Source organism: Aotus nancymaae, unplaced genomic scaffold (genome assembly GCF_030222135.1).
Source record: "Aotus nancymaae isolate 86718 unplaced genomic scaffold, 86718_ANA_hifiasm-v0.15.2.pri h1tg000019l, whole genome shotgun sequence".
Classification (NCBI taxonomy): Eukaryota; Metazoa; Chordata; class Mammalia; order Primates; family Aotidae; genus Aotus; species Aotus nancymaae.
In genome coordinates this window covers 31,307,518-32,272,500 of record NW_026988431.1, presented here as the reverse complement: position 1 = coordinate 32,272,500, position 964,983 = coordinate 31,307,518, and the positions used below count along the sequence as shown (strand labels likewise).

At 39.8% G+C, this 964,983-nt stretch overlaps 5 protein-coding genes, 2 long non-coding RNA genes, 2 other non-coding genes and 6 pseudogenes across 24 annotated transcripts; 9 read left to right on the top strand and 6 right to left on the bottom strand.

Annotated features, from left to right (window-relative positions):
• Positions 1-213,005: 213,005 nt before the first annotated feature.
• On the bottom strand, positions 213,006-246,100 carry IL20RB (interleukin 20 receptor subunit beta). 4 transcript variants are annotated; one of them, XM_012451150.2, is made up of 7 exons: positions 245,056-246,100; positions 236,887-237,033; positions 235,717-235,907; positions 231,875-231,999; positions 229,301-229,451; positions 226,085-226,227; positions 213,006-216,835 (listed from the first exon to the last, which is right to left on the bottom strand). In XM_012451150.2, exons 1-7 carry the CDS (start codon positions 245,169-245,171, stop codon positions 216,725-216,727), a joined length of 984 nt encoding a protein of 327 aa, XP_012306573.1. In that variant the 5' UTR covers positions 245,172-246,100; the 3' UTR covers positions 213,006-216,724. The 4 variants fall into 4 exon arrangements, with proteins under 4 accessions (XP_012306573.1, XP_012306574.1, XP_012306576.2 ...); XM_012451151.2 differs by having other exon boundaries at positions 236,887-237,013; XM_012451153.2 differs by lacking the exon at positions 231,875-231,999.
• Positions 235,876-257,047, top strand: LOC135275880 (uncharacterized). The gene is made up of 4 exons (XR_010343456.1): positions 235,876-236,004; positions 237,629-237,962; positions 248,412-248,472; positions 256,701-257,047. It is a non-coding gene; the product is annotated as an uncharacterized LOC135275880 (long non-coding RNA).
• On the bottom strand, positions 249,191-343,955 carry NCK1 (NCK adaptor protein 1). Of its 2 annotated transcripts, XM_012451154.3 has the most exons (4): positions 343,880-343,955; positions 274,660-274,903; positions 256,737-257,449; positions 249,191-254,495 (listed from the first exon to the last, which is right to left on the bottom strand). In XM_012451154.3, the coding sequence occupies exons 2-4, from the start codon at positions 274,883-274,885 to the stop codon at positions 254,301-254,303; spliced, it is 1,134 nt and encodes a 377-aa protein (XP_012306577.1). In that variant the 5' UTR covers positions 274,886-274,903; positions 343,880-343,955; the 3' UTR covers positions 249,191-254,300. The 2 variants fall into 2 exon arrangements, with proteins under 2 accessions (XP_012306577.1, XP_012306579.1); XM_012451156.3 differs by lacking the exons at positions 274,660-274,903; positions 343,880-343,955 and adding an exon at positions 271,667-272,049.
• LOC105716492 (RAD51-associated protein 1-like) lies at positions 308,507-309,603 on the top strand (annotated as a pseudogene).
• On the top strand, positions 331,662-331,768 carry LOC135275923 (U6 spliceosomal RNA). The gene has a single exon (XR_010343512.1). It is a non-coding gene; the product is annotated as a U6 spliceosomal RNA (small nuclear RNA).
• Positions 343,956-349,259: 5,304 nt separating the features above from the next.
• Positions 349,260-354,038, top strand: LOC135275879 (ferritin heavy chain-like; annotated as a pseudogene).
• On the bottom strand, positions 352,171-375,820 carry SLC35G2 (solute carrier family 35 member G2). Of its 8 annotated transcripts, XM_064378725.1 has the most exons (5): positions 375,724-375,810; positions 374,488-374,587; positions 361,117-361,194; positions 359,055-359,125; positions 352,171-353,612 (listed from the first exon to the last, which is right to left on the bottom strand). In XM_064378725.1, exon 5 carries the CDS (start codon positions 353,592-353,594, stop codon positions 352,356-352,358), a length of 1,239 nt encoding a protein of 412 aa, XP_064234795.1. In that variant the 5' UTR covers positions 353,595-353,612; positions 359,055-359,125; positions 361,117-361,194; positions 374,488-374,587; positions 375,724-375,810; the 3' UTR covers positions 352,171-352,355. The 8 variants fall into 8 exon arrangements, with proteins under 8 accessions (XP_064234795.1, XP_064234796.1, XP_064234794.1 ...); XM_064378726.1 differs by lacking the exon at positions 361,117-361,194; XM_064378724.1 differs by lacking the exons at positions 359,055-359,125; positions 361,117-361,194 and adding an exon at positions 357,311-357,427.
• LOC105716536 (polyribonucleotide 5'-hydroxyl-kinase Clp1-like) lies at positions 375,160-413,890 on the top strand (annotated as a pseudogene).
• Positions 413,891-420,663: 6,773 nt separating this feature from the next.
• LOC105716537 (heterogeneous nuclear ribonucleoprotein A1-like) lies at positions 420,664-425,970 on the top strand (annotated as a pseudogene).
• A 545-nt stretch (positions 425,971-426,515) lies between these two features.
• On the top strand, positions 426,516-427,887 carry LOC105716538 (elongation factor 1-alpha, somatic form-like; annotated as a pseudogene).
• An 11,108-nt stretch (positions 427,888-438,995) lies between these two features.
• STAG1 (STAG1 cohesin complex component) lies at positions 438,996-854,369 on the top strand. Of its 3 annotated transcripts, XM_064378722.1 has the most exons (35): positions 438,996-439,187; positions 472,120-472,232; positions 549,320-549,431; positions 555,098-555,200; positions 571,155-571,319; positions 609,224-609,320; positions 640,587-640,663; positions 660,431-660,635; positions 678,434-678,585; positions 681,137-681,210; positions 697,094-697,217; positions 700,482-700,580; positions 702,002-702,081; positions 706,666-706,773; positions 720,263-720,377; positions 733,115-733,232; positions 743,807-743,910; positions 754,942-755,034; positions 755,132-755,221; positions 755,376-755,579; positions 756,878-756,948; positions 761,182-761,269; positions 788,795-788,875; positions 811,904-811,996; positions 816,423-816,597; positions 818,935-819,074; positions 822,846-822,947; positions 828,867-829,015; positions 830,323-830,451; positions 840,887-841,092; positions 846,727-846,901; positions 849,034-849,144; positions 849,997-850,111; positions 852,152-852,232; positions 852,322-854,369. In XM_064378722.1, the coding sequence occupies exons 3-35, from the start codon at positions 549,403-549,405 to the stop codon at positions 852,343-852,345; spliced, it is 3,777 nt and encodes a 1,258-aa protein (XP_064234792.1). In that variant the 5' UTR covers positions 438,996-439,187; positions 472,120-472,232; positions 549,320-549,402; the 3' UTR covers positions 852,346-854,369. The 3 variants fall into 3 exon arrangements, with proteins under 3 accessions (XP_064234792.1, XP_012306586.1, XP_012306587.1); XM_012451163.2 differs by lacking the exon at positions 472,120-472,232; XM_012451164.2 differs by lacking the exons at positions 438,996-439,187; positions 472,120-472,232; positions 549,320-549,431; positions 555,098-555,200; positions 609,224-609,320 and having other exon boundaries at positions 571,244-571,319.
• LOC135276008 (U4 spliceosomal RNA) lies at positions 560,834-560,915 on the bottom strand (annotated as a pseudogene).
• LOC135275933 (U6 spliceosomal RNA) lies at positions 748,113-748,219 on the top strand. The gene has a single exon (XR_010343522.1). It is a non-coding gene; the product is annotated as a U6 spliceosomal RNA (small nuclear RNA).
• LOC135275878 (uncharacterized) lies at positions 833,675-845,936 on the bottom strand. The gene is made up of 3 exons (XR_010343455.1): positions 840,662-845,936; positions 834,606-837,779; positions 833,675-834,302 (listed from the first exon to the last, which is right to left on the bottom strand). It is a non-coding gene; the product is annotated as an uncharacterized LOC135275878 (long non-coding RNA).
• Positions 854,370-861,953: 7,584 nt separating the features above from the next.
• PCCB (propionyl-CoA carboxylase subunit beta) lies at positions 861,954-933,996 on the bottom strand. 3 transcript variants are annotated; one of them, XM_012451165.2, is made up of 15 exons: positions 933,779-933,996; positions 930,074-930,193; positions 929,430-929,498; positions 925,233-925,289; positions 923,688-923,801; positions 901,450-901,560; positions 889,635-889,743; positions 885,947-886,067; positions 883,933-884,014; positions 872,663-872,786; positions 865,318-865,425; positions 864,975-865,075; positions 864,499-864,597; positions 863,398-863,497; positions 861,954-862,342 (listed from the first exon to the last, which is right to left on the bottom strand). In XM_012451165.2, exons 1-15 carry the CDS (start codon positions 933,959-933,961, stop codon positions 862,221-862,223), a joined length of 1,620 nt encoding a protein of 539 aa, XP_012306588.2. In that variant the 5' UTR covers positions 933,962-933,996; the 3' UTR covers positions 861,954-862,220. The 3 variants fall into 3 exon arrangements, with proteins under 3 accessions (XP_012306588.2, XP_012306589.2, XP_064234793.1); XM_012451166.2 differs by lacking the exon at positions 863,398-863,497 and having other exon boundaries at positions 933,779-933,971; XM_064378723.1 differs by lacking the exons at positions 861,954-862,342; positions 863,398-863,497; positions 864,975-865,075 and having other exon boundaries at positions 864,504-864,597; positions 933,779-933,971.
• Between the last annotated feature and the right edge of the window lie 30,987 nt (positions 933,997-964,983).

The following is a 964,983-nucleotide window of genomic DNA, read 5'->3' as shown; positions in this document are numbered from 1 at the left end:
AGTTTTAAAGTCAAACAGGAGTTAACTAGGTAAATAAAATGAAATAGAAGAATGTGATGCAAAGGAAACATCACATGTAAAAGCCCCAAGGTATGAAATGACCTGGCACATTTGAAGGACTCTAAGGAATTCTTGTTTTTCTGGGATTGGCAGGTAAGGAAGCTAAAGAGGTTAGTGGGAACTAGGCCATGGAGGAGAACTCATGCGCTGAGATAAGGAGACTGAAATTTGTGCCCATGGTCACAGGAGCTTCTGGAGAATGTGACAGGGTGGGGGTAGGGATTGTGAAATATGCATTTACTACAAATTAATTTGATTATAATTCAGGACATTTATATCCAGATTTTCTTTAAAACACACACTCAAGAGAATCTTTGCTGGAATGTTCATTAGACAAACTTGAGCTAAATTCCTCAAAGATTTACTATTTCCTCTCTAGATTTAAGAATCTTTATTTGTCCTGGGAGGAGACATAACTTGCCAGGGTCTCATTGATTTGGGGAGTGACGTGTGTATTTGCTCCTGATCAGAACTGCAAAACCTTTTAAACCTTCTAATATGTTGATGTGACAGATACATGGCTCTAGGGGTTGTATAAGCCAGAGAGAGCAGACAGGACTTTTCATCCTAAATCTGACATTAAACATAGAACATGTAAGCCTATAGATTATTCCAAAAGACACAACAGTTGCCCAGCATCACCCAGACACAGATGAAGTTTCACTGTGTGGGAAAGCAAGAGGACTTGCTAATCACCCACCACCTCTACAAACCTGCCAGGAAGATCAGAAGGAAAGTCACTGCTTTGAATGAGACATCAGAGAACAAAACGACTCTTGTTTTTATTAGAGATTATTAAACTGAGCCCATGCCAGCAACAAAAATGGAGACAGCCCCATGTTATACTGACTTTGACTCTGCAGATTAATAAAATAATAACCCAGTTAGAAAAAGTGGTTCTTATTTATTGGAAAATGCTAAAAATATTTTAAAACATCAAGGTGAAAATTGAAATCACCTATAGCTTCACCTTTCCGAGATGCACAGCTAGCAGTCTAATGTATTTCCTTCTAGTCTTTTTTGCCATCACATTAATACACAGAGTTGTGCGAATTTGGACTTGGCAATAGTTGATTTTTATATTATTTCTTAATAAAATATTTTCTGCTTTTGCATTTATAGAATAAGTAAAACTGTAACATACTCTATATTACACAGTTTGCAAGGCTAACTCTATGAACTTTTGAGAGTTCTATCATATTTCTTAGAGATAAAATAGTTTTTCACTGGAAAGTTGGGAGGAAGTAACACATACACTGTCACCTAATGTTACAATTCTATTAAATATTATATCCTAACTTTTTAGTTCACATTATGCCATTAGCATCTATGTTATTAAATATTCTTTAAAATATGATTTTAATTAGTGAAACATATTTCAGTGTAAGGATAATCTGTTTAATTTTCCACTGAAATAGTTTTCCACTCTTCAACATTTAGTATATTTACAGATTTTTAAAATAATATATATTACAATGACGAATACTCTTGTACAGTAAGTCCTCACTAACATTGTTGGAAACTGCAACTTTAAGAGAAATGACATATAATGAAACCAATTTTATCATAGGCTAATTGATATAAACAAGAGTTATGTTCCTACAGCATATTTCTGGTCACAAACATATCATCAAACTTCTAAAGAAAGGCCTAAAGCACTTCTAATATTAAACATTGAAATAAATGTGAGCTATTAATAAAAACAAGTATGATAATTATTTGCCCAATTTTTGGTGAATCTGTGAATGGTTTTATGGTAGTGGATTAAATCAAGGAATAAATGTTTGCAAAGCAAAAATTGTAAGGAGTACCTCCTAGCACCAGACAGTTAAAAACCAAATACTAACCAATATGGTGGGCCCTCTGAAAGCTTTTGTCCCATACTGTTTATTGTCATGAAATTGTATGATGATCATATATTTTACAAATTTTTATTTTATGATAATTTGCATTCATTCATTCCTTTTCAATCCACTTATTCTAAGTCAGGGTCTCAAGTGACTGGAGCCTATTCTAGCAGCACAGAGCATAAGGCAGAAATCAGTCATGGCCAGAATGCGTTTTCCAGCGGAAGGCGCACACACACACACACACACACACACACACACACTCAGACTGGGACAATTTAAAAACAGCAATTAACCTAACATGCACATCTTTGAGATATGGGAAGAAACCAAAGTGCCTGGAGAGAACCCACACAGACATAGGGAGAATGTGCAAACTCCATACGGACAGTGGCCCCAGCTGGGAATCTATTTTTTTTAAATCATCAATGTTATAATGAAATAACACAGAACAATACAACAAAGGGCATGCTGTATCTTTGGCCATGTCTCTAGTTATTTCTTTAGGACAAACTCCTAGGAATAATACCTGTAGATTTGTATAAGATTTTTGCTTAGGTTCAGGGAGACCCGGCATTCTTTAGAGGGCCTCTCCCTTAAACCTGAGATTTTGTGAATCCCTGAAGGATCATTTTCAATCTAACAGTCTTGACAAGCACTTCACCTTCATCCTCTACAGACAACAGCTTTTTGAGTTTCTCCCTTCATCTATTCCCGACCTGTGCCCAGCTCAGACCATTCCTAAGCAAAATGGGGTGATATGCGCCTATCTCCCTTTCTTCATGTTTTCTCCTCCCAGCCCCTCTTTGAGACCTCTAGTGCCCAAGAATAGAATAAAGTGTTAATTTCTTAAGTCCTGCCTCCCAGAGTCTTAATAACTTAATCAGTATGACTTCCATGATTATTTGCATTTTAATGGAGGATCCTAAAGAAAAAAAATGCTTAATTTAAAAAAAAAAAAAAATGACTCCCCAGTGGTGGAAATCACAAAAACAACCAAAAAATCAAATCAGAGAAAGAGAGAGAAATTTGCACGAAGTCAATGGGAAGGGAAAGGTATTGAAGCCATGGGCTTAGCTGAACTTACCTACCAGGATTGGGAGGAGGGAGAAAAAGTGAGCCAAATACGGAGTCCTGGGAATACTCAGTGATGTGAGATATCAGGAGGGCGCTTGACAGGGAGTGGGCAGGAAGTCCCAGTGGTGGCGAATGACCAGAGTGAGATGGTGGAATAGGAGGCAAAAGGAGCCTTTGCCTGCCAGATGAGCAGTCTGGCAACAGGCCTAAAAGCAACAAGTGAGACACTTGTTGTATACTCTCAAGCAAGAGGGTATTATGTGGAAGCCAGTGTTTGAAGATTATTTCAGTAACTGTGGTTTGATAAATTGTGAAGGAGAGGATGAGGAGCAGGAAAATCAGCCACAAATGTGGCAACCCTCATAACTAATATTTACTAGGCATTTATTGTGTGTCAGGCACTGTGTTAAGTGTCTCCCATGTATTAACTGATTTAAAAACTAGCCCAGATTTATGTTGTATTATTATCCCATTGTACAGGTAAGGAACTGAGAAACAGAGAGGTTAGATTACTTGCCTAAAGCCACACAGCTAGTAAGTAGTAGGACAAGGATTCAAACCTGGGTGCTTAGCCCTACACTGCTAATCTGCCATAAAGGTGAGGGCCTTGACTGTGGAGGCGATTACAGGCATGTAAAACAAGAGCATGCGTTAGTCACTGTGAACACAGTTTATGTTCTGGGGTATGAGGAGAGCAGGGCATAAAGGGGAGAGGAGAAGAATGCTGATTGCTTCTCAGAAAATTTTCAGAGATGGCAAAGCCAGAAAACAGGAGGTAAGAAATGTGAGGCGTTGCAAACTGCAATCATCACACATTCCAGCATAACAGCTGCTCTTCTGTGACTCAACAGAGTCATTTATTATTCTAGGCAGAGGCCTAGGCAGGGTCTCTTAGTCTTTTCAGCTGCTAAGACAGAATACCGTAGACTGGGTAGCTTAAACAACAGAAATTTACTTCTCACAGTTCTGGAGTCTGGGAAGTCTAAGATCAAGGTGGCAGATTCAGTGTCCAGTGAGGACCTGCTTCCCAGTTTGTGGAGTGGACTTCTCACCAGGTCCTCTTATGGCAAAAGGGAATGAGGGTGCTGTGTGGGTCTCTTTTATAAGGGCACTAATCCCATTCATGAGCATTCTGTCCTCATGACCTAATCATCTCCCAAAGGCCTCAACTCTAAATACATATGAATTGGGGGATGGGGACAGGGGAGACCTAAGCATGCAGTCTATGACAGACAGTCTCTGCTGGACTCAGTTCAGGTAATATTTAAAGAGTAATAATTTCCCCTTATTGAGTATCTATTATGTGCCAGGCAAGAAGCTAGCAGCTTGGCATGTATTATCTAATTCATTTCTCACAGGGAAACTATTTTTACTTCTTTTTTATAGATGATAAAACTGAGGCTGCAAGAATTTAAGTGACTTGCCCAAGGACACATCAAGATTTGAATGCAGGAAAGTCTGGCCACAAAGGTTGGTGGCTCCCTGTCCACTCCTGGCTGAAGGGAACATCCCGTGTTCTAGTGTTTGGGCCCTTCCTCTCATTCCCCAGAGGAGCTCCCTTTCCCAGAAAGGAAGAAAACCTGAGATTTTCCTTCCTTGGACTCGTCATCAGCACGCACCGCCCTGCCTCCATCTTCCCTTCAAAAACAGAAGACACCAATCTGTCAGTTCTGGGACCTGTAGTTGACAGCTGATTTTATTCAATTCATGACCTTGTCTGGGTATTTCCTTCTCTTTTATGAACTCCCACAGAGCACTTGGGAATAAGCACAAGATGTAGGATCAAGAAGCCTGGGTTCGAGTCATGGCTCCTTGGCTCATAGACGCATGATTACAAGCAAACCGCAATTTCCTCCTTTGGCTATTGGGAGAACCAAGTGAAATGATGCATGTGAAATGCTTTGTGAGCTGAAGGGCCCTATGTATCTATTCCACAACATCAACCCATTCTCCCTAGTCAGTCAGGATTGAGTCCAGAATAACTGTCCCCCATGTTGCCTCCTCCACATTAGGGGAGATGAAGCTGTCGACAGGGAAGTGAGGCATCCATCAGAGGTCTGCTGTGAGCAGAACCACCTGCCTGCGGTGTCAGGGCTGGAGTCAGAGGCAGGCAAGATGGCTCACGTATATATATGGCTTTGCAGTTTATAAAGCACATCGACATCTATTACCTGGTTTGCTTCACACCACTCTACAAGGCAGGCAGGGTGGACAGCGTTATCCCCGCTGGTCAAAAAAGAGATCTGAGTCTTCAAAGAGATAAGTTGTCCAAAGTATCATAGTTACCATTGGAGAGCTGGGCTCAAACCCTGGTCTTGCCTTGGTGGGTGACTGCTGCTTCTAGTTCTAGAATAGCAGGTCTGCGGTCCACAGCACAGCTTCCTCACTCTGCTCAACACATGCACTAGACTGGAGACCATAATGAGAAACTGAATAAATTATGCCTAAATGTGTTGTTTTGTATAAATTGTGTATAAAGATATAATTATATAAATTAAACATAAATCAATTTCACTTAGGCATTTTTTGTCTTAATTTCAAACTGGGAACATCTCAAACATTTTGGAAGGCTCTTAAAAACTCCATCATCCCTAAACACAGTGTCAATAAAGCCTAAAGGTTAAAACCACCTGCTCCCCCATTCCCATGCCAGCTCAAGGTACTCTACTATGCTCAGTCTACCTCATTTAAGCCCAGATATGAGATCTTCTCTCCATAAGTGGGCGAGGAAACCAGGAGTACCCTTTAGGTTAACAGGTAGTCCGGTGCCTGTCATAGGGACTGCTCACAATCTCTCCTTGCTCTTCAAGTTTTAGCATAACCATCACATCTCTGGAAGCCTTCTCTGATTACCAAGCTGCCACAGCTGTCCCTTTTCTGTGTTCCCAAAATGCTCCATAATGAGTTCAATCTGTGTGAAATGTCTGTCGCTTGCATGATATCACCTATAGAAAGTGAACCTCTAAGACCAGAGAGTGTCTGTCTCCCTCAGCATAAGAATGCATGTCCTCACTCATACGTAAGTGAGTATTGAACAATGAGAACACAAGGACACAGGGAGGGGAATGTCACACACTGGGGCCTGTCGGGGGGTGGGGGGTGAGGGTAGGGATAGAAGGGGCTGGGGAGATAGGGGAGGGATAGCATTAGGAGAAATACAAATGTAGATGACAGGGTGATGGATGCAGCAAACCGCCATGGCACAACCTATGTAACAAACCTGCATGTTTTGTGCATGTACCCCAGAACTTAGAGTATAATAATAGAAAAAAAGAATAGTCAATAAATGCTTCTGAAGCATGTGAGTGGTGTGTAAGTGAGTAAATGAATGAATGAGTGAGTAAATTTAAAAAATGAATAAACACATGGAAGATTATTTACATTCTCTCTAGCTCTTAAATTCCCTAAGTCAGAGATGGGGGTGGAATACAGAAATTAAGTTCAGAAAAATAATACTGTTAAAATAGTATTGATGAAAACATTATATTCTTTAAGGGCCCAGCTCCTATTGGCTTCCAAATAGATGGCTCAGGGCACAGGCCACACCCAGGAAAATGAGGTGTGCTAATGGCTAATGTCCTCTCTCATATTCGTGATGCTCTGAACTTGTTTAAGGATTGTCATCTTCTCTCCTTTCCTTGCTAGGTCACTAATATTCAGGCTTCAATGACCAGTGTTTTCTATGCAGCAGTTTCAGTTTATCCATTTCCTTCAGTAAATGCAATTTTTTTTTAAATCCACCTTAGGGCTTTCTCCTTGACCTACAAACAACGCTGAGCACTCTGTTCCTTGGGGAGAAGTTCTCCCAAACCTTTATTTGGATAAGCATGTGTGCTGGAGCCTGTCATCCTCAGTGGGAAGTTTGATTCATCTCACCAGGGAATGGTTGGGGGCAATTTCAGCCTGAGATTCCACTTCTTCCTTTAATGAAGTAGCACCTATTTGGATGATAAGGAGCCACTGAAAATTGGGAACATCTTACAAATGCAAAATGCCCTTTTATATAGAAATGAATATCTTATTTTAGAATGTATCCTGTAATATTATTCTAATATAATAAGAATACCTACAAGGAGTTCATAATAACTTGGAGAAATGTTTATGAAATAACATTGACTTTAAAAGCAGAATGTGAAATTATATATACAGTGTGTCCTCAATTCTGTTTTTTAAAAGTGTTCTTAGAAAAAAGAAAGACAGTTTTCTCATTTAATCTTCACAACAACCCTATGGTGTTATTATGTGGAATTATAATTTTCCCAAAGCCATACAGCTGTATATGTGCTGCCCAAGGTCACAATACATGTAAAAATTTAATTTTGCATGTATATTTCATCTAGAAGGCAACTTGGGAAGGGTGGAGAGATATTTTGGGCCTCTGTGCTTCCAGGCACGTGGTAGAATTGCACTTCCCTAGCACCGTAGAGTCTGACATGGTCAAATGACTTGTTCTGTCCAATAAATTTCAACTAAGGTGATATGTCTCTTTCAAGTGGAAACTTTAAGAAACAATGCACACTCTCCATGTTCTCCCTTCCCTTCTGTCTGCAGATTGACAGTCCTCCAGAGGAAGGCTTCCCTGTCAGCCTAGATCCTGGAGTGAGAACAACATGAGACAGAATTGATATGTAACATGAGCAAAACTGTTGCTGAGTTGTTTTAAGCCACTAAGACTTGGAGGACGATTGGCATCAACACATGCCACCATGAAACCTGGCCTATTCCATATCATTCAGTGACTGAACATTGAGGCTAGCTGACATGAACACTCCAACATGATTTCTTACAGTTGGAATGGGAGGGGATGTGATATTACAGAAGAGGTTTAGAACTAGACCTGAATTTCAATGCAAGCCTTAATCCTAGTTAAACTTACTTTTATATTTGTAAAGTTTTATATTGTTTTTAATTGATACATAATAATTGTACATATTTACGGGGAACGACATATTTTAATACCTGTATACATTGTGTAATGATCAAATCAGGTTAATTAGCACATTTAGCACCTCAAATACTTGTAATCTGCGGTGAGAACATCCAAAAGCCTCTCTCCTAACAATTTTGTAATATACAATATATTATTGCTAACTATAGTCACCCTGCTGTACAATAGAATATCAGAAATTATTCCTCCTATCTAATTGTAACTTTGTACCCATTGACCAGATTCCCCCCACCCCACTACTGTCCTCAGCATCTGGCAACCACTACTCTACTCTCTACTTTGAGTGAAATCATGTGGTGTTTGTTCTTCTGTTTATTTCATTTAACATAATGTTCTCTTGGTCCATCAATATTGCAAATGACACATTTTTATTCTTTTTTATGACTGAATAGTATTCCATTGTGTATATATACCACATTTTTACACATTAATCCATTTTTGGACACTTAGAATGATTCCATATCTTGGCTGCTGTGAATAATGCTATAATAAACATGAGAGTACAGATATCTTTTCGACATATTGATTTCATTTCCTTTAGATATATATCCAGTACTGGGATTGCTGAATCATATGGTAGTTCTGTTTTTTATTCTTTAAGGAACTTCCATCCTATTGTCCATAATGGCTGGACTAATTTACATTCCCACAGTGTATAAGAGTTGCCCATTGTTGCCAGCATTTGTTATTATTTTGTCTTTTTGATAATAGCCTTTCCAAATGGAGTAAGATAATATCTCATTGTGGCTTTTATTTGCACTTCCATGATGATTAGTGATGGTGAGCATTTTTTCATATGCCTGTTCATCTTCTTTTGAGAAATATTTATTCCGATTTTTTGCCCATTTTAAAATCAGCTTATTTGTGGGGCTTGGTTTGTTTGTTTGTTGCTATTGAGTTGTTTGAGTTCCTTATATATTCTGGATATTAGCCCCTTCTCAGATGACTAGTTCAGAAATATTTTCTCCCATTCTGTAGGCTATCTTTGCACTCTGCCGATGGCTTCCTTTGTGTTGCAACAGCTTTTTAGTTTGACATAATTCTATTTGTCTATTTTTTGTTTTGTTGCCTTTGCTTTTTAGACCTTATTCAAAAAATCTTTGCCCAGACTGACATTAGAAGTGTTCCCTCTATGTTTTCTTCTAGGAATTTCATAGTTTGGGGTCTCACATTTAAGTCTTTGATCAACTCGAGTTGATTTTTATAACTGGTGAGAGAGATAGGGGGTCTAGTTTCATTCTTTTGCACGTGAATATCCAGTTTTCCCTGCACAATTTATTGGAGACTATCCTTTATCCAATGTGTGCTCTTGGCACCTGGGTCAAAAAGAAGTTGGTTGTAATATGCAGATTTATTTCTGGGTTATCTATTCCATTCCACTGGTCTATACGTCTGTTCTTATGCCATTACCATGATGTTTTTGTTTCATTGCCATATTATCTCCCTTACTGGGATCAGCTGGTGGTCTGGAATTCTTCCTCTTATGGGGGAAAAGGCAAACTGGAGAACACCAGCAGTTCCTATCGCCTCCACAGACACAAGCAGTCCTTGCTACAGGAGAGTTTCCTAGTTTTCTCAGGTCTCAAATTTAGTTTGGAGAGTTGCCAATGGTTCATTTAGATGCATGGTCTCAGAGTAGGACCCCTCCCCTTTCACCCCCATTCCCATGACTTAAGCTTCTATAGCACAGTGACATCTTGAAACTAGACCCACTCCTAGAATGTGTACTGCTCTTGGGGCCGGTAACCACTGACTCTTTCCGTCCCTGGGGCTCTGCCATCATTCCACCCCTTTAATGCGAATGTCTGCACTACCACTATCCCAGCTGCCTGGAGCTTAGGCCTAGGGTACAACCAAGATCTCAGAGTCCAAACCCATGTGACCCATGTCGCACTGCCCCCTACAACCGAGGAATAAGTGGACCAGCAAAGTGAGGAAGCTACTGAGCAGCCAGCTAGCCTGCCAAGCCTATACACATCCACACCCGGCTGAACAGCTAGTCCCAGCAGCAGCCCCACCTCCCTGGGGAGACCAGTTGTACACTGTTGATGGGAATGTAAATTAGTACAGCAACTATGGAAAACAATATGGAGGTTCCTCAAAAAAATAAAAGTAGGTCTACCATATTATCCAGCAATCCCACTACTGGATATATATGATATTGAATCCTTGTACACATCCAACAATGGATAAATGGATAGAAAAAAAGTTGTGTGTGTGTGTATGTCTATACACATACTCTCTCTCTCTCTCTCTCTCTATATATATATATATATATATGGTATGTATGTATGCACAATGAAATATTATTCAGCCATAAAAAGAATAAAATTTTGTCATTTGCAAGCATATGGATAAACCTGGAGGAAATCATGTTAAGTGAAATAAGCCAGACACATAAAGATGAATACCACATGATCTCACTCATATGTGGAATCTAGAGAAAGAAACTGTTGGTATCACAGAAGCAGAGAGTAGAACAGAAGTTACCAGAGACTAAGAGGAGAGAGGTAACAGGATGATAGAGACAGATTGGTCAATGGGTTAAAATTGCAATTACACAGGAGAAATAAATTATAGCATTCTATTGCACAATAGGGTAACTATGGTTAACAGTAAGGCATTGTATATTACAAAAAAGCTAGAAGAGAGATTTTTAAATGTTCTCACCACAAAGAAATGATAAATACATGAGGTAATGGTTAAGCTACACTGATTTGATTATTATACAACACATATATGTATCAAAACATCAAATTGTATCCCATAAGTACATACAATTATAATGTATCAATTTAAAAGAGAAGAAAAAATGTAAAGTTACCAGATAAACAAAGACAAAGGAAAATTAATACTAACACCAAAAGTTAACCAAAAGATGATACTATTATTGAAAATTTTAAAAATATAATTTAAAAAATATAATCATTGAAGTTCAATTTTACATAACACCAGTCTAAGGAAAACATAAGAAAATACTGGAACCTAACTTCCTTTGAATGCTTACTCGACCAAATACACAGTTCCTGTTCTCCACACACTTTCAATCTGAAAAAATTAAATACATATGAAAGATCTGATGGCAAGTGAAATCGCCTATGATTATACAGCAGAATCATTCCACTTACAGTTCTACCACTACATGAAATTACAGAATATTATGTAACTGTTGGGCTACTTCTTAATTTTTATAAAGAGTCCACTCTTTTTGCTCACTCTATTACTCCACACACAAAAAGAACACATTTGTGGATGTGTCAGAGTGTGGTTATTTCTTCATAATTTAATGCATCTGAATAAAAATCAGATTGAGTTGTAGACACTTCTGTAGGAGATGAAAATGTTCATCCTCCTCTTCAATGTTAGATCATTTCTTTTTACCTGCTTCTTAGGACTCTCTCAAAAGAGTGGAGCTGCTAATTGATATTCCTTGTAGATTCTAACATTTGTACAGGTTGCCATGCCTTGAATGCAGCACATGTTGTAATCTCTCTTCCATATGTGCCACCAACTTGAGAGTCAGCTTCATTTATGCTGAGACATAAAACTGCTATGGGAGAGTCTGCTAACAAGCCCAACTTTCATTTGTCCAAGATTGATAACAGAAGAAGGATCTCAGGGGTAACGTGGCTGCACCCCACAGTCCTTCCCATATGTCTGCTGAGATTGGCCTTCCCATTAGGGATGGCACTAACCACCTCTGCAGTCACCGCACTTGCCCTGTAAGTACTGCCTCTTCAATGCCATGACCCAAAACATGACTCAGGGTTCTTCACTTGGGTCACCTAAGTACCTCTTGAGGAAGCCTTCTCCTCACTCACTCTCAGTTGGGACAATGTTGGCCCATTTAGAAAGAAGCCTGTGAGGATGATTTTCTACTCATGTTACCGTAGCTGCTTCTCAGGTCCCCTCAAGGTGACAAGGTCCTCAAGGAAACAATTTCTATTGCCCCAGTCTAGAAAGCATGCCAATAACAAGGTCAGATCTAGGCTAGATACTCTACCCCACTGTCTGGATCCAGTCTAGCTGTGATTAGGCTGCCAAGAGGCCAAGCTGAGGCTCACCCAGGCCTGGTACATGAGAATGCTTGTGGCAAATGTGGTTGCAAGTAGAGAGGAGAGAGGTGGGCTGAAGGCATATCTTCCTAGCCCTGGCCTTTGAGACAGGAGGGATACCCAGTTGTGCTTATCAGCAGCCAGCAGCACTCCTCGTTTCACAAATTACTTAATCACAAGTGCTTCCAAAACTCTAACCAATTCTCCAACTTGGGAATTCTCTCCAGAAAGACTTATTCTCTGTCAATGTCAGCCCACTGTCACTTCATGTTACTGTATCTTGAATGTGCTCCTACTTTCTGTACTAATCTGAGCTAAGTTTTGTAAAAAATATAGCATTTACACTGGTCTTCAGCTATTGTCTTTCATTGTGTTGGACTGCAAAGTCCTTTCATTCAACACTCTTTCCTTCCATTCCCCTTCACCCCATATGAAAAATTTCCTTTTATAACTAATTTCTATAAAAAGTTTGGTTTCAAGTCCTAAGGAACTGGTATTTGTAATGCTAATGGTTATTGAAATTTTTTAAGTTATTTTTCCCTTTTTTCCTTCACTTTCCAGAAAGCTCAGAGCCAAACTTACAGCTCAATTATGGGAACTGAGTTGGGTCTTTTGGCCCACATACCTGTATCAAGTTTCTAATAGCACCAAATGTTTACATTTATATCTTATTATACAGGTTTATATATGCATCCTCAACTGTTGCAAAATTCAGTAAAGAACATAAATGATACATCGCTAGATATACAAATAAATCAATAAATAGATGATTGATTGATATTAATAGATCAAAAGAAATGATCCAACTCATTGGTAATTTATTCAGTCAAATTTTGTTATTGAGTGTCCACCTTTTCTGAGTAGTAACTCTTAATTTCTTCAGTTCTCCTCCTCGCTCTCTGCACTATGTTTTTACCTTTAGGAACTCAAAATCACAGAGAAGAAATATTGTCTTATAAAGAGAAGAGGTTAAGCATCCTGTTCCAGGTCACACATGTAGCAGTGGCCCAGGCACGGTTGACTCAGGTCTCCTAGTTTCCAGTCCAATAATGTTTTCACAACATTGCTCTGCTTTTTTATGGAGTTTACAGTATGGAAAGCCCCCAAATAAAGGCAGAGTCCAAACTAACCACATATGTTTTGAGTCCTGTCCTAATCCTATCTCTATCTTCTTCTGGGTAGAGGATTTTCTCTTCCCTTATCTTTTCCCTGAACATTTTTACCTTTTGCAGCACATTTCTTTCTCTTCCAGTTTCAATTCTTCACTTTTAGTATTTTCTCTGTTAAAAAAAAAAAGGCAACAATACTCATAACTGCCTAGCTGACCTGCTGCTGTGTGTACTCAATAAATGTTAGTTCCCTTCCCCTACACTTTGGAACGTATTAAATGCTCCTTCCTCTTCATATACGCTAACCCCCACCATTCCTGTATTATTCCTTTCTGTACACACTGACCTGGGAACTTGTTAATGACAAATGAATTAACGGAGATAGAATAGATATATGTAATCCCATTTTAGTAAGAGAAATAGAAATAAAAAAGGTACCAGGCTGTTAAATTGGAACAAAGAAACACTGCCTGTTTCTAATAAATCTTTCATATCTTCAACATATTTGATTTCTGTTTTTGCAAACAAGGAAAAATGATGTTTTATACCATTTGATTTTCATTGTAGAAACCTGACTTCAATGAAGTCACAGGAAGGAAGTTGATGATTTTTAGTGGGCATTTATATATCACTACATATGTACTGAAAACTTCCCCAGCACCTCTGTCTTCTCTACAAGCCCTATTTACATATGGGAATCCATATGGGGATCTTTGTGGTTCCAAGGAAGCTAACTTCACTCTCTGGCCCCAGGGTATATATGACTTAGGCTACACAAATGAGCACATTCCATCCACCTGGCCACAGGGCCACAGTTACCTGGTGCATTATACAACCGCACGAAGCCCAATCAAAATGAATCTCAGGACTTGCTGGAATTGCTGGGTCAAGGGCTCTCTCTCTCTCCTGCTCTGGAAATAGGAAGCCTAATACTCCCCCAGACATTTTACTACAATGAGGAAAATCGGCTTGAGAATGAAGCCAAAACCTAGAGAATTACAAAGAAATTAAGTCAGGACCCTGATGATTCGTGAACTGTTGGATTAGACTTTACCTAAGCCTAGACTTTTTAGTTACATGAATTAATATATTTTCTTTATTATTTAAGCTCATGTGTTACTTTCCAATAGAAGTTTTCTAACTGATATACTGTTGTCACCTTAAAATTCTTGTAAATTATGCTTATTTTTGAAGATAAAAGTTGTGATTCGTCTTTGCTACTTCCTCTCTGTCTAATATGCTAAAGATACCAAGCAGATGAAGACTACAGTGTGTATGTCTATGTATGTGTATTTTCCCACATGATCAGCTCCAACAATAGTCATTATCCCCATCATCACAGCGGATGGGGCCATCATATGTAAATCAAACTCAGATGACCAAAGTTTACAGCAACACTTGCAATTTAATGTCTCAGAAGCATTTCATTTCGGCCTCATAAAAGTTATGGTATGCTGATTAAATACTGACTGGAAGCTAAAAGAGTGCTTACTTGAGGTTTATAGGGATGGAAAGGATGCATTCTGTTGCCACCTAATTTTGCTTCTAAATATTCCTGCCCAAAGAGAGCCAAATTCATGTATTTCATGTGTTTTCAGGGAGGAGGTGTGGGTACCCTTTTTTTATAATAGTATTTTCTACAAACAATAAAATATGAGGAAGAGAAAAACGACAATAAAAGAAACCATATTCCTTTTCCAAAGAAAATATTTGCTGTCTTCAGTTTCTTCACTTCTGTATTTGAAGGGGAAGAAGTAATTCATTCCCTCTGGTAAACATTTTCAAGTGGGAGCATCCCAGCTTTCCCCTTTGTAATTTCAGTCCAGAGCTTTGAATGTTTTGTACTTAGCTTCTTCCCCTTCCTCGACGCTCTGAGAAGACAAAGGATAAGAACCGCCTGAATAGATTTTCAATTAAAAAAAGCAAAGAACTAAGAAGCTGTCTCAGCAGAGGAATAAGGTGTGTCCATAGCCCTTTCTGTGGGGCTGCTCCCTATAGAGAAAGCAGGAATAAGGGAGGGACAAGAAGGCAGGACCAGAAGCCAAGAATGACAGAGAGCAAGCTTTGAGGGTAGGAGACTGAGTGGCTGCTGGGAATTTCAGGTGCTAAGGAAGTGCTGTACATGGAGGATTTTAGAGGAATTGCCATGGACCAATCTGAAAGGGTTTGAATTGTCTTTAGGTGCAATATTGCTCCAGAACTGAACCGTGGGTTGCTCAGTTCTATAGGCAATAAATATATCCCTTAGTGACTTCTTTCTTATTTCCAACATTTTATTATGAAGCTTTTCAAACATATAGACAAGTTGAAGGAATTGTGGAGTGTACACCCATACACCCACCCTCATGCAGATTCCACAATTAACAGTCTGCTCTATTTGCTATCCATTTATCTATCCTTCTATCCATTCATCAATCCATCTTGTTTTTTTAGTACAGTTTAAGGTAAGTTGCAGACATCGGTATGCTTTACTCTTAAACTATCATCATGCTTGTCATTAATTAGAGTTCAGGGTTCATTTACAGTATTTTTTCCTAGGCAAAATTCACATAGAGTGGATTGCATGACTTTTAAGTGTACTATTCAGTGAGTTTTAACAAATGTATATGCATGTAAAAGGAAAACCCCTGTCAACACATAGAACATTATCATGGTGATTTCTTTCTAACATGAACTATCAAGAGTATTATTTCTCTGCTCCATTCATTCATTCAACAAATACCTCTATGGTTCAGGTATTACGCTAGGTGTTGGCGATAGAAAGATAAATGAGATATAGCCCTTCATGCGAGTTGACTGTTTAAAGAAAGAGATCCCTGTACTTTAATTAGTTGCTTAATTAATTAAACTAGATAGTCACAGTTGCTGTGAAAATCTGTTCACACAGAGGAAAGGTTAGCCAATGCACCTGAAGTGGGGTCAAAAAGGGTTTCACGCCAGGTATTCTGAAAGATGAGAAGAAGGAAGTCCCCAGATGGCTGGAGACTAGGGTGTGAAGCAGCCTGAAATGCATGACCATGCACAGGGTCTGGCATGGCTGAGATGCAGGACGAGGGTGATGAGATGAGGTTGGAGACGCAGTAAGGGCCAGGTCCAAGAAGGTCTCAAAAGTCCTGCTAAGGGGTTAAGTCATAACCCAGAAGGTGATAGGAAGCTGAAGAGAGACCTGCCAGACATGCAAGCCAAGGTGCTCTGATAAACTCTACTCCATTTGGACCTCGAGAGAGCTATAGAAAGGGACCATCATGAAGGCTCTGGAGAAAGAAAGACAAATATTTTGGGATCAGGTGTTAAATTATAAAAATTTTAGTCCATAATCTAGGCAGCTAGATCCTAAAGGTCATGGATGATTGGCTGCCAGCCAGAATATGTCTTCCACACATTGCCAATAACAGGAAAGGAGCCCTGGAGAAGCCTGGCCTCCAGCTGCTCCTGAACTCACATTACCAGAGAGCCTTGCGGACTAAAGAGAACTGGAGCAGTCTGAGCTGGGAAACCCTAGATTCTAACATGATACAGTCATGTATCACTTACTGACAGTGATGTATTCTGAGCAACGCATCATTAAGCAATTTTGTCACTGTGTGAACATCATGGAGTGCACTTACACAAACCTAGATGGTTTCGCCTACTACACACACTTAGGCTCTATAGTAAAGCCTATTGCTCCTAGGTTACAAACCTGTACAGCACGTTACTGGACTGAATACTGCAGGCAATTGTAACACAATGGTAAGTAGTTGTGTATCTAAACATAGCTAAACACAGAAAAAGTACAGTAAAATTACAGTATTATAGTCTTATGAGGCCAACATCATATATGCGGTTTGTCATTGACCAAAACATAGTTATGTGGTGCAGAACTGTATTTTTTTAATGTAGTCAGTTGCATTACAATCACCTAATGATGTCATGGAATACGTCCTTTAAAAAGTGTTGTGAAGGGTTTTGCCAGACTGTATCAAGAGATAAATCTTATGGCTGAAACAGTTCAGTCACTTTTGTTTATACTGAGAGAAAATTAAATGATCACACGAACACAGGTCTGTGTGTGCACATGTGAGTACAAGCATGCAAACTCACAGGCATGTGCACACACATTTGCTACAATCAAGGCTGAATCTTCTTGTGTTCCAGTGTCTTCCGGGTAAAAACTGTGAAATGATCCAGGGTAAAGCATCAAATTCTCTTTCAACAGGATGGAAAGTAAATGTGCTGTTGTAGTAAAATCCAGAGTGGACTATTAAATCAAAAGCTGTAAAATCCAGTAGAATACTGCTAGGTTAAAAAAAAAATAGCCAGGGCCTCTCCATTGGTGGGGATGCCTTCCAAACTCCCAGCGGATTTGGTTTGTGATAAAGGTTGAAGGTGTGAATTACACAGTAAACAATATCAACAAAACAACAAGGGCAGAAGGGTGAATAAAGAAAAGAAGAGAGAGGCTTAATGAAGAACAAAGAGAATAAATATTCTCAGGAGAAGAAATCAGGTCTTCATTTTTTTTCCTGGCCTTTTAACAGAGCTACAGTTTTGTAAATCAGTTGGAATTATCTTGCTTTAACTGCAAAGCAGAGAATAATCAAAAAGGGTGAAAGTGCTGATTTTTAGGACTTAACATCCTACACAGTGAAAAGCTGTCCTATCAGAAGTGTTCCCCTCTGTTCCTTCCCTCTTTCTTCCCTGCCCACCTTCCTCTCTTTCTCTGGGCTACCCTCACTTTTTATCTTTTTATCTGTCTCTCTTTTAACTTTGAGATTCTCACTGAACTCTGACTGGAGTAACAACTCCCTAGGTACTTGAAGAACTCTGAGAAGTTGCTTCACGTTTACACCTCATTAAAATAGAGACCAGTCTTCATCAAGAGCAAAATTCAAGCCCAGAGTGATGGTTCATGCCTGTAATCCCTTTGGGAGGCCAAGACAGGAGGATTGCTTGAACCCAGGAGTTCAAGACCAGACTAGGAAACATAATGAGACCCTCTCCACAAAATCTTTTAAAAACTGTCTGGATGTGGTGTCACACACCTGTAGTGCTAGCTATTTGGGAGGCTGAGGTGGGAAGATCCCTTGAGCCCAGGCATTTAAAGTTATAGGGAGCTGTAATTATGCCACTGCACTCCAGCTTAGGTGACAGAGCAAGATCCTGTCTCTAAACAAAACAAAACAAACAAACCAAAAAGAAGCAAAAATCTTAATATTCACCCAACTCCTTTATTAGCTGTGGAGTTTTCAGGTAAAAAAATAAAAGTTTAATTGGCTTAAGTATATTTGATTGGTCCGTGTACAGGACTCAACCTCTCCTCTGCTCCCCTTGCTTCTCAGCTCTGTGCTAACTTCCCTTTTTGGCTGTTGTCTCCAGGTGGAAGCCATACCATCTCTAGCCTCACCTTCACATTCTGGGGACTACAAGGAGCTTTTTGTCCCCAATCATTTAAAATTCAATTAAGGTCCCATAACTGAGCCCTTTTAGGATAACTTGGTTTATATTCTTGTCCCTAAATAAAATATGCTCATAGGCCAGGACTGGATCATATGACAACCCTGCAGTTGAAGAATGGACTAAATCACGTGGTTTGAGGGTTGGGTAACAGGTATCCCCAAGGGAAACGGAAAGGTTATTGTTAGGATACGAGGGAGTGGATTGGAAGCAGGCAAAAACAAGAGATGTGCACTAGGTTTCTGAAAACTCAAGGTTTGTGTCTCAGTCAGCCTCGGCTGCTCTAACAAAATACCACAGAATGGATGACTTACGCAACAGAAATGTATTTCTTAGAGTTTGGAAGCTGAGAAGTCCAAGGTCAGAGTGCCAACATAGTTGAGTTCTGGTGAAGGCCCTCTCCCTTGTTTGCAGATGGCCATCTTCTCTTGTACCCTCACATGGTGGAGAGCAGAGAGAGAAGGGAAGCTAGTCCTCTGGACTCTCTTGTTACAAGGGCACTAATCCCATTATGAGGTCTCCACTCTCTCTCCTAAAGCCCTCATCTCTAAACACCATCACATTGGAGATTGGGGTTTCCATGTATGAATTTTTGAGAGACACAAACATTCAAGCCATAGCAACTTGAAACACTAGTAAAAGCAGAACCCAAGAAAAAGGCAGCCATCACACCTGTATCTATACTGGTTAAAGTGGAGAAGGAGAGCATGGTTGCTCTGTTCTCCACCGAAAACCACTGCTCTTACAATGCTTCTTCCTAACATTTTATCTCCCTGCCCCATCATTTGTACAAAGCGACCAAAGCCTCCTTGCTGGTATCAGGAAAAGAACAGTGCTGAGAAAGACAGACGGACAAAGTACACCCGTGACGTCTGGCCTCAACTTTTGTTCTCAGTCTTGTTTCATAACTAGTCTCTGACAAATTCATATTCTAGCACACTAAACTTGCCTTAACATGGCATACACATTACCTCTTCTCAGAATTTTCTACTTTCTTTTCTTCATTTGTTGAAAAGTTTGGTAATTTCTCAAAAAATTAAGCATACATCCATCATCAGATCCAGCCACTGCACTCCCAGGTATTTATCTAAGAGAAATGCAAGTGTATATCCACATAAAGACCGGTACACAAATGTTCTTCCTATCCCAACTCACCTGCCACACACATATACCGCTTCCATGACTACTCTTGCCAACAACACAGAGCAAATGTCAACTGGTTCATCAGGCAGTGGGTGTGAAATGTTTAGCAATAACATATAATATTAGCCTTAATGAAGAGCAACAAAAATAATGTAGAAGGAATTCTTGTTGCAAAACTAAAATCTACTCAGTGAAACTTTGATAATTTGATTAATTAGTCATAAAGCCAGGCAGACTCTATGGCAAATCTGGATTCTAGAATGTGCTTAAAGACGTTTAGTTGTAGTGCTTCCCGAGTTTCAGTACCCACTAAAAACTCAGCTGTAAGGAGATACCAATTAAGTTATGCCCAGTCCCAATCACTTAGTACAGTTAAAGGTAGTTTGAAACACAATTTAATTTTTTGAATTTTTGATTTGAAATCATTACTAATTACAGAAAAAAACACTTTAACTCTTGAGTAAAAGCTTGTAATTTTCAGGGACAGAAATTCTGTGGTTTTTATCCACTAAGTGCCATATATCTGTGTTACTATCATCATAAGCCCAGTTTGAATGAGGGAGATTTTTTTGGTGGTCAGTCAGGCAGACCAGTTCTTGCAGAAGGTTTTCAATGTGCTGAGCATGGCCTTCTGGAAAAGGCTCCCTCAGGCACTTGTGTGTATAAGAGCCAAAACAGTCAATTGTCCTAAAATAAAAGGGCAGATTCTGTTCTTTCTGAAGGTCCTGAGAGTTCATTCCAAGGCTACCTTCTACTCAGGTGTTCTTTCCTTGGCTTTTTTCTCTTCTTACTTGGTCCTGCGGAAATCTAAGCCAGACCCACTCTCCTGATTGCTCAATCCCAGAGAGTCGGAGCCTGGCTGCTCCATGCTATGAGTATTCTGCCTACAATTAAGTGTTGGCTGGGGCTACAGTCATATCAAGGCTCAGCTCGGGGAGGACGGTGCTTCAAAATTCACTCCTGTGGCTATTCAACGGCCTTGACACATAGGCCTCTCCATGCAGCCACTTGAAACATGGCAACTTGGCTCCACCAAAGTGGGAGCTCTGAGAGAAAGCAAGAAAGCCAGAAATCTTTTTATAACCTAATCTCAGAAGTGATATCCCATCACTTCTGCTGGATTATATGCGTTGTAGCAAATCACTAAGTCCAGCTAACATACAAGGAAAGAGGATTATACAAAGGCAAAAATATCAGGATGCAGAAGTCATTGGAGGCCATTCTAGAGGCTACCTACCACTGTCTGCCCTCTGGCAGATGGGACTGGCCTAGCCTCACTTTTATGGACATTTCTGTTCAAGAAGGAGAAATATGGAAAGCACAAAAAAGTGACTAGGCTGTAGCAATCATAAAATCTAGCCAACCAAATGCTGGAATTTTCTTAAATAATTTGTCCACGGTTCTTGGCTCTGTCCTTTGGGCTCTTGATTTTGCTCTCTGAGTTACCCTTCCTTTTTCATGAAAGGTAGAATGCCTTTGCAGCTGAGTAGTTTTCTCAGCTTGGTTCCTTCCAGTAGAATTTTGAGGGTCCCACAACCTCTTTTCCTTTTGTACCGATCTATCCTTTTCATTATAGGCTGGCAGTATTATGCTGATTAGTTCACTCAAAAACTTTGTTAACCTCCGTGAATTTCACTGGGCTTCATCAAAATCAAGAACCCGGCTCTTTGATACAGTTAAGAAAAAGAATATAAGCCACAGGCAGAGAGGAATTATTTGAAATCTTACATTTGATAAAGGACTTGCATTCAGAATATATAAAGAAATCTCAACTCTCAATAATAAGAAAACAACCCAATTTAAAAATGGACAAAGAATGTGAACAGATACTTTGCCAAAAAAGATACACAGATGACGAACGGGTCAGGTGCAGGTGGTTCACGCCTATAATCCCAGCAATTTGGGAGGCCAAGATGGGTGGATCAACAGAGATCAGAAATTCGAGACCAGCCTGGCTAACATGGTGAAACCCTGTTTCTACTAAAAATACAAAAAAATTATCCAGGCGTGGTGGTGCACGGATGTAATCTCAGCTACTCGGGAGGCTGAGGCAGGAGAATTGCTTTAAGCTGGGAGGCAGAGGTTACAGTAAGCCAGGATCATGCCATTGCACTCCAGCTTGGGCAACAACAGTGAAACTCCATCTCAAAAAAAGAAAAGATACACAGACAACAAATAAACACATGGAAAAAGCTAACCATCATTAGTTATTAGGCAAGTGCAAATCAAAACACTGTAATGCTACTACCCACATATTAAAACGTCTAAAATTAAAATGGCTGACCATAGCAAGTGTTGGTGAGAATGTGGAGCAACTGGAATTCCCAAACAAATGATGGTGGGAAATGGTTCAACCACTTTAGAAAAAGTTTGGCGGTTTCTCAAAATGTTAAACATACACCTATCATCAGATTTAGCCATTGCAAAACTCCTAGATATTTACCCAAGAGAAATGAAAGCTTATATCCACACAAAGACGTTTATACAAATGTTCACAGAAACTTTATTTTAATAACCAAAGAGTGTGAATAACCCAACTACCCACCAACAGGTGAATGGATAAACAATTGGTGTTATATCCACACAGTGAATACTACTAAACAATAAGAAAAGAGCTATTGATACCCATACGATAGGCAAGAATCTTAAAATAATTAGGCTGAATGAAGAACGCAAAGCAAAAAAAAAAAAAAAGAATACACATTATATGATTCCACTAACATATAACACTAGAAAATGCAAACTAATTCATAGTGACATAAAGCTGATGAATAGTTGCTTGGAGATAGTGAGGAAAGGAAGGAGAATGATGACAGGAAAGGATTACTGTAGGGTTCCAGGACACTGTTGGAGGTAATGGATATAATTTTTTTTTTGATTGAGTGATTAATAGTTTCATGAGCCTCTGGCCTCCTTGCTGAAGTTTGCTGGCCTCAGGGGAGGCACAGATGACTTGGAATTTAAGACTTGATAGAGCTCTCAGAAACCATGTATCTAGTTCTCTGCTTGATGCTGGAGTCATCTCCAAACCAGCCACCTCTTGGTCCTCCAGCCCGTTCCCTGCTCTCTGCCAAGGCCAACCCATGTCCAGAATAGAAGCGTAGCAGCTGTTTCAATTTATTGTTCTCCCATAGAAGCTTTAGGCCTTTTCTCAATCACAGTGATTTTTCTAACAGTTCACTAATTCAATTGGGTGTTTGGCAAGAAAATCATCTACTTTAACCTTAAGCCAGTTCAATTGTGAGCAGTGTTAGTTTCTGGAAGCTTTTGGACCTGAATTCATAGATCCCTTTGGGAAACTAGTGGAAGGCATATTCCACTAGCTTATAATAAATGGGAGTGGGATTACAGAACTTAACTGTCTTGGCAGGACAGAGTCAGATGGACTGGTGGTGGAGGAGGAATTATCTAAATTCCTCCCTTGAGCAGGACCAAGCCCTCTGGGAGTAGTAGATAGGAAAGCTGGATGAAGGACTTGAGGACATGAGGGGTTTGCCCCTGTGCAATGTTCCTTGTTCATTTTCCAGGCTTAGGGAGAGATACAATGATGTAAGAGTAAACAGTTTGGATTTTGGAGTCAAATCATCTGGATTTGCATCCCAGTGCTGACCTGGTGGTATGGTCTTGGACAAGAAGCTTAACTTCACAGAGGTATTGTGAGGACTAAATGAGATAATGGCCGAAAATGCTCAGCACAAGGCCTGGCACAGGATAAGGGACAAACTCACATTAGTAATTATCATTGTCACGAATTCTCTTTTAGGCTTGGGTGAGGCAACAACTTCACACTGTTAATATGTTGCAATAATTAGGTAGGGGAGCTACCAGATGGCAGTGCTTGTTCCATGGCTGAGGGATTAAATTTCCAGCTTTTTGGAGGACCTGTGGTGCCTAGAAGATCACTAGAGAAACTCTTGTTTACCCCAGGTAGTCTGCACACCTGCTGCCAGGCAGCTGGACCCAAAACTCTAATTAGTATATAACAATCACATAGCTACTGTCATGGAAAATGAGAAGGAGAGGCAAGTCTTGTGACTAATCCAAATCACATTCCAAAAGATCTCCTGTAGGTTGCCAGCCCCCACATGCAGGGCCCCGGTCTCAACTTTCTTTATAATCCAACACCAAGCAGAGCACTCAGCATACAAAGGTACAATAAGCATTGGACAGGGGTAAAGCTCATCTTCTCCCATACTTTGGGTGCTGCCTCAGGCCACAGATAACAAGTGCCATTTACTGAGTGGCACTGTGCCACAAATGCTTTCAAAACCAGTTACAGAGATTTTTTAAGCCAGTTGCACCCTTTCAATTCCCCAGACAATCCTCCATTAAATGAATGTAGAAAGTAGGTGGCTGCAAACAAAGTCTATCTGACAGCAGAGGCCACACACACATCCCACCCTATGCTGCCTCAAGCACACTTGAAAATGCAAGATGCAAGCAAGTCCCCTCATCTGCCTCCTTCTTTCTCAAGGAAGTTGGAAGGTATACACCTCCTTTTCCTGGCCCCTAAAGTTCTCAGAATAAGGAAGCCACTGTCCCCTAATCCAGCCCCTCCCTGACATCCTGCAGAAACTACTGGAAAATCCACTCTAGTCTCTGAGGTCAGGCCTAACTCCATTTTGCACCATGGGTAAGAAAGCCATGGTGTGCAAGAGCCAGTTCAAAAGTGCTGATGAGAGTTGATTGTATGCATCTCTTCTCAACTCCTAATGACTGGCTTAAAACTAGCCATGTGGGAATATTTACACCAAGGGTATTGGTGAACACTACAAATCAGGGCTTTTCCTTTTCCCCTGAAGAGCTAATTCTTACACATTTACCAGCATGTCACTGTTTTGAAGATATAAACTCTCACCATCCTGAGACAATGCTCTCATCAGTGTGCAAACATTTTACACTGCTTTGAAAACTAGGAACATGTCAGATGGATTCATATGCTGCCTTTGGGAACCCAAACCTTTCAATTGCCTTGCTTTAAGTATTACAGCTGTCATCTTGGAATTTTTCATTTACCGGTAGAACCTTTAATCAACCTATAAAATATGATTCACATAATGAATCCAGGTATTTCACCCAGTGCTAAAATCCAAAAGCAATTAGCCTTTTTGTTTATTTCACATGGGAGTTAGACTAAAAGCTAAATGAACATGCAAAAAAAGAGCCAGGCATTGGTCCAAATGTCTGAATGATGTACTAATTAAATTGTATAACAACACTGCTATCTTTATACATACACTTTATTACAGGTTGGGGAATCAGCTCGGGCCTTCCAAGTCAGTCTCTGAGAGAGCACTTCTTTAAAACTAGAGGAATGGTACAGGGTATACCTTTGTAAGAAAGATGCAGCTACAATTCAGAGAGAACAGATAAGCCTTTGGATGAGATTGAAAAAGCTTGGTTAATTTTTCTCCTCTCTCTGCTATGATATGATCTTAATCAGGGATAAGAGTTTAAAAGTCTGCTTATTCATGTATTCATAAAATAAATATGACGAAACTTGAGGTAGATGCTGGGGATAATATAAAATTAACAAGATCCAGCCCAGGCCCTCCAAGGCCTTGATAGCTCCAGCCTGGCAGGGAAGTGAATGCTTATGATCAAGATGTCCCTAAATGTGAACTAGGATTTACAGGTTTCTCATGGGTGCAGGGAGGGATTGTTAACACTGCCAGGGAATGGGAATGGGGTTACTGAAGGCACCCAGAGGAAAGTGTACTTGAGTGGATCTCTCATTTTGTTCATCCTAATCCATAGGCTTCCGTGAAGAGTTAATTAAATACACATTGTTGAAGTAGTCTGTTTGCAAAACTCCTCCTGCTCTTTGCCACAAGGAAAACCGAGAAAGAATAGTACTAGCAATAATATGCACTGAGGTTTTCCAGACGGCAGGCATGGCTTCAAGAGCTTTACGTGTCCTGACTTGTGTAATCCTCATGGCAACACTAGGATGACTAGATGAGCAAAGTGACCTTCACAAGTGAAAGAGTTGGGATTTGAATCCAAGGGTCTGGTATGCCCCATCACACGTCGTCTTTCTGGGACCGCACGGCCAAGTGCAAGTATGCCATCCCAGGTCTCACCCTACTTATCATTGCCTCATTTCATCTCTTCTTTTTATAGGTAGCTCATGAGAATTATCCTAGAAGGATGTTATAGTGGCATTGTAACATCCTCTTACAAGTGCCATTTAATGAGTGGCACTATATTTTCTTTAAGGAGACCTTCCAGTGCAGCTAAAAGAGGAAGGGCACATAGATAAATAACATAAGTCTTGGAGTCAGTCTTGAGTCCTCCTCCTGGCCACATCACTGACTAAGCTGTCACCTCTAGACAAGTTGTCTCTACAGTCTCAGCTGCCACCACTGCCCATCACAGGTCACGAAATCCAAGCCCCTCTGAGCCACTCACAATTTCCCTAATGATCAGGCCCTGCTTGATATCCAAACCTATGCAGACTGTTTCTTCTCCCAAACAGAATCCCTTCCCCACAACCATCACCACCCTGCCCCACCCGACCATAACTGCCCACCCTTGAATATCTCTTCCCTCCAGGAAGCCCTCCCTGAGCCCTCAACACTGGGTAGGCTCCTTGCTTGGGTGCCTAAAGGACCCTGCCCTCATGCCCAGGTTAGCATTTATCATTTTTCACAAGCTAGGTGTAACTGCCTGTGAGTCTCACCCAATGGACCTGCAGTTACTAATCAGGAGAACCTCAGAACCACCTAGGCAGTTTTCAATATGGTTTCTCAAACCCACCCCAGAGAAGATGCTAATTCAGAAGATGCTAACAGTGACCCAGAACACTGGATCTTTACAAAGCTCCTAGAGGATTCTAATGTATACCTGATTCAGTGCTTACCTGACTATAAAGTACTCTGGATTATACACTTTTAAAGGCTGGGGTTGTGCGTTTGCCCACAGGTGTATACCCACAGCTGAACACACAATTTAGCCCAGAGTAAGAGTCTGTTAGTATGTGCTAGTTGACTTACTGAATTCATCTATCTCACATATCCTCAGTACTTTAATTTGTAAAATGGTATTATAACACCCTTCTAGGATAATCCTCATGACCTACCTATAATAAAGAAAAGACGAAGGAGGAAATTACAATAAAGGAATTCCTCATTCTAGTATTAAAGAACCTCTCTACTATCTGTTATCATGAAAACTCTCTTTAGTGAGGCTCACGTCATCAAGTGTGCTTCAGAAAGAAGAAACAATCCTTTGTTTAAGTAATCTATATGGTCCTTCCACACTCTATATGTTACAATGCAGAACTATAATGAAATTGTTTTAGGTATATTCCTCAAACAACCCAGCTCCTCCTTAACATGGCAGGCACCTGGAAGATTTTATTTCAAGTTCAGGAGAGCATATAATCCCGTCTTTGTCCTTCCCACCTGGCCACCCACTTTGCCGGGATCAGCAGCCACTTACTGAAGGAGAGGCCCTGTCTGCTCAAAGGTTTTACCCATTTTCCATAGAGCTTATTTAAATTCACCCGATGTGACACCTTTAGGAGCCAACACTTTTGAGATTTATAGCCCTTTAATTGTCCCCCTAGAAGAGAAAGAGCCAAAACATTCCCAAGTTCTTTCTCCTTGTCAGGAAACAGACTTAGCCTGAAAAGCAGAAATTTTCACTCTCTCAGGAGCGCCCTGGACAGTCTGCAGCCACTCTTGCAGCCCCCTCACTAACCTGTGAAAGGCTGGACATTCTGGTCAGACTGACCTGAAGAGGTCTGATGTGCATGAGGTTCCTACACATACTCTTACAAGACCCTAGGAAGTAAGTGTGAGAGACAAAATCAAGGCAGCTAAATTCCCATCCTTTTCAGGACACTGTCCTAGATGCTTGGCAGGACTGGCAAAGAGCAAGTTCTACAAAAGAAAATCATGAATGCTCTGGGCTGCCACATGTGAATCAGGAACCCATGGTAGAACTGGAAGCTTAGGGAAGATGTAGGGATCATTGCTAAGCCCTCAAACATCCCCAGCCTGGGACACAAAAATACAGTCTTCACATTACAATGACTCTGAGTGCCCATCCTGCAGAGTGTTGGACATTCAAATTTTAACTAGGCTACCCCAAGCCCCATGTACTTCCAGGGATCCCCAAGAAGGACTCACATGTTCCCCAGATCTGTATCTGTGCTTGTCTGTTGCCTCTGGCAGATGACATTACTCTAAACCACTGGTTTTCTTCAACTCTGCTAGTTCATCACAATGTCTACTTGGTGGCTTCTCCAGCCATCTCAACTCTCATTGCCCCAGTTCCATTCAAGAAGCGAAACAAGCTTCTCCACTACTATTGGAAGAGCTGACAAGGACAAATCTGCTTCAGGGGTCCTGACCACATCTCACACATCAGTCACTACAATAGTCGCCCAGAGGAATCTTTTGACCTCTCCTCACCACTGAGTTGAGCACCCGGCTCTCCCCATCCCCAAGACAGACCAAGATCTCCCTATCCCAATCCAAGCTCATGACAAACTCCCAGTGGAGGACCAGCTATTCCCTTCAGGAGAAAGTTCACACACAGCTCAGACAAGCCAGCTTTCCTCCAAAGCAATACATGGTTTAGGTTAATTCACTGAAAGCAAATTCTAAAATTCGTGCTGAAGGGATTACAAGGACCTAGGAGGCTATTGGGAGCCATGACCTAATGTCTTCAGACTCTACAACCTGCCCTCAGCCTTCCAGCTCTCTGCTTTATCTCTTGCCACCCTCACCCACCCCATCCTGTCCTGTAGCCTCTGCCCTCTCAGGATCAGCAGCCTGTGCTGGGCTGGGTACTAATTCACCCCTGCTTAATCTCTCCAATAGAAGAGCCCCTCCTTCTATCCCAACTCCCTCCAGCTGTAGCAGCACAGAACTGGGACAAGCACAAATGGAAGAAACATTGCTGAAAACACAGTCAAGAGGACAAAAATGAAGCTAGGTGCAGTGGCTCATGCCTCCAATGTCAGCACTTTGGGAAGCCAAGGTAGAAGGATTACTTGAGGCTGGGAGTTCAAGACCAGTCTGGGCAACATAGCAAAACTCTGTCTCTACCAAAAAAAAACTAAAAATTAGCTGAGCATGGTGCCACATAGCCAGAGTCCAAGCTACTCAGGAGGCTAAGACAAGAGGATCACTTGAGTCCAGGAGTTAGAGGCTACAATGAGCTATGATCACACCACTGCACTCCAGCCTGGGAAACAAAGCAAGACCCTGTCTCTCTAAAAAAAAAAAAAGAAAGAAAGAAAACCTGCAAGTTAAAACTACAGAATTTTTCCAAAGCTATTAAAATCATCTCAAATTGTTGTAAACTTTATAGCAAAAAGTCCTTGCAAATCAGTATATTTGTCACTTGGCAAATTTAGTGAATTGGTCATTGATGAAATTTGCAAAACAACCTGTAAATGTTAAAATATTGTCAGCAGGGAAAATGACTTCTATAATAGAATAATATATAAGTGTAACCCAAGAAAATTATATAGAAAACACAGAAAATATAGTTATATTAAAAAAAACTATGCATTTATTGAAGGATATTACTGGATATCTTTTATGAGCCATGCCCTATTCTAGGCACTTGGGAAACATCAGTGAACAAAACAAAGATTTTTGCCTCCGTAGGATAATAAGCATATCAGTGCTACTGCATGTCAAAAGACAAAGAGTGCAACAGAAAAACAGGAATGTACAACAGGATGAGGGAATCTGAAATGCAGGAGGAGAAATGGCAATTAGATGGATAATTCAGGAAGACTATATTGACTGAAGGTATTCAATAAAAACATAGAAATTGTTCACTGACAATATTCAGGGGAAAAAATCACATTCGTTTAAAAAAATTGAAGAAAAATAATTCCCAAAATAAGTTTAAAAGACAAATCAATATATTTGGTAGAGTCAACAAATTGGCCCTTTTTGCCTTTGTATAATCAAATGACCGATTCTGGAGATTTTTCCCAAATGAACTCAGTGAAGGAGCTGATGATTCTACCTCTAGAACAAAATTGCCTGCAACTTCTAATGGCATTTCTCTTACTAAGGGGGAAAGAAAAAGGTGAATTGTGCTACACCAGCACCCAACTGCACCCATGAAATGCACCCAGAAATGAAGTGCTCAGGAGAAGTTGGAGTGGTCCTTAGTGTGGACCCTGAAGAACAAGCAAATTCACGTGAGCAAAGAGGAAGGGAAGCCAGATGAGGACTCTTTGAGAGACTAAACTATAGCATATCCTTTCTTATACAAGACCCAGCACAAAGGAACTGCTCAATATAAGTTTATTGAATAAATGAATGATAACAGATGTGTTCCAAGCATGGGAAAGAAAGGAGGGAATGAGTGTGCTCTGCCTATGACACAGTGAGAACACTGGCCTGGCTGCAGTGGAAGCAGGTGTGTTTAACAGTGGGAAACCAGAGATGGAACGAGAGAGAGAGAGAGAGAGAAGTGGATCTTCTTCAGCTAGGGGCTGCAGATCACTAGAGCGGGGTTTGCTAGGAATCTTATCAGAATGTAGACTCTGATTCAACAGGTCTAGTTTAGGGCCTGGGATTTCACATTTCTGAAAAATCCCAGATGCTGCTGTTGCTGCTGGATCACAATTGGAGGAGCAAGTCTCTAGAGAGTCCACAACAGGTTTTAAAGCTGTGTGACCCCACTAAAATCACGCACAAAATGTTGTATTCTATACACAAATCCATAATTTTCATTAGATGCCCATAAGGGGTCAGTTATGGGTTAAATTGCATCCCCTCAAAAAGACGTGTTGAAGTCCTAACCCCCAGTGTCTACGAATGTGACCTTATTTGAAAATAGATCCTTATTTGGATCTTTGCAGATACAAAGAGCCAAATTAAGTAAAAATGAGGTCATTCAGGTGAGCACTAGTCCAATATGACTCTTGTCATAATAAAAGGGGAACATTTTGGACACAGACACATAGAGAGAATGACATGTGACAAGGGTGTCTGGGTCTGATACAGCTGCAAGCCAAGGAACACCAATTCTGTTGACTGCCAACAAATCGCCAGAAGATATGAAGAGGCAAGAATTCTCCCTTACAGGTTTCCAAGGGAGCATGGCCCTGCAACACAGTGACTTCAGACTTCTGGCCGCCATAACTGCCAGACAGTAAATTTCTGTCCTTTAAAGCCACAAAATCTGTGGTACATTGTTACAGGAGCCCTAGGAAACTAAAACAGAGTCTAAAACACACACACACGTTTAAGAATTATCATAAAAACATAGGAAGTCAGCCAGGTGTGGTGGCTCATAACTAATCCCAGCACTTTGGGAGGCAGAGGCAGGTGGATCACCTGAGGTCAGGAGTTGGAAACCAGCCTGGCCAACATGGTGAAACCCAGTTTCTACTAAAAATATAAAAAATTAGCCAGGTGTGGTGGCACACACTTGTAATCCCAGCTACTCAGGAGGCTGTGACAGGAGAATCACTTAAACCTAGGAGGCAGAGGTTGCAGTGAGCCAAGATCGCACCATTGCACTCCAGCTTGGGCAACAGGGTGAGACTTCATCTCAAATAATAATAATAATAATAATATAAGAAGTATTTGATGATTTAGAGACTGAGGTTCACAGCTGTCACTGTGTCACTGCCTCCACTTGAATTTCTTCCTCTCTTGAACCTGAAAAATGGGTTCTTTCCTAGTCAAAGCTCTTTCTCTGGGATCTTCAGGTTGTCTAGCCCATTCAGCCTCTAGCAAGAGACACATTCTTTCTAGACTTCTGGACGCGAAGAAAGAACCTTCTTTCAGAGCTGCTTTCTTCTTGGCATAGAAGGTGGAGAAACTGAAATACGGCTTTTCATCCTCCCCCAGGCTCCGCTGTGCCATGCTTTCTTTCTTCATCTTGGTCCACACAATCTGATTCCTCGTCTTTATTCTTCTTCTACTGCTGCTGCTGTGAGGAGAAAGGCAGCCTTCTCTCTTTTGATGAGCAGACTTACAACCTTGACCTATTTATTTTTCTTGCTATACTTCTTCCCGTGCCTTACCTGGATGCCAAATTCTCTGAATTGGGAGCCAAGACTCAGGTAACTTGCTGCATTTTTAGGGATTGCCCTGCTGCCAGGACACTCCCTATCCTCCGCTGGTGTCTGAGCTTTCAGGAACTCTGTTCCCTACATCTGTCACCAAGGAGGCCACAGTTCCCTTCACACTTACTATTTTCTGCAAAGGGAGAAGAGAAGCCAGAAGGAGAACTAGCATTTGCTGAGTATCCAGTGCAGAGTTTCATATACATTTTCCCTCTGAACTTTCATATACAGGATTACATATTCAAAGTGAGAATCAGTATCATTACATCACTGATCCCATCTTCCAAATTAGGACACAGTTACAAGGCTCTCAAGGAACAGAACCGAGAGCCTAATCCAGTACCGTCTGCCTCCAAAGCCCACGCTCTCCCTACCACTCTAGGCTGCCTGCCTGAGGCTGAGCAAAACAGTTTTAAATTAGGAAAATAAAAGCAGTCAAGCTCAATTCTGTCATTCCAGAATGTTGTCTTTAAGACAAATATTTTGGTGTCATCTAAACACAAGCACCATCTGTCTGTATACGTGTTATCTGTCTGATCCACTTACTCTATCTGATGCAAAAACAACTACCATCAGCTATTCAACAGACAAAACAACCGAAGAGGCACTTTCCACTGGTTGTTATGGACACAGTCATGGCTTTAGCTTCTCCACAATAATCCTCAGCTCTGAATTTGCAACACCCCAGGGTATTTTCAGTCACTGTAAGGGATTTTGAAAGATTCTTAAAAATACTCAAAACCAAATTAGTGTCAATGTACTTTAAGAAATAAAGAGGCTCTGCACCCGACTTTTCAGAAGGCAGGGAGAAGGCTATATTGTGAAGCCCAGCAATGGTGAGAGGCTGTTAAAATGAGTACTAGGAGGAAGGCAAGTCTGTTTCCTGTGTCTTCACTTGGGCAGCCCTTTCCCTCAAGAAACAGATGAATATGTCATTCTTGCTTATAAATGAGGATGAAGACCTTGATGTTCATATAGAATGTTTAGGGGGAAAAAAGCCTACAAAGATTCGTGAGTGAAAGGTAAAAGGACGTGGAGCTAATTTTGTTTGGGGAAAGAAAAACTGGAAAGCAAGACTTTTTTTTTTTTTTTTGAGATGGAGTCTTGCTCTGTTGCCCAAGCTGGAGTACAGTGGCACAATCTCAGCTCACTGCAACCTCCGCCTCCCAGGCTCAAGCAATTTTCCTGTCTTAGCCTCCCGAGTAGCTGGGATTATAGGCGCACACCACTATGCCTGGCTAATTTTTGTATTTTTAGTAGAGACGGGGTTTCACCATATTGGTCAGGCTGGTCTCGATATCCTGACCTCAGGTGATCCACCCGCCTCAGCCTCCCAAAGTGCTGGGATTACAGGCTTGAGCCACTGTGCCCGGCTGACTTATTATTATATGTTTGAATATTTGCATATTATATATTTGAACAATGTCATATTCAAATATATTCAAAAGGGACACATGGCAGCACTTAGGCCCCCACTTTTGTTTCTCTGGCCTGAGGCAGACACCACTCACTGATCACAGCACTCTTCAGCAATGAACCAGAGCTGAGTCTCAGAAGCCTTCTCAACACAACTCACTAGGGAAGCACATGAAATCTATTGGCCATATCCCTGATATAGAGCAGGCCACCAATCAGGATATTGATATACATTGTTGCATTATGAAGAACAAACAGGATGGCAGAACAAGTACCCAAACTATCTCTCTGCCCCTTCCTTCAGCTTGTTTTTAACCTTCTAATTTTCCCTTTTCAAAGTTTCTATACAAACCTATCCTTTTCAAGGTGCTCTAAATCTGTGTTCATTTTTATCACTGGGCATCCACCCACCCACCCACTCTCCCTCTCATGGGTGAATGACAGCTAAAGAGACATTTATAAGAATTGATTTTAGCCTGTGAGTCTGAAGACCTCACTTTAAACCTACCACATCTCAGCTATTTGACTTTAGGTGAATTAAATTACCTCCTAGAGTCCATTCCCTCATCTACAAAAAGAGGATACTTGCAGCAACTTCTTCAAATGGTGATTGTCAATATCAAATGAAATAGCATAAAAGACCCTGTACACTACATGGAATGCAATGGATATCCAACACGTTAGATTAATCTGAGGAAACAGTAAGTCTAAATATTTTAAGACAAATTCTCTACCAGAGAACCGAAGCAGCACCCTGATCCACCATGCAATAGCTATTAAACACTCCCTCGGAACCCAGAGTCCTCTGGGACCTCTCTGTACTTCCAGATTTATGTAATATTAACCTAAGCCCCACCCTGCAAAGCCACAGCCTTTTGAAGTCCTAAGCACTTCCTATGGCCTCAGTGGATTCTAGTGGCTCATAATCTCAGGATCTCCCCTCCCTCCAGGGCTCTTATGCCCTCACACGTAGAATCTACTCAGTATCTCTTCAGCTCAGACACAAAGCTTAGACCCTTCCTCATCTGTCAAAAAGAGAGAGAGAGGGAGAGAGAGAAAAAGAGACAGAGCGAGCGTGTGTGTGTATCACTGTGTATATGTATGTGTTCCACAAAAAGTTCTGGGGAACAGCAGAGCACTTCGGTGTTCCAGGTTATCACTTACCTGGCTGCAGCCCCCAAGAATGTGACTACCCATCTGCAGCCTCTGCTGACATTCTGCCTATCGTAGAGCACTTAAGCAACCTCCTGCCCACTGTCTCTCATGTCCCACCCTTATCTGGTTCACAGTGGACACTCACATCTTTTTATCTTTTTTAGGTTCCAGGATACATGTGTAGAATGTGCAGGTTTGTTACACAGGTAAATGTGTGCCATGTTGTTTTGCTTCGCCAGTCAACCCATCACCTAGGTGTTAAGCCCCACATGCATTAGCTGTTAGTCCTGATGCTCTCCCTCCCCTTGCCCCTTCCCACAGGCCCCGGTGTGATACTCACACCTTTTTAACCCAGACTATCCATGGGAATGAAGACTGACCCCAATGTGCAGTTCAGCCAGCCTGAACTTTTTCAATTTCTTTTATATTTCTCAGGTGTACAGTGGAGCTCTGAAGACCTCTCTTTAAATCTACCACATCTTAGCTGTTGACTTTAGGTGAATTAAATTACCTCTATCGTCCCAAGTGGCCCTCCAAGATAGTGGGGCCACCACCTTTCCCAAGCTCCACTCCCGCCCACCTCCAACCTGCAAAGAGCTTCCTTGAAAGCCAGTCTCTCTTGAAATGAAGGGGATCTATTTCCAAGAAAAAAGAATAAGAAATGGCTTCATCAATGTCATTGGTTCCACAAGCTCTTCCTGAACTTTACCACACCCTCATCAAGAAATACAGTCGTTTCCTCTCTTTGAAATTAGGTAAGCCTTTGTGATTGCCTTGACTAATAAAACATGATAGAAGTGACACTGCAGGATTTCTAAGACTAGGTCATAAAATGCTATATGGCTGCTTACTAGCTGTCCCTCTCCAGGATTCTCAACCTTGGCATCCAGCCACCATGTTGTAAGGAAGCCCAGGCTACATGGAGAGGCCATGTGTAGGTGTTCCAGCTGACAGGCCCCAGCTAAGATCCCTGTCAACTGCCAGCATCAACAGCCAGACTTGTGAGTAAGCAAGCCTTCAGATAATTCCAGCCCTTTCTTCAAGTTGCCCCAACAGATGCCAAGTAGGGAAGAAAAGAGCAATCCCCGCCAAGCCCAGCTTCAATTACAAATTCATGAACAAAGTAAATGTCCTTGTTTTAAGCCACTCAGTTTTCAAGTGGTTTATTTGTCAACATTAAATAACCAGACAAAGTATACTCATTAGCTGCTGGAGATTATGTAAATGTTGACACCCTACACTTCCATACTAATTGGTTAGTCACTAACCAGTCCTGAAGGTTAGGAGTCTGCTCGGTCATCAAAACATATTCCAGCCCCTGACATCCAAGGGCCAGAACCTCAGTTTATGAATTCATCTTCTGACCCATGCTATCTTGGATTAACTCAACCCTTAAAAGCCAGGTAAGAGTGGCTCCCATGCCCTCTGTTTTATACAAACTACCTTCTCAGAATTCTTTCTGGCTCCATGCTCCTGTTTTTTGCTGAATTTGTTCTATCAGTGGATAATTTCTATGACTAGCGTGTGCTGGTAGAGAATATAAGTCAATCTCTTTCTCTGATGTTTACAAAAGACCATTCACACAAGTCTTGGTCTGAGAATCAGACATTACTGGATGTTCGAGCAAACTAAGGTGATTTATGCTACAGAACTAGATATTAGATTTCTGACATCCCTATTCCTCTCAGCCACCCATCATGGCCACCCCATCCCATAATAAGACCTGAATATCTCCAGATTTTTGTCTTTCTCCTCTCACCTTCAACCTTTTCCCCTCCTCACTCCCTCCTTCCCAGTTGCTCCCAAGAATTCCAGGTCCAAACATAGCACTTTTCCTTCTATTGTATAGGTCAGTAGCTCTCAAGTTCAACCATGTATCAGAATCACTTGATGAGCTTGTTGAACACAGATCGCTGGGCCCCACCCCAGTATTTTTTATTTAGGGTCTAGGATGGGGCCCGAGAAGTTATATTTCTAACAAGTTCTTGGGTGATGCTGATGCTACTGGTCTGAAGATCAAACTTTAAGAACCACTGGTGTAGATTACACTTCTCTCTAGCTTTTAATTTCAAACTTGTCCCAGGTCTACCTTTGCTCATCAGCTGATCGGAAAAGTGCATCCACCCAGTCAGTGGCCTAAAGGATGCTTGGTAGTATCCGGAAATCATTTCTGCTCTCAAAGTCAGTTATAGTTTTAATTACAATCAGTTACCCCTCCAATTAGTTAGTCTGACTGGTCCAAAGCTGGTTCTGCCAATCACTAGTTATGTGACTGTGGACCACAGTATTTAACTTCTTTGAGACTTAGTTTCCTTGTCTGTAAAAAATTGCAGATGAAAATGCTTACTCCTCAAGATTGTATGAGCATTAATGGAGTTAATGCATATAAAGTACTAACCTGTTTCTGGGCATATAAAATGATACTCCATGTTAGTTATTACTTATTTGTTCTACAAATCATGACCAAACTCCTGCAGTATTACAGGGATCTTGCTAGGCATTAGGATGAGGGATGAAAAAGTTGAGGCCCCTTATTATTAGGAAACCACATAATAGGACAAAATAAATTTGTCAGGTTTATGCCAGAAATGAGTTCTTGAAGGCCTCTCACAATTCAAAACTAATTGCTCTTCTAAATAAACATAAAATGGAGGCTGCAATGTAGGGGCACATAAATCTACAAGCATTGTAGAAAATGTGCTCTAATACTGCTTTTTATTTTCTTAGCATTAGCTCTAATATTTTGCAGAAGGCTTGTTATTGCATTAGTAGCATATCATGCCAGTTGCTAGGTCTTCCTTGTAGTATTTTATCACCTCTAACTTCCATTCCAAAGTTATTGATTTTTCTGGCATGTTTTTCATCACTTGTGCAAATGTCATCACCTAATAAATGCTTAGATGACTTTGTTAAATTATAAGAAATAAATGTTAAAATAACAGGACAACAACTACCAAATTTCACTCCCAGACGTTCAAGTGCCTGAAAACAACAGAAGGATAAAAAATAAATAAAAATGCTGACCCCCAACTGAGATGCAGTTTGACAGCTAAGGTGGCGCCGCCCTGTGGCAGCAGTAAAAATATTTGCAATGTGCTGGGTCCTCCAGTCTGTGACGGCTATTTTGGTTTTGATTGTTCCACTTTTCATTTGGGGTAGCTGCACTACTTCACAGTTTGTGCTTAAAGTGAAAATTTGTGTTTTTATGTTGCACTGTTTCAAATCCATCACTCAGATTCCCATGAAATGTCTGTGCCCTGTTCACAGGGGTCTGATAGAAACACGGTTGGAGACACTAATAGAGTTGAGGAGAGACCAACCCTGGCAGGATGTGCTCCCAGCAATTCCATCCTCTCTTCCTGCGGCTGCTCCCTTCCGGGTGGGCTCATCTTTGCTGCCTCCCTTACTCTCATAAGGCAGGCACCCTTCCTGCCCAAATAAAAGCAATGATCCCAGGAGACATATCTTGTCATGGACTGCAGTCTGTGGCCAAGACCTAGCTCCTGATGGCTGAGACAGTCCGTCCCACAGGAATTCATGGAAATTAGAGAGAAACATGCATCCTTTCTAACGCTTAAAGGAACAGAAAAAAAAAAAATTAAAGTAGCTACCCCTTTTCTGGTTAAAATATAGCCAGCATGACTTTTTTAAAGAATGAAATATTTGTGTATGTTTTCAATGAAGGTTTAGGATTATGGTCCGCAATACTGTCAATTATTTAGTAACTAAAATTAGAACAAATCAGGCAGGACTCCAGAAGTTACATTTTAGAGGAGTTAGCAGCTATCTTTCCATTGATGCTTTATATTTTTCTTTAGCAGCATTTCAAATAGAATGGGAATACTTTCTAATATTATTTAATCCCAACATATTTAAGTTGTAGGAAAAAAGAAAATATAAAGAGTCCTGATTGTAGAGATGTATAGTATGGGTCTCACATTGGGTGATTCCTGAGATCCTGGACTTCTGGGAATATCTGACATCCAATTAAAGAAATTCAACCAGAGTGTGTAGCTGGAAAATTGTTGCTTGATTCATCTGTGGCTTGTTCTCATTGTATCTTCTCCTTCTCATTTCACAGAGAAGGCCAAGTTTTTGTGTTCCCTTCTCTCAAGGGTGTTTGTGTTACAGGGCAGAAAGCTGACATTGACTGAAAAGGTCCTCCTCCTAGCTTCTGTCTCAAAAGCTGAAGCTCTTTCAAGAGAGCTTCAAGGAAGGGACAAGGGGAAAAGAATCTGCTGCCCCTGGGGGTGGAAAAAAGAGAAGCCAGAGCACCCACTCAATATGGGGCTAGGGATGGGATGCTCCCCTCAGCACCTTTTCCAAATCTTTTCACGTTGTAAGGGTTTATTAAAATAATATGCTTCCATGATAGTTATTGATAAAATGATGAAAAGATGCTGTGCCAGGCAAGTGAAAAAAGTGATGAAAACATTAATGGTTAGACCCAAAGAGAAAGTAGACTCAGAGAGGAGCCTTTCGTGTTTGCGTGATTGCTCCCATGGACCTGAGATCAGAGGCTTCCACTGGTTGTGGGGGTTGCTGACAGCTTCAGCCCAGGTACCTGATCCTGGTGTTAGAACCTGGTCATGCCTCCAGGCAGAGCTGAAAAAGGTTGGTTAGGACTGAGGTGTCTCTGTGTAGAAGACTCTCCACTAAGTATGGCACAAGAGCAACTGTGACATCCACATTCAGGAAACCACAAGAGCCTGGGCTATGAGCATCTCAGTAGCAACTAGAGCACTGAAGATCATATCTCCCCCAATATTCTGGCCTTGACAAGACCTCATCCCCTTTGAACCCTAGCAGACTGGCAAAAATGCCTACATATTTAACAACTGTCTCTTTATTAGGCATTATACATGACTACCCTGGTTATCCTTCATAAAAGGGATTGGGGCCCTTATTAAAGAGTCTATCAAAAGTGGCAAGACTAATTAACCCTAGACCCAAGGCCAAACACAAGTGCAGTTTATAACTGTCAGATGTATTAAGTGCTGGTGATGAATTATGTATCCCTAGGAGGATATAAACTATATTATTAAATGATTAATTTGAAAATAAGTGATGGTTATTCACTCCTCAAGCATTTTCAAGGGCTCACTATGTGCCAAGTACCACAAAATATATTTATCCTGAAAGTATAAAAATATTGCCCTGCCCTCAGGGAGCTCCCAATCTAGTTGAGAAGTCAGGTTAAAATTCAACAGAACCTAGAAAATGCATCATAGAGATATGCACATATTTCTGTGGGAGCCTTTTTAGGAACAGAATGGCTAAACGAACAGATGAATCAATTCACTTACTTTGGGGGGCTATTATCAAGTTCCTGGGTTTTATTTAAACAGTGATGGAAGCAGTATACTATTCCCACTTGTTTCAGTTACAACCTTTTCAGAATTTTCTCAGCAAGATACAGGAGGCTGAGGCAGGAAAACTGCTTGAACCTAGGAAGTGGAGGTTGCAGTTTGAGCCGAGATCATGCCATTGCACTCTACTCTGGGCGACAAGGTGAAATTCTGTCTCAAAAAAATAAAAATAAAGAATTTTTGCAGCAAAACAGGTCTTTCTCTGGATTAAGAGTTCATGAGTCTTTGAATAGATTTTAAGGAGCCAGTAAAGTGGAGGAGAAATTTGTCAAATTTGAGCTCTTTCTTAATAGCTTGAAAATTATCTATGTGGAAAATATAAATTTTTATCGAATTTTATTTTTAAGGAATTGTTTCCTACCGCACAGGAAGTGCAGAGTGGCACAGGATGCTACTACACATTGTCAGGCAGCAAAGTCATCATCGTGACAGTGCTTTCCTCTGCCTTTTTTTTAGATGTTAGCTGTCATTATGACTATAGGCCTCAATCTTTTAGTACATAGGCTAGCTTAGGTAGGAAAACATTGAAGCAAATAAAATAGAATAAATTTTGTTTCCTTTGGTTTCATCCCAAATATGATGAACACCAAAAACATGATGCCCCTGGCAAAGCAAGTCCATTGCCGACTGCCTGGCTAAGAATAGATAATTTTCATGAGAAGATGGCTGATCTGAAAAAAGCAAGATTTCATCAAAACTAGAGAAAACTGCACCAACTCAACAGCCTGGTCCTAGAGCATCCTGCAACAATGCTCATCCTGTAGCCAAGCAAAAGAAGCCTTCGGACTGGGCAGACCCTGCAGCCACTTGCCCCAGTCAAGTGTGTTTGCAGTCCCGGAGGAGAAACAATGCTGAATCAGTGCCTCTGTCAAGAAGTGTTACCCTATCCAGAGTCACCAGCTTTTCCTCTTTTTAAAGGTCTGGGGGATACTTGAGCCAAATAAGTTCTCTCCAGCGTGTAAATGAATGAACGCATCGGCAGTTTTCAGTTTTCCTGTCACATACATACTGATGACTATTTGGTGAACCCTCTTTGGAAGTATCATATACTTAATGGGATGCCTTTGGAATCATAAAAATATCTTTTCCAGGGAAAACCTTGAACAAAACGTGTTGATGCCACTGGTACAGATGGAGCACATTGCTGATTCACAACGTGTCCCACTTTAGCATTTTTGTTGAAGAAAGAACCTCCATACTTCACACAGACACTGTTTTGTACATTCATATGATTAGGGCAATAATTCTAAAATAAGTTATGCCCACTTCAACTTAGAGTCAGGGCCTTGAATTATACTTTATCAACAGGAATGGTCAAGAAATGGTGCTGAAATTCACTGGTTTTCTAAACTACACATTTTGAAGCAATTGAGTGACTTCAGTCAGAATCCTGTACCTCTCTCAAGTGATTCACAAAGCCTGTACTCAGACTAATTTGACAAAAAAGAGTTCATTCATAGCAGGTGACTTGTTCACATTTTTGACTATCTGAATGAGCCATTCTCTTCATTCAAGATCCAGAGAATTTTAGTGTTCCTCAACATAAGCCCATCCTCATCTGTCACAGTAACCTGTAAAAACTCTCTTTTACTAGCAAATACCACTGAAAGTTAGAATTTGCCATCCTTATTACCACCAAAAATTAACTGAATGTGAAAGACAGATATTTGTACTATGTGTCAAAAAATACTCTATAATGTCAACCTCTTGTTCTAAATAAACAATAGCCAATCTTCTTAAGAAAGTTACTTTTTAACTAAATTATATTTTGCTTTTATTTGCACATTTTGATTTAGTGAGGTTTTTCAGAATGTGACTTAGTTTTTGCATGCAAAAATGAAATTAAGAGGATCATGAGTACTTTTACATATTGTTTTAACTTTCTAACTGTGGGAAAGATTGTTTGCATTGCAGCAAAATATATTATATGCAGAAAATGTGTGTAATGTGGTTATGTGTATTTTTCTTGATAAGCATCCATAGCTTTTATCGGATTCTTAAAGACTACCCACTCATTCACACATAACTCTAAAGAGGATTAAAAATCACTACCCTAGGTAAAACTGTATTTTCTGATGACCTCTCAACCAGCAAAAGGAACAGCCCAAATTCCATTTTGTGGCTTGTCGTAATAAAGCAGAGTTTTTTTTTAAATCAACAACCTACAGACCTAGGTTAAAATGAAGTTCTCATTCTTTTCTTTTCCCTCATAGTCCCCAAAGTCTATGTCTCTATTGTTGGGGTACAAGGCAATACTAGCAGTCCTAACTCTAAAATCCATGGAATACATATTTACACATATTTGGGGATCTTATCATAGCAAAATGTACTTACAATAATTGGCCCTGAAAACAAACATTAGAGATTCATAATACATTGCCTTTCAGTTCTCCAGAAGACTTATAGCTGAATAAGGAAAAATAAACACTTGAAGAAAATAAAAACAGATGAAAACAAGCATAGAGAAGACATCACTCAGGACAACTTTCCAGGGGACTGAGCACATGTGCACTTCTGCTAGGAGCATGCCAAGTGTCTGTTCGTGGGTGTATGTGTGTGTGTGTGTGTGTCCATGTGCACATTTGTATAAGCATGTGAAAGAAGCAAACAGCAGTGATTTCTTCCAGACAAATGCATATCTTCTAAAGTGGAGAGTCAGCCCTGGTGATGCTAATGGAGTGGAACGTAAATATTGGCAAGCAAGTTGTCAATTACAGGCTTTTAAAGTTTGGACTTTTTCAAGGAAAATGTTAACTGCAGTTTAAGGGCCAAAGCGGTCTTAACCTCATCTCAGAATCTAGAATTTTCACTGGAAGTTCTAAATACCCAGGACCCATATGCTAAATTTAGACTTCCCAGCACTGTGACTGGCATTTTGGAACATTTGGTCCATAACGATAAACCACCACACTTGCTGAATACAGGGTTAGAGGGAGACTCTCAGACATAACCAATTAATATATCAGACTCCCTAGCAGCCTGGGAAGCAGAGGCGAGGGTGCAGGCTGATAATGAATTGCTTTGCAATATTTCAAATAGCAAATGCACTCACCCCTACCCAGAACTCTCACCTTCAACCCCACCTCACACACCCAGCACATCCTTCTTGCTTCTCAAGATTATACCCATTCCAAGAACCAGCTCAATTTCTATCTTCCTGAGACTTTCTCCCCCAACCCCCATAAGCACATCAATATCTACCTTCTCTAAATTTCTCTATATCCTTTATTCTCAATCCTGCTCTCTTGCTGACCCATGTTGCTATCTTCCCTATAATAACAGCTAACGCTTACTTGAATTTTTACTATGTGCCAGGTACTACACTAAATGCTTTACAGGAATGACCTCATTTAGTCCTCACAGCAACCCTATGATGTAGTTTTTATTATCATTCACAGAAGAGAAATGTTCATATGAGGAAACTGAGGTTTAGAGAACTAAAGTAACTTTCCCAGGGTCCACATCTAATAAATAATGGGCCAGGCAATCTACCAGGTTGTCTGGCTCAAATCCTGCCCTCTTAATAGCAAAATGTACAGCCACTCATGTCTGATGTGCATATATTGTCTACCTAGCTGGACTGTAAGTTCTTCAGGGCACCCGTATAACATTTCCTTCATGTGACCCCAGAGGTGGCATTGTGCTGTACTCATAATCAATCAGTACTTATTGAAAGAGTAAATGAATTAATAAGTGAATAAAAGTCAAATGCACCATCTGCAAAACCCAAAATAAATTAATTGATTTGGACCTCCAAATAGCATGCAGAATCAGGATAAAATGTTCCTGTTAATACATTTGGCAATGGAAGGCAGATAAATTACTGACTTGCTGCTCTCATGTTCAGCACACATTTAAAGCTGGGAAATAGGTCTCTGCTAACAACCATGACATTGCTCAGCTTTGTCTCTGGCAGCCCCCCAACCCCAACCCCCAAGTCTACCCTGATCCTCAGAATCTATAAGATTCACTAGGGAAGAGGGGAACAGCAAAGGAGTTTCCCAGTTCCAAGGTAATTCTTCCCCAGACCCCAATACTGCTCATATGCACACACACACACACTCACAAAGATGATTCCAGTTAGTTCACTGCAATAAATGCTGATTGAGTATCTAAAGATTCACAAACTTGGCTGCACATTTCAAATCATCTGTAAGATCTGAAAAATTGCTAAGGTCTGGGCTCCACACCAAGTCAACTGACCCAGAATCCAGACTTCGAGATCCATTAACAGCCACCAATCTGAATCTTATGTGCAGTTGGAGTAAAGGATTACAAAAATGCACGCCAAACACTGTATATCAGTACCTGTGCCACAGAGATGTGAGTGTGAAAAGGGAAGTTTGCACTTCCTTTTCACAAGGAAGTGGTAGAAAAGTCACAACACAATTGTAATAAATATAACATTAAAAAGTAATCATAAGAAGTCCACTATGAAGTGCTCAGACAGCGATAAACATAATGCACTGTGGGAGCTCAGGGAAGAGGTAGCTATCCTCACTGGAAATCATTGGGAGGCAGGTGTGGAGGATGCAGATGAATGAGAGAATCGTTTTTTAAATAATAAGGTAGTATGTCAGGTTGTGTAGGAAGGTTGAAACCTTTTGCCTTCCTAGAGCAGGTTAGTCCTCTGTAACCTCTAATGACCTCCCTCTGCACATTCCCAAATGCCTCTAGCTCCTGGTGGCCCCTAAATCTCCTAAACTCATAAACAGAATGAAAATATTAATTCTCAGATATTGGTCCTCAGGCTTTAACATTAGTATAACAAATTTTTGAGACTTTCAATCAGCAGTCAACGGAGATAGAGAGATTTTGCCCTAAATCTGTTCAATCTGTAAAATTAGTAATCTCTACCTTGCCAGTGATTATGAAGACTCATGTACTTATTCAATAGACATTTATTATGCACCTACTGGTGTTGCAGGCACAGTGTTAGATACAGAGATAGAATGAGGAATGATCACAGACCCAGGTTGTGTTCTGTGGACCTCACAATCTAGTGTGGGAGATAGACATTGAGGAAATAATCACACAATTAGTACGTAATTACCTGCAAACATGAACCCTGTGAAACATGAAGCCCTAAATGCCATGAAAGCATGTAATAGGGAAACCTGGCCTAGTCTAGGGGTCAGGAAAGCCATCCCTACAAAAGCAACACTTAGAGACCTGAGAGATGTCTAATGTCTAAGAGAAAACTAGATAAAGAGAAAAACAAGAGAAACCAGTTGCAGGGGCAGTGGGGTGGGAGAAGCCTGGGCAAAGGCCCTGTTGCAGAAATGAACCCAGTGCAGAGAGTTAACCGAAATCAGGCCAGTGTGGCTGGAGGAGACAAAAGGCAGCATGTGCAACACAACGTGGAAAAGGTTTTGGGACCCTGCCAGCCACATCCTTGTCCCAAGAGCAAGAGGAGGCCCGTGGAAGGCATTCAGCCTGTGACATAATCACATTTGCATTTCAGAAGCTCCTCCAGCTTCTGTGTGGAGAATGAATTAGAGGGGCAAGAGTCGATATGGATGGATCAGTTAGGTTGTTACTAAAGTAGTCCAAACAGATGTGACCAAGTTTGGTTTGGAATATATGGAATTTGACGTGCCAGATAGAAAAAAGAATTGAATTTGAGATAGCATATGGCACATAAAAGGTTACCATTTAATTAATATTATATAGACATTCAGATATACAGAAACATGGCTACTATTTAGGAAGGGAAGATTAAATAGAACTCTTGATACTTTAACCTAGATCAACAATGTAAATTCCACCTGCCTCAGATCACCATTTTGAGCAAGGCCATCCATCAGTGCAAGAAGGCTGAGCCAAGAGTCCTGAACACCCATCCAGAGTGCCCTTGGTGAGCAGCAGGTTAAATCCTGGAAAGGAGAAAAGAAACCAAACCACATTTCTAACCAAAGAACAGCTAAAAAGATACTGTCCTTGAGCCCAAGAGGAAGTAATTTGCCTCCATGTGGCTAGACTTATGTTTTAAGGCTGCTTAAGGAATAATACATTCCAGGCCCAGAAAGCCTTGATTGTTCCTGGCTGAAGAAGATGGGGAAGTCAAAGGCTGCAATCCCTAGTGCAGAGGAATTTTGGTTGGAGAGCTAATTTATGAGGGTTCCTAAAATCATAATCTAGGAAAGCCACATGTGACCAGAGAGCCATGTCCCAGAAGAGATAACCAGGAACCCATTTCCATTAGAAACTGACCTGTCTTTTCATAATGAATTTTACCTTCTTAGGAAGGTGATTCCGTAAGGTTGTGGACTGAGGCACCCACACCCCACAGGGGGTTCATTGCACAGGAGCTGTTGGCAGTAGAAGATAGAGGGCCCAAAGGCTCCTGATACAGTCACCATGGCAACCAACCCAGATCTGGTCCATTTTAGTCACAGGAAAAAAAAAACCCCAGTTCAGTGAACACTGTAGGGAAGTAGGAGCAGCTTAGATTAACCAGGCTATCTTCTGGCCCCAAGCAATCTGCAGGATAAGACCTTGCATTAGGCAAAGGTCTTCGCTGTGACAAAGCAGAGGATTTGTTAAGCTCTTTGGATCTCACTGGGCCCATTTAACTTCTAGTATGGGATAAAAAATTACTCTCCTCCAGGTAGGAGGCCTGAAGTTTCACATGAACTCAGTTTGAAGTGGTAATGGTCACGCCATGATAAACAATCATCCTGAGCCATTTTCTTCCTCATCACCTGAGAGGTCAGAAGACTGTAAAATCAGCACCTTCTGATCTCTGACTTATCAAGTTAGAAAATGCACCACATTTTATAAGTGGAAACATGTCTTGGAATTGAGTGTTAACATGTATTTCACATGTATAGTTTCCCTTTTTCCCCCAGGTAATGGAACCAACAATGTCTCTGAGAATTGAACTAGAAGCAGCAACCATCTTTTCAAGTAAATGTGCAACTCGTTTATTCATTCATTCAGTTTATTGGAAACTTACCGTGTGCCATGGGGCTACAGAGATGGCTAAAGCAAGAATTCTGATCATAGTTCAATGAAGGTGGAAAACTTGATTAAGTAAATAAAGACTTAAATGTGTTATAACTGTATATTATGTTAAAGTAAACCACAGTTGGCTTAAGCAAAACAGAAGGAAAATTTTGCTTATGCAATAGTCCAGGACAGCTGGTCCTCCACAACACTGACAAGAGTCTGCCATCTTCAACATATAGCTACCATGTCATTGTGGTGCTATGTCATAAGAGATTTCGTGGGCCAGGCCTGAAAGTGGCCTGTATCACTTCCACTTATATCCACTGGAAAGAATTTAGCCACATGGCCACAACTTCCCACAAAGAATCTAGGAAATAAAGTGACCCTGGGCACCCACCTGCTCTGCCACATTCCTATTGCCAAAGAAGAGGGAGATAACATAATTTGGAGAAAAATTGCCATCTCTGACAATAATAAAGATATGTACAAAGCTTTATAGAAGTAGAGAAGAAAGAGTAACTGGGAAATATCTATCATACTCAAAAATATTTCAAATACCTATGAAAAAAATATCTAATTTCACTTGTCATTTGATAAATGCTAATTATAGCAACAATGAGGTGTCATTTTTCCTTATCAAATTGCCAAAAATAAAGAAAGAATTAAAAAGTGGTTAATTTCGGCAAGATTCAAAAGAAAGGGGTACTCACAACTGCAAAAGGCACCAATCAGTACATTCTTTCTGGAGGACAGTTTGACAGTATGTATGTAGATTTGTGTAAAGTCACAAGAATAAAGGAAATAAGGTGTATAATAACGTAACCTTCTTCATTTATCTATATTTTAACCTAGCTTCTGAGACCTCACTTACATTCAGCAAAGGAAAAATTACACCTGCCAATTCAAGGCACCAGTGACTTCCAATTTAAAACTCAACTCTTTTAGGGGAAAATTCATCAAATTCAGGGTTCCCTTCTGCAGGTAGACTCTATAAAATGGAAACAGATGCTTCCCTGAAGCTTCCAGAATTTGCACAGTCCTGCCAATACCTAGATTTTAGACTTCTGGCCTCCAGAACTTTAAGAGAATAAATCTGTGTTGTTTCAAGCCACTAAGTTTGTGGTAATTTGTTACAACAGCATTAGGAAACTCATACATACCAGGAAGTGGGGTGCTGCTGGAACAAATGCATTAAAATGTAGAAGAGGCTTTGGAATTGAGCAATGGGCATAAGATGAAAGAATTCTGAGGACCATGATAGAAAACAGCTAGATTTCCTTGAAGAAACTGTTGGTAGAAATCTGGGTACTAAAGACTCTGCCAGCAAGCATTCAGAAGGAAATGAGAGACATGGTAGAGAGAACCTGTATCATCTTAGAGAATACCTAAATCATCATAAATGGAATGTTGATAGAAATATGAATGTTAAAGGTGCCGCTGGAGGGCTCAGAAGGAAATGAAGAACATCTTATTGGAAATTGGGAAGAAGGAGATTCTCATTACACAGTGACAAAGTTTAGCTGAATTGTACCCTACCGTTATGTGAGAAGTAGAACTTGTTAAGTAATGAATTTGGATATTTAGTTGAGGGGATTTCCAAAAATGTATTGAAAGTATGACCTAGTTTCTTCTTGTTTCCTATAGCAAAGTACAAGAGAAAACCTGAAGGAAGAACTGTTTAGAAAAAGAAACTAGGATTTGATTATTGGGGAAATTCTTAGCCTGTCCAGGTTGCAAGACAATCAGAAGATTCACTATCAGGAAAGTGTGCTCTGGAGGAAAAGCCAATGGTGTGGTTAGACAATCCTTTTCTCACATCCCCCAACAAACAAAAAGTATACAGAGGTATCTTTGATGAAATTAGGAATTTGAATCATGGACCCCCCTCAGCCATTTCATTAGAAGCCAGGAATAGAGTTGGGATTAACCAGGAATGATCTGTGGAAGAGCTACTGGCCTACTGAAGAGAACTGCCGTAACGTGACAATTCAAACAAGAGATCCACAAGGCTTTTGAGAATGTTATATCAGCAAAAATACTGCAGCTTGGACTGAAAGGACTGAGAGAGGATGAAGTAAATGAAAGTTTTTACATGTCTAAAATTCTATAGGTAGGAAACAGACCAGTAAGACCTCTCAACTGCAAACAAATGCTACACTTCAGAAAAAGGAAGAAAAGCTCAAGAGGACAGAGCTGAGGGTCTGCAGGGGAGAACATCAAATCAAAGAGGAGTATTCCCAGGTTTAAAAATGAACTAGACTTTTTCTGGTTGGATTTCAAACTTTCTTGGGACCAGTGACTCATTTCATCTTTTCATTTTTTTCCCTTTTTGAATGAGAATGTAACTGGTATCCTAGGACTGTTCCACCATTGTATTTAGAGAGCAAGTAACTTGTTTTCTAATTATATAAGCCCACAGGTAGAAAAGAATTTTGACCCAGGGTGGATCATACTTAGTGTCTCACCCATACCCGATTTAAATGGTTTAGATGATGAGATTTGAGGCTTTTGAGCTAACAATATTTAGGGTAATATTTTGAACTTTGAGTGGACGCGGTAATGGGCTGAAACTTTGGGGGATGCTGGGTTGAGGTGAATGTCTTTTAAGTGTGGAATGGGCATTAATTTTGGGTAACCAGAGGGTGGACTGTGGTAGGTTAAATAATAGCCCCCCTCCAAGGTGTTCATGTCCTAACCCCCAGACCAAATGAATATGTTACCTTATATAACAAAAGGAATTTTGCATATGTGATTAAATGAAAGATCTTGTGGTGGGGGAGGGTTATTCTGCAGTATATAGTTGGGTCTAATGTAATCATATAAATCTTTATTAAAGGGAAGCAGGAAGTTCAAACTTAAAGAAAATGTAAGGATAGAACCAGGAGCTGGAGTGTTGTCCTATGAGCCAAAGAATGCAGGTGACCCCTAGAAACTGTAAAAGACAAAGGAACTGATTTTCTCTGGAAGTTTTCAATAAGAACAAAAACCTTGTCAATACTTTATTTTAGACTTCTGACCACTAAAACTATAAGAGAATAAATTTGTGTTGCCACTAAGTTTGTGGTTTTAATCTACAAAATTATGGCAAAATTTGTTACAACAACAATAAAAAACTCATACAGCCTCCTTCCTCTTTCTCTTCTCTTCTTCCACAATGCCCTGAGTTCCTACAGCCTTGGTGTGGGAGCAGGGTGTGAATGAGTAGTATTTTTTTCTGAACATGGTCTTCACTGCACCCCATGGGGGATGTAGATCCTTCCGCCACATGTGAATATGAGTCTCAGTCCTGCCCTGCACACATCTTGTCCTCAGCGTGCTTTTATCCACAGGACCACACATGCTGAACATTCCTGTCCCAGAACTATGCCCTATTCCCTATGGGAATGAAACACAATGCAGGTGGAAAATTTTGCTATCTAAAAAATAGTTTAAATACGCACAGATAACTAATTATAAGAATAATCATCACAATGTTGTAATTGTCAAGAATGAAATAGGTGGGAAATAATTAAATGTCACCTTAAATGGGTCAAGAAGGAAGAATAGGAGATGGTGGAGGAGGATGGGCCTGTGGCATTCGGGAATGAAAGCCTCCAAGAAAAGAGACTGTTAGTCCTCAGCAGCTTTGTCAGGGCATGGTTAGGGTTCAGTCCTGTGGTGCCTCCATTTCTCCTCCTTCCCTGCTCTCTATAACCTGCCCAAGGATGACCACAGCTTGTCCAATGTAATAGAGTTGGTCACCAAGATGGTGGGGTTTCTGCCCCAGGGCAGGGCAGAGCAGGTCTACAAGATCTGAAAACCCCACAGTGTGAGCCCAGGTCTCTTGAATCATGGTGACCAGAGCTGATGAGCACACAGAGAAGTTAATTGGAGTGGCAGCACAGCTAAGAGGATCCGACATGGCCTGGGGACCAGAACATCGGTGCTTCTTCCACATGTACCACAGCTTTGTATGATGAGTTGAAAGGCATAGTCTTAATTGATGCCTCAGTTTCTTCATCAGAAAAATTAGAAAAATGCATTCTTTTTCCCATCTTCCTCAGAGTCCTGCATGAAGAATCATTATTGTATAATTAAGAAAATGCTTTTCAACAGTAAATGAGTGTTCGTACCTAACGTTTCATTAAGTACCTATGTGGCAAGGCAGAGAAAGTGACAGTGAGGAGAGCATTTAGCCTCATTGTATTTAAAAAGCATTTTCTTGGCACTTTCAAGGCAGAGAAGAGACAAGTTTTGCATGCACAAAGCAACTTGGGATCAACAGAGTGTAACATGTGACTCAGGCTGAGCCCATTCACTTGCTGGTTGCTTTGCATAGATTATCTCATTTGATCCTCGCAACAATTACCTTTTTGTTAAATATGCTGTGATAATCTACTGGTCACAGTTGAGAAGACAGAGTTTAAGCAACATGTCTGTAGTCATACTACTAGTGAGTGTTAGAGGCAGAATCTGAATCCAGGTCATTCTGAATTCAACCCAGGCCCTTTCCTTTTCCCACAGAGCCCTACCCTAGCACATTGAGTTTATAAAACAGACTGATCAACATGGTGAAACCCCGTCTCTACTAAAAATACACACACAAACAAAAAAATTAGCTGGGCACAGTGGCACGTGCCTGTAATCCCAGCTACTCAGGAGGCTGAGGCCGGAGAATTGCCTGAACCCAGGAGGCGGAGGTTGTGGTGAGCCGAGATCGTGCCATTGCACTCCAGCCTGGGTAACAAGAGCTAAACTCCGTCTCAAAAAAAAAAAGAAAAAAAAGAAAAAAGAAAACAGACTGATCTGCTACATGAATTTGGAACCACGAGGAAGCAGTGTATCATAATCTGGTCAGGGAGATACCCATAGACAGAGCCTGAGCCAGACCTGTCAGATCTGAATTTGCAGAGGTAGGAACAGGCACTTGGACCACAAAGGATAATTGCATATGCAAGGCAGGAAGGCAGGAATGATGAATTTATAGGTTGTGCTATGTAAAGACAACTGGCCAGACCACAGCAGTGGCTCAAAAGGGTTCAATAGATCTGATGAAGAAAGCTGGCACCTTAGGCATTCCTAACTCTTTGGTTAGAAGTTGGCTACAAATTTTCCATTCTTCCCTTTTAATTACACATATTAAACAGCTAAATACAGCACATACTAACGTCTTTCAGGGCATTTCTGGGTCATCTTTGCCATTAACTACAGCAGAGCCTGACCCTTGGCACTTTGATAAGAAGGGTTAGAGAAGGATTGGAGGGTAGGGTGGGATTGAGTCAGAGATCCAGATACGCCCAATAGAGACTGAGGGGCAAGCAGAACCCAGATATCGGAACAGGTAGCAAGTCAGAACTAAGGTAGCCAGACAGAAGTAATATCAAGCACAGGCCAACAGGGTCAGATAATTTCTGGCCTAAACTGAGAGTACTTACACACTTTCTACTGGGGTGGACCAACCCCAGGGTATGAGTAGCATGGGGTCCTTGGGTAAAACCAGATAAATGGCTGCACCCGAGGAATAAGTAGTGTGGTCATGTCTGCAGAGGATGTATTGTCACAAACCCTTTCTAATTCACCTTATATTTTACCATGGAATCAACTTTCATCAAGGCCTGGATAACATTCCTGAGGATTCAGAACTGTGTGCATCAAAAGCCGCTCTGAGCCAGGCCCTACTGTTGCTGAAGACTTCTCTGCATCCCAGTCTTCTTCCTTAACTGCAAGAAGGAACCATCAGAAGGATGGAAAAGTATCTCCTCTTTAGTTTCTTCTCACTCTTTTCCTTTTTCTTTCATTTGGCAGAAGAGAAACAGGAAACATCATCATGCCACTAATGTGTGAAAACTCCACAACTCATACTATTCTCTTGCTATGAAAGTAGCTACCCTCTCAACTCCTAGAGACATCTTTCCTCTAGTTAGGTATTTCCAGCAGTGGCTGCTGGCTAAGTATCATTTGAAATTTACATCCTTTGCCACCCAGGCAACCTACACATTTTAAGCTGTTTCTAACATAAACTGCTCCAGAAAGTCTTTTATAAAGCATCTCTATCTCTCACCATGGAATATTTTATACAAATATTTAAACATGGATTTTGCAGTATAAATGTAAATGTGTCTTCTCAAGGACACATATGTTACAAACAACTTAGAGTGTGCAGATTTCTTGAGTGGCAAAGGCTGTGTGTAAGGAAGAGCAGGGGGATGTCCCAAGTACCAGGAGGCAGAGCTCTGGGAGCATGCACCAGCCGGACCCCACCTCTCACAGAAGGTGGATGGAGAGGTGTTTAAGATGCTTGAGCATGGCTTGAGAAGGGACCCCTGGGATGGAGGAATGGTGTGAATGAAGCAGCAGCTGTTCTCAAACCCAACATGATAAGGCCACCACTTACTAGGTATCCAAGATCTAGAAAAAGGCCAAGCATGGAACCACGAATGGTGGCTGCAGCGTATGAATGTCACCCAAGCCAGACGTCCTCTGCAGCAGAACTTACCATCCAGGAGGGTAGCAAAGGAAGCTGCAGGCTCAGATGGGGTCAGCTCTCAGAGATGGCTGCGAGGCGCTTTCAGAGGCTACAAAAGAGAGTGGGATTTTTTCCTTGAAGGAAAACACATGCAACTCTCCAGGGAAACCCAGATAGCCAGAGTGAGGGTAATAGTTTGGGTAAGGGTAAGAAGGAATAGAAACTTAGGCCAAGACCTCAGAAAAAAGACGTGGCTCCACTGCCTAGTTGCAGTTAACATTGAACAGGTCGCTTAGCCTCTCTGAGCCAGTTTCTGTATCTGTAAAACACTATAAAAAAATAATGGAGATGATTCATACAAAGCACTTAGTGCAGTACCCAGCACATAAGTGCTAAATAATGTTTGCTAGTTTTGTCCTAATTGCTGTTATCATCACATATTTATTGTTATTATTATTAGAGAGCACAACCATGTCTCATTCTTATTTGATCCTTAATGCTAAACACAGAGCTGGCTCTGTGAAGAATTCTCTCAGTAAATGTGTGAAATGATGGAGGGCAGAGCCAGCTTCATGGGCACATAACCCGTGGAGTTGCACAGTGCCTTGTTCTTAGAAGGGCCTATGCTTGGGTTAATGCTCTTCTGTAGCTGTCTTGAAATTCTTAATAATTTTTACGCAGGGCCCCACAAATTATGTAGCTGGTCCTGAGTGAGGATAAGGATATAAGAAAGATGTAAGGAGGAAACTAAAGCATGAATAATTTGAGGAGATGAGCACTCTACAGAGAGGCTATTAAGAATTACGGTGAACCAAGTACTTCCTCTCCAGAATAGAGAGGTCCTCAGTGGAACCAGCATTTGTTCACATCCTGAGTTTTTAATAGTCCACACGTTTGGCAATATGTTGGAGAGACATGATCGTTTACCCAAAAATACGTGGGCCCTGATTTGTTCTTAATCAATAATATTTCCAGAGTTTATCTGTCTTAACTCTAAGAGAACAAAATAATAGAGAGGAAAAGTCAATATAGTCCCAGCATTTTCTGGAAGGTGGCTCTTAAACTAAGAGCTGTTTTCTATTATTCAGACTGAGAAGTGGCAAGCATAACACATGTTCACAATCATGCATTAAAACTTTAAAATTATTTTGCCTGTCAAAACATGTGACCCCAAACCTTCACAGTTCACACATTACCAAGCAGAGTTCTGGCACTGCTGAGACCAGCTGTTCCAGCCCACACGGTCCATTTCTTTCTGGGGTCAATAGTTGCACCATCACACACCAGTCACTTCTGGCTTCACAGTTCTGCACGTCGCACCGTCTTATGAAGTACCATTAGAGTGAACCACACTTCACTTCTTACAACGACATAGATGGCTTTTTAAAATACGGGACATTTAAGTCCCCTTATAACAATTCCTTTGTTCAAACGTGTCTGTTGTTAGACTCCTAGATGAGTCATCATCGCTGCCTGGGTCTCCCTATGGCTCATTCACTCAACCTGTAGCCATTCCTATGCTAAAGACAGAGGACGCAGAGATGGTGACAACACTGCTTCTGTTCTCACACAGCCCATGACCCAGGTGGGACAATCCATGAGTACACAGATTCAGAACAATAGTACCCAGGTGTGGGTACGAGACTTCCTGGATGGAGGGCCATCTGAGTAGAGTTTTGTAGAACAAGCAGTGGGGAAGGGTGTTTTGGGGGAAAGTAAATCAGCAGAAAGTAAGGTACAGACTAGGAGAACTTAGCTCATTCCTGGAGGTGTAAATGTTCCCTCGGTGCTTCTGCTGCATAAGGAGCCAGAGGAAATGGCAGCGCGGGACAGAGGGGATATCCTAGACCAGGCCAAATGTGCTCTTCATCCCAAGAACAGGAAAAAAAACAATACAGTGATTGGTTGGTTGATTTTTAAACACAGAAGTGTCCTGATCAGATTCAGTGAACAGAGACACATTTTCTCTAGGGTTGAGTGGGAGAGTGAGGAAATGGGAGGTCTAGTTTCTGTTAAGTTAGCTTTTATTTTTGCTAAACATGTTAAAGGGAATTTGTGCCAGCCTGCCACAGGTGAAGAGAGGAATGTGAGGAGAAGTTTGGTGTTTACAGGAGACTTTTTGGAAGATTTGCTCAGCTTGGTGGGATGTAACCATCTCCTCCTCTCCCCACACAATGTTCTATAAGTGCTATATTGTTCATCAAGGCGTTCAGAGTAGGATCATGTTTGAGGAGGAGATGTGACAGTGTACAACGATGAGTCTATTGTCTGGGTAGGGCTTGACCAAGGATGATTTGAAGAAGTTCAGCTACTTTCGGATTATATAAAGGTCACTCAAGCGAGGAGGATCTTGGAGAATAGATTAGAGTAGAAGAGGGTCTGAGACTGAATGTAAGAAAACCAGAATGAAGACTCCTGCAATTGTCCTGTGAACAGGCTAAGGCAGTGACCTGGACAATAGAGAGAAGGAACAGAACTGAATGATATCCAGGAAGCAGAATCAATAGGATCTTGTTGCCAGCCAGATGTAAGAGTTAACAGAGAGGGAGGAATCAAGGATGTATACAGGTTCCTGGCTTAGGGAACCCAGAAGACAGTGTCCCCCTACCCTGGAAAAATGGGGCAGTTCTAGCTGGGATATGATGATTTTGAGATATCAGATGAGACACTGTGGAGTAAGCAGTTGGCTACATGGGACTGCACTAGAGATATCCACTATCATTTCTTACCTGTATTATTGTATTAGCCTCCTAATGGGTCTACTGCTTCTACCTCTGACTGCCTCCTGCTACCTGAATTCTCAGTGGAGCAGCCAGTATGAGCAGTAGACGTAAATCAGAATATGGCACTTGTCCGCACAAAACCTTCTGAGGGCTCCCATCCCACTGAGTTATAGTTGTGGGCCCCAACCTCTATGATCTCCTTCCTCTTCTCCAACCCAGCCACCTTGGCTTCCTCACTGTTCCTTCTTTGGGCTTTTGCAGACAAGAAGGGAGTTCATGGGATCTGTTCCAGAGGCCTCCGTTTCCCTAAAAGATAGGAAGTGAGGTCATCTCTGAGTGCATGTTGGGAGATGGCAGGAGAATGGTCATGAGAAGGGCCATCAAGGTGGAGGTCTAGAAAGCTGCTACTGGGAATGTTAGAGGCAGCTGGCAGGATCCACTTGAGCTTCTACTAAATGGCAAACATATAGAACACCGTAAATATATTGTCTCCTTTCAGAGAAAATCATCAGCACAAATAACACAGGCTGCCTTTATGCTCTATAAATCACATTACCCTAAAGGATGAAAAATTACCCATTGCCCACAAGTAGTGAAAGCAAAGAAAAAAAAAAAAGGACATAAACTTTAGCATGAGACAAGTTGACTTCAAAAGCTTGTGATATACATATTCTAGGCAGCCTTAAGACCCAAGAAACTAAATTTTGATCTGGGATTAAGCCCATGCCTGTCTTGAAATAATCACTTGCATTTATATTAATATAACAAGTATTGTGCATATTTTTTATATATATAAAATAATTGTACAATTTTGAAGTTTAATTTTTACAACAACCCTGAGAGACAGCAAACAGGTATTAACACCCCTCTTCTGGGAGATTGGGAAACTCAGGCGTAGGGCAGTTGAGTTGCTCACAACAAATGACAGGAGGCCAGAACACAGGCTCTAGTCTATTTGCCCACCACTTTCCCCTCACACACTGACTGCTTTCTCAGTCTGATCTTGAGGTTCTTTTTTTTTTTGTAAATGGAGGGTTCCTACCAAAGAGGATGAGACAGACTAACATAAGGAAGGACCTGACGTGGGTCAATACTGAGGCAGGAGGTAAGACAGGAATGGTGATGCGTGAGGCCTGCATTGCTGCCTATTGGCTGCACAGGGTGGGGCAAATGAGAGATACCCAGTGACCCCTTGTCCAGGGCTTTCTGAAGGTATCTGATCCCCACCTGAAGCCACTATGTCAACTTCCAGCTCAGGCCTGAGGCTTAGCCACACAGGGACTCTCCTAATGCATCTCCGACTTCTCATAAGCCCTCACAGATGTAGCAATGATGAAATCTTAACACATTTGTTCCCTAGCACTGAAATGTGTTTATGCTCCTGAATTTAAGGTTTGTAATGGGTTTTGCTTACGGGGATGATTATTTTAGTGCTGACTTTTCAAAAGGCAATTGATAACAAGTTTACACAGCCAAAAGAGCTCTGGCAATTATCTGCAAATTCAGACTCTGTGAAGAGGCAAACCAGATCATTTAAGACCTCCTGAATCCATTCCGGGGCCAAGATTATCCAAATTGACAAGCTAAAAATGAGATAATTTATGCTGAAATGGGGCTTATGAAATCAAGATGCTACTCTGGATGGCTGCTGCTGGGAGCTGCCACAATTCCTTCTTCCCTTATTTTTCTCCTTCATGAACTCCTTCTCTCCTCTAACCACTTTCCCAGTTAAGATGGCAGGAAAGCAGGGGAAGGTTTAAAATATTCTTTGCCCATAAACTTCTTGAGATAGTTTTAAAGTTTTTCACGTGAAGTCTTGAACAATATGTACAAAATACAAAGGTCTCTATTGTCGGGGAGTTGGGGGCAGAGGGTTGTTGTTGGTGGTGATAGTTTTTAATTTCAGCTCTGGGCTGGGCCTGGGTTGTGCAGCAATCCTACCAATGAGAAAAAAAGACAAGTCTTGAAATAGCCCATCTCTGCCAAGCTCCTCAGCTGGCCCCCCAAATATTATGCCAGATGGTCTTGGCCTTCAATCTTAACACTGAGACTTCAAAAACAGCAGAAGAGGCTGGGTCACCAGGGACCCTGGCTTGCTCCAAATACTCTCTCCTGGATGCTCTCTGGGCTCAGAGCATTGGGACAGTCTGTGAAACCTTGATGCCAGCCACCAGGGTCCTCTCCACCAGTCTGGTCAGAAACAAATTGCAGCAACCTAGGAGAAAATCAGCCCAGAATCTTACATACATTTAGCTCTGGACAAACATGGTGGATTAACCTCCTCCCTTCCCCAACCTCCTCTAAATAACAGTAAAGGAATAAAAAAAAATCCACCAACAAAGACCGTAAGACTAAGAAGGTAGACGAAGGTGGAAAACAGTGTCAACAGGTTTTAGAGGACAGAAAGCGGATGAATAAGTGGTAATTACCCTAGGAGAGCATATAAAGTAAAAGATTTCTGCCTGCAGGGCAGCTACACCAATGAGAACTAAACTATTTGTCCTGCAGAGTCAGATGGAACTACAGAGACCTTGGAAGCACCCAATACTTTGGAATCAGGGGTGAGATGTGGGGCTGAAAACTGTGGGAGTCAAAGATCTATAGAAGAAGCAGTTGAATCCTCCAGGTCCCCATGCCCACCCCAAGGAGCCAAGCAACTGTCCCCATCCGTTACCTCTGCAAGGAGACAGAAGATTTACTCTGTGGAGAAGATAAGCAGAGCGTCTTCAGCTCAGAGGGCAGGGATTAGGTATGAAGCTGAAAACAGGAGATTAGTGGAGGCCTATATACTCAACTATGGGGCAACCCCACCCTTCCCCTATCTTATTCTGAGGAAAAGGTAGCCAAAAATATACATATCCTGGCAAAGAATAGGAAGATCATTCTCTAGGAGAAATAAGCCCCAGAAAAAAAGAGCTCCACTAATTAATGTTTGGAGGGTCTCCCATAAGATGGTTGCCTGCTCTGTGAGGACAACCTGTCCTCAGTTGCCTGTCCTCAGTGAGGACAACCAGTGAGGAAGCCTTGCCCCTCCCCCACGGGGCTTTTAACTGGCCTTAGTTCTTTGTTCCAACCCAAAATAGAAACACCAAGAAAATGAAAAAGAAACGTGGGGAAAATGAAGAAAACCAAAACAAAAGCGCGGGCGCAGACGAGAACCTGAAAATAATCTCAGGGATGGAGAAGTTGGGTGAGAACGTAGGAGGGTGGAAGCGGGGATAAGGAAAGAGAAATTACCAAATGGGTTCAATGTACCCCATTTGGGTGGTGGTTACACTAAAAGCCCAGACTTGACCACTACCCAATATATCCATGTAACAAAACTGCACTTGTGCCCCCTAAATTTATACCAAAAAAAGAGAGGGATAGAATTTATTACCTACAATAAAGTTATCCAGTGAAAAAGGGAAAAAGAACTAGAAAGACTTTTGGGGGAAAAAAAAAACAAAATATGTGATAACAAAAACTTTTTTAATTAGCAAAGTTAATATATGTAAAGTCAAGAAATTCTCCCAGAAAACAGAGCAAAAAATAACAGTAAGAGAAAATGAATAAGAAAATTAGAGAATTAATCTAGGATATCCAAACAGAGCAAAATGAAAATAGAAGATATTCTCAGAAAAACTATATACAAATTTGAGTTTCCAGATTACAAAGGTCCACTGAGTAGCACATATTTTCATTCAAGAATGAAAAGCACATATCATCATATTTTAGAATTTGGGGTTAAAGAGAACATCCTAAAACATTCCAGAGAAATTAAAAAATTGCATCACATGAAAGAAAATTCCAAACGATATTCTACTTTCCAACAACAAATCTGAATGCTAGAGAACAGTGGGCAATGCTTTCAAACATCTGAGGGAAAAGGTTTTCAACCTAGAATTCTATAAATAACCAAACCATCAATCGTGCATGGGTGTGTATGAACTAATCATAAGGGTAAAATAAAAATATCAGACAGAGTCCAAAATTGTTTCTATTTACACCTCCCTCCCCGCAACTTAGGAAGCTAATAGAGGGCATGTCTTGGCTACATGCAGGAGTCAACCAAAACATAAAACCAAAAAAGAAAAATGTGGGGATCCAGGGAAGAGGAAACTCAGTCCAGAAGTAAAGGAAAAGGAAATTCCAGAACAGTCTCCTTCAGCAAACTGGGAGCGATTAATCCTGAGAGAGCACAATAGTGGACTGAGGAATTGCTAGATACCTACTGTGTTTGAAAAGGTTAGATACAGTTATAAAGAAAAACAAAATGTTACAGGAGAAAGCAAATGTAGCTATGGTACCCGTACCCTACTGCACTCAGCTGTGAACAATATCGGCAGATTCATCATAATGTCAACACTATTATAACTATTTTGGAAAGGTAAGGGGTAGTGTCATAGGAAGCAAGTGAAGAGAGCTAAGTCTGACTATCACAGCAGAAGTGAGTGGATACTGTGTGAAATGAATCAATGAAGAAAGAAGAGAATCACCACGGCGTTTACATGTGTGGAGGAAAATAACAGAAGAAACATCTTCAAGGGTAAAGGAGCTGGGGGATACGTTTTTCAATAGTAATATTTAATTATATTACATTGATAAAAATATATTTTTATTTATTTTTTAAGTAAATTCAATCAGTCCATTTTCCACTTGGATAAGAATGGATTCAGTCCCCATTTTATTCCATTATGACCGCTGAACATCACAAAGAAGATGGTACCTCTCCCTCTTTTCCTCAACTTTGATACATTTTTCCATAGGATTCTTTATCAGTTTCTAGGAAGAAGCTTTTTTAATTTTGATTTTGTGGCTTTTTCTTCAGTAGCAAGAGGAAAAGGAATATTGGTTGGAAAAAAGTGAGGCCTAAAGTCAAAGCAAGATTCCAGGCCCCTGCTCCACTTGGCTAATTGTACAGAACAAAATCAATAGGAAGCCAGTCTGCAACTCCATTTTAAAAGCAGACTAGACTGCTGGATAGACAATGCATGATTGTCTGTGTGCATGAGACTGAACTGGGTGTTGGGGGCATGGGAAGAAAGAAGTTACAGAATCAGATTTCATCTCCTCCCTCTTATCTTTCCCCTTTGTCAGTAACACCAACAGGAAAATGGCCCTAGAAGACCTAACTTTCCTGGCTCTGGTGGTGCCCAGTGCAGCTGAACCTTTACATTCACGATGAAATTCACTGGACTGAAACTCTCCAGTCTCCAGAAGACTGGAGAGACATGGTCTAAAAAGGAGAATATAAAAGGAATTCTGTAATTAATTTGGGTAAAAAACCCATATGGGGGCCAAACTTATGCTAAGGGAAAGATAGGCAGAAGAACATTCCACAAAACCAGTGACCAATATCCCCAACAGTCCTGAGTGGGTGTGAACCATGAAGTTAGAGCAAATGAACACTTTCAGAAAAAGCAATGAATGAAGTTGGGCAGCCTATGGGTAGTGAGGAGGCCAGCCAAAGGCTCTGCCCAACGCTGATGGTGACAGAGATGGGCTAGAACTCCAGCTCTCCTATCAATAGTCCCTATTAAGGAGATGTTACATTTGTTCCTTTTTTGTCTTTTGCTCAGTCATGGAAACTCTGATCTCATGTCTTTGTTCTCTGCTTTTTTGGGGGAGGGAGAGGTAAGTTGATTCATATAGCTAAAGAAATAAAAATAAAAGCATAAAAACTAAAGGAAATAAAAATAAATTATAAGGAGTACCCATTAAAGACCCTTCGAAAGGATAAAACTATTTCAATTTTACTGTCTCACTCACTTCTCCCCACTTCCTTCCCAGATATACCTGCATATCTATGTATTTATATAGTTTTTTCATTATTTAGTTAATATGAATTACAGGCCTCATGCTTCCTCCCTTCTAAATCCAAAATGAAGAAGCTTTCTCTTTTCTCTCGCTCCCTTTTTTTCATTGCTCCCCCTCACCAACACGATTTACATTCTCAATGTAATGTATTAAAAAGTTGACAGGGACGAAAGGATTCACACGATGTCTGCTAAGAAACCCAATTTCCATGATGAATTGCCCGAAGCCCCTGAATCACAAACCATTTTTTCCGCTGCTCAGAAGTTGGGTTTTTTTTTTTTAAATCTTCTTAAAGCCTCTCTCCTAATCTTCAGCTAGAAGAGATGGGTAAAAGGATTTTTTTTTTTTTTCACTAAACTAAGGAAAGTATTAGCATCTTGGTTGTTGTGCATCAAATTTGAAAATGCAAGGTTGGTAATATTTCAAATCAGCCATGGTCCAAACCTCTTGATAAGTGAGTGTGCTGTTTTATGTTCATTCTCTCTCTCTTTCTCTCTCTCTCTCCTACCTCCCTCTCGTTCTTCTTTTTCTCCCCTACATGCCCCCCCATAAGGTTTATAGTCAGTAATAAGTAGAAGCTTCCAGAGAAAAGGAAAAATTAGAGTGATTCTTCATAGATCTATCCCCTTTTGGAAGGTTATAGAATTCCAAATAAAATATCTACTTTTCTGTACTTGGCTGGATCAACCATGTCTGGGTGAAGAATTCAGCAGCAAAACCCTAACCCAACGCATGAGGTACACTGTCAGCTCAGCAAGCAGCAACTCTGATTAGAGCTACATTTGCATCATATTGAGCATATTCTCCTAAGACATTGGGTTTCATTTTCCCAGAAGCATTCACCCTGGGCTGCTCATTATGAAAGGGGTGAAGATCGACATAGCATTCATCTGAGCTTTTGTCAAGATTTTTGGACTTTGAAGAAAACCTACTCTTTCTCAAATATTCTGGAAATTTGAAGCTCTCCTATTTGAGATTTCAACTTCCCATTTTTTTCTGTGTGCTATAAAGAGTTCAATCAGAGGCCACTTTCACTCAGGACAGAACTCTTCTTTGCCTGCGGCTCAATCACTCTGGCTTTTCCTAGAACCCATTCCCCCAGAAAACTTACCAAAACAGAAAAAAAACTTTAAAAGAAAATAATTACAGCTTTTTTTTTCACACAGTATCTCACTCTGTCACCCAGGCTAGAGTGCAGTGACATGATCTCAGCTCACTGCAACCTCCACCTCCCAGGTTCAAGTGATTCTCCTGCCTCAGCCTCCTGAGTAACTGGGATTACAAGCATGTGCCACCACACTCAGCTAATTTTTGTATTTTCAGTAGAGACGGGGTTTCACTATGTTGACCAGGATGGTCTCAAACTCCTGACCTCATGTGATCCACCCACCTCAGCCACTCAAAGTGCTGGGATTATAGGTGTGAGCCACCAAGCCTAGCCAAGAAATTTTTTTAAAAGAACATATTCAACATTAGATGGGAGAGACTGGAACTCTGATATTGTCTATAAATTGCTAAAACATTTGTTGAGATACAGAGAGCTAGTGGCCAGCATATAGACCGACAATAAAGAGTCTATATGCTAAAGTTTAAGTCTGAAGTCACAAACCCCAAATATGACTCAGGAAAGTTATGAATTATCTCTCAAGAAAAGCTTCCAGTGCAGATATTCAGAAAAGTTTTGTAACTTAAGAGAGGCCGTGATCTTGACCCTACGATGTTAAGAATATCCCTTTTGCTTGTTTTTTTTCTTGTAAATTTGTTTAAGTTTTTTGTAGTTTCTGGATATTCGCCCTCTGTCAGATGGGTAGATTGCAAAAATTTTTTCCATTCTGTTGGTTGCCAGTTCACTCTAATGATAGTGTCTTTTGCTGTGAAGAAGCTCTTAAGTTTAATTGGACCCCATTTGTATTTTGGCTTTTGTTGCCATTGCTTTCGGTGTTTTAGTTATGAAGTCCTAAATTTACAAGAAAAAAACAAACAACCCCATCAAAGAGTGGGAGAAGGATATGAACAGACACTTTTCAATAGAAGACATTTATGCAGCCAACAAACATATGAAAAAAACTCATCATCACTGGTCATTAGAGAAATGCAAATCAAAACCACATTGAGATACCATCTCCCACCAGTTAGAATTATGATCATTAAAAAATCAGGAGACAACAGATGCTGGAGAGGATGTGGAGAAATAGAACACTTTTACACTGTTGGCAGGAGTGTAAATTAGTTCAACCATTGTGGAAGACAGTGTGGCGATTCCTCAAGGATCTAGAAATAGAAATACCATTTGACCCAGCAATCCCATTACTGGGTATATACCCAAAGGATGATAAATCTTTATATTATAAAGACACATGCACACATACGTTCACTGCAGCACTGCTTACAATAGCAAAGACTTGGAATCAACCCAAATGCCCCTCAGTGATAGACCGGATAAAAAAAATGTGGCACATATACACCATGGAATACTATGCAGCCATAAAAATGGATGAGTTCATGTCCTTTGCAGGGACATGGATGAAGCTGGAAACCATCATTCTTAGCAAACTGACACAAAAACAGAAAACCAAACACCACATAAGTAGTGTTGGGTGTTGAACAATGAGAACACATGGACACAGGGAGGGGAACATCACACACCGGAGCCTGTTGCGGGGGCGGTGGAGAGCTAGGGGAGGGAGAGCAAGGGGTGGGGGGATTGGGGAGGGATAACATTAGGAGAAATACCTAATGTAGATGACAGAGGGATGGATGCAGCAAACTACCATGGCATGTGTATATCTATGTAACAATCCTGCACGAGCTGCACATGTGCCCCAGAACTTAAAGTATAATAAAATAAAAATAAAAATAAAATAGTCTATTTAAATTGGAAATAAATAAATAAAATTAGCATACAGGACAGTCAAAGCCAATGGAATTGTGTCAAGACCACAGCAAATACCAAAACAAAAAAAATTTTTTAAGGAAAAAACAGGTAAAATTCAGAGATCACATGCTTACAAGAACAGAAAAGAAATAAGTGGAGGTACATTTGAAGCGGATTCATCCTCAGTGAAATAAAATGGAGGAAACAATCTGACTATTCCGAAATTAACCTTTCTGTATAAACTAAAAGTAGCTAAAGGTAAAGGATACTAGATAGAAGAAAAATAACTATGGTGGAAACAAAAGGAAAGATCCTATCTCATTGACTGATAAATCTGTTCACTGTTCATTAAATAAGAAAAGATCTATCACAGCACATAAATGGCCATACATAATGTAAGTTTCATGAGAGGAGGGATTGTTTTTTATTTACTATTATGTCACCAGTGCCTAGAATAGTGGCTAGCACCCAATAAATGTTAGATGAATAAATGATTTCACAACTCAGAATGCTAGAGTTGAGGGATAGACACAGGTGGTACAAAGAAAATCGCCAGTGACCAAAAAATAGTAGGTGATTATTCAGGGTTTGCTATCTACTATAATAAATATCCCAAATTTTTAGCAGGTTAAACAATGAAGATTTATTTCTTACTCCCATCATAATCTGATGGTGGGGATTGGTGGAGACAACTCTGCTTTTACATGGTCATTCAGGAAACCAAGCTTCTTTTATCTGTGAGTTCTATCACTCACTCCTAGAGCCCAGAGTCCTTCATGAAGTCATCTGTAGCCAGCTGGTACAACAGAAAAGCAAATACATGGAAGATTGCTGCCTTAGTTTGTGCTGCTATAAAGAAGTAATTTATAAAGAAAACTGTTTAATTGGCTCATGATTATGATGTTTGGAAAAGTTTAAGATTGGGCATCTGTATCCGGCTATGGCCACAGGCTACTTCCATGCATGGCAGAAGGTGAAAGGGAGTTGGCATGTGCAGAGGTCACATAGCGAGAGAGGGAGCAAGAAAGAGGGTGAAGGACATGCCAGGCTCTTTTTAACAATCCACTTTCATGGGAACTGACAGAGTAAGAATGCACTCATTACCATGAGGATGGCACCAAGCCATTAATGAGGGATCCACCTACATGACCTAAACATCTCCCATTAGGCCTCACCTCCAACACTGGAGATTGAATTTCAAGATGAAATCTGGGGGTGGAGAGTATAAGCATCCAAATTATAGCAATCACATGGAGGTTTTTTAGAGTTTACATTAGAAATCTATCACTTCTACCCACATTCCATTGGCCAGGACTCTAGTAGTCAGTCAAAGGTCCTACTTAACTGCTAGAGGCACTGGGAAATATTCTCTAGCTGTAACCAACAATATTAGCAACATGTCAGAGCATCAAAGAGGAATTGCAGATAACATAAATGCTTGTTCTCAGGGTCACTGTTTGGGCAGAGACAGAGGGAGTAAGAGAGAAAGGCCAAAGTCCAGAATTCATCCAGGTATAGAGTGTTGTTTGAGACTTTCCTTATATTAACTTGAGATCCCAGAAAGATACACCTTCAAGAAAAGAGAAAAATCAGATCTAGCTAGACCTGCCCACTGGGAATGGTGGAAACAGCTGCCTTGCTAAGCAGATCAAAAATGAAAAAAATCAAAGAAGCTATCTCTGGTAGTTTTTAGCTGTAGGCAGTTCTTATCTTCAATCAGGTTCTTCAAAAAGCAGACCCTGAGCAAGGATTCGATTCAAGTGATTTGTTAGGAAAGCACTCTCAGGAGAAACTGGTGACTAGGGAAAGCATAACGGGAAAAAGGAAGAAGCCAAGCTAGGGAGAAAACTCAGGTGAATCCCAGCTTCAGCCTGATTCTGCAGGAAGCTCTGATGTATAAATTGCATGTCAAGGTTTTTCCACTTCCAGACAAAAAGCTGGACTTTTGTACTCCTGCACCAAGCAGTCATTGACTACAGGCTTTCCTGAAAAGATATCAACTACCAGGTATTCTAGTACAAAGCAGTCATTGGTTATAGGCAGCTCTGAGGGGTTGTGCTCCCAGAAATTTTCAGCTATCTCAATGGGCAAATTAGACCCAATAGTCCAAGCACAAACCACCAAATATTATAGATCCCAGCTATTAGCTGCATAACAGCAAAGCTGGGGCATAAACCCAACAGAAAAGTTGGGGCATAAACACACAGAACCAGTAGGACAGACTGGAGGGAATTTAAGTGGGGCACTATGGACCCTCATGCACATTTATCTGTGAATTTATTTTGTGGTGGTTGTAAAGGGTAGTGTACTTAGGATACTGGCAGAAGCAAGCACAAAGTCTCTCTAAAGGTGAACACATCTATTCTAGCCCTCAGTGAACTTCCACAAATTATGTTTGAAAATCAATGACCAGTTAGCAATCAGAAATTACCAGGCCTTTAAGAATACAAGATAATATGAATATTTTCAATAACTAAGAAAAACCACAGACAGCAGACACAGATCCACACAATTCAAATATTGCAGCTATCAGACATAATTTTTTAAATTATGATGCTTTCCATAGCTATTTATCATGTTTAAAAATATAAATGACAAATTTGAAAATATCCATTGGGAACAAAACACTATAAAAAGCATTACAGCAGATTTAGAAACAAACTAAATAGAACGTCTAGAAATAAAAAAATATAACCAAAATTTAAAGCTCATAAAAATAGAAGAGAAAGGGACAGAGGCAATTTGCAAAGAGAGAATGCCTAATAATTTTTTTAAATGATTGAAAGAAAAGATCTACAGATTCAAAGGTACCAGAAAACTCAAAAAAAAAGAATAAATAAAAAGAAATTCACCTTTTATACAAATCATAGAAACTTTTTTTTATTATTTTGTAGAGATGAAGTCTTACTATATTGCCCAGGCTGATCTCAAGCTCTCAGCCCCAAGCAATCCTCCCACCTCAGTCTTCCAAAGGGCTGAGATTGCAGGCATGAGCCACTATGCCCAGCCCAAATCACAGAAACTTAAAAAAAAAGATAAAGAAGTAGCACTTAGATAGAGAACTGACTTCTGAACATCAACAATGGAAGCTAAAAGACAATGGAATATCTTTTTAAAGTCCTGAAGGGAAGTAAAAGGCAGAATTCTATATTCAGAGAAAAGATAAAAACATTTCAGAAAAATACTTTTAAAAAGCTCATCAGCAGCATACCCTCACCAAAAAAAAAAAATTCTGAAGGACATGCTGTAAGCAACTGATACCAGAATGAAGGTCTGAAATATAAGAGTGTATAAAGTGAAATTGAGTAAAAATATATGGGAATTGTAAATGAACATTGATTGTGTAAATCAGCTAAATAACAATGCCTAATAGCCTTAAAAATTCAAAGGACATTATTACCAGATAGCAAATATATATAAATAAAATGTATGATAAATGGAGTTATAACATTCTAAGGCTATTTGGAAGATGGATAACAGTTATTTCTTAAATTTGTTCTTTTATAGTTTAAAGATATATTTTTGTAATTTCCAGAGTAGCTGCTAAAGTAACATAAATAGAGCACATAATATGCAAAACAATTAAGAGGTGAACAAATATAGTAAAAATAAACAGAGAGGAACAAACAAAATTGATATAGAAAACGTATAGCATAAAAATTCCAAATATGTCTGGAATTACAATTAATATAAATCAACAATGCTTCAGTTAAGGAAAAAATGAAGTTAGAGAAACATAAAATGCAACTATATACAGTTTTCAAAAGACACATAAAATATAAAGATACAAAAATTTGAAAGTAAAGATAGCATGAAAATACAAATAAAAAGAAAGATGATATTGCTATATTAATATCAGATAAAATCGAATTTGAGGCAAAGATAATTTTTAGAGGTGAGGACTATCACTTCCTAACAATAAAAAAGTTAAATTTATGAGGAAAACAATATAATTTTTAAATTATGAGTCTTTAATAACATGGCTTAAAATACTGCAAAATTAACAGAATAGATGGAAAAATAAACATGCACAATTTATGAAGATTTGACACATCTCTTTCAGTGATTGATAGAATATGCTGATAAAAACTAGTAAGGGTATAGAAGATTCAAAAAATAGTATTGCTATTGTTTGAATGTACGTATCTCTCCAAAATTAATATGTGGGAACTTAAACCCTAAGGTGACGGCATTAAGAGGTGGGGTATCTGGAAGGTGATTAGGCCATGAGGGTTCTGCCTTCATGGATGGGATTATTCCTTTATAAAAACGGTTGAGGGAGCAGGTTCTCCCCTTTTTGCCCTTCTACTCTTCAGTCATGTGAGGACACAGCATTCCTCTCTTTTTCACCTCTTCTGCTATATGAGGAGGCAGCAAGATGCCATCTTGAAAACAGAAAGTAAGCCTTCACCAGACAACCCCAATCTACCAGCACCTTGATCTTGGAATTCCCAGCCTCCAGAACTGGGAGAAAATTAATTTTCATTCTTTATAAATTATCCAGTCTAAGGTATTTTATTATAGCAACACTAGGACAAGGATTAATAAACCTGACCAAATGGACATCTAGAGAATGCTATGCCCAACACCTGGGCATATACTACTTTTTGCAAACATACACTTATATTTACAAAAGTAGACCATGGAATGGACCATGAAGCAAGTCTCAACAAATTTCTGAGGACTGAGCACAATGTAACTAAATCAGATATACTTAAAAATAATAACTTTTAAGTTCTCAAACATTTGGAAATTAAGATGTATCATCATAGGTCACAGAAGAAATAATGAAAATTTAAAATGTTTAGAGCTAAATGACAGTGAAAATACTATACACTGAACATGTAGTAAATATAAGCTTTAAAATGTATCTATTAGTAAAGACAAAAATTGATTTAAGCATCTATCTCAAAATGTTAAGAAGGAAAGAAAAAATTGGAATAGAGAATAACAGAAATCAATGAAATGGATCAGACATATGAAAGAGGAAACAAAGCCAAAGTTGATTCTTTGGAATGATAAGCGATGGGACAAATAACTTATGGCAAAAATGAAAAGGAAATTCATGTAGATAAATGTTGAAGACATCTAACAGATAAGAGAAAATTTTTAGCAACTTAATACCTATCAATTTGAAAACATAAATGAAATGGACACCATGACATACCTGGCATCTTTGACACTCAGAGCAGCTTTAACAGTCTCATCTTCTATTCAACAAAATTATTTTCAGGAATAATCATATAATCAACCAAGTAATGATAACGGGAAAAAAAGCAAGTGAAAATTTTTTTATTAAATTTTGTATGCTAGTAAACACAGATATATGTTCAAAAAAATTTAATAAAATACATATTATAGAAAAAAATGAAAACTGGATCAAGTGTTTTAAAATAAATGTATGTTTCACAGTAGATGTTATCTTATGCTGTCTTAATTATTTTAAAATTCCTATTCCTGGACTATCCTGAAGGGATGAATTTAGTAATTTTGAAGTATATTTTTAGGGTAAGGAAGAAAAATCAAAAAAAAAAAAGATGAAAAATTAATGGATTAACACTTTTCAATTGCCTTAATGTTGTGTTGGTTTTGGACTTGTTTGTTTGTTTGAGACAGGGTCTCATTCTGTTGCCCAGGCTGGAATGCAGTAGTGCAATCATGGCTCACTGCAGCCTTGGCCTCCCAAGCTTACACCAGCCTCCCAACTCAGCCTCCTGAGTAGCTGGAACATAGGCATGTACTACCATGCCTGACTAAGTTTAAAGGTTTTTTGTAGAGATTAGATCTCTGTATGTTGCTCAGGCTGGCCTCAAACTCCTGGGCTCAAGTAATCCTCCAGCCTTGGCCTCCCAGAGTGCTAGTATTACAGGTGTGAGCCACTGTGCTCAGCTGCCTTAATATATTTTTAAAAGAAAAATACTTATGTTTACATATTTATCTGTCATAGTAATGAATACAAATATCATAATTTCCATTTTTGAGCCTAAATTTCTATAATTTTCTCGATGACTTTATCAAAATTTATCTTCTTCATTTATTCATGTCCATAGACAATCTGACCAGACTTGTCCATCTATTTCACTCAGTTAACTAAAACATTTTTTATTAATTTTAATTTTGAAAAGTATCTTCCATATGAAGGAAAAGATGCATAAGTCATTATAAAAAGTCTTAAATGCAATATTGAGCTTGGCCGCTATTCATAAAAATCTCACTTCACAATAAATTCCAGAAATGGCAATACTGCCCTTGCCTTTGTTTCTTTAGGATCCATTCTAACCACCTTCAAATATCATTATAGAGATTTGAAAACACCAAGTGGTCACAGAATGATAGAATTTGTGTAATTCAAGTTGTATTTCTTTGTATTTCCAATCACTGTGCTATCACTGTTAATTTCTAATATACGCTTTAAGCTCAGAAACATGTAGTAACACAAGAGTTAGAGACATTACCTACACCCAAAGCAGGCAAGCTCCAGTAATTCCCAACTGTACAAACTTACCCCAGAAACAAAGGTATACAGCTGAGTCCACGTGTTTCAAGGGCTAACTCTATAATTGCGAATTCTCCAAATTAACTTTTATTTAGAATGTAGTGTGTTTTAAAGAATAAGTTTCTTCAAGTGCCAATTTGAAGCTTACACACGTATCATGAAGATGCAACAGAAATCTTACCCATTATTTTAGAACTTAACCCAAAAGATGTTGGAATATTATTTGGAATCGCTGACATTTTCATTGATTTTACTGCTGCTTAAAAATTTTCTACAGTGAACTCCCTTATTGCACACATCTATGAGTGCACAGCTCCCACCACCCTGGCCTTGGTACTGAATGAACAAATTTCTAGAAAATTACAACTCATCAAAATTGACTCTGTATACCAGAACATAAATATGAGAATGTTCATAGCAGCATTTTTCATAATCACAAAAGAAATGGAAAAAAAAACACAATGTCCACCAACAACAGAAAGGTCAAATAGTCCATGTTACGGTCATACAATGGAATACTAAACAGCCAATCCCCCACCCACCTTCTAATAGTGTCCTCTCTCTTTTCTTTATAACATCTAATGCAATTTCTTCAGCTTCATTTATTGCATTTCCCCCACTGGCTGGGAAGATCCACGAAGTCAAGTATCAAGTCCCAATTTACAGCTAGCACTCAGCCTCATGCCTGAGACATGGTAGGCACTCAGAAGTCATTGAATTAATTAATTAATTAATTAATTAATTATGAGTGGTTACAGTTGAGCCCTGCTTGCCCAGGAGTCATTCCATCACTTTAAGGTGACTTTGTTGTGATCTACTATGTATTTATGTTTTTGTTTCATTCTCAAAGGAAAATCTTACTTTCCTCATTTCCAAAATATTGGAGGACCCTCCCTATATGCCCAAATACTGAAAATATAGGCAGTGGCTGATGCGGAATTGATTTACTCTTTAGACTTCTAACACTAATCGGAATGCAACAAACATAACTGATTAGCATTTACTGAGTGCTTACTCTTTGCAGACACAACTCTAAGACTCTCACATGTAACTCCTTCAGTATTCACGTTGATCATATATAGTAGGTACTAGTAATTATCATTGTGCAGATGAGGAAACTGAGGCACCAGGAATAATTTTTCAAACCTCAGACAGCTAGATAAAGTGGTAGAGCTGGATTCAAACCCAAAAGACTACACTGCACTATGCTGCATTAAACACTCAGGGTTGAAAATTAAATGATTAATTGCAGCTCACACCTCAAATTGGTTGCAGGTTGAACAGCATGGTCTGGGTTGTGTGGTGAAGAAAGACTGAGCTGATGAGCACCACATGGGGCCTGTGAAGCCAGGCTTCAGAAAGCCAGTCCTCATGCAGACTTCCAATAAAGAACCCTTCAGATCCCACTTTTTTCCTGTGCTGGGTAATCACAGGATTTACCTGAAGGAGCCAGGATTTTGTCTCTTGTGATCTTGGCTGGGGGCACAGAGCGCCTGTTGCTACTGAAGTCATCTATAATTAGAGGATTAAACATCTCACATTTGGGCTGACTGCGGGCATCCTTGACAAGCCGTCTTACTGATGGGTACAATGTCTCTGTGGTTTGTGGCTCCATGCAGAGATGGATAGAACTTCAGAAAAATAGAACAGAAAAATAAACTGCAGAAACCTTTCAAGTTTTCATTTCTGCCTGCTCAGGTTTTATTCCCCATTTTGAACATTTCATGCACCAGAGATACATGGTCATCCTTCTTCCTTCCTCTGCCACCCTGCAGACTGGCTGCAGCCCCACATCCACACAGCTCTTGCCACACTGCACTGGATTATATACACTCCAGGGACACTGTTGACTCATACCCATTTGGCATAGGTAAAAGCACTGGAGATTTCTTCCAAAGCTACTTTTCCTTTCACTGGCTCCTCTATATACACTGGCTTCTGAGCTGGGGCTGGTGTTTCTGCATTCCCTCAGGCTCTTAGGTCCCTAGAAGGACTGACCCTTAAATATTCAGCCCTCAGTATCTGACTTTTCTTCTAGTCAGCTACTGGGATACTGTCAAATTATAGCATACCTGTTATACAAATATCAAATAATATAAAAACATATTAAGGAAGAAGTAAAACTCCCCTATAATTCGACCCTCATTCTAGAAGTGAATGCTGTTATTAACTTGGTGCTGTTATTCACAAACCCCTTCAAAGCATACAAAAATTGAAGGGAAGGTAGATGTTAGCATATTATAAAATATTTCTACTAATTTACAATCTTATTTTCTTACTTAATGACATCTTATGGACATTTGTTCATGTCTGAATAATTTGAAAGATTGATCTACTTGTCCTTATTAATAGCTTCATAGTATTTCTTTAACTGTTATTTTAAGTTCAGGGGTAGAGGTGCAGGTTTGTTAGGAAACGTGTGGTGGGGGTTTGTTGTGAAGATTATTTCATCACCAAGTATTAAGCCTAGTACCCATCATTTTTTTTTTATTTTGATCCTCTCCCTCCTTTCACTCTCCACCCTCCAATGGTCTCAGTGTGTGTTGTTCCTCTCTCCATGTGTCCAAGTGTTCTCATCATTTAGCTCCTACTTATAAGAGCATACTATTTCATAGTCCAAAAATGAACCCATCTGAGTGAAGGGCATCACTACCCATCTAGATAAAAACTTAGCTGCCTTCCTTGACATCTCCCCAGATCCAATAATTACCAAATCCTGGTCAGTTTGCTTCCAGAATTCACTCAAATATACCCCTCCTTTCCATTTTTATCACTACCACTTCAGTCCAAGCTACCATCTTCTCTCACCTGCACTTCTACAGTTGTCTCTCAATTGGTACCTTTTTAAAATAGAGATCTAATCAGATCACCAAGCCCAAAAATCCAGGCCTTTTTGCTTCAAATGCATTATAATGCCTTTTCTGTACTCTTAACATATAGACAAGATGGCTTAACATGGTCCACAAACCCCTCATGGAAAGGCTCCTGCCGGTGCCAAAGGTAATAAATACACACTTAAAAATTTGATCATGAAAATCATCGTCAACTTGCTCTCCAAAAAGGCAGACAAAGTCATATCACCACCAGTGATACTGGAAAATGCAAGTAAGATGTGTTTTTGTAACTTCCTCACCTCACGCCACCACCACCATCACCATCCTATCCAGAAAAAAAATTCTGAGGGTCTAAATGCTGATTTAGCCAACATTATGTCTTTACATTCATAAAATAATATGATTTGAGGCAATTTCAAATTAATACAGAAAATGTTGTAGTAGCTTCAGTTCTGCCAGCTATGTTACCACACAAAGACTCAGTTGGGAGGTAATTACAAATCTTAGCATCCAGGGCCTCCCACAGACCTGCAAGTGGGTGGGTCTGCTTGGCTACAGAATACTTCCAATTTCAGTATCTCCAGGGCAGCCAGCTGGAGGCTACCATCTGGTTTGTAAGAGGAGGTCCCTGGATGGCTCTCTCTTCAGTCTGGAAAAGGGCTTGCTCTCCATTTCTTCTTTTTAACTCTTCTCTGGATCAGTTTGAGGCCACACCTTCCTCACACATTTTTTCCAGGGTTAATTCTTTACTAATCCTCAGCAAATCATGAGATTTCTGATCTAAGAAGAGAGTCACATTTTGAACCCATTTTTACACTGGATGCTGGTTCAGTCCCAACTTACTACTGCCCAATTATCCATAGTTTTTATGCAAGCAAAAGTAAAAAAAGCAACAGCTTAAAATTTTCCCCAAATATAGCGCCTGTATTTTATTCAGTCATTTATCCAATAAAGAACTGTGGGACACCTATTATATGCCAAGCACTGAATTAAGTGAGAGGAAAATAGCAAAGAAAATGACAGAAATAATCCTTGTTCTCCTTAGGATTGCAGCAAAGCAAAATAGTGTGTGAGGTAAATAGAGCCCTAAGACAATAAGTTATTTCTGACTTTCATAAAGGCCACATTCCTATCCTCATCATTCAATGTTAGGTCTCATCTAGAAAGGTTCATGAGTTAGCTATAGAGGCTGTACTTTGTTTTTCCAGAGATAACATCCTCAAACAAGATAGAACCTCTCAATTTAATGTCTTTATTTCTCAGGGGTTTTGTGCTGTTTTTCTTGCCTGCTTTTTGAAAACCTTCCTAGTTCTTGTGGTCAATTAAATTACTGACTCCAATTCTTTACCCCCCACCCCTCGTACTTACGCCCTTTGCCAAGTGACTTTGCAAATTTCTTCTACTGGAGGGCCTTGACCCTGGGTTTAGCCATGTGACTTGCTTTGTCCAGAGAGATGTTAGCAAATGTGACATGGGCAAAAACAAGGTGCTTCCTTGCATGGGCATGCTTTCTTATTTTTCTACTGTAACCATGATAAGATCATGCCCCAGGCAGTCCACTGATGTAAGGAGGGTAAAAGGTTAGTGGAGTAAACCTGAATCCAACCTGGAGTCAGGCCTGTTGAACCTAGATTAGCCCACCCCAGTCTACTGTCAGATGTGTGAGTGAGAATAAATTATTGTTGATTGAAGACACTGAGTTTGAGGTGTTTTATTACACAACAAGTGATTCATAGAGTCTCCTACCATTTGTATAAACATCCCTAAGTCTCTCCTCCCTAAAACTCCATTAGCCTCCCTCTGGAAGCCCAAACAAAAAAATGACCACGCTTTTAAGTTTTTTGACGGGAACCTACCCGTTAGGGAACCATAGCAAATCCAGTATTTTTACTAACAGATTGAGCTGTCCCTCTGTTCTCTCTTTATCTGGTAAAGCTGTTGTCTCAGCTACATTCTAGACTCCCTCCAACCAAATAGCCCAGGAATTCTTCTAGGCTCTTTCCTGGAAAAGCACCGGAAAGGTACTTTAAGTCTAGAGCAACACATAACTGCATTCAAAGTATGACTCTGGTGTTTATCAGCTGTGTGACCCTGAGCTTCAAGGTAATTTAAAGTCTCTGAATCTCATTTAACTTATCTGAAAAAATGAGGTTATTATGCATTTCAAATTAAACAATATTACCTATGTAAAAATCTTGGCTCTGGACTCAATTGTGGCATTCAATAAAAGTTGTAGAGTGTTTTTTTGCTTGTTTAATATTGTTTTATAACTGTCATTAATTTGTGGTTTTGTTTTCTATTCTTAGCTATCACCAACCTTTACTGTGTCTGGGGAATTATCAGAATTAAAGAAATAAAAAGAGGAATTCCTACACTTTCTAGAAGAAAAGAAAAACTGGGGGGAAAATGCCTTATACTGCCACTTCAAAACCTCAAAGGGAGCAATCAACATTGACTATGCAAAAATAAAGTATGTCAGCTCTTCAGGGTAAAGATGGCAAAAAGTAGCCAGACATGGTCTCCCTCTCTCATATCTGATGAAATAATCCAAAATTAGTAAACAATAATAATACCAACAAAAAAAAGAAAAATTCATCAACAACCCAAATACCTACAAACTTCAAAAAGCAGTGGCCAAGAAGTTAATCAAGTTTGTAGTGTGGAAATTACAGAGCCACACTACAAGTAACATTGCCCTCAGCTCCTAGAAACCAAACTGGGGAAAAGGTGAATCAAAAAAATCCTGAGACTTCCTCCAACAGCCTCCAGTGAGCCAAGTAAGTATCATGGTAAAATTCTCAAGACATCAAAAAGCCCCCATAACACCCAGAGAGGAATCTTGAGGTCTCCAAAGAAAAAGGAAAATGGCCTTCCAAGGTGCCATGCTGAATTTCGAGGATAATCGGAAGCTTAAATCTTCCCTAGGAGGCAGACACACTGACTAGAAAGTGTAAACACAGAACAAGGTACTTAATAAAATTCAGAAGATAGCCTAGAGCCCAGATCATGCATCCCCAAGAGAATTCTCCTCCATCCACCACCCTAGATCTTGCTCTGTGCTCTTGGGGAAATTGAAAAGTGAATAAAACTACAATTGCCCAGCCTTCAATCTGTAGCTGAGGAGAAAAACAGCTCTTAGTTATAGAAAGAATGGAGCCAAGGAGAATTCAGCCACACTGGATCAGAGAAAATAGAGGAATGAAGAGAACTGCCCTCATCAACAGGAATGAAAAAGGGGCTAGGAGCGGTGGCTCACACCTGTAATCCCAGCACTTTGGGAGGCCAAGGCATCAGGATCGCAAGGTCAGGAGTTCAAGACCAGCCTGGCCAATATTGTAAAATCCTGTCTCTACTAAAAATACAAAAATTAGCCAGGCATAGTGGTGGGCACCTGTAGTCCCATCTACTCAGGAGGCTGAGGCAAAAGAATCGCTTGAACCCAGGAGGCAGAGGTTGCAGTGAGCCGAGATCACACCACCACACTCCAGCCTGGGTGACAGAGCAAGACTCTGTCAAAAAAAAAAAAAAAAAGGAGAAAAAAAACAGAAAAAAAGAAAAGAAAAGAAAAAGGGTGGCAATTATACAATTACCAAAGCAAAAAGAATATAACATGCTGCTGACAAAGCACCCATCTTAGAAGAAATTCCTACAACTGATTTGGACTACAGAAAAACAACAGAAACATGAAATCAATCATCAAGAATGTGAAAATGAAATTTTAAAGCAACAGAATGAGACCAAAAGACCAAAAGAGAAATTATATAGCTATGAAATAACCTGAAGACAAAAGTCACATTATGAAAGAACTAATAATGCAATTTCAAACATCAACGAATAATGTAGGCCTGACTGAAGAATAAATAGCTGATTGAGGAAAAGATACTGAGATGATAAAAAAACAAATCTTGGGGAAAAAGATGACTTTTTAAAGCACTTAGATGATAGACAAAGGTCATCCAACACAGAAATTATTCCTGAAAAAGAACCCAAATCAGAATAAAAATATACTTGAACATATAACTCAAGAAAATTCTTTGCTTCAAAAAAAAACTAATACCATCTGCCTGTACTCCCAGTTACTCAGGAGGCTGAGGCAGGAGAATTGCTTGAGCTCAGGAGGCAGAGGTTACAGTGAGCGGACATCATGCCACTGCATTCCAGCCTGAATGACAGAGCAAGACTCCGTCTCAAATAAATAAATAAATAAAATAAAATAATAACTAATACCATCTGCCTGAAAGTTCTAGTATGGAATTATCAACAAGATATCACCTTCTTGCATCATTGAGAACCAACACTATTTTTTTAAAAAGCATCAAATACCTTCCAAAAAAGTATTGAACCACCTATAAGGAAGTGAATACCAGACATACAGATAACAGACAAACATCCTCAATATGAATGAGCATGGAGAATAAAACATCTAAAAGTTCGTTCTTTTAAAACCTTACCAATAATAAATTCAACCAATCAAAAATGAATAGAGGAGTTATGATAGAAGAAACAGTGCAAAATTCAACACCCAAAGACACTGGAGCAATGTTCACAGAGTCTTATGGGAAAGAAACTGGGACGTCAAACTTTTATACCCAGCCAGCTCAATGTGAAGACAATCAACAGAAATTTGGAAGTATACAAGAACCCAGAGAGCAAACTCCATGAGTGCACCTGGAAAAGAACTTCACAAGGAAATCCAGCAAACCACAAATGAACCATAATTTTAGAAAATAAGTAATTCAGGAAAGCAGAAGCTGTGGTACAAGGACAGGTAGGGAGCAGCAAATTCACTTAATTATAGACATTAAATAAACGTGATAATGATAGAATCATGGAACTATAACTGTAGAATATAAATCCTTTTACTGACTTTATAAAAATGTTACTAAAAAACTTAGAAGATGAGGGGAGTGGAAAATGAGGTGAGAGGAAGATTAAAAGTTTTAATTTTCTTATCTTTCATAGCAGAGAGTCAATCAATATATCTAAAATTAAACATGGATCTTTAAAAAAAAAAAACTCCAGCTTTCTTAATTTTTTTTATAATCATTTTGTAACCTTAGGGAGAACTTTCAGGATCTCATATCTCTGGTGGTAAAAAATTATCTGAATTTCCATAATTTCTTTGATTTCTCTTTGGTTTTTGTTTTCTTCTGTTAAATTCAAGAAAAATTCAATTAAATGCTTTTTATTTTTCTAAAAATGCAGAGTAAGACCCAATTTTTACTAACTTATTCTGCATTTTTCATTTCATTTATACACTTAAAGAGCTACCTGGAATGATTTTCACTTGAAGTTATTAGGCTACTCCTTGACAGTAGAATTTCAGACAATATTTTTGTTCTCTTTTTTTATTGCGCTTACATACTTTCAATCGAGCAAACACTATTGGTACAAAAACAAATTCCCAGAGTTTTAACTACTGAAATACCAAATTGCAAAAATTTGTCATCAAATTCTCTCATCTCTTTGTGCATGCCCCTTGCAATATGACTTTGCAGCTCTTGCATCAACAGGTAGAATCTATTTTCCTATCCCTTGAGCCAGAACTGGACTTATTATTTGCTTTATGCAATAGAATATGACAGAAATAATACATGATTTCTGAACCTAAGTTTTAAAAGGCTTTGTGGCTTCTTCTCTCGAATTCTTGGAATACTACCCTGAGGCTGCCATATGAAGAAGCCTAGGAGAGGCCCCGTGGAGCGGAGATGAGCTGTCCAAGCCCCACAGTCTAGACAACCAGCTGACAACCTGCGCTAACCAGCACATGTCTCCCAGTAAAGCTGCCAGATGACTGCAGCCACTCAGTGACCCCAGATGAAGTTGGAAGAAAAACTGCTAAGCACATATATCTATTTGCCTTTCCTCCCCAAGTCCATTGAACTGACATTAAAGAAATACAAAAGGAATAAAGTCATAAGAACAAATTCCAATGGCCAAGACTGAGTCACATGCTCATGTCTAAACTAATCCTAGTAAGGGGAATGAGGCCACAACAACTGGCTCATACATCATGATTCACCCTCTAGCTCTGGAAAGCAATCACCTTCCCTGAGTATGAGGGTTAGCAGATGCTAAGTATCCAAAATATTAGAGGTTTTTCAGAAAGGAAAAAATGAGGGTCACTCACTTCTACCAACCAATATTATGAGAAACATATGCCAGAAAAACCTTTCTAAGCAATATCTGAACACAGAATAAAATATCAAACTGATATTTATGGAGGAAGGAAGAAATACTTGATTATGAATGGATAAATAAATGAATGTGTGCAGGAGTGGATGAATTAAGCTGGGAGAGTTGAAGAAACAAGAGATTCTTAGCCTAGAGCAGGGTTCACAAATTTGAGTATTCATCAGAATCATTTGGTGAACCTGTTGAACCACAGATTGCTAGGACCCACCCCTAGGTGGGGAAAGAGGGGCATTTCTAGCAAGTTTCCAGTTGATACTGATACTGCCGATTGGAGACCACCCTTTTAGAATCCCTGCTGAGAGACGAGATCAAGTGAGGATGTGCTATCATGCAAGTATCTTTCTTTTTTTCATGCAAATATCTTAAGAAGTGCTGTGGCCCAGAGAAAGCTGGTTAGTTCAGCATGGCTCCTGAGTGAAGTGTTTGGCAAGTTACCTGCAGGTAGATTTTTGACTCAGCATAAGAACACATTTTTGAATAACAGGAGGTGTGTACCAATGGAATAGGCTGGCCCTCTCCACCCTCTCCTGCCTCTTTTCCTGCCTTCCTTTCATTTTCCTCCTCCCCATACTCTGCTGTTCCAACAAGTTTATAGCTCCAGCTGAGCGTGTAGATCTCACATTTCTCCAGTCAAAAACTTCTTTCTCCTAGGAACCAAATGTCAGCCATTTTCTGGATACAACTTTACGAAAGCAGAGAAAGAGTCAGTCTCTAAAATACCCATTTGTCTCATTTTGTGCTGTAATATTATGAGTTTTAACTCAGGTGAGCAGAGTGATCTACCTTTGATCATTTCTGTATGTTTATCCCATACTGTTAGTATCCAATAAAATACTTCTAAAATATCAAATCCCATTCTAACATGACACCATTTTGTTCCTCTGAGGAATTGCATGGACATCTCTAAAAATGTTGCTCTTGAAGGCGTTACCACACAGGAAATGCTGATAACACAATTTCTTAGCACACATCAAGTACACAGGTTACACAAAAGCAGATTCTATTTTAGCTTTTTTGAGAGGCTGTTTAAAAGTTAAGTTCCCCTTAATGAAACAGAAAGGAAAAGGGCTTTGCACTGCTTTTCTCAGCATCCCGGCTTTTCCCTCTTTGTGGCTTATGATGTTTTCCTTCTTCCTTGTGTTATCTGTGTTTCCTGCTCATCTCAACTCGACGACATGTTGCTGAGACAACTAAATCGCTAACCTTCTTAACTTGGCTTTTGTTATGTGCTTGCGTGTGTTTAGGAGGGATATTTTCATTTCTCTTAGAAGGCTCTGTGTCTGCTCTGGGAGGCTATTAGACCTGGAGGTGGAGAACAAGGGAGGCTTTTTAAGTGCTTCCTATTCAAATCGCCTTTTTACTCCCTTTAAACCCATCATTTGTATGTGGTAGGGCACTGGTGGAAGCTTCCCTGCCTCCTACGGTCAGGATTAATTTACTCAGTGATGTCATGCTTGTTCCAACCCAGACAACTCCAGGGAAAGGCAAGGTCTGAGAACAAGAAGCCCACAAAGTTTCTATCATTTCAGGTCCTTTATTTTATCTTCCCTCCCCTTGCCAAAAGGGGGAGGTGGGCACAGCTTAGCTGCAAAATAATTACTCTGTGCAGTCCCTTCATCTGTTTGATCACCTGATAAAATAAGATTTGGACGTAAGTAAGAACCACAGTGCCCTCAACACTGGCCTGCCTCAGCGCTGAGCCTGTCTTACTAACAGCCGCTTGTTTCTGTGTCTGTGCAGTCTCCCTGCGTATGCCACCCTCTACTGTGCTTCCCTTGAATCTAACTTTTGTCTTTTCTATCCTTTCCACTCTCATGCTTTCCATGCCCCTTCACATACTGAGTGGTCAAGAGAGCTCTTCCCACTGCAAAGTAAAATCAGACCCTAGAAAGCAACTCCTTAAGACACAATCTACATAATTTTTAAAGGTAGTTTTCAAAGCTAAAGTTTAGCTATCAACCCAAATTCACCTAAATCTAAATTGAAATGCAGAAAGGATATTGAATTTAGAAACATTTTTAGTCCCTCTTCAAAATATCTTACTTGGCTAAATTTTTCACTTTTCCAGCAGATTTTTTTCTTTGTTATTGTTTTTTTAATTTTACAATTGTAACTCAGGTGTCATCTCCATAATTGTCCCCAGATTTCCAACCTGCTGAAGCTTTCTTTCCCATAGCTGGTGGATGTCAGATTCTGGCGAATATCTGAGGACTTCCATTCTCAGGACCACCACGAGCTTTGGTTTCTACCCGCTACGAAATTCTCAATCTCTGTCACATATACACATCTTCTGTGCTGCATCTCTTATATAAGCTTCTAGTTCATTTCAGGGTGAAACACAGGCCCTTTATCTTTTAATTCTCCAAGTCATACTCCAGCCAAGACTGGTATGCATAGGAGACATACTAAGTTTTGGGTGATAGAGTCCATTAGGTCATCACATATAACATAGGACCTGTCCCACCACAAGACCCAAGGCAGATCCTGTCCTCAGTTTCACTCAAGGAAGGGCTAAGAAAGAGACAGATTATTTTTTGAACAACTAAATGTGATCTTAAAGCTTCTAGGAAAAGCTTAGCTTTCTAAAAGAGAAAGTAAATTGTGATTTTCAAGATCTAGAGGACTTAAATATAATTGGAGAAAGGAGCTCAGAAGGTAACCACTGCCTCACTTTCCAGAGAGAGACTAGAGAAGAAGCACTAGCCTCAGGGAGAGGCTCCACATCTAAAAGACCTTGGTGTGGCCGGGCACGGTGGCTCACGCTTGTAATCCCAGCACTTTGGGAGGCCGAAGCAGACGGATCACTTGAGGTCAGGAGTTTGAGACCCCCCTGGCCAATATGGTGAAACCCCATCTCTACTAAAAATTCAAAAATTAGCCAGGCATGGTGGCTCACACCTGTAGTCCCAGCTACCTGGGAGGCTAAGGCAGGAGAATCGCTTGAACCTGGGAGGTGGAGGTTGCAGTGAGTCGAGACCATACCACTGCACTCCAGCCTGGACAACAGAGCAAGACTCAGTCTCAACAAAAAAACAAAAACAAAACAAAAAAAGGCCTTGACATGACCAGAGAGCCACATGAGAAGGCAGGAGCATGGCCTCAGAGGTCCCCCTGAGAGGGAGAAGTATGATTCTCAGTGAACGGAGAATTTAGTTACAGACTCACTCCAAAATGTTCCCACTCCAGTTACAAAGATTATATGTCTATTCTTTTTTAATTGAGACAAAATTCACCATTTTAACCATTTTTATCAGACATTGATCTGCCTCTCTCTTGTGTCCATCTATGGTCCCAGAGAAACTAAGATTTTTGGAGAGTGGGCATGAAAACACCAAGAGTAGTTTACTTCTCAATGCCCCCTTGCCCTAGTGAGAGCTAATATATTTCTCAAGTGCCCCTCTCCAATATTTAGGATGATAGACTTTAGCTTCTCTTATGACAACATCACACCAGAGAATGTATCTCTGGCCTGTCAATCCCTCTTCTATTTACCCTATTAGTCAGCTTTACTACAGCATAATGCAGTAACAAACAGCCCCTAAATTCAGTGGCTTATAATAACAAAGATTTCTTTCAACATGTGAGAAATTTCAGTTATGGTGGTAATACTTAGAATTTAATCAGAAAATATGTGGAAAATGTTCTACTATCTGCCTCATTCCTTTATTTTTCCTTGTAGATGAGTCTTACTTCAATAATAGATTTTAAGTTCTTTGAAGGCAGAGATTATGCCTTATACCCATATTTTTCTCACTTTACCTGATGTGTGGTTAATTAAATATTTCTTGAAGGAACCAATGAAAAAATGAATCTATTGAGGAACTGTGAATAGGTATGTGAGTTAATAGGCATGAGACTTAACATTAGGCTTTCTTGTTAGAAGGCAATTAAATGCATTGACATTCATTATAGCCTGAATATATTGAGAATCTAATTGCTCACATGTTGCTCATGTAATCTCCAGTTTTTCAATGACAACTTGATGTCTTTCTGACATACTTATTGTACCTGGATCAATGGCTATTTAACTGCTAATTGATCTTTTATTAACATATAATAACTCTTATTAAATCTAAATTAAAGTCTTAATTGAGACACTTTATCTGCAGTGTTTCAACATACAATCCTCATAACGTGACGGATAATCAACAGAAAAGCTAGCAACATATTATCTGTCACCTTTCTCATTGACCTGAGAACAGATTTTCAGCTTGAAGATTTTTTTCACTTCATTAAGAAACCTGAGTGGCAGCTAAACCCAGGAATGCAACAACACCATGAAATTTTTCAGTTTTCACACACAGAACCAGTGCCCTAGCTTCTGCTTTCTTCCTTACCCCTCCACTGAGCCCACTTGGCTACCAACAGTAGACAGCAATAAATTACTGTTACTTTAAACACAAGCATGGCCAGCACAGCTACAAAAGAAGTTGCAGTAAACCATAAAGACAGCCTTCCTCACCCACCCCAACGACCCTCTCTTGGCTCCCTACTCTCTAGCACTTATGTATCCTTTTCTTCATCCAACTCACCCACTCCCCATCTGGCCTGGCTTTATTGAGCAGGTCTATGCTTCAGTAAAGGAGATGGTCCTGCCCCTTGTTCTGCCATTTGGGCAAAAGTTCCCCTTGCCTATTCAGCTCAATTTCCTTTTATTTACTCTTGTCTAATTCATGCACTGATGTTCTCAAACTCTGCTACCTCAGTGCTACTCCAGGCAACTAGCACTTATGAGATATATATTGTCCTAGTCCATTTTGTGTTGCTGTAACAGGATATCTGAGACTGGGTAATTTATAAATAAAAGAGATTTATTTAGTTCACAGTTCAGGATGCTGGCAAGTCCAGAATTGGGCACGTGCATCTGACTGACTTCTGGTGCGGGCCTTGTGCTGTATCATAACATGGCAGAGAAGTGAAAAGACAATCAAGCACACGCAAAAGAGAGCGACACGAGGAGAAACCTCACTTTACAACAACCTCACAGTAACTAATCCAGTCCTGCGAGAACTCACTCCTAGTATTCATCTATTCATGAGGGCTCTGTCCCCATAACCAAAACACCTCCCGCTGTGCCCCACCTCCAATACTGCCGCATTGAGGACCAAGCTTCAACATGAGTTTCAGTGGGGACAGACCATATCTAAACCATAGCCCATATCTAGGGCTAATCCTGAGCTCAGCCATCAGCTCACCCCTGTGCTGATCCGGATCCAGACTTGAATTCTGCTTTTCCTATGTGAGTCTCTGGATGATCATCCTGCCCATGGACCCTGTTTGTGGTTGTAGCATATTACCTGATTTCTGTTTTCTCAATATGGTCAGCCCTCTCCTGGTGCCTAGGACTTTGCTAGCTGTTCTCAAACGTTCCTGGGGCTCACAACATACCTAAATTTCTGAGGGCCACTTGTTTCTGAATCCCGCCATAGTTGTAGATAGCAGATAGCCGACCCAGCAACCACTCCCTCCCATGCCAACAAAACATCCTCTGCCAGATAGCCCATATGCCCCAGGGGAAGCAGATAGCTACTCCAACTCCAGTGATTGGCCTAACTAATCCAAAGGAAATCTCTTCCTCCTTGCTAGTGACTGGTTTAAGAATGGGTCATTGAGGATTGAGGATTGACTTGCTAGGGGCTCCTGGGAAAGTGTTTCCTTACTCTGCTGGGAGACCATCCACAAGAGACATTCTCACTTGTCCTCTGAAAATTATCATATCCATATATTATGCCTGGGGCTGGTTAATGACCTCATCACCAGTCTCAAGATAATGCTAGCATCCAGGAGAAGACAGAATGAAGAAAATCACACAGAAATGGAGCCAAAACCACTGGATAAAATTAACCCTGAAGTCAACCCTGCTTCTGAGTTTTCATTATATGACTGAATGAATTTCCTTTTTGTTTAAATCTGTTGTGTTAGGCTTTTCTACTATTACAGCTGAAAGCATCCTGGCTGATGGACTGTTTTCCACATGGTTCTCAGAACTCAGATTTATTTAAGTGGGACACATCCCTCACTTCCGCAATGCTCGATACTCTGGTCTTTTAATCTGGCCAATATCCCACTGCATCCATATTCTCTGCTGAATTGATCTTTCTTAACATGTGGGTCTATATTCAATACCTGCTGTCCCTCAGGAAGCACGTCTCATTCTCACTTCCAACCCTTCCCAGTCACTTGAGCCCTGCTATACAACAGTTTGAAGAGAACTCATGTAAAAGTACGTATTACAACTGCTGGGAATTCCAACTCAGTGTGAGGACCTACGCAAACACTTTAGAGTATATGGAGCTACAAAAGGTGACAAATTCTTCAAACCAAAGTCTTACAAATATAATATTTAAAGTGAGAATAGTAGGCATAAAGTCTAAAGATAAATGAGAAAATCTCTCTAACAAGTAGTGGCATTAAGTATATATTTGGCAAGATGGCAATCATATCACAAAAGAAAAAGTCTTCCTTGAAAGTAGCTATCAGAAAGTAACATTACCGAGATGATTATATATACATAGTAACATCACTGAGATTATATATATGTATATATGCATATATATACATATAGATGAATGATCTTTTTGTCAATATTTTTTCCATAATATTCGTTGACCATTTTGCTCAGAATGATCAAAGTGCACTTCCTGTTTTGAAACACGATGTAGAAAATGTGATTTTTGTTGACATTTCCATTTTCATAAATGGGGCTAAGGGTCTCAGAAAATGCTTAACTGAACCAGTAAAAAAAAAGTTTGTGGCTTTTTGGCTGGGCTCCTAGCAGAAGTCCTTTGCACTCCCCCTCTGCCTTTCTGTCCATAGAGGCATCCTGCTCTGATGAGCACTCATAAAACAGTGACTGCACAGATAGTCCTTGCCCTAATTCAGCCAGATGCCATCATGCATTAACTACTTCCAGAAGTGGGATGGGTTTTCACTGTAAAATGAAGCTTGCTTTGGAAACTAAGAACAAGCAGCATAATTTATGGGAGAAAATTTTCATTTGTATCCCAAACAGAGGTAAATATTATAGGGATAAGCTACATGAAATACTGATGGGAACCCAGTTTTCGGAATGACTTGGGTTCAAATCCTGATGCTTCACTTACCAGTTAAGTAAGCTTGAGCGGACTCAAGTTGGTGACTTAAGCTTCTGGCTCAGTGCCATCACCTATACGATGGTGATGATAACAGATAAATGGAGAGTATGATATTTAATATACATAAAGAATAGGACACAACACCTGGCGCAGAGTGACAAGCAATCAATTGTAGTTATGTTTTTTAGTTCATTTTTCTCATCCATAATAAGAACTAATGCCATCAGCAGGATAAATTAAACTGTAAAACAAACTATGTGTTTTAGTTGTCACCACATCCCCATTTGTGCTGTTATCCTGTCTTTTAGTGTCCACTCCTTCACTCAGATCCTAGGCCTGAGCCACTCGTTTCAGACAATCCCAGTGTCAGGAACTGTCCCTCACACTGTTCTCCACAGCAGTACATATTTACATGCCATTCTCTCCAACAGTCCTGCTCCCTGCTTCTCTAATAAGGAATAAAAGTTTTTATTTTCATTAAGGTGCCACTTCCTTAGTTAAGTGGGCATGTGTACCCTCCTATTTGAAACACTGAAAAATACCTGGCCTTAGGGCTTTGCATTTCCCAACTGCCCTCTCCTGCCCATTCCCCAGCACTATGGGGACCACTCCCACTTACTTTGAACACTCAGCCAGTTCTTAAGTTCTTTGACAAATATTTCCCTGACGTAAGCACTCTAGGAGGGGTTGGATGGCTGGGTGACTGACTTCCACAAGTCCCTACATTTACTTATCTCACAACCCTCATCACACTGGGTTGTCATTGTACTTTTACGTCCATCTCCTTTCACTCAGCTATGAGCTCCTCAAGAACAGGGACCACAGATTATGTGCTCTGTGGGCCCAGAGCTCACCGCGGTGCCCAGCAGGTTTCACTTCTTAATAAATCTGTATTAAATTGATGGGTAGTACATGGACTTTTTAATAAAAATGAAAAAAATATGATATATGTTTTCTAATCACTAACTACTATTATTGTCAAACAATTCAAATATAGAGTAATTTTTTATCATTACATCATTTGTTATTGAGGTATAATTTTCATATAATAAAATAAACAGATATTAAGTTTACAGTTTCATGAGTACTGACAAATACATTGATGTAACAGAATAAAAGTCCCCAAAGTAGGCCTCTATATATATATATGGTCAACTGGTTTTTTTACAAAGGTGCCAAGATAATTCAACAGGGAAAGAAAATATTTTCAACAAATGATGCTAGAACAATTGAACATAAGGGTGAAAATGAACCCCACTCTTAAAAATTAGACCGCATTATACATTAAAATTAGAGATGAATTACAGTTCTAAAAGTAAAAAATTAACTATAAAGATTTTAAAAGAAAATATAGAATAAAAATCTTCATGACCTTGGACAAGACACAAAAAGCATTAATCACAAAAGAAAAAAATCAATAAATTGCACCTCATTAAAAATGTTTAATTTATTCATCAAAGGACACTATTAAGAAAATCATAAAGGAAAATGACTTTTAAGACTTCAAAAGCATGCAGTTTTTCTACAGGTACTTTCAGTAAATTTCAACTGTCACTCTCAGACCTAATAACCCTTCATTCTAACTCCCTCTGTGAGTTGTAAATCCAGGCCCCCTGTCTTCCAGTCTTGCTCAAGACCCTTTCGGCTAAGGGCAACTCTTTTTTCCTTCCTTTGCCTTTGGAGATTAGAAGATAAAAGCACAATGGCAGATAAACTCTGTCATTCTCCCTGACTTCTTAAAACTCATGTTTGTCTCTCTTCCAGTCAAGTAAAAGGTAACACTTGGCAATCACATTTTTACACTACTATCTTCTCTAACTCATTTGACTGTTTCACCTCTTTTGAAGATTCCTATATGAGAACAAAATGATTCATACAGACAGATTAAATCATTTTTAACTAACTATGCTCCATAAAATCTGTCTTAAGGGAATATACATACTTCCTTTTGAATATTTTGCTAAAATAATTCTGAACATAAAAGAACTGTTTTTACACCAGAGTTATTCTACAAACAGTTTTAGCATGAGTGAAACTGAGTATTTTTATTTTAAAAAGTGTGAAGATCAAAGTAGATATTGTATGTGAAAGTACATTGTAAACTGCAACACACAAGAGACATATAAGATATTCCAACTTCCAGAAATATGGCAGAGCAGATATTCTGAAAGTCTGTCATTCTAAATACAAGTAGATCCTGGATAAACTGCCGCAAGCAAACATTTTAATTAGTTGCTGGAATCCCCAGAAAGTTGGAGAAATCCGAAAGATACTTTTTTTAAAAAGATAGCAAATTGAACCCAGTGTTGGGAAATTGGGCAGTAAGTGAATATGAAAGTTCTGCCCTGGTTAAAAATATTAACATTGCTAACATCAGATCTGCTACTGAGAAACTGAGCCTTCATCTTTGTTAAAGTGCTGAACCTGAGATGCCAGCATTATTCTGGCACCCTCAAACAGGGTAAAGTGTTTACAGGTCACTAATACTCCCTGGTTCCAGGCAGAGGCAAAGGAAAATCTTCTATGAAAAATCACATCGTTGTTACAGGCCCTCGGGAGTTTACACAAATTAGGAAAACAAAATATGAGCTTACAATAAAAAGTTACAAAACTCACACAAGGAAATAAGCAAGCATGAGTATAAATCAACAGAAAAATAAAACCATAGTTGGCACCCAAGGACTTAAAATAGTCTCAAAAGCAGGATTTAAAATAGCTATTATGAAATGTCTAACAAAATAAAAGATAAAATTTTTAAAGTGAACAAGTAACTAGAAGGTATAAAAATGACCTAACAGATTTTTTAAAGTTAAAACAACTTTTAGAGATTAAAATACATTAAAATTAATGTTTAATTAATAGGTTAAATAGCAGGTTAGTCACAACTGAAAAAACAATTATGAATCAAAACACGGAGCTGAAGAAACCTCAGATGAGATGAACACTTAAGAGGTTAAGAGACGTGGGAGAAGAGTCACAGTGAACCTGTGGTATTAAAATTGATTGGGTTGGGTGAGGGGGCAATTAGGAAAAAAATAACTAAAAGTTTCCTTGAAGGTGGGGCAAAAATAAAAAAGAAACACTGATCCAAAACAATCCATAAAAATTTAGAATTAATAAGATAGTTTACTCAAGTGGCTAAATTTAAGATCAACATATAAAAATCAATTGTATCTCAATATGCTACCTTATGTTTGTATTTAAGAAAGCTCAAAATGTTAACAATGTTAATTATTCCCAAAATGTTCTATGACTTCACTGCAAATTCCAATCAAGATTTATGAAGAAACCTGGCTAGCTGATTCTAAAATGTATATTAAAGGTCAAAGTGTGCCAAGACGTTCTTAAAAGAACATATTTGGGGAAACTGTCTTATCAAATCTCATGACTTCTCATAGACTATTGTACTGAAGATAGGGCAGCATTGGCACAGGAATCAAAAAAAACGGATTCATGGAATAGAAACCCCAGAAACAGCCACTGCATATGTGCGGGAACTGTTCTACTCCAGCATCGCAAGCAAGAGTGTCATCACTTCTCATTGGTTCTAATGGACCAATCACTGCATATGTGCGGGAACTGTTCTACTCCAGCATCGCAAGCAAGAGTGTCATCACTTCTCATTGGTTCTAATGGACCAATCACTGTGGCCTGCAGCTCTGGGCATCTGATGGCTTAGTTGTGCCAGCACCACCCCTAGGGCCAGAGAAGGGTCAGTTTCAATTAAACCACAAGGACTGAGAATAGGGAAGAGGAAACTCCCCAAAAGAAAAGAGGTGCACTAATAAGCAGGAAAGAGAAACGGATGTCAAAAAGTAAGTGTCCACACATGCTGCAGACCAGTCCTCACAAAAGTGACATCCTTAGTGATGACAGAACATGGATGTTGATACAAAGTATCCATGCATGTAGATAGAAAGTATTCAAGCATGGCCACACAGGGATGCAGACCTACACCTGAGGAGGGGGCTATCCATTTCACTCGTGGCCTCACTTCATCACCATGCTGTGCTTACAGGGGCATTCCTGAGTCCCATTCTTGGTCCCTAAATCAGCATCTGAAAAAGCATCTTTTTTTTTTTTAACCCAAGCCTCTGCCTCAATATCTCCAAACATTTTTCTCAAACAATGAATTTTCTTCTTACTGATTTATTGACGCATTTCGCAAAGTATGTTGCATAGAACCCAAGTGGTTGGGATGCTACTGGGTATTATACGTTCTCTTAAATCCATTACTAAATAAGTCTGGGAACAGTTCACTTAAGCGTGATGTTTTAAGACTGCTGTGTCACTAGACCCTGGAAGCTTTCACATGACAAATGGGCATTGGGATCTTCTAGAATGGGACCCAGTACCTGAACTTCTAACACACACCCTAACAGTGACCCAAATTGCCCTCCCTTCTCCAGGTGATGATGGCCATCAAAAGTGGATCTTCTTCCTCTAGGGAATAGTTTCCTCTTGGATGTTCCCCACACTAGAGGCACAGGAACATGTTCAGAATCGAGAGCTTAATCAGTGCCAGGCCACAGAGCCCATCCCATTTTCTGGCCATTCCACTGTTCCTCGGGCCTCATTTTATCTGCCTGGAGCAACTGACGACAAAGCACAACTAGAGAGTTAGTTTTTTATCTTTCTAACTTTTCTTTGATGGGATTATATTATTTTTATAATAAAATGTTAAAGTATTTTTAAACATAATCTTACTTTAGTATTAAGAACTGTCTTTCCAAATAAACCTCTACATAAAATTTCACTAGCAGCCCCCTCAGGAATTATTGATTTGAAATAGAACACAGGATTAAATCCAAGGACCTGGGTTCCAGTCCTGGCTTCCAGCAGTGTGAACTTGTAGAGCTTCATTAACTGTCGAACCCTAGTTTTCTCATCTGTAAAGGAACATAGTGTTATGTACCTGAGGCACTGTTATGATTATGTTATCTGTATAAATATATTCAATCCTCACATCAACTGTAGGAATTTAGTATCATCCCCAGTTAATCACTATTTCCTTTTACAGAAAAGTGACTGAGACATAGACAGGCTAAGTAACTTGGCCAAGACCACACCCAGCCTGGATTTGAACATAAAGAGCTGTTCTGAGCCTACACTCTTGACCAGTATGTTGTAATGCTTCCTAACCAGAATACTACGCAAATTAAATAAGACCATGTGCCTTAGTCAGTTTTCTGTGGCTTATAAAAGAATATCTGCAACTGGGTAATTTACGAAGAAAAAAAATTTACTTCTTAGTTTTGGAGGCTGAGAAGTTCAAGGTTGAGGGGCTGCGCCTGGTGAGTCCCAAAGCAGAAGACTCTGAGGAGTCCCAAAGCAGCACAGGACATCACATGATGAGGGGACTTAGCATGATAGCTCAGGTCTCTCTGATAAAGTCACCAGCTCCATGCCCATGATAACCCATTAATCCATGAATGCATTAATCCACTCATGAGGGCAGGGCCCTCATGACTCAATCATTTCTTAAGGATCCCACCTCTCAATACTGCCACTTTGGGGATTAAGTTTCAATGTGAATTTTGGAGGGGACAAACATTCAAACCACGTATATCGAGGGTTTTGCATTTCCCTACCAATTACAAGACTATAAGTGTCTGGTAGAAAGAGACTGTGTTTTTACCAATCTTGTATCCTCTTTGCTAGGTTTAGTTTCTGTCAATATACAGTTAAAGTACTACAATATTGAGAGATTTCTCAATATCAAGTGGTTAGTAACAAGCCACTGCCTTAAGCCCCTCCCACAAGATTTCCCTGCTCTCCCCAAATCCAGCAACTAAGAGTTAATTCCTGGCATAGCAGGAAACTCCAGTCCCTGCTCCAATAACTCCACTAAATCTTCCACCTGGTAGGTGGGCATCTGGGTCTCCTGGGGTATAAATGTTTGGAATATCATCCCACAGATGAAATAACAGTAAACATGTGTTGAGTGAATGCAGCTCAAGAAACAAACCCCAAATCATGTCCTTGCTAAATGGTAGATATAGAATTTGGACCCAGGTCTGAGTCCAAAGCCCATTATCTGTGCCTCAGGAGGCAGAACCCTCACATGCATCAGCGTCTGAGACAATTGAGGCCTGAGAGTCAAAGCAGAACTTACTGTTTACTATGGACTCAAGAACCTAATGAAAATCCCAACTCTTATCTGCCCTGCAAGTTCAGCCCATCATCCTGTCTCCCTGGCCCTGCTGCTACCTCTCTCTCCACACTCCAGCTGCAATAGCTTCTTTCTTCTCCTTGGCCACATTTGGTTTCTGCAGCTTGGAAAGCTCTTCCAGTAGATTCTCACATTCTGGCTTCTCATCATTAAGGTTACATCTGAAATGTCACCTCCTCAGATAGACCTTCCTAGACTACCAGACTTGAGGCTACTGTTCTCTCAACCACCATATCCCTGTCACAGTCAATCTGAAATACCACCTTTTTTTTTTTTACTTCTTTCCCACTTCCATGAAAACTTAATGAGGCCAGGGACAAAGCTCTCTGCTGTATCCATAGCTCCTAGCACATTTCAGGACAAATGAAAAAGGAGCAAATGTAGATGTTCAGGCAGTGTTATCCAACTAGTTAAAGTGGGCCAAGGCCAGACAGCTCTGAAATACAGGAGGAAACACCCAAGGAAGCCTGATTCTCACAGCGATTTATCCACTTGCCAACATCAAGTGAGCAACCAGGCACTATCCTAGGTACCAGGGATTCACAGGGGAACAAGCAGACAAAAACCTCCACCTTCATGGAGTTCTTCCAATAAAGGGATTTAAGCAATAAATAAATATATTACACAGCACATGGTGAAAGTGCTAAGAAAAAAAAAAAGCAGAGCAGAGTTAGGAAGTGTAGGGGTTGGTGGGGAGTATGCAATATTAAATAGGGTAAGGGCCGGGCGTGGTGACTTACACCTGTAGTCCCAGCATTTTGGGAGGCTGAGGCAGGTGGATCACCTGAGGTCAGGAATTGGAGACCAGCCTGAACAACATGGCAAAACACTATCTCTACTAAAAATACAAAAATTAGCCAGATGTGGTGGTGCACGCCCATAGTTGCAGCTACTTGGGAGGCTAAGGCAGGAGAATTGCTTGAACCTGGGAGGCAGAGGTTACAGTGAGCCAAGATCATGCCATCCAGCCTGGGCAACAAGAGTGAAACTCCTTCTCAAATAAGTAAATCAAGTAAGCATTTAGAGACCCGAGGAAGCAGTGCATAGCAGAACCGAGGAAAAGCACTCTATATAAAGGGAATAGGAAGCACAAAAACCTTGGTACAAATATGTCTGGTATTTTCTAGGAAAAGCTGGAAGGCCAGAGTGTCTAGGACAGTGAAGGGGAGAGTAGTAGAGGATTAAGACATAAAAGAAAATTAACAAGGGATGTAAAGGACCTCTTCAAGGAGAACTACAAACCACCGCTCAAGGAAATAAGAGAGGATACAAACAGATGGAAAAACAGTCCATGCTCATGGTTAGGAAGAATCAGAATTGTGAAAATGGCCATATTGCCCAAAGTAATTTATAGATTCAATGCTATCCCCATCAAGCTACCATTGACTTTCTTCACAGAATTGGGGGGAAAAACCACCTTAAATTTCATATGGAACCAAAAGAGAGCCCACATAGATAATCCTAAGCAAAAAAAAAGAAAAAAAAAAAAAACACACAAAGCTGAAGGCATCACACTACCACTTGACTTCAAACTATACTATAAAGCTACAGTAATAAAAACAGCATGGTACTGGTACCAAAACAGAGATATAGACCAATAGAACAGAATGGGGGGCCTTGGAAGTAACACCACACATCTACAACCATCTGATCTTTGACGAACCTGACAAAAACAAGCAATGGGGAAAGGATTCCCTGTTTAATAAACAGAGTTGGGAAAGCTGGCTAGCCATGTGCATAAAGCTGAAACTGGACCCCTTCCTTATGCCTTATACTAAAATTAACTCCAGATGGATTAAAGATTTAAACATAAGACTTAACACCATAAAAACCTAGAAGAAAACCTAGGTAATACCATTGAGGACTTAAGCATAGGCAAGGACTTCATGACTAAAACACCAGAAGCAATGGCAACAAAAGCCAAAATAGACAAATGGGATCTAATTAAACTTAAGAGCTTCTGTACTGCAAAAGAAACTATCATTAGAGTAAACTGGCAACCCAAGAGAATGGGGAAAAAATTTTGCAATCTACCCATCTGACAAAGGACTAATAACTAGAATCTACAAAGAATTTAAACAGATTTACAAGAAAAAAAAACAACCCCATCAAAAAGTGGGCAAAGGATATGAACAGACACTTCTCAGAAGAAGACACTTATACAGCCAACAAACACTAAAAAAAAAAAAAAAAGCTCATCATCACTGGTCATTAGAGAAATGCAAATCAAAACCACATTGAGATACCATCTTCCACCAGTTAGAATGGCGATCATAAAAAATCACGAGACAACGGATGCTGGAGAGGATGTGGAGAAATAGGAACACTTTTGCACTGTTGGTGGAAGTATAAATTAGTTCAACCATTGTGGAAGACAGTGTGGTGATTCCTAAAGGATCTAGAACTAGAAATACCATTTGACTCAGCAATCCCATTACTGGGTATACCCAAAGGATTATAAAACATTCAACTATGAAGACACATGCACATGTATGTTTATTGTGGCACTGTTCACAATAGCAATACTTGGAACGAACCCAATGCCCATCAAAGATAGACTGGATAAAGAAAATGTGGCATATACACATCATGGAATACTATGCAGACATAAAAAAGGATGACTTCATGTCCTTTGCAGGGACATGGATGAAGCTAGAAACCATCATTCTCAGCAAACTAACACAAGAACAGAAAATCAAACACCGCATGTTCTCATAGTGGGTGTTGAACAATGAGAACACATGGACACAGGGAGTGGAACATTACACACTGGGGCCTGTCAGGGGGTGGAGGTATTAAGGGAGGGATAGCAGGGAGTGGGGGGACTGGGGATGGCCAACATTAGGAGAAATACCTAACGTAGATGATGGGGGATAGATACAGCAAACAACCATGGCACTTGTATACCTGTGTAACAAACCTGCACGTTCTGCATGTACCCCAGAACTTAAAGTATAATAAGAAAAATAATAATAATTCCTTTAAAGCCGGGCGCAGTGGCTCAGGCCTGTAATCCCAGCACTCTGGAAGGCCGAGGCGGGTGGATCACGAGGTCAAGAGATCGAGACCATCCTGGTCAACATGGTGAAACCCCGTCTCTACTAAAAATACAAAAAATTAGCTGGGCATGGTGGCATGTGCCTGTAATCCCAGCTACTCAGGAGGCTGAGGCAGGAGAATTGCCTGAACCCAGGAGGCGGAGGTTGCTGTGAGCCGAGATCGTGCCATTGCACTTCAGCCTGGGTAACAAGAGCGAAACTCCGTCTCAAAAAAAAAAAAAAATTCCTTTAAAAAAAAAAGACATAAAAGAAAGATGAGGTAAGTGAAACAGAAGCCATTGGAAGGTTTTGGAGAGAAGAGAAACATGTTCTGCTCTTGAAGCATAGAATAGAATAAGGGTACAGGGGAAGAGAGCTGAGACACAGAGAGTAGTTTGGAGGCTATTGCATTCCAATAAGACATGTGAGAGTGCCCAGAGTGATCACGGTGACATAGAAAGAAGTGGTGGAATTCTGAGTATCTGAAGTCAGCTCCTGAAGTTACAGCCAACAAATGTGGAGAGAAAGAGAAGAGCCATAAGCAACTGGCAGAGATTCCTTGAACCTTTTTGCTAATGACGGCACAGCATGGGAGCAGAGAAGGCTAGACCTATAGATGGTGTAGAAGAGTAGGTAAAGTGAGAAAGATGAAACCAGGACTGTGCCAAGGGCCTGAGGGGCCATGGAGAGACACAAGACCAGAAAAGAGAGAAAAGGAATAGGAAGCATGGAGAAAGTCTCTCCCACTGCCCCGGCCTCAGAGAATCTGTGTCTCTAACACAACCTTTGGAGAAGGCAAACACCCTTACAGGCAAGGCCAGCTTTCATGGGCATGAAACCTGTGAAGTCACACAGCGTCCCTACTTAAAAGGGATCCTGTGCCTAGTTTAATGCTTTGCTGTCACTGTCTTGAAATTCTTAACAATTTTAAGTTAAGAATTTTCATTTTTGCATTTTCATTTTTGCACTGAGTCCTGCAAACTATGCAGCTAGTCCTGCATAACTTCTCCACTTACTGGCTGCCACATTTATAAGGGAATTCTCCACATGGGACATTTGTGTGAAATGCTGAGACGATGCTGTCGGAACAGCCTTTGGATATCCCCAGGAAGGAGATGCCGTGTTTGCCTGTATTCCGAGCAGCACAGTGATGACTCTGGGACATTAGCACACAGCCCTGGACCAAAAGAACTCATTGGCCTCTTTAAAGGAAAAAGGACAAGAACAACACAAACAATGTCTCTGGTGGAAAAATACAGCATTCCATCTTTCCATAGTTTATCTCGGCCCTCCAAAAACAGATGCATCAAAGAATGGTCCCAGCAACCAAGCTTGTCATTTTGATTGGTGCCAAAAATCAGGACCCAGTCATGGTCTTATGATCGATTCTGAGGTGCAGAAAGGAAAACATTAATATTGATTTATCTGTTCATTCTCTTTATTCACTGTTCATCCATTTAGCCAGACAAGCTGTAGCAACTAGACACTAGAAAATTAAATTTAAAACAACTCCTCTATTCTAGGTAGACTCATTCCCCTTCCCCCTGTTTCTGGAACTGTAGCTACAGCAAGATTTTGTTTTAAAAATATCATGCAGTCCACTGAGAGGGAAAGGGAGAACTCACAAAAATAATATTGAAATAATGTAAACCAAAAAACTGCAGGACTGACAGAATTTGTTCCTTTATGGATGGCTGTTTTGGCACCATTGTGGATTATCTCAGAAAATCAGAAAAAAGAGGCAATAGCAACTTATTAAGTAAGTAGACACATCTTGTAGCATCAGAATAATAAAGCCTACATCAGCCGCCCGACATCACAAAACATGAGGCAGATCATCTTCCCCGTGATCTGCACTAAAATACAGAAGCCCAGAGTGTTTACATTGACTGAGGCATTTTTAATATAGAGCTAATCAACTAATAACTGAAAATGCATCAATCACCTACTAGGCACAAGCAATCATATTACTGAAAAGGATTAGGCATAGCACCAAGCTGAATCTTTCATAACTGTTCTGGTTCATGTCTCCCATTCTAGACAAGATATTGAATGGTTTTCAACAATTACTGTCTCACTTACAAACATGTCCCTGCCACCCAACACCAAAGCTACAAATTTAAGGCTCACCATAGCCCTAAACCCTACAATGAAATGATGCTATGACTCTCTCTTCCCCTCTCTCCCTCTTTCTGACACAGAGAGAGAGAGAGAGAGAGAGAGAGAGAGAGAGAGAGTTGAAAAGCAGAAAGTGAAAACAAAAAGCCAGATATTAGAGAGAGGCTAAATAACTGGCAGACTACCAATACAATTGAGTACTAAGCAGTCATTCCAATGGAAAGAAGCAGAATCACACGCCTCCAGCAGAGCATGAACCAGCATGTACCCAGATTATACTAGCAAAAGCTGTTAGCCTAACTCTGTCCAAGGGAAGGTACTGGAACCTCTTGCAGTGAACTGTGCAAATATCGCCTCGTGGCCACTTCACTCTGCATGAGAAGTGTGGTTACCTCTGAATGAGTCCATCAAGATGGAAATGTTCATTTATATGAACAGAAGAGTGATAATCATTCGGAAAAAGAGGTGCTTTGGTCTGAGGCCACTTAGGCCTACCTAGTATCCACTAATGTAGTTCCCCCACTAGATTAGCTTCATTTCCTAGGAATCTATATTGGGGTTTGGGGATACAACTCAACTAATAGCAAACGGTCATTCTCCTTGCTTTGCTGCTGTGGTGCATATCTCACTGTAGGTCAGATTTTTCCATTTCTTCCAAAACAAGGTCCAAGAAACCCAACCATGTCACTTGCTACTGTAAGCAGCAAGAGAAAAAAACACTATAAGAATTAATTTATTTGCTTATAAGAATTAATTCTCCATGAGTTAAAATGACAAACCAAGACAAAACCTGGCTTTACTTGGCAATTAACTAATGAGACTTGAATATATACAAACCGATGTCCTTCCTCCAGCAGGTGTTTTTGGCAGAGTAAATTAGCAACAGGGGATAAACTTTGTGTTTTTATGATTCAATTTTCAGTGCATAACCTTGTTTTGAGATAATACAATTGATATACTAAAAAAAGACTTTCTTTCAGTCAGATCTTTACCTATGTTATTAAAATAAAAGGTTATATTAAAGGAAATGTATTTCCCCTTGCCACTCCTTTGTAATACATTAAGTACTTTGAAAGTCATTACTTTTTCTCTTCTAAAGAGAATTAAATTTAAGAGGGACTCTTATCTAAGTTATTTTAGATTCGGAAAGTAATTCCCAAGGTAGGCCTGTATTCATTTCAAGTGAAAATTTTACTTAAACCGAGGCAGCCACATGATTAAAAACAAAGGTACTTTGAAATGTTTTAAAATCTATTTTGCAAATTAAAAAAAAAAAGTGGTTCTAGAAAAAAATCTCACTTCTCCTGAGATTGTTTCCAAAAACAACCCTCTGACCCAATGCTGACTATGCCCTTGTATATTGCAGCTCTGGAATCAATTCTGTTTGCAAGACTACAGAGTAATCTTCTCCAAAACTGCAAATGACATTGGAGATTGTCCAAATCTTCTCCAAAACTGCAAATGACATTGTTTCACTTTTTTACCTTAAAGATGGTGGAACTATTGTTTTCCAGATGATATACAGTGTTATTTTTTAAAATAATGCACATTTAAGCAAGAGAACACATCCAGCATCACTTGGGGTCCATTGTTAAGTCACTGATATTTATTAGCATCTTTCTCCTTCCCCTGGTTTTATGGTAAGACTTGTTTTTTAATACAGTAGAGCCAACATACTTAAAAATGAAGAGTGTACATCATATCCACCAGAACTGCCAGGCAAAGAGCATCTTCCTATGATAGCTGGTTACAGACCTGTTTCTGGTTACTTTTCTTAACTCAGATGATAAACCAGCGTTGATAGATCATGAAGCAGTCCTTTCAGAGTTTTGCCAGAAACTAGAAACAAGAAATTGAATCAGTGGTCAAATTCTGACCAGAGCCATCAGAACCATTTTCTTTTGTAGATGATTTTTACCAAAACTTCAAGGAAGGGATGCTTCCTATCTCACAGAAAATGTTTCAAAGAGGAGAAAAGAGAAAGCCATCAACTAATTTTACTAAACTAATAACAAATTTGAAAACAAGAGAAATATAGAAAATAAAGGACAATTATAAACCAATCTTAATTATTAACATAGATGGAAGACTCCTATTAACATTAATAAGTCAAATCTGATAGTATAATTTTTAAATTATGTCATAATCATTTGAGGTTCAGCTTAAGATGCAAAGGAAGTTTAACCTCAGAAGATCTATTAAAATGTAACTCACATTAATGAAGTAAAGAAAGAACCTCAATTGGTGCTGACAAATCATTGTTAAAATTAAACACCCATTTATGATTTTTAAATGCTCTTAGTGAACTCTGAATAGAAAGAAATTTTTAATATAATAAAAACATTTTCACCAAAAACAGAGCAAACATCACTCATCATGATAGAAATTTAGAAACATTGCTATTAAAGTCAGAAATAAAATAAAAGTGCCTGCTCTCCCTATTACTGTTCAATATTGTTGTGGAGACAAGGGGTAGAAAAACAATATCAAGAGGAGATTTACTCATATAATTAAATATTATCCAGAAATTAAAATGAATCAACACACACATCTCAACAAGGAAAGATGTGAAAGAGAAAATGTTGAGTGAAAGAGCAATGAAAATACCATAAACACCACAATGATCCCATTTGCATTTAAGTAACAATAATAATGGCATTAGCAGTACTGCAGGCTTTTTTTGAGGGGAGGAAAATAAACCAAGGTCCTAAAGTTCCCTTTCCTGGGGAAAGAGGAATGTGAATGGTACCGGGGAGGAGAAAATAAAGAAGCTTTTAATTATAGTTGCATTCTTTTTTTTTTTTTTTTTTTTTTTTTTTTTGAGACAGGGTGTCACTCTGTCCTCCAGGCTAGAATGCAATAATGCAATCTCAGCTTACTGCTTCAGCCTCAACCTCCTGGGCTTAGACAATCCTCCCACCTCAGCCTCTGGAGTAGCTGGGACTACAGGCATGTGCCACCATGCCCAGCTAATTCTATAGAGATGGGGTTACATTATGTTGCCCAGGCTGGTCACAAAGTCCTGAGCTCAAGCAAAATCCACCTGCCTCAGTCTCACAAAGTGCTAGAATTACAGGCATGAGCCACCACACCCACCTCTATTTCTTTTAAATGATTTTTTAAAACCTAAAGCAAAAACGACTGTTAGTTAATTCTAGGATGTGAGTACCCAAGCATTGATCTTACATTGCCCTTTCTATTTTTCTGTATTTTTCTTTTCTGGAAAGGAAAGAAGGAAGGGAGAAGAAAAAACAAAAGACTAATGCTGCAACCACAGCCTTTCCAAGGGCCTGGGCCAAAGGGCCATCTTGTCCTGGCCCACTCCACTTGGCCCCTCCTCCTAACCTAAGTCTTATCTTCCTCTTGTTCAATCCACTGCTCACAACAGAACACAGCCGTTCTCAAAGTATATGTTTTCTTTTTCAAATAAAATCCCTTTGTAAATCTTAAATTTTTTGCTTTCTCAACATAGTCCATTGAATTTGGGCTCCATCAAAAGTCTAGAGTAAGAAGGGTGTGTTACCTTCTTTTAACAGCAGAAAACCGAGGTTGTAAAATGAAGGTTTGAGAAAAGGCTTAGTAATTAAAACAAGTTAACTACTCATAATAATACTTAGTATAGCTATTACTTTAATATAAAAAAATGTAAGCAACAATCGACTCTCTCTCACTCATTCTCATCTATATTTGGCAAAGTGCTGCCATGCCTGAGGACTCTACTCTCACCTGGTGGCAGCTACCTCAAAGACAGTTAAGTGTCCAGGAGGAAATCAACATGACTTGGAGTTGCTCTGTCAATATCACCTAAAAAGTGACAGTACACATAATAATCATCAAGGGGCTTGGGAGTGGGTGATGCTGAGAAGGCATTGGTTCTGTTTAATGTAGAGATTTGCCCTTGGCCACGAAAGAGCCTGCTAAATGCTCGTCAAGTGCACATTCACAGCTTCTGCAGAAACCCAAAAAGCTGAGCCTACAGATACCAATGCATATGGTCTTAGATAGACTCAAAATAGTTCATCATCAAACTCTTTCATTTGATTTGGAACTGGAAGAAGAATTGCAAAGAAGGCATAATGAAAGGTACTGGACAGTTATCCTTTCTCTATTTAAAAAAAAAAAAAGACTCTAAAGCTTGGTGAGAATGTGGTGTGCTTGGGTTCAGGTCAGTGCTTATATTCACTGACGCTTGATGGATTTCTGGCTTCAAATGTTTTATCAAGACAATCCACCTTGTAGCAATCTCCAAAGAAGACTGTGTGGCTCTATTAAGTCCGCAATTTGCTTTCTAAAAGTGACTAAATACGCTTTTTCACAACAACGACAAGTCATCTCCCTCGTGGAGCCAACAGAGTTTGTTACCCAGCTTCCCCTGCTTTTCAAAGCCAGCCATCAAAAAGCAAAGGAAATGTCATGACTTTGGAGCGGTCAGAAAGCTCTTAAGTCACAGTGCAGGCTATTTCTCCTTTTGTGGCACAGAAAAGAGTGGACAGACACAATGAATAAATAATCCCATTGTACTCACAAATGTGTAACAATCCTTCAAAATGAGGTGAGGAACAAAGATAGGAGATAGCAAAGCGGCCTGGGTCTTAACAGAACAGCTTGCAATTCCAGGGCCTAAACCGCTTTTGCAAACATAAACACGCACACAGCAACCATGAGAAAATAAAAATTAAAAATGGCATCCAATTCAGAATGCCAAGAGGCTCAGCCTAAATGGCCTTCTGCGTAATTCACTTTGGACACGTTCAGCCTCTGTAGGTGAGGGCAGCAGGTCTGGACCAAGGTTAATACCTTAAATGGTTCAAAATAACTGACTTTGAAATAATCAGCAGGGTCACCAGTTGTTGCTAAAAACACCTCTTCATCTTTTTTACTTCACCACAGCCTTTCCTTTTCTTTTTAAATAAGTCTGGTTGTTTTATGTTCCAGAAGTTGTCCATGGCCTTCTTTTTTCATTGCTGGTGACCTGCAGTCACCTCTTCCCCACCTTGAAACACAGAATCTAGGGGCAAACAGCAGAGTGTGTGACCACCTGAAACCCACCAAGGAAGCTCTGACACAGATTCTAGATGTGTGTCATTCTTGTGCATTCATAAAAAATAGAAATGTAAGTAAAATAAATTGGTACGGTATTTCTAAAACATCTTCACATTCTAAGTCCAGCTCTTCTGAATTGCTTTTCAACTGAGGCATTAATGATCATGGTTTTCTACCCAATATCATCATCAAGGCATTAATGATCATAGTTTTCTACCCAATATACCATCAAGAACATTGATGAAGAGACATTTCTTAAGAGTGCTCCACTATTGCCTCGAATTTTCTCCCAAGCTTCATATATCATTCTACAAGTTTAATGTTGAAACTTTCTTAAAGTTGTCATGCAATAAAACTACTTTGTGACTAAGACTCAACTGAAGGAATTGTAAGATGCCATTGACTAGAAGACACATCCTGAATCCATGCATAACTAAAGCTCTGATAGAAATAGTAATTATGTCTATAATGCTACCCTGGGTAAAAAGAGAGGATATGTGGGGCAGGGACAAGGGACACATGTCCATTTTGATGAAAGCAGGGTCAGAAACAACTCGGTAGTGAGAACAATTGTGACCCAGTCATTTTCCAACCTGGCACCCTTTGTTTGTTGCCGCTACAGACTTATCTATTCCCGAGGCAAAGCACCATGATCAGGAGAGAGGTGTGCCTCTGTTTTTTGGTGATTTCGCGTGTGTGTGTGCGCATGTGTGTGTGTGTGTGTATGTGTGTGTGTGTTTGTGTGGTTTTGTTTGTTTTTTGAGAGAGAGTGTTGCTCTGGTCACACCAAGGCTGGAGTGCAATAGTGTAATCTCGACTTACTGCAACCTCTGCCTCCTGGGTTCAAGTGATTCTCCTGCCTCAGCCTCCTGAGTAGCTGGGATTACAGGCACCCACCACCATGTCCAGCTAATTTTTGTATTTTTAGTAGAGACAGAGTTTCACCATGTTGGCCAGACTAGCCTCAAACTACTGACCTCAGGTATCTGCCCACCTCAACCTCCCAAAGTGCTGGGATTACGGGCATGAGCCACCGCACTTGGCCTATGTCTCTGCTTTCTAGTGGGAAAGTATGAAGGGAGATGGAAAAGGAGAATCTGTAGACCTCAGGCATGTTCCCAGGTGGATAAATATTAGGAAAGAAGACGTGGAATCTGGGGATCTAAACCATCTGTGTGCCCTTATGCTTCGTGGAAAGTCTTTGAGTTCACCAGTGGGGATGGATTCACCAGTCTGAAGACCATAACACCAGAATGACTTGACATCTAAAATGCACTAAAATGAAACTAGAGCTCTGGTTTAGAAGGCATGGACGGCCTTACTGCTCCTACATGCTGAGGGCTCCCTTATGGACGCTGCAGTGTCTTAAGAGAGACTTCAATTCCCAGAGTCACCATTATCCATGAAGCTGGAATGATACCAGACTTTTCCTCCATTCCATGAGCCAAGAAACCAAAAAATAGACAAGGAAGGAAACCTTCCTAGTACTTTAGGAAGATAAATACTGTCCCTACACAGAGTCAACATAAGAGCTTCCTTGCTTCCATCACAGTTTCTGTTCCAAAGACCTGTCACATAAACATCTAGCAGGGAGCGAGCATGCATAGGTGCTTATGAAAATGCATGTTGTTTTAAAAGTGTTCTTCTGTGCTTTAATCTCCCTTTAAAATTAATGTTCCTAAGTTCTGAGGCTGCTGCGATAGGATCTCAGCCATCTGCCCCTGCCTGTTCCTATGGCATCCTCTAATTAAACAAAGGGAGCCTGGCTGAAGGCACAAGGGTTTTTATTTCACAGGAGACCCATGCATTCTCTACAGGCCTCACTTAGGAATACAAACACTTTTTAAATTGATATTTTTTGAACTAAATGAACACATTGTCTTCTTCAGCTCTTCTGGATTAGAGAACTGGGAAAGAGGCCCCCCAAGACTTCTGGAACTTTTCTATACTCATAATTTCAGATACACCTTCTCCCCTAACTGCTCCTGGCCACTATCAAAATGGTATTTCTGTTTGCACAATCCTCTGTCCAGTTTCTTGTCATCTTTCTGATACATTCTATATATTCAGCTATGCTGAATACTGCATTCCATGAACACATCTGATCTAACTACTTTAGCAGACTCAAATTTTCACAAGCCACAAAATCACATTTACCAAAAGAAATGGAGCTTAATTTTCTATAACTCCACTCAATTTCTGCCTTGAGTTCCCATTTCCATTTGACAGCAGAAAACACTTTTAGGTAAATTCAATGACATTAGTAATCACTCAGGCATTTTAAGTTTAACTCAGTCAAATTTTGTGGGCTTTTGTCCTGCGCTCCACCCCAGCTCCATACTTCCCTTTTCAGCCAGGGTAGCAGCTAAGTTCCAAAAATAGCACCAAGTCCAGGACATGAGAGTGGGCACTAAGGGAGCCTCTGAGCCATAGCCACCCTCAGCTCTCTGGTGGTATCTGCCGACCTGAGCTCCTCACCCTTTATCAGCCATTTGTGTATGTCTCCTAGGGATGTGGGGGCTTTCTGACACTCTCCATCAATATTCTGCAGCCTGTGAGAATCTACTTCTCCTATGCCTTTGTGACCCTGGGGAATATTAGCAAGACTGCTACTTCTTATGTTCCAGAGGGTAAGTGGGTTACAAGTCATTACTACTCTTGGAAACCCAAATTTAAAGGAGTTTCTAGGTACCCATCCTGGCACCCAGCCCAAGGTAGTACATGAGGAAGAAATGCCACTCCATTTCTAATACTCTTGCACCTTTCCCAAATCAACCTCCTGCCTCTGGATCTATTACTTATGCCACCAGCTCTCAATGGAAGTGGTATGACCCCCCCACGGCAATTTTGAAAATTTGTGAGGGTGTTTCCCCCAAAACATTTTATTTCAAAAGTTTTCAAATTTATGGAAGAGTTGCAAGAATAGATCCAACTATAATTACCCAAATAATAAAGTAGTATGAATACTATTATCTAATTTGTTACTCAAATGTCCCCAGTTATCCCAACAATATTCTTTATAGCTGGTTTATAGTTCCATCCAGGATTCAATTAAGGATCATATATTAAATTTAGTTCTCAAGTCTCTTCAATCTCTGTTACTCTAAAATAGTTCTGGCACTTAGTGACCAGGAGCCAAGAATAAAAGACATCTCACAATGCTCAGGATGGTCCCACCAATAAAGAATTGTTCTGTATCCTGCATGACTTGGGTATTTTCCCCAGACAGTCATGTAAATTTAAAAATCACTTATAATTATTTACACCCAGAGCCTAATTCTATTTTACATATAAACACACAGAATTTTTGCACACTTTAAATATAAAATACAAACTGAATTTTCTAGGACAGCAACAGTATTATAAATCAGGGAAAGGTTGAACCTTCTTTTTTAAGAGACTTTCTCAGGAGTTATTCATCATTTCAGAAAAGTATGTACTAATGGCAATACCATTTATGGTATTTAAATCACCACATAACACCCCTATATCAGTCTGTGTTTAAGGCTGTGACATTCACTGTGGCTCACTGTTCAAATTCAAGCATAGAACTACATTATTATATCCTCTACTGTAGTGGTGTCTAAGCACTTAAATGTCGAAATATATGTTTTATTTTAAGTAGCTTTGATTTTGTTTTTCCTTTGTATCTCAGGGTGTTATACTGACACTTTTAATTACATAGTAGATCAGATTTATCTATTAGTTTTATTTGAGAATAATAAAGGGGACTTTGCAAAGTACCAGTTATAAAAGGGGGTTTCAAACACATTGTCAAAAATGTATAAGTTACTCAGGGAAATATAAACATGGTAATTAAGGAATTATTATTAATTATCTCTGGCGTAATAATTGTGCTGAGGTTATGTTTTCTAAACGAGTACTTTATTGTAAGAGATTACCTCCAGAAGTATTTTCAGATAAAATGCTACGATTTGCTTTGGAATCATCAGGGTTGTAGAGTGGGTCAGGTAGAGATAAAACAAAATGTAGCAAGTATCAATAATTTTTGAAGCTGGATGATGGCTGCATCGGGTTCATTTTACTATTCAGTCAACTGGTGTGAATTTTTGAAATTTTTGGTAATAGGTTGAATTCAAAGAAAAAGGGAGTCTGCTGGGTCTGATGGTGTTGAGAACCACTGATTTGTGAATTGTATTCCCAGCCTCCTTTAGGGTTGGCTCTTTTGAAGTAATATACATACACATACATAATCAAATATATATCAAAAATATGTGCATATATATGTATTTGAAAGCATTGGCTTTCAAGAATGTTGTCTTTGTTAGGAGTTTTTTAATGTATTTGAAACTCAACATCCAAGACTTGACACTTTGTGTTCCTTTGTATATTCCCTTCAATGAATGTGGTAGATCCAAGATGGTCGATTAGGAGGAAGTCGGGATTGCAGCTCCGAGAGAAGGCGCAGAGGGACTGCAGGGACGTTCACACGGAAGCTGGGCGGAGCCCACAGCAGCTCAGTGAAGCCTCTGCAGGCTGAGTGTGACTAGGTTGCCACCTTGTGGGCAGGGAAAACGATAGCAAGATAGCGGGAAATCATAAAGCCCTAACTCCCTGGGACAGAACACCTGGGGGGAAGAAAAGGGGGGTTATGAGTTCAGCTGCTGAAGAAAAGGGGGTTTATGAGTTCAGCTGCTGCAGACTTAAAATTACCAAAACCAGAAAGACAGCAACTACAAAGTCAATAGGTGGATAAATCCACAAAGATGGGAAGAAACCAGTGCAAAAAGGATGAAAACACCCAAAACCAGAACATCTCTCCTTCTACAAGGGAGCGCAACTCCTCACCAGCAAGGGAACAAGACTGGATGGAGAATGAGGGTGATGAAATGACAGAATCAGCTTTCAGAAAATGGATAATAAGAAACTTCCGTGAGCTAAAAGAACATGTTCTAACCCAATGCAAAGAAACCAAGAACCTTGAAAAAAGACTTGACGAAATGCTAACGAGAATGGACAACTTAGAGAGGAATATGAGTGAATTGATGGAGCTGAAAAGCACAACACGAGAACTTCGCGAAGCATGCACAAGTTTCAACAGCCGAATTGACCAAGCAGAAGAAAGGATATCAGAGGTCGAAGATCAACTCAATGAAATAAAATGAGAAGGCAAGATTAGAGAAAACAGGGTAAAAAGGAATGAACAAAGTCAACAAGAATTATGGGACTATGTGAAAAGACCTAATCTACGTGTGATAGGTGTACCTGAATGTGATGAAGAGAATGCATCCAAGCTGGAAAATACTCTTCAGGATATTATCCAGGAAAACTTCCCCAACCTAGCAAGGCAGGCCAATATTCAAGTCCAGGAAATACAGAGAACACCACAAAGATATTCCTCTAGAAGAGCAACCCCAAGGCACATAATCATCAGATTCACTAGGGTCGAAATGAAGGAGAAAATACTAAGGGCAGCCAGAGAGAAAGGTCGGGTTACCCATAAAGGGAAGCCCATCAGACTCACAGCAGATCTCTCAGCAGAAACCCTACAGGCCAGAAGAGAGTGGGGGCCGATATTCAACATCCTTAAAGAAAAGAACTATCAACCCAGAATTTCATATCCAGCCAAACTAAGCTTCATAAGTGAAGGAAAAATAAAATCCTTTGAGAACAAGCAAGTACTCAGAGATTTCATCACCACCAGACCAGCTTTACAAGAGCTCCTGAAGGAGGCACTACACATAGAAAAGAACAACCAGTACCAGCCACTCCAAAAACACACGAAATGGTAAAGAACATCAACATAATGAAGAATCTGCAGCAACCAATGGGCAAAACAATCAGCTAGCATCAAAATGACAGGATCGAATTCACACTTAACAATATTAACCCTAAATGTAAACGGACTAAATGCCCCAATCAAAAGACACAGACTGGCAAATTGGATAAAAAGCCAAAACCCATCAGTGTGCTGTATCCAGGAAACCCACCTCACATGCAAGGATACACAAAGGCTCAAAATAAAGGGATGGAGGAAGATTTACCAAGCAAATGGAGAGCAAAAAAAAGCAGGAGTTGCAATTCTCATCTCTGATAAAATAGACTTTAAAGCAACAAAGATCAAAAGAGACAAAGAAGGACATTACATAATGGTAAAAGGATCAATGCAACAAGAAGAGCTAACGATCCTAAATATATATGCACCTAATACAGGAGCACCCAGATACATAAGGCAAGTTCTTAAAGACTTACAAAGAGACCTGGACTCCCACACAATAATAGTGGGAGACTTCAACACACCATTGTCAATATTAGACAGATCAATGAGACAGAAAATTAACAAGGATATCCAGGATTTGAACTCAGATCTGGAACAAGCAAGCCTAATAGACATATACAGAACTCTCCACCCCGAATCCACAGAATATACATTCTTCTCAGCACCACATCACATCTCCTCTAAAATTGACCACATAATTGGAAGTAAATCACTCCTCAGCAAATGCAAAAGAACGGAAACCATAACAAACAGTCTCTCAGACCACAGTGCAATCAAGTTAGAACTCAGAATTCAGAAGCCAACCCAGAACCGCACAGCCTCATGGAAAATGAACAACTTTCTCCTGAATGTTGACTGGATAAACAATGAAATGAAGGCAGAAATAAAGATGTTCTTCGAAACCAATGAGAACGAAGACACCACATACCAGAATCTCTGGGACACATTTAAAGCAGTCTCTAGAGGAAAATATATAGCAATAAGTGCACACATGAGAAGAAAGGAGAGATCTAAAATTGACACCCTATCGTCAAAATTGAAAGAGCTAGAGGAGCAAGATCAAAAAAACTCAAAACCTAGCAGAAGACAAGAAATAACTAAGATCAAAGCAGAATTGAAGGAGATAGAGACACGAAAAACCCTACAAAGAATCAATAAATCCAGGAGCTAGTTTTTTGAAAAGATCAACAAAATAGACAGACCACTAGCCAGACTAATAAAAAAGAAAAGAGAGAATAACCAAATAGATGCAATAAAAAATGATAAAGGGGATATCACCACAGATTCCACAGAAATTCAATCCATCATCAGAGATTATTACAAACAACTCTATGCACATAAACTAGAAAACCTAAAAGAAATGGATAAATTCCTGGACAGTTGCCTCCTCCCAAGCCTAAACCAGGAAGAAGTCGAAACCCTCAATAGACCAATAACAAGGTCTGAAGTCGAGGCAGCAATTAAGAGCCTACCACCCAAAAAAAGCCCAGGTCCAGATGGGTTCAAAGCCGAATTCTACCAGACATACAAAGAGGAACGGATACCATCCCTACTGAAACTATTCCAAATAATCCAAAAAGAGGGAATCCTACCCAAATCATTTTATGAGACCAACATCATCCTAATACCAAAACCCGGCAGAGACTCAACAAGAAAAGAAAACTACAGGCCAATATCCATGATGAACATAGATGCAAAAATCTTCAATAAAATACTGGCAAGCCAATTGCAACAGCACATCAAAAAGCTTATCCACCATGATCAAGTAGGATTCATCCCGGGGATGCAAGGCTGGTTCAATATACGCAAGTCTAAAAATGTAATTCACCACATAAACAGAACCAAAGACAAAAACCACATGATTATCTCAATTGATGCAGAGAAGGCCTTCGACAAAATTCAGCAGCCCTTTATGCTAAAAACTCTCAATAAACTAGGTATAGACGGGACGTATCTCAAAATAATAAAGGCTATTTATGACAAACCGACAGCCACTATCATACTGAATGGGCAAAAACTGGAAGCATTCCCTTTGAAATCCGGCACTAGACAAGGATGCCCTCTCTCACCACTCCTATTCAATATAGTACTGGAAGTTCTAGCCAGAGCAATCAGGCAAGAAAAAGAAATAAAGGGTATTCAATTAGGAAAGGAGGAAGTCAAATTGTCTCTATTTGCAGACAACATGATTGTGTATCTAGAAGACCCCATCATCTCAGCCCAAAATCTCCTGAAACTGATAAGCAACTTCAGCAGTCTCAGGATACAAAATCAATGTGCAAAAATCACAAGCATTCCTATACACCAATAACAGACTTAAAGAGAACCAAATTAAGAACGAACTGCCATTCACAATTGCTACAAAGAGAATAAAATACCTAGGAATACAACTAACAAGGAACGTAAAGGACCTCTTCAAGGAGAACTACAAACCACTGCTCAGCGAAATAAGAGAGGACACAAACAGATGGAGAAACATTCCATGTTCATGGTTAGGAAGAATTAATATTGTGAAAATGGCCATACTGCCCAAAGTAATTTACAGATTCAACGCTATCCCCATCAAGCTACCAATGACCTTCTTCACAGAACTGGAAAAAAACACCTTAAACTTCATATGGAACCAAAAGAGAGCCCGCATAGCCAAGTCAATTCTAAGCAAAAAGAACAAAGTGGAAGGCATCACACTACCGGACATCAAACTCTACTACAAGGCTACAGTAATCAAAACAGCATGGTACTGGTACCAAAACAGAGATATAGACCAATGGAACAGAACAGAGGCGTCGGAGGCAACACAACATATCTACAACCACCCGATCTTTGACAAACCTGACAAAAACAAGCAATGGGGAAAGGATTCCCTGTTCAATAAGTGGTGTTGGGAAAACTGGCTAGCCATATGCAGAAAGCAGAAACTCGACCCCTTCCTGACACCTTACACTAAAATTGACTCCAAATGGATTAAAGACTTAAACATAACACCTAACACCATAAAAACACTAGAAGGAAACCTAGGGAAAACCATTCAGGACATAGGCGTAGGCAAGGGCTTTATGACCAAAACACCAAAAGCATTGGCAACAAAAGCCAAAATAGACAAATGGGACCTAATCACACTCCACAGCTTCTGCACGGCAAAAGAAACAGTCAATAGAGTGAATCGGCAACCAACAGAATGGGAAAAAATTTTTGCAGCCTACCCGTCTGACAAAGGGCTGATATCCAGAATTTACAACAAGCTAAAATAGATTTACAAGAAAAAAACAAACAAGCCCATTCAAAAATGGGCGAAGGATATGAACAGATACTTTACAAAAGAAGACATACATGAGGCCAACAAGCATATGAAAAAATGCTCATCATCACTGGTCATTAGAGAAATACAAATCAAAACTACACTGAGATACCATCTCACGCCAGTTAGAATGGCGATCATTAAAAAATCTGGAGACAACAGATGCTGGAGAGGATGTGGAGAAATAGGAACACTTTTACACTGTTGGTGGGAGTGTAAACTAGTTCAACCATTGTGGAAGACAGTGTGGCGATTCCTCAAGGACCTAGAAATAGAAATTCCATTTGACCCAGCAATCCCATTACTGGGCATATATCCAAAGGATTATAAATCGTTCTACTATAAGGACACATGCACACGAATGTTCATTGCAGCACAGTTTACAATAGCAAAGACCTGGAACCAACCCAAATGCCCATCAATGATAGACTGGACAGGAAAAATGTGGCACATATACACCATGGAATATTATGCAGCCATCAAAAACTATGAGTTTGCATCCTTTGTAGGGACATGGATGAACCTGGAAACCATCATTCTCAGCAAACTGACACAAGAACACAAAATCAAACACTGCATGTTCTCACTCATAGGAGGGTGTTGAACAACGAGAACACATGGACACAGGGAGGGGAGCACTATACACTGGGGTCTGTTGGGGGGAGTGGGGGGACAGCGGCGGGGGGGAGTCGGGGAGGGATAGCATGGGGAGAAATGCCAGATATAGGTGAAGGGGAGGAAGGCAGCAAATCACACTGCCACGTATGCACCTATGCAACAACCTTGCATGTTTTTCACATGTACCCCAAAACCTAAAATGCAATAAAAAAAAAATGAATGTGGTAGACTGTGTAAGATAGAGGAGAAAGGTCTCTTGGAGAAGGGTAAAACTAGTGGGGACAGAGAGGTTTGGGAACCACATGGGCAAGGGAGAAGAAACCTTGGTAAATAAACTATACTGCGTCTTTTTATTTCAAAACAACTCTCCTACTTACAGCAGCTCCTCTCCTGGAGCGTGAAAAACTTCCAACTAGAGCATGATGGACAAGTCACAAGGAGTCAGCCTCTGTCCTCCTCTCAGCCAGCTCTCCTCTGGCCACAAGCAGAGAGTCTCGTTCTCTTCCTCTCTCCACTTGTTTCTAGTCCAGTTTCTCAAAGATGGAACATACTCTGGGTGAGGCATTTGTTTATGAATGGGTGTCAGGCTGGGTGCTGAGGGAACAAAGAACAAAACAGATGGCATTTGGCCTCAGAAAGCCCAATCTAATAAGGATGAGATACGTGCAGAGGAGCAGCCCATGACTGTGGCAGCAAAGTCAGGGACCCTGTCTCAGGTTCTGAGGCTTCTGCTGAACAGCTCCTGCTATGAGATTTGCCCTCTCTGAGCAGCTCTCCAACCTCCTCCAGGAGCCTACAATTGAATTGAATTCAATTCAATAAATCTTTACTTAACACCTACCCTGTACCTGGCACTTTCTTTTCTGAAATATCCTTCTCAAGACCCACCTACTTTAACGTCCTTCCCTGGTCTCATCTCTTTGATGGAGTCTGTTTTGTTATTCCTGTCTGAGCATTTCCTGCCCCAAACAGATCATCATTGAGAGCTATTTCTATCCTAACATAGCTGCCTCCCTGGTTCATTTCAAGGTAACAGAGAATACTTCCATTAAATCCAGAAAAAAATAAACAAACAGCTCAATGGACTCAGCAGGGAGGAAAGGCCATTGCCATCACACACTCTCTCCCTTCCCCTTTCTTGCCAGAGGCTTCACAAAGCCTCCAGACTCTCCAATCCTGCAGAAAGAAGTCCTAGTGGACTCAGGTTTAACAATATTAGGGGCTTTTTCAGTTGCTCTTTTCAGAGATATTTGCATTTTGAAGGAGACCAAGGAGGCCTTGATTCCTCCAGCTTCTCCAGCTTATTAACCCTCTACAGGCCCCTTTCTGCCTTACCTTGGGAAGAATACAGGCTATCGGAACCATTTTCATTAAGCTCCTTACTCCTGTGCTTCCTGCCCTTCCATTTCTCCTGCCCAGCAAAACTGATGAGACTAATGAGACTTAGTCAGTCTCATCATTTGTCTGAAGCCTGACCTCCCTTCCAAATCAACGTCCTCCTCTTCCTGGTCTGCACTCCTTGGACTGGTCTTCACCCAATCCATTAACATCTTCTCCCACCCACTCCTCCTAGCCAAAAAGCCTCACCTCCCTAGTGGAGAAAATGGAGCCAATCAGTGAATCAGCTCCTGCACCTGCAGATCCTCTGGATAAGAGACACCCACTATCACATCAATCACAGAACTGCTCATAAGGCACACTGACAGCCTCTATACCAAATACCACAGGTACTTTCCAAGCCTGACAAAGCGGAACTTACACTCCCTTACCTGGAAAGCTCTGACTCTCCCTTCAGCACTCTAACTAACACTTCCTCCAAGAAGCTCTCCTGAGTCCCCAGGTTGTCCACATGCCCCTCCTCTGGCCCTCACGGGAGGGCTAGTACTCACTTTCATACTAACATTTATTATATGATGTAAGTATTTCCTGGAGGTCAGGGAGCAGTCCTCACTCACCTGTGTTCCTTCAGGACTGAGCATAGCACAGACTAGGCCAGCTGCATGCCAAGCTGAACTGAAGGTTCATACTTTAAAATGCCCTGGGCTTGCTCTGGACACTGTGTGGTGACACAGTCATGAGCTTCCATCAAGGCTGGAATTAGCACATGTGAGGATCACCACAGGCTTCAGAAGCCCCATTAGCCTGATCAGTTGGCCTCTGAGATTCTACAGGAAATGGGTCCTTATCTACACCAAGGTGACATTTCAAAAGCTGGAGTCCTCGCCTCCACATACACAGGCACCAAAACAGGAGGTTGAGGCAGGCTCGCTCAATCATCTATAAAAGAACATAAAAGACCTATAAATTCTCTCTACTCATGCCTGAACATTGCAGTTGGGAGTGAAAACCACATGTCATATTTTTCTCCCCACATATGCCTCTTCCACCATCAAGGGTCAAGGAGAGTGGATATGACTCATCAAGAGCAGGGGTTTTTCTTCTTTCTCTCTGAATGCACTTAGCACTTTGCTTAGTTCCTTCCTCAGAGTAGGTACTCAATAAATAAAATAAGATTTTAGGCCAGGAGCAGTGGCTCACACCTATGATCCCAACACTTTGGAAAGCTAAGGCAGGAGGATTGCTTGAGGCCAAGAGCTCCAGACTAGCCTGGGCAACACAGTGAGACGCTATCTCTACAAAAAAACAAAAAATATTTTTAATTAGCTAGGCATGATAGTGCAAGCCCACAGTCCTAGCTACTTGGAAGGCTAAGGAAGAAGGATCTCCTGAACCCAGGAGTTCAAGGCTGCAGTGAGCTATGATCACACCACTGCATTCTAGCCTGGGTGACAAAGTGAGATCATATCTCTAAAAGTAAATAAAGTTTTAAATGATATAATAAAGATTTACACCTCAGTGATTTTTTTTCTAGCAGCCTGAATTTTCAAGGAATAAATCATTGTTATCTTTCGATTGGTGATCAAATGAGAGACAATTCACAATTCTTTTTGCATTGCTAGTCTACTTGCAAAATTAGTCAACTCCCTCACTTGGGAGCAGAGGGGCTTTCAGGAATCCGAGAAAGTCTGCCTTTCTCAGTACATTTCCCTGCTAGCGAAGCTCTTAGGAATCAAATGTGGTTTATTTCATTTTAAGTCACCTTTTTTTCTATTCGAGAAAATGAATGTTGGAGCCAGATAAGAAACTATAGTCTGCTTTCAAGAAGGTTACAAGAAAACTGCATCTTGCATTACTAATCCTTTATCTTCATGTTAACAAAAAGATTACTGACACATTTTTGAATGAAAGAAAATAAAATAGCAAATGCATCTTAGGAAATGTGTAACTTTCATGCAACACACAAATCAGTGTTAAATATTTTTTAAATGAAGGAAAATGCATAATAAATTTTTCCTTTGGAAGTAAAGAAACCAACTTTGTGAGGATAGGAGAAAAAAAAAACTAGGATCAGGAAATCATCCTTTCACAAGAATGTAGTTTGAATGAATTAAATTATTATACCTATAACTTCTTGATAGATAACATGTTTTCTAAAAATGATTCATTGGCCCAGGTAAGTGTTGTCTTGTGAGGGGAAACATTTCAGAAGCTGTCTTTATGCTTACTTCCTGTAAGGTCAGACTCCATTGCCCGGAGTTCCCCGAGGATGGGCCTGGCAGACTGAAACCAGAAGGTGCTGAGTCCATCTGTGCATTTACCCAAGAACCTCCATAAAGATGCCAGGGACAGAGGAGGTGATCAAAGCAATCAACAGTGTTGACAGAACCCACCCCCAGCATGGGCTAGGGTTAGGACCACCATCCTGGGCAAAAGATAGACCTGGATTCCATCTCATTCATGTCACTCACAAGCTGGGTACCTTGGGCTAGTGCCCTAACCCCTCTGTACTTTAGTTTCCTCCTCATTTATAACATGGAAATAATGATACACTTACCTCATAGAATTAAATGAGTTAATATTTGTGATTAGAACAGTGCCCAGTACCTCGTAAGCAGTGTATGTAAGTATTTGATGGATTAAATAAATAAAAATTGAGGAAACTCAACTGTGCATAATAAAAGACAGTTACTATTTTTGCACAAGCAGAAAAAAGAGACTGAGAGCTACAGATTACAAAATGCTTGGAGGATGAAGAAAGTGGGATTAAACTCCCCCAAAAAAGGTGGTATGAGGTAAACATTAATATTAACCTCATTTTACAGATGAGGAAACTGGAGCACTAAATGTTTAAGTAACTTCCCCAAAGCTGGGAAGCAAGTAAGTGGAAAAAGAACATACAATTATAAGATTCATTACCAAATACCTGCATGACCATTTATCAGTTACTTAAGCTTCCACATGCATGATTTCAGTTAATAAATCTGAGGGAAATGAACTGACTTTGATTTTATAGATGAAACTCAAAATAACTATGAAATATTTGTTAGCATATGTCTCAGAAATACATAGTCTCTTCTTCTACAACTCATGTTTTGTAATGCAAATTAGTTCATACATGACTGAGAAAGAAACAATGTCAATTTAACATAGAAGTCATGTTAGTTCATGTACAATTTTTGCCAGCATTTTAATGTTTTACACCAAATGCAGCAAGCCGTGAAGGAATATGGTATTGTACATGATGCCCATCATCCAACACTCTTCCTCCAGTCTGGTTAGACTACGTGCTTTGTCTCAGATGTGCTTATTGTGTGGCTCCACCCAGTCCTTATTTTGCCCTGTCTCTGCAACTCATCAGCCTCAACACTTCCTTACCCATGCTTTCATTGAGCTTTTTATTAATTTTTTTTTTTTGAGGTAAAATTCAGATTTTTTCATCTATTAGGGATTTAACATGGGTTTTTTTTTTTTTTTTTTTACTGTTCTACTATTTTTACTAGGATTGCAGTTTATTTTTAACTGATGAGGAGGTTGCATACATTTTGAGTGAACAGGTTTCACACCCTACCTTTCTACAATCCCGATTATTTCCAATGTGTGATTTTGTAGAATGTGCGGGTTTTCAAAAATGTTCATATCATATCATTGCAGAAATGCCTATATGAGATAAAGTGTTTAAATTTGCTCACCATCTTCTTTTGTATATATGTCATACTCTCATCAACAATAGCAGTAGGTAGATTTCATGGGTAAATTTTTACTGGTTTGAGATGACTTAACAGGCCAACGTTTTCAGATTTTTTAATTAGGTCAGAAGATGAAACAAAATAAAATACTGGTGAATGACCATTTCAAATCCTTCTCCCATGCCAGACCTAATTCTGCCTTTGTGGGTTCTCATTACCCACTCCTCTCAAAGGAAAGGGTAGTAATCTGATTAATTTAGACTCCAGAACATTGATTAAGCTGTAATTCCCATGAGTGGGTCCACTGAGCCTTAAAGAACTGCACTCACTTAGCCAGGAAACCCCCTTCTCTTAATGCAGAGGAAGCAGAATCTTTGTCAGGGTCCAAAAGGAGTCCTATAGCTTCTCTTTTCTCTTCCTTCCTCACATAAGCAGCTAGAGGAGGAAGTTACATCCCAGCCTGCTCTGCAGCTCTGACCATGTCAATCTCTCAACTCCTCTTCAATTTTATTGTTCCATGTGGCCAGACAGATAGTAGGAAAATTTTCAAACTTTTGATTTTTGTAAGTTAAGAAAACCTACTTAGATCTCAGGTTCATGCAATATGCTTCAACCCAACCATTTCTGGAGAACCCTACCTGGGTACATCAGCCACTTGTGCTGTCCTGAGGAATAGGGGGTGGTTGGCAGGGCAGGATTTGGACATACCTGAGTTTCTGGTCACACTATGCAATATACAACACCAAATCTGATTTATGACCACAAATATAAGATTTGAGTCTCACCACGTTTACATTATAGAGTGGGATATATTCTTCTTTGCCCTCCTGCTAGGTTACCAAGGCACAAGACCATATTTCAAAAGTCACAGCCTCTGCCACATGCTCCCCAGAAGCATGAGTATTTGTCTCTTCACTACCTGTGTGGACCCTAAGGCTCTATTTAATATGCTTTTCAACCCTGGAGAGAATGTTTTAAAAATGAGTAACTAATCATCCACACAGCTCAGATGAAGTTACAATCTTCATTTTTTCCTTACAGAGACATTCCCAAGGAATCCACTGGGTGATCAACACTGGAACTTAAATATTGGGAAAAGGTTAGGAGGCCTTTAATTCTAATTAAAAGATCAGTAAATTCCAAGTAGAAGACAACAGTGGAAGAAAACGTATTACCTGTAAGGAAGACACTTAATGAAAGAGTCCTCTAGAGAAAAAAATAATAATAAAACAGGTCAAGGACTGTGCACACTGAAAAGTGCTGTGTAATAAGGCATCCTGTTTTATTTGCCTGGCCAGCTTCTTCCTCTGGAGATGCTTCTTCCCTAGTCTATGTGGACCTGAAGGGCTGTCTACCACAGGGTTCTTCCTCCTCCTTCTCCCCAACCACCTGAAACCCAGTCTGACCAATCAGAATTCCCACCCACCCTCCAAACCATAGCAGTGATTTCTTCAGAGATGATCATGTGACTTGGATCAGACCAGTTAGATTCTTTGCCAGAACTTTTCTGGTAAAGTTTATAAGAAATAATTTTGCCTTTGGGGTCATAATGTTGGGAGGAAGTAAGATTGTAAGCTCTAGCACTCATCTTCCTTACCTGAGAAGGGAAAAGCTAATCTATTCTGGGAAAGAAAAGAATGAAATCAAGAGAGAAAAGCAGCAAAGCTATTTTTCAGAGAAGTTCTGTTGACAGTTATTGGTCACCTAGATCCAACTGAGCTAAAATCCAGAGTTATCCCTGGACTCCTCAGTTAAATGGGCCAATAAATTCTCCTGTCTAAGCCAATTTTATTGTGGTTCCGCCCACCACCCCCCAGCATAACTGAAAAACTACTGACTAATACAAGGACCTTTCTGCTACTGGCAAAGATAAACTTATGAGGACAAGAAAGATCCCAAATCCAGGAATTTTCTGACTGAAATGTTCTGTTAAAATAGCAAAAAAACCACCTTTTGAAGATACTCCATGCAATTCACCTAAATATCTTACTGTCATGCATTAACCTTCACTAATGGGTTCAGGAGTGAGCTTTAGTCCTGCCTAAAAATAGAGAAAGAAATGAAAAGGGATGCCACAGGATCATCAGATGTCCTCTGGAAGGAAATTGCAAAGGCAAGGTGTTCCAGAACATTTCCTCTACAATCTTCCGGTACCACCTTCTCTTTGCTTCGAATCCTGCCTTCTCAAATGGACTGATTAAAGAAGAAAAGGAGTTAGCACTGACACCTGCACTATGCCAGACACTGCTGGTGTTTAGCACATGTCATCTGATTTTCCTGACAAACCCATAAGATAAGAATTATCACCATTTTACAGATGAAGACACCAAGACTCATATAGGATAAGTGACTTACCCAAGGCTACATAGCTAGTACATGCCAAAGTCAAACATTAAACCTTATATCTGTATAAATCCAAATCTCATGTTATTTTCAATTCAGGAAGCTGGAATACCCACCATCACTACTATTTCTCAAAGGAGACAATAAACATGGTAAAGGGTGTAGAGGGAAAGCTTCCATTCAGTTAAACCACTATTTATCAAGTATGCCAGTTGCTGTGAGGAAAGACACATATATAAGGCATGTAATAATCTATTTCAGATGTGTAACATTCTGTATAAGAATATAATTGGTCTGATCTGAATCACATGGTCATCCCTAAGCAAATCACTGCTGTGGGTTAGAATTCTCCCACCTCAGCCACCCAAGTAGCTGGGAATACCGACACATGCCACCATGCCTGGCTAATTTGTGCATTGTTGTTTTTGTTGTTGTTGCAGAGATGGGGGTTTGCCATGTTACCCAGGCTGATCTCAAACTCAATCCTTAAATCTATAAAATATAGACTGCACTTGTAGCCCTAAATCTATAAAATATAAAAATCAAAATCAAAAAATCCCTGTTAGAAAACAAAAGACAGACACACCAAAGCTTACCCCTCTAAAGATGAGCGTGAAAGAGAATGTGCCAAGACCGATACGTTACCTTCTGCCACATCATGTGCCTTGGTCATCACCTTCTTCACAATGAAGCCCCATAAAGCAATAATTTTCTGAGTGACTCAAGAATTCCACTTAATATTGGATAAAATCAATACACTGAAGAAGCACAATTCATGGAATGCAGTCACAGAGCATTCCTATTTTGTCTTTCTGTATTCTTTTAAAATTTACTCAGTAGAGTAAGAACTCTTGCCCAGTATAAAACTCCAGTGGCTTCCATGACTACTCTGATTACTTACAGAAAAAAATCTTACAGACAGAGTTTCAACAGGGCAGTTAGAATGTCCAGACCCATGTAATAGTCAATGCTTCTGACATCACTCAAAGTTACACTACTCCCTTTGTCCCCAGCAATGGCTTACTACCTTGGAAGAAGGGTAATTGACTTTCATCTTTCTGGCTCACCTTCTCTCTCATTCCCCATCTGCTGTTCCTGACATTCTAGGACTGGGGCTCAGAGAGAGGAAGGAGTGAAGGGAGCAGGAAAGCTCTTACTTGACTTGTACTACCCTAAGCTCAATTGTTAGTATTGGATGGCACTATCCCACTTTCGTTATCTTGTGAAGCACTTCCACAAGTTATTCAGAGATTCCTATTGCTATTGATATTTCATCTGCAGTTTTCCTGACGCAGACAAATCCATCTCTAGTCCAGTTGCTCACTCTCCTACCTCCACAGCCCCTAGACATTTCACCTCCAGTTTTTGCCAACCAGATCTCATTAACCAGAAGCCCCTACTGGTAGGGATTCAGCTCTTGCATACACATGCAAGTAGAAAGTCTTAGGAAACACTCATGCCCCATGCACAGGGTGATCCCAACACAGACACCACACCTCTGAATCATCCACCAGCAGTTAGATGACCCATCTTTTACTCTTTTAAGACTTGCTTAGTGTAAGTCAGAGGAGTCGGACACCAGGCCACTGTGAGCTTTATAATGCAGGGATCACGTAAGTGCTTTGAATAGACTCATTAAAATGCCCCTCCCTAGCCTTGAGATGAAGTCAGACGCAACTCACCCCTTCATGTTGAGGATTGGGACTGCTCACCATGAAACTCTCTCCAAAAGAAAATCCCTTCACAAATTCTTTCTAATCTCCAAAAACACAACTGCTGTTACTCCTAAGGTAAATGTATGTTTAAGAGACATAAAATCAGTTTTTAAATATTTTCTAATATTTAAAATTTGCATTATGGTCTAGACCCTCGCTGTGTTATCTTCACCCATTGTCTTCAAGTTTCAGCTAAAACTTCCACTTTAATATTCAGTTACTCAGACTGTGGTGGTCAGAATTGCCTGCATCCCTGAAGAGTACCATCCAGGAAGCCAGGGACTTCAAACAAGGCTCCATGGGAAACTTGGTCCCATGGGACCAAATCCATGTTCACTACCAAGTTAACATCACAGAAAACTCTTCCTCTGTGGGGTTTCATTCAAATAACTAATTATGTCTGGTCTCTTCATTCTCTTTGATCTCATTAGTGTTGATTTCAAAGTGTTTAAGACCAAGAGTCAAAGACTGATGCCTGTGTCATCCAAACCTACCAAGTCAGAGCAAGTGTTCTGACTGCAATGCAATCAGATAGGAACTCATTTTAAAACACGATGATCTCACCCCAAAAAGACCCATGAATATGGAAATTTATAAAAGATGGTTATAAATAACCCATGAAACAAAGAATGAGTCAAAACAAAATATGAAACATGTAAGAACTGAACGACAGAAAAGCTACATATTAAAATTTGTGAGCTATACCTAAAGAGATACTTATATTCGAAAATTTGTAGTCCTGAAAGCTGCCTTGGTCCACTTGTACTGCTACAAAAAATACCTGAGACTGGGTTATTTATAAAGAAGACAGATTTATTCTGTCACTGTTCTGGAGACTAAGAGTCTAGTACCAAAGACCCAGCAGGTTTGATGTCTGGAGACACCTCCATCTCCACTTCCAAGATGACACTTTGTAGCTACATCTTCTGCAGGAGATGAACATTGTGTCCTCACATGGTGGAAGAGATGGACAGCGTGAAAAAAAAGGGCAAACTCCCTCCACCAAGCCCTTTTACAAGGGCACCTAATCCCACTCATGAGGGCAGAGCCCTTATGACTCAGTCATCTCCTAAAGGCCACACCTCCTAATATTGTTGCATTGGGGATCAAGTTTCAACATGAATTTTGGAAAAGACGCAAATATTCAAACCATAGCAAAAGCATATTTTATAAAGGAAGAAACCTGTAAGGTAAATTCGGGATCTATCACAAGAAGTAAGGAGAAGAAACACGTAAAAAAATCAAAGAGTAGAAGGACAGAAATAAGAAATTAAAAATTAATAGTAATAAATAAGAGAAGAAATTAATAAAATTGACAACAAAAGGAACAAGATAAAGAGCAATAATAGACAAACCTCGAAGACTGATCAAATGAAAAAAAGAGAAAGCACAAAAAATAATATTAAATTTTTTTAAGTACCTAACTATAGATTCCCTAGATGTTTAAAAATCAAAAGGAAATGATCTGGCAAACCTTATGCCAATCAAGTTACAAATTGAGATTAAAAAGAAAATGATAAATTGTCAAATCGCCTAAAGAATAAATAGAACACTATATTAGAACCATAATCAATAAAAGCATGAGGCCCTGACAGTTCTATGATTAAGTCTTATCAAATCTCCAAGAAGCAGATAACCCCTATATTATCAAAAAGTCCCAAGGAATAGAAAAAGAAGAAAGGTTTCCCAATCATTTTATGAAGTTTGTATAACCCTGATATCAAAACTGAACAGGGAGTGCAAGGAAGAAAATTTATAGGTTAATCGCATTCATAAAGGTTAAAAATACCAAATAAAATGTTAGCAAAATGAACAAATAAATTTATTTTAAAAATTGGTCATGACTAAGTAGAATTTCTTCTAGTATGCAAGAATATTCTAATAGTTCAAAATTGATTAACTATTTCACAAAATAAGATATTCAAATGGTCAAAAAGTGAATTTTAAAAATGCTTAACATCATTAGTCATCAGATAAAACCATATATGACATACCACTTTAAACTCACAAGAAAGGCTAAAATTAGACTAACAATACCAAGTGTTGGCAAGGATGTGGAAAAACTGGAATTCTCATACATTTCTAATGAAAGTGAAAAATAGTAACCACTTTGGAAGGCTCTTTGGCATTTTCTTATAAAATTAAGCACCTGTATTTCATTGGCCAGAATTATGTCCCATGTCACAATTATATAACTAATATTATTAGCATAGTAGGAAAATGTAAATTGAAACAACAGATCACCAAATCATCAAACTGTCAGCAGGACACATGGAGATAAGGCTGTTTTATGAGGAAAGCATAGCATATGTGAAATGTCTAACACTATGAGAATATATTTATACCTCCATTTGTATTTCTTTCTGAGGGAAGCACCAACAATTTTAAATGCAAATGATGCATCCTGGGAAACACTACCCTAAAATAAGGCACCTTCGCATACTGAGTATCTTAAGTTGAAAGAATATGAGAAGAATGCAGAAGCAGAAATGACCCTCTGACTTCCTTCTGTCGCCTCTCTCCTACATATATATTTTATTGCATTTTAGGTTCTGGGGTACAAGTAAAGAACATGCAGGATTGTTGCATAGGTACATACATGGCAATGTGGTTTGCTGCCTCCATCCCCATCATCCATATCTGGCATTTCTCCCCATGTTATCCCTCCCCAACTCCCTATCCCACACTGTCCCTCCCCTAGTCCTCCCTCACAGACCTCAGTGTGTGATGCTTCCCTCCCTGTGTCCATGTGTTCTCATCATTCAACACCCACCTATGAGTGAGAACATGCGGTGTTTGATCTTCTGTTCCTGTGTCAGTTTGCTGAGAATGATGGTTTCCAGGTTCATCCATGTCCCTACAAAGGACACGAACTCATCGTTTTTTATAGCTGCATAGTATTCCATGGTGCATACGTGCCACATTTTCCCTGTCCAGTTTATCATCAGTGGGCACTTGGGTTGGTTCCAAGTCTTTGCTATTGTAAACAGTGCTGCAATGAACATACCTGTGCATGTGTCCTTATAATAGAGTGATTTACAATCCTTTGGATATATACCCAGTAACGGGATTGCTGGGTCAAATGGAATTTCTATTTCTAGGTCCTTGAGAAATTGCCACACTATCTTTCACAATGGTTGAACTAATTTACACTCCCACCAACAGTGTAAAAGTGTTCCTATTTCTCCACATCCTCTTCAGCATCTGTTGTCTCTGGATTTTTTAATGATCACCATTCTAACTGGCATGAGATGGTATCTCAATGTAGTTGTGATTTGCATTTCTCTAATAACCAGTGATGATGAGCATTTTTTCTTATGTTTGTTGGCCTCGTGTATGTCTTCTTTTGAAAAGTTTCTGTTCATATCCTTTGCCCATTTTTGAATGGGTTTGTTTTTTTCTTGTAAATCTGTTTTAGTTCTTTGTAGATTTTGGATATAAGTCCTTTGTCAGATGGGTAAATTGCAAAAATTTTTTCCCATTCTGTTGGTTACCACTTCACTCTAATGATTGTTTCTTTTGCTGTGCAGAAGCTCTGGAGTTTAATTAGATCCCATTTGTCTATTTTGGCTTTTGTTGCCAATGCTTTTGGTGTTTTAGTCATGAATTCCTTGCCTATGCCTATGTCCTAAATGGTTTTGCCTAGGTTTTCTTCTAAGGTTTTTATGGTGTTAGGTCTTATGTTTAAGTCTTTAATCCATCTGGAGTTAACTTTAGTGTAAGGTGTCAGGAATGGGTCCGGTCTCTGCTTTCTGCTAGCCAGTTTTCCCAACACCATTTATTAAACAAGGAATCCTTTCCCCATTGCTTGTTCTTGTCAGGTTTGTCAAAGATCAGATGGTTGTAGAGGTGTGGTGTTGCCTCCGAGGTCTCTGTTCTGTTCCATTGGTCTATATCTCTGCTTTGGTACCAGTACCATGCTGTTTTGATTACTGTAGTCTTGTAGCACAGTTTGAAGTCAGGTAGTGTGATGCCTCCAGCTTTGTCCTTTTTGCTTCCAACTGACTTGGCTCTGTGGGCTCTCTTTTGGTTCCATATGAAGTTTAAGGTGGTTTTTCCAGTTTTGTGAAGAAGGTCATTGGTAGCTTGATGGGGATAGCATTGAATCTATAAATTACTTTGGGCAGTATGGCCATTTTCACAATATTGATTCTTCCTAACCATGAGCATGGAATGTTTCTCCATCTGTTTGTGTCCTCTCGTATTTCATTGAGCAGGGGTTTGTAGTTTTCCTTGAAGAGGTCCTTTACATCCTTTGTTAGTTGTATTCCTAGGTATTTTATTCTCTTTGTAGCAATTGTGAATGGCAGTTTGTTCTTGATTTGGCATTCTTTAAGTCTGTTATTGGTGTAAAGGAATGCTTGTGATTTTTGCACATTGATTTTGTATCCTGAAACTTTGCTGAAGTTGCTTATCAGTTTAAGGAGATTTTGGGCTGAGACGATAGGGTCTTCTAAATAAACAATCATGTCGTCTGCAAATAGAGAAAATTTGACTTCCTCCTCTCCTAATTGAATGCCCTTTATTTCTTTTTCTTGCCTGATTGCTCTGGCTAAAACTTCCAATACTATATTGAATAGGAGTGGTGAGAGATGGCATCCTTGTCTAGTGCCAGATTTCAAAGGGAATGCTTCCAGTTTTTGCTCATTCAGTATGATACTGGCTGTGGGTTTGTCATAAATAGCTTTTATTATTTTGAGATATGTTCCATCGATACCTAGTTTATTGAGAGCATTTAGCATGAAGTGCTATTGAATTTTGTCGAAGGCCTTCTCTGCATCTATTGAGATAATCATGTAGTTTTTGTCTTTGGTTTTGTTTATGTGGTGAATTACATTTATAGACTTGCATATGTTGAAGCAGCCTTGCATCCCCAGGATGAAGCCTACTTAATCGTGATGGATAAGCTTTTTGATGTGCCATTGCAATCAGTTTGTCAGTATTTTATCGAAGATTTTTGTATCTATGTTCATCATGGATATTGGCCTGAAGTTTTCTTTTTTTGTTGAGTCTCTGCCAGGTTTTGGTATCAGGATGATGTTGGTCTCATAAAATGATATGGGGAGGATTCCCTCTTTTTGGATTGTTTGGAATAGTTTCAGAAGGAGTGGTACCAGCTCCTCTTTGTATGTCTGGTAGAATTTGGCTGTGAACCCATCTGGACCTGGGCTTTTTTTGGTTGGTAAGCTATTAATTGCTGCCTCAACTTCAGCCCTTGTAATTGGTCTATTCAGGGTTTTGACTTCTTCCTGGTTTAGGTTTGGGAGGGTGTAAGTGTCCAGGAATTTATCCATTTCTTCCAGGTTTACTAGTTTATGTGCATAGAGTTGTTGATAGTAATCTCTGTTGGTGGTTTGTATTTCTGTGGAATCTGTAGTGATATCCCCTTTATCATTTTTTATTACATCTATTTGATTATTGTCTCTCTTCTTTTTTATTAATCTGGCTAGTGGTCTATTTTGTTGATCTTTTCGATAAACCAGCTCCTGGATTTATTGATTTTTTGAAGGGTTTTTGTGTCTCTATCTCCTTCAGTTCTGCTCTGATCTTAGTTATTTCTTGTCTTCTGCTAGCTTTTGAGTTTTTTTGTTTGTTTGTTTTTTGATCTTGCTCCTCTAGCTCTTTCAATTTTGATGATAGGGTGTTGATTTTTAGATATCTCCTTTCTTCTCATGTGGGTATTTATTGCTATAAATTTTCCTCTAGACACTGCTTTAAATGTGTCCCAGAGATTCTGGTATGTTGTGTCTTCATTCTCGTTGGTTTCGAAGAACATCTTTATTTCTGCCTTCATTTCTTTGTTTATCCAGTCAACATTCAAGAGCTAGTTGTTCAGTTCCTATGAAGTTGTGCAGTTCTGAGTTAGTTTCTGAATTCTGAGTTCTAATTTGATTGCACTGTGGTCTGAGAGACTGTTTGTTATGATTTCCGTTCTTTTGCATTTGCTGAGGAGTGATTTACTTCCAATTATGTGGCCAATTTTAGAGTAGGTATGATGTGGTGCTGAGAAGAATGTATATTCTGTGGATTTGGGATGGAGAGTTCTGTAAATGTCTATTAGGTTTGCTTGTTCCAGGTCTGAGTTCAAGTCCTGGATATCCTTGTTAATTTTCTGTCTTGTTGATCTGTCTAATATTAACAGTGGAGTGTTAAAGTCTCCCACTATTATTGTGTGGGAGTCTAAGTCTCTTTGTAGGTCATTAAGAACTTGCCTTATGTATCTGGGTGCTCCTGTATTAGGTGCATATATATTTAGGATCATTAGCTCTTCTTGTTGCATTGATCCTTTTACCATTATATAATGCCCTTCTTTGTCTCTTTTGATCTTTGTTGTTTTAAAGTCCATTTGATCAGAGACTAGGATTGCAACTCCTGTTTTTGGTTTTTGTTTTTTTTTTTTTTTCTCCATTTGCTTGGTAGATCTTCCTCCATCCCTTTATTTTAAGTCTATGTGTGTCCTTGCATGTGAGATGGGTTTCCTGAATACAGCACACCAATGGATCTTGACTTTTTATCCAATTTGCCAGTCTGTGTCTTTTGATTGGGGCATTTAGCCCATTTACATTAAGGTTAATATTGTTATGTGTGAACTTGATCCTGCCATTTTGTTGCTAGCTGGATGTTTTGCCTGTTAGTTGATGCATTGTCTTCATTGTGTTGATGGCTGGGTGCGGTGGCTCATGCCTGTAATCCCAGCACTTTGGAAGGCCAAGGCAGGCGGATCACCTGAGGTCGGGAGTTCAAGACCAGCCTGGCCAACATGGTGAAACCCCGTCTCTGCTAAATATAAAAAATTAGCTGGGCATGGGAATGCATGCCTGTAATCCCAGCTATTTAGGAGGCTGAGGCCAGAGAATAGCTTGAACCTGGGAGGCGGAAGTTGCAGTGAGCCGAGATTGCGCCATTCACTCCAGCCTAGGCAACAGAGCAAGTCTCTGACTCAAAAAAAAAAAAAAAAAAAGAATACACTCTAAGATAATAATAGTATAATAAATATATAAACCAGTAACACAGTTGTTTATTATCATTTCCAAGTACTGTGTACTATACAGAATTATGTGTGCTAGACGTTTATGCAGCTGGCAGCATAGTAGACTTGTTTACAACAGCAACACCACAAACACATGAGTAGTGCACTGCACTATGACAATAGCTACAACGTCACAACAGCGACAATGTCACTAGGCAGCAGGAATTTTTTGGCTCTATTATAATCTTATGCGACCACATGGTATATGCAGTTCATTGTTGACCAAAATGTCGTTGTGTGGCACGTGACTGTAGAGTGCGAAGAACAAAAACATTAGAAGCCTAAATAAGCTCCTGTAGTGGAAAGAAGTAGAACAGGATTGTTTCTGCCTGGCTGTGGGGAGGGAAGGACGTCCGTCTCCATCCTGAAACAGCAGTGGGCTCCTTTCCCTGTGAAGCCCAGTCCTGCATGGAGTTGGTTATATGAATGGAAAGAGCAGCCTACGCTGTGGATTAACACAGTATCTCACTCACCTAGCTAATTACCTTTTATCTGAAAGTGAAGGGTTATAGAGTCAGGGGCAAAACTGAGATTTACCCATCAGTGGAAGTCTCTCCATCTCTTATTTTAGAAGTAAACAGCAACATCAGGGAAAATACAAAAGGGACGGGTTTTGAAGGCCAAGTTGAAGAGCAGAAAGAAAATGAGGTAAGGCAGCTATTGCAAGCAAGCTCATTGAGGTAATGTGTTTATAGGAGTATAAAAGCTGCTGGAGGATTTTCACTCCAAGCCCCTCCATGCAGAAGGCCTGGTCAGGGAGTTGAGCACATCTGGAGGCTCTGAACCCTGAGAAAAACCCAGTGACCATCTGGGTCTCAGCAATCCATTGTCCTCAGAAACCAGATGAACCACCACAGAAACCTAAGCTGGATTTCCCAGCCTTTTTCTATTTATCACCTGCCTAAAGAGCAGTCTTAGGCACTTTTCCCTATTTGATTTTAAAACCACAGATATGCCATATATCCACTTAGGTAATGTCTGAGTATCTTCACCCTATACATAAAAAGAATTAGATTTTGCCTCCATTTTACCCCCTCTGGGGTAAACTGATGAACTGTGAGGACGCATGGCCTAGCCCCACTAACTCTCTTTTCCTCCATCTTGCCTCAAATGGTATTTCTTATAACCACAATCAATTGATAAAATTAAATTCTATTTTACAGAACAAGTGGTGCAAGCCGATTGGCTGGGAATGGATGTGTTATGCTAATGTCTCTGAGTTCTAAGGGCTGCAGTGCTTAATGGAGCTCACACATATCTAGTGGCAGGCAACAGGATTGCAGGAGTCCAAGTGAAAAGGAGAAATCAGCTCTACAGTGGTTTTAGTGATTTTTGTATTCATCACAAAAATCTCACACATACACATCTCTTTCCACCTTGAAGATCACTTTTTTATCTTTTTATTTTTTGTTATGGGGTCTTGCTGTATTATCCAGGCTGGAATGCAGTGGCATAATCATGGCTCACTGCAGCCTCAAACTCCCAGACTCAAACTATCCTCCCATCTCAGCCACCTGAGTAGCTGGGACTACAGGTGTGCACCACCAAGCCGGCTGATTTTTTTTATTTTTTGAAGAGATGGAGTATCCCTATGTTTCCCAGGCTGGTCTCAAAACTCCTGGGTTCCTTCTGCCTTGGCCTCCCAAAGTGCTGTGATTACAAGCATGAACCACCATGCCCAGCCAAGATCACTTTTAAAATCTATATTCCACATACCCCTACCAGCCAAGAATAGTTTGTCACAATTTCTAGCCCACAGTTAGAATGGTAGAATAAAAATTGTTTATTTCTATAAAATTTTCTAAATTCAAACCATTATGCAAAATTAAGTGGGATTTTTTTCAGGCCATGTTATGTCAAAATCCTGAAACAGTATCTTGGAAGTGGAGACAGCGTACCCATTTGAAAATCACTCTTCCAGAAAAATTGAGCTAACAAGTTTATGAACCAAACGGCTCAAAGTTAGCTTGAAAACAACTGGTTAAAGTATACTAACCAGCCCAAAGCATCCAGTTGCTTGAGTCAGGTGAATCTTTTCAAATTGGCTCACTTTATAATAATAGTTGTAATCATAGTAATTCCAGTAACTTATAATGCAAGTACTGTCATTGTCTCCATTTTACAGGCGCAGAAGATGAGGCTTGTGGTGGTCATACCTTGCCCAAGCCCACAGGGCTGATACAAGTGGTAGAGTTGCAGTTCAAATCCAGCTCAGCCTAACCACAAAGCCCACATTTTAACAGCAGCACAGTCCCTCTGCTTATGTAAACAAAGCTTTGGGTAAAGATAGGAGTGTTACAGGACAAGTAGAAATATTTCTGCTAAAATATAAGTGGTGTCACTCAACTTGGTGGGATTTTGAAAAATTTGGGCAACAGCTCCATCCTTCTAAAGCCAAGCAGGTTGGAAAAGTCACTGCAAAGATTTGTTTTCGAATTTGAGACCCACTCCAAGAGGGTGTGCTTGGAGTTCAACAGACAATGAAAAATCATCCCTAGCTCTACCCACTAACAATTGGTGCATAGAATTCCTGCTCTCTATCAAGCTCCCAGCTCCAGCCAGCTAAAAAGGCTCTCTGCTTTGCATGCGACTGCACAGAGGCAATTTATTTTCTCATTGGAAATGGTGACGCCACGAGAGCAGAGCTGTGTCACACATGGGGGAGCCACCACTATAGGGAACAGAAGCTCCTTCCAGCTTGGCTTAGCTGCCATCTTTTAGGCTGCTGTGATAGCAGCAAGAATGGTGCATACCCAATCCCTGTCTCAAGCAGGATTGAGAGTGTCTCAAATCCCTGCCTTCTTAGAGAGAATAATGGCAAGGGTTCGTGGGGGAGAAAGGGAGGGGAACCTTTCCCTTGAAACCTTGACTATTGGGCTCCTTAAAGATGGATTAGCATTTCAGAGATTTATTCAGTTCCTTGGGTAGAGAAGCTGACTCACAGATACTATAAGTTTGGGCATGATAGCTTAGAGCTAAATCTGTGTCCTTAAGCAGAATCTCAAACCAATAATTTTGAGAAGCATAATGGAATGCTGTGATAACCCCAAAACTCCATAAATAATGAAGTCACACCTCTCTTATCCACTAGTCAAGCATCGAACACCCTCAGTCATCCAGAGCATCTGAAAACACACAAGTATCCCTAGCAGTCATCCTGTACAGGCAGAAATTAAAAAGCCAAGGAGAACCTAAGAGGGAAGCTTACAAAAGGAGCGGCATGATTGGTGGGTTTGCAATAGAAGGAACTCCCTCGTAGGTAAGTAATGGCTCTAAAAATCAAATGCCATTAAGACCAAAAAGAAGGAATAGAAAATGAGAATACTTAAAACCCAAATCCTAGAGAGACATCTTAATAGCAGCACAGTCCAGTATGTGAGTCACGAATGAAAGCCACATGTACAGTTTGAAATTCTCTAGTAACTACACTACAAATTTTTTAAACAAGTAACCATTAATCTTAATAATTTATTTTATTTAACCCAATATATCTAAGGTATTAGCATTTCAACATATAGTCAATATGCTAACAATATTGAGATTTTTTAACATTCTTTTTTATGCTAAGTCTTCGAAATCCAATATGTATTTTACACTTACAGCACAGCTCAGTATGGGCTGGCCACACTTCCAGTGGTTACTGTACAGGTAGAAAATTCTTAGCCATATGCTCAAGGGAATCACAAAGAGTGATACAAGGAAACCCATTACAGCATTGCTGTTAGCAGTGAAAAATTGTAAACAATCTAAATGTACCTCAAAAGGCAAATAGATAATTTAAGTTTACTAAATTAAATAACAAAATGCAAAGCAACAATTAAAATGAAAAAATTGGATCTAAATATATCACTGAGATATCCCTCAAAATTATAATGTCGAATGACAAAAGCAATCTGCAGAATCATATTAATACAGTGTACCGTTTAGGTAAAGTTTTTTAAATACCGCAAAAAAAGCTACACATTGCTTTTTGAAACAAACATATGTAATGCAGTAAAGATACATCAGACAGAAGAAATATGCACTAAATTTGAGAAAGTGATTAATTCTGGGAAAAGAGATAGGAAGGAGAGAGGAAGGGAGAGAAAAGGTTTTGAGAAATTCAGTCTTTAATTCAATATTTAATGTTTTATATATTTAAAAAATAATCTGACACAAGCATATAAAATGATAATATTGTTATTAAAATGTTATGTTAATATTGGTACTGACATAATCATTTAATTGTTCTCAATTCTTTTCTGTATGTTTGATATACTTCATGAAAGAGAGGGAGGGAGGAAAAAGGAGAAGACACAATAGGAAGAGAGAGAGAGAGATGACATAGTTTGAGCAACCTAGGACAGGATTCTAGACACGCTCCACCTACCTCCTAGACAGTGGTACCCTTTTGACATTCACTAATAACACAGGTATTTGTTGCACCCCTTCCCAATGGAAACACAGCCGGGCATTCAGAGATGAGTAACACACACATTCCTATAACTGTGAACCTAGTGAAAAAGAAAATGTTCTCTTGTGTTTCATACATCAAGGCAGAAAAAGATTTCCTTTCATTTAAAAGTGTCTATTTTAAAAGGTTTATGTAAAACTTTTAGCATATAGGGGGTTAACCTTCAGTCCTTTGGAACCCAAGCTAAGCAGATTCCCTATTTGGCAATAATGGATAACTGATGAGTTACATTTTCACACAGCCAAGCCCTGGCTTTATATCATCACACCACACTGCACCTCTTCTTCTGTAACTTTGAACTTGACACCAACTCCTGGTTCACAATATCCCACCCTCTCATTCTTTTTCTCTCTCTCTCTACTTGATTCTGCCTTCTCTCCTCCCTTCTGAGTACATTGGACTCTCAGCCCAGCTAGGATTCTGTGCATTTGGTATCCTCCACAATCCTGAAGAGTTTATTGTCCTTCATCTCTTTCTGGTCATTTATTACAGATGCACAAAACACTGATCCCACGAGGTCCCCACTTTTAGCACTTCCCTATTCACAAGATACCCATTTATTCCTAACCTCATTCATTGTCTCTGTGCCCAGCTCTTCTCTAGGATAAAAACGGCTTCCTCAATTCCATGGTAACAGCTTTCAATGTTAAACACTATCAGAGATTTGTTTTTCAGTATAGCTGTTTTTCTAAGCTTAAGCAATTACCTGTATCACAGCCACGCAACTTTTTAAAAAATATTCTCACCAAAAAGAAAAGAAAAATATATAGTATATACAGTACGCATGGTTAGGCACACAAGCTTCTATTCTGAGAAATGATTTTATACTTTCCGGTGAATCTATTTTGAGTTTTTAAGTATCCAGGGAAGACTGGCCAGTCCGAGTTTTGGGGGTCCTTTGCACTTTCCTATGGATAATTATTTATAAGCTGAATTCTTCTGCTTTCAGTGGGAGATTTTGCACAAACAGAAAGAGCTCTATTTCCTTAAAAGAGCAATTCTTACTTTATGTTCCTGGGTTTAAACAAAATTCAAGATAAGTTTTTGTGTTATTCAATAATAATTCCAAATAGTCTATTATGGATCACAGAATTCTTTGAAATTCATTTATTTTTAAAGAAGGTTAGCATTTTAGCTGTTTGTAAATAGAAAGCATAGGGAAGGAAGGGGCAAAAAGATTTAATTTTCCACCATCCAAATGAATACTTCTAAACAATTTCAAGAAGTCTCAAAATCATGTCACTCTATTAAAGCTCTTTCAAGTCATGGGTATTGAGCATACACATGGATATGTCAGCATTGCAGAAAGAAAAGCAGAGAAGCTCCAGACTGGTTTCATTCATTTGGAAAACAAAAAACAAGTATTTCTGTTTAAGTTGACTTGGACATTTTAAATACAATGAAATAGAATTTCATCTTCCCCCAGAAGCAACCAAGGATGAGACTGCCAGAAGAAACGTCCTGTCTCTCTATTTTAGCCCTTTCTGACCTGGACTCTGAGGAGTGAAAACTGAAGGGATTATCTTCACTTCACTTAGAGCCTGAAGAGAGAGAAGGGGGACTATTCACCCACAAATGCTTTCAGGGTCTGGAGGCAAAACACAAACTGTACTTGATAATTTATTTTCTTAAGTCCCTTTCTAAAGCAGACTCTAGTTGAAAAGTGGGTAGATTTTGTTTTGTTCTGTAATTTTAATACTTTGCTACCAAGACGATAAACAAATCTGTAACCCTCTGCTGGTGAGTTCATCCTTCCGTCTTTTTCTTCCTTGCCCCCTTCAGATCTCCGCCTTTCCTTTCATGCCCTATTTTCAGTGTTCTGTTGAAGTCATTCTGCAGAAAACAGCAACATACTTTTGTCTTTGGCGCCCTCTTATGGTCACTTTATTACTGTAGCACAGCATCTGACAGCATTTTAGTGAAGAGTAAATCCCCTAATGAGGAACTTAACCATTCCAAGTCTAAAAAGCCATGAACAAATTTACTTTAATCTGTTTCTACAGAATGCCAATAAACCATTCATTCAGCCAATCAAGGACGAAACCCCAAACCCAAACAGCCCCAACTTAGGTGATATTCCTTCTCTCGCTACTGTGGCAAGGACTGGAGAATTCCCTGCTGTCAGCTCTTATCCAGTTCCCATGGACTCATCCTAGCTGTATCCTTCCGTATTTCTCCTTCAGTCCTTACTCAGAAATTATCTTTCAGAGCCCCACCTGTAAGGGCCCAAAACCTTTTCATCCGTAGTGGTGGTTCTCATCATGATCAAACATAGAAATGCTATGTAATATACCAGTGTGCTAGTCCCACTGAGTTTACTATAATACTAGCTCTACCCGCCACCGCTCCGCCAAAGTCTTCTCTTCTTTCCAGACTGCCCCCAGCTGCTGCCTCGACAGGCCTTTCAAGTAGCAGCTGAAATATCATCACTTCCAGAAGCCCTCCCTGATCTCCCAGCGTATGCTTGGCTGCACCTTATCTCGTGGTCCTCCATAATTCATACACACCTCCATAATGGCGATTAACCAAGCGCACATTTGCCAAAGTGAGTTCCATGAGATGCTCCATAAAAAAGGCGTTCTGTGAACAAATACTCTGGGACAATGGAACATACTATACCCCCTTCTTGAAGATTCTAATCCACAGAACTATACTTTAGGAAGTATTGCATTTTTGTCCTGTTGGCACACCTGAAGCACCTCTGAGGAGCCATGTCTGACCTACTTCTGCATCCTGCAGGCAGAATTGGCAGAACTGATGGGAGTCTTCACTTACCTGCTGGCACCTGTCCTCTCTAGGAGGCCACCACTGCAGGATATGCCTACCCTCACAGAGAGCTCAGAAAAGCCTGCTAACCAGAATCATGCATCAGGGTCAAGGCCATCTCATGTCTAGGTGGCCGGTAGCTGACTTTTTGCCAACTGCCTGACTTCCCAAATGCTCTGCTCCCACAGTCTTGCTTGCCTACCCAGACATCAGAAACTTCTTCAACCCTGGACCTTTGCCAGAGTTTCCTGATTTTTTTTTCCTGGGTGGATATGCCTGTAGGCCTTGACCTGCAGGAACTGTGTGTCTCTGGGGACCCCCTGTGCCTGGTCACCGTCACACCATCCCTGTTCTACCTTCCCCTACCAGCCATAGCACTTAGCCCCTGACAGAACTTGCTCTCTCTTCCAGGAGAACAAAATGGAAGCTTAGTTCTGTCTCCCAGAATCTTCCTGCTTTTTCCTCAGCCCACAACACATACTCAGACCACCTTGTCTCTGTCCTGGGTAACTAGAACCTCCATCCTTTCTCCCATTCATGCAAAGCATTCTTTTTACAAAGCAAATCTGATCATGCCACTCCCCTTTTCAAAACTTCGCAATGGCTGCTGGTTGCTATTTGGATCAAGACCAAACCTCTCCGCTGTTGAGCCCCTGCCAAACTCTCCAGCTCTGTCTCCCCACCTCTCTCCCCATATGGTACAGACACTTAAAGAAATTCTTTAAGTTCTTAAAACAGCACTTTTCCGCTATGCCTAGGAGACACTATTCTCTCTATCTGGAGCTCTGTTCCCTTCTGGCCACTTCACATGGCTCATTCTACCCATGTGTGTGTGTGAGAGAGAGAGAGAGAGCAAGAGAGAGAGAGAGGGAGAGAGAGAGAGACAGACAGACACCAGGTCTCACTATGTTGCCCCGGCTGGTCTGGAATTCCTGGACTCAAGCAATCCTCCCACCTCCCAAAGTGCTGAGTGCCTCACCCATTCTTTACTGTCGGCCTAAACCTCACCTCCCCCAGAGGCCTGGCTTACATGAGTCTCCAGATTAGGATCCCACCCTCTAGGGGCTCCCATTGCCCTTTGCATTCCCTCTGTTACAAAATTCACCTGACTTTAGTGTAATTAACTGCTTAACACATTCTAATTTGTTCATCTCCGTCCCCTCCCCACAAAATGGACACCAGGAGAGTGGAGGCCAGGTCCAAATGGCTCACTCCTCTCTGCCCACCACCCAGCACAGGGCCTGGCACAGCGCACTGCCCAGTAAACACTTGCTGAATGAATTTTAGATTGTGCAATGCACTTTGCAACCACAGAAGTGCACTTTTTCCCAAACAATTTTATGGACTATCTCAGTTAAGGCCTCCTTTCATATCACACAAAGAAGATATTTTCTCTATATTTCTTTAAATGATTGTTTTCTTAAATGATTGTTTAGAACTGAACTTGGATCAAGCCTAAAATAAAAGTCAACTGAATTATACATCAGCTAGGGGAGGGGGAGAGCGGTGGTATCTTCCATATTATCAAACATACCTCCAATTGAGGTCAAAATTGTGGCTAAAATATTTGTTTTCATGTCTAACACTTTTTTTATGTCTAAACTTAGGAACAGAGTTTCCTAAGTTCTTTTACATGTATTATTTCATAATGTAAAATTACATGTATCCTTGTATAATCTTACATATACAATTGCAAATTACTATATTTAAATGGGTTTCCTTTTGGTTCCCAAGATACTCCTCATTTATATCAATACCATTAATCAGATCATCAGAAAGACTCCGGAGCTTTCAACACTGGATGCCAGAATATGGCAGACCAATAACTTCAAAGTTCTGAGGCAAACATTATTTTCAATCCCAATTATTTATATTTGACCAAACTGATGATCAAATGAGGATACAGTAAAAACATTTTAAGACATTTAAGGACTCAAAAAATTGACTTCCTGTGTATTGGTTTTAGAAAATTACTGGAAGTTTTGCTTCAGCAAAAGGAAGGGGAAAAAAACAAAAAGAATAATGTAAGATCCAGGAAGCAGGTGAACCAAACATGGTAAAGGGAAATTTGGGGAAGACAGAGAGGAATTACAGAAGAAGTAATGCAGATCACAGCAGGAGGACCGTGGGCAGGGCAGTAAGTCTGGGGTATGTCCTGCCTACAGACACTCCACCCACATCAGTGGGGACTGAAGCCCACGCATGGCTCACTAAGCCAGGTGTTCTCATGGAGTACTGAGTGCCCAAGCCCTCCATTTTACCCCATATGAGCCAAGGTTCCGCATTAGCTTGTGGCATCGCTGAAAGAAGGCTTGTGGGAGATGAGGGAAGGAAAGGTGGAACTGACAGAACGTTTGGAACTGCTTTGGAGAGTATGGAAGAATTATGATAAGCTCGTTGGACCATTTGGGAAAAAAAAATAGCTCTTCGTCTGCTTGAGCTGCCATAACACCACAGACTGCAGGCAGAAACAACAGAAATTTATTTTCTGACAGTTACAGAGGCTGGAAGTCCAAGATGAAGGAACTGGCGAGTTTGGTTTTCTCAGAGGCCTCTCTGCCTGGCTTGCAGACCGTTGCTTTCTCGCTGCGTCCTCATACGGTCTTTCCTCTGTGCACACACATCCCTGGTGCCTTGTCCTCTTCTTACAAGGACACTAGTCACATCAGATGAGGGGCCATCCCAACAGTCTCATTTTAACTGTATCACCTCTTTAAAGTTCTTAGCTTCAAATATAGTCACATCCTGGTGGTGCTAGGGATTAGAGCTTCAACAGCCGAAATTTATGGGGACACAATTTGGCCCATGACAGTCATATAGTAAACCAAACAAATAAGAAAAAATAAAGCAATCATCAACTCAAGGAAAACTCAAAGTTGTAACAGAAATGATCATGGTAGACTATCTGGCTGGCAGCAAGATATGATATCTACATCACCATTTTAATGTAAACACTGACTATGGTTTAACCAAAGCTTCACTAATGGGAGAATGGGGGCTGAGGATAATGTAGGAGAGAAAGGAGAGTGAGGAGTGAAAGGGCACAATCCTCAATGACCACGAAGAAAATTTAATAGCTAATGTTCACAACGGATACGTCAAGAAAGTACAGAGTAAGATTAGACATGGAGGTAAGTACCCAAAGAAACAGCTACAGGCTTCCCTGCCTTCCTTTACCTTCCTATTAAATTTGTTTTCAAGAAAGAAAAGAAAAGAAAAAGAAAGAGAAAGAGAAAGAAGGAAAGAAAGGAAGAGAAAAGAGAGAGAGAGAAAGAGAGAAAGAAAAGGAAGGAAGGAAAAGAAAGAAAAGGAAGGAAAGAAAGGAAGAAAAAGAAAGAAGAAAAAATAAATAAGCAGCTACATCCCAGCACTTTGGGAGGCCGAGGCGGGTGGATCACGAGGTCAAGAGATCGAGACCATCCTGGTCGACATGGTGAAACCCCGTCTCTACTAATACAAAAAATTAGCTGGGCACGGTGGCGTGTGCCTGTAATCCCAGCTACTCAGGAGGCTGAGGCAGGAGAATTGCCTGAACCCAGGAGGCGGAGGTTGCGGTGAGCCGAGATCGCGCCATTGCACTCCAGTCTGGGTAACAAGAGCGAAACTCCGTCTCAAAAAATAAATAAATAAATAAGCAGCTACAGTAGTTGTATTTAGTGGGATAGAATCACAGGTGGGGAATGCTGGGGAAAGGAAGTATTACATTTTTGTACTGTCTAATGCTTTAACTATATGTAGATATTGCTATAGTTAAAAATTAATTTTTAAAAGCTTAACTTTTTTTTTTTTTTTTTTTTGAGACAGAGTCTAGCTCTGTCACCCAGGCTGGAGTGCAGTGGCACCATCTCTGCTCACTTCAACCTCCACCTCCTGGATTCAAGTGATTCTCCTGCCTGAGCCTCTCAAGTAGCTGGGCTTACAGGTGCCCGCCACCACACCTGGCTAAGTTTTGTATTTTTAGTAGAGATGGAGTTTCACCATGTTGGCCAGGCTGGTCTGGAACTCCTGGCCTCATGTGATCCACCTGCCTCGGCCTCCCAAAGTGCTGGGATTACAGGTGTGAGCCACTGCACCCACCCAAAGTTTAACTTTTTTTCTTCCAACTTGTTTAGATTTGGTAGAGGTACATTTGCATGTTTTTTACATGGGTAAGTTGCAGGTCACTAGGGCTAGGTGTGCACCCAGCTAGTGAGCATAGTACTCAATAAGTGGTTTCTCATCATCCCCATAGTGAGTATAGTACATGATTGGTGGTTTCTTGATCCTCACCCTCTCCCACTCCCACCCTCAAGCAAGCCCCAGTGTCTACTGTTCCCCTCTTTGTGTCGATGTGTACTCAGTGTTTAGCTCTCACTTATAAGTGAGAACAGGCAGTATTTGGTTTTACGTTCCTGTGTTAAATCACTTAGGATAATAGCCTCCTCCTACAACCATGTTGCTGCAAAGGACATGATTTTGTTATTTTTCATGGCTGCATAGTATTCCATGGCATATACATACCACGTTTTCTTTATCCAGTCCACTGATGATGGGCATCTAGGTTGATTCTGTGTCTTTGCAATTGCAAAAAGTGCTGCAATTAACTTACATGTGTGTGTGTCTTTGTAGCAGAACAACTTATATTCCTTTGGGTATATACCCAGTAATGAAATTGTTCGGTCAAATGATAGTTCCGTTTTTAGTTCTTTGAGAAATCTCCAAACTGCTTTCCACAGTGGCCAGACTAATTTACATTCTTACCAACAGTGTATACATGTTCTTTTCTCCACAGCCTCACCAGCATCTGCTATTTTTTGACTTTTTAATCATAGTCGTTCTGACTGGTGTGTGATGGTATCTCATTGTGGTTTTGATTTGCATTTCCCTAATGATTAAAGATGGTAAGCATTTTTTCATATGCTAGTTGGCCAAAGTTAACTTTTAAATACTTCTAATTTTAACATATTTGGGTGGACACCAACACACAGATTCAGGTTACCATGTTTATTTATTTGTGTGCAAAATTCTGAATAATCTCCTCCCACTTCTATTTTATTAAAACATATCCTAGTTGCAAAAACAGCTGTTTAAAATCTTTTACCCATTTGCAACGAATTCTTACAGACTAGAACTTTCTCAATATTTGTAGACAAAACAAAATTCAGACATGAACTGGATTCTGCGGTTATAAAGCCACAACGGTCATCCAGAAATTGATTTCAAAAGTCTGTGTTCATAAAAACAGACTTACTGTTCTCACTGACTTTATAATAAATAAATGTTTTATATTTTATCTAATAAAATAGATTCTAATAAAATGCTCCTGCATCTCTTCCACTATTTCTTTTCCAGTTAATGAGAGGGAAGACATTCAGGAAGGCCAATTGCCTGGAAGCCCCTTTCCCTTAGTCCACTTGGAATTCTCAACAAGGACTGAAACTTCCAAGACTTTCATCACTGCAACAGGAATGCCACCAAGTGGGGAGAGGGGAGGAAACAGTCCCTGGAGACCACTGCCTAAGTCTAAGAGTTCCTTTAATTGTCCATCTCTCTTGCTAGTCTTAGTAAATCACACAGCTTTGAAATTTCAAGCTTTGGTGCCCATTTTACATAAATGATACAACAAATATATTTTTCAGTTCCTTAATAAGGCTCACATGCAAATGTAAAGACAAGATACTGACCTAGTGTCAACTGGATAAGAGTTCTTGTTCTTTGTAGAATTACACTTAAACAGTTCTTAAAATCTTAGTAGCAAAACCAGGTAATAATTTTATGCTGATGTGAAGGAAAATATCTTTGAAGATTTCCTAATCAAAGCTCCTGTCCAGCAGCAAGTTAATTTTTGAAGTTTCTTAGAGTTCAGGATGGTCACCAAGCTGTTGGCTAAGTGTGTTTCTATGGTTACTTGTTTACTGAGGAAACAGAAAAGAGGATTATATGTATCTGTGATTCCTCTCTTCCCTGTAAGGATGTAATGTGTAGGGACTTAGGCATTAAGTATCCAGAGGGAGTTTAACATTAGACCCCAATTTTTTTAGGAACAAACACCACACTAATGTGACATTTGGGTCACACTAAAAGGCTAAGTTTGCAAGTCTAGAGAAGATTTTTAATATCTTCCCAGATGATCAGTATTCACATCTGGATATTGTCACCTGATTAGCAGTTTCTTCTTCATCATCATTATCAATATCATCATCAATATTTCTTCTCAATATGGTACACAAAATGTAATAAATTACCTCAGGCACAGATAACCCTCTTTTCTCACTTCTTTTTATAAACTTATAAACTAAAACTTTATAAATTTACAAACTAAAAATGTAATGATAAGTTAAGACCAGTGGTGGCAAATTAAAGTGCCCACCAAGACCACGCAATGTGAGGAAGACACGTATGAAGGACATATGCTGCCTAAATAGGGCTGCCACTCTACTGCTTCCAGCTGGTTGTCGCCATGTTAGAATGAGATTTTAACATTTCCAAATATTTTAATATTTCAAAAGAAGCTGAATTTTTTTATTTTTATGTGAAATATTTTTACATTTGGCAAACAATTCAAACTTTTTAAAAATATGTAGGCTTTTCAAAATAAGGCTGTGCTCTTGACCCATCCCAAGGGCTGCTAGTTTCAACTCCTGACTTAACACAATAATAACAGACTCCCTTTCCATTTGCTAAATCATAAACTATATCATACAGGGTAAGTGTTAACTAATAATTCTAATTAAAATGGACATAACTGTTACAAACCTAAACTCTAACTAGTCCCTACTTTGAACAGTGATTTTTTTTTCCATCCACATACTGACTGCCTCATGTAATGACCCTGTTTTGACTGAGTGCTCTGGCTGGTTATTTGCCTGTCAGCTCTCAGGTCTGTGTGCGCCATCTGCATTCTACTCTGTATCCCAGTGCGCTGGACACCTGGAAACTACAATCCCACACTCCCTTCCCAGCTGATTTCCACTCAGGTTCAGCCAACAGGAAGCACTGGGGGAAACTGAAGAGCAGGAAGAAGGCAGAAGCCATTGTTCATTCTGTCTCTTTCTCTCTCTCTCCCCATCCCTCCTCTGGTTTTAGCACCCCTCCATCAATGACTCTGAGTAGCTAAGCCTGGAATCCATTCCAGAGCAGGAGCCTCAGCAGCCTCCTGCTTCTCAATCACTCAGTTTCTCCTTTTACTCCTTAGCCCTGGGATATTAGTTGTTTCCTGCAGCGTCAATGCTTTCCGTAACCTCGCCTTTCCCTGATTGTTTTTCCAGCCCTTACATCACCCTTACTACCAACTCCTGGATACATTCTCTCTTTTGAAATGCATAGAGGGGTTTTCTTTTCCTGTTTCAAACCTGTCTATTGGAATACTCCCACATTTCTGCCTATATTCGGTTGTACAAATAACATCTGGTCATAAAAGCTGGTTTTATCTGCAAAGCATATCTTGAACCTCTGTCATTCTTAAAACTTCAGGGACTTTCTTTTTCAAATTCAAGTTAGCTGCTACTTCCTCAAAATGTTTATAAGGTAGTGTTTCCCAATTTGCCTTATGCTACAAATTGTTTGGGGCACTTGTTTAAAAACAGTTTCCCAATCCCTCCCTAAACCTGATGAATCAAATCACTTGGGGAGTAGCTTGGAAAATGTATTTTCAAAAAAAATTAGCTCTGGGCGGGGGCGGGGGGGGTCTCACTATGTTGCCCAAGCTGGTCTTGAACTCCTGGCCTCAATCAATCCTCCCATCTAGACCCCTCAACTAGCTGGGATTATAGTGCAAGCCACTACATCAGGCTGAAAATATGTAGTTTTGACAAACACCCCAGGTGATTCCAACCCTCAAGCAAGCTTGAGAAACACTCCTCAGGAACACCTATTCTGAGGCCAGGTTTATTCCTATGCCCATTACTTGTTGAGCTATGCTGCCCCATACAATCATCTTGGATAGAGTGAGCAATCCAATCAATTATCTCCCCCTTTATGAATGAAAAGCAATGATCACTGGCAGCTTAGTTTTTAAAGACAAAATTAATCTGCCAAAATGGCATAAATAGCAATAAAATTATCTGATTTTAAAACTGGGACTATGTAATTGAAATGAATAGGTTTAGGAAATGGAAAGACTGGATTTAAATACCAATGGCATCACTTAGTAACTATATGACATGCAGCAAGCTGTTTAAGCTCTTAGAGCTTCAGTCTTCTGTAAAATGAGAATATCATCATCTACTTCAAAGCTGTTCTGAGGATTAAGTAAGAATATGTGTAAGTCACCTAGCTTGGTCCCTGGCGTGTAAATGACATCCAGTAAATACATGTTCCCTTCCTAACCGATAAGAAGAATGCTGGATTTATGGTATATTTTTATTGTACCAACCTGGTTGAACTGGAACTACAGTTCCCAAAATGCCTCTTCCTGCATAATTCAGAGTTAGAATGGAACACCAAAGACAGTTTGCCGGAGAGAAATTCCATCAAACTGTCTTTGGAAGGAAAGTAGCACTATGTTGTCTGTACACAATAAACAAGTAAATATAAACAAACAGATTGTGGTTCGAAAGGATGTAGATCTGATAGAAATCAAATGGGGAAAGGGAAGCACTGACTAGCCAGCTGGCTTCCTTAGACAGGATGACCTAGGAAGTCCTCTCTGAGAAAGCAGCCTTTAACCCATCATCCTGATGCCTCAAGGATAAGCTGACAGCCAAGCTAACAGCTGGAAGCAGAACCACCCAGGCAGAAAGAACAGCCAATGTAAAGGCTCCAAGTATGCCCTGGGCATCTGGAGCAAAATAGAGGAAGGAACAAAGGAATGGTGGACATTCCGACATACATGACCTTAATAGGCTATGTTTTGTTTTTTTTTTAATGTGGAGATTTTGTTTTAAATGTAACAACCCCACTGAAAATCAGGGGTATGAGTGATGGCATGTTATATAATCCTTTAATGATTTTTTAATTTCAAAAATCATTTGTTTCACATCTTTTAGGTTATAAAATATTTGTTAAGTCAGACAATATCAGGTGTTGGAGACTACAGGGAAATGAGAACACTCAGACTGCTGGTGCAAATGATCTGTCGTTTGGAGAGCAGTTTGACAATTTCAGGTAAAAGTGAAAATGCATATACCATATGATCCAGTGTTTCTATTCATTCCTGTCTTTCTGCCACAGAAATTCTGGAATATTGCACGAGAAGACATGTCTAAGTCTGCACATAGCAGCACTGTGGTTAATAAAAGATTAAAAGCAGTGAAGTATTGATGGATGAATAAACAAAATAAGCTATGTCTGTCTAATGCAATTCTATTTAGCAATTAAATGGATCTGATCTCTACTAATATATAAATGTTTAAATATGCAAAACAATATTAGACATAACAATGCTAGACGCTGGATACAAATATGGGAAAAAAAGTATAAAAACATGGCAAGAAAGGCATACACAAAGTTCATATAATGGCTGCATCAAGGAAAGAAGGAAAAGGAATGACATGAGGCAGAGGGGTACAAAAAGGAGTTTAGCTCAATTAACATTATTTATTCAATAAATCTGATAAAAATGCTTGAATCTTAACATTTGTTCATTTGAGGAGATGTATATCAGTTTGTTATTACTGTAGATTTCCATGGTTTTAATCTTTTTCCATATTCAGTCAAAGACTCTGGTTTCACAGAGGAGCAAGAGTAGAAACAGACTACAGAGGTTGTTGAGAGTGGTCCAGGAGAGAGAAGTGATGCCTCGGATTAGGGTGAAGTCACTGAAGACAGAGAGAAGCCAACACACTCAAGATGTATTTTAAAAGACTCACTAATGTTTTGAATGGGGGTGAGAAAAAGATAAAGGAAGGTTATGGAGGCAGAGGTGGTATAGAAGGATGTCAAGGATCCAGAATTTAGCTACATTGTGGCTGTTAAGTCTGGGAGGCCAATTAAATATCCAAGTGGAGATGTCAATCAACCAATGAGATATCTGACCCTAATGCACAGAGGAGAGGTCAGGAATGGAAATATAAACTAGGAAGTTGCCAGTATGTGAAGGTATCTAAGCCACAAGACTGAATGAAGTCATGAAGAGAGAAAGTATGTAAAGAAAAAAAGGCAGAACTGAGCCTGGGAAACTCGGGTAGTTTCCCAGGTAGACCTGGAGGCGCCAGTGAAGGAAAAGCAGGAAAGGTAGAAGTATAAGCAGGAAAGAATGGTGTCACCGAAACTAACAGAGAAACAAGTAAAATGAAGGTAAAGGTAAATTAGAGCTGGCAACACAGTCATCAGTGATCTTGACAAGAGTAGTATCAACAGCGAGATGGAGGCAAAAGTCAGTAGACTGAAAAATGAATAAGCCTCTCCATTTATTTTAAATGTTTCATAATTTAATTTGTATTTTCTTTTAATATTAACTCTTAGATGATAGATAAGAAAATGAAGAATAGCAAGAGCAGACAACTCAACAAGTTTTGCTCAGTAAAGGAGCACAGAATTGTGACTAGAGAGGGAACTGTTATCAAGGAAGCCACGGGTTTTATTTTGCTTTTTAAATTTTTGAGATTGAAAGTATCTGAACATGTGTACATGGGCTTTAAGGAATTATCTAATAGCAAGAGAGACACTAAGATGTAGGGAGAAGAAGAAGAGTAGTCACATAAACAAAGATGGGGGGGAAGTATTCTAGCACACATCGAGAGATGTTTCTTCCACTGTAATAGAAGACAGAAAATGTCATTACAGGGTTTGAGGTTTGGTTCTAGAGAAATAACAGTGTTCCTGAAGGAGGCAATGAGGTCACTAAACAAAAGAAGAGGAAGAGAGATGTTTCAGAAAGTTTGAGAAGGAAAGAAAAGTTGTCTGGGAGAATGGAAACTGAAGCCACTAGGGAGAACAAAATTTCAGACAATGTCCAGTGCCTATTTAAAATCAGTGGTCACTAGGTGACAGTTGCACTAAAATCTCAAAATTCACCACTATAGAATTCTGTAACTATAGAATCCATGTAACCAAAAACCACCTGTATCTCAAAAGCTATGAAAATTTAAAAAAACATGGACAGATCTTGAGGCCCTTATCTTTATCAAACTAACACAGGAATAGAAAACCAAATACCACATGTTCTCACTTCTAAGTGGGAGCTAAATGATGAAGACACATGGACACATAGAGGGGAGCACCTCACACTGGGGCCTCTCAGAGGGTAGAGGCTGGGAGGAGCGAGAGGTTCGAGAAAAATAACTAAGGGTACTAGGCTTAATACCTGGGTGATGAATTAATCTGTACAACAAACCCCCATGACACAAGTTTACCTGTATAAACCTGCACATGTAGCCCTGATTTTAAAATAAAAGTTAAATATAAAATAAATAGATATTTTTTAAAAAGAATCAGTGGTCGGCCAGGCGCGGTGGCTCAAGCCTGTAATCCCAGCACTTTGGGAGGCCAAGGCGGGTGGATCACGAGGTCAAGAGATCGAGACCATCCTGGTCAACATGGTGAAACCCCGTTTCTACTAAAAATACAAAAAATTAGCTGGGCATGGTGGTGCGTGCCTGTAATCCCAGCTACTCGGGAGGCTGAGGCAGGAGAATTGCCTGAACCCAGGAGGTGGAGATTGCGGTGAGCCGAGATCATGCCATTGCACTCCAGCCTGGGTAACAAGAGCGAAACTCCATCTCAAAAAAAAAAAAGAATCAGTGGTCATAAATTTTAAGTGTAACCAGTCAGCCTGAATGTGTGGAGTTTTTCCAGCAATGTTCTGATGTTCTTGCATAAACATGAAGAAGACAGATAATTGAGTTTAGCCAGTCTTGGAGTAACCATACTAAGGAAAGAGAGAGAAGGACAACTAGAGTGTTGAAGATGTTTGCAAGAAAGTAATTATAAAGTTGGAAGGCGAACAAACCTAGTGAAGGTGAAGTCAAGACAATGGAGAGTCTTCTACTTAAAATGGTAAATTAAATACATACATTTGCCTCTACTCTTTCAGAAACTCCACTAAAATGATAAAAATGAATTTAAAAAATACATAAGCACTCAAATACAAAAGAAAGAGAAACGAACTCACAACAGAGAGGTAAACAACATTTAGGAAGCTGAAAAAACAGGCAATTGTGTGCTAGCCAACAAAAAAAGACCCTAGTGCTGAATGCTACATGCCAGTGGGTTGGGGTCTTGGGGAGAAGGCCAAGAAACACGTCAATTTTCAATGCAATTCCTGCAAAGTCCTAGGTGGCCTCAGAAATTAGAGGCCAGGCAGCTCTAAAACGGAAAAAGCATACTAAGGCTTAAAATAATAACACTACTTGAAAGTGTGTATAAGAAGCCACGGGACTCTTAATTCCTCTCTTCCTTAACCCCAAGCAGCCAGAGACACCCTTCCATCACTCCAGCAGGACAGTGAAGTTCTATTCCCTGGGGGAAGATTTTTTTTAAAAGATCCAGCTTGGAGACACCAGGCCAACTTGAGTGTGAATCAGAAGCTAAAGACACGGGCATTCAGTGTAAGTCTACATGTTGAATGGTGAATGATTGATCCTTCACCACCCCATTCTGACCCAGATTCCAGAAAATGGCAGTGAGGCTCATTTATAATAACACCAAAACAGTATAAACTGCTCAGAGGAAAAAACATGATAAAAATTTTAAAAACTATACAGATAAACTAAATTTTTTTAAAAAAATCAAAGATACCAAAACTGAGATAACAGAGATATTAGAATTATCTCACAGTGATTTTTTTAAACAGCCATGACAAAAATTCTACAAAAAGAAATTACAAAAACACACCAAATTAAAAAAATAAACCCCCTTACCAAAGAAACAGAAAGCTTCAAAAAAGACATAAAATAAGTAAAGCAAAACAAAATGGACATTTATGGACATTTTATAACTAAAAAATACAATAACCAAATTAAGCTCAGTGGATAATTTCAACAGGAGAATGAAAGGAATAGAGAAAAGAGGCAGGAAGATAAAACAAGAGAAATTACCCAATCTGAAAAACACAAAGAAAACAGACTTCAGGGAAAGAAAAAAAAAAACAGCATGGCGCCTATAGGACTAAAACAAAATATCTAATATTCGTGTAATTAGAGCCCTGAAAGAAAAGAAGAAAAAGTAGGATACTTTTGAAAACGTACTCAAGGCTGGGCATGGTGGCTCACGCCTGTAAGCCCAGCACTTTGGGAGGCCAGGACAGGCGAATCATGAGGTCAGGAGTTCAAGATAAGCCTGGCCAACATGGTGAAACCCCATCTCTACTAAAAATACAAAAATTAGCTGGGCATGGTGGCACATGCCTGTAGTCCCAGCTACTCGGGAGGCTGAGGCAGGAGAACTGCATGAATCCAGGAGGCAGAGGCTGCAGTGAGCCAAGATTGTGCCACTGCACTCCAGCCTGGGCAACAGAGCGAGTCTCCATCTCAAAAAAAAAAAGAAAAGAAAGAAAGAAAGAAAAAGGAAAAAGTACTCAAAGAAATTGTGGCTTAAGATTTCCCAAATTTGGCAAAAGACATAAAACTACAAATTTAAGAAGATGAACAAACCCTAAACAATACAAATCCAAAGAAATTATAACAAGTTGCATCAAAATTAAATTTTTTTAAACTGAAGACAAAACATTTGAAAGCAGCAAGAAAAAAATGCAGCTTTGCAGGCGAAAGCATTCAAATGACAGCAGATTTCTCATTAGAAACAATGGCAAACAGAAGAAAGTGGCACAATATTTTTCAAGCGCTAAAAGAACTGTCAACCTATATACCTTAGTATAGAATTCTGTACTCAGCAAAAATACCCTTCTGTAATGAAGGAGAAATCAAGACACCCAGACGAAAGAAAACAAAAGAATCTGTCGTCATCAGACCTATCCTAAAAAAGGGCTAAAGAAAATTTTCTGAACAGAAAGAAAATGCGTTTTTTAAGGAATCTTGGAAGAGCAGGAAAGAAGAAAGGACATGGGAAGTAACAACAGACTCCTCTTCTCCCCTTGCATTAGCTAAGGTGTAATTGATAGTTGAAGCAAAAATTATAACACTGTGTGCTATGATTCTAAATGTATATAGAAGAAATATTTAAGAAAAATGCACTATAAATGGGAGAAAGTTAAAGGACATAAAGCTGAGGTTTTTCTTTTCCACTCAAACTGGCAAATTGACACCACCAATAAACTGTGATAAGTTACATATATATAATGTAATTTCTAAAGTAACCAACTAAAAATCTACACAAAAAGATACAGAATAGGAGGCAGAGCAAGATGCCTGAATAGAATCCTTCCACAATCATCCCTACTGCAGAAACACTGAACTAAACCACTATCCACATAAGAAAGCACCTTCATAAGAACCAAAAATTAGGTAAGCAATCACAGTACCTGGTTTTAACATAATATCAAGGAAAAAGGCACTGAAGCGGGAAGGAAAGACAATCTTAACTTGCCAACACTACTCCTTCCCATTCCTCAGCAGCAGTGGTGGTGTGGAAAGAGAATCTGTGTACTTAGGAGAGGGAGAGCACAGTGACTGTGGGACTTTGCATTGGAACTCAGTGCTCCCCTGTAACAGCAGAACACAACACAGAGAAGAATTTATCCAGTGCCCCTGCAGGGAGCATTTAAGCCAGCCAAAGCCAGAGGGGAATTGTCCATCCCCGTGATCGAGACCTGAGTTCTGGCAAGCCTCATTGCCATGGACTAAAGTGCTCTGAAGTCCTAAACAAACATGAAAGGCAGTCTAGGCCACAAGAACTGAAATTCATGGGCAAGTCCTGATACTATGTTGGGCTTAGAGCCAGTGGACTTGGGGTACACATGACCTAGTGAGACACTAGCTGGGGTAGCCAAGGGAGTACCTACATCACTCCTCCCCTAACCCAAGGAGTGCAGCTCACAGCTCTGGAAGATTGCTTCCTTCCACTTAAGAAGAGGAGAGGGGAAAGTAAAGAGGACTTTGTCTCACAACTTGGACACCAGCTCAGCTACAGTAGAATAGGGCACCAATTAGAGTCCTAAGGCCCCCATTTCAGGCCCTAGCTCCAGGATGACATTTCTAGGCACATCCCGGACCAGAAGGAAGCCTGCTGCCTTGAAGGGAAGGACTCAGTCCTAGCAGAATTCATTATCTGCTAACTAAAGAGCCCTTGGGCATTAAGCAAATGTCAGTGGTTGCCAGGCAGTACTCATCATGGGAGTAGGGTCAGACCCAGTGCCATGCTGGCGTCAGATGTGACCTAGTGCATTCCTGGCTGTGGTGGCCACAGGGAGAGACTCTTTCTACTTGAAGAAAGAAGCAGCAAGAGTAAAGGAGACTTTGTCTTGCAGTCTGGATACAAGCTCAGCCACAGCGAGGTAGAGCACCAAGTGGGTTGCTGGGATCCCAGTTCCAGACCTTGGCTTCTTGATGGAATTTTTGGACATGCCATGGGCCAGAGGGGAACCCACTGCCCTGAAGGAAGAGACCTAGGGCTGGCATCAATCACCACAAGCTGACTGAAGAACCCTTGAACTTTGAGGGAACATTGCCAGTAGTGAGATGGTACTAGCCGTGAGCCTGGAGTGGTAATGGCCACAGGGAGAGACTCCTCTGCTTGAATAAAGGAGATGGAAGAGTGTGAAGAACTTTGTCTTCAAGCTTGGGTGCCAGCTCAGCAGCAGTAGAGTAGAGCACCAAATACATCCTTAAGGTTCCCAACTCCAGGCCTTGGCTCCCAAACAGCATTTCTGGACATGCCTTGGGTAGGGGGAGAGCTCACCACCCTGAAGAGAAGGCAACAAACCTAGCTGGATTCACCGCCTGCTGATTGTAGGGCCCTTGGGCCTTGAGTCAACAACAGCATTAGCCAGACAGTGGTTGTTGAGGGCCTTAGGCAAGACCCAGTGCTGTGCTGGCTCAGGTGTTATCCAGTAGAGTCCCAGTGGCATTGGCCACAGGGGCACTTACATCACCCTTTCCCCAGCTCCAGGCAGCTCAGCACAAAGGGAGAGACTGTTTGCTTGGGGGAAAGTAAGGGAAGAGAACAAGAGTCTCTGCCTGGTAATCCAGGGAACTCTCCCAGATCTTACCCAAGACCACTAAGGTGATACCTCTATGAGTCTGTAAGAGTCACAGCATTACTGAGCTTGGGGTATCCCCTAATACAAATACGGCTGCAGTGACCAAAGACTTAGCTCACAACATTCAATTCCCTTTGAATACTTGGAAAGCCTTCCCAAGAAAGATGGGTATAAATAAGCCCAAACTGTGAAGGCTACAATAAATACCTAGCTCTTCAATACCCAGACATTGACAAACATCCACAAGCATTAAGACCATCCAGGAAAACAGCACTTCACCAAATGGACTAAATAAGGCACCAGTGACCAATCCTGGAGTGACAGATATGTGAACTTTCAGACACAGAATTCAAAATAGTTGTTTTGAGGAAGCACAACAAATTTCAAGAAAACACAGAGAAGGAATTTAGAATCTTATTAGATAAATTTAACAAAGAGTTGAAATAATTTTTAAAAATCAAGCAGAAATTTCCCACACTGAAAAAGTCCATTGTCATGCTGAAGAATACATCGAAAGTCTCTCAACAGCAGAATTGATTATGCAGAAGAAAGAATTAATGAACTTGAAGACGGGCCATTTGAAAACACATAGCCAGAGAAGACAAAAGAAAAAAGAATAAAAAAAAAAGAAGCATGCCTATAAGATCTACAAAATAGCTTCAAAAATGGCATATCTAAGAGTTATTGGCCTTAGAGAGGAGATAGAAAGAGAGACTGGGGTAGAAACTTTATTTAAAGGGCTAATAACTGAGAACTTTGCAAACCTAGAGAAAGATATCAATATTTAAGTGCAAAATGAGATTATCCCTATTTACAGACAATATGATCTTATATTAAAACCTAAAGACTCCACTGAAATACTATTAGAGCTGAAAACAAATTCAGTAAAGTTGCAGGATACAAAATCAATGTACAAAATCAGTAGCATTTCTATATGCCAACAGCAAACAGTCTGAAAAAGAAATAAAGTAATCCCATTTACAATAGCTACAAATAAAACATGCAGGAATAAACTTAATCAAAGTGAAAAAGCTCTACATTGAAAACTATAAAACATTGACGAAAGAAATTGAAGAGGACACCAAAAAAATGAAAAGGCATCCATGTTAATGGATTGGAAGAATCAATATTGTTAAAATATCCATATTACCTAATGCAATCTGCAGATTCAATGCAATCCCTATCAAAACACCAATGACATTCTTCACAGAAAGAGGCAAAAAAATTCTAAAATGTATATGGAACCACAAAAGACTCATAATAACCAAAGCTATCCAAAACAAAAAGAAAAGAAACTGAAAGAATCTCATTATCTAACTTCACACTATACTACACAGCCATATTAGCTAAAACAGCATTGTACTGGCATAAAAACAGATGCATAGACTAATGGAACAGAATAAAGAATCCAGCGACAAAGCCACACACCTACAGTGAACCCATTTTTAACAAAGGTGCTGCCAAGAAAACATACAGAGAAACAAACAGTATCTTCAACAAATTGTACTGGGGAACCTGAATATTCATATGCAGGAGAATGAAACCTCTATCTCTCACTATATACAAAAATCAAATAAAAATAGACTAAAGACTTAAATCTAAGTCTTCAAACTATGAAACCACTACAAGAAAACATTGAGGAAACTCTCCAGCACATTGGGCTGGGCAAAAATTTCTTGAGCAATACTCAGCAAACCCAGGCAACCAAAGCAGAAATGGACAAATAGAATCACATCAAGTTAAAAAGTTTCTGCAGAACAAAGGATACAAACAACAAAGTGAAGAGATAACCCACAGAATGGAAGAAAAAATTTGCAGAAAGTTTAGTAATCCAATAATCTAATAATCCAATCAAAAAATGGAAGAAAAAATTTGAATAGGCATGTCTCAAGAAAAGACATACAACTGACATACAGGCATATGAAAATGTACTCAACATTATTGAGCATCGGATAAAAGCAAATTAAACTACAATGAGTTTTCATCTCACACCAGTTAAAATGGCTTATATCCAAAAGATAGTCAATAGCAAATGCTGGTGAGGATGTGGAGAAAAGTGAACGCTTGACAATTTGGTGGGAATATAAATTAGTACAACCACTATGGAGAACAATTTGGAGGTTCCTCAGAAAACTAAAAATTGAGCTACCATATAACCCAGCAATCCCAATACTGGGTATATACCCAAAAGAAAGGAAATCAGTGTGTTGAAGAGATGTCTGTACCCCTATGTTTGTTGAAGCACTGTCTACAATAGCTAAGATTTGGGAAGCAATCTATGTGTCCATCAACAGAGGAATGGATAAAGAAAATGTGGTATATATACACAATGGAGTACTATTCTGCCATAAAAAAGAATGAGATCCAGTCACTTGCAACAACATGAAGATTATTACATTAAATGAAATAAGCCAGGCACAGAAAGACAAATATCACATGTTTGCACTTATTTGTGGGATCTAAAAATCAAAACAATTGAACTTATGGATGTTAAGAGTAGAAGGATGGTTACCAGAGACTGGAAAGGGTAATGGGGGGCTGGGAGGAGGGGGATGGTTAATGGGTACAAAAAAATAGTTCAAAAGACTGTATAAGACTTACTATTTGATAGCACAACAGGGTAACTATAGTCAATAATAACTTACTTGTGCATTTTTAAATAACTAAAAGAGTGTAATTGGATTATTTGTAACCCAAAGGATAAATGCTTGAAGGAATGAATATCCCATTCTCCATGATGTTTATTTCACATCATATGCCTACATCAAAACATCTCATGTACCCCATAAATATATATACCTATGTACCCCCAAAAATTAAAAATAATTTTTTTAAATAAGCTCATGATGGTTACAGAACACCAAGCAGATTTAATCCAAATGAGACTATCTCAAGATATTTAAGAATCAAACTCCCAAAGGTCAATGATATTGTTTGGATGTTTGTCCCTTCCAAGTCTCATGTTGAGATGTGATTCCTAGTGTTGGATGGGAGGAATTTAAATCGGGGGACAGATCCCTCATGAAGAGTTTGGTGCTGTCTTCATGCTAATGTGATAGAAGATACAAGATCTGGTTGTATAAAAGTTTGTGGCAACTTCCCTCCCTCCCTCCCTCCCCCCGACCTCGTTTCTGCTCTCATCATGTCACATGCATCATGTGACATGGTAGAAGGTTCCCCTTCACCTTCTACCATGACTGCTTCTTAGGCAAAGGGGTCCTAAAAACTTGACCTAACTATATTCTATCTACAAGAAACTCAGTTCAAATGTAGTAATGCAGCCAAGTTGAAAGTGAAAGGGTAGGAAACTACATATAATATAAACATTAATCAAGGAAATCAAAAGTGATATTAATATCAAATAAAGTACACTTCTGGGTAAAGTAAATTACCAGCAACAGGAAAGGACATTATATAATGATAAAAGGATCAGTCCACCAAGAAGACATAGCAATTCTAAATGTTTATGAAGCAAACAATAGAGCTGAAAATATGTGAAGCAAAACTGAAGGATAAATAGACAAATCCACAATTATAGTGGAGAGTTCAACACCCCTCTTCAGCAATTGATAGAACAACTAGATAGAAAATAAGATATACTCAAAAACACATTTATCCACTAGAATCTATTCAATACTTATAGAACTTTCCACCCAACAACAACAGAACGCACCTGTTTTTCAAGTGTTCATGGAACATATACCAAAATAGGCCATGTCCTGGACCATATAATAAACTTCAGCAAACTTAAAAGAATTGAAACCATAAAGAGTATGTTCTATAACTACAATGGAATCAGCTAAAGTTTAATAACAGAAAGATAAGAAAATCTTCAAGCAACACACATGCATGAATCAAAGATAAAGTCTCAAGGGAAACTGAAAAATAAGTTAAATTAAATGAAAATGAAAGCACAACATATAAAAATGTGTGAGGCATAGCTACAGCAGTACATAAATGAAATTTTAAAGCATTAATTGCATATATTAGAAAACAGGAAAAGTCTCAAATCCATAATCTAAGCTCCCAATTCAAGAACTTAGAAAAAGAAGAGCAGGCCGGGCGCGGTGGCTCACGCCTGTAATCCCAGCACATTGGGAGGCCGAGGCGGGTGGATCACGAGGTCAAGAGATCGAGACCATCCTGGTCAACATGGTGAAACCCCGTCTCTACTAAAAATACAAAAAATTAGCTGGGCATGGTGGCGCATGCCTGTAATCCCAGCTACTCAGGAGGCTGAAGCAGGAGAATTGCTTGAACCCAGGAGGCGGAGGTTGCTGTGAGCTGAGATCGCGCCATTGCACTCCAGCCTGGGTAACAAGAGCGAAACTCCGTCTCAAAAAAAAAAAAAAAAGAAAAGAAAGAAAGAAAAAGAAGAGCAAATTAAGCCCAAAGCAAGCAGAAAGAAAAACTTAAGATAAAAGCAGAAATCAATGAAATTGCAAACAGAAAAAATTAATAAAACACACAGCTGATTATTTGAAAAGATCAATTAAAACGACAATTCTATATTAAGAGTAAGTAGGGAAAAAAGAATACACAAATTACCACGATCAGGAATTAAAGAGGCAATATTACTGTAGACCCTGCAGACATCAAGAGAACAATAAGGGAATACTATGAACAGCTCTACAACATGCATATGGCAATAAACAAAATGTCCCACTTTCTCAAGAAACACAAACTATCACAACTCATTCAATATGAAATAAATCATCTAAATAGCCTTATAACTCTTAAAAAATCAAATTCATAATTTCCAAAACTACCAAAAAAAGAAATCCCCAGGCCCAGATGATTTCACTGGAGAATTCTACTAAATGTTTAAGGAAGAATTAATACCAGTTGTACACAGTACACAGTCTCTTCTAGAAAAGAGTACTAGCTTATGAAGCTAGTAGTACCCTGGTGCCAAATTCAGACAAAAACAATACCAAAAAACGACCAACCTATGTTCCCTATTAGTATACATGCAAGAATCCTTGACATGATATCGGTAAATAGAATTCATTATTATATAAAATGAGTTATATACCATGACCAAGAGAAGTTTTTTCAGGTATCCAAGGCTGTTTCAACATTCAAAACTAAGCAATGTAATTTCCACGTATGTATAAAACCGTACCACATTAACAACTTAAAGAAGAAAAATTACATGGTCGTATTAATCAACACAGAAAAAGCACTGGACAATATCCAATACCCATTTATGATTTTTTAAAAATCCCTCAACAAGAATAGAGGGTAGCTTCTTCAACTTGATTAAAAAAACTGTATTAGTCTGTTTTCATCCTGCTATAAAGAACTTTCCTCTTTGTAAAGGAAAGAGGTTTAATTGACTCACAGTTCTGCGTGGCTGGGGAAGCTTCAGGAAACTTAAAATCATGGCGGAAGGCAGAGGGGAAACAAAGCACCCTCCTCACAAGGTGGCACGGAGACGAAAGGCTAAGCAAATGCGGAAGAGTCTCTTATAAAACCTTCAGATCTCGTGAGAACTCACTCACTCTGATGAGAACAGCATGGGGGAAATTGGCCCCATGATTGAATTAGCTCCACCTGGTCTCTCTCTTGACACGTGGGGACTATGGGGATTACAATTCAAGATGAGTTTTAGGTGGGAACACAAAGCCTAAACGTATCAAGAGCATATACAAAAAAAATCCTCTACAGCTCACAGCATATTTAATGGTGAGAAATTGAACGCTTTCCCCATGAGATCGGTAATAAGGCAACAACATCTGCTCTTACCACTCTTTGTAAACGTAATTCTATAACTTCTATTCCATGCTGTAAGATAAGAAAAAGGAGTAAAATGCATACGAATCAAGAAGGAAGAAATATAACTGCTTTGATTTAGAGCCCCTTTATCCGGCGGATCCCTCACCTGGCTTGGAAGAATGAGGCAGGAGATGTATTGTTGTATAGATGACACAGCAGCAGAGCTCCAGACCTGTGCTCAGCTGACGAGCTATAAAGCCAGGTTCCCACTGACTGTCTCTCATTGTACTGGTGGGCACAAGCTTCTATTCAAAATCAACTTATGAATTCCCCCATTTAGACATTTTCTCTGGGCTTGCTTTCTACGGTGGACAGCCATAGCAAGAACAGCCTCAAGTGGTACCTAAGCCCCTCAGTCATTCCCAGGTATCAGTCATGGGTTTGATAAGGATCCTGTCACCTTCCAGAGGCCTCATAAGCCTCTGTTCCCAGATGCATGGTCTCTTCCACAATGCCACTGTTCCTCTTCCTCAAACAGAACATGGGTGCACACAGATGCATATGCATACATGCACAAGCGCTCTTTCTAGGGCTGCTTTGCAAAAAGCCTAAGTATAAGGTTTTAGAATGCTATTTATAGCAGGAGATCATAATCACATGCAGACTGGCTTGAAAAATAAAAAGATTAAATTCTCTATGACATATATTTTCTCTAATCACAATCAGACTGTTTTGGACCCAGTTAATTATCAACTTGCTATCTGCTCAATTCAACCAATTCAAAGCATTTAGTTTTCAAAGTGCTCATGGTCAACTGATTTCCACCAGGATTTTTCTTTACCTAAAATAGGTTGAGTGTACACTCAGGCAGAGAAATCTGACAGAGGGTCTGAAATGATGGTGTGTGCATTGCCTGAAAACATGAAGATCTTGGAGTGCTGATTCATGTAGCCATGATGCAGACTCCTGATAATAACAGCTACCACTGTCAGCACCTCCCATGTGCCAAATATCTTATCTTGCATTTAACTGTCACCAACAACACTTCAAGATGACTATGCCCAGTTGGATTCTGAGGCCAGAGGGATTGAATAACTCAAGCTGGTAGGTGCCATAACCAGATTTATCCCTTTCCACTCTTGGACCTATTCTTCTGCTATACCATACTGTAGGTGCATACAGGACCATTTTCTCAAGATCCTATAACCCTCTTCCCCCAAATCATTGCATACCAACAATTATATGAGGTTCCAAAGTTATTCTGAAAGATGAAAAAAGTAGTGAAAACAGATTAAATATATATTGGCTTCCAAACTAATTTTTATTTAAGTTTAAAGATGGATTCACGTCCAGATAATGACTGTATATTTTTGCTTCTTCTCTAGACTCCTCATTTCCTGGTGGAAATAATAAATGCTTTCAAATGCACATATGCACATTTATGATCAGTATGGTGGACATCTGCTAAATTTTCCCACCCATCATCTGCCCTTGATCTTATCCATGACATAGAACAGGGCTGGTCCCACCAATCTACCAGGTCCTGCCAGCCATGGAAATTTGTCCAGGGACAGGTCCGGAATTAAAGTTGATCCAATCCTCATTCCCCAGACTTCTGCCAGAGAAACTAGAAAAAAGACACTGTCCTTAGGATATAAACCTAGGGAAGAGTCAGAAGATAACAGAAAAAGAGAGCAGAGACACAGACAGAGACAGTCTTGCTGACATTGTCTGAGCCCCTGAATTTCATTGTGGCTAAAGCTAACTGGCCCTGGCTTTTTCAGCTGCATGAGACAATATATTGCTGTTTGGTCTTAAACCAAATTGAGTTGGGTTTTCTGTCACTTAAAATTGAACGAGCTCTGACAGGGCATTTATAAATCCCAGGTCTTAGCAGATGGCACTAACCTAGGTCTGGTCCCTGCTTCTCTCTACTCTTTCTTTAGTTGGGCTCTTTCAAATAACTCAAATAAGTTTGAGTTAGGACGTAAAGAGAATCATAAGGATATACGTGGAGATGAGGAAGAGGAAAGGACCTGAAGTTCAGCAACAGAGATCCTAGTCAAGTCAGCCCCGCCAGCAGAAAAAGGGGAGGCAAAGGAGTAAGTAATTTCCACTTTGCTACTCCAGGCTAGTAAGTCTCAGCTGTGTTAGGTGTCTTCTCTCCCTGTGACTCATCTATTACAGCCACCCCACTGCTTATTCTTTCAGCCTGCCATCTCTCTGCCTCCAGTCCTGCTTCCTCATAACTTTGACTCTTCACAGCTTCTCTTGTCTCCCACTCCTCCTCAAGGATCCTATGCACACAGCACTTCAGCTTCAACCCTCGCTCCTCACAGCCTCTTTCTGTTGGCATTTCCCAGCTCACAATCCTGAGAAAGAGGCAGTCTAATTATCCAAGTTCCTTTTCAGGTGCAGGGCAAACTCACAGGTTACTGACCGACCTGCCAAGTGTCTGTGGTTCAGCAGGCACTTCAGAACCAATCAGGTGTGAATAGGAATGAAATCTCTTGCTTTTACTTAGGAGAGACTGCGAGCAGGGCAAGCACTATGACTGGTTTGTCTCTTCCCAGCATGACCAACTCATGCTTTTCCTTCTGCATAGAATACTTTGTCTTCCCTCTCCCTTTCTCTGACAGAAAAAGCCATCTCAAAGGTCATCTCTTCCAGGATGAGGCTGTGCCAGAGTCCTCCTTCATGGTGCTACCTCCATCACACCAACTATCTGGTAGTGTCATTGTGCAGATAAGGATAATGTGTTAATATTTTAATTGCTGAAATTTTCTTTAGGATTCCCTGATACCTCAAAGTTCTTCTCTCTTTGAGGAGCTAGACTTTAGAAACATGGGAAAACATAAGTGACTCATACTTGTCTTTTGCATTCCAAAAAACCATTTGGGAAACATAAACCTGGATTTTTGAGCTTTCATATACTGAGAAAAAAGAAAGCAGCCCTGACATCTGGAAGCTATCAACTAGGTTGATAATATTGGCATATTATTAAACCTGGCCTTGATTTTGCTAGGAGCTGGCCTGGAACCCACAGGTAGGTCTGGGTGTCCTCCTATTAAACAGAAACAATTTCACAGCACATCAACATCATTTAAGGCTACTCTGATGAACATGATGCATCAAGGCAAAAACAAGACCATTCCATAAGCATGTCTGAGCACAGACAAAACACTAATGTGTCAAAGCCACAAAAATACCCATCACCCTCTCCTAGCTAATGTAAGTGTCTGCTGCTTCTTTACCAATTATAGCTTTAGCCTACGTCTAGTCTTCCCTCCTTCTAGATAAAATGTATTAAGATACCCAATCATAGAATTACCCTACTTCCTGGCAGCATCCAATCCAGAGCAAAAACTCTATTTCCTTAAACCTGTCCCAAAATCTCTTAACACAAACCCAAATCCTGTAAGTCCTTTCTAACACCTTCTTAATAACAACACCCCAATTTCCTACGGTATGCGCTCACTGCACAAGTAATAAACCCAATTTATTCAACTATACGTGTGTTCCTGATAGTCTTGGTTGGAGGGCATTGACATTCAAAACTCTGAAGGGGTCAAGGCATAGATTATGCCATTAAAAGATTTAAAAGAATGCATGTGGTCATGCAAAGACAATTTATTCTAATCCCCACCCACAGTAAGATGCATGCTATTCTGTATAATCTACAGTCTGGGAAACTGAGGCAAAGAGGAGAGAAGATCAAAATGAAACACATTGACATTGACATTATACTGCTGAAAAATAAGCTCCTCCTACAAGAATATTGGGATATCAAAGCCAGTATCACAGTCACTAAGAAGTGGGAAGGAAGAAATTCAAACTCTGGTGGGTCCCTGAGAGGAGTTCCCAAGCCATTTAGTTTCCCACCTCCACTCACCCACACATACATCAAGCCTTGTCTTTAGGAAGTAGTATGTTTAAGAGAATTCTCATTCCGACTTGGGAATGCAAGAGTACAGAAGATCTATGCTCTATTCTCAGACTAGGTGCAGTATTTAGCAAAACTCATGGAATTTCCGTAAGCCCAGTATCATGTAAAAAAAAAAGCAGAAAATGGCCGGCCAAGTGGGGTTCCCAGCAGACAGGTCTGAAACTGACTCCTGGAGTCCTTAAGCTTTCTAGCACAGTGCATGGAACCACCAACTGTCTGAGGACAATCAGAAGAGCAGTGGGAGTAGCTAAGGATCACCCAGATTTGAGGAAGCCTGCGATTAGGATAAAAAGACACAGCCGCAGTCTACATAAACCAGCCCTTAGAGACCAGATGGAAATGAGATGCTCAGCAGATGCAAGGTGGAAGATGATACTAGGATCTCTCCAACCCCCAATGCCTTGGCATTCTTCAGACCCTCAGAACTCAACTGCAACCCCATGAGGGGGGAGCAGAAAATCCTGAACTGAGCAAGATTACTTATATTGATTAAAATCATTCAATTACCATCAGAACAAGAGCTCAAAATAGAAATTAAGTTCTGTTCTGGAAAAATTAAGACAGGTTCATTTCTGGGCACCAGATTGTATAATGAGATCAATCTACTACTTCTATTGCCACCCACTCTAGGCTGCAGGTGTCTTGGATCTGACTGAAAGTCACAGTCACAACACTTGTCGGACCCCCTCACTATGACCTAAGTTCCTGGAACATTGGAACCCCATATTATTTGTCATCGACCCACCAGTGCCTATCACAGTGCAGGTTTTGCATTTGTCCTGGATCAGCCATTAACCAGCTACATATTCTTAAGCAAGTTTTTTCATTTCTTTGAGACTCCATTTTCTCATGTTAAAATCAGGTAATCTACTGGCAAAAATAAAGCATTTTTCACTAATTATAGAAAAGACTAGTCTTACATTGGTAATAAGAATGAATTGTAGAATATTTTAAGAAAATGTGTTTTTCTATTTTATAGCTATATAGTAATCAGAACTAGGTTAACTAGATTCAACTACTCCTTTAATCCCAGGGATTCAGAGTAGTCCTTAGGGAACCTACATTAATGACTAGATAAGGCAAATTTGTAATTAGTGTATCAACTGCTTATATGGAATTAAGTCTTTCCAAAGTGCTGGAAGGTGCTTTAAAGGGTTTATCTTAAGGAGACCAACTGTTCCCAAAAGTGGCTCATCCTCAGAATCATCTGTGGAACTTTTTAATCAGAGATCCCTGGACCTACCATGGAGATTCTGATTCCCTTGGTCCTGTTCAACTCTGGAATGTCCCTATTTAAAAAGCTTCCCAGGAAATTCCAGTGATCAGCCAAGTATGAGAATCAATGCTTTAGAAAAAAATTGAACAATGGAAACTCCAACCCTATTTGAACTATCATAGATTACAAATAAAACTGAGGCATGTAAATAATGTAAATTGAAAAACCTCCTGTTTCTCTCTCCCCTCATTTTCATTCCCCAGTAAAAACCATTATTAGAACTTCATTGTATATCCTTCCGGATATTTTTCTGTGTATGCCATTTGAATCTCCATTTATTTATTCCACTATGTACCAACCTTGTGCCAGATTCTGTAATGAAATTGGTTTAGGAGATATAACCAGAATTTTTCTTAGGGAAATCACTGTGACCCCCTCCCCCCAGCTTCTTCCTGTTTCTCTCACTCACACTGTCTTAGGCCATTTTCTAGCTGCTATAACAGAGTACTACGGACGGGATAATGTATAAAGAAAAGATACTTATTTCTCACCATTCTGGAGTCTGGGAAGTCCAAGAGCACGGCTTCAGCATCTGGAAAGGGACTTCGTGCTGCATCACAACATGATGAAGGACAAATGAGCACATGAGACAGAAGAAATGGGGACCAAACTCCCCCCTTTTGTTATGAGTAACCCACTCCCAAGATAGTAGCCTTAATCCATTCACAAAGGCAAAGGCCTCATGACCTAAGCACTCCTAAAGGAACCACCTTTTAATACTGTTACAATGGCAATTAAGTTTCAACATGAGTTGAAATAGACATTGAAACCATAGCACTCACCATCCCTGTTTCACCCCCATTGAAAGTAGAAGGAAGCACCTTAAATCCCAATCCACCTGCCTCAGAGTCATTACTGAATTTTCTTTAGGGCCCACAGTGTTGTTTGTCTTCTAATTCTTCCATCCTTGGGAGCTGCAAAGGCTTTGAAAGCAGCCAGACACTGAACACAAATTCCAGCTCTACCACTTTCTAATTGGGTACTTCGCTTATTGTTCCTGTGCCTCAATTTTCCCATCTGTACTATGATGTTAACAATAGCACCAGCTCTACAGGGCTGTGATGAGTAACACCTGTAAAGTTTAATTTCTGCTTTCCCTCCTGGAATCTTCTCATTGACATATATTCTCATCTCACTGAAAGTTTTTGCCAGACTCATGCCCAAATCCTGACTGTAATCTTACACATACACATACACACCACACCACCAATATATTAAAGTTTCAGAGTTTTGTTGAATTAGAACATAAGATAATCAAAAGAGTCCAAGCTTTTTTTCTAAAGTCTTCTCTCAACAAAAAGCTGTCTTCCCACTGTGGGTGGGAATGGATTGACACATGTTCATGCAGATTTACATGTGATCCAAACATTTTCTCTAAAATCTCAAGCACCTAGAGATCATCTCTAGGGTTTTTGTCTTGCTTTTGTTTTTAAATCTCTTTTTATCCATTTCTTTTCCAACTCTTTCTTTAGGTATAATGATGTAATACCTCCAACAGTAGGTTTCCGAGATCGTCTTAATGCATCAAAACTTTGCTTGTGAGACATTTCTCAAAACCTGTCTGGGTTGGTGTTCCTTGACAATAGATTTCATTTTATCTAGAGATAATACATCTGCATAGCACTTATACATGAAAAAATCAGTGTGTGTGTGCGCATGTGTGTGTGTGTGTGTATGCATACATATATACAGAGAGAGAATGGTTCTAAATACCTGGGTCATCACCTAAATTTCTCATTTGTAGTATTTGGCTCCCCGTATACTCACAAGCAGAGAAACATACACTTCTATGTGTATATCCTAGCATGAGCACGTACACACACAAACACATATATAAATCTCTTTTTGACCCTATCGTGTTCATAGTTTGAAAAGTTTGTTAGAAGAACCAGCCTGGTAATAATTCACTGCACCTCATGTATAATAAGCAGAAATCCACTGACCTTTATGATGAATTGCCAGGGTAACACAGGGACATCTTGTTTGCATTTCAATGCACCAAGTGTCAGATTCTTATTTCATTACTTGCCGGTACATTAGTGGACGGTTTTTAATTTCTTTTTTCCCCCCCTTTAGCAAAGCTCCACAGAGACCTCTCGCTCTTACCACATGCACTGGGAACAAGGTTGCATTATTTTAAAATGCTATAGTGTGTAGGTCTCACTAGAAATATTGCTGAATTAACGAAATAAACAATAGCATACTACTAGCAGTTCTACCTGGCTTTAAAAAAAAACACCAAATTTATCTTGCTTTTATTAAATTCTATAAAAGGGGGATTAGGAGATTTGTGGCATCTTCTTCATGTTTTAAATAGGAAAGTGTTCCGTGTTTTCAATATTTTATTGGTTTTTCTTTTACCAAGATTCATATTGTTCCTTATGCAAAACAATATATGAAGCTACAAGAAGCTATTCTCAGGGAAAATTTGGTTCTGAATTACCAAACTGAACCTGCAGAACTGTAATCTGCAGGGAGCTGCAGGGTATTTAGACCTACCACGAAGTCCCTTGGTCTGCCCCATATGACAAGGCACGTTAGGCACATTAAATGTTGATGCCATATAGACTGAGAGCAGTTTTTTTTTCAAACTCTCCAAAAACTTGAAGTGAATTTTCTTTCTAATATTTCCCACATACATAATCAAATATAATAAAAAGTTATTTAGAGCAGGGATTCTTAAACTTTGGTGGGCATCAGAATCACCTGAAGGGCTTGTTTAAAAACACAGATGACTGGTCCCCACCCCAAGTTTCTCATTCAGTAGATCTGGGATAAGGTCTGAGAATTCGCTTCTCTAACAAGATCCCAGGTGATGCTGATGATGACGCTGGTTGGGGAACACACTTTGAGAACCACTCCAGAGTGGATTCTAAGCCCAGCTCTATCATTTACCTTCTGAGATGCCTTGGGAATGTTGCTTCACCTTTCTGAGCTTTAGATTTTCATCAATCAAATGGAGATAGTAATAGCACTTTTCCCTGGGGTAATTGTGAGGAAAAAGTGAATCAATATTTATTAAGTACCAGGCACATAATAGGCACTCAATAAATATTAGTTTTTCCCCTTCCTCTTCTCCTTCTTATAAGAGGAAGGGACATGAGAGGTTCTATAGTTCAATACTCCACACAGAAGAGAGGTCCCTCCTCTAACCTGCCTGTCACGCCTGTCATAGTCATTCAGTGCCTGTTTGGTCACCTTCAGATGTCAGGAGCTCATTACTTCAGGGAAATCCATCCCTTTATGGCCAGCTCTCATTTGCAGAATGTTATGCTGAGTTGAAACCTATCTCCCTGAAATTCTATGCTACTGCCCTCCAGAGTCACAGAGAATAAATCTTACTTCTTATTTTAAAAATTTTTATTCAGGACATCCCATAGGCTTATCATAGGCTTATCATCCCATAGGCTTCCAGAGAAACAGCTATTGAGCTGCTCAGTACACTTGTTGTGTTTATTATGAGGCATTTAATCAAGCCATTATTAGTGGCTTGAATGATGGATTCATTCACTAAACAGAGCATGTGAGGAGAACTCTGCTAAAGATGAGGCTGGCAAAATGAACAGAAGCCAGATTATGTAGGCCCAGATAGGCCAGGCTAAGGGGTCTAGACTTTGTTCTAGAGGTCTAGGTGGTGGGAAGCCTTTAGCTAGTTTTAACCCAGAGAGTAAAATGCTCAGATTTGTATTTTCTAAAGATCGCACTGACAAGAGTTTGAAGAATACATTGGGTGTGGCGAGACTGGAGCCACAGAGACCAATTAGAAGATTATAGAGAAGAGGAAATAAATAGGAGAGATGTCAAGGAGGCGGAAAGAACAGAATTTGACAATGAATTGCATGTGAGGGATGAAGGAGAGGGATGTGTCTGAAATAATATCCAAGGCCCTGGCAGCTGAATAAATGGGGTTTACTTTTACTGAGAAGGGTAATACTTTAAGTGGATCAGACTTTCTAGGAAAAAAATGAGTCGAATTTGGGGCACATTAAGTTTGAAATACTTTGGGGACACCCTGCAGGCAGTTGAATACATAGGTCTGAAACCTCATGGAAAAGATCTGGATGGTTGTCATAGATGTAGGAATCAACAATTAATAGATACATTACAGTCAAAAGTATAGGATTACAGTCAAAATTGCAGGAATGGCCAGGCGCAATGGTTCATGCCTGTAATCCCAGCACTTTGGGAGGCCGAGGCGGGTGGATCACCTGAAGTCAGGAGTTCAAGACCAGCCTGGCCAACATGGTGAAACCCCGTCTCTACTAAAAATACAAAAATTAGCCAGGCATGGTAGTGGGCACCTGTAATCCCAGCTACTCTGGAGGCTAAGGCAGAAGAATCACTTGAACCCAGGAGGCGGAGGTTGCAGTGAGCCAAGATTGTGCCATTGCACTCCAGCCTGGGCGACAGAGCAAAGCTCCATCTCAAAAAAAAAAAAAAAATATATATATATATATATATATGATAGATTACAGTCAAAATTTCATCACTCAGGGTGAAAGAGGAAAGAAGAAGACCAGGGCAAAACTTTAAAAAATATAGCAACATCTGAGGGGCAGATAAAACAAAAGGAATCCACCAAGGACCATCAGAGAGATAGAAAGAGAACAAGAGACAGTAGTAATACAGAAGCCAAAGGAGGAAACCGAAAAGAAAGGCATGGTCAACAGTATCCAGTGCCAAAGAGTGAGAACTTCAGGTAAAAACTGAAAGAGACCCATTGGATGTAGCCATTCAGAGGGATCAGGGTGAAAAATTGTCTGTGGGATGATGAAGGTGAAGACAAGGTGGTTGCAGTCATGTGAGGGAAAAGGGATCAAAGAGAAAGAGGAGATTATAAAAGTAGACTATCTTCAAAGAGCTTGGAGGGAAGGGAGAGAAATGGGTCAAGGTGGTTAGAAGGCATCAATGAAGGGTATTTATTTTATCTGATATTAATCAGAGAAAAATGAGCATAATTTCCTGTGCAGTGGTAACCAGCAGACACGGCCAGCACTTCTGCTAAGCCAGCTCACATACTCGTGTGTGACTGAAACTCTGTGACTGACAGACATCAGCCACACTGAAGTCAAGAAGAATAAGGAGATGACTTGGGGCAACAGAGGACTGAAACTTGACTTGGTGCCCAAAGAAAGTTAATTTGTAGGAAAATGAAAACATTGTTGATTTTCAGATTATTAACTCCAAACTCAGTATCTCTGTGTCCCCAGAAAATATAGCCACTCCTCCTCAAGGACAGTCAAGCCTAGGAAAGGAAGCAGGAAGATGACTCATATTAGGTGACTGGCATCTGCCCCATTCTTTTGCCATAAACCATGCCATGAAGCTGGAAAGCAGCTTTTGTCTTCAAGATTCACTCATGACCCTCTTTATATTTATTCTGTTAACCCATACCCTACTCCCATCTACCAGCAATCTTTTCCCTGGATCCTTATTGTCCTCATTTTTTTATGCATTCAGACTTTTCTTTAATTCACCTCCTCACTGCTACCTCTGCTGCATCACCAGTTCTGAAAAACATCCTTAAGCTGAGCATTCAAACTAACTCCAGATAAGGCACAAACTCCCTGGCCTGCCACCTCTGCAGAATACACCAGCAAGTCCAGCCATGACCCCCGTCACGAGAACTTAAGGGTATATATTGCCTTAACTACGCCTCCATCCTATTCCTCTAAAGCTCAGCACAATGCCTTGTACATAGTGGATCCTTGATAATTATTTATTGAATTGAAAAGTGCTTAATAGTCCTCTCCTTTACAATGTTTTTCTCCAGTTCCCCAGGACAGAAGTTATTTTCACTATGCTGGGATTTCCAGAGCAACCATCTCATGAATAAGGGTCCTAATCAGACCTCCAGTGGGGCAGACATTACCCCACATAATGTGGCATGCTTTTCCCACCACTCTCCTATAGATTAATTCTCATGCAGGTACCCAAGGCCAATCAGCTAGTAAATGGCAGAGGTGGAATTTGAGCCCAGCCCATCTGGCCCCAAAGCCTGTGCTCTTTGAGACTTAGACACTGTGCTGTCTTTACTCACCCACATGAGTGGCACAAGGAGGAGAATGCTGTGCCCCCAAATGTCTCCCCTACTCAGCAAGCATTGTGCCCCATCACTGAACAAGCTTTTGGGACTGTAGTCACCTCACTGAACTTCTTAGGGATGGGAATAGGGTGAGACAAGAGAGCCTGACCCTACACATGTTTGACCCTGAGAATGAACGCCTTTTTAAATTTTGTGCCTTGCAAGTCTCAATCACCTCATCCTAGTCCCAGCCTTGGCTCTCTGAAGGATATCCTTTTGATAGCCTTAAAAAAATACTACTCACAGATATATACAATTATCTCTTTTGGGGGTTTTTTTGTTGGTTTTTTTTTTTTGTATTATTATTATTATTATTATAGAGACAGAGTTTTGCTCTTTTTGCCCAGGCTGGAGTGCCATGGCACGATCTCAGCTCACTGCAGCTTTCATCTCCCAGGTTCAAGCAATTCTCCTGCCTCAGTCTCCTGAGTAGCTGGGATTACAGGTGTCTGCAACTATGCCTGGCTAACTTTTTGTATTTTTTAGTATTTTTGTTTTTTGTATTTTCACTATGTTGACCAGGCTGGTCTCAAACTCCTGACCTCAGGTGATCTACCAGTCTCCGCCTTCCAAAATGCTGGGATTATAGGTGTGGCTGTACAGGGCTGCACCCTGCCAAAATTATCTTATTTCTATAAACTTATTTCAACCCGCTATCAGCCATGTATATATGCATAGAGAGATTCTGAAATGTTGCTTATATTGAGGATGGTTATTCGGGGGTTGGGTATTAGAGGTGTATCCTGGCTTAGCTTCCCTGAGACAAGGATAATGTGCAGATAATTCATTCAGGAAGTGATTTCTACAGACTAGGGGAAGTAAAACAGACAAGGAAGGAAAGCCAACATAAGGATTCTATCAAGTTGGGCATTACCGTGGGCAACTGGTGGTCCATCTGTCCAGGTTCTCCTGAGGAAATATACAGAAAGTATCTCAGAATGATTCCCCTGCCCCAAGGATAGACACTGAGAAGTACTTATCCACTGGCTTCCATCTCACTGGATGAGGGTTACCATACTTCAAGCTTGTGCATGTGTGAATGTCAAGCAGACTCTCACTGGCATCCCATGCCATGGTATCACAGGACTCTCAGGATAAGTAGCTTGAGCCAAAGCACTGCCAATGGAAGGAGGTCAAACACCTACATGAAGCAGTTTGCCAAAGTAGAGGCTAAAGTAAGGGCTGAGACAGAGAGAATATGAAATGTCCAATGTGAAGTGATTTTTTTTACTTTCCTTTATAATACTCTAATTTGCTGAATTTTGGGTACTAGTCATGCATTACACTTATAAAGGTATTATAGCAAAGATTCTTTTTTTAAAATAAATATCTATTCAGAGTGGAGGAGTCCTTTGCCAGGAACTACAGGATTCTTTTTTGCTTTTTAACAGATGGGATCTTGCTGTGTTGCCCCGGCTAGTCTCAAACTCCTGGCCTCAAGTGACCCTCCTGCTTTGGCCTCTCAAAATGCCTGGATTATAGGTGTGAGCCACCACACCCAGCCTCACTCCACAATTCTTGTTGAGCTAATTCCTACATTGTAACTGACCTGTAGGACTAACCGTGTGGCAGGCCTGAAGACATGGGCCCCAGCCTTATAGATGGGAGGACCTCCTATGGACATTCATAGGATAGAACTTGGACCCTTTGTTCCTTCTATATAAGTGCCCTCCCTGCCAAGCCCTGCCCCACCTCACATCACACACACACAGGGCCAATTTCCATAGCTTTAAATAAAATGTAAATCTGCCAATTCCTAAATTTCATCCCAGACCTCATGTCAAAGCTCCAGATTCTGTACATACAATTGTTTGCCTGACATTTTCACTTGTGTATATCAAAGACGTCTCAAAGTTAATGTTCAATAGTAAACTCCTGAGTTTCTTCACAAAACAGTTCCCCTCTTGACCATTGTCAATATTATAGCTGAATTATGTTCCTCCAAAAATGTGTATATTGAAGTCCTAACCTCCAGTACATCGGAGTATGACCTTATTAGGAGATAGAGTCTTTAAAGAAATCATTAAAGTGGGGTCACTACGGTGGGCCCTAATCCAATATGACTGATGCCCTTACAAGAAAGAAATCTGTGAAGACATGGGGACAAGCTGGCCATCTACAAAGCAAAAGAGAGGCATGGAATAGATTATTCCGTTATGACCTTCAGCAGGAATCAACCCTGACATCTTAATCTCAGATTTCTCAGAACTGTGAGAGAATTAATTCTTGTTGTTTAAGCCACAAAAATTGTTACAGCAGCCCTACCAAACTAATACACCCTATAAACAATTGATACCACTCCCCAGCCTCTGGTAGCTAAAAGCCAGAAATCTAAAGTCAGTCCTAAGTTACCTTCTTGCTTCAAACTACAAAATACGTCTCAGTCTGATGACTTCCTCTCCTTCCATTGCCACTGCCTGGCCCAAGCCACCATATCTATTGACTGGAACACTATTAGCCCCATCTGATAGCGAGGCATGGTTCTTATTAGTCCCCTCCAGCATATCAGGTAGTGGGGGGTGATTAGGGGCAGTGGTGAAGAGGCAGGGTCACAACTTCTGACAGGTACTTCCTGTGCCAGCTGCTGTGTTGGCCTCTAACTTCTGACCTACTCTGCCCTATTTAGGCTTATTCTGACACTCCATATCTTCCTCAGTCTCTCAGCTTGACCTCACTGAGCAAACTTCAGATCCAAAGCCCTCAAGGACTGTATACTCAGCTTGGCACTCCCTTGTCCATCTGCCCACCTGGCTGTCCCCTATTGCCCTGGTCCTGCTCAGACCCTCAGCATCTGAAGGTGTCCAGCTCCCCTGCTTCCAGCCCTTCAGTTCTGCCTCTACCACCAGATCCCTCCCAGGGTTCCTGGGCCGGAGCCCTCCCCATCAGATTACTCTTGAAATGCAGTCCCTAAGCCTGTGCGAGGCACACCCTTGCTGTGATGGTTCCCTAGCACCTACAGGAGAAAATTCAATCGCCCTCCCCACAACATGGTACACAACTGCCTGGCCCTGCTTACCTCTCTAGACTTGTCTTTTATATCCCCCTTCCTTTCCTGAACACTCTAGAAATCTACTTGTCCCCCAGATAGGTCAATCAATTTTATACCTCCATGTTTTGTTCATGCTGTTCTACCTTCCTCAAGTGCTTTTCCCCAACTTTTACTCCCAACTGACTTGTTCTTGGAGTCTCAGATGAGATGGCCACCTCCCTCCATAATCCATTCCTCACCCTTTCACAGCTTCCAGCTCAAGATGCCCCATCCTCTTGCTCATATATTTCTTCTCGCCCTGTACTTCACCCATTATATAATACTTGTTTATTTTTCCATCTTCGTCACTAAACCCTGAGCCCTTTGAAAGCACAGACCACCTTTTATGGACCTCTGTGCTCTGAGGCCTAGCATAATTGCTCACAAAAAGTAGGTATCAAATAAGTGTTTGTTGAGCCAAACTGGCCCGATTCGCAGACCCACTGCACCCTGGGTCCGAGGTGCCAGCCCACAGCAGGGTGACATATTTCACCCTCTCCACAGCAGGCGATCAGGCTGCTGCATTTTCTGAACTGCATCACATGGTAGAAGGTCTAAATGAAGTACACAGGTAGTGAAGCCTAGATGGCTTTTTTAAAGTTTCTCAAGGAAAAGAAAATTGTGAAATGCCCCACTGGGGCCACAAAGCAATCTCTCCTAGTCCAGACTTGCGCCCAAAGCCAGCTGCTTGGGCTGGGAGATAACGGGGCCCCACGCTGAGCTGCCACCAGCGGACTCAGAAAAGTAACAAATTGACAACATTCAGGAAGAAGATTCCTCATTTCCAATAGTATCATCTATACCCTGTGGCATAAAGCACCTCCTGCCTTATTAACGTCTTTTACATTTTTTAGTGCTGAATCCAAGGTGAAAAGGAGGAGGGGGAGAGGGTACGTCTGTACCAGAGTCCTTTAGGAACCAGGAAAATGCCGTGGCAGAGATGAATTGTAGACCCAGAAATAGCATTTTTGGGATGAAATGTATAATGTTCACTCTTTTTCAAAAAAATGTTTAATACAGCCCAAATGACATCATATCAGGTCAGACAGAGCAAAGGAAGGAAGAAAAATACTGAACATGAGAAGAAATTAATACAGACAGGAGCTATCTAAAATGGATTCCACACCACACCCACTGAAGATCAGAAAGGAAAATCTTCACCAAAAACAGACATCTCCCCTTACCACAGTTAAATACCAGCTGGCCTCATTTAGGCTTTTAAACTAGCTGCTACACTTCAAATACTAACATCAAAACTTGAAAGAAAATAATATTCAGCTAGTCTAGTCAGGCTCTCTCCTAGGTATACTTATGAAGTAGGGAAATTTCTTAACATATTCACTAAGTTCAGTATCATTCACCCACACAGAACTCCAAATACCCACCAAAGCTTCCTTATTGCCCAGAACTTCTGGTTCCCATGCTCCCCACCCCCTGAAAACATAAGCAGTCCTAAATGTCATTGAATTATAGAATTCTGGAGATTAACATGTGCCCATTAGTATTCTCATGGTTGTAAGTATTTGAAACCCACTAAACCTAGCTCAAGCAGAGAAAGGGGGAGAAGTTTATTTATTTTAAGTCCACTACACTGTCTAACAGAACCCAATGGGAAGAATGCAGCCTTTCTCAAGAAAGAACTGAAAAGTCATCATGATTTCAATACCATCTCTCATTTCTGATCCTCTCTGCACATCTGCTTTACTGTCTGTCTCTGCAGACTGGCATTTCCTGATCCTCAGCCCATGGAACAGACTGCACACCCCACAGTTCCTGAGGTGTGACTTTGCAGTTACACAAGGAAACTAAACAACTGGTCGTCCCTCAAGTTCAATGGAAAATCCTAGAGGAGAGAATCTGACTGTCCCAGCTTGGGTAAAGTGTTATCTCTGTCACAATCAGCCGTTGCTAAGAGGATACATCCTGCAGTGCAAACAGAGTTTGCAAACAGTTCCCAGGGTGTATGTGGCTGCTGTCCGAGGTCCTGCACCAACGCTGCGTGCACCCTAGTCAGTGTTGAGTACTGTGCAACCTCTCCCAGGAAATCTGAGCCAAGTGAGGAAGGAGAAGGTGTTGGGAGAAAGGGGTGCAAAGGATAGAGATAGATGGTTAGATATATAGGAAGCATGAGCACCGAGGGATTGCCAAAGAATTGTTTTCAAACAAGCATTTATCAAGAAAGAAACCACAGCTGTGCCTGAAATTGTAGACAGCTAAAGAAGGGAGATGCAACACTGGCATTTAAAAAAATTCACATGCAAACATATAGGACACTAGAAAGGCAGTGATGACACAGCTAAAATATTCTCTTCCACTGAGTTACACTAACATGCATATAATTTTCTTTGTTTTCCTTTTTCTATGCTGATTAAAAATTCTTAGTTTTTATAATGCCATAGAACTAATCAATACTAATATGCCTAGCATTACTCTTTTTTCTTTCTAAACTTTATTTTTTATGTAATTGACAAATAAAACGTATATACTTATGGTGTAAAGCATGACGCTTTAAATTATATATACATTGTGGAATGGCTAAATGCATTAATTAACATAGGCATTACCTCACATATTTATCATTTTGTTGTGAGAATACTTAAAATCCACTCTCTTAGCAATTTTCAAGAACACAGTACATTTTTATTAACCATAGTCACCATGTTGTAAAATAGTTCTCTCAAACTTACTTCTCCTGTCTAACTAAAATTTTCTATCCTTTAATCGGCATCTTCCCAACCAGCCCCCTCAACCCCAGGCCATAACCACCATTCTACCCTCTGCTTCTATGAGTTTAACTTGTTTAGATTCCACAACTACGTGAGACCATGCAGTGTATGTATTTCTGTATACAGCATTACTCTTAATGATTCTTTCACACATCTATTTAATTTTTAAATTGAACCATGTTAAATTGCAATTTTCATAGGCCAAAACTGCCAAACATCAGCAAATTTCAAAATAATATTTTTCAAAATAATACATATACATGCTTTTTTTAGACAGGATCTGGCCGTGTTGCCCAGGGTGGAGTACAGTGGCACAATCTCTGCCCACTACAGCCTCAACCTCCCAGGCTCAAGTGATTCTCCCACCTCAGTCTCCCAAGTAGCTGAGACTGCATGCACGTGTCACCATGCCCAGCTAATTTTTCTATTTTTTTGCAGACAAAGAGTTTCTTCATGTCTACAAAAAATAGACATGGTCTCAAACTGGTCTCAAACTCCTGAGCTCAAGCAATTCACCCACCTCAGCCTACAAAAGTGCTGGGATTACAGATGTTAGCCACTGCTCCCGGCCCATATATATACTTTTAAATAGAACCACAAACTTAAAATGAAAACATAAGTCCTTGGGACCACTCCTTCTTTACCCTCAATCTCCTTCCTCAAAGCCAACCATTTTCAGGGTTATTTTTAAAATGCTGCTTCTGACTGCGTATTTCTAAGTCATATAAATAGAGATCTTAAATTTTCTGTTTTGTACTTTATATTTCAACCTCCTCCTGTGGAAGGTATGGACCATCTAAATACCATCAACATATTGGCTAATCTATCAGTTCTAGTCATTTTCTTGGAGACATTCCTAGTGGAGCCTTCCATCCTTCTGTTCAAATCTCAACTGGTACTCTCTAGACCTAGTAAGTAGTTGCAATTCTGAAACTTTTCTTCCCATTATCCTAGTGATTCCCTTTGCCTCTCTTCTGTCTTTCCCTGCACTGACTTGATGTTCTCTTTCTTGGTTTGCAATATTATTTTGTGGAGCCCACACCCAGCAGCTTTTCTGAACGTTATGCAAAGAAGATACATGTTTAGGAACTTACACATCTACAAATTTGTTCTACTTTCACACATAATTGATGGTATGGAATTCTAGATTGAAAAGCATTTTCCTAGAATTTTGAAAGCATTAATCCTTGTTTTCCAGATTCCAGGGTTTCTATTGACAAATCCCATGCTATTCTGATTTCTGGTGAGTTGTATGTAATCTGCTTATTCTCCTTAGAAGCTTGTAGATTTTTCTCTATATTCCCGGTATTTTGAAATTACATGAAGGTGGGCTTCCTAGTCAAATTCTGTTAATTCACTGTGCTGGGCTTTTTTTTTTTTTTTTTTTTTTTTTTTTCTGAGATGGAGTCTCTCTCCAAGCTGGAGTGCAAGGGCGCAGCCTTGGCTCACTGCAGCCTCGGCTCACTGCAGCCTCCGCCTCCCAGGTTTAAGCAATTCTCCTGCCTCAGCCTCCTAAGTAGCTGGGATTACAGGTGCCCACCTGGCTAATTTTTGTATTTTTAGTAGAGATTGGGTTTCACCACGTGGGCCAGGCTGGTCTCAAACTTTTGACCTCGTGATCAGCCCACCTCAGCCCCACAAAGTGCTGGGATTACAGGCATGAGCTACCATGCCCAGCCTGTGCTGGGCTTTTAAATTCAGAAGTTCCTGTCCTACAGCTTTGGAAATTCCTCCTGTATTATTTCTGTGATGGTTTCCTCTCCTCGGTGTTCTCCTTGAGGCTCCTATTTCTCAATGTTGCCATCCTGAACTGATTGTCCAGTTTCATCTTTTCATTCCTGTTTTCCATTTCTTTGGCTTTTTTTCTATTTTTGAGAGATTGTCTTCCACATATTCTTCCTCAATGTTAATGCCCAACTCATTTATTGAATATATTATTTTAACATAGTTTAAGTTCCCAGGAGCACTTCCACGTGAAATCACCTCTTATCCCTCCGAAGATACCCCACATGATATCAGCTCTTATCTCTGTGAGGACATTTATAGAGGTTCCTTTGTTTTTGTTTTTTTTCTTCTCCTTTTCTTGTGTTTCCTCAGAGATATTTTGTACAGTTTGCTTGTTTTGGTCAATATCTTTCCTGTCAGAGATGTTTTTCAAACGCCTGATGATCTTCGGGGTTTCTCTGTTCGGGTTTGGGTAGGGTTGTTGGTTCTGGTGTTTTGTTCGTGTGGTTGGTTGCTTGCTTGCTTTGGTTTTCTATCTAAAAATGAAGTCCTAAAAGCTGTGTGTGCCTGGGTGGGCCTTATTGGCTGGTGGGCTTTACAGCAGGGCTCATGTGGTGACCCAGCCGCTTTGTGAGGGGGCTTTCAAATATGCGTGTCTGAAGGTATAGTCTGTCTTGTAGTCCTTGTCTGGAGAGTTTGTATCTTCTTCCATCACTTCCGTGAGATCTGGTAAGGAGTAGAAATAAGTGCATAGTTCAGCCTACCATCTTGAGTTGGAGGTTCTCTATTGCATTTCTGACAATTAATGCTTCTTTCTGGGAAGCTGGGGATTCATGTGTCTTCTATGTCTCCCCAATACGGTGTTTATGCCTGCTGGTGAATCAGCCCTCAGAGGTCAAGAATCTCTCCTTATTTTTTAACTCATTTATATCCAAAGCAATCTTTACTTGATAGAATTCATTTCTCTGATCCCTTAAATGCACAGCAAAGGTCGGCATACTTGAGAATGCACTCAATCACTTCCTTCCTCCTGCTTTGGTCAAAGTGGAAGGGGCCTGTTTGCCAGAACCTGCCTGTTACCTGTATACTTGACACAATTCTCGTAGCCCCATATAGCAGAGCCAGTCTTCCAGTGATGACTCGTGTTTTGCACTTCAAGACCAACAATTCCATTGTGACGTCGGGGCCTGTAGTGCCTTTTAAGGCATTTATTTTACCCACCCAGAGCCTAGCACTGACCTTCTCTAGGGAGTAGAATGATTTCAGGGGGAAATCATCTGCTTTAAGGCAATTCTGGATTTTCTTCATGTGTGAAGTGGGGCTAACACTAGTACAGCAAAATAATATTCCATAGGATTAGCTGATGTGGTGCTACACAGACGCCGTCCTACCCAGGCTTTGCAGCTAAAGGGAAAGACATCCTGATGTACTAACAGTTAACTTTGAGAACAATGTGCTGCATTCTTAATATTTTAAGGTCAAATGACACTTTCTAGGTGTAAGACAGGAAAAATTTGAAATGGGGATGCCCATATAAAGAGCATGTGTATCCTTGTACTCCACAGAAAATGGAAGAGTTCTAAGCTGGAGGAGAAGGAAGACGGTTTTGAGAGAATGAATAAGGATACACTCTGGAGGAACCCAACTCCCTGCCTCTTCACCTTGAGCCAAGCCCAAGCTGGGCAGAGAGGATCTGAGAGTGGAGGGGACTGGTACCTTGCCCATTCTAGAGCTCCAAGATCATCCAGCAGCCTTGCAGAGATGTCAGTGAAAGGTCATGGGCCTGGATAGAGGAGCCCCAGTAGTCTGTGTTGGCCTAAATGGAGAACAGACGGTCAGTGAGAATAAGCACCCATGAGCCAGCCTGGAGGCAGCGACAGCACAAGGCAAGTGAACCCAAGAGCCAAGGCTGGCAATGCTTGCCCAGCCAGATCAGAGGAAAGTCGCTGCAACTGAACTCAGGGTGTCAGCAGCAGCACAAGAGCAAAAGTGGGGCCAAGTCAACAGAGAACAATTTCCCCGCTCCCAGAATGAGCACCGTGCCCAGGCTGAGATGGGAACAAAGACAAAGAGGAGCATCTGCAGCAGACACTGCATTGGTGAGACAGCCACAGGCCAGACACCAGCTACCCCAAGGCCACTGGAATTTCAAGATTCCCTTGAATAAAATGCATGAGCATGAGGGGCAGGAGCCTTAAAATGGTTACATTTCGAACCAGAAATAACCAATAAATCAGTATGTTGGGCTAAAAATCTTGAAACATTGCTAGATTACATGTTCTTCTAGCAGCAAAAATAAGAATTTGCAAACTGAATTCAATGTTTGAGAACTGTTTCATTTCTTCTCATCTGAGTCTTACTGTACTATAAAACTCATAGTCTTTGTACGTGCTTCATAGTTCTTCTTGTGATTAAATGAGGCTCCTTCAGTAACGTCCTTAACCCTGGGCTTGGAGCATAGTAAGGACTCACAAATGTTAATAACCCCCATCTGCCCTTGTCTACCCCTTCCAGAGTTAACACCTGTGGGCTAGAGCAGGGAAAGGGAAAGAATGCAGGAAGCAAACACTCACTCCCAACCTTGGAGCGGTGCTTAACCCCTGGTAGCCCTAAGGCTGATAAAGCCTCCCAGACACTGACACCCCACTCTTGTATCTCTTCTCTGTACAGTCAGGCAAATGGCTTCTCACTCTGATGCCCCCAGGGCGTCCCTTTGTTAATCACACCCTTTGTCTGACTTGGCCCAAAACACCAGCATTTAAGATCACTAAATCACCCTCTTTCTTTCTTTATCTCATGTCAAAGTGAAACCACATTCACTCTACTATGAATATTAAATAATGTCGTTACTCAGATATTACGTGTTCAATTCAGCTTGCCTAAAGAGAGATAATGCAGAAAGACCCCAACGAGGAGACAAAGATCTTAAGATTGAGTTCAGAAAGACAAAATCAAAACGTCTATGGCCATAATGTGACAGCCTTCTCAAGAATTTTCTTCAACCATCAGTAGGGCTTTAATTTCATAGCCATGTAACAGGCTGATTCCCTCATTTTATAGGCCTTCAGCTGAGTCTGCAATGTGAGGTATCAATTTCTTCCTTCAAGAAAAAGATGAGCTACTAGGCAACAGAAGATGAGATCTGGGGGAGAAGGTTAAAAGAGTTTTATAGCCTGTTTGTGTCTTCCATACCACTCAGTGACAGCAGGGCCTCCATAAATGCTTATTAAAATTAATATTGTTTGAGCAAGTCAAAGGAGAAGAAAATACTTCTACAAATCTATGCATAATATAACTCTCTCCTGCACAGAGCCTGGGAACAGGAACGTGATGGATGTGACGGAAAGAACGTTGTGCAGAGAGTAAATAAACCGTATCCAAATGGCATTTTGGAATAACACTCACAGGAGTGGATAGGCCTGGGTTTAGGAAACTGACTGTTCATTCACTGCATCTCTATAAGTTACCTGAGACATTCACCGACATAATATTACCATCCGTTATGATGCTGATTTGGTAAAATCTCAAGTCAAACCAGAGCTTGCCCAAGACATAGTCACAAGTCTGTAGTCAGCATCTGCTATCACGCATTTCACCACATCAAAGGCATTAGCCTCTCTGCCAACTCCAGAACTACAAAGAAGCCTTTGCATAGTTGAGTTTGATCTACAGTCACTGTTAGAGTATCTCTTGCATACTTGCCCATCAGAAAATCAACAACTGTAATGGTAATACATACATATATGCCACTTTATAATTTACAAAGGAGTCTTAACCAACTTTACTATAATTAATTCTTTTAACATTATAAGAGTCATTGTCACTATTTCATAGAAGAGGAAACTGAGGCTCATAGAAAATTAATGACTTGCCCAAGATCACAAAGCTAGAAAGTGGTGGAGTCAAGATTTGCACCCAGGTCCCTGGTGTTGTGTCTGCGTTCATTCCAGCAGACCCTGTATATTATTCAGGGCATAGTGGTATTATTCCCAGTGATTCACTTTTGCCCATGACCTTTCCCCACTCCTCAGGCAATAGCTAGGACAGTCTGGGCTTACTGCATTGGAAAGGAAAGGCATAAAAAATAAAGAACAAAAATGAGTTTCTAGCTTTCAAGTTTTGAAATTTCTGGCAGAGAACATAGCTTAAAATCTCAAAATCCTCTCTTCTGAGTACAAAAAGCCAGGCTTCTACAAACAGTAGAATTTAGAAGACAGGTCTGAAAAAAAAGTAAGTCAATTTTGCCACCCAAGACTCCACAAGCCAAGAAGAGACAAAGATGTGCAGAGAGAGCCAGAGATGAATGCAGAAGTGGGGCTCTGCACCCTCAGGTGAGAGTTCTAGGTCCAGGAGCCAGACCTTGCAGGGAGCAGGCCTTAAGGTATTCCTCCATGATCTCCACCTCCTGGAATTCACATCCTTGCCTAGTCCCCTCTCCTGAGTGTAGGTGGACCCTGTGACTTGCTTCTAATCAATAGAATACAGCAAAGGCAACAGATGTACATGATTACATGCACGTGGATTACACTACATACAATTATAGTGCCCATCTTTCAAAGAGACACTCTTCCTTGCTGGCTGTAAGCCAGCTACTGTGTGTGTTACCTATGGAGAAGACCATGTGGCAAGGAACTGAGATCAGCCTCCAACGAACAGCCAGCAAGAAACTGAGACCCTCCCCCGCCCCAAGTCTGGCAGCTTGCAAGGAACTGAATGCTGCTAACAATCATGCGATCTTGGGAGCAGATTTTTCCCCAGCTGAGCCTCAGATGAGAGCTCAATCCTGGCCAACACCTTGATTGCAACCTTAGAAAGGACCCAGCTAAGCAGTTGTCAGACTTCTGACTCACAGAAATCATGAGATAATAAATATATGTTGTTCTAGTTTGTGATAACATAGTTGTAGAGCAATAGAAACTAATACAGATTAGTTCAGGGATCTGTGGAAGAAGGGATGTTTGTCATTCCCAGGAAAGACTCAGCAGGGTAAGTGAAGTTCCTAAGAGTTTCATAGCCCCAAACATGGTACAGATCTAGTGGAGCAAAATGGTAGCAGAACATGTTTGAGCAAACAGAGCCTGGCATAGCCACTCCTGAGTCTTCCTCAGCCCTGTAGAGGCTCAAGAGTACAGCCAGGGGGCTCGAGGATGTGGCTGAGGAGGGACAGATGATAAGAAGGGTCCCTGTGGTCAAGACAAAAAAGGCATAGACCAATGGCACAGACATCTCAGCAGGTGTCAGTAGAATGGATGCCAGGAACCAAACCAAAGGAAGAAAGTTACACATCTCAGATGCCAACAGGGTCTTTTGCTGTGACCAGACACCAGGAGCTCTCCACGAAGCTGAGGTAACTTGACGCTGCTCCGGGGAAGGAGTGGGAGTTCAGGGCAGGATCCTGAACAATGGTGTTCAGTCTGGAAATGACTGCATTTACCTGGAAGTGATTGCAAGTACATGTTCTGCCATCGGTAGAGGGAGAAGGCAAGTAAACGACCTGCTACTATAGGCTGATAGGTGCTAGATAGCGAGAAACCCAGGCATCTTGGGGATGTGTGGAGGGATCAGTAAAGTTTTCTTGGAGGAAATGACACCTGCATAGAAGGTTATTTTTGTTTTTTTAGAAAGCAAGATCTCATTATGTTGCCCAGACTGCAGTGCAGTAGCTATTCACTGGTGCAATCATGGCACACCATAGCCAGAGCAGTTTTAGAAAATGATTTATAATGAGATTCGGTCAATGTAAAACTGCAAAGTTTTATGACCCTACAACTTTAATTTTGCAAAGTTCTGAGATTCTTTGTTTCTCAAGTCTGAAGATCGAGGCCTCCTTGCTGGCATTGTTATCTACAGGGGCCCTTGTAGTGGGAGAACACAAACTAACATAGCTGAAATATATCTGAATCAGCCTCCTATTCTTCCTAATTTCCTACATCTCTGTCACCTCCACCTTCAGGGCTTGCTTTCTTTTTTAGTTTACTCTTTAATTTTTAATAAAAGTTCTGCATGCATACAGTTTCAACAGTCAGATTGTTTTGTAAGACTTGCACGAAAAACAGCAGTTGCACATACCACACTGCCCCATCCCACCCCCAGTTCTCACCACCCAGAGGAAACCACTTTCAGCTTTTAGAAGCTGTTTTGGACTTTTTTGCCCCTATCTGTAAGTAATGTGCTGATATTGCTACTTCTTGATTTTTTATTGCACCACCCACTGGCTTCCCAATATGAAAGATGCGACTTTTTCACTATTCTTTGCAACCACACCACACACACCTATTTCTTATCCCCATCCTCCCAATGGAGTTGATTCATAATTTTAGTTAAATTCAAAACATTCTCTATTTACATTATTATGATTATGTAAATGCTATTCACAACTTATTCGTGTGGCTTGTGAGCTATGATTACTTTACTTTATAATATATCTCGTTTTCCCTTGAGTTTGCACTTGTCTAGGTCTTTCATTTGCTAAGTTTTCTATACCCTTATCATTAATTCAACCTCAAACTCTTCCCGATATATGTAAATCTCTTCTTACTATGTTTAAGTCATTTGGCATCTAATCATCTTTACCTTCTTGAATAATTATCTCCTGGTCTTCTGATCCATTCTGGTAATCTGAACTGTTTGCACAGTTGTTGTTTTTAGATTTCCCTTCACCATCATCCTAGGGATATCTTTGCTTCCTGTTTTGGATCTTCTGTTTCCTGTATCCCAGTTTGTAGTGTCATACCCCATTTCACCATTTTGTGCGCACGCGCGTGCGCGCGCGCACACACACACACACACACACACACACACACACACACACACACACACACACACACTTCCTGGCTTCAGTGTGCTTTTGCTTCCTCCTTCAGAAGACTGCCCTTGGCTACTGAAGCTGCTTTGTCTAAAGCCAGAGAACCAAGTGCCTAAGAAATTTTATCCCCCAGCCCTCAGCCTCCAGAGCATTGACTAGTATCATTGATTCTTTACTAGTTTGGGAATATGCAAGCCAGCTCCCTTGCCTCAGGTTGGAACAACTCTGAAGTCATTTATAACACAGAATTCTGCAGGATCAGACAGAAGTCACCCTCCACGAAACGCTGACTGGAATCACACCTTCCTTGGCTTCCTTTCTCTTTTGTCCTGCTTCCTCCACTCCTTCATAGGTCTCTTTAATAAATCACTTCCACGAGAATCAATGTCTCAAAGTCTTTGAGGGAGACCAACCTGAGACACATATCTTCCTTTTGCTCAGTTTAATTTCTTGGTTTGTTGGAACATGTCCTCCAGTAGCTTCCTGAGAAAGGGTGTATGGCATATAAAATTGTTTAGACCTTCTTCCTTGAAAACATCTTACTCTAATGGCACACTTAATTTGATAGTTCAGTTTTTGTGATGGCTAGTTTTATGTCAGCTGGCCTAAGCTGCAGTACCAACTTACTCAGTCAAACACATATCTAGATGTTGCTTTGAAGGTATTTTGTAGATGTGTTTAACATCTACAATCAGTTGCCTTTAAGCAAAAGAGGTTAAGATTACCTTCAATAATGTGACTAGACTTTGTTGACTCCATTGAAAGGCTTTAAAAGTAAAACCTAAGGTTTCCTGAAAAATAATAAATTCTTCCTCAAGACTACAACAATAATTCCTGCCTGCATCTCCAGCTCACCCTGCAGATTTCAGACTTGCCAGCCCCAGCAATCATGAGCCAATTCCTTGGAATAAATCTATTTGTATATATTTTACATATGTAATTTTGCATAAGAGTCATCATCCCTCAGTATCCATGGGGCATTGGTTCCAAGACCCCCTGGGATACCAAAATCTGAGAATGTTTACCCCTTATATAAAACGGCATAATATTTGCATATAACCTATGCACATCACCACATAATGACATTTTGGTCAACAATGGACCACTTATACAACAGTGGTCCCAAAAGATTGTAATACCACGTCAACTGATTGTAGATGTTAAGCACATCTACAAAATACCTTCAAAGCAACATCTAGATATGTGTTTGACTAAGTAAATGGAACCATGATCCGACTAGCAAAGGACCAAGCTGACCCTCTGAGACAGGTGGAATGGAAAAACCAACAGAACCTGGAGCCATGGAGTTAACCAGCCTGGAGCTGCCCTATCATGAACTTTTTGTTATGAGAGATAATATTTTTTCTGGGTTTTTTTTTTTTTTTTTTTTGAGCCAATTGAGGCAGGATTTTCTAGAACTTGCAATCAGAAGTTACCTAAGAATAATACCTGCTAAGGTACACATGAGGCACAAAGGTTGCTAGACCAGGAGCATAACATCAGATCCTCACCTGCCCAACCCAAACTTGACCTCACTTTATACTGCTTTAGATCCCCGCTCTGAACCCTGAGGTATAGGAAGTCTTTCTCAAGGTTCAGAGGATGTATTAACTTCAGAGGAAAGAACAAAGACAGTATCCGAAACAAGGAATCGAGGAGAAGCCCCTCTTCCATGACCAACCACAGATATTTGCAGCATCCTTATAATGTCTTCCTGAGCAGGCAACAGGCCCTACCACCGGTGCTGACCCAGGTGCAGAAATAGTGAGGTCAGCTCACTAAGGGAAGCTAGAAACACCCATGTGCTAAAAAGAAAACAATTTACTACACGGATTACTCAAGCAATGAGCCTTTAACCACTATTTCATTTTAATCAAATAGATATTTGATAAATGTATAAATAAATAATTTTATAGGAAAAATAGCCCATGAATTTAAAACTCCCATCTATTTATACACATCTACACTTTTTCCAGACTCATCAAAGCATAGACACCATTTATATAAAGTTTTAAGAGTAGCATTTTATTCTGCATTCTGCTTTGCTTGCATTTAGCATTGTGATGTACACACATTTTTACATATAAGCACAGTTCATATATTTTTCCATTTTATTGGTCACAGAGAATTCTGATACACTGTGGTTCACTTAACCATTCACACTCACTGGGCACTTTCCATCTTACCCTATTATGAACATCCTGCCATACGTACATCTTTCTCTATAAGTGGCTTTTTTAAAATTTGGCTTATTACCTTAGGGTATATTCCCAAAAGTGGGATTATACAGTCAAAGGGTATGAATGTTTTCATAGTCCTTCTTACAAACTGCCAACTGGCACTTCAGGAAAATAGTAACAACTTCAACAGCGTAGCCAGCCCTGTATGTGGATTTTACATGCAGAATCTAATACAATGGGTTTTATTGATCTTTTTATTAATTTAAAGTTGACACCCCATAGCCGTTCAAATTTGTATTTCTTCGGTATTCAGACTAAACATTTTTCATGTTAATTATTATTTGTAAAAAATAAAGTCTGGGCATGGTGGCTTATGCCTGTAATCTCAGCACTTCGTGAGGCTGAGGCAGGAGGATCGCTTGAGCCAGGCATTCAAGACCAGTCTCATCAACATATTGAGACCCCATCTCCACAAAAAAAAATTAAAATTAGCCAGGAATGCTAATGTGGACATCTGAGGTCCCAGCTACTCTGGAGGCTGAAGCAGAAGGATTACTTGAGTCCAGTAGTTCGAGGTTACAGGGAGCTATCTATGATCACGCCACTGCACTCCAGCCTGGGCAACAGAGCAAGACCCCATTAGTCAATTAATTAATTAACTAGTTAATTAATTATGAATCTATATTCAAAATAATTAACTAGTTAATTAATTAAAATTTTAAAAGACATTTTAATAGAACAAATTATCCATTATGACAATATGATGACACTAATTCTAAAGGTGATAGTAATGAAGATATCTGCCCTTCTTTATATGTAAGCAATATCTTCATTTCTTTTGACAAATTATAAAGTAGAATTCAGGCTTTTTATAGTTGATTTCTTATCTATTTTGGACTGTAAAGTTTATTCATAATAATTAAAATAATTTTCTAAATTTTTATGTCATTTAGTCCCTTTTCTCATGACCAAAAGTCATAACTCTTTTATAATTGATTTGATTCACCTTGTTTCTGACAATATCTTCAATTACTTTTTTCTTTGAGACGGAGTCTTGCTCTGTTGCCCAGGCTTGAGTACAGTGGCACGATCTCCGCTTACTGCAACCTCCGCCTCCTGAGTCCAAGTGATTCTCTTGCCTCAGCCCCCCAAATAGCTGAGATTACAGGCACCCGCCACTATGCCCGGCTAATTTTGTATTTTTAGTAGAGACAGGGTTTTGCTGTGTTGGCCAGCCTGGTCTCAAACTCCTGGCCTCAAGTGATCTACCCATCTCACCTTCCAAAGTGCTGGGATTATAGGCGTGAGCCACCACACCCAGCTGATATCTTCTTTTACTTCAAATATCACAAATATATTTCTTCTCCATTATAGTTATAAATATGCTATTTTATCCTCTTTTTTTTTTTTTTTTGAGACGGAGTCTAGCTCTGTTGCCCAGGCTGGAGAGCAGTGGCACGCTCTCAGCTCACTGCAACCTCCACCTCCCGGTTTCAAGCGATTCCCCTGCCTCAGCCTCCTGAGTAGCTGGGATTATAGGCATGTGCTACCACACGCAGCTAATTTTTGTATTTTCAGTAGAGATGAGTTTCACCATGTTGACCAGGATGGTCTCAATCTGCTGACCTCATGATCCACCCACCTCAGCCTCCCAAAGTGCTGGGATTACAGGCGTGAGCCACCACACCCAGCTCCTCTTTTGATTTTATTATGGTTTGTTTTATGGCCATTTATGAGGTGCAAACCTGAGTTTGCAGGCAATATTCAAACCATACCGCCTGGATTTCTGAAATACATGGCTAAATTCTTCCCTTATAACATTAACTGAAAATAAAAACATGCAGCCATTTAGTTCTGTGATTAGGAGGTTGATGCAGAGCAGCTCAGAGGTCAGGGTGCTATAGTACCAACTGCATGATTTCCTACTAATCAGAAAGACTAAGTAGAAATGTTTCATAAGCATCATGAGATGAAAAAAATGAACACATATGCACACACTTTTTTTAACTTTTATAAGCTCAGGGGTACATGTGCAAGTTTGTTATAGAGGTAAACTTGTGTCATGGGGTTTGTTGTACAATTATTTCATCACCCAGGTATTAAGCCTGGACCCATTAGTTACTTTCCTGATCCTCTTCCCCGCCCACCCTCCACTCTGCAACAGGCCCCAGTGCACACACACATTTTTAATGCATGTCTTTCTGTATTATTTCTTACAACTGTGTATGAACCTAAATTAATTCAAAATAAATTTAATAGAAAAACTTTTAAGATGCATGGAAATTTATTAAGATATTTTCTTTTAAATATAAGACTCCCAATAAAAGTCTAGACTCCCAGTAAAAGTCTAGAAGCTTGGAGCATAGCTATGTTTTATCAATTCCCTGATACTTAAAGCAAGGGCCACCAAGTCGTGAAGTCTTTATCTATCCTCAACCTCCCATTATTTGAGGAATCAGTCTTCAAACACTGCAATGTTAAGGCCCAAAGCAGGTTCCAAAGTGCTGATTTTTAGCCATATTACTAAATATTTTTAAGGACTACAAGCAATCTTGCTTGAAGGTAGGGCACCAGCTGTCAAGGAAACAACTTATCACAGAGAAAATTCATATTTTTAAGCTAAAAGCTCCTTCCCATTGCTACAGGTGAAGTTTAATTTTTGAAGCTGGAAAACTGTCATTTTGGCAACAAAGCAGATTTTGCATCCTAGAGTTTAAGCAGGAATTTGTTCTAGGGCAGCTCTTCTCTTTCTTCTGGGAGGGCCCACTACAATGACCTTTTTAGTCATGCAGACAGAGATAAAGCAATTTCTTACTCCTTTTTCTGGGAACAACCGTGAATCAGTCCCTGCTTCTGACTGAGATGTTAAGTATTCTGTTCAGTAATGAACATTTGGTTTCTGTTTCATCAGGATTGTGCCCTTGCAATTAAATTATTTTTAAAATATGAATTTAAATTGCCCAGTCCCTGAAAATTATTGCTTGTTCATGAGAGATATTTACTTATTCCCAGTAGATTGCCAGACCAGCCCATGCCAGGTGAAACATGACGCCTGATTATCTTCTCACGGGGAGGAAAAAGAACCTGGGCTGGGCTTGTGCTTCCTGGCCTGGCCAGTTGGGACCCCACACTCGAGGGTCTGCTCCTGCTGCCATTGCTACCTCTATCTCGGCAGTCCCAGGACCCTGAAACAGTCCAACCATTAAGAGAACAAGTGTGAGTTTGAACCCCAGTCTCACCACTGTACCCCTGTATGATCTTGGGCAACTCACATTACTTCTCCTGTCTCAGTTTCCTCATCTGCAAAATGGGGAAAATAATTCCTACCAGAGGGATACTAGGAAAATGTGAGTTTCCTCCCCTAACCCCACTCTGGGTTGAAGGACTTTGCCATCCTATATATACAAACTAACCTCTAGTCAGTCAAAGCGGCTAATGATTGGTAGAGAAAACCCCACCCACTCCTCCAATGGATACACCTGCAGAACCAGTTCTCTGCAGCAGCTGTCTGGAAGTTGACAAGTGTGGGGAGGGCCTAGCCCCACGCCCTGGGTATAAAGGCGTGGGCTGGGGATATTGCTGTGTGCCTGGATTCCCCAGCTTATATGGGAGCCCTTATGTCTGATCCACCCCTCCCCTCAGTTGCACAGAGTGGCAGCTGGTGCCAAGGCTGACCTTTGTCTTCCTCATATCTTGACCAAGGAAGCATGAAGATGGCTGGAAGGCAAATACCCTTTGCCCCATGGGCCACCATCACTGCGCTTCCTGTTCAAGCCCTTGCTTAGTTGGCCTTCTTGGGCCAGGACCCACACCCATGGGCTCTGCTCTTCCCCATATCCCTGGATCATCCCTCTGCTCCTTGAAAGAAATCTCCCTGCTTTGAGAGGCCCCTGCACTCCCCTAACACACATGTGCTTAACCAGCAGACTCTTATTGTCTCACAGTCCTGGAGGCTGGAAGTCTGAGACCAAGGAGCTGGCAGCATTGGTTTCTTCTGGGAGCCATGAGGGAAGGATCTGTTTCAGGCCTCTGTTTTGGTTGCAAATGCCATCTTCTCTCCCCATCTCTTCACATTGTCTTCTTTGTATGGATATGTGTCCACATTTTCCTTTTTTATAAGGACACCAGTGATATTGGACCAGGACCCACCCTAATGGCCTCACTTTAACTTGATTACTCCAGTGAAAATCTTGTCCCCAAATAGGGTCACATTCTGAAGTACTGGGTGTTAGGACAGGGACACAGTTCAACCCTTAACACTTAAGTATAGGGTTTTATGGTTATTAAAATGAGTAAGTTTTGTAAAGTGCTTACATCATATACCTGGCATATAGTAAGCCCTATACATATTCTTCTGTGATGGTAACAATGATGATTAATTATATCAACTTCATAACTTTTGTGTCTTGTACTAAGAATTGAAAATGGTTGCAAAGAGGTTGTAAGACAAAATATAAAAAGCTGTATAATACACAAAAGGTGAAAGAAAAGACAAAATCCATCTCAAAGCATTTACTCTCTGATTCTTGCAAGACCAATCTCCACCAATTTATGAAGTATTTGAGCCTCATTTGTGCAAAGCAAAACTGAACATCGGAAGTGGAGAAAATGAACCTACTTTTAAACAATGCTTTTAACGAATGTTGTTGCTATCACACCTGCAAGGTACACTTTCCCACAGATACACCACACTGCAGTTCGTGATAAACAAGCAAAACCAACCCGTCTGAAAATCATCAGCAAAGACAGTAAACAGGCCCTGGCCTCAAGGAATCTCTTTTTTTCATTAACTCATGGCTCTCAGATCATAGAACCTGAGAGAAAGGAGAGGAGATATTTCAATGCATTGTTGAATTTAAGGCTCAGGGGAGCTTCCAGGATAAATACTAAATTGTGTGTTTATATTGCATGAGCCAATCAGGAAGTCCTGTGTCCACTGACGGCCAAAAGAAAATGGAAAAATGACTTCCTCTGGGACCCTTGGCAGGAATGCAAAGGCTAGGCTTGCTGAATGAACCTAACAATTGTGGCATCCAGCGGGAGACCCTGGAACTGAATTCCAGTGTGCTTCTTCCCAGCTCAGCTCCTGATCACTGACCAGCACCTCCAATTTGCCTGCAGACCCGGGGCAGCATTTGTACCCACAGGCCGAGCCTAAAAGTCACTGTGGCCTCAGCTTTCAAAGGGTTTGTTGAATATAAATGTGGTTATTTAATGTAATGCAGTTATTAACATAAATAGGCTAGGATTTGGAAAAATATTGCATCAGATGATGTATTCAGCTACCAGTAACATTATTTAACTAGCAGATTCAAGCAAATGCAGGCATTTATTATTTGGTAACAAGAAGACAAGAGAAAGGTGATCTCAGAGTTGGCTTCACAGCCTAATGATGCTATGGTTTCCTAACTTTCTATGCTCCTGTCCTTGGCTTGTTGGCTTTTGGTCCTTATGCCTGCAGTCTCACAGTTGCAAGACAGCTGTCCCTGATAGCACCACCTCCTCCCTTTGTCTCTGCATCCTAGGGGTGGGTGCAGCTTCCTTCGAGTGCTAACTTCCGGGTTGCCTCATGCACCATTTGTCTTCTCAGCTCTTCCATCACCTGCTTAATCAATTTCTTATATTAAATTCCTTCTGCTGCAATAACTGAAGTGGTTTTTTTCTTCAGTTAAAACCTAACAGGCTACATGGCTAAAGCAAGAACAAGGCCATATCCTTAGGGAGCAATGCTTTAAAAGCATAGACCTAAGGGGAACACGAAGGTAAGTTTCGGTAGAAATTTTTAAAACTCAAAGTATATGGCCAGGCCTAGTGGCTCATGCCTGTAATCCCAGTGCTTTGGGAGGCTGAGGTGGGCAGATCACTTGAGGTCGAGAGTTCGAGACCAGCCTGACCAACATGGAGAAACCCTGTCTCTACTAAAAGTACAAAATTAGCCAGGCATGGTGGCGCATGCCTGTAATCCCAGCTAGTCAGGAGACTGAGGCAGGATAATCGTTTGAACCCAGGAGGTGGAGATTGCAGTGAGCCAAGATTGTGCCATCACACTCCAGCCTGGTGACAAAGCAAGACTCTGTCTAAAAAAATAAATAAATAAAATAAAATAAAAACTCAATGTAATGAGAAAAATATATTGAAAATGAGGCATAGTGATCCTATGACAATGGTAGTACCCTTGACAAGTGAGAAGGTGGACAACACAGCACCCGTTTAAGTTTGTTCTGTTCAAGGGCATCGGCCAAGGGGGCCACAGGGAGCCAAGTGCAGACTATGCTCCCCTCTGTGCCTTCTGCATGAGTCTATTCCCCCAAGGAAGGGGTGACTTTATATAACTTGCACTGAAGTTACCCTTTCTCCAATTCCAGTAGGCTAGCGTTGGCTCTGTATACAGTCACCAAAATTCATAGCAGGCAATAGGAAAATAAAGGGGAACACGAAGGAAGAGCAATAGAGCATAATATGAAGCCAAGTTAAACCCTTAAGAACTTTGCTAAAGGTTTTTGTGGTTCATTTGTTTGTTTGTTTGGGAGGTTTTTTTTAGTGGAGAGGGTTGTTTGTTTGTTTTTGAGACAGGGTCTTGGTCTCTCACCGAGGCTGGAGTGCAGTGGCGTGATCTCAGCTCACTGCAACGACCGCCCTTCTGACTCGAGCAATCCTCCCTCCTCAGCCTCCTAAGTAGCTGGGACTACAGGCATGCACCACCACACCCAGCTAATTTTTGTAGAGATGAGGTTTTATCATTTTGCCCAGGATGGTCTCAAACTCCTGTACTCAAGTGACCCACCCTTCTCAGCCTCCCAAAATGCTGGGATTACAGGCATGAGCCACGGTGCCTGACTTGTTTAAGGCTTTTAATGTCCCAAGTACACAGAGGAAGGGACTTTTAAGAAGGAGGCTCTCTGACAAGGGGCTTAAAATATAGAGTCTCCATCCTCTGGAGAAGCAGAGAGAGGCAGTGCCTGCATCAGCCTTGCTGGAAGATGTCTAATTAGAAGGGGATCCCACAGTTTTGACAAGCGGCCTGCTCCTCATGTGCTGTGGTCGGTATGTTTATGTCCCCTGAAATTTATATGTTGAAATTCTAACCCCAAGGGGATGGTATTTAGGAGGTGGGCCCTTGGAAGGTGTTTAGGTCATGAAGGAGAAGAAGGCCTCATGAATGGAATTAGTGCCCTTATAAAAGAGGCCCAAGGGAGGTCCTTCACCCCTTCCCCATGTGAGGACACAGTGAGAAGCCTCCATCTATGAATCAGGCCTTCACAAGACACTGCATCTGCCAGCACCTTGATCTTGGACTTCCCAGCCCCTCAAGCCATGAGAAATACAATTCTGTCATTTCTAAGCCATTCAGTCTATGGTTTTGTGACAGCAGCCTGAACAGGCTAAGACATCATGGCTGCAGCCTTCTTTTCTTTTCTATCCTTTTCTTTCCTCTATCATTGGAGAGGGTGGTCATGGGACTTAGAACGTCAAATGTGACCTCTGATGAGCTCAATAACCCCCACTACAAAACAGCAAGACTCCAGAGTCCCAGATAGACATAAAGTACACACAGTTATTTCTGAGAGGCCTCAGCAGGGAGCCCACCATGTACTTACAAGCTGGCCTATGCAGCTGCAGTCAAGCACCAGCCCCTCCTTCCTCTTTATCCCACATCTCATTTGTCCATATCCCCTACCCACAAAGCCACCTGCAGGAGCTTCACCCATGCCACCCCCTCCGGGGAATGCCTCCATCCACTCCCCAGAAACTGATGAGTGCTCCCAAAGCCACCGCTGTCAGATGTTCCCTCAGTGTTGTGTCCTGTGCAGAAGGGGGAAATGATCTCCTTCCCAGCTCTGGACCTTCCCTCACCTGACCCCAAAGCAGCTCTGACTGAACCCAGAGTCTCACCAAGCAGCTCCACCAATTCCTAGAACACACCACCCTCACCGCCTGGGCCTGGGCAACTTAGAGAAACCTGAGCACAGTAGGGACTTCCTTGTCTCCCAGAGCGCCCCCTGGCGCCTGCCCACAGGACCTCACACCCAGTCCACTCGGCTGCACCTTGAGCAATGCCATGAAAATCATCAGCCAAGAGAGAAAATGGACACTTGCCTCAAGGAATCTATTTTTTTCACTAACTCATGGCCCGAAAATCACAGAACCTGAGAGAAAGGAGAGGAGATCTTTCAATGTGTTGTTGAATTCAAGGCCCAGGGGAGCTTCCAGGATAAATACTAAATAGTATTCCATTAACCTGTTCTCCTCTTCTCCTTTTCTACCCTCTCCTACCATCAAAAACAAAAACAAAAAAATCCTCTCTGCTCTTCCAGTTCCAAAGTGAACACTCCCAGATTCTGATGTGTCTGGCAGAGAGAAGCAGAGAGAACTTATCTACATCGGCAGCCAACAAAAGACCCTCTGACATACTTGGCAGAAGGAGGGTGCTCTTATCTTGGCAGGAGAGGGTATGGAAGGAAGGGCTGAGCATAGTTAAAAGAAATCCTAGCAGACACAATGATTGCCTCCTGCAGGATCTCCAGCCCCGTAGGTGGTGCAGCAGCCATGCCCTGGAACCCTGGGGACTTCTGACTGGAGGATGGGGTGCACAGGTGGCCATCCAGCTCCCTCCCCTCTCTGCTCTCCTCCTTCCTCTTCTTGCCCTTTCTCTATCCCTTTCTCTTCATCTTCACCTGCCTCTCCCTCCCATGCCGAGGATATAGGTCCTAGTTCTTCCTCTCCTTCCCTTCTAGATCCCCTTTCTCTTCAGCATGTTTCCCCATGCTGCTGGAGGTGAAAACAGAAAGGTCGGACAATGGCCCCACCCCTAGGGAGTCAGAAGAAACAGTGCCCAAGCCAAGCAAAGGAATCAGACTTAGTCAAACATGGCTTTGACCCTCCCAAAGGTTTCTTCTGCAGTCACCTATTAAGGCATTAAGGCACCCTTGGGAGAAGACACTGCTTGAGGAGATAACTCCATGGGGCCTTCTGGATCAGTACAGAAGACAAAGGAAGGGTTTTGCAACCTCAGTGACACAACTGAAGCTATCTCACAAAAAATAAGAAAGCAAAGAATTTTCTATAAGGGGATCATCTGTTTCTTTTTTGAAATATTACTATGTTCTATTTGAATATGTTTTTATAGAAAAGCCTTTTTAAAAGCTTCACAGACTTTATTGACAAAAGATACAAGGCCTGAAACTATAAAGAGGACCACAAATACTGTAAATAGGAGTTTAAAAATTCATCTCCACAAATGAGATAAACTGAAGTTTTATACACAAAGAGAAAAAGCTAAACAGGAGATTACTTCTTGCTAACTGGGAAAAGTCTATCCTAAGAATTCCTGGAGTCAGACTACAGAAATGCTTCCCTTCTGTGGCCAGGAAATAAAGAATCAGGTATTCTGAGTATATAAAGTCATTTTCTCCTTTATCCAAGGCAAGGATCTGGGCTCTTAGGGAAAGCTACGTGTGGCCCAATGGTCTGAAACTTCCCATGCTGTCTAAATGCTGTTGGGATCAACTTTCTGATTCATCCCAGAATGTTGGATGAAAGAGTTAAAATCAAGCCAAGAAAGTGTTAATATCTATTATACGGCAGTCTGAGAGTGGTACCAAGAATAGGTGAGCAGAAGCTACTTGGTTCTGTTTTTACATTTCTTTAAATCTAAACGTAGTCTTTCTAAAACAAATACATTTATAGAGTTAAACCTGCAATGGTGTTGGTTTTAGTAGAGCTTTGAGAAAGGAAGCTAAATTCTCTTTTAGCTTCCCATCGCTATGAGAGGCCTCGCTGTCAGCCCCTATGACCCAGGCGGGTACTTGAACTGAAAGCAGCTTCCTTAGGAGGATGCCTAGAATTGTACAGCTCACCTAAGAGGTAACAGCAAACAGTTCAACTTCTACCTAATCAATGCATGGAGTGGGGATCAAGAAAATGACTAATCAGACCAATGACTTAAACCAAGTACAGGGGAAATGGATAACAGCACACGTTTTCCTGTTGCTATCCCATAGCTGCTGGATTAAGAATGATGGACAGGAGGACTACCTTCTGCCAATTAATTCCAGAGCATAATTTGTAGCCTGGGCCCATCCTGGACGATCGTGGGCTGCTAACAAACCATGACACTGCTTTAATTTCTCCTTTGCCCCCACACTTTATTAAAACCTAGAGTGGGTTCCATCAAATATCCCTTCAAGGAAAAAACAGAGAGTGAGAGAGAAATGGAGCAACATTTGTCTCAATGCAATAGGAAAGATTAGAGTTTGCTGGATAAAGAGGGAGAAGGGAGGGGGTAGGAGTTCTTGTGAAACACACGCACGCACAGGGACACACACACACACACACAATTTCTCTTTTGCAATGACCTCCTTATGCCCCATCCATCAGCCTGGGGTTGGCTTATTCTAACTAGCAGATTCCTTTATTCTGTATAACAGGCCCATCAGACACAATCTGCATGCCAATTACCGGCACAGACCCCTTGATACCAAAAAATGGAAATTAGCTGTCAAGAAAAGGCTTCAATCGGCCAGGTCTCTTTCTCACTCTCTATTTCCAGCTCATATACACCCTCACTCTGCTCAGCGCGTGGCTCTCACCAGGGAGTCCCCAGTGGAAAAAGTCATCTAAAAATACAAACATATTTTATTGTTATTAGTATTAGTTGCTGACTTTCTCAGTACAATATGAAATTCACCAGTGGGCAAAAGCTGCTTAGGGCAGAAATGGGTGAGAGAGGTTGATTTCTGATAATTGCATTTCTTTGGGAGCAGATCAAGGCGTCCCATGAAAGGACATTCAAAGAAATGTGAGGATAAGGGCAAAAGAAAACAGACAAGGAATGAGATTCTATAACCAAGATAACAATCAGAACTTTCACACTTAGGAATGGGCCTAGGCAGAGTTGAGGGGACAAAGGTGAGACAAGCTCCAGGAACAAGCCTGCATTACTGCTTTGCATCCTAATCAGCTTTGATAAAGCCAGGCTGCGGCCAATTGAAGGGCTTCCTATGGACACAGAAACACTCAGCGTGTTTTCAACCCAACCAAAGCGTGCTACCTGCGAGACTTCTGTCCTGTTGCTCCCAGAATCTCCAAGAGTAAATTGTATTATATAGTTCCTCTTCTCTTTTTTCCAAAATGACTCACAAAAAAAGGGGGTTATTTTCCCCCGTCAAAGATCCAGGGTCCACGTTAAATCTCATGTGGAAGGACAAAGAAATCCACACGGATCCCTGTGACTTCAGAGCGGTTCCCCAGAAGGTCCAGGGCATCACCTTCATTGAGGGTCACACATAGCTCGATGCCCAGGTGGCCTTTATCCTTAACATTTCTAGTTAGGGATGTTCCTATATTTTATTTTTTAATTGCTCGCAGATATAAAAATTTGGGTTGTATAGATTCATCCAATAACAATTTTTTTCATTAAGTATTTGCATTATCACACAACTCAAGACTTGCTCAAACTCTAGATTCCTTCACTGGCAACTGAAAAATGTTTTTACTTCTAAAGTCTCTTCTTCCCATGCATTCTGAGAGCTAAAACTGTCAGGCGGGCAAATCTGGAGATTTTTAGGTGCACACTTTTCAGAGCATGGTGTGTATATGTAAATAGCTGATTTCATCCAACATATTTACTGAATACCTACTGTGTGCCTGGTACCTATGTGTGCAACAAAGATATGTGAATAGAATGAATGAATGCTAGACCCTAAGCTGCAAATAGGTTGGTGAATAAGACAATACCCTGACCTTGAGCAGCTCTGGGTCAGATCTAGTTGAAATCCCTCACCTCTAATTTCTTGTCCCAGTACATATTCTGTAGTTGATGTTACTAAACAAGTCTCCTTAGCTTCCCCTGGAGGGTGACTTACACGTCCCCTCACTCAAATGCTCTTCAAGCTCTCAGTTTTGAATTACTAAATTTCCAAACAGTTACTTATTTTCTCATTACCCCAAACTATTCTCGACATCAAAACAAAAGCAACATGGCCTCCCTTTGCTCCAAGGATGATGCTTCAGTATGCATTTCTAGTTTTCCTCCAACTTCTCAGGCTGATCCTTCTCATCCTCTTTTTTTTTTCAGAGTCTCGCTCTGTCACCCAGTTCGGAGTGCAGTGGTGCGATCTTGGCTCACTGCAAACTCCGCCTCCCGGGTTCAAGTGATTCTCCTGCCTCAGCCTCTAAGTAGCTGGGATTATAGGCACATGCCACCAAGCCCAGCTAATTTTTGTATTTTTAGTAGAGACGGGGTTTCACCATGTTGGCCAGGCTGGTCTCAAACTCCTGACCTCAGGTGATCTGCCTGCCTTGGCCTCTCAAAGTGCTAGGATTACAGGCGTAAGCTACTGTGTCTCACCTGATTCTTCTCATCTTCTTTTGAAGATTCTTCATCCTGTCTTTAACTGCTGGTACTCAGCAATGTCTGTCCCGGGTTCTCCTTCTCACAGACTCAGGTCCTAGAACAACAGAGCAGGCAAGGTGCATCAAAGCTGACTCACCCCCAACTTCCTGGATTGAGCAACTGGGCAAATAAGGATCATTCTAGTTGGCATCTTTGGATGCAAGGAACAAGAATACATGCAAGCTAGCTTAAGTGAAATAGAGGTTTTGTGAGCACACAAAGCCATCTCAGAGAAATGCAGAAATCGCTCGGCCTAGAAAAAGACAAAATGAAGACCGCTCTAAGAAACAGACTTAGCTCCTCACCCTTGAGTGGCTCCTAATCTTCTCTGATTACCTCTGCTCTCTCCTCATCCTCCCAATGAGCCGTCTCCAGGTGTTCCCTCTCTAACTTCATCTGGCCTTTATTGCCACCCCAGACACAGAGGCCTGAATAAGGAGCAGAGAAGGCAGGCGGTGGAGATGGTTGGAGCAGAGGCTTGACAGGAGGGTTGAATGGAGGTTCTCGGGGGGTGAGCAATGCTGAGCTGTTAGAGAGAGTGACAGTAGAAAAGCCGAGCTGGCGGAGAAGCCAGGGAAGGCTGGGCAGCAAGAACTGAAGACGGGATGGCAGATAGCAGCCTCGGTAAGGAACTAAGTAAGGGGCCCCATCAACACTAGCTGAACGATTGCCTGCATGGAAGAAGGGACAGCCCGTCTGTGGTCACAGCACTGCTGGTCCACTGGGTGAGAGGAAGGGTATGGGGCTGCAGAAGAGGAAGCCGTGACCCGATGAGGTGAACAGCATTGCATCCCTGACCACGTCCCATCCCTATGGCACAGGGTTGCACAGATGAAACTTACAGGCTTTTCTTGGATGTTCTGTTTGCTTACCGTGGCCTGGTAAGCCCCTGGCCATAAGGAGGAAGAGAACTCTAGGTCACCCCACCAGCTTCAGCCTAGTTTTCTGTCACTGTTTAGCCCTCAGGGTTTTTTGAGGAAATGGGAGAGGTTTTATAAAAACATCTTGAATGGCTAAATTCAAGTAAACCCTAAATATGTGTCTCCACCTGCCAGGAAAATGTTTATCTGGGCTTGTCAGATGGACACTGGCAGAGAGCACACTTCTCCCCCAGAGAAAAGAAAGACGTCACTGAAATTATCTTGGGTTGCATAGGTGACATTAGTACAGCCAGACTGCCAAGCATCAGGGGCCAATTTACATGTTAGCTTTTTGTGCTAAGTGGAAATCCTACCCTTGTTATGTCAATTATGGAGGTGAGAAAACTCCCCTTGCCACAGGGCCTGGCACGGGACGGCGTGTGGGCCCACGGGCCACTTTATCTATGGTGTAGGTAAATTCTTTGCTGCTTGGCTCTAGAGGAAAATGCATCTTACATAAGGTGCTGCTCCATAGATAAGTCTGTTGTTAATATGCCTCAGACTGCCTTTGCCATGGCTATGATCACAGATACATGCGACGTACATCTTTTTTATCAGTGTGCATTGTACTTGTGGTAAAAAAAACATAAAAAAGGAAAAGAGACCACAGGATGTCATCTGTTATTTAAAAAAAAAAAAAAAGGAAAAAAAAGTCCACAGATTCAACCCATACCTCATATTATCCTTGATGTATAAAACTGGAACATCAACTATGCGTTAGTCAAATGTGTGGGTTTTTCAGAATAGAGATTTTCATAGTGCAGGATGATTCAGCAGCACTTCCAAGCCATCATGCCTGAGCTGAACGAACTAGTTAAATACCGTCTGTTACAATTCTGCTTCATCATTGCTGTTTTTAAATGTGTGTAAGTGGGTGGGCTCTTTTGCCCCCAGAAAAGAAGGAAGGATTTGTTTATGCGCCCTCCTAGTGAAGGGTGTGGAGGGGAGAAGTGGGGGCCGAGAGAGATCAGAGGCTTGACAGGAGGGTTGAATGGAGGCTCTGGGGGGTGAGCAATGCTGAACTCTTAGAGAGAGTGACAGTAGGAAAGCCGAGCTGACGGAGAAGCCAGGGAAGGCTGGGCAGCAAGAACTGAAGACGGGATGGCAGATAGCAGCCTCGGTAAGGAACTAGGTATGGGGCCCCATCAACACCAGCTGAATGATTGCCTGCATGGAAGAAGGGACAGCCCGTCTGTGGTCACAGCACTGCTGGCCCACTGCATGGTCCCTGGGTGGTTTCTTGAACATGCGGGAGCTGGTCAGTCTAGGGAAGCCCAGGCAGCCTCACCTAGTGTTTGCTTCAACAAAGCCGACGGTGCCACAGAGAGCCCCAACTGCATAGGTGGGGAACAGTCCCTGTCCTCCTGTGAAGACCCTCCCACCCTGGGGAGTTCATAGTCGTGGGAAGCTGTTTTGGAGCTGTTCAGAAAGCGGTGGAACAATATATTGTTTCCCATTTTTCTGGACCCAGGAAGGCAGAAACTTGGACGATGAACAGCGTTGAAATTACTCAGGACAGCCAGGGTCAGGCCCAGATGCCCACAGGGCTGCAGAAGCCCAGGTGAGTTGAGAGCCCCCATGTCTCTGGGCCTCAGTGTCCCCATCTGCAAGAGACCTGGCGTGACTAACTGGCAGTGACCTCCCGCGCACCCTGATGATCTGTGCACAGTGCACTCAGTTGGCCCACTCAACACATTTCAGGGCTTCTTCCTCCTGACGGCAGCTGAGGCACAGGTCGGGGACCTCCCTTGAGTTCTACCCGAGCCCCCATGCCTGAGAACGGCCCAGACTAGAGTTGGTACTGAGAGGAGGGGACCTCACAGGGCATAGAAAGGTGCCTGCCAGGAGGCCCCAACAGGCGGGTCTCAGCACAGGGACAGCAAGCCTCCAAAGGAGTGAGTCCTTGGTCAGGGCTGGCTGGGTTTTGTCCCATCATGTGGCCCAGGAGGGTGCACGCTGGCAGCTCTGGTTTCAAACAGCAGGCACTCAGGCTGAGGGAGGACGCAGGTGGGTGCCATGCTCGGAACCCCCTGGATCTCTCACCCTGCTGTGTGCCCCACTCCTGCCTTCACGGTGCTTTCACCCTAATGGCCGGCATGTCCCCACTTCTGGACTTCAGGCCCTTCAAAGGGAGGTCAGTGAATGGGTCCTGGACAGGAGTGAACAATAGGAAAGAGTCTTGGCCATTTCCCAGAGCTTGAGCCAGACCTCCAGAACTCTCTCTGGCCCATCATTCATGTATTTCCAACCCTCCCTAATTCCCCTCCCTTCTGCTGATCCCATCCCCCAACTGCCTGTCTGCCAGTCAGTGAACCATATGTATGTTGCCTTCTATATGACAATGGGCACAAAACAGTTAAATCAGGACCCCGGTGCCCCCCTCACACACGCTCTTCCTTGCCCTCAGCTGCTAAAGCCTGGAGGCTCATCCAGTGGTGTCGTACAAACAGGCCATTAGGCCTGCGTTTTGCTCCACACCCAGAAAGAAGCCTCTCCTACCCAATGTAGTTTTAAGTTCCTCATTCATTATAGATTGTAGTGGCAAAGAACACGGAGCAGGGCAAGGGACCTAACATCAAGACCTCAGAAACAGGCTAAGGGCTCAGGCTCAGGGAGGAGAGACCAGGGAATGAGAGAGAGTGCGAAAATGAGTAGAGATAGACAGGGAGAATGACCACAGGCCACGCAGCCCCCGCACCCTCCTTATCCCGCCACTCTGGCAATCAGTCTTCCTTCTCCTAGAGCACTCACACCAGCAACCCTGCGCTCACTCATTCAGAACGGATATGATGGGTTGGGTGCGGTGGCTCATGCCTGTAATCCCAGCATTTTGGGAGGCCAAGGTGGGCGGATCACTCAGGAGTTCAAGACTAGCTTGACCAACATGGTGAAACCCTGTCTCTACTAAAAATACAAAAATTAGTCGGGCATGGTGACAGGCGTCTGTAATCCGAGCTACTCAGGAGGCTGAGGCAAGAGCATCATTTGAACTTGGGAGGCGGAGGTTGCAATGAGCCAAGATCATACCACTGCACTCCAGCCTAGGCAACAGAGTGAGGCTCTGTCTCAAAAAAAAAAAAAAAAAAAAAAAAGGCATGACTGCCTACTGTGTGCCTCTCCATAAAAATCAGTGAATAAGAGTCAATATTTAGAAATTTTACTTTGAATATCTGCAGATGCAAAGATAATGAGCTAATTGTCAAAAATCGAAAAAGCTAGATACAAAAGGAGTCCAAAATCAAACAAAATTTTAGTCCATTGGCTAAGGATAGCAAGTCACCTTGGAGCCCTTGGGGAACCTTTATTAGTTATGCAAATTAAGGCCATATATATATATATTTTTGAGATGAAGTCTCACTCCGTCATCCAGACTGGAGTGCAGTGGCACGATCTTGGCTCACTGCAACCTCTGCCTCCCCAGTTCAAGGGATTCTCCTGTCTCAGTCTCCCCAGTAGCTGGGACTACAGGCGTTTGCCATCACTCGGGGCTAATTTCCGTGTTTTTAGTAGAGATGGGGTTTTGCCATGTTGGCCAGGCTGGTCTCAAACTCCTGATCTCAGGCAATCCGCCTACCTTGGCCTCCCAAAGTGCTGGGATTACAGGCATGAGCCTCCGCACCCGGCCTATATTATTTTTACATACACACATAGTGGCAGAGGATGTTAAGGCTCCCAGGGATATAAGGTGTTTATTACCTTATTGCTGGTGCCCTGATGCCCTGGAGGAATGTAACCGGATTTTATGGTGCCACGAAAGCATGCCCCTACCTGAGGCCGCTACAGCTGCAGAGCTTGGAAGAGGGCTGGACAGTCTGCAGTAGGATCTGGGGCCTTCTGGGAGCAAAGGGTCTAATATCCAGACTTGGGGCCAAGAAAGTTGTCAGAGCAGACAGGTCTGTAGGCAGGGAAGCCTAATCAAGGGTATGGACTTGAGCTCTACCCAAATGTCTGAAGTCTGGGGTCTGAGGGTTTGTGAGGGAAGGACTGGACCTGGCAGGGCCCTTGGCTGGAGCCTGTGCCTGGTTCTGAGGGTAACAGCTGAGCAGGTGAGAATAAACTGAGTCAATAGCTTTAATGCGAGCGTGAGAATTCACACTGCAGAGGGCAAGCATCTATCTGTCCAGGACCAGACTTTGACAGGGACGCGCTGTGGCAGTGATCACAGCTTGGTGCCCAGAGGTAAACCCTCTGTCACGGCAGAACAGTGCGTCAAGGGGCGATTCTCATGACCCTGGTGGTAAGAGCTCTTCGGGACTCATGCAAGTGAGAAGAAACACTAAATCAAGAGGATAGAATTTTTATTCCAAGCTGACCATGAGGTTCAAAAAAAAAAAAAAAAAAAAAAAACCTGAAACGAAGAACAAAACATTCCAGTCTAAACTAGAATGAGCAGTGGGAGAGTTTGGCAGAACCTCCAGGAAGAGGAAAGGCTACTCTGTTAACCCTCTCTTGGGTGCCTACCAGCATGGCCCCCAAATGTCCACAGAGGACCCTCCACTGAGATCTCGTTCCAGTGCCCGCCCAGCCCTCCTTTCCTCTTTGGTCATCTTCGTAAAACCCTGGAGTGAAGAGCTCCTCCGCACAGGAGTCCAGAATAGCAGCCCCACGGCCATCTCAGCCAGGGGCGGCTCTGCCTGGGGGTGCCCTGCCTTCCAGCGCAGGACTGAGGACAAACGCTAATCCGCCCATGGGCTGGCCTCCCTTGCGCCTCCGGGAAAAGGCCCAATCCGTTGTTGCTGAGAACAAACAGAGAAGCCTGGCCCTCCCATGACAGTCCTCGGTTCCTGGCCGTCCCCATCTCTCCCCTCACCGCTCTTTGTCCCTGGGAAGCGACATCCCTGTGGCGGCCGGCCTCGCAATCCACAGAGGAATCCACATCCACAGCCTGCCCAGCGCATCACTCGGCCTGCGTTACTCTCCATAATAATCTCATACATCAAAGCTGGGAGAGACTCCGGCTCTGCCTATGAGCGACTCCGTTCGACGCTGAATATCATTATCAGAAGCCCCTCGCTCCCTGGCTTCGTATGCAAACTCCTGAGCTCCCAGGAGTCCTTCCCGAAGAAAGTGCCCTGCACGACGGACATTTGTTATTTTGCCGGAGAGGACGCTGAGGCTCCGCGGGGACCCCACCAGATCAACCTAGCCGGCAGCTGGCCCGCCAAGACCTACATTGCCACCTCGTGGCGTCTCCGGGAACTACAGCCGACTCCGGAGGGCTCTGCCGAAGCCACGTTCGGAGAAGCCAAACAATACACTGACGCTGCTGTCTGCAAGGATCCGGGAAGAGGACGGAGGGGGAAACTAATCTTTGTTTTCACCAGCTCTTTGGTGATAGGCAAACCAACACGGCGTGTTTAAATAACTTAGCAAAGAGAAGGAGAAATTGAAATCATAGTTCTTTCATCCATCTCAGGATAAAGCCAGCTCATCAAGAGAAGGAAATAGAGGAATCAAAAGTGTAGATATACAAAATATATAAATATACAAATTTTTCAAGCAGCGTAGAGTGTAAGGAATATTACTTTTTTTATTGTTCCATTATACAATTTTACCTTTATTTGGAATCTCCAATCCTCATAATGGCAGAAAATTAGTCATGGTCATTTCTGGGTAGATTCAGGCATTTTACATTTAAGCTTAATTAACAATTGTCCTTTTTTCTTAGCCTGGCTCCTAGGCTTAGAGATATACTTCATATCTCAGTCTCAGGGAGAGGTGTCTGCTCCCCAGACCTCCAAGTGGAAGTCTGTCACTGACACTTCTGCACCTGCATCCCCGAACTTTTTCTGGAGAATTCAATAATACTCTCCCATACTTCTTTACATCTAATCCCCAGAGGAGGACACAGGGATATCCCTTCTTGGAGACCATGACTGCTTTTCTCATTACTTCCTCCCCATTTCACCTCTTCTCTCAACTCATCTTTATCTAATCTGGGATTGGGAAGAGTGGGAAAAAACTGACTGAGCCAATATACTATTTGGTCAATTTTTTGTATCTTATATCTGAGTTGAGAACTCTTATCTTAAAACTCAAGAATTTGGCATATTTCTTCACTAATTGCACTGTGACAGCTTCCCTAAACAATGGATACCTTGCATCTACTTCCCCAAATGGTGATTGGAGGAGGAATCCAGAGAAAAGGGAGTGCGGGATGGGGAAACCATAATTGGTGAAACCTCACATATTATCCCAGCTGTAAGAGATAGAGGATGTGAGGAAGACAAACCAAGTATTAGCAGAGTTCACACCCAGGGCATAAGCCCAAGAGAAAGAAGGGAGAAGCTTTTGGTTTTACATCTTTCCACATTGCTTAATTTGTTTTTACAATAAACATGTATTTCTTCGAAAATGAATTTAATTAGTCTAAAGATTAGAGGTTAAGGCTGGGTGAAATGGCTCACATCTGTAATCCCAGCACTTTGGAAGGCTAAGGCGGGAGGATTGATTGAGCCAAGGAGTTTGAGACCAGCCTGCATAACATAATGAGATCCCATCTCTACAATAAAGTTAAAAATTAGCCAGGCATGGTGTTGCGCACCTGTAGTCCCAGCTACTGGGAGGCTGAGCCGGGAGATCAAGACTGAGGTGAGCCATGATTGAGCCACTATACTTCAGCCTGCAGCCCGACAGATCAAGACCCTTGACAGATCAAGTCCCTGTCTCAAGGAAAAAAAAAAAGTATTAGAGGTTAGGAGATTAACCACACCTTATTTCCCCTCCTCTTCTTGCAATCATAGCCTGTGAAAGCTGTGCCACAGAACAGCAAGTAGAGTGTGCCCCAGGAGATGAGGCACTGCTGTCCCCACACTTGTCACCCTGTCCCCATCATTGCCTTTTCTAGAAGACTGGAGGCAGCAGGGCCCCAGTCATGGAACCAGATTCCAGTGCTTGGGAAATCCTGAAATAAGTGCCTGCCGTGTGCTGTGCCACGTGTCCGAGCCCTAAATAACAAGTGTCTTGCGATCTTCTGAAGCTGCCTGAGGACCAGAAGCAGCAGAATTCTTTTCTTGCTTTCTTGCTTTCTTTTTATTATTATTTTTTAATTTAATGGAAGAAAAACTCTGCTTAATAAAACCTAAATGGAGAAAGAAGGAAGTAGTAGAAATGTGTGGAGACTCCAGTCACATGTTCTCTACTCTCCTACCCTAGGCAGGAGACGCTCAGAGCCAGGTGTTTCCTTTGATGGGAATGTGATCAGGTGTGACGTGGGTTCACAGCCTCACTGAGGCTGGATCTTTTCTTCCTGTTTCTTTTGAGCCATGGCAGTGTTCAGAAGGGATTATTTGGGTATTTTGTTTCTTTACTTACTTTACCCCAACAAAATCGGTGCACTTTTCTGACCTGGAATTTTGTTTTGATTATGGAAATTTTCAATCATTACCTCTGCAAACACTTCCATTCCCCTGTTCTCACTATTTTTCTTATTCAGAAACTCTTCTTGGATGCGTGTCAGAATTTCTCAGTCTATCTCCCATGGCTCTGAACTTCTTATTCATATTTCCCATTTCTTCCTTTTGGTGCTATGTTACATGTACATTTTTTATATCTCTCTCCTTTTTTTTTTTTTTTTTTTTTTAGAAACAGTCTTACTCTGTCACCCAGGCTGAAGTGCTGTGGTACAATCATAGCTCATTGCAACTTTGAACTCCTGAGCCAAGCAAATCCTCCCACTTCAGCCTCCCAAGTAGCTGGGACTACAGGAACATGTCATCATCCAGCTAATTTTTTTTAAGAGATGGGGTGTCACTATGTTACTCAGGCTGGTCTCAAACTTCCAACCTTCCAAAGCACTGGGAGCCGATTACAGACAGGAGCCGATGTACCCAGCATTTCTACATTTTAATTCACTTCATCTTTCACCTAATTTTTCACCAGCTATTCCCACCTGTTGCCTAGCCTGCCTGCTGCAGTTGTTTTTATTTCCAATAGCAATATATTTCATGACTGCCTATTTTTGTTTAATAATCTCCTGCTCTCATTGCAAGGACACTGTTCCCTGCTTACCTCTTCAATATGTAACATAATGTTAATCTTAAAACTGATTTTTTTTTTTTGAGACAGGGTCTCACTCTGTCTACCAGGCTGGAGTGCAGTGGTGTGATCACAGCTCATTGCAGCCGCAACCTCCCAGGCTCAGGTGATTCTCCCCACTCAGTCACCCAAGTAACTAGCACTATAGGCAATCATCACCACACCTGGCTAATTTTTGTATTTTTTGTAGAAATGAGGTTCCATGTTGCCCAGGCTGGTCTCAAATTTGTGAGCTCAAGCCATCCATTCTGCCTCACCTTCCCAGAGTGCTGGAATTACCACCACACATAGATTAACAGTAATATTTAAAAATCATGCCTGCCATCTTTTGAAAGGATATAGAAAAGATTGAGTTGTTGGACATTTCCAAGGACATTTGAAGAGGATGTCTTTGGAGAGAGCTGTTGGAGCACTCTGAGCCGCATCGCCCAGGGAAAGGGTGGAATTGAGCAGATGACCTCTTAACCCCAAGCTTAGGCTCCCATGCAGACAGCTCGGTATGTGTTCCCCACCACTGAGGAAAGAAGGTGGGAGCCTGGCTCACTTTGAGGATATCCTCTTGACTCTACTAATTCATTCACGCTTTCCTGATTTCTGGCCTTGTTGTTCAGTGCTTAGGTTTTCCTTGAACTTCCAGCTCAAAGTATGGAATATGCCATTCCTCCCAAGATGCTTTTGGTGAGAAGAGTATTAGAGACCAGACTCTGGGTGCCAAAGTGTGTTGTGAGGTGACAGGGCTCCTGGGCATTTCAATAGAGAGACAAAGGAGATGTATTTCTAATTTACTATTTTTGTTCTTTTAAAAGTTTGAATTGACCTTGATTTTTTTCAGTCCAGTTCTAATAATAAAGTATTCCTGATTAAATTCTTTTTTTCCTTTCTTTTCTTCTCTTTTTAGCTGACACACAATAATTATACATATTTATGGGATATGGTTTTTCTTTAGACATTTTAGTTTTATAAATTCCATTAAGGTATGTTTTGCCTGGTTTGAAACATCAGTGCCATTCTGTGTGTTTTTTTTTTAATTGATAAGTCATAGATGCACACATTTTCAGGGTACATGTGATAATTTAATACCTTCACCTAACTGGTAAAGATTGAATCAGTGTAATTAGGATATTCATCACCTACTCAAACTCTTGATTCTACAATTGTAATTCCTCTTCTGCTAAGAAGTCTAGATTTCTAACAAAATAAACAATCACTTATTTGTCTGGAAAAAAATCATTCTAAAATAATATTACAACATTAATGCAAATCTTCCAGTTATCAAATAAAGCTCAATTCTTCTAATACGTCCTTCTTGTGTATTTTTAGATGGCATTCCGCTAAGGATTTGCTAAAAATCTCTTTGCTATAAACTCATTCATAATCTCTGACTCTTTGGCTCTATACAGAGTTTTGGCTCATCTGTTCTCCTTTGCTTGCAATTTGAGAGCTCTGGCATCAGAACAGCTGACAGACCAAGGCTCTAGATGGGGTGCCTGGCAGTCACCAGGAAACAGGGGATCCGCCCTACCGAGATGATAGAGGGACCTCCAGCAGCGCAGTGGCCAACATTCTGCATGATGGTTGCATTTCCCCATCTACAATGGTTTAATACATGGGTATAATCCAGATTGGCACACATGATTTCTGGCTGAATTAGCCAATTCTGCCCCGACATTTAATCTAGCAAACCCATGTTACTTTCACAGGTTTAGGAGATTTTTTTCTTTTTCTTTTTAATTCTGTTCTTATCTTCCAAGCTTTGTAATTTATATTGCTCCTTTTTATGAGCTATAAGCTCTCCCTCCCTTTATAATATTCAACACTCCCTTACCAGAACTATAACTGGTTCCGGGTCAAGACACTACGAATTGGGAGAACCATTTTGATTTTTCACTGAAAATCTTGATTCATTTTCTCACTGGAGGATCAGATTCTCTATGATTAGCCAAGAACAGTAGCTATAAATACAGTATCTTGAGATTTTTGCCTGAACTCTTTTAAAGACTTATGAATAAAAATTGCGACTTTGCTTCATATATATATTATTGTTGTCCTTATTTTCATTACAGACCAACAGAGTATAGATTTCCAAATTCTCAGAAGTCTTTAGAAAACACAACTATCAACTACCTTAACTCTATAGAAAATTCAAACTTCCCAAAGCCAAATGAGAATGTCATAAAAATACAACCAGATATACTTCAATAGAGTTTAAATAAAAAATACATAAGCACCTGTAGTCCCAGCTACTCGGGAAGCTGAGGCAGGAGAATCGCTTGAACCCGGGAGGCAGAGGTTGCAGTGATCCAAGATGGTGCCACTGCACTCTAGCCTGTGCAACAGAGCAAGACTCTGCCTCAAAAAAAAAAAAAACAGGCCAGGTGCCTATAATTCCAGCACTTTGGGAGGCCAAGGTAGGCAGATCACAATGTCAGGAGTTTAAGACCAGCCTGGCCAATATGGGGAAACCCCATCTCTACTAAAAAATACAAAAATTAGCTGGGCATGGTGGCGCACACCTGTAGTCCCAGCTACTCAGGAGGCTGAGGCAGGAGAATCGCTGGAACCAGGGAGGTGGAGGTTGCAGTGAGCCGAGATCAGCCACTGCACTCCAGGCTGGTGACAGAGCAAGACTCTGTCTTAAAAAAAAAAAAAAAAAAAAAAAAAAGAGAGAGAGAGAAAAAAAAGAAAAACCAAAAACATAAGTAAATATGTCCAATTATATCATGATTAATTTTTTATTGACAGGGAAGTGTATCAGATTATTTTACCTTCAAACTATTCTCAGAAAGTTCAAGTGGAAACTTTTTTACAGAATCATACAGTTTCCAGACTACTTGGATTCCAATAGAACCAGTTTGTAAAATACCCCAGTGTTTACAATTATAGCACACATTTATGCAATCGCTATTTAGTGTTAGCAAAGAAATCCAAATCCTTCTCTAATTTTATGATTTACTCTGAATTATATTCTTTGAATTTAAAAGGTGAATTGACATATTGTCTCTTTCAATTATCAAGTTTTTAATGCCTTTCTGAAGTTTTAAATGGCATTTAATTAAAAAATTCCAATTTTGGAATAAGTGTTTTAGGGGGCAAATGAGTTTTTAAATGAGTCATTAGCCAAAGAAAAGCCTGGGCCCTACCTTCTCATACACCCTGCCACAATCAACACCACGCACATCTTTGGAAGTTGGGCTTTTTGTTTTTAAGCAACATGTTGAGACCCACACCTCATGCCCAAGCTTTAGTTCTTTAACCTGAGGCTTGCCTTTGTCAACCCAAAGTTAAACTTCTTCAGAGTTTAAACTCTTCTGGAAAAGTAAAGAAAGAAAGGAAGAAAGAAGGAAATAAGGGCAGAGAAGGAAGAAAGGGAAGAAAGGAATGAGGCACAGAGAATTACTGGTTTAAAAACAGTTCAATTCATATACTTTTTAATTCCACACACAGACATCCAGAATCACCCAATCTGTATGGCTAAAAATCAATAAAACATATTCCATAAAGATATTTTAAAATCCAGCATGTCAGACTTACCATTTATAGTCCCCTCGTTTGTTGGGAGGACAACTTTCGAAGCAGACGATATCCTGATGTCTCTGAATATCACTTCTAATTTAATCTAATTTTAATTAGAACTCTCCAAGCTCTTTGCAAATGGACAGACCTTTTTATTTGAAAAATTTTTTAAATAGAATTGAGTTGTTAATGTTACTTATATTTAAATTTCAGCATCTATTTGCTGCTATCAGCTAAACTGAAACACTTCATTTAAAACACTGGTGGCGACTCACGCCTGTAATCCCAGCACCTTGGGAGGCCGAGGCAGGCAGATCACTTGAAGCCAGGAGTTTGAGACCAGCCTGGGCAACATAGTGAAACCCTGTCTCTACTAAAAATGCAAAAAGTTGCTGGGTGTGGTGGTGGGCACCCATAATCCCAGCTACTCAGAGGCTGAGACAGGAGAATTGCTTGAACCCAGAGGTGGCAGTGAGCCGAGATCACACCACTGCACTCCAGCCTGGGTGACAGAGCAAGACTCCATCTCAAAAAAAAAAAAAGTTCCAGTGAGACGGTGAGCAGTTAATGTCAATGAAATGGCTTCACCTGGGAAAGCTCGTCCTCGTGATTAATGCAGGTGCGATGATATCAGAGGGGCCTACTTTCTGAGCTGCGATCTCCTAGGGCCAGAAACTCAAGATGATGTTTTGTAGACTTAATCAATTTCATAGAAGACTGGCTGGCATCTGCAGGAAATTTGGAGGCATGTGGCCACTTCCTAGAGGAGCTGTTTTAAGTATAGAAGCAAAATTTAGAAGTTACTGAGGTTTGTTCAGGCACTCATTTCTCCAAAAGCGTTTGTTTGTTTCTTTTTTAGAGGGAATCTGGCTGTCGCCCAGGCTGGAGTGCAATGGCGCAATCTCCACTCACCACAACCTCCGCCTCCTGGGTTCCAGTGATTCACCTGCACCAACCTCCCAAGTAGCTGGGATTACAGGTGCTCACCACCTCGCCCAGCTAATTTTTGTATTTTTTGTAGAGAGGGGGTTTCACCGTGTTAGTCAAGCTGGTCTCGAACTCCTGATTTCAGGTGATCCGCCCACCGCGGCCTCCCAAAGTGCTGGGATTACAGGCGTAAGCCACCGCACCCGGCCGCCAGGGTTTTTTTTTATTTAACGTAGTTTTTTTGTTGTTGTTGTTGTTTAATTTTTTCAATGAGGTCCAGTGAAGGAACCAGGAACACGTACCTCCTCCACAATATGAGGATTCATATTTGCTCTTGGAGATGTTTGCAGGTCCCTGAGAAGGCGCCTTGCTCAGTTCTTTCTCCAAAGTCCTTAATGGGGTTATACAACCTGGTCTTGCAACCTCTTGCTGGGGGAGACAAGAAAGATCAGTGTTTTCCTTTTGTGAGCCTCATTGTCCCACCTCTGGCAAGGATACGTTTTTCCAGGTTTTGTTACTGTTGCTGAAGAACCTGGGAGTCCCAGGAGCCAGAAGAAAAAGCTGTAATTTGGGGCTAACTCTAGTGTTCCAATTCCAAATTTCACAGGCTGGGCAGCACCCTGGTTCAACATGAGCAATCAGCAGGCTGACTCCTCCCTACTGACCTGTGCGGGGGCTGAGGAACACCCCTGTAAAGTCCGTCTAGTAAAGGGATCCTAGAAATAGGAGACACAGAAGGGAAAAAAATATCAAAAAAAAAAAAAAAAAAGTCTATTTCTGAGAGAAGGGAATGGCAGCGTGTAGGAGAGATCAACAGACAGAGAGAGGCCAAGGTCCCAGCAGGGAGGGCGAGCCATGGATACAGCGTGAAGCCCCAAATCATGAGCTTAGGACAAATACAGACACAGAGCGAGGAGAGGGTGGCTGCTAAATTCTAACTTCACCAGTGACAGTGGAAGTTTGTTAAGGACCAAGCCCGTGGAAACTGTGTAACTGAGTTATTAAATCTAGGAAACCGGCCTGAGCTTTCCTTTCTTCATCCAGGAAGCCCAAGGAGCTAGTCAGTGAGAACAGAAAAAAATTCCAGCACTGACCACAAGGTGGCGCCAGACACCCGTGGATGTAATGGGGTCTTCCCCTCCTGGTGGGCTCCAGAAGCTGGCGATGGGATCAAGCCCTCCAAATTCAAAGGAAACCGAGAGGTCTGCACCCGAGAAAAGTTACTCTACCCTAAGAATAATATACAGCACACAGAGAATAAGAAAAAAAAGTCTTTATTAAAGAGATGGGGAGGGTTGGCCCAGAGACTAGATCAGCAGTCTGCAATCCTTCTGTGAAGGGAACTTAAAAGACTTTTCCACGGAACCCCTTGACAGGACAAGGAGAGCAAAGAGTGGAAAGTCCGGACGTTAAGGGGCGGAGAGGAGCCTTTAGAGGAGAAGAAATGCCTTCTGACTTATGGATTTACATTTACTGGAATTCTTCATTGACAAGATAAACGAGTCAGTAAGCCCAGCAGGATTGAATAACAAGTAGAAATGCATTCTATCAGATTCATCTTCTCTGAGAATGCATTGTGGTAGCTTTGCTCTTGTTGGGTGCCATGGACTAATGACTTTTCAAATGTATGGTATCAATTGTGCCAGCCAATATTCTCCTTCTGGTGCTTATACTGTCCCAACTTTGGCCAGGAGGAGCCCTGTATAGATTGTTCCTTGTGTAATTTTGAATGACCCTTCTTTAACGCTTTGCTTTCTGTCCAAAAAAGGTATAAGTGTTCTACGATCACCTTGTACCTTTCAACCCCAAACTGACATGGCATTCACTATTGGTGCCAAGAAACTTTGGCTCCTTTGAGAGAAAACTAACACTAGAAACCAAAATCTTAGAATTAAGATGCATATGGAGGTGACATTTCTCCTGGGCCATTTCAGTGGGAAAAAAAAAAAGTCAAAATATTTTTAATATAATGTTTCATAAAGTCATGACTTCATATTAATATATTTGATTCCATTCCAACAGTGCCCTGTTCTTACTGAAATTGGGAGTCTACAATTAGCCTTCCTTGTCACTAATCCTGATATCTAGATTCCTATCAAAATATACAAAATATATATTATTTACTTGCTTTATCTGATAAGATAATAGTTGAAAAAATACACTGTCAATACAAACAGTATAAATACTGAATAAAGTTTTTGTTTTAGACTACATACACCCAAGGATTTGTCGCCAAGTTACTTTGTTTTTTTGTTTGTTTTTTCTTTTTCACTTTACTTCAATGCCGTTTTTCTGGCCACTGTCGCCAAGTTACTTTGTTCTATAATCACTCATGATCTCTCACCCATGTGGCTATGTGGGGACTTATCCAACAGATAGTTTTGGGTCCATTGTTTCCATCCACTTTCATTGTGAGGAGGCTGCAGCTTCCCCTCAGCCCCTGTTTTCTGCTCTATCTTTTCATTTTACCGTGACTTACAAATTACCAACATACTAACTAATTCACTTAATAATAATACTTGGTTACTGTGTTATTACTTTTCCCTTACCCCATTGGAGTGTAAGCCTCGTGGAGCAGGGATTTTACTCACTGGACCCTGGCAGTTGTACCCTGAAGGCAGGACTAAGAAAGCTGGACTTGATTCTGGGGGCCAAGGGGATTCTACTGGGTCAGGCTGCAAGAGACAGTCTTCACTGAAACAGCAGAAGCCGCTCTAGGCTGCTCCCAGATACTCATTTCCCCCGACCACCACCACCACCACCACAAGTACTTCCCCCAATTCCTGCAGGACTCAGTGAGAGGCTGTGAAAACAAAGCAAGCCAGTAGTGCTGAGCCTGGGCCCCTAGACTCAGTGATTGGGCAACTGGAAGGTTGGAGCTTCTAGAAAAAAAGTGTGGCAGGAAGCTGTGCCTTATGATGAGGTGACCTGGCTCCTGGTTTGCCCAGAGAAGTTCCAGTTTATACAGCTGTGGTCCTGCTGTAATTATGAATCGTATTCCTTTTCACTCATGTGAGTGTCCAGCCGTAGGGATAAATGCATTGGAGGGGAAGGGAGGAGGGCTGGGACTCAGGATAGAAGTGTTCCAGGGGAGAGGGAACGGTCAGCTGTAGAGAAGGCAGCCCCTCCACAAGTGGGGGTTGGCAGGTCTGCTGCGTGGCTGGGGCACCATAAAGGCATGTTCAGGACATGGAGAGACACAGAAGAGCCAAGAGAAATTTCTGTATACCTGTATATGCCAAAAAACGGATGGGCACTGGGACTAGTTGTGAGAGACTCAAGCAGAGGGAGGTGGAGTCCTTTCTTGGTTCTGGGCCTGGGCTGGGGCAGAAGGATAGTGCCCCTCACCACCCCACCATAAGGGGGAAGGAAGAGAGAGGAGGGAGGGTGATGACTGGTAGAGTAATATGGTCTTTGTTTTTACAAACTGAAAGTGTGTTTCCAGTTTAGGTCAAATATACGATTAGCACACACTCTAACAGACAACACAGAGAAGCATACAAAATAATCAAAGGAAAAGAAGGTACAGGTCTGCAGCAATCACATGCTCCTGGAGAGACCGCTCCAGGTGGTGAAGGGCTGTGGCCTCTGGAAAACACTCAGTTGATGCAGTTAGACTGTCCCACCACTGGGCTGGCTGGAAAGAGTCCAGGAAGCGGGGGTGGAGATAAACCAACTCAGGTTCCTGAGCTTTGAGAGGGTTAGAAGGCAAGGTGCAGGCCCTGCTCATCAATCCCTTCACCCCTCAACAAGTTTCCTACCCCCATTCCTTCTCTGCTGTTGGCTCTTTTCTTTACCTGGTAGGGGAGAGGGGTGGGTAGAGGCTTCCAGAGGTAGGTCCTAAATGAGCAGACTAAGATGGGCTGGGGATACCCTGAGTAAGCTGTCAAGGAAAAGCGGGTCCCCCAGGGATTTCCTGTGGGTTGGGGCCTCCAGGAAAGGCCTAGGGTCACCCTGACCAGGTGAGGCTTATGCCAGCTGCCTCAATTGGGGTTCCCAGGCAGCCCTGGGTTCTGGAGCAGCCCTGGGGCTGCTCCTCCCCTGCCCACACCCCCACCCCCAGTCCTCTTGACCAAAGGTGTCCTTTGGAGCCTCTCTGGACTTGAAGTTGACAATGTACCTAGAACTTTAAAGACACTTTTGGGCAGGGTGGCCCCTTTTTATTTGCTAAATTCTGTACTTTAGCAGCTCTACCGGAAAAATGGAGCACAACAAACATCGCACACATTACTGACTTCTGCATTCTCATCGCATTGCACACACACATTTCACCTGCTGTCTGCAGTGTGCACGCTGCCAACACTTTACAGTAGTTCATGGATCCGCTGTGTTCATGCACATCGCATTTTCAGTGCAGCTGTGACCTTCCTCCAGGTCACCTATTGTAGTGCTCGCTGAGCCAGTCACCTCTGCACCGGCATTTGGCTTGAAGTGAAATCAACACCATTGCTCCCATTCTTCCTTTTCTCTCAAGGATTCTTCTGGGAACGTGGGCTGTCCAAGCCACCCAGTGTGTAGAGTCTTTGATCATTCTTATCACACATTTGCATCCTGCTCTCCAGAAACACGGAATCAGTCAGACTGTAGATTGTCACCAGTTCCCTCTAGCCTCGAAAGTGTGGGATGTATATATGTGTACATGTGTGTGTATATAGAGACTCTGTGTGTGTGTGTGTTTAGCAGGTGTGTAGTTAATTCCCCCATTACAAAACGTAGGACCGAAGGGATGAGGTTACTTTTCCCAGGGTTGCTTAGCCAGCAAATGGCAGCCCTCAGCCTAGAGGTCACATCTCCTAACCCCCAGTCAGTGCTCTGTTAGACAAACCAGTCTGCCTCTGATGGATGCTTCTAGATGTGTAGACAACAGGCTCTTCCTACTTCTCTCATCCCTTGGTGGTGGAGGAAAACAGAAACACAACTTGTCCCCTCATGGTTTCCATGTCATGCAGACCAGGTTCTCAGCTTCACCTGGGTCCTTCCCCAAGCCTATGTGATCCAGGCCCTGAAGATTTCCTCAGAAGACATCACGGCCATGGCACAGGGATGGACCTCTTCCCTTCTGCAGCTGATTAACTTCTGGGGTGAATTGGTTATTTTCTGAAAAATAATTTTCATTAATATTCATTAGAGGATAGTAGTAGTAATAGTAAAAAACATTATTAAAATTTTAACTATTTGATTAATTAATTTCCAAGCAGCAAAACAAAAACAAAAAAACAATTTCAACCCCTCCTCAGATCAGTGGCTTCCAACATTTGCTAAGATCATCTCCCTGCTCACTACCTACAGTTCCCTTGAAGTCCTGCTTGGTCAGAACTCCTCACTCTAAGACTCTGGCCCACAAAAACCCAAAATGTAATTCTGGTTTAAAAAAAAAAAATTTAAAGGCAGGCTTGATGGCTCACACCTGCCTTGGGAGGCTGAAACAGGCAGACTGCTTGAGCTGAGAAGTTACAGATCAGCCTGGGCAACATAGTGAGACTCTCTCTCCACAAAAAATAAACTAGCCAGATGTGGTGGTGCATGCCTGTGGTCCCAGCTACTCGTGAGGCTGAGGCAGGAGGATCAGTTGAGCCTGGGAGGTCAAGGCTGCAGTAAGCTCTGATCACGCCACTGCACTCCAGCCTAGGTATGAGAGCGAGACCCTGTCTCAACCACAACAACAAAACCCTAACCATCTTTCACCAGAGAGCTCTGAGAATTATGACCTGGTCTGAGATGCTTTATGAATGCCACCCAGCATGGTGCCCAATATACAGAGGATGTTCCATAAACGGGAGTCCCTTCCTTATTCAAATTTCAGGTTCCCGCCATCTTTTCCTAGTGGCCCCATTACATAATCATTACTAGTTATAAACATGCAGACATCAACTTTTCAAGTGGACTCTCCCACCTGTTACTCGCCTGCTCACCTCTGCCAAAATCTCTAGGTTCTTCTATAGTTATCTCTCTCAGCCCTTCCCCTCATCACTCCCAAGGGCGACACAATGGTTTCCTCCACCTCAGTTCCCCAGGAGACATCAGCTTCATTGAGCCAGTCTTCCTTCGTCCTTATTTGCAAAGAGGCAGCTACAGAGGCGCGTTCTTGGTGTCCATGGGCAAATGCCAACAGGAAAAGACAACGCACACACAGCGCTCACTAAGCATGGGCGTTAGTGTGAGCCCATGACTTGCTGCTGCGGTCAGGTTCTCAGGACGCTCACTCCCTACATCTGCAGTGGTCATACTTGATTTTTTTTTTTTTTTTTTTTGAGACAGAGTTTCTCTCTTATCGCCCAGGCTGGAGTGCTGTGGCACGATCTGGCTCACTGCAACCTCTGCCTCCCAGGTTCAAGCGATTCTCCTGCCTCAGCCTCCTGAGTAGCTAGGATTACAGGCATACGCCACCACGCCAGCTAATTTTGTATTTTTAGTAGAGACGGGGTTTCTCCATGTTAGTCAGGCTGGTCTGGAACTCCCGACCTCAGGTGATCCGCCCACCTCGGCCTCCCAAAGGCATGAGCCACCACACCTGGCCATACTTGATTATTTTTTAAATTCCAGAACAGTGCTATCCAATAGAAATATAATGTGAGCCACATATGCAATTTTTTAAATCTAGTAGCACATTTTTAAAAGTAAAAAGAAACAGGTGGAACTAATTTTAACAATACATTTTATTTAACAAATATATCCAAAATATCATTTTAACATGTCACTTAAAAATGACAGAAGGCCAGGCGCGATGGCTCATGCCTGTAATCCCAGCACTTTGGGAGGCCGAGGCAGGCAGATCACAAGGTCAAGAGATCAAGACCATCCTGGCCAACATGGTGAAACCTCGTCTCTACTAAAAAATACAAAAATTAGCTGAGCGTGGTGGTGCGTACCTGTAGTCCCAGCTACTCAGGAGGCTGAGACAGGAGAATTGCTTGAACCCGGGAGGCGGAGGTTGCAGTGAGCCAAGATCACACCACTGCACTCCAGCCTGGTGCCTGGCAACAGAGCAAGACACTGTCTCAAAAAAAAAAAAAAAAAAAAAAAAATTTTTTTTTTAAATGACAGAAATATTTTATATCCTTCTTTTATTCTGTCTTCAAAATCCATTCTGTATTTTATATTTAAATACATCTCAATTTGGACGAGCCACATTGCTGTGTCTAACAGTCACATACGACCAGCGGCTGCTGTATTGGACAGTGCAGCTCTAGCACATTAAAGTAAAACAAACAGCAAAATCTCAGATTTTGGAAGGTGCAAAACTGTGGTCCCACAGTTTAGAGCTAATTTTGAAGCAAAGCTGGGCAGATTTGTAAAATTTGAATTCATTTTTAACATTTAAAAATCAAGAGATCTCATACAAATCTGGATTTCTGGGCTTCTCATTTAAAACCTGGAGATCTGGCAGCACGGGCTCACACTTCCTCTTGCTAGCAACCTGCTGTCACTGAGAAGATGAAACATATTTGCCATGATCCCCAGCCCCCTCCCTGTTGAGCTACATTCATTACACTGCACATTCTTTCCTTTTTCTTTTATTTTTCTTCTTTCCAGTACCCATGTGGACTCAGAGGCATCTGAGTTCACAAACTCCACTTTCTATGAAGCACGCAAGGTCATACTTGGATGGTTCACTGAAGAATTACTAATTTGGGCCATTTTTATGCTTGCTACCCACATTACAGTAGAATGTGACAGCAAGAAGAGAAAGAATAAAGTGAGTCACAGGAAGGAAACAGAGCCCCTTTAGCACCAAAGCACCCATGCCCATGAAGCAATTATGGATGAAAGACAAGGAAAATAAACTATATTTTTCAAAGGAGAATATATACTTGGCAGAATTAATATAATTTTCCTTGCATATATAGTTTTGCTTTAGACTGCTAACTTGGTGATATAAACTTTAATGGAAAAAATTCTTAATGTCGTATTTCAGAGAACAACCATCACCTACTATAAAATTTTAGATGCAAACACGAAATGTTTCCGATTTAAACACAAACTCGGTAGACCTTTTTGAAGAATTGTCAGGGATTTCTGATTGGTAATTGTCCATGGTTTAGTTGGAAAGATGAGTTGGCTTTGCAAGGATGGCTAGAAATCACTTTTTAATAGTTTGAAGAATTATCTTTAAGAAACACAAATGTAGAAATGCAGCTAGGCTATGCCAAAGTCATGGCGGAGAGAGGGGAGGTGGCCATGTTGATTCACAGCTCAAGAATGCGTTTGGGATTTAACGGACACTAGTGATCTGCCTCTCACACAGCACTGTGGGGAAATTTGTCCACTTTAAAAATCTTGGAATGAAATAAGAATAAAAGTTAAAAGCCTTATGGAAGGGAATGCACGTAGGAACAGACATCAGAATGATGTAGGAAAAATGATAACAGAGAACAAGGAAGCAAAAGGTAGTCGAGGGTGGTGATGTCTACCTGTCGTGGATGACATTGGTCATACTGTCATAGAGTCTTCCAGTCTCTGGTCTCATCTAAGCTATTTCATTTCCTCTAAAAGCTGATTTTAGGGTGTGGCTCAAGATGCATCAGGATTCTCAGGAGATCTTACCAGTTGAGGACTCTTCTTGTACACCTGAAATCCTATAAGTTATTGACCCTTTACATGGTTCTTTCCCTGTTCCTCACTAACAAGGCACTGGGTCTTGGGAAGATCTTCATACCTCTGATCTTGAGGTAGAAAGAAAAACTCTTCTATCCCCCTGATAGAATTAGAAGAGAAAAAATAAGAGAGACTAAGGGTAAGCATGGGCAGCAGAGTTAAGAGAGAAATCACAACAGAAGACCACTTGGTGGAGCCCAGATGAGGAAGGCTGAGCTTTTTATCATTTTGAAAAAGAGGTGCTATTGACATGCCTCAGCCAGAAATGCTCCCTACCATTACCATTGCTTTGGATTAGATCAAGGAATTCCTCTTTTATTGCAGTTTTCTACTTCTACTTATGTCAGAGAAGCACCAATCCGACCAACGCTCCTCACGTAACAACTTTTAAAACTGACCCAGACATTAAAAACAGATTCCTTAAAGCATGGTAGAGCAACTGAAAGTTCATGCTTGGAAGAAGAGAATGTCACCCTATGAGTTTTCCATTTTTCACAGCTCCTTGCCTGAAGGCAAGTCCCACCTGGTGCCATAAAGAGTCACAGTCTTACTGTTTTGAAAAAGCCAAAAAACAGACTGGTGCAAACTCAGAAGTTAGAAAGTAAGAGAAAAACATCCCAAAAAGGAGAGAGCCAGAAAAGGGGAGCTACAAATTTTGTACATAAATTCTGCCCAAATCTCTGATTGACCTTTGAACTGTGTGAGGTGCAGGTGTGGGGAAAGCGTCTACCAGTCTGTCTAAGGCTAAACAGTCTAATCGACATCAACTGCCTAATGCATAGGAGACCAAAGTTGCGTCTTTCATCCAAACTCACTGCTTATTAAAGCAAACAAATGAAAAAAAAAATCAATAGTTTTCAGAGGAACATAACAGAATCCAAAATCTCTATAACATATTGTTGACTGTATCCAGACTATAATCCAAAATCACTAGACATACAAAATGTAGGAAAATGTGACCTATACCAAATAAGAAACAATCAATAGAGGCCAACTTTGACATGCCTCACCTAGTGAAATTAGCAAAGATTTTAAAGTAAAGCAGACAAAGGCATTAAAATTATGCTCAAAGACATAGAAGAAAATATCCTCATAATAAATGAGCAAATAGAAAATCTCAGCAGATATCTACTATAAAAAAGAAACAAATGGAAATTCTAGAATTGAAAAATACAATATCTGAAATTTAAATACAAAATTCACTAGATGTGCCTAAAATCAGACTGGTGATAACAGAAGAGTCAGTGAACAAGAAGATAGGTTAATAAAATTATTCAATCTGAAGTATAAAGAAGAAGAAAAGTTGTTTTTTTATAAAAAGAAATGGAGCCTCAGGAATCAATGGAGACAATATCTGAAGGTCTAACATAAATAAAATTGGACGCACAGAAGGAGAGACGAGAATGAGATTAAAAAAAAAAAAAAAACTAAAGAAATATGGGCTGGGAGCAGTGGCTCACATCTATAAGCCCAACACTTTGGGAGGCCAAGGCAGAAGAATATCACTTGAGCCCAGGAGTTCCAGACCAGCCTGGGCAACATAGGGAGAACCCCATCTCTACAAAAAATAAAATAGTTAGCCATGGCCAGGTGCAGTGGCTCATGCCTACAATCCCAGCATGTTGGGAGGCCAAGACAAGAGGATTGCTTGAGCTCAGGAATTCAAGACCAACCTGGACAACATAGCAAGACTCTGTCTCTATCTAAAATTTAGAAACTAGCTGGATGCAGTGTTACATGCCTGTAGTCCCAGCTACTCAAGAGGCTGAAGTGGGAGGTTCACTTGAACCCAGCAGGTTGAGGCTACAGTGAGCCATGATCACACCACTGCACCCCAGCCTGGGTGGCAGAGTGAGGCCCGGTTTCTAAAAAAATAAAAAGAAAAAAAATGGCTGAAATTTTTCCAAATTGTAGCTTTAAAATAAATGCATTTACAGATTCAAGAAGCTCAATATACTATAAGCAAGATAAATATAACACAAACCCCATCTAGGTATGTTATAATTTAACAGGTGAAACCAATGGTAATTTTAAAGCAGCGAGAGAAAGAGAACACATTTCACATAGGGGAACGATGTTAAAAAAAAAAATCATGGCTGTTTTCTTATCAGAAACAATGCAAGCTAGAAGACAATTAAACAATACCTCAAAGTAGTAAGAGAGCTGGGTGCAGTGGCTCTCACCACTGTAAGTCCCAGCACTTTGGGTGTCCAAGCAAGAGGATTGCTTGAGCCCAGGAGTTTCAGACCAGCCTGGGCAACATAGCAAGATCCTGTCTCTGTTAAAATAAAATTTTATTATTTTTGAAATGTTGTAATTAATATTTAAAACAAAAATAAAGCAGTAAGAAAAAAAATCGTCAACCAAGAATCCAGCAAAAATATCCTTCAAGAATGAAAGCAAAAGAAAGACATTTTCAGATAAAAGAAATCTAAGAGAATTTGTCACTAGCAGATCTATATTACTAAACCTTTAACAAAAAAAAAAAAAAAGAAAGGAAGTTTTATAAAATAACAGGAAGCCATACCAGATGGAAATGCAGATCTCAGAAAAGAAGAAAGAGTTCCAGAAATGGTAAATATGTGGGTAAATATAAAAGATTATTTTAAATACCTTTAGAATATATATGACTTTGTAAAGCCAAAATTACTCCAAGATTCTTACATTTCATGTGAAATGATATAACGTTAATTCTAAGTAGACTGTGAAAAGTTAAGAATATGTATATTGTAACTCCTAGGACAATCATGAAAAAACAATGTGAAGAAGAATAACTAAAAAGTCACTAAAGTGAAATTCAAAAAAAAAAATTAACCCAAAAAGAGGCATAAAAAGAAGAACAGATGGGGAAAAAAGAAAAAGAAAAACCAAAAAACAGAAGAAACAGAAAATAAAATCATGGGCCTAAATTCAACCATATCATTATATTAAATGTTAATGGAGGCTGGGCACAGTGGCTCACACCTGTAATCTCAACACTGGGAGGCCAAGGCAGGTGGATCACCTGAGGTCAAGAGTTCAAGACAACCCTGACCAATATGGTGAAACCCTGTTTCTACTAAAATACAAAAATTAGCCAGGTGTGGTGGCATGCACCTGTAGTCCCAGCTACTCAGGAGGCTGAGACAGGAGAACTGCTTAAACCTGGGAGGCAGAGGTTACAGTGCGCCAAGATCATGCCACTGCACTCTGGCATGGGTGACACAGCGAGTCACTATCTCAAAAAAAAAAAAAAAAAAAAAAAAAAACTAATGGACTAAAAATACCAGTTTAAAAGTAGAGATTGTCAGAATGGATTTATACCAAAAAATCATAACAGAAAAGACTATATGCTGTCTATAAGAGACACACCTTAAATATGAATATACAGATAGCTTTAAAGTAAAAACATGTTTAAAAAAAAAAAAGAGATACCAAACAAACAGCAAAAGCAAAAAAAGGATATACTGATATCACACTAAGGAATATTATCAGAGATAAAGAAAAACGTATCATAATGATAAAAGACTCCATTACTTGAGAAATCATAACAAGATATGAATACATTGAAATGTCAAAATGTGAATATGCTTAAAACAGAGCCTCAAAATAGGTAGGGAAAATTTGACATAAAGAGAGAAATAGGCCAGGTGTGGTGGCTCACGTCTGTAATGCCAGCACTTTGGGAGGCCAAGGTGGGCGGATCACCTGAGGTCAGGAGTTTGAGACCAGCCTGGTGAAACCTCCGTCTCTATTAAAACTACAAAAGTTAGCCAGGTGTGGTGGGAGGCACCTGTAATTCCAATTACTCAGGAGGCTGAGGCAGGAGAATTGCTTGAACCAGGGAGGTGGAGGTTGCAGTGAGCTGAGATTGCGCCACTGTACTCCATCCTGGGTGACAACAGTGAAATTTTATCTCAGAAAAAAGAGAGAGAGAGAGAGAGAAACAGACACACCAGCACTCATAGAGGCATTTGATATCCTACTCTCAATATTAAACAACTATACAAAAAAATAATGACAAAGATGATCTGAACGATACCATGAAACATTTGACCTAATTGATATTTATAAAACACTTCCCCAGTAACTGCAGAATACATATCCTTTTATGCTTCAAGGTACTTTGAGGCCCTCAAGTTCTTGCTGAAGGATAATAAAGACCCACCCTGCTCCCCTGCGTTTGATACATCCCATTGCCTTTATGCAGAGCAGTAAGCCATTCAGTCATTCAGAGAAGGATGGAGGGGGAACTGATCAAAAGGACAATGCTAAGCTTTATGACAAGAAATGAGTCAATAAATTTAAAGCCTTAGAACAGTATCTGGCACTTAGCCCTGTACTAGTATCAGCTAAAGTCGTTATGACTACCTGCAAGTACAGGAGAGAAGGGAGATCTGGCATTAGGATAACAGAGTAGAGGGGTGTCCTAAAGACTGAATTATAGGGAGAGTTTTTCCTCCTGTGTAGGGAGAGAAAGCAGGGCCACAGAGATGTCACAAGAATGACTCCTTTCTTTTTTTTTGCGATGGAGTTTCGCTCTTACTGCCTTTGCCCAGGCTGGAGTGCAATGGCGCAATCTCGGCTCACTGCCACCTCTGCCTCCCAGGTTCAAGTGATTCTCCTGACTCAGTCTCCTGAGTAGCTGGGATTACAGGCATTCGCCACCACAACTGGCTAATTTTTTGTATTTTTAGTAGAGATGGGGTTTCACCATCTTGGCCAGGCTGGTCTTGAACTCCTGACCTCTTGATCCACCCACCTCAGCCTCCCAAAATGCTGGGATTACAGGCGTAAGCCACAGCACCCAGCCAAGAATGACTCCTTTCAGAGTGACTCCAGGCTGATAAGGAGCTATGAGCATGTACAAGCTGCAGGTAGTTCTGGCTTTAGTTGCTTTCCAGAAGCTGACACTGGCTCCCTCCTCCCAGGGGAGAACTGTGAGGATTCCCTAGGGTGACAGGGATGGAGCTTTTTGATTTTGTTTTTGTTATTTTTGTTTTGTTTTGTTGCACGGCTTTGTGTGGTTGACGTCTGGGGGCTGGGGGGAGACATCTGGGGAGGCAGCCAGAGAACATGGGGAGCTGTTGGAGGCCTGCTTTTGCGTTTCCCCCACCACAGCATGGGCGTATGGGTCCTATACCCACTGGAGAGACCCAGACCTGTGGCCCAGGACCCTCAGGAGTAAGATAAGAATTCTGGCCTTATGAGGATCTGAGAATACAGGTAAGCTTCCCTAACCTCAGGCAGTCACTATGAAGATCCAGATTGCTGTCCCTTCACCACCCCACCCCACCCCACCAAGATCAAAGCACAGACCATGCCTCCCACATACATCTTCTTCACTCTGAACAATGAGGATTTGGCATGTGAATTGAGTAAGTTGTGTTGGAACAGGTCATTGGGTGTAGTTGCTGTTACAGTTGTGGGAAGAGGCCAAGATGCTCAGCAGGCCAGTCTGGAAGGGTAAGACCGTGCAGGACTCCTGCGATACTGAGCATCCTGGGCTGGGCAACACATCTTCTCTCTTTGCCATCCCAGGTCCTGGGAGAAAGCAGAGGTGGCCTGCCTCAGGGAGGCCACCACGCTCTGGAGAAAGGAGATTTATTCCAGTACCTCTAGTTAGAAGTGAAGTCTTTTACAAGTATTCCTCTCCCCTCTCTGTGGAGATGCCTATAATCCACCATGGAAATATGTGCCCATGCCCAACTGAGGCCCAAACGACATCTGGTCAGTGTCATAGTGAAAGAAATAAAGAACTAGATCTATTACCAAGGTGTCTGGGAGGACCACCACGGGGCAACAGGAGTACTGGAGCAGCCGGCCCATTTTCCAGATGAACAGTGGCACGACCACAAGGATCAGCATGAAGCCAACAAAGGCAAACAGGGCCAGTGCCAGCGGAATGCCCTCTCCTGGAAACAAAAGATAAAAACAGGCTTAGAAAACAGCAGTGAAGATTAAATCTTCGATCCTGAGCCTCCCCCAGTTTCCTGGAGTTGACTCTGCACATTGACCAAGACGGCAGATACCAAGATCCTGAGATTTGATGTGTGCTTTAGTGACCAAAATTACCACCATTAAAAGCATTTTTCTAGAATCCAGATTAAGGCATGGCTTCCAGAAAGCCCCAGGGAAGATTAAAATCTTTTTCTTGTGACATGAAAGGGAGGAGCATCATGTGTGAAGCCAATAGCTGTGTTAGCACGTACCTTGGCGCCACTGCCAGGAGGAAGGCAGAGTGCCAGGCCCTGGACAGGATGAGTGGGAGGTACTGAAAGAGAACAGCACAGAATGGGGCTGGGCGGTAACTCAAAACAAAGTGTGTTTCACAATTCACTCTTGGCATTGATTCATGTTATAGAGGAAATGGTTCAGAAAACAGTCAGATAATAACTACAAGATATGAAGCCCCCATTTTGTGTGCTAGGATTACTATGGCCTTCCAGAACTATGCTAGGGCCTGGACATGTAGTTGCTTGTTCTTCACAATGAGTGTGAGTATCCCTGCTTTTATAGAAGAGGAATCTATGCTCAGAATGGTTAAGTGACCTACCCCAGGTCACCCAGGTAGGACTGGCTCTGAAGCTCACAGTCATTCTACCAATAAATGTAGCAGAAAAGGTTAGATCTGAGCATCTGGAGATGTGGAAGAGGGGACAGGTTATTTTCCCATCTCTCTGTTCTGTGTAACCTTGAGCAACTCAATTAGCCTCTCTGGCCCAGGCTACTCACATGCAATGTGAAGGGTATCCCAGTCAATGAGACTAGAATAGCTGGTTGACTTGTGGCTAGGGGTACTGTATATTATTTCAATGGTTTTGGAAAATATTTAGGGGATACACATCAAGAGATACACAAATGTTCATACCCTTTCATACACTCCTGCAATTTTTTTTTAATTTTTGAAGGTATATAGTAGGCGCAAATAGTTATGGGGTACACAAGATGTTTTGAGACAGTCATGCAATGTGAATAAGCACATCATGGAGAATAGGGCAGCCATCCCCTCAACCATTTATCTTTTAGGTTACAAACAATTCAATTACACTCTTTAAGTTATTTTAAAATACACGATTAGGTTATTGTTGACTATAGTCAACCCTGTTGTGCTATCAAATAGTAGGTCTTATTGATTCTTTCTGTTTTTTTGTGCCCATATCCCCACTTCTCCCTAACTCCTGAAATTTTAATTCCAAAAACTAATTCCACGGAAGGAAACAATTATATACATCAGTTCTTAGCAACATCTGAACTAGAGCAACAGCCTTTCATTTACATATATTGACATATACATATGCATTGGGTTTTGTTTCTGTTTTTTGGGTTTGTTTGTTTATTTGTTTTTGAGACAGAGTCTCACTCTGTCATCCAGACTGGAGTGCAGTGGCGCAATCTTGGCTCACTGCAACTTCTGCCTCCTTGGTTCAAGCGATCTTCATGCCTCAGCTTCCCAGTAGCTGGGATTACAGGCATACACCACCACGCTTGGCTAATTTTTGTATTTTTAGTAGAGACAGGGTTTCACCACATTAGTCAGGCTGGTCTCAAACTCCTGACCTTAGGTGATCCACCTGCCTAGGCCTCCCAAAGTGCTGGGATTAGAGGCGTGAGCCACTGTGCCCGGCCCTTTAAAAATGAGGTAGATCCATACGTATTGACATGAAAAGATGTTCCCAATATACTACTGAGTGAAGACAAGCCAAGTACAGAGTAGTAGGTACAATATCATCCCATCTGTGTATGTGAGCATTGTATCACACAGATAACCCCTGGAAGATTAAACGTCAAACTCACCAAAGGAAACCTCCTGAGTGGTGTGCGGGAGAATGGAGCACACTTGCTTACCTCTTTATTTATTTATTTATTTATTAATTAACATGAGACAAGGTCTCGCTATGTTGCCCAAGCTGGTGTCGAACTCCTGGACTCAAGCAATCCTTCCGCCTTGACCTCCCAAAGTGCTGGGATTATAAGTGTGAGCCACCATGCCTGTGGCCTTACTTTTTACTTTATATGCTTTGGTGTTGTTTGGATTGTCAAGCAAGCTTGACTTGTACGATTTTAAAAAGTAGTGTAAAATAGTAATCAAGAAATCCACATGAAAAATGTTATGGATATGATATTTGTGAAAAAGCAGACACAAAATGTGTATGTTATAGAACTACAGCATGTGCCTACACATGGCAATGACTGAAGGATGATGCCCTGAAAGAGCTGCGTGTGGTGGTTCAAACCTGTAATCTCAGCCCTTTAGGAGGCCACGGCCCAGGCAACACAGCAAGACCCTGTCTGTACACATAAAATAAATTGTTTTAGAAAGAAAAATAAATAAATCAGTGTACTACATATTTAAGATAATGATTAGTCTTTTAAAAAAGATAATATATTAGCTCTTTTTTAAAGACGAAAAAGCTATACACAAAAACGTAACTAGTGATGTTTGAGTGACAGATCATGGGATGTAGGGTCTTGTTTGGTTTTGCTTCCTTTCAAAGTGTTTTTAAACATTGTAGGTTTTCTGACTTTAAAATATTCAAGAGAAAAAAGTAATTCAAACAAGAGGATTCTCTAGACTTTCCCTAAGGTCCCTTCCAGATGAAAAAAGCTGTGGTGTTATACAATGTGGGCCACAGTCTTCAGATGGTCCAAGGTCTGACCCTCTGAAGCCTGTGGCTGCCTCTCCTGCAGCAGGCTCTGATTCACAGGCAGTAACCATCTGGTAAACCAGTCTTGCAACATCTGGCCCCAGGCCTAGGAAGCTTTAAGGGGGAAAGTGCTTCAGACAGCTGCTTGAGTAACCCCACCCAGCCCCACGGTGGACTCCTGCCTCTAGGGGAATCAGAGTGACATGCATACTTTCACCACAGAAACCTACCCAGCCTGTGAGGCAGGTCAGTGAACCAAAGGAACCCAGCAGGCCTCTGAGATATGCCAGGAGGGGCTATCACCTGTGCAGGGTTCCAGGGAGAGAGAAGCCATCCTTACCTTGCACCTCCACACATTCTGTCTGGCTGAAAGCGCTGTACCTCCCAATGGCCTTCACGAATGTCTGGGCCTTTACACAGTATGCAGCCCATGGCTCCATGGTTTCCAGGTGTACTGGAATACCCCCACTCCTCACCATTTTGACATGTTCCTTTGGGAGACCAGAAAACACAGTTAAACACAGAAAACACAGGGTGCTGTGGCTCACACCTGTAATCCCAACACTTTGGAAGGCCAAGGTGGGCAGATCATCTGAGGTCAGGAGTTCAAGACCAGTCTGGACAACATGGTGAAACCCTGTCTCTACTAAATATACAAAATTAGCTGGGCGTGGTGGTGGGCACCTGTAATCCCAGCTACTCAGAAGGCTGAGGCAGGAGAATCACTTGAAACCAGGAGGCAGAAGTTGCAGTGAGCCAAGATCATGCCACTGCACTCCAGCTTGGGCGATAGAGCAAGACTCTTTAAAAAAAAAAAAAAAAGAGAGAGAAAGAGAGAAAGGAAAAAGAAAACACAGTTATTCCCAGAAGGCAGTAGGACTGGAAAGGGCAAAAAGTGCCAGAGAAGGAAAATTGCAGATACTTCCTTTCTGGATGCACACAAATGTCCCCTCTCACTTATGCATGCATTCATTCAGGCACTCATTCATTCAGTCATATTTATTAAGCACCTACTATGTGCTAGGCACTGCTCTAGGCACAGGGACCTAGCATTGAACAAAATGGACAGTCTTCGCTCTCACAGAGCTTACATGGGGTGAGACAGACAATAAAAAAAATACACTTCAGGTGGTGATAATGGCTGTGAGGGAAAAAGCAAAGCAAAGAGATGGTGATGAGGAGGTACCATTTTAAACAGAGTGGTTAGAGAAGGCTTGTCTGATAGGGTAACATTTACACAGAGACCTGAAGGTTGAAAATCTGACTTGAACAGGGGCTTGACATGGCCATTGCTGCCAGGGAATCAGTGCAGTGGAGCCATGGGCAGCACCTCCTCACTCATCCACCCATCTGTCCATCCATCTGTTCACGCTTCCACCTCCATGCCCCTCCCTGAAGCTGTGTTCTACATCTGAGCCTGTGGAGGCTTGCCTGGACCAAGCCCAGATGACTCAGGGTACATGCTCCTTTCTTAACCCTGGCCCTGCCGGTTACCAAGGGTGGGGAGCAGGTTTCATCCCAGTGAATCTGAGGGAGCCGCATGCTTCCTCCTGCTCAGGTCCTGACCTATCCCCAACACTACTCCATCTTCCTGGCTGGCAATGTCATATCCTACAGTGGGGCCTTTCCTAGCAGGGGTAAATAGTGGAACCCAGTGTTACACCTGTCCACACCACCTTTCATGGAAGCTACCCAACCTACAGCCCTCGTTGAATGGGTGGTGGGGCACGTGCTCTGAGTCCAGACATTGCTATAAGATCAAGGATACCCTTGGCCTGAGAAGGGTCCAATCAGGGGTGAGCTGGCTACCAGAAACCCCTGAAGCTTGGCCTGATAAGACAAGCAAGACCAACTGGATTCTTCTGAGAATTTGGTCTTGGGAAACTGAATACCGAGAGCAAAAAGCAGGGATAAAGGAGAGAGGACCCAGTGAGGAGGAGTCAGGCCTGAGAGGCTTTGAGGGGGCTCAGGGGCACATCATAGGCATGAGTAGGGAGCATTGATGAGGGATCACAGCCTGGAATAAGCTGGGAAGGGGCCACAGAAAATGTGCAAGAGGTGGCACCAACCAGAGAGGAGCAAGGGCCATGGCTAAGCGAGGCTGCAGCCTGGCCCTGTGCCAGCTCTGCTCATAGATCTTTGAGAGCCCCTTATTGCACTGTATTAATCCTTGTGATAAAGCCTATCTTTGCTTGTGCTACCTGGAGTGGGCCTCTAAGCTTTGTCACCATATCAGCTTGGAAAGAGGCTCCACAGGTCAGAGTAACCCCTAGTTCCTGCTCATGCTCCACTCCTTTCACTGCTGCTGCTTCTCTGGCTATTCTCTCTGTGAAGGCTGGCCTCCCACCTATCCCAGGCTGTAGCATCCTTCCAAAGAAGAGGGCAGCACCCCACCTGGGCATTCTGCATGCCCACCTGCTCATAGTTAGATGGGTTTACTCATAAGCAGCTCCTGGCTCCTGCCTCTACCTCTGCACCTTGCCAAGATATATACCCTCAGGAGGTTTGTACCAGCCTTGTGTGCTTTTGAAATCATCCTGCTGATCTAGAAACCCTAACTGCTGCCCCTATATGGCTGAGGAGATGAGCTGAGGAGGGAGAAAAAAATTCATTGAAAAGATATTGTGGGTCCAACTAGGTTAGAGTTTAGGGTAAGGGGGAAGCCCCACATTTCAGCAGATCTGGCCTGGAAAGGCTCCCAACCAAGGCATGGAATGAACCAAGGCAGTTCTTTGGAGAAGAGGCTGATGGGGTGGTCAGCATACTCTAATCTTTTGCACACTTCGCCCAGGACGGCTCATCCCCAGGACACCCAGACAGTGAGCACTGCAAGGGCCAGCTTCCCTTGCTCACCCTCAGAGATCTGTGCTTTCTTCACGGAAGCCTGACCCAAAGGCCAAGGCTAGAGTCTCACCTCGGCACCAGGCTCCCTCCTCCAGTAGGCCACAAGGAACTCAAACTGGGGCCCCAGGTCCTCCAGCTTAATAACCAGGTGGAAGCCATCCTTGGTGATCTCCATCCCAGGTGGGGTAAGGATGGCTGTTGGCAAGATAACGGGAGAGTCAAAGCCAGTCCCAGACAAGACTGATTTCCCTGGAACACAATGACGGTGTCATCGGTGGAAATATGTCAGTCTCTGTAGGGAAGGGAGGGCGTCAGCTGTAGCTTCAAGCACATGGAAACATGTACAGAAATACTCTCCTCTACTCAGCAGGTGCTCAGTAAATGCTTTTTGAGTGATGAATGAATGAAAAAACAAATGATAAATACTATAATTCTCTTCCTTTTTAATCCTTTAACTATAATAAAGTCCACTGTTCCTTCTCCAGGAGGCACATATACACAAGAAAAGTGATTAAAAACTCCAGTAAACATTATATCTTGCTCTTTTAAAATTTTATGATCCATGCCCCTCCTCCCTCCACTTTTTCAGCAGAAATTCCTCCTCATTTTGGCTCATCTAAGTGAGCAGATGCTATTTTTTAATGCTTGCCAAATGCCTATGTGAGCTCAGGTCTATACTGAACAGTCAGGCCCAGTTTTTGCCCCTTAGGAATGAGCATTCCTGGAAGGGGCACATGCATTCCTACAACTCACATAGATCTGTGGCATGTATTAGCTACTGATTTGACATATCAGCAGATCAGCAGCCTGTGAATGGTTGGCCATTCTATTCTCAGCCCAATTCTATTTTTCATCTCATATCCTGATTAAGGGATGCTGGCAAGTCACCAGCTTTTTTTTTTTTTTTTTTTTAGACAGGGTCTCACTCTGTCACCCAGGCTGGAGTGTGCAGTGGCACTATCACGGCTTACTGTAGCTTCGAACTCAGGCTTGGGTAATCATCCCCATTAGCCTCCCAAGTAGCTGGGACTACAAGCACACATCACCCCACATGCAGCACTTTTTTTTTTTTTTTTTTTTTTTTTTTTGTAGAGATGGGGTTTCACCACATTGCCCAGGCTGGTCTTGAATTCCTGGGCTTAAGCAGTTCACCTGTCTCGAGCTCCCAAAGTGCTGAGATTATAGGAGTGAGCCAATGAGCCCAGCCCACAGGCTTTCTACAAATTCCAATACTCAACTCTAGAAATTACAGATTAACACAAACATCACTTTTCATACTGCGAGGTCAAGCAGAGAGGCTCACAGCCCCTGTGGATACCTTCTTATCAGCAGACCAAGAACAGAAGGGCCCACACAGATAGTCTCTACTCCCTGGTGACTGGCAGTGGAGTAAAACTTGCCTCTCAGATCCAGATACTGCAGGACCAGAAGGACCACCCTGATCATTCATCTTCGATGGGGAAGTAGGCTGGGATATGTTCTGGGCTAAATCTGCCTCCCCTGGAGTCAGTGGACACTCAGAAGAAAGGCAGTTCCTGGAGGGAGTTTTCAGAGAACAAAGCATTTCCTCCTCACCTCCCTCATCAGAGAAGTGTATATGCCTGGTTGTTGGAAAGCTACCTGGATAGGGGACAGGAGGACCTGGGAGTTCGGGGCCAACTGTGCAAAACACACTCAGTCTAGAGGCTTCATATGAGCACACAGCATCACTAGCACTACCTCTAAAACACTTCCAGAAGGAAAAGAGATATTTGACTCCTCGATTTTTCTGTCAAATATGATTTGAATTGGGTCTTCTGATCTCCATCTTCATTGAGAACAGAATTGGAGAAAATAATCTGAAGTTAAGGTTCAGAGGAGAATTGTTTGACAGTGTTGGGGCAGGAACCTCTGTTCTATGCATTCTGCATATTTATCTCATTTAATCTGCCCAGGAAGCGTTAGAAGGTAAACATTGTTCCTGTTTTACAGAGAGATTAAGTGACATGCTCAGAATCACATAATCTGCAGAATTTGAGCCCACTTCTTTCTACATTTCTGCTTCCCCTGTATGGGGTATTTTGCCTCTTTACTAGTGGATCTTAACCCTAGCTGTATGTGAAAATAATCTGGGGAGCATTCTAAACTTCCAGTGAACAAAATGCATGCAGATCATTTAAACCAGACTTTGGGGAAGGGCCCCAGGCATAAGTGATTCTAAAGCGCCCCTGTGACTCAAATGTGCAGTCAAAGTTAAAAACCTCTGTTCTCAATAAAGTTTACCTTTAAGAATAGGGGATCCTCAGCTGGGCGTAGTGGTTAACACCTGTAATCCCAGCACTTTGGGAGGCCGAGGTGGGCAGATCACCTGAGGTCAGGAGTTTGAGACCGGCCTAACCAACATGGTGAAACCCTGTCTCTACTAAAAATACAAAATTAGCTGAGCATAGGGGCACATTCCTGTAATCCCTGCTACTTGGGAGGCCGAGGCAGAAGAATCACTTGAACTCAGGAGGCGGAGGTTGCAGTGAGGTAAGATCATGCCATTACACTCCAGCCTGGGCAACAAGAGTGAAACTCCATAAGAGAGAAAGAAAGAAAGAGAGAGAGAAAGAGAGAGAGAAAGAGAGAGAGAGGGAGGGAGGGAGGGAGAAAGGAAGGAAGGAAGGAAGGAAGGAAGGAAGGAAGGAAGGAAGGAAGGAAGGAAGGAAGGAAGGAAAAAGAGAGTAGGGATCCTTTTCAGGATCAAGATCCTTAATTCAAGATTTTTCACATTCCTGGGGAGAAGTCTGAGTGGCCTTTTCAAATGGAAGAGGACAAACTTAATGCCCTTAAGAGATTATGATGCCCACCCACTGGCTTGGCTCACAGAGGGATCACATAGAACTCTATCTTCTGTCTTCCGATGCAAGTACAGACTGCTGTTCCTCAGCTCCCCCTGCAGCAAGCTCTTTTCCTGTTTATACTGGCCTTGTTAAGCACAAGGTGTTACAGAACATCCCAGCCCACATAGTTTTGTAGGCACTCCTTTATCTTTATATGAACCATGTCTGCTTTACAACAACAGCTGCCAGCCCTCCATCCACATTTTAAAGCCTGAGGTTTTCCAGGACCTTGTCCTCTCTTTGTCCTCAATATCTTGTCCCTAGATAGTCTTGTCTACTTCCAAGCCTTTAGCTGTTAACTTTGTGATGGCTGGGCACAATGGCTCATTCCTATAATCCCAGCACTTCATGAGGCTGAGGAAAGAGAATCACTTGAGCTCAGGAGTCTGAGATCAGCTGCTTCCCTTCTCATTGCCCATCAGCCCTTGCCTCTCTTCTCCAAACACACCCGTCCTTTTACACAATGGCCATTGCTTGCACGCAGCCATATTTGGCCACCTATCTGGATTCCTCTATTACTTCTTTCTCAATCCTTTTCCAGGTACCACTACAAAAGAAAAGTTATTTATTTCCCACAGAAGTCATTACAGAAGGGCAATGTTCTGGTGGCTCTGTTAAATGTATAAATCCTCTTGCACAACAAAGCTGCTTACATGGGCAGTAAATATGCAGTTAATGAGGCATCAAGTGGGAGGCAGTGTAAGATTTATGGAGACACAAACAGGGTAGGGAGCAGCAGTCCTGGTGCCGTCTCCTCACTTCCAGAGCAGCTTTCCTTCCAGGTTCCCAATGTCAGCATCCCCAACACCTGCACACCCTGACAGAGACAGTCAGGAATGACTTCCAAAGTCAAAGGGCATGAGAGAGAGCAACATGTGGGAAGCAGTTGGCAACTTTTCAAATGTACCAGTAAGGGTTGTTTGTGTTCACAATACTCTGGCTTTGCAAGACTATTTTAATACTAAAAAGAGTCTAGACAGTCTAGGTTAACATGGTTCCTAAAGGGGTGGCTGGTGGGGATGGGGGTGTAAGCAGAGAAATGCCTCACTTGAATTTCTATTAAAGGGATGCTTCAGGATGCTCCAGGTTGAGGTCTGTGAGCCCAGTGTGGCCCTGACACGAAGGTTGTATGGCACAGTGGCCGTGATGTCATCAGTGACGTCACACTCAGGACCTTCAGTGAGTGAGCACCAGCTGCTGGGGATCCAGATGTGGCTCATGTACAGGCTCTCGTACTCCCTGTCAAGGAGAGGAAGGCACAGAGTTACACCAGTCCCTCTGACACAGACTCAGTTACGGTTGCAAGCAACTGCTTTCATTCTCCTACTTTTTACAGGTAAGTTAAATAAGTGCTTGCTCATTATCCTAGCTCCTCCGCTCTCCTCCCTACCAACCATCCATTCTCCCTTACTCCTTTTTTGCCAGATAGGGAAAACTAGGCATAAACATCAACATCAGTGTGTCTGGATCTCTTTGGTCTCTTCATCTCCAGGGTCATTACCCTAATCTCAGCCGCTGTCATTACTTGCCTTGCTGTGGTCTCCCAGCTTGCACACCTGCCATTCTCAAAACCATTCATCACTCAGCAGATCACAACACTTTTCTCCTGAATGGCTTCCTACAGGACTTAGAATGGGATCCAAACTCTTGCCAGTGGCCTACAAGATGCTTTGGCCTTCTCGCTCACTCTGCTCCTAAGCATGATATTCTTGCCACACTGGTCATTTCTCCAAAATGTTGAGTACTTTTTGCCCAACAATAGCTGCAAACACGTGGACACCTGCAGAAGACTAGAACCTGCTTAGTCCCAGGGCCAGCTGATTTTTAGGGTCATGGTTTTGGCTCCTAGGGATAAGTTTATGAAGTCAGGAAAAGTAAGGACTCCTCCACCCTTAAAGGATCTGAGTCTCCAGTGATTTATCCATCTCAAGTCAGAGTCAAACCCACTGGACAGTTGACTCACTTTTTAAAAGAACTTCACCAAAATGTGTTATGCCCATTTGTCTTCCCAGAAAGTTCACTGTCAAATCCACAGAACAAATTCCCTTGCTTCTTCAACTCCTTCAATGCCTATGCAAGCAGAGCAGGTAGATCATTGGGGATAATCTATTCCTGGGCTCAAAAAGCGACCTTGGGCTCAGAAGGAAGGGCTACGCCTTCAGGAACCAACTTCTGCCTAAGGGAGAAGAACTATTTAAAAAAAAAAAAAAAAACTCACCCCTGGTATTCAACAGAATAGTACACTGTTTCTCCAGGCACAATCACTGGACTCCACATCAAGAGATGCTTCATGTTGGTTGAGAGTACAGAGAGGTTCTGAGGGGCAGGCAGAACAGCCACTTCATCTAGGATTAAGGCAGATAGGCTGGCTGACAGGTAGGCTTGTAGTGGAGGAATGCCATAGCTTCAAATTAGTGTCTAATGAAAGGCCCCACCTGCGGAGGTGGCAGTGAGCTGAGATTGCACCACTGCACTCCAGCCTGTGCGACAGAATGAGATTCTGTCTCCAGAAAAAGAAAGGCCTCGCATGTTTACAAACCAGAAACAACTCTAATTTTATCATACTTATGTTAAATGCTCAATTTTTGCTACCATCTTATAATTCTGACTTTGTTGATAAATGACATATCAATATTAATAATGACTAATATTTGTTGAGTACTTACCATGTTCTATCTAGGCCATGTGCTGGATATTTACATGATTGTCTCATTGAACCCTCATGACCATACTGGGAGGTAAAGACCATTAGTTTCTCCATTGTACAAATGAGAAAACTGAGTCACATTATTTATGACTCTTGTGTTAGACTGACCTGGATCCAGGCCTTGACTCTGCCACTTACAATGCGGCCTCAAGCAAGTTGCATAAATCATGAGCCTCTTAACCATTTAAGGAAAACTCATGCAGACTACTACAACATTCTCATCACCACCCTCTCCTGCTACTGCCATCCTCAGATGCCAAAGCATATCCTTTCATGTCCCTCAACAAGGCCAAATGGGGAATCAGCTGCCAGGTGGGAAGTACAGGCTCAGATCTGCTATGGAGAGAGCCCATTCAAGTGGGACACCAAGCCAGCTCTGCGACTCTACCCCAGAAAGAAGGCAGGCCCCTGAGCCAGTCTGAGACACAAGTATGCCCAGAGTGTGCCCAGACACAGTGTGCCCAGAGGATGCACACAGTGGGTCTATGATTTGTAGAGAATGAAAGTGGCCTATGAAGCTAAACGTGCTCATAAGGACTTTGGGCAGCCACAAAGCCAAAAAGCTCATCCTCGCATGTCATCCCAAGGTGCAGTCTGCACTCTGCTATGTTCCCTTCAAATACCCAACACCTGCCTCCCTTTGCTGTTACAGTACAGTGATAGCATCAACGGCATAGGGGGGTGGGACTGGGGTCCTCATTTGGGACTTTTCATCTCTGTGCCTATCTCTGGATTGACACCTGCTGTTCATTATCAAGCCCTGTGACCTCAAAGGGATGGAAGGCTTCTGGGGACACCCCACCTGGTTTCGCTCTCCTTTCTCTAATGTAGGACCCTAATGACACACTCCATCTCACCCTCAGCATCGATGGTCTGTTCTGTGGGGAAACACCTGGGGCACCCACAAGGCAGGCTTGCACCCCTAAGCTTGAAATCACCCAAGGAATGGAAAGGAAAAGGGGTAGAGTGGTACAGGAGGACAGGGAATGGTCCCCTCTGACACCTTTCTCTGGTAAATTAAAAAAAAAAATTCTCTAGCCAGGAATATGAGGAATATAAAGCTATATAAATATAAAACTACATTTTATATAACTAATCACATAATTAAATTATATGTCAACAAATCCATTCATTAATATAATTTAATTATATAATTTAAAGCTCTCAAAAATGAAATCTCCAGGCACAGGTGTTTTTAATGGAAAATGCTACCAAACATTTAAAGAAGACAACATCAACAAAATGCAATTTCCTCTAAAACAGAATAGGAAAGAGCAGTTTCCAACTAACTTTATGAGGCCAGTATTACCCAATACCAAAATCAGACAAGGACAATATATACATAACCTACATACAAATACATCTCATGAACTTAGACAAAAATCTTCAACAAAATATTAGCAATCCAAATGCAATAATGTACCAAGAGAACTATACACCAAGACCAAGTGGGATTTGTTCTAGGTATGCAGGGCTGGTTCAACATTTGAAAATCAGCTAATGTAATTTACCATGTCAGTAAACTAAAGAATAAAATCATAAATCATATCAATTGACACAGAAAAAGGATTTACAAAACCCAACACCCATTCATTATGAAAAACAAGACAAAACAGGCCCAGTGTGGTGGCTCATGCCTCTAATCCCAGCACTTTAGGAGGCCAAGACAGGCAGATCACCTGAGGTCAGGATTTTGAGACCAGCCTGACCAACATGGTAAAACCCAGTCTCTATTAAAAATAGAAAAATTAGCCTGGCAGGGTGGCTTGCACCTGTAATCCCAGCTACTCAGGAGGCTGAGGCAGAAGAACCAGTATGTCAAAGGGATACCTGCCCCTGCGTGTTTGTTGCAGAATTATTCACAGTAGCAAAGATAGGGAATCAACCTAAGTGTCCATCAATGGATGAATGGATAAAGAAAATGCGATACATATACATAATGCAATACTATTTATTGAGCCATAAAAAGAAAGGAATCATGTCATTGGCAGCAATGTGAATTGAACTGTATCTTAGGCGAAATAAGCCAGACACAAAAAAGACAAATATCACATGTTCTCACTTATATGTGGAAGTTAAACGATTTTATCATATGGAGGTAAAGAGTGAAAAGACAGACAACAGAAACTGGGAAGAGTGAGTGGGTGGCAGTAGGGAGAATGGAGAGAAGTAGGTTAAATGGTAAAAACATACAGTTAGATAGAAATGGCCAGGCACGGTGGCTCACGCCTGTAATCCCAGCCCTTTAAGAAGCCAAGGTGAGAGGATAACTTGAGGTCAGGCGTTCAAGACCAGCCTGGCCAACATGGTGAAACCCCGTCTCTAGTAAAAATACAAAATTAGCAAGGTGTGGTAGTAAGCGCCTGTAATCCCAGCTACTCAGGAGGCTGAGGCAGGAGAATTGCTTGAACATGGGAGGCATAGGTTGCAGTGAGCTGAGATCATGCCATTGTACTCCAGCCTTGGCAACAAAGGGAGACTCTGTCTCAAAACAAAAACAAAAACAAAAATACCTACCAAACAAGAAACATATAGTTAGGGCTGAGCACAGTGGCTCACGCATGTAATGTAAACACTTTTGGAGGCTGAGGCAGGCAGATCACTTGAGATCAGGAGTTTGAGACCAGCCTGGCCAACATGGTGAAATCCCGTCTCAGGCAGAGTTATCAGAATGGCTAAAAGTTTTTAAAGTTGGCCAGGCATGGTGGCTCACACCTGTAATCCCAGCACTTTGGGAGGCCGAGATGGGTGGATTACCTGAGGTCAGGAGTTTGAGACCAGCCTGGCCAACATGGTGACATCCCATCTCTATTAAAAAAAAAAAAAAGTTTTTAAAGTTACAAAACGAAATGCTAGCAAGGATGCAGAGCAAGTGGATCACTTATACATTGTTGGTGGTAATGTAAAATGATACTTTTCAAAATGGTTTGACAGTTTCTTGTAAAACTAAACATATAGTTACTATATTATCTAACTAAACTCTTGGGCATTTATCTCAGAGAAATGAAAAGTTTACATCACGTAAGACCTGTACACAAATATTCATAGTCACGCTGGAATCAGCCCAGATGTCCTTCAACAGGTGAATAGTTAGACGAACTGTAGTACATTCATACCATGGGAGGAGGAAACAGATTCTCCCCCAAAGCCTCCAGAAGGAATGTAGTATTGCCCATACCTTGATGTTAGCCCACTAAAATGATGAACAGATTAACTGTATTTTGAAATAATTTCAGACTTACAGAAGAATTGCAAAATAATACAGAGAGCTCTCATATACTCTTCACTCAGCCTTCCATATGTACATAACCATAGCATAATTATAGAAATTAAAGATATTAATATTAATGCAATATTATTAACTAAGCTTCAGTATTTAATCAAATTTCATCAGTTTTTCTCCTAATGCTTTTTTTTTTTTTTTGCCAAGATGAAATCCAGAATTTTCATTACCTGTCATGTCTGGTTAGTCTCCTCCAACCCGTTCTCAGTCTATCTTTGTCTTTTTTATGACCTTAACATTTTTTAAGAGATGTTTTGTAGAACGTATCTACACATTTTTTTCCAGACACTCACAGAGAGTACATGATGTCAGTACATCTTATTACTGGTGATGTTAACTGCCCTGATCACTTGATTAAGAAACTGTCTCTACTGTAAAGCCACCATTTCCCCCTGTGTAGTTAATAAATACATTGGGGGAGATATTTCGTGCAAATATTCCATTTCTCCTCAAATTTTCACCTATTAATTTTAACATCTACTGATGGATATTTCTTGTAACAATTATTGCCGTGATGTTCTAGTAGTGATATTTTATTTAATTGTATTCTTTTGTTAGAAAGAGATTTTCCTTCTCTACCATGTATTCAATTATTTATTTTTGCCAATATAGACTTGTGGATATTTTAATTTATTCTAGAAAGTCCAACACTACTGTTATTTATTTTGTTACTCAAATTGTTCTAGCTTTTGGCCAATGGGAACACCTTCAAGTTGACTGTGTCCTTTTGACCTGTTCCCACCCCTTTTACTCGTGTTAGTTTTATTAATAGATTTTTTTTTTTTTTTTTTTTTTTGAGACGGAGTTTCGCTCTTGTTACCCAGGCTGGAGTGCAATGGCGCGATCTCGGCTCATCGCAACCTCCGCCTCCTGGGTTCAGGCAATTCTCCTGCCTCAGCCTCCTGAGTAGCTGGGACTACAGGCACGCACCACCATGCCCAGCTAATTTTTTGAATTAGTAGAGACGGGGTTTCACCATGTTGATTGACCAGGATGGTCTCGATCTCTTGACCTTGTGATCCACCTGCCTCGGCCTCCCAAAGTGCTGGAATTACAGGCTTGAGCCACCGCGCCCGGCCTAGATTTTTTAATTTTTGGAATAATTAAATTGCAGAGATAGTACACAGCATTCCTATATATCCTTCCCCCAGCTTCCCCAATGCTAACAGCTTATGCAAACATAATACATTTGTCAAAACTAAAAAGCCGATATTGGTACATTGTTACTAAATTCCGGACTTTATTTGAATTTCACTAGTTTTTCCACTAAGGTCTTTCTTCCATCCCAGGATCCAATCCAGGATACTATGTTAACTGTTAACTTAGGCCCCCATCCTTTTTTAAGCACTTCATTACTTACCACAAAATGCTCTTGTCTCATCTTTTTTCCCTTCCCAGCCCTGGAATCAATCACTTTTCTAAGGAGCCCCACCCACAGGGTTTTGAAAAAGTCCCAACATCCAGGCAGCACCCTAGAGTAACTCAGAATCTCTAGCTGTGAAGTCCCAGAATTTAGCTTTTAAAAAGTCCCCCAGGTGATTCCAAAGTGCATTTGAGATTGGGAACCACTTATCTAGACTTTACTTCTGGTTGCTAAAGAATAATTAAAATTTTATTAAATTCCCAAATGCCAAAGACTTTAGTGTACTTCCCACAGGCTTTTAGGCTCCCTGAAGACAAGCATTTAAAATCTCTCTAATCAGCACACATCCCAGAACCTGGTACATAAATGGTGTTAAATGAATGAAAGTTGAACAAGTAAACTAAGCTTTGGCTTCCTTAGGGAAATTAGCCTAGGTCTAACTCTTTTCCTAATCCCTCATTCATCTTTAAATTAGAGCCTTTTTGCTGCTGAACACCTATTTCATAAAACCTTGAGTGAGTCAGTGCAAGGGAAGTAGCATCAAGGCTGCCCACCATAAAGCCCTGGGGCAACCTTCCCAGGCAAAAATCTTTGCATCTCTTCTCTGAAGGACCCTCACTGTGTCTGATGTCCACTCCCTTCATTTGGATCCTCTTTTGCCACCTTTCCCTCCAACAGCCTTTAAGGCAAATGCATTAGAAAAGGTAGCACCATCTTTATTTCCTTTCCCTTGTCCCTCCTCCCTCCTTCTGGCTTGTTCCAATGTCTCAGCCTCTTCTGCAGAGAAGTATAAAGGGCACAGGCTCTGGAGCAGACCAAACTATCATAAAATCCCAATCCCCCCACTTACTAGATATATGTACTTGGACACGTAACTGAACCTTTCTTAGTCTCTGTCTCTAATATGTAAAATGGGGATAACATCTACCTTGCAGGATTCATGTGAGAAGTCAAGAGAACATTTTTGCTAACCTAAGGCACAATGTGTACTCAGAAATAGCAGTTGTGATTGTCATTATTATTACTATTGGTAGCAGAATCACCTTCCTGAATCACACACTATTACTTGGGAGGGACAGGGCAAGGCAAATTTCTATGAAAGACAGCCACAACTCAACCCATCTGTCCAGTGATCTAGTAACTAATAGAAGTTCATTTAGAATTTGCATAATTCATCACAGGCAACTACACAATCCAGAGGAAATGGTCAAAACTGTATAAAGGCAACCTCAGCTAAAGCAATTATCAACTGATACCACCATCTGTATAACCAACATAATAATAACTAATGTTTTGGGGTGAGGAAATGTTGAAGTCTTCCAAGTGCTTTTGTTTGCATCATCTTATTTAACCTCTCACAACCTCAAGGTGGCTATTATGATCATTTCACAGGTAGGGAAACTGATGTTTGAGTCCTGAGCTAGTGAGTGATAAAGGCAAAACTCACACACAGGTCGTTCTGGCTCTGACATCCTTGTGGTCTCACCACTGAGGTTTTTTTGGTGTGTGTGTGTGTGTGTTTTCTGTGTAAGTTTATAAGTGTCAGAAGTGCACACTCACCTTCAGATCTGTTTAAAACAGTTTTCAAGAAAAGACTTAAAAGACTGGTGTCATTGAAGAAAATGTCAAGTCAAAAATGTTGGGCTTTCCTGTTCTCATTCAGCCTCACATCTTCTCGTTTCAGCTTAGTGGAGGAATGTTTTCTGGCAACACTTTCATTCCAACAACTAAATAACCAACCAACGAACTAACCAAACAACCAGCACATTTAGCCTGTGCTAGGGGATGTGGGGACACCAGAAAAGATGCCTAGGCCCCGGCCCTCCAGGCCAGTGACAGAAAGAGCAGTAACCCCTCGAAGCTAAAGTACCTGGTGTCAAAGAGTGAGGTCTCAGAAAGATGTAGAAGGAAAAGCTGAAGATGGTGCTTCTGGTGGGAAATTATAAATAAAGGCCAGGAGGAGGAAATGAAGGTATAATATGCTGACTATTAAGCCAGCAGCTGCTTGTAGTCCTTATTTGTTTTCAAGGAGTAGTGAGAAATAGGGTTAAATACAGGATGGGGCCAGAATATGCTGGGTGATGAGACAAACAGCAGAATTTGGACACCATGTGCTGAACAACTAGGAGCTGTGAAGGTTTTTAAGCTAGAAAAGAACACCATAAATTTGATGTTTAAGCCAGTTCTACATCTTTGCAAATTATCTTAGTACTGATTTGTTGCCTGATTTAAACTAACTAGAGTAATTAAATTGTTCTGTGTAAAACACACATACACACACACACACACACAGAGAGAGAGAGAGAGAGAGAGAGAGAGAGAGAGAGAAAGTACTCCAGGCTCCCATCAACACTGCAAAGTGCCTAGTGTCTTGGAGTATCAAAATTAGAAATTTCTCTTAAACGTGATTTGACGTGAACAAACATCAAAGGCTAAGGAGTCGCAATTTTAAGACAATAAAGCAGGTAGGTACAAGCAACCAGGAGTGGAGCAGAGAAAATTATGTACTCTCACTGGCAGGGAAAATGTCCCAAACCAAATATTTTTAAAATGCTATGGAGTACCTTTTCTTCAATGACCAGGAGAGAAATCCAATTTTTATAAGTCTTGTACCCAATATTAAGCTCACAAATTGTCTTTTTATTCATGTGTATTTTGCTAGAATCTTTGTTTTAATCTGTTCTTATAGTTAACATCTCCAAGACACACACAGAAGTCTGATGGTACTACATTGCACTCTTTAAAACCAGATGATCAGATAAATAACAAAGTGCACAGAGCTCTGCTTTCATTTATTTTGATGATTTCTTTCTAGATTGTTCTGTGGACATTAAGAAGAGAGATTTCCAAACAGAATGCAGGCCTTTTCTTTGGGATGTGGGAATAGAAGTTTAGGAGATAAGAAATCTTTTATAAAACAGACATAAGATATTCTGTACAGATATTTCAACCCTAGGCCCTGGGAAAATATTTTTTGCCTTCTTAACCTATATTCAAGGCCCAAACTATTGGATGTATTCTAATTGATACTTACCTGTGCGCAAACATGGAATCAATGCATAGACAAACCACATGAAAAGACTTGTCCAGACTTCTTCTAGAACCATTGTGAAAGTCTGCATTTGGTAGATTCAGTTTGACCTGGAACATTGTTTCTTTCCAGAATGAAGCATTCTGTCCATCTCAGCCGTCTTTCTTCAGAATGCAAACGTTGGAGCTGAGGTCTGAGTCTCAGTGAAGCTCGAATTGTTCTGGAACCAGCCCAGGAAGCTCAGGAAAGGCGGGCTTGGAAGCACCCTCCTTTCTGCCCAAACCCAGATATTGCATCACGGGGGAGTGGCCTAGGAGAGTTCCAGAGAAAATGTAACTTTAGGGAGCCTGAGAATCTGCCTATGAGCGATACCCAGACCACAGGCTCTGTCCTGGAGGACCCTGCACATCCCCAGAAGTCAGTGAGCAGGCAGGATTATCTCCCTCCCTCATTGAATAGCTGTCCTCTTCCAAGTTTCTCTCTGTGAGTTCATTCAAGCTGGCTACTGACAAGCTCTTTTTTCTAATACATACCCACTTCAGAAAAAGCAGAGCTATTTGAAAAAATTTTAAATACCTTTCTAAAAGTACGGAGGTAAAGAAGAATATATAGCTTCACATGTGCATGCATTTGCAAAAAGAAAAGCTGAAAGAAGATATAAGAAACGAACAAAATTGGTTACCTTGGGTCAGAGAAAGTGGGAATTGGAAAGGTAGAAGAGAAAAATGGGAACAAGACTTTCGACCAAATATTTTTGTGCATCGTTTGATTACTGAGTCATGTAAATGTATTACTGAAAAATTAAAACTAATTTCAAGAGGTGGAAGAAAAACCTTATGATAGGATTTAGCCCCTTAAAATTTAGCCCTTGAAGGATTTTAACCACCCTAATGTGCAAATACAATAGTGGTATAAACATGGGTTCTAGAGTAAAATGTATTTTGGTTCAAGTTTCAGAACTTATAATGTAACCTTAGGAAAGTTGGTCATTTATTTATTCATTCAAGAAACATTCACTGAAGGCCTACTATGTGCAAGTTCTTGGGAATTCAAGTCCATTCTCTCAACAAGAACTTCCCAACTAGTGGAGAAGATGGACATGAGAATAATCATAAATCAATTTTTAAAATGAAGTGACAGCAATATTCATAAGGGAATAAAGGATCACTAAGAAACATCTAACCCAGCCTGTAGGATCACAGAAAGCTTCCTGGAGGAGGTGACTCCAGGACTAGGTACTGAAAAAAAAAAAAAAAATCAGTCAGGAATGTTGTTTTTAAGACACAACAAGAAGTTTGGTGTAACAGGAGAACAAGATTGAAATGGCGAGAATTGGGGCTCAATAGCAGACAGAAACATGATTCTACAGAGTTTTGAATGCCTTGTTGAGGAGCTTGGAACTTCTCCTGAGAGCAATGAAGGTCAAAGGAAGGGTTCAAAGCTCAAATATGGTCATGTCATTCCCTGCATTTGAGCTTTAAAAAATTTGTGACTAGGGTGGAGAAAACAGCACGGGGATGGGGGAAAGACTGAAGGCAGGAGGGCCATGAGGGAGCTACAGAAGTGACCTAGGTGAGAGACATTGTTGGCCTCCACTAGGTTTCTCATGTCTGTAGAGAGAAATGACCAAATTCAAAAGATAAAGAAGGTAGAACTGACAGCTCCTGAATAGTGAGTGGATTAGGCGGGCTGGGGAGGAGGAGCCAAACATGACTTTCAGGTTGAGTTTGGGTAACTGGGTGGGTGGCAGCACCTCAAGTGAAATAATGAAGTGGGTGGAGTGTGGTCAGGACAGGCAGGATTGGGAGTGCTGTAGAAAAAGGCTGCATATGTTCAGCTTGAGACATTTGAACTTAGATGCTTATATGGGCAGGGGAGTCTCTAGTATGTAAATAATCTTTGTCTCAGGTTGATTGGTGTCAACTTTTTAGTTGTGTTTCTTTAGGCAAGTCATTTAAACTATCTGCCTTATGGTTCTCACCTGAAAACTGGAACCATTATAATAGTACCTGATTTAGGGCTGTTGTGAAAAGCATACAATAAACATTTGCTATCTATCTTTTTACCATACCATGGTCAAGAAAACTTGGTGCATATTTTCCTTCATCCCAGCACTAAGTCAGTGGCCACATCTGTGCTTTGACCTCTGGTCGCTAGCTGCTTGTACAGTCTCTCACTGCTCCTCTTAAGAGTGCCTCATGGTCTCAACGTCTGTCCCCAATCTTACCTTTGTTCTCCATCTTGGCTTCCTGATTCCTCTCCCCTAATTTCACTTCTGCTCACAGTTCCAGCATGTCAAAAGTTCACAATATAAGCCAATGGTTGCCGGATATCTACTAACTGCCAGGAATTGTCCCAAAGGGTTTCTACACTCTATATACATGTCCATATATAATACAACAGACTTGCAAGGTAAGATATGATTTGATTCTCCACTTTTCAGGTGAGGACATAGAGCTCAGGGAAATAGAACTTACTGTAGATCACAGAGCTAGTCAGGAATGGAAACAGGAATTCCAAATGAGGTCTGTGAAACTCCAAGCTTTGTTCACCCACCTTAAGTGCCTCCCAGTCAACATCAAAGGAATGCTTCAAAGTGTCTGAAAGACACAGAGAAGTGATCCAACAGATTAGCAAAGGCTTTAGGGAATAGGCAGACCTCAATATGGGGTTCCAAGAATGTACCAGTTAGATACGGGTAGGAGGGGGAGAGATGCACACCATTCAGCATTCCTTCTGATATGAGCAAGGATGAAAAGGTAGAGGGGCATATAGACTGAATTAGAGGATGAAAAGGGAAGTACAAGGAGAAAATGGAAAAAAGAATAGGACTCATTTAGCTATGCTGTTGGGGAAGAAGAGTTGTTCACCAAACTTTGAAGTGTTAAGATGGATAGTTAGCTCCACCTGATCATGGGTCCCTGTCAAGATACTCCTGTCCAGCACTGCATGCTCTGGTAAGACAGGACTGCCTGCCAATCCTTCATAAGCCATTGCACAGAGTCTGCCCTGGGTTCAGCACACCTCACCTCAAGGGGTGCTGAGAGGTAATGCCATCTACCTGTCATAGTTTTTGAACAATAATCCTTTTCAAGTCTGGATCATGACCCAGTAACTCAGACCACCCACCTCTGCCTGGGCTGTATAATTGGGTGAGGACTTCTGGAGGGCTGTACCTCACCCGCCAGCCCCTAACATTCCCAGACAATCCCTGACCCTGATTTTCCCTTTCTTTTCTGGCTTTGAGGTGCTCTTCTATAGAAAGAGAAGTTATGTCTTGTCTGTGCAACATTCCAAAACCAAACTATTCTCTATCCTGTTTCCTGCACTTCTCAGGTTAATTTGTGTGCCTTCCACAGAGTTGGAGGATCATCCATGTCAGAAGATAAACCGCTGGAAGAATAGACCTATTTCCTATAAGCAGGTACAGTTCAGAAATAGGATTCTTTTTCCTCTATTACACTATTTGACACTTAAATCTCTGATATTTAATTATGGAAGGAAAAGCAAGCAGAGAAAAGGTTTTTATGAAAAGGTGGAGGCAATGGGGAGGGATGGGAAGTTTTGTGGCCAAAGAAGAGACCCCTCAGCTCTCTGTGCCCTGCAGGGCCAAGACTAAAATTAAGGGAAGCACCTAGGGTGCAAAATCTGAGGCACTCATTCTTAGGGTTGTGCAAGTCCAGGATAGGCCCTGTGTCCTGGAATGAACTATGTGGTCAACTACTACATTCCAGTAACCTTCCTTTCCCCTACTTAACACAGAATAGTGTGCATTAAGATTCTTAAATAGCTTTGTTCTGTGTTTTAGCACTTGTGACATTTAGTTGAAACTGTCTCAATTTTTTCTTTCTAGAATTCCTCGTCTTAGACTTCTAATTCATGCTTCCACCAAGTCTGTTCCAGGTGGAATTTCTACACACATTTAGACTCTAATTTTCAGGGCTCCTGCATTCCTTTTTCACTTCTAAACACTTCCGTTTTTCAATTTCCTCCCCTAAATGTTTATTGTCTGGTCATCAGGAATTTAACCTCCAGGGTTTCCTTAGGGTGTGATCAATTAGAACTCTTAAGTTGGCCAAACTATCCTCTTTAATTATTATTTTCTATCTGACATCCCCCCAAAAAACTCCTTTTAAGATGGAGAATCAGGGTTTATTCAGAATACACTTCTGTAATTAAATGTTCCACATTTCAATAAAACAAATACCATTTTAGGCAAATTTAAAATCTGAAAACCAGAAACAAAGCTCTGTAATAGTGACACTCTACATAATTTTCAAATGATTTTGGTTGCTGTATTTTATTCAGTCACTGGTTGCTCCTAGTCATCAGTGATTTTATTAAGTGGAGCACACAGTATACTCAAAGGTCAATTTTATCAGAGGCCTCTTTTTATTGTCCTATATTAATTAACACCCTCAACCTCACTCTTCAACCTTCAACCTGCTCTATTTTAATATTTTAATTCAGAGCTCTTCTCCATTAGGTATTACATCACTAAAACATACACTTTATGAAATTTATGAAAACTTTCTCCATTTTCTTTTCCATTACTAAACAGTCTCAGCTCAGCAACAAAATATGTGAGGCAAGTTGGATAAATTGATTATGAGTATCTCCAAAAACCATTTAAACATACAATCGTATACAGAAAGATGTAAACAGTTCAAAAAAAATTCATCTTTACATTGTCATATGCCCTGATGAATTTGTTCTCTATAACATCCCCTTGTCTATTAAGTCTACAAAACATCAAGTTTTACATTACTCCTCCAAGAGAAACCATCCTTATTCAAGGATTACTAATTTTCCTTCATAAGTACTCAAAAAATATCAATTTAATAACCATTATGCGTTTAGCCTCAAATAGACAACACAACAGTCCCATTCTGGAATTCACTTTTGTCTCAATAATTTCACGAAGACTATCTATCTGAAAAGTTTCTTCATAGTCTAAGATATAAATTATCTGAGCACAGAAATTTATTCAAAGCAACTACCTCAGAAATCTAATTTAACCCATCAGAAAACACTCAAAGACACTAATTTAAAACATTTCCCTCTGTGAACATGGTGGCTGATAGCTGAAACTCCTCCTCTGTTCAAAACCCCACCAAGTCCAACTTAGGTTCTACTCATAAACAAGTTTCAGCAAATTGTTGTATACTTTCAGATAAAAGGTGCACCTCATTAGTAAACCAGAAATAAACATTTCAGTTCCTAAATTATTTGGTTTAGATCATGTAACAGCAAGAAATTAGGGTGTGGGGAATACATATCAAGCTGGTCTGTCAAGTGTTTAAAAGATAGCAGAGAATTGAGTCACAAAAACTTGCTAAACACTAACAGAACCAGCCTATCAGAACTGAGTAGCAAGCCAATGCTTCTAATAATGTGTTTCTTCAGAAACAGTAATTTGGCATTCTTTTAAAAAAGGGTGGTGTTCAAAACACAAAATTAAGATAGCATCTATCCTACATCAAATATCCTTTAAGAAAAAAGTGACCTTGATTGTGAAGCCATTTGGAAAGTTAAAAGATCTATATAAATGCAAGATTATAAAGGACCCCTTAAGATCTTCTAGCAAAGTATTAAAATGCAAAACTTAAGAGAGTACTGTAATGCCACATTCCTAATTTATTGATCTGGACAACGTAACTGAATATTTCTGAAAAAATGATGATTTCCAGATTCCAAACCCAAAACTTTCCATGTTTCAGGAAAAATAGGAGAGTAAATTGCATCTGGAGATCTCAACTAGAGGGGTAAGGGTTTTTTGTCACACCCAATCAAATCAGAGTTAATGGGTTGGGGGAAAAAGCACTCAGAGGACATAGCAGCTGCTCCAAGAACTCAGTTTTCCACAAGTCCGGCTACTGAAAGAGACTGCTGTAAACCCTAAGACCAGTTTTACCTAGTAGCTACTGTGGCTCTAAGACTGGTTTTACCTACCACTGTCACACACCAGTCAGAGCTTGCCAATTCCCAAAAACTTCTCTAGAGCCAATGAGTTTTCTTTCAAAACGGATGTAACATTTCTCTTTATAATAAAACTCCCAATCTTTTCTGTTCTTTGGATATACTAAAAACTACTCATTCTGTGTATATGCCCTGAATTGCAATTCTTGCTTCCCAAATAAAACGTTTTAGAGATTCGTCTCTGTATTTTTACTTCAAAGGAGGAGACTTTATTATACTGTTTGAATTTTTCACCATGTGCACTGGTAAAGATAAGGGGGGCATATTCTACAAGAATGACCTTATTCTAACACCCCAAGTTGCTCATCTGCTAGGTCTTTTAATTATTCTAGCAATGGCAATAGATGGCATTAAGCCTTCCTATTTTGTTTAGCGATATTGTCTGTCTCTAATAGTGCAAGGTGCATGTGTTAACTGTATAGTGATATATGTGTAATATACATGTGTGAATATATATTCAGCTAAATCCTAAGGATTTATGACTAAATAAGGGACACAATGGCAACAGTTTTGTTATAAAGCTTATATAATGTTCTAAAACATCTTCTTCCAAGATTTTGGAGAAGTTATTTGTAGAAGTGGGTTAGGCAGGGTTACATCTGTTACGTGTATTGAAATTTGCAACTAAGCATACTACTCATGTGGAAGAAAACTTCTGTAATATTGCTCTTCCCAGGACCCTCCTCCTAGTCTAAAACCAAGCATACATAGGGTAGTGTGTCATGATATAGACACCAGGCTGGGAATCAGGAAACTTGGTTTCTAATACAAGTATTATTATTACTATCTACCTATTTAGATGTTTTCTATGGTTGTTTCAGTTCTTAAAATTACTTCAAGCATTATAAAAACAGTCACTGGTGTAAGCATTGGTTTAAGACTTTTTAAAAATTGGTAAAATGTTTAAGTAGAAAATAAGCTTCCAGTGAGGTTTTTATACCATAATAAGAGCACACAATAGATATTACTGATACACGTGGGTTATCTGGGGGCTCTATAGCTACAATAAACCTAATTACGGAACAGAAATATGCATTGTTTCCAGTACTACTACATTCCTTTCTCAAAAGTCTGCTCTATTAATATCAGCTCAGTGGAGTTTACTATAAATAGTTCATGTCTGTGATGCAAAGCATTAATTGTTCTCTTATTCTTCATAAGACTGGGAAAAACCCAGAAACATAACAGCGAATAAAAGGAAAGCATCATCAAATATATGTTAAAAATTAAGATGATGTTTACTACCTAGTCATCCTACAGCCATTTAAACAGTTTTCCTCAATTTATATTCATTTGATTTTATGGCAAAGAGAAGATAAGCATACATGATTTTCATTTCCATGAAAAACTTATCTACTAATAATTACCCTTAATAAACAAAGGAGTACTGATCTAGAAAAATAACGGAATATGAACTAAAATGTTTTAAAAGCAGATGCAATAGAGATGCAAATTTGCCTTAAATATATTTGTTCACTTCTGTTGCCATGAGAGAAGCCATGGCTGCCACCCAGTGGCAACGTAAGTCTTGAAATGATTTTAAGATTTAAATAATATTTAACACATTGATGAAAAAAATTTACAAGTTACACAATTTTACCATCAGTAATTCTGGTGTATTAGATAACTGTTTATAACCAGCAAATAATTAAAACATCCATATGCTTAGGCAGCATTAAGGAATTTGTTGAAAGTATCATGACATCCTCCTCAGTTATGTGGCTTTAGTATTTTTCAATTAAAATAGTGATGGCTACTTTGCTTAAACTTAAGTCTCCAGAATAAAAGGGGCACAAATTATTACCATAAAATGCAACTGGTTTTCTTCTATGGCCTGTTACAGAAGTAGATTAGCCTCTCATCCATACACCCAAATTCCTACTTGTTAAAAAAAAAAAAATTAAAAATAACGTAATTTTCCCTAACCATGAGCATATTTTATTTTTTCCTCAGGTATACATCAGTTTTAGTGTCCAGATCAACAAAACTCAAAGCTGAAGAGGAAATGAAAATAGGTAATACTATTCCTGACAATTACTGATAGTGAGGAGAAAAAAACCACGTTATCTCACTGCTTCCTATTTTTGCAAAACTTGGCCGTAACTTATTTCACACTGGCATAAATATAACATGTCCTAATACAAGATGCTTTGCTAAAATAATACAAGAGGGATAAAGAAAAAAAAATAACACTAGAGCATCTATTTACAGTTTGAAAAGCTAGGCCGGGCGTGGTGGCTCACGCCTGTAATCCCGGCACCTTTGGGAGGCTGAGGGGCAAATCATGAGGTCAGGATATCAAGAGCATCCTGGTCAACATGGTGAAACCTCATCTCTACCAAAAATACAAAAATTAGCTGGGTGTGGTGGCACACACCAGTAATTCCAGCTACTCAGGAAGCTGAGGCTGGAGAATCGCTTGAACCCGGGATTCAGTGAGCAAAGATGGCGCCACTGCACTCCAGTCTGGCAACAGAGCAAGACTCTGTTTCAAAAAAAAAAGAAAAGAAAAGAAAAGAAAAGCTAAATATCTCAGAGACTGTTTTGTTTTCTTGAATAACCAGATGAGGGAGAAGCACTGGAAAAAAAAATGAAGAATTCAGTGATTTTTGTTTCCAACAGTTGTAAATTAAAATTGTACGACATGTTTTCTAATCTGTGTCTCATGTGTCTTGCTGTATGACTGAAGACAATGAATGAATTTTTAAAAATCATGGCAAACACAATATACTTGGTTACAATGGCCTGTGACAAATATAATACCTGGAAATAATTTCTAATTTTCCATTTATTATTGCTATTTAGTCACAGAAAAGATTAACACTCTCCAAGAAATTTATTTTAGCATATGTCATATATAGATATAATAATTTTATATAAAGAGAGACCATAACAGAAGTAACAGGGTGCCTTTACGAGGAAATAAAGGAAAGGCAATAAAGGATTTCTTCCATATAAAGATTCTGATCTGCATTATTTGATTTTTTTTTTTTCAAAATACAAAACAGTAATATTAGAAGCAAAGCAAAAACAGCAAAGAAGAAAACAATAAAACAGAAGACCAAGGATAAGGAATTGTTTTATGTAGATGCACTGCATACATAGTATATATGTAGGGGCTGAGTTATAATAAAAATATTATTATAGTCATTCTCATATAGAGTTAGAAACAGCAATTTCCAATCAAGCACAACTGGACCCAACATTTTCTCAGTCTTCAATTACACGTTAAATTACAGCTATGCAGCAGTCACTTCTGGTCAGCAGTATCATGATAAATGCTTGACAAGATATAATTTTTCTCCTTGTTCACTTGTAAAAATTGGTGCTTTTTTGTAATGTTCTACAAGTTCTTCCATGGTGCTGAATTTGCGCTGCCCAATGCAGTAGACAGTTTCTTTTAGTTGGACTTTAAAATGCTTGTTTTTCCCTTGTGCTTTTAGTGATACTGAGAAATCATTTGGCTAAAAGAGAAAAGAAATACATATAGTAAACATCTGAAAGCCATCTATCAGTAATTTTATATTAAACTAAAAGCTAAAACTTAAGCACTTACTAAATTCTAGGCACCATGATAAATTATTTACATAGTATCTCCTTCACTCCTCAAAACAAACTCTTTTTACAGATGAGAAAACTGAGTCTCAGAGAAGCTATTAATAACTTGGCCAATATCATCCATCTAGTTAAAAACAGAGCAAGGATTCAAACCTGCATAATCAAAAGTCTTTTAACACTCACGGCTCTACCAGCAGACACTCACAGCAAATCCTCCTTAGTTAAATATTTGAAGAACAAGAGCTATCTTCACTCCAGACTACTGGAGAAACATGAGAAAGTTTAAGATATCCACCCAACCCCTTTTCAATGTGTAGCTAACAGTATCTGTCTTCAGGATAATAGCTGATTTCTCAACAATGAGGAACACACAAATGAGAATGAATCTAAACTTTAAGGAGAGGCCACAAACTCAAATGCCTATAAGAAGAGGCAAAAGAATAATGTACCCTTTTTTTTTTTTTTGCCCAATTTAAGGAAAGTGGTGACTTCTCAGCTGTGATTGTTGCCTTGAAGGAACAGGATCTCAATGTTGGTAGTTCTTCCAATTTTAAATGGTCTAAAGTCTAAATTTTTATAATAAGTAAGTCTAAAGCCTGAATTTTTATAATAAATATCCTAATATTTAAATATTAGCAGTGAATTTAAATGTTTAAAAAACATTGTGAAGGCTAAGCAAAATATGCCTACTTGAGACCTCTAACCTTAAAAAGTATACTGCTTTATTATAAATAATGGTATATATTGTATTTTGTCTAATATCTATGCTCAATTACCCACAAGCAAATACACACAATTCTGCATTCAAGCTATTTTTTTTAATTCGGTATTTGTTTTTTGTTATACTCTATATCAATCCCCAAAGCTTCTTTTTCTACAATTACTCCCAAAGTTTCAAAGAGTGAGCCAGATCAAACATCTAACAGAAAATGGATGTCATCACTCTTCCTTACTACCAACCAACTGCTTTTCTGAGGGATTAGGTACAGGCCCCATTTTCCTGAAATTCACATCAGGAAGTTGAATTAATCTCTCCCCACCACACCCCACCTCCACATATTTTCTCTTTCAACATTTTGTGCAATTACACATTCACTTTTGTACAAATATACTCACACAAAGCCAAGATTAATAATGATTTAATACATGGAAAAGTAGTGTTATCTTTTATCAAGGAAAAAGGCCTTTTTAAGGAAAAAGAGTGTCATCAAATTCTAATAGCCTACACAGTACCTAAAAGAGACCACAAAACCATATTATTTTTCAACTTTTATGGTTTTATAGTTTTATTGTTTACTAGTATTGCAATATAATGACTCTTTGGGGACTCAACACAAATACATTTCAAATACAGTGCTAAAATAGGTTTTTGAGGTTATTATAGAAGTGTATTCCGGCCTGGCGCAGTGGCTCACACCTGTAATACCAGCATTTTGGGAGGCTGAGGCGGGTGGATCACAAGGTCAGGAGTCCGAGACCAGCCTGACCAACTTGGTGAGACCCCATCTCTACTAAAAATATAAACATTAGCCAGGTGTGGTGGTGTGTGCCTGTAATCCCAGCTACTGAGGAGGCTGAGGCAGGAGAATCCTTGAACCCGGGAGGCAGAGGTTGTAGTGAGTCAAGATTGCACCATTGCACTCCAGAAAAAAAATAAATAAATAAAATAAAGGTGTAATCCAACTTCCAAGTAACCAATTTATAAAGAAACTTAGTATCAATTTTTCTTAATTCAGGGATTTCCTATGTCATAAGGACTACAGTGACTATCTTCTTACACATCGCATCCAATAGCAATTTTTTAAATGTTTCCCAATTTAATCTATAGTATTATTCTATTCTCAATGAAGAAGCCAATGTTCCATTTTGTCCATTTAGTTTAATGCAACAGAAAATATCTCAGGAATGCAAAATCAACAGAACTAGACAAGACCAAATAATCCAGTGTGTAGCATCACTGCCACAGCTCTCTTTTATTCAAAATATATAGCTAGAAAGAATGCTAACTTTAACTTTGAAACATTTATGCTTATGTTATGTCCCAGCTTGTTACCTAGTTAACTTTAGGGAAGCCAATTAACCTCTCCATTTCTCTTTCTTTAAATACCCAGAGCTCTATTTGTATTTGTCTCTGAAAATCAACTTACCGAAGATTCACTATCACGAATGAGGAAATCCCCTTCATGTCCTCTTTCATTTAATGCCATTTCTGCTTGATGCCTGGTGACTTTGCCATAATACCAAGGATTGCCAGCAAACTTTCCAGTGAGTGAAGGCCTAATGTAATCACACTGTGGAGGTGATGGTTCCAAACCTGAGGTTAATGGATTATTCTGCATAATGGTAACATAATTTTTTGGTACTAGACCAACCATACCATTGATCTTCCTGCATTTCCACCACTCTGGGTCATTTTCAGGTTTTTCAATAACATCCATTATATCTCCTTTCTCGAAATTAAGTTCTTCATCGTTAGATGAGCTGAATGGGTAAAGAGCCTGTACCACATGCAACACTTGCCCAGTATTTAGGTTACTGACGACTGCTGCTAATTTCTCTGACAGGGAACCCACATGGTCACCCAAAGGACTGTCACTTTCTTCAGTTACATAGTTTGAAGGGAACCATCCAACTTGTCCATTGTAGCTACCACGCCACCACCCATCACTGCATTTCTCCATGACGATCACCTTTGTCCCCTTTATCAATGATAATTCATCCTCTCTCTCAGCCATGTAGTTAAATTTCACATAAGCGGGCATGTTGAGGTCATAGAGACGTTCCCCTGGGTCAACAAAACTATCATCAGCAGGAGATGCAGAATCTGGCACACTAGGTTTTCTTTTCACTTTTCCAATGCCTGTTTAAATCAAAAAGTGCCATGAGAAGAGAATATACAACAATGATTACCAAAGAAAAAAAAAACAATTTATTCATAATTACAAAGCGATTTTCAACTCCATACAGACTTTTTAAACTTTTAAACATAACAACTTTCTATGTGGTTAAATAATCTTCTTGGAAATGAGGTACAAATACTCTTTTTCTTAAACAAATAAATATTTAATTTCAGTTATTATGAGAGTTCACCTTATATTTTCTCGTCAAAGGTCCTGAAATAACTACATAACAATTATAAAGTTGTCCTAAATGAATGAATTCTCTCTTAAATGTAAATATAGATTATTTCTCTCAGAGCCACAATCTAAGTACACAAAGGCTCCAACATACTCATACTCTTCTTGTCTTAGTTTAAGCAAGCTAGATTTTACAATGAGCTGTATAGAAATAAAATTATTTCTATCTTAAATTGGAATATGATATGCAATATAAAATTGCAGTTATGTCTGGCTAATCTTCCCATTTGCTTTCTTGGTTCCCAGACCCAGGTAGCTCTATTTACCTCATATGTTTATTTTAGAATATTATTTACTTGTTTCTCTCCCCTTACCCTAGTCACATGTAACCTCCACAAGGGCAGGGATTTTTGTTTGTTTATAGATAAAATCCCAAGGATCTCTCTCATATAGTGCTTAGTACACAGTGAATGCTTAATACTATGTGTTGAAAGAAATGACAAAATCATTAAATGGTACTATTAACACAAATGTATGCTATATCAACTTCTGTCAGGCATTTTCACTGCTGCCCATGTCTTAGTGTGTGATTTTATGTTCTACTTTACCTAGAAAACTGAGGCTTCCCTAGGTAAAACTTCTCAAATTTCTTTTGTCTCAAAACTCTCATTATCCTCACTCTCTTTCTTCACTCAAGTCTCCAAATCCTGATTCTTCTAGGATCTTAATACTATCCTTCGTGACTCTTTTGGGACTCAACATCCTTGTTTTCCTTCCTATTCAGTCCGTTCAACTGTCTAAAAACACACTCCAATCTTTTCTACTCCAAAATGAAGTTACTTTAACTCTGCTCCAACTTTTAAACTGTAACATTTTGGTAATTGATTTTTTCTCTAATTGGTCCAATTTTCCCATAGAATAACTACACCACTCTTTTAACAGTTGTCTTTCTCTTTTCCCTCAACTTTTTCACCACTCACACTCCTAACTCTATAATCTGATCCTTTGTCTGCAGCATTCTATCAAAACTACTCAATTAAAACCAAAATCATTCTTATGTCATCTCTCCTTATGGCCAAATCAGTAACTTTTAGAGTCCTCAGCCTTTTCAAACTCTCTATGCAGCAACCAAGATTACAACCCACTCTCTCCATTATGTTTTCTCCTTTGACTTCCCTAAATTTATTATTTTCTTTTCTGACCTGTTTACATATTCTTCTTTGCCTCTGTCTGGACTCCTCTAACCTTGTTATTATGACATTGCATTGTGCTTCTTTACTTATCTTCCTTAATATAAGTATAAATGAACTTCCTGAGGGCAGAAAACTAGATCTTATTCCTTTCTATCTCCAACGCTTAGTAGTACATGCATGAATAATAGGAACAAAGGAATGTTTGCTGAATGAATAAACGAATAAATCCTTAGTTGAAAGTGTTTTGCAAGATGCCATACTTGAACTTCTTCTCTATTCCAAGGAAATCATACACTTTCATTTTCTATAATTTCTGTGCAGAAGGTTCCCAGATCTCTTTGCAGCTCTAATAACACCTTTCTGGAATTCAGACACTACAATTCCCAGTGTCACTAGACACCCACAGATTGTGCCATCAGTACCTCAAACCCAACACTCATATCCAAATAAAAATAATACATTCTATACCCATAAATCAACTTCTTCCTTCCTGATTTTCTTACTTTTGGTTAATGATAACCTTCTAAGAAATCCCTACATTTGGGATGATAACACCAAAAATGGCGGAGTAGGGAACTCCAATGCACTGTCCCTGCAAAAAGCAATTAATGCAATTAATGAGCTGGTAAATACTGTCACTCAACTTTTGCAGAACTCTGGAATCTAGAAATCAATCAATCAATCAATCAATCTAGGGCAAGGCTTAGTGAAGAAAGAAGTTGCTGCTTTGTAGTAAACAGAGCGCTACAGCATCCTAAATTGCCTGCCCACTATTCCCCACACCCCAAGTCAGTGATGGCTATGTGGATAGTAACCTGCACTCCTAATGCCAGAGGAAGCGATACACATCTTAAACAACTGTGATTTTAGTTTCAACTTGTCTGGCAGCTCCCTAAGGACCTGAGCAATGGCTTGCCTTGGCTTTGCCTGACTTGGATCATTCCCAGGGGATAGGGAGTCTTCTGGGTGGTTTTTGCCAAAATTATTTAATTGATGCAGCAGTCTGGGGCAAGGGACAACAACTGGGACAAGGAACAGACAGATGGAAAAGCCTGGACAGAAAGGGGATGGGAAAAGATATACATGGGGTAATAAGGGATGTGTCTACCAGTCAAGAAGGACGTCCACATGGCCAGGGCTGGACACAAATTCAGGAAAGGCCCAAGAAAGGCCCAAGAAGACCTAAGCTTTTACCCTGGCTGATCTTCAGGCTTTGACTAACAGTAAGCAAAGGCTAAGGCAGAATTATAAATGGCTTCACTAAGTGGTCAAAGAGTACTTTGACCATAAAGCCATAAAGCCATCTTCAAAGATGGGAGAGGTTTTTTTTGTTGTTGTTGACCCCAAGTGTTTAAGGAAACTCTGTCAAAACACTAGTTAGCTAATTACTAAGCAAATGGAACAGACTTCAGTGGCCACACATGACCAGGAATTATAGACCTTACAAAAATAGTTTAGAAAAGTCACTAAACAAGCAAACAATAACCACTCACGATAAGCAGCAATAAGCTCTGGGGAGGGGATAGAATCTGATGCTGAAAAAAAAAAAAAAGCCAACCAAAAATTCCACATTTAGCAAAACTGCCCTTCAAAAATGAAGGAGAACTTAAGACATTCCAGATAAACAAAAAGTAAAGGAATTCATCACTACTAGACCTGTGCTATAAGAAATGCTACAGAGAATCCTCCAAGCTAAAATGAAAAAACACTGGACCGTAATTTGAAGTCATATGAAGAAATAAAGAGCAATGTAAAGGTAGCTACACAGATAAATATAAAAGTCGGTAGTATTACAGTTTTTGTTTGTAAGTTCTCCTTTTCTTTCCTACATAATTTAAAATACAAATGCATAAAGCAAAAATTTCAATTCTAGGTTAATGGGCATATATTTTAATATGTAAAGATGTAATATACAAAGATGGAGCTGCAAAGGAGGAGAGTTATGCATACTACTGAAACTAAGTTGGTATTAATTCAAACATTATTGTTAAAAACCTAAGATGTGCTGGCATGCTGGCTCACACGTGTAATCTCAGCACTTTGGGAGGTCAAAGAGGGCGGATCACAAGGTCAGGAGATCAAGACCATCCCAGCTAACATGGTGAAACCCCATCTCTACTAAAAACACAAAAAAATTAGCTGGGCGTGGCGGCGGGTGCCTGTAATCCCGGCTACTCGGGAGGCTGAGGCAGGAGAATCCCTTGAACTAGGGAGGTAGAGGTTTCAGTGAGCCGAGATCATGCCACTGCACTCCCGCCTGGGCAACAAGAGTGAGACTCTACCTCAAAATTAAAAAAAAAAACTTAATATGTTAATTGTAATCCCCAGGGTAACCACTAAGAAAAAACAAACAAACAAAATACAGAAAGAGAAACGAGAAGGGTAATAAAACAATATATCAGAAAAAATAGGCCAGGCACAGTGGCTCACACCTATAATCCCAGCACTTTGGGAGGTCAAGGTGGCCGGATCATTTGAGGTCAGAAGTTCGAGATCAGCCTGGCCAACATGGTGAGACCTCATGTCTACCAAAAAATTAGCCAGGCATGGTGGCATGAGCCTGTATTCTCAGCTACTTGAGAAGCTGAGGCACAAGCATGGCTTGAACCTGGGAGGCAGAAATTGCAGCGAGCAGAGATTGTACCACTGCACTCCAGCTTGGGTGACAGGAAGACCCCATCTCAAAACCAAAAAAAAAAAAAAAAAAAAAAAGGAAAATAAATCACAAATGAAGACAGTAATAGAAGAACTAAGAAAATAAAGGAAAAGAAAACAGCAAAATAGCAGAAATCCTTATCAGATATTACTTTAAATGTAAATGGATTTAAAATAACATGATCGAACTCTGTTATCTGCAAGAGACTCACTTTAGATCCAAAGATGCAAATAGGTTTGAAAATGAAAGGATGGAAGAAGATATCCCATGTAAAAGATAACCAAGAAAGCGGGGGTGGCCATATAAATATCACACAACACAGGCTGGGTGCGGTGGCTCATGCCTGTAATCCCAGCACTTTAGGAAGCCAAGGCAGGCGGACAACTTGAGGTTAAGAGTTCAAGACCAGCCTGATCAACATGGTGAAACTCTGTCTCTACTAAAAATACCAAAAATTAGCCAGGCATGATGGCAAGTGCCTGTAATCCCAGCTACTCGAAATGCTGAGGCAGGAGAATCACTTTAACCCAGGAGGAGGAGGTTGCAGTGAGCCGAGATCATGGCACTGCACTCCAGCCTGGGCAACAGAGCAAGACTCTGTCTAAAAATAGATAAATATCACACAACACAGATTTAAAGCCAAAGGACAGTGTATACTGATAAAAGAATCAATCAATCCATCAAGAAGTATAACAACTACAAATATATGCATACTTAACAAGAGAGCCTCAAGGCATATAAAGCAACAAATGACAGAATTAAGGAAATAAAACAGTTCAGTATACTTGGAGACATCAATACCCCACTTTCTGTAAAGGACAGAAGTAAATGAAAGATCATTAAGGAAACAGAGGCCTTTAACAGTACTATAAACCAACTAGACCTAACAGACATATAAAGAATATTCCATCAAACAAAAGCAGAATACAGTACACATTTTTCTCAAGTGTACATGGACTATTCTGCAAAACAGACCATATGGCAGGACACAAAACAAGGCTCAATACACCAGGCAAAGTGGCTCAACCATGTAATTCCAACATTTTGGGAGGCCAAGGTGGGACATCACTTGAGCCCAGGAGTTTGACAGCAGCCTGGGCAAGACAGTGAGACCTTGTCTCTACAAAAATAAAAAATAAAATAAAATAATTCGCCAGGTGTGGTGGTGCACACCTGTAGTTCCAGCTACTCAGAAGGCTGAGTTGGGAAGATTGCTTGAGCCCAGGACTTCAAGGCTGCAGTGAGCTATGATCATGCTATTGCACTCCAGCCTAGGTAACAAAGACCCTATCTCTATTTAAAAGCGTAGGTAACAAAGACCCTGTCTCTGTTTAAAAAAAAAAAAAAAAAACCTCAATAAATTTGAGACTAAAGTCATACAAAATATCTGTTCTGACCACAATGGAATGAACCTAGAAATTAGTAACAGAAAGGAAAACTGGAAAATTAACAAGTGTGTGGCAACTAACACTCTCTTAAACCAGCAGGTCACAACGAAATTTCACAAGATTAGAAACTACTATGAGATAAATGAAAATGAAAACACAACATATCAAAACCTATGGGAGGCAGCAAAAGCAATGCTCAGAGGGAAATGTATCGCCATAAAAGCTTGCATAAAAAAGAAGATCTCAAATTACCAATTTAATCTTAAGGAACTAGAAAAGAAAAACTAAACTCAAAGCTAAAAGAAGGAAATAATAAAAATTAGAGCAGAGATATACATAAAAGAGAACAGAAAAACAGAGGAAATCAACAAAACCAAAATGTGGTTATTTAAAAGCATCGGTAAAATTGAAAACTCTTTAGCTAGACTGAGAGATACTAATAACTACTCAAATAACTAAAATCAGAAATACCACTTCTACAGACCTTATAGATATTTAAAACAGGATTATAAACAAGTACTATGAACAACTGTATGCCAATAAATTAATAAACCTAGAAGAAAAATATCAATTCCAAGAAATGCACAAACTACCAAAGCCGACTCAGGAAAAAATAGAAAATTTGAACAGACATATAACAAGTAAAAGATTAAATCAGTAACAAAACATATCGCATCAAAAATGTGCTCTGGAGTAGATAGTTTCACTAGTGGATTTTACCAAACATTTAAAGAAGAATTGACATCAGTGCTTCTAAAACATCTCTAAAAAGAAAAAAGAAGAGAATACTTATTAATACATTATATGAGGCCAACTTTACCCAGAATACCAAAGCTATCACAAGAAAACTGGTAATATCACTTAGAAATGTAGATGCAAAAATCCTCAACAAAATGCAGTTGGTTTCCTTTATTTGCAGTAGTTATCTTCTATAAAGTTACCATAATTACTGAATTAGCAAATACTGAACCATGGCTCCTAAGGGAAAAACAGGCTTAGCCTTCAGTCATATTTTTGTTAATCACTATATAACCTTTATTCGTGTTTCTTGTTAAAGACTCTTTGTTTAATATAAATTGTGATTAACGCTGAATTCACAACTAACATCGCTAAAACTCATGCCTAAATGAAGCTTATCTAACACACATTTTTTCCATAAGGCAAATTCACACTTCATCACTATGCTTGGGGGCCATTTTAAACAGCAAAATCATTGACAAGCACAAAAATGCAAAAAAAGTGGCACTAACTAGACTGTGCAAAGGACACTTGTTTATAGTACAAAAGCTGAAATAAGAAGGTGGAACATTGTCTCAACTGGGAATGTGCACACCAGGCAACTCACATTTTTGTCACACTGCACATGTCCACAAAACACTGCAAGTATCAACTCTGGGCTTATAAATAAATTTTAGCCAATAAGTAAATTCACAAATACAGAATCTGTTAAAAATAAGGATTATCTGTATTAGGAAAACCAAATCTAGCAAGCATATTAATAGGATTATATATAATGACTAAGTGGGATTTATGCAAGAGTGGTTCAACATATGAAAATATAATACACTTCATATTAGTAAAATAAAGGGGAAAAAAAACAAATGATTATCTGAATTGATGCAGAAAAAGCATTGGGCAAAATCCAAAACTGTTTCATGGTAACAATGCTCAGCAAAATAGGATTAGAAGAAAATTTCCTCAATATAATAAAGGGCATCTGCAAAAAACTGTGGAGCTGACATTACACACAATGGTGAAAGACAAAGTTTTCCGCCCTAAGAACAGGAACAAGACAAGAACAAGGATGCTCTCTTCCACCACTTCTATTCAACATTGGATTCTAAGTGCTAGCCAAAGCAATTAGGGAGGGGGAAAAGCATCCACAGATGACATTATCTTATAAATAGAAAATCCTAAAGAATATACACAGACATACACACATACATACACACTCCCACAGTCAGAATAAACAAATTCAGCAAAGCAACACACAAAACCAATTGTATTTCTATACGTTAGCAATGAACAATTCAAAGACAAAATTAAGAAAATAATTCCATTTATAGTAGCATTAAGAATAAAATACATAGAAATAAATTCAACAAAGGAAGTATCAGACTCATATACTAAACACTGCAAAACACTGCTGAAAGAAATTAAAGAAGACCTAAATAAATGGAAAGATATTCTGTGTAAGATGGCAATACCGTCCAAAGCAATACACAGATTCAATGCAATCCTTACTAAAGTTCTACCATTTTTTTCCCCCACAGAAATGAAAAGGCTGATTCTAAAATTCACACTAAACTGCAAGGTGGACCCCACGTAGCCAAAACAATCTTAAAAAAGGAAAATCGAGTGGAAGGACTCTCCCTTTCTCAATTCAAAACTTACTACAAAGCCACACTAATCAAAACAGTGTGATACTGGCATAAGGATAAACATATACAGCAGTGAAACAGAATTAGAAATCCTAAAATAAACCCATGCATCTATGGTCAATTGATTTTCATTAAGGATGCCAAGACCACTCAATGGGAGGAAACAATAGTTTCTTCAACAAAGGGTACTGGAACAAATGGATATTCATAAACAAAACAATGAAACTGGACTCCAACTTCAAATAAACAAAAAATAACTCAAAATGACCAAATGTCAGAGCTAAAACTGTAAAACTCTTAGAAGAAAAAATAGGAGTAAATATCTGTGACCTTGGATTTAGCAATGGATTCTTAGATACTGGCACTAAAAGCATAAGCAACAACAACAAAAAAAACCAAGATCCATTATACTTCATTGAAATTAAAAACATTTGTATATAAGACACTATCAAGAAAGTAAAAAGACAATCTATAGACTTAGAAGAGAATATTTGCAAATCATAATTCTGACAAGGATCTGGTATCCAGAACATAAAAATTCAAAAATGGGCAAAGGACTTGAATAAACATTATTCCAACTAAGATATACAAATAGCCAACAGGCAGATGAAAAGATCCTCAATATCATTAGTCATTAGAGAAATGCAAATCAAAACCACAATGACCCTACCTCACACTCATTATAATGCTATAAACAAACAAAAAAAGAAAATAGGTGGTAGCAAGGATGTGGAGAAATTGGAATCCCTCTTTATAATACTGGTTGCAATGTAAAATGGTGCCACCATGTGGAAAACAGATGGTTTCTCAAAAAGCAAAACAGAATTACCATATGATCCAGCAATTCCACTTTTAGGTATTCACTTAACTGAAAATAGATATCCAAATAATAATTGTACATGCATGTTCATCACAACACTGTTTACAATAACCAAAATGTGGAAACAACCCAAATGTCCATCTATGAATAGATGAACAGATAAACAAAATGTGATATATACATATAATAGTTATTCAGCTGGCCAGGCGCAGTGGTTCACACCTGTAATCCCAGCACTTTGGGAGGCCAAGGTGGGCAGATCAGTTGAGGTCAGGAGTTCATGACCAGCCTTGGCCAACACAATGAAACCCAGTCTCTATTAAAAATAGAAAAATTAGCCAGGCAGGTGGCAGGTGCCTGTAATCCCAGCTACTCTGGAGGCTGAGGCAGGAGAATCGGTTGAACCCAGGAGGCAGAGGTTGCAGTGAGCCAAGATTGTGCCACTGCACTCCAGCCTGGGTTACAGGGCAAGACTCCATCTCAAAAAAAAAAAAAAAGTTATTCAGCCATAAAAGGGATGAATTATTGATATATGCTACAACATGGATAAACCTTGAAGATACTATACTAAATGAAAGAAGCCAGACACAAAAAGGTCAAATACTGTATGACTGCATTCATATAAACTATCCAGAATAGGTAAATCCATAGAGACAGAAAGTAGATTAGTAATTGCCAGGGACTGATTGAGAATAACTATTTTTGGAGTGATGGAAACATTTTGGAATCAGAAGTGATGTCTGCACAACATTGTTAACGTACTCAATACTACTGAACTACATACTTTAAAATGGTTAATTTTATGTTATATAAATTTTACTTCATAAAAATTTTTTTTGAAGAGTCTTACATCAAATCCTCACAACCATCTTTTATCTCTTTACTGCCAACACTTTCCATTCCCATTATGATCACTCTTCTTCAGGCCTATTACGTAGTACCAAAGATTTCCTGATCCTGCTAAACTAGTTTCCTTATTAACTCAAATTTCTCCCTCAGTCAACCCATCATCCAGTCTAATCTTCCTATAAATAAAGCTGCACTCACATGACATCACTGCTCAAAGGCCAACAGTGGCTGTCGCACATAGCAGATTCTCAATAAATATTAAATTGAGTAAAACTGAATAAATGATATGAGGAAAATACAACGAAAATTTTTTTTACCTGAAAATATAGGCTAGTTTCAAATGATTTTTTTGAAAATTCAGAATTTGCACAGTTCTGTGTAAGAAATGCAAAAGATCAGTCAGACCTAGAATGATCCTCTCTGGAAGTTTGTTTAAACACATTACGTCTAAGACTAATTATACACTGTCAAACAAAGAACATCCTACCCATAATCCCAGCACTTTGAGAGGCTGCAGCAGGCAGACCACTTGAGGCCAGGAGTTCAAGACCAGCCTGGCCAACATGGCAAAACCCCATCTCTACTAAAAATACAAAAATTAGCCAGGCATGGTGGCACACACCTGTAATTCCATCTACTCGGGTGGCTGTGCATGAGAATCATTTGAACCCAGTAGGTGGAGGTTGCAGTGAGCAGAGATCGTACCGAGTTTTGGGGAACACGAACATTCAGGTCATAGCACTTTCTGACCTCACAGTTCAGCATGATCCTCCTAGGCTCGACTAGTCCTTTTTGCATCAAATTCTTCTAATCCATTGCCTATCTCACTCCAATTCTCTACTCTTTAGTAATAAAGGATCCACTATGAAAACTTTAATAGGAGATACAAATTTAAATTTTAGTTCTCCTACTGGTTGTATGATCTTGGTCAAGTTATTTAATCTTTTTTAAACTCCAATTTCTAACACAGAAACAGAAAACCAAATGCTTCCCCTGTGAGGGGCAAAGGTGGGCAAAGGAGAGGAGAAAAGATAAGAATTGAGTACTGGACTTAATACCTGGGTGATGAAATAATATGTACAACAGTCAAGGTGTGGTGGCTCACGCCCATCATCTCAGCACTTTGGGAGGCTGAGGTGGATGGGTCACCTGAAGTCAGGAGTTCGAGACCAGCCTGGCCAGCACGGTGAAACCCCATCTCTACTAAAAATACAAAAATTAGCTGGGTATGGTGGTGGGCACCTGTAATCCCAGCTACTCAGAAGCCTGAGGCAGAAGAATCATTTGCACCTGGAAGGTGGAGGTTGCAGTGAGCTGAGATCATGCCACCGCACTCCTGCCTAGGCGATAGAGTGAGATACAGTCTCGGAAAAGAAATAAATAAATAAATAAATAATATGAACAACAAGCCCCCATGACACATATTTACCCATGTAGCAAACCTTCACATGTACCCCCAAACCTAAAATAAAAGTTTAAAAGAAAACTCCAGTCTCCTTGTTTGTACAATGGTGGTATGTAAAAAAATAAATTCATAAAATGCTTGTAAATAATTTTTAAAAGTCTGTGTGAAAAGCACTTACAGTATATAGCAGGCACTCAATCAATGGTGGTTACTACTTTCCTACCTTCTAGTGCTTCTGGTGTTTAATTTTTAAAATTAGTCAAACCTGGTCAGGGGTGGTGGCTCTCAGCACTTTGGGAGGCTGAGGCAGGCAGATCACTTGAGGCCAGGAGTTTGAGACCAGCCTAGCCAATATGGCGAAACCCCATCTCTACTAAAAGTACAAAAACTTAGCCAGGTGTGGTGGCATGCATCTGTAGTCCCAGCTGCTTGGGTCCTACAGCACTGTTTCTTAACTAAAACAATGCATTATAAGCTCCACAAGGGTGTTTAAGAACTTGGTTAAGCACTGTGCACAGTCCCTCTTCATATGACAGCTGTACTCCCTGAGGCAAGTCTTTGTATCCATAACTATTCCTTATGTAACCTGGTTTCCAAATCCTTGATATACTGGATGCCAGTATTTGGAAGCATCCAAGTTTCTCAATACCATTGTTGAAGAATATCTATCAAAAGTGGATTAATTACATCATGTTTTATGTGACCAACAGACACATAAGGGAGCTACTGTATTTCTCCACCTGAGCACCTCTCAGACTCGAATCAATGTCATCATGGACTGTGCTGACTAGAAGTAGGACTTCTAGTTCATACATTACCACAGCAGCTCTAAGTTTTTTATTCACGTAAGCTGCTGCCAGGCTAGGTGCTCACCAAACTATACAATTCCTTTTAAAATTTTAATGTAGAGTTTTAACAACACTGTCTGTTCCTATTCATCTTGTTCATGTCTATCTTGATGTTAGTTAGTGCTTCCAATATTCCTTAGTTTAAGCATGTCATTTTTCCTTCATCTGTATCACTGAGTAAGTGCTGAGATGGGGCCAAAGAAAGTTTTCCTGCTTCTTCTATTTCCTTAGTGAACTACAATTCTGTTCTCGTGTTTTTACTTCAAAACCAATTTCTCCCTCATTGCTTTCCCTCAATTCCTATGACACACTTAAGACTCCTTAGTTGTTTACCAGGACTGTAAGACTTAGAGTTAGAAGGGACTTTCCAGGATCATTTAGTCTTGCCCAACTCTCTCCTTTACAAGAAACAGGAAATCAGAAAAGTTCAGTTATTTTTTGCAGACCACAGGGCTGGGAGCAGAACTAAGAAATACTAAATATATGGTATTCTTTCCATTACAGTTTTTTATTTAAATTTTCATATGTTCATCAGCTCATTTCATCTACATGAAATAAATTATTTTTTATTCTGTGTTATTTAAAACATTGTGCAATTTTTGTTTTCAAAAATATTCTGGCTACCATACAAAGAGCACGTAATACTCTGTTTCTTCTACTTTGTAAGCTCATTCAGGGAGGAAGTAGATGGAAGTAGATCAATAGCCTGTCTCTACTCTGACAAACTGCCTGGCAAAATAAATAAAAAATTTGAAATTGCTGCAGGGATTGGGCAAAGGAACATTTTGGTTGCAACTTCCTAAGCCTCAGTAGAAAGAATAATTTTACCATTGTATCGAAGATATATATTGAATGTATCAATGACACAATGGATTTTTTTTTTTTTTTTTTTTGAGATTTGAGTCTTGCTCTGTCACCCAGGCTGAAGTGCAGTGGCAAGACTGAGTCTTGCTCTGTCACCCAGGCTGAAGTGCAGTGGCACAATCTTGGCTCAATGTAGCCTCCATGTCCAGGTTCAAGTGATTCTCCTGCCTCAGGCTCCCAAGCAGCTGAGATTACAGGTACCTGCCACCATGTCCAGGTAATTTTTGCATTTTTAGTAGAGACAGTGTTTTACCATGTTGACCAGGCTGGTCTCAAACTCCTAACCTAAAGTGATCCACCTACCTCGGCTTCCCAAAGTGCTGGGATTACAGGTGTGAGCAGCCACTCTTGGTCACAATGGATTCTTTTATATTATTTCTGGTTGATTTCTGGTCAACATGGCTTATGACTAAACCTAGATATGAAATCCACTGTGTTTTTAATAAATAACAATCATCATACATCTTTCCACCAGAATGTAGGATCTGCAAGAGTTAGTATTAGTTTTTCACCCTATGATTTCTGCCTGGCTTGAAGAAGGCTCTCAATAAGAATGTGTTGATGAACAAATGAGCAAAAAGTAAGTTTTTCAAAGGTAAAACTCACCCAAAAAACGAAAATGCAAAGATCTGAAATTTTAGTAACTCCTCAAAAAAAACGGAAGAGACATATTCCAGAGGGACACACTAAAGCTAACAAATGAGTCCTCATATTACAATTACAATATTCTTTTTCAACAAGTGCTTACTCCTTTTCTTTTTTGCCCTTTTCTCTGGAATCTCTCATCAGGTTACTCTTTGTTTCCTTAGGCTTGTTTTGCGTAAGAGACTTCTATAATAATTCTTCTGTTCATTTTTGTAGAAACACCAAGCAAATGTTCAAGAAATTCAAATCATGTTCACTATGATAAGATCATAAGGAGGCCACCAGCAGAATCAACAGAATTAGACTCTTATAAATTATTATTAGTACTACTTCATGACCCAAACTCAGCAACAGTCAAGAATTCACTATATTCCTCTTTGTCGTACAGCTGTTCTCATAACTCGTATCAAAATATCAACTCTCACATTCATCAAAACATCAATTTCTAGCAATACTATATTAACTAAAAACATTCTCTTTACTAGTGTTTTTATTAAAGATTATCTTTACACTGTTCCTCTAAAAAAAAGTTAAAAGTCATAAAAAAAAGAATAAAAAAAGAATGTTAATTCAAAAGTTGAGGATGAAGAAATCTGTTCATCTAATCCCTTTTTCTAATGTTTTTAATATGTTTACAATTTATTTAATTCACTTCAAATGTCTGTGCCAAGTTGAAAGTTACTGAATTAGAACTGCATCAAACCCAAACCATTTATATTCTTTCTCTACTTGTTAAACATTCATGTTAAAACATTTTAAAATTATTTTACTTACCAAGTCAAAACTACAATTTTTGGATGTATCACCAATCATTTGGTTTATATTACATAAATATAATGTACTAGCTTACATAAACCCACCAAATAGTTTACTTTTAAATTTACAAAAGCAGAAAATCTAATTCACAACTGTAAGAAAACAATGGATTTAACAGTAAACTGATTAACTTACTGAAAAAATCTTTAAAGACGTTTAACCAATCCATTTGGAATAAAAATTCCGTGTTCTCTTTTGTCAGTTTGTTAGACACAGCTCAGGATAATTCTCAGTGAGCTTCCTGGTCTGTTCTGCAACACTGAAACTTCCCACACCCAATCCATGTGACCTGGCCCACACCCAGGCAATAGAAAGTTTTTCTGAGGCTTCTCTCTTTCCAAAACTTTTTTTCCTCTAAATTATAACACAGCCTGTATAACAAGTAAATAATGATGGCCAAAAATATGACCTTATTATTTAGACTTATTTTGGAAGAAGGTTTAAAGCATATACACTTTTTAGTACTAAAATATATTCACACATTAATCCTTTGGTTTTCTTCTTTTCCTTCTCAACTTTCAAACAATGTCTCCACCGCACAACCATTGTGAAACAAATCCATTAATTACACTGGACATTTAACTTACCAAACGGGTGCAGAAATTACAAGAAAAGGAAAAGGATATTAATGCAAACGTTGGACTTATATCTCTTTACAGGCTAACTACAGATCACTAACTCAAAACAATGTTTCCAAGCACCTTAGAAGATTGGTAGCAATAACTGTAATATAGTAATAAAGTTAACAGAGATTTCCTAAGACTTAAATAGATAAAAACGTTGATAAAACTGTCTCAGTAACATCAGAATGTAGTATAGAAGGCATCCCTGGAGTATTAGGAAATAATAAAAATTATATCTAAATGGGCTTTTAGATTTATATATGTAATATCTAATACTGGGATATTTCCCCCCTTTACTCTATGATATTACTTTTTTCACTATATTTTGTTAATTACTGTCACATTCACTCTAGTCCCAAGATATCAGTGTCCTTTTAAAATGGAACAAAAAAGTCTACCTGAGTATATTCTAGTACCCTGTGCACTTATCACTATGAGGCATACTTTCTTGAGAGAAATTACCTTAATTTCCCACAATATCTCTAATCAACATGCTTTAAATAAATGTCCAGTATTTACAAAACCAGAAGTATTCCTGGTTTTAACCCTGGTCTTTTCTGCTACTGAAGGAAAATCTCTGATTTGTCTTCCACTGAAAAACTAAAAATAATGGTCTTAATGGCAAAACCTGAAAAGTACTAAAAAAGTTACCTCAGCAGTTAAATATGACCATGACTATATCTACTTAATTACCTTTAGAACACTGGCAATATTTTTTTATTTCAGAAACTGATAATCCATTACTTTATATCTTACTCCAAATTGTACTATATTTTAGTTTTTGTAGTTTTACAATGGTTAAAAACTTTAAATATTTGTCTTTTATTGATGATAATTAGAAGAACATTCTAGAATAACAATAATGTTGAATAAAAATGAAAACTAAGCTGGGCATGGTAGTGAGCATCTGTAGTCCCAGTTACTCAGGAGGCTGAGGTGGGAGGGTTGCTTGAGCCCAGGGGTTCAAGTTTGGCCTGGACAACAGAGCAAGACTCCATCTCTACAAACACCATAAAAAATAAATAAACAAAAACTAATGTAAAGTAGTGAGTCAATAGTATTTCGTATTTGTCAATCATGCTATATTGCTCCCAAACTGTCTTTGCAAGGAGAAATTGTACTTTCCTTCTACATACAAACAAACAACCATTACGCAAATAGCATGTTTGTCTGAACACCAAAAATGAAATTCTGTCCCTCCCAATTCCTTCCTGTCAGCTATGGAGAGTTTAATTTTTTTTTCTTTTTTAAAGAGAAGAGGCCATTCCTCACCCATGCATATTTCCTTCCTATTAGCTTAGCCAAGTCCAATGTAGCGCCAAGTGGGCTCTACTGTCTCAGGCCCTAATGGAGGGCTGGTAAAAAACAAAAACTTTACTCACGCCTGTAATCCCAGCACTTTGGGAGGCCGAGGTGGGTGGATCACGAGGTCAAGAGATCAAGACCATCCTGGTCAACATGGTGAAACCCCGTCTCTACTAAAAAATACAAAAAAATTAGCCGGGCATGGTGGTGTGTGTCTGTAATCCCAGCTACTCAGGAGGCTGAGGCAGGAGGAGAATTGTCTGAACCCAGGAGGCGGAGGTTGCGGTGAGCCAAGATCGCACCATTGCACTCCAGCCTGGGTAACAAGAGAGAAACTCCGTCTCAAAAAAAAAAAACAAAAACTTTATAGTTAGAGAAATAAAGAAAGGGAAAAAGAGAAACAAAATATAAAAGAACTCTGTAGGTGCTAATGTACAGTAATGATCCACAGTTCTCTTATCAAACAGAAAAATAAAATGGTGGGTTTTAAGTGAAGTTCAAAACATAAGGTCATTAGATGTTAAAATTCATTATGTGCCATGTAAATAAGTTGCCTTGGTGCCAAAGAGGCAGTTCTGTCTATAAGTCTAAACTCCAACAATCATTCATAGTTCAAAGAGCCCCTGCTAGAAGATCAGAGTTAGTTCTACTTATTAGCACCACTTTGGCTTGACTTTGAGTATGGGCCTAGATTTACAGAAACTGCATGTTAACACTTATAACCTTCATTTGCCTTGAATAATTGCTATGAGTCAAACTTACCTAGCCCTTGCTTTTTCAAGTCAATTATGCACACTGCTGCCAGAATTATGTACAAAGAACTAAGTTCCAGGATTCATTTAAAACAAAGCAGTTTGTTTTTTTTTTTTCAAATAAGAAATATCTTGGCCGGGCACGGTGGCTCATGCCTGTAATCCTAGCACTTTGGGAGGCCAAGGCAGGTGGATCACAAGGTCAGGAGTTCAAGACCAGCCTGGCCAAGATGGTGAAACACCATCTCTATTAAAAACTACAAAAAAATTAGCGGGATGCAGTGGCACATGCTTGTAATCCCAGCTATTCAGGAGGCTGAGGCAGAATTGCCTGAACCCAGGAGATAAAGGTTGCAGTAAGCTGAGATCATGCCACTGCACTCCAGGCTGGGTGACAGAGCAAGACTCTGTCTCAAAAAAAGAAAAAAAAGAAACAGAAATATCTTACCTAGGGTATCTTTTAGGTTTTTCACAATAGATGCTTTCCGAGCACTATTTTTCCTTTCCACATAGTTAGAAGGCACAAAACCTGTTTTATTCATGGAATTTCGAACTCGCCACCAGGACTTAGAATCATCCAGAAGCCATAATCTCTCATTCTTCTTGATGTCCAATTCTTGTTCTTGTTGAGCCACATAATCAAATTTGGCTACTACCACCACTTCTTCTGCCATCTTTCAGCAGCTTCAGCACTGTAAACACATGGAAAATATTTTTATGTAAGGTTGAAGTAGTATTAGTCCACATGCTTTTCAAAAGAGACACACCTAAAAATCTAAAGACATAAAGATTAAAAGTAAAAACTATAGAAAAAAAAATACATGAGGCAAATACTAATTTAAAGAGATTGGTGTGGCCAGGCGCAGTGGCTCATACCTGTAATCCGACACTTTGGGAGGTCAAGGCAGGCAGATCACTTGAGGTCAGGAGTGCGAGACCAGCCTAGCCAACATGGTATAATCCCATCTGTACTAAAACACAAAACATAGCTGGGCATGGTGGTGCACACCTATAGTCCCAGCTACTCAGAAGGCTGAGGAATCACTTGTACCCGGGAGGCAGAGGTTGCAGTGAGCCTAGATCGCACCACTGCACTCCAGCCTGGGCAACAGAGGGAGACTGTCTCTATCAACCAACCAATCAGTCAGTCAATAAAGACACCAGTGTTGCTATATTAATATCAAACAAACTTTTAAGAGCAAAAACCATTACTAGCAATAAAGGCGACTATCCAATGAAAAAGATTCTACTCAATATATATAATATCTAAACTTATATGTACCTAACTAGATAGTTCCAAAATATGTTGATAAAACTACAAGGAGAAATTGACAAACTCATTACCACAGAAGACAATTTTTAACATATTATCACAATAATAAAACAACCAAAGAAATAAAAACACTGGGCACAGTGGCTCACGCCTGTAATCCCAGCACTTTGGGAGGCCGAGGTGGATGGATCACCTGAGGACAGGAGTTTGAGTCCTGCCTGGCCAACATGGTGAAACCCGTCTCTACTAAAAATACAAAAATCAGCCACGTGTGGTGGCAGGTGACTATAATCCCAGCTACTCGGGAGGCTGAGGCAAGAGAATCTTGAACCTGGCAGGTGGAGACTGCAGTGAGCTAAGATTGTGCCACTGCACTCCAGCCTGGGTGAACACAGCCACACTTGGTCTCAAAAAAAATAAAAGAAAAACATTATTAAGGGTAGAGAAGAAATGATTTCACAACCAGTAAGTCTGATTTAATAGAGATACACAGTGTATTGCTTCCAAACAGAATACAAATGAAACACATAAAAAAAATTAATCAAATGCCAGGACATAAACAATGTCTCAACATTCAAGTAACTGGTATCCTATAACCATATTCTCTAACAACCATAACAAAAAGGTAACTTTTTAAATACCAAATGTGTTTGAAAACTTAAAACTGATGAGTCTAAGAAGAAATCATACAGAATTTTGAAAATACTCAGAAGTAAATGATACTTTTAAAAAACTATACATCTAACCATGGGGAATGCATCAAGAGGAGTATATATAGAAAGATTTTTAGTTTTAAATAGTAACATTAGCAAATAAAAAGAGCTAAAAATAAATTAATGAACTGAGTATCTTAAACAGTTACAAAAACTGAAGAAACATTATTAGAAAACCAAATTGAACTAGAAAACAAGCAAAAAAACATAAAGAGATATTCACTGAAGATTTACAGATGGAAATCAAACACATGAAAAGTTATTCATCATCATTAGCTATTAAGAAAATGGAAATTAAAACCATATTGAGATGTCACTACACACACTTGTCAGCATAGCTAAGAGTGGTAATATCAAAGGATGACAAGGGTAAATTGAAACTAGATCGCTCATGCACTGCTGATGAGAATGTCAAATCGTACAGTTACTCTGTAAAATCGTCTTGATAGTTTCTTGTAAAACTAAACATGCAACTATCATATAACTCAGCAACTGCACTCCTGGGTACTTATCCCAGATAAGTGAAGATTTATATTCATATTTTACATGAATGTTAGCAGCAATTTTATTTCTAACAGTCAAAAACCGGAAACTACTCAGACATCCTTCAGTAGGCAAATAATTAAACAAACTGGTATGCCCATACCAAAAAGGAACAACTGATATACAAAACAACCTGGATGACTCTCCTGGGAATTATGCTCAGTGAAGAAAAGCCAATCCCAAAGGTTAACTATATGACTCCATTTATATAACACTCTTGAAATGACAATACAAAGTTTAATTAAAATAAAAACTGAAAGAGAAAACACAAATAGTCAAAAAGTATTCAAAAAATCTTGAATATCTCTGTAATTAAAGAAATGAACTAAAACTGAAATATACTTTACCTATCAGGGTGACAAAAATATCACCAATATTATCTAGTGCTCCCCAGAATATACAAAAATAGCATTCTACTACATTACTGGTATAATAACTGAAAATTTATATAATGCCTTTTAAGTTTTTAAATTATGGGACATTTCAACATAAATAGAAGTAGAGAATAGTATAATGAATCCTATATCTATCACCCAACTTTATCAATATTATGCCTTGTGGTTCACCTATCCCCCTAATTTTTGATGGGGGAACTGAAATCCTATGATTTCATAAAAGTACTAACAGATTGAAAATCCATACTCCTCAAAAATTAACAAATCAAGGGCTCTTGACCTTTTTCCCTTTTTAACCCATTTATGCCAGAGGCTACAATTATTTGTGTGTGAAAAATCAGACCTTGGTGATGACCTTAAGCAGCAGGATATAAATAACTCCCACAAGCATAGCATTCCAATAATGCAACACCAGGCATAAATGGGGTAAGCCATGGGCTTCTCCTCCTGCCTTCTGGCAGTGTGGTGAAACATAGAAATTCTACTCAAAATAATGTTTTTGATGCATAAAAATATATAAGATTGTAAATAAGTCAATTATATTAAAATTCAATTATCAATATATTTTCAAAAGCTCCTTTTGAAAAGGTGTTTATTAAGTTTAAGAACTCCTGCAACACTTATTTCATCTAATGCTAATATTCAATTTTTGCTGAGTGTATTTAAAAAAAAAAATTCTTACAGGTGGTTTGAACTGGGATCCAAACTAAGTCGATATATTGCACTTAAGCTAATATGCTTTAAGTCTCTGACACCATTCTCTTTCCCCACTCTATGTCATTTATTTATTTGTTTAAGAAGTTGGCTTCATTTGTCCTGTAGCATTTCCCACATCGTGAATTTGGCTAATGTGTATTTTCGTGGTGTTCCACTATCACCACTATCTCCTATAAACTGGTAATTATTTCTAGAGGCTTTACTTTTTCTAGGTTGTTTTGTCATTGTTGCAAGAATACTTCATAAATATTCTTATGTACTTCTTATTGCCATTTATTAGGAGGCACATTATGTCTGCCTGAACCATTTTCTGTGATGTTAAGACTGAATGGTAGATCTGTAGCATTATAAAGTTTTATCCATTATAAAGTTCCATTATAAAGTATATGATTTATCCATTAAAAAGCTCCCCCCATCAAATCTCTACCCAATGGTTTTATCTGCCACTGATGATCACTGCCTAGATAAACTATTTCCAAAATGATGATTTGCTAGCGCAGCTTTTAAAAACTATGATCATTCTTGAAGGAAAATTTTGCCTAATTATTCCATTACTCTAAGACATAAAACCTTATAGAAACGGTAGAATATATACTTCTGTGTGGTTATGACACCAATTGGATGAAGATTTAGGTTCACTTGTTTCCATTTTTTGAAGATCACTTTATTTTCTCTTTTTAAAATGTAATTGTTTCATAATTATGTAAAACATTTGGATGGTTCTAAAAGCTAAACTATCAGGCAAGGTACATTTAGAGAGGTCTTCTTCCATATATTCTCTTTTCTCTCCCCTCCCCCACCCACCCCATTGGATAGCCATTTATTTGTTTTGGTTTATGTTTCTATTTTTTTTTTAATATTTTAAGGAAAGTATTCAAGAAAAATATAAAAGAAAATTGAAAAGTCTAATTTTCATCTACCCCCACAACAAAACATACTCACACACATGCATGCGTGCACACATACACACGCAGGGATATACTATATTGTGTTAATCTTTTTCAGTTTAATAATATATCCTTAAGATCATTCCACAGCAGCATATGAGATTTCCTTTACTAATATATCTACTACATCTAACAATTGCATAGTTCTTCATCTTTATAGAAGTAGCACTTCCTTCAACTGGACCTGATGGGTCAATGGGTTGTTTCTAATTTTCTGGGATAAATAGTGCTGCAATGAACAGCCTCATATACATGTCATTTTGATTTTCTGTTAGTGTACCTTTGGGTTAGAATCATAGAAGAATGCTGAGTTACAACTAAGGTTTGTATAATTTTGTGAGATATTGCTAAATGCTGTATTCATAACTATTTCCTAAAATTCCTAATATATCAGTGATTATTTCCTCATAGCCTTGCCAACAAAGAGTGCTGTCAATCTTTTGCATTTTTGCCAATCTAACAGGGGAGAAATAGTATTTCAGAGTTTTTATTTGTATTTCTCTTATTACAGTGATATGTTTTACCATACTTAAGGGACATTTACATTAGTTTTTCTGTGTAAACTACTTGTTCATATCTTTTGCCCATATCCTAAAGGATGACTCCAGCTCCATTAAGTTCTTACCTGAAAAGGTTCCACACTGCCAGAATTTACTATTTGTTCCAGCCAAAACCTGGTGATAGGCAGTTGGTCCCCTGAACTCCCACTTAGAGCAGTTAACTTAGAAAGCTTGAAATTATAAATCCTTTCTTTGCCCCTTTGCAATATAAATCTCCTACCTTGAGAACTATCTCTTTGAAATACAAACAATCAAGAAGGTAACTTTCACTTTTGTTCCTAGTCCCTGGTGACAGCGTAAGGGCCAAACACTGCTAGGCCTAATTTGCATCACTGCCTCCTGTCATAAATATAAGTTTGTTTCTCTTCCAGATAAATGCCAATTAACAAACCCAGATGGCCTACTCACATGGACCACCTTCCCACCCTTAAAAATCACTCAGTGTCTTTCCCTTACCACACTCAACCTTCAAAAAGTCTCTTCCCCTTTTGTTCTGGCAAAGTGAGTTGAGTTCATACTGACTCTCTTTCCTACTGCAATAGTTAACTGAATAAAATCTATCCTTAACATTTTAACTAGTGTCCAGTTTATCTTCAACATCTATAATTCTAGTTATGGACCAACATAAATACTGGGCTTCCCCAAATTGGACATGCATGAAATATCCAAAGAAGCATTACAAAGGAACTAAGAAATGAAGTACAATATAAACACCTCTCAAGCCCCACACATCCCTTCATAAAGCAAACAGATGCAAACACCACAGCAAAGGTTTAGAAAATGACACTGATATTGGAACTACTGCCTATAGTTCCTCTGCTTCCTAGCTCCTATGTCTTAATTTTTCTTGCTTTACCCTTCATTTAGCTAGAGCATGTCCTCTAGTTGTTTCCTGAGTTAAGAATATATTGGAATTAAATTTTTTTAGAATACTTATCTACAAGTGATTTTGTTCTCTAATACATGACTGGTAGTTTGGCTATATACAGGGGAGTTATTGTTTAATGGGTACAGAGTTTAAGTTTTGCAAGATGAAGATTATTCTGGAAATAGATGGTTGTACAACAATGTGAATGTACTTAATGCCAGTATTTCTAGCCAGATGAACCAGGAAAAAGAATCATAATGAATTAGGGTCTATCCTAATGATCTCATTTTACCTCAGTTACCTCTTTAAAGACACTATACTGAAATATAGTCACATTATGAAATACTGGAAGTTAGGATTTCTATGTGTGAATTTTTGAAGGGAAAAAATTCAGTTCATAACATTTGTTTTTACCAAGATTTTTAATTTAAAAATATGATTACAATCAACTATAAGGCCATTTATGTTTAACTGCCATACAGTGCAATAAGAATGAGATCAATTAATGTATTTACATGTTTGTTGTGTTAATTATGACATTAAATTCTTCATTATGTTACATGTTTTCATAATTGGTGGTTTATATCTAATTGCTCATAATTTAGCAAGATTATTTATTGCTCTTTTGTAGTCACATAATGGCTTCTTTCTTTAGATAAAATGTAATATTCTTTAGATTATAGGGTAATGTTGCTGATCTTGGATCAGTTTATTGTAGTTCAGAGGTATAATATTTTGTAATGCCTGACAAAATGATCATATAGAGACTAATGTCTTATATATCTAAGACATTAATAAGTTTGTTGAAGAAATAAAATTATAGTTGAGGTTTTTTTAAGAGCAAACTTTTTGCTTGATGTATCTTTCTTTATTCTCATTCCTTGGCTCTGTCTCCTGGTCTCTACTAACTACTCAATAAACATTTCAATAAACATTTGTTGAGTGAATAAGTAAATGAATTATGCTATGCACAGCACATTTGCCTTTGTCATTATTTTGTGCCATGTCCTATTAGGGATGATTTCAAAGTGGTATTTCCAAAAGTGGACAAAATTAGATGGAATTTTATTTGACTTATACTGTTTTAGAAAAAAAAAAAACAAACTTAATTTGTAAGTAGCCTTTATTTCTGACTAGCCTGTAATTTTTTTTTTCCCCAGTGGAGGGATCTGTTTCATTAGTTGTTTCATTAGTGAGAGTATTTACCAATTAAAATTACTTAATGAGATACTAGGGTTTAAAAAAACTGAAAAGAATAAAACTATGAATTGCCTTGTCTTTTTGCATTACTTACAGCATATCCCACTTAGTTATTTGGGAACTTTTTCCCCCTTCACTGTTTACTGAAAGATCGGTACCCCAACCAAACTTCCGGACTTAGTCACTTAGGTATTGTTACTTAGCTGATTCTTATCTGCAGCAGGAAATTGTCAAGTTATGTGTTAAAGTACAGCAGAATCTAAAACTGCACAAAAGATTTCCCTTTAGAATTTATTGCTAGCTGGTTTCTTACATTTTCCTTAGAGCATAACTACTGACTTGCCAAAAAGGGTCATTTTTATCATGACCTATATACCCAGCAAACAGTAGCCTTCCTCAGAGTTTACAAATCATACACAATATGACTGATTAAATGATCTGACAAGCTTGGTGCCATTAATGTATAGCTATACCTATAAAATTCATAAAAGTAGGTTGGGAAAGAATGTGTTTTCAAGTGTTTCGTCTAGCATTATTCATGTATTTATATCAGCAGTTCTCTAAGAAAAGGTTACCAAAGAGAATCTTTTAAGGGGTCTATGGAGCCAAAATTATTTTCATAATACTAGGATGTTAATTTCCTTTTTCACTGGAGATTCCAGAGGCTACATGAAATTCAATTACAATGTCAGTATTTGTAAGATCTGAAAAACTGTCAATATATATTGAGGAATGATACATCATAGATGGATAAAAATAGATCTGTATGTTTTTTGCTCTATTTATTTTACATACAGTAAGATTTACACTGTTTGGTGTGAATAAAATTTGACAAATATTTAAGAGTTATGTAATCACTGCCACAATCTAAATAAGAACAGTCCTATCACTCCTTCTCAAGGAAAAAAAAAGATCGCTTCATGCTTTGTACTCAAACCCATCCCCAACCATCAGTATGTGACAACTACGGATCTGTTTTCTGTCCCTATGTAGTTTTATCTTTTCAAGAATGTAATATGTAGCCATTGAGTCTGGCTTTTTCAGTTAACATAATGCATTTGTTTCACTTGTATTGTTGTATAAATTTGTAGTTCATTCCTTTTTAAGTGCCGAGTAAGTCTACTGTATGTATCAACCATCATTTATTTAATAAGAACTTTATGAATTTCAAGAAAAATTAAGTTAAACAAGAAATTTAATCATAGGAGGTGAGCCAGTTATAAACAATATTCACATGGTTACATGGTCATTAATGAAAACACTGCACATATATCATTTTATCAATACAATGAGGCCAAGAGAGGTTACATGAATGAATATAGTTGGCCCTCAGTATTTAAGGTAGAAACGTTCAATCTTTTGGTTTTCCTGGGCCACACTGGAAGAATTTTCTTGGGCCACACATAAAATACACTAAACTAACAAAAGCTGATGAGCTTACAATAATCACCAAAAAAACTCATCATGTTTTAAGAACATTTATGAATTTGTGTTGGGCTGCATTCAAAGCCATCCTGGGCTGTATGCAGCCCAGGCTGGACAAGCTTAATCTAAGGGGGATCAGTTCCAGTTTCCTCCTCCCCAATACCAAAATCCAGAGATGCTTAAGTCTCTTATATGAAAATGGCCTAGTACTTGCACATAACCTAAGTACAACCTTCTGTATTTGTTAAGCCATCTCTATATTATTTATAATACCTAATATAAAATGTGAAGCTGTTTCACTATATTAGGTTTTTGTTTGTATATTTTAATTACTGTATTTTTATTGTTTTTTTTTCCAGAATATTTTTGACCTGTGGTTGGTTGAATCTGTGGATGCAGAACCCATAGATATGGAGGGCAGACTATAACTTCATTTATCTTAATAGAAATGAACTAAGAAATAATATGTACATATTATTTAGATATGTATCTATAAAGAATATTAGAAGAGGCTGGGCGAGGTGGCTCACACCTGTAATCCCAGAACTTTGGGAGGCCAAGGAGGGCAGACCACAAAGTCAAGAGATTGAGACCATCCTGGCCAACATGGTGAAACCCCGTCTCTACTAAAAAAATCAAGGCTGGAGGCATCACACTGCCAGACTTCAAAGTATACTACAAGGCTACATGTAGTACAGCATGTAGCAAAACAGCATGGTACTGGTACCAAAACAGAGACATAGACCAATGGAACAGAACAGAGACCCCAGAAGAAACACCACACATCTACAACCATCGGATCTTTGACAAACCCAGCAAAAACAAGCAATGGGAAAAGGACTTCATGTTTAATAAATGGTGTTGGGCACGAATGTTCATTGCAGCACAGTTTACAATAGCAAAGTCCTGGAACCAACCCAAATGCCCATCGATGATAGACTGGACAGGAAAAATGTGGCACATATACACCATGGAATATTATGCAGCCATAAAAAACGAGGAGTTCGCGTCCTTTGTAGCGACATGGATGAACCAGGAAACCATCATTCTCAGCAAACTGACACAAGAACACAAAATCAAACACCACATGTTCTCACTCATAGGCGGGTGTTGAACAAGGAGAACACATGGACATAGAGAGGGGAGCACTATACACGGGGGTCTGTTGGAGGGGAGTGGGGGGATGGGGTGGGTGGGGAGTTGGGGAGGGATAGCATGGGGAGAAATGCCAGATATAGGTGAAGGGGAGGGAGGCAGCAAATCACACTGCCACGTATGCACCTATGCAACAACCTTGCAGGTTTTTCACATGTACCCCAAAACCTAAAATGCAATTAAAAAAAATAAAAATAAAAAATAAATGGTGTTGGGAAAACTGGCTAGCAACGTGTAGAAAGCAGAAACTGGACCCCTACCTGTCACCTTACACTAAAATTAACTCCAGATCAATCAAAGATTTAAACATAAAACCTAACACCATAAAAACACTAGAAGAAAATGTAGGCAAAACTATCCAGGACATAGGCATAGGCAAGGACTTCATGACTAAAACACCAAAATAAAAGCCAGGATAGACAAATGGGATCTAATTAAACTCCAGAGCTTCTGTACAGCAAAAGAAACCATCATTAGAGTGAATCGGCAACCAACAGAATGGGAAAAATTTTTGCAATCTACCCATCTGACAAAGGGCTAATATCCAGAATCTACAAAGAACTAAAACAGATATACAAGAAAAAAACAAACAACCCCATTCAAAAGTGGGCAAAGGATATGAACAGACACTTTTCAAAGGAGGGCATATACGAGGCCAACAAACATATGAAAAAATGCTCATCATCACTGATCATTAGAGAAATGCAAATCAAAACCACACTGAGATACCATCTCACACCAGTTAGAATGTTGATCATTAAAAAATCTGGAGACAACAGATGCTGGAGAGGATGTGGAGAAACACGAACACTCTTACACAGTTGGTGGGAGTGTAAATTAGTTCAACCATTGTGGAAGACAGTGTGGCGATTTCTGAAGGATCTAGAAATAGAAATTCCATTTGACTCAGCAATCCCATTATTGGTTATATACCCAAAGAACTATAAATCGTTCTACTATAAAGACACATGAACACGTATATTCACTGCAGCCCTGTGTACAATAGCAAAGACCTGGAACCAACCCAAATGCCTATCAATGATAGACTGGACAAAGAAAATGTGGTACGTATACACCATAGACTACTACGCAGCCATAAAAAACGATGAGTTCGTGTCCTTTGTAGGGACTTGGATGAATCTGGAAACCATCATTCTCAGCAAACTGACCCAAGAACAGAAAGCCAAGCACCATATGTTCTCACTCATAGGTGGGTGTTGAACAACGAGAACACATGGACTCAGGGAGAGGAGCATCACATACAGGGGACAGTTGGGGGTGGTAGGGGACAGACGACGGGAGGTGGAGAGGAAGGGGAGGGTGAGGAGGGATAACATGGGGAGAAATGCCAGATATAATATGTACCTAAAGTAAAATAAATTAAAAAAAAAAAGAAATGTGTAAAGTGAAAGCATCCAGAAAAAAAAAAAACTATATATATACAAAAATTAGCTGGGCATGGTGGCATGTGCCTGTAGTCCCAGCTACTGGGGAGGCTGAGGCAGAAGAATTGCTTGAACCTGGGAGGCGGAGGTTGCAGTGAGACGAGATTGCTCCACTGTACTCCAGCCTGGCGCCTGGCGACAAAGCAGGACTCTGTCTCAAAAAAAAAAAAAAAAAAAAAAAAAGATTAGAAGAAACAGCTTTAAAAATTGAAAGTGATTATCCCTTGAGGCAAAGAGGAGGATAAACAAGTGGGAGAATAAAGAAATGCTATTTTTGTTATAGGTCTGTGGCATTATTTGGGACTTTATGTTCATATACTACACTTTGATAATTTAAAAAAACAATAATGTAGAAAATCTCAAAGACTCCTTAAAAATCAAAATTAAGTCAATGAAAACTAAGTTACTCTTAAACTACACCAGCATCCATTCTCTCTTCTTTTTGTAACAATATCTCAACTTCCTTCTGATTATTCTCCCTAACCCCACCCCCCAATTCTATTTCTACATTATTCAGGTAGAGTTCCATCAACTCAGGAGTAGAATATGCAGCTCACACATTATCAATCAGAATGTTAAATTCCCTTAGTTCTTGTGACTAATTCAAGAATGAACTTAAAACCCAAGTTGTTCACTCAGAAAGACTCCTGGGATCTCTGTAGGAGCTACTGGAAAGACACTCCCTTTTCCCAACAGCCTTAACTTGAGAGAATGCAAACTTTAGAGTTTCTGTCACCATGTAGAAACTGACAATGAAGCTGAGAGGTAAACAGAGATTAAATTCCATTTTTTGGAATTTAATTTAATTTACATTCTCAATCTAGATGCTATACGTGGATTTTTCATTATGTAAACCAAAAATTGCCTGCCTGCTAAAACAAAACAATAAGGAAAACATACAAGATAATAGGCACCTGGACTAAAGATTATCAAATTTAAAAGAGAAAGAAAAAAAAACTCTATATGAAAGATTCCAGATGAAGAAATATGAACAAAAGGATAAAAAAACCTGAGGGAGAATTAAGGAAATCCTAATAAGCAATAACAGACATTCCCAATTTTACAACACATGTCTTCATTTTGGATTGGACTTAATGAAAGCCAAGAATGAACGCTATATGGAGCTTATAAACAACCAAACTACTGATTTTACCATATTTACCAGTTATTTTTGAGGTCCTACTACTATGTGCCACGCACACTATAAGCTATCTAGCTTACAAAGCTAAATTGGGTACAATGTCTATCCTGGAAAAGCTTTTAGGCTTGTGGGAAAAGTTCTTCTGTATTCCTTGTTAATATTATTTTATCTGTAATGCTGACTGACTTTAAACTTATTCTGATTAAATCAGCATCACAAACTATCCCAACTGTACATGTAAATTAGGTCCAATGTACAACTAGCTACCTGTTTATACATTTAGCCAAACTCTGGCTGTATCAATAAAACCACCCATTTTTTCACTTTATAAACTCTTGGCTCCCAGAATCCTCCACATGAACAATTTATTTTTAAATGTAACATAAAAACAAACAAGCTGCCTTGAACTCTAAAGGTGTAAAGAACAAAAAGAATAATGATCCTGAGGGCAGGCCAGGTGTCAGGTATAAAACAGAACAGATCCAGAGAAGCAGCATAAGAAATTTATACCCACTGGTTGTAAGACAGGGGCTATGGATTCTGGTTTTATTCTCCTCACAAAGGATGATGCCAAGAAGGGAATCACTAATATTTGGGGAGAGCTTACTCATATATGTGCCCTCCATTGTGAAGGTTCTGAGAATTATCTTCCTGAGACACGGAAGCAGAGATTTTATTCAACCTAAACCACCTCTAACTCCTAAGTGCTAGGGGAAAGAACTGTTATAAATAAAGAAACATGTCCTTTACCTAAGGAAAGAGAACTGACCTAGGTAACTCGACCCTCAAAAATAAAATGGGAGTCAGAAACTAGAGACCAGAGGCATGACAGGAAAAGTGTAAGATATAAGCTATCCCTTATTTCCCTGTTAACAATTATCTCTAAATTGCTTCCATTCTATGTAAATTTGTTTACATAGGCTGTAAAGCAGAGGAAAATTGTCTAGATTTTCTAATTTTTCAACCAAGTTAAAGAAAATCCCCCAAAGAATTGTGAAGGTTAAAACAACTTTAAAGACACAAAGCAAAATATAGTCTCTGAGATGTGATTCAAGAAAAAATGAAAATAGGAACCAAGCCAGGCCTGAGGCCTGAGAAAGATCTATGAGGCTTAACACAGATAGGGATGTCCAATCTTTTACGTTCCCTGGATCACACTGGAAGAATTATTGTCTTGGGCCATACATAAAATACCTTAATGATAGCTGATGAACAACAACAACAAAAAAGCTCATAATGTTTTAAGATAGTTTACGAATTTGTGTTGAGCCACATTCAAAGCCATCCTGGGCCACATGCAGCCCACAGATTCGACGAGTTTGACATCGAACATGCCACATTGTTCTCCCAGAACCTGAAGCAATGCTCTACAAGTGTCTGCAAACTGCTGATTATTGCACACACAAGGGACTAAGTCTTAAGGGAAAATTCTTCTTCAATAACACCCCATCTACCTCTTTCAGACTATCCCTAAACGTCTCAGTATTATTTGACATTTTATGCTATGTTTACATATTATATACGAATACATTTGACAAGCTGCAAATGTACAGGGTCTGCACATGAGAGTGTCTCCTCCATTTTTCACCTTAGGCAACTTGCTTATCTTACCCTAGTTCTCAGCCCTGTTTGGCTGCCCTTATAAGCAAAATATGTTTATAACATATTCAATTTCCTTTCTAGCTATATACACGGGTTCTAACCACTGCTCTGCCATTAGTTATGACTCAGGGCCTGACATACCAACCTCCCAGAAACTCCATTTCCTTATCTACAAAATAAGGGAATTGAACTGGATAATATTAAAAAGCCTCTTTTATTGAGTGTCAAAATCACAATTTCAATTTTTTGAACAAACTCAGTTTTGTTTTCTAAGTTTTTCATTACATTAATCCTTCATTATTCTGATCCTTACCCTTCTAATCTACCATATTTCAGTGTCACTCCAAGTTATACATATTTCCAAAAGAATACACACAAACACACACAAAGGACACTGACTATAATTTCCCCATGCTTTATATTATTAGTAAGGTTTAGATTGTGTCATCTCATCTAGTAAACATATTATTCTGACATACATAAAACCTGTGGTAACCTGAAATATCAGACATATTTAATTTATGATTAATCATAGCATTTGACTATTTTTCATATTAATTGCTGCATTTAATTCCAATTCCTACTCATGCCCTCCATGTGCTTATGTCATTTTTATCAGAAAATGGTTTTAGGACTTTGCCACTTAGCCCTTGATATGGTTTGGATTTGTGTCCCCACCCAAATCTCATATCAAATTGTAATCTCCAGGTGACTGGAGGTGACTAGGACGTGGCTGGATCATGGGGCAGATTTCCCCTCTTGTTGCTCTGTGACAGTGAGTTCTCATGAGACCTCTTTGTTTAAAAGCGTTTGGCTAGGCCGGGCTCAATAGCTCACGCCTGTAATCCCAGCAGTTTGGAGGCCGAGGTGGCAGATCACCTGAGGTCTGAAGTTTGAGACCAGCCTGGCCAACACAGTGAAACCCCATCTCTACTAAAAGCACAGAAGTAAGCTGGGCGTGGTGGTGCATGCCTGTAATCCCAGTTACTCGAGAGGCTGAGGCAGGAGAACTGCTTGAACCTGGGAGCCGAGATCACACCAATGCACTCCAGCCTGGATGACAGAGTGAGACTCCACCTCAAAAAAACAAAAAAGCTAGTGAAGGTGTCCACATCACCCCCAGACCCTGGAGCGCCTCCTCTCCACCCCCACGACTTCCCAGGTCACTCACTCTGCCTGCCCACCCAGATCTGAGAGAGACCGAAAACACACCCCCAACTCAGGCAGCCAGGCCGAAACTGTCAAGAGGAGAAAAGTGTTTGAAGTCCACCTGAAGCCTTGCTCTCAGTTCATCACCCAGCCCTTCCCAGCACGCATGGAGACTCCAGAATATCTAGGCATCCACTCCAGCCAGTGCACAGGTGTGGCTACAAGTCCTCTCCTTGTAAGCTGACACCACAGACAGACTCTTACCAGAACATTTTGGCATAAAGAAATTGGGTAGTCCAGGGGATTCCACCAAGATGGCCAAATAGGAACAGCTCCAGAGCGCAGCTCCCAGCGAGAGAGATGCAGGAGGCAAGCGATCCCCGCATTTCCAACCGAGGTACCAGGTTCATTTCAATGGGACTGCTTGGACAGTGAGTGTAGCTCAAGGAGGGCAAACCGCTGCAGGGCAGGGCGCTGCCTCACCCGGGAAGTACAACTGACCGGAGGATCAGGGATGCCCCCCGCACAGCACTCCGGTTCAGATACTGTGCTTCTCCCATGCCTTCTGCAACTCACACAGCAGGAGATCCCCACTGGGCTGAAAAGCGCTGCGAGTTACCAACACAGATCTGAATGGCAGCTCCAGCAGACGCTGCTGTGGGTGTCGGCACAGGTCTGGGCAAACGTTTTGACTAGCACCAAGAGCGCCTGCGGGACAGAGCTACCTGCTCCCCAGAAAGAGGGATAACTGAAAGCGGGGAGACAGGCGATATGGCTGGGCAGGTCCCACCCCCAAACACACCACCAAACTGAAGCCCTCTCACTTGAGAGTTTCACAGCCAGCACATCAGTTCAAGCTCAACAGGGATGATCAAGTTTGGTGGGGGGGTGGGTGTCCACCATTGCTGAGGCAGGTCTAAACCTACCTGTGTAAACAAAAGTCAGAGGAAGCTTACACAGCAGCGGGACTGAGTCCTTGACAGCCCAGCAGCAACTCTGCAGGCAAACAAGGGGCAGACTGCCTCTCAAGTGGCTCCCTGACCCCTGTATAACCAAAAAGATGCCTCACACGGGATAGCTCTGGCTGTCACCTGGCAGGTACCCTTCCAGGACAAAGCTACCAGAGTAAAGATCAGGCAGTAATACTTGCTGATCTGCAACCCCCATGGGTGATTCCCAGGTAAGCAAGGTCTAGAGTGGACCTCCAGCAGTCCTACAGCAGAGGGACCTGACTGTTAGTAGGAAAACTAAAAAACAAAAAGAAATAGCTTCTACATCAACAGAAAGAACGTACACTCAGAGAACCCATCCGAAATCACCAACTTCAAAGATCAAAGGTAGGGAGGGCGGATCGAAGATGGCTGAATAGGAACAGCTCTAGAGTGTAGTTCCCAGTGAGAACAATGCAGAGGGTGAGTGATGACCACATTTCCAAACGAGTTATTACTGCCCACAGACCAGGAGATTCGCAGGCTGAAAAGCGCCATGAGTTTCTAGCACAACTGTTTCAGCCGGAGCAGTGGGTCTCTGCACAAAAACTCACACAAATCTGGGCGGCCATTTCAATTGGCGCCTGGAACGTCTAGGAGATAGAGCTGCCCATTCAACTGAAAAAAAGGGGGCTGAAACAGGGAGGCAGGTGGTCTGGCTCGGTGGGTCCCACCTCCACAAAGACAAGCAACGCTCTGGATTGAGAGTTTCACAGCAAGTGCAGCTGGACCTGGGATGGCATTACAGAGGCAGTCCGCCATTACTGAGGCACACCGCCATTACTGAGGCACACCGCCATTACCGAGGCAGTTCTAACTGTACCTCTGTAAATAAAACCACAAAGAAGTTCACACAGCAGTTGGGCAGAGCCCACAGTAGCTCAGTAACACCTCTGCTGGCATAATGTGACTAGACTACCTCCTTGCTGGGCAGGGCATCTCTGAAAAAAGGCAGCAGCATGTCAGGAACTTATAAATAAAGCCTAACCTTCCCAGGACAGAGCACCTGGGGAAAAAGGCAGTTATGAGCTCTGCTGCAGCAGATTTAAATGTAACTGTCCAGCAGCTCTGAACTGAACAACAGAGCTCACAGCTTAGCACTTGAGCTCCTATAACAGACAGACTGTCTCCTTAAGCAGCTCCCTGACCCCCGTATATATAAAAAGATACCTCATAAAGGAGAGCTCAGGCTGACATCTGGCAGGTATCCTTCTGGGACGAAGATAACAGAAGAAGAAACTGGCAGCAACCCTTACTATTCTGCAGCTGCCGCAAGTGATTCCCAGGCAAGCAGGGTCTGTAGTGGACCTCCAGCAGTCCTACAGCAGAGGGGCCTGACTATTAGAAGGAAAACTAAAACACAGAAAGAAATAACTTCATCATCAACCAAAAGGACGTCCACTCAGAGACCCCATCCGAAAGTCACCAACTACAAAGACCACAAGTAGATAAATCCACAAAGATGGGAAGAAACCAGCACAAAAAGGATGAAAACACCCAAAACTAGAACACCTCTTCTCCTCCAAGAGATCACAACTCCTCACCAGCAAGTGAACAAAGTGGGATGGAGAATGAGTCTGATAAATTGACAGAAACAGGCTTCAGAAGGTGGGTAATAACAAACTTCTCTGAGCTAAAAGAATATGTTTTAACCCAATGCAAAGAAACTAAGAACCTCAAAAAAAGCTTCAAAATGCTAACAAGAATAAATAGCTTACAGAAGAATATAATGACTTGATGGAGCTGAAAAACACAACACAAGAACTTCACGAAGCATACACAACTTTCAACAGCCAAATCGGCCAAACAGAAGAGAGGCTATCAGAGACTGAAGATCAACTCAAAGAAATAGAATGAGAAGGCAAGATTGGAGAAAAAAAGAGTGAAAAGAAATGAACAAAGCCTCCAAGAAATATGGCATTATGTGAAAAGACCTAATCTACATTTGATAGGTGTACCTGAATGTGACAGAGAGAATGAATCCAAGCTGGAAAACACTCTTCAGGATATTATTCAAGAGAACTTCCCCAACCTAGCAAGGTAGGCCAATATTCAAGTCCAGGAAATACAGAGAACACCAAAAAGATATTTCTCAAGAAGACCAACCCCAAGGCACATAATCGTCAGATTCACCAGGGTTGAAATGAAGGAAAAAATGCTAAGGGCAGCCAGAGAGAAAGGATGGGTTACCCACAAAGGGAAGCCCATCAGACTCACAGCGGATCTCTCAGCAGAAACCCTGCAAGTCAGATGAGAGTGGGGGCCAATATTCAACATCCTTAAAGAAAAGAACTTTCAACTTAGAATTTCATATCCAGCCAAACTAAGCTTTATAAGAGGAGAAATAAAATCCTTTATGGACAAGCAATTGCTGAGAAATTTCATTACCACCAGGCCTGCCTTACAAGATCTCCTGAAAGAAGCACTAAACATAGAAAGGAAAAATCAGTACCAGCCACTCCAAAAACATACCAAATGGTAAAGAGTATTGACACAATGAAGAAATTGTGTCAACTAATGGGCAAAACAACCAGCTAGCATCAAAATGGCAGGATCATATTCACACATAACAATATTAACATTAAATGTAAATGGGCTAAATCCCCCGATCAAAAGACACAGACTGGCAAATTGGATAAAAAGTCAAAACCCATCGGTGTGCTGTATCCAGGAAACTCATCTCACATACAAGGACACACATAGGCTCAAAATAAAGGGATAGAGGAAGATTTACCTAGCAAATGGAGAGGAAAAAAAAGCAGGAATTGCAATCCTATCTCTGATAAAATAGACTTTAAACCAACAAAGATCAAAAGAGACAAAGAAGGGCATTACATAATGGTAAAAGGATCAATGCAACAAGAAGAGCTAACGATCCTAAATATATACGCGCCTAATACAGGAGCACCCAGATGCATAAAGCAAGTTCTTAATGACCTACAAAGAGACTTAGACTTCCACACAATAATAGTGGGAGAATTTAACACTCCACTGTCATTATCAGACAGATCAACGAGACAGAAAAATAACAAGGATACCCAGGACTTAAACTCAGATCTGGACCAAGCAAACCTAACAGACATCTACAGAACTCTCCACCTCAATTCCACAGAATATACATTCTTCTCAGAACCACATCACATCTACTCTAAAATTGACCACATAATTGGAAGTAAATCACTCTTCAGCAAATGCAAAAGAATGGAAATCATAACAAACAGTCTCTCAGACCACAGTGCAATCAAATTACAACTCAGGATTAAGAAACTGAGAATTGCAAAACTTCATGGAAACTGAACAACTTGCTCCTGAATGACGACTCGATAAACAATGAAATGAAGGCAGAAATAAAGACGTTCTTCTAAACCAATGAGAATGAAGATACAACATACCAGAATCTCTGAGACACATTTAAAGCAGTGTCTACAGGGAAATTTATAGCATTAAATACCCACATGAGAAGCAAGCAAAGATCTAAAATCGACAACCTATTGTCAAAATTCAAAGAGCCAGAAGAGAAAAATCAAAAAAACTCAAAAGCTAGCAGAAGACAAGAAATAACTAAGATCAGAGCAGAACTGAATGAGACAGAGACACAAAAAAACCCTTCAAAAAATTCAATAAATCCAGGAGCTGGTGTTTTGAGGGAAACAAAAATAGACCTCTAGCCAGACTAATAAAGAGGAAGAGAGACAAGAATCAAACAGACACAATAAAAAATGATAAAGGGGATATCACCACTGATCCCACAGAAATACAAACTACCATCAGAGAATACTATAAACACCTTTATGCAAATAAACTAGAAAATCTAGAGAAAATGGATAAATTCCTGGATAGATACACCCTCCCAAGACTAAACCAGGAAGAAGTCAAATCCCTGAATAGACCAATAACAAGTTCTGAAACTGAAGCAGTAATTAATAGCCTATCAACCAAAAAAGGTCCAGGACCAGATGGGTTTACAGCCGAATTCTACCAGAGGTACAAAGAGGAGGTGGTAACATTCCTTCTGAAACTATTTCAAAAAGAGAAAAAGAGGGATTTCTCCCTAATTCATTTTATGAGGCCAGCATCATCCTGATACCAAAATCTTGCAGAGACACAACAATAAAAGAAAATTTCAGGCCAATATTCCTGATGAACATCAATGCAAAAATCCTCAATAAAATACTGGCAAAGAATCCAGCAGCACATCAAAAAGCTTATCCACTAAGATCAAGTCGGCTTCATCCCTGGGATGCAAGCCTGATTCAACATATGCAAATCAATAAATGTAATCCATCACATAAACAAAACCAATGACAAAAATCATGATTATCTCAACAGATGTAGAAAAGGCCTTTTATAAAATTCAACAACCCTTCATGCTAAAAACACTCAATAAACTAGGTACTGATGGAACACATCTCAAAATATTAAGAGCTATTTATCACAGCCAATATCATACTGAATGGGCAAAAGCTGGAAGCATTCACTTGGAAAACAGGCACCAAGTCAAGGATGCCCTCTCTCATCATTCCTATTCAACATAGTACTGGAAATTCTGGCCAGGGAAATCAGGCAAAAGAAAGAAATAAAGGGTATTCAATTAGAAAAAGAGATAGTCAAATTGTCTCTGTTTGTAGATGACATAATTTTATATTTAGAAAACCCCATCGTCTCAGCTGAAAATCTTCTTAAGCTGATAACCAACTTCAGAAAAGTCTCAGGATACAAAATAAATCAATGTGCAAAAATCACAAGCTTTCCCATACACCAAAAGTAGACAAACAGAGAGTCAAATCATGAGTGAACTCCCATTCACAACTGCTACAAAGACAATAAAATACCTAGGAATACAACTTACAAGGGATGTGAAGGACCTCTTCAGGGAGAAGTGTAAACCATTGCTCAAGGAAACAAGAGAGGACACAAACAAATGGAGAAAATTTTCATGCTCATGGATAGGAAGAATCAATATCGTGAAAACGGCCATACTACCCAAAGTAATTTATAGATTTAATGCTATCCCCATTAAGTTCCCATTGGATGTCTTCACAAAATTAGAAAAAACTACTTTAAATTTCATATGGAACCAAAAGAGAACTCATATAGCCAAGACGATCCTAAGCGAAAAGAACAAAGCTGGAGGCATAATGCTACCTGACTTCAAACTATACTATGAGACTACAGTAACCAAAACAGCATGGTACTGGTACCAAAACAGATATAGACCAATGGAACAGAACAGAGGCTTCAGAAATAACATCACACATCTACAACCATCTGATCTCTGACAAACCTGACAAAAACAAGCAATGGGGAAAGGATTCCCTGTTTAATAAATGGGGTTGGGAAAACTAGCCATATGCAGAAAACTGAAACTGGATCCCTTCCTTACACCTTATACAGAAATTAACCCAAGATGGATTAAAGCCTTAAACCTAAGTCCTAAAACCATAAAAACCCTAGAAGAAAACCTAGGCAATACTATTCAGGACATAAGCATGGGCAAAGACTTCATGACTAAAATACCAAAAAAAAAAAAAAAAAAGAAAGTGGCAACAAAAGCCAAAATTGACAAATGGGACTTTAGTTTAGTTAAAACTAAAGAGCTTCTGCCCAGCAAAAGAAACTATCATTAGAGTGAAGGGGCAACCTACAGAAGGGGAGAAAATTTTGCAATCTATCCATCTGACAAAGGGCTAATATCCAGAATCTACAAAGAACTCACACAAATTTACAAGAAAAATACAACCCCATCAAAAAGTAGGCAAAGGATATGAACAGACACTTCTCAAAAGAAGATATTTATGCAGCCAACAAACATATGGGAAAAAAAGCTCATCATCACTGGTCATTAGAGAAATGCAAATCAAAACCACAATGAGATACCATCTCACACCAGTTAGAATGGCAAACATTAAAAAGTCAGACAACAGATGCTGGACAGGATGTAGAGAAATAGGAACACATTTACACTGTTGGTGGGAGTGTAAATTAGTTCAACCATTGTGGAAGATAGTGTGGCAATTCCTCAAGGATCTAGAACCAGAAATACCATTTGACCTAGCAATCCTATTACTGGGTATATACCCAAAGGATTATAAATCATTCTACTATAAAGACACATGAACATGTATGTTTACTGCAGCACTGTTCACAAGAGCAAAGACTTGGAACCAACCCAAATGTCCATCAAGGACAGACTGGATAAAGAAAATGTGGTACATATACACCATGGAATACTATGCAGCCATAAAAAAAGGATGAGTTCATGTCCTCTGCAGGGACACGGATAAAGTTGGAAACTATCATTCTCAGCAAACTAACACAGGAACAGAAAACCATACACTGCATGTTATCACTCATAAGTGGGAGTTGAACAATAAGAACACATGGACACCAGGAGGGGAACATCACACACTGGGGGCTAGGGGGATAGCACTAGGAGAAATTTCTAATGTAGATGACAGGTTGATGGGTGTAGCAAACCACCATGGCATGTGTATACCTATGTAACAAACCTGTACATTCTGTACTTGTATCTCAGAACTTAAAGTATAATAATAATAAAATAAGATCCATTAGAATGGCTTTTATCAAAAAGAACAATAAAAGCATTAATGAGGATGCAGAGAAAAGCGAACACTTGTACATTGTTGGTGGGGATGTAAATTAGTACAGCCATTATGAAAAAGAATATGGAGGTTTCTCAAGAAACTAAATTAGAACTACCATATGATCCAGCAATCCCACTTCTAGGTATATATCCAAAGGAACTAAAATCACTATGGCAAAGGAATATCTATATATTGTTCATTGCAGCATTATTCACAATATCCAGGATATGGAATCAACTTCAGTGTCCATCAAGGGATTAATGAAGAAAAATGTGTATACATACAATGAAATTCAGCCCTTAAAAAGAAGGAAATGCTTTCATTTGCAACAACATGAATGAATCTAGAGGAGTTTATGCTAAATTAAATAAGCCAGCACAGAAAGACATGGTCTCATGTATATGTGGAATCTATAAAAGGAGAGAGTAGAATGATGTTACCAGAGACTGGGGAGAAGCCAGGATGAGAAGTTTTTGGTGAAAGGATACCAAGTTTTGGATGGGAGGAATACGTTTTGAGACCTACCGCACAGCACAGTGATGCCAGTCACTGTATTCATGCATTACATATTTCAAAATAATTAAGAGCATATTTTGAATGTCTCATTATGAAAACAGTAGGTAAACAAGGTGATGGATATCTTAATTAGCTTGATTTAATCATTTCACATTGAATACATATGTCAGAACATCCCACTGTACCCCAGGAAAGTATAAAATTATGATTTATCAATTAACAATACTGAATTTAAAAACTGGAATAAAATGCTAAGAGGAGTCAAACAGGTTGAAACAAAAGGATGCTAGACAGTAATTTGAAGCTATATAAAGTAAAAGTAAATACATGTGCAAGTATAAAAGCTAGTATTACTGTAACTTTGATTTGTAACTCTGAGGTTTATTTGGTTTGTAAACTTTTTAAACATAACTTTACTATACAACAAAAACATTACTCTAAAAGCTAGTATAATTATAACTTTACTTTGCTACTCCACATTTTATTTTCTACGTAAGGGACAAATGCATAAAATAACCAAAAGTGGGTAGGGATGGAGCTGTACAGGAACAGTCACTGTTTGTTATTGAAGTTAAGCTGGTACAAATTTAAACTGGAGTGTTTTATCTTCAGAACATTAAATGTAATCCCTATGGTAACTACAAAAAAATAGCTACTGAATATACACAAAAGGAAATAAGAATGGAATTATTCTATTAAATTCAGCACAAAAGACAGTAATGCAGCAAATGAGTGACAGGAAAGCTTTAAGGAATAAAGAAAATAAATAGCAAAAGGACAGCAGTCTCTCCTTATCAGTAATTACTCTAACATAAATAAACTCTCCAATCAAAAGACAGAGATTGGCAAGATGAACAGAAAAAAAAAATTCCAATATATGCTATCCATAAGAGACTCACTTTAGATCCAAAGACATAAATAGATAAAACATGTAAGGAGGGAAAGGCTAATCCATGTACATAGGAACCATAAGAGAAGTGGGGTGGGCGGTATTAACATCAGACAACACAGACTATAAAACAAGAAAGTATAAGAGACAACGAAGGACACTATAATAAAAAGTCGAATATAGCAAGAAGATACTATGATAAACATTTAACATGTAATGATAGCCCATCAAAATAAACAAAGCAAAAACTAACAGAATTTAAGGGAGAAACAAGACAGTTTTATAATAATCATTGGAGACTTCAATACCTGACTCTCAATAATGGGTAGAATAATCAAACAGAAGAGGAAAGAGACTTAACACTATAAACCAATTAGCTGTAACAGAGTATACTATCCAACAGCAGGAATCATGTTCTTCTCAAGTGCACATGGGACATTTATTTTATTAAACCACTCAACATCCTGCCATTGAAACTGGCTGTTTACATAATTATCTCTCTTACTTATAGCAAGCTCTTACAGGAAACATAATTTCACTGTATCCCTGGCACCTCAACAGAATATCATGCATGTGGTTTTCAACATTTACAAAATTACCATTATGAGTTTCAGCTCCTTTCACACGTTTCAGTCCTCAGTCTAGCATACCCTTCCCCTCTCAGCAAACTTCTACGTATTCTTAAGACCCAATTCACATGTTTTCTTTGCACCATTTGCCTATATATCTCTGAGCAGCAGTCACTCACTCCCTTCTTTGTGATTCTATCTAATATTTGCCTCTCTCTTACTGTCTTAGTCCATTTTGTGCTGCTATAACGGAATATCTGAGATTGGGTAATTCATAAAGGACAGAAATTTATTTCCTCATAGTTCTGGAGGCTGGGAGTTCAAGATCAAGACACCAGCATCTGGTGAAGGCCTTCCTGCTGCATGACAACAAAGAGGAAGGCATCAAATGGCTGAGGTGGGGAAAAGGGGGAGTCATGGACCCTACTCCTAAGATAACAGCATTAATTCATTCATGAGGGCAGTGACCTCAAGACCCAAACACCTTCAATTATGCCCCACCTCCCAACACCACTGCATCAACTTTCCAACACATTAACTTTAGGGAACACATTAAAACCACAGCACTATACTGTACATATCCCACTGAATCTGAAATTCTTTTGTAATGTTCTTATAATTGTTGTTCCTTAACATATAGAAACCGTTCTCTTCTTCCTAAAACTATCAATTTTGACCAAGGGACATGACAAGCACAATAAAAAGTATGTATTGTCAGTCTCCTTTGGAGTTAGCTGTCACCACATTGGCAGTAATCAGTTGCAGTTTGCCCTCTTTAACAGATGGAACAAACTATCCCTTCTTGTTTTACTCAGTATCCACAGATTTGGTCTCCAGTTTCATGTGTGACTCTTTCAGCTCTGATGATCTTATAGGACATGAATTCAGAACCACCTCAACCCTGTTTCCATATCCAAATGCTGGCATTGTGGCCTCACCCCCACTCTGCAAACTGTGCATCTAGTCCACTAATTCTACAGATAAATTTATCCCATTTTTAACCAAGGCTTTGTATTTTAAAACTCTCTATCATTCCTTTGTACTTAAAGCAGGCATACATTATCCATTCTAATATTTTTAAAAAGTAATTTTAGGCCAGGCACAGTGGCTCACACCTGTAATCCCAGCACTTTGGGAGGCCAAGGTGGGTGGATCATGAGGTCAGGAGATCAAGATCATTCTGGCTAACACAGTGAAACCCCATCTCTACTAAAAATACAAAAAATTAGTTGGGTGTGGTGGCACATGCCTGTAGTCCCAGCTACTCGGGAGGCTGAGGCAGGAGAATCACTTGAACCCAGGAGGCAGAGGTTGCAGTGAGCCAGGATCACGCCACTACACTCCAGCCTGGGCAACAGAGCGAGACACAGTCTCAAAGAAATAAATAAAATTTTTTAAAAACCTAATTTTAAAAATACTTGATTCGATTAATTATTAAAACTATAGGGGGTCCCTGCAGATATTGGTAAAGGAATGTTAATATGACAAAATGATACCATTGTGGACATATGTACCCTATGTAAATAGACATAGGGTATGTAGGGAGGAGCTTCAAGATGGCTGACTACACGCATATGGTACTTGCCTTCTCCATGGAGAGGAAACAAAACAGTGAGGAGATAATCACACTTCAAACAGATCATCTAAGAGAGAACACTGGAATTCAGCAGAGAGGTGACAAGAAGCACTGAAAGCAAGAAAAGAGGAGGAGGCAAGGCAGCCTGCGCAACCAGGATCAGTGGAGAGCCTGGAAAGACTACCTAATGTGGGGAAAAGATGAGAGACCTCCAGAGGTCCACATTCCCACCAGACTCTTACAATCCTAGCCATGGGAGAACCCTTCAACTGCTGCAGGCCCTGAGTCTAACATAAGGAGGTGCCTAGACACCATGCAACAACATTATTCCAGAGAGAGCTCACTCTAAGTCCCACAAACCCCCAATTCCTAAGCAGGTACGGTGTACCTTCATTTTGAGAGCCCAGCCCCCACCAGACTTTGCCATGCCCAGGAACCCAACAGACCCTGCATCTCCACATCCCTGGAGCCCCCACTGACATTCTCCACCGATAGCTGCTCCACAGAATCCAAGGCCACAGCCACTGGCAGCAACTGTCTCTCTACACTGTAGCAGAGGGGGACCCATGCATTTTCATGCACTGAGGAAAAATTCCACTAAACAAGGCACAAGCAAAGAATGTGCCCCACCAAACCACCTGCCTACGAATACTCCCACTGACGGCAACCCCAGCCTTCTCAGTAACAAAGCCACAGCACAATCCCTGCGGCTGCCACCAGAGCACTCTGACGGCAGTCTGGGGATCACTCTCCCTTGCCTACCATAGCCAGTACCTGCATTTACCAGTGGGAAGCCTCAGGACAGGCTTCTACAACCTGGCTCCATCCCCCTCAGTACCCAAGCATGCAATCCATGGGCCTAGGAATCACCTAGCCTAGACCACCATTATTAGCACCTAAGCACTCCTTCCAGCGTCTGAGATTGGACCAATTCAACCTGCCTCTACCACCACAGCTGGCAACAAACCACACGTGCTACCTGCAAGCCTGGGGATTAGCCTGCCCAGTCCATCACAGCCACTGCTTACACTAGCACCAGATAACTTGGGTCATAAAGGTTATCCCACCACTGCTACTGCCATCATCCATACCATGCCTACTACACAGAGGCTTAAAAACCTGTCAACCTGCCTGGCTCACTTGTGCCATTCCTGGTACCCAAGCAAGACACCTGGAGGCTCAATAATTGGCTTGTCTGAACCTGCTAACACTGGTGCCAGTATATGCTGCCCTGTAGCCCAAGGACAGGCAATTTCAGCTCACTGGTGCCACCATTGGGGCCTGAGGGCTAACCTACTTGGCCACCCAGACCTCAGCAAAACTTTATCACAGGCTAGGCACAGTGGCTCACAACTACAATCCTAGCACTTTGGGAGGCTGAGGTGGGAGGGTATTTGAGCTCAGGACTTTGAGACCAGTCTGGGCAACATAGTGAGACCTCTTTTATTGAAAGTTAAAATTTTCTTTTATTAAAAAAAAAAAACAAACTTTATTACAGTCTCCACTAACAACCATGATCTAAGCCACCTAAGAAATCACAGACACCACTGACACTATTCACATCCAAGGAACTCACACAGAGACTATACTATGACACATACCTAGAATCAAAGCCAAAACGCCATACTCAACCAACACCACGATACATCTTCAGGAAAATGTTCTCCCCTATGAAAGAAAATTCAAAAAATTAGAAGGAGAGACTGTTACACCAGAGGCACAGATATCAGTGTAAGAACACAGGAAACATGAAAAAGCAAGAAAGCATGACACCTCCAAAAGACCACAATAATTCACAAGCAATACATCCCAAACAAAAAAAATCTGGCCAGGTTAGGTAGCTCACACTTGTAATTCTAGCACTTTGAGAGATTGAGGCAGGCAGACTGCTTGAGCCTAGTGGTTCAAGGCCAGTCAGGGCAACATAGTGAGACTCCATCTCTAAAAAAATACAAAAATTAGCCAGGTGTGGTGGCATGCACCTGTAGTCCCAGCCACTTGGGAGGCTGAGGTGGGGGGGATTACCTGAGCCCAGGGAGGTTGAGGCTGCACTGAGCTATGATCACACCATTGCACTCCAGCTTGGGCAACAAATTGAGACCCTGTCTCAGGGGGGTAAAAAGAAATTTATGAAATCCCAGAAAAATTACTCAAAATATTGATTTTAAAGAAGCCCAGTAAGATGTGAGAATTCTGAGGCCAGGCACTATGGCTCACACCTGTAATCCTAGCACTCTGGGAGGCCAAGGCAGGCAGATCACTTGAGGCCAGGAGTTCAACACCAACCTGGCCAACATGGCAGAACCCCACCTCTGTCTCAAAGAAAAAAAAAAAAGATACAAGAGAATTCTGAAAAACAATACAAAGAAATCAGAAAAACAATTAAGGCTATGAGGGAGAAATTTACTAAAGAAACTAGATATCATAAAGGAAAACTAGGTTGGGTACAGTGGCTGATGCCTGTAATCAATCCCAGCATTTTGGGAGGCCAAGGCAAGCAGATCACTTGCGGTCAGGAGTTCAAGACAAGTCTGGCTAACATGGTAAAACCCCATCTCTACAAAAAAATTAGTTAGGTGTGGTGGCAGGCACCTGTATAGTCCCAGATACTCAGGAGGCTGAGGCAAGAGAATCACTTGAACCCAGGAGGTGAAAGCTGCAGTTAGCTGAGATCATGCCACTGCACTCTGGCCTGGACAACAGAGCGATACTCCATCTCAAAAAAAAAAAAAAAAGAAAAGAAAAAGAAAAACTAGGCCAGGTGCAGCAGCTCATGCCTGTAATCTTAGCACTTTGGGAGGCCTAGGCGGGCAGATCACAAGGTCAGGAGTTCAAGACCAACCTGACCAACATGGTGAAACCCCGTCTCTACTAAAAATACAAAAATTAGCTGGGCGTGGTAACACGTAACTGTAATCCCAGCTACTGAGGAAGCTGAGGCAGGAGAATCGCTTGAACCCAGCGGGTGGAGGTTGCAGTGAGCCAAGACTGGGCCATTGCACTACATCCTGGGTGACAGAGCAAAACTCCATCTTTCAAAAAAAAAAAAAAGAAAAAAGAAAAACCAAACAGGAATTCTGGAACTGAAGATTTCACTGAATAAAATACAAAATACATTTGAAAGTATCAATAACAGACTAGACTGAGCAGATGAAAGATTCTTAGAACATTAAGAAAGGCCTTTGGAAAAAAGCTAGCGAGACAGAAAGTAATAATTAAAGAAAAAGAATGAGAAAAGCCTATGTGACACATGGCACACCATTAGGTAACCAAATATTCAAATTTTCAGTGTCTCAGGAGAAAACAAAAATGTTTAAAAATCTGTTTAATAAAATAATAGGTAAAAATTTCCCAAGTCTAGCAAGAGATTTAGACATCCAGCCTGGCCAACATGGTGAAACCCTATCTCTACTAAAAATACAAAAATTAGCTGGGCACAGTGGCACATGCCTGTAACCCCAGCTATTCTGGAGGCTGAGGCAGAAGAATCACTTGAACCCTGGAGGCAGAGGCTGCAGTGAGCCGAGATTGCACTACTACTCCAGCCTGGGTAACAGAGTGAGACTCCATTTAAAAAAGACATAAATTAAAAAAAGAAAAAAAAAAGTGCTGAATGGAAAAACAAATGTCATCAAGGATACTATACCCAGCAAAGTAATCCTTCATAAATGAGTAAGAAATAAAGTATTTTCCAAACAAGCAAAAGCTGAGGGAATATATCACCACTAGATTGGCCCTAGAAGAAATGCTTAAAGTCCTACATACAGAAGCAAAGGAACAGTATCTACCATCATGAAAACACAATATAAAAACGACTGATAGAGTAAACACACAAACAGGAAGAGACTCGCAACTACAGAAAACCACCAAACCAAAACGATAAATAATGAGAGACAAAGAAGGAACAGATAATATAAAAAACAGCCATAAATCAATAAAATGACAGAAATAAGCCTTCACTTATCAATAACTCTGAAAATTAACTGATCAAACCTTCCACTTAAAAGATACAGACTGATTTGGCCAGACATGGTGTGGCTAACACCTGTAATCCCATCACTTTGGGAAGTAGAGATGGGTGGATCACCTGAGGTCAGGAGTTCGAGACCAGGCAGGCCAACATGGTGAAACCCTGTTTCTACTAAAAATACAAAAATTAGCTGGGCATGTTGGTGGGTGCCTGTAATCCCAGCTACTTCAGAGGCTAAGTCAGTAGAATCACGTGAACCCAGGAGGCAGAGGTTACAGTGAGTCAAGACCACACCATTGCACTCCAGCCTGGACAACAAGAACAAAACTAATGTCTTAAGTAAATAAAAATATGCAGACTGATTAAAGAGATTTTTTTAAATGTTTTTAAAGCATGACCCAACTATGTACTACCTAAAAGAAACTCATCTCACCTGTAAAAACAAATAGGCTGAAGGTAAAGGATGGAAAAAAATATTCCATGCAAACAGAAACCAAAAGTGACTAGGAGTGGCTACAGTTGTATCAAACAAAGCAAACATTAATTCAAAAACAATAAGAAGAGACAAAGTCATCATATAATGGTAAAGGGAAAATTCAGGAGGAGGATATAACAATTCCAAACATATAGGCACCCAACACTGGAGTACCCAGATATATAAAGCAAGTATTATAATATCTGCAAGGAGAGATAAATTCCAATGCAATAATGGGAACATCAACACCCCACTGTGAACATTAAATGGATCATCTAGATTTAAAAAAAAATTGAAAAAGCCACACTGGATTTAAATTGCGTATTAGACTAAACAGACCTAACAGACATTTACGAAACATTTCATCTAACATTCTTTCATCAGTATATGAAACACTCTCCAGGACAGATCACATTAGGACACAAAACAAGTGTCAACAGATTTTTTAAAACTGAAGTCACATCAAGTATCTTCTCAGATAAGAATGGAATAAAACCAGAAATCAAGAATAACAGGCCAGGTGTGGTAGCTCACGCCTGTAATCCTAGCATTCTGGGATGCCAAAGTTGGGGGACTGCCTGAGCTCAGGAGCTCAAGACCAGCCTGGGCAAAGTGGTGAAACCCCATCTTTACTAAAATACAAAAATCGACCAGGAGTGGTGGCGTGCACCTGTACTCATAGCTACTCAGGAGACTGAGGCACAAGAATTGCTTGAACCCAGGAGGCAGAGGTTGCAGTAAGCCGAGATCATGCCACTGCACTCCAGACTGAGTGACTAAGTGAAACTCTGTCTCAAAAAAGGCCTATATCAAAAAAGTAGTAAGATTTTAAAGAAATGATCTAGCAATGAACCTTAAAGAACTAGAAAAGAACAAACCAAACCTCAAATTAGTAGAAGAAATAATAAAAATCAGAGCAGAACTAAATGAAACGACTTTTTTCTAAAGCACATAGGAACAACAAAAAGCTCATTTTTTCCAAAGGTAAATCAATAAACCACTTGCTAGACTAACAAACATAAAAAGAGAGGACCCAAATAAAATCAGAAATGAAAACGGAGACAACTGATTCCACAGAAATACAAAAGATCATTAAAAACTATTACAAACAATGATATACTAACATACTGGAAAACTGAGAGGAAATGGATACATTCCTAGACATAAACAATCTCCAAGATTGAATGAGGAAGAAATATGAAACCTGAACAGACTGACAATGAGTAAAGAGATTTAACCGGTAATAAAAAGTCTCCCAACAAAGAGAAGTTCAGGACTGGAAGCAATTCTCCTGCCTCAGCCTCCCAAGTAGCTGGGACTACCAGTGCGCACCACCATGCCCAGCTAATTTTTGTATATTTAGTAGAGATGGGGTTTCACCATGTTGGCCAGGCTGGTCTTGAACTCCTGACTTCGTGATCCACGCGCCTCAGCCTCCTAAAGTGCTGGGATTACAGGCATGAGCCACTGTGCCCAATCTTCACTGTCAAATTCTACCAAACACTCATAGAATAATACCAATTCTCCCCAACTCATTCTACAAGGCTAACATTACCTTAACACCAAAACCAGACAAGGATGTGAAAAAAAATAAAAATTTTAAAAACTACAGGCCAATATAAATTCTCAATATACTAGCAAACTGAATTCAACAACATTAAAAAAAAAAAAAAAGGCCAGGGGCGGTGGCTCATGCCTATAATCCCAGCACTTTGGAAGGCAAGGTGGGCAGATCACAAGATTAGGAGATTGAGACCAACCTGGCCAACACTGTAAAACCCCATCTCTACTAAAATACAAAAAATTAGCCGGGCATGGTGGTATGCGCCTGTAGTCCCAGCTACTGAGGAGGCTAAGGCAGGGCAATCGCTTGAACCCAAGAGGCGGAGGTTGCAGTGAGCCAAGATCATGCCACTGCACTCCAGCCTGGCGAGAGAGCAAGACTCCATCTCAACAACAACAAAAAATACACCACAGTGAAGTGAGATTTATCCCAGAGAGGCAAGGATAGTTACACAAATCAACAAATATGATTCATAACATCAACAGAATAAAGGACAAAACCACACGTTCATCTCAATAGACCCAGAAAAAGCACTTTATAAAATTCAGTGCCCCTTCGTGATAAAAACTCGTAACAAACTAGGCATAAATGAAACATATCTCAACATAACAAAGGTCATATATGAGAAACCCACAGCTAACATCATACTGAAAGTTGAAACCCTTTCCTCTAAGAACTGGAACAAGACAAGGATGCCCACTTTAACCATTCATATTCAACATAGTATGGCAAGTCCTAGCCAGACCAATCAGGCAAGAGGAAAAAAAAAGAAAAGGCATCCAAATTAGAAAAGAGGACATTAAACTGTCCCTCTATGCTGATGATATAACCTTCTATCTAGAAAAACCTAGAGTCCACCAAAAAAACTCTTAGTTCAGCTAATAAATTCAGTAAAGTTGCAGGATACAAAATTAATGCACATAAATCAATATACATCCACCCGTGAAGTAGCGAGTGTTAAAAAAAAAATCTAGAAAAATCTAGACTTCACCAAAAAACTCTTAGTTCTGCTAAATAAATTCAGTAAAGTTTCCAAATACAAAATCAACACACATAAATCAATATACATCCACCTGTGAAGTAGGGTAGTGTTAAAGAAAATCAACATACAAAACCTGTTTTGATACATCAATAAAACAAACTAGCTGAAAAAGAAATCAAGAAGGCAATCCATTTTTACAACAGCTATAAAAACTATAAAACACTGGATAAAATAAAGAGACCACAAACGAATGGAAAAATATCCCATGCTCAAGAATCAGAATTAACATCATTAAAATGACCATACTGCTCAAAGCAATCTATAGATTTAATGCAGTCCCTATCAAAATACCAATGTTATTTTTCACAGAAACAGAAAAAGCAATCTTAAAATTCAAATGAAACCAAATACGAGTCCAAACAACCAAAACAATTTTGAGCAAAAAGAACAAACTGCCTGACTTCAAAATATATTACAAGGCTATAGTAACCAAAACAACATGGTACTGGTATAAAAGAGACAAACAGACTAATGGAATAGAGCAGAGAATTCAGAAATAAATCCACATATTTAGAGCCAACAGATTATATTAAACAAAAAAGCTTCTGCACAACAAAGGAAACAATCAAGAATGAAGGAAGAGGCTGGGCGCAGTGGCTCACACCTGTAATCTCAGCACTTTGGGAGGCCGAGGCGGGCAGATCCCAAGGTCAAGAGATCAAGACCATCCTGGTCAACATGGTGAAACCCCGTCTCTACCAAAAATACAAAAATCAGCTGGGCATAGTGGTGTGCACCTGTAGTCCCAGCTACTCCGAAGGCTGAGGCAAGAGAATTGCTTGAACCTGGGAGGAGGCTGCAGTGAGCCGACATTGCGCCACTGCACTCCAGCCTGGCGACAGAGCAAGACTCCGTCTCCAAAAAAAAAAGAGTGAAGGGAGAGCGCAGATGCCTAGTTTTGGGCAGGAATTGATACTACAGCCAACAAGAACTTGAGAAGTGTAAATATCAAGCCTTGAAAAGGACCATGGTACAGCCTGTGAGACATAAGAAACCAATCAGTTACAGTTTGATGACTCTGACAGTGATGATGATTTTGTTTCTGCAACTGTACCTTTAAACAAGAAATCCAGAACAACATCAAAGGAATTAAAACAAGATAAACCAAATCCTAATTTGAACAATCTCCAGAAACAAGAAATTCCACTACAAGAGAAGCAAAAGCATACCTAAATGACAAGCTCTACCAGAGAGACTAGTTGCACTAGCTCTATCAGTGAAGGAACTTCCCAACAGTCACCACTAATGCGCGTAAGTCTCAAGATAAAAGCGTTGAAAAACATGGCAATAGTAGAACAGAAACAATGAATAAGTTTCCTCATATCTCTAATTGCAGTGTAGCCAGTGATTATTTAGATTTGGATAAGATTACTGAGGAAGATGATGGTGGTGCTCAAGGGAAAAGAAAAGCAGCATCTAAAGCTGTAGCACAGCAGAGGAAGATTCTTCTGGAAGGCAGTGATGGTGATAGTGCTAATGACACCAAACCAGTCTTTGCAACTGGTGAAAATTCTGAGGATGATTCTGATTTTGGTGAGAGTGAGGATAATGATGAAGACTTCTCTATTAGGAAGGAAGGAAGGAAGGAAGGAAGGAAGGAAGGAAGGAAGGAAGGAAGGAAGGAAGGAAGACGAAGGTAAAATCAAGAAAGAAAGAAAGAGAGAGAAAGAAAGAAAGAGAGAGAGAGAGGGAGAGATAGACAGATAGATAGATAGATAGATAGATGAAGGTAAAATCCCCAGTAGAAAAGAAAGTGAAGAAATCTAAATCCAAATGTAATGCTTTGGTGATTTTGGTACACTGCTCCAGCTGCCGTCAAATCAGAATCTCAGTCCTTGCCAAAAAAGATTTTTCTTCAGATGCCACTAGGAAACCTTTACAAATATGCAGTCCTTCAGCTGAAAGCAAGAGACCTAAATGGTTTCACCAGCATCTGGAAGTAGCAGCAATAGCAGCAGCCCACTGGCAGGAGTGTCCATGAAGTCTTCAAATCAGTGTCTCCGCCATGGCTTCTCCAGATCAGCATGAGTTAAACCTTTGCATCTAAATGCTACTAGCAGCTGAGTGTGGTATCAGAAAAATGTGTGGTTAACTGAATCACAGCTTTACAAGAGTGTTTATATTTGATGCGTTTTTATATTTGAGGTAGGTATTGTAATATAAAGGAATCCATTACCATATCCTATAAATGATCTCTAGTCATTTTATGATTATGTTCTCTATAAAGCTCTTCAAGATTTCAAGGAGAGCTTTGTTTGTAAGAATTATCTTCTCATGCTTTTCATTCTGAAGAGCACATTCTATTTTTCTGTCAGTTTGACATGGAGGAAGACCACATCACATACTGTTCTTTTCTAGTTACATGATATGTCTTTCTGGCTTTGTCTAGTTTATAGCACCTTAAAATTAACTGTTCGGTATTATCTGGCACAGGGAAACATTCTCATTTCTTTTGTAAGACATTGCTGAAATCTTATAAGCTACTTAAGCTATATTGTCAGTTTTATTGCAAAGATGTTTTGTATTTTAGCCAAATCTTTTTATAGTAAGAGTTCAGAATTATTTTACACACTAAAATGGTTGCTGTATTATGGCATGTGTTTCCTATTTAGATGGTTATTCTATAGCAAATGTAATTTAAAGACATTCAATGAAAGCTTCATTGTCAAAACCTTTAATAAAAGTGGAAATGTTTTGAAATGCTCTTTTTCTTGATACTATTGCGTCCACCTGTTCTGTTTTGTTTTGTTTCTGGTTTGTTTTTGTTTTTTGGGGTTTGTTTGTTTGTTTTGGAGACTGAGTCTCACTCTATCACCCAGGATGGAGTGCAGTGGCGCAACCTCGGCTCACTACAACCTCCACCTCCAGGGTTCAAGTGAGTCTTATGCCTCAGCCTCCCGAGTACCTGGCATTACAGGCAACTGCCAACACACCTGGCTAATTTTTGAATTTTTAGTAGAAATGGGGTTTCACCATGTTGGCCAGGCTGGTCTCAAACTCCTGGCCTCAAGTGATCCACTCGCCTCAGCCTCCCAAAGTGCTGGAAATACAGGCGTGAGCCACTGCGCCCAGCCAACATCCACCTGTTTCTGATTGTCCACAGTTTATGATAAAATGAGAGCTCTGTAAAAAATGTTAGCTTTTTTCTTGTAAATATAAACAAGGAAAAACTGTTTTCTTCAAGTAGTCACTTTTTGTTAAGCCAGTTCTTCAGAAAGTAGTTGTCAACTATTTAGTCATCCCTATGATGATACTAGATAATATAGTTTTTTAGGAAGCTTAGATCTGAATTTACTGTAAAAAACAATTGTAATTAATATTTCATATCTATGGTGAGAATTTCAACTAGCTTCTGATCAATTTTTTTTTAATGTTCAAGTCATATTAACCATTAAAAAATGTATAATACTTAACTCAGTTCTTTGTTTACGGAAACATCTATGTTAATGTGAAAATAATTAACTTAGAATTGTGATTAAAGTGAGCATTTGTCTAAAAAAAGGGTGAAGAGACACCTGTTGAATGGTAGAAAATATGTGCAAACTATTCAACAAGTGACTAATATCTAGAATACACAAGGAACTCAACAACAACAACAAAAACCCCACCAATAATCCCATTTAAAAGTAGACTAAGGACATGAGTAGGTATTTTTCGAAGGAAGGCATACAAATGGCCAACAAGTATATGAAAAAATGCTCAACATCATTAATCATCAGGGAAATGCTAATCAAAACCACATGAAATATCATTTCACCCAAGTTAAAATGGCTATTATTTAAACGACAAAAAAAGACCAGGTGCGGTGGCTCACATCTGTAATCCCAGCACTTTGGGAGGCTAAGGCAGGTGGATCACTTGAGGTCAGGAGTTCCAGACCAGCCTGGCCAACACATGGTGAAACCTCGTCTCTACTAAAAATACAAAAAAAAAAAACTGGCCAGGTGTGGTGGCACACACCTGTAGTCCCAGCTACTTGGGAGGCTGAGACAGGAAAATCACTTGAATCCGTGAGGTGGAGGTTGGAGTGAGCTGAGATCATACCACTGCACTCCAGCCTAGGTGACAGAGTCTCAATAAATAATTAAATAAATAAATAACAAAAGACAAAAAAAAGACACTGGGGAGGATGTAGAGAAAAGGGAACACTTATACGGTGTTGGTGAGAATGTAAATTAGTACAAACTTTTTGGAAAACAGTATGAAAATTTCTCAAAAAATTAAAAACAGAACCACCACACGATCTAGCAATCCCACTACTGGGTAGTTATCCAAAGGAAAAGAAATCAGCATATATCTGCACTTGCGAGTTTATTGTAGCACTATTCACAATAGCAAATATATGTAATCAACCTAAGTGTTTGTCAACGGATATATGAGACCAGGCACAGTGCTAGGTCTGTAATTCTAGCACTCTGGGAGGCTGAGGCAGGAGGACTGCTTGAGCCCAGGAATTTGAGACTAGCTTAGGCAACATAGTGAGACCCCCATGTCTACAAAAAAAATTTTTTTTAATTAGCCAGGTGTGGTAGTGCATGCTTGTGGTCCCAGCTACTCACTGCAGTGAACCATGATTGTACTCCAGCCTGGGTGACAAAATGAGACCCTGTCTTTAAAAACAAATAAACAAAAAAACAGATTAATGGATACATGTGGCATATATACCCAACAGAATACTATTTGGCCATAAAAAAAAAATGAAATCATGTCATTTGCAGCAACGTGGATGGACCTGGAGATCATTATGTTAAGTGAAATAAGTCAGGACTAGAAAGACAAATATAACATGTTCTCACTCATACTGTGAGTTTAAAAGGTTGATCTCATGGAAGTAGACAGTAGAATAGACACCAAAGTCTGAGAAGGAAGGGTGCATAGGTAGTAGGTAATGAAGAGAGACTGGTCAATAGACACAAACATATGGTTAAAGAAAAAGTATAAATTCTAATATTCTATAGCAGAGTAGGTTGACTACAGTTAGCAAAAATGTGTATTTCAAACTAGGCAGAAGAGAGTACTTTAAATGTTCCCAACACATAGAAATGATAAATACTCAAGGTGACAGATATCCCAAATACCCTTACTTGATCATTACACATCCTATGTATGTAACAAAATATCACATGTGCCTCATAAATATGTAATATATTATATATCAATAAAAAAAACAGGAAAGGAGAAGAGAAGCAAAGCAGCAAAGAAAAAGGGTAGCAAACAAAGCAAGATGACAAAAATCTAGATACATCATAATCAAAATAGATGTAAATGAATTTAACTCATTTGTAACAGGTTATCAGATTGGATTTAAAGATAACATACAGGCTGGACATGTTGGCTCACACCTGTATCCCAGCACTTTGGGAGGCCAAGGTGGGAGGATCACCTGAGGTAAGGAGTTCGAGATCAGCCTGGCCACCATGGTGAAACACTTTCTCTACTAAAAATACAAAAATTAGCCAGGCGTGGTGGTGTGTGCCTGTAATTCCAGCTACTCAGGAGGCTGCAGCAGGAGAATCACTTGAACCCAGGAGGTGGAGGTTGCAGTGAGCCAAGATTTTGCCACTGCACTCCAGCCTGGGCAACAGAGATTGATTCTATCTCAAAAAAACAAATAAAATAAAATAAAAATAATATACAAATTCACCTAAAGCTGTTTATAACAGTGAGCTAAAACATTAACAGAGAAAAGGTGAAAATAAATACATGAAAAAATATTCTGGCAGATTTGTTTTTAAAAAAAGGTTTTACTTTATTTAAAAAAAGGTGGTATGGCAATTTTAACATCAGACAAAATTGTATTATAACATTAAAAGGTATGGAGACATGACAGATACATATATATAGATAGATAGATAGATCTATATATATATAAAATATAAAAACATACCAAAGCCTTATACGTAGCTATCAAAATAAGAAAAAAAGAGAATTCCAGGAAAAAAATTAATGTTCAACTACTGCATGAGCCTCTAATTTACTTACATTAGAAACTGATAGATCAGAATGTCCAAACACCAGTAAGTATATATAATATTTAATACACAAAGTTGGTAAGTTTGATCTAACTTACTAAGGCATATAAAGAACTTTATATAACTAAAGAAAGTTATATAAAGAACCCTCCACCAAACAAAAATAAAAAAATAAAAACATCGAACAAAAAAGCTATAAAAAATCCTCTAGCAAACAAAAAATAAAAATTTAATTATTTTCAAGTACACATGAAATATTTTCAAAATAAAATCAAAATAAAAAACAAAAAAAAATTTTCAAGGAATTTTTATCTAAGACCACCTTCTCTAACCACTATACAATGTTGAAATCACCATTTTCAAATATTTGTTAACTTAGAAATGAACTTCTAAATAAGTTTAAAATAATAAAAACTATAAAAATTAGAACTGAATGACAATAAACGTACCACACCATCAAAATGTGGAGCTCAGCTAAAATTACAGCCTAATGCTCTTGAAACAAAACTGTTAAGACAAGAATAAACCTAAGTAAAGCATAAGTATGTTAAACTTCTTAATTTTTTTTTCTGTATTTTATGATGTTTTGATACCTTGGGCCCTACAGACCCAGGAGGGACTGCACTTCCCAGGGTTAATTCCTAGAGATAGCAAGCAACTTGCCTCTGAACACACCTCTGATATGCAACCAAACAATCTAGAGTCTATACCACGACCATCTTCTTTAAACAACTCTCACACACCAAGCCAGTATTCCTTCTGCCCTAACACACTCCAGGGCCAGATACCACACAACCACCAACCATACCTATAACCCACCAAAATTATTCAAATTATCCAATCCTAAATTTATTTAAGTTTGCCTACCCTGTCTCGCCCATTCTGTTCCACAGAAACCACAATACAGGGCTCTGGCCTATGCTTTCCTCTTCACTCCTTCTGCCTCCTGACCGACGTTGGTGCTTTCCCATGTGGCCTTCTATGACATGCCTGCCTCCTGTTTCTAGGTTAGAGTGAGTACAAAACTCCTCTTCCATGACAGTCTTTTTGGTCTCAGTATGTCTTACCATACCTTATTTTGAGACAATAAGGGAAATAAAGAGCAGCAATTAATGAATTGGAAAATTAGAAAAAAATACCCCAGTGTAGAGAAGAGTTTCTCAAACTTAAGAATCAGAAAGCATAAACCACAACAGAAAAGATACTAGGAAAAAAGGTAAATATGTTAATTCCTCTTATTTCTTCAAAATCAGCTTTGAGATATAATTCACATACAAAACTAATTTTAAGTGTACAGTTTAATGAGTTTTGACAAATATATACAGTCATGTAACCCACAACACAATCAATATTTAAAATATTTCCATCACTCAAGAAAAGTTATATTGTGCCTCTTTACAGTCATTTCTCTCCCTACTAGCAAGCACTGATGGGCTGTCATCAGTTTGCCTTTTCTTGAATTCTATACAAATGGAATCATACAGTTGACTATGTTAAACTAAAAACTGTTCATCACATCCCCATTATCAAAAAAAATCAACTTATTTCTGAAAATATAATTAAAAGTCCTACCTAATAAGAGAAAAAAAATCTAGCAAAATTAGACTCACTGCAGAATGCAAGAAACAACTTATCAGACATAGAACTGAGCAGATGGCAGGATGGAATTGGAACCTTTGCATTCCACAGGAAGTAGGATTTACACATACTCCAGAAATACTCAGGAAAGTTTGCCTTTCCTGCCCTGAGTGTTGCTGGACATTTACAGTACCTCAGTGGCTTCAAAATGCTTGCTTTACCAATCTGGGATTCACCTTAACATTACCTCAAACTAAAGCACTCGTTTAATGGTGAAGAAGATACAACATTAAGCACATGACCATGGCATCCACTGGTCCTACACCACATACCACATCACCTAGAAACTGCCAGGCTAACAAAATCATAAAGTGGTGCATTAAATTAAAAGGTCAATTAAGAAGTCATTCTGCTGGTCATTTGAGATGCAGTATGTGCACTGAACTGGCTACGGTATTATATCCCTAATACCTAAGATGCATGGGTTCAGAAACCAAGGGGTAGAAGTTAGATTGACTCTTCACCATCACTCCCAGTAATTCACTTATGGCATGTGGGTTTCCTATCCCCACAATTTAAAATCTCTGCTGTACTAGAGATCCTGAGGGTAATGCTTCCAGCAGAGGGCACAGTAGGGGTTCGCAGAGCCTAAAGCCACAACCACCACTTGGTCACTCTGGGCTTCTCATACTGATGAACAAGCAAGCAAAGAAAGGAATAAATATACAAGCAGTGATAAGTGACCCTGATTATTAGGGCCTGTTGTACACAATGGGATTAGGAAGCAACCTGTCTGGAATGCAGGCTATTTCCATGCTTGGTAATAGGGTAAACAGGAAATTATAGCAACCATGATTCAAAAAAGGCAAGGCAACTAAAGGTTCAAGTCCCACAAGGATGAAAGCCTGAAGGTCACAAGTAACTTAAACGACCTTAAATGCTGACCTGGCATAAAAGAAATCTAGAATAGGTGGTAAAAGAAGGTAACGATTAATATTGATTCCTGCCTCAACACCAGTTACAGCAGCAGGTACCACTGGCTTATACCATTAACCCTTCTCAGATTTCCATGGAAGAGATTGCAGCTTGCAATCTTCAAGACTTGATGACGGATCAGAATCAATGTAGGGTTTAAGCCAATCTGAGCAAAGCAAGATGTAGATTCTATCAAAAGTCTTATGCCTCAAAAACAAAGACAAAGAGATGGGACTGAATTAAACTAAAAAGCTTCTACACAGCAAAAGACATAGCAGAGTAAACAGACAACCCACAGAGTAGGAGAAAATCTTCACAATCTATATATCCAACAAATAACTAATATCCAGAATCTACGAGGAACTCAAACAAACCAGCTAGAAAAAAACAATTCCATCAAAAAATAGACTAAGGAAATGAATAGACAATTCTCAAAAAAAGATCTACAAATGGTCAACAAACATATGAAAAAATGTTCAACATCACTATTAGGGAAATGTAAATCAAAACCACAATGTAATACCACCTTACTCCTGCAAGAATGGCCACAATCAAAAAATCAAAAAATCAAAAAATAGATGTTGGTGTGGATGTGGTGAAAAGGGAACATTTTTACACTGTTTGTGGGAATGTAAACTAACACGGAGATTCCTTAAAGAACTAAAAGTAGATCCAGCAATCCCACTCCTGTGTATCTAACCAGAGGAAAAGTCGTTATATGAAAAAGATACTTGCACACATGTTTACAGCAGCACAATTCACAACGGCAAAAATATAGAACCAGCCCAAATGTCCATCAATCAACGAGTGGGTAAAGAAAATATGATATATACTTACATACCGTGGAATATTACTCAACCATAAAAAGAAACGAAATAATGGCATTTGCAGCAACCTGGATGGAATTAGAGACCATTATTCTAACTGAAATAACTCAGGAATGGAAAACCAAACATTGTATATTCTCATTCATAAGAGGGAACTAAGCTATGAGGACACAAAGGCATATGAATGATAAGGGTGGTGGGGTGAGGGATAAAAGACTACACATTGGGTACAGTGTACACTGCTCTTAGGTGATTGTTGTACCAGGCTCAGAAATCACCGCTAAAGAACTTACTCATGTAACCAAACACCATCGGTTCCCCAAAAACCTATTGAAATAAAGTATTTTTAAAGTCTCATGTATAATCTTCATGCTCTCAGTCTTTCCTTTGATTCTAGTTGTATTAGTTGCCTACTGCTGTGTAACAACAATTTGTGGCTTAAAACAACAAAAATTTGTGATCTTACAGTTCTAGAGGTCATAAGTCTAAAACAGGCCTTACAGACCTGTTTGGCATTTGCAGCAACCTGGAAGGAGTAGATTACAGAGTTATAATCAAAGCCTGAATTCCTTCAGGAGGCTCTAGAGAATAATTTGTTCCTTGTCTATTCCAGCTCCTAGAAGCTGCTTACAATCCTTTGCTCTTGGCCACATCATCAAGATTTCTGCTTTCATCATCACATCCCTTTCTTGGACTGACTGATTCCCTCTGATAAGGACTCCTGTGATTACCTGAACCCACCCAGATAAACCAGGACATCAGCAGCACAGGCAACCAAAAAAAGAGTCAAACTGGAGTTCATCAAAATTAAAATCTTTTAAAAAATCTTTTGTATATGAAAGGACACTAAACTAATAGAGTGAAAAGGCAACCCACAGAAAGGAATATTTAGAAATCACATCTGATAGACTGATATTCAGAATACAAAAAGAACTCTTACAAGTCAACAACAACAACAACAAAAAACAACCCAACTGGGTGTGGTGGCTCACACCTAAAATCCCAGCACTTTGGGAGGCTGAGGCGGGAGGATCCCTTGAGGCTAAAAGTTCAAGACCAGCCTAGGCAACATAGTGAGACTCCCATCTCTACAAAAAAAATAAATAAATGAGCCAGGCAGTGGCATGCATGTATAGTCCTAGAGACAGAAGGATCACTTGAGCCAAGGAGGATGAGATTACAACAAGCCATGATCATGTCACTGCAGTCCAGCCTGAGTGATACAGTTAAGACTTTGTCTCTAAAAGAATCAAATTAAAAATCAACACAAAAATGGGCAAAGGACTTGGATACTTCTCCAAAGAAGATATGCAAATAATGAATACACACATAAAGAGATGATCATATCACTAGCCATTAGAAAAATGCAAATCAAAAGCACAATGAGATAATTCTACCTCACAACAATCACCATGGCTATTATTTTAAAAAGAAGACAGAAAATAACAAGTGTTGGTGAAAATGTAAAAAATTAGAACCCTTGTGCATTGCTGATGGGAAGATAACATGGTACAGCCACTGTGGAAACCCAAATGGCAGTACTTCAAAAAATCAGAAACAGAATTACCATATGATCCAGCAATCTCACTTCTGGATATAAACCCAAAAGAAGTAAAAGAGAACTCAAATAGATATTTGTACACCCATGTTCTTAACCGCATTATTCACAATAGCCAAAAAGTGGAAGCAACCAGTGTGTCCATCATCAGGCCACGCGTGGTGGCTCACACCTGTAATCCCAGCACTTTGGGAGGCTGAAGCGGCTGGGTCAGCTGAGGTCAGGAATTCAAGATCAGCCTGACCAACATGGCAAAACCCCTCTATTAAAAATACAAAATTAACCAGGTGTGGTGGTGCATGCCTGTAATCCCAGCTATTTGGGAGGCTGAGGCAAGAGAATTACTTGAACCCGGGAGATAGAAGTTGCAATGAGCCGAGATCACACCATTGCACTCCAGCCTGGGAAACAAGAGCAAAACTCCATCTCAGTGTCCATCATCAGTTGAATGAGTAAACAACATGTAAATATAGATTCAATGGAACAGTACCAGCCTTTGGTGGGGGAGAAACTTTGACACATGCTACAATGTGAATAAACTCTGAAGACATTGTATGCAGTGAAATAAACCAGTCATAAAGGACAAATATTTTATGATTTATTTCACTTATATGCGGTTCCAGGAGTTGTCAAATTCATAGAGATAGAAACTGGAATGGTAGTTGCCAGAAGTTGGGAGGATGGGAGACTTGGGAGTTGTTGTTTTATGGGTACAGAGTTTCAAGTGGCAAAAATGAAAAAGTTATGCAAATAGATGGTGGTGATGGTTGCATAACAATGTGAACATACTTAATACCATACACTTAAAAATGGTTAAAATGGTAAACTTTATGTTACTTATGTCTTACCACAATAATTTTTTTAAAACATGTACATGAATGCTAATAGCCATATTATTCACAATAGCCATAAAGGAGAAAGAACTTAAATGTCTGTAAACTACTGAATGGATAAATAAAATGTGGTATTAACCATAAAATGAAATATTATTCAGCAATAAAAAGAAATGAAGTACCAATATGTGCTATAACATGGATGAACCTTAAATATATCAAGCTGCTGGGTGTGGTGGCTCACGCCTATAACCCTAACACTTTGGGAGGCAGAGGTGAGAGGATCATTTGAGCCCAGGAGTTCAAGACTAGCCTGGGCAATATAGTGAGACTAGTGAGACTATCTCAACAACAACAACAAAAATCAAAAAATTAACCTGGCATGCTGGCACACGCCTGCAGTTCCAGCTACTCAGGGGATTGAAGTAGGAGGATCACCTAAGCCTGGATGGTAGAGGTTGCAGTGAGCCACGATCAAGCATTGCACTACAGTCTGAGCAACAGAGCAAGACCTTGTCTCAAAAAAGATAAAGAAAAAAATTAAAAAACCATTGAGCTAAGTAAAGAAAGCAGTCACAAAGGACCACATAAATGATTCCATTTACATGAAAGGTCCAGAATGAGCAAATATATAGAGACAGAAGGCAGATTAATGGTTTCCTAGAACAGGGAGAGGGGAGGTTAGGGGAGACAACTAATGAGTATGGCATTGATTTGGGGGGGTGATGAAAATGTTTTAATATTGTGGTGATGGCTGCACAACTCTGAATATATTAAAAGCTGAACTGTATACTTTAAATGAGTGAACTGTATAGTATGTGAATCATATCTCAATAAAACTTTTTTTTAAAAAACCAACAAGACTAATGACTGAATGGAACCAGAAAATAAAGCAAGGGGGGCCAGGTGAGGTGACTCACGCTTGTAATCCCAGCACTTTGGGAGGTGGAGGAAGATGGATCACCTGAAGGCAGGAATTAGAAACCAGCCTGGCCAACATGGCAAAACCCCATCTCTACTAAAAATACAAAAATTAGCCAGGCACGGTGGCAGGCGACTGTAATCCCAGCTACCTGGGAGGCTGAGGCAGAAGAATCACTTGAACCCAGGAGGTGGAGGTTGCAGTGAGCTGAGATCGTGCCACTGTACTCCAGCCTGGGCGACAAGAGCAAGACTCTGCCTCAAAAAAAAAAAAAGCAACAGAATGACTAAAAGATAACGAGAACAGAAACATTACAGTTTGAATTCTTGCTCTGTCATTTATTATCTGTGTAACATTAAGCAAGTTATCTAAACTCTGTGCTTCAGTAACACCTACCTACAGGGTTGCTGTGAGGATTTAACAAAATATGTAAAACACTTAATACAGAGCCTGAGACATAGCTCTCTTTCCCTGTCCTATTCTCCTACCTAATGCTAAAACTTCCACCACCAATTTTATGGAAATATAAATTCAATGACAGTTGTATCTGAATTTTATGTTAAAGACGTTATGTCTGTTCCAGGTGGCAAATAACCTAAAAGTCACCAATTACATATAACTGGCAAAGCAATTTTCAACTAATTCACTGCAAGTTGATATTAAGGCACAGGAAAATATAAACTTTATCTCCCAACTTCATTTTCTCCTTTCTGCCTTCATTTTAAAATACTTCTTTCCTCACCTTCCTTTTTACTATATCCTTTATTCCAAACTACCAGTCTAACTTAGGCTGCTATTTATCAGGAGAAAGGCAAGAGTAATTTTTTGCCATTTTATGTTAAGATAGAAAAAAATTGCTGAGCATGGTGGTGCACTCCTGTAGTCCCATCTACTCAAGAGGATAAGGTGGGAAGACTGCTTGAGGCCAAGAGTTGGAAGCCACAGTGCACTATGATAGTGCCTATGAACAGCCACTGCACTCCAGTCTGGAAAACACAGTGAAACTTCATTTCTAAAGAAATAAAATACAATATAAAAGATAGGGGCTAGGTGCAGTGGTTCACATCTCTAATCCTAGCACGTTGGGAGGCCAAGGCAGGTGGATCACCAGCCTGGCCAACATGGTGTTACTCTGTCTCTACTAATAACACAAAAATTAGCTGGGTGTGGTGGTGCACGCCTGTAACCCCAGCTACTTGGGAGGCTGAGGTAGGAGAATCACTTGAACCCAGGAGATGGAAGTTGCAGTGAGCCAAGATTGCACCTGCAGCAAGAGTGAAACTCCATCTCAAAAGCAAAAAAAAAGATAAGAAAAAAATGACTGATTATATAGCTACAGGACAGTTCCAAACTCTGCCTAAGTAATTTATCAAAGTTCCCTAAACAAAAAAAGAAGAAACTTTAAAAACATGAGAATGAAAAGGTATACAAGAAAGCTTCCTTTGTGTTAACAGGTCTCTTGTTTATCTGAAGACAAACTTGTATGATATCTACAGACTGTGACTGGAATTCCTTAGTACAGTTGGCCCTCTGTATCTATGGGTTCCGCATCCATGAATTCAACCAGCTGTGGATTGAAAACATTCCAGAAAAAAACACATCTGTATTGAACATATACAGACCTTTTTTCCTTGTCATTATTCTTTGAACAATATAGTATTACTACCTAAATACTATTTACAATGTATTAGGTAATATAGAGATGAGTTCAAGCACCCAGGAGACTGTGCATAGGTTAAATGTAAATACTATCCCATTTTACATAAGAGACTAGAGCATCTCAAAGTTTGGTATCTTCAAGGAGTCTAGGAATCAATACCCCATGGATACCAAAGGACAAGTATATACTAACCATAACCAAGTTTTACTGGAAAAGAAAAAAAAAAGGATAAATATACACTATCCATAGCCAAGTTACTACAAAAAATATATATACATTAAGTCAGGGGCTCTAAAAAGTTGGTGTTAATACAATTTTATTAAACCATGCTTCCATTTTAAGTATTCCCTCATTTGATTTTAATGTTAAATGAAAATTTACTTTTAAACTACTTTAAATGACAGTATCTTTCAAAGGGGCACCTGCCTTATAAATGCTTCCGGAATAAGAGTCAGTAAAAGGATGTGGTTAAGAATAGATGAAATGCCACTGTACTGCTGATTTTGTACATGTTCAGATCAGAAAACTCCTACTAAAAACATGTCAAAATAAATAAATGTTATCTCTACGGAAGATTTTAAGTTAGCCATTCTAACTTTACAACATTCTAAAGGAACATTTCTCTTAAGAAAGGTTGCTACAAAGAGTCCAGAACCTTTTCTCCCTCTGCAAACCCCTTAACCTTGATGCCTAACTATATTATCTCACTGGATTTCACTTTAGAAATATTTACTGGACAATGAGTGCACAGAGTAAGTATGCTAAGTGGTTTTAATATTGTGATTAATCACCACACCAAACTGATAAAGTCAATATTAATATCACCATTTTTAAAGGAAGAAACTAAGGCTTCAAAGGTTTAACTAGGCTGGGTGCAGTGGCTTACATTTATAATCCCAGCACTTTAGGAGGCTGAGACAGGCAAATCACTTGAGCCCAGGAGTTCAAGACCAGCCTGGGCAAATGGCAAAATTCCATCTCTACAAAAACTACAAAAATTAACCAGCCATGGTGGCATGCACCTTTAGTCCCAGCTACTTAAGGAGCTGAAGTGGATCAAGCCACTGCCCTCCAGCCTGGGTGACAGAGCAAGACCCCATCTCAAAAAAGTTTAAATAATGTGCCCAAGGTTATAACTGAAAAAGACAATTCCCTCCTTTTATAATTTCTATTATGTAAAATTTCAAGCACACATTAAAGACAGCAAACCCCTTAACTCCACCATGTAGCTACAATCATCAACTCACGGCCCAAACTTGTCCATGGCCATGATATCCATATTCTCACCAATTCCTGCTTCCTTAAGTATTCTGAAGCAAAAAACTTCTATCTGTAAATATTTCAGTGTATACTTCTAAAAAATAAATATTTTCATTCATAAATATTTAAGTAGATACCTCTAAAACACAAGGACTCAGTTGGGCGCAGTGGCTTACATCTGTAATCCCAACAATTTGGGAGGCCAAGGCAGGCAGATCACTTGAGGTCACGAGTTCGAGACTAGCCTGCCCAACATGGTGAAAATCCATCTCCACTAAAAACACAAAAATTAGCCAGGCATGGTGGTGGGTGCCTGTAATCTCACCTACTCGGGAGGCTGAGGCAGGAGAATCCTTTGAACCCAGGAGGTGGAGGTTGCAGTGACCCGAGATCATGCCACTGCACTCCAGCCTGGGTAAGAGTGAGACTCCCTCTCAAAAAAGGAAAAGGAAAAAAAAAAAAAAAAAAAAAAAACACAACGCCAGGCACAGTGGCTCAAGCCTGTAATCCCAGCACTTTGGGAGGCCAAGGCATAAGAATCACCTGAGGTCAGGAGTTCAAGACCAGCCTGGCCAACATGATGAAACCCCATCTCTACTAAAAATACAGAAATTAGCTGGGCAGAGTGGCACGCGTCTGTAATCCCAGCTACTTGGGAGGCTGCAGCATGACAATAGCTCAAACCCAGGAGGCAGAAGTTGCAGTGAGCAAGACTGGACCACTACACTCCAGCTTGGGCCATAGAGCAAGACCCTGTCTCAAAAAAAAGACAAGAACTCAAAGGTGTACTTTGTCATTCTCATTAAGCTATACTTTCTCATAGAATAAAACCCAAGGTACCCTCTGATCTCAAACTACTTAATAAAAGGTAACATTTCAAAACTTTCAAATGCATATGAAAAGGAATAGCTATGTTGGAGGCAGCCAACCTAATCATCCCTCTTTCTTGAAACTGCTGGTTTCCTTACTCCCTATATTAAATTGGTTTCCCTCCCTCCATGCCACCTGCTTCTGGTTTCCATTTCTGGCTCCTCATTTTCCTTCCACTGAGCTATCTGCTCTTCTCACATATACTCTCTTTCTAGATAGCTCATTCAGTTTTATGACTTCATCTTATCACCTCTGGCCTAGACTGTAATTTCAATTGTGTTCTCTAATCCAAGCTACTGTTCCTCAATATTTCTACTTAAATGTCTTGTCATCATCTCAAATTGAATATGCATCAATCCCAACTCATCAGCTCCAAAAATCCAGCTCTTCTATCCTCTTTACCAATCTATTATAAATCATTATCTTCCAATTCAACCAGGCTCCCCTTAAGTCACGCATCAATTTGTATTGGTTTTTCTCTTGAAATGTCTCTCAGCCATTCTTTTCTGTTCCATTTACACTGCCGCCACTAAAACTCAAGCCTTCAGCAACTCATCTAAATGATCATAAGAGCCCTCAATTAAAATTCAACTATCTCCATTTCAGTCTGTTCTATATAATATTGATTCCCTCCCACAACATATTTACTGAATGACTAATGCATCCTAAGCATTGGCCAGTTAATGCAGGGATACAACAGTGAGCAAGACAGGCACCTCTTTCTAGCAGAGGAAATAAATTTTTTTCAAATAAAGTAATTATAGATAGTGGGAAATGCTGTGACAACGATTAAAACAGTGCTATCATAAAGGACAGAGAGTGTAAGTGCTACTTTAGTTAGAGCTTTTAGTTAGAGATAAAATTTAAGCGGACATTTTAAGGATGAAGAGGAGGCAGACATGTAAATATTTAAAGTAGAGTGCTCCACACAAAGGAAACTGCAAAGCACACAGGTTCCAGGAGGGGGAAAAAAAATCTCATGTCATAGAAAATGACCAAGTCTAACGTGGCTAGAGAACAAGGGCAAAAGTGATACAAAACAGAGATTGGAAGAGACTGGGGCCAATTTTATTCTACATGTAATAAGAAGTAGTAAGAAGTAGGCTGGGCACAGGGGCTCATGCCTGTAATTCCAGCACTTTGGGAGGCCAAGGTGGACAGACCACTTGATGCCAGGAGTTCAAGACCAGCCTTGGCCAACATGGTGAAAACCCGTATCCACCAAAAAACACAAAAAATTAGCTGGGCGTGGTGGTGCATGCCTGTAATCCCAGCCACTTGGGAGGTTGAGGCACAAGAATTGCTTGAACCTGGGAGGCAGAGGTTGCAATAAGCTGAGATCACACCACTGCACTACAGCCTGGGCAACAGAATGAGACTCTATCTCAAAAAAAAAAGTCACGTAATAAGAAGGGTTTTAAGCAAAGAAGTTATAATCCAATACATGCTGTGACAGAGACTGCTAGTACTCACTAATGATTGTGTTCTCTTCATTAGAACACTGCTATACTACATTTCTCAGCCACCCCTGCAATTAGGTAGGATCACGTGACTCAGTTCTGACCAATGAAACTGAGTGGGTAAAAGTGATATAAGCTACTTCTAGCCTGGACCCTTTCTCCACACACATTTCCCCTTTCAAAACAATCTGAGAAGCCAAAGCTGATTAAGGTGATGACATAAGATACAGGAGCCTGTCCTCCAAGTGACTGCATGAAGCAAAACTGACCCTCAACACACACACACACACACACACACACACACACACACACACACACACAGAGGGGGAGAGAGAGAGAGAACTGCAATGTGAGAAAATAATGTAAACTTCCACTGTATTACGCTGCCAAGTAAGATTTATTGTTATATCATTAATGCAGAAATCTTAAAAACATTTCTCTGGCTGCTGTGTGAAGAATGAGTTAAATGGATAGACAAAAGTAAAAATAAAAAGACCAGTTCAGACTCAACAAAAACATAACCCAAATGAAAAATGGACAAAGAACTTACATTTCTCAAAATATATACAAATAGCCAACAAGCATATGAAAAGATGCTCATCACTTGCCATTAAGAAAATGCAAATCAGCCGGGCGCGGTGGCTCAAGCCTATAATCCCAGCACTTTGGGAGGCCGAGGCGGGTGGATCACGAGGTCAAGAGATCGAGACCATCCTGGTCAACATGGTGAAACCCCGTATTTGTGCAACTATTATTACAATCAATTTGTGTTAGTATTTGTAATATTTGTGCAACTATATTACACAAAAAATTAGCTGGGCATGGTGGCGCGTGCCTGTAATCCCAGCTACTCAGGAGGCTGAGGCAGGAGAATTGCCTGAACTCAGGAGGCGGAGGTTGCAGTGAGCCGAGATCGCGCCATTGCACTCCGGCCTGGGTAACGAGTGAAACTCTGTCTCAAAAAAAAAAAAGAAAATGCAAATCAAAATCACAGATATATCACCATTAAGATAGCTACTATTAAGAAAAAAAAAAAACAGAAAGCAAGGGTTGGTGAAAATGTGGTGAAACTGGAACCTTTTACACTATTGGTGGTAATATAAAATGGTGCAGCTGTTACGGAAAACAGTATGGTGGTTCCCCAAAAATAAAAGGTAGATTACCATACAATCCAGCAATTCAACTTCTGGGTATATATCAAAAAAACTGAAAGCAGGAACCTGAACAGATATTTCTATACCCGTGTTCATAGCAACACTACACTTAACAGCTAAAACGTGGAAGCAACACAAGCTGCTCATCAACAAATGAATGGATAAACAAAATGTGGTATATATAAGCAATGGAATATTATTTGGCCTTAACAAGGAAGAAAATTTTGACATGTCCTACAAAATGGTAAACCTTCAGGACATTAAGCTAAGTGAAATTAAGCCAGTCACGAAAAGACAATACATGATTCCACTTATATGAGGTACCTAGAGCAAACAAATTCATATAAACATAAAAGAGAAACATAAAGAACAGCGGTTGCCAGGGGCTAGGAAGAGGGGAGACTTGGGGACTTGTTAGTATGTATAGAGTATCAGTTTTACAAGATGAGAAAGTTCTGGGGATTGGTTATACAATAATGTTAATATACTTAACAATATTGAACTGTATGCTTAAAATTATTAAAATGTTCAACTTTATGCTTATGCAGTTTACCACAATAAAAAATATAATAGAGGCCGGGTGCGGTGGCTCATGCCTGTAATCCCAGCACTTTGGGAGGCCGAGGCAGACGGATCACAAGGTCAGGAGTTCGAGACTGGTTTGGCCAAAATGGTGAAACTCCATCTCTACTAAAAATACAAAAATTAGCCAGGCGTGGTGGTGTGCACCTGTAGTCCCAGCTACTCAGGAGGCTGAGGCAGAAGAATAGCTTGAACCCGGGAGGCAGAGGTTGCAGTGAGCTGACATCGCGCCACTGCACTCCAACCTGGGCGACAGAGCGAGACCCCATCTCAAAGAAATAATACTTTTCTTGAATATTTTACTGATAATTCCCTCTTTTCTCTGTTGCCTACTAGTACTTCTGTTATTTGGAAGTTGACCTCCAACTGACCTTTTAATTTTCTTTTTTTGAGACAGAGTTTTGCTCTTGTTACCCAGGTTGGAGTGCAATGGCGTGATCTCGGCTCACCTCAACCTCGGCCTCCTGGGTTCAGGCAATTCTCCTGCCTCAGCCTCCTGAGTAGCTGAGATTACAGGCACGCGCCACCATGCCCAGCTAATTTTTTATATTTTTTAGTAGAGACGGGGTTTCTTGTCTCACTCTTGTTGCCCAGGCTGGAGTGCAGTGGCATGATCTCAGCTCACTGCAACCTCTGCCTCCCAGGTTCAAGCAATTCTCCTGCATCAGACTCCCAAGTAGGTGGAATTACAGGCATGCACCACCACGCCCAGCTAATTTTTTTTGTATTTTTAGTAGAGATGAGGTTTCTGCATGTTGGTTAGGCTGGTCTCGAACTCCTGACCTCAGATGATCTGCCCGCCTTGGCCTCCCAAAGTGCTGGGATTACAGGCGTCAATTAATTTTTCTTTTCTTACTTATTTTCCACCTTTCCTCTACTTTATAAAAGGTCTCCTTCACTCTAACTTCAACCTTTCCATTGAGTCTTCTATTGAGCCTTTTTTTGTTCTGATTGTTCCTTTTTTATTTCTTTTGGTTTCTCATATGAGAAGCTTTCGTCCTAGGTCTGGTGATCCTTGATTATCTCCTCATATTTAAAAGGAGGGCCATACAAGCTGCTGTAAATAACATACATTCTCTTCTTGGGCCAGTAAGAGAACTATCCTCTAAATTGCTAGTTGATTGCCAGAATTCTAGAAGCCAAAGACAAGAGGCCTCAGTAAGGATCTCAATATTGAGCACTTTAACTTAATTCAGTGTTTTCTGTAGAACACTTGACCTCCAACTGTGTCTAGTGCCCACCCTCAGTGTCAGAAACAATCTTCAGTCTTCTGCTGTGATGGTCAAGGTGGCAGTCACTCAGCGATACAAACTAAGAAAGGAATCTAGATTCAAGCTTAAAAAAAAAAAAGCTTTATTGAGATATAACACAGCTATCATAAAACTCACCCATTTGAAGTGTACAATTCAACATTTTTTAGTCTATTCAGAGTTGTGCAACTATTATTACAATCAATTTTAGAACATTTTTGTCACCTCAAAAAGAAATTCCATACCCTGGTGTCACTTCCCATTTCCCTCTAACCTCCCCTACTCCCAGTCCTATGCAACCACTCTATCCCTACAAATACACATTTTTCTGGACAATTCATACAAATGGAATCATACAATGTGGTCTTTAGTATACTTAGCATGTTTGTTTGTTTGTTTGTTTTTGACATAGAGTCTTGCTCTGTCACCCAGGCTAGATGGTGCAGTGTTGCTATCTCGGCTTACTGCAACCTCCATTTCCCAGGTTCAAACTATTCTCCTGCATCAGCCTCCTGTGTAGCTGGGATTATAGGTGCCCACCACCACGTCTAACTAATTTTTGTATTTTTAGTAGAGTCCATGTTGGCCAGGCTGCTCTCAAACTCCTAAACTCAAGTGATCTGCCCACCTTGGCCTCCCAAAGTGCTGGGATTACAGGTGTGAGCCACCATGTCCAGCCTACTTAGTATGTTTTAAAGGTTTATCTATGTTACAGCACGTATCATATAATACTATGGTTGTTTGTGACTGGCTTCTTTCACAACATAATGCTTTCAAGGTTCATCATGTTATATAATATGTATCAGTTCTGTATTCCTTTTTACTGTCAGATAGTATGCAATTGTGTGAATACACAGTGTATGTAACCATTTATCAGCTGATGGATATCTGAGTTGCTTCTACTTTTGGGCTATTATGATTGAGCTGCTTCTTAAACAGATTTTCAAGAAATCCTATTTTTAGCAACACTCTCACCTCCTCCCTGCCAAAAATTGCCTGATGCTGCCAATTCCTGAACCTGAGGACTATTTTCTACTTTTGCTCCTGCCAGTTAGGATTGAACATTTTTAAGTCCACTAAGAAGTTTACCATCAGTTCACTTGCTTTCCAGCTTCCAAATTTTATTGCTGCTATCTCTTCTTCCATTCTCTTTACTTGTGTAGTACAAATCTTCTAAAAGTATCCTTTACTGTCACCTTGCTGGACTGTCAAAGGGAGTAAAAGTAAATGTATCTTTCACTCAGCCATCTTTACTTAGAAGTCCTTTCAATTATTTTTAGCCTTCATTCTTTCTGATGTATAGATTTGAAGGCTATGTACTACTCTTCCTCTAAGCATGGCTCTATACGTATCCCTTAAGTTATACTTTGTTTTGATAGTTTAGTTCAAAACAGTTTAATGTTATTTCTTCTCTAATCCCTGAGTTACTCAGGAATATAACTTATTTTCAAACAGGTGAGAATTTTTTAGTTTTTTTGGTAATCCATTTCTGGCTAAATTCCAGTATGTCAGAAAACACTCTAGAATTGATTATTTTGATCTTTTTTATTGTCCAGCATGTGTCAATTTCGGAAACTTCCATAGGCACTTGGAAAAAAATCTGCATTCTGTAGGTATTAGGTGAAATGTTCAATGCATGTCAATTAGATTCATTTGTTAATTACAGTGTTTAAATCTTTTATATATTTTGTCTCATTATTCTAATTACTCAGAGAAGCATGCTGAAATATCCCATATTATGCTTAGAGATTTGTCTAATTCTCCTTTTAGTTCTATCCATTTTTTGCCTACCATGCTGGCAAAGATTAGAAAAGAATGTTAACACAGAGTTAAGAAACACTGTGGTAAAAGTGTCTTTAAACATCTGTATCTTTGAAATCAGTTATTTTACATTGAGAAATTGATCTTAGGCAGGAAGGGAGATCCAGACAAGCTCTTCATGAGCACCAAACACTGCTTTGCAGTTACATTGATTTGTAAATTCTTATTGAAGCCTTACAGCTATCCTTTGACTAAGTATTATTCCCATACTAGAGATGAGAAAAAAAATGAAATTTTTAGCAAGCTAAAAGATTATATGTATATTCTTTGTAGGAATAAAAGTAGAAACAGATTTATTAAAGAAAATCAAGAACTTTATAACAGAGACAAAGTAGGCAAAGCTTTTTGGTTAAAAAAAAAAAAGAAACCGTAAGATTTATACATACACTGACATGGAAGGATATTCATAAAAGCCAAGTTAGGAAACAAAGTACAGCATGTGATCCCATTTTTTTTTAAGTGTGCATAAGTTTACAGGTTCATAGAAACTGGCCAGACACAGTGGCTCACCCCTGTAAATACCAGCACTTTGGGAGGCCAAGGCAGGCAGATCACTTGAGCCCAGAAGCTGAAGTCCAGCCTGGGCAACATGGCAAAAACCCACCTCTACAAAAATTACAAAACTTGGCCAGTCAAGGCAGCACATGACTGTAGTCCCAGCTACTTGGGAGGCTAAAGTGGGAGGATCGCTTGAGCCCAGGAGGTGGCAGTTGCAATGCGCCAAGATCACGCCACTGCCCTCCAACTCGGTGACAGAGCCAGATCCTGTCAGGAAAAAAAAAAAAAAAACCCAAGTCTAAGATATACATATTAAAAAATTACAATGATAAATGACAAAGACATCATTTAGAAGAAAGAAAACCATAATTATACAAGAAGCCTTGTATAATTACTAGAAATTACATTGCTCATACAATTAAGATTAAACATACCCGAGCTTTCTGGAAGCCAGGACTTAAAGAGAAACACCATCTTACTCTATTTCCTGGATAATGTAATTCAGTATAACACATGACCCACATTAATTCTCCCTCTCATCTCTGACTGACATCAAGGGAAAATATACAAACACAGACAACACACACGTATATATAAATATATATGTATATTACCACCTCAAACAACTTCTTACCTAAAGCCAATTTATTCCCTCAGCTATGATTTGCTAACTATGAAGAATGGAGAAAAGGGCAGGTGTAGGCCCAAAAGAACAGGCCCAAATCATTTCAAATGAGCCACTTTTTTTAAAATCAGCCTTCTTTAAAGTATATGAGACTCCTATGCTCTGCACTTAGATGACAAGAACAATGCATGCATATACGTATTATGTGTTATATGATTTCTTCCTTCAACGTTTTGTTTTCCTTACTCTTTAAGATTTTACGTTAAAGAAGTATCTCATGCTTACTTTAGCAGCACATGTACTAACACTGGAACACTACAGAGAAGATTAGTATGGCCCCTGTGGAAGGATGACACACAGATTTGTGAAGCGTTCCATATTTTTAAATTTGGGAAAAAAAAAGTATCTCATCCGTTGGAGGGCAGAGTATATCCTAGCAATTTTTACTTATAACTCCCATGATATGCATTAGACTAAATCAGACAGCTTCAGGAAGTTTCAGGATTATAAACTGAAGCTTTTTTATAGAAATAAAACTAGTAGTAGTCTAAAAACAGCTTTATTAAAGGAAATCAGGAACTTTATAACAAGAACAGAGTAGGTAAACTTATTCTGTTAAAAAAAAAAAAGTAAACATTTTAATCTCTGTGGGCTTGAGTCTTTGTCACATACCCACTTTTTTCCAGCCCTTTAAAAATGTAAAAACCATTCTTAGGGCAGTAAAAATAGGGTTTTGGAGAGGTGATAATTAAAACAGTGGATTTAATACATAAATTATTTTAGGAAACTAACCAACAAGAGCAAAATATACAGAAAAGCAAACAGTAGCAACAAAATTTCAGAAGCTAAAATACGGACAACTGGTAACTAATTCACTTAGTAAATTTTAGAAAGGTGAAGCCTAAACCCTGAATTGAAAACCCCAATATATATCTTGGAATCCTCAAAGTATACAGAAACTGGCAGCACCAGGTACTGCCTGAACTGGATAGAAGAGAAAATTAACGAAGACTGAGAGAAAGCTGTCTGAGAAGCAGATACATCCTTAGAAGCTATCCAAATCTACCTGATGGTTGGCTACCTACTCTCAAAAACAGAAGTCTGTTGGTTTATTCTTTAGAAAGGGCTTTTTGGGGGTTTTGTTTTGTGTTTTTGAGACAGGGTCTTACTCTGTCACCCAGGCTGCAGTGCAATGGCACAATCTCCATCATGGCTCACTGCAGTCTCTGCCTCCTGGGCTCAAGTAATCCTCCCACCTCAGCCTCTCAAGTATCTGGGACTATAGGCACACCACCACACCCAGCTAAATTGTGTATTTTTTGTAGAGATGTGGTTTCACCATGTTGCCCAGGCTAGTCTCAAACTCCTGGACTCAGACAATTTGCCCGCCTCAGCCTCCCGAAGTGCTGGGATTAACACGTGTGAGCCAGCTTTGTTTTTGTTTTTTCAGAGTCCCTGAACTAGGAGTCACCAGGTATAATTAAAGGTCTATGTACTCAACCAAAAATGGGGGAACGATAGTCCACTCCCTCACACCAAAACAAAACAAAAAGGAGTGGCCATCCTTCAACCCTCAGGCAAACTGAGTTTTCCCTGATGAACCTGACCCAAGAGGAAACATCTAGACATCAGAGATTTCTCAAAATAAAAAAGGCTCACTTGGACCATAATGTAATGAAATTCAAAGTCTGCAAATCCCAATCAATTCAGGGTTTTTAGCTATCAATCACCCAAGTATTACTGATACCTGAAGTAAGACTCCAACATAAAAGTTAGAGACCAAAACAAATGGAGAAAAATCAACTTAGAAAAAGCGGTCTGCATCCAGGCACAGTGGTTCACACCAGTAATCCCAACACTTTGGGAGGCCAAGGTGGGCAGATCACCTGAGGTCAGGACTTCAAGACCAGCCTGCCTAGTCAACATAGTGAATCCCCGTCTCTACTAAAAATACAAAAATTAGCCTGGTGTGGTGACGTGAGTCTGTAATTCCACATGTTCAAGAGGCTGAGGCAGGAGAATCACTTGAACCTGGGAGGCAGAAGTTGCAGTAAGCTGAGATCGCACCACTGTACTCCAGCCTGGGTAACAGAGCAAGACTCCATCTCAAAAAAAATAATAATAAACCACTTGCAAAATGAATGTTAACAGCTTTATTCACAACAGCCAAAAACTAAAAACCAAATGTCTGATTTTTTAAAACTACATTATATTCATCCAATGGAATACAACCATGATTGAAAAGGAACTACTGCTGCATCCTACATCATAAATGAACCTCACAAACACAATCAATGTTAAGCAAAAGTAGCTATCCCAAGAAAGTATATATACTGTATGGTTACTGTATTAGTCCATTTTCATGATGCTGATAAAGACTTAACAATTTACAAAAGAAAGAGATTTAATGGACTTACAGTTCCACCTGGCTGGAGAGGCCTCACAATCATGGCACAAGGTGAAAGGCAAGTCTAACACAGCAGCAGAAAATAGAAGAGAGCCTGTGTAGAGAAACTCCCATTTTTAAAATCATCGTCTTGTCTCGTGAGACTTATTCACCATCACAAGGAAAGCACAGGAAAGGCCCACCCCCATGACTAAATTACCTCCCACCAGGTTCCTCCCACCACACCTAGGAATGGTGGGAGTTACAATTCAAGATGAGATTTGGGTAGGGACACAGCAAAACCGTATCATTCTACCCCTGCCCCGCCCCCACCAAATCTCAAGTCTTCGCATTTCAAAACCAATCATGTCTTCCTAACAGTTCCCCAAAGTCTTAACTCATTTCAGCATTAACTCAAATGTTCACAGTCCAAAGTCTCATCCAAAACAAGGCAATTCCCTTCCACCTATGAGCCTGTAAAATCAAGAGGAAATTCATTACTTCCTAGATACAATGGGAGTGCAGGGATTAGGTAAATACTGCCATTCCAAATGGGAGAAATTGGCCAAAACAAAGGGGCTAAAGGCCCCATGCAAGTCCAAAATCTAGCAGGGCAGTCAAATCTTAAAACTCCAAAATAATCTCCTTTGATGCCATGTCTCACATCCAGGACACGCTGATCCAAGAGGTGGGTCTGCACAATCTTGGGCAGCTCCGACCCTGTGACTTTGCAGGGTACAGCCTCTCTCCCAGCTGCTTTCACAGGCTGGCATTGAGTGTCTGTGACTTTTCCAAGTGCACTGTGCAAGCTATAGGTGGATCTATCATTCTGGGATGGTGGCCCTCTTCTCACAACTCCACTAGGCAGTGCCCCAGTAGGGAATTTGTGTGGGGGCTCTGACCCCACATTTCGCTTCCACACTGCCCTAGTAGAGGTTCTCCATGAGTGCCCCACACCTGCAGCAAACTTCTGCCTGGGCATCCAGGCATTTCCATACATCTTCTGAAATGTAGGTGGAGGTTCCCAAACCCCAATTCTTGACTTCTGTGCACTCACAGGCTCAACATCACATGGAAGCCACCAAGACTTGGGGCTTGCACCCTCTGAAGCCACAGCCTGAGCTCTACACTGGCCCCTTTAGGCCACAGCTGGAGCAGCTGGGATGTAGGGCACCAAGTCCCTAGGTTGCACATAAGACAGAACCACTTTATCCTCCTAGGCCTCCAGCCTGCCAAGGGAGAGGCTGCCATGAAGACCTCTGACATGCCCCGTAGACATTTCCTCCATTGTCTTGGGAATTAACATTCAGCTCCTCATTACTTATGCAAATTTCTATAGCCAGCTTGAATTTCTCCTCAGAAAATGGGATTTTCTTTTCTATGGTGCTGTCAAGCTGCAAATTTTCTGAACTTTTATGCTCCGCCTCCCTTATAAAACTGAATGCATTTAACAGTGCCCAAGTCACCTCTTGAATGCTTTGCGGCTTAGAAATTTCTTCCATCAGATACCCTAAATCATCTCTCTGAAGTTCAAAGTTCCATAAACCTCTAGGGCAGGGGCAAAATGTTACCAGTCTCTTTGCTAAAACATAACAAGAGTTCCCAACAAGTTCCCCATCTCCATCTGAGACCACCTCAGCCCGGACTTTATTGTCCATATTGCAATCAGCATTTTGGGCAAAGCCATTTGACAAATCTAGAAAGTTTCAAACTTTCCCACATTTTCCTGTCCTCTTCTGAGCCCTTCAAACTGTTCCAACCTCTGCCTGTTAGCCAGTTCCAAAGCTGCTTCCACATTTTCGGGTACCTTTCCAGCAGCTCCCTACTCTACTGGTACCAATTTACTGTATTAGTCCGTTTTCATGCTGCTGATAAAGACATACCTGAGACTGCGAAATTTACAAAATAAAGCGGTATAATGGACTTACAGTTTCACGTGTCCGGGAAGGCCTCACAATCATGGCACAAGGTGAAAGGTATGTCTTCTCACATGGCAGCAGACAAGAGAAGGGAGCTTGTGCAGAGAAACTCCCATTTTTAAAACCATCAGACCCCACGAGCCTTATTCATTACCACAAGAACAGCATGGGAAAGGCCCGCCCGGTGGTTCAATTACCTCCCACTAGGTTCCTCCAACCACACTTGGGAATTGTGGGAGTTACAATTCAAAATGAGATTTGGGTGGGAACACAGCCAAACCTTATCAGCTACATTTATATAAAGTTCAAAAACAGGCTAAAATAATTTATGGTGATAGAGGATGGAATAGTGATTACCTTTGAGAGGGTAAGAGACACTGACTGGAGGGGGCACAAGAGAGCCTTTTCGGACACTAAAAATGTTCAACATCTGGATTTGAGTGAGGACTACATGGATATCTACAAATATAAAAATTCTACACACTTAAATTTATCTACTTCTCAATAAAAATAATTTAAAGATACTTTCTCTAAACAAATTTTTAATTTTTTTTAGACAGTGTTTCGTTCTCGCTCTGTCTCCCAAGCTAGAGTACCGTGGTACTACCATCATAGTTCGCTGCAGCCTTGACCTCTTGGGCTCAAGCAATCCTGCCAACCTTGCAAGTAGCTAGGATTATAGACACTCACAACCAAACCGGGCTAATTTTTTTTTTTTTTCCTTTGGAGAGGCAGGCTCTTGCCATATTGCCCAGGCTAATCTCTAACTCCTACCCTCAAGCCATCCTCCCAGTTCAGTCTCCCAAAGTACCAGGATTACAGGCATGAGCCACCATGCCCAGACTAAACAATTTTTTTAAAGAAATTAGTAAGCTTTTTAGTTGGATCCCACAATAGGAATTAATCAAAAGGGAAAAAAACATAAAGCCTTATACACAAAGATCTTTATTACAGACTTGATAATAGCAAAACACATTTAAACACCTGGAAATAACACTTAATAAACAAATGCCATGCCAACCCTTGATTTCTCTGGTGTGAGAGAAATTATTATTTGGCATCTGTCTGATACTAGCAGCCAAACTTAATGCTGATTAACCCAAAGAAGCCATCTGCCCTGAGGGAAGAGCATGATCACAGACACCAAGGCAAAAAAGGGCTAAGCTATTCAAGACTGAAAGGAAAGGGACAAAAGCAAGAGATGAAGCAAGAATACAGACAGGAAGTGAAAAGAAACAAAAAACAACTGATTTCCATGGGCAGCAGAATTATTGAGACAGAGGCAGGTTGTACACTAAATATTTTAAATGTTTATAAAAATAAATTATTCAAGGGCCGGGCGCAGTGGCTCACGCCTGTAATCCCAGCACTTTGGGAGGCCGAGACGGGTGGATCACGAGGTCAAGAGATCGAGACCATCCTGGTCAACATGGTGAAACCCCGTCTCTACTAAAAATACAAAAAATTAGCTGGGCATAGTGGCGCGTGCCTGTAATCCCAGCTACTCAGGAGGCTGAGGCGGGAGAATTGCCTGAACCCAGGAGGCGGAGGTTGCGGAGAGCCAAGATCGCGCCATTGCACTCCAGCCTGGGTAACAAGAGCGAAACTCCATCTCAAAAAAAATAAAATAAATAAAATAAAATAAATTATTCAAGAGCGTGTAGTACTTGGAAATGACCAAGCATTCCCAAGGAAAACTGCCCATGCCCTGTTAAAATAATAAAATTTTTCTGCAATACAGTTGGAATAATTAAAAGGTACACAGCATATTACAATCTTTGTTGTATCTATTATTTGAGTTAATCTAAACAGTAACATGATATTAAAATATGTGCTAAAATTTGTAGAAGAAAAGGATGATTCTTTTTAAAAACAACTTTCGAGAACAACCATTCTTTTAAAAATTTTTTGCATATTTTCACTGCTTGTTTTATTCAACTAATTGAACAAAAGCAAATATCATCCATACCATATTCACGTCCAATTCAGCAATCATTACGTACAATTTCAGGAATAAGGAATAAGAGAATCAGTGTTTTAACAGGCTTTTTTAGCTGACAATTTAAACAAATAGAAACAAGCAAATATTAACAACCAAAAACAAATGAAAAACAGACCCAAAGAGTAAGCATTCCTTTTCCTTCAGAGAGATTTCACCTGATAGTTTTCTACGCTGTCTTATAGCAATCAACTATTGTTACATACACGTAAAAAAAATACCAAGGCCTATGTTGTTTCTGTTACAGAAACTTTAGAGTTAAGAGGGGAAAAAAAAAAAAAAAACTTGAAGAACAGATATATAAAAGCACTCTAATTCACCAAATAGAACAAATGATTTTTCTTTTTTTCTTTTTTTGAGACAATCTCGCTCTGTCACCCAGGCTGGAGTGCAGAGGCACAACCTAGCAACCCCTGCCTTCCGAGTTCAAGTGATTCACCTGCCTCAGCCTCCTGAGTAGCTGAGATTACAGACATTCGCCATCACACTCAGAATCTATTTTTGTATTTGGTAGAGACGGGGTTTTACCATGTTGGCCAAGCTAATCTCAAGCTTCTGAGCTCAAGCTATCCGCCCACCTCAGCCTCCCAAAGTGCTGGGATTACAGGAGTGAGCCACCAGGCCTGGCAGAACAAATAATTTGTAAAACGTCTTTCTCAAAAAAACGTTTTGTCTTGTCTTGCTCAACAAGAACTGCTGGTTCCTGACAGATGAACAAGAGGACAAAAAGTAGTTACAATTCTAACACTCAAAAAGAGAAAAAAAAATTACAGCTAGATCATTACATTTAGTTATGTGATAAACCCTCCAGGTTTCCTCTAAACCATTACATTGTTCTATATCTACATTCAAGGGCTTCAAAGATTAATTTGCATTATTAAAAGATTGGAAAAGACAAATTAAATTTCAGCAGTAAAATCTGTAAGAGATTCATTTTTTAGATGACAGAACTCAACGGTAAATACTGGCCAGGTGTGGTGGCTCACGCCTGTAATCCCAGCACTTTTGTGAGGCTAAGGCAGGTAGATCACCTGAGGTCAGGAGTTCGAGACCAGCCTGGCCAACATGGCGAAACCTCGTCTCTACTAAAAATACAAAAATTAGCCAGACATTGTGGCGGACACCTGTAATGGGAGGCTGAAGCAGGAGACTCCCTTAAAACTGGGAGGCAGAGGGTACAGTAAGCGAGAGCTCACCACTGCACTTCATCCTGGGTGACAGAGTGAGACCATGACTCAAAATTTAAAAAAAAACTCAACATGACAACATTATGTTTGTTAATGGTGTTAATACAGCTAACAAGCATGGGGGGAAAACTGTATACAGGCTTTAAATCATTGTTTAAATAATTTACATCGTAAGGCCGGTGCAGAGTCTCACATCTGTAATCCCAGCACTTTGGGAGGCCGAGGCAGATGGATCACCTGAGGTCAGGAGTTTAAGACTAGCCTGGCAAACATGGTGAAACCCCATCTCTACTAAAAATACAAAACTAGCCGGGAGTGGTGGCAGGCGCCTGTAATCCCAGCTACTCGAGAGGCTGAGGTAGGAGAATCGCTTGAACCCGGGAGGTGGAGGCTGTAGTGAGTTGAGATTGTGCCACTGCTCTTCAGCCTGGGCAAAAAGTGTGAAACTCCATCAAAAAAAATTGCCAGGCGCAGTGGCTCACACCTGTAATCCCAGCACTTTGGGAGGCCGAGGCGGGTGGATCAACTGAGGTCAGGAGTTTGAGACCAGCCTGGTCAACAAGGTGAAATCCTGTCTCTACCAAAAATACAAAAATTTAGCCAGGCGTGGTGGCGGGCAACTGTAATCCCAGCTACTTGGGAGGCTGAGGCAGGAGAATCGCTTGAACCTGGGAGGCAGAGATTGCAGTGAGCCCAGGGAGCACCACTGCACTCCAGCCTGGGTGACAGAGGGAGACACCATCTCAAAAAAAAAAAAAATTACAAGGTACATATGAAGATTCCCCTGCCCTTAAGTTTTCAGTCTATGAGAAGGCATAAATACACAAAATGCAAAATAATGTGAGGCAAATAATGCAAAATTACAAGAGATGAGTAGTAGTATGGTTTCATAAATACATAGAATTTGCATTAGATGATCAAGGTTTGAGTCTTTTTTTTGCCCCCATCACTAGATGTTTCAATTTTAGTGCATCTAGTCTATGTGTATTTCAGTTTCCTTATCTAGAAAACACAAGGCTGGATTTCACCATTCCAGTAATAATGCTCTGAGCCTATGATACAAGTCCAACAAGACTAAAAACCAAAGGAATAGTAAAACCACAAGGGGTATGAGTTTAAAGGAAAGCAACAGGCCCGGCACAGTGGCTTACCCCTATAATCCCAGCACCTTGGGAGGCCGAGACAGGAGGATCACTTGAGGCCAGGAATTCAAAACCAGCCTAAGCAACAAAGTCAGACCCTATCTCTAAAAAAATAAAAATAAAAATTAGCCAGGCATTGAAACGTACCTGTATTCCTGGCCCTTGGGAGGTTCAAGTTACAATGAGGAGCTATGATCAGGCCACTGTACTTTAGCTGGGGCAACAGAGCAAGACTCTGTCTTCAAAAAAAAAAAGGAAAAGCAACAACATAGCAAACAGGAAAAACATTTGGAAGGCTGCACCAAAAGACCAAAAGCGAAACTTCAACAACATTTTCCTTAATTTACTACTTGGTAATTTAAGAGAAAAAAAATATTTTAAAGACTAGGCAATCTGGCCAGATGCAGTGGCTCATGCCTATAATCCCAGCACTTTGGGAGGCTGAGGCCTGTGGATCATCTGAAGTCAGGAGTTCAAGACCAGCCTGGCCAACATGGAGAAAGCCCCATCTGTACGAAAAATACAAAATTAGCCAGGCATGGAGGCACGCACCTGTAATCCCAGCTACTTGGAAGGCTGACGCAAGAGAATCACTTGAACTCAAGAGGCAGAGGTTGCAGTAAGCCAAGATGGTGCCACTGCACTCCAGCCTGGGCAACAGAGTGAGACTCCACACAAAAAAGAAAAAGGATTGATATGAAAGTAGAAAAATACAAAGGGTAAATAAGAACTAGAGATTGGTTTGGTTAGAGTGGACAGTTCCTATAAAGAAACAGTGCTGGTACCAATTAAAGAAAAAAAAAGAAAGTGCTGGCACCAGAAAAATAGGTTTGAGCAGACTGTTAGAAGGCTATGAATTCTGAACTATACTCTGAAGATAACAGAGAACTATCACTGGTTTCTGGAAAATGAAGGATGTGTTTGAAGCATTATTCTAAGATTTAGGCAGGACACACTAAGTAGAGAGAAAAGCCAAGCAGAAAACTCAATTAAAGGTTAGTGAGTAGTTCAAAGATAAAAATGGCTGGCAAAAATCGGTCAATATTGTTAATGTGCTTCGAGATAAAACCAAAGTTTGTATCTCGGTAATTGAAAACGTGGTAATGTCAACAAAACAAAGTCAGCATATGGAATCAGTTTTGAAGGGAAGACTAGTTCTCTTTGTTACAGTTTAAGGTGAGATCAGCCAGACATAACTGTTGCCTTAATCTTTAAATGTCATATTTAGCCCTGTGGTCTTCTTAACACCACAGTATTTACAGAGAATTTGTTACACGCTCAGTGATTTCAAGAGTTCCCTTCAATTTTACTTATCAATGAAATAATCATTTAATTTTCCAGTACAGATAAAGAATGTTTGGTATTTTTCCATGTTATAAAGGTAAATTCTAAAAATTATTAAACCATAATTTTAAAAACGAACTATATCTGTATTCATTAAGTCAATTCTTCCTGACAAGTGATTTGTAATAATCACATCAAACATACCTTCAGCTTTGAAAGGAAAGTTCTCAGAGATTTAAAAGAAAAAGAAACCCAGTCAAGCACGGTGGCTCACGCCTGTAATCCCAGCGCTTTGGGAGGCCCAGGCGGGCAGACCATTTCAGGTCAAGAGTTCAAGATCAGCCTAGCCAACATGGTGAAACCCTGTCTCTACTAAAATACAAAAAAAAGAGCTGAGCATGGTGGCACACACCTGTAGTCCCAGCTACTGGGGAGGCTGAGCATGAGAATCGCTTGAATCCAGGAGGCAGAGGTTGCAATGAGCCAAGATCATGCCACTGCACTCCAGCCTGGGCAAGAGAGCAAGACTCCATCTCGAAGAAACCAAGAAACATAAAGTAACACTTAATATCATTTTTCTTTAACTTTATTTTCCTTTTTAATTTTTTTTTTAATTTTCTAATTTAAAGACAGAGTCTCACTATATCACCCAGGCTGATCTCAAGCTCCTGGACTCCAGCTATCCTCCCGCCTTGGCCTCCCAAAGTGCTGGGATTACAGGCTTGAACTACCTCGCCTGGTCTCATTCAGTATCTAACAAAACATTACAGGTAGGTTTCAAGTTTTATTTACATGGACCTGAAAGCACTGCAGAAACCTGGACAAAAGATAATGCCTAGAAAAATGAGTACACATTTTAAAATTTAATACATGAACCAACAGCTAGTAGATGTGAACACTCTGCAAACTATCTTTATGGATATTAGAGCCAATTCCCACAGACCACAATTTTCCCAAAGAAGAAAGCCTCAGAGCGTGTGGTCAAGATGAAAATAAAGTACCATTTATTAACCAGTGCATATTACTGTCAAGTTGTGAATGGAATGCCTATTTAAAAACATCACTGACTCTATCCCCACAAGAAAATAAAGTGTTTTAAAAAAAGAAAAGAACAAACGTTGACAATTACCAAACAAAACTTTCTTCTTGGGTTATTTCCCCGTTTACTGTGTGACCTCGCTGAAGGCTGAGAGTTTAGACACAGTGGTTTCCAGGTGCTGAAGAAATCGTTAATGTTTGTTTGCCGTAAGTCTATCCAAGGAAGATGTTTAAAATGAGTACTTCGGCTGGGCACGGTGGCTCACGCCTGTAATCCCAGCACTTTGGGAGGCTGAGCCAGGGGGATCACTAGGTCAGAAGCCGAGATCATCTGGTCAACACGGTGAAACCCCGTCTCTACTAAAAATACAAAAATTAGCTGGGCGTAGTGGCCCGCGCCGGTAGCACAGCTACTCGGGAAGCTGAGGCAGGAGAATCGCTTGAATTCGGGAGGCTGAGGTTGCAGTGAGCCGAGATCGCGCTACTGCACGATCTCAGCCTGGCGACAGAGCAAGACTCTGCCTCAAAAAAAAAAAAAAGCCATCAGCAACAACCAAAAAAAATGAGGACCTCTTGGCAACACTTACCCGTTTTGGGGCAGACATTGAGCTGCTTTGCTCCCCTCCCAAAGAGGAGTTGGAAAATTCTTCGTAACCTCATTCTTTCACAATTCCTAAGGCTTCTTACCTAATATAACGTGTAGAATTAGTTCAGTTGACTCCAGGTCCATCAGTTTGACACCGAGAGCCTTCCTACCGTTAAGTCCTCAGCCCTGAACAAATCCAGCTTCCTGAGCTTCTAACGGCAAATATAACTTATATGTTAACATACAAGAAATGTTACAAAACCTATCGAGATAATTTTTTTTTACCAAACATATTACAACTCAAGTCAAAAGTTTACACCCCCAGCAACTCGCGTACGAATGTGAAGCAAATCCGGACGTTTAAAGTCAAAGCCCCGGACCAGAAAACGGCCGGCGGGTGGGGGGAGGGGCGAGGGCGCGTCCCGAAGATGTCCACCCTCAGCACCGCGCAGGTTGCCGCCCCCACCCTCCTCTCCGGCTGGAGGTGAGAGCGGCCTCCCTTCTATCACGTCCCTACCTTCCCGGCCTTGGATTACGCCACAGCTGGCAACAGGACTTTTTCAGGAGAAAACAGACAAGCCGGCGAGCGCGCCGCACACTCGACCTCCCAGCCTCGCAGGGGCGGCTGCCCGGGCTCTAACCCCGACGCAGCGCTCCAGGGGCTGACAAGGAGGCCACGGGTTCACGCTCCCTGGGGCAGAGCCCCAAGGGTCTCGCGGAATTCCAGTGCAGATGTCCGGGCCCCCGAGCAGCCTCCGCGCCCCCTCCGGCTCAGCTCAGAGCCTGCAGACGGCGCCCCCGGGGCTAACTCAGCAGGAGAAGAGGAAGCGACGCAGCGAGTAACAGGCTGTGAGGACGGACAGCGGACTGAAGGAGGGGGTGTGTGTGTGTGTGTCGGCCTCCCAGCAAGGCCATCTCACCCTCCCGCTTCCGAGCCGGCTAGCTCCAGCTCACCTGAGGAAGGCACCGGGACGCCGCCGCGGCCGCCGTGATAGCCGTAACGGCACGAGGCCTGCGCTCCAACGCCGCGTAGCTTTCGGGAGAGGGGCGGGGCACGCGCGGTGGGCAGGCGGATCCGCGCGGGCAGGAAACCCACTCCCGACCCAATCTGATAGGTTCAGTCGCCCCCTTTCCCGGTCCCTGACGCGACAGTGGTCTGTGCCGCACTGGGATTGGGCGGGCCCACATGTCAATCAAGCGCCGTTCGTAGTGTGGAAGGAGCTGAGGCTGCGCGGCGGAAAGACAAGACAGAGAGGGAAGACAGAGAGGGAAGACAGAGAGAGAGAGAGAGGGTGAGAAGCGCTGGGCCAGACCACGACTGTCTTCGGTTTTCTCTCTGCGGTTGCTCTGGCTGGTTACTTTGAGCCTTCCTCCTCAGCGCTGTAGGAGAGACTCTACAGCAAAAATGACTGCGTCGTGAGCTAAGCCCCCACTGTTCTGGGAGCCTCCCCCTGGTTTCTGCACCTGAAGAATGTCTTCCCAGCCGAAGGTGCTTGGGAGCAGGGAGGGACAAAGAAAAACAAATAAAAAGACCTGAAAATTGGGACCTGGGAGAAATGTAAGACATGTGGCTTTTTTTTTTTTTTTTGAAACAGTCTTGCTTTGTCGCCCAGACTGGAGTGCAGTGGCGTGATCTCGGCTCACTGCAACCTCCGTCTCCCGGGTTCAAGCGATTCCCCGCCTCAGCTTCCTGAGTAGCTGGGACTACAGGCGCGCGCCACCACGCCCGGCTACTTTTTGTGTTTTAGCAGAGACGGGATTTCACCATGGCCAAGATGCTCTTGATCGCCTGACCTCGTGATCCGCCTGCCTCGGCTTCCCAAAGTGCTGGGATTGCAGGCGTTAGCCACGGCGCCAGGCCGACTTGTGTTTAATTTGAGGCACAGACCAAAATAAGCTGAGTCTGAGGTCCCTCTAAAAGTACCCTCGTGCTTGGGCAGCTTCCAGTCTTGGCGACAGTAGTGTTATGAAGAGGATCTTCGGAGCCAGGTCTGCCCGTTATAAGGTCTCCAGTCACTGGCTGAAGCATCAGTAAGTGTGCTGCAAACCCCAGTAACCTTTTTTTTTTTTAGACGGAGTCTCGCTCTGTCGCCAGGCTGGAGAGCAGTGGCGCGATCTCGACTCACTGTAACCTCTGCCTTCTGGTTTCAAGCGATTCTCTCCCTCAGCCTCCCTAGTAGCTGGGACTACAGGCGTGCGTCACCACGCCCGGCTAATTTTTGTATGTTTAGTAGAGACAGGGTTTCACCATGTTGGTCAGGATGATCTCAATCTCTTGACCTTGTGATCTGCCTGACTCGGCCTCCCAAAGTACTGAGATTACAGGCGTGAGCCACCATACCCTGCCGCCTCATTTCTTCTCAACCATCTTTGTGGTTCAGTTTAGGGTCGCTCCTCAGGGAAGCTTGCCGAGTTAGGTATCCTTGAGCACAGGTATTTTCTCTATCCGAGCTATTGAAATGGTTTGTCTGTATCCCTACGCAGATTGTAAACTCTATTGAATCAGGAACCATGTCTGTTCAGTTTCTCCCTAGGGCCTTGCACATGGTAGACGGTCAGTAAATTTTGTTTAAGGCATAAATACTTTTTACTTTAATCCTGGCCCTAGCTATCAGCCTCAAAAGTTTGCAGTTTTCTGCATTTAACTTCAAAATTATTTACTTGAGTAGTAATGCATGCACGTGGTTGGCCTGTGCTGTAATTTAGATGTTTGTCCCCCTAAACCTCCTGTTGAAATTTGATCCCCAATGTTGGAGTTAGGGCCTAATGGGAAGTGTTGGGTCATAGAGGTGGTTCCTTCATGAATAATGTCCTCCCTGGGGAGGGGGTAAGTGAGTTATCTTTATTTCTGCCAGAGCTGGTTAAAAAGAACGTGGCACTTCCTTTCTTCTCGTGCTTCCTCTGGCCGTGTAATCTCTGCATAGACCAGCTCTCCTTTGCCTTCTGCCATGATTGGAAGCAGTCTCAGGTCCCCATTAGATGCAGATGCTCAGTCTTAAACTTTTCCAGACAGAACCATAAGCCAAATCTTTTTTTATTTCTAAATTATCCAGCTTTGGGTCTTCCATTCTAGCAACACTAAAGGGACTAAGACAGTCTGCCATATGTAGGATCACAAGGTCAGGCACAGATTTACCTGTTTATGCTCAGGTTGGCTGGGACAAGTAGACCGTGAAACTGGGCAACAGCTACTCTTTGTCTATATTCTATTATTTGCATCCAAAGTGAATAATGGAGGTGAATTTTGAGTTTATTCTAAGGATTTAAGTAACTTTGCATATTTTATCATTACTGGTATGGGTTAAATTGCATCCCCCCTAAAATTCCTATACTGAAGCCCTCACTCCTACTGTGACTATACGGATGTTCCTCAATTTACAAAGGAGTTATATTCCAGTAAACCCACTGTAAATTGAAAGTACCATAAGTTGAAAAGATCGTAAGTCAAAAATGCATTTAATGCTTCTAACCTACCAAACATCATAGCTTAGCCTACCCTACCTAAAACGTGCTCAGAATACTTACATTAGCCTTCAGTTGGACAAAATCATCTAACACAAAGCTTATTTTATAATAAAGTACTGAGTATTTCACATAATCTATTAAATACTGTACTGAATGAAAAACTGGATGGTTATATGGGTACTCAAAGTACAGATTCTAGAGTGCATATGGCTTTTGCACCATCATAAAGTCAAAAAATCTTAAGTCAGGGACCATCTCTATTTGGAGCAAGGCCTTTATGAAAATAATAAAAATTAAATTAGGTCATAAGGGTAGGGCTCCAATCCCAGAAGATTAATGTCTTTATAGCAAGTGGTACCAGAGAGCTCTCTCCATCTGAGAACACAGGAAGAAGACAGACATCTGCAAGCCAGGGAGAGAGGCCTCACCCAAAACTGACCATGCTGACACCCCCTTTTGGACCTCCCAATCTACAGAACTTTGAAAAAATAAACTTCTGTTGTTTAAGCCACCCAATCTAGTATTTTGTTATGGCAGCCCAAGTTAATACAATGGTTTTCTTATTTGTTGATGTATTTTATAAAGTTTACAGATTGAGATATTAATATGATACTCATTTTGAAGAAAGTGTTGTCCAGAGTTAAAACTATCTCTGCAAAATTACACAGCAAACTTAGCACAGCTTGACTCAATTTTTTTTTTTTTTTTTTTTCTGAGACAGAGTTTTGCTCTTGTTGACCAGGCTGGAGTGCAATGGTGCAATCTCGGCTCACCACAACCTCCACCTTCGGGGTTCAAGCAATTCTCCTGCCTCAGCCTCCCGAGTAGCTAGGATTACAGGCATGCGCCACCACCCAGCTAATCTTTTGTGTGTATTTTTAGTAGAGATGGTGTTTCTCCATGTTGGTCAGGCTGGTCTCTAAACTCCTGACCTCAGGTGATCCGCCCACCTCGGCCTCCCAAAGTTCTAGGATTACAGGCGTGAGCCACCATGCCCAGCCTCAATTTTAATTGTGATTACATATTTAACATAATGGAGGCAGAAGGTGTGAATACAAATACAACAGGTACAGAAATACAGTTCTTGGCCTTCCTGTAGCTTACCACCACGTTAAGTAGGGAAGATTAACCCAGAAAAAAATATGCTTGAGTCATATATTTAGTTGTTTGGGGGTTTTTTTTGTTGTTGTTGTTTTTGTTTTTTGAGACAGAGTCTTGCTCTGTCACCCAGACTGGAGTGCAGTGGTGCAATCTCAGCTTACTGCAACCTCCGCCTCCAGGGTTCAAATGATTCTCCTGCCTCAGCCTCCCAAGTTGCTGGGATGACAGGCATGCACCACCACGCCCAGCTAATTTTTTGCATTTTTAGTAGAGACAGTGTTTCACCATGTTGGCCAGGCTGGTCTCAAACTCGTGACCTCAGGTGATCCACCCACCTCAGCCTCCCAAAGTGCTGGGATTACAGGTGTGAGCCACTGTACCCAGTCAGTTTATCCTCTTACTTTTTCTTCTTTAATCTTCCTGATCACTCATTCTTACCAGGTACTCTTAAGAAATAATTTAAGAAACCTCCAAAAATATATGCAAAAGACAAGTCAAAGAAGAAAAATAAGGAAACAGCAATGAAAAAGGAAAGCATAGACTGGAAGGGCAGATAGGCAGAAAGGCATATATGAAACTGAACTTAGAAGGGATGCAGTTCATGTTTTCATGAGGTGGGAGCTGTCCCAGAGACTTCCTTTCACACAGTCTGTCTCCCTAACTTCCAAATATAAACATGCACATGGCTGCTGCTTCCTCTCTTTCAGGGGAACTCAAACCAAAAACAGGAATCAAACTTGCTAATTAGTGCTGAGTGGATCAGGGACTAACTACAATCAGGCAACAAGAAAATGTAAGTCAAAACTTGTGATTGACCCTGGCAACAGAGCTACAATAAAAATTTTTTTTTTTAATTTTTTTTTTTTTGAGACAGCATCTCACTCTGTCACCAGGCTGGAGTGCAGTGATCTCAGCTCACTGCAACCTCTGCCTCCCGAGTTCAAGTGATTTTCCTGCCTCAGCCTCCTGAGTAGCTGGGACTACAGGCACACACCACCACGCCCGGCTAATTTTTGTGATAGTCTCTATCTCCTGACCTTGTGATCCGGCCACCTCGGTGTCCCAAAGTCCTGGGATTACAGGAGTGAGCCACCTCGCCCAGCCAAAAAAAATTTTTTAATTAGCTGGCCATAGTGGCATGGGCTTGTAGTCCCAGCCACTCTGGAGGCTGAGGAGGGAGGATGGCTTGAGCTCAGGAATTTGAGGCTGCAAGGACCTGTGATCACACCACTGCACTCCATCCTGGGTGACAGAGTGAGACCCTATCTCAAAACAAAAACAAAACTTATCTATGGACTACAGGTGGAGCTTCAGATATGGGCAGCTAATCTGTCTACGATTGAAAAAATGCAGGTGGCTTACTTTATTAATCCCAAATAAAAGAATTTGGGAACACAAGAAAGGGAAAAATGAGCCTCCATGTGAAGACCTTTCCCAAAAACCTAATAGTTTATAGTTAGAAATTGTTACAGAGAGGCTGGGCGCAGTGACTCAGGCCAGTAAGCCCAGCACTTTGGGAGGCTAAGCAGGTGGATCACAAGGTCAGGAGTTCAAAACCAGCCTGGCCAACATGGTGAAACCCTGTCTCACTAAAAAATACGAAAATTAGCCAGGCGTGGTGGCAGGCACCTGTAACCCCAGCTACTAGGGAGGCTGAGGCAGAGAATTGCTTGAACCCGGAGGTGAAGGTGCAGTGCACTTGCACTCTAGCCTGGGCGACACTGCACTTGCACTCTAGTCTGAGCAACAGAGTGAGACTGTCTCAAAAAAAAAAAAAAAAAAAAACAGAGAGAGACGCCGCCGTTTCTTGCTTCAATAGTGCTTGGACGGAACCCGGCGCTCGTCCCCCACCCCGGCCGGCCGCCCATAGCCAGCCCTCCCTCACCTCCTCACCACGCCTTCGGACTGCCCCAAGGCCCCAGTCACCGCTCTAGCACCGCACAGCCGCCGCCATGACGACCGCGTCCGCCTGGCAGGTGCGGCAGAACTACCACCAGGACTCAGAAGCCGCCATCAACCGCCAGATCAACCTGGAACTCTATGCCTCTTACGTCTGCCTGTCATATCTTACTACTTTTGATAATGTAGCTTTGAAGAACTTTGCCAAATACTTTCTTCACCAATCTGATGAGGAGAGGGAACACGCTGAGAAAGTGATGAAGCTGCAGAACCAACGAAGTGTCCGAATCTTCCTTCAGGATATCAAGAAACCAGACCATGATGACTGGGAGAGCGGGCTGAATGCAATGGAGTGTGCATTACATTTGGGAAAAAAAATATGAATCAGTCACTACTGGAACTGCACAAACTGGCCACTGACAAAAATGGCCTCCATTTGTGTGACTTCATTGAGACACATTACCTGAATGAGCAGGTGAAATCCATCAAAGAATTGGGTGACCACGTGACCAACTTGCAAAAGATGGGAGCACCTGAATCTGGCTTGGCAGAGTATCTCTTTGACAAGCACATCCTGGGAGACAATGATAATGAAAGCTAAGTCTTAGACTGATTTCCCCATAGTCATGGGGTGACTTCCCTGGTCACCAAGGCAATGCATGCATGTTGGGGTTTCCTTTACCTTTTCTGTAAGTTGTATCAAAACATCCACTTAAGTTCTTTGATTTGTACCATCCTTCAAATAAAGAAATTTGGCACCCAAGGGGAAAAAAAAAATGTTACAGAACAGAGAATAGTTTAGCATTACTGTCAGGAAGGAATGTTTATGACCTCCCCAAAAAAGTCCTATCTACCAATCAGCAAGACATAACTGATCACAGGCTCAACGCTGAAGTATAGAAAGTAATGGACCCTGGTAACCAAATGTAATTTATTTTTATTTAGAGACAGAGTCTCCTTCTCTCACCCAAGCTGGAGTGCAGTGACATGATCATTACTTGCTGCAGCCTCAAACTCCTGGCCTCAAGCCATCTTCCCACCTTGGCTTCCCTTCTAAATAGCCGGGAATACAGGCATAAGCCACCACACCCAGCCTAAATTTGATTTCTAGATTGAGTATTGTTACATTGTTTTTGATCTTTTTCAGACGGAGCTCACTCTGTTCTGTCTTTTGTCCAGTATTTATTCAAAGGTTTTTTTCTGTCCCATTCTTTGTTTCTCTTCTTCTTCTGGGACTGCAATTACACTCATGCTAGACTTCTCCATACTTAGTATGGGTCATTCAGGCTTTGTTCATTCTTTTTTTCCTAATCTTTTTCTGTGTTTTAGTTTGCATAATTCCTATTAAGGGCCACTGTCTAATAATCCCTGAAAAATCTAAATGTTGACATTTTCCCAAAGCACAGTAGCCTGCTGATAGCTATGGATTCCTTTGGGGAAGGTTTGGAGATATATTAGGAAATCAAAAATTAGAAGATATTACTACAGAGTGGATTTAGTATTGTGTTTTCATTGACTGAAAAAGCAAAAAGGGAACACTGAGGTCACCCAGAGGTGATAACTGCAGGGAGCAGCTACCAATGCTAGATCTAGTGAAAAGGGGGAATCAAGGTGGACTATCAGGTCTCAGAAACTCAGACAAATAACCTGGGTGAGCTATTGCTCAGACCCTTGAGAGGATGCTGTCTGGCTGGTCCTACTACTTCAGAGAAGGCTAGTTGTGGGTAGGGAGGATGTCAAAAGAAGCTCAAGGCTGAAATCAATTGCTGCTGCTGGAGCAAAGGGCTCTTGCTTGTTGCTGGGATGACAGTGACAGAAACTGCAAACAAATGGAAAGGAGGAAGTCACCTCTTCCCTTCTGCCTTCCAGTCTCCCTCTAATGCCCTTTATTGATGGAATCTAGTGAGACACCAGCTGGTATAGAAAAAATGTAGTCTGCAGGGTTTGAGCCATAGCATTACAGAGGAAAGTATAGAAGGGGGAATGTGAACCTGAGACAATAGTTTAATAACCAGTACCATATCATTTGTTTGTTTGTGCTAAATTGGTAAGAATGGCCAAAATTAGACTTAATGCCATCATATATGCTTTTACAAACTTTTAGACCTTTTTGACAAGAATCTCAGGATACCATGTCAATTTTCTGCTATACTATGATTACTGTTGGTGCCTTTTTCAGGAGTAAGGAGTACCTTTACTGCAGCTCACACATATACTTGCCACAAAATCATAAACAAGGTCAGCCTTGGAAGAGATCCACATAACTGAGGATAAGCAGACCCTACCCCAACATTAGGTATCTGACCATCAGGTTCAAAGTGGCATGGGCTAGGAAAGGCTGGCAAGAATCCACACTTCTCCCTATTTCTATTTCCTATGTATCACCTACTGTGGCCATAATAAGGGTAACTTATTCTAACTTTGGATAACCACCCATTGTCATTAAAAAACCACTTCTTTTCCCTCGTTTCCTCTTTTCTTGCCCTAGGCTCAGGCTCCCTGACCCAGCCCTATGACTTCTAGTTTTCTAATGCAAGTAGATGACAAAACAGGGTTTGGTGTTCAACATCTCACCTTATAGTGTATTTTTCACAAATGTAGGAGTTTTGTTGAAGATTTGTAGAACATTGGGCATGGACATTTTTCTAATTTTTGAACTTCAGTTGCATCTGAAAGGGGTCATTTCTTTGAATCTTCTATTCTTCAGTGATAGCAGTTAACATTCTACTACAATTTGCCTGGAAAGACACCTATAAATATCAATAAAGATACCAAATTCATGACATATTTCATCTATTTAATATTTGTATTTGAATATATTAGACTAGAATAACTTTTCTGCATTTCTATATATATTGTATAGCACTCACAGTTATATAACACAAAAGACATTAATAGGTAAACATTTAAATGGCAGTATACATATTAATAACTGAACATTAATGAGATGATAATAATCAGGTATTCATTTAATGGGAGAATCTAATATTTCCTGGTAGTCCTGCCTTCTTAAATTTCTCCAGTAAAGTTTATAGCCAGCAAGGACAAAAACACTAATCATAATGATTACCCCTCCAAAAACATCATAGACACTAGGAAATATGTGCAGCACGAGAAGCTGCAAGACCATAGCTACCACAATCTCCAAATGTTGTACTGTGCTAACCAAAGCTGGATGGAATTTGTCCAAGGCATAATACACTCCTAAGAATGCTGCAGTAGAACAGACACATATAGCAATGAGATAACTCCAGGTTTCTCCATCTAATGGAATGATGGGTTCCTGAAGAACAAACATAGTAGATATTCCCCAGATCGTCCCAGTCCAACCAAAGGTAAACAGTGCAGTCCACATGCTGATCTTCTCCCTGATGGATCTATATACTATCATAGAAAGAGCAGTAGTCAGTCCAGCCATCACAGTCATGGTGTACCCAAAGGCTTCTTTCCAGGCATTTAACAAAGAATTGTCTTCATCAACAATGTTGGGGATCATGACAAGACAAACACCTAAGATGCTGCAAACAACTGTAGCCACGTCAACATAAGCCATTTTCTCATCTACAAGTAGAAAAGCCAAAATGGCACTGAAGACTGTGGTTGTGGCTCTCCACATAGTGGTCCCGTTGCTGGGAGGAACTATTGAAAATGATGTATAAGCACAGGTGATAGAAATGACATTGCATACACCATAAAAGAAGAGTCGTAATCTGTATCCACTGGGTCCAAAGGGGTCCTCCTGATAGTAACACACAACTAACACAGATAAGACCTGCAAAACAGAACGGATAAAAATCAGTTCTAGAGATGGAACTTTAGAACGATCGGAAACAAGCCTAGTGATAAGAGCTACACATCCATGAGCCAAAGCAGATCCAAACAGCACTATCCACATTTTTCGGGATTGAAAAATATTTTTTTCTGCAAAGCTCTGGAACTGTCCAATCTCATTGACCATTGGGTCTTCTGTTGGTGGAGGTAGGGTATCCATGGTTCCAAAGAAAGTTCTTCCTTTTCTTTTCATTTCACTCAGCAGACCTTTCTTTGGATTTTCTTCCATAAAATTTCCATAGTCTTCATTGATTTCTTCATATCCATCATCCCCAGGCTGGGGATAATGAGAAGTATATTTCACCATCACTGTGTTGGGATGTATTTTCACCCGTTTTTTAACTGGATATTTTTTGGAGGGAGACATATCCATTTCTTCAGATAATCAATTCTATTTAAAGAAAAAAAAAGACAAATGACAAGACACATTCATTTCATTGAAAATTTAATTTCTATTATAATCATGTCCAACAATTCAATGATAGAAAGTAGAGACTGTAACAGGAATCTGGGAAAAAAAATAGAAAGAGATGATCTGACAATATGCCTTATCAGATGTATTGTACCTACTGGAATTGTTTACCCTTTTTTCACTCTCATCTTAAGTCTGTCCTCATTTCTCATCACTTACTTTTTGTTTCATTCAGCTCTATTTTCTATTTTTACACCACAAACAGATTTTTCCATGTTTTCATTCCTACCTGTTTCTCTACTTATCCAACAAGCAAAACACAGAAAAATAAATAACAACTTAGGTCAAATCTTTCCTTCTCATTAGGTCCATTTGTCTATGTCATAGTTATAAATAAGTTCAAAGAATTTTGTATAATCAATTCTGTGTAATACCAGAATTCACCTTATATTATAAATTATAGTGGTTTTTAAACATTCATTCTGGACTCCCCATAAGCTTTGAGATATAAAGATACACTGAAATTAGAACATAAATAAAATGAATTTAGTAACATTCACGCATTTTTGGTAGAAAGGTTAAATTATACAACCTCTCTCGTGAGCAGTCGGGCCATATGTATTAAGATTTTAACTACCATCTATTCAGCAATACCACTTCTAAGATTTTATGCTAAAGAGATGATCACAAGATGCTTTTTACATTCTGTGTAAACAAAAAGCGGGGGAGAATAAGAATGCATATTTATATTTGCTTACATAACAAAGAAATTATGTAAAGATACCAAGGAAACTAATAGTGGTTCAGGTGACAGAGGGGACAAGACTGGAAGAAAACCTTACTGTTATGTATTTTTTTACATTTTTAGTTTTGAATTGTAATATTGTCAAAAAATTGGAATTAAAATGTTTATCTGTTACTTATGAAAAAGAATATACCAAAAAATGTGAGAAAAATATACATACAGGAAAGTTCACTGTAGCTTACTACGATGAACATTCATACAATGGAAAACTATGCTATCTGTCTACTAAAAATGACAACATAGGCATGGTGGCTCACACCTGTACTCCCAGCACTGTGGGAGGCTGAGGCAGACAGATCACTTGAGGCCAGGAGTTTGAGACCAGCCTGGCCAACATGGTGAAACGCCATCTCTGCTAAAAATAAAAAGTTTAGCCAGGCCTGGTGGTATATGTCTGTAATCCCAGCTACTCAGGACGCTGAAACACAAAAACACTTGAATCCAGGAAACAGAGGTTGCAGTGAGCCAAGACTGTACCACTGTACTCCAGCCTGGGTGACAGAATGAGACTCTGTCTCAAAAAAAAGACAACAAAGACTGTATTGACATGAAAAGATGTCCCTACAGACAAAAAAAATAAAAAAAATAAAAAGATGTCCACTATATAATGTCGAGTGGGAAACAAAATTGAGCTTACTATAAGAATTAAATAAAATAATGCAAATAAAGAATCTGCCACAGTGCTGGCATATAGTAAACTCTCAATAAATGTTAGCAATAAATTTGGCTTCCTTTTACCTATAACAACTTTATGAAACACTGGGTATCTTCTATAATAATATTATTTCTTTTAGACTTTTATTTTTTCACTTGGTTCTTTTCTTCCTTTCAACAATTTCCTGTTTCCTTCCCAATAATTCCTCTCCTCTCTGCTTAAAAAACAAAAAAGAAAAAAATTTTTTTCGTCCTCATGACTCCCCAATTTCTTACCAAAAACTCATCAGTTCCAGGATCTTAAACAATGGCCCAGAAATAATATCTCATTTTGTTCTTTGACACCATCTGGAGAGCCAACTGTTCTACTCCTATTTACTCTTTTCTTTTCTAAAAGGCACTAGCTTCAGCTGGAAGGAGTCATGAAAAAAATATCACCTGTGCCTCCAAACCCTTCCATTTCCTAGCCTGGATGTCCCATTTGCAGTCCTTCCTGCACACCACTATTAGGCTAGTCTGACTGTTCTTCATTTCCAGCTTCTACCAAGACATTTCAAATCATAGATTTCAGCTTCAATAACCCCAAACTGAATTAATAGTCTTGTTCTCCCAAATAAATTTTTTTCCTAATGTCTTCATTTATGTTTGTAATACCACAATTTTTTAGAATGTGAGAAAGCAAACAAAAATCACTCATAATCCTATCATTCAAAGACAACTACTAATCCTTCCAGAAAGATTTTTCTTTCAAAAATAGTATCAATTATATCCTATAACTTTCCCATTTTACAATACATTATAAACATTGTCCATGTCATTAAAAATTATATAATATCACTTTTAATGGATAGTTAATATGGACCCAACAAGGGCTTTGAAGATATTAACTTCAGCCCTCTGAAAGCCAAAGGCAAATGGGATGACAAACTACCCTTATGCAGGGTTAGATTCGTAACAATCCCAGGAAAAGCCACATATTTGAAAATAACAGATAACAGTTTTGAAGTTTTTCCATTAAATGTACATAAAGGCATGTTTTGTCTTTTTTTTTTTTTTGAGACAGTCTTGCTCTGTTGCCCAGACTGGAGTGCAGTGGTGCCCTCTCCATTCACTGCAACCTCCACCTCCCAGGTTCAAGCAATTCTCATGCATCAGCCTCAGCTGTGAGTCACTACAGGTGTAAGCCACAATGCCCAGCTAATTTTTGTATTTTGTGTAGAGATTGGATTTTGCCATGTTGGTCTGGCTGGTCTCAAACTTGCAGCCTCAAGCAATCAGTTGGCCTGGGCCTCTCAAAGTGCTGGGATTACAGGCGTGAGCCACCACGCCCAGCCAACAAATTTGTTTTCTTTACTTCTTTTTTTTATTTTGAGACAATGGAAAACTGATGTCTGGCTCAAAAATTAGTAGGATAGGAAGTCCTTCATTCTATCCATGAGCTTCTTGTTCTTGAGAAAAAAATTTACTTTGAGAGTCTGAGGAATGACAAGTTTGTTACATTCCAGAATCTAGTTTTGGTGATGTGTCCATCCTTTAGATAGGGTGCAGCTCTGTATTACTATCGCAACAGCTAACTTTTGTTTCCATAGCCACTGACTGTTTTCCTGACCCTGCCAACCATCTTCCAAATGCATCCTCTTGCTTTGAAGAATCAGGGGAGGGGCTGGGTATGGTGGCTCATGCCTGCAATCCCAGCACTTTGGGAGGCTGAACCGGGCAGATCACTTTGAGCTCAGGAGTTTGAGACCAGCATGGGCAAAATGGTGAAACCCTGTCTCCAAAAAAAAAAAGTGCATCACTACATTCCAGCCTGGGCAACAGAGTGAGATCTCATCGCAAAAAAAAAAAAAAAAGAAGAAGAAGAAAGTAAGAAAAGAAAAGGTCCGGGTACAGTGGCTCATGCCTGTAATCTCATACTTTGGGAGGCCGAGGTGGGTGGATCATGAGGTCAAAAGATCGAGACCATCCTGGCTAACATGGTGAAACCCCATCTCTACTAAAAATACAAAACTTAGCTGGACATGGTGGTGCATGCCTATAATCCCAGCTACTTGGGAGGCTGAGGCCAGAGAACTGCTTGAACCTGGGAGGCAGAGATTGCAGCTAGCCGACATCATGCCACTGCACTCCAGCCTGGCGACAGAGAGAGACTTTGTCTCAAAAAAAAAAAAAGAAAAAGAAAAAGAAAAAATAATTAGCTAGGCGTGGTGGTATGCACCTGTAGTCCCAGCTACCGGGGGGCTGAGGCAGGAGAATCACTTGAACCATGGAGGCAGAGGTTGCAGTGAGCCGAGATCACACCACTGCACTCCAGCCTGGATGATGGAGCGAGACTCTGTTGAAAGAAAAGAAAGAAAAAGGAAACAAAGAATGAAAGAGGGAAGGGAAGGGGAAAGGGAAGGGGAAGAGAAAAGAAAAGAAAGAAAGGGAGGGAGGGGAAGGGAAAGGGGGAGGGAGGCAAGGAAGGAGAGAGAAAAAGAAAGAAAGAAACAGGGAAAGGAAGGAAGGAAAGAGAGGGGAGGGGAGAGGAGGGGAGGAAAGGGGAGAGGAGGAAGAGGAAGAAAAGAAAGAAGAGGGGCAACAACCAGGGGTAGAATATGGATGAATCACAGTCCAAATTTATCTTCATCACTCTGCCTTTCTGGTGACGACAGGTCAGTGCTGATACCCTCTGTGAGGATGACTCCCTGCAGTACTAACAGAGGCACTAGAGTGCCAGAAGTGGATAACAGCTCACTCATTTCAGGCTAGAAAAAATTCAGGGCACGTTAGGCTGAATGATAAACTCTTTGGCATGCTAGCCAAAATCAGCTTAAAAGAGAGGGCTACCTGGGTACAAGAGAATCCTTATTTGGGGCTGAAAAGCAGAAGCTTCCCAAGAGGGAAGATACAATGAAGCTGAAGATGTGGCAGTCCCCCCAACCAGTTAGGTTGGGGATGAAGGCTGCTTAGTTGGACTAGGAAAAGTAATGGATACTGGATTCCAGAGTGGGCCACGTTGGGAGGAGCAAGGCAGAATGTGATCTAAGGAGACTAAGAAATGTTGGGCTGAGCTAGGCTATAGGAGAATGGTAGACAGACCTGAGGATTTTGCTGGGCTGTGTCAGTCTGGCTTACAGGAGGGGAGAAATTACAGCTAAGGGACTTGGAGATGAGGGGAGGGAAGAAGAGAGATCTGATGGTATTGAGGTAGAGGCTGGAAGGAGAAGCATCAAACAGGAAAGCTAGCCCAAGTTTGAGCTGGACACTCTGCTGACAGTTCTAAAGCAGAAAATTAGGGAAGGAATAGTGAGGGACCTATCAGCTATGCAGTAGCTGCTAGGAGTCAACAGCTGGCTCGGAGGGAAAAGAATGAGAAAAACAAAAGAAATAAATAACAGCAGAAGGTATAGGGAAAAAAAGAGGCAGGAGTGAGAGTTATCAGTTTGGTTACACCTGGGCTAAACATTTAGTCTCGTCATAAATTTGAAAGCACCTGGGACAGTTAGTTGCTGTATAGACAAAGTCAAAGGGAGAAGCCTGGCCCCTCTCTACTCAGTCATGGTTCATGACTTTAGGAGGCTACAATGAACCATGCACACCAGGAAAGGAAAAGGTTAAATGAGGTTGGAAAAAAAATTTATGTGGCACTTTTAAACAAGCAGGTTGGTTTGGCTCGTGTGCCGGTGATGGTGTCTGATTTGGAGCAGAGCAATTTGTGTTGTGACATTTTAAAATCCATTCTGGCACATGGTGATGAATGTGTTGGCTGGCAGCTAAGAACTTGCTAGAATGCAAGTACGAAAATCTTTCACCATTTATAATCGACACTTCCCTTTCCAGGAAAGAGCCTTTCTAATCTTTGAATCAGTGGATTTATCAATTTGCATAAAATATGCCATTCTCAATGAACACATATTTATTATCTACCACTTAACTATCCTTCTGTTAAATAAATTTTAAAAAAAAAAAGGCAGAATCACCTTGCTGTGAGTCAGCAGCTTTAAATTCAGCTGTCCTGGGTGACGCTGTTAAGTGTAGAAAGGAGCCATCACTAGAAGGGGGAGAAGCAGGAATAAAATGATCCTTTTCTATTTCCAGGATTTTTTTTTTTTTCTATTTAAACAGTTAAATACTCAATTAGGTTAGATGCTAATTAAATGTAAAATTACTGGGCTGTTCCAATATGCATGTTATAGTTGTACTTCTCGGTTGTTTGTAATTTACCTAACTCTCTTGAGAGATCATCAAGCAGCCCAGCTGAGTTCAAAGAAGCCTTCCAACCACCCAGGATATGCACCAGTTCCTGATCAAAAAAGGAACACCCCAGGATCAACAGAAGCTACTATCAAATCCTTCAAACGCTACTTGCACCACCTGCTCACATTTGTCCTGTTTTTGCTGCTATTTATCCACAAAAAAAGCCAAGCCTGAACTCCTTCTTGAGGTCAAAACTTAAAAATATACCAAATGAATCAGTTCAAACTTTTACAAATTTGGTTTGGTTTAATCATAACTGATTCTTCATACTATTGACACCATTGCTTCTTCACACTATACACATCACTCAGTAAACTTACAACTCAGTCACCTCTTCCTATATACCATATTTCATTAAAATCAACATAAGATAAGAAATGGTTACTAAATGCCATTGTTTCAGACCAAACCGTATGTCAAATTTTGAATAAAACCTGACAACACTTGATTGGTTAAGTAGCACACTTAGATTTATTAAAATCACTGCCCTCCTTTAATGTCTGTAGGAGAATGTGCATGCACAAGCACACGTGTGTGTACATTATATATGTGTGTATATATATGTGTACATATATATAAATGCTACTGCAAAGTTGAAAAGAGATTTTACCAAGTTCTGTCACTGACAGGGACATTATATATAAAGAATACACATAGCGCAATTCGTATCATCAAGAGTTAATTTTATGGCCAGGCACGGTGGCTCACACCTGTAATCCTAACACATTGGGAGGCAGATCGCTTTCAGCTCAGGAGATCAAGACCAGCCTGGGCAATATGGCAAAAACCTATCTCTACAAAAAACACAAAAACTAGCTGGGCATGGTCACTCCTGCCTGTGGGATCAGCTACAGGCTCCCATTAGGCTGAGGCTGGAGGATTGCTTGAGCCAGGAAGCAGAGATTGCAGTGAGCCAAGATTGTACCACTGCACTCCGGCCCGGGGCAAAGAGCAAGACCTTGCCTCAAAAAAAAAAGAGAGTTAATTTTACCAGCAACGTGTCAAAATTTAAATTATGTGAACTCTTTGACCCAGTAATGCTATTTTCAGGAATATATCCTAAGAAGATCACCTGTAAAGTATATAAAGATGTACATGCAAGAATATTCATCATGGCTTTACATAATGAAAAACTGGAAATTATTAATATAATATTATGCAGCCATCTAAAAGGATAATTTTTATGTGTATATATTGACATAAGAAAATCTTCATGTCATATTACTGAATAAAAAGAAAGATGACAATGAGTATTTATTATATGATTCTGTTTATACTTGTAAATCGCAGAAATTCAATTATTCAGTATTTTCTCTCTTTTCTGTTTATTTTTTATGTAAGTATATATTTCCTTTAAAATCAGAAAAAGAAAAACAAGCTATTTTCATTGGAAGAAAAAAAATCATTACTCTGTATTTCAGTCACACTAAACTAGTCACCCACGAAGCCAACTGTAACTCTTGTATTTCTGTGCCTTCTGTTGGAAGGAAAACTGTAGATAAACAGACCATATTACAGAGAAAATTTGAATGGATGGTGTCTGGTGCCTAAATCAAAACAGAGGTGAAATATTCCACAAACTGAAGAGGATGCCTTTATCACAGTGTTTGAAAGAATTAATTCTGTGTGTGTGTGTGTGTGTGTAGATATATACTAGCATATTTTCATGACTAACCAAAAACATAATGTAGGTTCCAAATGGCAGTAAAGAATATAATTACCTTTGGCTTTTCTTACGTAAGTTACCACCCCATAAATCTCTATGTTAATGTGGAAAAATCTGACCTGAACAGATGGACCTCATGCTGTTCTCTAAAACATGAACAGATTTCTGATCTTCTGAACCAGGAAATGAAGTCAGCACTGAAATAGGAAACACCATCATCCATCTCCTAGAATTTCAATCTAAGAAGCTATAATAAAAGCAATTTTTCCCTATATAGAAATGCAGCACAGTAATATGTTTACATCTTAATGATATGTACTCTTTGATATGATAAAACACAGTGGGATATTTACGGCACTGGTAGTGCTGGCTGACTGGTGTCTGAACCTCACCAATTCTGGAGAATCCCCTTTCTGTGGTTCTTGGCAGGTAGTAGCATTTGGCTTCATGTTCCCAAGTTTCTTATGGAAGGCACATCTCTGGCACTGACACTCTGCCTGGATAAATGTTCATCTCGTTAGCCCAAGGACCTTTTTCCATGGGTGTTTTCATAAAAGCCGTTTCACAAATCAACGCCATTGGTGTTGAAGACCTAATATAAGGACTCTCTCTCAAGTAATTACACCTCTGAGGATTGAATTTCTGCTCCACAACTTTCTAGTTGTTTAATTTATGTTGGGAAGAGACTGGTGGGATAACCAGGCCTGGTTCTGAGGAAGAACTGGGGCCAAGGGGGTGGCCTGTGAGGTCAGGAGATTGGTTACATAAAAGAAGAATGAGTAAATAGTTAAATATATCGAGGATAATGGAAGCCAAATTTTTTTTACCAAGAGAGAAGGAAGTTAGAAAAAGAGTAAGGGTGAAGACTAGATAGAATGAACCCTGTAGTGTTGGAATAGAGGTAGAGATGGAGTAAATGCGTGAGTTTTAATATAAATAGATGGAAAGATATATAAATAGATATAGGGGTGGGTGTGTGTGTGTGTGTATTTCTTAGTTTCATCTGCTAAAATGGCCTAAAAACAATAACACTCCAGTAGCAATGCCCACACCTAGCATTCAGATCTTGGTTCTAAAAATGCATTCTCAAGTAAAAGAAACCAGAGCTCAGTGGAGAAACAGCTGATGAAATAACTACAATGATTGTGGCAGAAAAAGTGCCAGATGAGTCTGAAACCTCTGGCACCCCAAAGGAAGTATTCTCAGAATGATACAGAGATGTCAAAAGGACACAGTAACCAGCCTGAAGGGTATACTAATGGCCAGAACTGGACCAATTTCAGCATCAAAACCAATAGCGATAGTAATGGCTTCTAATCTATTGGATAAAATAGAAACCCACAAGTCCATGCTAATGGAAATAAATAAGAAGGGAGAAGAAAAAACTTCTGTACAATAGAATCCAACTAGTAAATGGAAAACTAACGTTGTAATTGGAAAAACTACAATTTGGCAATCATCCTAGTAACAATTTACGCAAGAATCATAAAATAAGTGTGTGAAAGTTTGTTGAGAAACAGGATGTTTACATAGCCTCAAAGTGTCCCCCTACAAAATACTTATTAATTCAAAGGGAAAGAGAACATAACAGTTGAGAAATTATCACCTTAAGCCATCAAAGGTAACATCACCAGCAAAAAGACAAACCAATATTGTGTGCTTTTTAATATGATACACTTGGAAGAATACAATTTCACTTCTAGCACATTCCTGTCAAAAAAAATGTATCACCTGAATCTAATCATGAAGAAAAATCAGACAAATCTAAAATGAGGAACTCTACAAAAAAAAAAAGAAAAAAAGAAAAAGGCCTGAACTCAAAAATGTCAAGGTCACTAAAGACAAGGAAGGATTGAGGAAGTGTCACAAATTAAAGAGACATAACAACTAAATGCAATTCATAATCCTGACTTTGATTCTAGACCAAAAGTAAGAAATATTTTTCCAAAGAAGAAATCGTTAGGACAAATGACAAATTTTGAATGTGGTCTGTGGATTAAATAGTAGAATTATATCAATGTAAAATTTCTGACTTTGGTGATAATACTGTGGTTATGCAGGAGAGGGTCCTTGCCTTAAAGGAAAACACTTAAGTAGTCAGGGATAATTGGATATCACCTCTGCAACTTACCTTCAATTGGTTCAGAAAAAGAATGAATAGCAAAACAAATGTAAAAAGTTTACAATTGTAGAAACTTGCGTGAAGAATATTAAGAGTTATTCTTAACCAGGAGTTTGCTGTACTATATTTGCAACTTATATGTAAGTTTGAAATTATTTCAAAATAAAAAGTTAAGAAAATGGCAATAACAGTATTTAACTAATTGGATTTTGGGAAGAAGTACATGAATTAATATGTGTGCTATGGTTAGAACAGAGCAAGACATATAGTAAATGCTAGATATATGTTAGCAATGCTAGTGATAGTGACACAATGGTGGTAGTGGGATGAAGTCCTGAATTTTAAACACACAATTCAGCCAGGCATAGTGGCTCACACCTGTAATCCCAGCACTTTGGGAGGCCAAGGCTAGCGGATCACCTGAGATCAGGAATTCAAGATCAGCCTGGCCAACATGGTGAAACTCCGTCTCTGCTAAAAATACAAAAATTAGCAGGGCATGGTGGCAGGTGCCTGTAATCTCAGCTACTCAGGAGGCTAAGGCATGAGAATTGCTTGAACCCAGGAGGCAGAGGTTGCAGTAAGCCAAGATCATGCCATTGTACTCCAGGATCAGCCACAAGAGTGAAATTCCGGCTCAAAAATAAATAAATAATAAACATACAATTCATCTGAATTGGGACAAGTTGACTCTGGGTCACTTACTTGTTTTCTCCTTTTAGATTTAACAAAGAAATTAAAATAGTATTTACTTGCATTTGACATGCTAACAATGTAAATTTGTTTATTGCAGTTAAACAGTGTTCATATACAATAATGTTTTATACACTAGTGTCCCTAACCAAAAGACATGTTAGTTTTTAAATAATCCATGATCAAATTTTTAAAAAGCCATTTTTACCTTTCATTAAATTAGGCAATATGGTGATAATGAGAATATGCAATACATACATGTGTTAACATCTATTTAATAAAGGTTAATCATATACAATGCTATTGTATTATATATGGTATAGTAACCATATACAATAGCATTGTATATGGTTAACCTTTATTAAATATATATGTTAATATATATTATAATACATATAATTAAAGACCATGGGAGTTTAAAAGATTTTGGGTATCATCTACTCCATTTCCTTTGAGAGTAAGTACATCCTCTCTTTACAGCAGGGGTCCCCAACCTCCAAGGCATAAACTAGTACTGGTCTGTGGCCTGTTAGGAACTAGGCCACCCAACAGGAGGTGAGTGGAGGGCGAGAGAGCATTACCACCTGAGCTCCACCTCCTGTCAGATCAGCATCAGCATTATATTCTCATAGGAGCACAAACCCTACTGTTAACTGTGCATGTGAGGTATTTAGGTTGCATGTTCCTTGTTACACTCTAATGCCCAATGATCTGAGGTGGAACAGTTTAATTCTGAAACCATTTGTGAAAATCCTCCCCACCCCCACTCCTTCGTGGAAAAACTGTCTTCATGAAACCAGTCTCTGGTGCCAAAAAGGTTGGGGATCACTGCTCTATAGCATCAAATAGTTCAGTTTCTGATTGACCACCTACAATGACTGGAAACATTCCTTCTCAGAACAGCCAATTGAAAGTCATCCTGATTGTTAGAAAGTTACTGTTAAACAATGTGTCAAAATCTTTCTCCATGATAATTTCCAGAGGCTGCTACTATACATGTCTTCTGAGGTCACAAATTGATTCCCTCTTCTACATGACAAAATTTCAATAACAGGAACTACTATTTCCTGCCCTCCTCATCTAAGTTCTCCTACTGTAAGTTTCCTCTTCTCCAAACTGAATATCCCATCTGTTTTCAATTATTCCACGTATAATCATGGTTTTCAGTCCTGACAATCTCAACCCCTCTCCTCAGTTTCTATACTTTGTCCTATTCCGAGGATTTTGTTTCTATGAAGGCAGTCTGAGATCACATCAGCTATCTGGCAATCTCAAGCATTCATGATTATTCCTTCACTCAGTCAGAATTTATGAGTGCCTATGATGTGGAAGGTACCAATGCGAAGACATTATGAGAGACAAGGCTAAGAAGACATAAGCTTTCTCTTAAGGAACTTATATGTTAATGGGTAAGAAAAGATATATGGTAATAAGTGGCACAAAGCAGACACAGCAAGTACTATGCACATTAAATAAATGAAATTATACAATTAACTACAGATTTGCTTTAACATCATAATATGAGAGAACAAAGCAAAAGTAATGACAATTTCAGCCTAGAACTAATTTATTTTGGGATACAGGAGAATTGGTAAAAAGGAGCAGTTTGAGATTTAAACTACACTAAAAGAGAAACTTCTAGATTAGAAGAATTACTACACAAATGCTGAAGACACAAAGAGTTTATACTGTCTTTTAACCCTTGAGAGCTTTGACAACAGGAACAATAATTATTTGTGCAGAGTGATTTACATGCAATTCTTTAAACAGGCAAAAATAAAAAAGACTAGACTACTATTCACCAGGCTAATATCAAGCACTTTACATGTATTATCTCACTTAAACCCACAAGTCCAACAAGGCGGGTACTAGTATTACTCCTCCTTTTTTTAAAAAAAATTAAGTGAAGCTCAGCAAGGTTTGGTGACTTGCCCAAGCTTACCAAGATGCTAAAAATAGTTTAGCCAGGCTTCAAACCCAGGGTGTCACCTTCCAGGCCATTCGTTTACAACTGGAGATTATCAGCTACTTACTGCCCAGTAAAGCAATCTCTGGCAAATTCCCACCCACGTGCCTACAACCTTTCTGGTGACCTACTTGAAAAACCTCTTACTGAACAATCTGTTCATTCTCTGGTTTCTAGAGCACTTTCTACAGGGCTCTGTCATCATCCTTGACATACTGTACCATTGTGAGGTGCCTATGTACCAGTAGCCCCTGATAAAGTGTTACCACTGCAAGAAAAGGCATTATGTCTTTATCTTTCTTTTTAGTATCTCCAACTCTTAGCTCAGTATAAGACTCAAAAAATGCTGGGAGAATGAATGCGTCCTCTGGCTTACCTGACATGCTTTGGAGAAAGTCACCTTCTTAGCCAGGCACCTCTAATTCTGGATCTAATTAGTTGTGGTGCAGAGCTTTGGTAGTCAAAATTCTGCAACCTAACTCTACCCTGTATCTCCTAACTCTAAAGTAAGGGAATCCAAAATGCAATGTGAGTATCTGGCTGTTGTCTACCACCCTCCTCAGCAGCCTCATTCATTTTCAGGATCTTCACTTCCATTTAGAACAGTGGCCAGCCAGAGTTACACAGAAACCAGAGGCAAAATAAATGAGAAATTAGATCACCTAATATTTTTCCTTTCCTTCACTGAGTTCCTAAAGAGTTCAGTAAAGTTGCTGATACTTTGGGGCCTTAAATAAAAGAGAGAGGCCGGGCGCGGTGACTCACACCTGTAATTCCAGCACTTTGGGAGGCCGAGGTGGGTGGATCACGAGGTCAAGAGATCGAGACCATCCTGGTCAACAAGGTGAAACCCCATCTCTACTAAAAATACAAAAATTAGCTGGGCATGGTGGCGCATGCCTGTAGTCCCAGCTACTCAGGAGGCTGAGGCAGGAGAATTGCTTGAACCCAGGAGGCGGAGGTTGCAGTGAGCCAGATCGTGCCATTGCACTCCAGCCTGGGTAACAAGAGCAAAACCTGTCTCAAAAAAAAAAAAAATAAAAAATAAAAAAAATAAAAGAGAGATACAAAGCAAGTGATTTTATACAGTCAGAAAATGATTAAGTAAACTTTAGTAAAGATGGCAGGTATGTGGATTGAATTCATATGTAGTTATAACTATGAAATAGTGTTAAGTGCACATAAAATATTATATATGCCGATTGAACATATAAAATTCTACTACAGGCTGGGCACAATGGCGCATGCCTGTAATCCCAACACTTTGGGAGGCTGAGGTGAGAGGATTACTTAAGGCCCGGAGTTTGAGACCAGCCTGGGCCTGTCTCTACTAAAAATTTTTTTTAAATAATACTTCTACTACAGTAACAATTATAAGAGAACCTGGGGTAGACAGACAATTTAACACGTGTTAAGTTGTACAGGTACCAAATTTTAAAAATTATTTATGTATATTAACATTAATAGGGCAAAATAAAGTTTTGGTCCAGAGGAAGAAATCTCTGGACTTACCTGGGGGACCTTGCTGCCCTAAAATGGAAGGATATAAACCTGGTAAGCTTTACCACCTGCTGATTGTAAAGCCCTAGGGCCTTGAGTGAACATAGGTGGTAGCCAGGTAGTGGTTACAGCAGGCCTTGGGCAAGACCCAATGCTATGCTGACTTCAGGTCTGTCTGACACAGCACAGTCCCAGAGGTGCTTACGTTACCCCACCCCCAGCTCCAGGAAGCTCAGCATGGGGCGGGGGGAAGCTCAGCATCCAGAGATGAGGCAGTGGTGGGGAGGAAGCGAGGAAGCTCAGCAGAGAGAGAGAGAGAGAGAGAGACTACATTTGTTTTGGAGAAAGTAACAGAAGAGAACAAGAGTCTCTCTGCCTGGTAATCCAAAGATTCTCCAGATCTTATCCAAGACCACCAAAGCAGTACCTCTACAAGTCTGCAAGAACCACAGCGTGATTGGGCTTGGGGCCCAAGTCCCTTCAAATATCTGAAAAGCCCTTCCAAAAAAAGACAGGCACAAAGAAGCCCAGACTGCAAAGACTACACTAAATATCTAACTCTTCAATGTCCAGACACCAACAAACATCTACAAGCATCAAGATCATCCAGGAAAACATGACCTCACCAAATGAACTAAATAAGACACCAAGGACTAATCCTGCAGAAACAGAAATATATGACCTTTCAGACGGAGAATTCAAAACAGCTGTTTTGAGGAAACTGAAAGTATTCAAGATAACACAGAGAACTAATTCAGAATTCTATCAGATAAATTTAACAAAGATATTAAAATAATTCACAGAAATTCTGGAGTTGAAAAATGCAATTGGCTTACTGAAGAATGCATGAGAGTCTCTTAATAGCAGAATTGATAAAGCAGAAGAAAAATTTACTGAGATCAAAGACAGGCTATTTGAAAATATACTGTCCAAAAAAAAGAAAAGAAAATAACACTGTCAGAAGAGCGAAAAGAAAAAATAAATAAGATGTATGTCTACAAAATCTAGAAAACAGCCTCAAAAGGGCAAATCTAAGAGCTATTGGCCTTAAAGAGGAGATGGAGGAAGAGATAGAGGTAGAAAGTTTATTCAAAGGGATAATATAAGAGAAGTTCCCAAACCTAGAGAAAGATCTCAACATTCAAATACAAGAAGACTTTAGAACACCAAGCAGGTTTAACCCAAAGAAGACTACCTCAAGTGTGATTATTAAGACTACGCACTTAATAATCAAACTCCCAAAGGTCAAGGGTAAAGAAAGGATCCTAAAAGCAGCAAGAGAAAACAAACACATAACATATAATGGAGCTCCAATATGTCTGCCAGTAAATTTTTCAGTGGAAACCTTACAAGCCAGGAGATAATGGCATGACATATTTAAAGTGCCGGGGGTTGGTGGGGGGACATTTCCCTTAGAGTAGTATAGCTGGTAAAAATATCCTTCAAGCATGAAGGAGAAATAGTTTCCCAAACAAAAGTGAGAGATTTTATTAACACCAGACCTTGTCTACAAGAAATGCTAAAGGGAGCTCTTCAATCTGAAAGAAAAGAATATTAATAAGCAATAAGAAATCACCTAAAGATACAAAACTCACTGGTAATAGTAAGCACACAGAAAAACATAGAATATTATAACACTATAATTTGTGGTGTGTAAACTACTCTTATGTAGAACAACTAAATGATAAACCAATCACAAATAACTACAACTTTTCAAGACATAGTACAATAGACATAAAGAGAAGCAACAAAAAATAAAAAAGCAGAGGGATAAAGTTAAAGTGTAGAGTTTTTATTCGTTTTCTTTTTGCTTGTTTGTTTATACAATCTTTGTTGTCATCAGTTTAAAATAATGGGTTGTAAGACAGTATTTGTAAGCCTCATGGTAACCTCAAATCAAAAAACATACAACAGATACAAACACACACACAGAGCAAGAAATTAAATCATACCACCAGAGAAAATCACCTTAACTAAAAGACAAGAAGGAAGATTAAAAAAAAGAGAGAGAAGACCAAAAAACAACCAGAAAACAAATAACAAAATGGCAGAAGTCCTTCATTATCGGTAATACTGAATGTAAATAGACTAAATTCTCCAATCAAAAGGCATAGAGTGGCTGAATGAATTAAAAAGCAATCTGTTTCCTACAAGAAACACATTTAACCTATAAAGATACACATAGACCTAAAATAAAGGGATGGAAAAAGATATTCCATGACAATGAAAACCAAAAAAGAACAGGAGTAGCTATTCTTATATCAGACAAAATAGATTTCAAGACAAAAACTGTAAGAAGAGACAAAGAAGGTCATTATATAATAATAATAAGGGGGTCAATTCTTCAAGAGGATATAACAGCTATAAATATATATGCAACCAGTGCTGTAGCACCCAGATATATACATTAAACCTTAGACCTAAAGAGAGAGACTTCAATATAATAATAGCTGGAGACTTCAACACCCCACTTTCAGCATTGGACAGATTGTCCAGCAGAAAATCAACAAAGAAACATTGGACTTAATCTGCAATATAGAACAAATGGACCTAATATATATTCACAGAACATTTAATCCAGCTGCTGCAGAATACACATTCTTCTCCTCAGCACATGGATCATTCTCAAGGATAAACCACATATTAGGTCACAAAACAAATCTTAAAACATAAAAAAAAAAACCCTAAACAAGGGAATAAAACTAGAAATCAATATAACAAGAGGAATTTTTGAAACTATACAAACACATGGAAATTAAACAATACGCTCCTGAATGACCAATAGGTCAAAGAAGAAATTAAGAAGGAAACTGACAAATTTCATGAAACAAACGATAATGGAAACACAACATGCCAAAATCTATGAGATACAGTGAAAGCAGTACTAAGACGGAAACTTATGGGTATAAGTGCCTACATCAAAAAAGAGGAAAAACTTCAAATACATAATCTGATAGCACATCTGAAAGAATTAGAAAAGCAAGAGCAAACCAAACCCAAAATTAGTAGAAGAGGCCAGCAATTTGAGAGGCTGAGGCCGGCAGATCGCTTGAGCCCAGGAGTTTGAGACCAGCTTGGGCAACATGGCAAAACGCCATCCCTTATAAAAAATACAAAACTTAGCCAGGCATGGTGGTACACACCTGTAGTCCCAGCTACTCGGGAGTATGAGGTAGGAGGATCACTTGGGCACCAGGAGGTTGAGGCTGTAATGAGCTGTGATCATGCCCCTGCATTCCGGCCTGCATGACACAGCAAGACTCATTTAAAAGAAAAACAAAATTAGTAGAAGAAAATAAATAATAAAGATTAGAGCAGAAATAAATAAAACTGAAATGAAGAAAACAATACAAAAGGTCACTGAAACAAAAAGTTGGTTTTTTGAAAACATACACAAAGTTGACAAATCTTTAGCTAGACAAAGAAAAAGAGAGAAGACCCAAATAAATAAAATCAAGAGGCAGCTGGATAAGGTGGCTCATGCCTATAATCCCAGCACTTTGGGAGGGTGAGACAGGCACTTGAGCTCAGGAGTTTGAGATCAGCCTAGGCAACATGGTGAAACTTCATCTCTACTGAAAACATAAAAAATTAGCCAGGTGTGGTGGTGCTGGTCCCAGCTACTTGGGAAGCTGAGTGGGAGGACTGCTTAAGCCAGGGGAGGCAGAGATTGCAGTGAGCCAAGATCGCACCACTGCACTCCAGCCTGGGTGACAGAGAGCCCATATCTCAAAAAACTAAAATAAAATTAGAGACGAAAAGAAGAGACATTACAACTGATACCACAGAAATTCAAAGGATCATTAGTGGCTACTATGAGCAATTATATGCTCAAAATCTAGAGGAAATGGATAAAATGCTAGATACATATAAACTGCCAAGATTGAACCATGAAGAAATTTAAACCTAGATAGACCAATAACAAGCCTCAAGATCAAAGTCATAATAAAATGTTACTGATTTTTGTATGTTGATTTTGTATCCTGCAAGTTTACTGAATTCTAAAGTTCTTTTCCTCCCCATTAAAAAAAAAGTCCAGGACCTGATGGCTTCACTGCTGAATTCTACCAAACATTTAAGGAAGAATTAATACTAATCCTACTCAAAGTGTTCCTAAAAATAGAGGAGCAGGGAATTCTTCCAAACTCACTCTGTGAGGCCAGTATTACTCTGATACAAACACTAGACAAAGACACATCAAAGAAAGAAAACTACAGGCCAATATCTCTAATGAATATTGATGCAAAAACCCTCAACAAAATACTAGCAAATCAAATTCAACAATCCATTAAAGCAGTCATTCAGCCAGACATGGTGGCTCATGCCTGCAATCCCAGCACTTTGGGAGGCCGAGGCAGGTGGAGCACCTGAGGTCAGGAGTTTGAGACCAGTCTGGCCAATATGGTGAAACCCTGTCTCTACTAAAAATACAAAAATCAGTCGGGCATGGTGGGGGGCACCTGTAGTCTCAGCTACTTGGGAGGCTGAGGCAGGAAAATTGCTTGAACCTTGGAGGCGGAGGTTGCAGTGAGCTGAGATCATGCCACTGCACTCCAGTCTGGGCAACAGAGCAAGAAAGGACAGTCTCTTCAATAAATGATACTGGGAAAACAATATCCATAAGCAGAATAATAAACTAGACCCCTACCACTCACCACATAGAAAAATCAAATTAAAATGGAATAAAGACTTAAATATAAGCCCTCAAACTATAAAACTACTACAAGAAAACTTGGGGAAACTCTCCAGGACATTTGTCTGGGCAAAAATTTCTTGAGTAAAACCCATCAGCACAGGCAACCAAAGCAAAAATAAATGGGATCACATCAAGTTTAAAAGCTTCTGCACAGCAAAAGAAACAGTCAACAAAGTGAAAAGGCAACCCACAGAAAGGGAGAAAATATTTGCAAACTACCCATCTGACAAGGGATTAATAACCAGAATATATAAGGAACGGCAAACAACTCTATAAGAAAAATAATAATCTAAGTTTTAAATGGGCAAAAGATCTGAATAAACATTTCTCAAAAGAAGATATACAAATAGCAAACAGATATATGAAAAGATGCTCAACTGTTGAGCATGGTGGCTTATGCCTATAATCCTAGCACATCAGGAGGCCAAGGTGGGAGGATCACAAGGTCAGGAGTTCGAGTAGCCTGGCCAGTATGGTGAAACGCCATCTCTACTAAAAATACAAAAATTAGCCGGACATGGTGGCGGGCAACTGTAGTCCCAGCTACTCGGGAGGCTGAGGCAGGAGAATAGCTTGAACCCAGGAGGCAGAGACTGCAGTGAGCCGAGATCACACCACTGCACTGCAGCCTAGGTGGCAGAGTGAGACTCCATTCAGGAAAAAAAGAAAAAGTACTCAACATCATTGATCATCAAAGAAATGCAAATCAAAACTACAATAAGATATCATCATATCATCCCACTCCAGTTAAAATGGCTTTTATCCAAAAGCCAGGCAATAACAAATGCTGGCAAGGATGTGGAGAAAGGGAACCTTCATACATTGTTGGCGAGAATATTAATTAGTACAACTACTACGAAGAACAGTTTGGAGGTGCCTCAAAAAACTAAAAATAGAGCTACCATACAATGCAGCAATCCCACTGCTGGTTATATAACCAAAAGAAAGGAAATCAGTATATCAAAGAGATATCTGCATTCCCATGTTTGTTGCAGCACTATTCACAATAGCCAACATTTGTAAGCAACCTAAGTGTCCATCAACAGATGAATGGATAAAGGAACCAGAGTTTCTTTATATATACTTATATATAATGGAATACTATTTAGCTATACAAAAGAATGAGATCCTGTCATGTGCAACAACATGCATGGAACTGAAGGTCATCATGTTAAGTGAAATAAGCTAGGCACAGAAAGACAAACTTCTAATGTTTTCACTTATCTGTGGGATCTAAAAATCAAAACAATTGAACTCATGGAGTTAGAGAGTAGCCTGGGCACAGTGGCTCACACCTGTGATCCCAGCACTTTGGGAGGCTGAGGCAGGCAGATTACCAGAGGTCAGGAGTTCAAGACCAGCTTGGTCAACACGGTGAAACCCCATTTCTACTAAAAATACAAAAATTAGCAGGGTTTGGTGGCAGGTGCCTGTAATTCAGCTACTTGGGAGGCTAAGGCGGGAGAATCACTTGAATCTGAAGGCAGAGGTTGCAGTGAGCCAAGATCACGCCACTGCACTCTAGCCTAGGCAACAAGCCAGATACTGTCTCAAAAAAAAAAAAAAATTGTTCAGAAGACAGATTTCGTGTTACTTATTCTTTCCACAATAATTTTTTTTAAAGACCAAAAAATTGGACATAAATGTTATTATGGGATTATTTAAATAACTTATTCTGTCCATACAGATCAATATTATGCAACCCTTAATAATGATGACCTAGTTTTATATGTATTAGTTTGAAAGACATTAATTATAAATTATATAGCAAAAATGCAACCAATAGAGGATTGGTCCATTTAAAATGTATGTGTGTTCATTTAAATGAAAATCTGTTTACAGTGGTTTTCTATGTTTATGCATTTCTCTATTACCTAAATTTTTTACAATGAGCGTATATTTTTTGAGGAAAAAACAATGCCAATGTTTTTGAAAAATACAAATGTAATCTTTAAGAACTTCACAAACCATATACCACCAACATATTTAAAGTTGTCTGCATTATGATACATTTTAGTCATATGTTCTTCAGATTATAAATTTCTATAAGATTATTTACAAGTTGTTCTTACAAAAATTTACATTAATTCATTTTCCTTAAGCTTCCTTTAAGGATTTTTTTGGGTATTAATATCAATTTTACATCTTCCTAGACTTTGTTCCGGAATTTAAATGAGTGTAAATACTTAATTGCTCAGCCAAATACCAAACACTTGAATCCACAGGCTCTGTGCCTTTGGAACAGATGATTATGAAAATAAATGGTTCTGCAGAGCTCACATTTACTAGAGGTGTCAAAAAATAAAGATGGATTACAAAAGCTCTGAAAAACGTGTGGCTTCTAGTGTATGATGGTTTTGAAAAGGGATGAGTGCATTCGCATGTGTGTTATGTTTGTGTGTAAATACACATACCTGTATCTTTCTTAAGTATATTTGAGAATTCCTGTTTATGCTCATGGTGTGTACTTTCTCATAGATAATCAAATCTGTTATGCATATGCTTATCTGTACCTCCAAGGCAAGCCACATTCGCTTTCATGTTATGTTCAGGAAACCAGCTTCAACCCGTCTGCAAAGGGTTTCGGTGTCGGGCCTGCTCCACTCTGGCCACCTGCAGTGGAGATGAGCTATTTTTGGCAAAGGTGCAGAGTAGAAAGGCTACGCAGGCTGCTGCCCAGGAAGTCAGTTGACGAGGGCGCGAGAGACACTTCAGCACCACGGACACGGGCAAGCCTGATCCAAGTCCCGCGGAACAGCCCGGGGAGATCGCCCCCGCCAGGAGCTTCCCCCAGCCCTCTGGGCCCGTGGCGTTACTATCTCCGGGCCCTCGGTCGTCACTCGGACGCGAGGTTTCCGCCTCGCTCCTCGCGGAGCCGGGAGAAAACCTGGCCCGAGATGAAGGTGCGCGTTGAGCCTTCACCAGCCCCCAAACGAGTCTCCTTCCAGCGCGACCCTTCTTCCCTCTCCTTCTCTCAAATAAGGCCAAATGGATGCACTTGGCGTAGAAATTTTATAGAGCCCAGAGGACTGTCAGGAAAGATTCGCGTTTTCCTTCCTGTGGCTGCTGGAGGCTGAGCGGACTTGCCCTGAGCCTCTGGCGCCACTCTCGGCCGTGTCCTGGCCCTTCCTCCACTAATCCTTGGCCTTCGTCTTCCCTTCTGAAAAGATTTCTACAAACCGTCGATGTACCACGAAAATCTCAGCGCACATAGACTGGCTTTGAAGAGTCATGGACATGAGACAAGAGAGTAATGGAAAATACAAATTGGCCATATTTCTAAAACCATCCAGCCTTTTTTAAAACTTGTATTTGAAATTGATCCCATGACGCCACAGGGACTCACCCTTGCTTGGGTAGGCTACTGGGCGAGAGGAAAGCAACAGCCTCCTGCCTTTAACATGGACGCTGCGGGAGGGCCCAGACACGCGACGGCGGCAAGAAAAGGGAAATAGGGCTGTAGCCCAGCCGTCCCCTCGTCCTGGTTCTCCAGAGGGCAGCGAAGAGAACTGCGGGCCCCGGGGCCTTTCAAGCGTTGTGCTGAGCACCCGGAGGTCTGCAAAGGGGGCGGGGCGCGTCTCCCCCAACCCGGCCCACGCCCAAAAAGACTGCTCTGCCCCTTAGGTGTAGCAACTAAACGCGGGTGTGTGGGGTTCGGGGTCCGCTCTCACTCCCCTATGGGGGCGGCCGGGCAGGCAGGGTCAAGGTCCCAGTCCGCCGCCGCCGACAGGCTCCCGGGGCCCGGTTACCTGCGTGTTGAGGCGAGGAAGGTGCGCACGGAGCCCGGGAAGCGACTGAGACGGGCGTGCGCTCGCCAGGGAAAAGCGAGGCGGGCGCTGCTCGGAGAGGTGCGGAGTGAGAGGGGCGCCGCCGGCGCGGACTCTGCGCCTGCGCTCTCCGCCGCCCCCACCCCACAACCTGACTGGCGCCTGAGTCGAAGACTGTGGGGGGCGCCCAGGGTTTGTGCCTGAACTGAAGGACTTCCTCTACCCGCGCGGTAGGAGGGTCTAAGTCCGGGAAGCCACTTGCCGGGGCCCCTCTAGTTTACACCCTTGGAGGGCGCTTGTTTGAAGCAATCTGCGAGTGGGCAGGGAGGCAGTTTCTGTCCATTTCCACCCAAGTTTGCTCTTAAAAGTCTCAAGTCGATTCCTTGGTGTTTAAATATGTGTCCAGCATCTGAAAATCGTGGTCCGGAAAAGTCTTCGGGCATCCCCGAGTCCACCCGCCATTTTACTGATTAGGTCTCTGAGGGAAGGGTCTGGATACTGCACAGCCCCAGTCCCAAGTGGAATGAATATAGCCTCTTGGAAATAGACTAGTCATCAAAGCAGTGGATTCTATGGGTCCAGGGACAGGCAGGAAGGCTATAACCCTGGGACAGACAAGAAAGGGTGAGGCCTGAACCAAGGTGCTGGCTGTGGGAAAATAAATAAATAAATAAAAAACAAGAGGTGCCTGATGGTTTTTCTTCTGTCCCTTCAGACCCACTCTCCACTCTGCTGTGATTCAGGACTGACCATTATGGGCCACATCAACGAAAATCTGGCTTTCAATTGGCTTTGGCAAGTGGGAGGCACCTGCAGATCAGAAGGCAGGATGTGATTCAGGACCTCCCATGCATTCCCAGTGGGCCACTCTGTTTGCAGTGACTATGTTCTTCAACTGAAAGCCATTATTCCCATCCTGTGGCCCTCTCCTGCAGTTTTCTCCAGGTCCCGGTTACCACTAACTACACTTGCCCCTTCAGGCCTGGGGTGGGTGGCACCCAGAGATTTCCTTTAACCCCATCCACACACCTTTTTTTTTTTTTTTGAGTCTTGCTCTGTCGTCCAGGCTGGAGTGCAGTGGAGTGATCTCGGCTCACTGCAACCTCTGCCTCCCAGGTTCAAGTGATTCTCCTGCCTCAGCCTTCCGAGTAGCTGGGACTACAGGCCCGCTCCACCACGTCCAGCTATTTTTTTTTTTTTTTTTAGTAGATACGGATTTTCACCGTGTTAGCCAGGATGGTCTTGATCTCCTGACCTCGTGATCTGCCCGCTTGGGGCTCCCAAAGTGCTGGGATTACAGTCGTGAGCCACCGCACCCGGCCCCCATCCACGCCTTTTTAAATAGTCCCTTTATTAAACTCTCTTCAACTATCCCATCTTTTCCCCACCTTTCCAGGACACTATAATAGATTTTAATCCATTTCGATTGGTAAAATTCATGAGGACGAAAAGATATGTAAAAGAAATACGGGGCTTTTAAAAGGTGAGAAGTCTTCCAGAGCCATCTTGACAGTTCCCTGGGCTCCAGGCAGCCAGCATGCTAGGTGGTCTCCCCACTGGGCCCCATAGCCCGAGGGTGCCAGTTTAAGTAGACCCAAGAATGGAATTCAGGGTGCTTATAAACAGTGTGATCACAAAATGGCTGGGGATCATTTGAGTGTCCAGCATAATAGGATTTCAGATTCCTCTTGAGATAGAGAGACAATTTAGATCTTTATAGAGCAAGTGCTGGTGGTCTCCCAACTACAGCTGGGCTGCTTTTGAATGAGTCAATATTCTTAGGACACTTGAGAGAGTCCTGGGCACAGTGTCTGATAAATGTGCTTAACAAGAAACTGCTGAGTGAAGCAATTGTCAATTGAGAGACTCTGGCTGTTTCTGTAGAAAACCCAAGAATGTTCCCAAAGACGGGGGAAAAAGGCAAGAGAGTGGGAAGTCATTAAATTGCCTCTAGCACACTATGATGTGCTTGGTCTGAATCCAGAATTTGACCATTTCTCAGGCTTGTAAAAACAACCAAACTGATTTGACTACTTTGATTCCTTCCCCATCCCCTTAAAAAACTAAACAAAAACAAAATGAACAAATAAACAAAAAACCTACCAGTGCAGTATCTTAGCAAGACTTACCCAAAGGGACCTCCAGCTGTAGCTATTTGCAAATAGAATTAATGTCCAAGCAAACACACTATTTGTACTGAATACAAATGAGACCAGAACAGAACATTTAACATGTAAATATTTCCATACTTTCACCCTTCCCAAGAGAAAGGATCATTTGTTGTTCAAACAGGCATTAATTGTGCTGATCTCAATAAGGAATAGAGGTAAAGAAGCAAAAGGAGCCTCAGAAGGCTAGGCTGATCTGCAAGGCTCAGTTAGATTTTTTGTTTTGGAGAAGGTGGGATGGATGGAGTGGGCATGAGGAAGACAGCCAGCAAAGTTTTGAGTAAGAGAGTAAGAAAAAAAGACCTAGAATGAGCTGACTTTAGGAGAGACGGTTTCTGCGAGTTTTGAGAAAGACTAGGGATTTAGCACAGCTGACATTCTGAGTGACACTGAGGTATAGAAAAATATGAAAGAGGATTTTTAGACATTTTGTGATGTGTAATAAATGGAATTATTTTGTGCTATGATACGTAGGGCTTTTCCTTACAAGTGTCAAAAATTTAAACTCAGACCAATTTAAGAAAAGGAGTGTATTTGGCTTAATAACTGAAAAATCCATAGATAGGTAACTTCAGATATGCCTACATCCAGGAATGCAAACAATGACATCAGAACGTAGTCTCTCATTTTCTCTTTGTTAACTTCAAAGAGTTTGTTCTCACATAGTGATTTCTTGTCACCTTTCCCCAATGTTCAACTTATATCATCCTTATAGCTAAACATTCCAAAAGAAGCAGAGCACTTTTATTTCCCAGTAGTTTCAATAAAATCTTGAGCTTATGTCTCATTGGCAAATTCATATACCTTAATCTAGAGACAGGGCCGGGCATGGTGGCTTACACCTGTAATCCCAGGACTTTGGGAGGCCAAGGCAGACATATCACCTGAGGTCGGAAGTTTGAGACTAGCCTGACCAACATGGAGAAACCCCACCTCTTCTAAAAGTACAAAATTAGCCGACTGTGGTGGCACATGCTTGTAATCCCAGCTACTCACGAGGCCGAGGCAGGAGAATCCCTTGAACCCAGGAGGTGGAGGTTGCAGTGAGCAGAGATCATGCCATTGCACACCAGCCTGGGCAACAAGAGCAAAACTCCATCTCAAAAAAAAAAAAAAATCTAGCGACAGAAAATGGAGGAGAGGTCATCCTTCTAAAGAAAATCAAGATTCTTTTACCAGAAGAGACCATATAGTGATGAGCAGGTGAAAAAATAAAATATCCACTACAGGTACCTCTCAAAACAACTTCAGTTAAGATATATATTACTTTCCAGTATTTTTTGGGTTACCAAACTAGTGTTTCTTTTGAAAATGATGCAAAGTAGCTAAAATGTTCCTTTAACTTAAAAAATAAAGTGAAATGTTCGCTGGTGCAGTGGCTTACACCTGTAATCCCAGCACTATGGGAGGCCAAGGCGGGCAGATCACTTGAGGTCAGGAGTTGGAGACCAGCCTGGCCAATATGGTGAAACCCTATCCCTACCAAAAATACAAAAATTAGCTGGGTGTGGTGGTATGCACCTGTAATCCCAGCTACTCGGGAGGCTGAGGCAGGAGAATTGCTTAAACCTGGGAAGCAGAGGTTGCAGTGAGTTGAGATTGCACCATTGCATTCTAGTCTGGGCATTGCAGCAAGACTCTGTCTCAAAAAATAAATAAACGAATAAAGTGAAATGTCTTGCTGTTCCTAACAAAGAGATATCAGAAAACATTTTTAAAATGTATTTTGGTCTGAGTTTTCATATACTCATAGCTTTTATTTAAGTAAAAAGGCCCCTTTTCTGATCCAAGCAAAGAACTAGAATCCTCAAAGCCCTGAATAAGTTACCAGAATTCCTCATTACCATCGTGGAGATACTTATGTCCTCTTGTCAACATCATCAACTTCACACTCACAATCAGATACAAAGCTCAATACAGTTGACTCTTGAACAACATCAGTTTGAATTAGACAGATTCACTTATATGTGGGCTTTTTTTTCCAATAAATATATTGGAAAAGTTTCTGGAGACTTATGACCATTTGAAAAAATTTCCAAACCTAGCCTAGAAATATTTTAAAAATAAATAAATAAGAAAAAGTTAGGTACATCATGAATGCCTCCTGGATTCAAGTGATTCTCGTGCCTCAGCCTCCCAAGTAGTTGGGATTACAGGCGCCCGCCACCAAGCCTGGCTAATTTTTGTATTTTTAGTAGAGACGGGGTTTCACCATATTGGCCAGGCTGATCTCAAACTCCTGACCTCCGGTGATTTGCCCGCCTCGGCCTCCAAAGTGCTGGGATTACAAGCGTGAGTCACCATGCATAGCCTATACTTTTGTCTGTCTTTTGCCAAATAGTTTGAACCATAACCATAATCTTTTTTTCTTTTTCTTTTTTTTTTTTTTCTTGAGAAGGACCCTCGCTCTCGTCACCCAGGCTGGAGTGCAATAGCGCGATCTTGGCTCACTGCAACCTCCGCCTCCCAGGTTCAAGCCATTCTCCTGCCCTAGCCTCCCTAGTAGCTGAGGTTACTGGCACCTGCCACCATGCCTGGCTAATTTTTTTGTATTTTTAGTAGAGAAGAGGTTTCACCATGTTGGTCAGGCTTGTCTTAAGCTCCTGACCTCAGGTGATCCACCCTCCTGGGCCTCCCAAAGTTCTGGGATTACAGCAGGAGTAAGCCACTGTACCAGGTCCTTTTTTTCTTTTCTTTTTTCTTTCTTTTTTTTTTTTTTTTTTGAGACAAAGTCACTGTCACCCAGGCTACAGTGCAGTGGCTGATCTCAGCTTACTGCAACCTCCGCCTCTCGGGTTCAAGCAGTTCTTCTAGTAGCTGGGAGTACTGGCCTGTGCCATCATGCCTAGCTAATTTTTTGTATTTTTAGTAGAGATACGGGTTTCACCATGTTGGCCAGGCTGGTCTCAAACTCCTGGCCTCAAGTGATCCACCTGCCTTTGCCTTCCAAAGTCCTGGGATTATAGGCATGAGCCACTGCACCCATCCTATAATCTTTTTAAATAAAAAATATTTGAATGAGTCCAGGCACAGGAGAATCACTTGAGCCTGAGAGGCAAAGGTTGCAGTGAGTCGAGATCATGCCATTGCACTCCAGCCTGGGCGACAGAGCGAGACTCCATCTTAATAAATAAATAAATACATAAATTAATAAAGATATTTGAATGAGATAAGGCAGGGGTGGAGTTGAAAAAGCTTGAAAACAAAGGAAGATAAAAAATTGCACTTTAGGCCTGGCCAGGTGGCTCATGCCTGTAATCCCAGCACTTTGGGAGGCCAAGGCAGGCAGATCACCAGGTCAGGAGATCCAGAACATCTTGGCTAACACAGTGAAACCCTGTCTCTACTAAAAATACAAAATATTAGCCAAGCATGGTGGCACGCACCTGTAGTTCCAGCTACTCGGGACGCTGAGGCAGGAGAATCGCTTGAACCAGAAGACAGAGGTTGCAGTGAGCCAAGATCATGCCACTGCACTCCAGCATAGGCAACAGAGCAAGACTCCATCTCAGAAGAAAAAAAATACACTTCAGAAAAACCTTCTCAAATTGGCAAGCAAAATAGCTTCATGAGGGAATTAGTGGATGTTCGGAGTATTCTCCTTGTCTGGAGCATTGCTGAGGAGAGGTCCCAGATGGAGTTGCTTGAGGTGCAACCAAATGACCTTCTGACCTCCACCTGTCCCAAAACTGGATCAGTGAAACACTGAATTTGATCTATAGCAATGGGGATGCAGAAAAATGTAAATGGGTTGCAATACACAACCAAGTGCCTTTCATGGAATTTATAATTCCCAGACTCACAAGTGGTGTTGAACAGTTGAAAAACATGCAATCTCCTTGATTAGTGAAAACATACCTACAAATTCAACTTCTCCTTTCTTTATTTCAGAAGAATGACTGCAAGATAATTTAGGCATGAAATGTCAAAGATGCGGCTATGTCTTACTATTATTTCTTTCTTTCTTTTTTTTTTGTGATGGAGTCTTGCTCTGACTCTAGGCTGGAGTGCAATGGCACGATCTTGGCTCACTGCAGCCTCCACCTCCCAGGTTCAAGCAATTCCCCTGCTTCAGCCTCCTGAGTAGCTGTGACTACAAGCATGCACCACCATGCCAGGCTGCTTTCTTGTATTTTAGTAGAGACTGGGTTTTACCATGTTGGCCAGGCTGGTCTCAGTCTCCTGACCTCATGATCCACCTGCCTTGGCCTCCCAAAGTGTTGGAGTTAGAGGCGTGAGCCACCATGCCCAGCATTTTTTTTTTTTTAAGACGAGGTTTCACTCTTGTTTCCCAGGCTGGAGTGCAATGGTACGATCACGGCTCGCTGCAATCGCTGCCTCCCAGGTTCAAGCAATTCTCTTGCCTTAGCCTCCAGAGTAGCTGGGATTACAGGCATGCGCCACCACACACGGCTAATTTTGTATTTTTAGTAGAGATGGGATTTCTCCATTTTGGTCAGGTTGGTCTTGAACTCCCAACCTAAGGTGATCTGCCCGCCTTGGCCTCCCAAAGTGCTGAGATTAGAGGCGTGAGCCACCGCGCCTGGCCTTTATTATTATTTCTACCAGTTGGCAAAAATGCACCCAGAGCCTGGAACCTGGGAGGAGTTCCTAGATAAATTCATAGCTGTAAAGGTGTGTTTTGGTTTCTGGTATGACTATGTTAAGGGCTGGTGGGAGAAGAGGAAAGGGTTTTGTATCTTTTGCCTATTTTATAAAGACATGAAAGAGAATTCAAGGTGTGAATTCAGAAGCTGTTAAATAGAGACAGACGTATCAGAAGAAACTATGGAAAAAATCCTCTAGTATAGCTCTTTTGATGTGATAAAGCAGAATCCTAGTGCAAATTATACCACTGTGGAAAAGGATAAGATGGCCCATTCAGCCTCCTCTCATGAGAAAGAATATTTCTGGAGACCAGAGGCATCAATTCTCTGTCACTCAATATGAGAAATTTGAAGATATGAAAATAAAACAAAAGGGTCTACACTGCAGCTTCAGTCAGAAATCTAAGAAGGACCTGGTCGCCAGATGCAGTGGCTCACACCTATAATCCCAGCACTTTGGGAGGCCGAGGTGGGTGAATCACCTGAGGTCAGGAGTTCAAGACCGGCCTGGTCAACATGGTGAAACCCCTTCTCTACTAAAAATACAAAACTTAGCCAGCTGTCATGCTGGACGCCTGTAATCCCAGATACTCGGGAGGCTGAGGCAGGAGAATCGCTTGAACTTGGGAGGCAGAAGTTGCAGTGAGCTGAGACTATACCACCGTACTCCAGCTTGGGCAACAGAGCAAGACTCCATCTCAAAAAAAAAATTAATACTATCTTTATGATTTTAATTGCCTTTCCTGGTATTTTTATTAGTCTTACAAATTAAATCATAAAATGAAGTTTAAAAATTTTTAAATGATGAAAATGGTAATTTTATATTATGCATATTTTACCATAAAAAAAAAATGTTAACTTGGGCCAGGTGCTCACACCTGTAATCCCAGGACTTTGGGAGGCTGAGGCAGGAGGATCGCTTGAGACCAGAAATTCAAGACCAGCCTGGGCAACATAGCAAGACTTCATCACTACAAAAATTAAAACAGTTAAAAACAGTTAGTCAGGTGTGATGGCACACACCTGTAATCCTAGCTACTCAGGAGATTGAGGTGGGAGGATCACTTGAGCACAGGAGTTCAAGGATGCAGTGAGCTAGGATCATGCCAGTGCATTCCAGACTGGGCCATAGACCAAGACCCTGTCTCTAAACAAAAAAAAAAAAAAAAAAAGTTGGCTGAAAAATGCAAATGCATAAACACTGTCAAGTGTGTCACCACCCACACTACATGGTACTCTCAGAGAAAAATATGAGTACAATTAAAACACTTTAAATCACATGAGGAATCATTGATAGGGAAAGTCAAGCCAATGCAACAGGACAGCTTATCTCTGGTTCACACTGGCACTGTTGATCCCCCTGATGTCTGGCTGTGACTCCCAGAGAATTCCCAGTCCAGGTAATTTGCCTGCAGGTTTGGCTACAAGGTCACTTTGTTGCCACTACGACAACCTTCTGCCAGACTAGCTAGCACCATCAGCTACTTTCTAAGTACCTAACAGTGCATGCAGCAACTTCTGGGTCCCTTCCATACCATGCTAAAGCCTGAATAGGATCAGGACTGTCAACTCAGGCCTCACTCTGTTTGTCTCTGCCATGTTGCTCTTTCACTCTGCTTTAGCCATTCTGTGTTGGTGCAGAGCCACCCTGTGAGGCTTTCTCCTGTCATATTTCCAAAGAGAAAGTGGAATCCAAGACCCTCAACTTTCAGCTTTTTTCATAGTCAATTTAATAGCCTTATTGGAATTTCTGCCTGAAGGTTAAAATCATGATACCAGGGTCTGCCTACTTATTCCACTATCTCCCCTTTCTGCACGCAAGTAAAAAGCTGAACTTTGACTCTTCTTTTTCCTAAATTAATTCTTTTTTTTTAGGAGTACTAATCTCTACCCCCACCTCTAGTGGTTGGTAAATACTTGTGGCTGACTATAAAGAAGTCATATACGTAGAAATGGAAAAGAGAAGAACGTTGATTTTTTTTTTTTTTTTTTTTTTTTTTTGGAGACAGAGTCATTCTCTGTTGCCCAGGCTGGAGTACACTGGTGCGATCTCAGCTCACTGCAACCTCTGCCTCCTGGGTTCAAGTGATTCTCCTGTCTCAGCCTCCTGAGTAGCTGAGATTACAGGCACCTGCCACCACATGCGCTCGGCTAATTTTTTGTAGAGATGGATTTCACCATGTTGGTCAGGGTTGTCTTGAACTCCTGGCCTCAAGTGATCCACCCACCTCGGCCTCCCAAAGGGATTATAGGCATGAACCTGGCCTTGATATATTCTTTTAAATTAAGTAAAGCAGGCTGATTCAAGCAATAAGGGAATATAAGTGTTCATGTAATTGAACAGCCCAGAGCTCCAGGCCAGGCTTTATTTAGCTCCTAAAATGACAAGATCAAAACCCAGTTTCTCTCTGTTTCTCAATTCTACTTCTTCATTGTTGGTTTCATTCCTGTCAGGCTTCTCTCCTCATCATTCCAAGATGACTATAAAGGACTCCTGGACCCATAGGCTTCCCTGTTCACATGAAAGGAAGAAGAACACTTCTCCACTCCCAGTGATTGAACCAAAGTCCAGAGTTGAGTCTGATTGGACTTTCTCTTCCCTATCCAATCATTGTGGTTATAGGGTGGTGTTTATTAACTTAAGATAGCATCATATCCCATATCAATATCCAATTTCTAAAGCAGAAGAGAGATAGCATTTCCCTGAGGTACTTGGACCCTGAGAATAAATATTAGATGGCAGTTCCAAGAAAAGGGGAAATTTGTGTTGAGTGGCCCAAAACAGCAAACATCTACTGCCTCTGATATCTACTAAATCTGATTTGACTTACTGCTCAACAAGCATTTATTGAACAGAATACTAAAAAAAAAAATTAATGCAAAACAGAAGCATCTTAATCTTGGCAACTCTCTCCTGTGGTCAGTACTTCCCCATGAAGATCCATTCTGACTCCTGATCTGTGCTCTAGAAAAAAAAAATGTTTAAATGATATCCAATAGTTGCATTTGATACAGTAAAATCCACTACCTAGAAGTCCTCTGTTCAGATTTAACTATGAAAATACAAACAAAAGGCAACGGGGTGGGGAGGGAATCTGCTGTGAGGAGTCACCAGATCTAGGCCCAATGGAAGTATTGGGGGCTTAATGGCAAAGAACAGTCATCCTGCCACCAAATTTCCTAAATGCAGAATAACTTATCTCTCCCTTAATCTGGAAAGACTCTTTCATTTTGAAACTCAAGATATGACTGCTCACTGTGGGTATTTAATATTATATGTAATAATAACAAATGTGATAAAATTAGAGTGAAATCTGCTTCAGCTGTAAGGTGGTTTATGAACCACCTTAATGATCTTTAAGGAGGTGTGGACATGCAGACTGGCAGCCTGCCCACACAGCAGGTGGTGTTAGGCACAGGCTTCTGAGGAGGGATGGAAGACTTGAGTTCTATTGTTAGCTCTGCTGCTCAGCAGCTGTGTGACCTTGAGCAAACCAATTAACCCCTCTGAAACTACCAGTTCCTCAGCTGTAAAATGGCAGAGTTAAACCTGACGTTTTCTAAGCTTTTTTCATCTCCAACCTTCTAACAAATTGATTTTGTTTTTAAAAGTTCATGAATGAGGCTGGGCACAGTGGCTCATGCCTGTAATCCCAGCACTTTGGAAGGCCGTGGTGGGTGGATCACCTGAGGTCAGGAGTTCAAGACCAGCCTGGCCAACATGGAGAAACCCCGTCTCTACCAAATATACAAAATTAGCCAGGTGTAGTGGCACATGCCTGTAATCTCAACTACTCGGGAGGCTGAGGCAGGAGAATCACTGGGAGGTGGAGGTTGCAGTGAGCGAAATTGCGCCATTGCACTCCAGCCTCGGCAACAAGAGCAAAACTCCATTTCAAAAAAAGAAAAAAAAAATCATGAAAATTCATGAATGAGAAGTTATCAGTAAAGAGCTTTTATATTTTAGAGCAAGAAAGATCACCAGGATACACTCATTCAGGTTGAATGGGGTTAAGGAAGAGGTATAGCATAGGCAGAGGGCTGCAGAGTGATCAGAAGCACGCAGGACAAAATCCTGAGGTGGGTTCTGTTAAAGAAAAAAGTATTCCATGATACTTGTTTTTTATTTTTGCTTTTGCTTTTTTTTCATTTGTTTTGTTGTTCTGAGATGGAGTCTTGCTTTGTCACCTAGCCTGGAGAGCAGTGGCACGATCTCAGCTCACCACAACCTCTGTCTCCTGAGTTCAAGTGATTCTCCTGCCTCTGCCTCCCAAGTAGCTGGGATTACAGGTGCATGTCACCACACCTGGCTAATTTTTTTATTTTTAGTAGAAATGGGGTTTCACCATGTTAGCCAGACTGGTCTCAAACTCCTGACCTCAGGTGATTCACCTGCCTCGGCCTCCCAAAGTGCTAGAATTACAGGCGTAAGCCACCATGCCCACCACATGATACTTGTTAAAGCATGGTAAGACTTAATTCAGGATCATCAAGATAGGTGTAGGGACCACTGCAATGAGGTCTTGCAGTGGGGAAGAAAAATTGGGCTCAACTCTGACTACATATGGATGAGCAAATGGGAATGTATAGCCAAGGAGCAGGGTTGGGGCAGTGGATGAAAAATTACTAAGAGTAAACATCAGCTGGGTGCAGTCTCTCATGCCTGTTAATCCCAGCACCTTGGGAGGCCGAGGCCATGTTATAGTGAACCCCAAGTTTCTCTTCAAAAAAATCAGTATGTCAGTATGTTCAGCTCTCTTATTCTTCAATTCTCTATTTGAAAGTTTAACTTCCTTGTAATTCCAGTAAACAACCTTTTCCATCAGTTCTAATCAGTAGTTCACATCTGTCCCTGTACCCCTGCCTGCCCTGCTCCATCCTAACTCACCCTGGTCACCTAGGTCTCCCCTGGCTGCCTGCTCTGACCCACCAGTAACCATCCTTCCTGCTAAAACACCCAGCCTGCTACTCCAGCTCGGACCCCTGCTCTTTCTAAAATAGCAAATTGGGATTAGTCTAGCTTGTGCCGTCTAACCCTAGCCAATAGGGGATGACACAGCAGTAGGGACAACCCCTGTCAGGTGTAAGTACCCCTTCCCACTTTGTCCAAGTGTGCCACAGCCATCATTGCTCCATCCATGCACTGCACCCTTCTATAGAAGTAAACTGCCTTGCTGGGAGGATTTATCTTCAAGTGCTATTTCTTTTGTGGCATCAAATTTTACTTATAACAGGTGGATCACCTGAGGTCAAGAGTTCGAGACCAGCCTGGCCAATATGGCAAAACCCCATCTCTACTAAAAATACAAAAATTCACCAGGTGTGGTGGCAACCTCCTGTAATCCCAGCTGCTTGGGAGGCTTAGGCAGGAGAATCACCTGAACCCAGGAGGTGGAGGTTGCAGTGAGCCAAGTTCGAGCCACCGTACTCCAGCCTGTGCTACAGAGCAAGACTCCATCTCAAGACAAACAAAAAAAAAATAGTAAACATCAGGGGCAAGGAGGATGAGGATTCTAATTAAACCAACCTAACAGGATTCTTGCTGAAGATAGGCCAGGGTGATCAGACATCACCTAGGAGATGGTGGAGGATGTGGAAGTTGGTCAGATCTTGAGGGTGATCATATACCAAGTGTGGGAGGGTCTTGCTAAACCAACTTAGCAGTGTTCTTTGCTAAAACTGGTTTTACAAAGGAGTGTACAAATGGGCGTAAGATAAGCGTTAGGACCTTGGCTAAAGTTTGACCAACCAAGTAATCTTCGTCAGTCCTGACCTTCCCCTACAGAATCTCCAGCAAACCTCAGTAGATACACAGTCCCAGAAGGCAATATGGACTGAACTGCAAGAATTCCCACTCTCTTTGGTCTGGGGAACTGATTAAATTTTCCAGATTCACAGAATTCCCTTCTTCAGAGGCACCTCCAAGGACCCAGACCTTTCCCTGACCACCTGTGTTTCCTAGAAGCGGGCCCTACTAGGGTGGACCATCCAAGGTTTTGTCTCAGGACACCTAAATTAAGATGACAAATAGAAAGCATGAATTAATCCGAGTACAGTGGCTGATGTATGTGATCCCACCACTTTGGAAGGCCAAGGCAGGAATGTTGAATAAGGCCAAAACTTTGAGACCAGCGTAGGCAACATATGACTCTGTCTCTATAAATTGTTTGTTCTTTTTTTTTTAATTAGCCAGGTGTGGTAGTGCATACCTATAATCCCAGGTACTTCGGAGGCTGAGGAGATTGCTTGAGCCCAGCATTTCAAGGTTACAGTGAGCTATGATCATGCCATGGTACTCTAGCCTGGATGACAGAGCAAGACCCTGTCTCTAAAAAAAAATAAACCGAAAGAAAAAAATGAAATAACCAAAAATCTTCAGAGAGATGGATATTACATCAATGAAAAAGGAAAATGGTGTGTTTATAAAAAGGGATACTCAAAGAACATGAAGGAAGCCTTGAAAATTTAAAGTTACATAGTAAAAACAAAAAAAACGGTAAATGGGTTGAAAGAGGGTCTCCCATACCATGAGACAGAAGGATAAAATGATGGAATAAAAGACAGAAAAGGTAAGAAAATTAGAAAACCTGTCAGGAAATCCAACATCCAAATACAGAGTCTAGAGAAAGAGAACAGAGAAAATGGAAGGAAATAATCCTCAAAACACTTCAGGACAATATCCTAGAGTTTGCAGATTGAAAGGGCCTATGGAGTGCCAGCATGGCACTTTAAAGCCAGTCCACACCAAGGCATAGCTTTGTGAAGTTTCAGAATCCTGGGGACAAACAGATCTTCACTATCTAGAAAGAAAACAAACAAAATCCCCAAAATGTTTTAAATTGGCCACATTAAAAAAATTAGGAATCAGAATTCTTGGGTTTCTTACCAAGTCCCTCCCATGTGCCCAGAGTTTCCAGTAAAATTTTCAGTGTTCCCCTCTTAAGTATCAGACAGAGGCCCAATGAAATTTGTAAATGATGATTGAAAAAGATTGAACACAATCTAAAAATCTAAAATTCTCTCACTTCCCCACTACTCCCTAGAAGCCAGTGGGATGGATGGAGCCAGATGCCACCATCCCTTTATTCTTCCCTTAGGCTCCAATTCCTCCATTCTACCTTTCCCTATGCACCACGTGATATCTCCTCCTTGTCTCTCTCTCTCTCTCTTTCTCTCTCTCTCTCTCTCTGTCACACACACAGGCTTGATTTTAGGACATGCATCATGCTGCTTTTCTTGAGAGCAAACAGTGTTAATTATAGCTCTGCCCAGGAAATAGGCAAAAAAATCCCAAGAGCTCAGCTTTTGACAGTGGGGAGCCACACTTCTTTCTGGACACAGAGTTAGACTAAATTTAGTGACAAATTCTAAATTGGTATCAGACTTTCCCATTTCCTTGAAGCATAATGCTCCATTGATTGCAAGCTGAGTCATATATTGAGCCTGCTTCTCACACTGTCAGCTGGAAGTGTAATTCTTGAATGACTCCCAGCAGACATTTATAGATTTTTCAGTCTGTTGAGTTATAAAAGATAGCCAAAGTCGTTTTTTTTTTTTCCTGAAGACCTTCAAATAAATCTTGATCTGAACAGCTAAGTCATCGAACATAATTATATACAACATACTGGGAGTAATCTGCATAAACGCAAGAGTTGAGGTAGCAAAATTAGAAAAAAAATCAAGTGAGTCTGTAAAGAAATAAAGAACAGAGGACTGACACAATGGAGTTCCACCTTCCAGTTTGCTCCTATTTAAGAGGTAGATGAAAGAAAAAAGTAACTATTAAAGGTGAAGAGAGGGCAAAGATGGAAATAGGAACCAGGTTAGGGTACCAGGACAGGAATCAAAGAAAGAGAATACTTCAAGAAAGGGTGGGTGGCAGAGTAAAATATGTTGGGGAGACCAAGAAGGGTTGTGGCAGACCCATTTAGTGTCCTGTCCGTATATCTTCTCAGTTCTTATTGCGTAGGGCAGGACTCCTGACTCCTAATGTCTTAGGACCTTTAGTCACTGGATCCTATTCTGCTTCAGCACTGTCAAGCCAGAAGTGCAGGGGAATTAATGCTTCCTCATCCTCACCCCAATGCAGCAACCCTCAAGCAAGGAATGACTACAGTTGGTATATATATATGCCAGATTCCTCACCCCTTAGAATAACTCTGAGCCTATGCTGTACCCCGACTCTGAGAATTCCCCAGCAGAATTAAACTCCAGTTATCTTTTCTTTCTCATTTCCCTACATCCCTACTGGTGTTTTTTTGCATCATCTCCAAAAGTATGGGATAAGAAAAATCCATTGATAAGATATTCTGAAGATCCTTGAGAGGTCAAGGTCAGTAGACTAGAAAAGGCAGAAACTACATGGCTAGTTTCTAAGAGAAGAGCTGGAGATGTGGAGCTGGAGACAGAAACGGAAAACAACTCTTTCAAGAAGTTTAGCATATAGAAGAAAGAAATAAATGAGTGAGTCATTAATGGGGCAATAGGATTCAACAAAGTTTTAAATTTACTTGCATTTGTCTAGGAATGATCCACTCATATTTTCAGACATATGACTCTAGGACCATGTAGGTGTTTCTGGAAGCTCTCCTCCCTCTTCTTTTTCAACACCTCTTTGGCTGGTGTCTCTTCCGTACCCAGACTTGTGTTTGTTTTTCTGAAGATTCTGCACTTAGCACTCTTCTCATCTCTTTCTGTACCCTCTCTCTGGGTAATTTAATCCTCTCCCATGGCTTGAATTTACACCTACACACTACTGATTCCTAAATTTATATCTTTAACTCAGAGCCCTTTCCTGACTCCAGACCCATGTATTGAACCACCTACTTTATAAGTATTCCTGTCTATTCAGCTCCCTCAAATTAATCATGCAAAAATTGAACTTGCCATCTTCTCCTCAAATTCTTTTTTTTGTGTGTGTGCCTGATGGGTGAATGGTACTTGTATTAGTCCATTCTCACACTGCTATAAAGAAATACCTAAGACTGGGTAATTTATAAAGAAAAGAGGTATAATTAGCTCACAGTTCTGCAGGCTGTACAGGAGACATAATGCTGGTCATCTGCTTGGCTTCTGGGAAGGCCTCAGGAAACTTAGAATCATGGCAGAAGGCAAAGGAGATACAGCCTTCTCTTACCTGGCTGGAGCAGGAGCAAGGTGGGGGGGATGGTATCACACACTTTTAAACAACCAGATCTCATGATAAGTCACTATTGCCATGACAGCACCAAAGGGGATAATGTTAAACCATGAGAAACTGCCCTCATGATCCAATCGCGTCCCACCTTCAACGTGGGATTACAATTCAACATGAGATTTGGATGGAGACACAGATTCAAACCATATTGGTACCACAATTTATCTAGTTGCCCATATCGGAAAAATGGAACTCATCCTAAACCATACTGTTATATGTAAAATTTTTGGTGCCACAGAAGAAGTAGCACTCGAATATAAATTCTCTCAGCAAGGCAATTTACTTCTATAGAAGGATGCATCGCACAGATTGAGCAATGGCAAGTGCACACCTGGACAAGGGAGGGGAAGGGGTTCTTATCCCTGACACAGGTAGCCACTACTGCTGTGTCATTCCCCTATTGGCTAGGGTTAGACTAATTCCAATTGGCTATTTTAAAGAGAGCAGTGGTAAGAGTTGGAGTGATGGGGTGGGTAGTTTGGCAGGAAGGACAGTTATAGAACAGGTCAGAGCAGGTAACCAGAGCAGGTGACCAGAGCAGGTAACCAGAGCAGGTGACCAGAGCAGGTGACCAGAGCAGGTGATCAGAGCAGGTGACCAGGATGAGTCAGGACGGAGCAGGGGACCAGGGGAACAGATGTGAACTACTGATTAGAACTGGTGGAAACGATTGTTAAACTTTACAAGGAAGTTAAACTTTAAAATGGAGAATTAAAGAATAAGAGAGCTGGACATACTGACATACTGATTCTTTGAAGAGAAAGTTGGAGTTCACGATATCTAAAATACCCTGTCATTACCTTCATCCAATCAGTCATTAAGTTGAGTAAGTCCTTTCCATTTGTTTAACATCTCCCAAGTTAACACATTCCTTCCATCCCCACTGCTCCTGCCTGAGTTTAGGCCATCATTATCTCTTGCACAGGCTATAAAGATCTTTTAAGTGGTGACAAAGTTCTCCTAAATGGTCTCACTGCTTTTAGTCTTGACTCTTTTAATACATTTTTCCACCCTTCTGCCAAATAGATTCTCTGCTACTTAAAACATTTCCAGGCCTCTGGGAGAGCTGGTGCGGAGGGAGCATTTAGAGGAATGTGGATAGTCAGAATTGGTAAAAATTGTGTCATGCACCCAGCTTGAAGACTTACTGGATCAGACTTATGGATCCATTCTCATATCCTTTTCTGTAGGTTCAAAACAAGAATCTGCCCCTCCCCCACCAAAGATAATGACTCTCTTGGAATCTTTGTTTTTTTGAGACAGTCTTGCTCTGTTGTCCAGGCTGCAGTGCGGTGGCACGATCTCAGCTCATTGCAACCTCTGCCTCCCGGGTTCAAGCGATTATCCTGCCTTAGCTTCCTAAGTAGCTGGGATTACAGGCACACACCACCATGACCAGCTAAGTTTTGTATTTTTAGTAGAGACAGGGTTTCAGCATGTTGGTTGGTCTCAAACTCCTGACCTCGTGATTCACCCACCTCGGCCTCCCAAAGTGTTGGGATTACAGGCGTGAGCCACCACACCCAGCCCAACTCTCTTGGAATCTTTTTCTGGGGTCAATCCCTGTGAATCAGGATAGAGATAGAAAAGACATCCCCTAGTATTTTTTATCTATGAGGACAGCCACCAAGAAAGAACCCAAGGCTAAGAAATGGAGCTGAATAAGGATCATATACAGGGAGAAAAACTCAAGGTTCACAAGGAGCACCCCCAAGGCAAGCATTTCAAGGTTAAGGCAAGACCAACATGGCAAGATACAAGAAGGGATTTCTTTTTCTTAGAAAATTCCTGTTTAGAAAGTTTATTCTGGACCTGAGAGGTAGCCATTCCCATTCTTGCTCCCACACAGGAAGGCAATAATATCTTCTAAGACAATGGTCTTCCACCTGAGGAATGTATGTAGCCTTAGAGGCATGTGAAGACTTTCCAAAGGATTCAAGTGCAAGATGGTTCTAAGAAAACCAAATTTCAGGCCAGGTGTGGCCGCACATGCCTGTAATCCCAGCACGTTGGGAGGCCAAGGCAGACGGATCATTCGAGGTCAGGAGTTTGAGGCCAACATGGTGAAACCCTGTCTCTACTAAAAATACAAAAATTAGTCTGGCATGGTGGTGTACGCCTATAGTCCCAGTTACTCAGGAGGCTGGGAGAATCACTTGAACCTGGGAGGTGGAGGCTGCAGTGAGCCGAGATCACACCACTGCACTCCAGCTTGGGTGACAGAGTGGGACTCCATCTCAAAAAAAATTAAAAAAAAGAAAGAAAGAAAGAATGGAAGAAAATAAAATAAAATTTCAGATACTCAACTTTCTTGTTTCTTTTTTTCTGAATGTTTGGTACTGATTCTTATCTCGCAGGTTCTCCTTTCCTAACTACCGTTTTTACAGTTATCCTTCCCCCTCTGTACAAAAGAAAGCACACACCTCCCACCCATCCTGAATCTCACTCAGGTGCACCAACAAAGAGTGAAAGGGTATGTGGAGTGTGTGTGTGTGTGTGTGTGTGTGTGTGTGTTGGGGGAGATTTGATATTTTGGTCTTAATGTTGAGAAAGTGAATCATTGGATAACAAGATTATTTATAAGCCTAGTGTTTCCTATTCTTTAATTTCAACAAAATTAGAGGAAGATCTAAGCAAGTTGTCAGCTGATAGTTCAACAAAAATAATTTTTTATAATATATATTTTTTTGGCATATAACTTAGGAGGAGTTTAAAGCTTGAGTGACATTTGGTTATAACAAAATGTCTTGCCTTCTTTTATTCCTATCATCTTATTTATATAAAGGTTTCTGAGAGACATATATATATATATACACACACATAAACAAAAAAGAAATATAAATGATTCTAAATGCTATCTCATTTCAGCAATAAAAAATTTTCACCCATGCATTCATGAAACAATTTTTAAAAATAGCCTTCCATCTCATTAATAAATTTCTTTCTTTCTTTCTTTTTTTTTTTTTTTTGAGATGGAGTTTCGCTCTTGTTACCCAGGCTGGAGTGCGATGGTGCGATCTCGGCTCACCGCAACCTCCACCTCCTGGGTTCAGGCGATTCTCCTGCCTCAGCCTCCTGAGTAGCTGGGATTACAGGCACGCACCACCATGCCCAGCTAATTTTTTGTATTTTTAGTAGAGACGGGGTTTCACCATGTTGACCAGGATGGTCTCGATCTCTTGACCTCGTGATCCACCTGCCTCGGCCTCCCAAAGTGCTGGGATTACAGGCATGAGCCACCGTGCCCGGCCCTAATAAACTTATTTCTAATTAATTCCATTTTAATTTACATACATAATTTTTGTTGCAAAGAAGTATGATGGTGTGATCAACAAAAAGCTTTCAAGTATAAAAATATTCTGTGGACCGGGCACGGTAGCTCATGCCTGTAATCCCAGCACTTTAGGAGGCTGAGATTGGTGGATCACCTGAGGTCAGGAGTTCAAGACCAGCCTGGCCAACGTGGTGAAACCCCCATCTCTACTGAAAATACAAAAATTAGCCAGGTGTGGTGGTGGGCTCCTGAAATCTCAGCTACTTAGGAGGCTGAGGCAGGAAAATTACTTGAACTTGGGAGGTGGAGGTTGCAGTAAGCCAAGATTGCACCACTTCACTTCAGCCTGGGTGACAGAGTGAGACTCTGTCTCAAAAAAAAAAAAAAAAAAAAGAATGTTGATGGGGAGGATACCAAATATTGAATTGCTTTGGTATTCAGATTCCACTGGACTTATTTAAAAGTTATATAATGACTTATTTTAAAATGTCTATATTTTTAAATACCAGAAACTATTTTCTTTGCAATGATTAAACTTATGATAAAAATGTTAAATGTCGACTTAAAAATATACAAGGAGATACATAATTTTCAAATTATTTTAGGGAACATGTAAGTAAAAATGTTTGATGACCATGAGTTTAGATTCTATAAGCCAAGCCATTTTGTTGTTATTCTACTTTTTTTTTTTTTTTTTTTGAGATGGAGTTTTGCTCTTGTTGCCCAGGCTGAAGTGCAGTGGCACGATCTTGGCTCACTACAACCCCCGCCTCCCAGGTTCAAGTGATTCTCCTGCCTCAGCCTCCTGAGTAGCTGGGATTACAGGCATGCATCACCATGCCCGGCTAATTTTGGATTTTTAGTAGAGACGGGGTTTCACCATGTTGGACAGGCTGGTTTCAAACTCCTGACCTCAAGTGATCCACACGCCTCGGCCTCCCAAAGTGCTGGGATTACAGGTGTGAGCCACCACGCCTGGCCTTGTTTTCTTTTTTTGAGACGGGATCTCACTCTGTCACCAAAGCTGGAGTGCAGCAGTGTGATCTTGGCTCACTGCAACGTCCACCTCCTAGGTTCAAGTGATTCTCCTGCCTCAGCCTCCTGAGTAGCTGGGACAACAGGAATCCACCACCACACCTGGCTAATTTTTGTATTTTTTGTAGAGACAGGGTTTCCTATGTTGCTCAGGCTGGAATCGAACTCTTGAGCTAAAGTGATCCTCCTGCCTTGGCCTCCCACAGTGTTGGGATTATAAGCACGAGCCACTGCCCTCAGCCCTAAGCCCATTTTTGTTTTGTATTGTTTTCTTTTTAATTTAACCAAGACTCAAAAAGACCATCATCACCGGAAAAGAGCTCTTAGTTCTGATAACAGCTCCTTAATGTTGAACCAGGCTCATAAAGCTCTATCCATGAATTTTAAATTCCTTTAGTTTAATATCTGGCCAGTCACCTCCCTTTCCCCTCACTTTCTACTCTGCATCCCTCCTCAACTCTACACTAGAGACATGAGGGAGGCTTGCAACTTCCCAAACCCCCCTAACATTTCACACCTCTGGGCCTTTGCTCAAGCTGCTCTCTCTGCCTAGCATGCACTTTACCTCTCACTACCTTCAGTTCCTCTTCTCCAGTCAAAAGGTAATTTCTCCCAGAAATTGTCACTCATAACTGGTTATTTTTGTTTGTTTGTTTTTGAGACCAAGTCTCACTCTGTTGCCCAGACTGGAGTGCAGTGGCACAATCTCGGCTCACTGCAACCTGTGCCTCCCAGGTTCAAGCGATTTTCCTGCCTCAACTTCCCGCGTAGCTGGGATTACAGGCATGCAGTACCACACCCAGCTAATTTTTTGTATTTTTAGTAGAGACAAAGGTCTCACCAGGTTGGCCAGCCTCGTCTCAAACTCCTGACTTCAGGTGATCCACCTGCTTCAGCCTCCCAAAGTGCTGGGATTGCAGGCATGAGCCACTGTACCTGGCCATAACTAATTCTTAATTGAGGGTGACTAACCATCCCAGTTTTTCCAGGACTAAGGAGTTTCAATGGTGTGAGGGACTTTCTGTGCTAAAACCAGGATAGTCTCAGGCCAATCAGGATTGTTGGTCACCCTATTATTGTATGTTCAAGCAACTCAAAATTTCACCTGGAGGAGTGGGGCCAGCTTTAGGGTATTAACTTGTATCTTCTCCCAACTGACAGGTCTGTGGAAGACAATACTTTCCCATATCCCAAGAGCACTCTCTTAGGCTAATACAGTTCAAATGCTTTAAGTATTTAAGTTACAGTATTCCTGATTACGAGCTCGCACTTCAAACAGCAGTTATTTTGTGGTCTTAGAAGAAACACTCTCTTCTTTTTTTTTTTTTTTTGTCTGTTTTTTTTTTTTTTTTTTTGAGACGGAGTTTCGCTCTTGTTACCCAGGCTGGAGTGCAATGCCGCGATCTCGGCTCACCGCAACCTCCGCCTCCTGGGTTCAGGCAATTCTCCTGCCGCAGCCTCCTGAGTAGCTGGTATTACAGGCACGCGCCACTACGCCCAGCTAATTTTTTGTATTTTGAGTAGAGACGGGGTTTCACCATGTTGACCAGGATGGTCTCGATCTCTTGACCTCGTGATCCACCCGCCTCGGCCTCCCAAAGTGCTGGGATTACAGGCTTGAGCCACCGCGCCCGGCATAAGAAACACTCTCTTCTAATTAATTGAACTCATTATGTTTGCATATTCAATTCCTGCCAGGGCATGCCCTAGAGCATCACTTCAAAATAATTTGTCTATGTGCATTTGAGGCTCCTAGACTCCTAAAAATAACTTTGAGAGAGACATTGTACATTTCCTGTGAATGTATGTATATGTGTTTGGGGAAGTGGGAGATGAAGGTTGATTCTAATAATGCTTAGGAGTGTTTCCAGAATTTTCCCAGGGGAGAATGTGGCCACAAGCAGAGAAGCTATGGAGACATGTTACCTGACTGAGCTTCAGTATCCAATCTGTTCAATTGGTACAATTCAATAAAATAGATGTCACTATTTTATTGGATTATTGAAAAGATTAAAAGCAGCAGTGTGGCAACTTGGTGAGGAGCACAGATGCTGGAGCCAGGCACCCTGGGTTTGAATTTTGTCTCTAGAGCTTACTAGCTATGTGACATTGAGCAAGTCACTTAACCTCTCTATGCCTCATTTTCTGATCTCTAAAATGTGAATAACAATATAAGCTGCTTCATAGACTTGTTATAAGAATCAAATGAATTAATGTGTGTAAAGAACATAGAAAAGGGCTTAGTTATTATTATAATAACTAACAATAATATAACTATTATTGTATTTATAAGCATTCATTCTTAGCTGGAATCTTCATATTTTCAGAGAATAAATGGATTCAACAGAAGTTCAACAAATTACTGAGCCATGAGAACAGATTTTCCAACTCTCTACTAAAGGTCCTTTATTTAAATTGTCTAGGGCTCACTGAGAAAAGACTTTGAGAGGTCAGTTTTGTTTTTTTTTTCTTGCGTTGATAAAAAAGTTGGACAATTGACAACTGAATTATTTTAAATAATTTTTTAATATTAGCCAGGGCATCATCTCTGCAGTTTTTATCAAAAGTGTTTTATTTCAATCATTTTTCTGTTTGCCCAGGAAGGGAGGTCAGCGTATACAGCCTGGTTCAGAGTCCAGGTCAGTAGGCAGCCATCCTCAGCAGGGCTTCCCTTGGTACACAGGGCTTTGAAACCAATTTTGGGTTACCATAGTAATCAAAGGAGCTTCTAGAAAAATTTCCAGATGAAATATTCATTCAGGACACCAACAGGCATGGCCTGGGGGTGGGGAGTCGGGGAAGAGAGGGACAAAAATGTACTGTCTCTGACTTCACCAAGTTCGCAGTCTGTTGAAGAGAAATGGTGTAAAAAAAATCATTGACTTAGTTCCTCAATTTAAAGATGCTTTTTAAAAAAACGTTTTAAAGCTTCCAAATCAGATGTATTAATAGATGAGTTCGTTTAATGTTATGGGCTCCCCTGACCCCGGTATCTATTACTAAATTAACAGATTAAAAGATGTCTTACAATCTATAACGCTCTGGAATTGAAAACATTTGGTATACTAGTGTGCCACGTGCTACGACAGAAGCACATACAAAGAACAGAAGGGGCCAAGCAGTGAGGGGAGGGGGAAACAGCATGAGAGTATTTCAGCTCCCTGGGAAGCTTTTGCAAGCTTCTGCCTTAGTTCTGACTTATGTGGATACAGAAAAAGATACAGGACTCTACCATTAGGATGAAAATTAAATTGCCTTCTCTCTTTCTCAATTTAAGTAAACATGACACATCAATTTCAGATTGTGACACACAGATAACAGAGAGGTAGAACAAGGCTTGATGGTGGCCAGCCTCGTACCATTGATTGCCAGTTTGTGAGCACTCAGCCCTAGCCCTTCCAGCTACATACCCAGGCAGCAAGGGCAGATCTTATTGAGGGGGCTGTTTGTACTTTGAGCTTTGAGCACGGCTACTTTCATGGGTGCCTCTAACTGAGTTTATAAGGAATCCTATGGTTGGGGCGATACACATACTAAGTAGTAGAGCACCACACTCTTCCTTGTGTATTGGAGGGATGGTACCATCCAAAAACCAAGAATGGCAAGTACTTATATAGTCCTTCTTAACAGTTGCCCTCCCACAACCCCTTCACCCATTTACCCAGCCTTCCAGGACCAACACTGTAACATAAATTGAGACCTGAAGAACAGCTGCTCAAAATTTAAAAATCAAAACCCATGTCTGACAAAGGAAACACTTCTGGAGATAGACTGAGGACTGGGGAAGTTCTGAGTTTGCAATTTCTGATCTGTTCCTTTGATCCCTACCCATGGCCAGAGCCTCATCTCTTTTTGGTATTCAGCCTACAAGGAACTGGCATCTAGTTATTCTGCCCCATGCTATTCCCTTGCAGGGTAGACAGAGGAGGCTTCATTGATCTGGAATCACTTGGATACGATCTTGAAGGATGAGTAAAAGTTTGCTGATGGGAGTTTCACAAGGGGGAAAAGTGGATTCCAGGTACAGAGAAATAGCAAGAGCCAAAGCTGAGAGGCAGAAAACATAAGGGATCTTTTGAGGCTCTACGGATAATTGTTTGTGACTGGGGAGTATGAGCACAAGATGAGCCTGGAGAGGGAACAGGGCCAGGTGTCAGCAGGACTCTGGTATCAAGTGAGGAAACCTAGCTTTTACTTTGGAAGCAGTGAGAACCCCTGAGAGATTTTAAGCTGGAAAGTAAGAAGCTCTGATTTGGGTTTAGAAACTTCACCCTGGGCCAGGCGCGGTGGCTCACGCCTGTAATCCCAGCACTTTGGGAGGCCAAGGCGGGCGGATCATGAGGTCAAGAGATTGAGACCATCCTGGCCAACATGGTGAAACCCCGTCTCTACTAAAAATACAAAAAAAATTACCTGGGAGTGGTGGCATGCGCCTGTGGTCCCAGCTACTTGGGAGGCTGAGGCAGAAGAATCGCTTGAACCCAGGAGGCACAGGTTGCAGTGAGCCGAGATTGCGCCACTGAACTCCAGCCTGGTGACAGAGCAAGACTCCGTCTCAAAAAAAAAAAAAGAAAGAAAGAAAAGAAACTTCACCCTGACAGTTGCAAGGAAGTGGTCAGAGACAGTGGGGAGCTGTGGGAGAGTCAACCTGCTTGAACCAAAGTAGAGGCCCTGGGAGTGAAGTGCAGAGGTCCCAGGGCTATTTTGTTGGTAGGAATGACCAGTTGTTTAGTGATAGGGGAGGGGAAAGAGCAAGGATATTGCAGAGTGGGTAATATTGGAACTGACTCAGGAAAATATTCCAGAAAGTGGTACTGTTCTTTAATTCTTCATTTCATTTTGGTGGAATTGTTTCAACCTACTGTGAGCAAAACCATGTCGAACTGTTTTAAAAGCACATTCTGGGCCAAGCATGGTGGCTAATGCCTGTAATCCCAGAACTTTGGGAGGCCAAGGCAAGTGGATTGCTTGAGGTCAGGAGTTCGAGACCAGCTTGGCCAACAGAGTGAAACACTCTCTACTAAAAATTCAAAAAATTAGCTGGGCATAGTGGCTGGCACCTGTAATCTCAGCTACTCGGGAGACTGAGGTAGGAGAATTGCTTGAGCCCAGGAGGCAGAGGTTGCAGCGAGCCAAGATCACGCCGTTGCACTCCAGCTAGGGCATCAAGAGTTAAACTCCATCTCAAATAATAAATAAATAAACAGGAAACACAGGAGGTGGATTTTTTTTTTTTTTTCTAAGAGGGTCTCACTCTGTAGCCCAGGATGGAGTGCAATAGTGTGATCTCAGCTCACTGCAACCTCTGCCTCCCAGGTCCTGGTTCAAGCAGGCACCTCTGGGCTATCTAGTCAATGTCCCAAAAGGGCAGAAGCACATCTTGGCAGAGGCATTCCACGTCTCCAGATGTAGTACATCTATCAGGAGGCAGATGAGTAACAGGGAAAACTGCTCATTGGATTGTGGTCACCCTGCGGAGATGTGGTGTGGATGACTTGATGCTCAGAGGCTTTGTTCAGACTTAGGCACAAGGGGATGGTTTGGGAGGCCTGAAGTTCGGTTTCAAGCAGCCTCATGATGGACAGTACCTGGGCCCTGGAGAGGTGAGTAAGGTAAGAAAAACTTTGACCTTTGATGGTAGGGGGAAGCACATCCAACTGCCTACAGGGACAAAGCAAGAGTAAAGTGGGCTAGGGGAGATTGTGGCACCCTGGGGCATTTGTGCCTCATTTAAAAGGGATAGATTCTACTCATTTCCAGCAGAGGTCATGTGGGAACACAAAGTCAAGGAAGGGAGACCTGACTTTCAAGAGAAGGCAGAGATTCAAATTTTTATGAGTCATCTGATTCGGGGATGTTGGCAATTAATTCAAAGTTTAAGATGTTGAGCAAGCCAAACAAAGTTCTCCTGTGGCTGGATTTGGCCTTGCAGCTATCAGTTTGCAACCTCTACTCTAAAACTTGGGCATTAATCTCTGAATTTCAATCATCTCGTGTTAGAACAGGAAAAAGTGGGGCTACTAAGAAGCTGGAAACAGATAAAGAGCTTTATTGGATCTGAGGGGTCATTAGTCCAATTCCTAATTGCATAGATGGGGAAACTGAGGCTTGGAGAGAAGAAATGCCCAAGGGCACACAGTTCCAGCAGCGGTAGCACTTGCAGTAAGAGCAAGGAGACTCAGACCAGGCATGGTGGCTCATGCCTGTAATCCCAGCACTTTGGGAGGCCAAGGTGGGAGGATCACTTGAGGCCAGGAGTTCAAGACCAGCCTGGGCAATATAGCAAGACTCTGTCTCCTTTTTTAAACAAAAAATTTAAAATAAAATAAAATAAAAGAGGCTCAAGTGGGCCTGACTGGTATTTGGTCTTCTTGCCTCAGTTTCCTCCTTTGCTTATTTGTTTCCATTCTCTAGTTTGTGGCTATGACTGGTACATATGTCCCGTCTGAACTTTGGATTATTCCTATTGGACCCATGGGAGCTGTCCTGGGCTTTATCTGGAGTCTCTGCCCCAATCTCGTAGCCTGGAGCTGGTGCTGTTTCTGAGTCTGCTGGCATTGACCCCTTTGGGCTCCTCAGATGGGCCTGTCTGAGCTCCACATTGTTCTGGGTATTATACATAGCTAGTATGGGATAAAAATAAGGCTTGCTCTCAGTGTGCCATAGTCCTGTGTTCCATCTAGTAAACACACTGCTTCCTAGGATTACTGTCTCCTTGCAGAGAGGAAAAGCAAGTTTGAATGTCATTTTGTGTGTGTGAACTGTAAAATGAGTTTGAGTACATTTCAAATTTGCTCTTTCTTGCCCTTTTTTTTTGCCATCTAATAGTCACAGCCAACTTATCCATTAAGTATAGCCAGCACAGTATCTAGGGTCCAAGATACTTTTAAGGGCCTGCAGAAATGTTTTAATTTTAATTTATTTTAAAATCAGAATAAAAATAAATAATAATAAACATATAAAAAGAATCCAGTGTACTTAAAGCCACTGAACTGTACAGTTAAAAATGGTTAAAATGGGAAATGTTGTGTATATTTTACCACAATAAAAAAAAGACGAATCCTGCCTGGATTATATTCATCTTTATACCAAGGCAGTTGTAAAATATAATTTTTAAGATTTATTATGGAGGAAAGGGCCCACAGATTCAAAACTTCCCAAAGCTCACGAATGTTATAATTTGGCCCTGTTAGTAGTTGGTTAATTCATATCAAGCATAAGTTTTGTATTTATGGACCAAATCATATGGACTGCACTTCTCTCGCTTCTTCATGGCCTGACCAGGAAGGTTACACAGCCTGACCCAGATACCTACCACCTGCCACCTGGTGACAGCTACACAGACTGTTCAGGGGAGATGCTGAGTACAGTGGCTCTGAGAGACTTGCTAGTTTTGGTCTCTGCACAGCAGGTCCTGCCTTATTTAGCACAATGAAGCCAGACACTCTGATGTAGTCAATTTTACTCCAAAGAGCATTTCTCATGCTTCTCTTTACTAACAAATCTCTCCCTCTTTGGACTACCAAAACAGTCTTCTGGCAGATCTCCCTGACTTGGTTTTCCTCCTACCCAAACCAGAATTATCTTAACAAACATATATCTCTCTGGAATAAGATTATTCAATGACTTCCAACATTTTCATTATTTCAGAAAGCTTGATAGAAATCCCACTTTAACTCATGACAGTTCTTTTAAAAGTAACTAAAAAACTGCTTTAGTTTGTGCTGGAATTATACCAGCATGCTTGCTACAATTAATAAATTTTGAGAGCACAAATGAATTATTTTCCAGATGCACAGTTTGTGTTGTAAGGGGGTTTTACACCCATGGACCCATGGGATGAAGATCATGAATGGATCCTTGGAAGTGAAAAAGTGTGGAGATCCCTAGAAATGTCTCAGCAGTCCACCTGACCATTCTGGGAGGGCAATATCACTCGAGCCAAAGAGAAATTACTGACTAGCTGTCTATGGTAGAAAAGGTGGGGGAAGATAAAGAAACATCACATTAAAATTCAATGCAAAGTGAAAGCTTGTCTTGAGCAAGGGTGAATGACTCAGCAAGAAATTGTTTACAGGATTTTAGTTACTGCTCTCTGCAATTCTTATATTAAATAAAAAGCAGATTTTCATTACCAACTTGAAGTAATTCCATTATTCACCACATAACAAATAAGCAACAAACACAGTCCCTAGAATATTTTTAAAATTCTAAAGTGAAAGCATTGCTTAGAATCACAAATGCTTGGTATATGTGGTCATTGACAAAAACTTGGTCTTTGGCAGAGTGAAAGCTTGGGAAAAAGTTCAGTTCCGCTTGTTTGTTTATCATTGTAGTGCATAGTTATCATTTCACATTCCTATATTCAATCCCTTTTCTTCTGGTAACGGTCATACACACACACACACACACACACAGACACACAGACACACAGACACACAAATTATCTTGGGAAAAATATATATTTTTTCCACATTTGGAATATCCTTCAAGACTCCCATTAGCTTCGGATGGCACCAAGTCCTGTGCTCTCTGCTATTTCTCCTTTGACTATCATCAGAGTGATCACATGTTCCATTCAAAACAAAATAGGGTCGGGTACAGTGGCTCATTCCTATAATTCCCAGCACATGGGAGGCTGAGGCGGGTGGATCACTTGAGGTCAGGCATTTGAGACCAGCCTGGTCAACATGTTGAAAACTCATTTCTACTAAAAAAAAAAATACAAAAATTAGCCAGGTGTAGTGGCACGTATCTGTAGTCCCAGCTATTCAGGAGACGGAGGCAGGAGAATTGCTTGAACCCAGGAGGCAGAGGTTGCAGTGAGCCAAGATAACACCACCGCACTCCAGCCTGGGCAACAGAGAGAAACTCCTTCTCAAAAATTTTAAAAAGTTGATTATGCCTGTAATCCCAGCCCAGGCAGGCAGATCACTTGAGGTCAGGAGTTCAAGACCAACATGGCCAACATGATCAAACCCATCTCCACTGAAAACACAAAAATTAGCTCATCTTGGTGGGGGGCGCTTGTAATCCCAGCCACTAACTAGGGAGGCTAAGGCAGGAGAATCACTTGAACCCGGGAGGTGGAGGTTGCAGTGAGCCAAGATCACGCCACTGCAGTTCAGCCTGGGTGACAGAGTGATATTCCATCTTAAAAAAAAAAAAAAAGCCAATAAAACAAAATTGAGACAGGATGAGGGCCAGCTTCTGTGCTGACCTATCAGCTCTGTCTTCTGGCCACATGCAAGCTGAAGCAGCCATTTTGGCTGCAAGCGGTAAATTCAGGCTGGGCTACACTCACTCAGGGCCTTTGTTGACACTGTATTTCTTCCATTTCAAGGATTCAGACACACACACACTCAGTCCATTCTTTCCTTGATTTATTTTAGTAATACAAGCAAATGGCTACTCTGTTTCATTTTGAATATTGGGGTTATAGTAGTAGACAAATCAAAGTTCTCCATGAAACATTCAGGAATTCAGGTTTATGAGGTGTAAGTGGGCATATGACCTGGCTTGTCCCTCAATAACACTTAGCCACTCATTCAATGGTTGGTTCAGAAATGTATCTTGGATGGGGTTTCCTAGAAGCAGAGCCTGAGGCAAGGATTCAAATAACGCTCTCAGAGAAACCTGTAAGGGAGCAAGATAAAGAAGGGGAAGGAACCAAGTAACGACTTAGTGTCAGGTAAAATCCAGACTCGGCTTGGTTTTGTATGTGGAGAGAGAAGCTTGCCTCTGGAACACAAATTACACTACAGAATTGTTTCTGCCTTGATGCAACGAGGTTAGCCTTTTAAGTAATTACATATCTATCAGTCATTAGTCTATATATTGAGACAGTGTAACCTCCCAGGCATCCCTAGGCTGGAAGGCTTTGGACAGCCAAAAACACATCTCATAAAACAAGGTCACAGGTTTAAACTGCTGGCCACAGCCTCAAAATAACTGCAAGAAATGGGGGAGGAGGTAAGGAATGGAAGGGGTGTGCCAGCTGATAAAGGGGATCTGAGTGGAGTGTCAAAACATCCAGTACTTCATGTATCCCAACCAAGCTAATCTTAAACAATGAGATTTAATTCTGCAACTTTTTCTGGATCCATGGGGGAAAATAATCTTTCCTTTTGCTCACCATGAAATTAGTAGGATGCCTGCCTGCAGTTGCTTGAACCCGTTTTAGGAACAACCAACTGAGAAGAAAAAACAGTAAAATAGAGAGAAAGAGTCCCGGTGACAGTGACTCTAATTTGACTTCTTTTCTCTGCATACCAGTTTGTCCTGCACCTCAGTGTGTTCAATTCCCTTCAGCACCCATGAGTTTAACCTAGCTGGGCCTGTATTCAGTAGTCATGAAATCAGTTCTCTTGCTTTGGAGGAGAAATTAAGTGAGATTGAGGTGACAGAGATTGAGGATTAGAATCCAAATCTCGTATTGACTTGTGAGTCAAGCCGATGGCATGTTCCAGAGCACCAGGCTGCCCTAGCTCTTGGAGGGAACTTAAATTATTTTACCAGGGAAACAGTATTTATTTTATAAGGTTGGCCACACTGTAAAAGAAACACAAACAGAAATCTTGCCTGGTGATTGTCCAATACATCCCAGTTTATGGAGCATTTTCACATTTGGGATGTCCTTCAAGACTCCCATCAGCTTCGGAGGCACTAAGTCCTGTGCCTCTGCTACTTCTCCTTGGGATGTCAGAATGATCACATGTTCCATTCAAAACAGAATTAGGACAGGATGAGGGCCAGCTTCTGTGCTGACCTCTCAGCTCTGCCTCCTGGCAACATGCAAACTGAGAGCAGCCCTTCCCAGAGGCTGCAGCTGCACGTGGTGAGAGCAGGTTGGGCTGCATTCACTCAAGGCCCTTGTTGGCACTGTATTTCTTTCATTTCAAGGAACCAGCAGGCTAGGGGCCAGAGAACATCCCATCCAGAAATATGAAACATATGCTTCACTTCTCCGTTGCTGCTGTCATTAAGACCAAAGATTAACTATCAATGAATTTCTTCTTTCCTTTTTTTTTTTTTTGAAACAGAGTCTTGCTAGAGTGCAGTGGTACAATCTCAGCTCTTTGCAACCTCTGTCTCCTGAGTTCAGCCGATTTTCATGCCTAGTCTCCGGAGTAGCTAGGACTACAGGAATGCACCAAAATGCCCAGCTAACTTTTAGTATTTTTAGTAGAGATGGGGTTTCGCCATGTTGCCCAGGCTTGTCTGAAATGCCTAAGCTCAAGCAATCCACCTGCCTTGGTCTCCTTCAGTACTGGGATTACAGGTGTGAGCCACCATGCCCAGCCATCAGTGATTTTCAAGAAGAGGACAAGCATAGTGCCAGAATCAAGGGTAGAAGGGAAACAAACATTTATTTATTTATTTATTTTTGAGATAGGGTCTTGCTCTGTCTCCCAGGCTGGAGCGTAGTGGTGTCATCATTCCTCACTGCAGCCTCAAATTCTGGGGCTCAAGAGATCCTTCTACCTCAGCCTCCAGAGTATTTGAGACTACAGAGTTGCACAAAGCACTACAATTACAGGCATGAGCCATCGTGTCCTGGCCAGAAACCACCAATTTTTTTTTTAATTACAAAGTGCAAATTTGAAGAATCTATAAAATTTCAAGCTCTCGGTCAGCTGACTACTTTTGAGTGACACTTCTTTCCCTTCTCCATACCCCAAAGTTTGAAACTGTTATTTCTGAGAAATATCCTCCAAATACTGGTGATATTTTTGTGAGACTATTCAGTGCTACATTAGAAATTAGAATAGAACTTTAAATTTTTGAAGTTAGGATTTCCAACTGAATTTTTATTTTGCATAAATATGATGCCAAAGGCTGTCTCCTTGCAGCTAGACAGCTAGGCTGTCCGGCTCAGGTGAGTTTTCCCTTTGTGAATGTCATAGACATGGCGATATGCCACTCAAATCCCCTTCAATGAAGGATTATTGCCCAAACTGCTGGGAGTGGTATTGGCAGAGATAGTCTTCAATCATCAGCCCCTTCAGGGATTTTCTCATTTAAAGAGATTAACCTCTCTCAAAGTCACAGTCTTGACTGGGCACGGAGGCTCACCCCTGTAATCCCAACACTTTGGGAGGCAAAGGGAGTGGATCACCTGAGGTCAGGAGTCCAATTCCAACCTGGCCAACATGGTGAAACCCCATCTCTACAAAAAATACAAAATTAGCCAGGTGTGGTAGCACATGCCTTGAATTCCAGCTACTCAGGAGGCTGAGACAGGAGACTCGCTTGAGCCTGGGAGGCGGAGGCTGCAATGAGCTGAGATCGTACCACTGCATACCAGCCTAGCAACACAGAGGGAGACTCTGTCTCAAAAAAAAAAAAAAAATTCTAGCTAAATAAGGTCCCTTGAACCTTTTAGTCAAAACTTAGTTTTGGTTAAAAACATCAACAAGTATCAAAATAACCTACAAACTTTCTCTCTATAATTAGGAGAATTGAAAGTTATTTTAAAGAGGAATATTTTTCTCTCTCTGATTCAGTGTAACTTCATGACTTGTTTTTGTAATACCTGAGATCATTCCACATTCCACACTTGCAAAAACACCATGCTAGATAATGTACATTCCCCTAAAAGATGTTTGTGTTGACGTGCCATCACTTGGTCCAGCCCCCTTTCTTCCTGTGTTCCTGCTTGTAGGTGGAGAGGGGCAAGAGTCTCTCTCACTGCCGGAAGAGGTGTATAATTAGCTGACACAAACTAGCCCACTCTAAGCACTGATTGATAAGCAGTGTCATAGGCAATTCGTTTCTTTTCTCTTTTTTTTGAGACGGAGTCTCAGTCTGTCACCCAGGCTGGAGTACAGTGCCAAGATCTCGGCTCACTGTAACCTCCACCTCCCAGGTTCAAGCAATTCTCCTACCTCAGCTACCAGAGTAGCTGTGATTACAGGCGCCTACCACCGCGCCTGGCTAATTTTTGTATTTTTAGTAGAGACAGGGTTTCACCATGTTAGTCAGGCTGGTCTCCAACTCTTGACCTCAAGTGATCTGCCTGCCTCAGCCTCCCAAAGTGCTGTGATTACAGGAGTAAGCCACTGCACCCAGCCAGACAGTTCATTTTTTATGGAAAAACTATAGATTTTGTTTAAAAAGATAATGTGTGTTAAGTTAAAGTAACATTGCAAAGTTGAATTTGCAACAACTGTTTCATTGATTTCATTGGCTGCTGGCCCTTGCAGCCATGTCCTCCATCTGATGATGGGGTCACGTTTTTCACGTGCCAGTTTTATTCTAGTTGCCTGTTAACAGTTGAGTAACAGCAAACATTCTGTTCACTCTGTCTTCCTTATATCTCTCTAATTAATTGCTTTTAGAAATGTGAATGGAAGTATTTTCTAGTTTCTACCTTTAAATTTATTGTGTAAATGCTGCTTAGCAACCTTTTTTTCACTGTAAAACTCAAATATTTAATGCAACACCATAAAGTGTAAAAAGACAAAGTCATAAGAAGAGAAATCCTTGTGGCAGATATTTGTGACAAAATTTCCCCGTTTCTACTTCATGTTGGTTTGGCATCTGGTGCAGACTGGAAATCCAATGAAGATGGAGCTGTCTCCTCTCTAAGGATGTTAACACCTAGGCCAGAGAAGCAACCATTAGTCTTCTGGGCTGAGGACTGTTCTTCCTCCTCTGGCTTTGTCCATGTCATTCTCCACAGCATAGGAGACTTCCCAAAGAAAACTAACTTTCAACACCTATCAGTGAATCTGGCAACTGTCTCACCTGTGCAGTTCCTGTCAAGGGGAAAAGCAGAGGAGCCCACCTACCCCATTCCCACCTCAGCATAGATTTACTGTTCCATTGGAGCTGGGTTCTTGACTGCTAAGTTGTCCTGCCATTGCTCATGACCCATAGCTACAGTCATTTGTGCTGGCCTCAGTGCACCTGTGGACCATTCTTCTTGTGGGCACTGGCTCTGGTGTCTCCTCAAATAAGTGTCCTCCCCCTCTATTAGTTATTTGATAGAGAGAAAAAAGAAGAGCTCCATCTGATTAGAGAAAATAATTACTTGTAATTATAAAACACATGATCAAATATTATTGAAAGAAGTGCTTGCCATGGTTCTAGCTAGAACATGACTCTATCCACCCTCAACCAAAAAGAAAAGAAAAGGAAAGAAAGGTCTGATCCTCTTCTTGTTCATCAAGTTGCACCAGTCAGAAATTTCAGAGTAATTCGTATTCAATCAATTATCTTGCCTCTTGGAGGTGATTATCAATTATTTTGTCTCTTGGATTTTGTCACTGCCAAATTATCACTTAAAGAGACTTTTTGATGTCTCTGCCACTACTATACTTGTCTTTTCCATTCTAGCCTTAACTACTCAGGAGACCTTTGTACATCTTCTCTGGTCTATCTCTGATCCACTGTCCACACAGCAACTAGTGATCTTTGTAAATCTGATCAAATCATTCTTCTGTTTACAACCCTTTAATTGTCTCCAATTGTTCTTAGAATGAAGATCAAAATGAGACTTACAAACATGGTCAGGCTCATTCCTGACATCTACCAGGCTGAAACAAGAACACCAATACAGGCTGACATACTAAATTTTTAAATATTTAAAAGTTTTAAAGCAAGCTGATGAAGAAATTTTAAGATATGTAATAGAAGGATATGTAATATCCTTCTATTTTGACAAACATATCTTCATAACTTCCTATATGGCCAGGTTTGCATTTAGAATTCTCAGACACAAAGTTTCTGGCTTGGGAGAGATGAGCCCCAAGCTCTGGCTCTTACGTTTCTCATCATACCAATTTCCATTCAGCATCACAGGGACCTCACTTACACATGTGTGCTCACCCAACTCTGCATGTTCCACATCCCTGATAAATAGCTGCCCTTTAGACAACTTTTGGGCCCATGAGTATGCATATCAGTAACCAGGTCCACACTCAAAAGAACAGACCAGGAAAGAGGGTTGCACAGGCCCTGGAAGCAGGCTCAGAGACATTTGGGCTGGGAATTTCAGGGAACTCAGAATGTGTTCTAGAAAGAAGGGTGATGCAGGTTTCAGACGGGCACGTCCCCTTGACGCTGTGAATTCCTCACCCAATGACAAGGGAGTGGCTAGAGAAGGGCCAGAGTGGACACAGTGCACAGTGCATTCTCCCATGGCTTTCTGCCTTCTCTCATGCTGGCTTTCCTTTAATTCCTTTAATGCTCCAGGTTCCTTACTGATAAGGGCCTTTGTACAAGTGGTCCCCCACTTCAGCAACCCATCTTCTTCCGATGTCAGCTAAAGCATTTCGTCTTTGAAGTTGCCTTTCTGATAATCCTCACATTAGTCAGGTGCCCCAATAATGTAGCTTCATAGAATCCTGTACTTTTCATAGCACTTATAACAATTAATATAACAGAATACTTACTATATACCTAGTATTTATATAATTAGTCATTTATCTATAAGAAGTTATTACATAATTGACTGTTTAGTGTGTTTATTCTCTGTTAGAATATAAATCTCTAAGGGGGCAAGGACTGTGTCTTGTGCATCTTTGTCTTCCTAACACCTAACATGGTGCTTTACATATAATAAACACTTAAATATATTTGTTAAATAAATGACTTACGGGAACTCCTCCATTCTCAGGTTCTCCCTGACTTCTACGAGAAGGGAAATTCCTTTTAGTACTCACAATGTATCTTGGTCTCAGTCTCTGGAAAGGCACGTACAGATTCTTGGAGACTGACACTAGCAGGAATCCTCATGGACTTTGGTCTGATGATCCATTTCCAGTTCTAGATGTCCGATTATGGCATATATACTTAGTGACCATTCATTTAAAAGGGTCATTGATTGTTTTAGCCCTAAGTTAGAATCTTCTCAGATGTGAAAATTGGATGTAATTATTATTATTATTATTATTATTTTGAGACAGAGTCTGGCTCTGTCGCCCAGGCTGGAGTGCAGTGGCATGATCTTGCCTCACTGCAACCTCGACCTCTCAGGTTCAAGCAATTCTCCAGCTTCAGCCTCCCGAGTAGCTGGAATTACAGGCATGGGCCACCACATCTGGCTAATTTTTGTGTTTTTAGTAGAGGCAGGATTTCACCATGTTAGGCTGGTCTCAAACTCTTGACCTCAAGTGATCTGCCCACCTTGGCCTCCCAAAGTGCTGGGATTACAGGGGTGAGCCACCACACCCAGCCGCAATTACTATTATTACTATTATTTAGATAGGGTCTCACTTTGTTGTCCAGGCTATAATACAGTGGCTTAATCACAGCTCACTGCAGCCTCGGCTTCCTGGGCTCAGGTGATTCTTTCACCTCAACCTCCCAGGTAGCTGGGACTACAGCTGCACACCACCACACCCAGCTAATTTTTTTTCTTCTTTTTTGGTGGAGATGGAGTCTTGCCATGGTGCCCCAGCTGATCTCAAACTCCTAAGCTCAAGCGATCTGCTCACCTCAGACTCCCAAAGCACTGAAATTGCAGGCATGAGCCATTGTGCCCAGCCTAGATGCAATTATTTTTATAGCTCTTTCATTATTTAAATATCAATATGGGGAGGACCTTCTGGGCTCCTGGCTGTGCAGGCACAGCAGCTACACAGAAGAGATTGGGGGAGAGGCTAATGATGACAAGAAGCCAACCACTAGATTCTAACTAGAGGGAGAAACAGAACTTTGCTTTGAGGTGGAGGCATCCCAGTCAGTTCAGTTGGAGTTGTTGACTGGCATGGCAGGGATCTCTGGTACAGAGCTGAACCTGAAACAAGAAATTTACCTTTGATGCTGGTGCGAAGGTGGCTGTTTTCACTTGGCATGGCTGTTCTGTGCAACTGAGCGGCCGCACTGAGGTGGTTTATGTCTCCAGGGACACTCCTATGTTGCTCTACCTCAATGTTCACACGGCTTTGGAACAGATGCAGAGGCAAGCGGAAAAGGAAGAAGAGCAAGGCACCTGAGTGATGGTAGTGGGCCCCACTGATGTGGGCAAGTCCACAGTGTGTCACCTTCTGCTCAACTATGCAGTGTGTTTGGGCCACCGTCCTACTTATGTGGAGCTGGATGTGGGCCAGTGTTCTTTGTCCATCTCTGGTACCATGGGGGCCCTCTACACTGAGCAGCCTAAAGATGTAGAAGAAGGTTTCTCTATCCAGGCCCCTCTGGTGTATCATTTTGGTTCTACCACTCCTGTCACCAACATCAAGCTTTATAATCAGATTACATCTTGTTTAGCAGATGTGTTCAAACAAAGGTGTGGGGTGAATCGAAGGGCATCTGTGAGTGGCTATGTCATTAACACCTGTGGCGGGGTCAAGGGCTCTGGTTACCAGGCTCTGGTGCATGCAGCCTCAGCATTTGAGGTGAATGTTGTGGTTCTGGATCAAGAACGACTGTACAATGAACTGAAACGGGACTTCCCCCACTTCGTACACACTGTGCTGCTCCCTAAATCTGGGGGTGTGGTGGAGTGCTCCAAAGACTTCTGGCAGGAATGTAGGGATGAGCTTCTGATCTGTGAGTAGTTTTATGGATTCCAAGGCTGTTTCTATCATGCCTTCAATGTCAAATTTTCAGATGTGAAAATCTACAAAGTTGGGGTACTGACCATCCCAAATTCTTGTTTACCTTTGGGCATGTCTCAGGAGAACAATCAACTCAAGCTAGTACCTGTCACTCCTGGCCGAGATATGGTGCACCACCTACTGAGTGTCAGCACTGCCGGGGGGAGGAGGAGGACCTGTTCATGACAAGTGTAGCTGACTTCATTGTGGTGACCAGTGTGGATCCGGAGCATCAGGTATTTACTATTCTGTCTCTAGCCCCCGGCCCACTGCCTAAGAACTTCCTTCTCATCATGGACATCCAGTTCATGGATCTGAAGTAGAGATCAGCAGGATGGCTTGCTGCCTGAGACAGAGATTTTCTGGCCCTCCTAGAGGCAGATGGGCTGAGATAAGAGACTGTTGGGGCCATCTGACCAGTAAACTGTGGACTAGTAGAAAGAATATATTCTGCCTCTAAAAGCAGGTAGTGGTAACCTGACTCTTCTAATCTTGAACCAAAAGGAAAACCATGAGACTGTCATTGGTTTCTTAGAGCACCTAAGATGCCACTTTGAATTCTCCAAGACCCTGAAGAATTGCATTTCTTTCACTATGTTACTATGTGGTTTTTAAACATCAGTGCTTTACATTCCATATGCGGTACTTACTCATTCATCTAGCTTTCCAATAAAGTTCAAACTTTAAAAAATTAATTTTAATAAATATTTTTGCCATGAAAAATAAATATCAATATTAGTATTTTATGTCATCTATTTATGGTACATTGTAATAAATTAAATGCAATTATTTTATAGCCTCAGAAGTAAAATCTAAAATGATATTTGCAATTACATTCAGTTTCTAGAAATAAATATGTGAAAATATATAACATACTATTGTTTAGTTTTAAAAAGATATTTTTCCTCTGATTATTATTTTCATTATTTATTTATTTGTTTATTTTTGAAAGGGAGTCTGGCCCTGTGGCCTAAGCTGGAGTGCAATGGAATGATCTCAGTTCACTGCAACCTCCACCTCCCGGATTCAAGCGATTCTCCTGCCTCAGTCTCCCGAGTAGCTGGGATTAGAGGTGCAGCCACCACGCCCAGCTAATTTTTTGTATTTTTAGTAGAGACGGGTTTCCCCATGTTGGACAGGCTGGTCTTGAGAGGGGAGACCCGCTCCCCTCCCACTTCCCGGCCTCCACCTCCTCCTCCTCTCTGGATGGGAAGGAGGGTGAAAAAAAGAAACAAAAGACCAAAGAGCTGGGAAAATGACTCCTTTTTCAGTTCCCAGCATCTCTGCTATCTGTAAACCTTGAAAGAGTTGCAAATGAATGTTATTCCTAACCTGCTGGAGCCCAGCACTGGGTCACACCCCCACGTATGCAGGGCCCTGGCTCCCTCCTGGAAACACTTCTGCCAACTAATAATTTACTGCCTTTGTCTTGTGTCTGTAAGCCCCCTCCTCCGCCTGTTCCCACTCACACTGCAAATGAACTAGCAAATCAATGAAGCTAAAAGATTGCAAGGTCGGACGTCCAGTCAATGGACAATGACATAGTTTCACCTCAGTTTCTCCTTTAGCGTTGTTAAGCCTATAAAAGGGGAAAGAAGCTGCTTCTCAGGGAGCTCGGTGAATGAGGCTGTAGCCCCCTGTGCAGCTCCTAGCCAAATAAAAAGCCACTTCCTTCCTCAGTTCGGTGTTTGAGAGGTTTGTTTCCTACTGTTCCTGCTTCAGTCTCAAACTCCTGACCTCGGGTGATCCACCCACCTTTGCCTTCCAAAGTGTTGGTGTCACAGGCCTGAGCCACCATGCCTGGCCAATCATTATTAAGAGACAAGGTTTTGCTCTGTCACACAGATTGGAGTGCAGTGGTGTAACCACAGCTCACTGCACCCTCTTATTCCTGAGGGACATGCTTCAGGAAGGCTTAGCCATCTGGCTAATTAAAAAAAACAAATTGGTCAGGCACGGTAGATTACGCCTGTAATCCCAGCACTTTGAGAGGTTGAGGCGGGCGGATCATGAGGTCAGGAGATCAAGATCATCCTGGCTAAGACGGTGAAACCCCATCTCTACTAAAAATGTAAAAAATGAGCTAGGCGTGGTGGTACATGCCTGTAGTCTCAGCTGCTCAGGAGGCTGAGGCAGGAGAATCACTTGAACCCGGGAGGTGGAAGTTGCAGTGAGCTGAGATCTCGATATTGCACTCCAGGCTGAGCAACAGAGTGAGACTCCGTCTCAAAAAAAAAAAAAAAAAAAAAAAAAATTGTAGAGTACAGCCTTGTCATATTGCCTAGTCTGGTCTTGAACTTCTGGGCCTAAGCCATCCTGCTGTCTCAGCATCCCACAGGGCTAGGATTACAGGCATGAAGTCATAGTACCCAGCTCTTTTTTCCTGATTATCAAAATATACGTTTATGATAGAAAAGTTGGAAATGCACAAAAATATAAAGAAGAGAATAAAAATCATCTATAATTCTAATACCTTGAGAAATCTACTGCTAATATTTTTGAATAGTTTCTTCTGGTGTTTTTGTTATCCGTAACATATAATTTAATTTTTTTTTTTAAAGACAGAGTCTCACTGTGTTGCCTAGGCTGGAGTGCAGTGGTATGATCTCAGTTCACTGCAACCTCTTTCTCCTGGGTTCAAGCAATTCTCATTCCTTAGCCTCCTGAGTAGTTGGGATTATGGGTACACACCATGCCCAGCTACTTTTTTTTTTTTTTTTTTTTGTATTTTTAGCAGAGATGTGGTTTCACCCAGATGAATAGGCTGGTCTTGAACTCCTGACCTCAAGTGATCCATCTCCTCAGGCTCCCAAAATGCTGAGATTACAGGTGTGAGCCACCGTGCTCAGCTCATATAATTTAATGTTTTAGGAAAAATAAAATCATATACATTTATAGTTTTGTATCTTGCTTTTTTTTTTTGTAGCTTGGGGGTATAAATAGGTACTATCTCTTTGAAGGGCAATTGAAAATATTCATACCAATTTTAAATTGACACAAATTAAAAAACTCTTTGACCCAGAGATTCCATTCTTCTTCCATGTGTACACTCATGTGCATGAAAAGGTGGATGTAAAAGAATGTCTTAATAGTAAAAGACTAAAAGCAAATGTTTATTTTGTACATTCACACAATGAAATACTATTCAGCCATTAAAACAATGGAGATACTATATAGATAAATAATTTCCAAGCTCAGTCATTAGAAAAAAAGAAAGGTGTAATACAAGGTCAATAGTATGTTCTCATCTGTGTATAAAAAAGAGGGGAGAGGGTTATAAAAGAGAAATTATATACTTTTGTCCTGATATGGACACAAAATATTTCTGAAATCAGACGTAAGAAATCTGTAGAACTGGTGCCTCTGGAGAAGTATATAGGGGTCTGGAATGTGAGGAAGACTTAGCTTCCCCTTCATATATCCTTTTGAAATGTAGTTTTTCTTTTTTAACCATGTGCATGTATATTACTTTTTTTAATTAGAAAAGATTAATATTTTTAATGACTTGCAATTCTAATATTCAGAAATATACTGTTAACACTTTCATATATGCTCTACCAGTCTTTTCCTTTGGCATTTTTTTGTGCCAATAAACATTCTTTTAAAACTATATATATATATATGTAAACACACACACACTCACACACACGCGCGCGCGCGCGCACACACACACACACAGTTTTGGGGTTTTTTTTGAGACAAAGTTTCACTCTGTCGCCCAGGCTGGAGTGCAGTGGCATGATCTCAGCTCACTGCAACCTCCACCTCCAGGGTTCAAATAATTCTCCTGTCTCAGCCTCCTGAGTAGCTGGGACTACAGGCGTATGCCACCATGCCTGGTTAATTTTTGTATTTTTAGTAGATATGGGGTTTCATCATATTGGTCAAGCCAGTCTCTAACTCCTGACCTAAGTTGATCTGCCCGCCTCTACCTCCCAAAGTGCTGAGATTACACGTGTGAGCCACCACACCCAGCCTAAAATCATATTTTGAATTACTATAAATATTTACACACACATGTGCATTTGTGTGCATCATTTATGTTGTTTCTGTACTTTTTTTTTCTTTTCAGCTACTAGAAATAATAAAGTTGTAGGCTGGGCACAGTGGCTGATGCCTGTAATCCCAGCATTTTGGGAGGCTGAGATGGGCGGATCACCTGAGATCAGGAGTTTGAGACCAGCCTGGCCAACATAGTGAAACCCTGTCTCCACTAAAAATACAAAAAATTAGCTGGGCATGATGGTGCATATCTGTAATCCTAGCTACTCAGGAGACTGAGGCAGGAGAATCACTTCAACCCGGGAGACGAAGGATGCAGTGAGCTGAGATTGTGCCACTGCACATCAGCCTGGGTGACAGCGTGAGACTCCATCTAAAAAGAAAAGAAAAGAAATAAAATTGTAATATATATTTTTGTATGATTTCAATTCTATTAATTTATTTAAGTCCAGGCCAGGTGCAGTGGCTCACACCTGTAATCCTAGCACTTCAGGAGGCCAAGGCAGGTGGATCACCTGAGGTCAGGAGTTCAAGACCAGCCTGGCCAACATAGTGAAACCTGTCTCTACTAAAAATACAAAAATTAGCTGGACACGGTGGCATGCCTGTAGTCCCAGCTACTCGGGAGGCTGAGGTAGGAGGATTGCTTGAACCCAGGCAGTGGAGGTTGCAGTGAGCAGAGATTGCACCACTGCACTCCAGCCTGGGTGACAGAACAAGACTCCATCTTCAAAATAAATAAATAAATAAATAAATAAATAAATAAATAAATATTTAATTCTATTTTAGTATTTTCTCAGGATAATTTCCCTAAAGTAAGATTACTGGGAATTAAGGATCTTCATATATGGTACAATTATTTTCTAGAATGTTTATACCAATTTACTATCCCAGTTGTTTAAGAGACTATCTATTCATCTATTCACTATAAGGTTGATTTTCCAAAATGAAAATCTCTTTGCTGTACTTTTTGAATATAAAAATAACACATGCTAAATATATAAGTTCAGAAAACAGAGGAAATTTAGGCCCAGCGAGGTGACTCATGCCTGTAATCCCAGCACTTTGGGAGGCTAAGGTGGGTGGATTACTTGAGTCCAGGAGTCGGAGATCAGCTTGGGCAGCATGGCAAAATCCCATCTCTACCCAAAATTCAAAATTAGCTCAGCGTGGTGGCGCACACCTGTGGTCCCAGCTACTCAGGAGACAGCAGTGAAAGGATCACTTGAGCCTGGGAGGCAGAGGCTTCAATGAGCTGAGATGGTGCTGTTGCACTCCAGCCTGGGTGACAGAGTGAGATCCTGTCTGAAAAATAAAACAGGAAATTTGTAGAAAGGAAAATAAAAAGGCCAGGTGTGTCATGCCTGTAATCCCAGCACTTTGGGAAGCTGAGGCGGGTGGATCATTTGAGGTCAGGAGTTCGACACAAGTCTGGCCAATATGGTGAAACCTTGGCTCTACTAAAAATACAAAAATTAGCCAGATGTGGTGGTGGGAGCCCATAGTCCCAGCTATTTGGGAGCCTGAGGCAGAAGAATCGCCTGAACCCAGGAGGTGGAGGTTGCAGTGAGCTGAGATCACACCACTGTCCTCTAGTCTGAGTGACAGAGTGAGACTCTGTCTAAAAAATTAAAAGAAAAAAAGGAAAATAAAAAGCATTATCCAGAGATACTCATTGTTGTTTTTTTCTTTTATCTTGTTTTTTGAAACAAGGTCTCACTCTGTCGCCCAGGCTGGAGTGCAGTAACACGATCATTGCTCACTGAAACCTAGACCTCCTGGGCTCAGATAATTCTCCCAGCTCAGCCTTCCAGGTAGATGGAACCACAGGCTACAGGCACATGCTAGTATGCCCAGCTAATTTTTTGTATTTTTTGTAGAGATGGGGTTTTGCCATGTTACCCAGGCTGGTCTGAAACTCCTGGGCTCAAGCAATCTATCAGCCTTGACCTTCCAAAGTGCTGGGATTACAGGAGTAAGCCACCTTACCCAGCATGTACTCACTGTTAACACTAAAGTATTTATCCAAACTTTTTCCTAGTTTATATTAACCTGATTTTGTTGAATTTAATGTACTTTGGGTTTCTTTCTAAGCCAATAGGTAATATGGAAGTATTGTATCTTTTAATAGATACATCATAGTCTATTATAAGGATATAAAATGGATATCTCAAATCTGGGGAAAGCAGATTCTGAGAGGAAGTGCCCTTGATATCAACATCTGTGGAGAAGAAGGGAAGGAAGCAGAATTGAACAGACAGAGAAGTTATGTTGGATTGTAAGCCCAATGTTAGCCTCAGGTGACCTCATAGAAAGTTCTGGAACAGAAATGGTCCCTCAAAATTCTCCCAAATTGGGGATGGTCAGGTCTTTTTAAATTTAAATTTAAATTTTATTTTAGAGCCAGTCTTGCTCTGTCATACAGGCCAGGGAGCAGTGGTGTGATCTTGGCTCAATGCAACCTCTGCCTCCCAGGCTCAAGCAATTCTTGTGCCTCAGCCTCCTCAGTAGCTGGGACTACAGACATGCGCCACCACGCCCAGCTACTTTTTGTATTTTTAGTAGAGTTGGGGTTTCGACATGTTGGCCAGGCTTGTCTCAAACTCCTGGCCTCATGTAATCTGCTTGCCTTTGACCTCCAAAAGTGCTGGGATTACAGGCGTGAGCCCCTGCACCCCATCTGCACCCTGTCAATCAGGCCTTTTTATTCTGACAGTAATCACTGGATATGAGTCATCTTGGGAAGGGGCCTGTCTCTCTGCATCTGAGGCAATCCTTGAAGGAGCTAATAGCATTCCCAGAAGTTGGGATAATCCTTCATCGAAGGAGGATCTGAGCAGCAATCACAGTGTCCACCATAGTCTTGTTCTGTTCAGATCTAAGCCTTCATATATTTTCTAGAAGCAGCAATACCAGCATTAGAATGGACCTCTTTTTTCTGTAGGACATTTAGAAAAGTAAGATTAATGGAACAAACTATAGCTCATTGCCACTAGTCTCAGGGCTACAACTGATACTCATTGTCTCCCTTGTCCGCTATCCAGTTTAGATTCCGCTTACCTTGAGCTATCACCTCAGTGGCTTACCTTGTGGCATGACCCAGACCCTCATCTTTGAAGGGTATGAACTCCTAGTCCCTATTTCTTTCTCAAGCTGAGGTTGCTATACTTGTCCGTTTATAGTCAAAATTGAAAAAAGTTGTACACCAGAAGGTACACAGTTAGATTACCTAAATGCCAAGCATTCCATGATTCTGCTATATAATCTTTCCCTGATATCAGAATGGTGACTCTTCTTTTCGCCTGCTATCCCTGGACACAAAGAATGCAAAGGGCCCAGGCTGATACAGCCGTACCTTGTAGCTCAGTGGGAGTCTTGCTGTATTCACTGGTAAAACTGCACTCTTTTTGGGGACCTGTACCTCCAACCTTGCAGACAACTCTCCTGTTTTAGCCTCCCAAAGAGATGGGATTATGATTACAGGTGTAAGTCACTGAGCCTAGCCAGAATGGGTGATTTTATAGTGAATGGAAATGGATTTCTTACAGTTCTAGAAGCTGGAAAGTCCAAGATCAAGAGGCTGGTATATGGCAAGGCTTTCTTGCTGCCTCGTTTTATGGTGGAAGGTGGAAGTGCAAGAAAGAGAGTAAAAAGGATCCAAACTCCTCGTTTCATAACAAAACCACTACAAAGATAATAGCATTAATTCACTCACTCTGCCCTCATGGCCTAATCACTTCTCATTAGGCTTCACCTCCCAACATTATTGCATTGGGGTTTAAGTTTTCAACATATACTTCTTGGGGAACACATTCAAACCATAGCAGAGTGGCCCTAATTTCCACCATTACTCCAACAGTACTGTTTTGTTTTGTTTTGTTTTGTTTTGTTTTGTTTTGTTTTGTTTTGTTTTTGTTTTTTTGAGATGGAGTCTTGCTTTGTCACCCAGGCTGGAGTGCAGTGGCATGATCTCGGCTCACTGCATCCTCCGCCTCCCAGGTTCAAGTAATTCTCCTGCCTCAGCCTCCCAAGTAGCTGGGATTACAGGTGGCCTCCACCATAATCAGCTAATTTTTGTATTTTTTTTTAGTAGAGACGGGGTTTTACCATGTTGGTCAGGCTGGTCTTGAACTCCTGACCTCGGGTGATCTGCCCGCTTCAGCCTCTCAAAGTGCTGGGATTATAGGCGTGAGCCAACACACCTGGCCTATCTATCTATCTATTTGTTTATTTTTGGAGATGGTCACACTTTGTTGCCCAGGCTGGAGTGCAGTGGTGCAAGCATGGCTCACTGAATCCTTGACTTCCTGGACTCAAGCAATCCTCCTGCCTCAGCCTCCTGTGTAGCTGGGAACACATGTGTGCCACCATGCCTGGCTAATTTTTAAATTTTTTGTAGAGACAAGGTCTCCCTGTTTCACAGGGTGATCTCAAACTTATGGTCTCAGGTGATCCTCCCACCTCAGCCTCCCAAAGTGCTGAGATTACAGGTGTGAGCCACTGCACCCAGACAATACTTGTTGTCTTGATGGGGAGAGGTTTCTGCACCATCTCTGAGCAATGGTGCAGAGAGGGTGGGCCACTTCTGGGAATGTCCTCATCTAATGTGTCAAGCCCCATTCTTTCCCAACTAGGGCCCTGACCTTAACTTGATATACCTGTCTTGATTGGAAAGTTAATCTTCTTTGGAGCTTAGCTACTCTAAGTTTATATTTTAGCTTATTCTGTATCCCCACTGCTGGAGATGAGAGCCACTTTGTGAGCTACTAAGTAGATCCTCAAGGTTTCACTTGGTGATTAATCATTCTCAATGAACCAATAGGTGATTAATGATGCTCAACTTTTCATTATCTTTTTTCTAGTGCCTCAATCTGGTTAAACAATAGTCTTGGTCTGCTTTAGTCAGTTTGGGCTGTTATAACAAAATACCATAAACTGGGAGGTTTAAAGAACAGAAATTTGTTTCTCACAGTTTGAGGGGCTAGGAAGTTCAACTTCAAAGTGCCAGCTGACTTGGTTCCTGGTGAGAGCTCTCTTCCTGTGTTGAAGATAGCTACTTTCTTGCTTTGTCCTGACATGGTCTTTCCTTGGCATGCATGCAGAAACAGAGAGAGAGAGAGAGAGAGAGAGAGATCTCTTTCTCTTCTTACAAGACCAGTCCTATCAGAGCCCCAACCATATGAACTAATTTAACCTTAATTATCTCTTAAAAGCCCTATCTCCAAATATAATTAGATAGGGGACTAGGGTTTCAACATACATATTTTGGGGGACATATTTCAGTCCATAATACCACCCAATTCCATCATCCTTAAAGTTGCTATTTCCCCTATATTTCTCAAATGCCTAATATATCATATCTGTAAATATATACTCTTTTACTGGTGTACCAATTCAATTGACCATGCATGAAAGTTTTAACAATTTACTGTAATCTTGTGATAGGGGTCCTCATTGTCAGGTGGGCAGCTAGTGATCATGCTCCAACACCCCATTTTAGTGCCTGCTTTCTCAGACCTCACTCCTGCCAACAACTGTCATAGGTTGGATTCCTGGGAAGCAAATTATGAAACAAAAGTTAACAGGCAGGTTATTTATTAAGGAGTGCCTTTGGGATTAACACTTGTGGAAGAGAGGGGGAAGGAAGCAGGTTTGGGCAGAGAGAGATTATGCAGCTCATATAGGGAGTCTGGGATGTTAGAATTGACTTTTAGAGTTGTCCCAAGTTGAGCTAAGAGGGAGCTAAGATGGTCAAGCTCTTATCTTACACCTTCACTCTCAGGTTGTTTTTTTTCTTTAGTTAGTTTGTTTTTGGTGACAGTGTCTGGCTCTGTTGCCCAGGCTGCTGGAGTGCAGTGGGGTGATCTTGGCTTACTGTAACCTCTGACAGTGTCTGGCTCTGTTGCCCAGGCTGCTGGAGTGCAGTGGGGTGATCTTGGCTTACTGTAACCTCTGCCTCCTGGGCTCAAGCCATCCTCCCACCTTAGCCTCCCATGTAGCTGGGACTATAGGCACATCCCACCACACCTGGGTAATTTTTCTATTGTTTTAGAGATGGGGTTTTGCCATATTGCCCAGGCTAGTCTCAAACTCCTGAGCTCAAGCCATCCACACCCCCTTGGCTCCCAAAGTGCTAGCTATGGGCATGAGCCACCATGCCTGGCCTCTTAGACTTTCACTTTGATCAGCAATTGTATATGGGCCTGGGAAGGAACCTAACTTTGAGCAAGGTGGCTCTCTGCAAATGTAGCAATTCTGAAATCACTAAAGACTTAGCCAACAGTAAACTCAGTAGACAGAAGACATCCTTAATTACAAGGAAAGCTTGAGACAGGGCACGGTGTTTCACACCTGTAATGCCAGCACTTTGGGTGGCTGAGGCAGGCAAATCACTTGAGATCAGGTGTTCAAGACCAGCCTGGCCAACATGGAGAAACCCCTGTCTCTACCAAAAAAAAAAAAAAAATTAGCCAGGTGTGGTAGCATGTGACTGTAGTTTCAGCTACTTGGAGGCTGAGGCAGATGGATCTCTTGAGTCTGGAAGACTGAGGCTGCAGAGAGCTCAGATTGTGCCACTGCACTCCACTCTGGGTGACAGAGTGAAACCTTGTTTCAAAAATAAAATAAAATAAAAACATCAGGAAACTTTACATAAAAATCTGGATTTATAACAGCCCTCATGGGAAGGAAAAAAAAAGGAAAAAAGAAAAAAGATTTAGTAATGCTAGCCAGTGTGGGGCTAATCAGCTGACTTTGAGAAGGAGTTGCCTATTTTATACTTGGTATGAGCCCTCCTGTTTGTTATAATCTCCATCCTTCCCAACAGAGAGGCCAAATGTCAGTTCACTACTCACCATAAGCCTAAATGGTTGTTTTTATTACATTTGGTCTTGCCTCCCCACCGCCCCACATTTACATTAAATTTTTGGCCCTTGGTCTACAGACAGCCCTTCTAGTCTACCTAAGGACAAAATCCAGTGGGACATAATCACAGTGTCTAAGTGTTCACAGTAACTTTACTATACGGCAGAAACATATAGAACAGAAACTTTCTGCTTGTGGACGCCACTGAGGAAGCATCGTTAAACTCTCTTCTCCCTGCTGTCATGTCTAAGTCAGTCTCCTGAAAAGCCTGAACACCTGAGGAAGCTCTTCATTGGAGGGTTGAGCTTTAAAACAACCAATGAGAGACTGCGGAGCCATTTTGAGCACTGGGGAATGCTCATGGACTGTGTGATAATGAGAGATCCAAATGAAGAGCTCCAGGGGCTTTGGGTTTGTCACATATGCCACTGTGGAAGAGGTGGATGTAGCCATGAATGCAAGGCCACACAAAGTGGATGGAAGAGTTGTGGAACCAAAGAGAGCTGTCTCAAGAGAAGATTCTCAAAGTCCAGGTACCCACTTAACTGTGAAAAAGATATTTGTTGGTGACATTAAGAAGACACTGGGCTGGGTGCAGTGGCTCATGCCTGTAATCCCAGCACTTTGGGAGGCTGAGGTGGGCAGATCACGAGGTCAGGAGTTTGAGACCAGCCTGGCCAACATGATGAAACCCTGTCTCTATTAAAAATACAAAAATTAGCTGGATGTGATGGCTGGCACCTGTAATCCTAGCTACTCGGGAGGCTGAGGCCTTGAACCTGGGAGGCAGAGGTTGCAGCGAGCCCAGATCGTGCTATTACACTCCAGCTTGGGCAACAAGAGCAAGACTCCCTATCAAAAAAAAAAAAAAAAAAAAGACACTTAATATCATCTAAGAGATTATTTTGAACAGTATGGAAAAATTGAAGTGATTGAAATCATGACTGACAGAGGGGCTTTGCCTTTGTAACCTTTGACGACCATGACTCCATGGTTATCCACTATCTTAACCAAGATAATGGTTATCTTATGATTGTCATTCAGAAATACCATACTGTGAATGGTCACAACAATGTGGTGGTGGTTGTGGAGGTGGTTTCAGTGGGAATGACAACTTTGGTTGTGGAGGAAACTTCAATGGTCATGGTGGCTTTGGTGGCAGCCATGGTGGTGGTGGATATGGTGGCAGTGGGGATGGCTATAATAGATTTGGTAATGATGGAAGCAATTTTGGAGATGGTGGAAGCTACAGTGATTTTGGCAATTACAACAATCAGTCTTCAGATTTTGGACCCATGAAGGGAGGAAACTTTGGAGGCAGAAACTCTGGCCCCTATGGTGGTGGAGGCCAATACTTTGCCAAACCACGAAAGCAAGGTGGCTATGGAAGTTCCAGTAGCAGCAGTAGTTATGGCAGTGGCAGATTTTAATTAGGAAACTAAGTTTATCAAGTAAGGAGAGCCAGAGAAATGACAGGGAAGCTATAGGTTACAACAGATTTGTGAACTCAGCCAAGCACAGTGGTGGCAGGGCCTAGCTGCTACAAAGAAGGCATGTTTTAGACAAATATGCCTGTGTATGGGCAAAAAATTCGAGGACTGTATTTGTGACTAATTGTATAACAGGCTATTTTAGTTTCTGTTCTGTGGAAAGTGTAAAGGATTCCAACAAAGTGTTTTAATGTAGTTGTGTTTTTTTTTTTTTTTTTTTTTTTTTTTTTTTTTTTTTGCAGCCATGTTGTTGATTCCCAGGCTGATTTCCACTCCAGCCTGGGCGACAAGAGCAAGACGGCATCTCAAAAAAAAAAATTCTTTTTCAGAAATCACCTGATTGGGGAGGGTGGCACTTGGGGGAAAAAAAACTTGATTATAAAATATATGTAATGAAAGATTGCAAAAGTGATCTGAATATGTTTCCATAATGTATTTTAACCCAGAGATGATTTATAGCTTACTAAATTAATTAAACGTGAAGGATCAATTTTTGGTGGTAATGAGGGGATTAAAAATTTAATTATTGCTTTTTTGCAACGGGTTTGCCACTAGAAAACAGGTGTTGTGAAAACTACCCCTAAGAGCCAAAATGGGAAAGAAAAAGACTCATATCAACATTGTCGTCATTGGACACATGGATTCGGGCAAGTTCACCACTACTGGTCATCTGATCTACAAATGCGGTGGCATCCACAAAAGAACCATTGAAAAATTTGAGGAGGAGGCTGCTGGGATGAGAAACGGCTCCTTCAAGTATGCCTAGGTCTTGGATAAACCGAAAGCTGAGCATGAGCATGGTATCACCATTGATAGCTCCTTGTGAAAATTTGAGACCGGCAAGTACTATGTGACTATCATTGATGCCCCAGGACACAGACTTCATCAAAAACATGATAACAGGGACATCTCAGGCTGACTGCACTGTCCTGATTGTTGCTGCTGGTGTTGGTGAATTTGAAGCTGGTATCTCCAAGAATGGGCAGACCTGAGAGCATGCCCTGCTGGCTTACAAACTGGGTGTGAAACAATAATTGTTGGTATTAACAAAATGGATTCCACTGAGCCACCCTACAGCCAGAAGAGCTATGAGGAAATCATTAAGGAAGTCACACTTACATTAAGAAAATTGGCTACAACCCTGACACAGTAGCATTTGTGCCAATTTGTGGTTGGAATGGTGACAACATGTTGGAGCCAAGTGCTAACATGCCTTGGTTCAAGGGATGGAAGGTCACCCATAAGGATGGCAATGCCAGTGGAACCACACTGCTTGAGGCTCTGGACTGCAGCCTACCACCAACTCGTCCAACTGACAAGCCCTTGCACCTGCCTCTCCAGGATGTCTACAAAATTGGTGGTATTGGTACTGCTCCTGTTGGCTGAGTAGAGACTGGTGTTCTCAAACCTGGTATGGTGGTCACCTTCACAACTGAAGTAAAATTTGTCAAAATGCGCTCTGAAGCTTTGAGTGAAGCTCTTCCTGGGGACAATGTGGGCTTCAATGTCAAGAATGTGTCAGTCAAGGATGTTCATCATGGCAATGTTGGTGATGACAGCAAAAATGACCCACCAATGGAAGCAGCTGGCTTTACTGCTCAGGTGATTATCCTGAACAAATCAGTGCTGGCTATGCCCCTGTACTGGATTGCCACACAGCTCACATTGCACGCAAGTTTGCTGAGCTGAGGGAAAAGATTGATCTCCATTCTGTTAAAAAGCTAAAAGATGGCCCTAAATTCTTGAAGACTGGTGATGCTGCCATCATTGATATGGTTCCTGGCAAATCCATGTGTGTTGAGAGCTTCTTGGACTATCCACCTTTGGGTTGCTTTGCTGTTCGTCATATGAGATGGACACTTACTGTAGGTGTCATCAAAGCAGTGGACAAGAAGCTGCTGCTGGAGGTCTTGTCCTCTAGCAAGGACACCAAGACTACCCAGAAAGCTCAGAAAGCTAAATGAATATTATCCCTAATACCTGCCACAGCGTTCTTAATCCGTGGTGGAAGAACGGTCTCAGAGCTGTTTGTTTCAATTGGCCGTTTAAGTTTAGTAGTAAAAGACTGGTTGATGATAACAATGCATCATGAAACCTTCAGAAGGAAAGGAGAATGTTTTGTGGACCACTTTAGTCTTCTTTTTTGCATGTGGCAGTTTTACGTTATTTGTTTTTAAAATCAGTACTTTTTAATGGAAACAACTTGGACAAAAATTTGTCACAGAATTTTGAGACCGATTAAAAATGTTTAATGAGAAAAAAAAAGTTAATTATTGGCCGGGCACAGTGGCCCATGCCTGTAATCCCAGCATTTTGGGAGGCAAACGCAGGCAGATCACTTGAGGTAAGTTCAAGGCCACACTGGCCAATATGGTGAAACCCCATCTCTACTAAAACTACAAAATTGGCCAGGCATGGTGGTGCATGCCTGTAATCGCAGCTACTTGGGAGACTGAGGCAGGAGAATTGCTTGAACCCGGAAGGTGGAGGTTGCAGTGAGCTGCGATTGCACCATTGCCCTCCAGCCTGGGTCACAGAGTGAGAATCCATCTCAAAAAAAAAAAAAAAAAAGTTAATCTATTAAGAATATGACCAGACTTCTATCCAATTTATCAGTATCACTGAAAACTAGAATATATTATACTACATAATGCCTTGAGATGTTGAGGGAATGTAATTCAAACTAAGTCTCAGCAGAATTGAAATATTTTCAAATATCCAAAAACTGGAAATTTATCTCTCATTCTTTCATAAATAGCTGGTGATGTTCTCCAGCAAAATAAGAAGATAAACTAAGAAGACTGTATTACTTCATTTTCACACTGTTGATAAAGACATACCTGAGCAATTTATAAAAGAAAGAGGTTTAATGGACTTAGTTTCACATGGTTGGGGAGGCCTCACAATCATGGCAGAAGGTGAAAGGCATGTCTCACATGGCAGCAGACAAGAGAAGAGCACTTGTGCAGGGAAACTCCCCTTTATAAAATCATCAGATCTCATGAGACTTATTCACTATCATGAGAATAGCACGGGAAATACCCACCCCAAGATTCAATTGCTTCCCACCTGATCCCTACCACAACACGTGGGAATCATGGGAGCTGCATTCAAGATGAGATGGTTGGGGACACAGCCAAACCATATCATTCTGCCCCACCCTCTCCCAAATCTCATGTCCTCACATTTCAAAACCAATTATGCCTTCCCAACAGTCCCCCAAAGTCTTAGCTCATTTCAGCATTAACTCAAAAGTCCGCAGTCCAAAGTCTCATCTGAAGCAAGGCACGTCCCTTCTGCCTATGAGGCAGTAAAATCAAAAGGAAATGAGTTACTTCCTAGATAAAATGGGGGTACAGGCATTGGATAAATTCAGCCATTCCAAATGGGAGAAATTGGCTAAAACAAAGGAGCTAAGGCCCCATGCAAGTCTGAAATTCAGCAGGGCAGTCAAATCTTAAAGCTCCAAAATGATCTCCTTTGACTCCATGTCTCACATCCAGGTCACACTGATGCAAGAGGTGGGTTCCTATGATCTTGGGCAGCTCTGCCCCTGTGGCTTGCAGGGTACTGCCTCCCTCCTGGCTGACTGCTTTCATGGGATGGTGTTGAGTGTCTGCAGCTTTACCAGGTGCATGGTACATTTTGGGGTCTGGAGGATAGCAGTCCTCTTCTTCTCACAGCTCGACTAGGCAGTGACCCAGTGGGTACTCTGTGTGGGGGTGCCCATGTGACATTTCCTTCTGCACTACCCTAGCAGAGGTTCTCCCTGAATGCCTTGCCCCTGCAGCAAACTTCTGCCTGGACATCTATGCAGAGCTTCCTCAATTCTTGACTTCTGTGCACCCACAGGCTGAACAGCATATGGAAGCTGCCAATGCTTGGGGCTTGAAGCCATGGCCCAAGCTGTACCTTGGCCCCTTTAAGTCATGGCTAGAGTGGCTGGGACACAGGGCACCAAGTCCCTAGAATGCACAGAACAGAGGGACCCTGATACTGGCCCATGAAACCATTTTTTCCTCCTAGGCTTCCAGGCCTGTGATGGGAGTCTGCTCCAAAGGTCTCTGACATGCCTTTTTTTTTTTTTTTTTTTTTTTGAGATGGAGTCTCTCTCTGTTGCCCTGGAGTGCAATGGTGCAATCTCAGCTCACTGTAACCTTCACCTCCTGGGTTCAAACGATTTTCCTGCCTCAGCTTCCCAAGTAGCTGTAACTATAGGTGTGTGCCACCATGCCCAGCTATTTTTTTTGGTATTTTTAGTAGAGATGGGGTTTCACCACGTTGGCCAGGCTGGTCTTGAACTCCTGACCTCAAGTGATCCACTTGCCTAAGCCTCCCAAAGTGCTGGGATTACAGGTGTGAGCCACTGCTTCCAGCTTTTGGAGACATTTCCCCCATTGTCTTGGTGATTAATTCAGCTCCTTGTTACTTATGCATATTTCTGCAGCCTGCTTGAATTTCTCCTCAGAAAATGGGATTTTTTTCTGTTTCATTGTCAGACTGAAAATTTTCTGAAGTTTTATGTTCTGTTTCCCTTTGAAAACTGAATGCCTTTAATAGCACCCAAGTCACCACTTGAATGCTTTGCTGCTTAGAAATTTCTTCTGTCAGATACCCTAAATCATCTCCCTCAAGTTCAAAGTTCAACAAATCTCTAGGGCTGTGGCAAAATGCTGCCAGTCTCTTTGCTAAAACATAACAAAAGCCACCTTTGCTCCAGTTCCCAGAAGTTCCTTATCTCCAGCTCCATCTGAGACCACCTCAGCCTGAATTTCATTGTCCATATCATCATCAGCATTTTGGCCAAAGCTATTCAACAAGCCTCTAGGGAGTTCCAAACTTTCCCACATTATCCTGTCTTCTGTGCCCTCCAAACTGTTCAAACCTCTGCCTGTTACCCAGTTCCAAAGTTGCTTCCACATTTTCGGGTATCTTTTCAGCAGTGCACCACTCTTCTGGTGCCAATTTACTGTATTAGTATATTTTCATGCTGCTGATAAAGGACATACCAGAGACTGGTAATTTACAAAAGAAAAAAGTTTAATGGACTCACAGTTCTATGTGTCTGAGGAGGTCTCACAATCATGGTGGAAGGGAAAGGCACATCTTACATGGTGGCAGACAAGAGAAGAGAGCTTGTTGCAGGGAAACTCCCCTTTACAAAACCATCAGATCTCATGAGACTTATTCACTATCACGAAAATAGTACGAGAAAGACTCACCCCTCATGATTCAATTACTCCTACCAGGTCCCTCTCACAACACATGGGAATTGTGGGAGTTACAATTCAAGATGAGATTTGGGTGGGGAAACAGCCAAACCACATAGAAGACATAGACACTAGAAAAGAATAGCTCTAACTTTGGAGTGCAGTAAAGGGAAGTTTTTAGTGGTACAGCAGAATTAAGGGACAATTAGATTAAATGGAGGCAGAAAGCCCAATGTTCTTTAGGGGCATAGATCAGGGGGCAAAAGAGAGATCATCTCTGTAAATGGAAAAACTTGATATGATAAATTAGGTAAAATATCCCAGAGGCAAAAGGCAATTTGAAACTTCAGGAAAAACAAAGCTATACAAGTTTGCTTTTTTTTTTTTTTTTGAGATGTGGTCTCACTCTTGTCACCTGGGCTGGAGTGCAAAGGTGCAATCTCAGCTCACTTCAACCTCTGCCTCTTGGGTTCAAGTGATTCTCCTGGCTCAGACTCTCAAGTAGCTGGGATTACAGGCACCCGCCACCACACCCAGCTAATTTTTGTATTTTAAGTTGAGATGGAGACATTTGGTTTTCGTTGTTGTTGTTGTTTTGTTTTTGAGATGGAGTCTCTCTCTGTCACTCAGGCTGGAGTACAGTGGTGCTATCATGGCTTAATGTAGCCTCGAACTCCCAGGCTCAAGCGATCCTTCCACCTCAGCCTCCTGAGTAGCTGGGACTACAGGTATGTGCCACCACACCCAACTAATTTTTTGTAGAGCCAGGATTTCGCCACATTTTTCAGGCTGGTCTTGAACTGCTGGGCTCAAGTTAGCTGCTACCTTGGCCTCTCAAAGTGCTAGGATTACAGGTATGAGCCACTGTGCCCAGACTGTTTGAGATCTAAATATGAAGCACAGATATTTGGGCAATTGTTAATAAGGGAAGATAATCCATTTGATCCTGATGCTCTCTGCATTTTTACTTGAGTGGTTTTCTAACGGTTTTCACAGTGGTTCAGTGGTTTTGTAAAAGAGAAAATGTAATCCTAGAACACTCCTTAGTCTGGAAGTTGGCTCTTAACTGTGTCAACCTATGGACAAAACACAAAAGACTTCTTCTGTTTAAGGGAGGTGATTAGAAGGTGTGAAGGAAGAATGGTGGTGTTAATAGTGGAGAGTTGCAATACTACCTAAAGTTGAAATGTTATCTAGTGTTTTATCTTGCATTATTCAAAGTTACAAAGATGTGTGGTAGCCCACGCCTGTAATCCCAGCACTTTGGGAAGCTGAGGTGGGCAGACCGAGATCACGCCATTGCACTCTAGCCTGGGTGACAGAGCGAGACTCTTTCTCCAAAAAGAAAAAAAATTAAAAAAAAAAAAGGAAAAATCATGGTTTAAATCCAGTAGGGAGGACACTGTGGCATATTACTGCCTTAATTGCAGGCCTTAAGAGTAGAAAAGAAGGGAAAATTATTTCTGATATTTGCAAAGATCTACCAATGTAAGAAGGAACAAATGCTTTGTGACCAGGTGAAAAACGCAAAGGAAGAATACTTGATTTGGGGGAGATTAAGATGAAACAGTGGTCATGATCTCTGAAACACGGGGTTTGTGGAAAAGGGTGAGGAAGCTTGATCAGAAGTCCTCTCTTTGCTCTAGATATTGAGTAGCTGCACCTGGAACTCTGCAAAAGGGGAAGAAAAAGGAAGAATAATGAATCAAATTTTACTTTTTTTTTTTTTTTTTTTTTTGAGATGGAGTCTTGGTCTGTCACCCAGGATGGAGTGCAGTGGCATGATCTTGGCTCACTGCAACCTCTGCCTCATGAATTTTAAGTTATTCTCCTACCCCCTGCATCAGCCTCTCAAGTAGCTGGGATTACAGGTGTATACCACCATGCCCGGCTAATTTTTGTCTTGTGGAAGAGATAGGGTTTCACCATGTTGGCCAGGCTGGTCTCAAACTCCTGATCTCAGGTGATCCGCCGGCCTTGGCCTCTCAAAGTGCTGGGATTACAGGCATGAGCCACTGTGTCTGGCCTAAATTTTGCTTTAAAAGTCCTTTCTGTGCAAGAACTATCACCATTATCCTCATGCAAAGAAAGTTTGTGTCTTACTTTAAGCAGAACTATAAGGCCAAGAGCATAACTGAAATATTTAATGTGCTAAAATTGTCCAGAGAGAAAAAAATACAAAAGTCTGGCCCAAATTTTAAAGGAACTGTGTAATCTACACAATCAGAAACTAACTCTTTATGTTATAAGGCAAAGTTTTTCATGGTATTGGTTAATAAATGTTAATTATAGCTAATGCATTTTCAGAAACATGATTTGGTATGTTTGCAAGGAAAACAAGAAAAGCAATCTAAAGCTCCCAGTAAAAACAACACTATATAACAAGTCTTTTAAAATAAACTATTGGAACCCTTGTTCAATGTCTTCCCATTTCAAAGGCTATAGAATGCATTTTTTTTCTATTTATAACATTCAATATCTACTTTTGGACCAGGTTGGCTAAGAGATTGAGTTGAAATAAAGTTCTGATGGGCAAGTGTCTGAAGAAGTATATCCTTTTTTATATTGTAGGGGTGAAGGGAAAACTTTTATATGTAATAACAAAGGGAAAAGTTTTCCCTCTGCTGAAAGTTTGCTGAAAAATCAACTGGCAACAGTCACATTAGGCTGGGTGCAGTGACTGAAACCTGTAATCTCAGCACTTTGGGAGGCAAAGTAGGGAGAATTGCTTGAATTCAGTAGTTTGAGACCAGCCTGGACAACATACTGAGACCTCATTTCTACAAAGATTTTTTTTTTTTTTTTTAGTGGGGGGCACTGGTTGGTGAAGTGGCTCACACCTATAATCAGTTCAACCTCTGCCTCTGGGGTTCAAGCGATTCTCCTGCCTCAGCCTCCTGAGTGGCTGGGACTACAAGCACATGCCACCACGCCTGGCTAATTTTTATATTTTTAGTAGAGATAGGGCTTCACCATGTTGACCAGGCTGGTCTTGAACTCCTGACCTCAGGTGATCCACCAGCTTTGGCCTCATAAAATGCTGGGATTACAGGCGTGAGCCACTGTGCCTGGCCAACATTGCATTTCTTTTTTTTTCTTTTTTTTTGAGATGGAGTCTTGCTCTGTCACCCAGGCTAGAGTGTAGTGGTGTGATCTCGGCTCACTGCAACCTCTGCCTCCTCAATTCAAGTGATTCTCCTGCCTCAGCCTCCCAGTAGCTGGCACTACACGTGCCTGACATCATGCCCAGTTAATTTTTTTATTTTTATTTTTAGTAGAGACGTTGTTTCACCATCTTGGCCAGGCTAGTTTCAAACTCTTGACCTTGTGATTCACCCGCCCAGGCCTCCCAAGGTGCTGGGATTACAGGTGTGAGCCACTGCACCTGGCCAAACACTGCATTTCTTTTGGAAAAAAACTTTCTTGGTCAGATAAGGAAAATTTCAGAGTGTATCCTCGGTGCTTCCAGAAAGAGGATCAGGGAGACAGAGAAAGGTCAGAAAGAGACCTCGGTTCTCAGACCTTTCATTTTCTTTCTTTTTTTTTTTTTTTTAGACAGAGTCTCACTCTTTCGCCAGGCTGGAGTGCAGTGGCGCTATCCTGGCTCGCTGCAACTTCCGTTTTCCGGTTTCAAGCAATTCTCCTGCTTTAGCCTCCCAAGTAGCTGGGACAACAGTCACGCGCCACCACGCCCGGCTAATTTTTTTTGTACTTTTAGTAGAGATGGGGTTTCACCATGTTGGCCAGGATGGCCTCGATCTCTTGACCTCGTGATCCACCCACCTTGGCCTCCCAAAGTGCTGGGATTACAGGCGTGAGCCACCGTGCCCGGCCAGACCTTTCAATTTTCAAAGCACTCAGCATGCTAAATTTTGGTGAATAATTTTTCTGTGCCTCAATAATATTTTGATCATATGTATTATTTGAAGCTGTTAATAAAAATTGTTGTGTTTGAAAATTCTTGCCAAGAGAATTGAAATCTTGATCAAGAATTTTGTAAAAGCTCAGGAAGGTGACATTAAAAAAAAAAAAAAAATTTGTAAAAGCAGCTTCTGCCTTTATGCGTAATTCTGTAACAAAGTAAAAAAAAAAAACCAAAGTCAACATATTATGGGACCTTTATTACTTTATCTTACCAGATAGGTAAAGGATGAATGAATCTGCCCTTCACTTACATTTATGATTAATCAGACAGGTCAGCTAGTGTGAATAATTTATAACAAAATAGAGAAAAAATGAAAAAAGATCAAGGCATGCCATATCTTTTTTTTTCTTTTGAGACAGAGTTTTGCTGTTGTTGCCCAGTCTGAAGTAGAATGGCGAGATCTCAAACTTTGGACCTCAGGTGATCCACTGGCCTCGGCCTCTCAAAGTGCTGGGATTATAAGCATAAGCTCCTGTGCTGGGCTATGATGAGGATTATTTTAATCAGTAATTCGTAGTAATTCTGAAAGTTATATATATAGTTGCAGTTTAATTTTTTTAAACCTTATTTATTTTTTGATAAAGCATAAAGCCTCCCAAAGTGCTGAGATTACAGGCGTGAGCCACCGCACCCAGCTAGATGATATCTGTTAAGCCAGAGGAATCACAGGATGCTTTTGTGTAGGTATACAATGTTGCATTTTAAAAAGAGAGGTGAAGCAGGAGTGTGGAGTAGAGGGAGGTGGGACAATGGCACCTACCTCTAGACCTAGCTACTTGGGAGGCTGAGGTGGGAGGATTGCTTAAGCCTAAGAGTTAGAGGCTGCAGTGAGCTATGATTGTACCACTGCACTGCAGCCTGGGCAACACAGCAAGACCCTGTCTCAAAAACAAACAAACAAAAACAAACAAAAGGGAGGTGAATGAAGGGAGAAATGTTTAGAAGGCTATTATAATAGTTTTGGTGTAAGGCAGTGGGAGGATGAGCGGGGAGAGGGGTTTGAATAAGAATGGCAGCAGCAGAAGAAAAAGCAAGTCATTTGAATGAGGTATGATGGGACGTAGGCTTTTTTGAAAGAAAAGAATCAAGTCTGGCCCTATAATTTAGAGCCTAGGGCACTATGTAATTATTTATAAACACTAGCTCAATTATTAAGTGTGAGGGCAAAATAAAATTTTAGATTTCCATAAACTTAGAAAGTTGATTACCCATGCCCTCAGACTTAAAAAAAATGCTAAAAAGTTCTTAATAAGATCCAAAACAAGTTGCCTGTTAGCACAGTAGTTAAGGTATAGAGCCTGCAACTGCAAGGTTGCTGGTTCAAATCCTCAGTGGAGCCAGTCTTAAATTAAAAAAAAAAAAACCTTTTGGGAAGATCAGAAACAACAAATGTAATAATTCTGATGGCATTTCTATAATATATAAATATTAAATAGTTTAATACTCATAACCCTATGAGATTGGTACTGTTGTTATTTTCATTTTGCAGTTGAGGAAACTGAAACCAAAGAGATTTGCCTAATGTTACATAGCTTTCCAGAGCAGTTTGGTTTCACAGTTCATGTTCTTAATCACTACACTATGCCAAAATTACAATGTTAAGATATATTAGGAAATTCAAGTAAGAGAGATGAATTATTTTAAGTGTTGAGTTTTGAGCTGCAGCTTTCTGGCAAGTAGCTGAACACGAGGAACCTCAGTTAAGGAAAAATCAGGAACAGACTAATTTTGGGAGACCTAAGAGAAGGCATGTAGTAGAGAACAGATTGAAGAAAGAGGAGGTGCTAGCAAAGAAATCGGAAGACCAGCAAACTAGGTAGGTGTAGATTCAGGGAAGCGTCTCAGAAAGGCAAAAAGAGTTTCAAGAAAGGGATAGGGATTGGTGAAAACTGTAACTGTTTCTTTTGAGAAATGTGACAATGAAAGGAAGGTTGATAGTATAGCAACTGGAAGGAGTAACAGTACTGAATAAAAAAAGACAACAGAAACTTTTTTTTTTTTAGACAGAGTCTCACTGTTGTCGCCCAGGGTGGAGTGCAGTCAAGTGATCTAAGCTCACTGCCACCTCCACCTTCTGGGGTCAAGCGATTCTCCTGCCTCAGCCTCCTGAAGCTGGGATTACAGGCGCACACCACCAGGCCTTGCTAATTTTTGTTATTTTTAGTAGAGACAGGTTTCACTATGTTGGCCTGGATGGTCTCGATCTGCTGACCTCGTGATCCGCCGGCCTTGGCCTCCCAAAGTGCCGGGATTATAGGCGTGAGCCACCGCACCCAGCCAAGGCAACAGAAACTTCTGAGAAGTTGAAAGGAAGAAGCCAGTGGATAAGAAGGTATTTACGATACGAGATACTTAGGAATGTAGTGGTGGGAGGAGGAGATGGAAAGGGATGGCATACATAGTTTCAGGCAGAGGGATTGGCTTTGTAGAGAAGGAAAAGGGTTCTGGGTTAATTTGGTTAGAAGTTTTGAGATCATGAGCAGGAGGTGGTTACAGATACTTTACGATGGAGGGAACGTCAAACCGGAACTGGAGTCCCATAGCTTTGAGCCCAGGAAACTGGATGAATTTATCTATTAGTATGGACTGGGACTGGCATCTTTAATAACATGGAAAGCTTGAAAGAGTCTTTGTGGAGAATAGGATAGGAAATCAGCCAGAGATTAGGAAAAAACCCAATAAAATTATAAGTAGGGGTCCGGTCACAAATTCATACCCGATCTGGTTATGACTGCCTCCAGAGAAAAGCCACACATCTTGTAACCCTTGGAAGAGAAACTACAAATAGGAGTAACCTACTGCAGAATGGCCCTGAAGACTACATTCAAGCGATTCTATGCTGAAATACAGCTGGCCATAGCGATAGAGAAGTTAGTCATACATGGGGTAATGATCCAAGAGAGTAAGGATTCACTTTTGTAGTGAAAACTTGTAAGCAGGTGAAAGGTAGAAGCCATAGCCACGGAGGGGCAGGTGGCGATCAGGGAAGAGGTGACATTCAACATAAAATAGTTTGTTCATGATTTCACCTTAGTGATTATTTCTCTTTTGGTATCTAGAAGGCTAAGATTCTCATGTCTATTTCGGAGCTACTGAAAGTAGTCCTAGGTTGTGGAAGGAAAAATCCAACTTCACAGCTGAGTCTATTTTCTCAGTCTAGTTATATTCTCTTCTCACAAACTAGCCAATGCTGCCGCCTTATGCAAAGCCGGCACCACGGAAAGGATGTGCTTTACAGAGGCAGGATGACGCCAATCGGCCTGGGGCGGGCAGGGTTTCGTCTAGATTAATGGAGAGGGAAGTCCCCAACATTTCCTTTGAAACCTTTTCACTCTCGCCTAGTCAAAGCGCTTGTCAACTGTAAATCGCAAATACAATGCTAAGCTCTGAGGCCCTCGCTAAATCCAAGTAAAGTGGGAGCAGGGATCTGCGTGGCCTCGCCCTCGGGTTTCCGCAGCGCGTCTCGATAGCGGCGGATGGGGGCAGCAGCAGCCGGGCGGGGACGGAGGAAAGAGCCGGCCCTGAGACCTAGGGAGGAGCCTCGGTGAAGGAACCCGTCCTAGGTTTCCAAGAAGCTCCAAAAATGGCGGGCGGCAACTCGGCGAGCCGGACGCGCAGGCGCCACCGTGGCCATCCTTCCGCTCGCCTCGGGCGGCCCAAGAACCTTCCATAGCGCCTTTACCCAGAAATCTACGCCGCTCGCGATTGGCTGAGCTGCGCGAGCGCTCCGTGTGGGGGCGGGGCCGCCACGCAGAGGCCACGTTTCCCGCCCTGCTGGTGCGCGTGCGCGCAATCCCCACAGGAAAGCGTTTGCGCGCGCCCCTGCCGCGGCCCCTAGCTCGCGCCTCAGCTCCCTCCCCTTTCCGGGCAGGCCCATCCCGTCAGCAAGGCAGTGAGCACCGCGGCCAGCAGAGGGCGGTCCGGACCCAAGTCTGCAGCGGCGCCATTGGCGTGTGGAAAATGCCACCAGATGGCGGGTTAGGATTGCAGCTCCGTTGAAGGCGCGGCCCCCGCTCCCGAACCCCCGGCGACCACCCCGTAACAACCCCCCCACATCGGGAATAACACACCCGAGACTTTTGGGGGGAAACTAGGTCGACGGCCGGTGGCGCCCGGATGGGCAGCTGAGGTGAGTGCAGGCGGCGGCGACGGCGGCGGGGGGCGGGAAAGAGGGGGAATGCGGCGGCAGCGGCGCGGGGGCTGGAAGCGCCGATCCAAGATGGAGGCCGGGCGAGAGCGAGAGAGCGCGAGCGGGGAGCGGGCGGGCCGGGCGCGGGCCCCGCGCGGGGGAGGGAGGCCGCGCGGGCCTGTGCGGGGCGCGGTGGTCGTGGGCCGTCCGAGTGCCCGGAGAAGCAGCTGTGGGCGCGGCGGGCACCCTGGCGCCTTCGTCGCTCGCCACCCCTCTCGCGGGCCCCGAAAATTTTGCCCCCGCCCGCCCGGGCACTACGGCGACAGGCGCGGAAGCCTTTGTGGCGCGCTCGGGCCCGCCGCCAAGCCCGCCCTCCGCCCCCCCCGCCCGGGCTCTCGGGACTCGCCCGCGCCCAGTGGGGCCGGGCCGAGGCGGGCTGGCGCGAATGCCTTCCGCCGCCCGCCGACCTGCGTTTCTGCGGTGTTTTAGCGGCGGCGGCGTCACATGACAACGAGCTCGCCTTAGCGCAGGGGCCTGGGGAGTCGCTCGGTGGGGTGGCTGGCCCGGCTTCTTGTTGGCGGGGTGGGGCCGGGGGTGGCGGCGGGGGGAGTTGGGGCGTCAATGCTGGGCTTTCCAGCTATCTGCTCTCTGAGTCCGCGACGGGGGCCTCCTTATGAAACGTGTCCAGGCCCAAGCACTGTCCCGCTAGTTTGCCAGTCCCCTGAGAAACGAGGCCAATAAAAGTTGTTTTCCCTCCTTTCTCGAGGTGGGGGCGGGGTGGGAAACTGGAATGCTTGGAGTTGGACCCGAGCCTTGTTTGCAGGGTCCGGACTGGGTGCTTCTTGTATGGTATGGGTACTAAGAAATTTTCAGGTTTTAGGACTGTCAGGTCACCCCCATCTACCCACATTTGAAATGTTATCGATTCTCTTCACATTACAGGGAATCGTGCCCCGGGCGTGTAAGTCTTGGGACGGTTTTGGACGAGACAGAAAACTGCAATTTGTGATAAAGAATTATTTGCTGTTAAAGTTGGTGTTAAGATGGATAGTTTATTCTTTCTCGTGGTTCTGACTAGAAGGACTGTATTTTGCATCATAGCAAAAATAGTGTTTACACGAGAAAATATCTGAATTGGCACAAAGTGTGATTTGTAACTTATGTGGAATTTGAATGTGACTCTACATTTTAGTTTTCCTCGTGTTTTAAGAAAATTGCACATTCTCATGTTGAAGTACTTAGGGAAATATACAGAACAGTGAAAATAAAAACAACTTGTTTATTGTATGGTAGTATAATATAATGTACGTTGTTCTTATATTCATATGTATGAAGAATTCAGACTAAAAAGTTTTAACCAAGCACGGAAATAGGGAATAGAAAGAAGCAGAAATGTTATTTCCTTGCTTTCGATGATTAAGAATACTAACAAGACAAATTGTTACCTAAAGTTGTAGAAGATCTACAGGTGTTTTGCCACGTTTTTTTCCTTTATGTGTTTAAAATGTACTTTGAGTAAACCAAATTCAAGTGGCCTGCTAATGGTCATTTTCACAAACGAACTGCTTTTGAGTGGAAATTTTTCTGTATCCACTTCAGTTTTGATGTTGGGATATTTAAATAGATGCAAAACACTTAGCAGCTTAACACTTAATTATTTCAGCTTCCGTAGGTCAGAAGTTTAGGAAGGTATAGTTGAGCATCTCACAGGCTAAAATCAGAGTGTCAGCTGTGGCTGCAGTTCATATCTGAGCCTTAGAGTTGTCTTTTTTTGGGGGGGCGTTCACTGCAACTTCCGCCTCACGGGTTCAAGCAGTTTTCCTGCCCCAGCCTCCCGAGTAGCTGGGACTACAGGTGTACACCACCACACCCAGCTAATTTTTGCATTTTTGGTAGAGACAGGGTTTCACCATTTTGGCCAGGATGGTCTCAATCTCTTGACCTCGTGATCCATCCCCCTTGGCCTCCCAAAGTGCTGGGATTACAGATGTGAGCCTCTGTGCCTGGCCAGAGTTGTCTTTCAAGGTCACTACTTGTTGGCACAATTAATTTCCTTGCAGTAGTATGACTGAAGTCCCCACCTACTTGTTAGCTGTTGGCCAAGGACTGCTCTTAGTTCCTTGCCATGTGGCCACATAGACAGTTCACAACATGACTGTTAGCATTTATCCAGGCTAGCAGTAATCAGTCTCCTTGATTCCTCTGTGTCTGATCTCTGATTCCCCTTTAAGGTCTCTTTTAAAATAGTCACCAGATTAGGTCAGGCCCACCTAGATAGTCTCCTTTTTGGTAAACTCAACTGATTAAGGACCTTCGCTACATCTGCAGACTTATATTTTGTCATATAATATAACCGCAGTAGTAATATTCCATTATTTCTACAGGTCTTTCCCAGACTCGAGGGGAAGGTTATTTAAGGTTCTTAAGAATTTTGCCTGCCATGGGAAAAGAAGTATCTTCATATTTGCCTCTTCAGATTTTGGACATACAAGGAGAGGATATAGGCAGAGTAGTGACCCCACTTGATCAGTTCGCTCTTACTTGTATTGCCTTTTCCTCACCGTTTTTTCCCCCCATATTTCCTGGTACCTTAGTTTAAGTGCCTTCCTCTATAAAAGCATTCTATTGCATTGAGTGGAAATTTAAAAAAAACTAAAATTAAAAAAGTTATTAAGGGAGGCAGTGGGAGAAGGGAGTTTATATAGTTATTTTTTTTTATTTATGCCATTAAGAACACTTTTTAATTTTTAAAAATTATTTTTTTTGTCTTTTTTTTTTCCCCTTTTTGTGGAGAACGGGGTCTCGCTATATTGCCCAGGTAGGTCTCGAATTCCTGGGCTCAAGCTATCCTCCCGCCTCTGCCTCCCTGAGAGCTGGGATTACAGGCGTGAGCCACAGCACCCAGCCAATTTTTAAAAATTGTTATTAGTTTTTGAGTCTGTCCCAACCAGACTGCAGTGGCATGATCTAGGCTCACTGCAACCCCCACTGCCTGGGTTCAAGTGATTCTCGTGCCCCAGCCTGCTGAGTAGCTGGGACTAGAGGCATGTGCCAGCACGCTTGGCTAATTTTTTTGTATTTTTGGTAAAGACAAGGTTTCACCATGTTGGTCAGGCTGGTCTTGAACTCCTGACCTGAAACGATCTGTCTACCTTGGCCTCCCAAAGTGCTGGGATTACAGGCTTGAGCCACCATGCCTGGCCAGTTATTTTGATTTAAAAAAAAACTATGTAATTCTTACCATTCCTTGATGCCTTTTGTTTTACCTGTTTTTGAGATGACATTGAATCTCAGAGAAGTTAAAGAATTTATCTATTTTTTATTTTTTGAGGCAGGGTCTCTCTGTCTCTCATGCTGGAGTTGTGCAGTTGTGCAGTCATGCTTCACTGAAGCCTTGACTTCCTCAGGCTCAGGTGGGGACTACAGTAGCTGTGACTATAGGCTCGTGTCACCATGCCCAGCTAATTTTTGTATTTTTTGTAGAGATGAGGTTTTACCATGTTGCACAGGCTGGTCTCAAACTCCTGGCCTCAAGTAATCAGTCCTCCTTGGCCTCCCAAGGTGCTGGGATTACAGGTGTGAGTCACTGTGCCTGGTGGAAGTTAAGGAATTTAAATGCCTTGCATCACACTAAGTGGCAGACAGATTGACACAATCATTGCCATCCGACAGTTGCTGTGGTGTTATTGGTCTAGCAGCTTGTAAGGAGATCTTTTTTTTTTTTTGAGATGAAGTCTTGTTCTGTCACCCGGGCTGGAGTGCAATGGTGTGATCTCGGCTCACTGCAACCTCCACCTCCCAGGTTCAAGTGATTCTCCTGCTTCAGCCTTCTGAGTAGCTGAGATTACAGGCATGCACCACCATGCTTGGCTAATTTTTGTATTTCTAATAGAAACAGGGTTTCACCACATTAGCCAGGATGGTCTCGATCTCTTGACCTTGTCATCCGCCTGCCTCGGCCTCCCAGAGTTCTGGGATTACAGGCGTGAACCACCATTCCCAGCCGAGGAGAGAATTCTTAAGAGAATAGTTAATTTGAAAGTGTAAGAGTAAGGCTGTAGAAGTTTAGGCTGTGGTTTAGCAGTCCAAGAAGCAAAATATTTTCACCAAGAGGCAATTAAGACAGGTTAGCCAAGGATATCAAGCTTTAAAGCAAGCTTGTCCAGCCCGCGCCCAAAACAAATTTATAAACTTTCTTAAAACGTTAGTGAGATTTATGACGATTTTTTTTTTTTTTTTAGCTCATCAGTTATTGTTAGTTTATTTTATGGGTAACCCAAGAGAATTCTTCAATGTGGCCCAGGGGATCCAAAAAATTGGACACCCTTGCTTTAAAGGCTATAACTGGGAATTAAAATAGGGAGATATATTTTGTTATTTTGGTGGTTAAGAAGACAGGATCTCAGGTTCCTGCCTTTTAGTGCTGAAAGAAGCCTTGTCTTAGAGTTAGTACAGTTGGTTTTACAGAATCTTTTTCTTTATATAACATACCCCTTATTGCTTCTGTCAAGAGTTTTCTCCTCTTGTAAATCATGCAGCCCAGAATGGCTTTGAATTAGGCTCAACACAAATTTTGTAAACTTCTTAGAAACATTATGAGGTGGTTTTTTTTTTTTTTTTTTTTGCTTATTAGCTGTTATTGGTGTATTTTATGTGTGGCCTTCGATTGTGGCCCAGGGAAGCCAAAAGATTGGACACTGCTGTTCTAAATCAAGGGTCTCCAACCCTGGGGCCATGGACCTGTACTGGTCTGTGGCCTGTTAGAAACTGGACTGTACAGCAGGAGGTGAGAGGCAGGTGAGTGAGGTTTACCACCTGAACTTCACCTCCTGCCAGATCAGTGGCAGCATTAGATTATCATATTTCATATGAGTGCAAACTCTATTGTGAACTGTGCATACAAGGGATCTAGGTTGCGCGATCTATCTGATGCCTGATGATCTGAGGTGGAACAGTTTATCCTGAAACCATCTGATTTCCCACCCCATTTGTGGAAAACGAAGCTAGTCCTTGGTACCACAAAGGTTGAGGTTGGCTGTTCTTTTTTTGCCAGTCAGCAGTGAAGGATGTCGTAAATCTTGCCTTCTTTCCCCCTCTCCCAGCTTATTTTATTTTTAATTTTGTGGGTCCATAGTAGGGGTATATATTTATGGGTTATGTGAGAATTTCCTACCTTTTTTTTTTTTTTTTTTTTTTTGAGACGGAGTTTCGCTCTTGTTACCCAGGCTGGAGTGCAATGGCGCGATCTCTGCTCACTGCAACCTCCGCCTCCTGGGTTCAGGCAATTCTCCTGCCTCAGCCTCCTGAGTAGCTGGGATTAGAGGCACGCGCCACTGTGCCCAGCTAATTTTTTGTATTTTTAGTAGAGACGGGGTTTCACCATGTTGACCAGGATGGTCTCGATCTCTTGACCTTGTGACCTTGTGATTCACCTGCCTCGGCCTCCCAAAGTGCTGGGATTACAGGCTTGAGCCACCGCGCCTGACCTAATTTCCTACCTTCTTTATGAAATATATTCCTTTGTGCTTTGGGCCAAAATGATGTACCATTCAGTTGTCCAAGTATTTCAGTGGAGTTTTGCTATAGTTAAACACAATAGCAATGGCTTTTAACTTGTTTTCTAGGTTCTGCTAGCAGTTAACAAAAACATTTTATGTTGTGACCCAGTACACACAAACACAATGAAAATAAAAGTTTCATGAAATAGTACTTAATCTTTATTTAAAGTGCACTCTGATATTTTCTGATCTTTTTTTATTAAGAATGCTGGTTGTGGCTGGGTGCAGTGGCTCATGCCTGTAATCCCAGCACTTTGGGAGGCTGAATGGGGTGGATCACTTGAAGTCTGGAGTTGGAGAACAGCATGGCCAACCTGGTGAAACCCTGTCTCTACTAAAAATACAAAAATTAGCCAGGTGTGGTGGCATGTGCCTGTAGTCTCAGTTACTTGAGAGGCTGAGGCATGAGAATCGCTTGAACTTCGGAGGTGGAGGTTGCAGTGAGCCAAGATTGCACTCTAGTCTGGGCAACAGAGTAAGACTTCGTCTCAAAAAAAAAATGGTTGCAATTCAACTAAGCAATATCATGATTCACAGCCGCTCACACTTGGAAAAATACTGAATTATAATCTGATTGGTAAAAAGGAAAGTGCAAAGTAGAGCCATGAGAAGAAACCATTTTACTTCCATCAGATTGACAAACATTAAAAAGTTTGATAATATCAAGTATTGGTGAGAATGTAGAGAAATTACATTCTCACTTTTGGCAGCAGTGTAAATTGATACAGTCATTTTTGGAAAGATGTTAGTATTTAAAATTTTAAATTCATGTATTTTAACCCCAGGAGTTTTACTCCTGTCTTTATATTCCTGATGAATGAAATCCTTGTTAATTTGTTTTTTTTTTTTTTTTTGAGATGGTGTTTCACCCTTGTTGTCCAGGCTGGAGTGCAATGGCACTTTCTTGGCTCACTGCACCTCCACCTCCCAGGTTCAAGTGATTCTCCTGCCTCAGCCTCCCGAGAAGCTGGGCTTACAGGCATGCCTCACCATGCCTGGCTAATTTTGTAATTTTAGTAGAGACAGGGTTTCTCTACCTTGGTTAGGGCTGGTCTCGAAGTGCTGATCTCAGGTGATCTGCTGGCCTCAGCCTCCCAAAGTGTTGGAATTACAGACGTGAGCCACTGCACCTGGCCAAAATCCTTGTTTTTTTTGTACCAGGATGTTGGAACAGAATGTTCATAGTAGCCTTATTTGCAGTAGCCAAGATTCAGAAATAAACTGGAATGTCTTTCAGTGGTAGAATGGATAAACTAATGATGGTTTTCAAAAGTTAAAATAATCTTGGTTACTGGGATAACCCAACTTGATCACAGTGTATTATGTATCCTTTTTGTATTGACAATTATTTTGGTAGGAATTTTGGCCTATTTCTTTATTAGGTATATTGCTTTATAGTTTATTGTAATGTTTTTATCAGGTTTTGGTGTTAGGGTTATGATGGCTTCATAAAAAGGGTTGGGAAATGTTCCCTCTATTTACTGAAGTAGTTTGTGTAATGCTGTTATTCTTTCTTGAATTTTATAATGTACCAGTGATAATATCTGGACTTGGAATTTTCTTTTTGGGATGGTTTTGATAACAAATTCAAATTTAGTTTCTATACTAGACTCAGGGCTATTCACATTTTCTATTTCATCTTGTGTCAGTTTAGGGAAGTTTGTTCAGTTTATTTGACTGACAGGAGTTTATAAGATTTTCTTGCTATCCTTCTAATGTCTATAGGATCTGTAATGATATCTCTTCTTTAATTTCTGGTATTGTTAATATGTTCTTTTTCTTCTTCTTTTTTTTTTTTTTTCAGTTTCATTCTTGTTGCCCAGGCTAGAGTGCAGTGGCACAATCTCGGCTCACTGCAGCCTCCGCCTCCTGGGTTCAAGTGATTCTCCTGCCTCAGCCTCCTGAGTAGCTGGGATCACAGGTGCCTATCACCACGCCTCACTAATTTTTTATATTTTTAGTAGACAGGGGGTTTCACCATGTTGGTCAGACTGATTTTGAACTTCCGGCCTCAAGCAGTCCCACTTGTCTTGGCCTCCCAAAGTGCTAGGATTATAGGCGTGACCACTGCATTCTGCCAACATGTTCTTTTATTTTGATTAGTCTAGTGATTTATCAGTTATCTTTTCAAATAATCAACTTAGATAATTGTATTTGTCTTTACTATTTCATTGGTTTATGCTCTTTAAAATTTTCTTCTGCTTTGCTCTTTTTGTAGCTTTTTGAAGTGAAACCTTAGGTTATAGATTTTGGGCACTTTTTGTTTTCTGATATAAGCATTTAAAGCCATACATTTTTCTCTGGCACTGCTGCATCCCACAGACTTCGATGTGCTCTGTGTTTATAATTTATTTTGACATTGTTTTTAATTTGTGATACCTTCTTTTACCCATGGATTACTTAAAAGGCTTTCAGTGCTTCTCTTCTTAAGACAGGCAGAAAATCAAGAGACCCCCCCCCCCCCGGAGAATTGTCTTCTAAAACTGCCTAGTGAATTTTCTTTTCTTTTTCTTCTTCTTCTTTTTTTTTTTTTTTTCCTGAGACGGAGTCTCTCTATTGCCCAGGCTGGATTGCAGTGGCACAATCTTGGCTCACTGTAGCCTCCACCTCCTGGGTTTCAAGCGATTCTTCTGCCTCAGCCTCCTGAGTAGCTGGGATTGTAAGCATGCACCACCACGCCCAGCTAATTTTTGTATTTTTAGTAGAGACGGGATTTCACCATGTTGGCAAGGCTGGTCTCGAACTCCTGACATCAGGTAATCTGCCCGCCTTGGCCTCCTGAAGTGCTGGGATTACAGTACTGATCTACTGGGCCTGATGAAAATTTGTATCCTTTTGGTCAGTGTCTTCTTAATCCCCATGCCTACTCTCATCCCCTGGTAACTGCCATTCATTTTTCTCTGTGCTTCTATGAATTCAGTGTATTGTATTATTTAATTTTATTTTTTGAAGTGCGGGTTTATTGTCTGTCTTTTCTCTCTGGAATGTTAGCTGTGTGATAAGAGGCCTTATCTGCCTCATTTATATTGCTATTTAGAATAGATTCTGACACAGTAGGGGCTAACAGATATTTGTCAAATATAGTAAGTGGTATCATTAACTGAAAGCCAGGAAGCAAAAGGTAGCATGGTGAAAAGGCAGGCTAGGTAGAAGCTGAAAAAGTGAACATAAAATGCGGAGGCAAGACCCAGTACAATGACTCACGCCTATAATCCCAGCACTTTGGGAGGCCGAGGTGGGAGGATGACGTGAGACCAGGAGTTTGAGACCAGCCTGGCCAACATGGTGAAACCCAGTCTCTACTAAAAAAGAAAAATTGACTGGGTGCAGTGGCTCACATCTGTAATCCCAGCACTTTGGGAGGCCGAGGCCGGCAGATCACGAGGCCAGGGGTTGGAGACCAGCCTGGCCAACGTAGTGAAATCCCATCAGTACTTAAAATACAAAAAATTAGCTGGGCCTGGTGGCAGGCGCCTGTAATTCCAGATACCTGGGAGGCAGAGGTTGCAGTGAGCTGATACTGTGCCATTGTACTCAGCCTGGACAATAAGAGTGAAACTCTGTCTCAAAAAAAAAAAAAAAAAAAAATTTAAAAAATGCAAAAATTAGCTGGGTGTGGTGGTGTATGCCTGTAATCCCAGCTACTTGGGTGACTGAGGCACAATTAATTGCTTGAGGCCAGGAGACAGAGGATGTAGTGAGCTGAGATCACGCCACTGCACTCTAGCCTGGGTGACAACATGAGACCCTGTCTCAAAAAAGGAAAAAAAAAAATGCAGAAGCAAGGCCGGGCACAGTGGCTCATGCCTGTAATCCCAGCACTTTGGGAGGCCAACGCAGGAGATTGCTTAGGTTCATGAGTTTGAGACCACCCTGGCTGTCATAGCAAGACCCTGTCTCTACAGAAAATACAAAAATTAGCCAGGCATGGTGCTGGCCGCCTGTAGTCCCAGCTACTTGGGAGGCTGAGGTGGGAGGATGACTTGAGCCCAGGAGATCAAGGTTGCAAGGTTGTAGTGAGCTGAAATTGCTCCACTGCACTCCAGCCAGGGCGACAGAGCTAGACTTTGTGTCAGAACAAACAAAAAACATGGCAGAGGCAAAATGCTTGGGGGTGGAAATCAGAGAGCAAGGTCAAAGGTGTGGAATATAGAGTTGAGGATGAACAGTGACATCCAGGAATTGGGGTTTTTGCCTGGAAAGCAGTGGGGAGCCACTGAAAGTATATGACTGTCATTTACATTTAAAAAACAAAGAAGGGGCCTGGCACAGTGGCTCACACCTATGAGTACAGCACTTTGGGAAGCTGAGGTGGGCGGATCACCTGAGGTCAGGGGTTTGAGATCAGTCTGGCCAAAGTGGTGAGACCCTGTCTCTGCTAAAAATACAGAAGATTTTCTGGGAGTGGTGGCATGCGCCTATAATCTCACCTACTTGGGAGGCTGAGGCAGGAGAATCACTTGAAGGCAGGAGAATCCCAGGAGGTGGAGATTGCAGTGAGCTGAGATTGTACTGTTGCACTCCATCTTGGGCAACAAGAACAAAACTCCATTTCAAAAGAAAAACAAAAAGGAAGGAGGGGGAGGGAGAGATAGAGATAGGTTAGGAAGGAAGGAGGGAAGGAAGGGAGAATGGAAGTTAGCTACTTAGCATGGAAACTGAAATCAGAGAGTATAATAGTTATTGAGGGGAATTTGTTTACTAGGTTAAGTGTCAGGAGTTCTGACCAGAAACTGTCGAGGCCTGGTGGAGAGGACAAGTTCAGCGTTTAATTTAGATTCCACATGTAAGTAAGATCATAAGGTATTTGCCTGGCTTATTTCACTTAACACAATGTCCAGGTTTTTCCATGTTGTCACGAATGGCAGAATATCCTTCAGTTAAGATTCAGCAAATGTGTTATGAGTACTTACTTCATGTGTGGCAGTGGGTATACAAAATTGATAAATACATAGGTTCTTCTCTTGAAAAGCTTCTGTTCTATTGAGAGATATTAAAAACAAAACAAACAAAACACCCAAAGCAAAAAAATAGCACAATAGGGATAATGAAATGTGGATGGGGGAGGTGGGAAGCATAAAAAATAGAAAAGTAGAAGATGCCTTTCTCATTGTCAGTGTGCTCCCTCCTGCCCCACATAACAATAGATCCTTTTTATGTGTCAGGAAATGACAAACATAGGTCAGAAGAGTTTTTTTAGGAGAGTCCCTTTATTTTCTAATCAAGAGAACATGAATAGTTAAATATTACTTTTACTGACTTTTGGCTCTCTGGCAAGATTTCTCTTCATAATTGTTAAATTGGTTTAAAGGTCCAGGTGGTAGTTTGAGACACACCTGTCTACCTCCTCAGTCTTAGAGAGGCGGAAAAGAAATGTTTTATATGTAGTCAAGCATGAGGATGATGTGGTTCTCTCCTTTGAGGTACCTGCCTCCCTATTTTATCATGAAGCTTGGTTGGCCATGATTATATCAGGTTACAGTTTTTCCTGTCTTATTTAGGGCACTGAGAGGTAGTCAGCCTCTATTCTTTAGCAGAGACAGTATGTCAAATACAAGAAGTAGTTCCTCTTCAAAGGGTTTGGTTTATTTGGTTCCTTGTTCATTGTTCCCTGCTTTCAAGGCCAGACTTCCTTGTTCTTTGTGCCTCCCTGCCCTGGTTTCAGTAAACAGCTTTCCTGCTGGTCCTAACCTACAGAGTCCACATATTCTACTCAATCTGTAAGTTACTCCTCCTGCCCCAGTGGCTCTTTCTGCTGAAACTGCCCTTCCCACCATTGTAACTCGCACCCCTGCACTCTTCAAGTTAGCCGTTTGGGTTCAGCTTAGATTGCGTGAGCTAACTCCAGCCGATTGAGGCAGGACACAGTAGCAGGGACAAGCTGTGTTAGGAATAAAAACCCCTTCCGTCCTTTGTTCAGTGTGCTTTTGCAGCCCTGTGAGCAGCACCCTTCTGCAGAAGTAAATTTGCCCTGCTGAGAAATCCTTTGCTTGAGTGCTTGTTTTCTTTACCCTCCAAGCTTTTATTTCCAACAATTTGGGGGCTTGTCCAGGATTCTCATTCTCCTTCGGGAGGGGCTGGTGATCACCTCTTGGGAGGAGACATGTCCCACCACCTTGTGGTGGCCTCACAAACAGGAGATCAGGTACCCAAAGCAACAGGGGCGGAAAGGATCCTTAGATACTGTGGTGACTAGGTAACTCTGCACACAGACCAAGGTAAGAAACGTTGCAGGGGTGACAAAGTATTTCCTTGGTAGTTAGAATATCTTGGAGGTTGACTGTGTGTGTGTGAGATGCACAGTTGAGGGCAAGAAATCTCTAATATGAGGAATTCAGTCTCGTACCCAACCTCCAAGATAGGAAAGGCAAGAAATCTCCAGTAAGGGAGGTTGAGCCCTTAGGAAAGGGAAGACAAGAAATCTCTAATATGAGAGATTGAGCCTGACCAGCACTCAGGATGGAAAATTCCCCAAGTAAGGCAAGAAATGGGAAGGATAAGGCTAATAGCAATCACATTCCCCCTATTAGTCCCCTAGGTCTTATGTTAAAATACTGGAAGGGTAACGAGAGAACTAAATACAAGAAAAAAATTCAAAAAACAAACAGAAAAACAACAAATGGTAAAATATTATTGTTTCATTTGGACCCAAGAACCAATCCTCAAACCCTCAGTTTTCTGGCCAAAGTTTGGGATCGAATTAGGGTGGGATTTGTCAGCTTTTAATAAAACATGTTAATGACAAGAGTCCTGTCTCCCAGGAGGAAATAGATTATGCCCTGTGTTGGTGGCAGGGGCCTGTTCTCCTTTACCCCCTAAAGACTGCAGAAAGTAAGCCAAAAAGCCAACTTTAACAGTGTAACCCTGTGCATATCTCCATCACTGTCTCCAGCTCCACTGACACTAACCCCACTCTTAAGTTGCTTCTATGGCTTAGGAGCTCAAATTCATTCTGGGACAGACCCAATAGGATCTTTTGAAATGCGCTTCATTGATCCTCCACCCCCTTCCCTTTCTCCTTCTCTTGAACCTGCTTTCAACCAAACTGTTATTCTTTCCAATGACAAAGCCATAGTCAGCAGTGTAGAAATTAGAGATTTAGGACAAACTTTAGCAGTCAAGATGGGATACCAAGATGTAAATGCCTGGTTGGAATGGATTAAATATTCTGTTCACATATTAAATAAAAGCAACTGTTAATGCTTGTGCTGCAGGCAGGCCAAAGGCTCATATAGTCCCTTTTCCACTTGGGTGGTCTTCTGACCGATTGGACATGTGCTGCATGGTGGGCACTAAGGTGTGCAAGACTCTCTTATTGCTATTTCCTGAAGTCAAAGGCTCTGCAGGTCAGCCCCCTAGAGCCATCCAGCCTCTGGCCTCAGATGTTATTTTTACCTTGTGTCTCTCACAACAGTGCTACTCACTCTGTAAATTACCCCTCCTGCTGTAATGGCTCTTCCTGCCGAAATTGCCCTTCATTCCCTCTACCTCTTGGAGATCTAAAGGGTGCAGTGAAACCAAGCCTTTAAGAACTTCCCAGTCAAATTGCCCTTGTTCACTCTTGTTCAGATGTATGGTGGTATTGCAGAAGGCTACTGTTGAGTTCTCTGCCAAGTAATTGGAGCAGCACTTGTGCTCTAATCCAGTTGGCCATCCCTTTCACCCTGGCATTCTACCAACACAGCAACAAAATCAGAATCGAGTAAAAAGAAGTGCCCCACCGAGATCGTTTGACCCTCACATTTATATAGATGCTGTTGGAGTCCCAGTAGGGGAACCAGATAAATTTAAAGCTCAAAATCAAATACCTGTAGAGTTTGAGTCCGGGTTGTTCTGGTTAATAAATAAAAATGTAGATTGGATGAATTACATCTATTACAACCAACAATAATTTGTTAATTATACTGAGGATGCTATTAGGGGAATAGCTGAACCATTAGGACCCACCAATCAAATTGCTTGGGAAAATAGAATAGCATTAGATTATGATACTAGCAGAAAAGGGTGGAGTCTATGTTATGAATGGAATCTAATGTTGTATATTTATCCCCAACAACACAGCCCCCAGTAGGACAATAATCAAAGCTTTACAAGGTCTCACCTCATTATCGAATGAACTAGCCAAAAATTCTGGAATAAATGACCCCTTCTCACATTTTATGGAAAGGTGGTTTGGTAAATGAAAAGGGCTCATGCCTTCAATATTAACTTCTCTTACAGTTTTCATAGGTGTACTTACTCTCATAGGATGTTGCATCCTACCCTGTGCCCAAGGATTAATACAAAAATTTATCAAAACGGCCCTCACCAGAAACTTCCTCAGACCCCGTTGCCTTTTTCTTTTAGAAAACCAAGCAGAGCAACAAAGTCAAGACATACTAAAAACATTTGAAGAGGAAGAGTTATAATACTTAAAAGGGGGGAATTGTCAAATACAAGAAGTACCTCTTTAAAGGGTTTGGTTTGTTCGGTTCCCTTGTTCTTTGTTCCTTGCTTTCAAGTCTAGACTTCCTTATGCTTTGTGCCTCCTTTCCCTGGTTTCAGTAAATAACTTTACTGCAGGTCCTAATCTACAGAGCCCACATCTGCTACTCACTCTGTAAATTACCCCTCCTGCTGTAACAGTTCTTCCTGACAAAACTGCCCTTTCTGCCAGAGTAACTCAGACCCCCGCACTCTTCAAGTTAGCCAGCCAGGTTCAGCTTAGATTGTGCGGTCCAATTCCAGCCAATGGAGGCAGGACACAGTGGCAGGGACAAACTGCATTAGGAATAAAAACCCCTTCCCTCCTTTATTCAGTGTGCTCTCATCCTACCAGCCCTGCGAGCAGCACCCTTCTACAAAAGTAAATTTGCTTTGCTGAGAAATCCTTTGCTTGAGTGGTCATTTTCTTTGCAACTCTGAGCTTTTATTTCCAACACGGTACAACTAGTAAGTGTGCAGAAATTCTTTTTTTTTTTTTTTTGAGACGGAGTCTCGCTCTTGTTACCCAGGCTGGAGTGCAATGGCGCGATCTCGGCTCACCGCAACCTCCGCCTCCTGGGTTCAGGCAATTCTCCTGCCTCAGCCTCCTGAGTAGCTGGGATTACAGGCACGCGCCACCGTGCCCAGCTAATTTTTTTGTATTAATAGAGACGGGGTTTCACAATGTTGACCAGGATGGTCTCGATCTCTCGACCTCGTGATCCACCCGCCTCGGCCTCCCAAAGTGCTGGGATTACAGGCTTGAGCCACCGCGCCCGGCCAGAAATTCTTATATTGCAAGGTATAAAAGTTGAAGAACATTTTAGGCTGTGTTCTATTTTATTCTTACAGCCTAAAAGTAACTTTTGGGAAACAATGCCTTAATTTATGCCATGTGCTGCTATTTACAGTTTAAAATCTCTTGTGTTGACAGATGAAGGAAGTACTGTCACATGACAAATAGCTAAGAAAGCTGTTGTCCGTTGTCTGAGAGAGTTCCTGATGTCAGAATTAAACTGTGTCAAATTCTAACTGCATGTGTCTGTCTGTAAACTTAGGCAACTTCTTTAACCTTTCTAAGCCTCAGTTTTCTCATCTGTAAAATGGGAATAATAAAAAAAGTATTCCACTGTTGTGGGCTGCCGTAGGTGTTGAAAAGTTAGCCTTTGGCCAGGCATGTTGGCTCATTCCTGTAATCCCAGCACTTTGGGAGGTTGAGGTGGGTGAATCATTTGAGCTCAGAAGGTTGAGACCAGCCTGGGCAACATAGGGAAACCCCATCTCTACAAAAAACAAAAGAAAAACAAACAAAAATTAGCCGGGCATGGTGGCTTGCACCTGTAGTCCCAGCTCCTCTGGAGGCTGAGGTGGGAGGATTGCTTGAGCCCAAGAGGCAGAGGTTGCAGTGAGCAGAGATCATGCCACTGCACTCCAGACTGGTGACAGAATGAGACTGTCTCAAAAAAAAAAAAAAAACAAAAAAAGAAAGTTAGCTTTTAACCACTAGACTACTTTGTGTTATGCATAGATCCAAAGATCATTAATCTTAAAAGATGAATAAAATAATCTAGGGAAATGGTGTTACTTTCTGTAAGCAAAGAATTTTAGTTAATTGGTTCTCAACAGTATATAGGGCTAGCAGTAGATTAAAACTTTATTAATGAGAATGGTCAGATGATAACGTACTCTGGTTAATTTAGAGATTAAGGTTATCACTAGTGTTTTCTGCTTATTAGTAAACATATTTCAAAAATTACACTCTTTTTCTTTCTTTAGAAAAGTGCTGCATCTTGGAAAGACGTAATGCTTCTTTGGTAGTTGATGAATTTTGGTAGCTTTATCAGGATTATTTATGAATCTTAGCTTTTCCTTTATAATTCCGCACACAGAAGGGTGGGCATGAATCTTTACCAAGAGCAAAGTTGGAAAGTTACCTCTAGACAAAATAAAATGATAGACTGTTTTTTCTCCCATTGGGATGCAGATAACAAAATCTTGACTAAGAGTTTTTTTTTTTTTTTAAGTTGTGGATACTTAAGATTTTATTTGATAATATAAAGGGAGCATGGCATAGAAGAACAAAACTACTGTAGGGTCAGAGATCTCTGTGGTTTTTATTATTTATTTATTTTTTATTTTTTTTGAGACGGGGTCTCACTCTGTTGCCCAGGCTGGAGTGCAATGGAATGTTTCTCTTGCCTTCCCTATCCCTCCTTTGTTTCATTAAATATAAGTGAAACATAAGTTCTTTGTTAAATGTCAAAATACTGGGTTAAAAACCAGGGTTTAGGAGTGCTTTTTACTCAGCACTTCCTAATAAATTAGGAAAGAGGGTTATATGCATTATATCATCAGGCATTTTAACTTTCCTGTAGTTTGATATAGCGCTGTCCAATATAACTTTCTGTGATGATGGAAATTTTTGTATTTGTGCTATCCTGTATGGTAGCTGTTAACCACAATGATGCGGAGAAAGAAAGTGATATAGTAATAGTTAACAGCAAGATAATAACATTATATAATAGTTAACAGTGTCTTAGATGCCAGCTACTGTTCTTAGCATATTATATATATTCACTCATGTTAATATATTTTATATATATATGTGTGTGTGTGTGTATATATATATATAAAACAATAACCCCGTGTGGTGGGTAGGGTTAAGTCTCTTTACAGATGAAAAAACTGAGGCACAGAGAAGTTAATTGACTTTCCAAAGGTCGTATAGCTAGTAATTAGCAGATCTGGGATTCAGACTCAGGAAGTCTGGCTTCCTTTATGCTCCCTTTGTAGTATACGTCATAGCCAAAAATGCATTTACATGCTGCTTTCAGAAACAAGATATTAAAAGGAATTTAAGATAAATAATTTTGTTCTAATTAACTAAAAATGTTGTAGTACTTTATAGTTTATTTTCCCTTTGATTCTAAGCATGGACTCAATTTACTCTTTTATTTAGTGTAAATAAACTTGTATTCAGTGTGGTGGTTTTTTTTTTTTTTTTTTTTGAGATGTGGAGTTTCGCTCTTGTTGCCCAGACTGGAGTACAATGGTGCAGTCTTGGCTTACTACAACCTCTGCCTACTGAGTTCAAGTGACTCTCCTGTCTCTCAGCCTCCCAAGTAGCTGGGATTACAAGTGTCTACCACCACCCCCAGCTAATTTTTTGTATTTTTAGTAGAAATGAAGTTTCATCATGTTGGCCAAGCTGGTCTCGAACTGTTGACTTCAGATAATCCATTGCCTCGGCCTCCCAAAGTGCTGGGATTACAGGCGTGGGCCACCGCACCCAGCCATTCTGGGTATTTTTAATAACCAACATCGATATTGTTAATAATCTAGATTTTTTTCCCCAAAGGTTAAAGTTAGGTTCTAAATTGAATAATAATATGATTATTTTCCTTACTGAAACAAGTTTAAAGTGTAATTCTGAGGTCATTTGGTAATGAGTTGGCTTTGGTTAATGAATATTTGGCTTTCCCTAGAGAATATGTTTGAATCACTAACCTGTTTACGCCTAGGATGTTTTGTTCCTAGAGACCCAAAAAGGGAAAGTAGTTCTCAGAGACAGAGTTCCATTCTTAACTATATTCAGGCCAATTGGTGGTAGAATGACATTAAAGGGGCAGGAGAACTCTCATTTCTCAAGTATCTGTTACAGTCATTATTCTTGGTGCTTTAAATACATAGCCATCATTTATTGAATACAAGCTTTTTATTAAGCTCTTCAAGTGCTTTAGATTCATTACATGCCATTTACTTCACACATAACCCTTCAGAGAACATGGCAAAGATGTTTTTACAGATGAGGGCTTTGTTAGACTCTTTTTCTTCCCTCTTCTTTCCTCCTTTCCCATCCCCTTCACTTCAAGGGGAAATAATCATAAATATAGATGGGGAATGAGATTGGGGTGGTGCTGAGATTATCACTGCAACCAACTCACCTATTATTTAAGGCTGTCCAAGTTATACATTTATTCATTTCATTTATATAGTGGAAAAGAAGGCGGCAGACCAGGGTATTTATTCTGTGAGAGACAATCAATAATCATGTAAACAAAATAATCATATATTATGATAAATGCTATCTATGAAGGGAATAAAGGAGATATTATGATGGGTAATAATGAGGTACTTACATTAAAAAAGGCTCACTTTTGGAAGCCGAGACCGACTGATTACTTGAGGCCAGGAGTTTGAGATGAGCCTGGCCAACGTGGCAAAACCTTGTCTCTATTAAAGATACAAAAATTAGCCAGGTGAGGTGGTACGTGCCTGTAATCCCAGCTACTTGGGAGGCTGAGGCAGGAGAATTGCTTGAACTTGGGAGGCAGAGGTTGCAGTGAGCTGAGATTGCGCCACTGCACTCCATCCTGGGCAACAGAGCAACACTCTGTCTCAAAACAAAACAAAACAAAACACATTCTTCTAGGTTAGTGGTTCTCAACTGAGGACGATTTTGCTTCCCAGAGGACATTTGGCAATGTCTAGACATTTTTTATTGTCACAACTGGGAATAATGGTTTATGCTGCTGGCATCAGTGGATAGGAAACCTAGAGATTATGGTGTACACTACTGTCATCAATGGATAGAGACCTGGGGATGATGTTGTATTCTACTGGCATCAGTGAATAGAGATCAGGGATGTTGCTAAACACTCTATAATGCACAGAACAGCAACTATTGGCCCAAAATGTCAATAGTGGCAAAGCTGAGATCCTGCTTTTGCTATTGTATGAATATTGGAGTGGTGGGTGGTGTGTGGGGAATACAAGAGGGAGGGTTAGCTTGTTACAGTGTACAGGTGACAGATATAGTGCCTTGGATGATGGTTGTAATAGAGATAATACTGAGAATTGTTCTTATTCTGTATGTGTGTTGGAGATAGAGCAGATAAGCAAGGAAAGGGATAAGTTAAGGATGATCTCCAGGTTTCTAACCAATAATTGAGTGAATTGTGACACCATCCTAAAGTGGGGAAGACTGGGAATGAAGGGTTCAGATTTTTAAAATTTTATTTCATTGAATCTGAGTTGCTATTAATAGAAGACACAACACTATTTTAGGGGATAATAAGAAGGAAACAGTAACCTCATGCTGTCTATACTTGGTCACACCAGCCACTCATTGCTTTGAAGTCTTACCTATCCTCAGGGATTTGGCAGTTTCTTCTACCTTCATTTGTATTGCTTGGTCCATGATAGGCTGTCCTTTTGCATGTATCTTAGTAACAAAATATAAAATGGCTTCATCTACTTGTGGCTGTTCTCATATCCCATAAGTCATCACTTTTACTGTTGCTTTGCAAGAAAACAGAGAATTGAGGTTATTACTAGTAATAATATTTAACTTGCTAAAATCAAGTTTTTTGTACCTGTCTGCATACATAGTAACTTTTCAGTGTGCCAAATTGTAGAATAGTATTTTGAAAGCAGTTAAACTCAACATGCATGGAATCTGCAATGTAAGTAGCTCAAGTGATGATAATTGGTCAAGCTAGTCAGATTTTAGAAATAGGAAATAATTCTTTTGTCATAAAACTTTATTTTAAACATATACACACATATAATTTTGTTTTCTAGTTCTTGCCTACTGAAGGGTGGTAATATTGATATATAGGGTGACTCATTTGCTTAGGTTAAGATTTTTGGTGAAGGTTCATTAAGAAATTTGGAAGCTTCCTTAGTTGATTTAAAATACTGGAAAAAAAAGTCATTGGATTTACACAGAAATGTTCAGGAATATCTAGATTTACAATTATAATACTTTAAGCTTTTGACTGTTTCCATTTGGAACCTTTCTAGTTCACTTTAAAAAGACAATTTGAATTGTCAGGAGCATTTCATTTTCTAAAATAAGGAATAATACTTTGCTATAGAAGATCTATTCATTTTTTTAATGTATGTTTAATTTTTTTTGAACAACAGTCTCTTTTCAACCTTACAGAGCTCTCTAGTATTACTCTTTTGTCCCAGTGTATCATCCCCTCCTGCTTTTATTTTCTTAACTAGCTGAGAACCTTATTTACCTCTTGAAATATGTTATCTGCTTTTCATTGCATTTGTCTAACTAAAACCCAACCACATCACTTCATCTTTCTGACTTCTGTGTACCTGACTCTGAGCTACTGAGCACAGCTGGAGAAAATAACAACCTTGCAGACTGGAGCCACTAAGTATTCATGCTCTCCAATCTTAATTGGATCCTCAGCATTACCCAGTAATCCTCCATTGTTCCTATTTTTTTTTCATTCCTCATACAGTTACTTAAAAACTTGTAATCTCCCATAGCCCCCTCACTTGACCACTTCCCTTCTCTTTTTCAGTAGATGACCTCATCTATTCACTGTGAAACTTGAATTTAATTATTATTTTATTTCTGGGAAAAGTTTGAAATAAGACCACATAGAGATCACCTTAACATTTGCGATGCCTGTTGCTTGGAGGCATACAGGAAACTAAAGTATAAATTTTAGGACAAAAACGGAAAGATACATCTTTGTGGTAATTTTAGTGAGTCTACTGTGAGCTAATTTTAGTACATTATTACTTTTTTTTTTTTGGAGACAGGATATTGCTCTGTTGCCCAGGCTGGAATGCAGTTATGGCTTACTGCAACCTCAACCTCCTGGGCTCAGGTGATCCTCTCAGCCTTCCAAATAGCTGTTAACACAGGTGTGCACCACCATGCCTTGCTATTTTTTCATATTTTTAGTAGAGATGGGGTCTCGCCATGTTGCTTTGGGTGGTCTCAAACTTCTAAGCTCAAGTGGTCTGCCCTCCTTGGCCTCCTAAAGTGCTGGGATTATAGGGGTGAGCCACTGCACCCAGCCCTGTAGTGTAGTTCTTAATATCACTTTTATACTGGAACCAAATTATATAACTTCACCCCTTCTTATATGTAAGCAATTTCATTCCTTTTGATAAAGAATGTAAAAAGAGTGCTCATTTTGGCAGCACATATACTAAAATGGGAACCATATAGAGATTAGCATGGCCCGTATATTAAAAAAAAAATGTAAAAGGAGTATTAGATATTCAACAAGATTCTAAGAGACTTCATTATTTTTGTTTACATATACAGTTAAAATGATTTACTTAGTTCCAAATTGAACTATTTGATTGTTATACTGCCTTCAGTATTATTTGTAAATCTTCTATTTCCCTCCTTTACCAAATTCTGAGCGTTTCTCTTTGTTGTGGCCTATCTTGATCTCTCGTCTGTAAGGTTATTACCTTTTTTGAGGACTTTGACTGCTTGTAAGAGTGCGGAAAATAATCATTGATTTTCTAGGCAGCTCAGACTTTCTTGGTTTTATTTGGTTGACCTTTTCGACACTTCCAATGTCTAAGGAAGGAACTGCTGAATTTGGAAACCGATGACTTGGATTCTAATCCAGATTAGTCAATTTATTAGCATCATGTGCTTCTATGAATTACTTTTACCTCACTGTGTCACTTGTATTGGTAATAACTATGTATGCCCTTGTCATCTCAGAGCATGTTGGCTAGCAAATGAGCTAATATAACAGTCCTCTGTAAACTATGAAATATAAGTGGTAGTTCTTTTGGGACATGCCTTTTTTTTTTTTTTTTTTTGGAGACACAGTCTCCAACTGATGTCTAGGCTGGAGTGCAATGGTGTGATTTTGGCTCACCGCAACCTCCGCCTCCCAGGTTCAAGAGATTCTCCTGCCTTAGCCTCCTGAGTAGCTGGGATTACAGGTGTCTGCCACCACGCCCGGCTAATTTTTTGTATTTTTAGTAGAGATGGGGTTTCATCATGTTGGCCAGATTGGTCTCAAACTTCTGATCTCGTGATCTGCCTGCCTCAGCCTCCCAAAGTTCTGGGTTTACGGGCGTGAGGCACTACGCCTGGCCCTTTTTTTTTTTCTTTTCCCCTATTTTTAAGATGAAGCCTTGCTCTGTCGCTAGGCTGGAATGCAGTGGTGCGATCTTGGCTCACCGCAACTTCCACCTCTCTGGTTCCAGCAATTCTCCTGCCTCAGCCTCCCGAGTAGCTGGGACTACAGGCACATGCCACCATGCCCAGCTAGTTTTTGCATTCTTAGTATGGCATTTCAGCATGTTGGCCAGGATGGTCTTGATCTCCTGACCTCATGATTCATCTGCCTTGGCCTCTCAAAATGCTGGGATTACAGGTGTAAGCCACCACTCCCGGCCTCATCTACAGATTTTTAAGCAGCATTCATCCAGTTTGTAAAACAAGTAAAATACAAGTTGCAGTTTGGAGAGGCATGCAGCAGGGCAGAAGATTGTCGCTGGGGAATGCTGACTGGCTGATGAGTGTGGCAGGAGCCAGTGATCTGTATAGCACACTCTGGTTCTCATAATTAATATGCTTTGAAATTAAATTTATATTTACATCCAGAAATTATTGAGGTTTCAGGTAGCTTCAAGTCAGAGGTATAAACCAGGGTGTCAGATTATTGGTATACTTTGAGAAATTAACTTACAAATGAAACGGTCTCCCTGTGAGTAACCAATCAGTGCATTGTTTTTTACAAATGAAACGGTCTCCCTGTGAGTAACCAATCAGTGCCTTGTTTTTTGTAAGAATACCAGTATCAGACACAGATTATAATCTGAAGATTGACTGGTAAACCTGAAATGAACTCAGAAGAAGTTGGGTCATTTTATTTTATTTGTATATTTTCATTTTATTTATAAATATATATATTGCCATCTCAGCTCACTATAGCCTCCGCCTCCTGACTTCAAGCAGTTCTCTTCCCTCAGCCTCTTGAGGAGCTGGGATTACAGGCGCTCACTACCACACTAAGCTAATTTTTATTTTTTATTTTCTCTGGAGAATATACCAAGTAAAGCTAATTTTTGTATTTTTAGTAGAGACACAGTTTTGCCATGTTGGCCACGCTGGACTTGAACTCCTGACCTCAGGTGGTCCGCCTGCCTCAGTTTCCCAAAGTGCTGGGATTACAGGTGTGAGCCACCGTGTCTGGTTTAAGTTGGGTCATTTTAGTTGTTACTATTATTGAGCTCTGATAGCTTGATAAATCTGTGTTCACTATAGCAGATCTAGGTCAAGACAGATTGTCCAGGGACTGCATTGGAGACAAACTGCCAAATTTAATTTGTTTGAATACTCCTCACCATTCAGTTTTGGTTTCAGCTTCATATAGTCATTTACAAGATCTGGATTCTGCTTCCCATGCCACTTATTTTGGATTTTATATATTTACTTTGTTCATTCCACACAGACGTTTATCTTGTTTCATTCTTCTTAATTTATGTTCAGTGTTGACTTGAAGTCTTACTGTCTTGTTCAGGCTGGAGTGCACTGGCGAGATCGCAGCTCACTGCAACCTCCGCCTCCCAGTTTCAAGCGAATCTCCTACCTCAGTCTCCTGAGTAGCTGGGATTACAGGCATGTGCCACCACGCCCAGCTAATTTTGTATTTTTAATAGAGACAGGGTTTCTCCGTGTTGGTCAGGCTGGTCTTGAACTCCCGATCTCAGGTGATCTGCCCGCCTCAGCCTCCCAAGTCCTGAGACTGCAGGCATGAACCATTGTGCCCGGCCTCACTTCAGTTTTAAAAGAACCTTTCCTGGTGTTCCATATATTCCACTTGTGGATTGGATTTATCCTTCCAAAGTTAAGTAGGATATATATTGCTTCTAGTGCATTCTTGCTTTTACATCTAGGAAGAATATGGATTTTGCAGTCAAGCCTAGATTGCTCTGTCATGTATTTCGCTGAAACTTTGGAGCAAGTTACTTCTTTGAGATCCATCCATTCATCCATTTATCCATCATTTCAGAGGTATTGTAGTGCTACTGCTCCTTGCCTTTCTGTTTTTCCTTGATAGATATGTTGAGATATAATTTATATAACGTAACATTCTCCCATTTTAAATGTACAATTCAGTGATTTTTAGTTAATTTGGAAAACTGTGTAGCCATCACAATCTAATTTCTTTTTTCTTTTCTGTTTTTTTTTTTTTTTTTTTTAAGACAGAGTTTCACTCTTTGTTGCCCAGGCTGGAGTGTAATGACTCAATCACAGTTCACTGCAACCTTCGCCTCCCAGATTTAAGTGATTCTCCCGTCTCACCCTCCCGAGTAGTGAAATTACAGGCACCAGTCAGCACGCCTGGCTTTTTGTATTTTTGGTAGACAGGGTTTCACCATGTTGGCTAGGCTGGTCTGGAACTCCTGACCTCAGGTGATTTGCCCGCCTCGGCCCCCCAAAGTGCTGGGATTACAGGTGTGAGCCACCTTGCCCAGCCTTTTTTCTTTTTCTTTCTTTTTTTTTGAGTTGGAGTCTTGCCCTGTTGCCCAGGCTAGAGTGCAATGGCGTGATCTTGGCTCACTACAATCTCTGCCTCCTGGGTTCAAGCGATTCTCCTGCCTCAACCTCCCAAGTAGCTGGGATGTGTGCCACCATGCCTGGCTAATTTTGTATTTTTACTAGAGACAGGATTTCTCCATGTTGGACAGGCTGGTCTCGAACGTCTGACCTCGTGATCCACCTGCCTCAGCCTCCCAAAGTGCTGGGATTATAGGCATGAGACACCACGCCCGGCCTATAATTTCAAAATACTTTTATCACCCCCAAAAAAGAAAATCAGTGCCCATTTGTAGTCATTTCTCATTTTCTAATCTTAGGGTACTACTAATCTGTTTTCTGTAAACGTGCTTTTTTGGGACATTTCATAAAATTGGAATAATTTATGTGCTTTTTTATGTTTGACTTTTATGTAACAGTGTTTTTGAGGATGATCCATATTAAGGCATGTTTCAATACTTTATTTTGAAGAGTATTTCATTTTATTAATTTGTTCACTTGATGGACATTTGAGTTTCCAACATTTGGCTGTTGTTAATAATGCTGTGAATATTCATATACAAATCTTGTAGATATATGTTTTCATTTCTCTTTGGTAGATATCTAGGATTGGAATTGCTGGGTCATGTAGTAAATTTATGTTTAATATTTTAAGAAACCGCTAAATTGTTTTCCAAAACGGTTGTACTGTTTTGCCTCTTTTCTTTCTTTTTTTTAAGACAGAGTTTTGCTTTGTTGCCCAGGGTGGAGTGCAGTGGCGTCACCTCAGTTGGATGCAACCTCCATCCATTCCCCTCTCCCCTTGGGTTCAAGCCATTCTCTGACATAAGCCTCCCAAGTAGCTGGGATTACAGGTGCCCACCACCACACCCGGCTAATTTTTTTGTATTTTTAGTAGAAACAGGGTTTCGCCATGTTGGCCTGGCTGGTCTCTAACTTCTGATCTCATGTGATTCACCCACCTTGGCCTCCCAAAGTGTTGGGATTACAGGCATGAGACCATGCCTGACTGCCTGTTTTTATCTGAATCGTTAAGATGACTATTTGATTAGAATTCAGTATCACACATGACATTAACTGTTTACCATGAAAGAAGAATCATAGCATCACAGGATTGTATTACTCCAGCTAGTGAAAAATAATAAAATTCCAAGTATATCACTCGCAAAAATATAATGTTTAATGATTAAAACTAGATTTCTACCAGATGAATTTGATTGCTTGGAAGTTTCACTTAAAGCTACTTCATAGAACAGCTTTAAAATGTATTATTAATACCTTATTTAAAAAACCATTTAGAAAATTTCATGCAGTGCAGATGAAGGCAAAATAGTGCTTCCTCACATACTTTTCACCCAGCTTCAAAATTCACTCATTCCAGTTTTCTTTCATCTGTACTCATATCCAGACTCTTCTCCCCAATATTGTAAAGATAATTATATTGCCATTATCACATCTAAACCTTTTGATGAGTGAGATACAGAAATAAAAATTTCAAGTTCTTTTTACCTTCATTTAAAAATGAAAATGTTTAAAAATAGATTTTCAACACTAGGGATTGGAGTGGTTTTTTACAGTAAATACATGAGTCTATGTGAGTGTATTTTTTTTTTTTTTTTTTTGCTGGGGGTGAGTGTATGCTTTAAAGAAATGTATCTATTCAGGGATTTTAGGTCCTATTCTTCCCCTCTGTCGGAAAAAAATTATATCAAAGTTTTGAGGGTGTGGAGGCTGAGAGGATGTTTTTATTTGGTCAATTTACATGAGAATAAGTAGCTTTAGAACATGGGGTGAGGTCCAATTTGATTTTTTTTTTTTCATTTTATTACTGCTTTAGAGGAATTATTTCTATCATTTGCATTAGAAAACCAATTGCTTTAAAACTATAGTCTTAACTTTTACTTTCTGTACATGATTCCTGGTTTGGATTATGGATCTCACTGGATATTCTGAGATCCTTCGTCTGTTTTCTGAAAACTATAATTTTTTTCATATTAATTAATTGATTAATTTATTGAGGCAGAATTTTGCTCTTGTCACCCAGGCTGGAGCGCAATGGCACGATCTCTGTTCACTGCAGCCTCCACCTGCTGGGTTCAGGTGACTCTGCTGCCTCAGCCTCTCATGTAGCTGAGACTGCACGTGCCCGTTACCACACCTGGCTAATTTTTGTATTTTTAGTAGAGATGAGGTTTTGCCATGTTTGCCAGGCTGGTCTCAAACTCCTGGTCTCAAGTGATCCACCCGCCTTGGCCTCCCAAAGTGGTGGGATTACAAGCATGAGCCACTATGCCTGACCTCCATATTGGTTAGAATTGATTTCTCATTAGTACCAAAATGCTTGTAACACCAAAATCTAACTATTTATAGTAAATATGGGCTTTGATTTTGTTTTATGACTGATCTATATAGGCACTTCTGCTTTTTTCAGCCTCAGTCCACATGTAAAATAGGGATATTATAGTATCTGTTATTTATTCATTTATGATTATCTAAAAGATAAAAATGAGAAAGTTAAGTGCATGTAGATTTCTTTTGGTGGTGGGAATAGGTGTTGAGGCTAGATTAACAGTACTTTGTGGTTTTATGCCATATGCATTTACAAAGAAGAGCAAAGAGAAATAGAACAGACAAAAAATGATTAAGTGTTGTTATGTACACGTTGCTATTATAAACCATTTATATAAATTCACATTTGATCCCTATGATAATGCTGGTGGTATATGTTGTTATCATTCCAAACCACTCCTTGTAACTGTGAAGTAATATACAGAAGATATATGTTGTTACTCTTACTTGATATATGACGAAACTAAGGCTTGGAAAAATATAGCAGTTTGCAGAAAGTCTTACGACTAGTTAGTGCAGCTTTAATTGGAAAGTTTATGCTTCTTTCTACCACCCTTGGTATGCTTTCTACTGTGGCCAGTTGTCTTATCAGGGAGGGAATGCAGTTGTTTTTGTTCTCCTTTTTTAAGGCACTGAAATTTAGAGGTTACTTTGATACTTGGATTGGTTAGCCAATTAGAATATAGGGTTTTTTGTTTGTTTTCGTAAAGAGACAGGGTCTCACTTTAGTTGTCCAGGCTGGAGTGTAGTGGTGCGATCATGGCTCACTGCAGCTTCAACCTCCTAGCCTGAAGAGATCCTCCTGCCTCACCCTCCCAAAGTGTTGGGATTACAGGCGTGAGCCACCGTGCCTGGCATCATAATGTGTTTTTTAATGCACATGTGAAGCCATTTTTATTGAATATATATATGTAAGAGTGAAATCTCTTGGTCATAAGGTATGTTTTAAGTAGAAAAGGCCAAGTTGTTTTCCAAAGTGGTTTTACCAAACTTTTCTTCCGCTGGCAGTATATGAGAATTCCCTTTTGTATTCTCCTGAGTGCACATTATTGCCAGTCTTTTAAAATCACAGCCATTTTTGATGGCTTTAATTTGCACTTTCTCTGGCTACTAATGAGTTTGAGCACCTCTTTGCTGACCATTTTGATGTCCTATTCTGTAAAGCGATTGTTCTCATCACTTACCTATTTTTATTTTGAATTATCTATATTTTGATTCATAGGAGCTTTTTATATATTCTGAATATAAGGCATATGTCAGTTTAAGTTGTTTATATTTTTTCCCATTCTGTAGTTTGTCTGTGGTGTCTTTTAAATGGTATCTTTTGGTGCAAAAAAGTTCTCTGTAGGCTGGGCGTAGTGGCTCACGCCTATAATCCCAGCACTTTGGGAGGCTAAGGTGGGCAGATCACAATGTCAGGAGATCGAGACCATCTTGGCCAAGAGAGTGAAACACCGTCTCTACTAAAATACAAAAAATTAGCTGGGCGTGGTGGCGCTCGCCTGTAGTCCCAACTACTCAGGAGGCTGAGGCAGGGGAATCACTTGAACCCGGGAGGCGGAGGTTGCAGTGAGCCGAGATTTCACCACTGCATTCTAGCCTGGCGACAGAGCAAGACTCTGTCTCAAAAAAAAAGAAAGAAAAAGAAAAAAAGTGTTCTGTATAGTTACATATATCAGGGTTTTTCACCCCGTTTAAACGGTGCTTTTTTTTGTTCTGTTTAAAAGAATTCTTTCTTCCTTGGAGGTCATGGAGTTATTCACATCATCACCAATAAACTTTTATTTACTTTTCTCATTTAGATATGTAATATGTACTTCACCTGGAATAGATGTGTGTGTGTGTGTGTGTGTGTGTGTGTGTGTGTGTGTGTGTAGTTGTTAGGTCAAGTTTTATTTTTTCCAGTGGATATCCAATTGTTCCAGCACCATTTATGAATAAACAAAAACTTTTGCCATCACTTCTCAGTGTCGTGTTTTCATAATTCATGTCCATAGAAGCATGCTATGTGTCTGGGCCTTTTATCTTGTTACATTAGTCTGTCTAGCCTTGTACCAATATCATTGCCTTATTTATTGAGCTAAATGATAAATCAAAATATCCTGTAGAATAAGTCTCCTTTTAAAAAAAAAAATCTTGAAACGTGGTCTCACTCTGTTGTCCAGGGTAGAGTGCAGTAGCATGATAACAGTGTACTGTAGCCTTGACCTCCTGGGCTCATAGAATCCTCCCATATCAGCCTCCAGTGTCACTGGGACCATAGGTGTGTGCCACCATGCCTGGCTAATTTTTTAAATTATTTGTAGAGGCAGGATCTCCCTGTATTACTCAGGCTATCCACCTTGTTCTTTTTAAAGATTTGCTAGTCTGTTCTTTTGCATTTCCATGTACATTTTAGAATCACTGTATTAATTTCTCCCCCTAAGTAGACAGAGAAACCAATTTAACCTCCAACCAAACCACAGAATCTTTTGGGATTTTGGTTGGGATTGTACTGTTGCTTTAGATCAGTTTTGGGATGGGTGAAATTAACATCCTTTATAGCTTTCTAGTTAGAAGTCTTGCATATCTTTTGTTAGATTTATTCTTAGATAACTTGATTTTTTTAATGCCATAGTAAGTATATATTTATTTATTTTTTTCTTTTTGTAAGTGGGATTTCAGAAATTGGCATACTTTAACCAGGAGTTTTTTTTTTTTTTTTTTAAAGACAGGGTTTCACCATGTTGGCCACACTGGTCATGAACTCCTAACCTCAGGTGATCCACCCGCTTTGGCCTCCCAAAGTGCTGAGATTACAGGTGTAAGCCACCACTCCCTGCCAACTAGGAGTTTTATACTGAAGTTTTTTTGTGAAAAATTACATTCTATGATAACTTTAAGTCATTGTCTAAAGCATCTTCAGTATTTATAAACCGGAGGAAGTCCAGGATGGTACACAAATAATTGTTTGTGATGATATCATTTTCCTTTTTGTTTCAAACAAGAGTGGGTAAAGTGTTATATCTTGAAATAAAAACGTAACATGACCATTTCACTTATCTCAGTTTTTTTTTCCTGTGGGGGGACTTTGGCATTTAGTTTCATTTATGATTTTAATCTATTCATGAAAGCAGTTGGTTAAATAAAATGGTTTATTTACTATTTTTGAGTTTTAGATTTTTCTTCTTGGCAAACTTTACTTTGGGTTAAGTAGTTTCTTTTGCTCCATGGTTGGAATGGGGGAGGGGCTATAATATAAACCAACGTTGAAGTGAAATACAGTATGCACATTGCAGTCTTGTTTCAGTGGAAGGGAAGTATAAAAACTGGAAATTCTGATAATGTGGAAAAGAAGTAAAATACCTGATAGGTTTAATACTGCATAGTGTGTGTGAGACAGAAAAATGCTTATTTCTGAATTCTAGAACTGGAGCTCTGGAATTGTAGCACTGGAATAGAGAGGAAGAAAATGATCAGAATACAGGGAAAATGAAATAGCCTGGAGAAGAGAAGGATAAAACAAAATTTTAACATCTTAGTTCCTGGAAAACCACTACAAAATCAGACTGTATTATGGTGTGAAAGTTGATAAGCGTTTTTATAAAAACGTAATGTTGTAATTGTGTTTGGGTGAACTTTTCTGGGTCTTAAGGACAGATTATCCGGAAAGGAAAGAAAAAGAACAAAACCCCACCATGTTTCCAGGGATATATGGAGGCCGAAGAAATGCTGTTGTATTGTTTTATGAATAAAGTCTGATACTTATCTGGAGTTCCCAATCCCTCCTCCCCACCTTTTTAAAGTTTATTTTATTTTTTTGAGATGGGGTCTCACTCTTTCGCCCAGGTTGGAGTACAGTGTTGCAGTTTTGGTTCACTGAAACCTCTGCCTCCTGGGTTCAAGCGATTCTTGTGCTTCAGCCTCCCCAGTAGCTGAAGGTGCGTGCCACCATGCCTGGTTGATTTTTGTATTTTTAGTAGAGACGGGGTTTCACCATGTTGGCCAGGTTAGTCTCCAACTCTTGACCTCGGCCTCCCACTCATGCGCCTTGGCCTCCCAAAGTTCTGGGATTACAGGGGTGAGCCACCGTGTCTGGCCCCCCGCCTTTTTTCTTAAGAGAGAGGGTCTGCTCTGTTGCCCAGGCTGGAATAAGGTAGCATGATTGTAACTTATTGCAGCCTTGAACTCCTGGCATCAAGCAATCTTCCTATCTCAGCCTCCCTAGTAGCTGGGACTGCTGATGCATACCATCATGCCTAGCTAATTTTATTTTAATTTTTTAGAGATGGTTCTCACAATATTGCCCAGGCTGGTCTTGAACTCCTGACCTCAAGCAGTCCTCCTGCCTTGACCTCCCAACGTGCTGGGATTATAGGAGTGAGTGGGCCCCTTCATTGATAAGAGAAAAATTTACTGAAACTCAGAAATAACTGAAGTTTTTCTATGTAAATGATATGGTAACTTGACTTTCCTGTATAATAAATTTGCCTATATTTAAGTTAGTTATAAATTAGCCTGGGTAACATAGGGAGACCTTTTTTTTTTGGAGACAGCGTCTTGCTTTGTCACCCAGGCTGGAGTGTAGTGGTGTAGACTCAGCTCACTGCAGCCTCCACCTCTCAGGTTCAAGCAAATCTTCTGCCTCAGCTTCCCAAGTAGCTGGGACTACAGGCAAGTGCCACCACACTCAGACAATTTTTGTATTTTTAGTAGAGACAGGGTTTCTCCATGTTGATCAGACTGGTCTTGAACCCCTGACCTCATGCGATCCTCCCATCTTAGCCTCCCAAAGTGGTGGGATTACAGGCGTGAACCACCATGCCTGGCCGAGGCCCTGTCTTAAAAAAAAGAAAAAAAAGTCAGGTGCAGTGGTACATGACTGTGGTCCAGCTACTTGGGAGGCTGAGGTGGGAGGATTGATTCAGCCTTGAAGGTTGAGGCTACAGTGAGCCGTGATTATGCCACTGTACCCCAACTTAAATAATTGTCAGGATTTACTACATGTTACAAAGCTTCTATGACCTTTTTTTTTTTTTTTGAGACAGAGTCTCACTCTGTTACCTAGGCTGGAGTGCAGTGGTGTGATCTTGGCTCATTGCAACCTCTGTCTCCTGGGTTCAAGTGATTCTCCTGCCTCAGCCTCCCGAGTAGCTGGGATTATAGGCACATGCCAGCACGCCCACTAATTTTTGTGTTTTTAGTAGAGACAGGGTTTCACCATGTTGGGAAGGCTGGTCTCGAACTCCTGACCTCAAGTGATCCACCTGCCTCGGCCTCCCAAAGTGCTGGGATATAGGTGTTACTCACCACGCCCGGCTGATTCTATGACTTTTAACTACAAATTACTTGTTGGCTGATGGGATGAGAGGGGTGAAACTAAGCACCTAACAAATTGTAAGTAGGTGTATAATAAGTAATACCAATATAGCAAGCCATAAAACTGTTTATTTTTTATTAGTGTTTTATACTTTATATTGGCTTCCCAGTATTGAGCCTTTATTTTTTTTACTGAGGTGAAATTCACATAGCATACATTTAACTATTTTGAAGTATACAATTTAGTGGCATTTAGTGCGCTTGTTTCGTTGTACAATCATTATCTCTAGTTTCGAAATGTTTTCATTATACCAAAAGAGCATCTCATATCCATTAAGTAATTACTTCCAATTTCCTTGACACCCTCCCCCAAATCTCTTTGCAATCACTCATATGCTTTCTGTCTCTATGGATTTGCTTATTTATGATGTTTCTTATGACTAAAATTATATAATATGTAGCCTCTTTTACTTAGCATAATGTTTTCAGTGTTTATCGAAGTTATAGCATATGTTAGTACTTAATTTTTATGGCTGAATAACATTCAATTGTATGTATATACCACATTTGTTTCTTAGTTCATCTGTTGACATACCTTTTGGCTATTTTGAATAATGCTGCTATTAACATTTATGTACAAGTTGTTGTGAGGATATATTTTTTATTTTTTCTTGGGTATATGCCTAGGAGTGGAATTACTGGATCATGTGTGGTAGTTGTTTACCTCTTTTCCCCCCCCCCCCCCACCTTGAGACAGAGTCTTGCTCTGTCACCCAGGCTAGAGTGCAGTGGCTTAATCTCAGCTTACTGCAACCTTCACCTCCCAGGTTTAAGTGGTTCTCCTGCTTCAGCCTTCCAAGTAGCTGGGATTGCAGGCTCCCACTACCACACCTGGCTAATTTTTTTTTTTTTTTTTGTATTTTTGTATTTTTAGTAGAGACGGTGTTTTACCTTGTTGGACTGGCTGGTCTTGAACTTCTGACCTCATGATCCACCCACCTTGGCCTCCCAAAGAGCTTGGATTACAATTGTGAGCCACTGCTTCTGGTCAGTTCTGTTTACCTTTTTGAGAAATTGCCAAATTGCTCTGGTATTTGTGGCTGGCATCATTTTACATTTCTACTAGCAATGTATGAGAGTTCCTATTGCTTCACATCCTTGTCAACACTTGCTGTTTTCCTTTAAAAAAAAAAAAAACAAAAAACGAATATAGCTGCCCGCTATTGTTTGAATATGATTTGTTTGTGCCCACCAAAACTCATGTTGAAATTTAATCCCCAGTTGCTGTTCTCACTATAGTGAGTGAATTCTTGCTTTCCAGAGACTGTATTAATTCTTGAGGGAATGGATTAGTTCCTGCAAGAGCATGTTGTTGTAAAGCCAGGACACCCCTCAGGGTTTCCTCTCTTTGCATATGTCCACTTCCCCTTTGACCTTCTCTGCCATGTTGTAAAATAGCACAAAAGCCATCGCCAGAAGCTAGGGCCATGTCCTTGAACTTCTCAGCTTGCAGAACCATGAACTAAATAAACCTCTTTTTATTATAAATTACCAGTCAGGTATTCTGCTACAAGCAACACAAAATGGACTAATACACCATTCTAAAGGTTGTAAAGTAGTATCTCTTTGTGGTTTTGACTTGCATTCTTTTAATGACTGCTGAAGTTGAACATTTTTTCATGTGCTTGTTGGCCATGTGTATATCTTCTTTGGAAAAATATATTTTAAGTCCTTTGCCCATTTATAAATTGACTTGTTTGTCTTTTTTAATTGAGTTGTAAGAGTTCTTTATATAGTCTAGATACTGGTACCTTAAGTATTTTCTCTTTGTTTTGTGAGTTGTGTAAGGTCTCTTCTCGCTGAGTGTAAAATGAAGAAACTGAGGTCAGCACGAAAATAATCCAATGCAAGGGAATTTATTCAGGCTCCTGGGTGAGGTTCTGCGGTCCGACAGGAGGGGCCGGAGAAGTCGTGTGGACTTCTCTCAGTCACGGGGGGTTTTATAGGGAGTGGAGGCGTTTGATTGGCTGTTCCCAAGGTGAGTGAGACAAAATGGTGGGGAGTGGGGCCTGGATGGAACAAAATGGCAGGGAGTGGGGCCCAGATAAGACAAAATGGTAGGCAGGGAGTGGGGCCCAGATAGGACAAAATGGTAAGCAGGAAGACAAAATGGCAGGCATGGAGTGGGGCCTGGATAGGACAAAATGGCAGGCATGGAGTGGGGCCTGGATAGGACAAAATGGCAGGTAGGGAGTGGGGCCTGGATGGGACAAAATGCTATCAGGTAGGTCCCGGGCTCCCGGGGGGTGGGAGAGGTGTGTCCGAGCTCCCAGCAAGGGAAGGAGGTGTGTCCGAGTGCCCGGCGAGGGAGGGGGCGTGTCCGAGCTCTCCGCAATGCAGCCAGCCTTACAAGTTGTCTTTTAACTTTCTTGAAAATGTCCTTTGATGCACTATGGTTTTAAGTTTGACGAGGTCCAGTTTATATAATTTTTCTTTAGGTACATGGGTTTTTGGTGTTATATGTAAGAAACCATTTCCAAATCCAGTGTAATAGGTTACTTCTATGTTTTCTTTTAAGAGCTTAAACTTTTAGCCTTTATATTTATGCCATTGATCCGTTTTGAGTTAATTTTTAGTGTGGTGTGAGGTAAGGGTCCAACTTCATTCTTTTGCATGTGGATATTAAATTATCTCAATATCATTTGTTGAAGAGACTATTTCTTCTCCATTGAATTGTCTTGTACTGTTGTAAAAAATCAGTTGACCAAAGATGCGTGAGTGTGTTTCTGGATTCTAATTCTATTCCATTGGTCTGTCTTTCTGTTCTTATGCCAATACCACACTGTTTTGACTGCCTTAGCTTTGTAGTAAGTTTGAAATTGGAAAGTTTTAGTCTTAAATTGTGTTGTACTTTTTCGATATTATTTTGATTGTTTCGGACCCCTTGGAATTCTATGCGATTTTGAGGGTTGGCTTGTCCATTTTTGCAAAAAAGGCCATTGGAATTTTGATAGGGATTGCACTGAATCTCTACATTGTTTTGTAGAGTATTGCCATTTTAGCAATATTAAATGATCTTCTAATCTGGGAATGTTAGATATCTTTCCATTTAATTAATTTTAATTTCTTTTAGCAGTGTTTTATAGTTCTCACTTTACAAATCTTTCACCTTCTTGGTTAAATTTATTTTTATACTTTAATTTTTGGATGCTACTGTAAATTTGTTTTCTTTCCTTTTTGGATTGTTCATTATATGTAGGAATACAGCTGATTTTTGTATACTGATCTTATACCCTGCAACTTTGCTCAATTTGTTTATCAGTTTAGTGGGTTTTTTGTTGTTGATTCTTTTGAATATTTTATGTATAGGATCATGTCTTGTGCAATTAGAGATAGGTATATACAGATACCTTTAAATTCTTTTCTTGCCTGGCTAGAGTGTTGAAAGTGGGCATCCCTGTCTTATTTCTATGTTAGAGGGATGTCTTTTAGTATTCACCATTGAGTACGATGTTAACTGTAGGCCTTTTTATAAATGCATCTTATCGTGTTAAAGAAGCTCTCTTCCATTTCTAGTTTTCTAAGTTTTTTTGTTTGTTTATTTCTGAGACTGGGTCTCACTCTGTTGTCCAGGCTGGAGTGCAGTAACATGATCATGGCTCACTGTAGCCTTGACCTTTTATGCCCAAGTGATTCTCCCTCCTTAGCCTCTGGAGTAACTGGGACCACAAGCATGCACAACCACCCCTGGCTAATTAAAAAAAAATTTTTTTTTGTAGAGACATGGTCTTGCTACCTTGCCCAGGCCTTTCTTGAACTCCTGGGTTCAAGTGATCCTCCCACCTTGGCCTCCCCCATGTGCTGGGATTACAGGCATGAGCCATTGTGCCTGGCCATTTGTTTGTTTTTTAGCATGATAGTATGTTCTATTAGTTCATTCTCACACTGCTAATAAAGACATACCTGAGACTGGGTAATTTATAAAGGAAAGAAGTTTAATTAACTCACAATTCCATATGGCTGGGGAGGCTTCACAATCATGACAGAAGGTGAGGGAGGAGTAAAGTCACATCTTACATGGCACATGGCAGCAGGCAAAGAGAACGTGTGCAAGGGAGCTCTTCTTTATAAAACCATCAGATCCCATGAAACTTATATTCATTATCAGGAGAACAGCACGGGAAAGACCTGCCCCTATGATTCAGTTGCCTCCCGCTTCTCCCTCCCACAATACGTGGGACTTATGGGAGCTGCAATTCAAGATGAAATCTGGGTGGGGACACAGCCAGATACGTTGAACTTGTTATATGTTGTGTGTGTGTGTGTGTGTGTGTGTGTGTGTGTGTGTGATGATCATGTGGTATTTTTCCTTTGTTCTGTTAATATCATGTATTACATTGATTTTCTTATGATAAACCATCCTTTATTCTTAGGCTAAATCTCACTTGTTTGTCGTGTATAATCTTTTTAATATGTTGGTATATTTGGTTTGCTTATATATATGTGTGTGTATATATATATTTTAGATAGGGTCTCACTCTGTCACCCATGCTTGAGTCCAGTGTCACAGCCTTAGCTCACTGTGACGTCCACCTCCCAGTCTCAAACCATCATCCCACCTCCACCTCTTCCCAAGTATCTAGGACCACAGGCACGTACCACCATGCCTAGCTAATTTTTTCTATTTTTTTTTTTTTGCGAGGTAGAGACAAGGTTTTGTCATGTTGCCCCAGCTGCTTTCAAATTCCTGAGCATAAGTGATCCACTCGCCTTGACCTCCCAAAGTGCTGTGATTCCAAGTGTGAGCCACTGTGCCTGTCCTTGGTTTCATATATTTTATTGAGGGTTTTTACTTTTATATTCATCAGAGATATTGATGTGTAGTTTTCTTGTGGTTTCTTTGTTTGACTTGTATATCAGCTTAATGCTGCTGTTGTAGAAAGTGTTAGAAGGTACTACTTCTTAATTTTTGGAAGAATTTGAGTAGGATTGGTATTAATTATTTTTTAACGTTTGATAGAATTTACCAGTGAAGCCATCTGATTGTGGACTTTCCTTTGTTAAGGGGTTTTTCATTACCAGTTTGTTTTTTTCTTTTAGGTCTGTTGAGATTCTCTTAAGTTAATTTTTTGTGATTTCTGTTTCTAGGAAATTTTCCTTTAGATGATCTAATTTGATGGTGTATGATTTTCCCCCTTTTTGTTTTTTTGAGATGCAGTCTTGCTCTGTTGCCCAGGCTGGAGTGCAGTGGCGTGGTCTCAGCTCACTGCAACCTCTGCCTCCCGGGTTCAAGCAGTTCTCCTGCCTTAGCCTTTGGAGTAGCTGGGATTAGAGGCATGTGCCACCACGCCTGGCTAATTTTGTATTTTTAGTAGAGATAAGGGTTTCCCCATGTTGGCCAGGCTGGTCTTGAGCTCTTGACTGCAGGTGATTCACCTGTCTCGGCCTCCCAGAGTGATGAGATTATAGGTGTGAGCCACTACGCCTGGCCAGCATATGATTTTCTTGAGATGATCTAATTTGATGGTATATTAGTTCTTAGTGTTCTCTTATAATCCTCTAATTTTCTGTAAGATTGGTAGTAATGTCCTCAGTTTTGTTTCTTTTTTATTTTTTAAGAGAACTCTGAACCAGTTCATAGGGCCTCATTCTGTTGCACAGGCTGCAATGCAGTCCTGCAATCATAGCCCACTGCAACCTTGAACTCTTGGGCTAATTTTTCTTTGGTAGAGATGGTGTCTCATTGTGTTACCCAGGCTGGTCTCTTACTCCTGGCCCCAGAGCGATTCTCTCAGCTTGGCCTCCCAAAGAGCTGGATTACAGGTATGAGCAGCTATGCCTTGCCCCACTTTCATTTCTGATCTTAGTTATTTGCATCTTCTCCATTTTTTTTCTTAGTTTATCTGAAGGTTTGTTAATTTTGTTGATGTCTTAAAGAACCAAATTTTGGTTTAAGTATTCCATTTTATCTCTGCTCTATATTTGCTCTTTTAAAAAATAGCTTTAGGTTTAATTTGCTGTTTTTTTCCCTAATACCTTTTTTTTTTTTTCATTTTTTCCCTAATATCTTAAGTGTAAAGTTAAGTTTTTGATTTGAGATCTCTCCTTTTTTAATTTAGGTGTTTACATCTACGTATTTACCTTTGAACACTGCTTTTGCTGAATCCCATGGGTTTGGAAGATTGTATTTTCATTTTCATTAGTCTCACATTATTTTCTATGTCTCTTGTGATTTTGACCCATTGCCTGTTTAAGGGCAGATTGTATTGTGAATTTTCCAGATTTCCTTCTGTGATTGACTTCTAGTTTAACTCGTTTGTGGTTGGAGAGTATATGTTGCAGATTCTAGTCTGTTTAAATTTGTCAGGAATTGTTTTGTTGCCTAACATATGGTCTATTTTGGAGAATGTATCATGTGTACTTAAGGATTGTATGTCCTGCTGCTGTTGTATGGAGTGTTGTAGATATGTTACATCTAGGTGGTTTATAGTGTTACTCAGATTTTTTATTTTCTTAATCATCATCTGTCTAGATGTTTTAGCCATTATTGAAAGTGAAGTTTTGAGGTCTCCAGGTATTATTGTTGAACTGTTTCTCCTTTTAGTTCTCTCAGTGTTTGCACACAATTTCGGGGCTCTGTTGTTTTGTGTGTGATTGTTATATCTTCTTGACGAATTAACCCTTTAATCATAGGCATCTTGTCTTTTTTTTTTTTTTGAGACAGGGTCTCACTCTTCACCAGGCTGGAGTGCAGTGGCACGATCTCAGCTCACTGCAACTTCCCAGGCTCAAGCGATTCTCCCACCTCAGCATTCTGAGTAGCTGGGACTACAGGTGCATACCACCACACTTGGCTAATTTTCTGTATTTTTGGTAGAGATGGGGTTTTGCCACGTTGCCCAGGTTGGTCTGGAACGCCTGAGCTCAAGTGATCTGCCTGCCTGGGTCTCCCAAAGTGCTGGGATTACAGGCATGAATCACTATTCCCAACCATTCTTTGTTTTGTATAACAACTTTTGACTTAAAATCTTTTTTTACCATCAGTTTTGCTACTCTTCCTCTCTTTTAGTTACTATTTACATGATATAAATTATTCCATCCTTTTATTTTTAAGTTACTTGTGTCTTTGAGGCTAAAGTGGATATCTCTTAGCTAGCATATATGGTTGCATCTTTTTTCCTTTCTTTTTTTTCTTGAGACAGAATCTCGCTCTGTTGCAGTGCAATGGCATGATCTTGGCTCACTGCAACCTCCTCCTCTTGGGCTCAAGCTATTCTCCTGCCTCAGCCTCCTGAGTAGCTGGGATTACAGGAGTGTGTCACTACGTCTGGCTATTTTTTTTGTACTTTTAGTAGAGACGGGGTTTCTCCATGTTGGTCAGCCTGGTCTTGAACTCCTGATCTTGTGATCTGCCTGCCTCGGCCTCCCAAAGTGCGGAGATTACAGGTGTGAGCCACTGTTTCTGAACTATAGTTGCATCTTTAAAAAAAATTATGGCTGGGCATGGTGGCTCATGCCTGTAATCCCAGCACTTTGGGAGGCTGAGTCAGGTGTATCACCTGAGGTCAGGAATTCAAGACCAGGCTGGCCAACGTGATGAAACATTGTCTCTGCTAAAAATACAAAAGTAAGCCAGGTATGGTGGTGCACCCCTGTAATCCCAGGGACTTGGAGGCTAAGGCAGAAGAATTGCTTCAACACAGGAGGCAGAGGTTGCAGTGAGCTGAGATGATGCCAGTGCACTCCAGCCTGGGCCACAGAGTAAGACTCCATCTCAAAAAAAAAAAAGTCATTTATGCCAATCTATGTTTTTTGTTTGTTTATTTGTTTGTTTTTGAGACCGAATCTTGTTCTGTCACCTAGCCTGGAGTGCAGTGACACAATCTTGGCGCACTGCAACCTCCACCTCTTGGGTTCAAGCGATTCTCCTGCCTTAGCTTCCTGAGTAGCTGGGACTATAGGTGTACGCCTCCATGCTCAGCTAATTATTTTGTAATTTTAGTAGAGACGGGGTCTCACCATGTTGGCCATGCTGATCTTGAACTCCTGCCCTCAGATGATCCATCTGCTTTAGAGTCCCAAAGTACTGGGATTACAGGCATGAGCCACTGATCCTAGTCCCAATCTATGTTTTTTAATTGTCGATTTTAAGCTGTTTACGTTTAAAGTGATTGCAGATAAGGAAGAACTGTTGCCACTTTGCTATTTGTGTGTGGTCACTGAAGCCTGTGAAGCCTGTGTTCTGTTATCTTAGTTGTCAAGTAGTGACCTGTTAGCTCCTTGAGTGTCAGAATCCAGTAAAGAAAAAAAAATTTTTTTCTGTGTTTTATATTTATTGAGTAGTGCCACTCAAGAAATCACTTTAGCTCAATCACTTTAGCTCAATGGGGTTGAAACAATGGTTAGCCTCCATGCAGGTCCCTTAGTGATTCACTTAGTGAACACACAACCCCAATTTTTGGACAAGGAGCAAGCTGAATCAGAAAGATGGGCTGCTGTCCTCACAAGTGCTTCCTTTCTAGCTGGTGAATGGGGGATGGTAGCTACTACATGAAATATAGAAATTCACCAATGTTAAACAGTGACTTTCTTCATCTAGCCCACTCATGGACACTATAAGTGTTTGACTAGACTCTAGAGTTCTGGAACAGTTGATTTCTAATAGTTCTTGCCAGCTCTATAATTGTTTCATTGGAAGGACTTTTTCTTGTAGCTTCTTCCTTGGCCATCTTCCATGATGTCACCTCAGCCTTTACTTTTATATATTGACATTGTATTCAGTCCTAGTTTAAAATCTGAATGAACCTGGATAATTGAAGTTAATTTTTAAGTTCATTTCTAAGTGAGGCAGGGCACTGTGGCTCACTCCTATAATCCCAGCACGTTGGGAGGCTGAGCTGGATGTGGTGGCAGACATCTATAATCCCAGCTACTCTGGAGATTGAGGCAGGAGAATCGCTTGAACCCAGGAGGTGGAGGTTGCAGTGAGCCAAGATTGCGCCATTGCACTCCAGCCTGGGTGACAGAGCGAGACTCCATCTCAAAAAAATAAAACTTTGTAAATGAATTTATAACTAAACTTGTAAGTTTTATTTGTGGATTTAACTTAGTAATTTGTTAATATTGACCAATATTTATTGGAAATAATTTTATAAATAGTGATTTTTAATTAAAATATAGATGGAGGCCAGGTGCCGTGGCTCATGCCTGTAATCCCTGCACTTTGGGAGTCTGAGGCAGGTGGATCACGAGGTCAGGAGTTCGAGACCATTCTGGCTAACATGGTGAAACCCTGTCTCTACTAAAAATACCAAAACTTAGCCAGGTGTGGTGGTGGGTGCCTGTAATCCCAGCTACTCCGGAGGCTGAGGCAGGAGAATTGCTTGAACCCAGGAGGTGGAGGTTGCAGTGAGCTGAGATCACGCCACTGCACTCCAGCCTGGGCGACAGAGTGAGACTCTGTCTCAAAAAAAAAAAAAAAAGTAAAAGCACTTTGAGAGGTTGAGGCAAGAGGAGTTCAACACCAGCCTGGGCAACATAGTGAGACAATGTCTTTACACACACACACACACACGCACAGTCTCTCTCTCTCTCTCTCTCTTTCTCTCTCTCTCTCTCTCTTTCTCTCTCTCTCTCTCTCTCTCTCATTCATTTATTCTCATATTCATTCTTTCTCTCTCTGTCTCTCTTTTGGCATGCTGGTGCTTACCTGTAGTCCTGGCTACTTGGAGGCTGTGGCTGAAGGATCTTTTGAGCCCGGAAGTTGGAGGCTGCTGTGAGCTTTTCTCAAAATAAAAAAAAGTAAAAGGATAACTAAGATTAAGTTTGACTTAGTAGTCAAAATCTAATTTATCTTGTACAGTAAAACTATGGGGGCAAAGAAGTAGAAGTAGTGATAATTTTTTTTTCTAGTCTGTATTCTGTTGAAGCTGTTGATAATTTTATGATAATTAATGGTTTTCATTTGAAGTTTCAGTGACTATAATGAAACAGTTTGTAAAATGATTGTCTCAAAAGCATTAACTGCCTTTTACTGAGTTTCATATTTAACTGCCTTTTATTGATTGCTGTATTGCAGAGTTACTGAAAGATTCGTTAGAGGGTATATTTTAATCCTCAGAGAAATCCTATAAGATAGGCCTTGTCTTTATTTTTTCAGTTCTAGATGCTCAGAAAGATTCAATATATTTACATCCGGGGCATACCGGCTGTTAAGTGACAGAAGTAGGAAGCAAGTTTAGATCTTTCTCTCTTTTTATGTTACTGAGCTGCTTTTTTATTATAGGATACAGTGACTTGTAGGATTTATCTGAAAAGGTAAGGTAACAGTACTTTATTCTGTAGAAACTATTTTCCTGTTATGATTTTATACACACACACATACACACACACACACACACACACACTCTCACGAGGATGGGAATGGTGGTGGTTTTGTGCCAGTTAGAGGTTAAGTTTTAATCAGGAAGCAAAAAGTTCAAATAAAAAATTTAGTTTTTTTAAAAATAGAATATTTTAATATAATGTTTTTTTCTGATAAATTGGATATTAAAAAATAAGGACAATATTTAAAGTTTTCTGAAGATGCACTAACTCAAGGTAGAGATCGTCATGCCAACTTAAAATATTTGAGAGCAGGCTGGGTGCAGTGGCTCACGCCTGTGGTATCAGCACTTTGAGAAGCCAAGGTGGGTGGATCACCTGAGGTCAGGAGTTTGAGACCAGCCTGGCCAACATGATGAAAACCCTGTTTCTACTAAAAATACAAACATTAGCCAAGTGTGATGGCATGTGCCTGTAGTCCCAGCTACTCAGAAGGCTGAGGCAGGAGAATCTCTTGAACCCAGGAGGTGAAGGTTACAGTGAGCTGAGATCATGCCCCTGCACTTGAGCATGGGTGACAGATTGAGACTCTGTTTCAAGAAAAAAAAAAAAAAAAAAAAATTGGAGAGCACACGTTTCTGTTTTTTTAAAATTGTTCTTGAGAGACCATGTGTTAATTTCTGCTAGTAATCCCATTATAAATGACCAGGATCATTGATTCATATTTTCTGTAACTGGAAGGGACTTTTGAAATAATTTAGTTCTGAGGCCGAGCGCAGTGTAATTCTAACACTTTGGGAGGCCAAGATAGGTGAATCACGTGAGATCAGGAGTTCAAGTCCAGCCTGGCCAACAGGGCGAAACCCTGTCTCTACTAAAAATACAAAAAAATAGCCGAGCGTGGTGGCAGGCACCTGTAATCCCAGCTACTTGTTAGACTGAGGCAGGAGAATTGCGTGAACCTGGGAGGTAGAGGTTGCAGTGAGCAGAGATCACGCCATTGTACTCCAGCCTGGGCAACAAGAGTGAAACCCCATCTTGGAAATAAATAAATAGTATATATTTAACGGATGAGAAAATTGAATGAGTTTGAAAGGTTAAATACTTCTCGTTATTCAGCAGACTGAGATTCGAAACTCAGTTTAGTGATCCTTTATCTTCAGGTCTTTCTTAGTTCTTTATTGCTCAAAATTAGGAATAGAGGATAGCATGAGCATCCAGAAATAATTTTTTGTAAACACCAAATTCTAGGCAAACCATCCTAGATGAGAAGAAGGAACAATTTTGAAGGTATACGAAAATTAGGAACTGGAAGGACTATCACATTGTAGGCATGTAGAACAGCACAGCGGAGAAAGGGAAGAATAAATGATTTCTCTTCAACAATAGGCAATTTTGGATATTTTAAGCTAAGCAAAAGGACCCTTCCAAGTAGCCATATCACATGTACATATGCTTAAAATGCTATGCCTATTACCATTCACAGCCCTCTGTTCTTCCTCTTGCCTATAAGTTTAATTTATATATTTATAATATGTAAGAAAAATTAGCCAGACATGGTGGTGCTTGCCTATAGTCTCAACTACTTGCAGGTCTGAGGTGGGAGGGTCACCTGAGCTCAGGAGGCAGAGGTTGCAGTGAGCCGTGATTGTGCCATTGCATTCCAGGGTGGGTAATAGAACAAGGTCCTGTCTTAAAAAATAAAAAAAGAAAGAAAGAAAGATTCTAGCAATAGGAATAATATTTGATGGTGTGGATAAACAGACCAGAACTTCTTAAGTAATTGAATAAAGCAACGATTTCAGCAAAAACATTTTCTTCCTGTAAAATTAAGTAGGCTATTGAGACATTAAAGGAAATCATCCTTTTTTTTTTTTTTTTTTTTTTAAACTTCAATAGTTTTGAGGGTACAGGTGATTTTTGGTTGCATGGATTAAATTCTTTAGTGGTGATTTCTGAGATTTTAGTATACCTGTCACCCAAGCAGTGTACACTGTACCCATTATATAGTCTTTTAACCCTCACACCCCTCCAAACCTAGCCCCGCTGCCCAAGTCCCCAAAGTTCATTATATCATTGTTATGCCTTTGTGTCTTCATAGCTTAGCTCTCACTTGTAAGTGAGAGCATAACAATATTTGGTTTTCCATTCCTAAGTTACTTCACTTAGAATAATGGCCTCCACCTCCATCCAAGTTGCTGTGAAAGACATTATTTCATTCCTTTTTGTGGCTGAATAATATTTTGTGGTGTATGTATACTACGTTTTTATTTCATTATCCACTCACTGGTAGATGGACACTTAGGTTGGTTGCATACCTTTACAGTTGTAAATTGTGCTGCTGTTGCATGTGTCTTTTTCATATAATGACTTTTCCTTTGCTTAAATACCCAGTAGTGGGATTGCTGGATCAAATGGTAGTTGTACTTTTAGTTCAAGTAATCTCCATACCATTTTCCGTAGTGGTTGTACTAGTTTACATTCCCACTAGCAGTGTAAAAATATTTTACCACATCTATGCCCCTCTGTGTTTTTTTTTTTAATTTTTTTGACTTTTTAATTATGACTATTCTTGCAGGAGTAAGGTGGTATCTCATTGTGGTTTTAATTTGCATTTCCATGATGATTAATGATGTTGAGCATCTTTTCATGCTTGTTAGCTGTTTATGTTCTTTTGAGAAATGTCTGTTCATGTCTTTTGCACACTTTTTGATGGATTTTTTCTTGCTGATTTGAGTTCCTTGTAGATTCTGTATACTAGTCCTTTGTCAGATGCAGAGTTTGTGAATTGAATATTTTCTCCCATTCTATGGGTTGTCTGCTGATTATTTCTTTTGCTGTGCAGAAAGAAGCTTTTTAGTTTAATTAGGTCCCATCTCTTTGTTTTTGTTGCATTTGCTTTTGAGGGTTTAGCCATGTATTCTTTGCCTAAGCCAATGTCTAGAAGAGTTTTTTCTGATATTCTAGAATTTTTATGGTTTCAGATGTTAGATTTCTAATTCTTCGATGCATCTTTAGGTAATTTTTGTATAAGGCGAGATATGGGGATCCAGTTTCATTCTTCTACCTGTGGCTTGCCAGTTTTCCCAGCATCATTTATAGAGTAAGGTGTCCTTTCCCTAATTTATGTTTTTGTAAGCTTTGTTGAAGATCACTTGGCTGTAAATATTTGACTTTATTTCTCGGCTCTCTGTTTTGTTCCATTGGTCTGTGTGCATATTTTCATACCAGTACCATGCTTTTTTTTTTTTTTTGAGACAATGTCTCACTTTGTCACCAAGGCTGGAGTGTGGTGTTGTGATCTTGGGTCACTGCAACCTCTACTTCCTAGGTTCAAGTGATTCTTGTCTCTGAGCATCCTGAATAGATGGGACTACAGGCATGTGCCATATGGCTGGCTAATTTTTGGTATTGTTTAAGTAGAGACGGATTTACACCATGTTGGCCAGGCTGGTCTTGAATCCTGGCCCCAAGTGATCTGCCCACCTTGGCCTGCGAAGTTCTGGGATTACAGATGTGAGCCACTGCACTTGGCCATTCTTAATAGGAGCAGAAGATGCATTGATCTCTCCATTAAGACCACTGGTTAACAAATTTAAGGCTGTGAAGACTCTTGTAATTCAGTCCTGTTCATATGTTTAATGTGAGCAAAAAAGGGAACAATTTATTGGTTCTTCATTATAAAGCAAGTGTAGTTGTATTGTTAGATACAGAAGCTCAGCAATAAAAACTTTTGCCTAAGATTCTTTATGTCTGCTAGTATTTGTTGTTCTCACAGCTTCTCAAATGATCCTGCAAAACAGATTTTGAAAAAGAGGAACCCCAGTTTTATAGGAAACTCTACAGTCTTGAAGCAATGATTTCCCATACTTTATATAGGTTAAAATAACAGGAAAACAGGAAGGTGTGTCTTTTACAAACTCATTTATTTTATGATAGGAAACAGAAACTAAGAAGAGAAAATTGTACCTTTGGAAAGGGCAGTAAGGATTTCACTAACAATTATTTAACACATATTGTTCCAGGAACCCGTAGGTCTTAAGATGGGAGGTCAAATCACTAGTCTTTAGGTTTTGATCTCAAAAGTTAGCTTCAGGGCTGGGCCAGTGGCTCATGCCAGCAATCCTAGCACTTTGGGAGGTTGAGGCAGGTGGATTACATGAGGCCACTAGTTGGAGAGCAGCCTGGGCAATATGGCTAAATCCCATCTCTACTAAAAGTACAAAAATTAGCTAGGTGTGTTGGCACACACTTGTGGTCCCAGCTACTCAGTAGACTGAGGCAGGAGAATCGCTTCAACCTGTGAGGCAGAGGGTACAGTGAGCTGAAATTGCACCACTACACTCCAACCTAGGTGACAGAGTGACACTCCGTCTCAAAAAAAAAAAAGCAAAACAATAAAACGGTTAGCATCAAGAGGCAGGAGAATTATAGGTTTAAGTCTTGGCTTTGTCATTTTTTAGTCAGTTTTGGGGCAAATTGTATAATTCCTTTAGTCACATCGTCCTTTTCTGTACATTGATAATGACACCTATTAATGGGGCTGAGAGAATTCAAAGTGTGTTTGTTGTTGTTGAGATGGAGTCTTTGCTTTTCTGCTCAAGCCTAGAGTGTAGTGACATGATCTCAACTCACTACAACCTCTGCCTCCCAGGTTCAAGTGATTCTCCTGCCTCAGCCTCCTGGTAGCTGGGACTACAGGTGTGTGCCACTACATCTGGCTAATTTTTGTATTTTTAATAGAGACGGAGTTTCACCATGTTGGCCAGGCTGGTCTTGAACTCCTGGCCTCAAGTGGTCTGCCCTGCTTCACCTCCCACAGTATTGGGATTACAGATGTGAGCCACCGCACCCTGTCGAAAGTGATTTGTAAAACTGTCAGATGATACAAATATAAATATATTTTGTTGTACATATTTTGTTTTTAATGTTGTAAATCGAGAATAAAGGGGAAACAGGGAAAAGAGCTGTTTAAAAGTGGAGCCTTGAAAATTCTGATTTTTAAAAGTGGCATCTGTCAAAATTTGAAATTTCAAATAAAATTTTATGTTAATTTTGAAATTTTACAAAGAGTATTAATGCCAGGATGAGGTTTTTTTATTTTTATTTTTTTTTCTTTAAAGCAAGTAATTCAAGAGGGATGAGTTTTTTATAGAAAGTATTGACAGCTGGCTTAACTATCATTTTTTTTCCTTCAACAAATGTTAAAAGACCTGTGTTACAGGTGCTAAACATTTGCTAATCATGGTGTTTTGTATAGTTATAATGTGTATTTCCTAAGAAAACAGTAAAATATGACTGTGGACATCTGACTTCTGCTAAATGTACCTGATGTTTATTTATTGAAATATTTGTAGTGCAGTACCATTTCTATAAATATATCTTCTAATTTCTCTATTAAAACAATGTACACTTCCTGGGAATGTAATCAGACTGAGGATGCTTTAGTCTCTTTATATTCTGTTTCTTCTTAGTTGGATAATTCCAGATTTCAAAAATGCCTGCATTGTGTCTTAATTCCAGGGAGTTGAAGTAAATGAAGTTTACCAGTGAGAAAAAGTACATTGCAGTATAGTATAAGATGATAGTCAGTATTTGTGACGGAATATGTTGTTTAATTTTTACTTTAGGCTGTTGACATGAGAAACAATTGGAGTTGTTAAAAACCTGGTGTCTGATGCCCACCCAAGATTTACTGAATCAAAATCAACTGTGACTGCACATTAGAATCATCTCGGGAGTTAAAATAATGCTGGTGGCTGGATCTCATCCCCAGGGAGTTAAAATAATGTTAGTGGCTGGATCTCATCCCCAGAGAACCTGATTTAATTGGTTAGAGGATAAAGATAGTGATTCTTAAACTTTTAGAATCACCTGGAAGATCTCAAACTAAGTGTGATTCAGTTGATCAGGGGTGGGCCCTGAGATTTTGCATTTCTAACAACTTCCCAGTTGATGCAGATGCTTTTGGTCTCACACTTTGAGGACTGTACTCTGGGATTAGGAAACCACCTGCTTAATTTGGAAGATATGCAATATTAAGTGAGAAAACTAAGTTCATAAGCAACATATAAAGTATAATAGATTTCAAGGTACAAAGTGTTAAGAGTGGGGAATATTAATTTATAAAGTGGAAAGGCTTTATTATAAGTCAAAAATAAACTTTAAAATTTCATTTACAATGAACTGTCACAAGCGTCATAAATACTAACTTACCAAAAAATATCATCAGAAAATGTGGCACATATACACCATAGAATACTACACAGCCATAAAAAACAATGAGTTCCTGTCCTTTGTAGGGACATGGATGAACCTGGAAACCATCATTCTCAGCAAACTGACACACGAACAGAAAATCAAACACCGCATGTTCTCACTCATAGGTGGGTGTTGAACAATGAGAACACATGGACAGAGGGAGGGGAGCATCACACACTGGGGTCTGTTGAGGGAGAACTAGGGGAGGGACAGCAGGGGGTGGGGAGTTGGGGAGGGATAACATGGGGAGAAATCCAGCAGACTACATTGCCATGTACGTATCTATGCAACAATCTTGCATGTTCTTCACATGTACCCCAAAAGCTGAAACACAATAAAATATATATTAAAAAAAAAGAATATCATCAGAAATGTTAAAGGCAACAATTCCTTCACCCTGAGTATAATTTACATACAGTAAAATTCAAAACTTTTTTTTAGTGTTCAGTTTCCTGAGTTTTGACAAGTGCTTCCTTCGTACAACCATCAATAATCAAAATATAGAAGTTTTAACAATTCTCTCATGCCCTTTTTGATCATTCCTTTCATTAACCTCAGGTCTTAGCAACAGTGATCTGTTTTCTTACTCGTGGTTCTGCTTTTCCCAGAATGTCATATAAACTGAATTCTTTGATATGTAACCTTTTTAGTCTGGCTTCTTTTGTTAAGCATAATGCATTTGAGATTCATACATGTTGTTTGTTTATTAATACTTCCTTTTTTTAAAAAAAGTTTAAGATTTACGGCAGAATTGAGCAGTAAGTATAGAGTTCACAAAAACCCCCTCTTTTCTCCACCAACATGCACAACCTCCCCCACTATCAGCCGAGAGGTACATTTGTTATAGTTGATGAACCTACACTGACATGTTGTTATCACTCAAAATTCATAGTTTACATTAGGATTTACTTTTGGTAGTGTACGTTCTATGGGTTTTGACAAATGTAACCTGCGTCCATCATTATAGAATCATACACCATTGTTTCACTGCCCTAAAAACCCTTCATGCTCTTATGAAAATTGATTATACAAGTTGAGGTTAATTGTCATACCCGGTTAAACTGGAGTCAAGGGGCCAAGGAGGAAAAAGCATTCATGGTACAAAGCACCTGCTCCGGGGATTATCTCACAAGCCTAGCCACCAAAATGACCTTATATAAACTTAAGCCCAGTTTTACCTAGGAGCTGCTAAAACCACGTGCCTTGACTCTAAGGCTATTTTAACCCACTGCTGTCACTCACTAGTTAGAGCTTCACGTCTTCAGAGAAACTTTGCTAATGTCAGCAAGGTTTTTATCAAAGCAATTAATCCAACATTTCTCTTTCCAAATAAAACCCCAGTCTTTTGTTTACTCTTTGGACATATCAAAGACTTTTCCTGTTTTGTGTGTATGTCCTGAATTGCAATTCTGTTTTTATATTTTCCCAAATATAATGTCTTGCTTAGAGATGTGTTTCTGTGTTTACTTACTTTTGACATACCTGGTATCAGAAGTGAAATCCAAAGTGAGCTCACTTTGAGAGGTTTAGTGGTCCCAAAACTATCTACTTTTTAATCCCCATGCTTCTGTGTGTTGCCTTTTTTTCCCTCACTTGGTAGGTCTCTCTTGGATTGAACTCCCGTTTCTTGTGGTTCGAACTTTCCAGGTTTATTTTGGATTTAATTATGAGGGATCTTGTTCCTCTTGTTTATGAGGGATTTTCCCCTGCTGTTAAAGAAGGTTTTATCATTTTTTTTTTCTAATGAGTACTTTTCTCTTTGTGCACTTGGTTTTTATTTAGACTTTTGTATGTTTGATGTTAAACCAAGTCACCTAGATTTATTTACAAAGTGGGCTTTTAGGGTTCAAAGGTATGCCCAAATAACCCCCCATTGAGGACTCCAGCTGGTTATGTGCTTAAACATGGCATTCTATCTTTTTTTTTTTTTTGAGACAGTCTCACTCTGTCGCCCAGGCTGGAGTGCAGTGGTGCAGTCTTAGCTCACTGCAGCCTCCTCCTACCAGGTTCAAGTGATTCTCCTGCCTCAGCCTCTTGAGTAGCAGGGACTACAGGCTAGTTATTTTTGTATTTTTAATAGAGACAGAGTTTTACTATGTTGACCAGGCTGAAACATTATGGTCTCTTATCATATTCCTTCTTATCTTGATGGACTGATTATCCTAAAGATAATTTGAGATTACAGTGGCCTTGATTGGATTCTTTTGACCTTCCTAAGTTTGTTTTCCTCAGAGATAAATTAGAAGGCCAAGGCCAGAAAACAGTCTAAATTGGACATGTATCTTACTCAGTATCTTCAAATTGGACATATACCTTGGTATCTTCAGGCATCCAAATGCATTTAAGAGTCAGAATTTGCCTTGCTCCAAAATACTGTCTGAGTGATCTGAGACAAATAGAAAAATGACTTAGCTCAACCTTTTTCTGTTTCTCAGGTGCCACCACTTCAAACTTCCCTTCATTTGTGATATTTCCTTACTTTTCTAAATTTTTCTTCCATGATATTTCTTCCCTTACTCTTCTTCCTCCCTCTGCTTTCCAGCCTCTACCTACAAAAACTTGTCCCTTTAATATTAGGCCCTTTAACAATTGTTACTTTTGTTTCCCCAGATTTCCTGTGTCCCTTAGGCTAAAGCTGAACTCTGTGCTCTAACCAAGGAATTTTGTGGGTTATTGAGGTTTCTTGTCATTTTGCTGAAATGAATTTAACATTACATTTCAAGTTTACAAGACTGGCTTCTCCAGTCTTTTTTTCTAAGAGATGGGAGCATCTTACTTTGCAGTCCAGGCAGGAGTGCAGTGGCATGATCATAGCACACTGTAGCCTCAATCTCCTGGGCTGAACTGATCCTCCCACCTCAGCTTCCTGAGCAGCTGGGACCACAGACATGTGCCACCACACCCAGCTAATTGTGTGTGTGTGTGTGTGTGTGTGTGTGTGTGTGTAGACAGGGTCTCACTATGTTGCCCAGGCCAGGCTCAAACTCTTGACCTCAAGTGATCCTTCTGCCTCAGCCTCCCAGAATGTTGGGATTACAAGCATGAGTTACTGCACCCAGCCATTCTCCAGTCTTCATGTGCTTGTGGGATAAGACCAGCCTAACACTCGATGGCCAGTTGTACCCATCCCCTGTGAGACATGTGAGACCTGTCTTAACTTCCTTAGATCCTGGCCTACAATATTGGGAAAAGTCTCAGCTTGCAAAGAATTTACAATTCTTTGGAAATTGTTATCCTCAAAGCATTTCCAAAGCCATTGACTGGAATAAAATTTGAGCTTGTATCCTAGAGCCAAATAAACCAGTTCATAACCATTTTGTCAATGGTCTCTCCAAACAACTTTCTTAGTTAAAAGAGCTAACGTAGAATGGGAAACTATACAAACCCCTGACCTTGTTAATTTGGTAAATTGATTGTCTCACTCCAAAAAATATCAGCTAAGGGCAGGCACGGTGGCTAATGGCTGTAATCTCAGCACTTTGGGAACCTGAGGTGGGAGGATCAGTTGCTTCAGCCTGGGAATGGATACCAGCTTGGGCAACATAATGAGATCCCATCTCTTAAAAAAAAAAATTAGCTGAGTATGGTGGTGTGCCACCCATGGTCCTAGCTACTTGGGAGGCTGAGGTGGGAAGATCATTTGAGCCCAGGAGGTCAAGGCTGCAGTGAGTAGTGAATGTACCTCCAGTTAAAACAGGTAAATTCATCCACAGAAAACAATTAGGGCTCTACATGGCACAAATGTAGTCCACAAAAGCTACCTCCTGGAATCTGTCATTATTGTAAACAGCCATGCCGCTGGAAGAAAAACTGCCATAAACTTAAGCTATCTAAGTGGTCATCTTCATTTATCTCTTTGGCTTCTTTTTTACAATTAAGGGGCTCTGAGGACATACAGGGTTTTTTCCCCCAGTTCTTTCTTTTGATCACCTCAGAGAAAACTTTCTTCAAATTGGCAGTGAAGTTCTGACTATTCTTGTAGACACAGGAGCGACCGTATTGGTCCTCAGCCCCACCAGTGTCAACCAGCCACTGTGTTGGAAAAATAAAAAGATTTATATAGTGGGAATTTCTGATAAGCCATTGACAGCCTTTCTGTCTCATCTTATTACTTTTTGCCTTGGTCTTTTACAGGGTACTAATCTCTTTTTACTAGTAAAATCTGCTCTAGCTCATTTATTGGGACAAGACTTAAAAAATAAAATCTTGGTGACATCTCCTCCTAAAAGGTAGACATAATTTTAGAGTTTTATAAACTGGATAGTTCACTGGACTCTGCCAATGATGGCCTACTTTTCTATTATGCTGTCCCACACACCGAAGACATCTCCGCTGGCTCCCAGAATTCACTATTGAAACATATACCTGTCTTTTTTATGGGCCACATCATCATCAGATAATAGTAGAATATACCTCTAATTGAAATCCAGATTGATCCAGCCAAGCCTTTGCCTAATATTCAACAATATCCCTTGAGCCAATCTGCCTTACAAGTTGGAAAACCTATCAATAAGGAATACAAAGCTCAGGGTTTAATAATTCCTTGTACCAGCCCCTGTAATACTTCTGTTCTCCCAATTAAAAAAAAAAAAAAAACCTTAATGGTTAAGGGTAGAAATTCATTCAGAACACCTTACTTTCATATCAACTGACAGTAAATTTTTCACTGTAATTGACTTTTTTTTTTTTTTTGGAGACAGAGTCTTGCTCTGTCACCCAGGCTGGAGTATAGTGGTGGGAACATGACTTACCACAGCCTCTGCCTCTTGGGTTCAAGTGATTCTCCTGACTCAGCCTTCTGAGTAGCTGGGATTACAGGCATTTTCTACCACGCCTGGCTAATGCTTGTATTTTTAGTAGAGATGGGGTTTCACCATGTTAACCAAGCTGGTCTCGAATTCCTGACCTCTGGTGATCTGCCCACCTTGGCCTCCCAATGTGCTGGGATTACAGGCATGAGCCACTGTGCCTGGCCCACTGTAATTGACTTCTGTAGTGCCTTCTTCAGTATCCTTGTTGATCAAACCAGTGAGTAACCATTTGCCTTCACCTGAAGGACAACAGTTTGCTTAGACTTATGCCTCAGGACTGTACTGAAAGTCCTTTCTATTTCTCTCAAGTTCTTAAGCCTGATTTAGGAGGTGTAAGTTTTCTCTAGGACTTGTTCTTACTATGATATGTAGATCATCTACTTCATTGCCCTTCCCAGTAGCTAGCTTGTCAGGAAGATGGTGTTGATTTATTAAAACATCTAGCTGCGAAATGTCATAAGATTTCTAAAGAAAAGTTAAAACTAGGTGAGACACAGGTTAAATATTTGGCCATCTGATTTCTGAAACAATACTACATTTGGACCCTGAATGAATGCAGTACATCCTGCAGTTCCCTAAACCCAAAATGAAATGGCAGCTTCAAGGGTTTCTCAGACTCACCAGCTAGTACTGGACACCAAACTTTTCTTTGATTGCTTAACTTCTACATTCCCTACTTAAGGCTCAGGTGAGCCTCTTACCTCAGCCTCCCAAGTTGCTGGGACCACTGTGCCCTGCTAAATTTTTTGTGTTTTTTGTGGAGATAGGGTTTTGCCATGTGTCTCAGGCTGGTCTTGAACTCCTGGGCTCAAGTCTTCCACCTGCCTCGGCCTCCCAAAGTGTTGGGATTACAGGCTTGAGCCACCACGCCCAGCCAACTGTCTTTCTTTTTGTTTGTGAAAAGAAAGAAAATGCCTTGCTTATCCCAACTCAGAAACATCAAGATCAGCATTGCCCCTTTGGATATTGCAGCCAGCAACTAGACCCAGTAGCTCAAAAATTATCCCCCATTTGAGAACTATCCCAGCCACTGCCCTACTAGTAAAATCCATCAAAGAAATTATCATGGTATCTCCCTTAACCACCCTTGTTCATCATAGTATCAAAGCTCTTCTAAATTTACATCATACCCAACACTTCTCTGCCAGTCATCTTACCTCTTACAAACTTCTTTTGCTACCTCTTCCTCCTCATAGTACTCTTCTTCATTTAACAGTCTTGCTTCTGTGACTCTTTTACTCCTTCCTTCTGATGAGACACCCCTATACCCTAATGACTGTGTTTGTATATCTGATATATACACACAGATAGCAGGTATGCCTTTGGGGTTGCTCATGATTGTAAAATGTTATAGAAATAGGATTTGGTTGGGTGTAGTGGCTCACACCTATAATCCTAGCAGTTTAGGATGCCAAGGTGGACAGGTAATGTGAGGTCAAGAGTTTGAGACCAGCCTGCCCAACATGGTGAAACCTCATCTGTACTAAAAATACAAACATTAGCCAGGCATGGTGGCATGGGCTTGTAGTCCCAGCTACTTGGGAGGCTTAGGCGGGAGAATCACTTGAGCCCGGGAGTTGAAGGTTGCAGGTTGCTTAGATCATGCCACTGCACTCCAGCTTGGGCAACGGAGTGAGACTCCCTCTCAAAAACAAACAAAACCAACAAATAGGTCTCCTTATTTCCACTGGAGGAGTTGATCCTCTGTACGAGACTTACTGGATGTCTTCCAGCCACTGTGTTGACTATTAACAAAATTCCTGGACATTCAGAGTTAGACTCTTAGACTTTTTTTTCTTTTTTCTTTTTGGGAGACAGAGTCTCTCTCTCTCTGTTGCTCAGGCTAGAGTGCAGTGGTATGATCTCGGCTCACTACAGCCTCTACCTCCCAGGTTCAAGTGATTTTCCTGCCTCTGCCTTCCGAGTAGCTGGGATTATAGGTGTGCACCACTACGCCTGGCTAATTTTGTATTTTTAGTAGAGCTGGGGTTTTGCCATCTTGGCTAGGCTGGTCTTGGAACTTCTGACCTCAAATAATCCACCCACCTAGGCCTCCCAAAGTGCTGGTATTATAGGCATGAGCCATCTTGCCTGCCCATGGTTAAACTCTTGAGGTTACAGGAAACCACCTTGTTGATAATGCTGTAAGAAATGCTGCTATTAAAGCTTCAGTCAGACAGATATCTGTCTTCATCCCACTGAAAAGAAGTTTCAGAAGATAAGAGAAATTAGCAAAGGTGTGCAAAATTTGGCTCCAGATGCTGAAAAATAAAATTAGAAAAATCTTGGCTATTGCTTTGATGACAAAAGAAAACTGTGATATGGACCTGATAATAAACCTTTCTCCCAAATTCAATAAAATATCCACTGTTAACTATAGTACCTGATTTGATTCCTTTGTTAACTGATAAATTGATTTTTTTAAAAAATAAAACTGTATTGGGAAGCAACATAAAAAAAAAACTGCCGAAATTGCTTATTTGGCTTATGCCATCTATCCTGAGTTTAATCCAGGAAAAGCTATATGTACACATTCTTCCTGGACATTGTAATTTACCTAATAAGCTATTCAAGGTTTTGTAGACGAATTTTATCCAATTACCTACTTCCCATGGGTAAGCAATATGTATTGGTTATGATCTGTATGTTTTCTTATCAGGTAAAAGTTTTTCTTTTTAGACAAGCCATTGCTTCATCCATGGCCAAAATTCTAGAGAAAATTATTGCCATTTGGGGTAACTCCCCTTGAACTGTAAAGTTGTATAAGGTTTTATAAAGAACAGCATAAAGAATCTACCTTACTGACCATGTGATAAAATAGGTACATTTAGTTTGGCAAATTTTACAGCATTTTCATTGTGCTTATCATCGCCTATCTTATTCCTGGCACAACAAACAAATGCAGCTTGTAAAAACCCAGTTGGCAAAATTTATGGAAACCTAACACCTTTTTTGGCCTCAAGTTCTTCCTTTGATGTTAATAAATTTGAAAGCCATCCTTTGAGTCCCACAAACTTTCATGTTTAAAAACAATCACAGTCTGTTTTGTACATTTTAGGATCCTCTGCTTTTTAGAGTTGATGAAAGGAGATATACTCCAGTATCATAAGGACATTGTCAAAACATTGTATAAAATTTTATTCTTGGCTGGGCACAGTGGCTAATGCCTGTAATCCCAACTTTGGGAGGCCGAGGCAGGCGGATCGTGAGATCAAGAGATGGAGACCATCTCTGGCCAACATGGTGAAACCCCGTCTCTACTAAAAAATACAAAAATTAGTTGGGCATGGTGGCACAGACCTATAGTCCCAGCGACTCCGAAGACTGAGACAGGAGAATCGCTTGAACCCAGGAGTCAGAGATTGCGGTAAGCTGAGATTGCGCCACTGCACTCCAGCCTGGCGACAGAGCGAGACTCTGTCTTAAAAAAAAAAAAAAAAAAAAAAAAAAGATTTTTAGTCTTTCAATTAGGGTATAGGTAAATTGCCTTTTGTAGCATTCTGAAATGTAATTCACAGATTGATTATATTTTCCTCAGTGAATTTTGATTATGTACAGTCAGCCCTTCATGTCATATATATAACTTCATACATGGTTTCTATATCTGTGGATTCAGCCAACTGTGGGTAGAAAATATTTTGGGGAGAAAAGAATAGTGCTGTCTGTACTGCATGTGCATAGACTTTTTCTTATTATTTACTAAACAATATAATACAACAGTTATTATAACATTTATGTATTACTTGGTGTCATAAGAAAATTTGAAAATGTTGCAAGAAGATTTTAAAATATATGGAAGGTTGTTTGTAGGATATATGTAAATACTACATCGTTTTATATAAGGGACTTGAGCATCTCTGGATTTTGGTATTCACAGGAGTGGATATGGGTCCTGGAACCAATTCCCCATGGATATTGAGAAACGACTGTATATATAAATATATACTTTTATACATATGTAGGTATATGTAACATATATTTCTTTGTATATATATTTATTTACCACTAGTTAGAATTTTTTTGGGTGTTATTCAATGGTTACTTTAGGTTTCTTTATCTTGTTATATGTAAGTATAAATCTTTCATCCTTATCTTGGACTAAATTTACATCTTGATGTAGCTACTCAAACATATTTTATTTATAATTTTACATGAAATAATAAATGAAGATTTATCACTCATGTCATTCTTTTTGACTTTAATCTCAACTTTCCTTCCCATTGCATCCCTTCCCTTATCCCTGTCTCCACCCACCCCCCAATTCTTGTGAATAGATAGTATTACATATTACTCTATGCTTTTCTCTACTCATAAAATCTTTTAGTTATTTGTATTTTTACTTAGATATATAGGCCTTTTTGTCGTGATTTTTTTTTTTTTAAAGGAATTGTTTTGCACACTTTTCTGCAGCTTCCTTTTTCACTAAGAACAGCTTGGAGGGAATTCCCCCACATAAGGTATAGCTCCAGTTTATTATTTTCTTTTTCTTTTTTTTTTTTTGGAGACAGGGTCTTGCTGCGATGCCCAAGCTGAAGTGCAGTGGCACAATCTTGTCTCACTGCAGCCTCTGGCTCCTGATTCTTATGCTTCGGCCTCCTGAGTAGCTGGGATTACAGGCGTGCACCTGGCTAATTTTTGTATTTTTAGTAGAGACCGGGTTTCGCCATGTTGGGCAGGCTGTAGTTTATTATTTTCATGGCTTTACAATGAATGCTTTATGTTGTGTTGTATAAAATTTATTCAGCTATTCCCACATTAATGGGAATATATTTCATTTCTAGTTCTTTGTCATTTTAAATAATGTTTTATCTTTGAATATATGTCTGACTTCACGATGCTTTTATTTATTTTTGAGACATAGTGTTGCCCTGTCGCTCAGGATAGAGTGCAGTGGCGCAATCTTGGGTCACTGCAACCTCTGCCTCCCAGGATCTAGCAATTCTCATGCCTCAGCCACCTGAGTAGCTTGGGAATAAAGGCGTGCACCACCATGCCTGGCTAATTTTGTTGTTGTTGTTGTTGTTGTTTTTTTAGTAGAAATGGGGTTTCACCATGTTGGACAGGCTGGTCTTGAACTCCTGACCTCAAGCAATCCGCCCATCTCCTGGCACCCAAAGTACCGGGATTATAGGCGTGAGCCACCGTTCCCAGCTGATGCTGCTTTTATTTCTGTGGGACAGATTTCCAAGAGTAAAATTGCTGGGTTAAAGGATTTCTGTATTTTTTGTTTCACTTGATGTTGCCAAATTGCTTTCCACAAAAATTTGCCACCGGCAATGTTGAAGAATTCTTTTTCCTACCTCCTTGCCAGCAGTAGGGCTATAGCTTTTTTAAGTTTCCAGCCTAATAGGTATAACATTAGATCTCATTGTTACTTTTAATTTGAATTTCTTGGGCAGGCATAAGTTTGAACATTTTTTTTTTTTTTTTATGTTTGTAGGCATTTGGTTTTGCTTTTTTTGTGAATTATTTTTGATATTCTTTGTCAAAATAAAATTTGCCCTCCTCTCCCCATTGCCAGGTAGTTAGGACTACAGCATGCACATGCCACCATGCCTGGTTGTGTTTTCTTTTCTTGCTTTTTTGGTGAGCATAGGGGTCTTGCTATGTTGTCCATGCTGGTCTCAAACTCCTGCCCTCAAATGATTCTCTCACGTTTGCCTTCCAAAGTGCTGGGATTACAGGTACGAGCCACCACATATGACACCTAATTTTCAGTTTTTTAATATTTTTCAGATTACAAAGCTCAGCATTAGTTCTTCATTACCAGTGTTGAAATAGTTTTGTTTTTCCCTAGATATAAAACCTTAATTTTTAATATGAATTTTTTATAGTTCTACTTTAGGGTACTGAATGTTTCTCATCCAGTTTTCCTTTAAGATTTTTATTTTTTTACGATTCATATTTGCCTTGTTTATTTTTGGATGTTGGCTAACATTAGGGCATGTAGTTTTTCTACTTGAAGATTCTCAGCACTTAAAAAAAAAAGCCATCTATTTCCTGCTGACTTGGGTGATTGCCCTATTTCATTAAAAAATTTTATATTTAGGCCAGGCGCAGTGGCTTGCATCTGTAATCCCAGCACTTTGGGAGGCTGAGGCAGGTGGATCATGAGGTCAAGAGATCGAGACCGTCTTGGCCAACATGGTGAAACCCCGTCCCTACTAAAAATAGAAAAATTAACCGGGCATGGTTACAAATTCCTGTAGTCCCAGCTACTCGGGAGGCTGACGCAGGAGAATCACTTGAATCTGGGAGGCGGAGGTTGCAGTGAGCCGAGATCACACCACTGCACTCCAGCCTGGCGACAGAACGAGACTTCATCTCAAAGAAAAAAGAAAAAGAATTTATATTTTTGGATTATTTTCTCCATTGGGTACTATTTTGTTTATATATTGATGTATTCCTATATTTATGTATTTTCTGTGACAATCTAATATGTGCTGTTATTTGAATCAGTTTCCAGTTTACCCCTTTTTTAGCGTTAGCTGTTCTCTAGCATTTGTTTTTATATATAAACTTGATATTTTTTCCTTAATAAAATAAAATAGAAATTGTTTGGATTCTAATTTGAATTTCATAAAATTAATAAATTAATACAGGGGCAATTGACTTTTTAAAATTTGCAACAGAGTTTTGCTCTTGTTTCCCAGACCGGTGTGCAATAGTGCCATCTCGACTTATCACAAACTCTGCCTCCTGGGTTCAAGCGATTCTCCTGCCTCAGCCTCCTGAGTAGCTCGAATTACAGGCATGCGTCACCACACCCGGCTAATTTTTGTATTTTTATTAGAGATGGGGTTTCTCCATATTGGTCAGGCTGGGCAATTGACACTTCTATGAGTGCTTTTCAAATATATGATGATGTTTAGGCCTTTCAATAAGAATGTATATTTTCTTCATACTAGTGCCAACTTTTATTAAATTTCTTCAAAAATCAAAAATAGGTACTGTTGCTGTTGAGAATATACATATAGTATATATAATATACATATAGTACTTTCTCTCAAATGATTTGATGTTGAAAATATTTTAATCTGACTTTCTAAGATTATTGTCTCAGTCTATTCAGGCTGCTATAACAAAATACCTTACACTGGGTAATTTGTAAACAACAGATTATTTTGATTCTGGAGGTTGGGAAGTCTGAGGTCAGGGTGCCAGTAAATTCAGTGTCTGGTGAGGGCTCACTCTATGCTGCAAAGATTGTGTTTTCACATGGTAGAAAGGGCAAGGCAACTTTCATCAACCTTTTTAATAAGGGCACTAATTTCATTCATGTTAGTAGAGTCTTCATGCCTTAATTACTTCAAGAAGACCCCACCTCTTAGTAATTTCACATTGGGTATTAGGTTCTAACCTGAATCCAGACAGGATACTAACATTCAGACCACAGCAATTCTTGTTTCTCCAGTGAAAAAAACTGTTGATTTTTATATATAGTCATATGCCATATAATGATGTTTTAGTCAACAGTAGACCTTGTGTGTGATGGTGATTCCATAGGATTATCATGGAGCTGAAAAATTCCTATGGCCTAGTGATGTTGTAGCCCTTGTGATCTGGTAACCTTCCTAATGTCATAGGGCTACAAAATACATTTGTGGTGGTGCTGGTATAAACCAATTGGGCTGCCAGACTTACAATAAAAGTATGAAACTTACAATTATGTGTCATACATAATACTTGATAAATGACTGTGTCATTGGTTTGTAGGTTTATTGAATTATACTTTTAATTGTTATTTTAGAGTGTACTTCTACTTATAAAAAAAAAAAAGTTAACTGTAAAACAGTCTCTGGCAGGTCTTTAAGAAGATGTTCCAGAGGGAAGGACTTGTTATCATAAGAGATGACAGCTCCATAGGTGTTACTGTCCCTGAAGAACTTCCAGTGGGACAGCATGTGGAGGTAAAAGGCAGTAATATTGATGATCCTGACCCTGTGTAGGTCTAGGCTAATGTGTGTGCCTGTGCCTTAGTTTTTAAGGCACAGTTTACAAAGTAAAAAAAACTTAAGTTTTTTTTTAACCTAACTTTAAAAAATAGTTTAAGAAATAAGAAAAAAAAAGCAAAGTTTAAGAAATAAGAAAAAACAAAACACAAAAAAGCTTAAAATATAGAAAAATATTATAGAACAAGGATGTAAGGAAAAAAACCTGTAATCCTAGCCCTTTGAGAGGCTTAGATCTGAAAATCAGTTGAGGCCCAAAGTTTGAGATGAGCATAGGAGACATAGTGAGACCCTATCTCCACAAATAAAAAATTAAAAAATTAGTTGGGTATAGTGGCATGTTCCTTTAGTCTTAGCTATTCAGTTGGTTGAGATTTGAGGATCACTTGAGTCCAGGAGTTTGAGGCTACAGTGAGCTATGATTGAGCCACTGCACTACAGCTGGGTGACAGTAAGGTCCTGTCTCAAAAAGAAAGAAGGAAAGAAAATATTTTTGTATTTCCAGACAATGTGTTTGTTTTAAGCTCAATGTTATTACCAAAGAGTCAGAAAGTTTAAAAAGTAAAAAGTTCATAAAGTAAAAACGTTACAGTAAGCTAAGGTTAAAACATTATCGAAATGAAAATAAAATTATTTTATAAATTTAGTGTAGCCTAAATGTTCAGTGTCTATAAAGTCTACAGTAGTGGACAGTAATGTCCTAGGCCTTCACATTCACTCACTCATTGACTCACCTAGAGCAACTTAAGAGTTATGCAAGGTCCATTCATGGTAAATGCCTTATATAGATGTGCCATTTTAAATCTTTTGTATCATATCTTACTGTACCATTTCTACATTTAGATACACAAATGCTTACTATTGTGTTACAGTTGTGCACAGTATTCAGTCCAGCATCATGCTATACAGGTTTGTAGCTTAGGAGCGGTAGACTATACCATATAGCTTAGGTGTGTAGCAGGCTACATCATCTACATTTGTGTAGGTACATTCTACAATGTTTGCACATTGTAAATTTTCTGAGAAAATACATCATTAGATGATTTCTTCATTGTGCAAACATTGTGGAGTGTTTATTCATCAGTTGATGGAGAAAGAAATGTAGTCGAGCAACATATGACTGTATCCAAATGTTATCAATAGTATATGATTTTACTTATATGAAAATGGTTAGAATAAGCAAATCCAAATAAATAGTAGGTTAGTGATTGTCTTGGAGTAGGGGTTGGGAGGATAATGAGTGATTTAATACATATGGGATGTCTCTTTGGTATGATGAAAATGTTCTGAAATTAGACCTTGGTAATGGTTATGCAAACTGGTGAATATAATAAACTGAATAGATTATATAGTTTCAAAGGGTGAATTTTATAGTAAATGAATTGTATATCTCAACTTTTAAAATATGGTAACAGTGGTTCTATCAGTTCGGGTTGTATTTGGCATTAGATAACAGAAAACTAGACTGCACTGGCTTTATAAAACAGAGCTTCGTTTTTCCTTCATAATAAGGAGAGTTGCAGTGTTGCTAGTATTGATTCACTGGCGCAGTGATATCAGGACAGATGTCTCCATGATTAATTCTTGGCCTGTCACTCAAGTTTGCATATGGCTGTTGTGGTTCCAAGCATTGGAAGAAAGAGGACAGGGAAGCAACATTGAGTGTGCCAGGAACTCCAAAGCAGTCTTCACATCTTAATGGTTGGAAAATGCCAAATGGTCACTATTTTCTGGAAGTTGACTGGGTACAAGATAGTGGTAAGGGAATTAGATTTTGGTCAGAAAGTTTCTGCCACAGCTTTCCTGTCTAGATCCTTATTTTAACTGATGTTACTTAATATTCACACTTTAGAAGGACATCTACTATTGGTTTCAATTATGAAATCAACTTGATTACTTTCTAGCTGAATATTTCAGTAGTCACAATTATGTTTAAATAGGTATCATAGTTTACTGTATTTTTGGATTTTTTTTCTCTTAAAGTTCTCTACAGGTTCAGGGCTGGCTGTAGCATTTCGTTTTTTAAGGAAACAGGAAGGCAGAACTAATTATGCAAGTCTTCAGATAGCTTTTTAAGAAATAGCTTTATTGAGTTAGAATTGACATCCAGTAAATGGTACATATTTAAAGCATACAACTTGTTAAGTTTTGACATAAGTATACTTTGTGAAAACATCAGTCACCACAATCAGGATACTTAATTTAGAAAACAACTTTATTTAGGATTAGTATACTGACAGTATGTCTATTGTAAGTATACTTTTTCAGTTTTGACAAATGTATTGATTTTTGTAACTACCACCACCACAATCAAGATGAAAACATTTCTAGCACTCCAGAAAGTTCCCTTGTGTCCCTTCTCAGTCAGTCATACCCACCAGTCTGTTCTCAGGCAACCGTAGTTCTGCTTCTGTCACTGTAAGTGACAGAATTTTTCTATAGAATTTCATATCGATGGAATCATACAGTATATACTGTTTTGTCTGGCTTCTTGAGGTAAGCCAAATGTCTTTTAAGAGTCATGCATGATTTTACATTTATTAGTAGTTTATTCTTTTTTCATTAGTGAGCAGAATTCATTGTATGGATATATTCCAGTCTATTTTATTCATTCACTTTTTGGACATTTGGGTTGTTAACAATTTTGGGATCTTTTGAATTTTCTATTTTTTCCCCCTGAGATGGAGATTTGCTCTTGTTGCCCAGGCTGGAGTGCAATGGCGCAATCTTGGCTCACTGCAACCTTCACCTCTCAAGTTCAAGCGATTTTCTTGCCTCAGCCTCCCAGGTAGCTGGGATTACAGGCACCCGCCATCACGCCCAGCTACTTTTGTATTTTTAGTACAGATGGGGTTTCTCCATGTTGATCAGGCTGATCTCGAACTCCCAGCCTCAGGTGATCTGCCTGCCTTGACTTCCCAAAGTGCTGGGATTACAGGTGTGAGCCACTGTGCCTGGCCTCCTTTTATCCCCTCCTTTTTTTACACCGAGTCATGCTCTGTCACCCAGCCTGGAATGCAGTGGTGCAATCTTGGCTCAACGTAACCTCGATTTCCTGAGTTCAAGTGGTTCTCCTGCCTTAGCCTCCTGAGTAGCTGGAACTACAGGCGTGCACCACCACACCCAGCCAATTTTTGTATTTTTAGCAGAGACAGGGTTTCGCTGTGTTAACCAGACTGGTCTTGAACTCATGAACTCAAGCAATCCACCTCCCTCAGCCTCCCAGAGTGTTGGAATTACAGGTGTGAGCCACCAAGCCAGTCTGTATTTTTGTATTTTCTGTAATCAATTATAGTTACTGTATTTGATGTTCAGATTGTTTCACATTTAGCAAGTATGTTATAACCATGTCTGTCATTCACAGAGACAATAAAGTTGAAGACAGAAGCATTATCATCATGGTCAGGCTTTGAAGTGAAAATTTTTTCCTGTTTCTCTTTAGATAATGGTTATGATAACAGGTAGAGGAATTGTGGCATGTACATACAACATGTAATAGAGACATTGGGCCCAGTTTATTACAGTTTTTCAAACCACACATCAAGCAGTCATATCTCATGACTAAATTTACTTTTTAAACCTTCAACTTGATCTTACCATTCATCTTTTCTAGTTATATTATAACTAATACTCTTTTTTTCTCCCAAAATAAAAAATTAAGAAATGAAATACTGTTTATCCTAGGCTCAGTAAGAATACTCAACCATACTTAGAGTGTAGAAATTTTAAGGTACAAACTAAGTATAACTAAGAGTTGTCAGCAAACTCATTCAGTACATTTTAAAGCTAATATTAGCCACCTGGTGCTAAGCCTTTGCTACATATTTCTCCTGTTTTTGAAAAAAGTTTACAGGTTAAGGTGGCCTAAATTTATCTTTGCTGCTTCTAGAAATTTTAAACAGGCTTACTCTGTATCTTTAAAGTAACTCTCCATGTTGTTTTGATATTAAAACGAGTTATACTCCCTTTTTCAATCTAGTGGAAAAGAATGATCTCTTCATTGAGATGTCCCGTCTCTTATGTTAATGTTCCATATATAATGACATTGGGAAGTCACTTTCACTGTAAGAGTAGGTAACATCTAGTCTTGCTTTGGGAATCATGTTTTCTTCCATTTTCTTTCCTCTGCCTTAATGAACTTGAATATTCCGTATCAACATGTGCTGCAAAATTTATTAATTTTTCTTCTGTCCAAATTATTCGTTTAGCCTTTTCACCATGGTCTTTGTCTAACAGTACTGTTATATTTGAAAATACGAACTTTACCTGCCGTATGAATTCTCTGTGTATCTTCTTTTGACTGGTGCATATGACTAACATGTATCTTGGATCTGCCTCTCTCTCTCTCTGTGTGTGTGTGTGTGTGTATGTTGAGGGATGTAATGGAGTGGTTAAAACATTGGCTAAATGCTTATATTGTTCTAAGTACTCTAGTTGTTGACTTTTACACCTTGATGACAAGCTTTGTTAATTTTTGTTTTTCATGGCAGCTTTTTTATTGTGGTAAACTTTTAATGGAAATATAAATGTTAGAGATATAAAATAGCCAAGTTTTGTGATAGTCTTTCTCTCTTTTAAATTGCATATGTTTTCCTAGATGCTTGTTAAGGAATATATCTGGAAATATGCAGACAAAATTGGTCACAGTGGGTTCGTTTGCCATTAGGGTCAGGGGTTGTAGAAGTTACATTTCTCACTATGTATTTTTATTATTTAACCCTCACTTTTTCAATTTAAGGTTTGTGTTGAAACACACATTTGTGTGCACATATAAATTCGTTGAAAATGCTGTTTCCATCTTAACTGATGTGTTTAACAAGAGTGGTAATTTTCGTTTTGTAGGCCTCATTCTTGTGGGCTAGTCTGAATTCTCATGATGACATTTCTTATTCTTCTTCCTCCTTCTTCCTTCTTCTACCTTCTTCTTTCTTTTTTTTTTTTGGAGGGGGTAGAGAGGATTTCACCATGTTGGCCGCCCAGGATGGTCTCAATCTCCTGATCTCATGATCTGCCTGCCCTGGCCTCCCAAAGTGCTGGGATTACCAAGCATGAGCCACCGTGCCCAGCCACCATTTCTTGTGGTCAGATACATGTGTATTGCCCAGACTACCAGCTACAAGTTAAGGGAATCCTTGCTTTGGTAAATGGTAACCAAGGAAAAGAAAGCTGTTTCTGAATATTTATTTGAGTGAAACTCCAGAAATATGCTTTATTGGTGGATTGGTTATGTGAGTCAGTTCATACTTGTGAGCAGTGAAACTTTCTACCACCACTATGTCACTAATGATGAAAATACTAGTTTATAACTTTATCTTTTTGGTTCTACACTTACATTAGTGAATTATAGTCTGTTTACCTTTTTTTTCCTTTTTCTTTTTTGTTTTTTTGAGTTTGGGTCTCATTCTGTCACCCAGGCTGGAGTTCAGTAACACCATCTTGGCTCATTGCAGCCTGGGCATCCTGGGCTCAAGTGATTTGACCACCTCAACCCTGAAAGTAACTCAGACTACAGGTGCACACCACCATGCCCAGCTAATGTTTGTTTTTTTTTTTTTTTTTTTGTAGAGATGGGGTTTCACCATGTTGCCTAGGCTAATCTCAAACTTCTGGGCTCAAATCATCTACCTGCCTCTCACAGTGCTGGGGTTGCAGGTGTGTGCCAATGCACCAGGTCCCTGTTTACCATTCTAGTACATTGCTTTTTTATTAAACTCCTTCTTCAAGAGTCCTATTTTTAGAGCCTTTTCTTCTCAGTTTACTTATACATTTTTATTAGTACTATCAAAGGCATTATCTAGAGAGATGCTGCATCTGTATTTAGCCTTTTCTTCTTATTCCTTTGCATTTGTGAAGGTGATAGGCTGTATTGAGACCCAAATAGAGTATGAGATACTGTCTGTCACAGGTATACATCTAAAAGAGAAAATACGAACTATATGGTACATGTTTTTTTTTTTTTTTTTTAGCATTCCATTGATTGATTGATTGATTGAGACAGAGTCTCGCTCTGTTGCCCAGGCTGGAGTGCAGTCGCACAGTCTTGGCTCACTGCAGCCTCCACCTCCTGGATTCAAGTGATTCTCCTGCCTTAGCCTCCCAAGTAGGTGGAATTACCGGCTGCGTCACCACACCCAGCTAATTTTTGTATTTTTAGTAGAGGTGAGGTTTCACCAGGTTGGCCAGGCTGATCCTGACCTCAAGTGATCACCTGCCTCGGCTTCCTAAAGTGCTGGGATTTCAGGCGTCAGCCACCACACCTGGCTTGTACTTCCCTTTTAAAGAGAAAAATCTCATTGAAATATTAAGAGCCTCTTCACTTTTGAGTCATGTATAGCTCCAAAACAAAAGAAAACAAAATCCCACCAACATCTGGAAAATATGTCCATTATTGAATTCCCAGGTGCTGTCAGCTAACATTTATTTCAAGATGCATTGCTATAGATGACTGTACTTGAAAATATAAGTTGATTAAAAAGAAGAAACAAGTCCAGGTGTGGTGGCTCACACCTATAATCCCAGCACTTTGCAGACTGAGGCAAGTGGATCAGTTGAGGTCAGGAATTCGAGACCAGCCTGGTCAACATAGCAAAACCCTGCCTTTACTAAAAATACAAAAAATAAGCTGGGTGTGGTACCCATAATCGCAACTCCTTGGGAGGCTGAGGGACAAGAATTGCTGGAACCCAAGATGTAGAGGTTGCAGTGAGCTGAGATTGTGCCACTGCACTCCAGCCTGGGTGACAGTGAGATTCTGTCCTTGTCTGCTCCCCCTCTCCCCACAAAAAAAGGTAAAAAACCAACATGAAAAATACTGTTTTTTTGATTTTCTTATAAAGTGATTATATTTTCTCTCTGGTAAATTAGGGTCTTAGTGAAAATGCATGAGTTCTGCAGGAGCTCTACCAGTGTAGTTTTAAAGTCACTTAATTATGAATCAGTGTTTTTCCATGGCATTGTCACTTATTACTTGGTGACATTGATTTCATACATCAAATTCTATGTTTATTAAATGGGAATACTGGAAAGTGTCTTGACTGTATGGTTGGGAAAACCAAGGGAGTTACATATACCTATATGCTTTTTACTACAGGCATTGCTGCTAATATTGGGTGATTCTATAAAATCAAAATTATTAGTGAATAATTTGACTGTAGACTCCTGGGCTCAAGCATTCCTCCTGTCTTTGCCTCCCAAAGTGTTGGGATTACAGGTGTGAGCCACTATGCCAGGTCCTGGTATTTAAATATTGAAGTCATTGAAAATTTCCTGAAAAGTAGGTGGTATATTACACTTATTTGTGTGCTATAGTTGAATGTTCTTTAAGTATTAAAGACGTTATATGGGATAAATTCATATATTGTATGAGTAGTCTTTGAAGTAAATATTGTAGCTTGTAAATATTTTTTCCTACTAGTTAATAGAAGACCACATTATTTTCTGCAACAATATAGCTCTGAAGTTGCGAGAAGTCAGTTTGTTAGATCAGAACTTTCTTTTTTCAAACATAAAATTTTAAGATTGCTTCTTTTTATTTTTATCACCAAAGTTTCATAATGTCAATTGTAAAGTATATAGAAAGTATGTCTCAGTATGGTGGCTTATGCCTGTAATTCCAGCACTTTGGGAGGCTGAGTCAGGCAGATCTCTTGAGTCTAGGAGTTAAAGACCAGCCTGGGCAACATAGGGAGACCCTATCTCTATAAAAATAAAAATTTATTCAGGCATGGTGGTTGTGTGCCTGTAATCCCAGCTACTAGGGAGGCTGAGGTGGGAGGTTTGCTTGAGCCCAGCTGTTTAGGGCTGCTGTGAACCATGATTGCACCACTGCACTCTAGCTGGGTGACAGAGCAAGACCTCGTCTCAAAAAAGAAAGAAGAAAGAAAATTCAAGTTTAAAAAAAAAAACACCATTAATCTCATCACCCAGGTAACTACTACTACTATTTCCATGTTGGTTTTTCCAGCGTTTTTTTTTTTTTTGTGTGTGTGTGTGTGTGTGTTAAAAGCAGGCAAGTTGATACTAAACAGAATTTGTGCCTTTTTCAATTGGAAGTTCCTTTTTGTGACAGATAGTATTACAACTCTTTTTAGCATTGCAACCCTTTATTCAAACAGCTCTTACAGAGAAATGAAGTAAATCCAACAAAACTGGAGCTGTTGCGGTTGAAAGGGGGATTTTAATACAGAACCTCAGTATTTGGCTTTCTTCACCAGTCTGAACATTCTGCTTTGGAGGTACCACTGAAGAAGTACAGGACTTCATATAGAAAGCAAGTATAGTTGGAAAATTGCTGCCATCTAACATTTTTAATGGCTGCATGATATTCCATTCTGTGACATCTATGATAATTCTGGAAATGTTCTGCTTAGATCTCTCTTGAATGAAGTCTGTCTTGAGGAATGTTAGCTGATACCTTCCAGCTACAGAGCCTTTGGGATTTGCTACATGATTGAGCCACATTCTTCTCAGGCAGCTCCCTCCCAGTGACTGAGCACAGTAGATACTAGAGTGTGGCCATTTCTGCGCAACATAGGGCTTCTCTTGAGTTCTCTATTGGGCTAGCAGATTAGAACTGTACTGCTTTGTGTCCTTGCCTGATTTCCCCTCCTTCCCCCTTTCTTTCACAGTTGGCAGGCCTGCATTGCAGCCTGAAGGCTTTCTTTGCTTACTCCTCTTGCTTTCTCCTTTCATTCTTCATAGGCACTTCTCACAAAATGTTTCTTACATTTTTAACTCCATCTTTGGTCTACTTTATTTTTTAAATATATGTATTTGAGACAGTCTCACTGTTGCCTAGGCTGAAATGCAGTGGCATGATTTCGACTCATTGCAACCTCCACCTCCTGGGTTCAAGCAGTTCTCATGCCTCAGCCTCCTGACATAGCTGGAATTTGAGGCGCACCCCACTATTCTTTGCTAATTTTTGTAATTTTAATAGAGTTAGAGTTTGTTTTCTACTAAAGAGAACCAATTGGCCAGTTCTCTACTATTCTCTACCAGTTGGCTAGGATGGTCTTAAACTCCTGGTCTCAAGCAGTCCACCTGCCTCAGTCTCCCAAAATGCTGGGATTCAGGGATGAGCCACCATGCCCAGCTGGGTTTACTTTCTATTGAACCTGAACTGATGCACATCCAGGTGATTTTTAAAAAGTAAGTATTTAAAGACGTTATCATTCATTCTTACGGTTTAAAAAACAGAGATTGGGCCAGGTTTGGTGGCTCACACCTGTAATCCCAGGACTTTGGTAGGCCCAGGCGGGTGGATCACTGGAGATCAGGAGTTTGAGACCAGCCTGGCCATCGTGGTGAAACCCCGTCTCTACTAAAAATATAAAAATTACCCAGACTTGGTGTCATGTGCCTGTAACCTCAGCTACTGGGAGGCTGAGGCAGGAGAATCACTGGAGCTGGGGAGGCAGAGGTTGCAGTGAGCCAAGATAGCACCACAAAAAACACAGAAATGCACAAAACGAAAAGTAAACAATGCACCCCTCCTCCAAACTCTAAGAAAACCATTTTCATATGTTTATCATCATACTTATGTCATAATCTCACTGATGCCATTATTTCATTTTCTTTTCATTCTCTTTCTCTTTCTCTTAGTTAAGAGAAGGGGTTTCACTATGAACTTGGACTCCTGGGCTGCAGTCATCCTCCTGCCTCAGCCACCCAGAGTGTTGGAATTACAGGCATGAGTCACCACACCCAGCCCGAAATTGTCAACTTTAGATAATATCTATTATTATCTCATGTGTTCTGAAAGCTAGGGGAATTAATATCGCTAACATTCTTTTTACCTTTTCTCCTCCCTTTTAAAATTTTTGTTTGCTACTGATGTTATTTTTACCTTTTTAAAGTTTATTTTTATACTTAGTTGTATGTATTATTTAGACTGCCTGTTGACTAAAAATTGATTTTAAAAATAGAAAATCAGCAATTTTATTTGCTGTAATTACATAAATATAACTTAGTTCAGAACAAGTGATTTGGTTGAAAGTGTATAGGCAGAATGGAATTCGATATATCTCAGCTTTGCCAGGTTCAGTTTTCTTTCTAGATGTTCAGCTGCCTCTGTTCCTTGTTGCTTATATTGTCTTCTTCATTTAAGAGCACAAGCCATACTACTTGATGTTGAATCCTATCATCAAACAGTTGTTTTTTGTTCTTTTTTGAAACAGAGTCTTGCGCTGTTGCCCAGGCTGTAGTGCATTGGTGCTATCTTGGCTCACTGCAACCTCTGACCCCACGGTTCTAGTAATTCTGCTGCCCCAGCCTCCCGAGTAGCTAGGATTACAGGCGCCTGTCATCATGCCTGGCTAATTTTTCTGTATTTTTAGTAGAGACGGGATTTCACCATGTTGGCCAGGCTGGTCTTGAACTCCTGACCTCAGGTGACCTCAGGTGATCCACGTGCCTTGGCCTCCCAGAGTGCTAGGATTACAGGTATGAACCACTGCCCCTGGCCTCATCAAGTAGTTATTCGTCATGTGATCTTTAGCAAGTTACTTAGGCCTCTGTGCTTAACATTTAACAGTTCTTATATTAGTTTTTCATTGCGACGGTAATAAATTACCACAGATTTAAAAGCTTAAAACATCAATTTTTAATCTCATAGTTTCCATAGGTCTGAAGTTCAGTGAGCTAGGGAAGGTCTCTGCTTAGAGTCTCACAAGACCAAAATCGAGGTGTTGGTAGGGTTGGTTTCTTTCAGGAGGCTCTAGGGGAGAATCAGCTTCCTTGATTATTCAGATTATTGGCAGTATTGATTTCTAAGTGCTTATAGGACTAACTCCCATTTCCTTGTTGGCTCTTGGCTTGGGGGAGGAGGCCTCACACTCAACTTCTATAGACCACTTGCATCTCTTAGCTTATGGTCCCTTTTGTTTCAGAATCAGCAGTGGAGAGTAGAGTTCCTCTCAAGCTTTAAATTTCTCCTTTTGCTGCATCTGTTTGATTCTCCTGCCCTCTTTCACTTCTAAAGGCCCGTGGGATTATATTGAACCTACCTGGATAATCTAGGATAATTGCCCTATTTTAAAGTCTGTAACCCTTATGCTATGTAGTACAATATTTAGCAGAGTAATAGTAGGGGACAAAAATCATAAAGAATCTAAATCTTGCCTAGCCATAGTCCTTCCTCTGACTTCCGTGATCCATATCCACCTCACATAAAAAATACATTTACCCCATCCCAAGGTCCTCAGAGGTTTCATTGTATTATACAGTTCAGTATTTCATCTCAGTGTTATCAGCTCAGAGTCCTTAATCTCACATCTAGATCATCTAAATGAAAATATTGGTGATGCTCTTTATTGATAGACTTATGAAACTAAAGAAACAGTTTTACTTGTTCCAAAATACAGCATTGGGACAGTTACAGAGATTCTGGTTGAAAAAGGGAGAAGATATAAAAAAGGAGTCATAAGTCCCAAGCAGTTTCAAAAACCAGCTAGAGAAACTTCACTACATTTCAAGGCCTGGAAACAATCCTTTGTGGTTTGCAGTTTCACCCTCTGGGCGTGCAGCTGTGCCTGCTGTCATATACATTTGTTAGTTTTTTTAAAAAATTTCTTTTTCCTCAGATTTGGTGGTTCTTGGTTGTTTATCCATATTCATGAAAGGAGGATTAAGTTGGTCAGTTTGAGTAACTGGAATGAGATTCTCTGCTGCAGTTTTATTTCATCCACAAGTCTTTCTCTTGGCTGTGGCATGTGGTAGTCTTCTTTAATGCCTTCTCAAAGACATGCATTTCTCAAAAAATTGGTTTTGGGGGCAAAAAAAAGTTACTCTTTTTATGTGTAAAGCAGAGATATACATACAATACACAAACATACAGTATATCTGTGGTTCTCAACGTTCATGAAGGGGGTAATTAGGAAATAAACAGGTAAAAAAGCTCCATAGGTGTTAATGATAGAAAGAAAGGTTAAGAAATAGAGCTCTAAGGTGTATGGTTGACTAGGTGGCAGGCTGCTAATACTGACAGTTGCTAAAATAATCATGCCTTATTTCAGGAGTGGGATGCTTTAGTGTCTCAAGTGCTGCTCTTTTTTACTTTCAGGTCTTAACATCTAACTTAAAGGCTCTTCACAGACCTGCACATTTTATTTAGAGTAGTAGCTTCCAAACTTTTAAACTGTGTTCCATAGTTCAAGGTACATTTTACATTGCAACTTAGTACACACACACACAACACACACACACACACGCACGCACATATATGAACTTATAAATACATATCTAAAGAAAAATTCCATGAAGTAGGACATAGCTCCATTTTGTATTTTCTGTTCTATGCATTCTGAATCATTAAAAATTACTAGTAACCTACCAAAATTATTTGAATCCCCATAGTTTGAAGAATGCTTTAGACCAGTAACTGTGCTTAATCCTAAAGCTGACAGCCTTGCTGTCAGCTCTTTGTTTTTAAGCAAGAAGAGGAAGTACCTAGTTGACTAAGCCATTTGGAATGCAAATTTTGCTAATTTGCTGATTTATATTTTTGATGATATTCCACCCATAACTCCTGCTGTTTGCATTTTAAGCTCTCTTCATCTCCTTTGGGAAGACCTAAACCACTATATTTGCTGCAGTTTCCTTTGCTTACTTTTTCTAAATTGGATCTCAGTTATTTTATATTTCCTAGGTATCACCCACATTTTCTGATCTGAGAGTGAAGTTTTTTCCCTTCCATATGTTTATGATTTGATTTCTGAGTTGAAAAACAAAATAAAACAGCTTTCTGTTATTTATTACCTGAAGCTGAAGGGTGGAAGAAAAAGTACATTTGTGTGCTCAGTCCACCATGTTCAATTGGAAACCCTATAGTTTACTTAACAGTCCTAAGTTAGTGTTATATTTTGTTGTTTTTCCAGTTTTTCTAAGAGTTTATTGTTGCTAAATCTGCATGAGGAGCCTTGCTTATTTTTAGGAATGATTAAAACATGATTGCATGTATGAAGCCTACCTGTAAAATCTTTCATTCCCTTTATCTCTGGTGCCAGTTGATTGGGTCATAGTTAAGAGTGACTCTATCACTGGTCAAACTGTCAGGTTTCTGAATGCCACTTATTAAATTCTGCCACTTATAATCTATGTGCTCTTTGGCAAATTGCCTTATTTCTTTGTATCTGTTTGCTTATTCTAAAGTAGGAATAGTAATATCTACTTGATAGGGTTATTGTGAGACTTAAATGTTAGAGCATATAAAGAAAGTTCTTAAGACAGTTCCCAGTATATATTAAGCATTTGATAACTGCTGTTTGTCAACATCATCATCATAACTATACTCATCCATACATACATGTCCTTTTTCCTTAAAAAAAAAAAACAACTCAACTTTTTTGTCCTCTTACACAGTCTTTGTATAGGCTTTGTAGGTTTGTTTATTTTCAACCCAGTGGATATTAATTGATTGGAGATGGAGCCATGATCTGCTGCCGGGGCTGGAGTGCCGTGGTGTGATCTTGGTTCACTGCAATCTCCGCCTCCCTGGTTGAAGTGATTTTCCTACCTCAGCCTCCCAAGTAGCTGGGATTACAGGCACCTGCCACCATGCTCGGCTAATTTTTGTATATTTAGTAGAGACGGGATTTCACCATTTTGGCGGAGCTGATTTCGAACTCCTGACCTCAGGTGATCTGCCTGCCTCAGCCACCCAATGTGCTGGGATTACTGATGTGAGCCACTGCACCAGGCAGATTTTATTTTTAAAAGAATCTAAGGCTGGGTGCGGTGGCTCACACCTGTAATCCTAGTACTTTGGGAGGCTCAGGCACGGGACTCGCTTGAGCCCTGGAGTTTGAGACCAGACTGGGTAACATGACAAGACTCCATCTCTACAAATAATCAAAAATTAGTTAGGCAGGATGGCACGGTCCTGTAGTCCTGGCTGTTCGGCAGGCTGAGGTGAAAGGTTCACTTGAGCCTGGGAGGTTGAGGCTGCAATGAGCCATGATTGTGCTAGTACACTCAGCCTGGGCAACAGAGTGAGACCCCGTCTAAAAAGAAAGAGTCTAAGGCTGGACACAGTGGCTCATGCCTGTAATCCCAGCACTTTGGGAGGCCGAAGCAGATGGATCACTTGAGATCAGGAGTTCGAGACCATCCTGGCCAACATGGTGAAACTTAATCTCTACTAAAAATACAAAAATTAGCCAGGCATCGTGGCGCATGCCTCTAATCCTAGCTATTTGGGAGCCTGAGGTGGGAGAATCACTTGAATCTAGGAGGCAGATCCTTTAATGAGCTGAGATCGTGCCACTGCACTTGAACCTGGGCGACAGAGCAAGACTTTATCTCAAAAAAAACCAAAAAAAAAGAGTCTAATTGTGTTTTGCTTTATTGGAATTAGTAAACTGGGAAATTGGCGTAGGTGAGACTGAGTTAGCTGAGCTAAAGAGAGAAAAGGTGTGAGGTAATTAGAGAAACATTAGCTTATAAGGATGAAGGATAGATTGCAAACCATATTTACTTACATTTACATTTGCTTTGTGGATAATAGTTAAGGATGAGAGATACAGAGTCAGACTGAGTTAGATCATTGGTTCCACAGCTTGCTGCTTTGTGACTTTGGGCAAGTTACTTAACTTTCCTGTGCCTTGTGTAAAATGGGAATGGTAATAATACCTGGCTCACAGGAATATTATGACAATCTCGTGAGTTAATGCATGTAAGTTGCTTACAAGTGTTTAAGAGATAATAGCTATTAGTAGTATTAATATTGTGCTTGGATTTTGAATTAAGTTTGCTTGGATTTTGAGTTCAATATTTAATTTTGTTCAGAGTTTGTGTAAGTAAGTATAGGTTGAGTCTCCCTTATGTAAAATGCTTGGGACCAAAAGTGTTTTGGATTTTGGATATTTTTTGGGTTTTGGGATATTTGCATATACATAATGAGTTATCTTGGGGATGGAACCCAAGTCTAAACACAACATTTATTTATATTGCATGTACATATACATATTTTATACACATAGCCTAAAGGCAGTATTATTTTTCCCTTGACACTGAATAAACTGTTGGGCACCTTTGTTTTGACTGCAACCCACCACCTAAGGTCAGATGTAGAAATTTCCACTTACAGCATCTGGCTCTCAAAAATTTTTGGATTTTGGAGCATTTTCAATTCTGGATTTTTGAGTTAGGGATGTTCAACCTTTACAAAGAATACAGAGTTGAAGTCAAGGGTGAGATTTTCATATTGATAGGAGAAACATACTGTATTTTCTACCATCTAGAGATGGAATAATATTTGGGACACAGGAGTTAGCTGGGAGATTAATAAATACTTGATGAATATAACAGTGCTTCAATTATTGGGCCTGCTAGAGTTATTCTGAGTGCTTGAGGCTATACCTAGGCATTACTATGGTGGTTTGTTGCTAGCCTTTTCACTTAGCCATTAAAGCAGTTTATCTTTTTCATCCTTGTTGTACATCATTTTCTGAATTTCTGCTTTAATAGTTAACAGTAGTCCCTAGGTTTTTTTTTTTAATCTTCTTTATTTAGTTACTGTAGTTGCTTGTTGCCCAGGCTGGAGTGCAGTGTCACAATCATGGCTTACTGTAGCCCTGACCTCCCAGGCTCAAGCAGTCCTCCCACCTCAGCCTCCTGAGTAGCTGGGAAGACAGGCGTGCACCACCATACCTGGCTAATTTTTTTTTTTTTTTCCTCCATAGAGATTGGGTCTCACCATCTGCCCAGAATGGTGTCAAACTGCTGGGCTCAAGTGATTCTCCCACCTTAGCCTCCCAAAGTGCTGGGATTACAGGTGTGAGTCACCATGTCTGGCCAGTCACCAGGTTTTAAAAAAAAAACTATTCCTTAGAAGTTGTAGGAAACATAAAGCTAGAATGTATATGAAACAGGATTTTCTATCACATTAATTTAAAGTCTCTCTTCAGAGAATGTTACCTTAGTATTTTTCTTTTCTGTGTTTGTTGTAGTATAATCATTAGTGTTTTCAGTATGTTTTATCTAATTATCCTATTTGCAGCTTTTTTTTCCTCGTGAAAAACACCTTGAGTAGTACTTTTTGAACATTCTGCTTATTCACCTGAATTAATTGGTTGAATATAGAAATTCATTTTTTAAGATTGTTAAATTTTATTTTTTTCTCTCCAATTGTGTGCCATTCATTAGGTAACAGCTTTGATGTTATTTTGCAGAGACAAGTTTTTTAATTTTCTTACTTGCAGAATTGCACACTGTGGAAATCACTTTGCTGGTAAACCCTGATTAGGTATACATTTTTTTTTTTTTTTTTTTTTTTTGAGACGGAGTTTCGCTCTTGATACCCAGGCTGGAGCGCAATGGCGCGATCTCGGCTCACCGCAATCTCCGCCTCCTGGGTTCAGGCAATTCTCCTGCCTCAGCCTCCTGAGTAGCTGGGATTACAGGCACGCGCCACCGTGCCCAGCTAATTTTTTTTTTGTATTAGTAGAGACGGGGTTTCACCATGTTGACCAGGATGGTCTCGATCTCTTGACCTCGTGATCCACCCGCCTCGGCCTCCCAAAGTGCTGGGATTACAGGCTTGAGCCACCGCGCCCGACCAGGTATACATTTTTATATGAGAATGAGTTTTATAGGAAGAGATGACTATCTTCAGTGAATAGCCAAAAGAATGATTTTTCCTGAAAATAGTAAAATGTCTTTTGTATCTACTGTTTACCTCCACATTTGTCATGTATCTGTGAAGTATGTATACAGACACACAGGCGCACATGCCATATGTATGTTGAAAAACATTTAGTTTTAATTTTTTTAAATTTTACCGAATTGGGGTTTTGCTTTGTTGCCCAGGCTGTTCTGAAACTCCTGGCCTTAAGCAGTTCTCCTGAGTTGGCCCTCCAAAGTTCTGGGATTACAGATGTGATCTATCATGTCTGGCCAAAAAAAAATTTCATTATACCACATTTGGGCCAACCTTTTCATTAGTAAGATTTCATGACAATTTCTCTAGTTTATTACAGCATATATTCATTCATTACCCTTGATCGTCCATTGCTAAATTTAGTCCTGGTATTATTCTTTTCCTTTACTGTATCAATTTTGTGCATTACTACACATGGTATCCAACTATTCTGTCATTCATTATAGACTTCATTTAGTAATTTACAAACCATGATAACGTTTTGAGTCAAGAATACCAAACATTCCTATAATTATGAAGTAGTTGCCCTGTTAAAGTAGTTGAATTTTGTGTTTCATTTGGATAATGTGCTATGTTGAGCTTTGGTTGTTAATTGATAAATGTGGTATCCTCTCTGTGAGAGCTTTTAAAATGCATAACACGTATTTCAGAAAGCAGCTGTTGCTATGGCAACTCTCGGGTCACTTGCAGCTCAGCTTACATGATTGGCTGTTAATGGAGTCTAATATGCTTGGTAAGAGAATTGAGCAAATGAAAGAGGGTTTTGAAGGAATCCTGTTAAAGCTCTTGAAGTTAACAGAACAGCACACAAAAATTTAACACTTATATTACTGTTAACACAATTTTGCTGTAAGTAGATTTATAAATAATTGAAAGTGATACAGGACAAATTTTTGGAAAAAATAATTTTCAGAATCCTTTTAAGAATGTTGTGATCTTGTCACTTTTCCTTATTTTACCGTTGTTCATAGACATGCTTTCACAGCTATCACTCACGTTCTGGGCTCTATTCTCTGAAGTATCTACCTCAGAGGAGTTAATTACAATGAGACGTGAGAAGGTTGTTAATTGTTCAGGGTCAAAAAGAGTGGAAAAACCAGGAATCATGTCTAAATTTACTCTGGTTTCATGAATTTGATTAGAATTGCCTCTTGATTCTTAAGACAGCCCCATGAATACTTGCCTCTTAGGGGTATTTGGATGGTGTGAAAAGGGGGGTAGTGGTGTGTACTGTGGATTTTGAGGCCAGTAAAGTAAGTAAAATTAAGCATAATTAACTGCCATAAAAAATTAATAGAGCCATGGAAAATGGCACAGTAACATATGTCTTGTTAAATGAGTTTTCATCAGTGTCCACCTACTACTACTTTTAACTATGGTGTTACAGCGAGGGCTATTTTACTAATTTTGACAGTTAAATAATAAATATAAGTAAAATAGAATTTATAATTCAGATGAAATTTACTAATTAATTAACATCACCTTGGAAGTGATTTCACTTTGCAAAAACTTTAGTTGGTTAGTTTAGCTGTATGTACTTAGAAAATAGTACTAAGGCATGTAGCTTATTTTATATGTCTGCTGTTTCTACTTAGGGGCTTAAAAATTATTGATTATGGTGGTAGTGTTGAAATTGATGAAATAATTATGTTACAACTATGCTGGTGTATAGTTATATTTAGTTTTGCAAGCAAAAACTGGTGATAAAAATCAATATCTACCAACATGCTAAATTACCTTTGATTTTTCATTTCCTATTCAAGTAACATTTAGAAATATTACAGAAAAACTTTTCATAATAGACCTACATAGAAATGTGGGATGTCCTTATTATTATTATTATTATTTTTTTTGGAGGGGAGGGGACAAAACACCTTAAAGTTCAATAAATATTCTTCTGAACAACAATCTGTAAGTTCATTATTACCTTTTCGAATTTTTTTTTTTTTTTTTTTTTGAGACAGGGACTTGCTATGTTGCCCAGGGTGGAGTGCAGTGGTGCCATTTCAGCTCCTGCAACCTCTGCCTCAAGCAGTCCTCCCACTTCATCCTCTGGAGTAGCTGGGACTACAGGCATGTACCACCATGCCTGGCTCATTTTTGTGTTTTTAGTAGAGACAGGGTTTTGCCATATTGCCCAGGCAGGTGTCGTACTCCTGGGCTTAAGCAATCTGCTGGCCTCAGACTCCCAAATTTTGCTGGGATTACAGGCATGAGCCACCCTGCCTGGCCTATTTTTAGTCTTTTTATATGCATAGGAGCATATATGAAACATGTAGGATGGCCGGGTATCCCAGCACTTTGGGTGGCTGAGGCAGGCAGATTGCTTGAGGTCAGGAGTTGGAGAACAACATGGTGAAACCCTGTCTTTACTAAAAATGCAAAAATTAGCCAGGCGTGGTGGCCTGCACTTGTAATTCCAGCTACTCAGGAGGCTGAGGCACGAGAATCACTTGAACCTGGGGAAGCGAGGTTCTGGTGAGCCAGGATTGTGCCACTGTGCTCCAGCCTGGATGACAAGAGCAAAACTCCATCTCAAAAAAAAAAAATAAATAAAGTGTAGAAGAGGACATTCTTTATATTTGAATCTACACATTGGCCACTTTCCTTCTATATTATAACATAAGCCTTGCATATCATAAGCAATTCTTCTTATAGTTCTTAATAGTGTATAAAATATTCACAAGTAATTGCTCTCCATTTATAGGACATTGTTTCTTTTTTGGCTATTATCAGTAACTCAGAGTGGATAATACCTTTAAATGTAAATAAGTTTTCATTTATTTATTTTTGCTGTAGGAAAGATTTTTAGAAGAGGAATTACTCAAGTAAAGATTATTTTTAAAAGTCTTGATACATATTGATATTAGTTGCTTTCTAGAAGAGGTTTTACGTTTTTTTCACATGTAAATTAGTTTAAATTTATTTGTGGGACCTCAGGTGCAGAGGGCTGAATTAATCCTGACCTCAACTCATGGCATGCAGTAATTCACTTATTCAAAGTCTTGCTTTCATTTTATTTATTTATTTTCTTTATGTGTATTAGTCACTCATTCTCCTTTTCTCTGTAGACTTGATACTTATATTTATATATTTATGTATATATATGTACTTGTATTAATCAAATTCACTACTCTATTATGTATAGATATATACATAAGTATACACATAAGTATTGTGTGTATATATACACACACAAATAGAAACACACATTTATTTCTTTGTGTTCTAATATATGTTGTTGTTGTATGGATATATTTGAAGTCAAACATAAAAGTGGATTGCTTTGTTCTTGGCACCCCTCTGCCACTGCTATTCCTACCCCCACCTCTAATGTTTGAAAAGAAAGGTAAAATACACATAACCTAAAATTTACTATCTTAACCATTTTTGAGTATATAGTTCATTGGTATTAAGTATGTACATATTGTTTTGCAGCCATCACCACTCTGTATCTCCAGGACTCTTTTCATTTTGCAAACTCTACCCATTAGATAATAACTCTTCAGTACCCCCAACCTCAGCTTTAGGTAACTAACATTGTACTTTACGTTGCTATGAACTTGATTACTCTAAGTACCTTATGTAATTGGAATCATACAGTATTTGATTTTTTTTTTTTGGTGACTGGCTAATTTCACTTAGTGTAATGAAAGCAAGCTTTATTCATGTATAACATATGTCAGAATTATCTTTTTTAAAGGCTGAATAATTCTCCATTGTTTGTATACCACATTGTGTTTATCCATTCATTTGTCAGTGAACATTTGAGTTTCTTCCTTGATTTAAGTATTATGAATAATGTTCCTGTGAACATAGGTGTATAAATATCTCTTCAAGACCTCGTTTTCAGTTCTTTTGACTGCATACCCAGAAGTGAAATTGCTGGATCATATGGTAATTCTATTCTTAATTTTCTGAGGAACTACCATACTGTTCTACACGGTGGCTGTACCATTTTACATCCCCACCAACAGTGTATAAGGGTTCTGATTTCTCTACATCTTATGTTCTTTTTTTTTTTTTTTTTTTTAAGATAGCATCTCACTCTGTCACCCAGGCTGGAGTGCAAATGGTGTGATCTCGGCTCACTGCAATTTCTAACTCCCAGGTTCAAGCAATTCTCCTGCCTCAGCCTCCTAAGTAGCTGGTACTATAGGCATGGGCCACCACATGTGGCTAATTTGTGTATTTTTAGTAGAAATGAGGTGTCACCATGTTGGCCAGGCTTGTCTCCAACTGTGACCTCAGCTGATCACCTGCCTTGGCCTCCCAAAGTGCTGGGATTACAGATGTGAGCCACTGTACCCAGTCTACTTTCTGGATTTTTTTTTTATAGTAGTCATCCTAATGGATGTTCAGTGATATCTTACTGTGATTTTGATTTGCATTTACCTGATGACTAATGATATAGAGCATTTTTTTCTTGTGCTTATTGGCCATTCGTATGTTTTCTTTGGAGAATGTCTGTTCAAGCTCTTTGCCCATTTGTGAATCAGGTTGTTAGTTTTTATGTTGTTGAGTTGTAGATTTGTTCTGGATATTAATTCCTTATATATACTTGGCAAATGTTTTATCCTGTTCTGTGGGTTGACTTTTTACCCTGTTGGTATTGTTTATTGATGCACAAAGTTTTAAAATTAGTATGAAGTCCAGTTTGTCTGTTTTTCTTTTGTTGTCTGTGCCCGTTGGTTTTCTGTCTGAGAAATCACTGTCAAACCTAATTCTATTAAGCTTTTGTCTTTTGTGTAAGAACTTTATAGTTTTAGGTCATACATTATGTTTTTCATCCATTTCAGTTAACTTTTGTATTTAGTGTTAAATAAGGGTCCAACTTCCTTCATGTGGCTATTCAGATTTTCCATTACCATGTGTTGAAATGACTTTCCTTTACCCATTAATAGTCTTGGCAACTTTCTTGTAGATCATGTGACCATGCATGCAAGGGCTTATTTGTGGGCTCTGTTTTCTGTTCCATTGGTCAATATACCTGTATGGCAGTGCCACACATTTTAATTACTCTAGTTTTGTGGTAAATTTTGAAATTAGGAAGTGTGAGTCTTCCAGCTTTGTTCTTCAAGATTCAGTATCTTGTTCCTCAAATTCAAGATTCTTTTTGCCATTTGGGTCCTTTGGATCCTTTGAGATTCATATGGATGAATTTTAGGATGAGTTTTTCTATTTCTACAAAAATTTTATTGTTGTTTTGAAAGGGATTGCATTGAATCTGTAGATTGCTTTTCGTAGTATTGATATATTTAAAAAGATTGTCTCCCAGTTCATAAACATAGGATGTATTTTTACTTAGTTGTGTCTTTAGTTTCTTTCAGCTATGTTTTCAGTGTACATGTCTTTCACTTTGTTGGTTAAACTATTCATTAATATTTTATTCCTTTAGATGCTATTATAAATGGAACCATTTCTGTAAATTTTTTTTAGATTGTTCATTGTTAGTGTATAGAAATGCAACTCATTTTTTTTGTGTGTTGACTTTGTATCCTGCTACTTGGCTTTGTTTATTCTAAAGATTTTATGTGTGGTATCTTTAGGGTTTTCTTATATACAGGATTATGTTGTCTGAACAGAAATTATTTTACTTCTTCCAGTTTACTTAGTTTGCTTTCATTCTAATTTCTTTTTCTTACATAGTTGCTCTGATTAGGACTTCAGTACTATTTTAAATAGAAGTGGTAAACGCAGGCATTCTTCCCATGTTCCTGATCTTAAAGGAAAAGCTTTTAGTCTTTCACAATTGAGCATGATGCTTGCTGTGTGTTTTTCATATTATCATCTTTATTATATTGAGAAAATTCTCTTATATTGCTAGTTTGCTTAGTGTTCTTGTTATTCAGGGGTGCTGAATTTTGTCTTACCTTTTCTGCATTTAGATTATCATGTTATTTTATTTTCTTCATTCTGTTAATGTGGTATATTACATTGATTGTTTTTTGTCTGTTGAACCATCCTTGCATTCCAGAAATAAATCCTGCTTGGTCATGGTGTATACTCCTTTTATGTGCACTAGATTCAGTTTGGCAACTTTCTTGGGTTGTATTTTTCTGTTTTGTCAGTGTTAGTATTTTTCAGTGTTTTGTCAGTGATTTGTTAAGAGCATGTACTCTGGATCCAGTCAGCGTGGGGTTGAATCTGTCATTTAGTAACTGTGCTACAGTGGGCTAACCACTCAATGCTAAATTTTTATAATTTGTAAAATGGGTTAAGAGTAGTTCCTACCCTTTTGGTGAGGATTAATTAGTAAATATGTGTATAGTGTTTAGAATATGGGCTGGCACACAGTAAGTGCTGTATAAATGGGTTAGTGTTAAAAAAATTTTTAAAAATTCCAGCCGGAATTTTTATTCAAATTTCATGGAATTGATAAAGTTTTGGAGAAATCAAGTTGCAACATCCAAGAGAATGTAATGGCTCTCTATTGTTCAAAATATTTTGTGTATTTTAATACAATCAACTTTTTCTTTTTTTCTCCATAGTACTCATTACTCCCAATCACTAGTTCTGATCTAGGGACAGTATCTCCCACCCTTACGTCCTCTATGGGACATTTGGCAGTGTCTGGAGGTATTTTTGATTGTCACAGTTTAGGAGGATGCTACTTCAACTAGTGGGTATAGGCTAGGGATGCTGCTAAACATCCAAGGCTAGTCTCCACAACACATAGTTATCTGGCTTAAAAATAGCAATAATGCTAAGGTTGAGAAACCCTGTTCTACATGTATTGTTTTTGTTGCGATTTTGAATGGACTTTATTTTTATTTCTGATTGGTTATTGCCATTGGATGGAAATGTTAACAAATTTTTTTCTTTACGTTGTATCTGACAGTTGTGCTCAACTAAACTTACTAGAGCTTGATTCTAATAATTTGTAGATTCTAGTTATTTTTCTTTGTACGTGATCTGGTCTCTTCATTTTTTTTTTTTTGAGGTGGAGTTTTGCTTTTGTTGCCCATGCTGGAGTGCAGTGGTGCAATCTCGGATCACCGTAACCTCCGCCTCCTAGGTTCAGGCAGTTCTCCTGCCTCAGCCTCCCAGATAGCTGTGATTACAGGCATGTGCCACCATGCCCAGTTAATTTTTGTATTTTTAATAGAGACGGAATTTCTGCATGTTGGTCAGGCTGGTCTCCAACTCCCAACCTCAGGTGATCCACCCACCTTGGCCTCCCAAAGTTCTGGGATTACAGGTGTGAGCCACCATGCCTGGCTTCCCATCTAATTTATATGTATCTGTCTCGCCCTCTTTTATAACACTGATCAGAACCTTTACTATTTTATTAAATAGTAGCAGTGATAATAGGCATCTTTGTAGTGTACCAAACTTTAATGAATGAGTTTCGATTTTCTAAAGATTAAGTAACTCCAAACAATATAGGAGGATGTCAGTCTTAGTTATCCTGACTATTATTATTTAAGTATTATCATTTAAAATGTGTTCTTGATGAAAAAATGCTTAACTTCACTGTTGATCATAGAAATGAAGTTTAACTCAGCAATGAAGTGATGTTTTGTATTTCCTAGTGATATTGAGACTTTTTCTACAAGTGCATTAGTCATTTTTCCTTTGTGAGCGTATTTGTCGTTTACCATTATTTTCTCTCTTCTTAGAATTTTATAAGTTATGATTTGTAGCTATTATTTGTGGTATATTTTTAACTTGTTTGTTTTGATGTGGAATATTTCAATTTTTATTAAAACACATTTACTTATTTTTTCCCATGTAAAATCTTTTATTGCTTTTATGTGCAAGAAGAACTTAATTCCTGAAACTTTCTTCTGAGATTTTCCTGTGATCTTTCTACTTTCTGCTGTGACATTTTCCTGGTTAAACCAAGGGTATTCTTATCAATCCTTTTTCCTTTGTCTGAATCATTCACCTGACTTCAGGTGTTACCTCTTCCTCTGACATGCTAAAATTGTAGATGATCATAAATATTATTCACTGTGTGCACGTCCCCCACCCCCTCCGCCTTGGTTTTCACAGAGCTTAGGGTATCATGGAAGTATCTCAGGGGCCATTGGAGATAGGACACTGAGGCGTAGGCTTGATAATTGGGCAGAGCTCTAGGTTCCTACCCTTCTTAAGGTACATTGAGCTCTTTCTTGTTGGTAGTCTGCATATGATCATCTCTGTGTAGGTGGTCTGCATAAGACTATTGTTTATAAAAAGATTGTTCTGCCATGAGAGAGAGAAAGTAAAGTTTGAAATATATACTGATCTAGCACGAGAAATAAGAGTTTAATTGCCAGGTTACAAGTTAGTAAATATTAAAGCCAAGATCAGAGACCATTTCTCTTGAATCCAGTCTACTTTACATGATTCTTTTTTTTTTTTCGGTAAGATAGGGTCTTGCTCTTTTGCTGAAACTGGAGTGCAGTGGCATAATAGCTCACTGCAGCCTTGATTTCCCAGGCTCAAGCAGTCCTCACACGTCAACCTCCCAAGTATCGGGAATTACAAGAAGGGGCCACCACACCTGAATAATTTTTTTTATTTTTTGTAGAGATGAGATCTCACTGTGTTGCCAATGCTGGTCTTGAACTCCTGACCTCAAGCAATCCTCCTGCCTTGGCCTTCCAAAGTGCTGGGATTGCAGGTGTGAGCCACAGTGCTCAGCACATGATATTTTATATTATATCTCTGTGTTGGATATTTCTGAGAGAATGATCTATTGTCATCTCTTTCTTCTAAAACTGAGCTCATTATCTTTTTACTTTATCCCTGTAGGGGGTGCTTTTCTCCACAATGATTCATCTTTCTTTTTTTTTTTTTTTTAAATATTCTCCCTTTTCCACACATTCTCTTGTGTATCGAATTTGAAATAAATCTCTCTTAATGGTTCTTTTTTAGTCCACCACATTCAGTTCTACTGCTAGGGGCTACCAGTTTATTTTTTTTATTGAACTCATTGTTGCCTACCTGCTGCTAGCATCATGGTTAAGTCCTGTAATATCTCCTGACAGTGCTGTCATAAGAGCTTTATACTTGTTTGCCTTATAGCTAGGCTGTAGTCCGTCTGTCCTTTCCAACACTGTGCCTCAAATTAACATTTATATAGATTGCTTCATTAGACAAACTGAAATCTTAAATTTCCTGGACTAACACTGAAGGCCTTTTACAATTTGGGTAGGCCCTGGGAGGTGTATATATGTAGAGATAGACATTTGTAACTTTTTAGCAGTGTGTTACTAGTTATTTAGGTCTGTCCAGATTTTGAAAACCTTTTGTAGTGCATGTGTAATACTTACTGTAGTATATATGGAGATGCAAAAGCAAAGAATAAAAGTTGCCTTTGATTTTACTGTTCAGAGATAATCATTAGTGAAGTCTTTAAAAATGACTATTTTCTTCATATTCTGTATATTTTTGGAAGTTGATGTATTTTTATTTTCGTATTACTATGAATGGACTATTACTGTTATTATTTTTTCTCTGTTTCTTTCTTTCTTTCTTTTTTTGTTTTTTGACAGGGTCTCACTTTGTCACTTGGTCTGGAGTACAGTTGCGCAACCATAGCTCACAGCAGCCTCGACTACATGGGCTTCAGCCATCCTCCTACCTCAGCCTCGAGAGTGGCCAGGGTTACAGGCACCACACCATGCTTAACTAACTTAAATTTTTTGTTTATTTGTTTGTTACAGAGATGAGGTTTTACTATGTTATCCAGGCTGCTCTCAAATTTCTGGACTGAAGTAATCCTCCTTTCACATCCTCCCAAAATGCTGGGATTATAGGAATGAGCCACCACATTTGGCCTATTATTTTATATTCATTTTTTAAATATACAAAGAAAAGTTACTCATTTTTCTGTATTTATTTCATTGGCTACTCTATTGAAATCTTTATTAAGTCGAACTGGACCTCCCACCGTCCCCCCCCCCCGCTTTTTTCTCTAGACAGAATCTTACTCTTTTGCCCAGGCCAGAGTACAGTGGCGCCCTATCCACTCACTACAACCTCTGCCTCCTGGGTTCAAGCAATTCTCCTGCCTTAGACTCCTGAGTAGCTAGGATTACAGGCATGTGCCACCATGCCCAGCTAATTTTCGTATTTTTAGTAGAGATGAATTTTTAGTTGCCATGTTGGACAGGCTGGTCTTGAACTTCTGACTTCAGGTAATCTGTCCACCTCGTCCTCCCAAAGTGCTGGGATTATAGGCATGAGCCACTGTGCCTGGCTGACCCTTTCAGTTAACAAACAAAGTGGTGAATAGAATGTTTCAGGGAGGAAATGGTATGAGCAAAGGCATGGAAGTCTGAACCATAAAGGTATTTCGGATGAACCACAAGTATATAATTTGATATTACAGAGATGTAAATTATAGTGTCAGAGAGAGATTGGAGGTGAGACTGGAGAGGACCTAGATAGTTAAAATTTTTGCTTGCTATGTTTAAGAATTGGAATTTGATCCTAGAAGTGGTAGAGAGTTATTTGAAAGATTTTAAGTAGGGAGTTGGTGTGATTAAATGAGTATTTTAAATAAATGAATCAGGCTATACGGTGGAGAATTGAATTGCGGCAAGCAAGAAGACCAGAAGACTATTGAAATATTCAACAGGACAGCAGGGGCCTTTATTTATTAGGACAGTGTAAGATTAGAGAGGAAGGGATGGATTTAACAGATATTTTACTGGTAAAATTGTCAGGATATGGTAGAAGGGGAGGAAGAAGGGGAAGTCAAGACTGATTTTAGGGTTTTTTATTTTCTAGCTGGATAACTGCATGATTTCATTACATAAAATGAGTAATTTGGATAAAACACATAATCTTAAAATTTAATTAGTTTCCTTTTTTGGAAGGCAGAGAGGGTAGAGGACTGTTAGAAAAGCAGCTCAATTTCTGGGATGTCACAACCAAGGTCATGATGTTGCATCTAAGAAAATTTATACAGGAAGCAGTAGCAAAATCAGGATCTGAAATAAATATTTTGGAGTCATCAGATGCTTTGAAAATTAGTGTTCTATGTATGTACCTGTGCAACAACCCTGCATGTTCTGCACATGTACTCCAGAATCTAAAGTGCAATAAAATATATTTTAAAAAAAAGAAAATTAGTGTTAACAATCTTTTTACTACCTAACACAACTAAAGGATGCATCACATTTTATGAATAGAAGCAGTTTACTCGTGCTTGAGGGGCAAGGACTGGGCAGTGTTTGAGGAGGTTGGGAGAAGGGAAAACTCTCCAAACCCAGGTGATTCAATGATTTCTGTTCTGGTTAACAACCATGGTCTAGTTGAAAAGACTTGGATAATGTGGAGATCTGTGGTATTATTATCTTTTTGTTAAGGGAAATTCCAAGCATATACAAACATAAATGGAATTCTATGAACCCCCTAGATACTTATTGTCCAGCTTCAAAAGTTATCAACTCATGGCTCTAATATTATTTCATTTTTAACCACTCATTTCTATATTTATTTTAAGCAAATCCCTGACAATCTGCCTTCATCTGTAAATACTGTAGTATATATCTGTACAAGGTGATAACTTTAAGAAACACTAACAACATTAACAATAATTTCTTAATATCATAAGATATTTTCTAGTGATATTTTTCCAAAGAATAGTTTCAATGGAGAATGGAGATTACAATATGTTTTTTTCTTTCTTTGTTAAATGAGAGAGAATGAAAAGTGAGAAGGTAGAAGCATTGAATATAAACTGCTTGTCTTCAAAGAAAAACAAGGGATGTAGTGTCTATCAAGGGTAGGAAGTTACAGGCTATCTGTTTTAAGGGATAGGGAACAGTTGAATGGTTTGTAGACTTAGGGAAAGAGCGAGTAGAGAAACGAAATGTTGATGGGGGACTTGGAGCAAGAACAAGAAGAATAGCTTCTTTTCCTTTTTTTTTTTTTTGGAAGGAAAAATATTTTTATTTCATTCTTAAATAACCACAACTATTTACTAATGGGATGTATGTTGGGCACTACATGACTTCTCAGACCCTGGAATCGTATTGAAGTCCATTACCTCATTTTCTGTGCCACAATTATTTATGCATGGTATTTGTTTTTCAGAAAATAGGTTAAATTGAACTTGATTTAAAATTTTTTTTTTTTTTTTTTTTTGAGACGGAGTTTTGCTCTTGTTACCCAGGCTGGAGTGCAATGGTGTGATCTTTGCTCACAGCAACCTCCGCCTCCTGGGATCATGCAGTTCTCCTGCCTCACCCTCCTGAGTAGCTGGGATTACAGGCACGTGCCACCATGCCTAGCTAATTTTTTTTTTGTATTAGTAGAGACGGGGTTTCACCATGTTGACCAGGATGGTCTCGATCTCTTGACCTCGTGATCCACCCGCCTTGGCCTCCCAAGGTGCTGGGATTACAGGCTTTAGCCACCGCACCCGGACGATTTAAATTTTTTTATTAAAAATTTTCTTTAAAAAATTGACACAGTTCATATTTTTGTGTGCATAGTGATGTTGCAGTATACATAATGTAAAATCATATTAGAGTCATTAGCATGTCTGTAATCTCAAACATTCATCATTTCTTTGTCCTGGAAACATTCAACGTCTTCCTCCTAGCTATCTGAAACTGTATTATTTTTAACTATTGTCATCCTATAGTGCTGTGGGATTATTCCTCCTGCCTGGCCCTAATTTTATATCCTTGAAAAAAATCTATCCCACAAGGATACCTTATTTTCTGAGATAGTATTAAAGGATAAAGAGTGATTGAAGGAGAAACAAAAAGTTGAACAGATAATTATAACTAATGACTTATTTTTGGATAAACTTTGATGAGTATTGAGGTAGGCCCTAGGGTGGGGTCTAATTATTAGTAAGACTTTGGAATAGTTGTTGAAGAGAATCAGAAAGGGAACCATGGACAAATATAAAGATTGTTTAGTGGGAATAAGATTCCACCTGAGCCAGACACTGTGGCTCATGCCTCTAATCCTAGCAGTTTGGGAGGCCTCCAGGTTGATTTCTTGAGCCTAGGAGGAGTGTTTGTGTGAAAGTGATTTAGATAATCATTCATATGTAGATTGACTAAGGAAATGAGATGAAGAGACAGGTAAACAGTGAAAGGAGTAAGCACTAGACTGAGGAGCAGATGCTAAGATAATGTAAGCATGAGGAAGCTGTGAATGTTGGAAGATTAGGTCATATTGGTTAAAGTGTTTGGTTGTGGGATGTAGCAGATGAAGTAGGTCTTTGGCATTGAAAACGTCTAGGAATCTTGAGACTTGGGATTTCAATGGACATTGCCTATGGTTGTGGGACATATGTTAAGGCAGGACAGAAATAAGACCAAGATGCAGATACCTTCAGTGAATGTGAGGAGCAGTTATAGGTGGTCAGAAAATGAGTAGACAGCACTTAGTAGAAAGATTAAAGGGTAGTATATATGTCGAATGGAGGAGAAAAAAAAATGGTTTTGGAGAGACACTGTGGGTAACTAAGAGAATTCAGAGTGTGGGAAAATATTTCTCCCTGTTTTCAGCCATATACAAAGATGTCCAAGAACTTGGGCTTACCCATAAGGCTTAATATTTTCATGTGCACATTAAAACAAGGCAGTTTACTTGCTATGAACATGATAGACATTAAAGATTCTAGAAGAATTTTGAAGAAAAGATTTATTCAGTAACATTTGAAATGTTGAGATCTAGAAGTATAGAAGAAGAGGAAGAGTGATGTGATTTAGGTGAAATGGAGATGGAGAGTGGTATGAGCAAAGGCATTTGGGGCTGAAGTCAATGAAACTTACTATTTTACCTAGAATAGAGCATGGGGGAAAGAGTAGTTGGAGAAGAAAGGTAGCAAGTTTAGCACCAGGAAACCTCCCATGTATTCAGGCATTTCACCAAATTCTCTCTCAAACCATAGTTCTCTTGTAAAGATGCCCCTTATAGCTGTTTTTGGGATGCAGAGATAGGAGGTATAGCTCTGAGCAGTGAAGTCAGGGGAGTATAATTTAGGTGTGCTATTCAATATGCTTAAGTGTTTGGGACTTAAAAGCAAAATATTGGCCAGACGCAGTTGCTCACGCCTGTAATTTCACAACTTTGGAAGGCCGAAGTTGGCAGATCACAAGGTCAGGAGTTTCAGGCCAGGCTGACCAACATGGTGAAACCCGTCTCTACTAAAAATACAAAAATTAGCCAGGTGCGGTGGCATGTGCTTGTAATCCCAGCTACTCAGGAGGCTGAGGTAGGAGAAGCGTTTGAACCCAGGAAGGAAGCGGATGTTGCAGTGAGCCAAGATTGCATCAGTGTACTCCAGCCTGGGCAATAGAGTGATACTCTGTCTCAAAAACAAAAAACAAAACAAAACAGAAAAATCAGTTATCCCAGATAACTACATACCAAAACACTCATACACTATAGAGTTTAGTCAGTAGAGATGTTACTGTTTCTCTGGCGTGCTTGATGTTTAATAAGAGTACATGACAGGCCGAATGTGGTGACACACTTGTAATGCCAGGACTTCAGGAGGTCAAGGTAGGAGGACTGACTGAGTTCAGGAGTTCGACACCAGCCTGGTCAACATGGTGGAACCCAAACCCTGAGTCTACAAAAAAAAAATACAAAAAATTAGCTGGGCATGGTGGCATGTGCCTGTCTATATTCCCAGCTACTGGGGAGGCTGAGGTAGGAGGATGGCTGGAGCCTGGGAGGGGGACGTTGCAGTGTGCTGAGATCGTGCTAGCCCACTCCAGCCTGGTGACAGAGTGAGACCCTGTCTCAAAAAATAAAAGTAAAAAGAGTACATGATGGAAATACTGGATATTTGTAGGAATTGAGATGTAAGAAACGAGTCTAGTAAACTGTTAATTCCACATAACAGCCTGCATTACATCTGATCATTTTGTTATGCTATACTAAGCTACATCAATGATCATATCCCAGAATTTTGTAGGTACAACAGTTTTTGCATCCTCATTAATTCACTGGATTTTTTGTATCTCGTTGATGAGAGTGAGCTTGTCACCGAGAAAACTAGAGAAATAAAGAGGAGAAACCTGATCAGAGGCATCCCTGGAGTATATTTAATCAAGATGATTGCCTTGGGCATCTGGCAGGCATGGTGCTCCAGTGAGCAGTGATAAAAATGTATGGTTATGATTATTCTGAGACTTTTATACATATACTTCACTTCACTTGTCCTTCCCCCAATTTTACAGTCTGTGGGATTCTGAAAAACCTTCTGTTAGGGGAATACTGTAGTTCTTGAACCACCCTCAGAGTTTTTCGCCACCTAGAAATTACTTTTCTTATAGTGGTAGAGCATAATATTTATTTAGCAGTAAATTTGCAAGTGTATAATAACTACCACAGTTTCATATTGTAACAGTACATTGTCATGACTTAGCCTACACTAAGTTAATGGTCTGTTTTACTGTGTCCTTCAGAACTCAAGGTTTGTGATGAGGAAATGCTCACATGATTGTGGTCTATACAAATTTACCCAAAATTGAAATGGTACAATATTAAAATAATTAAGCGTCAAACTTTGATGTGCAAAATTGATGACTCTTTGAAAATTAAATACTTTACGAATCACATAATTTTAAGGTTGGTAGGTCTAATAAATTGTAAACTGCCTATACCTTTGCTACGTGGTCATATCACTTAAGTAAACAAATATCTTTCCTCTTTTGTCAAGAGTATCATTCAGGCTGGATGTGGCAGCTCATGCCTGTAATCTCAGCACTTTGGGAGGCTGAGGCAGGCGGATCGCTTGAGCTCAGGAGTTTGAGACTAGCTTGAGAAAACCTCATCTCTACAAAAATACAAAAATTAGCCAGGTGTGGTGATGTACATCTGTAGTCCCAGCCACTTGGGAGACTGAGGTGGGAGGATTGCTTGAGCCTGGGAGGCAGAGGTTGCAGTGAGCCGGGATTGCACTGTTGCACTCCAGCCTGGGCGACAGAGCCAGACTCTTTCTCAAAACCAACAAAAAGAATAGTCATTCTACTCCAGCCTCCTTACTACCTTGGTCATTATACTTGCATATCCTTCAAGTCTTAGCTGAAATGTCACCTCCTTAGAAAGTATAAGACCATCCTTTTGAAGTAATTTATCACCTTATAGACCTTCTCGTCTGAAATTGTCATGTGTATCTCTTTGTTTATTGCCTGATTCTTTCAACTAGAAATAGCAACTTAAAGACAGGATTTTCGTCTAATTTATTGACCTTGTTTTCAGCTAATTAGAATGATGCCTAGCATATAGGAGTTGCTTCATAAACATGTCTTAAAATGATGTTGAATAAATAATTTCAAAACAATGCTTTTATAGAACAGAGAGTTGTATTTGTAATTTGTGTCTCCTAAATAGATATTTTGAAATCTTAATTCCTATACCTATGAATGCAGCCTTGTTTGGAAGTAGAATATTTGCAGATGTAATTAAGTTAACACAGACTCATAGGCAGTTAACATGGGCCCTAATCCAATATGACTGGTGTTTTTATAAGAATAGAAAATAGAGACACAGGGAAGAGAATACAATGTATGACACAGAGGCACACAGAGGGAAGATGGCCATGTGAAGATGGAGGCCAAGATTAGATTTTTATTTTTTTTTTTTGAGAAGGAGTTTTGCAGTTGTTACCCAGGCTGGAGTGCAATGGCACGATCTCGGCTCACCGCAGCCTCTGCCTCCTGGGTTCCAGCAATTCTCCTGCCTCAGCCTCCCGAGTAGCTGGGACTACAGGCGCGCACCACCATGCCCAGCTAATTTTTGTATTTTTACTAGAGACGAGGTTTCACCTTGTTGACCAGGATGGTCTCGATCTCTTGACCTCGTGATCCACCAGCCTCGGCCTCCCAAAGTGCTGGGATTATAGGCGTGAGCCACCGCACCCGGCCAAGATTAGATTTATAATGCTCCAACAAGCCAAGGAACGTCTGGGGTTACCAGAAGTTCTGGTTACCAGAGGATCTGGAGGATCCAGGGAGGATCCTCCCCTAGAGGCTTGAGGGAGAACATGCCCCTGCCCACCACCTTGATTGCAGACTTAATAGCTTCCAGAACTGTGAGAATAAATTTTTGTTGTTCAAAGCCATCCAGTTAGTTGTATTTTGTTCCAGCAGCCCTAGGAAACTAATACAAGGGAAGAGCCTTGGAAATGCAAAGCATAAGCATAAAAGATAAAGGAAGAAATTATTCTCATACAAAATTATCTGGTTTTATCAGACAGTTTCTTTTTTTGTTCAGCAAGGATTGCGCTTGAAATTCTGGGCCTGGTGCAGTGGGTCACGCTAGTGATCCCAGCACTTTGGGAGACTGATGCAGGTGGGTCACTTGAAGTTGGGAGTTTGAGACCAGCCTGGCCAATATGGTGAAACCCCATCTCTACTAAAAATACAAAAATTAGCTGGGAATGGTGACGCATGTGTGTAATCCCAGCTACTTGGGAGGCTGAGACAGGAGAATTGGATGAACCCAGGAGGCGGAGGTTGCAGTGAGCCAAGATCCCACTACTGTACTCCAGTCTAGGTGACAGAGCAAGAGTCTGTCAGAAAGAGAGAGGGAGAGAGAGAAGGGAAAGGGAAAGGGAGAAGGAAATCAATCCCGTTTCTTGCACAGTACGTGTTCCATAGAGTTTCATGGAACTCTATGGAATATGCAAATCGTTTTAAGTTCAATTTAATTATAATGAGTAGTGTAGTTATAATTTTTGGTCTTCAAGAGAGACACCATATTGAGTAGGAGTAGGTAGGGGGAACCTACATAGCACTAATGCCAAGGTTTTGTAAGTGAATTACTAAGAGTAAAGAAATGTTGGAAGGAAGGAAGGGAGAGGGAGGGAGGGAAGGAGGAAGATAGAAGGAAAGAAGGGAGAGGGAAGGTAGGAGGGAAGAGAGGAATCCTGTGTCTTGCACAGGAAGGAGGGAGGGAGGGATCCATCCTGTTTTTTGCACAATGAGTGTTCCAGAGTCCCATGGAACTCTGTGGGATATATGGAATATGCAAATAGTTTTAAGTTCAGTTTAATTAAAATGAGTAGTGTAGTTGTAATTTTTGGTCTTCAAGAGATAGATACCATATTGACTAGGAGTAGGGAGGGGGAACCTACATAGCACTAATGCCAAGCTTGTAAGTGAATTACTAAGAGTAAAGAAATATTTTGAACCTTGGGGAGAAAGTTGGAAGGTCATTTGATAAAGTACCCTACCTCTTTTTTTTTCATGGCCTTAGATCTTTTATTGAATTGTATTTATTTTAGATGAGAGTTAGTTTGGGTTCTATTCTTTCTCTCCTGAAATTGTGTTTTACTTTAATAAAGTTGCGAAAATAGCACAGAGGTTTCCTCTGCACCCCTCACCTAGCTTCCCCAAATGTCAATATCGTACATAACCATAGTAATTACAAAAACCTGAAAAAATAACTGATATGATATTATTAACTAAAATGTAGACTTTATTCAAATGTCATCAGTTGTCTAACTAAAGTCCTTTTTTTGGTGCACGATCCAGTGTAGGATCACACATTCAGTTTAGTTTTCATGCCTCTCCTCTAATCAGGGACAGTTCTGTAGCCTTACTGTTTCATTACCTTGACACTTTTGAAGAATACTGACCAGTTGTTTTGTAGAATGTCCCTCCGTTTGGATTTATCTGATTATACTTGTGATTAAATTCAGGTTATGCATTTTTGGCAAGAATGCTAAAGAAATACAGTTGTGTCCTTTGTTTATCATATTAGGAAGCCCCTGTTAATATGTCTTAGTATTAGCAGTGTTAATTGTAATCACTGGTTATGGAGGGGTCTGCTGGGTTTCTTCACTGTAACATTACCATTTTCCCCTTTATAATTAGTTTCCTGTAGAGAGACACTTTGATATTCTGCATAAGTTCTTTTAATACTTTTTAAAAAAGGATTTCCTGCAGTTACTGTACTTTTGCCTATTAGTATTCATTATTGATTCTCATCTGAAAAAATATTATGATGTTCCTCAAATGTGGTTTTCCTATTTCTGTCATTTTGTCTACTTGAAGAGAGGATCTTTCTCTTCTTCCCTGTTTAATTTTTCATTCAATTATTTGTATCTGTTGGAACTCTTAGACAACTCTTCTATTCATTATGTTAGAATCCATTACAGTTTCAGATTTATATGAAAATCATGAGGTTTTTCAAATGATAGCAGTGTTCAAGATGTGAAAGATCTTTCAGATTTTCAGATAAAATGTTATTTAATGGGTGATTTAATGGGTTGCATGATCTTGGCTCACTGCAACCTTTGCCTCCTGGGTTCAAGCAGTTCTCCCACCTCAGCTTCCCAAGTAGCTGGGATTACAGCCACATGCCACCATGCCTAGCTAATTTTTGTATTTTTACTGGAGACCACGTTTCCCAGGCTTGTCTTCAACTCCTGACCTGGATGCGGTGGCTCATGCCTGTCACCCAGGCCTGAGTGCAGTGGCATGATCTTGGCTGACTGCACCCTGTGCCTCCTGGGTTCAAGCAGTTCTCCCACCTCAGCTTCCCATGTAGCTGGGATTACAGCCACATGTCACCATGCTTAGCTAATTTTTGTATTTTTACTGGAGACCATGTTTGCCAGGCTGGTCTTCAACTTGTGAGCCAGGTGCAGTGGCTCATGCCTGTAATCCCAGCACTTTGGGAGGCTGAGGCGGGTGTATCACCAGAGGTCCTGACTTCAAGACCAGCCTGGCCAACATGGTGAAAACCCACCTCTACTAAAAATACAAAAATTAGCTGAGCATGCTGTTGCGCCCCTATAATCCCAGCTAATCCCAGCTACTTGGGAGGCTGAGGCAGGGGAATCGCTTGAACCCAGGAGTCAGAGGTTGCAGTGAGCCAAGATCATGCCACTGTACTCCAGCCTGAGTGACAGAGCAAGACTCTGTCTCAAAAACAAAACAAAACAAAAATATTATTTAATGGTGAAATAGTAGTTTTAAGAATGACTCACAAGTAGCTCTCTTTGGATTTAAAGTAACCACACAAATTTAGATACTTTATTTTTCAATAAACAATATTCCCAATTTTCAGTTGTAAAATAACTTTTCCTAAGTCAACAAAATAATAACCACTAAAACTTTGTGTCTTTTATTTGGTTTGGATCTCATTTTTAAGAGTTTGTTTAGCCATATAATTTATTAATTCATTTCTTCTGGATCATGGTCCCAGAGAATTTTTCAATGCATCATCAAACTCACTATGTACACATTCTTTCTTCAAGAACTTACGGGTTTTTGTGAGTGATTTTTGTGGTAATTATGTGGAAAGCAGGTTGATTAGCTAAGGCCTTTAAGCTTGAGGTATAAATTGTGGGGGAAATTTTAGTGTTTATGGGAAGTTTTATTTAGTGGGATTAATATATACATGTATACATCTTCACACACATTTAAAGTTTAAAGGAAATTGAAAAACATTTAAAGTTAAAAAAAATTGATCTTCAGTGTTGCTTTCTTTACCATATTAAAAACATTATGTGTGTTTTTGTTAAATTTTTTGGTTTTTTCTTAGGGCTGTAGTAAGGTGCAAATGTTTGTTTTATATGAATGCTTGAAGTAATTTCTACATGGAAATCATGGGCCCATGTAAGGTTTTATTGTATTTTAAAAGGACAACTTTCCCATAAGTACTGTTGATTCTTTTAGTATCTCTATAATAGTAGATGTTTATTTTCTTAAGCCAGAGGACATTGTTGGAATATTTATATTGTTTCCCATGTACAGCCACTAAACTAGTGATATACTTTTCCTAATGAAGCTATTAGTTGTCACACAGTTCTTATTTGTGTGAGTATGTAGATTGATTTGTAAAATATTTAAAAGATTGTAATTTTTAACTGGAGAGAGATTGAGTGATAGTTGTTATTTGAATTTGGGGAAAATTACAGCTTTTAAAAATCATAAATAATGCACTTTTCTCTTTTCTTTTTCGTGACAGGGTCTTACTCTGTCATCCAGGCTGGAATGTAGTGGCCCAATCATGACTCACTGCATCCTTGACCTCCTCAGTCAAGTGATCCTCCCACCTCAGCCTCTGGAATAGAGTAGCTGGGACTACAAGGCCTTCCCCCCTCCCCTTTTTTTTGAGTTGGGGGTCTTACATATGTTGCCCAGACGCATTTTTCTTCCACCGTGCATGAGAACATAAATTCTTGTAATTTTGACAGAAGAGGGTGTGTGTGTGCATTCTCTCATATATTTAGTGCAGGGTGATTTAGGATAAAGCAAGTTAATTTTCTTGAGGTTCGTTTTTACTTGTTAGCTGTTTTAAAGACTTGTTTTTAATGCTCTTTAAATTTAGAGCAATCCAATTAATAACATTTATTTATTTTATTTATTTTTTTGAGATGGAGTCTCCCTTCGTCACCCAGGCTTGAGTGCAGTGGCATGATCTTGGCTCACTGCAGCCTTTGCCTCCTGGGTTCAAGCAGTTCTCCCACCTCAGCTTTCCAAGTAGCTGGCATTGCAGCCACATGCCACCATGCCTAGCTAATTTTTGTATTTTTACTGGAGACCATGTTTGCCAGGCTCGTCTTCAACTCCTGACCTCAGGTGATCTGCCTGCCTCGGCCTCCCAAAGTGCTGGGATTTTAGGCATGAGCTACTGCGCCCAGCCATGTTTCTTTGTTTTTTAAAGAAAAGCTAACTTTGGTTACTTTGCTAACTCTTAAGAGCTTTCCTCATTTTTAATTTTGAGTACTGCAATTAAAAATAAATATATACATAAGCACATACACACATACATATTTTTAATTGAACAATTAAAAATTTTTAATTTTTAATTGAACAATTAAAAATTGTTGCTAGGTTTCAAGCATGAAGAATATAGAAGTGAGACTGGGAGCAGTGGTTCACGCCTGTAATCCCAGCACTTTGGGAAGCTGAGATGGGTGGATCACTTGAAGTCAGGACTTTGAGATCAGCCTGGCAAACATGATGAAAACCCATCTCTGCTAAAAATACAAAAAATTAGCCAGGCGTGGTGGCACGGGCCTATAATCCCAGCTGTTCGGGAGGCTGAGACAGGAGAATTCCGTGAACCCGGGAGGCAGAGATTGGCGTGAGCTGAGATTGCACCATTGCACTCCAGCCTGGGCAACAAGAGGAAAAACTCTGTCTAAAAGAAGAAAAAAGAAATGCAGCCTGCGTAATAAAGCGAGACTCTATCTCTACAAAGAAATTTTTAAAAAATTAGCCAGGTGTATTGGTGTGTACTTAGTCCCAGCTACTCCAGAGGCTGAGGCCAGGATCAGTTGGGTGCAGGAGTTGGAGGCTGCAGGGAGCTGTGGTTTTTTCACTGCATTCCAACCTGGGCGTCAGAGCAAGATCCCCCATCTTTAAAAATAAAATGTGTTCACAAATACATAGAAGTGAACAAAAATGACAAAAAAGTACCTTCCCTCATGAAACTTAACATTTCTTTATGCTTTTATTTCCCTCCTGTAGCTATAAATTAATACTCATTCTACAGTTCCAGGGACTCTTCTGGTCATTCACCAAATAACTGTATGTGATATGGCTTCTTTTTTTAGTTCTGTTTGATGTATGAGAATATGTAGGCATAGTAAGTTACAAAGTTAGAAAGTAGAATACCTAGTATAAGAGCTCAGGTAATGGAGCCCCAGTACCCAAACTCTTAAATTACTCTTATATTTCCTTTTGATTTTATGGGATTTTTTTTGTTTGTTTTGTTTTTGAGATAATCTTGCTCTGTTGCCCAGGCTGGAGTGCAATGGCGGGATCTTGGCTCACTGTAACCTTTGCCTCCTGGGTCCAAGCGATTCTCCTGCCTCAGCCTCCCAAGTAGCTGGGATTACAGGCGTTCACCATCACGCCTAGCTAATTTTTGTATTTTTAGTAAAGAGAGGTTTTCACCATGTTGACCAGGCTGGTTTCAAACTCCTGACCTCAGGTAGTCCACTCGCCTCAGCCTCCCAAAGTGATGGGATTACAGGTGCGAGCCACTGTGCCCTCTGATTTTAAGGTTTATGTTGCCAGGATATTTTAAGAATAGCCTTTTGCAGTACAACATTCAGAGAGAAAGCGCAGAATAATGATCTAACCTGCTGTTGCCAATGAACTTTATCGGTATCCCATTGAGCACATCATTCAGCTTTGGCTTAAAATATCCTTCTGTCTGCTTAATATTTGAGAGTTTCTAGACTGATATTTTCAGAAGATTTATTACTCTTCTCTTTCTTGAATCTTAATGTTGCCTACTTATTTATCTTTTAGTGTGAATTGCTATGCAACTTCGAAAATCTGATTTTATTTTGTTTTTCTTTTTGTTCACTAAAAGAGCTACAAAAGCTGTCTCATTTATAGGCAAAATTTTACTGAGAAAAGAGTTTGGAACTTTATTTTCTTGATCTAATGCTACTTTAACCTTTATACTACACAGAATTTAAGTATACAGTAGGTTGTCAAATTATATTTTGTTACAATGTTGATGAGGGGAAGAAAAATAGATGCCAGGCTGGAGTGGAATTTATTGTGTGGAGTTTGCACATTTTTTCCATGTCTGAGTGGGTTTTTTTCCTATGGGTACTCTGGTTTTCTCTCATACAAAACATATGCATGGCATGTTAATTGACATGTGTAAATTGTCCTAGTATGAGTAGGATGGGTATGTGTGTGAGTGCCCTGTGTGTTGGAATGGTGACCTGTCCAGGGTTTGTTCCTGCCTTGCACCCTAAGCTGCTGGGATCAGCTCTGGCCACCTGGGATTCTGAACTGGGATAAATACGCAAATAATTATCTTACTTGTTAAAATTAATTTTCTTAAATACATTTAAAGCTTACATTTATTTTGGTGTTTAGTATTTTAAACATTTTGTTGTTTATTTAGAAGTTTGCTGATGTTTTTGTGACCAGAAGTATGCTGTAGGAACTTCACTATTGTTTATATCAATTAGACTGTGCTAAAATTGGTTTTGTTACATGTTATTTTGCTTTAAGTCTCAGTTCAAGAACCCATAGTTGATGTTAAGTGAAGACGTAGTGTATATTCACGTATGTTATATTGGAGAAAAAGGTTTTCATTGATGTACTTAATTTGATATCATAAACACAAGTAAAATAGTTAAATTTCATTAAAAATAGTAAATGAGGCTGGGCACAGTGGCTCACGCCTGTAATCTCAGCACTTTGGGAGGCCGAGGCGGGCAGATCACGAGGTCAAGAGATCGAATCTATCCTGGACAACATGGTGAAACCCTGTATCTACTAAAAAAATGCAAAAATTAGCTGAGCATGGTGGTGCGTGCCTGTAGTCCCAGCTACTCGGGAGGCTGAGGCAGGAGAATTGCTTGAACGTAGGAGGCGGAGGTTGCAGTGAGCCAAGATCGCGCCATTGCACTCCAGCCTGGCAAAAAGCGAGACTCTGTCTCAAAAAAAAAAAAAAGTAAATCATTCTGTGACTTCTATGTAGAGTACCACTTACAGAAATAGTTGAAAAGTGGTTTCAGAAATAACATCATTGTCCTTGTAATTTTTGATTTGCTTAGCAAATCATGTGGTACCCTACTACCACCACCTGCATTCCATGTCTGTGTGTGTATACACTGCGAAGAACTTTTATTTATTTATTTTTTTGAGCTAGAGTTTCTTTCTTGGTACCCAGGCTGGAATTGCAATGCTGTGGTCTCAACTCATTGCAATCTCTGCCTCCTGGGTTGAAGCTATTCTTCTGCCTCAGCTCCCCAAGTACCTGGGATTACAGGCACCCGCCACCATGCCCGGCTAATTTTTTTTTATTTTTAGTATAGAAGAGCTTTTACCATGTTGGCCAGACTGGTCTCAATCTCCTGACCTCAGGTATTCTGCCTGCCTCGGCCTCCCAAAGTGCTGAGATTACAGGCATGAGCCACAGCTCCTGGCCTGCTAAGAGATTCTTTAAGCTCAGGTAAAATTTTAGAAATGTAGAAGGATTGTATTAATGACATACTAATATTTACCTGAATAGCGAATTCCTGTGATTAAAGAATAAGACCTTGTACTTCACAAATAAAACTACATGGTAATTAGAAATAAACTACTTCAGATACTACTGTCCCATAAGCGCTTTTTTTGATTCAGTTAATAAGCATTTATGAAACAGTGTTATGATATGTAATGATAAGGCTAGCAGTTCTATTTTCATCATTTTTTCTCCCTCTCATTGTTCGTGGCGTATATATCCACCATTATAGTATTAACAATAATTTCACTGCCCTTAAAATCCTCTGTACTCTGCCTGTTCATCCTGCCTGGCCCTGGCGGGATCTTCATAGTTTTGCCTTTTCCAGAATGCCATAGTGTTGGAATCATACAGTATGTATCTTTTACAGATTTTTCTTTTATTAATACGCACTTAAAGATTCCTTTATATCTTCTTATGGCTTGATAACTCATTTCTTTTTAGTGCTAAAGAATAGTCTATTGTCTGGATATATATCAGTTTATCTGTTCACCCACTGAAGGACATTTTGGTTGCTTCTGGGTTTTAGCAATTATGAATAAAACTGCTGTAAGTAACTGCGTGCAGGTTTTCATGTGAAAAACAAAGGGAAAACCATAAAACTCTTTCTTTTTTTGAGATAGAGTTTCACTTAGTGCCATTGCACTCCAGCCTGGGCTATATCTTGGCTCACTGCAACCTCTGCCTCCCAAGTTCAAGCGATTTTCCTGTCTCAGCCTCCTGAGTAGCTGGGATAACAGGCATCCACCCCCACGCCTGGCTAATTTTGTGTTTTTTACTAGAGACGGGGTTTTTCCATGTTGGTCAGGCTGGTCTCGAACTCCTGACCTCAGGTGATCTGCCTGCCTCGGCCTCCCAAAATGCTGGGATTACAGGCATGAGCACCGCGCCTGGCCCATAAAACTCTTAAGGGTAACAGTAAAAACTCTCAGGCCAGGCGCAGTGGCTCATTCCTGTAATCCCAGCACTTTGGGAGGCTGAGATGGGAGGATTACTCCTATGGGTTTCAGTTCCTTTGGGTAAAGTTTTCAACTTGTTTGGGTAAATAATGAGGACAACAGTTGCTAGATTGTATAGTAAGAGTATGTTTATTTTGTGAGAATACAAAAAGTGGCTTCCAAAGTGCCTCTACCATTTTGCATTTTCACCAGAAATGAATGAGAGTTCTGTTGCTCCACATCCTCACCAGCATTTCGTGGTTGTAGTGTTTTGACTTTTAGGTGTGCAGTGGTATCTCATTTTAATTTGCAGTTTCCTAATTGCATATCATATGGAATATCTTTTCATATGCTTTTTTGCCGCAGTGTCTTTTGCAAAGCAGAATTTTTTTGGTTTGTTTGTATTTGTTTTCAAAGAGATAGGGTCTCACTAAGTTGACCTGGTTGGTCTAGAACTCCCATCTTGGCCTCCCAAAGTGCTGGGATTATAGGCATGAGCCACTATGCCTGGCCTCGTAGTTTCTACTATGTTACCCTTAAGAGTTTTATGGTTTTCTCTTTGTCATTAGGGCTTTGATCCATTTTGAGTTAATTTCAGTGAAAGGTGTGAGGTCTGCGTCTATATATGTATTTATTGCATATGAGGTCAACATTTATATGTATGTTAGATTTTATATATATTATATAAAACTATGTAGTTTTCATTTAGCTGTCTAGTAATTCCAGCATCATTTGTTGAAAAGACTCTTAGATTCTCCAGCGTATTGCTTTTGTGGCTTTGTCAAGGATTAGCTTGATGAAGCTGTGAATGGCGGAAACCCCATCTCTACTAAAAATACAAAAAATAGCCAGACATGGTGGTGCACGCCTATAATCCCAGCTACTCAGGAGGCTGAGGCAGGAGAAAAAGAAATTAAATATTTTTATCCACAAACATGCAATCACTCTCTTTTTTTGTTGTTTCTGGATATCTTTTTTTTTTTTTTTTTTTTTTTTTTTTTTGAGACAGTCTCGCTCTGTCGCCCAGGCTGTAGTGCAGTGGCATGATCTTGGCTCATTACAACCTCCGCCTCCTAGGTTCAAGCAATTCTCCTGCCTTAGCCTCCCAAGTAGCTGGGACTACAGGCATGCAGCACCACGCCTGGTTAATTTTTTTATTTTTAGTAAAGATGGAGTTTAACCATGTTGGCCAGTCTGGTCTCGAACTCCTGATCAGGTATCCACCCACCTTGGCCGCCCAAAATGCTGGGATTACAGGCATGAGCCACCACACCTGGCCTCTGGATTTCTTACGTTAGAATTTTATTGTTTTTCTTATATAGATTCTACATATTTTGTTGAATTTACACCTAGGAATTTAATTCTTTGATGTGAATGCAAATGATTGTATGTTTTTCATTTAAAATTCTCTGTGTTCATTGCTACTCTACAGGAAAGTGATTGACTGTTATATATTAACCTTGTATTTTGAAACCTTGGTATAATAGCTTATTAATTCCAGGAGATGTTTTATTTTGCCTTTGTCAGTTCTTTCAGATTTTCTATATAGACAGTTTTGTCATCTGGAAATAAAGTTTTGTTTTTTCTTTCCCAAGCTGTGTACCTTTTTAAATTTTCTTTCTTGTATTGCATTAGCCAGGACTTTCAGTGTAATGTGAAAAAGGAGTGGTAGAGAATAGCATCCTAGCCTTTTTCCTGGTTTAACAAGAAAAGCTTTGAGTTTCTTGCCATTACATGTGATATTAGCTGCGGTATTTTGAAGATCTTCTTTATCGAGTTGAGAATGTTCCCCTCTATTTCTCATTTACTGAGAGTATTTATTATGAATGGGTGTTGGATTTTGTCAAGTGCTTTTTATTTGTCTTTTGTTATGATCATGTAGTTTTTCTTTTTTAGCGCTTGATGTGATGTATTATATTAATTGATTTTTGAATGTTGAACTAGCCTTGCATACCTGAGATAAATCCCTCTTGATCCTCGTGTAGAATTCTTTTTACACATTGTACGTTTCGATTCCCTGATGTTTCTGTTGAGGATTTTTGCATATATGTTTATTAGAGATATTGATGTAATGTTTTTGTATAGTTTGGTATTATAGAAATGCTTCATAGAATGAATTAGAAAGTAGTTCCTTACTTCTTTTTTGGAAGATTGATGTTAATTCTTTTTAAACCATGTTTGGTATAATTGAGCAGTAAGGCCATCTGGTCCTGGGCTTGTCTTTGTGTGGAGATTTTTGATAACTGATTCAGTGTCTCATTATAGTTCTGTTCACACTTTTTATTTCTTTTGGGCTAGTTTTGATGATTTGTGCATTTCTAGGAATTTGTCCATTTACTATGTTACTAAATTTGTTAGCATACGTTGTTTATCATATTCTCTGTCCCCTTCTCTATTTTTTTTTAAAAGAGTCATTTTATCTAAAGATTTGTTAATTTTGTTGACCTTTTCCAACAACAAACTTTTGGTTTTATTGATTGTATTATTTTTCTAATCGTAATATAATTTATCTGTGCCCCAATTTTGATTAATTTCTTCAGTTTGGTGCCTTTGGGCTTTTTAAAATACAAATACTCTTTGTATTTTACAAAGATTAAAATACAAAGTTTACTCTTTGTATTTTTTTTCTTAAGTTGTAGAATTAGATCATTTATTTAAGTTTTTTCTAAAATGTTGATTTTTACAGCCATATTTCCTTTCGAGCACTGCTTTTGCTGCATCCCATACATTTTGATATATTTTGTTTTATTTATCTCAAAGCATTCTAATTTCCCTTAGTTTTTAGAAATATATATTTTGAGATTCTGTTGTTAAGTGTCTATACCTTTATGATTTTAAAAAATATCTTTGCAATGAAATGAATTGGACCCCTTCCCCCCCAATTATATAGTGTCAATAGTGTCTTTTTTTGGGGGGGCGTCTGAGACAAGGGTCTCTGTCACTCAGACTGGAGTATAGTAGCGCAATCATGGCTCACTGCAGCCTCAACCTCCTGAGCTCAAGTGATCCTCCCACCTCAGCCTCTCAAATAGAGTAGCTACAACCACAGGTAGGTGCCACCACACCTGCTTAGTTTTAAAATTTTATTTTTCCTTTCTTAAATTTTTATTTATTTACTTAGGGACAGGGTCTCACTCCGTCACCCAGGCTGGAGTGCAATGATATGATCTTGGCTCACTGCATCCTCTGCCTCCTGGGTTCAAGCGATTCTCCTGCCTCAGCCTCTTGAGTAGCTGGGACTTCAGGTGCCCACCACCGTGCCTAACTAATTTTTTTTTTTTTTTTTTTTTAAAGTAGAGATAGGGTTTCACCATGTTGGCCAGTCTGGTCTTAGACTCCTGACCTCAAGTGATTGGCCTGCCTCGGCCTTTCAAAGTGCTGGGATTATAAGTGTGAGCTACTGTGCATGGACAGTTTTTAAATTTTTTGTAGAGATGGAGTCTCTCTATATGTTGTCTGAGCTGGTCTCGAACTCCTAGCCTCCTTCAATCCTCCTTCCTCAGCCTATAAGATTCTCCCCCACCACTTGTTTTTTTTTGGATAGAGTCTTTTGCTCTATCGTCCAGGTTGGAGTGCAGTGACGCAATCTGTGCTCACTGCAACCTCCGCCTTCTGAGTTTAAGCCATTCTCCTGCCTCAGCTTCCCAAGTAGCTGGGTATTACAGGCACCTACTACCACACCTGGCCAATTTTTGTATTTGTAGTGGAGATGGGGTTTCACCATGTTGGCTAGGTTTGTCTTGAGCTCCTGACCTCACGTGATTCACCTGCCCCAGCTTCCCAAAGTGCTGGGATTACAGGCGTGAATCACCATACCTTGCCTTCCTTTAGCATTTCTTATAGGGCATGTCTATGGTCAAATTCCTTCAGCTCTTGCTTTTCTATGAATGTCTGAATTTCTCCACTGAGGGATAGTTTTACGGGATATATAGTTCTTTTTAAATGGTTTTTCTTTCAACACCTTAGTTATGTCATCCTACTGCCTTTTCTTTACTTCCATGATCACATTTTAAAATTTTTATTTTTAGGTAGGGGATACTTTCTGGCAAAACCCGCAAAGTCTGCTGGACAGATTCCAAAAGAGGCTTAACGAGAAAAAAAACGGACATTCTGAATATTAAAATGTTTTCACTCTGGGAATCATCTTTTCACCTCCCCCATGCCCTGTTTGATGTTACTGTTAAAAGCTATAGTTATTTGTTTGTTTAGTGATTTTTCCCCTCAAACTACTTTTTCCAAGACTTTCTTGTCGTTTGTGGTCACTAATATTTTTCATCTTTGTGATCAAACTGGTAACCTGACAGATTTACCTAAAGAATTGGTGCCAAAAACGGCATGAAAGCCCTCTGTAGCTATTTGCAGATAGACTCTGTACTGAAGTATTTTTGGAATAAACAGCCCGGGCACTTGCAGCTTGGCCTTAGTCCTTATCTTCTGCTTGTGCAGAGCTCAAAGATCAGTTAGAGGTGTATTCTTGTGCTTCTCTCATGCCTCCTCTGACCATGTTTTTAGCCTTGGGCATGCGTGTAGCACCTTGAATTCTCCAGAATACTTGGGAGTCTTTAAAAGCCCTTAGTTTCTAACATATCTTCCTACTTAGACTCTTTATTCTGGGGCTTTACACATTGCTGCTTGTCTTGTATGCTGTCTGTTGCCCTAGAGAGCTATGTGTAGTATATATATTTAAATCCTTTCAGTAGATGCCACCTGGGAATCTCTTCAAAATGCACTTCAAAATGCTATCATTTTTGAGAAGAAGGTTTATATTGCTCCCACAGGTACCAGCAAGCTGCACCAAGAGTTTGGTCTGCTGTCCCCATTAACACTGTTGAGTTAGTGAATGGGTGATGATAGGCAAGTAAGCAGAAGGTGCTATAGTGCCTACACACCAAATTTTGCAGCTTCTTTCTTTGTTAAACACCCCTCCCTTTGTAAGTTTTATTAGATTCAGGAATTCTGTAAAAGTTTATTTTTGTCAGTTTCTAAGTGTTTCACTGGAGAGGCTTATTCTTGAAGTTTTCTACTCAACCATTTCCCATGATATCACTCCTTTCAGTTTTTTGAAAGATTATCACTTGGTTTGTTATTCAGGGTTGACTTTTTCCTTCCTCTCAGCACTTTAAAGATGTTATTCCATTGTCTTTGAACTTGCATAGTTTACAGTAGGAAGTCTGATACTAATTTTTGTCCTTCTGGATGTGATGTGTCCTGTTCTTCAGCTTCCTTTTGAATTTTCCCTTCAACTTTAGTTTTTAGCAATTGGTGTATTTTGGTGTATTCTGCTTGGGAATTCTCTGATTTTACATCTGTTTTAATATCTTACATGATTTTTTTAACATTCTTCCCCATTATGTCTTCAAATATCTGTTCTGCCTTGTACTTTGTCTTTCTGCCTGGAATTCTAACTATACCTGTGTTTTTCCACTTGATACCGTATAATGGCCTATAATGGACTGTTAGGTCTTAGTACCCCTGCCTTTAAAAAATATGAGACTTTATGTTTTTTAGAGCCCTTTTAGGTTCACAGCAAATTTGAAGGAAAAGTATAGAGTGTTTTCTTATATTCTATGTCCCTACACCTACACTTGCTCAGCCTACCCTACTATCAACATCCTGCACCAGAGGAGTGCATTTTTTAACAGCTGATCAACCTATATTGACACGTCATTATCACCTTGAGTTGCTACTTAAAATTAGGATTGACTCTTACTCTTGGTGTCCATGAGTTTTTACTAATCTGTAAAATAACACGTCCATCATTATACATGTATGTCATTTAGAACAGTTCACTGCTCTAAAAATCTTCTGTGATCTGCCTGCTCATCCCTTCCACCCACTAATCCCTGGTAACCACTGATTCTTTTACTGTCTCCATAGTTTTGCCATTTGACATTCCAGAATGTCATATGGTTGGAATCATGCAGTATGTATCCTTTTCAGATTGGCTTCTTTGCTTAGTAATATGTATTTAAGGTTCCTTCATGCCTTTTTGTGGCTTTCAAGCTAATTTCTTTTTAATGCCAAATAAAATTTCATTGTGAGGATGTGCATGGTTTATTTATTCATTCACGTATTGCGGACATCTTGGTTGCTTCCAGGTTTTGGCAGTTATGAATAAAACTGCTATAAACATCTGTGGACATTAATTTTCAGCTCATTTGGGTAAATACCAAGTAGTGTGATCACTGGTAGTGGTGTGTATTGACTGTAGTTTATGTATTCTGTCATCCCATCCTCATTTTATTTTAAAATAATTTCTTTTTTTTTTAATTGACAGGATTGCCTTTGAGGTTATTTTAAAAGTTTCGAGTTGTACAGCACTTGATTATTTTGCTGCATTGTGAAAGGACCTCTCCAGCAATGATTACTTCAGAATTACCAGTGTTACAGTAAGTATTGCAATTTTTTTAAAGGAAAATTTTGGAAAATTTATTTCTCAAAATGCTCTCTTTGATGAGACATTTCAAATATGTCCTTTGATGTTTGGACAATATGTTTGCAATCTAAGTAGTAGGCTGTATAATTACCATATCCATTCATGGCTTTTGCTATTGAAATGTCACCATATTTTCTGATATTCATCAAAAAAGATGTTAATATCCTATATCAGAAGTCAGCAAACTATGGCCCATGGGCCAAATCTGACGTTGTCTCTTTTTGCAAAATAGAATTTTGGATCAGAGCCAGAGTCATCCTTTACATACTGTTTATGTCTACTTTGTATTACAAGTGTGATAGTGATTGTATTGCCTGGAAAGCCTAAAATATTTAGTCTGGCCATTTACAAAAAATAGGTTGCTGTCCCCCATCTTATACCATAATCTTTTTCTTCTCCCTCCCTGCTCACTTCCAATTCCTTTATTATGATTCTTAGTTTTTTCTTAGATTGAGATTATTGAGGAGTTCTGGCTACCAGAAGAAATCTAAGGGATATACCAGTTGACAGTTTTTGATGGCATCCCATTACATTTGTTGGAGTTATAGGACAGATTCAGATTTGGGACTTACTTAGGCTTTTTTTGAGACGGAACTTCCCACTGTTGCCCAGGCTGGAGTGCAATGATGCGATCTCGGCTCACTCCAACCTCTGCCTCCTAGGTTCAAGTGATTCTCCTGCATCAGCCTCCTGAGTAGCTGGAATTACAGGCACGCGCCACCATGCCTGCCTCAATTTTGTATTTTTAGTAGAGGCGGGGTTTCATTATGTTGGCCAGGCTGGTCTTTTAACTCCTTGCCTCAGGTGATTGGCCTACCTCAGCCTCCCAAAGTGCTGGGATTATAGGCGTGAGCCAATGTGCCAGCCAGATTTAGAATTGGAACTTATTTTCGGGAAATGTGGTCACAGAAATGGCAGATACTATTCCATTCACAGCTGTTGTTGTGATGCAAATGGGGAATCTGGATTCTTTGATTCTGTATGTTAGCAGTGGTTTAGATATAATGAAAGTGATGAGCACTTTAGCAATTATTTATGTATTATTACTACTCAATTCATTTACATACCTTATTTCCAAGAGACAACCTCTGGTTGATCTTTTGGCCTTCTATTTCCCTTCCAGCATTCTAAGACACAAAGCTATCCAAATGTCTTTACCCGCTTGAAAAACCATTAATACTGTCCTTCTGTCCTTTCTCTGACAAATGGGAGATAAAATTTATTTCTGCCTACTTATCTCATTCTCTTTTACCCATGGACCTGAAAATAATATCATATATATAAATATATGAACACCATATAATTACCATATTTATATGATATTTAAGTTTGGAGGTCCTCTTACAGTATTTTCTTTCTTTTCGTCGTACTCTTCTGGCCTTACCTGGACAACTCACTATCTGTTTACAAGCCTTCTCTGATTTCCTCGAAGTTGGGGTGATCCTTCTGTGTTCTAACAATGCCCTGTACTTTTTTCAGGTACCATACTTAATGTAGCATTTTATAACCATCTCTTCTTTTTTCTGACTCATCTCCTAAACTGTATTGTGTGCCTTACTTTTATATGTCCTGCTGTTAGGACACTGTTGAGTATTAGGCAGCCCTTTAATAGCTCTTTGATAAAATATGAAATAGAGATTATATTTAAATTGAAGTTGTATTAAATGAATGTGTATTGGCATTATGATATTTAATATATCATGCTTTGTGAGTGAATTTTTTCAGAAAAATGTGAGTGTTATATGTCTGTGTGTAGGTACTGGACAGTGGTGATCTGAGAACTGGGTAAATGAACTCTGGTTTAGATCTGTCAGCTGAAGATGGTACCCTTGGTCAAGTTGAGATGTCCAGTTTTGGTTTTTGAAATGTAGACACTAGAAAGACCACTCTAGTGATTATCCTTATTATTCCTTGGCTTACTTAGATACTGTAATTGCTGATGGATTTGTCACCTTAGTGCTGTTAACTAGTAAACATTGTCAAAATATTATCATTTACTACGTATTTATATTCCAGGAAGTATGCTAGGTTCTAGGTAGATATAACATGTAGAGTAATTTAGTTTTTTTTTTTTGCCATAAAGCTTGTAAAGATAGATATTAATAAAAGTGGGGTTTAGGGGAAGAAGAAGGGAAGAGAGTATTAGGCCCAGACTGAGATTATGTCATATAAGGACCCTGAGATATGTTTGAGGGCTTGAAATCAAACCTCCCCCACCCCACCCTCTTTTGTTTTCTCCTGTATTGGTGATAGAGAGTGATATAAGATAAACTGTGAGTAGGGAGGAACAAGATCATAACGGTACCTGCTAAGTTATGTTCAGAATTATGTTTTTTCTCCTCAGCCTGTGTATTATTCCATTTTCACACTGTTATAAAGAACTACCGGAAACTGGGTAATTTATAAAGAAAAGAGGTTTGACTGACTCATGGCATGGCTGGCTGGGGAAGCCTCAGGAAACTTACAATCATGGTGGAAGAAATAGGGGAAGCAAGCACCTTCTTCACAACACAGCAGGAGAGAGAGAAGGAGAGTGGAGGAAAGTGTAACACTTTTAAACCATCAGATCTGATGAGAACTCAGTATCACAAGAACAGCATAGAGGAAACAGCTCCATGATCCAGTCACCTCCCACCAGGTCCCTCCCTCAACAGGTGGGGATTACAGTTCGAGATGAGACTTGGGTGAGGACACATGGCCAAACCATATCAGCATGATAAAGATATAATAAGATATATACTTAGAAAGTTATTTAGTGCAGTATAGTATTAGATGGGAAGGGCCAACACTAGAAACAAGGAGACCTATCAGGAGAAGGATGATTGCAAAGATGATAACTTTCACTGGAGATGGAGAGAGGTAGACAGAATTGTAGAGGCAAAATCATTTTTTTAGTAAGATTTGAACTTATTCTTCCATGCTCTTAATTTACGTTAGTAGTGTTATAAATGTGAACATTAGCCATTTGCAGGAGTTTTGAAGAGCAATTGGTCAAAGTTTGAATTTGCATACTCCTTGACCTGTCATTTTCACTGCATATATGCTGGAGAGAAACTTGATTGTATAATAAGATTTATTTATGTACAAGGACGGTCATTTCAGCTCTGTTTGTAATAGTGCAGAACTAGAGACAAACTAAGTGCTCATTGATAGGAAAGTAAATAAGTTCTATGCATGTTATGGAGTGCCATTCAGGAATCTAATGTATTTATATGGAACATTCTCATGTATTTAACACTTTAAAAATCGAAATATTGATACTGATTTATATTTTGAGAGCAAGAGATGCAAAAGCCTAAATATGGCAGTGTCAAACTATTAACAGTGATATTCTGCGGATTGAGATTCAGTGTTAGGATGAGATAAAGTGAAACTTTTCCTTGTATTCTTATATCTTTCTTCTGTTGCTTGAAAGTTTTTTTCAAAAGCCTAGAATTTGTGTATATGTCCTAATAATTAAATATACATATACTAATGGGAGTGCATTAGCTGTTTGTTGGCAATAGTTCTCATTGTTTAAGCTGACTACAGTTGGCAGCATTATTAAACAAATTGTACTTTTTTCACTATTGGTAGAGGCGTCAATAAACTATACTGCTGAAGAATAGGTTGATTTCACTAATGGGTTACTTACTGTATTCTAGAACCAACCTGCTCCTGTAGGAGATTGTTGCTTATAAATCTCCTGCCTCGAGATTTATAAGCATCAAAAGCATTTGTAGATTTTGTCCACACAAGATAATCTTGAGTCAGAGATCTGGAATGCGGTCAGGTGTACTGATAAGTCATCAAAGTCATTTGCATAGAAGTTACACATAAACTGGATGAAATCTTCAAGGGAGCATAATATAAATGGAGAAGAACAGACCTAAGAGTTGAGCTTTAAAGAAGAGGGAATGAGCCTAAGAAGAGCATTTGGTGAAGGAGATTGAGAAATAGTAGATTGTGAGTTAGACTTACCATTTGCTATGTACCTTTCCTACTCTTTACAATTTTATGCAGATCTTTAATTCAGTAATGTAGAATTTAGTGAAGAGATTCTTGCTCATGCTGTCTAAACCTTTTCAATTCTGTGTTGAAGCCAGCCTGTGAGAGTCGAATATTAAATGTTTAGGAATTTCGCAAGCCAACTAAACACAACATGTCTGTTGTAAAAAGTTAACTTATATAAGCTTTAAATTAAATGTCTTATGAAAAATAAAAACAGTAAATACTCAAAACTCATCGCTTCCTTATTATTTCGTGTTACTATTTATGCTCTTGAAGTTGTTATTTAAACCTGTTGTGTCTTTGTGGTAGAAATATGTTTTAATGCTGCACTACTGTTTATTACTTCCCAACTCACTTTGGTTATGCCACTTTGGTTGAATGGTACTCAGAGACTGTTGGGGTGGGGGGAAGAAATTGACTATGGTAGGAGTATGTACATCATGAAAATTGGCAAATGATAAAAATCCATGCTTTATTTATTGTTTTGTTGATTATAGACTTAAGAAAGTAATAGAGAGGTTGTTAACAATGCGGATTCAACTTAAACGTTTATGGGATGGTGTATACCATTACAATATGAATAACAAAAAATTGAGGAAGTATTTCCCTTCAGTCCTTATCTGAGTCAGCACAGAAGCTGCTCACAACATTGACAACGATTAAAGTTTCAACAAATGTCTTTATCATTTTACTTGCATCCTACTCATTAAAGTGAACAAAAACAGCAACCACCTTTCATGTTAAAATTCCTATTCATTCATTAGTTGCAGCTGTAGTTTAGATTCCTATATAAGAGTTGGGCAAAAATATCAAAATTATTTTGTGAGAATCAATTGGTTATATGGAATTTACAATAAAGAGTATTTTGTGTTTTATTGTTTGTAAATTATGTGCTAAGTATCCTTTATGTATTTTTTTTTTTTTTTTGAGACGGAGTCTTGCTCTGTTGCCCAGGCTGGAGTGCAGTGATGTAATCTTGGCTCACTGCAGCCTCTGCCTCCACGTCTCAGATGATTCTCTTGCCTCAGCCTCCTGAGTAGCTGGGATTACAGGCATGCACTACCACACCAGCTAATTTTTGTATTTTTAGTAGAGATGGGGTTTCAGTACGTTGGCCAGTCTTGTCTCGAATTCTTGAACTCAGGTGATCTGCCTGCCTCGGCCTACCAAAGTGCTGGGATTACAGGGGGTGAGCCACCATCCCCAGCTAGATGTCTTAATACTTACAACGTAGGTGTTTGTGTATATATATATTTTTTGAAGAGCCAGTGGTCAAACATTAACTGGCACAACACTGACTTTTCTGACTTTATGAAATGAATAAAAATCATCCTAAACCTTCATGTTTTTATGCTGAAGAATTAGTCTTTTGCAATTATATTTTGCATTTATTTTTGTATAGTAGCTGTCATTTGTTCTTTTTCATTTCCCTCTTTATTTGAGGGATTCATTTCACTTACTGTTACGTAAAATTAGGTAGCAAAGATAACATTAGTTTGCTAAAGAGTTTTTCTGAAATAGAAGTATAAACCACTTCTAATCAGTCATATAGCAGGAGATAAGGGAAGTAGTGAAACAAATGCATTGTACTTATTAATTTGTTCACTAAAATAATACAACATTTTCTAGGGATTCAACTAATGAGACTACTGCCCATTCCGATGCTGGCAGCGAACTTGAAGAAACAGAGGTCAAAGGAAAAAGAAAAAGGGGTCGTCCTGGCCGGCCTCCAGTATGTATTTTGCTTATTTTCTTTATTCCTTTAATAGTGACCGTGTTAATCAGTTTGATATGAGTTGTTAATTGTAGTGCTAGTACGGTTAATAGTTTAAAAAAACAGTCAGTGACACAATAGAGATTGGAAACTTTGTTTCACATAAATTGTGTTGGCAGTGATCAGTAAAAGGAAATGATTGTTGTATGATTTTATTGCTGTCCTTCTCTTTGTAAATAAATGGTAGTGCATATGAAGGAATAGGAGGTCACTAACAATGAATGAGGTTTAGTTAGTTAAGACTTCATGCTTTTCAGATGGAACTCTGATTTCTTATGAGCTCCTAAGTACTGTTTTGGAGTTTGGTGGCAGTCTCAGAATATATTCTCATTGATAATCTGATTGAAAAATTTAGAAGAGCTGTAGATAATTCTACTTTGAGGGATAGCTTTATGTATTGTAAGAACATCAGTCATAATTTAAGCATGCATAAACCCTGTACAAGATACCATTATCTGCTTTTCAAAGAATTAAGGCATATGCTGTTCTACATTTGCTTATATGATGTGATTTACTGTCAATTTTTTTTTCTGTTTTATGAAAGTTCTTTTAATGGAAACTCTTAGCCTCCTCTTAATAAGAGACATTATATAATGAACTTAATTCCCATTATCTAGCTTCAGCAGTTATCAAATCATGGCCAGTCTTGTTTGATCTCTTCACTCCTCCTCCTCTTTTTCCATCCTGTGTTATTTTTAAGGTCATTCTAGACATCATTCCATTTGTAAATGTTTTAGTGTGTATTGCTAAAAATAAGGGTTTGTTTCTTTTTTTTTTTTTTTAAACACCACTACAATATCATTATCAAGCCCCGGTATAATATATTTTATTAATATCACCAAATAGCTAGTTTTATAGCTTATAATCATCTTATGAACATTTAAAATCCAGTTTGGTGATTAGAATCATGACACAGGTATGATCCATCACGTGCAATTGATGGTTATGTTGCTTAACCAGTTATTACCTACATGTCTTTTATAATGAGTTCCTCAAGAAGACTGGCTTTTTTGATATAGTTAAGTCATTTTTCCTTTTTTGCCAGAATTTTTTATTAGTTACTATTTCAGGCCACCCTTAAGATCACAAAAGATAAAGACTTCCTCCTGTATTTTGCTATACAGTTGGTTTTATCCTCTACTTTTTTTGTTGTTGTTGTTATGGAGCTTCACTCTTGTTGCCCGGGCTGGAGTGCAATGGCGCAATCTTGGCTCACGGCAACCTCTGCCTCCTGAGTTCAAGTGATTCTCCTGCCTCAGCCTCCTAAGTACCTGGGATTACAGGCATGCGCCACCATGCCCAGCTAATTTTTTGTACTTTGAGTAGAGATGGGGTTTCTGTATGTTGATCAGGCTGGTCTGGAATTCCCAAGCTCAGGTGATCTGCCCGCCTCGGCCTCCCACAGTGCTGGGATTACAGGCGTTAGCCACTGTGCCTGGCTGTCCTCTACTTTTATTTAAAAGAAAAAAATAATCGGGAATGACATGCCATATAGTAACTTTTTGTATTACTCATTCATTTCTAGAAGTATTTTGTGGTACAGTATTCCTTACAAAAATATTTTGGGAAAAGTGAAAGAGTTCTGCACTTGGAAGCCGGCCGTTATTATAGTTCCCCTTACTACTGTGTGATTTTTCCAAGACTGTAGGCAAATTTCATTGCTATCCTGGGAATCTGAGGTTATAACAGCAAAATTGGAAATAAGTCTAGACTTGCTTAAAGATAGGTGAATGAATTGCCCACCTTGATTGATTGCTTACTTGAATTTGTTCTCCCCTACTTGAAATTCTTCACTTACAGGATTCAGATTAAGTACTGTCTCCTTAAGGAAAACTTTTCATTTTTCCTAAAAAGAATTTACCACTGCTTAAGCAGGCTGTTGTATTATTCCTTGGAACTGGTTTAATTTTTATGTGTGTATAACTGAATCCTGTAATGTTGTGCTTTTTGGATGAAAAGAAGCCTGTGTACCCAAATGCTTAACCCTTTTGTGGTGGGAAATATTTGATATTTAGTGAAGCTACTACTATGTAGTCTAGTAAGTAAATAGTACATGTTCATGCCATAATTATAATATTGAAAAAGATGTCAACCAGTGTAAGATAGTAGCATTCTAGAAACTTGTTTTATGTATGTTTCATTCCATACATTCACACAAATTATTTCACATGGCTATCTATACTTCTGCCTAATTCAGTCAGGCTTATATGTTGATTGTGGAAACAATACAACATAATACAGCTTCCTGAATTTCTACTTTGAGCTTTGTGTTGACTTGGTGCTGTGTATGTTATTTAATCCTCACACTAGTGTTATGAAATAGGTCTTGGATGTAGTTTACAGTATAGAATAAAAAGTTTAAAAGTGGTTATTTGCCTAAGGTCACATAGCAAGTAAGTGGGAAAGCTTGGATTTGAATTTATATGCTAACTCCCACACTCTTAAGGAAGCCAGAATGCCAAGCTGTTAATTAATCTTGAGAGTTGTAATTGTCAGAATGATCAGATTGGAGTTCTGCCTCATTTTCTGTCAGCTAGCTGCATTTTGAACAATGTCAAGTTTTGACTAATGGCATTTTTTGTTTAGCTGTGGTAATACTAGTCATCACTTTTAATCTAGTAAGTTTAATCTTTTTAAAATCTATTTTAGAGGGAATTTCTTGTATCTTTGGTTTTCATTTAACTAGTTAAAACACATAATATAAGGAGTTTCTATTATAGGCAGTATTGTTTCCCTTATTTTTATTTTATTTTTTTTAATTTATTTTTTTTGAGACAGGATGTCACTCTTTGTTACCCAGGCTGGAGTTTAGTGGTGCAACCATGGCTCACTGCATCCTCAAAATCTGGGGCTCAAACAGTTCTCCACCTTCTGAGCCTCCCAAGTAGCTGGGTTTACAGGCCCGTACCACCACACATGGCTGATTTATTTTTATGTGGAGATCGGGTCTCACTCTGTTGCCCAAGCTGGTCTCAAACTCCTGGGCTCAACTGATCATCCCACCTTAGCTTCCTAAAGTCCTGGGATTACAGGCATGAACCACTACCCCTGGCCTCTCCTTATTTTTAAATTCTTAGGGGACATCTCATTTTTAGGGGTCATCTCAATATTTCTTTTTAATATTGTATTCTTTCACAATTTTTTTCCTCCTTAAATCTCCCTTTTTTGCAGGTATCTTCATTAATTTGCTATTATTATAACTCTCTACCCGAATAGTTGATGATCTCAAAACAAACCCTATGTAGTATCATATTTATAGTCTTAGGATTCTGTTGATAAATAATGGGCATCATTATCTCTGTCTACACACATTAATTTGTTGGTGATAACATTCAATCTGATGACTAAACTGATGTCTCCTAGATTTATGTCTCTGGCCTGGACTTCTGAACTCCAAACTCATATACAGATGCCTATTCAGCATCTTCATTTAGATATTTAATGCACCCAAGATGTTTAAAAAACCAAACTTATTCTTGCTTCTTTTTTTATAATGGCACTTTCATCCCTCTCAGTTGGTCAAGGTATTAACCATGAAGCCATTAGTGACTCTCGCCCTGTATCCAGTCTATAAGCATATCCTGTTTAACCCGTTTGCAAATTGCATCTATCATTTTTTACTACAGAACTGGAACTGGTTTACACCACCATCACATGCTTTTGTTCAAACCTGTCAGGCTTGCTCTTTGTCTCAGGGTTTTGTTTCACAATGTTGCTGTTTTATTTGTCCCAGATAGCAGTGTAGGTCCCTTTCTTCCTTCTTACAGTCACTGTTCAAATGTTATTTTCTCATCGTGGCCTCCCCTAAAGATGGTATTTTTTTTTCTTTTTCTTTATTTTTTAGAAACAGCATCTGTTTTCCAGGCTGGCGTACAGTGAGACAGTCACAGCTCACTTATATTCTTGATCTTCTGGGTTCAAGCAATCCTCCTGCCTCAGCCTCCAGAGTAACTGGGACCACAGGCCCATAGCACCACACCTGGATAATTTTTAAATGTTTTGTAGAGACAAGATCTCATCTTGTTGCCCAGGCTAGTCTCAAATTACAGGGCACAAGCAGTCTTCTCGCCTTGGCCTCCCAAAGTGCTGGAGTTTCGCCACACCTGGCCTATAGGTGGTGTTTATTTTTGTTTTATATATGTATATTTTTTGAGACAGTCTCTTTCTGTCGCCCAAGCTAGAGTGCAGTAGCATGATCTCGACTCACTGCAACCTCTGTCTGCTGGATTCAAGCGATTCAACCACCGCAGCCTCCCAACTAGCTAGGATTATAGACGTGCGCCACCATGCCTGGCTAATTTTTGTATTTTTAGTAGAGACAGGATTTCACCATGTTGGCCAGGCCTGTCTTGAACTCCTGACCTCAAGTGATCTGCCTGCCTCGGCCTCCCAAAGTGCATGGTGTTTAACATTAGAAATCACCTACACAATAGGACTTAACTGTTTTCCCCTTTTGTTGTCTGTCTCTCCCAACTAGAATGTAAGTTGTGTGAAGGCAGGACTTTTTATCTAATGTGTTTTCTGCTATTTACTAGTGTCTGACCTGTAGTAAGTGTTGAGTAAATGTTTAATGAATGAATAAATGATAATTTTAATTTTGTTAAATCAGCACTGCCCCACCCCCTGCCCCTTGGTGTTTAAAAGAATTTCATTTTTGGCCAGGCGCTGTGGCTCATGCCTGTAATCCCAGCACTTTGGGAGCCTCAGGCAGGTGAATCACGAAGTCAAGAGTTCGAGACCAGCTTGGCCAAGATGGTGAAACCTCGTCTCTACTAAAAATAAAAAAATTAGGCGGGCGTAGTGGTGCACACCTGTAATCCTGTCTACTCAGGAGGCTGAGGCAGAAGAATCACTTGAACCCGGGGGTTGGAGGTTGCAGTGAGCTGAGAGCACGCCACTGCATTCCAGCCTAGGTGACAGTGAGACTCCATCTCAGAAAAAAGAAAATTCATTTTGAAATCATTTCCAACACAAAGGATTCTAAGAATACTATGAAGAATTGTCAGCTGTCCTTCATGCACGTTGTCCTAATGTTAGTATTTTAGTACATTTACTTTATCATATTCTCTCTTTCCTTCTCTCTGTCTCCTCCTATTTATGTACACACATAAACACGTAAATATGGATTTTATATGGTATATGCAAAGATACATATTTTGTATCTGTTAGTTTTGTACTGTTTCGGAGTAAGTTGCAGACATGATGTCATTTTATTATTTTTTTTTAATTCAATATTGTTTTGTAGAATATCTCTTCACAGCACTTTATTTCTAATATTTTAGTGTGCATTTCCTTGCAATCAAGGACATTTTTTCCCTACATAACCACAGTACAGTTACGAAAATATGAAAATAATATTGATATAATAATTATACATCTCATTTAGATTTACCAATTGTCATAATCTAATAATCCCTTAAAAGAAAAAATATTTTTTTCCTGAATCAGGATCCAGTTCAGTATTTTATGTTGCTTGTAGTTGTCATGTAAATTGGCACCTCTCTAACCTTAACCCCTCTTTAGTTTCTCTGTTTTATTAAGGACTTTTTTCTCTTTGTTCTGTTTAAGTCAGAACGAGCACTTCTATATTCTCAATGTTATATACCTTTGAATTAGCAATGATCGTGCCTCAGATAAACCTCATTGGCTACGATACTGCCACTGCGCAAAGCTTGTTATATACCTTTCATGTTTGCATAGGCTAAGTAGGAGAGGTCAATAAAAAGATACAAGTTTTATTTTTAAATGTCTGTCTGTTCATACATAGAAGATGGAGAATATACAAAAAAGATTAATAATGAGTATCAGAAGGGTAGGTTAACAGGTCACTTATAAAAATTGGATCTTTTAAATTATTTGGTATTTTTAATGTAGACTATTGTGAATTTCATAATATTCAAATTCCAAAATTTTGTTTCTTTCAAATACCAGAATTTTTATTTACCCACCCTCTTGGTTTAACATTATCTCTTTTTGACCCAGGGTTGTGATAAGAACCAGCATGTTATAATGTGGTGGCAGATGTCTGCTAGGTTTTACGTTTTTCTGGCTCCTCTCAACTTCTGTCACTTCTTTTGTCATTTCTTGGTTTCCCTTTGATAGTCTATTCTAACTCCTGTAAAATAGAAAGTACCAACCCCATTGTTATGAGGTTTTAAAAGGACTAAACCAGGATTCAGTCAATCTTTCAGGAACATTCAGACTCCAACAGTTCCTTCTTGATCTTCAGTACAGCTCCTTCTCATCTGTAATGGGCAGAAGAATCACTGAAACAATAAGCTAGGAACGTGGGTATAAGTCTGTAGGCTGTGTTAAGCCTTGGATGTAAAATATATGGGCTTTGTGACCACCACTTCCAAAATCCAGCCTAAAGAAGGACTTACTTAACAGTTCCAATAACACTGAGCTCATGGTTCCCTGTAGATGTCTCCCTTGTACCTCCAGCATGACCAGAGCTTGAGGAAGGGCCTCTCACTGTCCCCTGCCACACTTGAAATAGTATGAGGGACTCAGCAGAGGTTGGAAACTGAGTCCAGCCCCAGGGAGTCAGATGTGGGACACTGACAAACCAATTGCAGAGTTGGTGCCATGTTGAGTGTTTATGTTAAAAATTATGAACTATTCTAAACCATGCTGATATGAACTGTTTTGCAAATAAATTTTGCTGTATAGCCACTGTGTTTTTTTTAATCCTAAATTTCTAAAAGTGGAGTTTGTTAGTGTATGTTGTTTGTTTTGAGAGCTTTTGACATGTATTACTGCCTTTCACACAGCAAAATATATGGGTGTAAGATACTGCTTATAATGGTTAAGACTTTTCTAATTTTTTTTTTTTTTTTTTTTGAGATGGAGTCTTGCTCTGTTGCCCAGGCTGGAGTGCAATGGTGTGCTCTCAGTTTACCACAACCTCCGCTTCCCAGGTTCAAGTGATTCTCCTGCCTCAGCCTCCCAGGTAGCTGGGATTACAGGTGCTCACCACCGTGCCTGGCTAATTTTTGTATTTTTAAGTAGAGACGGGGTTTCACCATGTTGGTCAGGCTAGTCTCGAACTCCTGACCTCGTGAGCCACTAAGCCTTGGCTGTCTTTTCTAATTTTTAAGTGGTGAAGGTTTACCTCAATACTTTCTAAAATGTTCATTATTTGTGAATAAAGGTGGTATGATTATGGGTCACCACAACCTTGATTTCCCAGGCTCAAGTGATTCTCCCACCTCGACCTTTTGAGTAGTTGGGACTACAGGCATGCATCACCACACTGGCTAAATTTTTGTAGAGGCAAGGTTTCGACATGTTGCCCAGGCTGGCCTCAAACTCCTCGGCTCAAGTAGTCTGCCTAGTAGGACTTCCAAAGTACTGGATTACAGGCATGAGGCACTGTGCCCCGCGTATTTATAATTTTCTGTACTACTTTTTTTATTTTTATTTTTCTAAGAAACAAAGATCTCTATAAAAGAGTTTTTTTAGCTTAAATGTGCCCACTTTTGTGATCACTTTAGGAAGTATATTAGTTGGACTTCTCTTTAAAGCTATCTTTGTTGTTTTCTTAATTTGTCATTTAGAAATTTTTTTCTACTGAGTAGTTTTTAGTTCTAACTTCCTTAATTATGTTAAACACTACCACAGTTCCAGGAACACAGAATTAAAGCCTGAGTCATTGTTAAATTTCCTCATCTCCAAGTCTCTTGTCCTATCTCCTTTATCTATTGAAATTTCAAGTCTGATGACTTTTACTTTATAATTTCACAGTGTCTTCCACATCTGTCCTTTGTATTTCTAAAGTTTCTGTCTTTAGGGCTTACTTTATTGGCAGCTGTACTCTTAGCTTCCTACCTTTGGTTTTTGTCTTTTTCTATTTCATCCTTTTTAATAGTGCCAGGCAGGAATATGTTTTGTCTTATTCAAAAATCAAGCAGTGTCTTTTTTTTTTTTTTTTCACAGAGTCTTGCTCTGTCACCCAGGCTGGAGTGCAGTGGCACGATCTCAGCTCACAAGCAATGCTGTTTTCTGAAAAACTATGTGGTGCTTTCAACTAACCTAATATCACAACTAATATTTTGTTGTATTTTCCTGTTCACAACCTTTCAGTCAAGTCTCTTGTCTTTTGATGTATGGCTTTTGCTTTCCCACTTCCACACCATTGGTCATTGTGTTTTTTCTTTCTGGAACTCTTATTTTCTAAATTCTGTTTACGCTAATCTTACCAATATTCTTACTAATTTTATGAGTCCATTAGGTCCCAACTTGCAGCATAATTTTTTTTTTTTAAATTCTTCCTGCTTCTCAGTACTAAAAATAATCTTTCCCTTAGAACCTTTTTAGCACTTACCCTAAACCAAAATTCCATGAAGAGCATTTTTATATGCTATAGGTTATTATTTTATATTGGAGATATTTGTGTTTATCTCTTTATCTTTTAATTGTATATATATAAAATTTTTGCATTATACAATCCCAAAACATGTTTATGTATATCATTTGTGATATAGTGTGGATTATTTCACATTCATAGCTTATTATGCCAGATAAGGCACAGAGATTAAAGAAAGTTGTTGTATCTTTGTTTCTTAAAATTTCTAGAAAAGTTATTGCACATTCAGACTGCAACTTAACCTATCCTAGAGCTTTTGGAATAGAGTAATTTTGGATTAGTTATCTTCCTACACAGCAGGGCTAATCTGTGTATTTAAAATACTTTACTAGAAATGTAGATACACATTTAAATTGAGTAGTATATAGTCATCCTAAAGATTGTTGTAAACTCTGAGATTACATTGCGTCATTTTCACATAGGAATAGTGAAGGTTGTTAATGACTTCTTAAGTATATGTAACGTATTTTCTGTGAAATTAATTACTTACTGTGTTGCAGGCTTTGTTTCAAGTATTTCAGGTTTGCTTTCTTACACATGCTCTTTAAAATATTTAAAAATCATTATGTCCCTTGAATTAACTGCAGTAAGGAACTCTAATTTCTGTATTAATAATCCTATGGACTGTAGATATTTCACTTGTACTATTGTTGATGGGATATAAAGCAGTAGTGTTCCTTCATCACTACTAGTTGACAAGAATGTATTAGGAAGTTGAAAAATACATCTTGAATGTTCTGTTTTATTTTATTTTATTTGTTTTTTGAGGACAAGTCTTGCTCTGTTGCCCAGGCTAGGTGCAGTGGCACAATCTTGGCGCGCTGCAACCTCTGCCTCCGTGGTTCAAGCGATTCTCCTGCCTCAGCCTCCTGAGTAGCTAGGACTACAGGTGCATGCCACCACGCCTGGCTAATTTTTTGTTTTTTTAATGGAGATGGGTTTTCACCATGTTGGACAGGCTGGTTTTAAACTCCTTATCTCAGGTGATCCATCTTCTTTGGCCTCCCAAATTGGTGGGATTACACGCATGAGCTACCACGCCCAGCCAATATAGGTTCTTTGAAGCCATGTTTGGTGGATAGTGGCTACGATGTTGGAGAGTGCAGATACAAAGAATGAGTCTGGGTCTAGTTTGATGAGAGAATCGTTGCCAATAATCCAAATGGAGAAAATTAATGTAAAGAATTAATTTGCCAGGCACAAAGACTTACACCTGTAATCCCAGCACTTTGGGAAGCCAAGGTATGGTGGATCACTTGAGAACAGGAGTTTGAGACTAGCCTGGCCAACATGGTGCAACCCCATCTCTACTAAAAACACAAAAATTACCTGGGCTATGGTGGCACACACCTGTAATCTCAGCTACTTGGGAGACTGAGGCACGAGAATTGCTTGAACCCGGGAGGTAGAGGTTGCAGTGAGCCAAGATTGCATCATTGCATTCCAGCTTGGGCGACAGAGTGAGACTCTGTCTTAAAAAAAGAATTAGTATTTAAAGGCTTCAAATCATTTGTCATTTGGGAATTGCAAATTAAGACAACAGTGAGATCTTACTAGCTACCTATTAGAATGGCTGAAATTAAAAAATCTGACAGTATGTTTCCTGCAGGTACGTGACACAACAGAAACTCTTACTTATTGCTGGTAGAAATACAAAACGGTACAGCCATTTTGGAAGACAGTTTGGCATTTTCTTTTCTTTTTTTTTGAGACGGAGTTTCGCTCTTTTTACCCAGGCTGGAGTGCAATGGCGCAATCTCGACTCACTGCAACCTCTGCCTCCTGGGTTTAGGCAATTCTGCCTAAGCCTCCTGAGTAGCTGGGACTACAGGCACACTCCACCATGCCCAGCTAATTTTTGTATTTTTAGTAGAGACGGGGTTTCACCATGTTGACCAGGTTGGTCTCGATCTCCCGAACAGTTTGGCATTTTCATACAAAGCTAACCATAGTCTTACCCAGTGTTCCCGCAGTTATACCCCTAGGTATATACACAGCTGATGTTAAAATATTATGTCCACACAAAAACCTGCATGTGAATGTTTTTTATTTGTAATTGCCTAATAGTGGTGACCCAGATGCCCATTATTTGGTAAATCTCTAACATAATGTGATACATCTGTAGAATGGAATGCTACTATTCAGCAGTTTTTTTTAAAGTGACCTATTTGGCCACTAAAAGACATGGATGAATATTTTTGTTTGTTTTGAGACAGGGCCTTGCTTCGCTTAGGCTGAAAGGAGTACAGTGGAACAATCATGGCTCCCTACAGCTGAAGGCTCCTTGGGTTCAAGCCATCCTCCTGTGTAGCTGGGCTACAGGCAGATGCCACCATGTCCATCTAATGTTTTTCTTGTTTTTTGTTTTTTTATCCTTTATTTTCTTCTTCTTTCTTGTCAATTGTTAAATTTTTTTATTTTTTATTTAGAGAAGGAATCTTGCTTTGCTTCCCAGGCTGGTCTTGAACTGTTGACCTTCCACCTCATCCTCTCAAAGTACTAGGTGCGAGCCACTATACCCAGCCAGACATGTATCTTAAATGCATATTTCTAAAGTGAACGATGTTAGTCTGAAAAGCCTACGTGTTATATGACTCCAGCTACAAGTTGAGCATCCGTAATCCGAAAATTTGAAAGCTGAAATGCTCTGAACTCTGAAAGTTTTTGCATGCCAACATATAGCCACGTAAAAAATTCCACACATAACCTCATGTGACAGGTCACAGTTAAAAATCAAGATCAAGGTCAGATGCAGTGTCTCAGTCCTGTAATTCGAGCATTTTGGAAGGCTGAGGCAGGCAGATAGCTTGAGCTCAGGAGTTTGAGACCAGCCTGGGCAACATGGCAAAACCCTGTCTCTACCAAAAAAAAAAAAACAAAAAAATTAGCTAGGCATGGTGGCTCCTGCTTATAGTTTCAGCTACTCAGGTGGCTTAGGCTTGAGGATTGATTAAGCTTGGGAAGTGGAGGTTGCAGTGAGCTGTGATTGTGCCACTGTACTCTGGCCTGGGTGACTGAGTTAAGACTACGTCTTAAAAAAAAAAAAAAAAAAAAGGAAAAATCAAAACTTTGTTTTATACACAAAATTGTTAAAAATATTATGTAAAATTCCTTTTAGGCTTTGTGTATAAGGTGAAACATAAACAGGTTTAATGTTTAGACTTGGGTTTCATCCTGAAGATGTCTCATTATGCATGTGCAGATATTATAAAATTTGAAAAAGCTGAAAGTCTGATACACTTGTTATTCCAAGCATTTCAGATAAGGGATAATTAATCCATATATTAATATGTGGAAAAAAGGAAACTATGATGATGATTTAAAAAGTATAAACTAGTGGTTGCCCAAGAAGGGGAAGATAAAGGGTTGAATGGGCAATACACAGGATTTTTAAAGTAATGAAACTCTTCTCTATGATACCACTAATTGTGCATACACAGCACCAAGCATTTGTCAAAATCTTTAGAACTTTATAGAACAAAGAGTGAATGCTTTTTCTTTCATAATTGAGATTTGATTGGTTGTGTTGAGGATTAGCGTACAGACATTTCAATTTGTGCACAATTCTTAAAATCTAAAAAGTTTGTAATTCTCCTTTAAAGTTGCTCCAGTGACTTCCCAGCTTAAAATTTGGAGGCAGAGTTTCCTTGAGGCTATCAAGTACCAATATCTTCACATGTTGATAAGCTGTTACATGTAATTCTCCATTTCAGTTTAATGGCACACACACTGCATACTCAAATTTTCGGTCTTTCACAGCACATTAACAAAGTCATTAGGAAAGCAGGACTACCACAACCAAAGATACTAGAGTGCACACAATTCTGACAGGAAGAGCTACGATCAAGGAGTGATTTTTTTGTTGTTATTGTTTTGTTTGTTTTTAGGAGACAATCCTGCCTTTAAAAAAAACAACAACATGGAATAGAAATAATTTAAAATATCCAAGACATTAAAATGCAAAAAAAAATTTTAATGCAAGACTATGACTCTGTATTGCCATTTTATATGCTTTGTATTATAGAATATGAAAACTAACCCCCATCTATGGAATGTTAAGCTGACACTCAAGATAGTCAAAGCCTCCCACAATTCAATATCCCACACAGTTTTCTGGTTGTGCCCAAAAATAAACAACCAGTGAATGATTTCACCTCTTAAAAACAGAAAGCATTTACACTTAAAAAATGGGATGTGGATAAGATTCCCTTCTTCTTAAAAATGTTTCTAGAGCTACTAAAAAACCTGTATTTATATTATAATTGTTAAAAAATATTCCTCTTGATTGTACTAAAAGAGAGACAGGGACCACTGATAATAGTATATGATATTAATCAGACTTGGCTTCTTTTTCTCCAGCTTCATCAGAAGCTGGACTCTTGTTGGTTTTGTTTTGTCCGTTTTCTGCAGTCTCTTTTCTCTTTGCTCCTCTTTTCCCTTTTTTTAATACCATATATATGTGTGTGTGTGTGTGTGTGTGTGTGTGTGTGTGTGTGTGTGTGTGTGTGTGTGTTTAAATAGCAACAGGGTCTCACCATGTTGCCCAGACTGGTCTTGAACTCCTGGGCTCAGGCAGTCCTCGCTTTTCCTCCCAATGTGTTGGGATTACAGTATGAGCCACTGTACTTGGACTTTTTTGTTTTTGGTTTTTAGACAAGATTTTGCTCTGTCACTGGAGTTCAGGGACACAGTCTCTTGTTTATTGCAACCTTAACCTCCTGGGCCCAAGTGATACTCCCAGGTATCCTACCCCTTAAGTGTGGTGCATACATAATGACTTTCTTCTGATGCGTACACTATGGAAAGAGTCAGAAAAGTACCTTTACAGAGGTGAAACCTGACAAAACACTACCTCAGCCAAGTGATTTAGGTCAACATCAATGGTGATTAATTATGTTGATAGTATGTACTCTTGATATGAGGTGATAAAAATGGCATATTACCTCTCCTTTCTTCTCAAATCCCATAATCCCTTGTCTAGTTATGACAAAAACATCAGACAGATCCCACTGAGGGACCTTTTAGAAAATACCTGATCAGTATTTCTCAAAACTCCTGCGGTCATCAAAAACCAGGAGAATCCGAGAAACGAAGGTCTTTAGACAAAAAGTAAGAAAATTCAGGCGGGTCGTGGTGACTCATGCCTGTAATCCTAGCACTTTGGGTAGCGAGGCTGGTGGGTCACTTGAGGTCAGGAGTTTGAGACCAGCATGGCCAATATGGTGAAATCTTGTCTTAACTAAAAACACAAAAATTAGTTGGGTGTGGTGGCAGACGCCTGTAATCATAGCCACTCTGGCTGCTGAGGCAAGAGAATCACTTGAACCTTGGAGGTGGAGGTTGCAGTTAACTGAGGTGGTGTCACTGCATTCCACCCTGGGTAACAGAGCGAGACTCCCTCTCAAAAAAAAAAAAAAAAGGGAAAATTGAAATAACGTATGGCTTTTGTTAGTGTATCAGTATTGCTTTATTGTAACAAATGTACCATACTAATGTAATATGTTAATTATAGGAGTAACTAGATGTGAAGTATTTAGGAATTCTCTATACTATCTTCATAACTTTTTTTTTATAATTTAAAGGTTCTTAAAAAAAAGTTTATTTAAAAATTAAGCAGTTAACACTCTTAATCCATACACAGAAATGGTTAGAGGGCCATTAACCACCAACAGATATGAAAAGAGTACTATACTGTCAGGAACACAGTAAAAGCAAATGCAGGGAGCAGGTACTATAATGAGGAAATAAGCCATTCCAAGCTGTGCCTTGTAGTCTTCCTCTAGTACCTTCCTTTTACAAAGTCTAATACCACAGCAGGTGGCAAAAGATAAATGTTTACAGGGTCTAGCTTCAGTATGAAAAAGCAGGGTAAATAAGGGTGGATTTGGAGATGAGAGACAATAAATTGATAGTGGAACAGGCATCTAATGGGAATGAATTAAATTAATAAAGGGCATAAGGATTGAGAAGAAAAGATGCTTAGGGGAGACCTCTAGGTAATACTTCCAGGTAAGAAACACAGGGAGGGAAAAAATAACTGAAAGGAAAGGAAAAAAAAATTGTTAAGAGAGTTTCAAGAAGTGTCTATTGCATTTAGCAACATTGGTGTCACTGGTGAGTTTGGTGATGCAGCAACCATAGAATGAGTTTGTGTATGAATGAATGAAATTGATAGGAATAGATATAGTGACTGCCAACAATTTTTTCAAATGATCCTTGGCCCCAAAAGGGAGATATAGATAAAATTATAGCAAGTATTAACTTTGTAAAATAAAGTTGGGAGCAGGGAATGGTACATTAATTGAAGAATGTAAGCTCCTTCAGGACAAGAATGTTTGTCTGTTTGTAAATTGCTGTATTGTCAGTACTTGAAATAATTCCAGATATGTTCAGCGTATTTGTTGCGTGACTAAGAAATACTTGAGCATTTCAGTAGAGGGAGAAGTTGAGTATGTGGCATTTCCCAGAAGTATTTTTGTGCAAGATTTCTGAGGAAGTAGGAGAGTATCAATGAAGGTATGCAGAATTAAGTTTAAAATATTGAGCATTGACATTATTATTGTACAAAGTACTAAAGCAATTTTTAAAACGTCATCTAGGTGTGGTGGCTCATGCCTTTAATCCCAGCATTTTGGAAAGCCAAGGTGGGCGGATGTTGGAAATAGATGCTCAGTGCCGCAAAGAAAAATTAGCACTGAGATCTTTGAGCAACGCAAATTTTACTTCCTGGACTGCAGGAAGGGTACCCTTGCTAGCCATTGTGTCACAAGAGTAGAAAGAACAAAGGAAAACACACAAATTTATTTCTTAGACATTTGGGGTCGTCCTTACTACTGTGTCTGATCTCCATTGGCTGGAGCCAGACCTCACAATATAAACTAAAACCCAATTGGCTAACAACTTAAAACTTTTCTAAACAGTTAAAAGCAATGGAGAGCTGGGATGTGTCTGTGAGCACATCCAGCACAGATATCTAGGTCAAAGTACAAGGACATAGAATATACTATGTGCCCGTAAGCATGGCACATCCAACAGTTACATGGATAGGACTTAACAAAGTTATTAGCACACTTTTTCTAACAAGACAGAAACTTTAAAAAGGAACTTTTGTACTTTCCATAGCGGATCATTTGAGGTCAGGAGTATGAGATCAGCCCGTCCTCACACATGGTGAAACTCGTCTCTACTGAAAATACAAAAAATTAACTGGGCGTGGTGGCAGGGTTTGTAATTCCAGCTACTCGGGAGGTTGACAGGAGACTCGCTTGAACCCAGGAGGCAGATGCTGCAGTGCGCCAGGATCTTGCCACTACACTCCGTCTTGGGCGACAAAGCAATACTCTGTCTCAAACAAAAGAAAAAGTTACCTTTATACCTTTTTATGTATAAACTTATGTTTTGTTCTTTGACCTTTTTTTAATCTGTAAGAAGAAATTTTAAAGTTTGTTTTGGTTAGGGATTATATTTATTTGTAGTAGTGATCGTTTTCTATAAAGCAAAATAAACCTGAATTGAATGTAATCTTTTTTAATCTTTTTATTCAGTCTACAAATAAGAAACCTCGAAAATCTCCAGGTGAGAAGAGCAGAATTGAAGCTGGAATTAGAGGAACAGGCCGTGGAAGAGCTAATGGGCACCCTCAACAGAATGGTGAAGGGGAGCCTGTCACATTATTTGAGGTGGTGAAACTGGGGAAAAGTGCAATGCAGGTAAATTTTAAGTTTTTATTTCACATATAAAGCAATACGTTAATAACCTATGTGGAATCAGTTAGTGTATATATTGGCATCTTATATACCCCTGTTGAATATGTAAGAAACCGTTTGGTTTATCCTGAAAGGTTTTTATTTTGGTTTGTTTTGTAAAGAGTGTCAGGAAAGTTACTTTTGTTTAATAGTAAGATGTACTTTTGTTTAAATTGTACTAAGTAAAAAGATCTGCTAGAAGGTACCCAAGATAATTGTTATTGTCTTGATGTATTTTTGAGTTTTGAATCAGATTTTGAATCTGATTTAGTATAAGTAATACATGTGTCTCACAGAATATTTGAAAGAAGAAAGGATGCCGGGCGCGGTGGTTCACGCCTGTAATCCCATCACTTTGGGAGGCTGAGACAGGTGGATCACGATGTCAGGAGTTTTAGACCAGCTTGGCCAACTGGTGAAACCCCGTCTCTACTTAAAAAAAAAAAAAAAAAAAAAAAAAAAAAAAAAAAAAAATTATTTGGGCATGATGGTGCACGCCTTTGAGTCTGAGGCACGAGAATTGCTTGAACCTGGGAGGCGGAGGTTGCAGTAAGCTTAGATCGTACCACTTCACTCCAGCCTGGGCAATAGAGTGAGACTCCGTCTCAAAATAATAATAATAAAAATAAAAAGGATATTAAAAAAGTATTCTTAAGTAGTCAATTAGGAATAACCAGAATTATTTCATGGTTATTTTGTGTATGTATGTGACCATTTATAATTTCCTTACTCTTTTATCTTTTCTCATTTATTCCTCAAATATTAAGTATTCTGCAGGAGCACCATTCATACTAATGCATTATTAAGAGTGAACCATAATTATTTTTCTTTAGTGTGTCAATATTTCTATCACTATCATAAAATGTGTTTATTATTTATGTTTACATCTACATATTTAAAAATTTTTAAATGCTAGAGGTGGAATTATTTGGCTAACGGGTATTTTTAAACTGTGAGATACATAAATACTGTGTTTCTTTCCCAAAAATTGTACTAGTTCACCTTTCACAAGAAGTGTACAGGAGAATTGCTTGAACTCAGGAGACGAGGTTGCAGTGAGCTGAGATTGTGTCACTGCACTCCAACCTGGTTCACAGAGCGAGACTCCATTGCAAAAAAAAAAGAAAAATGTTTTAAGTAATTGTGAAACAGAATTACTTTTAGAACTAGAACAGGCAACTTTTCATTAGTATACTTTCTATTATATTTTTAACCTGTATTGCTTTTTGAAGCCCTTAAGGGTGTTTAGTCTTTCTTTTTATGTTTGTTACCAGATTAATGTGTTGTGTTCAAGAGTCTTGAAATTTGTGTGGGCAGGGAAGGAGGTGGAATCGTGGGATGACGCTAAATGGTAAAACATGTATTGAAGTTCCAGTTGTACCCAAAGCAGTGAATGACAACATGTAAATTACATAAGTTTAATATAAAAATAGATTTGTGACCTTTTGTCATTAAGCTTGACAATTTATTCATTATTCTTTTTTTTTTCTGAGACAGAGTCTCCCTCTGTTGCGCAGATTGGAGTGCAGTGGCATGATCTTGGCTCACTGCACCTTCCACCTCCCAGGTTCAAGTGATTCTCATGCCTCAGCCTCCCAAATAGCTGGGCTTATAGGTGTGGGCCAGCACGCCCAGCTAATGTTTGTATCTTTAGAAGAGACGGGATTTTTACCATGTTGGCCAGGCTGGTGTCGAACTCCTGACCTCAAGTGATTAACTAACCTCTGCCTTTCAGAGTGCTGAGATTACAGGCATGAGCCACCATGCCCAGCCTCATTATACTTTAATAGAAGAATTGTTAACAAGCTACAGAAACATTAATTTTAAAGACCTGTTCTGTTGCTTCCCACCTTTAGGTAGAAACACAAGCAGAAAAATATATTTTTATGTAAAATTTCGGTAATTGCGTTTCAGGTATTTTGCTTTTTTTTTTTCTTCTTCTTTAGAAGGAGTGTTGCTCTGTCGGCAGGAGTGTTGCTCTGTACAGTGGTGCAACCTCTGCTTCCCTGGTTCCTGCCTCAGCCTCCCGAGTAGCTGGGACTACAAGCTTGCATCATCACACTCAGCTAATTTTTGTATTTTTAGTAGAGATAGGGTTTCACCATGTTGGCTAGGATGGTCGCAATCTCCTGACCTTTTGATCCGCCTAGCTTGGTTTCTCAAAGTGCTGGAATTACAGGCGTGAGCCACCGTGCTGGGCTTTGCTTCCTTTTTTTTAAAAAAAAATGTAAGACTTTATTTTATCAGATATTTGTTTCCTTAAAAATAATTTTCATGCATATTGTATTAAAGCTTAATGCCAGCCCTTATTTAATATGAGCAAATTGTTATCATCTATATTTGAAATAAAACATTGACCAATGGAAGTGTTTTCAGTTTTATTCACAGTATTCTATTCTTCATCCATATTACTCTTTTCTAATTATACTCTTTTATACTGTGTCTCTTCTGCTGAAACTTTATTTTTTTTGAGAAAGAGTCTCTCTCTATTGCCAAGGCTGAAGTGCAGTGGACAGTCTCAGCTCACTGCAACTTCTGCCTCCCAGGTTCAAACGATTCTCCTGCCTCAACCTCCCAAATAGCTGGGATTACAGGTGCCTGCCACCATGCCCAACTCATTTTTTTTTCCCCTCGTATTTTTAGTATACACGGGATTTCACCATGTTGACCAGGCTGGTCTCAAACTCCTGGCCTCAATTGATCTGCCTGCCTCAGCCTCCTAAAGTGCTGTGATTGCAGGCAGGTGTTACTGCTCCCAACTGTGTTCTGCTGAAACTTTTTGGTCCTCATTTTCTAAAAGATAATGATTAGTAGTCAGGACTCTGTTACCTTCCATAATTTGATTTTAACCCACCTTTCAACTTCGTCTCACTGTTCCTTTCTTGAAATCTGCTTCATTTTATTTTTTCTTTACTGTAATTTTCTTACATTTTTACTAGCGATATTTAAAATAATTTACAAACTTTTGTAAGTTTTTTTGATTTGGCAGTCTGTTGTGCACATTTTTTTCTATGAATTTACCTTCTTAGTTTTATTATTTGTGCAGTAATTCCTAAAATACCTGGGTCATGATTTATTTAACTAGATTTTATTTAAACTGTTTGCAGTATTATTGTATTAAAAATAGTACTTTTTTAGGCTGGGTACAGTGACTCGTTCCTGTAATCCCAGCAGTTTGGGAGGCCGAGGTGGGTGGATCACAAGGTCAGAAGTTCAAGACCAACCTGGCCAATATGGTCAAGTCTCGTCTCTACTAAAAATACAAAAAAAAATTAGCCAGATGTGGTGGCGCATGCCTGCAATCTCAGCAACTTTAGGCTGAGACAGAATTGCTTCAACTGGGAGGTAGAGGTTACAATGAACCGAGATTGTGCCACTGCACTCCAGCGTGGTGGACAGAGCAAGACTCTATCTCAGGTAGATAGATAGGTAGATAATACAAGCAGACATTAGTGTTTTAGAAACAAAGTATTTCTGTTGTTTGTATGGAAGAAAACTACAAAGTGATGAACAGGATAGAATTAGGGCAGAGAAGCAGGTACTTACAGCCAGGAGTTTGACTTTTGAGTGTTAAAGCGCTTCACGAAGAATAGGAGAATAGAATCAGACTTATTACATGAAGCCAAGGCCTAATGGGAGTCTCCCTATTTGTAAAGCAGGCTGAAAGAAAGTGCCAATAGCTACTACATAGACTTATGTTTAGAGTAATCATGTATCTCAAGTTGCTTTTGAGACTCCCTGTTTGTGCTTGTTGTTCATGTATTTATTATTAAGGACTCCTTTAATATTCAGAAGGGTAGTAGTTTGCATAGAAATTTATATTAAAACAGTACTTTCAGGAAATCAAAAGCTGAGGAAAGGGTGAAGACAGACATAATTTTTATAACTGACACCTGAATTGGAATGTCTGTTCATTTGGTTGGTGACTGGGTGGGTGAAAATTCCCAACGTTGTCTTAGGGAAGAGTCTAAAAATTCCCACTGTTGTCTTAGGGAACCCAGATATGATCTGGTTCTGCCATGGAGGTAATCACAGAAACATTAGAGGGGAGGGATAAATAATAAGTATGTTGAAGATGCTAGAGGGATGAAAGAAGAAATTCTGTCTTACACAAAATAGGGAACAGATGAAACAAGATATGAAAAAGGAGCAGTCTTGAAAATTGAAAATTCTTGAAGTAAAAAAGTCAGTACATTATGTTACTAAGGAAAAATACTGCATTAGGTGCCATGAGAGGGACAATTCAAGTATTGACATTTATTAAACATTCACTTAGAATGTAACCCAGAGAAATAAGGAGGTAAGAAAACATGAAAGAGGTATTTAAAGACTGTTATGAATCGAAAGGTTCCAAAATATGCCAGGAGAAGAGATCAGAGGTAAGAAAAGAGATAAAGGGTTTATTTTTTTTGCAACTTTTATTTTAAGTTCAAGGGTACGTGTGCAGGGTGTGCAGGTTTTTTACATAGGTAAATGTGTGCCATGGTGGTTTGCTACACAGATCATCTTATCACCTAGGTATTCAGCCCAGCATCCATTAACTATTTTTTCTGATGCTCCCTCCTCCCACTTCCCACCCTCTGACAAGCCAATGTGTTTAGGTGTTCTCATCTGTTGGGAGAAGCAGCAAAGGAGAAAAGACTTACAGAGTGCCTGCATAAACTGGTTATGAGTAACATATAAATTGGGAACAACAAACTGTGGCAAACTGCAGGAGGCCTCTGGGGAGGCAAACTTCTTCATGCCTTGTGTTCCAGGTGTGGGGTGACATAGGCTCTGTTACCATAAACACTGTGCTCAAGGACATAACACCCCTTCGTAGCACTAAGACGTAACCAGACTTGTAGGCCCCTTGTAAGGCCCATGCTCTACTAGCTGCACATAGATAATAGGCTAAAGATAATCACATGTTTTTGTTCTGTGAAACTCCCAAACTTCTAGTGTTACCAGTCTTTAGAATGACACACCGTTTCATCTCACTGATTCAGTTCCGGCTCACAGATTCACCCCACCATCATGTTATCCTCTCCCCACCATCACTCCACCACCTACCCTATAGATCAAAGTGATGGTAACCAGTAAATACTGTGGGAAATCAGAGCTCGTGGCCTTCGCTGCCTCCACTACAAGTGATGGCCCCTTGGTCCGCTTTCATTCTTAATCTGTCTTTTTCTCATTTCTTTGTCACCACTGAACTTGGGTTACCCACTAGTGATGGGGCTGGTTCCCTACATTTTGGTGTCCAATGTATGGAGCTCCCTACGTGATCAATCAGCTCCTACTTATAAGTGAGAACATGCAGTGTTTGATTATCTGTTTCTGTTTTGGTTTGCTGAGGATAATGGCTTTCATCAGCATCTATGCAAAGGACGTGATCTCGTTCTTTTTCTTTCTTTTTTTTTTTTAAAGACAGAGTCTCGCTCTGTTGCTCAGGCTGGAGTGCAGTGGCATGAGGCATGATCTCAGCTCAGGGCAACCTCCCCCTCCTGGGTTCAGTCCTCCAACCTCAGCCTCCCAAGTTGATGGGACTATAGGTACATGCCACCATGCCCAGGTAATATTTTTATTTTTAGTAGATACAGGGTTTTGCCATGTTGCCCTGGGCTGGTCTTGAAATACTGGATTCAAGTGCTCCTCCTGCTTCAACCTTTAAAAGTACTGAGGTTACAGGATTGAGCCAACACCCACATGGCCCAATCTCATTCATTTTAATGGCTGCATAGTATTCCATGGTGTATATATACCACATTTTCGTTAGTCTATGAGTGTTGGGCATTTGGCTTCATTTTATGTCTTTGCTATTGTGAATAGTGCTGCAGTTAACATACATGTGCATGTATCTTTATAATAGAATGATTTATATTCCTTTGAGTATATATTCGGTAATGAGATTGCTGGGTCAAGTGGTATTTCTGCCTTTAGTTCTTTGAGGAATCACCACACTGTCTTAGATACAGTGTTTAAAGAGATAAGTTTGGAGAAATTTTCGTATTTCCTTTGTTCCAAAGTTTGTTCTCAAGAGTGAGCAAGGTAAGTGAAAATAATTACTTAGCTGTAAATAGTATCGTACAACTGAAATTAAGGAAATCTTGAAAGATTTCATCAAGGAATGTCTGATCCTTTTCTTTATAATGCAGTTAATGTTGAAATACACAGTATTTCAACACAGTAAAGTCTCCTGGTAGATTGTATTATACTTGGAAGAATAAAAAGGTGCATTTTAGAAGTTTGTATTAAAGAATATACAGAGTTGTAATGTGAATATTAGTGAAAGAAATGTTAGTGAAAATGTTGGAGCCAGCTAAAGCATTACTTTTATAGATTTGTCATCTTAAGGGCATTGATGCTAAGCAAAAGCAAAAGAAACTAGAAAAAAGAAAAACAGCAAACCTTACGTTACTGTGAGGAAAGGAATAATAAAAGTAGAAATGGAAATAAAATAGAAAGGTTAAAGAAGGTCAACTAAACCCAAATATTTAAGTTCAATAAAATTTTAAGACCAGGAGGTTTTATCTTAGGAATACCAAGATGGTTTAATGTTAGAAAATCTTTTACTATAATGTACCAAATAATCATATTACAGGAGGAAAAACACCTATACTTACCTTAAGTGATGTAAGAAGTTTAGAAAAATTATGTGACAAAATACAGCTACTAGTTTTTGTTTTGTTTTGTTTTTTGAATAGAGATGGGCTTTCACCCTGTTGGCCAGGCTGGTCTTGAACTCCTGGCCTCAAGTGATCCACCCGCCTCGACCTCCCAAAGTTCTGGGATTACAGACATGAGCCACCACGCCTGGCCAATAGTTTTTATAAACAGAAACTTTTGATAAATTAGGAGCAAGAGGGAACTTTTTTAGCTTTGTAAAGGTTATCTCCCCCAAACCTACAGCTTAGATTATGTCATTTTTAACAGTGAAATTTAGATGTATTCCTAGGATACAAACATTATCACTGTTCTTCATTACTGGAACACCTGACCAATATATTGAAAAAAAAATATGAAAGAAAGAAGAGCTGTAGCAATTGGAAAGGAAAATGCAAAAGTATCCATATTGGAAGAGGATATAATTGTGTTGAAAGAGAAACCGTAGACTGTTAAAACTAATGAGAGTGTTCAGCAATGTTCCTGGATAGAAAATTAAAATTGAACAAATCAATAGCCTACTGTATGGCATTAGTAACCAATTAGAACAAGTAATTGCAAACGAGCATATTCAAAATAGAAGTAAAATCAATGAAGAACAAAAGAAAAATCTAATAAAAAATTTTGGTGGAACAGAATAAAATACTATTTTGAAAACCCATCATATTGAGAGGCGTGACCATACCAATATTCAGCAAGGATAGAACCAGCTAGTGGAAGTACAGATCTGTGTACAGATTCTTCTTTCGAGAATATTTTAGCAATATTAAAAAGAGTTGAATGACTGTCCTGTTTTCATTTATTCAGTAAATATTTAATGAGTGTTTATACTGTGGAAACCACTTTTTTCTTCTTTTCTTTACTAAGAATATAACATTGAGGAAAACCAATTCAATTCCTAGATATAACCTCTGGATAAAATTTTTTTACATGTATATAAAAGGCATTTATAGTAATGAATGTTTGTTGCTTTGTTTATACTAGCAAAAAAAGGAAAAATTCCAAATTTCTGTAGTAAACAGGATAATTGATAAAATGTGGCATATTTAAACTCTGAATTTTTTTTTTTTTTAAGATGTAGTCTCGCTCTGTCGCCCAGACTGGGGTGCAGTGTCATGGTCTCAGCTCACTGCAACCTCTGCCTTCCAGGTTCCAGTGATTCTTGTGCCTCAGCCTCCTAAGTAGCTGATATTCTAGCATGCACCACCATGCTTGACTAAGTTCTTTGTATTTTTAGTAAGGCGAGGTTTTCCTTTGTTGGCCAAGCTCGTCTTGAACTACTGGCCCCAGTTTGCCTGCTGGGGTTACAGATGTGAGCCCCATACCTGGCCTGAAATTCTTTACTGCATTTATAATGAGTAAACTAGAGTTCTAGGTACCACTATGGATAAATTTTAAAAATGGGTTTTAAGGGTCCAGTGAGTATTGCAGAATGATGCATAACACATGATGCTACAGTACTTATAAAGTATGAACATATGCTTAAGGTTATTTAACATCATGTTTTTTATATTGATTACTTTTTGAAAAGATAGGGGGAAAAGGATAGGACCACAAAGGTTTATATGATATACAGGTATACCTCAGAGATGCTGTGGGTTTGGTTCCAGTGAGTCATACAAACTTTTTGGCTTCCTAGTACATATAAAAGTTTTATTTACCCTATAATGTATTGTGTGTACAATATCATTATGTCCGAAAAAGCCAATGTTCATACTTTGATTTAAAATATTTTTTAAAATGCTAATGATCATCTGAGCCTTCAGTGAGTCATAATCTTTTTGCTAGTATGAAGTCTTGCCTTGACGTTGGTAGCTGCTGACTGATCAAGGTGGTGGTTGCTGGAAAGTATGGGGTGTCTGTGGCAGTTTTCTAAAACAAGACAACAATGAAGTTTCTGCATCAGTTGACTCTTCCTTTCATGAAAGATTTCTCTGTAGCATGCAGTGCTGTTTGATAGCATTTTACCAGAGAACTTTCTTTCAAAATTGGGGGGAGTCCTCTGAAACCTGGTCACTGCTTTATCATATAAATTTATGTAATATTTAAAATCCTTTGTTGCCATTTCAACAGTGTTCACAGTGTCTTCATCAGGAGTAGGAGTTTAGTAGGCAGTAGCAGAAGATGTTTCTTAATTTAGAAACAGGAAATGCAAAGATAAAATCTATTTTTCGACTATAGAGGACATAAGATGCCCTTGTAAAAGGAGATCTGAGAGAGACTACATACAGTCTGTCCATTGAATGTTTTGACTTTTTCTGAAATTGATGGTATTTTAAAAATGACTTGTTTTTATTTTCATTTTTGGAAATGCTTTTCTGGGAGCAATTTAGATGATGATTTGGTGAGCGAGTAAGGGTAGAATCAGACCAATTAAAGACTTTTTTTGGTTTTGTTTAAAAAACATTGATCCATTAGGGTTCTAATGAAAATTCAAATGTATTGAAGGTTAGTGAGAATGGAGAGGAAGTGACAGATCCTGCAAATATTAAGGCTCTGGAATGATTCTGAAAGATGACAAAGCGGAAGGAATCTAAGGTGATCCCTAGTTGTTTGACTTAGTTGTATTTACTGAAAGTAAGTTTGTGGGAATATAAGTATTGGAGGATGGCTATGAGAGTAGTTTGGACATTCTTTTAGATCTGTGACACTAAATACATGTTGAATTTTGGAACTTTCAAGCTATATAGTTAGTCTAAGTGATACTTTTTGCTTTAGTAGTTATGAGTTAGTAAGCACTTAAGTGAGTTTCTATAATCCATTGGCATTTTCATTTTGTACACCTAGAGATCAACTAAAAAAGTTAGACTGTAGGACCGGGCATGATGGCTTAGTCCTGTAATGCAAGCACTTTGAGAGGCTGAGACGGGCAGGTCTCTGGAGCCCAGGTGTTTGAGACCAGCCTGGGCAACATGGCAAAACCTGGTCTCAAACAAAATACAAAAAGTAGCCAGGTATGGTAGCATGTGCCTGTAGTCCCAGCTACTCAGGAGGCTGAGGTGTAAGAATCACCTGAGCTTGGAAAGTCAAGATTGCAGTGAGCCATGATTGTGCCATTGTGCTTCAGCCTGGGCAACAGGAGTGAAGTTCCGTCTAGAAAAAAAAAAAAACGGAAAGAAAATTGGAGTATTCATTTATTCATTCAACAAAATTTCCAAGCTAATTGGGTTAGGCACAAGGTCTACAATATTAATTAAACTCACCTGACCCTTATCTTCATGGACTTTCCAATCTTGGAAACAGAAATCATTTATACTAATCGAATGATCTATTAATATACAATTACAAAGTGTTGATTAACACTAAGCAAACTTTCTTTGGTCTTAGTGTAGTGATAACAACAGCTTATGTAAATAAGGAACTGCTGGTGTTAGCCTAAAAATTAAGTATACGTAGTGAGATAATTTGGTCTTCAGTTTGCTTTTGACAACTGACTTTGAAGGTGAAACTATTTTTGTCCATTTAAATATGACTGGGCAAGAGGTAGGTGTCTTAGAGATTATGATCATTCTCTCTCCCTTAGGGAGTAAGCTTTGTTCTAGTGTCAAAGAAAAGTATGGACTTTTATAGTGACATTGATTTTTTCCAGCCTCCGAATTATAAATGGATTAGATGCCACTCGCTTTGTGTCATCAAAGAGAGAGGAATTCAAGGAAGAAGGAAAGCAGCTGTGGGTTTATTTAAATTCCACCTGTTAATTTGTGTTAGAACTGACAGTTACATAGTAACTGTAATAGGATTTGTATGCATTTCTGAGCTATTAAGAGAATGGATAAAAGTGCTTTAATAATTTTCTGATGGTCATTGAGTGAAAGCTTGAAAGTTTCAAGAAGTATTAAAATGGCCCAAGAATGTCTAAGGATTGTAATTATAAACAAATGATACTGAGACATTAGATGAGAGGACACATATATTATTGATTACAGTGAAACTTTATGATAAAGATGGGGAGAGCACATCGAAAGACAGAAATACCATAATGAAATTAAGGAGTAAAATTTTATGGAACTATGCAAATATAAGTCCTTGAATAGAATTAATACATGAGTGTGTAATACAATAAATATGTTATTAGCTATAACTGCTACAGTTCAAAATGTTGGGTACAGAATTTAAAATCATATAATATTCTAAATGTTTAGAGTTTTTGCCTGAAGATAAAATTGGAAAACTGAAAATAACAGTTGTTTAAACAAGGTTGATGTTTATTTCTTTTATATGGAAAAGATCATAGATACGTGTTCTTTCCCATGGGGACCAGTGGATTGTGAAATAATTGAAATTCTTTTTTTTTTTGGAGACGGAGTCTTGCTCTGTCGCCAGCCTGGAATGCAGTGGCGCAATCTTGGCTCACTGCAACCTCCGCCTCCTGAGTTCAAGCGATTCTTCCGCCTCAGCCTCCAGAGTAGCTGGGACTACAGGTGCGTGCCACCATACCCGGCTAATTTTTGTATTTTTAGTAGAGACGGGGTTTCATCATGGTGAGGATGGTCTCAATCTCTTGACCTCGTGATCTGCCCGCCTCGGCCTCCCAAAGTGCTGGGATTACAGGCGTGAGCCACTGCACCCGGCCCCGAAATTCTTAATATTTTAATAATCATTAAAGTATATTTTATTGTAATTTTAGCAGTATACCTTTTAATGTTTTTCAAAACCAGATTTTCTATTTAAAAAAGGAAAAAGCTGCTAAGTCAGCACAATGGGAGGCAGCTGACTCTAGGTCTTTATTCCAAGCCCCCTCTGGATATCCTTCTGTGCTGTCTGTCTAGTTGTCATTTCTTTCCTGACCCTGGTGAGCAATCTGGGCCTAATGCTTCTTAGTACTGGTGAGGGCCAGACATATTGCTCTTAATGTATAGCATGAACAAGTTAATGTGCTGTGAGGTGGGGGGCAGAGTGAGTACACTGCGGTCTCAGGCTTTTGAGAGGAACTGTTTGAGTTTGTATCCCTTATTTCTGAAAAGACATGTGTGTGGCCAGAGCATGGTGAACTTTATTGAGCATACCTTTTTGGATGTTGATTGCCTGTCTAACGTTACCCAGCTGTGTTAAAAAGTATATTTAAAGGCCCACTAGTGCAGCCAGGTATCATTGTGTTGGTGGGTGAACCTAGTGAGTGTCCACAATTTGGAAAAGCAAGACCTGAGCCAATGATAACAATATACTCTTGTCATAAATTATTATTGCCAGATTGTCTGTGCCTTTGAACTCAGACAAAGAAGCTGAGCTGCCAGTGGCCTTTTTGTGACTGTTAACTGGCTCCATTCTAAGTACATGATGGTTGTGCAGTATCAGCAGTGTAACATCTATACCAAGTTGTAGCAGAAAATCTTTCAGAAGACTCTGCAGTGGACATTGCTGGGCCCTGCCTATTTTCAGAGGAGGGCTAAAGATTTACTCTTAGGCCCGTGGCAGCCCCAAAATGCAGTTGTGTAAAGAGTCCTTCTGCTGGTAATCTCTTTGTGGATAAGAAATTCCCACCTGCTTGTACACACCATGAAATATTTGGCAATTAACCTTAGCGTTGTCATTATAGTGGTCCTGGTAATCATTGTTGCTGGCAGTTTAGTTCTGGTGATCACCATCAGGAGAAAGCTGGGAAAATATAAGAAGATAGAGATCAAGGATTGAGGGGTTTGAATATATGGGCAAGTGTATTAGTTTGTTCTCACATGGCTTTCAGGAAATAATTGAGACTGGTTAATTTATAAAGAAAAGAGATTTGATTGACTTGCAGTTTTGCATGGCTGCGGAGGCCCCAGGAAACTTACACTCATGGTAGAAGGCACCTCTTTATAGGGTGGCAGCAGAGAGGAATGCTAGCAGGGGAAATGCCAGATGGTTATAAAACCATCAGATCTTGTGAGGACTCATTCACCGTCATGAGAACAACATAGGGGGAACTGTCCCCATGATTCAGTTTCCTCCCACTGGGTCTGTCCCCCAACACCTGGGGATAATGGGAATTACAATTCAAGTTGAGATTTGGGTAAGGACATAGCCAAACTTTGTCAGCAAGCATAGGTCTGTGGTAGGGAAGATATGAAGGGAGGGTTCAGGATCAATTCAGAGTGAAACTTAATTTTCATCCCATGGCAGATACTTCCTTCATCATCATCCCCAACTTCCCATTCTCCCTTTCCTTCCATTCTTGAGTTTGATGGTTTTCACCCAGAGCTACCTCTCTTTATGGCTTCATGTCACAACCTTTCTTAAAGTGCTAATATATCTAATATTCTTTCTTCCTCTTTGTCTAGGGATAAGAAATCTGACTCTTGAACTCAGCAAAGGTAGATATAAGAGGTCTCCATTTAATGATGTCTTTGATAATATGTAAAATAAAAGTTTAAGATGATACCCCAGGGTTATTTCACAGTGATAGAATACCTTTTGAAGGTTTAATTAGTTTACGTGAGGAACAGTGCTTTTCTTTCTTGCATTTAATTTTTTTAAATATCTGTCTGTTTACAAATGGAAAGATTTGGCATCTTCATCCTGAATTCTACTTTATAACTGTCATCTTGTTGAAAAGAAAATTTGACTTTATTCAGACTTGCACAATAGCCATATTTATTGTCTGTTACACTACCAATACATGTGTTGGTGCTTCTTACTTAACAGATAATTTTTTTTTTTTTCAATTAGAGATGGGGTTTCAGTGTTGTCCAGGCTGGTCTCGAACTTCTGGGTTCAAATGATCCTCTCACCTGAGCCTCTCGAGTAGCTGGGGCTACGGGTGTATATTGCTACCACACTCAGCTCAGGGAATCTTATTTTTTTTGGCTTAAACAATTTTTTTCTTTCTTTTGTTTTTTTCTTTTGGAAAAGAGACCCTGTCCACATACTGCCAGTGTTTATTCTGCAGGTCACTCTCATTAAAGTTATTTGTAGTATTTTATTATGTAAATATATTTTGTCTTTGATAATTTTGCTTGTTATATTAATTTTACTTTCTTAATATAACAAATATAATGAAATTTAATAAAACATGGGGAAGGCATAAAGTGAAAGATAGAGTTTGAATTTCAGTAAGATTATGCAAACAAAACAAAACAAAACACCCAATCAAAATCAATACAGCTTTTTGGGGGGGATTCTCGTGAGAGGTTGTGCATCGTCAGATAGAATAAATGAAACTTCACAGATAACTAATTGGATAAATGAAATAATTACATTAATCAATGAACTATCAAACCAGGGCACATATTTTAGAACTGATTAATTAATTTGATCCTCAGAAATTTTCAGGTTTTATAACCCGTAGTATTCTCTACAATTATATTTTTATAAAGCTAGCATCATCGATCCTCTTTAGTGATTCAGCCGAATTACCTTTATTTCCCTTCATTTTTTTATACTCTGCAGTTACAGCTCATCACCTTGTGCATGTCTTAGGCCAGTATTTGGAACTGGTCCAAGTTGTTTTATAGTAAGTCCTGGTCACAAGAATAACTTTTAGGTTATCTGAGCATAAATGTAGGAGAGTGCTAGATATAAACTGTGTTTCTCCCAGTCTTTTTGTTTTTAGTCATGTAATATTTGAATTGTCTTCTGTTTCTCAGAGATATATGTATATTTATTTTATTTATTTTTATTTTTTTGAGATGGAGTCTCACTCTTTCTGTTGTCCAGACTGGAGTGCAGTGGCACAATCTCAGTTCACTGCAACCTCTGCCTCCCAGGTGCAAGTGATTCTGTTGCCTCAGCCTCCATAGTAGGTGGGTTTATAGTTGTGTACCACCACATCTGGCTATTTTTTATATTTTTATTTATTGATTATTTTTATTTTTTGAGATGGAGTCTCGCTCTGTCTCTCAGGCCAGAGTACAGTGGCTTGATCCTAGCTTACTGCAACATCCACCTCCCAGGTTCAGGTGATTCTCCTGCTTCAGCCTCCTGAATAGCTTGGGATGACCGATACCTGCCACCACACCTGGCTAATTTTTGTGCTTTTAGTAGAGACAGGATCTCACGTTGGTCTTGAACTCCTGACCTCAAGTGATCCACCTGCCTTGGCCTTTCAAAGTGCTGGGATTACAGGCATGAGCTACTGCACCTGGCCTTTGTTGTTGTTGGTGTTGTTTCTGTCTGTCGTCCAGGCTGAAGTACAGTGGCACGGTGTCAGCTCACTGCAACCTTCGCCTCCTGGGTTCAAGTGATTCTCCTGCTGGGTCTGTTTTTTGGATTTTTTTGTTTGGTTGGTTTTTTGAGATAGCGTCTTGCTCTGTCACCCAGGCTGGAGTATAGTGGTGTGGTCTTGGCTTACTGCAACATCTGCCTCCCAGATTCAGGCAATTTTCCTGCATTAGCTTCCCAAGTAGCCGGAATTACAGACACCCGCCACCTGGTGAGCGCTAAATTTTGTATTTTTCGTAGACAGCGTTTCATTATGTTGGCCAGGCTGGTCTTGAACTCCTGACCTCGTGATCTGCCCACCTTTGCCTTCCAAAGTGCTGGGATTACAGGTGTGAGCCACTACATCTGGCCTATTTTAGTTTTAAAAAGCCATTCAAAGCTGGACGTGATAGTGCATGCCTGTAATCCTAGCACTTTGGGAGGCTGAGGCAGGCCGGATCATCTGAGGTCAGGAGTTGGAGACCAGCCTAACCAATGTGGTAAAACTCTGTCTCTACTAAAAATAAAAAAAAATTAGGTGGGCGTGGCGGTGTATGCCTGTAATCCCAGCTACTTGGGAGGCTGAGGCAGGAGAATCGCTTGAACCTGGGAGGCGAAGATTGCAGTGAGCAGAGGTTGTGCCAGTGCACTACAACCTGGGCAACAAGACCAAAACTTCATCTCAAAAAAAAAAAAAAATACCAGTCAAATATATCACGGGCAGATTGTGTACCAACTTTAGTGACACTAATGTTAATAAGTTCTGATAACCTACTACCCTCTGGACCAGTCACTGTGTTAAGAATTTTTTATGAGGAAACTATGTTAACATAAAAATTATTGGATAAATTTTAAATCTTCCTTGGGCTTGATTAATCTTTACTCTTACTTTGACCTAATAATATGTTAATTATAGATCATTTTTTGTTTTGTTTTTGAGACAGAGTTTCGCTCTTGTCAGCCAGGGTAGAGTGCAATGGCGTAATATGTGCCCACTGCAACCTCTGCCCTACCGGGTTCAGGCGATTCTCCTGCCTCAGCCTCCCGAGTATCAGGGATTACAAGGGCCCACCACCATGCCCGGCTAATTTGTGTGTTTTTAGTAGAGATGGGGTTTCACCACGTTGGCCAGGCTAGTCTTGAACTCCTGACCTCAGGTGATCCACCCACCTCAGCCTCCCAAAGTGCTGTGATTACAAGCATGAGTCACTGCACCCAGCCTGGCTCATTTTTCTTTTTAAGTAGTTTAGTTCTGGTTTCCCTTTATTTTCCTAGAATGAAAAGTAATACATAGAATATACAGAATGTTTTAGGTCAAAAACCTATGCATTGCTTTTTGTTTGTTTGTTTTTGTTTTTTTGAGACGGAGTTTCAATTTTGTTACACAGGCTGGAGTACAAATAATGCGATCTTAGCTCCCTCCGACCTCCGCCTCCAGGTTCAAGTGATTCTCCTGCCTCAGTCCCCCCGAGTAGCTGGGATTACAGGCACCTGCCACCATGCTGGCTAATTTTTGTATATTTAGTAGAGAAAGGGTTTCACCATCGTGGCCAGGCTAGTCTCATACTCCTGACCTCAGGTAATCCATCCGCCTTGACCTCGCGAAGAGCTGGGATTATAGACATGAGCCATCACGCCCTGCCTTAAATTGCTTTTTTCATTTCATAGCTGTTTGAAAATCCTCAGATGATAAAGTAATATTTACTTAAGAGTGAGGTTTTTTTTTTAACATAATTAGAAAGTCTTGAAATTACTTTTGGATATTTTTACCTGTCTTAAATGAGTGTAGCAGCTACATTTACCGTTAACATGCTGTTAAAAAATATACTTTAAATCAGTAGCTTATCATGATAGACAATTTCTCATTTATGTAACCATCCAATACCAGAGTTAGTGGTAGATATCTTCTCTTCATAGGATGATTCAGGTATCTAAGCCCCTTCCATTTTCTGGCTCTTCTTACCCCTAGAGCCTTCATGTTGTTTGCTTTCATTTGGTTGGAAGGGGCGAGAGAAAGAGAAGCAGTGTCTACTTCTTAGAAGCCTTTGGTCCCTCTATTTACATTCCATTGATGGGAACTTACCACATTCTCAGGTGAGCTAAGTAATGTATTTCATGGCTGGATGCTTGCTTCCCCATGTTAGTGTGTACAGATTTGTCACACTACAATTATTTTTAGGTAATTAGAAGGCATGTAGTAAATATTTTGCTTTTGTTTAGTTTCTCCAAAACACAGTAGATTATAAAAGCTGCTGATGAGTAGTAAGATGAGAGCATTCACTGCCTTCAAGTTACTTAGAGCTAGAGCCTTGAAGGAAGTTAGAAACTTTAATTAGGAATTTTCTCAGCCTCTGTTCAGTTACACCCAACGGTACCTACTGTTCTTCATGAGTTTAGCTTTTAGCAAATACATCGATACTATTTTTGTGTACTTGCTGATTTCAAACATACGGTTTTAAATTAACATGGGTGTTTTAGATAATATTAAATCCCTTCATGATTTCTGCTAAATTATTTTCCAAAGGCTTTATCCCTATATATGTAGAATTTTATACAGATTATCTAGGGCAGATCAATTAAGTAAAGAGATGACTAGTGTTTGTGATTATGATAGTCCTATGTATGTATGTGTGTGTGTGTGTGTGTGTGTGTGTGTGTATACATAAACATACAGGATTATGCATTTACCGGTTTTATTTAAGTAATGTTTAGGAAAAATGGACTTGATGTATTAACATACTTCATTTATGTTATTGTTTATAGTTGTTTAAATACATGAAATATGGTGCTTTTTGCTAGTTTCATTTTCAAAGAGGGAACCTAACTTATTTAATGCTCCTAGCCAAATTACCCTGCATGTACTCTCAGTAAGAATTGAAATACGGAAAACATTGCATGAATAAAGCTATATCCAGGTACAAATGAGATTTCTTAAAAATGCTTCCTTGGTAAATTTGGGTTGAATATGCTTGTGCAGTTTCTCATGTACACTAGCTTTAACCATATATAAAGCAGAATCCTTTGAAAACACTAATTCACAATTTGTTTCCAAACTACTAAAGCAAACTGAATGTATGTTGTTGGAATTTCTCACTATTTACTAGGTTTTTTCCTTGCTTTTAAGATAGGAAGACCAAAGAGATTTGTTTTCTGCCAGTGAGGGCCTTTGATCTCAGTACAGGATTTCTTAATCTGGAGCGATTGCCAGAATTCTTGGAGAACATGAACACTGATGGGGGGAGAGTGACTAAAAAAAAATTGAATTATTTATTTATTTATTTATTTGAGTCTCACTCTGTTGCCCAGGCTGGAGTGTAGTGGTGCCATCTCAGCTCACTGTATTCAAGTAATTCTCCTGCTTCAACATCCTTAGTGACTGAGATTACAGGCATCTACCATCATAACTGGATAATTTTTGGTTTTCATTTGTTTGTTTTGAGACAGAGTCTTGCTCTGTCACCTAGCTGGGGTGCAGTGGCGCGATCTCAGCTCACTATAACCTCTGCCTCCTGGTTTCCAATGATTCTTCTGCCTTAGCCTTCCCAGTAGCTAGGATTACAGGTGCGTGCCACCATACCCGGGAACTGTTTGTATTTTTAGTAGAGACGAGGTTTTACCATGTTGGCCACGCTGGTCTTGAACTCCTGACCTCAGGTGATCCACCATCTTGGCCTCCCAAAATTCTGGGATTATAGGTCTGAGCCACTGCTCCTGGCCTGGAATTGATTTAAAAGAGGTAAGTGAGAAAACTGATCTAGGACAGGTAAAAGAAGTGTAAAGGCATTGAAGATGAAATTTGTAGCTGTTCCAGTTTGTATAATCATTTGATATTTCTCCTAAAACTCTGTAACCCAGATATTAGTAATGCCAATTTACTGAATGTCAGTTGTGATTCGTTCCAGGAACTTCTTTCAGTAGTTGTAGTTCATTGAGTGTCCTGGATTACTTAAAACAAGACAGAGTATAATATGGCATGCATAGTTTTAGAAAATGTTTATAGATGTCATGCTGTTTGCAGCATCATTGGGCTAGGATACGAATGTCTCTTAACTGGATGTGGAGAGGACCTGAAAAAACATACTCAAGAAAGTTAAAAGCCTCATATCCAATATTAAAACTTCTTCCTTCACCTGTCCCTCAGAGAGGCTTGCCTTAGTATATTCCTTGCTAGCTTCTCATCAGACCTACAGAAGTAGAAATTGTGGATTGAAAGATATTGGATGTATATTCAATAAGAATATCAAAATGCGTCAGCATCGTGGCTTGAATTAGGATAGAGAACACTATGAACCAAGAAACAACGTTTCAGTGACTAGGCAACAAAGGAGAGGTGACTTATGAGGCTGATCTATCACAAGGTGGAGGAGTGTTGGCAACAGTCCTGGCAAGGGTCCTAAAAGCTGATCAGTCTTTTGAATAATGATAGAAACAGGATGGCTTGGATGTGACAGTAGCTAGGAAACAGCCGTTATCATAAAGTACCTAAAAAGGAAGTACTATAATATTCCAAGGTTACTGGGAGAGCTGCCAAGTTTCAGATAAGGGCCAAGGAGGTTTTGTGAACTGGTTGAATGTATAGAAGAATTTTACAGTGTGAACTACTAGCTCATTGTTTTCAGTCCAGATATTTTAAGTGGAAATAATCTTGAAGGAAGATGAGTGGAAGAATAAATCAGGAGAATAAAACCAAGAGCGGTATGGTATTTTAGAGTACTAGGACAGGACAGCGTTGTGCTTTTAATGGTTGTTGATGATACAGATTACATGGTCATTTAAAATGTTTTATTGGCTCAAATGTTTAGAATAAATTGGCTTTAAAATTGGAAAGTTGTATTGGCGGTCCAACTGTTTTTTTGTTTTGTTTTGTTTTGTTTTTTTGCTTTGAGTGACATGTAGTTGACCACTAGTTAGTCTGTAGTGGGGAAAATACTATTAGAAGACAAAGGAAGTTGTCAGTTATATGGGATGGTCTTGGGCAAGTCACTAAACATCTTCCACTTCCCTAGTTTCCTTGTAATTGATTTTCTGTCTAATTAGGCTTTTTTTTTCTTCCTTGAGACAGTGTCTCACTCTGTTGCTCAGGCTGGAGTGCCATGGCACAATCTCAGCTCACTGCAACCTTTGCCTCCTGGTTTCAAGTGATTCTTGTGCTTCAGCCTCCTGAGTACCTGGGATTACAGGCATGCACCGCCACGCCTGGCTAATTTTTGTATTTTTAGTAGCGACAGAGTTTCACCATATTGGCCAGGCTGGTCTTTAACTCCTGACCTTAGGTCATCCATCCGCCTTGGCCTTCCAAAGTGCTAGGATTACAGGCATGAGCCATCACACCCGGACCTAATTAGGCTTCATGTGAGAATCAAGTTAGGCTGATTTATGTCAGTATATTGTTCTATAATTTTGTTTTTTGAGACGGAATCTTGTTCTGTCACTCAGGCTGGAGTGCTGTGGCGCGATCTCAGTTCACTGCAACCTCTGCCTCCTGGGTTCAAGCGATTCTCATGCCTCAGCCTCCCAAGTAGCTGGGATTATAGGCGCCTGTCACCACTCCCAGCTAATTTTTTTTTGTATTTTTAGTAGAGATGGAGTTTCACCATGTTGGCCAGGATGGTCTCGATCTCCTGACCTCTTTATCTGCCTGCCTGGGCCTCCCAAAATACTGGGATTACAGGCATGAGCCACTGTGCCTGGCCCTCTACAAATTATTTTAATTATACTTGGGCTTATTATAACATTCAAAAAATTCATGATAAGTTCAGCCCAGTTTCAATGGACTTAATGTGGTTCTGATTTTGTAGGTTTTCTATTTTTTTATATTTGTAGATATTGAATTCTAGAATACATCATGTTAAAATTTAACTTAAAACTAGAAAAAAGTTAGAATGGGAAGGATTGTTAATGGTCCTGTTTTGAATCAGGCAATACATTTTTAAGCATATGCAATATCCCTGATCCCAAATTAGTATTTTTTATTTAATGTTTCTATTTTGTGTGTGTGTGTGTGTGTGTGTGTGTGTGTGTGTGACAGAGTCTTCCTCTGTCATCAGTCTGGAGTACAGTGGCACAATCTCGGCTTACTGCAACTTCTGCTTCAGCCTCCCCAGTAGCTCAGACCACAGATGTGTGCCACCACACCCGGCTAATTTTTGTATTTTTAGTAGAGACCAGGTTTCACCATGTTGGCCAGGATGGTCTCGATCTCTTGACCTCGTGATCCACCTACCTCAGCCTCTCAAAGTGCTGGGATTACAGATGTGAGCCACCATGCCCGGCCTATTTAATGTTCTTTTAAATTGTGTGCTAAATAAATTACCTGAGAGCCTACTGCTTTGAATAAGATGCTAAGGTTAATCAAAATAATTCATTTTAGTATTGACTTATTTGAAACCATTATATTTTGTAATAAATAATGCAGCTATACAAAGAAGCATAGTAGTTCAGAATGGGTCTATAAATTCTGACACTATGCATAAAGAGAAAGATAAAGGCAGGTAATGAATGTCTCTTCTTGACCTTTTTTTGTTTCTTTTTTTTTTTTTTTTTTTTTTAACTATTATTTGTGGACATTTGCTGGTTCATGAAATAACATCTTGGAATGGCTATTTATTTATTTACTTCAGACAGAGTCTCACTCTGTTGCCCAGGCTGGAGTACAGTGGCTCGATCTTGGCTCACTGCAACCTCTGTCTCCGGGGTTCAAATGATTCTCCTGCCTCAGCCTCCTAAGTAGCTAGGACTACAGGCATGCACCACAACGCCCAGCTAATTTTTGTAGTTTTAGTAGAGACGGCATTTTCCTATGTTGGCCAGACTGGTCTCGAACTCCTGACGTCAGGTGATCCACCCACCTCGGCTTCCCAAAGTGCTGGGATTACAGGTGTGAGCCACTGTGCCCGGCCTGGAATTGCTAATTTATATGATCCAAACTTAAAGTCTGGCATTATACCATCAGCAACTAGCAAAGGATATTTTTTCTTCCTTTTTCCATTATCAGCTCCTGCTAATGGCTCTCTGAGAAACAGGTGGTTAATATTAACTATTACTTTAAAAGCATCTGTTCTATATGAGACAAACTCCCTCAGCTCTCCTTAAAACTGTGGTGAGCCTCTTCTAGTCTTGTTTAATACACGAACTTCCCCTCATTGCAGATATTGGCTATGTACATTTGATATATTCGTATTTCTTTGTAACCCCTCCACCTCTTCAACCCCTACACAAAAAACAAAGCAGGATTAAATCTTTTCCTATATCAAGAACTATGGTAAGCACTTTTTATATCCACTCACCACCTTCCACTGTAAAAACTGTATAATCAGCACTTAGCTGGTGCCTTATTAAGATGATTGAACGAATTATTTCCTTTTAGGTGTATAATGTTTAAAATAGTGTTTATTACTTTTTGATTTAATTCACATATACTGTTGTTAGAAATTAAGAAAATTTTAAAAGGAAGAGAAGAAAGTATCACACATAGTCATAATTTTAAAGATTTTGGTGCCTGATGTTTTGTCTGGTATTTGGTCTAGGCTTATGTTAAAATTATATTTGTTTTATGTAATATTTTTAATGTTTTTTATAAATATTACCAAGTAGCTCTGTCTTCCTACCAGCATTGAAAATACTTATTTTGCAAACCCCTGGCAATACTGAGGGTCATCATTTAAATATATTATATGTCATTTGAAAGATTAAAATGGTCTATTTGTGTTTCTTTGACAAGAAGATGAGTAATTTTTTTTCCTAAATACGTATTTGGGTTTCCTTTAAAAATCTTTTTAAAATAACTTAGGTAAGTAACACAACAGCAAAATATTAGGGATTGTTTTTGAACTTGCTGAATGAGTACAACCTACATGTAAGTGGCCAAGCAAATTCTGAAGATGATGAGTAATGAAGGACTTGCTCTACCCATTTATAGATAGTATCATAAAACTACAGAAAATATTAATGTAAATTAGTGTGTCTCAAGAGCTGGCAGATGGATCATTTGAACAGAGATAGACCTAAGTGTATCAAGAGCATAATTAGTATTAAAAATTATATTCTTGTCTGAGCATGGTGGCACACACCTGTAATCCCAGCAATTTGGGAAGCTGTGGCAGGAGGATTGTTTGAGCCCAGGAGTTCACTAGCTTGGACAACATAAAGAGACCTCATCTCTACAAAAAATTTTTTTTCTCCTACCACTTTGTTTCTCTTCATAATTGTGACAGTTGATTAACAACTTGAAAAAAAGCACAAGATTTTTATCTCACCATACACCGAAGTAGACTCTCCATGTAATAAATAATTAAATATAAACAATAAAATAATGCAACAAGAAAAAAATTTGGTGAAAAACTATTAGACTTAAGAATCATACAAGAATAAAAGCACACTCAAAGCAGATGATTCGTTTGCCTACTTTGTATATTCAGTCTTTTATAATAGCCGCCTTTGTGCTTCTAATCTTAAATGCTAATTTGATGTTAATATTGTCACCACAGTTTTTCTGTTTTTTTTTTAACCTAGTATTTCTTGATTTATAAGTTTATTTTCTTCTTTTTAAGTTTTATCTTAGTAATACGTGCACATGACTTAAAAAAAATGATAATGGTATTGTGACCAAAATAACAATCTTCTGTCCTCCTCACCTCCAGTCCTGCTCCCCTAAGGAATGTTTTCATTTCTTTTCCCCTTTTACTCTGGTATTTATATAGTCATTTACTGCTACTTTATACACACTGGCAGTATTGTGCTAATTTGTGTATGATGAGGGGGAGTACATCTAAAGCCTTAGTAAAACGTATGCAAGGTAGCGGGTAGGAGTTGCCACTCCAACCCTCTCAAATTCAGGGGCCTTGGACACCTCAATTAAAGTATCAGGGCAGTCAGTGGTCTGGAACATGTTATCAGAATGTGTGATATTTTGTGAAATAAAATGACATATTGGAGAATCCCATGTAGCAAATAATTGTGGGCAGCTTCTTGGCCCTGAGGTTTGTCTCTGGCTATTAGCCAGCAAGAGGTCAACAACTTCAGTTATACAACCACAAGGAAATACCCCTAAGTGAGCTTAGAAATTGCTTCTTCCCAGTTGAGCATCCAGATTAGAATGCAGTACAGTGAGTACCTTGATTGCAGCCTAATGAGACCCTAAACAGAGAATTCAGCTGAGCTGTGTTGAGATTCCTGAACCCACAGAAACTGTGAGATGATAGATAATACAACTACATTATGGCGGAGACAGGAGAACTAACATAGTGCTAAAGCATTAAGTATACCTTCATACTCAACTAAGTGTGAAGGTATACTTTTGTCCATTTCAGGTGACAACTTGCTTTGTGTGGTTCTGGTTAATTGGAGAGAAAGGAATCAGTGAGGTCATTAGCTTTATGTCAAGTTCCAGTGGCTGCCACTACAGTTAAAGAACCATCTAGTTAAGTTTATGATAGTCCATAGTCATTCTTCAAGATTCCTCTTAACTTCTGCATAGGCCAAATTAATGAGTTAAATGAAGATTGTAATAGTTTTTAGCCCCCTGCTTCTTTCAAGTCTTTGATTAAACTCTGCAATTCCCCAGGGATGCAGTGTTTACTTGTTTATTGGTAGAGGAAATTCTACGAAGTTCCCTTTAGCCATATTTACCTTAATGACCTTTATTCTATAGGTTAGGAAGCTGATATGGGGATTCTGCCAGTTGCCAAGTATGTCTTTACTAATTACACATTCTGTAAGTGGGGAAATAACCACAGAGTTGGTGGGTAGTGGTCCCACTCTTAATCAGACAAACATGAGTTACAATTACATCATCTATTCTCTGACCACTGTAAGCCCCTGATTTAACTGTTGGACTACAATGGCATTTTGAAACCTCAGGAATTCAGAAACAGTATGTATTTACATGAAAGGTCTCGATATTTCCTTTCAACAGTGCATATTATCTGCAGTTAATGGCTGCAGGTCCCTTTGGGAAAGAATTAAAAGATTTATTGTATGTACTTGGAATACATACAATCAATGTACAGGGAACTGGTTTTCCCTTCAGTCAGGGGCTCTGGGTCTGTCAACTGACCCAGGACTGGAGACTGGTGAGAGGCCATAACTCTCCACCAGTTAGATTTCTGCCTACCAGACCTAAAGTTTTTTCTTCTACATTAATTGAACAGTACTCTTACTGACTGCCCACCTATTTTGTTCATAGGGGCACTGGTCATAGTTTATCTACTGTGCCCAAGATCTCTGCAGGCCAAGACATTATGAATACCAGTGTGTCCCTACTGCCCTTTGTAGACAGTTTGCTAACTTTGTCTTAGATGGTTAAGTGTGGCCACTTGGGTTGTGTTACCTTGGGAATCCCATCATCTCCATAGAAACCTGGGAGCTCTTAATGACCACATTTCCTATAGTCATAGCTGGCTTACAAAAAAGAGTAAGCTTGTGTGTAGATAGAGTTATCTTGATTACAGCCTAATGAGACCCTAAACAGAGGATTCAGCTGAGCTGTGTTCAGATTCCTGAACCCATAGAAATTGTGAGATAATAGATAATCAATACAACTACAGTATGGCAGAGACAGGAGAACTAACATAGTGCTAAAGCATCAAGTATACCTTCATACTCAAGTATGAAGGTATACTTTTGTCCATTTCAGGTAACAACTTGTTACTCCCTTCACTATTGTAGTTTTCATTGCCTTTGGTCCCTCTTGTGGAGCATAGTTGAAGAATGGGGCTGGGTGTGTATAGTTCTCATATGGTAAGTCTAGTCCACCATTCCTAACTCCCTAAATCACTGGACTCTTATCAATGCCAGGGAAACTCTGGTATCTCAGGTGTTAAATCCAGCTTTCAGCACAACAACCAGATAAGCCATTGTAGTCACTTTCAGTGACATGAACTAATAATGAAATCTGGAATCTTTAGTAAGCGCACCTGATATCAATGAATTTGGCCTGTTATGGTTTTATATTCCACTTCCTTTGGTAAAATACTTTTAGAATCTACTATTGTACATGTTCCTCAGATTTCTATTGAGTATGTAAGCTATTTTCTTCTGGGTTACAGTATGTATTTTCTTCTTGGAGCATGCTGAGATTTGACCCTAGTCATGGATCTAGTGGCATCAGGGGCTGGTTTTGGTGAGTCTTCAGGAGAATGAGCAACCCCCTTCAAGGCATCTGCCCATGTAAAATTACCAGAGGGCTTTCAAGTTTAGGAAGTCTAGTCTTCTGAAACCTTGGAAAACAAGCTACATCCGCTGGTATGGGAGGCTCAGAATTACTTGGAGTATGGGGGAGAGCTATTCAAAATTGTTAGTTTGATCTGGGACCAACCAGATGTCTCTGTTCCAAGTTTGAGGATCCCATTCTTTGCTAGTTAAGGTCCTTACTTTTAGTTGAGAAGCTTGGTAAGACTGAATTAAACTGTTACTGCCTCTAACATGATTTTTTGGCTTGATTTTCAACAAAATCAGCCACTCACCTATAAGAAAAAAGACATTCTTCGATGATTCTTCATTGAAGTTCTCTGCTTCTCAAATTGTGATTTAAGCTGAGCATTAATGGACTTGAGCTTTTTGTTTGATCTCTGTAAGTACTCGTGTATTTAAAAGGATTTTTTTACTACTGCCTTTATAGCCATAATTATTGCCATAATTCCCAAATATAGCCGCCACTTAAGCTTTCAAGGCACGTGCTTGAATTGGTACTTTATCACAATCAGCCATGAGCAATAGCTTGATTAATTTCCAAAGGTAGTATAGCCATCAATTACTAGCATCGCATTTCCTTGGCAAGGAGCTAAACTCAATCTTTAATCCGGAAGATATGACTCAAACTCCCAAGTTTCTTCTGATTTATCCCCTGGAACCAGTTTTTAATCAATCTGGGTTCAATCAGGAGCCAGATTGTCAATAAAATTTATTATAAGTAATTACTAAACTGTGATAGAAGAATAACTATAAAAATGTAAAAACTCGAGAAGATATCTTAGGGATTAATGAGATTTCTTAAGAAAAGATAAAGTTGGAAAGGGAGAGGTCCCCTTTCCCGGGTTGGAGTTCAGACCTCGTCTGAGAAGTTCACAAGTTCTTGTCTTGGCCAGAGCTGGTTAGCAGTTCCTGAGTAGCAGTAAACAACATTCTGAAGAGTAGTTGTGTTGAATATGGTAGATAGTTTTATAGGGAGAGACAGGACACTGCTTCTAGTATGAGACCTGGAGAATGCCATTGTCCATGTGGGAAGGGCTACATCAAGAGAATAATCACCAACCCCAGGATTGGGCACAAGGTCAACAAAAGGGTGTATACTCTTGGTGTGAAGCTGACCACTACTGGAATTTCTTTTTTTTTTTTTGAGACAGAGTTTTGCTCTTGTTACCCAGGCTGGAGTGCAATGGTGCGATCTCGGCTCACTGCACCCTCCGCCTCCTAGGTTCAAGCAATTCTCCTGCCTCAGCCTCCCGAGTAGCTGGGACTACAGGAGTGCACCACCATGCCCAGCTAATTTTTCTGTTTTTAGTAGAGATGGGTGTCACCATGTTGACCAGGATGGTCTCGATCTCTTGACCTTGTGATCCACCCGCCTCGGCCTCCCAAAGTGCTGGGATCAAGGGCGTGAGCCACCGTGCCCGGCCTTGGAATTTCTTATATACACTCACCAGTGATGAACCATGCAGCAAGAACAAAAAAAGCAAAACTCAACATAGAAGAACTAGGAAGAGGAGACTCCTTCTTCCTGCAGTATCCTTTCAGAGCTCTGTACTGATAATTCTTAATGTAAAGGAGAAATGCTTATATAGTCTCATCCATTATTAGAGAACAGATACAGAAGGTTAAATTTGGGGCTAAGAGGCAATACATTGATAATTGATACAGAGGCTTTCTTCATGTGTCTAGTTTCTTGGCTAACTGCTTAAGAGGTGAGACATTGAAAGCTGATCAGATGTTTGGTGTGTAGGGATAGAGTTTGTCCATTATGTCTGACTTGTTTTATTATTGGTCCTAGTATTTATAAGATTTTTACCTTTTTTCTTTAAATTCATGAATTTTAACTAGCTAGCCTTAGATGTGTGTCATTTTTTCATTAATTCTGGCTACCACTTGATTTAAAGCTTATTGATCAGATGGATTTTCCTCTTAAAAATTATCAGATTACTTGCCTTTCTTTTCTTTGTTCTTTTTTTTTTTTTAAAACAGGGTCTTACTCTGTTGCTGAGGACTGAGTGCAATGGCACGATCTCATCTCACTGCAGCCTCTGCATCCTGGGTTCATGGTTGGCTTAAATGATCCTCCTTTGTCATCCTTCCCAGTGGCTGAGACTACAGGCTTTCACCACCATGCCTGGCTAATTTTTGTATTTTTTGTTGGAGATCAACCCAGGCAACATGGCAAAACCTCATCTCTATGATAAAACCCCAATAGCCAGGTATGGTAGTGCATACCTGTGGTCCCAGTTACTCTGTCAGCTGAGGTAGGAGGATTGTTTGAGCCTAGGAGATCGAGGTTCTGGTTAGCTCTGATCGCACCACTGCATTCCAGCCTGGATGAAAGAGTGACATCCTGTCTCAAAAAAGGAAGTTTTGCTAACATTCCTCTGATGAGAACTTCTGTAAGATAAATACAGTAATTATAAAGACAGCTTGCAAACTGGAAAGAATATTATTAATATAAAAACCTGACATGAAGAGAATTGATATTTAAGATATTGTTTTTCGTGCTATGTTTATTAGAAATCACCGTTACAGTACTAAACTTTTAACCCAGTTGGGCTACCAGGTTCAATTGAAAAGTATGTACACTTGTTAAAAATAATTTTCTATTTCAAAAGCAGAATAATACAAAATAGAAAAAACACAGAACTAGCAGTAAAATATGAAAAATATGCTTGTTGTGGGGCTTTCTTTTTATTTTTCTAAAAAGTGATATTGAAAGCTGTAATCCTATAACTAAGGTAAAATTAAAATATGGCCTATCACATGTAGGGCTATACCATTTAGCCAAGCTTAAAAACAAATTTCTATGAGTTTAGGTAGTAATATAATTACATAAAAGGCCAATGATTAGATTTCATTGGCCTGAAACTGCAGTTAGTTAATACGGAACTAAGAATAAAAGAAATAAAATCGTGTCTGTGACATCAGCTTGTCTCCACAAGCCCCTTAAGAGTTACATTTAAAAAATATAAAATAATAAAAACAAAAAGGCATTGAAGAGCTCTGAAAATCAGTAATGTTTTATCTTATACCTAAAGATAAAATAACAGCCTGACCTCATGGAGTAATAAAAAAAAATTGTATCTAACTACATAGTATTTATATATACATTCACAGAAAACGTGTGTGATACCTAAATATTTATTATGCAGTGATTCTCAGTTTGGAAGAGGGAAGATCTTTCATTCCAGATTCCCGATTAAGGTCTTGGATTTACAAAGTAACGTAATGTATATTATCTTTCCCATCTGCTTGTCTTTCTCCAAAGCAAATGAATGTACTCTTAAGCAGCAGTATAGAATACTAATTCTCTGTGCCCTTGTCTGCTTAACTGAGGTCCTACCAAATGGCTTACTGAGAAAAGTATACTTACCTAATAGAGTTTGAAGAATGTGGACTCTGTACTGTGTAGATATCTAGACTGAATTGATTGATCTTTTAGGTTTACCTTTTAGGGAACTTAGGCAGATTGAAAATTCATCTTTAACTGTCATATTGACTGCTGCTTTCCACATAGTTTTATTTCCTTTTTGTAGCCTTGATGGTTTTTTATTTTTTTCAATTTAAAAAATGTTATTTTTTAACTATCTCATATTCCTTATGGAATAAGACAATATTAATTTTTACACTGCCTTCTAGTACAGTATAAAATCATAATTATAGCAAATGTCATTTTTGTCATGAATGTAATCTATGATTCAGATGCTGCTTGTTATAGCTTTCTCATTGAGGCTCTATGGCTCAGGTCTCGAGGTTTCTTTGCAGTGCAGTCTTAAACTGGAATGAATTGAGGACATGCAAGCCTATTAGTGTCACAGGTTGAATTTTTCCATACCTTTTTCCATGTTTGTGTGTGTGTGAGAGAGAGAAAAAGAGATTTATTTATTTAAAAAATAGAATCATACTAATTTCTTTATGAATTTAACATCAGAAACAACTTTTTCTATCATTAGTGCTGACATAGATTCAGCTTATTTGTATTACTAGTTACATTTCATTCTACTGTATGGATATACTATCATTTAGTGAAACATTTCTTTATAGACATTTAAAGTGTTTAGTAGAATTTTTTTAAATATAGTAAATAGTACTGTAATACCTATATCCATGCAAATATTTTCTCTAAGTTGGAATAGGGCTGCATATAAATAGTAATAGCCAGATGGCCACTTGCTATCTACTAAAAGTTTTTCATTTTTCATACTGAAGAATGTTCAAGGAGGCTCCTGGCAAACAGAGACTCCATTTCTCTACTTCCATTGCATTCAGATATGGCTAGCTAACAAGTTCTTGCCTGTGAAGTATTTTTTTTTTTTTTTTTAAATACGGGATTTCACCATGTTGGTCAGGCTGGTCTTGAACTCCAAAACTCGGGTGATCCGCCCACCTTGGCCTCCAGAGTGCTTGGATTATAGGCGTGAGCCACCACGCCTAGCTGCCTGTGAAGTATTAATATTGGCTGAAATGATATGCACTGCTTCCAAACATGACTTAAAATATTTCTCATGAAATGCTTTCTTATTATTGATATTCATGGTTGACCTTGGAAGCCACTTGTTAAGGATACAAGATCCATGTCAGTTGAGGTCCCAGAATGATTGTGTGTCTGTAATCTGTGATTCAAATGTTCTAAAGCTATAGGCTTCTCTTTAGGTCTGTGGCTATGTTATCAGAAATAATTTTTCTGTTAATTTTCTGTTTGTATTATATTGCATACTTTTCCTTATTTCCCAGGTAAAGACAGTCCATATTGGAATATTCTGTTTATTAAGGTAGAAGCCACTTTGCGAGGCCAAAGTGGGAGGATTTCTTGAGCCCACGTGTTTGAGAATAGCCTAGGCAACATGGTGAAACCCTGTCTCTACCAAAAATCGGCAGATTAACTGGGCAGAGTGGCATATGCCTGTGTTTCCAGTTGCTTGAGAGGCTGAGGTAGAAGGATAGCTTCAGCCTGGGAGATAGAGGCCACAGTGAGCCATGGTTGTGCCACTGGACTCTAGCCTGGGTGACAGAGCAAGACTCTGTCTCAAAAAAAAAAAAAAACACCACCAAAATGGTAGATGCTTAGATCATTGATTTAAACCCTTTATATTAGCTGTAACTTAGCTATAAATTATACATATTTAAAGCTGTAAATTTTTTTGTGAACACTGCTTTAGGTACATTCTACGGTTCTTGAGATGTTTTTATCATCTTCATTTAAAAAAAATTTTCTCGGCAAGATGCAGTGGCTCATGCCTGTAATCCCAACACTTTGGGAGGCCAAGGCGGGCAGATCACATGGTCAAGAGATTGCGACCACCCTGGCCAACATGATGAAACCTTGTTTCTACTAAAAATACAAAAATTAGCTGGGCGTGGTGGCACACGCTTGTAGTCCCAGCTACTTGAGAGGCTGAGGCAGGAGAATTGCTTGGACCCGGGAGGCGGAGGTTGCAGTGAGTCAAGATCGGGCCACTGCATTCCAGCCTGCTAACAGAGTGAGACTATGTTTCCAAAATAAAATAAAATAAAAATTTCTGACTGCCAAGCATTTGGGGACATTTTAGATCTATTTTTGTTACAGATTTTTAAATTAAATCTGTTACTGCAAGAAGACATACTTTGTATTATTTCAGTGTTTAAAAACTTACAAAGGTTTGATTTATCGTTTATTTTGGTGAATATGCTTATGTGTACTTGAAAGGCATGTGTATTATGTAATTGTTGGTATTTTATATGTTGGTTAGATCACATTTATTAGTAATTTTATCCCTATCTTCTGTACATTCACTAATTTTTTTATTTGCTGCTTCTATCATTTAGCAAAAGACATGTGGTAAAAATCTCAACCATGATAATGAATTTCCCTCTTTCTTCTTTTACTTCAATTTTTGCTTTATGTATTTTGAGACTCTTGTTATTTGGTACATAAATTTAATGTTGATACGGCTTCCTAAAGAATTTATTACTCTTTTATTATTATAAAATATCTCTCTTTATGGTTGGTAGTGTTCCTTGTCTTGATTTCTACTTTGATGTGACTATAACCACAACATGTTTCTTATGGTTAATGTTTGCATGGTGTGTGTATGTGTGTATATATGTGTGTGTATGTGTATGTGTGTGTATATATATTTATATACATTGATTTATGGTTTATGCAAACATATACCATACAAAACCTGTTATAGTTACATCAAAATAGAAATCAAGACAAGGACTTTTTCTTCTTTCTTCAGGACATGAAATATGTTATTGTATTATCCATGGGCTTGCATTGTTTTTAACGGAAAGTGTGTCATTTTTCTATCCTTTGCTTCCCTATATTTACCCTCTGGTTTTTTGAATTTTTTTCCCCTTTTTGAAAATTTTCAGCATAATTTGATTATGTGCTACATGTGATTTCTAAAAAAAATTTTTAACCTAGTCACAGCCCTCTGTATTATGACAGGCTGCATTATCCACCCACCTATGCCCATACTCTTGGCAAAACTTCTAACAGTTGCCAGTCTCTCTCTGCCAACTCAAGAAAGGCTCATCTCTCTCTGGAGTTTAGTTCTTTTTTTTTTTTGGAGACGGAGTTTCGCTCTTGTTACCCAGGCTTGAGTGCAATGGCACAATCTCGGCTCACCGCAACCTCCGCCTCCCGGGTTCAGGCAATTCTCCTGCCTCAGCTAATGTTTTGTATTTTCAGTAGAGACGGGGTTTCACCATGTTGACCAGGATGGTCTCGATCTCTCGACCTCGTGATCCGCCCGCCTCGGTCTCCCAAAGTGCTGGGATTACAGGCGTGAGCCACCACGCCCGGCCGAGTTTAGTTCTTTTTTTTTTTAATCCTTGTCTTTTGTAAAAGATAAGGTCTTGCTTTGTCACCCAAACTAAAATGCAGTTGTAGATCACGGTTCATTGCATCTTTAAACTCCTGGACTCAAGTGATCCTCCCACCTCAGCCTCTTGAGTAGCTGGGATTACACTTCACTTAAGCCTTGAACTCCTGGACTCAAATGACGAGGCCACCTCAGAGTCCTGAGTAGGTGGGATTACAGGCATGTGCCACTATGCCCATCTAATTATTTTAAAAATGTTTTGTAGAGACAGGGTATCACTGTGTTGCCTAGACTGCTCTTGAACTCATCACCTCAAGTGATCCTTCCGCATTGGCCTCCAAAGCTCTGAGATTAAAAGTGTTAGCCAATGCACCTGGCCTGGAGTTTAGTTCTTTAAATTCATTTGTCTTCATACGTCTATGAGAGCTTTTAAAAGGTATAACTTTGTTTACTTCTGGATGAATAACCAATATATCAGTGTCAGTATCATTTTTTATATAAATAATTTTTTCCCTCTAAAATTGAAATATCTCCTTTGTCATAATGGAAGTTCTATATATCTGGATCTATTTCTTCTGCATTTATTTTATTCCCCGATGCAAGGATCTGTTACTTAATTTTATTTCAGTACTTTGTTCTCTTACAGTACTTTTTTTTTTTTTTTTTTGTAACAGTCTTGCTCTGTCACCCAGGCTGAAGTGCAGTGCACACTCAGGTCACTACAGCTTCAACCTCAACCTCCACATCCTGGGCTTAAGTAATCCTCCCACCTCAGCCTCCCAAGTAGCTGGGACCACAGGTGCGCACCACCACACCTGACTAGTTTGTGGATTTTTGGTAGAAGTAAGTTTTGCTATGTTGCCCAGGCTGATCTCAAACTCCTGGGCTGAAGTGATCTGCCTGCCTTGGCCTCCCAAAGTGTTGGGTTTACAGGAATGGGCCACGATACCCAATCTTGTTTACTATTTCTTACTGTTTTTCAGATCCTTTATAATAAGTTTTAATATTTATTTGTTTTATTTTTATTTTTATTTATTTGAAACAGTCTCGCTCTGTTGCCTAGACTGGAGTGCAGTGGTGCCATCTTGGCTGACTGCAACCTCTGCCACCCAGGTGAAGTGATTCTCATGCCCTAGCCTCCTAAGTAATTGGGATTATAGGCACACACCACCATACCTAGTTTGTGTGTGTGTGTGTGTGTGTGTGTGTGTGTGTGTGTGTGGTGGTAGTAGTAGAGGTTTCTCCATGTTGGCCAGGCTGGTCTGGAACTCCTGACCTCAAGTGAAAGTGATCCACCCATCTTGCCCTCCTGGGGTGGGTGTGTATGTGTGTGTGTGTCTTTTTAGTAGAGACAAGGTTTCACCATGTTGGCCGGGTTGGTCTGAAACTCCTGACCTCAAGTGATCCACCCATCTTGGCCTCCTAAAGTGTTGGTATTACAGGTGTGAACCACCATGCCTAGACTTATTTATTCATTTTAGAGATAGAGTCTTACTCTGTCACCCAGGTTAGAGTGTGGGAGCATGATCATAGTTCACTGTAGCCTCAAACTCCTGGACTAAAGTGATCCTCCTGCCTCATCCTCTAAAGTGGCTAGGACTGTAGGCATGTGCCACCATTCCTTACTAATATTTTTTTGTTTGTTTTTTCTAGAGATGAGGGTCTCTGTGTTGCCCAGGCTAGTCTTGAACTCTTGGCCTCAAGTCATCCTCCTGCCTTGGCTTTCCAAATTGTCAGGATTACAGGTGCAAGCAACTTTGCCAGGCCCCCAGTTTTTGTTGGTTGGTTGGTTTTGTTTTGTTTTTGTTTTTGACAGGGTCTGGCTCTGTCGCTCTGGTGTGTAGTGGTACGATCTTGGTTCACCGTAGCCTGGACCTCCCAGGCTCAAGTGATTCTCTGATCTTAGCCTCCAAAGTAGGTATGATTACAGGCATGCACCACCACTCTCGCTAATTTTTGTATTTTTTGTAGAAACAGGGTTTCATCATGCTGCCCACATTTTTCTCAAACTCCTGTGCTGAAGCAATCTGCTCACCTTGGTTTCCCAAAGTGCTGGGATTACAGGTGTGCATCACCACACTTGGCCCAAAGTTTTAATATTTCTAATGCAGGTTCCTGTGCACTAGTCTTAGAATGTTTTGAGCTCTTCATATGTAACTTATGGGAGTATAAATTGGTAAAATTACTTTGGGAATTAAAGAAAATTCTACTCAGATTGTCTTTACATTACTGGGCCCCCTGTAAAAGTGAGGAAATGACTTCTTCAGTTTTGTGCTACACTTTGTTACCTAGGTTGAAAGCATTTCTGCTTCAGTGCTGAGTCTAAAAGTTGCTCTTGATCTGCTCTATTCACTTCCAGTTCTCACCATTATTCTGAGCTTAAAGGGCCTGACACATTATTCAGCAGAGCTGAACCTTGCACAGATACCATGCTATTCTTTTCTTCTTGATACTCTCTTACCATCATAATCTTCTTTCTAGTTTTCTCTTTACTTTAAAAAGAAAACCTCGCAGACGCTAACGTGATGAAACAGGGAAACAGTATTATGTATAGAAAGTCTTCTCATTCACTTGGAGGAAGGAAAGTGGTTCTCCCCAGTGGAAGGTCATTAAAGAAGCATTCAAGAAGGGATATGCTCAGTCAGAATGGGCTAAATTAAAAGAACTGACAATACCTAGTCTTGGTGAGGATGTGGAGCCCCTGAAAATCTCACATCTTGCTGGATCTCATACATTACTGGTAGAAATGTGATTTATTACACTTGTTTTGAGAAATTGTTTGGCATTGTCTACTAAGCCTTGATGGGTGTGTATATTGTGTGTTAATAAATCCTGCTCTTGGTTGTGTAATACAGAAAAGAATGTTTATGTTCATCAAAATGTATGTACATAACAGTTTTATTTGTGATAGCCCTAAACTGGAAAGAGTACTCATATTCCTTAACAGTAAAATCGGTAATAAATTGTGGTATATTCATACAATGAAATAATATTCAGCAATATAAAAAAGGTGTTACTAAGACACGTAACAGTGCAGCTGAATCTTTCTCATACAACTTTGCTTGAAAGAAAAAACAAAAGATGATACCATTTATGTGAGTTTTAATATCATGTGAAACTAATTCATGGTCATATGCATTAGTATAATAGTTACCCTTTGTGCTGGGGATGGTTAGTGATTGGAAGGCAACATAAGGGAGCCTGTTTTAGTTCTGGAAGTGTTTTATATCTTCATCTTGGTTATGGTTACACAGGTGTATGTATTTATAAAAATTAATCAAGGTATAACTTAAGATTTACGTATTTTACTGTATATAAATATACCTTAGTACACAAAATTTTATTTTAAAAACATTTATTTTTTTAAGTCGGAGTCTCACTCTGTCGCTCAGGCTGGAATACAATGATGCGACCTCCGCCTCCCAGGTTCAAGCAATTCTCCTGTCTCAGCCTCCCTAGTAGCTGGGAGTACAGGTGCCTGCCGCCATGCCAGGCTAACTTTAGTATTTTTGGTAGAGGTGGGGTTTCGTTCTATTTGCCAGACTGGTCTTGAACTCCTGACTTTGTGATCCACCGACCTCAGTGTCCCAAAGTGCTGGGATTACAGGTGTGAGCCACCATGCCCAGCCAATTTACATTTTTATACATTTCCAGTGATCCCTACTTCCACCCAAGAAAATCCCAAATAATCCTGCCTACTGGAATGCAAACTGGAATTACATTAAATTTGCCTTGTAAGTTGGGAAGACTCTTGGACTTTATTTGTATTCTTTTTTTTTTTTTTTTTTCTTTTTTTGAGACAAAGTCTCTGTCGCTAGGCTGGAATGCAGTGGCACAATCTCGGCACACTGCAACCTTTTCCTCCCGGGTTCAAGCAATTCTCCTGCCTCAGCCTACCAAGTAGCTGAGACTATAGGTGCACGCCACCACGCCTGGGTAATTTTTGAATTTTTGTATTTTTAGTAGAGACGGGGTTTCACCCTGTTGGCCAAGATAATCTCGATCTCTTGATCTCATGATCCGCCCACCCACCTTGGCCTCCCAAAGTGCTGGGATTACAGGCGTGAACCACCAAGCCCAGCCCACAAAGTCTTTTTTTTTAATTTAAAATATGATACTTATTGAAGTCATTTTTTTAATATCCTGTAAGTTTTAATAATTTTCCTCATTAATAATTCTCTTAGATTTATTCTTAGGTGTTTTTCATTCTGAACAAGCTACTCATCCATTTTTGTTTCCTGGTTATTACACTGTTAAGTTATTTTGTATATTTATCTTGTCAGCTACCTTGTCAAGTTTTTCTATTATTAATCTCTTGAATTACTTTAATAGTGACTCCTGGGTTTTATCATCGTCTGTAGGACAGGAGAATAACTAAAGTCTTCAATCCTGTGTTGAATGGTTAGAGGGACATTTTTGTCTTGTTCTCTAATTAGTTGAAATATCTTAAGTATTTCAACAACAAATATATTTTATTCTTTTTATTCTTTAAGTAGAGTTCATTGAATCCTGTTTTCCTAGAAAGTTTTTTTTTTTTTTTTTTTTTTTTTAAAGGATTGGCTGCAAAATTTTGTCAGATACATTTTGAGATCTAATTTGATATATAATTGTTTCATTTTTCTTTTTCACTTTGGTGTTGATAAATTTATTTATTTGATTTCCTAATATTAAGCCATTCTTGTATTCTTGAAAAAATTCCTTTTATTGTGTAATGTGCAGTTTTTTAATGCACTACTAATGGATTATGCTTTTTGATAACTCATAAAGTTTGTTATCTTTGTAAAAGTGAAGTTAATTTTTGTCATTTTCATAATATGGTTTGAATATTATCTATACTTGCTTAATAATTATTGGACTTTATGGGATTGGTAAAGTCACGTTTGTTTTGGATTCTATTATAAACAAATCTTTGAAACCTAGTAAATCACTTTTTATTGGCCTTTAAAAATGAAGTCTCTATTTTTATTAGGCTACAGAGAAATAATTTCAGGTAAGTAATTTTATTGTTCAGACAGACACACACAAACACACACACTTTTTTGAAAATTTATTTGCTATAATATCAAAATTTTTTGAAGTTTTCATTTTTATATTTTTTTTCCACAGTCCGTGGTGGATGACTGGATTGAATCATATAAACAAGACAGGGACATCGCACTTCTGGATTTAATCAACTTTTTTATCCAGTGTTCAGGATGTCGAGGTACAGAATGTTGGAATAAATGATGTACATTGAGCCTGTCAGTCCGGCAGTGTGACTTTCACTTCACCTGCTACTAGTCATAGATAATTTATCCTGAAATAAAAGATTATATGCTAGTCTTTTTCTAATAAGAGAATATTATTGGTATGTTATTTAAGGATATTCCATTTTTGTATTTGTTCAGTTTTGCTCCTATAAAGTAACACATTTATATAGTTTTTGAAATTTTGGGAGGAAATCTGAAATTCAGTAGTTTATGAATTGATTTTTTAGATCATAGGCTTTTATAATTTTTACTCATACTATTTGTACCTATGTTCTGCATTAGGAAGTGTGCTAGTTGCTAGCATTCATTCTTTTATATTCCTGCCAGGATTTGGTACTCGTTTTACAGTTAAAACTGGAAGTTTAAATAATTTTCCAAAAGTAACACAAGTAGCAGAATCACTTGTCGTAAGTTTACAACTGTACTATAGTTGGTTAAAGTGAAATTTTATTTTTATCATTTTAAAAGATAACTGCTAGATCTTTTTATCCTGTAGATAAATCTTAACAGGTTAAATTGTACTACTTGGGGAAATCAGTTGTTAAATCAACCATTCTCTATTTGTGAATACAGAAAGAATAGCAATCTTTTATTGAGATAACCCACCAAATTGATTTCTTGACGGCTTGTTTATTTATGTCCAAGTTATCACTTGCCATATTGGCATAAGTCGTTTATCAAATATTTGCAGAGCACCAACCTTGTACGAGATACTCTGCCAGGGTATACGGAAGTTATCAAGACAGTCTCTAACCGTAAGAAGTGTTAGAGTATGTGTAATTTTTAAAGGCATCGTCATTGTGAGGAACAAAGAGGGAAATCCATTAATAGTTCAGCCAAGTGCTTGGTGCCATGATAAGTGTAATAAAACTGATTGCTATTTAATGACTGTTTAGTATGTGGCAAGCTGTGTGCTGTACATGCATTAGCTTATTTAACCTTTGTTAACAGTCCCATCAGGCAGATACGATCTTTATTTTGTACATCAACAAACTCAGATGAAAGGATTTAGGTAAATTTGGTCCAAGTCATACAGTTAACAGGTGTGAAACTCAAGATTCAGAGTCAAGCTGTGTCAACTGGAGCATATGTCCCCAATCACAAGACACTGTGGGAATAACAAGGAAGCAAGGGATGCTGATGTAACCCAGGATGTGTGTGTCTCTGTGTATATGTGTGAATGTGGGGAGCTTGTAAAAAAGTATATCCTACAAAAAGCAAACTCTAAGGTCAGAATAAAGATGAGTAAAAGAAAGTTAGCAGGATGAGAAAGGCAAAAGATAACATATTATGCAAAAAGACCTTAAGACAAGAAAGCATGGTTTAATCCAGGACATAAAAGGGTTCTGTGGCTAAAGCGTAGAGCATGGAGATGGGTGAGGATTGGCAAGAGACAGGCTATTTGAAAGTAAGAGAGTTTGCTCATTTTACAGCCTTAAAGTAGGTGAGGCAAGCACTGATCATAATGCTGTCCATAAATTTTCTCATATAGTCCTATTAATCAACAGACCTCTTGGAATTTGTTTTAATTTGAAAGCAGTTAGTTAGTAGTGTTTAAAATTTATCTTTTTGAAATTTATTTTCATGGTTCAAAATAAAAAAGTTTAAAAGTTGTGTAATAATCTTTGCCTTCCTGCCTTCTCATCCATCTGCACACAGTTAACTGCTCTTAACTAGTTCGTTGAACTTAACTGTCCATCTATCTAATTTCCATACCTGTAAGGTAGGAATATGTATTCTTTCCTTCTCCATCTCACCTGTCTTACAGAAAAGATAATGGTGTATAGAAATCTTTCTCCTTCATTTTTAAAAACACAGGCTAATTGCATTCCTTTGTGTATATATACAATAATTTATTTAACTAGTCTTCTATTAAAAGACCATTATGTTATTTGTAGTCTTTTGCTGTTACAGAGAGTACTGTAATGAGTAATTTTATGTATACCATAGTTGGTCTTTATGAAAGAATGTCTGTAGGTAAATGTATTTGTTATATTACATACTGCCAAATTGTCGGCTATAGGAATTGTACTCTTATACTCTCATCAGTGGTATATTAAAATGTCTGTTTTTTCTTAGCCTTTTCAACAAAGTATATTTATCAAGTTTTTGGATTAATCTTCAGAATGATTTGAAGATAATATTTCAGTCTGGTTTTTAAAGTGCTTTGAAATTCACATAATATACAAGTAATCATTTTAAAGTGTACCAATTTAGTAGCATTTAGGGCATTCATAAATGTGCAAGCTATCTTACTTTGGGTTGCTGTGACACAGTGCCATAGATTGAGTGGCTTACAAATAATAGAAATTTATTTCTCACAAGTCTGGAGGCTGGAAGTCTGAGATCAGGGTCCCAGTATTGTCTGGTTCTGCTGAGGGCCCTCTTCCACCTTGTAGACTACTCACTTGTAGTTGTACCCTCACGTGACAAAAAGAGGATGAGAGCGTTTTCTGGAATCTCTTTTATAAGGGCATTAATCTCATTTATGAGGGTCCTACCCTCATCACCTAATTGTATCCCACAGGGCCCACCTTCTAATGCCATTACTTTGGGGGTTAGGATTTTAACATATTCAATCCATTGTAGCAACTATCCTGTCTCTCTTTCCTCAAAACTTTAAAAATCACCCCAGAAAAATACCCTATACCTGTTAAGTAATCACTATTTGTTCTCTTCTTCCCCTACCCCTGGCAACAATGAATCTGCTTTCTGTCCCTAAGGATTTGCCAGTTCTGGTCATTTTATATAAAAGGAACCATACAATGTGTCACCTTATCTGTGTGACCTCTTTCACATACTATATATGTTTTTGAGGTTCATTTAAGCTGTAGCATGTATCAGTAGTTCATTCCGTTAAGGGCTGAATAATATTCCATCGTATGTATACATCACAATTTGTTTATCCACCTTTTGACTATTGTGAATATGACAAATTTGAGCATTTGTGAACAAATATTTGAGTACCTGTTTTTGAGTCTTTGAGGTGTAAATTTTTTCTTGTTTTTTCTTTTTTTCCTTCTCTTTTCTTTTTTGGTTACTCTTTTTTGCTCACTCTTTTTTGCTCACCTTCAACTGGTCTTGATCGAGTTATATGAGGTGTAAATTTTTAGCAGCAGAATTGCTAGGTTGTATAATAATTCTGTTTTAACTTTTTGAGGAACCACAAAACTGTTTTCCACGGTGGCTACACCATCTTATATTCTCACCAGAAATGTATGAGGATTGCTATTTTTCTACATCCTCAACAGCACTTGTTATTTTATACTTTTTAAAATTATAGCCATCTTACTGGGTATAAAGTGGTATCTAACTTTGGTTTTGATTTGTGTGTACTTAATGCCTAATGATTTTGAACTTCTCATGTACTTCTTCACCATTTCTGTATTTTCTTTGAAGAAATATACATTCAGGTCCTTTGCTCATCTTAAAATTAGATTATGTGTCTTTGTTGATGAGTTGTATATATTCTGGATACCAAACGTTTATCAAGTATATAACTTCAACTGTTTTTGCCCACTCTCTAGGTTGTCTTTAACTTTTTTTTTTTCTTTTTTTGAGATGGAGTCTCGCTCTGTTGCCCAGCTGGAGTGCAGTGACGAAATCTCGGCTTACTGCAACCCCCACTGAATTTGAATGTAATTTTACAGTTTTTGAATAGTCCTGACTTTTGGAGCTATCTTAATATTTCTGATCCTCAAGAAAGCAAAATGAACAAAGATGGAGGGGGAATATCCTAAAAATGAATACAAAGAGAACAAATAACCTTTACCATAATAACAATCATGCTGAAAGATGTAAAAGTACTAACCAAAATAACTTTGGAACTCAGTACGTGGGCTGTGAAACAAGTGGGGTCAGGGAGAAGTTTGATGAAGAACGCAATATTTACCCATTCTCAAAATGTCTCCTTTCAAGATATCTACTATTTACAGGGTAAAGTAGAAACTTTACAGAAACTTGATAGATACCACCTTAACAAATGTCAAAAGCAAGCATTGCAAGTTACGGAGCTAATTGCTATTATGTGCTTTCTGATATGCACTTAGAAGAACTCAGCCTCACTTCTGTAGTTTTCTTGCTAGAAGTGCATAGTCTGAATCTACCCATGAGGAAATATAAGACAGGTTCGAATTGAGTTATATTCTTTAAAATAAGTATCTTGTACTCTGCAAAAAAAAAAAAGTCAGTATCATGAAATAGAAATGACTGAGAAACTGTTCTAGCTTAAAGTAAACTAAAGAAACATGACAGGTCGCTGCAGTGCATGATCTTAGAATTTCTTTTGGCATAAAGGATGTTATTTAGACACATGTTAAATCTTAATTAGTTCTGTGGATTAGAACATAGATAATAGTATCAGTTGTTAATCTTATGCTTGAGAACATTGTACTATACTGTAGTTGCATAATTGGTTTATTTGGGGGAAATACACACTGAAATATTAAAGAGTAAAGGACTATGTTTGTAGCTAACACTTATTCAGAAAAAAATGCATGTGTATATGAAGAGTGAAAGAAGGATAGAACAGATGTAAAATGTTTACATCTGAAGAATTTGGGTGGAAGGTGTTTAGAAGTTCTTTGTGCTTTGCTGTCTTTTCTGTAAATCTAAAATTATGTCAAAGTACAAATATGAAAAAAACAGTTTTAACCCTAAAGCTAGCATCATGCTCAAGGGAAATCAGTAGTCATTGTCACTGTCAAAGAAGACAAGGATACCCAGCCTCACAACTCTTATTTAACTATTGGATATAGAAGCCAACATATTTAAAACTTTAAAGTAATTATGATCACTGTTTTAAAATAATCTTATTCAAAATAATATTGAATATTTAGAAAACTCAGGAGAATCAGTTTGCAAAAGTCTTGTAAGCAATAAAATAATTTCATAATATATTGAGATACAGAATTTATACAGAGAAACTACTATCTTTAGTATATAAAGAACAGCCGGTTAGAAGATTTAAAGACCCCCTTTTCAAGACAGAAGTGAGGGGAAAAATTCTTTCAGATTTACATTTCACTGTGACAGTGTAAACCAGGATAAATTTGCAGTGCATTAGAGTTTAAGTGCAAAAACAAACAACAATTAGAAACAAAGAAAAATAATAAAAGCGCTCAATGAAAACTAAATTTCTTTACAACCACAGAGTGGGGAAGACCTTTTTGTTAACTAACTCAGAATTAACTGACTCAAAATCTGTGTTAGCAAAGATTGATAAATGACGTAAGAAAATAAAAATTTCTAAGATGGCAGACAAATTACAGGGAAAGTCAAATGACGGGACAAATGGGGGAACCTTTTTTGTATTATAGACTGCTATCTCTAATATATGTTGAGATAAGATTTGCATTTTATAAAGACTCCTTGTCTTGCACATTAATATCCAAAATCTAGATTGGCATTTTACTCTGTAAGCCCATTTTCCTCTGTATCTGCATAAGAACCAAGGACCAAAAGAGGGTTTTAAAAATTGACCTAAAGGCTGGGTGTGGTGGCTCACACCTCTAATCCCAGCACTTTGGGAGGCCAAGGCGGGCGGATCACAAGGTTAGGAGTTCAAGACCAGACTGGCCAACATGGTGAAACCCCGTCTCTACTAAAAAATACAAAAATTAGCTGGGCATGGTGGCTTGTGCCTGTAATCCCTGCTACTTGGGCGGCTAAGGTGGGAGAATTGCTTGAACCAGTACCCGGGAGGCAGAGGTTGCAGTGAGCCAAGATCGCACTCCAGCCTGGTCTACAGAGCGAGACTCCATCTGAACAACAACAACAAAAAATACTGACCTAAAGTGGTAACAGAGCAACGAAAGGGAGGGAAGAAAAATTACGGTTTGCTGCCTGTCCCCACCCAAGTTTCCAGCTAGAAGTGACATCACCAACAGTGACAGAACAAAGTGAAACATCTTATTATGAGTGAATAGTATGAACAGCTCCTCCTTCAGTGACTCCAGTATCATTATTATCACTATTTTCTCATCATGGCTCTTGAGCCAAGCCCTGAGGTACGGTATTGGTTTTCTAGTTTAGCTATCTCAAATTGCATCAGCACCCGTAGTTGTTTCCCTAATTCTGCTCAAACATCTGTACCCTCTTCATTTGAACCAGCTGGAGTGAATCCTCTTTACCATTGGAAACCTCAGTCAGAATAGGTTAACTCAATATGTAGTAGTAATAGATATATTCAGTATCAATGAAGTGGAAAAAATGCAAAGGTAAAGTTGATTTAAACACTATTGACAGAGTTGCATTCTAAAGCTATATAAATTCACAAATATTTATTGGAATAAGTTATTAGAAAGCTAATAATACAGAATTATAGGATATATTGGGAATTATAGGGAATTATACGTAGCAAAATTAAGATATGTTGTCCATATAATTAAAGTATTACGATTGTTAAATGTACCTTGTTGATACAGGTACATATTTATTTTGGTATGTACTGAAAGATAACCAATTTCAGAAATATATATTGTATTATTGATAAGTAGTTTTCATTGACAGATATGCTTATTTTAAATAAGGGTTGTTTATGAAACTTGAAAGTTGATGGTTAAAAGCAGCCTTATTTCTTAGTTGAATAAAACAAGTAACGTTTCTATTTTGTTCTGCTTGTGCCTAATAGAGAACTTGCAGATACCTCAGAGCTTTCTAGGAGTGCAGAATTGCCAGAGAATTAATCATCTAGGAGCATTTAATTTAAGTTTCCTGAACTTACCCAGTTCACTGGCTAATTAGCATCTCAGTGATGCTTTCATGGCTCCTGTAGGCCAAAAGAAATGCCTAACCGTTGCTTTCAGGAAGTTGTTATGTCCAAACTGTTTATTTAGGTCCTCACAACTTAGTACCCGTTTAGAAAAATGATATACATAATTGAAAAAAATATTTATTTCTCAAATAACTGCAGTTACTTACTAATGTATGTACAGATGTGTTGGGCATTGTATAGCTTCTCACATTTTGAAATTATCTTTATTTTCTGTTTCATACTGGTTTTCTGGCAGTCCTTGTTGAAACTCAGCTTCTCAGAGATAGGGTATCATCAAAAGGAATAAAGGACCAGATGTTGAAATTGTAAGTTACCTCCTGCTAATAGTTCCTGTAGTACTTGACAAATGTCAAATATTGTATTGTTTTCCTTTGAATATTTATAATATCCACATTGCCCATATCAGTTTGCATAAGTGCATTGGGTCATCTCAGTGCATAGTTTGGGCACCATGGCTTTAATAAGTGATTGACTGAAGGTTAGTTTATAAATAACGCAATTCCTTTGCCCATCAGTGGTATCATTTTGAAGTGCATGGCCTACTCTGCCTTGCAGAGATTACCAAGAAGCTCAGTTAGATTCTGGTTACCTACAGTTGTAATTGGCTAGATAACACACTCTTTATCATCTCCTTTTTTTTTTCTTGTTTCATGTGTCTACTGCATTACTGGTATTTTATGGGATGTTCTTCTAAATAAATTACTTCCACTATCATCCTTGTTTTAGTGTCTGCATCTGGGGGATAAAAACTAACAAGTGCTTATATGACTTTATTAATCAGTATTTTCTTTAGTAATCTATTTTAATGAATTATTTTCTCCTCACCTGTACAGTGTGTGTGTATGTGTGTGTGTGTGAGAAAGTTATGTATAGGTAGATAGATAGTTCAGTGTTATCTTTCTTAAATCCTTTTTAATTGTGAGGTCTTATATATACAGAAGACTGCATATACAGTGCCTTTGGCCTATACCTGTTCTTTAGATGCCAGTAGCACATTTCTTTCCACCTCTCCTTCAGTTGTAACAAGCAAAAACGTCTGCAAAAATTTCCAAATGTTCAATTTTGGGAAGCAAAATTACTCCGTGTTGAGAACTGCTGTAAAGTTTACCTTATGTGAATATACCAGTTTATACTTCCTTTTTTTTTTTTTGGAGACAGAGTCTTACTCTGTTGCCTAGGGTGGAGTGCAATGACACGATCTCGGCTCACCACAACCTCCACCTCCTGGGTTCAAGAGATTCTGCTGCCTCAGCCTCCTAAGTAGCTGGGATACAGGCATGTGCCACCAACCCGGGCTAATTTTTGCATTTTTTAGTAGAGACAGGTTTCAGTGTGTTGGCCAGGCTGGTCTCGAACTCCTGACCTCGTGATCCGCCTGCCTTGACCTCTCAAAGTACTGGGATTACAGGCGTGAGCCACCACACCCAGCTTATACTTCCTATTCTTGAAGGAAATTTTTGGATAATGTAGACAATGTTATTAAAAGCTATCTTTTGTACATATTAATTTGGTGTTGATGCATAAGATGCTTTAGTTTGTGTACTGAGGAGTGGAATTGCTGGGTTATAAGATATGTAAATTTTCTAGATGATACCAAATTTTTCTGAAGTAGTTGCAACTTTTCATGCTTTAGTCAAGTGATGTGACAGAATTCTGATGGCTTCACCTATTTTGCTCACGGATAGTATTGCCTGTATTTTTAGTTTTATCTTGTCAGGTAAGATTACAAATAGCACATTGTGGTTTTAGTTTATATTTCTTTGGTTACTGTTAAGATGGATTACTTTTTGACATAACAATTAACCATGAGAATTTTCTTTTGCATGAACTGCTTAAAGTCTTCTACAAATTACTGTATTGGGATGTTGGGTTTTTTACCTTTATTGTTTTATAAGTTATTTTTTTTCTGTCTCCCTTTTTTTTTTTGAGACAGATTCTCACTCTGTTGCACAGCACTTTGGGAGGCCCAGGTGGGCAGATCACTTAAGGTTAAGTGTTTGAGACCGGCCTGGCCAACATAGTGAAACTCTGTCTCTACTAAAAATACAAAAATTAGCTGGTGTGGTGTTGGGCACCTGTGATCCCAGCTACTTGGGAGGCTGAAGCAGGAGAATCACTTGAACCTGGGAGACAGAGGTTGCAGTGAGCTGAGCTTGTACCACCGCACCCCTGTCTGGGCAACAGAATGTGACTCTGTCTCAAAAATAAATAAATAAAATAAAAACAATAAAAAATTGTTTGCACCATGGTCATGAAGATAATCTCCTGTTTACTTTTAAAAGCTTTCTAGTATATATGAAGTTTAGTTAGTTATGTTTAGGTTAGTCTTTCAAATTTAAGTTTTTACTTCATTTGGAATTCAGTTTTTTTTTTTCTTAAATAATTGAGCTTTAATTTTTTTAATCAGAGTGACCCATAATTGTTAAAAGACAAATGGTAATTTGTCATGCAGGAGTAGAATTAAAAAACAAACATCAAACCGTTCTAAAAGGTCAATTGTGCAAAAAATATTCTCTCATTCCTCCTCCACCATTCCTTTTCCCAATGATTACACCTTTAAACTAGTTAGTTACTTCTTGCATATTTATATCCATATTTCTAAATAAGTGATTTTTAAAAAAATATAGATTTTCTTTTCTGATTAAACATCTAACTTAAGAGTGAAGACATAGTGCTCTTACGTGTTTCTCCAATTCACACACATACATTCTGTTCTGATTGTCCCACGTACGATTTTTATTTTGATCTCTATTCGGTAAAAACTTATTTATATTTTATTTTATTTATTTTACTTTATTTAGTTTTGAGATGGAATTTCACTCTGCCACCCAGGATGCAGTGCAATGGCTCAATCTAGGCTCACTGCAACCTCTGCCTCCCAGGTTCAAGTGATTCTCCTGCCTCAGCCTCCTGAGTAGCTGGGATTACAAACACCCACCACCATGCCCAGCCAATTTTTGGTATTTTTAGTAGAGATGGGGTTTTACCACATTGGCCAGGCTGTTCTCAAACTGCCTGCCTCAGGTGATCCACCTGCCTTTGACTCCCAAAGTGTGGGATTACAGTTGTGAGCCACAGCACCTGGCCAAATTTGTTTATTTTTAACACAAAATAAAATAGTGATTTGGAACCAACCAAAAAGTAAATAAATAAAATGCACTCAAGAGATATGCTTAAAGCAAACTGGACCCAGCAGAAGAGATTAGTAAACATTAAATAGGTCAGTAAAAAAAAAAAAAAAATCCTACTAATGTGTGAGGAGAAGAAAAGGTGGGAACAGAGAAAAAACAGTAAGAGAGAATTAGAGCACAGTGAATAGTCAAACATGTAACTGAAGTCTGAGAAGGAAAGGGGAGAAAGAGTGGGGTGAATGCAATACTGGCTGAGAATTCTTCAAAACCAATAAAGACATAAAGCCACAGATTCCGGAAGTTCTATAAACTCCAAACAGGATATGTGCAATAAAATCCACATGAAAGCAGTCATCATTATATTTATTTATTTATCTCTCTCTCTCTCTCTCCTTTCTTTCTCTCTCTTTCTTTTTTTTTGAGACAAGAGTCTTGCTCTGCTGCAAGGCACCAGGCTGGAGTGCAGTAGCACAATCTCGGCTCCCTGCAACCTCCACCTCCCGGGTTCAAGCAATTCTCCAGCCTCAGCCTCCTGAGCAGCTGGGACTACAGGCACATGCCACCACACCCAGCTAATTTTTGTATTTTTAGTAGAGACGGGGTTTCACCATGTTGGCCAGGATGGTCTCGATCTCTTGACCTGGTGATCTGCCTGCCTTGGCCTCCCAAAGTGCTGGGATTACAGGCTTGAGCCACCGCGCCTGGCCAACATTTCTAAAACTCAAAGACAAAATATTAAAAGCAGCCAGGTCCCCTCTGCTTCACACACACTACATATTTGAAGGGAACAATTCACCTAATAGATGACTTCAAAAATTAAAAAGCTAATACAACTTACAATCATTGGTATCATCTTTGGTGCACTAAAGGAAAATAGCTATTCACTACATTCTGAATGCAGGGAACATGCCCACTAAAAAGAAAACTGAGCAATTTTTGCTTCTATGTTACTCGGTTGGTGCAAGAGTAACTGCAGTTTTTGCCATTGAAAGTAATGGAGTTAGGGTGCAGTGGCTCATGCCTGTAATCTCAGCACTTTGGGAGGCTGAAGCAAGTGGATCACTTGAGAGGTCAAGAGTTTCAGACCAGCCCAGCCAACATGCTGAGACCCTGCCTATATTAAAAATGCAAAAGTTAGGCATGATGGCAGGTGCCTGTAATCCCAGCTACTTGGCAGGCTGAGGCAGAAGTACTGCTTGAACCCAGGAGGTGGGGGTTTCCGTGAGCCGAGATCACTCTAGCCTGACAAAAAAGCAAGATTCCACCTCAAAAAAAAAAAAAAAAAGAAAAAGGAAAAAAAAGTAATGGCAAAAACCTCAATTATGTTTGCACCAACATAATCAGTTAGTGTCCCTCCCACTATTAACAATTGGAAACTAAACAAATGTACAAATTAAGTGTTTTCTGTAATTGGACAGCAGATAGTACAGGGCTGTGATCCATGTGAGAAGGGTACAAATTACATGCGTCCTGCCACTGCCCATCTTTCTACCTGGAGATATTTTCGGTATCACTGTAGAGGAAAAGGAAGCCAAACAGAACACAGTGGCCTCACGAAATTGAGGGATCAGAGTTCATGGAGGATTAGGTAGCTACATTTTGGGGGACAGGGAACTGGAGAGGAGAAGGCTACACAGATAAAAAGGTAGCAATTTTTCATAAAGATTTCTTTAAGTTCCTAGTTGACAACTAATATGTGCATAAAAAGACTAAAATTCCATGCAGCTAGGAGGAGAGCAGTTAGTGGAGAGGTGTTAAGTCCAACAATTTCTAGATGTAAGAAAGAACTGGAACATAAGCAAGTTCTGATGATCCTGAGTGAGAAAACTTATTGAACACCTGGCGAGTACAAGTGAGCCCATAGATGGATGGCACCTTCCTGGCGGCAGAAATAAACTAGCTCTAGAATAATAGCTATTGTAAGACTTCAACTAAGTTCCTTATAGATTCTGAATATTAGCCTTTTGATAGGTGCATGGTTTGCAAATATTTTCTCCAATTCTGTACATTGTCTGTTTACTTTCTTAATTTCTTTCACTTTGCAGATGCTCTTTAGATTAATTAGATCCCATTTGTCAGTATTTGTTATTGTTATCATTGCTTTGGGCACCTTTTTTTATGAAATCTTTGCAGGACATATGTCCACAGTAGTATCTTCTAGGTTTCCTTCAAGGGTTTTTATAGCCTCATCAACCCTTAGGTTTTAGGTTTAAGCCTTCAATCCATCTTAAGTTGATTTTTGCATATGGTTAAAGGAAGAGGTCCAGTTTGAATCTTCTGCATTGGATAGCCAGTTATCCCAGCAACATTTACTGAAAAGGGAATCGACTGTGAAAAGCAGCTTGGCAATCACTCAAAGAAGTTAGAGCAGAACTAACATTTTACTCAGCAATCCAGTGGGTATATTCCCAAAGGAATATGAACTTTTCTTCTTTTTTTTTTTTTTTCTTTTTTTTTCAACCAAAAGCCCCGAAGTTTGAGATCCTTAAAAATGAGCAGGCTCTGCAGACACAGAAAGGACATGCTGGGCTCTGAGGGTAAGAATTCCAGACACCGCTCAAGGGTACCGACTCCCCTCCAGGAACGAGGCATTGCCTAAGTTTAGACAGCTGTCATGCCAGGGGGTGTGGCCTGGCTGAGGTGTCAGGCCTGGCTGCAGGCATGCCTCCCCGACCAGCTTACCTCAGAGGCTATGACGGGCTGCTTGGCCATTCCCCCATAGGTTAACATGGTTCCTCCACGCCTAAAGAGTCCAAAGAGAACAAAGAGTGGGTGCAAAGCAGAGACAGAGCCTTCCTGAACCCACCATGGTGCTTCTACTCCAGCCCTGGTTCCTAAACCCTTCTCTCAGAATCTCTGGGAAGGGCTGAAAGATAGACTCTGGGCTGGGTGTAGTAGCTCATGCCTGTAATCTCAGCACTTTGGGAGGTTGATGCAGGCAGATCACTTGAGCCCAGGAGTTCAAGATCAGCTTGGGCAACATAAGGAGACCCTGTTTCTTTTTTTTTTCTTTCTTTTTTTTTTTTCTTTTGATAATCGTGATGTTTCTTCTTTAACCCATTAGTGTAATTAATTATAATGGTTGTTTTTCTTTTTTTTTTTCCATTTTTATTTTTATTTATTTTTTTTATTTAGAAAGAAAGATAAAAGAATGAAGAAGAGGAAGAAAAAGGAAGAGAAAGAGAGAGAGAATGGGAGTATTGTTTTCTTGCCCAGGCTAGAATGCAGTTTAGTAATGGTTATTGAAAACCTTTTTTATACCAATAATTATACTTGATGTAGACAGGAAGGAATAAGGGAAGAAAATAACAAACAAGCAGCCAACCAATATTTCATTTAAACCTATGAAATGCTATGCGATTACTGAGGAGTGATTTACTTCCAATTATGTAGTCGCTTTTGGAATAGGTGTGAGGTAGTAATGTATGTTTTGTGTATTTGAAGTGGAGAGTTCTATAAATGTTTATTAAGTTTACTTGTTCCGGGTCTGAGTTCCAGTCCTGGATGTCCTTGTTAATTTTCTGTCTCGTTGATCTATAAAATCGTTAGCTCTTCTTGTTACATTGATCCTTTTGCCATTATGTAATGTCCTTCTTTGCCTCTTTTGCTCTTTGTTGCTTTAAAGTCTACTTTATCAGAGGCAAGAATTGCATCTCCTGCTTTTTGTTTATTTGTTTATTTTTACTCTCTGGTTGATAAATCTTCCTCCTTCTCTTTGTTTTGAGTCTTTGTGTATCGTTGCATGTGAGATGGGTCTGGATGCAGCATACCGATGGGTTTTGGCTTTTTATCCAATTAGAATATATATAAGTTTAATACTAGCATTTGATGCTAGCTGGCTGTTTTGCCCATTAGTTAGTGTAAAATTTTCATTGTGTTAATGCTCTTTGCTTATTGATATATTTTTGGAAAGGCTGATATTGGTTGTTCCTTTATATGTATAGTGCTTCTTTCAGAAGCTCTTGGAAAGCAGGCCTGGTGGTGGTGAAGTCTCTAAGTACTTGTTTGTTCGCAAAACATTTAATTTTTCCTTCAATTATAAAGCTTAGTTTGGCTGGATAGGAAATTCTGGGTTGAACGTTCTTTTCTTTAAGGATGTTAAATATTGGTCCCCACTCTTTTCTGGCTTGTAGGGTTTCTGCTGAGAGATCTGCTGTAAGTCTGATAGGTTTCCCTTTATGGGTAACCTGACCTTTCTCTCTGGCTGCCCTTAGTATTTTCTCCTTCATTTCAACCCTAATAAAGTTGGCGATTATGTGCCTTGGGGTTGGTCTTCTTGAAGAATATCTTTGTGGTGTTCTCTGTATTACCTGGAGTTGAATATTACCCTGCCTTGCCAGGTTGGGAAAGTTTTCCTGAATGATATCCTGAAGAGTATTTTCCAACTTGGATTCATTCTCTTCGTCACATTCAGGTACACCTATCAAACGTAAATTAGGTCTTTTCACATAGCCCCGTATTTCCTGGAGACTTTGCTCATTCCTTTTTATCCTTTTTTCTCCAATCTTGTCTTCTCGTTTCATTTCACTGAGCTGGTCCTCGACTTCTGATATCCTTTCTTCTGCTTGATCAATTCGACTGTTTAAACTTGTGCATACTTCGCGAAGCTGTCGTGTTGTGTTTTTCAGCTCCATCAATTCACTTATATTCCTCTCTAAATTGTCCATTCTCGTTAACATTTCGTCAAACCTTTTTTCAAGGTTCTTAGTTTCTTTGCATTGGGTTAGAACAAGTTCTTTTAATTCACTGAAGTTTCTAATCACCTACCTTTTGAATTCTGCTTCTGTTATTGGAACACACTCGTTCTCCATTAGGCCTTGTTCCTTTACAGATGAGGAATTGCGATCCCCTGTAGAGGGAGAGGCATTCTGATTTTGAGTATTCTCTGCCTTTTTAGGCTGGTTTTTTCCCTTCATTATATATTTATCCCTCTGTCGTCTTTGTAATTACCGACTTTCTAACTAGATCTCTGAGCGGACATCCAACTTGTTGATTCCCAGTGCCGAAATCTGAGCCATCCACTGCGCCGGCCAAAACAGCGGTGTTAAGATTGATGGTGCTTTTCTGCCCAGGAATCTCCGGACTCTGCACCAAGAACTGCCACGCTAAGGCGCCAGCAAAACCGCCGCGCCAGCCACAAGAGTCGCCCTGGCGACCCGTGGGGCTCCTCCGCTGGGAATCTCTTGGTCCGTGAGCAACAAATATTCATCTGAAAGTGTGGCGTCCTCTCGTTCTCTGCGCTTTCAGTGGGAACTACGAGCCCGAGCTGCTAGTTATCAGCCATCGTGGATCTCTCTCCAGGAGACCCTGTTTCTGTAGCTGGGTCCAGGTCGCAGTGAAGTCGCCTCTGCTCCGCGCAGGATGCTATCTCTGAGGCCCGTAGGGAGAGGGCAGGCTGGCGTGAGACCCCTCGTTGACTCCAAGCGTGATCTTTTTTTTTTGAGATGGAGTTTTGCTCTTGTTACCCAGGCTGGAGTGCAATGGCGCGATCTCAGCTCACCGCAACCTCCGCCTCCTGGGTTCAAGCAATTCTCCTGCCTCAGCCTCCTGAGTAGCTGGAATTACAGGCACGCGCCACCATGCCCAGCTAATTTTTTATATTTTTAGTAGAGATGGGGTTTCACCATGTTGACCAGGATGGTTTCGATCTCTCGACCTCGTGATCCACCCGCCTCGGCCTCCCAAAGTGCTGGGATTACAGGCATGAGCCACCGCGCCCGGCCAGAATTCAGTTTTTTAAGTGTGAAAAGTCCTTCAGTTCTTCTCCATTGTACAATGACACAATTAGCATATATCAAGTATCCCTTTACAGGATAGTCTTTTTCTAGGTTCTCTATTCTGGTAATTGGTCTCTTAGATGGAAAAGTTTTTCCTTCTTTTCTTCTTTTAAGATGGAGTATTTCTCTGTGACCTAGACTAGAGTGCAGTGGTGCAGTCTTGGCTTACTGCAGCCTCAACCTCCCTGGGCTCAGGTGATCCTCCCACATCAGCTTCTCAAGTGTCTGGGATTGCAGGCACATATCAGTACTATCCTCGGCTAATTGTTTGCTATTTTTGTACAGTAAGGGTTTCAACATGCTGCCCCAGATGATCTCCAACCCTTGGATTTAAGCGTTCTGCCCACCTCAGCCTCTCAAAATGCTTGGATTACAGGCATTACCCACCACTCCTGGCGGAAAAAGATTTCTTTGACTTACTGGCTTTTAATATTTTTGTACGTATTTTAGAGTTAGTTTGTGGGCCAAGTGCAGTGGCTTGTGCCTATAATCCCAGCACTTTGGGGGGCTCTGAGGCAGGTGGATCCCTTGAGCCCAGGGATTTGAGACCAGCCTGGGCAACATGGTGAAACCCTGCCTTTACAAAAAATACAAAAATTAATAGGGCATGGTGGTGTGCACCTGTAGTCCCAGTTACTTGGGAGACTGAGGTGTGAGGATTGCTTGAGCAGAGGAGGTAAAGGTTGCAGTAAACCAAGATTACACCGCTTCACTCCTACCTAAGTGACAGAGTGAGACCCTGTCTCAGAAAAAAAAAAAAAAAAAAAAAACACTAGTTTGAAATTCCATCAGTAAGTTGTTGAAGTTTTAAATGGAATTATATTGAATCTGTATATCAGCATTTCTCAACCTTGACACTACTGACTTTTTCGGCTGGAAAATCTTTGTCATCGGGAGCATTCTTCCATTATAGGACATTTAGCAGCATCCCTGGCTTCTACCCACTAAATGTCAATGGAACCCCATTCCTACTTGTATTGTTCATGTCAAAGGTGGTTGGCAGGGGGCAGGGCAAAGGTTAACAACTACTGTCGTGTATCGGGGGTTGAATTTACATTTTGATAAAATAGTATCTTTCAGTTTGTGATCATTGTGTTTATTTTTCCATGTATTCACCCTTTCCCTCAAGTATTTTAGAGAATTTTTTGAAGGGGATGTATGTGTGAACAGATCTCATACATCTGTTACTAAATTTATTTCTGGACTTTCAGCATTTAAAATTTCATTATAAGTAATGATTTTTAAAAAATGGAGTTTATTTTTTAGAGCAGTTTTAGGTTTGCAGAAAAGCATGTCTACGACTGATACTGTAATGTAAAATCTAATATGCAATCCTGGAATGACTTCAACTTGGTCATGATATATGTTTTAAATTATTGCTAGATTTGGTTTGTTAGTATCTGGCTTAGGGTTTGTTTTTATGTTTTTTATGTTTTTAGGGTTTTTAATATTGGTATCTATTAGTGAGATTGCCTGTCCTTTTCCTCTTTCATTGTTTATATTTCAAGTTTTGTTATGAATACTTCACTAATTTGACAAAATGAATTGTGAACATTACCTTCTTTTTCTGTTATTTGGAATTCATTCTTTATAGAATGTTTGGTAGAATTGAAGGCATCTGGACCAGAAGTGTTTTGCTGGATGATTTCAATCTACTGATTCATTTTTTTTAACCATTGAATTTCATACTTTATTTGTTTTTTGAAACAAAGTCTACCTCTTTTGCCTAGTCTGGAGTACAGTGGTGCAAACTCGGCTCATTGCAACCCCCCCACCCCGCCTTCTGGGTTCAAGCAATTCTCCTGACTCAGCCTTCTGAGATTACAGGCGTAAACCATCAGGCCGGGCTAATTTTTGAGTTTTTAGTAGTGATAGGGTTTCGCCATATTGACCAGGGTGGTCTCAAACTCCTGACCTCCAGTGATCTGCCTGCCTCAGCCTCCCAGAGTGCTGGGATTACAGGCTTGAACCACTGTGCCCAGTTGTGATTCACTTTTAAAAAACTGATTTAGCCCTCTTCAGGTATTTCATTATTATCGTCATTATTTAGAGACTCACTATATTTCCCAGGCTGGTCTCGAGCTCTGGGCCTGGAGAGATACTCCTTCCTCAGCCCACCAGGTAGCTAGGACAACAGGCATGCAAGACCATGCCCAGCTTCAGGTGATTTTATTATTATAAACCAGATTTTTTTTGTTGTAAACCAGATTTTTCTAGGAAACTCTCCGTTTTATCTAAATTTTTAAATTTATGAAGTTGTTCATAATATGCTATATACATGGAATACCATGCATATATGTACAGTTGTACATTACAGATGTCCTCTTAATTTAGTTTTAAATGTTTTCTAATTCCTACTTTTTCTTGACAACATGGATTTTTTTAGAAGCATGTTTTTTCTTCTTCTTCTTTTTTTTTTTTTAATGGTTTTTGTTTTATTTTAGGGGTTTTTTGCAACAGGGTCTCACCCAGGCTGGAGTGGAGTCACATGATCATAGCATACTGCAGCCCTACCCAGCCCTGCCTCCCAAGTAGCTGGGACCACAAATGTACTCCACCACACTAGGTAATTTTTCTTTTTTAGAGATGAGATTACTGTGTTGCCCAGGCTACTGTTGAACTCCTGGACTCAAGCAATCCTTCCATCTCTGTTTCACAAAGTGCTGGGATTACAGGCATGACCCATTGTGCCTGGCCAGAAGCATATTTCTTAATTTCCAAGCATGAGAGTTTTCTGGTTAACTTTTTGTATTGATTTCTTCTTTAGCTTCCTTGAATTTGAGGCCAAAGGAAATGGTCTGTGCATTGCAGTCCCCCTTTGTGTAGACTTGTCTAAAGGTTGTATGGGCAGGTCTTGCTAATGTTTCATGTGCCCTCAAAACTCTTATGTATTATACATTTTTTAAGTGTAGTATATCTATTGTTAGCTCAACAATTTTGTTAAAATATTTTATATCCTTCTAACTTACTGTGCTTGTTCTGATGGTTACTGAGAAAGGGATATGTTAAAATCCCACATCATGGTTATAGATTTATGTATTTTTCCTGGATTTCTTCTTAACTGCCTTTCCACTTCTTTACCCTCCCTCACATGTCTTGCTGTCCCTCTATGCACTCCCTGATATGTTATTAGATGTATACAAACATCAGTCTGTTTTTTTATACCTCAGTATTTTATATTTAGTGCAACTCTTTATATCTGACAATACTTTTTTTCTAAAAGTCTGTTTCATTTTAATATTAATGATACCACTTTTTGTGTATTTCTGGTGTTCTGGTTTTTACCTTTAATTGTTCCTGTATTCTTACCTTTTAGATATCTCTTGTAACAAATTATAGCTGGATTGTATTTTTTAAATTCAGTCTGAAAAATGTTTGTCTTTTAATTGCACCATTTAGTCCCTTGGGCATTTAATACACTCACTGTATTATCTAGTTTTATATTGAACAAATGCTTGTTCTTTGTCCCTCCTGTTCTATGTTTTCTTTTTCTCTTCTTTCTTGTTTTTAAATTACTTGAATACCAAATAATTCGTCTTTCTTTTCTCTATTTCTTTGAACATTTTTGTGTTCTTCTCATTCAGTGATTACGCAAGAAATTATAAAAGTCATTCTTACTAAAATCAAAAGATAATTACCATCTTTACTTTTACAGAAAATACAAGGTAGAACACTATAATTCCACTTATTTCCTTTTCTGTGTTTTAATTTTAGTTTTCCTATAGTCATTATTATTACTTTTAAAAATTAAAATTAGAATTTATTTACCATTGCCTGTATTAATGGCACTTCGTTCTTTATTGTTTCATTTATTTTTATTTTATTTCATTTAATTTTTGTCTTTATTTTTAAAAATATACTTTGGATATATAATTTAGTAATGGTGGTCGTTTTCATTCAGCACATTAAAGATACTCTATTCTGGCTTGTATTGCAGAGAATTTTGAGTGAAAAGAGGGAGAGAAAGATGAAGAAGGGAGGGGAAAAGCAGTTAATGAGAAATACATAAATGTGTAATCATGATGTGAGATTTTAACATACACTCCCTCAGTAACCATCAAAAGAAATGAATAAAAAAAGATAAAAAGTATTTTAGCAAAATTAATAATCATTGTTTGCTTTTCCAATTTATTTTTCCCAAAATTTAATTTTTGGTCTGTTTGTGGTTTTCTGAGTTTTATTATGTTATGCTGTAGATATGGAACATATTTTGGTGGGTGTCGGGGGTTGTTTTTCATCAGTTCTAAAATTCCTTTTTTTTTTTTTTTTTTTTTGAGACTCTCTGTCGTCCAGGCTAGAGTGCAGTTGTGCGATCTTGGCTCACTGCAATCTCTGCCTCTTGGGTTCAAGTGTTTCTTCTGCCTCAGTCTCCTGAGTAAGGTGGGACTACAAGTGCACGCCACAATGCTCAGCTAATTTTTTTGTAGAGACAGGGTTTCACCATGTTGGCCAGGATGGTCTCAAACTCCTGACCCGTGATTGGCTGCCAAAGTACTGGCATTACTGGCGTGAGCCACTGTGCCCAGCCCAGTTCTAAAATTTCTTAATTATTATCTTTTTAAATCTTATTTCTCCCCATTTTGTTTATCTTCTTCTTCAGGAACTTTGTGTAAATTTATTACACTCTCTTCTGTGTATTTTTTCATATTTTTGAATTTCTGTGCAGCTTTCTGAATAGTATCCCCCTATCTTAGAGTCCTTTTACTCTTTTCATCTATGCGAATCCCTTAAGCTGTCTTCTTTCAGTTACTGTATTGTTCATTTCTGTAAATTATAACTACTTGGTTCTTTATCAGAAAGAAAAAGTAATTCGATGAAATTGTTTCCCTGTGGATATTCAACCCTATTTGTTTCAGAGTCTCTCTCTGTCACCCAAGCTGGAGTGCAGTGGCGTGATCTTGGCTCACTGCAGCTTCCACCTCCCAAGTTCAAGTGATTCTCCTGCCTCAGCCTCCCAAGTAGCTGGGACTAGAGGCGTGCGCCACCATGCCTGGCTAATTTTTGTCTTTTTAGTAGAGACATGGTTTCGCCATCTTTGCCAGGATTGTCTCAATCTCCTGACCTCGGGATCCAACTGTCTTGGCCTCCAAAAGTGCTGGGATTACCATCGTGAGCCACCACACTCAGTGTATTTTTATTTTTTAACATGTTAAGTTTCTGTTGCAATGTATATCTGATAATTCTAATATTTTAAGTCTTTGTGAGCCTGTTTCTGTGGTCTTGTTTTTGCTTGTTCTTTTGCATGTTGCGTTTCTTCTTGGTGTGTTTTGTTGCTTTTTATTCCAAGCTCCTTATTTTCTCTCAAATTTATTTGAAGCCAAGGATTAAGTTACATTTTTCTAAGTGGATTTATCATTTGATTTACAGGTGTCCACAGGCACTACCAATCTGGGACCATTTGTAATGGAATAGAGAGTTCAAGATTTTCTTTCAGCTATTTGTGAGAATACCAGTTTTTGATTATAAATTCTTAGATACTCTATGCAGTACCAAAAAACTTTATTTTTCCCAGAATATGAGGTGGTAGATTGACCCCTAGTTTAGCCTTAACCTGAAGATGTATGAAAGTTGTTTCTTCTAGACCCTCTACCTCAGATCTCCCAAATGAAGCAAGCAGGCTTAGCAAGGGTCATTATAGTTTAATTTCTGCTTTTATTTATTTTCCTCCTAATACCTTACTACTTCATATGGCTTCAGATGTTTTCAAAATGCTGTTTACATTTTATTTAGCATTTCAGGGAAAGGATTTGTATAAATAATCTGGTTTACAATAAGACCCAATTTGTATATATAAATTTAAAGTGATTTCTCCCTCGGACGATGATACGTATATGTGTGTGTAAATGTAACTTGTAACAATGAAATTTGTCAAAAAAAATTTTTTGTGAAAATGAATAATTTTGAAACAGTGATGCTTTTGGCATAATTGGCATATTTACTTTTTATATTGTTGTAATGTAATTTCTACTTTCATAGGCTTTGATTTTCTTGGGCCTACTTGAAGGTTTCAATTCCTTATTATTGTCATGGTTTTGAAAAAAACTTTCAAATGTTGGGTGACATGTGCAGGTATTGTTATAGGTAGAGTATATGAAAAACCAGAGATAATCCTGATGGGTTTATACTTACAGAAAACCTGTTGGGTATGCAGAGAACAGGTTAAAAATTATGAAATTAGAGATTGGAATATGAAATATTTTGCCTTACATTTATCAATTGCAGTGTTTCTCGATTTCTTTCTCTCATGTCTCTCTCTCTCTCAAATAGGCCAGGCACAGTGGCTGATTTCTATAATCCCTACACTTTGGGAGGCCAAGGCAGCAGGATCGGTTGAGCCCAGGAGTTTGAGACCAGCCTGGGCAATATGATTAGACCCTGTCTTTACAAAAAAATACAAAAATTAGCTATGTGTGTGCCTGTAGTCCCAGCTGCTCGAGAGACTGAGGTGAGAGGAGGCCAAGAGGTGAAGTCTGCAGTGAGCCATGATTTTGCCATTATACTTCAGCCTGGGCAACAGAATGAGATCCTATCTCATAAAAAAAAGTGCTGCGAGTAGACACATGAACTATTCAGAAACTCAAAACAGAGAGAGTGCACTGGCTCACACCTGTAATTCTAGCACTGTGAAAGCCTGAGGTGGGGGATCCCTTGAGCTGAGGAGTTCAAGACTAGCCTGGGCAACATAGAGAAATCCTATCTCTCCCCAACTCCCCCCAGTAAAAAAGATTAGCTGGTGTGATCATGTGCACCGTTAGTCCTAGTTACAGAGGTAGAGATTGGAGTATTGCTTGATCCTGGGAGGTAAAGGCTCCAGTGAGCCAGGGTTGTGCCACTGCACTCCAGCCTTGGAAACAGAGCGCACGCGCTTGCGTTCTCTCTCGCACACGCGTGCTCTCTCTCGCTCGCTCGCTCTCTCTCTCTCTCTCTCAAAATAAGGGGGAGTTTAAAAACATTTGTTTAGATACCTGAATCATCTTAAAGGAAATGAAACGTAACTTCTTACTCATTAAGTTCATAGTGACTTCAGAGGAGTACAATGTGGAAAGAGGTAGATAAGTGTAATTTACAAAGGAAAAAACTGATTAACACTGTCCCATCTAGGTCATCATGATTAATAGTCAGTAGTTTTTAGTCATGTTGATAGTACTTTGATTTTGTTTATGATGAGGATGGCAATTTCTCTTTTGACCTTCCTTCCAAAAATCTATAAATCCTATCTAACCATGAGAAAAGCATCAGATAAATTGAAAGACATCCTATAAAATACCTGACCACTGCTTCTTAAAATCTTTGTGGTCGTCAAAAACAAAGTTTGAAAATGAGAAATGGAAGTAGAAACTTTAAAGATGATGGCACAGAGATAACAAACATTGTAAGAGACTACAAGGAACAACTTTACATCAATAAATTGGATAATCTAGGATAAATGACTAAATTTCTAGGAACATACAACCTAAAAAGACTGAGTCATAGAGAAAAAGGAAAGCTGAACAGACCTATAACCAGTGGACAGATTGAGAGAACAAAGAAAAGCCCCAGGAACACTTGGCTTCACTGGTGAGTTTTGCCAAATGTTTAAGGAAGAATTAATGCCAGTTCTTCTCAGTCTCTTCCAAAGAATTAATGAGAATGGAACACTTATAAACTTATTTTTTGTTTGTAATATTACTCTTATGCCAAAGCCAGGCAAGTATATCACCAAAAAAATCCCATAAAAACTAGAAGGTCAATATAGATCTCTGATGAGTATATATGCAAAAAATCCTAAACAAAAGACTAGCAAACCAAATTTAACAGCATATTAAAACATTCATCAAGTGGGAATCAATTAATATGGTATGCTACATTAACAGATTGAAGGATAAAAATCACTTGGTTATCTCAGTAGATACCAGAGAAAGAGTTTTATAAAATCTAGCACTCTTTTCATGTTAAAAGAAAAAAACTAACCAAACTAAGAATAGAGGAAAATAGAACACAATAATGGCTATATATACAAAGCTTATTGCTAGCATCATATTCTGTGGTGAAAAACTAAAAGCTTTTTCTGTAAGATCAGGAACAAGGTGAGGATGCCCACTCTCACCACTTCTATTCTTTGTAGTACCAGATGTTTTGGTCAGAGCTGGTAGGCAAGCAAAAAAACAGAAGAAGTAAATTGTTTCTGTTTACGAATGACATGATCTTATATGCAGAAAACCAAGCCGGTGTGGTGGTTCACGCCTGTGATCTCAAAACTTTGGGAAGCCGAGGCAGGCAGATCACCTGAGGTCAGGAGTTTGAGATCAGCCTGGCCAATGTGGTGAAACCCCATCTCTACTAAAAGTACACACAAAAAAATTAGTTGGGCATGGTGGCACATGCCTGTAGTCCCAGCTACTTGGGAGGCTGAGGCAGGAGAATCGCTTGAACCCAGGAGGCGGAGGTTTCAGTGAGCCAAGATCGTGCCATTGCGCTCCAGCCTGGGCAACAAGTGTGAAACTTCATCTCTAAAAAGAAAAAGAAAATGATAAAGATTCCATAAAAATTTTAGAATTCATGAATGAATTCAGCAAAGTAACAGGATGCATCAACATATAAAAATTAGTTACATATACATTAACAATGAACTTTCTGAAAGAAAATTAGGAAAACATTCCCATTTACAATAGCATAAGAAAGTATAAAATACTTGGGAATAAATTTAACTAAAGAGATATTTTAGTCCGTTCTCACCCTGCTATAAAGAGATATCTGAGGCCGGGTGTGGTGGCTCATGCTTAGGAGACTTAGGCGGGTGGATCATGAGGTCAGGAGTTTGAGACCATCCTCACCAACATGGTAAAACCCCTTCTCTACTAAAAAATACAAAAATTAGCCGGGTGTGGTGGCATGCGCCTGTAATCCCAGGTACTCCAGGAAGCTGAGGCAGGAGAATCATTTGAACCCGGGAGGCGGAGGTTGCAGTGAGTCGAGATCATACCACTGCACTCTAGACTGGGCACAGAGTGAGACTCTATCTCACAAAAAAAAGAAAGAAATATCTGAGACTGAGTAATTTATAAAGTAAAGAGATTTAATTGGTTTACGATTTTGCAGGCTTTAGGGAAAGCATGGCTAGGTAGGTCTCAGAAAACATACAGTCATGACAGAATAAGAAGGGAAAGCAAGCATGTATTCCCATGGCCAGAGCAGGAGGAAGAGAGGGAGGAGATGCACTATACACTTTGAAACTACCAGATCTCATGATAACTCACTCACTGTCATGAAAACAGCACCAAAAGGGAAATCCACCCCCATGATCCAATCACTTCCCACCAAGCCCCACCTCCAGCATTGGGGATTACAATTTGACGTGAGATTTGAGTAGAGATACAGACCCAAACCACGTTAGGAGGTAAAAGACTTATACACTCAAAACAACAAACATTGATGAAAGAAATTAAAGGAGTCACAAATGGACAGACATCTTGCGTTCATGGATTGGAAGATTTAATATTGTTAAAATGTTCATAGTACCTAAAGTGATCTTACTGATTCAGTGAAATTTCTGTGAAAATTCCAATGGCATTTTTTGCAGAAATAGGAAACTTCTGAAATTCATGTGGAATCACAGAGAACCCTTTATAGCCAAAACAATCTGAAGAAGAAACAAAGCTAGAAGTACCATACTTCCAGACTTCAAAATACGATACAGAATTACAGTAGTTAAAACATTGGATGGTTGCAGTGCCTCATGCTTGTAGTCTCAGCACTTGGGGATGCTGAGGTACATGGATCACTTGAGCCCATGAGTTTGAGATCAGCCTGGGCAACACGGCAAAATCCTATCTGTACTAAAAATACAAAAAATTATCCACCATGGTGGGGCATGCTTGTAGTCCCAGCTACTTGGGAGGTGAGGTGGTAGAACCACCTGAGCTGGGGAGGTCAAGGCTGCAGTGAGTCATGATCACACTACTGCATTGCAACCTGGGTGTCAGAGTGAGACCCTGTCTCAAAAAACAAAAACAAAACAGTTTGGCACTATTATGAAGGTAGACATAGCAACTAATGTAACAGAATAGAGAGCCTAGAAATAATTCACGTATATGAATTATTGACAAGAGTGTCAAGAATATACAGTAGTGAAAGGATAGTCTTCAACAAATGGTGTTTGGGAAAACTGAATATCCACATGTAATGGAATGAAATTTGTTTCGACCCTTATCTTACACCTTAACACAAAAATTAACTAAAAATGGATTAAATAATTAAACGTAAGACCTGAAACTTACAAACTCTTGGAAGAAAACACAGGGAAGAGAGAGTTTCATGACATTGGTCTTGGCAATGAATTCATGGGAATAACACTAAGAAGTGTCTGTGGATGGATGAATGGATAAATGAAATGTAGTATATACATACAATAGAATGTTATTGAGCCTTAAAAAGAAAGAAAATTCTGTAATGTGTGACAAAATGTATGAAGTTGGAGGGCATTATGCTAAATGAAATGAGCCAGCCACAGAAAGACACAGAAATCAATCAAATAACTGCTTGATTGCACTTACATGTGGTATGTAACTCATGGAAACAGAGAGCAGAAGTGTGATTGCTAGAAGTAGACGGAAGCGGGAAATTGTTAATAATGTGTATCAAGTTTCAGTAATGCAAAATGAATTCATTCTAGAGATAAACAGTCTGAGAAAGTGTCACAGTATAGAGGAGTCTAAGAAGACATGACACAACTATCACCTTTGGTGGTATTCTGAATGGGATTCTGGAACAGAAAAATGATTATAGGTAAACACCATGGAATCCTGAATTTTTAAGTATGGGCTTTAGTTTTTAATGTTACCAATATTAGCTCATTAGTTGAGATAGGTGTACTATACTAATGTTAGGTATTGACAATAAAAGATATTGGATGTGATGTGTACGGGATCTCTATACTATTTTTGTAACTTTTCTGTTAGTCTAAAACTATTCTAAAATAGAAAGCATATATTTTTTAAATGCTGCAGGAATTCAGTTAAGAAAAATTTCTTGAGACTAAGCCCAACCAGTTCTTTTCCTCATTAACCACATATATAAAAGTTTGGTAAAATGAAAAATAGATATTCTAGGCAAAAGATGAGAAAGTCTTAGTGGCACCTGAAACAGGTTGTGAGAGACTTCACCAAAGTGTACTTGAGATTATTTGGGACCCCTAGTGACATCGCTTTGAAGCACTGTTTGAAGAAACAACTTGGTCATTTATATGCAGTCTGAGAAGAAACTGCCAAAGAATGTTATATCGTCTCAAATATTTAAATCTTATGTTATTGGAGTCAATTATACAATGTCATCTACAAACAAGATACTTGATAAAACTTTTTACTCTGTAATTTGTGGATTTGTATACTACTGTGGGCAGCTTTTCTGTGCTTTTCCCGCTGAACTTAGAAATGAAACCTGTCTCTCCCTGTATTGTATCATTTCACTCATGGCCTCATTAAGTAGAAAGGAGAAGAGTTCAGCCTTTTCTACTCTCTGTCTTCTACTCCTTACTTTTCCATACCATGCTATGAAAGCTAACAGTCTTCTCTAGAATTATTTGTTATTGTCATCATTATATTTCTCCCTTTAGTTCCCTATGACTAAACTTTTCTGGCTGACATTTTTTCTGTAATGCGTAATTTTTGCCTGAGTCCTCAATTTTCTTTAATAATTTCCTGGACATCTCGGGCCTTTCTCTACAAAAATACATAGACGTGAATTTTCATTATATCTTAAAATGATCCATAGGTACTTTGGAATCCATGTGCCACAGGTTAAGAAATTAATAATAGAAATAGAGCTGAGGTGGCAGACAGACATTATTTTTCTTACAGCCATTTTTTGTAAGTCTTACGTGAACAACATTAGCACTGAAGATAAGGTGATTTTAATAGTAGTTGTAGATATGGTGAAAATACTTCGGACATCTTTGAACAGTTCTATAGCTCTAAGATAGTTCTTGCTTTTGGCCGTGGGCTATACTACCATGGCTCAAACAAGCTCTACAATTTGATATTCTAGTATTTGGTAAAGTTGTTTGTTCTCGATGTAGATGGAATGCATGCTATGCAGTCTTGAATGATTAACCGGTACTCACATGTTATGTGCGAGTACTTGATTTTTTAAAGCATTTACTTTAATATTTTACTTATGTTTTGTATTGAGAGAGGAAAAAATACATTAGTGTTTTTTTTTTTTTGCCCCACAAGGACTGTTATAAAGTGAAGACTGCCATCTAGAGACAGATTCATTATTGGAGATGTAATCATAGCAATTTCTATTTTCAAGGCATTCTAAAAAATTTTTAACTATCAAAAATTCGTGTTTATTTATAAAAACTTGTGAGGCTTTTTTTTTTTTTTCATTTTTGTATGTACTGCCTAGACAGATCCCATGCATCCCAAGATATTTATGATTAAACTTGAACGGTATCAAAGTGTCTCTTTCTTTACCTTTACCTCAAACTGACCTCCTCAAATCTTGAAAAAGACTCTTAAATGTAGTTACTGCATTACGAAGTAACTGTTAAGATCTACATTTCTGGTATGCAGTTGTTTATTCAGTGAATCCTTCTCAGTTTTAGTAGACTCAGCATTTCTTCTCCTTGCCTGACTCAGATTTTTTCTACCAGTCCATCCATATTTATGTCTAGTCTTGATTTATAGTTTGATCTTTGTCAGGCCTAGGTTATGTAAAAATGAAACAAAAAATGACCAGGCGCGGTGGCTCACAGTTGTAATCCCAGTACTTTGGGAGGCCAAGGTGGGCGGATCAGCTGAGGTCAGGAGTTCGAGACCAGCCTGACCAATGTGGTGTAAACCCGTCTCTACTGAAAATACAAAAATTAGCCGGGCATGGTTGCGCACACCTGTAATCCCAGCTACTCAGGAGGCTGAGGCAGGAGAATTGTTTGAACCCAGGAGACAGAGGTTGCAGTGAGCTGAGATTGCGCCATTGCACTTCAGCTTGGGCAATGGCAAGACTGTCTCAAAAAATAAGAAAAAAAATTGTCCTGTCATATTATTGGATTATCTCTAGTACATAACTAGATTATATTTTATTTATTAAGACTCTGTAATCCACTCTTTAAAAGAAAAGCTTTAAAATGATTTATACATGGAGCAGTTACTTAGAAAGCAGATATCTACTAATGGAAGGCTCTTTTGCTAAGTGTGTTAGACAGTGTTAGTGTATTTCAACCACACTTAGACTTCAGTAATTTTGGATAAGCAATAATGATATGACATAAAAGCTATAACCTTTTCTGGGGGTGGATACAGTCTTGCTCTATCATCCAGGCTGGAGTGTAGTGGCACAATCTCAGCTCACTGCAACCTTGGCCTCACAGGTTCAAGAGATTCTTTTGCCTTAGCTTCCTGAGTAGATGGGATTACAGGCATGAGACACCCACACCCGGCTATTTTTTTTGTATTTTTAGTAGAGACGGTGTCTTGCTGTTGTTGCCCAGGCTTGTCTCGAATTCCTGATCTCAAGCATTCTGCCCACCTTTACCTCCCAAAGTGTTGGGATTAGAGGTGTGAGCCAGCACTCATGGCCAAAAGCTATTATTAATACAAACTTAAAAGAGCCTTTTGTTGTATTTGGATAAACTGTTTTGCTGCTGAGTAAGGTTCTGTCTACTTTCAATCTTCTACATACTTGTGTACCTAGTTGGAAGGATGCATAGAAGGCTTGGAATTTCTGCCTGGCTGACATCATAGAACAGAGAAGGGGGAGAATTGAAAATGACTGAGGAGGACAGAGTTGAGACTTTTCTCTAAGCTGTGTGGTTCATATATATGAGGGTAAGAAAGTTTGGTAGGTCCTTCTTTACTTTTCTGACAGTTTATCTCTTCATTCTCTTAACTTATCCCTATGATAGATACTAGGCATTTTCAACAAGGGCGTTCAGTGCTGTTGGACATGATCATGTCTACTCTGGAGGTAGAGGCTATAGGTCTGGGTGATGGGAAAACAACTAGAATGACTTTCTCTGGTTCTGTTTCTTGTCTCTTCAAACAGTATTTGAATCTGTATATATGTAGGAATCTGACTTCCCTTAGAGCTCAAATTAGGAACTGGAGCTTTTAGCTTGCTTCCAAAATGGGCAAAATAATGTATCAAAAAAAATGAATGCCCAAAGGAGGAGAGCCTAATACTGAGTATCTTGTATGCTACAGGTGCAATGCCAGATAGTTTACATTTGTTATCTCATTTAATTATCTTATATTTATTTAGTTGTTTGAATGCTTCCCATGTGTTAAGTAACGTTCCAGGCAATAGCAGTTAGAAATTGAAGAAAAGCTCTCTGCTCTGCAGTGGTATAAAATATTTTAGTGTATGTCAATTATATTTCAATATTCATTCTTTTTTGTGTTTGAATATATCCTATAAATCTTTCCATATCAGTCATAGTTAGCCTTATTTTTTGATAGCTCCATCTATATTTTTGATAGATTCCATTGACTTTGAGAGTCAATAAAAAGTAGTGGTTAATCATGGTAGCCAGGCTGCCTGCATGTAAACCATGGTTCTGATACTGAGAAACTCCTTTTGCAAGTTGCTAAACCTCTCAATGCTTCTTGTCTCATAGAAATAATAGTGTATTCTAGGCCGGGCTCAGTGGCTCACGCTTGTATTCCTAGCACTTTGGAAGGCTGAGGCAGGTGGATCACGAGGTCAGGAGTTAAAGACCAGCCTGGCCAAGATGGTTAAACCCCATCTCTACTAAAAATACAAAAATTAGCCAGCCGTGATGGCAGGCACCTGTAGGCTCAGCTACTCAGGAGGCTGAGTCAGGGGAATCACTTGAACCTGGGAGGCAGAGGTTGCAGTGAGCTGAGATTGCACCACTGCACTCCAGCCTGGGCAACAGAGCGAGACTCCATCTTAAAAAAGAAAGAAAGAAAGAATAGTACGTTCTTCATTGGATTGTTGTAAAGATTAAATGTATAGATATCAAGTGCCTGGAAGAGAGTAAGCATCCAAATGTTAGCTGCTGCCACCATTGTCATTAATAGCAGCCTTTTATTTATTTCATCAGATGTTTATGAGCATATAGCCTTTCTTTCCTTTTTTTTTTTTTAATTGAAAACAATGCTACAGGGATAACCTTTTACATTCATTACTTTGCCCATGTGTTAGTCTGTGGATATTTTGCTACAAGTACAATCTGTGGGTCAGAGTGTGTAAACTTGTAGTTTTGACAGACGTACCAAATTTTATACCATACACGTTGTATCAAGTTATACTTTAACCAGCAATTTAACACAAATTATCAGAGAACTTTATGGTAGCTTCCTGATGTTATGTCTAATTATGGAATTATTTATAGTTAAAAGTGGCAATTTCAAAATTTATTTTTTTTCCTTCTTAGGAATACTGTCCTGTCAGAAGGGCCTGATCAAACCTTTTATGTTTTAATATAAAGTATATGTTGGAAGGTTATTCTTTTGAGATTCTCACAGATAACTTGTTAATGCTTGAGAGAGTGGAAGTTGATCTCAAAGATTAATGGTAAAATCTGTTGTTCCACAGGTACTGTGAGAATAGAGATGTTTCGAAATATGCAGAATGCAGAAATCATCAGAAAAATGACGGAAGAATTTGATGAGGTATAGCATTCCAGTATTTATACAAATTGCCTAGTTATACTTTCAAATGATGAATATGTTGATTATCTCAGGTTTTGTTTGGATTTGATGTTTAGTGTAACTGAAGATCTATTTTTTAATTATATATAATAATCTATGGTATTAATTCCAAAATTAATGATCTTTGGAGATTTGATTATGTTGTGTGGAGTATTGAATAATTATTGGTAGGATAAGAAAACTAGTGGTGTGAGGTAGAAGTAGATTCTTGACATTTATTTTGAAGACCATATCAAATTTCTAAATTTTTAAATGCATCTCCTACAGTTTTCTGTTTGTACAGTGCTGGTTGCATTAAATACTTTTAAGGGAAGAGAGTTTGGAGGTCACTGATTTTTTTTTTCTTTTTTCTATCATAACAAGCAAAGGGTCAGTCTTAGGAGGTCAGTGAATTCTAAGCAGAACCACATGTTATACCTGTCTTGAGATTATGAAATCCTAATTAAGAAAAACCCTGCTTACCTTCATTTAACCCAGAATTTCCCAAAATTATTTTACATGGAATTTCTCCCAACCCCCTGAAGTATGTACAGGGGTGGGTGTAGGGGTGTGTGTGTGTGTATATATATATAAATGTTAAGCTTCTCTTTCGGACACTCTGCTTGAAAGTATTCTTATATTCATTTAGAGTACATGTTTTCTTGGCTTGGCTTCACAAATTAATGACCTTTCCCATTTTCACAAAAATACTCTCTTGAGCAGTTTTACACTGATTGTAAATGCTGAAACATTTCCACAGTTTTATTTCTGTATTGTATTTATAGTGAAATGAATTTATATTATATATTAGGCTACCAGTAATTCCCGTTTTTAACATTCTACCTTTTGATTTGAATAACATTTCTAGTTTTGGTACATGTTTCTTTTTCTTAACTTTCAGCACTATTTTCTAGGTCGACTCTTCGACAGGGAGTGGGCTCAGGCTTTTATTATTATTAATTTTAACTTGAAAAAAGTAATATAAACATACATGTTAAGACAAATGGTGTGTGACCTGTGTATTAGGATTTTTGGAAGTTCAGCAGGTGATTTTAATGTATACCAAAGCTGATTTAAAGAAAATTTAAAAAAAGAGAAAGCCAAGAATTAACTTAGTAAAACTCTTCATGTATGAAAATAGAATGAGATAAAAGCAGAAATAAAGATGCTTTGAGAATGCACATATAACAAGAAAGCATAGCTTTTGTTTTAGGATTATTAAATAACTAGAAGTTGAGAAATTCAGGAAAATAAAAATATACTTTTTGTTTCTTTGTTTGTTTGTTTCACTTTGTTGCCCATACTGGAGCGCAGTGGCATGTTCTCAGCTCACTCCAACCTCCACCTCTCCAGTTCAAGCGATTTTCGTCCCTTAGCCTCCTGAGTAGCTGGAATTACAGGAGCGTACCACCATGCCCAGCTAATTTTGTTTTGTGTTACTAGTAGAGACAGGGTTTCTCCATGTTGTCCAGGCTGATCTTGAACTACTGACCTCAGGTGATCCTACTGCCATGGCCTCTCAAAGTGCTGAGATTACAGACATGAGCCGTTGTGCCTGGCCAAATATATACTTAAAAAAAAAAAAATTCCTGTAAATATTGTTAACTACTTATGGCATATTGAAGGAATTGTAAATATTAACACAACTAAGAATGAGTTACATAGCAAGTGAAATTACTGAAAAGGAATTTATTTCATATACCTAACTATATTTTCTCGCAGTATTTGAGATGATCGACTTAATCAAAGAAGACTATTTTTTAAAATCACCATCCAAATTTTTTTGTTTGAAAGTAAAGTAACACAGTTTGATTATGGTATGAAGGTATTTATTTAAAGCAAAAATACTTACTAGATATCTGAGGCTATCCATTTTATTTTCTGTCACTTGAGGAAGATATTACTCCTTTTGCCATTGTGTATACACCTGAGAAACTGGGTTTAAATGCTTGTATATTATGAAATATACCTTATTTAAACAAGTTTATCAAGTTTTTTTCTTCAAAAGACTGTATATGTCATTTGGTCTGGTAATTCAGGAGGTTAGTTTTGTTAAATTGTATTTTGTAATTTTCTAAAAGATCTGATGACAGGAACCATTGGATCCCAAGTATCCAGAAGAGTGTCTAGTTCTTAAGGAATAATCATTAAAATTTTGTTGAAATTAATATATTGTATTACAGCAAAGTAAGGTAAAGGTGAGATGAGTTAGTTTGAAGCTGTTAAGATTTGCAGTAAAGTGATCTAGAAGTAAGTTATTTGCCTGAGAACTATACTTTGGCTCCTATTCTTTATTATAAAGAGATTATTATAATGTTAATAACCGTATAAAAATACCTGTAAACCTGTCCACAGCTAGCAGTGCTTCATGATTGTAATGTCAACCTAATTTAAAAATGAATTAATTCCCAGAACAGGGTATGGGCTGCTCAGTCAACTTGGCTCTTGATAGATCTATCTGTAGAAAGGCAAATTTATATTTCTTGCTCACATTTTTGGAATTGCACCTTCATATGTAAAGTCTTAGGTATGTTTTGCAAAGGTCAGATTGCATAGTTCTCTTATGTTTTAAGTGTGGCTTTTATGTTCGGAAATTTTTATAACAAATCACATGTAATGTACTCATTTAGTACCTTTAATTCTTGCTTGTTATTTTGCATTACGTTGATAAATTGTGTGTGATTTTTGTGTATTGTGCCCTTCTCCAGTGATAACAGCTTATCTTCCAGCTTTTTTCTCTTTTCCTGTCTGCTTATATTTACTTCTCTGAATTTATCCATTTCAGCATTTACTTAATCAAATGATTAACATTATTTAATAAGTATAAAAATGGTTAAATAGTATACAAACTGAAAAAAGGAAATATTACAGATATGGTAGGGGAAAGCTCAAATTATCTGTAGTCCCAAATTAAAGTCTGTAAATTGTTTCAACTGTATATCCCATCACTAAAACATTTTTTATAATCCTAATAGTGAAAACCCATGATAAGCCTCTTCTCTCTTCACCATTCTCCTTTTCAAAGGGCTAGAGTTTTTAACTTACGAGAGGAGTGCTTAAGAAGTAACTGTGTGGTGGTCAGGATGGTGGCTCATACCTGTAATCTCTGTACTTTGAGAGGCTCACGCAGGTGGGTCACCTGAGGTCAGGAGTTGGAGACCAGACAGGCCAACATGGTGAAACCTTGTCTCTACCAAAAACACAAAAATTCGCCAGGAGTGGTGGCACATGCCTGTAATTCCAGTTACTGGCCAGGCTGAGGCACAAGAATCACTTGAACCCAGGAGGCGGAGGTTGCAGTGAGCTGAGATAGCACCACTGTATTCCACCCTGGACGATAAGAGTTATATTGTATCTCAAAACAAAAGAAAACAAAACAAAAAAGAGTAACTGTGGTGATTATTTAAGACATTCTTAGTTCTGAGCTACTTATGTTTTCTAAATATCTTATAAATAAAAATAAATACATGAAAAGATTTCTTCCTTCCACCTTTGGTAATCAGAAGACTGAGTGTATACCCTTGTTTGTTTATTATATTAAAGTGTACTTTGCAGCATATGTATATTTATTGATAGAATTAAATGGATATAATATTGCACTACCATTATTCATATAAAAGTAATCTGTAATGGACAGATGAAAACACACAATATTTGAAACTATTCTAATTAAAATACTGTGATGACACAGTGGTTTCAAATATCACAGGCTATTATCTCAAGAGTCAGTATTTACTTAGACATGGTTCTAATGTTGGTAATGGGTCTATATCCTTATTTTTAACAGTCTTAATGATTTAAAGTTTTCAAGGTAATTTTCTTATCAGATATCATTAGATTTTCATGCTTTACTTTTATAGTGGACTAAGATTAACTTGTTCAAGAAGTGACAGTTCCACCACATTTTTTATTTACTTGTGATTACATATTCAGGTTTTTGTTTCTGTTTCAGTTGTCTTTAAAAAAAAGAATCTGTGCTTGGTGACTTTCCGTTTTGCCAGGAGTTAAAAACAGATACTATTGGCGGGCATGGTGGCTCATGCCTATAATCCCAGCGCTTTGGGAGGCCGAGGTGGGTGGATCGTTTGAGGTGAGGAGATTGACACCACCCTGGCCAACATGGTAAAACTGTGTCTTCACTAAAAATACAAAAATTAGCCAAGAGTGGTGGTACGCGCCTGTAGTCCCAGGTACTCAGGAGGCTGAGGCAGGAGAATTGCTTGAACCCAGGAGGCGGAGGTTGCAGTGAGTCTAGATCGTACCACCGCACTCCAGCCTGGGTGATGGAGTGAGACTTCATCTTAACAGAAAAGATAATATTAAGCTTAAAGTAATTGAATTGGTCATATATAGCTTAAAATAAGAAACAAATGAGTGCCATTTCTGCTGTCAACTCCTGTGAGCATTGAACTCTTTTTGCTACTCTCAAATTTGTTTTGTGACACGAAGCAATCTGAAATATGGACCCTCAATCTGAAAAGTAAGGGCATACCAGACTTATTCTGTATATTAAATATTAGCAACAATTTCTTTCTTTTTTTGATGAAATAGAAATAAAAATTCTAATATTTTATTGCAATACACTACTCCATTTGTGTTGCATACTTCATTGTAGAAACTGCGTTAAGATGAGAAAGGTAAACAGAATGGTTTTTTCCTTTTTTTTTTTTTGCATTGCCTCCCCACCCCTCAACAGAATGTTGACGAAAGAAAACAGAATTAAAAATGACAAGTGCCAAAAGACAAATGCATAATTAAAAAGTCATGATGACTCCAGAAATGTTAATGAATTTGTAATATGCAAAAGTGTAATAAAGGAAATACATAATAACTGAACCCTGCAGTTCAAACTGTTGGGGACCAAAGCAAACATGTTGAATAATAATAATAGCAAATAATTATGCTTAATGGATGCAAGGACTGTTAAGTGCTTTACATATACTTAATCCTCACAACATTTTTGCGAGGTAAGTAGTTTGTAGTGTTGTTATGCCCATATGACACATGAGAAAATTGAGGCATGAAAGGGTTAAGAAACTTGCTGGAGGTCACACAGCTACTGAATGGGAAGCCAGGAGTTGAACCCAAACAATCTAGCTCCTAAGTTCATACTTTTTTTTTCTTTTTTGAGAGGGAGTCTTGCTGTGTGACCCAGGCTGGAGTTCATTGGTGTAATCTTTGCTCACTGCAAATTCTGCCTCCCGAGTTCAGGTGATTCTCATGCCTCAGCCTCCTGAGTAGCTGGGACTACAGGCACATGTGACCACGCGTGGCTAATTTTTGTATCTTTAGTAGAGATGAGATTTCACCATGTTGGCCAGGCTGATCTCGAACTCTTGACCTCAGGTGATCCACCCGCCTCGGCTTCCGAAAGTGCTGGGATTATAGGTATGAGTCACTGTGCCTGGCCCTACCTCCATACTTTTAACTACTACCCTATTCTGTGTTTTATATAATTAAAAGTTTATGATACTAAAATGGCTGGGAAAAGATTACTCAATAACAGTTATGCTCTTTCAATTTGGACAACTATGGTTATATAATTTGTTTCTGGCTATTTTTATTATCAATTTCTTACTGATGATCCAGTAAGTTATAGAATTATACTAGCAATTTTTGTGCTCGCTTCGGCAGCACATGTGCTAAAATTGGAACAATACAGATAATTATACTAGCATTTTTTAATAGGCCAGTTATACTTTCTTAATCTACAACAATCATTTTAGATTGAGTCAAACCTCTCCGTTACATTATCTGAGACATCACTCTCATTATGAGAGATGCTTAAATGAGATACCCATGAAGCCAAAGTGTCAATAACATACATAACATATCAATAACAAAGTATCAACAATAACATTTATGTCAGTGTCTACTAGGTTAAATTTCCATCTGGTTTAGTCATGATAAACTATGTATTGAGGATATACTTACATACTGGTAATTTGATAATTTTTATGTTAGTTTTAAAACATGTACAGAATTGGATTTTACAGTGATACAAATAAATCACATTTATATTTGTTAATTATTATGACCTATTATATTTTTTACTTAAAGCCAGATAATAAGAATTCAGTTTTTTATTTATTATAGGTGTGCCTTTTTGCTTTTATAGATACATAGTAGTTTACATGTTTTTCAGGCACGTGAATATTTTTACATGCATAGAATATGTAATAATCAATTCAGGGTATTTTTGGTATCTCTTACCTTGAGTATTTATCATTTGTATGTTTTGGTATATTTCAAGTTCTCTCTTAGCTTGTTGTTTTTTGTTTGTTTGTTTGTTTGTTTTTTGAGGCAGAGTCTCTGTTGCTTAGGCTGGAGTGCAATCACGTGATCTCAGCTCACTGTAACCTCTACCTCTCAGGTTCAAGTGATTCTCTTGCTTTAGCCACCCAAGCAGTTGGGATTACAGGCTTGTGTCACCATGTCTGGTTAATTTTTGTATTTTTAGTAGAGACAAGGTTTTGCCACGTTGGCCAGGCTGGTCTTGACTCCTGTCCTCAAGTGATCCACCTGCCTTGGCCTTCCAGAGTGCTGGGATCACAAGCATGAGCTACCATGCCCGGCTCTCTCCTAGCTATTTTGAAATATACTATATATTGATGCTAACTATAGTCACCCAACCCTGCTATCAAACATTTGAACCTGTTTCTTCTATCTAACTATTAGTCGTTTATAATTACCTCTCTGTTTCTTCCTCACACGCCTCCCTCCCTCTGATATCTGTCATTCTATTCTCTATCTCTGTGATATCAAGTTTTTTAGCTCACACATATGAGTGAGAAATTGTGGTATTTGTTTTTCTGTGCCTGAGTTATTTCACTTAATATAATGATCTCCAGTTCTGTTCATGCTGTTGCAAATGACTTTATTTTATTCTTTTTTTTTTTTACAGCCAAATTCCTGTTGTATATATATGCCACATTTTCTTTATCCATTCATCCATTGATGGGCACTTAGATTGATTCCGTATCTTTGATACTGTGAATAGTGCTGTGATAAACATGCAAGTGTGGGTATCCTTTTGATATACTGATTTCTTTTCCTTTGGATAAATATGTAGTAGTGGGATTGTTGGATCATATGGAAGTTTTATTTTTAGTTTTTTGAGAAATCTCTGTATTGTTTTTCATGGTGATTGTACTAATTTACATTCCCACCAACAGTGTATAGAAGTTCTCTTTTCTCTAGATCCTCACCAGTATCTCTTGTTTTTCTTCTCTTTAATAATAGCCATTTTAACTGAGGTGAGATGATATCTCATTGTCCATTTAATTTGTATTTCCTTGATGATTATGGATATTGAACACTTTTTCATATATCCGTTGGCCATTTAAGTCTTCTTTTGAGAATTGACTATCCATGTGCTTTGCTCACTTTTTAATGGGATTATGCTTTTTTTTTTTTAATTGCTGAGTTGTTTGAGTATTCTGGGTATTAGTCTTTTGTTGGATGAATAGTTTGCAAATATTTTCTGTCATTCAAGAGGTTGTCCCTTTGCTCTGTTTTCTTTGCTGTGCTTTTTTTATTTTTAGTTTAATATATCTTGTTTGCCTTTTTTTGTTTGATTTTTGTTGTCTGTGCTTTTTATGTCTTGACTATAAATTCTTTGCCTAGAACAGTGTTCTGAATTGTTTTTTCTGTGTTTTATTCTACTAGTTTTATAGATTCAGGTCTTACATTTAAGTCTTTAATTTATCTTGAGTTGATTTTTATATAAGGTGAGAGATAAGGGTTCAGATTCATTTTTCTGCATATGGATATCCAGTTTTTCCAGCATCGTTTATTGAAGGAAGGTGTCTTTTCTCTTGACACCTTTGTCAAAGATCAGTTGGCTGTAAATACTTGGATTTATTTCTGGGTTCTGTATTGTGTTCAATTGTTATGTGTGGTTATTTTTATTCTAATACTTTGCTCTTTTGGCTAATATATCCTTGTAATGTAATTTGAAGTCAGGCTGTAATGCCTTCAGCTTTGTTTTTGTTTGTTGGTTTTGGTTTTTTTGTTTTTTTTTTTTCTTAGCATTTCTTTGGCTATTCTGGCTCTCTTTTGGTTCCGTACACATTTTAGAATCTCTTTTTTCTGTTTCTGTGAGAACTGACATTGGTATTTTTGTAGGGATTACATTGAATCTGTGTATTGCTTTTGACAGTATGGTCATTGATATTGTTTGGATGTTTGTCCCCTTTAAAACTAATATTGAAATGTAATCCCCAGTGTTGGAAGTGGGGCCTGGTGGGAAGTGTTTGTGTCATGGGGGCAGATCCCTTATGAGTGGCTTTGTATCTTTCTCGTAATATTGAGTGAATTCTCGCTTTGAGTTCACAAGATATCTGGTTATTTTTAAAAGTATGGCACCCCTATCCTCTTGCCTTTTCTTTCACCATGTGATTCACTGGCTCACGTTCACCTTCTGACATGATTATAAGCCTCCTTGATCCTCCTCAGTATAAGTCGAGCAGACTCTGGCACTATGTTTCATATACATCTTGCAGAACCTGATCCAGTAAACTTCTTTTCTTTATAAATTACCCAGTCTTAAGTCTTCCTTTATAGTAATGCAAAAAAAAAAAATTAAAAAGGTAATAGTCATATTATCAATTTTTGTTAAAAAAAAATTTCAGTTGGTACCAACATTTTACCGATATTAATTCTTGCAATTCATGAGCATGGGATGTCTTTCCATTTGTTTTGTGTCCTCTTCAATTTCTTTCATCAGTCTTTTCTAGTTTTTTTATAGAGATCCTTCATTTTAGTTATCTTTATTTTTATATATTTTTTGTAGGTATTGTAAATGGGACTGCTGTCTTGATTTTTTTACAGCTATTTTATTATTAATATATAGAAGCCAATTTTTATGTGTTGAAAATATTTAAAGCACTTTACTGAATTTACTGTCAGCTCTAAGAAATTTTTCGATAGAGGCTTTGGTTTTTTCTTAAATAAGATCATGTTATCTGCAGAGAAGGCAAAGAGACTTCCTTCTGTCATTCAAGAGGTTGTCCCTTTGCTCTGTTTTCTTTGCTGTGCTTTTTTTATTTTTAGTTTAATATATCTTGTTTGCCTTTTTTTGTTTGATTTTTGTTGTCTGTGCTTTTTATGTCTTGACTATAAATTCTTTGCCTAGAACAGTGTTCTGAATTGTTTTTTCTGTGTTTTATTCTACTAGTTTTATAGATTCAGGTCTTACATTTAAGTCTTTAATTTATCTTGAGTTGATTTTTATATAAGGTGAGAGATAAGGGTTCAGATTCATTTTTCTCTTACCTGATTGGTCTGTCTAGGACTTCCAGTACAATGTTGAAAAGGACTTGTGAAAGTGGGCATGCTTGTTTTGTTTCAGTTTTTAGAGGAAAGGTTTTAACTTTTCCCCAGTCAGTGTGATGTTATTGTGAGTTTGTCATATATGAACTTTGTTATTTTGAGTTATATTCCTTTTTTGCCTAGTTTATTGAGAATTTTTAGTTGTTGGATTTTACCAAATGCTTTTTCTTTGTCTATTGAGATGATCATAGAGTTTTTGTCCTTTATTCTGTTGATGTTATGTGTCACATTTATTGATTTACATATATTAAACCATCTTTGCATGCCTTATGTACATCTTGCTTGATGATGGTGTGTATTAGTGAGTTTGTAGTGAGATTGAATCAGTGACAGAAAAGTCTCCCATTAAAGAAAAGCCCAAGCCCAGAAGGATTCACATCACAGCTGAATTCTACTAAAGATAGAAGAAATAATACCAGTCATCCTCAAACTACTCCAAAATACTGAAGAAGAGGGAATTTTCAGTAACTCATTCTAGAAAGCCAGCACTACCCTATTAGCAAAACCAGATAAGGACACAGCAACAACAACAATATAAAAGGAAACTACAGGCCTACATCCCTGATGAAGTTAGATACAAAAATTCTAGCAAACCAAAGTCAACGGCACATCAAAAAGATAATATACCATGATCAAGTAATTTGTTTTTAGTTGTCCATAATAGTCTCTGATCTTTTGTATTTCTGTGTTATCAGTTGTAATGTCTCATTTTTCATTTCTGATTTTATTTATTTGGATCTTTGTTAGTCTAGCTAGTGGTTTATCAGTTTTATCTCGTTTAAGAACCAGCTTTTCATTTTATTGATCTGATGTATTTTTTTTAGTTTCAACTTCATTTATTTTTGGTCTGATCTGTATTATTTCTTTCCTGCTGATAATTTTGCGTTTGGTTTGTTCTTCCTACTCTGGTTCCTGAGGTGCATCATTAAATTGTTTCACCGAAAGCTTACTACTGTTTTTATTTGTTTACTTAGAGACAGAGTTTCACTGTTGTCGCCCAGGCTGGAGTGCGTTAGTGTGATCTCAGCTCACTGAAACCTCTGCCTCCTGGGTTCAGATGATTCTGCGTCAGCCTCCTGAGTATGTGGGATTATAGGCTCCTGCCATCACACCCAGCTAATTTTTTTATTTTCAGTAGAGACGGGGTTTCACCGTGTTGGCTAGGCTGATCTCGAACTCCTGACCTCAGGTGATCCACCTACTCCCAAAGTGCTGGGATTACAGGTATGAGTCACTGCGCCTGGCCTCAAACCTTACTACTCTTTTGATGCAGGTATTTATTGCTATAAACTTGCATCCTAGTGCAGTTTTTGCTGTATACCCACAGGTTTTGGTATGTCGTGTTTACACTTTGATTTGTTTCAAGGCATGTTTTGATTTCCACCTTAATTTCTTCATTGATCCAGTGGTTATTCAGGAGTGTTTACGTTTCTCTTTGTATTGATTACTGGTTTTATTCCATTGTGGTCTGAGAAGATACTTCATATGATTTTGATTTTTAGAAATTTAATGAGACTAGTTTTGTAGCATAACATATGGTCTATCCTGGAGAATGTTCCATGTGCTAATGAGAATAATGTGTATTCTCTCTATGGCCATACCACCCTCAATGCATCCAATCTTGTCTGATCTCAGAGAATACTGTATATTCTGCAGTTGTTGGATAAAATGTCTTAAAAATGTCAAGTCTATTTGGTTTAAGGTCTAGTTTAAATCTGTTGTGACTTTAATCAATTTCTATCTAGATGATCAAATGCTGAGAGTAAGGTGTTGAAGTCTCTCACTGTTATAGTCTTAGAGTCTATTTAGATCTTGTAATGTTTGCTTTATAAATCTGAATACTCCAGTTTTGGGTGCATACATACTAAAAATTATTAAGTATTCTTGTTGTGTTAATCTCTTTATCATTATGTAACGACCTTTGTCTTTATGACTATTTTTGATGTAACGTTTGTTTTACTCATAAGTATAGCTGTTCTTGTTCACTTTTCATTTCTGTTTGTGTGGAATATCTTTTTCCATTCCTTTAGTTTCAGTCTGTATGTGTCTTTACAGGTAAAGTGCATTTCTTGTAGGCAGCATGTAGTTAAATCCTGTCTTTCATCCACTCATCTAATCTATGTCTTTTTAGTGGAGTATTTAATCCATTTACATTCAAAGTTAATGTTACGGTGTGACCCTTTGTTCCTGTCATAGTGTTAATTGTTTTCTGGTGGTTTTGTTACATTATTGTTTCTTTCTTTTTCTCTTGTTGTTTGTCTTTGTGGTTTGGTAGTTTTCTGTAGCAGTGTTATTTGATTATTTTTTCTTCATCATATGTGTGTTTGTTTTAGGAGTGAGATTTATACTTTCGTGTGTTTTCTTGATGGTAAATGTTGTTCGTTAACATTTAGTTTTAGGACTCCCTTAAGTATTTTGTATGTATGTGTGTGTGTGTGTGTGTGTGTGTGTGTGTGTAGAACAGATCTGGTGGTGATAGATTTTTTTAGCTTTTGCTTTTTTGGGAAAAATTTTATTTCTCCTCCATTTGTCAATGATAATTTTACTGAATATAGTGTTGTTGACTAGCAGTTTTTTTTTTTTTCTTTTAGCAGTGTGAATATATCCTCCCATTCTCTCTGGTCCTATAAGCTTTCTGCTGGGAATTTTACGGGTAGTCTGATGAAGGTTTCTAATTTATATGTGATTAGACACTTTTGCTCTTTTGTGAATTCTCTCTGTCTTTGACTTTAAACAGTTTGATTGTAATGTGCCATAAAGAAGACCTTTTTGGATCTTAGCCTCTTGTGTCTAAATATCTATATCTCTTGCTAGACTTGATAAGTTTTCATCTATTCTTTTTTAAAATAGGTTTTAAAATCGTTTCATTCTCTCTTGGCCTTCTGGGATCCCAATTATTTGAACATTTGGGCACTCTGTGGTATTTCATATGTCAAAAAGGCATTGCTTATTTTAACAAAATTCTTCTTTATTTTTGTCTATTTCAAAAGTCCTGTATTCAGGTTCTGATATTCTTTTTTTTGCTTGATCAGTCTTTTGTTGAGGTTGCAAACGTATTTTGTATGTTATTCAATAAATTATTTAGTTCCAAAATTTCTGTTTGGTTTTTTATTTTAATTTTAATTTTTAGTCAGGCTCTTGCTCTGTCACCCAGGCTGGAGTGCAGTGGCGCTATCTCGGCTCACTGCAACCTCTGCCTCCTGGGCTCAAGTGATCCTCTCATCTCAGCCTCCGAAATATCTGGGACTACAGGCACACACCACCATGCCTGGCTAATTTTTTGTATTTTTGGTATTGACAGGGTTTTTCCATGTTGCCCAGCCTGGTGTTGAGCTCATGAGCTCAAGCAATCTGCCCACCTTGGCCTCCCAAAGTGGCGGGATTATAGGGGTGAGCCACTTCTCCTGGCCTCTTTCTTTTTAATTGTATCCGTTTTTTTTGGTAATTTTTTTGTTTATATCCTTAATTGTTTTTCTGACTCCTTTGTATTGCTATTTAGAATTCTGTTGTATGTCACTGAGCTTCTTTAGAATAGATAATTTGAGTTTCTTTTCCAGGACTTTGTGATTTTTTTTGTGGAGGGAGGGGATCTGTTGCTAGGGAATTATTGTATTCCTTTGGAGAGGTCATATTTCCTTGCTTTTTCATGTTTTCTGTGTCCTTAAATTGATATCTGCACATCTGTTATAGCAATTTACTTCTTTGAATTGTTTGAATTTGCTTTTGCATGGAAGGACTTTCTCCTGAAGATGTTAGCTGAAGCATTCTTTGGGTGGCACTCTTTGACTTTGATTCTGAGTGTGTGTAGTCTCTGTATTATTTATTGGGTCCTTGGCCACTGGGCATCCAGTGTGGCATGGGCTGTGAAAGTGGCAGAGCATCTGTGTCCCAAGCAGTGTGCACTAGTGTCGGCAGTTGCTGCAGTGATCTAGACTGCCAGTCTCCAGGCTTACAGGTGGTGTGTAAAGGTAGGTGCTACCTGTGGTGGTAGTGACTGGGTAGGTAGGCTTAATCCTGTGTACCTGAAAGGAGTGTTCTCGTCCCAACAGTGGTGTTCTGGGCTGTTCATTGCTTTGGTATGGAGCTGGGGCAACCCAGGCTGGGTGGGGTTGTACTAAGGTCCTCTGATAGTGTGTGCAGGTACCAGCTGTGTTAGGCAGGGATGAGGTGATCACCAAGTTATCAGTGAATGCTTGTTTAGGGGGTGGTGGCAGCTATGCTTCTGCCCTTCCACTGATGAGGACAGTGTTGACTTCAATGGCAGACAGCCCAGACTGGCAGATGAACACATGCACCACTGGCCCCTGCACCTCGGTGCTGATGGTAGTAGCCCTTGCCTCAGTTATGCATCAGATCCAGATGTGGTAGGCCAGGGTCTTTTGCAGTTATGCCCTGGGGGCTGCATGCAGTTCAGTCTTCTCTTGTGTTTCAACCCAGCACTGTTGTGCGCCAGGATAGTTTGGAGCCTGTCCAGGTTAGGGCTCTACAGTAGTGGCTTGCTGTAGCTCTTTAGGTCTCAGGGAATTTGTGGTACTCAGCATGAGCTTTCTCTCTAGAGCAGTGCCGTTGTACAGTCTCCCAGCAGCTCAGCATAGGTTTAGGGCCCATCAGGATCAAAGGTTCTTCCATTGCTAGGATTACAGGAGGCCACTGTGGGAGTTAGACTATTAAGGGTCTCTCACTTTTCCTCGTTTCATATTAAGGAATCTCTGTTGGCTCTCAGGTGATCCTGGACAAGCAGTCTGCTTTGCTTTCTTCTCCTTTTTTGCTTTAACCATGTCCTGTCACATTTCTATTGAATTCCAGTGGGTCATCTTCTATTCAAGTTGTGATTTTATCTTTAATATATATATGTTTTTGTTTGAGACAGAGTCTACCTCTGTCACCCAGGCTGGAATGCAGTGGTGCATCCTTGGCCCACTGCAACCTCCACCTCCTGGGCTCAAGTGATTCTTGTGCCTCAGCCTCCCAAGTAGCTCGGATTACTAGCATGTCACCATACCCAGCTTTTTTTGTTTTTTAATGTATCGATATGGTTTCACTATGTTTTCCAGTCTGGTCTCGAACTCGTGGACTCAAGGGATCTACCCATTTAGCCTCCCAAAGTGCTGGGATTACAGGCATTAGCCACCGCATCTGGCCTATATACTTAATATTTTTCTTCCGCTTAGTGGATGATGTATGAAGTGACTCTAATTAGCTGTCTTGATGCCCCTTCCAGGTATAAATTTTTAACAAGGGCTGAATAAACAAACAACTTGGTTTTTCTAACTATATTTTTATAAGATTAATTTTTTTTTTGTTTGTTTGATAAATATTTATTGAACACTTAATGTAACCCAACTTTTAATTGGGAACTGTATATTTAGAGACCAATAAAGTCATAGTTGTAGATCATGAGCCCAAATCCTAAATGGAGATAGAGCTTTGTAAACTAATTGCAATTATACCTTGACAGGTTTAATAGCTGAGAAGTATACAAGACTCAGTGACAACCCAAAGGATGAGTTGATTATCTGAAGTGTGATGGCTTCACAAAATATTTATGCTTAAAAGATTACAGGCATGAGCCACTGTGCCAAGCCTTCCCAGGCTCTGCTACCAGTGATAGAATTTGTATGCCTCATCTGTTCTTGGAGGGCTTTATCATTCTTTGGAATTTAAATTACTTCAGCTCAAAATGACCTCAAGAAAAGTTAAGGCTTTTCTTGTTGTTGATTTGGCTTATTCTCATTGTTGCCTTTGAAAAGTAATTTTTAAACATGAATAGAAGTTCCCCAGAAAAAACAGGAAAGAGCTCTTATCTTTCATTGGAGTTTGGGAATGTATAGATCACGTGAGAGAGCGAATCTTAGTCCAAGTTTTTAGTATCCTTAGTTTTAATGAAAAGTTGTTCCTATCATGGTGATATGTAACTTCGTAGATGTGGTTTTATATCTTAAGCACTGACTATAAAATTTTGATAAGTTAGAGAATGGCACTGTAGAATTTGGAATTTATGCTAGTGATTTCAGAAATATGGTGTCTGAAGATGTTAATGTGGATAGTTTCAAAAAACTTTTTTTTTTTGGAGGCAGAGTTTTACAATGGCGTGATCTCAGTCTCTGCTTACTGCAGCCTCCTCCTTCTGGGTTCAAATGATTCTCATGCCTCAGCCTCCCAAATAGTTGGGATTATAGGCTCTTACCACCACACCTGGCTAAGTTTTGTATTTTTAGTAGAGACAAGGTTTCACCATGTTGGCCAGGCTGGTCGAGAACTCTTGACTTCAGATGATCCACCCGCCTTGACCTCCTAAAGTGCTAGGATTACAGGCATCAGCCACCATGCCTGGCCTAATGATTAATTCATTTGATATTTGAGTGTCTGTTACTTTCTAAGCATCGAGGATATAGCACTGAATACACCAGGCCAAAAAAAAAATCTCTGCCCTCATGGAATTTACATTCTATTCAGGGGGAAAAAAACAATGAATAAAATACCTAAACAAAATATTATGGTATGCTAGATGGCAATAAATGCTATACAGAAAAATAAAGCAGAGGAAGAGGAAGAGATTGTAGGGAGAAGAGTCGTTTAATTTAGGGAGGTCACTTCACCACCCATCTTTATAGTTCCTTTTACATGGCATGCGTAAGTGTGTATATAAAGGAGAAATTTGTCACTAGTTGTATTAGAGTTAAGAAACTCTTGAAGTGGATACAGGAATTATTTTTCTTTTTCCAAAAAATTTTTACAGTAATATTTGCACACAGTACAAAAACTAAAAGTTTCAAATGTATAAATTTTTAATTGCATTCAGGAATTGAGCTAGATTTGTGTTTTGTTGTTGCTATCACTATCTAATGTATCACAGGTTTCAGATTAGTGATGAACTGCTTAGGATTCCAAAGTTTTCTCAGTGTTCAGGCTTCACCTTCAGAGACCTCTGCTGTCTCTGCACCCCAATGCTTCAGAGGGTATCTCTCTCCATACTGTTACCCCTTCTGCTAGTGATAGAGTGGTGTTGCTTATTACCTGGCGCTGTGAGAGGGGCATCGGTTGTCCTGATCATCCCTCAGTTTAACTAATGCTTTGTGTGCCTGGAGCCACCAAGAGCTTTCCTGTCTCTCATTTTCTGTAGCAGCCAACCTGTGTGTTGTCTTTGGTTGGCCTTCAGTGGGGGATTCTGCCCGTCTTTCTTTTCTTTTCTTTTCTTTTTTTTAATATATAAACAGTGGTGCTTTATTGATAAAAGTTTAGTTTAAATGGATACAAAATTGCTGTGCAAAATAAGTATTTTCAAAATACATTTCTACAGATAGAGACTATCTCTAAGTAAAAGAGCAATTACCTATTATCAAAAGTATATATTTAGATTTGGGTAGTAAAACAAACGGGATCAGAAGTGTATCAGTGTGGGCCCTTCCTCCCTGCATAGCTGTTAATCAGGAGGCATCGTGCCTGAAGTAGTACTTTCAGTCAAACATACACAGGGCTTACATTAATCACTTGCAAATGCTTTTTTTCTTTTTTACAGATTTTTCTAGCAAACTTATTAAATGTCAAAAGCTCAAATAATGAACTCTGCATGGATGTACTCTGAAGTCATCGAGCACTTTTTCTCAATTATCTCACACAATAAGTCATAATGTATAGTTTTTGGCTTTTCACAATTAAGCAACAGGAAGTTTTCTACCCCTCTTTCAATACTGGCAGGCCTCTGCTTGGTATTGGTATAGCATTCAGGTCTCATGACATTGTTTTGTCTCCTTCTTTCCCCCACGTAGAGGGTTTTTTCTTCTACACTTCTCTCAGCTGCAGTGGGTCTTTGCTGTGCCAGATGACTCGATTTCTTACTCCTCTTCCCACCACATTGAGGCTACTTTGTAGAAGAGAAAGGTCTGGAAAAGTGAGCTAGACATCTTGTCTTTCCACCAGCAGTTCATGATTAACTCCTGTAGGCCTGCCTCAACAAGAGAGGTGTTCTTTGTTTTTCTTCCCTGTCCCCAGGCTTTGTTGTGAGTACCTGATACGTGGTTGAGACCTGTGGAATGTAGTTTTTTGTTTGTTTGTTTGCTTGCTTGCTTGCTTGCTTGTTTGTATTTGTTTTTGAGACAAAATCTCTCTGTGTCCTTGGCTCAAAGTGTACTGTTGTGGTGTGGGCTTACTGCAACCTCTGCCTCCCAGGTTCAAGCAATTCTCCTGCCTCAGCCTCCTGAGTAGCTGGGACTACAGGCATGCACTACCCCACCGAGCTAATTTTTGTATTTTTTTGTAGAGATGTTTTGTAGAGCCATGTTGCCCAGGCTGGTTGAACTCCTGAGCTCAGGATCCGCCTTCCTCGGCCTCCCAAAGTGCTGAGATTACAGGCATGAGCCACTGTGCCAAGCCTAAGACCTGTAGAATATAGTTTTAAGTGAGTGCAAACTCCCCTTGTCATTACATACTGACAAGCTAGCAGCCCCTAGGTGTTGCACAGTGTATTAAAATTTTAGTTGATTTCTTCTTACCCATTTTTATGGCGGTCTCCTTTTCTTCCCAGGCTCTACTATCAGTGATAGAGTTTGTATGCCTCATCTCTTCTTGGAGGGCTTTATCATTCTTTGAAATTTAAATTACTTCAGCTCAAAATGACCTCAAGAAAAGTTAAGGCTTTTTTTGTTGTTGATTTGGCTTATTCTCATTGTTGCCTTCTACATCCTAAATGGAAGCCACTAGTAAACACCAGTTTTACCAGAATCATTTACTAAATAATTCACTGCTCATAATTATTCTCCAACAGTAGGAATGCATTTGTCTCTGAGTAACGGAAAAGCTGACCAATAGTGGCTTAAACTCAAAGGAGTTTGTCATGCCAAGTAAATGTGGGAGTAGTCATCAAGGACCTAGACTTCTCCCATTTTTCTCTTCAGCATTCGTGATTCTCATACTTGTTTCTTCATGGTTGCAAGATGACTGAACATCCTGCAGCATGTATGCATTTCAGATCAGTGAAAAGAAGGAAAAAAGGAATAAAGACATCGTAATACCTCAGTCATTTACTTTAAAAGGCTTTTCCAGAAGACTTAACTAGTGAATTACGTTTTTTTCCCCTCAGATACTTCTTACACATTATTTTCCAGGCTACTTATGTATCTCCTGTCAATGATCATTATTCTCTTCAATTTATGAACTGAATTGTTTAATTAAGAAATCAATTATTTTAGTTCCTTAGGGGTTTTGTTTGTTGTACTACATTTGAATCTTTTGAAGTATGCTTGTTTTTCAGGTTTTCTGAAGTGCTGATCATTCTGCCTTCCCTTCTTCACTTGATGTTGAACCTGGTTAGGTCGTTTATTTTCTTTGTATCTTCCCTGGAGCCCAGGTTCAGTTGTTGTGGATCACAAAATGGCTGATTCTCTCAGTTGGTATAAAACAAGAGGAACTTTACTATAATGGAGTTTTGTGATATAGAAGCAGTAGGTAGACTGACTGCTGAGATACCTTTAGGAAATATCTTTGCTCTCTAGTCTGTATAACTTCTCCAATCTACACTTCCATTCCCAGTCATGTAGCGCCTCCTACCACTCATGTAGCACCAACATTAACTTTCTTTTGAGATTTTGACTCTTAAGTCCAGTCTCTTCTAAATCTCTGCTTTTTGTTACATGTTCTTGGGATCTAACAGCACTTTGTTCTAGAAAAGACAAAAAGCTACACATTGAGAATATTTAGGCAACTGTGTTCACAGAATTTCTCATTCTCTACCTTGTTAATTTCCATTTCTGTACTTAAGTGTATTAGGCCAGAGAGGGAAACCTCTAGCCATTTGAGCTGTACTCTACGTTTTGTGTTTTAAACAAGATGACACAATCTAGTGATATCAAGAACACAGATTGTTTTCTTAGAAAAGTTAATCCAGTGTATGAAGTAGAATTAAAATGAAGTTCATAGTAAAATTTGAAGAAATTAGATTGGAATTTCAGATGTAAAAGGTTATTTTTGGACTTCTAAATGAAATGCTTATACTTTTCAAATTGTTACTTCTTAAAAATTCAATTTAAAATATTGAAAGGCATACTGTGACAGAGGTATCATGCTTACTTTGTTCAAAATTCAAATAGCAATCATCCTTTCTAGTCAAAACTTTTAAAAAATTTTACTATTTCGGATTATCTCAACTAAGATCCAAATACAACAAAGGGGAACTATTATTTTCAACGAAAGGCTTAGAACAATAAAATAGATGCTGGTTCTAAAATAGTAATTTTGAGTACTTTTAAGAATTATTTAGCTGTGGTAGATCAAAACCAAAGAAAGATAAAGCGAAAGTCACCTATTTCTTTTTATAACTACTTTGCACAAAAGGGTTCCTATATAGGTAGGAAGGAAAAAAAATCTTTGTTCAAACTCTGTAATATGACATACTTAATATGTTCTTTTTCTCTTTTTTAGGACAGTGGTGATTATCCTCTTACCATGCCTGGACCTCAGTGGAAAAAATTTCGTTCAAACTTTTGTGAATTTATTGGAGTCCTGATTCGACAGTGTCAGTATAGCATAATTTATGATGAGTATATGATGGACACAGTAATCTCCCTTTTGACCGGTTTGTCAGACTCCCAGGTCAGAGCTTTTAGGCATACAAGTACCCTTGCTGGTAAGTAACCAACATTTTGTTTCCTTTCATTTACTTTTGTTGAATATGTTTTATTCTGATTAAAATCTTAATGAGAATAAGATTTAATTAAAATTTAATTAGAATAAATTATCCATTTGAATAGTTTTTCTTAAAATATATGCCTATTTTGATGACTAGCATTTGGTAGCCTTAAGAATGAAAATAGAAATGTTCTGGCCAATGTCAACAAATGTTTATCTGAATGTTTAGTACTTATGTGCATCTTTATTTATAACCAGAGAAATTTTAAGAGACCATTAGGCCAAGTTCTTTGGAAAACCCAAGTAATAATAGTTGAAATTCCAAATTTATTCTATTTTTTCTTTGCATAATTACATTGTTTTATGGCTCATTATTATTATAGATAAGTAGGTAAATACTTGTTTATATATTTGAAACAATTTCATCCAGTAGGGTAGCAGACATTCTTCCTATTCCTAGTGCTGTAATAACTTAAAACATATTCAAATATTAACATCTTTAAAATCAGTTCTTAAGGTTGGCTGTAGATAATTTGAAGAACTAACAGATTAGTTTTCACTTTTTCTTTCTTTTAGAATTATCATTACAACTTGTCAACCAACAGTATTCTTTGTTTTTCTTGATTTTCAATAACGAGGTAGTTTTCTTAATTTAGCAGTTGTTCTGTTTCTCCTTCACTGCTTTAACTGTGACTACTTAAAAAATGACTATTTTTTTTTATTCGTATTAGTGGAATGTGTGTATACTCATTGGGTGTTCATAACTGTATGTTTAAATAATCCCAAATTACATCCTTTTTAGTAGCAGTAACTTTGCCTTTATTTATCTTACTTACTATCATAAAAAACCAGATTTAGACTCATTAATTACATTTTATTCTTCATTTAAATTTTAAATTCTAATTTATCTAATTTATTTAAAGCACTGTTCCTCAAACTTTAGCACACACCAGCATCACCTACAGACCTTGTTGTGACAGATTGCCGGGCAAGAAGTTCCTAGACAGTGTTGATACTGGTGATTTGGGAACTACTCATTGCAAATGTCTGCTTTAAAATTTTGTCATTTTCTGGCTTAACCTGTTGCCCAAAGCCAATATGATAATAACTGGAGTCCTCTATTTTTTTTTTTCATTCCTTTTTTCCCAATTCTCTTTTTTTCCCTTACTCAGTTAATTCATAGTATCTTTTATTGTTACTTACAGTTCTAACAAAATAAACATGAGACACTGTTTTTTCTGAGAGTATTCTTTTCTCATTAGGAAGACAGGTAGATATTTTATCCAATTTTATGTTTTTTCAAAAGACAAAATATAATTGTTGAAAAGTATGTAGAATATACATCAGATACAGTTTATTCTATATTTTGATAGTATCTTCTTATTAGAAAGAAAAAGATTTTGTCCCTAGTTGATCTTTTTATTATTATTATTATTTTTATTTTTATTTATTTTTTTTTTTTGAGACGGAGTCTTGCTCTGTTGCCAGGCTGGAGTGCAGTGGCACAGTCTCGGCTCACTGCAACCACCACCTCCTGGGTTCAAGCGATTCTTCTGCCTCAGCCTCCCGAGTAGCTGGGACCACAGGCGTGTGCCACCACACCCGGCTAATTTTTTGTATTTTTAGTAGAGACGGGGTTTCACTACGGCCAGGATGGTCTCGATCTCTTGACCTCGTGATCCGCCTGCCTTGGCCTCCTAAAGTGCTGGGATTACAGGCGTGAGCCACCGCGCCCAGCCCCCTAGTTGATCTTTTTTAAAAAGTTACTGTAAAAAGGCTGTTCATTATTTAAATAGTTCTATAATATTATACATTTTTTTTTTTCTAATTCCATGACCTTTAGTAGTATCCTTTGCATTTGGTCTTTGCTTTTTTTCTTTTCTTTATATTTTCTATTCCTTTTCATCTTTCTTACTTCTTTCTGTGTACAGTAATGCCCATTTACCTGGTTGTCATATGCATAGGAAATTCAGCAATCTTGAAGGAAGAAAACTTAAAAAAATAAAGTAGAAACTGCTTGTAAATAACTAATATTGCTGTCATAAAAATTAATGAATTTGCTTTGATACAGAAGTTATTATCTGGGTTTCCCAAGGCCAAGAGAGGAGAAGCAACAAGTTAATTGAGGGCCAATAGTATTGTGAAATGACTATTTAAAACAAGAAGACACAAAAATTAGTTTACAGATCTTAAGATACAGTATCATCTTTGGCTTCTCTGTAGGGGCAAGCTACCATTCTTTAATCTAGAAACTTGTATGCATTCTGTTTAAAAGATTAAGTGTATGCCATATGCTCTAGCAACATAAGAGGAGTGCTATATTATAGAAATATGCAGACTATTTTAACTCTTAAAACATTGTTTTAATTTTGTGAATAATGCACTTTAATTGATTTACATGTCCTTCATTGCCATGTAAATGTAGTGTTACTGTATTTTACTGCCTTTACAATGATCCATTTCAGCTCTTTTTCTTTGCTCATTTTTAGTAACTTTTCATTGTATCATTTTCTCTATATTTATCCCTTTGGTTATTTCCATCTGCTAATCTTACATATGTTTAAATATATTTTCATTATGGCTTTCTTCTATTCCTTTTGAATTGACTGTCTCCTGCCTCCCCCCATTGCTTTTCTGTGTCTTTCCACAATCTCCGTATATTCATCGTAACTTTTAAAACTACTTCATGAATGTGATTTTGTTTTCACCTATGTTCTTTTTATATTAACATCATCGTGTAGCCTGTTTAAATTTCAAATTATTTTTCAAAATCAGATATTAAAAAAACAAATTAAACAACATGTTTATACAGAATTTTCAAAGGATAAAACTTACTTTTCAGTCATTCTCTCAATTTGCTTCAAAGTATTACTGTAATTTCCATGTGTCTACACTAATTAATGGTCATATATCTTCCAAGGCTCACTTGTATAAAATGTGAGAATAGCAGTTACCTACCCATTAACAAAGCACAAAGGGCTTGCTGAGAACTTAATTCAAGGCTGACCGACAATTATCCATCTTTTCAAGGACATTTTGTTCTCATCTTTGCCCTTTTCTTATTTTTAATGGTATATGTACAAGGAATAGATTAAAAGATAATCATTTTTATTCACTTTACAGGACAAGTCTTGGGGACTAGATAAAATGGGCAGGAACATTTAATCCTCTGCTTCAAAGACTATGTGCATGGACAGTTGCAAGGCAGTTATGGCCAGATATGATAATCGGCTTTGGAATAAAATGCTCCTTGACATTGCTTATATCTTAGCTGAGAAGAGAGACAATCAGGTTAGTTATTTTGTAGGGTACAGATGTGATGAGTTTCAGAGCTTCATAAGTCATCAGAGTGGTCTTATCAGTAGTATTTTTCATCTGTTTTCCAAATATCCCATTTTCTTGTTATAAATTAAATAATGTGTCCCTATTGTTAGTGTTTATGCATTGCATTTAACTGTATACTTTTACTACATTTTTATTAAAATTTTTATCATTCTGTAGTTCTTTATGTCTGTTTATTCCACACTCATAAGTATATTCTTATTTTTCCATTGGAGATAAACTCTCTTTTTAGAATACTTTTTACCATTAAAATGGGAGAGACTGTTAACAAGTAAATTTTATATTTTCTTTGTTCTCTTAGTTGGAATTTTAAAACTTACTGTCCTAGTTGTTTGACCATTATAATAAAGAAGCTTTTCATTATAGTTTTCATTAACTATTGATATTCAGAACTAAGTCCCCTTATTTTTATTAGAAATAGCTATCTCAGTTGGACATAGCAGTACAGTTTATGGATTTAATTTACTTAAGAAATACTGTGTCATAATTATTTTGGTGTATTTATAATGTGAGACTGGGAACTTTTTTTTTTCAAATTTGATGACATTTTTATTTTATGAGGAAATATTTTCTTTTTAAGGTCAAAAATAGTATTTGCTTTGTTTTACCACTTTCTTGTTGTTTCATATTATGAAGATTTTACTCTCAAAGAATTATTTTTCAGAATTATATTTATTTTTAGGCACTTACTTTTAAAATGTATACAATACTTTATAGCTTGTTGACTTCATATTTTTGTTAGAGGGCAACATTCAGGATGAGTAATGTTGGTTAATGTTTTAATTTTTTGTTATTTTTCTCACCTTAATTTTCTATGATGTTATAAATATATTAATGCTGGCTACCTCTGACTTCCAAAGAGAAAATGCTAATTTGAACAAAGGGGAGTTAAAATACAAAATTTGTGTTAATAATAACATGATGATTGATTCTGTTCACTTTTTTCCCTCCTAAAATGAATTTGGGAAAAAAATTAGAAAATATGGTTGAGATCATCATGAGGCTAGTCTTCATCAGTGGTTATTAAGAAGTCACTCTCAGACTCCTAAGGGATAAATATTTCTTTATGCCTTATGGTTGATTTTATATTGACATATGGTTTATTATTGATTAACATTTTTTATAGAGTTAGCATCTCTGAGGAAAGAAGTGATATTTGAAATTGCTTTAATTTATAATCATAGGCTGAAAATAATTTTGGCTCAGAAAATTGAAGTCTTTTTATTTGGCCTTCAGTTGCTAAAAAAACCATGTAATACTATGGTTGATAGAACAGATTCTAGAGTGACTGAATTCATAGCCATCTTTGCCTTTTACTGGTTGAATAACCTTGGACAAGTCCTTAACATAGCTGTCTCACTCTCTTTATTCGCAAGGTGGGAAAGAAAAGAGATTAGGAGTGCTTGGGACAATGTTTGGCATTTAGTAAGCTGCTGCTGTTATTCTGTAATGACAAAAAGGGTTAATAGTATTTGCCAATATTTCCCCTTCATTCATGGTTTTACTCAGAATTTATTGATTTGCTTATTCTAATTTAATAAAAAGTAATAAGATATGGCAGATGGGGAAGTCAGAAATAAACAAGTAGATAAACTATCAAAAATGCTATTAAGAAAATGAACAGCATGCATTTTCTTTTTCTTTCTTTTTTTAATGTATGTTTATTTTCCATTTCTTACTACAACTTCCACCTCCCAGAATTAAGTGGTCCTCCCACTTCAACCTTCTGAGTAGCTGGGACCACAGGCAGATGCTACCACACCTGGCTAATTTTGTGGTAGTTTTTGTAGAGTTGGGATGTCACCATGTTGCCCATGGTCTTGAGCTCAAGGGATCTGCACACCACGACCTCCCAACATGCTGGAAATATGGGCATGAGCCATCACACCTGGCCTGCATTTTCATTTTACTTACCTTTTTGCTCTCAGGAGCCATATTCTATTTATTAAATCCAATAATTATTTATAACTCTTAACCACACAGATTATTTCTGGTTTCTACAGTTAAGATGTGAAAATTTTAGGGCAATCTGTCATTATCAAAGAATAGACCATGTAGTATAAATAATTGATCCTTTTGTATTTACATTTTACTTTTTTATATTTATTTTTCAAAATTCTTCTAGAGTTTTACCTTTTCATTGTTTTGTACTTTTACTTTGTCTTATTTTACTTTTTCACCATTATGTTTTTCACCTCTCCTCTAGATATAAAACCTTTATTCAATTTTCTGGGGTTTGTATATAATAGACTTCTGATGTTATTGTTGGATTAATGCCCAGTAGTTGGCCAAATCTGCAAATACCACTATATCATATAGTTTTACCCATAGAATAAAATACAACTTTAAAATGTAATTACTTTTTAAAATCTGTATATTTAGGTCTAGAATAACTTTTGAAATTTTCTAACAAAAGAACTGTCATTTTTTTTAGATTATTCTCTTTTACATTCTGTCACTGGTTCTGAATATTAACTTTCTTTTCGCAGCCAGTTTTTGTAAAGAAACAGTGATTTTTTAAATTACTTTATAAGCATCACGTATCTTGAGTTTATCAACTTGGTGACTTTGGACAAATTAAGTAACTTCTGTGTCTTTCTTTATCTGTATAGCATACATGCTAATAGTCTTATAGTAGTATTGGGTAGCGTAAATGAAATAATTCTTTTGTTTATCTTTTGTTTTCTGAGTCATATAAATGAAATAATTTATGTTAAATAACATATACAAGTCACTCAGTAATTGTCTAATGTTGTGATTTTTGTTTGTTTGTTTGTTTGTTTGTGTTTTGAGATGGAGTCTCACTCTGTTGCCCAGCCTGGAGTACAGTGGCGCTATCTTGGCTCACTGCTGCCTCTGCCTCCCTGGTTAAACCAGTTCTCCTGCCTTAGCATCCCGAGTAACGGGACTACAGGCATGCGCCACCATCCCTCACTAATTTTTGTATGTTTAGGAGAGAGAGGGTTTCACCGTGTTAGCCACGCTGGTCCCAAACTCCTGAACGCAGGCAGTCCACTCACCTCGGCCTCCCAAAGTGCTGGAATTAAACAGGCGTCAGCAACTGCACCCGGCCAAATGTTGTGATTTTGATATAGAAAACAGCAAAGCTTATTTGATTTGGTTGTAAAGAGGGCAGAGAAGTTGAAAATTTTTTAACATATTTTTGTTTCATATTGTACACTAGAATATTTTCAGTGTATGTAAAATTATATATACTACTTATAGAAAGTTTGGAAAAAGAGAAAAGTACAAAAATAAAAAATGTCTATCATGGTACCATCTTATGACTGTGCCATAACTTGTTGATATTTTAAGTTTCTTTGTCGTCTGTACTTGTGAAATTTTTTGGTTTTATTTTTAAACAAGTGTTCTGATCAGTTTTGTGACACTTATTTTAGTGCTTTTAATTTTTTAAAATCATACCTCATTTTCTAAAATTTAGATGTCCTTTAATTCTACTTTTCTGCTGTTTGAGTTTTTTGTCTTTCTTTTCTAGATCCCCATCATCTTTTCTTTCTGTCTTAGATCCCCATCATCTTTTATTTCTTAATTTATTATCTCCTTTTTGTGTAGCATATTTTCTGATAGTTTCTTTAGAAAAAGGGCATTTGGGAAATATGTATTTCAGACTTTACATGCCTGAAAAATGTTTACATGCCTGAAAAATGTTTAATAGTTTGACCCAATTTAAATTTCATCATTGAAAACTATTTCCTTAAGAATTTGTTTCTAGTTTCCAGCATTGCTGTTGAGAAGTCCAATGCTAATTTTAGACTTCTGATTCTGATCTTGTTTCTTGTCTTTGGATGCTTTGAGATTTTTTGTTTGTTACTGGTATCTTGAAATTTCATGATGATACACTGTTATGTGTGTTTATGTTTCGTTTCTTAGTCCTCTCTGTTTCTTGTATTACCTCATGTTTGTTAAACTTAATTTTGACTATCTTTTTCATTTCTAAGAATTCTTTCTTATTCTCCAAGTCTTTTTTTCTTTTTTGTTTTTTGAATCGGAGTCTTGCTCTGTCGCCCAGGCTGGAGTGCAGTGGCACAAGCTCGGCTCACTGCAGGCTACACCTCCTGGGCTCAAGGTTTCTCCCACCTCAGTCTCCTTAGTAGCTGGGATTACAGGCATGTGTCACCACACCAAGCTAATTTTTGTATTTTTAGTAGAGACAGGGTTTCACCATGTTGGCCAGGCCGGTCTCAAACTCCTGATCTCAGGTGACCTGCCCACCTCAGCTTCCCACAGTGTTGGGATTACAGGTGTGAATCACCATACCCAGCCCAAGCCTCTCTTTTTTAAACATTCTATGTTTCGTAGTTACCTTTTCTTTGATGATATTAATTATTTCTCTGAGGTTTACTTCTGCTCTAAATCCTAACCTTTTTTCTTCTTCTCTGCTTTTTAAACTTTCATATTGGACATTTTCCTCAAATATTTGTTTCTTGGCTCTGTAGTCATTGTTGACAGTGAGAAATTAAAATGCTCATTGGTAGAGGGGTATATATGTGCCTCTGGCATGGTGGGACATTGACTCTGACTTCCAGATTGGTGAGCATCACTATAGAGCAGTCTGATGGTCAGCTAGTATTTTCATTATAGACCCTCAAATGTTGCTAGTGATTATTATCTTCCCTGAAGAAGTTCAGCCTCTTTGCAGAAGAATCTTCCAGTCTACTTAATCTTGGCTACTGTCTCCTCTTGGAGTTGGATGGAATGAAGAAACCCTGAGGGCACTCACACACACCAAACATAGTCACACATATACGTCTGATGACTCTGGAATTCTGGTTTATTTTCTTGAGAAGATAAATGTCCAGACTTCCAAAATGAATGTGTTGTAAAGGAATTGCTTGACTGCCTACTCTCTATGGGAGTAGAGACTTGGAGATTTAATTGCCTGTCATACAGACTTGGAGATAATATTCCTGTTTTCAGACCATAACATACTTTATCTTCTGTGGAACCTACTACTACTACTACTAACTGACGGTTTCTGTATTCTACAGAGCAAAAACAGCCTTTTATTTTTGAGACAGGTTCTTGTTCTGTCACCCAGGCTGGAGTGCAATGGCATGATTACGACTCACTGTAGCCTTAGTCTCCTGGGCTAATTGATCCTCCTGCCTTAGCTTCCTGAAGCTGGGACTACAGGCACGTGCCACCACACCTGGCTAATTTTCTTTCTTTTTTTCCTTTTTTTGTGTGGAGAAGAGCTCTTACTATGTTGCTTAGTCTGGTGTTAACCTCCTGGGCTCAAGCCTTCCTCCCACCTTGGCCTCTCAAAGTGCTAGGGTTATAGAAGTGCCCTCCCCCAATGCCCAGTGCTTATTTTTCTTAGAGATATCGTTGTCATGCAAATTTTTCTATCCTTCCTTTGATTTTTAATGCTCTCTGCTCATCCTCCTACTGTCCATATTCATATATTCTTATATTGTGGTTAGGGATTGCATGTATTTTCTGAGTTTATTGAAGATTAAAATTTTTTTTTTTTAACTTTTATTTGAAGTTCATGGGTACATGTGCAGGTTTGTTAAATAGGTAAGCACATGTCACAGGGACTTGTTGTTCAGATTATTTTGTTACGCAGGTATTAAGCCTAGTACTCATTAGTTGTATTTCCTGACTCTCACCTTCCTCCAAACCTCCACCCTCTGTTAGACTCCATTGTCCATTGTTTCTGTCTGTGTGTTCATGTGTTCACATCATTTAGCTCCCACTTATAAGTGAGACCATCAGGTATTTGCTTTTCTCTTCCTGCATTAGTTTGCTAAGGATAATGGCCGCCATCTTCATGTCCCTGCAAAAGACATGATCTTTTTATTTTTTATGGCTCCAGAGCATTCCTTGGTGTATATGTACCATATTTTCTTTAACCGGTCTACCTTTGATGGGCATTAGGTTGATTCCATGTCTTTGCTATTGTGAATAGTGCTGCAGTGAACACAGGCATGCATATGTCTTTATGATAAAATGAGTTATATTCCTTTGGGTATTGCATTAGTCTGTTTTCATACTGCTATAAAGAACTGCCCGAAACTGGGTAATTCATAAAGACAAGAGTTTTAATTGATTCACAGTTCTGCATTGGTAGGGAGGCCTCAGGAAACTTACAATCATGGCAGAAGGTGAAGGAGAAGCAGGCACCTTCTTCACAGGGCAGCAGGATGGAAATGAGTGCAAGCAGGGAAAATGCCAGAGGCATATAAAACCATCAGATCTCCGGCTGGGTGCAGTGGCTCACATCTGTAATCCTAGCACTTTGGGAGGCTGAGGTGGGTGGATCAGCTGAGGTCTGGAGTTCGAGACCAGCCTGACCAACATGGAGAAACCCCATCTCTACTAAAAATGCAAAATTAGCTGGGTGTGGTGGTGCATGCCTGTAACCCCAGCTACTCAGGAGGCTGAGGCAGAAGAATCGCTTGAACCCGGGAGGTGGAGGTTGCAATGAGCCGTGATTGGGCCATTGCACTCCAGCCTGGGCAACAAGAGCGAAACTCTATCTCAAAAAAAAAAAAAAAAAAAAAAAAAATCAGATCTCAGGCCAGGTGCAGTGACTCACGCCTGTAATCCCAGCACTTTGGGAGGCCGAGGCAGGTGGATTACTTTAGGTCAGGAGTTTAAGACCAGCCTGGCCCACATAGTAAAACCTTGTCTCTACTAGAAATACAAAATTAGCCAGGGGTGGTGGTGCGTACCTATAATCCCAGTTACAAGGCTGAAGCAGGAGAGTCACTTGAACTTGGGAGGCGGAGGTTGCAGTTGGCCAAGATTGCACCACTGCTCTCCAGCCTGGGTGATAGAGCAAGACTTCGTCTCAAAAAAAAATACATACAAAAAACCTAACTGGCCGGACGTGGTGGCTCATGCCTGTAATCCAAGCACTTTGGAGGCCAAGGCAGGCGGATCACCTGAGGTCAGGAATTCAAGACCACCCTGACCAACATGGTGAAACCCTGTTTTAAAAAAAGAAAAAAAAAAAAAACTAGCCGGGCGTGGTGGCGTGCATCTGTAATCCCAACTACTTGAGTGGGTGAGGCAGGAGACTTTAACCCGGAGGGCAGAGGTTGCAGTAAACTGAGATTGTGCTACTGTACTCACAGCCTTGGTGACACAGTAACACTCCGTCTCCAAAAAAAAAAAAAAAAACCATCAGATCTGGTGAGAACACTATCAGCCAGGTGCAATGGCTCATACCTATAATCCCAACACTTTGAGAGGCCAAGGAGGGCAGATCATTCAAGAACAGCCTATCCCACATGGCAAAACCCCCATCTCTACTAAAAATACAAAAATCAGTTGGGCTGGTCGAGGGCTCCTGTAATTTTAGCTGCTAGGGAGCCTGAGGCACAAGAATCACTTGAACTGAGGAGGCAGGTGTTTCAGTGACCCCAGATCGCGCCACTGCACTCCTGCCTGGGCGACAGAACGAGACTTCTTCTCAAAAAAAAAAAAAAAAAAAAAAAGAACTCAGTATCATGAGAACAGTATGTCGGAAACTCTCCCCATGGTCCCAATTACTTCCACCTGGTCCCACCAAAAAGTGTTGTAAAAATAAAGTACTACAATCATCTCTCTTAAAAATCTAGTTTGTTCCAGTATATCTGACATATTTCCAGGGTGTCTAATAATAGTTTTCAGAGGTGTAATAACTGTCACTAAATATAGATGTGGTTTTTTACTTTTCAGTTTCATGTTTAATGAGAAGAAATGCAAATTGTTGATTATTAATTAAAAGGGCCAATGTCCTCATTCGTCATTTTAGGCATCCTATTTCTTGATGAACACTCCTTTTGTTCCAGTGTTTTTTTCTGTTTCCACTCTAGTGTTTTTTTAATTGTGATTTTAAATACTTTGACACTACATTTTTAATGTTCTTCACACCCTTCATGTCCTCACTGCCTTTATTTTTCCCCACTTAGATTTTATCATTCTTTATTATAATCACATCCTTCCTCATACTGTCAACTTTCTTGCTTCTGTGTTCCTCTTTCATATTCCCTAGGAAAACCATATATAACCATCTGTCCCATACCTTCACCAGAGCCAAAAGTGGCTGGACAAAAATACATAACTATAAGGGATGGGCTCTCTTTTTTTTTTTTTCAAGTGGTCCTTTAATGCTGCCTAGCAATCCCCTTTGAGTATTATACTCCAAAGTTATTTCCACATTCTAACAAAGTTATTTTATACTTTCTCTTCAAAGCTACATTTCCTATGCACTTTTCACATGTAGCTGATTTTCTTGCCTGTTTAATCGTGATGGTCAAAAGAGAATCCTTCAGGGATTAAACCTACCTATCTAGCTGCAGTTATACTCATATCCTCTATCCTTTTTCTTATTACAGTGGCCTCTAAGGCCAGTCCTTGTACTTGTGGAGTAATCTGATCCCAAACCTTCTCAAGAACTTTGTCTCTCAAGTTGTTCTCACTCTCATTACTTCAAAATTTCTCCCTTTTATTAGGTACCTCTTATTATCTTGCTAACATACTCTTACAGCTCCCATCTTTTAGGAACCTTTTGTGTCAGTCTGGGTTCCTCAGAGAAGCAGAACTAAGAGATAGACATCTGTCTCTCTCTCTGTCTCTTTCTCTCTCTCATTCTCTCTCTCTCTCACACACACACACTCACACACACTTGTTTCACTGATGTGGCTCAGCACAATTGTGGGGGTTGGCAAACTGGAAATTTGTAGGGTAGTCCAGCAAGCCAGAAATCAGGCAGGAGTCATGCAGTCTTGAGTTTGAGATCTATTGGGCAGGCTAGAAGCTCAGCATATTTGTTTGTTTTAGAACTAGACCTCACTCTGTCACCCAGGCTGAAATCCAGTGGCTCAGTCATAGCTTACTGCATCCTTGAAAACCTGGGCTCATATAATCCTCCCACTTCGGCCTCCTAAGTAGCTGGGACGACAGGTACACGTTTCCATGCGCAGCTAATTTTATTTTTTGCAGAAATGGGGTCTTGCTATGTTGCTGGTGCTGGTCTTGAACTCCTGACCTCAAGTAATCCTCCCACCTCTGCCTCCCAAAGTGCTGGGATTACAGACATGAGCCATCATGCCCAGCCTAATACTTCATTTTGCATTCTTGAAGGCAAACATTTCCTCTCTAGAAAACCTGTTTTTTCTCTTAAGCTTTCAACTGATTGCCTGAGGCCCACTCACGTTACTGAGGGTAATCTCCTTTACTTAAGGAGATTATATATGTTAACCATACAAAATATCTACAAAATACCTTCACGGTGACACCTGCATTGATGTTTGATTAAGTAATTGACCATGATAGTCTAGCCATGCCTGGACACATAAGACTAACCATCACACTGTACCTTGTTCCCTCATGTCTCACTAACTCCAGTCTCATTTCTCTCCTTCTCTTTACAGCAAGAGAATTGAATTCTGAATTCAGTAATTCAGAATTATTTATATTCACTTTCTCCACATAGTCTTCTCCTGTTAGGCTTCTGTCTCTAACACTTCACTACCTCTCCTGTGGTCAGCAGTTACCTTCTTATTGCCCAAATCAGTGAGCAGCTCCAGTTGTCATCTTTTTTTCTTTGGAAAGACACAGCTACCTTCTTCTTCTTGGAACACTGTCTTCACTTGCTTTCTGGAATACCACATTGTCCTGGTGATTTTAGAAAGTTAAACTGCAAATATTGAATTATCTTGAGACTCAATCTTCAGTTTTTCTTTTCTGTATTCACTCCTTACTGAATAAAGTGAAAACCAATTTCATAGTTACATTGTTTTTATTAAAAAAATAGTGATGATTTGATTTGCAGTAGCTTTGAAAGTCTCTAAAAAAAATAGTGATGATGAGGAGAATAATATAGTCACATTATTTAAAATTCAAAATAGGTCAGGTACTATGGCTCATCCCTGTAATCCCAATATTTTGGGAGGCTGAAGTGGGAAGATCACTTGAGGCCGAGAGTTCAAGACCAGCCTGGACAATATAGTTGGACCCCCATCTTTACAAAATTTTTTAAAGAAAATTAGCTGGGCATAGTGGTAGCTGTTGTCCCAGCTACTCAGGAGGCTGGGGTGAGAGGATCGCTTGAGCCTGGGGTGTCGAGGCTGCAGGGAGCTGTGGTTCCACCACTGTGCTCTATCCTGGGTGACAGAGCAAGACCTTGTCTCCAAAAAAAAAAAAAGTAAAAAAAAAATTTATATAGTGAGATGTTACTCTTTCACCCCTGCCCCCTACCCTCAAATTAGCTTCCTTGAAGGCAACCAAAGTTGCCAGTTTCTTATGTTTTTCTAAACATGTTACATGCAAATCAAAGCAAATACACATTCAATGAGAGGCAATATGGTGTGGTGTTTAAGAGCTTGGACTATGGAGCAAGACTGCCTGTACTCAAATTCTATCTCTTCCAGTTACTATGTAACCAGTCTTTTAGCTGATCTGTGCCTCTGTTTTCTCTTAATGTAAAAAGGAACTAACAGTGATAGTACTTCTTTGTAGATTTGTGAGTTGTAAATGATTATGTTTATACGGCTTGGAAGAGTGACTGGCACATAAAAATAAATCATATATTATTTTGCACAAATGATAGCATGTACACACTGTAAGGCTATCTTGTCTGTTTTTTTCCATCAATAAATATCTTGGTGATCTTTTGTTTACAACATACAAGTAATGCCACCTTTTTCCAATTTCTATTTAGTTTTATGGCTCTAAATACCAGAATCTTTGATAAATGATTTCCAAATGTGTATCTGCTAGACATTTCCACTTAGATAACTAATAAACAAAAATCTGTTGAATTATCTCTGCTCTTGCTGTTTATCTCATTTCCTTCATTGTAATCTGAAATTCTTTTAGTCGTATTTTCAAAATATACTTCATATCTAACAATTTCTCTCTACCTGTGGCTGCCAACTTAATCTAAACCAGCATCATTTTACTGAGTTGCCAAAGGCAAAAAGCTTACTCATTTTTGCAAACTTTGAGCAAAATATTTTCAGCTCGGAAACCATCATTCTCAGCAAACTGACAAAAGAACAGAAAACCAAACACTGCATGTTCTCACTCATAAGTGGATGTTGAACGATGAGGACGCCTGGACACAGGGAGGGGAACATCAACACACGAGGGCTTGTTAGGGGATGGGGGTCTAGGGAGGGATAATATCAGGGTAGGGGCTAAGAGAGATATAGCATTAGGAGAAATAACTAATATAGATGATGGGGTGATGGATGCAGCAAACCACCATGGCACGTGTGTACCTATGTAACAAACCTGCATGTTCTGCACATGCCCCGGAACTTAAAGTATAATAAAGTGTGTGTGTGTGTGTGTGTGTGTGTGTGTGTGTGTATGTATGTTTGTTCAGTTCTCCCTCACTGTTCCTATTTAGTCTCCCTTCTTCCAGTTTTACTCTCCTATACTCTGGTCACACATCGGTTTAAAATCTAATCCAGACTATTTCACATCACTCCACATTCTCTAGGAGATCTTAACCCACTTAGATTTAATTCAGGAGCCCTAAAGTTAACTGGATCCTAGTAACACTCTTATAATCTGGCTTCTTCCTTACTTTTAAGTATCATCTTCTGCCTCTGACTACAGTCTCTGTGCTCCAACCAGACTAAATACCATACTCTGTAGTGAGTGCCTTCCTCCTAACAGTTTATTTTATAACTGTCCCTGGAAAACTGTTCTGCTGTGGAATCACATGCCCATTCCTTCACTTCATGCTCAAATATCAGGTCCTCAGAGAGACCATCTAAATAGCACCATCTAAATAACCATCTAAAATAGCACCCCTTTCACTCTTTACTGTACTTTATTTTTCTTATAGCACTAATCATTAACTGATGTGGTTTTTTCATTTACATTAAACCTATTCATGTATTGTCTTCTTTTCCTCACTAGAATGTAAAAATCACAAGAGCAGCTACTTTGTTTTGTACACCTGTATATCCCTAATAACTAGAACAATGCTCAGTATATGTTGGATTGATAGATGAATGGACCAGGACTTAAGTGCTTCTCTAGCTATGGTGAACCACCAGTTTTTAATTACTGATCTGTCACAATGTAGTACTTTTGTAAAATGCGGTGAAAATAGTGTATATGTATTAGTGTCATGTTATTAAAATCAACAGGCATTAAATTGTCAGATTGATGTACAAATTTCTAAATTCTTTCAATTTTTTGCTTGCAATGAACTTCTAATAAACTTTTTGTGGTCAGTACCTATTTGCAGACCACACTCTCAGTACTGCTGTACTAGAACGTATTTACCATTTTACAGTCAGCAGTTGAATGTGAAAACTAAATGAAGGAAGTATTCTCTTTGCTGGACAAGAAGAAGCCACTTAAAAGCTGATGTCACATTATGATGGCTGAATTCCTGCAGGATTATTAACTTATAAAAGAATTTCATTAGTAATACCAGGAAAATTTAATAAGTACCAATTCTATGCAGAGATAAGTCTTTTTTAGTGGACCCAATTAAAACATCATAATCCTTATTTTATGTCTATCTCATTTAATTCGTGGTTTGTTTTTAATAGCTGTTATGCGTTATTCAATGAAGTCTCAGTTTTACAAGTTTAAAAATATTTTATCTCAGTAAACACTGTTGCATTATATCTAATAATGTTTCTGAAGATACAGTGATCATTTTACATGTCTTGTCTGTTTTAGTATGTTGACTACTGTTTATGTATCTGGGATGGAAGTAGAGTTATTAGATAATGACATTTGGAATTTGGGATCTGGGTTCTCAAGAAGATACATAGGTGACAGTAAAAGCTTAAGTTTTTCAAAAACTGTGCCTCAGTTTCCACTGGTGAATTGCAACCAGGATTGGTGTTAATTTTAATGCTTTTCAGCTCCTGGATCTTCAAGTCAATTTGCATTAGAGATCTAGAGGTAGATACTGAATTAAGCTCCTTTGGGTGTCACTTCCTGTGCTCAGAACAAACACTGATGAACTAGCATCATATCTAACTTGAGTAGTTTGAAGCCTCCAGATTCCTTTTGTCTTTGAGCTGTTCTCCTTCCTTATACAGTGTAATTTCACTTTTAAACTTTCATAGTGTCCACTGCTACTGGCAACACACAGTACTCAAAATCACTATATTGTATTTTGAAACGAGGATATTTATCAGTTTACTGATTGAGACACTATCTCAAGAAAAGAAACATTTTCATTTAATGCATTTCTAATGCAAAAATCCTGAAAAATCCATTTCTGGTCACTAAAACTTGTTTTTCAGGATTTTTGTATTATAATTTTTACATCTCATGGTCAGTAACTTAATAATAAACACATTTGTTTTTCAGGATTTTTACATTTATTTTTCAGGTTTTTTATCTTATATTGGTTTAAGGACAGCAGCAATCATGTAATAACAGAACTGATCAAAATGTAGATAAGAGTTTCAGAATAACAAATTGGGTGTATGTGTAGATAGAAATATAGGTACAGCATATATACATGTATGTATTTAGCATACATACATGTTTACATATGTACTTAAGAAAAAATGAAATTTTACAAGCAGTACATGCTTGTTTTTAATTATATGGATATGTTTGCAGATAAGTGAATCAGTTCTTCTAAAGCACTGAGCAGTTTTATTTATAACTAATGTTCATTTTTGCACATGAGTAACCTAAAAGGACCAAAATGGGGAAATTATTTCCCAGCACAAACTGTCTTGTTTCTTTACCAGTATTTCCTATATTCTCAGTATCTCAGTAATGAAAACAAATATGAATATATAGAAGTTTGAGGTTTGCATCATACCTCTTTGTCAGAGGATGTGAAACAGAAATTTGAAAGTTATTAATAAGATTTACAAATACCAGTGAACATTTAAAAGTATATTATCAGTGTGCTTAGGGAGGATAGGTCAGTTGTAAATTCACAAAGCACATTTTTAATGGACTTTAATGAGTTTGGTAAGATCAGTATGTTTTCCAGGGTTTGGAGGTTGTACAACTCACTGAGGTGAGGAACAAATGGGAGAGCACCATATGTGGGGGTAAAGGTCACAAATTGATTGTAAACCTCTAAGGTGCCTTTGACACATCTAAGTAAAGGCGTTAAGGATGCATTTATATATACTTATATTTAATGATCAGAAGAGAGGTTTAGGCTTGATTAGTGTGACCTCACTAACGTGTTTTTAGGAGTCGGGGAGAGGAGTTGTTGAAGATGATTCTACTGAAATTCTTTCTTCTGGTAGTTAGGATGAGGCTGTGTTTAAATGGACGGTGTTAACAAGCCAGACTAAGGTAGAGAAAATTATGTTGCAGATGAGTTTATTTCTATAAATTAGTTTTCTTTTATTTAAACTTAAATTATGCCTGGATTGTAAAACAGAAATACACTAGTTTCATTTTTTCATCCATTGGCTTTATAAATTTGTGAGCTTATATGGATGAAGTTTTGATTCATGGGCATTTTAATATTCCTTCATTTCATAGCCATGAAGCTCATGACTGCTCTGGTGAATGTTGCCTTAAACCTCAGTATTCATCAGGATAATACCCAGAGACAGTATGAAGCCGAGAGAAATAAAATGATTGGGAAGAGAGCCAATGAAAGATTGGAGTTACTACTTCAGAAACGCAAAGAGGTAAGTTTTATGGCAACTGGTGATCTTACGTTCTGCAAATGTGTGACATATGTATATCTCATTAGTACTTTTTAAATTACCTGTAGAAAGGTTTATGCGTATTTTAATTAGATTATTTGATATCAAGGTTTCTAAATTAAACCAGAGCGTTCATTGGTGATCATGTAAGTGCTGTTTGATGGCAGAAAGGAATCATAGAACATCTCTATTTTTGAAAGATGTTGGTCTGGGAGTTAGACAACTCAGAACGTTTATAAGGCTATATGCTCAGAAAGTATGAGAAATACTAAAATCAGAACTGAGAGCCAGCAAAGCCACGCTTCCAGGAAAAAGCCAAAGGCTACAATACTAGCTGATGTTTAAGGCATTTCTGTGAATAAGATTGTTCCCAGTTTTACAGAGACTCCTGTTATTAAGATTGGTTTCAGTTTTACAATGATATTTTCATATATGTGTAAAAAATGATTTTATACTGGTGTGTGTGTGTGTGTGTGTGTGTGTGTGTGTGTGTGTGTGTTTTCTTTTTTGAGATGGAATTTGGCTCTTGTTGCCCAGGCTGGAGTATAATGGCACGATCTCGGTTCACCGCAACCTCCGCCTCCTGGGTTTAGGCGATTCTGCCTGAGCCAGCTGAGTAGCTGGAATTACAGGCATGCATCACCAAACCCAGCTAATTTTGTATTTTTAGTAGAGATGGGGTTTCTCCATGTTGGTCAGGCTGGTCTCGAACTCCTGACCTCAGGTGATCCACCCACGTTGGCCTCCCAAAGTAGTAGGGTTATAGGCTTGAGCCACTACACCCAGCCTCTACTGGGTTTTTAATGGGAAACATTTTTATTTATTTAATACTAAATAAAATCTTAGATCTGCACTATTTGTCTATCTTATAACTTGAAAAAAGAATATCACATTGCTGCAAGGGAATTACATATGACTAGTAACTTAATGGGTTTATAACAGCCAAGAAAAAGCAACAATGTTATGATTAAATAATTACCCATACTGTATTAGTTTGATAGGGCTGCTATGACAAAGTACCACAAGCTGAATGACTTAAACAAAATACCGTTATTATCTCACAGGTTTGCAGGCTAGATTTCCAAGATCAAGGTGTTGGCAGGGCCATCTTCCCTTGGAAGTTTCCATGCTTCTTCCTAGTGTCTGGTATTTGCTTGACTGGTGGCAGCATAATTCCAGTCTTTGTATGACAGTCTTCCTGTATGTATGTCTGTCTCCAAATTTATTCTTTTCTTAAGGACAGTTGTATTGGATTAGGGTCCTACCCTACTCCAGTATGGCCCCATCTTAATGAATTAAATTTGCCACAGTCCTCTTTCCTAATTTCACATTCTGAAGTACTAGGGGTTTAACATACAAATTTTTAAGGAACACAGTTTAACCCTTCACACATACCATACTTGAAATATTATACAAGTAAATACTAGAGCTGTGCCTTTGTAAGTACTGTTGATTGAAATGTGTGCCTCTTATAAATTAATTAGTTTTTAGATGATAAATTCAATAAAAGTAATTTTTTTTCTTTTTTTTTTTTTTAAACAAAGACAGGGTTTCACCATGTTGGCCAGGCTGGTCTTGAACTCCTGACCTCAGGTGTTCCACCCACCTCGGCCTCCCAAAGTGCTGAGATTACAGGCGTGAGAATAAAAGTAATTTTTAATACTTGGATGAAGTTACAGTAATTTGAAAGATTTGCTGCAAAAGTATTTCCAAACTTATTTTAGTGAAACCTGAAAGAACACATATAGCAAAAGAATAAATCTGAGGGAATTTTATTGTCACATACATGTATGTAGTAAAAGCAAATATTTCACTGAATATTACTATACAGTAAATTATAGAACAAATTAGAATAATAAATACCACTTGAATGTAATTTTGTATTAATGGTGTTACTGTTTTTGAGTAATAATAAACACAGACTTTAACTCTGATCAGTTTTGTTGCCTGAAGTTTGTATCTTTGCCATAGATATTATTTATTTTGTTACTGTACTTCACCACAAGTAGCCAGGATCCTTTTTATCTTCTGTTATGCCTCTTATATTGGGAACTTGGCCTACTCTCTGTTACGGGCTAGTCAGATGCAGAGTAATGTTTGAATACATTAGACGGAGTAGGAAGTTTCTTGTACAACAGCAGATATGTTCTTTAGGGATGTTCCTTTAACCAAGAAAGGCAAAACCAAGCCCAGGGACCTGATTTGTACAGAAGAGGTATAGAAATTGAGACCTGTTCCCAAGGCAGATGATGTTTTGGAGATAATGAATCTGATTATCTTTACCACTCCTCCTTGTTTGTCATTGTGTAGTTTGTGTCTAGAGAGAGACAGTGAAAAGTTCTAAAACCATTATGATATAACTGTATGGGAATAATAGACATATACTGGAAATTTTAGACATCTGTCATATAAGTGAGAAAAAAGATTGAAAACTACCCAGAATGAGAATAACCAGGAATTAAAAACAACTGGAGTTGTTCATTCCAAATAAAATGATCACTGTTTCAATTTATATATATTTTTTTCATTTCAGCTACAAGAAAATCAGGATGAAATCGAAAATATGATGAACTCTATTTTTAAGGGTATATTTGTTCATAGATACCGGTAAGAGATTTTAAAAATAATTTCGAAGGCTTTTCACTTAAACAGTTACTGATTTTTTGTGGCCCAGGCTAACTATAAAACTCTACTAATTATAACTTGTGTTTTGTTTTCTGGAAAACAACTTTGGCTGTAAATGCTATGTAAATGTCACAGTACAACTATGGAGGAAGTTGTATGTATGACTGGTGCCGCTACCACTGTTATACTCTTCCAAATTCAGAACATATGGTGTTGGAAGTAGTTTGTGTACTTGTATGGAATATTAATTAATAGGATCATAAATTAATATAGCTTCAATAAGATATTGTTATTTTCACATTTTAAAAATTAAATGCCCTACTTCTTGCTCTGTGGTACCCATTTTGTTCCATGGGCAAATTAATAATCTGAAAAAAAAAGTACCTGTGTGAAGCTGGGAAGAAAGAGGACAGAGAAGGGCACCCCTGAAGCTAATGCAACAACTATATCTTCATTCTTGTTTCCTTTCAGATAAACACATTGAAATAGTAGCTTTTAGCAAAATATTTTTGTCATCTGCCATTGCAAGTGACTTTAATTTGTCTTTCTGTGAAGCCCAAGAACCTTAAAAATACTAACTACTTGTAAAAGAGCATATTCTACATAGAATCAATGAATCATATACAAATACTTGTTACCTTCTGTTGATTAGATGTGGTGTGTATAAATAAACAAACACAGATAATAAGTAGAAGCACTGTTTTCAGACACATTTGAGAGTATATTTGGCTAATTAACGTAGAGTGGTGGGATGTGATGGCTTATGCCTGTAATCCTAACACTTTGAGAGGCTCAGGTGGGAGGATCACTTAAGGCCAGGATTTCAAGACCACGTCTCTACAGAACATTTAAAAATCAGCCAGGTGTGGTAGCATGCACCTGTAGTCCCAGCTACTCAGGAGGTTGAGGTGGGAGGTTTGCTTGAACCCAGGAGGTGGAGACTGTAGTGAGCCTTGATTGCACCCCTGCACTCCAGCCTGGGTGATAGAAGAAGACCCTGTCTAAAATTAAACAAAGAAATACACACACACACACACACACACAGACACACGCACAGCTGACCTTTGAACAGTATGAATTGAAGCTGCAATAATCCCCTATAAACCTTTTTTTTCCAAGTAAACATGGATTCAAAATACGGTATTTGTGGGCTATGAAACCTGTGTACATGGAGGGCTAACTTCTTGAATATTCAGTTTACTCAGAGCCAACTTGTACAGGAGTATGCATGGATTTTGCTATATATGAGCAGTCCTAGAACCAGTCCCCGTGTATACAAAGGGGCGTGTATGTGTGTGTATGTATCTCTGATAATTTATTTTAATGGAACTTAAATATTTTAACTAAAAGAATAAAATGTTCTTTTGAAATAGTTCCAGGGTTTTTATGTTCAGTAGAGATGGTCTGATTGGAGGGTTTTAATTGTTTTGTTTGGTTTTTGTTTTGTTTTCTTTTTGGAGACAGAATTTGACTCTTGTTACTTGGGCTGGAGTGCAGTGGCATGATCTCGGCTTACTGCAGCTTTCGCCTCCGAGGTTCAAGCCATTCTTCTCTCTCATCCTTCTGAGTAGCTGGGACTACAGGTGCCTGCTACCACACCCAGCTAATTTTTGTCTTTTTAGTAGTGACTGGTTTTCACCTTGTTGGCCAAACTGGTCTTGAACTCCTGACCTCAGGTGATTCACCTGCCTCTGCCTCCCAAAGTGCTGGGATTATAGGTGTGAGCCACTGCCCATGGCCTGATTTGAGTTTTATGTCCGATTTCTTGCATATACTATATGTATAACATGTTATGGCTATATTCGTTTTAAAAAGAACAAGAATTTCCATATAACTGCCTAGCAGTCTTTTTTTTTGAGACAGTCCAGGCTGGAGTGCAGTGGCGTGACCTCTTAAGAATTTCTGCATCTGTGTTCAGGAGGGATAAACATCTCTTTATTTTAATGAATATCACTGACTGAATTTGTTACCAGGGTAATGCTGGCCTGGTAGACTGAGTTGACATGTATTCTCTCTCTAATTTTCTAGATGAGTTTAATCGAATTGGTGTTATTCTTCAGAAATGAGTTCTCTCATTGGAGCCTAGAATTTTCTTTGCTGGGAGGTTTTTAATTACGAATTAAATTTCTCCAGAAGATACAGGGTTGTTGAGGTTATTTGTGGTTCTTGAGTAAATTTTGGTAGTTTATGTCTCATAAGAAATTGGTACATTGATCTAGGTTGTTGAATTATATTCAGAAACTGTCAGCATAAAGTTGGTCATAATATTGATAATTTAACATCTCTCTCTCCCCCTCTCTTTTTGCCCCTGCTTCCTTCCCCCCTTGCTCTTTTCATTGTTCAATGTGGAGGTATTTCATTTTATTTTATATTGAGTTTTTCTATTATTTTTGTTTTTTTTTTTTTCATTGATTTCTCTCCTTTATTTCCTTTCATCTGCTTACTTTGGGTTTCACTTCTTCAGCTGTTTGTAGTTTCTCAAGGTAGAATTCGAGCTCACTGATTTGACACTTTTTTTTTCTAATAAATTTATTTTTATAATTTTTTTGAGCACTGCTTTTGCTATGTCTCCTAAATTTGGATATGTTGTATTTGCATTTTTATTTAGTTCAAAATACTGTCTAATTTATTTTTTATTTTTTTTCTTTCACCCATGGATTATTTTGAAGCATGGCATTTAGTGTGCAAATATTTGAGGATTTTCTAGATATCTTTCTGCTATTGATTTCTAATTTAATTTTTTTGTAGTCAAATAACATAGTTTGTATGATTTGAATGGTTCTAAATTTATTGAGATTTTTATGAGACCCACAATAAACTCTTAAATGTTTCATTTCCTCAAGAAAATAATGCATTATTCTGCTTTTGTTGTCTAGTGTCTTACATCAGTTAGGTCAAATTGTTTAATAGTGTTGTTCAAGTCTTCTTTCTCCTTACTGATTTTCTCCCTGTTATTTTCTAACAATTATTTAGAAGGGTTTTATAGGAGTACTTTCTGTATTTGTTTTTTTTGGGAGATGGAGTTTCTCTCTTGTTGCCCAGGCTGGAGTGCATGGCACAATCTCAGCTCACCACAACCTCCGCCTCCCGGATTCAAGCCGTTCTCCTGCTCAGCCTCCCAAGTAGCTGGGATTACAGGCATGCACCACCACACCTGGCTAATTTTGTATTTTTGATAGAGGCAGGGTTTCAACATGTTGGTCAGGCTGTTCTTGAACTCCTGACCTCGAGTGATCCACCCACCTTGGCCTCCCAAAGTGTTGGGATTACAGGAGTGAGCCACCATGCCCAGTCAAGCCACCGCCCCCAACCAGTATTCTTTGATATAAGTTCATTATCAGATGTATAGCTTTATTTATTTTTTTAATGGCAATTTATACAGAGCAAATGTTTGTATGGCCTAATTTATGAGTTTTTCTTATGTGGTCATGCTTTTGGTATCTGTGAACATTGCCTAACCCTATGGTTTCTTCTGTGTTTTTTATTTTAGAAGTCTAATCATTTTATATATTCTATTAAGGCAAATGAACCATTTTTAATTCAATTTTTGTACATGATGTGATATAAGGGCAGAAGTCTACTTTTTGCATACAAATATTCAGTTTTCCAAGCACCATTTAATGACAGAGTATCTTTTCCCAATTGAATTAATGTGCCGTTTTTCTTGAAAATGAATTGACCATAAACACAAGATTTTATTTTTGGATTTTCTGTCTATCCTTACACTGATACCACCTGCATTGAGTACGCTTTAGAGGAGTTTTTAAAATTAGGTAGTGTAAGTTGTTCTACTTTATTGTTCTTTTTCAAAAATTTTTTGACTAGTATAAGTTCTTTGCATTTCTATTTTAATCTTAAGGTCAGCTTGTCAAATTTTGAACAAAAGCTTCTGAAATTTTTATAGGGATTGTAATGACTCTGTAAACCAATTTGGAGAGAATTATCCTCTTACAACATTGAATTTATTTGTTGTCTTACGGAGGAAACAGTCAAACTTTGAAATTAGTCATGATGTTATTAACTGTAAGTTTTGTGTAGATATCCTTTAGTAGGATGAGGAAATTTACTTCTAGCCTGATTTGAGTGTTTTTATTATAATGAATTGATACATTTTTTAATTTTTTCTGTTTTGATTGAAGTGGTCATGCAGGTTTTTTCTTTTATTAATATAGTGTATTGTGTTCATTGATTTTCAGATATTATACCAACCTTGCATTCTGGGATAAATTCCACATGGTCATGGTATATAATCCTTTTTATATGCTACAGGATTCAGTTTGCTAGGATTTTGTTAAGGATTTGTACATTTACTTTCATAAAGAGTAAGAAATGTCAATACTGGCCTTGTAGAATATACTGGGAACTGTTTCTTCCTGCTTTCATAAAATGAAAGAATTTATGAAAGATTGGTAATATTTCTATGTTTGGTAGAATTCACCAGAGAAGCCCTTTGATCCCAAGCTTTTCTCTTTGTAAATATTTTTCATTGGTAATTCAATTTACTTCATGTATCTATCCTGAATTTTGGAAATTTTGTTTTAATTTTGTTTTTTATTTATTTTCTTGAGATATAGGGTCTCTGTCACCCAGGTTGGAGTGCAATGGCACAATCACAACTCCCTAGAGCCTCACCCTCCTGGGCTCAAACATTCCTCCTGCCTCACCTCCCAAGTAGCTAGGACAACAGGCAAGCTCCACCACACCCTTCTAATTTTTTTTTTTGTGTGTGGAAAGTAGGGCTCCTCCCTGTGTTGCCCAGGATGGCTACAACTCGACCTCGAGCAATCCTTCTGCCTAGCCCTCCCAAACTACTAGGATTATAGGTGTGAACCACTGCATCCTGCACCCAGCCAAATTTTTAATTTTTTCGTTGAGTCAGATTTGGCCATTTGTATTTCTCAGGCAATGTGTCTGTTTCATGCAAATTGTAAATTTAATGGCATAATGTTGTTCATGATATTTTGTAATCATTTTTTATTTTTAGGTTTGGCAGCCCCCTTATTTATTCTTGATTGTGTGATTTTTGTCTTCTCTTTTGTCTTAGTCTCACTAAAAGTTTCAGTTTTGTTGATCTTTTCAAATAATAATGTACTTGTAGGTTGCTTTGGATTTAATTTCCTTTTTTTTGTTGTTGTTGAGACAGGGTCTCACTCTGTTACCCAAGCTGGAGTGCAGTGGCATGATCATTGCTCACTGCAGCCTCGACCTCCCGGGTTCAAGCAGTGCTCCCTCCTCAGCTGCTGAGTTGGGACTACAAGCGCACGTCACTATGCCCGGCAAATTTTTGTTATTTTTGTAGAGTTAGGGCTTAGCCATGCTGTCAAGGCTGGTCTTGAATTCCTGGACTCAAGTGATCCACCTGCCTCAGCTTCCCAGAGTGATGGGATTACAGGTGCAAGCCACCCTTTGCTAATCTTTTTGTTTGGGTTTGGTTTGGTTTTTTTGAAATGAGATTTTACTCTGTCGCCCAGGCGGGAGTGCAGTGGCACGATCATGGCTCACTTCAGCCTCAACATCTTGGGCTCAGGTGACCTTCCCACCTCAGCCTCTTGAGTAGCTGGGACTACAGGTGCACACCACCATATCTGGTTAATTTACTATATTTTTAGTATAGACAAGGTTTCATCTTGTTGCCTAGGCTGGTCTGAAATTCCTTTGGTCAAGCCATCTACCAGCCTCAGCCTTCCAAAATGCTGTGATTAGTCATGAGCTGTCATGCCTGGACTAATTGGTTTCTTAAGTTGAAAACTAAGATCATTTTATATTCTTCCCCCTTTCTTAACTCCGCTTTTAAGCTCTAAATTTTCAACAAAGCACTGCTGTAGCTTAGCATCATTTTCTTGTCCTTCCTTTGTGCTATTATTGTCATATACATTTTGTCAACATTAGTTACTAACCCACCTGTACAGCATTATTTTCAGAGGGTTCAGTCATCTCTTAACAAAATTAAGAGAAAAAAATACACTTACTATCTTCTAATTTACTTTCTTATTAACATTTTTTGTTACATTGTTCATTTTTTCCTATGGAATTGAGTTATTGTATTGTGTCATTTCCTTTCAGTTTGAAGAATTTTATTTTGTGTGTCTTATAAGGTAAATTTTCCTCTGCTGAAACTGTTAAATGGCACGTATATATCTGGGGGCAGTCTTAAGGCTCACCTTGTGTTATCCCTCCTCAGAGATTACTGTTCTGCTCTGGCTGATAATGTAACATCTAAAAATCTTTTTTTAAAATATATTTTGTACAATTTGGTTTTTGTTTTTGTTTATTTTTTTCAAGTGAGATTTGGTTTTTGTTTTTGTTTACTTTTTTCAAGTGAGAGCATAAATTCTGTCCCATCTTGGCTCTGCCATGCAGTCTTGAATTCAGAATCCATATTTTTATGATTTTCTGTCAGTCTGTAACACCAGTATTTATTTTAATGACTCATCTTTATTGAGTCTTGCCAAAGCTTTCAACTTGTTATCCTTGTAGAAACTACAGTTACTTAATTTCTTACAGTTACCATATTGATTTGCATTTTATTTCATCAGACCTTGCATAAACTAGTATTGGATCTGTCACAGCCTAACTCAACTATTCAAAACTAGAATACATGTGTAGTTGAGAATGTGACCTACCTGACAAAAGTGGTCAGCATGCCATGGATACTAATCATTAATTTCCATAAGTATCACCCAGTCTGCATTATTGATTAATAGGAGATATTATTTCATGTACTGGAAGTAGAAGGTACTATGCAGAGATGGCACTTTAAATTAACACTTTGTGTCCCACTTACCACTATCCACTTCAAACAGTTTGTTTTTTTATTTTTATTTTTTGAGACAGAGTCTTGCTCTGTCACCCAGACTGGAGTGCAGAGGCATGATCTCAGCTCAGTGCAGCCTCTGCCTCCCAGGTTCAGCTGATTCTCCTGCTCTAGCCTCCTGAGTAGCTGGGATTAAGATGCACACCACCATGCCCAGCTAATTTTGCATTTTTAATAGAGACGGAGTTTCGCCACATTGGCCAGGCTGGTGACCTCAGGTGATCCTCCTGCCTCCGCCTCCCAGTGTACTGGGATTACAAACGTGAACCACCACCCCCAGCCAACAAATTGGATTTTAATCTGTATGCTGCTAGTCTAACTAATCATTTACAGGAATCATGGAGACCAGAAGAATGTGCTTTCTGAACTGAATCCTTGTGGTATTGCTTAAGTCTATAATTTGGGAAACTACCTCAGACTAAATGATCAGTTTCTTCAGCAAATAAATGGCAAATAGAACAAGGGGATATAAAAACACAAAATACTGAATGTGAAAAATATACTCACAAATATATATTTAAAGAACAAGATATATTTTAGAATGTTGAGGAGACAATTAGTAAATTGGAATATAATACTGAGGAATTTACCCAGATCACAATAATAAAGGGATAAAAAGATATGGACAGACCTTTCTGATACGGGAAGGGTATTGTCAGACACTTCATTGGTCCTTTAAAAATAAGTTTCAGAAAAAGAGAGAAGTCTTGGTCATGGTAGTGCACACTTGTAGTCCCAGCTACACAGGAGGATGAGATAGGAAGACTACTTCAGCCCAGTAGTTCTAGGGTGCAGTGAACTAAGATCAAGCCACTGCCCTGAACGACTTAGCAAGACCCATGTCTAAAAAAATAGATACATGGAAAGAAATGTATTAGAAGTAGTACTAGTGAGTACAACTTTATAAAATTGGTTTTTTAAAAAAACAAACTTCAGATTAAAAAACCTTAATGAGTGCTGAGTAGCTTAAGAAATATATTCTACATCTTGACATACCATAGTGAAGATGAAATATCAAAGATGAAGAGAAAGTCATAAAAGCAACCAGAAAGACTGTTATATTTCAGTAATGGTAAAAGAGTAACAGTCATTAGTCCATAAGGACAAACTTAGAGTACAGATGTAAGGATTTTTGAGAAGATGAAAAACAGATGTCTTTTAATTATGAAAAGACTGAGTCTTTTCATTGATTTATAATACAATGAAACCTTTCAGAATCATGTTTTCAGAGCTATTCTTATGCAGTACCATAATATGATTTATTCTGAACAAACTGTTATGCCATCATTTTAATCTTCTTACTTACTAATATTTGGTCTTTGATCTAATCATGGGGGTCAGGTTGATAGTTAAAATGTAAATATTAATTAGAGGATATTTTTCTTTGAAAGCTGATGTATCTTTGACATTTGATTTTTAATCTTATTAAAGCCTATAATTCTGTTAATAGTAAAATATTAAGGAGTAATACAGGGTAACCGATAGCCATATCACCTTCTATGTATGAGACTCTTAGCGATACAATGCCTTTCTGTGTATCTTGCCACTATTTTTACTAATGAATAATTAGAAACAAAAATGGGATGAAAAATAGTTTTATAAACTTGTTGCATTTTCATTACGTCTAAAATAACTCTAGCAGCCGGGTACAGTGGCTCACATCTGTAATCCCAGCACTTGGGGAGGATCACTAGTGTTCTAGACCAGCTTGGCCAACATGATGAAACCTCGTCTCTACTAATAATACAAAAAAAAGGGGGGTGTCATAGTTCGTGCCTATAATTCCAGCTACTCAGGAGGCTGAGGCAGGATAATTGCTTGAACCTGGGAGGCGGAGGTTGCAGTAAGCCAAGATCGTGCCACTGTACTTCAGCCTGGAGCGACTGAGCAAGACTCCGTGTCAAAAAATTAAATTAAATTAAAATTAAATAACTCTAGTCAGCCTGAAATAATAAATGAAATATTTGTATTTAATTTGTAAAGAAGAGAGTTTCAGCTCTTCAGGTTTACACTTACATTACTAGCGTTCAAAAGCCTTCCTTGACCATGTCCTCTTTTCTCCATCATTTTATGTACTTCGGTGTTCCCTGTAATGTCCTTTACTAACATTCAGCACTCACTAAGGTAGTATTTATTTTAATTATCTTATTGTAAGTTATGGTCTCTATTCTCAGGTTCTTTTTCTTAGTCTAATAAAGGATACAGTATGACTTTTCTGTAATTCTTTCAGCTATTTCTTTCTCCCTAGGCTGTTTTATACCAAAAAATTCTGTATAATTGTTCTATTTTGGAAAACGTGATTTTTTTTTTCGTCTCAGCTTAATCTTAGTGACAAAATTGGTGAGACCTGAATTCACTGGGTACTGCAATTTAGATAGTGTGCCTTTTTTCGCCATTCATAATTATTTCTCCCTCTGGAGCTCATGAGATTCCTTGTGTATGAGCAATAATTGTGAGTGTCAAAACATCCATATTAGCTAAGCATTGTTTTTTGAAATTTGTATTATACTCATTTTAATTTAGTCTGCATCCTTATTGCAAAAGTATCCATAAGGATAGTACAAGAAACATTTAATTAAAATTCACTGGAGTTCATTTTCATTTTGTTGTAAGCAGAAAATAATTAAATTTCCATCTGCTGAGAAAGTAATCCAAAGAAAACTTAAGTCCAGATACGAAATTAAAGGGTTATGTTCCCCCCTAAAAGGACACATTGTAAAGATTAGTAATTAGATAAGTTTTTCTTATAAACAAACGTGATCATTCTTTTATGCTGTAAAATAGAGTTACAACAAAGGATTAATAGAATTGCACCTGAATTTTTATTTTCTAATTTTTTTTCTTAGAGTTTCCAAATAAAGCTTTCATGTTTAGTTTTTCATTTTAAGGCCTGAATGCTAGAATGTTGTAAAAATTAGTCTGTCCTATGATTGTCTTTATTCCTTTCCTCTTGTCTTACTAACTTTTGCCCTCCTGCATTAATGTTTGCTTTGGATGGTCTCAAATGCCTCAGCTAGAAATCTTTCTTAAATGGGATGAGGCCGTTGGAAATAGAGATTAGTTGTTTAAAAATAAATTTAATATGAAAACATAAAAATTAAAGGACTCTTACGTATGAGGAAATATCTTTATCTCAAAAGATATGTTGTAATTAAATTGGGATATTTAGAATCATCCTGCACTTTATACTGCATCTCCTTGTGTATACTATTAGTTCCTAGAGAGCAAGAAAGCAAATACCTAGTAATAATAGGAAACATAGAAGAACCGAAGACTTTACTATAGCTTGAAAGAATAATCAGTGTAGGTAATCAGAGTAGAATTGAGGGTAATAGAGGCATAGGGATAACCACAAACATGTAGGTGCTGATGCACTTGAGCTATTTGAACTAAAGAACTAATTCTATAAGATGATTAGTTATGATTATATTTATAAGGGTCTTTAATAATAATGAACACTAATCATTTTAATTACCTTTTGCCATGTAACATATTACTCCCAGACTTGGTGGTGTCAAACATTTATCTCAGGCTGGACGCAGTGGCTTATGCCTGTAATCATAGCACTTTGGGAGCTGAAGGGGTTGCATCACCTGAGGTCAGGAATTCGAGACCAGTCTGGCTAACATGGCAAAATCCTGTCTCTACTAAAAATACAAAAATTAGCTGGGTGCAGTGGTGTATGCTTCTATAGTCTCAGCTGCTGGGGAGGCTGAGGTAGGAGAATCGCTTCAACCTGGGAGGCAGAGGTTGCAATTAGCCAAGATTGCGCCACTGCACTCCAGCCTGAGCGACAGAGTAAGAATCTATCTCGAAAAAAAAAAATTTATCTCATAATTTCTATGGGTAGGGAATTTGGGAGTGGCTCAGCTAGCTGATTCTAGCTTAGATCTCTCATAAGATTACAGTCAAAGCTTCCTCTGAGTCGTCTGAGGACTTGACTGGGGTTGAGGGTTCTGCTTCCACGATGGCATACTTACATGGCTAATGGCAGAAAGCTCTAGTTATTCATCACATGGAGCTTTACATAGAGCACCTTGAATATCATCAAGGCATAGCTGGTGGCTTCCCGCCGAGAGAGTGATCACAGAGAGCACAAAACAGTGACCTTGCCTCAGGAGTCAAAATTCCTCATTTCTACTACATTATATCAATCAGAGACACTTTACGTAGTATGCCCACACTCAGGAAAAGGGCAGTGAATCTCCATCAAAGAAACAAAGGGTGGACAGCCTTCAAAATTACCACAAGAATTGTAATTTTACTGTCTAGTCTGTGATTATTCACATGTATATATTATGTATTATGATCTAGCAGAGTGGTGTCAGCAGTCAAAGTGGATTGGAGCACTAAAACCCAAAAAGGAAACAAACCATTTAGGGACTTTTTATAGGTACAGAATAGGCTCTCTGGTCACACATGGTCAAATTTCAAGTCTTCAAAAGGATATTTACATTTTTAAAGTTAAGATGGAAAGGATTGGACTAGCATCTGAAGTAGACAAGGACTGGGATTCCTAGAAAACGTGGAATGAAAGTATTGGTGATGTGGAAGGAACCCAAATGCCCATTAGTGATAGACTGGATAAAGCAAATGTGGTACATACACTCCATGGAATACTATGCAGTCATCAAAAGGAGTGAGATCATGTTCTTTGCAGAGACATGGATGAAGCTGGAAGCCATTATCCTGAGCAAACTAACACAGGAACAGATAACCAAACACCGCATGTTCTCATTAGTAAGTGGGAGCTGAACATTGAAAACACATGGACACACTAAGGGGAACAGCACACACCAGGGCCTGTTGGGAGTTGGGGTGAGGGGACAAAACTTGGAGGACAGGAAAATAGGTGCAGCAAACCACCATGGCACGTGTATACCCATGTAACAAACCTGCACATTCTGCACATGTATCCTGGTTTTTTGTTTTTTTTATATAAGAAATGCATACAGATAACCTGTGTTCTAAGTAAGCTGTTAGTAGTCTAGTCAGTGAAGCAAAAAAGACCCCTATTAGAAATTAGGCATAGATGTAGAGATGGGTGTAAAAAAGGTTTTGAACAAGATTTTCCTGCTGAAGGCATAAAGGTAAGACTTGATGTTCTGTAGCCTGTTGATAACAACCATTTATAATCTCAATATTAGTGGTAACTCTAAGAATTACCCTAACTCTTAAGAGTGATGGAAGAATGATTTCACTGTGTATATTTGCAATTACCATACTCAGTAGTCACTTAATGAACATGCTATACCTATTGATTTTGTCCTCAGCCTGCTTCCATGAAATTATGTAATAAAACTTAGCCTGGTTTTTATAGAATTGACATTTATAAGGATAGTATAGTAGAGGAAAAGTGCAGTGGATCCTCGATGGAGATACTACTTGGTAGGGCTGAGAGAGCTAAAATGATATGATCTGGATGTTTTATAGTTACATTTTATAGTTGTGTTTTGGTTTTTGATGGGAGTTTTATTTTTCCTACTGTTACTTGTTTTATTTGGACATCCCAGTAGAAAACAAAGTATACAAAGCTATAGCTCAAAGATGGCAATTTTTAAGTAGTAGAATAATACCAAATGTCAGGCAAGGATGTGAAACACTGAGTTAGAGAATTTTAAATATCTAATAAAATTGAAAATGTACATTGCTTCTCATCATGTAATTTCACTTGTATGTATCAAAACAGTGTCTCACAGGTTTTGTTGACTATGTCCTATATTAGGTACACAGTAGTTTTAAGAAAGAATACTTACTTGCCACATGTAGTACTTACTACCTGTGGAGCATTTTAATATTTTCTGTCCTATTCTTTTAATGTATTTGTTGCCACTCATTGAATCAATTTTATAATGTGCTGATGGGTCCTGATGCACTATTTTAAAAATAGTGCTCTAGGGAAACTCCCTCATATCTGCACAGGGAGAAACATACAAGAATATTCATAGAATCATTGTTAGTAAAAGCAAAAACTTGGAAACAACTTAAATTTTTATTAGTGAGAGAATATGTAATATATAATATGTTCATAGAAAGGAACAGTAGACATTGGTTAAAATTAATATATCAGAGCTGTATAAACCAGTATGCATAAATTGCAATATATGATTTGTGAATAAAGCAAGTTGGAGAAGGATACTTACAGGATAATATCTACATAAAACAAATACATATGATGTTAAACAGAGATGGACTCCTGGGGAGGGAGATGTATCAGTAAGAGATATATGGGAATTTTTAACTGTATTATACTTCTTAGCTGAGCAGTAGATATGCAGTTATTCATTATATTGTTCTCTATACCTGTTTTATGTCTGAAATTTTTTATCTAAAAAAAAATATTCTTGTCCCATGCATGTTCAGTATTGTAAAGGTCTAGGAAAACTTCACAGTTTATAGTAGAGCTACTTTTTTATTTTTGAGACAAAGTGTCGCTCTTGTCACCCAGGCTGTAGTACAGTGGTGCGATCTCAGCTCACTGCAACATCCATCTCCCAAGTTCAGGCAATTCTGCTGCCTCAACCTTCTGAGTAGTTGGGATTACAGGCGCCTGCCACCATGGCCAGCTAATTGTATTTTTAGTAGAGACAGACTTTCACCATGTTTGCCAGGCTCCTCTTGGACTCCTGACCTCAGGCAGTCCACCCGCCTTGGCCTCCCAAAGTGCAGGTATTGCAGGCATGAGCCATCACGCCTGGCCAGTCGAACTACTTTTTATACTGTATTGTTTATAAATGTCTAGATTGATGAAACTGAAATGAAATATTGTAGTAGTCAACATTTAATGGAAGGATTAATGGGTGCCAGGTCTTTCACTTTTACAAATGTTACTTGTATTAAGTGATTTCATTCTCAAAGTAACTATAAGGTAGGTGGTATTATTACCACTATTTTAGAGATGAGGAAACCTAAGAAAGATGGAGTTGCCCAAGGTCACACAGCTAATAAATGGCAAAACCAAAATTTGAACTCAGGATGTCTTCCTCCAGAGCCTGTACTTTTAGCCACTATGTTATACAACCTCTTATATGAGAAAATGATACTATCAAAAAATGTAGGAAAACTAAAGGTTGTAATTGGCAGTATGGCTTGGGAAGAGAATGTTTCCTCCATTTTTATTCTTAAGCAATCACAGGAGCCTAGAAAGAACTGAGACTTACTAGAGCAAGGAATTTTGTCACCAAAGAGAAACTAAGAGAAGTGCCTTAATTATCATTAGAATTTTAGCTAAAATAATAGATTAATGCCTTGTATAAATTGGATAATAAAAAATTACTTAAAATCTTAACATTTGTGTATGGTAAATCAGAAACCTTGAAGATTGATCTACAAAAGAAAATTATGATTTATGATATTATACTCAATATTCTTAAAGCTAAGCCTAATAACCTGGTGATGAAAGATGATAAAAGTATTAACATTATATTTATGATTCACAGATTGGTTTTTTTTTTTCCAAGATGGAGTCTCGCTTTGTTACCCAGGCTGGAGTGCAATGGTGTGATTTCAGCTCACCCCAACCTATGCCTCCCGGGTTCAAGCAATTCTCCTGCCTCAGCCTCCCAAGTAGCTTGGATAACAGGCTCATGGTACCACGTCTGGCTAATTTTTGTGTTTTTTGCATAGACGGGGGTTTCACCATGTTGGTCAGGCTGGTGTCGAACTCCTGACCTCATGATCCACCTACCTTGGCTTCCCAAAGTACTGGGATTACAGGCATTAGCCACCGCACCCGACCCTAATTCATAGATTTTAGAGTAGGATAGTCATCCCCGGAGGGTTATATTGGATCTTACTTATAGTGAGGTGGAAATCCATCTAGGCAGTGAGCCAGAATCCCGACTTTTGGGGTGGTTCTGCCATGACTTCACAGAATTGTCACCAAGATTGTTACCCTTGTGACTAGAAGTGGATTATTCTTCCCTGTGTCTCAGCCTAAAAAATAAATTGTTAAAGATGAAAAACCTGTGCCTTGAAATAAAGTAGGCTTTTTCTTTTAATTCATTACATGAGTGCTAGGTTATAAAGATTCACAGTTTTGGCCTGGCACAGTGGCTCACGTCTATAATCCCAGCACTTTGGGAGTCCAAGGTGGGCAGATTACTTGAAGTCAGGAGTTTGAGACCACCCTGGCCAATATAGCAAATCCCACCTCTACTAAAAATAGAAAAATTGGCCAGGCATGGTGGCTCGCGCCTGTAGTCCCAGCTACTTGGGAGGCTGAGGTAGGAGAATTGCTTGGACCTGGGAGATATAGGTTGCAGTGTGCCAAGATCGTGCCACTGCACCTCAGCCTGGGGGACAGAGCGAGACTCCGTTTTTTTTAAAAAAAAAAAAAAGAAAGAAAAGCCGGGCCCGTTGGTTCACACCTGTAATCCCAGCACTTTGGGAGGCCAAGGCGGGCGGATCACAAGATCAGGAGATTGAGACCATCCTGTCTAACATGGTGAAATGCCGTCTATACTAAAAATACAATAAAACAATAGCTGCGTGTGGTGGCATGTGCCTGTAATCCCAGCTACTCGGGAGGCTGAAGCAGGAGAATCGCTTGAACCCAGGAGGTGGAGGTTGCAGTGAGCCAAGATCATGCCACTGTATTCTAGCCTGGGTGATAGAGCAAAACTCTGTTTCAAAAAAAAATAACGTAGTTGGATGTTGCTGCTCTGATTTCCTTAGAAAGTTGTAACATGTTTCTTGGCTCCGTAATAGTTATGAGGCTCTCAGAAAGCTCCAAATGTCATTGCCTAGCCCAGCGAAAATAGGGTAATTGGGCCAAATAGTTTGATAGAGGTTTTTGTTTTTTTGTTTTCAGTTTGGTATTGGTAGTGTTTATTTTATAGAAAACATATGAAAAACAGAAGCTATTGGTAGAGTTTATTTTATAGAAAACATGAAAAACAGAAAATACTTAAGTTGGAGGCCTTTCACAATGTAAACATACACAGACAGCATTAGAAATATTTATTCCTTATGGAAAGTGAGTATGAACACATTCTAGCTTTGTTAGATTGATTGGCAGTTGTCTTTTGTTTTTTTTTTCTTTTTCTTTAGCGATGCTATTGCTGAGATTAGAGCCATTTGTATTGAAGAAATTGGAGTATGGATGAAAATGTATAGTGATGCCTTCCTAAATGACAGTTACCTAAAATATGTTGGCTGGACTCTTCATGACAGGGTAAGTTACTCTGTTCTAAGCTTTGATAGAAGTTATGCTTGTCTCAGTCCTAAAATGCTAGGAATCAAAATGACAATAGTTGATTTTTCGGGAGTTGTAATCATGTGGAAATTTTAATATGATGTAGCTGAATAACTGTTTACTTGATGACTGTGATGAAACTCGAAGCATTTGCCCACAGGTGAAGACCCTATCTTATTTAGTTACAATATTATCTTGAACCAGGTTTGACCACCTGATATATATAAAGTTTTCAGAGAATATATTTTCAGTTATATTCTTTTTCTAATTTAGAATCAAAGGACATTTTTTTCTTAATATATAAAAGTTAAGCTTTTTTTCTCACATTTTTTAGGACCATATCATAGTAGAGTCCTTTATCAGACTTGAAGAGATTCGTTGGATTTTAGAATATTTGTTCTAAAAATCTAATTCTACCTTTAACCTCTTATAAAAGTCTCTGACTTTAAAAGGAATCTCACATAGAATCCCGAAGAAGTAATTCTTAGAACAACCATGGGTAGGAGTGATAAGTTATTAGAATTTGGCCAGATGTGGCATTTAGGTACTGTAATAGAAACAACGTTAGAGTATATTAGAGCCCCAAAATAGAGCAATTACCATAAAAGCAACTGGAGTTTTCATTTTCATTACAAGTTATTTTACGGTTTTCTGAAGTATTTTTATGGATACTACCTAATTTAATTATTAAGTTCCTATGGTAACTTTCCAGTGGAACAGCTGTCCTCAGTTTTTTGCTCATCCATTGTTGATCTTTTCATTATATATGTTACATAATACTTTTGTTTGCTTTCCACCTATCTTGCCTCCTGGAATACCATATTCAGTGAACCAGTTTCATAGATCCCTATGGACTGCCCTTCAATGATTGCCTGTTACAATTATTATGCTCCCACCCTGCTTGAATGTGATGATCAGGATCTTATCTGGGATCTTCACATCTCCATTGCTCCTGGGAGCCAAATTCTCCATTTGGTCTGTGCTGAGATTTGTCCTTAATCTGATGGCCAGGAGGAAGGTCTGTGTATATCAAGACAAGGGCTACTAGCATTTTCCTTTAGTCACTTGCCTTATTTGAGGCTTCCTTGTAAGTCTTTCAGCAGAGATTGGAGTAAGGAGGATGCATACTGTCCTCTAACAAGGGTACATGAGCCATATTTTGAGGCCTATAAATTCAGAGGAAATGGGGAGTTCAAGACTCTCACTGCATCCATGCAGATATCCTTTATACTTCACTTTTTTCATATCATAACTCTTACTTTGACATCAGAGAATTGCCTGGGATTCAGAGTTCTTAAATTCTGTCACATTTACAGTTTAATGCTAGGCCTGGTCTTTAGCATCATCAGTTCTCTAAAGGAGATAAATTTATCAAAAAGGCAACACTTGGTTTGAACTGGTGATGAAACAGCCTGGCCCTGCCATTTTCTCTTTAGCCTTTCAGCAGCACTTAGCAGTAGCATTCAATTTCACAGTCCTTACAGTTACTTTTCACCCTGCTTCCTCCAGTGTAGAAATGTTGTGCAAGTTAATGCACATCCCCTTTCAACTAAAAGTGAAAATCCTAACAAGCTGTTATCCTACATTAGGAACTATCAGTACTTCATCTACCACCATTGAGTCTTACCTCATAGCAATTTAGCCTTCAGTAATCCAATTCCAAAATCCCATTGCTGAAGTCTCATTCCCTGGAGTGCTCTTGGTTCCAGCTATTATAGGTCACATTCCCCAGATGCCAAGCCTGAGTCAGGGATTTTTGTGCTGGTGGTATTTTGAAGTTTGTACTCTCAAGAGTAATGTATTGGCTGGGCGCAATGACTCACACCTGTAATTCCAGCACTTTGGGAGGCCGAGACAGGAGGATCACATGAGGTCAGGAGTTCGGGACCAGCCTGGCTAACATGATAAAATCCTGTCTCTACTAAAAATAAAAAAATGAGCTGGGTGTGGTGGCAGGCACCTGTAATCTCAGCTACTCAGGAGGCTGAGACAGAAGAATCACTTGAACCTGGGAAGCAGAGTTTGCAGTCAGCTGAGATCTGCATCACTGCACTCCAGCCTGGGAGACAGTGAGACTCTGCCTCAAAAAGAAAAAGTAATCTATGAAAAAATGAGGAAAGTATGACAAAGGAGGAAAGAGACTAATAAAAATGTGGTTTCAGGAGAAGTCTAATCTCAGCCTGATCACAGGGAGCTTTGGAGAGTGAATTGTACCTTAGAGGGTGTCCTGTCCAGAAGCAAAGAGGCTGTGCTGTTTTACCCTTATGTCTTTCTTTACTGGCTATTGGCCTCAACCTGCGGGAGAGAAGGGGAGTGGATGGGAGAGGAAAGATGGATCATAACCTCTTAGGGATCTTTGTGCTAGGTGGTTCTAGTTAACCGTTGTCCATTCTCCAGAGAAAGATACAAATATTGAACCATTAGCAGTTAACACAAGCAGATGCTGAAGAATTAGCCCAGTAAAGGGGATCTGGGTAGGGCATCAGCAGCATCTGCCACAGGTACTTTAGCTTTCTCTTGTGTGCTAATGACTTACCAACAAGTATCACATCATCTCATAGCACATCTCATGGTATGCTAGTGCAGGCTTGAATCAGCTTGCAAAAGAGTGATTATGCATCTCTCTTTATAAATGAGTTCATTAACATCTTATTGGTAGCTTAATATTGGCCATGAAGGCACTATTTACATTAAATGAATCTACAAATAGAACGATATTCCTCAGAGCTGGTTGTTAAAACTTTTACCAGCGTATCTCTATACTTAATCCCTATAATAATTTTATAAATGAGAAACCTGAGTATCGGGGTGATTAATAATATACTTAACAGCTTACATGTAGCTAATAAATTATATAGAATTGGAACTAAAATTTAGTTGTGTCTGATTCCAGAACTTGGACTTCTACTGTTACAACACATAGCTCTTTTAGGGGATAGAAACTAATCATAGGTTTAAAATTCTCTCTATCTGTCTCTGGATGATGTGAGATATACTGCATATTGAGTCAGAGTTGATAAATATTTGAAATAGGCATAAGTTTCATGTAACTAAGGTGTTTTTGGTGCATTTTTTTTAACATATAAGGGCAACACAGATTGTACAATTGCTCAGTCACATCCCATATTGAATTACAATATGTAGTAAGTTGAATGGTTAAATTTTATTTTAGTCTTTATATAGACTTGAAAATTGTAGTATGGAGTTGACTGCGTCTCTTATTTTTTATTTGTGTTTCTGAAGCAAGGGGAAGTCAGGCTGAAGTGTTTGAAAGCTCTACAGAGTCTATATACCAATAGAGAATTATTCCCCAAGTTGGAGCTATTCACTAACCGTTTCAAGGTAAGCATCAAGAATGATAAGCTTAATTTTTGTATTTACAAATGCTATTTATAGCTAGTTTAGCAAATTACATTATAATACAAGTGTTTAGTTCATATTCTTTACTACAGCAGTTCCCAACCTTTTTGGCACCGGGGACCAGTTTCATTGAAGACAGTTTTTCCATGGACTGTGGTGGGGATCAGGGGAATCGTTTCAGGATGCATTGCATTTATCAGGCACTTTATTTTTTTTATTACATTGTAAAACAGTTATACAACTCACCATAATATAGAATCATTGCAGCCCTGAACTTGTTTTCCTGCAGCTGATCTATTACTATCTTTCATCATCCCTAGATGGGACATGGGACATAGTAACAGATCATCAGGCATTGGATTCTCATAAGGAACACACAATGTAGATCCCTTGCATGCACAGTTCACAGTAGAGTTCATGTTCCTATTGTTCCTATTGAGAATCTAATGACACTGCTGATTTGACAAGAGATGGCACTCACGCGGTAATGGGAGTAATGGAGAACATCTGTAAATACAGATAAAACTCCACTGGCTCACTTGCTCACCCACCACTCACTTGCTGCTGTGTGGCCCAGTTCCTAACAGGCTACAGACCAGGGTTGGGGACTCCTGCTTTTACTTACATGTTCTTTAAGTAAACCCATATGAAATAGATGAGTGAATCTCCTCTTTACAAAAGATGTTACTGTGAGTTCTTATTTATTGCCTTTGGAAGAAGGCTCAACACTTGAAATTTTCTTTACAGCTTTTTTTTTTTCGCCTGGGTGCAGGTGGGCTAAGGCCAAAAAGGGCATTAGCCTCTTTACAGCTTTTTATAAAGATACTAATTTTGTAAGTTAAGGGTTACCTGACACAGGTTTTAGGGAATAGCCATTGTTGAGAAAGATTTTAAATTACAAACATTTATACTAACATCCCCTTTGTGTGAGTAGGACTACAATAATGCAGTTTCAAGAGTAAAGCTTTTTATTAAAGTCGTCACTAGTATTGCCTATATATCCCAGAATACATTATATTAGGTCTGTCCCAGCTTATTTTCTGTTCATAGTTGGTTAGATTTTTTTTTTTTTTTTTTTGAGTCGGAGTCTCTCTCTGTCACCCAGGCTGGAGTGCATGGTGCGATCTCAACTCATTGCAGTTTCTACCTCTGGGTTCAAGCGATTCTCCTGCCTCAGCCTCCTGAGTAGCTAGGATTACAGGTGTGCACCACCACGTCCGGCTAATTTTTGTATTTTTAGTAGAGACAGAGTTTCACCATGTTGGTCAGGCTGGTCTCGAACTCCTGACCTCGTGATCCACCTGCCTTGCCCTCCCAAAGTGCTGGGATTACAGGCATGAGCCACCGTGCCTGGCCAGTTGGTTTATTTTACAGCCCCCCCCCTTTTTTTTTTTTTTTTTCAGGATCGCATTGTGTCAATGACACTTGATAAAGAATATGATGTTGCTGTGGAAGCTATTCGACTGGTTACTCTGATACTTCAGTAAGTAATATCCCTTAATATTTTAACTTTATCTGTTGGTATTTTAATGCTTTTTCCCCAGGATTTTTAATGTCCTATCTATATATAACCCATATATATATATTTATCATTTTAGGTCCTACTTTTACATTTTAAGGTTAGATTTAAAACAAAGTGTTTTATGTTTTTTTCTATTTTTGCTTTTTATTTTAAATATTGTTTACTTCTTACACATAAAAATTATTTTATGCAGCCTAGAGAAAATATCAGTGAAGTAACTTACCTTTCTATTGAAAACAAAGCAGGCTCAGTGTGTTTGCTTCTGCCTATAATCCCAGCATTTTGGGAGGCCAAGGTGGGAGGATCACTTGAGCCCAGGAGGTCAAAGCTGCAATGAACCATAATGGAACCACTGCATTCCAGCCTAGGTGACATAGCAGAATCTTGTCTCATAAATAAATAAATAACTCAAAGAGAAAGGAGCCTGCAACAGGAAGAACCCTCAAAGGGGTAGTTTCCCACATAGGCTTTTTTTGGAATAATACAGAAGAGGAAGAAAAAAATAAGGCAATTAAATTGTCTCACTAATATGATAGAGTTTAAAAATAGTAATGTTATAGCTGTATTCGTATGGGATTGACTAAAAACTAGAAAGAATCTATGTAAGAGAATGTATATTCTAGCAAAGTCATAAGAAATCCTCCTCTCCCTACTTTTTGATGGTACATCTATCACAAACTAAATATCTATGCAGGGATCTACTGTTGTTTGAAATCCTTTTACATTTCGACTCTAATACCATGCTCTTTATTATTGTGGCTTTATAATATATGTTATAAATATGGGGTGATATTCTCCTCTTTGTCTTTTTAAAATCTACTTACCTTCTTGTGGCTGTTTTTGTTTGATAAGAATTTTTAAAATATACTTGTGAAGTCCTCAAAAACTTTGGTTGGAATCTTGATTATTAGAACTCCATTGACTTTTATGATAAATTTAGGAGAAAGTTCTTTGCCTTGTTTTATCACCTATGCATGAAAATGCTGGAATTCTCTTCTTTTTTAATGAGAAGGATTCTTACTATACTGAATTGTATTAACAGATGTGATCATGGCACATTTTTTTTTTTTCTTTTCCACATCAAATTCCTGCAGAGATCATGGTACATTAAAACTGCTAACTCCTGAACTGAGGTGATCCTTCTTTCTTAGCCTCACAAGTAGCTGGGACTGGAGACGTACCACCATGCCCAGCTGGATTTCTTTTTCTAAATATCATTAGGTCTTACAGGGTTCAATTTTTTTCATAGAGGTTGTGCATTATTTAGTAGGTTAATTCTGAAATACTTTATGCTGTTTTTGTTAGATTATTAGTATTTATTGCTGGGCTGTTGCTGAGGAAGAGAATTAATTTTTATGTTTGTATAATATGTAGACCCTATTTGAACTCTTATTCTGAGTTCTAGAATACATTCTCGTAGTTTGATTTTGTTGGTTTTGCTATGTAGGTTATTATAGAACCTGGAAACAATTTCATATTTATCTCTTCCTTTTCCTTTTTTTTTTGAGACAGAGCCTCCCTCTGTTGCCCAGGCTAGAGTGCAGTGGCATGATCTCAGCTTACTGCAACCTCCACCTCCTAGTTCAAGTGATTCTCCTGCCTCAGCCTCCTGAGTAGCTGGGAGGTGCATACCACCATGCCCTGATAATTTTTATGTTTTTAGAAGAGATGAGGTTTTACCATGTTGGCCAGATTGGTCTCGAACCCCTGACCTCAAGTGATCCATCCCCCTGGGCCTCCCAAAGTGCTAGGATTACAGGCATATGCCTAACCTGTCTCTCCCTTTTATAACCTGTAACTTTTGTTTCATTCTCTTGTATAACTGCATAGACAGGACCTTCTGCACTGTAACAGTGTCACTGATAGCTATTCCTGTTCTTTTCATAGGAAGTAATTTAAAGTTCTTTGTTTCTGTCATAGGTTTTAATATGATAAAAGTTCTTTTGCATTCTGAGTTTTCTAGGGTTTTTCTTTCATTAATGTGCCTAAGTTAAATTAATAGATTTGTCTAATGGTAAATGCTGTTGCATTGCTAGAATAAATTTTTTTTAACATTACATATTTTGTTTTATTTAAATGCAGTATTATATTTAATATCTTACTTAGGATTTTACCTTTGTTTTCATGAGTAAATTTGATGTAATTTTTTTCTTGTTCTTTTCCAACTTCAAAATCAAGGTTGTATTCTTGTATTTTCTTTGTAAAAAAAAATTTTTTTTTTTTTTGAAGACAGAGTCTTACTTTGTTACCCAGGCTGGAGGTGCAGTGGCATGATCTCAGTTCACTGCAACCTCCACCTCCCAGGTTCAAGTGATTCTCGTATCTCTCCTGCCCCCTGCACTGCCAGTAGCTGAGATTACAGGCTCCCACCACCACGCCTGGCTAATTTTTTAAATTTTATTATAGATGGAGTTTTGCCACGTTGGCCAGGCTGATCTTGAACTCCTGACCTGAAGTGACTTGCCCACCTCAGCCTCCCAAAGTGCTGGGATTACAGGCACGAGCCACTGAGCCTAGCTGTAAAATACTTTCAATGGTTTCTTGCCTTTTTTTTCTCTTCTGAAAGAAGTGTCCCATGACAGAGATTAGTTCTTTCTTGAAACTGAGAGAATTCTCTTGTTAAAGCTATATCAGTTTTCAGTTTCTTTTTGTTGTTGTTGTTTTTGGATACGGAGTCTCATTATGTCACCCAGGCTAGAGTGCAGTGGCACGATCTCAGCTCACTGCAACCTCTACCTCCTAGATTCAAGTGATTCTCATGCCTCAGCCTTCCAGTAGCTGAGGTTACAGGAACGTGCCACCACACCTGGCTAATTTTTGTATTTTTAGTAGAGACGGGGTTTTACCATGTTGGCCAGGCTGGTCTCGAACCCCTGACCTCAAGTCATCTGTCTGTCTCAGCCTCCTAAAGTTTGGGGATTACAGGTGCGAGCCACTCCGCCCAGCCAGTTTTCAGTTTCTTTTGTGTGAGAGATCTGTATCATTTCTATTTCTTCCATGATTAACAATCTCAATTAAATTTTATTAGCTGAAGCACGGTGGCTCATGCCTGTAATCCCAGCTACTTGGGAGGGTGAGGCAGGAGAATCGCTTGAAGACAGGAGATGAAGAGGTTGCAGTGAACCAAGATAGTGCCACTGTACTTCAGCCTCTGCAAAAAGAGCGTGACTCTATCTCAAAGAAAAAAAACATAATAATTAATTAAATTTTAATTCTTTTGTGTTAATGTTGACTTTCTTACAAACTTTTAAAAATATGTGATATCGCAGTTTTATATTTACTTTATAGTTCGTGATCTTATTACTTCCCAAAACTCATATCCTTTCTTAATTCTTCTCATCCTCTATTTTATTCATATTGTCTTATTCTTCATAAGTCACATCAGGTTTGTCCATCTTACTATTTGTAAAGAACCAGTTTCTTATTGCTTATTTGTTTTTTGTTTTCTGATAACTGTATCTAATGTAATAAATATACCTTTACTCCTTTAACTATGTTCTAAAAATTTAGACATGTAGTATTTTAATACACATTTAATAATAAACAAATGTCTATGAAACCTTTGATTATCTTTGTGGTTTCCAGTTTAATTATAGGTTATTTGGTTGTATGTTTTTGTTCTACCTAGATGTATTAGGTTTTTTTTGTTTTGTTTTGTTTTTGTTTTGAGACAGAGTCTGGCTCAGTTGCCCAGGCTAGAGTGCAGTGGCACGATCTCGACTCACTGCAACCTCTGCCTCCCAGGTTCAACCAATTCTCCTGCCTCTGCCTCCCAAGTAGCTGAGACTACAGGTTTGCATCACCACGCCTGACTGATTTTTGTATTTTTAGTAGAGATGGGGTTTTGCCATGTTAGCCAGCCTGGTCTCGAACTTTTACCTCAGGTGATCCGCCCTCCTTAGCCACCCAAAGTGCTGAGATTACAGGTATGAGCCACCTTGCCCAGCCCTCAGATTTTAAGCTATAGAAGAAGGCCAGGCATGGTGGCTCACACCTATAATCCCAGCACTTTGGGAGGATGATGCAGGTGGACCACCAGAGGTTGGGAGTTCGAGAGCAGGCTAACCAACATGGCGAAACCCCGTCTGTACTAAAAATACGAAAAATTAGTTGGATGTGATAGCAGGCATCTGTAATCCCAGCTACTTGGATGGCTAAAGCAGGAGAATTGCTTGAACCCAGGAAGTACAGGTTGCAGTGAGCTGAGATGGCGCTGTTGTACACCAGCCTGGGCGACAGAGTGAGACCCTGTCTCAAAAAAATAAAAATAAGCTCCAGAAGAATTGTGGGCATTTTATTTTCTTCTTGTTTCATCTATATTTTCTGAATTTTAGGCATTTTATTTTCTTCTTGTTTCATCTATATTTTCTGAATTTTATATTATTATTGTCTTTTATACTCAATGAGGGAATATTACTTTCAAAGTAAGATAAAAGATGAGACAAAAACCTTGAATTTTATGATGAACTTTACAAAATTTAAATAAAAGTAGAACAGAAAATAAACATTTGCTTTGGATCAGATGTTACTTTCTGTATTTTTTAGTGGAAGTGAAGAAGCTCTTTCCAATGAAGACTGTGAAAATGTTTACCACTTGGTGTACTCGGCACATCGCCCTGTAGCTGTGGCAGCTGGAGAATTTCTTCACAAAAAGTGAGCTAATTATCTTTGAAAATAGGTTCCACTTTTATATGTTGTTTTGTTGTTGTTTTAGAGTTTGTAAAAGAGAGTAATAGTGACTGAACACAGTGCTAAACATGTCCATCTCTACTCTGGGGGGGACTGTAACAGCCTTACAGCCTATGTATACATTATGAATCACACACTTGAGGATGCTGTCCCTTGTGATGTCCTCTTTTTTTCTGAAATCTGACAGGATGATTCTCAGCTAGATGTGAGTAGAGATTGGAGGAGTGCATGAAATCTGTAAAAGCTCCTCAAGTAATTGATAATTCATCACACTAGTTCTATTTTTTTCTTTAAAATTTGGAGGTCTGATCTTATTTTCTCAACGTTTGTATTCTAAATATGAAGCAGTATCACCTTCAAAATGCCTACCAAATTTTAATTTTTTTTCATTCTCTCCATTGTGATGAGGGTGGATGGATGGATGAATGGATGGATGGATAGATGGAGACTAGGTTTTGCTCTTGTTGCCCAGGCTGGAATGCAATGGCTCAATCTCAGCTCACTGCACCCTCTGCCTCCAGATTCAGGGGATTGTCCTGCTTCAGCCTCTCAAGTAGCTGGGATTACATTCATACACCATCATGCCCAGCTAATTTTATATTTTTGTTAGAGACAGGTTTTCTCCATGTTGGTCAGGCTGGTCTGGAACTCACAACCTCAGGTGATCCACCCACCTCAGCCTCCCAAAGTGCTGGGATTACAGGTGTGAGTCACTGTGCTTAGCCATGATGAGGATTATTTTAATCAGTAATTCATACTAATTCTGAAAGTTATATATATAGTTGCAGTTTGATTTTTTTAAACCTTATTTATTTTTTGTTAAGGCATAAATAAAGCTAGTGAGAGAATATGCATATAAACACTTAGGAAGTATATTTTTTATTGTGATTTACTACATATGTTTTATGTTCTATAATTAGTAGATTCATTCTTTAAAACATATATATATATATGTTTTAAAGAATGAAATATAAGAAAAATAAAGAAAAAAAATATATATATATATATATATTTTTCCCCCCCTTAGAGATGTGGTCTTAATATCTTCCCCAGGCTGGTCTTGAAATCCTGGCCTCAAGCAATCCTCTTACCTCAGTCTCCCAAAGTGTTGGGATTACAGGCATGAGCCACTGTACCCAGCTGATTAATTCATTTTTAAAATATAAGCATATTCTTGGTTATTTGTATGTATCTTTTGCTTTGTTTTGTGTTTTGTTGTTTATGGATTTAAATTACTAGCTTCCAGTAATATTCAGAGGTGAATATAAAAGTTTATTATGTATGCCAATTTCTTATTATGCTGAAAGATAAATATAAATTATGGACTAGGCAGTTGCTGTGTGTCAATGACTAACTTTGATAATGAGCAGGCCTGGCCCTCTATACAGTATCTGCACTTCAGTGCTAGAGTAACAAATTGTTCTCTACTCAGTTGTACCTCTCAAAGTGAGAAAAGTTATTTGTATGTAAAAAATCTTTTTTAAGAAAGAAACTAGCTACTTACTAAGTGTATGCTGGCAATGAATGAAAGGAGGAAGAGAGTCAAGGTGTTCAGGCATGACTTAAAATAATATTGAGTTTCCTAGTGACTCTGATATCTATGGCTAGCAGAATAATGCTGATTCCGTATTTATCTTGGGATGTTGTCTGGCACAGATATCAAGGATGTACTGTAGTCTTTTTTTCAGGATTACTATATTCTAATTAGTCTCTATTCTCTACTTGTTAAAGAACTTTGTGCTTTAGAGTTTGTTGCTTCTGTAGTTTCAGAGATAAAATAAACTAATGAGATTGGTTCTTTGTATAATGGAAGCCATAAACTGGTAGCTCTTGAGTTAGAAAAAGTCCTAGAATATACTTGTTTTATATCTGTATTATATTTTTCTATGTTTGAAATATTGGGTAATTTTTTTATAATTTTAAAAATTCATAAATATACCTATTTATAGGGCACATGTGATATTTTGATACATGTATCTAATGTGTAATGGTCAAATTAGGTAAGTAGGATATTTATCACCTCAAACGTATTATTTCTTTGTGTTGGGAACTTTTCAAATCTTCTGTTAATAGCTATTTTGAAATATTCCATAAATTATTGTTAATTATAGTCACCCTACTGTGCTATTGAACAGCAAAACTTTAACTGTATTTTTGCACCCATTAACCAGCTTCTCTTTATTACACCCTCTGGTAGCAATCGTTCTACTCTGCCTCCAGATCAACCTTTTTTGCTCCCTCATATAAGTGAGAACATGAGATATTTGTCCTTCTGTGCTTGGCTTATTTCACTTAACCTAATTTCATCTAGTTCCATCTATGTCAATGCAAATGACAGGATTTTCTTCTTTTTATGGCTAAATAATACTCCGTTGTTTATATATACCACATTTGTTTATCCATTCATACATTGATGGACACTTAGGTTGATTCCATGTCTCACTACTGTGAATAGTGCTGTAGTAAACATGGCAGTGCAGCTATCTCTTTGATATGCTGATTTTTTTCATTGTAGATATATACTTAGCAGCAGAGTTGCTTGATCATATGGTAGATCTGTTTTTAGTTTTTTAAGGAACCTCCATACTGTTTTCCACAGTGGCTCTACTAATTTACATTCCCACCAACAGTGTACTAGCATTCCCCTTTGTCTTCGTTCTTGCCAGCATGTTTTTTTTTTCTTTTTGATAATAGCTATTTAAAATGAGGTAAGATGGTATCTCATTGGGATTTCTTATTTACATTTTCTTTGTAATTAATGATGAGAGCACTTTTTCATATACCCGTTGGCCACTGATGTGTCGTCCTTTGAGAAATGCCTATTCCAATAATTTACCCGTTTGTTATTTGGATTGTTTTTGTTTTTGCTAAGGAATTATTTGAGTTCCTTATATATTGTGGTTACTAATCCCTTGTCAGATCAGTAGTTGGCCAGTGTTTTCACCCATTCTGCAGGTTGTCTCTTTATTGATCTCTTTGTTCTACAGAAACTTTTTAGCTTGATAGAATCTCATTTGTCTGTTTTTCCTTTTGTTGCTCATGCTGTTGAGGTCTTAGCCAAAAACTCTACCCGGAAAAATGTCCTTAAGAATCCTCAGTATTTGTTTTTGTTTTTTCTTTCCTTCCTTCCTTCCTCCCTCCCTCCCTCAATCCCTCCGTCCCTGCCTCTCTCCCTCCGTCCCTTCGTCCCTTCCTTCGTCCCTTTTTTTCGGAGACAGAGTCTCACTCTGTCGCCCAGGCTGGAGTGCAGTGGCGTGATCTTGGCTCACTGCCATCTCTTTCCCGGGTTCAAGTGATTCTCCGGCCTCAGCCTCTCAAGTAGCTGGGATTACAGGTGTGTGCCACTACACCCAGCTAATTCACTACTGTTTATTGAAGAATCTATCCTTTCCCCACAGTATGTTCTTGGTGCCTCTGCCAAAAATGAGTTAGCTGTAACTGTGTGAATTTATTTCTGTGTCTCTTCTGTTGCACTGGTATATGTGTCTGTTTTTATGCCAGTTTTTTTTTTTTTTTTTTTTTTGATACGGAGTTTCGCTCTTGTTACCCAGGCTGGAGTGCAATGGCGTGATCTCGGCTCACCGCAACTTCCGCCTCCTGGGTTCAGGCAATTCTCCTGCCTCAGCCTCCTGAGTAGCTGGGATTACAGGCACGCGCCATCATGCCCAGCTAAATTTTTTTTTTTGTATTAGTAGAGACGGGGTTTCACCATGTTGACCAGGATGGTCTCGATCTCTTGACCTCGTGATCCACCCGCCTCGGCCTCCCAAAGTGCTGGGATTACAGGCTTGAGCCACCGCGCCCAGCCTATGCCAATATTATGTTGTTTAGGGTAATAAGGCTTTGTAGTATATTCTGAAGTCAGGTAGTGTGAGGCCTCCAGGTTTTGCTCAGGGTTGCTTTGGTTATTATGGGTAATTTGTGGGGCCATATGAATTTTAGAAATTTTTTTTCTATTGCTATAAAAAATGCCTTGATAGAGGGATTGCACAGAATCTGAATGTAATTTTGGGTAGTATGGACATTTTAAACAGTCTTTATTCTTCCAATTCAAGAGCATGAGGTATCTTTTTTTTTTTAATATTCTCTTTCAGGTTTTTCATCTGTGTTTTATAGTTTGTAGAGGTCTTTGGTTAAATTTATTCCTAGGGTTTGGTGTTTTTTTGTTTTTGTTTTTCTTTTTTTGTAGCTATTGGAAATGGGATTGCTTTCTTGATTTCTTTTTCAGATTGTTCACTTTTGCTGTATAAAAATGCTACTGATTTTTGTGTTGATTTTATATTCTATTGTGCAGAATTTCTGTGCCTTTTATTTCTTTTTGTTGCCTAATTGCTTTGACTAGGATTTTCAGTACTATGTTGTATAAAAGTGGTAAAAGTTGTCTTCCTGGTCTTGAGTTCTTACAGGAAAGGCTTTAAACTTTTCCCCATTTAATATGATTGTAGTTGTTCGTTTGTCATATATGGACTTTATTATTTTGAGATGTGTTCCATCTTTGCTAGTTTGTTAAGTGTTTTTATCATGAAGGATGTTGAGTTTTTGCACATGCTTTTTCTCTGTGTATTGAGAGGGCCATATGAGTTTTCTCTTTCATTCTGTTTATGTGATGTATCACATTTACTGGTAATTAATATGGTTAAACTTTGTGTCCCTTATATAAATCTTGCTTGATTATGGTGTATTATCTTTTTGATAAGCTGTCAAATTGGATATGCTGGTTATTGTTTAGAATTTTTTCATTCATGCTCTCTAGGGATATTATTTAATAGTGGGTTCTTTTGATGTTATTTTCTCTTTGTTTGGTTTTGGCATGGAGTGATGCTAGCATTGTAGAATGAGCTTGGAGGTATGCCGTGATCTTCAATTTTCTGGAATAATTTAGTAGAATTGGTGTTAGTTCTTCTTTAAATGCTTGGTAGAATTCTGCACTGAAGCCAGCAGGTCCTGGGCTTTTTGTTTGTTTGTTTGTTTGTGGACATCTTCTTATTACTGCTTCAATATTGTTATTGGTCTCTTCAGGTTTTTTATCTTATTTTTTTGTTTTTTGAGATGGAGTTTTGCTCTTGTTGCCCCAGCTGGAGTGCAATGGCATGGTCTCAGCTCAATGTAACCTATGCCTCCCGGTTTCAAGCAATTCTCCTGCCTTAACCTCCCAAGTAGCTGGGTCTACAGGCACCCGCCACCACACTCTGCTGAGTTTTGTATTTTTAGTAGAGACAGGGTTTCACCATGTTGGCCAGGCTGGTCTCGAACTCCTGACATCAGGTGATCCACCTGCCATGGCCTCCCAAAGTGCTAGGATTACAGGTGTGAGCCACTGAACATGGCCGGTTTTCTGTTTCTTTATGGTTCATTTGTGATAGGTTGTATATTTCCGAGAATTTTTTCATTTCTTTTAGGTTTTACGTTTTGTTGGTAGGTAGACGTTTATAATAGTTTTTAGTGATCCTTTGTATTTCTGTTGTAACTATTGTAATGTCTCTTTTTCTGTCTCTGATTTTATTTAGGTATTCTTTCTTTTTTTTTTTTTAGTTTAGCTAAAGATTTATCCATTTTATTTATTTTTTTAAAAAACCAATTGTAGTTTCATTGGTCTTTCATATTTAGTCTTAATTTCATTTATTTATCCCCTCTGATCTTTATTATTCCTTTTCTTCTGCTCAGTTTGAGTTTGGTTTTTGTTTTTTGAGACAGAGTTTCACTCTGTTGCCCAGGCTGGAGTGTGCAGTGGCGCGATCTCGGCTCACTGCAACCTCCGACTTCCTGGTTCAAGCGATTCTCTTGCCTCAGCCTCCCCAGTAGCTGGGATTACAGATATGTGCCACCATGCCTGGCTAATTTTTCTATTTTTAGTAGAGGCAGGATTTCACCATGTTGGTCAGTCTGGTCTCGAACTCCTGACCTCAAATGATCTGCCTGCCTTGGCCTCCCAAGGTTTTTTTTTGTTTTTTTTTTTTCCCTCTCTCTTCTGGTTCCTTGATGTGTTTCATTATTGTCTGTTTGAAGTCTTGCTACTTTTTTGATACAGATATTTGTTTTTATAAACTTTACTTTAGAACTGCTTTGGCCATACTTCATAGGTTTTAGTATGTTGTGTTTCTATTTTTTTTTCTCTCACAAAATTCTAAAGTTTCTTCATTGACCCATTTGTTGTTCAGGAGCATGTTGTCTAAATTACATGAACTTCTACAGTTTCTCTTCCTTCTGTAATTGACTTTTAGTTTTTTTCCATTATGGTTAAAAAAATTACTCAGTATGCATTCAGTATGTTGAAATCTGTTGACTTCTTTTGTAGCCTTATAGCCTGTCCTGGAGAACGTTTCATTTCTTACTAGAAAAATTAGTATTTTGCAGCTGTTGGACGGAATGTTCTGTAAATGTCTGTTAGATCCATTTGGTTTAGAATGCAATTTAAGTCTAGTGTTTCTTTGGAAACATTGATTCATTTTCTGTCTGGATGATCTTCCCATTGCTGAAATTTGGACTGAAGTCCCCTATTATTATTGTATTGCTGTTACTCTCTCCCTTTTTGTCTATTAATTTTTTAATATATTTGGGAGGTTCAATATTGAGTATAAAGGTATTTACAATTGTTATATCCTCTTAATATTGACCCTTTTATGATTTTAAAATTGTATTCTTTGCCTTTTTTAAATCATTTGTTACTTAAAGTCTATTTTATTTGCTAACAAATACAGCCACTCCTACTAGTTTGGTCATTTTTTTTAGTCCATTCAGCCACTTTATATGTCTTTCAATTTGATAATTTAATCCATTTACCTTCAGTATTATTATTGATGGGTACGTGTTTACTATTGCCATTTTGCTTATTTTCTAGTTGTTTTGTAGATCCCACTGATTTTTTTAATCTGTCTCACTGTCCTCCTTTTGGTTATCTAGTAATAAGTTTTGATTTTGTGCTCCTTATTTCTGGTGTATTTATTATAGACATTGCTTTGTGATTACCGTAAGGCTTGCAAAAACTATCTTGTGGTTAAAATAGATTATTTTATGTAGGGCATGGTGGCTCACACCTGTAATTGCAGCACATTGGGAATCCAAGGCGGGCGCATCACTTGAGGTCAGGAGTTCAAGACCAGTCTGGTCAACATGGTGAAAGCCTGTCTCTGCTAAAAATACAAAAATTAGCCAGGCGTGATGGCAGGAGCCTGTATATTCCAACTACTTGGGTGGCTAAGGCAGGAGAATTGCTTGAACTCAGGAGGTAGAGGTTGCAGTGAGCTGAGATTGCACCACTGCACTCCAGCCTAGAAGGCAGAGTGAGGCAGAGTCTCAAAAAAAAAAAAAAAAAAAAAAAACACACAGGAAAATAATACAGGTTATTTTAAACTCATAATGACTTAACCTTGATTGCAAAAGGTCATAAATAAACTACACTTTAACACCAATTGCCTCTCATGTTTGGGCTTTTTGATGTTTCTGTTTATATTTAAAATTTTTGCTTATCTCTTAGCAGTTGTTTCAGTTGTTTGTTTTTGGGGTTTTTTTTTGTTTATTTTTTATTTTTTTGTAGAGACAGGGTTTTACCATGTTGCTCAGCTGGTCTCGAACTCTTAAGCTCAGTCGATCCACCCATCTCGGCCTCCCAGAGTACTGAGATTACAGTTGTGAGTCATCATACTTGTCCCCAGTTGTTATTTTTTTATTTTTTATTTTTTTGAGACAGAATTTCACTCTTATTACCCAGGCTGGAGTGCAATGGCATGATCTTGGCTCACCACAACTTCCACCTTCTAGGTTCAAGCAATTCTCCTTCCTCAGCCTACCGGGTAGCTGGGACTACAGTCATGTACCACCATGCCCAGCTAATTTTTGTATTTTTAGTAGAGACAGGGTTTCACCATGTTGACCAGGATGATCTCGATCTCTTGACCTCATATTCCACCCACCTTGGCCTCCCAAAGTGCTGGGATTATAGGCGTGAGCCACCACGCCCGGCCCCCAGTTGTTATTATTTTTAATAGTTTTGTCTTGTAGTCTTCATACTTGATAAAAGTCATTTACTTACCACATTTATAGTATTAGAGTACTCTGAATTTCTTTCAGTTTTCTTACTTTTACCAATGAGTTTTATACCTTGAAGTTTTCTTGTTATACTTAGCATTCATTTCTTTCAAATTGAAGAACTTTTGGCATTTCTTATAAGGCAGGTCTGGTGTTGATGAATTCCCTCAGCTTCTATTTGCCTGGGAAAGTGTTTGAAGGATATTGCTAGGTACGGTATTCTTGGATAGCAGTTTTCTTTCTTCAGAACTTTGAATGTAGCATCCCAGTCTATCTTGGCCTTTAAGGTTTCTACTGATAAATCTACTGAAAGCCATATTGGCGCTCCATTGAATACGTTGTGATCCTTTTCTTTTGATGCTTTGAATATATCTCCTTTGTCTTTGATTTTTGCTAATTTGATTATTATGTGTCTTGGGAAATTCCTCTTTGGGTTGAATTTGTTTGATGACATCTGAGCTTCCTATTCCTGGATGCTGTTTTCTTTCTCCAGATTTGGGGAATTTTCAGCCCTTACTCTTTTAATATTAAAAAGGCCCTTTTTTATATTAAAAAGACCCTTTCTAGGCCTCTTTTCTCTCTCATCTCCTTTGAGAATGCCAATTTTGCAGAGTTTAGTTTGCTTGAACATGTCCAATAATTCTCATAGGCTTTTTCAATTCTTTTTTTCTTTTCTCTTCTCTGATTAGGTAATTTCGTATGTTCTGCCTTCAGGCTCACTAAATCTTTCCTCTCTTTGGTCAATATTGCTGTTGAAACTTTCTGTTGAAAAATGCACGCTTTGAAGAGACCTTCCAAACAGGCTTTGTGTGAGCAACATGGCTGTTTATTCACCTGGGTGCAGTTGGGCTAAGGCTGAAAAGTGCATTAGCAAAGGGCAGTGGAATAGAAGTTAGTTCTATAGGTTTGGGTATTTTTTTGGGGGGCAAGGGTGTTGCAGATTAAGATCAGTTACAGTGGTGGGGGTAAGGGGCAAGGAATATATATGACCACAAGTTCAGTTACAGTGGCAGGGTTGTGAGAGAGGTATTTATATTATCATTAAAACAGTTAAGATGGCAGGGTTGGGTGAGGGACTTGTCCAGGGAACCGATCAGGGATAATGGCGAATGCAGGCAGGGGGTGGGAGACATCAGCCAAGGCAAGCAGGACTTCAGACTTTTAGGCTCCAGGCTTGCATATGGAGACCTTACACTTTCTAGTGAGTTTTTCACTTCAGTTATTTGATTCTTTATTTCTACGATTCCTATTTGATTTTTATTTATTTTTTTGAGATGGAGTTTCTCTGTTGCCTAGACTGGAGTGCAGTGGTGCAATCCCAGCTCACTGCAACCTCCGCCTCCCAGGTTCAAGTGATTCTCCTCCCTCAGCCTCCTGAGTAGCTGAGATTACAGGCATATGCCACCACGCCCAGGTAGTTTTTTATGTTTTTAGCAGGGATGGGGTTTCACCATGTTAGCCAGGATAGTCTGGATCTCCTGACTTCGTGATCCACCCACCTCGGCCTTCCAAAAGGCTAGGATTACAGGTATGAGCCACCGGGCCCGGCCTCCTATTTGATTTTTTAAAATTGTCTCTATAGGCCGAGTGTGGTGGCTCACGCCCGTAATCTCAGCACTTTGGAAGATTGAGGTGGGTGGATTGCTTGAGGGCAGATTGAGGGTGGATTCCTTGAGGAGTTCCAGACCAGCCTGGCCAACATGGTGAAACCCCATCTCTACTAAAAATACAAAAATTAGCTGGGTGGGGTGGCACGTGCCGAGGCAGAAGAATCCCTTGAACTTAGGAGGCAGAGGTTTCAGTGAGTCAAGATCACACCACTGCACTCCAGCCTGGGCAACAGAGCAAGACTCTGTCTCAAAAAAATAAAAAAGAATGTTTCTGTTTATTCATCATATTTCTCATTTTGTTTTCCAGATTTCATTTAGTTTTCTATTTGGATTTTTTGCGTGTATGTGATTTCTTAAAATTCTTTAAGAGGATTACCCTGAATTACCTGTCAGACATTTCATAAATCTTGAGTTCTTCTGGATCTATTGCTGGAGCTTTACTGATTTTGTTTGGTAGTGTAATACTTTCTGGACTTAAGTTGATGCATGTGTATTTGAGGAGATAGCTACCTCATCCACTTTTTGCAGGTTTTCTTTGGCAGTATTAGACCTTTACTTCTTAGTATCAGAATTTGAACACTGGCTTCTTGGTTTTTTCTTGGTCTGGCAAGGACTTATAGTGAATTCTGGAATTTAAACAGTGTTCCGGAATCAAGTCACTGCCCTTCTGTTCTTTCTTAGTCTGGTGAAGACTCTTAGTACTGGAGCTTAAACACTGTTCTGGAACTATATTGCTGTCCTTACATTATTTCCCAGCCGGGGGAATATTTAAGAGAGTACTGCAACTTAATTCTGGCCTTTTAGTTGTTTTTAGGCCAAGGAAAGATTTTATACAGTCACCTGGGATTTCTGGAAAATCCAGCTAGGGATTTGATCCTTACCTTGGATTGTGCCCCTCCTAGTGCTTTTGCACTAGCCACTCCCTTCAATGTGGCATTGCCAACAAAGTGCTCAGTGGCCACCAAGATCTGTGTGCCAGTCGCTGTTATCAGCACTCTATTCTTTCTCCCCAGTTTACCCCAGGTGGTTCAGGCCTCCTAGCACTCCCAGTGGTTTCCATGTGATGGAACTGGAGTGGGCTTCTTATGACGATTCCCAGCCTAGCAAGGAGAGCAATTTTCCACTTCCAGTTTCCTCTTATCTCAGCAATAATGGGTATAGGGAAATTCTCTTTGAGTGGTGTTTTGGCGGCTTGTAGGGAAGAGGCAGTTGGCACAGTGTGAAATGACTGTTTCTCTTACTAATCATAGTTTCTTGATTCTGTGGGCCCAGAGGGTTTCGCCGCTTCTCTTCAGAGTTTTAGCATATTCAGGTTGGTATTCCTATATTTGAATAGTTTCTGGTTGTATTTTTGTGTGGGGAGTGATGCTGGGCAATCTTCTGTTCCACCATCTTCTGATACCACAACACCAAAACAAAATTTTATTAGAATATCTTCCACAGAATTTCAGAAGGATGAGCCTCCATTGTTTTTTGTTTCTTTGTGAAAATTAGACCAATTCTTATGCAAACATAAGTTTACTCCATAAATGTATTTTAGGCCCCTGTCCTGGAGAAATTTACAGTTTGATGACTTGATTAATGATCTCTTTTATCATTCTTCCAGCATTTAATATGGTGACTTAAAAACATCTTAAATAATCTGTAGAGTATACACAGGAGTTTTATGATCAGCTTTCAAAGATACATAACTCTACACAGGTACACACACTTAGTGTCTGGCAGTTCAGTCATAAGCTATCCACAGTATTAACCAATCATCCAAAAAGTAGTAAGACCTGTATGAAATGAATATTTTAGTAAATCATCCAAAATTCCACATTTAATACTCAAAATTTAAGCCAATTCCTCAGTACCTCATACTTATATGCACTAACTGCAGTTACTTAAATTGATACAACCTGGACGTGGTGGCTCTTACCTGTAATCCTAGCACTTTGGGAGGCTGAGGCAGGTGGACCACTTGAGGTCAGGAGTTCGAGACCAGCCTGGCCAATATGGTGAAACCCCATCTCTACCGAAAATATAATAAATTAGCCGGGCATGGTGATGCACACCTGTAATCTCAGCTACTTCAGAGACTGAGACGAGAGAATCGCTTGAACCCTGGAGGAGGTGGAGGTTGCAGTGAGCTGAGATTGTGCAGCTGCACTCCAGACTGGGCGATAGAGTGAGACTTTCCCAAAAAATAATAAATAAGTATATTTCCGTTATCATTAATATTCATATTTTCCATTTACCACCCGTCTGAAAGTCACACATAAAACAGAACCTTCTCTTAAATGATAGCTATATAGATACAGCTTCAAGGTAAGTTATCTAGTCCCCTAATATGCCTTTCTTCCCACTCCCTTAAAAACCTCAGCTTCTCTGTAGTCATTTTCTGCTAGAGATTGGTTTCTTTTAATATCACATGAAATTATTCTCATTTTATTCAGTTATTTTGCCTCTCAGTTAAGAGGCCTACTCTGACTTTTATGTATAAACTAATACATGCTATATACATAAATCTCTTTTTTTAAATTTTTCTTTATAACCAGCAACAGTATATATTTGTCTACCATTTATTCACTACATTGAGAGCTCCCATGAGAACAGGAATTTTGTCATTTTTCCCTCCTAATAACACTTTTACCTAGAGCAATGCATTGAAATAAGGTATCTTTAGCAAGTTTTATGTTTGGTTACAATAAATCTAAACAAATTAAAAATTTCAAATCATTTTCTGCAATATTTCAGATATTTTGTAAGTAGATGATATATTTTTTTTATTTACCATTAATGTCATTTCACTGGAAACTACTGGGTTCGTGGATAATGTTTCTAGATAATAAGGTAGAAGCATAAAAGAATTGAAGAGGTAATCATGATTAAAAGCATGAATTTTTTGTAATTATTGTTGAAACATTTGATTATATGTTATAATTACGTGAGTGTATAATCAGTGTTTAAGAAAATAGCACTCAGAGGCTGAGGCAGGCAAGACCAGCCTGGTCAACATGGTGAAACCTCATCTCTACTAAAAATACAAAAATTGGCCCAGCGTGGTGGCACGCACCTGTAATTTTAGCTACTTGGAAGGCTAAGGCACGAGAATTGCTTGAACTGGGAGGCAGAGGTTGCAGTGAGCCAAGATCGCGCCACTGCACTCCAGCCTGGGCAGCAGAGCGAGACTTCATCTCTAAAAAAAAGAAAATAGAACTCATGTTTAAAATTACATACTCTTGGGAGGCCGAAGCGGGTGGATCACGAGGTCAAGAGATCAAGACCAACCTGGTGAACATGGTGAAACCCTGTTTCTACTAAAAATACAAAAAATTAGCTGGGCATGGTGGCGCGTGCCTGTAATCCCAGCTACTCAGGAGGCTGAGGCAGGAGAATTGCCTGAACCCAGGAGGCGGAGGTTGCGGTGAGCCGAGATCGCGCCATTGCACTCCAGCCTGGGTAACAAGAGTGAAACTCCGTCTCAAAAAAAAAAAAAAAAATTACATACTCTAGTATCAATCATACAGGATTATAGCAGTGTTTATCATTTTCATACACATTTGAACATTGATTATTTGTCAGTAAAAGTTTCCATTTACAGCTTATATATAGTTTAACCTGTATGACATTGTTCAGATGCCACCATTTTCTGACCTATAATGACATCGGTTAGATATTTCTATTGAAATAGATCAGTAATCTGATCTCTGATATTCTTTTTCTTTTTTTTTTTCCTTCTTTTTTTTGGTTAAACACTGAACTGAAATGCATGGTGAGGGAAGACTAAAGTTCATATTCATGTAACTTTGTAATGCCCTGTTATTTATTTCCAGGCTATTTAGCAGACATGACCCACAAGCCGAAGAAGCATTAGCAAAGAGGAGGGGAAGAAACAGCCCAAATGGAAACCTCATTAGGATGCTGGTTCTGTTCTTTCTTGAAAGTGAGGTAAAAAATGTTCCCGATAACTCCTTATTTCTTATAATGATATTACATGTTAAATAAAATTGTTGCTTCATTTTATTTTTTTCAATCAAATAAAAATAAGTCTGTTTCTTATAAAGTTCCCTTCATGAATTGCATGATTATAGAATCAGACCTTTACCTTTTGTGGAAAAGTTCTGAACATATATATAGGTGTGGATCCACACTGAATACAGACTGGCAATTGTTAAACTTTTACAGTATTGCAATACTTCATACCTTTTTTTTTTTTTTTTTTTAAGACAGGGTCTCACTTTTGCCAAGGCTGGAGTGCAGTGTTGTAATCTTGGCTCACTGCAACCTCTTTCACCCGGGTTCAAGGGATTGTCCTGCCTCAACCTCCCGAGTAGCTGGGACTACAGGTGATCCCATGCTAATTTTTGTATTTTTGGTGGAGACGAGGTTTTACCATGTTGGCCAGGCTGGGCTCAAACTATAGACCTCAGGTGATCTGCCTGTCTCAGCCTTCCAAAGTGCTAGGATTACAGTCATGAGCCACCTTGCCCGGCCTGCATACCTTTTTTTTTATTATTGCTTTTTGTTTTTATGCCTGTAGCTTTTACATTACATTAGACAGTTTGTGAAAATTGTCAGACTGTTAATACCACTAGTTTTATCTTGTTTGAAAATTATGTAGTAAGCAGAAAGAAAATATGAATTCATATTTTAATTGATAGTTGCACAAACCTCATAGCAATATTTCCATGTTCTATATTCAGAAACAATTGTGTAATTAACACTTACATGTCAGAGTCTGTTTTCGCAGTTTTTCTACCGAAATGATGTGGGGTTTTTTTTTGGATATTTTAATGTATATTTCCTACTGCTGCCATGTCATTAGGGAATACAGTAAATTAAACCTACAAAAGCTCCTCAATAACTTAACTTCTTGGTTTAGAAATGATTGACAATAGAGTTGCAGACCAGGTACAGTGGCTCACACTTGTAATCCCAGCCCTATGGGAGGCAGACGTGTGCAGATCACTTTAGGCCAGGCATTCGAGACCAGCCTACTAATATAGCAAAACCACTTCTCTACTAAAAATAAAAAAAAATTAGCTGGGCGTGGTGGTACACACCTCGAATCACAGCTACTTAAGAGACTGGGGCACGAGAATCTCTTGAACCTGGGAGGCAGAGGTTGCATGCATTGAGCTGAGATTGCACCACTGCACTCCACCTTTGGCCACAGAGCCATATTCTGTCTCAAAAAAAAAAAAAAATTAAAATAAATAATCAGAAAATAGAGTTGTGACAGAAGTAAAGCACATCTAGAAACCTAGAATGAAACCTAAAATCTCAGTTTTATTGTTAAAAAATGTTTTTAGTTTGTGCTAAAATGTCAGTGATGAAGAAGCTCAAGTTTGAGAGTAAGAGGGGAACTTCGGAGGAATAAGGAAGAGAGACACAAACAGATAGCCTGTATGAAAACTAAAATTGGAGAAGAACTTAGTCAGTGGAATGAAGGGTGTTAGGGCAAAACAGTAGAATGTGGTAAAGGAGTTTCTGCCATTTTTTAGCAGAGTTACCAATGAATAGAGAAAAAGTCAGAAACAAAACTAGAGAGTTGAATTTGAGTAAAGAATGTGTTTAATAGTGATTTAAATGTGTATACAGATTACTTGAAGGTCTTGTTTAAATGCCAATTCTGATTCAGTAGCTCTAGAATGGAGCCTGAGATACTGCATTTCTAACAGTCTCCAAGATAATGCTATGCTACTGGTCCAAGGATCACACTTTGCATAGTAATAATTTGAAGCCTTACTTTCTTAACAAGCAAGTGTGGATATATTATAGAATAAAATGCATATGTGAATTTTTGAGTAAAACACTGAATACCCCGTAAATATCACGTCTACTAGACCATTTCAACTTACACTCTTATCTCCCTTAGATTTTAGAGGAATGGGATAAAAAGTAGCCAGGCATGGTGGCTACTTGGGAGGCTAAGGTTGGAGGATCCCTTGAATCCAGGAGTTGCACAGGCTGCAGTGAGCTATGATCGCACCATTTGCACTCCAGCCTGTGCAAGACCCTGTCTCTAACAACAACAATAATAAAAAGCAACATAATAGTTTCAGAAATTGATAAGTCTGTGATATGTACTGAAAAGATTAGGGAATATGATGATCTTCATTAACTGATTATTAATTAAAGAAAATTTTTTTTTTTATCTCTGAAAGCCCAAGGACTTTTCTTTCTGATTTATTAAAAGGCATGAGAACTTAGTTTTAGGCAACTTTTTACCTTTTTTTTTTTGGAGACAGAGTTTTGCTCTTGTTGCCCAGACTGGAGTGTAATGGCCCAATCTCGGCTCACCACAACCTCTGCCTCCCAGGTTCAAGCGATTCTCCTGCCTCAGCCTCCCAAGTAGCTGGGATTACAGGCATCTAACACCAAGCCCGGCTAATTTTGTATTTTTAGTAGAGATGGGGTTTCTGCATATTGGTCAGGTTGGTCTCGAACTCCTTACCTCAGGTGATCAGCCCGCCTCAGCCTCCCAAAGTGCTGGGAGTACACACATGAGTCACTGTACCTGGCCTTTATCTTTTATTTAAAGAAATAATTTGTAATGTTTATTAACTACTCCATGTTCAGATCCTCTTACTGTATGCCTGTGTTTGCTACCATTTGCTAAAGTGTTACAACAGCATTAGAATGTATTTGCCAGTTTTCCTGTGCGGCATTCTCTTTTTTCTCTTCTTTTTGTTTTTTTTTTTTGAGACAGAGTCTTGCTCTGTCACCCAGGCTGGAGTACAGTGGCATCTCAGCTCACTGCAACCTCTGTCTCCTAGATTCAAGTGATTCTCATACCTTAGCCTCCCAAGTAGCTGGGACTACAAGTGTGTACCACCACACCTGGCAAATTTTTGTATTTTTAGTAGAGACGGGATTTTACCATGTTGGTTAGGCTGGTCTCAAACTTCTACCCTCAAGTGATCCACCTGCCTCGGCCTCCCAAAGTGCTGGGGTTACAGGCGTGAGCCACCATGCCTGGCCCTGCATTACATTATTGACAGCTACAAAAGCAACTGCAAATAGTATTGAAGGGTTTCTGGTTAATTCTATTGATTCATGGTGCTTATATTGACCTTTATGGTCTCCTGTGTTTTGCTAGAAATAATCTTAGTGAAAATCTCAAAGAAAAAAAAAAAAGAAAATCTCTCTTTTTATACTAGTGTACACCTAGAATGAATGCTTAATGAAGCCATATTCTTATAGTATGATGGTATTCAAATTGTGTTCTACTCTGAATTTCTCTTTATTTTACTGTTACACACTTAAATTGGTAAAATTTTAGTAATAGACTTGTGAAATACTGATTCGAAAGAAGATTTGGAAATTAATAAAGTAGAGACTGGCACAGTGGCTCACGCCAGTAATCCTAGCCCTTTGGGAGGCCAAGGCAGGTAGATCACCTGAGGTTAGGAATCAAGACAAGCCTGGCCAATATGGTGAAACCCTGTCTCTACTAGAAATTAAAAAATTAGCCTGGCGTGGTGGTACATGCCTGTAGTACCAGCTACACAGGAGGCTGAGGCAGGAGAATCGCTTGAACCTGGGAGGCTGCGGTTGCAGTGAGCCAAGATCGCGCCCCTTGTGCTCCAGCCTGGGTGACAGAGTGAGACTGCATCTCAAAAAAAAAAAGAAGGAAAGAATAAAGTAGGAGTCTTCCTTGCTGGAGTGCAGTGGTGCAGTCTTGGCTCACTGCAGCCTCCACCTCCTGGGTTCAAGCGATACTCCTGTCTCAGCCTCCTGAGGGGTAACTGGGATTGCAAGCATACGCCACCATGCCCGGCTAATTTTTGTATTTTTAGTAAAGATGGGGTTTCTGCCATGTTGACCAGGCTTGTCGTGAACTCCTGACCTCAAATGATCTGCCCACCTCGGCCTCCCAAAGTGCTGGGATTACAGGCATGAGCCACTGTGCCCAGCCGAAGGAGTATTTTATAGATGAGTTACAGACTGATATGGTTTGGCCCTGTCCCCACTCAAATCTCACCTTGAATTGTAATAATTCCCACATGTCAAGGGTGAGGCCAGTTGGAGATAATTGATTCATGGGGGCGGTTTTTCTTATACCGTTCTCATGGTAGTAAATAAGTCTTATGAGATCTGATAGTTATATCAATGTGAGTTCCCCTGTACATACGCTCTCTTGTGTGACACCATGTAAGACATCCCTTTGCTCTTCCTTCATTCTACAATGATTGTGAGGCCTCTCCAGTCATGTGGAACTGTGAGTCCATTAAACCTCTTTCCTTTATAAATTTCCCAGTCTCGGATATGTCTTTATTAGCAGCGTGAGAACAAACCACTTCACAGACACTTACCTAGGATTAACTGAACTGATTATTTTTTTTTTATTTTACTGGAATGTGGAGTAGTAACATTTTTAATAGAATTATAAAATGTTGAATTGAAATCGGTTTACAGTGCAGGTAAAATGAGATTAAGAGATCTGTCCTAACAGGTCAGTAATTTTCTTTGTGTAACAAAAGGTGATTTTTTAAGATATTTCAACCTGTGACAGTCATTGGTATCAGGTGACAAAATACTTTGTATTTTAGATGCATGCCAAATAGTTGGATAAGTTTTACTTGAATGTGATGAGTACGGATGTCCCCAGAAGTAGTGTGACTCCAGAATTTTTTGCTTTTCAGAGGAACAGGATGCTATTAGTAAATATTTCAAAACAACAAGAATAACCCAGAACATTTGGATATTATGGCAATGTGGTCACCCTTCTTATGTGCATATAGAATGATGAGGCTAATTGTGACAGTCATTTAAGACAGAAAATTTAACAGCTATATTATTGGTACATCTAACAAATTTCCCAAAGAAGCCACGCACGATGGCTCATGCCTGTAATCCCAGCACTTTGGGAGGCTGAGACAGGTGAATTTCCTAAGGTCAGGAGTTCGAGACCAGCCTGGCCAACATGATGAAACCCCGTCTCTACTCTAAATACAAAATTAACCAGTGCTGCACACCTGTAATCCCAGCTACTTGGGAGGCGGAGGCAGAAGAATTACTTGAACCTGGAAGGCAGAGGTTGCAATGAACTGAGATTTCACCATTGCACATTACCCTGGGCAGCAGGAGCAAAACTTCGCTTCAAAAAAAAAAGGAAAGAAAGAAAAAGAAAAAAGGAAATTTCCCATAGAGTGCTTATTCCTAGGGCAAAAATGATAAGGTTTCTTCTTGTTTTTGTTAGTTTGTTTTTAACATTTTTTAAGATTCACCAGTGACTGGCTCTATTTCAGTAGAGGTAATTACCCAATGTAGGTGTGTTCAGAAATTTTAAGCTTAATAACTTGAGGTGATTATTTATATTGTAAATGATTTGTCATAAAAGGAATCGCTATAAGTTTTCTTTATACAGTGAATCCCTTTAATGTATTTATCTGACAGAGAAGTTAACAGGCAAAGAAAACTTGATGTATAATATTAGGGGTAACATTGAAGATGATTCAGAATATATCTAAAAAAACACAAAAATCACCAGGAAAATGAGATTAGTTTATCTTATATACAAACTTAGAAGAAAGCCTGGAAAAAAATTTATTTCATACACTTCACATCCAGCAGGGTAGCACAGTAAAAATCCATGTAAATATAAACATTGTTTTATATATGATTTTAATTTATGTATGCTATATATACTTTATAAATAAAATTTAATATGCTTTTATTTTGCTGTGCAATAGTTTTTTTTTTTTTTTTTTGTGAGACCAAGTTTTGCTCTTGTTACCAAGGCTGGAGTGCAATGGCATGATCTTGACTCACTGCAGACTCCACCTCCCAGGTTCAAGCCATCCTCCTACCTCAGCTTCCTGAGTTGCTGGGATTACAGCGCCTGGCACCACGCCCAGCTAATTTTTGTATTTTTAGTAGAGATGAGGTTTTATGATGTTGGCCAGGCTGGTCTCGAATTCCTGACCTCAGATGAGTCACCTGTCTTGACCTCCTAAAGTGCTAAGATTACAGACGTGAGCCACTGTGCCTGGCCTATACAATGGATATTTATTCATTACAGAGTTACCTTTTATTTTTTTATTTTTTTTTTTTTTTTTTTGAGACGGAGTTTCGCTCTTGTTTCCCAGGCTGGAGCGCAATGGCGCGATCTCGGCTCACCGCAATCTCCGCCTCCTGGATTCAGGCAATTCTCCTGCCTCAGCCTCCTGAGTAGCTGGGATTACAGGCACGCGCCACCGTGCCCAGCTAATTTTTTGTATTAGTAGAGACGGGGTTTCACCATGTTGACCAGGATGGTCTCGATCTCTTGACCTCGTGATCCACCCGCCTCGGCCTCCCAAAGTGCTGGGATTACAGGCTTGAGCCACCGCGCCCGGCCCAGAGTTACCTTTTATATTCATCTAAATTTTAAGAGTACAAATATTGCTTGCCAGCTACCTGATTTTTACATTTTTTACATTATTTTTGTAGAATTATGACACCAAAAATTGTTTTTAGACAACTTTTTTTTTTCTTTTTGAGATGGAGTCTCACTCTGTCGCTCAGGTTGGAGTGTAGTGGTGCAATCTCGACTCACCGCAACCTCCGCCTCCCGAGTTCAAGCAGTTCTCCTGCCTCAGCCTCCCGAGTAGGTGGGACTACATTAATGCACCACCACACGTGGCAAATTGGCAAATATTTTGTAGTTTTAGTAGAGATGGGGTTTCACCATGTTAGCCAGGATGGTCTTGATCTCCTGACCTCATGATCCTCCTGCCTTGGCCTCCCAGAGTGCTGGGATTATAGCCATGAGCCATTGCGCCCAACTTATTTTCCTTTTTTAGTATTTTATTTCCATTTCAATGCCAGGGATTTTTTTTTTTTTAACTCAGTTACCTTTTTATTGGTACATAGTAGATTTACATAATTTTGGAGTACGTGTGATGATTTAATACATTCATATATAATTTATAAAAATCTAATGAATTTGGGATATTCATCACCTTGAATATTTGCCTTCATGCTAGGAACCTTCTATATATTCTCTTCTCTTTATCTAGAAATATACAGTAGATTATTGTAAACTATAGTTACCATACTGATCTATCCTATCAAACTGTATTTTGTACTCATTAATCAATGACTTCAAAGCCTTTCTCATAGCTTTGTCTTTCACTAATAGATTTTTGATGTGAAATGTCTGAAAGGTGATTGTAGCCTTTTACCCTTACTAGTGTGTTAGAGTTTTTTTTTCCTCAATCACAGATTTACCTGGTGTTCATGTAGAAGTTTGAGACCAGTGTTTCATTGCTATCGCAAATGCCCTAAGACAGAAAGACTATCATAAATACTATCTCAAGCCAATCACTAACTGATCTTGTTGCTCTGATCATTGTTAGTAATAATGGGAAATATGAAACTCTCATTAGAAAATGGGCCAATGCATTATCTTTCCCTTCTGATTTACATATTGAGTTTTAAAAAACTGGGTGTTGGTGTTAACAGAATGCATTCTACTGTACCACCACCTTGCAGTCAGAAAAATTAGTAAATTGTTAAATAAGCCAACATCTGCATTAAAATTAGCTACCACAAACTCAAAATTTCTGATAGGAACAGTGACATCATTCAAAAACTGAATTTTAATATGCCTTAGTTCAAGACATGAAAAAATCATTCTTAAGAATGCTGACTTATGCTAATGGAATTATACTACTTGAAGCCTTGAATTATGCTGTCAGCTATTCCACCAAAAACCTCAAGCTAAGTAATCAAGATGAAAGAGATATTACCAGTTCACCAAAATAGTGAGGAATTTGTGGAAGCAATAAAGGAAATGGGAAAAGACTATGAATTCCATTAGCTCTATAACACATAGCCACCTGAGGCAAAAATAGAAAATCGTTTTTTAACAGAATAGTATTATAGTTCTATTTTATTACTAGTTATTGGATTTTTTTTTTTTTTACTTTTATTTTAGGTTCAGTATCAAATATGGAGATTTGTTATATAGGTAAATATGTGTCACAGGGTGTTGTACAGATTATTTTATCACCCAGGTATTAAGCCCAGTACCCAGTAGCTATCTTGAAGAAAGCTCCTCTCCCTCCTCCCACCCACCACCCTCAAGTAGACCTCAGTGTCTGTTGTTTCCTTCTTTGTGTTCATAAGTTCTTATCATTTAGCTCCCACTTATAAATGAGAACATGTAGTATCTGGTTTTCTGTTCCTGTGTTATTTTCCTAAGGATGGTAGCCACCAGCTCCATCCATGTTCCTGCAAAAGACTTGATCTCATTCTTATTTTGTAGCTGCATAGTATTCCATGGTGTGTGTGTGTGTGTGTGTGTGTGTGTGTGTGTGTGTATGTATATATATACACACACACACACACACACACACACATACATACATACCATATTGTCTTTATCCAGTCTGTCATTGATGGCATTTGCTTGATTCCATGTCTTTGCTATTGTGAATAGTGCACAGAAATGTTTTCTTGTTTATTTGTTTTATTTTAACTGATGTTTTTCTGGTGGAACTGTGAAATACACCAAAGATCAGAGCAGCAGAGACTGGTGAAAGAGTAACCTCTAGGTACTAATTATGTAGCTATCCTTTATCTGAGCCTATTCATCACTTTAGAACTGCTGGTCCAGGCATTTGGGATGTGGATAATGGGTCTGAGAAGCAAAGTAGTGAATGCTGTAGGTAATTTATGGCCACTAGGAGGGACTGGAAATTTTTCCATTCAGAAGACTAGTTGAATACTTATACAATAGGAGGAAAGTCTCCTGGTTATGGATTCCCTCTTTCTGCTTTACAGCCAAAGGAGCAAGGAAGGAGAAAACTCAACATACTGATGAAAATATTTAATTAATACCCTAGTATACAAAGAAGCTTTTATGAAAGAGGAAGAGTATACATAGAAATTAAAAACTTGATTTCTAAAAATAAAAATGAGGAAAATCAGTAAGTGGCCTGAATATATACAACCAAGGATTAGCTGTAGAGCCAAGGAATTTTTCCAGGAAACAATACAAAAGAGGAAAGAAATGAAAAGTATGGGCCAGGTGGTGACTTGTACCTGTAATCCCAGCACTTTGGGAGGTCCAAGTGGGCAGATCACCTGAGGTCAGGAGGTTGAGACCAGCCTGGCCAACATAGTAAAACCCTGTTTCTGCTAAAAAAAAAAAAAAAAAAAATTAGCAGGGCTGCATGGTGGCACGCACCTGTGGTCCCAGCTACTGAGGAGGCTTGAGGCAGAAGAATCTCTTGAACCCGAAAAGCAGGAGGTGACTGTGAGCAGAGATTGTGCCACTGCGTCCTGGGCAACAGAGCTAGACTCCATCTCAAAAAAAAAAAAAAAAAAAAAAGTATGAAAGAGAAATTAAAGTACAGTACAGATTAAGAAAACTTTTTATATTGTTTAGTAGGAGCTCTGTAAGATAACAAAAACAATGAAGAAAGGCCAGGCACAGTGGCTCATGCCTGCAATCCCAATAATTTGGGAGGCCAGGGTAGGTGGATCACTTGAAGTCAGGAGTTCAAAACAACCTGGCCAACATGGTGAAAGCCTGTCTCTACTAAAAATACAAAAATTAACCAGGCATGGTGGCACGTGCCTGTAATCCCAGCTACTTAGAAAGCTGAGCCTGGAGAATCTTTTGAACCCAGGAGGCAGAGGTTGCAGTGACTGAGATTATGCCAGTGCACTCCAGCCTGGGCAACAGAGTCAGACTCTGTCTCTGAAATAAAATAAAATAATATAATGTAATATAATATAATATAATATAATAAAAAAGAAACAATGAAGGGAAAGAACTAAAAGAAGAGGCAGTCAGATTATTGCCTAATAGACTCTATATCCAGATTATTACTTGAACATATTTTCTAGGAAAGTGAAAAATGGATATAATAAAAGGGGGAAAAGGAGTATAAGAAACATTGGTGAACAAATAAATTTGAAAAAAAAAATGTAAAAAATATGACATTGAAGTTTAAGGCAAATATCTATTGTTATTTTTTAAATGTAGGAGTATAATGCTCAAATTCAATAAAGAGAAGTGAAAAACAGGCTAAGGATTTTGGTAATAGAAAAATGTTGGAAAATAAAACCCTGCATGAAGGACAGATAAAGTAACCAAGAAAACATCACAAATAGAGCACAGAGAATGCAATGCCAGCAATATTTCCAGCATGAATTATCCCAGTAACATGCTTTATTAAATGCATACTATCATTTAGGATTGAAATAAAGAAATGAAAAATAGCTATATGCTATTTACAAACACCTTTTAAAGTAACATAGGAAGTTTATAAATAATAGGCTGGATAAAGGCTGAAATAACTAATAAATGGTTATATAAAGATAGCAGAGGGGGCAATATCATACAAGATAAACCAGAATTAAAGAGCAAAAGCATTAAGAGGGATAGAAGGGATATTTTTTATTTATTGAAGCTGCCAAATACACACAATTGTAAATCTTTATATATCTATTCTATAGAAATACACATAATCAAGCATAAAAGCATATTCATCTGATATGTATATTGTAAAATACATAAAACAAAATTTACCTTGTTAAGTATACAATTCATGGCATTAAGGACATTCATATTACTGTGCAGTCATCATCACTGCCATCCATCTCCAGAACTTTTTCAAATCTTCTCAAACTGAAACTGTGCCCATTAAACAATAACTCTTCAATTTAGCATGGGTTAACAGCAACAGTTTTGAAACAACTATTTTTTTTCTGCTGCCATTGTTAAGCTTTAACTCTTGAGTTGTGCACCTCTTGTGCCTGTGGCTGTTAGAATAATGTTACGGGTGTTCTAAGGATAGTTTCTCAGAATATGCGAGTTCAGAAAGTTTAAAGATATCTTCCTCAGACCTTTTCCTATGTTATTTACAAGGTAAGATGTTAATCAGTATTATTTACTCTGACTTTGATGGAATTCACTGGGACATGTTGTTTATGTGGTTTTTGTTAGGCATTTCTGGAGCCAGCGTGAGATTTTAAATGTAGTAGAAATTAAGTATTGGATTAGTGTCAGAAAAAGCAGAGTATTACATAAGTCATTAAAATTCATGCCAAAACCAGGCTAGTAACATGGTAACTCCATCTTTACCAAAAAACAAAAATTAGCCAGATTTGGTAGCACACATCTGTAGTCCTAGCTACTCCAGGGGCTAAGGTGGGAGGATCACTGGAGCCTGGGAGGTCAAGGGGGCAGTGAGCCGTGATTGTGCCACTGCACTCCAGCCTGTGCAACACAGCAAGACCCTGTCTCAAAAAAAACGCTGAAGTTAAGAGTAATTATACAGATAGGAATGAGGAAGAAAATCAACTCAAGTGCTGAATGTGCCAAGATAAGAGTAGATAACCAGTAGTAGGTCTAGAAGGGTAACTCATACTTTTGGGCCACTACTTATGATGAGAAAAACATTTTCTCTCACAAGTACAAGCACATATAACAAATTACAATTAATGAAATAGTATTTACCCTTTCTATGTGCTATGTACTCTTTTCTACTGTACATCATTTTTTAAATCTTTGTTCTCAATGCATTGAATTGGGTTAACAACCCAAGAGTGGGTTGCAGTCTGTGGTTTGACTAACACTGATTACAAGGGTTTTTTGACTAACTGAATGCAATGAGCCTCAAAAGTAGAAGATCTTTTATATAAGGGCAGAGAAGTTACTTGTAAGTAGCAGAAACCAGAATAGTGCCAACACCTTCTGTGCTTACCTTCCCTGTAGAGCTTCATTAGAGTAATACTCTCAGGGCCCAGAGCAGTGGCACACACTTGTAATCCCAGCACTTTGGCAGGCAGATCTCTTGAGGTCAGGAGTTCAAGGCCAGCCTGGCCAACAAGGTGAAACCTTATCTCTACTAAAAATACAAAAATGAGCCAGGCATCATGGCATGGGCCTATAATCCCAGCTACTTGGGAGGCTGAGGCAAGAAAATCACTTGAACCCAGGAAGGTAGAAGTTACAGTTAGCCAAGGTCGAGCCACTGCATTCCAGCCTGGGCGACAGAGCAAGACTCCATGTGCAGGGGGGATAATATATTCGAAGGCTTAATGACTGGCAAGTGGTAGAGAGTTTGATGTGAAGTGTTTGATGAATACCTTAACTGTGATTGTTTACTGTGGGAACATGGGTTCCAAAGAAAATTGTCGAGGAAATAATGACCAACAGAAAATGGGGGTGGAGTACGAAATGTAGTGAGGCCAGTGGAAATGAGAGTAGAATAATAGAGAGATGGAATAATTTCCATTTTTTATTTTGACTAAGATGACAGAGGTGTGAAGTAAGTACAGCTGCTATCAAAGTTTCTAAGGGAATTCTGAAGGAAAATGATTTCCTTTCAAAATTAATGATAGTTGAAGAGACCACAAGGAGTAGCGAAAAGTGACCTAGATCTAGCATATAACTTCTGAAATTTTCTAACTAGGTATGCTCTATTTCCTTGTCTATAAATGATATCATTGGACTAAGGAGATGCCTTAATTTTACTACTGTAAATGTTAAAAAGTTGATTCTACATACTGCATCTACACTATTGACAGTGTAATATGAATTTGTATATTGTTCTCTAAGTGGTTTTTAGAATCATAGAGACCAAGCCATTTTAATTAGGAAAAAAATGATTTCTTAACTCAGATTATTAATAGTTTCTTTATTAAATGTCCTTTGGTGATACTTGATTTCTTCTTTTTAGTTACATGAACATGCAGCCTACTTGGTGGACAGTTTATGGGAGAGCTCTCAAGAACTGTTAAAAGACTGGGAATGTATGACAGAGTTGCTGTTAGAAGAACCAGTTCAAGGAGAGGAAGGTATAGTATTTTCACAAGTTAATTTACATGATTTTGTATTTCCATTGGTAGATATGCAAGTATATATTGATCACTTCTTAAAAATGAGTATATATAAGCATGCTATGTATTTTCACCAAGAGAACAATTTGTTTTCTATAATAAGTAAGGATGTCTCAGTCATTTAAAACATCTTTATATATTAATACTGCTACCACGCCATATAAATTTTTAAAAATCCATGTGTGTCATGTAATAGTCAGATTTTCTTCTTTACATTTTCTTTTTTAAATTTAAGTGACAGGGTCTTGCTCTGTCACCCACGCTGTAGTGCAGTGGCCCAATCATAGCTCACTGCAACCTTGAACTACTGGGCTCAAGGGATCCTCTTACCTTAGACTGTAGGGAGAAGCCACCACACTCAGCTAAGTTTTTAACGTTTTGTGGAGACAGGGATCTCGCTGTGTTTCCCAGACTGCCTCAAGCAGTCTTCCTGCCTCCGTCTTCCAAAGTGCTGGGGTTACAGGCATGAGCCACTGTACCTGTCCAAAAGGATTTTCTTGATGCTGATTTGAGATACAAAATACTGATGTACTTAATGATGTTTTTAAGTGCATCTAGAATTTTTTTTGGCTTCATTTATATGTGAACTTGGAAAAACCTTTTATACCTTTTTAAACCTTTTATACCATCCCCTCTTTTGTTATATTTTCTTTAAGGTGAAAATCAGGAAATCAGAGATAAGGTCATTTACCTGGCTATTTAGGAAATAGGAGACATAATAGCCACATGATTATTTTTGAAGTATGCATCTTTTTATATGCTACATAATAGTATGCACAGCAAATTGAACATGTATACCTAATAGAGAGCTTGTGTTCTAAAAGCTGCACGTTAGCTCATTAGAACTAGAAATGCTTATTTCTTTGTATGGTTGTGTTTTCATACTAACCCACAACAGTACTTTAAAGAACTGGTAACTCATTTAATTCATACAATAGCCTTAGAACGTTACTGATGGCTTTATGTAAGTAAGGCTGATGATAGATTGAACATGGACTTCAGAATCAAAAGAAAATTTTTTTTTTTTTTTTTTTTTTTTTGGAGACTGAGTGTTACTGTGTCTCCCAGACTGGAGTGCAGTGGTGCAATCTCGGCTCACTGAAACCTCTGCCTCCCAGGTTCATGTGATTCTCCTGCCTCAGGCTCCTGAGTAGGTGGGACTACAGCCTCATGCCACCATGCTTGGCTACTTTTATTACTTTTATTAGAGACAGGGTTTCACCATGTTGACCAGACTGGCCTCAAACTCCTTATCTCAGGTAATCTTCCCATCTCGGCCTACCATAGTGCTTGGATTACAGGCATGAGCCACCGCGTCTGGCCCGAATCAAAAGAAATAGTGATTCAGATTTTTAATTCTGTCTCTTGTTACTTACATTCTCAAATTTTCTGATCCGTAGTTTCCTTTTTTCTATAACAGACATTATTTCCTTGTGTACCTTATATACCTGTGAAGATTAGGCAATAAAATGTTCTATTGAGTTCCTTTTCTGCTTCCTCTACCCTCTTGTGTGGTTCAACCTTTTGAAATATTACAAGAGCATAATGAGCCATCCTCCGTAGTAGACTACCCATACAGGTTACTGGGAAAGTGAGCATCCCCCAGCGTTCTTTCTAAGCTGTGATACTCGTTGGTATTATCTATTCTGACTTTGACATAATTCAGTGAGAGAAACAAGTTTGCATTAAACACAGATATACTCTGGTAAATTGGCCCAAAATGTCTCTTCTTTTTTTTTTCTGAGATGGAGTTTTGCTTTTGTTGCCCAGGATGGAGTGCAATGGCGCAATCTCGGCTTATGGCACCTCCGCCTTTCGGGTTCAAATGATTCTCCTGCCTCAGCCTCCTGAGTAGCTGGGATTACAGGCATGCACCACCACACCTGGCTAATTTTGTATTTTTAGTAGAGATGGGGTTTATCCATGTTGGTCAGACTGGTCTTGAACTCCTGACCTCAGGTGATCTTCCCGTCCCTAATCCCTCCCAAAGTGCTGGGATTGGGATTACAGGCATAAGCCACTGTGCCTGGCCATCCTCTTCTAAACTTAAAATATTTTTCTTAATTATTATGACACAAATCCTTCCCAAACTTTTCTCAGACCTTTTAAGGAAAAGATTATTATGCTATGTCTCTAGCTGTAATTATTATTTACTTTATTTGCACATGGTTTTTCACTCTATGGCCTTAGTAAGAAGGTGACCCTCAACTGGACGCCATGGCTCACGCCTGTAATCCCAGCACTTTGGGAGGCCGAAGCAGGTGGATCATCTGAGGTCAGAAGTTCAAGACCAGCATGGCCAACATGGTGAAACCCCGTCTCTACTAAGAATACAAAAATTATCCAGGCATGTTGGCAGGTTCCTGTAATCCCAGCTACTCGGGAGGCTGAGGCAGGAGTATCACTTGAACCCTGGAGGCAGAGGTTTCAGTGCACTGAGATTGAACCACTTCACTCCTGCCTAGGCAACAGAACGAGACTCCGTCTCGAAAGAAAGAAGATGATCCTGTAGTTAAGTTGACAGGGCCCTCTGCTCTCTAGGTGAAACTGTCCACTGTATTTTGAGTTCCATTCACTTTTGTGATAACAGGAATATGAACATACACTCTGTTGCCCAGCTTGGAGTGCAGTGGCGTGATCTTGGCTCACTACAACCTCTGCCTCCCGGGCTTAAGCAGTCCTCCCATCTCAGCTTCCCAAGTCGTTGGGACTACAGGCATGCACCACCATGCCTGACTAATTTTTATATTTTCGGTAGAGACGGGTTCACCATGTTGGCCAGGCTGGTCTTGAACTCCTTACCTCAGGTGATCCACCCGCCTCAGCCTCCCAAAGTGCTAGGATTACAGATGTGAGCCACCACTCCCCGGCTTACACATTCTATTTCTAACTAGCCTTAATATTTTCCCTGATAAAAATTAATTTTCCTTCTAATGACTACTGCCTAATGAACACTTAAGTAGAGGGCCTCAGATTAGTGTTCATTGGTAGGCTCCATTCATTTTCCTTACCTTGTTTGCAGCCATAAAATTGCCAGAGTGAGTTAGAGCTTCTCAATTCTTATTCTAAGTCATTTTCTGTATATCACCTAATATTCTATAAGGTTATTTCCAAGAAGAAGGAAGGCAAAGAATATAAGAAAGGAAGAGACAAGTTGGTATGCCTTGATATTGTTAACTTTCTCTCGTATAAATAAGGTGTGAAAGTCAGTAAATAATAATTACCAAGTCTTTCAGTCATGAAGGTGGTCTAGATGGATTTTACTTGTTAAAATATATACTATTAGGTGTTTCATTGTGGTTTAAATTCAGTTGACATTGGGTTTTTTTTAATTTCCAGTCAAAAGGTTGGTTTGACTTGACTTGGGTTTGGTTGATTAGTTATAGCTAGAAAAGTAACTTACCAGATGAGAACATTTTTGAAAGTCAACCACAGTTTTAGTGGTTGAATCTAGATAGGCATAGTCTAGGAAATTAGGCATAACAGTTGGCAGAACTATATCTACCGAATAACTTTTTTTTTTCTGCACCCCCCTCTGACTTAACTTTTTTATACATTTTATCTATATGCATGTTGTTCCACATGCAAACCACATATAAGCTCTGGCATGGAGTGAAATCTAAATTAATTTTCTGTGCTAGTATTTTATGATAACAAAATGCTGCCAGTAAACTTTTTTTTAAAGACTGATTAGAAATTAAGTAATTTTTTAGATAGGTGGAATGTGGTAGAATTCCAGTGGAGAAGGCTCTAGTTAGCAGTTGGAGATGTAGGATTAAATTTTGGGAAAACAGACACACTGTAACAGACTACCATCATCAGTTTAAATCACAGTGGCCTTAAAACGGTCTTGCAGTATTTTTATGAGTGTACGGGAAGGGAGGGGGGTGTTTTACAGCAAAATGAAGTTTCTAGATAAATTTTTAGTATAATGTGAAGGTCTGGGTTCTTGTCAACAGTTCTGCCACCAGGTAATAAGACCATAACCAAATCATGTAGCTTCTGGATCTCTGCTTCTTAAAGTATAAAATGAGAAACTTCTTTTTAATTTATTTTTTGAGACTGAGCCTCACTCTTTCGCCCAGGTTGTAGTGCAGTGGCAGATCTCCGCTGACTGAAACCTCCACCTCCAGGGTTCAAGCGATTCTCATGTGTCAACATCCCAAGTAGCTGGCATTACAGGTGCCCACCACCACGCTTGGCTAATTTTTTAATTTTTAGTAGAGATGTGGTTTCACCATGTTGGCCAGGCTGGTCTCGAACTTCTGACTTCAAGTGATCCAACCTGCCTCAGCCTCCGAAAGTGCTGGAATTACAGGCGTGAGCCACTGCGCCTAGCTGAGAAACTTTAACTAGATAACCTTCTTTGGTCATTTCTAGTGCTAAAATTCTGTAATCCAGTTAATGAATGAAGTAACTGTAAATAATAAGATTCTTCAAAGCAAGAATTATCAATTCATTAATAATTTAAAAATATATATTGGCTACTTCATGTGAGTCAAATATTATGCTGTGCTGAGAGTACAGTGTTATGCTAGATCAGCTCACTGCCAATATGGAGCTTACATTGTCCTGGGAAAGGCAGACCAAAATTGTGTGAATATTCAAAATAATTTCAAGAGTTATTAAGTAGCTTTGGTGGATAATTATAGGGGATCTGTCTTTAGGTTGAATTCCTATGGAAGACTTTCCAGAGCAGGCCACCTATGAGCCAAGAAACTGGTGGCCACATACGGTGGCTCATGTCTTTAATCCTACCACTTTGGGAAGCTGAAGCAGGCAGTCAGGTCTTCAGATCAGGTGTTAGAGACAAGCATGGTGAAACCCCATTTCTATTAGAAATCCAAAACATTAGCTGAGTGTGGTGGCACACTCCTATCATCCCATCTACTTAGGAGCCTGAGGCATAATAATCACTTGAACCCAGAAGGTGGAGGTTGCAGTGAGCCAATATCTCACTAGAGCACTCCAGCCTGGGCAACAGAGCGAAACTCCATCTCAAAAAAAAAAGAAACTAAACTATAAGGGACCAGGCATGGGTAGTGTCATAAAAGAGCCATCTAGGCATAGGAAATAGCCATTCAGAGTATCTGAAACATGAATGATGTTGTCTTCTAGGAGATGCATTAGCTAGAACATAATGAATCAGTGATACAAGATGTAATAGAAGCAGAAGTCAGATGATATAGAGCATTTTAGTTTATAAGTGAATTTATCTCATTCTAAATGTAATAAGGTGCTTTCGAAGATTTTAAACTGGAGAATAATGTGATCCAATGCATATTTTAAGAAAAATGCCTTTTATAAACAGTTTGTAGGAATACATCATCATTGCTGTGGTCTCTGTGGTGAATGATGGTAAAAATATAAAAGAGAGACATGGCTTATAAAGAGGGAAACAGCCCATGGCTGAGTTAAAGATTGTGGATAGGGGACGAAAGCAGGAAGAGCAAGAAAGAACGAGAGTTCTAGCTAGCTATAAAAAGGATAAGAGATAATTATAACCTTTGTAAGCCCAGTAAAGAGGATGTTCAAGAGAGCCATGATTAATAATATGTTTTGCAAAGGAGAAAAAAAGACTACACAGATCATTTTGTGACGATTTAGGTCATTGGTGACTTTAAAGCATGATTCAATGATACTATATGTATTCAATGATACTAAAAGAGAGAAGCCAGAGATCGAGGTGATAAGAATAAAATCAATACTGAGGAAATGGAGATGCTTTCTAGAAATTTGTGTAGTTATATGTTGTGTTTGAGGTTGTGGAGTCAAATGATAATTTGTACCATGAACAGCTACCCGTTCATTTCAAACAGTGTGGCTGTTCGGCTCTTGTCTGTGGCTTAAGGCTTGTTTGCTTTCAGATTTATTATGTGGTTTTGCTGTCATATCCCAAAAGCAATTTCAATTAAATTTCAACGGCTTTTGAATTTACCTTAACTCTCCATTCAGGGACTGTTTCTAAATGGATAGCTTCAAATGATAAAGTAAATTAACAAAATTGATGAAATTGAATACTGTGCATGGTTGAGTTATACTTCATTTAGTTCATGGACCGCCTTGTAGTTCCTTTATCTCCAGACAAATGTGAAAAATTATGAATTTCTGAAATCATAAAAATAGAAATTTAGTTATTAAGCAAAAAGCTTTTTTTGTATTATTAGACATTGGATCATCGGGTACAGTTGGACAAGCTGATGTTTCATTTGTTTTTCTTAAGATAAGCTAAAGTTCATGTGTTTTTTTAAAGACAGTTAAAATGTTAAAACACTGAATTAAGATGTACATACAGGCCGGGCGCGGTGGCTCACGCCTGTAATCCCAGCACTTTGGGAGGCCGAGGCGGGTGGATCACGAGGTCAAGAGATCGAGACCATCCTGGTCAACATGGTGAAACCCCGTCTCTACTTAAAATACAAAAAATTAGCTGGGCATGGTGGTGCATGCCTGTAATCCCAGCGAAGCTGAGGCGGGAGAATTGCCTGAACCCAGGAGGCGGAGGTTGCGGTGAGCCGAGATCGCGCCATTGCACTCCAGCCTGGGTAACAAGAGCGAAACTCCGTCTCCAAAAAAAAAAAAAGATGTACATACATATTTTTTATAGGACAATTTTGGTAAAGAATAAAGAACAAGATGTTAATATATCTTTTTATGCCTTTTCTTTGCTTTTGCCCCAACTTAGTTTAATATAATCAATGTAAGATTTTAAACCTTTGTAAATTAATTGAATTTTTATTTTTTATTTTTTAGTCTTAAGGTTATACCTGAATTAATTGAATTTTTTTAAGGTTTATACCTAAGTTCTGGCTAGGTGTGGTGGCTCACACCTGTAATCACAGCACTTTGGGAGGTTGAGGTGGGTGGATCACAAGGTCAGGAGTTCAAGAGCAGCCTGGCTGGATGGTGAAGCCTCGTCTCTACTGAAAATACAAAAATTAGCCGCGCGTGGTGGTGGGTGCTTGTGATCCCAGCTACTTGGGAGGCTGAGGCAGAGAATTGCTTGAACACGGGAGGCGAAGGTTGCAGTGAGCTGAGATCACATCACTGCACTCTAGCCTTGGCGAAAGAGTGAGACTCCGTCTCGAGGGGGAAAAGAATATATATATATATGAGACTAGTTTTTTCTCTATCACACCTGCATCTGCTGGTCTGCAACATAAATAAGTACACAGAGGGATGTAGAACGATAGAACTAAGCTATTGAAATTATAAAAAGCTGACTTTAAGGCTGGACGTGGTGGCTCATGCCTGTAATTTAGCACTTTGGGAGGCCGAGGTGTGTGGATCACCTGAGGTTAGGAATTGGAGACCAGCCAGACCAACAGGTTTCAACAGTGAAACCCTGTCTCTACTAAAAATCCAAAAATTAGCTGGGCGTGGTGACACATGCCTGTAATCCCAGCTACTCAGGAGGCTGAGGCAGGAGAATCACTTGAACCTAGGAGACAGAGGTTACAGTGAGCCCAGATCACGCCACTGTACTTCAGCCTGGGTGACAGAATGAGACTCCATCTCAAAAAAGTGTATATATATGACTTTAAAAATACATAAGAATGAATTAGGCCGGGTGCAATGACTCATGCTTGAAATCCCAGCACTTTGGGGAGGCCAAGGCAGGTGGATCACTTGAGGTCAGGAGTTTGAGACCAGGCTAGTTATCAAGGTGAAACCCTGACTCTACTAAAAATATAAAAATTAGCCAGGCATGGTGGCACGCCTGTAATCCCAGCTACTTGAGAGGCTGAGGCAGGAGAATCACTTGAACCTGGGAGGCAGAGATTGCAGTGAGATGAGGTCACGCTACTGCACCCTAGCCTGAGTGACAGAGTAAAACTCTGTCTCAAGAAAAAAAAAAAAAAAGCCAGGCACAGTTGCTCACACCTGTAATCCTAGTACTTTCAGAGGCCAAGGTGGTTGGATCACAAGGTCAGGAGTTCAAGACCAGCCTGGCCAAATTGGTGAAAACTGGTCTTTACTAAAACTACAAAAATAAGCCGGGTGCAGTGACAGGCGCCTGTAATCCCAGCTACTCAGGAGGCTGAGGCAGGAGAGTTGCTTGAACCCTGGCAGAAGAGGTGGCAGTGAGCCAAGATCACACCACTGCACTCCAGCTTAGGTGACATAGTCAGATTCCATCTCAAAAGAAACGAAAAACAACACAAGAATCAATTCAGGCTGGGTATGGTGGCTTACCCCTGTAATCTCAGTGCTTTGGGAGACCAAGGTGGATGGATCACCTGAGGTCAGGAGTTCAAGACCAGCCTGGCCAACATGGTGAAACCTCGTCCCTACTAAAAAAAGAAATACAAAAATTAGCTGGGCATGGTGGCGCATGCCTGTAATCCCAACAACTTGGGTGACTGAGACAGGAGAATCCCTTGAACCTGAGAGGTGGAGGTTGTAGTGAGCGGAAATCGTACCACTGCATTCCAGTCTGGGCAACAGAGTGAGACTATGTCTCAAAAAAAAGTATGAATTCAGGAACATATGGAATCTATGTGAAGGAAACCATAGTTTTAATTAAATGACTTAAAATCCCAAAAGTGAAAAGCTGTATTATATTTCTAGCTGAAAAGGATATAATTTTTTTTATGGTACTAGTCATATTTCCAGTGGGTTTGAGAGAATTCTGGAAGGTGTGGTGGGACTAGGAACTAAGCAGAATCATTTTAATGTTTATATAGTATTTTAAGCTTATGTTGAAAAGACAGTATAGCCTCATGCTTAAGAGAACTGACTCTGGAGTCAAACTACCTGGGTTCATATATTAACTCTGCTACTAGCTAAGTCTATCTCTCTGTGGCTTATTCTCCCTGTATGTAAAGTGAGGACATTAATTTCTATCTCTTGGAATTGTTTTGTCAATAAAACAAGTTATTACATATAAGCCACTTATGATAGTGCTTTAGACATAGAAAAATTTTAATAAATTATTTGCTATTAGCATTATAGAAATTACACAAAATTTTAGAAAAAGGACTAGATAAGAGAAACTTGCTTATATATTCAAGTTGGTTGAATTAAGTTACATATTATAACAAAGTACACCTTAAGTCTAGTATAATGAAAGCAGTAAAGCATTGTCACAAAAATATACAAATAGATTAGTGAAACTATATAAAGAATCCAAAAATAGATCTAAGGGATATATGAGAGCCTGAAACATGTTTAAAAATGACATTTAAATTGAAAAGGGAAATCTGATTTAACAGTGGTGGAGACAAACTGGCTATTTTATGGGAATAAACAGGCCCACCTACTGTCAGCAGAAATAAGTGCCAAATAGGTTAAAAATACAAAAGTGAGCAAGGAAGAGAGACAGAAAAAAAGAAAGGAAGAGCAAAAGAGCAAGCAAGCACACTAGACAGCAAAAGAGAGAGAAAGAAATTAGAAGAAAATGAAGAACTTATTAGTGTAATCTCCAGGACAGAGAGATCTTTGCAGGCAATACAAGAAACCTGGAAACTATAAAATGAAAGGAGACAGATTTGACTTTGTAAAAACTAACAATTTCTGTCTGACAAAAAATACCATGGAGAGTCTGACAACAAATGACAAACTGTGAGAAAATACTTGCATCATTGTAAAGATAAAAAGTACTACCTCTGCCATATAAGAGTTCACAAATTCATAAGAAAGGTGAATAGTAGCACAAAAATGGGTGAAAAATAAACATAGACTAATCTTAGGGGAAAAATATATTCCACTTAACTAATTAATAGCTAAGAAGGAGCAAAATAATAACCAAATAGCCCTTTTCAGCCATTGGACTGACAAAAATTAAAACATTTTATAACATCTAATGCTAACAGGGATATAAGGAACCAAACATTCATAACATTGCAGTTGGGGCATAAATTATAATAAATGATCTTACAATTTGTCAGTATCAAGATCTTGCCCTTTGAATCCATATTTCTTCTTTGGAAAATTTATTGTACAGAAATAAATAATCAGTTACATAAATATATAGCTATTAATGATGTTTATTGTAGCATTGTTCAGTGTCAAAAATCAGGGAATTATTTGAATGACCATAAGTAGAAGACTGACTAAATCAAGGTGCATACATTAATATAGTAATTTATTAAGATAATTATTTTATGTGTGTGTTGACTTGAAAAGTATTAAAAGTCTGTTAAGTTTTTTAAAACATATGGCATAGTCTTTTTTATTAAACAAAAAAGAAAATCCTATTATATGAGTTTTTAAATTATGTGAAAGGAAACACAAAATTTTAGTATTGCCTAACTCAGAAAGGTAGCATTAGAAGAGACCAGCGATTAGAAGAGACCAGAGTTTATCCTCTTATTCTTTACTTTGTATCTCTTTCCTGTTTGACTTAGGACAGGATGCACATACTACTTTTGTAAAAAAAAAAAAAAAAAAAAAAATAGCATAATACAGAGCTTAACTTTAGTCTTTAAGCAGTAATAGAATACTTTCAGTTTTTTAATAATGTGTTCATTTTTAATACATGATTATTGTAAAACTGTCTACTCATGCTCATGTATTTTATTTCACCTTAGCAATGTCTGATCGTCAGGAGAGTGCTCTTATAGAGCTAATGGTTTGTACAATTCGACAAGCTGCTGAGGCACATCCTCCAGTGGGAAGGGGTACCGGCAAGAGAGTAAGTTACATTAGTGAGAAATCTACGAAAAGGCTTTTAATGCAATTAACTGTCTTAAATATTTGGAAATTTTCCTGATATTTGTATCCCAAAAAACATGGTATTTTTATAAATGATAGACTGTGGTGCTTCATCTTTATATCCTGTCTGCTATACTCAGGTTCCAAAAATAGATTCTTTCCTGTATGTTACCATAGCACCTGTATCTGCTTCTGTTATTGTACTTACATGATATTTTAAGGATTTTTATATCTATTAAAAGTACATAAAGGCTCTGGAGGCAAAATGCCTAGTTTGCAAGTTCTTCTACTTAGCAGCTATATAATCTTTAGATACATGAATGATTTTTGTGTGTGCCTTAGTTTCCGTATCTCTAATATGGGACTAATAATACAGGTATTTATATTAAAGATGAGTTGAGGTAATCACAGATGGAGAGACTCCTGTCTCTGTTGATTTCAAGAGAAAGGCCAATCCTTCTGCAAACAGCAAGTATAAAACTGGGACGTGTTATTGAAAACATTACATCAGGGCTCTGGAAATTCCCCAAAGATAAAAAAACACATTGAGAAATATTTTTTTCCTGAAAAAGTGATAGAGCTTCAGGTAAAAGCAGAAGTCTGTGGCCTTCTTGACAATATACGTGTACCCACATGCATGGTCAGTAAGATCTGTAGTTTGTTACCAGAGTGACACTGGCTTAAACCTGAAACTTTACTGTTAGAGAGAATGGATTTAATTAACATGGACAAGTAATAAAAGCCCACAGCTTTTGTTAATTGGAAGTGGTGAATTTGGTAGAAACAAACAGGGAAAACCTACAGTTTGGATAATCTAGGGTTGTGGTAAGAGTACTGGACCAGCCGAAAATTTAACTGAAAAATCATAGAAATGAGAAAGCTGTAAAAGGATTAGCTATACTTTCTGTACATTCTTTACAATAGAAATGGCTTCTCAGGAAACCTTAGAGAAAATAATGGAAAGTAAAAGTCAAGTGAAATCTCTTAAGAACTGAGTGAATTTGGGGCCGGGCGCGGTGGCGCATGCCTGTAATCCCAGCACTTTGGGAGGCCGAGGCAGGTGGATCATGAGGTCAAGAGATCGAGACCGTCCTGGTCAACATGGTGAAACCCCGTCTCTACTAAAAATACAAAACATTAGCTGGGCATGGTGGTGCGTGCCTGTAATCCCAGCTACTCAGGAGGCTGAGGCAGGAGAATTGCCTGAACCCAGAAGGCGGAGGTTGCGGTGAGCCAAGATCGTGCCATTGCACTCCAGCCTGGGTAACAAGAGCAAAACTCCGTCTCAAAAAAAAAAGAACTGAGTGAATTTGAATATGCTCCTAACCAACAACAGATCATTTCTCAGAGGGGAAGAAGCCTTATTGAAGCCACAAATACTGCAATATTTCAACACAACCTCTGCCCAAATGATTGGTTGACTCCTAATCTATTGAAATGCAATAAGGACTTGTAGGAAGACAGGTTAAAAAAATAAAAGTAAGAATAAAAATTCTGAGCAGAGGTAGCAGAAGTAACATACTATGAGGGAAGCAGATTATATATACAGTTTACATTAAAGATTCCCTTTTTAAAAAAATGGAGACTTCTATAATTAAAAAAAAATTAAAATCTATAGTTAACAATTGAAATTTGCCAGGCATATTGGCTCATTCCTGTAATCCTAGCACTTGGTAGGCCAAGTTGGGAGATCACTTGAAGTCAGGAGTTTGAAACCAGCCTGGCCAACATAGTGAAACCATATCTCTACTAAAAATACAAAAATTAGCTGGGCAGGGTGGCATGTGCTTGTAGTCCCAGCTACTCACAAGGCTGAAGCAGGAGAATCACTTGAACCCAGAAGGGGGAGGTTGTAGGGAGCCGAGATCATGCCATTACACTTCAGCCTGGGCGACAGAGCAAGACTCTGTCTCAAAAAAAAAAAAAAAAAAGAAGTTAAAATCTGTAGTTACTGTATTATCCAAAAATGTCTACTTTCAAGAAAAATTGCAACCATGGAAAGAAACAGCAAAATGCGACCATACTCAGGAGAAAAAGCAGACAACAGAAATGGCTTCTCAATAGGCCCATATGTTGGATTTAGTAGGCAAAGATGTCAGAGGCCTTTTAATAAATATATTCAAAGAATTACAGGAAAATAGGAAAACAAGAAGTAGATTATCTTAATAATGAAAATGCAAATGGAATTTCTGGTGAGGTGTACAATTTAGAAATTTAAAATTCACTAGATGTTAATTAGCAGTTTGAGATGATGAAAGAAACAATGAACATGAAGATTAATAGAAATCCATTTTGAAGAATGGAGAAGAAGAAACATTGAAGAACTATTACCAGGGCCAGAGAAATGAGTGGAACACCATCACGTGCACCAAAATATGTGTATCGGCATTCTCAGAAGGAAAGGAGAGAGGGATAGAGGCAGAAAAAAATATTTGAAGAAATAATCACTGAAAACCTCCCAGATCTGATGAGAGACTATTTACAGATTCAAGAAACTTAGCAAAACCCAAATAAAATAAACACAAAAGTTCCACGCAGTCAATTTGTTGAAAGACAAAGACAAAAGTCTTGAAAGCAACAAGAGAGAAACTGATGTAGAGGGCAATAGCAATGGGATTAACAGTTAACTTCTTACCAGAAACAGTGGAGGCCAGAAGACAATGGAATGACATATTCAGTGAAAGTCAACTAAAGTAGCCAACCAAGAATTATAAATCCAGTAAGATTATCTTCCAAAGATGAAGGTATGAAAAACAATTAACCAGAGAAACAAAAAAGAAAAATTTGGGGACTGTGTTGCTAGATCTGCCATACCAGAAATATTAAAAAACATCCTTCAGCCGGATACAGTGGCTCATGTCTGTAATCCCAGCACTTTCAGAGGCAGAGGCAGGTGGATCACAAGCTCAGGAGTTCGAGACCAGCCTGGCCAACCTAGTGGAACCCTGTCTCTACTAAAAATCCAAAAATTAGCCAGGCATGGTGGCACACGCCTGTAGTCCCAGCTACTCAGGAGGCTGAGGCAGGAGAATCACTTGAACACAGGAGGTAGAGATTGTGGTGAACCGAGATCGCACCACTGCACTCCAGCCTAGGCAAAAGAGCAAGACTCCATCTCAAAGAAAAAAAAGAAATCCTTCAAGTTATAAGTAATAACACAAGGTGATAAAACGAATCCACAAGAAGGAATGAAGAAAGAAGAAAGAAGGAATGGGCCAGGCACAGTGGCTCATGCCTGTAATACTAGCACTTTGGGAGGCCAAGGCAGGTGGATTACCTAAGGTCAGGAGTTCAAGACCAACCTGCCCAACATGGCAAAACCCTGTCTCTACTAAAAATACAAAAATTAGCTGGATGTGGTGACACATGACTGTAATCCCAGCTACTTGGGAGGCTGAGGCAGAAGAATTGTTGAACCCGGGAGGCAGAAGTTTCAGTGAGCCGAGATCATGCCACTGCACTCCAGCCTGGGCAACAGAGTGAGATTTCATCTCAAAAAAGTTAAAAAAGGAATGAAGAGCACAAATCTGAAATGGTAAGGATTTGAGTGGATATAAAAGACTGTGTGTGTGTGTTTCCTTAATTTCTTTAAAAGAACATGAAATTATTTAAATCAAGCTTGCCCAACCTGTGGCCCGCAGGCTGTATGTGGCCCAGGACGGCTTTGAATGCAGCCCAACACAAATTTGTAAACTTTCTTAAAACATTATGAGATATTTTTGCTTTTTTTTTTTTTTAAAGCTCTTCAGCTATTGTTAGTGTTAGTGTATTTTACATGTGGTCCAAGACAATTGTTCTTCCACTGTGGCCCAGGGAAGCCAAAAAGTTGGATACCCCTGATTTAAATCAATAATTATATGACTACAGTGTTGAGATTATAACATAGATTTATGTGACAAGGGTAACACAGAAGGGAAAAAGATATGGAACTATATTGGGGAAAAATTACTATGTTTTATTATAATGAATTATCAGCGTGAAGTCAATTATAAGTTAAAAATGTATATTAATCCCTACAGTAATCATTCATACTTACAAATAAAAAACATTTTGTGAGGAATTTTAGTGGTCCTCATCTGTTAGGGACATATGCTGAAATATTTAAAGGTCACATTATATACAGTTTACCCTTGAACTGTGTAAGGGTTAGTGGCACTGACTTGCATAGTCAAAAATCCACATATGCTCACTTCAGCAGCAAATATACTGAATTTGGAATGATACAGAGATGACTGGCATGGGCCCTGTGCAAGGATGACATGCAAATTTATGAAACATTTTTATGAATTCTTAAAAAAATTTACATGTAACTTTTGATTTCCCCAGAATGTAACTACTATAGCCTACTAATAGCCTAAAGTACCAGAAGCCTTAAAGCTGTTAACACAAACAATGGATTAACATTTTTTATGTAATATATATTATACACTATATTCTTACAATAAAGTAAGCTAGAGGAGAAAAAAATTACTAAGAAAATCATAAGGAAGAAAAATACATTTATTGTTTGTTAAATGGATCAACATAAAAGTCTTCATCCTTGGCACTGAGTACACTGAGGAGGAGGAGGAAGAGGAGGGTTTTGTCTCGCTGTCTCCAGTAGCAGAGGCGCAAGAGACAGAGGAGATGGAGAGGCAGGCGCACTCACTGTAACTTTACAGAAATACAGTGTAGTCTCTTTCTGACTTTTTGCTTTTTCATTTCTCTAAAAATGTTTCTGTGTCATACCAATCTTCCTTTCACTATTTGCTTTAATTTCAGTGCCCATGTAATACAAGGGTCTGTGTCACCAACAAAGCAAAAGCCATCTTGAATAATTGGAACTCCTCTACCAGATCATCTAATGTTAATTCAGGCATCCATTCCTCAGCATTTTCTTCCTCATCATCTGGCACCAGTTGAGAAACCCTCATCCCCATTAAGTCATCCTCTATTAACTCCTCTGATGTGGTATTTTTTGTTTTGTTTTGTTTTGTTTTTGAGGCAGAGTTTCACTCTTGTCGTTGAGGCTAGAGTGCAGTGGAGGGCTCACTGCAACCTCGGCCTCCTCGGTTCAAGCAATTCTCCTGCCTCAGCCTCCCATGTAGCTGGGATTACAGGTGCCTGCCACCACGCTTGGCTAATTTTTGTATTTTCAGTAGAAACGGGGTTTAGCCATGTTGGCCTTGCTGGTCTTGAACTCCTGACCTCAGGTGGTCCTCCCACCTCAGCCTCTCAGACTGCTAGGATTACAGATGTGAGCCACCATTCCTGGCTGGTGACTATTTGCTAATTTCTCTAAGATCTATGTCTTGAAGTCCTTCATTCCCCACATTTTATACTGTAACCACAATCTCTTTGATGGTTTTCTTGATTGGTTCTGTCATAAATTCTGAGAAATCATAAACAGCAGCTGGACACAGTTTTCTCCAATAAGTGTTTATTTGGGAGGGCTTGATGACTTCATAACAACAATGGCATTTTCAGTGGTGTAATCCTTCTAGACTTTTATGATGTTCTATCAGGGTTCTCTTTGATAGTGTTGACAGTTCTTTCTATTCAGTACTATGTTTAATGAGCCTTAACGTTTCTATGAACCCCTGATCTGTAGGCTGATTTAGAGATACTGTGTTTAGGAGCAAGTAGACCATTTTGATGTCTGTGGTGTTGAACTTATGGGGTTCTGGTTGTTCAGGGGCATTGTCCGTTATCAGAAGAACTTTAAAAGGTAATCCCTTATTGGCAAAGTACTTCCTGGCTTCAGGGACAAAGCCTCAGTGGAAACCAACCCAGAAAAGGGGTTTTTGTTGTCCAGGCCTTCTTATTACACATTACTGGCAAAAAAGACTGGCATCTGGTGTTTATCTTTTCCCTTCAAGGCTTGAGGGTTAGCAGCTTTACAGATAAGGGCAGTCCTGATTACAAATCCAGCTTCTTCATTTGTACAAACGAATATATTAGCCTGTTTCTTCTTCTTCCTGCTTTAAATTCTGGTGCTCACTTCTCTTCCTTAGTAATGAGTATCCTTTGTGGCTTTTTTTTTTCCAGAATAGGGTGCTGTGATCTGCATTAAAAACCTTTGCAGACAGATACTCTTTCTCTTCAGTGATTTTCTTAATGGCATCTTGGAGAGTGGTCAGCTGCCTCTTGGTCAGCAGAAACTTTCTCCTATTCCCTTGACATTTTTAAAGGGAAACCTCTTTGTAAAATGGTCAAACTATCCTTTGCTGGCTTTAAATTTTCCAACTTTGTAGCCTTCACCTTCCTTTTGCTTTGTCATTATGACTTCACTTTTTTTGAAAACTATATGAGTATAGGTGTGCCTTTTTAATAGCAATGCTGCACTCATATAAAAGCTACACTTTCTATGTTAAATAAAAAGGTATTTAGCAAAAGGTACAATGGTTTTTGCACCTGCTGGTATAGCAGTAATGGTTTTATAATTTTTTTTTTTTTAACATCAGTCCTTATACCAGATTCATTTATCTTGAAATGGTGGGCGACTGTAGCTGCAGACATATCAAGTAATTTAACTTTTTTCTTGTAATGACTTCTCTGCTTCTTAGGAAAACTTCCAGCATCACTGGTACCTCATGTGGGTCCCATGATGTTATTCAAGGTTTATGGTATTGCACTAAACATGATGAAACATAAGTGAGAACCATGAGATCACTTTTTACTATGATACACAATTCACCAGAGAGACCCAACTGTTCATATGAAGATGGTTAGTGTCACAGGGCTTTTTTATTGGATACTTGGAATTCTTGAGCTCACTACAGTAGCAACAGTAGATGCATACGATATTGTTATAGTAGTATAAGGTGTGCTACAGTTAATTCTGTGTAGTTACGACTTAATACTATACCTTTTTTTTTTTTTTTTTTTTCATGAGACAGAGTCTCACTCTGTCACCCAGGCAGGAGTGCAGTGGTGTGATCTCGGCTCACTGCAACCTCCACCTCCTGGGTTCAAGCAATTCTCCCACCTCAGCCCCCCGAGTAGCTGGGATTATGGCACGTGCCACCACATCCCGCTAATTTTTGTATTTCTTTAGTAGAGATGGGATTTCACTATGTTGGCCAGGCTGGTCTTGAACTTCAGATGTTAAGTGATCTGTCTGTCTTGGCCTCCCAAACTGCTGGGAATACAGCCATGAGCCACCGCTCTCAGCCATAATACTGTATCTGTATTCACATTGCTGTGAAGTGCAAATGGTGCCATGTACAACCTGTAAGTGTGTGTGTAAGTTTTGATAAATTTTAATTTCTTATAATACATTCGTATATATGTTATGGTAGGAAATGTTAAATATCTACATACATTTTATATGTCATGATGAACCTAAATTGTCTTAGGCTTTCCAGTATTTCTAGACTACATGGCTTGTCTGCAAGTTTTTTTTTTTATTGTTGCAAATCTCCAAAAAAATTTTCCAATATATTTATTGAAAACAATCTGCATATAAATGAACCATGTGGTTCCAAAATGTGTTCTTCAAGGGACAAATGTACAAGGGTTTGCCCCAAAATGCCATTGGAAAAAAACTGTAGGAGAATTAATAAAACAAGAATGACAGTGCTACTGGTTATTGCTTTGCTTTTGAGTGTTTCTGAAATTTTCCTTAATAGTCTTTAAAGTATATGTTGTCCCAACTTTGACTGATTAGAAGCCCCTTCATGCTAATTTCTTGTCCTTTTCACGTCTTCTCATTTATTAATCACTTTCTTGCTTTGTTGGGAAACAAGATGCCTCAGGTTTACTTTCTACCTTTACTGCTTGAATAGTTATCTATTATGGTGTAACAAATTACTCCAAAGTTAAAGATGTGTGAAATAATAAGCCTTTATTATCTCATACAGTTTCTGTGGGTCAGAAATTTGGGAAGAGCTTAACTGTTCTTTTGGCTTAGGGTCTTCCGTAGGGTTGCAGTCAAGATGTTAGCCTGGGCTTTAGCATCTGAAGAGTTGACTTAGAATTGCAGAATCCACTTCCACAATGACTTACAATTTAGTGCTGACCAGTGGTAGAGCTTAGTGCTTCACCATGTGGGTTTCTCTATAGGACTCTTTGAATGTTCTCATGACATGGCTGCTGACTTTTCGTAGAGTGAATGATCCAAAAGAACAAGGCAGACACTGCTATCTATGTCTTTTATAACCTAACCTCAAATACCATACAATATTATCTTCAAAATATCCTATTGGTTACACAAGTCAGCTTTATACATTGTGGGTAGAGGCTGTATAAGGGCATCAATACCAGGAAGGTAGGGATCATTGGGATTTACTTGAATTTGGATTCCACACTACGCTAGCACAGGAATCAGCCATTTCTTCAGTAAGCCATGGTTTCATTTAATACAGAGTAGTATTGGCTCATGCCTGTAATCCCAGCACTTTGGGAGGCTGAGGCGGGTGGATCACGAGGTCAAGAGATCGAGACCATCCTGGTCAACATGGTGAAACCCCATCTCTACTAAAAATACAAAAAATTAACTGGGCACGGTGGCGTGTGCCTGTAATCCCAGCTACTCAAGAGGCTGAGGCAGGAGAATTGCCTGAACCCAGGAGGCGGAGGTTGCGGTGAGCCGAGATCGCACCATTTGCACTCCAGCCTGGGTAACAAGAGCGAAACTCCGTCTCAAAAAAAAAAAAAAGATTAAAATCCTGGTAGTCAGTTAAGAGGATGTACTTACTGATAATTGCTTATCATTTCTGCTAGGCCCTTGTAGTAGACAGAGCTAAGAAATAAGTTTTTATGTGTATACATGTATATTTAAATCGTATATTCATCTTGATATTTAACCCAAATTTAGCGTGACAGGGTTTTCACCTCTTTGAATCTTTGAGTTTTTTTCCCACATTTATTTTTTTGGAACAGGTAAAACATTTACGTAATTAAAATGTCAAAACCATGTGAAAAGGTATATTCAGAGAACTCTTATTTATATACTTTTCTCTACACCTCATTCTTATTAGTAACCATTTTTATTTTATTTCTGGTTTATTGTTCAGGTGTTTCATTTTGCAGAAATAGGTAAAGGCATGTACATACACAGATATATGTATTCATATTTTCCACTCCTCCCAATCTTTTACAAAAGATAATATATACATTATTCTGTACCTTTCTTTTTTTCTTTTTTTTTTTAAACTATTCTGCACTTACTAGTAAGATATTTTGTACCTTTCTTTTTTTAGCATTGCATCCTGAAAATCAGTCCGTATGTTGATTTGGAGGTTTTCATATTATTCTGGCTGTATAGTATCTATGAGATGGATGCACTACTGAAAGTTCATCTGTGTACAGTCTTTGAGACTGTTGCTAGTCTTTTGCTACTAGAAATAATGACTAGTCAGCTGGGCATGGTGGCTCATGCCTGTAATCCCAGCACTTTGGGAGACCAAGGTGAGCGGATCACTTGCGGTCAGGAGTTAGACCAGCCTGGCCGATATGGTAAAACCCCGTCTCTAATAAAAATGGAAAAATTAGCCAGACATAATGGTGTACACCTGTTGCCCCAGCTACTTGGGAGACTGAGGCAGGAGAATCACTTGAACCCAGGAAGCAAAGCAGAGGTTGCAGTGAGCTGATATTGCACCATTACACTCCAGCCTGGGTGTCACAATGAGAGTCCATCTCAAAAAAAAAAATCTTTCAATCAAAGATAGCCATTTCTCTAAAATCAGTATCCTTAAACGTTTCATACATTGTCAAATCAATTTCAAGACTTTTCCCATTCCACCCCCCCCAATTTTTTTACAAAAGATAATATACTTTTCAATGTCTTGAATACATTCCTAGGCATAAATTCTGTTTTTATATGTAGTCCCTTTACTTGTTTTGTGTAGGACTAAACACAGTAGTTGGTAGATCATTTACAAGTGATTAATTTATATGCTTTAAAGATTGAACAACAAAGCCAGGCTTGGTGGTTCATGCCTGTAATACCAGCACTTTGGGAGGCCGAGGTCGGTGGATCACTTGAGGTCAGCAGTTTGAGACCAGACTGGTCAACATGGTGAAACCCCATCTCTACAGAAATACAAAAATTATCCAGGCGTGGTGGCACATGCCCATAGTCCCAGGTACTCAGTAGGCTGAGGCATGAGAATCGCTTGAACCCAGGTGGCAGAGATTGCAGGGATCTGAGAACGCACCACTGCACTCCAGCCTGGGCAACAGAATAAGATTCTGTCTCAAAAATAAAAATAAAGACTGAGCAACAATCAAATAGGCAGTGTTACTACTTTTTGTACATGCTCTTAAACATTGGAGTTGATATTTACAAAGTGGCAATTCATATTGGAATGTTTCTGTTCTATAAAGTCATTCAACATTATGATGGCAAATCCCTTCAAGATAATAAAATGCAGAATACTTATGGCAAATGATTATGTTAAACTGAGCTTGCATTTTAATAATTTATTTTTGGAATCACCTGTGGTGTGGTTTCACAAGTTGGATACAGGCTAAAGTGATGAGCATTATCAGCTTTAATTTGTTCTTTGAGAACAAACTATACTCCTTTTTGTTGATTACTGCGTAAGAGATTTATGAGCTTAGTTACAAGGAGATTCAACTGTAAATGAATCCAGAGATATTATTAATTTATGATTTATAAATAAGTGAGAATGTATTAGCTTCTGTTGGTATTAAAAAAGCATTAGTTTAAAAAGTGTGTGCATGTTTAACATAGGAAGATCACTGTTAAGACATTGAGATTAAAACCCTAGAAAAATTGTTTTTTTATTGGTTTCAGTATTTTAATAGTGGTAATTGTGGTTTTATTAAAATGTGCATATTTTTATTTGATATAAATAGTAATTCACCTAAACCTTTGCTGTTTGATAAGGTAGTAATGCATGTTATATAAAAATTTGCATAAACTTCCATGTATTTATTTCATTCATTAAGCCTCTCTTAAAATTCTTGGTTATATTATTTACTACTGCTTCATCAATATATGTGACATTTTAGATTTATAAATTAGCACAACACTTTTATGCTTTTCCAATTTTATTTCTAGGTGCTAACTGCCAAAGAAAGGAAAACTCAAATTGATGATAGAAACAAATTGACTGAACATTTTATTATTACACTTCCTATGTTACTGTCAAAGGTACAGTTTCATTTACAGTTTCGTTATGTTACTGAGTTTGCTTTCATTGTACTATTGAAGTAGTTACTGTCTTTTTCTTTGCTTCTTTTCCTCCTAGTATTCTGCAGATGCAGAGAAGGTAGCAAACTTGCTACAAATCCCACAGTATTTTGATTTAGAAATCTACAGCACAGGTAGAATGGAAAAGGTAATGATACTATGAAATTGAAATTCAACTATTATTATAGTTTTATTAACTAAATTATTTTATTTTCATGTACTCTTACAGGCTTGTTATTTGACAGATGCTAATTTTTAATTTTTCATTAATCTATTACAGTTTTTCTTTTTTTCCTCCTCAGCATCTGGATGCTTTATTAAAACAGATTAAGTTTGTTGTGGAGAAACATGTAGAATCAGATGTTCTAGAAGCCTGCAGTAAAACCTATAGCATCTTATGCAGTGAAGAATATACCATCCAGAACAGAGTTGACATAGCTCGAAGCCAACTGATTGATGAGTTTGTAGATCGGTTCAATCATTCTGTGGAAGACCTATTGCAAGAGGTCTGTTCTAAAGATAATGTCTACATATAGTATTGGCTAATAATTATTTAAGATAGCTGATTATGTAAAGCATTTTCATTTTAAAATGAAATCTAGTAGAATTGCCTGCCCCTTCCAAACCTTAGCACCATTATTATAATTGTATATTTTATGAAGATCGGTCTTAGTTATCCCTTATTTTTATTTAAAAAATCTTTCATAAAAACTAGAATTTTGGGAATGGGTAGAGCAAAAAAAAGAAAAAAATTTTTTTTCCTCTTTTTCTTCTTTTTGAGGTGGAGTCTTGCTTTGTCACTCAGGCTAGGATGCAGTGACACAATCTCACCTCACTGCAACCTCTGCCTCCCAGATTCAAGCAATTCTGCTGCCTTAGCCTCTTGAGTAGCTGGGATTAACAGGCGCATGTCAGTATGCTCGGCAAATTTTTATTTTCATTTATTTTTTATTTTTAGTAGAAATGGGGGTTTCACCATATTGACCAGGCTGGTCTCAAAACTCCTGACTTCAAGTGATCCACCCACTTCAGCCTCCCAGAGTGCTGGGATTACAGGCATGAGCCACTGCACCCGGCAAAAAAAAAAAAAAAACTCTTTAAAGTCTAATTTTTCCTGACTCATTTCCTATTTCCAGGACATAATTTACATTTAATATTGCTGAATTATTGTGATATGCAAATGAATAGGGCATGCAAATTAAGTGTGCTTTGAAAGATGCCTGCTTATCGTTGGTATGCCCAAGATAGCAGCAAGCATCTCCAATTGGTTATTTTTCTAATTATTTCTGTGATTTCTTCCTCTTGTCTTCTCTCTTTCCAGTCTATATAAGGCCATCTGGGACTTTCATAGTTCTCTGTGCTCCCATGAGCATATAACTGATTTATAAAAGACTCTTTTCTACTATTGGAACTTACCAGTTTTTTTCAATCATTATTTGTGGTTTTTCATTGTGATTTTCAGGCTACAAAAGTGACTGGCAATCAATAAAACCTTGGAAATAATCATTGAAAATCTTTCAAGTACATACCTTTCACTTAGAAATTTTAAAGGGTTTTATCCTATAGTATTGATCAGAAAACTTTTCAAAGTCATGCTTATCACAACATTATTTAAAATGCGGAAATTAATTATGCCTAGGTGTTAGAGTTATGGGTATGTTTGGCTTTTTGCTTATTTGTATTATAGATCTACAGTGAATATATTCTATTTGTATAATTTAAAAGATTTTTATTTAGGCAGTAAGTAATAGACTGTAATGTGAGTAAAATTGTGGTAATGATGTGATGTTTCCTTTTTTTATAGGGAGAAGAAGCTGATGATGATGATATTTACAACGTTCTTTCTACATTAAAGCGGTTAACTTCTTTTCACAAGTATGTTTTTTATTTAAAGTAAAGGCAGCGAGGTGGCTCATGCCTGTAACCCCAGCACTTTGAGAGGCCAAGGTGGGCAGATCACTTGAGGCCAGGAATTCAAGACCAGCCTGGCACAACCCATCTGTACAAAACACAGAAATTGGCTGGGCATGATGGTGCACGCCTGTGGTCCCAGCTACTCTCCTGCTAAGGCAGGAGAGGCAGGAGGTGGGGGTTGCAGTGAGCTGACGTCGCACCTCTGCACTCCAGCCTGTGTAACAGTGAAACGCTTCTCAAAAAAATAAATAAGTAAAGTAAATGTAGTAAGCCAGCTGTGCAGGCACACAGCTATGGGCCCAGCCACTTGGGAGGTTGAGGAAGGAGGATCACTTGAGCCTAGGAGTTTAAGGCTGCACTTGATCATGGCACTGGCCCGTGATCATGCCTGTGAATAGCCACTGCACTTCAGCATATGTAGTATAGTGAGATGTGATCTCAACAACAACAAAAAGATAACATAGATTTAATGAATGGTATGTAATAGCCAACATACACTGACTGACTATCTTTGTTGGGTTTGACATTAATAACAATGGGAATTTTAGGTCTGATGTCATGGCTCACACCTATAATCCCAGCACTTTGGGAAGCCAAGGTATGTGGATCCCTTGAGCCCCAAGAGTTTGAGACCTGCCTGGGCAGTATAGGCAGACCCTGTCTCAATTAAAACAAAATGTATGTTTTTTTAAAAATGGGAATTTTAGAAGTATATTGAGATATGTTTTTCCTTTATTCAGATTTCTCTAGATGATTATGTTTTGCTATCACTGAATTACCTTTTTTTTTTTTTTTTTTTTTAATGAGACAGAGTCTTACTCTGTTGCCCAGACTGGAATGCAGTGGTGTGATCTCAGCTCACTGCAACTTCCACCTCCCAGGCATAAGTGATTCTTATGCTTTAACCTCTGGAGTAGCTCGGACCACAGGTGTGCATTACCATGTTTGGCTGATTTTTATATTTTTAGTAGAGACAGGTTTTTCCAAGTCGGCCAGGCTGGTGTTGAACTCCTGACCTCAAGTGATCTGCCAGCACTCAGCCTTCCAAAGTGCTGGGATTACAGATGTAAAACATTGCGCCTGGCCTATCATTTAATGACTTAAGTTATAATATTTATTCATTGTAATGATTTACCTATCACTTAATGTTAATGAATATACATTGTAAAAGTTTAAGGCCATCAGTATTTAACAAATTAGACAGGCTTATTTCATCAGCTAGAGTCCTACAGGTATAATTTTCAATTGATAGCTTTTAGAAATCTTGCTGTTAGTAAATAAGAAATAAGATTTGGGGCACTTTGGGAGGCTGAGATGGGTGGATCACTTGAGCCCAGGAGTTAAAGACCAGACTGACCAACATGGCAAAATGCCATCTCTATTAAATAAATGTATACAGACATATACAGGACACACACACACACAAATTAGCCAGGCATGGTGGCACACACCTGTATTTTGAGCTGTTGGGGAGGTTGTTGCATGAGAATCACTTGAACCGGGGAGGCAGAGGTTGTAGTGATCCAAGATCACACCACTGCACTTCAGTGTGAGTGAGCGAGCAAGTCTCTCTCGAAAGAGAGAGAGAGAGAGAGAGAGAGAGAGAAGGGGGGATGGAGGGAGGTAGGGAGGGGAATGGAAGAGAGAAGTGGGGGGAGGAAGGAAGGAAGACAGGCAGGTAGGTGTAGGGGAGAGTTGGGATATATTGGTCAAAGGATATAACGTTTCAGTTATATAGGAGGAATAAATTTAAGACATCTATTTTTTTTTTTTTTTTTTTTGGAGATGGAGTTTCGCTCTTGTTACCCAGGCTGGAGTGCAATGGCGCGATCTCGGCTCACCGCAACCTCCGCCTCCTGGGTTCAAGCAATTCTCCTGCCTCAGCCTCCTGAGTAGCTGGGATTACAGGCATGCGCCACCATGCCCAGCTAATTTTTTGTATTTTTAGTAGAGACGGGGTTTCACCATGTTGACCAGGATGGTCTCGATCTCTTGACCTCGTGATCCACCCGCCTCAGCCTCCCAAAGTGCTGGGATTACAGGCGTGAGCCACCATGCCCAGCCCTATGACATCTATTGTACAACATGGTGACTATAGTTGAAAACAGTGTGTTATGTTCTTGAAAATTGCAAAGTGTAGATTTAATATTTTTTCAAAAAGAATTTTTGTGACAGGGTCTTGCTCTGTAACTCAGGCTAAAGTGCAGTGGCATAATCATGGCTCACTGCAGCCTCAACTTTCCATGCTAAAGGGATCCTCCTACCTCAGTCTCCCAGTTAGCTGGAACTACAGACACATGTCACCACACTTGGCTAATTTTTTAAATTTTTTCTAGAGACAGGGTTTCGCCATGTTGCCCAGGCTAGTCTTGAATTCGTGGGCTTAAGCAGTCCTCCTGCCTCAGCCTCCTAAATTGCTGAGATTACAGGCATGAGCCACCGCACCCAACCGAGAGTAGATTTTAAATGTTCTCACCGCAAGAATAAAATGAAAGTATGTGAGGTAATCGATATGTTAATTATCCCAATTTAGTCATTCCACAATTTATACATATTTCAAAGCAACATGTTCTATACAGTAAGTATGTACTAATTTTTATTTCTTAACATAAAGGACAAAAAGAAATAAGATTTTCAGGAAAGTCATGAGTTATTCCCTTGAGCTTTTTTTCTTGAATTGTTCCTGTTTGTTTGGTTATTGTGTTCTTACTATATCAATAGAACAAGTGGATTTGAATAAGGACAAAAGACTCAGATCACTGAAGTTTGTGTTGTCAAATTGTAATTTGTACATCCCTTGTAATGAGATGTGCCTGTCTTCTCCATAAAGAAAACAAAGAACTTTGTTGTCCAAAGAGAGTTTGAGTGTAGCTCTTACACTAATCAGTACTTCAAATTTCAAAATCAATTTCCAAAATCTAAGCCTTTGTATGCAAGTAAATATTTTTAGAATTCCATAGAAAAGCAAACATTTATTTAAAAAAAAACCTGTCATTTGAAAACAGAAGTTAATAGTGTCAAAATGACTATTTTTAGTAGTGGAGCTCCTGAGAATTTAAAATTTCCTATTATCACATTCATAACTCTTTAGCTCAAGTAAATAGCTTATAGTGCCATTTGTGAGCTTTCCCATTTTTCCTTTCCCCTAATTTTGTCTTTATCTCCATTTTGTGAAAGAAATCTCTTTCAAAAATACACATGGTTATATTTTTAAATTGTAAATGGATTTCTTTAAAATATACTTTTGAATAGGCCTGATGCGGTAGCTCACGTCTGTAATCCCAGCACTTTGGAAGGCCAAGACGGACAGATCACTTGAGCCCAGGAGTTCAAGATCAGCCTAGCCAACATGGTGAAACCCCACTCTCTACCAAAAATACAAAAATTAACTGGGTGTCTTGGCACACACATGTAGTCCCAGCTACTCAGGAGGCTGAGGCATGAGACTCTCTTATACCTGGGAAGCAGAGGTTGCAGTGAGCCGAGATTGCGCCACTGCATTCCAGCCTGGGTGACAGAGAGAGACCCTGTCTCAAAAGAAAAAAAAAAAGAAAAAGAGAAAGATACTTTTAAATATAGTATAAAGAGAGTTTATCCATATATGAAATAGACTATGTGTGTAGCTTGACCGTGTGGTAGAAACTTTCAGTTAAATGTATGAGGTTTTATTTTTGTTGATTTCTTTAATAAATTCGTAGTATCATCTCTTTTTCTTTCCACCTTTCTTTCAAATTTGAGCATTTTAATGAACATTTCCTTAATGGTTCTTTTTCAATTCTGCTAACAAATGAATTTTTTTTTTTTTGAGATAGAGCCTTGCTTGGTCACCCAGACTGGAGTGCAGTGGCGTGATCTCGGCTCACCGCAGCCTCCGTGTCTCAGGTTTAAGCAATTCTCCTGCCTCAGCGTCCCAAGTAGCTGGAACTACAGGCATGTGCCACCATGCCCAACTAATTTTTTAAATGTATTTTTAGTAGAAACGGGTTTCACCATGTTGGCCAGGCTGGTCTCGAGCTCCTGACTTCAAGTGATCTGCCAACCTCAGCCTCCCAAAATGCTGAAATTATAGGTATAAGCCACCATGCCCAGCCAAAATGAAATTATTTTATTCTTCCACTCACTTGAAGTGGGCTTAAATTTAAATTTCCTTCAATCCACTGTAGAATAAAACGAATACATTTTTGTTTATTTCAGTGCACATGATCTCACAAAATGGGATCTCTTTGGTAATTGCTACAGATTATTGAAGACTGGAATTGAACATGGAGCCATGCCAGAACAGGTAAGAGTTTATTGGTGTTCCATCTGTGTGACTCTAGAAAGTTGAGCTTTTCTGAAGTCATGTGATTATCAGAAGCTTTTTATACAAAGTAATTGATAATTCTTTAGGACAGCTGTCTCCTTTGAGAGAATTATTTGCTATAGTAATTGAATATTACTGATAGGTGTATTATATCTGCTGATGTGTTAGAGCAGAAAAAATAGAAAACTTTTGCTATAATGTATTATAAAAAAAATTTTTTTTTTGAGACAGAGTCTCGCTTTGTCACTAGGTGCCAGGCTAGAGTGCAGTGGTGTGATCTTGGCTCACTGCAACCTCTGCCTCACGGGTTCAAGCAGTTCTCCTGCCTCAGCCTCCCAAGTAGCTGGGACTACAGGCACGCATCACCACGCCCAGCTAATTTTTGTATTTTAGTACAGATGGGGTTTCACCATGTTGGCCAGGATGGTCTCAATCTCTTGACCTTGTCATCTGCCCACCTCGGCCTCCCAAAGTGCTGGGATTACAGACGTGAGCCACCACACCCGGCCACATATTATAAAAATCTTAATGTTAAGGTAGACATTGCTCTATTAGGAAAAATACCATTAATTACTATGGCAGAAGTTTTAAAACTTTTAGTTTATTCATTACGTAATGAAAATTGATGGATACATTCCAGCCCTGTTCTAGGTATTAATCATATTAAGCATGGCTTAATTTTTATATTAGAACCATAGTTAAATCAGTATGTAGCCTTTAATAGAGTTTACAACTTTTTACATTCATTTGCAAATTAGAGTAGAACGGGCAGGAATTCAATAAATTTTGCCTAATCTGAAAGAGACTTTAGTAGAATAATTATTCTGCTTGATTCAGTATGAGAAAGGAAGGAGTTATTTTGTACACTGCAGACATTCATGTAGACCAAAATATCAACTACATTGTTAAGTGTAGGTAATATTTAGGGGTTATATTACTCATTTTCATTTGGTAATACAGAATGCTTAGATGATACTTTATTACTCAAAAGCAGTAAGAATGTCAACAGATAAAATAATAATCTTATATTAAAAGTTAATCATCGACCAGGCTCAGTGGATCACCTGAGGTCAGAAGTTTGAGATCAGCCTGGCCAACATGGTGAAACCCCATCTCTACTTAAAATAAAAAAATTAGCCAGACGCAGTGACATGGACCTGTAGTCCCAGCTACTTGGGAGGCTGAGGCTGGAGAATCGCTTCAACCTGGGAGTTGGAGGTTGCAGTGAGCCAAGATCGCGCCTTTCCACTTCAGCATGGGCGACAGAGCGAGAGTCTGTCTCAAAAAAAAAAAAAAATAGTTAATTATGAAATCAATTTTTATTATTGCTATGATTAATTCATTTAAACTGCATAACACTAATCATTTTCTTGGTCCCTACAAATGTCCCTGATTATGTTAGGTATTTTTATTGTAGTTTATGCAAAGACACTAAATATTTTACCCTCTCTTTTAAAAAATGTATTGCTGACACTTCAACTTCCCATCTTCTCTTCATCTCAGACCAGCAGCCTAAATAAAATTCATCCACATTTTCAAGCCATGCTTCTAAGTTGAAAGTGAATGAGAGTTAAGATATTCTTTTTATGCTTTTCTCCATTTACTCCAGGGAGAGAATAAGAGTACATCTCTGTTTCATCTACTGTGTTGAAATTTTTTTACTTAATATACCGTCATTTTTGTCCTAGTACTAACTTATGACAGCTTCACAATGTTATCTTCTATTGTTATTTTGGTTTTCTGTTGCTTATGTTCATTGTATATGTCTTATTTCCTCCATTTTATTGTTGGATAAAAGAACATATTTATGTGACATTTAAAGTTCTGTGGCTTTAACTTTGTTATTAAACACACATGTGTATAAAGTTTGAGTGCATGACTCAAATATGACTAGATTGTACTCTTGTTCCTTTTAGCAGCTCTGAGAAATATGTTAAGATACTAAATACAGAAATTCTGTATTAAAAAAAAAAAGAAATTCTGTATTCAACCACTTTTTTGTTTGTTTGTTTTTGAGACAGTCTTGCTTTTGTCACCCAGGCTGGAGTGCAGTGACGCGGTCTTGGCTCATTGCAACCTCCACCTCCTGGGTTCAAGCGATTCTTCTGCCTCAGTCTCCCGAGTAGCTGGGATGACAGGCCTCTGTCACCACCCTGGCCTAATTTTTGTAGTTGTAGTGGAGATGGGGTTTCTCCATGTTGGCCAGGCTGGTCTTGAAACTCCTGACCCCAAGTCATGTGCCTGATTTGGCTTCCCGAAGTGTTGGGATTTCAGGCATGAAGCACCGCACCTGGTCCTCAACCACTTCTTAATACAACCATGCAAGCTCACTGTTTAAGGTTCCAACTGTGTACTTAAAATAAGAATTCAGAGAAAATACCTTTTAGAGCAGGGATACTGAAGAACTACCAAAATATTTATTATTGTTGACTCTCAGTTGCACTTGATGTTTTGAAGATACTTTAAAACTGTCTAGCTGTTTGGGGAGACTATATTGGCTATATACTTGACTATTTTTTGTTTTTTGAGGTTTTTTTTTAATGATAACCAATTCAACTATAAGTTCTTAGTTCCTTCCTTCACTGAAGTATTACACAGGCATACCTCATTTTATTGTGCTTTGCTTTAATTGCATGATTTTTTCAAATTGAAGGTTTGTGGCAACCCTGCATCAAGCAAGGCTTAATAGTGCCATTTTCCCAACAGCATATGCTGACTTAGTGTTTCTGTGTCACAATTTGGTAAATCTTGGTTATTTCAAACTTTTTCATTAGTATTAAAGCTGTTATGGTGGTTGGTGATCAGTAATCTTTGATGTTTCTATTGTAATTGTTTTCGGGCACCATGAACTGTACTCATATAAGACAGTGGACTTAATCCATCAATGTTATGTGTGTTTTGACTGCTCCATTGACAGGCCCTTCCCTGATCCCTTTCCCTCGCAGGCCTCCCTATTCCCTGAGACACAACAATATTGAAATTAGGCCACTTAATAACCCTACAGTGTTCTCTAAATGTTCAAGTGGAAGAGTCACACTTCTCTCACTTTTCATGACTGCTAACACAACAGAAGTAATTTTTACTTTCAAGTCTTAATTATTTAAGAAAAAATATTGCATAAGCCTAATAGCTGCGGTAGAAAGTGCTCCTTTGATGGATCTGGGCAAGAAAATTGAGAAACTTTTGGGAAGGATTCACCATTCTAGATGCCATTAAGAAATTTGTGATTCATGGGAGGAGGTCCAACTGTCAACATTAAAAGGAGTTTGGAAGAAGTTGATTTCAGTGTTCATGGATGACTTTGAGGAATTAAAGACAAGTGGAGGAAGTCACTCAAATTTAATGGAAATAGCAAGAGAACTAGAATTAGAAGTGGAGTCTGAAGAGGTGCCTGAATTGCTGTAATCTCATACTCATACTTGAAGAGATGAGGAGATGCTTCTTACGGATGAGCATTTAAAGAGATGGTATTTACTCCTAGTCAAGATGCTGTGAACACTGTTAAAATGACAACAAAGGATTTAGGACATTACATGAACTTAGTTGATAAAGCAGTGACAAGGGTGGGAGAGGGTTGTCTGCAGTTTGAAAGAAGTTCTGTGGATAAAATGCTGTCAAATAGCATCACATGCTACAGAGAAATCTTTTATGAAAGGAAGAATCAATTGATCCAGCAAACTTCATAGTCATCTTAAGAAATTGCCACAGCCACACCAACCTTCAACAACCACACTGATAAGTCAGCAGCTGTCAACATTTGAGGCAAGACACTTCACCACTGAAAAAATTATAACTCACTGAAGAGTCAGGTGATTGTTAGCATTTTGTAGCAGTAAAGTATTCTATTTTTTAGTTAAGCTATGTACATTGTTTTTTCAGACATAATGCTATTGCACACTTTCATATGCACTGTGAAACCAAAGGTTTTGTGACTTGCTTTATTACAGTATTTGCTTTTTTGTGATGGTCTGGTAGTAAACCTGTACTGTATCCGGTGTATGTCTGTGCATTTGTATATTTTTTCCCTCCTAGTGATTTATCTTTTTTCATACAGTACTGTTTCAACCATTATAGTTTTAGAGTATGTGGAAGACTGGCTAGGTGTGGTGGCACACACCTGAAATCCAAACATTTTGGGAGGCTGAGGCAGGCGGATCACATGAGGCCAGAAGTTTGAGACCAGCCTTGCCAACATGGCAATATGCTGTCTCTACTAAAAATATAAAAGCAGTTGGTCATTGTAGTACATATCTGTAATCCCAGCTACTTGGGAGACTGAGGCACAAGAATCACTTGAATCCGGGAGGCAGAGGTTGCAGTGAGTCGAGATCCTGCCACTACACTCCAGCTTAGGCAACAGAGTGAGACTCTATTTCAAAATATAAAAAATAGGCCGGGTACAGTGGCTCATGAATATAATCCCAGCACTTTGGGAGGCCGAGGTGAGCAGATCACCTGAGGTCAGGAGTTTGTGACCAACCACCCTAATACAGAGAAACCCCGTCTCTACTAAAAATACAAAATTAGCCAGGCGTGGTGATGCATGCCTGTAATCCCAGCTACTTGGAAGGCTAAGGTAGGAGAATCACTTGATCAAACCCAGGAGTTGGAGGTTGTTGTGAGCCAAGATTGCACCATTGCACTCCAGCCTGGGGAAAAAAAGCAAAACTCTCATCTCAAAAAAGAAAAATTTTTTTAAATATAAAAAATGAAAAAATAATATGTAGCAGACCAAAAAGAAATTGTATATTCTATTTTTTTTTTAATCAAATTGTAGAAATGTTGTGGAAAGATTCACCTAATCAGTTTTCAGTATTTTCCCACATTTCTGCACTTCTATAACATCTGTCTTTATACATATATGTTACATATGTTAATATGCATTTATAAAATATATATTAGGCCAGGTGTGGTGGCTCACACCTGTAATCTCAGCACTTTGATAGACTGAGGTGGGTGGATCACTTGAAGTCAGGAGTTCCAGACCAGCCTGGCCTACATGACGAAACCCTGTTTCTACTAAAAATACAAAAATTGGCTGGGTATGGTTGCACATGTCTGCAATCCCAGCTACTTAAGAGGCTGAGGCATGTGAATCACTTGAACCCAGGAGCAGAAGATTGCAGTGACCCAAGATTGCACCTCTGCACTCTAACCTGCATGATAGAGTGAGATTTGGTCTCAAAAAAAAAAAAAAAAATTGCCCCAGCTACCTCAACCTTCAACGATTTTTTTCAGCCTAGGACGCAATGCAGAATAATACATTGCATTTAGTTGTTAAATTTTTTTTTCTCTTCTTTAATCTGGAATTATTTTTGAGCCTTTATGTTTCATGACATTTTGAAGAGTATAGATTAGTTATTTTGCAGAATGTTCTTTCTTGAGTTTTGCCTGATCTGCGTGTTTGAATTTCAGTTACACATTCTTAGCAGGACTGCTACATAAATGATACTCTGTTCTCAGTGCATTACATCAGGAGGCACGTGATGTCAGTTTGTTCATTATTCATGTTATTAACTCTGATCACTGACTAAGGTGAAGTTTGCCAAGTTTCTCCTGTGTAGTTACCAGTATCCTTTTTAATTACTGAAGTAAGCTGTGGAAGTATTCTTTAAAACTATGTAATAATCCTGTTTCTTATCAGACTCTGACATAATAGTTTTAGTATCGCTTTATGATCCTTACCTGACTCAGTTATTACTGTCATGGTCACAGAGTAGTGACTAAAGCAATGATTTTCTAACTGTGTTGTTTATTTTGTATTTCTTAGTTGACACTCTACTGTAAGGAAGAACTTTCCTTTCTCTTTTCATTCATTTACTTTTTACAATTTTAAATTTCTTTCAAAAAATGGTATTACTGTGGACTCATAGATACCTATTTTATTTCTGTTTTATTTGACGAATTGTGAATCAGTACTCTCATTTATTTTGGTGCTCAAATGGTAGCAGACTTGGCCAGTGGGAGTTCCTTTCAATCCAGTTCCTATGTACTTTAGATTTTTTTTTCTTCTTTTTTTTGAGACTGAGTCTCATTCTGTCATCCAGGGGTGGAGTGTAGTGGCAATCTCAGCTCACTGCAAACTTCACCCTCTAGGTTCAAGCAGTTCTCTGCCTCAACCTCCCGAGTAGCTGGAATTACAGATGCCCGCCATCACGCCTGGCTAATTTTTGTATTTTTAATAGAGATAATGTTTCACCATCTTGGCCAGGCTGGTCTTGAAGTCCTGACCTCATGATCCATGATACACCACCACCCCTGCCCCGGCCTCCCAAAGTGCTGGGATTATAGGCGTGAGTCAGCATCCCTGGCCTTTTTTTTTTTTTTTTTTTTTTTTAGCATTTTCATCCTTTCTGTCACAAGAGTATGTTTCAGGGTCTAGTTATGCCCTTTTCTATGCTAGTGAATTTTTAATCTGTGAAAAGTACTAAAAATTATTGCAGTTCTGCAACAACAATAATCATTAGTTTTTAAAAAAAAAAAGAAACACTTTTCAGAATTTATTGTATCTCTTTATACCCACTGGTAAAATAAAGTCAAGATATATTTAAATTCTTTCTATCCTATTTCGTGACTTTTATTCCTATTTTCTGTTGGTATAGTTTTAAATTTAAATGTCATCTCAGATAACATAAGAAAAATGATTTTTTATTTTATTTTTTATGAGAGCATTTGGAAAATGAAATGTTAATTATCTGGAAAAATAAAATATTTTCTGCTTTATAGTTTCCACAACCCTCAGTAGATTCTAAAAATAGAAAACCAATAGAGAGCATTTATAGGTTTTTTTGTAAATAGTATTTGCTATAGAACAAAACAGTGTGACTATACCCATAAAAAAGAAGTATAATCATAATCACTAACTTTGGACCTCTCAAGTCATCAGGTATAGAAAACTTTTATTTTGCTCTTATTATATACTAGGTACTATTTTAAGCTCCCCCCGACACCTGCCCAGGCTGGAGTGCAGTGATGCAATCTCAGTTCACTGCAACCTCCACCTCCCAGGTTCAAGAGATTCTTAGGCCTCAGCCTCCCAGATAGCTGGGATGACAGACATGTGCCACCATGCTCAACTAATTTTTGTATTTTCAAGCAATTCTCATGCCTCAGCCTCCCAGGCAGCTGGGATGGCAGGTATGTACTACCGTATCCAGCTAATTTTTGTATTTTTGGTAGAAATGAAGTTTTACTATGTTGACCAGGCTGGTCTCAAGCTCCTGACCTCTAGTGATCCATCCATCTCAGCCTCTCAAAGTGCTGGGATTACAGGAGAGAGTCACCAGGCCTGTGGCTTTTAAGTCTTTTACATTTGTTTTAAGTCTTTTTAGGTCTTTACAATTGTTTTAAGTCTTTACATTTGTTTCATTTGTTTAAGCTTTGTGGCAGCTGTATAGAATATGTATCATTATTTTCATTTTTTTGATGATGAAACCAAAGCATAAAGATATTAAATAACTAGCCTTAGGTCACATAGCTATGGCACACTCACTCAAATCCAAGTTTTACAATTTTTTTCATCGTCTCTTCCCATATTCTCCTACTAATATGCTGTTTATGGTAGCTTGCACTACTATTCCACTTTACCCTTGCCTTCTGATGTTGGCTTTATTGCAAACTTTTTTTTTTTTTTAAAGCAAAGTCTTGCTCTATCAGTCAGGCTGGAGTGCAGTGGCGCAATCTCAGCTCACTGCAAGCAACCTCCGCTTCCTGGGTTCAAGCGATTCTCCTGCCTCAACCTCCAAGTAGCTGGGATTACAGGTGCCTGCCATCATGTCCAGCTAATTTTTGTATTTTTAGAAGAGATGGTATTTTACCATGTTCGTCAGGCTGGTCTTGAGCTCCTGACCTCAGGTGACCTGCCTGCCTTTGTGACAGGGTAAAAGCCCCATAAAACTGCATACCTCGGCTTTCTGCTGAAACTGCTCCTGTAACCCTAATGTGACAGGCAAGCAGTCCAAACCCACGCCGTCTTGGCCCCTGCGACTTGTAATAAGTAACTAAGTACTGTAATTTCCACCCTACCCAGGCAATGTGTAAACTAAGGCTTGTGTTGACTTCTGGGAACCACTTAACTATCACAATGTCCAAAGCCCCTCACCCTCACCCCCAAGGTGGTTTATGGGCATAAAAGGTCTTGACACCCTCCTTTCAGGGCCACAGATTGGAGAGACACAAGTCCTCCATGGCCACCGGCAATAAAGACCCTGCAATTTGGCATACTTTTGTCTTGGTGTTAACTTTCTATGCTCGCTCCAGTATAACACCTTGGCCTCCCAAAGTTCTGGGATTCCAGGCATGAGCCACTACGCCTGGCCAGCAAACTCTTATTTTTTTTGTATTTATCTTTTTGTTTGTTTGTTTGTTTTTGAGACAGTCTTCCTCCTTTGCCAGGCGCCAGGCTGTAGTGCAGTGGCGCAATCTCGGCTCACTGCAACCTCTGCCTCCCAGGTTCAAGCAGTTCTCCTGCCTCAGCCTCCCAAGCAGCTGAGACTACAGGCACGTGCCACCACACCCAGCTAATTTTTGTATTTTTTTTTTTTAATTTTTGTATTTTTAGTAGAGACGGGGTTTCACCATGTTGGCCAGGATGGTCTTGATCTCTTGACCTCGTGATCCGCCCGCCTCAGCCTCCCAAAGTGCTGGGATTACAGGCGTGAGCCACCGCGCCCGGCCTATTTGTTTTTGAGACAAAGACTTGCCCAGTTACACAGGCTGGAGTACAGTGGCACAATGACAGTTCACTGCATCCTCCACCTCCCAGGCCCTCAGCCTCCAAGGAACTGGGACCACAGGCCTATACCACCACACCCCAGCTAATTTTTTTAAAAGAAATATAGAGATGGGGTCTGACTGTGTTGCCCAAGCTGGCCTGTAACTCTAGGCTCAAGTGAGATCCTCCCACCACTGCCAACCAAATGCTGCATTACAGACATGAGCAACAACACCCAGCTGTATTTTTTTTTTCAGATATCTTTTTATATTGTTTTAATGACAATTATGGGGAGAGATTAGATGCTAGTGTTTAATCCATCACGATGTGCTAGACATGAATACATTCTTCACAAGGAACATATATTGTCACATTTTGGGTGGGCATAGTGGCTCACGCCTGTAATCCTAGTACTTTGGGAGGCCAAGGCGGGTGGATGATTGAGGCCAGGAGTTTGAGACCAGCCTGGGCAACATGACACAACCCCGTCTATACTAAAAATAGAAAAACTGGCTGAGCATGGTAGCATGCTCCTGTGATCCTAGCTACTCAGGTTGCTGAGGTGGGAAGATCGCTTGTGTCTGGGAGGCAGAGGTTGCAGTGAGCCAAGATCATGCCACTGCACTCCAGCCTGAGTGAGACTAAAACAAAATAAAACAAAACAAAAAGTAGTCATATTTAAACCAATAGTGGTTACTGGTTTTTGGATAGATTGTGACTTACTATTTATTATTTTTATTTTATTTTATTTTTTGAGATGGAGTCTTGCTCTGTCGCCCAGGCTGGAGTGTAGTGGTGTGATCTCAGCACATTTCAGCCTCCACCTCCCAGGTTCAAGTAGTTCTCCTGCCTCAGGAACTACATGTGCCTGCCACCACGGCCAGTAAATTTTTGTATTTTTAGTAGAAACAGGGTATTACCATGTTGACCAGGCTTGTCTCGAACTCCTGACCTCAGGTGATCAACCCATCTCAGCCTTACAAAGTGCTGGGATTACAGGTGTGAGGCACCGCACCCAGCTTGTGACTTATTATTTATGTTGTTTATGTTGATAGAACCATGCTTTTCTTAGAAGACTACAGTTATTTCCATGGCTGAGCTTAGAAATTATTTGTTACATATTTCTGATTATTCCTTGTTAATACTATATCAAAACCTCTTAGTATTCCTCTATACAGTTATCTTTCTAGACTCCGAAGTCAAAAAGATATAAATCTAGGTTAATGCCTCCCTTTTCTTCATCAACACACACACTGTACATCTACCTTGCTGTCTACCTTGTCATTATTTACCAAAAATACATTTGAGTGCCAGATCCTGAGAATATAATGGTGTACTACAAGTAATCCTTCATCTTATGAGGCTCTTGATGGTTTTTTATAAATTCTACCCTCTGAATATCTTCTTTCTATACTCTTTTAGCCCTACTACCAAATATTTAGTTTAATCCCTTGTATACATTGGTGCAAAAGTAATTGCGGTTTTTGCCATTAAAAGTAATGGCAAAAACCGCAATTATTTTTGCACCATAAAACTAATGTCATTACTTTTAATGGCAAAAACCGCAATTACTTTTGCACCAATGTAATTTTTTTTTTTTTTTTTTTTTTGTGGACTGCATCAGAACCTTTCTGTTATAGTAATCTCAGTTTCACCTTCTCTCCAGTCGAGGCTCTGTTGCAATAACACTCAACTATGTGTATGCATGAGAAACTCTGATAATGTTTTTTTAAAAAATATCTGACTACTCTCAAATACTGTTTTCTGAATAGGTTACTTGCCAATCTCTTATCAAAATCGAAAATGGACCTACCTTTCTCTGAGGATTTGTGGTTCCAGGAATTTAGACTATAAATATATACTTGGATATGTTTAGATTCAGATATGTTCATTGCAGCATTTATGAATATTTAAAACTTAAAACATTCTACATGTTCTTCTACAGAGAACAAAGGCATAGGTTCAGATATGTTCATTGTAGCATTTATGAATATTTAAAACTTAAAACATTCTACATGTTCATCTACAGAGAAACAGTTAAATACCGCAGGATAAAGGATGAGAAGATTACTATATACATAGATTTAGTTGAAAATTATTTTTGAATGTTCCATAAGAAATATTAACAGTGCCTTTTTCAGTAGAAAACTAGAGATCTTCAGTGGGTAAAAAAGTTAATTTGAATTGTACACCAGTTATATACTGTTCGATATTTTACCATGCACATCTAATGCTTTTTAAATTAAAATACAGGCTGGGCACAGTAACTCATGCTTGTAATCCCAACATTTTGGGAGGCTGAGGCGAGCAGGTCACCTGAGGTCAAGAGTTTGTGACCAACATGTCCAACATGGTGAAACTCTGTCTTTACTAAAAATACAAAAATTAGCTCGGCATGGTGGCACACACCTGTAGTCCCAGCTACTTGGGAGGCTGAGGCATGAGAATGACTTGAACCTGGTAGGCAGAGGTTGCAGCGAGCCAAGATTGCATCACTGCACTCCAGTCTGGGCAACAGAGTGAGACTCTGTCTCTAGAAAATAAAATAAAGTTAAAAACAATTGCTGGGCGCAGTGGCTCATGCCTGTAATTTCCAGTACTTTAGGAGGCCAAGGCAGGTGGATCACCTGAGGTTTGGAGTTCAAGACCAGCCTGACCGACATGGAGAAACCCAGTCTCTATTAAAAATACAAAATTAGCCAGGCATGGTGGCACATGACTGTAATCCTAGCTACTCTGGAGGCTGAGGCAGGAGAATCGCTTCAACCTGGGAGGCAGAGGTTGCAGTGAGCTGAGATCATGCCATTGCATTCCAGCCTGGGCAACAAGAGTGAAACTCCGTCTGAAAAAAAAATTAAAAAATTATTTAGCAATGAAAAATTGAGAAGTGATTTTATGAAATGTATTATTTATAATAGCACCAAAAACATGAAATACTTAGGTATAAATCTAAGAAATGTGCAAGATCTGTATACTGAAAAATATAAAACATTAATGAAAGAAATCAGTCTGGGCATGGTGGCTCACATCTGTAATTCCAACATTTTGGGAGGCTGAGGCAAGAAGATCACTTGAGCCCAGAGTTTGAGACCATCCTGGGCAAGATGGCAAAAGCCTGTCTACAAAAAAAATTTTTTTAGATTAACTGGACTCTGTGGCATGCACTTGCAGTTGCAGCTACTCAGGATGCCAGGTTGGAAGGATTACTCCAGCCTAGGAGTTTAAGGCTACAGTGAACTGGGATTGTGCCACTGCACTCCAGCCTGCGCAACAGATGGAAACGCTATCTCAAAAAAAAAAGTTTGAAAAAACCCAATTTTTTTTTTCAGAAACTTATCTGAATTTTTTATTTTATTTATTTTTTTATTGCATTTTAGGTTTTAGGGTACGTGTGAAGAACATGCAAGATTGTTGCATAGGTACACACATGGCAGTGTGATTTGCTGCCTTCCTCCCCATCACCTCTATCTGGTATTTCTCCCCATCCTGTCTTTCCCCAACTCCTCACCCCCCGCTGTCCCTCCCCTATTTCCCCCCAACAGACCCCAGTGTGTAGTGCTCCCCTCCCTGTGTCCGTGTGTTCTCATTGTTCAACACCTGCCTATGAGTGAGAACATGCAGTGTTTGATTTTCTGTTCTTGTGTCAGTTTGCTGAGAATGATGGTTTCCAGGTTCATCCATGTCCCTACAAAGAACACGAACTCATTGTTTTTGATGGCTGCATAATATTCCATGGTTTATATGTGCCACATTTTCCCTGTCCAGTCTATCATCGATGGGCATTTGGGTTGGTTCCAGGTCTTTGCTATTGTAAACTGTGCTGCAGTGAACATTCGTGTGCGTGTGTCCTTATAGTAGAACGATTTATAATCCTCTGGATACATACCCAGTAATGGGATTGCTGGGTCAAATGGAATTTCTATTTCTAGGTCCTTGAGGAATCGCCACACTGTCTTCCACAATGGTTGAACTAATTTACACTCCCACCAACAGTGTAAAAGTGTTCCTATTTCTCCACATCCTCTCCAGCATCTGTTGTCTCCAGATTTTTTAATGATCACCATTCTAACTGGCATGAGATGGTATCTCAATGTAGTTTTAATTTGCATTTCTCTAATGACCAATGATGGTGAGCATTTTTTCATATGTTTGTTGGCCTCATATATGTCTTCTTTTGTAAAGTGTCTGTTCATATCTTCTGCCCACTTTTGAACAAGTTTGTTTTTTTCTTCTAAATCTGTTTTAGTTCTTTGTAGATTCTGGGTATCAGCCCTTTGTCAGATGGGTAGGCTGCAAAAATTTTTTACCTTTCTGTTGGTCGCCGATTCACTCTAATGACTGTTTCTTTTTTTTTTTTTTTTTTTTTTGAGACGGAGTCTCGCTCTTGTTACCCAGGCTGGAGTGCAATGGCGCGATCTCGGCTCACCGCAACCTCCGCCTCCTGGGTTCAGGCAATTCTCCTGCCTCAGCCTCCTGAGTAGCTGGGATTACAGGCACGCGCCACCGTGCCCAGCTAATTTTTTTGTATTAATAGAGACGGGGTTTCACAATGTTGACCAGGATGGTCTCGATCTCTCGACCTCGTGATCCACCCGCCTCGGCCTCCCAAAGTGCTGGGATTACAGGCTTGAGCCACCGCGCCCGGCCATGACTGTTTCTTTTGCTGTGAAGAAGCTGTGGAGTTTGATTAGGTCCCATTTGTCTATTTTGGCTTTTGTTGCCAATGCTTTTGGTGTTTTGATCATGACGTCCTTGCCTACGCCTATGTCCAGAATGGTTTTGCCTAGATTTTCTTCTAGGGTTTTTATGGTGCTAGGTCTTACGTTTAAGTCTTTAATCCATCTGGAGTCAATTTTAGTGTAAGGTGTCAGGAAGGGGTCCAGTTTCTGCTTTCTGCACATGGCTAGCCAGTTTAGTTTTCCCAACACCATTTATTAAACAGGGAATCCTTTCCCCATTGCTTGTTTTTGTCAGGTTTGTCAAAGGTCGGATGGTTGTAGATGTGTTGTGTTGCCTCCGAGGCCTCTGTTCTGTTGCATTGGTCTATATCTCTGTTTTGGTACCAGTACCATGCTGTTTTGATTACTGTAGCCTTGTAGTATAGTTTGAAGTCCGGTAGTGTGATGCCTCCCACTTTGTTCTTTTTGCTTAGAATTGACTTGGCTATGCGGACTCTCTTTTGGTTCCATATGAAGTTTAAGGTGGTTTTTTCCAGATCTGTGAAGAAGGTCATTGGTAGCTTGATGGGGATAGCATTGAATTTGTAAATTACTTTGGGCAGTATGGCCATTTTTACGATATTGATTCTTCCTAACCATGAACATGGAATGTTTCTCCGTTTGTCTGTGTCCTCTCTTTATTTTGTTGAGCAGTGGTTTGTAGTTCTCCTTGAAGAGGTCCTTTATGTTCTTTGTTAGTTGTATTCCTAGGTATTTTATTCTCTTTGTAGCAATTGTGAATGGCAGTTTGTTCTTGATTTGGCTCTCTTTAAGTCTGTTATTGGTGTATAGGAATGCTTGTGATTTTTGCACATTGATTTTGTATCCTGAGACTTTGCTGAAGTTGCTTATCAGTTTCAGGAGATTTTGGGCTGAGACGATGGGGTCTTCTAGATACACGATCAAAAAGTTGAATAAATACTTCACCAAAGATGGGTGGCAAATAAGCACATGAAAAGAAATTCAGTATCATTAGTCATTTAGTCATTGGAGAAATATAAAATATAACAATAAGATGACATTACAAATCTATAAAAAGGCCAAAGAAAAAAACAGTAATAACTAGTAATAATGCTAAAAGGATACAAAGCAGTTGAAACTCTTATGCATTGCTGGTGGGAATGCAAAATAGCACAGCCATTTTGGGAAATATTTAGGCAGTTTTTAAATAAAGTTACATATACACTTATATGACAAGGCAGCCCCTCTCCTGAGTGTTTATCCAAGTGAAATGAAAACTTAGGTTCACATAAAAACCTATTCTTGAATGTTTGTAGCAGGTATAATTGCTAAAAATTACAAATAACTAAAATATCTGTCAGCTGATAAATTTATAGAAACAAATTGCAGCACCTCATACAACAGTATACTTCTCAGCAATAAAAATGGAAGGAGCTGGTGACAGAACAACAATGGATGAATTTGGGCCAAGTGTGGTGGCTCATGCCTGTAATCCTAGCACTTTGGGAAGCCAAGGCAGACAGATTGCTTGAACTTCAGGAGTTTGAGACCAGTGTGTGCCACATGTCGAAACGCCATCTCTACAAAAAATTAGCTGGGCGTGGTGGTCCACCTTTTTTAGTTTCAGCTACTTGGGGGGGCTGAGGTGAGAAGATTGCTTGAGCCCAGGAAGTGGAGGCTGTGGTAGTCGAGATTGCACCACTGCACTCCAGCCTGGGTGACAAAAGGAGACCCTGTCTCAAAAAAAAAAAAAAGAACATGGTCAAATTTCATATGCATTGTACAGAGTCAAATACACCAGATGCACATGACTACCTACTGTATGATTTCATTATACATTCTTGAAAAAACAAAACTATAAAGGCAGAAAACAGATCTAGGGTAGGGCAGGGGGCTTTGAGAAATGATAGAAATTTCTATATCTTGATTGCTTTGGTGGTGATATGACTTCATTTTTTAATACAGAACATTATGTTAAAAACAGGACATTTTTCTATATATAACTTAATTTTTTAATAAAGGATGCAAATAAAAGGAGAAGAGTAATTATTTCTCACATTTAATGAAGGTCATTTGAAAGCCAAACCATTTTGTATTTTCAGGTTTAGAAAACAATCAGACCTGGCTGGGCGCGGTGGCTCATGCCTGTAATCCCAGCACTTTGGGAGGTGGAGACGGGCAGATCACCTGAGGTCAGGAGTTCGAGACCAGCCTGACCAACATGGAGAAACCCCATCTCTACTAAAAATACAGAATTAGCTGGGCATGGTGGCACATGCCTGTAATCCCACCTCCTTGGGAGGCTGAAGCAGAAAAATCACTTGAACCAAGGAGGCGGAGGTTGCGATGAGCTGAGATCGCGCCATTGCACTCCAGCCTGGGCAACAGGAGTGAAACTCCATCTCAGATAGATAGATAGATAGATAGATAGATAGATAGATAGATAGATAGATAGATAGATAGATAGATCCGTCTCAGATAGATAGTTCGATAGATAGATAGACCAAAACACAATCATATAAATAAAAACATAATGGAAATTTCTGAACCAAGATCCATAGGAAAGATTGATGTAATCTAATCTTCTTGTATTTCAGTTCTCTGATCTAAAACTCAAAGTTACATAATTATTGTAAAAATTACTTACTTAAATTAAAATATATTTTTTTTAACTTATTTTTCTGTTGACAGAATATTCAGGTGTGTAACATGAACATTTGTATATTTTTTTTAAATCTTCATAGGTCCTTAAAAGGCGTGACTAGGGCGAAGTACATCTCTCTCTGAAGACTACATGTGGTGCAACACCATTTTTTTTTCTTGAGATGGAGTATCACTCTGAAGCCCAGGCTGGAGTGCAGTGGTGTGGTCTCAGCTCACTACTACCTCCGCCTACCGGGTTCAAGCGATTCTCCTGCCTTGGCCTCCCAAGTAGTTGGGATTACTAGCGTGTGCCATAACACCCAACTACTTTTTGTATTTTTAGTAGAGATGGGGTTTCTCCATGTTGGCCAGGCGCTTGTCTTGAACTCTTGACCTCAGGTGATCCACCCACCTTGGCCTCCCAGAGTGCCAGGATTACAGATGTGAGCCACCAGGCTGATCTCAACCTCCTGACCTCAAGTTTTCCACCCACCTAGGCCTCCAAAAGGTCTGAGATTATAAGCATGAGCCACCACGCCATGCCACAACACCATTTTTTAAAGCCCCCAAACTAGCAAAATTAATGTATCATCTAATATTGTATATATGTCATAAAGCTGTATTTTTCAAGAGCAGGGGCATGAATTACATAACGTTTAATACAGTCGTTTAGCTGTGGTAAAGAATAGGGAAAATGTTTATTAGGTGGATGCAAAGTTATTGGGATTATACTAGTTCTTAAATTTGATGGTCTGTTCATGTGTTTTCTTATGCTTTACAATTATTTTTGATGTATCGAATATTACATTTTTAAAGCTAACAAGGAACAGATAGGGTCACTTCCCTTTGCTGTTGCTATAGTCATATTTCTAAAACATCTGAACATATTACTCTTTTGTACATTTCCTAACATTTTTAGGATAGCATCTAGATTTTTTTTCATAGTAAGGTGACCATATGAGTATTCTTTTAAATGAAAATTATTTTAAATGAGTATTCTTTTAAAAGTGAAGGAATACTACAAATGATTATTCCAGGAAATAGGCATAAACCAGGATGCGTGATTACCCTCCCTCCTTTAAAGCCCTTGTGATCCAGTTTCTTCTGATCCAGTCCGTTTGTGCTTACAGTTAGGCTGTATCATCCTGTTCACAGTTTGTCAGTCAAGCATTCTTTGAAATTTCCATTGCTTTCCTCATATTGTCCCTTTGTTGCCATATTAAATCTTACATATTTTCTGTCAAGATTTAATATAGGTGGTTACTTCTCTAGGAAGTTTTTCTTAACCATTGTCATTCTCTCTCCCTGGCCAAAATGTGAGTCCTTCTTCTTAGCTGTCAGCTCCTGATCCTGTATGTGTATATTTTATAAAAACCAATTATTATTAATAAACTGCTGTAGTTGGTACTTATTTATCTTTTCATTAGATATGGGAATATATTTTAATCCCATGGGCCTAGTGGAAAGCTTATGTACTGAATAAATACCTGTTTGAAAAACAATGACAGTTCAGATACTGACAAATTGCCATCTTTCATTTCGGTATCTTTTAAATGAATGCTGCTTTATATCTTCATATATTTATATCTTAGAATATTTATATACTAAGATTATTATATACATCTGTAAAATTATCTTATGCTTTGCCTCTGTGTGTGTGTGTATGTGTTTGTTTTATTGTGGTTTAAAAAGCATAACATGAGGATTAAAAAAAAATTTTTAAGAGCTGGGTCTCACTATGTTGCCCAGGCTCATCTCAAACTCCTGGACTCAAGCAATCCTCCTGCCTGAGCTTCCCAAAGTGCTGGGATTACAGGAGTAAGCCACTGTGCCCAGCCTTCTTAATAAATTTTTAAGTATACAGCACAATATTGTTAACTATAAGCAGAGTGCTCCACATCAAATCTCTAGTTTCATTTTAATGTATAAGCTTTTTTCCTATATTAGTGGGTTTTTTTGTTTTGTGTTGTTTGAGACCGAGTCTTGCTCTGTCACCAAACTGAAGTGCAGTGGCGCAATTTCAGCTCACTGCAGCCTCTATCTCCCAGGTTCAAGTGATTCTCCTGCCTCAGCCTCCCGAGTAGCTGGGACTGCAGGTGCTCACCACCACACCCAGCTAATTTTTGTATTTTTAGTAGAGATGGGGTTTCACCATGTTGGCCAGGATCGTCTTGATCTCTTGACCTCGTGATCCACCCACCTTGGCCTCCCAAAGTGCTGGGATTACAGGCATGAGCCACCACGCCCGACCTATAAGCTTTTTTTCTATATTAATGTTCCTAACCATTTGTCATTTCTTTAAATACTTTACCAGTAGGAATTTTATTATATATATCATATTATGTGATATATAAATTTTCTTTCTTTGTATATAATCAGAATTGTTAGTTGTTTTCCGTTACTTTTTTCTTTTCTCATAACGTTTCCTTTCCCTACATTTCCTAATTATTTAAATATTCAGCGTTTTCTTCTAATAGCCTTATTTTTTTAGATTTAAATCTTTGAGATTTGTTTGCACAAGTCATTCATTTCATTTTGATTTGTTCTTCAAGTAGTTATTCTTACTTTGTATTAGAAGTATGCCCACTGTTTTATGAGGATCATGATTCTGTCTGCACAAAAGTGTCACGTTACTGTTTTAATGGTTTAAGATGGTTTAGGTGTTGTGCACATTGTTTGGATAACCATTTGCTTGTGTTATTCTCAGTTTGCAAGGTCACCAGCAGAAATTGCTCATTGATTTATTTTGAGCCGATCACTCAGAATAGAGATAGCAAGATCTTGTTTGATATTACAGCCTATAGTGTGTTCAGGGAGAAAAAGCTAGTGTCCATGAACTCTTAAGAATAGAACTGAGGTTTTGTGATGTGAACTCCTGGTTCAGTGTGCCTCCCACTATACGCCAAACCTCCTTTTGGAGATAAATATAAAGCGCTATTACAGGCCAAGTGCAGTGGCTGACGCCTATAATTCCAGCACTTTGGGAAGCCAAGACCAGTGGATCACCTGAGGTCAGGAGTTCGAGACCAGCTTGGCCAACATGGTGAAAGCCCATCTTTACTAAAAATACAAAAATTGAGCCAGGCATGGTAGCACATGCCTGTAATCCCAGCTACTCTAGGCTGAAGCAGTAGAATAGCTTGAACCTAGAAGCCAGAGGTTGCATTAAGCTGAGATCACACCATTGCACTCCAGCCTGGTCAACAAGAGCAAAACTTTGTCTCAAAAAAAAAAGAGAGAGAGCGAGAGATTACAAAAAGAGAGTATAATCTCTACACCAGACTGCTGACATATGATTTTTCTTTTTACTCTTCCTTGTTTCCAATACTTGGAATTTATATGTAAGCTTGACAGTAAAATTTCAGGGTCTTGAATTGCCAAGGATTAATGTGCGTTAGCCTGCTTCATAATCCATTCTTTGAGAAATCTTTTAGTTCTTTAAATTTCAGAAGTTAACCTTTTACTGCTTGAATTTTTTACTTGAGTTTTTCACGCTTCTAATGATAGTTTTTATTTTTTAATTTATGATGGTGTCCTACTAATAATACAGTACATTGGATAATTCCCCATTTCCTAGAATTTATGAATCTTTTCTCTTTACTGAATCATTTGCTACTTTATTTCACTTAAGATTTGCATCAGTGTGCATTTCTTAACATTTCCTTAAAAGTGTTACTGTGAACTTTACTCTGCCATATTATTTTTAATTATTATACAACAAAATTGACTGATTTTTCTTTTTATGTACAGTCTTAAGAATTTTAACATGTTTAGATTTTTATAGTCATCACCACAATCAAGATACAGAACAGTTTCCTCATCCCAGAAGACTTCTTCATGCTATCTTTTTATAGTCATATGCTCATACTACCTGAAACTCCTGGACATCAGTGATTTGTTTTTCATTACTATAGTTTCGTCTTTCTAAGATTTTCAAATAAATACAGTCTGTAATCCTTTAGAGCATAATGTCTTTCGCTGAACATAATGTGTTCCCTGAAAATAATATTTTTGAGATTAATTTAAGTTGTGTGAGTCAAAGTTGGTTCCTTTTTACTGCTAAGTAATATTCCATTGTGTGGATACATCAGTTTGTTTTATCCATCCAACCACTGAAGGACATTGAGTTGTGTCCAGCATTTGGCTGTCGTAACTAAGTCTGTCATGAATATTTGTATACACATTTTTTTCTGAACATAAATATTAATTTCTATTAAGTAAATGCCCAGGAGTAAAATTGCCAGGATTTATGGTAAGTATATATTTAATTTTATTTAAAACTGCCAAACCATTTTCCAGAGTGGCTATACCATTCTGCATTCCTGCCAGCAATATATCAGCTTTGAGCTTCAGTTATTGTGTATCCTCACTGGTACTTGATAATTTTTAATTTTTACTTTAGCTATCCTTCTAAGTATATAGTAGTATAGTAGTATTTCATTATGCTTTTAACATATTTTTCTTTTTTTTTTTTTTTTTGAGACAGAGTCTTATTCTGTCACTTAGGCTGGAATGCAGTGGTGCGATTTGGGATTACAAATACCTGCCACCACACTCAGCTAATTTTTTGTATTTTTAGTGGAAACATTGTCCACCACATTGGCTGGTCTTGAATTTTTGGGCTCAAGTTATCCACCCACCTTGGCCTCCTAAAGTGCTGGGATTACATGCATGAACCACCACACCCAGCCTAACATATTTTTTCCTAATACTAAAGATGTTAAGGCTGGGTGCATTGGCACACACCTGTAATCCCAGCACTTTGGGAGGCCGAGACAGGTGAATCCCTTGAGTCCAGGAGTTTGAGATCAGCCTGGCCAACATGGCAAAACCCTATCTCTACTAAAAATAAAAAAATTAGCTGGGCGTGGTAGCACACATCTGTAATCCTACCTACTTGGGAGGATGAGGCATGAGAATGACTTGCAGATGGGAGGCGGAGGTTGCAGTGAGCTGAGATCACACCACTCCACTCTGGCCTGGTGACAGACAGACTCCGTCTCAAAAAAAAAAAAGAAAAAGGCTGAGCGTGGTGGCTCTTGCGTGTAATCCCAGCACTTTGGGAGGCCGAGGCAGGTGGATCACCTGAGGTCTGGAGTTTGAGACCAGCCTGACCAACATGGAGAAATCCTGTCTCTGCCAGGTGAGGTGGCTCACGCCTGTAATCCCAGCACTTTGGGTGGCTGAGGCGGGCAGATCACAAGATCAACACCACCCTGGTCGCGACACGGTAAAACCCCGTCTCTACTAAAAAAAAAAAAAGAAAGAAACCCAGTCTCTACTAAAAATATTTAAAAAATTAACTGGGCGTGGTGGTGCATGCTTGTAATCCCAGCTACTCAGGAGGCTGAGGCAGGAGAATTGCTTGAACCCAGGAGGCGGAGGTTGCAGTGAGCCGAGATTGCCACTGTTGGACTCCAGCCTGGGCAAAAAGAGCAAAACTCCATCTCAAAAAAAAAAAGAAGGTATTTTTTCATGTGTTTATTTATTTGTCAGCCTTATGTCCTCTTTGCAAGAGCCATATTATTTATTTGCATCTAAAGGCTCATTTTGAAGAGGATGTTAATTGTCACTCATATTAACCCAGTCTAAAAATGATAGACTAGTATTGACTATCAGATACAATTAAGTTTAGTTCACTGTTTTATGATGCACATGTTCACTAAAAAGTTTGAGCTTTCTTCTATTTAAGGTCCCTTGCCAAAAGAAAAGTAGAAGAGTCCACATTTTCCACTGTCATGTGAATTTTCAGAATTTTAAACATATCTTATAGGTGTAGATAATATGCATGTATACACACACCCATATGTGCATAATCATTTTCCTTACTGTTATTCTCTAGTCTTAATTCATACTTTGTTTTCCATGTAAATTTAGTTTTCTAAACTTAAACATTTCAGAAGCTTTATGTTAATAAAATTAATCTTCAAGATGTGTAGTTCCTGTCATTAGCCACAAGCTGAATGATTCTCACTGATTCAACCAGTTAATCAGAGATAAAAAGCTATAGTTCTTTTAAAGAGAGAAAAGCAATTATCAAGAAAAGGGGCTAATAAGAATTTTATTTTGATTAAAGTAGTGCTGGCTGCTATAATCAATTAATTTCAAAATCTCAGAGCTTAACACAGTAGAAATTTATTTCTCACATTCATAATCATAAAGTATCATTAGGGGAAGTAGGGTGTCACTGCTCCCCCAGTCATTCAGGGACCAAAGTTTTCCTGGGGTATTGGTGTTCTGGCAGACAGGAGAAGATAGAAAGGGCACTCCTACTTCTTAATTTGCCTAGAAATGTACAATACACATTAGCGTTTCTTTCCAGGAACAACATTTTTTCATGGAAACAGGAGGACAAAGAAGGTGGGTTGGAAGAAATTATTAGTCAACAGATACTTACTGTCATCTGATGATCCTCTCCAGGCTCAGAGCAATGTTAATCAAAGGCAGGAGGAGTTTGGTACTCAAAGATTACAACAGTAGCCTGCCTTTCTCAATTTTTTATTCCTTGTTTTTTGTTTCATTTGTCCTCCAGAAAGATGAAGTTATTGAATAATGACTTGTCGACATACTAGGATAACATTGCTGATGTGAAGGATAAAATATCAAAATGGCTAATAGTAAAGCTTGAAAGGAGAAGTTCTAAATTTTGTTTTGGTGTCTGATCAGGTATATTGTTATAGAATTATGTCTGTGAGAAAGCAGAATGTTTCCCAGTCAATAAGAGCAAGCTTTTTATTTTAAGGTAATGCAGTGGAGTCCCTTTAAAAGTAAACTTAAAAGGAATACCAATGTGTGAAACAGATTGGAATGGTAATTCTTTATTTGAAACATGTAATGGGACAACCAAGTGTCTGTGTTCCCTCATAACCCCTGAAAAAAAACTTATTTAAAACTATGGAATAGCTTGAAATATTTCTAGCGTAGGATAATAGAAAATTAGAAGGAAAGAAAGTGATATTTATAATGAGTAAGACAAGGATATAACCAAAATAAAGCAATTCTTCTTCAACATTACTCTTTTCCAGCTTAATTTCCCATTGATTATTATTTATATATCACTTTTTTAGTAATTTAACAAATAGGGTTTTTTCAAATTCAAGGGAATTTTTAAAATCTTATCTTTTCTTTCCTTGCAAACCTCATTACCATTGTACTTAATACTGTAATTTAGAATTTATCTTAAGGTATCTCAGGACCCTTGAACATCTTCTAAGTGTATTAGGGTGATTTGTTTAGCACTAATGTTTATAACTTGACAGTGTTTCGATACCTATTTTCTGCATTCCGACGAGTCATTTAATTATTATGTTTAATAAAATCCTGACATCATCTGATTAACGTTGCACCAAAGGCAGCACCACTCATTCCTGTAATTCTTTTTTTCTTTCCATTTTTTTTTTCAAGACAGTCTCTCACTCTGTTGCCCAGGCTGGAGTACCTTGAAGTGATCTTGACTCACTGCAACCTCTGCCTCCCCAGTTCAAGTCATTCTCCTGCCTCAGCCTCCCTAGTAATCAGGATTTCAGACATGTACCACCATGCTTGGCTAATTTTTGTATTTTTAATAGAGACGGGGTTTTGCCGTGTTGGCCAGGCTGGTCTCCAACTCCTGACCTCAGGTGATGTGCCCACCTTGGCCTCCCAAAGTGCAGGGATTACAGATGTGAGCCACTGCACCCAGGGCCAGGTCATTCTTCATACCTCTAATTCGTAAGAGTTACTGTCAGGACACGTTGGAAACATCTTTTGCTTGAGTGATCTGAAAACTGAAAATTTATTATTTTTTTTTCTTTTTTAGACAGAGTCACACTCTGTTACCCAGACTGGTGTGCAGTGGCGTGATCTCAACTAACTACAACCTCCACCTCCCGGATTCAAGTGATTCTCTTGCCCCTGCCTCCAAGTAGCTGTAACTACAGAAATGTGCCATGATGTCTGGTAATTTTTTGTATTTTTAGTTGAGGTAGGGTTTCACCATGTTGGCCAGGCTCATCTTGAACTCCTAACGTCAGATGATCTGCCCACCTTGGCCTCCCAAAGTGCTGGGATTACAGATGTGAACCACCGCGCCTGGCCGGAAACATGAAAATTTTAAAGTAAAATCAGCTAGTCCAGGTGCAGTGGCTCACGCCTGTAATCCCAGCACTTTGGTGTATCACGAGGACAGGAGTTCGAGACCAGCCTAGCCAACGTATTGAAACCCCATCTCTACTAAAAATACAAAAATTAGCCGGATGTGGTGGCAGGTGCCTGTAGTCCCAGCTACTTGGGAGACTGAGGCAGGAGAATCACTTAAACCTGGAAGCAGAGGTTGTAGTGAGCTAAGACTACATCATTGCACTTCAGCCTGGGTGACAGAGTGAGACTCCATCTTTAAAAAAAAAAAAAAAAAAGAGGGCTGGGCATGGTGACTCATGCCTGTAATCCCAGTTCTTCAGGAGACCAAGGTGGGTGGATCACAAGGTCAGGAGTTCAAGACCAACCTGAGCAACATGGTGAAACCACGTCTCTACTAAAAATACAAAAATTAGCTGGGCATGGTGGCGCATGCCTGTAATCCCAGCTACTTGGGAGGCTGAGGCAGGAAAATCGCTTGAACCCAGGAGGCAGAGGTTGCAGTGAGCCAGAGATCTGCAGTTGCAGAGATCAAGCCATTGCACTCCAGCCTGGGTGACAGAGCAAGACTCTGTCTCAAAAAAAAAGGAAAAATCAGCTAAAACTATCAACTGCTTCCTGCAGCATTCTACTTACTGATTTCCCTTTTAATTTATCTACATATATTCACCTTTATGGTTTGGAGTGTATCAAGTGAGGAAGACAATAATTACACTAGATAAATTTACCAATTAAATAATGGAATATTGGCTGGGCACAGTAACTCACACCTATAATCCTAGCACTTTGGTCAAGGCAGGTGGATCACCTGAGATCAGGAGTTCAAGACCAGCCTGACCAACATGGTACACCCTCCATCTCTACTAAAAATACAAAAATTAGCTGGGCATCATTACAGGGCAAGCGCCTGTAATCTCAGCTACCTCGGAAGCTGAGACAGGAGAATCTCGTTTTAACTCGGGAGGCGGAGGTTGCAGTGAGCCGAGATCGCGCCACTGCATTCCAGCCTGGGCGACAGAGCGAGACTCTGTCTCAAAAATAAAATTACATAATGGAATATCAATATTAAGTGTGCTTTATTATAAAAGGATACATCATTTATTTAAAAGATGTAGTAAAAGACATATTCAAGGCCCGGCGCGGTGGCTCACTCCTGTAATCCCAGTACTTTGGGATGCCTAGGTGGACTGATCACAAGGTCAGGAGTTTGAGACTTGCGTGGCCAATATGGTGATAGCTCGTCTCTGCTAAAAATACAAAAAAAAAATTAGCCAGGCGTGGTGGTGCACACAACTGTAGTCCTAGCTACTCGGGAGGCTTAGGCAGAAGAATTGCATCAACCCAGGAGGCGGAGGTTGCAGTGAGCTGAGATTGCGCCACTGCACTCCAGTCTGGGTGACAGAGCAAGACTCCGCCTCAGAAAAGAAAAAAAAGACCTATCAAAATTTGAATTCTCTTTTAAATTACGATCCTTTATCAGTTTTACTTTCCTGATTTATCTTTCTGGAAAATAGAGATTCAAATGTCAATAAAAAATGAGAAAGTGGCCGGCACCAATGACTCAACGCCTGTAATCCCAGCATTTTGGGAGGCCGAGGCAGGCAGATCACCAGGTCAGGAGCTTGAGACCAGCCTGGCCAACATAGTGAAACCCCATCTCTACTAAAAATACAAAAATTAGCCAGGCATGGTGGCAGGCACCTGTAATGCTAGCTACTCAGGAGGCAGAGGCAGGAGAATCACTTGAACCTGGGAGATGGAATTTGCGCTGAGCCAGGATTGCATCATTGCCTTCCAGCCCAGGCAACAGTGCAAGACTCCATCTCAAAAAAAAAAAAAAAAAAAAGTAAAAGAAAAAATGCTCCTCCTCATTGTATTTAGAGAAATGTAAGTTAAAACCACTACCCATATGTAATAGAATTTCCAGACTTAAAGCAATGTGATATCAAGTGTTGGTAGAAACATGAAGACACGGCAACTGTCAATGACTAGTAGCTGCTAACAGTTTGGGAACATCTAATAACATTATACAAACACATACTGTATGATCCAGCAGTCCTATTCTTAGAGCTGGATAGGAATAGAATTTTGTCTCTATTTTCCAGAGAAACAAATATCAGAATTGAAGAAAGTAAAATTGATTAAATATTGTAACATAAAAGAGAATTCCAATTTGGATAGATCTTTTACTACATTTTTGTTTTAATACTTCATGCATCTTACTGCAATAAAGCATACCTAATAATATTGATACTCTCAAAGTGTGGGCTGTGAGTCCTTGGGGGTTTCCAGGACAGGTCCATGAAGTCAAAACTGTTTTCATGGTAAGATCAAGATGTTGTTTGCTTTTTTTTTCACTTTCACTATCTTGCAAGTGTGCTGTGGAGTATTGATGTCATACCAAGGAATATCCATGTTCTCTACAAAGGTTATTAAAATATACCTTTTTCCAAACTACTTTGTGAGACTGAATTTTCTTCATATACTTCAATGAAAACAATATATTGTAACAATGCAAAACATATGTAAGCATGTTCATTACAATATTACCCATAATGGACTAAAACTCAAAGCAGTGTAAAAGTTTATCAATGATAGATGAATAGGGGGTATTCTAAATATTACACAGAACTAAAAACTAATGAACTCTAGGTACATGCAACATATATAAATCTGAAACATGTTAAGTGAAAAAATTCAATATATATTGTATGATTACATTTATGTATTGTTCAACAGTACGCATAAAAAACTTTAGGAGTGCAGACTTAGGGAGTTAAAATACACCAATTCCCAAATCATAATAACTGTTGCCCTTGGCAGAAGAAAGATATTTTGGAAGGAGATGCTGGCAGTGTTTTATTTCTTAATGTGGGTAGTGGTTACACAGGTACTTTTGCTTTATATTCATTAAGCTTTATACTTATAAATGTACTTTTTGATATGATTATTTTCACATTAAAATACTTCAAAACAAGTAGAAATTTTTTAGAAAACGTGGGTAAATATTTTAGATTCAGATATTTCAACTATAAAATTTGGATAAAAATAAATTCATAAGTCTACTTGTAAAAAATTTCATTAAGCAAAATATTCATGACACTACATTTTTGTTTAGACATAGTGCTATTTCAGTGTATATTTATTTCCATATGTTGTGTCTTTATTCTCCAGATCTATTCGTTTGTCCTTTTTAACCAAATATTTTATACTTTCTCATTAATTATATGAAAATTTGGACTTGAAGCTTTACCATAAAATAACAACTGTGATAAATATTATTATCTTAGTACTGTGCAAACATTATATCTTTTTTTAGTTTTTCATTAAATTTTTTTTTTTCATTTGATACAGATAGTCGTGCAAGCACTGCAGTGTTCCCATTACTCGATTCTTTGGCAGTTGGTGAAAATTACAGATGGTTCTCCTTCCAAAGTAAGTAAGAGTTTCTGTAGGCAGAAGGGTTATTACTGAAATAATAACCTTGCATAACTATTTAATACTTTAGTATTAATTATTGTATAATATAAATTATTATAATGTTTAATAAAATATATTATTATTACCAGTTTTTGGTTTATCTTATGAGTAAGTATATATTACCTCTTTGGGAAGAGCCAAAATCTTCAAGCAAAAGACACATAGTTGTTTGTACATATATAGAGAGAGGTATATAGATAATATATCTACACACACAAACAGAGATTAAAAATTCTTACTAAAAAATCACTGTAGTCAACACAAGAACTTTTTTTTTTTTTTAAAAGATGGGGTTTCACCATGATGGCCAGGCTGGTCTTGGAACTCCTGACCTCAGGTGATCCGCCCACCTCGGCCTCCCAAAGTGCTAGGATTACAGTCATGAGCCGCCACGCCCGGCCGACGTAAGAACTCTAGGATATCATGCTATTAAAAAGAATAACACTGAGGCTGGGCACAGTGGCTCACGCCTGTAATCCCAGCACTCTAGGAGGCCAAGGCAGGCACATCACTTGAGGTCAGGAGTTCAAGACCAGCCTGGCCAACACGGTGAAACTTCGTCTCCACTAAGAGTACACAAATTAGCCGGGCATGGTGATGCACACCTTTAGCCTTGGGAGGCTGAGGCAGGAGAATCCCTTCAACCGGGGAGGTGGAGGTTCTAGTGAACCCAGATCATACCACTACACTCCAGCCTGGGTGACAAAACAAGACTCCATGTAAAAAAAAAAAAAAGAATACAAAAATTAGTAGGTGTGGTGCAGATGGCTGTAATCCCAGCTACTCAGGAGGCTGAGGCAGGATAATCACTTAAACTTAGGAAGAGGTTGCAGTGAGCCAAGGTTTCATCATTGTACTCCAACCTGGGAGACGAGCAAAACTCCATCTCAAAAAAAAAAAAAAATAACATCATTGAAAGGTAATAATATGTAGCTTTTGATTCTAGCATATGATACATAGGGACACAAAGTGAACAACCTTCTTGAAGTTAAAAACAACTTAAATATTGGGTAAAAAAAATTTTTTTAATGTATCCATGACCATGCAAAACAGAAAGAAAAATGTGGGCTAGGGATTAAATGAAAATAAGATGAAGAAAGCCAAAAAAGGCACTGAAGCCAGCTTTACCTTGAGGATCTTTTCTAATGTAGATAGTCGAAGGTCTTTCCAGGTTAGAATTTATCATAGGTGGCTACATCTCCTTGAAAATTTTGAGATCCTAAAGTGCTACTCTCAGCACAGGGGTGAACTACAAATAAACCCACTCCAGTTCCATTTAGGGGCTGAGGGATTATATCGAAAAGTCTGTCTTTAAATTTGTCATTGATTAGGCCGGGCGTGGTGGCTGATGCCTGTAATCCAAGCATTTTGGAGGCCAAGGTGGGCAGATCACCTGAGGTCGGGTGTTCAAGACCAGCCTGACCAACACAGGTCTTATAAATAAATAAATAAATAAATAAAAATTTATTTATAAGACAGAAACCCTGTCTTATAAATAAATAAATAAATAAATAATAAATAAAAATAAAAATTTGTCATTGATTAAAATGGGGAAAAATAAATATCCTATTAAAGTTTATAACTATGACTTAGCTTTTGCCTAGTTTTCACCTGAATTCATATTTTTATGGTAAAAAAGAAAAAGAAGTTTAGATTTTGATTAAATGTTCTATATTGGTGGTATCCCCAAACACCTAACAGAATCATATCTAAATCTCTTCTGAAGGAACTTGCCTTAAACAATTTTCCAAAAAAAAAGAAAAAAAGAATTTTCCACAAGTAAAATCTTAAAAGTGAGTACACAGCAAAAATATCACTCAAGGCTGAGCTCGGTGGCTCACTCCTGAAATCCTAGCACTTTGAGAGGCTGAGGTATGTGGATCACAAGGTCAGGTGTTAAAGAATAGCCTGACCAACATGGTAAAACCCTGTCTCTACTAAAAATACAAAAATTAGCTGGGCGTGGTGGTGCATGCCTATAATCCCAGCCACTCGGGGATGCTGAGACAGGGAGCATTGCTTGAACCTGGGTGGCAGAGATTGCAGTGAGCCAAGATCACGCCATTGCACTCTAGCCTGGGCAACAGAGCGAGACTCTGTCTCAGAGAAAAAAAAAAAAGGAAAAGAAAACAACCATGAAGAGAATCAGACAAAAAAATAGTTCACATTGGAATTACCTGACAAAAATATAAAGTAAATGTTTCAGTTATTTCATGTAATGAGAGGCTTGAACATGAGTAAAAAGCAAACATTTGATAAAGAACCAAATGAAGATATTAGTATATTTATATATCTTCAAAACAGAAGCTGCTTAACCAGTAAACATGATTAATGCATTTGCATATAGAACCAACAGTTTGATATGGAGTGTTATTTTTTCAGAGTAAGAATTTTTTTCTTTTTTTTGTGAGTAATAATTTGAGGATCTCTGCATTTAGAAAGTAGTTGGATTTTTAATTTTTTTTTAATTAGAAGAATGGTAATATATTAGCCTCTTGGTTTTTCTCTTTTGTTAGTAATTTCAGTCTTGAAAAGCAAAAATAACAGTTAACCTTTTTATTAGTAATAAAAGCCACTTTAAAACTGTATTCTAAAAATACAAAATTAGCCTGGCGTTGGTGACACACGTCTGTAATTCTAGCTATTTGGAGGCTGAAGCACAAGAATCACTTGAACTTGAACCTGGCAGGCGGAGGTTGCAGTGAGCCAGTATTGTGCCACTTGTACTCTAGCCTGGGTGACACAGCGAGACTGTCTCAAAAAAAAAAAAAAAAAATACACACAACCATGTTACATTTTCGTGTTTTTTTAAAATGTTCTTTAATTTGATAAAGTTAAAGGAGACTAAATTTACGTATTAAAATTTGATAGGAAGGGTTTAATATTTATACACAATTACTTTTTCTATGCTTCTGATTTTTTAGATTTTTTTACAGACATCATTTTTGTTGAGTTACTTGTATTTTGACTAAATATTGATAATTGCAGTTAGTAAATTTAGAATATATTCGTTCCTAAAAATTTAGCATAATGCATGATTAATTCCTCATTGTAAATCTATTAATAATTTAAATTTTTTCTTTTTTTTGGAAACGAAGTCTTGTTCTGTCACCCAGGCTGGAGTCCAGTGGGGCAGTCTTGGCTCACTGCAACCTCCACCTCCTGAATTCAACTGATTCTCCTGCCTCAGTCTCCTGAGTAGCTGGAATTACAGGCACATGTCACCATACCCAGCTAATTTTTGTATTTTTAGTAGAGATGGGTTTCACCATGTTGGCCCGGCTGATCTCAAACTCCTGATCTCAATTGATCCACCCACCTTGGCCTCCCAAAGTGCTGGGATTACAGGTGTGAGCCACTGTGCCCGGCCTAAATTTTGTCTTTTTACAACTATACTCCATAATTGGCATGAGAATCTCTATTCTCAAATCTACTTCTTTGAATATTTTCTATTTTTTAATCTTGTTACAGCAGAATTATTTTGAAAGTCCTTGCCTCTCTATTTTTGTCTAACACATTATCCTAATAAAAGATACTTTTATTTTTGTCATTAGTCATACTACATATTTCATTGACAATGCAGATTTTGTTACCAGAACTGATTTGGTTTGGTTTTTGAGACAAGGTCTCACTCTGGTTGCCCACTGTCGTGGCTCACTGCAGACTCAACCTTCTGGGCTTAAGTTATCCTCCCACCTCAGCCCCCAAAGTAGCTGGGACTACAGGCGTGCACCACCACACCTGGCTACCTTTTTTTTTTTTTTTTTTTTTTTTTTTGAGACAGAGTCTTGCTCTGTTGTCCAGGCTAGAGTGCAATGGCATGATCTTGGCTCACTGCAACCTCTGCCTCTCAGGTTCAAGCAATTCTCCTGCCTCACTTTCTGAGTAGCTAGGATTACAGGGGTGTGCCACCACGCCTGACTAATTTTTGTATTTTTAGTAGAGACAGAGTTTCACCATGTTGACCACACTGGTCTCAAACTCCTGACCTCAGGTGATCCACCCATCTTGGCCTCACAAAGTGTTGGGATTACAGGCATGAGCTACCATCCCCAACCCACTGATTTTCTTTATGCCAGAGAGAGTGCTGCGGCATCTGTTATATACTTTATTCATTTGATTTGCATTTATAGTTTTGTGGGTGCATTTATATCATGTGAAATTTTTTTTACTTAGATATGTGTCTCTCAAGTTATTTCTTTTCATTTTGAAGTTGTTGGTTTTTTTTTTTTTAAGTCCAAGGTATATTCAGTAATCATGTGCATCAGTTCTGTCTATAATTTTAAAATGGTACTCTTAAGTTATAATCTTCAAAAGGATGAATTTATTTTTTCCAAGAGGTGCTGAAGAAAGAAAGCATGAATTTTTAAGACACATACAAACTTTAAAAATTCATTTTTCATCCGGCACAGTAGCTTACATCTATAATCCCAGTACTCTGGGAGGCTGACGTGGGCGGATCATGAGGTCAAGAGGTCAAGACTATCCTAACCAACTTTGTCTGTACTAAAAATAGAAAAATTAGCTGGTTGTGGTGGTGCGTTTCTATAGCCCCAGCTACTCGAGAGGCTGAGGCAGGATAATCACTTGAACCGAGAAGACAGAGGTTACAGTGAGCCAAGATCCTGCCTCTGCACTCCAGCCTGGTGACAGAGCAAGACTCTGTCTCAAAAAAAAAAAAAAATTTATGTTTCAGGCTGGGCATGGTGGATCATGCCTGTAATCCTAGCACTTTGGGAGGCCAGGGTAGGCGGATCACTTGAGGTCAGGAGTTCGAGACCAGCCTGACCAACAGGGTGAAACCCTTCCTCTACTAAAATACAAAAATTAGCCAAGTGTGGTGATGCATGCCTGTAGTCCTAGCTACTCAGGAGGCCGAGGCAGGAGAACTGCATGAACCCATGGGATGTGGAGATTGCTGTGATCGGATATCGTACCATTGCACTCCAGCCTAAGCAACTGAGTGAGACTCTCTCAAAAAAAGAAAAAAAAAAGTAGCTGAAGCTAGGAGGGGACTTTGTTGTTGTCATTACCTTATTAGTGTTTTACATTTTGTTTATTTGTTTTGAGACAGAGTCTCACTCTGTTGCCCAGGCTAGAGCTCAGTGGCATGATTTCAGCTCACTTCCAGCTCCGCCTCCTGAGTTCAAATGATTCTCCTGCCTCAGTCTCTTGAGTAGCTGGAATTACAGTCACCCACCACCACATCCGGCTAATTTTTGTATTTAGTAGAGACAGAGTTTCACCATGTTGGCCAGGCTGGTCTCGAACTCTTGACCTCAAATGATCCACCCGCCTGAGCTTACCAAAGTGTTTGGATTACAGGCATGAGCCATCGCACCTGAACCTGTGTTTTACAGTTTATAAATCACATGAACGGAAATGTTTTAATTTAATTAACTCCCGGAGATAATCCTATAAAGTGGATGCTATCATAATCCTATTGCATAGGTAAGGAACCTGAGCCTTCCAGAGATTGGGACTTGTCTGAAATCACAAACTTAATGGCACAAGTCTTTTGAATCTTCCTAGTGGTCTTTCTGTTATCACTCTTTAAATTTTTGTATTATTGAGCTTTTGATGCAAATAATTCTGCAGACTTTTGTGGTGGTGGGTTTTTAAAATTTTTAACAAATTTTCTGAGGGCATATTGGTTGACTTGTTATGGAACACAAATTAGCAATGTCTGCTGATCAGTTGGGTGCTGTCACATCACTAGATTTCTTTCAGCATTCTGTATGCCTAAAGCCATGTAGATGAGAAGTTACTGTGGTTTTAAGTGGTTCAGTTGTGATGCCAGGACTAACAGTATATGGAAGTCTTCTGTTATAATGCACCTAAAACTCTGTCCTTTTTTTCCCTTAATTTTTTTCCTGAAGTTTAAATGTAATATGGTAGATACTGGGATATTTATAAATGTTAAGTGTATTTAATATTTATAATGTTGGTCATTTAGAAGCAACCTGAAAGTTTATTACATGAAGTAATTTTGTTTTATTTTGTTGAGAAAATGTTAAAATGAAATGGATCATTTGGATAAGGAGCAAGCCAGATGACCACTATCTGTTTTTCTTTCTGTAGTTATTAATATATTTATAGAAATGTTTAAATCTCTCAAGAGGTCACTTACATTTTTATTAATAAACTATGTTTATTTTTGATATAAAATACAAGGTAGAGTTGTTCTTATAAATTTGAACTCTCCCCCGTGAACATATGCCCATCATATAAGAATATAAAAATGTTAATGTAAACAAAATAAAACTGAATCTTACCACTTGTAGATAACCACTGTTAATATTTTGGTGTGTTTTCTTCTAGTAGTTTTTCTTTTTCTTTTCTTTTTTCTTGAGGTTGAGTCTCGCCCTGTTGCCCAGGTTGGAGTGCAGTGGTGCAGTCTCTGCTCACTGCAACCTTCGCCTCCGAGGTTCAAGCGATTCTCCTGCCTCAGCCTCCCAAGTAGCTGGGACTATAGGCATGTACCCCAACGCCCAGCTAATTTTTTGTATTTTTAGTAGAGACAGAGTTTCACCATATTAGCCAGGATGGTCTCCATCTCCTGACCTCATGATCCACCCACCTTGGTCTCCCAAAGTGCTGGATTACAGGTGTGAGCCACCAAGCCTGGCCTAGTACTTTTTCTTTTAATTTTATTGAGATTACAGTGTACTTTCAATTGTATCTTCTCTTCAATTAACACATTTTCTTCAGTTACTAAGAAAATTTTATAGAGAATATTTTTAATATATCCCTAGTCCATTTTGTAGCTATACAATAATTTATTTTACCTCTCTTTGATATTTAGGTTTAAATATTTTTACTAATAATGCTGTGACGGTGGGCATTCTGGTGCAAAAGCTTGTTGTATATACATTTTTCATTGCTTCATCTTGTATTCTTAGAAATGGAATTGCTAGGTCAATGATTGTTTATAGTTTTAAGGTTCTTGATACATACTGCCAAATTGCTTTTTAAAGAGTACTTTTATTTTTCTTTCCTATTGTCATGAACACTGTCACTCAGGAAATTATGAATGGTAGTTATAATTTAGGTTTAAATTCAAGTTATAATTTAACTCATTTAACACTATTAAATGAAGTATATGAGAAGAGTATATTAAGAAAAAGCTTAGATGGTTATTTGAAATGGAAGTGCACTGGGTTTCACCAATGAGTATTTCCTCTGTTCCCCTAATTTCCAGAGTTGGAACCTCTGGGGCAGTCTTACAGGTCATGCTCAGTATATTTTGCTCCAGTGCCCCCTAGTGCTCGTTCTGTAAAAGCAGCCTTCGTTTTTTCTTTGTAGCAAAAAACATCCTTCTTCCTTTAGCTCCTTCTGGATATATACAAAGACATGTAAAGAGTCAGATAGATAAGAGTTAGGGCTAAAATGGGCAGGCACGGTGGCTTACACCTGTAATCCCAGCACTTTGGGAGGCTGAGGTAGGTGGATCACAAGGTCAGGAGATCAAGACCATCCTAACCAACATGGTGAAACCCCAGCTCTACTAATAATATTAAAATTAGCTGGGCATGGTGGTGCATGCCTGTAATCCCAGCTACTTGGAAAACTGAGGCAGGATAACCACTTGAACCTGGGAGGCGGAGGTTACAGTAAGCCAGGATCACACCATTGCACTCCAGCCCGGCAATAGATCAAGACTCTGTCTCAAAAAATAAATAAATAAATAGGGCTAAAATATTGCCCCTATTGCCTTCTTTGGCCTGGGGATCTAGAATTTATCCTTATATTTTTTTTCTCTCCTGAGAGGAGCTGTCCTGCTTTCTATAGTCTTATATTTGTGCTACTCTCTGCCTTACCCTGCATGTTTCTATTTTAGACTGCAGTAGGGAGAGGCTGGGCCAAACATCCCTACCTCTAGACCCTCACCCTGTTTCTAATCCTTTATGCCAAGGAAAGTCAACATACCTGCTCAGTGAGTTGGCAGAAAAAAAAAGGAAAGTCAACATACCCTAGGTAACTACAAGTCCAGTCATTATTGAGGTGTTTAGCTGTAAAATGTGTTCCTCCATCACTCTCTTGACTAAAGGTTCTCCTCTGAAAATTCCAGCTTGTTGACCTCCAAACAGACTGGAGAAAAGAGCAGTAAGGGTGAAGGTGGGACTGATGGTGGCCAAACCCCATGAGAAGACCTGTTTAACCTTGCTATTCCCACAAACATGCATTCCTAGAAATGTGCTAGAAATAGGCTGAGATGCGTAAAAATCTACAGGCTGCTTTCTGTAGCTCTTTCTTTGATCTTTCCTTACCACTCCTTCAGAATAGCAGTGAGCAAGAGATAGCTCACTAGAGTCCTCTCCCAGAATTCCTGTAATAACAAAATACAGATAGCACCTCCCTATCTGCAGAGTTACCTGCTTTGAGAGGAAGGGAGTGAGGCCAAGGATGAGAAATAATAGCGATCCTTGTAGGAACTAATTTTTAGTTGCATGTAACCATTTTATTTCACTTCTTTTCTTACAGAATCTTTTTCCCCCACCTTTTATTTCTTGGAAATTCTGTTCATTAACTAGTTAGTTCTAAGCCTTTCCTTTTGGTCATTCTGTGACTCCAGAGTTGTTCTTTAATACATGTGTTCCTGTTAATAGTATGTCCAATAACAAGTGCCTGATTGGCTGGTCTACAGTTTTTGTTAAATATCCATTTCATGTTCAGCTCTCAGAATATTCTTTTAAAAGAATCTGGGATGTAAAAGTAGGTGTCCGTTCATACCAAATTCTAAACTTCTCCAAAATTTTATTCAACTCAATATTTTAAAATCCTCTGAAAACGAGAAATAAATATCTTCAACTTAGAAAATAACTTACAAATCATGGTTTCAGCATTCCATTAAGAATACCATGTTGTGTTTTCAGCCCTATGTTCCTGGGCCTCTATATATAGAGGCTTACTTCCTGGTAGGAAATCCCCTCTTTTAAAAATAGCATAAGGGTGGGCACAGTGGCTCCTGCCTGTAATCCCAGCACTTACTGCATTCCAACCTGGGCAACAGAGCAAGACTCCACCTGAAAATAAATAAATAAACAGACAAACAAACAAATGAAAATAGCATAAGGCTTCCTCAGCCTCACTAGGCTGTCCACATGGATGCTGTTTTTACCTACTAAGAGACAGTAGCCTTTAAAGCACCTCGTTTACAAATATCCAAACTCCTTAGGACATTTAATACTTCGTGATCTAAGTAACAAGGCAGGACCAAGAAGATCAATTATAAATAGCAAGTACTACAATGTAAAAATATGTTTTAACTAAGCTTATCAGAAGCCTAAAACAATATTAAGAATATTTAGACATTTTGGGAGGCTGAGGCAGGAGGATTGAGATCAGGAGTTCAAGACCAACTTGGCAAGCATAGTGAGATCCCATCTCTGTTTTTAAAAGTTATTATATATGAAAAAATATTTAGACAAAACAGAACACTTCGTAGTACAAAGATTGGAGATTTCCTCCAGCAAAATTAGTGATAAAAGAAATTTTCTTTCCTGTCAGTTTGAGTAAAAAAGAAATACGTACCTTATCCTACTTTATAGACCCTAAGTGGTGCTGCAGCATTTTCCTTTCTATAGATTTTCATTAAAAATAATTTTTTTCCTAATAAGTACCAGTTACTAGGTGTTTGCTAAATGACTTTTTGTTCCTGGCACAATTTATCTATATAAGAAGCTCCCTACCAGGCACATTGTTTCACGCCTGTAATCCCAGCACTTTGGGAGACCAAGGCAGGTAGATCACGAGGTCAAGAGTTCAAGACCAGCGTGACCAACATGGTGAAACCCTGTCTCTACTAAAAATACAAAAATTAGCAAGGCGTGGTGCACACCTATAGTCCCAGCTATTCTGGAGGCTGAGGCAAGAGAATCGCTTAAACCTTGGAGGTGGAGGTTGCAGTGAGCCGAGATCTTGCCGTTGCACTCCGGCCTGTGCAACAGAGTAAGACTCCATCTCAAAAAAATAAAAAAGAAGCAGCAGCTCCCAGTTCTTCTATTTCCACCATTTTGGAGCATGGTCTTTGGAGTTAAAATTGAGTTTGAATTTTGACTTCACTTCCTACCACCTGTGGCAAGATAAGCAAGGTACTTAACCTTGAGCTTCACATTCATGATGTATAAAATGAGAATGATACTCACTGCTGAATAGGTTTGTTGAAAAGATTAAATTGAAAGAAATGTTTGAACTAACAGTAAATTTTATTTTGTTGGTATTAAATCACAGTTCTAGTCTTTGCTTTTACAGTCTTCTCTTCTGCCCAAACCAAAATGAACTACTAAACTATTACCTGAGGCTATGGGCATACATAAACATACTTGATGGCTAGAGTAGGTTTGGGATACAGCTTGATAGATTTAGTCCTCCATCTGAATTTTTGGGATAATTTGGGAATTCAAGTCTCTCACTCTGGTCCTAACAGTCACTACTTTTCCCCTGTTCCTCTGACTCCTTTAGCTTCCTTCATCTTTGTACACTACAGGAAAGAAATCAGAAGATGTTTTGGAACTACAGTAGGCAGCTTAAGGGTTCCTGGATCATAAGTGGATTAGCCTTTGAGGCATTTGCAGGAGTCAGCAGGTGGGGATTCAGATCGCCAAGAGCAGCAACAACACTGAAAACTAGGTATTACATTTGGGGTTTAAATATCCAATAGTCGTTTTATTGTGTATTCACAATAGTTGCACACTTTCCTCCTGTCTCTCTGAAGAAAGATGCTAGTAGCAATTACTCTTGACAAGAAAACAATCCCAGAAATACGGCATCGTGTTTACCCTACCACAGTGGTGGTGGGGCCTTTTGTGTCTTGTTCTTTCTGTCACTTGTCCCAAGTGAATGAATTTAGTTCTGTTTTACATATAGTGTGGATAATGACTGACTTCAGGTGAAAAGTAATTTAATGAGCTTTGTTGTATATTAGTCACTGTGGTAGGTACAAAGAAACATGATAGTTTGTCTCCAAAGAGCTTTATAGCTCAGTACAGGCTCAACAAACTTCAGACCATGGGCCAAATCTGACCTAATGTGTTTTTGTAAATGATGTTTTATTGGAACACAACCATACTCATTTAATTATGTACTATCTAGGGCTACTTTTGTGCTATGCTGACGGAGTTAAGTAATTGGATCAAGACCATATGGCCTGCAAAGCCTAAAACATTTACTATCTCATCCTTAACACAAAAAGTTTGCCAACCAGTGACCCAATAAGTTAACTTCTTCGTCTTGTTTACCAAACCTTGTCAGTTGGAAAACTCTATTTGCCTATTCTGGGTAAGCAGAAGTTTAGTTTTAGCCTCCTTTTCATCATGAAAATTGATGACTAAATTCTTAGCAGGCTTTATTTTTGTATTCTGAGAACTTTTATCTGATCTAGGTCCTTGTTTTACTACTTTACTCTGTTTTATTTCTGCCCATTCCAAAAATCTATATTTGTCAGATAATGCTGAGCTAAAGTTTTATGTGTTTACTAACTAGTTTTTCCATGGCTTTATTTTTTGACTGTGATTATCTTAATAGTATTTCATAGTTATGGATGAAAACACAACTAAATTTGGTCCTTCACTAGGCACATAAAATTGTGGAACAAAGCCTGGGCAACATAGTGAGACCCTGTCTCTACAAAAAAACACAACAATGACAAAAAACAATTAGCCAGGCACGGTGGTGTGTGCCTGTAGTCACGGCTGCTATTGTGGAAGAAAACTAAAAGGAATTGGTCATTTAAAATCTGTATACTTGTGTTTGTGTGTGTTTAGGAATTAAACTCCCTTACCTTTCTTCACTGACTGTAATCATAGTTTACTGTTTATGGGACAGTTTATATTTAAGATCTTTTTTCTTCCTAATATGTCAAATTTGAGCCTTTGTGCCTTTAGGAAAACTTCTTTCTAAAATAGCTTATATGATAAATTCATCATCTTAATTGTGCCTTCCATATTTGGGGTTTTTCATCATAGACATCTTACTGACAAAACTGTATTTTAAAAACATCAACTTAATTTGTTGAAAGGTTTCTCTTCTTGGCCAAGCATGGTGGCTCATGCCCATAAGCATAGTACTTTGGGAGGCTGAGGTGGGAGGATTGTCTGAGCCCACAATTTCGAAGTCAGCCTGGACAAACATATCAAGACCTTGTCTCTACAAAAAATATATAATTAGCCCAGGTGTGGTAGCATGCATCTATATTTCCAGCTGCTTGGGAGGCTGAGACGAGAATCACTTGAGCCCAGGAAGTCAAGGCTGCATTGAGCTATGATTGTGCCACTGCACTCCAGCCTAGGGGACAAAATGAGACCCTGTCTCTTTAAGAGGTTTCTCAGTTTATCAGTAAATCACTGATAAACTGAAACTATTTTATCCCTTTTATATTTGGGTATATATAGGTTTCAGTCTTCTAATTCTTGGTTTTACTAGATCTATCAGGAAGCAAAAAACCTTAGCCAGTCTAACAAAGCTACTAGTAAAATGAATACAAAATATAACCAAGATATCATCATTTACATCTCAGTGTGATCTTACTACTTGAGCCATCTGAATTCCTTTCCACAGCTACTCTAGTAAAAAGTTGGTTTTCTTTAGAAATAGGATCTCACTCTGTTGCCCAGGCCAGAGTGCAGTGGCACAGTCATGGCTCACTGCAGCCTCAAATTCCTGGGCTCAAGAGATCCTCCTGCCTCAGCTTCCTGATTAGCTGGGACTGTAGGTGCATGCTACCATGCCAGGCTGATATATTATAGAGACAGGTCTTGTTGTGTTGCCCAGGCTGGTCTTGAACTCTTGACCTCAAGGGTACCTTCATTTCCCCCTCCCAAAGTACTGCAGTTATAGGTGTGAATCGCCTTACCCAGCCAGAAAAAGTGCTTTTGATGCCATGCTGCTTTCTAAAAATAAGATAAAAGTATTGGTTTCATTTTAGAAAAAGAAATTTGAAAGGAAGCACCAATATAAGGACAGTTTATGTGGACTAACAGAAGTAAGATGAAATAGCATAGATTACTCTTCTGTATTTACTCATTATGTGACTAACAGATTATGTGGACTAACAGAAGTAAGATGAAATAGCATAGATTACTCTTCTGTATTCACTCATTAGCTTCAGTTCCCACCCCTTTAATCCAGATAATCTGGCTAGAAACTGGATTTGTGTAAGTAAAATTCCATTGTGTTCTAGTTTCTTAAAATGACAGTCTATATAAACAGCATACCTTGTTCTTATATTATTCTTTTTTAGTGTCTAGTGGGTTGACTGGCTTTTTTGGTTATATATAAATATATTTGAGTAATTCAAGTTTCAGATTTCTTTTTGTTTGTTTGTTTGTTTTGAGATGGAGTCTCACTCTGTCACCCAGACTGGAGTGCAATGGCACAATCTCCACTCATTGCAACCTACGCCTCCCAGGTTCAAGCGATTCTCCTGTCTCAGCCTCCCAAGTAGATGGGACTACAGACATGCGCCACCATGTCCAGCTATTTTTGTATTTTTAGTAGAGACAGGGTTTCGCCATGTTGGTCAGGCTGGTCTTGAACTCCTGACCTCAGATGATCCACCCACCTCGGCCTCCCAAAGTGCTGGGGATTACAGGTGTAAACCACCCCACCCAGCCAGATTTCTTTTTTTGTTTTTTAGTTTTCTTGAACCCCTTGGAGTTCTGCTAGAGAATCGATTTCTTACTTTCATTAGCTTCCCGTCTCTGCAAGTTCCCATGCATTAATTTTATCATATTAAGGAGTCATTATAAACAACAAAAAATTAAAAAAGAGTCATTATAGCATACTGGTTAAGACCACAATCTGGAGGCAGACTGTTTTTGTTATTTCACTCTGCCACTTACTGGCTGTGTGTCTTTGGGTCTGTTGCTTAGTCTCTGCCTGTTTCTTCATATGTAAAATGGGGGTGATAATATCAATACCTATCACAGTTGTAAGGATCAGTTGTTCTATGAAAAATTTAGATTAATGTCTGGCAAGTAGTAAGTGTGGGCAAATGTTAACTTTTATTATTATTGCATTCTCGCCCTGATAAAATGAAATACTACATATAAAATGTTCCTATTTCTTCAGTGTAAGTTAAGCATATTTACTTTTTTCATTATGCAGAAATGACAGTATCCATAATATGAGGAATGTAACAACTTTTTTCAAATTAAAAAGCAGTCAGTGATTTATATTTTAAAAGAATTTATAGTAAATGTGCTAATTTTCACCTATTTAGAACAAGCTGGTTTTTTGGTGTTTTTTTTTTTTTGGAGACTGAGTCTCACTCTGACATGATCCCCACTCACTGCAACCTCCACCTCCCAGGTTCAAGCAATTCTGCCTCAGGCTCTTGAGTAGCTGGGATTACAGGTGCGTGCCACCATGCCCAGCTAATTTTGTATATTGAGTAGAGACCAGGTTTCACCATGTTAGCCAAGCTATTCTTGAACTCCCAACCTCTGGTGATCCAACCACCTTGGCCTCCCAAAGTGCTAAGCTTACAGACATGGGCCACCACGCCTGGCTAGAACAAGCTCTTATAATTTGCCCTATTCAGAATCTTTTTATATTGCTTTTTCTTTTTCTCTTGAATATTATCTATTCTTTAAGCGGCATTAATACTAAAGCTCACTCCATGAGACTTCTTTGTTTTCTTAGTCCTGGAGTCTTAAATTGGCAAATCGTGAACTTCTTTCAAAATCTTGATGTAACACCCTGAAAATGTATAAAGATATTTACTACCACATGATCCAGTAATGGCAGCTTTCTTCAACTTGAGCAAAATCATAGTCTTAGGAATCATATTTCCCACTACATAAATGAAGTATAGTAAGATGTCAACATCATCAAGTGAATGAATAAAAGCACTGAGTTCTGAAATCCTCAAGAACCTAAATTCTCTTCCCAACTTTTCAAAGGGTTTACTATAAGAGATTAGCTAACTTTGTTAAGTATACAATATTTGTGCTCATTTACCCAAATCTGTCAGTATGTATAATTCTCTCAGTGGAGTCTAACTAGTTACAATTAAATTAGCTTTCTCGAGCACTCAAGTGATATTTAGGTTAAATCCAAATCTAAGCCAAGTTTTATTGCTAAGGAAGGTCTTTAGTCCATCCCAACTGGAAACAAGAGGAAAAAATCATGAAGAAAGCCTTGCTGGGCTAGGTGGCTCACGCTTGTAATCCCAGCACTTTGGGAGGCTGAGACAGGCAGATCACCTGAGGTCAGGAGTTCGAGACCAGACTGGCTAACATGATAAAACCCCGTCTCTGCTAAAAAGACAAAACATTAGCTGGGCATGGCAGTGGGTGCCTGTAATCCCAGCTACTTGGGAGGCTGAGGCAGGAGAATCACTTGAACCCAGGAGGGGGAGGTTGCAGTAAGCCGAGATTGCACCACTGCACTCCAGGCCTGGGTGATAAGAGCAAAACTTCATCTCAAAAAAAAAAAAAAAGCCTTTAGTTTCTTCTTTTTCTTGGTTCCTTCACATTTCCAGTGTCTCTTAAAATACTACTGTTAGGCTGGGCACAGTAGCTCACGCCTGTAATCGCAGCACTTTGGGAGGCAGAGGCAGGCAGATCACAAGATAAGGAGATCAAGACCACCCTGGCTAACATGGTGAAACCCCGTCTCCACTAAAAATACAAAAAAATTAGCCACGTGCCTGCAGTCCCAGTTCCTCAGAAGGCTTAGGCAGGAGAATTGCTTGAACCCAGGAAGTGGAGGTTGCAGTGAGCTAAGATCGTGCCACTGCACTCCAGCCTGGACGACAGAGCAAGACAGAGGGAGACTTCGTCTCAAAAAAAAAAAAAAAAATGCTACTGTTAATTAGTATATCAGTAGATTGCTTAGTTATTTGTGGTTTTGGGAAGTAATCATTTTACATAAGACACATTTGCTTTGTGCTCGACCTTTAAAGCAGTCTCTTGCCTCCAACTCCTAAGAAGGCTAATTCCCTAGATTTCTTTACATACTAATAAAGAAATCTGAGGGAGTAAAGAAACATTGGTAACTCCTAGCAACATTTCCTAAAACCCAATAATAATTTATTGTTTAATGAAATGAACACATTATAAATTGCCCCTAGGATTGTGGTAAACATCCATATGAAGTATACCAACATTTTATTCAGTAACTATTAAATACCTACTATATGTAAAGCACTATTTTAGGTACTAACAATGGAACAGTGTTAGTTCCACAGTTTGAATACCAGGTTTACAAGTTGACATCTATCTGTTCGCATTTGAGTGTCCTAGAGTTAATTTAGCAGAATCGGAGTAACATAGACCCTCAGAATACCTAGTTCAACTCTCTTGTTTACACATTTTAAAAATCTTTAATTCTGAGATGTAGAATAATTTTTCTGAGATCACATAGCTAGTTAATAATATTGCTTGCTTTTTGTTCTTTTAGTTACTATTCATTCAGCAAACATTCTCAAATCTTTTCTATTAAAAAGGTCGAGTGACCAAAAAAAATCCATCATCAACCTTAAAAGACTTCTAGCAGCCCCATCCTATTTTTCACTGAATGTTTATAATCATACTTTTTTGAAAGAGTTGACTTCTTCCTTATCTTCCTTGCAACTCACTGCAGCCTGACTTCAGCACTCATAACTCCATTGAAAGTGCTCTTTGCAAGGTCACCCACAGCTTCATAATTGCTAATCCCTGGGGCACTTTTAATCCTTATCCCTTTTATATCTCTGTGGCATTTGTCATTGTTAATCATTCATTTTTTAAATGTTTTCTTACCTCTGGGATGACATATTCTCCTGGTTTTATTTCTACTTCTCAGATAATTTCTTAAACTTCTTCACAAGCTCTTTGTCATTCATCTTTCACATATTGGTATTTCCCAGGATACTTGCTGTCACCTTTCTCTGTGTATTCTCCTTGAGCAATCTCATCCACTTCTGTCACATATATGTTGCCATCTGAATGCTGAAGACTTCCAAATCTTTATTCTTACTCAAATTCTTTCTCTTGGGCTTTGAACTCATATCGCCAGCTGCCTACTAGACATCTTCAGTATATCTGTTAGGGATCTCAAAATCATCATCTCTCAAATTTAACTATTGCTAACTCCATTTGTTCCTGTGGGGTCTTTTGTTTTGTTTTTGTTACTGATTTCAGTTTGTTTGTTTTTTTAATTATACTTTAAGTTCTGGGGTACATGTGAAGATTGTGTAGGATTGTTACATAAGTATACACATGCCATGGTGGTTTATTGCATCCATCCCCCCGTCACCTACATTAGGTATTTCTCCTAATGTTATCCTTCCCCAATCCCCCCAACCCCTGCTATCCCTCCCCAGCCCCTCCAACCCCCAACAGGCCCCAGGGTGTGATATTCCCCTCCCTGTGTCCATGTGTTCTCATTGTTCAACACCCACTTATGAGTAAGAACATGCATTGTTTGGTTTTCTGTTCTTGTGTCAGTTTGCTGAGAATGATGGTTTCCGGGTTCATCCATGTCCCTACAAAGGACATGAACTCATCCTTTTTTTTACGGCTGCATAGTATTCCATGGTGCATATGTGCCACATTTTCTTTATCCAGTCTATCATTGATGGTCATTTGGGTTGGTTCCAAGTCTTTGCTATTGTAAACAGTGCCACAGTGAACATATGTGTACATGTGTCTTTATAACAGAACAATTTATAATCTTTTGGGTATATACCCAGTAATGGGATTGCTGTGTCAAATGGTATTTCTATTTCTAGATCCTTGAGGAATCGCCACACTGTCTTCCACAATGATTGAACTAATTTACACTCCCACCAACAGTGTAAAGTGTTCCTGTTTCTCCATATCCTCTCCAGCATCTGTTGTCTCCAGATTTTTTAATGATTGCCATTCTAACTGGTGTGAAATCTCAATGTGGTTTTTATTTGCATTTCTCTAATGACCAGTGATGATGAGCATTTTTTCTTTCTTTTTTTTTTTTTTTGAGACAGAGTTTCACTCTTGTTACCCAGGCTGGAGTGCAATGGCGTGATCTCGGCTCACCGCAACCTCCACCTCCTGGGTTCAAGCAGTTCTCCTGCCTCAGCCTGCCGAGTAGCTAGGACTACAGGCAGACATCACCACACCCAGCTAATTTTTGTATTTTTAGTAGAGACGGGGTTTCACCATGTTGACCAGGATGGTCTCGATCTCTTGACCTCATGATCCACCCGCCTCAGCCTCCCAAAGTGCTGGGATTATAGGCGTGAGCCACCGCGCCCGGCCGCATTTTTTCATAATGTTTGTTGGCTGCGTAAATGTCTTATTTTGAGAAGTGTCTGTTCATATCCTTTGCCCACTTTTTGATGGGATAGTTTTTTTCTGGTAAATTTGTTTAAGGTCTTTGTAGATTCTAGATATTAACCCTTTGTCAGATGAGTAGGTTGCAAAAATTTTTTCCCATTCTGTTGGTTACCAGTTCACTCTAATGATTGTTTCTTTTGCTGTGCAGAAGCTCTTAGGTTTAATTAGATCCTATTTGTCTATTTTGGCTTTTGTTGCCATTGCTTTTGGTTTGTTAGTCATGAAGTCCTTGCTTATGCCTATGTCCTGAATGGTTTTGCCTAGGTATTCTTCTAGGGTTTTTTTTAATGATATTAGGTCTTATGTTTAAATCTTTAATCCATCTTGTATAAGGTATAAGGAAGGGGTCCAGTTTCAGCTTTCTGCACACATGGCTAGCCAGTTTTTCCAACACCATTTATTAAACAGAGAATCCTTTCCCTATTGCTTGTTTTTGTCAGGTTTGTGAAAGATCAGATGGTTGTAGATGTGTGACATTACTTCCGAGGCCTCTGTTCTGTTCCATTGGTCTATGTCTCTGTGGTGATACCAGTACCATGCTGTTTTGATTACTGTAGCCTTGTAGTATAAAGTCAGGTAGTATGATGCCTCCAGCTTTGGTGTTTTTTTTGTTTGTTTGTTTTTTGTTTTGTTTGTTTGTTTTTTTCTTAGGATTGTCTAGGCTATGTGGGCTCTTTTTTGGTTCCATATGAAGTTTAAGCTGGTTTTCTTCCAGTTATGTGAAGAAGATCAGTGGTAGTTTGATAGGGATAGCATTAAATCTATAAATTACTTTGGGCAGTACGGTCATTTTCATAATATTGATTCTTCCTAACCATGAGCATGGAATGTTAAAATCTGTTTGTGTCCTCTCTTGTTTCCTTGAGCAGTGGTTTGTAATTCTCCTTGAAGAGGTCCTTCACATCCCTTGTTAGTTGTATTCCTAGGCATTTTATTCTCTTTGTAGCAATTGTGAATGGGAGTTCTCTCATGATTTGGCTCTCTGTTTGTTATTGGTGTATAAGAATACTTGTGATTTTTGCACATTGATTTTGTATCCTGAGACTTTGCTGAAGTTATCAGCTTAAGGAGATTTTGGACTGAGACGATGGGGTCTTCTAAATATACAATCATGTCATCTGCAAATAGAGACAATTTGACTTCCTCTTTTCCTAATTGAATACCCTTTATTTCTTTTTCTTGCCTGATTCCTCTTGCCTATGTTGAATAGGAGTGATGAGAGAGGGAACCCTTGTCTAGTGCCAGTTTTCAAAGGAAATGCTTCCAGTTTTTGCCTATTCGGTATGATATTGGTTGTGGGCTTGTCATAAATAGCTTTTATTATTTTGAGATACATTTCATCAATACCTAGTTTATTGAGAGTTTTTAGCATAAAAGACTGTTGAATTTTGTCAAAGGCCTTTTCTGCATCTATTGAGATAATTATGTGGTTTTTGTCTTTGGTTCTGTTTATGTGATGGATTACGTTTATAGATTTGCATATGTTGAACCAGCCTTGCATCCTCAGGATGAAGCCGACTTGATCATGATAGATAAGCTTTTTGATGTGCTGTTGGATTTGGTTTGCCAGTATTTTGTTGAGGATTTATGCATCAATGTTCATCATGGATATTAGCCTGAAATTTTCTTTTTTAGTTGTGTCTCTGCCAGGTTTTGGTATCAGGATGATGTTGGTCTCATAAGATGAGTTAGGGAAGATTCCCTCTTTTTGTATTGTTTGGTATAGTTTCAGAAGGAATGGTACCAGCTTCTCTTTGTACGTCTGGTAGAATTTGGCTGTGACCCCCCCATCTGGTCCTGCACTTTTTTTGGTTGGCAGGCTATTAATTGCTTCCTCAACTTCAGCCCTTGTTATTGGTCTATTCAGGGTTTCAACTTCTTCCTGATTTAGTCTTGGGAGGTTATAAGTGTCCAGGAATTTATCCATTTCTTCTAGATTTACTGGTTTGTGTGCATAGAGGTGTTTGTAGTATTCTCTGATGGTAGTTTGCATTTCTGTGGAATCAGTGGTGATATCCCCTTTATCATTTTTTATTGCATCTATTCAATTCTTTGTTTTTTTTTTTAATAAGTCTGGCTAGCAGTCTATTTCGTTGATCTTTTCAAAAAACCATCTCCTGGATTCATTGATTTTTTTTGAAGGGTTTTTTGTGTCTCTGTCTCCTTCAGTTCTGCTGTGATCTTAGTTATTTCTTGTCTTCTGCTAGCTTTTGAATTTGTTTGATCTTGCTCCTCTAGCTCTTTTAATCGTGACGATAAGGTGTCGAGTTTAGATCTTTCCTCCCTTCTCATGTGGGAATTTAGTGCTACAAATTTCCCTCTCAACACTGCTTTAAATGTGTTACAGAGATTTGGGTACATTGTGTCTTCATTCTCATTGGTTTTGAAGAACATCTTTATTTCTGCCTTCATTTCATTATTTATCCAGTAGTCATTCAGGAGCAGGTTGTTCAGCTTCCATATAGTTGTGCGGTTTTGAGTGAGTTTCTTAATCCTGAGTTCTAATTTGATTGCACTGTGGTCTGAGAGACTGTTATGATTTCCATTCTTTTGCATTTGCTGAGGAGTGATTCACTTCCAATTATGTGGTAAATTTTAGAGTAAGTGCAATGTGGTGCTAAGAAGAATGTATATTCTGTGGATTTCGGGTGGAGAGTTCTGTAGATGTCTGTTAGGTCCACTTGGTCCAGATCTGGGTCCAAGTCCTGGATATCCTTATTAGTTTTGTTTTTGATACAGGGTCTCACTCTGTTGCCCAGGCTGGGGTGCAGTGGCGCAGTCTCAGCTTACTGCAACCTCTGCCTCCTGGGTTCAGGCAGTTCCCTTCTGCCTGCCTCAGCCTCTCGAGTAGTTGGGATTACAAGCACCCACCATGCCTGGCTAATTTTTGTATTTTTAGTAGAGACTGGGTTTCACCAAGTTGGCCAGGCTGGTCTCGAACTCTAGACCTCAGATGATCTGCCTGCCTCAGCCTCCCAAAGTGCTGAGATTACAGGCTGGAGCCACCGCGCCCGGCCTGTTTCTGTGCTTATTATCTTGATGACTTATACCAATTGATCCTAGTAGGCAGCTACCTAGAAATTAAGGCATAATCATCAACAGCCTCTACTCAATTACTCCCTAAATTCTGTTAATTCTACTGCTTTATCATTCATCTGGTCACATCTTTAGAGCCAACATTTTATTTTCAGGTCCTCATTCTAAATTATTCCTGGTCCGGCACGATGGCTCATGCCTGTAATCCCAGTACTTTCTACCGTAGTACTCCTTACGCTATATTGCAGTTGCCTGTTTCCTCATCTGTTTTTCTCAATGTATTGTGAATGTTTAAAAGTAAAGAAGTTTCAGGAATGTTGAAGTTTACTTATTAGATATTCATCTACAGAAACATGAAAAGTTCTCGAGGGTGTTCTTTTTACTGCTCTGCACAAGATGAACTCGCTCCTTCCACATGCTATGCTCATGTTAGCAGATGAAAATATGTATGTAATTGTTGAAGTGTCATTATTTGGGATGTGACAATCCCAAAAAAGAATAAGTGCTGTCATCTGTATAAAATAGGGTAGCTTAAAGAGTTTTATTACTGTTTTCAATGTTGATATCTGCATGTGTCTTACTTATTAGTCAGAAGAATATGAACTCTTGTATCAGATAGTCCTCATTTCAAAACCTTGTTAATAATTACTATTTCTTAGGATCTACATAAATATTAAACTATATAATAGCCCTTAAACCAGTTCCTGATGGGTTGTAGGTACTCGATAAATTAAAAAAATTTTTAAGACAGGGTCTTGCTCTGTCACCCAGGCTGGAATGTGGTGGCACAATTGTCTCACTTCAGCCTCAACCCCATGGGCTCAAGTGATCTTCCTGCCTCAGCCTCCCCAGTAACTGGGACTACAGGCATGCTTCACCAAGCCCAGCTGATTTTCTATATTGCCCATGCTGATCTCAAACTCTTGGATTCAAGCAGTCCTGCCACTGGGCCTCCCAAAGCTGTGATTACAGGCCTGAGCCACTGCACCTGACTTGAAATTTCCTTTTGCACTTTGCAAATGTTCCTTATGGAATCTTATCTGGCCATCTAATTAAATCTGTTTACCCATCCAACCTTAGGTTGAGGCCCATCCTCCTGTGAAGGTTTCTCCAACTTTGCTATAGTTAGAGTTAATACAATAACTGTGAACACTTCTGTAATTGGTCTGTCTTCCTGAATGTTCACTATTTGAGGGTATGGCACTGTCTTAAATTTATATTTCTCCCCCTGACTTTTTGCGGAGTGCTGAGCTATAAGAGAAATTCAGTACACATTTGTTGCCTAATTGAGTTTTTTTAGTATGCTGCAGTGCTCCCTCAGTTTACTAGCAGTAATGTGTGTCACAGGAATGACTAACAATTTCAATCAACCTAAGTAAACTATATTTATAAAGGAAATCTGTTGGGAGCAACCATATTAAGTATTCCATAGCTAAATATAACTTTTAGAGTGTCAGTATCACTGTCCTTTCTATTACAACACATAACTAAGAAATGACTACATTAAGTGGTTCTCAGCATTACATTTTGTTATATGAATTTCCTTGAGAATAAACCAGTTTTCTGTTTTCCATGTATTGTTTCTTCTGTATCAGTTTTCTATGGTCCTGTAATTCATGCTTGCAAATTTCAATGTGTCTTACAGGAGGATTTGTTGGTATTGAGGAAAACGGTGAAATCCTTTTTGGCTGTTTGCCAGCAGTGCCTGTCTAATGTTAATACTCCAGTGAAAGAACAGGTAAGAAATTATCAGTAAGAGCTCTCAATAAAAACAACTCAAATACATTATTGAACATTAAGAAGATACAATTTTTGATGGCAGTTCTTAGTACACATGTTCATTCCTAACATTTACTGGACCTGGAACAAGACTATAGATGTGTGAATATTTATGTTATAAAGCAAGCTAACAAACTTCTTATATAATATACATACTGTCCTGTTACTTTTACAAGTATATTGTCATCAGCTGGAAGGGCAGGTTGAAATTTAGACTTTTTGACTCCTAAGAATTCTACACCAGAATATTGAAGGTCTAGGGAGCTGACCTATCGCATGCCCTTTTATCATCTTACCTTCAGCTCCTTCCCATCCCAGTTAGAGTTTCTCACACATAAATGCGAACACTTCAGCCCACATATTGAAACTCTGTCAATACCACCCACCCAAACAGCTGCCCATTGACCACCCAGGGGCCTAGTAAGATGTACATTGGGGATGTAGTATGCCTAGAGAAGAGGTCTTTGCAGGCTCAGACAACAGCATCAGGACTGTTAGGGCAAGGAATTCCTGAGTCCCTATACCTGGACAGTGATGTGGAAGGGGGTTTGGTAAACAGGTGGGCATATCCCATTGGTCCAATAGATTCCTCATGTCTTGTAGAGGGGCACAGCCCAAACAGGGTCAGGGTGAGCTAAGGAAATACAGTTTCCATTCCTTGATTTTGTAAACTGTTTTTTAAGTTAGACTGTTGTATTGGGGAGCACATTTGTATAAAACAATGTATATTTTCCATACTATTTCTTATTTCGATATTGGGTTAGAAGGAGTCAGTCTGGTGAAAGGGTACAGTATTACTTATCCTTTGCTATCTCTTCTTACAAATAGTCACAAATCTTTTTATTGAGCTATCAGCATTTAACTTAAAGTGGAAACAGAGATGGTCTTCCCTAAACCTTATTCTTTAAGTCTTTAGAACACTTATGCTGTGTAGAAATACCAAGCTCTGCCATTTATTTTATTTTTTTATTTATTTTATTTTTTTTGAGACAGAATCTTGCACTGTTGCCTGGACTGAAGTGCAGTGGCACGATCTTGGCTCACTGCAGCCTCCACCTCCTGAGTCCAAGTGATTCTCCTGTCTCAGCCTCCCGAGTAGCTGGGATTACAGGCACTTGCCACCATGCCCAGCTAATATTTTTGTATTTTTAATAGAGACGAGTTTCACCAGGCTAGTCTCAAACTCCTGACCTTGTGATCTGCCTGCCTCAGCCTCCCAAAGTGTTGGGATTACAGGCGTGAGCCACCACGCCTGGCCCAGCTCTGCCATTTAAACCCCAAATCCAGTATTTCTGCATCAGACCTGCTTGGTGATATCCAGAACTATGGCCTGCTGGTTAAAAAGTATTCCCCCTGGATTCTCTTTATGCTCCCCTCTTTTCAAACGGCTCTTTCTAAATATCTTAGTATATTTCATGGTTGTGCAGTCAGGGCATGAACTGCCAAGACTCTTGTTGTAGATGGACAGCCAGATATACAGTCATCCCAAACTAAATAGCAAAATTGTGTTTTCCCATAGAAATAAACTTTGGAGGGGGCAGTGTTAGTGGAATGTTTAGAGGTATCAGAGCCCTCAATTATCCCACAACAAAATCTTTCCATTGTAATAAACTGATCAGACCTGTTTATTTCACTCAATTTATTAAATAGGACAAATTTGTCACCATACCTATAATGTGTACAAATGTGTTGAAAGTTTCTTTATACAATTAAATTTTTTTGGAGGCTTTATTAGATACTGTTTTTTTTTCTTGTTTTTTTGTTTGTTTTAGTTTTGTTTGTTTGTTTTGTTTTTTATCTTTCAGAGTCACACCTAAAGATAGATACTGGTTTTTATATTAATGGTTTTCTACTATAGTCATGCACCACTTAACAACAGGGATATAGGGAACATTCTGAAAAATGTGTCGTTAGGCAATTTTATCGTTGTATGATCGTCATAGAGTATATTTACACAGACAGATGGTATTGCCTACCACATGCCTATGCTATATGGTATAGCCTATTTCTCTTAGGCTATGAGCCTTTACTGCATAATACTACTGAATACTGTAGATAATTATAATACAAATACTAAGTATTTATATATCTAAACATATCTAAAATATAGCATAAAATATTTTTAAATGATACACTTACCATGAATGGAACTTGCAGGACTGGAAGTAGCTGTAAGTGAGTGAATGAGAGAGAGAGTGAGTGAGTGGTGAGTGAATAGGAGAGCCTAAGACATTACTGTACACCACTGTAGACTCTATATATACCATACACTTAAGACTACACTAAATTAATTAAAATTTTTTTCTTCAATAATAAATTAACCTTATCATACTGTAATTATTTTGCTTTATAAACTTTTTTAATTTTTTTAACTTTTAAATTCTTTTGTAATAATACCTAACACACGAACACATTAAACAGCTTACAAAAATATTTTTTTCTTATGTTTTATTCTAGAAGCTTTTCTCTCTTTATTTTTTAAGACAGAGTCTCACTCTGTCTGTCACCCAGGCTGGAAGGCAGTGGTGCCATCTCGGCCCACTGCAACCTCCGCCTCCCGGGTTCAAGCAATTCTCCTGCCTCCGCCTTTAGCGTAGTTGGGATTATAGATGTGTGGCTACCATGCCTAGCTAATTTTTGTATTTTTTAGTAGAGACAGAGTTTTACCATGTTGGCCAAGCTATTCTCAAACTCCTGGCCTCAAGAAATCCCCCCTACCTTGGTCTCTCAAAGTGCTAGTTTTTTAATTGAAAAACATTTTTATTAAAAAAAATAAGAAACAGGCTGGGTGTGTGGCTCACGCCTGTGATGCCAGCACTTTGGGAGGCTGAGGTGGGCAGATCACGAGGTCAGGCGATCAAGACCAGTGTGGCCAACGTACTGAAACCCCGTCCCTACGAAATATACAAGAAAAATTAGTCGATGGTACGCGCCTGTAGTCCTAGCTACTCTGGAGGCTGAGGCAGGAGAATTGCTTGAACTCAGGAGGTAGATGTTGCAGTGAGCCAAGACCCCACCACTATACTCCAGCCTGGGTGTCAGCAGGACTTTGTCTCCAAAAAAAAAAAAAAAGAAACACACACACATTAACCTAGGCCTACAAAGTTTCAGAATTATCAGTATCAGTGTCTTCTTCCTCCCACATATCTCACTGGAAGGTCTTCAGTCTCAGTATTTTGCATGGAGCTGTCATATCCTATGATAACAATGCCTTCTTCTGGAGTACCTCCTGAAGGACCTGCCTGAGGATGTTCCACAGTTAACTTTTTTTCACAAATAGGAGTACACTCTAAAATTATGATTAAAAGCATAGTATAGGCTGGGCGCAGTGGCTCACGCCTGTAATCCCAGCACTTTGGGAGGCCAAGGCAGGTTGATCACCTGAGGTCAGGAGTTTGAGACCATTCTGGCCAACATGGTGAAACCCTGTCTCTACTAAAAATACAAAAAAATTAGCTGGGTGTGGTGATGCGCGCCTGTAATCTCAGCTACTCGGGAGGCTGAGGCAGGAGAATCACTTGAACCAGGGCGATGGAGATTGCAGTGAGCTGAGATCACACCACTGCACTCCAGCCTGGGCAACAGAGGGAGACTCCGTCTCAAAAAAAAAACTTTTAAAAGGGTAGGATAGTAATACATATGTCAATAACATAGTCATTCATTACCCTCAAACATTAGGTTCTCTACACAAGTGGTGTATGCTCTACTATTATATGACTGGCATCACCACAAACAGCATCACAACAAATTCATGAGTGTTTTACCACAGGGTTATGTAGCTTCCACATCACTAGGTGATAGGAATTTTTCAGTTCCATTACAAGCTTGTGGGATCTACCATCATGTATATGCAGTCCATTGTTGATGGAAACAACATTGTGCACTACATTGACTGTATTAGAATTTTTTAACATCAGAATTTTTAGAAGTATTTCATTATTCTATGTTGAATTACAGAGTTTCAGAATTTATGCTAATTTGATTAAACATTATATAACTGATTTCTAATCTTTGTTATAATGTTGTATCAATTTTGTATGTCCAGAGTTAAACTTATTTTGTTCTTTTGACCTGTAATCAACACCTTGCTTAAATGATTTTTTTAAAAGTTCAAGTCAAACTATCTTAATGAACTGTTTTTGAGTTGATACAGCCAAGTAAAATAAATAGATTGTATTTAGGAAAGGCTTAAATATGACGTGTTTAATGAGAAAAAGTAATTTTATTAAATTTGGAAATCATAGCTAAATATTTAGAATTTAAACACTTAAAATTCATATTATGGTACTGCTAAAATTATGTTTTAATTTCATGTGTTTTCATTAATGTTGACTTGTAGTTATATTGGTGTAATATTTTGCTGATGAATTGCCTTTGTATTCCAGGCTTTCATGTTACTCTGTGATCTTCTGATGATTTTCAGCCACCAATTAATGACAGGTGGCAGAGAGGGCCTTCAGCCTTTGGTGTTTAATCCAGATACTGGACTCCAGTCTGAACTCCTCAGTTTTGTGATGGATCACGTTTTTATTGACCAAGACGAGGAGAACCAGAGCATGGGTACTTGTAGCTATCATCTCGTCAATATTGATATTGTTTTACCAACCCCAAAAGCTAGGAGAAAAGAAACAAATTCAGTTCTTAAAATTATTGAGATTTCTTTTCTTTAAAAACGTTGGCCAGCTACAGTGGCTGACACCAGTATTCCTAGCACTTTGAGAGGCCAAGGCAGGAGGATTGCTCAAACCCAGAAGTTCAAGACCCGCCTGGGCAAGATGGCAAGACCTTGTCTCTAGAAAACAGAAAAAACACAAATGAAAAAAAAAAAAAAAGGTTAATAGCAATATATTCATGTAGTTCAGAAACCAACAATAAAAATATCCATAGTAAAGTCTCTCTCCTTTAACACTGTACCTCAGATCTTTCCCTGTCATTATATAGAGAGCTTCCTTAATCTTTCTAACAGCTACACAGCATTTCTTTTTTAGATGTAACATAATTTGTATAGTCCATCTCACATGAATTGACATATGGCTAGTTTACAATCTTCAATAATTACAAATTATGCTGTAATGAATAGTAGTGTATATTTGTCATTTCCCACATGTATAAATGTGTATGTAGGATAGATGTTGTTTCTAATTGGCTATGTCTGGGTTCATAATTTTTCTAAAGGAAAGTATCCAGGTTCCTTTTTATTCCTAAGTGGTCATTATGTATTACTTAAATGAACAAAACATAACTGTATGATATTAAATGCTGAAAAACTGTTATCAAACCACACTAGTGAAAATTGTGCTGTGCCTGCAGAGTAATAACTTAGCAATATTAGACTGAATTGTTAATGATTAGTTGTAAGTGTCACTTAGAATAGGTTATTTGTGAAATAGATTAAGCTCTCTTAAATAACATAGGTATATTTGATGGACAAGTCTATCTGATGCGTTTCGGCTGTTCTTTCAGAACATTTTGGAAAATCCTAGTCTGTGAAACAGTATGTTTATTTAGAGTCTGTATTAATCTCAGGAGACAAATTTACCTGCTACTTGTCTTAAGCAAAAAAAACTCCACTTCTCAAAGCTTTGATGCTTCAGTAACAGTAATTAATAGAAAGGAAAGAAAGAGACTGACAGCAAGTTCTTTTTACCAATATATACATTCAAGGAAGAGAAGAAAGAAGGTTGATTCCAAATAAGTGCAGGCAAGGACATGAGAGGGTCAGTACAAAACCTGAAACAAATGTTATCATCTGGAGCCTTGATGGCGTGTTTTTTCTAGGATTAGAAATAGACAACCCAGTGGAGTCTGAAACTAATACATTTGAGGAAGAAACACACTTGTTTTGAAAGTATTTGATAGGGCTTCAAGAAAATTTTATATGTGCATAACATGGTTTGCAGAATATTTTATTTCTCAATTGATAATTTTACCATGTTTAGGATGAGCATTGAAAATTTAACTCATCCATATATTTTCGTTACTTCCCTAAATACTTTTCTGAAAGAAAACTTTTTCCCTGTTTTTTGTTTTTTGTTTTTGTTTTTTTGAGTTGGACAGTCTTGTTGCCCAGGCTAGAGTGCATGGTACAGTCTCTGCTCGCTGCAACCTCCGCCTCCCGGGCTCAAGCGATTCTCCTGCCTCAGCCTCCTGAGTAGCTGCGATTACAGGTGCCCACCACCACGCCCAGCTAATTTTTGTATTTTTAGCAGAGACAGGGTTTCACCATGTTGGTCAGGCTAGTCTCAAACTCCTGACCTCAGATGATCAACCCGCTTTGGCCTCCGAAAGTGCAGGGATTATAGGCATGAGCCACCACACCTGACCCTTCCCTGTATCTTAAAAATTTTCAGAAGTTTTCTCTCTGTGAGAATGTATTAACACATAGGAATATTGAAATAAGAAGAGACAGCATTTTAATGGTAAACAGATAGTTTCACAGTATAGTTAGGACATAAGTATCAGAAAAACAATCTTTTTATATAGCTGTCCCTCAGTATTATTTGGGATTGGTTCCAGGACTCTCACTCATACCAAAATCCATGATGCCCAAATCTCTTAAGTAAAAAGATATAGTATAGTCAGCCCTCCCTATCTGTGGGTTCTGCATCCACAGATAGGGAGGGTAGACTATATAAGGTTTCCTTATCTTATTTAATCTTTACTATGGTAATCTCCTAAGAAGATAGGAACCTTAGTACCTATTAAGTGTTTGATAAATGAGTAACTAAATGCAGCACCCTAAAATAATCAATGTAACAGTTTTTGTCCCATCTATAACTGAATTGTACTATGTGTGAAGTTATAATATTAAGCTAGTTTTCAATTATACAGATTATCTTCATTGTCTTATGTGGATAAAGTACCAGAATTCATAACCAATTTATAATCTGTGTTTAGAGGGTGATGAAGAAGATGAAGCTAATAAAATTGAGGCCTTACATAAAAGAAGGAATTTACTTGCTGCTTTCAGCAAACTTATCATTTATGACATTGTTGACATGCATGCAGCTGCAGACATCTTCAAACACTACATGAAGGTATAGTTACATATTCTTATTTTTCTCCTTCCTCTAACTTGCAGAGAAATTTGCAATTTAAATGAAAGGATGGTAACAGAAGTTAAAACTGACAGCTTTTCACCTATGTAATGTGGATGATGTTCTGATAGTTTCTCTCTTTTATGTAAGCTTTTTATCAGTCTGTACCATTATATCAGTTCCATTGAGTAAGAGTTCCAGCATTTATATGAAAGAAAATATTTTCTAGTTACTTTCATTTTCATAAGCTCCATTTTGTTCCTGAGAAAAAGCAGTGCTCAGAACTCTTCTTGACATGGCCTGGCAGGCACAGATGGGAGGGAATACTTCTCAGTTCTATTTAAAATATTGTATGTGCCATTTGATCTACTTGTGTCATCATGTTTGGGTGTGGTCCAGTTCCAGTTGTAATATAGTAGCTGATTTATCATATTTTGCTGAACAACTGCATTGTGATGAGTAATGTGCTGGTAGCCAGAGGTTTAAGTAAGACATGATTTCTGCAATAAAGAGCTTACAGATTAAGAGTTGACTAACTGAACATAATATAATGTAACATACTGATAATGAATGACTGCCATGTGTATATGCCATTTATATTTGAGACACTGTTGTAAGACTTTCACATTATTGTTGATCTTTCTAATAACCCTGTGATGTAAGAAACAGTATCCTCATTTACAGATAAGGAAACTAAGGCTCGAGAGGTAAACCTTCTAGGGTTACACACAACTATTAAGGTAACAGAAACTGGGATTTTATTTTAGGCTTGCCTAACTTCAAAGCTTAGCTCTTTTCACTGGACCACAAAGCCTCAGCATGATTATTGTGATAAATGTATAAATTACTAACACCAAATAGAGAAACAGACTTAAGTGAGAGGAGCCAGAGAAGACTTCCTAAAGCTAATGTGTAAACAGAGTTGTATGGATGAATAGGAGCTTACTAGATTAGCATGGGAAGGAAGACAAGTCCTTGCCAAGACAGCAACGTAGATATGCCTACTTGTTTCAGCTCATTTTTCTCTACTTAGTTAGCAAAGAAATCATGAAAGAATTTGTCAAACTAATTATTGATATCCAAATAGACTGTCATATTTGCATGTTGAACCTTTCTAAAAGAAAATGTCATGATCTGTTAATAAACTTCTGCTTGCTCCCAGTGACAATTTCCTTTCCAGGTATTCACAGGCATTACATTTAATAGTGTATTCTGGGCCGGGCACTGTGGCTAATGCCTGTAATCCCAGCACTTTGGGAGGCTGAGGCAGGTGGATCACGACGAGGTCAGGACATCCAGACCATCCTGGCCAACATGGTGAAACCCTGTCTCTACTAAAAATACAAAAATCAATTGGGCGTTGTGGCACTTGCCTATAATCGCAGCTACTCAGGAGGCTGAGGCAGGAGAATCGCTTGAACCAGGGAGCCAGAGGTTGCAGTGAGCCAAGATCATGCCACTGCACTTCAGCCTGGCAACAGATTGAGACACCATCTCAAAAAAAATATATATATATAGCGTGTTCTGTATTCTTAGATTCAACATCAAGATGGTATCCTGATGGTATTGTTCAGAATAGTTACTCCTTATCCTGATTTTCCATCAGTCACCTGGAACATTATTCCAAATTACATGTTCCTGGGTCCCACTCAACCTAAATGAGAAATATCAAGGGTGGATCCCAGGCATTTGTGGAGGAAGGGTTAATTTTCCATATAATCTTCTTTCCCTGTGGAAAATCAGAACTGTGAGTATCTCCCTCTGTCCTCTAGCACCTTTCTTGTTCTTCACCATTTCTTAAAGAGCACAAAGTTTCCATAATCTCCACAAATTTTCTTAAGACATGATTCATCTGGCCTAGGAAACTAATTCATTCATTCGGAACAACTTGATGCTTTCATTATCTCTTCACTAAACCTGGATGTCAGTTTCATTTTATAAGTGTTTATCCTACCCTTTTTATAAAGTTTTCTCTTTAGCAGGAAATAAAGAAGCATAAAATGTGTTGAGTTCTGGTTTTTCCTGGTAATCCTTTAACAATACTGCATTGTTTCCAAGAAGTGAGTCTTATTTAGAGTTTTTATCATCTTTAGTATTTTCAGGACACTTCTGCTTATTATAGGCTCTAACCTTTTTGTGAATATTGTAATAGCTATTTGCTATTCTGATATATGGCTGCATGGCTTTTCCTCCAACTTTTGTACATAATTAGTTCAATCTGAACTTAAAAGAAATCTGCCTGCTTCAGTACTTTAGTGTCTTGATATTTTTCTTTTTTTCTTCATTGAGATAATTACTCTTTACACTAAAAGGATGATCCTTTTGAGCTGTTACCCTTTTAGCACCTCACATTGTGGAAACATATCCATCTTTTTGAGATTTTGAAAATCTAATGGCCAAACTATTATAAATCACTTCTTCACTTAAGCTATAGACTTTAGCTTGGGAACAGTATCCAGATTTAATGGTTTTAAATGAAACCTTTTGATTATTTACTCACAGAAAAAGTTCTTTAAATCTTGTGTCAAAAAAACTGAATTATAATTTTTCCCAGTCACTGTTGAAGATGTCTATGTTTTTATTTTTTTATATTATGATACTAAAATATAGACATGTTGATGGGGGTAGGGGGGTGAAATATAGTGTACAAAATATTAAATGAAAAGTTTAGTCTGTTACCCTAATTCACCCTTCTCCCTGTTTAGGGCCACCCCCTAGAAGTAAGCAGTCTTAACTGTTTTGTTTTCAGTTCTTCAGGAGGCTTTTACCAAAATTTGGTTTCTTGATCTGTCATCTTTTAGATGGTGTCTGTTCAATCATGTTATAAAGAATGGAGCTGGGTGCAGTGGCTCATGCCTGTAATCCTAGCAATTTGGGAGGCTGAGGCGAGCAGATCACTTGAGGTCAGGAGTTCAAGACCAGCCTGGCCAACATGGTGAAACCCAGTATCTACTGAAAATACAAAAATTAGTGGAGCATGATGGCATGCACCTGTTGTCCCATCTGTTTGGAAGGCTGAGTTGGGAGAATTGCTTGAATCCAGGAGGCAGAGGTTGCAGTGAGCCGGGATCGTGCCATTGGACTCCAGTCTGGGCAACAGAGCAAGACTCCATCTCAAAAACGAATACAAATAAAAAGCAAGAAAAAAAACAAGACTGGAGAAGGCCAGGTGCAGTGGTTCATGCCTGTAATTCCCAGCATTTTGGGAGGCTGAGGCAGGTGGCTCACTGAGGTCAGGAGTACAAGACCAGCCTGGGCAACATGGCAAAAACCCCATCTCTACAAAACATTTATCAAAAAAAAAAAAAAATTAGCCAGGCATGTTGGCACATGCCTGTAGTTCCAGCTATTAAGGAGGCTGAGGTGAGAGGATCACTAGCACCCAGGAGTTGAGGGCTGCAGTGAGCTACGATCACACCACTGCACTCCAGTTTGGTTAACAGAGTGAGAGCCTGTATAAAAGAAGAAAAAAAAAGAATGGGGAGTTTTTCTCACCACCTCTCTTCCTGGAATTCCCAGCTTTTTTAGTTTTACTAATACTGGTTAGTTCATAATCTTAAATATCAAATGTGTATTCCTTTAACTTTAGATGGTTATTTAACTCCTGTTAGGTTTAAGATGAAGAAATTAAACACTTCTTTATTTACTTTTCCTTGCTTTCACCAACCTGTTTTTTTTTTTTTCATTCACAAAGGAGGTGACACCAACCTATTCTTTAGCTCATGAAATTTCAATAATTTTAAAGCTATGTTTTCTTTCTTTCCCTCACAGTATTACAATGACTATGGTGATATTATTAAGGAAACACTGAGTAAAACCAGGCAGATTGATAAAATTCAGTGTGCCAAGACACTCATTCTCAGTTTGCAACAGGTAAGAAATTTGGAGAGAAGGAAACAAAGAATGGAAATAACATTATTGCACTTCTCTGTGCTTAATATTTGCTAGGCGACTTATCTCATTTAAACTAGGTCATTTTATATAGTTTTATCAGTGCATTACTCTGGATATTTTCTGGTGCAAAGACATAGGTTAGGTGTCTTTTCTTTTAGAAGAAAATCCTATAGTTCATATTTCAAATAGATGCCATCCTAAGGTAATTTATTCTTGGACTAGATGAAATGTCAGATTAGAAATTTTGAAAGTATGAATTTAAAAAGAAAAATGTAAAAAATATTTCATGAAGAAGGGCACCAGGAGATAAGAAAATGTATTTCAGTCGGGCGTGGTGGTGCGTGCCTAAAGTCCTAGCTATTCGGGAGGCTGAGGTGGGAGGATCGCTTGAGCCCAGGAGTTCTGGGCTGTAGTGCGCTATGCCACACTAAGTTCGGCATCAATATGGTGACCTCCCAGGAGCCGGGGACCACCAGGTTGCCTAAGGAGAGGTGAACCGGCCCAGGTCAGAAACAGCAGATCAAAACTCCTGTGCTGATCAGTAGTGGGATCACGCCTGTGAATAGTCACTGCACTCCAGCCTGGGCAACATAGCGAGATGCTGTCTCTAAAAAAAAAAAGTTAATTAAAAAAAAAAGAAAATATTTCATATTGCATTAATAAGATTTCTAATAAATGCTTAGTAATTTAAAATAGAGATTTTAGGGGGTCTAGTGGATATATATGTGCATATATATAAATATATGTACTACATATATATATATATGTTTGTATTTAGAAGTCTCAGTGGCAAAAGGATTGGGACTATTCACTACATTGTGATGGGTCAGCTGACTATTTTGGAAAAATACCTGTTTATACTCGTACCTAATGTATACCCAAAATAACTACTAGAATGGTTTATATATAAAAGTCCAAAAGTAAGGATTTATTAGCCAGGTGTGGTGGTGTGTGCCTATAATCCCAGCTACTGAGGAGGCTGAGGCAGGAGAATCGCTTGAACTCAGGAGGCGGAGGTTGCAATGAGCAGAGATCACACCATTGTACTCCAGCCTGGGCAACAGAGTGAGACTCAGTCTCAGAAAAATAAATAAATAAATAAATAAGGGTTTATAAGAAAATAAGATAATATTTTTTAAATCCTCTTTCTAAAGAAGTCACTAAGTTAAAAATCGATGATTAGTATAAATTTATTTTATTTTTTTTTTTTTTCAAAGAGATAGTGTTTCACCATGTTGGTCTCAAACTCCTTGGCCTCCCAAAGTGCTGGGATTATAGGCGTGAGCCACCTTGCCTAGCCAATCTGTATAAATATAAATAGATTTATATATCAGTCAGCACTTTAAGCAAAGTTTTAAAAAATGATAGATTGGGGAAAATATTTTCAGTCCTACGTAACAAACCTTACAGATCAGTAAGAAAGATAAATAAATCCCATAGAAAAGCAAGCGAGGGATTTGAAAAAGGCATTTTTCAGAGGAAGAATCTTACAAACCATTAAACATGAAAAGAGGCATTAGGCTGGGCACAGTGGCTCACACCTGTAATCCCAGCACTTTGGGAGGCTGAGGTGGGTAGATCACCTGAGGTCAGGAGTTTGAGACCAGCTTGGCTGACATGGTGAAACCCCATCTCTACTAAAAATACAAAAAATTAGCCAAGTGTGGTGGCAAGTGCCTATAATCTCAGCTACTAGGGAGTCTGAGGCAGGAGAATCACTTGAACCCAGGAGGTAGAGACTGCAGTGAGCCGAGATCACGCCATTGCACTCCAGCCTGGGCAACAAGGTCGAAACTACATCTCAAAAAAAAAAAAAAAAAAAAACACAAAGAGAAGAGGCATTAATAATTTTCATATGTAACCATAAACAATTAATAATGAAAGCCAGGCATAGTGGCTCACACCTATAATTCCAGCTCGGAGGCCGAGCTAGGTGGATTGCTTGAGCCCATGAATTCAAGACTAGCCTGGGCAACATGGCAAGACCCCTGTCTCTATAAAAACTTAAAAAAAAAAAATTGTTGGCACACACCTGTAGTCCCAGCTACTCAGGAGGATGAGGTGAGAGGATGGCTTGAGACTGGGAAGTCAAAGCTGCAGTGAGCTGTGATTACACCACTGCACTCCAGCCTAGATGACAGAGTAAGACCCTGTTTCTAATAATAATTATTATTATTGTTACTGAAATACAAATTAAAATGGATACTTATTATTGTTCAACAGATTGGCATGAATTAAAATGATTGATAAAGATATAGAGGAAAAGGTCCCTTTTGAAAACTGCCTTCTTAAAAGACAGTTTGTAGTATATTCCAAAATTGAAGATACATATTTCCTTCAAGCCAGTAATTTTGCTTCTAGGTATCTACACAGATGTGCACAGGTGTGTACCTATATATATATATATAAGATGTTTTATTACAGCAGTCTCTGTAATAGTAACAAACAAAATAGTCTAAATGTCTATCAAGTGGGAACTAAACTGAGATGGATAAAGGATTTTTAAGACAAAATATTGAGTGAAAAACAGCAAATTTCAGGACAATATGCAGTATGGTACCATTTATGTAAAAATAAAAACTTTAGATGTATATGTAATATATCTATACTGATCTAGAAAACTTTCAAACTTTTAACACTGGTTACCTTTGAAGAGAATAATGGTATTTGGTGGAAAAGAAAAAGAAGAACTTTTACTTTGATATTCTTTGAATTTTTTACAACAAAATATATTCTTTGTATTTTTTTTTTTTTTGAGTGGGTCTCAAGCTCCTTTCTTTTTTTTTTTTTTTTTTTTTTTTTTAATTGCATTTTAGGTTTTGGGGTACATGTGAAAAACATGCAAAGTTGTTGCATAGGTGCATTCATGGCAGTGTGATTTGCTGCCTCCTTCCCCCTCACCCATATCTGGCATTTCTCCCCATGCTATCCCTCCCCAACTCCCCTCCCCGCTGTCCCCCCCACTCCCCCGCAACAGACCCCCTTGTACAGTGCTCCCCTCCCTGTGTCCATGTGTTCTCCTTGTTCAACACCCTCCTATGAGTGAGAACATGTGGTGTTTGGTTTTGTGTTCTTGTGTCAGTTTGCTGAGAATGATGGTTTCCAGGTTCATCCATGTCCCTACAAAGGACGTGAACTCCTCATTTTTAATGGCTGCATAATATTCCATGGTGTATATGTGCCACATTTTTCCTGTCCAGTCTATCATCGATGGGCATTTGGGTTGGTTCCAGGTCTTTGCTATTGTAATCTGTGCTGCAATGAACATTCGTGTGCATGTGTCCTTATAGTAGAACGATTTATAATCCTTTGGATATATGCCCAGTAATGGGATTGCTGGGTCAAATGGAATTTCTATTTCTAGGTCCTTGAGGAATCGCCACACTGTTTTCCACAGTGGTTGAACTAATTTACACTCCCACCAACAGTGTAAAAGTGTTCCTATTTCTCCACATCCTCTCCAGCATCTATTTTCTCCAGATTTTTTAATGATCGCCATTCTAACTGGTGTGAGATGGTATCTCAATGTAGTTTTGATTTGCATTTCTCTAATGACCAGTGATGATGAGCATTTTTTCATATGTTTGTTGGCCTCTTGTATGTCTTCTTTTGTAAAGTATCTGTTCATATCCTTCGCCCATTTTTGAATGGGCTTGTTTGTTTTTTTCTTGTAAATCTTTTTTAGCTCGTTGTAAATTCTGGATATCAGCCCTTTGTCAGATGGGTAGGCTGCAAAAATTTTTTCCCATTCTGTTGGTTGCCGATTCACTCTATTGACTGTTTCTTTTGCCGTGCAGAAGCTGTGGAGTTTGATTAGGTCCCATTTGTCTATTTTGGCTTTTGTTGCCAATGCTTTTGGTGTTTTGGTCATAAAGTCCTTGCCTACGCCTATGTCCTGAATGGTTTTGCCTAGGTTTCCTTCTAGTGTTTTTATGGTGTTAGGCCTTATGTTTAATTCTTTAATCCATCTGGAGTCAATTTTAGTGTAAGGTGTCAGGAAGGGGTCGAGTTTCTGCTTTTTTTTTTTTTTTTTTTTTTTGAGACGGAGTCTCGCTCTTGTTACCCAGGCTGGAGTGCAATGGCGCGATCTCGGCTCACCGCAACCTCCGCCTCCTGGGTTCAGGCAATTCTCCTGCCTCAGCCTCCTGAGTAGCTGGGATTACAGGCACGCGCCACCGTGCCCAGCTAATTTTTTTGTATTAATAGAGACGGGGTTTCACAATGTTGACCAGGATGGTCTCGATCTCTCGACCTCGTGATCCACCCGCCTCGGCCTCCCAAAGTGCTGGGATTACAGGCTTGAGCCACCGCGCCCGGCCGAGTTTCTGCTTTCTGCATATGGTTAGCCAGTTTTCCCAACACCACTTATTGAACAGGGAATCCTTTCCCCATTGCTTGTTTTTATCAGGTTTGTCAAAGATCGGGTGGTTGTATTTACTTTAAATGTACACTTTAAGTTTTAAAGTTTAAACTTATTGTATGTACCAATATGTGAAAACATTTTAAAGTTCAACAATCTATAAATAATTATCTGTGAATAAATTTGAAATCCCTGAAAGAACTGTTCCTTCAGTACTGACAAAGCAAGTAGTCTATGCATTGCTGACGAAAACTAAAAAGGTGCACAACATATTAGCAGCCAGGAGCTATTTCAGTGAATGGTGTGATCAGAATAAATTGAGAGGCTGGAAGGTGACAAACTGAAGAAAACAAATGCCAGCAATACTTTTTGGAACCTTCACTATAAAGGGAATCAGAGAAATGGGTTAGTAGCTGGCAGAGAAAATGGGGTCGAGAAGTTGAGTATTTTTAAGAGGTATGCATCTAGTACAGAAGGAATAGTTTATGAGGCAGGAAAGAGCAGTAACCACAAGAGCAAAAGTGTTGAGCAGGTAAAACTTTACATACTCCCTACTTATCTAATACATAAGGAGGGAGTGGCTTTAGATGATAGTCTGGACAGTTCACCTCTTATAACAGGAGGAAAGGTAGCTGTCTACAGATACAATTAAGTTTTTAGATTTGGTAGTGGAATGATAATTGCTTGTATATTACCTAGTACTCCAGGATTCCATTTTTGTTATTTTCACAGAAAATAGCTAACATATATGCAATTTATAAAACTCCACCCAGCTTAAGAACTTTTTAGTGTATTTTGTTACTGGGTGGGAAAAATCATAGCCCGATGTATGCAAATAGTCTACATAATGTTCTTGTTTGAAATATAATAAGTGAAAAAACAAAACTCTTAACCCTATATTTCATATACTATCATTCCTGTAAAAACAATAACAAAAAGAATAGATGTTTATAAACATGTAGTATATTTTTTATAAATATATTTCTTTTTCCCATCTCAAAATACATTCTTTTGGCTAGGTGCAGTGGCTCACACCTGTAATCGCAGCACTTTGGGAGGACAAGGAGGGCGGATCATTTCAGGACAGGAGTTTGAGACCAACCTGGCCAAGGTCTCTACTAAAAATTTGAAAAATTAGATGGGCATGGTGATACACACCTATTATCCCAGCTACTCAGGAGGCTGTGACATGAGAATCGCTTGAACCTGGGAGATGGAGGTTGCAGTGAGTTGAGGTGACACCACTGCACTCCAGCCTGGCCAACAGAGCGAGACTCTCTCAATAAAAATAATGTATTTTTTTTTATTATTAGAAACAAATTTCTATCTGCATTTAGTCACACCACTAGCATGAAAATTAACTTAAGCTCTTAATAATAGACAATTTGTAGTAAGGGAACAGAGTAGCTGAAGTTCAATTCAAGGAGAGAAACGTATTTCACCTTATACCTTTTACATATTTTTAAATTACTTATTCTGAAAATAAATTTTTAAAATTCTGAGCTATAGGTTTTTTCCTCTTTGTTTCTTTCTACCAGTTATTTAATGAACTTGTTCAAGAGCAAGGTCCCAACCTAGATAGGACATCTGCCCATGTCAGTGGCATTAAAGAATTGGCACGTCGCTTTGCCCTTACATTTGGATTGGACCAGATTAAGACACGAGAAGCAGTTGCTACACTTCACAAGTGAGTGAGATAAATACTTTGTTATACGGAATCTGGTTTACTGGAATTTTAATGAAATAACTATTATTTGTCCCATTTTTAAAGTGACAATTGGTAGACTTTTAAGTTACGAGAACTTTGGAGATTATCTAGTTTAGAGATTTTAAACTGGGAGGACGTTTTTAATTTGAAAAAACTTACTTATACCACCCATTTGTTCATCTTATAAAGTATAGAAAGCAAAATTTGATAACATATTATTGTCAGGTCTGTCACTAAGAAAACAGTGGTGGGAGGCATGGGTTTTGAGAGACTATACAGGCTGGGTACTGTGGCTTGCGCCTGTAATCCCAGAACTTTGGGAGCCCAAAGCAGGAGGATCATTTGGGGCCAGGAATTCAAGACTAGCTTGGGCAATATAGTAAGACCCTATCTCTACAAAAAATAAAAATGTGAACCAGGCATAGTGGCATGTGCCTGTAGCCCTAGGTACTTTGGAGGCTGAACCAGGAGGATCACTTGAGACTGGGAATTTGTGGTTATAGTGAGCTATGATTGTACCACTGCCCTCCAGCCTGAGCAACAGAGACCTGTCTCTGAAAAAATAATTATTATAGAATTTTTTGTAAAGACTATACAAAACTGATTTGGGATTCATTACTGTGAAAACAGAAGTAACAAAACCTTTAGTAAACTCACACAGTTTGGTACCGTTACCAGCTCCAAGAAGCAAATATTCCGGCAATCTATTAATAATTATCTTTCCAGGGTATCTTGTTACCTCTAAAAAAACTATGCATAGGGGCCAGGCGCAGTAGCTCGTGCCTGTAATCCCAGTACTTTGGAAGGCCAAGGGAGGCAAATTGCTTGAGCCCAGGAGTTTGAGACTAGCCTGGGCAACAGAGCGAAACCCCATCTCTACAAAAATTGCAAAAATTACCCAGGTCTGGTGACACACACATGTAGTCCCAGCTACTTGGGAGGCTGAGGTGGGAGAATCACCTGAGCTCAGGAAGTTAAGTAAATGAGCCATAATCGCACCACTGCACTCCAACCTAATGAGACCTTGTCTCAAAAACAAAAACAAATAAGGAACTTACCTTTGTTGCTCTGTAGCTGTTTTTTGTATATTTTTCCCAGTTTACAGTTTCTTACTATAAATATACACAAATATGTCCTATATATTCACATTAGTTTATTATTTGAATTTGTCAGATTTTACTACCTTTTGCGATGATTTTACTACCTTCACAAATATTTATGTAATATTAGCCAATTGAGAGAATATACTATCTGGAAAAATAAGTTGATGTTTTCTTTTACTTCAGGGATGGCATAGAGTTTGCATTTAAATACCAAAATCAGAAAGGACAAGAGTATCCACCTCCTAATCTGGCTTTTCTTGAAGTACTAAGTGAATTTTCTTCCAAACTTCTTCGACAGGACAAAAAGACAGTGTAAGTTGCACATTACAAGAGAAATGGTTTTTATAATGATACTGTTGTAATTTTAATGTTTATTTTAAAAATTTTTTAATCATTTAGATATTAGTTTTGATAATTTAGGCTCTGATAGTTTGTTTTAAGGAATTAGAATTTTCTTTCAAGCATTTATATAGTAGTTGTTTCGCTGCTTATCTTTTAGTACCCTAGAATCTGCAATATGAATTAAGCAGGTAGAAATGTTTTCTTATTGTGCAATTCAAAGATGTATGAACATTGGTTTAGCCATTGTGTAACTCTTCCTTCTTTCCTTTTATATTAATTTTGTTTTAGTTTTTTTTTTGGGGGGGGTTTCTTATTTTGTTGTTTAGTTTTATATTCTATTTTATTTGACTTGTTTCAAAAGGTTTTTTTTGTATTTGCTTTTTTTGATTATTGATAACAATGGAAAAAATGTATATATAATTTCAAAAGAAAATCTTGATGGAATAAGTTTTATTTAAAACCAAACTAGAAGACTTTTCTAGGCTGGGCATGGTGGCTCATGCCTCTAATCCCAGCACTTTGGGAGGCCAAGGTGGGTGGATCACCTGAGGTCAGGAGTTCGAGACCAGCCTGGCCAACATGGTGAAACCCCGTCTCTACCAAAAACACAAAAAAATTAGCTGGGCATGGTGGTGTGCGCCTGTAGTCCCAGCTACTCAGGAGGCTGAGGCAGAATAATTGCTTGATCCTGGCAGGCAGAGGTTGCAGTGAGCCAAGATCGAGCTACTGCATTCCAGCCCAGGGGACTGAGTGAGACTCCGTCCCCCCGTCCCAAAAAAAAAAAAAAAAAAAACTTTTCTAGAGTATAATACTATAATGAATCCTAAGTTTTATAAACTGGTAAGACAGAGAGTCCTATTTTATAATATTCTAGCTGGGCGCAGTGGTTCACACCTGTAATTCAACACTTTAGGAGGCTGAGGCAGGAGGACTGCTTGAGTCCAGGAGTTCAAGACCAGCCCTAGCAACAAAGCAAGACCCCAGTCTCTATTTAAAAAAAAAAAAATTAAAATTAGCCAGGTGTGGTGGTGTACACCTGTAGTCCCGGCTACTTGGGAGGCTCAGGTGGCAGATCACTTGAGTCCAGAAGTGATTATCACTTGAGCCCAGGCTGTAGTGAGCTATGATTATGATCCTGCATGTCTCAACCAATTAATTTTTTAAAAAATAATATTCTAAGTAAATAGAATTTTGACAGACAGTACTTATGTGAATATAAGTGATAATTTTTTTTTTTTTAATAAGTGATAGTTCTAAGTAAAGATGTTGATGTCCTTTTGATCAGAAAATATTTATTAAGCCTCTAGTATGGTCAGCTACTGTTGTAAACCTTATGCTCTAATGCAGGCGGGGCACAGCATAAACTAACATGAAGATGGCCAGGCTCAGTGGTTCCCACCTGGAATCACAGCTGCTCCGGAGGCTGAGGTGGGAGGATAGTTTGAGGGCAGGAGTTTGAGGGCAGCCTGGGCAACATATCGAGACTCTGTCTCTTAAAAAAAAACAAACAGGTAGACAAACGAGAGTTTCAGGCACTGAAATGGGGTAATATGATAGACAGAGACAGGTGTTGATTATTAGTGGGAGTGTTGCCTCTTTCTTAGACAGGTGTTGATTATTAGTGGGAGTGTTGCCTCTTTCTTTTTTTTTTTTTTTTTTCATGTACCAAGAACCTATTTTTAGCTGAGCCTGTCTCTTACCGGTTTTTTTAATATAACAATATTCTAAATAAATAGAATTTTTGAGAGACAGTTAATAGTTGTATGAATATAAGTGATAGTTCTAAGTAAAGATGTTGATATCATATTGATCACAAAATATTTATTAAGCCCGTAGTCTGGTCAGCTACTGTTGTAAAGCTTATACTCTAATGCAGGGGGCACAACATAAACAGGCAGTTGGCCAGGTTCATTGGTTCCCACCTGGAATGCCAGCTACTCTAGAGGCTGAGGTAGGAGGATTATTTGAGGACAGGAGTTTGAGAGTAGCTGGGCAAAATAGCTGGACTCTGTCTCTAAAAAAAAACAAACAGGCAAATGAGAGTTTCAGGCACTGAAATGGGGTAATATGATAGACAAAGACAGGTGTTGAATATTAGTGGGAGTGGTTTGAAAACTTTTTCAGTATAGGCATTTACAGCTTATACATTTTCCTCTGAACATTACCTTAGCTGTATCTTGTAAGTTTTGGAATGTTGCATTTCTGTTTTTATTCATCTCAAAGCATTCTTTTCATTTCACTTATTTCTTCTTTAACCTATTGATTATTCAGGAATATTTTGTTTAATTTTTACATATTTCTGAATTTCCATATTTTCCTTCTGTTACTGATTTCTTCATTTCATGTGGTCAGAGATCATATATTATATTATTTTAATCCTTTTAAGTTTATTAAGTCTTGTTTTGTGGACCAACATATGGTCTTAGAGAATGTTCCATGTATATTTGAGAAAATGTGTTGCCCTCCTGTTTTTGGTTGGAGTTTTTGTTCTGTAGATGTCTTTTCCATCTAGTTAGCTTATAGTTTTGTTTATACTACTTTTCTTTTTTTTTTTTTTAGGTTTCAGATATATAATTTATTTTATTTATTTTTTTTTTTATTGCATTTTAGGTTTTGGGGTACATGTGAAAAACATGCAAAGTTGTTGCATAGGTGCATTCATGGTAGTGTGATTTGCTGCCTCCCTCCCCCTCACCCATATCTGGCATTTCTCCCCATGCTATCCCTCCCCAACTCCCCCCCCCCCGCTGTCCCCCCCACTCCCCCGCAACAGACCCCCGTGTACAGTGCTCCCCTCCCTGTGTCCATGTGTTCTCCTTGTTCAACACCCTCCTATGAGTGAGAACATGTGGTGTTTGGTTTTGTGTTCTTGTGTCAGTTTGCTGAGAATGATGGTTTCCAGGTTCATCCATGTCCCTACAAAGGACGCGAACTCCTCATTTTTAATGGCTGCATAATATTCCATGGTGTATACTACTTTTCAAGTCATCCATGTTCTTGTTAATCTTTTGCTTAATTGTCCTCCTATTCATTATTGAAAGTGGGATATTGAAGTCCCCAGATATTACTATTGAATTGTCTATTTGTCCCTTTAGTTCAGTTTTTGCTTCATGTATTTTGGTGCTTTCTTTTTTTTTTTTTCTTTGTTTATTGTCTTATTTTCTCTTTTTCTTTGAGGACTTTCTTGTTAGGTGTATATACTTTTTTTTTTTTTTTTTTTTTTTTTTTGACAGAGTCTCGTTCTGTTGTCCTGGCTGGAGTGCAGTGGTGCAATCTCGGCTCACTGCAACCTCCACCTCCCACATTCCATTGATTCTCCAGCCTCCTGCGTAGCTGGGACTATAGGCATACACCACCATGCCCTGCTAATTTTGTATTTTTAGTAGAGACAGGGTTTCACCATGTTGGCCAGGCTGGTCTCAAACTCCTGACCTCAGGTGATCCACCCACCTCGACCTCTCAAAGTGCTGGGATTACAGGCATGAGCCACCTTACCCAGACTGTGTATACATTTTTAATTGTTACGTCTTCCTGACCAATTGAATCTTGTTCTAAAGTGTCATTCTCTGTCTCTAGACAATTTTGTGTCATATTAGTATAATCACTCCAGCTTTATTTTGATTACTGTTTGCATGGTACACCTTTTTTTCCATCCTTTTACTTTCTGCCTTTGTATCTTTTAATCTAAAGTGTGTATCATGTAGACAGCAAATTGGATCATGTGTTTTTAAATTCAACCTGATATTCTCTACTACTATACTTTCTGTTTTTTAATATATGTCTCCTGGGTTTGTTTTTGTTTTTTTATTCTTTCTCTTTTACTGCATTCTTTTTTTTTTTTTTTTTGAGACGGAGTTTCGCTCTTGATACCCAGGCTGGAGCGCAATGGCGCGATCTCGGCTCACCGCAATCTCCGCCTCCTGTGTTCAGGCAATTCTCCTGCCTCAGCCTCCTGAGTAGCTGGGATTACAGGCACGCGCCACCGTGCCCAGCTAATTTTTTGTATTAGTAGAGACGGGGTTTCACCATGTTGACCAGGATGGTCTCGATCTCTTGACCTCGTGATCCACCCGCCTCGGCCTCCCAAAGTGCTGGGATTACAGGCTTGAGCCACCGCGCCCGGCCTGCATTCTTTTATATTAAACATATGCTTTCTAGTGTAACATACTAATTCCTTTAATGAATCTTTAATTGTATTTTTTTTAGTTATTTTCCTGGTGGTTTTTCCAGGCCTTACAATATCCATCTTATCAAAATTTACTGGTGGGGCACAGTGAGTGGCTCACACCTGTAATCCCAGCACTTTGGGAGGCCAAGGTGGACAGATCACTTGAGGTCGGGAGTTCAAGACCAGCCTGGCCAACATGGTGAAACTCCATCTCTACTAACAATACAAAAATTAGCCGGGCATGTGGCACATGCCTGTAATCTGAGCTACGTGAGAGGCTGAGGTGGGAGAATTGCTTGCACCCCAGGTGGCGGAGGTTGCAGTGAACCAGTATTGTGCCACTGTGCTCCAGCCTGGGTGATAATGTGAGACTCTGCCTCAACAAAACAAAATTTACCTAAGATTTATCCTGATTTATTCTAAGGAAATACAGAAACTTTAATTCTATATAAATCCATTTCCTTCCTCCCTTTTTTAGCTATTCTTATTATACATAGTCCATCTATATATATTAGAAACCCAATAATAAATTGTTATAATTACACTTGAGATAATCTTTTATAGGCACTGAGAAAAGGAAAGGAAGTATGTATTTATAGAGTTTGTTATAATACTCTTCCTATTTACCATTTTTTGGTTCTCTTCATTTCTTCCTGTGGATTCGAATTGCCATCTGGTATCATTCCTATACTCAAATACAGCTTCTCTTTCACTCAGTTTTTTTGTGCTTATTGTTAAATATATTACATTTCTATGTTACTGACCCAACAATTCAGTAACATATATATTGTTATATGTATTTGCTTTTTAAATCAGTTGAGAAGGGATAAGTAAATATATAATTATACTTTTATTACTACCTACAAATTACCTTTACTGGCATTCTTTGTTTTTTCATGTAAATTCAAATTACCCTGTGGTGTCATTTTGCTTTCAGCTTGATGAACTTCCTTTAGTAGGCAGGTCTGATAGCAACAGATTTCTCTCGGGTGGCTCATGCCTGTAAGCCCAGCATTTTGGGAGGCTGAAGCAAGATTTTGAGCCCCGGAGTTTGAGGTTACAGTGAGCAATGTAAGATTCTTGTTTGATAGTTTTCTACTTTCAACAGTTTGACCATGTCATCCCACTACCTTCTGGCCTCCATTGTGAGCCAGATGATGATAAGAGTAATCATTAATTTTATTGGATTTTCTTTGTATGTAATTAACTACTTTTCTTTTACTACTTTCATGATTTTCTTTTTATCCTTGGCTTTCGGCATTTTTCCTATGATGAATCCTTATGTGTGGATCTCTTTGCATTTATCCTATTTAGAGTTTGTTGAACTTTGTGGATGTGTAAATTATGTTTTTCATCAAATTGGGCAAGTTGGGAGTTTTTTGGGGGGTTTGTTTTGTTTTTTAAGATGGAGTCTTGTTCTGTCACCCAGGCTGGAGTGCAGTGGCACATTCTTGGCTCACTATAAGTTCCGCCTCCCAGGTTCAAGTGATTCTTCTGCCTCAGCCTCCCAAGTAACTGGGGCTACAGGTGCACGTAACCACACCCGGCTAATTTTTGTATATTTAGTAGAAAGGGGATTTCACCATACTGGCCAGGCTGGTCTCAAACTCCTGACTTCGTGATCTGCCTGCCTCAGCCTCCCAGAGTTTTGGGATTACAGGCATGAGCCACCATACCTGGCCAAATTGGGCACATTTTTACCTATTATTTCTCCTGAATTTTTCTGCTTTTTCCTCTGCTATCTTGATCTTGGTTACTCCCATTACACATATGTCAGTATATTTAATGGTATCCCATACTGCTCTCAGGCTCTGCTCATTTTTTTCTCTTTTTTCTTTTTTCTGAGACAGAGTTTCATTCTTGTTGCCAGGCCGGAGTACAATGGCATGATCTTGGCTCACTGCAGCCTCCACCTCAGCGATTCTTCTGCCTCAGCCTCCCAAGTAGCTGGGATCGCAGGTGCCTGCCACCATGCCCAGCGAATTTTTTTTGTATTTTTTGTAGAGACGGGGTTTTACCATGTTGGCCAGTCAGGTCTCAAACTCCTAACCTCAGGTAATCCACCCACCTCAGCTTCCCAAAGTGCTGGGATTACAGGAGTGAGCCACTGCACCCAGCCTTCTGTTCATTTTTCTTTATTCTTTTTTCTTTCTTTTCTTCACATCGCATCTTGATATATCTTCAAGTGTGGTGTTTCTTGCTTTTGTAAATCACATCTACTGTTAAGCCCTATAGTAATTTTTAAATTTTTATTATACTTTCAACTGCACAATTTCCATTTGGTTCTTTTTTTTAATTCATATTCTTTATTTCATGAGAGATATTGTCATCATACCCACTTTTAATTAGATACGATTTTCTTTAGTTCTTTGAACATACGATGCTCCTGGATTTAAGATGTGGTTTTATCCTAATAAACCTCATCATAAGTTGAAAATACTGTAAGTCAAAAATGCATTTAATACACATAATCTACCAAAAATCACAGAATAATACAGACTACCTTTAAGTGCAGGAGACTTACATTAGCCTATAGTTTGACAATATCAGCTAACACAAAGCCTGTTTTATAATGAAATGTCAAATATCTTATGAAATTTGTTGAATACTAAAAGTAAAAAACAGAATGGTTGCATGGGTACTCACCATTAATGTACACAGCTAAAAGCACTATCATAAAGTAAAAAAAAAAAACAACCACAAATCAAACCATTGTAAGTGGGGGACTTTGTATTTATAATCATTGCTTTGAAATCTTTGTGGGCCAAGTTGCTGCTGCTTGCTCTTTTTTCAATGTATCCACCACATTTTCCTGTTTCTTTGTATATCTCATAATTTTTTCTGAAAAACTGGACATTCAGCCAGACACTGTGGCTCACGCCTGTAATCTCAGCACTTTGGGAGGCCGAAGAGGACCAATCACTTGAGCTCACGAGTTCAAGACCAGCCTAGTCAACATGGCAAAATCCTGTCTCTACAAAAATTAGCTGGGCATGGTGGTATGTGCCTGTAGTCCCAGCTACTCAGGAGGCTGAGGTGGGAGGATGACTTGAGCCTGGGAGGTAGAGGTTGCAGTGAGCCAAGATTGCACCACTGCACTCCAACCTGGGTCACAGAGTGAAACCTTGTCCTAAGGGAAAAAAAAAAAAAAATATATATATATATATATATACACACACACACACACACACACACACACACACATATATTGCAAAAATGATATATTATGAAATAATAATATCTACTGTTTGCTAATTATCTGCCCTCTAGAGGTTGATATTATTTTTTTGTTGCTCATTTATTTGTTTAGTTACTTGGATGAACAAACTCTGAAATCTATTTTCTCTGCCTTGTGCAGCCTCTGATGTCTTTGCTCAGATCCTTTTTCCTTGGTTTTTTTTTGAGATGGAGTTTCGCTCTTGTTACCCAGGCTGGAGTGCAGTGGCGCGATCTCGGCTCACCGCAACCTCCGCCTTCTGGGTTCAGGCAATTCTCCTGCCTCAGCCTCCTGAGTAGTTGGGATTACAGGCACGCGTCACCATGCCCAGCTAATTTTTTGTATTTTTAGTAGAGACGGGGTTTCACCATGTTGACCAGGATGGTCTCGATCTCTTGACCTCGTGATCCACCCACCTCGGCCTCCCAAAGTGCTGGGATTATAGGCATGAGCCACCACACCCAGCTTTCCTTGGTTTTTATCATTTGTCTTAGCTACTGAGGGGGTCACTCCTGGTTTGGCATAAGCCACTTACTGATCAGAGGTTCCACTTAAGCCCCTTAGTCAGTTAGGTTTAACCTATACTGTTAGATATATGTATGGCTTGCAAGCTACTTTCATAATTCAGGGTATTTACTTTTTTGACCCACATTTTAGGCCAAGGACTAGCAGCTTGGAAGATACTTCTCTGATTGTTCCCGAGAAGAGTAGCCTTGGGTGTGCACAGTCTTCAGACAACCAGGAAAGCACGTTATTTTATTTTAAGCCTGGCTTCCTAGGAGTTCCTGGATAAGAATAGCTTTTTGTTCACCCAGTGTTTGGTGAGAGGTTGTGTTTAAACCACTTTTGCCAGTGAAGCTTCCTCCCTATGTTGATAGATCTGTGTGTGACTTGGGGAATGCTTTCAAGTCTGCCTCATTCATTCCCTGCCCTTGTTTGCCCATGAGTGAATGCAGCTTAGGATATGTGCATAGCTTTCCCAACTCCCAGGACTTTTTAAATTTTATTTTTTTAACCTGTTCCTAATATGCTTAATGGATAAACAGATAAGTTCACAAAATTTGAAACCTATAAACAAAAGAAACTTTAAGCGCAGCAATTACTTAAGCAGATCAATAACAATAAAATGTTATCTTTCTTTCATATAAGAAGAAACATATGAAATGCCAAGTTAGCTCAGCAACCTATTAATAACCATCAAAGATTGGTGATAAAGCATTCTTTCAGTGCTGAGATATATAGATATATAGATATAGATAAATATGCACAGTGGAGGATTTGGTAGGCTGTATTCAGATGAATCAAAGGGAGCTACTGAAATGAAGAATCACTTTGTTTTTTAAGCTTTTTCCTTCCTTTTAAAAAATAATATATATTTAAGGTGTATATATGATGTTTCGATACACATATATGTTGTAAAATGATTACTACAGTCAGTCAGTTAACATGTCCAACTCCCAGGATTGACTGTGACTCCAGGAAGGTTCTTCTTGGCTGTCTCTTTCTCTGGTTTTCTCTGTTGAACTTCCAGCTGCTTTGCTCTGTCATTTGTTGCTGCTAGTGTCAAAGAACTACCAGCACCCTCTTATTTGCACTCCATCAAGATCTCTGTTGTCAATACCCTTAAGAAAGGAATTTTCTACATTTCATTCCAAATAAAGTCATCACCAGCCTTTTCCTCCTCACTCCTCTCTCCAGCTGCAGAGTTTCTTCTTTATAGTCAGGCTCAGCTACCAGGCAGAATTTGAACTTTTATGCCACTGAAATTGGGAGGAGGGCAGAATAGGATGGGATAGGACAGCATCCCTCTTCTCCCAGAATAACACCTCTGGCTTTGAGCAGGGGAGAGGGTGGATAACTCCTGGTTCTCAGCTTGCCCTAGGTATGGAATCTCTCAACAGGGAGTTTGAGGTGGGGCATTCAGGGCCCAGTGTTCTCAGCCTGCTGTGCCCAGGGTATGTTTTACCCCAGGAATGGAGGCTAGGTGGGATAAAAGGAGCTTCATTTTTCCTGGTTGCTGTTCAGAATAGAATTTACACAACACAGGGCTGGGAGGTGATGAGAAATGCAAATGGTATGCTTCTTTCTTTCAGGGTAGCCTGAGAACTAGAGAGAGAGGGAACCCCCATCTTCTTGGCCACCTGCCTGGACTAGAGTTTCTAAAATACAGTAGTGGCAGGGAGGAGGAAACAAGGGAAGGGAACAGGTTGTAGATCAAATGCTACAAACTTCTGTGTTCTTACCAAAATGCATTAGTTTTGCTTGTTTGTTTTTTGAGACAGAGGCGCCATCTCATCTCACTGCAACCTCTGCCTCCCAGGTTCAAGCGATTCTCCTGCCTCAGCCTCCTGAGGAGCTGAGATTACAAGCATGTACCACCATACCCAGCTAATTTTTTTGTAGAGATGGGGTTTCACCATGTTGGCAGGTTGGTCTTGAACTCCTCACCTCGTCATCCAACCGCCTCGGCCACCCAAAGTGCTGGGATTACAGGTGTGAACCACCGCACCTGGCCAAATTTTCTTGAATAAATTTTTCTCCATTTGCTGTATGCCCTTAATACAATTTGCAGAGACTAAATTATTGTATTTTATAATTTTTATCAGTTAAAATGTGGTTTTGCTGGAAAGAGGGTATGCCAGCCTCCTTACTCCACCATCTTAGAAATCCTGCTTTGGCTTGAACACTTTATAAGAAAACTCAATAATCCTTTTGAGCTAAACTTCAATTTTTTTTAACATTGATGTTTAAAAGCACAGGAAGAATATAGGAAAAGACCATACATATATACACACCTTTAGATAATACACTCTCTTGCTTTAAAGTATCCCAGGAATTTGTGAAGCAAAACCTTAACTTCTCAGTCCCTCTTTTTCCAAAGGTGACCATTGTTAACAGTTTAATTATGTGTCCTTAGGTATTCTTCAGGACCTGCAGAAAGAGAGCCTCAGATTAAGAAAAAGTAAGTGATATATGAACTGCTTCCATGAAAATCACTGCTATTTTTATTGTGTTTCTAGCCATTCATACTTAGAGAAATTCCTTACCGAGCAGATGATGGAAAGGAGGGAAGATGTATGGCTTCCACTCATCTCCTATAGAAATTCATTAGTCACTGGGGGTGAAGATGATAGAATGTCTGTGAACAGTGGAAGCAGTAGCAGCAAAACCTCATCAGTAAGGAATAAGAAAGGACGACCCCCACTTCATAAAAAAAGAGTAGAAGGTAAGTCTGCCTTTACACTGTGAGACAAGCAATTTGCCTGGTTTTATAAAGTATCAAATAATCTGTTGAAGCAAGGTAATAGTATTAGGCACATGATTTCCTTGTATATTTGATTCACACTGAGATGTTAAGGCCAAAAGGTTGGAATAGACAAAGTAAGACAAAAAAGGGTCAAGGAAAAAGAAGTTGAAGAAGCATGGAGCATAAAGGAGGACAGAGCAAGAGGAAACAATTAGCTAGGTCTATAACGTCAGTCCCCATACTATATGCCTCTAATACATTAAAGTAAGATAGTCACAATGCTATTGTAGTAAAATTCTTCCTAACATAGGTGAGATACAGATAATTTGAGGGTAGATTTCTGCAGCAAATTGAATATACCACCAGAATAGTTTCCAGTTTGGTTGGAACAGTAAGACAGTGATGGCCTCCAGGTTTGGTGCCTCACACCCATAATCCCAGTTACTTGGGAGGCTGAGGCAGGAGGATCAGGAAATTGAGGCTGGAAATTTGAGACCAGCCTGGGAAATATAGCGAGACTCCCATCTCTAAGAAAAATTTTGTTAAAAATTGGTGGCATGCAGCTGTAGTCCCAGCTACTTGGGAAGCTGAGGTGGGAGAATCACTTGAGCTCAGAAGTTTGAGGTTGCAGTGAGCTATGATGATGCCACTGCACTCCAGCCTGAGTGACAGAGCGAGACTCCCATCATTTAATTTTTTTTTTTTTTTTTTTTTTTTGAGATGGAATCTCGCTCTGTCACCAGGCTGGAGTTCAGTGGCACGATCTCATCTCACTGCAACCTCTGCCTCCCAGGTTCAAGCAATTATCCTGCCTCAGCCTCCCAAGTAGCTGGGACTACAGGCGCACACCACCACACTCAGCTAATTTTCGTATTTTTAAAGACAAGGTTTCACCATGTTGGCGAGGATGATTTCAATCTCTTGACCTCGTGATCTGCCCACCTCGGCCTCTCAAAGTGCTGGGGTTACAGGCGTGAGCCACTATGCCTGGCAGGCCCATTATTTAATTTATTTATAAAGGCTGCAATGGCTAAATCTGGTTTTATAAGCCTCTTGGACTCTGGGAAATGGGAAGTTAAAGTGTTATGAAAATCTGATCAATAGTAGGTATTCCTGTCTGGTGGAGGACCTTTGGGCACCCCTCCCCCCCCCCACATGGAAAGTGCCTAACTTCCGGATGAGGAAAGCCCCTCCTCCCTCGCAAGGAGGGTCCCTTATCTCACTCTGTCTACCGCCTTGGCTCGGCCCGATTCCCGGCAGACATCCCCCCCACCCCCAGTCCCTTATCTCACTCTGTCTACTGCCTTGGCTCGGCCCGATTCCAGCAGCCTTCCGGCCGGGCAACCGACTGAACCAATCACCATCCGCCCCATCAGCTCTCCAGTAACTTCTGGCCCGACAAGCTCCCCGCCCGGCAGACATCCCCCCCCCCCCCACAGCCAACCTGACCTATTGCCACCTGCCAAATCAGCTCTCCCACTCCCCAAATCCTTCTACCCCTATAAAAACCGCCGAACAAAGAAAGCCAGTGCGAGACTGCTGACTCTTCCCCCGTTACGAGTCCAGTCCGCCCGGAGACTCTCCAATAAAGCCTAAACTCCTCTTTCATCTGGTCTAATTCGGTCGCGCCTTGGGGTCCAAGTTATGAGGGTCCGGGCAGGTCAGACAATTCCGATATCTAAAAAAAACTAAAAATTGCTCTGTTAAAACAAAGCATTCCTATTAAAATTACTAAGAGATGCCTCAAAGTAAAAATGCTTATTTTCTCAAATAATCTTCCCCCTTCTCCATGCTTCTAATAAATTTTCTCCAAACCAAGTGAAGGGCTGTGATCTGAGTTCTCGCTTGTTCTTTTTATAACTTCTTCTCTTTTAGCATCTTACCTGTGCTGCCTAAGAAAATTACTCACTAAAGGTTTGGCTAAAATCTGTGGCAAAATTAATTCAAATTTAAATCTAATGATTCTTTTCATTACTGGGGAGACAGTATTGACTATTGATGATCCTATAAATTATAACATCAAGAGTTCCAAAATGCATACCTAGCCTTCTCATTATCAGCTATGTGACCTTTGTCACTTATCCTCTGTAAGTTTCAATCATTGATCAAATGAAGGATGAGCAGAGTATTTCTCATGTCAGTTACTCTGTGAGTATTAAATGAGATACTACAAATAAACCATTTAGTACATACAAAGTACTGAGCACAGTGCTTGGCACATAGATAGCATTCAATAAATTATCCAAATGCTACCATTGTATAGTAATGCCTCATATCTGGCATTAGTCAGTAAAGTAGGTAGCATCTATATTTCTTTTCTTTTTTTAATCTCTAGTTCATAGGAAACAGCTGTATTTCAAAAGGAATAAAAGAATTAATATAAATGTTACTGTTTAACAAAATCTCGACAAAGTTTAAGATTTCCTTTCAAATTACAGGTTTGGGACTTAAAAGTCTTTTTTTTTTTTTTTTTTTTTCTTGAAACGAAGTCTCACTCTTGTCCCCCAGGCTGGAGTGCAAATGGTGTAGGTTCAAGCAATTGCCTCCCGGGTTCAAGCAGTTCTCCTGCCTCAGCCTCCTAAAGTGTTAGGATTAGAGGCATGAGCCACCGCACCCGGCCTTAAAAGTTTTTTTTTAAAAGTCTAGAGAAAGAAAATGTAAAATCTTGTCTTTGTAATATTGGAGCCTAGACTTTTCTCTAAAGGATGACTACAGGCATTTTCCCTTTTTTTTTTTAAGATGAGGGTCTCCTCCCTCTTGTTTCCCAGGCTGGAGTGCAATGGCCTGATCTTAGCTCACTGAAACCTCCGCCTCTCAGTTTCAAGTTACTCTCCTGCCTCAGACTCCCAAGTAGCTGGGATTACAGGCACCCACCACCACACTCAGCTAATATTTGTATTTTTAGTAGAGACAGGGTTCACCATCTTGGCCAGGCTGGTCTCGAACTCCTGACGTCAAGTGATCCACTCACTTTGGCTTCTCAAAGTGCTGGGATTATAGGCTTGACCCACTGCACCTGGCTTTTTTTTTTTTTTTTTTTTTTGTAAGAGAGAAAGGATCTCACTCTGTCACCGAGGCTGGAGTGTTTTCCAGCTGCAAGCTCCCTGGCTTAAGCAGTTCTCCCACCTCAGCCCCCAACTAGCTGGGACTATAGGCGTACACCACCACACCTGGCTAATTTTTGTATTTTTTGTAGAGACAGGGTTTCACCATGTTACCTAGGCTGGTCTTGAACTCCTGGACTCAAGTGATCCACATGCTTCAGCCTCCCAAATTGTTAGAATTACAGGCATGAGCCACCATGCCTGGCCATTCTTCAGTGTAATATTCTTATTAGCCAACATTCATCAAATCTTTGTACTAGGAATATGTTTTAACATGGGTTATATCACTTAATCATTTATTTGACTAATATTTGTAAAGCACTTAAGTCTGTCTCTGACACAGTGAATGACATGTAAGTGTATAAATGTCTTATAAGTCAATGCTATTATCTAAATTTTTCACAAAAGAAACTAAAGCTTAGAGAATTTAAATAGCCATAATGTTCACTAATGGTGCAGTCAATACCATTTTCAAGATTAAGAGAAGCTTATGTGGACCAGATAACCTAATTTGTTTAAATTACAAAAAAGAAAACTTCTTTGTCATTTGAGATTTACAAAATGATTAAGATGGGTTGTATTGCAGAACCCTTAGGACGCAGAGTTTCATCCTTCAGAGATGGAAATGAAATGAGAAAGTATTATAAGAAGTATTTTCATTGAGGAATCTCTAAAGGATTAGAAGCATCTATTTAAGATGAGTGAGTTCTTCCTGGAGTTATCCATTCATTCAGCAAGTTTCTGCCAAGTGCCTTCCTAAGAACTAGTTGCTACATATTAGGTATTAATCTGCTATGAGTGCAGATAGGAAGAGAGAGAACAGAAACAGGCTGTTTGATTTCACCATGGTCAATGCTCTGATGCACCAAACACAGGTGATTCTGGGAACATATAGACAGTGACCAAACTTTTAATGAATACAGGAAAATTTTTCTGGAAAAGATGACATGTAGTAGACACCTGACAGATGAGTTTACCAGGTTCAGAACCTAAGTGATAATAATCTTTTTATCATAAAATTTTAGGTGTCATAGAAAATAAAAGTTTTGAATTAAATGTTGAATGAAGTGTTATGAATAGATGATGAAACATGTCTTTGTTAACTAAGAAGAGATTCCGTAGTGAGCTTCAGATTAGAGGAATGAATTTAACCAGACAATTGGTATTTCCAGGCACAGAAAAGCCAATCTAGAATGTACACGTGTCTAATAAAATATCAGAAACCTGAGAAACAGGATGCTCGATGGCAAAGGAGGAACGTCACACACACATCTCTGAGACTTAAGGAGAGGAAAAGCAATGGGATTCATACTATATATTGTGATTTAAATTCTTGAGAAGGAAAACCAAAGCAGTAATACTTTTTAAGAAGCCTTATATTTAGAATAATTTAGAATGTTTGTAGAAACTTGGCCGAGGATAGTAGCTCATGCCTTTAATCTCAGCACTTTGGGAGATGGGTGGATTGCTTTGAGCTCAGGAGTTTGAAATCAACCTAGGCAACACAGCAAAACCCCATCTCAAAAAAAAAAAAAAAAAAACTTTAGGTAATATTTTATCAGCATAGTTTGTAAATAATGCTTTAATCTGCTCAAATCTTTATAAACCATCTTCACCTGGGTGCAGTGGTGCAAGCTTGTAATCCCAGCACTTTGGAAGGCCAAGGCAGGTGGATCACCTGAGGTCAGGAGTTCAAGACCAGCCTGGCCAACATGATGAAACCCCATCTCTACTAAAAATACAAAAATGAGCTGGGTGTGGTGGTGGGTGCCTGTAATCCCAGCTGTTTGAGAGGCTAAGTCAGTAGAATCACTTGAACCCAGAGGCAGAGGTTGCAGTGAGCTGAGATCTCACCACTGCACTCCAGCCTGGGTGACAGAGCAAGATTCTATCTTTAAAGAATGGTAAATGGGGATTGGGTAGGGGTAATCAGGGAAGGCTTCTCTGAAAGACATAGAGGCATGAAAATGGTGTACCTCTCAACCCATCTCCACATGTATAACTTGGCAAAAAAGTTATTGATCAGTGTCCAGTTGTGCAAAGGGATTTGCTTATTTCTCCACAAAAGCCAGTCAGACTTCAATTGCTGCTGACTGGAACCCCTTCAGGGCCCAGGAAATAGGCCTTTTGTTGCTTGAGCAAAGAAAAGCAGGAGAGGTCTCCAGCTGGCTGCAATCTTCTTCTAGGATGAATGAATCTTTAGAGATGGAGGGACTTAAAGAGATGATGATGTGATGATAGCTAACATTCAGTGGTTACATACATTACCTCATTTAGTCCCTACAACTTTGTGAGGTTAGGTAATGATGTCCCCCCCATTGTATATATAAGAAAACTCAACTTTGAAAGTTTAATGACTTACACAAAGTCATATAAATAAGTGGTGGAACTGGGATTTAAAATAGGCAGTTCTAATTGCAGAGCCACACTCTTCACAACTCTATGCTATAACTGTCACCAGAGTTCACTCCACCCACGACATTCTGTGACCCTAACTGGAATTTTACAGATGAGAGTCTGGATAACACATGGCTAAACAGGACTGACACCATGATTCAGACGCCTGGCCCCCTGCCAGCACCACAGCTCACATCCACTGTACTGCGGGAGAACAGCCGGCCCATGGGAGAGCAAATTCAAGAGCCCGAGTCTGAACATGGTTCTGAACCAGACTTTTTACACAAGTAAGTAGCAAAAATTAGTCTTCTTGGTAAAAAAATAATTTAAATACTTAAAAAGTAAAACTAATAAAAACTTTATTTGTTCATGAGAACATATTACTGGTCACTTAATTCACGAGAAATGAAGCCACAAACAAAGGGTAAGCACTTTATGTGAGAAGAGCTATAAAAAGTCTGCAAACATTGTTGGGGATATCAGTTCCTGGAAGTTCACAGATCTTTAAATGTATGGTGTCTTACCAAGTGCTAATTTTAGTTTGAGTGTGCATTTTCATTGGACAGGTCTGTTTCTTCTCAGGGACTTGCCCAGAAGATAATGCAGGTTACTTCCTTGAAAACCTGTAAGAGCTTATGTTATCAGTAGTCTGAACACCAAATAAATAGACTATATTACCTTCATCATCCATTTAATTAATGTTTTGTCTTGTTACATTTATATTTTAAACTCAAACTTTTCATGGATTAAGAATTTTTAAAATCTAACTTGATAAATTCTGAGAATAGTTGCCCTCAAAAAGAGAATCAAGGTCTTACTTTTCTCAATGCTTGTAATTAAAATGTTTTCTAGTACACAGGCCTCTGAAAACTGTAGAGAAGGCAGAGAGTGATGGTGTGTTTTGCTTATAAAAATCTTAACTTGTTGTTTTCCATCCAACTTTGAAATTCTCTCAGCTCCTCACTTGTGTTTCTGTGTGTAGTGAGGTTATGCTATGAATTACTCTGATGGGTAAGAGGAAGAACTCTTACTTGAACTGAACAAATTTAGTTAGCTTGAAAATAGAGACAGTGTTAGAAATATCAAATCCTGGGTTTTCATAAGGCCCCTTTGCTCTAAAGGATCAGCCTTCAAACAAGAGGATACTCACTGTCAGCCATGGTACAACTGGGCATTCTTGTGCTGCTGAGTGTCCTAGAAGGTGGTTTGTCTTATGGCCAGCATCCCTAGATGGGTGACCTAACCAGTATCCCCACCCCTTTTCCTACAAGGTGAGTTTCTCCTTGTTTTAGCAGCCTGCCTTGCCTCTCTGACCTTACCGTTTGTCAGTCCCTGTGGCCATGGTCTGCCTTCTTTTCCCTGTTCCAGGTTTATAGGTTTTAATACCACATGATATAAAGACAGTTACTTAGACACAACTTCATGTGACAGTTTGTATTAGCTAAAAAATCACTGAAGTTTACATCCTATAAAATTCCTGGCTGGACATGGTGGCTCTCACCTTTAATCTCAGCACTTCGGGAGGCTGAGGCATGTCATCACTTGAGTTCAGCAGTTCGAGACCAACCTGGGCAACATGGCAAAACCCCATTTCTGCAAAAATATACAAAAATTAGCCAGGCATGGAGGCATGTGCCTGTGATCCCAACTACTCAGAAGGCTAAGGAATTAGAATTGCTTAAACTCAGGAGGTAGAGGTTGCAGTGAGCCAAAATAACACCACTGCAGCCCAGCCTGGGTGACATAGTGAGACTGTCTCAACAACAAAAAAAGAAAATTAGTCAGGCGTGGTGCCACATGCCTGTGGTCCTAGCTACTTGGGAGGCTGAGGTGCGAGGATCACTGGAGCCCGGGAGGCAGAGGTTATAGTGAGCCGAGATTGTACCACTGCATTCCAGCCTGGGTGACAGAGTGAGACCCTGTCTTAAAAAAAAAAAAATTCCTAAGAGGCATGTTGATGCACGTTTTCATGTGACAGTAAGTTTAGAATACAAGTAGAGATTTGACTCCATAAAGACTGAGAAAAGATGCTATATTCTTCCTTGCTGAATTCTGGAGAGCTTCAGCTGCCAGGCCAACATAATTTCTGTTAGTTAGGGGTCTGCTATCCAGAGCTAGGTACACCTGTGAGTGGGGCAGCAGCCCAAGATGGAGGTCTGAGAACCCTTGTTTGGCAGAGATTTGGGGAACAAGGTTGATAGTTTAAGCATTTAACAATTAGCCTCAGCCAGCTTCTCTTGGAGACTTACAATATCTTTGGGCAACTTAACTGCTTTTTTTATAAAAAGGCACCAGAATAAATCCAGCTAATTCCTCCTACATGGGATTAAGTGAACCTACCTTGGCTTTCTTAGCATGGAGCTCATTAGCTAAATTCATCATCTGCTGCCACAAAATTACTAATAGCATCCTCTTTTAGTCCTCAGATGCAGATCTCTTGGTTAGGCCAGCCGAAGTTAGAAGACTTAAATCGGAAGGACAGAACAGGAATGAACTACATGAAAGTGAGAACTGGAGTGAGGCATGCTGTGTAAGTGTTACATTGAGTATCACAAGAACCTAACGACTATGTGATGCCCGTTATTTTGTGAAATGACTTTGGTATCTTTGATGTTTGGTCTTAGGAGTTAAAATTAGAATTCTTGTTATGCTATGCAGCATAGGATAGGAAAGGAAGGCAATGGGTTAACACTTTCAGCATTTAAATCCTAGCTCTGCCCCTTGGCAGCTACATGGCCATGGGCAAGCTCTAAAACATCTGTGTTGGCTGGGCATGGTGGCTCACACCTGTAATCGCAGCACTTTGGGAGGCCAAGGTGGGCAGATCACTTGAGGTCAGGAGTTCAAGACCAGCCTGGCCAACATAGTGAAACCCCATCTCTACTAAAAGTACAAAAATTATCCAAGCGTGGTGGCAAGTACCCAAATCTAAGCTACTCAGGGGGCTGAGGAATGAGAATCACTTAAACCCAGGAGGCAGAGGTTGCAGTGAAGCGAGATCGCACCACTGCACTCCAACCTGGGTGACAGAGCAAGACTCCGTCTCAAAAAATAACAAAAAACAAAGGTTCCTCATTTGTAAAATTAGTATGATAATAGTACCAATAAGAATTTTAGAGGAATTGACACAGCTAAATAAATGTTAACAACCGTTGTTATTGAATCTAAAATTGTACTTCCTTTTGATGTGTGAGATGAAATCTTGAATGAACCAAAGGAATGATTCTAAATTGTCTTGGGGTTCAGTATAATAATTTGTGTAGTCTACAGGTCATGATTAGAAGGTATACTTCAGTTGGTTAGAAGAGCTAATCTGAGAAACAGTCAGGCCTCCAAATGGTGGAGTCTGATTAGCTTTCTGACTATACCTTTTTCTTATCAGTCGGGGTCTAATGGAGGAAGATGCTGAGCCCATCTTTGAAGATGTGATGATGTCATCCCGAAGCCAGTTAGAAGATATGAATGAAGAATTTGAGGACACCATGGTTATTGATCTGGTAGAGAAATTATATTTTTCTTTTGTTAAAATAAGTGGGGGCATTGGTGTAAGGTGATCCTCTTAGGCCAGGCATGGTGGTTCACACCTATAATCCCAGCACTTTGGGAGGCTGAGGCAGGTGGATCACCTGAGGTTGGGAGTTTGAGACCAGCCTGACCAACATGGAGAAACCCATCTCTACTAAAAACAGAATTAGCTGGGCATGGTGGCACATGCCTGTAATCCCAGCTACTTGGGAGGCTGAGGCAGGAGAAATAGCTTGAACCCAGGAGGCGGAGGATTGCGTAAGTCGAGATCGTGCCATTACATTTCCCTGGGGAACAAGACCAAAACTCAGTCTCAAAAAAAAAAAAAAATCCTCTTATTAGAGTTCTGGGAGGAAGGGTGAGATGAGGAGGAGGTAACATTGACCAACAACAGTGGGCATTTGGATGAGCTTGGATGTTTTTCAAGCCTGCTTTCAAAGCAGTCATATTTTGAATTCTGACAATAACAGAAACTGGTTCTTTTTACCTTCTTAGAAGAGAGCTCATACCAGATCTCTCTCAGCACAGCATGTACATCTGGCCTCTTGTGCTTTAAATTTGAGCCTGACAAAAATCCACTGTGCTTCAGCATAACTAAGTACCTAATATGGGACTTACTCAGTATGAGAAGACATGTTTGAGATATTATAACCATAGATGATACAAAGAACTTATTTTTTTTAGGAATAATATATGGTGGTTATGTTTTTTCAAAAGCTCTCATCAGTTATAGACAACACGTTGACGTAGTTACAGGCGAAATTACATAGGGAAGAAAAAACAGACTCAGTAGAACAGGACTGGCCACATGTTTGAAAATTTTTGAAACTGGGTGATGGATAGAAATTCATCATCCTGCTTTTTCTGTGTATTTGCTAAGGCTGCCTTAAATACCACAGATGGAGAGATTTAAACAGAAATTTATTTATTTATTGAGAAGGCATCTCCCTCTGTCACCCAGCCTGGAGTGCAGTGGTGCGATCTCGGCTCACTGCAGCCTCCACCTCCTAGGTTCAAGTGATTCTCCTCCTCAGCCTCCCGAATAGCTGGGACTACAGGCACGTGCCATCATGCCCAGCTAATTTTTGAATTTTTAGTAGAGACCAGGTTTCACCATGTTGGCCAGAATGGTCTCACTCTCTTGACCGTGTGATCTGCCCACCTTGGCCTCCCAAAGTGCTGGGATTACAGGTGTGAGCCACTGTACCTAGCTCAGAAATTTATTTTTTTTTATCACATTTCTGGAAGCTAGAAGTCTTGAGATGAAGGTGATTTCTTTTGGGGCTTCTCTCCTTGGCTTGTAGATGGCTGCCGCCTTCTTTTGCCTTTAGATGGTCTTTCCTATATGTGTGTCTCCCCTTCTTATAAGGGCCCCAACTATATTCAATTAGGGTGCACCCATATGACCTCATTTTACCTTAATTACCTTTTTAAAGGTCCTGTCACCAAATACTGGTGTGTTCTGAGGTACTGAATTAGGACTTCAATATACACATTTTGAAGGGACATAATTCAGCCCATAACATTCTGGTTTGTATGTTGTGAGTTTTCCATAATGAAAAGTTTTTGTAAGTTTTGTAAATATAACTGAGATCATATTACTCCAATCTATAACCTCCCTGCCCCCACCTCCCACCTTTCCATTTACCTGCTTTGGGGAATTCACAGAGGTTTATCACCTAGTATTTAATCAGTTTTATAATTTTTCTGTGACTTTATAAAGGGACGATATGTCCTGGGCATGTAGGCCCAAAGTTATTTATATGTATGTACATGTTCAGTTTATTCATTATAACTTGGAAGTTTTACACATTGTTTTTGCCAACATAATTAAAAGCCAGAAGTAGTTTTTTAAAAATCTGTTTCATATAAAAGCCAGATTCTCTTCTTCCTTTCAAAATTGACTCTTAGCAGTTCTATGTATTTATGATACTGTCAGAAATATTAGCTGATTATCCCAATTCATTGTCTTAATTTCAGAAAAAAATTAAGAAACTGATTTCTCTTTCCAGCCTCCATCAAGAAATCGGCGCGAGAGAGCTGAGCTAAGGCCAGACTTCTTTGACTCTGCAGCTATCATAGAAGATGATTCAGTAAATGTTAATTACTACTTTTTGTTTATGGTTTCTGAGTCCTTCCTGTTTATGCATGAAATTAATAATTATGTTTCTCATTTTTCTAGGGATTTGGAATGCCTATGTTCTGAAGTCTGAAGAAAATTTACAAATCTGGAACTCTATTATTTAGAGCTAGAGGCCTATATACTGTGATAGCTTGTATGGGGAAAAACACTTTTGATGCAATCTGATTTGTTTTTTAATCAAATGATTAAGGTCAGTTCCTTTTTGCAGTGACAGAAGAGGAGCATGTAAATTACCCAAGGGAATGTTGGTGAATGTCAACTCAGAAAGACTGACCTGAAAATCATTTGAGTCCTACTATTGGACTTATCCCAATACAGATGTGTGTGTTTTTCTGGAGGGAGGAAGAAATTTTAAATTTTTGAAACAGCTGTCAAGATAAACACTGTTATACACCTGTTTTATGAAAACTCAACATTGAGTAAAAAAAAATATTTTTAACTTTATTTTCCTGTTGTACAATTTAAAAACCGTTTTAACATTTTGCCTTTTTATGTTTTAAAAGCTAACCATTTTTATTAAACCTATGAGTAAGCAGCTCATCCTAATTGCTGAAGAGTGTTTTGGAGCTCACTGGATTTGGTTGACCTTGTGGAACACAAATATGAAGGAGCAGAACATTGACAAGCTAAGATGAAATTCTGATACAGTGCATCTCTGCCAAAAACCACACACCCTCTGTGGATATGGATATGAATTCCCAGATTTTATATACTCTTGAATAAAAAGGTTTATTTTTATTTATAAGTGGGCATAAAATAAGAAATGTCCTTGCAGCCATTTTTCCAACAGATGCTGTACACCGTTCATTTTATATAGACTAGGGAGATTCGAATACAGTGCATTTTCTATTGGTATTTGTTCTGTGCATTTTTAGCAACTTCTACCAGCAAATAAAGTATTCTCAGTAAAACAAAAATGATTCTCAAGTTATCAGTTTGCTGTTTTTACCACTTATTTCATGCCCTGCCAAATTCAAGTTACACAGATTTCCGTTTTCTTAAGATAATAATGAAGAAATCCTTTATCATTCAAAAGTAACTTTAAGTGTAACATAACTGTGTCTACTTCCCATGCACTTAATACCCTTATGCGCTAATTTTGTGAATTAAGTTTACTGATTATAGAAGTATGTGCCGCATAGAAGTCTGTGCTTAGAGGGTGAAGTTCCTAAGCTTACCTTGAATTACAGCTACATTTCATTGTTAAATGTGCATATTAAGAAAATACTTCTTCTTTTGGGGAAAGAAATTATGAATCTTCAGGACAGTCGTCTACAATGGTTTAGAGTTACATTCTGCCTAGACTCTTATGACTTACTTGCTGCTATTGTTTTAAAAAGCCCGCTTAGTTTCTTCCTTTCCGATTTCTAAAGTAAGCCTCATAATTTCCAAACCAATCCATCCACAGCTGTTCTGGGCTGGTTTTTAAAGTAGCTGCAACAGAATCATGAGGCTTTCCCTTTTTATGAAATATGAAAAATGTTTTTAAAAATTCTGCGCACCCAGTGATCATCTTTTGTGCGGGAAAGCAAGATGGATGATTATATTCATCCTTTTAGTAAACAAACACGAAACATTTTTCTCAACATTTGTACAGTTCTGAAAAAACTTGGTCACCAAAAATGTTTTCTCTGCTAATTCAGCAATTCTTGGGCTCCAGTTAGTTAGTTAGTTAGGGGAGCTGGGGCATCAATTTCTCCCAGAATTGTGGGTTCACTGGAAGTGAAGGCACAGGAATGACTGGACTGTCTACCCCAGCCCTGCCTCCCTGTGGTTTTGGCCGGGGAGCAAGCCATGAGGTGCCCTGGCACATGCACAAACTGATCTTTGTATCACAGTCTCGTATCGAAAACAGACGCCGACAGAATTGTAGACTACCATGCCACACACAAAAAAGGCTTAATATCTACTCCAATGGGTTTCCAGTTCAGTTTGAAGTCAATCAAATTTTTGTATTTTCAGTGTCTCCTTGATTGGTTTTGCTAGTAATTCTGTAAATTGTACATTTGCAATATGAAGTTTTTTTCCTTTTGTACAATTTGAAACTGATGCTTCACCTTTCCTTTAATAAACTATTCAAAATCAGGCTTGTGGTAGTCATCCTATTGTTCCTACTAGGTATGGCTTTAGAGAGATGATTTTCTGTCCTGTGGCTCTTGAGAGAGTTTGCAATTTCTGACAGTTTGTTAAATCACAGCAAGCTAACCATATTAGTGAGGTGGTGGTTTTGTTGTTTTGGCTTTTTTTTTTTTTTTTTTAAAGCAGAATTTAGGACTAGCCCACTAACTTTCATTCCTCAGATTTCTCTGGAGTGTGGGTAGGCCAAGTCATCTGTTTAGGAGTCTGATTCAGGGAACATCCAATAGCCTGTAGCCTGGGACCTCCCAGCTTGAGATTTTGGGCTTATATGCAAAATTACACCCTGGCAGTGCCCTTTTGTGAAAACCACATAGATTGAGTGCAGCTATAGAAATGAGATTTTCAGGCAGGCATGATATCTCACACCCATAATCCCAGCACTTTGGAAGGCCAAGGTGACTGGATCACTCAAGCTCAAGAGTTCGAGACCAGCCTGGCAACATGGTGAAACTCCATCTCTACAAAAAATACAAAAATTATTACCTGGGTGTGGTGGTGCACACCTGTAGTCCCAGCTACTTTGGAGGCTGAGGTAGGAGGATGGCTTGAGCCCGTAACATGGAGGTGGTTGTCGTCAGTGAACTGAGATTGCACCACTACTGAACTGCAGTCTAGGTAACAGAGCCAGACCCTATCTTTAAAAAAAAAAAAGAAAAGTTGTGGCATTAGACCTCCTCACTCAAGGTCTGGCAATACGAGCTGAGTTCATGAAATGGCCTAATATGCCTATGCAGAAAAGCCAGAGGTGTGGAAGACAAATCAGGTAAACTTTCCAGGCAGCCAAGGAAGGAAGGTGATGTAAGAATGGTTTGTCCAACAGCTCACCATGATGGTTACAAGAATATGAGACTAGATCAGGACTATCCCTCGGGTCAGGCTTGCAAATCTCCCACTTCTGGCTGTAACTCCCTGTTTGGCCCTGTTCCCAGGTAAGAGAGTCCATCAAGCAGGGACTAGTATTCATGGGAAACAAAGGTTTGATGCCACTCAGGCTTGGTTTTTTTCTTTTTGAGACAGAGTCTCAGTCTGTCACCCAGGGTGGAGTACAGTGATGTGATCTCAGCTCACTGCAATCTCCGTCTCCAGGGTTCAAGGGATTCTCCTGCCTCAGCCTCCCAAGTAGCTAGAATTACAGGCACCCACCACCACACCTGGCTAAGTTTTTTTATTTTTAGTAGAAACAGGCTTTCACCATTTGGGCCAGGCTGATCTTGAACTTCTGAGCTCAAGCAGTCCGCCTGCCTTGGCCTCCCAAAGTGCTGTGAGTATAAGCATGGGCCACCGCACCCAGCCTTAGGCTTTTCATATTAGACCAAGCTCAGATACGATTTTATCCCTGCCCCTTCCGAGTGCCTTGTCCTGTAGTGGTCTCTATCAGGTATCACTCTTTAAAAAGGATCTTTCTGCTCCCAAGGACACATAAAGGGGGTATTTTCACCACCCAGGACAGCAGGAACATGCTCAAAACTATTGAGGTTGCCACATTGGCTAGAATATGCCAGCTGGATTCCACAAAGGCCCCAGAGTGGGGCCCTGCCCATCAAGTGGCTGCAACTCTTGCTTGGAATTGTAGAAATCCCATGCTGACATCAGAGGTACACAGAGTATGAGGACCAATAGTTCTCTCTAAAAGGGTAAAGCCATAGCCCTCCAGAAATCCTTTAAAACCAGAAAGACAAAACAGTCACATCTGTTGAATAGGTGAAGTGGCTGATTCATCGACTCCATCAAGAGTTAACTCCACATGTGGTTGAGTATCCTTCACAGGCTTCTTTGGCCGGGCAGACCACATCATAAGCAGCAGTACCAGGACAAACTATCAATCAGTCCAACTAGAGGCAGAAAGTTGGGCTGGGGAGACCAAGACAGGGTCAGAAAAAAAAGGAGCTAGAAGAACTTTGCAACAAAAGCACTTTTTAACAAGCATTAGAAGGCTGTGTTGTAGATATGCTCCCCGTTACTCTAGCAACTTGAAAAGATGACTGGCTATCTCTGTTGGCACTGCTTTGCAAGGGATTCATGCAGGAGATAGGAAAGCTGTCTAAATGTAGCTTTTTGGGTTCTTTGAGACACAAGCCAAAGGGAACAGACCACCAACCTCCCTCACCCATACTTTTATGCCAACCCTTAGAAGTCCATCTCACTTTCCTCATCAGTTGAGTGGCAGTATTTCAGAATTGTTAGAACACAGGCTTGGGGTCAAACCCATCAGAGTTCAAATCCCAACCTCACCACTTGTTAGCTGTGTGGCCCAAGAGTAACTAGCTTAACACAAAGCAGAGGCAAGACCAGCAAGACCTTAGCAGTGCCTCCTACACCACAGCTCACCATGTTATGTGCTCTCAGTTTAAAGGCAGACACTTGTCAGCCCTCTGCTCAGTGAATTCAAATATTTCTCATTTACAAAATAAAGTGTTTTTTTTCTTTTTCCTTTAATGTTAGGGCACTAGCCCACACAACAGCCAAGAGAATACTCACTGTCACTACTCTCAAGGCATTCCATGGTCCATAGAGGCTAGTCCGCTTTACAAAACTTCCAAGATCTTGCATCTTCAGTTTTCTTTGACCAGCTGGGTTTCTGTATGGGAGTTTCCCCACCATCCAAGGCTTCCCTAAAGCTGCTAGCCCAGGCGCTCTCCTGAGCTGGTTCCTCTACCATACCAGTATCCAGATTGCACAACCTGGTGAAACAATTCTTGGACTTTCTTCCCTCCAAAAAGGGGCGGGGGGTGGTGGAAATAGCTTGTATTTACTTTTTTTTTTTTTGAGATGGAGTCTCTCTCTTGCCCAGGCTGGAGTGCAGTGCACTGCAACCTCCACCTCCCAGGTTCAAGTGATTCTCCTGCCTCAGCCTCCAGAGCAGCTGGGATTACAGATGCCCGCTACCATGCCTGGCTAATTTTTTTATTTTTAGTAGAGACGGGGTTTCACCATGTTGGATAGGCTGGTCTCAAACTCCTGACCTCGTGATCTGCCTGCCTTGGCCTCCCAAAGTGCTGGGATTACAGGTGTGAGCCACCACACCTGGCCTGTATATACTCTTGTATGGACCATAGGAGAGAGCATGAAAGCAAGAACTGTGGGCTCAGAAAACTCACTAGGCAACCAAAGGAGCGACAGACTCCAGGACCACCTATGTAGGCTAAGGACTCTGGAGAACAGGGAGCTCTGGAAGTGGCACTGGAGCAGAGGAATGCAACAAAATCTGGATCTGGAGTTAGTCTGGTAGCTGAGAACAGGGTTTCCAACTTAGTGGGAGGCCACAGAGATCAGTGAAGAGACTGCTGCAAGTCTTCAGAGCCCAACTAGGATTGGTAATTGAAGGAAAGAGGAAAGATGCTTTAAAAAAAAAAAAAAAAAAAAAAGGAATGACTCTTAACGGCTACTGGGAATGTGGGGTAGGGGGAAATATTTTTGAAATGGGAAAAGTGGAGAATAAACAGTCAAACATTAAGTTGACCTTGAAATAATGATTCACTGTCTAAGCAGTGCTTACAGATCTCTGGAGCCAAGGGCTTGGAACAAGGGAAAACCATCAGTAGTGGGAGGGCCAGCCCTGGGTTTTCACCACAGAAGAAAGCACAGAGGATGCCCAGGGGAGTGTCTTGGATCAGCACTCCATGGTTGGTCCTTATGCTCAAACTTAATCTCCAGTACTGGTAAAACTATTAATGATTTACTTAGTAAAATCAAGTCAACAATGTGGAGAAAAAGCTTTATTTTTATTGAAATGGAGTCTCACTCTGTAACCAGGCTGGAGTACAGTGGCGCAATCTCAGCTCACTGCAACCTCCGCTTCCCGGGTTCAAGCGATTCTCCCGCCTCAGCCTCCTGAGTAGCTGGGACTACAGGTATGTGCTAATTTTTTGTATTTTTATATTATTTTATATTTATTTTTATATATTTATATATATTATATATAATATATATTATTTTATATATATCTAATTAGTGAGGTTTTTTGTTTTATTATATAAAATTTATATATAAATATATTTACATATATAATATATATAATATTTATATATACAAATATATATATTTTATAATTATATAAAATATATTTATATATTATATATATTTAATTATTTTTATATATTTTATATATTTATATAATTATTTATATTTATAAATAATATATAATTATATATTATATATTTATAAATAATATATAATTATATATTATATATTAATATATATTAATATGTATATTGATGTAATTTATTTTATGTAATTTTATATTTATGTAATTTATTTTATATTACAACACCTGGTTAATTTTTTGTATTTTTAGTAGAGATGGGGTTTCACCATGTTGGCCAGGATGGTCTCGATCTCTTGACCTCATAATCCACCCACCTCAGGATTACAGGTGTGAGCCACCATGCCTGGCCAAGGAAAAGCTTTAAAGTGGTTTACAAGCAAAAAGGACTAATTCATTTTCACAACAACCACTCAGTTAACTAACTCAGGTAACTTAACCATGTTATCTTCAATTAAAGACAAAATGAACTACAAAGAAGTCTTGAACTTGTGAAGGTTTATTATTGATAGAGCTGTAGTGATTCTGAAACTTGTATCTATGGTAGCACTGAGCAAATGACTGAAACACATTGAGGATACTGAGAGCCAGTGTTATTATTGTGGTAAGAGAGACCAACACAGAATGGGGGAAGGCAAAGCAGCACCCATGTTGTTGGATTAAAAGTTTCAGTATGAACTCATGATTTAAAAATATGACATATGTATTCATATATACATGTATCCCTTATATATATACACAAGTATTTGCATAAATTTTCCTAGCTCTGCTGAAATGCCTCAAAGCAATGATACTCCAGTATCAATGTGAACATCTACTGCCAATTTTAGCTTCTAAATGATATAACTGCTAAAAGAAAACAAGAAACTACTACTACATACCTATTAAAGAAACTCCTTGGAGAAATTGCTAATTCCTGGCCTGAGCAAGGAAAATGTAAGCCTGGAGCATTATCTTGTCAGAATAAGGAAATACTAAAAAGAAATCAGTGGGACATAGAAAAGGACTTGGGGAGCCAGCTTGAAGGAGCTCCCACTAACCAAACTGGGTCATTGTAAGCATCGAAATGAGTAACATTAAATTTTTTTTTTTTTTTTTTTTTTTGAGACGGAGTTTCGCTCTTGTTACCCAGGCTGGAGTGCAATGGCGCAATCTCGGCTCACCGCAACCTCCGCCTCCTGGGTTCAGGCAATTCTCCTGCCTCAGCCTCCTGAGTAGCTGGGATTACAGGCACGCGCCACCGTGCCCAGCTAATTTTTTGTATTTTTAGTAGAGACGGGGTTTCACCATGTTGACCAGGATGGTCTCGATCTCTTGACCTCGTGATCCACCCGCCTCGGCCTCCCAAAGTGCTGGGATTACAGGCATGAGCCACCGCGCCCGGCCAAATTTAAAAAAAAAAAAAAAATTAAGTCCAGTCCGGGTGCAATGGCTCACAACTGTAATCCCAGCACTTTGGGAGGCTGAGGCGGGCAGATCAGGAGGTCAAGAGATCGAGACCATCTTGGCCAACATGGTGAAACCCTGTCTCTACTAAAATACAAAAATTAGCTGGGCGTGATGGCGCACACCTGTAGTCCCAGCTACTCGGGAGACTGAGGCACGAGAATTGCTTGAACCCAGGAGGTGAAGGTTGCAGTAAACCGAGATCGTGCCACTGCACTCCAACCTGGCACCTGGTGACAGAGTGAGACTCTGTCTCAAAAAAAAAAAAAATCAAGCCCTAAATGATACTAAGAAAACAAAAACAGGAGAAGACAAAGCTCTTCCTTAGCTAGAGTTCCAACTAATAAATATAGATATGAGAGGGTTAGGAACTCAACATTTGACAAGAATCATCAATGAATACTAAAATTATGGAGTGAAAATTTATTTAATTTTTTGAGACAGCATCTAGCTCTGTCACACAGGCTGGAGTGCAGTGGTACGATCTCAGCTCACTGCAACCCCTGCCTCCCAGGTTCAAGCAATTCTCCTGCCTCAGCCTACCGAGTAGCCGGGATTACAGGCGCGATTTTTGTCTTCTTAGTAGAGATGGGGCTTCACCATGTTGGCCAGTCTGGTCTTGAACTTCTGATCTAAGGTGATCTGCCCACCTCGGCCTCCCAAAGTGCTGAGATTACAGGCATGAGCCACCTCGCCTGGCCCGGGTCAAAGTTTACTGACAGACAAGATTAAATAATGCCCCACAAATTAGTTATCAGTTCTAAAGAGAAAATGGTAACTACTGTGGAAAAACCTCTGCAGCCACCACTTTAACCATGTGATCAGAATCAATCACCAACGGCAGGAAAAACTGACATCGTGTGTTTACTGATGTGACACACTGAAAGGAATATGTGTTAGTCTTATCTAAATCTAAACCTCAGGAAACAATCAGACAGCCCAAACTGAAGGAAACTCTACCAAATAACCAGCAAGTAAAATGTCAACGTCATGAAAGGCAGACTATGTAAGACAAAGGACCTCGTTCCTAGGAGATACACACACGTCTTCGCGAACACAAGGTCATGAATCTGCAACTGACTTTCAAAGGGGTCAATTAAATAATTATATTTTATATGTTATACAGTTATATAATGATATATTTCATATAATTATATAATACAAATATATCATTATATATAATCCTGTTAGATATACATTATGAATTGTATTAATTATATTGATACAATTAGTACATCTAACCATATAGAATATGCATATTCTATATTATATATATACATATGGAAGAAATGAAGCAAATGTAGAAAATATTAACAACGGGAGAATCTAGGTGAAGTAGAAACAATACAATTCTTGCAACATTTCTATAGGCCTAAAATTTTTCACAATTAAGTTTTTTTTTAATGTTAAGAACACATTTCTGGAAATAGCCTAAGTCAACCTAAGTCAACATAGGGTATTATACCTTACTGAGCATCTGTTCTGCTAACACATATACCACAATTGCAAACATCACATTTAATCCTCAATTCACAGGGGGATTAGGAGGTAGATAGGGCATATGACATAATATGCCCTATCTATATTATCTATATTATAAAAATATGCCCTATCTATATGTTTTAAATAAACTGAAACCTAAGAAATACTTTGCCTTAAAAGCTTATCATCTGGACCAGGAGCAGAGGCTCACACCTATAATCCCAGCACTTTGGGAGGCCAAGTGGGGCGGATTGCCTGAGCTCAGGAGTTCGAGGCGAGCCTGGGAAACACAGTGAAACCCCGTCTCTACTAATAGTAAATACAAAAAAAAATTATCCAGGCATGGTGGCATGCACCTGTAGCCCCACCTACTCGGGAGGCTGAGGCAGGAGAATTGCTTGACCCTGGGAGGCAGAGGCTGCAGTGGGCCAAGATCGGGACACTGCACTCCAGCCTAGACGACAGAGCAAGACTCTGTCTCAAAAAAAAAAAAAAAAGCTTGAGAGATAAAGAAGAATACCCAGAGGTGTGAAATAAAAATCAGCTCTAGGTAATAACACTGTTTGTACTATTTTCTTTCCAGTTTTATTGATTTTTCAGATTTCCACCATAAAAATTTGAATTTATGCTCAAAAAATACAAATTAAAATTTTTCATAAATAATTTTACAGTAAGGCACAAAAGAGATCTTTCTAGAATTTAATAAACTTAGTCATTCTAAGTTATTACTGGTATTTGGATTCCCAGGTTTCATGATTGCAAAAGGCAGGGATGGGATGTGAATGGGCAGACAGTAATTCAGTTCTTGGTTTCTCTTCCTTTGATTTGTTTACAATGGAATATTTGCATGTTTTCTCCAAGGACGTTGTACCTTCTTGCTGGCCAAGACATCCAGGTCACAACAGATTCGGGCACGTGTGGAAGAAGGTTGGATGATGTCATCCACAAACCCTGGTGAAGCACAGAAAAGGGAGTGGATCATCTGCACCCCCAGATGATGCCTCCCCTCAACCTTCTGCTCAGCCTGGGCACCATCCCTAGGGCCAGCAGTATGAGCAGCGCCCAACCTGATACAGAGAGGGTAGGCCCCATGAATTCTCCCTTGCATCCCAGCAGCTGGCCTGTTCTGGCAGGTCCCCAACTTCTGGCCTAGGAGCATTGGGCAAGAAAAGGAAAATCTGACACGTTCCCTGTACCCTGCTTGCTCCAATGCCTCTATCCTGCCACAATTAATTCAATAGGAAACACAGCTAAGAAAATATATCTAGATTTTCAAAAATGGCTACAACGATTCCTCCTATCCTTGTACACAGTCCTGCAACATGACTTTACCACTTCTCTCATCAAGAGGTGAATTTGTATTCCTTCACTTAACCTTGTGAGTTTCTTTGGCCAATAAAATGTGGCAAAAATGACTGTGCAACTTCCAGACCTAGGCCTCAGCTTCCCTTTGCCCTCTTGCTACTCTCGTGACACCATGTAAGGAAGCCTGGACTAGCCTCCTCAAGGGTGAGAGGCCAGGTGGGGAGAGAGTCTAGCTAACAGACAGCAACTACCAAGTAATTGATGCCATTCTGGACTGTCAAGCCCCAGTCAAGCCACAGAATGACTAGAGCTGTGTGGGTGATCCCAGGCAAGACCAGCAGAAGAACCACTAAGCTGGGCCCAGACCAAACTGTGGACCCCACAGAACCATAAGCAGAGGGGAAAATGGTAGGTAGTTTAAGCCACTGAGTTACAGGGCGGATTTCTGCACAGCACTAGATAACTGAAACAACACCTGGAAATTTAATACACTTGGGCAATGTCATTTTAATCGTGGTTACCAAAGCAGCCTGTTCCACTGTCCTTGGTCCTAAGTGATGACTACCCAGGGACAGCCCCAACCCTCACTAGTCAATAGATTAGACTGCAAAGGCAAAAAGGCAGTTATGTGACATTTTCTGTAGAGAAAGAATGAGCAAGTGACCAAACAAACAAAGCTGCCCTCTCCACCTCAGTCCCACCTCTCACTGCTGCAGGGAAAGGGTTGGCAAACTTCTCGATGTACTCTGCCTGTGCAGCTTCCACATTCTCATGCCCTTTGAAGATGATCTCCACAGCACCCTGTGACCAGAGGAGTTCATGAACGTCACTGATGGTCCCAACCTGGACAGACCTCCTTCAACCCATTATCACTGTGTGTGGCTGCAAATTTCTTGGTAAATTAGTGTACTGGAGGGAAGTGCCAGCTCTAAAGGCCAGAGCATAGAGGGAGGCACTGCCTGGGGCTGTCAGGACACAAGGGGCTGCATGATGGGATGGGATGCTTCCTTGTGGCCTCAATGAGGGGCAGTCAGGCAAAAGCCAGTAGCTTCTCTCCCTAGAGCCCATTGTACCATCTCCCTTTGCACTCATCATACTTCTTTGAGCCAAAGATGTTAGCCCTGTTTTCCATTATTAAATGCACAGTCTCATATCAAGGGGAATTTAAAAGCGCTATTTCCCTTTTTCAGCACCATGAGACCTGAGTATACAGTTCGGTGGCCAGAGTGAACTGGAAATTAAAAGGATTGGCCTTCAAGTCAGAGCACCTGTAAGTCAGCTCTGAGGGGGCCTGCTAGTTAATCCGATTCAACCACAACAGCTACTTCAAAGCAGGGAAGGAGTGAGGAATAGGTCAAGCAACATGAAGCACCTATTCAACGTCACCAGGGTCAGACCTACAGTTCAGCTTCTTATGAGCTTCAAAGAGTAGTTCTGGGGCACTCCCTGGAAGCTGAGGTGGAGTGGGAGAACGTCCAATCCTCCTAGAGGTGACTTCAGTTGACTCAACCCTTTGCCCCCTTTACTTACAATCCCAAAACCCACTCTGGACCCTCTCACTTTCCTTTCACCTGCTGCACCCACCTTGGCATGAAGACACCAGTGTGGGCCTCAAGAAAGGGTACAGGACGGGAGGCAGAGCTATCTCTGGAGCCCCAGGAAGGAAACTTGCCAAGGTCCAGGCCCCACTCGCCTCAGTCCTGGCTCACCTAGGGGCCTCGGCCTCTCTCCAACATGCCTTGAGCTGTGGCTGGGAGAGTACAGTCCTTGGATCTGGAAAGGGAAAAGCTAGAGGCCCTCACCTTTGCTCCCATGACTGCAATCTCCGCTGTGGGCCAGGCATAGTTGGTGTCACCACAAAGGTGCTTAGAGCTCATGACATCATAGGCACCTCCATAGGCCTAAAACGGATCCAAATGCTGAATGTTAGAGCCTGAGACAACCAGCTCACGATCCTGAAAGACCCCAGGAAGCCAGGTAAAATGGGGACAAAAAACAAGAATGGCCCTCCTGGGCTCCTGAAGGCCCACGGTCTGGAAGGCCTTTCAAAGTTAATACTCATTATCTTTTCTGGCTTTTTCCCAAGTTGCTTTTAGTTCCCTTGTGTTAAAAGACCACAGACACCTCTGCAGGGTTGGGAACAACGTCCTCAAGAGATCTTCTTAAGGATGAGCAAGATGTACTCCTTCCAGTCCTGGTAAAACTCAGCCAGACCTCCCACCACGATGATGCTGTAGGAAAGTGAGCAGGGTCATGGCCTCCAACGTGAGGTCCTCACCTTTCTGGTGATGACTGTGACTTTGGGCACAGTCGCCTCAGCAAATGCGTAGAGAAGCTTGGCGCCATGCCGGATGATGCCCCCATATTCCTGTGCTGTGCCTAGGCATGAGGAAGAGTTACTAGATACTCACAAGTCCTCACATGGTTTACCAGCCACTCTCAGCTGTGAGGTTTTTCCCACCTCCGGAGAGGGCCATTCCTTACATAGCCCTATCTTCTGGACACCCAGAATATATAGAGAAGTTACAAGTCCTCAGGGAGTTCTGCAAGATCTCCAAATAAAATGGGTGCCTTACTGGGCAAAGTCAATTCTCCTAGCCCCTACTCTGTCAATGACTTACCAGGTAGAAAGCCAGGGACATCAACAAAAGTGATGAGTGGAATATTGAACGCATCACAGAATCTGACAAAACGAGCCCCTTTCACAGATGAATTAATATCCAAGCATCCTAGAAAGAAAGAGATTATCCATACTGAGTATCCAGGCAATTCCCAGTTCTACCCACAATGGGAATTTGTTTTATAACATCTGGTAAGTTTCCTAGGGCCTCCCCAGCCATATAGAACTGTGAGTCAATTAAACCTCTTACCTTTATAAAATACCCAGTCTCAGGTAGTATCTTTATAGCAGTGTGAAAACAGATTAATACAACCATTAACCCCCAAAACACCCAAACTCCAAAATACTTAGGTATAAACCTCACAAAACACATACAAGATGTGTATGAGGAAAACCATAATTCTTTTTTTTTCTTTGAGACAGAGTTTTGCTCTTGTTGCCCAGACTGGAGTACAATGGCACGATCTCAGTTCATCGCAACCTCCACCTCCCGGGTTCAAGCAATTCTCCTGCCACAGCCTCCCAAGTAGCTGGGATTACAGGTATGAGCCACCAGGCCCAGCTATTTTTGTATTTTTAGTAAGGACAGTGTTTCGCCATGTTGGTTTCACCATCTCGTGTCACTGCAACCTCTACCTCCCGGGTTCAAATGATTCTCCTGCCTCAGCCTCCCAAGTAACTGGGATTACAGGCACCCACCATCACACCCAGCTATTTTTTGTATTTTTATTAAGGACAGTGTTTCACCATGTTGGCCAGGCTGTTCTCAAACTCCTGACCTCTTGATCTGCCTACCTCGGCCTCCCAAAGTGCCGGGATTACAGGTGTAAGCCACCATGCCCGGCCAGAAAAGAGTAATTTTTTTTTTTTTGAGACAGAGTCTCGCTCTGTCACCCAGGCTGGAGTACTGTGGCACCATCTCAGCTCACAGCAACCTCTGCCTCCCAGGTTCAAGCGATTCTTGTGCCTCAGCCCCCCAAGTAGCTGGGACTACAGGCACGTGCCACCAAAGCCCAGCTAATTTTTGTATTTTTAGTAGAGATGGGGTTTCGCCATGTTGGCCAGGCTAGTCTCAAATTCCTGGCCTCAAGTGACCCACCTGCCTCAGTCTTCCAAAGTGCTGGGATTACAGGCATGAGCCACTGCATCTGGCTGGAAAATGATAAAATTCTGAAGAAAGAAATAAAGATGCCAGGCACTGTGGCTTATACCTGTAATCCCAGAGCTTTGTGAGGCTGAGGTAGGAGGGCTACTTAAAGCCAGAAGTTCAAGACTAGCCTGAGCAATACAGTGAGACCTAGTTTCTACAAAAAATACAAAATAAAAATAGCCAGGCATAGAGGTGCACATCTGAGTAGTCCCAGCTGCTCAGGAGGCTGAAGTGGGAGGATCGCTTGAGCCCAGGAGTTTGAGGTTGCAGTGAACTATAACTGTATCACTGCATTCTAGCCTAGGCAACAGAGCAAGATCCTGTCTCTAAAAAACAAAAAAGAAAGAAAAGAAATGTAAAAGTAACTAGATAAAACTGGTACTGCCATCATGGAAAACAGAATGAAGCCTCCTCAAGAAATTAAAAGAGAACCACCATTATAATCCAACAATTCCACTATGGGTATAGATACCCAAAGAAACTGAAGTCAGTACCTCAAGGAAACATCTGCACCCCCATGTTCACTGCAACATTATTCACAATAGCCAAGGTATGGAAACAACCTAAGTACCTAATGATAAACGAATGGATAAAGAAAACATCACAGACACACATACAATGTAATGTTATTCAACCATTAAAAAATAGGAAGCCAGACATGGTGACTCATGTCTGTAAACCCAGACTTTGAGAGGCCAAGGCAGGAGGACTGCTTGAGCCCAGGAATTCGAGACCAGCCTGGGCAACAGAGTAAGACCCCATTTCTACCAAAAATACAAAAAATTAGCTGGGCATGGTGGTCCATGCCTGTGGTCCCAGCTGCTCAAAAGGGTTGCTTGAGCCCAGGAGGTAGATCAAGGCTGCAGTGAGCCATGATCACACCACTGTACTCCAGCCTGGGCAACAGAGCAAGATCCTATCTCAAAAAGAAAGAAAGAAAAAAGGCCAGGCACAGTGGCTCATGCCAGTAATCCCAGCACTCTGGGAGGCCAAGGCAAGAGGATCACCTGAGGTCAGGGGTTCAAGACCAGCCTGATCAACACGGTGAAATCTCGTCTTAAAAAAAAAAGAAAGAAAGAAAAAAGAAGGAAATACTACTATTTGCAAAAAAACAAAAAACAAAAAGGATGAATTTGAGGAACATTAAGCCAAGTAAAATGTCAGCCATAGAAAGATAAATACTGTTATAAGCTCATACGTGTGGAATCTAAGAAAGTCATATTCATAGAAACAGAGTGTAAAACAGTATTTGCCGAGGGCTTTGGAGTGGAAAGAATGGAAAGATACTGGTCAGGCCAGGCATGGTGGCTCACGCCTGTAATCCCAGCATTTTGGGAGGCCAAGGTGGGTGGATCACCTGAGGTCAGGAGTTTGAGACCAGCCTGGCCAACATGAAGAAACCCCATCTCTACTAAAAATACAAAAAATTAGCCAGGTGTGGTGGCACATGCCTGTAGTCCCAGCTACTCGAAACACTGAGGCATGAGAATCACTTAAACCCAGGAGGCAGAGGCTGCAGTGAGCAGAGATCACGCCACTGCACTCCAGCCTGGGTGACAAAGAAAGACTCAGTTTCAAAAAGAAAAAGAAAGATATTGGTCAAAGAGTACAAACTTTCAGTTAGAAAATGAGTAAGTCCTAAGACTCTTACACCAAGGTGACAGTTAATAATACTGTATTGTATACTAGAAATTTGCTATGAGAGTAGATCTTGTGTTTTCATCACAACGAAAAAGTAACTATATGAGGTGACGAATCTGTTAACTTGTTAAATTATATGTATATTAAATAATCCCACTGTACACCTTAGACACAATTTTTATTTGTCAATTATACCTCAATAAAAAGGGAAGACAACAACTAAACAAACAGAGAGAGAATCCATGTTCAAGGATAGGAAGACTCAACACAGACGGTCCCCAACTTAGGATTAGGTTTGACTTACAATTTTTCAACTTTATGATGGGTTTATTGGAGTATTAAATGCACTTTTTATTTATGATATTTTCAACTTACAGTAAGTTTCTCAGAACATACCCCATCACAAACTGAGGAGTATCTGCACTGTCAAGATGTCAGTTCTTTCCAAGGTGATCTATAAATTCAATACAATTCCGGCCAGGCGTGATGGCTCACACCTGTAATCCCAGCACTTTGGAAGGTTGAGGAGGGTAGATCACCTGAGTTCAGGAGTTCAAGACCAGCCTAGCCAACATGATGAAACCCCGTCTCTACAAAAATACAAAAATTAGCCGGGTATGATAGCAGGTACCTCTAATGATGGGTGAATCACTTGAACCAAGAGGCGGAGATTGCAGTGAGCCAAGATCACACCACTGTACTCCAGCCTGGGCAACAGAGCGAGACTCCGTCTCAAAAATAAATTAAATAAATAAATTCAACACAATTTCAATCAAAATCCTAGCAAGTTATTTTGTGGGTATCAATGAAATAATTCTAAAGTTTATATGGAAAGGCAAAAGATCCAGAAGAGCCAACACTACATTGAAGGAGGAAAAAAAAAGTCAGAAAACCGATACAACCTAACTTCAAGGCTTACTGTGCTACAGTAATCAAGACACTGTGATACTGGCAAAAGAACAGATCGATAGAACAGAATGGAAAATCTAGACACGAACCCACATAAACACAGTGAACTGATGTTTGATTAAAAAAAAAAAAAAAAAAGCAAAGATAGCTGGGTGCAGTGGCTCATGCCTGTAATCCCAGCACTTTGGGAGGCCGATGCAGGCAGATCATTTGAGGTCTGGAGTTCAAGAGTATCCTGGCCAACATGGTGAAACCCCATCTCTACTAAAAATACAAAAATTAGCCAGGAATGATGGTGGGTGCCTGTAATCCTAGCTACTCGGGAGGCTGAGACCGGAGAGTTGCTTGAACCCAGGAAGACGGTGGTTGCAGTGAGCCGAGATCGCACCAGTGCACTCCAGCCTGGGCAGCTAAGCAAGACTCCATCTCAGGTGGAGGCCGGCGGGGAGGAGGGAAGAACAAAGGCAATATAATGGAACAAAGACAGTCTTTTCAACAAATAATGCTGAAACAACATCCACATGCAAAATAAATAAAAATAATTAAATAAATAAATCTAGATAGGGACATTATACCCTCCACAAAAATTAACTCAAAGTGGATCAGAAACCTAAATGTAAGACACAAAACTATAAAACTTCTAGACGGTAACAAAGGAGAAAATCTAGAAGCCTTTGAGAATGCCAGTGGCTTTTAAGATACAAATACAACAGTCTGGGCACAGTGGCTCTAGCCTGTTATCCCAGCACTTTGGGAGGCTGAGGTGGGCAGATTACTTGAGGCCAGGAGTTCAAGACCACCCTGGCTATTATGGTGAAACCTTGTCTCTATTAAAAATACAAAAAATTAGCCAGGCATGGTGGCATACACCTGTAGTCCCAGTTACTTGGGAGGCTGAGGCATGAGTATCACTTGAACCAGGGAGGCAGAGGCTACAGTGAGCCAAGATTGCATCTCTGCACTCCAGCCTGGGTGACAGAGTGAGACTGTCTCAAAAAAATAAAAAAAGTTACACCACCAAAGGCATGATCCATGAAATAAATCACTGATAAGCTAGACTTCATTAAAAACTCCACTCTGACAAATACACTGTCAAGAGAAGACACCTCAGATTGAGAAAATTCTTGCAAACAACATATCTGAAAAAGGCCTGTTACTCAAATATACAAAGAACTCTTAAAACTCAACAATAAGAAACAACACAATTTAAAACAGGGAAAAGATCTGAATAGATACTTTATCAAAAAAGATACAAAAGGCAAATTCATGTATGAAAAGATATGGCCGGGCACGGTGGCTCATGCTGGTATCCCAGCACTTTGGGAGGCCGAGGTGGGCAGATCACAAAGTCAGAAGATCAAGACCATCCTGGCTGACATGGTGAAACCCTGTCTCTACTGAAAATACAAAAAATTAGCTGGGCATGGTAGCATGTGCTTGTAGTCCCAACTACTCGGAAGGCCGAGGCAGGAGAACTGCTTGAACCCAGGAAGCAAAGGTTGCAGTGAGCTGAGATCACACCACACACTCCAGCCTGGGAGACAGGGCGAGACTGTCTCAAAAAAAAAAAAGAAAAGAAAAAAGAAAAGATGCTCAACATCATATGTCATTAGGAAACTGCAAATTAGAACTAGGTATAACTATACATCCATTAGAGCAGCCAAAATCTGGAACACCGACAACACCAAATGCTGGGGAGGATGTGAAACAATGAGAACTCTCATTCATTGCTGGTGGGAATGCAAACTAGTACAGCTACTGTGAAAGAAAAAAACTATACACATTCTTACCAAACAATCTAGCAATCATGCTACTTGGTATTTATCCAAATGAGGTAAAAACTTACATCCCCACAAAAACCTGCACATGGATGTTTATAGCAGCTTTATTGCAATGCTAAAACTTGGAAGCAATTAAGATATCCTTCAGTGGGTGAATGGATAAACAGTGAATATTATTCAGAACTAAAAAGAAATGCGCTAACAAGCCATGAAAAGACATGGAAGAACCTTAAATGTACTTTACTTTCAAATGTAATTGAAAGACACCAATCTGAAAAGGCTACATACTGGATGACTCCAACTATATAATATTCTTGAAAAGGCAACACTGACAACAATAAAATAACCAGTGGTTGCCAGAAGGTGAGGCTGGGGGAAAGATGTACAGGCAGAGGATGGTGTATTTTTAGGGCAGTGAATCTATTTTGTATGATATGATAATGGTGGATACATGTCATTATACATTTGTCAAACCTATAGGATTTACAATACCAGGAATAAACCCTAATGTAAACTAGACTTTGGTTGATAATGATATATCAATGAAGGTTCATTAATTTGAACAAATATACTGCTCTCATGCAGGACTTTGGTCATATGGAGGTGATGCATGTGGGAACAGAAGGTGATCAGGAATTCTATCTACTCTCCACTCAGTTTTGCTGTGAACCTATAACTGTTCTATAAGTCTATTTTTTATAAGGGATTATACACTATGACCCAGTGGGATTTATCCCAGGAATGCAAAGGTGGTTCAACATAAGAAAATCAGCATAATATACCACATTAACAAAAGGAAGGACAAAAACCACACGATCATCTCAATTGAAACAAAAAAGGTATTCGACAAAATCCAACATCCTTTCATGAAAAAACACAAAGAAAATCAAGAATGGACGGAAACTTCCTCCATATTATAAAGGGCAATCATGAAAAACCCACAGCTAACATCATACAGTGGTGAAAGACTAGGTTTTCCTACCTTAACATGAGCAACGAAAGAAGCATGCCCGCTTTCACCACTGCAATTCATCACTGTACAAGAAATTCTTGCCAGAGCAATTAGACAAGAAAAATAAAAGACATCCAAATTGGAAAGGAAGAAGTAAAACTATCTCTATTTGCAGAAAACATGATCCTGTATGTAGACAATCCCAGCAAATCCACAAGAGGGCTAATGAACAAATTCATCAACGTTCATAATATTCACAATATTCAGCAGCATTATTCACAATAACTAAAAGGTGGAAATAACCTGTGTCCACAGACGAAGAACCAAACAAAATGCAGCAATATAAATTTTAAAACAAAAGCTAACAAAGCTAATAAACAAACCCAGCGAAGTCGCAAGTTACAAGATCAATAAAAACCAGTTTTGTACATGTGCTTCCATGAAGCAGCAATGAACAATCCAAAAAAGAAATTGAGAAAGCAATTCCATATACAATAACATCTAAAATAATAAAACATTTAGGAATAAATTTAACCAAAGAGGTGACAGACTTGGACACTGAAAATTACAAAACATAGCAGGAAGAAATAAAAAAAGAAGAAAAATGGGAAGACATTCTGTGTTCATGGATTGGAAGACAGTATTGTTAGGTGTCAATACTACCCAGAGCTTAAGCCTGGGAGGGGGAAGTTGCAGTGAGCTGTAATTGTATCACTGCACTCCAGCCTGGACAACAGAGTAAGACCCTGTCTGAAAAAAAAAACAGCTTTTACAACAACCATTTGGGTTTTTTCCTCTGGTCACAGAAGGCCATGTCTGAAGAACAGGCAAAAGGCAGAAAAGACACTGTGGACCAAGGCTTCCCTGGCCTCCAACCCCACAACAAAGGCTTATAAGAGCTTCTTCGTCCTACCTGAGGCCACCTTAGGTTGGTTGCCAACAATTCCAACAGTCCTCCCATTCATTCTTGCAAAACCAACCACAATGTTCTTGGCATAAGTGGGCATGATCTCAAAAAATTCACGCTCATCAACAACCTGCAGGAATAAATGTACTTCTGAGCTCAAAATGATAAAGACAAGTATAAGATGTACCAACACTACAGAATGACATTTCCATTACAGAATTACAGAGGTAGAGGTAGACAGCTCCAGCTCTATCACAGGTTCTCCAAAAAAGCAGGACAATAGGCAAAGGCAGCACCTCCTCCCTGCTGGGGAGAAATGATGCAGAAAACCTCAAATGCTGCAAAGATGGACACACCAATTAAGTCTGTTCTAAAAGTTCTATTTGAATTTCAAATTTTTTATGACAACTTTATTTTTTCACTTAGAAATTATTTCCAACCTAAAAAAAGTGTCAGGTCAGGCCAGTGGCTCACGTCTGCAATCCCAGCACTTTGGGAAGTCGAGCTGGGTGGATCACCTGAGGCCAGGAATTCAAGACCAGCCTGGCCAACAAGGCAAAACCCCGTCTCTACTAAAAATACAAAAAAATTAGCCTGGTGTAGTGGCAGGCATCTGTAATCCCAGCTACTCGGGAGGCTGAGACAGGAGAATCGCTTGGACTAGGAGGCAGAGGTTGCAGTGAGCCGAGATCATGCCACTGCACTCCAGCCTGGGCAATGGAGGGAGACTCTGTCTTTTTTTAAAAAAAAAAAAAAAAACAAAAAAAAAACAACTCAAGAACAGTACAAAAACCATTCATATACCCCTCACCCCAATTCATTTATTAGTATTTTACCACATAAACGATTTTGCTTTTTTTGAGACAGGGTCTCCCTCTGCCACCCAGGCTGGAATGCAGTGGTGTAATCATGGCTCACTGCAGCTTTGATCTCCTGGGCTCATGATCTTCCCATCTCAGACTCCCAAGTAGCTAGGACCACAGCTGTGTACCACCATGGTCAGCTAATTTTTAAATTTTTAGTAGAGATGAGGTCTCGCTATGTTGCCCAGACTGCTCTCAAACTCCTGAGCTCGAGCAATCCTCCTGCCTTGGCCTCCCAAACTGCTGCGATTACAGGCATGAGCCACTGTGCCTGACCCTCACTCTGTCTTTTATACATATAAACCCACAAGAACACTCCTTTTTATAACCGCAGTGATATTATCAAGAAAAAAACATTACCACAATACTTTTTGAGACAGGGTTTTGCTCTGTGAGCCAGGCTGGAGTGCAGTTGCATGATCACAGCTCGTTGCAGCCTTGATTACCAGGGTTCAAGCAATCCGCCCACCTCAGCCTCCCAAGTAACTAGGACTACAGGTACATGCCACCATGGCCAGCTAATTTTTGTATTTTTTGTAGAAACAGGGTCTTGCTATGTTGCCCAGGTTGGTCTCAAACTCCTGGGCTCAAGCAATTCACCCGCCTCAGCCTCCCAAAGTGCCAAGACTACAAGTATGAGCCACCGTGCTCAGCTCACAACACTATTTTCTTTTTTCCTTCTGAGACAGAGTCTCGCTTATTCACCCAAGCTGGAGTGCAGCGGTGCTATCTAGGCTCACTGCAACCTCCACCCCACCTGGGTTCAAGTGATTCTCCTGCCTCAGCCTCCCGAGTAGCTGGGACTACAGGTGTGTGCTACTGTGCCCAGCTAATTTTTTTTTTAGTAGACATAGGATTTCACCATGTTGGCCAGGATGGTCTTGATCTCTTGACCTCGTGATCCGCCCACCTTGGCCTCCCAAAGTGCTGGGATTGTAGGCGTGAGCCACCATGCTCGGCCACTATTTCTTAGTATATAACATTATTCAAGTTTGCCAATTGTTCCAATAGCATCCTTTATAGCAGCACAAACCACAAAATTCTGGTCCAGAACCTGAGCCAGGATCACATGGAACTTTTAGTGGTCATGTCTCTTTAGGCTCCTTTAACTTTCCCCTCTCCACCTTTGTCTTTCATAATCATGACATCTTTGAAGACAAGAGACCGATTAATTTGTAAAGCATGTCTTTTATTTGGGTTCCTTTGGTATTTCATGTTTAATCTTGAGCTAAGTCTTTCCACAGGAATATCACAGAAGGGACATTCTCATCAAGTGGCACAAGGTGTTGATCTGTCCATTTGTCCATTGTCCAGTGATAGTGGTATCTGCCAGGTTTCCTGGTAAAATTACTATTTCTCCAATTTAATAAGAATTTTGTGGGGAAATACTTTGAGACTACATGAAATCCTGTTCTTCAAACTTTAATCATTAATCTAGTTCTTCATCCACTAGGTTTAGCATGTAATATCCATTAGTGATTCTTGCCTAACTTATTACTGTCAAGATAGTTGCCAAATGGTGAGTTTTCTTTTGAGAAAGGGTCTTGCTCTGCCACCCAGGTGGGAGTGCAGTAGAACCTCATCATCTCACTGCAACCTCTACCTCCCAGGCTCAAGCAATCCTCCCACCTTAGCCTCCCTAGCAGCTGAGACCACAGGCACACACCACCATACCTGGCAAATTTTTATATTTTTAGTAGAGACAGGGTTTCAGCATGTTGGCCAGGCTGGTCTCAAACTCCGGAGCTGAAGCAATCTGCCCACCTCAGCCTCCCAAAGTGCTGGGATTAAAATGTGAACCACCATGCGCAGCCCAAATGGCGAGTTTTCCAATTCCACTTTTCCTTCTCCATTTGTTAGCTGGCATCTACTGCAAGACAGATCTTTGCCTTTCCCATTTACTTATATGGTATCAGTATGAACTTATGGATTTTTGTTTTATTCTATGGATTATAATCTTTCACCATCATTTTAAGTTCAGATTGTCCTAGATTTGCCAAAGTTCCTTCACACTGGTTCCTGTGTCCTTCTAAAGTGTCCCCATCATTCTTTGAGCACTGCCTTACCTTTTGGAATTATCTTACTTTCTGGTTCATCTTGGTTTTTTTCCTGCCCCAGCCCCACAATCAGCCATTTCTCCAAAAGGCCTGGGTTCCTTTTAGCGGTATATGCGACTGCTTCTAAAACGTCCAAAGTACAGCTATATGAAAAATCATGCATTCATGCTGATAATTCTAATTCTACTCCAATGCATCTATAGGGTTCATTCTAGTTATTCTTCTCTTGCCATATTCACAACTCCCTTCTCCAACAGCAGAAATCTTGCTGCCACTACCCTCAAAATGTACTTATTTATTAGATCCTCAAATACAGAGAAGTTTCAGAATTGCTAACTTATAAAACTACAAAAAACAGACCTACTAACTAGAATGTTTTTACAGCTATTTCTGTCTTTAAAGGTATATAGTCAAAATATAAGTTCAAAAGTCATTCATTTAAAACAGGTTCAGTTTGTATTTCATTTTAAAGGTTTTCCTCAGTCTTGATTTTATTTAATATGTAAAATATTAATAGTGTTCCTTCCCCATCCCTTCCACCCTAGTCCCACCCACCCTGTTGTTAATCTCATTATTTCCTGATGTACTATTTGCATGTCTGCATTTGTATCTTTTAATTTACCCTTTTATCTTACATGGAAAGTAACAGTACACTCTTCTGCACTTTGAATTTTTTCACTTAATATATCCTTGGAATCACTTCATATCAGTTCATACAGATCTTCATTCCTTTTCACTTCTGCACAGTACTATACTACGTGATGTACCAATTTCTTCAACCAATCTCCTACATGTGGCTTACATTATTTTAAAATTTGCATTTAGGTTACTTAAAAATATCTCACCATTACAAATGACAATGTAATGGTAGTAACCTCGTACATCTGTAATTTCGTAAGGTGGGAAGTGTATCTTCAGGGTAAATTGCTAGGAATGGGATTGCTGGGTCGAAGGGCAAATGCAAATTTAGTCCTGGATAATACCAGAGTCCCCTATCAGCAATGCACAAGAGTGCCTGCTTCCCCACTGACCAATGGAAAGAGTTTAGCCAATCTATGAGAAAATAGTGTAATCTGAATTTGTATTTCTAGCATTATGTATGAGGTTGAACATATTTTGACATGTTTAAGGTCCATTTTATATCTTTTTTGTGAAGCTATCTATTCGTGGTTTTCTGTCCATTTTTCTAGGCTCTGGTCATTAATTCCCCAGCCTAAGAGCTCTTTATTAAGAATATTCATACACAGGCCGGGTACTCTTTATTAAGAATATTCATACACAGGCTCACACCTGTAATCCTAGCACTTTGGGAGGCCGAGGTGGGTGGATCACCTGAGGTCAGGAGTTCAAGACCAGCCTGGCCATCATGGTGAAACCCCATCTTATAAAGATAAAAATAAAAAATAAAAAGAATATTCATACTGCGGAATACATGCTGCACAGTTTCTTCTAGCATATTGGTTGTCTTTCAACTTTGTTTATAGTTTTTTGCTATCAAGACTGGGATTTAAAAATTTTTTTACATAGTCAGCTTTGTCTGTCTTTCACTGAAACTAGTTTTTGAGTTACAGTTCAAAAGCGTTTCTAAAACCTCCTCTAAGGTTTCAGAGGAATTCATCTGTGTTTTCTTTTAGTGCTTGTATGGATTCACTGATTATATTTAGTTCTGACTCATATGTAACTTATTTTTGTACATGGTGTGAAGTATGAATCTAATTTTATATTTTCCTAAATGGCTAGCCAGTTGCCCCAGCATCGTTTATTAAAAGCTAATTTTTGTCCCTGAGATTTGAGAAAATATTATCATATACAGTCAAGCACCGCACAGTGAGGTTTTGGTCAATGATGACTGCCTATAGGAAGGTGGTCCCATCGTAATACCCTATTTTTGCTGTACCCTTTTTATGTTTAGATACATACTTACCATTGTGTTACAACTGCTGGACAGGTTCGCAGCCTAAGAGCAATAGGCTGTACCACAGATCCCAGGTGTGTAATACACTATACCATCTAAGTTTGTGAAAGCACACTCTATGATGTTTACACAAAGAAATTGCCTAATGATGCATTTCTCAGAACATATCCCCATTGTTAAGCAACGCGTGACTGTACTAAAATTCTGTATGTACTTGAGTCTATTTCTGGCTCTTTTATTCTATTCCACTGGTCTATTTATGTGCCTGTATCACAGTTTTAACTATAGGATGCTTTAATATAAAACATGGCTATTCCCCACTTACAGCTTTTCTTTTGCAGTTTATTCTTAGGCATTCTTGCACTTCTATTTTTCCATGTGAACTTTTGTATAAACTTATCTAGTTCTATTTTTAAAAAACTGTTTATTGGGATTGCCTTAAATTTATAAAACAACTTAAGAATCAACGTTTTCATGACATTAACCCCAGGAACAAGGAATATCTTTCCATTTGTTCAAGTCCACTTTTATGTTTTGTTTTGCACAGACAAAGTCTCACTATATTGCCCAAGACAGTCTTGAACTCCTGGGCTCAAGGGATCTTCCCTCCTCAGCTTCCTAAAATGCTTGGATTACAGATGTAAGCCACCATGGCTGGCCTACTTTTGATTTTTCAAAAGTTTTTTTAAGTTCACCCTGGGCTGGGCATGGTGGCTCACACCTAAAATTCCAGCACTTTGGAAGGCCAAGGTGGATGGATCGCTTGAGCCCAGGAGTTCAAGACCAGCCTGGGCAACATAGCGGGACCTCTTCCTACAAAAAATAAATACTAAATTAGGTGGGTGTGGTGACACATGCCTGTAATCCCAGCTGATGTAAAAGGATTGCTTGAGCCCAGGAGGTCAAAGCTGCAGTGAGTTGTGACTGGACCACTGCACTCCATCCTGGGTGAGAGAGACCCTGTCTAAAAAAGTTAATTTGCCTTACACAGCTTCTATGCATTTTCTGTTAAAATTATTACTGAACATTTTATCTTCTTCTTACTATGTAAAAGAGGCTTTTACTCTACCATAATTGGTTGCTGCTTATGTATATAAAGATTTCCATATGTTAATTGTGTATCCTCTTCAAGTACTGTAGTATAATAATAAATTCTCTAGAGTTTTCTTGAATATTATAATACTGTATCACCTACAATACAGCTTAACGTCTTTCCCAAGTCTTTTGCCTCTAATTGGTCCTCTTCTTGTCTAACTGCATTGGTTAATATTTCCAAAACAATGTTAAATAAGAATGGAAGTAATGGGCATCCTGTACTTGTTCCTAATCCTGGTAGAAGCTGGTCTTTCCTTATTAGGTGAGACACTGGCTTCTGAAAAGGTCTATACCAAATTTTATCATATTAAAAAAGTATTAATCAATTCCTGTTTTCTGAAGTCTATCAGGAATAGGTATTGATCCTTCTTAAAGGCTTTCTTCAGCATCTGTATAAATAATTGTAACTTTTCTCTGCTATATGTGTTAATACAGTATATTACTGGGTTTCCTAGAACCAATCTTGCATTCCTAGGATAAATCCCACTTGGCCACAGATATAATTTTAACAAGATAAGCAAGATGAAACTGAAATGTTAAGTACTACCTTTATCAGGTTCAAGTATCGACATCGTACCACTTCTTTAAAAAACCTTTGGAAGGTTCTTGTGTGTTTTGTTTACTTTCTATGCTCTGGAAGAATTTATGTAGCATTAGGACTATTTGGCCTTTAAAGGTCTCAGAAATTCCATATGAAACTATTTGGGCCTGGTGTTTTTTGTTTGTTTGAGATAGAGTTTTGCTCTGTCACCAAGGGTGGAGTGTCACAAACATGGTTAAGTGCCTGCCTCAACTTCCTGGGCTCAAGTGACCCTCCCACCTTGGCCTCCCCAGTAGCTGGGACTACACAGGTGCATAACACCATGCCTAGCTAATTTTTTTCTTTTTTGAGATGGAGTTTCACTCGTTACCCAGGCTGGAGTGCAATGGCATGATCTCAGCTCACCCCAACCTCCACCTCCTGGGTTCAAGTGATTCTCCTGCCTCAGCCTCCTGAGTAGCTGGGATTACAAGCACGCACTACCATGCCCAGCTAATTTTGTATTTTTGGTAGAGACGGGGTTTGAGACCAGAGTCAGGCTGGTCTCAAACTACCAATCTCAGGTGATCCGCCTGCCTCGGCCTCCCAAAGTGCTGGTATTACAGGTGTGAGCCACTGCGCCCGGCCAGATGGTTTTTTTAAAAAGCAAATTACAGAAGTGTAATAATACAATACTTTTTGAGTTAAAAGTAAACATATGGGCCAGGCACAGTTGCTTACACCTGTAATGTAGTAATTTGGGAGGCCGAGGCCAGCAGATCACTTGAAGCCATGAGTTCAAGACCAGCCTGGCCAACATGGCGAAACCCCACCTCTACTAAAAATAGAGAGAAGGAGAAAAGAAGAAGAAAAATTTCCAGCCTGGCCAAGACAGTGAAACCCCGTCTCTACTAAAAATACAAACATTAGCCAGGCGTGGTGGCAGGTGCCTGTAATCCCAGCTACTCAGGAAGCTGAGGCAGCAGAATCGCTTGAACCTGGGAGGTGGAGGTTGCAGTGAGCCGAGATCGCACCACTGCACTCTAGCCTTGGCAACAGAGCAAGACACCGTCTCAAAAAAACAAAAAAAAGAAAAATGTGAAAACCTGGAAGAAATAGGTAATGTATAGAAAAAAATATACTAAAACTAACCTCAAAGGAGATAAAGTTTAAAGAAATGATTTACATTAAATCAAGAAGAAATTATCAAAAGCCACTCCCCCTCCACAAAAAAGCACTGGACCTGGACCTGGGAACTTCACAGGAGAACTCTACCCAATCTTTAAAGAATAATCCCAATGTTATTTAACTTTTTTCAGGGTACAGAAAAAGAAAACTTCAAAATTATTTTTATGAAGTGTTATGAACTAAACTGTGTCCACACAAATTCAAATGTTGATACGCTAACCCTCAATGTGACTGTATTTGGGCCAGGTGCAGCAGCTCATGCCTGTAATCCCAGCACTTTGGGAGGTCAAGGAGGATGGATCACCAGTGGCAAAACCCCTTCACCACTAAAAATATAAAAATTAGCTGGGCATGGTGGCACACGCCTGTAATTCTGGCTACTTGGGAGGCTGAGGCAGAAGAGAACCTGGAAGGCAGAGGTTGCAGTGAGCGAAGATCTCACCACTGCACTCCAGCCTGGGTAAAAGAGCAACACTCCGTCTCAAAGAAAAAAAAAAAAAAGTGACTTCGGAGAGGGACTTTCCAGAGGTAATTAACATTAAATGGGGTCATAAGAAGGGGACCCTAATCTGATAGAACTGGAATTCTTTTAAGAATTGCGAAGAGCCAGTCTGTGCAACATAGTGAGATGCCATCTCTATAAAAAATTTTACAATTAGCCAGATGTGGTAGCATGCAGCTATAGTCCCAGCTATAGCTACTCAGGAGGCTAAGGTGGGAGGATCACTTGAGCACAGGAGATCAAGGCTGCAGGGAGTCAAGGTCACACCACGGCACTCCAGCCTGGGTGACCAAGCAAGACCCTGTCTTTGAGGGGGAGAAAAAAGGGAGGAAAGACACCAAAGATCTCTTTCTGTAGGCACACAGAGAAAATGCCTGTGATGACACAGCAAGAAGGTAGTCCTCAAGCCACAGACAGAGCCCCATCAGAATGAAGCCAAGTCTGCCAATGCCATGATCTTGAACTTCTAGCCTCCAGAACTGACAGAAAATAAATTTCTGCTATTTAAGCTATCCAGTTTATGGTATTTTCTTATGGTAGCCCTAGAACACTAATACATAAAGCAAATACAGGCCAGGTGTGGTGGCTCATGCCTGTAATCCCAGCACTTTGGGAGGCTGAGGCAGATGGATCACCTGAGGTCAGGAGTTCAAGACCAGCCTGGCCAACATGGTGAAACCCCGTCTCTATTAAAAGTACAAAAATTAGCCAGGCATGGTGGTGCTCGCCTGTAATCCCAGCTATTTGGGAGGCTGAGGCAGGAGAATCAGTTGAACCCATCTGAGGTTGCCGTCAGTCGAGATAGTGCCATTGCTTTCCAGCCTGAGTGACAAGAGCAAAACTCCATCTCAAAAAACAAAATTAAATAAAATTAAATAAACAAAATTAAATAAAAGCAAATACAACATTGATACCAAAACCTGATTTTAAAATACCTAAAAAAAATACACACTAGTATCACATAATATTAATGTAAAAACTCAAAATATTAGCAAACAATATGTAACTTCAGGAATGAAGGAGCAGTTTAATATTAGGAAATCTACTAGGATAGATTTATAAATAGATCTAAGGAGGAAAATTACATGATCATCTCCAAAAACACTGAAAGTGCATTCAACACTCATTCCTAATTTTAAGGACAAAATAAACAACAAAAATATTTAAAACAGAAACCAGTAGTAACTTCAAAATGAAAAAAGACATAAATTAGCAAACACTGACAGCAGTCTTGCTAAACTTAGAAACAATACAAAGATGCCCAGAATCCCAACTCTGACTCACCATTACATCTGACATATAGGGAGTTGTGGCCAATGCAAGACAAGGAAAGAAATGACATGTAAAGTAATTGGAAAGATAAAACTTTATTTTTAGGGACAGAGTCTTGCTCTATCACCCAGGCTGGAGTGTAGTGGCATGATCACAACTCAGGGCAGCCTCAAACACCTGGGCTCAAGCAATCCTCCCATCTCAGCCTCCCAAGTAAATAGGACTACAGGTGACCACCACCACACCCAGCAATTTTTTTTACTTTTTGTAGAGATGGGGACTCTTTATGTTGCCCAGGCTGGTTCTGAGCCCCTGGCATGAAAGGATCCTCCTGCCTTGGCCTCCCAAAGCACTTGGATTATAGGCATGAGCCCTGCACCTGGTAGAACTCTTATTTATACATAGACAGTATGCAACCACATTTTTAAAACCCTGAAGAAATGACAGAAAAAAATTACCAACAATTAGAGTATTTAATAGGTAGGATATAAAACTTTATAACAAGAATCAAGAGCTATCATATATACCTTAAGAAAAAGCTAGAAGATGGCAGAGTAGGAAGCACCAGGAATTGGTCTCCCCACCTGGGCAACAACTGCCTGGCAGAATCTGTCTGGTGGAACTATTTTGACTCTGTGGTGTCTGTTGAAGAATTGCAACTTCCAGGAGAAGGAATGGACTAAAATTTGGAGTTAATTTCATCCCTTAGCACAGTAGCAGCTACCCATCCTCAACCCCAGCCCCATGACAGACAGTTCTGCAAGTGTTCCTGGAGCAGTTTGCACACAGCTTGAAGGAGCCGGGGTGGGCATAAAAAGACCCTGTCCTCCAAACATTAAGAATCTGTGCTTGGATTGTTGACTGCTGCTTCTGATCATAGAGGTGCAGACAGAGATGGGTGGTCACCGTTGTTACAACTCACCCCATTGCTGCAAGGCTCTCCCGCTTTGGGCTGAAGTGACTTCCAGGGAATTTAAAGGGCTGACACCTTTTTACCATTTTCATTTTTGTCTCTTCTTCTACTTTTGGGAGTCAGACAATAACTAGGACACTCAAAAACAACTGCATATACCGGAAAAATTCGAAAGTGATTGCACATGCCCCTGCAAAGGCTCAGAAAAGATCTAACGGAGACCTTAAGGTTACACCTCAGGCTAATCCTTGGTGCACGAAGAGCCTACAAGAATAAAAAAGACAAAAACAACAGAAAAGAGCAAACCCTAGGGAAGAGAGAGAATCTAATTTCTAGAGTTACTAGAGAGCCATCATGTTGTGTTATGCAAGAACTGCTGAGAACACAGTGTACCCATGAGAAAGGCAAAGGCCATCTACAGATGCCCTTAGTTTGCCCAACACCATCCCCTTTACTTAATGACCCAGGAATCTGCTGCACCAAAAAAAGGTACAAATGGCTCCTATCTCCCACAGACCTCCACACATATACTTCAACTTTCTAGGCTGCTCTGTGTACTCTCCTTTCTCTAGAAAGACAAACTCCCTCTGAGCAGAGGGCCCCAAAGATATTTAACAAGGATCACTCTGGCCTCACTCTAGAGTTGGGGGACACGGCCCATAATTTATGTTCCTCAGAGGGCCTTCTAAAGACTTCTGAGCTCTGCTGGCCCTTGCTATTCCTATCTCCAGCCCTTGATTTCAAGTCCATCTGTGCCACTAGGGTATCTACAGCCACCAGGTCTTTCCGGAACACGCTACTCAACAGCCACTGGTCCTGTGCCCACCCCATTCCCCACCTGTGTTGTCTGACATGAAGGGCAGTGGTCCAGTGCTTCCTCATTAGGCCGAAGCACAGTGCCCATGAATGTGGCTGACTAGGACAGACAAGATAAGCAAATGTGGCACTTACAGAGTGTATGATGTCCACCATGTCATAGGCTTTGGTTGATTCCAAAGGGACAACTGTGTCGAGCTCAGGAACCAGACGGTCACTTTAGGCAGAAAAAAGGCAGGTATAGTCAACATAGGAAGAGCCAGTTACCTTTTGTGGGAGGGGAGTGGGAAAGGAAATAGAGGAGACAAGTCATAGGGACTGGGCCAGTTCTGTCCCTGCTGGGCTTGCAAAGCAGTCACCACAAAGTCATTCCTTTGCAACCACCACATTAACTGAACCTGGGACAGCATCGGTTTTCTTTTAAAGGAAAAAATGAGCTTATTCCCCTGAATGTTACTCTTTCATTTATCTTCTCTGAATACCTCCTACATTCTAGGTACTGTGTAGGGCACTGAAGAACATTATAGTGAATAAGATACAGCCCTGGGAGATCCCAGCCCAACTTCCCGGAACATTTAAAGAACAAGGACTTAGAAATGCAAAGTCAGAGCTCTAAAGAAACCACTGCGGGTTCACATTCCCTGTTAGAAGGTTAATCTGCTAAAGCTCCTTTAAAAAAAAAAAACTGCAGGCCCTCTGGGCAAAATCGCCACAGATGAACCTGTCACATGCAGGCTCATGGATTCTCTCCTTCCTCCTGCATTCAGGTGTCTCAGGAGAAAAGCTAAGCCCGAGCCCACTCCCACTCCGCAGGAGGACCCAGCAACGTTCCCCTCTCCAACCTCTTCTCTCCAATAGGCTTTCATTCCTTCCTGCCTCATGTGGGCAGCCAGGGCCTACAGTGACACTGAGATGTATGCCTTGGCTGAGGTTTGGCCTTGGGTCAGGCCATGTGTCCATTAAGCTCAACTTCCCAAAAAGCTCTACAATGGGGAACTGAGGGTAGCCCCACCTGCTAATAAAGTCCTCCCTTACTTTTGATTTGTCATATGTATATCTATCTCCCTTGGAATCACATGCAGAGGAGGTATGGCTGGGCCAAAGCAGGCTACTGGGCTCCTGGGCCATAACACCTTCAAATGATGTCCTAAACCCTTCAGAAACTCCAAATAGTATAGCTACTCTGAAAGGCTACACCCATAGCTCTAGACCTTGTGACCACTCTCCCTTCCATGACTACACACAGTGGGCCACTGGGTAGTGTCCCTTGAGGAGTGGGCAGAGGCAAACAGAGTGAGGCTCTGGCAACATGACTCTTCAGAGCATCCCTGGCCCAGACCGGGCCCCACAGGAAGGAGTCCAGGTTTAAGCCACAGGATAGTGTCTGAAAATGACCTCTTCCCAAAGAATACAATTTCAAATCCCTTCTGCAGAAGAAAGTTCAGGCCAAGTGAGTGCTTGTAATTTGGAGAGGAAATAAAATGGAACAGCTGGAGGTGTGGAGCAGTTCCCGGGCAGAGCCTCCACCTTAATCTATGGTGCTCCCACAACAGGTGGTAGACTCCAACAGCAAGAGAAAAGGTCTTCACCAGATGGCCAGCAACACACCCTTCTTCCCCAGGACTGTCCCAGCCTCTGGCTACAAGCAGTATGCATAAACATGTTTTATGAAGGGCATGCTGTTTGCATCATTTTACATTTATTTAGTTCAAAAGGACAACTAGGTCAGAAAAAAGGCAGGTACAGTCAGCATAGGAAGAACCATGGCTCTTCCTTTTGTGGGTGAGGGGCAGGAAAGGAAATGGGGGAGCTCATCATGGGAACTATGCCAGACCAAAAAAACCTTTAATCTCCAATTCTAGGTAACTTCAGAGTTTCTTAGAAATTAAAAAAAAAAAAAAAAATTAAATGCTTTGGGCCACTCTTCACCCCCAAGATATCCATCAGATATTACAGAGAGGAAAAGGGTAAATAAAATCATCTTTGTTTGCTCCTATATCCAAACATGACATTATCCCCACACCTGGGAGCCACTCCACCAAACTCTGCTACAACCTGCCCAATAGGGCAGACCCTGGAAGTTCTGTCAGGGCAAAGATGGGCAAGCTACACTGCCAAATGAGAGAAGGTGCACCAGTCTACAACCCACCTGGGATCATGGCACTCACGGACCGGAGCCGGGTCCTGACTGCTCAGGGGCAGGTAGTCGAAGAAATCCCGGAGATTACACAAGGCATCAACATCATTCTCAAAAGCTCTATGGGCCACACCTAAGAGAACAGGGGGCATATATGATGAGTTAGGGTACCAGCCAGCTCAAAGCTGCTGCTTCATGACTGACTGTGTCCTTCTAGGACATGTCTATAGCAGACTGTGCTGATAACTGTTCTCCCCACCCTCTACTGAGGATGTAATGCCACAGAACACATACATTTAGGCTGATCCTTCAACTCATGCAGTGCCTATTCCCTCTGTTCTGTACCCACACCTCTAAAGTCACACCTTTCTTTACGTAGGTCCTTGCTCTAATGTCACCTCCATACCCACTCCCAGAACTTTCACTTTCCATCCCTATACCATGGGGGAGTTCTCCTGTACTTTTCCCTGCAGTACCTATTTCCCTGTTTACTGCTGACATCTCTCCTGAAATATCAGCTCCAACAAGGTAATATCAGGCCTGCATATCACTACAGGCCTCGATCAAGAATTATGCACCTGGCAAACAGGTGCTCAGCAACAGTGGAAGGAAAGGAGGGAAGCCACCTGCCCCTAGTGAGGAATCAAGCCATAATTCTCGAAGAGCACTCTGAAATCACACAGCAGCCAAACAAGGCCATAGATAGATGGAGAAAGTAGAGCCAAGAAGTCTCTCCCAGGTTCATCCCACCAGACTCCATTCTTCCACCACTGTCCCTACAGTCTCTTGTCCACAAAGCTGCCAGACAGAGCTTTGTAAGTCAGATTATATCATGTTTATACTTCAATGATCCTCCTTGTTCACTGAGCAGTCCAGTCACTCTCCCACCTCAGAGCCTTCGCATAAGTTATTCCCTCTGCCTGCAATGCTCCCCACTTACATATCAATACAGTTAACTCTAAAATCTGCTCAGCTCTTAACCTCAGTGAGGCCTACAGTTACCACCCTGTTTGAAACTACTACAATCCCAGTCCCTTTTACCCTGTTCTACTTTTTCCATAGCACATAATCCTTTTAACATACTACACAATGTACTCATTTATAATGTTTATTGTGTATCTCCTCTACTAGAATATAAGCCCCATATGGGTAGGGGGCTTTCTTTCGTCTGTCCACAAATGTATTCCTAGCACCTAAAACAATGCTTCACACATTAGGTACCCAGTGAATATTTGTTTGGTTTTCTTGGTTTTTTTTTTTTTTTTTACATTTTATTGTTTTAGATTTTTAATTCCTTTGCTATTTGCCTTTTTCCACATATTCTAAATGAGTATTTGTTGAATGAATAAAAAGCATTTCAGCATGACAGATTTTTTTCATTCAAGGAATATTTTTAAATGGGTACAGTCACTTTGGAAGAGAGTCCAGCAGTTCCTTAAAAGCATCGAGTAATCATTTAACTCAGAAATCAAAGAAAAATAAAAACATATGTCTACCCAAAAATGTTCATATAAATATTAACAGAGGCATATTTAAGACAGCGAAAAACTGGAAATGACCCTGTGTCTATTAACTGGTCAATGAATAAACTAGATGTGGTATATCCACACACTGGAGTATTATTTGGCCATAAAAAGGAATAAAGTACTGATTTATGATACAACATGGACGAACCTTTAACAACATTATAAGTAAAAGCAACTAGTCTTGACTGAACTTCTGCTTGCAAAGGAAGGGAAAAAAAAAAGCAACCAGTTACAAAACATCATACATTGTATGATTCCATTTCTAGGAAATGTCCAGAATGAAAAAATCCACATAGAGACAGAAAGTAACCTGGTGATTGCCTAGAGCATAAGTATTTGTGGTGAAATGCAGAGTGACTGCTAATGGGCACAGGTTTCTTCTTGGGGTGATGACAATGTCCTAAAATTGATTGTGGTAATCATTACACAACTGTGAATATATTTAAAAACCACTTAATTGTACAGTATAAATAGGTGTTTAAAATGTACAGTATATGAATTACATCTCAATAAAGCTGTTACCAAAAGATTAAAAAAAAAGAAAGAAAGAAAAATATATGTACGTATAGAGCACCTTTTCATGCCTTGCCCTGGCGATACAGGGCCAGGTGCATCAGACACATCCCATCAAAGGGCCTCAGGCCCAGAAAGAAAACCACATACTACCCTACAATCAAAAAACAAATAAAGACAGGTGCAGTGGCTCATGACTGTAATCCCAGCACTTTGGGAGGCTGAGGCGAGTGGATCATGAGGTCAGGAGATTGAGACCATCCTGGCTAACCTGGTGAAATCCCTGTCTCTACTAAAAATACAAAAATCAGCTAAGCATGGTGGCATGCGCCTGTAGTTCCAGCTACTTGGGAGGCTGAGGCAGGAAAATCACTTGAACCCAAGAGGCAGAGGTTGCAGTAAGCCAAGATCACACCACTGCACTCCAGCCTAGGTGACAGAGGGAGACTCCGTCTCAAAAAACAAACAAACAAAAAAACCAAAACAACAAAAAAACAAAAATAAAAGCACTTAAGATTGTGCTACAGAAGAAACTTTATGTCATAGATAGACATTCATTACTTTAAGCTGTCAAATTAAAAAAAAAAAAGCCAGGTTACACAAGGGTATGTGATACCTATGTTTGAGTAAGTCTATGTGTATTCATGCTCATCTGTGTAAAAAGACTGCAAGGGTATAACCAAAAAATCACTAGTGATTATCTGTGGATGGTGGAATATCTAGCGGTTTTTTTATACTTTGTTTTCTAAGTTTTCTACTATTAAAATGGGGAAAATAGCATATTTCATCAAGTGTAAGATGCCACCAAGACCCAGCTTTTTATTATATAAATATAATTACATTACATTTCATTGGCAGACAGGCTGCTGCCAATGAAGCCCTGAAACAATAAGGCATCAAGCCACGCTGGAGTTGATGTTGAAAAGTGTTCTGATTCTAGACATGTCTTGAAGATGGGGCTAAATGAAGCTGATAGGTGAGGGAAAGGAATGAGTCAAGATCGATGCCAACCTGACACAGAGAGAAATCGTTTCTGTGGGTGGGGGATCGAGAGCCCTGACTTTTTTAAAACTGTATTTCATCTAATCTAAGACATCACTGATAAGACACATCTCTACTTGAGGGACACTGAGAAGAAATGCTGACAATGAAATGCTGACCCAATGCCTTAACCACAGCACAATGAAGTGCATAAATCAGTTATGCCAGACTTACTGCTGTAAAATCGCTCAAAGAAGCAATTTCTCCTGTCTTTAGCTACAATGCTATGTAGTAGGTAATCCATTCACAGCTGGGTGGTTTCTTTTCCAAGAAAACATGGAATTGCAATAATTACTTCAACAACTAGCATGTCTTCACTAATATCAGAATCATGCCCTACTCCCAATTCCATGCCTTTCTGTTTAAACAAGGACTTTCTGTTTCAATACTGAGGCACAGAATAATTTTTATACATTTTAAATTTGGCAAGTAATCTTAAAGTATCCCTGTATCTATAAACAATACACTGTATCATATTGTAGCACAATAGACTGTACCACAGTCTTCCCAAATAAGGTCTGCCAATTAAGTGATATTTCCCAAAAACTGCCACCAGGCTCTTTGGCAATGCCCTCTTCTCAATGTTTGAAAACAGTAAGGTCATCTTCAAGGGCTCTCACCTGACATGGTGGTGTGGGTCTTGGCACCACCGAGCTCCTCCTGAGTAACATCCTCATTGGTCACAGACTTCACAACATCAGGGCCAGTGATGAACAGGTAGGAGGTGTCCTAAAATAAGATATTTCCAGAACAGTCAACCTCAGAGTGCCAGAGCTGGTCACAGTCTTAGAGCTGATTCAGTCAAGATGACAAATGCAGAGAAGATGGTGACATGGCAGAATGAGGACAGGATGTAGCTTAAAGATACGAATCCAAACTAAAGACCAAGTTTTCTCTGCCTGCTTATTTTTTTAATATTTCTGTTGCAGATCATGAGGTCAGGAGATCAAGACCATCCTGGCTAACATGGTGAAACTCTGTCTCTACTAAAAATGCAAAAAATTAGCCAGGCGTGGTGGCATGTACCTGTAGTCCCAGCTACTCGGGAGGCTGAGGCAGGAGAATCGCTTGAACCCAGGAGGTGGAGGTTGCAGTGAGCCAAGATCATGCCACTGCACTCCAGCCCGGGAGACATAGTAAGACTGTCTCAAAAAAAAAAAAATTTAGCCGGGCACGGTGGCTCACGCCTGTAATCCCAGCACTTTGGGAGGCCGAGGCGGGTGGATCACGAGGTCAAGAGATCGAGACCATCCTGGTCAACATGGTGAAACCCCATCTCTACTAAAAATGCAAAAAATTAGCTGGGCACGGTGGCACGTCCCTGTAATCCCAGCTACTCAGGAGGCTGAGGCAGGAGAATTGCCTGAACCCAGGAGGCGGAGGTTGTGGTGAGCCGAGATCGTGCCATTGCACTCCAGCCTGGGTAACAAGAGCGAAACTCCGTCTCAAAAAAAAAAAAAAAAAAAAAAGTCTCTGTTGCATGGTTCTGTCTCAGCAAATTAACTTGCAGTGTGGCTAACATCTCAAGGTCATTCATCTGTAGAACACAGTAACAGGTGGCTCTTACTTCGAGCTTGCTGTGCACCAAGAAGTTTTTTAAACACGTCACAGGACTATGTCACTAAAGCCTAAGTAGTATTATCAACCTCATTTACATATGAGGGAACTGAGATATGGAGACTGTATGCAACCAGTCACTTTCAATGAAGCTACTTAAAAATACTGATAAATCAGTGGGACACCGTGGCTCATGGCTGTAATCCCAACACTTTGGGCAGCCAAGGCAGTAGGATCACCTCAGGGCAGGAGTTCAAGACCAGCCTGGTAAACATAGTGAGACCCAGTCTCCATAAAAATGTGTTTCAATCAGGTAAGCCTAAAGGCATGTGCCTGTAGTCTTAGCTACTCAGAAGGGTGAGGTGGGACAATCATTTGAGTTGCAGCGAGCTATGATTGCTTGCACCACTGTACTCCAGCCTGGGTGAGAGAGCAAAAACCTGTCTCAAAAACAAAAACCAAAAAAACCAATAAATCAATGCTTTGGTATTATGAGAGAGTGATGGGCTTTTAATTTTCAGTTTCTAATATATAGATAATACAAGCATACTGCATATAATTTAAACAGAAGAATAGGAGATAGAGTGGAAAGTAAGTCTACAGTCCAGCCCTTACTTCCAGGCCTCCAATTCCCCTCCCCAAAAGCAACCACTGTCAGTTTCTTCTCTCCCCCTACAGAGATACCCATGCTTCCATGAGCATTTATACACACACACACACACACACATGCACATATGCCCATATGCCCTCTTATTTTCTAACACGAACCTTATCTTTCTAACACAAACACTTTCTAATGCAAAAATTTTCTTCCCAACATTCTTTCTAACATAAACAGCGTTCTATACACACTGTTCTCAAATCTGCTTTTCAAGTTTGAAGATCATTCTAACCCACATCAGTATACTAGGATTTGTATCATAATTTAACTTTCACCAATTGACGGTCATGAAGGTTGTTTCCAAAACTTTAGTATAAGAAATTCTGCGGCTGGGTGCAGTGGCTCACGCCTGTAATCCCAGCACTTTGAGAGGCCGAGGCGGGCAGATCATGAGGTCAGGAGATCAAGACCATCCTGACTGTGAAATCCCGTCTCTACAAAAAAAAAGAAATTCTGCAATAAATATTACTACTGTGCTCTCTGAACTCACTATTCATGTTCTTTGCCCCTTTCTAATAGATCATTGGCTTCTTTATATACTAAAGAAATTAGTCCTTAGTCTATCATATGCATTATATCAATCTTATCTTATGGCTTCTTGGTTTGAGATCTTGATAGAAAGGTCTAGCTAGAAAGGTCTTCCCCACTTCACACACAGACTTCTAAACAAATGTTTATAGCAGCCTTATTCGAAACTGTTAAAAAACCAGAAACACAGAATTTCAGGTTTCCAGTCTAGCACATAAGAAGCTGGAAGCTGATATTCCTTCCTAACAAATAAAGCTGAAGAAGTTGGGGAAAAAATATCAACAGCTTTTCTTAGATCCATCAGAGAGGTGTGAGGTCACAGAACAAGGCACTCTGAAACAGGAGACTGACAGGCAAATGCAGAAAATTGAGGCCTGCAAGGCAGAAACCTACAAACACAAATCTCCCCTGGAGGATCACATGAACCCAGGCATTCAACACCAGCCTGGGCAAGACAGCAAGACTCCATCTCAAAAAACAAACAAACAAAATGCTAACGGCTCTCATGGATAGAGTAGACAGCAAGCATGAACAAATGAGCAATGTAAGCAGAGAAATAGAAATTCAAAAAAAATAACTAAAATATACCAGGTATTGGCAACAATGCAACAGAAATAAAGAGTGCATTTGATATGCTTTTTGGCAGACTGGGCATGCTTGAGGAAAGAATCGCTGAGCTTGAGGATATCTCAAGAGAAGTCAACCAAATTGAAAAGCAAAGAGAAAAAAAAATTGGATTAAAAAAATAAAACTGGAGGCTGGGCAAGATGGCTCACACCTGTAATCCCAGCACTTCGGGAGGCTGAAGTGGGTGGATCACAAGGTCGGAAGATTGAGACCATCCTGGCCAACACGCTGAAAACCCATCTCTACTAAAAATACAAAAATTAGCCAGGCATGGTGGTGCATGCCTGTAGTCCCAGCTACTCGGGAGGCTGAGGCAGGAGAATCGCTTGAACCCAGGAGCAGAGAGCTGAGATCACGCCATTGCACTCCAGTCCAGGCGACAGTGGAAGACTACGTCTCAAAAAAAAAAAAAAAAAAAACCTGGAGTATCTAAAAACTATAGGACAAATTACAAACAATGTAACATATACATAATGAGAATTCCAGAAGGAGCAGAAAGAGAAAAAAGAACAGAATATAGGAAGCAATAATGACTGAGAATTTTCCCAAATTGTCAGACACCAAACCACAGAGCTCAGACCATTAAGCAAGATGAATGGCCCCCCCCCCAAAAAAAAAAAAACCACAGAGAAAGTTAAGCATAGTGGTGCACACCTGGTGTTGCAGCCACTCATGAGGCTGAGGCAGGAAGACCACATGAGCCCAGGAGTTTGAAACAGCCTGGGAAACACAGGGAGATCCCATCTCTAAAAAGATAAAAACCAAAACACAAAACTACACTCAGGACATTATTTCCAAACCACAAAAAAGCAAAGATAAAAAGAAATCCCGGCCAGGTGTGCAGGTATCCCAGCACTTTGGAAGGCCAAGGCAAGCAGATCACGAGGTCAGGAGTTTAAGACCAGCCTGGCCAATACGGTGACACCCCGTCTCTACTAAAAATACAAAAATTAGCCAGGCGTGGTGGTGTGCACCTGTAGTATCAGCTATTTAGAGGCTGAGGCAGATGAATCGCTTGAACCCAGGAGGTTGAGGTGGCAATACGCAGAGACTGCACCACTACACTGCAGTCTGGGTGACAGAGCAAGACTCTGTCTCAAAAAAGAAAAAATCCCAAAGGCAGCCTATAGAGGACCAAAAATAAGAATTACATCCAATTTTTCTTAGAATCCAGGCAAGAAAGAGAGCAGAATTCAATATTTAAAGTGTTGAGGGGAAAGATCTTAACCTAGAATTCTGTACTCTGCAAAATTATTCTTCAAAAGGAAAGGAAAAATAAAGACCTTCTCCAACAAAACGTCAGGTAATCTCTTGCCAGTAGACCTGCCTTGCAAAAAACATTAAGCAAAAATCTTTTTTTTTTTAAATGAGTAGTTGTGATGAATCAAATGGTCCACAAGGCCTGAAAGCAAAATTCTTTAGAGAAAAGGTAAATGATAAAGATCAGAAACTTACATCTATATAAAGAAAGAACATTCGAGAAGGAATAAATGAAGGTAAAATGAAAACTTTTGGTTCAAGGTAATAGCAAAAATATATATTCAATTATGTACACGTCGCTTCTTGCCCTTTTGGCTAAGACCAAGCACAATTATGTACACATATTTCATATATATGATATGAGGGATAGGAGGAAGGAATTAGAATTGTTTTGCTATTATAAGGTATTCATGCAACCTGGAAAGCAGTACAGTGTTATCTGAAATGAACTTAAAACAGTTGTAAATTATATTGCAACCTCTAAGGCAACCATTAAAGAATGTAAGAAAAAAAAGTATAGCTAACATAGCTAATAAGGTAGAAAAAAACTGAATCATAAAATGCTCAATTAAAATCACAAAAGGCAGAGGAGTGGAAGACAAAAATAAGAACAAATACAACAAAAAGGAAACCAACAAATATGGTAGATATTAATCCAACTATACCAATAATCTCTCTGAATGTCAATGGTCTAACTGTATCAATTAAAAGACAGACTGTCAGAGTGGATCAAGAAACAAGACACAACTCTAAGGGTTGTCTACAAAAAAATCCCACTTGAAACAAAAGACATATAAAGATTAAAAGTAAATGAATGGAGCTGGGCATGGTGGCTCAAGCCTGTAATCCCAGCACTTTGGAAGGCTGAGGCAGGCTGATCACGAGGGCAGGAGTTTGAGACCAGCCTGACCAACATTGTGAAACCCCATCTCTACTAAAAATAAAAAAATCAGCCGGGCATGGTGGTGCATGCCTGTAATCCCAGCTACTCAGGAGGCTGAGGCAGGAGGATCACTTGAACTTGGGAGGCAGAGGTTTCAGTGAGCCAAGATCGTGCCACTGCACCACTCCAGCCTAAGTGATGGAGTGAGACTGTCTCAAAAAAAAAAAAAAAAAGTAGTTGGCGCACGCCTGTAATCCCAGCACTCTGGGAGGCCAAGGCAGGTGGATCAGGAGGTCAAGAGATTAAGAACATCCTGGCCATGATGGTGAAACCCTGTCTCTACTAAAAATACAAAAAAATTAGCCAGGTGTGGTGGCAAGCACCTGTAATCCCAGATACTTGGGAGGCTGAGGCAGGAGAATCGCTTGAACTCAGGAGGTGGAGGTTGCAGTGAGCCGAGATCATGCCACTACACACCATAGCGAGACTCCGTCTCAAAAAAAAAAAAAAAAAGTAAGTGAATTAAGAAAGATATTACATACTAAGACTAATCAAAAGAAAGCAGGAGGCCAGGCATGGTAGCTCACGCCTGTAATCCCAGCACTTTGGAAGGCTGAGGTGGGTGGATCATGAGGTCAAGAGATTGAGACCATCCTGGCCAACATGGTGAAACCCCGTTTCTACTAAAAATACAAAAATTAGTTGGGCGTGATGGCACGCACCTGTAGTCACAGCTACTCGAGAGGCTAAGGCAGGAGAATTGCTTAAACCCGGGAGGCGGAGGTTGCAGTGAGCCAAGATCGCGCCACTGCACTCCAGCCTGGCGCCTGGCAACAGAGCAAGACTCTATCTCAAAAAAAAAGAAAAAAAAAGAAGAGAAAGCAGGAATAGCTATATTAATTTCAGACAGAAAAGGCTTCAGACCAAGGGAAGTTATTATGCAGAGGAATTCTGCATAATGACAAAGGGGTCAATTCTCCAAGGAGACAAATAGTCCTTCAAGTGTATGCACCTAACAAAAGAGCATCAAAATAACACAAGGGAAATACTGATAGAATTGTAAGGAGAAACAGATGAATCCATGATTATAGCTGAAGATCTCAACACTCCTCTATCAAAACTGGACAGATCCAGCAGGCAGAAACAGTAAAGACACAGATGAACTCAGTAACACCAATCAGCTGGGCACAGTGGCTCATACCTATAATCCCAGCAACTCAAGACCCCTAGGTAAGAGGATTACTTGAGGCCAGGGGTTAAAACCAGCCTCTGACAATATAGTGAGACCTCATCTCTACAAAAATTAAAACAAATGAAACTTAGCCTGGGCAACATGGTAAAATCCTGTCTCTACAAAAATAAAAAAAATTGCCCGGGCATGTTGGTACACACCTGTAGTCCCAGCTACTTGGGAGGCTAAGGTGAGAGGACTGCTTGACCCCAAGAGGTCAAGGTTGCAGTGAGCTGAGATCGCACCACTGCATTTCAGCCTGGGCGACAGAGCAAGACCCTGTCTCAAAATAAATAAATAAGTAGCCAAGTGTGTTGGCATGTGCCTGTAATCCCAGCTACACAGGAGGATCACTGGAGCCCAGGAGGTCAAGGCTGTGGTAAGCTATGATCAAGCTATGATCATACCACTACACTCCAGAGTGGGCAATAGTGTGAGACCCTGTCTCTAAAAATTGTTATAGAAGACCAGGTGTGGTGCCTTATGCCTATAATCTCAGCACTTTGGAAGGGAGGAGGACTGCTTGAGCCCAGAAGTTCAAGACCAGTTTAAACAACAGAGTGAGACCTCATCTCTACAAAAAAAAAAAAAAAAATTGGGGAGGCATGGCAGTATGTGCCTGTAGTCCCACCTACTCAGGAGGCTGAGGCAGGAGGATCACTTGAACCTGGGAGATGAAGGTTGCAGTGAGCCAAGATCACAACAGCCTGGGTGAGAGAGCAAGACTTGTCTCAAAAAAATATAAAGTTAAAAATTAAACACGAAAAAAATTTAAATAAATAGAAATCATTTTAAAAATTAAAACAGTACCAATAAACTGGATATGATGGACATACTTAATCTAACAAAAGAATACACTTTCTTCCCAAGCTCCCATAGAACATTCACCAAGATAGACTACATTAATAAACATACCTTAATTTAGAAGAACAGGAATCATACGAAAAGGCACTCAACCTTATTAGTCATGAACTAATGCAAACTGAGTCGATGCAAACTGAGAACACAATAAGAGACTACACCACAAGCATCAAACTTGGCACAATTAAAATGTTAATATAAGTGCTGGCAAGGATGTGAAACAAGTGAAATTCTCCAACTGCTGGGTGCAACCTTTTTAGTAAACAGGCATACCTAGAGAAACTGAAGACATATATATCCTATGACCTAAGACTGCCTCTAATGTGAGAAACTGAAATGTGCATGCCAAGATACATGTAAAAAAATGTTTGTATCTGCAAACCAACAGGAAGTATTTTTTAAAAAAGTTTATATCAGGATCATTTGCAATGGCAAAAATCTTGAAATAATTCAAATGTCCACTGGCGGTGGAATGAATGAATATATTAAGAAATACTTACTATGGCTGGGCATGGTGGCTCACGCCTGTACTTCCAACACTCTAGGAGGCTGAGGCTGACAGATTACTTGAGGCCAAGAGTTGGAGAACAACCTGGCCAACATAGCAAAATCCATCTCTACCAAAAATACAAAGAATTGGCCAGGTGTGTGGTGGCACACACCTGGAGTCCCAGCTACTCAAAAGGCTAAGATGCAAGAATCACTTAAACTCAGGAGGCAATGGTTGCAGTGAGCTGAGATCCACATCATTGTACTCCAGCATGAGTAACAGAGCAAGACTCTAAATACACACGCGTGCGCGCGCACGCGCGCACACACACACACTCTTACTACACAGCTATTAAAGTGAATGAACTACATTTTCAAATAACAACATAGATACATCTTAAAACATAATGAGCCAGAAGCCATGCACAAAAGAAAGCATATTATATGGTTTCACATAACATAAAGATCAAAATAGGAAATGCTAATCCACGTTTTTTAGGGAGGCAATTTTTATTTTCAACTATGAAACAAAGCAAATAAAAACATTACCATAAAAGTTGAGACAACAGGCTGCGCCTGTAATCCAAGTACTTTGGAGGCCAAGGCGGGCGGATCACCTGAGGTCGGGAGTTCAAGACCAGCCTGACCAACATGGTGAAACCCCGTGTTTAAAAAAAAAAAAAAAAAAAAAAAAAAAAGTTGAGATAATAAAGTATTCTATGCAAGATGGAAGCTACAGTGATCCTCAGAAACCATCATGAGGACAGAGCTCTTGAAGAGCTATTTCCTGATCTGGGTATTATTTATTCATATTTATTTATTTATTTATTTTTGAGACAGAGTCTTGTTCTGTCACCCAGGCTGGAGTGCAGTAGTGTGATCTTGGCTCACTGCAACCTCTGCCTCCCAGGTTTAAGAGATTATCACGTCTCAGCCTCCTGAGTACCTGGAACTACAAGCACGTACTACTGCGCTTGGCTATTTTTTGTGTGTTTTTAGTAGAGACAATGTTTCATCATGTTGGCCAAGCTGGTCTCAAACTACCGGCCTCAAGTGATCCACCTGCCTTGGCCTCCCAAAGCGCTGGGATTAGAGGTGTGAGCCACCTCATCCAGCCTGACCTGGATATTATTTACACACATTTGCACTTTGTAATAACTGCTAAACTATACATATCTTATGTACTTTCCTGAATGTGCATATTACAAAATGTAAAATTATTACAAATTTTAAAAATTGTAAATTTGACTTTTTTGGGGGCGGGGGACAGTCTCCCTCTGTTAATCCAGGCTGGAGTGCAATGGTGCACTCTCGGCTCACCACAACCTCCACCTCCTGGGTTCAAGCAATTCTCCTGCCCCAGCCTCCCACGTAGCCACGATTACAAAGTGCACGCCACCACGCCCGGCTAATTTTTGTATTTTTAAGTAGAGACGGGGTTTCACCATGTTGGCCAGGCTGGTCTCAAACCCCTGCCCTCGTGATCTGCCCACCTCAGCCTCCCAAAGTGCTGGGATTACAGGTGTGAGCCATTACACCTGGCTGTAAATTTGACTCTCAAAGGAGTGAGTGACAGAAGCAGGGAGACTAGTCGGGAGGATTCTGTAATAAGGTGGGAAATGATGTGCTTAAATCAAAGTGGTAACAGTTTTGGTAGTAAGAAGTAAGTAGTAGTGCTAAGAAGCAATTTGATTATATTGTAAATTATATTCTAAAGTAAAGCCAACAGGACCTTCTGACTAAATTTGGGATGTGATAGCAAAAGATGAGTCGAAATAGTGTCAAAGCATTTACCTGAGCCACTGATAGACTAGATTTGCCATTTAAAATGGGGAAGGCTGTAGGGAGCAATTCAGGAGGAGCTTGGTAGAAATCAACCTGTTAAGTTTGAGATATCCATTAAAGTCCAAATGGAAATGCTAGTAGGCTCTTACATATAATCCTGGAGAAACAGATTTGAGAGTCGTCAGCATATGGATCAGTATTTAAAGTCATGAGACTGGAGTGATCAGCTAGAGCAAATGCTAAGAGGTAAGACAACGGCTGAGAAATGTCAACTGGATTTAGTAATACAGGGATCACTCAAATCTCTGATGTAAGAAATTGTTACTATCAGTGACTCTGCTTAGAACAATACCCTTTTCATCATAAACTACATGTCCAAATAGACGTAGATCTATTTATCAATTCCGTAATGTCCCTTAGTCTTTCTGTCCATTTATTTATAAGTTCTTTAGACAGTTTTAGTTATTGCAGTTTTATATCCTGGCACCTGGTAGGGCTAGCTCCTCATTACACTACTTTCATAGAATGTTTATTCTTGCATGGTGTTTCTTCCTCCCATAAGAATTTTATAATTACTTTGTGTAGTCCTTTTAAAAAGAGTATTTTCACTGCACTCATATTAAATACACAGAATATTTAAGATGTAGAAGAGTTAAGCCTTAATAATGTTGCTTAGGACAAGAGAGGAAGTCTACTAATATGCAATTATTAACTAAAGTTTTGTAAGCAGAAAATGAGATTGCTCAGAAGAAAATACAGAATTAAAAGAGAAAGCAGTAGGAATGAACTCCAGCATCTAGAGTCTGAATGGAATCATATAAATTGCCACTGGAAACCAGGAAGGTATGGTCAGAGTTGTGAGAAGAAATGCCAGAGTATGGTATAATGGAAGCCAAGGGAATACCACTGAAAGACTGAGGAAGACAAGAGTTAAAGTGTACTTACAGTAACACAAAGATCACCGAGGACCTTAAAAAGATGATTTAGTGGACTAGGGGACAAAGCTAAATTAGCACATGTTAAAGAATGGGACGGCAAGAGGGAAACAGAGAAAGAGCTACAGGAGTATGCAAACTAGAGGAGAGTTTTTGTTTTGAAGAAAGGAAAGACCTGAGCGTGATTATGTTTTGATGGGAGGATCCAGTACCAAGGGAGAGACTGAAGATAGTAAAGAGAAAGGGGAGAAGGGACAGGGTAAGAGTCCTGAAGAGGGGTGCAATGTGGATGTGTGTAGCAGGAAGAGGAAAGGATGGCTTTATCCAGAGGGAATGACCCCACACCTCCCTTCATAACAGGCAGGAAGGAGGAGAGAACGGGGGTAGCAACAGCTAGGTGTGTTGTCTACCAAGTAAGAAAAGTGGTCATTTTACATTCATTCATTCATTCATTCATTTTGAGGCAGGGTCTTCCTCTGTCTCCCAAAGCTGGAGTGCAGTGGCACGATCTTGGCTCGACCTTCTGGGCTCAAGTGATCCTGGGGCCTAGACCTTCTGGGGTCAAGTAAGCCTCCCATCTCAGCCTCCCAAGTAGCTGGGACCACAGGTGTGCACCACTGTGCCCAGCTAATTTTTGTATTTTTTTTTTGTAAAGATGGGGTTTCGCTACATTGCCCAGGCTGGTCTCAAACTCCTGAGCTCAAGTGATCCACCTGCATCAGCCTCCCAAAGTGCTGGGATTACAGGTATGAGCCACTGAACCTGGCCCATCTTAAATGTGATTAATAAAAGTCACCCCTGTTGTTAAACACTTACACTGCTTTCAATACATCACTAAGAACAGAATAGTTGGGTCACAATGGTAAGCACTTTGTGAAACATTTGAATTCCTACTGCCTAACTTTCCTCAAGAACAAAGGGATTCCCATTTACAATCCCTCTAGAACTCCTCTCCTCATGTTGGACGGCTATCCCAACCTTTCTGTCTTGGCATTCAATATTATCTTTTATTAATATTCTAAGAAGGAAAGGCTGATTTTTTTTTAAAGAAAGGTTTGAGATTAATGGTAATTATTCATGTATAAGTTCACATAGACTTCATTTTTAATTACTTTAAAAATATAATTCCATTAAAGTAATGTGATAAAGATATGTACCTCTCAAAATGAAGTGTGAGATCAGATTTATCCATTACCATTATGGACACAATGTAATAAAATGGTAAGGAGCTGAAGAAATAAAGGTGAAACATCAGAAACAATTTCACAATAAACAGATTATAGAAAAGTCTTCCGTGAGAAACTTCTTGAACAGGATTCAATAAACAGTCATCTATCTGGTCAGAGGACAGGATCCTTTGATTACGTGAAAATCGTTTGCAATTCAGATCAACAAGTAAAATCACCCACCAATGAAGTATATAAGCACCCCTGACACTGAACCCCAAACTACAGATTTCATGCCAAAACCCTCTCTTCACTAACACCTTATCATCGCTATGCTGAAAGCCAATGAGAATGCAGATAACAACCTAGATCTGGGTCAGGAATTATTTTTATTGCAGGTAATGACCTACACAAATCTCAAAGGGCACCAGGAACAGGCCCTTCTTTCTTACCTTTACCATGAACGTGAAGTCTGTTAGGGCCGGGGAGTAGACAGCCCCACCAGCACATGGGCCCATGATCAGAGAAATCTGAGGGATGACTCCGGATGCTGTAACATTCCTCTGCAAAGGAGAAAAGCAAAGGCATCTAGTTACAGAGATGTTTGAGGCATTATCTGCAGAAAGATAAAGCCAACAATAAGATAACATTTGGCTTTTTTCTCCACAGAAATTCTATACAGGAGGCAACAGACCTAATCAGTAAAGTTCTTTAAGAATTATATGGGTATTTTCCCCCCCGTAACTGGTAGGATGGTCAGCATATTACTCTCTGAGGCAAATATTTTCTCTCCTCTCCCCTCCTGGGTAGCAGTTCCCTAAAACTTTCACTAAGGGCATGAGCTACAGAGAGTGTCCCACCATCCTCACCCTAGATCCAAACACAAAGCCCCCATCTGTGCAAAACTGTCCGAGAGAAGAGTGAAAACCTCATGCAGAATGTGCAGAGCCAACACTTATCCTGGTGCCCTGATCTCTGTTTTGAGTTCCTCCACATCCTCCACAGAAGGCACACAGCAGTCACTAGGCAAGGCTACAAGGCAAGTGCTTCTTGACATTGAGTACCCCATGTCTACTCTGCCCACCCCCAGACAAGGAAAGGAGGAGAGAGGGAGGTAGAAGGAGCCAGAAAGCCTTCATAAGGACATTGTCTTGTGAAGGACTAAGCCTCAGGCCACCTCCTAGGAAAGACAGGATGTGGGGGCGCAAAGACCCAGGTGATAATAAAGGCGCAATTACTCTTTGCCCTCCTTCTAACCCCTTTCCTCCTAAGTCCCATCAGCTTAGGAAAAGTAAGTTCCCTTTTCAGCCTGCCTTGGCTCTAAACCCAATCTCTACACAGCTAAGGACAGTGCAAAATGTCATCTATAGTCTCTGCAAAAATATCACGGTAGATAGGAAAACTGCCAGCTGTGGCAGAGTGAAGAGTTCAGAAAATTATCTCCCCCAGAAATGACTGGATGACATTGTCAAAAATGAGTACTTTGGGGTTCTAAAAATGACCCAAATGTAACAAATTGAAAAGTGTTTATTCATGAAAAACTGCTAAAGTTGAGACAAGAACAGTGACAGCCTGTGGCATTCTTACCCAAGGCTGCCACCATTGCCCATACCAGCTCAGAATGTCCTACTGGGTGAAAGAAAATAACACCAGACTGTAATTCAAATCCACAAGAACCAATTACGAGTGCTGAAAATGCTAAATATGTGATTAATTATAAATAGTGCATAAGTATTGTTCTCTCTCTTTTCTTAATACTTTGAAAGACAAGCCTGTATAAAGCAACAATTAACACTATTTTGAGTATTATATAACAATAAAAGCACAAATGAAGGGGGCAAAATTGAAGCTACATTGGAACAAAGTTCCTACATTTTACCAGAATTAAGTCAGTATTAATTTGAAGTAGATTGTGATAAATTAAGATATATATAGTAACCCTTAGAGCAACTACTAAAAATAGCTTTAAAAATACAGCTAAAACCCCAGAAATTAAAATGGTACACTAAAAATATATTCTTACCATAAAAGAGCTGAGTGACATCATGGAATAGAGAATAGGAAGCTTCAGGATTCTGAGATCAAAACAACTATTCAGCTGATAGGAACTGTTTAAAGCAACTATTTTTGAACTCTGGAGTCTAGTCAAACACTTCAGGGCCCAGAGGAGAGTTTGATAAAGCAGCAAGTAAATTTCAGTGAACTTCACATTTATTAATAACATGGCTGCTATAATCCCCCAGCCAACAGCCCATGGCAGGTAGGCATAGGATGTTCTTGGTGTAGCTGGCTGGTGACAGACTGAGAAATGAGAACCTTGCATCTTGGTTTTTCAACCTTGAAAAATCAAGGTTGTGTGTTTTGATTGCTCACCACTGTTTTTGATGGCTGAGGGGCCAAGCTTAGAGGCTGGACATTGTTTCAACCCTGATGGGCTCAAGCAGCTTCCCAGCCACCAAGGGATTTAAAAACGTAGTTTGTTCTGCACCCCTCTACCCATTCTGGGAGACAGACATTTAAGGAAATTGTTGTCAGATTGCTGGTTAAACACAGGGACAATATAACTGAAATTTCCATATTCAATAAGGAAGACACTCTTTGCAAAAAAACAGCTTGGAAAAGTTCAAACAGATGGATCAAGAAGTTGATCAGCAAAAATTAGCAATTCCTGAAGAGTGGAAGAATTATACTTCCAAACTTCCAAACACAATATTCAGAATTTCCCATCCTCAACAAAAAATTGCAAATCATACAAAGAAATAAGCAACTACAGCCCATTCACAAGAAAAAAAATAATTTAACAAAAATCACCTCTGAAAAAACCCAGATATTGGACTTAATAGTCAAAGGTGCCACATGAACTGTCTTAAATATGTTCAATGTGCTAAAGAAAACTGTGAGGAAAAAACTAAAGGAAATCAGGAAATCAATGTCTGAACAAATTAAGAATACAATAAAGAGAAAAAAAATATACAAAAGAACCAAGCAGAAAGCCTAGAGTTGACAAGTACAATAACTGAAATGAAAAATTCATTTCAGGGGTTCAACATCAGACTTAAGCAAGCAGAAAAAAGGATCAGGGAACTGGAATACAAAACAATTAAAATTTTCCAGTCTGAGGAACCAGAAAAAAGAAAAAGAAAAATTAATACAGCCTGAGGGACCTGTGGGAAACCAACAGACGTACCAATATACACATAGGAATCCCAGAAGAACAGAAAGGGTCAGATAAAAGATGTGAAGAAATAATTACTGAAAACGTCCCACGTTTGATGAAAGACATAAATATACATACCCAACAAGCTCAACAAACTCCAAGTAGTATGAACTCAAGAGATCTACACTCAGATAAACTATAGTCAAACTGTCAAAACACAAACACAACGAGAGAAACTTGAACACAGCAAGATAAAAGCAACTCATCACGTGCAAGTGTCCTCAGTAAGATTAACCATGGAAGCCAGAAGACAGTGGGACATATTTAAAGTATTGAAAAGTCAGGTGCACCAGCTCACACCTGTAATTCCAACAGTTTGGGAGACTGAGGCAGGAGAATCACTTGAAGCCAGGAGTTTGAGACCAGCCTGGACAACATAGTGAGCCCTGATCTCTTAAAAAAAAAAAAAAAAAAAAAAAAAATTTTTTTTTAATTGATCAGGTATAGTGGTGTTCTACTAGCTACTCAGAAGACTGTGGTAGGAAGATTGCTTGATCCTACAAGGTCAATGCTGTAATAAGCCATGATCATGCCATTGCACTCTTTTCTGAGAAACAGAGCAAGACCCTGTGTCTAAAATAAAAATAAAATAAAGCATTGAAAGAAGGCTGGGGTTACATGACTCATGCCTGTAATCCAAGCTATTTGGGAGGCCAAGTCAGGTGAATTGGGTGAGTCCAAGATTTTAAGACCCATCTGGCAACATAGTGAAACCCTGCTTTTACAAAATATACAAAAATTACCCAGGCATGGTGGTGCATGCCTATGGTCCCAGCTACTCAGAAGGCTAAGGACAGAGCATCACTTGAGCCCAGCAGATGGAGTTGCACTGAATGGAGATCGTGCCAGTGCACTCCATCCTGGGCAACAGAGCAAGACTCTGTCTCAAAAAGGAAAAAAAAAAAAAGGCTGGGTACAGTGGCTCACGCCTGTAATCCCAACATTTTGGGAGGCCGAGGCAGGCAGATCACCTGAGGAGTTCGAGATCAGCCTAATACAACATGGTGAAACCCTGTCTCTACTAAAAATATAAAAATTAGCCAGGCATGGTGGCAGGTGCCTGTAATCCCAACTACTCAGAAGGCTGAGGTAGGAGAATTGCTTGAACCTGGGAACTGGAGGTTGCAGTGAGCTGAAACTGTGCCACTGCACTCCAGCCTGGGCAACAGAGCAAGACTCTATCTCAAAAAAAAAAAGAATGAAAGAAGGAAAAGAAAAAAAAGTTTTTAAGCAAAACAACTAGTCAACCAGTAACTTTATAACCAGCAAAACTATCCTTCAAGAATAAAGGAAACATTAAAGACATTTCCAAGCCAACAAAGCTGAAAGCATTCATTTGCAATAGACAAGCCATACAAGAAATGCTACAGGGAGTCCTTTAGTCTGAAATAAAAGGATATTAGTAACATGAAAACAGTCGTGGAAAAAAAAAACACTAATAAGTGTAACTTCCTAGGTAAATATAAAAGTAGTGTTGTACTTTGGTTTGTAATGTCTTTTTCTTAAGTGATATAAAGGGCAAATGTACAGCTCCTCTCAGCAGTGGCAGCTCAGGCAGAGGAGTCTGCACGTAAAACAAAATTTACAAAAATAAACAAAAAACAAAAGGCAAATAAACGAAACAATCATAAATCTGTTAATGAGTATACTATGTAAAAAGATAAAATCTATGACAACAATATAAAAAAGGAAGGATGGAGATTTATAGAAGTAGTGTGTTTATATACTACTAAAGCTAACCTGGCATTCTTCCAACTAATTTAAGATATTAATTATAATCCCCAAGGTAACCACTAAGATAACTAACTTTAAAATAAAATGAAAATGAAAGAAGTGGGGTGGGCGTGGTGGCTCACGCCTGTAATCCCAGCACTTTGGGAGGCTGAGGCAGGCAGATCACAAGGTCAAGTGATTGAGACCATCCTGGCCAACATGGTGAAATCCCATCTCTACTAAAAAATACAAAAATTAGCTGGGCATGGTGGCACGCGCCTGTAGTCCCAGCTACTCGGGAGGCTGAGGCAGGAGAATTGCCTGAATCCAGGAGGTGGAGGTTGCAGTGAGCCGAGATCACGCCACTGCACTCCAGCCTGGCGACAGAGCAAGACTCTGTCTCAAAAAAATAAAATGAAAGAAGTGAATCAAAAAGGCAAACAACTTAACTAAATACCACCACCCCAATGCCATAATGGAAGAAGTGAGGCATAAAAAACCAAAACACATACAAAAATAACGGCAGAAGTAAATCCTCCTTTTTCAGCAATCACAGTAAGTGTCAATGGATTAAACTCTTCTATTAAAAGATATAGATTGACAGATTGGATTTAAAAACCAGAATCTATCTGTATGCTATTTACAGGAGCTTCATTTTATATATAAAGACACAAAGAGGTAAAGGATGGAAAAAAAAATTCCACACAAAGCGTAATCAAAATAGAGCCTAGGTAGCTATATTACTCAGACTAAAGAGACTTTAAATCAAAAACTTACTAAAGACAAAAATATTACATACTGATAAAAGGTTCAATACATCTAAAAAATATACCAGTTATAAAAACATACATACCTAACATAGCCCCAAAATCTGTGAAGCAACAAGAGCCCAAAAATACCCAAAGCAAAAATTAACAGAATTAAAGGAAGAAATAGGTGCACAATAGTCGTAGATTTAACACCTCACTTCTAACAGACAGAACCACCAGAGAGAAGATCAATAAGGAAATAGTACACCTGAACAACACTATAAACACATATAAAAGACCTACAGAGAAAACTCCACCCAACAACAAAGTATACATTCTTGTCAAGTGCATATGCAACATTCTCCAGGAAAGACCATACATTAATCCACAAAACAAATCTTAAATTTAAAATGATTGGAATCATAAAAAACATCTTTTCTGATCACAATGGAATATAACTATAATTCAGTAACAATAGGAAAACTCAAAAATTCACAAATATGTAAAAATTAATCAAAACACTTCTAAATAAGCAATAGGCAAAAGAATAATCTACAAGAGAAGTTATAAAATACTTTGAGAGGTTTTGGTTCCCTCCAACCCCCCGCCCACCAAGATGGCAGATCAGAGACAGTATTAGCAAGCCTTTCCCACATGGAAGAATAGAATAGTGTAATGAGAGTCACATGGTGACCCTTTTCTAAGAAGCAACATGGGAACTTAGCAGGAAAACTGAAACAATCCACAGACCTTTTAAACAAGTGGCAGTCTGCAGCCTACACCGTAAGACAGGCGAAAAACTAAGTCTCCAGAGTGTGAGAAGGGGAGAGGCTGCTTTCAGGTTCCCACTGGGGAACCTGAAAATCCAGGCCACTGGGGAAGGCCTTAACCTTAGCCAGGGCCGAAACTGATTTAGGGAGCAGTAAGAAATATAAAAGTAGAAGCAGTGGCAGGAAGTGCCTTGCAGGCATTCCCAGTCTCCAATGCAGACCAAGGTAAGCCATTCTTTATTGTATCTCAAAGGGGACCTTGGGGAAGTCAGCCAACAAGCTCAGGTAGTGGTCGCAGTTTGAAAGAATCTCCCAAGTGAATTTTGAGACACAACACTGAGTGAGGACAAACTCCCTTGTCCAGAACCCGTACCCGCCAGGGGCAGGGGAAAGTATACTGCAGCCACGAGCGTAGGAGCCAGGTGCCTGGCCTTGCAGGTGGACTGGGAGGGGCATGGCCTGAAAGCCACAGTTGCTTTCCCACAGGGAAAGCTTATGGCCTGAGGCAGGTTTGAGTTATGAGCCCAGACAGGCTGGAACTTAGCCCGGTGCTGCTAGCAGAGCACAGAAGGAGAGAGATCCGTCTTTCTGTGTGGGATCTGGGTGAGGCTTAGTGCCACCTGCTACTCCCCACTCCCTGTGGGGACTCTTCTGTGCAGCAGAGGCAATGACACTCCTCTCTGGAACATTACCCCAGTGACCTGAGAACCACCTCCCAACCCCCATAGGAACCACGGCTTCCCCCACGCATGGAGAGTCAGAGTATAGACCCACCTGACCCAGCCCCCACCTGGCTGTAGCCCTCCACCCACCTGCTTACTTAACACAAAAGACAGAAACTTTTGGCAGCTTTATGGCCCCACTTGTCACCTGAGAAATGAGAATACCTCCCCTGGGTAACAGGGCAAGCTCAAATCCCACTGCTACTACCGCAGCTGGTGCTCTTTTGTAAATGTTACCTCCTGGCTGGACACCAACCAACACAGTCCATTACAGCATCTCTAGGTAGAATAGCACTGTGAACAGAAAGGATAAAACTAGTGCACAACCTAAGCTATCACCACTGCCTGCAAAGCCCTGACTAAACAAGAGGTCCTGAGTCTGTCCACGTGACCAGTTCACTACTAGTATAACCAGCATTCGAGAAAGCCAGCACACTAATGCGTTCTATAACCAAGGAATCTCACCTGACTCCCCTGCCACTCCCATCAGTGCTGGTGTTAGTATACCCCTTGCTGGGAGACTTGAGGACAGGTCCCATCACCAGATCCCTTGCAGACATCCCCCAGCACCAGCCTGGAGTTGGGAAGCCCCACTGGGTGGTTAGACCCAGAAAAGCAATAGCAATCAATGTAACCTGGCTCTCAGGAACTCCTACTTCTAAGGGAAATAGGAGAGCACCACACCAAGGGACTACCCAGTGAGACAAAAGAATTCGGATGGCAGGCCTTGAGTCCCAGATCTTTCCACTGATGGGAAGTTCCTTTCAGCAGACACACAATTGCAGTGCTGGGCTCAGCAGCTAAAGCCTGCAGCTCTGCCCCTAACAATCAGGTAGCCTTGCTGCTCATGAAGGGTTTTAGAGAAGGTATTTTCTCTCCCACCTTCTCCATCACTACAGACAGCTGGGGCTTCTACACAGGAGCTTGGCATAGGTGCACCTATAGACGGGCTTCCTGGAACACTTCAGAGTGACTGCATCCCCACAGGAGGAACTCCCCCACCCCTACTTCCCGCCTAAGTTCAAGCTTGCATGAGAGGCAGAGTCACAATTCCTCTCTATGTGGAAGAACAACAGTACTACAGATGAAAAGAGGTGCCTGTCTGATCCGAATAACTGGAATACTAGGGCAGAAGTAAGTCTGGAAGGTGAATAGCTTTCCTACTGGCCTGGCAGGGGAGCTGACGTGGCTCCCACCCTTCCACCTGATAAGATCCTCAGTACATCTAATTGAGAGTTCCCCAAGCCACCTTCACCAAGGCTGGAACCTCTGCCCTACTGAGTATTGCATTTACCCATTTGCTTCAGCTACAACTGGTTCCTACCCAGGAACACCTCCTCTATTGGCCTGAAGCCTTAACCATCAACTTAGTAAATAAAATACTGGGGAAAAATTAAATAAATATAGAAGTGCACACCATGGGGAATGAGATAAGCTTCAAGAGACCTTTCCATTTTAACCCCATAGGAGACACCGACCTTGCCCACACATCAAGTACATTCCTATTAAATACAGGCTGGGTGCAGTGGCTCACAGCTGTAATCCCAACACATTGGGAGGCCAAGGCAGGAGGATCACCTGAGGCCAGGAGTTCGAGACAAGCCTGGCCAACATCATGAAACCCCATGTCTACTAAAAATTAAAAAATTAGCCAGGCATGGTGGTGCACGCCTGTAGTCCCAACTACTCAGAAAGCTGAGGCAGGAGAACCACTTGAACCCAGGAGGCAGAGGTTGCAGTGAGCAGAGATTGTGCCACTGCAATCTCTCCAGCCTGGACAGAGTAAAACTCTGTCTAAAAAAAATAAATACAACCAGCATCTAAGGAAGCCATCATACAAAGACTCTCTACAGCCAAGGAACTCATATAGTCTTCACCCTAAAAGCATCAAGAGTCACATTAGGCAGCCAGGCACAGTGGGTCACACCTGCAATTGTAGCACTTTGAGAGGCCGAGGCAGGTGGATCATGAGATTAGGAGATTGAGACCATCCTGGCTAACACAGTGAAATCCCATCTCTACAAAAAATTGCCAAGTATGGTGGGACACACCTGCAGCCCCAGCTACTATGTAGGTTGAGGCATAAGAATAACTTGAACTCAGGAGGCGGAGGTTGCCGTGAGCCAAGATCATGCCACTGCACTCCAGCCTGGGTGACAGAGCAAGACTCTATCTCAAAAAAAAAAAAAAAAAAAAATTAAATTAAATTGCATTAGGCTATAATACATTATAAACATTAAAGTCACATCCTTAATGGGGAGGAAAAAGAAACTTAAGAACAGCCAAATCAAAAGTAAATTCAAAACAATTAGGAGAAATACTCTACATAAACAAGAAGGAACCAGAAAAGTAATTTTGGTATAAGACAAAACAGGGTTCTATCATACCCCCAAAAGATCACACTAGCTCCCCAACAATGGATCCAAACCAAAATGAAATCTTTGAAATAATCAGATAAAGAATTCCGTAGGTTGTTTATTAAGCTACTCAAGGAGACACCATAGAAAGGTGAAAACATAAAGAAATTTAAAAAACAATTCAGAATATGAAAGAAAAATTTTCCCTACAGATATGAAGAAAAAACAGGCCAGGCACAATGGCTCACCCCTGTAATTCCAGCACTTTGGAGGCCGAGGTCGGCAGATCACTTGAGGTTGGGAATTCAAGACCAGCCTGACCAACATGGAGAAACCCCAACTCTACTAAAAATACAAAATAAATCTAGCATGGTGGCACATGCCTGTAATCCCAGCTACTCAAGAGGCTGAGGCAGGAGAAGCGACTGAACCTGGGAGGCGGAGGTTGTGGTGAGCCAAGATCGCACCATTGCACTCTAGCCTGGGCAACGTGAGTGAAATCCCATTTCAAAAAAAGAATCAAAAGAAATAGGCTGGGCGCAGTGTTTCATGCCTGTAACTCTAGCACTTTGGGAGGCCAAGGCAGATGGATTACTTGAGCCCAGACTTTGAGACCAGCCTGGGCAACATAGCAAACTCCCATCTCTACAACAAATATAAAAATTAGCCATGAGTGGTGGTATGCATCTGTAGTACCAGCTACTCAGGAGGCAGAGGTGGGAGGATTGCTTGAGCCCAGGAGACAGAGATCACGCCACTGTACTACAGCCTGGGCAACAACAGAGCAAGACCCTATCTCAAGAAAGAAAAAACAAAAGAAAGAAATGAACAAAGTTTCCAAGAAATATGGAATTATGTAAAACAACCAAACCTAAAAATAATTGGTGTTTCTGAGGGAGAAGAGAAGGCTAAAAGTTTAGAAAAATTATTTGAGAGAATAATTGAGTAAAACTTCCCTGGCCCTGCCTGAGATTTTGATATACAAATGCAAGAAACTCAAAAGAACTCCTGGGAAATTCATTGCAAAAAGATTATCACCAAGGTGCATAGTCATCAGGCTATCTAAAGCTAGCATGAAGGAAAGAATCCTAAGAGATTTGAGACAAAAGCATCAGGTAACCTATAAAGGAAATCCTATGAGACTAACAGCAGATTTCTCAGCAGAAACCTTACAAACTAGAAGGGATTGGGGTTCTATCTTTAGTCTCCTTAAACAAAGTAACTGTCACCCAAGAATTCTGCATCCAGCAAAACTAAGTTTCCTAAATGAAGAAGAAATAAAGTCATTTCCAGATAAACACAGGCTAAGGAAATTTGCCACTACCAAACCAGCATTACTCTTCAGAATAAGAGTTCTAAATCTTGAAGCAAAAGCTCAATATGCACCAAAATAAAACCTCTTGAAAGCATAAAACTCACAGGACCTATAAAACAGTAACACAACTAAAAAAGTAAGTAACAACAAAAATGATAAATAGAATAGTACTTCACATCTCAATATTAATGTTGAATGTAAATGGCCTAAATGCTCCACTTAAAAGATACAGAATGGCAGAGTGGATTAAAAAAACACACACACACACACACACACACAAACCAAATATCTGCTGTTTTCAAGAGATTCATCTAACACGTTAAGGATTCATACAAACTCAAGGTAAATGGGTGGGAAAAGATATTCCATGCAAATGGGAACGAAAAGCAAGCAGAAGTAGCTATTCTTATATCAGACAAAACAGACGTTTAAAGCAACAACAGTAAAAAAAGATAAAGGTCGTTATATAATAATAAAAGGAACAATCCAACAAGAAGATATTACAATCCTGAATTTATATTTACCTAATACTAGAGCTCCCAGATTTATAAAACAATTGCTACTAGACCTAGGAAACAAAATAGCAACACTGTAATATGGGGAACTTCAATACTCCACTGACAGCACTAGACTGTCTTTGTTGAGACAGAAACTCAACAAACAGTGGACTTAAACTATACCCTAGAACAAACAGACTTAACAGATATTTAGAGAATATTCTACTATACAATTGCAGAATATACAATCTTCTCACCAACACATGGAACATTCTCCAAGATAGACTATATGACAGGCCACAAAACAAGTCTCAGCAATTTAAGAAAATTGAAATCATATCCAATATCTTCTGAGACTACAGTGGAATAAAACTAAAAATCAACTCCAAAAGAAGTGCTCAAAACTATACAAATAAATGGAAATTAAATAATCTGCTCCTGAATGATTTCTGGGTTAACAATAAATCAAGATGAAAATTTAAAAATTTTAGATACCCATCTTAAAAAAAAAAAGTGAAAAATAAAAAGGTCAGCGTGGTGGCTCACGCCTGTAATCCTAGCACTTTGGGAGGCCGAGGTGGGTGGATCACCTGAGGTCAGGAGTTCAAGACCAGCCTGGCCATCATGGTGAAACCTCATCTTAAAAAAAAAAAAAAGAAGTATTAAAAATAAAATAAAAATTTTTAGATAAATGATAGTAATGACAAAAGTTATAAAAACCTCAGGGGATACAGCAAAAGTAAGCTAAGAGGAAAGTTCATAGTGTTAAATATATAGATCAAAAAGTCTGAAAGAACACAAACTGACAACCTACTGACACACCTCAATGAACCAGAGAAACAGGTACAAACTAAACCCAATGCCGGCAGAAGAAATAATGAAGATCAGAGCAGAACTAAAGGAATTTAAGCAAAAAAAAAATGAACAAAAATTTGGTTCCTTGAAAAAATAAACAAAATTGATAGACCATTAGTGAGACTAACCAAGAAGAGAAAAGATCCAAATAAGCTCAATTAGAAATGAAACTGGAAATATTACAACCAATATCATAGAAATACAAAAGATCATGAGACTGATATGAACATCGTTACACACACAAACTGGAAAATCTGGAGAAAATGGATAAATTCCTGGAAACATACAATCCTCTAACTCAGGAAGAAATAGAAACCCGGAACAGACCAAAAACAAGCAGTGAGACTGAATCAGTAATTTTAAACTGCCAACAACAAAGAAGCCCAGGACCAGATGGATTCACAGCTGAATTCCACCAGACATTCAAAGAATTGGTACCAATCCTACTGAAACTATTCCAAAAGATTAAGAAAGAGGAAATCCTTCTATGAAGCCAGTATCACCCTAATACCAAAGGCAGGAACAACATTAAAAAAAGAAAACTACATAGACACTAAGTGTTTTGTAGGAAAAAAAATAAAATAAAATAAAAAAACTACAGACCAGTATCTCTGATAAATATGGATGCAAAAATCCTCAACAAAATACTACCTAACCAAATCCCACAGCACATCAAAAGAGATAATACAACATGATCAAGTGGGTTCCATCCCAGAGATGCAGGGATGGTTTAATATACGCAAGTCAATAAATTTGATACATCACATAAACAGAATTTAAAACAAAAACCACATGATCATCTCAATGGGTGCGGAAAAAGCATCTGATAAAATCCAGCATCTCTTTATGACAAAAAACCCTCAATAAACTAGGCAGAGGAGGGATTTATCTCAAAATAATAAAACCAATATATGATAAACCCACAGTCAACATCATAATGAATAGGGAAAAGTTGAAAGAATTCCCCAAGAACTGGAACAAGACAAATATGGCCACTTTCACCACTTCTATTCAACATAGAACCAGAAATTCTAGCCAGAGCAATCAGGCAAGAGAAATAAAGAGCATCCAAAGTGAAAAAGAAGAAGTCAAACTAGTACTATTTATCCGTGATATTATCATATATACCACGAAAACTCTAGCAACTCATCCAAAAGACTCCTAGATCTGATTAAGGAATTCAGTCAAGTCTTAGGTTACAAAATTAATGTAAACAAATCAATAGCACTGCTGTACACCAACAACCACCAAGGTGAGAATCAAATCAAGAACTCAATCTCTGCCAGAAGGTGCAAACCAAAAAAAAAAAAAAAAAAAAAGAAAGCACTTAATCCCTTTGGCAGGGCGCGGTGGCTCCCACCTGTAATCCCAGCATTTTGGGAGACCAAAGTGGGTGGATCACCTGAGGTCAGGAGTTTGAGACCAGCCTGGCTAATGTGGTGAAACCTCGTTTCTAGTGAAAATACAAAAAATTAGCCAGGCATGGTGGGAGGTGCGCCTGTACTCCCAGCTACTCAGGAGGCTAAGGCAGGAGAATCGTTTGAACCTGTGAGGCAGAGGTTGCAGTGAGCCAAGATTGCCTCATTATTGCACTCCAGCTTGGGCAACAAGAGCAAAACTCTGTCTCCAAAAAAAAAAAAAAAAAGAACTCAACTGTGAAAAATAAAATACCTAGGAATATACCTAACCGAGGAGATGAAAGATCTCTACAAGGGAAACCGTAAAATGCTGCTGAAAGACATAATACGTGACACAAACAAATGGAAATACATCCCATGCTCATGGAGGTAAGAATCAATATTATGAAAATGAGTATGGCCCAAAGCAATCTACACATTCAATGCATTTCCCATCAAAATACCACCATTACCGTCATCATTTTTCACAGAACTAGAAAAAAAAAATCCTAAAATTTATATGTAACCAAAAAGAGTCCAGACAGCCAAAGTGATACTAAGCAAAAGGAACAAAGCTGAAGGCATTGCATTACCAGACTTCGAAAATTTAAATCTAAGACCTGAAACCATAAAAATTTTACAAGATCGGCCGGGCACGGTGGCTCATGCCTGTAATCCCAGCACTCTGGGAGGCCCAGGCGGGTGGATCACTGGAGGTCAGGAGATCGAGATCAGCCTGGCCAACATGGTGAAACCCTGTCTCTTAAAAAAAAAAAAAAAATTCTACAAGATAACATTGGAAGAACTCTTCTGAACATTGGCCTAGGCAAAGAATTCATGACTAAGACCCCAAAAGCTAATGCAACAAAAACAAAATAAATGGAACTTAATATAAACCTAATATAAGCTTCTGTACAGCAGAAGAAATAACCAGCAAAGAGATAACTCACAGAATGGGAGAAAATAGTTGCAAATTATGCATCTGAAAAAGGACCAGTATCCAAAATCTATAAGGAACTCAAATCAGCAAGAAAAAATAATCCCATCAAAAAGTGGGCAAAGGATGTGAATAGGCATTTCACAAAAGAAGATATACAACTTATCAAAAAATAGGTGAAAAAATGTTCACATCACTATCAGGAAAATGTAAATGAAAACCACAATGAGATACCACCTTACTCCTGCAAAAATGGCCGTAATTAAAAAGTCAAAAAAAACAGCCGGGTGCAGTGGCTCACCCTGTAATCCCAGGACTTTGGGAGGCCAAGGCAGGTGGGTCATCAGAGGTCAGGAGTTCGAGAACAGCCTGACCAATATGGTAAAATTGTGTCTCTACTAAAAATAAAATATTTAGCAGGGCATAGTGGCATGCACCTGTAGTCCCAGCTACTTGGGAGGCTGAGTCAGGAGAACTGCTTGAACCTAGGAGGTAGAGGCTGCAGTGAGCCAAGATCATGCCACTGCACTCCAGCCTGGGGTGACAGCAAGACTCTGTCTCAAAAGAAAAGGTCAAAAAACAATAGATGTGGCCGAGCACTTCAAGTAACTTGTGTGAGTGTTCTATTTTACTGAAATCAGACAAGTTTGTAAGAAGTGCATAGTGAACCTACCTCACAGAGGCAACCCTTCCAACTCATTCTATGAGGTAAGAATTACTGTAATACCAAAACTCAAAGAAAACATCACAAGATAACTGTAGGCCAATGTCTCTTACTAATATTGATTCAAAAGTACTCAACAAAATACTAGCAAACAGAACCCAGCCCCTAACAAAAAGGATGATCCACCATGACCAAGTGGGATTTATCACAGGAATGAATACAAGGTTGGTTTAATGTTCTAAAAATCAATGTTACATACCGTATCATTAGAATAAAGAAAAAGCACATGATTATCTCATAGATGCAGAAAAAAGCATTTGACAAAATTAAACACCTCCATGATAAAAACACTAAAAAAATTAGAAGTAGAAAGGAACTTCCTCAAACTGAGAAAAGGAATGTACAGAAAAAAAAAACAAAAAACAGTTAACATCATGCTTGACGGTGAAGAACGTTTTTTCCTTAAGATTAGGAATAAGACAAGGATGTCCACTCTTACTACTTCTACTTAACATTGTACTACAGGTTCTAGGCAGAGCAATTAACAAGAAAAATAAAAGGCATTCAGATTAGAAAGGAATAAGTAAAACTGCCTCTATTTGAAGACATGATCATGTATATAGAAAATACAAAGAAATACACATACACACATACCCCCATTCAAGCTAATTCCCAAATCAGCAAAGCTGCAAGATATAAGATCAACATATGAAAATCAATTATATCTCTATACATTTGTAAAGAAGAATCCAAATAGGAAATTAACAAAACAATTCCATTCTGAATAGCATCACAAAGCGTAAAATATTTTTTGTTGTTTTGTTTTGAGACAAGTCTTACTCTGTTGCCCAGGTTGGAGTGCAGTGGCACAATCCTGGCTCACTGCAACCTCCACCTCCCGGGTTCAAGCAATTCTCCTGCCTCAGTCTCCCGAGTAGCTGGGATTACCGGCACACACCATGACACCCGGCTAATTTTTGTATTTTTAGTAGAGACAGGGTTTCGCTATGTTGGTCAAGCTGGTTGACAGGCTTGAGCAACTGCACCTGGCCAGAGTAAAATATTTTAAATGTAAGTTTAATAAAGGAAGACAGGTATGCTGCAAATTACAAAATATTGCTGAGACAAATTAAAGAGCTACATAAACAGAGAAACATTCCATTTATGTGGAGTGGAAGACTCAGTATGTTAGGATGTAAATTCTCACCAAATTCACTGACAGACTCAGTTCCTATCAAATCTCAGCAGGCATTTTTGTAGAGTTAACAGCTGATCAGGCCAATGCAGTTCCTATCAAATCTCAGCAGGCATTTTGTAGAGTTATAAGCTGATCAGGCCAGGTGTGATGGCTCATGCCTATAATCCCAGCACTTTGGGAGGCTGAGGCAGGCGAATCACCTGAGGTCAGGAGTTCGATACCAGCCTGGCCAACATGGTGAAACCCTGTCTCTACTAAAAATACAAAAAATTAGCTGGGCATGGTAGCAGGTACCTGTAATCCCAGCTATTTGAGAGGCTGAGGCAGGGAATTGCTTGAACCTGGGAGGCGGAGGTTGCACTGAGCCAAGATCGTGCCACTGCACTCCAGCCTGGGCCAGAGTGAGACTGCATCTTAAAAAAAAAAAAAAAAAAAAAAAAACTACCAAGTTGGAGGACTTTACACAACTTCAAAACTCCTATAAAACTATAGTAATCAAGATAGTTCGGTTCTATTTTAAGGATAGACATAGAACTATGGAAGAACTGAGAGTTCAGAAACAAACCCTTATATTTATGGTCAACTGATTTTTTTATCAACATGTCAAGACAATTCAATGGGGAAAGAACAGTCATGTTAATTAACAGTGGGAGACAAGAATGATGTTAAGTCTTAATGTCACACGATACACAAAAATTAATTCAAAATGGATCACAGACCTAATATAAGAGAGCCAGCTGGGAGCAGTGGCTCATGCCTATAATCCCAGCACTTTGGGAGGCCAAGGCAGGCAAATCACCTGAGGTCAGGAATTTGAGACCAGCCTGATCAACATGAAGAAACCCCATCTCTACCAAATATATATACATATATATATATACACAAAAATCAGCCAGGTTTGGTGGCAGGCACCCGTAATCCCTGAGATTGCACCATTGCACTCCACCCTGGGCAGCAAAGAAAAACGCCATCTCAAAAAAAAAAAAAAAAAGACAGAGCCAAACCTATAAAACTCCATGAAGAAAACAAAATCTTCATGACTTTGTATTACATAGTTTTTACATATGATAATAAAAGTATGATCCACAAAAGAAAACTTGATAAACTGGACTTCAAAATTAAAAACTTCTCCAACTCAAAAGCCACTAAAGGCTGGGCACATCGGCTCATGCCTGTAATGCCAGCACTCTAGGAAGCCGAGATAGGAGGATGGCTTAAGCCCAGAAGTTCAAGACCAGCCTGAGCAACATAATGTGACCCCACATCTACAAATAATGAAAAAAATAGTCGGGAATAGTAGCACGTGCCTGTGGTCTCAGCTAATCAGGAGGATGAGGCAGGAGGACTGCCTGAGCCTGGGAAGTTCAGGCTGCAGTGAGCCATGATCACATTACTACACTCCAACCTAGGTGACAGAGTGAAACCCTAGCACACACAAAAATAATAATAAAATAAAATAAAATTTTAAAAAAGGCACCACAGGTTGGGTGCAGTGTTTTATAATTCCAGCACTTTGGGATGCTAAAGCAGGAGTTCAAGACCAGCCTAGGCAAATGTAGTAAGATCTCATCTCTACACACAAAAGAAATTTTTAAAAAATTAGCTGGTTGTACTAGTGTGTGCCTATATTCCCAGCTATTTGGTAGGCTGAGGCAGGAAGACTGCTTGAGCCCAGGAGTTCAAGGCTGCAGTGAGCTGTGATTGCACCACTGTACTCCAGCCCAGGCAACAGAGCTAGACCCTGTCTCTAAAAAATAAAATAAAAATAGGCTGAGCATGGTGGCTCATAACGGGAATCCCAGCACTTTGAGAGGCCGAAACAGGTGGATCACCTGAGCTCAGGAGTTCAAGACCAGCCTGGGCAACATGGTGAACCCTGTCTCTACTAAAAATACAAAGAAATTAGCTGGGTGTGGCGGCACGCATCTGTAATCCTAGCTACTCAGAAGGCTGAGACATGAGAATCACTTGAACCCAGGAAGCAGAGGTTGCAGTGAGCCAAGATCACGCCACTGCACTCCAGCCTGAAGAACAGAGTGAGACTGTCTCAAAAAATAAAAATAAAAATAAATAAAGCTACCACTAAGAAAGAAAAGACAAGCCACAGACTGAGAGAAAATACTTACAAATCATATCTCTGCTTTAAAAAAAAAAAAAAAAAGCCGGGAGTGGTGGCTCACACCTGTAATCCAAGCACTTTGGAGGCCAAGGCAGGTGGATCACTTGAGGTTGGGAGTTTAAGACCAGCCTGACCAACATGGTGAAACCCCGTCTTTAAAAAAAATAATAAAAAAATAAAAATAAATTACAAAATGGACAAAAGATCTTAAGACATTTCAGCAAAGAAGGTTTACAAATGACTAATATGTACATAAAGATGCTCAACGTGATTAGTCATCTGAGAAATGCGAACTATAACTACAGTGAGATACCATTACACACTACTAAAACAGCTACAGTCAAAAAGACTGGACCAAGCGCAGTGGCTCACATCTGTAATTCCAGCACTTTGGGAGGCCAAGGCAGGAGGATCGCTTGAGCCCAGGAGTTGAAGACCAGCCTGGGCAACATGGCAAGCCAAGCAGCCTGTCATCCCAGCTACTTGGGAAGCTGAGGCAGGAGGATCACTTGAGCCCAGGAGGTGGAGCTGCAGTGAGCTGTGATCATGCCACTGTACTCCAGCCTGAACAACAGAGTAAGACCTTGTCTCAAAAAAAAAAAGAAAGAGGCTGGGCACGGTGGCTCATGCCTGTAATCCAGGCACTTTGGAGGCCAAGGCAGGTGGATCACCTGAGGTCGGGAGTTCAAGACCAGCTTGACCAACATGGTGAAACCCCGTCTTTAAAAAATAAATAAATAAAAATAAAATAAAATAAAAGATTGGCCAGGTGCAGTGGCTCACGCCTGTAACCCCAGCACTTTGGGAGGCCAAGGGAGGCAGATCACTTGAGGTCAAGAGTTAGAACAACCTGGCCAACATGATGAAACTCCATCTCTACTAAAAATACAGTAATTAGCCAGGCGTGGTGGCGCACACCTGTAATCCCAGCTATTCAGGAGGCTAAGGCAGAGGAATCACTTGATCCCAGGAGGCAGAGGTTGCAGTAAGCCAAGATTGCACCACTGCACTCCAGCCTGGGCCACAGAGTGAGACTCTGTCTCAAAAAAAAGGCTGACAATACCAAATATAAACAAAGATGTGGAAAACCTGCACCCATGAATACATTGCTTATGGTAATGTAAAATGTTTTAGTTATTTTGGAAAACAATTTGGCAGTTTCTTAAAAAGTTATACACAAAACTTATTATAAAACCTATAATCCCACTGTTAGGTACCTATCTACCCAAGGGTTATGAAAACATATGTTCACACAGAGTAACACACAAATGCTCATAGTAGCATTTGTTCATGATAGCCAGGAACTAGAAACAACCCAAATCTCTCTCATGTGGTAAATGAAAATATGTAAAATGTTCAATAGAATATTATTCAGCAATAAAAAGGAATAAACTAATACACATTACAATATGAATGAACCTCAAAAAACATGATGTTTAGTGAAAGGAGTCAGATGCAAAAATCTGTAAAAGCAGAAATATGGGTGAGAAGTTGCCTGTGGTTAGGCAGAAACTGACTGCAAACAGGCAAGAGTATTTTTGGAGTGAGTGGCAGGTTCTAAAACTAGATTATGACTGTACAACTCTAAAAATTAATTTAAAATTATTGGATATGTTTACAATGGGCGGATTTTATGATCTGTAAACTGTTTCACAATAAAGCTATTTTTTAAAATGTCAAGATCATGGAGAACAAAGACAGGAACTGCTCCAGATGAAAAAAGATTAAAGAGAGATAACCTTTAAAGTCAATCCTTCATTCTGGATTGGATCCTGGCCAGGAAGAACAAATATATATATATAGAGAGAGAGAGAGACAGTCAAAGAGAGCACACACACGCAAGACCACACACTATAAAGGACTTTGTTAAGTGCTGAATAAGGATTATGAATTAGAACAACACTGATGAATCCATGCTAAATTTCCTTATTTTTATTACTGTATTATGGTTATTTAAGAGAATATCCTTATTCTTTAGAAATAATGAAGAACTTAGGAGGTAAAGAAGACATAGTATCGGCCGGGTGCGGTGGCTCATGCCTGTAATCCTAGCACTTTGGGAGGCCGAGATGGGTGGATCACCTGAGGTCAGGAGTTCAAGACCAGCCTGGCCATCATGGTGAAACCCCTTCTTTATAAAAAAAATTAAAAATAAAAAATGAGAAAGAAGACATAGTATCTCTAATTTATTCTCAAATACTTCAGAAAAATATAACAAGCAAATATGTATATATGGAGAGCGAATAATAGAACAAACAGAGAAAATGTAAATAACTGGTGAATCTGGGAAAAGGGCATTATAGGAGTTCCTGTAGTATTTTTGTCATTCTTCTATGAAGTTTGAATTTTTTTCCTGAGACAGAGTCTCACTCTGTTGCCCATACTGGAGCGCAATGGCACACTCTTGGCTCGCTGTAACCTCTGCCTCCCAGGTTCAAGCAATGCTCCTACCTTAGCCTCCTGAGTAGCTGGGATTACAGGCACATGCTGCCCATTGGCCAGGTAATTTTTGTATTTTTAATAGAGATAGGGTTTCACCATGTGGGCCAGGCTAGTCTTAAACTCCTGACCTCAAGTGATCCATCCGCCTTAGCCTCCCGAAGTACTGGGATTACAGGCGTGAGCCACTGCACCCAGCCCGAAGTTTGAAATTTTATCAAAATAAAAAGTAACCCAAAAACAATATAGGCAGGATTAAGTGAGTGGAGGTGTCAATATGATAAGCAGCATTAGTAAGCAATTAATTAAGCAATAAAGATCTGAAAGTCACTGAAGACCGGCCCTTAAAAACAAAAATTAAAGGCCGGGTGTGGCGGCTCACTCCTGTAATCCCAGCACTTTGGGAGGCAAAAGCAGGTCAATCGCTTGAGTTCAGGAGTTCAAGACAAGCCTGGGGGATGTGGCAAAAACCCACCTCTACAAAAAAAAATACCAAAAAAAGTAGCCAGGTGTGGTGGTGAATGACTGTGGTCCCAGCTATTCAGGAGGCTGAACCAGTGAAATGATCACTTGAACCCAGGGGGCTGAGGTTGCAGTGAGCAGATATCACGCCACTGCACTCCAGCCTAAGCAACTGAGACCCTTGTCTCAAAAAAAAATAAATATTTAAAAACAAACAAACAACAACAAAAAAAAAACCACTCCTCCAGATCCATAAAAATGTATTAAACTAGGTGATATTCTAAAATCCAGTCAAGCTCTAAAATATGGTGGTTTATCACCACATCTCTGAGGGACGCTCTTTTGTTTCTCAACAGGAATGACTTCCAGGCCTAAACTGCTTAGGTCAAGCCACCCATAGAAGTAAACCTGCAGAGCAAGGATGACAACAGTAGCTGGCCTGATTAGAAACAACGTCTGCCTGTCTCCTTCCTTTCTAACCCTGGAAATGTTGCCAGTTTCTGTCTACAGTAACTCTCTGCCTCATCCCAATCTCTCTTAACTGTATCTCTCACAAATATACTTTACACTTCACATAGCGCATTATTTTAGGTTTCTTTTCATTTTTTTCTCTCATAATTTCATTCTGTAAATAAGCAAAGCGGTATCAGTAATGAGGCTCACCAAATGTTTCTGAATGAAAGGATCTGGGGTGATTTTATTCTTCTTTGCAGTATGGCTTGGACTTTATATAATAATCCTGCAGTGTTTTAACCAAAAAATTAAAAAGGTGCTACCTTTTTTTTTTTTTTTTTTAAATAAAGATGGGGTTTCCCCATGTTGGCCAGGCTGGTCTCGAACTCCTGACCTCAAGTGATCCGCCCACCTCAGCCTCCCAAAGTGCTGGGATTACAGGCATGAGTCACCAAGCCCAGCTTAAAGGTGCTACATTTTTAAAAAATTATAATTCTAGCAAATCAGTTTATTTTAACTTTTTATATTTCCTCTCCCTTGCTTTCAAAAAATATATATTTTCAAGTCCTTTTCCCTTACGATCTTTAACTATAATTTCCCCTATGAGTGGCCCTGTTAGAAAAAATGAAAACCCTCTCTTCCCACTTTCTTACTTTTCATCTACTCTTCATCCCACCCCCAAGTCACACAGGAGGGACCCACAGAACAGAGACAATGCAGCAGAGAATAGTGAGGAGAGCTGGAGAAGCTCTGACTAGGCCATGGTTTAGAGAACATTAAGCCTCGTATTTTCTTATTCTCTGTTCTCTCTTAACAGGTTTCTCACCAGAAAGATGTCTGCATAGCCAGCCAAAGACTCCACTCCCTCTTGGATCCGTGCTCCCCCAGAGTCATTCAGCCCAATCACTGGAGCCCCCACTGTTACGGCCTGGTCCATGATCTGAGACAGCATAGAAATTTTGTGTTAAGACAAACATTCTTGATATAAAAATGGCATTCACAAAGTACCAGAGTTTTCTAGAAAATGTTCTATGTGCATTTTTCAAAACAGGAGGCAGTAACACTGGTTTCACTCCCCATTATGACTGGGTACCTTCATGGAAGACAAAGGGCCAGATATTTAAAAGGCCGATTAAAGCCCCCACATACCCAAGAGCCAAAACACTTCCCATTAGCAGGGGATAAAACAATTCACGGCAACCATTTCTAGAATTACAGGCTCACGTTGTAATGTCTTCCAGCAGCCAGTTTTGTTCACAGGTACTGCTTTGAAAGAACTCACAGTAGACAGAATGGCAAAGTTATATTTTCATGAAAGCAGATGTTGACCCATCTGTTAATCTGAAGGCAGGCCCAGGCCTGCTTTTACTTCTAATGTGACAGATTTTCCTCATCAGTTAGTAGTTCTGACAGCATAATAAGCAACATTCCTACGGCTCTTGACAGTTTAAAAAGTACTTTCACTTCCACTACCTCATTTACCCATCATAATGGAGTCACTAAAAAGAAAATAATTACGAAAGTTTAAAAGTTAAGTGATTGGCCCAAGGTCTCAGGAGTAATACATGACAGGACCATGTCTACAATCCAGATGTTCCAATTACTAGTAGCTCCAACTTTAATTCCAAAATTCTCTAAATATTATTTATCCTTTTATTCTTCTCCAGAGCATCTAATCTCTAGCAGTGGTTTTAAATTATCAGCATGCAGTCCTCGCACTGTTCTTTAACTTCTAGCACCTGGCCCCTCACTTAGACAAGAGGTTCTCCACCTGGGATCCTCAGAATCCCGAGGGCTCGGTAAATGGATTTCAGGGGGTCCATGAACTTAAATGGGAAAAAATTTACATCTTTATCTTTACTAACTCCAGCTGATCATTAACTTTTTTTTCATTATGAATATAGACAATGAGCCTCATAGTATTAGAAATACCTGTGACTTTGTCATTATTAGAAGCCACAGATATTTTTATGTTCCATTAAAGTTGTTGCGGATATCCTGTACTATTTTCACCTTTGACTACTTTAAAATTACGGTAGTTATCAGATCTATTGCTAAATCTTGTCATTAAATGCCTTAACAAGGAAGCACATATATTATAAATGTGGTGTTTTAAAAACATTTTTAATACTTTAAAATCCTACAAATTTTATTTTAGGCATGTAAAAACAGGAGGTTCCAGGCTTTGCCAGCCCATGGAAGAGATCCACAGTACAAAAAATGTTATGCACCCCTTCAGGTGGGTACCACATCTTGCATACCTCTGCCCTACCCCAAGTACCTAGCTCAGTGTCTTGTATCCCAAGGATACTCAACGAGCACTATGTAACTGAGGAAAGCAACGGACTGAATTTCAGTATTAAATACTTACTTTGCAGATCTTTTGGGCATGTGCTCCTGACAGACTGCCTCCAAAAACTGTAAAATCCTAAAAAGAAAATACAAATCAGCAAGTCAAATATAGTAACTGGCTGGAGATGAAAACCCAGTAGGAGAAAGAAATAGAAAATTCACAGATAAAAGTTTTAAGGCCAGGCATGGTTGCTCACGCCTGTAATCCCAACACTTTGAGAGGCCAAGGCAGGTGGATGGCTTGAGTCCAGGAGTTTGAGACCAGCCTGGGCGAAATGGTAAAAGCCTGTATCTATAAAAAATACAGAAAAAAGTTAGTGGGGTATGGTGGCACACGCCTAGAGTCCCAGCTACTTGGGAGGCTGAGGCAGAAGGACTGCTTGAGCCCAGGAGACAGAGGCTTCAATGAGTCAAGATAGCTCCATTGCATTCCAGCCTAGGAAACAGAGCAAGACCCTGTCTTTAAAAAGAAAAAAAAAAAGTTGGCTGGGTGCAGTTGCTCAAACCTGTAATCCCAGCACTTTGAGAGGCCAAGGCAGGCGGATCACTTGAGGTCAGGAGTTCCAGACCAGCCTGGCCAACATGGTGGAACCCTGTCTCTACTAAAATATAAAAATTAGCTGTGTGTGGTGGTGCACACCTGTAATCCCAGCTACTCGGGAGGCTGAGGCAAGAGAATCACTTGAACCTGGGAGGCAGAGGTTGCAGCAAGCCGAGATCGCGCCACTGCACTCTAGCCTGGGCAACAGAGGGAGACCCCATAAAAAAAAATTTTTTTTGAAGAATTTTCAGAAGTTTAAAAAAATTAGAAAAAAAAATCTGATTTATAGATTATTCCATAGAATAAAATATCTTGAAGTTCATGAATTGTCAAGAGCAAAAAAGCTAGTCTTTGCTCTACAAAAATGATTTGCAAGTTAAAAAAAGAAAAAGAAAAAAATGATTTGCAGCTCTGAAGGACAACCTATCACACAGAATTAACTCTAATATCAGATTCTATGGATTTCAAACAGTCAAGCACTTCTATTTTTAGGAAAATTTACTGTTTTGTTATTTATTTTGAGACAAGGTCTCACTGTTGCCCAGACTGGAGCGCAGTGGTATAATCTTGGCTCACTGTATCCTCTGTCTCCCAGGTTAAAGCAATTCTCCTGCCTCAGACTCGCGAGTAGCTGGGATTACAGGCACGTGTCATCATGCCCAGCTTTATATTTTTAGTAGAGAAGAGGTTTCACCATGTTGCCCAGGCTCATCTCAAACTTCTGGCCTCAAGTGATCCACCTCCCTCGGCCTCCCAAAATGTTGGGATTTCAAGCGTGAGCCATCGCGCCTAGCCTATATTTGCTGTTTTAAAAAGGAAGGTTAAAAAACAACAATCAGAGCTCTCATGGCTTCTGCTTATGGACCTTCATTACGTTCAGATGTAAAGGGCTTATTGTGGGCATAACCTCCTTCCTAAAACCCCTTCAAAAAGACATTTGGGACTTAATTTGCCATGAGAATAAAAACAAGGAGACAACAGCATAGGAAAGATTAAACAAACCTGAGGGGAACTGAAAGCACAAGAAAATACCTGATTTGGAGGGAGAGAATGGAAGCTTACACACCTGCAGTGCGGGTAATCAAGGAGGGAACAACCCAGGAACCATGGAAAGTGGAGGTGAGGAGGGGGCTGAAAACAAGACTAATAGAAGTCTATGTTAGAAGCAGTTAGACCCCACAGGGCCCCTCCTTCACCTTGAGAGGAGAGAGGTTTGTTCTCTAAAGGAAGTTAACCAGAAGGGTTCTAAACTCACAACTTCTAGCCTAAAAGAGGGAAAGGTGAGGCTGAAAACAGGCAAGATTAGGACGCTATACACTGAATGAGGGAGTGCTGGCCCCTCTTTTCTCTCCTCATAGAATACACCAATCTCCTCGTAGAATACACCAAGAGCCAATTATCAAGCAAGGGACTGGGGAGGCTCCCCCAGAAGAACAGAAGCTTCCCAGAAAAAAACACAGATATTAACATCTCAGAGATCACTATAAAAAAAACTAGCTCATCACTCCCTACCCTCACTATCCTTCAGGGCCTGTCTCAATTGCCCCACTGTTCCTAAAGCTTTCCACAACCCTGGATGTGATTTTCCCTTGTCTTGGGTCCACAGCATTTGCCTGGAACCTCTCACTCCATCTTCTCTGTAGTCACATCTGTTCTATGCCATTCTGCCTATAAAATGATTCGCTTCTTCAGGGTGAGAACTCTTGTCTGGGTCATCTCCACCTACTCCTTACTCCCACCCTACCACATGAGCATAAGAGGTGCTCAAAAGTATCAATTCAGTGAATTTTTCCATCTGCTTAATAGTGGTCAGTGAATACCATGTCCAGAAAACATAACTTTCTTTGTTCTACCCCTTTTTTCAATGGTTCCTTCTGTACAAGTTTTTCTCAGCTCTCACAAATTGCACAAAACAAAGAAATGTGATTCCTTCTATTTCAGCATTTGGTAGACCAATTTATAACAGTTTTAAAACATTTCAAAGGTAATTTTAGTAAACGCATATTGTCTAACTATGATAGATTTTAAATTAACCAAATGTAACTATTTTTTATTTTTTTATTTTTTGAGACATAGTCTAGCTCTGTCTCCCAGGCTAGAGTGCAGTAGCGCAATCTCGGTTCACTGCAACCTCCATCTCCTGGGTTCAAAGGATTCTCCTGCCTCAGTCTCCCGAGTAGCTGGGATTAGAGATATCCACCACACCTGGCTAATTTTTCTGTTTTTGGTAAAGATGGGGTTTCACCATGTTGGTCAGGCTGGTCTCAGACTCCTGACCTCAGATGATCCACCCGTCTCAGCCTCTCAAAGTACTGGGATTACAGGCATGAGCCACCGCACCCAGCCAACTTTAATATCAAACTTTAGGTCTGTAAAAAGACCTAAACATTTTAAATTATATGCATTTCCACCTCTAGAGGGAAAAAAGCAAAATCCAAAATAGTACACAACATATTCTGTATTAGTTTCCTATTACTGCTATAACAAATTAACACAAATTCAGTGCCTTGAAACAACACAGATGTATTATCTTAGGGTTTTATAGTTTAGAAGTGCTACATAGGATTGACTGGGCTAAAATTCAGGTTGGCAGGGCTGTGCACCTTTCTGGAGGCTCCAGGGGTAAATGTATTTTCTTGCCTTTATCAGCTCCTAGAGACCATGGGCACTCCTTTGCTGATGGTCCCCTTCTCCCATCCTCAAAGCCAGGTAATGCAGGTCAAGTCCTCCTCACATCACAACCTTCTGAGCTCCTCTTCTATCTCCCTCTTCCACTTTTAAGAGCTCTGTGATTATATTGGCCCCACCTGGATAAACCAAGCTACTCTTCCTATTGTAAGGTCAGTTAACAACCTTCATTCCCTTTTGCATGTAAAATAACATTGATAACTTTGGCTATGTGTGTGAACAAACTGTATCTATCTTCAGCCAGCCTGATAAAAGTTTTCTGAGGCCAGGCTTGGTGGCCGACTCCTGTAATCCCAGCACTTTGAGAGGCCAAGGCTGGCGGATCACCTGAGGTTGACAGTTCAAGACCAGCCTGACCAACGTGTAGAAACTCCATCTCTACTGAAAATAAACAGAATTAGTGGTGGCACATGTCTGTAATCCCAGCTACTCGGGAGGTTGAGGCAGGAGAATCGCTTGAACCCAGGAGGCGAATGTTGCGGTGAGCCGAGACGGCACCATTGCACTCCAGCCTAGACAATAAGAGTAAACTCCATCTCAAAAAAAAAAAAGCTTTCTGAACATGAACATATTCATGAAAGCCCAACACTCAGGGAGACTCTGGTTTTGAGAGTCAAGTCCCCTTTGCTAGGCTGCACCCACTGCACTCTCTAGTCCACATAGACTGCCCAGAATACAGATGCCCTCCAGGCACACACCCAACCCTCTCAAGAGGAATCCCATTCATTTGGAATAAATTCCTGATTCCTGGGATAATTTTGTACAAGGCTAGTGCCCAGTAATCATCTCCAAAACAGACTAAGGACTCTTCCTAAGGAAAAAAAAAATAGTATAATATTCTGGACATATGCACTGAAAAACAAAGCAAATCCCTCATTTGCCCCAAACTACAAGCAAGTTTTCATTCCCCAAGATTGGTTTCTTTCACACATTTTGTTCTTGGCTCTGCCCTCCAAGAAAGTTCAGACTAACAGAGTTATGAAATACCTGACTGAAGACATAAACCAATCTTCCATTGATTCGGCCCCGTCCAGTGACCACGCTGTCTCCAGGAAACTACCAGAAAAATGCAAAAACAAAGGTTAAAAAATCCAAATATTTTAATGAATTTGGCCACTATGCCTCAATTAAAGACAAAAACAAAACCCAAATTACTAAAACTTTAATATGAACAAGGGACATGAAGGAATCCCACCCCACTTTCCCAGTTGTACAATAGCAAGTATCGAGCTCCTACTTCATCAACAGGAGTGAAGGGCACTGTCATCTTAGTCCTATCTACCCTCCTAAAAGCAAAATAATCAAGACCCCAGGGCCCCCATTTCTCTATGCTTATGCAAAGGAGGACATATGAAGAAACACAAGGCAGGGTACAGTGTCTCATGCTTGTAGTCCCAGCACTTTGGGAGGCCGAGGCGGGTGGACTGCTTGAGGCCAGGAGTTCAAGGCCAGCCTGACCAACATGGTAAAAGCCTGTCTCTACTAAAAATACAAAAATTAGTCAGGCATGGTATCTGCAGTGCTTCTACAGAGGACTTCAGATAAAAGCCTTACAGATTTATTATTATTCTAGTGGGTAGGCCAGCTGAGCCACACCTAGAAAGTGTTCAGACCACTATTTGAACAAATACCTTATTCTTATCAGCAGCCATTCCAAAATCTGCACATCTGTGTTCCACAAACATGTCGCTCTCAACAAAGCTGCCAGGGTCCAGCAAGAGACTGATCCGCTCCCTAGCCGTTAGCTTTCCCTACAATAGAACAAAGATCACTCAGTAATGTCATCACAGACAATTTAGTAGGCAAAGCAAGGGCTGTTCACGGGAGGGCCTGAAGGGCAGATTTTGTTGTTCATCCCGATGCAAATGCCTCCATTCTGTCCAACCTGCCCAAGGTAGATAGGTGTTATTAGCAAACATTAGATGACATGGAAATCAGGGTAGACAGTGTGCTCCAGAAGCCACCCAACTGTGGAAGATGAATAAGGAAATAGGGAGAGGAAAAGGTAGAGAGAAGTGGGAATAAGGAGAACCTGACCCTGGAACATAGTAACTAGTTCTGCAAATACTTACTGGAGACCTAAAGAGCCATAAAAAGAAGAATGCAGAAGCAGGTGGTAGAAACTAAAGCAGGCTCAGTGAAGGATCTGAGACAGGTTCTTTCCAGGAAGACCTACAGAAGCACACCTCACCTCACCAGGGTTCCTGCTGTTCCCAGCTCCCACCTCAAGGACACACTACTTCCTGGTTTTTCTCCTGCCTCCTCCGTGGGCTTCTTTTTCCTACTCTCCTATCCCCTGCTTAGGGACCCCACACCTGACAGTGACACTATGACACTGAGATGACCCCACATCAGGGAGTGGCTGAGCAGAAGGGGAGTAGGACACAAAATGCTAAAGAGCTCACTAGAGAAGAGTTTTAAAATGCTTCTTTGAGGAGATAAGGTCGAAGTTCTCAATTTACCAAGGGCCTCGGTCAGGCACGGAGGCCCACACCTGTAAACCCAGCACTGATTAAAAGTAAGAGACAGCTGAACCCTCATGTGGCCATTCATAAATGTCCCTATTTAGAGAACAAGTGATTGTGCTACCTTTACACAGTCAGGATACCGTGGCCGTTGAACATATGTCACTGGGCAGGCAGTGCCTCTAATACTGGTAGTGCTAGAGGTGAGAGGCTGAGACAAGCATCACTTAAGCCCAGGAGTTTAAGACCAGCTGGGCAACATGGCGAAACCTGGTCTTTACTGAAAAATACAAAAATTAGCTGGGAGTAGTGGCACGTGCTGTAGCCCCAGCTACCTGTGGGGATGAGGCCAGAGGATCACCTGAGTCCAGGAGGTCGAGGCTGCAGTGAGCCATGATCATTCCATTTCACTCCAGCCTGGGCAACAGAGTGAGATCCTGGTTTGTTTTTTTTTAAAAAGAGCCTCCATTGCTTGGGCTCCCGAGCTATCAGCCCAAGGCAAATACCCTAGCCTACCATCTTCCATCCTCCTCCCCACCAACCGCTACCCCAAACATACACACACCTCAAATTGGCTATTATTTCCCCCTTAGAAAGTAGCCAAAGGTACTGAGGTTGCGTTTAAAAAAACAAAAACCAGGCAATCCTATACACTGTCATGTAAAGCAGAATAAGTTTTTAGGGAAGCAATTTGGCAATATATATACAGATTTTTAAAATATATTTATACTGGCCAGGCTCAGTGGCTTATGCCCATAATCCCAGCACTTTGAGAGGCTGAGGCGGGCGGATCACCTGAGGTCAGGAGTTCAAGACCGCCTGACCAACATGAAGAAATCTGTTTCTACTAAAAATACAAAAAAAATTAGCCAGGCATGGTGGCATATGCCTGTAATTCGAGCTACTAAGGAGACTGAGGCAGGAAAATCGCTTGAACCCAGGAGGTGGAGATTGCAGTGAGCCAAGATCGGGCCATTGCACTCCAGACTGTGCAACAAGAACAAAACTCTGTCTCAAAAAATATATAGATTTTAAAATATATTTTATATATATATATATATATATATTTATACTGACCAGGCACTGTGGCTCACACCTGTAATCCCAGAACTTTGGGAGGCCAAGGCGGGAGGACTGTTTGAGCCCAGGAGTTGAGACCAGCCTGGGCAAAAAAGCGAGACCCTATCTCTACCACACACACAAAAAAAAATTAGCTGGAAAAGAGGCTGAAGTGGGAGGATCACTGGAGCCCAGCCAGGAGGTTGAGGATGCTGTGAGCCGTGATTCCACTGCCCTCCAGCCTGGGTGACAGAATAAGAGCCTGCCTCAAAAACAAACAAACAAACAAAAACTCCATAATCCCAGCACTTTGGGAGGCTGAAGTGGGCGGATCACCTCAGGTCAGGAGTTCAAGACCAACCTGGCCAACATGGTGAAACCCCGTCCCTACTAAAAATACAAAAATTAGCCATGTGTGGTGGTACATGCCTGTAATCCCAGCTACTCGGGAGGCTGAGGCAGGAAAATCACTTGAACCTGGGAGGCAGAGGTTGCATGAGCCAGTCTGGGCAACAAAAGCAAAATTTCATCTCAAAAATTAAAAAGGGGTAGAGGAGGGGGTTCATATCAAATCTGCCTCCTAAGTCAACTTTGGCAAAAGAAAAACAGCTTCGGGAGGCTTCATCTAAACCCAGTAGGATCTACCTGGGAAAAGGCTAGGTGATGTTCCACCAAAGAATTGACCAATAGATCCCAACAGAAAGACTGTACGGGAGCACTGACAGGTCTTTCCAGAGGATGATCTAACATCTCTCTCAGCCCTAACATAGCAGACCTGGGGGAGGGAGAGAAAACACTAGCACCACAAACCATCAACCAAATTTACATTTCTCTCCCAAGTGTCAAAAGGAACCTTCAGGCCCTTGTCAAATGCAAATTTATGACATCTGAATCAAAACTAGACTTAAATATACAGCTGTTCAAATCTCCTCACCTTAAGACTCCATCCCTCCCCCATGGTTGTGAGTTGTGCCTAAGAACCCTTCACCTATAAGAGTTTCACTTCCGCACCTTCCTGTTAGTTCTGTAATTCGCTCAGCACAACGGTCCAGACTCACCCACGAGTCATGGACACATTGTGCAAGCCTGATTTCAAGTCAGGGGTCACCTCTCCAAAATCGGCCACCCAGCTTTTCTCTGAAGGCCAGCTGCGATTCTCACTTCAAAACCCAGGGGGTGGGTGGTAGTGCCTCAGTTGCTCAGTCCAGCCAAACATCGAGAATAGCCTGCGCACTCCCAGAAAGGCCACCTGCTTCCAACACGTGCCTCTGCTACCCACCAAGGCGAGGCATGCTAAGGCCCTAAAGAGGTTGACCGGGCATTCTGCGGACAGAAGTTCCACAGGTTCCCTGCACGCGCACATCCCCCAAATCATGTTAGTGGAGTTTGACCAAGTTCAATTTTCCTGCTTCCACAATGGAGAAAGAATCTTACCATCACTCTTTCATGGGGCACGAGAAGAATATGCACATCTTTTTTACTCAATGTCTATGGTCTAACGATACGCTTATGCGGGAAGAATTCTTATTAAATTGACCCACAGAGATTTAATAAGTTGCCCAAAAGTTTATATCAAGTGGTGAGCTGGCTGGAGACCAGCCATTTCTGTCTAAATTCCAAGAGTTAAACAGTGTGAAAAACCACACAGGTGCTTCTGCTGGTTATACCCGCCTCCACGCGAAACGCTACAGGTTTTCAAGGTGAACACGCTCGCCCCCGCCCCTCCAGGAACCGTGCGGATTGGCAAGGAGACCTCGGCGCCGCGAGCCGGGCACGCTGTGATAGGTCGCGGACGCCAGGGGCGGGACTCACTCGCTTGTGCTGCGCGTCAATACGGCGTTGGCCTCCTCCCAGTAGCGCGGTCCGGCGCTTGTTCTCAATGCGCTCGTCAACAGAGGTGAGCTGGCTGCAAAGGCTGCGGACCGCGGCGCGGAGACCGCTCGCCAGAACGCTGAGTCTTGCCCCGGCCGCAGCCACCCGTAGTGCAGCCGCCATTTTGCTGTGCCGGCGCGTCCCCTACCGGCGCACCTGAGTACGCATGTGCATAAAGCGTAGTCACTGCGCTTGCGCAGCATCGGCGGGCTGTAGGGAGCCTAGAAGCTGGACTACAGAACCTGTTTGGGAGTAAGACGTGAGAGTTCGAGACCCGAGGCCGCCCTAGGAGAGTCACGCAGAGAAAAAGTATAGGGCCCGCCTGGCTGCACAAGAGAGGGACATAGTCCTTGCTCTTCTCTGACCACCTAGACCCTTAACTCTGTCGTCCTCCTTCCTGCAGAAAATGAGATTATAAGATTTAACCAACATGTATTAAGCATTGTGCCAGGTATTGCTTTTTGCACTCACCATGCAGTAGCATATTATCTGGTTTTCACAGATGGGGTAAATGAAGCAGAGTGATGAGTGATTTGATCAAGAAGCAAGACTGAGGCTGAGGTAGGTTAGCCCAGGAGCCCAAGACCAGCTTGAGCAATATAATGAGAGACCCCACCTCTACAAAAAATGTGAAAATTAGTTGGGTATGGCAGCTTACACCTGTGGCCCCAGCTACTCAGGAGGATAAGGCGGGAGGAACGCTTGAGCCCGGGATATCAAGTCTGCAGTGAGTCGTGATTGCATCACTGCACTCCAGCCTGAGCAAAACCCATCTCAAAAAAAAAAAAAAAAAAAAAAGCCAAGACAGGCAATGTGGTTGGATTCAAACTCAGAGGCATACCATTAATGTGTGCCAGATAATAAGCACAGGACCTTTAACTTCTAATCAGTAGTTCTCAAAGTATGAATCCCATTAAAGAAAAAAATTGTTCATGACAATTATTCATGTTTAAGAATGATAAGGCATTGCTGTCCAGAAAGTTAAAAATTTTTTTTAATTAAAAAAAAAAGAATGATAAGGCAAACTTTATTCAGGCCCAATCTGACAGACGTAGAGATAGAGTTTTGCAGTAAGTGACAGAGGTTGGGCTGAATATAGCAAAGTGGGAATTTATAGCTAAAGGGCAGTGTGTGGAAGTCAGTGGATGGAAAATTACTAAGAGGAAACATGGGGCGGGACCTGGCTAAATCGACCTAACAGGATTCCTGCCAAAGGCAGGCCAGGATAATCAAACATCACCTGGGGGATAATGGCGAGTATGGATCTAAAATCAGATATGGAGAGCGATCAGATATCAAGAATGGAGGATTCTGGCTAAAATGACTTGGCAAGATTCTTGCTAAAATGGAATTCTACAAGGAAAGAAATGGGAGCCCAAGCTCAGGCCTAGTCAAAAGGAGAACTCAGAAAAGCCTGACCAATGTTTGATCAAGGAGGGAATCTTGTCAATACAGCAGTTTCAGTATCACCTGGGAGTGAATTGGAAATTCAAGCTCGAATTCTCAGAGTTTATCCCAGACCTTTAAATCAGAAACTCCGGGGCTGGGGCCAGCCATCTGTTTTAGCAGATGACCTTTATTACAGCAAGCAGATTCTGATCTGCTTGCTAAAGTTTTAAGAACCACTGCTCTAGGAGTTTGGAATTGTACTGTTGAGAGCTTGACCATCTGTTTCTCCCACTAGCAGGCAGGTCTTCAAGACAAATAACATGCTGTATATTTCTCATTTTTAGCCACAGAAAACTGCTGAAGTTGATCATGAGCCCTTCCAAGATCCAGCTCATAGCCAGGGTCTTCATAAAGTTCAAATTCTGACCTGGGACCTTAATATTAATGCAATTCAACTCAGAAAACATTTTTGAGCACCTACCATTTGCCAAGAACTAAACATCAGTACTGATTGCATTTCCTGGAGTAGGAATTGTTCATCTAGATAGAGGGAAGCTAAGAGGCCACCTGCTAGACAAAGGCCACCTGCATCTGTATAACTTCATAATGAGTGTTCTTGACCTTGCATTTGAGTCCTTGCTTTAAGGACTTCACCAACGTAGAGAGGCAACGGACAAAGAACTGGCCTTGGGAGCATAAGAGAGAATTTGAATAAGGCTGAGTATGTCGAGAAGAGTATCTCCAAGAAAGCAACCACATGCCAGGGAACAGAAGCAGTGTGAGCAAAGGCCTGGCATGTTCAGATTCACATACACAGACACACACATTTTTGGTTGTGTTCCCAGCTTTTGGGGACATGGTGATAAATGAGACTGGAAAGTGAGAATGGAATTAAATTGTGAAGAGTTTTTTCGTGTCCAGAATTTGAGATTTTGGCTGGGGGCAGTGGGTCTCCCTTGTCCCAAAGTGCCTTGTAGTTTTTTTCATAAAGCACATCTCACACTCTGTTAAGATTGTTTAGCTGTCTTCCTAGATACTCTCCAGCCAGAGGGCAGGGACTGCAGCTGATGAATCGAGCTCCCAAATAGGCAATTGTAAGTGAATCCAGAGGTTTTCACCTACTCCTCTATGTTTTTTCAGGCTTTGAAACCTGCTCAGGTATCATCTCCTCCATGCAGTCTATCCTGATCCTCAGAAGCAAGGAAATTTTTCTTATTTAACTTTAGATAACCAGTGATTAGTAGAAAACCCATCAGTGGAAGGCTCACTGAACCTAACTGCTTCCTCCAGCTAGTCCTGTCTCCCACCACTTCTTCCTCACTGTCCTAATACTCTACCCATGGGTACTGCATGGTTCTATAGGTCTGTAATGTTACTCCTCAGACCTCAGATGCAAGCTAAGCTTGGGGTAGGTGGGTGGGGATAGGAGGAGATTGAGTAATTGCCCTCTAATACCAGTATGCTTTAGGCTGGTTTCCTGTCCTTAGTCCCTCTTGCTGGTTGCTGTGTTTGAGGGTTTTTCTCCATTGTGAGACAGGAGTCACCCTGATCTGTCTTTAGTTTTCTCACTTTCCGAGACAGTAGGGCTGAAAATCTGGAGTCAGAATACCTGGGTGCAAATCTTGCTTCTGCCCTGACTTCCTGGATAACATAGGCTAATTCACCTAAGGACCTCAGTTTCCTCTGTAAAAGTGGAAAGGGGGTGATCTATAAAACCCTTGTGTTCTGAGTTTCTTACTCATGACATAATGACAAAAGCCCAGCCATTGGTGTTAGACTGTCCTGAGGTTAGTTCCAACTCTGCCAGTTACCTCTTTGTGATCTTGGACAACTTAGCCACAGTTTCCTTGTGTGTAAAATTCGTTCTACCTCATAGAGTTGTAAGGTTTATTTTTATTTGTTTGTTGATAACTTCCTTCCACAAGTAATGAGGATTGTCCTTCCACAACCTCACTTCCTTCCACAAGGAATGAGGATGGTCAGGGAACAGTGAGGTGTCAACATTTTCTGGTCATTTTACCATATTCAGTTACAACTTTCAGCAAAGATGAGTGCAATGGTAGAAAGGAGGAAATGGAAGACATCACACACGTAATCCGCCTCTTCAGAGAAGCAACCACTAAGAGGGGAAATCAATTAAGGGGGCCAGGCACAGTGGCTCACTCCTGTAATCCCAGCACTTTGAGAGGCCAAGGTGGGTGGATCACATTAGGTCAGGTGTTGAAGACCAGTCTGGCTAAGATGGTGAAACCCCGTCTCTACTAAAAAGACAAAAATTAGTTGGGCATGGTGGCGCATGCCTATAATCCCAGCTACTTGGGAGACTAAGGCAGGAGAATTGCTTGAACCTGAGAGGTGGAGGTTGCAATGAGCCGAGATCGCACCACTGCATTCCAGCCTTGGTGACAAAGCAAGACTCTATCAGAGAGACAGAGAGAGAGAGAGAGAGAGAAAAGAAATCAGTTAGGGGAACCACCCGTGAGAGAAAATGGGGAGGCAGTGGTGGAAGTAGGGAGGGCCATCAGATTGCAATGCAAATCTGACCTGCAGTCAGGAAGAGAGGGAAGGAAGGAAGGTGAGTGGGAGCTTCTCAGAACACTGTTCAGTTGTAAGGACAGTTCAGCAAGGCTGTTGGGGTGTACAGGAGGCAAAGTATTTTTCTTTTTTTTGAGACGGAGTTTCGCTCTTGTTACCCAGGCTGGAGCGCAATGGCGTGATCTCGGCTCACCGCAACCTCCGCCTCCTGGGTTCAGGCAATTCTCCTGCCTCAGCCTCCTGAGTAGCTGGGATTACAGGCACGCGCCACCATGCCCAGCTAATTTTTTTTGTATTAGTAGAGACGGGGTTTCACCGTGTTGACCAGGATGGTCTCGATCTCTTGACCTTGTGATCCACCCGCCTTGGCCTCCCAAAGTGCTGGGATTACAGGTTTGAGCCACCGCGCCCAGCCAGTATTTTTTTTTTCTTCTTCATCTCTGCAAAGTATCCCCAAAGAGCCAAAGTATTTTTGCCACAGCTATGCTGGGAGCAGCCCATCGAAGGCGTGACCTCAGCGCAGATTTCAGTAGTGAATTTCAAAGCAACAGCTGCACTCTCAGTTACTATGCTCAGTACAGTCCAGGTGTCTTCTCACAATAGAGTTTGAGTTAGTTAGGAGTAAAGGGAGTCAGAGAGAGGAAATTTGTGAGAACAGCTGTCATCCATGGAGAGAGAGAAGAGATTTTAAAGATTTTTTTTTTATTTTTTGAGAAAGAGTCTCACTCTGTCACCCAGGCTGGAGTGGAGTGGCAGGATCACAGCTCACTGCAGCCTTGAACTCCTGGGCTCAGGTGATCCTCCCCTCTCAGCCTCTTGAATAGCTGGGACTACAGGTACATACCACCATGCCTGGCTAAATTTTTAAGATTTTTGTTGTGCATTAATTATGTACTTCTCCCCTTAGGGGTTTCTTTTTTAAGTGAATGAAAAGTGAAGTCCTTAAATTTCACATTTCTCTTTTTCTCTCTTTGAGATAGGGTCTTGTTCTGTTGCCTAGGCTAGAGTGCAGCATTGTGATCATGGCTCACTATACAGCCTTGACCTCCTGGGCTCAAGCAATCCTCCACCTCAGCCTCCCACATAGCTAGGATCACAGTCATGTGCCACCAAGCCTGGCTAATTTTTTGTATTTTTTGTAGAGATGAGGTTTTACCATGTTGGCCAGACTGGCCTCAAACTCCTGATTTCAGGAGATCTGCCTGCCTTGGCCTCCCATAGTGCTGGGATTATAGGTGTGAGCCACCACACCTGGGCCGAATTTTCGAATTTTTTTGTAGAGAAGATGGTTTCTCTATGTTGCTTAGGCTGAAAATTCACATTTTTATTGCTGAACTGTGCTTGTTTGATGCTGAGATTGGACTCCAAGAGCCTCAGCTTAAATTCTACTTAAAATTCTTGTTAAGACCTGGAGCCTAGGCCATGCACAGTGGCTCACATCTGTAATCCCAGTACTTGGGGAGGCTGAGGTGGGAGGACTGCTTGAGGCCAGACATTTGAGACCAGCCTAGGCAACATAACAAGACATTATCTCTACAGAAAATGAAAAGGTTAGCCAGGCATGGTGGTGCACACTTGTAGTTCAGAGGAAGAGGATCCCTTGAGCCTAGGGGTTTGAGGCTGCAGTGAGCTGTGATGGCACCACTGCATTCCAACCTGGGTGACAGAGCAAGACTGTCTCTAAAAAGAAATAAATTTTTTTTTTTTTTTTTTTTTGAGACGGAGTTTCGTTCTTGTTACCCAGGCTGGAGTGCAATGGCACGATCTCAGCTCACCGCAACCTCTGCCTCCTGGGTTCAGGCAATTCTCCTGCCTCAGCCTCCTGAGTAGCTGGGATTACAGGCACGCGCCACCATGCCCAGCTAATTTTTTTGTATTTTCAGTAGAGATGGGGTTTCACCATGTTGACCAGGATGGTCTCGATCTCTTGACCTCGTGATCCACCCACCTCGGCCTCCCAAAGTGCTGGGATTATAGGCATGAGCCACCGTGCCCAGCCAGAAATAAAATTTTTTAAATTTTGTTTTTGTTTTGAGACGGAATCTCGCACTGTTGCCTGGGCTGGAGTGCAGTGGCACAATCTCGGCTCACTGCAACCTTCACTCCCGGGTTCAAGTGATTCTCCTGCCTCAGCCTCCCAAGGAGATGGGATTACAGGCACCCAACACCATGCTCAGCTAATTTTTTGTAGTTCTAGTAGAGACAGGGTTTCACCATGTTGGTCAGGCTGGTCTCAAACTCCTGACCTTGTGATCTGCTCACCTCAGCCTCCCAAAGTGCTGGATTACAGACGTGAGCCACTGCACCTGGCCAAAATTTTAAAAATTTTAAAGGACATGAAACCCAATTGTCCCCAGACTACACACATTTTTCAAGCCACCTTGTGAAATCCTTATCTTTTCTGACTCCCTGGGCTCTATGGGAAAGAGCAGAGCTGGTTTTTTTGTCTTTTTTTGTTTTTCCCCAGAGCTGCTTCTAGACCATGTTTCCATTCTTGCTTAGCTGCTTTTCACTCACATTTTCACCGTCTGTTAGTATCACCCTTTCAGCATTCCCCTGACCTTCACCACATGCCCTCCTCTCCCATGTTCTGTGATTTCTATATCAGGTTCACGTTTCTCCTTCCCTGCCTTCCACTGCCATTCTCAGACTCCATTCAGAACCTTCATGCTGATATCCTCTGATTCTATGGCCTAGGAATTCCTCAGCCTCCTCAATGTAAAGAGTCTTGAACTCTGTTCTACTCCAGTCACCCACACACTGGGCTTTGTAATCACTAAGAATTGCTTCACGTCTAGGAGTAGAACCTGCCAGTTCTCTCTACCACATCCTTTTCTGCTACCTTCACACTGAATCAGGTCCATCCTTTCTGTATAACCTTTTTTTTTTTTGACGGAGTCTCGCTCTTTTGCCAGGTTGGAGTGCAGTGGCATGATCCTGGCTCACTGCAACCTCCACCTCCTGGGTTCAAGCCATTCTCCTGCCTCAGCCTCCTGAGTAGCTGGGATTATAGGCACCCACTACCACACCCGGCTAATTTTTGTATTTTTAGTAGAGACCGGGTTTCACCATTTGGCCAGGCTGATCTTGAACTCCTGACCTTGTGATCTGCCAGCCTCGGCATCCCAAAGTGGTGGGATTACAGGCGTGAGCCACTGCGCCTGCCCTCTGTATAACCTTTTAATTCCCTCACTCAGCCTGCTCCAGCACTCTGGCCTCCCTTGAGCCCTTGAATTTCCATTTAGATCACCATGCCTTGGCCCAAGCCTTCCCTTGGATCACTGATTTTGCTCACAGACTGCCCATGGTGGCTGGCAGAACTCACAAAAATCATGCTAGGTATTTTAATTTCTTTGGGCTGCTGTGACAAATTACCACAAAGTTAGTGGTAAAACAACTGAAATGCATTCTCTCACAGTTTGAGGAATCAGGAGTCCAAAATCAAGGTGTCTGCAAGGCTATGCTCTCTCCAAAGGCTCCAGGGGAGAATCCTTTCGCTTCTTCCAGCTTCTGGAAGCTCTAGTGTTCCTTGTTTTGTGGCAGCATGACACCTATCTCCACCTCTGTCTATGTGTGGGCTTCTTCCCTGTGTCCTGGTATCTGTGACCTCGCTCCCTTTTTTTCTTTCTCAAATTAGCTGGGTGTGGTGGCAGGCACCTGTAATCCCAGCTACTCAGGAGGCTGAGGCAGGAGAATCACTTGAACCCGGGAAGCAGAGGTTGCAGTGAGCCGAGATTGCACCCTTGCACTACAGCCTGGGCGACAGAGCAAGACTCTGTCTCAAAAAAAAAAAAAAAAATAGAACTTGATAGAAGCTATAAATTAGAAACAAAAAGCAGATGAGAGTTTAGAGGACAAAGCAAGACTCCGACTAAAAAAAAAAAAGAAATCCATAACTTAATTACATCTGCAAAGACCTGATTTCCAAATTAGGTCACACTCACAGGTACCAGGTCTTAGGACTTGGACATAACTTTTAGGGGGACACAATTCAACCCACTACACTAGATGACCAAAGATTCTTGCTATTCCTTGCTGTTCTCCCCAACCCCATTTCTGCATGTCCAAAGCCCATGCATTCTTTTCCAAACACCATTTCTTCCACAAAGCATTTCCACAATTTCTCAGTTATAAGCACCTCTTCTTCCTCTAAACTCTCATCTGCTTTTTGTTTCTCATTTATAGCTTCTATCAAGTTCTATTTTTTTTTTTTTTTTTTTTTGAGACAGGGTCTCGCTCTGTCGCTCAGGCTGTAGTGCAAGGGCACAATCTCGGCTCACTGCAACCTCTGCTTCCCGGGTTCAAGTGATTCTCCTGCCTCGGCCTCCTGAGTAGCTGGGATTACAGGTGCCTGCCACCACACCCAGCTAATTTTTGTATATAATTTTTTAAGACGGGGGTCACCATGTTGGTCAGGCTGGTCTTGAACTCCTGACCTCAGGTGATCCACCTGCCTCGGCCTCCCAAAGCGCTGGGATTACAGACATGAGCCACCATGCACGGCCAGTGTTTTTTTGTTTTTTTTTTTAGTAGACATAGGGTTTCACCATGTTGGCCAGGCTTGTCTGGAACTCCTGACCTCAGGCAATCTGCCCACCTCGGGCTCCCAAAGTGCTGGGATTACAGGCGTGAGCCACCACACCTGGCCAAGTACCAGGTCTGGCTAGAATCATTTATGTTGCTCCTGCTGACACTGAATATGCAGCTCTGGCCTCTGTCCTCTCATGGTTCCTGTCTCTCTCTTCTTCCTTAACTAGTTGTGTGTCTTCCTATCTCTTAGCTTCTCCTCCCCTGTGCTCATCTTAACAATCTGCCCTTTCTCTACTTCTGCCCCTCAGTCTCCCAGTAAGGTGAACCTTATGAAGCACAAGTCTGCCCCATCTATACAAGCCCCTCAGGCCACCACTGTCTCCTATTCTCTTCTCCACCCAGTTAAGTCCTTTGCTTGAAGCTTTCTCCTACCTTCCCTCTCAGCCCACTAGATACCTTTCTCCAAGCACACTCCCTTCACTGTCTTGCTTTTCTTGATGGTATTAGTTCCCTTCCTTCTAATATTTAACATGCCTTCCATCCCACAAAATTACTGCATTCTTCTTTCGTATTCCCATATTTGTTCCTATCTCTGTGACAGTACCTCCTTGATATGTTGCTTTAAAATTACTTTGCCGGGCGCGGTGGCTCACGCCTGTAATCCTAGCACTTCGGGAGGCCAAGGTGGGTGGATCACCTGAGGTCAGGAGTTGAAGACCAGCCTGGCCATCATGGTGAAACCTCATCTTTAAAAAATAAATAAATGAATAAAAACAAAATAAAATAAAATTATTTCATGGTGGGGCATGGTGGCTCATGCCTATAATCCCAGCATTTTGGGATTATACTACTGTAATTCCTGACCTCAAGAATCTCTTGCAGAATAGCAAGACCCCCATCTTGAAGAAAAGAAAAAAAGAGGTTGGACACGGTGGCTCATGTCTGTAATCCCAGCACTTTGGGAAGCCGAGGTAGGAGGATCACAAGGTCAGGAGTTCGAGACCAGCCTGACCAACGTGGTGAAACCCCATCTCTACTAAAAATGCAAAAATTAGCTGGGAATGGTGCTGCACGCCTGTAATCCCAGCTACTCAAGAGGCTGAGGCAGGAGAATCGCTTGAACCCAGGAAGCAAAGTTTGCAGTGAGCCGAGATCGCACCACTGTACTCCAGCCTGGGCTACAGAGCAAGACTCCATCTCAAAAAAAAAAAAAAAGGAAAAGAAAAAAAAAAAATTACTTACTCAGTTGTTTTTTTTTTTGAGACAGACTCTCACTTTGTCACCCAGGCACAAAGTGCCTGTGGCACAAAGACAGTGCAGTGGCACAAAGACAGCTCGGTGAAGCTGCAACCTCCCAGGCTCAAGCAGTCTTCCCACATCAGCCCCCAAGTAGGTGGGACTACAGGTGCACACCACCACACCTGGCTAATTTTTGTATTTTTTGTAGAGATGGGGCTTTGCTGTATTCCTTAGGCTGGTCTCAAACTCCTGAGCTCAAGTGATCCACTTGCCTTGGCCTCCCAAAGTGCTAGGATTACAAGTGTGAGCCACTGCACCCAGCCCACTTCTTCAGATTTTGCTGATGACCTCACCCTTCCTACCTACAATATACTCCAATTCCATTTAGATTTATACCTTAGCCACAGGCAGTGGCACACACCTGTAGTCCCAGCTACTGGAGGGGCTGAGGGTCATGGGAGCCCAGGAGTTTGAGGCTGCAGTGTGTTATGATTATGCCTATGAATTCCAGCCTGAGCAACTTAGAGAGACCTCATCTCAAAACAAAAACAAAAACAAAACAACACAAAACAAAAAAATTATCACTGGTAATAGAATTGGGTTGTATGTTTTGAGAACCATGGTATACTAGATTCACCTAGCTGGAATGGCAGAAGATAAGAAAAAGGATATAGATTCAAAGAGCTCCTGAACTCACAGAATGACTCCAGTCTTGCCTTCTGAATATACTGATTCTAACACCCTGAGGATGCCCTTTGCTATTTCAACCAAAACGGCCTTAGTGATTCTCTCCCCTCTGGATACTGCTACTGTGTTACAGGTAAGACAAAGTACAGCCATGATGCAAGAAATAGACTTTCTTTTTCCCTCATTCTCCATCCTCGATTTTCCTATCCCTCTTCCAGCTGCTTAGAAAATTCTAAGACAAGAGTTCATGGCACTAGATTAAGAAATGTTTCTTTTAATTAGTGGCCTCTCTTCTTTTTTTTTTTAGAGATGGGGTTTCACCATGTTGGCCAGGATGATCTCAATCTCTTGACTTCATGATCCACCTGCCTCGGCCTCCCAAAGTGCTGGGATTACAGGTGTGAGCCACCGTGCCCAGACTCTCTTCTTTTTCTTTTATAATTACTGCTGCATTTCTAAAAGAGTATATGAGTTTGATACTTTCACAATTATTTATATTATAATGGGTGATTTTGAGCTTTTGGTATGAATTATGCTGTTCTAAAGCAATTAAGGTTAACATCTAGAAACTGGAAAAAAATTAGCTATTCATATATGACTCCTCACTGGATTATAAGCTTATTTTGAGTAAGAACTCTATCGTTTTTACGTCTATGTTTCCAGTACCTAGTGGTTCCAGATACATGGGGTATTCAGTCATTGAATGAACTTTCTCTCTTGCTACTCTAGTTTCCCTGTGAAGATGGGATTATCTGACTCTCAGCTCCATTACTAGAGCGGTTTCTTTCCCATGAAGCATGGGAAACCTATCTAGTTTCCCACAGGTGGTATTGACATTTAAGATGTACTCACTGGGGAACATCAAAAGTAATAAAGATTGCCGGCTGGGTGTGGTGGCTCATGCCTGTAATCCAAACACTTTGGAGGCCAAGGCGGGTGGATCACCTGAGGTCAGGAGTTCATGACCAACCTGACCAACATGGTGAAACCTCATCTTAAAAAAAATAATAAAATAAAATAAAGATTGCCACTGTGCCCTGCCCTTTGTGCTCTTTTAACTATGTCTTGTGATACACAAACTTTTTTTTTTTTGAGACAGAGTCTCCTTCTGTCACCCAGGCTGGAGTGCAGTGGCACCAACTCGTCTCACTGCAGCTTCTGCCTCCCAGGTTCAAGTGACTCTCCTGCCTCAGCCTCCTGAGTAGCTAAGATTACAGGCACGTGCCACCATGCCCAGCAATTTTTTTTGTAGTGACAGGGTTTTACTATGTTGGCCAGGTTAGTCTTGAACTCCTGACCTCATGATCACCCACCTTGGCCTCCCAAAGTGCTGGGATTATAGGTTGTGAGCCACCGTGCCCAGCTGATACGTAAACTTTTAAATAAAATAGGTTTTATCCTCCTACTTAACAAATATATCAAGGCCAGATGCTGTGGCTCACACCTGTTATCCCAACACTTTGGGAGGCTGAGGCAGGCAGATCATTTGAGGTCAGGAGTTCAAGACCAGCCTGGCCAACATGGTGAAACCCCTTCTCTATTAAAAGTACAAAAATTGGCTGGGCACAGTGGCTCACGCCTATAATCCCAGCACTTTGGGAAGCCAAGGCAGGCAGATCATTTGAGGTCAGGAGTTCGAGACAAGCCTGGCTATCATGGTGAAACCCCGTCTCTATTAAAAGTATGAAAATTGGCTGGGCACAGTGGCTCATGCCTGTAATCCCAGCACTTTGGGAGGCCGAGGCAGGCGGATCACAAGATCAGGAGTTCGAGACCAGCCTGACCAACATGGTGAAACCCCATCTCTCTACTAAAAATACAAAAATTAGCTGGTTGTGGTGGCACATGCCTGTAGTCCCAGCTACTTGAGAGGCTGAGGCTTGAACCTGGGAGGAGGAACTTGCAGTGAGCTGAGATGGCACCACTGTACTCCTGAGATGGCACCGCTGTACTCCAGTCTGGAAAACAGAGCGAGACTCCATCTCAAAAAAAAAGAAAAAAGTAATAAAGGATATGGTTCTTCCCATCCAACTCCCCCAAAATTTCAACCCTATGATTGATGTAAGTGTGATCCTGAGTGAATGAGAGAAAGAGGGAAGATTAGGAATAAGCATTCTTAGACTGCAGTGTAGTCTCAGGAAAGTCAGCAAGAGAACTAAATGAATCAGTGCCACCACTGTACCTTCTTCAGTTATGCTTAGTTTGTTGTTTTGGAAAGACAGACAAAAGAAGGGAGGGAAGGAAAAGAAAAAGTGAAAAGAAAAACAGGGCTGGGCGCGGTGGCTCACGCCTGTAATCCCAGCACTTTGGGAGGCCGAGGCAGGTGGACCACGAGGTCAAGAGATCGAGACCATCCTGGTCAACATGGTGAAACCCCGTCTCTACTAAAAATACAAAAAATTAGCTGGGCATGGTGGCGCGTGCCTGTAATCCCAGCTACTCAGGAGGCTGAGGCAGGAGAATTGCCTGAACCCAGGAGGCAGAGGTTGCGGTGAGCCAAGATCGTGCCATTGCACTCCAGCCTGGGTAACAAGAGCGACGTCTCAAAAAAAACAAAAAAACAAAACTGGATTCCAAATGATACTAACAAGCAGTGTAACTAGGCAAATCAGTTAATCTCTTTGAGCTATAGTTTTTTCACTTATAAAATCGTGATAATAATATTGACCCTATAGAATACTTGGATTAAATTAAGTGAGAAAACATTTATAGAGTACTGGGTAAGCACTAGATGCTTAATAAATGATAATCCCACTCTAGTTTGAGAAGAGAATCCAGAGTAGATGGGAAAGATAGTATACATGGGAACTGATCCTGGATATCTGAAGAAGAAAATTGATTATTGAAAGGAAGGAATTATCAAGAAAGCTAGAAAAGAGTCAAAAAGCAAGATACTCTAGAAGCAGAAAAACACAGCTAAGCTCATCCACAAGAACAGTGGACATTGATTAGATACCACTATTGACAGACCTTGCTGCAACTGCTTCTGGATTTGCAAGGCCACCGTGAATATTTTTCATATCGTCATATATCTTTGCATAGTGGGCTTCCCCACTTATAGTACTGAGTGGGAACATCAAGTTGGCAGAGACTAAGTAACATGATCACACCCCAGCATGAGAAGGATCTTAGAAAAGGACAAATGATCTCTATACTCCTTAGAAGAATGCTAGCAACTGTAACAAACCCCAAAGTTTCAGTTACTTAACATAATAGAAGCTTCTTGTTCACCCTGACATTCTAGTGTATATATTTTTCCACATGGTGGGAAGCTTTCCCCCATGCAGTGATTTAAGGACCCAGGCTTCTTCTGTCTTATGGGTTCATCATCCCTAAAGTTTTCTGTATTCAAATGGAGAATGTAAAGGAGACAGGTGGAAGGGAAGACCCCCACCTCCACCTGGACACAAGGGCAAGCATGACAATGTACTCCCTGGCTGGCCAGCCACTTTCCAGTAGCAACTCCACACGGCAGAAGAGGGATTACAAATTTTTGGTTGACAGTTATCTATATGTGCCACACCTTCTACTGGACCAATGTATATGGAAAAATGTATGAAGTGCGGCAAGGTACTGAGGATTAAAGGGCCCTGGGAATGTGGAGAATAGTTTTGAGTAGTGGGTTTTGGGAATGGGAAAAGAGACAGTACACTGGGAAGTTTAAGTGGAAAATATCAATTTTAGGGCACAGGACTGTCTGAACAGCACAGTGCTTGTGAGGACTTCTTTCCTAGGATGGTTGAACGAAGTTCCTTCTACTTATAGTACTGCATGACATGCAGAGGTTGGTCAGGGTGGTATAATGGTGACTATCTCCAGGAGCCTTCTAAACGGGTGGGGAAGACGTAGACATAGAAAGATAGATTTTCTTTTCTAGGCAGCATTTGGGAAGTGCCAAGTAAGTAGTCAGGGGAAGTGCTCTAAGAGTTCAAAGTAGGAGGTTATCACTGACAGGTGAGGGTTTAGGGCAGGTGTTTAGTCCAGGTCTGCAAGAAGCTGATGCCAAGACAGGATTAAATGTGTAAGAAATTTATTAGGGAAATGCCTATGAGAAAAAATGGTTAGGGAGCCAGGGGAGTCTGGGAGAGCTTTGGACTAAGTAAATAGTGTAAAGTAAATCTGACCCTGAGTGAGAGAGAAAGAGGAAAAGATGGAAGGCAGGCTGATTAGACTGCAGAGCAGACCAAGGAAAGTTGAACAAGACCATCGGGAAGTCTTTGAGCAAAGTCATGCACCAGATGAGCCCCATCTCCCAGGAGTGGACCTGCTTCAGTTTCCCTGCCACACAGTCATTGGCTGGGAGCAGTCTTCAAGAAGCACAGCCTCATAGTACATTCAGCCATGAATTGCAGAGGGTCCCAGCTGGGGCCCTTGGTCAATTAGACTCCTTGCTTTTTTTTTTTTTTTTTGAAACAGTTTTACTCTTTTTGCTCAGGCTGGAACGTGATGGCGTGATCTTGGCTCACCGCAAACTCCACCTCCCGGTTTCAAATGATTCTCCTGCCTCAGCCTCCTGAGTAGCTGGGATTACAGGCACCCATCACCATGCCCAGCTATTTTTGTATTTTTAGTAGAGATGGGGTTTCTCCATGTTGGCCAGGCTGGTCTTGAACTCCCAACCTCAGATGATCCACCCACCTCAGCCTCCCAAACTGCTGGGATTATAGGCGTGGGCCACCTCGCCCGGCTGACTCCTTGCATTTAAAGACCTGAGAGGTGAATTCTTATGGCCACCACAGTCTATCCTTTGCCCCACATAGATCCACTTTTTCCCTCGTGTTTAGGGAGCAGCTAGCTCCTCCGTGGTTTCTGTGGACCCTTCTTCCTGAGGGTTACAACCCAAAAAGCATCTGAAACAGGTCTTGATCAATTTAGAGGTTTATTTTGCCAAGGATTCACCAAGGAAAAAGAGACACAAGTCACAAGGAAAAAGAGACACAGGTCTGTGGCCTGTGCTTTTTTAAAAAGAGTGTTTTAAAGGGCTTCAATATTTAAAGGGGAAAGAGTGGCAGGAGCGGAACAATAACAGAAAAAATAAGGGAGTGTAAGTAGGATGTAAGGGGTCACATTCTTGTGAGCCTCACCAAATCCACATTTTACATGTGAAAAGAGAAGACTGAGGAGAAAGATGCATTATGCAGGGCTCAGTAGATCTACATTTTACATAAGATAAAGTAAGTCTGTCAAGTTACAGCTCTGTATCTAGGAACAAAAGGAAGGTAGTTTTTGTATGACTCAGTTCCCAAGCTTAAATTTTCTCTTTGGCATAGTGAGTTTGGGGTCCCAAGATTTTACTTTCCTTTCACAGGGGAAACTCAGACAAGGGAGGGTAATGGAAAGAACTGCAACCTCTGTCGCTGCAATCGACCTCATTCTCTCCCTCCTGCACTATCCATCCTCCAATCCCCTCACGATGGCAGATCTTGGTGATTTACCTAGTGATGTGACTCAAACTTTCATTCTGGAAGTGTCTGAACCAGAAAGGTAACTATACCTTTCTCAGGCCAGGGTTACTTCATATTCAGTTTACAACAGAACAAGAGAGTACCAGGAGGCACTTAAGTGGGTCACCTAGCTTCCACATGTATTCTTCTTTGTCCCTGTTGTGTAACAGCAGCCCTCTGCCAAACAGGGTCAATGACTCCTGCCAGGATGGTGATTCCTGTTTTTGCCCACTGGTTCTTGGACACGAGGAGTCCAAAGTGCCCTGGCAGTAGCCGTAGATTATAGTTCAATAGGACCCTCCCCCGACACACATCTTTTTTTTTTTTTTGAGACACTCTGTCACCCAGGCTGGAGTGCAGTGGTGTAATCAAGGCTCACTGCAGCCTCAACCTCCTGGGTTCAAGTGATTCTCCCAGGGCATCCAAAGTAGCTGGGACTGCAGGCACACACCACTACACTTAGCTAATTTTTGTAAAGACAGGGTTTCGCCATATTGCCCAGGTTGTGTCGAACTCCTGACCTCAAGCCATCTGCCTGCCTCAGCCTTAAGTGCTGTTACTACAGGCATGAGCCACCATGCCCAGACTTAATAGGACTCTTGATGTATCCTGGGTAAGAGTATACTCTCTCTGGGGACCAGACCTCTAACCCTGCAGGATCCAGAGTTGTGGGGACAAGAAGCACCTAATCTTGTCCCCAGTGGGACATTGAGTATAAGTGGGGTCACGCCTGCTTCTATTCTTTGCTTCCCAGACCCATGTATTCTTCCTATTAAGGACATAGCGCCATAGAGAGGGCTCTGATTTAATATATACACTGTGTCCTGAAGGATGGCATCCCATCCATCCAGACTGATACTTCAGCACTGTTATAAGGGCATTCCAGACCTGCTTTGGCTGAGCATTCTCATGTCTCAGCAGCTCTGCTACTCTAACAATTAGGTATTCAGCCTGCCACTCAGCACTGCATACCCTTCCTCTGCCATAGATAAGGGTCTCTTTATAGGCTATCCCAAAGGCCCTACGGCTTTCTCACTTAACTAAAAACTGCTTGTTAACTGTCCTCAGTCTCAACACGTCATCAATACAACTTAGTAGTAACCACCCAACTTTACTGTCTTTGTAGAAATTGTCCTCCCTGTCTCCCCTGTTTTCAAATAAATGCATCATCGCATCTGCTGGAGCATTACCCTCCACGGAGACATTTTCCCAGCTCAACACTGGTAAAATCTTTGACAGCTGAGCTACTACCTTGTACCAGGGACTGTCCGTGCCCCACCTACTAACCAACATGGCATCCTTTTGGCCTGCTGGGCAGTGGATGAGCCAATCCAAATTCCCATCCTATCACCTATTTTCTTGGACCACTCCTGGTACTACTTATGTTAGTCTAGGACCCTGAGGACTAACTGTGTAAGAAATTTATTAGAGGAAATATTTGTAAGATAAAATGGAGTGGGGCTGGTGGGGTGTGGTGGCTCACGCCTGTAATCTTAGCACTTTGGGAGGCCAAGGCCAGTAGATTACCTGAGGTCAGGAGTTCAAAACCAGCCTGGCTAACATGGCGAAACCCTATCTCTACTAAAAAATACAAAAATTAGCCAAGCATGGTGGCAGGCACCTGTAATCCCAGCTACTCAGGAGGCTGAGGCAGGGAGAATCATTTACACCTGGAAGGTGGAGGTTGCAGTAAGCCAAGATTGCGCCACTGCACTTCCAGCCTGGGCGGCAGAGCAAGACTCTTATCTCGGAAAAAAGAAAAAAAAAAGATAAAATGGGGAGGCAAATAGGGGAGGCTGGGAAAGTCATCTGATTACAATGCAAGTCTGACCCAGAGTGAAGGAAGGAAGATTGTATTGAAGACTTTTATAGCCTCTTGCAGTTCTAAGGAAAGTTTGACAAGGCAGTTTGGGCAAGTCAGTTGCCTGTCAGAGAAACCTGACCTCTCTCTGAAATGGGTGCCTTAGTATCTCTGCCTTGTGCAGCCATTGTCTGGAAGCAGACTGTGGGAAACAGAGCTTTGGTGCAAACACAATGATCAATTTCAGAGGGCAGTAGCTGGGACCCTCAGTCAGTAATATTCTCTGCAGTTAGAGATCTGAGAGGTACCTTCTCAAGGCCACTGCAGCAATCTTCATGGATGAGACACAGAAGTGAAATAGGGACAAGACCTAAAAAATCAGTAGAATTTAGATAAGTGGCGATGGGCAGAAAATATATCCAATGATGATATGTAGGCAGAGTGCAATATGTGTTCTAGGAAAAATAAATAGAGCACCTTATCTGAAGGGCACCTTATTAAAAGGCTCATTTTAGAGGTGATATGGGAAAAAATGTTAGAAAAGTAGGTAAAGATAGAATTGTGGGACTTGAATGCCAGTATGAGAAATTTAGATTGTATCCTGTAGGCATTGGGAAGCCATGGACATATTAAGTCTACATTTTACCTAATCTCTCAGTGGCATTGAATACTACTGACTACTCTCTCCTTTTCTATTTTTATTTTTAGAGACAGGGTCTTACTGTGTTTCCCAGGCTAGAGTGCAGTGGCATGATCATGGCTTACTGCAGCCTTGATCTCCCAGGCTCAAGTGACCCTCCCACCTCAGCCTCCCAAGTAGCTGGGACCACAGGTTTGTGCCACCATGCCCGGCTAATTTTTTTTTTTTTTTTTTTGGTAGAGACAGGGTCTCACCATGTTGGCCAGGCTAGTCTCAAATTTCTTCTGGGCTCAAGCAATCCTCCAGCCTCGGCCTCCTAAAGTGCTGGGATTATAGATGTGAGCCACCACGCCTAGCTTCTTTTTTTGTCCCTCCTTCATAAAACATTATTTTGGCTTCTTTGACATAACACACTCCAACTTTTCACACTCCAACTTTTCCTCCTATGCCTTTGGCTACATTCTTAGTCTCTTTCATTCAGTTCCTCACGACTTGAAAGTGGGTGGCTTGCCCAGGCGAGAATATAAACAAAGAAGAGCAGAAATAAATAATAAACTAAGTAATCCATCCAGGCACATAATTCATGATTATGTCACTAACTCACAAACCTAAATGCTTTAAAAAAAAATTTTTTTTGAGACAAAGTCTCCCTCCATCACCCAGGCTGGAGTACAGTGGTGTGAACATGGCTCACTGCAGTCTTGACCTAATCAGCTTAAGGGATTTTCCTGCCTCAACCCCTAGAGTAGCTGGGACCACAGGCATGCAACACTATGCCCAGCTAATTTTTCTGATTTTCAAATAGAAACTCTTCAGTAACTTCTTAGTGTTCATATGACAAAGACAAAGATTCTTTTTTTTTTTTTTTTTTTTTTGAAATGGAGTCTCGCTCTGTCTCCCAGCCTGGAGTGCAGTGGTGTGATCTCAGCTCACTACAATTTCTGCTGCCCGGGTACGAGCAATTCTCCTGTTGCAACCTCCCCCCAAGTAGCTGGAACTACAGGCACAAGCCACCACGCCCAGCTAATTTTTGTATTTTTAGTAGACATGGGGTTTCACTATATTAGTCAGGCTGGTCTCAAACTCCTGATCTCAGGTAATCTACCCACCTCAGCTTCCCAAAGTGCTGGGATTTCAGCCCTGAGCCACTGCATCTGGCAAAGATTGTTAACATACCGCATAAGACCCTACATGGCCTAGACCCTACCTATCTCTATAATTCATCCACCATTATCTCTCGGTCTCTCTGCTCCAGCCACACTGGTCTTCTGTCTCCTGTCAACTCCTCAAATGCACATGTTCTCCTGCCGGGTCTTTGCCTTCACTGGGTAGAAGTTTCATCTCTTAGTAATGTCTACTCTTCATAATGTCTACTCATCCTTCATATCTCAGCCTAACACTTTCTTAGAGAAGCCTCCCCTGACTTCTTTAACTAAATCAGATCTTTCTATGTGTCCTAGCACCATGTTCCTTTTATTAGCAGCAGTTATTAAAGTTGTAATTTTAAATTTATTTGTGTGAATATTTGATTGTTAATATTGTCATTCTCTTCAATTAGACTGTAAGGTATATGATGGCAAGGACTCCAAAATAAGTATTATCCTTATTTTTCTTGTATCACATTGCATCTCTAGCTTCTGGCACTTAGAACAGTGACTGAAACATACTTAGCATAGTAGCTGAAATAATGACTGCATGAATGAATGAACAATAGCTCTTGAGCAGAAGATGGTGGTGATATCTGTGCAAAATGATTCTTAGTTTAATAAGTCAATACTAAGCAAGATGAATTATAGGTCTGGAAGATATATTAGGAGATCTGCTTTAAAAGTCTTCTGTAGCATTTAGTCTAGGGGAAACAAAACAAAATAAAACAAAAAGTCTACTGCAAGTCTAAGGTGAAGAAGGTATATTAGGATAAAAACTAAGTTGCTGTATAAAAGAACTGCTAGGGCTGGGCACAGTGGCTCACACCTGTAATCCCAGCACTTTGGGAGGCCAAGGCAGGCAGATCAAGAGGTCAGGAGTTCAAGACCAGCCTGACCAACATAATGAAACCCCGTCTCTACTAAAAATACAAAAATTAGCCAGGAGTGGTGGCGCACACCTGTAATCTCAGCTACTCTGGAGGCTGAGGCAGGAGAATCGCTTGAACCCAGGAGGCAGAGGTTGCGGTGAGTCAAGATCATGCCACTGAACTCCAGCCTGGGTGACAGAGCAAGACTGTCTCAAAAAAAAAAAAAAAAAAATAGAACTACTAAATACAATGGCCTGGCCAGGCATGATGGCTCCCACCTGTAATTCCGGCATTTTGGAAGGCCAAGGCAGGCAGATCACTTGAGGCCAGGAGTTCGAGACCAGTCTGACCAACATGGTGAAACACTGTCTCTACGAAAAATACAAAAATTAGCTAGGCATGGTGGCACATACCTGTAATCCCAGCTACTTGGGAGGCTGAGGCACAAGAATCGCTTGAACCAAGGCGTTAGAAGTTGCAGTGAGGCAAGATCACACCAGTGCACTCCAGCCTGGGCAACAGAGAGAGACTCTGTCTCAAAAACAAATAAATAAATAAAAATACATAAATACAGTGGCCTAAATAAACCAGAAGTTTATTTCCTCCCATGGATGTCTTCAAAGTTACAGTATTCACTGTAGTGTTTATAAAGACTGACAAATCAGTAGCCTCAATGTCCAACAACAGCAGTATAGTGAAGTAGATTGTGATATTTCTATTCATTGGATTAGTAACAGCTATTAAAAAGTCATATGGTAGAACAGTGGTTCTCAAACTTCTGTGTACATCAGAATTACTTAGAGGGCTTGTTAAAGCACAATTTGCTGGGCTAACTCCCAGAGTTTGTGATTCAGTGGGTCTAGGTAATGTCCAGGAATTTGTATTTACAAGTTCCTAGGTGATGCTGATGCTTCTAGGGACCACAATTTGAGAACTATCATTGTAGAAGAAAACTTAATGACATGGGAAAATGTTTATGGCATGTTGCCAAGTGAAAAAAAAAAGTTCCAAAATAGAATTAACTATATTAATTATCTCATTTTGGTAGAAAAAAATACATATATTTGTGTACACATAAATCAAAGTCTGTAAAGACTATAAATTACAGTAGTCCCTCAGTATATGCAGGGGTTTGACTCCAGAACGCCTGAGTACACTAAAATCCCTGCAAGCTCAAGTTCTGGAACCACATGTACAAAAATCATCCCTCCTCTGTATATGTGGGTTTTGCATCCCCAGAATACTGCATTTTCAATCTTCATTTGGTTGGAAAAAATCCATGTGGACCTTACAGTTCAAATCCATGTTGTTCAAGGGTCAACTGTATTAACAGTTTTATATGTGGTCTTTTTGTTTGTGTTCATAAGTTATTTACAATGAACATCTGTAATAAAGTGATTTGTTGTTCTTCTTAAGAAAAAGAACTGATCACCAGGCGCAGTGGCTCACACCTGTAATCCCAGCCAATGCTGGTGGATCACAAGGTCAGATGATCGAGACCATCCTGGCCAACATGGTGAAACCCTGTCTCTACTAAATAGAAAAAATTACTCAGGTGTGATGGTGTGTGCCTGTAGTCCCAGCTACTGGAGAGGCTGAGGGAGGGGAATTACTTGAACCGGGGAGGTGGAGGTTGCAGTGAGCCGAGATTGCGCCACTGCACTCCAGCTGGGAGACAGAGCAAGACTCTGTCTGAAAAAAAAAAGAAAAAAGAAAAAGAATTGATAAGACATTGTGGAGGAATGGTCAAAGAGTAACTCTAAGGTTATAAACTTGAGAGAAAGGGAGATGATAACATAATGATAGAATAGAGTATAGCAAAGTGAGATCTGAATATTGGGGAAAAGATGATGAGTTTGGCTTTAGTTGTATAAATTTTAAGGTGACTCCAGGACATCTAGCTGAAGATAGAAGCAAGAAGCTTGAGATGCAAATTTGAATCTCAGAAGAGGCATCAAGTAGAGAAGTTGATATAATCGTTTTTTCAAGAAGGGATAATTTAAACCATTAATGAGAGTGTAGGAGTTGCCAGAGTGGGGATATGAAATAAGATAGGCTAAAAACTGTGGCCTAGGCTGGGCGGGGTGGCTCACAACTATAATCCCAGAACTCTGGGGGGCTGAAGTGGACGGATCACTTGAGGTCAGGAGTTCGAGACCAGCCTGTCTGACATGGTGAAACCCCGTCTCTACTAAAAATACAAAAAGTAGCTGGGCGTGGTGGCACACACCTGTAATCCCAGTTACTTGGGAGGCTGAGGAAGGAGAATCACTTGAACCCAGGAGGTGGAGGTTGCAGTGAGCTGAGATTGCAACACTGCACTCCAGCCTGGGCGATAGAGCTAGACTCTGTCTCAAAACAAAACAAAACAAAAACAATCTGCAGCCTGAATTCATACAATCGCTCATTTATTTCTTCAAAACTAAATGAATGAATACATCAGACCTTCAAAAAAACTAACAATTAGTAAGTGAGACAGATGTAAGTAGCTGATTTAAATTTAGGAGTATTAATATCAAATTGAAGGCTGAGAGCAGTGGCTTATGCCCATAATCCCAGCACTTTGGGAGGCAGAGACAGATGGATCACTTGAGGTCAGGAGTTTGAGACCAGACTGGCCAACGTGGCAAAATGCCATCTATACTAAAAATACAAAAATTAGCCTGGCCTGGTGGTGCGTGCCTGTAGTCCCAGCTACTTGGGAGGCTGAGGCAGGAGAATCTCTTGAACCTGGGAGGTGGAGGTGCGGTGAGATGAGATCGCATCACTGTAACCCAGCCTGGGCAACAGAGGGAGACTCCGTCTCAAAACAAAACAAACAAACAAAAAAAAAACAAATTGAAGGCTGAGCATGATGATCCGTACCTGTAATCTCAGCACTTTGGAAGGTCAAGGTGGGGGAAATCACTTGAGATCAGGAGTTTGAGACCAGTGTGGGTAACATAGGGCGACCCCTCTTTACTTAAAATAAATATCAAATTGATATGAGAGGGAATAAGCAGCAAATGAAAGAGAGAGAATACACAGAAATAGGAAAACCTGGACAATACAGAATCACAGAACAATGGGGAAGAATGTTTTATTTTTATTTTTATTTTTGAGAAGGACGGAGTCTTGCTCTGTTGCCCATGCTGGAGTGCAGTGGTATGATCTTAGTTCACTGCAAACTCCAACTCCAGGGTTCAAGTGATTCTCCTGCCTCAGCCTCTCAAGTAGCTGGGACTACAAGCCCACGCCACCAAACCTGGCTAATTTTGATATTTTTAGTAGAGACAGGGTTTCACCATGTTGGCCAGGCTAGTTTCAAACTTCTGACCTCAAGTGATTCGCCCGTCTCAGCCTCCCAAAGTGCTGGGATTACAGGCGTGAGCCACCATGCCTGGCCTAATTTTTGTATTTTTAATAGAGATGCTGTTTTGCCACATTGGACAGGCTGGACTCAAACTCCTGGCTTCAAGTGATCCACTCACCTCAGCCTCCCAAAGTACTGGGATTACAGGCATGAGCCACTACGCCTTGCAAGGCAAGAATGTTGTAGAAGAAAGATTTGATGAATGATAGGAAGTTTTTTTAGAACAGTTAAGAAGAATAAGCGTTAAGATTTGGTAAAGTAGGTTGATATTGTTGAATGGTACCTTTTTTCTGTTCCACAATTGGTGCTTTGGGACTATAACTGTGGACATTTAAAGTCTAAGAATCCTCAATTGTTGCAGACACCTTCTTCAGGACTAAGAAAACAAAACCAGCCCTGCCATCACCAGCCACCACACCAACAGTCTCTCTTCCTAGTTCATAGAAAAACAGAGAAGTGGAGCGTCAGAGTCCAGCCTTCTGATTGTGCATGTATAGCCAGAGGGTTCTTGTTTTCCTCCCAAGGACGCTGTTATTTTCCTCTATTTCCAATGCCAGATGGGACTGGAGGTACAGGGGAACAGGAAGGGAAGACTGGTTTCCAGATTGAATGTATTCTTTTTTTTTTAGACAGAGTCTTGCTCTGTTGCCCATGCTGGAGTGCAGTGGCATGATTTAGGCTCACTGCAACCTCTACCTCCTGGGTTCAAGCGATTCTCCTGCCTCAGCCTCCGGAGTAGCTGGGACTACAGGCATGTGCCATCACCCCCAGCTAATTTTTGTATTTTTAATAGAGACGGGGTTTCGCCATATTGGCCAGGCTAGTCTCAAACTCCTGACCTCATGATCTGTCCATCTCAGCCTCCCAAAGTGCTGGGATTACAGGCGTGAGCCACCACACCCAGCCTTTTTCTTTTTTGAGACCCGAGTTTCACCCTGTTGCCCAGGCTAGAGTGCAATGGTGCGATCTTGCCTCACTGCAACCTCTGCCTCCTGGGCTCAAATGATTCTCCTACCTCAGTCTCCCGAGTAACTGGGATTACAGATGCCCGCCACCATGCCCAGCTAAGTTTTGTATTTTTAATAGAGACAGGTTTTCACTATGTTGGCCAGGCTGGTCTCAAACTCCTGAACTCATGAACTGCCTACCTTGGCCTCCCAAAGTGCTGGAATTACAGGTGTGAGCCCAGCCCTTGAATGTATGCTTGGGCTGGGAACTTGAACTTAGCAAAGGAAAAGGAATTGGAGATGGCAGATGGCAGATAGGGATTGGAGGTGGGCTGTGGAGAAATTTAAACTCCCACTGTAGCAAGGATGAGTGTGCCCTGTTCTGGGGCCCTGAGAGAAATAGCGGGGATTGAACCATCTTGGCAATACTCCACATAGGGAGGTATCACCAGGCAAGGAGGTCCTAGCAGCAAGAGGCTGTGGGATAGAATGCTGGGAGGATGGACTAAAGAGGCTCTGGAAGTGGTCAAGCCAGAGACATTCTTCCATGTCATGGGACTGTGCAGTGCAGTGGACACATGGAAGTGGTCTAGAAAAATGCAAACATGCACTCACCCCAAGAGAGACCCTGCACTTGGTTGCCCTCCACTCAGAATTTCAGTTGACAGTGTTAGCCAGAGAAACCATCAGAAACAGAACTGCAGTCCTTCCCAGTTGGGCAGATGCATGTCCAGGTCCACTCTGTACATTTGCAGGGCCCAGAGCATGAGTACAAATGGTGACCCACATACCATATGTCGAAATATCTGCACACTATTGATCAAACAAACAAACTTTTAAATAAAATAGGTTTTATCCTCCTACTTTAACAAACATATTTTCAAGGCCGGGGATGGTGACTCACACCTGTAATCCCAACACTTTTGGAGGCCGAGTCAGGCAGGTCATTTGAGGTCAAGAGTTCGAGACCAGCCTGGCTAATATGGTGAAACCCCTATTTCCACTAAAAATTAGCCGGGCTAATATTACATGTGGCACACACATGTAATCCCAGCTACTCAGGAGGCTGAGGCAGGAGACTCGCTTGAGCCTGGGAGGCAGAGGTTGCAGTGAGCTGAGATTTCGTCGCTGCACTCCAGCCAGGGCAACAGAGCAAGACTCTGTCTCAAAAACAAAAACACAAACAAAAAAAATTTTCAAAACAATATGGAAGGCCAAGTTTGAATTTAGAATTTTTGAAATCCTTAGAGTTTCACACCAGAATGCAGTAACACAGGTAGTATTGGTCCCCCAACCATGGCTGATGGCCCACCTCCTTTCTCTTCCTACCCTTGGCTCTTTCTCACATGTTAAGGAGCCGGGCTTGGTGGCTCATGCCTGTAATCCTAGCACTTTGGGAGGCCGAGCTGGGTGGATCACGAGGTCAGGAGTTCAAGACCAGCCTGACCAAAACGGTGAAACCCCGTATCTATTAAAAAAAAAAAGGATCCTAACATGTACGTCCCAACCCAAACATATAATCTCTATTACCAGTGCTGTCCCTTGGCCACTTCTTAGGCTGTGGGACAAATCTCCTTGGATCTGTGGACCCCCTACCTGGCAGATGGGGAGGCATGGCCAGAGTTGCCTCTTCTAGTTTGGGTCTGAGAGCACCACTGCCCTTGTCCTGTTTTCCCTTCTATTTCACCAACACACCAGAGAAGCTAGAGTTTTAAGAGTGAGGGAAAAAGGAAAAGTTAAGATTTTTAAATATTTTGAAGTATGGCTGGGCGCGGTGGCTCCCACCTGTAATCCCAGCACTTTGGGAGGCCAAGGTGGGTGAATCACCTTTCAAGACCAGCCTGACCAACATGGAGAAATACAAAATTAGCTGGGTGTGATGGCACATGCCTGTATTCCCAGCTACTCAGGAGGCTGAGACAGGAGAGTCATTTGAACCCAGGAGGTAGAGGTTATGGTGAGCGGAGATCACACCATTGCACTCCAGCCTGGGCAACAAGAGCAAAACTTCATCTCAAAATACATATATATATATATATATATATATAGAGAGAGAGAGAGAGAGAGAAGTATTTAGTTTGTGGCAGAAACTGCTAGTTGCCACCCAAAGTCTATTCTCTTCTTCCTTAATAACAGAACTTCCATTTTATTTGTCACATTCATAAACCCACTAAAAGACTACTTTTCTGACTCCCTTCCAACTGGGCATGGCAATGTGACTAAATTATGGCCAAAGAAATGTAAGAAAAGTGTTATGTGGGCTGCTTAAAACTGGAGGCTGCTTAAAAGGTGCTGACTCAACTGGAAGGTGGGCCCTTGTGTTCCCCTTTTGGCTTCCTGTTAGCGGAAATGCTGAAGCTTCAGGAGCCATCTTGGACTATTAGATAACCTTGAAGGTAGAAGGTATATATTTAGATGGTAGAGTATGAAGACAGAGCCTGGATCCCTGATGACAGTGGAACTGCCATACTAACTGTGCATGGCTTTCTTCCAGACTTTCTTTTTTACATAGAATAAGCCAATTTCTATTTTGCTAGCATTGTTATTTTAGGTTCTCTCTGATTTCAGCTAAATCCAATCCTGATTCAAAGTTTTAAATTAGACTACATTTTATTGACTAAAAATAACCAAAGTTATGAAATCTATCCAAGATATAGGGACAAGAAAGGGCAATTTAATATAGCAATGCTGGAAATAGTGATTGGATAATTTCAAAAAGTCAAATATTAGGGGTTCTCTGTGGCTTATTTTTATTTTTTTAAAATTGAGGCGGGATTCTGCCATGTTGCCCAGGCTGGTCTCGAACTTCTGGGCTCAAGGGATCCACCCACCTTGGCCTCCCAAAGTGCTGGGAGGTTGCGCTACCCACCCACCTAGCTCTGCTGCACCTAGTTCCTCTGTAGTTTTGAAGAATATAGTTTCAGCATAGAGGTAGAGAGAGAAATCTGATTTTTAAAAACTAAGAAATAGTTAATTAAAAATCAAAATAAGATGCCGGGCATGGTGGCTCACGCCCCATAATCCCAGTACTTTGGGTGACCAAAGCGGGCGGATCACCTGAGGTCCAGAGTTTGATACCAGCCTGATTAACAGGAAGAAACCCTGTCTCTACTAAAAATACAAAATTAGCCAGGCATGGTGGTGCATGTCTGTAATCCCAGCTACTCTGGAGACTGAAGCAGGAGAATTGCTTGAACCCAGGAGGCAGACGTTGCATTGAGCTGAGATTGTGCCACTGCACTCCATCCTTGGCAACAAGAAGGAAACTCTGTCTCAAAAAAAAAAAAAAAAAAAATCAAAATAAGGTTTAATTCTTCCAGAAGATTGACAGATTAAAGAAGAGTGAGATGTGGACTGCAAGATGGGTTTGGGAGCATACAGCATAGCTGGACAGAACTGGGTAAGATAGCAGTGAGGGGCAGAAGGCTGAAGAAGACTTGGAAAGTGGCTATGCTCACCACTATACTACCAATGCTGAAGAGGTAGGACTTGGGAAAACCATGGAGCAAATTCCTAGAGAAAGCCAGAAACAGAGAGAAGAATGACAGGATGGGGAATTACGGAATATTTTGATGTGGACAAGAAGGAGATCTTGATTTTCTCCTTACAGGTAAAGATAAAGTCCTCTGCTAAGAATTGGAAGGCAAGGTGAGATGGGGGTTCAAAGATGTGGGGATGTGGAAAAGATCTGGGAAAGCCCCACAGATTAGCTAAGGACTATAACCTTCAAATGAGACTTTAATGGTAAAAGAAGTTACCATTTGGGATGCCTAGTGTCTGCTGGTTATTATGCTAAATTATTTACACATATTACATCACTGAAAATAAAACACCTTTCCAGTTTGCTGCCTACCTCTCCTTCTGATTCTCTTTTGTGGGATCCATTCCCTCTGCACTTTGTTTAAATAGTGGTGGTCATCACAACTTTATTCTTCGCATTCTTCTCTTCTTACTCCTCCTGGGTAATTTCTGCCACTCCCATAGTTTGTATTGCCATATGCTGCTGACTCCCAAGTCTATACCTTCAAACCAGATCCCTCTTCCCTATACCCAGAACGCCAGATTCATTTATCCAACTGCCTACTGGACATTTAATCTGGATGTCCCATAGCCACTTCGGACTGTACATGTCCAAAACCTATGTTCATAATTTCCCTCCAAACCTATCTTTCCTAGTGAGTTCCCTCCCTTTGTGAATTTATAGAATAGTGTTAAGAGTAGGGATTCTGGGCCAGGCGCAGTGGCTCATGCCTGTAATTCCAGCACTTTGGGAGGCCGAGGCAGGTGGATCACCAGAGGTCAGGAGTTCGCGACCAGCCTGACCAACATGGAGAAACCCCGTCTTTACTAAAAAATACAAAATTAGCTGGATGTGGTGGCGCATACCTGTAATCCCAGCTACTTAGGAGGCTGAGGCAAGAGAATCACTTTAACTTGGGAGGTGGAGGTTGCAGTGAGCCAAGATAATGCCATTGCACTCCAGCCTGGGCAACAAGAGCGAAACTCCATCTTGGATAAAAAAAAAAAAGAGTAGAGATTCTGGAACCAGACTGCCTGGATTCAATTTTCACCTTACATTAGCTGTGTGACATTGAACAAATTATTAGACCCATGTGCCTCAGTTTCCTCATGTGTGAAATGGGGATGATAACAATAGTACTTACTTCATAGGGTTATTGAGCAGATTAAATGAGTTAATATATTTAACTTTTTTAGATAGGGTCTCACTCTGTAGCCGAGGCAGAAGCTCAGTGGCATGATCATGGCTCACTGCAGCCCTGACCTCCCAGGCTCAGGTGATCCTCCCACCTCAGCTTCCTAAGTAGCTGGGACTACCGGTGTGTGCCACCACACCCAGCTAATTTTTTGGTTTTTTTGAGACAGAGTTTCGGTCTTGTTGCCCAGGCTGGAGGGGAATGACATGATTTCGACTCACAGCAATCTCTGCCTCCTGGGTTCAAGTGATTCTCCTGCCTCGGCCTCCCAAGTAGCTGGGATTACAGGCGCCCACCACCATACCCAGTCAATGTCTGTATTTTTAGTAAAAAAGGGGTATCACCATGTTGGCCAGGCTGGTCTTGAACTTCTGACTGCAAGTGATCCACCTGCTTCGGCCTCCCAAAGTGCTGGGATTACAAGTGTGAGTCACCACACCCATCCCCTAGCTAATTTTTTGGAGAGATGCGGTTTCATCATGTTGCCCAGGCTGGTCTTGAACTCCTAGACTCAAGTGACCCCCTTGCCTCAGTCTCCCAAAGTACTGGCATTACAGGTATATGCCACTGTGCCCAGCTTCAAGGTATTATTATCTCTATTTTATAGATAAGAAAACTAAGGCTCAGAGAACTTGAATAATTTTTTCCAAATCTATGCAGTAAGTATCAAAAGAAAGCTTTGTTCATGCTATTCCACTGCTCCATGCTACCTCTCAAAGCTCAGGAATAACAAGGGCTCATAATGTCTAACTTGTTCAATTTCAGGTTAGAGGTCTTCATTCTGGCCGGACACAGTGGCTCCCACCTGTAATCCCAGCCCTTTGGAAGGCTGAGGTGGGCAGACTGCTTGAGCCCAGGATTTCAAGACCAGCCTGGGCAACATGGCAAAACTCTGTCTCTACCAAAAATACAAAAATTAGGCATGGTAGCATGTGCTTATTTTCAGCTACTTGGGAGTCTGAGGCGGGAAGAATCCATTGAACCTGGGAGATTGAGGCTGCAGTGAGCCTGATGGTGCAACTGCACTCCAGCCTGGGTGACAGAGCAAGACCCTGTATCAAAAAACAAACAAAAAAACACCCCTCATTCCTAGCTTAATCTGTCTTGGAACTGCAAAGACCATTTTCAAACCTTTATTGTCTAAGACTGTATACTTACATATCTTTGGGAATCCTGTTTTATACAAGAGATGTACCCTTTTAAAACTACTGTGATCTTTTTGTATGTCCTTAATCAACTCCCTCTCTCCTTTCACATAGCAGTAATTCCAACCTTTCATCACTCACTTGATGGACTCTTCCTCACTACCTTCTCTAATAGTGAAACATTAAAACAGTCAAATTTAGGGCTACTTTAGTCCTACCTGCTTAACTCAATCTGCTTGACCAGAGGACTCTTAAACATGCAGTGCAGAGCCCTGGTGAGTAAGGTGGTGACCATGAAACTATGCAACCTGCAGGTAATACCATAGGCTATATAGAACAGGTGGGAGTTGATATGAAAAGTGTCCTAAGACAGAGAGGGACTCTTAGATAATGGAGAAATAGACAGCCCCCAGGGGAAAATGGGCCGTATTCCAAAAATTCAATTTTACATTGACTGTTTGGAATGCAGAACACATTTTCCCTTAGAAACAATGCCATGAATAATTGCAGTTATTTTTCTCAGGAAACTCCACACAAGCTTGTTTAACTCATAATGTAACAGAAATATCTGCTGAGACATTTTAGATTTGCATGAAGTAGATCCCTAAATCCGTACTACTCTGAATTATAAATTAGCCATGTACATAGCTGCCACCCCAACTAGACTGTGAACTCTTTGAGGGATAGAAACTGTTGAATTATTC

Excerpts from the sequence above, each read along its gene's own strand:
- IL20RB (XM_012451150.2), bottom strand. The coding sequence starts at position 245,171 with ATGTTCCAGGTCAAACTGAATCTACCAAATGCAGACTTTCACAATGGT. Across the intron at positions 235,908-236,886 it reads TATTCTGTTGAATACCAGGG|GGAGTACGAGAGCCTGTACA; the intron begins GTGAGTTTTTTT and ends TCTCCTTGACAG. Across the intron at positions 216,836-226,084 it reads TGGTCCTCCCAGACACCTTG|AAAATAACCAATTCACCCCA; the intron begins GTAATAGATCTA and ends ATTATTTTTCAG.
- NCK1 (XM_012451154.3), bottom strand. The coding sequence starts at position 274,885 with ATGGCAGAAGAAGTGGTGGTAGTAGCCAAATTTGATTATGTGGCTCAA. Across the intron at positions 257,450-274,659 it reads AAACCTAAAAGATACCCTAG|GCATTGGAAAAGTGAAAAGA; the intron begins GTAAGATATTTC and ends TGATTTAAACAG. Across the intron at positions 254,496-256,736 it reads TTCGTGATAGTGAATCTTCG|CCAAATGATTTCTCAGTATC; the intron begins GTAAGTTGATTT and ends TTTCTCTTTTAG.
- SLC35G2 (XM_064378727.1), bottom strand. The coding sequence starts at position 353,594 with ATGGATATGTCTCCCTCCAAAAAATATCCAGTTAAAAAACGGGTGAAA.
- STAG1 (XM_012451163.2), top strand. The coding sequence starts at position 549,403 with ATGATTACTTCAGAATTACCAGTGTTACA. Across the intron at positions 640,664-660,430 it reads TGACGGAAGAATTTGATGAG|GACAGTGGTGATTATCCTCT; the intron begins GTATAGCATTCC and ends TCTCTTTTTTAG. Across the intron at positions 788,876-811,903 it reads CAGATGGTTCTCCTTCCAAA|GAGGATTTGTTGGTATTGAG; the intron begins GTAAGTAAGAGT and ends TGTGTCTTACAG.
- PCCB (XM_012451165.2), bottom strand. The coding sequence starts at position 933,961 with ATGGCGGCTGCACTACGGGTGGCTGCGGCCGGGGCAAGACTCAGCGTT. Across the intron at positions 923,802-925,232 it reads ATGCCCAAAAGATCTGCAAA|ATCATGGACCAGGCCGTAAC; the intron begins GTAAGTATTTAA and ends ATGCTGTCTCAG. Across the intron at positions 863,498-864,498 it reads TTGCAGTCATGGGAGCAAAG|GGTGCTGTGGAGATCATCTT; the intron begins GTGAGGGCCTCT and ends CTCTGGTCACAG.